We start from the raw sequence: 1153433 nt of genomic DNA, 5'->3' as shown, positions 1-1153433 counted from the left end.
ATTTTGCTTTAGATCAAAACAAGTGTCTTATTTTCTTTGAAAGCCTCCAATTACTTTAAAAAAAAAATCAATCATCAAAAATTCTCATTCTTTGAAACAAATTTCATTAATATTGCAAGATTTTTACTCAGAATTTCAGAGTATCACTACAATGGATCTCTCAAATTCTAGCTCAAAGTTTTATACTTCTCCTATAAATCACTTCAGATTAAATGGGAAACATTATCCTCTAAAAATTTTGGTAAACTATAATACAATGGTTTGGAATGATCCTAGACAAAGTTCTTATTTTTCTGGATTTGTTAATTTTATTATAAAGGTTTACAAAACATTTATCACAAGCTGATAACTCGCTAACCAATTTTATGCATGTAACAAATACTCTTGTCTGTTAGGTTTCTTGCTTCTAATCCTTCAAATTCATGTTTTTGTGGTCATAACCTCTTAGCATGCAGAAGCAAGGTGCCAGACCATCTCATTTGCACTTCCTTCTGGGTAGCACTATTGTCCTTTAGCTTAGGTTTTAAGCAACAAAAATGGATTTTAAAGTTTCTAACATACAACAGAAAAAATGAGATAAAAACACTAGTTTTGGTTCAGTGGTTTTGAATTTAATAATGACTATCTTATATTGTCATCTTCATTAGATGTGTTCTATATGGGATAAGTAGACAGAGTCTGAGTAAAAATAGGTTCCTATTACATACTGTTATCCATCCCACTTCCTTCAAGCTGTGTGTCACACTCATGTGTTGTACTTTCCTTAAAATTAAATTACTAGTCTTTCATAACAGGGACAGTATTATTCTATGTATGTATACAGTATCTAACACAAAGAGGCCCATATCCTGATTGTGGTTTTTAAACCACTAATATTAACCCAAACACACACACACACACACACACACACCTCTCATCTAAAGATACTAAGGAAAGAACAGTATTAGACAGCATTAAAAAAATCACTACTTAATCATTGACACAGATTTCCTAATGTAAGTGTAGGGGGAAAATCTGGTCTCTGAAATACTACTAGTGGAATATGTTTTAAAATTCTGACTTTTAAAATACTGAACACTTCATAACTTGTCCCTATGATGTCCCTCCCTTTGCTGAACACACTCTGAAGGAACCAAGTTCTCTGTAGCCATAAACATACACAACTAAAAATGATGTGGCCCATTGTGTCAGTGGAATATCTTGATTCCTCTCCAAATCCATGGAGAGGCCCTTCTCAGATCATCTGTAACTGGAACTATGGGAGAAATATCCGACAAAGCCTAGGAATCAGGAAACCTGCTCTAGAAATGTGTTCTGACAAAAAAAAAAATGGGTCCCAACTAATCTCATCCTTCTCCCACAAACACAAATATTACTTTTATTGTGGTCAGGAAGAATAGGATAGAATTAAAGTGTAAATTAAGTCTGCATTAGGACTAAATATTAAGGACAGAAACTTTGGTCCACAGACTTTTTACTCTAGGTTAAAGAGCAATAAGATAAGCAAGTGTACTCATTTTATTACTTGGAAAAAACTAACAAAGTTCATTTATATTAATCATCAACATTATGTCATTTCTTCTCACTTGGGCTATTGTTTTTCTTTCTGCCAAACTATATTTTCCCTTTTGAGCAATTACGAATGAATAATAAGTCCCACAGTATCTTGAAAAGGCATTTTAAATGCAACACATCAATTTGGTATTTTATACTAGCTAACAAGTTGGATGGGCATTTTAGATGTAGTTACAATAAAAAAGGTAATATATATAATTTAATATCTGGATAGACCATCATTAGCTATGCCTATGACAAAATAATATGTGGATTCAATGTCATTCCTTGAACATTTTCACCCATTTCTGGCATCTAGAAGTTTCTCTGCAGTTCAGAAGCCAATATTCTAGTTTACATAAGAAAGGCCACACTGGGTCAGACCAAAGGTCAATCTAGCCCAGTATCCTGTCTACCAACAGTGGCCAGCACCAGGTGCCTCAAAGAGGGTGGACCGAAGACAATGATCAAGCGATTTGTCTCCTGCCATCTCTCTCCAGCCTCTGACAAACAGAGGCCAAGGACACTATTTTATCCCCTGGCTAATAGCCTTTTATGGACCTAACCTCCATGAAATTACCTATCTTCTCTTTAAACTCTATTATAGTCCTAGCCTCCTCTGGCAAGGAGTTCCACAGGTTGACTACACGCTATGTGAAGAAGAACTTTCTTTTATTAGTTCTAAACCTGCTACCCATTAATTTCATTTGGTGTCCTCTAGTTCTTCTATTTAGGGAACTAATAAATAACTTTTCTTTATCGGCCCTCTCCACACCACTCATGATTTTATATACCTCTATCACATCCCCCCTCAGTCTCCTCTTTTCTAAACTGAAAAGTCCCAGTTCGGAAGCCAATATTCTAGTTTCTCACAAACAAGAGCGGTTTTATACCTCATGAAGTAGGTGGCAGAGATTTACAGCATTAATCCATTGGTATGAGGTGTCGGTACCTATTAATAGGAATTAAGACACATTTGCAATGCTGCAGCCTCTTACAGAAATAAAGCTGCCTATGCCTCCAGCATAATAGAAATTGCTGAAAAGCTCATGTCTTGTAAGTAGACACACATCATGTTATATGTGCTGGTAATAATAAAAACAGCTTCACTTTCCTTTGAACAGAGTACTCTCCCTTGGCTGCAGAAGTAGGTTATACATAGTATTAGCACTAAACAGAAAAATAACTGTCCCTGTAATTCTATTTATAACTTTTTTTAAAGTAAAAATGAAAAAAGGCATATATCTGATTGTTACAAAGAAAGAAAATCATGTTCCTTAGAATATCCTAAAATACCAATTTGCATAAGTGGGAATTTGCCTAAGTGGGGAAAGGTGTTGCTGCTATCATTGATTTAACATTATTAAGATGTGAAAATATCTTCACAAAAATACAGCAAGTTCATTAGACTTCTGTGTGACTTGTGTATCTGGATGACACCATTGTATCCTTTAAAATTATTTCAACACAAATTATCTGTCTGAAAACTCATGAAGCCAATACCAAATGCACTAAAATCAACTTAAGTCTTGCTATTGACTTAAATGACCTTTGGGTGTCGCTAGCCTTGATTCTTTTACTTAAAAATACTAACGCCATCCTAGCAGAAACAGTGCTAAATGGTTTAGTTCAGCATTTCTCAAAATGGGCTCCAAGAGGTTTACGGGACCTGCAGATGAACTCCTCACCCCTCCTCTCCATCCCATACCTCCTGGGGCTCATGGTCAAGGCAGACTTAACTTCCATGGTTCCACATAGCTCCCAGAAGCAGCTCCCAGGTCCTCGTGGCCCCTAGGCCAAGGGGCAGCCAGAGAAGCACTGCGCACTATTCCTGCCCAAGTGCTGGCTCTGCAACTCTCATTGGCAAGGAACCATGACCAATGGGAGCTGCAGAGGCAAAGCCAGCAAATTAAGCACTGCCAGAGCCCCGAACTCCCTGCTCCAGCATGGTGAAAGTGAGGAAGGTCAGGGACAGCAAGCAATGGAGGCTGGAAAGATGGCATGAGCAGGACTTCAGACAAAAGATGGGGCAAAGGGTCCCCCCCCCCCCAAAAAAAAAAGATAGGTGTCTTCGGGTAGCTAAGTTTTAGAACTGCTGGCTCAACTGATCAGTCACACACTACATATAATAAAAACCAATTACTAAGCAGTAAGAAGTCTGAAGAAACCACAGGCTGAAATATGCTTACACGAACTGCTAGGAATTACAGCAATACAAATTAATAATAAATAATAAATTGAGTATTGTGGACTACAGGATTGTTTTGATCACAATTCACAGAAAAAAGACCAATATTTGTCATGTATTTTGTCAGTAACATAGTTTGACCAGCTCTACTACATAAACTAGTATCTGAAGCAATTCACATTAAAAGAAAGGAGAACAATTTTTTTTAAAAGTCTACTCAACTTTACATACAATTGCTCATCCCATCACAAAGGTTGCTCAAAATTCCCCTCCTTGAAAAGAAGAGGTCTTCAGGTGAAATATTCTTGAAAAGGGAATAAAGACACAGAAGGGAGAAGTTGCAGGAGGCTTGAAAGGAGATCCCCTATCTGTAACTGCCATTCTTCAAAATGTGATGCATGTGTGCACTCTACTTAGTGTGTGTGCACCCAGCATACTAAAGCCAGAGAGCTGTGTTACCAGCATCAAGAGGGGGTAGTGCTTACACCTTGTGACCCTAGTCCCTCCCCTGGCAGCACCCTGACCTAAGTTCCCATTAAACTGTAAGCCCCACACAGGGGCCTGGGGCTGTAGTGGGAAGAGAAGCCTCTCCCCAAGCTCTGAAGCTGCTGCAGATGGCAAGGTGTATGTCCTTCCCCTCCAGTCCCAGCACCGCATTGTCACAGGCAGGGAAGAAAGGCCCCATCTCACTGTCCCCAGCACAGAGCTGCTCTAAGCTGCTGCAGGAAGTAGGGAAGAAGCCAGCACAGCAGGTCCAGCTCCTAGGCAGGAAGGAGGGGGTAGCACCATGGGGCTCCATGTACTGCCTTTTCCTTGCACATGTATTTCTTTATGTGCACCAATATAAAGGTTATGTGCTACACATCACCTCCACATCATGCACACCCAAAAATTCATTCTGCTCAGAGGTGGAAAAAATTAGAGGCAACACTGACCCAGACTCCTTTAGTTCCTTCACAGAGAACATCAGAAGTATAAATTCTGATGCAGAAGGGACAGAAGATGGCTATACATAAGCATTGCATCTTGAAGAACATCAATTACAGGTAGGGAACCATGTTTTCTTCTTCGTGTAGATGCTGTTGTGTATTCTACTTAAGTGACTCACAAGCAGTACTCACAGGAGATCCTTAAAAGCAGGACTGATAAACTTTGTATTTGATCAGGATGAAACAATAATGGCATAGTGGTTTGTAAAAGTAGTCACAACTGGCAAATGTCCCATATAAGAATGTAGCTTAGAAATGCTGCTGTCACATGGGGTCTCGTGCACTTAGCTCACACTCTCTGAGGCAGCATAGCCTGAGCTACTTCGTATAGAGATATAGGAAATTATTCACCAGGAGATCATATGCAAAGAGACCTGTTTAACCCTCAGTCTGCATATGACACAAATAAAAAAAAGCAGAATGGTTTGGTTCTATCCAGATGAAAAGCTAAACATTATGTGCCTGACATCTAACATGTGACCACTTTGCTCTTCTAGGATTGAATGTGGCTTAGCGAAGAATGCTAGTAAATTATAGCTGCAACTCACCCACTCTTCTTGCATATGTTATTGCCACAAGGAAGCCAGTTTTTTGGCATAGAAGGAAGAAGAGTTGCCAAAAGCTCAAAGGGAGGTCCTACAAGAGAGATGCTAATGCACTATTATAGTCCCAGAAAAGAAATTACTCTTTAAATGGCAGTGGAGACAAGGGACTCCTTTCAAGAATGTCACTGCTATGGACTTTGAAAACACCAATTTTCCCTGGATGGAGAGATGAAATGCCAAGATCACCACCAGATGGTTACCAACAAAGTAAGTGCAAGACCAGAAAACTGAAGGTGTAACAAGTACTCCAAGATGTCCTGGATAAATACTAGTTTTGGCTGAGCTCCCTGGGTTAGCAACAATATTGAGAATTATTTCAACACTGCTGAATAGGCTGCTTTGGTGGACAGCTTCCAAACAAAATTTTCCAGACCATCTCCAAACATAATTCCTCTTCCTCTTCTAATTATATAGCTTCCTGTTCTGACCACAAGCCTTGAACTTTCACCAATCCCAAACTGGTCTGTAACATATTAAGGAGGCATCCGTGACTAAAGTCCTGCTCTGTGGGGACTAAGTGAAACAAATACCCTAACATGTTTTCCTGAATTGTTTACTACTTTAAGAAGTACAGGATTAGCAGAAGTTGGACCAGACTGGTCTAGTTCATCATACCCTGAACAAAGACCAAGTTCAGCCATTTTTGGGGAATACACAGGAACAGCCTGGTGCACTAGACTAGCTGTATGCTTGCAACCACAGGGCCTAGGAGTCTCAGGTATTTTCAAATGTGGCTGAGGCTTATGTCTGCAGCATCAGGCATAGATGGCAAACTGGCTGTAATCATTCAGTCAGTACAAACTCTCTTGAAGTCAGAGTCTAGCAATGCCCCAATGAACTCATCTTTTCCAACTAGAACCAATAATGACTTCCTGCTGTTTAGTATGAGACTTGAACGATTGAACAGGGATAATATGAAGTGAACATGATAGCGGACTTCCTCTCCTGACTTGCCCATCAATAACCAATGATCCAGATACAGGAAAGTATGAATTCCACTCTGGGGTACAGCATTACCACTATCATGCACTTGGTAAAAATCTCAGAAAGAAAAAGACAGGTCAAAAGGCAGAATGGTGTACTGGCAATACTGGCTAACCACAATAAACCCAAGGAACCTCCTGGGACTCCCAGTGCTTGCTATGTGAAGAAAAGCATTCTGAAGATCCAGGGCACCAAACCAGTTGTTGTGATTTAAGGTGGAGAGGACAGTTCCTAGTGTGACCATATAAAGTCTCACATATCTTATGTATTTGTTAAGGGTCCCACAAAAGAACTGACTCTGAGGGTACGTCTAGACTGGCGACCAGAGGCATGTAGATTAGGCTACCAGGCATAGGAAAATGAAGCGGTGATTTAAATAATCGCCGCTTCATTTAAATTTACATGGCTGCCGCGCTGAGCTGACAAACAGCTGATCGGCTGTTTGTTGGCTCAGCGCGGTAGTCTGGACGCGCAGGTGTCAACATCAAAGGCATTTGTCGACCACCCACGTATGCCTCATCCCAGGAGGCATACGTGGGTGGTCGAAAAATACCTTTGATGTCGACACCCACGCGTCCAGACTACCGCGCTGAGCCGACAAACAGCAGATCAGCTGATTGTCAGCTCAGCGCGGCAGCCATGTAAATTTAAATGAAGCGGCGATTATTTAAATCACCGCTTCATTTTCCTATGCCTGATAGCCTAATCTACATGCTTCTGGCGACATAGGCATGTAGTCTAGACGTACCCTAAATGGAGGCTGTGGAGGAAATATAAGGAGGAGAACCCCTGTCCCACACCCTGCTTGAAGAGCAGTGCCTCATGAAAGGGTTTCTGAAGGAAGATGTGATGGGAAGGAGAGAAACTGTATGGCATAACCCCATCTGTTGGTGCTTAGTACTGTCCAAACTTTGCAAATGCAAGGCAGTTTGTCCCCAAACAGAGGGGAGAGAGAAGGAGTGGTCACCACTAGATTGCTGTCCAGAACAAGAGTCAAAATAGGTATTTGCTGGATGCCAGGGAGGAGATGCTTATCCTCAGGAGCCGTATTAGGTTGAATCTATATTGTGGTCAATATCTTTTCATACAATGGCCACAAATGTCTCAAAAGGGGGAAAATGTTATTCCTTTCCCAAATCTTGCTGAAATTAAAAGTCTGAAAGCACAGCTTCCTCAATAGGAGGGGGAAATATAGGACTAGCACTAGCACTTTCTGCATTTTTTGTACTTTTCCCCCTTCAATTTTTTTATTCTATTTCAACTATTTAGTCCACATAGTAGATGCTACTGCTCTGCTATGACCTGAGTGGTTTTTTGCTGCCATCTGGAGGGGAAAAAAGGATGTCAGACTCTGCAATTAGGTGTTGGGTTCTGCCTCTCACCAAAAGTGGGGAAATTCTCCTGGGGCAGGGCCCACATGACACACTGGGTCTAGAGGCTCCCTTTGGTTGGGACTAGCCAAAGGCTTGGCCCCAGCACTGCAGCACTCCGTGTAGAGGAGTGACGACTCGGCGGCGATGGAGAGGGTGCCAGAGAAAAAGTCAGGGATGGAGAAATAGAATTGCACCAGTTATCTGACTTGTTCACAGCTTTCCTTGATGCAGGTGTGGTGCCACTCCTTGGAATCAAGCCTGTTTCCAGCCTTTCTGGAGCCACGGGTGCCGATGTGCGTGACTACACCATGATCGGCACCAAAGTGCACGGCATCATTGTCAATGCTGAAGGCGTTGGTGCCGGCAGTGGCGAGGGCGATGATGGTGCTGATAGTCGCGGTGCCGTAATATCGTCGACTTGGGCTACCGACGCCACTGATGGACTCGGTGCCGGCGTGTTTGTGGTTTGTTTTTAAGTATGAAAGAACTGAAGAACTGTAAACATATTAAAACTAACCGTAACTATTTCTTAACTAACTATTAACAGGAAAAATCTGACCAGATGAGAAGGACAGAGCTCTGCCTGTGCCAGAGGACGGTTGAGAGGAACTGGCAGGAGCCAGACTGTGTGCGACGATCAAAGGGCGTGAATGGCGCGGTCCAGCTGACTACAGCTACTGAAAATCTCCAACGTGCAGTGCCAGGATGAGCCCGACACCTACAGTGGAGCACCGACAGGGGCCACTCGAAGACGACCACCAGTTTTGGAATCATGGCCCACCAGTTGACACAGTGTAAGAGTATTGCTCTATACACCATCTCTGGGAATGAACGAAGCGAGTAATAGAACAGTGAGAATAGAACAGCAACCCCTTTGGTGAACTGAGAACTGGCAGCTAAGGACAAAAGTATGGGAGGTCACATGAAATTGGCCTCATAGGAGGAGGATGGGAATTTAAACCAGATGGCAAAATTTAAACATGTATGGTTCTTTAAGAGATTCTGAGAAGCCATGGGGAAAGTAGATGTAAAAGAAATTGCCTTGCTTCATATTGCCACCACTGAGATTAGCAGGAGCTGCTCAAGCTGAATCACTCTACTATGGTAGAGAGGGAGCTGTACACTCTGTGAAGGGTCCAAGATATTGGAAATACTCTCTTCATTTGGCTCTGAAATATTCTCCACTTAGTAAATCTGAGGGTCTGCTGCAAAAGCTATTTATCTGGTAGGGCTTAAGGGGAAAAGTGGAGAGTATTTTCCTAACTGCAATGGTGCAATAGAAAGAAGCTTTTTTGCTGCTTTTATTTACTATCTGTCTGAGTTCATTTGTTAGTGTTTATGGTTGTTTAATGCTGCTGGTTGGCTGAGCTTGTTATTTACACATGAGTTTTTAATGCTACAGGATAGTCATTATATTGTGAGAATAATTGTCTTGGGTCTAGAATTTTCTGCATGAGCTTTTATTTAGCTCTTTTGTTCTTTGTATTTGCGATTGTTTTAAACCTAACAAAAGAAATCAAATTGTTAGCATGTATTCAGTTTAAGTTGTTTTGTTTTTTTAACAAAAGTCTATCAGTTCCAAGAAAACTTCTGAAGTAGTCTCAATGTGGATTAACATAAAAACACAAATTATTGTAGGTACAAGTTATTCTATGCATACATCCCCATGGAACAAAAATAGATACTTAATTCATTATTCAAAGATGTAGATGGAGCAAACTAAAATCTGTTCCACAAAAGTCCTGATACCACAGTTAGAATACTAGTCACACTGCAGCACAGTATCCAGGTAATAATGATGACAGATCTATAGTTGACTTCATGTAGCTTTTAAATGGACTTCATAAGGGTCAGCTGAATGGAAGAGGCTTACAGTCTCTGATATTTGGACTCAAAGGTGAATTGAACTGCCCCCAAATCAACACAACCACCATTCTTCATTCTCACTGTCCCTTATACATGTAATCCTCTATAAAAGCCAATTCATGATGCCACGCTCTCCTCTGAAATAATCTATCCTGTGACATCTATGTGAAAGTGGCCAGCTGACAATGGATAGATTGAGAGGCTAAAGGGTTACAAAGTTAATATAAATAATGTACGTAACCGGCTTGTATCCCCTTTCCCTACTAGCTGTAAGTCATCTGAATTAGGGGAAAAATTTAATGCAATTGACCTAACAAAAATATGCACATTACCACTATCATCCTTCATCCTACCTTTTTTTAAAAAAAAATAATAATAATAATTATATGTTTGGAGCAGTGATTGTCTCTTACTATGTACAGGTTGGACTGGAACCCTCGGGACTTGATTGGTCCCAAATGAGGGGATTTGCCAGCCCAGGGAAGGTCCCTTTCCTTGTGGCCATGCTGCCACCAGTCTAGGGCTACACCTGCCCCCGCTGCTGCCCAGCCCCCTGGAGCTCTTCCCAGACCTACTGCTTCTGGAGCCGGAGCGACACAGCCGGGGCAGAGCTCTGCAGCCGCCCGGCTCCACAACCAGGGCAGAGCTTCGCAGCCGCCTGACTCTGTGGCTGGGGCCAGAGCTCCCTGGCTGCTGCTGGGACTGGAGTTCCCCAGCTGCTGAAGCCAGAATGCGGACGAAGTTCTGCAGCTGGGGATGAGGCCAGAGCTCCCTGGCTGCCACTGGGGTTGGAACTCCTTGCCTAGGTCTGGCAGCCCATGGCCACAGCCAGGCTAGAGCTCCCCACCATGCTATCTATCCTCTCACACCCACCCACCCACAAAATGCACTCCCAACTGAGTTGCTAGTGCCCCTTATGGTGTTCCTGCACTGCCACAAGACCTCCCTCTTCCTGGACTCTGTGGTCCAGGAACATCCGTGGCCAATGCCAGACCACAGATGTTACTGGACCAGGGAGTCCTGGTTAAGGGAGATGCAACCTGTATTTGCAGAATGCCTAATATAACTAGGCCGCAATCAAAGATGAAACTCTGTGTATTATCACAATACAAACAAATAACTAATAGGAACTAATAGGTGACATCTCCATATTCTGGAATCTATTTTCCAGAATATGGAGCTGCCATTAAACACTGATCAGAGTTATATTCAGGAAAGTAAAACTCCCTTGGGTTTCTATACAAGTTTCACATTTGTAAAAACTACTGTAGCTGGCCATAAAAATGCAAATCACAATAAAGAATGGGAAACACTCCCCTTTAAATGTAAAAGCCTAACTTGCTACAAAGTAATGTTATTCAAAGAGCACATTACACTTCTACAGCTTTATTTAAAATGTAGATGTTGACAATATAACAATCAGAAGTTTATTTTGTACTAAAACTAGGCTTGTTTGAATTGGGTTTAAAAGGATACAGAATTATTTTAGTGTGTCACTGCAGTAATTTGTGTTCTTAAACAATGTATTTTGATGGGCTGGACTAGGCCCCACTGCCCCCTAGAGGAGGCTAGCAGCCTTGCCACACTCAATCCCAGCAGGAGGAGTGGAGAAGAGGTCCTCCAGACATTATAGAATGGCTGTCTCTGCAGCAGCCAATCAGGACCCAGCAGAGGTATAAAAGAAGCTGCAGGGCTGAGCTTGGTAGTTCCCTTCAGGAGCTCATCCCAGCCAGGTCTATACCCTGACTGGGAGATCAGTACTATGGCTAGCTCCCAGTGGGTATGTCTACACTACCACCCTAGTTCGAACTAGAGTGGTTCATGTAGTCAATCGAAGTTGCAAATGAAGCCCGGGATTTAAATATCCCGGGCTTCATTTGCATCTTGCCGGGCGCCGCCATTTTTAAATCCCCGGTAGTTCGGACTCCGTGCCCACACCTACACGAGGCACAGAGTAGGTAGTTAGAATTAGCCTAATTCAAACTACCTACTCCGTGCCCGCGCCTACACACGGCACGGAGTCCGAACTACCGGGGATTTAAAAATGGCAGCGCCCGGCAAGATGCAAATGAAGCCCGGGATATTTAAATCCCGGGCTTCATTTGCAACTTCGATTGACTACATTAGCCACCCTAGTTCGAACTAGGGTGGTAGTGTAGACATACTCACTGGGAGCTGAGCCTAGGTCTGGGTAAGACCCAGACCAAAGGCCAAAGGCCAGCCACAAGCAGAGACTTACTATCACCGCAGACAGGGCTAGTCAGGCCCTATTTCCGGGACTTTGAGGGTGACTGGACAACCAGGCAAAGACTCTGCACAGTGTCATTTGGCCACAGCGGGTGGACCCATTACACACATCTACTCTTTAGTTTTATTAAGAGGTCATCAGCTTGATGTGATACACCCAGCATTATATATGATGCATTTTAATGATGCATAAGAAGATAAAGCTACTCGGTATTTAATAGCTGAAGATACTTTAAACCAGAGACTAATGATCTTAATAGAATTTGATTTTGTACGAGGTACCTAATTATGTTTCTATACATATGATAACTGACAAGAAAATTTAAGTTATTTATTTACAGAAAATGAAAATGTACTGTAGTCATTTAAAGAGACAACATCTACTAACTCAAACACATACATGCACACAAATCTTTCTGCCAACTTTCTCCAAATGGCCCTACAACCTCACTATTTGCAGCAATTACTAAAATTAAATTTGTAAATGTATATGTAGAATTACTCATGTCACGCCTCTAAATCCACGTACAGAGATGGATTTCATACGAGTAGCTGTATTTTCCCGACATGTGAAAAACACACAATTAAAGACAATCCCTGGCCCTAATGAAATTCATGACAAAACTATGTAGGGATAACATATTAATGTATTGAAAATGATTCCTCCAAATGGAAGTGACTCCCCATAATTTGTTCCCCACAACTTAAAGTGTTTAGATTTATTATTAATTCTTATTCTTATTATTTGTTAAGATTGTTAAATGTTTAGATTTATTATTATTGCCCCTTTAGAATATAATGTATTAGGTCATGTAACTTAGAACTGTTAAGAATATAATCCTATGTAGCCAGAAACAGCCCCCCCCCCCCCCTCCCCGTGCCCCAGGACATGCTCAAGCTTGTGCAAGGGGCTGCTTGAAATTGACATTGCAGAGATACATTGTAACAATGCATTGTCAAGCCACTAACTCTGCTATGGGAGCCAAGCCCTGTAATTGACTAAGGGCATTGTTATATAATTGACTCGTGTTCTCTTTAAAACATTGTAACTTTACTCAGCACTCAGAGAATGTTTTAAGCAATACCACCCAGAAACTTTTGTAACTACAACTTTTATTATTATACAAAATACTGTATGAATGTATGAGAGAATGCTTGGACGATGAATGAATGGTTCTGAGAGGTGCCAGCCTGAGAATACAGCAACAAAGGGCTGAAGAAGGCGTCAGGTGCCAGTGGAACCAAAAGGTGTCAAGTGGAGACAACCAAGTACTGGAGGTCCACCCGATGAGATCACTGACGAGCATCTGGCAGCCACCCTGGAGACATCAGCATGATGCAGCAATTTCCATAGACTGGCATAGGAAGAAATTCCTATAAGAACTGGACTAAAAAACTATGGAATCAGAGTCCAAGGTTCTGCTACCAGCCTACCAGGAGCTTCAGATGCGCATCTGATCAGGACTTTGCTCCCCACTACCATCACTTGTGTACAGAGTACCTGGCCAGTATTCTGTCACAAGCAACTTCCAGGCTGGTAACTTGAATGAATGGATGTAATGAATGGTTATATATATATAAGTGTATAAGGGTTAAGTAGCGTTAGGAATAAGTATTTAAACAACGTTGTTTGCTTCTATCTTTTCTTTATTTTTTTATTATTATCTTTACAATAAATGTGGCTTTTTGCCTTATCCCCCTCATAAGATCCTGCTTGCTTTTATTTGGTAAAACAACTATAGAATTAGAGCCAGGATTTCACCCATGATGTTCAGTAGTCCTGAAGTAACAAAATGCAAGAGATGCTTTTATGTCGGGGAGCAGTTCTGATTAGTTGCATTTGGTATATCTTCCAATTATGACTTCTATTTTCAAGGTTTTTCAAACATTTTTCCTCTAACAAATTAATATGAAGGTTTCAAAGGGACTTCAAAATCACCTTCTGCTTTAAATAGAAACCTTACAATTTCTGCACTAAAAATAGCATCGCGAAGATTGGCAGCGATATGAGCTAGTTAGAATCAACAAAAAAATCTATGATTACAGAAAAATATAGGCTAAGAATTGTTCTACAAGGCATCAGGTAAGACATCAAATACATTTTTGTCATTAAAAGCAATTAGTCAGGATCTTTTTTAAAGTGTTCTTGATGTGAGGTGCTATTTCCATGCATAAGCAATTCAAATACTTCGATTTTTCATCTGAATAGCACTTTATCATCACTTATTTAAGAAGAGAAGGTAACATTCTTTTATTTCTCTAACTCACACAATGTTTTAATCCTACATTTCCTGTACAAACACTGACACACAACAGAAAAAAACAAGTATATCATATTAAAAGTAAATGTAAACTTGCCTAGCAATGTGCCAGATATTTTTTGTAAAAAAAGTTTAGGATTAGAGGCTGGAGCATGCCAAGAAGCAGGCAACAGTGATACAGTTTGGTCCTCGCTGGTCTGGCATCCACAGGACCTGACTGGTCCTAAACGAGGGGATTTGCCAGACCACGGAAGGTCCCTCCCCTCATGGCCCATGCTACCACTGGGCTAGGGCTCCAACAACCCGCGCTGCTCCCCAGCCTGCTAAGGCTCTCTAGATGCTGATGACCCTGCTGCTGCCAGGGCCGGAGATCAGCAGCCAGAGCATAGCTCAGTAGCTGCTTGGCTCTGCAGCCAGGGCCAGAGCTCCACGGCTGGAGCAGGAGCTTCCTGGTTGCCACTGGAGCCGGGGCCAGTGCTTCGCAGCTGAGGTCGGGGCCAGAGCTCCCTGACTGCCACTGGGGTCGGAGCTCCCTGGCTGCAGCAGGAGCTCCATGGCTGCAGCTGGGCTGGAGCCTTCCAGTTGCCGGAGCCTGGGAGATCCACCAGGGCCACAACTCCCTGCTATGCTGGGTGACCACCCATTCCCCACGACACTGGGCTCCCAGCTGAGTCTCTGGTGTCCCGTACAGTGCTCCTGCCTCCCCCCCAGACTTCCGTTCCTGGGCTCTATGGTCCAGGAACATCCTTGGTCTGTGCCAGACCACGGATATTGCCGGACCAGGGAGTCCTGGTTAAGGGAAGTACAACCTACAATGTATTAGATTTTATTTTGATTACATTTTTATCCCAAGCAAATTAAAATAGGTAACTAATCAAAGGGAACTGGCAGGAAGTATGAGTTCATATAATAAAGTATTAACAAAACAAACAAATCCTCAGAACAAAACTTAAAGAACATAGGAACGGTCATACTGAATCGGACTTGTGATCCATCTAACCCACTTCTTACATCTCTGAGAATAGCCAGTATTGAGTGCTTCAGAGAAGGGTTCAAGAAACTCTACAATAGCCAAATCTGGGATAATCAGCTCTCCTATAAAGGTCCCCTCCTAATCTTCAGTAGTTTGAGATTGGCTTAACATCTGAAATACGAGGTTTCATAACCCTTCAGAAATGCTTTGTTAGCATTAACTACTATAATGCTGGATCAGTGACACACAGACTGAGGTTTGCGAGTCACAAGTGGTTTTTTAATGTGTGTCTTTGCAACACATGATATTAAAACACTGTGATTTAATTATTAACCAATATAGATTATTAGCCACATGGATGCTTTTACTATGTCATTAAACAACTTTACTCGAAAAAATAGTATTTGGTCAGTCATTTTACTGTAAGAATAATTACACACACACACACACACACACACACACACACACACACACACACACAAAATTGTCCTGTCACACTGTTTAAATATGAATATGTAGTTCTATAGTAAATTAAACAATGAATTCATACTACTGTGGCTCTTTTGGGTAATACTGATCACATATTTGGCTCCTGAATCACTGATGTTTAAGTATCACTGCTCTGGACAGACCTGTCAGGGCCTGTGCTTTTGGAGGGATGATGGGGACCTGGCACAACGGCAGCAGAGGTAGCCTCCCTGACTCCTCACTCACCAGGCAGGCAGCAGGAGCCTAAGCAGTCCGGCAGCCTACTCCAGGCCGTCAGGCCACCCTCTTCAGACCCACTGCATGTGGCTTATCAGCAGTCAAAAGCAGAGCACCCTGTCCCACAGTGCTCTGGTTTCTGCCACCCACAGAGAAGAGGGGCACAGCAGGCCAGGAAGACAGCACAGCACAGTGAAAAAAGCTGCCAGGCCGCTCCAGCTCCTGCCACCCAGACCCCTGTAATTCCTCAAGCCGCATTGCTCAGAAGAGGGGATAAGAGAGCAGAGCAGGTGGAGGGGAGGAGCCTGCAGCAGGAGGAGAGGGGGAGTTTGCCCTGGGCCCTGTGCCTGGGGCACTGAGGAGGGTGGCCCTTGTACTGTACGTGTTAGTTATCCAGATAAATCCCAAACCCTCCTTGAATTTTGTTTAATTTCTGGCTTCAGTGACATGATGTAGCAGTGAGTTTCACAGTATAATTTCTCACTGGATCAATAATATGCCTTTTTTAATTTCACTGAATGTTCCCTTGTTTTTTAGTTATAAAAGACAGGAAAAACATAAGTTCCAATTTGTCCCATAGCCCAGAAAGCTGCCACCTGCCCCAGCACCCTGCCCCAGTCTCCTGCTTCAGCACCCTGCCACCTGCCCCCACCAGCACAGTTGGGGCCACATTAGTGAGGCTTGGGGGTTTTTGGAGGAATTATCTTTTTGCATCTCACTTGTGTCGCCCCAACTGACTTTTCTGTGGGTCAGTGAACCCTGACTCAAAACAGGTTCCCCGCCCTCTCATAAATAAAGACAACGCTGAAACATTGTGTGTTTGACATAATATTTTATTTAAAAATGAAGCCTAGCCAATTGGGGCCAAGCCCCCCTCTGGCCGAAGCATCATAACACTCTTGCACCCACCCCAGACTCCAAACCTAAGCCTTTCATACACTGGAACCCCGTCCTGAGCCTCTCACATCCCCAAACTCCTGCACCTCCACATACCCAGTCTTCTGCCACAACACTCCTGCACCATCCACACACTGCAAATCTGTATCCTGAGCCCATCATACTCCCAGTCTCCCTGCCCTGAGCCCCTCATGCACTCCAGCCCAAACTCCTGCACCCTCACAGCCACAAGCCTGCAGTTTGCTCAGCACCCCAACCCTCCCTGACCCCAAAACTCTCCAGCCTGGAGCCCCCTTCCTGAGCCAGCATCCTCTTCTCTACTTTCTCCTGCACCCAAATTCCCTCCCAGAGCTTGCACCTCTTACCCCTTCCCAGTGCATTTTTTGTGATTGTATGCCCCGAGACGGTGTATTGGCACCTATTTTCCCCCAGTATGTTATGTGATTCTTTGTACTCTATCCCCCGCTATTTTGGCTCTTCGTCTCTAACGGGTTAGCCACCCCTGCACTAAATCATCATGCTCATAAAAAGATACCAGCTTATTTGGAACTATTGTAAGGGACCATATCCAACATCACCAGCCATGCTATTTTAATGGGGAAGATGTACCCTTTCTGCCAATTAATAGAAATACAATGAAAGTCATGTGCTCCCTAGCAATAGTTTTAAGTGAGTAAGGGTATGTCTACACAAGCTCATTAATTCAAGCTAGGTAGGCAAATGAGGAGACTGGAGTTGCAAATGAAGCCCGGGATTTAAATATCCCGGGCTTAATGTGCATGTTCCCGTCCGGTCGTCATTTTGAAATTTCACTAGCCCAAACTCACTACCTACCTAGCTCGAATTAATGAGCTTGTGTAAACATACCCTAAGTGCTGCTTTTATAAAAGTGAATGCAACTTTGATCATGCATTTCATCTAAAAAAATTATAAAAATGTACCTAATGCTCCATTCAGTAACATAAGTTACTGAGCATAGTAGCTACATAATTTTCAAGGTCTCCACAGTACTTTTTAGGTTCTAACCTAGAACTTTTTAGAGCCCCATTTGTTTGGGCTGACAACAATAAGTGCAGAAACAAGAGCATACAGACTTCCAATTTACAGGCAGTCCCAGGGTTACGTACAAGATAGGGACTGTAGGTTTGTTCTTAAGTTGAATCTGTATGTAAGTCGGAACTGGCGTCCAGATTCAGCCGCTGCTGAAACTGATCAGCCGCTGATTCCAGGAAGCCCGGGGCAGAGCAACTGTGCCTTGGGCTTCCTGTAGTCAGCGCTGGTCAGTTTCAGCAACGGCTGACTTGGGGACGCCTGGGGCAGAGCAGCTGGGGTGCTGCTGGGTTGCTCCAGTAGCGCCGCTCCTCGGCGCTACTGGACCAACCCAGAAGCACCCCAGCTGCTCTGCCCCAGGCGTCCTGATTCAGCCGCTGCTGAAACTGACCAGCAGCGGCTGAATCAGGACGCCTGGGGCAGAGCAGCTGGGGTGCTGCCGGGTTGGTCCAGTAGTGCCCAGAGCGGCGCTGCGGGACCAACCGGCAGCGCCCCAGCTGCTCTGCCCCAGGGTCCACAACAAAAGCCTGGTCTGCTGGGGGGGGGGGGCACACTAGCTGCGCCTCCCCCCCCCCCCAGCAGACCAGGGACATGGGGAGCAAAGCCGCAGCGGCGGGGTGCCTCGCCTCTGAGGCTTTGCTCTGGCGCGGGACCCGCCGCTGCAGCTTTGCTCCCGGTGCCCCTGGTCTGCTGGGGACCGTCTCCAGCAGATCAGGGGCACCGGGAGCAAAGCCGCGGCAGCGGCGGGTTCCCCCACTTCTGAGGTTTTGCTCTGGCAAAGCCTCAGAAGCGCGGGAACCCGCCGCTGCCGCGGCTTTGCTCACAGTGCCCCTGGTCTGCTGGGGACCGTCTCCAGCAGACCAGGGGCACCGCGAGCAAACCCGCCAGGACTGCGGCTTTGCTCGCGGTGCCCCTGGTCTGCTGGAGACGGTCCCCAGCAGACCAGGGGCACCGGGAGCAGCTTTTCTCGCCCCGGAGGCCGAGGTGGCTGACCGCTGCCTGCGAGCTCTGGGGCGAGAAAGCCCCGTTTGTAAGTGCGGATCTGACGTAAGTCGGATCCACGTAAGTTGGGGACTGCCTGTATTTACTTCTCGGAAAGACTTTTTCTAGACCAATCCATGAGTCACTATTAGAGACAAATCATTCTAGCTAAGAGAATTTTGTTTTTTTGGTTGATTTGACTGCCAGCCATTTTTCCGAGGCCAGTTAATAAGGAAACTGAAGTATGGAGCTGAATTGCAGAAACTCATTTTACAATTAGGAAATTCATTTTTCTGCGACACTTGCTTAGTAAAGTGAAATCACCTCTATTAGTACAAACTCCGATGGCAACAAAAATATTAAGCAGCTATTCTGATTGTGCTGGGAAAATAGCCACTTTCGTTTCCAGATTTGAAAATAACCATTCTTCAAAGCATTACATTTTTACATATGTATACACACATGCTTTAACATTCATATTGCAGTTACACCTAAATATCTTCCACCTGACCATGAACTCACTATACTAGGCACTGTATTAATAACAATAAAGTATAACCCCTGTACCAAAGAGCTGACAATCTAAGACAAGACACAACAAGGACACAAATACCTAGGGGTAGAAGATACTAACAAAAATAAAAAGTTCTGCACAGAGTTGCCATGTGCCTCATGCTTAGCCAACCAGTAATCATAATCACAACTTGTCGTCTCCCTAGCCATTGTTAGATGGCAGTTTTCTGTATGTATCATAGAAGAAATAAGTTTTGAAGCAAGACTTGAAGGAAGATAATGTGGTGGCTTTTCCCCCCCCTCTACACATAAGGGGTTGCATGGGAGAAAGCATCAAGCTGTCCATGAGAAAAGTAGACAAGTACACAGTTAAGCGGGAGGAAGACTAGCTGATGAAGCAATCTGAAATCTGGGGAAAGAAGTTTGTATTTGATACAGAAAAGGTGCAGCTAATGGAGGGACTTAAAATATGGGTAATATAGTCAGGGCCATAAACACAAAAGATGGTCTTACCAACAGCATTTTAAGTAGACCGAGGTGAGAGGCTATAAACAATGAGTCCAGACAGGAATCTAGTACAGTAAATTGAAGTTTGAGTTTTTTTCAACCCATAAAGATGCAATTGCCCATACAGAATAAGAGTTAACAAAAAGAGGAGAGAGTTTTCCCCTTCTTTCAGATAAGGTTACAATACTGCTCTATCATTCCATTTTACTATGATAACATGAAACTATGTTGTTCTGTCCTCCTCCCGAAAGAGACAGAAGACCTACTTCTCTCCCTCTCATTGCTTCTGGGAGAAAAGTCCATTGCTGAATAAGCAAAAAAGATACTGCAAAAGAAGATACTGGATATTAGGAAAAACTATTTCACTAGGAGGGTGGTGAAGCACTGGAATGGGTTACCTAGGGAAGTAGTGGAGTCTCCATCCCTAGAGGTGTTTAAGTCTTGGCTTGACAAAACCCTGGCCGGGTTGATTTAGTTGGAATTGGTCCTGCCTAGAGCAGGGGGCTGGACTTGATGACCTTCTGAGGTCTCTTCCAGTTCTATGATTCTATGCAAATAACCTGCAATGTGGAGAAGAAATCCATGGATTTAAGACACCCCAATTCTCTACAGGACTTGAATCTGCAGGTAAGAATATGCAAATTGCTTTATTGCAGCTGCAGCCTCTAGATATTTAAGAGCTAGTTTAAAACTGACACGCACAAGGAAAACTTCAATTAGAAAAATCTGGAAAGATAACTAAAGAAAAAATTACACAGAGGAAAGGATGCCTTGGATTCACAAAAGGCCTCTGTAGGAGAAGACCAATTAACAAGGAGACAAAATTAAAAGCTGCTTACCACTTATTGCAACCTTACAAGTATGAAAAAATGCAAATAGAAAAAAAAGTCTGCATTGTCAATCTACTCAATTTCTGAAATGCATTTGAAATGAAAATAAACAAATCAATTTACTCACTTTGTTCTAATCAATAAAGTGAGCTAAAAGTAACTGGGAAAAGTGCAGTGATTTCCATGAAAAACATCCATTTGTTCTGTATACAAATATTTGATAGCACTAAAATATTAGCATATATCAACACACTAGAGACATAAGTGCAACATGCAGTTGCATAGTAAAACTCTGCCTAGTCTCTTTCTATTTAAGACTTAAATAGAATGAGAGGCTATTTTTTCTTGTATTTCTTTTGTGTTTGAGTGACCTCTGGTGGATGTTTGTACAATAAAAACAAACTGTTCTTTGCAGGTCACCTTGAATATTGATCTTTGCAAACTTTTATCAAAATGGTACTGAACTCCTTAAACAAGAAGCAGGACTTTCTGCATATAGCAACTTATCTCACATGGTAGAAGGGATGGATTTTCTATTCTTTCAGTGCATGCATGAATGTAACATTTGGAAAATGTGCCAGACTAACCTGCAGACTCAAGTCCTTTCACTGAAGAAGTACACATATACAGAGCGTTGCACAGATACAAAATTTGTATCCACATCTGTATCTGCAAAAAAAAAAAAAGCTGCCGATATCCACACACACACACATTCAGAGATGTGGTTACTCTCTGATATTAAGTGGATATTTGCAAATTTGCAGGATACTAAGTACAAAATTCATATCCACATCTTCATCCATATAAGCAAAAATAAGCTGCAGATACCTGCATCCACACGTAGGTGTGGATCACTGCAGATATGAAGTGAATATCCAGATTTACAGGGCTCTAACAAATACGTATGTATAGAGTACGTAAAGATTAACAGTATTATTCCATCCAGGGTCATCAACCTTTTCCTGAAGAGACTGTTTTTAAGGGGAGAGCGATAGATTAAGTGTCTATGCTTATCCAGGGTTTGATCCTACTCCTATTCAAGCCACACCCAAAACCCCTTGTTGACTTTAAGCACAGGTATTCAAGCCCCAAGTGCCTGTCCTCTTAACTAAGACTGTCAATACGAATACTAAACCACCACCAGTGTTAGATTTTGCATTGTGGATACTCATTCAATGGGAAGTAGACTGAGATCAGTCACTAGACATTAAGACTACATCAAAGACTGCAGGCTACTTTTGGAAGAAGCTTTTATGGAAGAGATATTCTGAAAAAACATCTTCCGAAAGAGAAGACAGGACTATGAAGCACTTTAAAGACTAACAAGATGGTTTATTAGGTGATGAGCTTTCGTGGGCCAGACCCACTTCCTCAGATCAAGTTGTGAAAGAAAATTGGCATGACCATATATACCAAAGGGATACAATAAAAAAAAGTGAACACATAAAAAGAACAAATCAAATTTCAGAACAGAGGGGGGATGAGGGGCGGAGGTTAATGTCTGTGAGCTAATGATATTAGAGGTGATAACTGGAGAAACTATCTTTGTAATGGGTAAGATAATTAGCATCTTTGTTGAGGCCCACTTGTAAAGTGTCAAATTTAAGCATGAATGACAGTTCAGAGGTTTCTCTTTAAAGTCTTGTGTTAAAATGTCTTAGAAGCAGGATGCAGGTGGTCAAGTTGTTGAGACAATGTCCTTTCTGGTTGAAATGGCGAGAAACTTTTTTCATTGTGAAACTGTGATATCTGTTTTGTGTGCATTGATTCTTTGGCAAAGTATCGGAGACGTTTGTCCAATGTACATAGCAGACGGACACTGTCAGCACATGATGGCATAAATTATATTTCTGGATGAGCAGGAATGTGTGTTCTTGATCTTATAACTGAATTTGTCAGGCCCTGCTGCTGGGGGGGGGTTGCCTCATAGGGGTGGCTCCAGGGGGGTTTTTTGGGGAGAAGGGAGGAGAAGGGGCGGGCACCTCCCAAGGCACTCCTTCTCTCATTCTCTGTTTTGTGTGTTTGTTTCCTTCTGCAGGTGGTGAGGGCCATCAACTCCATCCTGCTGTACAGGGTCATCCGCCTGGGAGATTTGGACCCAACTGTCACAGGATTTGCCATTCTGGGGTTCCCCAACTGTGGTGGAGCCATAGGTGGGACCCACATCCTGACCCATGCACCTGAACATCAAGCGGCCCAGTACATCAACCACAAGGGCTACTTCTCAGTGGTGCTGCAGACCCTCGTTGACCACCATGGACAGTTTACAGACATTTTTATCGGGTAATCGGGCAGAGAATACGATTCCCGCATCTTCCATAATTCCAGATTCTATGGCAAGCTGGAAGTGGGCACGTTATTCCCCTGCCGTGACTCTGCAGTTGGGGATGTGCAGATGTCACTGTGCATTGTGAGGGACATGGCCTACCTCCGATGCCGTGGGTGATGAAACCCTATACCGGTCATCTGGACCCCAGCAGGGACCAGTTTAACTCCCACCTCAGCCAAGCGAGGATGCAGGTGGATTGCACCTTCAGCTGCCTCAAGGCATGGTTCAGGTGCCTCCTGACCTGCCTCAACATGGGGGAGCACAACATCCCCAAGGTCATCTCAGCATGTTGTGTCCTCCACAACACTGTGGAGAGGAAGGGGGAGGCATTCCTCCCAGGATGGGGGAGCAGAGTCCGGCTGCGAGCTACCTTTTGAGCAGCTCCGGTCAGCTGCCATCTGCCAGGCCCATCAGGCCAGGGTGCACGTCAGGGAGGCCCTGAGGGAGAGGTTCTCTCAAGGATCCCAGTAACTGTTTCAGGGCCTCCCCAATAGGGGCCTCTGGCTTGCTCCAATATCCTTTTCCCACCACAACCCCTCCCCTCTGCCTCTTCCCTGACCTCAGAATAAAGATACCTGTTTGGATTTGAACAGAATGAACTTTCTGTTTGTCTTTCATTAAAAAAGCTGGGGAGGGGCAGGAGGGCTCATAACCTGGAGGGGGGCTCAGGGCTGGGAGTGGCGTGGCGGACAACTGGATGTCCCACTTCAGGTACACGGACCTCGTCCAATTTAGGTAGGTGGGCAGGAAGGGGGGGTCAGGGATGGCAGGGGGACAGGGAGAGAGGGCATGGGCATTGCTTGGGGAGGGAGCAGAGACATTGCTTGGGGGGCAGAGAGGGGAAATGGGCATATCAGGTTGGGCAGGGGGGTTGCAGGTAAGAGCAGCAACAGCAGCCGGGTGTGCCATCATTTCCCACATGATGGCATACATGTTATTACCCTGCCGCACGAGCTGGCCCCGCCTGCAGGTTCACCTCTCTGTGACCTCCCTGACTTTCTGTGCCACGGTTGCTGCATGTGGCACAGGATGCTCACATGCTGCCTAATCAGCTCCCCCTGGACCATGGAGCACTTTCGGGTTCCCCGGGTCTGACGGCTGGCTCTAGTGGCATGGCTTGCTCACCCCCTCAGTACCGGCTGGAGAGAATGAAAAGGGGGAGAGGCGGTCAGTCATCCATGCACTCCCTGTCCCTGAGGCCATGCCCTCCTCGTTGAGCAGCAACCAACAGTCCTCGGGCCAGAGGACGGTGGGTGTCCTGGGAGCAAGGCCATGTGCGGCCCGCACAGCAGGCCTTGCCTCACAGGGACCCCGAGGTGCCCAGGGAACCATGCTGGCTGCTGTCCCCCACTCATGGGCATGCAAGCGAAATAAGTGTCCAGCCACAGTGGGATCCCATGGGCAGCAGAATAGCCAGGAGCAGCCTGGATTCCCTGGGGCCCGCACACACACCTATACCTAGCAGCTCTGTCTGCGGGAGCGGATATGCCTCGCACATGCAGGCATGTGCATGTGCTGTGTGTGGCACTCTTTGGTGTGCCTGGGATTGTCCCTGCGCCCTTGTGGCTAGCCTGCTTCTAGCCATGGCAGATGCTGGGAGGGTGTTCTTCCCCCCTCCCGGGCCAGACATGTGTGTGGCCTCTCCCAAGCCTGGGTGCAAGAGCCTACATGGGCTCAGGGGCTGCCTGCTTAGTCAGTGTGGTGCACAATAAATGCTGCACGTGGTTCCATATGCATGGACTGCAGCACAATGTCCAGCCCGAACGACACTCACACCCTTCCCCCTCTGAGCCCGCCTTCTCCGCCCTGTGCGTGTGACGAACTGAAGAGCACTCCCCTGAAGAACCCTCCCCAGCATCAGATGATGCCTGGGACACATCCTGGCTCACAGCAACCGGCTCCAGGGACAGCATCACTGTGGCCATGTTGTCCTCCTCCTTGACCTCCAGCTAGGTGACCACAGGCATCTCCAGCCCAGAGTCTACCACAAGAGGTGGAGAAATGGCTTCCTCACGCCCCAGGATCTGGTGGAGTTCCTGGTAATAGGGGCAGGTGTGGGGTCCTGCCCTGGAGCGTGAACTGCACTCTCTGGTCCTCACATATACCTGGCGGAGCTCCTTCACTTTACTCTGGATCTGTTCTAAGATCCGGGTAGGTGTCCCCACTCCACCAGGGACTTTGCCATCCGGCCATAAATCTCTGCATTGTAACCTCTAGAGCAGAGATCCCGTAGCATCTCCTCCTCGCCCCACAGTTCGAGGAGGGACATGATCTCTGCTCCAGACCACGAGGGTGCCTGCTGCTTGGTAACCCTCGGTGGATTCTGGGAGCCCTGGTGCTGCTCCCTGTGAGGGCCAGAAGAGTCTCAGAGGCTTGTGGCTATGCCACATGTGAGCAGGTCTGTGGCACGGAGAGCCATATCATCAGGATGCTGCTCCAGAGCCGGCTTCCTGCCTGCCACAAGCCTTGTCCAGGGTGCCTGCAGCTTTAAGAGCGGCCAGGAGACAGGAATTATAGAGTTATGATTACTTTGGACGGAATAGCCACTAGGGCACCTGTGTTATTTCCTAGAGGCCTCCTCTTTTGAAAGAGAACCCTCTTCCCCATGCACACATGCTTTTTTCCAAAAGAGCTCTTTCAGAAAAGGCATTCTTCCTCATAAAGAGAGGTTTACCACTGTTGGAAAAACCCCTCTGATCTTTTGATTTTTTTTTTTCGAAAGAATGTGATTTCAGTGTGGACATAGCTGAAGTTTTTCATAAAAACGGCCGTTGTTCCGAAAAAACTGCAGTGTAGACATACCCTAGGTTTCAGTTAGCTCTCCCAAGTTTTTGTGTGCAACCCAGCATGCAACTTGCTGTGTCAAGGCAGTTATCTCTGAGTTCCAACTGGACAATTGGCTGACTCATAAGGGAACAAGTATGGGGCATTACTTTGAATACAATTCAGAGTGTGGTTCTGAAAAGTAATTCTCAATATCTCAGGGACATAGAATTATAAACAGACATCTCAAAACTATGCCAGCATGAGTTTGTGATTACATCTCAACCACAGAGCCCCCCTGGGATGTGCAGAAAGCTCACCTGATACCAGTTCAATAGCTAACCAATGTCACTTTTAAGAAAATAAACCTACATTTCCCAGTATTAAAACATATTTTTAAAGTGACTGGTATTTATGTTCTTTGAAGTCAGGCTGTCTAGCTTTGACACGGCTTTGATGACTCCACAGGCAATGCACTAGAAACCATTTAGAGATCAGAAGGTATAAAGATTGACAGCTTCCCCCAACTCTTCCTCAACTGAGTTGAAAAGTCAACCAGTCCTTCATACAGTTTGCAATTACCTGATTTTCAAATGTATATTTTACAGACTACTTTGAAAATATCAAAATATTTGCATTAGATTCCACACACATGGGTCAGTCTTCTTTCAGAGTATGTTTAAAAGTATTTTTCATCTTTAATAATCTATGGGTGATTGAAAATAAGATTTGTATTCGGAAAAGTCTAATTTACAATAATTATCATTAGCACAAGAGTACATCTTTTGATCAATGTTATACATATTACTAGGGATGAAAGCTCACTTAGACACTAATATTTCCAGCTAGTCTTCCAGAAGTACTAAAAATAATCTGATTCAGTTACCAGATGGCTTTGGAAATGATAATGACAATAGTTCTTTAGTTTGAATCTGCTCCATGCCCACTTAGACATTTAATTAATAGGATGCATTGTATGACCGTTTTCACATTTGAGGAAAAATAAAGCAGAATTCAATAAAAACAGCAAATGCCTGACTTTGCAAATAGAAATAGAAATATTTTGAATGTCTGGCAACTTAATCAAAAGGAAAGTTACCTCAATAACAGGTACATTTTCTTTAAGTTCCGTTGTATGCAATGCCAGTAAGGCAATCACTCTGGCTACTTTGGCACGTCTGTAAATTAGACATATTTGTTAGCTTCATGAAAAAAATAAAGAGTTAAAGAAGAAAAAAAGATCAAAGAAGTTTAAGATCCTATTTATTTATAACGGTACATTGTACACAGATTGCCAACTGCCTGCAGTTTTGTAGCACAATTTTATATTAGCAAAACTCTTTAAAACATCACTTTATTTCAGTAGCTCAGATGATTATGATCAGTGTTTGCTGCAAGCTGAGTGCTTGAGCAGCCACTCAGGTGAGATACAAATGCTGCCTAGCTCATTAGCAGAGCACCCCCAGGCAGTCAACTGTCAGCATGTGTTTCTACTGGTGGTGCATATTTGCACATGCCTTGGTGCACATAAGAAAATGTATTCTTCACATGGATAGAAAAAAAAATAGAGGGAACATTGATTATGAATCGATCATGAATTATGAATGAACTGTGCAAAATGTCTTCATCCTTTCCTTTGTATGTTAGTAAATGTTAAATCTAAATTATTCATTAATCATACTCACTGCCATCACTCATTTAAAAATACAGAAAAACCATATCATTTATGCCAAATATAGAAAAACCATGATAAGGCATTTTAAACCTTTGACTCTACTTTTCAAAATGTATTCCTCTGCTAGAAATATAGCGTATGGAAGAAAATTAACTTTAGATGATTTTTTTGTTGTTGCTTATTTTTAAAATAAAAAAGTTTTAACCCTATTAATTAAATTAAGCTTTCTATAAAATAACCAGCAGAGGGCATTATTCTATTGTAATAACGACAGAATTGCTTCAAAAAAGTCTGTCATTTACGGAGACTGTATTTAGTTTTGTTAAGGAAATTTTCTATATACTACAAACGACATTATAGAATTTTTAGATGGAATTTCAGATCCTTTATTTATTTCTACTCGGTTTGCATATTATTGTCGTGAGACTTATTAAGGAACATTAAATTTAATTTCAACAGTGCATCCAATTCGTAAATGAAATTAGGAAAGATGTTTAATTATTCTTCCTGCGTCTAAATAGTATGAATTATATCTAATAAAGCAACTCTTAGAATACATTAATATATTTTTTATTTTTATTTTATATATATATATAAATATAAAATGAATTACATGCAAGTTATAGTTAGCTAAAATGTAATGCATGTTATTAAATTTGACATATTGAAGAAATTCAACTCACTACACATTCCATTATATTATCTAATGTCTTTGGTCATTCCTCTTGAAAGATAAACCATAGCATAACCGACTGGGCATAAACTAATGCTTAAAGTGTGCCCTGTAAAATATTCAGCAACAAAAGCTTTTGAACTAATTCATTTTCAATAGGTTGTTTGTTACTTACATATCCCAATTCGGCGCTGACCGCAACTGTTGTATTAACAATGGGAACTAGAAGAAAGAGGAGACAAATACATATTTTTATATCTCACCAATTCTCTATTTATGTATGAAAAAAATAATCTTATGAAAATACATATTTCAGTTTTTAAATGTCTATTTTATACTCCGACTACAAAGGACTTCAGATGCTTGTTCAAAACCCATTAATTCAAAAGATGTACTGACAAGCTAGGAAAAAAAATTCAAATTTTGTGTTTCTGTCATTTATTAAAGAAAAAAAAAAAGACATATTTTGAAGCTTTTTTTTAAAAAACAAACAAACAAACAAAGAATTTACCAGATAAAAATAAATGTATAATAGAAAAACTGTGACCTGCCAACACACACAAAGGTAAACAGACTAGTGATAAAAATTTAAAATGGCTATTCATCTGAACTAAACACACCAACCAACCTGCCTACAAATTCTCTGTTACTCTGCAATACAATTGTTTTGGCTAATATGAAATCTAGTATCAAATGAGGATTCAATAGACCATCTGGCAGGACTGTTTCCCTCACAGAGACTCTATGATCTAAAAGGTCTCTATTTCCAACTATTATAATCTTATTTTGTCTAATGCATATGTGAGGAAAACTAAAGAAAATATAAACTGAAGAAAAAAAGAGTCTCAATATTCAAAAACTGCAAAACTTACTTTTAGATAGGCCGTTTGTTATACTGTTATAATTCTGAGAGTGTGTAGAACACTTCCATAGTTAAACTACAAATGGAAGCATAAGTTTTTGCTATTACTTACATACACAAGACTGAAAATTCATTAATCCACCACTCAGAAACCACATACCGTATATTCCGGCGTACAAGACGACCTCTGATGTTAAAAAACATCCCCCCAAAATCGGGGGTCGTCTTGTACGCCGGATGCCCCGCCGCCGGAGCCCCTCCGCGGCTTTGAAAGCCTCGGGGGAAGCCGGCGGGGGGGCATCCCAGGCGCGCATGGGCTGCCCCCCCGCCGGAGCCCCTCCGCGGCTTTGAAAGCCTCGGGGGAAGCCGGCGGGGGGGCATCCCAGGCGCGCATGGGCTGCCCCCCCGCCGGAGCCCCTCCGCGGCTTTGAAAGCCTCGGGGGAAGCCGGCGGCGGGGCATCCCATGCGCGCCTGGGCTGCCCCCCCGCCGGAGCCCCTCCGCGGCTTTGAAAGCCTCGGGGGAAGCCGGCGGCGGGGCATCCCAGGCGCGCCTGGGCTGCCCCCCCGCCGGAGCCCCTCCGCGGCTTTGAAAGCCTCGGGGGAAGCCGGCGGCGGGGCATCCCAGGCGCGCATGGGCTGCCCCCCCGCCGGAGCCCCTCCGCGGCTTTCTGCTGGGGACCATCTCCAGCAGACCAGGGACACCGGGAGCAAAGGAGGCGGAGGGGCGCTGGGGTATAAGATGAAACCCTATCTTTTAATTAAAAAGATAGGGGGTCGTCTTATACACCCAGTCGCCCTATACGCCGGAAAATACGGTACCATCGGTTACCTTAAAGTTATTTGTGTTTTAGAAAACATTTTTATCATCTATAAAGGTATGGTCAAGGAGGAATGTGCAACAATTTCATATGCACATGTTTTTCCAAAAGCAATTTTCTGCATTAATGCTGTTATAAGTAATAATTTGTACATCAGAGGATTGTAGGATGCAATTAATACTAGAAACACTTAAATTAATTTAATGAACTTCTGTTAATTATAAGAAAGTTTCATTTAGACTCTAGAAGACTGACAATACCTTATATCTTTCCAAGAAACTCATCTCCACATTTCATTGCTTTGTTCTTAATTGGCTGTACTATATTAGGGTAAGCAACTACTCAAGTTGTCAAGTACTCTATCAGCCTCTGTATCAGAGGCAGCAAGAGGGGGTGGAAAGCAAGAGCCAGTGCTATGGGGAATCAGCTTAAAAGCCAGTTCCTCCCAGCTCTGTCTCCACAGTGCATCGGGGGGGGGTGGGGGAGTAAGGGAGGCAGAGCTGCACTGTTCCTAGAGCTGGCATGAGCCAGGACTACACAGTCTCGGCTCGCACCAGCTACAGAAGCTACCCCCACTATGGCTCTGCAGAGTCTCCCCTTATTGATTAATCATGTAGTCAATACAAATTGTATCGGCCACATGATTAGCCAATTACCCGCTCCTTAATACCCTTATATTGTATGTGTCTTTCTTAAAATAGAAGTAAAGGATACCGCTGCTAAAGCCTTTTCCTGCAATGTCTGGTATGCATACCATGTTGATGCTCTGGGAACTTTACTACTTACCAGCTGTGAGCTGATTAACCTGGTTGCTACTTCCTTGTGGCCAGCCACAGTGCACAGATAGCACAGCAAATTCAATTTAGCTCGTGTTGCCCCTGTGTTCTTCTCAACAGAGTCAATCAATGAGCACACTTGTTGCAAAAAGCCATTCCAGTCAATATCTTTCAGAGATGATAGTTTCTCAGCTGTATACAAAAAATGTAAGCAGCTCTTAAAAGATGACAATTCATAATCTTTCATTTTACTTTTTTATACTAAAATATAGTTATGTTAACTTTGAAACCAAACACAACTTCAATTTTTACAGCAATAGCAAGATACAGAATGTAATTATTTTATTAGAATACAATTAAAAGAATTATAAAAAGACCAAGTGAAAAAAGGGGGTACAATACATTCCAACAGATAGCAGTAAGTATACAAAACTATTTTCAAAGAGCAAAATCCACTAGGTTCTTATTCACAGTTTTGATCTGGCCCTTGCTTAGGTAAACCCACACTGTGTTCCCATGGATTAAAGCAAGTGATATTGTCCTCATTCATTTTTAATCAGATGTCAATCAAAGGGAGTTCTTCAGAGAAAAGATTAATAAAAAATGAAGCAAAAGCCTGATGCATTTGCTGACAATCAACAACTTATCAGAAAGCGTGTATGTAGGTATGCATCTGCTTAATAGGGATCCAAAATCCAATTTGATTGGTTAAGGTTTGATAAGGTTTAAAATGGGGGCAAGGACTTGGACTTGGGCCAAGACAGGAAGGAACTGCCACAGCCCAGCCCAGCCCAGCCCAAGGTGATTCCAGGTGTGTCTCAGACAGGGGCTGCTCCAGTCATCCACAGAAGTTCCTGTCTTGCGGTGGGCCTACACACCCTTCAGGCAGGGATTGCTCTAGTGACCGGAGTAGCCCATGCCTGTGAGGGGCCCAATCCCATCGCAAACAAAGGCTGCTCAATCCCATCAGGAGCAGTCCCTGCCTGCCAGGCACTCAGGCCGACCACTGACAGGGACTACTCCAGAAAAGTGGAGCAGCTCCTGTCCACGGCAGCTCTTCCCCCCCCCCCCCCCCCCCGGCCATCCACACACCCCGCTGGACTGGAGCAGCCCTCTGCCCACAGTAAGTGGGGAACTATTCCTGTCCATAAAAATCCACCTAAATTTGGCCAAACTACAAAAATTTTAAAAAAATGCTCACATGCTCAGTAGAGACTCCTTCAATTTTAGCAACTAAAAATCTCCAAAGATTCCAACCCCAGTGAGCATGCTCTATCCTCAGTTTCTATTGCTCACCAGAATGCACATTCATTATCCTTGAAAACCAACTGAATATTTGCCAATCCAATGCTACACGGATGAAGTTGGACATTCCCTGTAACTGATACTCTGGGGTAGGGTGGGGACAAGCATGGAGTGTCTCTCTCCTATCCTCTTAGTGAACACTTCTGCTGGTATCTTGGCAGCATGGAGGAGGAAAAACTGTCTAATCTGAGTAAGGACAAGAGCTACACTAAAGATGGGGGAAGGATAGAGTGAGACAAGTCTAATAATACTAGAACTGGAGGGTGTGGAGAGAAACCGTTACTGGCAGCTGCAGGGGAATAGGCTGGGACTAATTCATCGAAGAATCAGCCTGAGACAAGGGAATAGGGAGGAGTGAAGCCTCATGTCAGTTGAACAAGGAGACTGATGTGAGCAGGATTTCATGCACTCCAGCTGTCTTCTGGAAAATGTTGGAACTTTGATCAGTACAATTGAACTAGGGATGTAAGTGACTAGTCGACTATCCGATAAGCAAAAACAAGAGGCAGCTAGTGGGAGGGGGAGTAGGAGCCGGTGCTGGGAGGGAGCCAGCTGAAAAGCCAGTTCCCCCTGCCCCCAGCACCATTTCTGGGGGAGCAGCAGGGGGAAGGAGGTAGTGGGGACCAAGCACGATCAGGGAATCAGCCTATTCCTGGCTCTCGCCCCGTCCCAGACGCTGCACCTCTGCTTTTTAAGGTATATAAATTTAAAAAGCAGAGGTGCAGCATCTGGGACTGTGCGTGAGCCGGGAATCAGATAATTCAAAAAGTTAAAGCACAGTGGGGGGGGGGGGACCCAGCGCAAGCCGGGAATCAGTTATTCCACCTCACACCAAGTCTCCTCTGCTGTGCTTCAGTCTTTTAAATGTATTAAGAGCCTGCCGGCTCTTAATACATTTAAAAGGCAGAGCTGCAGCGGGGTCGGCTCCTGCTCCGCTGCTGCTCCCCCACTTATCAACTAAGCAACTAGTCGATGGAAAAATCCATTGACTAGTCGATTAGTTGATTAAACTAAATTCAACATCCCTAAATTGAACACACTGACTCCCAAACTCTGATAAAGTGCAGCCAAGATTTTCAAAAGGACATGCTTCAAGGTCTTTATGGAGCCCCTGATTTAATCTAAGCAGCTCCAAATACAGAAAGTTATTCTACTGATGAAAAGCATATTGTATTCTTTTATTCCTAAAGATTATAAACAAACAAACATTTCAGAAGCAACTGAAGTTTGCATACTTTAGTGTAATAATTGGATCTGTATGGGGAGCTTTTGGGGGCGAAGAATTGCTATTTTCTAAATGGGGCCTAAAATCTCTTCATTGCAGGCTGTGCTTTGCAATTTATGAATAATACATTTTTACTGAAATCAGCATAAATATAATAGAAAGCTATTTCACAATTTATTTAAAAAATTAGCATTGTATAAAACAATTACAAAATAAAACAATTAACAATTCTTCCTTACATATGTATATGATATTCATTATCGTCTAGGAGACATATGAATTTGAATCAACAGGAAACTATGACTTTTCAGATGAAAATTTATGGCGAAAATGAAAACATTCTATAAAACTTATGTGCTATCATGGAGAGCACTTAAACATTTTACCAACTTCAGACTGTACCTGAATGTGCTGGCATATGTAGCATTTTTAAATCAAATCTAATTGGTGCTTGTTTCATTATCTGGAAAAAAAATGAAAAAAACAGTGGTTTGACTCGACCATTTTAGATTTTTTGAAGCATTTGTGAATATCTTTTAAGTAAATAAATGTATATATAGACAGACAAAGGGTATGTCCACACTACAACGTTATTTTGAAATATCTTATTTCATTTCAATTTCAAAATAACGCATATACACACAAAATGCATTTCAAAATAGCGCGTCCACACTGAGTGGATGCTGAATCGCATTTAAGGCTGGCTAGAACAGGTTATGGTAGAGCATCAGGTCCGGAGTTAGCCTCGGGCAGCAACCACACAAAGTACCTGAGGCCTGTGCTTGAAAGGACTCCGCCAGACAGCCAGTTCTCAGGTTTCCCTGCTTGCTTGCCTACCTCGATGAGGGACAGCAAAGCATTTTGTCTCTGCGTGCTCTGGTTGCCCTCACTCGGGACACCATACCACTCTGCAACATGGAGCCAGAGCTGCCCCTGGACACTCTGGTGCTTCTCATGGACACATTGCTGTGAGCCTGGCTGCACTTTCTGCAGGCTGCCATCCAGGAGGTCCACTGGGGGACTGTCAGTATCCAGGAGGCCCTGCAGGAGAGCTTCCACCCTGAGGAGCATTAAAAGCCTCCCTGGTCTGCCCCAGTTGGGGCTTGTGCCTCATTCCTCCCTCACGTCCTTCCACTTACCCCTCTCTAACCCCCGTTCCTGATGTCAAATAAAATACATGTATTTTCATGAACACAAACTCTCTTTATTAACAAAACTGGGAGGTGGGGGAAATGAAACTCTGGTGAGACTGGGGAAAGGAGGCAGGAGAAGGGAGTAGAGAGGGTGGGAGAGGGGAGGGGGAAACCTGGGAGGAGGGAGCTAGAAGGGGGAAGCAAGAGGAAGAAGGGAGAGGGGAAGATCAGGGCTGGGAGGTTGCCAGACCAACTTGATTTTCATGCAAACCTGCTCCTGGGTTTGCATGTGGCCTTTGGTGGCCAGGCTGGCAGCTATCCTGCCATAGACGGCCACATTCCTCCGTCTAGTGCGGAGATCATGGATGTTGGAGGCATCCCCCCGAAACCTGAATAAGGTCCATGATCTCCACCCTAGAGCAGGAAGACGCCCGACTTCTCCAGGCCCTGGCAGGCTGCTGGGAGCTGGCAGACTGCTCCTGGGGAGCAGTGGAGGGCTGGTTGCCAGTGGCTTGCTGGCTCATGTTTTAGGGCCTCTCCGTCAGGGGCAGTTACGGCTGGTTCTAGACTGGCTGGTTTGGAGCTGGCACAGGCACTGTGGCCAGAGTCAACCCCTTTAAGGGCTCCAGGGATGGGGGAGGGAGAGGAGTGTTCTTGGTTGAGGCTGGAGTGGCCACCAGGGTACCCTGGGAAGGCTGGAGGCCCGCTATTTCGATATAAGTGTCTACACAGCAGTTATTTCGAAATAGCTATTTTGAAATTGATGCTATTCCTCGGGAATGAGGTTTACCAAATTTGAAATAAGCCCTCCGCTATTTCGATTTAATTTCAAAATAGCAGTTTGGCTGTGTAGACGCTAGTAAAGTTATTTCAAAATAACAGCTGTTATTTCAAAATAAGTTTGCTGTGTAGAGATACCCAAAGATATATTTGACACATGCACATGATACAAGCCACTCTTATCACGATAGATGAAGTTTCAATGACCCACTGGCCTCAAACCTGGGTCCACTAGGTTCATAGGAGCATTATGCTCCACAGCCGTTATGTGAGACCCTTGTAGCCCAGGCACAATGTGAAGCACCATTTCTGAAGTCCAAGTGAGCAAGTAACTGGTCACTGGCTCTGCTTAAGTCAGCAGCAGAATCAGGAAGCTGTCCAAACAACTGAGCTCTACACCCTCTAGACTTAATGTCTTGCATTTCATGCCTCCTGCTTAGCCTCCTGGCTTTGTGAAACAGCTTAACTGCTGACATCTGACTTACAATTCCTGATCTCCAGTTCATCTCTCAGGTATCCTGACAGAGCCTGACTGTTTTCTAATTTGTGGTTCTGATCTCCAGTGTCTCTCCTGTTTCTGATCTCCCAGTATCCCAACTCAACTGACTGTTGACGCCTGCCTCTGGCTTCAACAAGGTCTGGCAGCACACAACTCTGCCACAACAGCTTGTTTAGATCACTATAACCTTCTCGGACTTAGTCCAGTACAGAGGATAAATACAGCAGTACAAGTACAGGACCAGGAGTTTCTATGAGGGCCAAGATGCTAAACCAATGACACTTACAAAAAGTGCAGCAGTACTAAGAACATAAGAATGGCCGTACTGGGTCAGAACAAAGGTCCATCTAGCCCAGTAGCCTGTCTGCCAACAGTGGCCAGCACCAGGTGCCTCAAAGAGGGTGGACCGAAGACAATGATCAAGCGATTTGTCTCATGCCATCCTTCTCCAGCCTCTGACAAACAGGGGCCAAGGACACTATTTCTATTCCCTGGCTAATAGCCTTTTATGGTCCTAACCTCCATGAAATTATCTAGCTTCTCTTTAAACTCTGTTATAGTTCAAGCCTTCACAGCCTCCTCTGGCAAGGAGTTCCACAGGTTAACTACGCGCTGAATGAAGAAGAACTTTCACTTATTAGTTTTAAACCTGCTACCCATTAACTTCCTTTGGTGTCCTCTAGTTCTTCGATTATGGGAACTAATGAATACCTTCTCTTTATTCACCCTCTCCACACCACTCATGATTTTATAGACCTCTTATCATATCCCCCCTCAGTCTCCTCTTTTCTAAACTGAAAAGTCCCAGTCTCTTTAACCTCTCCTCATATGGGACCCGTTCCAAACCCCTAATCATTTTAGTTGCCCTTTTCTGAACCCTTTCTAAGGCCAAAATATCTTTTTTGAGGTGAGGAGACCACATCTGTACACAGTATTCAAGATGTGGGCGTACCACAGTTTTATACAGGGGCAGTAAGATATTCTGGGTCTTATTTTCTATCCCTTTCCTAATAATTCCTAGCATCCTATTTGCCTTTTTGACCGCCGCTGCACACTGTGTGGAAGTTTTCAGAGAACTGTCCACGATAACTCCAAGATCTTTCCTGATTTGTCGTAGCCAAATTAGCCCCCATCATACCATACGTATAGTTGGGGTTATTTTTCCCGATGTGCATTACTTTACACTTATCCACATTAAATTTCATTTGCCATTTTGTTGCCCAATCACTCAGTTTGGTGAGATCTTCTTGGAGTCCCTCACAGTCTGCTTCTGTCTTGACTACCTTAAACAGTTTAGTATCATCCGCAAACTTTACTACCTTGCTGCTTACCCCTTTCTCCAGATCAGTTATGAGTAAGTTGAAAAGGATTGGTCCCAGGACTGACCCTTGAGGGACACCACTAGTTACCCCTCTCCATTATGAAACTTTACCATTTATCCCTACCCTTTGTTTCCAGTCTTTTAACCGGTTCTCAATCCATGAAAGGACCTTCCCTCTTATCCCATGATAACAGTTTAAGTGACAACTGCCTCAAGTACAAAATATTTCTGTCCAACCACCTGCAATTTATTTACAGGTTGAACCTCCTAAATCTGGGACACTCTGGTCCAGCAACATCCGCGTTCCCAGCACCCAGGAGCGTGAGCCAGTTGAGAGTCCAGCGGCAGGGAGCCCCACCATTGGGACCAGTGAGCCCTGTCCCAAGTAAGCTCCAGTCAGGTGGGGCAGCAGCATCCCCGAGGAGCCCCAGCAAGGCATGGCAGCAGCAGAACAGGGGTGCAGAGACCTATCCTGGGGTGGCTGGAGTGAGGCAGCCACGGAGCTCCATCCTTGGGAAGCCCTGGTGGGGCATAGCCACAGCAGGGCTGTGGCAGGTGGGCAGGAGCTAAGCTCAAGCTCTGTAGCAGTGGGGCTGGAGTGGAGCCAGCCAGAGGGAGGGGCAGTGTCCTGGTAGGATGGGTGGCAGGGGATTGTCCCTGAGCCAGCAAATTCATTTAGGACGGACCAGGTCCTGAGAGTGCCGGACCAAGGAAGTCCAATCTGTATTAAAGTTTTTAAAATACTTTAATTTTTGCGCACGGAACCCCATCCCACCATTCCACACAAGAGGCAGTCTCTACTCAAGACTTTCCATATTAGGAGTTTCCAGATCAGGATTAAGGTGGCATAGCAGGGAATTGTGACAACATTTGTCCTATGTTGCCTGTAATTTTAAATCATGTCTACACTCTACCAGTTCTTCTGCACCATGAAAACATCCTGCAGCAGAAGTCTGTGTGAAAGTCTAAATCTTAGTGTAAATGCATTAGTATCTGGAGAGAAGGCAGCTAAATCTACCAACTTTCATTTAGAAGCATATGTAAAATACCTATCAAGACTGTGTGTTACAGGAGTTTAGTAGGTGAATGTGAGATATGAAAAGGTAGATCTCCAAGGGCACTGAATGCAACATTTAGTACCCTACACTAATGCCAGAAACTCTTTCAAATTAATAGTTAATCCCAGAATAAATCAATTCTCCATACTGACAGTATAATAGGGAACATATACACAACCGCAGAAAGCTTGTCAGGGGGGTTAGCAAACGACTGGGAGGAGCTGCTTACAACGAAACAATGAAGGAAAGGAGAAGAGGGGTCACCCTCTTTAAAGATATATCTGTGCATTCATTAGGCGATCACAGCACATTTTTAATACATTATTTAGTATTTTACTTTGCTGTACCTTTGGATTGTCAATAATAGGGGTTACAAAGAGATCAGACTCTGTGTAGATTAGCTCTTTCATCTTGGATTCCATGTCTTGCAGGCTTGAGTGTAGACTTTTGCCCTAGAGCAAAAACGGAATACGGTAGTTTGTTTAGTAATAAAGAAAATGTTTCATTCAGAAAATGTTTTTTTCTATAATATTTATTTTAACCATTACCAAACTACATTGTATAGATAGCACAAATACTCTATGTTTGTATTTACCATTATTTGCTTTATGGCACTGAATAGATTCCCTAAAATCAGGTCCAAAAGACACTATACAAATATATAGTAAGAGAAAGATGCTGATCCAATAGAAACAGACAAGCCAGGCAAAATGATGAAAAATGAAGAGAAAGTGACTTGCCCAAGTTTTAAATGGCTTTCCAGAATTAGGGCCTTATATCCATTATCCTAACCCCCATTACTCAGTTACTGCTGCACATTCTATAACCATATATATTTAAAAGAAAAAATCCTACCAATCTACAGACACACTTTTCCTTCTTTTTCTTGTCTCTCACATGGAATAGAATTTTACATGCCAACTAACAATTCTTCCCCATGCGTTAAGGATTTGGCTTATGAATATCAATATACACAACTTGAAGATGCTTTGGACAAAAATACCTCATGAACCTATCAATTTTAATGTTACTATCAGCAGCAGGAGATAAGGGGAGGAAGAAAAGAAATGCTTCAGTCTTGACCCTGTCATAGCCTGGGGCTGCTCCTGCCCTGGCTGCAGGCAGGTTACCTGGTTGCCTTGTAAGCAGGCTAATAAACTGCCTGTTTACTGGATAACAGGCTAACCTCTTACATCTCTAAATGAAAGTATAATGTGCTATCTTAGAAATTTTACATATTATATATAAAAAAAACTTTAAAAAAATAACGAATAGTCTTGCAACACCTTAGAGATTAACAAAAAATGTAGATGGTATCGTGCTTCCATGGGCAAAACCCACTTTTTCAGATGAATGGCGTATAGGGGTCCAAGTTCCAAATTAATAACAAAGAGAAGGGATGGGAAGGAGAGGAGAAAAAAAATTGGAAAAATAGTCAATTAGCATTTCCATGCTAAATGAAACTGATAAAGAGGCTTCTAAGTACTCTTAAGTACCTGGTGTTTGGCCTTTTATGTCATTAGAATGTGGAATGTAGCAGGTAATCCAGTTAAGGTTTTTGTTTAAACCTCTATTGTAGGTATCAAACCTGTAAATGAAATTAAGCTCTGCAGCTTCCCTTTCAAGCTGGTTTTTAAAATTGGCTTGCAATAATACGGTGACTGTGAGATCCATTAATAAGTGTCTGGGCAAGTTAAAATGTTCCCCATCAGGTTTCTCTGTGTTACCTTTTTATATATCTGATTTGTGTCCATTAATCCTCTCCCGTAGAGACTGTCCAGTTTGACCAATATACATCAAGAACCAGTAATGCCCCTCTGCAAGACTATTCAGCGGGTTTTAAAGTTTTTTCAGTTACAGTCTAACATGACTATCCCTCCAAAATACCAAATATATATCAATAATAGATACAGAAGTGTCATCTTTAGCCAATATCAGCAATGCATAACTAAATAAAATGTTAGTATCCTGAAACCGAAAAAGTTGTGTGCAATACTCTAAAGATAAAGTTTTATAGTCTGGTGCAACTGAACTTAGTAACCATAGTAGATACATTGGTTTTCTTTACACTGAACATGTGCATACCATCTTTCTATAACTCAGAACTGGATAAATTTCATTTCTTCAGAGCTGTACCTTAGAAGTCAGATTGTTCTTGAAATATCTACTGTTAGTTTTCATACATGCAGGGGGTTTTTAGGTAATGTATCAATTCTAACAATGCGGTTTGTTTATGTTACCATTTCTATATGTTTTTTCAATGTTAGAATTTTTCTTATCTTTGCACTCCTGGTAATACGGTTTGTGAAACTGCATCCCTGTATTTTGATGGAAATATGTTTTTGCATATGAACAGGCAGAATTAAAAAATGCTTTATTCAAATTACAGCATGTAACCTATCATCAGAAAGCTATTTGTGTGCAGGTATCACTTATTAGAATTATGGTGTATAAACCCATTTATATATCTAGATGTGCTAGTGAAGGTCATTAGCACGATCAAGGAAATTAATGACCCAGGATTCAAGGCAATGATCTATGAACAGTCTTTGTTTTTCTTGTATGCCTGGACTATGGTTGGTCCTACAGAGTCATGTGGCCAGTCACCTGATGCTGAAACCCATTCTGAATATGGTATTTTTCCATGGGAGCGTGAAAGGGTTGAAGCTGAACAAAGGATTCCCGCCTTGGACAAAAACTATTTATAGGCAGGAAACCAGACAATAGAGGGTTGACAGTTAGGAGACACCAAAATACCTGCTGCTTACCACCAAGCTGACTGTTGGAAACATATGAAACTTAACAGAGGGAAGGATAGAGCCCACTAACCAGGCATTTGCCAATCCTGGAATATACCATCAATTTCTCAATTAACTGAGTTAGTCAACAGAACCTCAGTGTAAAATTTGATTTAAAATATTTCATTATCATGTTGCTGAAGATTATAAAAATCACATCTCTAAAAAAATCATCATTCCCCAGCCTGGGCTATCATTGGGCATAGGGGCCCAAGTTTAATAGTACTGCAGAGGGACCCATAAAGCCTAAGGACGACCCTAGAGGAAAGGAATGCTATTGGCCTTCTAACATAAGCCAGGCTGAAATCTTAACTATAGAAATACTATCATCTCATCATAATAGTCTTCTTCTCACCTTTGTCAAGCATAAAGTTCTATGCTCTGAATTCTGAGTTAAGGCAGAAGTCGCACTAGTCATTTCTACTGCAGTGCTAGTCCTCGGAGTGGGACGAGAGCTGAAAGATACACGAAAATAAAGACAGTACTGATTAGCTTTCATAGATTATAAAACATATTCTGGATTACGACATCTGCACATAATTCCCATTTATGTAGGGAAAGTGTAGGGCTGACAGGCATAATACATGTTTCATCAACCCAATGTATACATCTGGTTTATAAATCTCTCACAATAGTATGTTGGATGGGTTTTTTCTTCCATGAGTCCTCTACATCAAAGGATGTAGTCAGATTAAAATCCCATCTTCTAAATGTATGAGTCACTAAACAATATTTTAAGAGAATTAACTTGCTAGACTGCAGTGCACTTGATACCATTCTTACTGCTGGCTCTTTGGAGCTGTGATAAAAACACAATCACTACCAAATTAATTGGTGGTGGGTTATCCAAGCTAGATGTTTGGATATTTACCCCAGTGTGATTCTTGCTTTGGATAATTCTGCTAGAATAGTGAATACTGAGGGATAGCTGTTTCTAAGCAAGCAAGTTTCTGCTTCATGGACATAAACTAAAGCTCCTATATATAAAAAAAAAAAAAAAAAAAAAAAGAATCTTTCCTGCCATCTAGCAAACAAACACACCCACATACCCTTACCAACTAAATTCATTTCAGGGTTGTTGTTTTTTAAAATGGCTCCTATGGCACATTGCACGATTACCACACATCCCAACGGAGTACCCGTGCAATACAAATGACAAGGCTTTGCAGGTACCATTTGTAGGCATGGCTGAAGTTACATGCTTTAAACACCCCAAATCCCAATCTATTAGAAAACAATTAAAAATTGCTTAAATGGTAAAGAGCATGGTGCATATATAAAAACAAGAAAAGATCTGAAGTTGCAAACAACAGATAAAACTACTTATTTTCTAATCCTGTTTAGCTACACAGCCCAAAGACTGCAAGATATTGCCATGAAAAATAAAATGAAGCAATATTTAAATTGGTGGCCATGTTATCTCTTCAAGGTTTCTTTATACTAACTATCTAGACACAATTTTGCATGTAGAATCATGTGGCTATTTGCTTGCATACAAATACCGCATTCCAGCCTGCATTCTTTTAATTGAAAATAATACATCTAAGAAGATACAGCAGACATTTTTTTCTTTTGTAGTGTATATTTTGTAATGTATTCTTTCATGTCATACCTGAGAAGAAATATGGACTCATTTGATTCACCAGTAGGTGCACTTTTAGGCTGCAACTCAGATGGATTTTCTGTTAAAAACAAAAAACAAAACATGGAATTCATATCATTTTAGGGGATAAGAGGAAAAAAATTATGTAATAGGTATACTGCTAGGATTACAAGGCTGATCACATTTAAAGAAGACTGTCAGCTGAAATGAGGAAATATTAGCAATACATAATCTTACCTACATAATCTTACCTAGTTTGAAAGATCTATTGAGTTGCTTATTATCTGCTCTTGATGATGGCATGTCATCTGAATGTTTATGGATATCCAATGGATCCTTAATATCTCTAGATACCAGTATCTTTGTGTTTTCACTGCTGTTTAAATTAGAGATGCTAGTTAAGATAATAACTTAAAACACTTCAAAAATCAATACTTCGTTGTTTTTATGTATATACTAGTTTTGTCAACAGGGGACATGTTTCAAGAGACAAGATTCAAGAGCCCACAGGATAAATCAGTGCTACAAAAGCACTGTAACAACATAAAATGAAAAGCTTTTTCATAAATTAAAAATACAAATAACAACCAGGAAACAGTTTTCATACGTTAAAAAGGGTAATTTGTCTACTTATAATTACTAGATTAGAAGACTTACCTGGTATTGCCCAGGTCCTTAAGGGCAGAGGGCTGGCTTCGGGGAGGGGGAAGGGAGGGAGAAGAAAGGGACTCAGGGCAGGGGGCTGAGGACATGAGGAGGTGTGAAAGTGGTGGTGGGGATTAGAAGGGGCTAAGGGTGGAGGGGCTCCATCTGGCATAACTTCTCTTTCCCCAGGCCTTCCAGCTGGCAGAGGCCTTCTCTCCCTGCCCTACAGCAGCGAAGGGCCTCGGGGGAGGAAGGGTTGGGACGGGGGGCTACTTACCTGGTCTGGTGTCAGACAATTTGATGAGCCCCAGCCGGCCACTCTCTTGATGGTATGGCTACCCACAATGATCACTCTGAAGTATTGCTGTCCTCTGCACTAGCTGCTCCTAGTGGTCACTGCGCAGTATCATGTCCATCCAAAGAGCCCCATCCCTTTCCATGTTGCAGAAAAAAGTCCCATTCCAAGGACTTCCCATTTTTCTGGCACAGCCAAACCATGGCCTTCTTTTAAGTTAGTATAGGAGGAAGCTGTATACCAAATTTGGCAATCCTAGCTCTTACTGTTTAGGAAGAGTTCTTGAACAGACTCATGGATAGACGGATAGATACACATTTCTAAAATAGATAAAATGTTATTGTCACTAAACTTACTGTACCTTGAGCTTGTGTCCCGGCTGTTTGTGGAATCATCATGTCTGCTGAAAGCATCTTTCCAGAATGGATGTTGTAACAGGCCTGTCCAGTTTAATCTTTTTGATACAACAAAATAAAGAGACTGAAACAACACTACAATATAGTGTCATTATCCCCATATTGACTGGGTACGTGTCAACTCAGGAAGAGATGCAGAAATAAAATTTCTCAATGGCTTAAATGACTGCTTCTTGGAGCAGCTGGTACAGGAACCCACAAGGGGAGAGGCAATTCTCGATTTAGTCCTGAGTGGAGCACAGGATCAGGTCTAGGAGGTAATTATTACAGGACCGCTTGGGAATAGTGACCATAATATAACATTTAACATTCCTGTGGTGGGAAGAACACCTCAGCAGTCCAGCACTCTGGCATTTAATTTCAAAAAGGGGAATTACACAAAAATTAGGAGGTTAGTTAAACAGAAATTAAAAGGCACAGTGACGAGAGCCAAATCTCTGCAAGCTGCATGGAAACTTTTTAAAGACACCATAATAGAGGCTCAACTTAAATGTATACCCCAAATTAAAAACATAGTAAGAGACCTAAAAAAAGAGTCACCATGGCTTAACCACCATGTAAAAGCAGTAGTGAGGGACAAAAAGGCATCTTTCAAGAAATGGAAGTCCAATCCCAGTGAGATAAATAGAAAGGAACATAAACACTGTCAAATTAAGTGTAAAACTGTAATAAGCAAAAAAGATTGAGGAACAGCTAGCCAAAAACTCAAAAAACAATAGCAAAATGTTTAAGTACATTAGAAGCAGGAAGCCTGCTAAAAAAACCAGTGGGTCCCCTAGACAATCGAGATACAAAAGGAGCAATCAAGGATGATAAAGCCATTGAGGAGAAGCTAAATGATTTCTTTGCATCAGTCTTCACGGCTGAGGATGTTAGGGAGATTCCCAAACCTGCACCATCCTTTGTGAGAGATGAATCTGAGGACTGTCCTAGATTGAAGTATCATTAGAGGTGGTTTTGGAACAAATAGAAAAACTTAACGTTAACAAATCACCAGAACCGGATGGCATTCACCCAAGGGTTCTAAAGGAACTCAAATGGGAAATTGCAGAACTGTTAACTGTGGTTTATAAGCTATTTTTTAAATCGGCTTCCATATCTACTGACTGGAAGATCGCTAACATGACACCAATATTTAAAAAGGGATCTAGAGGTGATCCTAGCCATTACAGACAGGTAAGTCTAACTTCAGTACCAGGCAAATTAGTCGAAACAATAGCTAAGAACAAAATTGTTAGGCTCATAAACGAACAAAATTTGTTGGGCAAAAGTCAACATGGTTTATGTAAACGGAAATCATGTCTTACTAATCTATTAGAGTTCTTTGAGGGGGTTAACGAACATGCAGACAAAGGGGATCCAGTAGATATAGTATATTTAGATTTTCAGAAAGCTTTTGACAAGGTCCCTCGCCAAAGGCTCTTCTGTAAATTACATTGTCATGGGATACGAGGGAAGACCCTTTCATGGATTAAGAACCAGTTAAAAGACCGGAAACAAAGGATAGGAATAAATGGTAAATTTTCAGAATGGAGAGGGGTAACTAGTGGTATCCCCCAAGGGTCAGTCCTAGGACCAATCCTATTCAACTTATTCATAAATGATCTAGAGAAAGGAGCAAGCAGTGAGGTAGTAAAGTTTGTGGATGGTACTAAACTGTTCAAGATAGTCAAGACAGAAGCAGACTGTGAGGGACTCCAAAAAGATCTCACAAAACTAAGTGATTGGGCAACAAAATGGCAAATGAAGTTTAATGTGGATAAGTGTAAAGTAATGCACGTTGGAAAAAATACAGTATGATGGGGGCTAATTTGGCTACGACAAATCAGGAAAGAGATCTTGGCATTATGGATCGTTCTCTGAAAATGTCCACATAGTGTGCTGTGGCGATCAAAAAGGCAAATAGAATGTTAGGAATTATTAAGAAAGTGATAGAAAATAAGACAGAATATCTTACTGCCCCTGTATAAAACTGTGGTACGCCCACATCTTGAGTACTGTGTACAGATGTGGTCTCCTCACCTCAAAAAAGATACTTTGGCCTTGGAAAGGGTTCGGAAAAGGGCAACTAAAATGATTAGGGGTTTGGAACAGGTCCCATATGAAGAGAGACTAAAGCGACTGGGACTTTTCAGTTTGGAAAAGAAGAGACTGAGGGGGGACATGATATAGGTATATAAAATCATGAGTGGTGTGGAGAGGGTGAATAAAGAGAAGTTATTCCTTAGTTCCCATAATATAAGGACTAGAGGACACCAAATGAAATTAATGGGTAGCAGTTTTAAAACTGCTAAGTGAAAGTTCTTCTTCATGCAGTGTGTAGTCAACCTGTGGAACTCCTTGCCAGAGGAGGCTGTGAAGGCTAGAACTATAACAGAGCTTAAGGAGAAGCTAGATAAATTCATGGAGGTTAGGTCCATAAAAGACTATTAGCCAGGGAGTAGGAATGGTGTCCCTGGCCTCTGTTTGTCAAGAGGTTGGAAATGGATGGCATGAGACAAATTGTTTGATCATTGTCTTCAGTCCACCCCCTCCGGGGCACCTGGTGCTGGCCACTGTTGGCAGACAGGCTACTGGGCTAGATGGTCTGACCCTGTACGGCCATTCTTATGTTCTTATGTCATGATTTAATATTCTATGAATTTCTTGGTGAACACCAAACCACACAGCATGTAAATATGTAATCACATCATTTGTAAGTCACAAACCCAGGAATATAGATATTTTAACTCCTCTCCTCTCTCACATTACAAACAAGGCTGTCCTGACTTTAAATAGTATATAATTCTAAAATTGCCATCAGTACCATTATCCTTGTGTCTATTTGTCTAGTACTGAGTATCAGAGTAATTTAAACAAAGACCTGGCACAAATCTTTGTAGGAAAACCATATTAACTAACTGCAACAAATTCAGAACAGATAGTTACATCTTTTTGCAGATGTAATTTGCAACGTCAAGATTTCAGTATTGTAACAGTCATCGCTTTTCAGAAAAAAAAGAAAACATATCATGTGATTAATTGCCATGGATAAGACTGCTTTACCTCTTTTCAGGATCTTTTTGCAGCAAACCATCTAGCAAACTAAGGAAGTTTGAAGAAGGCTTGGGAAGAGTAGAACCTGTAAATAGAAGTACTTCAAATAATATTGGTAACACAAATAATTTAGCCTAAAACTAGAATCATAATATGAATAATAGAAGAAATGTAGAGTTCATATATAGTTCCTGTTCCTACTGTTAGTTACTACAGACAATGGGACACATAGGGGTACAAAGGTCTGTCTACTTGTATATGATTATACAACCAGAACCTAAGCTTTCAGTAACTAAGCAGCAGTCATTTTAAAAGTGTCTAAAATTAAATTTTCACATTGGAACAGTTCTCATACAGTGTAAAAAAACCCCTGTGCAGTAAATGTAATTTTTCAGCACGTGTCCCACATGGTACTCCACCGTAAGTGTGCTTGTGGCCCTTATGCCTTTAACTGGAAATGTCTCATGACAATGCCATTTAAGCGCACACATCCATGCCAGTCAGCCTCATGTCATTGATATATACCATGGTGCAAGCAAACTGTCTTCAGTTCATTCTCTACAGAGAGGCCCTATACCAAAGAACTCCAAAGGAGAGTGGAAGAACAAGAAATGGAGCCTCCTTAGAGATGATATCTCAAAGAACTAGTTACTGCACATGGTGAGAAACCATTTTTTTTCCCAGAGTAGTGTCCCTGTGAATTGTCCATTCTAGGTGGTTCCAAACTAGTTCCCTTTTAAGGAGGAGGGAGCTTTGGAGTTAGGTCCAGTACAAAAGAAAGCACAGCTGAGTCAAACAGTATCAGAAGCAGTCATGTGTTATTGCACAGTGTTCAGCAAATATATGTATAGAAGCCCAAATAACAGTAACTCATATATTACAATAATGGGTACCTTATTGAGAAAAGCCATATTTGTAGAAACACATCTCATATAGTGAGTTCGTATGTCCAAAGGTGTCTGAATATTAGTAGATACATAGCAAGAATTAATGTAGTCAAACACCCACTTGGAAAGTCTTTGATTAGAGAATACATACCCTTTGCTCTATCTGTGACAGACCTGCAAATAGTTTCTCTTTCTGAACTGTTTAGAGTTCTACACTGACAGAAGGCCATGTCCAAGGTCCCTGCTAAGTTGTGTGGCTCTGCAGCTGCCTAATAAGCCCCGTGACAGGGGTTCAGGCTGCTGCGCACAGAGCTGTGGTGGATTGAGGAGCGGCACCTCTTCCCCATCCTCAGCAGCTCCCTGCTGGGGCCGGAGGAGTGGGCTGGTACATAGGGAACAGAAGGAGAGAGGAAGTGGGTGAGTAGGCGTCAGTAAGGAGCGGAGAAGAAGGGAGTTTGTAGCATCTCATTTCTCACCTGGGCTGCAGTAGCAGTAGCTAGGAGATAAGAGTATTCTCTGATCATAGCAACGTCATTGCAGTGTGTTTACTATCTTGGGTTGTTTAAAGGATGATAAAGTACATGTACTCCAAGAGCACTGTTAATTTTCTGTTTTTATATTAAACATCTTAAACATTGTGCCTAGTCAATTAGCCCTCATTTTTCATATTTTTGCTTCCTGCATACCTATCAACTACTTAAAATATATATTTATATCTAGAGTTTTTGTTGTTACTGGTGATGCACATCCACACAACTTTGGTATTGGTGTTCAACCCGCACAAAGATGGAAAATATTAGCGGGACATTGACCAGGACTCCCCTAACATCAGGTGTACATCAGGGGTATGCTGCAAAAATGCCTTTTGTTCATCTACGTGAGGTTAAGAGTAGAGATGCAAAAGTTTAACCATGTAAATGGTTAACCAATAAGCCTGGGCTTATAAGATAACGTTCACAGTTACACAAAGGCTCCCGCCGCTTTCTTCTGGGGAGCTGGCTACCACTCTGTGCTCCTGCCTCTAGTACAGAGGAAGCAGCATGGGGTGGCAGCCAGCTCCCGGGGAGCAAGGCTGCAAGCAGGAGCTGGTGCAAATGGGCAGCCATCTTAAACGTCAGCTCCTGGGGAGTGGCCTGCTGCCCAGCACTGCAACCTCTGATATAGAGGGAGTGGGATGAGGCAGCAGGCAGGAGCCAGCATGCACGAGAAGCTGGCTTAAACACAAGCTTCCAGCTTGCACTCTCCCTGGGAGCCAACTACAGCCCCGCATGTAAATGCTGACTATTTCATTGGTTACACAGGTTGCTCCATTACACACATTTTAACATCCCTAGTTAAGAGGTGGAAGACAGGCAGATGAATGGGTTGATTAATATGAAACTCAGAGGAGACTGTTATCCACAGAGTACCACAAACATTTATAATTGCCCAACATCTGAGATGGTTTCAGATTATCAGCAACCAGGGTCCTCCTTTGGTCCATTTGCGGTAAAGTTAGGTGTCAGCTCAACAAAAAGCAAGCTTCCTCAGACTAGTCAAAAGCATACTCTCTAAACTCTATAGATTTTCTGTGGACAAAAGCACAATAATTCATAATAGCCTCTAATAGGCTATTCCCTGGTATCTGCTAGTAACAACTGATTATTCTCCGTATCCGCGAAGCTGATTCAGGAAAAGAAAGACACAAACAAATTTAACACAGACAACCACAAATTAAGGTCAGTTTTCCACATTCCCTCAAATCCCCATGAATATGTCCTTTTCATTTTATCTATCCCAGTCATCTGCAAACTGCAGTTTTACTGTTTTCTCCTGACTCTATCATGTCCTCGATCCTAGTGGTGGGGAGGGAAGTTCAGTGCACAAGATGGCTCCAGATTATATCAAAACCAGTTAATTAGCTAAAAAGTTGGGGTGCTGTCACAACATTACCTTGCCCATAAAAAAATACTGTAAAAGGAGGATGAAGTTGAAGCTGTACCCATTCACATCTTGATCCCAGAGGAAAGACACTCAGAACTGGAGTGGCCTGCTCTACTGTCAATGTATACCCCGAGTAGCCCAAGGACCTTTGAATCCCAGAGATACCAAACCCTGGGGAGACAATAAGTAGCCCAAAAAGAGCTGACCATTGGTCAGCTACAGGGCTGATCGTGACTCAGTAAGAGTGTTGCAGCTGAATCCTCATCAACCCAGTGGCAGATCACTCTGCAACCATTAAGTCCCAGGCTGGAATGCAATATCAAGTACAGGAGACAGTCCATTTCTTCACAAAGCCCGCTGTCATGAGAGGAATACCTGAAGAGGAATTGGAAAGGGCATTGGTGAAAGAATATTGGAGTAGATGGCTCACCCTAGGGAGATGATCTCCAAAATCCACTTGTCTGTGGAGAAAGACACTGAAGCCTGCCTGAAGGAGTAGAGGGAAGGGAAGAAGGCAGTTAAATTGGTGCAGCTGGTAAGGATGAAGATGGTTTATCAGGCCCTCAATGAGTCCATTAAAACTGCTGCTTGGAGCTGTTAGGGTACAAGGTCAAAGGCTGAAAGGAGGAGGGTTTCCTCCTCTGCAATTTGTCTCTCTTCTAATGTGGCTCATTTGACCTCTAGAAGGCTGGTAATTGCACAGGATGGGATCTCTGAGACATCTTAGCCTTGCTAAACCTTCTCTTATAGGAATATATAAGTATCCCAAGAGAATGCAAAGTAGTCTTGGAGTTCTTATCATGAAGGGGTGTGCAATAATTTTAGATGGGAGGCCACTTCAGAAATTTAAGAGGCTCTGGGCCACCCTGGAAGGAACAGGGCCTCAGGCAAAAGAGGTGGGGCTAGGACAAAAGACTAAACTGTATACAATTATTTTAATTAACCATGTTTTTTAAATTTAATTAAGAATAAATTCAAACACACACTAAATGAATCCAAAGTCCAAAATATGATCTTCTTGCATTTTAAAGGACCCCATTAAGGGTAAGGCTTACCAGTTAACCAATTTAATATTCGCATCCCTACTACCTACATACAGACATACGCTATGTTATTTAAACTACTAGTCATTTGCACCATTTCAGCCCCTTTTACCTTGAAGCCATGCTGCTCACACATATCAAATGTCTTTGAGAACAAGTCCTTAACAAGATTTAGAACTTTTACTAAGCTTTTTGCATCAAAGAAAAAAAATTCTGATTCATTTTCTTTAACTTGACAAAGAACAGCTGCTTTGTCTTGCTTTAAGAACTCAATGTAATCAAATGTAATTTGACTCAATTTAAAGACAGACACACTTGTTTTCACGCCAAAAAGCATTATCAGAAATTTTAACCAAAAAGGTAATTTTTATTAAATTATAGCCATCTGAAAATAGAGGCTTATAAAAAAGCACCTACTCAACTAACATGATATCATTGCAGCATGATTCTATAAACAGGCCTGGGCAAAAGACAGCCTGCCAAGCCCTCGGAGGCAGCGAGGAGCCCCAGGCAAGGTTCCCCTGCTTGCCCTGCGCACAGGACAGAAATGCAGCTGCAGAGCTCCATTTCTGTTTTAAAACTGTAGGGGAGCGGGGAAGTTTTAGAAGCCGCCTTGCCCCCAACACATTCCCATTGGCTAGTTTCTGGCAGAAACCAGCCAATGCGAGCTGCTTATTAGAATAACAGCCAGCTACAAAGAATCATGCCCCCTCTCCTGGGCGCAGCTATTCATGAAGCACATGGCCAGGCAGGCTGGCTGGGAAACATTTCAAACTCTGCAGGAAGGAAGGCTAGTTTGGCAATTGGCAAGTAAGTTTCTTGACCACAGCCTGCTTCTAGCACCCCTGCTCTTTCCTGCCCCAACTCTGCCCCACCACTGAACATATCCAAACACTCTGTCCTCTTCTTACACCCATACCTCCTCCCACATCTGGCACCCCAATCTCCTGCCCCAGATCACAATCCCCTCCTATCCTAGGTCACATCCCAAACCCCTGTACTCCAGTCCCCTGTCCTAGGTCACAACTGCCTGCTTCATCTCAACTCCCTCCCAGACTCCAGTCTCCCTCCTGCACCCCAGTCCCTTACCCCACGCTCTCTTCTGCGCCCAACCTCCATCCCAGACCCTGCATCTCCTTTAATATCATGGAAGAGTACAGCCCAACTACTTTCCAAAATCTTGGAGTGCCCCCCCCCCATCAAAAATTGCCTACCCCTGTTCTATTGAGTCAAGTTAATTAAGTAATGGCTTAAGAATAAAACCTATTTCCAGCTAGAAAACTGTTAATATTAACTTTATTTGACTTATGCATTTGCCCTAGGAGCAGTAATACAGAGGAACATAACAGTAAGCTTCCAAAAGGATAACAGTTCTAATAATCAGTTAGAGAGATAGCAGAATTAAGACATTTTTGAAACACATTGAATTCAAAAAGAAAATGCACTTCAGCAATTAAAAATTTAAAGCAGAATATTCTTTGCAAATCAAAATATTAGATAACATAAAAAACAAAACTGACTGCTACATTATAAACATTACTCTTGTTTGACTCATTTAGTAATAAGAAAATATTACCTTTAGGTTTAGGTGGCAAAGGATTTTCATATAAAATCTGTTCAATTAATTCCGAAAAGCTTTCTGAGAAGAATGGAGGTTTTCCTATAAACATAAATAGATTGATAGAATTACGTGAAACTTGGTTCAACTGCAAAATAATTGTTACTTGCTTCTCGAATGAGAATTTAGTATCAAACTGAACTAAAATTTAACAAATTCACATAAATTTACATAGAAACACCTTGGGTAGTGAGAGTCAGTGAGCAATGAGGCCTACAGAACAAACCACTAGTGGCAGGACAGCCACTAAGAATCACCCTTCATGACTTGTGTCCCAAAGCAGGTCTCCATAGTATCCCCAAATGGCAGCAGAGTAGATAAAGACAACAGCAAGAACCACATCTATATTAATGCAACAGGCCAACATATTGGCCGCGTCTAGACCGGCAAGTTGTTCCGCAAAAGCAGCTGCTTTTGCGGAAAAAACTTGCCAGCTGTCTACACTGGCAGCTTGAATTTCCGCAAGAACACGGACGATCTCATGTAAGATTGCCAGTGTTCTTGCAGAAATACTATGCTGCTCCCGTTCGGTCAAAAGCCCTCTTGTGCAAATGCTTTTGTGCATGAGGGCCACTGTAGACAACGTGGTATTGTTTTGCGCAGAAAAGCCCCGATCGCGAAAATGGCGATTGGGGCTTTCTTGTGCAAAACCGCGTCTAGATTGGCACAGACGCTTTTCCACAAAAAGTGCTTTTGCGGAAAAGCGTCCGTGCCAATCTAGACGCTCTTTTCCACAAATGCTTTTAACCGAAAACTTTTCCGTTAAAAGCATTTGCGGAAAATCATGCCAGTGTAGATGTAGCCATTGTGTAGATGAATACAGCAAGACTGCACTACAATCTGCACCCTGGTCTGAAGGAGATTTCACCTTCCTAGATGCTCCCTTCCCTCCCCTCTTTCCTAAGCCCAACTAGTGCAATTTTAAGTACAGGCAGTCCCCGACTTACGTGGATCCGACTTATGTCGGATCCCTAGATACAAACGGGGTGAGGCAACTCCCGCACATGCGCAGCAGCATTCCCGGGGCTCGCTCACCTGGGTCCTAGGATCCTCCTCCTCCTCGGGCCGGCTCCGACTGGGGTCCCGCAGAGCTGCCGGGCAGAGGAAAAGTGCCTCCCCACGCCCGCTGCCCCCCCTCACCCCCCTGCCAGCAACAGGCTGCCCCCTCCCCTGAGCAACAGGCTGCCGAACAGCAGACAAAAGCAGCCTCTCTGCCCCTCCTCCCCCTATACATGCTGGGCTCCCTGGGCAAACAAAGACTCCACCAAAACAAACAAAGTGCTGGCCTCATTGTGTTAGCAAAAAAAGGACCCTCCTCCTAGAACCCTGGGTGGTGTGTGGAAATAAAGCTATTAGCTCAAAGCATGGTGCAGAGCTGTTTGGTATTTGATGAGTTACTCCTTTAGTCCTGAGTTTGTCACAGGGACAGAAATAGATGTGAAATCTTCTGAACAGGGGAACAGACAGCAAAACAAACATTAGAGGGGAGTTAACCTTTCCCTATGCTATCCAAAACTAAAAAAAATGTTTGGCTAGAGTTTCCCCTACAATATGTACCAGTTCCGACTTACATACAAATTCAACTTAAGAACAAACCTACAGTCCCTATCTTGTACGTAACCCGGGGACTGCCTGTATCTAAATTCATGCTTTTGGCAAATTATTGTAATACTTAAGAGAATAAAATCCTTGGATGGGAGCTCAAACCATCAATATACAATTTTGAGCACAAGAAGCAGTTAAAATAATATATTATAATTATACTATAACTCAGATCTCAGCTGATTTTATAAGGATCCGAAATAACTGGAAGTCTTTATAGTCTACCAAAAAACTTATTTTTCCAAATTATCACAAATATCAAATAGATAGAAATACAACCTGAAAATATTTCATAAAGCAAACAGCCCAACGCCCACAAGTCACTAGCTTTGGAGAAGTCAGCTCCCTTTATTGCTTCTGGAGCGGTGTATACAGGATATCCTATAAAATAAAACACATATAATGCACCTTGACTATTTAGTCAGCATTTATACAATTCAGAATTTAAAAAAATGCCACTGTCAATCCTCCCACCTCATCTCTGTGGTGTATGCATTAGCATAATTTAAAGATAGGGAAACTGAGGTACAGCATTTAAATGACTCACTCCATGACACAGAGCCTGAGGAAGTGGGTCTGGCCCACGAAAGCTCATCATCTAATAAACCATCTTGTTAGTCTTTAAAGTGCTACATTGTCCTGCATTTTGCTTCAACTACCCCAGACTAACACGGCTACATTTCTATCACTGTTAATATCAGTTTTGGAACAGAAACTCAGGAATTTTAATTATAGCCCTGTGATCACGCCTTACCTCTCATTAGACCCAGCTATACTCACTTCACCTGGATATACCTTTTCAGTCAGATTATGGAAGCTATTTTGATTATAGTTCTCTCACTTCCACTGTATACAATGTGAGAAAAACACTGCTGTTTTGTCCTGTAATTTTCTAATGTACTGAACAGCACTGTAGACAAACAATATTTTGACACTTTTTAAATAACCTGACAGTTTACAAGGATGTAACTGATGAGCAAAAAGACAGGTTCATAGAACTATATGAGGAATAAAAAGAGTAACTGCAATTACATTAGTTTGGTTGAAAAATAATAAAAAGATTTGAACTGTCATACTACAAGGCTTTTGCCAGGTTATTATTTGTATATATATTTATTTGTATTTATTTTATATATTTGTATTACAGCATGGTGGACAGAAGACTAAGACAAACCAGGATCATGCTGTGCTGGGTGCAGCACAAAACACAACACACACACAAAAAATACCTAATAAGTAAGAGCTTACAATCGAAGACAAGAGACAACAGATGGATGCATACAGACTGATGGTGAAGTACAAGGAAATAGTGAAACCTATTGGTCAACATGATAGATAATATTCTCAACAAACCAGCAACTTAACCAACTTTTGTAAGAGAGGCAAGATACATGAAGTAAAATCTTTTAATGGACCAACTTCTGCGGTGAGTAGAACTCTTGAGCCGACATGGAGCCATTCTTCAGTTCTGGGATCTCAGCCAAAGAGATTTGAAGAGGATGTCACATTCCAGGGTGAAATTCAGACCACTGAGGAGTTATGTCACTACCCACCCTGCCTGGACCACTCACAAATAGCCTACAAATAAGCTGGTTATACCCTGCATGACTGTGTATAGCTACACCCCTGATCTATCAACAGTGGCCCCAGCAGCCTATCAACAACACTCCGGCTTCCTGAAGCCTTGGTTACTACCTGCCCAATGACCCACACACATGCAGTCCCAAATTTTCCCCAAAAATCTGTTTTGTACTGTTCAGCCTCCTAGGCAGTTCAAATAGAAAAGGTCCATTGTGCTTTTAAAAGGTCAAAATTCAATAATTTGCTACTTTAAATGGAGTTATCAAGCAGTTCAATTTAAACAGAACACAGGATTAGTTTATATTTTAAAATGTAAAAAGTTTAAGAACGAAGAAATAAATTTTAAGTGAGTAAGTATAAGGTATTAAAGTCGGAAATGGTTACAGCAGAAATTTAAAAATGTGGGGTTTTTTTTTGTTTTTTTACTAGCTAAAACTTAATAAAACTGGTTCAAAGTAAAATCCTTACCACAGGTTCCTAGCAACACTGCTGACCAAATGCTCAGGTCAGAAACTCACCCAAAGTCAAAGGGCTGTTTCCTCTTTACTTCTTAGGAGAAAAGGAGAGGGAAAGAGAAAGTGCATGCAATAGAGAGAGACTGGCAAAGATTCCTTGGGGGTGTTTATGTCCCTCACTTTTATAGTCCAATTAACCTTAGAAGGGGATTCTTCTGAGGATTAGCCCTCTACACGCGGATCTGTTGGCGGGGGAAGGCATAAGGGATTGGTCGGCAAAGGCTTCCCCAGCCGACAGATCTGTGTCTAGACTGCCACACTGTGCGGATCAGCTGATTGTTGGCACAGCGTGGCGGCCATGTTTATTTTAACAAAGCGGGGATTATTTAAATCCCCGCTTCATTGACTATGCCAGGTAAACTAGTTTACCTGGCTCCGTTGACGGAGCCATGTAGTCTAGACATACCCCCTAAAACTCACAATCTGCTGAGGTTGAACAACACAGGAAGTTCCATCTCATGTGATCTGACTGTCAATGGTCAGAGTGCTTTGCGATTAGCTCCTTGACTCTATACAAGACATTGGGACGTGCCACGTATTATGTAGGCAACCATGAGGCTCCCTAATGAGCTGCCATTACTGCCCTATTTCTCTGTTTCTGAACTTCTGATATTGACCTGAGGATCTGATCTTGATATGGATTCTGACTCTTGATTGGCCTCAGGAAGTCCCAACACAACCTGGGTACCCAATACTGACCCTCAATTTGACTCCTTGCTCTGAACCTTGGGTTAATTCTGAATTCACCCTCAGCTTGACTCTTGAGCCTGATAATGGTTTTGAGCCCTAGCTTTAGTTCCAAGATCCCAAGCTTCCGCAGCAGTCCTGCCTACCTTTGCCAAGGATCCTGATAGTTTGACTTGTTTGAATGGACAGCAGAGATTGTTTCATACAGATGTTACACAGTAAGAATCAGCAAGATATAGACATACCCTGAATATAAGGACCTAGAGAAAGGTCCAAGTCGAAGCTGATGCCCAGATTGGGAGATGGAGTCATGGGCAGATTGGTGGTCCTATCCACAATGACCGAGAAAAGGAAGCAAAGGAGGATGAATTGGGGGGAAATATTACTCTATTTAGCCATGATGCACTTGAACTAATGGCTAGACATCCATGAGAAGATGTCAGAGATACAGGCCACGCTTTTAGTTTAGATAGATGGAGACAAGAACAAAAACAAGAGGCCGATCTGAGAGTCCTCAGCATGGATATTGGTAACAATGTGGCTACGTCTACACTGGCCCCTTCTTCGGAAGGGGCATGCCAATTTTGAAAGTGGGAATAGGGAAATCCGCGGGGGATTTAAATATCCCCCACGCGATTTAAATAAACATGGCCGCCGCTTTTTTTCCCGGCTTTGGGAAAAGCCGGAAAAAAGCGTCTAGACTGGCCCGATCCTCCGGAATAAAGCCCTATTCCGGAGGATCTCTTATTCCTACTCTGAAGTAGGAATAAGAGATCCTCCGGAATAGGGCTTTATTCCGGAGGATCGGGCCAGTCTAGACGCTTTTTTCCGGCTTTTCCCAAAGCCGGGAAAAAAGCGGCGGCCATGTTTATTTAAATCCCACGGGGGATATTTAAATATCCCCCGCGGATTTCCCTATTCCCACTTTCAAAATTAGCATGCCCCTTCCGAAGAAGGGGCCAGTGTAGACGTAGCCTGTATGTTTACCAGAGATCAAGTCTAGAGGGAGAAGAGGAAAGGGACAAGGCATGAGCCATAAGGAGCCTGAATAGAAAACAGGTATGGGAAGAAGGCTAATCCCCTAAAAGTAGGGATGTTAAATATTGATTAACTGACTAGTCGAATAATATCATGAATTCTTATCTGTTAGTCGATTATTCTATAGTCCCTGGAGGCAGGGCCAGCAACCAGTGTACTTGGGCCCCACTTTGGAGGAGCCCCCTGCAACTCTGTATCAGTGGCAGAACCATGGGGTGCCAGGCGGCAGCTGGTATGTGAAGGGAGCCCCTCTCACAGACTGGTTGCCTGTTGCCCTGTGCTGCTGCTTCTGATAAAGAGGCAACAGCATGGGGCAGCAGCAACCCCTGTCTGGGAGGAGGGCGTGTCTGAGCTCCTGGACCCAGTGCAAGCTGGAACTGAGCCAGGCTGCCTGCCCCTCTGCCTCCTAATACACTTTAAATGCAGAGCCGCAGCAGTCTGTTGCAAGCCAGGACTGACTTGCTGGTAGGGGAGGGAAGGGAAATGCATGTAGCATTAACCTATAAGCTTTACTTATCTGTTAATTGGTTAATCAACTACACTATTACATCCCTACTCTGAAGAAGTATTGAGCGAGGCTGAGTGAGAACCAGAAGAGAAGTGTCATGGAAGCCAAGGGACGTCAACATTTCAAAAAGAGAGCATGGGTGATGGAGTCAAAGATAGCTGACAGGTCAATGAGGGTAGAGTACTGATTCTGAGCTTCAGCTAAGAAGAGGTCACTGGAGACTTTGGCAAGAACAGTTTCAGTGGATTGTAAGGAATAGAAGGGCCTAGCATGGAACTGAAGCAGAGGACTTCCAAACAGCATGCTTAATGAGCTAAGAAAAGGGGAAAAGGAGAAAGGACAGCAGAGTCAAAGATGGTTTTTTATTTTAAGATGGGAAAGACTACAACAAGGTTGTATTGTGAAGGGGAAATTTAGAGTCGGGAGAGAGTGATGAAGGGAGGGTAAGAGTGAGAAGAAGGCAGACCAGAAGACAGGATAGGGTCGCTGGGCCAAGAGGAGAGGTTAGAAAACAGACAAGAACCTCCTGAATCTGTAACAAGGAAGAAGGAGAGAGTTGCGGTAGGGATTGTGTCAGCCGACGGTCAGGGCAGAAGAAAAAGGTCATGGTGTATTTTGTCATTTTTCTTTTATAAAAAGTCAGCAAGAGCCTGTGGAAGGAGAGAAGTGAAGGCAGGAGGAGGGGATAATTAGGTATAGGACATCCAATATCAGATGCTTCAAAGGAAGGGGGGAAAATCTCAAAGGCGAACCACCATAATAACTATTATATAGACAATATTCATTAAGCGGACCATCATCCACACTAGCTTTAAATAACTATTTAAAAGCTCTGTGTATTCAAAAAGGGTTTCCTGTAGCTTTCACAGACTGTACAAGGAAAGAGTAAGGAGGAGAATGAAATGACTTTTCTGTTAGAACTATTTTTTTCTTAATACTATTCATGTTTTGTAAGATACACAACAACCCCTTTTGAGTAAAAGCCACAGAGCTGAAGATTCACAAATGTTTACCATGATTTAAAACAGAGGACTATTTTATGAAATTTAGTTAGAGAAATCCAGGAATGAAGATATATATGCCATGCAACTGAAGCAAGATAAAACCCAACCAACAGAAAAAAATAATGTAGAATTATTCATAGTATTGTTCATATGGTTTCTGTTCCCATACCCTTGCACAGGCAAAACTACTGTTGAAGCCAATAAATAGGATATTGGTTACAAACGTAAGCCAAGTTCCATGTATTTTTATTTACTTGATAAATACTGGCAATAACAAAATATACAAATCCGATTATAAGCCAAATGGTTTATCAGAATAATCGTCTTTATTTTCCTACAATCCCCTTTTCTTTAAGTGGCTGGAGTGCTACTAAAATACTAAAGCAGACAAAGTCAGAGGTAAAGCTGACTTGTACATACTTTTGTGTTTGTCAGAGAATGACTGTAGTGCTACCGAGCCGCATTTTTGATCAATACATACTACGCATACTTTTTATAATACTCCTGAATACAAATAATAAATAAATAATATTTCATATCCAAAAGGTAACTTGTAGATACAACATATTTGTCTGCCAATTACCCTCAACCTAGGAAGAATAAAAACAAGAGTTTATTATCCATCTGTCTTATACCTTAGTTAATAAGGGTGGCAACAGAGGTCCTTATACAATTACACCAAGTCAACAAAACTGTCATCCTCCTTTCAAGGGAGCATATTAGTTTCTTTTATCCTTAGGTTTTGGTTTGTAAGCCAAGTAAGATGTAAATCATACATACAGATCACACTCACTCTGATAAAGATATATCACAGAGGTTGTTGGGTTCATGTTTCTTCCTGAATAAAATAGGTTCATTATCATTCTTATTTCTTGCAATATGGATTTCCATTAAGAAAGTTTTGTTTCTTGCTTGTGTAAGTTTTGCTCTTATTGTTAATAGGTCACTTGATCCTGGTAAGCATAGTGCTTCTGACACAACATCATTTCGGAGAGAAAGATTTCCGAAATAGTCCAAGCCCAGCATATATAGAATTTTTAATATTAAGTACAGAACTTTGAATTCATTTTCATACTTGTTGGCATCTGAATATCTGGCCTAATAATGCATTTGTAGTATGAGCCAGCATTCTTGAATGAAAAGGCTGTTTTATTTTGCAACAGAAACTTTTCTTAATGACCAGAGTTCATTCCTAAGTACAAGGCACTGCGATAGAGAAGCATATTTGTTAAAAAAAATAATAATAATAACGTGAATCACAGTAGCCAGGTTTGCATCCAGAGGGAGAATGGAAAGTTTCCTGGCCAGCAACAGAAGGGAAAATATACTTCAAACCACTGATAATAAATGGTTATCCAATACAGTAGTAGCATATAGTCCATACTGAAGGCGATTCCCAATAACTTTATATGCTGAACAAAAAGCTGATGACATATAACCCTACCATATTCCATGGAAGAAAACTATCCAAAATTAACTTTCAGGCTCTCTGAAATGCAAACGTAGTACACATACTTTAAATTAATTCTATCTCCTATGATGCCATTAATCATAGGTGTTGCTACTGTATTTTAAAAGTTGCTGGCAGAGAATACTCGACACCTACTTCTCAACACAATTTAAAATCAAAACATTTCATTAGGCCTCATTGGGTTTAGGTACTTTGATTGGATAAAACATATACTGTATGGTATACCTCTGAGTTGACTTTGCAGGTTTCTTCGTGAAGTGCTTTCACTGCTATCTCCTCCTCCTTCCTCTGATCCAATTAAAGCAAAAAATTCTTCCAAATTTTCACCTTCTGCTTTAGCCAGGCAAAAATTATTAAACTTCAGTGTGCCAGGACCTTCCAGAAGTATCTACAGAGGTAAACATAAATGGGAACACAAGGTGATTTATTTTAAATCTGAGGACTGTTTCAAGAAGTTGAATTTTCCAATCCAACCAATTTTAGAGTGCAATTTTGATCAGGTCTCATAACATTAAAAAAATATTTATATGGCCTTCAACACAGTAATAGCTGAATGCCTCTCGCAAGTGGGGCGCGGGGGGGGGGGGGGGGGAGAAGACAATGACCTTTCCCCCCCCTTTGCCATCAAAAGGTGACTTTGTTTTAAACAAATATCAACACAGGGTTTTTTTTTCCTTGTTTTAAATGAGGCTGTGATGATGATGATCTTGTGACACAGAGACACTATCACATCAACCAGGACCAATGCTATGGAAGACTAACGGCCACTTTGAACTAGACTGTGCATTCAAAGGGCTAATAACCACCTAAATTACTCTGCAACAAAGATTAATCTACCTTAATAGTAAATTAGTAGCTTTAAAGGAAATACAGTCCACTTATGTCTCCGCATCCTGCCATCAGATACACAAATGCGCCACACTGTATTTCTTAAAAGTCAGCTACTGAGTTGGCACATGCATCCACAGTAGCTGATTTTAGGGATGTTAAAATGCATGTATTTGTGTAAACTTGTAACTGTTGAATTTTTTAGTGGTTACATATTTACTCACATGGAGGCAAATGGGAGATGGTTGCACAGAACTGGCTTTTAAGCCAGCTCCCCACAAGCACCCACTCCAGTTCTCCCCTCTGCTGCCTCTGTACCAGAGGCAGCAGCATGGGGGGCATGTGGCTCTGTGGGAGCCAGTGCTCGTGGGGAGACAGCTTTTAAGCCCGCTTCCTGCAAGTACCAACTCCCACCTGCCCACACCACTCCCCACACTGCTGTCTCAGCAGTATGGGGAGCAGCAGGCCGCTTCACAGGAGATGGCACATGCAGGGAGCCAGCAGTGTGGGACATGAGGGACAGGTGGGAGCCTGTGCTCACGCTTGTCCACCTGCCTCCCCACTGCTGCCTCTGACACAAAGCCAGTGGCCGTGGGCAAGCGGGAGACAGCTCTGCAAGTGTATTGGCTCTAACCAGCCCTCCCAACCCCACTGAGTCTGATACAGAGGCAGTGCGGGGGGAGGGGGGGGAGAACTGCATGAAACTGAGAGGGTTAACAGATGAGGCCAGGCTAATTAGTTAACTATGTACTCGGGTACACATTAACATCCCTAGTTGATTTTACAAGAAACTAGGCAATGTAGACAATGTGACCACACAGTAATGAGTCCAGTCAAGAACAGAGTCAACACACTAAGCAAAAAACAAATATGTTTATTGTGCCCATACTCTGATTGACTATGTACAGTTTAGGGAAAACATTTTCATTTTACTAGACTAAATAAAAAACTAGGCAAGAATGTGCAATTCTGTTTTAGGAAACAAACAATTACAGTAAATTTCTCATTCATTTATGCAACATTTGGTAACAACTTCCCATAGAGTTCTCAAAGCAGTTTTCTTCTCCAGTTGCTATTTACATGATAATTAAACATCCATGGAAAGCCCAGGCCCTCTGCAGACAAGGGCTGCTCTGGTGGAGCCATGCTGGAGCAATCCTCACTTGGATCCTATTTAACCTAACATTTAAACGCCAGAATTCCACATCCCTAATTTAGACTAAGTAATTGTTTTTAATATTGACTTTTAAGTTTTAAAATATTTTGTGCTATGATTACAAAGAAAGTAAGTAGTATGTGACTTCTTAATACAGCTGAGGTATTGCAGAATTAATCACAGCCGGAAGAACAAAATGACTCCTAAAGGAATAATGAAAATTCTTTAACAACTCATCTTTTTATGCTGCTGCATGGAAGAGGATACCATACTCTCAAACCCCCATCCCAAGCTGCATGGAATCAGAATGGTATAGCAAAGGTAGAAAAACTAATTACACTTAGATATTCAGGGCACAGATTTGTCTCTTACTATGCTCATGCACAAAACTCATCACCTGGCCTCCAACCTTAAGTAGGGCCTATGAATATTAGTAGAATACAGGTTGAACATTTCTAGTCCAGCACTCTCTGGTCCAACAATATCCATGGCCCAGCATGATTTTAGTTAGCTAGATGTCCACTTAGGTGTGTGGCCAAGCTTCCTGCAGTCCTATAAAGTTTGTTTACAGCCACCAGTCCTAGCTCTCAGCATTCTGTGCTGTTATTCAGCTCTAATTTACCCCTAAAAGTGTTCAAAGAGTACAGTAAGGAGTGGAAGTGTCAGTAATGTTCCTAGACAATATTGACCTCCTATGGTTCACCAAATTCTCTGGTTCAGCAATGGTCAGGTCCCAAAGGTGCCAGACTAGAGAGGCTGAACCTGTACAAATAATAATTTCTGAAATTTGAATGAGTATCTTATGTCATAGATTTCATAACATCATAACAAATGCTACTCATTACCTTTCCAGGTGTGAGTTCACAGAAGATAATTCCAAGGTCATGAATGTGATGTAATCCAGTCACCAAATCAATACCAAATTCTCTCACCACATCTTCAGGTAAATGTTCATCTTGCGCAATAACCATTTCTAGTGAACCACCTGAAATTTATTTACACAGAATCACTTATGACAGTTGTGTATCCAGAAAAAGCCAGACCAATAGCCTATTATAATATTACATAGCCTCCTCAGCACTAAATGACTACCTCAGCCAGTTGTTTTTGACCTCTGGAAAAACTGAGGCATGGAAATATCACTCATATATACTCACTCTATATCAACTAGATCCAGACATAGAAACATGGAAAACATTTGAAAATAAGACTCAAGTCATATAAATTTGTCCATATGGATCGCTAAAATCTATAACAAGAGTTCATCATTAACATGAGTATTGACTACCTCTCTCAAAGAGTTCCTATTTTATGAAGGAGGCAGATAGTAGAAATGTGAATAAATTCATCAAAGAATAGATTACATATTTCAGTACTCAAATAAAATTCAAACCCCATATACCATTGTTCAGATTCATCTTTACAGCATGATTTATATCAGATATTTCACCTTTATGCAATAATCTTCAATTTACATAAAAATGACAGAGCAAACTAATCAACTTATAATTTTCATGAACAAATGCATTTCTTTAATTATGCAACACCACAAAATTATAATTATGGTAATGGCCACAAAAGGAAGCTAACATTGTAATTTAAAAAAAAAAAAAAAATCAGGATAATGTCACAAGAAAGCTCTTCTTCTGAAAATAAGAGGGTCTTTAACTATTTCATATTCAACCTATGGCCACATTTTATTATTAATTCTTTATTGATATAAAAATTCTGTTCTATAAATCTCCTTTAATACTTCACAAGTACAATTCCTGTAAATGCCTCCAAAGGATACACTAGCTTTATATATAATTTTAATGTAACTTTCTAAAGAACAATTACCTTCAAAACATTTTAAAATCAATACATGAAAAAAGTTACTAACTCCAATGTGTTTTTTCAAGATGTGATGCAGACATGTAGTCAATTTAAGCATGCACACATCTAAATGGAATACAAATCTGTATCTATAATCAGTGGTTCCCCAACACAGTGCCCATGGGGGATGCAGCGTTTGGGTGGCCCTGACCCCGGGTTTACAGCACAGGGGCGTTGCAGGCCACAGGTGCGCAGCACACAGGTGGTGGCGGCCCAGACCCCAGGCGTACGATGCATGGACTGTTCTGGCCCCAGCGCACGGTGTATGGGCAGCCCCACCCCTGGGCACGCTGCACAGGAGCGGCGCCGGCCCCGGGAGTGCAGCACATTGGTGGCCCAGCTCCCGGGTGCCCGGTGCGTGAGTAGCTCCACCCCTAGGCACCCGGCAGCCCCAAAAGGTTGGGGACCACTGATCTATATGAAGAAAAATTAATGTTAATGCATCTACACCATTGGAACATCTCTTGTGGTATGGTGCCAGAAGAATGAAGCTTAATACCTGAGCACTTTCTTGAAGTGCCAATGTACTGTGGTCTATATGCAGAGAAAGGAGATCTCTTGTAACGAATTTGAAAATATATCAAAGAAATGAAACAAGTGGGTTGAGTAATAAATATTCTGTTCTTTTACCTCCCCCACTCCACAATTCCACTCCACTCTCTCCACAAGTGAATGTTAATACCATGAAAGAAGTTGGATTACAAGCACTGAAAATGAAATAATCTATCCACAGAATATATGCAATACAGATAACAATAGTGCAACTCTCCCACATTTCCCTTACCAGTAGGTACCAGCCCTAACCAGAAAATAAGACACTACTTAACATCAGAGGGTAGTTTACCTATTTTAGGAGATCAGCAACAAAGGTGTTGATTAGCATTACATGCAACAGCGGTCAATAGGATTATATCATGTGTGATATTTGCAGAATTATTGCAAATCAAGTGCATTGCAATAGACAAATTTTGCTGGTTTTATTACACTATTTATGATTTTGAATACGGGTTCTTTTGAAAAAAGGGTCCGTCCCCCCCGAAAGAACCCCATCTAGACTGCAGGTTCTTTTTCAAAAAACCCTTTTTCGAAAAAGCGGTCACGCGATTATGCAAATGAAGCACAAGACTTGCAAATCTGTGCTTCATTTGAATTTTCGATCTGCTTCATTCGCATTCCTCTTTCGAGAGAGGAATGCAGTCTAGACAAGCCCAAGGAGTGTTTGGGTTCTCTTCCCAGGAAGCCTAAGAGTTCAGCCAGTAGCTGGGGAGGACTGTTTACCCAGCTCAGGCTGACCAGGGTGCACTTACCCAATGTCCTAGCAGAGGGACAGAAGCCCAAATCCAATGAGGACAGGGCCTGTGCTGCAGTACCTAAACTACCTATGAGACTGTCAACTTTGCAGGGGTCTGGGGCCCAGGAGTGGGACTGACCTCTCCACAGACATTGAATTCCCATTCATTACGTAAGATAGCATCTCTTACCCGTGCATAATTCCACTACAAGCCAAAGATGATTGCTTGTTTCATACCATTCATGAAATGTTACTATATTCTTGTGTCTAATTTCATGGGTAAGTCGAACCTATAACAAAATATTAATATATTTTATTTGGAGAGCAGCATTCATACATTAGAGATTGAGGGAGGGGAATGCAATACAAAGTAATTCTAGATTTTTCTCCCTTCCGTGTTAGCTTTTCAAATGCCACCAAATATTTAAGAAGTCACATTCCCATTCAAATAAGAGTGAAAAATGTAGACGAAAGCTGCCTTATAAATATAAATAAGTCATATAAATTAGAGCTTCAAACCTATTTATAATTTTTTGGTAAAGAAACACTATCAAACATTTACAAACCAAAATTAATTTACATGAAATATATGTACTACCCAAACACCTTATTTTTTGCAAACAAAAAAAGATTATTTGCCGAAAGTTACAGGGTACTTGTATTTTCCCAAATAATAGTACAATAAAGTAAAACTAGTCACTACATTTATGACAGCGCTTATGATCAGCACAAAGTTAACTCCTATGAGCAAATGTGTTCACATCTGCGATAATAAAGGACTGAAATAAAGGAAAGAGATTTAGAAGGAATCCATGACTTCATACCTACAAAGAAAACTCATTTAAGGTAAGGGAGTTTGGAATCTAAGAACTTAAAACATCTATAAGACACACACACACACACAAGGTAGGTGAGATAATATTTTTTATTGGATCAACTTGTTGGAGGAATGTATAGTCTTTCAAGCTCTGCAGACCTGAAGAAGAGCTTTAACTAGAAAGCTTGCATCTTTCACCAACAAACTTTGATCCAATAATGGATATTATCTCATCTGCTTTGTCTCTCTCACATCCTGGGATCAACAACGTTATAGTTATTTGCATTGTTGTTGTAAAGTGTGAAAAAAAACTTTATGGAAAGTAATACAGACTAAAAGTAAATGTTCCGGTAGCACAAATATGTTTTCTTACAAAAAAATTGTCCTACATTATTCTTACCCAGTTGGTTATCTCAGCTCTTTTGCATTTATCAGTGCAAAGAATGGCAACAAAATTAATGGTGCCTTTTCTTCTTCCTTTATAAACAATTGTCTTGCTTCCTCTTCCAATCTCTTCATATAGAATAAAGTTCTCCATGTTTAAGAAGCTTTAGATCCAGCAAATTAAGAAATAGGTTGTTTTCATCACTAACAAACACCACCTTAAAAAAAAGTAATACATATTTATGTTTAAGAAATTCAAAATAATTACTTTTAGTTCTTAAGATACAGCATTCAATACAAGAAGATGCCATTCATATGATTAGCAATTATGACTGACCATACATAGTTTAGACTTTGTTGTGAGAGTTCTTGTTGATAATCAACATTTTAGACAAACGCTAAACAAAAAAGTCACAATATTAAACTCCAAACTGCAAATTCTAAACAAAATAATCTCCACATGGGTGTCAGTCACAATGAAACCTCACTGTCTAAGTACTCCATAACATTACCAGCAGTAGTTTTGGTACTGCTACAGGTTCATCCACTCTGGCACTAGTCCTAATGGATACAACGGACCCCAGCAGCTTCCAGTGGTTTTTGCCTTATCTGTTAAAGCTGCTAACAACCATTTCTTGAAATTCCCTCGTGTACACAAGGATAATGGGAAATTATTTGCTAACTGCGTTGTTTTGTGTGTGGAGAACCAAGGCAATTCCACATGCACTAAATTCTAATTTTCCCATCAATTGTATCATTTTCTCATTTAAAACCTAGATCATACAGAATTGTCACTTCCAAATAAATATTTATGATTTATTATTAATCCTCAATGTAGCAATCGTCAAGAACAAGATTTAAAAAATACAGCAATACTATTGGTGAGAAGTTCCTAGCCCAGATAACTCTTAAAGCCTTTGTACAGTATTGGGCCAGCTAAAAATCTTCAACAGCATCTACAGGAAAAAAAGGGGAAAATCAGAATTCTTGCCTGTGAAATCAGTAATAGAGGTTTTAGTTCTGATGAATAGATATATCTTCTAGCTAATCTGAATCCAGAGAGTAGCAATAGCTGCATTTCAGCCCCTAACACAGATGGGGGGGGCATGGTCAGGGCCAGAAATTCCTGCTTCAATAGTGCCAATTCTGGGGCACAAGCATCATCCTTGAAACAAGGGGTCATATCAAGCAGCTAAACAAGCTATCCATATAGAATGAAAGGAATGTCTCACCAATGGCATTGGAGGATTTATGGTATGCTTTCAGCTGGGCATCAAAATTATCTGTGTTAAAGCAGCAAAGAAAACAGGGAGGAAAAAAAACCAAAGAAACAAAACCATAACAGATCTGACCGGAAGGTAGGATTAGGAAACTAGGCTACTTAATGTGGTGAGCTTGCCCTGAGAACGACTGAATTCACAGTTCTCCTGACTCTGCTCCTATGAGGAGCTTCACTGGCAAGAGCGAAAAAGCACTATGAATGGTAAGCCCGAAGGGCAGAATTTATACATGCAAGAGCAACACATGTAGGTTAGACGAGATCTGGCTGACAGCCTACTATGCCACATTAAGAGTAAATAGTCTTTACCAGCTAAAATCTCAAAGGGGTAACATAGGAGTCCTGTGACACATTAGGCTCGAAATCTGTTAGCGGTCTAATTTTTCCTAATGATCCCATGGAATCTTGCTCTTGGATCCCAGGTCACCAGCATGAGGCTGGGGAAACTCCCTTAGCTGGTAAGACAACAAGGAGTCCTGTGGCACCTTAAAGACTAACAGATTTTTATATTAGAGCCTGAGGTGCCACAGGACTCCTTGCTGCCTTACCAGTTCAGGGAGTTTCCCCAGCCTCATGCTGGGGACCTGAGATCCAGAAGCGAGATTCCACAGGGATCGTTAAAACCAAAACACTACTAAAAAGAAGTCTACAATCATGTAACTAACCACCAAGCTGTTCCCATTTCTCATCTCCCCACCCCCACCCTCATTTGCTTGGATGTGGCATCCCCAGGTCCCTCGTTAGCGCGTGCGCATTGCAAGCCTTTGGTGACGGGCTAATCAGCAAGGACCCCAACACCCCCCCCCCTCCCCTCCGGGGCCTTCGGGTGCCAGCATTATGACGTCGGCATTCAAACGCAACCGCCCGTCAGTTCCAAGTGGGGTTTGTTGTCCGAGGAGGCGGACGTTGCTCGACGCCCACAGCAGAGATGAGGGAGGCGTCCCCGAATCAGACCGGCCCCTGTTCCCTCCAGCGGCGCCCCCCACCCCGCTCTCTGCAGATGGGAACCCGAACCGCCACCGGGGTCTGGCGCGAGTGGGTCAGCACGTGCAAGGTGGGGGGTTACCTGGCGCCGGAGGGGGCGGGCAGATAACAAGATGCAGCTGCGCTGCCGCCATCAACCGAAATCCTGCAGCCCCGCCCCCAATGGCCGCTCCATTGCGAATGGCGGGGGGAGCCGGCCCGGGGGAGCGGGCAAGGGACTCCGGAAAGACGCGCGCTGCCCCCCAGGAGATGCAGCGCGGCCAGGCCCGGCCTAGAGGAAAGGACGAGTCCTGCCGTGGGAGACCCCGAGCCGCTCGCGGAGGACCCGGCACCCCCTCGAATGAAGTGGTTTGAGCCAACCCCAGCCCCGTATCTAAGATACAAGTCGGACGCCGGAAATGGAAAAGAGCAGCGATTGGTCACGCGCACGGGTACGTATAAGGAGGCGGAGCTGCCAGACGCGCTTGCTTGTCGGTAAGATCCCGGATGTGGCGTTGGATAACGGTCTTTCTAGCTCTACGTTCCCTTGAGCGCTCCTTGGTGATCTTCGTCTCATTCCGCCGCGCCCGTTAGGGGCGCCCGGCGGCTCGTATGCTGGGCCCGGCGCTAGCCCGGGTGCTGCGATCCCCTGCCTCAGACTGGCAACCCTGCCTGTAGTGGGAACCGTGGAGCGGTAACCCCGGGACCTTGTTCCGACAGCAGCTCTACTCGTGCCTCAGGGCGGGACAGAGCCAAACTGGGAGCCCGGGGAAGCTGGAGAGAGAGAAAAGAGCGTTTGGGCTTCTGGTCTCTTTGGCCTGACCCTGGGGCTTGTCTTCATTGTCCCGTTGTAGCTCATGTGACTGGACCCCCAAAGCGCCCTAAGACAAGTTGTGCTTGTGGTAGTCAAAATCTCGTTAGTAGAAATGAGTTTGTAGGTCCTGAGTGTGACCCCGGTATGACACTAAACCTGCCCATGCCCTATTGACCCTCTTTCTGTAAAGTGGATCATCGTAATCCGCTCTCTCCTGGGATTGTTGAAAGGTCTTAACGTGGGTAAAATGCTTTGAGAGCTTTCAATGTGAAGCACTGTGAAACTCATATTAGTGTTCAAAATAGGTGTTCTTGGTTTTTTTTAATTGTGTAGTATAATTCTCTCTCTTTTTTTTCCTCCCTTCTCCCCCCCATATTGGCAGGACTGCCTAACACTTTACAATTTACTATTTTCATAGCTTTGTCAGTTTCACGTTTCTGTCTGCTTCATGTTCAGTTTTCTGGGAAAGTTTGGTTCACAAGATATCAGCCATTTTTTTTTCAGGTCAATAAAAAGTAGGAAGTTTTAGCTTTGTAACGAAATACTTTTTAACCGTTTCAGGCTTCAAGGGCTTTGAGTAGAGCCTTGAAATTTGTCAGGAAGAGACCGCTGACAACAGAAGATTTTTGTTGTTCCCAAGAAAATCTTTTTAAGATCTGGCCCAGTTATAAGCAAAACATTATTTATATGTGCAGAGTAAAACATTAAATGCTTGCTCACATTTTTGAACATTGATCTTCCTGTTCTCTTGCACAGCACTTGCTCCCAACTAGAGATGTTAACTGTCTTTTATTTGTGAAAATGTGTAACCTCTGGAAATTCTAACAGTTACATGTTTACATGTGGGGGGGCAGGTAGGAGCCAGTGCTCAGGGGGGAGCTGGCTTTTAAGTCAGCTCTCTGTGACCACTGGCTACAGCCTGCCCTTCCCCCCCCCCCCCCCCCCACAATAAAAAGGCAGCAGTGCAGGGGTGTGTGTGTGGTGGGGGGAGGAGTCAGGTGGCTCTGCAGGAGCTGATAGGTACAGGGTGCCAGCTTAAAAGCCAATTCCAGCTCCCACCTATCGCCCTCACCCCCCCATGCTGCTGCCTCTATGGGAGACAGAGGGGCTGTGTCTACATTGGCATCCCTTTCCGGAAAAGGGATGCTGAGACACTTCAGAATTGCAAAACCGCGGGGGATTTAAATATCCCCCACGGGGGATTTAAATATCCCCCGCGGCATTTGCATTTACATGGCTGTCGCTTTTTTCCGGCTCGGGGTTTTTGCCGGAGAAAAGCGCCAGTGTAGACGCGATTCTCCGGAAAACAAGCCCTTTTCCGGAAGATCCCTTATTCCTACTTTCAAGGAATAAGGGATCTAATGGAAAAGGGCTTATTTTCCGGAGAATCGCGTCTACACTGGCGCTTTTCTCCAGCAAAAACTCTGAGCCAGAAAAAAGCGGCAGCCGTGTAAATGCAAATGCCGCGGGGGATATTTAAATCCCCTGCGGATTTGCAATTCCGAAGTGTCTCATTAGCATCCCTTTTCCGGAAAGGGATGCCAATGTAGACACAGCCAGGGTGTCAGGTGGCTCCACAGAGGTAACAGCGTGGCTATGTCTACACTGGCAGGTTATTGCTCCAGTACGGCTGTGCTTGTGCAAGAATCCGCAGAGCATCTACACTGCCCACCTGCTCTTGCGCAAATAAATTTACAGTACGGTGTTGGAAGAGAGGGCTTCTTACACAAAAGCTACACTCTTTTCGAACAGGTGTAAGCCTTCTTGTGCAGGAGCTCTTGCGCAATAAGGCAATGTGGATGTGCGGCAGGGATTTCTTGCGCAAGAAAGCTCTATGGCTAAAATGGCCATCAGAGCTTTCTTGCACAAGAGAGCATCCATGCTGCCATGGATGCTCGTGCACAAAAGCACATGGCTGCGTGGATGTGTTCTTGTGCAAGAGTTCTTGCGCAAGAACCCACCAGTGTAGACATAGCTCAAGTGTGCCTACATGCATCTGATGAAGTGGGTCTTTGCCCACGAAAGCTTATGCTCCTACACTTCAGTTAGTCTATAAGGTGCCACAGGACTCCTCGTCGCTTTTGCAGATTCAGACTAACACGGCTATCCCTCTGATAGCTTGTATGGAGTCACCTTCCATTCTCCCCTGACTCCTACAGAGGCAGCAGTGCAGGGAGCAGGCAAGAGCCTCTGCCTCCGCCTCCACATGCTGCTGCTTCAGTGGAAGGCAGTGTGGAGGGAGGGCAGGCAGCTCTGTGGTAGCTGGCTCCCCTTGCATGCCAGCTCTCACCTGAGGCAGCAAGAGGGGGGGGTTGCATGTAGTTGATATGATTAACAGATAAGCCCAGGCTTATCAGTTAATTGTGTAATCAGCTATACACTAACATCCCTACTCCCAATCTTTATAGAAAAACTGTATTCTACTCTAATAAGTTACAGCTCTAAAGCTAAACATAAATGCAATAAACTTCACTTGTCTTCTTTCTTTCACATAAATGAGAATTTAACTGACAGGCATATGTAAAATGAATAAATAAGTAGATGTCAGCTAGTTTCTTAAACTCATCACAGGAAAAGAGGGCCATAGAGAGGGATTAATCTAGATTTATAATTTGTTGCCTCTTTAATTCCTAGGTCTGTTATAAATAGTGGTTATAATGTAAAAGAGGAAGCAGTGGTTAAATTATGGGACTAAATTTTGTTCCTGGTTTTGACAGTTACTATATGACATTAGAAAAGTAACTTACCTCTCTCTGCCTCCGTTTCCCTAGCTGTAAAGGACAAAAACTAAATCCAAATAATGCTTTTTCTTATGATTCTCTCAGAGTGTCCTGTTATACATGTGTTAGATAAAAAGTTCAGGACAAGGATTATCTTTATTTTTGTGTATGGGACAGTGCCAAATCCAAATGTTATCAGCACTTAATAAATAATTACAAAATGGGGAAAACAATATCTATGTTATATAAAGTTCTGTGAACCTTAATTAACAAATGTAAAGATTTTGAGAGCCTCACATGGAAGCTACTAAAGCAGTACAAAGTACTGTAAAGCAAAACAAAACAAATGGAAAGTTTGTTTTTATGTCATGTTTAGTTAAAGTAAATATTTTTAAACAGAGATCTTTAATTACAAGAATACATCCACAGTTAGAAAGCAAATCCTATCAAACAAGCCAGAGATTTAGAGTCTTGCAAAACAAATGTCTTCAATATGAATAAATACAGTTAGAGGTCTTGACTTGTACCATTATTCCCAAGTGCTTTTAAGATAAGAGGTTATGAATTTCTTTGCTGATGCAAACTTCATCACAGACCTCAATGCCTTTGCTATTTCCTGGCTGGGCTAGTGCACTTTGCTTTAGACTGGACTTTCTATAAACACCTCTTAGCAGCTTCATCTACTGCAGAAAGCAGTGGCCTTCCTGCTTAGTGGATTGAGCTGACAAAAACACATTACAGATGCAGGATTTTTCTGGACCAGGAGAGGTCATATCTGGCCACCTGCTACACCCCCCTCTCCACCATGTTCTGGACCGGATGCTCATCTCCCAGCAGGCTCTGCCTTGCCTTCCCTCCCCTGCCATTGGCTCCCCCACTGCCCTGCCAGTCGTCCCCCTCTTTCCCTCCTACTCCTTCCCTGCTATGCTAGGCAGCCCAGCTACTAGCACCCTGGGCTCCTAATCCATTGCCATGTGCCTACTGCTGTACACCTGGCAACCCAGCTGTGATGCACTGGGCAGCCTGGCTGTAGGGAGCCCAGCCACCAGCCCTTTCCTGTCCTAGAACTTCTGTGGTCCTGCCGGACTGCAGATGTTGCTGGACTATAGACTGTCGGTTTACAGAAGTTCAACCTGTGCTCTTGTACTCTATGTGCTGCTTTGGTTTCCCATCTGCTTCTGAGTTCAATTAATCTACAGAGTTCTGTATGATTGGAGATGTGACTAGGAAGCAAGTGTGTATATATAACCGTGACAGTTGGGATCAGCTGAGGCACTTCTCATAGGCTCAAGGCCAGGAGGCAGAGGAGTCTCAGTAGAGACTTGTTCCCTCCTGCGGTCTATCAAAACTTGACTTTGCTAGATTTTAGACTCTAGAGAATGATTTAAGGTTAATCTTTCTGACACATTTTTGGCTGACCAATGAACTGAATTTTCTTTCTTGACACTTTTTGTGTATATTCATGTTGATCCTATATATCATGGGCTCTCAACTTTCTTCACCTGGGTTTTTATTATCGTTCCATTTTCACAGTTATTTCAGTCAAGTACTTTGGAATCATGGCATGAACCGCGGACTGGTTTTCAGAGGAGAGCATGTGGGATGTAGTCTGCTAAGGAGTCCTTGTGCTACATGGTGGAGTGGTTACAGGTGGATTCTGCAGAGGCAGGTGATAGGTGCTGTCTAGAAAGAGAGCGCTACTAAGAACTGTGAAAGCAGGAAAGTGATAGAAATGTAGCCGTGTTAGTCTGGTGTAGCTGAAACAAAATACAGGACTATGTAGCACTCTAAAGACTAACAGGATGGTTTATTAGATGATGAGCTTTCGTGGGCCAGACCCACTTGGGCTGTGTCCAGACTCAAGGGTTTTTTCGAAAAAAGTAGCCTTTTTTTCAAAAAAACTTCACCTGCGTCTAGACTACAGCCGCGTTCTTTCGAAATTAAATCGAAAGAACGCGGCTTTTTTTTCGGTGGCGGAAAACCTCATTTCATGAGGAAGAACGCCTTTTTTCGAAAGTGCTCTTTCGAAAAAAGGCGTTCTTGAATGCAAACAGGGCTTTTTCGAAAGAGAGCATCCAGACTGCCTGGGTGCTTTCTTTCGAAAAAGCGGCTTGCTTTTTCAAAAGTACTGCTTGCAGTCTAGATGCTCTTTTTCGAAAGATGTTTTTTCAAAAGTATCTTTCGAAAAAGCCTCTTTTGAAAGAGGCTTGCAGTCTAGACGTAGCCTTGGTGGATGAGTGCTTCTTTCTGTCACTACTTCACTTGCATTGTGCTCTGCTCCTATGTTCAGTGAACATAAATGAGAGAGAGTTAAGACAAAACCTGAAAGTTACACTATCTCTTCCATCTCATGTACTGTCCTCTGTCATCAAGTACATCCTGAAAACAGAGTTCTCTATGTTCCTAGACATGTTATAATGATGCCAGTTGTGAAGCTATAAATCATATCTATAACATGCTTTTTTGCCACATGTATGCAATATTAAACAAGAATACCAAGTTCATAACCTCTTACATAATTAACATTTTGTTACACTCTCTTGATATCTCATCATCTATATAATTTAACAACTTTTTTATTTTTGACAAACTTAATTTGCTTTGGAACTAAAGTATTTCCTCTGGGTTTAGGAGGGCTGTATCTCTAGGCCTTAGCATTCTACAAAGTCTTATGGCTGCCTAGCTGTGGGGTGATGCTATAGCAAATGAAAGGGTTTTTTATTTTTTTTATTTTTTGTGATTGCAGGAAACTACTTCTTGTTTGTATCTTCAGATGGTGCTGTGTTTTGTGAGACGGTTCTGATACACCTTTTGGTCACTTATTGGCCTATATTCCTTCCATGTTGTGCGGAGTGTCAGTGGAGTGTATATTTCATCAACTTCCAAGTCCATATTTAAGTTGTCTTCATGGTGGGTGAATATATTAGTGGTTTAAATGAAAAATTGTTGCACTTAGAGAAACAGAACCATCAGAATCTTTTTGAGGGGATAAGGCAATATGCCACATTTTTTGTGAATAGAGAATTCATTTTCTCTCCCAGCTACTAAAATTATCTGCCACACAGACACACACTCAAACACAGTTTTATGGATTTGATATGACTACCAACCTCAGCTGTTCATGCTAGTGCACTGCCCAGGTGGGCTAGATATGAGGAAGAAGCTGGGTCATGTTGGTGCATAGCATTTCTCCTGGAGGATGATTGTAGAACTGAAAGATCCAATCCTATACTTTGATCTCATCTTTTTGTATGTTTAGTCCATAGTTTCTCTCCTGTTCTGGGAGAACTTTAGCTTGTTATGGGCTTTGGCCTTTGCTTATCTTTCTTCCCTTTTTTCTGTTACTCCTTCCTCCTCTGACAATTATAGAAATGCTGGGGCTATTGACCTCAAGGCATGGGCACTTTTTGACATTACACATTGTACCAGGGTGCTATTAAGACCTTTATGGGTGAGTTTTTCCATTAAAGGATGTCTAGCCATATATTTTCTTTGTAGTTTGCAATGATTTTTAATAGACACGTATCAATTTTAACTGCCAATTTGGTTTAGCCATTGGATTGGCTGTGGGATGGTGGTGATCTGATATAACTGAGTACAAATTCTCAGGTACATTTAATAAACTCACAGTAACTGAGGTCAAGTGTCGGAAGCTGCACATTTTGGAATACCATATTTATTGAAATGCTTTATGGTAGTGTCCAGTATTTCATTTGGTTTCCAGAAGCTGGAATAGTAGCCAGGTATTTCAGGTGGTTTCTGGTGAAAAGATCCATTCTTCGTCGAGTAGTGTCCCCGAGGGTGCTCCACTCGAGGTGCTGGGTCCGTCCCGGCGCCGCAAAACGGAGAAACTTCCACAGCAGTAGCCCTGCCGGCCCGCGCATGCGCTCCTGTTGCCTCACGCCGTTACAGCTGAGCATGGGCCAGCTTGTCAGTTTCCTTCAACCGTCCGCGGCCGCAGACGGACCTAGGATGTGCTCCCTCTCCGGCCTGAGGAGAAAAGGGAATTTCATTTAGAAATTTGTTCCACTTGGCAGTTTATAGTTAGGATAGTTCTTAGTAGTTTTTACTTAGTTAGTTAATTAGTCTCAAGTTCCTTGTTTCCGTCCTAGTTTATTTTTTTGCAGTAGCCTTTCAAAAAAAACAAACAAAAAAAACAGAAAAAGAGAGAGAAAAGGAAAGAATAGACAAAATGCCTGGTTTCAAGAAATGTTCCCAGTGCCAGGAGGCCATGCCGGACTCAGATGGGCATTCGCGCTGCATTAAATGCCTAGGGGACGGGCACATTCCTATGAAGTGCCCCCACTGTATGAAACTGACAGCCCGCTCTCGGCGCGATAGGGAAATGAGGCTGAGGGTGATTTTATTCAACAAAGCCCTCCAGTCTGATGCGACCACATCTACTCCCACTACCTCGGGAGTTCACTTGTCCCGTTCACCTCAGAAGGACCTCAGCAATGCCAAGCCACAGCCCAGGACCGTACGGGACAGACCAGGTACCTCTGGCTCTTTGCCGAGGCACCCGACAGAGAAGCCAGGCAAGAGCCGCAGTGCCTCAGCTCCGACTTTGGTCGGATCAAAAGGCCCGATGCGGGCTCCCTGTAAGGGACCGCGGGCAGACTCGGCACCGACAAAGGCTCCAACGGTCGGGCCACAAACAGCAATGGCGGCTCCGGCACCGGCTGATACTGCGCATGCACAGTCAACGACAATTCCGCCGGCACCCGTGCCCACGGAGCCAGTTGATGAGACCTTGCTCCCTGCGGTGCCGCAAGCAACAGCACCGACTCAGGCACCGCAGGCGCCCAGCAGCACCGTGCAGCACTCTGCACCGCAGCCTCCTCCGGCATCGGCACAGCTGTTAACTCCCGCGGCACCGCTGATTCAACCCCAGGGCAGCCATGCGACCGGGACTACACCACTTCAGACGGCACCGTCTTCTCCCGCAGATTGTTCGATGCTGAATGAGGTGCCCTTCAAGTCAAGACGCGTGCGGACCCCTTCACTCACGCCTGAAAGGGCACGGTTCTCTCCGGGACCATGGTCCCCAGCTTCAATCTGCTCTGGGAATCATCGTGCTTCTCGTTATAGCTCCACTAGAGATCGATATCATAGATCGCCACAGCGATCACCATCGTACCATCACTATCGCTACCACGACCAGCGACACTACTCCTATTATTCTCGTTCACCATCTCGTTTTTCTGACAGATCTATATCACCGAGGTCTTCGAGACATTCGAGATATTCACGTCGATGCGAGGAGTCTAGAGCCTACACTCCTAGACGATCCCTGACTCACAGTCGGAGATGTGACCGTCATTATGATGACCCTCGGTGTTCTCATAACACGCGATATCCACGATCACGATCTCCGCAAACCACACACCCAGCGTCTCCACCTCGTGCGCCTTCGCCGGCGATTCCATCAGTGCCTGTGGAAGGCACGATGCCAGTTCCTAGTCAGGACACGTATGAAAACAACTACACTCCAAATAGGGAACCACAGACCCCTGACTCTCCGGCCAACCAGTCATCTCCGGACGATGCTGTCTTTCCTGGTGAACAACCCCCCCACGGAAGATCACAAACAGTTCCAGGAGCTCTTTGCCAGAGTGGCACAATCTCAGGGTATCCAGATTACGGACGTACAGCAAAAGCAACATCCCTTGCTGAAGAACTTGCAGTCCTCACAAAAATCAAAGCTGGCTCTACCCTTCGATGAGGCTATCTTGGAAATGGCAAATGATATATGGCAGACCCCCGCCACTTCTTTACCGACTAACAAGAGAGCGGACAAGAAATACTTTATAAATCAAAAAGGGATGGACTTTTTGTTTACCCATCCCCAGCCAAATTCCCTGGTTATGGATGCCGCCCAGCAAAGATCAAAGACGTCCCAAAATAAAAATAAGGCAAGTGATAAAGAGGCTAAACGCCTGGACATTTTGGGTAGAAAGGTGTATTCTCTGCCACTTCAGTTCTCCGGATGTGCAATTACGCCGCCCCACTTGCCAATCACGACTTCGATAACTACTCTAAGTTAGTCCCTCTTCTAGAGCACCTACCAGACTCAAAACGCCAGATCTTGAGGGCAGTAATACAAGAGGGCTACAACAGCCAGAACAGCGCTTCAGATCGCCCTAGACACGGCTGATGCAGCAGCTAGAGCCACGGCAACTGCGGTAGTTATGCGTCGCGGGTCGTGGCTGCACCAAGCAGCTGCCCCGAGGGAGTTAATAAGCAAAGTGGAAGACTTACCTTTCGATCGTCAGTCTCTCTTCACCCAGTCCACTGATCAGGTGTTCCACTCGGGCAAGGACTCCCGTACAATTCTTAGAACGCTTGGCATGTACACGCCTCCGTATAAACGTAAGAGATATACGCCCTACAACAAACAGAGATCCTTCTCGTACGCAACATTCCGTCCCAAGTCATATGAACAACAGAGACCAAGACAACGCCAGCAAAAGCGAAGACAGCAACCTGGCAAGACTTCCGGTCAACAGCAGGGCCGGCAACAGGTTTGATGGGTCAGTCGAGGGACTGCGTGCAACTCCTTTGTCGGGAGCGTCACACAATCAGGTAGCCTTATTCCATCATCGGCTGAGGCCTTATCAACATCGCTGGTCTCTGATCTCCACCGATCGATGGGTCAACGACATAGTTGTTTCAGGATATGCCATCCCTTTCAACTCCATTCCCCCCTACTTCCCACCCTCCCCGTCCCTTTTCAGGGACCCCTCTCACGAGTCTCTGCTACAGCAAGAGGTGTCCCGACTACTTACTATAGAAGCCATGGAGAGGGTACCCATTCAATTTCGGGGGAGAGGTTTCTATTCCACGTACTTCCTCACCCAGAAGAAGTCAGGGGGTTGGAGGCCTATCCTGGACCTGCGTCGACTCAACCGCTACCTGAGAAAACAAAAATTCAAAATGGTCACTTTAGCTTCTATCATCCCGGCTCTCCACAAAGGGGATTGGTTTGCGTCCCTCGACTTACAGGACGCCTATTTCCACATAACCATTCACCCGGCCCACAGGCGATTCCTTCGTTTCGTAGTGGGCGCGGAACACTACCAATACCGAGTGTTACCCTTCGGTCTGTCAGCAGCACCACGGGTGTTTTCCAATACTCTGGCAGTGGTAGCTGCCTACCTCCGACACCTCAATATCGCGATTTTCCCGTATCTCGACGATTGCCTATTAAAGGCCCCGACTCGCGAGGAGGCTACGTGGGCAGTGACCACCACCACAGCCGTATTCGAGGCTCTGGGCCTCATAATCAATGTCGGCAAATCGTCCTTGGTACCAAGTCAAGCCTTGGAGTTTATCGGCGCGTGACTCGATGCACTGAGTGCGAGAGTATACTTGCCTGCAACAAGATTCCAGATGATTCGGGACTTGGTACGTGCGGTCTCAATTGCTCCCAGATCCAGCATACTGACTTACCTGAAACTGCTCGGACATATGGCTGCCACCACGTATGTGGTGGCACATGCGAGACTTCACCTACGCAGTCTCCAGCATTGGCTGTTCAAAGTCTACACACCGGGGGTACACGCTGTGAGCAAGACCGTGTCCATTCCCAGACAGGTCAGGACTTCACTAATATGGTGGGACAACCCGCAAAATTTGTTATCAGGGGTCCCTTTCCACGCACAAAGACCCACAGTGCAGATCACAATAGATGCTTCTCTGATCGGTTGGGGCGCACATCTGCAGCAACATCGAGTTCAGGGACTCTGGTCGGCACAGGAGTCGCTCCTATACATAAATCTCCTCGAGCTCCAAGCTGTATCCAATGCATGCAGGCACTTCCTTCAGAGGATCCGAGGTCATGCAGTCCACATCCTCACCGACAATATATGCACGGTGTACTATATCAACAGACAAGGCGGGGCCCGTTCACGATCCCTGTGCGCGGAGGCGATACGACTGTGGAACTGGGCGATCCACCACAATATAACCCTTACCGCATCGTACCTCCCAGGCAAAGACAATACCATCGCCGATGCCCTGAGCAGACACTTCCTTCCTCAGCACGAGTGGGAGTTACACAACGAGGTGGCCCACGGTCTCTTCCGTCTCTGGGGGTTCCCGAGTATAGACCTCTTTGCCACTCATCACAACAAGAAGTGTCATCATTACTGCTCACGGGCAGGTACCGGCAAGAATTCCCTGGGGGACGCTCTTCTGCTCAATTGGGGATCTCACCAACTCCTCTATGCGTTTCCGCCTCTTCCTCTCATTCCGAGGGCACTGGAGAAGATAGCGACAGAGGGTGCAACAGTGATTTTCATAGCACCCTTTTGGCCTCGGCAGACTTGGCTGACACAATTGTCCAGAATGTCGGTCGCTCAGCCACAACGACTTCCACTGATGCCCAACTTACTGTCTCAGCAGCACGGGTCGATGCTACATCCGAGCATCGATCGCATGCATCTTACGGCATGGCTCCTAACTGGTTTCAGCCACCGGAAATGACTTGCTCTCAGCAAGTGAAACATGTGCTTATGAATAGCAGACGCCATAGCACTCGCAAGGCCTACACCTACAAATGGCACCGGTTCCAAGCGTGGTGTCTGGAAAGGGGCTTTGACCCTCTTTCTTTACCGGTGCAGCATACTTTGGACTACATCTTCCATCTGAAGACGGAGGGCTTAGCAAATGCTTCGTTGAAAGTGCACTTGGCAGCAATCTCGGCCTTCCGCCCACACATCGATGGACATTCGCTATTTGCTCACCCGTTAGTTAAGAGGTTCCTAAAGGGACTTGATAACCTATATCCGGCCTTCACAACCCCTCCGGAACCGTGGGACTTATCTTTGGTCCTGGACGCATTAACTCGTCCCCCCTTTGAACCATTAGTAACTTGCAACGTGCGCATGCTCACAATGAAAGTGTCATTCCTTCTGGCAATCACGTCAGCACGTCGGGTTAGTGAGTTGGCAGCCCTTTCAGCCGATCCACCATACACTTTATTTTCTGAGCAAGGGGTTCTGCTTCGCGTTCACCCTCCCTTCCTTCCGAAGATAAATTCTCCCTTCCATGTAAACGAGCCCATAATTCTGCCAACATTCTATCCGAAACCTCATTCCTCGCCAGAAGACTCACGTCTACATACCCTCGATGTTAGACGAGCACTGGCCTTCTACCTGCATAGAACACGCGCCTTCAGAAAGTCTCGGCACCTTTTTATAGCTACGGCGGAGCGCTCCAAAGGTCGACAGCTCTCCGCACAACGTATTTCCAATCTGATCACCTCCTGTATCTCGCGTTGTTATGCCCTATGACATAAACCCTTACCAGGACGACCTCGCGCTCATTCCACCAGAGGCATGGCCGCATCTACTGCGTACCTTAGAGGGGTACCATTACAGGACATATGCCGTGCAGCAACCTGGTCATCCTCGCTCACCTTTGCCAAGCACTATGCTCTTGCGAACATATTGAGGAATGATTCAACGGTGGCGCAAGCAGTCTTGGCCACAGCACAGAGACCATAAGTCCGAAACACGCCGATAATGCTTGACCACTGCTCTGTACTCACCTCGAGTGGAGCACCCTCGGGGACACTACTCGACGAAGAAGAGAGAGTTACTCACCCTGTGCAGTAACGTCTGTTCTTCGAGATGTGTGTCCCCGTGGGTGCTCCACGAGCCACCCTCCTCCCTGCTTCGGAGCTTCTGTTTATCTCTTTCAGATACTTCCGGTTGGGAGAAAACTGACGAGCCGGCCCGCGCTCAGCTGTAACGGCGCGAGGCAACAGGAGCGCATGCGCGGGCCGGCAGGGCTACTGCTGTGGAAGTTTCTCCGTTTTGCGGCGCCGGGACGGACCCAGCACCTCGAGTGGAGCACCCACGGGGACACACATCTCGAAGAACAGACGTTATCTGCACAGGGTGAGTAACTCTCTCTTCTCACTTTGCTCTAAAAATCTGTTGGGAATGCTACTACAGCATTCCCCCCTCCCTCCCACAAGGATGTAATAGTATAGTCAATTAACCAATACAGCAAAAGCTTATTGATTAATGCTATAGACTACACACATTCCCCCTCCCCCCAGTAAAATTTTTAGCAGGCTGGCCAGCGGCCTGGCTCAGTCCCTGCTTGTGCCGTGTCTGGGACCTACCCCTGCTGTGGCTGCAGCTCTGCATTTAAAGTGTACAGGGCGTCCCTGCTATACATCCAAGATACATTCAAAAGAATGTTGACATAAAGCAAAAAGACGTAAAATGGGAGGGTTTTTTTCCCACAGCTGACTTCCATTTACACAAATTGGGGTGGGTTTTTTTTGTTTGTTTTGTGTGTGTGTGAGCGACAGAAGAGCAGGGAATGGGAGAACTTAAAATGGAACAGTTCCCACAAGCGTCAACAATGCTAGTGCAGAACCAATGTATACTGGGGTGATTTATAGTGAGGACACCGTTTTAGGAGCTGGGCCAGAAGGCAACCTGGGTTAGTCCTGTTTTGCACTGGGTCCAGGACCTAATCTTATTGCGCCTCTGCATTTAAAGTGTATTAGGAGCCAGGTAGGCAGACAACCTGGCACAATTGCAGCTCATGCTGGATTTGGGAGCTCAGACTAGGGATGTTAAATATTGGTGAATTGAATAGTCGATTACCTCATATTCTTATTTGTTAATCGACTATTCTGTAGTCTCTGGGCAGCCGCTTGTAGCCAGACACGAACCCCATCTTCGTTTCCGCCCCCCCCCAGAGAGCAAGAGAAAGGCCTTTGATGCCCTGGGAACGCAGGTGTGCTGCCTGTCCCTGACTCTACCATAAACAGAAACCAGACAGTAAATGGGCTAGCTGACGACCCAGGGCCTCCCGCCATCCGGATGGCTAGTACCAGTAATTGACATGCCTGCATTGTCCCAGGAGAGGAATCTTCGCCCATCACATACCAGAGGTGCCCATTGTCTGCATTTTCCCAGGTGTAAGTTATGCTTTGCACCCTGCGTGGGAAACTTGGCATTCAAAGCCATTTTTCCTAATTGGCCACTTGAGACCAGGAAGAAGCCTACGTGATCCAAGGGGTATAAAGAGGGGTATAGTAGCCCACCCCATTTGAGCTCCAATCATCTATACCTGCTGGCAGGTATTGATTGTCTCCCGAGGTCTGTGGGACGCCCAACCTCGCCCTACTTCTTCCCGAGGGATTGAGAGAAAGATGCTGGCCATGCCAAATCTGGAACGCAGGGGTGAGAATGATACCTGCTAGGTGTCTATTTTGCATGCATTTAATAAGAGCTCAGAGAACCAAAAGGGTTTCATGGTACCTGTAAGTGACTTATTAGTGTAATTTCTGTCCTGTCCTTTGTAGTGACTGTGTTATCTGTAACACAGTAGTAGCATTTAACAACTAAGTTTACCCTGTAACAATAAAATAGTAACTGTTTAAGCTTTAACCTGACTCCTTCAGTTGCTGTAACAGAACCAAGCACAATTTAAAAGAACTTCATCCGGTCATAAGGGACTCACTGTCCTGACGGTCGGCTGACACCGCTGTCTGGGGGAAAGGGGTCTGAACTCCCAGACCCAGCATGAGTCAGAACTAACCTGGTCTGCCAGACCCACCTGGCTCCTAATACACTTTAAATGCAGAACTGCAGCAAGGGTATGTCCAGGACCCAGTGCAAGCCAGGACTGAGGTAGGCTGCTGGCCAGCCTGCTAAAAAATGTACTGGCAAAAGGGTGGAGGGGAAATGCATGTAGTCTATAGCATTAACCTATAAGATTTTGCTTATTGGTTAATTGACTGTACTATTACATCCCTTGCTCAGACCTCCTACCCCGGACAGGGGCTCTGTATCATAGACAGCAGTGCGGAGCAACAGGCAGCTGGTCCGCAAGCGGAGCTGGTTTTTAAACTAGCACCCCTCACAGACCAGCTCCTACTTGGAATCCCATGCTGCTGCCTCTGATACTGAGGCAGCAGCACAGAGTGACAGGGGCCTCCTCGGGAGTGGGGCCAGAGTGTACTGGTTGCCGCCCCGCCCCCTGGGACTATAGTTGAGTAACCAGTAAGAAAATTCATGAGGTTAATCAACTATTCAGTTAACAGATATTTGATATCCCCACACACACGCACTATGCATCAGGTCTGGGATATCCTTGGTCAGATTTGACAAGAATATGGTGTCTCTGGCTTTCAGACTTCTGTTCGTGAGTTCCTGTTTTCTATGATATGGAATTATGAGACTGTAGTAGATACTAGGGATGTGAAGGGTTAACTAATTAACCAATTACCCAGTAAGCATTTACCTTACCAGCATGCTTACCGGGACAATTGGTTAACTGCTGCCTGGTCGCAGCAGCCTCCAGCGTTGTGATGTTGTGTGAAAGCAATGCCCGCCTACAGTGTGATGCAGCGGGCTCAGTCTGGCTTGGCCAGAGCAGCTCACAGCACAGTGGGCCCACCTGGGCTGGAGCAGCCTCTCCCCCACTCGCAGCATGCCGGTTAACCAGTTTAACATATGATTTAACTGGTTGATGTTTTAAATGGGATTTTACATCCCCAGTATATATGACTTTTTAGTGGTTTGAAAATGATTATGGAGCACTTCCAAGTTTTTACATGGGTCTTCCAGCTCTAGTGTTGACATATCCAAATGCATGTATCAGCTTTTTCCTATTTCAGTTAATAGTGTGGATCATCTTTTTTTCCCCTTGTATCCAGCTCCATTGCAATTTTACAGTTTTCCCATTGTGATCTGCAGTTGCTGAGCAGATCCCCATTCATGTTCATCTGCTTAGGGGCAAGGAGTCTGGTATGCCACTATGATTACTGAAGTCTTTTTGTTTGTTTTTGCTGGTTGGTATGTGTGTTGTATTATGCTTCAATATTCTTAGTTTCAGATTTCACATACCTGCAGAAGCCAACTCATTTCTGATCTATTCAGTGTTCAAGCACAAAAGGAATGGGAGAGAAGAAAGTGTAACATTCAGGCCTATTTCCTTCACCCACATTGTTCTCTATCAAGCACTTCTTAAAAGTAGAACTCTCTATGTTCCAGTTTTCTAGACATTGCCTTATACGTAAACATATTATCACACTATTGTGCCCTCTTTGGGAAGCTATATCAACATTTAGGGAAGTAGTATTTAAACAGAGTAGGAAGGCATGTGCACTGCGGGAGCCATGGTATCAAGGCAAACTGTTTATAAACACTTTTGAAGGGGCAGGTCTCTGGAGTAGGGTTTAGTACATGAAGGAGGAATGGGGAGGAGGGGCAGGAAAGCAAGGCCAGGAACAAACTGCTAGTACTGGGGGAAAGGAGAAAGCAGAGTTTCTCCTTCCCTCTTCTGTGTAACCTTGTTTTTACACTAGATAAGACTGGATATTATTAGCTGGGGCTTAAGGAATATAGATATCTGTTTAGGGGGTAAGTAGGGGAACAAAATATAGAAGGAAGTATGGTAAAAAGAGCAAGGTGAAGATAGTGTGAGGTACGGAGGAAAGGACTGGGAAGTCTATTGAAGGGCAGGCACAGACAGTAGAGTAATAACAGGAAGTCATTTTTAGCTTTAAATATCTAATCGTCTTAATTGAGTTACCAGAATGAGAGTGACTATGCAACTGCAGTGATATAATGGTAAGTATGGAGGGGAACATGTTTATACAGTGAAAGCTTTGTTATCCAGCACTCGAGGGGAATGTGGAGTTGCAGGTTAAGTGAATGTGCCAAATAACAATGCTTACTGTTCTCTCCTGTCCCCCTCCATCCCGTCCCTGCAGATCCAGCTTCAGAAAGCTTGAGGCAGACTGAAGGGGAAGGAAGCACCTGCTGATGATGTCAGCTGGCATTGCCAGCTGTCAGAAGTCCTACAACATCCAGTTTGGACAGGTGAGAGTCAGGTGTGCACACCTGAAGATGCAGCAGTACTTTGGCTGGGGTAAATGCCAGTTAAAGTTTTCCAGTTAACGGAGTGGCAGTTAACAAAGGTTTCACTGTACCTGTATTACACCTCTAAAATGCCCACTGTGAAATAGAGGTTTCCAGAAGACTAAGCAGAATTAGATTGACATGACTGTTCATTAACAGTCACTTTCCCCCAACAAACCTGACTCCTGAGTACTTACAAGGTTAGGGCATTTATCTTGTCATGAGTAGAAGATGCAAAGGAAGGGAAGTATGAGTTTTGATTCTTCTGAATTGCTGGCAATAGTTGCTTGAATTAATATAGTTACAGTAGTAATATATAATAGTAACAATAATAATATAAAATATACGTAATCATTCTTGAGTAATTAACCTAAGATTACATTTTATAGAGATATTATGTAAATAACCCTGCCAAGTACCTCGTTTGTTTTTGCTTAGGGCTTGTAGTCACCCATGGGACTATTCAGTGCCTAAAGTTAATCATACATGTGAGTCTATGCAGGATTGGATAGATAAGTTTCAGTGCTGCAGGCTGATTGTTGCAAATTGGATGGAGCCTTGCACTTAAATGGGGTCCCCATTCAGGCAAATTCAGGGGTTCACCAGCATAAATTGGTTTGCCAGACTGGGAGTTTGGATTGTACTGTATTAGGGGACCAAATGTGCCATGTAGCTCTTACTTAGGTCATGCTAATACACCGTTAAAATGTAGCACCCTCAGTTTCTTTCTGCTGGAAAGACCCTGTCAGGTTTAGAAGAGTTTCATGAGTATTTAACATAACGTTATTAACATTGAAAGAAATTGAAACAGATCGTTACTTTTAATTATGGATAAATGTGCCTTTTCTGAGCCAGGGACATTCAACATAACTATTGTTTAGCGCTGGATTCATGGTCACTCCCAGGATTTTACAAAGGGACGCAGCCAAGGACCCCAATGCTCCAGTCGCAGTAGTTATTTTTTTTAAAACTCACTTCCCACCAGAATGTGGCGTTAGGCCCGTGCCTTGGTAGGGGGCCTCTGTCTGCCCAGCGCTTTGCCCTTGGAGTCTCTTTGACAGAAGTTAGGAGCGGAACTCGCGCCGACCGTGCCCCCGCCCCAGAACCTGAAGGTCACTGACTTTGGCGGACAAGCGCGCCGGTGTTTTGGAGGCAGTTGCCTAGCTACTCCCCGAGCACAGGCCCGCCCCCACCAGCCGCCGGCAGCAGGGCCTGTGGGAGATGAGGTAATGGGTGGGGGAAGAGAGGAGCAACTGAGGAACAATCTCAGGGCCCGGCGGTGGCGGCGGCGAGCGCTCTGGTGAGAGAAGTAGCCTGCGCCCCCCCGTGCCGGTGGCTGCTGATGCGTCAGCTCCCGAGGGTGTGGAGACAGGAGCCGCTCAGCGCATCCGGGCCCGTTTGTTTTGGGATTCCGGGCCCAAAACGCTGCAAGCCCCGGGCGGGGTGAGGATCCCATTGCACAGTCGCAGCCCGGCCGGGCGGGGAGGAGAGAGGGTGCACGCCCGCTCAGCACACGGCGCGGCCGGGCGAGGGCGTGCCAGCGGCCCGGGATCGCGCCGAGGACTGTGCCAGCAGTAGCGGCCCTAGGCGGCTTCTTCCACGTGCACTGCCGGCCGGCTGCCTGCATGCTGCCTTGCGCGGGTTATCGCGGGCAGGGAGGTGCTTGCGGTCTCCCTGCTCCAGCGTCCTCCTGCCCTAATCGGTGTGCAGCCTGAAAACGGGAGGCGGCTGAAGCACCGTCACCCAGGGGAAGCCGAGCCGCCCTTCTCCCCCAGCTCCGCCGCCCATGGGCTGCTGCGTGCAGCGCACGGCGGAGACTCCACGGACACAAGCGAGAGCGCAGCACCAGGGAAACCCCGGCAGCTCCCTCAGCCGCGGCGTATGCGATCTGGTGAGTGCCAGTGGCAGTCATTCATTGCCTGTGTGATGGGGGAGGGGACAAAGGGGGGGTGTACCCCCTCCCGCGTTGGGTGCACTCCGTGGAGTTTCCTAGCCGGTTTCGCGCTAGTTGGGTGTCATGTTTCGTTTGCCCTTCACTTCGTTCCCTGGCGACTTGCCAGAGGCGCGAGCCCACACATGGCTCCAGGGGCTCCTGGCCTCTCGCTGCCGGAGCTCAGGTGAAGAGACGCGGCAAGGGGGACTGCGACCGGGGCCTGCCTGGCTGTGCCGACGTTCTTCCCCGCGCCTTCGGAAGCGGCAAAGGGGCCTTCTGCATCCGTTCGCGCCCAGTAGGGTGTCGCTGAGCAAGCTCCAGGCTCCTTTCCTTGAACCGCTACACGAAACCGTATGACACTGGGCCGACCTTGAAAGAGCCGTGGTTTGAAAGAGATAGGCCAGGCTCTTGTTTTCAGTGCCCTCCCCTCCCCAGGAAAAACATAGTTGAATTCTATACTGCTTACTTAACCCGATACACTAGAATTGCTTGCAAAATTGGGCCTTGTGAATTATTTACAAGGGGGAGGCTGATGCTGCTTCTATATTGGTCAGTAAAGAGGATCTGTGTTTGTGCAAATAGAATTGATAAAGCTTTTAAATATTCCTATAAAATCTTTCATTTTTAGGCTGGTGTAATGATCATGCAGTCTTGTACAGTGTTCCAAAGTGCCTCTCTTTAAAATATTAATGTTTCCTTTTAATTATAAAATTATGGACTTGATGTTTTATCAAAGTCAAATTTGACTTGTTTGCTTTAATTTCTACACAAAATATTTGCAGATTATTTTTTAAGTTCAGTCTAGTCAAGTTTATTTTTTGTGGGGTGGATAGAAAAATGTCTAGAAGAAACTGGTGCATGTGTTTGAAGAGTAGAAACCTTCCCTTGTGCCTTCCTCACCTTTCACACATGTTCACAAGTAGGTGGAATTTAATAAAGGCTATCATGTGGAACTTGGAGTTTCCTTTAGAATCTGTAACCTTACTTCAGCCTACCACTCTACTCTGGTTAAAATATGGCTATAAAATGTAGTATTGCAATACTGTCAGAAAACAACAAGGAAATATGTTTATAACCAGCTTCACAGTTCATAACCATGTTTTACAACTGTGCTTTAAAATACATTTATTTTTGTAATCTACTTTAAGTCTCTAGCCCTGTCTGTGATGGAGACAGAACCATATTGGGTAGAATTGCATTTCAATATGGTTGTTGCTAGTAGTGTTCTTGAACAGATTTCCCCATGATGAGGGATATTTTCCACAACTGCTTGGGTACCATGTCGGCCAAACCATATATTCCCCAGCTACTTTGTAACATGGTGCTAATAAAAGATCTCAAACCAGTACTGTCCCTGTTCACATGTATCTCGTGATAGCAATAAATGTTTTAGACATGGTTCTCCTTTGCTCTCAGTGGATCTGTGTTTGCTAGGGAAACAGATGTATTCATACCTTGGAGTGAAATACTAGGGAACATAAAGCAGATAGCAGGTTGAATTAAAGCTTTCGCTTTCCCAGGTGTAAGTAAGAGCTAGCTTTCCACAGAAGTTTATTCTTTGTTTCTGAAGTTCTAGTCCTAGTAGTTGCATGGATATCTTTAACAATAGCCTTAGTTGCACTGCAAATTGCAATCATGGAAACTGTAGTGAATCAAGATTGAAACCACATGACAATAATTTAGGAAACCTTATTTGGCATTCTGTTACATAGTGGTTTATCAACTATATTTGCATATCCACATATGTAAACAGATGCATTATTGTCATGTTTGACATGATTTTCAGATATGCTGATTTGAATACTACTATGTCTGTTGAAATCTGTAGACATTGCAAATTCTTAGTATCCTTGAAAATCAAATCAGCTTAATTTGGATCCATATGTATTGAAGTACAGTAATAGCAACAAGTGATGAATGAGTTTCTTGTGCACCTGAATAGGATATTAACCTTGGCCCTAAGTATCAATTAGTAACCCTCCATGTTTGTGGAAATGCAGACAGGAATTGACAAAAAGGAATTTGAACTTTCTGTCAGCACAAAAGTGTAATTGCTCTTTGGTAAGTGAGCAAAATCGGATTAAGAAACCTGGTCTAATCAGTTTATTACTGCTGCCATTCTTCGTTCCCATCCTAACTCAACCTCTGTTCCTTCTGCTGCTGCTTCCTAATTCTTAACTTTTCATTTCTGTCTTAATGGATTTTTCACTCATATATAAGACCTATCCTAGCTTTCTACATCCCTGGATCTGGCTTCCTTTTGAGTCCTGATACATTGTGACCATCCCCCTCCCATTTTGTCTGTGGGATAGAACAAGATTTGAACAAAACCCTTAATGTAGGATTAAATAATAAATGCATTTAAAAAAAACCCTGCACCTGACCTATACTAGCATTTTCACCGGAAGAATGTTGCATCAATGTTGAACCAATTGTGGGAAAGTGCTGAGACTTCCCATTGTGGATTGCATGGCAGAGAACAGACCAGATTTTCAAACTAACTCAGCTACCATTTAAGCACTTCAATTAAATGGACAGAATGCTTTTGAAAAGCTAGCCCTAAGTGCAGCTTACCAATGGAATGGGTAAATCGATACCTTTGTGGCAAGAAAGGTAAGAAGACTTAAAAACAAAACTTCTGTCTTGGTTTTAACAGGCATTGTTATAGAGCCAGGGAGGCTTGAGAGGCAGTGGGGGGGGGGGGGGGGTATTGTTTTTTAATTATTAAATTCACACTTATGTGTACCGATAGACTTTCTACATTAGCACTTTTCAGGAAATTACTCACTGGTGGATGTGCTAATATATAGGACCCAGGCATTTTTTTGCCACTGTCATCTGTATCTCCACATTTTTTTTTTTTTTCTATCCAAGGTGGAAGTTCAGTGGTAGGAGATATGTGTCTATATTTAACTAAGATATTTTTATACGTCTTTCTGTGAGGGCTTTTAATTAAATTTCAGAAATTGACATTTTGCTAATGAAAGTATGAAAAATCCATTTTTGGAATTGCAAATAGTTTTTCAATATGTTGGCTGTTTCATTTTCCATAAATTGGTGCTTCCTTTGATATTAGTCTGAGAACCTAAAAATATGGAGTCAAATTCTCCACAGATATAACTAAGGTGACTTCTAGTACTACTGTTTTACCTGATTCATGGGAATTCCTTATCCGTGTAGGAAGGAATAATTCTACTTCCATGGTTTCTTGTATGAAACTAAAAGTACTATTATGTTTTTAACATGTTGCCCACAGTAGATTTGTTAGTATACACTTGTACACAATTCAAAAAGATTGGAACCCAGTGCATTTTGGAAAGCATATTTCTGTTTTCTCGGTAGAATGTATACCAGTGGTCACCAACCAGTAGATCGGGATCTCTTGGTAGATCTTGGAGCCTTTGACAGGTGATCTTAACTGGTGTGGTCAAGAGGCTATCAAGCGCAGGCACTTCAGCTGCCCCTTCCCCCACTGCTGTGCATCCCCTGCCTTTTGCTTTGGAGCTGCCCCTCCCTGGGTGCCTCTTGGTTGCGGTGCAGAGCAAGGAAAGGAGAGGAGGGGGTGCTGATGTCAGGATGCTCCCTTTCACCCTGTATTCTGTCTTCACAGAACGGGGTGCGGGGGGGGGGGGGTGCACAGCAGAGCTTGGGATGGAGGGAGTTTGCTGGCTGCTTTGGAGAGTGGTGCAGGGCCAGGGCATGGGTAAACCTGCCGTAGCCCCACTGCACCACCAACCAGGAGCCACCTGAGGTAAGCAGTGTCCTGCTGGAGCCAGCTCCAATCCCCTCCCACAGTCATGAACTCCCTCCTGCATCCTAAACCCCTGTCCTAGTCCTGGGCCCTCTGGACCCAAACTCCCTTACAGAGCCTGTACCCTGAGCCCCCTCCTGCACACGAACTCCTGCCCCAGGCTCAGCTCAGAGCCCCTCACACTCCAGATTCCCAAGACCAGAGCCTGTGCCCAAACCCTCTGCATGGTGAAAGGAAAGGAGGATGGGGGGCGGGGGGGAGGGAGGATGGAGTGAGCAGGGGCGGGGTCTCGGAGAAGGGGCACAAAGGAGGCGGGGCAAGGGTATTTGGGTTTGAGGTAGATCCTGGATTGCACTTAAATTCAAAAAGTGATCTTGTGCTGAAAAAGGTTGGAGACCACTGATGTATACCTATACCACAAATATCTAGGTAAAAAAGAATGAATTCACTTAGGGTACATCTACACTGCACGGGTATTTCAGGATACCACTAATATCCTAACATTGCTACCCCACGTCTGCAGAAGCTGCCCATTATTTCAAAATATTTTTCAAAATAATGGGTGCACTATTTTGCCATACCAGTAAACCTTGTTGCAAGAGGGTTAAGGGATGGCTCAAAATAGGGCAAATTTCAAAATAAGCTATTTCGAAATAAATTCCAGATAAGATATACACAATTTTCATAGCACAAATTGTGTCTGATTTCGAGTTGAGAGTGCTGTGTAAATGTATTCTTATACCCACCATATGTGTTGGTAATGCCTCCCAGTGAAATAGAGAACACCACAGATGCTGTAGTAGATGGTGTGCTGCTTGTATGCTGCCCATTGATATTGAAAGGCATAGATTCCATTAGAAACAGCAGACTAAATAGGATTTCATAGAGATCAGAAAAATATAACAAATGAAAGAATGAAATGCCACATCCATGAAAATGTTTAGTTACTGGAAGGTATCTCATTTGAAAGCAGTGCTCACGCATAATATATTAACCTTCTCAATAGTGGAAATCTAAGATTGTTGTGTAACCTAAAATAATAATGCCTTGAAGTTACAATTGTGGGCCCCAATCCTGCAATTGAATCCTTTTTAGTAGACCCTTTACTTAACTGAAGATGTGTTGTCATGTATGTCCATCTGCACAGATCCAATTGCAAGCCCAGGGCTGTAAAGCAAAATTCAATCCTAAGACTGAACCTCCTGTTAATTAATACTTTTAAAAATATTATTGAGAATGTAATGCCATAGCTGATTTGCTTAGTACTTATCTTGATATAGAGTTCTTCAGGCAAGGTAATACAGGCAGTCCCCGGGTTACGTACAAGATAGGGACTGTAGGTTTGTTCTTAAGTTGAATTTGTATGTAAGTCGGAACTGGTACATATTGTAGGGGAAACTCTAGCCAAACATTTCTCCAGAGCTCAGTTTTATTCTCCCACACCTCACTTCCCTCAGTCCTTTATTCTCAAGCTGAGGTGTCTGCTGAGAAAAGCCGCTCTGCGTCTCCCTGGTCTGCTGGGGGGGGGGGGCGCTAGCTTCGCGTCTCCCTGGTCTGCTGGGGGGGGGGGCGCTAGCTTCGCGTCTCCCTGGTCTGCTGGGGGGGGGGGGGGCGCTAGCTTCGCGTCTCCCTGGTCTGCTGGGGGGGGGGGGGGCGCTAGCTTCGCGTCTCCCTTGTCTGCTGGGGGGAAGCAGCTAGTGCGGGGTTGCCTCACCCCGTTTTGTAAGTAGGGATCTGATGTAAGTCGGATCCATGTAACCCGGGGACTGCCTGTAGTTGCATTACTGTTGAAAAATCCTGATCACTTTGTCTTCTTTCTGGTGCTACAGGAAGGAACATAATTTAAGGTGTAGCTAGACTCTTGGTCCTTTAAGAATGTAGAGTGTGTATACTTTAGTTTATATCCTGTAACCTACTTTTTAGATCTGTGCTCAGGCTGCATAGCTCTTCCTTAAGGTAGAGATGTGGAACAGGTTTTAAATTTGTAAACTGATCAAGCAATATAAGAACATTAGTGCCGCATAATTTTATCACATGGCTCATGAATTACTAACTTTCCATTTACATTGAGCTCCTTGACTAAAGTGGACCTCTGGAGTGGTTTTGATCTCTTATTTGTTAATCAATATTATTAGACCCTATTGATTACAGTGCAAAAAAATCACATCATATAGAGTTTGTCTCCACTGCAACACTATTTAGAAATAACTAGCGCTGTTCCAAAATAACTTAGTCCATGTCTATTACAGCAGGCAGTTATTGCAAAATAGTGTCAAAATACTGTCAAGTTGGAGGAACTCTTACTCGCACTCCTGTAACCCTCATTGTACAAGGAGTAAGGAAAGTTGGAGGAAGAGTGCTCTATTTTGAAATAAGTGCTGTGTAGACATTCCCTATTTTGAAATAAGATATTTTGAAATAATCTACGCAATTAACATAGCTCAATTTGTGTAGCTTATTTCGAGTTAAGCCTTGCAGTGTAGACACACCCATTGCGAGTCTGCTTATGTCTCTCTAGTTAAGAGGCTTATTGATAGCACAAAAAGATTAGCTGAGAGATAATTCTTAGATTCAATTATGTTGACAGATTGTCTCAGTTTAAATAGATTGGTAACTACAGTGGAGATGATGTCTTTGTCTTGACTTACCAACATTCTTAGTCTTGAAGCTGCATAGCATTTTGAGATGTTGCAAACCTCAAAATTAATTATATGGGTCTTGCAGTACTATCACAAGAGAACATGAACATTTCTTTCTAATAGACAAAATACACAGGAAACCTGAAACTTCCATTTTCTTTTAGAAAGCTCTTCATTTACAGTCATGCTAAGGAAGATGCAGCAAAAGTTATTAGGATTCTGTCCCTTTAGATTAAGCTTCATTGTAACTCTAAACAAGCTGCTTGCTGGTAGATGTGAGTACAATGTAAATTTGTTGACATTTACCAATCTGTAGTTTGATTACATCTAGTTCTTTGATGCTGACATAATATTTTTGATCCCTAATGTATGTGCATGTGAAAAATAAACTGAAGAGTCAATGAAATTTAAAAATTGTGTGTATACTGTATATGTTTCTTTTCATGGTAAAGAATGAGAATATTTTTCAAAAGAACTAATGTGAAATATTTAACTTCAACTAAATTTTATCTCAATTTGCTGTTTGAAGTACATATTCCTGGTGAGTGCCTGCACTTATACTAGGAGTATATTTGTCCCCCTTTCACAAATAACATATAATGAAGAGTATTTCATAAATATTTGATTGTGTAAATAATGGACACCACTTGGGAACAGTATGGGAATGACATCAAGTTCATTAAGCCAAATACTTTTTAGCTTTTAAAAAAAATAGTGTGTATACATTTTTTTTAACTCACTTTTCTGTTTTCAGCAAACTTACAGGAAAGTTTATATTAAAGACCCACAAACGTATTTTTGTTTTTTTAATTCTGCTGACTCTCTAGCAGCATTTAAAATAAACACTATTGTTTGGTTTTTTGTTTTTTAAGGCTAGCCAGGACCATTAGACCATCTAGTATAACTGTCAAAACTTCCACCAGTTTATGCGTAGATGTCCAAATTTGAAAGTGGATTCCTCTGTGTGTGTGTGTGTGTGTGTGTGTGTGTGTGTGTGTGTGTGTAATAAGACATAAATACATCATATTAAGACTATTATTCTAAGATCTAGAGAAGGTGTGCATTTAAACTGCCAGGCTCATTTATGAAGTTGTTCTGCATGTTTCCTTTGAAGACAAAGATTAAGAGGTCAGATATGCAGTGATTGTTTTGTGAAAAGTGTTCTTCCAGGGCTGATGGGGTGATTTTCTCTTTTATCAATTTTTGTGAGATCATTTGACAGTGCAGTTATTGTCTGGTCTCACCCACAGAGTTGTTATGGCATTTAGTGCCCTGCATGAGAGACACCATGTGTTGTGATAGGCATGTATAGGACCTATGGATCCTGAAACCTGTGTTGTGGGTGGTATTGAGCAGGGATCTTCTACATGTTTTTCAAGATGCACAAGTAAGGGGACCCTGGTAGACCTGTCATATCTGGCTGTGGCACGCTTACTGGAGGAATATCAGGACTCAGAAACAAAGGGCCACTTTCTGCAGAATACAATTGACTTTTTTCAGAAACTCTGCAAAATTAACAGCATGCTAATCTTTGAATTGAACTAGCTGAATAAACTGAAGGGAAGATCATTTTCTATCTGCATCTGCAGAAGACACTACTTCTGTGAAAAGCTGGCTTAACAAACTGTTTCCAGGAGTATTGGCCAATAACCTCCATCTGTTCAGTAGTTTGACTTTCTTTAAAATTTTGGCAGTAGATATTTACTGCTTGATATATATATTTTGTATTTTAATTTTAAAATGGTTATAATATTATTGTTAATTCAGGTGTTAACATAAGTTGTGATGTTTTCAAATGTAATTCTAAATAGAAATGAGTTGGGAAATTTGGACACTGCTTTGACTCATATCATCCAGCAGCATAGAGTAGTACTGCTTACCTCTTATCTTTAGGAGCATTACAAAGAAATCTCTCTATTTGCCCAGCAAAAAAGCATAAATAAAATTGTTTTGATGTTAGCTGGTTTATGAAGAGAGCTTAGTAATAAAAATGACACAAGAATGAAGCAGAAAAATGAGTAAAAGGAAATGGGAGGGGTGGAGTAAAATCAGGAAGATGAGCAACTAGTAGATTTCTAACAGGATTTACTGGCATTCTTATTAAAAATAATCTCATTTTAACTCCTATAATTTGTCTTTGATAAGGAGAAGATATGCAAGCAGATCAGTGGCAAAAAGTTATTTATCATGATTTAACAAGCCCCGGTCAAAGATCTGCCGTAATAGGCTTCTACAATCCTTAAATTCTTCCTCTTGAGTTTGGATAGAATAGAAGCTAGCTGAGGATTTTTTTTTCCTGATTTGATTTCTAATGCAACAGTTCATGGGTTTCTCTGTTGCAAGGAGATATTGTTTGCTTAGTGTCCCTAGTTTGTAAATGGGAACAGTGCATTGCTGATGTTAGCGCTAGGTAGTAAAGTGGGTTCACTTTCAACTAGAGATGTAAACGGGTAGTTGGTTACCTGGTAAACATCAGTGTTTTATTAAATAACATTATTATTGTTGTTGTTGTTGTTGTTAGTGTTGCTGGATAATACTTAGTGGTAATTGGTTAACAGGCACCAGGCCAGGCCCACTTGGGGCTGCTCCACACCAAGTGGGTCTGCTGTGACAGACAGGTTAACATTTTATATGGGATTTTACATCCCTCCTTTCAACTCTAGAGACTAGACTTCAAATATGACTTCAGTGGTCAATTAAATTAGGCCATTTTAGCCAAACAAAACAAAAAAAACCAGTGCTGCTAACGAGTCAGCATTGAATCAACACTAGAAAATAAAGATTTCTCATTAACTTAACACTGCACTGAAATAACAAAGGGACGAATTGAAACTCGTTATTTTTTTCTGTGCAGTTCTCTGTGAAAACACTCTTATTTCAGAACTGAAGTAGCTAAGGCCAATAACAAATTGACTCCAACTAAATTACATTAGCTGCTTCTGTTACAAATAAGTATGTCTGCACAGAGACTTTCATTGCAATAATTAAACAGGTTGCAGAGTACACTTCTTGTTTCAGTGCAGGTTTGTGTGATGAAGAGTCCTGAAATGCCTGGTGTGAAGGGGGTTAGTTATGTTTTGCTGTTGTTTGAGGATTAACAAAAACAGTCCATGCTGAGCTCTGTGATACTCAAATAAAATGATTATAAGATCATTGTGGAAAGATGCTCAGAGCTTGGGATGGGGCCTTAAAATTTGTTTAAATCTAAAGTATACTTCAGAATGAACCAATAAAGATTATATAAATTAAGAAGGGTTTTAACATCTTCCTAAAGTGATAAGTTTGTTGCATAGAAAAAAAGTAAGACTGTGAACATGATGTTACTGTATCTCTCTTTTTACTTATGACACTCCTGGAACTAGTGGCACTTCAAACTTATCTCTAAATTGTGACCTCTGGATCCTAACCATTTCTTCTGGAGATGCAGAATAATCTTAGCCTGACAAAATGTCAGCAGGTGCTTTCGCTTGGATTAGTATTTAACAGTTTGACCTTCAGGTTAAAGTCTCCGCTGTCAGGGGCTTGTTCAAGTATGTTGGTTTTAGTGTGTCCAGAGTTCTCATATTTGATGAAGTTTTAGAAAAGGCCAGCAGGGAGTGGAATGGTGAAACAGCCTAGTCTTCTAAGCTTGCAAATAACATTTAAGGTGATGATATTGAGGCTCTCCAGTCTAGAGCTGTTGCAATATGCTCCAGAATGTTCTGGCTGGAAGGGTACTTGGCCCACCACAGCAATGTTTTGGAGACGTGTGAATGTGAGAATATGAATAATTGCACAATATTAAATTCACCTAAGTAGTGTGAGTTTCTTTACTTTCCAGAACTGACACATCTCAAACCCATTGCATAGTGGTAGTACTATTAATGTGCTGAATCTTTCACCAACTATTCCAGCTTAATCAGATGCTTCTGAAAGTATACAGAACGCTGATTTAAATCTTGTTGGTGAGGCCTCAAATTCACTGTATGTTGGCTTGAACACAGTGGAAAGAGGCTACAGATAGCAATAATTGTCCAAATATATGTGTTCTAGTACTTATCCCTTATTGGTCTTAGGCTCTGAGCCATTTCTACACCAGCCAAGCACCCACTCCTGCTTATACAGGTGATCACCTGGTGTGAGAATGAAAACAGAGACAGTGGGTTGGAATAGGCAGTCTGAGCATGGTGGAAAATTGCTCAGTTACAAAGTTCAGTGGTAGTTTGTGTCTCTTACCTGAGGAAGGCCCAGAGGCTGCTTTGTGTTTGCAAAATTAGTGAGTACTCGACTAGTTGCTCCCCCCATTGCTTCTGCATCCGTCAGAGGCAGCAAGGGAGTGGGGAGCAGGAGCCAGTGCTGGGGGGAGCCAGCTTAAAAGCGGGGCAAGGGCAGGGGAGGCAGAGCCGCAATAGTCCCAGGGGTGGTGCGACCCAGGACTAAAGAGTCCCTGCTTACACTGCCCCCATGACCATTGCAGCCCTGCACTTTAAAGTGCAGAGCTGCAGCGGGAGCACCCCCCCTTATCAACTAATTGAGTAGTTGATAGAAATTCCATCAACAACTTGATTAGTTAATTAACAGATACTTAACATCCCTATGCAAAATTTAGTCCTCTAGTAACTTATATTACAGATAGGTAAATATTGATTTTTCTGATACCAAAATGTAACTGCAGAGAACTTGGACGTGAGTACAGACCTGTTCTTAATTAACAAATAATAACCTGAATGGAGAGTGGAGACAGATTTTCCTTGCAGGAAAATAGCAACAGGCATGGATAGGGTACATATTTACAATAAACAATTTGGGACTCTCAGCAATGTTACCTGCCTCTAACTTTTCCCACCCCCTTAATGACTCATCACTTTCATATTGGAGCACATAATAAAAATTCATGCGGTGGCGGTGGAGCATAGGAATTCTGACTGTGGGAGGCAGCTCAGGCCTGGAGCACCGGGTTTGGGTGCAATAGTGTTAAGGGCTCCAGCTGGGGGTGCAGGCTCTGAGGGTGGAGCTAAGGATGAGGTGTTCTGTGTACAGGCTTATCCTGGGGGGAGAGAAGACTACTCCTAGCCCTCTCACTGCAGCATCTTGGGGCTAGGTAAGAGGCACCTCTCCATGACCGCCACTGCTCCAGTGACTACAGCTGTGAAGAGGAGTGCCTGTCCCCTAGCAGGGGCAGTTCCAGATTAGGTGAGGGGGAGCCACTGGAAGGGAACTTGTCCCCTCACAGCAGGAGCTCTGGGGCAGCTCCAGGTTGCGAGCCTCTGTTCCCATGCACCTTCTATCTCCTGTCTCATGTCCCTGCATTCCTACTCCTATTCACCTCACTCCACAATCTGTCTGACCCTCCCACTAGCACTTCTGAATACCAGTCTGTGTCATCCCAGCAGCCCCATAGAATATTCTCCCATATTCCAATACCTGGCAGCATGTGCAGGGCACTAGGAGAGGCTACCCTTTCCTGGCACCACTGTGGCCTCTGCTGGGCAAAAGACATAACTGGAACACATTTCTGGCAGAATGCATTTTCGGATGGAAGGGGCATGTTGCATAAACCATGAATTCTGTATGTACACAGTGGTGCAGAATTTCCCTAGGAATTCCAGTCTTTTACTTGTTGTTTTTCCAGGAACTGGAAAATTAAGAGTTCTGATAGGATATCCACTTGATATTAGGGCATATATTCCCTATTATATCTTCTTAAGGTCAGAAAACGTACATTTCAGAATAAAAGGGGTGAGGCGAGTTCGTGAAAGTCCATCAGTAGAATGTCTTGGGGTTTTTGGGTGTTTTTTTTTTTTCTTTCAACCCCAAAGATGTGTTGAGCTTTTGGATGTCAGAAACAATAGAGGGCTCCATCCACCAAATGAATAAGATTTCTTTAAATAAGAAAACACTTAGCACTCAGGTGGCCCAAAGATCAGAAACTTCATAGCTGATTTGTATTCTTATTCCTTAGGAATCTAGTATCCTGAGAAGTCATTCAGAATTGCTTGTGCTTTAAAAACAAATCCAATTATTTTTACTAAAGTATGTGTGAAAGAAGCCAAGAGAATTATAAAAGAAAATTGCTCCATCCAGTTGGAATACTCTTTATTTTTAGGGACGTTTTAGCTTATTTTTAATGTCACTTTTGCACATTTGATGTCAGTCCAAAGATTACAGTTTTGACTACAGCCAGTCCCTGAGTTACGAACTAACTGACTTACGACTGTTCGTATTTACTACCAACCTCCTATACAGCCGGAACCTGAGTTACGAATGAAATCCTCACTTACGAACTGCGCAGCCATACGTAAGTGAATGTAATCCGACTTATTGTGAGCTGATGGTCAGAGCAGTGTGTGCGTGTGTGTTACACCCAAGTCTTCAACTGCTGAGACGCAATGTCTCATCGCACTGGGCAGCCTAGGAGGCTGGAGGGCGCCCCGAAAAAGAGTTTAATGTCTGTGACTTTACTGCTAGGACCAGGGTCCCATTGCAGAGGGCAGCCAACAGGCTCTCAGACGCCCCGAGTTTATAGGAAGAGCTTATTACACCTCAGATTTTAGCTGCTAGGATACAGGATCCCTTCACAGCGGGCAGTCTGGGAAAGACTGAGATGCGCCCCAACAGATCTGTCACCTGGGAGTGACACAATCCAAAAACGCCCAAGCTCTTCCTATACCTGTCCCTTTGACCGGCTGAAGTTCTTTTGTTTGTGTTCAGTTCGGGTACAGCAGCACGGGTTCAAGACAGAAGCTTGACACGCACTGGCTTATTTATAGGAGAAAGAAAGAGAAAATAAAAGAAACTTGGTTCAATATATATATATATATATTTATAAGTGAATGAGGGCACCCACTTATTTCCAAAGTTTATAGCTAAATCACCTTACCAAAGGCAGTTTACAATAGAAATGAAGCAGTTTGACTTAAACTATAATAAAGTAACAACTTATAACAGAGTGATAATTAAAGTGTACACATAAAGAAACACATTGCAGGTACAATTCTCACCCCTGCGTTCCAGACTTGGCGCAGCCAGCATCTTTCTCTCAATCCCTCGGGAAGAAGTAGGGTGAAATTGGGCGTCCCACGGACCTCGGGAGACAATCAGTACCTGCCAGCAGGTGTAGGTGATTGGAGCTCAAATGGGGTGGACTACTAAACCCCTCTTTATACCCCTTGGGTCACGTAGGCTTCTTCCTGGTCTCAAGTGGCCAATTAGGAAAAATGGCTTTGAAAGCCAAGTTTCCCACGAAGGGTGCAAAGCATAATTCACACCTGGGAAAATGCAGACAATGGGCACCTCTGGTATGTGATGGGCGAAGTTTCCTCTCCTGAGATAGTGCAGGCATGTCAATTACTGATACTAGCCATCAGGGCAACGGGAGGCCTCCCAGTCGTCAGCTAGCCCATTTACTGTCTGGTTTCTGTTTATGGTAGAGTCAGGGACAGGCAGCACACCTGCGTTCCCAGGGCATCAAAGGCTGACTGCCTTTCTCTTGCTCTCTGGGGGACGGGGGGAACAAGATGGGGTTCATGTCTGGCTACACTTTTGAACAGATCGACTTACGACCTAATGTTCGGTACATAACTTATTTGTAAGTCGGGAACCGACTGTCTTCTGCATTAAAACAGAAAATCAAGGGCATATACATAGCTTAATATCTTGATTGTGGGAACCGAATGAGGAGAGAATGCTGCTTAGCATCTATTTATTATAATTTTATGTTGATAGGAGCAGGAAAGTTAATATGTAATTACTTTGTGCTGTCCATGTAATGCACACACAATTGGTGCATCACTACACGATTATTGTAGCTGAGGAAATCTTGTGGCATACTTTTATCAGAGTAGTATGTTTATGACATACAAGGAAGTTGTTTAAGGTGCCCATGCAGAGTGTGTGTATGTGTGCATACACCCACCACAGGTATATTTGGTATGGTTGGGGGGTGTCATGGGGCGACTTCTGCCCCCTCCCGTGGGCAAGGATATGATCCTGAGTCCCTATGTCAAGTCTTGTTCATGCAGAGCCCACTGACCCACAGTCATAAACAAAGTCACTGGCTGGTCCTTTAAGGCAGGTGTTGAGCCGACGGGTTACGGATATGGTGGGGCCGCACCCTTGGTAGGGGGACCTGGGCCCATCCTACTCCACCGGGTCCTGGCCCAGGGCTCTGTGAGTGATGAGACGGCCCGCCACTCTCTTGGTGGGGAAATCCCACCGAAATGCACCGAGGTTCCCTGGGTGGGAGAGGCTGCTCCTGCCCCTACCCTGGGCCACTTCCTACCTGGTCCAACAGGGTCTCTTTCTATGTACTTGCAGGGTCCTCTGCATTCACAAGGGAGACTTCTCCTCTGTGGGCGACCCCAGCGACATCCCAACTGGCCCTGGTGTTACCCCAGAGTCTCAGTAACAAGTAGAATCTTTTGAATTAATTTAGAATTTAGGATAATGATCTGATTGAAGATGTTAAGTGCTCTGGTTAGTAGAAGGTAGATCCCTTGACACCGTGTCTGTCACTGGTGATTTTTCCCTCACAAGAAAACTCAGTCTAGATTAAAGTTAAACAACATGTATTGTAGAAATTTAGGATGACACTTGCATGAAACAAATCCAAAACAACAACCAACAATCCCAACGTCTACCCCAAAAATGGAAGAGAAAAAAGATAGAAAAATTCCCAGTACACATAAGGGTAGGTATATGTTACAAAATTCATGCTGATGGTAAAAAACGGTGCTTGCAACCTCAACGCTTAGGCTGCGGTTAGTCCTTGAGGAGGAACAGCAAGTGTTCTCTTGCTGGTTGGCTTGACCCCAGGCATTCGCCACAGAAACCAAAGCATCATGATGATGGTAAATGGGGGTACAGGTTACAGTCCTTACTGGATCTTCCCCACAGCGGAGTAATCCTGGTTGGAAGTGACATGCTGAGGTGACTGGTGCCGAGAGACATCTCTGGATCCTAACCCTTTGGCACAGGTGATGGACGATGCACAAGTCCCAAGGCCTGGCAGGCGCTGTCCTCACAGATCACCGAGAAAAGGCGCACGCCCTCTCACAGGGTGTAGCACTTTTATCTTCTTTGGCGGGAAACTGGCACGTGTGTCGGGTGCAAAGATTGAATGTCGTGGGCACAGTTCTAGCATGCTATGTGCAATTTTAGTAACAAGTGCAAACATATAAGGCAGGAAAAGTCCAAAGTTCAACTGTCCACAAACTCCATTTTGTTTTCCCGTCACGGATGACAATCGCCATTTTAAGTGTGCACCTTACCTAAATTTTGTACACAGCAATTGCACTATGAACATTATGAATAGATCAACATTATAACCTTAGAGTCGCTCTAACACTGATACCTCTACTGGCTTCTCCTTGGGTCGCTGGTGGATGCTCGTCAGGAACTCCCTTCCTAGGTCCTTCCCCTCTGGCTGCCAGCCCAGACTGAATGTCTTCCCAGGCTTTTATAGCTGAGCTGCAGCCTGGGAATGCTCGGTAGGGCTGTGAGGGCAGTGCCTCTGCAGCCAGGTATCCTTGGCTGAGACCTGCGAGTTCAGTGCGGGACTGCTTCACCCTGTCACAGGCTGGGGGGGGAGGGAAGGAAGATCAAGATCCTTTCCTAGAGAGCTTATATCCTAAAACACACAGGCTATGTCTATACTGCGCCTGTTTGGCGCAAGAAATATGCAAATGAGGTGAAGCACAGAATATCACTGCACCTCATTTGCATAATTAACGAGGCTCTGGTTTTGCACAAGAGCCGTTCTTCTACATTTTTTTTCAGGAAGAATGGCTCTTGCCCAAGATGGGTTTTTTGGGCAAAAACAGAGCCTCGTTAATTATGCAAATGAGCAGTGGTGATATTCCACGCTTTGCCTCATTTGCATATTACTTGCACCAAATGGGTGAAGTATAGACATAGCCACACAGTTACACATTACTGTTTTTTTTTTTTTTAATTATTTGATGCCTTTTCTCTCCCTTCATAATTCTTCACCCATCCTTATGGGGGGGTTGTTTCCCTTGTGGGAAATAAAATCAAGGCATTGCCCCCAATTAGGAGATTAGTGTCACACACTGGTGCTTTATAAAGATTGATAGATTTGGCTATGCTAGAATCTGGAGTGCTCTACTCTTTATTAAATAACTGGAAATGGTTATGCTGCCAACATGAGCCTGTCTTTCATGCTGCACCAATAACTGAAAAGTTGAGCAAGAGGTGCTGTCTTCTCCTTTTTTGATAGGAATCAGTTTGGTGTAATGCTTCTTCTCCACATATATAGGTACTGAAATTTGAACTAATGTTAATCAGGTGCTAAAAGTTTCCTTAAAACGATCAAACTTTGTTTGAATAGGAGTGAGTAGAAGGAGAGAATGAGATCCTATTGTAATTGAAATCTGACTAGCCCCCACCCTCCACCAGACATTACTTCTTTGTTCCCACTTTCAATAAGTCTGTAATACTGTTTCCCATAGCAACACCCAATGGTAGTGGGAAGGCTAGAATGTCTCTGTGAAGCTTCTCGACAACAAAGATCTATTAATCCCTGATGCTGATTCAGTACTGGATGCTATAAAATAATACAGATTCCCTTATTGGGTCCCCTAGTGTCTCCCCCACCAATAAAGAAACATCTATTTAAATACTAGCTACCATAGCACATTTTAAAGCAGACTGTTCCGTGCTAAAGGCTTTGGCTTTGGTTCAAGGTAACTAGCTGGGCAAGAATGGAAGTCAGACTATAAATTAAAGTCACATTCAAATGTGGTTAGGAGGGTAAAATATCTACCTCTCAAATTATTAGATGTATCAGGACTGCTTTTATTTGTTTTTGTTAAATGAAGTTGACTCCTATGTTGCACTGTTTTGTTTTTTGTTTTTGTATATTATGTTCATTTTTTGTGCTGATTCTCCTAAAAATTGCAAATGAATCTGAGAATGAATGAATGTGCCCAACTACTGAATGTTTCCTAACTCCTCCTCTTCGGGGTGAGAATCAGTAGAGTTGGATCACATGATTCCGTGGTGAGATCATTAGACAGGGGACACCAGCTGCTCTATTATTAGGGGTTTTAAAGTCTGCAACAGATGTTCTTAGGCTCTCTTCCAGTCTGTTTTACATCCCACATATGGTATAATAGAGTACATGGAAAAAAAGAGACATCTGACAAATGGTTCTTCTACTCAATAAACAGACATTTTTCCCATGCAGTTAAAAATATTCCTTAGATATTACCCTGCATGTATCCAATCTAATTTGAAATATTCAAAGTAATAGTGTATAAGGATGAAAGTGATATGAAAACAGCAGGTTTTTTTTTTTTAATCAAATTGATTTAAATTACTAATCAGGAAGATTTTATTTGAATCATAATTTTCTACATAAACATGCATTCTTGTTGATTATCATAACCTTAATACATATTTTTCACAGCTCAGAGATAAGATATAGGTTTCATTTTTACACACTATACATTTTTAAACCATGATTTATTTTGAAAACTTTTCAGATGAGTTTTACAGCTATATCAGGAAATGAATGATTCCTAATTATTTACCGAAGGTAATTGAAGCAAATATTTATGAAGTCATTGGGAGGTGAACTATCACCAATTCAGCAGCTTCAGAGGGCTAGCTGAGTTAGTCTGTAACTGGAAGAAGTGGAAGAAGAACACGAAAGCTCACGATACCTCATATGTTGTTAGTCTTTTAAAGGGGTTGTTAGACTATTAGTTGTGTGTTAAGTTTTTCCAATTCAACAAGTTAATCTTTAATACTTGGAGGGCTTTCTTCCTAATGTGTATTAGGAGAAGAACATCACCAGATAGACTTTTAAGCTAAAGGATTTAACCACAACATAAACGGATTATTTGATGGTTATCATTTAAATGATTAAACAGTTAGACTCTTGGATCCCTAGTCTGGATTATACTTGGGGATGTTAAGTAGCAATTAATTTACTAGTCGAGTAGTCAATGGAATTTTGAGTAGTCAATGGAATTTTCATCGACTACTCGCCTAGTCGATAAGCACTTCCACAATCCGACTTTGAAATGTACAAGAGCCCCAATAGGGGCTCTTGTGCACTTCAAAGTTGGAATGCCACGTGGAGCCCAGGGCCAGCAGGAAGTCCTCCTGACTCAGGGTTTCTCATGGGTGCTTCCACTTTGAAATACACAAGAGCCCCAACAGAGACTCCTGTGCATTTCAAAGCGGAAGTGCCCACATAGAGCCTGGGGTGAGCAGGGGACTCAGTCTCGCGCTGGCCCCAGGCTTCATGTTGCGCTTCCTCTTTGAAATGCACAAAAGCCCCTGTTGGGGACTCCTGTATATTTCAAAGCTGGCATGCCACATGGAGCCCGGAGTCATAGAGCCAGAAAGGGGGGAGGGAAGAGGAGAGCAACTAGTCCTTTACATCCCTAAATTGTACCCTGGAGTGTGGTGCTAAATAAACAACAAGAGAAAAGAGGAGGGTACATAACATGTGTGATGAGCAGTGCAAGGTTGCAATGTAAAGATTAAGGTTAATACAGTTTGAATCTCTCTGGTACAGCACCCTTGGAACCTCACTGATCCCAGACCAGGGAATTTGCTGGACCAGGAAAGATCAGTGCGCCAGGGCCTCCACTTTTCCTCCTAGCCACCTCGCTGCCTACTGAGACTCTTGCTGTCACCTGGAGCTCTGTCACCAGGGGATCTCCTCAGCAGCCCCACTGCTGCCCAGAGCTCTGTGCTCCACCTTGAGACCCTGCTGCTGCCAGGGGCTCTCCCCTGAAGCCATGCTGCTCCCCGGGATCTTGTGCTCCATCTGGTTGCTTTGCAGCCACCCAGCGCTCCACTCTCTCAGCCACCTAGTCTGGCAATGCTCCTGGTCCCAGTGGGTCACCCTGATGATGCCAGGCCAGGGGTATTGCCGGACTAGGGAAGTCCGGATTATCAAGTTTCAACCTGTAAACAAGCATCAGTTCTGTTTACAAAGATGATAGTGTGAGGTTTTGTGTTACTCCGTGGTTTCTTTTGTTCTGTAGGAGTAAGAGAAGAGCATGCTTGTCAAATTGCATTTTAATTAGTCTGGCACAGATACTGAAGTAAAAATATCTGTTCATATAGTTCAGAAAGATACAGAACACTACTCACTGCACTTTTTTAAGCTCTGATATGCCCTGTGCTGTACAAAGACAAGGGAAGGCATGATCTCTGTTTCAGAAAGCTCAAAATCCGAATAGACAAAAAAAGAAACACGCAATACATTGGGGAGCCCCAGAGGATGTTGCTAATTTTATAAAGTTAAATATTTGAGTAACATCCACTTATATTTCCTGTTTTTTTGAAGTTAGCCTTATGAGCATGTCATTACTAATCAGGGCTATGGTGGACTTTCATAGTCTTCATCTTTCCTTCCTGTTCAGAAAATGTCTTCATGATGGTTAAAATAGCTTATGCATTTAACATACCTGCTTCTGATGCATTATAATCAAGCATTAAAACATGGGGAGTAGTAAGAGACCTTTTCCTTTTGTATATGATAACTTCAGATTCAAAGTTAGGAAGTTGAAGAAGGGATATGTTAGAACTGGCAACTGTCCCAATAGTGTGTTTGATATGGTTAATCTCATGAGAGAGCATACCACTAATATATTGTAGAGGCATGATCAACAACTGAACACTTATCAGATTTCCTATGCATAGTTTGCAGAGGAAATTATTGTATAGTTCACTCTATATGCCTTTTTTTCCTGTATGTAACGGTTAGTCTTTTGAGATTTCAGTAATGTGCTTTCCATACGTGCCTTTGATACAACTATACTCCATATGGTGACTAGTATGAAATTAATTGTTCCCTACTATGCCATAATAAGGATATGTTTTCCTGTCCTGTCACACACAATTCTAGCTTGAGTTTTTGTTGCTTTAAACCTGGGCTAAATGACTCATGGCCAGTAGGCAGGGTGAAGCTGCTTTATTCATGCTGGCATTCTGGCTACCTTGTAGTGAGGATGCAGGCTAAACCACTTACGTGTTGATAGTTCTCTGGTTCCTCCATATTTCCCCATGTGCCTAGAAGGAGAAGTTCTTCTTTTACAGTTTGCTGGGAAAGAATCATAATGTGGCTCAGCTTAATACAGTGCTAAGAACCATGAGTATAGACCCTGTAATTAGAGTGGCATTCTTGTGTGGTCATTCCCACCTTAGCTAGGTTAAATTGTTGTAGGCTCACACCTGGGTTAACCCTAAATGCTATCTAAATACAAGTGAGGGAATGCATGATAGGTCTATTCCACAGAACCTAAGAAATGAATAATGCCTATTTCCTAACTCAGATTAGAATGCAGGGTCAGAATTTTCAGAGTGTTAGCGGAGTTAGTCTGTAACTGGAAAAACTTAAAAACAATGAATAGTCTAGCAGCACCTTAAAGACTAACAAAATGTGAGGATGGTATCATGAGCTTTCGTGGGTACAACCCACTTCTTCAGATGCATTGTTTATTAAGTTTTTCTAGAATGCAGGAGACACAGATATTTGAAGAGGATTAGTCATTGAAAATTGGGTTAAGCTTGTCTGCTGAGCTAGGACTCTTTCTGAAGATAATTCAGTTGGGAAAACTGAAAAAAAAATCATGCTTTGGGTGAGCTCTAAAGACTTTAAACTGGACTTTGAGGGTTTTGAACAAATACACTGATTAGCATTTTGCGCTACCAGTTAAGAGATTCCTACCCAAGTGAGAGAAGAGCAAACGGTGCCAGCAAAACATTCTTTCTCCTATGGGTGGGAGAAGACTGGACTCAGAGTGCTTGCAGCATCATACATAACGCGTCTTTGGGATCAATGGCAATCATTGTTTGAATAAAACCCAGTATTATATCCGCTTAAAATCTAAAATACTTTCTGACTGAAAAAAAATGACCGGATAAAATGATTAGTTTTTATACCAAGCATTATTGAGAGTCCTGCACTTAAAAAGAATTAACTCTTTTTTGAGTCTTGAAATTTTACCTAGCCACCCACATGTTCTATGTATGTATAATGAGGCTGGTGAGGGGAAAGGAGGGAAAACCTGTCTTATGATTCTACCCGTGCTTTTAAAAATACATAATTTTGTAGCGAGATACAATAATGTTGTGGTTTTACAATTAATCAGTATAAGCTTTACATTTAACTTTTAAAGCTCTGCATGTTGCTGGTGATGTCATCAGTCATCCCGATTCATAGAAAAGTAAGCTGTCAAACACCGCTATATAAGAGTTTTTCCTACCAGATCATTTTAGCCACGAGTTTGTCGGGCTTTGCATTTATGAACATGTAACCACATGAGAAGCACAAAAGCATTTATACACGCATGCATGTGAAGGGTGCGTGGATTGATATGACAGCTAGAAAAGGGAATTTTGATATAGAAACACCTATACTATACATTCTATAAATAAAGGGATAAGTTTACTACTTTTTGCTGTACTGAGATTCAAACAAGAACTTCGCGGCCCACCTCTTCCATGCGTGCGTTGCAACAAATAGTAAATATTTTAGGGAAAGGAGTCACAAAGTAAAGTTGAAGAACAAAATAAGAGATTATATTTTTTTCCTCTGGAATTTGCTTGTTGCTTTAAAAAAAATCAATAATCAAATTGGTGCATGCTGCTGTTTTAAATAAGTTTATTCTTAAATTGGCCAGGTTTGGGTTTTTAGCTTCACAGTATTCCTTGATTTACAACCATTGAGCATGCTTTACACTAAACTATTAAACTTAAAAATTACTCTTTTTTTTCCCCCTCCCCTTGTATCAGAGGGGTAGCTGTGTTAGTCTGTAACATAGCCAGTATGTTCAGTTTATTACTATTACGACAGCAAGTTTCATATTTGTTTCACTTGTTGACCAGTCCCTGAGTAGAGCAAATAAACAGGCTACATGAAGCAACAGCTTTTCTGGCTCTCTATAATGGTACAGTCATAATCGTTGATTCCTGGTTTAGTAAGTACAGTAACTGCATTCACAGCTAACAAGATGCCACTCATTACGCAGCAGTAGGCTCTAACTGTCCTATTCTTTTCTAATTATGATCTGATTCATAATTATAATGCTTCCATGTCTGAGTGCAACATTGTGGTGACATTGGAGAAATAAGCTTTTCTGTTGGTATGCATGTGCATATATAATTGCTGGAGTATAAATAACACATTATAACTTGTCTCATTGATGATAGGGCTACTTTCTTTGGATGCTAGCTAGTTCTGTTTTTCCAAGTTCACGGCACGCAAAAGATTTAGATTTGTAACTTGTAAAAATCTCTGTATCTACATGATACGTGATTCAATGTTTAATTAGTCTTTAGCATGTACATAAAAATGAATAAGTATTTGGCACCAAATTCTACTCCTTTATTCTTTATGTAAATCTGGAGTAACTCTATTACTTTAAGTTGAGTTACTCTGTATTTTCAGTGGTGTAATTGAGAAAAGAATCTGGCCCTTGGTCAACTTGCTTAAACGTTTTAATAAACTCAGTATTATGACTTGTGAAAGAAAAATAGAAGTGGTCGATGTAATGGGCCAGGTTGGTAGAAATGGGCTTAACTAAGTGGTATACACCCAAAATGCATATAGGAATATATTGCAAATGCTTCTCCAACCATGCTAAAAACATTGATTTTTAGCATGCTGAAATGTCTGTCCAGTTAAATGTTCCCTTAAGTATTCTGTACCCAAAAGCTCATGTACCTCAACCTTCGTATAATCTTTTATCAAAGCTTGTTTTCACTGGTAACAAGCTATGTATTTTTTTCTTTTAATCTTGACTCAATTACTGAAGGTTTTTAAACATATATATTTGCTGTACAGAGGCACTATCTATGTTAACCATTTTTTAAGCAGTCTGTACTATGGGTAGATCTGCTAAGCAACATCCTGACACTGTTCTCCGTGCTTTTAAGTCAGGCTTGGGCAAAATATGGCCTGCGGGCCAGATGTGGCCCACCAAACCACTGGATCCAGCCCGCAGATGCAGCAGGGAGCTGCCGACAGGCTCCCTGCTTGCCTCACCCCACCCACATGCCGCTCAAAAAAGCAGCTGCCGACCCGTTTTTCTTTTAAAATGTGATCCTGGAAGGGATGGTGGGAAAAGGCTTCAGGCGCTGCCCACTCCCCTAGCACAATCCCATTGGCTGGTTCCTAGCCAGAAACTAGCCAATGGGAGCTGTCTGTTTGAATAACAGGCAGCCATAAAGCACCATGACGCTCTCCCCCTTCTCCTGCCTCCTGGACCATAGTTATTCTCGCTCGCTCACACGCAGCCTATGTGGGGACAGGCTGTCTGTCTGACAGAAGTGCTGGGCTGCTGGCCGGGAGTCTCCCAGGTAAGTCTCCTGGCCAGAGCTTGCCTCTGGCACATCAGCCCCTCCCTTTCCCAACCCTGGGCCCCCCACTTTTGCCCCCCTACTCCACATGCCCAAATCCTCTGCCCCACTCCTGCACCCATATCCCCTTCCAGATCCAGCACCCAGCCCCCTGTCCCATATCACAATCCCCTCATTCCCTAGGTCACAACCCAAACCCCTGTACTCCCTCCTATACTCCAATCCCCTGCCCTAGGTCACAGACCTCTCCTGCTCTAGGTCACAACTCAAACCCCTGCACCGTGGTCCAGTGCCCCAGGTTACACCCGCCTCCTTTACCCAAACTCCCTCCCAGACCCCACACTCCCTCCTGTATCCCAGTCATTTACCCCAAGCTCCATTCTGCACCCAACCTCCATCCCAGCTCCCTGCACTTCCTCCGTTAACATGGAAGAGTGTGCCCCTTGACCACTTTCCAAATTCTTGGAGTGGCACCCCCCCCATCAAAAATTATTGCCCACCCCTGCTCGAAGTGCATCAGTGACGACAGTGTCTTTCATGATGGTTCAGTTAGCAGCCTGGATTCAATCTGATTCCAGAAAAGCCTTGCAGATGCTTTCCAGGACCTGCTTACCATATGGATAGCAGGGCTGTGTGTCACCACCTGCAGCTGCTGCTACTATAAGCAGTCTGTGCCTTAATCTGTCATTAGCTCAACCATTAGCTCCCTAGCTGAGAAGTCTCTGTAGGCCTCTAGCTGTGGAGCATATTAGTCATCATCCAAAGCCTCTGTTTTGTAACAAATAGTTCTTTAAATCCTTTCCCTAGGAACAATTTCTCCTGAAAGATTTTATGTAGGAATTATTGACCAGGCTTCCATGAATTATAAAGTGTTACCATAAAATTATCTTCTGTAATTTCAAATACCTACTTTAAGCATGCTAATAGCAAGTGTGATGGTTTAAATGAGTGTTGTTCTAAATGTTAACATCTCATGTAGTTAGCAGATACAGGATATTCTTCAGGGCTTTGGCTAAGAGAAGGAAACCCTTCTTCCCTCCTCAAAATGTAAAGAAACAACTTGCAAACACAACTACAGGTTGAAACTCTCTTAACTGGAATTCTCTGTTCCAGCACTATCCATGGTCTGGCATGAATGTTGCTGGGCCAGAGAATCCTGGTGGAATGGCAAAGATCTCTGCAGGGCCAGCAAGACAGTGGGTTGCCTGCAGTGAGCCCACTGTCAGCTGGTGGCTGCAGGTCTGCCCAGCAGGGTTGGGAGACATGCATGTGGCTTTCCAATGGGGCTGTAGCTCGGCAGGATCCAGATCACCAGTATGGTGCACGCAGCTGCCTGGTAGAACCCCGGAGCCCCAGCGTGGCATGCGCAGCTGTCTGGGAGGACACGGATTCCCAATGTGGCACATGCATCTGCCCCAGTGGGACCTGGAGCCAGGGCAGTGATGGCTGCCCAGCAGGGCCAGCAGGAGGTGAGGAGGCCAGTGGACCAGGTGGGGTTTGGGAGCCGGCAGCAGGGGGGCCAAAAATGATCTCCCCAGTCCAATAAAATCAGGTCCCGAGGGTCCTGGATCAGGGAGATCCAACCTGTATTGAAGATTTAGCCGGGCCTTAGGTGTTCCCATGGCCTGTGTAAGTTCCCTCCATGAACAGCTAGTGGATACATGTCAGTATGGGTTCACCTGGCTTGGTCCTTCCTCCATTACAAGTGGAACCTGCCTAGACCAGTTTCGAATGGGAGAATTTTTCTGGACCATGGGAGGTCACTATTGTCTAGAAGTGTTACCAACACTTCCACTGCTTACTGTGCTGTTAGAGGACATTTAGGGGCAAGTTAGAGCTAAATAACAGCACAGAACGCAAAGCCAGGACTGGTAGCTGTAAAAAACTTTATGGGACTGCAGGAAACTTTGCCCCACACATGAAAAGTAGACATCCAGCTAACTAAAATCATTGTGGATGATGGACGTTTCGGGACTAGAGACAATCAACCTGTACTAACCCACCTCCTCATTACATGCCATAGGGTGGGTGCCCCTTCCCCTAGACCAAGCATGTCAAACTCGAAGCCTATTGAGGGCTGCACAAATGAAAACTGATAGCTTTCAGGGCCACCTAGGGTTTCCAGATGGTTTGTTGAGAGAGTGGAGGAGGGGAAACATTTTAGGTGCCAGGCAGAAGGCACCAATACTGGACACCTGGCAACCCTAGGGCCACCAAAGAAAATGTATTTTGTCAGATGGACGTAGTTATTTATTATCAATTATGTGTTAGGTATATTTTATAATTATTTGCTCATATTAAATAATTTTTAAACTACTGCAGGGTTACGTACGAGATAGGGACCGTAGGTTTGTTCTTAAGTTGAATTTGTATGTAAGTTGGAACTGGCATCCGGATTCAGCCGCTGTTGAAACTGACCAGCAGCGGCTGAATCCGATACGCCTGGGGCAGAGCAGCTGGAGTGCTGCTGGGTTGGTCCGGTAGCACCGCACCTCGGTGCTGTGGGACCAACCCGGCAGCCCCCCAGCAGCTCTACCCCAGACATCGGCGAGAAAAGCCTGGTCTGCTGGGGGGGGGGACACAGTAGGTGCACCCCACCCCACCCTCCCAGCAGACCAGGGAGACGCGGAGCGGCTTTTCTCGCTGCGGAGGACGCGGGCGGCAGGACTGCAGCGCGTCTCGGCAGTCCCGCCGCCCGCATCCTCTGCGGTGAGAAAAGCCGCTCCGCGTCTCCCTGGTCTGCTGGGGGGAGGCACCCCGCACTAGCTGTGCCGCCCCCCCTCCTGTTCGTATTTAGGGGTCCAACTTAAGTCGGACTGACGTAAACCGGGGACTGCCTGTAATACATAATTTTTAATTTAAATATAAATTTAAGGTACTTTTAAATTTTGTATATGATATATAAGTTGTTTCGTAGAAATAAAACCAAGTATAGACCACGGTTAATCAAATAGAACAGGCTTCTGTGAAAATTTCAGATACTTTGTAAGTCTGAGATTTTGCATAAAGATATAATTATTCATACAATTGCAAAAAATTGACATATTTATTGATATAAAATTAATATACATTTTGTGATTTTTATTTGGGAATAAATACATAAAAAACAAAATATTAACAAAATAACCCCTTCCTCTCCCCCAGAGCCAGGTACTCCCATACCCCTGTTCTAACCCAATTCCCCTGCACTCCCCCAGAGCCAGGCCTCCCAACCTAATGCTTCCCCCCCACCCCGAGTCAGGCACTCCCAGCCTCCCAACCTAATGCCTCCCTACTCCCCCAGAGCAAGGCACTCCCAGCCCCCACCAATCTAATGCCTCTCCCCTGCCCCAGAGCCAGGGTCTCCCAGACCCCCCCATCCCTCCCCCGACGCTAATACCTGGGTTCCAGAGTCGACGTTGCCGCCTGAGGCGCTGGGGCAGCGTGAGCACAGCAGCCAGCCATGCCCAGTGCAGAGCGCCCAGCTGGCCATGAGCACGTGCACAGAGCATCCCGGCCAGCCGTGAGCAGTTGCTACAGTGCAGAGTGTCCCAGCTGACTGTGAACAGGCACTCAGCCACGTGTGCCAAGCGGCCAGTGGGCTGCAATTCATTCTTTTATTAAAGTGTTCTGGCGGGCCGCAAAAAAATTTCAATCAGGCCACATGTGGCCCTCCAAACGCCAGTTTGACATGCCTTGCCGTAGACCATGCTACTTGGCATGCAGGTGGCACGCCTTGTTTTCCTTTTGACCCCATGGACTCCTTGTCTAAATTATGCAGATGGGGAAGTGCTTTTTCCTTTCTGGCTGGAACCATTTGTCAACATATAAGAGAAAGCAAGATGTTCCTGATCTGACTGTGGAAAAAATATTTTTAATAGTTTAAGTGTTAAAAATGGTTGAAAATGTTTCATTAACATTTTATAAAGCATTACCCTGCTTTTCAAACATCTGATCCTGCAAGGTTTGTTTCTGAAGTCCTCAGATGCTTTTGGTATATGTAGAATATATATTTTAAAAGCTGAGAATTTATTTACTGTCTGAACAAATTAACAGTGTATTTTAACCTTATAAATACAGACTAAGTGGTATGTATTTGTATATGTAGTACATATTCTTTTTTATCTTGTGAACTTTGTTTTTCAGGTCTCTCAAATTATAGTTTGTCTTGCCCACATAATGTGTGTTGAGGGAAAAGATATGTAGAACACATTTGTGTGGGGGTGGAAAAAACTGGGTAGGGGATGCTCTTTATTAGAAGAAAATTCTTGCGGTTTGCTTTGTTAAAGCTTCTTGACACATCACTAAATTTTTTTCCAGCTTAGAGCCTTAAAAACTACCCTATTTAATGATAGTAGCTATAAAGGGCAAGCTTTTTTTACCCTGCACTAGAGACACAATAGCACGCATTAAGCAGTGACAATCTGATTTTCTTTCTCCGTGCTCCCCTTTGGATTATTAATGAAGACTGATTTTTCTCAACTCTAGCCAATAGTGAAGGTATCTTCAGACAGTTGAATGAAGGTGAAAATGTAGGACTGGATAAGTTCAGCTAAAAAGAAATCATGCAGTGAATATTTGTTTTAGTGGTGTGAAAGAGTAGTCAATTAGTTGACAAACTGATAAGCCTAGGCTTACCAGGTAGCCGAGTCAACTACATGCATTTTCCCCCTTCCCCACCACTTACTGCCTCTATTTCAGAGGCAGTGAGGACAGGGAACAGGAGCTGGTACTGGGGGGAGCCGGCTTAAAAGTTGGTTCCTCCCAGCACCATCTCTGTGCAGCCACCTGCCCCTGACCCATGCAGCTGCTTCTCTATCAGAGGTGACAGTGCAGGGTGGGGGCAGAGGAGGCTGTTCTGGCAGCAGCCTCAGTCCACAAAGGGTCCCAGCTCCTTGATGGCCCCCCTCCCCCGTGGATAGGGGCTGCTGGACCCAGCATGAGCTGGGACTGAGCAAACCCATTTCAGTCCTGGCTCATGCTGGATCCAGGAGCTACCCCTGCTGCGGCTCTGCAGTTTAAATGTAGTAGGAGCCAGGCTGCCTGAGCACCTGACTCTTAGTACATTTAAACTGCAGAGCTCCAGTAGGGGTATCGCCTTCCCTTATCGACTAATCATGTAGTCGATACAAATTGTATTGACTACATGATTTTCCAATTATCTGCCTTTTATCATACTTAATTTGTTTTAATGAAAATGTTGCTCATAGCCTCACTTGTTATAAAACAAAATATCAGATCCTGAAATCAGTGTTAATTTTATTTGTGTCTTGGGTGTTTTTGCCAGCTTTCAAGACAGAGAAAGATATTGTCTCTGCCTTGAGCATAAACTAGATGGATGATACAAATCAAGGTTCTGTTTAAAGCATGTGTTTAATATTAAAAGTAACCGCAGTTTCACTGATATAATTGTTTATGGAAATGCTGAGGCGTTAGTAAGCAACTAAAAAAGCCCTTAAGGGTTAAGTTAGTGGTCTAAGGATTAGATTCGGAATACCTAGACTCTCTCAAACAATGTCTAAATGCCATGATTGAATCCTCCTTATTCCTGTTCTAAGTTTGCAAAGTATATAAGTTGTTCTCTGTGCAGTTATGGGTGTGCTCTGAGACATGATCTCAAAAACTGAAGTCTCGTTTTTTTGTTCTGTGTATATAGGAAAGATCCAATGGCATATTTTGCAAAATGTAGGGCTATCCCTAGTCCAGATGTTCTTGTCTATAATTTCCCATTCTTCTTTTCATCGAGTTATCACTTGGCTGCCCTCCATGACTGGAGCTGCGTGCATTTCAATGGGGAAGTAATCCCTGCATGTACTGCACGTAGGTTGTGTGAAATGAATTTTGGGATTTAGAAGGATGAAAGGCACTCTGTTAATGTAAATATAGTGTCCAAGGGCAGGATAGTGATCATGTAATCTTACTAAAAACTGCTCTGCTATCTGAGTGCTTTTACTACAAAATTTTTTAAAAAGCTTGTCGGATCAAAAGTGGGATGTTCTAATGATACTGCCTCATTCCTGCTTAAAAAGTGTGTGTGTGTGTGTGTGTGTGTGTGTGTGATTGAAAATTAACCGTAAGCTACTGCTAACAATATAAGGTACACTTGTCAAATACGATGTGTATGTCAGTGACTAATCAGCCACAGTAGTAAATCCTTATGTCATCCTCAAAGTGTCAGTGTCATGTAAAGCATAACATGGGATGAACATGCTAAAACCAGAACAGTGTCATGTAGAACAGTCCTCTCTGCACGTTCTTAGCAAGACTTTCTTGGGAGACTGAGGTGGTTATGTGTCTGATAGAAAGAGGCAGGTTTTTTTTTTCTTGAAGATGCTAATTTTAAAATCCACACCAGTTTGAAGTGCCTCATTTATCAGAAATATTGACATTAACACCACAGTGGAGAGAGAGAAACCACAAATCCTAGAATATGGTGTAAACAATTTAGGTATATATCCACTATTAAAAGAACCCACTGACAAAAGGTATTCTTTGTACTCTTCAGTTCTGCACAGAATTTTTTTCCCCTCTCTGAAACATCACCATTTAGAAGTCAATTTTTATTTCACATCTTGATTGGTTTTAGTACTATTTTGCATATAGCTGTAAATACAAGTTCTGCTTCATTGCATACATGTGTATGCTTGAAGGTTTGTCTGTAATTTCTTTTTCAATTACTAAAGTAAGTAATTTTGCATTTTTAATATGGATTTACCAATAATAATAATAATCCCACTGAGTTAGCAAAAAATCAGCTTATGCCACTTACTCAAACTCCAAAGTTATCTGGTGTCTAGTAAGTGTAAGTGGATAGTGGTTTAAACCATAGATGGGTAACCTTTTTTGGACCAGGGGCTGTTGACCCACAAAAAATCAGTCAGGGGCCACACACAAGTGAAAAGAAAAAAAAACTGACTGAGAAGGACAGTCCCCACATTCCCCTTGCACACTAGAGCCAAAGGGGATCCAGCCAATTAGATGCTGGGAGTGGGCATGAGCCTTGGGAGCTGGATCCAGGCAAGTCAGTGGCCAAACCTGAGATTCCCAACCCCCTGCTTTTAAATGATTAACTGATAAGTCTGTTGAGGTCCCCTTTAACCCTATATGTAATATAACCACTGTTTTCTTGTCTTCAAGGCTGGCTAGGGCCATTGACCTGAGGGTAGTAGTATTCAGTCTGACATTGAGGAATAATGGGTTGGTTAAATAGAAGTCATTCTGGAGTTTTTTTTGTATGAGTGAGTTCTGTACAGTTTATAAGCCGCTCATGACTTTCCCAAGCAAGCAGACATTTTTGGGCAGTTTTAAATCTTCCTGGGTTCCATAAACCTAGATAAATAGGACCCCTGGTTGTATGAATAGCAATCTTCCCTGGTGACTAATCAGAGCTTGGCCCTTCAACAGCTTTGACCAGAATCTTTAAGGAGATTCATGGATGGCAGAGGGAAAGAAGATCCCCAAATATTAAGTATTTCAAAGGAGAAACCCATTGTTTGAGAGATCAGAAACACTTACTGTTGGGTAGTTAAAGCATGCTGGTTTTGTTCCAGTATGGTGGACTTATGGCTCTTTCCCTCCATGAACCAAAACAATATCCCGTTATTTAGGAGTGGTGTAAATGCATTTGTTGTTTTGAGAGCTATACTATTTAATTTCATCATATTATGTACATTTTGTCTTAAATAGGTCAGTAGTCCTGTTATGGTTCTTTGGTTCTTGAAGCCTTGATTTGAAAGGTTCCTGCCTAACTTTAATGGGTACTGGAATCAACTTGTAAGTGTTTAAAAACACACATACACGTTTTAATTCTACAATTGCTGTTTTAAAACTTGTCTTGCTTTATAATTGCCAACTCCTTTGAAGCTAACTATGTAGGGAGATGTTAAATAGTATTCTCTCTGCTGTCACATGGTCAAGCTAAAGTTTGTGCATGTCAATCAAAAGCTGTCTGAGAATTTGGATCTTGTTTTTTTTCATTATGAAATTGACAAGGAAACAGAGTCAAATGCTTTAGAGTACTAACAATGTATAAGAAAAAGATCCTTGACAAAGTGTAGTTGTCTGTACAAATTACCAGAAGATAAACACTGAGAAATACATGAGATGATTTCCATGTGAGTCAAAGTTACAATTGCAGTCATGTGATCTTACTGCAAGAAAAACTATTCATGCAGGGAAGAGAGGGTGGGAAGAAGCACAAATAGAAGCAACATTTAATAAAAAGACACTGTGAGCCACATGAGCTTTCAGTGAATTGCTGGAGGAGGACAGAAGATTAAAGAACAGCCCACAATGAAATGTTTTGCTGTTAATCAACACAAAGGGATTGGAAACCAAGCCTGAGAAGGGTTGATACAAGTTATAATGCTTTGGTGATGCTTGTGTTTCTCATTAGGGTTTTGTTTTGAATGCAATAGGCATGTTACATTTATGCAAAGGATTGCTATGCTTAAGCTGTAGAGCTGCAGCAGGGGTAGTGGGTTGCCCCCCCTTATCAACCAATCGAATAGTTGATGGAAATCTCATCAACTACTCGATTAGCTGATTGTCCGCATTTTAACACCCATAGCTTTCACTGGGGTGGGGGTGGGGGGCCTCCCCTGGACACCAGCTCCCACCTGTCCCCCTTCTGTCTCAGGTACAGAGGCAGCAGCATGAGGAGCAGGTGGCTCCATGGGAGCCAATACGCACAGAGAGCTGGCTTGAAAGCTGCTTCCTGCATGTACCAGCTCACACCTATCTCCTCTCTTCCTCCCCCCCCTCCCATCTTCTGCACTGCTTCCTCTGTATCAGAGATAGCAGCACAGGGGGATCAAGTGACTCCGTGGGAGCTGAGCCAGTACACACAGGGAACCAGTTTCAAATCCGGCTTCCCCCATCTACCAGCTCCCACCTGCCCCTCTCACTACCTGTGCTACTGCCTCCCTATCAGAGTCAGCAGCACGAGGTGGGGGAGAGGCAACTCCACAGCCCCACTCGCGTCTGCTTCCCCGTGTTGCTGCCTCTGTGGGAGGCAGCAGGGGAGGGCAGGCGGCTCATGTAAACCACTGCATGCTAACATCCCTATCATTAACACGTTTAGGACTATAAACAGATCCATACTTTATATTTCTAACATCACAGACAAGAATGATACATGCACAAAAATAGGATACAGATCCAGCAGATTGTAACTATAAAATGGATATGTTCATGATCTATTTTGCATAAGGCATCTTTGAATTATGCATATTTATATTTGTAAACCAATTTTCATAACTCATGGGGGGGTGGCACAGTGTCGTTCAGAGTTTCTTATGTTTGAGTTTTTTTCAGCAGAGACTACTAATAGAACATGTATTCTGATCTTTCTGTCAGAGCAGGTTGAGGGTGCTAGGGAGTGGGCTACATGAATGACCCTTTTTCATCTCAGTAGGCTGCAAAATTGTCATAACCAAGACAGTCTCCCGGGATAGGGTAGTTTTCCTAACTGTACTTGTGTACCTAGAATTTTCAGGGTCTGACAATTGAACTGTAGTAGCGCTTTGATAGGATGCAGAAGGCACCCATGGCTCCCAGTCAGTGTTGTGTGCAATCAGCACGTTCCTCACTTCACGTGCCCTTGCTTTACGTGAGTGCCACTTTAATACTGGTAGGAAAAAAAACTACACAGACTAAAACCTGTGGATTCCGGCAATCCTGCATGTGGACAACAGTAAACAAAATGTCTCATAGAACCTTGATGGGCCACAAGTGGCCTGTGCAGGCTGCCCACTACTAGATTATGGTCTCTCATGTAATTGTCTTGATACATACATTTCATAAGGAAAGGAACAGGAACTAGATGTGGCAACACAAAACAGTTGAAAAATGAAATTGACAAGGAAATTTCCAATAGGGAAGATACAGCAAGAACAAAATCAGCTGCCTAGCGAGGCTCTAAAAATCATGTGAGCCGTAAGCCACTCAAGAGCTTACTTTAGTTGAAGGCTAGCCTGAGAGGCTTAATATAGACAGCCTAGATATCATGTGAAAATTCCAATTTAGACATGAATTAATACAAGAGACTTCAGGTTTATATTTATTTCTGCCTATTCCAAGCCAGATTTTTAGTTGATTTTTTTCTTTAGAAATATAGTCTATTCATTAATCTGCATGCATAGCTAACCCTAATTTCATCATACGAACTAAGAATAGACCACTAGTCTGTCACATTAGCACAGTGCACCTGCCATTCAAGACTTTTTACAATCATATGGTTGTCTTCAAGTTTACAATTGACTTTCTGTGAAGTCTCTCCAGATTTACAACAGGGAGTGATAACATTGATCTGCTGTATTCCAACTGGGTACTGTGGGCCTGGGAGTTTTGTGGACATAACATTTGTTGATGATTTGGGGTTGAGTAACAGGTCCTTATGCTGATTAAGAAGTGGGGTTGATGGGCTTCAAGGTACAGGCAGTCCCTGGGTTACGTACAAGATAGGGACTGTAGGTTTGTTCTTAAGTTGAATCTGTATGTAAGTCGGAACTGGCGTCCAGATTCAGCCGCTGCTGAAACTGATCAGTTTCAACAGTGGCTGAATCTGGACGCCAGTTCTGACTTACATACAGATTCAACTTAAGAACCCCAGGCACCCCCAAGTCAGCTGCTGCTGAAACTGATCAGCGGCTGATTCCAGGAAGCCTGGGGCAGAGGCTTCCTGTAGTCAGCCACTGGTCATTTACAGCAGCTGCTGACTTGGGGACACCTGGGGCAGAACAGCTAGGGTGCTGCTGGGTTGGTCCAGCACCGCCCAGAGCGGCGCTACGGGACCAACCGGCAGCGCCCCAGCTGCTGTACCACAGGCATCCGGAGCAAAGCCGCGGAGCACGGGTGCAGCGGGATAGCCCAGACGCGCCGTGGCTATCCTGCTGCCCTCGGGCTCCGCGGCTTTGCTCTGCTCTGCTCCCCGTCCCCCTGGTCTGCAGACCAGGGGGAGGGGGAACAGAGTGGAGCACGCGGCCAGCTGACAGCCCAGACGCGTCTGGGCTGTCAGCTGGCCGCATGTTCCGCCGATTTGCTTCCTCTCCCTGGTCTGCTCGAGACCAGGGAGAGGAAGGGCCCCGTTTGTAACTGCGGATCCGACATAAGTCGGATCCGCGTAACTCGGGGACTACCTGTATACTCTGTCCATTTCTCGTAGGTATAAAGAGAATTGCCAAGTAAGACTCAGAAAGAGAAACAATATATTCTTGAGACTATATGAACCTTTGGCAGTGGAGATATGTGGCAAATTAGACAATTAAAAAAATTCTTGGTTGCCCTTTTGTGCTGTGGAGAAGGTCCACTAATAGTACTTTAGGTTGTTAAAACTGGACATCCTAATTTTATATATATTGCACACACCTTCTTACTGCGTGTGCTTTCTGCTTACTTTTTACATTTGTCAGTAATTGATAAATAACTATAAAAAACAATGGTTCCGTAGCACTTTACGGACTCAACAAAAAATATGTAGATAGTATCATGAATGTTTGTGGATGCAGCTCACTTCTTTAGATGAGAAATAAAGTGGAACTGAGTAACCTGTTTCTGTTTGTTTGTCCCATTCTGACTCTGAGCTGTTGACAAATAAATATAAACCAAAGTGAAATTGAGTAACCTGATTCTTTTTATTTTCTCTTTGATGTATTACCACAATGTTTGGGTTGAAAACACTGCAAAAAATTGTTTTTGGCCTGATTCTTCTCCCAGTAAACTTCAGTATTTTGCTGAGAGCAGGATTCTTCTTCTCCCCGCTCCCTCCAAGAACCCCCACTAACACCAAAATAACAATCCTCTGCCACCAAACCATATCTGCAGATAGATATTGTCTTGCAGTATCCATTCAAGCAGAGTGAAACTAGTAATACACAGTGTGGCTTTTTGTGATTCTCCCCTTCCCCATGCTTCAAACTGAAATCCTAAATATGTATGAGCAACATGGAAATTGTTAGCTTGGGTCACAAGACTTTGTTTCTAGAATGGTCATTAACATAATGTCAGTGGAAAGTGCAACATGTATCTAATGCCAATTGCCCTGTAAACAAAGTATCATGGGGAAAAAGAAGTATGGAGAGGAGAGAATTCCTGTTATTCAGGGTAGCTATGGAAAGTTCTATTTCACTAAATTTTAGGGCATATTAAAATCATGTTGAATGTTTCAGATTTTCTAGCAGTAATAATCATGCTTCAGCTGTATATTTCAATTTATGTATCTGTGTGTATTTACAGTCTCATTTATGCCTAGAGTATGATTTACTTTTGGATCTGTGTCCCAGATTTATAGGTAGTCTGATGGTTTGGGCTATAGCTATAGTATATTAAGTACTATTCTGGCATTTAAAATATGTGAGACTCTGCTGTTCCAAGCTTGCAGTAATCACTATTAACTTAAGAGCCCAGTCATTGTGTTTTTCTTTTGTTTGTTTTTTAATTCCATGGCCATGAAATCACTGAAAGCTGAGGAAATTCACTTTAACCCTTTCAGTGTACATGGATATATGTATGCCAGTACAAATGGAAAACTCACAACATGTTGTATGGATGTGAGTGAAGGGTGCTCCAGCCCAGAGCAGCCCCTGAGTGTGGCGGGCCTGGCAGGCCCTCTCTCCCATGCATGTCCCTGGTTAATCAGTTAACCAGTTAAATGTTATGTTTAACCAGTTAATTGATTAAACAGGATTGTACATCCCTTACATGTAGTACAGTATGTTACATAGTACCATAAATTCTTCTTTGAGTGATTGTTCATGTAGATTTTAATTAAGTGTGTGCACGCCCGCAATTGCATGGTGGCTGGAATATTTTTCCCATATCAGCACTTGTAGGGTGCTGGAGGGGCCTTCCTGGAGTCGTGGCTTTATTGCACCCAATATAGAGCCTTGGTGACCTGCTCCCTCCTCAGTTCGGTCACTGCCAATTCTCTTGCTTATGCAAGTGTGCCAACACTCCTAGTTACTTCAGTGGTATATCATTTCCCTAGTAGTAGTAGTTTACCAAGTTTAGTATTGTAGTGTTATAGTTACAGGTGCGGCCCTCCCCCCTCCCCCTTCGGACTTCTGGAGTTGTGGTTTGCTGTTGACTCTAGAGTTCAAAAATTGCACAGTCTGTGGAAAGTGTGTGCCAAAAATTGACCCTCAGTCCTCCTAACGAAGGTGCCTGGATGAGGGTTACCAAGGAGATCGTGGCCTCATTCGCCATGAGTTCCATTGCAGAACTTTGAAGAACAGGGAAGAGTGACTAAAGGTACTCCTAATGGAAGCAGCTCTGTGCCCATATTCAGACTCGGGACTGGGACACAGGACTCCAAGCACTTACTCATCAGCATTAAGCAACCTGGCACCATCTTCTAGTTCAGCACTGAAAAAAGACTCTTGCTTGCACAGACATGGATCTGCGAGGGGATCATTGGAGAGGCATCACTCTCGCTTGCACCTCAGAAGAAGAAGCTGGAGGGCCAGACCTTGTCAAAGTTGAGGGAGGTGTGATCTGAGAGGGCCATCTCTCAAAATCCCCTCAGGACATGTGCCGACTCCTACCAAGGAAGGGAGGTTGAGCCTGCAGCAGCAATGCTCTCCTGCACCACTGGACCAGCACCTGTGACTTCCTTCGCTACTGGAGGCCTTTATGGCAGTTGAAAACTTATTGCACCTCACAGCACCATTCTCTCCAGAAGTCTCTGGTGTGGGCAGTGTCTTGGTGTGCACCAGTGCAATCAAGAGTGAAGTTGGCTAAAATGTTTATGCATCCCCTAAAGTAAATTTATGCATTTACTTCTTCAGTTCTTATAGAAGAAGTAAAATATCCCACCTGCTACACAAAGCAAAGATACTTTTAGAACAAGTGGAAATGTCCCTTTAAAAAATGTTACTCTAATAAGAGCTTCAACAATGATGTCCAGTGCCAAATTCACTGCCAAACATTCTACAATTACTGTAGCAAAACAAACAGCTCTTATGCCCCATGACTCATAAGTGAAAAGTACAGTGGTAAGAGAGGGAGCTATTTGACTTTTCCTGGAGAATTAAGTCCTTTCAAGTGATGTGAAATAACTTTTGTGCTATCAGGAAAGAATTGTCCTTTCACAGTTCCCTTTGTTTTGTTGTGGTATTTGTTTGGTTTTGGGTCACCAGGCTAATAGTGACCTGGCAATGTTTAGTCAGTATTTGTTGAGTCAGAGGTTACATATCAAACACTGCAATGTCTGACCTAGATGCTTCCCAGAAGGAAAAAGTTGCATTTCAGGTTCTCTTTTCCCTTTCCTCAGGGAGGGCAAAGGGCATGGGGTAACCTTGGGCAGAGCACTTAGTCTGAAAATAGTTAACCGTTGTCAAGTATTTCAGTATTCTTGGATGATATTATGTAAGTACAAGATAATGATTATTGCATGTATTACAGTAGTGCTTAGAATAGGGGCGGGTGTTATACTGGCTACGGGGATCCTTCAATGCAGCAAGTCTGGGGCAGGGGGAGAGGCTTGTCATGATGACCCCACTTTCAGCACAATTTCGCAGTTCCTATTGGCCGGTTTCTGGCCCCATCCCTCGTCCCCGGTTTACAGCCTTCAGAGAAGCACACATGGCCCCCCACACCCAGTTGCTCTGAGTTTGTGTGGGGAGCAAGTCAAGCAGGGAGCCTGGCTGAGGGATATGCTTGGCTGCTGGTGGGGAGCCACCCAGGTAAACATTTCCCAGACAGTCTGCATCAGGCACACCAGACTGTTCCCTCTTCCCCCACCTCCCCAAGGCTCTGCCTCACCTCAAGGCCTGGCAATGTTTGGTCAAGCAATTTGACTCAGTCCCAGCTGGATCCAGGAGCTACCCTTGCTCTTCCCAGGCTAATAGTGACCTGGCAGTGTTTAGTGAGGCTGCCTACCTGGCTACTAAAATTCTACCCCTGCTGCAGCTCTGTACTGCAAGGAATTTAGGAGCCAGGAGAGAAGGCAGCCTGGCTCAGACCCAGGTTGCGTTGGATCCAGGAACTACCCCCTGCTGCGGCTCTGCATTAAAAGTATTTTAGGAGCCAGCAGGCAGGCAGCCCGGCTCAGTCCCGGCTTGCGCAGGATCCAGGAATGAGGTTGCAGCTCTTCAAGGTGTCTCTGCCCTGATTTCCTTGACTGTAAAATGAAAATAATACTGCCTAATTCATAGGCATGATTATGACATGTTTTGATATCCTGGCCTGAAAATAACTATGTCCAAGTGAAAATTTATTAATTTTACTAATATTTCTCTGCTTACTGCATGAATGTTTAAAACCCTTCTATCTTCTGTAGGGGAAAATAAGAGTTCTACCTGAATTACAGGTTGATGATAGTGTGTGTATTATTGTTTCAAAGAGTGTATTTTGTTCATGACTTAATAACCAAAAGCTTTGAGTCCAGCTTTTAATATCCTTACTCATGTGGAGTAGTACCTTGCTCCACAAACAGTCCTATTGAAGTTACATTGTGCAGCTATTTGTTTTATAAAGTGAAGCAACATTTTCTCAAAGACCATGGGGCTGACTATGCTACTGTACAAGTTCAAAACTTCCTTTTTTTGTCAGTTTTTTTCTGTAGACTCTTCACTGTATTATGCCATGAGCTGGAACAGCTATGCTGTCACCAAGTTTGCAGAACTGTTTAATGCTGATTATGTAAATGTCTTGTAGTTGAGGACTAGTTTTATAATCTGGAGTCTGTTTAAGGGAGAAAGTCCTGGCAGGGTGCTATAAGCAAACACAGCAGATGTTTCCAAATGAAACAAAGGAAAATAGGGATCATTTGGAATTGGAAAGGTATGTTAAAAGTTTCATCATACTGGTGTGATGTCACTTAAATACAGCTTTCTCATGTTTCACCTTGGGGGAATAGCAGTGTTGGGCTGGGAAAATAGATTTCTATTTGTTGTAGGAAATGGATAGAACTAGAGGTGAAAACTTGATTTGGGGAACATTAGTGCTTTCACTGTGTGACTTAAAAATGGATTGAACACAGACCTTTAAATGGCAAATGTTTAGAAATCTGTCTCTGACTTTGCAAGGACTATGATTTTACTATAGTTTAATGGAGACACTAGGATCTGAGAGAGGCTAAATAGAGTGGGAGTGGCATCAATACTGTATGAATGCTGCATTTGCTCATCATGTGAAAAACTATCTTAACTCTAGTTGTATGTTGTTGGTCATTTTCCCTAGAAGCAACAGTAACTGAAAAGGATGAGAGAGTACATAACACACAAGATCACTAAAAATGTATGAGTTCACTGAACTCTGAATTTAATTTAATCATTCTAGATCTGAGACCCAGGCAACCAATCAATAGAAAATATTGAGCATTAAATTTGCTTTACTCTCTAGATGCCACTTTTTTTTCCTACTTAAAAAAAACAAAAACAAAACAACCTCACCATTGTTGGTAATGAATTAAAATCACTCCAATGAGACTATTCAAAATACATTGTATGCATTTTTTCTCTGAGCTCTCCCTACTCCATCTGAGCAGCTTTTATGACCGTTTCTCATAATGTAAAGGAGAAACATCAGCAGCTGAACATTCATGTAATGTGCTTCAGTTTTACACATACAAATTGGAAAAGTGAATTACTCAAACTTCCAAATGTATGAATAAATTCCATGTACACAATTTTAAGTGAACTTGATGCAATTTGAAAATTCTGACTTTAGATGACATTGATGTAAATTTTGCAGTGCACCAGCAAAATTCCAGAGCCATACACTTTTACTACCATCCTGATGTTAGCGTACAGATAGGAAAGTAACCAAAAATCCTTCATTTTGTGTCACTACAATAACATCCAATGAAATAAAACTTTTGCCAGAAGAAATGCTCAAGCAGCAATTGAAAAATCTTCCTTTTCCTTCCTTTATGTCAACTTCTGTATCTTCAGTCATGCTGCTGTGAATACCAGCAGTAATTTCTGGGTCCTTATCTGATGCACTGGTATTGTGTCTCCATTTAAAACACAACTTTTCAGAAAGTCTCTCCTTTCTTTTAACATTAAATACCTACCAGACTTTCCCTATCCTGAACTGTCTCGGGGCATGTGGTCTCAGTAATGCTTTGAAATTGGATTTGTGTGGGCTGACTCTTGTGCCTCAGATAAAGTCTCTCAGACTTCAATAGGACTACATATTATGTATGGAGGCCTTGTCTGGCACACTGCCGTGAGCAGGAAATGTATATTTATTTATTGGAACTAAACTTGTTGTTTTTAACAAACCCACAAAATTATTGAAATGAGAAAATAGATGTATAAGTACCCAAGAGAATTTGAATCTTCTTGAAAAGTTTCTTCTTTTTTCAAATGACGAGAGGACAACATTCAAATAACCTAGTCCATATTAGTAATCCAGTGAATAGCTTTCTAAGTGGCTTCATATACAGGCAGTCCCCGGGTTACGTACAAGATAGAGACTGTAGGTTTGTTCTTAAGTTGAATCTGTATGTAAGTCAGAACTGGCGTCCAGATTCAGCCGCTGCTGAAACTGACCGCCAGTTCTGACTTACATACAGAATCAACTTAAGAACCCCAAGCGTCCCCAAGTCAGCTGCTGCTGAAACTGATCAGCAGCTGATTCCAGGAAGCCCGGGGCAGAGCAACTCTGCCTCGGGCTTCCTGTAGTCAGCGCTGGTCAGTTTCAGCAGCAGCTGACTTGGGGACTCCTGGGGCAGAGCAGCTGGGGTGCTGCTGGGTTGCTCCAGTAGCGCCGCTCCTCGGCATTACTGGACCAACCCAGCAGCACCCCATCTGCTCTGTCCCAGGCATCCTGATTCAGCCGCTGCTGAAACTGACCAGCAGCGGCTGAATCAGGACGCCTGGGGCAGAGCAGCTGGGGTGCTGCCAGGTTGGTCCAGTAATGCCCAGAGCGGCGCTGTGGGACCAACCGGCAGCGCCCCAGCTGCTCTGCCACAGGCGTCTGGAGAAAAGCCTAGTCTGCTGGGGGGGGAGGGGCGTACTAGCTGCGCCCCTCCCACCCCAGCAGACCAGGAAGACGTGGGCGGCGGACCGAGACGCACTGCGGTCCCGCCGCCTGGGTCCTCCGCGGCTTTGCTCCCCGTCTCCCTGGTCTGCGGGAGACCAGCAGACCAGGGAGACGGGGAGCAAAGCCTCTGAGGACGCCAGCAGCGGGACAGCCATGGGGCGTCTGGGCTGTCCCGCTGCCGGCTTCCCCCGAGGCTTTGCAAAGCCGCGGGGGGGCTCGGGCAGCGAGGCAGCCGCGGGGCGTCTGGGCTGTCCCGCTGCCGGCTTCCCCCGCGGCTTTGCTCCGCATCTTCCTGGTCTGCAGTCCAGGGAGACGCAGAGAAAGCCCCGGAGTACACGGGTGGCAGGACCGCGAGGTCCCGCAGTCCGTGTGCTCCGGGGCGAGCCCCGTTCGTAACTGTGGATCCGACGTAAGTCGGGGACTGCCTGTACATCACTTACAAACAATCAAAGCAATGCGGTCCACAGTTTGCAACTGGTGTCCATAGTCATATCTTCCGTTGTCTCAACTTCCAGGGATGTATTGAACAGATGATAAATCGATTTTGTTGTGCAAAGCTATCTGTAAATTTACCTTTTTTCCCCCCCATTCAAGTCAAAAGATCACAGTTTCTGTTGACTCTGCAGCAGACTGTAAATCCAAAGGGGGAAAGGAAACAAAAACAAGAGAAGCACAGCATTACGTACATTGAAATCAGTTAATATTTGTAAGTCTTGATGCTTCAGAATGATTTTGGTGATTAAATTAATTGCTTTAAATTAATTTGAAGCTCAGTTTAAAAATGGATGCGTGTCCTTTGCTTGTCTAGTTACGCAACGTGACACTGCTGTTCTTAATCACCTGTCTAACTATAAGCATGTAAGTAGTCCCACTAAATCCTTAATTAGGCACAACTTGTTTTTATATTCATAGACATCATGTTCTTCTTCGAGTGGCCCCGTGGGTGCTCCACTCTAGGTGTCGGGTCCGTCCCGGCGCCGCTGGTCGGAAGCTTTCAGAGCCGTCTTCGGCCGGTCTGCGCATGTCCCCTGCAATGCGCGGCTTTCGTGCCTTTGATCACGAGCGCAGACCGGCCCCCCCCCCCCCCCGCCAGTTCCTCTCAGCCACCCCAGGCTGCTGGCGGAGCTTCATGATCTCCTCAGAGCAAATCCTGTCAGAGAGAGAGTGTAAATTAGTTCGTTTTTTTATTAGATAGTTAGTTACCTGTTAGTTAGTTTAAAAAAAAAAAAAAAAGAAAGACAGACACTTTCTAGGCAATTTCTGCCAGTGCGGCAGTTTGCCCAAGCAACTGAATCATGCCTGGGACACCAGGATTCAAAAGGTGCTCCCAGTGCAAAGAGGCTATGCCAGCCTCAGACAGACACACAGTATGTGTCAGCTGTTTGGGGGAGTCCCATGTACCCCAAAAATGCGTCCATTGCCTGAAGTTAACCCCGCGGGCGCGCAGGGACAGGGATCTCCAGCTCAAGATCCTCCTTTGTGACAAGGCTCTTCAGCCGGCACAAACTACACAGGAGCAAACAGCTGCTCCAAAGAGAAGGGCGCTATCCCCAGGGGTGCCTAAAACAAAAAAGAAAAAGGCGTCTCCCGCCCGCTCGCTCCCCGCTGTCCCCCTGCTGCGGGTGAGCCAGGACAAGCCGGAGGCGAGACCGGCATCTAAACCGCTTCCCCGGTCTGTGGCAGAACCAGCAAAGCCGCGCACAGCTTCGGCTGCTGTAGCAGCTGCCCCTATTCATAGGGAGCATGTACGGACCAGAACCCCTTCGGGGGATAACCTGGCCATGTCGCTAATGCCACCAATGTAGCCACCTGACAGGAAACTGTCCCCGCAGCAGCGGGACGAGTCAGAAGCGGCAACGGGGTCGGGGCCGCTGAGAAAGGCATCCCCGACCCCTCCACAGGAGCGAGCACTGGCCGCTCCAGAGAAGACACAGCAGCACCGGGAGACCACGGCTCACCGCGCGGTGCTGACAGGGCAGACGGCACCGCAAGAGAGAAATTCCCCTGGAGCACCCCCGGTGCCATGTGAGAGCACTCGATCTGTGCCGGGGGAAAGCATTAACCCGGTGCCCTGTGAGAGCTCGGTGCTGTGCGAGAGCAATCGCTCCGTGCCAAGGGAGATCATTAACTCGGGGCCGAGAGCTGCTCAGTCCTCCCACCCCGCGGCACTGAGGTTACAATCTCTGCCTTCAAGACATTCTCAGCCCGTGTGCGCTGAGCGTAACCATGGCAACACAGCAGCAGACCTGACAGCTGCCCAGCGGACCCGGGCAGCTGTTCCTACTAAGACAGCAAGGAAATCAGCACCTAGGTACCATTCCAGGTCACCTTCACTGTATGTCTCACCAGAGCCTTCCCCTCCTGCATGTCAGTCAGACAGGGGGGCTTATTCCTCCACGTATAATAGCGATCATAGACGCTCCTGCTCGAATTACTCTTATAGACGTGGCTGTCCGCATAGATCTCGCTCGCCGACCTACTCGCCTCCCAGATCATATCGGAGCAGACACAACAGCAGGTATACATCAAGGAGATCATCTCCTGATTATGATTATCATACTCACAGGAGTTATCATGCCCCTATAAGGAAGGGCAGATCACACTCACATTCCCACTTTTGCTGTTGCCGCCAGCCGTATCATAGATGGGCTTCACCTCATGCCCCTGAATATCAAAGACTTCATTCACCGAAACTGCCCCTTCTCACGGCACCCTCAATATCAGTCCTCTCTGACCCGGAGGAGGGTCAAATTTCAGATACAGGCGAGCACATGCCTGCAGCTTCCCCTGGGGATGTCCAATCACCCTCCCCAGATGACGCAGTTTTCGTGGGGGATCCTTCACCACCGGATGATGCCCATGAATTCCAAGACCTATTCAAGAGAGTGGCACAGTCACAGGAAGTTCAACTAACGGATGTGCAAGCGAAACAACATAAGTTGTGGAAGAACTTACACCCTAGGCATCAATCCAGAGCGGCCTTACTGCTAGACGAGGCAATTCTAGAGTCTGCTTCAGAGATCTGGAACACGCCGGCTTCAGTTACCCCATCGTGCAAAAGGGTGGAGAAAAGATACTTCATAGCAGCCAAAGGGGCAGAGTTCCTGGTCACTCACCCCCAGCCAAATTCACTGGTGGTGGACGCAGCCTTATAGAGAGCAAAGAACCCACAGGTCAGAAATTCAGCAGCTGACAAGGATGCAAAAAAACTAGACACCTTTGGACAGAAGGTGTATTCTTCATCCACACTGCTCCTGCGTATCGCTAATTATGCGGCTCTCTTGTCCAACCATAGCTTCGATAACATTGCAAGATTGACGGAAATTGCACAATGAATCTCCAAGGCCGATAGGGTTCTCCTCCGTGAGATAATTCAAGAGGGATATGCGTGTGCCAGAGCAGGTCTGCAAATTGCCAGTGACATGGCTGACACAGCGGCGCGAACAGTTGCTACGGCAGTATCCATGCGAAGGGCCTCATGGCTAGCAACAGCCGCAGTACCTAGAGAGTTACAATCCAAGGTGGAAGACCTTCCATTTGATAGGATTAATCTCTTTGCAGAAAAAACGGATGTCGTACTCCATATAGGGAAGGACTCGCGAACAACCTTACGTACTCTCGGAATGTATGTCCCACTTTCCGCCGCAGACAATATTTTCCGTTCCAAAAATGGTATGACTATCAATTCCAGAGACAACAAAACCGTCCTTATGATAAAGGTCATTCTAGGCAGAAACCACAGCGCAGATGTCCTCACCCGACTAGACTGAACAATGCCGGGGCACCCAAACAGCAGGTTTGATTCCCATGTCGAGGGCATGCCAAACACTCCAATCATTGCCAGAGATGCCAAGCCCATTTTTCATCACAGACTGCAACCCTGTTATCATCAATGGGCTGCTGTAACATCAGACAAATGGGTGTTGGAGGTGATAAGATCCGGTCTCACTATCCCATTCACATCCCTCCCTCCTACCACCCCACCATCCCCGTCCCTTTTCAGGGACCCTTCTCACGAGGACCTCCTGCAACAAGAGACCTATCGCCTACTATCTATCTGGGCGATAGAGAAGGTCCCAGAGGACTTCACGGGAAAAGGGTTCTATTCACGTTATTTCCTAATGCAAAAGAAAACGGGGGAATGGAGACCTATTCTGGATCTGCGCCAGTTGAATTGCTACCTCAGAAAACAGCGATTCAAAATGACGATGCTCACGACGATCATCCCAGCTCTGGACAACAACAATTGGTTCGCAGCCCTCGACCTACAGGATGCGTACTTTCATATAACGATACATCCCGCACACAGACGATTCCTGCGCTTCATCATAAAGGACAAGCATTTCCAATATCGTGTCCTCCCATTCGGTCTCGCTTCGGCCCCACTGCTATTCTCAAAGACCCTCGCAGTCGTTGCGGCGCACCTCCGGCGAATGCGAGTCATCATATTCCCTTATCTGGACGACTGTTTGATAAAGGGCACGTCGCAGGAAGAAACATCCCTCATGGTCACAACAGTCAGACGAGTGTTCGACTCTCTAAGACTAATTGTGAATGAGTCGAAATCGACCCCCACTCCAACGCAGAACATACAGTTCATAGGGGCAGTTCTCGACTCAAAGACGGCAAGAGCCTATTTACCGAAGGACAGATTCCAGGTGATAAAGGACCTGGTCACTCTACTAGGCAAGGGCCCAGTAGTCTCAGTACACACCTGTCTGCGTCTCCTGGGCCACATGGCCGCGGCCATGTTTGTCGTTCCCCATGCACGCCTCCACCTCAGAAACCTGCAACACTGGCTGTCAACGGTGTATGTGCCGGGAAGACACGACATTCACAAACAAGTTTCTCCTCCGCTCCACGTTCACGTGTCTCTGCGCTGGTGGACCAAGGCATCAAACATTCTCGTGGGAATGCCTTTCCACAGACCAATCCCATCGATACAGCTGACGTCGGACGCCTCCCTCATCGGATGGGGTGCGCACATGGGCGACAAACGCATACAAGGTTGCTGGTCTCCCGCCGAGAGGCGTCTACATATCAACAGACTGGAGTTGCGTGCAATATTCCTGGCATGCAAGCACTTCCATACTCACCTGAAGGGCAAGACAGTCAGAGTGTTTATGGACAACATGGCAGCGATGTACTACCTAAACAGACAAGGTGGAGCGAGGTCACATTCCCTATGCACAGAAGCGGTATGGTGCTGGAACTGGTGCATAAGGAACAATATCATCATAGCAGCATCCTACTTACCTGGCATAGCTAATGTCATTGCCGACTCCCTAAGCAGGCGTTTCCCCGTCGACCACAAGTGGGAGATGAGGCAAGATGTGATTCAGGACGTCTTCAGCAGATGGGGCACGCCCCTGGTAGATTTGTTTGCGACGGCCTCCAACAAGAAGTGTCGCCTGTTCTGTTCCAGAGCAGGGATCGGCAAGGGATCACTAGGCGATGCACTACTAACCACCTGGAAGAAATCACTACTGTACGTGTTCCCTCCAACAGTTCTCATTCCCAGAACACTGGAAAAGATCAGAACGAGGCAGCAATGGTGATTCTGATAGCACCTGCCTGGCCCAGGCAAGCTTGGTATCAGTTCTTGCACAGGATGTCTCTACGGCCTCCGTGGCCTCTGCCTTTACACCAGAACCTTCTCTCTCAAGAACGGGGTTCTCTGCTACATCCCAAGCTGGAGACGCTACATCTGACAGCGTGGCTCCTGACTGGCTCGAACAAGATGAGAACCTTTGCTCACAGCAGGTCAAGTCCATTCTAATTCATAGTAGAAAGGATTCAACAAGACATACTTACCTCACCAAATGGCGCAGATACTCGGCTTGGTGCCTTCAAAACAACGTCCAACCGCTGTCCGCTCCATTACACCAGGTCCTCGATTACATGCTGCACTTGCGGGATTCAAAACTCTCGCTGGCATCCCTCCGTGTTCATCTATCGGCCATCAGTGTATTCCATTCCCCAATACAGGGGTTCTCATTGTTTTCTCATCCGACCATCAAGTGATTCCTCAAGGGTCTAAATAATATAAGTCCACCTCGGAGACCTCCTCCACCGTCGTGGAATTTGTACTTAGTTCTTGAAACACTTATGTTTCCCCCATTTGAACCACTTGCATCCGTAGCACTACAGATGCTGACTATGAAGACTGCTTTCCTGCTTGCAATTACATCAGCGCGCAGAGTCAGTGAGTTGGGAGCGATGATGTCGACTCGCCCGTTCACATTGTTTTCAAAAGAATCAGTGACGCTACGGTTGCACCCGGCGTTCACCCCTAAGATCTCCTCGTCGTTCCACATCAACAAACCGATTGTACTTCCTTCTTTTTATCCAAAGCCACATGCCTCAAATAAGGAGGCCATGCTTCATACACTGGATGTCAGACGTGCCCTTGCCTTCTACATAGACAGAACCAGACAATGGCGCTTAACAGGTAAGCTTTTGGTATCAACAGCGCAGCGATCCAAGGGACAGCCGCTTTCAACTCAACGCATAGTTAGGCTTATCTCCCTCTGCATAACCCGGTGTCACGCTATTCATGACAGACCGTTGCCCTCAAATCCACGGGCACATTCAACGAGGGCAGTAGCAACCTCTACGGCCTTTTCCAGGGGAGTTCCCCTGGCAGATATCTGTAGAGCCGCTACTTGGGCTTCAAGTGCTTCCTTTATGAGACATTATGCCATAGTGCAACGATGGGCGTCAGACCACGTGGTGGCTTCTGCAGTCCTGTCTTCTACAGGCAATAATTAATTGACCCGGAGCGCTGTACAGTCACCTAGAGTGGAGCACCCACGGGGCCACTCGAAGAAGAAGAAGAAGTTACTCACCCTGTGTAGTAACGCTGGTTCTTCGAGATGTGCTCCGTGGGTGCTCCACAACCTGCCCTGCTCCAGGTCTCTCCCTTTGATTTATCTTTCAGGGACCGAGCGGTGAGAGGAACTGGCGGGGGGGCCGGTCTGCGCTCGTGATCAAAGGCACGAAAGCCGCGTGCTGCAGGGGGCATGCGCAGACTGGCTGAAGACGGCTCTGAAAGCTTCCGACCAGCGGCGCCGGGACGGACCCGACACCTAGGCTATGTCTAGACTGCAGGCTTCTTTCGAAAGAGGCTCTTTCGAAAGCCTCTTTCGAAAGAGAGCGTGTAGACTGCACGGAGAAATTTCGAAAAAGCGGCTTGCTTTTTCGAAAGAAAGCATCCAGTGAGTCTGGATGCTCTCTTTCGAAGACGCCCTATTTACATTGAAGAACGCCTTCTTTTGAAAGAGGAACTTTCGAAAGAAGGCGTTCTTCCTCGTAAATTGAGGTTTACCGCCATCGAAAGAAAAGCCGCGTTCTTTCGAATTAATTTCGAAAGAACGCGGCTTGAGTCTGGACGCAGGGGAAGTTTTTTCGGGAAAAGGCTACTTTTCCCGAGAAAACCCCTGAGTCTGGACACAGCCCTAGAGTGGAGCACCCACGGGGCACATCTCGAAGAACCAGCATTAGGCTACACAGGGCTATGAAGAACAAGTTACTCACCCTGTGTAGTATCTGAGGAATGAGAATATGTTAATGTTTGAAATACTGAGGTCATCTGGAGTCTTGGACCTCATTTCACCTCCAGGCAAAACTGCCAAATGAATATGTACTTACAGTATGGTATTCAGTTCATAACTGTGTAAGAGTTCATTATGGCTGATTATTCAAATATATGTTAATTATTCTACCATCTGTCAGGGATGGTCTAGAAATAATATTTATTTAGTCCTTCTTTGTGTTCAGAGGACTGGACTAGAATACCTCTTGAGGTCTCTCCCAGTCCTGTCCTTCTGTGTTTTTATGTAAGTAATACCTACACAGTATTATAAAATATCTAAGAGCAGGGTAGTCACAAGTTAATGAAGGCTAGTGAAATTATCATCGTAGTACATTATTGCAGTAAAAAAGCTGTTAGAAACTTATTTAAAAAAAATCTTTTTCAAGAAAAACGAAGTTGCAAGTCTGTGTGTCTGCAACTGGAAATCTCCTGCTGCAACCAAGTGCGATGCCAACAAGACCCATACAGACTCCAGACAATCAAAGGAAAATACGCTTTTCCTTTCTGTGCTATACATGTTTATTTGAAAATACTTCCACATGACTTGCATATAGACTACAACAGTGTTTCTTAATTCTTACCAGCTAGGCATCTTTATATAGAAGTCTTGTGAATGGTAGAAAGTTGTTAAATTACTTTTTTGAGAATTCATGAGAACTGAAAAGGTATGAGGTACAGAGAAGGACTAAAACTTTGCAAATTATATTTTAACTAGGATATTGAGCTAGGATCTAGCAGCATAATTGTGCCTTTGCAATCATGCCCTTTCCACCCAAGATGTCCAGACATGTGCTGTCGAGAGACTTTGTAAATGCTCTGGACTTAATACTGCCTCAAGTCATGCAATAGATTTGATATGTAGGTTGCCTCTGAAAACAAATGGTAGTGTCACTGTGGGGAAAAAGCATGCTACAAGCTCAGTGACACCTATATCAAATTATGTGTCTTTCTGATCTCATGCCAGATGTTCACCAGAAGCTTGGTATCAGTATCTGGCTAGCTGGCAGCATGCTGTGCAAGAATGACTTTTCGGATGGCATATTTGTCATGCTATAGAAGTGAAGTAGAAATGTAGCAGTCCGTGTGAAATGTGGGGTTTAAATACCAACAGTGACTTCCAGTGCAAAAGAAGAGAGAAGGGAAGAAAATACAGCCCAGGGAGACTCAAGGGGAGATATTGGAGGACTAACAGCAGCAGGTATGCTGAATATCTTGTGTCCTCACTGCAGAGTGGATAGGTTACCAGCCTGGGCTAAAGCGAAGCATGTGCTGAAGCCTGTACCATCAGCGGTGTCAGCTAGACTGAGTTTAAAGCATCATCAAAACCAGTTTGGGTTTTGTGAGAGGATGGGGTAGGGTCAAGACAACACATGAGTTAACTCTGTAGGGAAGACCTACTGTATTGTAACACATTACAGAATCATATTTGAAGGCACTTATTCTCTTCTGGAGTTATACAACATGCAGAGACAACACAGGTAGCCCCTAATGTTTATTATATTTAGCCTCTAGTACTTGATGTATTAAGCAGCACTGAAAGGCTAAAAGTTTTCTTGGCCCGCACATGGTTTTACATTTTAATGGCATAATCTCTTCATGCTTCTATTGTATATCTGTCACCAGCAAGTTGAAGTTTTAATGTTTGATGCTTGCAGTGCCCATGAAACTTAATGAAAAGAGAACCTGATATTAATGCTCTTTTGTAAAGGTCAAGTGATCAAATTTCAAGTGATTCCAATTTAGAGATGGTGTCTTGAGACAGAGCATTTTAAAAAATGTTTTGGACTCTAGCTATCCGATCTTGGCTTCCCTTAATCACTTTGATTTCAGCCTAATGTATATGCCATATGGACTCTGTGCAAGAGTTTGTATAGGAGGTAAGAGGTCAGTTTCATTCATGAAGTCCAGTGTTTATACTTTATCTTGTGTCCACTTCCCTCACTTGCCCTTTTTGTCTTTCCTCTATAAAACTGTTATAAACACCCATGTAGGATGTTTACCACAAAGTAGAAGTAGAAAATGTGAAAAGCGAACATATAAGTGGGATTGCTAAGCTATTTTAATATTTCTTAATTTATGTTCCCATGATTTTTTCATGTGGTGTAAATGTTCATCTGCCTACTTATGTGACTGGGCCTCTTAAATCGTATACATGTTCAGATTTCGCTTCTGGGAAATATCATTATGAATAAAGAAACTGAGGTATGGAAAGATTGTAACCTTGTATTAGTAGCACTGTGTCAGGAGTAATATGCATAGGTCTGGAAGTCAAAAAAAGGCGTCTAACTCTGGTCCTGATATGGACGTGCCCTTTTTGATTTTTCTATTGAATCTTTCCCTACAAAAGATCCAAACAGATTTACACAAAAATATATTTTACTATTGAAAAAAATCATAAAATTGCCCCAGTTTTTCTGTAGCTTCACTTAGCGAATAAACAGTATTCATTAAAAACCAAACCATGGTTAATGTTTAGCCCAGTTGTTACATGAGTGGTAGAGGGGGAAAAAGGCAGTAAGCTTCAACTGCTGTAAGTCTTTGGCACTTGCTTCATTGCATGCCTACATCTAGTTATGAATTGCAATGACTGTGCTTCCTAATGTGTACAACAGTTTGATAACCCTATCACTGGCAGTGTAATGAATAATTCTAATCTTGCCTTACTTTCTCAAGGGTTACTAATGGTATTGTAGTGAATGAAGTAAGGTGGGAGTTATCAGTGAAATGCAAAACTCTGTCAATTAAGTAGTCTTCTCATGCATTCTGTAAAACCTATCAATACGCTTTCCCAAAGCATTATTGCTCCTGGACCCAAAGCTGTTTTGGCAGTTCTGTTTCAGGCTGTATGTATATAAGCACAAAATAGGAATGTGTTTGTATTGACTGGATAATAGGTCTTCCTAACTTGACTGATCTATAAGCATGTCAGTTTGCCCATTATACTTAATAGAGTTTAGTTCCCTCTCAATTCATGGGGGAGAGGAAGGTCCACAGTGAGGCTTGTGCAGAGTGCATTGGGGATGGCTTGTGGTAACATCTTCAGTTACTGCCCATATGGTGCCTCTTCTGAAGATAAGTAGCAGAATTTGATATACAGAAGCATCAGCTGGGTAATTTTAGAGTGCACACATAAAGGGAATTCATCCTGAAACTTTCAAAAGCACCAGTGTTGAAGTATAGACACAATTACTAGTTTTCCAAGTTTCATATCCAAACTTGCTAACAGTGGCATTGGAACATTTTTACAGTAGGGGTGCTGAAAGCCAGGGGTCCCCACCAATGTTCCCTCTAACTTCTTCCATCCTTATGCAGAATAAATTTTGTTATGTGCACCACCTGTAGAAACACATGCTGCCTGCTGTGAGGACTCTGCTAATTAGCTGGGCAGCATTTGAATCTCTCCCAGGAGGCTTCCTAAATGCAATCTTATAAGGAATACTAATCCCATCCCAAACATTTTAGCTTGCACCCCCTTACTCTTGTCCATGCCCCTCTGCCCCCAGAGCAGGGGCCAGGAGTGGGGCTGTGGCTCTGGGGGGTGCAGACAAAGATAAGGGGGCTGAAGCTGGGACCTTGTGTGCAGACCCCAAACATGAGGCTATAAGGAGAGCCCTGAGCATGGGGCTGGCAGCAGTCAGAATGCCAGGCATTGGACCAGGAGGAGCTGAGCTGCCCGGTGCAGGACCAGGAGCAGAGCCCCTGGTGTGGGACTAGTGGCAGCCAGGACCCTGTGCTCAGGACCAAGAGAAGCCAAGCCCCCGGCATGGGGCTGTGAGCAGAGCCCTGGATGTGGGGTTAGCTGAGACCTTGTCTGTGAAGCCCAGTGTGTGGGTGACCTGAGTCTTACGGTCAGGATCTGCATGTAGGGAAGCAGAGCTCGGACGCAGTTCCTGCACCCACATGAACTTCAAAATTTTCTGTGCCCACTACTGTGACAGACAGCAAAGCAGCATCTTGATTTAATTGGTCAATTACCGCAGGTCTTTGTGTGTTCAAAAGCCCCATGAATGCAAATCCCCACATACCCCAACAGTGCAACACAGCTCTGGATTCTCAAGAAGGAATCTCAAGAAACTTTATCTTCCTTTTGACAGCACCAGCAAACTTTTCAAGTGAAACACGGGTGCTCCACACCCCTGCTTCCCCCACGGATGTTTGGTAAGAAGTGAAGCTCTTACTCTGGTAGGAAGGTCTTCTCCCACTCCTTTTAGATGAGTTGACATACCACCTGGAAGATCTGTGTGTGAACCACTGCCCTATAAGAACCTATATGGAGAGCAAATACTTAATATTGGGCTCTTCGTTCTGGCAGAGAATGCTATAACATGACCCAATGGCTGTAAATTGAAGCTAGAGACATGCAGACTGGAAATAAGATGCACATTTTTAACAGTGAGGATAATAAAAGATTGGAACAATTTACCAAGTATCATGGTAGAATCTCCATCACGGATCATTTTAAAATAAAGATTAGGTGTTTTTCTAAATTAATTGTTAGAGCAGATATTTGGAGGTGGGGGGTTAGGCCTCTGTTATTCAGAAGATCAAACTATCTGATCACAAGGGGCCTTTCTAGCCTTTGAATTTATGAATCTATGAAATGCATTTTTCAGCTCCAGATATTTAGCTATTTGGACTTTGGGAAGTTGTATGATTGCATGTATACTTGAGGTCCTGATCTGACATCCAGTGAAGCCAATCAAATTCCTTAATTTGACTTTAGTATATGCTAGCTTGTGCCCTGTGTATACAAACATTTTTGTTCTTCTGTGTTGTGTTGGTATGCATATACTCCCACTCCTTCCAGACGTACACTCTGCATAGCTTAAAGGGGAGCATACTGTAATTTAAGGAGTTTTTTTTGTCTGTTCCATGTTCTGTTCTTACTGTAGCCATAGTTCACACTCCTAGGGTATGTCTACATTTCATTCCTCTTCCGAAGGAAGCATTATGGTGCTATTTTGAGAGGGAAAAACCGGGGTTATTTCAAGATAAAACCCCTTCCCTCGAAATAACCCTAAAAAATGAGTAAGGGTTATTTCGGGGGAAGGGGTTTTTATCTCGAAGTAACCCCGTTTTTCTCTCAAAATAGCACTATTTCGAAATAGCATCATAAGGTGATTACGCAAATGAAGCGCGGGATATTTAAATCTCCGCTTCACTTGCAGTGTCGGGTGTCTGCATTTGCATTCCTCTCTCGGAAGAGGGATGAAGTGTAGACATACCCCCTAGTGTCTTGACATCTGTGGTTAGGATGAAATTTTCTGTGTGTTGGAAATGGTTACATGATATGTCTAACTTCCATTGCAATAGAGTGCAATACTAAAATGGCAGTGGACCAGCTTTTAACTGTTCTAATTTTTTTAATTCTCTGGTAGGTATCTAGGGTAAAAATAGATTGTGGTTAAGGTGAAACAAAAGGAGAGCTTCATAAGTTGTTAATATAATGTGAGTCTTACATGAGAAGAAATTATTTATAGACTCATAACATTTGCTGCAAGGAGTTTTAGTGTGTGGGACAGTGTTACATAAAGCTCTCTGAGAGCTCATTTGTATGCACTCAGCTGTGAAGGTTATGTGGAGAGTTTGTCTTGTAGGGTGTTTCCATTGTCCCTGTTTTGAGAGGAAGAGGAAATGCTGTATGCTGATGCACCAACATAATGCTGCATTTCACTGGTGTCAGGACGTGAGGGAGAGATGAGCTTCTCCTTTTTTCTCCCCTTTATCTTTACTGTGTAGATTTTATTCTTTAGAATTAGAGATGTCTTTGCATGCATTATTTAATAATTTTTGGAAAAAGCACAACTCAACATCTTTGTTCGTATAGCAGTTAAAATGAGGTTGAGAGAATCACAAGTGCAACCGTCAAGAAATGAGAATCAAAGTCTCACATTGTAGGTGACTTTGTACTATTTAAGCTCAGCACAGGCAACTACCAGTAAATCACTGTTCTTTGAAGGAATCCCTTCTCTGCTCACTTCATACAGTTGCTATTTTTAGCTTTTCCCCGTACATTTCATGTAAATGATTCATTGTGTTGCTTGCAGTTTCCCTAGGATTGTTTTTATCTGCCTTCACATATCCAGTGTCATCTTTATAAATGAAAAACTGGAGCATGAAATCTTTAGTGAGTAAAAAAGATGAACTGGTTTAGTCAGACCAACAAATAGTACGTTTTTCCAATTGATTTTTCATTTTCAGTCCTTTACTGCAGTACATTTGATATAAGAATTGTTCAGTATCTGTTAAGCAAGACATTTATTTACTGTGTTAGAAGATTTACCTGGATTTGCTCGAATCCTTAACTCAAATTTTGTTTTTTGGAAAATGTAATGAAAGTGTGCATGTTTTATTTAAATCATTGCTCTGGGGTGGGGTTTGGGATGAGGAGTTCAGTATACAGGCTGCTCGGGGTAGAGAGGTCTACCCTGGCCCTCTTTCACTGCAGCAGCTTAGGGCCAGGTGCAAAGTGCCTCTCCATGACTGCTGCAGTTCCAGGGCTTAACTATGCAACTTTTATTCAAGCTGAATATTTAGTTTACTGCTCTAAAAAGTTCCAGTTATTTCAGAAGGGTTACTCATGGAACATACTGTTTGTTCAATGTTACTAGAGATACCATACTTTGACCTTAAAGTAAACCTCATTAGATGATGGCAAGTGCCACTGTGTCCTAAGCCCCTCTAATTGTTGTGGGGTTTGTCAGTTTTAAGGTTAACCCTCATCCTGGTCTACCTTGAGGACACTCACTTAAGATTTCAGCTTCCCAGCTGTCACCTTTCAGGGAGAGATCTGCATGTCTCTTTCCAGATACGGGGCAAAGGTTTGCAGTTTCTGCACACCTCAGATTTTCCCCAGTAGGCTGCAAAAGTGTATCCAGTTACCTTATCAGTCAGCCTTCACAGCACAAAAATATATTTACTCAAAAGGTCAGACTGTTGCAATGAAAACCTAAAATACAAACAGTTCTGATCCCATGCTAAAAGCATAGTCCTATATCAATCTTACAGAGTCCTAGGCGGCCACAATATTCCCAACCCTTCTGCAAAAGTCAGTGCTGTGTCTGGACTGTTTAAATTCAACCTTTTTATACCAGATCTGCTTTCTGTGTTGGTCTCTGAAAATCCAGTTTGAACCAGTATATGCATGCCTCCCCATGGGGTGGTACCTGGAGGTGTTCACAGCCTGAATGATACAGTCCACCAGTTAATGCTAGAGGGGGAAATTGACGAAGCATGCAGTGCTCTCTACGCTACAAAGTAAATAGTGTCCTGCGCAGATATAAAAATGTGAATCTGCATTCGATCTGCATCCGCTGGAAACAATATGCATCCCATCAGCAATCCACTCCAGGCCTTTTATATCTGCACCTCAGCAAGCAGTAGGTGGATGCCCTTAGAGTGCTTGTTCTGCCCTGGCGCCCCACCAGGTGCTTTCTGGGGAGCAGGGTCCAAGCCAAGAGGTACAAGCATTTGTTCCCAGGGCATGCTCCTCTGAAGGAGCATCCTGACCATGCTCCCTGGTGAGCACCAGGCAGTGTGGAGCGGGATAAGCATCTGAGTGGAGCCCTTTTTATTCAATATCCACATCCACTCCAGTATCCTCAAAATTTAATCCTGGATATTCATGGATTTGCAGGATTCTAAAAATAAAAATAATAAAAACCAGGGCAAATAAGCCTTTTTGAAATTATGTGTAAGGATATTGGGAGCAAACTTTTCAGACAGAAATGTGTTTTGGATTTTTTTTTAAATTGATGTCACTTCTTTAATATAGGAGACGCTAGAATTATACCTGTGACAGAGAATCTACTGCACATCACAAACTCATCTTTGCTCCTTGCCTTTCTATATATCCCAGCCCCTATTATTATTTAAGGCAATTTTGTCAGTGCAGTTGACACTAGACATTTTTTTTCTGTGACAGGCTCCATGCTGCTGCATCTCACACTCCGCTGAGGCTATCCTTTTCCCCCTACTGTCTTACCTCCTTCCTCTCCTAGCTCTTGCTTCCTCCACACGTAAGTTTTCCCTGCTCTGAACCCCTATTTTCTCTTTCTTTTATAAGTGTTCTGCTATACGCTTCAGGTGCCTCTCACTTCAATGAGCTCTCTCCTTTTGTGGCATGTTTATTCATGCTGTTTGCACCATCCCCCCTTGTCTTCAATTCACTTGCCATTTTCCGCTTCTTGACTGCTACTCCTGATCAGTGTTTCCCAGTGCTTAAAATTGTTTGGTCGACTTACCTTGACATGAGTAGAACTGAGACTATCCGTAGCTAAAGTGATTACTTTCTCTCCAATATGTATTTTTGAAGATACAGGAATCCCTTCCCTTACAGATATTAAAGTTTTAAGTTCCTTCCAGCTTCACACACATATCTTACACCATATCTGGAAAGAATCCGGAATCCTTAAATCGAAACCAATTTTTTTCCAAAAATTGTCTAATACTTAATAAAACAGGAGAGCAAGACAACAAAGCATCCTTATGATAGGTACATCACAGTCTTTTCTTTGTGCTTCCAGGAAGAAATGCTGTATGTGTGATATTTGTGCCAAGGCCAGTAATGCGGAGTTTCTTTTAGTTCTGGCTGTAGAAAAGGTTCATCTTGTATTCCTATGGAATACAGAAGTGACTTGTATGTATTATGGTATAAGATGCAATAAAAACTGCAAATTAAAAAAAACTGAAACTCAGATTGACCGACTGATCTCAAGATGTTTTCTTAGAGACAGCCCTTTAAAAGAATGATTTTAGTTGTACTCTGCAGCCTTGGGTTCAGTTTCCATTCTTTGATTCTTACTGCCGTGTGCTAGTGGAGCTAAAGAGCTGCACAGCTAAAATGCTTGGCTGGTGCGTTGAAGAGGTGGCGGTCCTTCACATTGTTCAATATTAGTATTCCCTCTACTTGATAAAAGAAAATGCACTGATGGACTCCAACTGCTGTTATGATGTGAGTAAAATGGGTGAACATTGTGAAGTCAGTTAGGGATACAGAGCACTCGGCTATTACTAAAAATGCTATTTTTAGGTTTTTTTTTAATGAAGAAAAACCAGAATTCAGTTTTTTTTTGAGTCATTGCAATGAACTGATTTTAAGACGTTATTGGACTTTGAAGGAATATATATGGATGTATATATTTTATAATATAGGATGTCCCTGAGGGAAGTATAGGGATGATGCTTCTGTGGAATTAAGTTTTCTCTATAAGAAGCTACAAATAACGTGAGTTTTCATTACAGCCATTCTGTTTTAAGAGTTGATAGTTCTTGGGTATTTTATGGTTCAAAACTAGGCAGCTGCAGTGCAACAGTTCTTTATCAAAGTTCAAAGGAATCCATTTGGACACTGTTAAATTATCCTCAACCCATGAAAGATTAATACATTTAAATTTATAGAGAAACTTTAAATATTAGAGGGGGAAGTTTCATATGCAATAAATTATTGACAATCCTACATAATCATGTTAGTTTTAAATGTAACGGTTTGGCTCTAGCACAGAAAAATTAAATCTGGAATATATTTTGACAATTTGAGCATTTCTTCCTTAGCATGTTAGAAGTCCCAGTGAGTGGGATGACTCTTAGGCTAAAAGCTGCACATGTGCTTAAGTGACACTCTGAGCTAGGACATCATAATATAAAACAATAAGATGCTGAACATCACTACATTCAGATGAAGATGATTTTTAATGTTAATTTTTTATTTTGACAAATGCCACCAGAATTCTTGTGAATTTCCATGATGATTATTCATCGAGTTGTCATAATTTTGGAATTGTGCTATATTTAAAAAATTGACAAACTAAGGTTTTTGGCTGGCATTTATTTATCATGTCATCTTTTTTTTTCTTAAACTTTCTAAACACTTAAAACAAATTTTGTTAATTTAACTGAAACTCCCCAATCTATTTGTTTAAAAGTGCTTTAAAACTTTATTTAACTATTTTAAAATTAAAAAACAACAAATAATCTGCTAGCACTTTAAAGACTAACAAAACATGTAGATGGTATCGTGAGATTTCGTGGGCACAGTCCACTTCTTACGGTGACCAGCAAATGATGACAGTAATCAAACTGAAATTCCCCGTTGTATAAAGTAATTCTGTTCAAACTAAGTAATATAATTTTTGTTAAGCAAATAAAACATTCAGGCCTTGATATCAAGACCATCTTCACTTCATTTACTATAGATGAAACATCACTTTTCCCTGACTTGTTGCTTCTTGCATTGGGCCTCGTTCCTTGAGAAGTTGTGATGCCTTTATTTGTGATAGGGTGACTTAAAAGAAAACAAACGCCACAAGCAAAGTCAATAGACATTGTAGGTTTGATTAACTTGATTTACTGCCTTTTTCAGTTTCTGTCTTTTAAAGGTCTGTGAATGGTACTGAGTAAATGTTATAAGAAAATGTAATAATGAGATTGTGATGATGGATATTTAGCTCAGTTCTCTACCGTAGAATTATTCAAACTTGGATGGCAGGGCCTCCAGGGAAAGCTGCTGGTGGGATGATACTGCTTTATTTAATGTGTCCATAGCCACGGAACCTTGCAGCTGCCATTGGCTGTGGTTTGCTGTTTCCAGCCAACGGGAGCTATAGACGTGTGTGTGTGTGTGTGTGTGTGTGTGTGCGCGCGTGTGTGTGCACGCGCACCTAGTGAACATACATAGGATACGGTTATTAAAATTAAACCATGCTGTATTCGGGGATTAAATCAGTTACTGTTCCTAGGAACCTGTTAGATTACTTTATATAATCTATTTTAGCAACCTCAAGGACCCCTATTTTGTAATAAATTAAGGGACCTCCCTTACTCTACCTCTTCTCTGAAACCCTGCCCCCAGTTGCTCCATGCCCCTCCCTCTGTCACTCGCTTTCCTCTATGCTCACTCAAGGGGGGGTACAGGGTTGGGGTGTGAGAAAAGTGAGGGCTTCGGCTGAGGATACAGGGTTCCTGGCCAGTGGGAGCTGCAGAGCTGGCACTCAGACAGTAGCAGCACATGGAGCCTCCCTGATCACCCATGAGCCTAGGGACTACAAGTCTGACTGCTTCCGGGAGCTTAGCCCTGTACTGTGAGCCGCAGGAGGTACTGCGAGGGAGGGAGGGAGGAGTAGATCAACAGGACCCTCAAACTCCTTGGAGTTCCCTCATACAAATGAGACCCCAGTGTCTGCAGATCCCAGTCTATATTTTGTACATAATATAGAAGGAATTGTGTGTACAATATAAGCGTTATACAATTGTAGTACATTCACTGGGGGGAGGGGTAGTACATTCACTGGGGGGAGAGGGGGAAGTTTTACGAATTTGGAGCTTTACATTAATGTCAAGTGCCTCTTATGATTTTAAGGGTCAGAGCAACTTCTGAACAAGTAAATGAAATTATGGTAGTCTAGAACCTGTGGCTGTGACACACATGATCCCCTGTTTTGTAAGTAAAGGGGAAGCACATAGTTATTAGCTTAAATTAGCCAAGCAAAGAATCCACCATATTCATGTAATTGTTTCCAGTACGGTGTAGTTTCTATTGGATGGGGAACAAAAGGTCAGGAGAGATTTCATTTAATTATATTAATGTTTCTTACTCTTTTTGCGTGAGCTCTTTTGTTTGACTGGTTGCTTAGTTAATAAAAACATTGATTGAAAGTAGTTTGTCAGTTGCAAATCCATGCAAATCCATTTTTGTGCAAAAGATTTGAACTCCTGTATAGAAGAAGGATAGTGCCCAAAATGGTAAGGGCCTTTCTGTGCTCTAAGTACAGAGAGAGGTGTGATAAAATCCTTTTTACAACACTTGCCCAGGTCCTGTTTGCAACACTACTGTATTTTGTAATACGCCATAGTACAAAAATGTGTTCATGCAATGAAGAGTGGCACTGTAAAAATGATTAAGTGGAGTTACATTTACTGACTCTGAGATTTCTGCATAAGGTGTGCTTGGCTTCCAAATTAAAAAAAACAAACAAACCTGCTAGTCTTACAAATACTGTTTGGTTTATTTGGTTGGTTTGTTTTTGTTTTTATTTCACAGACACCTCTACCTATAATTTGAGGACAGATTTTGCTTTTAGTAATCCCTATTCAGCTCTGCTTTCTTTCAATTTAAACAATTGTTCTCCTCATGCTCAAGATGCAATATAGTCCAGCTGCCTCTCTGTCAGCCAAGTTGTCTGTGTGCATCTAATGGGAGTAGTAACAATGTTTCCTCTAATTTTTCCCATCCATGTGTGGAATAAATGTTTTGTGCACCAAGGCATGTGTGGATGTGTACCACCAATAGAAACACAGCTGCTGGCTCAATCCGCTGTATGGCATTTGCATCTCTCCTGAGTTGTTGCCCAAGTGCAAGCTTAGAGGGAACACTGGATTGTAACTGATTTTTGTGTCTCATCATATGCACAGGTGGCCTTTGACCAAAATTTGTCACCAAACTTGGTCCAGTGGTTGGAGCATTAGCTTCCCTGGGCCAGGTTGGGTAATGAGTGTGATGATCCATACCCCATTTTTGTCCCCATCTGATCGTATTGTGAAGTATTTGTTGTTTAAACTTTCAAATATATCCCAGTCCTAAAAAGAAGACACATTTATGAGGGGCCCTTTTCAGGAAAGAATACATTTTAAACTATGCTAATTAGTGAGAAAAAGGACCAGGTCTTTTGTCATGTAAAAGAGGAGCTCCCTGGAATGCTTTCCCTTGTGCAAAAATATTGACTTTTACTACCCTGGAAAGAGTTTTACACTGTCACCTTGTGTGACTGGTAACCAATCATGTGACCCAGTGACCTATCTCAAATTTTGAATAAATCATACTTGTAACAAATTTCCTGCAAATGAGGTTCCCCAGACCACTAATTACTTGGTGAATCATTTTGAGTATCAGATTCAAAAAATTGTGATTTACATGCAAACAGTTTTCAAGTACAAATAAAAAGATGAAAGGTGTTGACCCTATCTATTGTGAATTCTCCACCCACCTTTATCATTGCCAAAACTAGCTTATCCCTCACCACAGAGTTAATGTAGCTACAGAAGTGAAATCTCAATATATTCTTCCAGTAGTTAACAAAATTTATGACTAAATTCTGTTTGTGGGTGGCTTGTGACATAAGTGGAGCTTTTTTCATATCTGAGACTGCTTGGAGTGGAGAGAATTGAAGTGATCTTATTGCTGTGACCTAGGTGGTGTACAGATGAACAGAAAGACTTGTGTTGGCTGGTTGCCAAAGGTAATGAAACTTTCAGTATTACCTTCTGGTTATTGTTTGCAAATGTTTCTGTGATTGTGAGTATGTGGGAGTGGGGTTTGGAAAAAAAATCACCGAGAAAGGAACACCAAGAAATATTTTATTCACATCAGGTACTATATTAGTATCTATGACCCTTGTAAATACAAAATGTCTCATCTGTTCAAAACTCACATGTCTTTGATCACTGGAGGTGTAATTTAGGGACACACAACGCTTACAAGCCATGCCTGAGAGGTTCCTCACTCCTTATAATTGTAAAAGGAAGGATTCATAAAAGTGGGGGAAGGAGGAGTGGGGAATAAAGATTGCTGTTGCTAGATGTCTCCCCAGACATTACTGTTCCTGTGAACAAAGAGTGAACTTTACTCAATTGAGTTTTCTGTTACAAATATGATTCATGAATGTATGATAGAGATCATGAGGAAATGGAGACATACAAAGCTTTTTAGTTAGTATGTTTCCAGTGTGTTTCCTTGCTGTGTTTTGAGATTCTTCTATGTGAATTGCAAAGAAGCAATGGAGATTGTGCCATATTCTAATTTTCACCTACATAAAAAATGTATAACAGCAGCTGTCTCTCTCTCTTTGATTATTTCAGTGCAGCAACTTGGAAGGGGACAAGTTTAAAAATAATCCATACAAATGACACAAAGCTGCATGCATTGATAGCTATATAATAAAGGATACTCTGCATAAGAGCCAGGAGCTTTCTGCTAACACTTTCACTGGGGATTTTTCTGTGGTTGCTATATTGAAGAATATGCGGTGATAAATGTATCACTTGAACATACAGAAAAATTATTGTCCTATGGTGATTGTAGTGGAAAGGGAGTACAATTTCAGCTTTGTGCCTTTTTGAACCTCAGAGTCATTTTCATGTTAAAACAACAGAGGAGTCCTGTGGCACCTTAAAGACAAACACACACATGTATTTGAGCATAAGCTTTCATATGTCCAAATGAATTTCTTAGTCTTCTAAGGTGCCACAGGACTCATTGTTTTTGCTGAAACAGACTAACATGGCTACCCCTCTGAAAATTTCAGGATACTCAGCCTTGACAAAATGCCAGAAGGCGCAAATCATCATGAAAAAGTATGAGACAAAAAAGCCGGAAGACTCTTACTACATTTATAATGGAGCTCTGCAGAGGTCTCAGAGCTGGCGGGAGCTGGGAGCCTGTTTGCCCATCCATAGTTTCTCCTGTTGACTCCCTGAAAATAATAATCTTGAGATCATTTCACTTTGCATCCCAGTCAAGTCCTCTGTTTGCAATCTGATCCCAAGCTGCTTTTCCTGCTCACATTCAGTCTAACTCTCTCCTCTAACTTGATCTTCTCTGATGTCAGGATTTTACTTTGTCTTGTAGAAGTGTCCCTATTTCAGAATACAAACTGAATAATATAGTATCCTCCACTGGTTAGGGTGGAGGGATGATGGTAATATTCTAGCATGTTCATCACTGCATGTTCTTAGGTGGCTGGAGTATATTAACTCTAGGAAGGATTTGACAAAAAAAGAGAATCTGATTGTTTATCGTACGATGTCAAATATTGGCATTTACTGGCCTAACACCCCTATGGAGAAACTCATTAAATAATGTACTAAGTGTGGCAGCTGGTCCGTGTGGGGTATTTGTCTTGTAATATTTGCTGATTTTATCAGGGCATGAATAGAATATTTAATATATCTGTTTTGACTAATTTGGTTGGAACTGCCTGAACTTATTATGTGCCGCTCTTGTGTGTTTTGCAGAACTCTCAAGGAAGCCAGCACTAGAAAGAGACAGGGTTGTGTTTCTGCTTGCCAGACCCAGTCTCCAGCACTGGCCCCCCTGATGGCAGTTTGCACATCCCTGTGAAACCTGCCAAGCTGGACGCCACAGCTTTGCACGACTGCACTTTGGCTGCCACTGTGCCCCCTTCAGAGCCAACGAACCATGCAGTCCTAGCCTGTGATACAGGCATCCATGAAGAGCACTATGTAAGTGAAGCAGTGGAAGATGATGTGCCAAACTCCAGAGAATACAGAGATGCCTGCACCATTACTGGTATGAAACAAGCTAAATTATTCTACTTCTTTCTTGAGATAGGTACACAATAGCTAAGTTTTGTTTTCCTCTATGAAGCAATTGGTGACAGCATTTTCAAGCATAGTGAATCAGTGACTGTTCTAAAAAATTTTTTTTTGTGTGGGGGGGTCTGGGATATAGTGTGGAAGACTTGAGTGTTAAATGAATTCCCAGTCACAACACTACAAAAGAATAAAGCTTTTTGCAAATAGGGTATTAATTTATAACTGTATAATTAGAATACTGTAGTTATCATAGAAAAATAAAATTTAAAAGGCAATTTGGAGCTCAAGATTAAAAATAAAACTGGAAATGAGCAATTACAATATTGTAGTTCAACAAAATTTAATTACTGGAAATTATGGAAATACTTACAATTAATAACGTAACTAACTTGGCTCTCTGGTTAGTGAGACAGCTCTAATGATTATCAAATGAGAGAGGAAGTTGCAGAGTGACCAGTGCTGTGGCTATTGTTTGCGTCTCAAAACAGCAACCAGAGGGAAGTTCTGCTCTCTTTCGGTCTTTATTGTGCTAGCTCTGGAACTGCAAGAGATAATACATCTTCCCATAAAGCCTGCATTTCAAAGAACCAGTTATGCCATTTGTTCCTTGTATATTAATTGTTACTGTAACTGAACTTAATCGATGATATGGATATTAAGTGATAAAAAGTTTCCATTCCCAACCCTTCATTGGCAAAGCTCATGAGGCTTTTATGTTCAACATAATGGTATTTCTCTGTTTTGGATACAATGTGATAACTGAATGCCAAATCTCAGTACTACTTCCAATGTTTCAGAGACTGTTCTAGGCATCAATGGGGAGAGCCCTGTTGATTTGGATGAAAATTGGAAAGGCAGAAAGGAAGAATAGGGGGCACACAGTGGTCATGTCATCTGGTTGCAGACCCAGCATTTTCAACTAGGGATGTAAAATCTTATTTAATTAGTTAACTGTGGGGCTGGAGCAGCCCTCTGCCTGCTGCGGGCAGGGGTCTGCTCCCGGTTAACAGTTACCTGGTAGGCATCATTTGTTAAGAGTGATGTTTCCCAGGTAACTAGTTAATTGGTTATCAATTTGCATCCTTAGTTTCAACCACCTTTGTAATTGTCTATAGATCAAAGAACCTGTGGATGCCACCTTCCATCAAAACACACTCGCCCAACTCAGTTTTGCCCATACTCTGAATAGAGTTTAAAAATGTTGACACCCTGCAAGAAAGAAATGAAGAACGATAGTGAGGCATGCGGAAATGGGGACACACACAGCTTGTGGGGCAGAATGGAGGGATACACGGAGCCCCTGGTGTGTGCAGAGAGTTTGACCTACAGAAGCTATAAAGTATGTAACTCTCTAATATTTTTTCAGATGAAATTAAGTAATCTAGATTTGCACAGCTATATACTAAATTAGTTGAAGCAACTACCTGTTTCCAGTGCACTTGGAGTATCCTTTCCCTTTTTCCTAAAAGGAGTAAATGTGATGAGGGTCTTCAACTAGTTTTCCACCAATAGTCCCTGCCATCATGACCTTCTGTATCCTTTTAATTTGATTCATGTTACAATTTAAACCTATTTATTTAAAAAATGAAAGCCTGCAACTCTTTGAACTCACAAGATACTTGCCAAACACAACTGCTCAATTCCATAATTGTATGTTTGAGTCCTCCATAGAATTTTCCAAGAGCAGATTTCTGACCCTTCAAAAAGTCCCTAGCTTCCTAAGTATGAACTGCAATAGCCATGACTGCCAGTTGCACTGAGTGAGAAGCCAACCTGTTCATCTCAGAATTGGCATAATACTATTGTTGTTTTCCCTACCATTGATGTTCTGGGTCACGGAGGTATTCATAAGATGGTCTCTAAGCTTGACTACAGTTGCCCAAGCATTTATGCTGCATTGAAACTTAACAGATAGACTAGGAACATTACAAAAACATGGAGTTACTGCAGAATTCTTGTAATAACACAGATGATGTGCTGAAATACCACTGAGATACCACTGAGCCAGATTACCTGTCCCCTGGGTTGCCCCACCACCTTAGTCTATTGAGCCAGACCCTCCAATCTTCTCTAGAGTTTTATACAGAGCAAACTCATAAAATGTTTTCCCTCTTTATCAATGAAAGAGAGATATGCACAGCTGCCCCCCTCCCACGGGTAACAGTTATTTACACTAGTTTTATTAATAAACAAAAGTGATTTTATTAAGAATGAAAAATAGAATTTAAGTTGCTACCAGTAATTACAGTTACTAAGCAAAATAAAACAAAACATGCCAGCAAAGTTTAATACACCAAGAAACTTGTTATATGTAAAATCTCATGCTAAAGTTCTTTCAGTCAGCTTCTTTCACAGATTGAGGAGCTTTCTGAGTCTGGACCCAGTCAGTCTTAACATTGAGTTCCAGTTTTCAACAGACATCTTAAATGGTAAACAAGGGTGTCTTGTTATCTGGATGCCTCCCTATTGTTTGGTTTCCCATCTTTGTCTCTTTTGCCAAAGGCAGGAATCCTTTGTATTCATTTTAAACTTTTTCACACTTCTAGTGGAGAAGTACAGCATCCAAAATGGTTTCCAGCATCAGGTGACCTGACCAACTGTCTTGGCAGGAGCAACCATAGTCCAGGCTTGCTGGAAAAATAAGACTATTCACAGATCATTGTCCCAAGTACCAGGCCATGAAATTCCTTGTGTAGTATCAACAGCCCTCATTTACCATGTCTAGATTATTAAAACAGGGTAATACTTCATGTTTCTAACTTCAAATACAGGAATGGTACATGGGCACAAATTGAATATACACGTTCAGCAGATTATAAATGTTTAAATGATACCTTACAAGGTATATTTTGCATAAAGCATGTTTGATTTGTGTCATATTCATATTCATAAGTATATTTTTATGAAAGCCTTGGTAGGGGCCCATCACATACATATCATATCTGTTCCAAGCATGTTGCAGAAGAATAGCTCTTGTGATATGTTCTTTCAGAATGTTCCCCCAGGGGACAATGAGATTATAAATCCTCCTTTTTATGACTGCATGCCAAAGCACTCCTGTTTTGTCACAAACATAGATATATTCTTGATAATGATCCACAGAAGGAAAAGCATTTTTTCTTTTAATGAAGTTCTCTTAGAAGTTGAGGTCAATGTTTGGTTTCCCACCATGAGGTTTTTTTTTAGACACAGCATTCTTTTTGGATTTCCTGTGGTGAAGACTTGCTTTATCCTCTACCAAATCTGGTTTGTTTATTGCTGCTATAAAATTGTTGGTTTTTTTTTTTTTTTTGCGTTAGCTGTATAGAACGAGCAAGTTTCTGCTGCATCCAACATAGGAGTACTTGTTCTGCTTCTGAACCCTTATGTTTCTGTTTAGAAAGGCAATTGCTAATTTTCCCCCCAAATGTTTAAGTTGAAGAGTATAGATTGAAAAATTTTGAAATCAGTACCTTTTTATCAGACAGAAAGCAAGTAGTAGTATCAGACATTTTTCAGAACTGGCATAGATGGACCTGTGTGGTGAAGTAGAATTAATGCGGGTCTTAATATGCAGACCACCTCACCTCTAATTATTACCCTTCTGTTGAGCAATAGCAAATGTTTGGGGCCTTACAGAGTCTGCTTCCTGTTGAAGTAAAAATAATTGATTTGAATCTGAGTATATTCTAAGTATAATTTGTTTTATGTAAACATAGACACCAATCTTGAAACACAGATGGGCAATTAACAGCGTACAAGGCAATCCCTTGTGTGAGAAATCTTAGCCCAGTATCAGTGCTTGGATCCCAGGGATTCTGCCTCAAGATGTAACTCCAACCAGAAACCAAGATAGAAAACAATCCCTCCTGTTTGCACAGCTCTTGCTCTCAGAACCTCCCATAACAGAAGTAACACCATCAGAGCAGGTCTTCCCAAGATTGAACATTTCCTTCTGGACCAAGAAAAAGAAAAAGGAAGACTATGTAATAGCATCACCTGGTAACGCCAAGTACATGCAGGGAAACCCGCCCCTATTTCTGTTTACTATCCCGAAGTCCTCTCTCTCTCTCATATACACATGCAAATGACAACAGACTTGGTAATAAACTCTAACTCATTTTGGTTGTAAAGGGAATTTTTCAAGTTAAGTAACTGGAGAAAGGGATTAAGGCTTAAGAAATGCCATGTGGTGTTTGCAGTAAACTAAAGCAGTGTTTTATGAAATTTTAAGGTTTCTTGACAGTTTAAAGAAATAGCTGAATAAAAATTATATTTCTCCCACAATGGTAGAATTTCTGAAATGAAAAAAACAATTGAAAGTCCTTCCTTTCCAATTAGTAGATGTAGTATGTATGTATCCTCAAAGTGGAAAGTAAGCAAGCTGTAAATGAAATTATTTTGGACGTTAGATCTTCTCAGTAACACTTCATGTGAGATTGCTCACTGAGACATTCGTCAGTGGAAGTTCTGTGGTATCAGTTTATCTAATCAATGAGAGATCCACATGAAAAAACAAAAAAAAACCCTGAAATGAAACCTTACGTTAGGGTTTGAGAGAATTATGAGCTTAATTTGGGAACTTGAACTTGGTTAGAATGATTGCAAGTGAACAAGTTGATTCTTGAGAATATAGGGAAAGATTTTTGTTGTAAGGCTTGGGGAACAATGGAACCATTCTGCCGTAAGTGTACTTACATTCTGTCACTTGTCCAGTGTGATTTTATAGCATAGTATTTGGGATAGTAGCCATGTGTTGATAAGCTTGTTTTGTTGGGCACCAGGTTACTTTCTTAATCACATCCTCTCTATCTACAGAAAATCCAATTTTAAAACCGTAAAACTGATGCAAGTGGTGAATAATGTAATAGTGTACATCAGTTAATAATGTAATGGTGCAGTGAAGATCTAACCTCAGTAGTTAGTTATAGAATTAGCTTTTCTTTTTCTGATTCCCTCACTGTCAGCCGACGGTCAGGGCAGTGAGTCCCTTATGACCGGCTGAAGTTCTTTTAAATTGTGCTTGGTTCTGTTACAGCAACTGAAGGAGTCAGGTTAAAGCTTAAACAGTTACTATTTTATTGTTACAGGGTAAACTTAGTTGTTAAATGCTACTGCTGTGTTACAGATAACACAGCCACTACAAAGGACAGGACAGAAATTATACTAATAAGTCACTTACAGGTACCATGAAACCCTTTTGGTTCTCTGAGCTCTTATTAAATGCATGCAAAATAGACACATAGCAGGTATATATTCTCACCCCTGCGTTCCAGACTTGGCGTGGCCAGCGTCTTTCTCTCAATCCCTTGGGAAGAAGTAGGGCGAGGTTGGGCGTCCCACAGACCTCGGGAGACAATCAGTACCTGCCAGCAGGTATAGATGATTGGAGCTCAAATGGGGTGGGCTACTATACCCCTCTTTATACCCTTTGGGTCATGTAGGCTTCTTCCTGGTCTCAAGTGGCCAATTAGGAAAAATGGCTTTGAATGCCAAGTTTCCCATGAAGGGTGCAAAGCATAATTCACACCTGGGAAAATGCAGACAATGGGCACTTCTGGTATGTGATAGGCGAAGATTCCTCTCCTGGGACAGTGCAGGCGTGTCAATTACTGGTACTAGCCATCCGGATGGCGGGAGGCCCTGGGTCATCAGCTAGCCCATTTACTGTCTGGTTTCTGTTTATGGTAGAGTCAGGGACAGGCAGCACACCTGCGTTCCCAGGGCATCAAAGGCTGACCGCCTTTCTCTTGCTCTCTGGGGGGGGGAGGGGGAACAGATGGGGTTCGTGTCTGGCTACACTCACTCAGCTGTTCTTTCCTTTAGCATTTGTTTGATTTTTTTTTTCTGATTTTTGTCTTTTACCCTTTTCTTCCATGCAACAGAAGTGGCTAAAAAAAATTGGAATTGGAACATATGCTGGAGCCTGGTTTGGGTGGAGGGGAAAAAAGAGCAAGTGAAGAGACCTGTTGTTGATGTCTGATTGGCCTAGGACCAGCATCAGATCTATAATTTCAAGAGCATTAATACGCAAACATGTTAAATTTTTTGGCTTCTCTCCTTGTGCAATGTTTGATGTTTCTTTCCCCATTTTAGGTTTATGGCATAATTTTTAATTCAGTCATTCAAACTCTTGAATTACATTCTATTTGAGCTGTCGTTAGAAGCTCTTTTACTATATCTGATATTTTAACTGTTATGCAATGTGTTCTCAATTGAGGAGGCAGAATTTCTCCAGTTTCACTTTGAGGTGTGTGCTCAGGCCCAGTTCACCGATATACTTAAGCATATGCTTAGCTTTATGCATCCACTGTTACTAACGTGTGAGACTTGATCACAAATCTAAAAATATTAGTTGTTGCTTAAAGTGTCAGATCCTGGAAGTATTTGTACCTAATTACTGTTTTCATTTAGGGGAGGAAAAAAAGTTGGAGGTTGACAACTCGGATGGAGTTAAGGATGTTTTGAAGTGCTTTATTGAATTAGGACTGAGGTGCATAAATCCTATAATGATGGGTGCTATGTGCAGGTCTAAGATAGATAAATTATTACCTTCAGAATTTCAGAGAGACAAGGAGGCTAACTAAAATGTGGAGTTCTATATAAAAAGTGTGTGTGTATGAAGTTTTGAATGTCTGCTGAGTGTTTAGCTGTAGTGAGACTGCCAAAGCCAAATTGAAACAGAATTTTTAAAACTTTCTTTGGGGGGACGGGGAAGCCTACAAAAAAGGTTTTATACAAAAAAGTTACAGTATAGCTAGTTTATCCTGTAAACAGCAATCGTATTAAATTTGAAAATGTAATTGTCACTGAAATATGTAAAGAAAGTTTCAATTAAGCTTTCTCTGAAAAGTTCAATGCTGCCTTAATTATATTTTCTCCTGACAGCATTGTAATGTGGGTATGACTAATGCAGGTAAATATGATGGCAGAATTAGATTTCAGTGCTGGTTCAGGTTGAACCACTCTGGTCTGGCAACATCTGTGGTCTGGCATGATTTTTATTTAGCCACATTTCCACTTATCATGGGTGTGGTCAAGCTTCCCACAGTCCCATAAAGCATCAGTTCCCTACTGCCGGTCCGCAGACCAGCTGGCTGGGCTGCTGGAGCTCAAGCTGCCTATTTGCTGAGGCTCAGCTCCAGCAGCCATGTTGGCTAACTTTTTTTCACTGGGCCTGAGGCAGTGACAGGAGAAGGTGGAGCGGCGGCGCAGGGTTTGAGGCAGTGTCAGGAGTGGGCAGAGTAGGAGGCACCTCCCCCCTCAGTAATGGTGGCCTGGCTGGGACTCTGCACTCTCCCTCCCTTCCCCCTCTTCCCCATGGGGACACAAGATGTGCTTGGGAAGGAAGGGGGCACAAAGGAAGGGAGAGCACGTGTGTAGGGTTGCCAGGTGTCCGGTATCCTACCGGACAGTCCTATATTTGAGCCCTCTGCCCAGTTTAAAAAAAAAAATCAGGTGGAGTTACAATCGCCGCTTATTCTGCATTCTTGTTGTTTTGTTTTGTTTTTTTGCTCGACCAAAAAATACCAGGTGTCTATCTGGCAACCCTAAGCGTGTCTGGCAACCCAACAGGCAGGCACTCCCCCTGCCCATGCAGCAGTCACAGCCTCGCTCTGGGGAGTGCAGGACTGAAGTGGGGTCAGAGTGCAAAGGGGTGTTGGGTGAGGGTGTGGTGGGGTCTTGGGGCAAAAGGGTGTTGGCATGATCTGTAGGGGTCAGAGATGAAAGGGTCAAAGGGCATAAGGCATAGGGATTTGGGTCAAAGGGTGTTAGGCACTGGGGAGGAGCTGGGTTAGGGCTAGGTGGACAGGTAACCTTTTATCTTCATATTTATTTGAACACACACATGCAAATAATAATGAATACACACACATGCAAATAAAATGATACTGGTCTGCTAAAAGTTTGTGAATTGGTTTGCCGGTCCATGGTATAAAAAAGATTGGGAACCAGTACCATAAAGTTTGTTTACAGCCACCAGTCCTGGTCCTCAGTGTTCTGGGCTGTTATTTAGATCTAATTTATCCCTGAATGTCATTTTAAGACCCCAGTAAGCAGTGGAAGTGTTAGTTATGCTGCTAGACAATACTGACCTCCCGTGGTTTGGCAAGTTCTCTGGTTCGGCACTGGTAGGTCCCGAAGATGCCAGACTAGATGTTCAACCTGTAATGGCTTCTGGATAACAGACCCAACATTTTATAGCAGGAAAGGGATACTCTGTTATCACGTATATGTTTTCTCTACTTGCTTTTAGGGACATCTACTGTTAACTGGTTAACCGGTGGCCTGGCCTTGCTGGGCAGGAGCAGCCCCCACCCACACGGGGCCCGGCCTGGCCAGAGCAGCATACCATGCCTGCCCCCTATTTAAGCAGTTAACATGTCAAACATAACATTTAACCAGTTAACTTGATTAAACAGGATCTTACATCCCTACTTGCTTCATTCTTTGTTCTGTTCACTGTGTATTCATGTTCTTTTCTTTCTCTTCCTCTTCTGTCTGAACCTCCTATCAGTAATCAGAGATATAGCTGTGGGTGTAGCACCATCTAGTGTATGTTCATAAAAAAAATAAATTAAAAATGCAATTTACCACATGATTAAATATTTGTTGCTGGCAGGTGCTGGATGGAAAAGGGATCTTGGGAGAAGCCTCCTCATTCTTTCCAATTTTTACTGCCATTTTCCAGAGACAAAGAGCCATATAAACTTGGCAAGAGGAAATGGAGTGTTACTGTTAGAAATGTCAGTTGCTAATTACTCCATTTTTGCAGATTGCAAAAGCCTTTTAATCCTCTTGCTTTTGCCTGCCTATCAGTAGCTGTCATTCTCAATTTATCTTTCTAGAAATGGAGATTCAGACTGTCTCTGGACATACAAAGCTCAAACTATATTGTAGGTGGCAGAACCAAAATGTTGTTGCGTTGTATGTCTTACCTGGAGGTTTTTGGCTTTTCTTTTCTGTATTGTGATCTAGAGACCTGTTGCTGCCAGACTGCAGAGGGCACAGCATAGGAATCCATACCTGGGTCTGGTATAAATATATATTAGGTCACCAAAAAGCATCATACGGTTTCTGATGTCATAATCATTGACTGACACACGCACACTGTGTCTCTGTCTTTGTCTCTGTCTCTGTCTCTCACTCTCACTGCATCTGGAGGTGCCGGTACTGAGTACCAGGCAGTACCGTCACAAAAAAGTAGTGCTTATGTATATACAGTGAAAATTATGTTCTTCATTACTGTGACTTAGGACTGATCACCAGAAAAGGGGGAAATAGGTTTATTTCAGGGTAAAGCAGTTTGTGTATGTCTATCCACATGTACATTGAAGTATCATTTGGTTTGCAGTGGGAATTCATGTACAATCTGAGCAAAACACTAGTCAAATGATTGCAAAGTCTCCAGAGGAGACCCTGGACAGAAAAATGCGAGCAGTAGGGGTTATCCAGTTTAGAAGTGCACACAATGGATATCTGGACTATAACTGTCAAGACAGTACCCTGGGAGTTTAGGTTGAACTTAGCTGCATTAGGTCGATTTTCAAAGCAATGAATCCATACCACCAAGCCCGTTCTGTCAACTTTAAGAGCCATTAATGTCTATTTCAGTTGCAAGCTTCCACAGGGCAATTGCCACTTCTTCACTGTCCAGAGGGAGTCTCATTCTGGTATTCTTGCACTTTAGAATGGGGGAAAACAATTCATAAACTTCCATGAAAATGGCTTTACCCACACAAAAGTTTGGCAGCCATTGCTGATCAGTCCATAGCTGCATCACTATGTGGTCCCACCAATCTGTGATTGTTTCACAGTGCCAGAAATGGCATTCCACTGTGTCCAGAAGATTGAATGCTGATGGCATTTGCCACTCTCTCAACTGAAGTGCTTTGCAAAAGTCTATGTTCATGGCCTCTCAAGATTCTTCCTCATTCCAGCAAACCCTGAATACACACTAGATATACTCCAGCATAAGGCTCACCATGGTTAATGTGATTGCCATAATGCTTTGATGCTCAATTAGATTCATGATGGCTTCAATGTTTACACTTCTATGGCGTCTGTGTAGATAGCAGGGGAAAAAGAGCACCAAAAAACTGTTTGATGTTTGCTTTCAAGTGGGGTGGGGGGGGAGGGAGCAGGATAAGAGTGCATTATGGGATGCTGATATGTATCCAGAACCACTGACTGTACAGTTTTAACTTAGAATTCAGAGGCACAGGAACTGTGGGATAGCGACCCATAGTTCATCACTCTCAAAGTCAACAGTAGTCACTTTACTGGGGACATGCTACTTCGAACTGTGTCAAAATCTTGTGGACAGTGGGGACATGCTTCGACTTGGGTACTAATAAATTCGACCTTATCTCTGAGTGTTGGCAAGGTCTGAGGCAAAATTAACATCATTTCATTGAAAAGAAAAGAAGACAGAAAATTTGTTTCATCTACAGATTACAGCCAGCTCTGCCTGTAATACCCTGGAAAGATCTGGGGTGAACTTTTGCTCTTATGAATCATAGAATACTAGCACTGGAAGGGACCTCGAGAGGTCATAGAGTCCAGTCCCCTGCCCTCATGGCAGGACCCAGTACTGTCTAGACCATCCTCCCCTCCCCCCCCCCCCGATAGACATTTATCTAATAACATTTATGAATAACAAACAATCCCGTGGCACCTTTGAGACTAACAAATGTATTCTATCATGAGCTTTCATTGGTAAAATCAACTTTGTCTTACTCCAGTATTGTGTTACACACAGTTACAGGGCTACATAGCAAATAAAACTGTATCAACCCTGCACTGTAGATGGTGGAGTGACCTTGGCACAGCTGGCTGAGACCCCCTCCCCCCACGGCCCTGCTGGGCAACTGGAGACTGACTATAAAAGTCTCTGGAGCAGCTGTTGAATGGAAAGGAGGGACTGAAGGAGCTCCTGGGGAGGAAGGACAACCAGACTAAACAGTGGCAGCCAGGCTGAGAGGTGCTCCCCGAGGAGCTGCAGAACCGGAGTGAGACTACGGGGTAGGGATGTAAAGAACTAGTCGATTAGTCAACTATCCAATAAGCAAATGCTTATCAGACAGTCAACAGGATAGTTGACTAGTCGCTCTTCTCTCCTCCCTCTCCCCCCTCCCCGCCCCGCTGCCTGTATCAGACTCCAGGCTCCACCCGCCATTTCAAAGTGGCAGCGCCGCATGGCGCCCGGCGTCACCTAGAATTTCTATCAACTACTTGACTAGTCGATAAGCACTTCCACATTCCGCTTTTGAAATGTACAAGAGCCCCAGTATTTCACATCTACAGAATATTTCTGCCCACCAATTATATAATCTGCTAGGTTTAACCACTGACCTTCTTTGACAAAAGGCAAACAGACCTTGTTCTCAATAATTTACTTTACAGTTGATATTGTGTTTCATGCACATGTCACACACCTGCAATCTTTCTTTTCCAGTTTTTCATTTTCTTTTTAATTCTTTCAAATATTTTTTGCTCTTTAAGAGATAATGGAAGACCAGTTTCAGTCTGTCTCTGGGATAATAATTTTATGACATGGACAGGAATCTTTCAACTTCTTTCACAGAGGCCACAAAGTAGCCATCAGATAGCAAATGGAATTTTTCTCCTCTGTTCTCGACACCCTTTTCTTTGCCTTTGCATACTTTTCTAGCAAACCATCTGCTTTCATGGCTTGTCATTGCCTCATCATTTCTGACTACTTCTGAATCTATCTCTTCCCCATCTCTTCAGTCCTGCAAATGAAACTCTCGCTCCAGCGGCATTTCCAGGATGGATGTCCAGCTTCCACCTCATACAAACATAACATAAATGAAGTCCTGCTCTCCTTTCCTGTCCTTTGGTATCACTGTTAATAATTCACGATTTTCTCTGCTGTTATCCACACCCACAGCTTTGGTATCTTTTTATTTTAATCACCTTTCTTTTTTTTTTTTGCATCAACATCCAAGCTGTTGCTAAATCCTGCCAGTTATTATAGTGTCTTGGGGGGAGGGTGTCTGTCCCTACTATTAACATTTTTGGATTAATCTGTAGTCATTTCTTGGCTGGAGACCCCTCTTCTGGCCTGCTTGATTCTCTAATTGTTGCCTACAAGTCTATCCATCATGATGTAACTAATGTTTTTGCTCATGGCTTCAGTTATATCATTCCTCATGTTTGAAACCCTGTGTAGATTTCTGGTCTCTTTTCACCATCAAATATTAAACATTTCATTCTTGCCCTTTAAGCTCTATTTCTGTTTGCATCTCATCTACCATGTCCCAGCTGGCACCCTGTGCTCTACCAAATCAATGTAAATTGACAGTTCTCTGTCTTCTGTGTGGGACTCGGTGATTCTACTTATACCAGCCTCTTCATCCAGAATATCCTCCCCAATTCAACGTAACTCTGACACTTCAAAATCTCTTCAAGACTTGCTAATTTAGGGGAGCTTTCCTAGTGCTGACTCTTTCTGCAACTTTTGTCCTCCTGCTGGAATATGCCATTCAAGCTAGTATTATATCAACTTATTTTAAGTAAAAATGCTTAACTACTGTATTCACGATAAAAGCATACATGTATATAGGCACACATCTTATTTTTTTCTTTTATAGCTCCCATCTTTTCTTTAGTGCCCATTTTCAGGAGTGGGCTGGGGGTGGAGTCTGGGATGGAGGGAGGTGCAGGAGCAGGCTGGAGATTGGGGGTGGCAGGGTAGAGTGGGAGGTAGGGTGCAGGAGCAAAGTGGACGCGCAGGGTCTGGGCAACAGGTAGAGTGCAGGAGTAGGCGAGGGTTAGGAGTCTGGCAAGGAGGGAATGCAGGAGCAGGGTGAGGATGTGGGATCTGAGCAATGGGGGTGGGTGCGCTTACCTAGTGTGGTGCCCCAGGGATGCGTGTGGCTCCGTGTCCCCTGCTGCTCCTACTGGCTGTGATTATGGCCAGTTGGAACAGTGGGGGGGCAAAGCTCCAGGCAGCGCTTTTCTGTATCATCTAAGGTAGGAGGGATAGGAGTGGCATGGATCCGCTTCCTGTCCTGCTGATCTTAGCATCTGGCCCCGGCTTGCCTAACTGCAGCTTGGGGCTCTGCCCCCTTGCAGCAGGAAACCAATGCTGATGATGCTGGCAGGGACGGGGGAAGCCCAGAGCCTCTGGGACTAGATCCAGGCCTTAAGTTCCCCACCTTGTGTGTTAATTCTTTAAGTTTCTCTGCTGTAATCCTATTTAAACACTAGGTGGTGATATCTACCTTCATGATGTTCGGTAGTCAGATGGGGAGTAAGTTGAAACCTGAAATAAGAGGGGAAATGGTATGATTTTGTTTTCTTAAATAGAATTCAGACTATTTAGAATCTGGGTTAAGGGGTGACCTGAGATGAAATAACTGATTCATTTTCTGCAATAAGGGCTACCTGCTCTTTCTTGGCGATAGCAGGGTTGGGTTGTGCTGTTTCTGAAGTGCTTTGAGATACCCCTTATACCTGAGACTATAAGGTACTCTATAAATGTATTTTTCTGTGTCTGCATTGTTATATAAACTGAAAGTGGGGGCAAAACTGATTTTTGTTCTTACAGAATAATATTACAGATTCTATGACTGTTTGACCATAACTGTATAATACTTCTACAGATAGCAAGATAAAGAATTCAATTTCCAAACAACCCTGGGACTCCTCAGATGGAAAATCTTTAGGAAACACACACACAACCTGAGACACAGAAGTATTACAAAGAATTAAAAAAATTTAACAAGCTTCATATCCAGCCACTTGCCTACATGTTTGTCAGTACTGTGTGAAGCCCATTTGTATATCCATTTCCTTTCTCATATGTCTCAGTATTGGCCTGAGCGGGAGTTTCTTCTTATTGCCTTTCTCCACTCTTTCACTATTATCTTTCACCTCTCCTTTCCCTATGTTAATAATTATCTCTCTCAGCTGTTCTCATTCTGAACTTGTGGAGAGCAGCTTACTCATATGATAGTGGCTTAGTTCCTTGTGCTCAACTATTATATGTCATTAAAAGAGAGCTTAAAATATACATTGAGTATTTTCCATGTTGCAGTACTGTAATTCCCCCAGAGATGTGTCTCAATTGTAGGAGAGAGAAGAGAGCAGGGATATCCAAGAGATCCAAGGGACGATGTTTGTGTCATGGTGAGTGTGGGTATCCTATGAGACTTGCTTTCTGAGATGTGGTCCATTTTATGAAAAGATTTTATAATGCTTGCTTGAATTTCTAGATAACCCCCTTCTCTCCAATATCATTTCTCTTGATCTCTCCCTTCCCTTTTTCCCTTTCATGCCCATTTTTTTTCTTTTCCCTCTTCTTCTCATGTTACATAGAGGTTATGGAGAAGAATTCTTCTCCTTCCTCTAATAGACAAGAAGCACTGGGCTTCAATTGTTGCAGAGGAGGTTTAGGCTGAACATTAGGAAAATTTTCTTGTCAAGCAGTGCTATAAATTATCTAGGGAGGCTGTGGAATCTCCATTATTGGAGATGTTTAAGAGTAGGTTAGATCAACATAGATCAGAGAGGACCTAGATTAGGAGTGGACAATAATATTTGAAGGGGAACCACTTCAATATTTTTGAAGTGATTGCCAGCCACCCCGGAAGGGGCGGGGCCTTTAAATAGTAGGAGTTGGAAGAGCTCATGTCTCCCCTGCAGCTCCCAGGCATCTGATTAGCAGGGGGCGGGAGCTGTAAGCCCTTTTAACTCCCGCTGTTTAAAGGGCTCACTGCTCCCGGCTTCGCTGCTAGCGCATTGCCTGGGAGCTGGGGGCACGTGAGCCCTTTCACTTAAAGGGCTCGCACCCTCCTCTGGGTTGTTGCATGACAGCTATGGGGATGGCACGAGCCCTTTAAATTAGAAGCAGTTGAAAGGGCTCACAGCTTCCACGCCTTTAGATGGTTGCCTGTGAGCTGGGGATGTGCAAGCCCTTTCAGCCGCTTCTCTTTAAAAGTCTTGCACCTTCCCTATGGCTGTATTTCCTGGCAGCCATGGGGAAGGTGCAAGCCCTTTAAAGAGAAGCAGTTGGAAGGGCTTGTGCATCCCGGCTCCCAGGCAACATGTTAGGGGATGGGGCCAGAAACTACCATGTGGGCCAGATAGTAGAGCTAAGCAGGCTCTTGCCCACCCCGATCTAGATGGTGTTTGATCCTGCCAAAAATGCAGGGCACTGGACTTGATGACTTCTTGAGGTTCCTTCCATTTCTATGATTCTATGATCCTCTTTCCACCAACTCCTCCCATGCTGTCACTGATCCAGAAATTAAACACCTCTATAACGGATTACTATAAATCATTTTTCCATGTAATTTGACAAAATGGCTATGTGACATAGGGAAGTAAAAAGTATTTGCTTATTGGATAGCCTTTTGATCAGTCGACTAGTCAATATTTCCCCCTCGCTGCCTCTATAAAATAGAGGCATCGGGGGGCAGGGAAGGGGTACTTCAAGGTGGTGTTTCAAAGGTGCAGCCGCTGCACAGCTTATCTGTGGATCAGCTTTGTGGCGGCTTCACCTTTGAAACTTCCTCCTCTGAGCCTTTCAACGGGGCAGCCGTGGAGTCCGGACTCCCCAGCTGATCCCGGGCTCTCCGAGGCATCTCCTGGGGACTCTTGTGTGTTTCAAAGCAGGCATGCCGCATGCAGCCCGGAGTCAGCAGGATTTCCCGCTGGCCCCAGGCTGAACACGGTGATCTGCATTCCTCCTTTGAAATGTACAAGAGCCCGAGCGGGGGCTCCTGTACATTTCAAAGGAGGAATGCAGAAGTGCCTATCGACTAGTTGATGGAAATTCCATCAAGTCGACTTGTCAATTAACTGCACTTTAACATCCTTAATGTGACATCAGAAACACACAGCTTATGTCTGTTTTGTTGCAAAATCACATTTGCTGATAATATGGCTCCTTCCAGCTAAAAGGTGAACCCATTTTCATTAGATATGTTCCCATGTGTAGGACCTTCAGATTTGAGTATTTTACTTTTCCACTTATTGTGTACAAATATTTTGAATAATTCTATAGCTATAAAGCATCTCTCCTAATCAGAAGGTGATATTAAAGAATAAATATTTATTAAAGCTACAATAAACCATCGCCCATTGAGGTAGTCTAAAAGCTATAATAGCCAGTTGCAAAACCTGCACTTAATTCTATAGCTATAAAGCATCTCTCCTAATCAGAAGGTGATATTAAAGAATAAATATTTATTAAGCTACAATAAACCATCGCCCATTGAGGTAGTCTAAAAGCTATAATAGCCAGTTGCAAAACCTGCACTTAATGAAGACTAACAGGTATTTTTAGAAGTTCCTCATGAAATAAGGTAGTTACAGCTACCAATATATGAAAGAGAAAGTCACATTTTTTGCCAGTAATTGAAAGAGGCAGCCAAGCAGAAGTCCAATATCCTAATTTACTGGAGTGGTTTCATACCTTCAGAGAAATTGTTTCTCCAACTAACTTAGTCTTCCAGCAGGACTGGAAAAAGCTGAAGTGCTAATTTTGCAATTTGATGCACATGAGCTGGCCTTTTGCACTTGAATAGCGTCTCAGTAGGACTGTGCATGGGGATGAGTCCACCTATATGGATCTCATTGCAGAAGGGCTTCAATAGGGTTGGTTTTGTATGTTAATTATTCACACTTTGTAAGTGCAAAATGGAACAGCTGGTGATGGAAAAATAACAGTGAGTAACAGTAAACTAATTAAATTTGCCCCAATGTATGGTCCATCTTCTAACTTATCTCAATGAATTTTAGACCTAGTAACCTTATCAGACAGAGAATATGAAGAACTATAGAATCTTGTTTAATTGATTAAAGCAGCACCTGCCACAGGCAGAGGCCGCTCCAGCCTGGGTCCTCCCTGTCCTGCGTGGGGGTTGCCGTAATTGCTCCTGACCCCCCCCTCCCTTGGAAACTGCCTTGACCACCCTTGCCAGCCCCCATGTGGGGGTGGAGGGGGACAGTGAACCTGGAACAGTTCTCTGCCTGCGGCTGGCTGCTCCCAAGTACTGGCTAATAGTTAATGAGTAAGGTTAATGAGTTAAAGGTGATCCTTACCAGGTAGCTAACTGACTACCTGTTAATATCACTAACAATGTGTAAGCTCTGCTTTAATACATGGCCTGACTTTTCTGACTATGATTCAGGTCCCTGGTCTTGCACTAGGCTTAGTGTTCTAGGCCAGTGGTCTCCAACCTTTTTAAGTATCAGATCACTTTTTTAATTTAAGTGCAATCCAAGATCTACCTCAAACCCAAATAGCCTGGCCCTGCCTCCTTTGTGCCCCTTCTCCAAGACCCCGCCCCTGCTCACTCCTTTCTCCCTTCCTCCCCCATCCTTCCTCACTTTCACCAGGCAGGGGTAATGGTTTGGGGGTGCAGGCTCTGGTCTTGGGTGAAGGGATTTGGAATGTGAGAGGGGTTCTGAGCTGAGCGTGGGACAGGCAGTTGGGTTGCCACGGGGTTCTAGGTGCAGGCTGTGGGAGGGTGTTTGGATTCAGGGGTGCTTGGGGCTGGGGCTGGAGCCTAGGGTGCAGGAGGGGGTTCATGACTGGGGTAGGGTTTCAGGATGTGGGTCGATTGGGCACTCCTTACCTCAGGTGGCTCCTGGGTCGTGGTGCAGTAGGGCTAAGAGGCTCACCCCTGCCCTGGCCCTGCACCACTCCCAAAAGCAGCCAGCAAATTCCATCCCAAGTCCTGCTGTGTCCCCTCTCTGCTCTGTGGAGATAGGACACAGGGTGGGAAAGGGGACACCTTGAGACCAGCACCCCTTCTTCTCCCTTCTCTGCCCTGCACAGCAAGCAGGAGGCTCTGAGGGGTGGGAGAGGCAGCTCCAAGGCAAAGGTCAGGAGCTGCACAGCAGTGGGGGGGGAAGGGGCAGTTGAAGTGTGAGTACTTGGTAGCCTCTTGGCCAAACTAGTAAAGATCACCTGTCAGAGGCTCCAAGATCTACCAGTAGATCCCGATCTACTGGTTGGTGACCACTGTTCTAGGCTCTTGAACATACTGTCTCTGTCTCTGTCTTTGTCAGTTTCCGCCTCTTCTCCACCCCCAGTGGATGTTAACATACAGTGCTGAATGGATGGTCCATGGAGGATTGCCAGTCTACAGAGTTTGATGGTGATTTGATGCCATGTTGCAAAATTTTGAGAGGAGCTAATTTCTGTTCATGACATAAGCAATAGCCTCTGTCGATCACCATTTGGCTATTTGTAAATATTAAATATGTTGTGTCTCGTTAAATGCTAAAAATGTAGAAAGAGTCATTCAAAGATTTACATTTTGGGTTTGACCTTCCTCTCCTTTCCAAACTTTAGCTTAATATATGTAGTATTTTGTCTCTTGTTCACAAGTGAACATGTACTGGCTAATGAACCAAACCATACCAACCCTTTTTCTGAAACAGTGATTCATGATGGGTGTATCTCTAAATGACTGTAGCATGGTGCTATTGTATTGTCAGTGTGAGCAATAGAGCTTGGCACTCTTTTTGGAATTACATATTTATGTGAACTTAAGTGGCTAAACTGCATGTCTTATCAGTAGCCCGTTTTACTTAAGCTTATTATAGCAAGATCATTCAGGCAGTTTGATAACAGCTCATCTTCATGTTCTCCACCTTGCACTTTGGTAGCACATCCTTAAGCCTTATGGTTAAACATCAGAGGCACTTTTTGAATATGTAACCTTAGGGATTAGGGGGGAAACAGAACAATTAGGATATAAAATGTTATTTGAAAAACAATGAGATGTTCCTTATATCCATCTTCCCTGGTGGTACATGGGGATGTTTTTCAGTGAAAAGCCGTCTGTTACTAACGTGGAAGGTGACATCATTCATGTTGTGAGGCGGTCACTGCTGCCTAACAGGGTTGCTTTATTTACAGTAAATTGTGAAGTGACTCTCTATCCTACCAATGCCAAATTTTGGCATTGATTAAAGATGGAATGCAGAGGCCGTAAATTTCATATGTACACAATGTGTTAGTAGTTCATTGAATAAGCAAGTGATAAAACACATTTTATAATCCCCACTCAGAAGAAAGTTTTGTGTACCAGCTTCATGAACGTGAAGATTTTCACTTGCTTCATCAAAGATAAGCTGTAGAAGTCTGCCCTACCATCTCAAAATGCTATTTAGTACTCTGCTTTTTTTTTTTCTGATTATGAAGCAAGACATTTTATAAGTAACTTACAGTGAGGTAATTGAATTGTATACATTAGGAAATGTAAAATTCTTTATTATTTTAACTGTCTTATATATTAACTTTATATTGCAGCAATTATTATTGAAGTTGTGAAATTAATCAGGTTGAGAGCTATTAATCTACATTACTGCCATAGACATCTTTTTACTGTACATGTAAATTTGATGCTAGATCCACCAGTGCATCTCTGCTATGATTTGCAACACTCTCTGCTGTTTCAGCCCTGGGATTTTTCTTGAGCAAAGCCTGTCAGCATAAGTGAAATACAGAATGGGGGATAACTGGTTTCACAGCAGCACCTCTGACAAAAATCTGGGAGTAGTGTTGGATCACAACAACACCTGCAAAAAAGAAATGAAGCAAACATAGTGTTGGGTTGCATTAACAGAATCATAACTTGCAATTTAAAGAAGATGATAGTACTGCTCTCAGTGCTGGTCAGGCCTTCGCTGGTGTTCAGTGTCTAGTTTTTTCTTTGCTGCATAGAAAGGATGTAGAGAAACTGGAAAAGATCCAGAAGCGAGTGACAAGAATGATCCAAATGATGGAATGCAAAGCATATGAGCAGAGGTTGAAGGAACTATATATATTTAGACTGGGAAAACAGAATGGGGGTTGGGGAGATGTGAGAGCAGGTCTTCAAATACTTGAAAGGCTGCCATAAAAAAGATGGAGAAAAAAATTTTATTCTCTTGCCAGAGAGAGCAGGACAAGAGGCAGTGATCTCAAACTCTACAGTATAGCAGATTTAGATTAAATCTTAGGAAAATCTTTCTAACTATAACAACAATAGGACAATGAAACAATCTGCCTAGGGAAATTGTGGAAGCTCCTTCGCTGGAGATTTTCAAAAAGAACCTGGGCTTAGATCCATCTCTGGGTGATTGACACAAGACATTTTTGTATTTTGACTGAAGGCTAAACTAGATCACCTTTGCAGTCCCTTCTAATCTTAGGGCTCCAATTTTATGAGTCACCAACCCTGTGTTTAACTGTCTCTTGTCTCAGTCATTCAGTTCAAATTAATGTATATTGCTCACAGTTCTTTTCAGGAAACTCTTACCAGTATTGAAGTAGATTGACATGCTTCCCTGGCCCATGTTAAAACACAAGTGCTCAGTTATTTGAAGTAATTAATTTGGGTTGTGTGTTTCTTTTGCTTCTTTCAGATGTGTGCAATAGTACTGATCTTCCTGAAGTTGAAATCATCAGTTTGCTGGAAGAACAACTGCCCCATTATAAGCTGAGAGCAGATACAATCTATGGTTATGACCACGACGATTGGCTTCACACGCCACTCATTTCTCCTGATGCCAATATTGACTTAACGACTGAGCAAATAGAAGAGACGCTGAAATACTTCCGTAAGTGAAAACTTGCAAGTTATACTGAAGCAAGAATATGACATATAAATTACATTTGTGCTCTCATTCACAAGGCCCTCAACATAGTATGCTTGGGGATGTGTGAGTGGCGTAAGACCAAGCTACATGTACAATTTAAACCAGCCTTCTGTTACAACGCTGTGGCAGAAGCAATACATACATTAATAATGGATCAATATAAAGCCTATTTCCCGTACAAGTATTACAGATTCCTGATAGGTGGCAAGCAAATAAATGTTTAATAAAATATTAGAAGATACAAAATAGAAGTTGCATTTGTAGTTTGTACATGTAAAGCTTCATCCTAGAGAGAGGTTTTTTATTATAATCCCTGGATTAAATTATATTTAGGGTGAAAAAATAACACATATTCTTACATGAAAAAATCTAAAAAACCACTTACATCTGAGAGTCACACCTCGATTAAACTTTCATGGGTTTGGAAAGTCCCTGAAATATCTGGAGTTGGAATAAATGTGACTATGCATTTTGTTTTGTTTGAGAATTTTTTTAATCTGCCATAAGTGAACGTAGCATATTCATATGGAATTAATAAATCATTTCAATAAGTTTAATTTGAAAGCTTTAAATGTTGGGTGAGCGAAGAAACTTCCAAGTAGTTGTTTGTTTTTAATATACTTTCCCTTGAAATCAGAGCTTATGTAAGAGGGAAAACCATGGAAAAAAATGTGACAAAAAAAGAAATGTATGTAACTTTGAATGCCTGGATGTCCTTTGGTGTAACTGACATTTATTACTTTTGCTGTAACTATCTACGGTGGCAGTTGCAATTTCCTGATACCAAACATCAGCATAAAATATGGAAAGCTAGCCCTAAACTTTCTGACTCCTAGATTTGCATTTGGCATTTCTGGGCACATTTAATGGTGGGTGATGCTGTTTTGTCTTGGCAAGGTATCATGAAATCAAGTAATAGTGCCGCATCTTAGGCTTCTGAGAGAAGGAGACACAATTCTGGACTGTTGTATAAGAATTGAAGTTAGTAGTAACTGTAAAGGAATTGTCAGTTCAGAGTTTGTCCTTTCATCTTTTTTTTTTTTAAACTATCCACCTTCATGACATTGTGATCAGTAGCTGACCATTACACTATAGGCCTAGCTTAATGGTCCATTCAATTCTTCACTCTTGTCTAAGGGAACAGTTTTCAAAGTGAGGCAAACCTATACAAATATAAATCATCTTGCCATCCTAATGATGTTTCCGTCATTTAGTAATTCAACGAGAGATTTGTGATGAAATAAAGGTTTAATTCCACTTAAACTATAGGCTTGTACATATGAATTTGTGATCTTGACATTACTTACGTGGTGTCAAATTGTGTGGTGTCTGATCCTCCACCACATTACTTATGTAGTGTCTGATCCTGCAAACTGAAACAATGAACCTGGATTGCAGTGCCTAAAATTTCACTAGGGTAAGATATGTTATATTGTGTCATCGATGAGGACTCCAGTAAAATTTTTAGGAACACAAAACTGTTACTTGCATTCTGCTTACTTTGAAGCTTTAGCAAGAGGAGGAGAAATTAAAATTTCCCACTGGGAGAAGTTAACATCAAATAGAAGTAATACTCAGTGGTTCCTATACAGAATCATATAAAGAATAATAGCTTTGTCTGGAATAAGCATTTGATTGTTACCCAAGATATTGAGAGTTCTGATTCCAGCTCTCTTGGTGACTTGCTCTATTGCCATGAAAAATCATGTAATCTTTGTGTCTGCCTTTCATATTTGTACAGTGGAGATAAATTTAAAATATCGTACCTCACACATGGGAATTGAGGACAGATTGATATTAACATTGCACTTTGAACTTATAATGTATTGTATAAATATTAAGTATTGTTACTCCTATTATTTTTTATTTGGATAAAATAATGGCTATCAAACAGTGTGAAGTTATATATTTAAATAGCTCCGCATGAAAAGTCCTTGAGCTGGCATATCTGTCCTACAGGAATTTCCTACAGAGTGACCTATTTTAAATGTTACGGCTAGAACACTCTCTTGCTTGAGTTCACAATTTTTGTAAGGTTTAAAAAATAATTAGTATTGGGGGTGCGCAATCACTGACACTTGTCTCTGAAAAGGATTTAATCTCAAAATTACACTTTCCTAAAGAGTGGTGAACTGATGCAAATTGTGGACATCTGCAGCTTGAGGGACTGTCTAGAATTCTGTAGATACAAGCTTGTTTTTTCAATTGTTCTGAAAATGTTTCCAAATTGAGATATATTGGACAGTATTTGTGAAGTCCTTTTGCTTATTTAACTAGGGAGATTGCATCTACAGTCTAATACAGGGCTACTCAACACACGGTCCGCGGGCTACATGTGGCCCACGGCCCATTTATTTGCAGCCTGCGGGTGGGAGCTAAAACAAAAAAGTAGTCAATATAATGCTCTTCTGTTGATATGCATTTTACTAGTTAAATTCCTGGGCTGTCATTGCTCATTAAAAGTGCTGACATATGGATGGAAATCGGGTAAATATTGCATTTTATTAATAGCAACAGAACTGACTTACATGGGACGTGTGAGTTGTGTAGTCTTGCTTTAATTTTTTTATTCCTGCCCATCAGTGTGAAAGAAGCTATTTACATATATTTGGATATAAATTTGCATGTATATGCAACAACACTTCAGTTGTGGCCCTCGGCGTGCGCTATATTATTGCGGCTCCCAGGATTCCAAAGTTGAGTAGCCCCATCTAATAGTTACGTCTTGGAGCATCTGTCAGGAACAGGCCATCATGGAAGGTTGCCTTTAGTGATCTTTTCTATAAGAGTTTGGTGATAACAAAATACTTGTGCATTTGTGGTTGTCAGTCGCTTTCCATGTAAAACTGAAATTAGGAAGAGGGATGATTCCTTGAGAGAATATCACAACCTTTTGTAAAGGGAGGAGACTAAAGAAGGCTAGTCAGTTAACTTGGGACCTATCTAGAATATCTTGATGTAAGAATGCCACATTCTTGTTTGTTGCAATCCCCTATTTATTTTCTTTGTGTGTAAATGAATACTATTTGTTATTTATACAGCACTCTTCATCCATACCTCTCAAAGCATTATACAAATATTGTTCCTTTTGAAAGATGGGGCAACATCATGGGAGTAGCCCAGATAAGCTAACTGACTTTTCCAAAATTACACAATAAGTCTGTGTCAGAGCTAGAAACTAGCCGCATTACCTGACTTCCATTCCCAGAGCCATTGGGTTACTTCATATGCATTCTGGGGGGAGGTGGTTGAAACAGAACAATGGATTTTCTAAATATGTATTTTATTTATCTGTTTTGATACCATGCAAACACTCCCAAAAGTGCCTAGGAATCTTCCATAGAACATAAAAGGGACAATCCAGCATAACCCAAGAGCTGAAGTCCAACCTGAAATGAAAAGAGGCAGTGTTGTGGGGCAGGAGGCTGGATAAAAGGCAGAGTAGGGTTTGGGGAAGATGGGGCAGAGCAGGAGTGGGTGTGTGATCTTGGAGGAATGGATGGAATGGGGACAGGCCTTGGGTCTGACGGGGGGATCAAACACCCTCTGGGTATTGAGGAAGTCAGTGTTTATTTGTGACAGATTGTGCCACGTAATCTTCAACCATAAAAAAAAAATACTTCACAGTGGAAGGATCCAATTTTAAAATTACTCAAAAAACTACTGTGGAATAACGGCCTACCATTTGGGTATGTAGTAAAACCATTTTTAAATAACTTTCCTCTGAGTTTTTTGAGGGGTATAAGAGATGGGGTCGTGGGCTCATTCTTTCACCATTCTTCCTCATTGCCTTTTACATTGTTAGTTCCATTGCCTAATTTGGAGTGTTGATGTTCTAGAAATTAATGTGACATATGAATTCCACACTGTTATTTCCTACAGTTTAACTACCTTATTTTTATTGTAAAGAAAAATAAACTCTTCAATAGATTGAACCAGACTATGGGCATCACGGGGTACTGAGGCAGTGAGTGTGCGCAAAATTAAGAGAAGCTATTTTCTGCTTTTCATTTTGTGTATGGTGAGGGGTTTAACGTTTTACTAATTTGATTCTTTAGTTCCAGGCTAGCAAGACTTGTTAAGTGAAGAGCTATATAGCTGTCTAGGTGTTTAACTTACTCATCATCCAGGTATCTGAGTGTAATACACAATGTAATCAATCTTGACATGCTGTTTAATAATTGATTTCTGGTTCTCTTCCCCATTCCACTGAAACGTTAGGTAGGATAGGCTTTTTGGTCTTTAAATGTTCTTTTGTGGCAAAAAGCAAAATCAAAGATGCCCATCTAATTTTGCTCTGAAGGTGGTGAGAGCTCCTGTGGAAGACTGTTCTATAAAGGAGCTTTCTTGTGACACATTTCCCTGTGTTCTATTAGTAGTAATTTGGGAGATGAATTGAAAAGATACTTGCTTAGTAACTGAAATGTTCTTTAGGAGCTAAGGAACCATCTCACATTTGTGAATATTTTGCATTAGTCAGGTTTGCCGGTCACAAATGCATTAGGTCATTGTGGCTGAGTCCACAATTGTGGAAATTGGGCATAGTCTCCTGGCCCGTTTGCTGTAGATCTCAAAGGTATTTTTGGTAGTTGTATGTCTTTGGAGATTTAATACAACATGGGTCCAGACATCAACACTGTCTCCTACTTTGGCAAGTGGAGGGCAGACAAACCTCTAATTCAGTGTCTTTGACTTAGTGGAGCAAAATGGATAACCTGTGGGTTTATCTTGAATTTAACAGGATAGCAATTGTGATGCATGGTTTTAAATGTTTGTTTAATAGGAGGTAAATAGGCTTGTTTTCTGGACCTCAGGGGATCTCTCCTTGGAGAAAGTCATATTGGCAAAAGAAGCAGTTATATGAAGTAGTTGAGTTCTTTTCATTCACCATTTATTTTTTTCTCACTATTATGTTACTGGTTTCTCAACCTGTGATGTTTGTGGAATGTTTGCAGTATGATGTTTCTTCCAGTCCCTACCCATTGTCTTGGGGTAGTTTACTTCTGAAAGTACTGCAAATGAAGATTTATGAATCAGATGAATTTAAAAATCCGGTCAGTCTCTCTGTGGTATTGTTGTGCTGATGGTAGATGTTTTGCTTTGATTTCCACACAGGCTATGTCTAGACTACAAGCCTCTTTCGAAAGAGGCTCTTTCGAAAGAGAGCGTCTAGACTGCACGCGGAACTTTCGAAAAAGCGGCTTGCTTTTTCGAAAGAAAGCACCCAGTGAGTCTGGATGCTCTCTTTCGAAGAAGCCCTATTTACATTCAAGAACGCCTTCTTTCGAAAGAGGAACTTTCGAAAGAAGGCGTTCTTCCTCGTGCAATGAGGTTTACCGCCGTCGAAAGAAAAGCCGCGTTCTTTCGATTTAATTTCGAAAGAACGCAGCTGCAGTCTAGACGCAGGTGAAGTTTTTTCGAAAAAGGGCTACTTTTTTCGAAAAAACCCTTGAGTCTGGAAACACCCCTCCTGTGCAGATGCTTTGAGTCATTTATGATGAAGGGCAAACCATGACAGTCTGATTTCTTGTTACTCCCTGATGTTTCTTTAGGAGCGGGAACGCTGTATATGCAGGAAATTGATGACCAGGCTTTATTTCTTCCTAGAATATGCCATGTAGCACAGAATACTTCATCCAATATGGCCTATTACTAAAGAGAGACAAATTACAATAATGCTGGAGCTTGTGCTAGTTACTGTTTAAAAGGGTATAACATGCAAGAGACTTTTTTTTCTTTATGGAATCTTTTAAATGTATTGTAAGCATTTTAATAATCTGTTGAAAAATTGCAGAATATTAAGGATATTTTTAGAGAGATTTACAATGCAAATTGTTTTTCACTTACAGTAGTGAACTTTATTCATGATTTAGTTAAATGGTTAACCTCGGAAACCTGCCTGGCATGCTTATAGCCATAGCTATTGATGAATGATTGAGTGCTACTGGAGAAGGAATAATATTAAAGCATTTATTAATAGTTATAGGAGTTTTTGAAGGTTGATAGGCTGCTGCATTTCACCCTTTCTTTAAAAACAAAACATTTCTCTCCAAAGTGCAAGAGCTTTTGTTATGCGTGAAAGCCTAATTTCTCTGCTTAGCAACTCACCATCAACAAATCCAGACTGTTGAGCTTGTTTTTGTTTGTGGGGTGAGACAAGTTCATACTTCTACTCTGCCTGCTGCTTCCAGTCTCCTAAGCCAGTGTGCGCATAGGACATAATGTAATTTGTCATGTATTGTCCCAAAAACAGAGCAGGAAGGCAAAACAAGATAGACAATGCAAGAGACATCCATGAAATGAGTAAAAGTCAATCTAGTTACCCCATTCTCAGGCTTCCAAATTTTACTACTACCACTGCTATTTAGATCTTACATGATTGTTTTCATCCATACATTTCAAAGTATTTTACAAAGGAGGGCAACTATTGCTGTGTTTTACAGAGGGGGAAACTGATGCCCAGAGATTTCACTTGTTGAAGATCAGAAAGTCAGTAGCAGAGCTAGGAACAGAGTAAACTCTTCTACTTTTATTCCAGTGCCCTATCCATTGGATGTTATCTCCCTTGAGAGCTGCCCTTTTCAATTAATGTTTACAACGTAAGTTGAAACCAGAATACAACCTTGTTAACTGTTTTCTTGAAATTTTGTAGGGAAAAGGATAATTGTTTTTCAGCACCACTTTTATTAGGCTTCTGGGTAATTCTGCAGACTTCATTACATTGACCTATTTGATAAGATCAGAGCTATATAAAATCTTGTTATTTTATAGCATGCTGACTACTGACCAGTCACATCCTACAATTCTCAAAAGCAGTAGTACTATGCTGCTAAATACCCTCCATTCTGTTGGAAGGAAATCTGTCCCAGAAGGTCCACTTGCCAAAGGGATTACTAGACATTGTGGGTGAGTTCCTCAGCTAGTGTATACAGTATTGGCATAACTCTCCTGTAGTGAAAGGAGCTGTGCATTAGCTGAGTAGTTGATTATTTGTTAAATCTCCTTTTCAGAGTTAGAGCAAAACTTGTACACAAAATTAAGCATTATCCTTTTGCTTTTCCTTGTGGTCCTTTTTTTATACAGCTCACTCCTTCAGGGAGGAGTTTAGAAGACCTGAAACAGGAATTATAGCAAAGAATATAAACATCTAGTGTTTGACTTGAATACTGGCTTTAATTTAGTACATAGTACAAAGTACAACTACAAATAACACTTTCTGTTTAAGGAGATGTTAATTTTGCATGCATATTCAAGGCTGTTCTTTGAGGAGTTGAAGGTAAAAATGTTTGATTTGTAATTTCTCTGAAGCCCAGGAGTTTTAAGAAAATGTGCATATGATGGTGTTCATGCTCGTGTAAAACCATTGGTGAGTATATGTTACAGGTTCTCCTCTCACTCTTGTTCTGTGTGGATTGGAATTACAGCACCCAGCTTCAGAACCATGGCTCATTAGCTCAAGTTGTAGCTGCTCATAGAGTTTTTCAAGTCCCCAGTTCAGTCCAAAGGGTATTGGACTAGATGGCAGCCATCACAAAGTATGAATGCCCCTGGTGAGAGTGTGGTGCATCTAGAGCACAGTCACTTGGCCCTTCCTTTCAAGTAATTCTAAATACCATGGAATGAAGATGAATGTTTACACATCCAAACAGTTTCAGTTTGGTAGCATGCCCTTTTTTTTTAACATAAACTCTCTATATCCAGGGATAGGGAATGTGAAGAAGTAATTTGAACTTTTAGTTAAATTACAGTCAAACAAAATTGAGTCTCCATATCTGATATATAAAAATGCCTTTTGAAAATTATTGCTTGATATTTTGGAACTATAGATGTTCAAAAACAAAAGTAGTCAAGATGTGTTTTCACTCATTAGTTAGCTGTGAATAAAGACTGCCACTTTCCTTCAAGGACAGCCAAAGTGGATTGCTCTGTTTCTAACACATTCAGATATTTACCTATCAACATAACTAAGTCTAGCAGAGAAATAATCATGAAGTCATAAAGGGATTTCCTCTATGTTGGGCAACAGTCTTAGCTGAGTGGCCAAAGTGTCTTCTAGTACATCCAAGTACCACCTTCATCTTCAGTATCAAAGTATAGCTCAAGGAGAGTACTGTTCCTGTTTTGGTCTGACTGCACTTTGTTGGGATTAAAATGGAACATCACATGCTTGTAATTGCAGATCATGAAGATTACAATCTCAGTTTAAAGACCAAGGCAGCTGCAGTCTACTGCATTTAGTGCAAATGGTACACAGCCCATGGGCTTCTGACATGTTGTTCTTATGTCCCTCAGTTGGGTTTTTTCTTATTAGAGAAGTATCAGTAATACTGCGGAGTCCTGGCTTGCATGTTCATCTGCCCAGTCAAGCATGCTATATACATCTTTTCCTAATTTCACAAATGTGTCCATTGGTTCTGAAAAATAGAACTACAGACCAGGGCCTCATTATGATTTTCGTGGGCCCCAGGTACTTTTGTCTTAATGGGCCCCTTCCTCCATAAAAAAAATATTAAACATTATTTTTGGTATAACTTCAAATACTTCAACATTTTTTTCTGTTTTAGGCAAAATTTAATAGATTTTCTTCAACCCTAAAAGTTCATTTTTTTTTCTTCTGATTTTAAAAGAAATTAAAACATTTTCGTGGGCCCCTAAAAGTATCGTGGGCCCTAGGCACTGTGCCTAACGGATAAGTCGGCCCTGCTACAGACTCTATTACAATTCCAGGATTTCTGGAGGCAGTTGCTCACAATTAAAAAAAAAAATCAAGTTTCTGATTATTTCTAGAACAGTGATAGAAATGTAGCCATGTTAGTCTGGTGTAGCTGAAACAAAATACAGGACTATGTAGCACTTTAAAGACTAACAAGATGGTTTATTAGATGATGAGCTTTCTTGGGCCAGATCCACTTCCTCAGATCAAATAGTGGAAGAAAATAGTCACAGCCATATATACCAAAGGATATATGGCTTCCCTAATTATCACCTCTAATACTATTAACTCACAGACATCTACCCTTCCCCACCTCTAATATCATTAACTCACAGGCATTCACCTTCCTTTCTCCCCCCTACCTGCATCCCCCTTCTGTTCTCAAATGTGATTTGTCCTTTTCATATGTGTTCATTTTTTTTAATTGTATCCTTTGGTATATATGGTTGTGACTATTTTCTTCCACTATTTGAGCTGAGGAAGTGGGTCTGGTCCAAGAAAGCTCATCATCTAATAAACCATCTTGTTAGTCTTTAAAGTGCTACATAGTCCTGTATTTTGATTATTTCTAATGCTTCATCTACTTCATTCCCTGGGGGACAGTAGCATAATTTGGAAGGGACCATGTATATTTTGTACTTGTGTTTTGTGTTGTCTAAGAGCACAGCCTTAACCTCATGAATTTTTATGCTCTTTTCTGTAATGAATTTCTTTAAATTATGAATGAGTATGTGCAGTGTATTTTATGGGTAAATTACTTGGTTTATGTTATGTTTCAGTTCATGAAGGCTAAAACATGTTGCTGGATTTACATTTTTTAGAAGAATGTGTATCTACAGTAGTATACTTCAGGGATATTTTATGGAATTTAACATTCCACAGGGAAGGTACATCTCAAACTAAATACTAGTGGTTTAATTCTGTTTACAGATCTGCTTTCTCATCAGAGCTAAATTTTCTCCTTTTAAAACAAGATTAATTGGTAAAAAAATTAGAATATGGTCTGTTGTATGGCAGCAAAATCTATTTAAATAACCTGAGCAGTACATGTGTTTAAAGATTGGGCCCCCAATACAGATTGAACCTCCCTGGCCCGGTACCCTTGGGAGCAATACGGTCCCAAATAAGGGAATTTGCCAGACAATGGGAAGTCCCCTGACACCAACCCTTCAGCCTACTGCCCCTGCCCATTGCTAGTTCCTTAGGTCCGGCCAGGTTGGCTGCTGGCCAGCTCTAGTCCCAGTTGTGCTACCTGCCGGGAGGCACATAGCCCCAGGTGTTCAGGTTCTGTCGGCTGCTGCATTCTGGCCCGGCTTCCCACTCCCAGGGTGCTGCAGCTGCAGCCCTGGCCCCGTTGCCAGGAGGCAGGCAACCTCAGTCATGCTGCCACTAGCATCTGGGCAGCTGCAAACTTGCTGCTGATATTACTTCCCTGCCACTGCCTGGGCTAATGGGGCCCTAGCCAGGCTTCCTCTCCTGGGCAGCTATGGTCCTGGATCCACTGCCAGCTTGCCCTCAGCCCAGATAGTACTCCACTGCTACATGGGATGCCCCATCACCACCACTGCCTTGGCTGCTGTGCCCCACCACCACCAGACTCGTGGGACTCGCAGTTGCTGGCCCTCCTGCTCTGGGGTTCTCTCATCCAGGAGCATCCGTGGCCATGCTGGATCATGGATGTTCACAAACAAGAGAGTCAATTCTATCCTTTATTCTGAGCTATGGTATGTTGCCACATCAGCAAGAATCAGTCTTTAAATAACTATTGTTTGTAATGTCTTCATCCTGTCTCATTACATGGAGAACCATTAATGATCATTTTACTGTATCCATATTTAAAAATAATGGCCTGTCAGACTGCCATATTAAAATCAGTTGAATTTTTACATTTGTTTTCTGGTCCTCTTTAATTTTCATTAATTATTTTCTCTTAAACCAGCTTAGAGGAGCTACACTTAAGAGCTTGCAGCAGCTGCACTATAGCCTAGGTCTGGGGAGCCCTGGGCATGTTGCTCTTATGTCCCTCAGTTGGGTTTTTTCTTATTAGAGAAGTATCAGAGTAATACTGCATGTTCATCTGCCCAGTCAAGCATGCTATATACATCTTTTCCTAATTTCACAAATGTGTCCATTGGTTCTGAAAAATAGAACTACAGACTATATATTACAATTCCAGGATTTCTGGAGGCAGTTGCTCACAATAAAAGAAAAATCAGTCTTCTAATTATTTCTAATACTTCATCTACTTAATTCCCTGGGGGACAATAGCATAATTTGGAAGGGACAATGTATTTCCTGTGTGATCTTGGGCAAGTCTTGTGCCTTAGTTCCTCATCTATGAAAAAGATATTGCATCCGTCACTCACAGAATTGCTGCAAGGATGAAGTCATTAACATTTGTGAGGCTGAAATAATGTGGTCATGGGAGTTAACACCTAAATAGAAGAAAATATACATTTTATTATAATGATAATGATGTTTTTATTGATTTTATTGTAATGTAGTCTAGGGGTCCAGTTACAGTTCAGGGTCCCATTCTGATTGGCCCTATACAGTCTTTTAACAAGATGTATTGTAAATATCATTCCACATTTCTGAAGTCTTGTGTTTCAAAAAAACCCACTGGAGTTCATAAAAGATGGGAATAGGAGAGTGCTAATAGAATGTAAAAATGGAATGGATTTCTGAACATGGTAATAACTTTGTCAGCCACGGTTGCATATTTGATTTCTTGAATATTTTTAGAAATATTAATTTATTAAAATACTATTCCAGAAAGTATTTTATAATATAAAATAAAATATTTTGTAATTCTAGTAGTTTAAATCCAATCTATTGAGGTACCTAAAAATTAAGCCTTCTCCATACCAGATATTTTGAAAATGAAAAATATTGAGCAATTATGTATAAATAGTTAAGGTTGTTTAGTTATATAGAATGGCTGTACCTTGCCATAATCCTTTGTTTTGTGCCACAGAGCATAGATGTTTGAAAAGTAGGTCGCTGGTTCACTGAGAAGGCAGAGGACAAAAGTCGACAAGTTTATCCAAAGGAGGAATGTGTTATCTGATTTTTCTAGTTTTACTCTTTCATCTTTAATGAAAGAGCACATTTTCTTTTTACAGAATTAGCACTTATAAAAGATACTACTATAACAGCACAAAATAGTAATGTAGCTTCATTTTCCATCTTTTGGGGGGGAAAAGCTTTTTAACACATGAAGGTATGCACTTGATTTACATTATTAAGATACTATATGTATACAGTGAATCTTAAGTTTATGATATTGCAAAACTGCAAAAAGGTATGTTTGTATTATAATAAAGAGCTTTTTTCTGTGTGGGAATTTTTCTTTGTGAGACTCCCTTTAGGTTTATGAAACCAGAAACATCGGAATACATTTCCTCCCTCTTTGCATCTCTTTTAGAGCCAGTTACCATGGCAACATGTTAGACTGAAAGGTATGTGAGGACCCGGGAGGAAAGGAATGAGTTAGAACCAGCCAGGAGGTGGTGTGTGTCTTGAAGGTCAGAATACCAGCCTTTTGATAGGATGATTTTGTTAACTCCCATCCAAGGCTCCTGTGCAGAGCCTCTTTATTACAGCAGCTGCCAGGGCATCTGCTTTAGAAATCACTCTCCTATATCTTTTTTCTTTAATTTTCTTTTTTTCCTCCCTCTTATTTTGGCTCCTGCCTCTCATTGAAAATGTGCAGCTTATTTTCATCATTCTGTCAGTGTCTTTGCACTTCAGCGTTTTGCAAAGGCAGGGAGGCATGGTTGCGTTTCACTTGACCTTAGCACCACAGTGAAATCTCTTCTATATTGCTGAAGGATACTGACTATGCAGAAATTTATTGAAGCGGATTACTATGAACTAGACTGGTATTATGAAGAATGCACGGATGGTAATTCTGGTTTTGTAATCTGTTGATGCAGTATTTGTAGTTTGTAAGACCAGTGCATGGGTCCTATACCCATTTGAAAAGAAACTGAAGAAAAAGGCAGCGCCTTGGTGTAGCAGAGATGTCTGGCCTGTAACATCTCAGCATCTGTTGGAAGCATGCTCCAGGAGACTGCCGTAGGGCTTTCTCTTTTACAGTGGGAGCGGCAGATGTACGTAATCACTGTAACATCTCTTCCTGAGCTGGAGGAAATAAATGAGAAATGCTAAATGTACAAATATTAAGAACCATGCTAAAATTGTAATACCTTTGTTATAATGAATGTTACACTGAATTATATTGTATGTGCATATGTATGTAAGCATGCTTGTGCATTAGAGACATGGCAGAACCTTTTATATGTATGTTTGTTTGTATAACATAACATATTCTTTGTGTGGGTCTATTTCATAGACACATAAAATGTTCTGTATATATGTATAAAATCTCAGTTTCTTAGAGCTTTGGCAAAGTAGCTATTAGAGCTGCCAGATTATAAACTGTCAAGCAAGTGCCTCAGAGCTCTTTGTGAGATTTCTGCCATTTGCCAAGGTGGTGATTTCTTTCTCACAAGCTGAATGCGTTCATCAGTCTTGTGATAGAGGCTGCATGTGAAGGGAGGAGGAGAAGGAAAATCCAAAATTGTATTGCCTGCTTACTGGGAATTTTTAAACTCGCTTATCCACCCATGGCACTTAAGGTGGAACTCTTAAAACAAAATGCACTGTTCAGACTGTCTGTTAAGAACATGTACTATATTGGATTTTTTGGGGGAGTGAAGAAACCAAATCTCCAGGGCAAGAGTGTAAGGCAGTGGGGGAGGGACTATGTATTGGACCCCAAAAAGCTTCACAGTGCGTTATGTGATAGCATCAGGGAGACTGGTAGAGGGCAAGGACAATGTTAAAATAATGATCTTTTGTTCCCTGAAATGTGATTGGCATTACGATAGCATATATGCATGCTTAATTTGATTTCCTGGGTTGTGTTGTATAAAATGGCCCTAGTTTTACATGCTTGTCAGTTTACAGAATTTGTTTTTAATGAACATTTATCTTTGTGTTTAGTACGTGGGGTTATCTATCATGTTGGGGGGAGGCAGTTAGTAAAAAATTCACAGCTGACAATTATAAATGGAATACCAATGTTCAAAGAATTAGAATACAATAAAATGAATAAAATATGAAACTCTTATACAGGTTCTCACTAACCTAGTAGTAGTACTGAACTTGCAGAGTGGTTGGTTTCTTGAAATACTTGGTTGTATACAAGTAAAGTTTCTACACTGTATTATCCTATAATTTGCATTAAGAGATATTGGAAATGCTGGTTTCTAGAGCTTTCTAGTTGTTCAAGTGCAAGATAACACAGCTTTTACTGTACCGATTTGAGGCGTTATTTAAGTTGGACCATTTTTCAGTTGAATTGTGACTATTATGTAACTGTGTCCTCTAGTTATAAACTTAGCAAATGCTACATCTGATTAATCTGATTGATGTAACAAACGGATGAGTTGGCCCAGTTTAGGAAGCTTAAGAATTAGAGAAGTAAGAAAGCCATTGAAGACCGTGTTTTCTGTGGTAGATAGAAAGAGGCCTTGTTTGTTTGTGTGGAACAAAAGTGGTAAATGTATTCCATCATTCTTTTGTGGTTAATGTCAGTTATGTCAAAATTGCAGTGTATGGAATAATGTGGCATGAATATCACAGCTATGCAAGCTACTTAATAAGCAAGTGGTATGCTTAATTTTTGTGCAGACACAGACATATTTAGAAGATAGGCTCAGTGGGGTAACTATCACGTAGGCTCAGGTCTAACAAAGAGCAGCACCACATAGGGAAACACAGACTTTATTCAAGTCCCATGTGAGCACTGGGCTCCATCCGTTCATTCTTCCAAGATTTGAGCTTTTAATATGGAAAATAAGATGAGCTGATGGCCAAATTTTGTAGTCTTTTATCCCTTTTTTATAAATTAAAATAAATGAAGGTCACCAGGTTCCTTTGGCAATACTTAACAATGTCCTAGGTACAAGTAACCCATTATAACATTTTAAGGTAACCCTTCTATTTATGACAATTCCCACCCTTGCAATTATAATTCCCTGCCCCTTGGTTGGTTTTCAAATGCCTAGAATAATTTAAATGAATAATGATTTTTTAAAAGAAGAATATCAAGTACTAAAGCAGGAAAGAGCATTAACTAATACCTTTCTTGTCTTTCCATGTTCAGTAGCATAATCACGTTCTGCATTGACATGAGTATACTGACAAGATATTTTTACTGTCAAGCTGATCTAAAGCCAGACACGTACAAATTAGAAGGAAAGCACCAAACTTGTAATAGTGAGACGACTTCTTTCTGGAAGATGTTTTAGTCCAGTTCTAGAAGACTTTGTATTTGACAGACTATGGTGGACTTGACTTTTCTTCTTACTTGAAAGAAAATATAGTTGTGTATAGAAGGCTTCACATGTTAGCTGTTTTCTTACCACAGAGTTGCTAACTTATTTTATGGGAATAAGAAAATAGAAGTGTCCATTCTTGCCATCATATTGTCCCACTTTCTTGATCTTCTGCTCTGACTATTTAAAGTTATTTTTAATCATTACAAAAATCTTATAAATGGTGAAATGAATTGATACTTCCTGTATGTCTGTCAGAAAATGGGTTGAACTAACAATAAATGTGTACAAATCCCTAGGGAAGCAATTATATAAGATTTTGGAGTGAGAGGAAGAAAACATTTAAAGGCACACCATCATTTCAAATCCAGTCATTAAACAAAATGTATTGTGTTGTTCCAAATGGTGCCCAGGTCCTTGAAATACGTGGTTGGTATCTTTGTTTTCGTACAAATCACATTTTACCATTTTTATAACATGCTGTTCTTTTCCCCTCTTGCTAGGTCTAAACAAACATAGACAAAAGAGACTGACAAAAGGGGAGAATGACAGTAAAACTTAAATAAGAAGGGGACACTTTCTCTTTAAACTCTTTAATTTAGCAATCTTGGAAATTGTTTGTAAAAACAGTAGTTCAGCATGTGCAGACAGAAAGATGGTGCAGTGCTTCTGGAAAGTATCCATTTCCAATGGAGTGGGGCTGCAGGAATAGCAAGAGGGGAGGATTTGGGGACCAGAACCACTAAGTTGGTAGTGGTAGAAGGTGACTCTGTGGATCATGCTGGCTTCTCTGGGATCTGCTAGGCTTTTGAGACAGTGTTTCTTTAAGCATCGGGGGAACTCTGCCGGCTTTTCAGGTAATGAAAGGTGCAGATTATCTATCCCTTACATGAGATATGCTTTCTTCCAATAAGCAGAATGATTGTCTTTCATGATCCTTTGTATGGTTGGAGGTGCTGTCAGTCCTGTCTAACTGCCTTAAGGTACATCTACACATCTACGCAACTTCAATTATGTCAATTGTGTAGCTGAAATAGCTTAACTTGGTTTTAGGCACTGTCTACACAGCACAAAGTCTAAGGAAGAACACTCCTCCTTTGACTTCCTTTACTCCTTGTGAAATGAGGGTTACCATGAGTCAGAGTAAGAAGTTCTCCAGCTCAACATTATTTCTAAATAAAGGCTTCTAATGTTGATGCGCACTATTATTCCAAAATAATGCTGCTGTGTAGACGTACTCTCACGTAGTGGTGACCTATTAGGTCTTAATGGGTCTTGCAGGCTTTAGCTGTTTCTGTACTAGTAGAGGGGAACAGATTTTTTGGGGTTCCATTTTGATATGTGAATTTGCATCTGAAACGAAGTCACTTTTTTCCATTTAAAAAAAATGTGGGAGATGAATGACAAATATTTGTCATTCATGTTTGGATATAGTGCCTTTAAAATCACTGTACAACAGGAAACTTGAATATTAAAAAAAATAGCCTAACACTTCTTAAATCACTTGGTCTTATTCTATGGATGGGGGATATTCTAATGTATGGTAAAATGTAGCTCAAGAGAAAGTTTACATAACTATTACCTAGTCCTGTACAAGTAAACCTATCCCCTCTTTTCCTCCATCCAAGATATGGAGTCCTAAATCATCTTTTAACATTTGTCAGGGTTTTCCTTGAACTATACTGTTAAGACTGCTTACTTTTTTTGTAGGCAATGCGCTAATATACTACATTGATGATATAAGAAAAATTTGCTCATCATTTGGTTGAGTATGTTTGAGTTCAGAAAATGCAGTCTGTGCGCTTCTCACACCTCATCTGTTATTAATCTCGATGGGCATAATACTGATAATCTGTTTGTGAAATATACTATTTCCTTTGAACACTTGCTGCAAGAAAACACCAAACAAATACGCCCTCAAACTTTTCACAGATAAGGTGGCCATCAAGGTGTACCTCAAGAATAGAGGATAGTTGTGACAGTGTAGGTGGCCCAAGGCAGGGAGGTGTGGGGGCTTCAGGACTCAAGGCTGGGGGTGAAGGAGCTCAGGATTGAGGGATGTGGGGAGTTTAGGAGTCAGGGCTGAGGGTGGAGGGGAGAGTGCATGGGTTGAGGGGGACATTTTGGGAAGGCGGAGGTGGGAAGTAGCAGCCACACATACTGAGTTGCTGCTGCTTTTCCTCTGACTCTGAGGGAGGGAGTGAGGGGAAATGCTGCATTCTTCCTCTGCCCTCCCCTCTTCAGCTGGTAGGAAAAGGAAGGTACAAGTTGAACAGCTGCAGCCCTCCCTCACCCTCCCCAAACGGTCCTAGCTGGCTGCTTCTTGCAGGGCGTACTGACTTATTTTCACCTCTGGTATCAAGAAAAATAGAGTTCATAAAGGTGACCTATTTCATGTTAATAGAATACAGAGTAGCAAAAAACAGGACTGTCCTCTATAAAAGAGGATAAATGGCTACTCGAGTCACAGAATCCTGAAAGATTAGTAAATGGTTGGGATTTTGAAATCTCTTACATAACGACTTTTGGTAAGTATATTTTTGGTAACAGTGAGTAGGATTATACAATAAAATTGTACTTTCTCTTTACCACATCCTAAGCTCAAATCCTCCATAATTTCAGTCCAGTACCTTGGTTTACTGAAAAATACTGTAAACAAAAGACATATTGAGCTGTATTTTTAGAAATGCTTTCATTTTGAATCACGACTAGATGCTTGTATAATAGGTGGAAATGGGTTTCATCATGTAAGATCTCTTATTTAAATATTTCAGTGAGTGAGTACCAAGCATGCTTGAAATCCAGGGGATACTATTACACCTGTGGCTGATGTTGCAGAACTAGGATATGTACAGAGAAACCCTTTGCTCTTAAAGAGGATATTGCTAGATCACTTGTAAACTGTTTCCTGTACTTCCAGACTCCCAACAGCCAGTGCTCCCAGTTCTAATCATTATAAGCATCATCTAGAACATTATATTCCCTCCTCTCTTAATTATAAAATAAACATTGTTCTAACCACAGCAACAAATATGGAACAAGACACTGTTGGCAGAAATATTACACTGAAAACACTATAAATACTACATAACATAGTCTCTAGTCCAGACAGGTGGTCGTCTGGGTCGGTCTGACCGTCTCTCAAACCCCAGTTCCAGTGCAATGTCTTGTTGTGTTGCTGCTATGGTGAAGTCATACAACGCGGACTGGGTGTTGGCATCATCTCCTCTTGGTGCATAGGCAGGTGCAAGATAAGAATCCTTCCATACCCACCCATCAGAAAGTCGATAGGTGTAAGGTCCCTTCTTCTCTATCATTTTAAGAGGAGATGTGAATTTATGGTCCCCTTTGCATAAAATTCCAGGTTTTCTTGCTCTAACGAAGGAACCACACTCAAACTTCGGATCCTTAACACCCTGCCATTTGTCTGTGAAAGCCTTATACTTTGCTTGCTTCTGTTCAACTGTTTTTCTCACATCATCCTCTTTTGATGCATCAAGTCTTGCCTTTAACAGTCCAGCAATGTTCAGTTTAGTATTCATCTGTTTTCCATGCAGTAACTCTGCAGATGATCATTGAATTGTGGCATGTCGTGTAGCCCTGTATGCTTGCAAGAAATCAGTAGTAAAGGTTATCCACGATCACCCTTCCAGATTAGCCGTTTGCAAACTCTCTTTCAAACTTCTGTTAAACCTTTCGATTTCCCCATTGGTTTGAGGGTAATACAGGGCTGATCTTCTATGTAACATGTTCCTCTCTGCTAGAAAAGTTTCAAATTCCAGGGAAGTAAATTGACTGCCATTATCTGAAACCAGTTCTTTGGGGTTACCTTCTCTGCTAAAAACTGTAGAGAGGAACTTAATTGCTGTAGCAGAAGAGATTTGCCATGTAAACGCTACCTCAGGCCATTTACTGAAATAGTCTATTAAAGTGATTGCATAATGACAGTCAATTGGAGCAGTATCAAAGGGTCCTACAATGTCCATCGCAACTTTTTTCCATGCAGAATCAGGAAGAGGAACAGGCTGTAATGGTGGGGTACATGTCACTGCTGTCTTATGCATTTGGCAAGTGACACAGGATTTTATGATTGCTTCAGTTTGGGAGTCCATCCCTGGCCACCAATACAGATCCCGTCGTCGTTTGGTTCTGACAATTCCTTGATGAGTATCATGTGCCCGGTGAATGAGTTTTGACTGTAATTCTTCTGGCACAAGTAGCCAGTGTGTACCTCATAGCTCGCAGCCATCAAGCAAAGAAAGTTCATCCCTAACTCTAAAATAAGGCAACAAAACTAGGTCAAGGTTTTTAGGGTTACTGGACCATCTCTTTGTCAGAAATTCCTGTAGCTTTTGTTGAATTGAACATGCTGAACAAGCAGCTTGGAATTGCTGTCTTATAACTGCATTAAGAGTGCTTGTAATAAGTGCAACTACTTCATCCTCATCCTCAGGTGGACCATCTGGTGAAGACAAAGGCAAGCGAGAAAGGCAATCAGCTACCACATTTTGGTTTCCAGGCATATATTCCAGTTCATAATTGAAAGAGAGTAGTCTTGCAGACCATCGAGCAATACGATTTCCTGCTCTTCCCCGTCCTATTGTGGATAGCAATGTTGTCAAAGGGGTGTGGTCTGTGCACAACTTGAACATGTGGCCCCACAGGTAAATTCTCCATTTTTCAGTAGCCCAGACACAGGCAAGTGCTTCTTTTTCGACTGTAGACTATTTTCTCTCAGCATCACTCAGTGTCCTTGAAGCAAATGCAACAGTCTTCCTCTCTGTGTTGCCCGCATCAAGTTGTGTTAGGACAGGCCCAAGTCCGTAATCAGAAGCATCAGTAGTCATGATTGTGGGCAATGCAGGACTGAATAATGCAAGTACTGGACTATGTACAATCAAGTCTTTCACAGTTTCCAAACTAGCTTGTGCATCCATTGTCCACACCAAGGTTGAACTTCTCCATAGTAATTCTTGAAACGGTTCAATGACAGAAGCATAATTGGGAATGAATTTTCCATACCAGGAGATAAGACCCAAGAAGGAACATAAGGTTTGCAAATCTGTTGGAGGAGGAGCATTTGAAATTGCTAGAATATGATCTGGATCAGGTTTTAGTCCAGCCAGTGAAATTGTATGCCCCAGAAAGGAGAGTTCTGTTTGTCTAAATTTGTATTTAAACATATTGAGCTTGAGGCCTGCTGTGCTGATGCAGTTGAGTACAGACTGCAGGTTATAGTCATGCTCCTCAGAAGTGTTTCCAAACACGATACTATCATCCAAATAGCATGGAACTCTATGTTGATTCTTCAGAATCAATGACATCATTTTTGGAAGGCACTTGGGGCAGATGCAAGATCGTATGGAACACGTTTAAAATGAAGTAGTCCCTCGTGTAATAAATGCTGTGAGGTCTCTGCTATCTTCATGCAACATAACCTGTGGTATGCGCTCTGCAAATCAAGAGTAGAAAACATCTTTGCTCCAGGGATTTCTGCAAATGCTACTTCTGTGTGAGGAAGAGGGTGGCTGTCAATCACAATAGCTTTATTTGGCTCCCTTAAGTCCACACACAGGCGAATGCCTCCATCCTTCTTCTGTGTCACTACTATAGGTGAAACCCATTCCGAGGAGTCAGTCTCTTCAATAATGTCCTTTTGGACAAGTTTAAGTTCCTCTGAAACAGCTTCCCTAACTGAAAATGGTAAGCGCCATAAATTCTGTCGTACAGGCATCACATTATGTCGCATTTTAACTTTATGCACAAACCCATAAGCACAGCCAAGTTTCTCCTCAACCTGGTCTTGGGTCCCAGCTGAAACTGGTGTGTGTACTGCAAGAGTGCTTTGCTGAGGAAGATCAATTCGTCCATTAACTACCTTGAGGTTTAAAGCAATCAATAAATCTCTGCCAAGGATAGAAGTGCCTTTGTGGACCATGTAGAACTCTGCAGTTACACAGCAATCACCAAAAGTCACTATTGCTGGCAGGCAGCCATGTACTAGAATTTGGTTTTTCAAATAGCACACCAAGTGAAGTTTGGGTTCAGTAAGAGGCACATCTTTAAAGTAATGCAAATAGATGGAATCAGGTAGTATAGATACTGCTGAACCAGTGTCCAACATTAGCTGAATAGGATGTGATTTGCCTGAAGATGTGGCAGAAACTTTTACAGTGCACCTTATCTGTTCTGGACTATGTGCAGTAGTGATTTTGTCCAAACTCAGCACAGTAAGGTCTGGTGTTATAACTGCATGCACCTGTTGATTGGACTGGCTACTGCAGCATACCTTAGCAAAATGCCCAATCTTTTTGCAGTGATTGCACTGAGCTTCTTTTGCAGGACATCTTGTGTAGCTTGCAAGGTATAATGGGGATCCACAGCAAAAGCATGCTTTTGCTGTACTTTGAATTTGCTGATTCTGTGGTTTTTCATTAGCTTTCCCCTTGTAATTGTTTGCAGCGATAGTGGACTTTTCTGCAAAGAAGTCACAGCCCGGACTGGGCCTCCTGTATCCATGCTCATTATTTTGGCTTCTGCTATAGCTGACTCAATCTGGGTAGCAATGGTTTTGCTTTTTCCAGTGTAAGTTGTGGTCCTAGAAGTAAGCGTTCTCTTACACGAAGCATGTTTCTCCTTCGAGTGGTCCCCGTGGGTGCTCCACTCTGGGTGCTGGTGCATCCTCACGCCGGTGACCAGAGACTTTTCTAGCAGTTTCTGCCGTGCCGCGCAGGTGCCGTGGCGCTCTCTAGTGTCGTTGTAATTATTGGGTGCGTGCATGGCACGGCTCCTCAGTTCCTTCTCTACTGTCCTCAGCAGCAGATGGAGCCGATTGTTCTCATTTCTGTGAAAAAAAGTTAAATTCCCAGTTTTAACCCTCACTTTCCTCACCTTCCAAGTTTTTTAGCCCTATTCTCCTCCCCTGCCAAGTTTAAAAAATATATATTCTCGTTGGGGCTCGCCACTTTTCCCCAACTCCCAACAGCCAGTGCTCCCAGTTCTAATCATTACAAGCAGCATCTAAAACATCATGAAGTGTTTGTAATGACTTTGATACTTTGGTCACTGGTTGCATTTGAAGTCCTCTCCTTCAACCTTGCCTGTAAGTATGTGTTCAGACACTACGTCTACCTTTCATAGATCCTGTCGTTGCATTATAGGCAGCAAGCACATGTGCCTTTGCTGGCCAATGTTAGTGTGTGGAACATGCTTGACATCTTCACTTCTTTCAGTCCCGTCTTCCCTCTATAAACACATCTCTCATTCTTCCAGTGCAAATACCCTATGCCTGTTGATAATGATTAAAGCAGCATAGCACTCAAAATGAGGTGGCAGCGTTAGAGTGCAATATATTCCTTTACCCCCTTATTAATTTGGAACATCAACATTATGTCCTGCTTTCCATGATCTATATTGTGCTGTTTAAAATTCTTGCTCTTCGGATCCCTTACTTTTGTAGAATTAACATGTGACTCAAAGTAAACAAGCCAACTCCTATGCATGTCCACCTGTTTGTTTTCAAAATGACACATGAAGTTGAGCAGGCATGGTATTTTTTCCTGCTTACAACAAGGTTGCAGGTATGATGGTAGAAGCTGAAATATGAGACAAATGTTAGGGTAGGTTGATGTTGGATTTTCTCCCCTGTACCTTTAACAGATTCACTTTTATTTTCTTATTTTTTGGAAGAGTATTAATACTTTGACTGTTTTTAAAAACATCTCTACCTAGCGATAAAAATTAAAATCTGTCTATGGTAAACTTAATATATTCTGGTGTGGTAGTACCAGCAAATATTTCAAATATGTGGGTGCAACTCCCTTTCATAGAGCTCCTGCAAAGAGCTCCTGCAAATATCCAAACCTCTGCTAAAGAATCAGAACTTGAGGGTTCAGCTTGCAAGCCTAGTATGTATGAAACAGTAACTGAACTCAGTGGGCGTTATGGATACAAATTGGGATTTCAGGATGGGGCTCCTGCTGCATATGCATACGCTCCATCAATATATCTGTTTCAGTGAACAAAAGCCAAAATAAATTATTTGTCTGCTACAAACTAGATTAACTGAGAAGAATATTACACATAGGCTTGGAATGCTTGACTTCTAGCTGTGTCCTGAAAACACTAGTAAGCACTGCTTCCAGTCTGTGAATAGTTCACTTGAAATGAAAGGAGATATTGTAATAGCAATAAACATGACAACAGTCTTGCCAACTTCATGAATTTTATTGCAAGTCTCAAGGTATTTGATGGCTTTTGTTAAAGCCCCAGCTACCAGAAGTAAATTGTGTAAGAATCCCAGCTTTCATTTGGGAGGGGAAAAAAAATCTAGTCTTCATGTTTGTTGAGATAAGCTTGAACATGTGAAGAAAGTGTGCCCTAGACATTCAGAAACCAGAAGGCAAATAAAACAAACCTAAAAACTTATTTAGAAAATTCTCACCATTTTGGGGACAATCACAATTTTCTGGGAACCTGACTTGTAATTTTTGAATGCTACTATCCCAGTACTGCTATGTACAATAGTAAGTTTTGCAGAATTGGGATTTGATAAATGGCGATAGGCGAGTCTGTCCTTCACCCAAAAACTAGCAATATTTTTCAATTTTAACTTGTATATACTTTTTAATAAACTTTGAAAAAAGAGATTAAAACCTGTAATACAGGGCATTGCATGTGCAGATAACCAGTGCATTCCCCTCTGTTCTGCTTGGCAAGGTATGCCATCATTATAAAATAATTATAAAAATGTGTATTACTGAATCTGTTATGAATATTATGAAGTCATGTACATTTGAATTAATGAATTTTGAAATTTCCTGATGGTCAAAAATCTGAGGATAAGAATGAGAACTACAACTCAATATTAACAGTCAAAATTAAATGAATCCTTCCTTCATTACCCAGTTATACAATATGTAGGGTAGTTCCTTTGAAAGAATTACACCATTAATTAAACAAAAGTAGTTGATGTTTATTATTTAATAGTCAAATTGATTTGTGGCCCAGAACTAAGTGTCAGTTTTCTCAACTGTAAAATAATAGGAGTTGAAGGTGTCCAGCCCTTTACAAGATGAGGCTATAAGTGATGATAAACTAATTGTTAATATTAATATTTTAGAAAAAGAGAAATTGCTGTTCTGTGGAAATCAAATACAGTAGCTATTTTTTTTCTTATCCAGTTGTATTCATATGCCTGGATAGGAGGAGCAGGATGGTTTCCAAAAAGGTGGGGGGTTTGTCATTCTTTTAAAAAAGTTCAATAATATTAGTATTTACCTGCATACATTGAAAGTCTCTGTAAGGGCAAAATATAAAGGCTCCGTCACATTTTTTTTCCGCCGGGTTATTTTCCTACTACATCGACATGAAGGCTGTTGTTACTACATTTGTTAATACAATATGATTTTTTTAAAAATAAAATGAATTGGTCTGTAGATATGGTTAGTGGAGAAGCAACAAGCAACTTCTTAAAGTATAGCTTTTTAAAAAAGAGCTTGCTAATTTGTTCCTTTCTGATATAAAAATGTTGGTGAAACAAAGCACAAAGAATTATTTGACTCTTCTTTTTATCAATTGTCTGATACCTGGGGACAGATAGCATTGATTAGTCCAGTTTTCAATTCCATGCCCTTCAGAATTCCTATGGATATCCATGAGATACCAGTGCTCAAGCAGTGTAGGATTAAACAATGTTAATAGAATAATATGAGTGGTGCTTGTTTGGTTCCTAAATATAACCCATAGCAGTGTACAGAAAAATACATTTTAAATTGTAATGAAACCAATGTTTTCAATTTTCAAGAGCTCACAGAATTTTGTGTGTGTGTGTGTGTGTGTGTGTGTAAAAGTTTTTCCTGCCAAAGTGACAGGATGATGTCGAGAGAGTCTGTTGACACTCATAGCAATGCAAAAGTGGCCAGAGAGTGGGGGGTAGGCAAGTGTAGTGAGCAGAGGGTGTAGCCTGCTAGTAGAATAGAATAATAGAATTGGAAGGAACCTTGAGACGTCATTAAATCTAGTCCTCTGCACTCGTGGCAAGACCAGACATCATCAAGACCATCCCTGAAAGATGTTTGTCTAGTCTGCTCTTAAAAATTACTCATGATGGAGATTCCACAAGCTCTGTGGGCAATTTATTACAGTGGTTAACCAACCTGACAGGAAGTTTTTCCTGATGTCTAACCTAAGCCTCCATTGCTGCAATTTAAGCCCATTGCTTCTTGTCTTATCATCAAAGCCTAAGGAAAATAATTTTTCTTTCTCCTTTCTTGTAATACCTTCTAGGTACTTGAAAGCTCTTCTTTTGTCCCTGCTCCGTCTTCTCTTTTCCATTCTAAGCAAACCCAATTCTTTCAGTTACGTTTTCTAGTCTTTTAAATGTTTTTGTTGCTCTTCTCTGGACTTTTTCCAGTATGTCCGCATCTTTCTTGAAATGTGGCACCAAGAACTGAACACAGTACTCTAGCTGAGTCCTAATTGGCTCTTACAACATTCTGATACCTGTTGAGACTCTCTAGTCCAGCACTATCTGTGCTCCAGCAAAGAAGTTGTAGGACCAGCGAGTCCCAATGGAGGGCCAGCAGCAGGGCAGTGGAGCTGGGAAACCTGGTGTGTGGCTGCTTGATGAGGTCCAGAGCCGCGCCAGCTGCCTGGCAGGCCCTGGAGCCAAGCTGCGACAGCAGGGCCTGCATCAGGCTGGGCTGGGGGAAGGAGGGAGGTTGGCTGTGGCAATGGGGCCAGAAAGTCCCTCCCCTGTTCTGGCAAATTCCCTTGTCTGGGATCCATGAAGTCCAACCTGTAATACACCCCAGAATGATGATTGCTTAATTTGCAACAGTGTTGACTCACATTTATCCTGTAGTCCCCTATGACTCCTTGGTCCCTTTCCACAGTACTCCTTCCTAGGCAACTGTTTGTTCCTTCCTAAGTGGAGTACTTTGCATTGTTCCCTGTTGAATTTCAACCTATTTACATCTAATTATTTCTCCAGTTTGTCCAGATCATTTTAAATTGTAATGCAGTCCTCTGAAATACTTGCAACCCCTCCCAGGGTGGTATCATCCATAAACTTTATAAGTGTGCTCCTTATGCCATCTTGTAAGTCATTAATGAAGATATTGAACAAAAGTGAGCCTAGAACTGACTCGAGGTACCCCACTCATTATGCCTTTCCAGTATGACTGTGAACCATTGATAACTACTTTCTGGGAATGGTTATCTAACTAGTTATGATGCACAGCCTTATTGTAGCTCCATCAAGAGAGTATTTCCCCCAGTTCAATGAGAAGTTCATGCAAGACTGAATCAAAGTCTAGATATACCACATCTACGGCTTCCCCTTATCCACAAGGCTTGTTACCTGTCAGAGAAAGGTATCAAATTGTTTGAGAGGACTTGTTCTTGACACATCTTTTCTGATCTGGGGGTGAATGAAGATGCTGTCATATGCATATGCTATCATCTCAAGCACTCATTGCTTTACTGCCACAATGTGTAACAACTTCTCCATTGATTAGGCTGAGTAGTCACCTACCTGAGTAGGGTGGGGCGAGGTGTGAGTGATACTTTCTGTAATTAGTATGCAATATCATCCTGCTATTAAGCAATAAGGGAGAGAATTAAGAAAGCACTAAATACCATTTGTGAAAGATTAGAAAAGAAAGTTAAACAGTATGCAGACTGTGTTTTGAGATGCTGGCAGACCACATGGCAGTTCATGCCAAGCCCCATGTCTCACTGAACACTGACGGAATGCATATCTGAATACTAGTCTGACTCACCTGTGTGTTAGCATTGTTAAAACAGATGTTAAGCTTATAGGAATTTGTATAGTGTTTGGAGTTTATGAAATGCTTGTGAGTTGTTGCACGCATTAATCTCACATCTATATCCCATGTTATAAGGTAATATTTAAGTGTTTTGTTTTGTAACTTGAAACACCCACAATCAAGAAAGAAGCATTATCAAGTGTGAAGTACTGGTTTTCCACAAGAGGTGTTGTCATCTGCCCAGCAAAAGACGACCTACAGATAAGGCTAAAATTCTATCATAGAGGTGGCAGAATTCATGACTCCCATGACCTCCTTGACTATTACTACTTCAGCCCCAGGGAGCGGAGTTGGGAATGTCAGCTGCTGGGGGTTCTGGAGCTCTGAATTTCTGTATGGGGAACCTACAGCTCTAGGGAACTGCCTGCTGCGGGAGGGGACTCCACAGCTCTGAATTGCCATGGGGAGGACCCTGCAACTCCAAGCTGCAGGCAGCTAGGGCATCCTGGAGCTCCCTGCTGATGCCAGAGGGATTCCAGAGCTCCCAGCCACATCTGGTCCTGGACGGCTCCCTTACTTTCAGCATCAAGGCTCGACTCAGCTCCATTTTTGCCACAATTATTTTGGTAAAAGTCAGGGATATGTCATGTAGCTCTGTAAATTTTATTAATTTCCTTTGACGTGTCCATGACTTTTACTAAAAATAACTGACACAAAATCTTAACCTGACCTCTAGACACCAGATGAACCATTGTGGAACATCAGTGGACAAAAAAAAAAAAACATTGTTGATTCTACTGCCTCTGCCTCAGGATGAGGGGACATGCACAGACCCTCATCCCATCCCATTTTGAAATATAGGGAAAGGGAACAAAAATCCCAGACTAGACTGAACTGTCACTATGTGGCGTGGAATTTGAAGAAGCCAGTATTTCGAAGCTTAAGCAAGGGGGATCCCTGAGTTGTTTAGCATCGGTTAGACCAAAAGAATAGAGAGAACTTGCAGCTTTTGTTAGCTTTGAAACCTGAGATTGTAACTCCATTGTGTGTGTATTTACATGCTTTAACCTTGAAAATAACAATTACTTCCTTTTCCGAGTTAATACATCTTTAGTTAGTTTATAATAGGATTAACTAAAAGCATTGGCTTTGTTGTGTTATCTAAGAAACAACAGACCTGGGATAAGTGATAGATCGTGTGTGTGTGTGTGTGTGTGTGTGAGTGAGTGTGAGAGAGTGTGTGAGTGTGAGTGTGAGTGTGTGTGAGAGAGACAAGCTACAGTGCTCGAGAGGACTGTCTGTGACTCCATGTTAATGCTGTTACAGTGCATGAGGAGTTCACGTTTGGTCCTTGGTTGATGAAAACTAGTTAAGGAACAGACAAACAACTAGGGATTTGTGCCCTGGTTTGTAACAATCTTCCCTGAGGTTGGCACCCATTTTCATGAGTCAGTACAAAAATAAATAAATAAATAAATAAAAGCGCTAAATGCTACAGTATTTGTGAAAGACTAGAGAAGAAAGTTAATCCGTATGCAGACTCGGTTCTTAATGAAAAGTTTTGCAAAGACAAATGATTCAGACCTATCCACTCCTGCAAATTTTTGTTTATCATTGGAATTGAGAACTTCTATGACTTCAGTTTGTTCTTTATCCTGATCCTGTCCTTGAAAATGTGCTGAGAAACCTTTCACATCCCTATTCATGTATGGTTACCCAGTAAGCATCACCCTTAATGGGTGATGCTTACCAGTTCCAGCTAACTGGTGGGGGCTGGAGCAGCTCCCCACTATTGCAGGCAGGAGGCTGTTCCAGCCCTGTAGAGGGGGCTCCGTGGACAGGGCCTGCTCCAGTCGGCTAGAGCAGCCTCTGTCAGCATCTGGAGCAGCCCCTGCATGTGGAGGGGAGACCACTCCAGCCCAGCTTCAGCAGGTGGGAGACTGCTCCAGGCAGGCAGGCATGGGCCCTCCTGTCTACACCCCCTTTAATCAGTTAATTAAACAATGTTTATCCAGTTAACTAATTGAACAGAGTTTTGCATCGCTATATATGAATTTCTGTTGTTATAGTATTTCTATTTCCCAGGCAGGTTGTAGACTACACAGTGAGCAAAGGTGACTATAGAAAATAGGCACTGTAGGATTAATATGGCATGCAAGTTAAAAGCTTGGTTAAAGGGTAATATCATAGTGAGGAGTTGGTGGGGTTTTGTTTATTTTTGCATTTTGAAATTTTTATATTGCTCTGAGATCAGTAAAAAGCTAAATTATTTACCTTGTTTTTACCCTAAAACTAATATTGCAGTCAGATTTATGGCAAAACAACATCCGATATAATATGCAGTAGCAGCAAGTTTTCCAAGATCTAAAAGTTCAACAGCCCTGTGAAACCTGTTGCTAGTGGCATTAGGCAATAATTTGCAAAGGTGGCTTGCTTACTTTACTAAAGTCCCCACCCTCAAACAGGTGTAGCAGTATAAGTATGGGTTTGTACTTCCTTGTTGCTATGATACTTTTAGGAAGCTACCATTCACTTTGAATAGGGGGATAGGAATTTGTCAAAAGAACTGATTCTTAAACAAGAGTTTGTGTGCTGAAATCTCTCTTTATGTGAAAAGTGCAAATAGAGCTATTAAATAAATGCCACAACTTTCAAGTCTGGTATGATGAACAAAATAGTATTTTTAGTAATTATTAGATGGTTCCCCCCACAGCTCTTCTCTATATTTTTTCAAAGGTGTTGTCCTAGTGATATGTACAAATAATCAGCTAGTAGTTTTATAGTTTTACTTTAAGTATGTTAATAGAAGAAGATGGTACCTCTTCCACGGGGACTTTACTTGGGTCATTTCACAAATGTAGCCTCAAAGGAGATGGCTTGCCATCTCCTGGGGCACTAAAGCATAGGATAATTTCTGCCTTGGAATGATTTTAGCTATGTCAGTAAACGAGTCAGCTAACAACGAGGAAAGCTTTGAATATGACACTGAAAATGGACATGGGAACGCACAGAGATTTCACAATGAAAACCTTGATATCTTGGAAGAAGGTACTATTTATATTCTAAAACTTTTTATGATGATAAAATAGGACATACAATATTTAATTTAAAGCAAGTTTAGAGATTTTTTTCAAGGTTTTAAACCACATCTAGAAACAGATTGTTTTGGGTTCCTGTGAGTGAAGGTGGTAGAGAAACTGCCCTATAAATTAAAACTGAATAAAATTAGCCTTTTTTTTTTGGTGGGATTTTAAAAAAAGTAAATACATGCAACAAATATGGCTTGTCTCGCTCAAGTAGTAATTAACCTTTAATAATAAAATATTGCTTTTGTTAATTCTTCTTTTCAAATAATTTTTCAATTACATGGGTATACTGAGATAAAATGGGTATACTATTATACATGGATATACTAATCCCCCCCCCCCAACCCTACCCACCTGCCATAGGGAAAAGGGACTGCAAGGTATTGAGTGTTTGTTTTAAAATTGACCTACTGTAAGTAACCATAAAACAAACACAAACTTGAGACTTATTTATGGAAACCTAAGCATCTAAGCAAAAATATAATGTACAGTATTCATATTTCAAAATTGTCATCTTAAGATTTTTAAAAGTTGTGTTATGTGATGGAACATGTATTGCAGAGCAAGACAATCAAGGAGGTATGCTGTTAGTTTGCAATGGGAGTGCTGATTGTTTTAGTACTGTCATAGGATTTTCAGTCTTGGTCTTTTGGTTTCTGTGAAGTCAGGATATTTTGCCTGGGGGTGGGAATCAGGAGGTAGACAGTGAGTGTCTGTCACTCTAGCCAGTTAAGCATTTGAACATTAATTCATGTACTTGATACACTGAGCAAAATGTATCATGGGTGATATCATACATGCTTCAGCATTCCCTCTGAAACAGCTGTTTTCTAGATGAATGCTGGCACACCTGAGAACACTGTCCAGTCATGCTGCTGCCCAGAAACTGCAAGGGAGAATAAGGCTTTTCTACACTTGAAATTTTTAAGCGCAACCATGACAGTAAGTGCATTCATGGCATGAATGCTGGGAGAGAGATCTCCCAGCCAGCGCTTTATGTAAACTACCTTCACGAAGGGAGTATGCTGGGAGCATGGTTAACAGTACTAGAGCCTCATTCAAAGGGGCACTTTACTGCTCTGTAACTTGCTGCATTTGGGAGCGGGGGGAGTGTTTTTTCACACCCCTGAGACAGAAAGTTACAGTGCTGTAAAGTGCAAGTGTAGACTTAGCCAAACTGTTAGAGAAGAAAACTTCAGAGTTAGTCTGTTACAGGAAAAAAAACAACAAATGGTCTGGTAGCACTTTATAGACTAATAAAATATGTTGTACCAAATAAAAGCAAGCAGGATCTTATGAGGGGGATAAGGCAAAAAGCCACATTTATTGTAAAGATAATAATAAAAAAATAAAGAAAAGATAGAAGCAAACAACGTTGTTTAACTACTTAACCCATATACATGTAAACATTAATTCATCCATTCATTCAGGTTCTGTGTATTTGTTATAGTTACCAGCCTGGAAGTTGCTTGTGACAGAATACTGGCCAGGTACTCTGTACACAAGTGATGGTAGTGGGGAGCGAAGTCCTGATCAGATGCGCATCTGAAGCTCCTGGTAGGCTGGCAGCAGAACCTTGGACTCTGATTCCATAGTTTTTTAGTCCAGTTCTTATAGGAATGTCTTCCCATGCCAGTCTATGGAAATTGCTTCATCATGCTGATGTCTCCAGGGTGGCTGCCAGGTGCTCGTCAGTGATCTCATCGGGTGGACCTCCAGTACTTGGTTTTCTCCACTTGACACCTTTTGGTTGCACTGGCACCTGACGCCTTCTTCAGCCCTTTGTTTCTGTATTCTCAGGCTGGCACCTCGCAGAACCATTCACTCATCATCCAAGCACTCTCTCTCTTACATACATTCCTTAATTGTTTCCCATACAATATTTTTGTATAATAATAACTTCACATATATCAGAGTTGTAGTTACAAAAAGTTTCTGGGTGGTATTGCTTAAAACATTCTCTGAGTGCTGAGTAAAGTTACAATGTTTTAAAGAGAACAGGCGTCAATTATGTAACAATGCCCTTAGTCAATTACAGGGCTTGGCTCCCATAGCAGAGTTAGTGGCTTGACAATGCATTGTTACAATGTATCTCTGCAATGTCAATTTCAGCAAAATGCAGGACAATGTAGCACTTTAAAGACTAACAAGATGGTTTATTAGATGATGAGCTTTCGTGGGCCAGACCCACTTCCTCAGATCAAAGGAAGTGGGTCTGGCTCATGAAAGCTCATCATCTAATAAACCATCTTGTTAGTCTTTAAAGTGCTACATTGTCCTGCATTTTGCTTCAGCTACCCCAGACTAACACGGCTACATTTCTATCACTATGTCAATTTCAAGCAGCCCCCTTGCACAAGCTTGAGCATGTCCTGGGGCACGGGGGGGGGGGGGCTGTTTCTGGCTACATAGGATTATATTCTTAATAGTTCTAAGTTACATGACCTAATACATTATATTCTAAAGGGGCAATAATAATAATAATAATAATAATAAATCTAAACATTTAACAATCTTAACAAATAATAAGAAGAAGAATTAATAATAAATCTAAACACTTTAAGTTGTGGGGAACAAATTATGGGGAGTCATTTCCATTTGGGGGAATCATATTTTTAATACTTTGATATATTATCCCTACAAATACAGCACAAGAAACGCAAAAAAAATTGAAGTCTCTGAAACAGGAGTGTGCTGTGTTTGCCCCTAAAATATTTCAACAGAAACTTTAAAAAAAATCCTCCTTTGAAACAAACCAGAGATGAGATGATCTTGCTTGATCCTCCATGTTTGTGGCCATCATGATAAATCGCTTTCTGGCCACAAAACACTTTCTTACTCTACTCTTCTCTAACAGAAAAAAACACAACAAATGGTCTGGTAGCACTTTATAGACTAACAAAACATGTAGATCAGTGGTCCCCAACCTTTTGGGGCTGCCGGGCACCCAGAGGTGGGGCCACTCAAGTGCCGTGTGCCTGGGGGCAGCGCCGCACATCTGGGCCGACCCCCCCTATGCACCGCGCACCCGGGGCAGGGCCAGCCCCGATCACTCGGCGGGCGCACATAAATGCCCCAGCGGGTGCCATGGTGCTCGCGGGCACCACGTTGGGGACCACTGATGTAGATGGAATCATGAGCTTTTGTGGGCACAGCACATTTCAGATGACCGGAGTTATGAGTTTAGGATGTATACGCCCAAAATAAATAGGAGGTGGGAGGGAAGAAATAGGGAGGAGGATGGGAGACAGAAACCATCAGTAAGTATCTGAAGATTAGGTAGTTAAACTGAACAGATAAAATCAAAGTGAATAGATAAACTCCCATGTCAGGCAGGATACTACACAGAGAGCTGTTTGCATCTTCCACGGTTGTTAAATTGGTAATGTCCCAACCAACTTTCATCACCAGGGCTCGACAAATAATACAATCTACTCGCCTGTGGCAAGTAGATTGTAACCCGGAAGAGCCGGGTTCGGGCGATCTGCGCATGCACAGAACAATCTGCACATGCGCAGATTGCCAGACAGCGCCGCTGGCAAGCGGGGCTCACCGCAATTCAGCGAGCCCTGTTCATCATGATTGAGTCCATTAACATGTGGATTGAATTTGAGGATGAACTGTAATTCCAATAAAAAAACCCAACAAATGGTCCTGGTAGCACTTTATAGACTAACAAAACATGTAGATGGCTCCCTGTGGATCTGGCTTGTGGAACTGGTTTATGACAAGACAGCTACGTGGAGATCTTTCAAAGTGTGACGTGGAAGATTAAAATGCTCACCAATAGGTTTCTGTATGTTTCCTTTATGTATATCTGATTTGTGTCCATTGATTCTTTCTGGCAGAGACTGGGACATTAAACAGCCATTGAAGGTACAAACAGCTCTCTGTGTAGTATCCTGCCTGACGTGGGAGTCTATTGACTTTGATTCTTATCTGCTTCAGTTTAACTACTCAATCTTCAGATACTTACTGATGCTTTCTGTCTCCCATCCTCCTCCCTATTTCTTCCCCACCCCCTTCTTTTCCCCTCTCCTATTTATTTTGGGTGTATACATCCAAACTCATAACTCCGGACATCTGAAGAAGTGGGCTGTGCCCACGAAAGCTCATGATACCATCTACATGTTTTGTTAGTTTATAAAGTGCTACCAGGACCATTTGTTGTGTTTTTTCTGTTAGAGAAGAGTAGAGTAAGAGTGTTCCAGAAAGCTATTTATCACGATGGCCACAAACATGGAGGATCGAGCAAGACCATCTCATCTCTGGTTTGTTTCAAAGGAGGATTTTTTTTTAAGTTTCTCTTGAAATATTTTAGGGGCAAACGTGGTAATACTTCTGTTTCAGACACTTCAATTTGTTGTGTGTTTCTTGTGATGTTTTTCATCAAGTATATGTTTCTTACTGTACTAGCCAATTCTTTCTTGCTAGTAAGGTGGCAAAAAAGGAAATTTGACAGAAAACAGCCTATGCCTACGTCAAATGTTGATAGGGTTTTGCCGTGTGCTCCAAATCTGCATCGTGCTAAGGAAAATGAATGAAAGAGATGTATGAGAAAAGGGTCTTTAAAGCTCCATTACCCACCTGATTGAGACTGACAAGGACAATGCTTCTATTTGACTGTTCAGGTAATTTTGGTGTAGTGACTGATGTGCTTGACACAGCAACTTCTAGATGTCACCTTCATACTGGCTTTTCATATACTTAATAAGGATTAAAACTAGGTATCAGTTTTATATGCTGGATATGTACTGAGTGCAGTTAGTTACATACACTCTAAATATCTTCAGCTAGATGTAGACATAATACAGTGGTAATCAGCAACACATTATTTGTATTCTGTTATTTGTGGGACAAGATGTGTTCATTATTTAAGAAGTGGGAAAAGGTTGAGGATGTTTTGGTGCTTTTCTGTGTGCTAACTACAATGAAATTTTGTGTTTTAAAAAAAACTGTTTAGAGTACTGACTGTTCCAGTACTATCCAGTTTTATGGGTAGAAATATAACTTGTAAAAGCCTGTCTTACGCTATTAAATCGACTGGCAGAGTGGCTCAAGCTGATAGTGTAATGTCTTAAAGTTCCTTGTTTTCAAAGCCTGGAAAAAATGTCAAAACCTTTTCCATATCACTTAGCTGCAGATGAAGATTGTTACCTGTTTGGGGTGGCAGTTGGAGCCTAATTATTATTACTGCAGAATATATTATTTATGTAACAATTGTATCCACAGGCTTCTGTCAGGATCATGGTTTGTAGTATGGCCATTATGCTAAATGATGAACAAATCTTTATCGCAAGTCAAGCCAAGATTTTTTTTTTTTTTTAAGTCTAGTGGTTTTTGGGTTTGAAGATCTTCTTGGACCCACATTGACACTTTGCAAAGGGACCTCACTTTCAAAAAGTTAACATTCCAGATGCTGAAAACCTAACCTCATTTATGGAGTCTCAGATTGGCTCCTCAAACACTCAGGCAGCCAGACAGCTGACAATCTAACAAGAAAATTGACATGTATGGGGAAGGAATACAATCAAATATATATACATTTGCAACTTAAAATGTTTTCAAATAGATGCATAGGATTAGCTGACATTTATTTCACCCATCAACCACTCATACCATTGTTATTGGTTAATTTCTTATAGGTATTGAAGCAGAGATAGGTGGGTGAGGGAGAATCCACTACAACCCTTGATGAATTGTCCCAGTGTTTCATTATCTTCATTTCTAAAATCTATGCTTTATTTCCATCTGAATATATCTAACTTTAACTTTCAGCCACTGGATCATGTTACACCTTTCTCTGCTAGACTGAAGAGGCCATTATTAAATGTTTGTTGTCCTTGTAGGTACAAACTTTCTGTTAAACAAAATAGATTGAGCTCTTTGAGACTATTACAAGAGGGCATGTTTTTAAATCCTTTAATCATTCTCAGGGCTCTTATCTGAACCCTCTGCAGTCTTCTTGATTTGTGGGCTCAGGACTGGACACAGTATTCCAGCAGCTTTATCAGTTCATTTTTTGTCTTCTGGGTCATTGATTAAAAAAAGTAAATGTTATAGAGCCAAGAAACAGTCCCTACGGGACCTTCCTGGAAACAAACCCCCTGAATGACAATTCCCTGATTAGTTACATTTTTGAGAACTGTTAGCCATTTTTTTAAACCATTTACTGTATGTCATGTTAATTTTTCTGTCGTTACGGTACCACTTGACATTCTGAATAAAGTACTAAGTCAAATGCCTTACTATTTCTTTCTATCTATTTTCAAAAATCCATGCTGATTGGATTAATTACATTACCCTCCTTTAGTTCATTAATGATCAAGTCCTTTATCAGCCTCTCTGTTATCTTACCTGATTTTGTTGACAGGCCTGTAATTATCTGGAATATCTTGTTTATCCTTTTTTAAAATTGACAGAACAGCTTGTAGCTTTTTATATTGATGATTCTCAACTTCCCCTTTCTTCCGGATAACCGTAGTCAGAGAGTTGTTGTTAACGGTGCTAAATCCTGCTGGAAAGGGATAACAAGTGGAGTTCCGCAAGGGTCTGTTTTGGGACCCGCACTGTTCAATATCTTCATCAATGACGTAGATATTGGGATAGAGAGCACACTTATTAAGTTTGCAGATGATACCAAACTGGGTGGGGTTGCAACTTCTTTGGAGGATAGGGACATAATTCAAAATGACCTTAGCAAGTTAGAGAAATGGTCAGAGGTAAACAGGATGAAGTTTAATAAAGAGAAATGCAAAGTGCTCCACTTAGGAAGGAACAATCAGTTCCATACATACAAGATGGGAAGCGACTGTCTAGGAAGGAGCATGGCGGAAAGGGATCTAGGGGTCATAGTGGACCACAAGTTGAATATGAGTCAACAGTGTGATGCTGTTGCAAAAAAAGCAAATATGATTGTAGGTTGTATCAACAGGTGTGTTGTAAGCAAAACTCGTGAAGTCATTCTGCCGCTCTACTCTGCACTAGTTAGGCCTCAGCTGGAGTACTGTGTCCAGTTCTGGGCGCCACATTTCAAGAAAGATGTGGAGAAATTGGAAAGGGCACAGAGAAGAGCGACAAGAATGATTAAAGGTCTAGAGAACATGACCTATGAAGCCAGGCTTCATGAACTGGGCTTGTTTAGTTTGGGAAAAAAGAAGATTAAGGGGGGACATGATAGCGGTTTTCAAATATCTAAAAGGGTGTCACAAGGAGGAAGGAGAAAATTCGTTCCTCTTGGTTTCTGAGGACAGGACAAGGAGTAATGGGCTTAAAGTGCAGCAAGGGAGGTTTAGATTGGACGTTAGGAAAAAATTCCTGTCAGGGTGGTCAAATATTGGAATAAATTGCCAAGGGAGGTGGTGGAATCTCCCCCTCTGGAGATATTTAAGAACAGGTTAGATAGACATCTGTCAGGGATGGTGTAGACGGAGCTTGGTCCTGCCTTGAGGGCGGGGGGCTGGACTCGATGACCTCTCGAGGTCCCTTCCAGTCCTATGATTCTATGATTCTTCTTTGTTTTATGTATAATATTTTTTTACAATTGCCTTTACTTCCCTACTGAACTAGGTCAGTTTTTTAATCAGCACAGCTTTTTTCCTCAATTTGTGTGATTGTGGCTTTAGAGGCATCCAATCAGGCATTCTTAAATGATTCCCAATTATCATTCACATTTTTGTGAGTAAGTTCTTCTTTCCAGCTGATTTGGTTCATAAGTGACCAACTAATGATAAGGTTGGAGGACCTAGGGGAGCAGAAGCAGCAGCAGGTAGTGGACAATGCAGCAAGAAGCTATAGTGGTTAAATAGGAGGAAGTATAGAGTTGTTAAGTACCTTGATGGTGAGGACAAGAAGCCTGCATGTGATGAAGTGGTTTGGCAAGTAGAAGGAATTCATATAGAAGTGTTGTGGTCAGAATAGTGAAGGGCAAAAAAAGAGGATCTTATCAGCTGCACCTGAGATGGATGGTGGAATTATAGGAAGAGTGGAGAGGAGGCATCTGGGATATTCAAGACTAGAGATGTGAAAGTCTAACCAAGTACATGGTTAACAGATGAGCCAGGGCTCATCAGTTAACATTCATGGTTACAAATAGGCTCCTGATATGCGTGGGCAAGCCAGCTGAAAAGCTGGCTCCCTACATGCATGTACCGGTACTGCTACCTGCCCCCCACGCACTGTTGCCCGTGGGCGTCTGGTAGCCTAGGCGGGAGAAGGCTTTAACTTCCCAAACTGCCAGACATGGCCCTGCCTACACTCCACCCACACTACTGCTCTGGGGCCAGGAAGGTTGGAGCTACATGCCCTCCTCCCTGGTGCTCCGAGGCTGGGGAGGCTGGAGCCACACAGCCTCCTCCCTCCCTTCCTCATGGTGGGGGTGGTGCCTCAGCAGAGAGATGGGGCTGGTGGGAGCCTGTCTTCCCCCAGCTCTACTTGCACTGACTGCCCATGCTGCTGCCTCTAATAGAGGCAGCAGCGAAGGGGCAGGCGGTCCTTTGGGAGCCACCTGTGTGTAACCATGTAGCTGTTGAAATTTTCAGTAGTTACACGGTTACTAAAATGCATTTTTATGTCCCTAATCAAGACCCAGGTGATAAGGCCTTGGACAAGAGTTTTGCATATAAGGAATACAATCAATCTTAGATGTTTTGGAGGAAGAACTGACACAGCCTGTACATGTAAGGGAAGAGAAAGTCATGTGGTGATGAATCCAAGGTTGACAAGTGTGGGTGACTGTTATTGGTATCAATAGTAACCAAGAATGAAAAGAATTGAGGAGGGGTAACTAGGATGAGATGACTTGAGAGACAGAAGAGGGTGGATGGTTCATAGATCATGAATGGAGAGGTAATTTGAGTGTCATCATCTGGAGTAGCTGAAATAGTCCAGAGAGAAGATGGAAATGGAGAATAGGAAATAATGTAGGTAGAAGAATAGACCTGATTAGATGGAATCAGTAACCAAGGGCAGACAAGTTTTCAGAGAGAAATGTATGAGTGTCGGTGTCAAACAAGATATAAGTTGAGAGAAATAAGGATGGACTACAAGGATTTAATCAGGAAAAAACCTGAGAGTATAGTGGGGAAGGTTTGGAATGGAGCTGTAGGAGGGGAATATTAGACAATGGTGGTGCATTCAGTAAGTTTAGAGACGGAGAGATTGTAGGAATAGTTGGAAAGCCAAATGGCATCAGTGAAACACAATTTTTTGTGTGGATCAGGGAAGAGTAGGCATGCTAGTGACGATAGGGAGGGATCCAAAAGAAAATAAGATGCAGAGGAGAGAGAGGAAGAAAGTAAGTGGATCAAGGGAGAGTAGTGGCAGGTATGAGGATGGGATCAACAGGCAGGTAGAAAGCAGATCAGAAATGTGTGTCAGTAATGGGTGAGAGAAATTTCTGAAAGAGGGGAATGGAAGCTCATGTTTAGTGTGAAAAATCAGTACAATCTTGTACTGAGGAAGAAAGGAGAGAAGGGGAAATCTTGCTATTGAAGCTGTTAAACAAAAACAACAATAGGCTGACTACAGCTTTGTCAGGGAGAAATTGAGAACTAAGTGGCAGTTGAACTGCTGAAAAGCTTAAGGCTGAAAATTACATAAAATGAGCAAACTTTGGTTTGATTTTGTAAAAAACTGGATTAATCTCCTTGAATGTTGTATATTACTGGACGTTGCTAAACGTTCAGATTTACAGCTATGACACTAAGATTTGCTCTCCTAAAGTCTCTTTCCTGCTCTACTCCAGCTGGCCAGGGCTGCATGGCAGGCGGGTGGCTACTCTGGCTGATCTGGGCAAAGATGTCAATTTTCAGGACCCCCCCCCCCCCCCCCCGAATAATTAACACGGTGTCTAAGAGTAAACTGCCCTATCAATGTTCATCCAGTGAAAATGGCTAGTTAACAGCAGCTAATCGGGAGAAAGGGAATTACAAATGATTACAAAGGAAGTTTATTCTGTACTAAAAAGAGACTGCCCCACCATCAACAAAAAGTCATCATAAACCACATCTCATTAATATGAAGAACTGCAGATATAAAGTGACACACAATCAAAGTTGCCTCAAGTGTTTCTAAAAAGCTGCTAAATTTCCAAATGCTTAACAAAAGAAGGAATCCTTGTCTGAATGAGTAGAAATCCACAGGGTTTGCCCTCCAAACTTTTCAGTTGGAGTTGGGGGAAATCTCTTTGAAGAAAATTGGGTCCATTTTACGGAAGCCCTACCATGAATTTCAGAATACATTTACTAGAAAATTCATTATATGAAACATTTATTCCATGAATAAATTAGAGATTGAAATACAGTGTAATAAGTGTTGCTGCTAGAAAGATTTTTATGGGTGAAATAATGCGAAAATTAGTAATATTAAATATGATTCTCCTTAAACCAGCATAGTCCCCCATACAATTATTTTGACATGTTCTGCCATGCATAATCATAGATATATTCAAATAATGCAGAAGAAGAGAATCAGAATTTAGGAAGATACCAAAAAGTACTGAAACGGAACAAAGAACTAGTCCTACCCCACTGAAGTTAATCAGAGTTTTGCCATTAACTTCAAAGAATGCAGATTAGAGCTCAAAAGTTGTGGTTTCTCCCCTTTGCAAAATGGTTTTTCAGGGTATCTGAAAATAGTTTTCTTTCTGTATCTGTTGTTAGGTAAGATAGTCAAGCATGACGTGACTGAGTTTAATTAAGCTATATCTTCACATGTAACAAATATAATGGCTCAAAGTATGCTTGTCTGGTTTGTTTAGTCATTAGATCATCTGCTAAAAATTTCTAAACTCAAATTAATTTGTATATAAAGCTGTCATATTCCGTTATACTAGATGTACATAACTGTGCATCAGTTTCCCCTTTTTACAGTTGTGAGGGCACAATCATTAGTGATAGTGAGGTGGCCAGATATTGTAGTAAAGGAAGGTAGAGTGACTTCCTTGTTAGGCAGACTGCATGTGTCCCAGTGAGGCTGGGGGGGTACATTAACAAAGACCTTGTAAACCTGAGCTCTGATGCCTTCAGGAAAGAGTCACACTTCCCTCAGTTGGGGCAGCTTCTCCTTCACCTGGATGTGGATCTCTTTCCATGTGCTCCTCACATTGGACCTAGCCAGCCCTTTGGGTATACCTCATGCTTTGTCCCCCATCTGCTCTCTATGGAGGGGCCAGGGAATAGCTACAGCACAGTGTTAATTATCCCTTGGTTTAGTATTTTTTCTTCCTTAACATATATATTTAAGATATTTTTTAGTAACTGGTGTGTGTCACGGTGGCCCACATCCGAACAAATGCACATGACCTCAATATTGGTGCACAAGAGAAAAGTCACTCCACTCATGGATAGAAAATCTTAAGAGGGAGGGAACACTGGTAACCATCTCAAACTTTTTCAGTCTTCCTCTTTGCCATGACCTAATTGTTTCCCAAATGTTTGCCTATTTAAGAATGAATAATATAACACATCATTAGTTTGCTGTATTTGAAACCTTAATATTGGAGGCAAAATGTTGGCATTCTCTGTGGGTGAACTGTGGTTTTAAACTTCTTTTAAACACACATCTTAGTTGGAAAAATTAGAACTTCTACAAATTTCAGAGGAAAAAATAATTGCTCCTTAGTATAAAAGTGCATTCTAAACTACACAAAGTGTCAGTAAGCATAGAATGTGATTATTTTGTGGTATTTTGACCTGTGTTGATAGTATTCTTATAGAATTTGTAACGTATTTGAAAAAATTGCTACTGTATCTACCTGCCGAGTGCAAGAATTGTTAAGCTCCTTTAAACCTACGTTTTGACTACTGTTTATTACACTAACCATTTTTTCACTTCTACCTCGTGATATCCCCAACTGTTATATCCAGCTGTTCATTGTTTTGTGCTTTAATTCTAAGCATTTTGAGGCAGTTACTTTTTGTTATGTGGGTATTTGGTGCCTTGAGTAGAAACTCACAGTATTCAGGGTTGCATTAAAGACTTCCACAATACAAATATTTAATAATAACAATAAGATAAAGTGATTGACTTGCTTGCAGCATTTCACGGATGAGCAGTGTTTTTATCCAATGATAAGATAGTTTTGTTGTGTTGTAGATGTAACTTGTATATGTTTATACAAGTACTGAGGAAGACCATTCCTTTCCCTAAAGATTTTGTAATAAAAAAACAGTGGTGAATTAGGTTGCTGAGAGGAAGGAGACAGAAAAGTGTATGCAGGAAATGGGAGAGACAAGGCTATAGGACTTACTAGGTCCACATACTCTATTTATTTTGACCTATAACAGCACACTCAGATGTGCATCTAGAGCTCTTGTGTGCCCATGAAAATCTTTGAAAATATATAGCTATTCAAGTAAATACTCATTGTCTCCCCAGAAGGTGTGCCTCGGCAACTACAAAATTGAAGCCTCCACCAGTGCCAAATTGGAGCCTCACCAATTTCACTCTTCCTTAAAAGTCATGGAGAAGAAACACGTTTTAGAATCATAGAATACTAGAGCTGGAAGGGACCTTGAGAGATCTTAAAGTCCAGTATCCGGCCCTTACGGCAGGACCAAGCACCATCTAGATCAGAGGTTCCCGAACTTTTTGACACGGGGACCAGTAAATCCATTCACGAACTTTTGGAGGACCGGTGATGTTCATTTGCATATTTTCATATTCATTAATCAAATGATGAATATTCAAATATGTTGTTTCTCGTCCTCCCAAAACCCCCAGTGCCAGCTTTAGCAAAGCTTTTGATATGGTCACCCACAATATTCTTGCCAGCAAGTTAAGGAACATGGATTGGAGAAATGGACTGTAAGACAGACAAAGCTGGTTAGACCAGGGTTTCCCAAACTTTTTACTTTAGTTGGAACCCTTTTTTTTCCAATACTGCTTTTTGCAGCCCAAAAATATAAACACATAAAAAAGAAACTGAGAAAATACCAGACATATAACATGTCTGCAATTTTCTTATTAGGTAAGTTGTATTATTATTAGATGTATCAGTTTGTAGTTTCGAACTGCCTGGCTGGTAAATGTGCTCAGGCTGCATGAGTGTGTCTACCAGCCAGATAATTCGCAACTACTTGAGGGGTGTGTGTGCGCAGGGACAATAGAATCCCCGGGCTGGACTAACTCATGCTTTGTGCTTTGAGGCAGCGTCCCAAGATCTACATATGGCCGGGTCAGTTCCACTCCCCGCAGGCCAATTCATTCCTCCCCCCTGTTCCCCCTGCTGCACCTCTGGCCAGCCCCACTTCTCCCAACCCCCTCCCGGGCAGCCAAGTCCCCTCCCCCCCCGCTTCTCCTCCCAATCTCCCTTGGCCAGCCCCGCTGCCCACATCCAGCTCTCCTTCCGGTGGCTGCTTCCCCATCTACCCCGGCCAGATCCCTGCCCCCAACCTCACACCCCCTAGCAGCCCTGCTTCCACCAGCCCCCACAATCTCCGCAGCCTGCCCTGATTCCTCTGTCCTGTCCTGCTTCCGGTGGCCAGTTCTCCCCTCCTCCTCACTCCAGAATCCTCTGGCACCTGCAACTTCCCTTAGCCCTGCACCCTCCTAGTGCCTCCCCTTTCTCTCACTGCTCCTGCCCCCTTTGCCCCCTCTTTCCCTGATACCCACCCCCTCAGCACTCTCTTCCCCATCCCCTCCTGCCCTTCTGTGCCCTCACACATGACTTGCTCCATCCCCACCTCTCTCATGCCCACCCCTTCTTTCAAGTCTTTTCCCAGCACCTCCTCCTCCAGCCCCCAATGCCCTTCCCCTCTCCTCTCCTCTCCTCTCCTCTTCCAGCATCACCCTGTCCCCCCTCCCACTGACACCTCCCCTCCTACCCTTTCCCTCATTGTCAGTACTTGCCCTCTGCCATTTGTCTCTCTCTCTCCTGCATCCTGTCCCTTGGTGCCTTCCCCTCCATCCACTCCTCCCCCTCCGTGCAAGCTCGCCTCTGCCCAAGCCCGTTCCCTACCTTCTGCCTTCCACATTGCGGGACCGGAGGCCACCGGAGCCAGAGTGGCCCTGCCACGTGTCTCCGAAGACTTTTAAAATCCCGGGCCATGACATCACATCACGTCACGCCCGGGCGTCCTCCCCGCCCACGCGCAACGCCGCACATGGGCAGCAGCAGGCGGTGAGGAGGAGCCGCGCACAGCGGGGACGCTCTGGGGGCGGGGTGGGAGGGCGCGGGGGACCTGCGCCCATGCCAGGCAGAGCCGGGGAGAGACCCAGCTCCACATATGGGTGGAGCAGGGCCCCTGGATCTGTAACTCACCAGCACTTCCGGGTTCAGGGGCACGGGGCCCGAATCAGCCTAAGGCTGCCCCTGCCCGGCAGCCACCAGCCATGCTGAGGCCCGGTACTGGGCCGCGGCCCATAGTTTGGGAAACGCTGGTCTAGATCATCTGTGACAGATGTCTATCCAAACTGCTCTTAAATATCTTCAATGATGGAGATTCCACAACCTCCCTAGGCAATTTATTCCAGTATTTAACCACCCTGACAGGAAGTTTTTCCTGATGTCCAACCTAAGCCTCCCTTGCTGCAGTTTAAGCCCATTGCTTTTTGTTCTGTCATCAGAGGCCAAGGAGAACAATTTTTCCCCTCCTCCTTTTGACACCCTTTTAGATACTTGAAAACTGCTATCATATACCCTTTCAGCCTTCTCTTTTCTAAACTAAACAAGCCCAATTCTTTCAGTCTTCCCTCATAGCTCATGTTTTATAGGCCTTTAATCATGTTTGTTGCTCTATTATGCTTAAAAGAAGCACCTAGGAACTTCTTCAGGGGGATCAGGCAATACGCCACATTTATTGAACATACATAGATCAATCAATACTTTATCATATGCATATGATACATTACACTCATGCACTCATACACACACACACAAGCACACTCCATCTTATGGTTACCAGTAGTTGCTCTCCCTAACTACACTGGCCAGGTGAGTTAGATAGGGGAGGAGTGGAGCTGGACTTCTGCCAATCCAGATCGATGCTCCCATGTTGACAAGACGAAAACCCAGGGTCCCTCTGCAAAATGCCTCAAATTTGTCCCTCTCATGCAGCCCGTTACCTCATCTTTTTTAATGTTGCTTCAAAGAGAGTCTGTCCAAGGGCAGGCACTTGCTTCTTGACTCCCAAGGCCATCTGTATGTTCAGTCTTCTTTTCAATGAGCTCATTTTACAGGTATTGCCTTGGATCTGGCTCCCATCTGGCTTGCAACTGCTGCTGGAGGTGCTCACCTTTCATTCTCTATTCGCACCTCATTCGTTTCAACAGGACAATCAATTAAAGGGGAAAGATCTATTCTACTCCTAGCTAAAGACATTTTTCTTTACCTCAACTATTCCTAAGACTTATAAAGAGCTTGATACAAAGTTTCTATGGAAAAGACTGGATACAAGGTTTCTCTTAATATTCTATAAGAAGGCTTAACATAAAGATGCATCTAAAATGGGGTGTGTGTGTGTGTTTGTGTGTACTTACAAAGTTTCTCTTAATACAAAGTTATATGAGAATGATACATGGTTATATGCAGGGCTCACCGAACTCCACTCACCAGCCGCGCTGTCTGGCGATCTGCGCATGCACAGATTGCCCAAACCCGGCTCTTCTGGGTTGCAGTCTACTCGCCATGGGCAAGTAGATTGCATTATTTGTTGAGCCCTGGTTATATGGAAATATTACAGAGATTTATCCACGGCACTGCTCTGGACCTTCTGCAATTTTTCCACATCTTTCTTGAAATTTGGTGCCCAGAACTGGACACAATACTCCAACTGAGGCCTAATCAGTGCAAAATAGAGTGGAAGAATAACTTCTCATGTCTTGCTCACAACACTCATTGGTCTTGTAGCTTCATAAAAGTCTTACAGCCTTTAAAGGCTTGTTGACAGCATTTTAGGACTGTTTGAATCAAAATGGGTGATGGCAGTTAATTCCATGGATAGAATCACTGAGTTTTAGTTGGAAAGGACATATACACAGGACTTGAAAAATTCAAGACAAAGTACCTACCAAGTCACTTTACCCTAGTTGTAATCTTACCCTGCTTCCATTTCTCAGCAACTGGAATTCATAAGGTGGGATGCAGGAAAGAGCTGTTTGGCTTCCTCAGTAGCTCTTTATTCTTCCTTCTCTCCTTTCTTGTAAAATTTCCCTTAAGCTAATAGATACATGGTAAAATTTTCAAGCCCTGTCAGATGGTGTACTAGATGGAGGTTTTGGAGTAAAGTGTAAAGTACACATGATCTTACATGCTTGAGAATGTAATTACCTCAGGTACACCACTCTAATTTAAGATTCAAACTGTGTCTTTTCTGTGTATTACGCCTTTCTTCCGAGTTGTTGCATGTCCAAAACCTGGTCTTCTGGAGACTTTATCATTTATTAGTCTTTTAACCCCTTTGAAAGAAACATTGATGCATATAGCCACATCCTCATTTAAATTGCTATACAATGTGGGAGAACGTGCGATTTATTATTAGTGTTTTAGAGCCTATGTATGACAGGAATTCATGTTCTCTTGCATTTACTATGTACATTTAATTATATGCATGTGTAACCCCCCAAAACTAAAACTCAGCCCCAGTGATTTTCATGAACATGAGTTGAAAACTTGATAAGAATTCTTCTGAGATCTTCATGTATTTACATTTTGTTGACTCCATGTTGTATCAAATGGCATAGTCACCAGGATCCAGTGCAGTTTTCTAAGCAATTGCTAATATTTTCTAGGTAACTTTTTTTCTTCAAATCCTGTGATTTCTTTTCTCACTTTTGAGCAACCATTATGTTGCCTGATATTCCTCTAATAGTAAACTCAGGGGTCTGAAATGTGTTAGATACTATGATTTTGTACACATAGAGATAGTCCCTGCCTATCATGAGGAACAAAAATACTGCTGATTTGCAAGTGTGGAAAAAGAGGCCAGTAGTTCTACACTGTGGGTTTTATGTTACAGTGCACTGCCCTTCATGTGCCCTTTTCATTTGGTTACAATAGTATTAGCAAGCTACTGTTCATCAGGGACTGGAACAAACCAGAAACCATATTCAGTAGGGAAATATATTTTTAATTTACATATTTCATTGGCTAAAACATAAAGTCAGGGGAAGTTTGTGTAATGAAAATATCTTTTTCTGTGCCCATTAAACAAAAGGCTTCTGTTTGTATTTCTTTCATGTTTCTTTTTCTCGTGCTGAAGCAGTAAAAATGTAATATTCATCCTATAATGTTCCTTCCCTGTATGTTGATACCAGTTTCTTTAGCTTTTGTAAATGTAGTCTTCACTTCATTGAAGTGTCTCAGTATATTTCTAACCTTGCAGTTGTGTACAAAGTCAAATTTCTTGTCCAGAGCAGCAACTTTGTTTAATGTATTGTTTTAACCAGTATTTCTAGGCTTTGTTTATCCTATGTGGTTGTTCAGCTAAGTGTGAGATTTTGGAAGGGACTTAAACAAAATGCTGTGGCCTTCAAAATTGAGATTTTTGACTGGATTCTTGGGCCTGAATTTTAATTTAGACTGGCTATATAAAGATAACTCATTACCCTTTGAAGGCCTTTAACACTATCAGGGTAATATAATGGAGGCTTCATCTAAATTTGGTGATTGCTTATTTTTAATAAGGGCCATAAAGCCTTTGGTGATCAGGTTATCCCTGGGGGTGTTTGTGTGTGTGTGTGTGTGTGGGGGGGGTCTTTATAAGACCATTATGGTAGTCTCTGGAATGTGTCACTTGCTGCAAAAAATTATCTATTCAAAGCACAGGTTGGACTTGGACTATCCCGTTTCTGTTTGGGCATTAAGTTCATATGTTCTATATGTGACATCATTTATTGAAAATGATAAATTTTGATTTGTGTGCAAATGATTGTTTCAGTCATACATTGCGTGATTTGGATTGTCTTGACATTGCTTTTTAATAATAGAATGTGCTGATATCCTGCTTTTAAAGGTTGCATAGCAAGTTCTGAAAAAATAGTTGTTAGCAACTGCACGTACCAGCTCTTATCAACCTTTCTTTTAATCAAATGACCTTGCTCAGATCATGGGAACGCCATACTGTTATCTATTTGTCTGGGCTTTATGAAGTTGATTATAGTTTTGCAGTCACTAGGGTGGTGTCAAGTTGCCTTAGTCACAAACGGTGACAGTGCTACGGTTTGCTAATAGCAATCTCAAACATGAATTTACCATTCTTAAAGGGAAAGCTGTAGCCAAGGAAATTGTGTAGTGAGCTTTTGTTTTGGATGATAAAATGTTGATCTGTGTCAGTGGTCAGTTGGTATTTTGTGTGTTGATTTAGCTATTGTGTTAGAAATGTTATTTTTATGATTACATTATACTTCTTTATGAATGGACATTTTAAAGCTGGATAGTATATGCAATTTCTCTTCTTCCTGTCACATTTTCATTAAAAGATTCTTTGTGCAATGATTATCCCAGTTACCTACTTTGTCTGTAATCCTGATTTTTGTAAGTAAAAATATTTCTTGCCAGAAAACAGTTGGTTCCTGTGAACTTGTGATTTATAAATGCAGCATGTTTGTTTACACTATAGTACAAATATGAAATACAGAATGAATATACACTAATCAGTTTGGTGTTGATCAGTTTTTAGGGGTATACATTTCTGGCTAAAAGCTTTTAATAAGTATTTGCTAACTTTTTAAAATTAGGTTTATTGTACTGTCATATAAAATAGCTGAATGCTTTGACATTCTGGATTGCTAAGGCAACAGGATGCCTAATAAGCTACTATTTTTATTCATCGGTGTATATCAGTTGTATGACACCTAATTTTTGGTGCCAAGTTTGACCACACAGAACACACTTATTTTTAAGTAATTTGGACTTGATTTCTTTCCACTGAATTAACCACCTTGTAATAACATCGCTTGAACTCTGCATCAGCTATAATTGAAACTCTGTCAAAGATAAATGCACTGTGAAGAATAGTTTGCCTTACAGCAGTCTGTTCTCCAGAAATCAGTGTAATCAACTAGTATAACTCCGTCAACAGTCTCTTTTTTCCAGAATGGAATATTTAAGCCATAAAACATTGATGAAGGGAAAAGAAGGGTGCATAAGAGTGAAACAGGAGCTGCTCCCGATTTCTATACATTTATTTTTGTTCTCTTTAGAAATCTCAGTATCTCTGAGACTGAACCAAGGTCAGTATGTCTCTTTCAAGACATGTATTCAGATTTTTTTAAAATCCCAAATTATTCAGCAGAGTGATAACATTGGTTTTCCTAAAATGTGCCACATCCATTTCAGTTATACATTGCTTTAGTTTATAATACTATTGCCTTTGTGACATCCTCTAGTTACAAAATACATTACAAGGGCTATTATTCTTAGGTCATTTACACTCAGAAGTGTGTGTGTGTGTGTGTGTGTGTGTGTGTGTGTGTGTGTGTGTGTGTGTGTGTGTGTGTGTGTGTGTGTGTGTGTGTGTGTGTATATATATATGTACTATACAGTCTTACATGATGGAGCCCAGTTTTGCCAACTACCCACACAGCAATATCTTCTGAGAGTTGTCTCATTGGTTTTGTGCCAGTAGGGACTAATGGAGTAAGGTACAACTCAATATGAAGGTGATGCAGTGGACCATTGTTATGTGGTAGTGTGCATTTTAAAATTTATTTTTACTTAAAATGTTTTTGCACTGAGCTTAGGGTGATTGTTTATTGATTGTTTCTTAATGATTGAGAATGTATTAAGTTTTGTCATGACTGATTTTTAACTACTCCATCTTCCCTCTTATACTCATAGACTCCAGGAAGATGCACTTCAAAAAAATGTGTTAGGTTTTTTTTTAAGTTGCATTGAATCAAAAGTAAATTTAACTGTTTCACATGGAAAAATCCAGGTTTGAGGCTCTGAATTTGTTTCAGTATTGAACAGTTTACATATAGACTTGTAGAAGGCCAAAAGATTACAGGACTTGAAAAAAATTAACAAAATCAAATGCCTGCCACAAAACTGAAATACCAATTGTCTTAGTTCAATCTGAAATATGAAAGATGATTTTTTGTGTTGAATTAATCATTTTCATAGATCTTAATATTTTCTCAGAACTTAAAGTAATTCAATAAACAGATATAGTTTAGATTAATTTTAGGTTTTAAGTTTGATTCATATTTTTGCAGGTAATTTCTTAAATTGTTTAATTTGAATGGCAGGTATAATTAATTTACATGTCTTGCTTTCCAACAGTTTTATGTGCTGAAAGAGTGGGCCAGATGACTAAAACATACAATGACATAGATGCTGTTACACGTCTTCTAGAAGAGGCAAGTGTTCTTTTACAAAGCTGTTTATGAGAAAAATGTAATATAGATTGTGAAAAAATCTGTGTTGATGGAAGAAATTGTCCAATTTGTTTTAAGTGGTGAAACAAATATTCTAAATGTACAAACGCTCCATCTCAATGGTATGGAATATATGTTTATGAAGAAAAGTTGTACAAATTCACCACATGTTATACATATGTAGCTAAAGCGGATTTAGCTCATTATTGCCTGAGTACAAATAGTGGCATGCCATGCTGAGTGTTGTGAGGAAAAAAGTAAGATTCACCTGAGATTGTCTCATTAGATGGATGCGTCTGCCCAAACCTGTCTCCTCCCTGAGTCCAAAAGCCTAAATTTCTATAGCTGTAGCAGTGTAGCCCATGAGAACAGGGTTGGGGGGCACATTGAGCCAACATTCTAAAGCAGAATGAGTTCTTTCTGCCTTGTCTGGCTGTTAGAGGCCACGTGACCTGGGAATGGTACATCTTTTGCTAAATTCTTTAATGTTGCTCAGTGAGAGACTATATGAAACTTACTGAGCCAAAATTTCTTGTTAAATCACTTACTCATATTCACAGGTGTGGGAGTACATTCGTTTCCCCCAAATGGCTATACCCCTCTAATTAGATCTGATCTGATACAAAGCTTAGTGTATTTATCCTCACTCCAGTGAGGTAAGGAAGTTCTGTTAACCCCATTGCTCCAGGCTGAGACCAAAAGGGTATACCCCCCACTTCAATTAAAAACCTATGCTTGGCCTAAGTCAGATAGATGGCTTTTGCTTATGTGGCTGTTTAATTGCAAGGTAAATATTCAGGCTTGGGCAGCAGCCCTGGGCCTGGGGTCCACTGGGCCTTCCCTCCTCTCTGTAGTGCTGTTTGCTGCAAGTATTTTTCTTTTTCATGTTGACCTTGTGCAGTGGCCCAGCTGGAGATGTTGGCCTTTTACACACCAGTAGCATATTTTGTATGGTCTTCTGGGATTTTCATGGTCAGGAACACCATGCGTAATTTTGGCTGCATCGGACTCTTGGTTCCTAATGCAAAAATAGGCTTAGCTTTATATATTGGAAATCTCTTAGAAACAGTATTTTCAGGTCTGCAAAATATCAAATGTTGATCTTTACTTAAAATTATAGCTGTACTAGTAAATATCTATTTTTCTGCTCTTTTACTTTACACTGCATGGAGGAACTTGAAATGCTTGAAATTTTTGTGACCCTGTGTCACCATCAATGAATCACTAGCGTCTTTTCATAACTTTATCTTTGTCCATGTCAGTGCAACAGTTGTCAGCCAAAATAAACAAGCACATAATAGATATTTTTAGCAAATAAACTGAACAGGAAGGAACTAAGCAAGAAGAAAGAACAGTATACCAGGAAACTGGCACAATTACTGCACGTAGATGTTTACAAATGTAACACAGTAACTATGCCTCTTGCCAGTTCAAAATCATACAAGTGCTGCAAAGTTGAACGACTCTAAATTCATTGCCCTGTCCAAAAAGGCGCTCTCTCTAATGTTTCAGTCTTGCTGGTACTTAGCATGTATTTTACATCAGTTGGGACTATTTGTGTTTAATATTAGGTATGTGCATTAGCAGGATCAAGTACCTTAGCTGTAGTACATTTAGAATGGTTTACCATCCTCACAGGTTTGGGCTGGTCCTGTGTGCCTGAGCAAGGCAGGAGAGAGCATAATGAATTTCTTCCGGTAACACTGAGCACTTGGTCAGAGGAAGCAGGATGTCTTCAGGCTAGTGTGACTAATGGGCTAGCCAACCGTACTGAGGGGAGAGGAGGAGCATGCTAACAGAGCTGGCCCAATACACGGGGATGGTAAGACATCCTTACAAACAGTGGCACAGCTGTGACGTCTGAGCTCTTTAATTTCCACATTGCTGGAAGCTTTTTCAGAGCCCCCACAGGGTTCTGTGCCCCATATCTCAGTACAGGAGGCAGTGTCTTAAAGCTATAGTTTGACCTGCTGATTTTAACATAGTCATCTCTTTTTCGAAAGCTATCAAAAGATGTTATGCACATTCATAATTGCTGAGTAAATTGTACACTTACTACAATTTTTTTCAAGTGGAGCAGAGGACAAATTGAGAAATGCATTAGCATACCCAAGTGTATTCTGTGTCCTTGTGTTTCTTCTTTACTGTGCTTTTGGAGCTCTTAAAATATAGTCTGTAGTGCTTACTACAAAAGATGCAAAGAGAAAATAGGATGGCTGCTGGCAATAATTTTTCCAATAGAATTAAATAACTGGAATTAGATTTGCTTCCATTAACATTTTACATTAGACAGTAAGGCTTTGCTTTCATTTGTACAGTTCATTTACTATACATGTCAGTTTTTCTGGATTATGTAGGCATAATTTAAGCAGGACTAGGACAAGAAAATGGGAAAATGATGGTTTCTTTGTTTTTTGAATAATATTTATTTTTTATTTTTTCTAGCATAGACTTAACCTTTTATGACATAGAAAATAACTGGTTCTTCCAAGTGAACAAAAGCATTGGAAATCAATGTTCTTTTCTTTCCCTTTTACAGAAAGAGCGGGATTTAGAATTAGCTGCTCGAATTGGCCAGTCATTGTTGAAGAAGAACAAATCACTATCCGAGAGAAATGAATTCCTTGAGGAGCAAGTAGACCATATAAGGGAAGAGGTAAGGTCATACATACGTGTACTATCTCTACACCTAATGGTGCTGCAGATCCAGAAAAACTCATCCCTCTAGCTTATTCGTAGTTAACTTTCTGATCATTTCTGTATAGGATGCCAATCTGAACTATGGCAATTATAATGGAGTATAATGTAAAGTTCATTTTATAAATCTGATTGATGAGATCATTTTGCATGCAGGACTCAAAAAGACAAAATTTTAAGAAAACTACAGGCCATTGGGTTTTGCTCCACCTCAGGACAAATTCATTCTTAAACATATTTGTTCCTATTCTATTTTTCTTCATCCCCCCTCATGCATACTTTCCTCAAATTCTATTTTGACCTTGTTCCTGTCCTCTGCTTACATTTCCTCCCCACCTCTCTTCTTTCTTTCTCTCTCTCCCTCCCACCCCTGCCTTTTTGCCCAAGTTGCTCTTCTCTTTCCACAAACTTCAGCTTTTTTCCTTTTTCTTCTCCCCACAAATCTCAATGATTCTTACTATTTTGTTTCTCTTCTTTCCCACATATAAGAGGTTATTTTTCATTCCCTCCATACCCCTTTCTCAACTTCTTTTCTGTATTCAAACTGGTTTTGGTTTTTAAATAAAACCACTTAAATACTGAACATAGTCCCCTACTGCAGATGAATATGAACATCGAGCCATACTATTTAAAGTGCATTAGTCATATAAAGTGAGGTTTTACTTGTCCATGATCACAGAAATCACGAGTATTATACTTTCTGTACCCCTCTTGTATTACATCTCTTTAAATTAACCTGCTTCGTATCCATCAGGTGCTTGGATGGCTCAGGATAAATTACTGTGTGAGTTCTGTGACCTGATGATTAATGCTTATTCAACTCATGGATTGCTTCAGAAAGCAGCAGAATGACTTGGTTTAAAGTAGTAAGATATTAAACAGAACTAATGGTCTGGGATTTAGTATCTGTCACCTAGATTTGTTAAAACCTTCTGGCTTACACTGCAGTGCTTTTGCTATTTTTCAGTAAAATGTGCAAGAATCTGGTGGGAGGAGGGTGGGGGTGTGTGTGTGTGTGTGTGTGTGTGTGTGTGTGTAAAGATTTTTGTGATATGTGTGTATATTACTATTTTGGATAGCAATAGCAATACACGAGTTCTTTATGTACATACTGTGCATAGGATGATGAGGTGCAGGTCATCCCATATGAGTGCTGACCATAGTGTTCTGTGGAGGGATTTTTAAATATATGTTGTGCTATAGGCAAGTATTATAATCCTATTTGAGAAGCACCGAAGGCTCTGAAAATTATGATCAGGATTATTTATTGTAGCTTACTAAAATGTCACAATGTAATATCCTTTAGCTCCCTGCATTGAAGAGTTACAAGAGAATGCTGGGTCCCTCGTAAAAACACTTGGGGCATGTTTAGACTGCCTGCGGCTTTTGAAAAAAGATATACAAATTTGGCTCAGCACAAATTTGCATATCTTCTTCTGATTCCATTTTCGGAAGAGTGTGTTTTTGGGGGGGAAATAAAAGCAGAGTAGATGTGGTTCTTTCAAGTAAAAACCCCTTTTTCGAAAGAACCCCGAAAAGTTGTTGTGTTGTTTTTTTTTTTTTTTTTTTTTTTATAGGAAGAAAGGTTCTTTCGGAAAAAGTTTTTTTTTTTTTCCTCCCCCTGAAAGAACTGCGTCTACACTGCTTTTTTTACCCTGAAAAATCTCATCCGAAAATGGGATCAGAAGAAGATATGCAAATTTGTATATCTTCTTTTGAAAGCTGTGGGCAGTATAGACGTGACCTTGAGATTAATCCTGCCCTTCCTGGAGCTCTTAATTGCAAGTGTACATTTTTGGGGAAGAAAGACTGAGAAATTCCACAGTTGACCGGAGGGTGGGGTGCGGGCGCGGACAGGAGGTTGAAAACAGATTGGTTTTTATAAAATGGTGTTTTGTGGAAGTTGCCCTGGGATTTGTAATGTTAAGGTAAATCTGAGATATCATGAGCAAGTTGTGGATGAAGCAGTCACAGATACAGGATACGTGGAAATACACCCTCTCTATGGAGGTGATTTCTATGGGGAAATTCCACAGACGTGACAAATGAATTACTCACTGTTCTTTTGCTGCATTGCCAGTTTGTCTATGTTATTCATGGCTTTCTTAAACAAAAAAATGACACAATTCGTCTAGGAAATTGCCAGCTTCCCTGTGTGACCAACACCTCGCTGTTAGCACCAGATATTAGGGTTTAAAGTCATGACACGTTAGTGTATAGAAAATCTGAGGTTAGCGTTAGTGGCTTTTGAGACTTTCTCTGAGTCCTGTTCAGTTGAAGTCATTATAACTAAGGTAACTGGCTTCACAACCAAAGGGATACAATAAATAGTCCCTATACATTTCTTTTAAACTCTCTAAAGCATTCTTAAAATAGTTTTTGGCACAAATTTTTATGACACAGCACACATGATGGCATGTCATAAAATTTTAATAAATTTTATTGGCACTTATATGGGGTAACACCATATGGGGTTCTTTTACTCGTGAGTAGGACATCCATTTCATATACATGCTAATGAAATCTTTATACCACACCATCACGTATCCTTAGTTTATTCCATGGTTCTAATCCGATACATAATGCTCACATTAAAGTGTCAATTTTGTATTTTCAAACCTCAACATCTTTGGGATTAGGAACAAACTCTAATCATGTTCTGATTAAAACTGTCACCTTAACCCACATGTTTTAGGCCAGTTTTTCTCTTTATATTCTCTTAATTTGCCCTTCTTAAATACCAATGTCTCCGTCACTTTCAACAAGCTGCTTTTGTGCAATCACTTCAAAATAGTTTGAATTTTATTTTCCTTCTGTCACGAGGACAGAGACCTTTCCTCCTCAATCTTATCTAATTGCTACTAATTTCTACCCTGTACCACTCTTTCCAGTAGTACTAAATTATGAAAACTGAGACTCAGACCTACTGTTTGGCACTAGAGAACAAAAGGTGAGTGCACTGAACAAATGCTGTACTGTATGTCCGTGCACTTTAGTCGCCGGGTACCTGCTGTTTTGGATTATTTTACTAAAGTTTTCAACTTTGGATTAGGCAAATTCTCTTGATTATAAATTGCTTTGACTACACAAATAAATGTTTTACCTTTAGGTAGTACAAGGGATTGTAGCTTCTTAAGTAAAGCCTGATACCAGTGCTGTGTTGCAGTGTTTAAAATTAAGGCTCCTATAGCACTAAATCAATAATTCTGTCTTTTTTTGCTGAGATATGACATTACCATGTACAACCTAATCCTGTCTGCTTTGAAATCTGATCTACGAGCCAGAGGAAAGTGAACTGTCAGTTTAGGTTAGAGTGGAAGAAATGACTGGGTTTTTACTCTTCCTAGCTATTCTGGGTTACTCTATGTACTACTGGCAGGCCTACGTGGAATTGCCTGAGTCCTTTAGGGCAAGAGGATAGCAGGCAAGATAGTGGAGCCCCAACCTAGTGGCCACTTTCCCTATCGTGTCCCTCCTCTTTCTGCCCCACTTTCCATGTTATGGAAAATAGTCCTATTCTCTGCACTTCTATTTCCTTGGCACAAGCAAACCCTGATCTTGTTTTAACTTAGGTTAAAAGGAAGGCATATATCAAATTTGGTGGCCTTAGCTCTTACCATTTAAGAGGAGCTCTAGACCTGTGGTCCCTAACCCGGTGCCCGCGGGCACCATGGCGCCCGCCGGGCCCTTTACGTGCACCCGCGGAGCAATCTGGGCTGGCCCCGCCCCTGAGCCCCGGGCGCATGGCCGGCCCCGGGTGCGCCGCACGTGCCGGTGCCGACCCTGACCCCCGGCCCCGCTGCGCGGAACCTGGGCTGCCCCTGCCCGGGATCGCTGCACATGCCGGTGCCGACCTCGGGCGTGCGGCGCATGCTTGGCCCACCCCCAGTCACGTGGCCTGTGAGCGACCCGCCCCCGTACGTGCAGCACGTGAGCAGCCCAGCCCCAAAACGTTGGGGACCACTGCAATAGACAGACTCACAGATTTAACCCTAAGTTTCCTTCCTCTTTTAGTCATCTCTGTTGTGTGCTCCTGCAACAGCTAGCCCAGGGACCAACAGTTTATGATAACTCTTCAACAATACAGCATTGTGATCTTTTATGTTAATTCCTAGATATTACACCTGAGTTACTGTTTATTTGCTAAAGCTCAGTGTTCGGTGGGTGGAGCCTACTATCCTAATTTTAAAGCCTTTCCCAACTGTCATTCCTTGGTTATAGTCAGAAGGTGGGGAAATACTACTCTGAAATAAAATACTTTCAATCCACTAGCGTAAAAGGTAACACACAAAGTGTGACAGAATGTCTGTCTAATTAATGAATAAAGGATGTGATGATGTGTTTTAGTTATCCTCATTGTTTTCAAGCTAATAAAATATTTAGATCCCCACAGTACAGGAGAAATAACAGGGTTCTTCCTGCAAACTGTTGCTTATGGTTAGTAGACTTCTCACCTGCATGAGGACTTACACAAATGGGTTTGGATTTTAGATTGATTTCTGTAGAGCTGGCAATTTTGGAGGGGGGGGGGGAAATCCATGTTTTCATTGCTAAAATGAGTGTATTTGATACAGAGGAAGATACAATAAACATGGGATTGCGTGATACCACTTCTGTAGGATGGAGTAAAAGTGCACTTAGAAGCGAATAGTGTTTTGCAGTCTATTCAGCACTGATGTAATGTGCCCCTTACAACCAAAGCTACTAAATAATGGAACTGCCACTTTCTGCACCTACAAAAACTTTAGAGTGGTATCTAAAAGAACCCTGTAGAGTGAGAATTCAGATAATCCTGTCTGAAAGTCACAAAGGGAAGGTCTGTGTTCAAACGAGATGGTTACAATCATTGTGTCAATTGCAGATGGAAAGATATACTAGGCCTGATTTACCACGGCTTTACTCCATTGAAATCAATGGAATTAGGCTGGTGTAAACCTGAGGTAGTGAATCGGTCTTGCAGAGTGAAATGGGACAGACCATTTGACTTTCTTGTTTCCTTTAATAGGTAGTGAGTTAAGTGGATTCTTGGTTTCTTTAAAAAGAGAAAAAAAATCAAGTGATTGTTTAAACATTTTTTTTTCAAGAAGTAAAATAATTGTTTCCTGTCTTACTGTCAGAGTGGTACAGTAAGCTCTTCACTAATCTGAAGGGAATGTATGGAAGTTGAAAAACAAATTCATATTTTTAGTAATAACAGTGTACTTGGGAGGAAAGTGATAAATTTACGTTCTTTTTTTGCTCAGGTTTCTCAGTTGCGCCATGAGCTGTCCATGAAGGATGAGCTGCTTCAGTTTTATACCAGTGCTGCTGAAGAAAGTGAGCCAGAATCCGTCTGTTCAACACCGTAAGTTATCAGACCAGTTCATTTTTCCAGAATGTGAACCTTCAGAGCGATCAGAACAGGAAGCTTTTGAGCAGTGTGGATACCCTTGAAGGTGGCAAAACGAATCCTGAATGGAATGGAATGGAGTTACATTCAGAACTTTAAACCTCTAATTTGTGCCACACATTTTCATTTGTTATTGTTTGTATTGGAGCAACTGGATTGATTCCGATGTGGGAAGGGAAGAACAACGGAGGACAGTGGCACATAATACTAAGGCTATTCTAACTCACATTGGGGCTGGCACGGACCACCCCACAGGATCAGTGAGCCACCTGACATGTGCCACCCCTCCATACCATCTTTTATGCACAAGGGAAAATCTGGCCCACTGATGGGGCACTAACCTCCATGCTTGCATTGCTTTGGCTGGCAAAGGCTTGATACATTGCTAAAATATGGTGCACTGTTTGGCAGCGGGGGAGGAGGGAGAGCAGGCAATGCATGGGTTACTGTGTTTGCCAAACAGCTGTCTGAGCAGCATGACAGACTTTGAGGAGTCTCTCTGCCCTTGTCCACTTATCTGCAGAATTATTGCAGCATTGGGGTGGAACATACACAAGAAGATTCATGAAGCTATTGTATTATTCTTTGTAAGTCTACCTGGGAACATTGTTTTCTTCCTAATATCTGTGAATGAATAGCTTTCCTTCAGCAAGTGGGAGGAATAAGGGAAATTGTGGTGTTTGCTTTTAAAAATAAATGCAAATGTGTGTTGCTACAAATAACTTAAATGAAAAGTCTGAATTTCACACAGCTCTGGCTGTTGTGACCTCTGTTAAGCCTTTCCCATTTATCATTTCTAAGGCTTCAAGTAAAATGGGCCTAAAGTAAATGTTAATGTTTATGTTATCAGATTGAAGAGGAACGAGTCTTCCTCCTCTGTCCAGAACTATTTTCATTTGGATTCGCTTCAAAAGAAACTCAAGGACCTTGAAGAGGAGAATGTTGTGCTTAGATCAGAGGTGAAATTACTCCCTTGTTTTTAACAGCTGCAGCTGTGCTTCCCTCTCCCTAGGAAAACTAGTGTTCTGATAATTGTTAAATAAGAATCGCTCACATGGGAGGGCTATATAGTTTTCCATATTACCTAACAGATCCCCTTGTAATATATCAGATTACCAATTTTGATTTTAAAGTCATGTTCAGAGTCCATATGAAACCTGTAAACTTCAGAAAGTTCAGAGCAAAGGCTTTGTGTGTGAGGAGAATGTGGCAACATGGGGCAAATCCTTCAATCATTTTAAGGGCTAGGATTATAGCCTAAAACCTAAGGGTATGTCTACACTACAAAGTTAGTTCGAACTAACGGACGTTAGTTCGAACTAACTTTCATAGGCGCTACACTAGCGCTCCGCTAGCTCGAATTTGAATCGAACTAGCGGAGCGCTTAGTTCGAACTAGGTAAACCTCATTTTACGAGGACTAACGCCTAGTTCGAACTAGCTAGTTCGAACTAAGGGCTGTGTAGCCCTTTAGTTCGAACTAGTGGGAGGCTAGCCCTCCCCAGGTTTCCCTGGTGGTCACTCTGGCCAACACCAGGGAAACTCTATGCCCCCCTCCCGGCCCCGGACCCCTTAAAGGGGCACGGGCTGGCTACGGTGCCCATGCCAGGTGCAAGCCTGCCAGCACCCAGCTAGTAGACCCTGCACCTGGCACGGCACAGAGCCACCCACCCGATGCCCCCCCAGCCCACCCCCTCTTGCCGGGACCAGGCTGGCGGCTCCCGGGAGCTTGCCCTGGACCGCAAGAGGCGGGCACCTTCCTGGGCTAGTGCAGACATCATGGACCTCGTCCACGATCTCCGCACTAGGCACAGGAAAGTGGCGGTCTAGGGCAGGAGAGCTGCCAGCCTGGCCACCCAGGAGCAGGTGTGCATGAAAATCAAGGGGGTCCACTGAGACCCCCGACCCTGAGCCCTGAGCTTACAATGGCCGTCCTGGGTCAGACCAAAGGTCCATCTAGCCCAGTAGCCTGTCTGCCGACAGCGGCCAACCCTAGGGACCTTGGAGGGGATGGACCGAAGACAGTGACCAAGCCATTTGTCTCGTGCCATCCCTCTCCAGCCTTCCACAAACTTTGGGCAGGGACACCACTCCTACCCCCTGGCTAATACCACTCCATGGACCCAACCTCCATGACTTGATCTCACTTCCCTTTAAACTCTGTTCTAGTTGTAGCCTTCACAGCCTCCTGCAGCAAGGAGTTCCGCAGGTTAACTATTTGCTTTGTCAAGAAGAACAACTTTCTCTTACTAGTTTGAAGCCTGCTACCCATTCCTTTCCTTTGGTGTCCTCTAGTCCTTCTTTATGGGAACTCAGGAAGAACTTTTCTGAATGCACCCTCTCCACCCAACCCCTGCTTTTAGAGACCTCTATCCTGTCCCCCCTCCGTCTCCTCTTTTCTAAGCTGAACAGTCCCAGTCTCTGTAGCCTTTCTTCATCTGGGACCTGTTCCCAACCCCTGATCATGTTAGTTGCCTTCCCTTCTCCCAGCCTTTCTCTTCCCCTCTCCCACCTCCTTTTCCCAGTCTCCCCCAGTTTTTTTCAATAAAGACAGAGTCAATGTTGGAAGAAACGTTATCTTTATTTTGTACATCAATAAGAAGGGGGGCTAGGGAAGGGTAAGTGGAAGGAGGTGAGGGAGGAATGGGGTACGAGCCCCCGATGGGGAGGACTGGGCTGGCTCTGCGGGCTTCTGGGGGTGGAAGCTCTCCTGCAGCCCCCCGATTGCCCCCTCTCCCCAGATGGCAGCCTGCGGCAAGTGCAGCCGGGCTGATGGCCGAGTGGTGTGATGTGCCCAGTGTGGGTACTCCGGGCACTCCAAGCCAGAACTTCTTTGCAAGCGGGGCACCCCTTAGAACTGTGTGTCCGGGGTGGGGGTCGGGACCCTTTAAGCGTAGCCCTCGGCTAGCCTGAGACAGCATCTCCATGCTCTAAGTCCTCCTTTTATGCCCTGCCGGCACTGCTTCCGGCCATCCTTAAGCCCTGTTCAGAGTCCACTCAATGTGGACTTGCTAGTTCGAATTAGCAAAACGCTAATTCGAACTAGTTTTTAGTTCTAGACGCGTTAGTTCGAACTAGCGCTGTAGTGTAGACGTACCCTCCTAGTTTCACCCAGGTTAAAAATGAAAAAGGTCTAAAACATGACTGATCCTTTTTTCTGTATTTCTGAATCTTAATTTGTGGGTTTCCAAGGCCTTTAATATTTTTAACCTTTTTTTACTCATTTTTCCTTTTATTTTGGGGCTGTTCAAAAGAATAAGAAACATATGTATGGGTTGATGGAGTTAGTCAGATTTAATATATATTCACTGTGATGGCAGCATAGCAGATAAGTAATCACATTTCTCTTTTTTTAATGCAATTTTTGAATTTACAGTATCTGGGGATGTGTTATAATTGGAGTATAGACAAAATATCCTTTTCACATTCATAAATTCATTAACTTTTCATTACAAATACAAGTCAGTTGTTTATAAAATAATTTGGTCAAAGTGCAGTCTACTTCACCTTTATTATGAAAACCCTCAGGAAGGATAAGCTGTGTAAATGTTATGATAACACTATGCATTCCCTGAATGTGGTTACGTTACAGACTTCCTTATTCCAGTTAGAATAGTGACACCTAGTGGGTGCCTATTTCTGCATGAAATTTGTGTATACTGAATGTTCATTTGACCCTTTTTTTAGAGATTGAGGGGAGACCATGGAAATTGGGGGTTTTCTTACTGTCTTTCTCTAACTGCAATTTTGGGGGAAAAAAAAGGATTTGCTTTCTTGAAGCAAATGGAAACACTACAACAGATTAGAAAACAGCCAAGATGCTAATGTGGCATATTTTGATGTGGACCTCTTCAACAGGCCTCTCAGCTGAAGACTGAAACAATTACTTATGAAGAGAAAGAACAGCAGCTTGTAAATGACTGTGTAAAAGAGCTGAGTATGTCTTTTCTTTTTTCTCCTTCGTGTCTAACATTGTTATATTCCGCGTTATTGTAGCCATGTTAATCCCAGGATATTAGCGAGACAAGGTGAGGTAATATCTTTTATTGGACCAACTTGTGTTGATAAGACAAGCTGTTGAGTTACACAGAACTCTTTCTTGGGAAAGATACTAAGCTGTGACTCTCTCTGGATACCTTTCTCAGATCTTTTCAATCCTACTATTACATATCAGTGCGCAGCAGATAATTTAGACTTCGAGAAATGTGCATAACACTTTTAATTTGAAGATACTTTTCTTCATCTTTAATGAGTGAGGCTAGATAAATACATTAGCAATATTCCATGTGGTTGAAAGGAAAATACCAGTTGTATGTAGAGGTAGTCATATAGAGCAGCTCATTGCAACAGTAGCTGCTTGAACTTGATGGAGCAATGCACTTTGAGATTTTCAGTTTCTCTGGGCCGCACCTCCATATAATTTGGCAGCTGTTGAATTTTGTTCTGTTGAATTAAAATTAAGTTCAGCCTTCAGGCTCAGGCTGCCAGTGTGGCCCTCACTGACAACATTTGGATTGTCCAGTGTTACAGGAGTTTTAAGAACTATCATCCCAAAACATGTTCGTACTTTCCTATCAGTTGAAGCATCAGGCTCAAAAGAACTTAAAACACAGCAGACAGGGGAACCAACAGCCTCCGCAGGCCCCAGAGCAAGGTTTGAGGGGAATAGCTCCATGCTGCTGGATGGGATGGGGCCTCAGGTGGAAGTGGTGGAGCCAGGGGCAGCTAAAGGCCCCAGGGCATCAGCTGCTGCTGGAGTAATGGCAGCCAGGAGCCCCATTCCCTTTCGAATCATCAGACCCTGGGCACCTGCTCCCTTGGCCCTTTCCTTCCCTCTTCTCTCCCCTGCCCCAAGTGGGCCTGACAGCAGGGTTAAACCTTTAGGATCTCAAGTTTATGAATAGAGTGAAAATACTTTCAGACATTTAAATGTTCTAGTATGAAGTAGAACTGGGTCTCATTTACTGCAATTAGTAGGAAAATAACTGTGACAGTTTTGTTAATGCAAAAGTTTGTTTTATGCCTAATTTCAGTGCAACACACACACAAATGCATTAATTATAGAAAGATGGGAGAGCACCAATGTTTCATCTAAGCTGCCCAGCAGCACAGCTTCACAGGTGTTTAATCTGCCCCATCCAGTCAGTCAGCTCCAGGCAAGAAGCCCTGAGCCTCTGACTGGGTGGGGCTAATTAATCACCTATGAAGCTGTGCTGCCACCTAGATTAGAGGGAACACTGGTTGTCACCTCAGTATATGATATAGTCCAGTGCTCTGCACAGATGCAGAACTATCTAGACCATAACTGACAGGTGTCTTTCAACCAAGTTCTTAACATTTTTCAATAATGGAGATTAAGGATGTTAAATACTGGTTAATTTACTAATCAAATAGTCCATGGAATTTCCCTTGACTAGTCAATAGGCACATCCTCATTCCTCCTTTGAAATGTTCAAGAGCACCTATATGGACTCTTGTACATTTCAAAGAAGGAATGCGGAACTCCATGTGCAGCCTGGGGACAGCAGGAAGTCCCACTGACTCTGGGCTCCAGGGGGGCACTTCTGTTTTGAAATGCACAAGAACCAAGAGGCTTCCTGCTGGCCCCAGGCTGCATGCAGCTTGCCAGGTTTAAAATGTACAAGAGTCCTGGGGGCTCTTGTGCATTTCAAAGTGGAAGCACCCGCATGGAGCCTGAGGTCAGTTGGGGACTCAGAGTCCTCCACTGATGCCGGGTTCCATGCGGTGCTACTGCTTTGAAATGCCGCATGTGGAGCCCGGGATCAGCTGGGGAGTCGCTTTGAAATGCCGTGGCATTGCATGGAGCCCGGGGTCAGCTAGGACTCCCTAGCTGACCCTGGGCTCCATGTGGCATTTCTGCGGAACCTGGAGTCAGCTGGGGACTCCCCAGCTGATCCCAGGCTCCGTGCATGGCATTTCAAAGCACGCAGCGCCTGGGGTCAGTTAGGGAGTCCCCAGCTGATCCTGGGCTCCATGTGTAAGCGGGGGAATGGTCCCGCTATTGTGGGGAACTTTCCTGGCTTCTATACCATCCCGGTGAAATGGACCAGCGAAAGGATCTGAGTCCCCGCTCCTACTTCCTTTACCCCATGGCCTCCCTGATCCTGAGGGCTCCCCCTCCACTATCCTGAGTAGCAGAGCCCTTTAAACCCCAACAAGGCTGGGCCCAGGTTTCCTGGGGCTTAATCCCCGACCTTGTAGTCACTAGGGGCAGGAGTTAGGGTGTCCCCACTCCTAGGTGCTCTCTTTACACTGCAGGCCTTCTTGGGCCAGTAATCACTTCATAAGGTTCCAAGCAAATACAATTTATTAAACATCAACTGATTAAAGAGAAAAGAATAAGAAAAAATGAGAATGGTTAAATGAGAACACACAGCCCTGCTCTGTAGCACAGGGACATCAACACAGCAGCCTGCAGAGTGTAAGGACAGTCCACAGTCTCTTCCTTAGAGGCCCCTTAGAGGCCTTGGGTGTGCTGCGGGGGGGGGGGGAGGCTGCAGGTTGGACACGCTTGCTCTGGCAGTGACCACACAGCCTCAAGCTCTAAGTGGCCAGACCCCTCTCCCAGTCCAGAGCCTCTCCCCACACTTTGCAGTTCCCAGCTGCTCACCTCACCCAGCTGCAGGGTGCTGCTTGGCCAGTCTCTAGCTTCTTGCGTTGCTTCTCTGTTCCTTTTGGCTCTCTGAGCACTGCCAGTCTGCTGCTCAACACAGGGTCTGCGCTCCTTGAGCTGTGTGTGTCAGGCTCAGCTGCTGCAAAAACTGCCCCTCAGCACACAGCTTGCACTCCTTGGGCCGTGTCTCAGCTCTCTATTTGCTCAGAGAGAGCCAGAACAATCCCAGCTCACAGGGAGGACAGGGCCTGGCCTCTCCCCTTCCTCACTGGCCTGTCCAACCTGTCAATCAGGCTGAGCTGGAGTGTTGGCTGCTTTCCATTGTCTCTGGGGTCTGTCAGTCTCATGAACCCTTCCCCTTCTGAAACTGGGAGCTGGCAAACCAAAAAACTCCCACAGAGTTTTAGTAAGGGGTAACAGTCCCCTTACACATGCAATGCCATGGCGTTTCAAAGTAGCAGCGCCGCACTGAACCCGGGATCAGCTGTGTGGTGCTGCCCCTTTGAAATGCTGCCATGGTGTTTTAAAGTAGCAGTGCCGCAAGGAGTCCTTACCTTCTGCTGCCGCTTGGAAATACTCCCTCTTGCCCCCCACTCTCTTTGCTGCCTCTAGCTGATAGAGACAGTAAAGTGGGTGGGAAAGGGGCGGGAAGCGACTAGTCGAGTAGTCCTTAATGGAGGTTCCACAACTTCTTTGGGTAATTTGTTCCAGTGCTTACCCATCTTGACAGGAAGTTGTTCCTAATGTCTGATCTAAATCTCTCGTGCTGCAATTTAAGCTAATGTATCCGTCTTTGTGCTGTTGAGAGAGACCGGTTTGGCCGAGCTGTTTAACATGTTAGAATGTTACAGTGAAATTCAGTTACAATGAAAGAGAATGAAACTTCCTAATTTTCAGTGTTTCAGTGAGCGAACAACTTAGCAATGAATCTTACTATTAAAAACGTTACTATTTCTATCACAATTTAATATACAGCTTTGGTCCACTGTCTTCACTGTCTCTTCAAGGCAATTTTGTCCACAATAGTGTGTCTTGTTAGCAAGTACATACAGACCAAATTGTAGCATCACTTCACTATTTTTCAATTTTTTTTTATTAATGTCTCTTTGAGAAAGTATCTTTCCATGTTTTGGAAAAAAAGATTCTGCTGCATTAAACAACATTCTGCACGAAGTTCCTCTTTTGTAGAGAGCACATTATATAGACAGTTGTCATTGAGTTGTGATTGCTTCTCTCTTGTTAAAGGGGATGCAAACATCCAGATTGCCAGTATCTCAGAGGAGTTAGCAAAGAAAACTGAAGATGCTGCCCGGCAACAGGAAGAGATCACTCATCTTCTCTCTCAGATAGTTGATCTGCAGAAAAAGGCAAAATCTGTAAGCAATAATGTTTATCTATTGCATCACTTGAAAACTTTTCCTTTCTCTCCCATATGTGGCAGTTTCATTTAACTTAAATCTCTTGCATGGTCATTTTTTAATGTAAAAAGCAGACATGTCTTTAAGGCTTTCAAATAGTAGAATTACCCATTTCATATTAAACATAATGCATCAAAAACCAATGGTTAAATGCATCTTGAATAGCTGGAGGTGACCTTCTGATAGACTTCAGCAGGGTCAGGATTTCATCATAGCTATCAGATAGATAGAGGATATCCATTGATTTCCAAGACCTAAATATGAATTTGGGAGGAGAGAAATATTGTAATACCGGATGCAGTCTCATGACCTTTTTGCCCGTGCATATACATATATTATATAAATGTCTTACATGGAAGAAAATGGGAGAATTTCACTATTCACATAATTAACAGCTATCCTGGGGGTGGGGAGAAGGGAATTTAATCCTTGTATTGGTGTGTTTACCATTGTTTGATGTATTTTAGTGTGCAGTTGAAAATGAAGAACTTGTCCAGCATTTGGGAGCAGCTAAAGACGCCCAGCGTCAGCTCACAGCAGAAGTGAGTATCATGGTTAATACTTAAGTGATTTGGTAATAGAACAGCTTTTCACTTCTAAATTGCCAGTTGAATCCAAACTAAACAGTTAATGATGTGTGAGCATCTCATGACTGCTCTCTGGTCTATATGAAATGAGTTCATAGTCCCAGTCCATTTCTCGATGCATTATTGTGTTCCTCTCAGTCTCTTTCCCTATACACATTTGTGTAAGTATACCCTCATGTAAAATAGGGATGTAAGCGACTAGTCGACTATCCAATAAGCCATTACTTATTGGATAGTCAACTAGTGACTCGACTAGTCGTTTCCTTCTTCCTTCTCTCTTTCCCCCCCCCCCCCCCCCCCCCCCCCCCCCGCATCCTTGCTGCCTCTATCACACAAAGGCTGCAAGGGGGAGAGCCAGATGTGGTGCTGGTGGGAGCTGGCTTAAAAGCTGGTTCCACCCAGCACCATCTCCATGGGGAGAGGGGGCAGGCATGCAGCAGGGAACTGGCAGCGCTACTGCCTTTGAAATGCAGAAGCATTGCAGGGAGCCTTGGTTGAGATGGGGACTCAAACAGTCCCCCGCTGGCCCTACGCTCCCTGCTTTTGAAATGTACAAGAGCCCTGGGAGGCGCTTTGTTTTGCAAAGGGAATTGGCAGTGCTTCTGCCTTTGAAATGTAGCAAGAGCCAGAGCTCTTGCTATATTTCAAAAGCAGGGAGCGCAGGGCCAGCGGGGAATGTTTGAGTCCCTCACTGGCTGTGCTCCCCGTAACACTTCGGCCTTTGAAATGTAGCAAGAGCCAGCAGGGCTCTTGCTACATTTCAGAGGCGGAGGCACCCCACTCTTACTGATTAATCAAATATTCAATGCACATTACATCAACTATTCGATTAGTTGATTAATCTACATTTAACATCCTTAATGTGAAATGGCAATCTTGTTGGCCATCTTGGGAAAACAAGGGTTTAAATGGAGTAGGAGGTATAACTGTCTTCAGCACCTGTTGTGGTTGATCTCTTTGGGTTTTGGGTTAGATCTATTAGCACAGTGAGGGACAACCTGGGGAAACTTGCATCTACTGTACTCTTAAAGAACAATCCAAACTTGTCCATCATATACTTCTCAGGAGCACTACATTCATATAAACAATGTTAAAAAAATGCTAAAGGAGACTAGTTAAATATTAGATTAACATGTAAATTAAGTAGTTATGGAAAGGTTATGGTTTTCCATAACTTAAGGTGATCTTGATTAAAGATTGTATCGAAATACCTTAGAACATGAAAAATCTCATTAAAATATTCTTTATCTTTTATACTTTTTGCCAGTGTAGTTGTTATATTTGCATATGCATTCCATACAGACAAATACTAATATCTAGTTATTGCAGTTTACATGTAAATACAGCGCTTATTCTCTTTTTTGTTGTTGGTTTTTTTTTGATAGTTTACCACTCCCAGTATTAAAGTATTTGAGGCACTTACATGGCTGTTGTACAGCCCATAGTGTGTTGTAATCTTTCTGACTATGGTTTTTACAGTTGCGAGAGCTGGAAGACAAGTATGCAGAGTGCATGGAAATGCTTCATGAGGCGCAGGAGGAGCTGAAGAACCTTCGGAACAAGACAATGCCAAATGCCATATCACGTCGCTACCATTCACTAGGCCTCTTCCCCATGGTAAGCAGTTTATTTAAAGTACTTGTACAATGCCCATTGTAATGGGTTGATGGTCAGGATGAAACCTCAAAGCACTAGTACAAAACAAATAATGAAAAATACTAAATAAAACTTCCTAGAGCAATTTTACCCCGTTAAACTGGTATCTCTGAAGTAATTCCATTGATATCAGTGCCATAGATCTAGCAAGAGACTTGAAAGAAGATGATTGCATTACACTAGTGTTGCTAAGGAGCAGAATATGGCCTTCTGTTGTTTATTCCATTTCTCACTGTTTCTCCATTTCCCATTAACTCTCTAGAGAGGAATAAAAAACTTCTCGTGAGTAGAGCATCTTTGTACACAAATAGCAAGTCCTCAGTAAAGTTTATAGCTTGGTTATTTTACATTTCTTTTTTAATATCAAGTATCAGCCAATTTAAAACAGATTTAAGATCCAATAATAGTTGTTTATTGCATAGATACTCTGCTGGTAGCTTCTTGTGATATGTGTGAGCTAAGATGGAGTTGTATATTTTGTTTTTTTCCCCCCAAATGATTAATTAGCTAGGGAAAAGAAAGTTGCTTAGAATGATGGATGTTCAACATTTAATGGACTTGGGACTTACTAGCATTTAAATAAGCAATAATAAAAGTTTGGTCCATTTTAGAGGATTAATGTCCAGCTGTACTTGATAGCCCAAAATATAGCTTTTAAACACCGTTGAAACACTAATAACATTGGAAACACTTGTCCTGAGGCTGTCATTATAATTCAGTAAGCAGTACATTTTTAAAAAAACCCTACGCATATATTCTAGTTTAGGTGTGTGAAAAAGAAGGTTGGAAAGAATCTACCCACTAAATATATAATGTGTTGTACATGAAGGGAAGCATTATCTTATGCCAGAAATACAGGAGTGAAAGTCAGAAGATGTTGTAGGTTCTATTATCATTACAACACAGAATACAAAGTGTACAGTTCTCGCTTTATATTTATTTTTATTACAAATATTTGCACTATAAAAAAATAGCATTTTTCGGTTCACCTAATACAAGTACTATAGTGCAATCTCGGTATATCATGGAAAAATGAACTTTTAAATATAGAATTATGTACAAAAATAACATCATTCAAAAATTAAAAACTGTAAATATTCAGAGCTTCCAAATCCACTCAGTTCTATTTCTTGTTCAATCACAGACAAACAAGTTTGTTCACATTTAAAGGAGATAATGCTGTCCACTTCTTGTTTTCAATGTGACCTGAAAATGAAAACAGGTAGACAGTAGCTAGCATCGCAAGATATTTATGCCAGGTATGCTAAAGATTCACGATTCATTCTTCCACCACTACTCCAGAGGGCATGTGTCCATGCAGATGAAGGGTTCTGTTCATTAGCAATCCAAAGCAAGATACACTGATGCATGTTCATATTCATCATTTGAGTCTGATGCCGCTAGCAGAAGCTTGATTTTCTTTTTTGGTGTCTCTGTAGTTTCCACATCAGAGTGTTGCTCTTTTAAGAGTTCTGTAGGTATCTTTAGAAATCTCACATTAGTACCTTCGTCATATTTTGTCATATCTGCAATAAGTGTTCTTAAAATGAATAACATGTTGGGTCATCATCTGAAACTGCTCTACCATGAAATAAATGGCAGAATATAGGTAAAACAGAGCTGGATACATACAGTACTCCTCCAAGAAGTCCCGTCATAAATTTAACACTGTTTTTTTTTAACGAATGTCATCAGCATGGAAGAATGTCCTCTGGAATAGTGATAGAAATGTAGCCGTGTTAGTCTGGGGTAGCTGAAGCAAAATGCAGGACAATGTAGCACTTTAAAGACTAACAAGATGGTTTATTAGATGATGATCTTTCGTGGGCCAGACCCACTTCCTCAGATCAAATAGTGGAAGAAAATAGTCACAGCCATATATACCAAAGGAAGGAAGGTAAGTGTCATCAATTCACAGACACTTACCTTCCTTCCTCCTCCCCCCCCCCCCCCCGCATCCCCCTCCTGTTCTGAAATGTGATTTGTCCTTTTCATATGTGTTCATTTTTTTAACTGTATCCTTTGGTATATATGGTTGTGATTATTTTCTTCCACTATTTGATCTGAGGAAGTGGGTCTGGCCCACGAAAGCTCATCATCTAATAAACCATCTTGTTAGTCTTTAAAGTGCTACATTGTCCTGCATTTTGCTCTGGAATAGTGGCTGACTCATGAAGGGGCGTAAGCATATTTAGCATAGCTGACGTGTAAATACCTTGCAATGCGGACTACAGAAATGCCATGAGAACACCTGTTGGTTGATTCAGATGGAATAAATAAGAAGTGGGCAACATTATCTCCTGTAAATGCAAACAAACTTGTTTGTCTTAGCAATTGGCTGAACAAGAAGTAGGACTAAGTGAATTCGTAGGCTCTGAAGTTTTACTCATTGTTTTAATATAGTTATGTAACAAAACAAATCTACATGTGTTAAGTTGCACATTTACAATATTTGTAAGAGATGAGCTGAAAAATATGATTTTTTAAAAAATAATTTTTACTGTGAAAATATTTGGAATATAAATAATATAAAGTCAACATTTCATATTTGGTATTCTTCTAATTGAATCAATACATTTGAAAAAGTAGAAAATCATCAAAACTTTAATTTCAATTGGTAGTCTGTTGTTTAATAGTGTATTCAAAACTGGTTATCATGAGTAATTTTTTAAACCATGGTTAATTTTTTGAGTTAATTGCATGAGTTAACTGTGATTAATTACCCGCACTAATTATTATTTACTATATCAGCCATTCAGATTTTTATTAGTTTTCCAACACTGAGCTCCTGTTTTTAATATTAGAACTTCTGTTCATGCTAGAAACCTTATTAAATTGTGAAAATATTAAATAGCAGCATAAATGACAAGAGGTTTTTGTTTGTTTTGGATAGGATTCCTTGGCAGCAGAGATAGAAGGATCAATGCGAAAAGAACTTCAACTGGATGAGCCAGACTCTCCTGACGTAACGTAGGATCAATACATTTGGTTCCTATCTTCTGTTTTTTTTAAAAAAAAACTGCATTAACTTTTTTTAATATAAAATTGATCGCCATTTAACAGGAAAATAGTGACCCTAGGATAAAATGTAAAGTCTTTCTGAACACAGTTCCTAGTGGACTACTGTTGATGTTACAAAAAGTGTCATAGTTATGGTGGGGTTTTTTTGGTTTTAAGAAAAGACACTGGGCCTTACAGCTGAGCTACTCTCTCATCCCTGAAATAGTTCCTCTAGGTCAGGATTGGAACACATTGTCCTTGTGGTTTGGGAAAGTTTTACTGTTTTGGATAAAGAACTCTGGTCTTCACTTATGCTGTCTTACATTTTTCATTAGTGATAAACCCATATTTTAAAAAAGAGAAATGTAAAACTAAGGCAATCTCTTATTGAAACATGGAACCATAAAATCAACTGATCTCCAGAAAGGATGCACACTGAAAACATGACTTGTCAGTTGTGCCATGCGTTTTGATGGATGAATAAGTTTCTTTAACATGTTTTCTCATTTTTCCTATTTAATTCTAAATGATGTTTACAAGGATCCTGCCCTTTAAGGGCCTTTTTGGCAAAACAGATACAACTATGTTTCTTAAGAGAAAACTTTAGTGACCTGACATTATATTGCAGATTGGGCGTGTCTATGTAGAACTGATTTAAATTGTGTTAAAACCACCTTACCAATTTCTACAGATCAAGTTGAAACATTGCAACATACTTTGGTCCCATCTACATAGGCAAGACTGAAGTGTTTAATAACAGTGTCATTTGGCACAGTAAAATCTGCTCTGTAATTTTTTGATAAATGTTCCCTGTAAGGAAGGTATGACAGAATGTAAAATCTGTCATAAAATTAATGGTTTATTTTCCCCTGAAATTAATGCTTTAATTCTTATGTGATGGAAGTATGCATACTGAGACAAGGAACGAAAGGGTAATCTCGAACTGTTACTCTATTAGACCCTCTCTCCACTAATTGGTGCATTGATGCTTCAGTGATCAATCCACGGCTGGTTGATTTATTGTGTCTGCTTAGACATGATAAATACAACTTAGATGGGGCTACTATAAGGTGGGTGCATAACTGGCTGGATAACCATACCTAGAGAATAGTTATTAATGGTTCACAATCCTGCTGGAAAGGCATAACAAGTGGGGTTCCGCAGGGGTCTGTTTTGGGACCGTCTCTGTTCAATACTTTCATCAATGATTTAGATATTGGTGTAGAAAGTACACTTATTAAATTTGCAGATTATACCAATCTGGGAGGGATTGCGACTAATCTGGAGGATAGGGTCATAATTCAAAATGACCTGGACAAATTGGAGAAATGGACTGAGATAAATAGGATGAAGTTTAATAAAGACAAATTCAAAGTGCTCCACTTAGGAAGGAACAATCAGTTTCACACATACAGAATGGGAAGCGACGGTCTGGGAAGGAGTACAGCAGAAAGGGATCTAGGGGATATAATGGACCACAAGTTAAATATGAGTCAGCAGTGTGATGCTGTTGCAAAGAAAGCAAACATGATTCTGAGATGCATTAACAAGTGTGTTGTGAGCAAGACACGAGAAGTCATTCTTCCGCTCTACTCTGCGTTGGTTAGGCCTCAGTTGGAGTATTGTGTCCAGTTCTGGGCACCGCATTTCAAAAAAGATGTGGAAAAATTGGAGAGAGTCCAGAGAAGAGCAACGAGAATGATTAAAGGTCTAGAGGACATGACCTATGAGGGAAGGCTGAAGGAATTGGGTTTGTTTAGTTTAGAAAAGAGAAGATGAGGAGGGACATGATAGCAGTTTTCAGATATCTAAAAGGGTGTCATAAAGAGGAGGGAGAAAACTTGTTCATCTTGGTCTCTGAGGATAGAACAAGAAGCAATGGGCTTAAACTGCAGCAAGGGAGGTTTAGGTTGGACATTAGGAAAAAGTTCCTAACTGTCAGACTACCTAGTAGTCTGTGATTCTATGAATCTTAGAGCATTCTCCCATTGATTCCAGTACTCCACTACAATGAAAAGTAGCTGGAAACAATGAGAGAGCCGCCCCTGCTAACCTGACCTCAAGGAAGACATCACAATGAGTGTCACCTTCAACTATATTATTTGCATAGATGAAGTTGCATATAGTAGCGGGGGGAGGGAAAGACAGTGTAGACAAGGCCTTAGACTTGCCTAAGTAATGATTTGGGATGAGTCACTTGGACCCCTGTCTTCACTAAGTAATAATAGTAGAATTCCCATCAGTGTGTTGACTGATTCTGCATCTCAAGTGAGAGACTTGGTGCAGACAAGGCCTCAGCATGTTCTGGCATTTTCCTCCCACTTAAGTTTAATGGACATGGTAGCAGCAGTGACAATAATTTCACTAAAATTCCCTACTGTAAATAAGATTTTGGATTGAGGTGAGATGAGTACAGTCCTTTTGATCCAAAAGCCTAAATCTATTTTAGACCAAGACCTTGCTAACTAATGTAAATTGTATATAATCTGCAACAAATTTAACCATTCTTCTCTTGTATAAGTAGGTGAGGTAATGGAAATTCATTTTTAATTAGAAGACCCTGTTACTGACTTTTCCCAAGAAAGGAGGGAAGGTGATTCAATAAAACACTTAACTTCAAGTACTTTGATGTAACTTCATTGATGCTTGACTTTGAATGAAAAGAATCAAGCTCTATTAGTATAGATTAGCGCCCATACAATAATTTTGTAGGTCTTATTCAATGTACTTCTTTACCCACAGATTCTTATTGCATTTAATTAATGTTGTGCCATCACTACCATTCCCTCTGGTATATGTTTACCCTTTTTAATGCTGAACAAAAAAAACAAAACATCCTCTGGAACAATGACACACTATTTTAGTGATTCTTTTGTGCTTGAGAAACTTAAGGCATGTTGTTGTAGAGCTCGCGTGCTAAGAACAAAGCTGTTCAACAGTCACCAATTGGACAAACAAATATGAATCATAATAAAGAGCTCGTGTGACTCTCCTGACTGTTGCAGCCTGGTAGTCTGTGCAAAATGAAAGCATGGGGAAGAGGGGAAATCTAAGGGGCTGTGTCTACACTGGCATGAATTTCCAGAAATGCTTAAAATGGAATACTATTCCATTTTCAGTTTTTCCAGAAAAGGAGCGTCTACATTGGCAGGCTGCTTTTCCGGAAAAGCCCTTTTTCCGGAAAAGTGCCTGTGGCCAATGTAGACGCGCTTTTCCGGAAAAGACTACTGGGCTGTCTACACTGGCCCTTTTCCGGAACAGTGTTCCGGAATAAGGACTTATGCCCGAGCGGGAGCAGAATAGTTTTTCCGGAATAGCGGCTGATTTTGTACAGTAGAGCATCGTTGCTTTTCCGGAAATTCAAGGGCCAGTGTAGACAGCTTGCAGCTTATTCCAGAAAAGTGGCTGATTTTCCGGAATAAGTGGCCCAGTGTAGACACAGCCTAAGTGTTTGTAGTCTGAGTGCTAGTTGAACCACATGGTGGAGGCTCTTGTAATGTGCCTCCTGCAGTAGAATAGATTTACTTGGTTAATCCCTGACAAAACTTCCTCCTTATGAATGAAAACATTTATAAAATTAGGATGAGTATGGGAAAAGAGAGAGAGAGGACTTTAAAAGTAGGTCAGAATTGAAGCTTACCAGTCTTGACAGCTTCTCTCTAATCCTTATGCATCCTCTTTCTGCATATAAAATAAACTATTTTTAGGAAAAGGTTATAATAGACCAAGACACAATGTTTGAAAATTAAATTGTACTTCAGAATAATGTTACATCGTTTGTCTTGAATGTTATTTTGGCATAAATGATGATTTGGAAACCTGACTATTGCAAGTATTGGACCCAAGGTATGTTAGGAAAGCTGTCAAGACTGGATGTATAACTGTGCTATTATCAATCATTACTGATCCATTCCTGTTTCTCTGTTGTTCAGTGTTTTATGGCAAAATTTTGCTTTGTGGTGTGGTTACTGACTATACATGTATTTTATCAGTCACCAGAAGCGGGTCTTTGAGACTGTGAGAAATATAAACCAGGTTGTCAAGCAGAGATTCTTGACTCCATCTCCAATGAATATCCCAGGATCTAACCAGTCTTCTGCAATGAATTCAGTCATATCTAGCTGTACCAGCACTCCACGTTCCAGCTTTTATGGGGGAGACATCTCGAATAATGTGATAGACAACAAGACCAATAGCATCATTCTAGAAACAGAATCCTCTGACATTGGGTCAGTACTGCCTAGCTAGGCTACACTATTGTTTTCTACTATATGAGAGACAGACAAAGCATTTTAATGTTTCTCTCTTCCCTTTAAATCACTTGTTACAGCTTAGCATAGTTGCCTCCCTTCTATAAAGTAACTAGATTTGAGTGCATTAATGTTTGAGAACTTAAGTAGAGACATTAAGATAGAAGAAGCCTGATTTTGAGTGCATCAGAATGATACATCTAAAATGACTAGTCACTTTTGAAAATGCAGGCCAATGTTCTGAAAATATTTCACCTATTTGAATTAACATGTGAGAGGTTTGTTTACATACAGTTATAGCTAGCTCTTTTGATCCTAAAGAAGGTGAAGTTGACATCTTATAAAAAATGTGACTAAATCTAGTCAGAGCATTGCTCTTCATTCACTATTTGTTTTGTGTTTCTAGTAAAATACTTATTATTAAAGCAGTTAACAACGCAAGTGACTATTTAACAGCACAATTTATTCCTTTGATGGCTAATAATCTGGGTACTCCTGTAGGACTCTGGTACTTTCTGTTCTCACTGATTTAATTGGAATTGGAGGAGGGAGGAGAAGAAAGGAATCGGCACCCCTTTGTAGACACTCAACTCTCTGTAGGATTGCATCTTTAATTGACACACATCTATTTCCACCATGATTTGTGCCAGGAAAGAGTTTTCCACAGTAAATGGAAGACAGAAGAGTCTAAGTTGTGGAAGATGTATTCCAAGATTAAAATATTAATTTTATTTCACGTCCTTGGTATGCAGAATTGGAAGTCACTTTAAAGACAAGTGTGTCTTCTAGACTCCACTCTAAGACTAGCATATTTTGAGATATGACAAGTGTAAAACTATATTGGTGTTTGCCTAGGAAATAGTGGATTAATTGTAAGCTCTTTTAAGCATTTTTTTTCTTCTTTTTCTTGTTGTGTTTAGAAATGAGGACAAGAATAAGAAACCTGGGACTCCAGGGACACCGGGTTCTAGTGATTTGGAGATAGCTCTTCGAAGGCTGTCCCTTCGGCGAGAGAATTACCTCTCGGAGCGGAGGTTCTTTGAAGAGGAGCAGGAAAGGAAGCTGCGGGAACTGGCAGAGAAGGGTGAACTTCATAGTGGTTCCATTACTCCAACCGAGAGCATCATGTCATTGGGAACTCATTCCAGGTTTTCAGAATTCACTGGATATTCAGGAATGTCCATCAGCAGTCGCTCGTACCTGCCAGAGAAGCTTCAGATTGTGAAGCCCCTTGAAGGTGATAATAAAGGGCCTCGGCCTTTATCTGTTCTTCTTAGTGACTCTCTGTGGTCTCTTATCCATCACCAGAAAGCAGGAAATCTCTGCAATACATACTCTTTTTACTTTAGAGATAGTCATCCTCGCTGTTGGTTTGAACTCTTTTAAAAGTAAAATAAATTTCTCCATAAGCCTTAAAAAGTGGTGTGCTGCATAAAAACAAATCACACCACGGATAGTGTAATTAAGAACACATAGTTCAAAAATATTTCAGTAGAGCCATGTTATAACTGAAATGAATCCCACAACTAATCTTCCATGAACATCATGTATGCCTAGAGTATTGGGGGTGGAGGGGCCAGGGAGTTGTAAAGTATCTAAATTTATCAGAGTAGAATTGGAGAGCATCAGGCCTAGTCCTGAAAACAGGTGTGCATGTTAATATTCTTATTCTTATGAGTAGTCTTGTTGGTTTTGATGGAACTACTGAGATGAGTAAGTGTTTTGCAGGCTTGGGTCTCAACTGTTACACCTCTGGATCTGAGTTTAAGGACTATAGAAATTTTGGTCTTTTTAGATTTCAGCCAAGCTTCTTATATATGTCCTCATCAGAAAACAAAGTAAGATAATTAGTGGTCTGTACTCCAGACTAAGAATATCAGTGTTATTGCTTTTCAGAGCTAAAGCACATTTCTGTTGGTGTGTTGAGAAGGTCACAGAATGAGTGCACTTAGCACTATTTCAGACTTTCACTGGTCATCATCTGGTTGCCATAGCATGATTTCATGTCTGCAGTCATGTAATCCTGTTAGGAACCTCCCTTCTGCTTGGTGTTTTTGTTCTTGATTGTTGTGGGTTTTCTTTTTTTATGGAACTGTACTATTTCATGGAGTGGTTCATGCACATTTTAATTTCACCCATGAATTTGCAGTATTTCCTTTTTTTAAAAAAAATTAATGAATCTTCATGGAACATGCCTCATGAGTATTTTCAGTAGAGAAACTTTTATTTTTCCCAGGAAGAAACTGTCATGCTGCAGTTACTCAGATGACTCTATAACCATAGTATTTGAGTTCTTCTCTCTTTGTGTCATCGTTTCTGTTTTCATAATTATTTTCATATACTGTAGTAAGAATTTGAAGTTCTTGTTTTGCTTTTAGAAAAGGGATGTTCAAACTTCACTTAACATATATATTGGTTTCTATATCCTTGCTTTTTCCTTCAATAAACTCTTTCAGTCTTCATGTTCTTTCTCTCTGTCTGTCTTTTTTAATTTTCTCAATTTGCTCCTTATTGGGGGTGGGGCAGCATGATGTGAGAAGCGTGGGAAGGAGGTATTGTTCTTTCCAGTTCACTCCTTCCCTTGAAATTTCTTGAACATTTTCAGCACATTTTTTCACAGTCTATTTGTAACACTTTCTTGTATCTCTGTCTATTTTCTAAGTTTAATGAATGATATTTGCCATCTTTTAAAAAATAAGTTATTGTAATTCCATCTCTTATTCAGGTTAAATTATTCTCATTACGTTTTTTCTTAAATTTAGAAAACATGGACCATTATCATGGAGCAAATAAATGTTGAATATTTTCCCTGCCTGCTATAAGTGTAGTTCACTATATCTTTACTAGATTTTGTTATCAGTAAGGTTTTTATCTTAAGGATACACGTGCCGGATAAATCCAAACAAATTACAATCCATGCTTTGTTAAGCCACTTCAAATTTATCTGATTTCTGTTCCTTTGAATTAGTGTTATAAATCACAGTAAAAGAAATAGTGGACAGGGTGGGTCTACACTGCACCGTTATTTCAAGATTACTAGCATTCTTTCAAAATAGCAATGCGTATCTACATAGCCATTCCGTTATTTTGAAATAATTTTGAAATAATGAACAGCGTATTCCAAAATCTGTAAATCTCATTCTACAAGGAATAATGCCTATTTCAAAATAAGGCATTGGTAGACACTCCACTGCTACTATTTTGAAATAGCCCCTCACCAGGGCCATTCTAAGTTATTCCTCCCCACTGCCTCCTGGGGTTCTAAATCGAGACAGTACATCTATATTAGATAAGCCTTCCTAAGTCTAATTTTGAGTCTTCCCTGCAATGTAGACGTGCTATTTCGAAATAAGCTATTTCGGAATAACTATTTTGAAATAAGCGTGCAGTGTAGACGTACCCTTAGTGTGTGAAGATGATATTCCTATTGTCCCCTGCCCGTTAACTAGGTGTGATTAAAAAGTGAAAAGAGGCTTTGTTACACATTTAGACAATAGTGGGACTATCTTCATTTCAACAGACGGTTTTGTTTTGCTTCGTCTTTTTTTTTTTCCTTATCCAGTTTTTAGTCTTCTGTATCCATAGCATCTTGCACCATAAGTGCCATGTGTAACCCCCCAGTCATGAAATACGGCCTTGAGGTTTTCACAGTCATTCAGTATCTATCTATCAGTGATGGCACTTTCATGATATGTTTCCTGGCTTCCCATTGCCCACACAGTACACAAATCAAATAGCTTCTCAGCTTTGATCTTCTTCAATACATTTTTTTAACCATTTGCTTGCAAATAAAATACATAAAATTTCAGCTGTCCTTAGTTGTTCTGAGGTCCAATTGTTCTACTCCGCAGTTCTACTTACCCTGATTTTCCTTCTGATAATTTATAATTTACAAGAATTTGCTGTAGCAAATGCTTGTTAAAGCAGCACTGCTTTCCACTCTGATTGTCTTTTGAGGGATGAATGAGTCTTAAAACAATTCTTTGTATTTTATTACTATATCTGGATCTGACTGTAAGAGGAAAGCTATGTTGCCTTCTCCATTTGCAATAATTTTTCTCAAGAAAAAAATCCAGAATTTCATCACTTTTCAAAGAAATGTATAATGGAGATACAACATAATACTATTTCATACAGCACAATGCAGATGTAGCTGAAAGTCCCTTCTATATGCAGTGATGCTTATATTGGTTTGACTTTCATGATTTTTGAAATATGCCGTGATAGTATATACATGGCAAATAGAAATACTAGGTTTGGAATAAAAGTAAAGTTGTTGAGGGTTAGTACATCACCACGGCAAAGATCTCCATTTTGCCCAACAACTGCTTTTTTTTTCCTATAAAGTTGCTACTAAGATGAGGAATTTGGTGAAGCATGAAGTGAAGGGCTCTTTGTCTCTTTGAAAGCTTTAACATAAAGAGTGAGTAAGAGTCAAGGCATGAACCTGAAATAGAATTGTGATAGAATTGCACAACAGAGGGGTTTTGGTTTCTGTCATTTGCTTTCTGAAATATCCCATGGGGGTTGTGGCTTTTATTAAGACATGCTAATGTCTGAATATCTCTGTTACCCAACTCTTGTAGTAGAATCGTCACAAAGCAAAACTTGTGTGGTACAGCACAGAAATAAGTATTGGGGAGAAGTTACTTTTCTTTGTCCAGTAATTATTATTTTCAAATAGTGACATTCATCCTACTACAGAGGCCAATGGGCAACTTAGATCCGATGTAGTCCATCAAAAGATAGATTTAGCTAGAGCATAAGCATTTTGCTGGCCCTCTGTACCAGGATCAGTTTAATCAAATATGTGTATCTTTGTCTTTATTTCAGTAAAGCTAAACAAAGAATAAATGACCCATTCTCTCTACATTCACTAGTCCCCAAAGTTCAATTACTATCCGCAATATATTTTATGTAGTTTGTTGTCATTGATGTGAAGTAATAATATACTCTAAATTTTCAAACACATTAAATTAATTTCATGCAATCCTTCCACAGTATCATGGTTCTTTAGGTTTTGCACATAGAAGACCAAGTAATTTAAAATTGATTGTCTTAAGTACCGCATTGCAGCCAAACACGCTATTTATTACACTGTATCACATTGAATGAACACAATTCTTTTTATCGGTATTGAATAATTTTTTTGCTTGTGTGAATAGAAATGTACTCAGGTATGTCACCAACATGGGATCTGAAACTAATCTTTTCTGTACATTATAAAGGAGTAATTGACATGAGCTGATCAGAGCACAATTTCTGAGTTCTTGGGTTTTGATATAGGGTTTAATCCTACTCCCAATGAAATCAATGATAAATGAATGCAGGATCAGGTCCATTGCCTGAACCCTTGGAATGATGTGTACACTCACTTATGAATTGTTCTTGCTGGCTAATTGTTTCATGTTTCTTGGTTCTTTTTAAAATATATCTTTTCCACACCCAAAATGTTACTTCCCAATGATGAAATTGGAGGTACAGTAAGTAGAGTATGCTTATGTACTAGTGAATTTCAGTAGCATAAGGACTTGGGTAGTCTATAAAAATAATTAGAACTGATAAACCATTAGTGTTTTCTTGCTTCCTTTTAAACATGAGTTGATATAGTTTTCTAGCATCCTCAGTATAATTGCTATCCTATTAGTTACCAGTAGAAAATTTTAATGTGTGCTGATATCTCCCTTTTTAGATGTTTGACCTTACGGCAGAATTCTTTGGTTCCCATTTTTCTGACTTTGCCAATTATGGTGATTAGTATGCTGTTTAAATGTACTTTGTCTTCAGTTCTGTGTTTTGTTAATCCCAGCATGTATGATCTGAGGGGAGTTGTCACTACCTATCCTCCCTGCTATAAGGAAGAGCTAATGCACCCTGGATTTGGCCCCCTTGCTTTGTCTGGTGGTTATGTAACTGCTTTAATTCATGCTGGTGTGGGGCTATCTAAAAGGGATAATTCTTGTGTGGTTGGATAACCCTTTAAATCCAAAAACTCAAGACCAGATCAAGGTGGCACGGAACCAATGGCGAAGCATCAGTGACACAAGGATTGAGCCTTAAATGAGTGAAATGAGACTATCCAGATGTGCAGCTGAGGGAAATATTCAGGTTTGCATGCTGATTTTGTTTTGTCTTTTGTTCCTCTTAAAGGTTCAGTCACTCTGCATCATTGGCAACAGCTAGCTCAGCCTCACCTGGGGGGAATCTTAGACCCAAGGCCTGGGGTCGTCACTAAGGGCTTCAGAACTCTGGACCTGGACCTGGATGAAGTGTACTGCCTTAATGATTATGAAGAAGATGAGACAGGTGACATTTCTTACAAGGGCCTAACTACCTCGACGCCAGTTCAGCACACAGAGACCTCAGGTGAGAGGTCACAAGCACAAGTGACTGTTTCAGACAGCGAGAATAATCCAAGCCAGTCTCAGGCTTTGACAGAGGAGATGCAGGAGTCCACGACTGCCGATGATGAGGGGTCTGGTGAGGGAACATCATTAAGTCCAGTAAAATTGACATCTTTACAGGATATTGATTACTGGGCTGTTCTCACATCTCTAGAGAGCATCATTCATAGTGTCGCTTTGTGTGTAGCTTCTGCGCATTTGTGCGTGCGGTAATTAAACCACGCCTGTTCTAACACTAATTCAGAGCTCCTTTCTTTGACATATCTAATTGGTTTCACATTTTTTTAAAGCACATGGTTCATTTTTCCTTTTTAGTTCGATGAGAAAAGGCTGCTAAAAGGAGATGGTTCGTTCAAATGATTAAAAGAGACTGGGGTTTGTGATGTGATATGTGTATATTACATATACACTATATATAATACGCACACATATATATTATGTTTATATAATATATTTCTTAACATTCAAAAGGGATAATGCCACATTCCTTTAATTGTTGTTTAGAAAAAGCTGGATTCTATAAGGCTAACTGTTGAAAAACTGCAGTTCTTTGTTAAATAAATGCTTAATTTTAAGTGAAAACACAAAGTAATTCTCCAAATTGAGTGTCCAATTAATTTCTTAAAATTCAACCCACAAAGATTTTGGTCATCCAGCTAAAAATTAAAGGTATTTTGTATGTGGAAGATAAAGTAATCACATCTGATTTTCTTTACAAACACCAGTTTGTCACTTCCACTAAACCACTCCCAAATTCTATCCTTCAGACTGAAAGCATTAGTTAGTATATTTAAATGATTCATTAGACTGTTTCATGCAGTAGGCGTTAAGAACCATGTCAGAGTTTATGGCTACACTTCTATTACAAATTGTCTTGCAAGTAGGTATACTGAAATTTGTTTTAAAATAGATTTAAGTTGGGAAGGGAGGAGTAGTTTTGTATCTGAGAATTTGTTTTTTTGGTTTCATATTAATCATGATTCTTTATCATTGACAAATCCAGCCATGAAAACAAATTCATTAATATCTAGTCATTTTACAAATGACACTTTTTTTCTTTTGGATGAAATTATACTTTGTGCAGTCAAAGGAAATTATATGGTTTCTAAAGGCTAGAGTTTGAGGTACTTTGAACTTGCCTTGAGGTACTAAGCATCTTTAGATCACATAAGAGTGAATGAGAATTCAGCAACTCTCAGAATCATGCCCTTAACTTAGGGTAAAGATGTGTTTTCCCTGCAGATTGTAGCAGGAATCAGATCCTATGAGATACTGAATACCTTCATTTCATATTGCAATTACCCAAAATCGATGTTAGCAATTGATATTGCCCACTGACTGGTATTTATTATGAATAAAATAAGTGTTTGTGGAACTTTAATTGGCTGTAGTTAAGCTTGACAGGAAAGCAGTTTTTTTCTTTGCAAATTTGGTTTGAAGCCATCGGAACAGGATTCTCCTTTCCCATGGGGAGGAATTCTCCCCATCTCAAACAGTTTTCCAAAATTGCTGACTATGCCAAAGAAATTGGCAAGTGTCTAATGACAAGTATATGAGAAGTCCCACCAGTGATCACACTGGCCACAGTGCAAGTACTCATTTATTCACAGTTCAGGTTATAACTAAATACCTTGCTGAATTGGGGGCATGCCACCCAGATGATTTAGAATGACGATGATCAATAACTTTAATAAGTGGAAGGAGAAAATCCATGGAAAACGAGAACCATCTTCCATCTCCTCCTCCTCCTCCTCCAAATGGCACAGCTTTTGGTATAGCCTGTTCTTCCCCACAGTGGAGAACCTAAGTACATCAGTGGATCACAAACAGATTTGTAGTCACAATGGGGCTCATTCAAGTGAAGGTATGAGAGATTGCAGTATCCTTTTTTCCCACTGGAATGATTCAGCACTTTGGAAGCTACTAACTACCTCCTATGCTGTTAAATGACTGGAATGAAGACTTTATAAACATATTGTCATCTTTGTAATTTTTTAAATTGAGCTTTATAAGCGCTCTCATCTCTTAACAAATGTGGGTAAAACATGTGGTTGATGTTCAGGGGAAGCTTTAGTATAACCCTTCAAGCAGCTTAGAGCATATCTGTCTGACCTCAGCAATCATGAGTTATACACCTGGGGCTCGTCTACATTGGCCCCTTTTCCGGAAGGGGCATGTTAATTTCAGAGATCGTAATAGGGAAATCCGCGGGGGATTTAAATATCCCCCGCGGCATTTAAATAAAAATGTCCGCCGCTTTTTTCCGGCTTTTAGAAAAGCCGGAAAAGAGTGTCTACACTGGCCCCGATCCTCCGGAAAAAGCGGAATAAGATCCTCCGGAAAAGGGCGCTTTTTCCGGAGGATTGGGGCCAGTGTAGACGCTCTTTTCCGGCTTTTCTAAAAGCCGGAAAAAAGCGGTGGACATTTTTATTTAAATGCCGCGGGGGATATTTAAATCCCCCGCGGATTTCCCTATTACGATCTCTGAAATTAACATGCCCCTTCCGGAAAAGGGGCCAATGTAGACGTAGCCCTGCTGTAATTGTTTTTTTCTTCAAGGAAAAGACATTGCTGAAGGAAAAGCTCCTGCAATGAGACACGAGGAAAACCCTGAAAGACTAGAAAAACAATGTCTCATGTAAGCAAAAGGGTTAAAACAGGCACCGTGGTTCCTTAATGAAGGGCCTGATGGAACATTCACTTACTTGACTCAATGAAAAAAGAGACTGCCATGATGGGGAAGCTCTCAGATCAGTTTACAGTGAAAAGTGCCCTAGAATAAATATTTATTTATGGCTGTTTACATTTTAAATCTAGCGTACACAATCAGTGTTTATCTTTTAGGAACAGTTGTGGCAAAAGGATTTACTCGGAGGGATTCATAATGTTTCTTTCTACTTTTGATTAGTTAAAGCTAATTTAAATATTGGAAAAATGCTTTTCTCAGCTTATCTTCTCCTCTTGTCTGATCTTGCAATGACATAAAATGCTGATTTTTATTTAGTTATTTATGACCTTCCATTCATTTTCATTCCATAAGAGCGCATAGCAGTATCACAAAAACAAGACTGATTTCAATACAAGATCAAACAAGTGGAGAAGCTAGGATGTCAAGGAATAAAACCTTACCTAAGCACACATGGCTGAAATAAAAACAAAGAATATAGAAAGCAATCTGGATGATCACATTTCATTTTGTGGAAAAATACACATTTTTTTTCATTGTGGAAGTCTCACATCAGAGGTGTCTTGAAGCAAGAAAGGACCTGTCCTACAATGATTCTCATCAGACCGTAAAAATGTTACAGCTTTAGGAACCCTTACAGGATCGTGTGCAACAGTAGGATCTCCTTAGCCTTTTGGCTAAGTATCAGTTCTTCGTATATATCTGTTTCTGAGTTTTACAAACCAGCCTGCATGAAAGAAGCCTTTTCTACCTCTGAGAGCCACACCCTTCCATCAGATGGCTTTGAGAGGAGCCTTTTTAAATTTCACATCTTTATGGGCAGCTAAAATGAGTTGCTATGATTGCTCTATGTGACCTGCTGATGAGTGCTTGCAATGATCCTTTAAGCTCTGATATCTAGGTTGAAGAGAGCAAATATGACTGATGCTACCTGGTGGTGCTTAAGATGTCTTAAGGCTCCCTCATCCCCCCCCTCCCCCCCCCAAAAAATGGCACTGCAATTTGTCTACTCTTTGGATGAGGAGCTAGGACATAAATCTTTCTGCTCTCTAAGGGTTGGCTGATTTTTGTTTTTGAGGTTTTTTTCTCTTCTGCTGTAAGAATTGCAGAAAATAAAAATGCTTTGAATAACCTCCTCACATGAAACAAAAGAGAGGACTATGCAGCACTTTAAAGACTAACAAGATGGTTTATTAGGTGATGAGCTTTCGTGGGCCAGACCCACTTCCTCAGATCAAATTGCGGAAGAAAATTGGCACAACCATATATACCAAAGGGATACAATGCCAATTTTCTTCCACAATTTGATCTGAGGAAGTGGGTCTGGCCCACGAAAGCTCATCACCTAATAAACCATCTTGTTAGTCTTTAAAGTGCTGCATAGTCCTCTCTTTTGTTTCAGCAAGACCAGACTATCATGGCTACATCTCTATTACTCCTCACATGAGACTGGAGTAAAATTTTTGGTTATGGTATTAAGATTTTTCAGTACAAATTAAGTCTCTGATCTTGCAATTAGCAACATATGGGTGAACTACTGTGCCTACACAGCATTTCAGGTAATATGTGCACAAATCTGCACAATCAGGGCTGTGACCAATATCCAGATTCTATGGGAAATATTCTCTGACATGGGGATGTTCAACATAACTGAAATAGTGAGGATATTAAAGGGATACTGTCAAGTTGAAACCTGTACATTTTTAAAATATCCTTCTTTGTGCCAGTAATATCTGTGATTATTAAAACTTCATGCACTTAATTGTCTAGTTTTTCAGATCTCATACTGTTTCTTTCCTTTTGGTAAAACCTTCATTGTACCAGATTAGTCAGTTTCAGTTCATAATTGATTGTCTGGTTCAAGTTTTCTTTTGCTAAAGTTTTCAAAACCACTTAAAGAGTGTATTACCAAAATAAAGACTGTTTAGGAATGCTCTAGAGTGCATATTTGTAAATAATTCATTAATAGGAAAAGTGCCAGTAGATGGTGCTCAAGTACACATCACATAGTCCTGGAATAAGTAACTTTTGCAACATAATTACATTATGGCTACGTCTACATTGGCCCCTTTTCTGGAAGGGGCATGTTAATTTCAGAGATCGCAATAGGGAAATGCGCGGGGGATTTAAATATCCCCCGCGGCATTTAAATAAAAATGTCCGCCGCTTTTTTCCGGCTTTTAGAAAAGCCGGAAAAGAGCGTCTACACTGGCCCCGATCCTCCGGAAAAAGCGCCCTTTTCCGGAGGATCTTATTCCTATTTCAAAGTAGGAATAAGATCCTCCGGAAAAGGGCGCTTTTTCCGGAGGATCGGGGCCAGTGTAGACGCTCTTTTCCGGCTTTTCTAAAAGCCGGAAAAAAGCGGCGGACATTTTTATTTAAATGACGCGGGGGATATTTAAATCCCCCGCGCATTTCCCTATTGCGATTTCAAAAATTACCATGCCCCTTCCGGAAAAGGGGCCAATGTAGACGTAGCCTAACTGTATTTCTATACTTTATTTAAAAATAACCTTATTTTGGGTCTAAAACTTGACAGAATCCTTTTATGAAACAGAAGGCATTTTCAGATGGAGACTTCTTTATATAGGCCTTAAGCTAGCAAAGGACTTAATATACTTTAAGCATGTGAGTAGTACCATTGCAGTTAATAGGACTGCTTATGAATAAAGTTAAATGTTCCTTATCTATAAGGTGGTTCAGGGTGTGCAGATTAATCCTGCAGCTTTTGACTTGAATCATATTACTTGTGTGAAGAAGGATTCTGGGATCAGGCCTATGCACTTATTTCTTTTTAAAAACTGGGCATCTAAAAGTAAGAAAGGGGAGTTTTTCAAAGCAAGTGCCTAAATTGATGGAAATACTTAATAAATTCCTCAAGTCCAATTGTTTTTAGGAAGAATAATATATGTCTACAAGAGATTATTATTTTTCCATACATTGTTAATAAAATACACTTATATTTAAAACAAGGTGCTGATACACATTTGTATTATCTTTTCTAAGATCAGATGAATATTTGAGTCGATTTTGTAAATGGATGAGTTGTTTTAGCTTAATGCTGTTAAAGTATTACAGTTTGACTCAAATACCTTAAACTGCATTCAGTCAGGTAGAAGCTAAATGAATGATAAACAAATGTGAAACCTCTTAATTTTTGTGCTTTATGGTTATCTAATTTTGTGGCAAGCAGACCTCAGTCAACAGCTTAGAAAAATCATATCCCAAATAAAAAGTGTTTGATACCAATACCCTTGCTGAACTAATGTATCTGCTTCCATTACAGGCCATTCTTTTAAACAATTACTCACTCTTATACCTATCCTGCTCAGTTATGTTTCAATTTTTGTTTCTAATGCAAGGTATATTTAATGTTATGTAAAACAAACAAGAAAACTTTAATCATTTTAGGTGGTGTCAAGCTGTGTGTGTTAGTTTGTTTTTTGCTGTAAACAGTATCTTCATTAATAATGGTCCACGTAAAATAATATTTGTAATATTGAATCTTGGACTCTCTTTACAAAAGCCAGGAAATTTAGTCCTTCTTCCTCTAGTGTCTAATGTTTTAGCTTTCTTGAGTTCTCTCATGAGCTATCAGTATTCTGGTTTCATTAACTTTTGATTCGAGATGGCGGTAGAAGTGCCTTGCTTACCTTTCTCGCCAGCAACAGAGAAGGTAAAGCTATTTGGAAGGAACCTTTCATTCTGGCTATGTCTAAACTGCAAGCTTCTTGTGCAAGAAGTTTTTTGCAGAAGAGATCTTCCGCAAAAAAAACTTCTTGCGCAAGAGAGTGTCCACATTGAAAAATCAATGCACTTTTGTGAAAGAGAGCACCCAGACTACATGGACGCTCTCTCGAAAGAAAGCGCTGATAGCTATTCACAGCATGGCCACCAGGGCACCTGTGCTTTTTTCAATAGGGTTTTTTTGCACAAAAAGAGGCAGTTCCCTGTCCACACACATCGTTTTGCGCAAGGCCTCTTGCACAAAAAGGAGTTTATTCCTTGTAGAAAGAGGAATAACTCTTGCGCAAAAACCCCTCTTTTCTTTCAAATTTTGCGCAAAAACTCACTTGAGGTATGAACGCTCCGCAAGTTTTTGCACAAAAACAGCTGGTTTTGCGCAAAAACTCTGCAGTCTAGACGTAGCCTCCGAGTCAGAACTGCCATCTTCAGTTGTCTGGGAGAATAAGCAATGCTGAGTTATGGGTAGTACCTAAAACATACCCACCACTGTGCCAGGTGGCACTTGATGACAGAGATGATATTTTTTGCCAGGCTATGTTCAAGCATTTCTCCCCCCTTCTAGGGTATGTTGATGATGGCGTAACAGTATTGGATGCAGGGCCTTCAGTCTCCGTGTTTCATACCAAAATAGCATCATTGAAGAAAACATGCCGTCATACGGATCTTGCATTTATTCGTCATCTTCCTTCCTTCCTTCCCATCCCCTCTAAAGCAGCTGTGACTTTTATTTCACTGCAGTAATAAAAGAAATATTTAATACTTTAACGGTCCATCTACTGACCTCATCAAAGAGTCAAGCTAATTCCTCCCAACTGAAGTTCTCTCTCTCATCCCTGCTTCCAGCCAGTCCCTGCTAAAGAAGGGACAGGCGAATGTGGATTTAGAGGACAAGTTTCCTTCTACGGAAGGGTAATGACAGAAGAGATCTCACTCTCTAATCAAAGATGAGAGGCTAGATCCTTTCCTCAGCACAAGCCCACATAAATACTGGACAAAATGGCTTACTTTGTCCTTTAAAAAACACAAAACTTATCTCTAAGGCCTCAAGAGATGTCTTCTGGTTAACCAAGACTTTGATTCATACTCCCAATTCCTCCACCTGTTTCAGGAGGGCTACAGATCTAATCAAATATTCTGCAGTGCAAAGTCCTTCAATGCATTCTACTCAGTACAGCCTTCCACAAGATCAGTCAGTATCGTTGGCATAACGAAGAGGAATCATGACCCAATTTTATAATAGTTTTTGGTTAATTTCAGTGGTTTTTTTTCCCATTTTGTCCTCTAACCAAAGTTATGTACCTATGCTCTGTGGGTGAGCCAGACCTTAGCCTTTGCTATCATTCCTTTGTGCATCTCTAGTGGTACAGAGGGATTATAAATCCAGATTAAACGGCCAATTGAGTGTTGAAGGAGTGTGGCCAGAGTGTGTCTGCATGTGCTAGATTTAGCTAGCAGAATGGCCCCATGATGTTGTGCATAGCCTTGTGGAATTTGAAACAGACTTGAGCTGCCCTAAATTCCACAGATGGGTATGAAAATCACTTTTGCTCCTCAAGATAATTTCTTACCATTTTTTAAATTTTAGAAACAAGTTGTGTTTTGCACAATTTCTCTGTTTTAATGCTACTGTGAATGTTAGTTGTTAATTGTCTTTTTTTTTAAAGTATTGTTAATAAAAGCATAGCAATGGTCAGGGCTCTAGCAAGTATCTCTGTAATGAAATGTGTATAAAACAAGACAGAGGCAGGATTCCGAAATTAAAATAGCCTGCTACCCATCAGCATTGCAGATGTTTGAAGAATATGCAGGAGAGAAATCAGCTCTGCAGATGGCAGCAGAGCATTTTATCTCTTCTTAGGGTTGGCTGTTTTATCTTGAGCATTCAATGAATTCTGCAGAAAAGTTTTGTATAGGCCAGATCATCAGCTAGTGTTAAATTTACATAGTCCCCTTGAGTTCCAAACCAGTTTACCTCGGCCCAGAATATGGTCCGTGTCCGGTAGGATGGTTTGTCTCGTAATAAGTTTTTTGTTTCCATTTTGGGAAGTATTGCTCATTTACTGTGATGGGTTCTCACTTTCCTCATATTGTGTTCAAAGGATGGAAAATGCTACAGCAATCTGATAGACTTCTTTGTTGACTGATGGAGGATGAAGCTGGTCCACGTTCTCTTAGTGGTATTGGAGAGTTAAATCTATGGCTTTGGATACTGATTTCTCTTTAATCATTTTGATTTATCCCTTACTACTGGGATCCATGACTTCTATCCTTTTAGCAGCCTTTTCCTATCTCGCAGGCTCATTAATTATGAGTTTTGCTTTTGCTAATGCAGCTATATCTTCAATGTGCCCATTTCAGATCTGAGGAGAAGCACAATTGGTGTCTTCTTCAGTGAAACACAGCAATCAATAGGGGAGGGAAGTAACATTACTATCCTGTAACCATGTGCATAATCGGGGGCGAGCTCACAATCTTCAACCAGCGTTGCATTGTTCTGTTTTTAATCCTCATCTCCCAAGAACTGTTTTATCTCAACTTTATCTGTCCTTCAATGTTTTCATCAAATAACTTTTTTTCAGCTTTTAACTCTTCATGATATGCAGAGAATCATGATTGCTAGGCTGTGCTCCTTTATACAGTAGATAAATACATTGTTCACACTAATCTCTAAAAGCCACAGGATTCCAGAACCATCATAACTATCATTTATGGAGGTGAAGTAGAACTGGTTGGTTTGGGGGTTTTGCTTTGGTTTTTTTTAATATTTGTACTAACAGCAATACGTGCTAACAGGATGCACCCCAGTATGTTTAACCAAAAATATCATCTTCCATTAATACATGGCAATATGTCCTGTTGTTTAAAAAATGGAGACACTACATTCCTGTTGAATCATCTATCATGTGCTTATACACTCATGTTTCTGTTTTCACCTTTCACTTTTGCCCATGCTTTTTCTCGCACCTTACACCCTATTGATCTCCTACTTTAAGGACTGCCTGGCTGCACATGAGTATTTGAGCTGTGATATTTTTCAAATGAAGGAGGAAATACAGCCACAATCAACACCTGCCTTGCTTATTTCTGAGACTCTCTGAAAGTTTTGCATGGTGTCTGGTTTCTCTCCAAGTCAATCTGTCAAGCAGCCACATACTTGACAGCAAGTAAAATGAGGCCTAGTCAGAAAAATGTCTCCAAGAGCTGAGGGGAAGAGGATGGGAGAAAATCACAGGCATGTTTTATTGTGCATGTTAGTTTGGCCACCACTAACTTTTAAAACTCCGATAGTAAATAAGAACCTATGCAATCATGATATCTTTGATTATAGTATTTAATGTCTTTGGTTGTTTCTCAAGCTTCTCAGATGCATGGCTCCGAAACTTGCTAATTAGTTTGCAATGAAATATATTCCACAGCTGCATTTTATAGCAAATGAAAAAGAAATAATTTAAAAAAAACCCACAAAAACCACTGGTCTGTGAAGAACTTGAGTACATCAGCTTAAGCACTTTGTGTCTTTTTCCTACAAACCAAATAACCTCCTTTCCCAAATTATCTACCTTGCCAGCAGAATGTCAGAACAGACTTTTTTATGATGCAGGAACCACTGGGGTACCAGAATGGTTTTCAATGCTTATCATCACATATACTTGGGAATAATCAAAGATTGCTATTTACTGCAGCTGTGGATATTCGGTCTTAAAAACCCAAGAAACTGTCACAGATGTACAGTAGTGGATCCAAAATTTGAAAAGTATTCTCTCTGTGGATCTGAATGTGCGAGAGAGAGCCACAGTGTGCCCTGAAACTTGCTCAGGAGGGTGCTTGTAGCTTTAGTCTACATAGGATAGCTGGATCCATTACTGAAATGAAAGGTAATGGGGATACCTTTGCCTGGATCAATGCAGGAGTGTTTAGGATGTAGTAGATCTCAAAAGCCTTGTCTGCACTGGGAACAGTTTGCTGTAATCTCCCCCTTTTGCTCCCACTGTGTTGAGGGTGCTGGCTGCGACAGCAGCTGGCATTTTAAGCTCCGTATTATCTGACCATTTCTGAAGGAATATTTGACAGCACCAGTGAAACTGAACTGGGAAAAGTAATGGTGGGAAAATGTAGCAACTAATTTTTTATTGACAAAATAAACTTAGGTTTCTGGAGATGGGTTTGCAGAATGGGTGCCAGTTCCAATATCCCAGTAAGCTTGTATATTTCACCTTTGCTGCATTGATCCAATCCAAAGTATCACATCACTTTTCGCATCTGTTTGTGAGCACACCAAACTTTTTATTTTCCTTTTATATATAAACGCAAAGAATTTGCTTTTTTTTAATTCAGTACATCATCCTGGGAAGTGCATGTCACAAACCAACTCCACCTTCACCTTCACCACCTGCCGCATTCTACACCCTTCTGATGAGCTTACACGAGTCACTCCAAGGTAAGGGTTTTCAATAGCGTACATCAGTGGTGCCATGGTCCCCAAGGGAGGAAAAGCAAAGGAGTGGTGTAAGCAAGGGAATAGTAATGATATACGTGAGGAAGGTGGAGAGAGGGAATAACAAATCTGAAATGTATTCTCCCTTGCCTTCCAACTCCCTGCCAAATTTCTTAGCCTCTTCCTGTTCTAAAAGGTGCAGGTCTATGTGTAATTCCTTGACAAAGCCAATTGAGATATTGCATACTTCAGCTTCTGCAACTGAAATCTGGCACAGGTCAGAAGTGATTACGGTCAGGTTTACACCAGGGGAGAAAGTTGACTTAAGGTAAATAACACCAGCTATGAGAATAGAATAGAATATCTGGATTAAGGCATATCTAAGTCAGATTTCTGGGGCAGCCCGCCTGTGGGAGGTTGATGAGAGAAACTCTCCTGTTACTCATCGCGACTCCATGAAATTCTGGGGTCATGGGGTGCTGTCAGTGGTCAATTCAGCAGGTCTTTATTGGACCCACTAAATCAAACCCCCAGAAGCTTAATCTCCGGAGCGTGGATCTCTGGGTAAGAATACACTAGATCTACCTTGGCCAAGTAGTATGCTAGCAGTATTTGAACAAGAGGCCTTCATAAAAGTATACCCACTGGCCCCAAAACTGATTATAAATCATAAGTACCAAATGCCTGAATGCTGTGTGGGTGAAGCTCACCCCAGCATGAAACACCAGCACAAGGAGCCATTTGTGCAGTTAAATCCTCAAAGGATGCTTTAAGTGGGATTTTCGTGGCACATGGGTTTTGTGCTGCCCCTCTACAGAGGGGTATCTTTCACTTGTGGAGAATGGTGAGGGACTAAAGAATCTGTTCATTTGTTATCCTATTTAAATAAACATCTGAGAGACTAAGAAATATGTTGTCTTTCCTCTGGAAAATATTTGAAAATATCTGGCCCTTTGTAAAAGGGGAGCAAATAAATCAGTAAAGCAAAGAGGTAATTTTTGAAGTTCCAGAGATAACTTTCCTCTCTAGAAGAGAGGCTTCAGCACTGGCCAGATGAGGGAGAGGTAAGGGACGCTGCAGGAAGTCAGGAAATTGATCATGCTCTTCAATTTGATCATGGAATTTTAAGCTCCCTGAGAGCCTCCTGTCACACATCAGAGAGGCTGTTTGAAAATGAATTGATGGTCTCACTCCGGTACCTAGAGAACAGGTCATCTCATAATGATTGGCACTAAAAGGCACAGTGTTAAGCAAAAGGGTTAGGATTTGATGACTGAAGAGAGTGAATCGACTTCACACCTAAAGATAGACCCACCATACAAGCTGGAGGCTGGTGTGCAAAGTATTTTTTTTCCATTTAGAAAAACTATGCCCAGTTTTCTCCCCCTTTCCACCATCTTTAGCCTTCACAAGGGAGAGTACCACTGTTTTCTTTATCTAGGTTTGCAAAGGACAGTGTTTAGAAATCAAACTGGTCCCTAGTACTTGTGGCCACAGCAGAACTTTTGAAAATGTGAACACCTGCTGGATTGTGGGTATTTGGAAAAGAAATACAAATTGATTATAGAAAATGGAACTGTTTACACTTGCACTTCTGTATCGTATGATTTAAGAGCTGTACTGTGACTGGCTTTTCGTGTTCAGCACCACCATTTAAACAAGTTACTTTTATTTTGCTGCAACATCTGTCTTAAAATATAGACACTGTTGAAGCACTGCTCAATCTTCCACAACAATCTTGCAGAGAGTCATTGGTTACTAAACTTAAGTTTGCTACAGCCAGCAACTAAACCTACCTTCATGTTAGCGAATTCTCAGAGACTCATTTGCTCTGGCACCATTCATTCAGAAATATGTATTGCTGTCAACAGAACTGTTGGTAAGGAGGGGCTCCTTAAACTAAAAATGATTCTTCACAGGTCATGGGAGGAGGACGATGAAACTCCATTATGTCACGTTATGCTGAGAGGAGATATAGGGCAGACACTATGACCCAGCGTGGCAGGGGGTGAGCAATACTGCCAACAGTGTGCTGGCAGGGTCATGTAGAAGAAATTCTAGTGTGTGTGGCACCAGCTAACCCAAAAAGTGTAGATATTTACCCACTCGGTTCATTCTAACCTAACATTCTAACCTGGATTACATTCTAATTGCACTAAATTTCATGTAGCAAAGCAAGGTGCTGATTTTCTGAGACCTTATCCTGGAGCTGTCACTAGGTTGAGGCACTGAGGCCACACCAGGTCTTCATTTGTTTTTGTTTCCATGTTTGTATTTGAGCAGTGGTTTTCTTTGGTGGGCAAAGTATTCCCAATCAAGGTAATGCTAAGAAAGCGATGCCAATAAAAGAGTTTTTCAAGCAGAACTGGTTCTGCATTGAATTTTAATGTGTATCTGCAATGACAGTGTAGCAGAAATGTAAACCTGAGTTTCTCAAAATAAAATTGAGTTGGAAGGTGTGTGGAGAGCCAGCATATTTGACAATATGGTAGTAAGCAAGGAGGCCAAAAATCATACAGTGCATAACCTGAAATGAAATAGAATGCTCGTGACAGTGGTGGTTGTTTTTTTAAAATAGGACTTCTTTAAAAATTGACCATTCTCTATAGTGTCCCAAGTTTAGTTTCCAGTATTTCTTTGGTCTCACATTTAAAAAAAAAATCAGTTCAGACTTAATTTTCTTCTGTTTTCTCTATTCCTAGCCCCCATGGTTTTGCACCCCTGATCTTAGCCATTTTAGGAGATGTACTGCAGTGGCTCTCAGGTTTTCCATTGTTCTTAACGTTGCAAACTAATTAGAGGTAAGAAGGTGCAGGTTCATCAGAGGTATGAAGACGATGATGTCATAGGAAAAGTTCCTCCCTAGCAAACCTTTTTTTGCAGCTGTATGTGTGTACACATTGGTGACATGCTGTCTTCCTAGCTACAATGAGTCCCCTGACATTGCTCACTGCTCAGATAATGAGGAAATGTAATGAGTGAAGACTAACCACAGCCCATCTGAGTGACCAGGTATTTGGCACTGCAAACAAGTGCTGTACTTGTAGCTAAAAGCCACCAGGTGGTGCAAGGAAATTCATTCCATAGGAGCTGAGAGATACCACTTACCAAATTATTCAAACATTGTAGTACAGCACTTCCTGTCTGGACTTATTTAGATTTTCTTTTGAAAAACAATAGCTGCAGAGTAAAATGCAGTAGCCCCTGGGTACTTGCATGTTTCTATGGGATAGAATAGTCAACAGATCTGTGTTGTTTTATGGATCCAGTGCTGAGGTGCAGGGAATCCCAGCAGAGCGTAGCATGCAGAGCATGGGCTGCTACCGGACCTTCCACAGAAGAAATATGCTGATCCTGCTTGCCCATGCCTTACTTGGCCACAGAAAAGGGGCAGGAGTTGGACTTGCTTACACGGTGCTTGAAATGATGTTTTTAAAGATGGATGCTTTATAGTTGTTTAATTAAATAAAAGCCATCATATTATCCCCTTTCAGGGTATGTCTCCTCAGTTTGTGCTCCTGTGTTAACTCAGTTAATTACCAGATGCCAATTAACATGAGCCAGAGTACTTGTAGAGTATGTTGACTTGCCTTTGAAGTACAGGTTGAACATTTCTGGTCCAGCAACCAACAGGATTAACAGGACCACGGATGTTGCTGGACCAGAGAACCCTAGCTTGAGACAATGGAGTCTTGGTGCCCTGGGGCAGCCTTGGGGCTGCTGAATACTGGTGGTCCTGGGGCTGGCTGTGGAGCTCCAGCGACCCACGGAAGAAGAGCAGCTGGTCATGGCGCCCCGGTGTCCCTGGAACTTGCCAAGGAGCTGGGAGCCTGGTGGCCCAGGAGCAGGGGGAGCCTGGCACAGGGGCTGACCTCCCCTGGTCCAGCAAACTCCCTTCCTCAGAACCAATTAGGCCTGAGGGTGCTGGACCAGGGAGGTCCAACCTGTACTGAAAATCAACTTCAGTTAATTGGGAATCTGTCATGTAGGTCTGGTCTGCACTACAGACTTGACTGGTATAACTGTCACTCAGCAGTGTGAAAAATCCACACTCCTGTGCGACATAGTTATACTGACCTAACCACAGGTATAGGCAGCACTAGGCTGGCAGGAGCACTTTTCCCATTGACATAGCTACAGCCCCCTGCGGAGGTGAATAAACTGTGCTAGGAGGAGAGCTCTCTTCCATCAGCATGGAATGTCACAGCTGTGCCAATGTGTTTTAAGCATAGGCCCACCCCTAGAGTTATAATAGGACCACAAACTCTAGTTTCTGCAAGACCTACTGTGTTGTCTGCTTGGGGAAAGAGGTGTGTGTTTGGATTTAGGGCTTGTCTGCACTTGGAAAAGTACCAAATATTTTTTCCAGAATAGCTGTTTTGGTATATTTGCAAGAATAGACCAGCCTGTCTGTTAACTCAGTCAACCCATCCCTTTAGCATTTGTGTGGATACAGCTTAATCCTTTCATGCATTCTTAAAGGGTTAAACTGCGTCTATCCAGATATCAGTGGACTTTAAAGTGAATTGAAAAAAAAATCTTTTTGCTCATCAAAATGAGGCCAAAAATGTTGTATTTCAGTAATGGGTGAAGTGCTGCCTGTAGTTGGAAATCACTTTCTAAAGTCCATAAAGCATTTTGGAGTTTCACCTGCGTGAAGATATATGTCTGAAGTCTTACCTAGATTTATTATAGGGAATACCTGGAATAATGTAAATGGGCACTTATCCAATGTCCGTTGATAATAAAAGCCCTACTTTTGACTTCAGTCAACTCTGAATTAGGGATATGAATGGCTAGTCAACTATTCAATAAGCAGATGCATATCGGATAGTTGACAGTTTAGTTGACTAGTTGCTTCCCCCTTGCTGCCTCTATCAGAAAGAGGCAGTTGGGGGGGGGGGGGGGGGGGGACAGAAAGAGGTACTTCAAAGTGGCAGCGCCATGTGGAGCCTGGGGCCAGACCCCAGACTCCAAACGGTGCTGCCACTTTGAACGCTGCATGCATCACGGGGCCAGCAGGGGTGTCTCCAAGCTGCACACGGTGTTTCAAAGTGTTAGCACCCTGTGAAGCCCTGGGGTCTGCAAAGTCCCCAGCTGATCCTGGGCTCCATGGGGCACTGCTGCTTTGAAATGCCACAAAGAGCATGATGCTGGAGCATGACGCTCTCCATGGCATTTCAAAGCAGCGGTGCCGCATGGAGCCCGGGATCGGTCCCCAGCTGACCCTGGGCTCCATGCGGCGCTTTCGTCTTTTAAATGAGGTCATGCTACACTTCAAAGGCAGAGACTCCCTATCGACTAATCAAATAGTCGATGCAAAATGCATCGACTATTCGATTAGTCAGTTTCTCAAAATTTAACATCCCTACTCTGAATAGGGCTTGTATAGAGGCAAAGTTATTTTGTCATGTAAGATGTTCTCTAAGACAGCAAGTTTTTAAGGAGATCACAGCATGCCTGTAGAGTGGTGCAGGAACAATGTCTCTGAATTTGCACATAAACACCCTGAATCCAGACTGTAGCTCTTGCCACCACTGGACTCTTAATTCTTCAGAAATGCACTTTTTAAGTTCAATCCCTATTCATGTGAGATGGCTCCAGACACTGGGGAGGGAAAAGCTCATCAAAATTAGTGCCAGAGCTTGTACAGTTTTTTTAACCAATAGAATAAAAAATGCTATTGGTCAGAGAGAAGAAATGTGCCTGCATGTGTTTAAATATAGAACACAGGCAACAAACAGTGTAATGTGCCAGTTGTCCCTGATTTGCACTTTTTCACCTGCTTGTTGGTATTTTTCTGTTTCTTTAAAGGGGGAAGGGTTGGTCAGGGAATGTTCAGTGCTTTCCCCGGTTCAGATAAGCATGAAACTTGTCAACAACAAACATAACATTGCAAATAAGCATGAAACTTGTGAATAACAAACAACAATAAAACTGACCCATGTTGTGTTTGGTTTACTGCTAAGTTATCGGTTACTCAATTAACAAACTATTGATAATCAATGGCCAGCTTTTTTTTCCAGAGGCGTAGAGTACCTACTAGGAGTATTTTTGCTCAGCACCTTCAAAAATCAGAGCACCAGTCTTCCCCTTCAGTCCCATCTTCTCCCCCCCCCCCCCTTTTTTGGCTTGGTTTAATAAAAGGTTGGCTTTAACCAGACAAATGTTTGTGAAAATACCAACTACCCGCTTCTCTGCTACAATCACTTCTGCAACAAATTGTTCACAAGGGGTTCTGCTTCCTGTGTACTGCTCTCATGTTATAGCAAGATATAGCATTACTGGAACCCTTAGCAGTTTGTTATGGCCAAGTACTGCTCCCATTCTGTTAGTGTCTGAAGTGGAAAGTTCTAGCTATTGACATACTAAAGACTATTCCTTTGTTATGACAAAGGATGTTTGGTTCTGGGAAATCATTAATCCAACCCTACTGGAGAAACATGGTGTTTAAAGCTGAGCTCTGTACATTCAAAGTGATCATCTTTTGAACTCCGTATCTTGTATCCCCTTTTTGCAAGCATCAGCAAATCTTGTTCATGTTGAAAATCTTCACCTGGGCTATAATTTCCGATGTAAACATGAATTCACCTTTTCTTCCTTTGTTTTCAGCCTTAATGCAGCACCTACTCCAGCTTGCAGCAGCCTTGGCAGTTTGAAAGGCACCCCAGTTGCTACCCCATGCACTCCTCGGCGCTTAAGCTTGGCAGAATCCTTCACTAACCTCCGGGAATCCACAACAACGATGAGCACATCCTTGGGATTAGTGTGGCTTCTTAAAGAGCGAGGGATCTCAGCAGCAGTGTACAATCCACAGAGCTGGGACAGAGCTGGCAAGGGTACCCTCCTGAACATGTATGCTCCAAAAATGGCCATTATTCCTTCCACCCCTCCAAATTCGCCTATGCAGACTCCTTCTTCTTCTCCGCCCTCTTTTGAGTTTAAGTGCACCAGCCCTCCTTATGACAACTTCCTCGCTTCCAAACCTGCCAGTTCCATTTTGAAGGAGGTGAGAGAGAAAAAGAACATCAGGAACAGTGAAAGTCAGACCGATGTGTCTGTCTCCAACCTTAACCTTGTGGACAAAGTAAAGAGGTTTGGGATTGCCAAAGTAGTTAGTTCGGGGCAAGCGCAAGCTCCTCCCTTAACTGATGATGAGGGACCTCTTCTCTGTGGGGCACAAGGACCTGTAAGGGCTTTTGTTCCACGAGGTTTGGCCCCAGAAGGCCTTCACTTGGGCTGCCCTACTGTAACAAGTGCCATTGGGGGTATTCAGTTGAACACTGGCATTCGAAGGAATAGGAGCTTCCCAACCATGGTGGGTTCAAGCATGCAGATGAAGGGCCCCGCGACTCTCACTTCTGGCATCCTAATGGGAGCCAAGCTACCTAAGCAAACTAGCTTACGATGAAGGATTTAATTTTTATGGCTAGTCTTTTAAAGAGATACCAAGAACCCTCCTCCAATTTTTTTTCTTCCATTGCCTCCTGAGTTTGACAAATCAACTTTGTGCCTAATGGGAGAAGTATGTAAACTTTGTACAATGTGTAAATATGTACTGGATATATTGTAACTAATTTGTTTGTTATACTGTTCAGTTGAGTGCAAAATGTTCTGACACTGCAGTTGCTGTATTTGGGATTTAACTTGCTAACCTTTTGAAAGTTTTTGGTTTTTTTTAAAGATGCACTGAAAAAACAGACTAACAAAAACAATCCATGGATAAAAGAAATTGAATTGTGTAGCTAGCCTAATTTGACCTAGTGCAGAAAGGTTATTGACCATGTTACCTAAGACCTTGGAATATAAGCGCCCAGCAGCAGTAAGTGCTAAAGAAAATAGTCAGCTGAGCATCTGTGTTAATTTCATTTTGCTCTTGTGAATGAAATGGGTTATCCAGGCGTGTGGCTGTTATGCTTGAATTAATTGAGACTTTTTTCTGTTTTGATTTGTTTTATTTTTCCTGTCATGATAAACTTGAACTAGTGTTATGTTTTAAGGTCAACGGGCCTGCCAGGTGCCTGGAAAGATTACACATTTCCACTACTGCTGTTTCTTCTGGCACATCTGTTTTCTGTGTGATTCACTTTATTTTTTTCAGTAATGCACTGGATTGTGGAAGGAAAAATGTTTTACATTGTGTTCTCTTGCTGACACTTGAAAATCACACCTTGCAAACAATCCTTAAAGAGACTAGTTTTCACACTTCACAGGATAACATGGCAACCACTTTGTGGAAGCTAGAGTCACTGAACAGATTGGAAACCAGTCTTGTTTGAAAAGATCATTTAGCAAAAGCAGTTTTGGAAGAAAGATGCGCTTGAAATATCATGCAGGGAAGAGCCACAGAAGTATTTAGTAACAAAATGGTACAAGCAAAGGAAAGCAGCTTTTGATCCTACATTTGCCTTTTCACTACAGATTTTATGTAAGAAGAAAACAATCCACTAACTGATTTTTATAACAGGGTGGGAATATTTTCTACTTAGCTTTCATCATTTTTCATAGAAACCTGTTTTCATCCAAGTGTAAACTTGCCAGAAGTAACAGCCATTTGAAAACATGTTTATTCCCCTATTATAATAAACCCATGTGATTTCAATCAGGAAAGCCTGTTGCTAGAATTGTTAGAATGTTTTCATGTCCCTCCCAGTTCTATGGTAGGTGCTTGCTTGCAAGAATATTTGGCAACCCATGAAATAGAAATGAACAAGAAACATCTTATTTCTGTAATCAAAAATGATTATTTCTGAGCTTTCATTTTTTTTAAATTATTATCTGTTTTTTCCCCTTGTCTTTGAGAAGTTTATTGCCTCCAATACTGCACTACATGTAAATGCCATGAATTGCCATTTGTACCAGACTGTTACTAAATCATTAGCACTGATAATTTCTTGTATAAATGAAACTGTCTTTTAGTCTTTGTGACAAGAGATGAGTGTCTTTGAATGAAGTAGATACTACAATAGTGCAATGAATATTAAGGATATTTTGAGAGAAAACACATGAGCCAAATATTGCATGTGTTTGAAGACTATTTATTCTATGAACTTTAAAAAAGTTTTAGTAAAATGTCATCAGCTCCATTTGCTGTTGTATATGTGCACTTATTATAAGTAACTTTAAATATCTTTTTATTTGAATGTATCTTTAAAACTAGTTAGAATAACAATTAAATCTGAAAAAATCATTGACTTATATGGGCCATTCATGTACCCAGAGTGAGAGAGAGCAATACCATATAAGAATTAAAAAATGTAAAAATTAATCATACAGTTTGGAAAGTGTTATTATTTAGCCTTTAAATAAGCAGTCAGAGCTGTCCAACCACAAGAAAGCAGCTGTAACACATCAGAAAGATAAAACTTAAATTTTCTTCACTAACAAATATCAATAAAATCAAATAAAATTATATTGTGTGTTATTCAGCTTTATCCTGGGGTTGTAAGGTGATTATGTATCATTATTTCATATTTATTATTTTGCCTTTCAACACAAAATACCTGATTGTTTCTGGAATGATCAAAAGGAATATAGGCTAATGTGGCTTTTAATATTTGTGATTGCAAACTAAGCTATATATAAACCCGGTAAAATGAATTAATTCCATAAATTCTTATGACAAAAGACAGGAAGGAGAAATATAAAGAATTCTTTCCTTCGGTATTTTTCAATCTACTATACATCTGGATGAAACGGTGATGGTGGTGGCCTTAAATATCAAAACTTTGTCCAGTATAGCCCAAGCCCCAGAAAGATAGTCAATTTGGACTTGTGGTGTGTGTGTGTGTATGTGCGTACACACTCTGTTCAGAGCAGGGCTTGAACTCACCCTAATTGAGCTATAAACAAATGGAAATGTTTAATAGAGTTGCCAGGTGTCCGGTATTGGCTCAACCAATTTTTTTCCTGCCATGTTCGATATTTTTTGTGAAAGTATCTGGCAACCCTAATGTTTAAACATCAAAGTATACATACTGTCTCTGAGACAACTAGGCTGTGTCTACACTGGGCCACTTATTCCGGAAAAGCAGCCGCTTTTCTGGAATAAGCTGTGAGCTGTCTACATTGGCCCCTTGAATTGATGGAAAAGCAGTGACGATTTACTGTAAGAAATCAGCTGCTTTTCCAGAAAAACTATGCTGCTCCCGCTCGGGCAAAAGTCCTTTTTCCGGAAAACTGTTCCGGAAAAGGGCCACTGTAGACAGCACAGTAGTCTTTTCTGCAAAAAAGCCCCATCACGAAAATGACGATCGGGGCTTTTTTCCGGAAAAGCGCATCTACATTGGCCACGGACGCTTTTCCGGAAAAAGGGCTTTTCCGGAAAAGCATCCTGCCAATGTAGACGCTCTTTTTCCGGAAATACTTATAACAGAAAACTGTTCCGTTTTAAGCATTTCCGGAAAAAGGTGCCAGCATAGACACAGCCCTAAAGTATAGAGATAGTGTGGGGTGAGGCCAGTGGAGTCTAGCAAGGGACCTGGGTCAGGGCTAGTTGTATTTAGTATTTTCATTGTTGATTTGTAAACACCATATTCCAGGCCATCCTTACCCATATGCAGCTGCATGGGGCACCACTGGGTCTTAATATCCACCCACCCACCTCTTCCTATCCCTGTTCTGCGGCTCTGCTTCCTGTGGAGAGGATCTAATTAACTTAAAAATGAAAAAGCCTGACAGGCCTATTAGCAGAGCATTGAACCTATGAAAGAGCCATTCAATTGGTAATGAAGCCATTTAACAGGCATTTGCCAACCCCCGGTATATACTGTCAGTTTCTGAACTAACTGTGTTTGTTTCTCAACCTTTTTTAATAAAGTACCTCTGTTTTTAAAAAAAAATTATAAATACCCCCAGTACCTAAAGTTTTCAGACATACAAACAATTTTTTCTACCATTGCAACACATTTGTTTAAACAACTTAATTGTAGCCAGGCGGGCGATTACATTTTTGGGTGTAAAAAGTACAAAAATAATAAAAACGCTGTAAAACTTAAAACAAAATCCAGTTTTCTCCAGATTTCAGTTGTGTTGACCTAAGGGGACTCAATACCACTGGCTGAGAAAATCTGGTCTACAGGACCTTAGTTTAAAATCTGCTTTTAAAATATTTTATCTGCATGTTGTTTAAGATTATAAAATCACATCTCTAAAAAATTAACATATCCCCCCTTCCTGGGCTACCATTGGGATCAGGGATACCAGTTTAATAATATTGCATAGGGCCCCATAAATCCTATAGATGGACCTGACTACATTAATAAAATTTGTAAATAATATTAAATTGAATGATGCTATAAATGCCAATAAGGGCAGAATAAATTTTAAAAGGGATCCACAGAGCTTAGATAGATGAACAAAGAATCACAGTGAGATTCCACTTGCAATCAATCCACTTGGTAGGTGACCAGATTAGTTTACCAGGAAAATCCTTGGTGAGCTTAAACACGAAAAGGAAGCTTACAAGAAGTGGAAACTTGGACAGATGAGTAGGGAGGAATATAAATATATTGCTTGAGAATGCAGGGGAGTTATCAGGAAGGCAAAAGTGCAACTGGAATTGCAGCTAGCAAGGGATGTGAAGGGTAACAAAGGTTTCTACAGGCATGTTAGCAATAAGAGGGTGATTAGAGAGGGTGTGGGGCCCTTACTGGATGAGGGAGGTAACCTAGTGACAGATGATGTGGGGAAAAGCTGAAGTACTCAATGCTTTCTTTGCCTCTGTCTTCATGGACAAGGTCAGCTCCCAGACTACTGCACTAAGCAACGCAATATGGGAAGGAGGTGGACAGCCCTTGGTGGGAAAAGAACAGGTTAGAAACTATTTAGAAAAGCTAAACTACAAGTTGAGGATGACAAACTATGGCATGTCAGGCAAACTTCCTGCTTCTGCCAGAATATACCCTCTGCCCCCCCCCCCCCCCCCCCCCCAAGCAGGTCTCAGCATTGACTGGTTGCAGTCCACATGTTCCTAACTCAGAGAGGAGGCTGCTGAACTGTAACCTTGTTCTGTATTCTTTACAGAATAAAGCCTGCACACACTGACACGCAATGCAGAACACACAAAGGAGCCACTGGGTTAGTTAACAGGAGGGGCTACATAATCCCTACGGTTTTAAAGCAAGTTGGCTTTGTCAGGGGTTTGGAAACCCATTTAATGCTGCGAGGCTGGTTTTGGATCAAGGACATTAATGTTTTAATGCTCCATGGAGAGTTTTTCTCCAGCTTTACAAAATTTACATATGGTGGAATTTATTTTAGGCTTGGGGATCCTACCATCCTTGGTGTTCTAAACAAACATGCAAAATTATTTTTCTGACTCTGCTTCTGTGCTTGTTTCCATTTGAGACAGTGCTGTACCAGAACAGCCAGAGGGCTTTCCCCTGCCTTTGTGTCTCCATCAGAGGGCGCTCTGAGACCTGTACAAGTCTGGAAAGAGAGCAATGCTTCCACCAGGGCTGCTCCAGCATTTCAAATTAGGGTTGCCAGATGGTTTCAACAAAAAATACCAGACATACTTGATAAAAATGTGTTGACCAAAAAAAAATACACATGATATGAGAAGTGTATTGCCCGAGGATTCAGACAGGACAGCAGGAAGCGAGGGAGGATCACTCAGGGGCAGGGCACACACCTGGTACCCTTCATGGCCAGGTTGGTTCCCTGCTCTGGCGCCCCATTGTAAGAGATACGCTTGTGTGCTGTGTTTTACACTCGGCCTTAGGCAGCAACATCAGACCATCCCTCCCCATGGGCTGCGCAGCGCCTAGGCGGTGGGATCCTGAGGATGCTCTCACCGACGGGAGGAGTGAGGTGACCTTATGTCCCTCAAGATCATCCCATGGCCCTATGGAGTGTGTTTTGGGGGTTCACTCATAGAAAGCCCCAGTCCCTCCACCCCCCATTTTCCATGCCCCTGGGGTCAGAGGGCTGGAGGCAGGAGCCTTTGGCAGGAGAATGGGGCAGGGCATGAATGCTCAAGACGAAGCTAAAGCAGGAAGCTAAGTCACCTGCACTCCGGGTTCAGCATCGCCCCGGGCCTGCTCTCGGGCTCTGCTTCTCCCTTCAGCAGGACATGCTCTGGGGAGCAGCTGGTCAGAGCCCCGATGAGCCCTGCACAGAGCAAGCCAGATGCGCCTGCTCCTGTCTGGCCTCACCAGCCATCGAGCCTCTACTGCCTGCGAGGTTTGTGTCTGAGCCCAGACCAGCTTCCTCTCGCCGTGTCTCTGGCGAGAGTAACACACGGCGCTGTCCTCCGCTCTCAGGCTGTCCACGTGTAGGTAGAAATTGGTGCTGTCCTTGGAGGCTGTGAATCGGTCCTGGATGGTGGGAGAATGATACTCACTCTGCCCTGGTTTACTTAATTAGAAAATGCCGGATATGAATGTCTGGTATTTTCTCAATTTGTTTCCTGGACAGAAAGCTCAAATACCGGAATGTCCACTTCAAAACCGGACACCTGGCAACCCTGTTTCAAATGCAGCACAAGGCTTGATTCTTCAGCCATTCTGGTCACTCCATTGCAAGGCAGGTCAAGTGAATAGCAAAACCCACATATTTCGTGGTCTGTTTATGCAGACACTGGTCCTAATCTTGGGCTGTTAGGGCTGCTTGGCATTGTTCTGCTGGTGATAAAGTGGCTCTAACCACGGTGTAGGAGTCGTCGTCGGTGGCATAGACAGTATTGCAGCTCTTGCACCACCACCTTCCCTGCAGATGTAGTGAGTGTGAATGGGAAAAAGGTGATGTGGCCAGGGTGGTAAGTTTGCAGAAATGGTGGTGACCAGAATGCTTAGAGCCCACACCCTTCCCTCACTCAAACTTTTCCTCTCCCACCTGTCTAAGGCTCTGAGAGGGAGTTTTGGTGGGGAAAGGGTGCAGGATAGGGATGTTAGCCTGGTCTTATTGTTTACTATATGCAAGTCCCTCCCATCAGAGGCAGCAGTGCAGGGGGAGCAGGTGGGAGCCAGTGCTTGGGGGGATCCAGCTTAAAAGATGGGTTAAGGGGGGGGGGGATACGGAGGAAATGCTTATTGGAAAAAAATCCTGCATTCCCAAAACTTCACCACTTACAAAATCCTACTTTCTGGTTTTGTATTTGTATCACTACTTTTCTTGAAATCTAGAAATACAAGATGATGCCTCCGTGGTCACTCTTGGGCTAGTAGAGCTCTGTGCTGATCCTTACTCGGGGAAGATTGCCAAGTGATAATATAGCAAAAACTAAGCACCTCCAGAGAGGGCATCCCTAAGAGAGGACAGAGGGCCCAAGTTAGTCACTTCTTTATGAGGCATCTTGCAGAGCAGAGCTGTGTTTTAAGAGGTGAGTGAAAAGTTTTCCTTGATGTAAAGATCATATTACAGGATTCCCCACACTGTGAATTAATGGAGTGTTGCTCTGAAGCATGGCAATTAGCTTCTACAAATACATACATCTATCAACACTATCCTGTACTATATTAAATCATTAAGCATTTTAAAGTAATTTTATCATGCTATAGGCACAGTATAGAAATGAAAGCTGTAATCTAAAATATGACCCATAATTCCTTGTTCTTGGTGGGAGTGCTGAATAGAGGCTTGATCCATTACTGCAAATATATCACGCTCTCTTGTTTTAAAACAGTACTTGCTTTGAAATTAAATTGATAAAGGGGAGAATAAAATTAATTGGAACCAGTTTACAAAGAAAATCATAGTGTCTTTAACTGTGAAATGTACTGAGCTGCCATTTCACCAATGTTAATTTAAATCTCCCAGAAGGCCTAATTTATCTGTTGCTAAATTAAATATCAGTAGGTTAGCAGCACTAATAAATTCATCTCCAATGCAAACAAGAGGATGCTGCAGTACTGTCAACATACAGCATGTAGTGAAATTCTTTCAATATTTTTCTGCCCAGATCCAATGAAGTGGCAGAAAAGCAAACACGAGCATTCCGGGAGGGGAACTGCACAGGAGACTTTTAAGTCCCCTTTGTGGAATCCTGTCTTGAGCCAGTTGGGTTGCAAGCCTGTTTGCCTGCTTTAAGTTAGAGCAGCCTAAAAGCTGCTTCAGTTTATGCCATTTGCCAGAAGCTGACTCTAATGGCCGTTACAGCACCAGAGACTGGTATCAGGGCTGGATTAAGACTGTTAGAGGCCCTAGGCACTGAAAAGATTATGGTTCCCCCCATCCCCATATGTAATTCAAAATAAAAACAATACTATACCGTAAAATCTTTTTTTTTTTTTTTGTGCCCCTTCTTTGCTGGTGCTCTAAGCACGTGCTTAGTCTGCCTATTGGGTAATCCAGCCCTGACTGGTATGCAATGACATGTTGGCCCCTCCCTTTTCCACCAGCCATTATCTCTGCACCCACTGTGAGCTGCTATAGTATCTCTATGCCACCTGGGTATCCTACTAAGGGATGTTCCTCCAGCAGCTGGCTATGCCCGCTCTAGGGCTGATTTGTGCTCATTGTGCTCTGCTTGTGCAGAGGAGAGTCAGGAATGAACTCTCCAAAGCTCCCTGGCCACACTATCAGTGTTGGCCCTCTGGTAGGTACCTGCTGTGGATGATACTAATCTTTTGGCTACATCTGGAAGAAGGATGGAAGAATAGTGAATTCTGTGTAAGGAAAGCTTGTTGCAATGCTCACTGATTTGTGTAGGGAGAAGGCTCCTCTTTGGATCTCTTTAGTGTAGTTGCCACCTGTAGACCATGAGTGGCCCACTCACGCCCAACAAGGATAGGCTGAGGATTGTTTAGAAAAGCTGGACATGCACAAGTGCATGGGGCCAAATCTACTGCTTCTTAGAGTATTGGGGGAGTTGGCTGATGTGAATGCAGAACCACTGGCTGTAAAAACTCATGGTGATTGGTGAGGTGAGGATCCTGGACAATCAGAAAAAGGCAAATATCGTGCCTCTCTTTTAAAAAGGGAAGGAGGAGAATCTGGGGAACTACAGACTGGTCAGCCTCACCTCTGTCCTTGGAAAAATCATGGAGCAGGCCCTCAAGGAATCCATTTTGAAACACTTTGTGGAAGGTGCCTGCCCAACCAAATTGCCTTCTATGATAAAATAACAGGCTCTGTGGAAAGTAGTGAACATGATGTACCTTGACTTTACAAAGTTATTTATATGGTTTTCCACAGTATTTTTGCCAGAAAGTTAAAGGAATACGGATTGGATGAATGGACTATAAGGTGGCTAGAAAGCTGGCTAGATCGTTGGGCTCAATGGGTAGTGACCGATGGACTGATGTGTACTTAGCTGTATCAAGCGGAATGCTCCTGGGGTCAGTCCGGGGCCTGGTTTTGTTCAACATTGACATTAATGACTGGGATGAAGGGATGCATTGTACCCTCAGCAAGTTCACAGATGACACTTAGCTGGGGGAGAGGTAGAAGTGCTGGAGGGCAGAGATAGGGTCCAGAGGGACCTAGACAAATTGGAGGATTGAGCCAAAAGAAATCTGATGAGGTTCAGAAAGGATGAGTGCAGAGTCCTGTACTTAGGACAGAAAAATCCCATGCACTGCTGCAAGCTGTGCTAAGCAGAAGTTCTGCAGAAAGGGACTCGGGAATTACAGTGGACGAGAAGCTGGATATGAGTCAAAAGTGTGCCCTTGCTGCCAAGGAGGCTAATGGCGTATTGGGCTGCATGAATAGGAGCATTGCCAGCAGCTGGAGGGGAAGTGACTATTCCCCTCTATCCAGCACTGATAAAGCAACATTTGGAATACCGTGTCCCACTACAGAAACAACATGGACAGACTGGAGAGAGTCCAGCAGAGAGCAATGAGGAACTGGGCTTATTTAGTCTGCAGAAGGGAAGAGGGAGGCAGGATTTGATAGCAGTTCCAAAAAGAATGAAGCAAGGCAAATGACAGAACAAGACACAGTGGTCTCAAGTCTCAGTGGGAGAGATCTAGGTTGGAAATTAGGAAAAATTATTTTACTAGAAGGGTGGTGAGGTGCTAGAATGTGTTATCTAGGGAGGTGGTGGAATCTCCATCTCTAGAGGTTTTTAAGATCAGGATTTATTTAGCTGGGGTTGGTCCTGCTGTGGGCAGGGGCTTGGACTGGATAACCTCCTGAGGTCTCTTCCAACCCTAATCTTCTATGATCCTATGATTGTCTGGAAAAACGATTTCATGTTTATAAATACGTTTGCTATTTGACGTATTTGACTAATATTTGATACAAACTAATTTCACCCTCTCAATTGTATCTGATTTGCCGCAACTGTTGCTTCAAGTGTGTGCTACTTGGGTTGTGTGATTGGCACATGGTATTTTGGCCAAGTGGTCATAAGAACACATTTACAGAATGAACTGGTTTACTGATTGTGTTGCCACAGTGATTATTAAAATAGCCTTGAATCATCGTTTCCATGATCAATAAAAGCAAATCCCTTCCACATTCATGCCACAATCTCTTACAAATAATTAATAACCTTCTAGCTTGTGTGTCAACTATACTATGCATTTATAGTTCATAAAAATCACTGAATTGGGGGGAAATGGGTAAATATGGCAGAAATCACCTGTGACCTTGTGCTGAACACTCATTTTTCCATTGGCTTCAGTATGCACTGGATCAGACCCTATCTGTATGTTAGCACATAATCAAAATCATGGGCAACAATATAGATTGTGGCCTCTGCACATAAACTGCCTCATAGAGCTATTGATTTCTATACTCGAGTATTTTCTATGGTCCAAGGAGAAAAGAAATGGCAGAAAAAGCATATAACATGAAATGGATGTAAATATACTTTCCTATCTATTTCTTTGTTGTCCGAGGCTTGGTGAGGGAACATTTGTATTAGACGTAACTCAGAATTTGTAGATTTAGTACGTGTCTTGTTTATCATTTTATCGTGGGGTTTTTTGTTTTTGTTTTTGTGGGTATGAAAATTAGGATATTTTATTTCTTGTATTACAATAGTGCCTGAAGACACAAAGCAAGACTGGAATGCTATTATGCTAGATACAAATTACTGGGCAAAAAATATTCTCTGTCCCAAAGAACTTATGATTGCATCTGGGCAAAAAAGATTTTTGCAAATGGTAAATTTGACCCATAAAAAGAATACATTTTAACTATTTGCAAGTCCAGACCAAATTCAACCAATGGTTTTGGATGAAAAATACCCAGTTCCCCCTCCCCAGAAGTGTCAAAGTATTTGTTTTGACATTTTTTAAATCAGCTCTTTTATTTCAAAATGACAGTTTCTAATGAAATATCAAGTCAAAACAACATTTCATTCGATCTCTCTCACCAACATTATTTTGGTGAGAGAAACTGACAAAACTTCATTTTAGTTTGAAACTTTTTTTATGTGTTTTGGTTCAGCTACTGAAAAAAAATGAATTATGTGATCAGGTCCACTTGATCACTTCAGTTGTCTCTATTCATACGTGGAGAAAGGACACATTATCTTAATTTTTTTACAGATGAGAGTGCATGCCTTAAACCATTAACATCCTTGCTGTAGGTGCTTCTCTGTAAATTCATGCAACAAGCCAAATGAAACAGATTATTTTCACCTGGGCCTAAAAGCCTTATTAATGAAACAACCATCCCATTCCCCAAACATGTAATCTACAAGGCCTGAGTTAGACTTTGTCAGCCACTGTGATTCATGGGGACAGATAGGAACTTAAGAACGGGATCCATAAGAGTAAGTTTATGCTTGATGGGTAGTGTCTCATCTAACAATAGTCAATGCTGAAGAGAGGGATGTGTCATAGGTCCCACCCTTCTCAGGGAATTAGGTGCCTAGACTGGGGGGAAATGCCTCTCTCTTTGGGATACACAGCCAAGAACCTCCTCTTGGAGTTAGGCATCTAAGTACTGGGCAAGGTGGGGAGGGGACCAACTCTGCACTTCTGGAAAGGGCGGGGCCTCAGGTGGAAGGGGTGGGACCAGGAGACTTCTCATGCTCCCCCCACAGACCCTGATTGGCCTAGCAGTGGGGAAGCATGTGAAGTCTCCCTCTTCTCACCCCAATGCGTAGCGAGAATCACCAGCTGTTTTAAAACATCTGGAAGTTCCCTCTAGGCATTGCAACAGGAGGAGACCTTGCATGGTCCCCAGGCCAATCAGGGCCTGGGGAGCGTGTGAAGTCTCTTGTCCCCTGCTTCCGACATATCAGGGGCTAGAGAGAAATGCTGGCTGTTTTAAAACAGCGTCATTTCTCTTTAATCACCGTGCGACATTGGCGGGAGGAAAAGAGTTTGCGCATTCCCCCACCCCCAGGTCTGGATTGGCCTGGGGGCAAGGGAACTGCAGGGCGGCCATAGGCTGGATCCACGGGCTTGGCAGGCTGTACCCAGCCCGTGGAGGACCCTTTGTCCATCCCTGATCTAGGTGCTGGTTCATCACCCTGAGCCTACAGTGAGCATGCCCAGAGGTGGAAACTGGATTTTATCCTACTTTATGTAACATGAATGCCATGTCAGCTGAGTTCTGATTTCAAGATCTCTAGTATGAAGGGTGAGAAAAGAAAAATACAACTTTATTGTGAAATGGCAAGCAGGATCTTCAGAGGTTCCATAGGGGTCTGTTTTGGGACCGGCTCTGTTCAATATCTTCATCAACGATTTAGATATTGGCATAGAAAATATGCTTATTAAGTTTGCAGATGATACGAAGCTGGGAGGGGTTGTGCCTGCTCTGGAGGATAGGGTCATAATTCAAAATGATCTGGACAAATTGGAGAAATGGTCTGAGGTAAACAGGATGAAGTTTAATAAAGACAAATGCAAAGTGCTCTACTTAGGAAGGAACAATCAGTTTCACACATACAGAATGGGAAGCGACTGTCTAGGAAGGAGTACGGCAGAAAGGGATCTAGGGGTTATAGTGGACCACGAGCTGAATATGAGTCAGCAGTGTGATGCTGTTGGGGAAAAAAAGCAAACATGATTCTGGGATGCATTAACAGGTGTGTTGTGAGCAAGACACGAGAAGTCATTCTTCCGCTCTACTCTGCGCTGGTTAGGCCTCAGTTGGAGTATTGTGTCCAATTCTGGGCACCGCGTTTCAAGAAAGATGTGGAGAAATTGGAGAGGGTCCAGAGAAGAGCAACAAGAATGATTAAAGGTCTAGAGAACATGACCTATGAAGGAAGGCTGAAAGAATTGGGTTTGTTTAGTTTAGAAAAGAGAAGATTGAGGGGGGACATGATAGCAGTTTTCAGGTATCTAAAAGGGTGTCATAAGGAGGAGGGAGAAAACTTGTTCATCTTGGCCTCTGAGGATAGAACAAGAAGCAATGGGCATAACTGCAGCAAGAGAGGGTTAGGTTGGACATTAGGAAAAAGTTCCTAACTGTCAGGGTAGTTAAACACTGGAATAAATTGCCCAGGGAGGTTGTGGAATCTCCATCTCTGGAGATATTTAAGAGTAGGTTAGATAAATGTCTATCAGGGATGGTCTAGACAGTATTTGGTCCTGCCATGAGGGCAGGGGACTGGACTCGATGACCTCTCGAGGTCCCTTCCAGTCCTAGTATTCTATGAATGTGTCCCTTTACAGCTAGATGGAAGTGGGGAGAGACCCTGGGCATGTTTATGTAAATACAGTTTGCTCATGCTTTGCTTAGAATTGTTAAATATTCTGTGGTGTTTGCTCACTGTAATCAACTTGGCTGATGCTGGGTCACAAATTGTGTTAATATTAATTGCAATGTCTGTAATTACTGTGGGAATAAAAAAAAAAGGATGGATGAAGAGGAACCCCTAGATATTGAACTCAGCCTGGCTGCTGCTGGGTTCACCTGGCAGAAGGGCTACATAATCATCAGCTAAATTCTTGTGCAGGGACTCAGAAAATAATTTGAGCTTCAATTTCTATGTCTCATGGCACTTATTATTTTCATTCCGCATAAAGATGCAATGGTAACATTATTAAGAGTAACAGACTATTTCCTCTATAAAAATGTACAGAATTTTTTTCATTACGGTCACTGCTGGTGCCTGTTCCTTGGCAATATAAGCTTTATAGGACCATGTGACTAGATTTTGATTCCACTGAAAGTGTGATGGGGTCTCCATAGAAGGCTAAGGGCATACTTCCTAAGATGAAAGTGAGCTGATTGGCCACGGTCCTGTACAATTGATTTGGTGCTGCTGACGTTTAATTTAATTGTATTTATTGCATGAGTGTTGGCTGGACACCTAGAGCCTTGGATAAAAGGATTTATTGATTAATATCTAAATAAATAATAAGACTATTGTAAATAGTTTGAGATTTACCTTTATCTTATTTCTGCAGATCAAAGAGGACTTGGTTTTTTGAGATCCCTTGAGTGTCTTTGCCAAAAATGGAGGCCCTCAGCAACACGTGGACTTCCCCTAAACCACAATCATGTAATCAGTCCCTAAGGTGAGTAGCTATGTTCCCACAGGTACCTGTAACTTTTCTGTCCTATTGTCATTGGCCAGAAACATCCCAATGTTTATACAACTGAATCACTGGTTATCTGTCTTTGTTCTTTTCTGCTGATGCTTTGCCTTAGATGGAAAGTACATTAGTCAAAATTCCATATTGTGCATGAGAGCTTTCCGAGCAAGAATGATATTGTGCCCAGTCCTAAATTCCTTACTCTGGCATATTTGAGTGGGAGTTTTCACTTGGTACAAAGCCATCAGGACTGGGCAGTGCTTTGGGCTCAGGCTGAAGTAATTTGAGATGCACTTTGTTCCAGGTTGAAGTCAATAGAAGTATTGGCCTGAATTATGATTTAAAGACTCAATCTGCTTTCATTTAAATACCCTCATAGACTAAAACATTGCCATATATATTGTGTAATAATTACAATTATTATGATATAGATTATATGGCACTTCCCTTCCACCTCCCTTGAAAGATCCCCAAGCTGTACTTACAGGATTCCTTCACAAGCCCCCCAAAAATGTATAACTCACCACAAGGCAAGAAGTGATCTATTTATTCCATGATTCAGAGCAGTTAGCAGAATTTTCACATTTAAGTCAAAACAGAAAATAACTGAGCCAAGAAGATAAAAGGTTTTTCTAAAGATTTAGATCTATTGGACATTCACTGAAAACATGTGACTTTGTTGTATTACTGAATCTTTTACAAATGGGGTAACCATGAAGATATTTGACCTTTTGTGGCCAAAACTGTGCTACTAAACTGACACCAACACAAGTTATCTCTAGAGACTACAACCAAAGAGAATGCTGCAAGGTTAATTTAAAAAGTGGTTCTTCACCTGTATGATTGCTTAACACATATACTCTAAGAAGGCATTTTCCTGCTTGAGTTTATTTTAAGACACCCAGTAACTTGCTGTGACAGGACGAGGGGAATACATGAAATAACTTGAATATAGTATCAACAATGAACAATAAAATAAGAAACCATAGGAGAAAGTATTTTTTAAAATTCTGCATATGTATATATTGCATTGTATAGTTTTACAGACATTTATATCAAGGATATAATATATGTTTTAAACACTGATTAGGGGATAACAAATTATAATTTTTTCCTTCTGTATAGAAATGAGAGTGTGATTCTTCTTTTTGAGATAGTTTGATATTCTTTAAGAGGAGTACTCGTACTCTTCAGCACTGCGGCGTCCAAAATCCATCCAACCCATGTAATCTCTGTCGTTTATCCTGTGTGTAGGGTCAATGTTCTGTACCCTGTTTCCCATAACTGAGATTCTTCCAGTAGGACCTAACAGTTGAGACACAAGAGGAAAAGAATAAATTAATTCAATCTTTAGCTTCACCTAATCTCATTTTTGTGTCTGTCACTTATTAATGGGCACAGTAGCGAGTGTGCTTTGATTTATACCATTTTCTTGGGAAATACTGTAAATATTGGAGGAATGTCCTTAGAATTTCTTGCTTTTATGAAAATGAAAAGCATACCCATTGGAGATTTGCTATGGAGATTTGTAATTGTATGCATTATAATTTGTGGATAGCCTGACTAATAATCTTCATGTTTCTTAACACCTAAGGAGAGTCTTGCACTATTTTAAGGGTCTCTTCTGTGACCCCATTTGGCACATCATATCCTCCTTCCCCACATCCCCATTCCTGAATGTGGACATGATTCTTGTCCTTCTTCTTGCTGCCTGGCCACTTAGAGGAATGAGGAGGGACCTGGTTGCTTCACCCCATTTGCTCAGTGTTCTCTCTGGTGTCTCTCTCTGATTTGTTAGGCAGCATGAGGAATGCTCTGTGATGAGCTAAATTTAATTGAGAGCAGGATTATGCCTGAGATGAAGACTCCATGACAGTCCTCTATGTTGTATACTGTGCAGAGGATGAGAATACTTACTCTAACATAGCACCTTTGTTATGAGTGGGACAGACATAAGACATGCAGGTTTTCTATAGTAGCTGTGGGCTGGTTTCTATGGGTGTGTCTAGACTACACCTCTCTGTCAACAGAGAGATGTAGATTAGGCACATCGAAATTGCTAATGAAACCGGGATTTAAATATCCGGTGCCTCATTAGCATAAACATGGCCACTGATTTTTTTTCGAAATGGAGTTTTTTTCTCAAAAAAAAGGCAGTCTAAATGCGGATCTGTCAAAAATAAAGCCTTTTTCGACATGTTCTGTAAACCTCATTTTTTTTAGGAATACAGGATCTGACGAAAAAGGCTTTATTTTCGACAGATCTGCGTCTAGACTGCGGTTTTTTTTTTAAAAAAAACTCTGTTTCGAAAAAAGCGGTGGCCATGTTTATGCTAATGAAGCACGGGATATTTAAATCCCTGCTTCATTAGCAGTTTCGATGTGCTTGATTTGCATCCCTCTGTCGACAGAGGGATGCAGTCTAGACGTAGCCATCTGAGAGAATGGTGTGGCTAGAAATTACAGCTGTGCTGGAACTCTGAGTACTATTACTTTGGGTAACTAAGGTTTTTCTGTACTTTCTTCTGCCATAGTATTAAAGTGCTGATCTCTGCTATGCCTTTTTTGTCCGACTATGTTTAAAGCATTGATAGGATATAAGAGAAACATTTTCTGTGGTAAATCAAACCCCACATATGGAAAAGGTGATGCCTTTATCTGTCTTAACACATTACAGGCAGTCCCCGGGTTACGTACAAGATAGGGACTGTAGGTTTGTTCTTAAGTTGAATCTGTATGTAAGTCGGAACTGGCATCCAGATTCAGCCGCTGAATCTGGACACCAGTTCTGACTTACATACAGATTCAACTTAAGAACTCCAGGCGTCCCCAAGTCAGCTGCTGCTGAAACTGATCAGCAGCTGATTCCAGAAAGCCTGGGGCAGAGCAACTCTGCCTCGGGCTTCCTGTAGTCAGCCGCTGGTCAGTTTCAGCAGCGGCTAACTTGGGGATGCCTGGGGTAGAGCAGCTCGGGTGCTGCTGGGTTGGTCCTGTAGCGCGGCCGCTCCTCGGCGCTACTGGACCAACCCAGCAGCACCCCAGCTGCTCTGCCCCAGGCGTCCTGATTCAGCCACTGCTGAAACTGATCAGCAGCGGCTGAATCAGGACTCCTGGGGCTGAGCAGCTGGGGTGCTGCCAGGTTGGTCCAGTAGCACCAAGGAGCGGTGCTGCGGGACCAACCGGCAGCGCCCCACCTGCTCTACCACAGTCCCCGTGCTTTGCTCCACATCTCCCTGGTCTGCTGGGGGGGGCACTAGCTGCGTCCCCCCCCAGCAGACCAGGGAGATGCGAAGCAAAGCAGCGGAAGACCCGGGCCGGACCACGGTGCTTCCAGATCAGCGCCGCGGTCCGGCCCGGGTCCTCCGCGGCTTTGCTCAGCGTCTCGCTGGTCTGCAGACCAGGGAGACGCTGAGCAAAGCGGCGCAGGACCCGGGGCCGGACCCGCGGCCGCTTCCAGATCAGCTGGAAGCGCCGCGGGTCGGGCCGGGTCCTGCGCCGCTTTGCTCAGCGTCTCCCTGGTCTGCAGACCAGGGAGACGCTGAGCAAAGCCGCGCAGGACCCGGTGCCGGACCCGCGGCCGCTTCCAGATCAGCTGATCTGGAAAGCGGCCGCGGGTCCGGCCCCGGGTCCTGTGCCGCTTTGCTCCCCGTCTCCCTGGTCTGCTGGGTCCCGCAGCAGACCAGGGAGACGGGGAGCAGCTTTTCTTGCCCCGGAGGAGGCGGGCGGCAGGACCGGGCGTCCCGCCGCTCGAGTTCTCCGGGGTGAGAAAATCCCCGTTCGTAACTGCGGATCTGACGTAAGTCGGATCCGCATAACTCGGGAACTACCTGTACATCATTAGAACCGAAAGAATTTAAAAATGTTAAATGACTCTGCTTCTAGTCAAAGAATGGGAAAATGTGTACTTCCATGGATACATTTTAAACTTCATTTGCAGTAATACTTTTATAAAAATAAGTTTAAAGTTTCTACAACTAAAGTCAATGACATAGTTCCCAATAACTTCAATGAAAAAGGAACAAACACTATATATTGTTAATATTTAGCTTTGACCCAGATCTGTGAGTTTTTAAATGTACAAAATTTAAAAGCCCTCAGCTCTATAGCATATACTTGCTATTTATATTTTAAAGAACACCTGCTGTCACAGTACTTTTGTTGTAGCTTTCTGCACAGATGAAATGATTCAGCACAAAATAAAGAACCTATGTTCAGGAATTTAACTCCTTTTGTTGATGATTGCAGCTGAGAGTACATATAAACTGAATTGATCCCCCCACTCATTAGATACTTACTTAACTAAATGTATCTATTAAAAAGTCTGATTGATTAACAAGTTAAGGCTCTCAGTTAAATCTTCATAATTCAGAATATGTTAGAATGAGGTGATGAGAGTGGTTTCTTGGTCTAATACCACTGAGATAGTCCCTTATCTGACCTAAAAGACTTCTGAGTTCGCAAATCAATTATCAATGGGGGCTTAATGTTTTTTTTGGAACCATTGTGATTTGCCCTGACAATGACTTTTTTAATGCATGTGTCCCTGACTTGACAGGCACAATGTGCCTTCTCTACCTAGCTGCCAGATACATGGTAGAATACTTTTAGGATAACTTAATTGAAAGAACTGGTAGGTCATGCAAAGTAAACTGAATAAAATAAGAGGTAATCTTAATTACCTTCAAATCTCTGAAGGTGGCCTATACACTCTCCAGAGACATTGGCCTTCCAATATTTCAACTTCTAGAACCCAACCTTAACCTCATGGGATAATAACTTATTTTTCTCCACAGTTATAACTAGAAATATTAGCCAAATTGGGCCTCTCTACAAACCATAACCAAAAACATCACCACTAACCATTTGTGGCACAGAAAAAATTCCTATATGTATAGTGTCTTCTAGCTAGTAAGAATGGATTGAACATCCTAAAAGTGACTAAAACTGGATTAGAGGGCTGTCTTGAGATTACTTGTCATATATCATTTGGAACTTACATATCAGCCATTTTCAAAATTTAAAAGCAATATTATTTTGATGACAAAATTACAACACTGAGCAACCCCTTATAGAACACACAAGCCATAAGGGTCTTCTATTAAAGGAGGCTAATATAAGTTGTAGATAATAGTCCTGAAAAGGAAGCAAATGAGAGGCCACCATGGGCTTTTAATCAGATCCAGTCATATAAAGGTTAAATATTTTTGTCCTGTCACTTTGAATTGTATTCCTTCTCTGGTGATCATGTCCGAGTCCAGGACTACAAACAATTCTAAAAATAGGTGGGATTATTTTGTGTGTGTGTGCTAATGATCAGGATAACTTATATTCCTTAACATAGCCGAAGTGTTCCTTTACTATAGCAGTTTGAGATAGTTGGCGTTTCAACCAGGAATTATGGAGAATGCACAAACTATGAAGCCACACTAAAAAAGAATATGTGTGGAGTCCAGCACATTAAGCCCTACAGTGAGGCTTCGTGGAGGGAGAACTCACAAGTGAACTGGCCTCCAAATGTGTGACAGAGAAGAGCTCTTTGTTAACCTTGCATAGGCCAATGTGGATGGAAATGGGAGGGAAAGACCACTGCTTGGGTAACACAAATTCCATCCTAAGTACATGAGGGGAGATACTTCACTCCCAGAGAAGAATTAATTGCCCAGCATCAAAACAGCTGTGTAATAACAGGCAAAGACTCTATCCTTGGCCCTCATACCCACCCTTTTCACTTCCAAGATGTCCTTTCCTACAGTGCAGGGTATAGAATATAGGAATACTAAAGCAGCTGAAAAGACCTCTGAAACCACGTGAAGAAGTTTCGTCAGTACTTGGCAGCCATCTTGCTCACCAGAAATGCTCTGCAAGTAGCTTGCCTCCCAGAATCTATCTATCTATTACTCAGATACAACACTGAGCTCTTTTACAGAGCAAAGTTCTTAAAAAGCAAATTAGCCTCTTACAGGGAAGTGTGAATGGACAACTATTTGCAAATGTTTAAAATCTAGTATTTCTTTTGGAAGAACAAGTATCTAGCTTTACAGGAGGAAAACATGACTCCGTGTGTGTATTTGCATGTATAGGTATATACTAATATACCTATAATCTATACTAATATGTATACATGCAGTGTAGTGTAAATAGTGTTGTTTTGTGCAAATACATGTTTTATGGGCCTTTATCCTTAATCATGTTGGTAGACTCATTACCTTCTCAGGTAGATAAGTACAACTAATGAAAGCATTTGAAGAATCAAGGCCTTACATTGCATTACTCTGTTGATACTGAATACAAGCAATCCTAACTGCAACACCACAAAAGTTTGCAGTTGTACAATTCTATTGTATTGCATACAATCATTAAACTAGAAATGTAAGAAATTTTTATGATACGTGTATAAAAGCAAATGTTCAGTTCCTTATTAATATTTTTCAATAGTTCCTTTACAAATGTAGACAATCATAGCAGTCTCTTCTGTCCTTAAAATCTGTAAATGTGGAACAGTGCTGAATCTCAAGGGGAATTCTTTTGACATAGACACATGGCATAATAAGCAGTCTATTACCTTTTCTGGCTTGTTGGAGATATTTGGCCAACAAAGCTCCAAAGTTGGCTTTTTGGTCAACATTTCCATCCAGCCGCTGGATAGGTTTCAGCTGGCCAGCAGATGAAGGGACACGAACATGTCGGTGATGTTCTGTCAAGCTCTGCTCAAGCTCAGTGGCCACCGGATTGTCATTGTGCGAGCCTGTAGCCTGCTGTCCGAAAGCGCTCATGGAGAGCACAGCAAGGAACACGTAGATGCAGATACCGCTGTACATAGCTGGAGGGAAAAGAAATTAGAAGTTGTTGGAATGGTGAACTTCACTATATTTAATACTATTCCCTTCCCTCCTTTTTGAAAAAAAAAAAGTGCTGGCCTCTGAATAAACTAGATTTTAGTGTGTACTGTAAACCAAGGATTAGTGTTAAATGGGAGAAAATAAGATTGGCAACAGCATACTTGACAAGTAGGTAAAATGTTTCTAGATTTAAGAGGCAGTAGAGAGATAGGGCTGTATGTTGGAACAAGTAGAGATATAAGCAATCTGTTGCAAAGCTCTTTGCTGAAGAATTCCCTTTGCTATGCTCCTGTCTCTCAGGGCGGAACATCTCACAATGTCACTATCTTTTTAAAATACACAAGTGATACAAATATTCAGCTTTGAAAAGCTGGGAAAGATGTTTATTTTAGCAATGTGTGTTTTGTTTGTGCTTAATTGTTTCAGCTCTTTTACCATATCGTGGGGAAAGGGAGGATTACCAAGAGAAAGGATAACAAAATCTTACTCCAACAATTGAACAACTGTGGAATAAACGTGGCGCTCAGGTGATTTATCAAAGCTATACAGGAATTAGAAATAGAATGATTTGGAGCAGTATTTTTTTCAGATAAAATAGAGAATTTAAGTGTTATGTATATTTTCTTGATTCTATAAAATCCAAACAGACTTACTTTACATATTCCAACTATAATACAGGACATGGATTTGCATTAAATCATTATAGAAACGGAAAGAGCTCTTTTAGAAATGTAAAATAAGTCTTTAATTTGCAAACAGTCCATTGTTCAAGAGGAAATATTGAACTGGATCCTTCTTAATACTAGTGCTGTTTTCTGTGTGCATATTAAATATTTCATGGCTAACCCCCCTAAAACTTACAAGTTATTTGACAATGTACAATAAAAAGAGTAGCTTGTGTCTCAGATATGAACTGTTAAACCAAATTTGCCCATCACATACATTACATTTAATTATGCTTGAATGTGAGGCAAACAGGTGTTCATCGGAATTGTTATGAGAGAAAAGAAAAGTTTCAAAGTGGTAACAATTCAGGATTCTACAGCCCCAGCATAATTAATACCTTGTCACTAAGGTATCAAGTACATCTTTGCTACTTGCTTAAATGCAAGTAGCAAATGCATAGACTCCGTATTCTTTATTCTTTTCATATAGAGATGGGTGTTCTAAACTACTTCATATAATGAGAGTGACTCAGAACTAAAGTTCAGTATTTAAATACACATATTAGTTCATTTTCATGATTTTGTATCTGTATCATGTAAATGATTACTTTTCAATTCCAATGACAAATGCTGTGCAACCCTAGGCAGCTAGATGTTCAGTTACAAAATTGAAACACATTTTTGCTTTTTCAAGTATGTAAAATGATTTGTTTAATGGCATAAAGATGTTGCAAAAAGAACAATAGCACCATGCATTATTCCCTGCCCCCTAAATATAGTAAAGTTCTGAACATTAAATCTTTAATATTAAATACCTAATTTCCTCTAGTGAAGGTGTCTGTGAGAATATACCAGACCACTATACTGAAAAGTCACGTTAAAAGTAAGTGCACAGTCACATCATTTTTACATTTTTCTATCAGCAAAAATTCAGTCAAACTATGTCTAAAGAGTTACTGAGCCATCATCTCCTACCTTTAATGAAGATAGTTTTTCCTCCTTCAAATCAGAATGAGTACTGTTCAGGTTCGATGAGTTAACCGTTTGAAATGCTGCTCCTTAAGTAGTCTAGTCCAGTACTTGTTGTAGTGTCATCTGTTTGCACAGGTCTGACGCAGATGAGGTATCACCACATGCTCAATTGGATGCTATCGCTTCTTCGTAACAAATTAATTTATCTATGATGGGGAAAGGGTTCAAAAATCTGTTAACAGAAGCTCTGCGTCCTTAACCCTTTCCTCCCCAGAGTTTCTTTGTGTGTGACAGATGCCAGTGTCTTTTTTGTTCACTGGTATTATAGTTGAATTACGCAAGTGGCTCTGCTTTGGTGAGGACACTAATTTCTTTTCACATTACACTTCCAAAGTCCAGAAAGAATGCACCTTAACTGGGTTTCAATGTCTGTATTTCAGCTTTCAATGAGATAATGTGCTTTAGCTAAACATGTACTCTCTTTCCTTCTCCAAGGAGAGAGACAAACCTAGAGAGACTCTGCTTCTTTCTTTCTTTCTTTCTTTCTTTCTTTCTTTCTTTCTTTCTTTCTTTCTTTCTTTCTTTCTTTCTTTCTTTCTTTCTTTCTTTCTTTCTCACACAGTTAAGACGGGTACAGAGGCTTTGTGGCTCATAAGGTTCCTTTAAATATAATTTTCACTCCATTTATGTTTAAAAACTTGCAAGTAATTGTTTCTGGTTTCTGTAACCCTTCGCTTAAAGAGCAGTTAAAGGCAAATTGCTGGCGAGCTGAGCTCTCAGCACTTATTAGCGATGGCTGATTGTGTGTTTATTTATGGATTCTCTAAGTCCTGCATTTCTATGATGTAGTCTAAGCAGCCGAGGCTGTCTGAGAACCGCAAAGAATAGCACCCCCCCCCCCCACACCCACACATACTGAAAGTTGAGAGCGCGTTGGATAATGTCTCCCTATGCTCGATCCCTGAAACAGCAGATTGTGTGCGACGCTCTCACCCATACTCCTCGAGGGTTACTTTTCCAATGCAATAAACACTTGGGGGAGAGGGGGACACTAAAGGGAAGCGGGTTCCTAGGACAAGTGCACTGCAGGCCAGGCTCTGCTTCCCCAAAGGGCACAGTCCCCCGAGAGGGAAGGAACAGAACAGTAGGACCGGCCCCCTGTAACTCATGTTGACACAGGCCCAAAGTCCGATGTGGCCCCGAGGGTTGCTGCCCTGGTGGCATGCGGGGTCGCTAACTGGAGCCCAGGGGGCACTGCTGAGCCGAGAGGTGCAGCGTCCCCTGCCTGGGCGCGGTTTCCATTCCAGCCGGATGTCCCGTGCGGCTCCCTGTGCCAAATGACCAGAGGGCTGTCTGCGCCCCCGGGCCCCGCGCGGCTGGAGCTCTGGGAAGCCCTGCCCGCCGCACCCCTCTGCCCCGCGTCCTCCTCCCCGGGCAGCCCCTTTCCTGCCCCTGCGCGGTACCCAAGTGGCCACTAGTGAGTCGCCTGCTTCCTTCCCTCCTCACCCGCCCGCGCCCTGCGCAAGCCGCCCGCGCCCCGGGATTTAGCATCAGCCTTCGGGAACGCTAAGACAGGTGGTTGCCCTTGGGGGTGGGCGCAAGGTGCGAGCAGCAGCCCTGGCCCGGCCGGAGAAGCCTGGAGGCGCTGGGGCACTTTGCCCCGCAACAGTGACCGAGGCACCAGCTTCTTGTGGTCTCTCCGCCCCCTGGCCCGGACCGCGGCGTGTGCACTGGCGTGGGGAGGAGGCGGCGGCTCCGAAGTACCGGAGCGGCTTTTCCCCCACTCGCTTCCCGCGCCGCTGAGCTCCCGGCCAACCCAGCTCGGGAAGCGAGTCTCCTCTTACCTGGCTCCCCCCTCCTCTGCCGTGCAAGCCCCTCCGCCTTCCGTGCCGCCGACACCGCACGAGGTGCGCCCCGGCTGCTTTGCTGCGAAGTGACTTCGCCTGGGCTCGTCTTAACCGACCCCTCAGCGCCACAAGCCATACCCGGGTGCGGATCCCCCCGCCCCCCACTTCCAGTCAGGCAAGGAGCCCGCGCAAGCCGCCTGCTTTTTCAGAGCCCGACTCTCTCCCGAGCCCCACGTGCGTGGTGTGGTCACAAGCAGCAGCCGCGGTAGCGACTGAGGCATGGGGCGTAGGGGGCAGACCCCCCAGGCAATGGTAGTCGAGCCGGGGAAAGCGAGCAGCCCCCCCCCCCCCAACGAAAACCGCAGGGGGCCATTTCAACAGAAACGAGGAGAAGGGGCTTATGGCAATGACAGGGGCCGATCACAATCTCTCCCATTTCATCCGCTGCCACAACTTCACACGGTCCCCATGCACAGGGTGATTTCCCCGCCTCGCGCCGCTCTCCGGCGCTTATACCTCTCGGGGTGTGCCTGTGGCATGCGCTACGGCTGCTTGATTTTGCAGCCCCCCTCAGGCCGAGATCGCCCTCCTGGCATTTAGCGCTTTGTCCTTTGTTCTGCCTCCCTCCCCGCAACTGGCTTTGCAAGCTGGCACAGCCTGCCCCGGGAGAAGGGCGGCTAGGCGGCCAGCCCACCACAGAGGGCGCCAGGAGCTCGCTTCCTACCTCCCCGCCCTCTGTCCCCCTGGCCTGCATGTGCCTGGGGCCTGCGGGACCTGCCTTTTTAACTCGCCTTGATCCTGAATCGCCTGGGGGAAGCAGTGCAAAGAGTGGTGTGGAGAGGGCGGATAAAGAAAAGTTATTTATTAGTTCCCATAATAGAAGAATTAGAGGACACCAAATGAAATTAATGGGGAGCAGGTTTAAAACGAATAAAAGAAAGTTCTTCTTCACACAGCGTGTAGTCAACCTGTGGAACTCCTTGCCAGAGGAGGCTAGGACTATAAGGGTATGTCTACACTACAGCGCTAATTCGAACTAACTTAATTCAAACTAGGCTAATTCGAATTAGCGCATCTAGACCCAAAAACTAATTTGAATTAGCGTTTTGCTAATTCAAACTAGCGCGTCCACACTGATCAGGTCAGTAGTTGCTTTGTGTGGCTGCTGTCTGAGGCTATCTGAGGCTTATGCTTAAATGGACCCCCCTGGACAGCTGGTTCTCAGCTTTTCCGCTTGCTTGCCTACCTCGCCGAGGGACAGCAAAGTGTTTTCCTCTCCACCTGCCTGTCAGTGGTTCCCATTGGGGACACCGCCGCAGTTGGCACCATGGAGCCAGAGCTCACCCTGGGTATGCTGCTCCAGTTCTTGGACTTGCTGCTGCAAGCCTGCCAGCAATGGGTGGAGGCTGCTTTGCACCATCTGGTGCACGTCAGCCCCCTGCCTCTCTCTCTGGCCTCCCTGGGGGTCATGGAGGAGCGGCAGCAATGCCCGGACGTCAGTGTGCCCCACCGCATCTGGCGTCTGGACACCAGCAGCGACTGGTGGGACCTCATCGTCTTGGAGCGCTCACGAGACCAACAGTGGACCCAGAACTTCAGGATGAAGAAGGACACCTTCCTGGAGCTCTGAGAGTGGCTCGCCTCTGCTCTGCGGCGACGGGACACTCGCATGAGGCCCGCCATCCCTCTCCAGAAGTGTGTGGCCATTGCCCTGTGGAAGCTCTCCACGCCAGACAGCTACCTATCCATCGGGAACCAGTTCAGCGTGGGGAGATCCACCGTCGGAGCAGTGCTCATGCAGGTATGGCACCCACCGGCCACTGGGCTGGGAGAAAGGGGGACTGCAAGGAAGGGATGGGCCGCCCCAGGGAAAATGGGGGGGGAGGGGAGGAGGCGAAAGTGCCCCCGCACGGGAGAGTTCGGTCTGTCCCGGCCGTACTACACGCCACCCGAGGGGGATGCTTCCGGAAGTGGGGTGCGGGGCAGAGCCAGGGAACGGACACTCCCCCCAGCCACCTGGGCGCCCCAGTGATTCGCAGTTTGCTGTGTCTCTCTGCAGGTGGTCAAGGCCATCAACTGGGTGCTGCTCCGCAGGGTGGTCCGCCTCGCCAACCCGGACGCAGTCATCCAGGGGTTCGGCGCCCTCGGCTTCCCCAACTGCAGGGGCGCCATCGACGGGACGCACATCCCCATCTGTGTCCTGGAACATCAGGCCTCCCAGTACATCAACAGGAAGGGGTACTTCTCCGTGCTCCTGCAGGCTGTGTGTGACCACCAGGGCCAATTCACGAACATTAATGTGGGCTGGTCCAGCAAGGCACACGATGCCAAGGTGTTCCAGAACTCCTGTGTGTGCCAGAGGCTGCAGGCTGGGACCTTCTTCCCTGACCGCCACGTCAGGGTCAGGGACGTGGACATGCCGGTCTGCCTGGTGGGGAATGCAGCCTACCCCCTACAGCCCTGGCTCATGAAGCCATACATGGGGCACCTCAACCCCTCTCGCCAGGCCTTCAATGCCAGGCTCACCTGGGCCCACATTGTGGTCGAGGGGGCCTTTGGCTGACTGAAAGCATGGTTTAGGTGCCTCCTCACCCGCCTCGACCTCGCTGAGCACAATATCCCTCCCATGGTGGCAGCAGCATGTTGTGTGCTGCACAATTTATGCGAATGGAAGGGGGAGGCTTTCCTGCCAGCCTGGATGGCTGAGGCTGAGCACATGGTTGGCCAGTACTTGCAGCCCCGCACCGCCGCCATCCGGGAGGCCCAGCGGGGGGCCATCCGGATCCGGGAAGCCGTGCGGGAGAGCTTCCAGGTGGAGAAGGAGGACTGAACTCTTCCTGCATGCCCCACTGGGGCCTTCGTTCACCCTCCCTTTTCCCCTCCCTAACCCCCCTTCCTAATGTAAAATAAACACCTGTTTTGCCAGCAAAAATCTTTTTTTATTGTACATAACTGGGGTGGCGGAGGGGAGAGTGAGGGTAGGAGAGGGGAGGGGGAAACCTGGGAAGAGGGAGCTGGAAGGGGTGGAAGGGAGGGGAAAGCTCAGGGTTAGGGGTCCTGCTGGCTCTCCCATCTCGCAGCACTGTGGGTGCAGGGGCGTCGGGGGGGAATGGGCGTGGATGGTGGGGCAGGAGATCGTGGACGTTGGACGACTTCCCACAAACCTTGATGAGGTCCACAATCTCCGCACTAGACTAGGCGGGTGCCCGCCTCTTGCGGCTCTGGGCATGCTCCTGTGAGCTGCCAGCCTGGTCCTGAGAAGAGACAGAGGGCTGGGTGGCAGCGGGTGGCTGGCTCATCCCGTGCTAGGTTCAGGGTCTGCTGGTTGGGTCCTGGCAGGCTTGTAACTGGCACAAGCACCGTAGCCAGACTATGCCCCTTTAAGGGCTCTGGAGCCGGGAAGGGGCAGAAGAGTTTCCCTGGTGGTGCCCAGAGTGGCCACCAGGGCAAGCTGGGAAGGGCTAGCCTCCAACTAGTTCGAATTAAGTGGCTACACAGCCCTTAATTTGAACTACTTAATTCGAACTAGGCGTTAGTCCTCGTAGAATGAGGTTTACCTAGTTCGATTTAAGCGCTCCGCTAGTTCAAATTAAGTCTGAACTAGCAGTTTGCATGTATAGATGCTATGAAAGTTAATTCGAACTAATGTCTGTTAGTTGGAATTAACTTTGTAGTGTAGACATACCCCAACAGAGTGTAAAGAGAAGCTAGATAATTTCATGGAAGTTAGGTCCATAAAAGGCTATTAGCCAGGGATAGAAATGGTGTCCCTGCCCTTTGTTTGTCATGAGGCTGGAGAGGGATGGCAGGAGACAAATTGCTTGATCATTATCTGTGGTCCACTCTCTCTGGGGCACCTGGTGTTGGCCACTGTCGGCAGACAGGCTACTGGGCTAGATGGACCTTTGATCTGACCCAGTACAGCCGTTCTTATGTTATGTAACAAAAAACATCCCACCTCTCCCTTCAGCTGAAGCCATTATTTGGAGGGGTGGGGCTGAAATTATGCTGGGTCATTTTGGGCCAAAAGCAGCATCTTAGCCATTTGTAGATAAGTTTCCCACCTCGGGGAGGAGAGAGGTGTCTACACACTAATCCCAGGCTGTGATTCAAGTTTGGAGGAACGCGACTCCCCCCCCCACACACACACTCCTGCAAATCAGTCTGATTCAGAGCAGCAAGCATTCAGGACACAGGGCCTAGGACCCTGGGTCAGAGCCGGGGACCTAGTGTGTCTCAAAATGCTAGCATTTGCTCATGACACAGACCTGAATCAGAAGGTCAGCAACATGCAGTATGGATGCATTAGTATGGCTGTGAGACCCAGCAAAATTGTAAGCCTCGATGTACAAGCTAGTATGAGTGCTCAAGCAGGGCTTGGAAACAGCACCTTCACAAATCCATCTCTCACCAATTTAGGTCTACAGTGCACTGCAGCCATACCCTTAATGACCTGAAAACAACGAGCAGTCCCGTGGCACCTTAGAGACTAACAAAAATATATAGTGTCCTATATGAGGTCCTAGGACCTGTGTCCTGAATACTTGTTGCCTTGAATCAGACTGATTTGGGGAGCACCTCTTTTCAAACTTGAGTCATGATGAAGTGGGTCATATATATATATATACACGTATATACATATATATTTGTTAGTCTCCAAGGGTGCATCTACACAGTAGGGCTTAACGTGAAATAAGCTACTCAAATTGAGCTACATCAATTGCTTAGCTTATTTTGAAATTGAAATTGGGAGCGTCCACACCGCACTTATTTCAAAATAAAGCACATTGCCTCTGACTCCCCTTACTCTTTGTACAATGAGGGTTACAGGAGACCGAGTAAGAAGTCCTCCAGCTTGATGGTATTTTGATGCTATTTTGAAATAAATGCCTGCTGTGTAGACGTGGACTAAGTTATTTCGAAATAATGTTGCTGCGTAGATGAACCCCAAGGTGCCACAGGACTATTCATTGTTTTTAAAGTTACACACTAACATGGCTATCTCTCTGAGACTTAATGACCTAGTACCTCTTTTCCATCTCTTGCATCTTCTCACTCTGTCACAATTTGCTCCTAGAGAGCTGGGACTACACCTAGCTAGGGGAAGGCAGCACCTTGGACAGTACCTTTGCAATAGCCTTCCGTCTCTGTCTGAGACAGTCACTCTTGGATTGGATCTCTATTGCCTGCTCTTTCCATGTGTCGCTGGACTCTAAAGATGACATTATGGGACTTCATATTTTCTCGCAGTGATTTTCAGTTCTTCAGCCATGAAGATTTTTTATGACTGCCTGTGTTACTGACTGAATTGAAAACTGTTTTCTCATCACTAACATCCTCACCAGAGGATAAGAGGCTGCCAAGAAAGTATAAAGAATTTTTTTTTTAATCTAGATGGGACACAGAGGAAGGAGGGGACAGAGGCAATAACATTTATATATACACATATACACACACACACATGGAAAGGGGAAAAGAAGAACAACACTAAAAATAGATTCAGCATTTTTTTTCAAACTAATTTGCTAATGGAGCACTCTCTCCTTTCCTATGAGTTTGTTTCCTCTGTCAAACCAAGTGCATTCCTCATAAGTCAGTTTCAGTGTTTTGGCTTACTGATTAAACTGATCACTACTATTACAGAAGCAAAACAGACCACATACGAACAGTGGCTTAGTGGGAAAAAATAGCCCAAATGTTCTGGGAAAGTACAATACAATGACAATTCTAATAGGGAGCATACCACAATGACTAAACTCAGTCCTCAGGGAAGACCTTCTATAGATAATGAGAAGTTGATGAGGGAGGAGAAAGACAGGCAACTGTGCTATTTATATATAAAATATTTAATGTTAAAAGTGTTGGTCTGGGTGAACATGTACTGTGACAATGTAAATGTTATCTACAGTACATAACTAGAAGATTTACCCCATCTTGCTCAGGAGTAATGAGCAGTAATTACAAGGAGTAATGGTAGCTCGAATTAGAAAGCCTAATTCGAACTACCTACTCCATGCCGCATGTAGCCACGGGCACTGAGTCCGCACTAATGGGGATTTAAAAATGGCAGCGCCCGGCAAGATGCAAATGAAGCCCGGGATATTTAAATCCCGGGCTTCATTTGCAACTTCGAATGCCTACATTAGCCACCCTAGTTCGAACTAGGGTGGCAGTGTAGACATACCCTAAATGATTAACTGATAAGCCTAGGCTTATTGGATAATCCTATTGACTGCATGCATTCCCCCTCCCTAGTTGCCTTTGTATCAGAAGCAGCCAGGGGGTGGGGAGGAAGTGGGAGCTAGCCGCCCATGAGGAGCTGGCTTTAAGCAGACTCCCCACAAGCACCAGATCTGCCTCCCCGCAACTGCTGCCTCTGATAGAAAGGCAGCAGCGTGGAGGATGAGAGGGGCAGGCTGGAGCCTATATGCATGGAGAGCCAGATTTCAAGCCAGCCCCCTGCATGTATCACAGGTGTAGGCAGGGCCATTCAAGATGTTGGAAAGTTTTAAGGGCTGCACTCTTCCATAATATTAATGGAGGAGATGCGGGGTCTGGGATGGAGGTTGGGTGCAGAAGGGAGCTTGGGGTAAGGGATTGGGGTGCAGGAGGAGAGTGGGGTGCAGGAGAAGGAGGCAATTGTGACTTAGGGTAGGGGACTGGGATGTGGGGCTTTGGTTTGTGATCTAATGGAGGGGAATAGGGTGCAAGAGTTTGGGTTGTGACCTATGGTGGGAAGGGGATTGGGGTGCCAGATCTGGGAGGAGGTATGGGTGCAGGAGGGGGACAGAGGGTTGGGGTATGTTGAGTGGGAGGCAGAGGGTTGGGGAAGGGAGGGGCTGGGATGCCAGCAGCAGGCTCTGGCCTGTAGACTTACCAGCCAGAATCCCAAGCAGCCTGCCTGCCTGCAGAGCTAAATGCTTGCAGAGCTTAAAAAGTTTCTCTGCCTGCCTGCCTGCCCACCCGCCCCATGCCTACACAGGCTGCAGGTCCACGTGCCTGTGTGAATAACTGAGCCGGAGGGGGACGGGTGTGATGCTTTGTGTGCTGCATGTTATTCAGACAGGCAGCTCCCATTGGCCAATTTCTGGCCAGGTACCGGCCAATGGGATTGTGCTGGGGGTGGAGGCAGCACCTGAAACCTTTACACCCTCCCCTCCAGATTCACAGTTTTGAAAGAGAAATGGCCCCACAGCCGCTTTTCTGAGCGGTGTGCAGGGCTGTGGGGCAAGCAGGGGAGCCTGCCTGTGGCTCCTCGCTGCATCCATGGGCTGGATCTGGTGGCTTAGTGGGCCATATTCAGCCCATGGACCATAGTTTGCAGCTCCTGTGGGCCTGCCTACCCCCCTTGTGGACTCCTACAGAAGCAGTGGGGGAGGGGAGAGTAGGAGCCAGAGGTGGGGAGAGCTGGCTCAAAAACTGGTTCCCCCAGCATCAACTCCTCTGTGCCACCTGCCCCATCCCCATGCTGCTATCTCTATCAGAGGCAGCAGCATGGGGTTGGGAAGGGCGGGGAGGCTACTGAGAAGCAGCCCTTCTCCATGGGAGTCTGAGCTCCCCATGGACAGAGACTGCTCTGCATCCTATGGAAGCTGCTCCACATTCCAAGGAGCAGCCTCTATCTGGTGAGTCTGGGCCTGCCATGGACATAGGCTACTTTGCAGCAGCAGCCCCTATCCACGGCGGGTCTGAGCTCCCTGAAGACAGAGGCTGCTCCCCACAGAGCAGCCTGTGTCCACAGAAAGCTGGACCCACTGTGGACCGAGGCTGGTCCATGGCAGCAACCCCTGTCCCTGGGGAGCTTGGATCATGGTGGACAGGGACTGCTGCCACCCTACATTGCTGCCTCTCTATCAGAGGCAGCAGGCAACCAGTCTGCTTGGGGACCTGGTTTTTAAACTGGCTTCCCTTGCCTGGCACCCCTTGCTGCCTGGCACCCCTTGCCGCTGCCTCTGATACAGAGGCAGCAGTGCAGGGTGGCAGGGGGCTCCCCAGGAGTGGGGCCAGAGTGCAGTGGCTGCCAGACCGGCTGCTGGCCCCACTCCTGGGGACTATTGAATAGTCATGTAACTGATAAGAATGCATGTGGCTACACGACTATTCAATTACCTGATATCTAACATCCCTACTTTAAATTATGGTAAGAGGAAGCTACATACCAAAGTTGGTGGTCCTAGCTCTTACCGTTTAGGAGGAGTTCTTGAACAAATGGCCTCACAGCTGGACGGACAGACAGTCACACATTCTAAAATATATAGTAAGATGACACGCATTCATTATTTAATGATAAATTATAAAATGTTTTCTGCATGAATGGAGAGTGCTGTGTGTTCTGTTGAACAAATGGACATATGGTATAAATCAAGGTTTTAATACTGATTGTCTAAAATACATACAATGAGAAACCTAACAGTGTGCTTGGTGCTACACAAAAACAAATGAAGAAGAGATGAATGTATCATATCTGCGCGTGTGTGTGTGTGTGTGTCAATGCAGATGAATAGCATTACAGTATCATAGGCTGATTTTTCCCTGGATCTCTGCCTTGTTCAGTGTGTCGGTTGGACAGTGCTGAGTGAATGAAACAACTATACAATAATTATTTTTTATTCTTATCTCTGTCTCATTCAACTCATACTGAACGCAAATCCCTGCCTCATTCACTATCCAGCTTTCATACTAAATAAGGGAAAATAGTGAGAACATGGTGTGAAATAATATTATTACAGAATGCACAAATAAAGTGACAACCTTAATTTTGGCATTTCCAATGGTGTTTCATTTTGCACCCTTAAGTTTCTTTTAATCTATTTTGTATATGGAATTACTATAAATCATATTATGATTTATTTATTTTCCATCAAATTCTTTGCAGAGGATCAAGAATCTGTTGATACTCTGTAGATACATATTAATTGAAGAGTGTTTTGCATTTTTAGAAGGTCAAAATGATATCCTCATGGAGAAACTAATACAGTATTTGGATCTAATAGGATAGGATATGAATCTGCATGTATTAAACAAGTTCTCACAAATCTTACACTGTTCTGATAGACCTGGACACAATGCATCTTAAGTGTTGTTGTTCCTTCAATCACTAATTTAAATGATAACCTCCTTTATTACCTGGAAAGTGTCTATTGTCAGAAAACATGCTGCTATTGTTATTTTGATGGGCACTGGGAAGAATTTATCTTTTCATAACCTTAACTGTTAAGTTTCCTAGCATCTCATATGTAGAATATGAATGTAAGAGACTAGTTGACTATGCAATAAGAAAAGCTTTTTGGATAGTTGACTAGTCCCTCGACTAATTGCTTCCCCTCAAATAGAGGCAGCAAGGTGGGGGGAGCAGGAGCTGGTGCTGGAGGGAGCTAGTTTAAAAGCCAGTTGCCCCCAGCATCGTCTTCGGGGGGAGGGCAGAGAAGGCAGGGGGGATAGCGGGGACTGGGCGCGAGCCTGGAAACAGCTGATTCCTGGCTTGTGCCTACTTCCAGACGCTGCCTCTGCTGGCAGAGAAACCTGCTGGCTCTTAACACATTTAAAAATCAGAAGTGCAGTAAGGGGGACCTGGCATGAGCCAGGACAACTGATTCCTGGCTCATGCTGAGTACCCCATGCTGCACTTTAGCCTTTTAAATGCATTAAGAGCTGGCAGGCTCTTACTACATTTAAAAGGCTGAAGAGCAGCAGGGGGGATCCAGCATGAGCTGGGACAGGTGATTCCCAGCTTGCGCTGGGTCCCCTCCACTGCGGGCCAGCTTTTTAAATGTATTAAGGGCTTGTTGGCTCTTAATAAATTAAAAAGGCTAAAGCACAGCAGGAGGGACCCAGCGCAAGCTGGGAATCAGCTGTCCTAGGCTTGCACTGGGTCCCTTCAGCTGCGCTTTAGCCTTGTAAATTCATTAAGAGCCAACATGCTCTTAATACATTTAAAAGGCAGAGCTGCAGCAGAGATAGCTCCTAGGGCAGGAGCTAACCCCATTGTGGCTTTCTGGCTTATCGACTAATTGATGGAAAATCCATCGAGTAGTTGATTCGTTGAGTAAACTAAATTTAACATCCTTAATGTAGAATAGGTAACAATAATCTGTTTGTGAGGTTCTTTTCTAAAATCATTTATCTTTGAATCCAAAGGACTACTTTTTGATTCTTTTCCATTCTGCTAGGAATGTTTTGTTTGTAACATCTGATCTAACTGTTCATTTAGTAGGGTACATTCATTCACTTAGTAGGGTACATTCATTCAATCACATTTTGTCACACACATTTTGAACAATTGTAACTCCTATCAAAGACTGTAATATGATATATTCCAAACTTTGTTGGGAGAGCTGCACCTTGTATGAATAGTCTTTCTTTTGTTCTTGGTGCAAAACTTTCCTTTCAGTAGTGATGATTAGGGCCATCTTGCTGGTGCCCAATGCATCTTGGGGAGAAGGCACAAAGGTAGCTGTAAACTACCCTTTCAACTCTGTGATCCTCATATCACTAGGCTCATCAAGGCAGTTGGTTGTAATGCCACTAATGGTAAAAAGCTTGTTGCAGAGGAAGATACTGTAAGTTACCAGCACCTTAGGCATCATTAATGTGCCTACATCACAGATGGTAGATACCTACATCATAGTGGCACATTAGAGTTTTTCAGTATGTCACCAGGTACTCACTGTTGGATCAGGAAGGCCTGCCTACCACAGATATGGTAGGAAAAAAAGAAAGACAGAGATAGAGTAATTACTTTCATGGGCATTGAGAGTGATTTAGGGTGCGATCACCCCCTCCCCAGAGCGAGAGGGGAGCTTGGCGAACCCCTTTCACCCTCTTCCCGCTAGTATCCTGCCCAGGGCCCCTGTTCGTACGCCCTGTCAATTAGGTGCGATCACCCCCTCCCAGGAGGGGGGGTCAGCGGACCCTGCAGCTATCACCCGCCTCTGCGGGTTGGGCCCTGAGCCCCCCGTCCAGTCCCTCCTAGTTGACTGTCACCTGGTCCCATTGCACGCCTGAACCGGCACTACCCGGGCTTGAATGCTCCTCGGGGTGAGGGAGGGGGACCTGGTTCCACCCTCTCTCCGGGTCCTAGCCCGGGGCCCTAAGCGTCGGGGCTTGCTTGTGCCCCGACGCGGTAGACGGGGATCACTTCTGCTGTAACCCGTCTACCCACGGACACCAAAAGGGCCCCGCCCCGGGCTTCTTCCTCCCTTCCCCAGTAGCTTCGTACCGCGGTCCCAGTTCTCAGAGCTTACCCTGGTTCAGGAGTCCGGGTCTGGAGTCGCTCCAGCGATGTCTCGCGGGTCTGTTCCCTTCGCCGGGTCCTATCTTTACCGGTCTGTTTTTTCCAGGGCTGGCGGGGAGGGGTCCAATCTCCGTCGGAGCCAGGACTGGTCAACCACAAGTTGTGGTGGCTGTCCCGGGATCCCCTGGGACGAGGCCGGGCTGCCTGCCGGTCTCGGTGCCGCTCAGGGTCCGTTTTGCACTCGGGGGTTCTCCTCACTGTCTGTGAGGAGGCTGCCCCCTCCCTTGCTGGCGGTGAGCCTTTTTAAAATGGCCCACCGTGCCAGACACCACCCGGGGCTCCTCCCCTCCCAGTGGCATGCCGACGTTCTCAGCAGCCACCCGGCTGCATGACTCCGCCCCGCCCAGCGCGACCTCCAGGGAGGGCCCAGCAGTTCTCTGCCGGTGCAGCTGTGGAGGCTGAGCGTGGCCCCACCGGCTTCCCCTGCCCGTGCCAGGGCCGGTGGGAGGGGCTTGGGCCGCGCTGCCGCTTTCCGCAGCCTGGCGTCCCAGGCCGTCTCCCGTGTGGGTTACTGGCGGCCCGTCACAGGCATGTATCTTCTTGACCTGGGACCTATATAACAAGATGACCAAAGTTCCCTTTCATGGTAGCAGGAAGTGCTGTACTTTTCACCCATTGGTTATTCCTTGGACTTTACTCTGAAGTCAAGTTCCCTGGATTGCTGAGTGATCTCGGTCTACAAAACCTTCTTCAGTACATAGTCAATAGCCTTTTTCAAATAGAAGAATTTCTTCAGGCCCTTAATTTTCTGTGACCCACAGGCTTAATCTTCCCAGCATCCTTCAGACAGCATTTTCTACTCAAGGACAGCTCTTTAAAGCCCTTTTTTTAGGAGTACACTGAACTCTAGTATTACCTCTCCATCTACCAACTCAGTGGGAAGAGACTGTAGAGGCCCAAGGCTCTTCCCACTCACAGCATTCTTAATAAAAACATTGTCAGGTCTTAAGATTTGCTAATAGCCAGGACTCCTCTCCCTCACTTCAGCAATGAGTAAAACCAGTTGGATCATATACTAACCTGAAGGAGTCACAAACTATTCAACATTTACTTTAGCTTCTTAAAGGGCTTGAGTTTTTTCCTCCTTTTTTTCCTTGTAACAATTTGCTGTGTCAGGGAGAAATACTCTAGGAATGGGGGCAGGGGTAGGGCAATTTAAAATGGCAGTGGGGTGTGAATTTTACCTCTGATGGCAACAAACTCAGATATACTCATTGCATACTTATCCACCTTTGGTCTCATATGTGCTATGCTATTCTTTATTCCAAACAAAGTATTTATGGGTTTTGTCTCCTTGGAATATATTTAGTTAGCACTTTCAGTTGTGGTGTGCAACAACATAGTTTTCATGTGGCATGCATAATGCAACACACCAACTTATTATGCCTGCTTTGGATGTTTTTTTAGACAAGTGGAACATATGGCCCTATTATTGATTGCATGGGTTCAGACTCAATGGCATTTACATTCTTTATCAGGAAATTAGTTAGGTACTGCTAAGCATAAGCATATGGGGAATGGTATATCATGGACAGTAAAGCCAGATGGCTGCTGTGTTGAACTAAATAGGCCTAGTGTTTGGGAAGGCAGCCAAAAATGATATTTTAAAAACTTAAGTATTATATTTTTTCTGATTTGCATTGTGGATTTTTTTAAACTCAGACCCTGTTGCTTAAGAACAAAGTACATTGGGGGAACTTTATTGTTGTTATGGCTCCACTGAAGTCAGTGAAGTGGCACGGTGGATGAATATGGTCCATTATGAATAACAAAGTAGCAAGCACTGGTAGTAGATGGCAGATAAGTGGAACTGTTCATTTTTCTGGCACTAAGTTTTCACAGACAAATCAGCGAATGTATAGTTTTACAGGCTTCGTAACTATATTTATGTGAACAAAGAGCCTTAAGCATAAGTGAGAATACCCATTTCCTTAACACTTTCATGGCTGTCAATGTAGCCATTGCATATTTTTCTCTTTGCTTTTCTCAAACCTATTTAATTTCATTTCAGTAATTTCTATCAAATCATCCACCTGGTGGTCTAGGGGCAGCTTGTTGTGTATATAATTAATCAGCATAATCTCTTCACTGACATCCTATGGGATTCAGATACTATGATGATGATGATGTAGTGTAAACACCCTACAGTTTAGTTAGGAAGCCTCTGTCTGTGATCTCTGCACGTTTAGGTCTTCATGGTTTTCAAGAGATATAAGGTAAATTTGGTGAAGAGATCTGGGGTGAACTGCTTTTTGTAACATCAATTCATTTGGATGAAATTTAGAAAGTAAACGGTAAATGTAAGTAAAAACACACACAATTATTCATGCTCAGTATCTCCTCTGTGATATCTATACCACTGCTAGAGACAACATACTGTGTGAGCACCTAATAAGATAAAAGCTTGTTGCATCAAGTGCAAAATGAACCATCAAATGCAGTAATTAACCTCCCCCATGAAGTAGGAAGTTTCTGTAATGCTTATGTTGTAGAATTCCTGGGCAGTTTAGTACTTGTCTTCCTTGCCTTTCATTGTGTGCAGTGCGCATCTGTTACTTTGTGCAACTCAAGAAATAAATGGGTCAAAATAAAAACAAAATGTATCTCCTTTTAAATAAATCAGTTACATTTCAATGAAGAGGTATGGAGAGAATGATCACCTAAGAAAGCCATGCCTACAAGCAAATAAATGCAGCCTCTGTGATTGTTCTGAAATGTTCCTATGAGACTTGAGTCAGCAAAGCACTTAGGCACATTCTTAAGGCCCATTGAAATCAATGGGATTTGTTACCCATCCATAAGCGGTTTGGTGGTGAAAGTTAAGTCCTCTGCAGAATTGTGGCATCAGTCCAGTTTGCCCTTTGAATCATTTGTTTCTCCAGTAGCAGTGGTGGCAGCCCGGATCTCCAGGCCCCTTAGAATCGTCAGGCCCCAGGGAAATTGTCCCCTTTGCCCTCTCCCACCGGCGGGCCTGCCGGAGAGTCATCCTGGAAATATCCTATCCCACGGTCCCTTCCTGCAAGAAGGGAAGGTCTGGGCCATTAATATTTATAAAGCAGAATATTTTTGTGAAGGCTGCTATTTCATTGATCATTCCGCATTGTCAGAGGTATCAACTGTTCCCTAAGTATCCCAAGTAAAATACTTTCCACAACAATAGCTATCAAAATGCTAAGAAGCAGAGGTTTAGTGGCAAGCCATGTAGTCTGTTGTTTGACCTTTTTGTGGCTAGGAGGCACAGAATTTCCATGAACATAGAAATTCCTATAAATGCAAATAACTACATTTCAGGAGGAGACTAAGTGTCGTTATATCTTAATGTCTATGCGTCTCTGTATGTAGTAGGATACAATCCAGCCTAATGAGCAGCTGTGCCAACCTTGCTCAGCTCCATTGGTGCCCCACAATGGCTTGCTGAAGTACCTCCCACTTGGGCCTCTCCCAAACAGCCTTCTAGCTGCAAGCCACTGACATCTGCATACAACTTCAGCCTGCCAGCCTTGCTAGGGTTACACTCTGGCTCTCACCAGCCTTGATTATTCTGCCAGATGACCCCAACACAGCTCCAGTTTTAGATTTTCCCTGTGTCAGAGCATACTACACATTGCTTCTCTTTCTTTCCCATGAATATTTTTGTTAGTTTTTTCCTTAGTCTGATGTAAGCTATCCAGGTTGAAAGTATATCTCTGCCAGTTTGGATATTGTAAATAGAAGAGCTATATTATTGGCCCTTAATACCACCTACATCCTACCTTTTCGTAGAATGAGATAGATGGGAAAAACTCACTAGGAGCGTGCGGCACTTACTATTTGAGGCTCAATTGCATTTTTTTTTACCATACCTCACTCATGGTAGCTTAATCCTCATTAATATGCCAAGGTTTCCAGCCTGACCTGTGTGGAGCAACAATCCAGACTTCACCTAGACTTCACGAGGCACACCTCTGGGAAGGCAACAGAACAGATGTATTTCATTATCCACTTTGTAAGGCAGTATCCACTTGTTCTGCCAGTATAATAGAATTAAAGCTCTATACAGATACAAAATTTGTATCTATCTGTAGCTGCAAAAATGAGTTTTGGATAACCTCACTGGCATTCGTGAATGTGGATGCCCAAAGATATAAAGATATAAATTTTCTGGGTTCTAGATACAAAATTTGTAGCCACATGCATATCCACCAAAATGAGCTGCAGATATCCACATCTGCGGATGCATATACCCACAGATATAAATCAGACAGTCGCAGATTTGCCAGACTCTAAATAGAATATCAGCTGCTAGGCTCTATATAGTTTTTACTAAGTAGCTCTTGACCACCGTCTTACTATATGCCATTCAGTAAACAATATGATCTGAATATACCGGATTTGAAATAGTCGTCTATGCAAATATGCTGTTGACTTTTTCACCTTAGGATCCAGTGATGCTCTTGTTAGCCTATCAATAATTGTAATACATGGATTCTCCCTGTACAAGACTTGCATATTGTAACACACTCAGAGAGCATTACAACATTCAGGTTCTGACCAACATAAGAAGAACCATACTGGGTCAGACCAGTGATCCATCTAGTCCAGTATCTAGTCTTCTGATAAAGACCAGTACCAGGGACTTCAGAGGGAAAGAACAGAACAGAACAATCATTGAGTGAGCCATCATCTGTTGTACACTCTTAGCTTCTGGCAATTAGAACTAGGGACACCCGGAGCATGGGGTTGCATCTTGGCTAATAGCCATTGATGGACCTGTCATTCATAAACTTTCTTAATTATTTTTTGAACTCCATTATACTTTTGGCCTTCACAATGTCCCCTGGAAAGAAGTACCACAGCATCTCTGTGCTACTGGATCTCATCAGGAATGCTTGTTAATCCTCTTTACAGCTTGGTTTTGTGGGACAAAAGATTTAAAGCTGGTTTCTAAACACTTCAGGAAACAAACAGGATAGTACCAAATCTTTTAGGATACTGAGATATTCTGCTCAATTAAAACATCTTAAAATCGGACTGGGTTATACACACAAAAGAGATACCATGTGTCAGATTAACCATTATTCTGGCACTTTCATGATATCTTCAGATAAACATGGAGCGAGCAAGGGGTGGAATGTGTATCCCTTCACTTTTGTCAGTTTGATTCTTCTTCCTAAAATTATTCTAATGCAGAATTGTTGCATTTAAAAAAAAACACCATTAAAAGATAATTACTCTATGTGAAATTAAACTGAAACAATTAACTATATAGACTTCAAATATCTTGTTTTCAAAAGAAGGGAAAGTAACTCTTGAATAGTCATTTGTCTGATTGCATTTTCCTTTGTATGTTTTAACATATTCAAACAAAAAAACAAAAGAGAAAACCCTTAAGAATAACAACTCTTCCCCCACCCAAGAGCCCCTGAATTACCACATTTCATTTGTGTTGTATTATCTGGCTAAAAGTGCAAAAAGTAGTTCTTCATGCAATAACTAATTGTATACTTTAAACCATGGTTCTTCTTCGGGTAGTGTCCCCATGGGTGCTCCACTGTGGGTGTTGGGCTTGTCCTGGCGCCGCAGTTCAGAGATCTTTCAGCTGTTTCTTCCGGACTGCACATGCGCGGCGGCCATCTTGTGGCTTTTTGTGCCGTTTCTGCTCGTGCGGTTCAGCTCCCGCCAGTTCTTCCTGACCGTCTTTGGGTACAGACAGAGAAACAGCTCCCTCTCGTGTTGGTCCTGTCAGGACTGAGAGAGGAGAATGTGTATATAGTTGAATAGTTAGGTTTATAGTTAATGTTTTTAGTAGTTAGATTCTAGTTAGTTAGCGCATTTAAAACAAATATGTTTCTGTTCTCTTCATCATGCCTGGATCACCAGGATTCAAAAAATGCCTGACGTGCCGGAAGTCAATGCTCATATCAGACGGGCACTCCTCTTGTATAAAGCGCCTCAGGGAAGGACATATTCCCCAAAAGTGCCCACACTGTACAAAAATGATGGCCAGGGCACGCCATGACCAAGAGAAGTGGCTCACAGGCAGAACCCCAGCTCAACCGCTGTCTCTCCCTGATACAGCTCGTCGGCCTTCCCACAAGGCGACAAGCTCAGAAAGGAGCCGATTGTCATCTCGCTCCTTACCAGGGCTCAGAGTGAGCACGGGAAATAAGATGGGCACCTCTGGGACAGCAGCAGCCCAAAAGCCGCACAAAGACAAACTGGTGCGCAGTACATTGGCACTGAGTCTAGCGGAGCGCACGGCACCGAGACTCAAGTCAGCACCAGCTGTGGCACTGGTTTCATTGGCCCCTGTCCCACCTTCCTCCGACCTACCAGCACTGATGCCGGTGGTGGAGACCATATTGGTGCAACCTGCACCTCATTCCCAGGCACCGATGACCTAGGCACTGGGGCACACCGTACTGATGCACAGAGCTACAGTTTCATCGGCACCAATGCCTAAGGCACCAACATGCTCGGCACCGGAACCATTGGCACCACTGCATCACTCTTTAACACCGCCATACTTGTGCCAGATTTCAACACCTACCACAACATCATCAACGCCTCTGATGCAACTCTCCCCTTCTTCCGCTGACAGAGGAGTAGCAGCAAGCCCACAACAAGGGGTTTTCTCCCCCAAACCTCTTTCTCCACCTCCAACTCGGCATGAACTCCATCTTCATCTTGGTCTCTGAGGATAGAACAAGAAGCAATGGGCTTAAACTGCAGCAAGGGAGGTTTAGGTTGGACATTAGGAAAAAGTTCCTAACTGTCAGGGTGGTCAGACACTGGAATAAATTTCCCAGGGAGGTTGTGGAATCCCCATCTCTGGAGATATTTAAGAGTATGTTAGATAAATGTCTATCAGGGATGGTCTAGACAGTATTTGGTCCTGCCATGAGGGCAGGGGACTGGACTCAATGACCTCTCGAGGTCTCTTCCAGTCCTAGTATTCTATGATTCTATGAATCCAGACAGCTCCAACCTAGCGTTTCCCCTCGACCAAGACACTACTACCACCAATATTATTGTGCGCCATCTCCTTGCTGCTCGAGGTACAGATCCAGATCCAGATCAAGATCCCCAAGGTCTTTCCTCATATTCCAGGAGCTCTAGATACAGGGTCGACCACAGGTGCAGATACCAACCTTTTTACAAGGATCATTACCATAATACCATACCCATCAAGAGCGATATTCCCACTCAATTCGCACCTCACCTTCACCAGCTCTGTCATTCACAACTCATGACAAGAACCAATCCCCCACTTTGCCATCAGCCAGACCACCTACTCCATCCAGTGATCAACCACCAACAGAACAGCCTACCGTAGAAGTAGAACACACCGCTGACACGGAAGCGTCATATCACAGGTCCCCTATGGACATGGAGTCTTCTTCACCAGAAGATGCCATCCTCACTGGAGACACCTCACTGTCGGATGACCTGAAGGAATTCCAGGAGTTATTCGGATGGGTAGCTGACACCCAGAATGTATAGCTAACGGAGATCCAACAGAAACAACATCATCTGTTGAGAAACTTACATCCTTCCTCCCACTCATCCAAGGTTGCTCTCCCACTGGATGAGGCCATACTTGAAATTGCCAACGGCATATGGCAAACTCCTGCCATGGCACCGCCGACCAATAAAAAGGCCGACAAAAAGTATTTTGTCCCAGCTAGTGGGATAGAATTCTTGTTTGACCATCCCCAGCCTAATTCCTTGGTTGTTGACTCAGCTCAACAGCGGGCCAAAGCCCCTCGTTAAAGGACCAACACTGGAGATAAGGACAACAAGCGCCTAGACCTCTTGGGCAGAAAGGTGTACTCCTCGGCCACGCTAACACTCCGAATGGCCAATTATGTGGCACTGTTAGCAAATCACAACTTCGACAGTTATGCGAAGTTAGTCCCCCTGCTTGACCAGCTTCCAGATACTAAGCGACAGCTGCTGAAAGCTATTATTCAAGAGGGCTATGCTGCCTCTTGGTCAGCACTTCACCTTGCTCGGGACATGGCGGATGTGGCAGTGAGGATGACAGCAACATCTATCGTAATGCATAGGGCTTCATGGCTCCACATGTCAGCGGTTCCGAAGGAGCTTCCATCTAAAGTTGAAGACTTGCTCTTTGACAGACAAGGCCTCTTCGCAGATAAGACAAACCAGCTGCTTCAGTCCGGCAAAGATTCGCGTATTATGCTTAGGAATCTGGGCATGTATACGCTGCCATATCAGTGAAAAAAGTACACATCATATCAGAAGCAAAGGCCTTTCTCTTATGCACAACTGCGAGAATACGAGCACCAACGACCTAGGCAATGGCCTCAAAGACAACGGCCACAAGCTGCCAGACCAACAAATCAACAACAAACTAAACAGCAAGTTTGATGTGTGAATCAAGGAATTGCAAGCCATTCAAATACTACCTGCCTCTAATGCTAGTACTATGCTTTTCCACCATCATTTAAGGCTCTTTCACCATCGCTGGGCTGTAATAACAACAGACAAATGGGTCATGCAGCTAAGAACAACGGGCTACATAATTCCCTTCACATCCCTTCCCCCTACTACCCCTCTCCTCCCGTCCCTCTTCAGGGACCCATCTCACAAACCCCTCCTCAAACAGAAGGTAGCTCATTTGCTCGATATTGGAGCAATAGAGAGGGTACCAGAGCCCTTCCATGGGAGAGGGTTTTACTCCTGCTATTTTCTAACACAGAAAACATCTGGAGGCTGGAGGCCTATACTGGACCTTCGTCATCTCAACTAATACGTACGAATGCAACATTTCAAGATGGTACCCTAACGACCATCATACTGGCACTCAAGAAAGACAACTGGTTTGTATCCCTCGATTTACAAGACGCCTATTTCCATCTGACAGTTCATCCGGCCCACAGGCACTTCTTCTGATTCCTGGTGGGTTCCGATCATTATCAGTACAAAGTCCTGCCATTCGGCCTTTCGTCAGCCCCCAGGGTGTTCTCCAAAACACTGGCGGTGATAGTGGCCTTCCTATGTCGACTAGGGATCATCATTTCCCCCTATCTAGACGACTGTCTTCTCACAGCTCGATCATTTGCCGAGGCCTCAACTGCCATCAACACAACAAGACTGAGCACTACAACACCTAAGATCCTTTATGAATCTAGCCTGTAGGCACTTGGGAGATGAAGTCTACTTTGTATTTCAGTGGAAGTTAGGCTCATAAGTCGCTTAAGTTATTAAAGCACTTGAAAAATTTCCCATGGCCCGATAGATCACACTGTTAAAAGTAGAAATAGATCCAAATTAAGACCCTGGATCTAGACACATTTGAATTTTGAGGGTGTTTTGAAAGCCAAAGTTTGCTCAAAATATTTCAAATACCCTTATAATGTGTTGAACTGAACCTGAATGCTCCAAATCTTTTATGTGTTCCAACGCTAAAAAAACAGTTATTGAAACTTGACTATATTTTTATTGAAATGATTCATGAACTGGTGAAGACAATTTTGCTTTGCAGTGAAAAAAAAAAAAAAAAAAAACAGAAGTCAGCTCTATTTTATGCCTTGCTCAAGTAGCTTAATCAAGAAAATTTTGTACTAAAGCACAGTATGTAAATTTGTGGAAAAGGAGTCGGAGAAAAATAACCTAACTATATGCTACTGTATCTTCCTTTTTACATAATGTTACATCTCATTAGGGTTTGCTACTTTACAGTTTTTTAAGGCCTTTTGTTGCATGTATTTCAACTGTGTCTTGTTTCTCTGCTACCCATCAGTACCCATGAGGTTAAGGTAGATTTTAGAATATTTTCCTTCTCACACATAAAATGCACAAGAAGAATAAACATTAGATATTCAGAAGACCGATCTAAAGATGCCGAGAGCTGGAATACATTATCCTATCTGCAGTGTATACTTGTCAAAATAAATATACTGTAGTTAAAAAGACTTCATGCATTATGTATTTAGTCTAATATATGGCTCCATAACTGTGTAGGAAATCTATGTGGTATTTCACTATGCAATTTTTAGATCAAAATGCACACATCCTACCCTGTAAGACTGTACTCTATAAACTATAATCACTCCTATATATTTTAAAAACATAACTAAAATCCATCAATGTTGTACGTATCGCTAGGAAGATTTAAACATCTTTTAATAGGGATGCCTGAATAGCGCTTGGCAACCTCCAGCTCCAGCAAATTCCCTCTGCGTTCACACTGACTTCAGTCAATGTTGTCGCATCACTTTTCTGGGGGGCTCTCACCATCCCCTTGCTTTGGACTCAGTACTCAGGCTGTTACTTTAATTTAACAATGAAGGTAATTAACCATCGGAGCACTTTATTAAAGATTGTGCTGGAGTCCCCACATTGGTGGTTTTTTAGAATAAGACTGGATTTAAAAAAAAAAAAATCCGCTCTGGGAATTTGTTGGGGGAAATTCCATGACCTGTGTTATAATGGAGGGCAGAGTAGATGATCACAGTGGTCCCTTCTGGCTTTATAATCTATGAATTCCATGTCTATTGATACAGCCTCTTCTGACATCAGAATGCAAGCTTCCCCCATTCTGGATATGGAACATCTCATTCCAATAGCTTAATTAAAATCAAGTTCTCTGGAGACAAACATTAAAGAGAATTTGACATAAACTCACCTCAGATTGCTAAACATAATATTGAGTGGGAGAGAGATGTTGGGAAAAATTTCCCCCCTTCTAGCTCAGATTCAGTTCAACCTCGCAAGCTCAAGTATCTCCTATCAAGACACTGTACTGCTTTCTTTTCCAGAACGTCAATACATCCTCCCTTTCTAGTCTTGCATAGCAATGTGTCCACAAAACCTTCTTGCACTGTCCCCATCGAATATTAATGGACACACTGCTGTTATTTAGTATTCATTTGTGTGGTGTAGGTAATGTGAAATGCTTACGATTTTTTTCCTATGCACTGCACCTTTACATTTCTAAGAACTCTGCTGTTTTCAAAGGCGTTGCAATTGATTAAAGGGGAAACACACATAGGCTGTGTCTACACTGGGCCACTTATTCCGGAAAATCAGCCGCTTTTCCGGAATAAGCTGCGAGCTGTCTACACTGGCCCTTGAATTTCCGGAAAAGCAACGATGCTCTACTGTACAAAATCAGCCGCTATTCTGGAAAAACCATTCTGCTCCTGCTCGGGCATAAGTCCTTATTCCGGAACACTATTCCAGAAAAGGGCCAGTGTAGACAGCCCAGTAGTCTTTTCCGGAAAAAAGCCCCGATCGCGATAATGGCGATTGGGGCTCTTTTCCGGAAAAGCGTGTCTACGTTGGCCACAGACGCTTTTCTGGAAAAAGGGCTTTTCCGGAAAAGCAGCCTGTCAATGTAGATGCTCCTTTTCCGGAAAAACTGAAAATGGAATAGTATTCTATTTTAAGCATTTCCAGAAATTCATGCCAGTGTAGACACAGCCATAGTGTTCTCTCTACTTTTTTTCTTTCTTGTACCTTTTATTACCAGGTTATGAGTAATGCTCTTTTAAACAAGCGCTAAAGAGAAGATGTGGATTGTGTCCACTCTGAGCAACCAACAGTTTATACCTCTAGAAATCACATTAAATTTAAGTCACAACTGATTCTAAGTTTAGTAGGACCTATTAGAACATTTTTTTGGGATACAGCTCAGGCTGTCTATTACAGATCACATGTTATGTTACGGACCAATAGACATTTTGATACTCAAGCTTTTTTTTTATCTCCCTGCTGGGGTATTATGTTTTTGAGAATTACTCCTAGAATAATTTTCTCCAGTATGGCTGTTATATAAAGGGGCATACTGACCCTCTGCTCTGCTAGCATAATGCAAATCCTGACAATAGGGGATACACAAGCTTTGGAAGACTTTGTGACTAGAGACTAGCAAGCATGTGTTGCTAGACTGAGGAAGCCACAGATAAGTGAAATTTTAGTTTACATCTGTCATAATAGGTTGTGAGTGTTGAGTTGGTGACAGAAGACAGGCATGGGTTACACTGTAAAAATCTCAGTGATATTGTTTGTAATGGGATATGAATAGCTGGACAGGATAAATAATCTGTCATACTTCCATTTTCAGGAATATTTCATATTCTGGGTATAAATTCCCACCTTCGCACCATCTCTTAGAATCCTCCCAAGAATCTGGTAGAGCTTAGTGGTTTGCTTTTACTCTGTCCCTCGTCTACCCGTGGCTCCAACCCATGTCCATTTCTGAGTACACTATTTTCTATGGCATGATTTTACAAGTTACACATCTCCTCACATGTCACTAAAATGCAGCCCATCAATGTATCCCACTTCTGTTCCTTCTCTATCTTTGTTCAGGATGCTAACATTCAAGATATTGGTCTGTGATGATATTTCTTTAGTTTGTGCTAAAACAGAACAAATGCATCTTGATTTTTGACAAGTTTCCTATCTCCTTCTGCCAAATGCTTACTTCAGTAAATGCAAGGAGTTATGGGATACTTCATGCGAGTGAGCAAGATTATGGTATAAGCCAATTTAAGCTATACCACTGTTACAATATTTGTGCTTAATGTTATTGACATTTATTGACCACTTTTTCTACTTTCTCTGCACCATGTGCAGTCACTCTCAAATGCAGTGTTCCAACTGTTAACAAATATATACAGGCGTGCGTGTGTGTGTGTATAGATACAATATATATTAAACTTAAAGTACCAATAACATTAAGTATATGTATATATACACAGAGAGAGAGAGAGACAGAGAAAAAAGGGTACATCTAGACTACATGCCTCTGGCGACAGAGGCATGTAGATTAGACTACCAGGCATAGGAAAATGAAGCGGCGATTTAAATAATCGCCGCTTCTTTTAAATTTACATGTTTGTCAGTTGTTTGTCAGCTCAGCGCGGTAGTCTGGACGCGCAGGGATTGACATCAAAGGCATTTGTCGACCTCCCAGGTATGCCTTTGATGTCGACCCCCGCACATCCAGACTACCGCGCTGAGCCGACAAACAGCTGATCGGCTCAGCGCGGCAGCCATGTAAATTTAAATGTCGCCAGAGGCATGTAGTCTAGACGTACCCAAAGAGAAAGAATTGGGGAGGAGACTAACACATATTATATCTACATGCACACGTGCCTGCATATCTTTGATAGCAGATGGCAACACTACATTTGAGAGTTTTTGCATGGAGTGCAGAGAAAGACATTTGTCCAGTAGAAAAAAAGGAAAATATGAGTGAATTGAAAAACTTATTCACATCCCGAAACACAAATACCCCACAAAAGAGGTGGAGAAAGGATCAATATGGTATGAGAAGGGCAGCTGGAGCCTGGTTCTGTCCTTGCACAGGCTAAAGCAAACCCTCTGTAGGGGTTGTTATGCCAGTGGAGATTGACGGGACTCCACACACTATGGCAGGTGGAAGGCCCCTTGTGTTAGAGGACCAGCAATCTGTAGCACACAGCTAGCTGTGCTGGTTTTATGGTACCTGAGGTTTCCCACTCAAGAGAAATATATAGCTGGATATTTAAGCCAACTTTCCATCTCCTTTGGATTTCTAGAAGAAGAAATAGGATCTGGCCTGAGAAATTTTCACATTCTTTGATTCAGTTTGTATTTATTTTCAAGGGTGGGAATTTAGACATTTTCAGGGGACCAGCTGATAATATATAAGCTTGTGATAATATGCATTAAGATTTGGCTGAGACAGCACATGTTCAGTATTCCATGGGAGTATAAATGGCGGACCAGAGCAATTAAGAAGGAAAACTACATTCACATATTAACTGATATTTAACTAATGATGTTGCCCTTAAGGCCATAATCAATTTTTGATTAAAGGAAGGCATAAATACTAAATTACTTTCCAGCTCCTTGATTTAATTACATCTGTTCAATTTAATAAAGAGTTCTGGCGTCAACAGAGTTCCCAGGGTACTTTTTTTTTAACTAGAAGCATTCAAAGTATTAGTAATTTATTATTTTCTTAGATTTCTGGTATGTGTTAAGCAGTGTTCCCTCTAAGATTTTCCATCAGGGAGTGGAGTGAGTTTTGTCTTGTGTACCAATATTGACATCACGTGCACTTGTTCGAATGTGTGCCACCATGGCACCCACCTGTTACAAACAAAATTATATAAAATTTAAATTGTTATGTAAGAAAAATGCTAAAACAAGGGATATTTACACAGTGCATGACCCTGCACCCGCACACCACCCAGCTTGGCACCCAGTCTCACTCCCACCAAGCCTTGCTCCCACCATTCTTGCATCCATGGAATCCTCATCCCCTGTACCTCCATCTTGTCCATCCTTTACCACTATTATAACATTTAATTTCATTGGACTGTCTGTCCCCTTGCCCACGGGCCACACAGCTTAACACAGAGATGAAACACAAGCACCCACACTGCATCACACACAAACTGACATAACACACTGTTGACTCATGTTAACATAATCTACCTATGGAACTACACACCAATGCACAACCTAACACAGCCACATGAGAACTGAAAGTCACACAAGCTCACACATTACACAGATGACAACACACACTGACCACAAACTTGTACAACACAGAGAAGCAAACTAATAATTTACACTAAAATGCCCACGCTCTCACAACACACAGATGGTAACAACAGACATATTAATTCAGCCCCTAATTCACAACACACACACAGAGACATACACCTTGAAATGCACAAATATCATTTCTCCAGCCACATACAAATACAGGTCTACAATTTGAAACACACACACACACACACACACACACACACACACACACACACACACACACACACACACACACAACCATACTAAATGACAGAGGTCTTACATAAAAGACCCGGGCTACCTACTTTTACAACTGCTGTCTATAATAATGAAGAAAACAAGTACATCTAATGATTATTAATTATCCATTTACAGTAAAACCCATTACCTAATGCTCCCAGCCCTATTTAAAAATGAAGGTAAGAGGAGCTAACATTTTTGAACAATCTCAATTACAGCTAATGCTCAGTTCTTAACACTCACATACTTTTCCAGGGCACGGAAGTACTAGTTTAAACACCCTATCTGATCTAGCAGGTGGCAAATTTCTTTTGGGGGGTGGGAGATGGGATCCAGGCACATACCAAGACTTTTAAGAAATCTGTCCGCAGTACCCTGACACTTCCAGCTGGACCATTCTTTAGAAACATGGATCTAAATGGATCTATCCTCCAGACTACAGCCCAAAAGATTGCCAAGTGTCTATGTGTGCGATCCAATGCATTTCTATTGAGTAGACAGTGTGGGGCTTTTATATGCACATGCAGATGTGTGACAGGGACAGGCTATGTATAGTTCTGCTCCTGGTACACATGACGGTATCATTTATTGCTACCTAATATATGCAAATATATGTGTGTGAGAGATTAGATATAAAAAGAATAATAATATATTGAGAGGAGAGTGTGTCTACACTGAGTCATGCATTAATTAATTACATTCTATAAGTCTATCACTCCCCTAATTGCTCCCACGTATCTATCTGATATACTTACCAGTGCTAGCTTCACCATGGCACTGCTGTTCATATGCCGCAGCTGTGGTCTGGCAGCAGGTGTATTGTCTCCTCTACTGAGATCTGTCCATGAGAAGGCCGACTGTAGCCATAAGTCTTGTGATGGGGACACCTGGGTGCAGGTCACCAGTTTATTTCATGCAGGGCCAACATGCGGCGGCTCAGGCCTGGGTCTCACCCACCACAGCAGCCACTGGAGGAGCAGCTGCCACCCCTGATATGGCTCCGGCTCTGGCCCTGTCTGGGGCCACCAGAGAAGCTGCCGCCCATCACGTGGCCCACAGCTCAGGCCCTGGGGAAGGGCTGAAGCCAGGACCAGGCCTATGTGGTGGCTGCCCTGCTGCTACAGGGCCGAGCAGCCGCCTGGCCCATAGCCCCACCCTGGAACAGCTGAGCAGCCACTGCATGGCTCTGCTTTGGAGGTGGGCACACCTCAAATTCTTGGTGCATGCCTGTGTGCCCCTTAGAGGGAACACAGGCGTTGAGGAAGATACCACATAATTTGCCTTGCCAAGTCTCGGACACAGATTTTAACATCCTGTTAGATCCTCATGTGGTGTAAATCAGCATCGCCCCATTGATTTTATTGATACTAGGTTGGCCCATATTCTGTATAAACTATACAGACAGTTTAGTAATTAAATTAATTTTTAATAACACAGCTAAAGAAATTGCATCCAAATCACAGCTGGGATAAAAATGGCTCCTTCTTAACACATGTCAAGGGGAGCCAGGCTAGTGTCCCTTGAGGGAAAAGAGTTTTAACAAATGTGGACCCATCTGTAGTAATATATACAATGTAAAAACAGGCACAAGGGGAAAGTGTTTCCAACCCTGGGATTTTGGTAACTCCTGTGGTCCTTGAGACCTTATTAGAAACTCTTGACAGCACAATAACCTCATAAATCAATTTCCTGTTATTTATATGCTATTTCATTTGCATAATTTTGCAGCAATAACTTAAAACACGCTCTTTTCAAGAGCTTCACAAAAAGATTCATTTTGCCCATGCTGCTAGAAATGCTGTACTAAATTAAATGAAAACATCCTTGCATTTTGCAGGAAAAATAAAAAAAGAAAGAATAAAACCCAACACAACATCCACAGAATAGAACTTCATTCTTAGGAGGTATTAAATTCCTGATAGGCCTTAAAAAATTGATATTGTTGTGGCGGGGTACCCCGCCCCTCCCAGAAGCCGCTGGGGCGCCGCGGCCATGGGGAAAAGGACCCCCCCCGGCGCGGCATGGATAGCCGTCTGTACCCCCCGAGCGGGGCGCCGGCGCACCGGCCAGGTTACGAGCCGGGACCGGCGGACGTCGCGGACAAAGGGCGGAGGGAGGAGGTCGCGGAAGTGACGTCACGGGTAGGCCGGCCCGAAGGGGGGCCGGAGGCCGACGAGGGGGGTGACGTCATCTGCCTGCGACCGGCGGGCAGTTCAAAAGGTGGCATTGGACCAGCGAGCGGGGGGGACACCGAGGAGACGGACCCACCCCGGCAGCAAGCAGAAGGACTCAGGTACTGGAGACCCTGGGCGGGGACCGGCATGGAGGCCCTCGGGGTGAAGTGATTTAACTTGGGGGAAGAAGTGGCCCAGGGCGGGGACGTGGACCCTGAGAGCGGGGGAGTTTAGGGTTCTCGACCCCCCCCCCGCCCGCTAGGTGGGGATTCTTTCCCTGACCTTAGGGCCCTGGGTCGGGGTCCGGAGCGAGGGCGGGCCCAGACCCCCTTCCTCCAGCCGGCCGAGCTGAGCGGAGCAAAGCCAGGCGCACACGGCCGACAATGGCCACAAGGACTAAGGGGGGCGGACGTAAGCCCCCCCGGGGTAAAAATCCCTACAATTGTCAAGCAATAAATGATTAGATGCAATTTGCATGACTGTTAGGGTTTATAGGATTTGTTATTTCCAAAGTAGAAATAGAATGTTATTGTTGAAATATAGGGGAGAAAATTGTGTTTTTAAACTATTTTACTGCACCCATCTTTTTCCAGCTTAATTTCCCCTGACTACAATCTTTCATGTATTAGTGTTATTTAATGCACTTCATTGAAATAGTAGGTTGCTCCCTGCCTCCATAAACTGGGACTGTGTCTCAAGTGCTTTGCCATGTAAGCCCAGTGCTTGTAAAATCTTAGGGCCAAATTCTATAAGTACTCAGAAAGCCACAGTGATGGAGGTATCATTGGAATCTAGATAAAATTGTACATTCTGCACACGATCTTAGTGTGTGAAGCTGTAACACAGTAATCATTCGAAATGCTAGCGCTGGTGACTGATTTGGCTGAGGTCATGTAAATCTGCTCTGAAGCCATGTAATTCTTGTACGGAAAGGAAAAGAAAGAAGGAATCATTTTATACAAATCATCAAAACTGCACCACAGGTTTTAAGATCCATTTTACAGGGGATTTGTGTGACCTGGAACACAGAAAAGCTTATGCAGAGGTTGGGAAAATAACAAAACTCTCACCTAGGTTAATAATTTTGTCCATCTTTTTTTTTCCTTTCACTCTAACTTCCTTTAATGTTTGTAAATAAATTTGCCAGGACAAAATATCTTTCAGATTTGATTCCTAACTCTAGCATATTCTCCCCTGTTTCTCCATGCAGTGCTTATTAATTGACAGCTGTATTTGTAGCCTTCCACTGGGTGGGCTGAGATGCCATTTGGACACCGTAGTGATTGACACAGAGAAACACCAAGAAGGATATTTCTGAAAGTTCTCTAAAAGGCACCTGCATTGTGTGTGTGAGTGTCTTCAGAGTATCATTACATCTGCACAGATAGGGAATACTGCACGGGTACAGAAAATGGGAAGTAAGTGATCTCACTTTCTCACTCCTTCATAAAAGGAAGGAAAGTTGAGTAGCTTTTCACTCTTGACCTAAAATATCAGACCTCAACTGTTTCCTTCCATCCTACTTTACTTTTCAATTCAATTGCTGCCAAGTCTAAAGTGAATATTTAGACCAAATTTAGATTTCTTGCCCTTTTCTGGAAGCTGAAGGGAGACTGAAGACAGCTCTGAATTTGATACATTGCCATATAATGTAAAGAAAATACAGTCTAGTCTCTGAGAAATTTTAAATAGGTTTACATCTTATTCAGAGTTTACGTATACTTAAAGTAGATCCTAGCATCATATTTTAAAAAAAATATTCACATTGCAAATTGGAGGATTAGGCAGAACTTTGGTGCCATGTGGAAGAGACAGGCCTTTCTAGATTAATAAGAAAATTTCCGCCCTCACATTTTTACTAAATGCTTGCACTTCAACACTCAGGGTTTGATGTGGAACCCTTACTCTTGCCAGGTAGCTATCACATACACCATGGGTAGAAGAAAATGCTTACCTTGGGGGTCAGAGGTTCATAACTCAGGCCTTGTCTACACTAAAAGGAGGATTGCTGCTACTGAGATCGATTTTCTGGAGTTCAATTTAGCGAGTCTAGTTAAGACTCACTAAATCAAACTCAGAGGGCACCCCTACTGGTGTCCAATATTCTTCCATTTGTGAGGAGTAAAAGAACATTTTTGGATCTGTATAATAACCACAAACAGGCAGGACTTAGTTATTCTCAAGACTTGTAATAAACCTGGGCTGGGCAGAGGCGTATGCTCTTTTGCCATTAATATATTTGAGAGGCTGGTCATCAGAGGGATGCAGTGATGGAGCAGAAGGTATTGGAGCTATGGAACCACCTGGCTGCTTACCCGAGGATCCATCCCTTGTAGAAACTGTTGCAAGAAGTGGGAGGTACTCTGAGCCCTTTGTAACTATCAGTCTTGGGCAGCTATATCCAGTTATGAATCCAATTCCATCAGGAGCTGGATTGCAGCTCCCACTTCTTCTGTGTCATGCAAGAGTGGAGGATGCTAAAAATCCCATATGACCTACCTTCTGGTAGAAGAAGGCACCCTCCTAATGTCTCTGGGGATGATGCAAAAAATAGCAAGGAGTCTCTCAGTTGGCAACTCCTGTAGAGCTATGAGCATGGGAGGCTGGCTGGTACAATTCATGGATGTATCTGGCATGTGACCCTTCAGTGGTGAGAGCTACATGCCCACCTGATGTGCCCTCTCTTTGGCTTCTCCAGAACTTCCTGCTGATCTGTTGGCTATGTTTTCCCCCACATTTCTTCCTCTGTGAGCTCCCTGTCAGTGGCACCACAAAGCCGCAGGACCTCTTTCTGAAACTGGCCAGGGTGGCCATTCATCTGACTGGGACATGTTGGGGGGAGCAGGCTCGATGGAGTGGTTCTCTGCCATGGCCAGGCATACTTCTGGTTCCTAATTGTTTCCCTCATTTGGGCCAAATTCTCCTCGGTGGCATCCCCTGATTAGGTCTCTTTGACCAAGCAGTGGGTGCTGTCCGGATTTTTTTACCTAGTGTCTCCTTCTGGTTCCCTCGTTCTGAGCCTTTGTGCTGCATGCATGTTCCTGCTTTTTCATTTGGTGGTTCCTTCATTGACTTGGTTTCTGAGATTTCTTTCACTCTCCCTCTCCCTCTCCTTTGTGTTTGTGGGGGAAGGCTATTAGGTCCACCTCTTCCTGGAACTTAAAAACAAACATCCTGGATCTTTGCTTTCTCTCATGTTCTTAATTTACTCCAGTTACTTTCTACTCCTTCTTTTTTGTCTTATGACCAAAGCTAAGTCTCTTTTGCGGGTCTTGTCTGTCTACTGAGGTCAAATCAGTTAATAATTTTCAGGGAGAGATAAATTCACGTTTAAAACTCTATTTCTTAAACATATTGGCATTGTCACACAAACTCTGTTAACATGCAGCTAAACCAGGACACTGAACTCCCCAAAAATTTGTATTGAGCAGTTACAGGTAAAGTACAATAAAAATCCTTTCCAAGGTGCTTCTTCCAAAGCTTGAGTCTTTCCCATGGACCAGTGGGTTTTCTATTCATGCCTTAAGTACTCTTGTAGTTCTTGCTGAATAGAGATATTACCCAGTTTACAACCCCAAAGCATAATAACCTACTAAAGTTTTGTTTCTACCATCACAATTTCTGGGACATTGCATCAGGTGTATTCTTCAAATCAATCACAGTGTAATTACTTTCATTATAAGATAAGTATGCTTAAGTTATAATACACTGTATAGAGCCAAAGAAAAATACAAAAGGCACTCAAATGTAATGCTGTGCTTTTCAAGTACAATATATTAAAGTTGTTAACATCAACATATTAATTATTATACTCATTGTAAGCAATATGGAACCTTTGATATATGATCCTCTGCTCTAAAAATAGATGTGCAAGTAAATAAGACAGAAATTTCTGTATTTGCTGCTTCATACCATCACCATTGAAATGAATAGAAAGATTCCCGTTTATGAATTTTAAATGTCCATATGATGTGATATTACACTGATATAAGTTTTACACCATTCCTTTGCACCTCCTTCCCTTTTTCAACTTCATCAACTTATGGAAAATTACCAAATGACACAGTTACCCTGTTTCAGTTTTCCTTTTGTCACACTTCATTTTCTGAAACTGAGGAAGTTTAACAGAGTGCACTTGGGGCTTGGAACCCACGCGAAATCTCAGCATGATTCATTTTACTGCATTCAGAGATTATTGGGCAGGGAGGATAGTGGCAAAGTTGAACATTTCTGGGTATTAGAAAACTGAAATGAAATAACCTTTTTGTTTAGAATTTCCCCATCAAAAACGGAAATAAAAATTATCCAATGCCATTTTTCATTAAAAAAATTGTTTTCAGCAAACAACCATTTTTTAGTAGAAAAAGCTTTTGGTAGGAAAACATGACTATCTCTAATATATTATTACCTGTGTACTTTATATAAACTTCTCAGTGTTAAATATAATTTGGTAATGGGAGGTATGTGACAATCTTCTAGGTCAGGGCCGTTCAACATTGGAAGTCCTGCAGGCCACAGTAATACTCACAGCACATGCCAAAGGCTGCAACTTAAGTGTGGTTGCATGTACATGCAAATAGCTTATTTCACACTAATGGGCATGAATACAAACATTAAGGCAACACTATATAACATGCAGGCCCCATTTAAGTCAGTTCTGCTCAAACTAATAAAATGCAATATTTACCCGATTTCCACCCATAGAACAGCACTTTTAATGAGCAATGACATTCCAGGAATTTAACTACTAAAACGCATATCAACACAAGACCATTATATTAACTACTTTTTGGTTTTGGCTTCACAACAGTCCAGGAATTTAACTGCTAAAGCACATGTCAACCCAAACTGCACTGTAAACCCCATACCACACCGTGGGCCACAAACAAACAGGCAGTATGCCGCATGCAGCCTGTGGACTGTGTTTTGAGTAGCTCTGTTCTAGATAGTGATTAGTTGATAGTGTTTTATCCAGGTGGTCCTGTTTAGCCTGTGATTAAAAAAACGTATGTTCAAAGGTATGTGCTTATAGACATGGGTATGTCTTAGGGTTGGGGTGGCTATTCTCTTGTTTCCCTATTTAAAGAAACACATGAAGGAAGCAACAAAGAGCCCTGGATAACAATTTCTTTTTTGTGCCTAAGACAGTATACAGATGGGCAGTGTTCTCTCTAAGCTGAGTGCTTGGGCAACTGCCCAGGAGAGATTCAAATGCTGTCCAGCTGATTAGCAGAGCACCCACAGCTGGCATCATGTGTTTCTACTAGTGGTGCACATCTACACATGCCTCAGTGCATATAACACAATTTGTTCCACACACGGATGGAGAAAATTAGAGGAAACACTAGGGATGGGAGTCTGCTGATTGTGCAGTATAGTGTTCTGCTTGTATAACTTGGGATGAGGAAATGTTGAGGTGGAGATACTTTTGAGGAGGGCAAGGCGAAGTCTGTCCTGAGAAATGTCCTTGAAGACACTGGAGCACTATGATCCAGGCTATAGGTATGCTATTTGCTTCTCAGAAGTCTCTTAATAAATCATTTCTGACAGGGGAGTCAGGAGGGGCTGAGCATCCCAATTTTTTAGGGCAATTGTCCCAACTGTCCCTTGGACCTGGGTGACAAGCTTTATGTAAAGGGCTCCCAGTGGTCTCAAGAATCCTCTTCAGCACATCAGTTCTTTCTGTTGATATGTTACTAGAAGACAAATATTGCAGCTACAGCATATGGAGGGGACCAATGTTGGAGGGGACCAATACTTTGCCAGAGTATGGCTACGATTTGGCATTTGGTTTGACAAAGCCTTTGTATTTGGAGCAGGTAATTGCCCCAGGCACACTCCCCTGCCTCATGCAGAAATACATGATTTGGGGCATTTGATCACTGTTTTGCCTTAAACTTCTAATTCCCTGGATTATTACTTTACTAAAAGGCCTTTTCCTGAACCAGTTCCTAGAGAGTAATCCTGCTACTTCTATATCTACTGCAGGAAGGTATCAAGGACCAAAAAAGAGTCAAATAGGTGGCTCTTATCAAACTGTCAGCAGGAAGTATATAACCTGCTCATATTTCCTAAGAAGGGAGGCTGTAAAATCAATCCAAAAAAGAATCAATCTGAAGAAGTGGGTTAGTGGGTTGTACTCACGAAAGCTCAAGATGCCATCTATGTGTTTTGTTCATCTTTAAGGTGCTGCTAGATTAGTCGTGTGTGTGTGTGTGTGTGTATAAAGATATTTGTTAGTTTCTAACGTGCCATGGGACTGCTCATTTTTATTATGTCTGGTGTCTCTTTTAGAACGTGGAAAGGCGGGCTTTGTTGCAGATTCCTTCTTGAACTCCTGTGGCTGTTTATCTTATTCTGAACTGGTGTTTTTTCAGTTTTCTTTTCTCCTCTGAACAAACCAAAAAATCACTTTGCTGTAGTCTCCAATTCTGAACCACAATTTGCGTTTGATTTAATGGATGACACAAAGCAAAGGAAATAATTCAAGGCAGGGAATGCAGTTACAAGCTCCTGAACATCCTGGCTTTCACCTACTGCACACTCAGATCGGGGAGGCTAATGTGTGGGAAAGAGAGACAGCTAATGTCAAGTGATAAATTAATGAAGACAGTATAGGGCTGGGGATCAAGTCGGCCTCCTTGTAGAATGGAAGAAGTCTTCACAAGGGAATGTATATGGAGACACAAATGAAGGCCAGTGTTTCACTTTACTGGAATCATCTGGATCTCCTTGAGTTGGAAATGCAAAGAGCTGTGCATACAATTGATGCCCATTGGTATTCTTAAAGTATAGGTTGCCCCTCCTTTAACCAGGACTCTCTGGTCTGAAGACATCTGTGGTCCAGCATGACCATGGATGTTCTTGGATGAGGGAACCCTGAAGCAGGAGGACCAGCAGCTGGGAGTCCAGTGAGTCTGGTGGCAGTGTGGCTGCAACAGCCAGGGCAGTGGAGGTGCCAGGGCTGCCCAGGTGGTGCTGGAGAACTATCAGGGATGCCTGCTGCCCAGCAGTGGGGCCGGGACACAACTTCTCAGGAGGGGAAGCCTGGTCAGGGCTGTGTCAGCCTGGGTGGCAGTGGGGCCATAGTGTCCTGGGTGGCAGCAGACTGAGCAGCGGTGGCAGTGGGATTGGGACTATCTGCCACCCAGCAGCGAAGCTGGGACTGCAGCCACAGCAGCACAGGAGGGGAACTTGGGCCAGGGCTGTGGCAGCCGGACAGAATCAGTTCAGCTGGAGCCATGTGCCTCCTGGCAGTGAGGTTGGGACTGCGGCTGCAGCAGCCTGAAAGGGGGAACCTGGTCATGGCCACGGCAGCCTGGCAGAAGCAGCGCAGCCAGGCCACGTGCCACCCAGCAGGCAATAGAGCCAGGGCTGGCCAGCAGGCATCCTGGCTGGGCCAAAGGAGCTGGCCGCGGAGAGGGGCAATGGGCTGAAGGGTTGGTGTCAGGGGACCTCCCATTGTCCGGCAAATTCCCTCATTCGGGACTGGTCAGGTCCCAGGGGTGCCAGACCAGGGAGGTCCAATCCATAATCGGATATTGCAGCTTCACTTGAAGAGGTCAAACAATTGTTCATTTTCTACATTATTTTAATAGCACAATTTTTGTTAAAACCTTTCCATATTACAGGATTATGAGGAAAGGAGTTGCTGAAGAGCAGATTGTGGGACACTGCTGAGGACAAACTGTTAACCTTGATAGTACAAACATTGCTTGCACATTTCCATCAATAAATATAGTTCATAGTCAGTTCTTCCTATTAACAAGAGGGTTGAGATAAAGACAAGTGATAATAGGTCTAAGAAATATTCTGTAGAATTAATATTGTTGTTATGGCAGATATCACCAAGTGTTGCACAATTACATAGTCTTCCAAGTCTATGTTTATTGGTGTGTGAGCAAATCTTCAGTCTTGCAGGAAGTACTATGTGATAATGGTAGTTTTGTTATGCAAGGTTCCAGGATTAAGGGCCTGTCTAAGCAACAGGAGAGTTTAACAACCTTGGAGTCAATTTTTAAGATAGGTACGTGCTGGGAGCTGGGCAGCGGTGTTTGGCTGAGATTCCTGAAAGAAGCCTTGAATACTGATCAACCACCTCTGCTCCAGGACTGTGTAAACAAAGCAAGTTACACTTTGAATATACTCAGGTTCCATGTTTCTCATCCATGGCAATGCCCTAGAAATCTGGGGCAGGTTATTTCAAAATAGTAAGTCCTGCTTTCCACAAGGAATAATGCTTATTTCAAAATAGTTAGTTTGAAATAGTGTTAATGTGGACACTCTGCTGCTATTTTGAAACTACTCTCTAGAGTCATTCAAAGTAATTACTCCCCGTGATTCCTAAGTCAAGGTAGAGCATCCAAATTAAGGGAGCCTGACTCAGACTAATTTTGAGGCTTCCCGGTAGTGTGGGCACACACGATATTTCAAAACAGTTATTTTGGGAGTTACTATTTTGAAATAAGTTTTGTTGAGTGTGTGTGCATCAGCATTCTTTGGAACACTGACTCTCAGGCTACATCTACACTGCATGGCTATTTCGAAATAAGCTATTCCGGAATAGTTATTCTGAAATAGCACGTCTACATTGCAGGGAAGCCTCAAAATTAGTCTGAAGCAGGCTTCCCTAATGTAGACATGCTATCTCGATTTAGAGCCCCTGGGGGCACTGGGAAGGAATAACTTAGAATGGACCTGGTGAGGGGCTATTTCAAAATAGCAGCAGTGGAGTGTCCACACACATGTTATTTCAAAATAGCTATTTTGGAATAGGCATTATTCCTTGCGGAATGAGGTTTACAGATTTTTGACTAAGCTGTCTGTTATTTCAGATTTGTTTCAAAATAATGGAATTGCTTTGTAGACACATTTTTATTTTGAAATAACGCTAGTTATCTTGAAATAACGGTGCAGAGTAGATGCATCCTGAGTGAAGAACAGAGATATATGAAGCTTCAGGGGGTAGCCGAGTTAGTCTGTACAGGATAAACTTAAAAAACAACAAATGGGCTGGTAGCACTTTATAGGCTAAGAAAACATGTAGATAGTATCGTGAACTTTTGTGGGCATAGTCCTCTTCTTCAGATGACCGGCCATCTGAAGAAGTGGGCTGTGCCCACGAAAGCTCATGATACCATCTACATGTTTTGTTAGTCTATTAAGTGCTACCCGACCATTTGTTGTTTTTTAAGAGATTTACGAGTTAGGCACTATGGTCTTTATTTAAAATAAAAGGGAATGACGTGGGAAGGAGTAGAAGGATACCTAATGTTTGCCCTGTGGGAGACCAAGATCTGTTTTTACATTGCAAAATAAGGGATATCTAGATTAAAATACAGGCTGCAAGAAAAATAGATTCTCTTTTGCAAGCTGTGGTAACTGCCTTGGGCATTGTTATGTTTTGTTGTTCAATACATTTATATTTATTTCCTGCCACACCGCTTTGTTTTCTCTGATAAACTCTTCTTTAAAATATGTAGCATCATTGAGCGCTCGGCACATTACAGGGCGGTGACGAATGCTTTGGGGCTCCGGAGTGTTGTATTTGAAGCATTGCTGTTTTCTCACTGAAATAGCCTCTGCTCCTTTTTATAAACTCTTCCTCTCTTTCCTTTTTCTCTGCCTGCTGTTGCTGACATTCTTCAATTTTGATGTGCAGAATTCTTGTGAGAATACATAGACAAGCCTCTCCAGGCTTTGGAAAATAGACCTACCTGGGAGAATTTCTTTAAAGTGGACATAAGCTGAGTTGGTTTAGAAATGTTTGAGGGACTCCATCAGATGTAGGGCTCCCATCTCACTTCTGTTGTGCTCCATGCCATTGTTTAACGCTGGTGCCACATTTCAGATGACTCACCTCAGGCTGGCTGTGGAGATCACTTATGTGACATAACTTGTTACTTCTTGGTAACACTGGTGTCCATTTGCCTTTGACAAGGAGAAGAGCAGAATTGTGTTCTCAACTCTAGGCAGATTTAAAAATATTCAAAATTTAATAAAGAGCCTCAATGAACTTATTTTTAAACCCTTTCTCTTGTGAGGTATATTGCTATCTGCAGGTGAGACATTGTTTGCCCTAACCTCCACCTGTCTGTGTACTTGGTCTACCTCCTTATACATTTTGCTCAAAACCCAAGGAAAGCTACTGAATTAATCAAAGAAAGCTAAATGATGCACATCATGTAGGCTAACAACAGTAGTGTCTCTCTCTCTATTCCAAAAATACACCGGAGAGAGGAAGCTGTAGTTATTTTGGGATTTTTAAAGAACTCTGCAATACTAATTCAAGGCACAGTGACACAAGAGCTGTGCTTATGGCATGAGACTCATTCAGCTTAGAATTCTCATAAAGCAGCGTCTGAGGTATCTCACACTTCCCTGCTTTTCAGGGAACATATTGCTCTTGAAGGTGTTGCAGCAGAGCCTTGGAAAACATTCTCGTTTATCACAGAACAGGTACAGCACCAACTGCAGCAGTTCAGCATTCTACAGTGCTTCGGCCATCTTCTGCAATGTCCACTTCCAGTGGTTATCTGCTCAGTGCTTGGCCTCTGTAGAGATGAGGGAGATGAAAATGGCTGCCATCCACAGCGCAGAGCTCAAGACTGAAAAAAAAATGCAGGCCTCCCCTACGGTACGTTGTGAGACCCAGAAGAAGTCCCCCCATGGCCTATTGACACCTACAAAATTCAGTAAGCAAGCAGTGCATTCTCAGAACAGCTCTGTTCAGGCATTTTGAACATAAGATAAGAACATAAGAACGGCCATACTGGGTCAGACCAAAGGTCCATCTAGCCCAGTATCCTGTCTGCTGACAGTGGCCAGCACCAGGTGCCTCAGAGAGGGTGGACCGAAGACCATGATCAAGCGATTTGTCTCCTGCCATCCTTCTCCAGCCTCTGACAAACAGAGGCCAGGGACACCATTTTATCCCCTGGCTAATAGCCTTTTATGGACCTAACCTCCATGAAATTATCTAGCTTCTCTTTAAACTCTATTATAGTCCTAGCCTTCACAGCCTCCTCTGGCAAGGAGTTCCACAGGTTGACTACACGCTGTGTGAAGAAGAACTTTATTTTATTCGTTTTAAACCTGCTACCCATTAAACGATCATCACTAGAGAGTTTACTGTGAATTAATTTCCATAGATTACAAAGTGGTGACTCTTGGCCACTGGAAAGTTTGAGGCAAAGCGTTGTGTATGCCATTCCCAACCCTCTCAGCAGCTAGTTCCTCTACAAGTATCTTACCCTTTTATGTCAAAGGACTCTGTGTTTCACAGAGACACTTACAATCTCACTAATCTAAAGTCACTTGCCTTTGAACCCCCCTGCAGACAAAAATGGGGAGGCACCTCCTCTCCCAAGGCAGCTATTTTCATGTAACTCTTTAGGGTGCTTTATGCTTGACCTGAGCATTTATTTATTTACTAATGATCAGTGGTATTGTAATGGTGCCCCAAAGCATGAGTTAATGCAATGCACACCCTCGTCTAAGGCTTCCACTTTAACACTTTTCTGTGTGACTAATGCTGTTCACCCTGAAGGATCCCAAGGTAACACACTGAATTTTTGCATACTTGTATAAGAGTTATGTTGCTCCTGAAGCGCAGCTCTCTCTGGGATGCTGTTTAGCCGCAGACAGTGGCAGAGTCCTTTCATGTCAAACATAATCTCTGTTACTTGCGTCACTGTAGCACTAGTATTACCAAAATACTGGAAATGTTTCATCATGTCATCAGTGTGACTTGAACATATGGGTTCATTGAAATAATTAATTTAAGCTGTCTTTGGTGTGTGTCTAATTACTTGAAATGGACTTGAATAAGGTAGCTACTCTTCCATCTTTGGTCCTGTGCAACTTCAGACATCTGTAAATGTAGTGGAGGGAATTCTGGAGGAGGTTTTGTGTTTGAGAATAACACTTTCAACTTGTTTGCAACAGATTTTGAAAAGCTCTCTGCTAGTCACAAATGTCACAGGGGCTTGTTCCTTTTTCCTATATGGAGTACAAGGGGGCATGGGTGCACAGTGTTCCTCTCCCCATTATATCTCCACACAGTGCTGGTCATAATCAAATTTCTTGTACTCGCTTGACCACAAAGACTGCATAAAGATAGTACTGCTAGCCATAGACAGGAAATCCATGCCTACTTCTTTCCCGTAGCAATGAACCCCAGTCATTCTTGGGATCTTTGCCATTCTTCTCTAGTTCCACACTGTCTTTGGGGCTGGTGAAGCAGCAGTGCAATTTAGAACCTCCAAGCTGCATTGTTCCTTTAAAAGAACAATGCTGCTTAAAAATTCCTTAGTGGGGCATGCAACTGTATAACACAAATTGTTAAATTAAACTCTAACAATTTCTGAAGCAATATGTTTTCTTACTTTGCCGATCTGAAATGTGGTTTGTCGATGGAAATATTTTTTCATCTGTGGGTGGTCAGCTACATTATTGTTAAGGCAGTGCCTGCAAACTCCAAATCAGATCATGACCCCATTATGTTAGATACTGGAGAAACAATCTCTGACCTGAGATGTTTACAATAAACAAAGAGTGAGATGGAAAAGAGATAAAATGCCTTGCCAAGATCACACACTAGGTCAGTAGGGCTACATCTAGACTACAGGCCTCTTTCGGAAGAAGCTTTTTTTGGAAGAGATCTTCCAAAAAAATGTCTTCTGAAAGAGCATGTCCACACTGCAAAAGTGTATCGAAAAGGTGATTTGTTTTTTTTGAAAGAGAGCGTCCAGACCAAATGGACACCATCTCACATGTAAGATGTGATTGCTATGGATGGAATGGCCACCAGGGCACCTGTGCTTTTTCCTCTTTCCTCTTCTTCTGAAAAAACTCCTTCTTCCCCATCCACACATGCCTTTTTGCAAAAGAGCTCTTTCACAAAAAGGCTTCTTCCTCGTAGAATGAAGATTACTGATGCCAGAAAAAACCCTCTGTTCTTTCGATTTTCTTGCTTAAGAATGCAATTGCAGTGTGGATGTTCCTCAAGTTTTATCGGAAAAACAGCTGTTTTTCCGACAAAACTCTGGCAGAGCAAGGACTAGAACCCTTACTCCAGTCTAATGTCCTATACACTGGCCCATGCTATTGCTTGTAAGAATAACCTAGTGTACTGCAGTGGGGAAGAATGACTTACCATTAAGATGCTGGTGGTTTTTACTTGCACAGCATTAACAATTTAAAGTCATAACCAAATAATTCATGTATACTGAGCAATAAACACTTTTCTCTTGGTTTGTGAAGACTTTGATTCCAGCCTACATTGTTCTGAACTAAGGATTGATCTGTATGTCAAACTGTTGTCGGAATATGATTTTCTTTCATGGCTGTCTCTGTAATGTAAAATTCCACCTTCTGCAGAAGTAAAATTTATTTCCCTTCTTTCTGCTCTGTCTATTCACATGAATATTTGATTATGTTAGCAGTTGATCTGTCTTTGCATTAGTGTATTTGCATCCTCTGAGTGTTCGCCACCCTGGCGTACAATAAGCCCTTTATCATCTCTTTTTTAAGTGCTAATCATGGATTGTTCTTTCTGGCTGTATATGCAGGCACATTACTGTCTAGTGTACCTCTCTAGATCTATTTGTTATATTGACATATCCCCGATGAATGAATATCATTGATCATCTATCCATGCTTTTCCCCGGGCTACCTTTTTGGAGGTTAAGTATATTGGAAGCATATGGGTTTATTTTCTCAATTATATTTATTGGCAAATACTTATTTGGCAAGGGAAGATGAGCAATCTTGTTTGTTTGTGCTACGGATTTTAATATATGGAATGGGTGCATACGTGGTCTTTCATACATCTAAAAAATCCTAAAGCACTGTAGGGATCTGATACTATTCTGTATTTGTTATCCTATAAATCTGTACAAAACATGGGAAGGGTTGTTTTTGTTTTGCAATGGGAAGCTTTGTACTTCCCATTAAATTCTCATTAAGCAGAACTTCCTTCCCCCCCAAGTTTCTCTGTTGACAACCAATTTACATTCTCTGCTCACCTAAGGAAGTAGGTTTTACTCACGAAAGCTCATGATTCTCTCTCTGTATTTGTTAATGTCTAAGGTGCTACAGAACTACTTGTTGTGTCTAATTTACATTTGTTATAGCTTCCTTTGTAGGAGGTGCCAGGGACTGCTGTTTGAATTTACTCAGTCTCATGTTCTTCAATGCAGCGTTGCATGGTGATGCATTGAAGTGTTAAGATGCCAGCTGAAATATTGAAGGATTTTACACTTATTTTCAGCTGAGACAGTCTTGTAATGCAATGTTCCTAGTTGAGATGATAGGCATATAAAATAAAGGTTTCTGGTACTGCTGAGCTATGTTTGTTGCCGTTGCCTTAACTGTTAGCCTGACACTTGCCAAATGTTTTAGCACTTGGCTGGATGTGGGAGGGGGAGGAATTCCAATAAAAAAATGCTTGCTTTCAAAATCTGAGTCCTAAGCTTTACCTGCTGCAATGACTATACACTTGTCACAAGTAATTGAGCCTGCAAACTCTCTCTGCACTTGTAACCCAGAGAATTGAATGTAACGGTTCTTTCTCTACCCTTCCCTTGGTATCAGTACACACTTGATCTAGGATTTACATTGCTAAAAGCATGTTCCTCTGCCACTTGAGTTAACAGAGCAACTCCATCAACTAGGAGCAGTAGTAAGTTCCTGCCCATTTATATCGACCAGTTATTGGGGAAGGACATTTAATGCAGTGAACCACTGGGTTACATGCATGCCTACATAAATACCTAATAGCACGTACAATTAACCCAATTTCTGTAACATGGCTGCACTTACGCATAAGTTACAAATACTTTGCCAGGAATCATTTCCAATGAGTCTGAATCTTGACAGCTTGGCTATATATGTTATTAGGGATTTGTGTACTTACTCCAAAAACTGGTTGTAGATGTACTCAATTGACCATATTTCTTGGAAAAAACCAAGCAATGTAGGAGTTCCTTTTTTTGGTGTTTTCAAAGCACTTCTATAAGACTGTGTTTGTACATTTCCCTGAGAGTTTGTGATCTGTGTTAAAATATGTCACTCATTTTATGGCACATTCCAAATAAAACTGTAACGTTATTGACTCAAAAAACAAGTAGTCCTGTGGCACCTTAGGGACTAACAAAAGTATAGGATCATGATCATGAGCATTCGTGGGTAAAACCCACTTCATCAGATGAATTGGAGTGGAATTACAGAATTCAATACATATAAACTGCAAAAATAGTTAACTGTCAATTGTAGGACCCTTGTTAATGAAGCTAATTAAGTAGGCTGGATGTGTCCCATTTATAGCTATTGATGTGAAATGCAGATGTGAAAGGCAGGGGAAATTACTTTTGTAGTGCATTAATTAGTTAATGTTTTTATTCAGTCTCAGGAAGACAGTGCCAACGTGCAAATGAACTCCAGTTCTGCAGTCTTTCACTATAACTGGGTGGTGAGAGGTTAAAATGTTCCCCCCACAGGTTTATGTGTGTTGCCATTCCTGACATCTGATTTATTTATTGACTTGAATGCTGCAGATGTCTTGCAAATGGGCAGCAACAAGTAACTTCTACCAGCAAGACATCCCATTCTTCCTTCTAGCTAGAGACTTTTTCATTACATTGCCTGTAATTATGTTCATAGCTTCTTATGAATTAGCTTTTTTAGTTATGGGAAATGGGATCTGACCCTTCAGAATTTCTCAGCACTAGATCAATAATTGGGGAAGTCTGAGATGCAGGAGGAGTACATTAACCTCTGTTACAGAGTTATTTTTAGGCTAATATAACGCTCTAGATCAGTGGCTGAAGCGTTTAATTATGGCTTGGACTATTCTTACGAAATGTGCTTTGTGCAATGAGGCCATCATGAAATGAATCCTAAGGAAATGCCTCATTAGCACTGTATGAAACATGAAAGGATTGCGTTTTCAGTGGATCAGCAGAAGCTGTGCTATGGGTCTGATTGGCTTGGATCTGCACTTCCTATATTTGGCTGGTATTTCGTGTCAAATGTTTTTTAAAAACACTGAAATTGCTTAACCCCTCTCAATATTTTATGCCCAAACCATGTGCAGTTGGCATTTTTTCTTCATGTGGAAACCATACATCACATGGCACTGGACTCCTGACAAAACCAGAAGATAGGTGAATTCTGCTGGGTTTCAGATTACATTATAAAGGTTCAATATATCTCTGTTCTTAAATCCACAATTGGCTTAATTTGACTAGACAGACTTTTGCCATGATACCATCTCTTCTGGGCTAGCAGTACCTTTGATAACTCTCCCTTTACGCAGTGGCTTGCAGCCATATTGGCCCAGAGGAACACTGGGGGAAAAATGATTCAGAGAGAGCCGGATATTTACCCAGCTGCACTGGGAAATACGAGGGAGTATGAGCCAATCCATCTGTGTGACTGTATCGATACTCTCTACTTTGCTACTTGGGTGAGAAGCAGGAGCTGTTCACCTGTTACTTGCCATCCCTTGAGGAAGTAGAGGTGGTTGGGGGTGGGGAGGATGGGAGAGAAATGCGAAGAGACAGTGCTTTGACACCTGCCAGCTTTGGAGAGCTGTCACAAGTATGTGTGTGTTTGAGGGGTGGTTTAAAGGCTGTGGTAAATTACTTATTCTGGGAGCAAAGCACAGCAACTCTGAGTCCTAATTCCTCCCCAGTGTTCTTTGGGGGCCATGCAGCTTCACATCAGCTTTTGCACAGGGCTGTACCTAAAGGTAGCACAAAATGTGTGTGCAGGAACATGTTGACAGTTTCTTGATCAACCATTATTTGTGTGCACAAATTAACAGGTGATGTTCCTGATGAACACTAGAGTTGGATCTGGGCCTTTACACAACTCTCCCAAAATATAAATTGAACCTTTTTTTAGGTTTGGAAAACTTTGGATAATTTTTTCTCCCCTTTCTTCCTCTCAGCTGCATCCAATACAGATAGTCCTCAACGTACCAAACACTTGGTCGTAACTTGATCTGTTCATAAGTCGGACTCCAGTCATTTAAATGTGACTACGCTGTTTGTAAGCGCGGATTGCGCATTTGTAACTTAGGGACTGGCTGTAATGCGCTTAATGGGAGGTTGGTCAGAAGTATGAACAGTCGTAAGTTGATGCGTTCGTAACTCGGGGGACCACTTGTATTCCTGGTTTCTGCCTATAGCAACAATACAATAGCATGGCACTACAAAGGTGTCTTACGGATTTGCCAATCTAGTCCAAGCAGAAAATGGTGTTGTATTTTCAGTATCTGATGCTGATCTCTCAACAGTGTGAATCAGAAGTTAACTCTATTAAAGTCAATGGATTTATACAAGTATAAAACTGTAATTATTGAACAAAAACCATGCCATTAATTTGAGGCTCTCAAAGGACTTTATAATCATCAGTTAATTTAATCAAACAATGTTCCTATCAGGTAAGTTAACTGCTATATTACTGGAGCAGAGATGATTTGGAAATTGCTTTAGAAACTTGCACACTTTGATAGTGAGGAAAGACTTAAAGAGAGCTGTCTTACATAAAAGTAATGCTGTTGGTAGTTAGAAAGTCTGTACAGTGCTTCACAAATTATGGCAGAAGTTTTGAAATCTTGTTCCTTCTCCCAAATGACTTGATTTTAATGGCCTATCCAAAACAAACTGGCATCCTTTGTAGCCCTTTAGAGAATTCAAGTTCTACAAGCAGTTGACTTCACTTAATTAATATGAAAGCCCATGCTTAAGCCCAAGAATAAATTCATTAAATTGTACACGTCTTTTATCTTTAATAACCTAAACTGGAAGATGCTGTGAACACAGCTAACATAGAAAATATTCTTAATAAAATATCCTCAGATATATGACTCTTACAAGAGAATTAACTTCAGCTTTACTAGACTGTGCTAGAGGGTCATTCATTAAGAAGTGAGTCTGAAGCAGGTAATATTTAATCATCCTTTGCATTATTTCTGACTTTTGCTTAAATAAAAAATAGTTTTATTTGATTTAATCTTAAATGCTATACAACCAATGGCCAAAGTATAATGAATGATGGCTTATGTTTATGGATAGTGACTTTCATCCAGTAAGATACCCAGGCACTTTACTAAGGCTACACTGCAGTAAAGCTGCCGGTATCCCAAAATAGCTATTCCGTGTCTTTTGAGCACGCCTGTTATTTTGAAATATAACGGGCTCGCTATTCTGACGTCCCTGTAAACCTCGTTCCCCGAGGAGTAAGGAATGTTTCAGAAAAGTGATTTATTTTGATATAAGTGCTATGTAGACAGCAACAAATTTTGAAATAAGCTAGTTTGAAATAACATAGAAATAAGATATTCAATTTGCATAGCTCAAATTGTGTATCTTATTTCAATCTACAGTACAGTATAGATGCACCCTGACTATGGCTTTGTGTGTGCAAGCAAGTGTTTGTTCACATATTACTGAAACTTGGCCATTTCTGGAGTGACATAATTCTTTAGTGGAACACAGAAACATTTTGTAATACTTCAGGACAAAAACGGTAAAAAGATTAAACTAAGGAAACATGGACATTATTTTAATACTATCTACCTTTGGGATTCTTAAGAGAATAGTTTAAATCCAGCTACTTGTATAGTATGGTAATTACAAGGAGGTGGGAGGAAATTAATTGTTCTTGTTAACCTCTGAGAATAGGACAAGAAGTAATGGGCTTAAGTTGCAGCAAAGGTGGATTAAGTTGGATATTAGGAAAAACTTCTTAACTGTCAGAGTAATTAAGCATTGGAATAAATTGGCTAGGGAGGTTGTGGGATCTCCATCATTTGAGCAGGTTAGACAAACACCTGTCAGGGATGAGGTAGATAATACTTTGTCCTGCCTTGACTGCAGAGATTAGAACAGAAGACCTCTTGCGGTCTCTTCCAGTTTTAGTGATAGAAATGTAGCCGTGTTAGTCTGGGGTAGCTGAAGCAAAATGCAGGACAATGTAGCACTTTAAAGACTAACAAGATGGTTTATTAGATGATGAGCTTTCGTGGGCCAGACCCACTTCCTCAGATCAAAAGTGGGTCTGGCCCACGAAAGCTCATCATCTAATAAACCATCTTGTTAGTCTTTAAAGTGCTACATTGTCTTCCAGTTTTATACTGCTATGAATTATTCTATGTGGTCTATACAATCTAGAAGTGACCAGTGGAGAGCTGCACATGTCACAAAACCACCATTATATATGGCATTTTTTGACTGTCTCAACCTAACAGTTAAAGACCAAATTTAGAAGTCCATAGAAGTGGTCCCAGTAAGCCAGACTCGAAACATATTAACAGGGCAGTGAAGGAAAGCTTTCCCTCTAGCTTCAGGTCAATAGAAGAACTGCATCTTCAAGGTCTGGTAGCATAACAAAATTTAAACAAGCTCTGTGTGTGTGTGTATGTGTGCGCACGTGTGTGTGTTTTAAAAAACAAAATAAAATACAATGTAGGTACAGAAATAGATCAAAGAAGAGGAAGGAAGAATCTCTCTCTTTCAAATATTCCCCATTTGGGACCCAAGAGTGAGTTGTGGATTTCTGTCCTCCCTCCCCCTTTTGCCTACAGTTTTCTTCAGACAAGTATTTTAGACTGCTCTCAGGAAATCCAGCAGTTTCCTATAGTGCCCACTGTTCCTTAAAACATATCTGTTCATGTCTTAGTACTTGTCAGTTTCCTGCAAGAAGCCTTTTTAGGAAGGTGGATGGCAGGGATAAGTGTTCTAGGAGTGGAAGAATGGAACCCTAGAGGAAAGAACGGATTTAGTTGAATCAGTTTACATGAAATTAGCTGGAATCAAAGGATCTTAAACCCTTTCTAGAAAAGGAGATGAGAATGACTGTTTGTAGTAGAAAGAGCAGCAGTAGGGACAGCAGCTCATTTGAGTCTGATAACCTCTGCCCTCATAATAGCTAAATGGGAACTGTGGACATAGCAGAGATACTCAGCTAATTTTCATGATGGTACTTCTGGGAGCATATGAGAAAACTGTTAGAGATCCTACCCAGAGATGGACCCTGAAGGGTGACCATTTTGTACCTGTGATGGGGCGAGGTCACAGATGACCCTTTGGAGATGCTTCTTGGAGTACTGACAAGGCCACTGCCGCTCGCCTTCCTGCTTTCTGGGGCTTCTCACTACCCTGTCCTGCTGGGCCAGCTCCCTGATCTCCTCAAGCCAAGTCACCAAGCTGAGATCACTGTCATTCTCCCCGAGGAGTAATACAGACGCAGAAATGCTTCAAGTCCAAGGAAAATGCAGTTTTGGGTCCAGCTTCCCGGGATACCACTCCCCAAATGGGATGAGAACCCCCAAATTAATTATTTAGGTAAGCTCCCTTTAGCAATGAAAGGGGGATGTACATACTGATTGCACCCCCAGCTAACAATTATTTACACTGGGCTTGTTAGTAAATACAAGTAATTTTATTAAGTACAGGAAGTAGGATTCAAGTGGTTCTAAGTAAGAACAGACAAAACAAAGTAGATTACAAATTTAAAATAACAGAAAATGCTTAACTAATTCTAACACTGAAACCTCAGTACAAACTTTCTACAAATTCACCCTAAACTTGTTCTAATTTCAGTTAAGCCTCCAAACCAGGGAAGTTCCCTCTCCCTTCGTGGGACTTTTGATTCATTCCCCTGGGAGTGCCATGCCAGTCAAAGACAGACACTCCTAGCTTCTTATTGCTTTACAGATACCATCTTTCCATGGACAATTACTTGGGCCACCCCTACCAGTTGGAGTGGACATATGACTTCCTAAGACCAACCACTGCTAAGACTTAAAGGACAAAAGAGGCTGTTTACATATGATTTTGCCCAGATATTGAGGCATTCCAGAATTGGAAACACCCTTGATGGCTTTCAATTGCACATTTAAAAGCCATAAATCATTCTATACGCCATATCTCTAACTTTACATACAAGAGTAATACATGCTCCAAAGTAAGATATACAGACCCAGCAGATAATGACATTAAAATTGATAGGTTACAGGAGGTAATTTCTCCAAAACCTCTTTGAGTTATGTATATTTGTATCAAATCCATTTCATAAAGCATGGGAAGGAGTGGTCTGTCACAGTACCAAAGATTTGTTCTGGGATCTTCAAAAATGTTTCTTATTGGCCGAACTGCTCCCACAGTCAGTGGTGAAGGCTGGAAGGGAGAGGTCCTCAAACACCATGAAAGTTGAGTGTTTCATTGTCATTCTAAATTTCACTGTGTTTAGGGTGCATCACTCCTTTGGAAACTCCCTTCACTGGGAGCAATCTTAGGTAAAGACTCTGGAAAAATCCCATCCTTGTATAATGTTTCTTTTTTGTGAGCTTAGTAGTAATACTGAGAGAAGAGATTTGAAGTTCTCACTAATCCTTTGGCTACCATTGCAAGTGAACTGACCACTAAGTTTAAATGAGGGTGAAATCAGACCATTTGTGTTTACTGTTTTAAGTCCCATTTATTTTTAAGAATACTAAATCATCCCAGAGATGATTTGTAGATCCAAAAGCTGACCAGTGGGAGGAATGACAGGCAACATCCGTAAATGAAGGAGTCGAGAGAGTGTATGTCCTGATAAAGTCAGCTCCTGTCTCAATGCAGTAAGAGTAATGAAGTCCAAATGAGTAATCCTGACAGATCCCTGCTATCAAAGGGAAGTGTGGTGTCTGTGTGACTTCCCATAATTTGAAAATCTGTTAAATATTTTGTGAAGAGCATATGTTGTGGATAAAATCAGTGTGTAAATATACATCTCTCTCTTAAATTACTGACAGGGTGGGAGTGTGGTGTTTAGCATTTGTAACCCCAACTCCTACTCCACTAGAAGGCCCAAAGCCAACCAGTAACAGCCCTGAGTGTGAATGATGTTGACTAGGAAGAGCGATGTGGTTTGCGAGGGTGGTCAAAGATGTGCTGGCTCAGTGCCTTCCTAAGCCAGCATATGCACATCAAATTTGTTCTTTTTCTTGTGCAGTCCTAGTGGTAAGGCAGTAATGTAATGAAGCAGCACATGCCCTGCCCTGGAAGGGACCCCCACTTCGTGCAGCAGCTCTGAAGACTGAAATCTTGCAGCTGCGGTGGTGACTCAATCGCTGATTATTTAAGTACAGAGTTTTCAGCAGAGAATGAAGTCTGATAGTCAGTACCTTGAAGGCAGTAAGTCTCGCCATATGGCAGCAAAATGTAAGCTCTGCCCACAGGCAAGCATTTGGTCATTGATCATATTCAAAGCACCCACGTGTTTCTGAACAAGTTCAAGTCTAAATACACTGGATCTGATTGTGATCTCACAACTGCAGTAACAGCACCGGAACCACGACACTTTGGGATTTCTTATTGCAGGTCTATCTGCTCTGTCTGCTCACATGCCTCTCGTGTTCAGGCTATTGAAGTAATATTTATGACTAGATTAGTTTGTAAAACCTAGGGCTTTCAAAGGAAACATTTATGACTAAAATATTCAAAAGTACTTAAGTTACCCTGGCAGTACTCAAATGTTGAAAGCCATTTGCAAGAACATCTGCCTGATTAGTTTTTGGAAGTTTTGAAAGTTATTCTGGAGTGTTCTAGGGAGTAGTTTAAGACTCAGCGTGGAGCAGCTGCGATTGGCAAGCTTTCAGGGTGTGGCTGGAGAGTAGAAAATTAAAGTTATTCTAGGGTTCTAGAATGCTGCTCTCAATAGAGTGGCACATGTTGTGCCTTGGAGCTGGCTTTGCTTCGTGCAGTCCTGGGGGCCTATCAAGGGAGAGAGAGAGGTGGGGGGAATTGTTTTTTTTGTTTTTTTTTTAAACAAACTTATCTGTGTAACAAATGTTTTCTATTTTCATGAACATGGGGACCATGACTACTTTCACTTTCTGTTCCCCAGGTTAAACATTCTGATGGCCAGAGAGCTGTAACTGTTTGATCCCCAGAATTAACTGTGTAACCATCTGTTAGCAGAATTTGCTTGCCTTCGCTCTCTGGGTATGTTTGCATTGATTCAAACGACAGTGTTGTATATTGGGTTGTAGATAAAGATCTTGTTGTTATGGTAACTGAGTAGGTCACTGGGGTCAGCCCAGATAGTCTGGGCTTGTTCTGGTGAGTTCTGTGCTATGCAATAAAATGGACACTTGCACCTACTCCAGCTCTCTGCCTTTCCACTGATTTCTTCCTATGCTGTGAAACTCCCCACGACATAACAAGTGACGACGAGGATGGGATACCTGTGCTGCCTCCAGCAACAAAAGGAGTAGAAGTCAAGGTAAGAAAACAAACTCTTTCTGGCTGTTCTGGAAGGTGGGGGTAAGAACTGACTGCTACCCTGTACAAACTGAAACTAAGATCAAGGAGCCCAGAGACTGGAGAAAAAAAAAAAAGGGAGGAGTGCAGCAGCCATGGCTACCCTTACAGGGCCACTGGGACCTTTTGAGGAGACTGTAGAGCAATGGCACGTATATACTGAGCATTTTGAACTTTTTGTTATTGCAAATGACATTAAAGAAGAGAAGAAGGTGCCAATATTTTTAAGTGTTATAGGGGCTAAGACCTATTCTCTGCTACGCAGTTTGCTGCTCCCTGTTAAGCCAGAGAACAAATCTTACAGTGACATTGTGGAAATCCTGGTGTCACATTATGCTCCAAAACCACTGGTGATTGCAGAAAGGTACAGGTTCCATAGCAGAGACCAAAAAGAAAGTGAAACCATTGTACAATTTGTAGCCAATTTGAAAAAGCTTGCTGAACACTGTGAATTTAAGGAGATGTTAAATGATGCCATACGTGACAGGTTAGTGTGTGGCCTGCACAGTGAAGCTATTCGGAGGCATCTGTTAACAGAAGCTCAGCTCACCCTACAGAAGGCCATTGATATTGCGGTCTCCCTGGAACTGGCCACACAGGAGGCACAATACCTTAGTGCACCCCCTGGGGTGCATAAAATGTCCCAAGAACCTACTCACAAAACAGTGGGGAGCCAGGAATGTTACCGCTGTGGTAAGACAGGTCACCATGCAGCAGAATGCTGGTGTAAGAACCTAGTGTGTTGACAGTGTGGAAAAAAAAGGATACTGAGCGTGCCTGTAAACAAAAGAAAAAGAGGCCTGTGGCTGGTGGAACAAAAAGGAAAATCTGCATACCATCGAGCAGATGCCTGATGATCAAAGTGACACCTTGTCTGAAGAAGAAGTGCCCTGCTATGTTTTATCTTTGAAAGGGGGCTTTCATGAATACTGGGTAACCCCACTGTTGGATGGCAAACCGGTACGCATGGAAGTGGACACTGGTGCAGCAGTTTCATTGGTCTCAGACTCGGTGTATAAGGAAAAGCTGAAGCATCTTCCACTTAAGGCAACAAAGATCATTCTGAAGACATATACAGGAGAAGCAGTACCCCTATTAGGCACTACTGATGTTAAGGTGGAACTAAATGGACGGACTGCAGAATTACCACTGTTTGTGGTGAAAGGCCATTACCCAGCCTTAATGGGGAGATCATGGCTTAGGAAGATCCCACTGGACTGGGCAGAAGTGCACCGGATGACTAAAGAAGAAACAGGTCTGACTGATATATTAAAGAGACATGCTGCTGTTTTTGGAGAGGATCTGGGAAGTATGAGGGGAATCACCGTGAAACTGAACATTAAACCTGGTAGCCAACCAAAATATCTGAAGGCCAGAACTGTACCATATGCTATCAGACCAAAAGTTGAAACAGACCTGGAGCGCCTAGTCAAAAATGGAGTCCTAATACCAGTTACCCATAGTCCATGGGCAACTCCAATAGTTCCAATATTGAAGAAAGATGGTACTATTCAGATTTGTGGGGATTTTAAGGTCACTGTTAACCCCGTTTTATGTGCAGAGCAATACCACCTTCCTCGCATCGATGACATCTTTGCGGGCCTGGCTGGGGGACAAAGGTTCAGCAAGATTGATCTGAGTCAAGCATATTTACAGATGCAAGTTGAGGAGGAATCCCAAGAGCTGTTGACTATTGTGACTCATAAAGGGCTTTATCGTTACTGTCGCTTACCCTTCGGAATAACTTCTGCCCCAGCCTTGTTCCAGAGAGCTATGGACCAGATCTTGTGTGGCTTGCCAGGAGTTCAGTGCTATCTTAACGACATCCTGGTCACGGGTGGGAATGAGGAGGATCACCTTAAGAACTTAGAGACTACCCTACAAAGACTGGAAGAGTATGGCCTACGAGTCCGTAAAGATAAGTGTGCATTCTTTCAGCCCTCTGTTGAATATTTGGGACACATCATTGATGCTACTGGTCTTCATAAGTCCCATTCAAAAGTTAAGGCTATTGTGGAAGCTCCACCGCCTCAAAATGTTAGTCAACTTCGCTCATTTCTAGGACTATTGAACTATTATGGAAGGTTTATTTCACAGCTAGCCACACTATTAAAACCACTTCACGAGCTCCTTGACCAGAACAAGGTCTGGAAGTGGACTGACGCCTGTGATGTTGCATTTAACAAGGCTAAATGTGCATTGCTAAATGCAGAGGTCCTGACGCATTTTGATCCATCCTTACCTTTACAGTTGGCTTGTGATGCCTCCCCATATGGAGTGGGAGCGGTCTTGTCACATGTTATGCCCTCAGGAGAGGAGAAACCAATTGCTTTTTCTTCACGCACCTTAAACACAGCAGAAACTAACTATGCACAAATTGAACGTGAAGCATTGGGAATTGTTTTTGGAATTCGGAAATTTCACCAGTACCTGTTTGGACGGAAGTTTACACTTCTCACTGACCATTGACCTCTGATGGCAAATTTTGGTCCACACTCAGGTATTCCACCAATGGCTGCTAGTTGTATGCAATGATGTGGCTTTCAGGACACACATATGAGATCAGATATCGGAAAGCCACTCTACATGGCAATGCAGATGGTCTCTCTAGGCTGCCTTTGCCAGTCAAACATCAAGATAGTGGCCAGAAGGAAATCTTTTATTTTGAGCAGGTAGAGAACAGGCCCATCACTGCTGCACAAGTTAAGAGAGCAACTCGTGTTGACCCAGTACTCTCCCAAGTAATAGAATTAGTGATGCGTGGAACATCTCTATGGAACTCTCAGGTCTCATCTGACCTTGTCCCTTACATGTCCAGGAGAACGGAGTTATCAACCCATTTGGGGTCCTTGTTGTGGGGAATGCGTGTCATTATTCCAAAAATACTGAGACAACAGATGTTAGAGCAACTGCATTCAGGTCACTGTGGAATGGTGCGCATGAAAGAAATTGCACGAAGCTATTTTTGGTGGCCTGGTTTGGACAGTGACATTGAAAAGAAGGCAAGAGCTTGTATTTCTTGCCAGGGTGTGAGGAATGCACCTCAATTGGCACCTCTGCACCCATGGGACTGGCCTGAAAAACCATGGCAACGTATTCATGTTGATTTTGCTGGCCCATTTGAAGGTAGCATGTTTTTGGTGGTGGTAGATGCTCATTCCAAATGGCCAGAAGTCTGTATAATGCCTTCCACTACTGCTGAGAGTACTATCCAAAAATTACGGGGAATCTTCTGTCATTTGGGTATTCCTGAACAACTTGTGAGTGACAATGGTCCACAGTTTGTGTCTCAGGAGTTTGGAAATTTTATGAAAGCAAACGGGATCCATCACATCACTTCAGCACCGTATCACCCGGCCACAAATGGATTGGCTGAAAGGTTTGTCCAGACAATGAAACAAGCTTTGAAATGGGTTAGAGAACATTCACTTGTACAAAAGAGTCTGGACATCTTCTTACTATCCTACAGAAACACTCCTCACGCTACAGCCAAAGTGTCCCTGGCTTTTCTAATGATGGGACGTGAGCTACGCACATGCTTTGATTTGCTGAAACCTTCAGAACCACGACAAATTGTGCAACGTCAGCAGGAAGGTCAAGTCATCAGGCGTGCATCCAGAGCAAAAGACCGAACCTTTAGTCCTGGACAGACAGTTTTGGCTCGGAACTATGTTCCTGGAGCTAAATGGGTTCCTGCCACTATTATTGCTCAAACAGGACCTGTTTCCTATACTGTCCGGACTGCGAAAGATCTCATCTGGTGGCAGCATGTAGATAGTTATTGACAGGTTATTCCTGCCCCCAAGGCACATCTCCAGTTGAGTTGCCTGTCCTTCCCACTGCTGGTGAGCTACCGTGTCAAGAATCACCTGCTCCTGACTCTCTTCCTCCATCACCACCAGCGGCGAACAATAACCTCCTCCCTGAGCAGGCTGATCCAACAGCCTCACTTGTTCACACTTCAAGTTCCCAGCCCAGTGTCAGGCCTGCACCCATAACATCTTTGGGTACGAGAACGCCGGATGTCTGCCGTAATCCACCTAGAGAAAGGAGGCCTCCTCAGCAACTGGACCTTTAGTTAAGATTAACTCACAGATGGGGCAAAATAATCCCCAGGGTTAGCTGGGAACTTGAGGCGTTCTACCCTCATTTCATAGTTAGTTTTTGTTTTCTTAAAGGGACATTTTTATTAAGGGGGGAGGAATATGTTGTATATTGGGTTGTAGATATAGATCTTGTTGTTATGGTAACTGAGCAGGTCACTGGGGTCATCCCAGCTAGTCTGGGCTTGTTCTGGTGAGTTCTGTGCTATGCAATAAAATGGACACTTGCACCTACTCCAGCTCTCTGCCTTTCCACTGATTTCTTCCTATGCTGTGAAACTCCCCACGACATAACAGACAGATGTTCCCAAATTAGAATGGGATAAGCATGAGTAACCATGCAATGCCAGTCAAGTTATTGTATTTGTTCCAGAATGCTTATGGCAAAACATGTGCCATTTCTGCAACAAACTGACAGGCTACGTCTACACTGGTGGCTTCTTGCACAAGAACAGCTGTTCTTGAGGAAAAACTTGTGGGTTGTCTACACTGCACGTGCATTCTTGCGCAAGTAAATTTATAGTCTAGCATCGGAAAACAGGGCTTCTTCCAGACAAGTTATTCTTCTCCCCATGAGCAATAAGCCCTCTTGCACAAGAGGGCAGTGTAGACAGGCAACATTAATTTCTTGCGCAAGAAACCCCTATGGCTAAAATGGCCATCAGCGCTTTCTTGCGCGAGAGAACGTCCACACTGCCATAGACACTCTTGCGCAAAAGCATATCTCTTGAGCAAAAGCACATGCCAGCGTAGATGCGTTCTTGTGGAAGAATTTTTGTGCAAGAACTCTTCCGCAAAACAGTTCTTGTGGAAGAAGCTGCCAGTGTAGACGTAGCCACAATGTATAACAGTAGGGGAGCTGCTTCAACTTAGATTTTGTTTGACCTTAAAGCTAAACTGGATATGCCTTGTCAGTGATTCAGTGCTTGGCTGAGTGCCCTCTGGAGGAAAACTCAGGAAGTGTGGAGTAGTCAGTTGCTGCATTATCTGCATACCAATGTGCCTTTGCTGTTTGTCTCTGTTTAGGTATAAACAAAAGGGGATAGATTCTGTGCCACGCTGAGTGTCCATAGAACTATTGACTTCAGCTTCCGATTGCTGAATGGTGCTAGTAAATAATTGGATAAAGGCCTGGTTTGTATTTCAAGTTTTACTGGCAAAGCCATGTCAGCATCGGGTGTGGTTTCTAACTGATAGTTTTGCTGGTAAAAACCCTAATGTGGATGCAGTTACGCTGGTATGGCTTATTTTGCTTCACCAATCTGGAATAAGTTATACTGGTATACCAATTTAATTGCATTTGCACAAAGGGTTTCTTGTCACTCGAACTGTCAGCAAACTCTTAAAGTGTAGACAAGGTGCAAGAGTCCTATAACTACCTCCTTTAGCTAGGTAAGGCATCAGTGGCTATTTTCTAGGGTTTGGCATGTAAAACTGAAAGGAAAATGAAAGTGAAAGTTGGCATTCTCTGATTCTAGAAGTGTCCTTACTATACCAAAAATAAATAAAAATGGACAGTTACATTTTAAAATCCAAGAGCCTGATCCAAAGTCTTTATGTGAATAAGTTATTGAAGTCTTTGAGTAAATACATTTTACTTTCACTAAAGAAGTTATTTAGATACACAGGAACTAAACACACTCGCTCTGGAGGTCCTAGAGATCAGAATGAGGAAACATAGGCTGTCATTTTTCTTCCAAACACTCTTTTTTTAAATACTTGAGTAACTCAATGTGAGCAGCAGTGGCATAGCTAGGGATATAAAATCCTGTTTAATTGGGCGAACTTGTTAAATATCACATTCAACCAATTAACTGATTAAAGATAGACGGGAGGGGTGCGTTAACCCTGCTGGGCTGGAGTGGCCCCCCTGCTGCAGGCAGGGGCTGCTCTGGATGGCTAGAGCAGCGCCTGCCTGCGATACACCCAGACTCTCTATGGATAGGGGCTGCTCTGGGTGGCTGGAGCAGCCCCTGTCCACAGTGAGCCCCACAGTGCTGGAGCAGCCCCCTTCCCATGACAGGAGGGGAGCTGCGCTAGCCCCCACTGGTTAATTGGAACTGGTCAGCATCACCCATTAAGGTGGACCTGACTTGGGGTGGAGGGGCAATAAAGGGGATGCATGGAAGAGGCGGCAGGAGAGATTAGGGCTGCCTCCCCCTGTTAGCTTTGTGGGCAATGGCCAATCTGCTTGGGGATCCCTCTGTTGCCCAGGTACACACCTGGCAAGCAGGTTTGGGGTATGGGGGCTCTCCCCATTCTATCTGCTCATCCAGTGCTCTGGTTGGGAGAGCAATTGGAGGCGTGCCCTGCTCTGGGTGCACGCCCCGCCCTCCAGCCAGGGAGTAGGTTTGAGGTGCAAGGCTTGTGGGCAGACAAGTCTTCATGCCCTAACTCCACTCCCAGCAGGAGCACTGATTGAGCAGAGTAGAGCAAGCGCTGGGCTGGATCAGAGAAGAAGCTGGGCAGTGGCAGTGGTGGTGGGGGTGGGTGAGTCTGCATGCTAAGAGGGCAGCTTGTGTGGCCCACCTGTGGCTACACCACTGGTGAGATGTCCCATGGATCTTAATGGGACCATCCATGTGAATATTGTTAATCAACAAGAAGTAAATATTTGTGGGCTCTTGGCCTTACTGTGCAAATTTTATCCGTAGTTTAAATCCATCCTCAGTGGGATTAAATATTTGTAATTTAATCGTTAAATATTTAATTATTTATTAAAATATTTAAATTTGAATTTAGGACCCTTTGAAAAAAATAATTTTTACAAATTTGATTGCTATTTGACTGCATCTCACTGATCGCTGGGGAGCTGGGCTGCTCCAGCCTACGCTACCCGCTGCCCATTCTTAAAGACACAATGATAGCTTTAACTCGACCCTCAACACTACCTGAGCCTGCCCCTGCAATTTTTCACATAGGAAAAAAATCTCAAGTGCAGGTAAGGGAAATTCCCATCTGATGTTTTCCTGAAGGGGTGAGAACAGACCTGTTTCCTTATGTCAATTTGTACCCTAGTTTCAGTATGGTTTTTTATAAAATAGTTTCATAAAATATTTGCTTAGGTCAGCTCTTTGCTCTGAATAAACTGCACGTGTGAACTATGCTCTTCTCATGGGATACATAACAATGCAACCTAGCTTCTGCTCTGACATGCAAATCTACAAGCTTGTAACATGTCTCACTGAAGCACAAGGTGTTCTTGTCAAACTCTTCTTCCTACCCTGACCTTTTGAAATGACAAACTCGTTTATTAAAAAAAAAACTTGAGAAAATTTACATGATAGGCCCAGTGAGCCTACAGCTTATTATATAAGCAAATTGTTCTTTCCGATTGAGCTGGCAGGAGAGTGAGAGAAAACGAACAGCAACAAGTAATACAACAGGTGGGGCTGTTAGAGAGACCACTCTAAGAAGCACAGTGAGAGGCTGGTGTAACACACTGAGGCTGTGCTGTTCCTATCCCACTTGCCAGTGTAATGATGTGCATCTGGGTGGCTCGTTGGCAGCAGGAATTGAATGGTTCCTGTAAATGTTAATGCATGATACTTGTCCTGCCTAAGTGAAATGATCCATATCTGCTCGCCAAAACTGTAGCAAATTCAGATTGACTAGCTGTGCCCCGCCTATCCCTAGAAGACCATTCTGGATAGGAATGGTTTACACCATGACCACCAGGGTCAAATTGCTGAGCTCCCAGTGCTTCACTAAACTAGATCCTGCCTGAAACCTGATCCTTTTTCTCTAGTTCCACTCACTATATTTTACAAACTGTAGAAAAACATCATCCTTGCACTGGTAAAGGGGTTAGTGTGTTTCAAAAGCCACACCAAGGCACATGTTTTGCCATAAGCGTTCCGGAACCAATACAATTACTTGACTGGCATTGCATGGTTACTCATGCTTATCCCATTCTAATTTGGGAACATCTGTAGTTTGAATCAATGCAAACATACCCAGAGAACGAAGGCAAGCAAATTCTGCTAACAGATGGTTACACAGTTAATTCTGGGGATCAAACAGTTACAGCTCTCTGGCCATCAGAATGTTTAACCTGGGGAACAGAAAGTGAAAGTAGTCATGGTCCCCATGTTCATCAAAGTAGAGGACATTTGTTACACAGATAAGTTTGTTTAAAAAAAAAACCCAATTCCCCCCACCACTCTCTCTCTCTCTCTCTTTCTCTCCCTTGATAGGCCCCCAGCACTGTACGAAGCTAAGCCAGCTCCAAGGCACAACATGCGCCACTCTGTTGTGAGCAGCATTCTAGAACCCTAGAATAACTTTAATTTTCTACTCTCCAGCCACACCCTTGTTGCCGGCACAGAGGCCCGAGGGGGGCAACAGCTGGGTTCAGTGCCCGGTGTGCGCGCTCCAATAAACACACCGGTGTGGAGAAGCAAAAAAAGTTTATTTGAATGCTCAAATAGGTGCCAGGAGACTAGACATCTCAGATCAAGCACCCCAACGTAAGCAGTTTCCCCTCCTTATATACCCAGGTTGTTTACTTGCAGGAAAATAGTGAACTGTAGCAAGGTTCCCACACTGGGACATGCTGCCTCCTCCTCCCCTCTACAGAGACACATCGGAATTCTTCTTCTATACCACTGATAGTAACTAGGCAACCTCAAGGTCTGTCTGTCTTGCTGTTCCCAGCTATTAGCGAGCCAGAGGAAAATTATGCCTGGGGATGGGGGGGAAGCGGCGGAAGGGGGGGAAAAGGGGGTGCTTTTAGGGTGCTTGGGCCTAGAGCGGGGGCGCTTCATCGATTCTTGTGATCTTCCACTCCCCCGAGTTACCTAGGATCATGCCCAGTGACCCCAACACCCTGAAAGCTTGCCAATCGCAGCTGCTCCACGCTGAGTCTTAAACTACTCCCTAGAACACTCCAGAATAACTTTAAAAACTTCCAAAAATGAGTCAGGCAGATGTTCTTGCACATTTGTCACATTTGTTGAGGTACACTGTGATGTAAGTCAGTGACAATGTTAGTGTGACTGGCATGCTAACAGTATGGAAAGTATATCATTGTGTATGCACAATTCTGGAGACTTAGAATTGCCCCTTCTGGCAACGAGCCTTCCCCCCGTCTCTCTGTGTGGTGTCTCACAACAACAGGAAACAATAAAAGTGCAGTTTCCAGGCATAAGCACAAAGAGTGTGTCTCTTTAGAAAGAGGCTGCAGCAACAAAATGGCTGTGGACCTTAGCCCAGTGAGGGTTAAAGCTATGGGAAGTGGCAATGCTCAAAAACAAAAGCATGACAGTCATGCATCACAGGCCTTAAATATTGTTTAGGGTTGAGAAATAACTTTTGCTAGATGACTAGTACCATAGTTTTCTTGTTTTTAAATGAGCTACTTTTAGTGGACCTCATTGAAAATACAATTCTTATTGGAGAAAGTGTTCTGGAGAAATTCTCTAATAAGGCTTTTAGCAGACTCACAGGGTTTGAGGTGTCTGCAGTGTTCTGTTTTCTTCTAATTGCTGGTTTTGCCCCTCATCTCTCACGCACAATTTTTCTATCCTACACACCAACCAGATACAATCTGTAGTCTGTAAAGCACGTCTGGATTTAAAATGAGGTATAGATCTGTGGAATCATAATTGCCCTAAAAATCTGTTTACTTGATGTCATCAAACTTGCATCATCCCCCTCCCCCAACCATTGTAAAACCAGTTTCTTTTATGGAGTTTTCCTACTTCCTTGTGGATTTGAGTTAAAGCACATAAGAAAGGCCATATTTCTCAAGAGAGTGGTCACAACAATGGTCCACCCAGCCCAGGACTCCTTCCTCCTGTGGTGGGCAATGCTAGGTGCTTCAGAGGGACTGCACTGGACAGGCAATTACTGAGAGATCCATTCCCTCTCATCCACTCCCTGCTCCTGACAATAAGAGGCTAAGGGTAATAGAGCGTGGGGTTGCATTCCTGACCATCTTGGCTAAAAGTCACTGATGGAGCGATCCTTCAGAAACTTACCTCATTATTTCTGAACCCAGCTAGAGCTTTGGCAAGAAGAGAGGGCTACAGATGGCTAAATCACAGGGCTTTTTTTTAAACTGAACTGATGATTTGAGATTTCCCTAGGCGGGATTTTAAATGTACTGGGAAATTTATAACTCACTGGTTCAAGGAACATTTATGAAAGCTGTGCCAGCTTGCTCAGTCTAGAGTTATAGCTATGCAACTGTTTTAGGGTGCCCCTGCTGTTAGTTAACATCCCCACCCCCCTCTTTGTACAGTATACAATAAACTTCCCTATAGTTTTGCAACATCATTTTTCATCATATGTTTGATACCTCAAAAGTCAATGCCTTTAACAGAAGATTTTACAGTTTCTTGGTATGTTTGTCACCACATATATATTTTACTCTAGAACTTTCTAATCTTTCTGTTTCCAAAAGAAATGGATAAAGACTTCAGCAGAGACGGAGGATGCAGAGATGTCACACAGCACAGATTAGAACAGTCGTTTTGTAAATGTCTCACAGAATAATTGCACAAGCAAGTAAGTGATCTGGAGGAAGAGGGCAGTGCATCCTTTTATTCAATAGTGTGTGCATAGTGGCCTTTGAGGCCACTGAATTGCAATGCAGTTAACTTCTCTACTCTTGTGTTAATGCTGACATAGCTAAAGGACTGCAGCTGTATCCCTTAGCATTTGTTTGACAGGTCATGTGATATGCATTTACACTCTGGAATTCTGGGGCTCTTTTATATATGCACATGGCTCAAAAACAGGTTTGGAAAGGAATGGGTACTTACTGGAGCCATGGCTCTTTCCTCAAATCAAAGAATTTCTCAAGCTGCCCCTTTGTAACAAACTTTTCCACTGCATTCCCAGTATCTTCCCTCGGGTTATAAATGGTTGGTTCATGATCTGGATTGTGTCCCTCTTCATTGCTCTTCCAGCCTCCATCAGGTTCCTTTCTGGCACCAGCTGCTAATTTTAATGCCTGTGCCCTCTTGGGTTTTTTTTTCCAAATGGGAAGCAGTGGGAGAGGAGGAGTAATATTTAGTGAGAGTTGAATATAGCAGTCGGTGCAGGTCCAGCACCAATTTCTAGGGACCTGCAACCTGCTAATAGACTCACATTCATGATGTGGATATGAGGCACCTGGCGAAGGCCAGGAAGGATAAAGAATCCTGTGGAAAATTGGACCATGATGGGTGATCTTGGGTTCTGGCTGGGTGCCAACCATTTGTGCTGGGGAACTATGAGAATCCCTTGGGGAAGAAAAGGGAAAGGTGGCATTAGGGGGTAAGGAGATGAATCGAATGGGTGGGGAGTCTCAGAGAGAAATGATTTTGTGGCCCAAATTCAAAGAATTTTACACACACACACACACCCCACACACACACCCCTCCTGATGCAGAGGGATGCTCACCAACCATTGGGCCTGCTGCACCCCAGTGGGAGAGCCACCTCTGGAGAAGGGTAGGTGGTGATTGCAGTGCAACCATCTCTGAGGATTCTGCCAAGGCAGGGAACTTTTAAAAGCTTGTCAAGACTCCAGATTCTAATGGCTCCTCGTCCATCAGTGATGAAGGTGATCGAGGGCTTTTGTGCCACCACTACCAACTCTAGACAGAGTCTGTGCCCTTGGGGATCCTGCAATCTGGGCTGACCTCAATGAGGCAGAGTTGAATGAAGTGCACCTCCTGTATTAAGCAGCAGTGCAGGGATGGTAAGTTCCCTGGTGCCTGGACTTGCTTGAGTTCTGAAGGAGGGGAAAGGGAACACAAGACCTTTTCCTCATCCTTAGTCAATTGCAGGGTGACTAGGAACAGTACCCATCCTTGTGCTCCATGTGTAGCACCAGCCTCCTCAGAAGCCTCTGCCTCTGGCTTAATTAGCAGAGCTGGGCTGGTGCTGTGTTCTGAAATACTATGCATCCAGGATCTCTGACTGGGAAGGTGCACCTCTGCAAAGCCCCATGCCACAAGTGGGCTCAGCATGCGTACTGTGTGCCTAAGCCTGGATAAGAAATTCCAGTTTCACACATGTACAGAATACTTCAGCTTAATATGAACAGCATAAACAGAGATCATCTTCTGAGCCCCGGGCTCATAGGGCCAGGGTTAATGACATTGAACACCTCATCTTAATTCTGTATTTCCTGATTTCAGTGCTTGGTTTTCCAGCCTTAATATTGTGTTAACTCTCATCATTATGCTTTTAGACTATAGTAATATCTTCAACAGGCCTGATTGTCCTCTCACATCAGTCTTAACATCAATGCAAGTCATTGACTTCAGTGGAACTACTGCTGAGTCTTCCTTAGGTTAGTGAGAAGAGAATCGGCCCCTATTTGGTCACTGTTCGCATAACACTTTTTCTCGTGGCCTGGTTCTGATGTTGGTCTCACTACACAATGGAGCAGAGTTTAAACCTTATTTTGATAGCTGGTGAATGGTGCCCAATTGGGGTTAATTTTCAGAAGTTACTATTAATCTTGGTTGGTTCAGTTTAGACACCATAAAGGATTCTGTTTTTCAGAGTATGAGGGTTTGGTACTTTCTAAAACTCTGGCCTATCTCATGTGTCTGCAAAAATCACTAGTCGCTTTTGAAAATTAAGGCCCTCAAGACTGAAATCTCCTTGTTCATACAGGCAAGCTTTCCCATACTGGAAGAGCAATATGTCTCAACCCTACCTTGGAGGCAAGTCGTATTAGTCTGTATCTGCCAAAACAAGGAGGAGTCCTATGGCACCTTTCGATCATTCAGTCCTTGACACTTTTGCCAATAATCTGGATTGTAAACAAGATGGCTTACAGTATATAAAATGAGTCCCTTTGTGTCACCATACAAATATATATGCAAGTGTCAATGGGGAGTATGGGAAGAATCTATATTAATAGTTTTTTTTTTATCCTATTACATGCTGACTTTTAAAACATGGCGGCTACGTCTAGACTGGCATGATTTTCCGCAAATGCTTTTAACAGAAAAGTTTTTCTGTTAAAAGCATTTGCGGAAAAGAGCGTCTAGATTGGCACAGATGCTTTTCCACAAAAGTACGTTTTGCGGAAAAGCGTCCATGCCAATCTAGACGCGGTTTTGCACAAGAAAGCCCCGATCGCCATTTTTGCCATCAGGGCTTTTTTGTACAAAACAGTTTTCAGCAGTCTACACTGGCCCTTTTGCGCAAAAGCATTTCTGGAAAAGGACTTTTGCCCAAACGGGAGCAGCATAGTATTTTCGCAAAAACACTGACAATCTTACATGAGATCGTCAGTGCTTTTGCAGAAATTCAAGTGGCCAGTGTAGACAGCTGGCAAGTTTTTCCGCAAAAGCACATGCTTTTGCGGAAAAACTTGCCAGTCTAGATGCAGCTGGCATGACAGGAACATATTGTTCTATAGTCTTTCAAATGCCCTATTTCCATAAATAACTTTCAAAAGAAGAATAGGAGAATCGCATGCTAGAAAACTTATCTGGAGTTTTTTGTTGAAACCTGACTGGTTTGAGTGAATTGGTTTATGGAGTAAAGCTTGTTTACTGTTCATTTGTGTAGCTCTTGGCAAAAAACCTTCTAGAGCTCTGTATTGCTGAGAAATGGTAGCCTGCGATGTGCGGCTTTCAAGATCCCCACCCTCTAAGACAGAATGATTTGGCAGAGGTTCTGGTGAGCAGACTGTTAATATTGCACAAAAGTTTAGACTAAAGGGAACTGAAAGCTTTGTAGAAGGCAGCTGTGTGCTCATCTGGATGTAACCACTTGAATAATGGCCAGTACTTGGATTGCATTCCATGGTCACTTTAGCAGGAGATTTTTATTTTATTTTATTTTACTTTTTTTTTTTGCCTTGAGAGAAAGTGCCTTACTTCAGCAAGTTACTATAATGGATTAATCTCACTATAATTTCACTAATAGGCTATTGATTCTTTTTAACATAAAAACCTTTGCTAGAGAGTTACACCCATCTCCTTTAACATGAATTATGCGCATGCAGTCAAAATGCTACTTAAGGGTTGATCCACTCTGTTAAATCCTAAATCTAAATTATTATCAAAATTGATTTCAGTGAGAGTTCTGAATGTGCTGTTTCCCTCACTGATCAAGAAATCTTCAGTGTGAGATATCAATGCAATGGATGTAGGAAATAGGCATTTGGTTTGTTATTAAAAGGCACAAGAACAAACTATCCCACTGCGTAGGAAAAATTGGAAGAATGGCAAGGGACCAGGAGACTGTCAATGATCTGAAAATTTAAAAAAAAATCCTACAAAAAGTGGAAAGTAGGTTAAATTACGATGGATGAATATAAAGAAAATAACAAGCATGTAAGAGACAACATTTAGAAAGGCCAAGGTACAAAATGAGATCAAACTACTTAAAGACATAAAATATAACATAATATTTCACAAGAAGCAAGAGGAAGAACAAGGATGTGATAGGACTGTTACTCAATGGGGATGGATGCAGAAGTGCTTAGTGACTTTTTTTGGTGAAAAACAAAAAAGTTTAGTAGCAATTGGGCATCTAAATTAATGAAAACCAGAGAAAATAATGTAGGATAAGACACTAAAATAGGAAAAGAACAAATTAAAAATGACTTAAAGAAATTTGATAGCTTCAACCAGTAGAACTCCTTGCCAGAGGATGTTGTGAAGACCAGGACTTTAATAGGGTTCAAAAAAGAATTGGAAAAATCCGTGGGGCACCCAGCATAGGATACTGGGCTAGATGGAGCTTTGGTCTGACCCAGAATGGCCATTCTTAGGTTAAGTTACTGGGTCCTGATGAACTACATCCTTGAATACTCAAGGACCAAACTGAAGAGAGATCTGACCCATTAGTGATTATCTTTGAAAAGTTATGCGAGTAGTCAGTCTAAGTTCAGTTCCTAGAAAGATAATGGGGCAAATAATTAAGGAATCAATTTGCAGACACCAAGATCCTTGAAGATAAGGTGATAAATAACATGAGCATAGATTTATCAAGGATCAGCTAGGTCAAACCAACCTAACAGCTTTCTCTGTGGATGGGGAAAGCAGTAGATGTGGTATATCTTGACATTAGTAAGGTTTTTGATTACTGTGTCACATGGCCCTCTCATAAACAAACTAAGGAAATACAACCTAGATGGAGCTACTATAAGATGGGTGAATAGCTGTTTGGAATACCATTCAGAGAATAGTTATTAGTGGATCACAGTCAAGTTGGAAGGATATAATGAGTGGGGTCCTCCAGGGATCAATTTTGGATCTGGTTCTATTCAATATATTCATCACTGATTAGGGTAATGGAATAGAATACATTTTTATAAAGTTTGCAGATGGCATCAAGATGGGAGGAGTTACAAGTGCTTTAGGAATAGGATTAAAATTAAACATGATCTGGATAAATGGTCTGAAATAATTAGCATAAAGTTCAATGAGGATGAAGGCAAAGTATTCAACTTAGGAAAGAAAAATCAGTTGCACACATACAAAATGGGAAATGATTGCCTAGGAAGGAGAATTATGGAAAAGGATCTGAGAGTCATAGTGGATCACAAGCTATATGTAAGTCAGCAGTGCAAAACTATTGCAAAACAAAAAGTCAAAAATCATTTTGGGGTATATTAGCAGGAGCTTTTAAGCAAGACACAAGAGTTACTTTTTCCTCTCTAATATGCACTGATTAGGCCTCAGCTGACGTATTGTGTCCAGTTCTGGCCACCACATTTCAGGAAAGATGAGGCAGAATTGGAGAGAGTCCAGAGAAGAGCATAAAAAATGACTGACGGCCTAGAAAACATAAATTGAGGGAAGATTGAAAAAAGTGAGCTTGTTTAGTCTGGAAAAGAGACTAATAGGAGGGGACATGTTATCTTTTATATACTTTAAAACTGTTTGTTACAAGGAGGGAGGAGGACAAATTGTTCCCCTTATACTCTGAAGACAGGATAAGAATGAAAGGTCTTGAAATTCAGCAAGGATGGTTTAGTTTGGACATTAGGAAAAATTTGGACATTAGGAAAAATTAACTGGTAGTTAAGCATTGGAATAAATTGCCTAGGGAAGTTATGCAATCTGTTTCATTGAAGATTTTTAAGAGCAGGTTAGAAAAACTCCTGCCAGGGATTCTAGATAACACTTAGTCCTTCCTTGAGTGCAGGGGACTGGACTTGAAGACCTCTCAAGGTCTCTTCGAGTTCTATGATTTTCAGTGGAAGTTGGAAAAATATGCATTTGTTTTATCATGAGATGTATGAATTCTCAGGAATAATCAATGACAATGATCTCTAGAGCCTTCCAAGAAGCCAAATTAATATTAATCAAATTTTGTTGCTTAGTTTCAATTTGAAATTTGGATTTTCCTTTCCTCCCTCCTTCCCTCTCGCCCCCTCCCTTTTTTGATAGAAAAAAGAGAGGGAAGAGAGAGGTTTTCACACAAAAAGGAAATGTGTGTGAGGGAACACACAAGCGCTCTAATCCAGTCCCCTGCACTCAAATCCTGTGTGTGTGAGAGTGCACTCATGTGCTTTTTCCTGTAGGTAGAAATGACACCCTCCAAAAATGGTGGCGAGAGAGTGAAAACAAAACCCCAATCATGTGATTTTTTGTTTTTAGAAAACTGAATTCTGAAGTGCTTAGATACTGAAGCAAACAAAGTAAAAGGGGAAAACCTTCTAGTACCAATGGCATTTAATTGAGGCTGTGGCTGTGATCAAAACTGAACAGGCACGGACTGGTGGTTGGGGATCTGGGTCTATTCCCAGCTGTTTATTCATAGAAGGAATAATATAGAATATAAAAATATAAATATAGGTATCTGTCCATCCAAACAATGTCAGTTGAATTAATTGGCAGAGTCCTATTATCTTAGGGTGAAGAAAATTATAAAGTGGTTCATAAAATACTTTCATTTGGGGACAATTTAGACACTGAATTCTAGGTTTATTGTCCATATAAGACACAGTCTTGCTGTGGAAAGCAAAGAGATCAGAATTCCAAGTAACTCATTGAGAAGAGCAAATAGACAATAATACTCTTATTGAACTGTCATCACCTCTAACTAGTCAGAACAATTTAATCTGTCTCGAAACAAAATCTGACACCTTTGCAAATTAAACTACAGTTTAATTTCTAAGTATGGTGTGTGTCATACTGGCTTGTCTCAGATGCCAAATTAGTCTAAAAAGCAATCCCTTTGATTTTCAGCCTTTTTAAAACAGAACAAATAATGAAGTGCATTCTCTCCCACAGATCAAAAGAAAGTTTTTGGGGCATTGGTAATTAAAGAAAATAAGCAAAAAAATCTAAGTGGTAAGAAATCTTGATGTTTTCCAAAATGGAGACAAATAGGATTTATGACTCAGACTCATACCCAAAGGTCAAAGAATTTCAGAACTGCTGACTTTCCAGGAGTAACAGTTATGTAATTTCTATAGCAATCCTGTTTTAAGTGGGTTACATTCAAGTGAACTAGGAGGTTTTTTTAGTTTGTACATGCAGCATCCACACTGGCCAGTTACAGCCCATCACTTTGGAGCACGCTGCTAATTATGTACTAGTAGTCCAAACTGCTGGGCAGTTAAGACAAGCCCATAGCATCCCAATCCCTTCTTTGTCCAGCCCCTCTTCCTGTGAGAGGAGTAAGGTTCCAATTCAGGAAAAGACTTCAGTTCCTGCCTTCTTTTCTTGAGGATCTGCTTTCTGCCCTCACTCTCCTGTCCATCTACTCTTGCTTGCAATTGGAGAGAAAAACTCAGCACTGCTCCTGCTCTTTGCCCCTTTTCTGTTCATGGACGAGCAGCTCTTGCTTTGTCCAGATCTTGATCCTACTGGGTGGCCTAGAGAACAAGGGGACACTGGCTGTTGTCCTCTGCGTGGCTGAATAAGAATTGTGACAATCTAGCCTGGGGATGGGCAACTAGTGATTGGGCCACATGAGTGACCCTCCTTCACCTCAGTAGGCTGAAGCCCACAGGGGTTCTCTTGTGGCTGCACACCTCCTGTCTGCCCTCCTCCCCTACATGCCTTTCATGCACTGGGGCACTGGAGCCCCACACATCCTTCTCCCTCCCCCCAGAGCTTGGACACCCTGTTGGGAGGGGGAGGAGGAGGAGGAGGTGCGGGGCATCAGTGCGCAAGAGGGACAGACAGGGGACCAGGAGCCGCACATGGAACCCCAGAGGGCTGCATGCAGCCTGCAGGCCACAGACTACCTATGGCAAATATCTAGATGAAATGACCTACCCTAAGGATGTTAAACTTAGATTAATCAATTAATCGAATAGTTGATGTAATTTGCATCAACTATTTGACTAGTTGGTAGGAGTGCCTCTGCCATTGACATGTAGCAAGAGCCCTGCCAGCTCAAAGGCAGAAGCGCCGCAGAGAGCACAGCCAGTGAGAGATTCAAGCAGCCCACCTGCTGGCCCTGTGCTCCCTGCTTTTGAAACGTGCAAAAGCCCGATGGGGGGCTCTTGTACATTTCAAAAGCAGGAATTGAGAAGCCAGTGGGGGACCCTTTGAGTCCCCCGCTGGCCCCATGCTCCTGGTGCTTTGCTTTTGAAACATTTGAAAATCAGGGAGCATGCAGCTAGTAGGGGACTGTTTGAGTCCCCAGCTCACTCCAGGCTCCCTGCAGCGCTTCTGCTTTTGAAGTGCAGCAAGAGCCGTGCTCTTGCTACATTTCAAAGGAGGAAGTGCCACCAGTTCCCCACTGTGCCCCTAACCTTTATCTGCCTGGAGACAGTGCTGGGGGGCACCAGCTTTTAAGACAGCTCCCCCCAGCACTGGATCCTGCTCTCCATGGTGGCGGGGGGGGGGGGAGGGGAAGGAAGGGGAGCAACTAGTTGAGTCACTGGTTGACTATCCAATAAAATTTGCTTATCGCATAGTTGACTAGTCGCTTACATCCCTGTCTCCTTGAAAGACTTCTGCATGCCCTGATAGGTATGTGAATCCCTGGTTGAGAACCACTGTCCTAGAGCAGTGTTTCTCAACCATTTTTATATCTGGGAGCATTTTTTTGCCTTCCTAAATGGGGCAGGGAGATCTCCGATAGGCACTGGAGCCCTGACCAGTCATTCAGAAACATTGTCCTAGGGCATGTCCACACAGCAGGGCTAAACTCGAAATAAGCAATGCAACTTGAGCTACGTCAATTGTGTAGCTTAAGTCAGAATAGCTTATTTCAAATTTGGGCACATCTACACAGCATTTATTTCGAAATAGAGCACTCTTCCCCTGACTTCACTTACTCCTCATACAGTGAGGTTTACAGAAGTCGGAGTAAGAAGCTCATTGAAATAATGGGTTTGCTGTGTAAACGCGCAATATGTTATTTTAGAATAATTGATATTATTCCAAAATAACGCAGCTGTGTAGACATGTCTCCAAAGAACAGCAAACTTTAGGCTCATTTATAGGTCTCCTATCTTTTATGGAACAAAAATTTCTTGATCCCTGGGCAGGCACTAACTACATTATTTTCATAGAAATGGAAACATATGTGCAGCAGCAGCAGCAACAGTCCATGATGACAACAATACGTACATAATCTTAGTACAGAATGTCCATGACAGATATAATTGCTGCCACTAAGATAAAAATTACAGCTGTTAACATTCAAGTCCCTTTTGCTTCATTATAAATTCCATTCATGGATATATTTTTGAGTAACTTCTATGCTGCTTGTTGGCAATGGAACAAACCCAGAGCCATATTCTGGAAAACAAAACAAAGCCAAACAACCCAGCCCCTGCATTTTTCAAATCCAGAGATACTTGTTTTTTATTTAGTCCTTACTCTGGACTAAATAAAGGAGTTTGCCTAAATGAGGGCAAAGATAAAAGTAAGCACCCCAGTTCGTGGCCAGCTAACTTAATGGGGGCAGCGTGTGTTTAATACATTTCAGGATTTGGTTCACGATGAAGAGTAAAAGGTGACTTTACAGTCAAACATGGCTAAATTAAAAGGTGATGGTGGTTCAGTAGTGAATGGTCATTACTACCTAATGTGACCCAGTGCGTTTGGCAGATGTATTACTCTCTAAGACTACGTCTAAGCAGTCTCTACACAGAATAACGTTAGTTATTCTGTAATAACACAGTCTGCCTCTACACAGCAGGAAGTTATTTTGACATAATGTCGAAATAATGTTGAGCTGGAGGACTTCTTACGAGAAGTAAGGGAAGTCGGAGGAAGAGTGTTCTAACATGGGCTTTCTGCTGTGTAGACAGCAACAAAAGCCAAAATAAGCTATTTCAATTTAAGCTATGCAATTGACGTAACTCAAGTTGCGTGCCTTATTTCGGCTTTAACCCTGTTATGTAGACATGCCCTAATAATCTTACCTCTCTCTCACTTGTTTTTGAATATTCCCAACGATGTTAGTGCCTGTTCCACATTCTAGCAATGCTGTTCCTGCTTGATCCTTGTCCCTTTTAACTGTGACTAATTCCAGTGCTCATTCTGATGACCCAGACTGCATGGTACATGCTGGCACCTGCCCGGACATATAGCTGAAGTAGAAGCATGCCCTGTGAAAAAAGGAAGCATTACATTCTTTGCACATATGCAGCTAAAGAAGGTTATGATGCCTCCCTTCACCATCTGACCTATTGCAGAGCAGGCACTTGCTGTTTCTTTATGTAACTGGTGGCCAACAGGAGACCTCCCAGACAAGTGCAACTCATTGTTTCTGTGCTGCTGGAGGCTTTGAAGTCCCCTCATGCAATGTTCCATCTTAATCCAAGAAACGTAAAAATGGGTGATTACAACCTGCTCCATAATAAAGTAAATGAAATATGGCCCTTCTCCCACACACCCCCAGCCATGTCCTGGCAGGTTACTAATGCAATCCTGGTTTCATACATTGGATAGTGTGCAAAAAAATTGACAATATTATCGGGGGGGGGGGGGGAGGAAGCACATATTAAATAGTCAAAAGGCAACTTCTCACTCTGGGATTTTGAATGGATCCTTGTAAATCCCTGTGCTCACTCTCAGTCCATTCCTATCCTAACAGCAATGAATTAGTTCAACACTCCCGGTTTCTCTGTGTGAAAGCTAAACAAAACTACGATCTCTTCCACTAAAGTGCAGACATGTATCTAGGAAACAATTAGTTGCTGTTGTAATAGACTTGCATTATTGATACCACTTTGTGTACTAGGAACAAAGCTTGCTTGTAGGACCAGCCATCTGCTTGTATCTCAGAAACGCTTCACAAGTAGATACCACCTATTAAAAGTGTGGCTATTCAGCAAGAGAATCTTTGCTAGCATGGCTTCTTTACCCTTGAGAGAGAAGACAAATGATCAATTCTTATGTTAAATATTTATGGGGACTGGTTGACTTATGGGTATAAGATGATCACTAATGGTGTTTTATTTCATATGCAGCTCAGACCACTCTGTGGGCCCAAATGAGTTTATTTAATAACCTTAAATGAGACATGCATAAATATTGGAACGCTTAATAGATCAGCTCAGTATCTCTTGCATGTTAAAGGTAGAGGCACCAATGAACAGTTCAGAAATCAAGCCTGATCTATATAAAGGGGTTTCTTTTATGTTAATAAAATAAGCATTCTTTTACATGAGGCCAGTTCACATTTGTTTGCATTAGACTCCTCAAGAGATTGAATGCTTCTCTTGTGTGAAAGTAGAAAGAATTATATTGTAAGAGAAAGATGAATTATACTGTAATAATTGAATAAGTTGAAGGAACACTATCTCTGAACAGGAAAGAGGAAATTATGTTAATTTTGTTAATGTTGTTTGTAGGTATGCAATCAGAGTGTTAGCCAGGTGTACCTGAGGTAACAGAGGAAGGACACATCAGGTGTTAGGCAGAAAGCAATTGAGATAACCAGGGAGAAATGGACAGGAGATTGCTGTGTGCTTGATGTGGAAATGAAGATACTTGATTAGCCTCATACTAATCATGTGAAGTTTTGCCTCTCTTTTAATCTTGTTAACTTGGCTTTCTTTTGACTGTATAAATCAAGGAGTTTGAACCTTGTATGGTACTCACATTTTCTGGGTGAATTAGCAGAGCGGCTTTGCTAATAAACAGAGCCGTCTGACAAATTTGTGAGTCCTGTCTGACTTTGACACTTGGAACACTTAATTTGATGCTAGGAAAACATAAAAGAGTGAGGCCGCACCCTGAATCTTCTCTTAGCACCAGCTGCTACTGCAGTTTTACTGGGATTGCAGTAGATTGGGAGTGCAGTTGGTTGCACTATGATTTGCAGTGGATCATGTGGCACGTGAATAACTCAAGAGGTTCTGTTATTCGGAGCTTAAACTTTAAACCAAAAAAGTGGCTTCTCTGAACTGAAGTGCTGAACCTCACGGAGTTTGCCCCCTCCATGGGTGCATCACTATAGTACGACATGAGAAACTTTCAAAGAAAATGACTATAAAACAGAAAAACCTCACATGCCCGTTTCTCAGAGGTAAGACAGTCTCCCCATATATTAAAAAAAAACAAACCCAAGTCTAGTAGCATATATCTACTGGCTTTCCATTCCTTTGAGTGTGAAAGCACCACTCTAATACTTAACATTTGTACAGGGTGAACCTCTCTGGTCTGGACTCTCTGGTCCCGCAATGTGTTGCCAGATCAGAGAACCCCTGGACAAGAAACCCGGTGGCGAGGTGTGGTGGTCAGCTGTGAGTTTGGTGCAGGAGGGGCTGGTGGCTGGGAGCCCCTAGGGCCAGGAACAGAGCAGGAGCCTGGCAGAGGGCTAGGAGCAGAGCCAGTCCAGTGGCTGGGAGCCGGCAAACCAAGGGCCAGGAACGGAGCAGGAGCCCGTCTGCAAGTCCGGGAGTAGAGCTGGTCCTGGGGCCAGCGGGCTGGTCCTGGAGCCTGGCTGAGTGGCCGGGAGCAGAGCCAGTCCAGTGCCTGGGAGCAGGGAGCCTAGCTAGGGCTGTCGGTGGCCATGAGGGGAGCCCAGCTGGGATGCTGGCAGTCCCCCCCACCCTCCCAGGGAGAGCTCAGAGGCTGGCAGTAGAGGGGTCAGAATTGACCATCCCTGGTCTAGCAAACTCCCCCATTCAGGACCGTTCAGATCCCGAGGGTGCTGGGCCAGATGAGAGCAACCTGTATTAGTGCCAATAAGGGAATGTGTCTAAAATTACAAAAAAAGAATATCAAATCCTAATTGCCCTCTAGCCAATTTGAACATTAATGAATTAAAAAGGTTAATAATGTTTTAATAAATTTTGCAGTGTGCATGATAAAAGCTTAAGAGGGTAGAGGCAAAAGGAGGAGTATACCTTGGCTTTGGCTCCACTGACCTGAGTTGTTGACCTGACTCCTTCCTCTCACTTAACATTAAAAATGAAGATTGTCAGCCTGCATTTGGAGCTAAAAGGTCCTGCTGAAAGGCAGTCTAAGCCAATAACCAAAAGGATACAGTGTTGAAAGATCTAAGACCTGATTCTCTGTGGCCTTTTATTGGTACACAACTGGTGTGAGAGGAGACTCAGCACCACTTTGTCAATATACAACCAACCCTGTAGTTCTGAATGAAAATGTTGTTTCTTTTTTTCCAGCTAATTCTAAACACTGGCACGGTGTGTTAAGTTTTATAAAAATAATGATGGCAACAACTCTGCCAAGTAATAATAATAAAATGTTGTAAACCATTAATTGAGATGCCAATTGAGTAGTAAAACAAACTGCTGAATGGCTTAGCTATCCAACTACTTAATTAGAAAACCAAGCCTACATGGATATATAGGTCCTATCATAGGTAATTATAATCACATGAAAGGCAATCCTGTGTTTTCTAATGGGAGCACACAGGTGTGTCTACACAGCAGGGCTAAACTAGAAATAAGCTATACAAATTGAGCTAAGTCAATTGTGTAGCTTATTTAGAAATAGCTTATTTCAAAATTGGGAGTGTCTACTCAGCACTTATTTCAAAATAGAGCACTCTTCCTCCAACTTCCCTTACTCCTTGTACAATGAGTAAGAAGTCCTCCAGCTTGACAGTATCTTGACCTTATTTCGAAATAACTGCCTGTTGTCTAGATGTGGACTAAATTATTTCAAAACAATGTTGCTGTGTAGACATATTACATTAAATCAAAAGGATGCGGTGGTTTTTTTGACCATGGTAAACCTCATTTTACGAGGAAGAATGCCTTTTTTCGAAAGTGCTCTTTTGAAAAAAGACGTTCTTGAATTCAAACAGAGCTTTTGTGAAAGAGAGCATCCAGACTGCCTGGGTGCTCTCTTTCAAAAAAGCGGCTCACTTTTTCAAAAGAAGTGGTTGCAGTCTAGACGCTCTCTTTCAAAAGAGGCTTTTTCAAAAGATTCTTTTGAAAAAGCCTCTTTCGAAAGAGGCTTGTAGTCTAAACGTAGCCATAGAGGCAAATAGAGAAAAATTTCTCTACCTCCATTGTAGCATTTTAGATCCTTCCTATAGTCAAGCCAAAGAAACATAACCACTCAAAGCAGAGTTGTATTCTATGAAGAGCTGCAAAAAGGTATAGGGTGAAATTTTGATCTCTTTGAAGTCAATAGCAAAACTTCCACTTGTTTCAATTAAGTTAGGATTTCAGCAGATTACCATTTAGTCCATTATGTGCCTCTGCAAACAGATTTGCTTGTGTACCTCTGACATCCCCACCTTCTCTCCAAAAGGGGATAAGGATGGAAATGGATGTCCATGCACTGGCCAGCAATGTGGTAGAGAGGACACCTGTGCCTTTTCATGTATATGTGGGTTGGTCCGCCATGCTATTTCAGTGGTGGCCTCTGACAAAATTGCTTCCATTTCCAGAGAACTCAGTGATGCCAAACCTGTGGTACACGAGCCCCAAATGATCTAAAATGCCAAATTAAAATTCCAATTTAAACTCCCATTGAAGTCAAGGGGAGACTTTCCTTTAGTTGACATATGCTCCTCATGCAGTTCTAGAAAAGTGAAGTCCTGAAAACGCAAGCAGCATAGACAGCAACGCTGTAAAATCATCAATGTGTCTCATACCTAGCCTTAAAAGGAGCACTTCTCAGTAGCTTGTGAGGTAAGGTTTGATAGCCATATTTACAGAGAATACCGTTCTATCTGAATTTGGGTAGCGATACTTGTGATAACACCCAGTTTCTCATGGGTAAGGCCACTCAGTAACTTCACTGAGGTCACCAAAGAGTTCTTAGAGAACTTGGGCTTTAGTATTTTCTGTTGTTGGAAGGATATTTACTCCCATTAGAAGGGTGTCGTGTTTTAGACTGAATGCCAGTTCCCTGACTCTTGTCTAATAAGACAGTAATTGATGGGTTCGGGTTTGAGGCTGTGGTTTGTCATAGGTGAAAAATATTTGCCACTGGGTTGTTCTAAAGAATGGCCAGAATTAAAGGACTTGCTGTGTTAGATTTCAGTGGAACTGAAGTAGTAATGGTGAATAAGGTCCAGAGAGACTTTTGGTTTTGTTTGACACTGGGTCAGACCTTGTACACCAACATTTTTTACAATCAGCTATGTTTCAAACTGCTTTTTGTCATCTATTTTTTTTAATGTGGGATTGTTCTAGGCAGTCGTCTCTGGTCAGGAGTTATTTAATCGGAAACCCTCCTTCAGGAAGAAGTGAACAGAAAACACTCCTCTCATAAACAAACTTTGTTTCAACTGTATTCTTTATTTTCTTTCTTTCTTTGAACTGTAGGAAAGGTCTAGGGATGACTTGATAGTCATTAAAAATGACTTTCTCCTGCGTCAATTCTGGTTTGTAAGTTTTTCACTTTCACCTTTGTAATAATTGCAAACACTGTGTGAATACATGTTGTCACAAACAATTTCTGACCAAAGTGTTTGCATCATTATTGTAGATGAGCATCCTGTCAGGTTTGCCATTCAATATCTTTATTCCCGCTTACAAAATTAATTTTTGAGGCTGTTGATGCCTAATCTTACCCAGTAACTGAAAATGATACAACTAAATGGGCTGTCTGTTATACAGCAATACATTTTAAAATCTGGTGACTCTATAACAAAAGTGAAAAACTGCAAAGAAAAAAGAATCCTAGGGGTTTTGAAGTTGTTTTACAGGTAAATGTAGGCACAAAAACAATCTCCATAGACTGAGACAATATTGCTGTCTTATAAACCTTTCTGAGGTATTTTTTTATTGGAACAAATGACAGAGCAAGTTGCTAAATGCATAGGGGCAAGGCTCAGAGAGAAAAGGACAGAGGGGAGAGCATCGCAGCCCCAGGCTGGGCACAGGGATGTAGGAATAACTGGGCTGGGGAGACATGTGGGGTGGTCACGTGTCCTCCCAGTTAGCTTGTGCCCTCCCCCTGAATGGGGAAATACCAGTTGTCTACGCTGCCTGGATAAGGTCACATGTAGAGTGAAATTAACAGGGTGTGCAATAGCTCAGGGCTACTCAACTTTGGAAGCCCCGGGGCTCACAGTGATACTCACAGCTCATGCTGAGGGCCACAACTTAAGTGTGGTTGCATATACATGCAAATATATATGCAAATAGTATCTTTCACACTGATGGGCATGAATATGAAGATTAAGGCAAGACTTCACAACACACAGGCCCCATTTAAGTCAGTTCTGCTGATATTAATAAAATGCAATATTTATCCGATTTCCATATTACAGCACTTTTATTGAGCAATGACAGTCCAGGAATTTAACTACTAAAATGCATATCACCAGAAATCCATTATATTGACTACTTTTTTGTTTTGGCTCCCACCTGCGGGCTGCGTGTTGAACCCCTCATAAACTCAAACCACACTATGGGCCGCAAACAAATAGGCAACAGGCCGCATGCGGCCCACAAGCCACATGTTGAGTAGCCCTGATATTGCACAACATGATTCCTTTGCACATGTAACCATGGTTTCCAGTCACCCTATTTATTGCCATAACACCATGTAAGTTTCTGTCTATTTGCTATCCAAAATGTCTCTTAAAAAAAAAGTACTCTAGTCTAGGTATCATCCTTTTTCCAGGTATCTATAATTTGGGTTACTTTTTCCCAGATGGATTAGCTCACTCCCTCCATCCCCCCACCCTCCCAGCTAAATGTAATTAATGTAATTTAATTTTCATTATGCTTCTAATTTCTGGCTAAGATTGTCCAGAAATGATTTGTGATTCTTAGATGCCTCAAAGTTTGAATGTCCAACATATGATGTCTTAAATGGGCTGGGCCTGATTTTCATAAAGTGCTGTGTAGTACATGCGTTCTCTCAAATTCAGATCCATTGAATGTGTGTTATGGTGTTCTTTTGCTGAGACAATACTTAAAATATCGGACAAGTTACTATTAAGATGATCCTTCCTTTTTTAAAAAACCCAGGAAGTCAGTACCTCAGTTATTTTTAAAACCATCATTATTGTTATCCAAGTTTATAAAGGAAGTACTTTCCTCCAGAAATATTTACCTTGTTTTTTGTGAGCATTTCTTACTCTGTTTCACATGCAAAGTTAACGTATAACCCAAAATATGTAATGTTGTTCTTTTCATTAATGTAAGCTGGTTTTTGCTCTTTCTGCCACAAACATAATAAGGAATCACACAGACATGGAAGGATTCACATTTTTTTATTAAACATTGACATCATGAAAGGCCTAGCAAAATATACACAATATACACTACTGCTCTGGGTTGGATTCTAGAAACTTCTTAAACAGAGAACATGGTGGGCGCTACTAGAGAGTTCAGAATTTATTTAAAGGGATGCAACCTTGTTTTAAATATACTACATACTCATCCTTTATTGTAAAGCAGAGGTTCTCACATAGGGGTATGCGTACCCCTGGAGTTACACAGAGGTCTTGTAGGGGATAGGTCAACTCATCTAGATATTTGACTCGTCTCAGAGGGTTAGCCATGTTAGTGTGCAACTTGAAAAAAAACTTAAAAAATGAGTGGTCCTGTACCATCTTAGATACTAACAAAAATATAAATAGTATCATGAGCTTTCGTGGGCACAGCTCCTTCTTTCAGATGACAAATTTGTCATCTGATGAGAGGTCATGATACTATCCACATTTTTGTTAGTTTCTAATGTGCTACAGGACCACTTGTTTTTAAGCTTTTACTTCAAAGATATTTGACTAGTTTACAATACACTATGTAAAAAAGCACTAGTGAAGTCAGTACTGACTAAAATGCTCTGTACAAACTCTATGTACTAGAGGCCTTCTAACAAATGTGCTACTGTCATTAAATGATGTCTCACTGAATAATGTCATAGGCCTCAGAACAATATCTGTAGTTTCTGGTGTAGCTGTATGAACACCATTCCCTGGGTCACTTGCAGTAGAAAGAGGGACATGGTTTCATTTAATTCTACCTTGATATTGGCCTACACTATTTTCTAACAGCTGTATCAGGTAATTAAGGCAGACATTTATATTGATCCTTAAACAGATTTTGTTTGTAGAGATAAAATTTCTTGACACCATAAATGACTGCTTCTTAGGGCAGCTGGTTCTGGAACCCACAAGAGGAAAGGCAATTCTTGATTTAGGACTAAGAAGAGCACAGTATCTGGTCCAACAGGTAAATATAATTGGACCACTTGGAAATAGTGACCATAATGTAATACAATTTAATATCTTTGTGGTGGGGAAAACACCTCAACAGCCCGACACTCTGGCATTTAATTTCAGAAAGGGGAACTACACAAAAATGAGGAGGTTAGTTAACAGAAATTAAAAGGTACAGTGACAAAAGTAAATCCCTACAATCTCAATGGAGACCTTTCAAAGACACCATAATAGAGGCCCAACTTAAATGTATAACCTAAATTAAAAAACACAGTCAGAGAACCAAAAAAGTTGCCACTGTGGCTTAGCAACCAAAAAGTCAAAGTTAAATCCTAATAAGGAAAATAGAAAGGAGCATAAACTCTGTCAAATTATGTGTAAAAATATAATAAGGAAACCCAAAAAAGAGTTTGAAGAGCAGCTAGCCAAAAACTCAAAAAGTAATAGCAAAATGTTGTTTAAGTACATCAGAAGCAGGAAGCCTGCTAAACAACCAGTGGGTCTCCTGGATGATCAAGATGCAGAAGGAGCACTCAAAGACAATAAGGTCATTGCAGAGAAACTAAATGAATTCTTTGCTTTGATCTTAACAGCTGAGGTTGTTAGGAAGATTCCCAAACCTGAGTCATTCTTTTTAGGTGACAAATCTGAGGAATTCTCCCAGATTGAGGTGTCATTAGAGAAGGTTTTGGAACAAATTGATAATCTTAACAGTAACGAGTCACCAGGATCATATGGTATTCACCCAACAGTTCTGAAAGAACTGAAATGTGAAATTGTGAAACTATTATCTGTGGTTTATAACCTATCCTGTAAATCAGCTTCTGTACCTAATGACTGGACAATAACTAATGTGATGCCAATATTTAAAACAGGCTCTAGAGGCGATCCCGGCAATTGCAGACTGTTAAGTCTAACGTCAGTACTGAGAAAATTAGTTGAAACCATAGTTAAGAATAGAATTGCCAGACATATAGATGGGCATAATTTGTTAAGGAAAAATCAATATGGATTCTGTAAAGGGAAATCATACCTTACTAATCTGCTAGAGTTCTTTGAGGGGATCAACAAGCATGTGGTCATGGGGGAACCAAGGGATGTAATGCACTTAGATTTCCAGAAAGCCTTTGACAAGGTCACTCACCAAAGGCTCTTAAGTAAATTAAGTTGTCATGGGATAAGAGGGAAGGTCCTCTCATGGATTGATAACTAGTTAAAGTACAGGAAACAAAAGATAGGAATAAATGGTAAGTTTTCAGAGTGGAGAGAGGTTAACTAGTGGTATCCCCCAAGGGTCCATCTTGGGACCAATCTTATTCAACATATTTATAAGTTATCTAGAGCATAGGTTCCCAAACTGGGGGGCGCGCCATGAGAAATTCTGGGGGGGAGGGTGCACAAGGTGATCCAGCCCGCCTCCCCGCCCCCTGGTCAATCCGTCCCCCCCAAGAAAGAGCCTGGTCCATCCGGTAAAAATATTCAGAAAATACCATGTGAAATGTCCAGTATTTTTTGTTTTTCCTGGCTTGAGCATCTATTGGAACATGCACAGCTTGCACTGGCTGAGGTGGAGGGGGAGGGGGGAGGATGGAGCAGCCTGGGCAAACTTCAAAATGTCCACCTTAAAAGGGCACTGAATACTCTGCTCTTAAAAGGGCAACTTTTTTTTTTGGTCAACAACTTTTCCCCTGGAGTACCTGCACCTTTTTTTTTTTACTCTGGTCCCAGGAATTAAAGGGGCCACGACTGTTTATCGGCCCCGGCCAGTTCTTTTTTTTTTTTTTTTGCTCAACAAGTTTTCTTGCTATTTTTGGGGGTGTGAGGGGCTTGAGGGTTTCTCAAAGATCAAAAAGGGGGGCGTGATGCTGAAAAGTTTGGGAACCACTGATCTAGAGAAAGGGGTAAACAATGAGGTGGCAAAATTTGCAGATGATACTAAACTGCTCAAAATAGTTAAGACCAAAGCACACTGTAAAGAGCTTCAAAAGGATCTCACAAAACTAGGTGATTGTGCAACAGAATGGCAAATGAATTCTAATGCTGATTAATGCTAAGTAATACATTTTTGGAAAAATAATCCCAATTATACATACAAAATGGTGTGGGGCTAAATTAGCTATAACCATTCATGAGAGAGATCTTGGAGTCACTGCGGACAGTTCTCTGAAAACATTCACTCAATGTGCAGCAGCAGTCAAAATAGCAAACAGAATGTTAGGAATAATTTAAAACGTGATTAGAGAATAAGACAAAGAATATCTTATTGTCTCTCTCTAAATCTGTGGTATGCCCACATCTTGAATACTGTGAATAGATGTAATTACCTTACCTCTAAAAAGATATACTAGCATAGGAAAAGGTTCAGAAAAGGGCAACAAAATGATTCAGGGTTTGGAATGGGTGCTATATGAAGAGAGATTAAAGAGACTAGGAATTTTCAGCTTGGAAAAGAGGAGAGTAAGAGGGGGGATATGATAGAAGTCTATAAAATCATGACAGATATGGAGAAAATGAATAAGGAAGTTATTTACTTGTTCCCATAACATAAGAAGTATGGGTCACCCAATGGACTTAATAGGTAGCAGGTTTAAAATAAACAAAAGGAAGTTTTTCTTCACGCAGCGCATAGTCAACCTATAGAACTTCTTGCCAGAGGATGTTGTGAATACCAGGACCTTAACAGGGTGAAAAAAAGAACAATGCAGCTTTGAAACTTAAATTCATAGAGGTTAGGTCCACTGATACTGATTAGCTAGAATGGGTAGGAATGGTGTCCCTAACCCCTGTTTGTCAGTCAGGTGCTGGAAATGGATGACAGAAGAGGGTTCACTTGAAGTTTACCTGTTTCGTTCACTCCCTCTGGGGCATCTAGCATTGGTCACTGTTGGAAGACAGGATACTGGGCTAGATGGACCTTTTGTCTGACCCAGTATTGCTGTTTTTATGTTCTTATATTCTTAATTTTTGAATATAGTCACAATGAACAGTAAAAACATTGCCAGTATAATAGATGGTACTTCAAATAGCCACTTAATAGTGGAAAACGAAATTAAGAAGAGAGCACTGTTCTTATTATTTGAGCTGACCTAACTTGTATTCTTTACTCTTCATTGTCCTTTCTATAACTTGTGTTGAAGCCTTCCTATATGATGTTGTAACTCTATCAAATGCAGCGGAATCTCAGAATTATGAATACCTTGGGAATAGAGATTGTTCGGAGCTGAATAAAACATTAGGATCTTTCAAGTTTACAACTGAACATTGATTTAATGCAGCTTTGAAACTTTACTCTGCAGAAGAAAAATGCTGCTTTTAACCAGCTTAATTTAAATGAAACAAGCACAGAAACAATTTCTTTACCTTGTTGAATCTTTTTTTATAAACTTTCCCTTAATTTTTTTAATAATTGACTTTTAACACCATACTGTACAATATTTGCTTTTTCTTTTCTCTGCTGCTTGATTGTGTACTTCTGGTTCCAAGTGAGGTGTATAGTTGGCGGGTCAGTTTGTAACTGTGAAGTTCTACTGTAGCGCAATAATACTTGGGCTCATTCCCCTAGAAAGTTATCTACCATTATTTTCTTTGTTTGTTTGTTTTGAATAATAGCTATTGTCTCTCCAAAATGTTCAAGCTTAGGTGTACATGTCTTAGTACTAGGGGGTCGAAATCCATCAAGTTCAGTCTCTTTAGTGATAACTGATGATACTTAATTTTTGGCTGTGGTACAGGATATTATGACCATAACTTATTTTGGTACTGTGGCTTCTACTTCAAATTACATCTGAACCTGGAAATGCCAAGATTGAAAAAAAAATAGTCTGAGGTTTGAAAGTGCTGTTGAATTTTTTTAGGATCATTCTTAGTTTGTTTTATTTTTGCAGTTTTAATACATTAAAATGCATGCAAGCATCTGGCATGGTTGATGGATTGTGCATAAAGAAGGCTTAATTGTAAAGTGAGTTTTGATGGTGGAGAAAATGGGAGAAATCTAGCCGCTGCTTGTGCTTTTGGTCACTTCCAAGAGATCAAAAGAAACTATAGATTCTGTTAAAGCCCAAACTAACCTCTCTTCAAAACAGAACCTGCTGCGATCATTAACCTCTCACCTGGAGCAGAAAACAACATAAAACTGCACTGACCTCTATTTTGAAAGGAAGTTGATTTGTCTCAAAGCTTAAAAAAATTGAAGTATTTCCTCCTTTAAACAGAATTGTTACTTCAAGGTATTTTCTCTGCTGGCATGGTGGATGAAGCAATGCGGTTTGCATTAAAAATGGGCTCTCAAAGCTTGGTAACATGCCAAAGACAAAACCTGCAGAAGTGTAAGCAACCTAGTCTGGCAACTTTGGGGAAAGGAAAGGCTGTACAGTATGAATTCATTGAACTGTGGATTTATGTGTGTGTGAGTGGAGAGAGGAGCGGCATTCATTATAATCCCACGGTTTCTCAACACTAGATCTGTTGCAGATGCTTTCAGAAATAATTAATCTTACACTAAAGGGAGAAGTGAGCATCTCCATTTAAATTAAATGTAATGTATTGAAATCCCTTTGCAAAAAAGCACTGTTGTACTACAGATAAAATGAAAGGTCTGATTCTGTAGCTGTCCTGTTGAATAGCACTTATTCACAAGTACTGTGAGCATCGTTCCATTCAGGTCACTTGCACCACTTGTGTGGGGGTCAGCTGCAAAACTGAAACCAGAATAATTCAGATTCATAAACTAGATCAAGTGGCTCAGCTACTGAGGTCCAATACCAAAATTCTTTTACTTCCACACAGATGAGTAGCTGGTATAAAGGTACAGTAAAACCTCAGCGTTACAAACACCACGGTTACATAGTGGCCAGTCAGCCACACACCTCATTTGGAACCGGAAGTTCATAATCAGGCAGCAGCAGCAATAACAACTATATATAAATAAAACTGGGAAAAGCAGCATTTTTCTTCACTTTAACTAGCTCTGAGTGAATTCAGCACATAACTTAATCAGAGTTCTGAGATGTTAATTTGACATCCACCATCTGCAGAGGTTCCTAACTTTAAATGAGGGAAATAACCAGCCCACGGCCATCCCTGGTCAGAGCAGTTGCACAATCCAACCTGGGAGTGGAGGGGCTATCGCTTCCCTGAGCCCTGCCCCTTCCTGCCACCACCCCACAGCACCCTGTCCTTTGAGGACACAGCTTCAGGGATTACCGAGGGGGGCCTGGCATGGGACAGCAGCACCGGTCAGCACCCCCCCCCCAATGCTCCCCACTGTGGCAGGAGTCACTGCTGCTGCTCCTTGCCAAGCCCCCCAGTAATCCCACAAGCCACATCCTTGGGGAACAGGGTGCCATGGGGGGAGAAGGAAACGGGGTGGTGGGAAGAGGCTTAGGGAATGGGAACAGACAACCCCTGTCTCTGGCCCACCAGGAACCCTGGACTGGATTGTGCAACTGTTCTGGCTGGGGATGGCCTGCGGGCTGGGAATTTGAGACCTCTGTTTTAAACTATTTCTCCCAGGGGTGGATGAGGGTTTTGTGGGGTCCAGGGCAGCACAATTTCACAGGGCGTCACGGTGCATGCACGGGGCCCCTTGAAGCACAGGGCCTGGAGCAGCTGCTCCGCTCGCCCTGCCATATATCCACCGCTGATTTCTCCTTATACAATTTTCATTCCAATGACTAAAATTGAATCTACCTTTTGAGTTCATATGCATGCCAATCTATTCATTTATTTGCTTTGTTTAGTTAATATCTCCCAGCCTAGTGGCCCATGTAATATCTTAACCTCTGAAGTGTAAACTTACTCATAGGTTAAGGGGAAAAACGATAGACTGGTTTTTTAAATGTAGTATGCTTGTTCTCAGATTTTTAAATGTTAGTCCCAGAGCTCACTAGTAACTGTACAGTTGTTATTTGAATTAGTATCCAGAGCCTCCTAAAGAAAACATAAAACTTAAGCTTTAAGGAAGATGACCTTTGTCGGGTAAAAAAACCTATATTTTGTTGCTATCTCTGAACACATATGAGCATTGTCAATATCCTGTTTCTGCCCACAATTCTTCCTCTGTCAATGGCAAGAGAAGAGAATAAAATATCATGGAATATGTTTAACAGCTGATTGGCTGGTTATATTGGATAATTTCCTTATGCATTGCAAAATCCAGATGCTGATCAGATCTTTCACTGCCAAAGTGGGTTAACTAAATAGTTTACCCTGGGCATAGTGTAAATTAGGACATAATCTCCATGATCTCTTTAAAAACTCTAGAGCACAATTACAAGAACATCGTTGATTTTATTTGAGATTTCACCCTGAAAAAACTGCAGCTCTCTCTACTCCTTATTTGATCTTCACCTTCTTAACAACCACTTATAGAAAGATGACCTAGATTTTCAAAAGCATTTTAGAGGATTGTGCTACTGCAGTGGGTTGGTTAAGTGTCTGACTTCAGAAATGGTACCACCAGCTATACTGCTCCTACAGTTAAATTTTGACAGAAATTAGAATAGAATAGAATAGAATAGAATAGAATAGAATAGAATAGAATAGAATAGAATTGCATGCACCAAAAGAACTGGAGCCTGGATTTTGACCTTTTTCAAAGATAAGGTCCAGTTCTGCATGGTAAGGACACATACCCAACTTACTCTCATTCATCTCGTCTACAGGTTAGACAGTCTAATGTTTTCCAAAAGTGACTCAAGTTTTCAGGGCCTCTCTTGATACCCCAAAGGGACCTGATTTTTCAGAAAGTGTTGAGCTCAGTCATTATAATATGTGCCAATAATTGGTGCAATTATTGTAGATGAAACTATTTAGCCCATTTCTTAAAAATGGGCTCTTTACCAGTCAATTGTGATGTAACAACTGAACAGAAAATATATTCATAACTCATTTAGCAGTGTGACTGTAAGAACAGGACTTCTTTGGATTTCCCTAACCATTCAGCTGCTTTTAGACGAGCATATCTTGGAAGGCAGCCAGGAGACCGAGGGAGTTTGACCGCAAACACTAGAATGTCATTGTGACCTCTACGAGGAGACCATGGTAGAATCCTTTCCAATGGCAGGTTTTCTTTGTTTGCGAACAGGGACACCTGTGATACCCAAGATAGCAAGTGAACTAATGAAATAGAAAGATCTGATCACGTTTTTAAGCAATCTGCGGCTGATTTTAGCACAATTTAATGTTTTGCATGCGTTAGAATGAAAAAACAAGGAACATACATGTAAGTGAAAACTCCTCAGAGAATTTCAATGTGACACAAGTGCTCTTAGGTGCCTTTGAAAATCCTAGCGAGGGTGCAAGTTTCTCCTTTTTAATTCCTACTCCCAAATAGCATAAAAGCACAGCAAAAATCTCATTAGATACTCCCTCCCCTAAGATTACTCTGCTGCATCAGCATTTGCCCGGATGTTAAATGACTGTGAATGGAAGGAAGTGGTCCATGCAAATGGGAATTTGCAAAGAGATGGTCATGAGACAATCTCTGTATTGAGATGTAGTGAACAATGGAAAAAGTGAGAGAGACCCTCCCCTCTTCTCCTGAGTAGCCGATTATAGTAGAGTGCCTCACAGAGAAATCAGTATATCTGTTCTATTTCATTCAGATTCTTACACCATACATCCATCACCATGCTGTCTGAGCCTTGCAGGTGCATGAATGGCAAATAAGAGTGTTTCACAGTTATAGCACAATTCATTTCCCTCTCCCCACTTCTCCCCCACAGATTTTTAAACCATAACGTTATGGATCCCTTTTGGTAAGAACTACAGCGTAGAGCCAATGCTAAGGTACTAGAGAAAACTCCTAGTGGGAACGTATGTCTCAAACTTAAAAAAAAAAAATCACAGACCAGCTTTGTTTTATTTTGTGCAGAGAAGAAGTTTAATCTGTGAAATAGAACTAGACCAGAATGAATTTGTCCTGAACTGTTTTCCATTGGGACTGAAGTACACCACAAATGAACATCTTGATGTATTGCCATTTGTTCAAGATGAGCTGTGATGTATAGTCTATTTTCATTATTATTATTTATTGTGGGTACAACATGGCTGCTCTTAACTTAATCCCATGGTAAATAATCATTGACATCTAAAATTTAAATTGTGGCATGCAATAGAGTTGTCTTCTTCCCACAATTAAAGTTTGATCAGAAGGCTATACGGCTGCCTGACAGAACCTGTCCATGCCCCAATTTAACTGTAATAACTTGTTAGCAGCTATTGCTAGCAAGTTCAATAGCTAGAAAGGACACTTTGTGTGTTCATTTCTTGAAAAGAGACTTTAAAAAACAAAAGTAGGTATCTATCTGTGGCATTTCCAATGGCACCTAATGCAGTAGTATCTAGCAACCCAATTCTGCACTCCCTGACTTTAGTGACATGTTTCCCATTCATACCATTGGTGCAAGTTCAGGATGCAGGTGTCAAACTTAGTGTTAATAATTGGTTTGTCCATAAAAGGACTCGGCTGTCTGTCAGTCCTTAGTTCAATCCTATTCATTGCCCCGTCTTCCCCTCCCCACACACACATTTTAATAAAGAGATTCTCTCCTCCCCCCTCCTTCTTGATTATCTGTCCATGAGCAATAGAGCTGACTTATCCTTCAGCATTTATTGTAGTAGGAATACTTGTTCAGAAAGTAGGGGTGGTTATTCTGTGGGTTTTGCACAGAATAATACTGTTACCTGAGGCTATGTCTAGACTGCAGGATTCTTTCAGAAGAAACTTTTCCAGAAGAGATTATATGAAAAAACTTCTTCCAAAAGAGAGTGTCTACACAGCAAAAGCACATAAAAAAAATCTGCTTTTTTGAAAGCGAGCATCCAGCCTGAATGGAATAAATGGTAAGCTTTCCGAGTGGAGAGAGGTAACTAGTGGGGTCCCCCATGTGTCTGTCCTGGGACCAATCCTATTCATCTTATTTATAAATGATCTAGAGAAAGGGGTAAACAGAGAGGTGGCAAAAATTTGCAGATGATACCAAACAGCTCAAGATAGTTAAGACCAAAGAAGACTGAAGAGCTTCAAAAGGATCTCACCAAACTAAGTGATTGGGAAACAACATGGCAAATGAAATTTAATGTTGATAAAAGTAAAGTAATGTACATTGGAAAAAATAATCCCAACTATACATACAATATGATGGGGACTAATTTAGCTCAACTACTCAAGAGAGAGATCTTGACGTCACTGTGGATAGTTCTCTGAAAACATCTATTCATTGTGCAGCGGCAGTCAAAAAAGCAAATAAAATGTTAAGAATCATTTAAAAAGGGATAGAAAATAAAACAGAGAATATCTTATTGCCGCTATATAAAACCATGGTATGCCTACATTTTTAATATTGCATACCTATATGGTCCCCTCATCTTGAAAAGATATATTGTCATTGAAAAAGGTTCAGAAAAGGGCAACAAAAATGATTAGGTATTTGGAACGGATCCCATATGAAGAGAGATTAAAAAAGACTTGGACTTCTCAGCTTAAAAAAGAAGAGACTAAGGGGGGATATGATAAAGGTATATAAAATCATGAGTGGTGTGGAGAAAGTGAATAAGGAAAAGTTATTTACTTGTTCCCACAATATAAAAACTAGGGGTCACCAAATGAAATTAATAAACAGCAGGTTTAAAACAAACAAAAGAAGTTTTTCTTCACTCAGCGCACAGTCAACCTGTAGAACTCCTTGCCAGACGATGTTGTGAAGACTAGAACTTTAACAGGGTTCAAAAAAGAGCTAGATAGATTCATTGAGGGTAGGTCCATTGAGGGTATTAGCCAGGATGGGTAGGAATGGTCTGGAAATGGATGACAGGAGAGGGATCATGTGAGGATTACCTATTGTGTTCCCTCCCTCTGGGGCATCTGCTATTGGCCACTGTTGGCAGACAGGATACTGGGCTAGATGGACCTTTGGTCTGACCCCGTATGTCTGTTCTTATTAATCCTCAACTGGAGTATTGTGTCCATACTTATTAGGCAACAAATAAGATTAATGGTCTAGAAAATATGATATATGGGGGAAGATTGACAGAACTGGGTTTGTTTAGTCTTGGAAGGAGAAGACTAAGGCTGTGTCCACACTACAAAGAAAAGCTCCTTTTAGCATATCTGGTTGCTTTCTGGCCCCTTTGGTTCTTATACTGCTGTCTGGCATTGTAATATCTGAGTACCTAGCTTATTATAAGCTGTGTTGCTACACATCTGCTACTAATTCCTGGGTCATGATCTATGTGCTGTTATCAGGCAGTATTATAAGAGTTAATATCTGATCACTTACTGGACAAATCCACATGCTTCATTTGCACCTGGGCTGCTTTTCATTAAAGGGAGCCGAGAGCACTGAGAAATCTTGTGAAATGAGATTAATTCTTCAGGCTAAAATTTTAGTCCTCTCCACATGCCAAGCTATGAATGAGCCAGCCTGATTGAGACTTAGGCTGTGATTCTAGCCTGCAAGCTAGCTTTGTGTCTTCTTTCAATGGTTTCATATGAAATTTGCTCAGCTGTCAAGAGTATTTTTTCCCTCACCTGCCCACTAAATCTGATATTAAAGAGTCAAGCTTGATTCTTTCCTCTTGAACAGTAAACAAGCCAAATTAGAATTCATCATTTAGAAAAGTTAATATTTTAGACCAGGGGTCAGCAACCTTTCAGAAGAGGTGTGCCTAGATTTCACTTATTCAATTTTGTTGGCAGGTCTGCATGCCGTTGATACTTTTTAAAGTCAATAATAGACTTACTTAGAGCAGCCTCATTAGTAAATAAATGAAGATACATATTTTACCATTTTAGTAACACAGGATTTTCAAAAAATCATTAAGATCAGAGTTTTAGATATCTGCAACACTCCAAAAAAATTCTGTAAAAAAAAAGAATCTTTTTTTCTTTCTTACCTTAAGCCATTATTACCTATTTAAACTTTGTTTGAAATGTAATCATACAAATATCCTCTTAGTGCGCACGCACACACACACACACACACACACACACGCACACCATGCAGCCTGTTTTCCTCCCCCACTCCAGGCCAGCCAGCAGTGGATTGCAACAAATGAGTCAGACACCCCAAATAAACTGTCCCCTGTTTCCACCTCACAGCACAGATGCGAGCATCCACGCACGCCCTTTTCCCCCCCACCTGCCCCGGTGCAATCTGCTCCCCCCAGCCCAGCTGGAGACTAGGATAAAATCCTGATGCTCAAAGTAGCAGGCACCAAGGCTACATCTAGACTGGCATGATTTTCCGGAAATGCTTTTAACAGAAAAGTTTTCCGTTAAAAGCATTTTTGGAACAGAGCGTCTAGATTGGCATGGATGCTTTTCCACAAAAGCACTTTTTGCGGAAAAGAGTCCGTGCCAATCTAGACGCGCTTTTCCGCAAAAAAGCCCCGATCGCCATTTTCGCGATCGGGGCTTTGTCAGCTGATGGTCAGGGCAGTGTGTGTGTGTGTGTGTGTGTGTGTGTGTGTTACCGAGAAAAGGTTTAACGTCCGTGACTTTACCGCTAGGACCAGGGTCCCATCGTGGAGGGCAGCCAACAGGCTGACAGACGCCCCAGAGTTTATAGGAAGAGCTTATTACATCTCAGATTTTAGCTGCTAGGATACAGGATCCCTTCACAGCGGGCAGTCTAGGGAAGACTGAGAGATGCCCCAACGGATCTGTCACCTGGGAGTGACATGATCCAAAACACCCAAGCTCTTCCTGTACCTGTCCCTTATGACTGGCTGAAGTTCTTTTAAATTGTGCTTGGTTCTGTTACAGCAACTGAAGGAGTCAGGTTAAAGCTTAAACAGTTACTATTTTATTGTTAGAGGGTAAACTTAGCTGTTAAATGCTACTACTGTGTTACAGATAACACAGCCACTACAAAGGACAGGACAGAAATTACACTAATAAGTCACTTACAGGTACCATGAAACCCTTTTGGTTCTCTGAGCTCTTATTAAATGCATGCAAAATAGACACCTAGCAGGTATATATTCTCACCCCTGCGTTCCAGACTTGGCGTGGCCAACGTCTTTCTCTCAATCCCTCGGGAAGAAGTAGGGTGAGGTTGGGCTTCCCACAGACCTCAGGAGTCAATCAATACCTGCCAGCAGGTGTAGATGATTGGAGCTCAAATGGGGTGGGCTACTAAACCCCTCTTTATACTCCTTGGGTCATGTAGGCTTCTTTCTGGTCTCAAGTGGCCAATTAGGAAAAATGGCTTCAAATGCCAAGTTTCCCATGAAGGGTGCAAAGCATAAGTCACACCTGGGAAAATGCAGACAATGGGCACCTCTGGTATGTGATGGGTGAAGATTCCTCTCCTGGGGTAGTGCAGGCATGTCAATTACTGGTACTAGCTATCAGGGCGGCAGGAGACCCTGCATCGTCAGCTAGCCCATTTACTGTCTGGTTTCTGTTTATGGTAGAGTCAGTGACAGGCAGCACACCTGTGTTCCCAGGGCATCAAAGGCTGACTGCCTTTCTCTTGCTCTCGGGGGGGTGGGGCGGGTGGAGCAGCTCCATTTAGCACAGTGGTTCTCAAACTTTTTGGCCTGTGGACCACCTGGCTCAATGCAAACCTTTCCATGGACCATCAGTTACTAATGGAAACTCACTGTTAATTATATAATTACACCTGAGCCATTTTGCTAGTGTTGCAGCTAATGGTTTAATTTAAATTATTAAACAGAGTAAGTGTTTTAACTTTCTCATGTTAGTTTATCAAACTTCATTTTAAATAAAGAAAATATTAATTTATGTCCAACACAAAAGGTTCCCATGTTTTCTTTATTTATGGCAGGGGAGGGGAACCTTTTTTAGGTTGGGGCCACCTGACCTACAGAAATATCAGTTGGGGACCACATCAGTGAGAAGCAAAAAACTCCTCTAAAACCCGCAACCCTCACTGATGTGGCCCCCCAACTGAGACACCTCACACTTTTGGAGCTCCAGTCTCACAGGGTGAGGAGAAGGGACAGGGAGGACTGAGGTTCAGGGCTTCCCATAGGCCAGATTTACTTTTCTGGGGTTCCCAGGTTAGTGAATTTTGGGGACCCCCGGGGAAGAGACAAAAATAAGGGGTTCAGTGTGCAGGACAGGGCTAACAATGAGTGGGGTTGGGATGGGGGTGCAGCATCTGGGCAGGAGGTGAGGTATAGGAGAGAGTGAGGAGGGCAGGGTCTGGAAAGAGGATGATGGCAGGAAAGAGTGGGGGTGGGGGTACAAGAGGGAGCTTGGGGAGTGGGAGGCGACTGGGAGGGGGGGTAATGAAGAATAGGTGAGAGGGTGAGCATGCAGCCAAATAGCTGCTCATCAAATCCCTTGTGGCTAGTTGATTAATGTGCTCCCATCTGTGGAATGAACAGTGGCCCTTTTCTGGGTTACGATGAAGATTTGTGGTTTCTATGGCAACTATGTAGCTCTGCAACTAAGTAAAACGAAGAATATTGATTCACTTTTATATGTAGATGTTGAAGCAGCTGTTTAGCTTAAAAATCCTAAGCCAGCGAGTGTTCAATATCATGGAGGGGAGAGGTCTCCCTCAGCCTGGCTTGTTTTCTAGCAATCCCAATGAGGCGTTGTCAGTAACTGAGGGGTCGGAACAGGGGCTGGAGGAGTCTGATCCATGGAAAAGCAACAAATCCCAGCCAGACTCAGCTCAGAGCACTGGGGAAATAACGAATGAGGGTCTGAGCTACCAGCAGAAATATGCACTGGCATTAAAAGCAGCTACTCTGCTGCAAACCTGGAGAGGAGCAAACGTCCCAGGTCTAATGCCAAGGGAGCTACAGATTATTGAACAATGTCCAGACCTGCCAGCTTTCCGGCAGTGCCTGCAAATGGGCTGAAATTCTCATTCACACAGAATGATAAGGTGCAAAGAGGATCATGCTGTGAGGGGGAGAAGGAAGGTAAAAGAGAGGGGAGTACAGGAAAGTGCAGCTTCTGCAAAGGGAACTTGTATCCCTCCCTCACATCGTCCCTCTGCTCCAGCCTCACTCCCCTCAGCCCTGTGATCCTCCCCCCCCATCCTGCATTGACTTATCCCCCCACAGTGCAACCTCTGCACCCTCTGATCTTTCCCCTGCATCCTTCTTTATTCCCCTCCTGCCCCCACATCTCTGTTCCCCTCAGTGCACAGACTGGCAGGGCAGCTGCACTGGGGCAAGGAGGGGTGGGAGAGGGGACACTTTCCTGCCCAGACCAGCCCTTTGCCCAGGGCTTGCCCCTTCACCTGAGGGCTGCAGCTCCAGGGCTGGGGCAGGCAGAGCCCAGGACTGCCCAGGGCTGGTTCCAGCTCCACCCTGCTGTTGGGGCACAGCCAGTGAGGAGGAGGCGGAGAGGGTGCTGAGTGACCTAAACAAATTGGAGGATTGGGCCAAAAGAAATCTGCTGAGGTTCAACAAGGACAAGTGCAGAGTCCTGCACGTGGGATGGAAAATCCCATGAATTGTTACAGGCTGGGATCCGACTGGCTAAGCAGCAGTTCAGCAGAAAAGGACCTGGGGATTACAGTGGATGGGAAGCTGGATATGAGTCAACAGTGTGCCCTTGTAGCCAAGAAGGCTAATGGCATATTAAGGTGCATTAGGAAGAGCACTGCCAGCAGATCTAGAGAAACTGTTATTCCCCTTTATTCAGCGCTGGTGAGGCTGCATCGGGTTCTGGGCCCCCCATTACAGAAAGGATGTGGACACATTGGAGGGGTCCAGCAGAGGGCAACCAAAATGATTAGGGGGCTGGAGCACATGACCTACGAGGAGAGACTGAGGGATTTGGGCTTATTTAGTCTGCAGAAAAGAAGAGAAGAGAAGAGTGAGGGGGGATTTGATAGCAGCCTTTGACTTCCTGATGGGAGGTTCCAAAGAGGATGGAGAAGGCTGTTCTCAGTAGTGATGGATGGTAGAACGAGGAGCAATGTTCTCACGTTGCAGTGGGGGAGGTATGAGTTGGATATTAGGAAAAACTATTTCACTAGGAGGGTGGGGAAGTACTGGAATGGGTTCTCTAGGGAAGTGGTTGAATCTCCATCCCTTGAGGTAGCTCCCAGTTTGACAAAGTCCTGGCAGGGATGATTTAGTTGGGGTTGGTCTTGCTTTGGGCTCGATGACCTCCCAAGATCTCTTCCAGTTCAATGATTCTATGAGGAGCTAGATGAGGCCAGCACCATCTCCGTGCCCGCAAGCCAGGACCTCATACTCACCCTGGAGCTGGTACCCCATGCCTGGATGTCTCCCAAGCATCGTCAGAAGCCAGGGAAAGCCCATTAGGTGAGTGCCATTTCTTTCCCTAGGCACACACACGGGTAGAGGTGGCAGGCAGTGACAGGCTGGGGCACACTCCTCGCTCGGCCTTCTCGGCTTGGGGAATCACGCAGCAGCCTGTGTATGAGACAAGGAAATTCCCCGCAATGTGCCGGGGGTTGTTTTCCTGCAGGGTCTAGGAGGCAGCCTGCAGAAAATGCAGCAGGAAGTGCAGCACAACCTGTAAGAGCCGTCGACTGCTGGGAGGCAGCTCCAGCTCCATGGCTAGAGAGCTAAGGTGTCCATAAGGGCAACCACAGCGGGCAGAGAAAAGGCTTTGCTGTCCCTCGAGGAGGTAGGCAAAGATGAAGAACCTGAGACTCGGCTTTACATGGGGGTCCTTTAAACTCGAGCCTGAGATAGCCTAAGGCAGCACCGCCAGAAAGTAACTGCTGTCTCGATGCCCTGCTTGAAGTGCTTCTGGGTGGTCTTAAATGTGATTCAGTGTCCGATGAGTGTGGATGCTCTATTTTGAAATAGCTCAGAGCTATTTCATTTGCCATTTGCTGTCTAGATGCTCTATTTCAAAATAAACTGTTTTAGAATATTTTTCTAGACCTTATTCTGAAATAAGCATGCAGTGTAGATGTGCCCTTAGACATAAGGGAACAGCCAGGTTGTGAGGGCCTGGAGGTGAACCCAGATGTTCCAAGCCTCTGATCTTCCCTAAATCAAGAAGGAATTTGACCCTGGATCTTACACATCCCAGGTGAATGCCCAGACCAGAATATTGGCAATTCTCCATGCACATGCTCACACATTCTCTTTCTGCCCTCCCTCCCACAAATTCCATCCTGGCTCTGAGAAGTCTCCCTGACAAATATTTCATCACAACTGAACCCATTTCTGTAAAGTGATAGTTTGTGAAAAATTTGCCGTAACTTTTATGAGCAGCTCTAATAAAAATGTTTGCGGCATAATTCCATCTCTGAGGAGAGTAGGATCCCTGAATGATTAAACTGAAAGTACTGTACTATAAATGGGCTCAGGGCTTCCAAATGCCAAAGGATGAAACAACTTATTCTGTTGCCATGGTATGAGTAGCAGTTTAAGGGACAGACACTGTGGAGGCAAGAGAACAAATTTGTATAAAACATACATTTTGTATTAAACTATCCCCAAAGTGACTTAGCAAGGTTGATGTGAATTCAGAGTGGGGACTCAAGAATTAGATTATCTTCTTTCTTAAACAGGTGAGGCTTCTTCTATTCTGGTATGAATATTTTATAGCACTAATCATTGGATATACTCAGCGCCACCTTCACAGGCAAAGTGCAACAATGATAAATACTGTGGATCCAATTTCCTGTATGCAGGAATAATTTTGTGTATGACAAACAAAAACCCCAAGACTGAAATCCTGACACCATTTAAGTTAATGGGAGTCTTGCAATTAACTTAAATGAGCCCAGAATTTCATGCTGACATTTCACTTCTGGCAAGGGCTATTGTCTTCATCCCTGTGTAAAGATTTTACATGTAATGTTGCTTGTGATACATGCACAACTCTCATTTTCCGTATGGATCATTGTATCTCCTCACACTGGCTAACACTGCTTTATTTTATTTATATTTGGTGCCTGTCTTGTTCTTTCCTAAGAATCAACCCTATACACAGATGCATGTTTTTAATTGCCCACAGATCACAACCCTGCTCTGCAAAAAAGGAAATAAGTACCGATAAGTCAATATTTTTTTCATGGTGATTCAAAGGCTCACAGCACTGAGACAAAGACTGAACAGTATGGTATCTACAGTAGCTGCTTCCTCCAGTCACTCTATTCAAAAGTTAGATCCTGAGGCCCAAACACAGTGGAGAGATGACACTTTAGTTTTACTATGAGGTAAAGTAGGGGAGACAGCTCTACATCTGCCCTGCCTGGGGTTGACATTGCCTAATTTATCTTATGGTAAAACTGAAGTGCCTTCTCTCCACTGTGTTTTCACCTCAGCTTACCTCACACTCGTTAGTTACCCCCAAGCTTCAAAAGTTCACTTTTTTTTTTTAGCTGTGAACACACGGCCCCTGTCTCGGCTTGTACTTTTAGATGGGATTCAAGAGACTAATAGGCTAATGTTCATTCCCTTTAGCCATCTAACTTCCCCCACTCCTCCATACATGCAGCACTATTGAAGGTTGATCTTACGACTTGCTGTGGTTGCACAGTAATTTCATGCTACTATATTACCAAGTAAAATTCTAAAGGGATAGAAGCTATGAACATGTCACTTTTCTTGCAACTGAAATGTTTCAAGTCAATTTAAAGACTGCAGGTGCCAAGAAACACAAGTAAAGCCTGAAGTGAAGTCACAAACAGCTGTTGTATATTTTGGTTCCCTATGTGATACAATATTATTTTTGTTAGGATTTACCTCCATGCTGATAAGTGATGTCAGACAGAGATCAAAGGTCCCCAAAGTCACCTCCAACAAAATAGCAGCTTATGTTCTGATAGGCTGCCATATAGGCAAAGTTTCAAGCAACTCAGATGGGCACATGGCATGGGAAAAACATGCTCTGAGTGAATAGCTGTTTTCCCCTCTATCAAGTAGGTTTGTCAGTCCTCTCACAATATGCTGTCTCCTCCTTCCTCCCTCTGCTTACTATTATTACTTTTTTTTGCCTGTGATTAGCCATCATTTAAGAGGAATTCCATTGATTTCTATTGGTAATGTTTCAAATGCCCAGGGGAAAGTTAGTTTCTCTTCTGCTTCTGCTGTACTAAAGGGCACATTATGACTCCAGAGACAATCTGGAATTCACATGTGAACTCTAACTTCTTGAGTTGTGTCATGAGACTAAAAGCCTACCCATGAATAGAGAAGATAGTGGTGAGTTTGGCTTGCTCTTTCAACTTTGAATAGTGGTTGTAGCCAAGGAGCATGAGGTGCTGAATTAAATTCTGTGTCTGTTATTGTATGCAGCCGCACTTGTCTCAAAACAGCGAACCAGAGCCAATGGGAGGCTTGAAGCTCCGTGGCTATGGACCCTAGGTAAACAAAGAACCATGGGGCCGCTAGCATCTTTCCCACAGCGGGCCCATGGAACAGTTTGGACCACTGTTGTATTGGGATTAGCATGAGGTGTATGAAAAGAAGGGATGGTGGTGAGGAAGTAGATGCAAGCTGGTCCTTGGGCAACTGGAAAGCAGTTGCCACAACTAGGGTAAATTACACACAGAATGTAAATCAAGAGGGAAATGGGAAACGATGCCATTAAGAATATGGACCTACCACTCGCTTTAAGACAGTGGCTCTCAGCCCTTCCAAACTACTATGCCCCTTTTCAGGAGTCTGATTTGTCTTGTGTACCCCCCAAGTTTTACCTCCTTTAAAAACAACTTACAAAATCAGACATAAAAATACAAAAGTGTTTCAGCGCACTGAGTGAAAAATTGCTAACCTTCTCGTTTTTATATTATAACAAATGAATTGGAATATAAATATTGAATTTGGATTTCAGTGTGATACTTACCATTTAATAGTCTACAGAGCAGTAAAAACAAGTAATTGTCTGTCATGGGCAACTGGTATGTTAGGCAGAGAAAGGCACTGCCTTCCCAACCCACCTGTTTGGCCCCGCCCACACTCCACCCCAGAACGCCTACTGTAGACATAGTGGGAGCGGAGTGTTGCTGCCCCCTAGCACCTGCCCTCCCTGTGCTCCAGATCTGGGGAGACTTGGGCCGCACACTGCCCATCCTCCCTGTGCTTAGGGGCCAGGGAGGCTGGGGCCATGCACTGCCCACCATCCCCGTGCTCCAAGGCTGGAGAGGCAAGGGCCACATGCTGCCCCACTTCCCCGTGATTTGGGGGGCAGGGCCAGGGCAGAAGGGCGAAGATTGGGAGGCAGGATTGGAGGCTTGCCTCCCCCAGGCCTACCTTCACCCATTGCCCATGCTGTCTATATGAAATTTTAGTTTGTGCCAACTTTGCTAGTGCTTCTTACATAGCCTATTGTAAAAGTAGACAAATATTTAGATGAACTGACCTGCCACTGGAAGCCCTCTGCCTCCCCCCCCCCAGGGAATGTGAATCCTGATTGAGAATCACTGCTGTAGAATATGGCAATTTCTATGCCCGTCCTTTATCCAGCATCAGGGCAGGATTTTTAAAACACTGAAAGTGGAGGTATTAAAAACTTGCCTTGACTCAGTTTCATTGTGTTCTACCCTCCTTAACTCACACTCATGCAAAACAACACTCCGCAAAAGCTCCTAAGTGGGCTTGTGTACCTTTTTGTCTTAGGTGAGGGCTTAACCTTAGAGTTATGTGAACTGAAGAGTGAATCAGAACTCCCCATGAGGCTTCAACTCAACTCAACTCTTAATTGGTTGCACTAAGCTCATAACTTTTTTACAAGCATACTCTATTGTTATGAGAGATCAGGGAGATCTCCGACAGCTAACACACTTGGAGCTTTTCATCCCTGTTATTAAACTGGTGCTTTCTTGAGCAGACACGGGCTAGCTCAGAATCATCTGCTTTTTAGATCTATACCCATTCTATGAAAAGCATTTGAAATAGACTTCACTCTGAAGCTCTGACGAAAGTATATTCTGAATTAACCCGAAATGGAGTAGAAATGTACTTCCTCCGCCATGTCTTACTCAATTATGTTTATATGAAAAAGGAGAAATGGGCAATTAATTGTTTTGCTACCTGGCTAATAACACAGCAAGTTCTGCCTATTTTAGTTGGAAATACTGGAATGAGGTTTGCCAAATCATTTCCATCATAACCCTTGTTTCTGTATGTGCTCTTAACTTGTTGAGACAGCCACCATTTTAGATGAATTATTCCATGCTACTGCTCTGCCTGAAGTTGACTGTGCATTGTATGTCTGTGGAAAGTTTCATCTCCCCCCCCCCCCTTTTTTTCTTATTTTCAAATTGACTGGACAAAATGCACATAACATATTTTAGACATGTTTTTAGGCATGATTGTACCCAAACAGCAAACTTTTGAAAGTTGAAACGTTACTTGTAAACTCTGCTGGAGAAATTCAGTGTACTACCTGTCCTTTTACACTGCTGGGGTAAAACACTTCAATGTCCGTGAAACCAGGTTTTCATCCCTGCAGCAGTACATATATTCCACTCCAAACATGTAAGATAACTATCTGGCCCACTCTGTGCAGGTATAAATGGCTTTTAGATTAGAACCGTAAGTTAGTGTCTGATCATGATAAAGTGTAGAGCATCCTTACCTTCCACTGGGATAGTGCCATGTGATTTCAACATCCTAAATTGCAATTACTTCAGACTTTCTTGCTAGAATTTTTTGCTGAATGTAACTTCATTGTATGGGGCATAAATAATAATATACAACTTCCTTCTGAGCTGGTGCATATTTATGAGCTGAGTGTCTCTCTTTACTCACCAGGACAAAGAATAGAAGGCAACAAAATAAATACAATAGTCTTAATTACAAAGAAGGGAGAAGATAAATAAAAATAATCTGTAGAACTCAGTATAAACTTTTTAAAAGGAAGGTTATGGAGCTGATTGCTGCATTTATGTTCATCTAAGAAAGCAAAACATCAGCAAAACTTAAATGTTAAGTGAAAATCTGGCCAAAGTGTTTTCCCAAATGCATAATTCATTATTATTTATGACATTATTTCAGTGGCACAAGCAGTGTCTGGTCATCAGAGTAATATGCAAAACAAATATTATTTGGTACACCTCCTAGGAACTTGATGAGGATTCCAGACACGATGTCATGTAAATCTTAATGCCGAGACAGAACTGGATTTTTCATGACAATAAATAGTAATTTTATGGTCTACTCACAGGTGCCATGTGCTGTTTCTATTGCTGCATAAATACAGTTGACTATATGGTAATACTCTGACTTGTTTTTGTTATTTGTATTATTGTGGTGTCTAAGAGCCCAAGTCATGGTTCAGGACCCCACTGTGCAAGGCACTGTACAAAAAGAGCAAAATGACAGTCCCTGGTCCCAAATAGTTTACAATCTAAATAGAGAAGATAAATAGGATGGAGGCAGAACATGCAAGCAGAGTGAACAAAGTTATGGTGACAAACAACATGTTAATTCCATGATTTTCTCTTTCCTTTAGGTAAAGAAGTAGGAATAAGATCCTCCGGAAAAGGGCGCTTTTTCCGGAGGATCGGGGCCAGTGTAGACGCTCTTTTCCGGCTTTTCTAAAAGCCGGAAAAAAGCGGCGGACATTTTTATTTAAATGCCGCGGGGGGTATTTAAATCCCCCGCGGATTTCCCTATTACGATCGCTGAAATTAACATGCCCCTTCCGGAAAAGGGGCCAATGTAGACGTAGCCTGAAGGTCCCTGCTTTGTCTGCACCCATTATTCAACAGTAATAAGGGTATCACAATCCCCTCCTAAATAATTGAGAACTTGATTCTCCATGGTGTTACTCCAGTTTTATATCTGTACAATTATATTGAAATCAACAGAGTTTGACTCGTGTAAAACTGGAATGACACAAGCCCTAAGCAGTTGTGATCCTCCAATAGAATGTACTTGTCCTATGGTCCATCTCCTACTGCTAAGCCAAAGTCATCTGAAAGAATTCTAAAACAAAGCATAATAAATAACAGTTTTCCCTGTAAAGGATTGGTTGGGGGAGTCTTCTTTATTTTTGCCTCTATTAAGAGGGTCAGATTCTTCTTCTGTCTACTTTCCACAACAACCCATCACTGGAGGCCCCTTTATACCAGTCTGGTGCAGAAAAGTAGACATAAATGTAACCTATATGCGCTCTAAGACCCCTCCCATTAAGGTAAATGAGAATCTGGTCTATGAAGTTTTTATCACCTTTCCCAACTGTCTGCACAGACACAATAGGGGCTCGATGCAGGGAGGTGCTGAGAGCTTCACACCAGGTTTTGAGCCTCTGAACAGCACATGGGAGAGGCTCACCCAAATTTGAAAAAAAAAGTAACTCAATTGTGGTATATGTAAAAAAAAAAAAGTGACTGTTGCCACACTTATGTGTCAAATGTGAGTTGTATAATCTTTGCTCAGAGACCCGGGGATGGCGTGGGAAGAAGGGAGGTGATATCTCTTCTGTCTCTGAGCCCAGGCCAGACTGGAGTGCCTCTTCCTTTGTTTCTCTCTTCCCTGAAGAGATACCAAAGTAGCATGGTAGGTGTCACAGTTCAGGGCCACCGGCCCAGTATTTTCCTTAATGGCCCTGCAAAGGCACCTTCTTCCAGGCTTCCAGCTCCTGAGCTATTGCCTCTCAAGTGGAGATCCATGTCCCTTTCCCTTCTGACTGGGGTATTCCCAGGCTGTGTGGTTCCTTACTTTCACTGTGTCTTTCTGAGCATAGACAGGTTGCCCAAGACGTGAGCTTGCTTCTTATTAGAAGCTGCTACCATTGTAAGTTACCATGCTGGCTTTCATAAAAAGGTAAAAGGCTTTACAGAGAGAACATTAAAAACATACACACATGCTAATGAGCTTACCCACTGTCTCCCTGACCCTAATATGGATTCTGGCAGTTGCAGCTCCCCATCCAAGGGAGATTTGGTGTGGTTCCCAGTTCATCCTAGCTTCAGCTCAGAAAAAGCACACTTATAACATGTTTAGTTCACCTTTTATACTGACCAAGGGTCTTTTGATTTAGGAGTTTCCAGAAGCAGGTAATTGCTAGCAGTTGAATTTCTATGATCTGAACTTCCCTAGTTCAGCAATACCCCTTGTCTAGTACTGGGGGGTTGGAGCACTCACAGGGAAAAACCAGCAGGCTGAGACCAGGAGCATTGCTGGACCAGGAGCATTGCTGGACCAGGGAAGAATGGGGCCCCGGCGGCTGGTATTGACCTCCCCTGGTCTGGCAAATTCCCTTTTTTGGGGTCCAGTTCAATCTGTATATCAAAGGTCTCTTAGTGCCTCCTGCCCCTCCCCCCCCCATTGTATCTTCAAAAAGTTGGCTTTGGTGGGGAGAACTTTTATTCCTTCACTTCAAGAACACACATTGAACTTCCTCATACCTTCCAGAGATGTCATTAATCTTATCTTCTTGCTGAAGAAGTTTCATACAATCTCTCATTAGTGCAGAAACCTTCCAGTTTCTAATACAATGAACTCCAAGGGTATTAGCCCTAACTCGGTAGAGACTGACTTCATTCAGTAATGTCACAGGAGGCCACTGGAAAAGTTTAGGACATGAGACTTCACATATGAAGAATGACATCAGAAACAAGGCTAGATGAACTGGTTCAGATAAAATATCTGACCCAAACCTTTTCCAAGGCATCCATCAAATCTGAACTGAACTTTCAGAGGTCTGCTGTTTTCTCTCCCACTTGATTTCAATAGTATTAGTCCTGTGAGTTAAATGCTACTCAGTTGCAGAATCAGGCTCATAGTGAGCCATATGATTGAACATCTACTTTTAAAATCACTACTGAAATCAATGTACCTGATGTTGCAATTATTGCTACTCTAAAAGCTTTTGTACTATTTGTGTTACAGCTAATTATTTCTATTGTGAAATAAATATGAATGTAAATAAATGAAATGTTTAAAAAATCTCAAGCACCATTTTTAAAATTCTCATTGCATTTTCTTTCCTCTGACTTGATAGAGAAGCTCCATTGACTATTATGAAACTATTATGCAAATATTTATGCAAAGTGTTATGCAAATCATAAATTTTTCAGGAATGATCCACTAGTACTTTTACAAGAGATGATGTAGGTTCACTTTAAAAATATAGTTGGCATAAACAGCTTAATTTGTCTGAGAGATGAGAATATTTAATCCATATGAAGCTCCCATTTTCTCTTTTTACTCATTTGTAGCTTTTTAATCTTATGAAGGGTTGTTCAGTCAATGTGTGACAGGGAAAAGGTTCACGCTTTCTCCCTGAGCAGAATATCTGGCAGAGCTGTCTGTTTTCTGTGCAGGACTTACCTGGGAGCTCTGCCCTGAAGGGGATGTGGCTGAGCTCACCTGGAGAGACTCATTTTGCTGCAAGGGTCTATGAGAAGTAACCATTTGAATTCCTTTCTCTGGATTTTAGGTTGGCCCTCTAAGCCATACCCAGCATGGGAGAATAGAAAGCTTTTTTGTTCTCATTGAATGAATTCCGCCCGCAAGAAACTTTCTGACTTCATTGAGCTGACCCCCAAATTCACTGGTTTGTTTCTCCATCACCAAGCAGTCACAAATGCTGCTGGGGATATCTGAAAACAAATCTCTATGAGCTACAATATGGCAGTCAATTATTCAATTTAACTTTCGCTCCTTGAATAGCACCTGCAAACTTTGTATCTACATAAAAATGGGAAGAGCTTTACTCCTTGGGAGGAGAAATAGCCCTTCTCTTTAACCCCCCTTATTCACTCAGTCACATTTTGCACATGGACATGAGTCTTACACAGCCAATGCACAGACATTGTAGGTTCAGCTCAGCTCACCTGGTCTGCAAATATGGCACTCATGGAATAATTGTTCGCCAATCTTACTGGTCTCATCTAGAGTCTCTACTGTTTGACTAAGATGGGAGAGTAACGAGTCTGGTGTTTTCTGATGTGTATCTGTATCTACAAGAAACTTCAAATAATAAGCTAAAGCTCCTTTCCAGAGTAAAGAAGCCCTCCAAAATTATGGCCCCATGTGGCTTTGGACTTCCAGGTTCCCTGCCATAAAGGCTTTTTTTTTTCTATTCTGAAGGGGAAACCATTATTCAGCTGTTCCCCTGACTTTGCCTGGAGCCTTGTAATGTTGGCCAAAGCATTGTGTGATACCCCACGACCACTTCTTCTCAAGAACAGAAACTCTGATTCTGTCTCAATTAAGTCCACAATTGTTGCAACATCACAAAACCAAAGCAAATAGCCTGCTGTGTTGTATTTTTGACCCACTGTTTTTTTTTTAATTACATTTTATCAGTGTATCAGAAACAATGATACAAGGAATGAACAGCAAAAGTATAATGGGCATTTGGCTTTTCAAGGCACAGGATTTGCCATATTGGACTATGACTGAGATGAAGGCAACTTTACTTTCCTGCCACCAGGCACCTAGGCCCATCTTTTCAAAGGGACAGAGGCTTTGCAGTGGAACACTGGAACAGCACCATGATCCATAAAGCCTGAGTTTGGGTACATCTACACAGCGGGGCTATTTCAGGATACCAGAAGGATCCCAAAATAGCTACCCCACATCCTTTGATCGCACGCAGTATTTCGAAATAGGTCTCAAAATAGCGGACGCGCTACTTCGGCATTCCTGTAACCTTCATTCCACAAGGGTTAAGGGATGTCTCAAAATAGCTTGTTATTTTGAAATTTGGTGCTGTGTAGATGAGCCAAATTTCAAAATATGCAATTTAAAAATTTAGTCGAAATGAGATATGCAATTTTCATAGCAGAAATTATGTATCTTATTTTGAGTTTAGAGTGCTGTGTAGAAGCACCTTTTGGTACTAGGCTCCCTATACAATGCATGGGGAGAGAGAGGTTCCTCAGAGTGCAAACCACAAAAGTCAACATGCTAGGTGCTGCCTGCCTAAACTAGCAATTGGAGTTGCTGATAATGGGGGGGGGGGGGGGCATGCCTTAAAAGTTTCTTCATGGTAGGTGATTAGGTCTGGGCAGCTAGGAGGCATCTCTCTGTATCCCTGAAGCCATTGAAGAGAGGAGGTGGGTGAGGTAATACCTTTTATTAGACCAACATGTGTTAATGAGAGAGACAAGCTTTTGAGCTTCCACAGAACTGTACATCAAGTCATTGAGCTGAGAGAGTGAGGATCCAATCTCTGTGCTCCTGTGACTTTTATTTATCCAAAGTGAAACAACATCAACAGAAGAGACTGAGGAAGCAGCACATCACAATCTCTTATAATTCAGTGGTTAGAGCTCTTCTGAGGAGGAGAACCCTGTCAAAATCCTTTCTCCCCCTCAGGGGGCAGATCTCAGGTGAGTGCTCTAACCACCGAGCTAAAAATTATAAGGTGGGTGTTGCCACCATCTCTGGATGGATTTTAAGTGAGACCCTATCCAATAGGTGGCCTCTGCCTATTGGATTGGGCCCCACATGTGAGTTAGGTGCACAAATGCCTACATTCCCCCACTTCGTGGATTGCTCCAGGGTTCAGACAGGAAAGGGCATCAGTGCACCTAGAGTGAGGCAACAACACGCATTCACAGCATTTACAGCAAACATGTAGCTATTATGTAAGTATAGGCACCAAGGGTATGTCTAGGCTACATCCCTCTGTCGCCAGAGGGATGTAAATTAGACATAAAGACATTGCAAATGAAGCAAGGATAAGCCGGTCTGTTATGCCTCGTAAAATGAGGTTTACAGGATCGGCCGACAAAGGCTTTCTTTGTCGCCCGATCCCCGTCTTGACAGCCAATTTTTGCCAACAACCTGCTGACTCCGCAAAACGCAGTGGCCATTTTTATTCAAATGAAGCACAGGAGATTTAAATCCCCGCTTCATTTGCCATGTCAGTATGTCTAATTTACATCCCTCTGGCGACAGAGGGATGTAGTCTAGACATACCCCTAGGAGGTTAGGCAGCAGCCAGATAGGAGATCTGTGGATTGCTATAGAGCTTAAACTGGGATGCAGGCACCTAAGTACTAGGGATGTTAACTAACGTGCATTTTTGTAAACATGTAACTTGGATTTTTTTTAGTGGTTATATGTTTACACGGGGGAGGGGGTGTGTGGAAGCCGGTGGGAGCTGGTACTCACAGGTTGTACTCTCTTCTCTAGGTAGCCTGCATACTAAATCCAGCATTCACAGACCCACCCCTGAACAGTGATTTTAAGTGAAGAAAAACAAAACTTATTTGAGTTAAGGACCCGAGCAACACCAAGTAAAACTTCTAGTAATGTTATCACTTTGAGACTGGTTAAACCTGTTAAAACAGTTAGCACATGGCAAGACAGGAAAACAACCAACTGAGCAAAGAGCGGGTGGTTGTGGTTATAGCATTTGATAGACCAACGTCTATTGGTGAGAGTGAGAGAAGCTTTTGAGCTTACACAAAGCTCTTCTTCAGGAGCCGGGTGTGTCTGGAAAGCCCTGTATCTGTGTGTCTCCCTTTCACCAGAAGTCGGTCCAATAAATGATATTATCTCACCTGCCTTGTGAAACTGACGCAGCTGCACTAACACTGCATACTGTTGAGTATAGGCCACCTGAATAATACCCCACCTCAGCACTGCTGGAGCACATGGGTCAAGATCACAATTATGAAGAGTATTGCTAAGATTTCTAGTGTATAATGAATCTCTATTGTGGCAGCTCCTCTACCAATCCAAAAAATAAATTAGGTAATTTAAGCTCTTGCCTGACCTATTTCTACCTTTACACAGGACACATTGGATTTGATCCAGCTTACAGTGTGTACTATGAAGTCTGTATAATAACAGGGCTAGATTCTGCATCATTCACAATGGGCTAAATTTGGAGCGTCTCTGTAATTACTTTATCTTCACTTTAGTGTTAAGTGAAATCAGGGTCTGACCTGCAGTTTTTACTGTTATTTATGCTTTTTCCAAGAACCCCTTTCCCAGATTCATAAATTCAAGACCAGAAGGGATCATCTAGCCTGGCCTCTGATGTAATGCAAGTCATAGAAACTCCCCCAAAATAATCCTGTTTTAACTAGAGCGCGCCTTTTAGAAAAACATAAATCTTCCTAAAGGCTCTATGATTCTAGGGACTGTACAAACACTTAGTAATAGAGAGATTCTACCCCAAAGAGCTTCCAATTTAAATAGAAAAGGCAATGTGTAGGAGAAAGGGAGCATGACCATCCCCATTTTGAAGATGGGAAACAGATGGAGAGTTTTTGTGTGTGATTTCCTTATATACAAACTCAGCTGAGCTCTCCTGAGTCCCAATCCATTGTCACAAATGCAAGACCATCCTTCATCTCCTGATCAAACAATCAAATCAAACATGAAGTCTCAGACAGTGATGGATTCAAGTTTTCGGTTTCTTGGGTTTTTTTTTTTGTTTTGTAAAAATGAGATATCATGGGAGAAAGCACTGAAGAAATATACTTGCGTGCTATTGTCTTGTGGTACAAATTAACATATAACAGTAGCAGATAGTAGTAGCAGACCATTTGTTAACAAGAAACTGATGAGCCAAGAAAATATTAGACAACTATTTTTGCCAATTGATCAATACCATTGACTGGACGATACTAAATGAGCTGAACGGAGCTGGCATGTGTCTTGGATAATTGCTACATTGTCCTATAAAGATTTATCTTTGCAATTTAAAAATAAAGACTAATTGAAGTTGCCATTGATTGGAAGCAATGTGAGAGCTCCTGCAGCCATTGAGTGTTTCTGTGGAAATGACAAGCCTTTGAATGTAGTCATGTGGGGCTTTGATAGCAAAGTAATCCCTTACAATCTTGAGTGCAAAGGAAGGATCATACTTACAATGTATTCAGAGCAAATAGAGGAAGAAAGTGCTGTTTTATTTTTACAGTATATCTCAGTTAAGGAGAAAAGCAGCTGGGGAGTTTTCTGTGGTGCTGTCACATTCCCTAGATGGGGCAGCTTCCTGGGGATCCTGCAGTTACTGAAGTAATGCTTAGGAAGGAAAGAAGCTGTCCAGAGTCAACTGATTGCTTTCAGACTGATACCAGGGCAATAAAGAAAGGATACAAAGCCTTCTGCACTGAGGGAATTTAGAGGAAACCTGCAGAAAGTAAATGCTAATGTGTTTGCTAGGAGTTATTGGCAAAATAGGGCCAAATCTTGACTCACCCTGTATAAAGTCTCAGAGGAGTAGCCATGTTAATCTATATTTGCAAAAACAACTAGGAGTCCTGTGTCACCCTTGCCATGGTCTATGCTAGGGAGTTATTTAGAAATAATTACCCTTATTTTGAAATAACAAGCAGAGCGTCCACACTACCAAGCCCATTATTTCGAAATAAGGGGCTGGTTGTTTCAAAATAATAACTCCTGCTTTCCATGAGGAATAATGCTTATTTCAAAATAGTTTTTTCAAAATAGTGCTAATGTGTATGTTCCACTGCTGCTATTTTGAAATAACTATTCCTCAGAGTTATTCTAAGTAATCACTCCCCAGTGCTTCCTGGGGATCTAAGTTGAGGTAGCACATCCACATTAAGGGCGCCTGCCTCAGTCTCTAAAGATATGTCTACACTAGGAAATTATTTCAAAATAATAACTCCCCAAATAACTATTTTGAAATAGCATGTCCATACTACAGGGAAGCCTCTAAATTAGTCTAACAGATTTATTAGGGCATAAGCATTCGTGGGTAAAATCCACTTCATCAGATGAGTTGGAGTGGAAATTGCACAGGCAGGGGTATATATAAGAACAACAAAAGAAGTTACTTGTTAAGTCTAGGGCCAGTATTACTGAGGCTGATCAAGTCAGGGTGCAAGTGGCTCATTCGCAGCAGTTGATGCAGAGATGCGAATGTCCAGAGAGAAGAAATTGCCTCTGTAGTTCAGTAACCAGTAAAGATCCTTATTCAGTCCTAAGTGTATAACTTTACCACTGTACATTGAGGCACCTGCTATTTGTATTGCTTGTATAGCAACAGCAAATATAAAGAAAACAGTTTAGAATTGAATATGCATCTTAACTGGTTAACTCACCACAAAGACAATTTTCCCTCTCGGGATATTCACATCTCCTGATCAGCTGCTGTGAAAAAGCAATTTCCACCCTGACTTGATTAGTGTCATTAACATCGGCCCTACACTTGACAAGTAACTTCTTTTGTTCTTATATATATCCCTGCCTGTGAAATTCTCACTCCAACTCATCTGATGAAAGCTTATGCCCTAATAAACCTGTTAATCTCTAAGGCTGTGTCTACACTGGCATGAATTTCCGGAAATGCTTAAAACGGAATACTATTCCGTTTTCAGTTTTTCCGGAAAAGGAGCGTCTACATTGGCAGGCTGCTTTTCCGGAAAAGCCCTTTTTCTGGAAAAGCGTCTGTGGCCAATGTAGACGCGCTTTTCCGGACAAGAGCCCCGATTGCCATTTTCGCCATCGGGGCTTTTTTCCAGAAAAGACTACTGGGCTGTCTACACTGGCCCTTTTCCGGAACAGTGTTCCGGAATAAGGACTTGTGCCCAAGCGGGAGCAGAATAGTTTTTCCAGAATAGCAGCTGATTTTGTACAGTAGAGCATCGTTGCTTTTCCGGAAATTCAAGGGCCAGTGTAGACAGCTCGCAGCTTATTCCGTAAAAGCGGCTGATTTTCCGGAATAAGTGGCCCAGTGTAGACACAGCCTAAGGCCCAGTGTAGACACGGCTACACGTGGCACGGACTAAGTAGTTCGGACTAGGCTTCCTAGTCCGAACTACCGTTACTCCTCATTTCACGGCTACATGCGGCACGGAGTCCGCACTAGCGGACATTTAAAAATGGCATCGCCCGGCTTTATGCAAATGAAGCCCGGGAAATTCAAATCCCGGGCTTCATTTGCAACTCCGCATGACTACATTAACCACCCTAGTTCGAACTAGGGTGGTAGTGTAGACGTACCCTAAGGGTGCATCTACACTGCACCCATAGGTCAAAATAAGATACGCAATTTGAGCTACGCAAATTGTATATCTTATTTCAATATCATTTCAAAAAGAACCTCTATTCCAAAATGTCCCTGAACCCTCGTGGAACAAGGGTTACAGGGACATCGGAATAGTGAGCTCGTTATTTTGAAATCTACTTTGAAATAATGAACTGGTTCAAAAGATGTGGGAGACCGGAGGTTTCCCGAAATAGCACTGCAATCTAGATGTACCTTTAGGTGCCACAAGACTCCTCATAGTTTTTTCTGTATAAAGAGTTTTCTTTGAAACTCCATTGGAGCTACTCTGAAGCTACTATCATAGCCTATAAGCAACAATAGCCTTTGCCGCATCCTGCCACACCATGTCCTCCAGATTTAGCTAGAAGAAATGGCCATGCTGAATGCTGAGTGCATAGGTTTGCCACTGTACATTGAGATGCCTGCTGTTTGTATTGCTTGTATAGCAACAGCAAATATAAAGAAAACAAATACTGGAGTTCTATGTTTGTTCATCAGGACAGCTGCTTTTTATGCCCTTGCACGCTAATGGAAAGCTACAGTTACAATTATTTTCAGAGAATGTTTTACATAAAATCCCCCATAATGATTAGTAAAGCTCACTCAGTGTGCTTGGTCAATAAACAGGGCAGACAAATGTAACCATAATACAATATCCTACAGAACTGTATTTTAAATTATTGATCAATGAGCCAGTGGGGAGTTAAAAGGCAAAGAGATTGAGCTGCATATCACATTTAAACAGGACAAGACTTACCATATCTAGGAACTCACTCCCACTGCCATTTTAAATGACAGGAAGCAACTCATCTTCCTACATTTCATAAGCTTTATACAATGGAAGAACAGGGTGAGAGAGACTTGGAAAAACATCTCAATTTCCATGTATTTATTTCCTTTGTGTTAAGAGAATGGCAAAACTTCCATTGACTTTACTATAGTGTGGGTCTAGATCAGTGATGGGCAACCTCGTGGGCTGTGTGGTTGGCTCTCCTTCATCTCGGTGAGCCTCAAGATTGTTATAACCAAGATGGTCTCCCAGGATAGGATAGTTTTGTTAACTGTGCTTGCGTACCTAGAATTTCCGGGAGTGCTGATTAGATGCAGAAGGAGTCCATGGCTCTCATGGACAATATTGTGTGTAATGAGCACTACCTCACTTCATGCGTTCTTGATTGATGTGCATGTCACTTTAGCAATAGCAGTAAGGAAAAAGCTATGTGGATGGAAACCAAAGGATTCTGGCAACCCTGTGCATGGGCAGTTGGGCAGGGGTAAACAAAATGTCTCAATGGGCCACTAGTTGCTCACCACTGGTATAGATCCTTTTCCTCATTCTCCTAAACTTAACCTCCTTTGCTTCATCCCCTGTAACATGCCTGTGTTCTGGACAGATCTCTTCCCTACCCGTGACTCCTCAATCTACTACAATATCCACTCCCAAAGCTTCAGTCTCATCCCAGTTTTCTTGCCCAGCCAGTCCTAGTTTGCCATTCCAAGCTTCCTGTTTGAGCCACAGTCTCTGCCCACCTGTTACCTGTCTCCTTGCTCAGCTAGTCCCCACTGCACCACAGCTCCTTGTCTGAGCTCTCTTTTCCCCTTGGCCTGCAGACATCTGCCCTTGCATGTTGAATCCCCACTCCATTCTCAGTCTCCCCTCCTGCTAGGTCGTTCTGCTGCTCTCTTTGCCCAGTAATTCCAGTTCCATATAATTCAGTAAGCTCTGCCTGCCCACCGCTTCTTTTCCCTGTCACAGTTTTCTCATTCACTACTCTCACTACTATTTCACGCTCACTGCTGGTCTATCCAGCTATGTAGACTCTCTCCTCAAACCCTACGTAACCAACACCCCCAGCTATCTCCGAGACACTACTGACTTCTTAAGGAAACTACAAAACATTGATAACCTCCCCAATAACACCATCCTTGCCACCATGGATGTAGAAGCTCTATACACCAACATCCCACATGAAGACGGATTACAAGCAATTAGAAACACTATCCCAGAGGACACCACTGCCAACCTGATAGCAGACCTATATAACTTTGTTCTCACCCACAATTATTTTCAGTTTGAGAACAACTTATACCTCCAGATCAGCGGCACAGCCATGGGTACACGCATGGCCCCACAGTATGCTAATATCTTTATGGCTGACCTAGAACAACATTTCCTCATTTCCGTCCCCTTTTGCCCCTTCTCTACTTACGCTACATCGATGACATCTTTATGATCTGGACGCATGGCCAAGAAACACTGGAGACATTCCACAGAGATTTCAACAACCTACACCCCACCATCAACCTCAGCCTGGACCATTCTACACGAGAGATCCATTTCCTGGACACCACAGTGCAAATCAACAATGGAAAATTAGACACCACCCTCTACAGAAAACCCACTGACTCATACAGTTACTTACATGCTTCCAGCTCCCATCCAGCACACACCATACAATCCATCATCTATAGCCAAGCCCTTCGATACAACCGCATCTGCTCTAATCCCGCTGACAGAGACCAGAAACTTCAGGATCTCTACCAAGCATTTATAAACCTCAACTACCCACCCGGAGAAATAAAAAAGCAAATTGAAAGAGCCAGATGAATACCTAGAAACCATCTACTTCAAGACAGACCCAAGAAAACCAACAATAGAACACCACTTGTCATCACCTACAGCCCCCAACTTAAACCTGTCCAACACATTATCAATAAACTACAACCTATACTGTAACAGGATACGAAATTCCAAGAGTCTCTGGGAGACAGACCCATAGTCTCCTATAGACAACCACCTAACCTCAAGATGATTCTTACCAACAACCACAGGACATACCACACTAATACCAACCCTGGTACCTTCCCTTGCAACAAACCCCGTTGCCAGCTTTGTCCACATATTCACTCTGCTGGTACCATTATTGGACCTAACCAAGTGAGTTATAAGATCAAGAACACATATTCCTGGGCATCCAGAAATATAATTTATGCCATCATGTGCTGAAAGTGTCCGTCTGCTTTGTACATTGGACAAACGTCTCAGACTCTTCGCCAAAGGATCAATGCCCACAAAACAGATATTAGACAGGATCACAAAGAAAAAACAGTTTCTTGCCATTTCAGCCAGAAAGGACACTGTCTCAACGACTTAATTACCTGCATCTTACTTCAGAAGCCTTTTAAATCTGCACTTGAAAGGGAATCCTCTGAACTGTCATTCATGCTAAAATTCGACACTCTACGCATCGGTCTCAACAAAGACGCTAACTATCTTACCCATTACAAAGATAGCTTCCCCAATTATCACCTCTAATACCATTAGCTCACAGACATTTACCTTCTCCCCTCTTCCCCCCCGCATTCCCCTTCTGTTCTGAAATGTGATTTGTCCTTTTCATATGTGTTCATTTTTTAAAAATTGTATCCTTTGGTATATATGGTTGTGACTATTTTCTTCCACTATTTGATCTGAGGAAGTGGGTCTGGCCCACGAAAGCTCATCATCTAATAAACCATCTTGTTAGTCTTTAAAGTGCTACATAGTCCTGTATTTTGTTTCAGCTACACTAGACTAACACGGCTACATTTCTATCACTATTCCTCATTCAGTCAGTCCCAGTCCTTCCCCATGGCTCCTCAGCCAGTCTCAGTCCCACCACTGCTCTATGTCTCAGACTCTGTCCAGCCAGTCCCAATATCCCCGTGTGTGTACTACCTTGGCTCCCAGTCCCAGACACCATCTCTGGCTGACAGACCAAATGTCCTTTCCCCAGCAGTCTCAGAACAGAGGACTGGTACCTGATACTGGGGGTGCACAATGTAAAGGTTCACTATCCCAACAGCTTCAGGCACACCTCTCACAGGCATATTCCCCCACTCCCTACCCTCTGCTGCTCCTCACTGCAGCTCCCAGCTGTTTGCTGCTTCCTTTCCCCATGGTCACAGCTTACCACTCACTAGTTCCAGGAGCTGCTAAACAGGGAAGGGGCCCAGCCAGCAAACCCTGGCAGAAATCTGGGGAGACACATGACCTCAAATGCCCCCCATGCATCACCTGTGAGTCTGTCTTCTTGTGACCTAGATCCCAATCTCTTTGCCCAACCATGTCTCCATTCTCCTTCTCAGTTAATACTTTTCTTTAGTATTTTTGTTTGTCTTATTTTTTGCGGTCGCTGTCAGTATTATTTGTATTTGTATTTCAGGGGTGCGCATAGACTCCAGCATCAGGACTCCATTGGACTAAGTGTTGTATACAACTGGTCTAAAAGATTGTCCCTGCCTGAGGAGCTTATTCATGAAATAATTGCCTTCTTGAGTGTGTTCAGAGTCACTCATACTTGTTAAGCAATGACCTTTAAACCACCATAAGTTTAACGTTTTCTTTTGGAAAACAACACTATATATATTATACGCAATGGGCTTTCAATCTCACTAGCAATTAGTTGTCTCAGCTTGTATCACAATCCTGGGGTGTAATCTTGCTTCTACCTGTCCCACAAAAGTCAATGAAAGTTTTGGCCCCTGGTCTTTAACTAATTCTGAAACTACAGTGAGTTCAGTCCAAGGAATTTGTCATGAATGAGCATGTGGCTCAGTTCATGCCTCTGGATGTGTTGCTCAAACACAAAGTGTCTGACTTCCAGCAGGAATGTATCACTCTCACATTCTTGTTTCTTTAAATTACACTTTCTCTTCACCTCCTTTGTTGCTGATCTTGTCTGCGCTGAGATCAATAACAAGACTTTCACTGATTTCAGGTGACACATCAGATCCCAACATAATATAATACTTACCTAGCTAGCTTTTCCTCAGTGACTCGAGGAGTCCAGTCATTCAAGGTGCTGAGACTTTGAGGAACCAAAAATACACTGTACCTTGTAGGATCATGCCTTTGATTAAACAAGAGGTACATATCCCACTTATTGTACCTGTAAGGTCTTGTGAAGCTATAGGCATCCTCTGAGGATCTCTTTAACTCTCGCACTGTCACTGAAGTAACACAGATTCCTATCATTATAGGTAGAGAGAGCTATCCTTATAATTCAGACTACCTGACACATCCCATTAGAAGAGTCTGCTTTCAGGTGCTTATAACTTTGCCAGACTTTAATCATGTGTGCTGAAATATTTCATGCTAGTGTTGGCTTCAGGATGAATTTTTTGAACATTTTAAGCCAAAATGGTTTAGTCATTTCCAAGAACGAGATTAAATAATAATGCATTGTTTTGGCCCATGTTAAAAACTCTGGCAGGGACTTGAAGTTCTGCAGGGGGAGCAGCTTTTGTTTCAGGGATATGCCTTTTGCAGTCCTTGTGAAAAGACACCAAAATTACATCAAGGCATAAGCCTTTGAAAAATCTGTTTGCACGTGTTTAGTAAAGGAACACTATAGAGCAGTGTTTCCTAATTTTATTTGGCCATGGAACCCCTAGAGTAGCCTTAAAAAAAAAAAAAGGCCCCTGCCATGTTTCATTGAGGGGGGAAAAAAAAGCGCCTTCGCCATGGCTCTGTTTCTTTAACAGGGGGCGGGGGAGTGCTCACTCTTCGCGGAACCCTTGCTTTCACTTCGCGGATCCCCAGGGTTCCCCGGAGCACCAATTGGGAAACACTGCTATAGAGTGTCACTGCTAAATTCTCCAAAGATGTCTTCTGCCCTGAGCGGGCTCCAGCCCATGGACACACACGTACTGTAGGACTTTTCCTGCAATGCTGCTTCTAGCTGCCACAGACTGGGGTAAAGCTTGGCTCTGGAATGGAGAGGGCAGAGCCTGTCTCAGGCTGTGTTCTCAATGCTTCACCCTCTGGGCCCAGTCAGCATGGAGAAAGAAACTGCCTAACTCAACTGCAGAAGGGAAAAGGGCCTGATTTGGGAGAGTGTGGGGTGGGGAGCAGACTGGAACAAAGAGTTGGGAAGTGGTGGAGACTAGGACTGGAAGGGCTATGGCAGAAGGGGAGAGAAACAAGGAGGCTACATCTACACTGGCATGATTTTCCGGAAATGCTTTTAACGGAAAAGTTTTCCGTTAAAAGCATTTTCGGAAAAGTGCATCTAGATTGGCAGGACGCTTTTCCGCAAAAGCACTTTTTGCGGAAAAGCGTCTATGGACAATCTAGACGCGCTTTTCCACAAAAAAGCCCCGATCGCCATTTTCGCAATCGGGGCTTTTTTGTGGAAAACAAATCTCTGCTGTCTACACTGGCCCCTTTGCGCAAAAAGACTTTTGCCTGAACGGGAGCAGCATAGTATTTCCGCAAAAGCACTGACAATCTTACATGAGATCGTCAGTGCTTTTGCGGAAATTCAAGCAGCCAGTGTAGACAGCTGGCAAGTTTTTCTGCTAAAGCAGCTGATTTTGTGGAAAAACTTGCCAGTCTACACACAGCTGGACTGGCTGGAATCCAGTAGCGTAGCTTTGCTAGCTTATTCCAAACGTATCCACTGTATTGTTTGCTGTTTTGTTGCCTGGTCTGAATAATATTTGTTTACACATCTATGGAAGCTGGGGATGAATATATGATAAATAACAAAAAAGATGCTTCAGTGATTGAACGAATCAGCATTTGCAGCCTGCAGAAAAACATGTTGGTTTTGCTGGATGATTTCTGTTTTGAGGCTTGTGTACTCATCTGGGACTCGAGTAGTTCAGAGACTTTTCTGAATTGCAGTTCCTTAGCTGTTTTCATATAAAAATCTTGGTTAAAATGCTGATTTTTTTTTTCAAGGAACTGATGGCTCGATAACTTGAAATAGGGTGATTTTTTTCCTGCTACTAAACGTCTCTAAAATTGATTAATTGAAGGGCTAGAGATCTAAAATGACCAGGGCATAATGATGAACCAAGAGGCTAGTGTTTGCCTCCAGGGAAAAATGGTAAGAATATTTGCAATTGTTGCTGGTGCATTATGAAAAAGCATATTTACTGGCCAGCATTTTTAAAAGCATTAGAATCATATTTGATTTTTTCAGAGATTTCTTCTGGGCTTAATTTACATTTACTCTGTATTGATACCATAAGATTTGCATCTTTGCTAGGCTGTCTCAAAGGCATTCACAGAATAATTGTTTTGGGGCAGAGCATAGGGCAATACACTTATGCAATGAGAGGAGGTTAAATCAATTGACAGACGTAGGGGTGATAGTAGTGAAGAAAAGTGGTGGAAGTTTACTCCTTATTTGGGGTTTTTACAGTGCTTAGGACAATGACACCTCATGGCACTATTGTGGCACTGCTGTCTGCTACTTACTACTACCAGTGCCTAGATCATTAGGATCCATCTCCCTTGTGATGGCTACCTCTCTTTCTCTTCCACCATTTAAATTTCCTTGGCCTATGTGATCTATTCTAGTCTTGTGGCAGCAAAAGGGCTATGAAATGAAACTTAAGCTGGAAAAATCAGGAAAACTTTGCCAGTGGCATCCTGTAAGCTGTGGAATGGAAAAGGTCAAAACTCCATGATTTGTCATCTGAAATGGAAATATCCAAAGCCCAGGAAATGCAAACACGTACATAAATCCTGAGATCAATCAAAACACAATTCAGCAAAGCACTTAAGTTATTGCTTAACTTCCGGCATGTGCTTAAAGTGATTTGCTAAACTGGAACTTATGAGCTTAAACTAGAGCAGAGGTGGGCAAAAGGGACTCCATGGGCCAGATCTGGCCTGCCAAGTGGGTTTATCCAGCCCACGGAGGTCCTGCCATTCCCCCGCCCCCAGACCAATCTGGCAGTTGACTCTATGTGCCGCACGCCGGAGGGTAGGGAGTGAGAGACTTTGCGTTACCCCCTGTCCCCAGCCAATAAGTGCTTGGGGGCAGGGGAAAGTGCAAGAAGTCTCCTCCTGCCCTGCCCCTGCCCTGCAAAGAGTGTGCAGCGCTTAGAAGGGGCACCTTGCAAGGGGTTCGGCATTTACAGTCAACTGCCAGCTGCTGCTCAGCTGGTGGGTGACTCTAAGCACAGCGCTCCCTTGCAGGGCGAGGGCAGATTTTGCATGCTCCCCCTACCCCCAGGCCCTGATTAACCTGGGGTCAGAGGGAGGAGCGCTCAAAGTCTCCTCCCACCGCCAGGGCGTGGGCACCTAGAAGGAACCACCAGCTGTTCAGAACAGCTGATGGTTCTCTCTAGCGGGTGCAGAGGCAAAGACTTCATGCACTCCCCCACCCACAGACCAATCAGAGTCTGTAGGAGGGAAAACACACCAGGGCAGCTCGGGGCCACTTCAAAAATTTCTAGTAAAAAATTATTGCCCACCCTTGATCTAGAGTATATTGAAATTTATATCTTTAAAGTGTTAAAAGTAAAATCAGCACACAAAGTTTGAGATGGCATTACAAGACGTTTTAGGTGAAATTTGTTAATCAAATCTAGCACTAATGAAAATTGGATTAAAATTACTAAATTGTTATTGTTGCTGGCAGGAGTTACAGTGGTGATTTTATTTGTTATATAGAGTTCTGCAAATCGTGGCATGATATTTGATAAACAAAGATTTGAGGAGGTTATTTTTAAATTTTTAAAGAGAAAATGATAGGAAGCCAAAATAGTGCCTCCGTTAACCAATAAACAGAGAGAAATCTCTTAAAACTAATATATTTTTAAAAATTCATTTTTTTCCACATCTGTCTTCTGAATGAAGTGGGAAGATTTTGGCTAAATTAAATATACAGAATAAGCAGAGAGAGTACTTGAATAAAAACAAAACAAAATATCAGCAGTGATTGAAGCAAGACACCTGCATGAGCAGCATGTAGTCAATTAATACTATAAAACAGTGATGAGTTAGGGAACCGAAACTGGTACAAATTCCATTAGTTCAAGAGAACTCCCTGTGGAGACAGAGATGTCAGTCATATTGCTATTTCTGAAAAAGGCACTACAGAGTGCAAATTGCAAAGAAACTACCAGCAGGTTGTATGAAATTTGGCTTCACCTGAGGTGACAAAGACTGGCAAACATTCTGCCTTCCTTGTAAAGCAGAACTTAATGAGAATTTGAATCTCCAAGCTCCCAGATAAGTATCTTAAGTAGGGCTCTCTCAAGCTCTTCTGTTGAAGCTGTTTCACGTTGGGTTACTATTTTATTTAAACATTCACTGGGGCAGAGAGAGAGTGGCAATGACTGTAGGTTGGTGGTGAAGGCATTCACCTGGGAGTTCCTGCACCAGTGAAGGCTTGTGTATTTTTGAAGAAGGTTCCTCCATCCATGCCCCGCATTGATCCTCACAGCACCTGGCTGCCTGTGATCCTGAGCTGTCTGGGCACACTCACTTGCCAGTACCATAGAGTCAGAGGTAGCAATACAGCTCATGCTTTGGCTTAGGCCCTTGCAGCAGCCACCAAGCTCGGGCAGTCAGTGCCATGTGCCTAGGAGCAACTGGACTCAGCACAGCTGCTAGGGAATTTCCCACAAACCTGGCTTTCAGTACCTGGAGCTGGCCTGGCTCGACACCGCACATCCCCCCAATCATGATGCTGTAGAGACAGAGCTGCACCAGCACAGGCATCTCACAGCTCTGGTGCATGCACCTTGCAACAGCAACTGCCCTTGAGCCCCCTCCTGCCCTATGTTGCATGCCCAAAGAAAGCGGAGGGAGCCAGGTTTTCTTCCAGAGCCCCAGAGTCAGTGGTGGTGAAGGCAGTGGCTCCTCCCGAGAGGAAATCAGTAGTTGTGGTGGTGCAGGTTCAAACAGGCTCAGATACGTTTGGGCCTATTTGAGTGGATCATGGCATGCCTTTGACTCTGTCTTTGGAGTGCACTGTGGGGGAAGACTATGGGGGAGGGATCTGTGACAGGGTCTCTCAGGCCTTCTATGCCCCATGTTGGAGTCATTGACACCCTGGCATTCTGCAGCTCAAGGCAAACCCACTCAGCCCGGTCCACCTCAAGGCCCTGAAGGGCCAGGAAGAGACACTAACCAAGCAGTACACAGCAAGGCAGTTAAGGAGGCTTGCCTGCTTCTTCTCAGGGGTAGTGTGGGGCGGCATGATTGGAAAATGAATAAGTACTGATTGTTAATATACCTGTGTGAGGTACATATGAGGCATGTACAAAGTATCATGGGTATCTGTGGGAATTATATTCTTAATGTGTATAGCAAGTAATGCACAGACCCAGGGTATGTCTACACTAGCTCCCCAGTTCGAATTAGGGAGGCTAATATAGGCATTTGAAGTTGCAAATGAAGCCCGGGATTTAAATATCCTGGGCTTTATTTGCATCTTCCCGTCCGGGCGCCATTTTTAAATCCCCCTAGTCCGAACTAACTGCCCGCAGCTACATTCCACGAGGTGTAACAGTTAACTCGAACTAAAGACTTAGTTCGAGTTAACGTTTGACTGCTGCATGTAGCTGCAGGCAGTTAGTTCAGACTAGGCGGATTTAAAAATGGTGCCCGGACGGGAAGATGCAAATAAAGCCCGGGATATTTAAATCCCGGGCTTCATTTGCAACTTCGAATGCCTACATTAGCCTCCCTAGTTCGAACTAGGGGGCTAGTGTTGACATACCCCCAGGGGAGACGACAACCATGCCAAGCCCATGGGCAAGGCTGGAGGAGACCACGGTGGGCTGGAGGAGACCACGGTGGGACTGTTTTGTTGTGGGCAGGCAGCTGGGCTCAGAGTGCTGAGCCAGGCTGCACCGCACACAAACTATCTGGGATCTGCATGGTGGCTGTTAGTGTCTGTCCAGATTGTGAGTCTGAGCAGCAGAACATTTAAAACACCCAGGCTATGTCTACACTCATGACTTCTTGCACGAGAAATATGCAAATGAGCAGGGCTCGTGGCGAGTAGATTGTAACCCAGAAGAGCTGGGTTCGGGCAATCTGCGCATGCGTAGAATGATCTGCGCACGCACAGATCGCCGGACAGCACAGTTCAACGAGCCCTGCAAATAAGGCTAAGAGTAGAATATCGCCGAGCCTCATTTGCATACCTAATGAGCCACCATTTTTGCAGAAGAGGCTCATGTGCCAGAAGGAGATGTCTACACTGCCCCTTCTTATGCAAGAAAAACCCTCTTGCACAATGCCATTATTCCTGAAAATAATCAACGTAGTGGCATTGCGCAAGAGGGTTTTTCTTGCGTAAGAAGGGGCAGTGTAGACAGCTCCTTCTGGCGCAAGAGCCTCTTCTGGAAAAATGGCAGCTCATTAGGTATGCAAATGAGTCTCAGCAATATTCCATGCTTAGACTCATTTGCATATTTCTCGCGCAAGAAGCCGCGAGTGTAGACATAGCCCCAGAGTTACAGAGCAGCCTTTTGGTACTCTGGCTTGAACTGGTTCATGTCATCAAGCTGAGTGGGTACCATCTTTGTTTTTAATGATCTAATTAGCTCTTTTATACTGCTGTTTCTATAGTGCAGGCGATTATTCCCCTTGATTGGGAATGCGCTGAGTTACCTAATACTGCAGAGACCGCCTTCACTTCTCCTTGGGAAAGATAAAAAGGGAAAATGACAAGAACAAACATAAACATTCAGCATTCAGATGGGATTCTCCTCCTCAAGTCAATTCATTCTTAATAGTATCTTTCTTAACGGATGGCAATTAAGGCTAGAGACTCAAAGTCTGCCTTGATCTTACAGGATATGGTAATTCAGCTAATCCACTTAAATTATAGCAGGCAAGAAAGGAAAAGAAGGGAACATCTTGCAAAGTTTTGTTACTGCTAACACTGAAAAGATAGAGGGCTGAGGAGAAGGTGGCTTTAGAAGTAGCCCTTGATATCCTTTCTCAGAAACTGTTCTAAACTAAAAGGTAATACAATAGTATAACATGTGGCAAGTAAAAGAAAAAGCCTAGCAGGAAATGAATATAAAGTAGGAACAAAAAGTTTTTAAGTTCACATTCTATAACAAGCACCCATCCTTGGTTACGTATTGCTTTGTACTCCAAGGGCAACTCTTAGCATCAAGAGGTGTTTCACAGCTGGATCAAAAGAAGAAAACAATCATAAACGCAGTTCGCAGGACTAGACCTTTACATTATGAGCTCTTTCAGGAAGATTCTGTCTCTTTTTCTAATGGTTTATAGTGTCTACCACAAAGGGGCCCTGATCTAAACTGGTCCCTATAAGTGCTGTTGTAATATAAACAATAATAAAGTGCAGTTAGCCTCACTGTAGGAAGCAAAGGTAATATTTTTATATAAAATTACAGCAAATTGTTGAGAGAGAGGAAGGAAAAGAGATTTTTAAGTTTTTTTAAAATAATCTATTCTGAAAGACCATTCCTCTTTGTCAAGAGTAAATTAAGTAATCATACATTTTCAGCAATGTATACTTCTCTGAATGTGTCCTGTTTGTAAGCCATATTCTGTTATATATTACCTGGAAAAACCATTCAATTCACACCAAGTTTTCAGGTTTTCTTTTTTCAGATTTAGTTCTAGAAAAACATAGCTACAGTAGAACAAATAATTTGATTAATTCTGCCTCTTTGTGCATGTACAAAGTCTGAAAATTGAGAAGTTCTCATATGTATTGATTCTAAAATATTGAAAGAATTTTTCTTCTGGAATACTCTAAACTTCAGATTCGTCTGCAAAACTGAAATTCTCAAGTTGTTGCGCATGTGAAATAAGTCACATGGTATTATCATAGAACACTAGAACTGGAAGGAACCTTGAAAAGTCATTAAGTCTAGTCCCGTGCCGTCATGGTAGGATCAAGTACCATCTGGATCATCCTTGATAGATGTTTTATCTACCCTGCTCTTAAATATCTCCAATGATGGAGATTACACAGCCTCTCTAAGGGTATGTCTAGACTACATCCCTTTTTCGCCAGAGGAATGTAAATTAGACATACCAACATTGCAAATGAAGTGGGGATTTAAATCTCCTGTGCTTCATTTGAATAAAAATGGTCACCATGTTTTGCCGAGTCAGCAGTTTATCAGCAAAAAGCAGCTGTCAAGACGGGGATCGGGTGACAAAGAAAGTCTTTGTCAGCCAATCTCTTATGCCTTGGCAAAATGTGGCGGCCATTTTTATTCGAATGAAGCACGGGAGATTTAAATCCCCGCTTCATTTGCAATGTCGGTATGTCTAATTTACATCTCTATGGTGACAGAGGGATGTAGTCTAGACATACTCTAAGCAATTTATTCTATGGCTTACCCACCCTGACAGTTAGGAAGTTTTTCCTAATGTCCAACCTAAACCTCCCTTGCTGCAATTTAAGCTCATTGCTTCTTGTCCTATCATCAGAGGTTAAAGAGAATATTTTTTTCACCCTCTTCCTTATAACACACTTTTAGATACTTGGAAGCTGTTATGTCTCCTCTGAGTCTTCTCTTTTCAAGACTAAACAAACCCAGCTCTTTCAGTCTTCCCTCATAGCTCGTGTTCTCTAGACCTTTAATCATTTTTGTTGCTCTTCTCTGGACCCTCTCCAATTTCTCCACATCTTTCTGAAATGTGGTACCCAGAACTAGACACACCATCAGGGCCAGCTCTAGGTTTTTTGCTGTCCCAAGCAAAAAAATTTTGGGCGCCTCCCCCCTCCCACTCCCACTCCCGCGCTCCCCCTTGGCCCGCTGCTGCAAGACAGGCACTGAGGAGGAAAGTGCCCCTTCCACCTTGTGGCTCTTTGACTCCCACCATGCCCTCCGGCCAAACCCAGCCTACGTCCTGTCTCCCCTCCACACACATCCTGTCCCCCACCCCCACCCACTCACCAAACCCAGTTCCCACCTTCTCTCCCCTCCCAGGCATATCCGGCCCCTCAGTGACCAGACCCAGTCTGCTCCCCATTTCCCTTCCCCACCTAATCCACCCTGTGCCCTCTCTTCCCTCCCAGCCAAACCCGATCCCTCCCCCAGACCCAGTCTGCTCCCCTTTCCCATCTCCCCCGCACTGACTGAACTCTGTCTCCTTTCTCTCTCCCCACCAAACCCTCGTGTCTCCTCCCCACAGCATGTGCAGAAATGTCAGAGCACCCTGGGGGAGGGGTGAAAGTGGCATGGCGCCAGCCCCCCATCCCCTCTGGCAACACACGGACAATCATCTCAGTGTCTGAGCAGAAGATGCGGCATGGCTGGTGAGGGTGTGCATACTGGAGCCGGCCCAATAGGCAGAGCACACCCCGCAACCTGCCTCAGAACCTGCGCTTTGGCTGGAGCGAAGTTTGCAGCGTGGAACGTGCTGCCTGCAAGCGCGCCCCTTTCCCTCCCAGCCTGCCGCCAATGCCCCCGCTGCCCAGCCCTGTCTCCCCCAGGGGCAGCGAGACACTCCCTCAAGCAGCCGCACTGGAAGAAAGAGGCGCATTGGCCCAGCACTGCCGCTGCGGCCAAACCCCATGCTGCAGCCAGGCACTCTAGAAAGCTGCTGCATCCAGCCCAGTACAGCTGTGGCTCCCTCCAGCCCCACAGGGCGCCCTGAAGCGGTTTCCCAGAGCTGCGGCTAGGGCCGGAAGCCGGTATTCACTGGGGCAGCAGGATCTCCCGCACTCAGCGAGCCAGGGGCAGAGTGCACCGGGCTGGGCATGCTGCAGCAGCTTTTCCTTCTGACGCATCAACTTTCTTTCCAGCCCCTTTCGTGTCGGGCTGTAAGGCTGGCCGGAATGCCGCCCCTGGAAATGTGCAGTCCCAAGCACATGCTTGGCTTGCCGGTGCCTAGAGCCGGCCCTGCACACCATTCCAGTTGAGGCCTAATCATGGAGAGTAGAGCGGAAGAATGACTTCTCGTGTCTTGCTCACAACACTCCTGTTAATGAATCCCAGAATCATGTTTGTTTGTTTGTTCCTTTTTGCAACAGTGTCACACTGTTGATTCATATTTAGCTTGTGGTCCACTCTGACCCCTAGATCCCTCTCTGCAGTATTCCTTCTTAGGCTGTCATTTCCCATGCTGTACGTGTGGAACTGATTTTTCCTCTCCAATTGGAGTATTTTGCATTTGTCCTTATTGAATTTCATCCTGTTTACCTCAGATCATTTCTCCGGTTGGTCCAGATCATTTTGAATTATGATCCTATCCTCCAAGCACTTCCCACCCATCCCAGTTTGGTATTTATCTACAGGCTTTATAAATATACTCTCTATAGTATGGCTGGGCAAGACATAGCCCGGGAGCTGGATCCAGTCCACCTAGCACTTTGATCTGATTCTACTTATATCCTGCTGCCCATGCCACCGAATTTCCAGGTGGCGGCTCAAGCAGCAGGATCCTATTTAAATGGCTCCTGGTCATGGTGCTACTCTGGCAGGGGCTGGAGCCATGAGCCTTTTAAAGAGTAGCAGAGTTCCCAGGCAGCTGCCAGGTGACATGGTAGTGGCAGAGCTGGGAGCCCTTTGTTGTGTTTTTAATTCAAAGCCTCTGGCTCATACAACTCTGGGGGAGGCTAGTCCCCAGCTCTGTCCCTTCTGTCCTAGGCCCCGCCCCTTCTGAGGGTGGAATCGGCCCAGGACCACATACCAAAATTCATTAAGTGCCCCCCCGCCGCAAAAATTCTTGCCCATCCCTACTTTATGCCATCATCTAAATCGTTGATGAAGATATATCTGGTTGGCTCGTGCTCCGTATGAATGGTCATGAAAAGTGAATTTTAAGGCTGAGAATTTCAAAGTTGCCTAAGAGATCGGGTCCCTAATTTGCATTAATATCAGTCTGACCAAAATTCTTAGAAGTATTTGAACATATGAAACTAAAACCTGCTTTCTGCAAGCATCCAGGAACGTGAAACCCCATTGTGTGAATGATTGCAGGAAGTGGTCAAAAATGGGCTTTTTATGGTTGAAATATACATATGGATTTTTTTTCTCAATATTCTACTATCTCTGTTTATAGACAATTATGAGCCTTTAATGTTCATACCCAGGCAGCTAATTCACCTGAATCTTAGGTTGATATTTTCATGGCTGGTCCATCCAGAAGAGAGGCTGTAAGAACTGGATTTCTATATAACCTACTTAAGCTTTGTAGTTTGTTATGCCCTGCCACATCCAAAATGTTTTATGTTCAGGACATACAAACAGAGAAGTTAGAGAAGAACATAAGTCATTGTGCTGGAAGGTTGCAACCTACTCTGCTTTGTTTCTGAAATTCTAGAACGCTAATACCCAAGAACCTAAAAACAGAGAGAGACCATGCAGGCTGCTCCCTAAAACAGAGAGTCACAGCTCAGTTCATCGGATCTTACTATTGCAGGTCTGTCTGCAGACGGAATCACTGCTCCCACATGCTTCCCTACAGAACCCCATTACCTTCAAGTAGGGCTATGACATACCCCACTTTTAAAGCAACAGCTTGCAATTCCAACCCAGTCCTCAATATAATACACAGAGTACTGTTATATGCTCCCAATCAGCCTTGAAACTAGCAGTTACAAAGCTGCAGAATTTGGGTGCTCTTTTGGGGCCTGATCCAAAGCCCATTGAAGTCAATGGCAGTTTTTTGGATTGACTTTAATGAGCTTTGGATTAGACCCATGCTCCCAAGGCCATGATGCAAAAAATACAAGCCTATGGCTTAACAAAATACACCCTCCCCCCCCCACCTATAATTTTTAGTCATCAGGAGAAGGGAACAATTGAAGTGAGACCAGACATGCTTATAAATAAAAGTAGCTGCAAATAGATATGTGGTCTCCACAGGCATTTTTTCTGAATAATGTTGAAATTGTCTCTCAGAAATGCCCTATTTTGTGATGCTCTGTCAAGGTCTGCTACCTCATGTGGTAGGACTGCATGATCTACCAAACAATTAAACTGGTACATAGGGTAGCAGAAGTTAGAGATGGAAAAACCTATTACCGGTAGCAATTCAGTCTGTCCTTCATGGTATTTATATGATTGTTATCCGTATCTGAAAATCCTGACTTTAAGAACTAGGAGAAATGGGTAGTGGTCAGTATAATTCCACCAACTGGCTGAAACGGAACATGGGTATTCGCCTTCTCAATTGTGACATTAGACTTGCTTGGGCCTTTGCGTCACAGACTAGCGCAGCAGTTCTCAAACTGCGGGTTGGAATCCCAAAGTGGGTCATGACCCTACCAGGGCTTCTGCCTTGGGCAGCAAGACTCAGGTCACAAGCCCCCTACCCAGGAATGAAGCCCGTGGGCTTCAGCTTGGGACCCTGTGCCCAGGGCAGCAGTGCTCAGACTTTGGTTCCTCCTCTTGGGTCGCGTAGTAATTTTTGTGATCAGATGGGGATCACAGGGCACTGAAATATGAGAGCCCCTGGACTAATGAGAGATTGTAAATGGTAATTAGAAGCCAATCTAATGTCTGAGGAACTTTCAGCAATTCTCCATAGGCCAGCAGGTTTATATAGCTATAGTTATATTATTTCTGTATGGGACTGGATTGCCACTTTTGTAGACTGACCCATGCTAGGGGCAGCATGTAATTCTGCTGCTCAAGCTGCAGGATTGGGACTAAATTGGGACACTCCTTTGTTGCCGCTCACTATCCCTCTCTGTGCCGACTCAGCTGGCTGGTGCATTAGGGAAGCGAGGCCAGAATTAAAGCTCTGCCTATTGCCTGCACATCTTCATGGGAGAAGAGTTAGCACCCTGGTGTCAGCTGCCCCACCCCCGACACTCCACGTCCTCAGGGAAGTAGCAGCATTCGCACTTGAGCCATGGGTTATTGCATAAAAAAGGGGAGGGAGACAAAGGTAAAAGGGAGCATGTATGGAAGCCTGTATAGCTTCACTATCTACTCACTGCTCTTCCTATCAAGAGAAAATATGAAATTCCTTTGATTCCTGAGGCTAAATTTAAAATAATGAAAAGGAGCAATGCTGAATCTAATTAAAAGGACTCAAAAAGCAGCCAAAAATGAGAGGTGATCCTTATTTTATAAGATTTTTTTTAAAATGTCCCTGTAACTTTTTTCTCAGTCAGTTATGCAGACACCAGCAGACTTATCCAGCATTACCTGGGTCCTTCAGGATAGGGCCTTGGGATGTGTGTGTGTGGGGGGAGGGGGGGGACGGTGCAGGAAGCTGAGGGCCAGGGGCTTATTCTTGCCCCCTCACCCCTCCTGCCTACCAGGGGCCTGTCCCTCCCGCTCAGGTCTCCTCCAGCTGCCAGGGACCTGTTCTCTCCCCCACCAGACTCCTCCTCATCCACCAGGGGATGAGATGTGGCTTTGGGTGTAAGGCTTCAACTACCTTCCCCAGCTGGGCCTTCACCCACCACCCATGCCCTGGGCAATTGTCTTGCTTGCTTCCCCTGAAACATTGGCCTTGGCTTTTATATGCAGAAAAACAGTTGTTGTGACACAGGTAAGTTTTAATAACATGGGAGGGTCTCGGAAAGAAAAAGCTTGAGAACTCCTGCTCTACATGTCCCTCCGGTCAAGGGAATGTGATGGGCTGATTATTTTGCCACTGCAAGTAGCTCTCTCCCAGGATCTGCAGCGCTTTCTCCTCATTGTCTGAAATTACAGACTGAAATTACCTGAGACCCTCATTGTCTTACCTGAAACCAGCTGCAGGCATTTATTCATACTTTTGGAAGTGTTCAGATGATCTAGTTTAGCCTCCTGGATGTCAGAGGCCATTACATTTCACCTCGTCTTATGCTCACAATTAGTTCAAAACATTTCAAGACTAAGGGTACGTCTACACAGCAGAGTTATTTTGGAATAACTGATGTTATTCCAAAATAAAAAAGAGCATGTCTACACTACAAGCCTTTATTTCGAAATAATGTCGAGCTGGAGGTCTTCTTACTCTGACTCCTGTAACCCTCATTTTACAAGGAGTAAGGGAAGTCGAAGGAAGAGTGAAAGCCCTTCAACTTCCTGCTGTGTTGACAGCACCAAAAGCTGAATTAAGCCATTTAGACTTCAGCTACGCTGTTGATGTAGCTCAAGTTGCATAGCTTAATTTGATTTTAGCCTTGCTGCATAGATGTTCCCTTAGAGAATTGTCTAACGGTCTGTGCCACAGCCAGATAACAAGAAAGATCCTATGCCACCAATTTTGCACAGTTCATTTTCTACCTAACACTGCAACAGGCCTTTATTATGACTTGTATTACCACCTACTTTTTACCAAACAATCACCATGGTCTTAAAAATGGCCACATTCTTATCTGGTGAAAATGAGTGAATAAAATACCACTGAAGTTAATGGAGCTATGTTTATGTATACCAACTGGGTATTTGGCCCAAAGTGTCCAAAGGTATTACAGTGATTAGCAGTGCTCATATCCGCAGCATGAAGGTTATATTTAATCCTGAGAATCCAAATACTTCAGAGACAGCAACAAGCTTGGGTGTCACCCCATCAAATGGAAGATTCATCCACTTTTTTAATGCAATCAACTGCATATTATCAAAGCTTCGATTTTTAATAGACTGCAGTGGAGATTGTGGGTGGATATTCAAACGCAGGCTCTGACCAACTACCTGTTTCTGTGGAAAGAACATGGAATGCACTCCTTTCCAGTAATAGTTAGATCTTCTGCAATTCACAAACCTTTAACTTGCAATTAGTGACCAAAAAGCTCTGAAAGGAAAAGGAAGACAGCTGAAGGAGGGTGTCTTCCTTGAGCTTACTGTCGGAAATAACTGGTCAGTGCTCACATAGCTTGATGTCCGATGATGTCAGAACTTTTTTTTACAATGGAGAATGTAAGACACAGGTATGCTCAGGTGTTCAACAACAGGCTAGTGGGTATAGCTATAGGCATCTTTCTGTGCAGAACTGAAAAGGCTTAAGTTATTAGGAGTCATCTTTTGTGCCTGTGAAGCTGTCCCTTTTATGTCTCTACACAAGCTATCTGCATTGCTGGTGTGTACAAGGGGACAGGGAACAGGATAGCTGCCAGGGGGCTGCTATTTCCACTCCTACACAAATAAGTGGGCAGTGGCAAAATTGTAAAACCCCCAACTGCTCAGGTTAGCACAGCAAGGGCCATTCTTACCCATACACAGAATTCACAGCTATGTAGGGCACCCGAAAATTTGGGGCACTGCTGGGTCTTAATGTCCACCCATCCACCTCTTCCTATCCTGTTCTGTAGCTCTGCTTCTTCCGGAGAGGATCTAGTTAACTTAAAAAGGAAAACGCCTGCCAGACCGACTAGCAGAACTGAACCTATGGAAGAGCCAGGTCATGAAGCCCTTCAGCAGACATTTGCCAATCCCAGATACATTTTGTCAGTTTCTAAATGTATTGTGTTAGTCTACAGAACCTTAGTTTACAATTTGCTTTTAAAATATTTCATTAGAATGTTGTTGAAGTTTATAAAAATCACATCCCCCCCAAAATCATGATCCTCTTCTCTCCCTCCCCTCTGGCTGCCATTGGGCCTGGGGGCATCAGTTTAATAGTTCTGCCTAGGACCCCATACATCCTAAGGACAGGCCTGCATTGTACCTCTCCAATAGCTGATATTTCATTTGGGGTGGCAACATGAGGAGGCAATACACCACCATCCCTATAGACATGCTGCTGGCTCCAGCCCCTGAAATCCTATTCTGAATGTGCTTTGGCTCAGCGAGTTTCCCATTTCCACTGGAAGGAACAAACTTATTTACTTGTAGGCTGAGATTTTAAAGCAGGTGAAAGGATTTGGACATTCAATTCCTAGTCATCTGAATGCAAACTGGGAGTCCAAGTCCTATTAGTCAGCTTTGAAAATCTCTGCACATATTAACCAAACACAAAGCACTGATCCAATAGTGGTGGCTAGTATTGTGACAGATACGATGAACACAAACATATCTTCAACAGCAGCCTGTAGAACATCCATAACCTGTGTTGATCCAGAGGGCTGTGTGTATTTCTGTGTTCCTTGAATCACCAAAGGATAATTAATGCAAAAATCCCAAGATTGGCTATCTGGATAGCTAGTCTTTGAAGCTTGACCTACTGGGGAATAGGGGAAGGGACTGATTTTACTTGTTTTCAGGAGTCTGGGGGACTTTTCGTATACAAAATTGAATTTAAACAGACTCAGAGCCTTCCTTTAGATTCAGAGATGTGATATGATTTCTGGTCCAAGGAGGTTTCCAAGTGTTGGAAGGACTTAGGCCTACCAGGGCCCCAAAGGATAGGCAATTTCTGGCATGTTTAATAGTTGTGTAGAACCCTTTAGTATTTTAGAATGTTTTCTCTGCTTTTGACCTAGGAATAAATGTGCTTTCCTTTGTGGAGGCTGGTTGGTAACTGGTGTACACTATTGTAACCCCAGAAAAGAGTGCAAACCACAGATGCAAAACCTTGGACAGAGCCGTGAGGAAATTTCAGTGGGATGCAGATGGACTGCAAGCCTGAACCCTTGGTCTAGTGGAGGGAGAGAAATCCTGAGAGAGGTGTCGGAGACATCTTGAAACATTATGCAGGTGCCCTTCAAGAGGCCAAGATCTTTGTCTGTCAAAGATAGATTTAACCCTGAAAACCGTGTCAGCTGTATCATTTTAAAAATGGCTTATATGGTGTTTTTACTCCTGACCAACTGTTTTCCACATAAAACTGTATTTTGTGGAGGAACTGACAATGTAGGTGGCACATGGATAATATTGTCTGTAATGTGTGTATGAGGGAAATAAAATTTAAATAATAAAGCACAAAGTGTTTCTCTGAATACATTTCAAATGTTATTGGAATAGGCAGAAGCAGGGGCAATGTAAAATAATAGATATTTGGCATCCTTAATGGCCCTCTGGAAATACCTAAGAGCAAACCCAATAATAATACTAGTAGACAGTCAATTGTCCTCTGAAGAATAGTAAGAGTTGTTTCTACATGCATCAGCATGAGGAAAAGGACATAAATTATTGCACACATAGTTCTGATAGTTGGGTTAACACCCCTGGGCTACACGAAGTAAGAACACTCTGGAAAAACCAAGATTTTAATCGTTGCAATGGAAATGTTAAGGGTTGGGAAGAAGAAAAAGCCAAACAACTACCTTCTCTCTAGAGGAAGGTGAAATACTGACTGTGTCTCAAAGCTTATCTGGTTCCCAAGGCCATTAACAGATTCTTGAGGCCAGGGGGAGTCTCAGCTGATGTACATTTGCATAGCTCCATTGAAGTCATGGCAGTATGTTGATTTACTCCAGTTCACAATCTGGCCCTGAATATTGTCCTTTTGAACTATATCCACATTTTATAGCCCTATACAAAATAATAAAAAAAAATATGTTGTGTAAAGTGTCCAATGTATGAGAAATATATTGTTTACATAGGGCAGTCTTTCCTAATGGTATCCTATAGCTGTAAGTCATATTCTTTCCTTGATTGCCTGACTGATTTTGTTTTTAAATCAGATGTCTCCCTTGTGACAGATATTTAGCAAAAAACAACTAAACCAGGAAAGTTAAAACTAAAACTCCTCTGCTGCAAGAAAGGCTCATAACAGAATCTCAGCTGTGCAAATGATCAGAATTAGTCTCTTTCCACCCCTCCCAATTTTCATTCAGTTTTGATGCTTTCTTCCTGTACTCTAGGTCTGTGGTTGTGATGGGCTCTTGTCAGGACTGCTTTTGACATGCTTCCTCCATTGCACATCTATGCAAAGGCCAGTCACAATCTAATCCTTAGGATTTTGCTATATCAAACACAAACAACATGCAAAATAAAATCAAAGTAAAAATGGAGGGGAAAAACACGTTTTATTAAGTCATCAAAGTGTTTACTCCCAAATCGCCTAAATTCCCACTTCACCAAGCTGTGTTGTTGCTATCCAATGTGATACCCACTTAGTAAAATGAAAAAATAATAATGCTTAGCTGTTATATATAGCATTTTTATGTGCAGATCTGAAAGCACTTTTCCAAGGTGGTAATTCTCACAATCCTATTTTACAAATGACAAAACTGAGGTAGAGAGATGCCATGACTTGCTCAAGGTAATAGAGCAAGCCACTACCAGAGCTGGGAATAATATCCAAGTCTCCTAACTACCAGTTCAGTCCTATGCACTGAGATACATTGTTACCCAAAGCAGCTGTTCTTAAAATTGTGTCATCATTACCCAAGGTTACTGGAAGACAGTCTCTGTCCAAGAGAACTCACAATTTAGGTTGAATAAGAAGGTTGTTTGTTTCATGAGCTACATTAGCAAGAGATGGCTCTATTTCACAATATATATGCTGTCATAAAAGTAGCAAGCAGCAAGTAATGCTATAAAGCTTCTATCTCATTTTGCACACAAGGTGTGATGGCCCTCCAGGGCTGCAGCATGCATTATGTACAAGCAAAGTTTTGTAAAAGCCTGCCTTAATTGTTTCTGCACAACAGACTATAAACTTGATGTCCAGGACCAGAGTGTTTTCAAGGCAGCTCTGCCAAGGGGGAGACTACAATGTTGAAAAAGAAAAATTCCATGGACTTTCCATCAGTTCTTCAATCATGAAATAAATAAACATCACCCCCCCTACTGAGAGCTGTCCGACATCATCTGAATATTCCTCTTGCTGTGACTAGCCATGAGTCTAGGCGAGTGCATCTCTGAATGCACGCCAATGTACCTGGTATCTGAATTAAGGATGTAAAATCCAGATTAATCAGTTAACCAGGTAACATTATGTTTAACTGGTTAAATGCTTAATCTGGGACTGGCAGTGGGCCAGTCCAGCCCTGGTAGGCTGGAGCGCTGCCTGCCCGCAGCATGGCGCAGCAGGCCGGCCAGACTGGAGCATTCCCAACCCATGGTACAGCAGGCTGCGTTGGCCAGGCCGGGCCCACTGTGGTCGAGGGCTGTTCAGTCCAGGCTGGGCCCACTGTACCACGCAGCAAGTTGGGGGGGGGGGGTGTTCCAGCTTGGCTGGCCTTGGCTGATTTTGCCCAGCCAGGTAAGTTAACCGTAACCGGTATGCATCACCTTTAACCATTCACAGTCCTAATTCGAATCTAGCCTAATGTGTGTAGCTAGTAACGTGAAATCCTGGTCCTACAGAACTCAGTGAAAGTTTGCCATTCATTTCCAAGGGACCAAGGTTCACCTTGAAGTCTTCATTGTCTGTTTACAAGACAGAGCTTGTAAAAGACATAAAGTGCTGACATAAAGTGTGTCCTGTTTAACCTTTTTCTGCAAGCAGATTTTCACACTGAGCAGGAAACTCCTGTGAAAATCCTTCATTAGCTGATTCCACAAATCAAGACCAGTTGACTTGTTATCTGGATTATTATTACAGTTTGAACCACCGCTTTTAAGTGTCTAAATGGTTGGCAGCCCTTTCACTTTCATATTTACTGCTTTCTGTATTTCAGATCATTAATTGCTGTACTTAGATGTGTTTATTAAAAAATTAACTTGATAAATGTTGGTGATTGTATTTTGATCTGATGGTTATGAATCAGCTTGTAAATACGATAAAATCTGTAACTGATCATCAGTCCACATGTAATTGTCAGGCTTTAATTCCCGTGAAAATGCTCATAGGTTGTTTTCCCTTGTCTGTGGCTGGTCTGGTCGCTTCTTGTGGCATTCTGTGCAAAGTGATAAATGCAGCTCTGTGTGATGAAAATGGAAAATAGAGCTGGTTGAAAAGTTTCAAATTGTGAAATGTGGGGTGGGAGATGGGAAGAAGATGTATACACTGTTCATATTTTATAGATTCATATGTTTTTAAGGCCAGCAGGGGCCATTAGGATCACCTGCATAATACAATCCAAAGCGAAAGAACTTCACCACATTTGCCAAAAGAGCATACTTCAGTATGGATTCATTTATTGGGCTGGCTAACTTTTTTTTGTTATAAGATGATGGTATGTGTTTTATGCAGCACTATGCAGACACACACACCGTTAGTGCTTGTAGTTTGAATTGGCAAGGAGAGCTTGAGGAACAAAACCTTCTACCATTTTCCCAACGTGACCACAGGCACATCACAATTGCAATATGCCCAGCCACCATTGGACACTTGAAGAGTAGGAGTCTTGTGATGATCCTCACACAGCAGAATAACACATGTTGTCTTCATTTCCTGTAAGTGGGCCTTTTAACCCATTTAAAAAAATAAAAGTCTGTGTGGAATCATGGTGAGACAAACATTTAAAAAAAAGAAATACAACTGCACAAAACCCTCTCACAACACAAGCGCGGTTAGATGAGATTAATCATATAGCTGTGATTATTGTTATCATACTGTTGGTTTTTGCATGTCTTAGCCTTAGCTGTTCATAGGGTAAGAGATCCCATATATCTCTCTGTTGTTTCAGAGAGCTCTTGGATTAATAATTAAAAGTGATTGATTGTTCCACATAGTCAGTGTTAGTAATGGGTTAGATTAATAGGAAATTGATTGTATTTTGAAGATACCATTGCAAAGTGCAGCATTAGCTGCTAATGTATGTAAGCAACTTTAAACTGTATTACATTGTGAAAGTAGGGGGATGGGGAACAACTACTCAGTTACAGTAGCTCCATTAGTTTAACTGAGGAACAGGCAAGGGATGTCCATCCACATGCATGCTGCTATATCTCTCTGCGTGATGACTGATTGAAAAGAGTATGCTCACTGACTCCACAGAGACCGTGACAAGGTCCTTTCAGTTCATCTGCTGTTGGAATATACTTACTACTTCAAATATGTTTTATTTATATGTTAAGTTAGTTCAAATGGGGGAGAGATGTAGCAAGACTCCGTCATGATTGTTGAATCCAGGCCCAGACTCAGACAGACCCTGTCTGGTAACTCTGTGCAGTCCATGCTGTGCCTGAATTCTTCATTCTGTGAGCTAGAACCTAGTGTGTGTGAGAGAGTGCGAAATCCACAATAAAAAATCCCTTTTGTGTTTTCTAATACTGTGGCCTATCTCTGCAGTGTCCTTCTGCTCTGAACAGTACCATATTTTTTGCCTTTGTTGTTCAGCAGACCCTGATGACAAATAGCGCAGCTAGTGACAAGACAGAGCCAACCCACAGAAGGGAAGAGGAGTGGGAGTTTTAGAATTGTATCAAGACTCCAGGGAATGGGTAAAGTGGTTGGGAGACCCATTGGCAGGAAGCAAGTATCTGAGCCTAGGGAAGGTTATGTATTGCAACATGGTTGTGCTGTTGGGGGGAGGGAGAGGCAGTAACTGCAGTCTGAGGAAGTAGGTAAGGTATTCCCTGCATTGTGTCAAGGTGGCATGGGCACAGAGGACCAGCTTTATTTAAAGGTGTTTAGACAGGCACTCAGATGTTTATGGAAATCCTGCTAGGTACCTAACTCCCATTGATTTCAAATTCTTTCTCTGGCATAAGTTACAGCAGCCTCATAGACAGCCTGACTTAGGCCAGTTGGTAATAGTGCATTACTAGAGGTCGTTATGCAATTGGGGATCACTGGAGCAGAAGACACTCAGGCTGGGCTCCTTCCTTCCAGTGAAGCTGTGGTTGGATACCTCAGGGCAGCTTTCCAGTCCTTTGTGCCATGGGAGCAGCTCATGAGGACTGTAGGTCTGGCCCAGAATGCATTTTTTTATGCTATGGTGCCTGGGGCATGAATAAGCTTTTCTCCATCTTAATAGCTTCGGAATCCAATTGAGAGGAATGTAGTAGATTCGCCAGTGGCATGTAGGAAAAATACAAATAGTGCTAAATGGTACTGAGGATAATAATAAATGGTTCCCAGTCTGTGCACAATGGGAATGAGACTAGAACTTGAAACACTTTTAAGAATAGTTGATTGATACCGCACACAGCAATTGTATAAAGAATGCCATTCTGATGGGCTGAGGGCTTTGATTACTGAACATTAATAGGCAATCGTTCAGTAGGCTTAAATAGATTTCCTGAGACATGTTATTCATCTCTGCCTCAGCTCAAATTGTGCCAATGAACACAGGCAGCAAAGGCAGGACTGCTACAACTAAGGAACTCTCTGTGGCATACAGATATCTGTATTTTATTTTCTCATTATGTGTGATCTACTGGTTCATTCTTTCGCCAGCATTCTGCTCCACCATTACTAACGAAAGAAGAGATGCTGGGCAAGGACCGAGTCCAATTCCTCTTGAAACCAGTTGACTTCATGGGAGCTGGAGGTTCATGGGAGGTCATAGTGGAGGTCCTGTGTGCTCTCTCTGGGCCTCCAGCAACATGGCTTCAGTGGGGCTATGTGGGTCAGGAGGGTAAGGTAGTGGTGATGGCTCAAAGAGACCATATTCCTACTGGGTCAGGATGGAAAGATCATACTCCTGTAAAGGTCAGGGTGGGAAGCTAATAGATCTGCTTCATTGCGGATGCTTGGGGAAGCCACTGGCTGTAGGAGACTTATTAGCATAGCTCCATTGAAGCCACATGGCTGGAGGCCCAAAGGAAGCATGTAGACCCTCCGTGGCTCTAGCAGCTAAGTCATCAGAAAATTTGAGAGGGTCTCGAGGCTCTGTGGTCTGTTCTGTGAAGGGCAAATTCTGCCCTGTGGCCATGGCCAGCTCGAGCCATTCCTGCGCCCCGGGTAGCGGGCATACGACGCAAGCATGGCTCTGCCCCTGGGTGCACAGCGCATGCGCGGCCCCGCTCCCCGGCGCGCTGCGCACCTTACAGCTGCAATCGGGCATGCGGAACCTGATGGCGGCTCTAAGGGGCACTGCGCAGCCCCTGACTCTGGGTGCGCGGCACCTGATTGCAGCTCTAAGGGACGCCGTACGCCCGGCCGTGTGGCACCCCTTACAGCTGCCATCAGGCGCCCCCCCATCGGTTGGCACCCCAGGCAGCTGCCCAGCTAGACCCCCCCCTTAATCTGGCCCTGCCTGTGGCAGAATGATCAGGGAAGACTCAGAGAGATTTGCTGCTGTTTAGTGCCCTCCAATGAATCTTCCCACAGAGGCCCTGCATTCTTTTCTGGCTAAATTGCTTTACTCTGAAAAGAATATTGACTTGTTTAAGGTAACGAGACAATTTAGAGCTACTAAAGAAAATAAAAATGGAAAGAAACAAATAACAAAGCACTAACTCCTAGATGATCAGCTGGAATAAGAAACAGGATCACTTCTGCAACTACAAATGTTTGAAATTGCAATGAGTAAAAAAAAAGTGTTAGTGCTTCAAAGACCATGCTCGCAGAGGTATTTTACTGACCTCATTGGGTTGGCAGAGTTAGCTAAGCAAAGTCACCTTGCCTGCAATGGAATAACTCATGGAGTAAGCACTACTCCTCATCATAAACGATTGCAGATTTGGTCCCGAGGTTATTAATCCTACTTTGTGTCTGTTCTTGTTCAGGAGTTGCTTGTGAATCTGGTGGCAGCAGATTTATTTTCTCAGATGTTAAAAATCTCACTATGTCTGGTATTTGCTAACTGCCTGCATGTATCACACTACAGTATTTATTACATTTTGTTGTTATGCATTTAAGTAGCATATAGGCACCCTACACATGCATTAGAAATACTTCACAAAGGGCACAACCTTCTATTGCTTTGCACTTTGTGTAGTCACAGCTATGCAAAGCTGATATACTGCACGACTACATAATCACAATGGGAGTATGTGATACTGCCCACTTTGCACTCTCTCTGCCCAGGTGTAAATCATTATGTAATATACAGGCAGTGGAGAATCAGGCATTCTCACAGCCCCTTTCTTAAATGGCTCACAACCTAATGGTAAACATTATTGTCCTCTTACGCTGGCATAAATCAGTCCTTTCATGCTGGTTGAAGTCTGTGGAGTTACATAAGTGTAATGTCAGTAGGAGAGAAGAATCCAGGGAAAGAGTCACAATAGTAACCACTACCCCCATCAAAGCATCTTTTCTCTCTAAGGGTATGTCTACACTAGCCCCCTAGTTCGAACTAGGGAGGCTAACGAGGGTGACCAAAATTGCAAATGAAGTGTGGGATTTAAATATCTCACACTTCATTAGCATGTTCCCGGGTGGTCGCCATTTTGGAAGTTGACTAGTCCGGAACAACTGCCTGCGTCTACATGCGGCAGTGAAACGGGAGTTCGAAGTAAAGCCCTCACTCGAATTAGCTGTTATTCCTCCTATAGTGAGGTTTAACAGCTAATTCGAATTAAGGGCTTTACTTCGAACTCCCGTTTCACTGCCGCGTGTAGACGCGCACAGTTATTCCAGGCTAGTCAATTTCCAAAATGGCAACCACCTGGGAACATGCTAATGAAGCGTGAGATATTTAAATCCCACACTTCATTTGCAATTTTGGTCGCCCTCATTAGCCTCCCTAGTTCGAACTAGGGGGCTAGTGTAGACATACCCTCAATGAGTTTGTGGTTTCCTCTTGGGTTTGATAAAAGAGGGGAAGAGAGGCAGTCGCTAGGCCAACAGAAGAATTCCTCCATCAGACTAAGGGGGTGTGTCTAAACTACATGGCTCCATCGATGGAGCCATGTAGATTAGGCTGATTGGCAAAGGGAAATGAAGCCGCGATTTAAATAATCGTGGCTTCATTTAAATATAAATGGCTGCCGTGCTGAGCCAACAAACAGCTGATCAGCTGTTTGTCGGCTCAGTGCGCTAGTCTGGACGCTCCCGCGCCGACCTGAAAGCCCTTTATCGACCTCCCCGTTATGCCTCATAGGATGAGGTTTACCGGGGAGGTCGATAAAGGGCTTTCATGTCGGCAGGGGAGCGACCAGACTGCCCCGATCTGCTGACAAACAGCTGATCGGCAGAACAGGGCAGCCATTTAAATTTAAATGAAGCCGCGATTATTTAAATCGTGGCTTCATTTCCCTTTGCCAAACAAACAAATCTACATGACTCCGTCGATGGAGCCATGTAGTTTAGACGTACCCAAGCTGTCTACTCCGAGCATTAGATCGGTACGGTTACATCTCTTGGGGCATGGATTTTTTTCACATCCCAGAGAAATGTAGCTATACTGATGAAAAATCCTTGTGTAGACCAGGTCAAAGAGTACTTCTAATGTTGTTTATGAACAGGGCTGCTGGTGGTTGGAGGGACAAGGGAGGCAGCTGCCCCAAGGACAAGCAATTTAAAAGGGCCTAGTGCTCCCGGCCTACACAGCCATTCGGCAGTAGCTGGAGCCCCAAGCCCTTTAAATAGCACCATTGCCACAGATGGTGCACCCCGGGGGCACTGAATGGCTGGCTAGGGGAGGCTAACTCCCAGCCCCACCCCTTCCAGGGAGCACAGAGCTAGGCCCGGGAGGCCTGTCAAAGTCTTTCCTCAGCCTGTTTAGGAAGATGGTGTTCCTACACCTTTAGTGTACACTGTGTCTACACGAGGCTTTGTCAGTCTGTGTTTATCAATAGAAGCAAAATCTGAACATTTGAAAATAAACTGAACTTTCTCTGAGGTGTGCATGGGGGGAACAATGAAAGACTTGAACAAATAATTTTTAATTTATTCTTAGGGTGTTTTTTTAACACATGGTTTTGTTCATTTTCTTTTGGCACAGCAATTATGCAGGAAAGTGCAGTCTCGAGTTTTCTTTTTAGTTAGAGAAACTGCCTTATCCTTTTAATTCTGTAGACTCTGCAGTAGCTGTGTGTTGGTAGAGAGGAAAGAATTATTTTAACATGCCACACAGCTTTGCAAACAGCTTAGCAGAATCTCTTGTTTAGAGAAAATAACCATCTTCTGTTCTTAGCGTTACAGAGAGGAGGACAAAAGCCTATCCAAGATTCTAAAGCGCTCTTGTAAATATTATAAAAAACTAGTCCCAGCTGTCAGAAAGGTGGTCTATGTTTATTCGGTCCTGCCTCACGATGAGCCGATGGACCCTCTTGAGGTCTCTTCCAGATCCATATTTGTATAATTCTAGGATTTTATGCTGTAAGTAGGACAGAGACAAATTTGCCAGCACATAGGGAACAATTTCTTTGTTCCAAAAACTTCTCATTAATAATGATTGTTTCCAAACTACAGCACCTTCAAAAAACAATAAAAAATAAAACCAGGTGCCCCTAGAACTTTTGGGGTCTTAATGATGTTGCACCAATGTAACCTGAGGCAGATTTTTACTTGCTATTTCCCAAGTTACTGGCTAAGAAAATTGAATGTGGGAGAAAAATCACATCTATTTTCATTATTCTTCAGCATTACAGCCTAAATTATCAATTAGAAGGGATGGCAGGAGGAACAAAATATGTCCAAGCCACTTAGCCTCAGAGAACTGAAATGAACCAATACAGGACAACTTCTTCCTGTCACTGGAATAACTCAGGGTGTAAATCAGTACAAAATTTGATTTTACACATTTTCCACACAATGATATATTCAAAAGAACAGCATAGAAACAAATGGCAATTTCTCTCAAAATCCTCATCACCGTTATGTAAAGTTCAACAATAATATTGCATCTGGAAAAGCAGTTTAAACTGTCCTCTAGTCTGCATTCTTGAACTAGGAATCAGGCAAAGTTCAGTATCTGTGGTAAATATATGGCCCCCATCACTGTATTATCGGAGTGCCCCACAGTCTGTGGTATATTTATCTTCACAACACCCCCCTGGGAAGTTTAGAAGTGCTGTTGGTTGCATTTTACAGAGGAGAGCCAAGGCACAGAGAGATTCAGAGTTTGTCTGGACTAACACTTAGAGCGTGACAAACCAGGGTGCAACTCTGCAGTCCATTAGCCTACCTCACACTAATGGCTGTCCCTGTGGGCCCCGCTACCATACTGTCAATGTGCACGAGGGACACTTTAGATCACAGCATGAAGGTCCACTCACACAGTTAGTGCAGATTTAAACTCCAGGTTGCTGCCCATTTATTGTCTAGACAAACCCTTAGTCCAGGGTCACACAGGAAGCAGAGATTTGAACCATGGTTTCTTCAGCCCCAGGCTATGATCCGAAGTGCTAGACCGTGCTTTCCCTGAATAAGAGGTTAGTCCAAGTTAAAAGGCACTGTCACAGTGTGGGCTATATTCTTCTGCCCGTGATCTCATTCTTTTATAGCCACATGAAACAAGTGTAGGTGCAGTTTTCTTTGTCCTTTTTAAGAAAGCCAGTATTTTAATGCATGCTTCACACAACAGACAACTACAGCCTGCTGATCTGTTCTCTTACAGGGGGTTCTCTCCATTTCCTGACTGATGGCCACATTGTGCCCTCACAGATCCAAGCATGGGCACTCTCCACCCCAAGAAGGTATCATCCCTTCTAAAGACAAGCGCATCACACATCTCTGCAGCACGTTCACCCACTGAGCCTTGTAGAGCCCTTTGTAGGTTTGGTATCTGTGCGGTGACAAATGGTGAGTAAAGTGACTGGACTCTCTGTTTTTCCCAGGATTATCCCGTTTTTCATCTATCTGACGTGGAAATCTGGAGTTTAAAACTGGACACCCACAGCTATTCGTTTTGTGCTCTCCCCTAGCGGGGGGTTGTACTGCAGGAGGATCCATTGTCCCCCCTGAGAGCTGGTACCACTCACAGGATTAGAGCAGATAAAAGTTTTCCACATTTTGATTTTTATGAAGGGAGCTCTGCAGCATGGTGGCAGCTGCCCACTTCTTCTCAGGGAAGAGAGCCTCATTGGCTATCAAGAAACATGGTGTAATGTACGACTGTCAGGGTCAGCCTTAATTCACACCATTTCCCTTACCTTTTCCCCATCCCTCATACCTGATTCCCCACAGAGCGCCTACTCAGGAGGTCAGGAGGAATGGGGAGCATGCCACATAAGAGCTGTATTCCCTTCTGGGTCCCCCTGGCACTGAATTCACTTGGTTCTTACTCCGCACCTTACAGAAGCAGAGGGTAGGGCATAGCCCTCAGTCTGCATTGGTTTTATTGGAAATGCCTATGTTGCTTTGCCTCCTGAGGATCCCTTACCCTGTGTTGGCTGTCTGGTTGCTCCCAGGGTGGATGATTCCTTGAGGGTGACTGACCAGAAAGGCCATCGGGGACACCTGCACTCCTAGATCTAGTTGGAGCAGAGGAGCTTGTTGACATTCCCTCAGCCACAAAGGGGAGCTCTTGAGAGGGGAGCCCTGTGAACTGTTCCATTGAGAAATCCCTAAATGCCAGCTCCAGAGAATGTATGAGAGGTCTCAGCCCACTGCTAGACAGGTTTGGCCTAAAAAATGCCAGAAGCAGGGAGAAGGGATGAGGAACTTCTGCCAACTCCCACTCCCACTGATCCAGACATGCTAAGTCCCAAAGAGAATCAATTCATCTATGCAGACAGTTACTTACATACAGAGTCTGTAAATGAAATCACTGTTTGGGAACTTTTGGAATTGTAAAGCATTACCAAAAAAAGTAGCATTTAACTCTGGAGAATGGTGCCCTTGATTTCTGATGGGGCATTTTAAGTCTCAGAACCAGAGCTGCATCTTGGGACAAGTTGTGGGTGTTGTGTGTGCATAGCGTTTGCACGCTTTTACATCTCCCTCATTGGAAATCCGGGCTTTGAGCTATGTATAAGTTAACATTACCATGGGATGTTTGTAAACACTAAACAATGTGTGTCCTTGCACAATCCGCATCAATAGCCTAACATTTGCTTTGTCCTTCAGCATGAGATAATTGTTGACATAAAGCCGCCATAAACCGTTGCTGACGACCTGTGGGATTAATGGACTGAGGAAGAGATGGCAAAGTATTAGTTTTTTTCCACAGTCTGGATTACAGTTTGATCAATTCTACTGAATCACAAAGGTCCATATCAATATGAAGGTTCAGGATTAAATGAAGTATATACCATATTTTGCAATATCATCCTTAGTACACTTTTAATGAGCTTTGTTTTCTTTGTACTTTTCAACTGACCTTTGCAATTACTGCTAGATTGGAAAGGGCCGTTGAACACAGTTTGTAAGTCTAAGGTAAATGCATCAGTATTAGAAATTGCCAGTGATCTTTGTTTCAAGAAGAGAGTGGTGGAAAAGGAGAGAGGGCATTTTGTGTAGTAATTGTCTTGTAAGCCGTTACATGCCTTCATTTGCTTTGAAAACATTAAAGACAAAAGTGATTCTCCTGATTACATCTCTTTGCCATGCTGTGTCCATGGCGGGCATTGGCAAAATATGGCCCATAGGTCAAATCCATCCCAGCAAACCTTTGGATTGGGCCCACCCCGATCCCCTGGGCTGCCAATGTCCTGCAGCCCAGTGGGACCCTCGGGCAGGCTCCCTGCCTGTTGTGCCCTGCATGCCGTTCAAAGCGGACAACTGCTGGGGCCATGGGCATCTCTAGGCCATATGCCCCATAGGGAATGGGGCTCCATGCACTGCCCCTGCCCCAAACACAATTTTTGCAGCAACCCTGCGCTGGATTCTAGCCAATGGGAGCTGCCTGGGCTGTGCTTACAGGCATGTGCAGCACACTGAAATCTCCCCTTCCTCTAAAGGGGTGTGTGGCACAAGGACACACATGGCCCCAGCAGTTGGTCACTCTGACTGTTGTACTAGGCTGCAGCAGGCAGGAAGCCTGACTGAGGGTCCCGCTGGGCTGCTGGCCAGGAGCTGCCTACTATACTAGTGTTATAAGACCTCCTGGACAGAGCACACACCTGCCACCCTAACTTCTCCCTCTCCCTAACTCCCTGTCCAGGGTCACAACCCAGACCCCGTACTCTCTCCTGCACCCCTGCCTCAGTCACAACCCTCTCTTAGAGCCTGCACTCCTCCTCCTACACTTCTCCCCCCAGGTCCAAATCCTCTCCTGCACCCAAACCCCCTTCCCAAACCCTGCACTCCCTCCTGGACCCCAATTTCCTACCCCGAGCTCCCTTCTGCACCCAACTTTCATCCCAGAACCTGCACCTCTTCCATTAACATATAAGAGAGCATCCCCTGACCACTTACCAAACTCTTGGAGTGGCTTCCCATTAAAAATTATTGCCCACCTCCTGGGCTACGGTATGTATTATACAGGATAATCATGTTAAATGTTCATATGTTAGCTGGCTATAATCGTGTCTAAATTTCATGTAAAAGAAGGTCTAAGAGGTATGTCCACATGTATCAATTTCATAAATATAAACACACTGGTTTCTTTTCTTTCTTCTCCCTTCCTCTTCTCCCATTCCCCACCCCCCCAAATTGCTATGATAACTCCTAAGTCGTCCCCTTGAGTATTCTAGGATGCATTTCATCATGCCTTAGTGATGTGAAAACATCTAATTTATCTCAGTAATTTTTTATTAGTTCTTTCCCTATTTTAGCCTCTGGTTCTACCTCATTTTCAATTGCATTCACTATGTTGGACACTCAATCACTATTGATCTTCTTGGGCCGTGTCCAGACTCAGGGGTTTTTTCGGGAAAAGTAGCCTTTTCCCAAAAAAACTTCCCCTGCGTCCAGACTCAAGCCGCGTTCTTTCGAAATTATTTCGAAAGAACGCGGCTTTTCTTTTGATGGCGGTAAACCTCGTTTCACGAGGAAGAATGCCTTCCTTCGAAAGTTCCTCTTTCGAAGGAAGGCGTTCTTCAATGTAAAGAGGCCGTTTTCGAAAGAGAGCATCCAGACTCGCTGGGTGCTCTCTTTCGAAAAAGCAGATTTCTCTTTCGAAAGATCCGCCTGCAGTCTAGATGCGATCTTTCGAAAGAGGCTCTTTCGAAAGATGCTTTCGAAAGAGTCTCTTTCGAAAGAAGCCTGCAGTCTAGACATAGCCCTGGTGAAAAACAAAACAAAGAAGTCATGAAGCACTTTCTACATTTTCTATTACTGTTTTTCATTCCTCATTGAGTACCCCGTCCTTGGTCTTCCTCTTTCTTCTTATGTATTTGTAGCATATTTTCTTGCTATCCTTTATGTCTCTAGCTAATTTGGTCTTGTTTTGTGCCTTGTCCTTTCTAATTTATCCCTACATACTTGTGTTATTTGTTTACAGTCATCTTGTGTGATTTGACTTTTGTAGGACTCTTTAAATTTGTTTAGATCATTTAAGAGCTTCTGGTTAAGCCAGGGTATCTCTTGCTATATACTTCCTAACTTTCCTATACAGGGGGAAAGTTTGCATTTGTGCCCTTAAAACTGTATCTTTGAAAAACTGCCAACTGTCTTCAATTGTTATTCTCCTTAGATTTGCTTCCTATGGGATTTTACCTACCAGCTTCATGAGTTTGCTGTAGTCTGCCTTCTTGAAATCCATTGTTTTTATTTGCGGTTCTTTCTCCTACCAGTGCTTAGAATGATGAACTCCATCACTGCATGATCCCTTTCACCCAAGCTGCCTTCTACTTCCAAATTCTCAACCAGTTCCTCCCTGTTTGTCCAAATCAAATCTAAAATTGCCTCTCTCTCCCCTATTAATTTTCTCCACCTTCTGTAAAAATTGTTTCTGGTGCCTTCCAATAACTTTTTGGATAATCTGTGCTTTGCAGTGTTAATTTCCCCAACAGATGTCTAGGTAGATGAAGTCTCCCATCACCACCAAATCCTGTACTTTCGATGATTTTGTTAGTTGTTTTAAAAAAGCCTTATCAACCTCTCTTCCTGGTTAGAAAACAGTCTCTCTCTGTGGAGTTGCTGCATTTCCTTATTCTGCTCAAATGTTTGAGGCATAGGTAGTGTTGGCTTTGATCCCACAGTTCACCAGCTGTCATAGTTACACCTGTATGCTGCATCTGGTTTAGACCTGACACAAAGTAATTTCCCTCAAAGACAAAGAGGGAAACCAGAAGGCAGGTTGTGACTTCAGCCTCCAGTTTGCTCTTGGGACAGCATAACATAGTGCTCAGGACCTGAGCCCCAAAAATAGGCCCACATTGCAAAATACAGGTCTACATATGAACTTCCTCACACTTGCACAGTATGTGTATTAAGATCCATGATTTTATTTTGACCCATTACAGAACTGTGGTAACCAAAAGTGAAGTTCCAGTCGGGGGTTTTGCTTCGGGCTCATCTTTCATAGTAACACTGTTGTGTTTCAAGTTAAAAGCTGGACCCTTGGCCCTGACTCCAAATTACTCATTTCAAGCATTCCTCTGTTCTAAATAATCATCAGCTGCAAACTCAGCCAGGAGCAAAACTAGAGGTTGAGGTGTGACATTCACATTTCCACCCTCCGTGAATAAAGAGACACAAATGATCCACAGAACCAGGGAAAGTACTAAGGGCTCTGGGGCAGGAAAGTTGAAAATTCACCAGACACTTGTTAGGCTTTGCATGAAGGGTTTTTAAACAAACAGTTGAGGAGAATATGCTATCTTTGGCAAAGTAATGAAAAAACAGATTGCAAAACAAATTAATAACAAAGGGCAGCATCTGGGCAAAAGTAGCTGTGCACACTTCTGATTTATTCCGAAGGGAAATATGAGTAGGAGACTATAGAATAGAATCAGGCCAATTTTTAAGTGCTACCTCTCAAGTTAATGAGCATGAGGCGATCCCATTTGCTCCTTAGTAGATGACAAGATTGGAAGATACTAGACAAGGTACAGTGGTGCTGGAACAATTTTTAGGGTTGGAGTGCTGAGTTACACCCCCCCCCTTAAAGCTGTTTCATGCCCCCTCTCGGACAGCTGCCAACTTTGTCAGACCAGCCTCACCATATGCCATTCATGGTAATGGTGTATGGTCGTGGTCTCCAACAAGTTCTGAAGCAGTAGCCTCTATTCAAATCCCGGGCTTCATTTGCACGTTCGGTATGCATACATTACCCCGCTAGTTCGCACTAGCGGGTTAGTGTATACATACCCTCAGATTGCACACTTTCCTACAGATATCCCTAACCTGCAAACAGGACCAAGAAACCCCTTAAAACTTAAATTGTAATTTTAACACCATTTCAATACACCACCAAAATAATAAGGTTCTTTTTGGACCAAAAATTCCCATGCTTGATCTCTGCCCCAAAATAGATTTTGTTTGGAAAGTTGACGTCAGAGCTAAGCCACCATTCTTGTGGAACCTAGGGTGTCTTCCACTGAGGCATCAGTAGGATTTGAATCACGCACTAGTCCTACTTCTATACACTTAGGTTCAGCTCCTAATAAGGCTGCAAATTAAATTAGCTTTATGGTCTGCTCTGCTGCCAGTGGGTCTTTGCTTGACAAAGCCTCTGTGTAGTTTAGCAGAAGGTGCCAGTAATGAAGTAGCAGGAAATTTACAAATCATGACAGAGCTGTATTGATAGGAGCTCTGTGGAGCTGTCTTGGCACATTCCACTCCTGCAGTTCACCATTTCCTTTCTGCAGGGTGAATTCCTTCATAAAAGACCTTGCAGAATTTTAAGGCTGTAGGACTGAATACCTAGGTCCTAGGTGTGTTACCACTCCCTACTCACAACCTCCAAAATGAATAATAATAATAATATTTAATATAAACTGAAAAACTGCAATAAGAGCACATTTGTCACAGTAGTTTCTTTTCTGATTGATTGTTCGGAAAACACTTCTGTTTCAAACTAAGCTCCCAAGCAGTTCATTTTTTTTTTGCATCCTAACACCTGCTCAATTTGCTTAACCTAAAATAAAAATGAGAAGGAAAATACAATAATATGAGGTGTTTTTTTCCCTGTTGTAATCCAACAAGATTCATGTCTTGTTTTTGGTCCCAGATAATAGCATAATTTTTGTTTGGCAATGTTGTATGCAGTTAGGAAGAGAGCTACCGTGTGTGTGTGTGTGTGTGTGTGTTTGTGTGTGTGTGTGTGTTTTTCACAATATCACAATATCAAATGCTTTGATATCACAATATCAAATGGGAAAATCATGTAGCTATTAATAGGGATTAAACCAACAGGGATCTACAGATTTGACAGCTATCTATGGCAATGACGCTAAATACCTATAGAATTAAATAGAGAGACAGCATATTTATAGCGGCTTCATGAGAGGTCTTAGAGAATTTACAGCTAGGATGGAGTTCCCTATTAAATTCTATAGGTTGATCCAAAAGTCCTCTAGAAAATGTATTATTTTCTCTGAAAGTTGTGTAGGATTTTTCCAGGGGGAATCATTGCTTCTTTCTCTTGGGATGTTTCCTATCCCTTCTCCTTGTGCCAGGGGAGTGAGATGTCTCAGTTGGGGGCCTGATCAGTGAGGGCTGGGAGTCTTTGGAGGAGTTTTTTTGCTTCTCACTTGTGTGGTCCCAAATTGATTTTTCTCTGGGTCAGTGTACCCCGTCTCAAAAAAGGTTCCCCACCCCTGCCATCAATAAAGAAAACATTGAAACCTTTTGTGTTGGATATAAACTCATATTTTTACTTAGTTTATCATGCTTCATTTTAAATAAATATGAGAAAGTTAAAACACTTAATCTGCTTAATAATTTAAATTAAACTGTTCTCTCCAGCTGCAGCACTGGCAAAATGGCTCAGGAGTAACTATATAATGAATGGTAAAACAAAAAAAGCAGTCATGTAGCACTTCTTGTGGCTTCTGCAGAAAGGTGTGTAATCTGGTGTTAAAGTCCATCCAGGACACACCATACGATCCATCATCTATAGTCAAGCCCTTAGATACAACCGCATCTGCTCCAATCCCACTGACAGAAACCAAAAACTTCAAGATCTCTACCAAGCATTTGTAAAACACAATTACCCACCAGGGGAAGTAAAAAAACAGATTGAAAGGGCCAGACGAATACCCAGAAACCAGCTACTTCTAGATAGGCCCAAGAAAATTAACAATAGAACACCACTTGTCATCACCTATAGCTCCCAACTCAAACCCCTCCAACACATTATCAATAACCTACAACCTATACTGGAACAGGATACTACACTCCGAGAGGCTCTTGGTGACAGACCTATACTCTCCTATAGACAACCGCCTAAACTTAGGAAGATTCTTACTAACAACCACAGGGCATACCACATTAAAACTAACCCTGGAATTTACCCTTGCATCAACCCTGTTGCCAGCTTTGTCCACATATTTACTCTGGAAACACCATCACTGGACCTAACCATGTCAGTTATATGATCAAGGGCTCATATTCCTGTACATTCAGCAATGTGATATGTGCCAGCAATGTCCCTCTGCGCTGTATATTGGACAAAGTGGTCAGTCACTTTCCCAGAGAATCAATGCTCACAGATCAGACGTCAGAAATCTCCACACACAGAAACCTATCAGCCAGCACTTAAATAAAACTGGCCATTCCCTTAAAGTCCTGACAACATGCTTCTTACTACAAAGAGACTTTAACACCAGATTATAGAAGACTTCAGAACTTTTATTTATGCTAAAATTCGACATGTTGTGAATGGGCCTTAATATAGATGATAATTACCTTATACATTACAGAGACAGCCTCCCCACCTTTTGATATTCGTAGTAACTCTAGATTAGCCACTTAATTGACTCTTACAATAAGCAATTCCCTCCTTCCTTGTCTCTTCCTTGTCCCCTCGCCCCCCTTTCTATTCTATGTAGCTGATTTGATAGTTTGTAATTTGTTTACTTTTTTCATTGTATCCCTCTGTTATATAATGGTCATGCCAATTCTCTTTCAGAATATGATCTGAAGAAGTGGGTCTGCCCCACAAACGCTCATCACCTAATAAACCATCTGGTTAGTCTTTAAAGTGCTACAAAACTGTTTTTTTGTTTTGTTTTACCAAGATCAGACTAACACGACTACCTCTGTGTTACTATGTAAGTAATGGTGAGTTTCCATTAGCATCTGGCAGTCCATGGAAAGGTTTGCATTGAACCAGGTGGGCCACGGGCCAAAAAATGTGAGAACTACTGGCCTAGTGATTGATGCTGGAGAGCTATTGGCGTTCTAGGCCTACCATTTACCTGCCCTCCCTTACCATCTTTGGAATGTCTACCCCCAGAGGCAGCACAGAGACTACAGTGGTTTGTGGCATCTGCAGAAGGGTATGTGATCAGGGGTGCAAGGGACTCCATGCTCACTCATCCTCTGCAGCTGCTGAGGAATCTAGTACAATCCATTGCTCAGTGAGGTGATCTCAGCTATGCTATATGGCTCTAGTCTCAAGAGTGTATGAGGGGGAGGGGAGCACTTCAAAGGTGATCAGTATCCCACTGATTTCAGTGGAGCAGAATTAGGCCCACACTGAGCATTTCTAAAAATCTCACCCAGCTCCAGTGTTCTAACACTCAGCACTGCTTTCTGTGAAGGGGAGGTTCAGAAACTGGGAATGTCCCTCTCCAAAACAGAGCACACCCCTTTCACTCTATGCGCAGTGCTGGATTTTCTGACTTTTCTAAACATACAGACTGTGTCTAGACTGGCCAGTTTTTCTGGAAAATCAGCCACTTTTCCGGAAAACCTTGCCAGCTGTCTACACTGGCCGCTTGAATTTCCGCAAAAGCACTGACTTCCTACTGTAAGAAATCAGTGCTTCTTGCGGAAATACTATTCTGCTCCCATTCAGGCAAAAGTCCCTTTTGTGCACAGCTTTTGCGCAAAAGGGCCAGTGTAGACAGCTCAGATTTGTTTTCCGCAAAAAAGCCCTGATCTCAAAAATGGCGATTGGGGCTTTTTTGCGGAAAAGCGCGTTTAGATTGGCACAGACGCTTTTCCGCAAAAAGTACTTTTGCGGAAAAGCGTCTGTGCCTATCTAGATGCTCTGTTCCGAAAATGCTTTTAACGGAAAACTTTTCCATTAAAAGCATTTCCGGAAAATCATGCCAGTCTAGACGCAGGCACAATGTGTTGAGCACAGCTCCACGCTCAGAGAAAGCTATCTTTTCCATTGCAGTTGCCAAGAAGAGGCCTGATCCTGGCTCATTGAGTTCTCTGGGCGTCACCTCACTGAACGGATTGCTTAGTAAACTTAAAAAGGACCAAAGTGAATATAAAAAGACAAGGCAATAATACCTGACAGTCAAATGACAAATTCTGTCACAGACAGCTTAGCAAAAGGAGAAGCAGCCATTCCTCAGGGGGTTGTGCTCCTGATGAATTTGACAAATATAAATATTTAGTAATAGATGAGCTGTCCAGGCCGATGACATGTCATGCTGTATGGCATTTGTGAATTGAATAATTGTCACCAGCTATTTACTAACTTTCACCAGAAGCCCTGGTGAAAGATCCCATTTGGGTTAGCAGTCCTAGGAAACACAGTAAAAACCAAGCACATCTCTCATAATACACTAGCCGTTCTGGTCAACAACCTGGGTATGTCTAAAGCTAAACCTATGCAACTTCAGTTACATCAATCGAAATAGCTAAATTTGGCTTTTGGGCTGCCTACATAGCAGGAAGTCGAAGGAAGAACACTCTTCCTTTGACTTCCCTTACTCCTCGTAAAATAATGGTTACCATGAGTCAGAGTAAGAAGTCCCCCAGCTTGACATTATTTTGAAATAATGGCTTGCTGTGTAGACGTACTCTCCGTAGTCTGCATTTTTCCTCAGAGTGACATTTTAGAGTCCTCTGTAAATCTAAATCAGTGGTTCTCAACCTTTTCAAGCATACGGACCCCTTTCCAACCTATTATAATTTTACAGACCAACTCCCCAAACAATATAGCTGTTTTCAAACATTCCATTACTTGATAATCATTTGAAATGTATAATAGTTTGTGTTATCTAAACAAATATAGTAGTATTGAGAGATAATACAGTGTATCCACATTGAAAAGTAACAATTTTGAGGTGCCATATATTGTCACTGAATAAAATTTTATTGGATCCACTGATCCATTTTTGCTAGTGACCCAACTAAACCCTTCCCACCACTCTAATCGCTTTTGAACAGTGAGAGCAGGGTGTCGTATTCACGTAACATGATCGTTTCAAAAAAGAGAAAAAAGGGTAAAAAGTGACCGATCCATTTATAAACTGACTCCAGATACAGTCGCAGCTTATCAGCTTCAGTGCAGGCTGAGGGACAAGCGTATTGCAGGGTCCGGAGCTTCTCAGCTCCCATTGCTGCTGTTCACTGTTCACAACCAATGGAAGCTGAGAGGCTCTGTGCCTGAAAGCAAACAAACCCAGACTCTGCAAGCCAACAAATGTCCTAGCAGAGTACAGCAAAATCTGCAGCACTTTTCAGGGTCACTTCCCAGCCTATCTGGGAAAACCGCTGGCGTGATGAGATTTTTTTATTCACATGGCACGTCTTCAGGCTTGGAGCCTGACAGCTCCCAGTCCCTCTGTTTCACCATTCTGGACCAAGGGGAGCAGTGGGAAGTGGCAGCGGCATGTCTCTTGGCCCGCACTGCTTCCTCGGCTCCTGCCCCCTCTGTCTTCTGCCCATCCACGGAAGATACAATGAGGGGGCTCTCGTGGCCAAAGGCAGCTCCTGCCCTGGCACTCCGCCCTTGACCAGGCATGGAGCCCTGGTGGCAAAAAAGAAAAGAAAAGGGAAAGAAAAGTAATGATCGGGCCCACCGCAGGGGGAGGGGGGAGAGGGCTGGAGCGTAAATGGCAGCACAGCTGGTGGCGGGAGAACAAATGGTTGCAAACGTCAAGCCCCGGGTGAGAATCACCTGGCGGAAAGTCCCAGTCCCCTGGTGGGCCCTTATTTTTAAACTTTCTGTGGAACCCCTACTGTACTGTCAGACCCCAGGTTGGGAACCACTGGTCTAGATGGCAAGCTGAAGTCAACAGGCTGTCACAAAACCCTCCACAGCATTGGGACACTTTAGCTCATAGGCATTTGGCTTGTGTGTTATATTATCTTAGGGTATGTCTACACTACCCCGCTAGTTCGAACTAGCGGGGTAATGTAGGCATACCGCACTTGCAAATGAAGCCCGGGATTTGAATTTCCCGGGCTTCATTTGCATGAAGCCGGCCGGTGCCATTTTTAAAACCCCGCTGGTTCGAACCCCGTGCAGCGCGGCTACACGGGGCTCGAACTAGGTAGTTCGGACTAGGCTTCCTATTCCGTGGAACGAGGTGTACCGGTAGTTCGGAATAGGAAGCCTAGTCCGAACTACCTAGTTCGAGCCCTGTGTAGCCGCGCTGCACGGGGTTCGAACCAGCGGGGATTTAAAAATGGCAGCTCCCCGCTTATGCAAATGAAGCCCGGGAAATTCAAATCCCGGGCTTCATTTGCAAGTGCGGTATGCCTACATTACCCTCCTAGTTCGAACTAGGAGGGTAGTGTAGACATACCCTTAGGTACTGATGCTGTGCGCTGTTAGACAGCTGCTGTGTTCCACCCCAAAGGTGGCTGCATTTCAGTGGTGGGCAAAGGGATGTTGGTGTATTTATGGATCCATAACAGCTGGGAGGCAGCAGAGTGCTGAGGACAAAGCCGCTGTGACACAGGAGCAGTGGCAATGCCTACATGAATGAAGGGGGAGCCTGCTCAGCAGTGGCACTTGTTACAGCAGCACACACCTTTCCCAGTACCGCCTTGTGCTGCTCAAGGACTGCAAGCTGATGTGCACTGCAGCTGCTTCTTTTGAATGTGCTGTCAGTGAGGCCCGTCAGTAGGACTCCTTTTTCTCTCTCCAGTTCATCAGTGCAGCAGCTCCCATGATTTTGATACTAAATTGGTAAGATGCTACACTCTCCATGGCTACGGCATTAATGGGAGCTAAACTAATAATTTCTTTACAAATTAAGCTCTTTCTAACTCCAAACGTTTGGTTCCTGATTCAGTTTCCGCTGTCGGCAAAAGCTCTGGTCAATTTTTTCATTATTTGAACCACTTTCCCTTATCCTTAATGAGATGCCACACGGTGGCCATTGACACAGGAGTTTGATACAGAGGTGGCTGGTGGAATCAGTTAAGTTAGCTGCATTGACTAAAGAAAAATAATTCAAAAGTTGCCAGGGACCTTCGGGCAGAAAAGATAGAAAAAGAACTGCAGCAAGGTAGATACGTTTCCTGGAAAATAGTACCAGCTGCTTCCATCTTCCTTCCTCAACCCCAACAAACCTCGCCAATTAATATTTGAAAAGTTCCACTGAGACTCTTTTCAATATTTTATTAGATGAGGTGATTCTCTCCTATATTTTCCTCATAAATATTTTATTTGCTTGTAAGACTGCAGCATGTGAGAAAAGTTTCTGTGTATTTCCCCTCAGTATTATTGTTTATATGAGCAGGTACAAATATAGCTCTCTTGAGAGTGATATGAAAAGGAATAAATTCTCCAGAGTGCTTTTTCACAACGTCATAGAAATCAGAGCTGGGAAGACCTATTGAGCTATCCAGTCAATCCCCTGCCATTTGAAGCTTGCTTCCTCTGTAGATGCTTGAGAAATAACTGAAGTGACTGGATTTCAGCTGGAAAATTATGCCAGAGTCTCAGAACAGTACGTTTAGCCTGATGTTAACGGGAAAGAAAGGAAACAGTACAGCCCCAGAAGGTGCTTTTGGCAAGATGCCATAAGGTATTTGTAAGTGAAATGCAGCTTGTTTCTCCAAGAAAGTTTCTATTTGCCTCAAGCAAATTCTGTCTAATATGAGGTACTTAATATAGATCAGCAATGAACTATTTGCTGAACTGAAGTGAATAGTCCCTGTGAAATCCCACAATCATGCTTTCCTCTATTCACCTGTGTCGTATTATGGGACGTAACCCACACCAGTGTAAGGTACTGTCACCATTTGTTCTTTAACCCTGAATAACTTAAAATGCTCTGCTGCTGTAGCTCCTCATCTGAATGCATTCAGTCAGTGTACACGCATGCACTGAATGGCAATGTATTCACAGCTCTGGTCCAGCAACTCTCACTCCACCAGTTTTAGTACAAGACAACTGAGCCCAACACACCTCAGACCCAAATTGTCCAGCCCTCTACTGGAACATTTAGATCTGTTGCTCTTGTAAAGAGACACAACACAGTGGTTTGTTGCTTTAACTGGAGTCAACAACCACTTCAGTTCAAATACAGCACTGAGTTTGTTTTGATTAAAAGTAATACATTAACAAAAAGGAGAGGTTCTAAGTGAGTTCAAGTGTAAGGCATAAAGTTAAAAATAGTTACAAACAGATAAAAGTGAACATGCTTTCTAGTGACATTTAACAAAACTACAGTCTTGGTTGAAGATAAGATTCTTACCACTCCTCTTTCTAGCAAGATGGTTGATGTCAAATATTTCTTTGTTTTTTGGAGGGTAAAGTCCATTAAATATTTTTGTGTCATTCTGCTCTACAAATCATGCAACACTGTGCTGTTAAATGCCTTTCCTGAATCTATTGCAACAAGAATGCCTTGCTTCTGCTTGTTTGTCTACATGGCAAGTTTCCTTTCTATTTATCTAGATCTTTTTATTATAGGGTTGATTCTATTCATCTTATGTGAAATTAGAGTATATGAACCTATAGAAACATACAGCATAAGAAAAATGAAGGCAGCCTTGCCATTGGAGAAATAAAAGAAACAGTTCAATTTCACTTTTGTAGTAGGATCAATTCACACAAAGAATTGATTTTACTGTCTCTCCTTGCACTCGTAATTAGCTGTGTCACACATCATAAATGCTATGATGGAAAAAGATAACTAATTCCCAAGAAATTAATAGATACCATTTTCCAGGATTGCAAATAAACAACCCATGGGTCATTTTTAAGCTCTACATTATAAATTTCTGCATTTGAATTATTTGCATTAAAGCTACCTGATAATTGTCTTTAACTAGTGAATGTGTAACTTTTCAGATCAATTTATTCAGTACTTTGCTTGCAATATGTTTCTGATCTTCCTAATTTCTTTGAAAGACATATTCAACTTAGTTTCATAAATGGAAGCTGTATAAAAACAATAAAATGTAGCGCTTAGATCTGTGGCTAATCATTTTTATTTCACTTGACAGTATATATTACTTTTAGGGAAAGATCCTACAAAATTTATCACAAACAAGTTTATTTCTTTGTGGGTTCTATATAAGATTGGATCTTTAATTGAGACAAAATTCTCATGTTTGTTTCAGGAAATGAAAAATGTGTGGTATTCTTTGTAAGAACAATTATGTAATATCTTTAACAGGCGCATATATCAGATGGAATTAGTTAATAGAAATGGATAGAAAATATACAAACACAAATTCTCCTGTATCTTGGAATCTAATATGAACTGCTAGAATAGTCAGCTCAGTAGAGACCTGAAGATTGTAATACAAGCCTGTACCAAAATATTAGATAATAGAAATCTTTATGCTTTATGGAGGGTTAAAATATATGGAAATGCATTCAATGCATTTATGATATTTGAAAGATTATATTTAATGATATCTTGTCTTAACATTTAGATGAAACTTGCATTTGGTTTTGGATGCCTTAGTGAATTTTTTGCTTCCTGTTTAAATCTTGAGGAAAGCATATACTTTCATGATAGTTGTCATTTTACATTTACAGTCTCAGTAATTGAGGCTACATCTACACCGCAGAGTTTTTGTGCAAAAACAGCTGGTTTTGTGCAAAAACTCATGGAGCTTCTACACCTAAAGCACTTTTTTGCACAGGACAATGTACAGTGAATTGACAGAACAGAGGGGTTTTTGTGGTATCTTTTTACAAAGAATAAGCCTTTTTGTGTAAGAGCTCTTGCGCAAAAAGGTATGTGTGGATAGGAAACAGGGTTTTTTTTGTGCAAGAACAGCCTATCGAAAGAAGCACAGATGCCCTGGTGGCCATTCTGTTAATGGCAATCAGAGTTTTCTTGCAAGAGAGCATCTATGCAGTTTGGACACTCTCGTGTGCAAAAGCGCATCACTTTTCCGATGAGCTTTTGCAGTGTGGATGCACTCTTCCGCAAAAAGCTTCTTGTGCAAGAAGCCTGCAGTGTAGACGTAGCCATAATGTTACATATCATGGCTTTATAAAGTTAACTATTGTTCTAGGTCAAATTCTGCATGAAATCTTGTGTACATTGGTAATGCATTGGGTATATTGAATCACAAAATTTGGATGCTGAGTGTTGTTATAATATTGTGGTCCATTCCAGATTCCTCACCAGGACTTTGGAAAAAGAGAGAGACTCAGAATAGCTATCCCAGCTTTTACAGCTTTTACTGGATGCAGTGTATGCTATGGCAGGATGTTGTGAGTTTTATTTAGTACTTTCTAGGGGCTCTTTCAGTATAGGCATGTTTTAATAAAAAGCTAATTGAACATTCAGTCAAGACACTCCTGATTAAGAGAGGGCACCACACAAGTTTATTTGGATAAACAGCACACTCCTGAAAGAACACACCACTTTGTTGTAAATGTGTATTCATAGTATGTTTTATTTGACCTTGTACTTACAAAGTATGGGGACCTAAAAAATAGTCTACTATGGGGAGCTGTAAAGGCTGTCCAAACTTCAGACGAATTGAGGATTGTTTCTATAAAAACACATGGGATCTGCCCCAAAGACTATTGAGTTTAATTAAAGGACTCTGATTGACTTCATTGGCCTTTGGATCAGAGACTTTATTGGACTATGGGCCCTGGAATTCTGAATGGAACAGACCCAATGTTTATTTCAGTGTCATATTTAGTCAGATTTTTTTGAGCTTTGTTCATCCCCATGTATCATAACCGGTGCTTATAGTGGGCAATCTATGGCCCAAGGAACACATGTGGCCCATTGGGGCTCTATGTGTGGCCCACAAGACATTTTGTTTATTATTGCCCATACTCAGGATGGCCAGTTTCTGCTGGTTTTCATACGTTTTTTCCTAACAATATTATAAAAGTTCAGTCGGCACATTGCAAATTCTAGATATGGACCTGCAGTTAGCAAAACTACCCTATCTCAGGAGATCGTCTTGATTACACCAGACTTGTGGACTATTGAGATGAAGGAGGGCCCCTCAAGCAGCCATTCACTAGCCTAGGTTGCCCCTCACTGACTTGTGATATAGTATGTTAAGCCATGTGACATGGGCTAATTATAGCAGACATCTAGAGGGCAAGTGTCATAAAGGTAGCCAAACATTTTCTCATCTAATGGTTATTTTACTCATTGCTGGGAGTGGGGGTTGTTAGAAATGTTTAACTTTGGGGCTGAAATTTTCCATGCTTGGGGCTAAAGATTAGTGTTTCTGTTTTATTTTATAAAAGTTTCATCCACGTTTGTGGAGGAAAAATTATACAAACTATTTTGAACAGGACTCTAGCTAAAATAACTGCAATATTTTGTGCCAACATATCACAGGGCAATGGTTTAAAATAATCCCCAAATCATATCTGAGAATGGATAGGAAGCATGTACTAGGAGTTTAGCAGAGCCTAATGAAGCCAGTGACCTAACTGATTTCACTGTGTCTCCCTTCTACAAGGAAGGGATCAGGTAGAAATTCCAATCAGGGCTCATCTGCACTTAAAAAAAAAAGTAAAAGCCCAAACGAGTTGGGGAACTTGATTACAACACAACTGTCCCTTGACCCAAGGATTACATAGTTCAAATCATAGTGTGACTAGGACCTGATGTCATGTAACTTAGTCATAGTCAAACAACCACAGGTGAAAGTAAGTGGGTGCACCCTGGTGCACAATTCTGGCAAAAGGTGGCTGAGCTGCAGCAAAAACCAGCAGGGAGTGATTTAAAGGGCTGGCAAGGACCCAGGTTGCAATAGGTCAGTATCTGTAAGACATTTTAAGTTACTGTGGTTATATGACTATGCATGCAACTGTGTTAAAACTGTGTGTTTCTTGGTCCCAGTAATCAGCTTTGAATATATTCTTCCTGTAAGCTGGTGTTTGAAAGATCACAGAACTTAGACTGAGGAACCCAGGTAGAGGAATAATGCACAGCAATGTACCTCATGGCTATCAAAAACCAGAAGTACCACATGTGAAAACATGTAACAGTTCTGGGCGAATCTCCTTCACAATATGAAAAAATGCAAAGGCAGAGTAGGGTTGCCACCCTCCAGGATTGCCTGGGAGTCTCCAGGAATTAAAGATTCCCGAACTGGAGTTTAGGCTAAGGTGGATTTAGCTACATTTCACTTGAGGCCTTCAAGAATCAGCCCTGTCTCCAGTGCAACACAGAATAAGATTTGATCTGCTCTACATTATGCCCCTGAGGTTGTTCTGGCAGCTGGGAATCAATGGGGCAGTGCAGTGCTCTGGCTGGCCCTGGCAATGTCTCCCACCCTTGCACAGAGGACTGGGGTGGGATTGGCAATAGAGCTGTGAGGATGGCCCGATGCATCCAGGTGATTCCCGTTCCCCTGTGGAGTGGAATCCTTCACTGGCTGATGAAACCAGGTGTAAGCAGAGATGATGGTCTACTTTAAAAGGCAATGTCAAGTAGACTTAACAGGTCAGGGAGACTGGCCCAATGTTTAAAAAAACCGAGTTAATTCACAACTGCACCCTCAGCCTGGTCTTTAACCAGAAGCAGTAAGCTAAGGCGGGACTTAACATACCAAAAACATTGCCCAAGGAAGGAGTGGAAACTGAACTATTTGGGCCTCTAAAACTATAGGCTGTGTCTACACTGTGCCGCCTATTCCGGAAAAACAGCCGCTTTTCCGGAATAAGCTGCCAGCTGTCTACACTGGCCCCTTGAATTTCCGGAAAAGCACTGACGATCTACTGTAAGAAATCAGCTGCTTTTCCAGAAAAACTATGCTGCTCCCACTCGGGCAAAAGTCCTTTTTCCGGAAAACTGTTCCAGAAAAGGGCCAGTGTAGACAGCACAGTAGTCTTTTCCGCAAAAAAGCCCCGATCGCGAAAATGGCAATCGGGGCTTTTTTCCGGAAAAGTGCGTCTACATTGGCCACAGACGCTTATCCGGACAAAGGGCTTTTCCAGAAAAGCATCCTGCCAATGTAGACGCTCTTTTTCCGGAAATACTTATAACGGAAAACTGTTCCATTTTAAGCATTTCCGGAAAATCATGCCAGTGTAGACGTAGCCATAGTGAACAAAGCATTGGCAGCTATACCCTGGCAGGGAGATGGATTTAAAGCTACAACTGGTCTGTCTCCTTTCTGACAGAGTGATTAGGTTAAGGCCAGAAAGAGACCAAGAGATCACCTAGTCTTGACTGACTATATAAACACAGGCCACCACCAACCCCCATACACTAAATCCAACAGCTGAAATCAGACCAAAGTATTACAGCCCACAGGAGACTTGATTATTATCTGGCACTGGCTAAGAACAGGCGGGACTAAGGTGTTACCAGTGCCTGTGGCCCTTATGATGGATGACAAGTTTGTCACCTGTAATTAAGGCTGTCTTCTGTCCTATAAATTCATCTCAAATTAAATAACCTTCAATTTCCAGTTTCATGGAAGGTGCAGTGGTGCCTGTGGTGGGCAAGGTCTCTTCACAGCTCCTTCTAACGACCTCAATTCCTAATGAACAGGTCAACCCCGCCTTTTGCAGACACATGGGAGGGTGGATGTAACACCCCTCCATTGAAATGGTAATAAACTCTGGATGACAATCCATTATACTTGTATAGCATTGCTCATCCAAAGGTCTTTCAGAAACATTACGCCTCACACCACCTGGGTAGGGCTGGCAAGTGTTAAGACAATAGTGTAGTATTATTACATGCACTAATAAAATGCCACACAGGGATCAGAACCCCACTGGGATGGGCTTGCTACATGCACACACACAAAGACAACCCTTGACCTAAAGAGCTTACAATATAAATGTACAACAAAAGACAAGAGAGAAAGAAAAATGGGTGGGAGAAGATGCGGTAAGTGAGAAACATGCTTCTTTGTTGTTACAATATGCAGCACTCACAGCATGCCCACTGCCTTGCCATGTAATCACTCCCAACTCAAGAACAAATCTCGAGAGAAGGGGGAGGGGAACTCAGCCCTTTGAAAATATTTGGCTGAGCTGCCTCACAAGGGAAAGAACGACACGCAAAACATCTGCAGCATTTGTTTCAAGGATTGCATGACACACAGGCTGTGAAAGTGTAAAGAATTGCATTTCACTAGCGAGGTGTGGGCAGGACACAGCACTTGATGAAACAATGATCCTCTCTGCAGTCTGGAATTGGCAATTGGATGATCAGCATCTTTAGCAAAATGAGATTCAGGCCCACTGTATTAGACAATAGATTAAACCACCCTAGAGCATACTTGGGCTCACTCTCTGCACATGAGAGGCCTGTGGGGACGTGGAATGGTCATTGAAGCCCTAGTGTAGGTGTTTATTTCAAATCTGATCTTAATCAACATTCAACAGAAATTTTTAAAAGTGTCAGTGAAATACACTGTGATGGCAGATAAGGCTAAACAGAGTCAGGAGAACTTGGGAAAAATCATGTGTATTAAGTAGCACTGGTCAAATACCCATGAGAAAATATGTTGAATAATTAATATAAAAAATATTACCAGTACTAACTGAATAATTTATTCAATACATATCACAGCAGTCATCAGATTTGTTCAATGACTAGGACACAGGCAGCTACAGGGCTGGTTAAATTCATAAAAAAAATTGTTCAATACATTATTTGAAAAATCAGCAATTTTGGTGGCTACTATATTCTGCAATTATTATTCATCCAGCTGTAGTAGTCATGAGCAGGCTCATTTTAAAAAGTTCCTCCAGTTTTTGGAGGCTTCTAAGCCTGTAGATGTATAATTGATACCAGAAACAAAAGCTCTGTTCAAGTACTGTTATAATTCTGGTAAAAATCACGAAGGATAAAGAATTTAAGGCTGAACTCCTTCCTCCTGTTAGTTATGCTCAGGGCTCGACAATTAGTGTAATCTACTCGCCCATGGCGAGTAGATTACAAGCCGGCACAGCCGCACAGCGCAGTCTGAGCATGCGCAGCGTGCCGAACTGCGTAGCTGGTGAGCGGGGCTTGCCACCGCTTGGCAAGCCCTGGTTATGATGATACACCAAGGTTGGCTTACAAGTTACAAGTGATGCAGGACTGTCTCAGCTTCTGAACAGGGCCTGCATTCCAGGAGTGAGTTGCGGGGAGAGAAATTTATGAACACACATGCAGGCTTTATTTCCTATTTCTTTTCTCCAACTCATCTGATGAAGTGCATTTTATCCACAATAGCTCATGATACTATATATTTTTTTTGTCTCTAAAGTGCCACAGAACTACTTGTTGTTTTAAAAGTTACAGACTAACACGGCTACCCCTCTGAGCCCTGTTTACACTAGGGAGTTATTTTGAAATAACCCCCTTCTTTTGAAATAATAAGCACAGCATCCATACTACCAAGCCCGTCATTTCGAAATAACGGGCTGGTTATTTCAAAATCTGTACTCCTGCTTTCCGTGGGGGAATAAGCTTATTTCAAAATAGTTATTATTTTGAATTTAGTTCTTTTGAAATAATTTCCTAATGTAGCTATGCCCTGAGCCTCCTATTCTATTGTTATTTACAATAATTGCAAACATCCTGTCAGTGCTATGAAGAAAGACAACTTTTCTGGTGCTTTTGTTGGTGCTTACCATTGATCTAGAGTGACTCAAAATACAGCAGAGTTTTCAAGGTCTCAGAGAGCCAGCCTGCCCCCATACATGCAATACTCACAGGCCTAAGGTATCTTAGCCTAGCAGGCTTTCTTGGGTTATGAGTGCTTAGAATCTTCAATCATTTGCTTCTGGGTACATGGTTCATGGGGCAGTTGCATCTTAGCCAACATGGGTGATTTCTTCCCCATCTTTGAGACATTTCTCTTAGGCATTAAGATCAGTTGAAGAACCGTAGGAATCTCCCCAGGAGACATGCTGAATCATGTGTTATTTGTGTTTGGTGTCTTGCATATGGAGAATTCGTGGTGGTGAGGTGGTGGGGGGGGGAATCATTGTTGCTGGAGAAGGTATTTATTGCTGCATGCATCTCTGTTGGTTTAGCAAACATGCCGCCTTCCATCACATATCACAGTATTGCCTATATACTCTGTGTACACAGTAAGCAAGGGTCTCATCTTATGACATACTACGCCACAGGGACACCAGAAAACATCTCCCTGTTTCCTACACTAACATTACTGTGTGATAAACTTAAAAAACAACAAATAGTCGGGCAGCACTTTAAAGACTAACAAAACATGTAGATGGTATTATGAGCTTTCGTGGGCACAGCCCACTTCTTCAAATGACCAGGAGTGGGCTGTGCCCATGAAAGCTCATACCATCTACATGTTTTTTAGTCTTTAAAGTGCTACCAGACTATTTGTTGTTTTTTTAAGTTTATCCTGTACTGACTAACTCGGCTATCCCCTGAAGCTTTTGCACATTACTGTGTGAGTAAGTTTAATGTGTTTGTCTATGTGCCGTCTCTTAGTGTGTTCATATTGCAATAACACCACTTTCTATTGCGGTAGCAATTTCATGTCACTACATCGCCTTGCTATCACTGATACAACTTTCTGATTACAACTTGCTACACACACATTATGCTGTGTGAGTCTTATTGATCTGACATATTTTCTGTGTTTTCTGAAGTGTTTTCTGTAGATTGCTAAGGTTCTTCAACATTAATCAAAGCCAGATCACCAAGACAAAAGGGTGTTGCTGCACTTTCTGTGCCTGTCACCTAGTTCCCAACCTTTTTTATACCATGGACTGGCAAACTCATTCCAAAACTGTTGGTAGACCGGCACTGAACTATTTGCGTATTTATTATGGTAATTCATTTACCTGAATATTTGCATATTCATTTGGGTAATTTTAACCCAGGGTTTATCAGGCAAATCAAAGGAGAGGGGACATGATGGTTAACACAAATTTGAAAAACTGCTGCACACAAACATTTTAAAAAAAAAAACAATAAAATAGTTGCTAATACTTATTAAAGAGTATTCCCCAGGCCAGAAAGAGAGTCAGATGAAGGTAGAGCTGCTGGATGGCTCCATGCTGACAGCTCCTCTGGTGTAGCTGTACCGTTCTCAACAATTCCACATAGGGTCTCCTCCGACTGTACAGCAGCAAAAGCCATCTGGGGACAGGGCAGAGGGGAGAGGTGGTATGGCCATGCCAGAGGAGCTGTGGGCATGGGGCCACCCAGTGGCCCCATGTTCTGCTCCTGTCCCTGCCGTGGTTCCTAGGTCCTGAGACTTGCAGCAGGGAAAAGGAGCAGAACCTCCAGCCCTGTCCCCTGTCCTTCCACAGAGCTGCAACTGCTCCAGCTCTCAGCAGCAGCCCTGCCTTGTAGGGATGGGGCTGGGAGCAGTACTGGCACTGGAGGACTTGCTGGTGTCCTCCTTTCCCCACTGCTGTTCCCAGGAGGCCGGGGCAGTCACTCTCCACATGGTGCTTGGCACTGGTAATAGGGGCAGCTGCTCCCCACACTGTGCTTGGCCTCAGAACAAGAACATTTTTCAATGTTTCATGGAATGGAAAAACCAGCTCTACTTATGAGTTTATTAGATTACAAAACTCAAACCAAAACTCCCACAAATCAGCATGGCAAAGCTTAAGCAAGATTTCCTATGCCTATATCTTCTCTTTTCCTATCTAATTTCTTTTTCCCTGCTTTCTCTTTGCAATGGCATTAAAAAGGAAGGTCAGTTGATTTACTGAAGTAAAAACATTCTGCATGTAAATTACATTTCAATCAAAAAGAGAAAGGAGGGAAATTTCAATACAGCATTTACATACTAGCACAACATGTAGTTTCACAACCATTTGATAAAATATATACTAAACCCCAAACAATATGAGTGCATTAACATTTTTTTCCACTTGAGCCTCCCTTTATTATACTCCCCTCTTCATCTTTATTATAAAGTTCTCACCTAAGCATGTAGCCAAAGCAAGAAAATTCAGATTTAATGTTCTTGTTCCACACCTAATTTATCCCATTTTACATAGAAATTGTTGGTTACTGAAAGCAGTAACAGAGTATGATAGTGTACACTATAAACTTCATACTCCTATAAATTATCCCTAACTGTGGCAGCTTTGCTTCTGAGTGTTCCCACCTTGATCTGTCACATTAATTCCTATTCCGCGCTATGTAACCTAATATATAATTACAGAGGAGATGATGTCTGGATTTAAGTGCAATTCAGAAGAAACAATATTACCATTTCTGTAATGGGTTTCATATATTTTGCAATCGTCGTCTTGCTCTTGGTTTAAAGTTAAAAATTATTATGGTGACCTGGATGACCCACATTGTGCTGTCCTCCATGAAATCTGGAAACAGTGAATGCAGGTGACCAACCAAGTCTAATTAGTCTAAATTCCATGTGAAATAACACAGCAAAATAAATGCTATGCAACTAAACTCCAGATTTAGGCAGAAATAGAGTTCCAGGAAGACAAATGTACCTACACCTAAGACCTGTTAGGATATGGCTAATGTTATTTATTCACGATTTCAAGCTGGGAGTAATGATGCTATAGCCTGTCAAACAACATTCCTTTGATTCACGGTGTAAGAGGGTACAAGCCACATGCTGGGGTGGGGAACCAAGAGTAAATGAGTGGCTCTAGGCCCAGAAGGCCACACCCAACCATACCTGTAGGCAAGATTGCTTCTACGCTGCTGCAGCACAGCCCCAGGGGCTCAGGGCTCCACGCACGGATCTGCCTGACCGGGCAGGGTCAATTAAGCAGCTGTGGGGCTGATGCTGCGCAGCTTAGAGGGAACTTTGCCTGCAGGGTATGCTCACATTGGAGGCAGAGCTCAAAAGGGAGCAGCCCGGTGGAGTCAGGGTGGGCAGAGCGATGGAGCAGTTTTATTTTTTAGCTGCTGTAGAGAGGGTGTGGCCGATTCACACCAACTGGACCAGACCTTGCCGCCAAACAGGTGAAGGCCCCCGTGGAGAGCAGGAGTGGACGACTGCCATTGATGGAGAAGAGCCTTCTGATCACTACTAGGGAGAACCCCTTCCCCACTAACTTGGTGAGTCCATAATCAGACTCTACTGTAACTTTGGAGGGGTGGAGGAATGGCCCAGAGAACAGGCTTGTGGAGGGACATCTGCTCTAGGCCACATATCTGACCTGGCAATCACTAGGTCCTGCGTTGGAACCTGTTGGAGCAGGGAGGATGTGGATTCCTCCACCACCAGGCTCCACTGACTCCTGCCACTTTGTGATTCCTCCTTAAAGTCTCGCCACGGAACCCCATGTTTAGAATCAAGTAAATAGGCTATGTCAACACCGTGCAGTGAACCTCGGTCATTGGCACCCTGGGGTAGCCTAGCCAGGCTGTAAATATCCCCACAGCACAGCTCTACCTGCATTGTAATCTCCATGTTTCTGCTTTCACCTGGGTGTGTCTGGGACATATCCGAGGGATCTTTGTGTGGAGATGTTCTGGGATTCTTTTCCACTCAGTTGTGCCAGTTGTAGGAGAACTTGTCTAAGCTTTGAGGCGAATTGGGGGAAGGCATTGGATGATTAAGCCTGCATCCTCACTGAAAAGTCAACAGGTCCAGTCTGAATTAAAGCTGAGCTTAGATTCTAACTCAGACCTTGGCTGTTAAACTAGCCTGAGTTTAGAGCACCTCCAAACTAGCATCAGCGGTTTATCTGTTCGGCTGGTCGTGGGGGGTTGGGCTAAACCCCAGGTTAACTGCACTTTAGATGAAAGGTGAAAGTAAGCGGGTGCACCCTGGTGTGCAGCTCCAGCAAGAGCTGGCTAAGCTGCAGCAAAAGCCAGCAGGGAACTATTTAAAGAGCTTGCAGGGACCCAGGTTGCAAAAGGACAGTATCTGTAAGAAATTTTAAGTTACTTTCACCACTGGTTTAGACATACCTGTAGCATTTAAAAATGTGAGTCCAGGCCTTGAGTGAACCTTTTCTGACTTACTTGCTCATTGTCCTAATACAGAGCGTACACATGAATGCAGCACACAGGTGCCAGAGGCAAATAGTACATTACAACTTCCTTATGCAAACAGAAATACCAGTGCCTTTTCTGTATTTTTGCTTATATCACCTAAAACGTCATAGCATCATTGCTACATCACCTTAACTTTGTATTGCCCATCCACTTAGATGCTTCTGCAGCCTCTATCATGGTAATATGTGAACCCCTCACAACCATTAATGAATTTATTCTCACAACATCCCTGCGAGACAAGGACGTTTAATTAGCCCCATTTTACAGATGGTATAAAGACCAGCCTGAGGAAGCCATCTGCAGTGCACATCAGGTATTATTGGTCAAACTTTGCTACTGCATATTGAGCACCATCTTCTAGCACCTTAACTATTTACATATACAAAGATACAGTGTAGTCCTGCAATCATTTGATTGAGCCAGGTATTAGAATTTGGATTCCTAAAAGTGTTTAAGAAAGGCAGGAGCCCAGGTCTTATTACATTTCAATGAACTTGGGCACATAACATCTTTGAAAATTCCATTCAAAATTCCATCCAGGTCTCTAGAAAGCTACAGGACTATTTTGCTTCCCTGTTCTTCCCCCAACCCTCATAAGATCAGACTCATCTGCCTCAACCAGAGTTTTCCTTCTGCTTATTAGAAATACCTAACAATGAAGCTATAGTAGCTGCAGCCCCTATGATGGTACTGTATAAGTTGCAAAATTCTTTTCAGAAAGCACCACACACTTCACTTTTTGGATCCTTGGCTATACCATTATTGCCAGAAGCAGCATAAACAGCAAAATATTCAATGCATCTTTGAAAAAGAGAAGTTGCACACTTCAAACAAGATGTATTGCTCTTAATGTAGTTTAGAAGTCGGGGAGGGGACAAGAAAGATGATAGCAAAAATCTCTACAGAGGCCCTTCAATTATAAAATATTTCTTTCATAAATTGGGAAGTAGAAATTCTATCACCAAAAGACTTTGATTCAGTTTCAAAGGGATCATGTCTTTGCTCTGAAAGAATTTCCATGCAGCTGGGACTTATATCACTGCTATGTAATTTTCTCCAATGGTGGACGTGCTTCTTTTATAAAAGCTTTATCGATTTAGTCCCTGCATGAAAATTCTACAAAGACAATAAAAACAATATGAAATGCTTCCTGCAAGCTATTCACAGGGGATTAAATACTTGGAAAGGTAGCAGAACACTATTTGAGTGCACTTAACTAAGCTCTTATAAACAATCCCAAACTGATCAGATTGTTAAGTGAAGTGTCCTGTGTAGCTAGAGCACTGGCAAAGGCAGGGTCCATTTCTCACCATGACAGGCTGCCTTAGCCTTAACATGGAGACAACATCCTTTGCCAATGAAAGAACAATTCAGTCTCATTGCCTGTTCAGTCCACACCCTCACAAATGAGCCTAACAGTGAGGTTGGTCATTCTGGGTACATCTAGACTGCGTTATTCTTTCGAAAGGAGATATGCAAATTTGGCACTAATTTGCATATCTTCTTCCGATCGCTTTTTTGAAAGCGGATTTTTCAAAAAATAAAGTAGTTTAGATGCAGGTTTTTCGAAAAAAACAACAACCCTTTTTTCGAAAGAACCCTGCACACCTCATTTTTTGAGGAAAAAGGGTCCTTTCGAAAAAGGGGTTTTTTTTCGAAAGAGCTGTGTCTAAACTGCTTTCTTTAAAAAAAGTTTTCGAAAAAGCGATCGGAAGAAGATATGCAAAATAGCACCAAATTTGCATATTTCCTTTCGAAAGAAGAACGTAGTTTAGATGTACCCTGTGGGGATTTCTACACTGCAATAAAAGATTCGTGGCTGGCCTGAGTCAATTGACTGGGGATTATGGGGTCTGGGCTACAGGGCTATACAATTTCAGTGTAGATGTTTGAGCTCTAGCATCCTTACTTGAAGGATCTCAAAGTCTGAGCTCCAGCCCTAACCTGACAGGCTGCGCTGCAGTTACATAGCCCTGTAGCCCAAACCACACAAGCCTGAATCAACTAGCCTGGGCCAGGCACAGCCATGCTATAAGGGTTTTATCATAGTGTATATCAGGCATGTCAAACTGGCATCTGGAGGGCCTCATGCAGCCCCATCGAAGTTTTTTGCAGCCCGCCAGTACATTTTGAGAAAGCCTGAAGTGTGGCCTGCTGGCCATTCGGATCACGTGGCCAAGTGCAGGTCATGCTGGCTGGCTGCTCTGCACAGGGTGCTGCAGCGACTACTCAAGGCTGGCCGGCTGGGCAGCTCTGCAAATAGCCCTCAGCTGGGGGAGAGATAGCTCAGTGGTTTGAGCCTTGGCCTGCTAACCCCAGGGTTGTGAGTTCAATCCTTATGGAGGCCATTTGGGACAAAAATTTGTCAAGGATGGTACTTGGTCCTGCTGTGAAGGCAGGGGACTGGACTCAATGACCTTGCAAGGTCCCTTCCAGTTCTCGGAGATAGGCAATCTCCATTAATTTAATTTTAATTTAGCTCTGTGCACGGCCCCCACCACATGCTCACAGCCGGCCAGCCACTCTGTGCACGGTCCCCCAAGCACGTGGTCATAGCCAGCCAGCCAGCCACTCTGCATATGGCCCGCCCCCCAGCATGTGGTCTCAGCCAGCCAACCACTCTGCAGGCATCAAGAGCCTGCTCACAGCTGGCTGCTATGCTCACGCCGCCCTAGGGCCTAAGGAAGTGTGGCGGCGGCAGCAACATGACAACAGCAGCTCCTGAACCCAGGCTTTAGGTTGCGGGGCTGAGAGGTGCCTGCCTCTGGGGGAGGCATTAGGATAGGAGAGGGCTGGAAGTACTTGGCTCTGGGGGAGGGGTGAGGAGGTATTAGGTTGTGGGTGGCTGGGAATGCCTGGCTCTGGAGAAGGGGGGAGACATTGGACCATAGCTCTTTAGCTCTTCCCCTTGTACAAACATACAATTGTTATTTGTATGATGTCACATACTGTTTCTCAAATAATATGATAGCATACAGGTTTTTTCTACTGAATGGAATCAAGAGTACAGTAATATAGACACATGCAAGGGTCTGATTTGTGGTTCCCAGTTTAATTTTCATATGTCCTGAGTTTTAAATATCTAACTGTACTGTGTTAATATTTGTCATGATTTCCTTCGAATTTAGGCATTGCCAAATCAGCCAATGGGACCCTCTAGTCTAGTCCAGTATTCTAGCTACAAAAATGGCCAATACAAGATGTCTCACAGGATGGAGTGGGAGTGTGTTCGCATATGTCCACAAGAAACTACAATGGACAGTTATCCCCAGCGAGGGAATGTTCTTTCTTCACTCCCATCATTTTGTGGCTGGGTTATGACCTGAAACATGAGTGGGTTTTAATCTGTTGCTTATCCTACCTATGGTATTTTAGATGTTCTCATTATCAATAAGCCTTCATCCTTTAAAAAAATCTTACAAACTTTTGACCTTACTGCTATTTAATGGCAGTGAGTTCCACAGATGAATTGGGTAAAAAAGTGTCCTTTTATCAATTTTAAATTTGTTGTCATTTAATTAAATGTAAAAAGATATCAATGAAGCCAGGTGAGGGGTGACCCATTAATCTTTGTAATGGCATTACAATACTTTCAGTGTTATTTCCTTTCCTTAGTAATTCAGTGAAATCCTTTCCTTAATGATTTCATTCTCCCTCTTCCCCTTTTAACATCTATTATGCATTGAGCAAATGTTCTTTTGTGTGTGTGTGAAGCTGGTCAAAAGGACAGGAAAATTGGGTCTGTCTTTGCAGCAGCTATGCTAATTACTCCCTTTTCACAGTGTTAATAATTCTGTTTTTTAAAATAGGGTTTCAACCATTGGTCCTAGTATTCAAGACCATGCTCTTTTTTGTAATTCCAAGATGCATTCCTAGTGCTTTTAAGATAGAAAACAATATTTGCCACTCTCCAGTCCTCTAGGAAAGAATTTATTTTGATGAGATTGCTTAACTTCATTAGTAGCTCACCTAGTTCCTTCTGACATTTCTTCCAAACACATGAATCCCCTGTTGCTCTGAGATTTATCACTTTGTTCTAGCACTTCATCTTAAATACATCCACAGAAGTTGAGGAACTGTTTCTGTTGAAAGGAAATTACTTAGCTTCTTTGCAATGTCTTTATTCTCCTTTAATTTTCTGTTTACTCTCTGCTAGTCTAGCAGACTCAACAATGTCTCTCATAGACTTCCTGCTTCTTAGAAACAAATATTGTTGTATTGTTTTGGCTGTTTGCTTATCAATTCCACTTTGCAAACCTGATATCTATCTTACATTTTACCTATCCTTATTTCATTTTCTGCTCTATGGACTTAATTATAAACACTGTGAGTGTGTCTAGACTACAGGGATTTTTCAAAAAAAGTGGCCTTTTTTCGAAAAATCTTTACCTGCGTCTAGACTGCTGCTGCGCTCTTTCAAAAGCAAATTGAAAGAGCGCGGCAGTTTTTTCGACCGCGGAAAACCTCATTTTATGAGGAATAATGCCTTTTTTCAAAAGTGCCCTTTCGAAAAAAGGTGCTATGTAATACAAACTGTGCTTTTTCAAAAGAGCGCATCCAGATGGCCTGGGTGCTCTCTTTCGAAAAAGCAGCTTGCTTTTTCAAAAGTACTGATTGTAGTCTAGACACTCTTTTTTGCAGTCTAGACGTAGCCTGTGTTTCTTTAAAGAAAATTCAAAGGTCATTGTTTGCCAGGCTGAAGCAATTATTCTGAGTTATGTGTCTGTCCCTTATTGTTTGGGACAGACCTGAATTTTTAGAACTAAAAAAAACCCCATAATCCTCTTAAGTAAAAATAAATGAGGAAACCATACCAGAGATCAACAAGCTGGAGTGAAACAATTGTGCTAATTTACTTATCAGTTCAGTTTAAGCTTAAAAAACTCACAAGACATAATAGGGCAGTAGTGTTAAATTTAAAATACATAATCTAATAAATAAATATGACTTTCTGACAAAGTACATTTTTTTTTTTTTTTTTTGCTTGACAAATTGGGAATGGCCCTGTGGCTCTGAAAGCTATCTGTTTTCATTTGTGTGGCCCTCGGTAGGCTTTGAGTTTGACATGCCTGGTGTAGATATACCATTTTGTGATAACAATGAGGAGTCCTGTGGCACCTTAGAGACTAACAGATTTATTAGGGCATAAACTTTTGTGGGAAAGGACCCACTTCATCAGATGAATTGTGATGCGGACATGCAGCTGCTGGAGGCTGGTGAACTCATTTCACACAGGGCTGTAGTAAGAAGAGAGCCTGAAACATAAACCCACGTATCACAAGCCGTATGAGGCCTGAGGCCTAGACTTTGCTAATATAAAGCAAAGTTAAGCTGTGAGCAAGAGGCAGACAGAAATTGGCAAGATCAGGGCTGATATTACAGAAACACTCATACCTAAGATGTAGTAGGCACAGGATGAAAGCACATTCCAGGAGGGTCGTAACAAAACACCTTGTTAAGAAACATCTTGGTACCAGCACACACCCCACAAATAACAAATAAACTGACCCAGGTGCAGGACCGGGTTTGAGTTGACAGCATGATGGATAGCAATGGAAACTCTCCCCTTCTATGAGGTAAGGGGTGGTAACAAGCTAATAGAGGGTGGTAACCTTATAGGTCAGGAATAATGTGGAACTTGTTTGTACCTGTGTATAAAAATGCACCCCAAAGGGTGATTGTCGACTAATCGTGGGGGACACTAGAATCCAGAGCATTTAGTTGCATGTTAGTCCATTGTCATGATGTACATATGTATAGTGATGCAGTGGGGCAAGTCTGTTTGCTGACAGCTAGCATTGTACCTCACTTGGCAATAAACCTATTCCGGTGATTTCAATCCTTATCTGATTTGTGGTCTCTGGGGAGCTCTCTCGGATTCTGTCGTGTTGACTAATTTCACATGGTTAATGCGTTAGACAGGGGAGCATGCGCGCACACACACGCGCGCGCACACACACACACACACAGCCGAAAGCTTATAATCATTGATAAAGTAGAGGACCTGTCAGGAGCTCATCGGGACGATCCTGCTTGACTGATGACACTGGTGACCCCAACCACTGATCTGGTAAACAAGCAAACTGTTATCCTCTGTTGGAATCGCAATTTGACATAACAAAAATCCACAAGCTAGGTAACCCCCTTAACCCTTCCCCTCAAATCCCCACAGACGGACTAGTCACTGCATGGGAGCAGATCAATTCTACTTCAAGGAACCAACTTCATATAAAAGGTCCAAAGAGAAGGAAAACTTCCCTGTGACGGAAGGGAGTCAGAGAGCTGTGTGGTCATGCCCCCTTTCCAGGCCCGCAGATATTCATGGGAACATTAGAAGCTGGAGGGATGACTTCAAATTTGTTCTGGTCTCCTCTGTCAGATAACCTCATGAGCAGTTTCAATCCACTGTTAGCTTTTCCTCTGCCCCCAGGTGTATACTGTGAACAGTAGTTCCCATGTTCTGCAGCCAGCCTATTGTTCAGGGGTGGCTCCATCTTAATAGAAGATGATCAACACTGAGGACCCTTAATGGTTTTCACGTTGTTAGCCTTAAACCAAGCAGAGAATTTTTCTCCTAACACTTCCTGGGCATCCCAGCTTAAGATGGAGTCTACAGTGCAACAGTGAAGGGCACAGTATAGTGCACATGGTGGTCACAAAACAGAATGGAAGGAAGCAAGCCATTTACTAATCCAGCCCAGTGATCTAACTCAATCTTATTGCCTGCATGCGAAAGGATAGCATAATAGTTCTGATGGCAACTTTAACTATGATTTAACAGCTTTACTGTTCTTTAATGTTTTAATATGAACTTTCCAAGAGTAGTTAAAAACGAATTCTAAAACGAAGAACTTCCATTAACATGCAGTTATGTGCTAGACAGCTGCAGAACATAATATCTGTGCCCACTTAGGCAGCAGCTGTCACAGAATAAATCGGGACTCTCAAGTTATATGTGCTTTTATGTATGATATCGAATGTGTCTAGTGTTACCATATTTCAGGTTCCCAAAAAGAGGGCACTGCCAAAGGAGGAGGGGGGGTACAGTTGGGGGACACAGAACGTTATGCAGCAGGGCTACTCCCTGGAGGTGAGGGGGACAGTGTCACTCCCTGTCGCAATGGCAGGGCAGCTGGTGCAAGCTCAGGATAATGCACCAGCTGTCAGTGACTCTCTGTGGAATCACCTCACCCTGGCCCTGGAGTCCCGATGGGCCAGATCCAGCAGCTGTGGCCTGCAGAGGACTGGACCAGTCAGCTGCAGATGGCCAGGAAAGGACCAATCAGGCTCTTTCTGAGCTGCAGCTTGTTTGCTCTGCAACCCCTAGCTCGACCCAGTCATTTCCTGTTATTTCAAAAATCTGCCCAGACAGCTCAGGGAAGCTCAAAAAAGAAATGATGTCTGGGAAAACCTGGACATATACGATCCCTGTCTCTCCCACATCCCTTCACACTACTATGAAAAGAGACAGGGCACACATGTCATCACAGAACATATTCTGCAATGTTTTCCATGTTAAAAATGAAATTTCACTCAGCTTTTTGATGGACACCCATACAACTCGAATTGAACACTGGGACATCATTTATTTAGTGGAAATTTCCACTCCACTTATATAGATACATAGGATCAGTGCCAATGAGACATTAGCAGCTCCAGTGCTCGTAAGATAGACCAACTGGCTGCTTCAACACTTTAAGCCAATACAAACAAATTTAAGTTATGGCAGCATGATTAAAAACTACTCGTGGATTTATGCTACTGAAACAGCATTAAAAATAACATTTAGATAGGAAGTGATTGGCAGTGTTTCACAAAAAAAACCTCCTTATCTGAAATCCCACTGGCTTCACTTGAAATTGCAGTTTTGCATTTCTTTCATTTGCATTGAAGGAACAGTTACAACCGAAGAGGCTCTGACCCTGTCAGCAAGGATGGCAATTTGGATCCTTCATTTTTCTGTATGTCAATCAAGCTGAAGCTAACTCGGGTAAGAGGAAGCTCCAGCATAGCATAGCTGAATGCAGTTTTTAAACACCTTATTTGTAAAACAGGAGTATAAACTTTACTTTTCCTACTTTCAGGTAGGAATAAGAGATCCTCCGGAATAGGGCTTTATTCCGGAGGATCGCGCCAGTCTAGACGCTTTTTTCCGGCTTTTCCCCAAGCCGGAAAAAAAGCGGCGGACATGTTTATTTAAATACCGTGGGGGATATTTAAATCCCCCACGGATTTCCCTATTCTGAAGTTGGAAATTAACATGCCTCTTCCGGAGAAGGGGCCAATGTAGACGTAGCCTCGATGTATATGCTCAAAACAAAACTAAAAAGAAGCCCACAAGGGGAATATATTTGGTGTGAAATCTGCTCACCCACACATTTAAAAGCTTTTTTGTGTGTGTATGTTTGGATGAAGTATGTTGTGAAGCAGTCAATTAGTCCCATAAGCCTGTCAGCAAGGTGAAACAATGGTACTCAAAATCAGATGTATTTTTTTACACAGTTCCAGAAATACTGCAATATGATAACTATGTTTTTTACTGTTTACATTAATTTCAAAATCTTCATGGCGTGTTTACTGTATTGGTCAAAATTACTACACAACAATGTAAGATTTGAGTTGGCTTTGCATGGCCAAGTATTTTTTCCCAGAAATGATGGAGCCATTTGGCATGTAAATATCAATATTTTGCAATAAACTAAGATGAAATGTTTTCACATTGTGTATTCTTAATTGTTAATGTATCTCACAAATGATTATAATAGTTTTTTATATTTTCAATTGAAATTTGCTGACCCAATCAATCTCATGCTGAAGGTTGTACACCAGTAGCAGTAGTTTACATCTATCCATGAAGCAAAGTAAGGGCATGCAAAAGCATGTGAATTCCTAATGTAATGCTTCTCCATTTGTCAGCTTTTGTACATACAATGTAGCATCTAGTCTGCGTAGTAGAAGATTTTAATGTGCGATTGTCTATGCATTCAGTACTAGACTTTGAAATATTTTAGAAATTAACTATTTAATTCAGTGACAATTATGTACAGCTCAGAATTAGTATTAGTGATGACAATAAACAACTCCATCTTATAAATATTAAAGTGCTAAGAGAGAAAGAAGTCACTTAACTAGAAGTAGTGAATACAAAAGCCACGCACAGATCCTTGTCTCTGCACTGAAGAGGGATGAGTGTTACAGATCTGACCAACTATGTCAAACAATATGACAAACCCATTTGACACTGCTGCGTCCAGAGGTGCTACTCAGCTTATCTATTGGACGGTTGATAATATCAGATGTACAAGAGTCTCTAATGAAAATAATAGAAGTTTGTGAAGACCAAATAGATTTGTGAGAAGTGCACTTGATTCTGACTGGACATGTAGTTTCTTCAGCCTAGTCAAGAAATCTGGCATCAAAATATTTGCTGACATAACCAAGAAGTCCAAATTTCAGTCTGGCAAGGGAGGGATAGTCACAGCAGTGATCAGTGCTGAAATTGTTTTCTACAGAGCCCTGTCCTTAGCAAGATGCAGAGATGATGTTCCAATGGCCATTGTTCTACAGTGGCTCATCCCATAGGATCTGTGCCTATGTCCCTCTTCTCACTGTTCTATCAAGATGGAACAGACAAAAATGAAATAGAGCCAGCAGTTCCCAACCACTGGGCCCACTGCAGGGCCATGGACCTCTGGCTGCCGGGCTGCGGCAGCTCTGGGAGCCAGAGCTGGGCTGCGGCTCTTGAGAGAGGAGTGTCCTGCCCTGCCCCTCAGCCAACCAGCACCGGGCAGAAGCGGGGTCTCCTCCTGGCTGTAGAAGAGCACTTCTCTGCACGGTGGGAGGGGTGAATGGAGGTGCTCCGTGTGGCCCTCCCACCGCGCAGGGAAGCGCTCTTCCATGGCCAGAAGGAGACACCGTGAGACCCTCCTGCCACTGCAGGAAGAGCTCTTCTGTGGCTGGGGGAGACCCCGCCCCTGCCCAATGCTGGCTGGCTGAGATGCAGGGCAGGACACGCCTCTCCCAACAGCCATGGTGGGAGGGGAAGCGCTGGGTGGTGTCCCCCAGCTCCCCAGAGCCACTGCGACACAGGCAGCAGCGCAGGGCTATGTGAGCGGGATGGGGCTAGTGCTGGGGGCTCTGGCGGCTGAGCTGGTAGTGGGGGGTTTGGGGAAAGGGCTGGCACTGGGGGGGTGGGGCTCTGGGGACAAGGCTAATATTGGGGCCTGGCACTGGGGGAAAGGTTAGGAGGGTTGGGTGCAATGAGACTCTGGAAAAAGGAGGCTGCTATTGAGGGGTCTGGTGGTGAGGGGCTGTAAGGGGTGGGGGCTGGCACTGAGGTGTTTGGGATGGGGGGCTGACACTGAGGGGCTCTGAAGGTGGGAGGCTGGCACTGGGGGGGTTGGGTGCAGGGGACCGTGGGGTCAGTGGCTGGTCCTAGGAGGTAGTGGAGGGGTGGGGGCTCTAAGGGCTAAGGCTGGCACTGAGGGCACTGGGGTCTAGGCTTTTGGCAGACAGTAACATTTTATTTGCAGATTTATCATTTGCCTATTAAACATGCAAATAAAATGTTAACATAAGAATATAAGATAATAACATAAGAACAGCCATACTGGGTCAGACCAAAGGTCCATCTTGCCCAGTATCCTGTCTGCCAACAATGGCCAATACCAGATGCCCCAGAGGAAGTGAACACAACATGTAATCCTCATGTGATCCCTCTCCCGTCACCCATTTCCAGACAAACAGAGGCTAGGGACACCATTCCTACCCATCCTGGGTAATAGCCATTGATGGACTTAACCTCCATGAATCTATCTAGCTCTTTTTTGAACCCTGTTAAAGTCCTAGCCTTCACCTCATACTTTGACAAGGAGTTCCACAGGTTGACTGTGCACTGAATGAAGAAAAACTTCCTTTTGTTTGTTTTAAACCAGCTGTCTATTCATTTCATTTGGTGACACCTAGTTCTTATATTGTGGGAATGAGTAAATAACTTTTCCTTATTCACTCTTTCTACAGCAGGCATGATTTTATAGACCTTTATCATATCCCCCTTAGTCTCCTCTTTTCTAAGCTGAAAAGTCCAAGCCTTTTAAATCTCTTTTCATATGGGACCCATTCCAAACCCCTAATCATTTTTGTTGCTCTTTTCTGAACCTTTTCCAATGCCAATATACCTTTTTTGAGATGAGGTGACCACATCTGTATGCAATATTCAAGATGTGGGCACACCATGGTTTTATATAGAGGCAATAAACTATTCTCTATCTTATTTTCTATCCCTTTTAAAATTATTCTTAACATTCTACTTCCTTTTTTCTCTGCCTCTGCATTTTTGACTGAGGCTGGTACTGGTCTGCCAAAAGTTTGTAAATGGGTTTGCTGGCCCCTTGTAACAAAAAGGTTGGGAACCACTGATAAAGGGTACCAGCTGGTAGCTCATGATGAAAGAATCCGAGAGCATGCCACAAAGAAATCACACTGCACATTCAGTGTCTGTTCCAGTAGGGGTCGCTCCTCTGTTGTCACACAATCGTGCACAGGGAAGGTTGTTTTATATGGCAATGCAATGAAGACTTTAGTAATCTATGCACTCTCGATAGAGTGTGTAATCATGAACAAGATGATAATAATGATGATTATATGATGAAGTTGACTATTGTGATGCTTTAAGGTCACAAAGAAATCCAATTTTATCTATGAAGTAATACATTAACAGAAATGAATGCAAATACTCCAAAGTTGTCATTGTTTATCACTATTTCTATAGTAATGGCACTATTTGACAGCAGATCTTAAAGTAGACCTAATAAGCTTCCAAATGATGAATTATGTACAGGTGTGGAAAAGGTACATTAAGTCAGTGTGGCGTCAGCCACTCGCCTATACAGACAATTACAGATATTTAGCGACAGAGATGAGACAATGATGGATTAATGGTATTCTGACAATATCACAGAAATGTCACTACTTAGTACATTCATCTCTCAGCCATTCTAATTCAATTTTTTCCATTTTAATGTGAAAGGAATAATTACGTTATTATGAAGGGGGAAGAATATCTACTTGCTGAATGTAATTTCAAATAATGTTATCAATTTTCAAAACAACATAATGTACATTCTTAATCTGAAGATAACTGACAGCTAGCTATATCTTGACAATTTCATTATGGGAGCTGTCATGAATAGTCTAAAAGGAGAAAAGTGTCTTATTGGAAAGATCCTTCTTATCTTCTATAATCTAATAATTAATCTTCAACAGCCCAGGTCAAGTAATTTTTATGATATAGACATTAATCCCTTCATCAGCTGCTACTTTTAATTACCACAGAGAGACTGGGAAATATAGTGAGTCCCTGGTGACAAAATGAACAGTACAGTACAATACTGCCCTGAATAGTGCTCTGTTACAAAAAGAAATGGCAGTTTTTTTTCTTTCCCATACGAATTTGGTGGTTGTTAAAAATGCTGATCTCTTTACCAGGATGACTACAAATCTTGGTCATATTATCCGCATATGCACAACAGAGCCAAATTAAGGTGGCACAGGGAACTTTACTTTGGCATTTAACTTTTTGACCACTTGACTTTGCCACATTTACATTCATTTCACACACACACACACACACACACACACACACACACACACACACACACACACAATAACTGTGATTTATAGGTTTTTAGGAGGGTAGCTATATTTATGTTGGTTAACATTTTCATTACAAAAGATTCTTGGGACTATTTTTCCCAAAAGTTATAATACCTCCATTCTGTGTTGCAAGAATTCGGTCTTTAGAAGGGAATTTTTGTTGGTCCCATGAAATTCCATTCAGATCCGCCCACGTTTACAAACTTCAATGCGGTCTACCTCAGTACTATATATTAGCATGGTAGATTGTTGTTGTTGATCTTATTCACTTTCTTCAGCCTTTCAAATAATTACACAAAATCTAAAAAGGTCAGGTGTTATCATCAGTCAGGATTCCATGCCCCATCACCTTCTTGTGAAGAAGGGCTTCAAGAATGAAGGCCACATCTTGTTGTGTCATTGTCTCATTATTTCAAAAAGGGGTAATTCATCTGCTGTTCTTCCTTAGGTCAGATACTGCTCTCAATTGCACCTTGGCAACTCAATTTATCTCAGAGAGGAGTTGAGCTCAGTAGGATTGCATGGAGGACATAGCATAATGTGGTCCTTTACTAATTCCATAGACCAGTGACTCTCAACCTTTCCAGATGCCTCTAAGGAGTCTAATTTGTCTCATGCACCCCTAAGTTTCACCTGATTTAAAAGTGACTTGCTTACAAAACCAGACATAAAAATTCTGTATTGAATTGGCTTTCTCATTTTGTACCATTTGGCTGTGTCTAGACTGGCAAGTTTTTCCGTAAAAGCAGCTGCTTTTGCGGAAAAACTTGCCATCTGTCTACACTGGCCGCTTTAATTTCTGCAAGAACACTGACGATCTCATGTAAGATTGTCAGTGTTCTTGCGGAAATGCTATGCTGCTCCCGTTCGGTCCTCTTGCGCAAATGCTTTTGCGCAAGAGGGCCAGTATAGACAACGCGGTATTGTTTTGCGCAAAAAAGCCCCGATCGCAAAAATGGTAATCAGGGCTTTCTTGCGCAAAACTGCGTCTAGATTGGCACGGACGCTTTTCCGCAAAAAGTGCATTTTCGGAAAATCATGCCAGTCTAGACGTAGCCTCCGAGTATAAAATAAAGCAATTAGACTACAGCTATTGTGCTTACCTCTCAGTATATGGAGCCATCTAAACAAGACATTGTATGAAATTTTAGTTTGGCGCTGACTTGGCTGGTGTTTTTTATGTAGCCTGTTGCAAAACTAGGCAAATATCTAGATGAGTTGATGGAAGAGTACAGTTTTGAGTTAACAAAACGTAGATGAACCACAGAACAAAGAAATAGTTCACACCAAGCAAAAGGGTTTTTTCATCTGTACATTGAAGACTATCTCCAAAACAAATGTAGTCCCCTTACTCTAAAGGGGCCTCTGTTTTATTCTGAAAAGACCCTGTGTGCTACAATCCAGACTACAATTCCCATGAGCCCTTGGGAAAAAACAGGAAGGGAGGACTCCATGTGCTTGAAGAAAGAGGCCTAGCAGTCTGGGACTCTGCCTTTGAGTTTGGAACCAAAGGGGGAGCCAGGCTGCTGTCAAGGACATTGATCCAGTGCAGGGGCTGTTGGAGTGCAGCTACTAGATGCCTGTTGGAACTGGGTTTTAGCAGGCTGCTTCCGATAGGCACAGCACGAGGCAGTAAGTTTCTGGGCCTTGTTGGAAAAGTGCTGCCTGGGACAGAGCTGCTGTTTCGCCTGGACCAAATCTTCACTACAGCTGCAACATCAGCACACCAACGCAAGCGTCTGGGACTGAGTCTAGGGGTGTGCACACTCTGGGGTGGGGTCACTGTTGTCTAGCTATATAAGCATCAATTATTGTTATGTGTTTTGTAAAAGCTATTCACTTCTAATTCTGTTAATCCCCATTTATTTAAGTTAAGTAAAGATTGTTTATTTTAAAGTATTCTATTAGATGTATATGATTTGTAGTTGTTCTGGAATTAGATCCAGATGTATGTTGGAATGAGTATATTCCTGGAGGCTCTCAAGGCACACCAGTGTGTGTACAAGGCCAGCCAGGTGGAGGCACCGCCATTTTACATTCATTGCCAGCAAGGAACTGCAGCAAGGGGGTGGATAGGGCTTTCCCCAACTAAACACCATCACCACTGGGGTGCTCAGGATCTCTTTTTGGTTAAAACACCAGGCGCCCAGGCACACCTGTGAGTGTGACCTGCTCCCCAGTAACCCGGGGAGGAAAAGGGGGTTACACAAAGATGCAAAAACAGCCATGAAAATAGGATCAGAACATGTCAAAAGCTGAAATTATTTGTCAATGAATTGCTTAGTGCATTGCTTACCATATTCATCATCTCTCCTCTCAGCTTAAATTCTTGCTGCTTATGATTATTTGATATCACTCAAAGAGTTTTATTTGAAGGGAGAAATAGAAAGGGGGAATATTATGGATGTTATTTAATTGAAGGATTTTATTACTGGAAAAATGCACAAGAAGGATTTTTGATGGCTAAATAAAGTGAATTAGAAAATCACATACAGTTTCCTAAACCTGAATCTTTACAAACTTATTTGCATAATTCCAGCGCCACTGACTTCTTTTGCCCTCCATTATTTTTCTTTCAGCTTAGTTGCATGTATATTCATTTTCATGCTCTCAGAGCCAGTGTCCCTTAGGGATCTAATTTAGAGCCAATAAAAAAACAACTTTGAAAAATAAGTGAGAGTCAGACTATTAAACATGAACGTCAAGAACAACAGCAACTTTGAAAGATGAAACTGACTTTTCTCAGTCAATGTTTCCTTTATAGGCCTTGTTAAGGGGTGGATTTTCTTCTTAAGATATTTACCTGCCAACTACAATAGGGGGCCAGCTCTTCCAACAGTGTTGGCTGCTTTGCACTGCAGCATTGGTGCAAGCTAACCTTAAAGCTGGTGCAACCAGCCTGGGAAAATCATTTCAGGGAAAAGGGTTGTAGTCTTGTGACGGACTGCCAGCCAAGAGATCTTACTCATCCTCCCAGCTGCTGGTGTGATGGGGGGAAAGGGCCAGGGACAATTTATTTACCATCTCCCCACCCTGATTACAGCAGTATTATAACCACAGATATGTTGAGAGTTCTAAACGATGTTGGATGTGCTCCACTTCACTTTTTATAGACTTCTAACACACACACACACACACACACACACACACAATATCTCTCTGGGTCAGAAGCTGTTCCGTACTCTTAGTTGTTTCTGTTGTCCTTCAAATACCTTTGAATGGCTGAAGAGCTATTGTTCCCATTAGGAGTCTGAATCTATTTGAATGTTCTTCCAAAGCAACAATGAGAGCATGTCAACTAGGGATGAGGACGATAGCTTTTGTCCCTTAAAGACAAGATGATGCCTTTCACATCACATTTAAGCTTCTCAACTCTTCATCAAAGCTAATGTCCCTGCCTCTGCTTACTTCTTCCACCTTCTACTTACACATACTCCAAGCCTTCCTTCTAACTGCCCCTTTTGATCTCCCCCATCCCCTGCTCATCTCTGTGCCTTCTTCCTTACCAACCCCTCCTCTCGGAACTCTCTCCTTCATCTTCTGTACAAAGACGTTTCTTCCTGTAAAAATGTTCATCACCAAGCCCTCTAAAATAGAGCTGTGTCACTACACAAACTCACAAGCGGTGTCTCTGACCCATGTCTGCGAGGCACTGATTATGAGTTCCCTGAACTGATAGGTCTTCCTTTGTCTTGTCCTGCACACTGACAGCACTCAATACATAAAATAGTAATAATGGTAATAAGACATGATCACCATTGTTCTATGGTCCTTCTAAGGCAGGAGTTCCCAACCTTTTTCGGTCCTTGTACCCCCTTGGCTTTTAGTAAACCTTTCCGTACCCCCTATTCAATATGAAAGGAAATAAATTCTAGACTCTAGAATCCACAACTTTTTTCACTAACACTTCTACTTTTGGAATATTTCAGTTAGGATAATCTAAGTTATTTACCAAATATTCCCAGTACCCCCTTGACAAGCTTCTCGTACCCCCTGGGGGTATGCGTACCCCAGGTTGGGAACCCCTGTTCTAAGGCATGAATAAGCCCAGACGGAGAAGCAAAGGTGGCGTGTAACATTCCTGAGGCCGAATCCTCATTTGGTTTCCAGTTTACTTTAGAGCAATCTGATGCCAATATCCCATAGGGATTGTTACAACAAGACAGGGTAAGCTGGGTGCATGCATGGCCTTGTCCTCTTTTTCCTGGCCATATCCTACATACCAGAGACCTAGCGCGGCTGGCATTGAACACACTAGTTACTCAGGAGTGTTATGCAGTTTCCATTTAGGCCCACTTCCTGCAACTTTCGCTAAAAGTACCAATGAATCTGGCTTTGTAATTGCAATGAGATAAAAAGAAACTGCAGAACTTACCAAAGGCACATGGAACCTGATCATAATTTTTAATTTTGCGAACTTTGGACACTACAGTCCATATTTTCCTGCTTCTGTAAAATGATGCACTTTGCAACACAGATGAAATCCTTTGTAGCTTCAAAACAAAATATATTCTAGAGGTGCACCTTTTCCATGTGTAATTAATGCCAATGAATGTATGCACATGCACTCACATGCATGCACACAACCTCCTCATATATATATAATATGTTAACAGAGTATCTCTACATTTCAAGCTGGAGGTATATATTCCAGTTTAAGGAGCCATACACATGCTAACTCTGAGCTGATATTTCTAAACATAGAGGCTACGTATACACTGCAGGCTTTTTGCGCAAGAATGGCTGTTCTTGCACAAAAACCTGCAGAGCGTTTACAGTGCACACGCGTTCTTGCACAAGTAAATTTACAGTACAGCATTAGAAAACAGGACTTCTTCCGGAAGAGTTATTCCTCTCCCCATGAGGAATAAGCCCTCTTGCGCAAGAGCTCTTCCACAAGAAGGCAGTGTAGACAGGCAACATGAATTTCTTGAGCAAGAAAACCCGATGGCTAAAATGGCCATCAGAGCTTTCTTGCGCAAGAGAGTGTCTACACTGCCATGCACGCTATTGCGCAAAAGCACATCTCTTGAGCAAAAGCACATGGCAGTGTGGATGCACTCCTGTGGAAGACCTTTTGCACAAGAACACTTGCACAGAACAGTTCTTGCAGAAGAAGCCTGCAGTGTAGACCTAGCCAGAGTGTAACTGTGGTGGTGTAAGTGTCAAGAGGCACAGCCATCTCAGGCATGGCTCTCATGTCGTGGATGGATGCATATTAGGGGTGGTTACCTCTTCCCACAATATAGAGTAAAAGCTCTCTTATCTGGCATGCAATTAACCAACATTGCTGATATCTTCCAAATCAAATCTCCAATCTCATATGCAGGGCTAGGACACTGGGCAGCACATTATGCAGTTGCACATTTTGCACTCTGCTTTTACGCAAAAGAGGCAGAAGACAAGTAAGTTGAAGTCAGGGATTTTTTTCAAAAAAGCAGCTTCCAGGGTGTGTCATCGGGTCATTACAGATCCAGCCCACTCTCCGGCACAATTATCTACCTTGACAATTGATGTTGATAATGATGATCTGGAGGCACTGCAAGAGCCTGAAGTGCCTTCTGACTCATTTGTGAATCATTCGTGTGCAGTGTAGTTTTTGTGTTAAGTGCATTTTTAGTGAGCTATTTGTATGCCATGTGCTCCCTATTGTGATATGCAGGCCTGCCAATGGAGGGAACAAAGGGGGCAGTGGCCCCGGGGCCAGGCGATGCAAGACTGCCTGGGGCTCCCAGCTGCTGTCACTGCTACCATGGTAGCTGTGGTGTCCAGAGCCCTGGGCCTTTAAATCACTGCCAGAACATTGCACAGTGTGTTCTGGGTAGGTCTGAGGAGGCACACTGGTCTGGGCAGCGCTGAGGGCTGGCTGCTTGGCCCAGCCCTTCCCAACCAAGGCTCTGCCCTTTCCGGAAGTGTGGAGCTGCCCCTCCACCAAATCTTGCCCAGGGGCCCAGTAACACTGTTGCCTCCCCTCTCCCCCAGTGATATGTAGTGTCATAAGATAAACTACTATATAGAAAATGTTACCTGTATACACCTTATTGCTTCAAGAAACCAACCACTCTGCAGTGCAGTATATAACCTGTGTACTATTTTATATTGAAGTTATTTTATTGTATTCTAATTCTTTGAAAATTGGTATTCTGTTGGTCAAGTAGAACTCTCAGTTAACCAGAATATTTGATTAACTGGCATCCCCTCCCTTCTTCCAAAATGCTGGATAACACAGCCTTTATTGTAGGGATGTTAAGGACTAGTCGACTATCGGATAAGCATTTGCTGATCCCAGGCTCCACATGGCATTTCCCCAGAACCCAGGGTCAGCTGGGGAGTCCCCAGCTGACCTTGGGCTCTGTGCGGCATGCAGTGCAGCATGTAGCCCGGGGTCAGAGGGGGACTCTGAGTCCCCCGCTGACCCCAGGCTCCATGGCTTTGAAATGCACAAGAGCCCCCCCGCTGGGCTGAGGTGGGAGAGGCGTAAGGATCTTGCGGAAAACGGGGGTTTTGCGTAAAAAAAAACCCGTCCACACTACTCCCCCCCCCCCCGCAAAAACAGTGTGCATAAATTATGCAAATGAGGCACATTGATATGCTAATCCATGCCTCATTTGCATACTCAATGCCAGCAAAACTGGCCGTGTAGACATAGCCACAGTGTAACTCTGGAATTCCTTGCCAGAGGATATGGTGAAGGCTAGGACTTTAACAAGGTTCAAAAAAGAGTTAAATAGATTCATGGAGGTTAGGGCCATCAATGGCTATTAACCAGGATGGCTAGGAATGGTATCCCTAGCCTCTCTTTGGCTGGAAATGAGTGACAGAAGAGGGATACATGAGGATCACCTGTTGTGTTCCCTCCTGCTGGGGCATCTGGTATTGGCCACTGTCAGCAGACAGGATACTGGTCTAGATGGACCATTGAGCTGACCAGTATGGCTGTTCTTACGTATACTGTCACCTAATGTTGGTACTGGGTGACATAAAGTTCTGTGAGGATATGAAATCATTTGATTCTTATTACATTTATTAAGCCAAAAGAAAGAGGCAGCTAGAAGTAATTTTCTGTTGCATTGGAAGTCAGTTGTACAAATCCCATGAACTTTAATAATAGCTTCTCAGTTAGAATCCATGGAATATTGTGAAAAGCTATGGTGCACTTCCCCATAAATACAATACCCCAGCTGTGTAATTAACACAGTAAATTAGTACTTATTTGGGGCTCTAATTTGTCAAACTCCTATAAAGTGGGTATTCAACTTTTTCATGCTGTTGGCTCTATCACCATCTCACCATTACCAGAAGAATATTGTTGTTATATTAAAGGTTTGCCTAGCACCTAATCATTTGCTTGTTCAACCAAAAACTGCTGATCAATTTTGTCATATTGCAGTATACTTTTATAGGTTGATACAGCAAATAATTGAACCATACAGAGGAATGTTTAACAATCATTTGTATGCAAATAAGGCCAACATTCAGTCATGTTTCTTCATGTCATTTATAAGGTCAAGTCAATACTAGAGCTGGAAGGTCGGCTTAAAGTACGCAATTCCAGCTACCTAGAATAAGTAACTGGATTTGACTTATCTTAAGCTGAGCTTGGCACCATCCTCACTGCAGGAGGCTGATGCTCCCATTGGTTTCCCTTAGTCCTCAAAATTGTGAGGACTATAGCTGCTGGTCGGAGCTGCCCTCAGTGTTCAATTTAGCAGGTCTAGTATAGACTAAACTAGACTCACTAAATCAAGTGCCAGAACATCAATCTCCAGTGCGTCGAGTGAAGACGTGCCTGAAGAACTACTGCTATTTCTAGATTTTAAAGCCAGAAGAGACCACTGTAATCATTTAGTCTGATCTACTAACACAGGCCATAGAAATTTCATCCAGTAATTCCTGCTATGAATCCAATACATTTGAACCCAATAACCATCGCATGGATTTCAAGAGTCATCCACTCTGCATTTGGACAGCCTTAGAAAGATCTGGAGATTTATATACCATATAGCAGGTCTTTGGTAAAATTAATTTCCATCCAAAACTTTTAAGACTTTTTAGCTACCTAGAGCATAGTTCTGTTTTCCATTTAGGAAAGCAGTAAAGGGGTAGTTAAGGCACTAAACTGAGACGCAGGAAAATTGAGTTCAGTTTCTAATTCTACCATGAACTTCCTATGTGAGCCTAAGCAGGTCACTTAGGCCAGCAATGCCTTCTGATTTGGAGTGCCTCAGTGTTTGGGTACTCGACTTGAGAGCGCACAGGCCTGGTTTTCAGAAGAGCTGCGTGGATAAGCCAGTTTTGGGATCTGGCTGGCTATTATAGGAGATTCATCCTGGACTTTGTAATGATTGTAGCCCCACTTATGGATTTAACAAAGAACTCCCAACCCCGCCAGGTGAAATGGACGGACCAATGTGAGAGAGCCTTCCAGAAACTAAAGAGATGACTAGAACAAGAACCAGTCCTAGTATACCCTGATTTTTCAAAGGGGTTCATACTCCACACAGATACCTCAGAGGTGGGTCTTGGGGCAATTCTATCCCAAGTGGTGGATGGGGAAGAACACCCAGTTTTATTCCTAAAACAGACGTTATTCTCAAGGGAAACGAAGTATTCCACAACTGAGAAAGAGGCCTTAGCAGTAAAATGGGTTATTGATACCTGCTAGGAATGACATTTAAGCTCGTGACAGACCATGCACCCCGCCGGTGGCTCAATAACATGAACAAAACGAATCGCAGGGTTATGCAGTGGTACCTCTCCCTGCAACCCTATGATTTCTGCGTATTCCATTGGCCAGGTAAGGCCCACGTCAACTCAGATTTCTTTTCCAGGTTAGGCAAAGAGGCGACTGGGAGAGAACACCTGCCTGGGTGGAGGGGCGGACCTTCCTCTGCCCACAGGATTTTAACCCCTCCTGGTTCAGTACAGGTGGAGTATGCACACATCACAGGTGTTTATTATGGTTATATGCTGTATATTGTTATCATTTTTAAGTGCAGTAAGATTTTTTCAAGGGGAATATAGGTCCAAGGTACATTAAGCTATGCTGTCATTCTACAGGATGATGTGTTGATGGAATAGAGTGGTTTTATTAATTTAACTAACTGATGTCTTTGCCTCTCCCAATCCCATACACCCTTCTCCTCAATGACTAACCTGGCTTCTCTACATGTCATCTGGTTCCATGCCTTTTCCACAGTATCCTACTCCCATGTAATCACCATGTGCCCTTCCATACCCTCCTTTTAGCCCAACATCCTGCCTTTTTTCAACACTTGTAATGTTTCTCCTTACAGCACTATGAATATCCCCCTATGCTTCACCAGTTACCTGCACCCTCAAGTACCTCCCATTACTGTTTCCCCAAAAACATTCCTATTCATTGCAAGGCTAGGCAACATTCCATTCTTCCATCCATGAATCTGCCACTGTCCTGCCCCCTTATCCAAGTTTCCCATATCCTTTCCTAGACTTTGTCCCATTCTCCAGCTCCTGTAACTCCCCCTAAATTAATGTCCCTCTGGCTTACTCCAGCCTCTGCAGCAGCTCAGCGTGCCTGGACTCAGGAGGAGATAAGCTAATTTTAAACAGTTCCAGATAGAACTTAAAACTGCTTTGTGTTCCTGTGAAGTTCGCGCTGCACATAAGTGGCCTGGGCTATAGTCAACCTTAAAAGAATGTTTTTTAAAATGTACACTGTTCAACTAAATCCATTTAGAATGTTCTTTACCTTTCAACACAAAAGATGCTCTTGTTAGAAGTCTCAGAAAGAGAGCTGTGTTAGTTTGTATCTGTAAAAACAATAAGGAGACCTAAGGCACCATTTTTAAAGCCCCGGTAGTTTGGACTCCGTGCCCGCGGCTACACACGGCACAGAGTAGGTAGTTTGAATTAGGCTTTCTAATTCAAACTACCGTTACACCTCGTTCCACTAGATCCACGAGGTGTAACGGTAGTTCGAATTAGAAAGCCTAATTTGAACTATCTACTCCGTGCCATGTGTAACCGCGGGCACGGAGTCCGAACTACTGGGGCTTTAAAAATGGCGGCGCCCGGCAAGATGCAAATGAAGCCCGGGATATTTAAATCCCGGGCTTCATTTGCAACTTCGGTTACCTACATTAACCACCCTAGTTCGAACTAGGGTGGTAGTGTAGACATACCCTCAGAGACTAACAGATTTATTTGGGCATAAGCTTTTGTGGAGTAAAACTTACTTCATCAGTTAAATTGGAGTGGAAATTACAGAGGCGCATATCTATCTATCTATCTATCTATCTATCTATCTATCTATCTATCTATCTATCTATCTATCTATCTACCAGTATATCAAAAGAAAAAGCATGGGTATGTCTACACTACAGTGCTAATTCGAACTAACTTAGTTCGAATTAGTTAATTCAAACTAAGCTAATTCGAACTAGTACATCTAGACCTAAAATCTAGTTTGAATTAGCATTTTGCTAATTCGAACTAGCATGTCCACATTGAGTGGACCTGAACCGAGGTTAAGGATGGCCGGAAGCAGTGCCGGCAGGGCATCAGATTAGGACTTAGAGCATGCAGCTGCTGTCTCAGGCTAGCCGAGGGCTGTGCTTAAAGGGACGCGACCCCCACGCTGGACAGACAGTTCTCAGGGGTTCCCCGCCTGCAAAGCAGTCCTGGCTTGGAGTGCCCTGAGTGCCCACACTCGGCACAGCACAGCACTCGGCCATCAGCCCGGCTGCACTTGCCGCAGGCTGCCATCCAGGGTGGGTCAATCAGGGGGCTGCAGGAGAGTTTCCACTCTGAGGAGCCCGCAGAGCCACCCCAGTCCTCCTCATCAGGGGCTCGTACCCCATTCCTCCCTCACCTCCTTCCACTTACCCCTCCCTAGCCCCCCTTCCTGATGTACAAAATAAAGGACACGTGTGGTCAAAAATAGAACTCTCTTTATTGAACAAAACTCGGGAAGACTGGGAAAAGGAGGTGGGAGACGGGAAGAGAGAGGGTGGGAGAGGGGAGAGCAACTAAAATGATCAGGGGTTTGGAACAGGTCCCATATGAAGAGAGGCTAAAGAGACTGGGACTTTTCAGCTTAGAAAAGAGGAGACTGAGGGGGGATATGATAGAGGTCTATAAAAGCATGAGTGGTGTGGAGAGGGTGCATAAAGAAAAGTTCTTCATTAGTTCCCATAATTTAAGGACTAGAGGACACCAAACGAAATGAATGGGTAGTAGGCTTCAAACTAATAACAGAAAGTTCTTCTTCACAAAGCAAATAGTCAACCTGTGGAACTCCTTGTTGCAGAAGGCTGTGAAGGCTAGAACTATAACAGAGTTTATCTAACTTCTCTTTAAAGTCATGGAGGTTGGGTCCATGGAATGGTATTAGCCTGGGGGTAGAAATGGTGTCCCTGGCCTCTGTTTGTGGAAGGCTGGAGAGGGATGGCACGAGACAAATGGCTTGGTCATTGTCTTTTGTCCATCCCCTCCAGGGTACCTAGTGTTGGCCGCTGTCGGCAGACAGGCTACTGGGCTAGATGGACCTTTGGTCTGACCCTGTACGGCCATTCTAAGCTCAGGGCTCAGGGTCGGGGGTCTCACTGGACCACTTTGATTTTCATGCAAACCTGCTCCTGGGTGGCCAGGCTGGCAGCTCTCCTGCCCTAGACAGCCACTTTCCTGTGCGTAGTGCGGAGGTCATGGATGAGGTCCACAATGTCTGCACTAGACCAGGCGGGCGCCTGCCTCTTGCAGACCTGGGCAGGCTCCTGGGAGCCGCCAGCCTGGTCCGGGAAGAGGCGGAGGACCGGGTAGCAGCGGTGGCTGGCTCGAGCTGTGCCAGATGCAGGGTCTGCTGGCTGGGTGCTGGCAGGCTTGCACCTGGCACGGGCACCGTAGCCAGCCCATGCCCCTTTAAGGGATCCTGGGCCGGGAGGGGGGCAGAAGAGTTTCCCTGGTGGTGCCCAGAGTGGCCACCAGGGCAAGCTGGGGAGGGCTAGCCTCCCACTAGTTCGAATTAAGTGGCTACACAGCCCTTAATTCGAACTACTTAATTAGAACTAGGCGTTAGTCCTCGTGGAATGAGCTTTACCTAGTTCGAATTAAGCGCTCCGCTAGTTCGAATTAAGTTCGAACTAGCGGTTTGCATGTGTAGCGCCTATCAAAGTTAATTCGAACTAACGTCTGTTAGTTCGAATTAACTTTGTAGTGTAGACATACCCCAAGTTACTTATCAAATGTAGGACTATGTTAATGAGGCCACTTCAGTCAGGGTGGATGTCTATCAACTGCTAGAAGTGAGCTACATCCACCCTGATGATAAGTATCAACCTTCTTTTGATATACTAGTACATATATAGCTCCCTGCCTCAGTAATTTCCAATCCAAATTGCATCTGATGAAGTGGTTTTTACCCACGAAAACTTATGCCCAAATAAATCAGGGTATGTCTACACAACCCCGCTAGTTCGAACTAGCGGGGTAATGTAGGCATACCGCACTTGCAAATGAAGCCCGGGATTTGACTCCCTATAAATGACCCTAATAAAAGAATTCCTTTTGTAGTCCAGGCTTTGAATGGCATTCTTCTAGACTAATGATATCCTTTGAATGGTCTGATGTTTAAAAACAAAAAACTGATTCATTAGGCTGCAGTAGGCAAGAAAAGCAGGTGATTGATGCGGGAAGAAAAGATTCTGAAACCTACTACAAAAGGATCAGCCATGATACAAAATAGCTAAGGGGCCAAATCCTGCATGTTCTTAAGCATGTGCATAATTTTACTCATGGGAGTAGCCACCCAGCCCAGACAGACAGACACACTAACAATAGCAGTGTGGATATTAGAGTTCCAGTGGAAATTCAGGCCTGGCCACGCAAGCTCAGACCCCCTCGAGGTCAGGTGGGCTTGAGAGCTATGTGCCACCCAAGCCACAATGTCTACACTGCTATTCGTAATAGCTTTAGCATAAGTGGAGCTAGCACAAATCTGTCTATGTTCCCAGCTGCAACGTAGATATCACCATTGAGCTTAGTGGGATGACTCAGGGAAGTAAATTTCCTCACAGATGTGTTTGTAGAATTGGGCCATAGGCATGCTCAAGAACCTTGATTTGAACTTGGGCCTTGGAACTAGGTCAGGAAAAGCCACACCTAAATATCTAGAATCCAGAGTCTTTCCTTTTAATGGGAATAAGAATATGGTTGACCCAGATAACCTCTGCTGTCATGCTGTAACCCACACACAATAGGACCCCACAAAGCCACACCATTTTACCATTTCCATTGCTTCTCACTGTAGCTCATTTAGGCCATAAAAAGATTTGTGAGGTCTGATTTCTTCTTATTGTCTGTGGCAAAACAACAACTTCTCTACCAAGCAAGTGACAAGAAAAAAGTTAGTCTCCTTCCCCTCATCACAAAATGTGGGCAGCAGCTGGGACCTTTCTGGGGAATAAGGCACTGGAATGAGTCTTGATGGAATTAAACTAGGAATGGTAACAGACAGCTCTATCCGGGTCTTGTCAGGTCAGAGAAAAGCGTCATCTTACATTCTAGAAAAATGCTATTTGGTTTAATTATCTGTGCCTGAATTGAAAAATTCCTCTCAGGGATACAGCCCTGCCAAGTGCCTCTTATGGAAAAGTTGTTCAAGGTAAGTCAGAGAAAGTATTTTCAAAACCACCACTTGTGAATTGAAAGAAGGTAATGGTTATACGTGAGATCTTATTTTTTAATATGGCTTAGTGGATAGTAACAGCAAGCCTTCCAAATCCCTAGGTACTAACTAACTCCTGGCTAGCTAGCTCACAATTACAGAGCAGACTGTGGGCTCATTTCTACAGAAATCTCTGGAGAGAGAATATTTTTGTAATAACTTTAAGTTTAGAATCAGAGCCATTGTAACAGCTCCTTAGGTGTTAAAAAGTGTTTCTTGTTGGTTTGTTGGGCTGAAACTGGGGGAGGGGGGAACCTTTTTTACTTTAGGCGTGAACCCAACAACTTTTTTCACTGTTAAACAAGGGCTGGATTAAAACCTTATAATGCATCTGAATAAAGTGTAGGTGTATAATATGCACCATCCCAATGCCTATGGGACCTTACATTAAAATTTGCTTTTAAAATATTTTATTAATATTTTGCTGAAGATTATAAAATAACATTGCTAAAAAATTACACACACACACACCTCCCACTGCCTTGGATATAGGGGCACTAGTTTAATAGTACTGCACAGGGCCCCATTGTAGGCCTGACAGATATTAATAAAGGCTTTATTTTATAGCTTTGCTTTATGTGGTTATATAGATTTTGTTTCATAAGCTTTGTTTTATAGCAGCTGCTTGGTATTATATTCTATCTATTAGTCCTTTGGGCTTCTAATGGAGCATAGGGCCTCCACAGTCCTTCTCCATCTCTTGTGATCCTTAGCGATAGTCTTGATTTGATCCCACATTAAGCCAGCTGCTTTTACTTCATCCAGGAAGCTTTGTCGCCATGTTTGTTTGGGAAGCTCCCTTTTCCTTTTTCCCTTTGGATTCTAGTCTAACGCTTGTCTCATGATACATTCTTCACAGTCCTGATGCAGGATGTGGCCTGCCCATCGTCATTTTCTCTTCTTAATGTGGACCTCCATTGGTTTCTGATTTGTTTTGGTCCACAAGGTTTCATTCGGCATTTTATCGTACCACTTTAGCTGGAGAATGTGTCTAAGGCATTTATTGACAAACATCTGAATTCTCTTAGTGTTGCTCTGGACAACACGCCACACCTCCGAGCCAAATAGCAGCACTGATTTCACGGGTCCCAGACTGGTCGCAGTATGGCAAAAGCTTGTTGCATCTTTCGTATTCTCACACTGATGTCCTCTTCAGTTCCCCCGTTCTTGTTGATAACACTCCCCAAGTATACAAACTGATCTACCTCTTGCACTGCTTTTCCTTTGATTGTAATTTCATCTTCCTGTCTGTTAATGCGCATCAACTTGGTCTTCTCTTGAGGCCCACATGCTCAGCTGTTTCCTGTAGGGCATCTGTCTTCTCTTGAATATGCTCTAATTTGTCCGCAAGCAAGGGCTAAGTCGTCTGCAAACTCTAGATCTTCAGGTTTCCTAGTTTGAGTCCATCGGAGTCCCCTTCCTGAATTGGCATATGCTGTTTTTGTGACCCAGTCTAGGACAATCAAGAAGAGTAATGGTATTATATCTAATGCAAAATATATTTTAAGCTAGTAAGAAACTGTTGATAGAATAAATTATTTTTAACTTTGTAAATCTATAAGAAATCTGCCTGTTCCTTTGTAAGAGAAATTGCTTTCCTTGAAATGAACTGTCCTTTCTGTAAAATGTGTGAAGAAAAGGACAGAAGGCACCAGATGATCAAAATGGTTAACAAGGTGGTGTGAACTCAAGCATTGGTCAAATTCAAGATGGCCAAAGAGGGGCAGAACTGACACCCCTAAAGCAAAAGCATACACCTGTGAACCAGATAAACCAGCTGCAGTCACTCCCAGGATCTGATGGAGCATGACAATGGAAGCAGCCTTGAGGTAAACACCAATTCATAATTAAATGACTTCAGCATGACACTGCAAAACCCATAGACTAAAGTTGGAACTCACAACTATAAAAATGGGGTGCGTAGCCATGAAACTTTGGGTTATTGCTGGGAAGACAACTTTGGACATCAGATAGTAACTGATAGAAGTCAACGCCTTTCTCATGCCTAGCCTAACTGACCATGATGGCATGAGCACCAATACAACTGGTAACTATGACACCAGCTACCAGACTTGTGTGTGTGTGAATTAATGCGTGTTTTCATTTCTATGCTATATTTGTAACAAATGCAGCCTATTGACTTTTCCCCCTGAAACAGATCCCATGTGCTTCTTATAAGCATAACACCAGATAAACCCCCAGCCCCAGCACTGCCCCGTCTGCTGAGGCCCCATCCTCCATGAGAGCCAAGTCACCTCCCCATCCCCCCACCATCACAGAGAGGTGGGGCAGCCTGCCACCTCCAGCACAGGGAGGGCTGGCAACCATGTGGCCCTAGCCTCCCTGGTTCCAGAGCATGTGGAGGGCAGGTGGTGTGCAGCCCCAACCTCCCCAACCCCAGAACACAGAATGCCTACTGTGGGCCACAACACTTCACCCCCAGTGTGCCCACAGTAGGCATTCTGGGGGGTGGAATGTGGGCAGAAGCAAGCTGGCAGTTGGAAAGGCAACACCTCCCCTTTATACCGGATGACCATGCATAAAACCATAAATCCTAAGGATGGACCTGCTGAGGTGTCAGAAAGAGAACTGTGTGCCTTGGAGTAGCTGGCTCCTAAACTATTTAAGCCAAAATTTTCCAATCTAAGTACTACATTTAGGAATCAATTCCAGACTTAGCAAGGCTGACAGAAATGTTTCCATTGAAATTATTTTTTATGGAAAATTAGGTTTTCAATTAAAGTAATACTCCCCCCGCCTTCAGTGTCTGCTTTTACTGGAAGTTGGGGGGGGGTTTGGGAAGAGGATGTTAAAGAAACAGAACATCTGAAAAGGGAGCATGGCCACAATAGAGACTGGAAGCACTTGAACTACAAATCCTCTGAGGCAACACAGGGGCATTTCTAAATTGTAATGGCTTGGGGGCTGACTTTTCTGCAAAAAGTCAAAATTTTTCAGTGAGAAATTTAGATTTCACCCCTTTTTGTTAAAAGTTTCCATAGGGAAAAAATCCTACAACTTCTCTTATTTAAACAACTAAATAAGACTGGCCTCATTTTCAGAGGTACCAAGTAGCCATAGCTCAAACTGAAATTATTCAGTGAATAATTAGAACTGAATTCCCAGGAATTAGGATCAGCTTACAAGTGAGTCAGAAATAGAAAATGGATAATTTAGCAACATTATTTGCAGACCATAACTTGATCAATTCCTAAGGATAAGGCAACAACATCAAAAAGCTTTACTGAACTGGAATGTGTTGATTATAAAGAGTCCCTGGATACCCCACAGAACTCTACCAAACTCTCCAGTTAGGATAACAAGTGTTGATAGTGCACCCTACCAGTGAAAGACAAGTTAAAACAATAAACCAAGTCCCTGCTTGCTGATCAGATCTGTAAAATCAGGAGACTGAGTCCAGCAGCTTCTGAAGCTACCTTTGCCAAATTAATACTTTTTTATACATCACAACTCCTGAACTCTTTTCTATTTCTTATTGTGCAATGCATAACACTTGAAGGATGAATGAACTTTGTCATGCTGTGTCATATAGTCTCTCTTGTTCACCAAGTCCCTTTAATGGTGTATTCTTCTAAAAGGATTTTTCAAGTTGTCTGGAACCAGCTAAATAAGCATAACAAACATACAGCATTTTGGGATTAATTTGTTACGGAAACCAAAATCATTATCACACTCTTGGAGATCGTATTCTCGCTTGAAGTGAGCCTCTGTGGCTTTTTCATCAGTACATTTGGTGGCAGCAAAGGAGGAGAGTTCCTAATGTAAAAATTCCTCTTATGGAACCTACCTGGGAAGTCTTAAATGGATATTTGTTCAACTTCAGGTTTTAGACTCTCAAAAATGGATTGCAAACCTACTAACAACATTATATTTTTAATAACCTGAATACATGATCTATTTCTTGTCTGGTATTTAAGGCAGAAAAATATTCCTTTCATTTAACATGTGACTCTGGGTTTCTAATCCTCCACTTGCAGTAGATTCTTCTTCTGGGATATGTTCTTAATGCTCAGGGTAGGTCTTCCCATTGCTGTTTGAGATGAATAGTAGTACAGTGACAGGGCCTTACCTGGTGTAAATTGACCAGGTATGTATGCAGGGGTAGGGGTGTAAAGGGTATGAAAGCATCCCCCATGATCCCTCAAGTAAGCATGCTCTAGCCAGCTAGGGGAAGGCAGGACTGGCGTGCTGCCCAAGCCTCCCTCCCCCATGCTTTGACTACTCGGGGGAAGGCTAGATTTCCTCACTTACTTGGGGGGCTTGCATCCCCCCCTTGTGGTCCACATTGAATGATAGGCTCCCAAGATAGAACTGAATCAGTGAGCATGCAAATAGGACATAGGTACTGATGCGCTTTCCATGTTTTTGTTCCAGTAGTTCTTCTGCCCCCACCCACTCCAAAGGCCGCTGTTATGTACGCTGCTTTATTCCCAGACTATTTAGTAGCTAATTACTGGTCCCTATTAACCATGGCTGGAATTAACAACATTATTTCAAGAAAAACTTATCACATGACAAACATACAGAAGTAGAAAATACTGAATGAAGTGTAAAAAGCACACCCTAAAATAGTTATCTAGCTCCCCCAAGTGGAGATCAGAAAGTTTGAAACTACTACAGGGTATGTCTACACTACCCTCCTAGTTCGAACTAGCGGGGTAATGTAGGCATACCGCACTTGCAAATGAAGCCCGGGATTTGAATTTCCCGGGCTTCATTTGCATAAACTGGGCGCCGCCATTTTTAAATCCCTGCTCGTTCGAACCCCGTGCCGCGCGGCTACACGCGGCACGAACTAGGTCGTTCAGACTAGGCTTCCTAGTCCAAACTACCATTATTCCTCATGGAATGAGGAGTAACGGTAGTTCGGACTAGGAAGCCTAGTCCGAACTACCTAATTCGTGCCGCGTGTAGCCGCGTGGCACGGGGTTCGAACGAGCAGGGATTTAAAAATGGCGGCGCCCAGTTTATGCAAATGAAGCCCAGGAAATTCAAATCCCGGGCTTCATTTGCAAGTGCAGTATGCCTACATTACCCCGCTAGTTCGAACTAGGAGGGTAGTGTAGACATACCCTCCCCCCCCCCCCCCCGGTACAAACACTACATTTGACAATGAGATCTGTGTTTTCTTTTTACACTGGAGATTTTGCTGTCCATGTTGTACAGCGTATTGAAATTTTAAATGCTTAGACTAATATATACATGAAGGCTGCTTTTCCGGAATAACTTGCCAGCTGTCTACACTGGCCGCTTGCTTTTCCGGAAAAGCAATGACGATCTACTGTAAAATTGTCAGTGTTTTTCCGGAAAAACTATGTTGCTCCCATTCGGGCAAAAGTCCTTTTCCGGAAAAACTGTTCCGGAAAAGGCCCAGTGTAGACAGCACAGTAGTCTTTTCCGCAAAAAAGCCCCAATCGCGAAAATGACGATCGGGGCTTTTTTCCGGAAAAGCGTGTCTACATTGGCAGGATGCTTTTCCGGAAAGTGTTTTTCCGGAAAAGCATCCTGCCAATGTAGACACGCTTTTTCCGGAAATACTTATAACGGAAAACTGTTCCGTTTTAAGCATTTCTGGAAAAGGGTGCCAGTGTAGACGTAGCCGAAGATACCATACTACAAAAAGTTCTGCTGTATCATCATCATTATTATGATATACTCAGCATGAACTCCACTTACTTTCATATTTGGAGTTTTATGGAACTTGCTGTAAACAATATGAAAGGCCTTGGTTCAGTTCATCTGAGAATCTCATAGTGCTCCAATAAGATTGGCATTATTATCCCTATTTTATAAGTAGCATAACTTATGTTCACAGATGTTAAGTGGTTCCCCAAGGGGAAATAGAGTAAGAAAAGAACAAAGGCCTCCTGACTCTTAGCCTTATGCTCCACTCAATAAACTATGGCTCCCTAAAGGAGTCTTTACTCTTAATTTAGGTCACTAGTTCAAATCCACCCAGTGCAGTACACCGGGAACTCTCGCCATTTACAGTGGATGTGTTCCTGGCACCACCATGAATGGCAAAATCTGCAAATACAAGGGGCTGCAACTCCCAAACTCACCACGGCCTCTGGCTGCCTGTGGGGAATTCACCGCAGAGGCTGGGTGCCATGGTAAATTCTCCGGGGGTCCCCACGACTGTCAAACTCACCATGGTCCCTGGCAACAATGGGGAACTCACTGCAGCCCCCCAGCAGCCACAAGGAACTCACTATGGGAGAAAGGAGCAGCAGGGAGCTCAGTGCGGGGGCTGGGAGCCATGAGGCGTTCACCACAGGACCTGGGAGCCTCCGTGAGTTCCCTACAGCTCCCCATGGCTCTGACTCACTGTGGCTCCCAGCTGATGCAGGGAATTCACCACAGGGAACAGGCGCCTGTGGGAATTCATCACCGCTCCTGGCCTCCTCCACTCTTCCGGCTGGGACAGGACACACATGCAAATACGCAGAACAGGGAGTAGCGATTCTGCAAATTGTGAGGGTCTTCTATAGCGACCAAATGCTGCTGCCACTTGATGACGACTGGTGTCTTACTCCAGTGGAATGAGACCTTGGAACCCCCATGGATAGATGTCTGAAAATGTCAGCTTAATGCACAGCAGCAGTGGAAACAGCTAACAACGTTGGGACTATTAGGAAAGGGATAGAAAATAAGAGAAAATATCCTAATGTCACGATATAAATCTGTAGCACTGCCACCCCTTGAATATGCCTCCAAACAGTGCTGGATTTATGGACAAACTAAGATAGATATAGGTAGGGCCTCAGATTATGAGGGGTCTCTAAATACAAAAAAAGTACTAGTTTTTAATTGCATCCTCACCTGTGTACTGATATCTGCAAATATAAAACGTTATTATTTCTATTTTCATTGTCCTTTCTGTTATACACTTTTTTTTTGCCAATGCTATGGGGCCTCTTAAACGTGACACAGCCTAGGGCAGGCCTGGGCAAAATATGGCCCGTGGGCCAGATTCGGCCCACCAAGCCAGCTGATCCAGCCTGCGGACGCTGTGGGGAGCCCCAAGGCAGACTCCCCACTTGCCTTGTCCACCTACATGCCACTCAGAAATGTGACTGCGGGGTGGTTTTTCTTTAAAAACTGTGAATCTAGAGAGGAGGGAAGAAAGCTTTAGGAGCTGCTCCCACCCCCAGCACAATCCTGTTGGTCAGTTTCTGGCCAGAGACTGGTCAATGGCAGCTGCCTGCTTCAATAACAGGCAGTCATGAAGCACAAGGGGCTCCATAGCACAAGGCTGAAGCCTGTGCAGGGCAGGCAGCAGTGCTCCCTCTAAGCTGTGCGGCAGCCCAGCTTCACAGGGGATTAATCAGCCAGAGGCTCAGGGCTCCGTGCATGGGGTTGACTGACAGGGCAGGGCTGATTAATCCCCTGTGAAGCTGTACAGCTGCATAGCTTAGAGGGAACACTGGCAAGCAGGGAGGTTGATTCAGGAATGGCTGCTGGTTGGTAAGTCTCCTGGCCGGAACTTGACTCTAGCTCCCTAGCCCCTCACTCCATATACCCAAATCGTCTGCCCCATCCTGTACCCATATTCCCTCCCAGCTCTGCCCCCCCCCCCCCCAATCCCTGCCCAAGATCACAGTCCCCTCCTGGCCTAGCTTACAACCCTTTCCCACAATATAAAAATAGGAGTCATTATATGGAATTAATAGGCAGCAGGTTTAATACAAACAAGAGGAAGTATTTTGCTACAACACACAATTAACCTTTGGAACTCATTGTCTTAGGACATTGAGGGCCAAAAATAGAACTGGGTTCAGAAAAGAACTAGACAAGTTGACACTCAGGGCACGTCTAAACTACATTCCTCTTTCAAAAGAGGAATGTAAATGACACAAATCGAAAGTGCAAATGAAGCGGATTTAAATATCCCACGCTTCATTTGCATATTTGCGTCCGAGCGCAGTGAAAGCACAGGATTTTTTTTTAAAAAAAAAAAACCTTTTTCGAAAGAACCTGTACTCCTGAAAAAATGAGTACAGGTTTGTTCGAAAAAGAGGGTTTTTTTCTCGAAAGAACCACTTCTAGACTGCGCTTTCACTTTTGAAAAACCCTTTTTTGAAAAAGCGCTTGGATGCAAATATGCAAACGAAGCACAGGATATATATATATAAAATCTATATATCTATCTTCAGGATATTTATATCCTGTGCTTCATTTGCATGTTGAATTTGCCTCATTTACATTCCTCCTTGAAAAGGGAATGTAGTCTAGACATAACCTCAATGTCTATTAGCTAAGGTGGTCAGGGATGCAATGGAGGAGAAGATAAGGATGAATCACTCCAGATGCCCTGTTCTGTGACTTCCTGAAATCCTAGTACTAGCCATTACTGTGGTGGAGCAGAGTGGGTGGAAGAGGCAGGAGACTTCACCCACTGCCCGTGGACTTAAGATCAAAGATGGGAGATACTGCAGGAAACTAATAAAACTGTCTACATTGTCTTCAGTTTACCTCTCTCTGTTATAATCCATGATTGTTATTGTGTTATAGTGTAACTAGATTATCTGTGTATGCATAGGAAACAGAATATTAACTTCAAAGCAAATGTCCACAAACTATCCAGCTGCACTGTCTATTCTTCCTTGGAGGAAAGCCCTGCTCTGGCAATTTCAACTTGTTACAAGAATATAGGAACCTCTTTATGTGCTTGAGACACACTGTAGTTGAGTCTGCATAATCATACCGTGAATAAATTTTGTTCTAAAAAAATACATCACAGAAAAAAGTTCTGGAGTCTTGCAATGTTTCTTCAGATAGGGCCTATCCATAAGAACGGCCATACTGGGTCAGACCGAAAGTCCATCTAGCCCAGTATCCTGTCTGCCGACAGTGGCCAATGACAGGGGCCCCAGAGGGAGTGAACAGAACAGGTAATCATCACGTGATCCTTCTCCTGTCATCCATTTCTAGCCCTTAACAAAGGCTAGGGACACCATTTCTACCCAAAGCCTATTGGAGTTCATCAAAAGTCTCCCACTGACTTACAGCAGGCTCTGACTCAGGCTAATAAAGGATTAACTTATTTTCATCACCAGTGGAAGGAAACTAGCCATATAAATTAATACCCTAGCCAGCCTCCATTTTAAAATATGTTGATTTTATCCCCTCTGAGGCAAAATTCTGGAAGTAAATATCACTGTAAGCACTTGCTAGCCAAGATTTTTCCACGCCTGAGGAATTTCATTCAGAGAAAGTACTCAGTTCTAAACAAGATCTTCATACAGTTACCCATCCAAGCTTGCGGCCCTCTCTGGGGCAAACTGTCCACTCAAATGGGACGTGTAAGAGTTGTGTGCTAGGGGTTCCCCTAGTTGGTAGGTTGTTTCAAACGCTTATCTTTGGGGAAATACCCACATGCAATTTCCTACCAGCAGTGTTTTGGCTGGCAGCTTGAGCAGTATGGCAATCCCATCATCCAATCAGAGGAGAGATAAAAGCAGGCAGTAGAGGGCAAGATTTCCTGCCAGCTCTCTAGCCAGCTAGGCCTCTGCCCATCCCCAGCTCATCAGGGCTGTCGGACAGGGATAATCCCACAGTATTGCTGTTGGTTTATGGACTATCCCTGTCCCTGCTCCACATTTGTATTTTCTGTTCACAAATGACAACTGAGTATGAACAATGTTTTATTTAGGGGACGTGAAGGAATTCCAGAGGGGGCGCAAGGCGTCCCGACCCAGCCCCCGGTCAATCTCCTTGCTGTTCTTGTTCTTGTTTCAGCCCTGATCAGTTCATCAGTTCCTTTTTTTTTTTTTGCTCAACAAGTTTCGTTGGTGGATGGGGGAGTGTGAGGGTTTCTCAAAAATCAAAACGGGGGCGTGATGCTGAAAAGTTTGGGAACCACTGATTTAGATTGATTTAAAGGAGGCAGGATAGAACAGGAGAAAGGTTTCCATCCTCCTGCATTGGTACTGATTATATGTAAAAAAACTATATTAGAAGAACATTATTAAGGATGCAAAGTCAAGCCTTTAACCTGCCCTTTTGTGCATATATAGTTTGATTCAGCCTTTAATTATATGATCATATGCTATTTTTCCACTGGAAGACATCCAGTGTAAAAAAAAAAAAAAAAAAAAAAACCTATAGTATTCTAGTGGCCTCTGTAAGCATTTGATCCCAGTGCCCTTGCTCCTACCACCTCTCATAACTGAACTGCAGCTTTACTAGAATGCAACCAAAAACTTACCCTGTTCTCACAATCTAAATTCTGCATTGAGTATTTTTCTGGCATACCTTGTCTTTTCTATTATTATTTACCTCATTCTGCTGTCTGTATCGCCACCTAGGGAAATTTACAAGAAATGGCAGATTCCCTGTTTACAAACATAGTTATTTAACAAAATTAAATCATGTAATATGTGATTAATTGTGAAAGGGAAGATTTGTATCTGAGTCATGGGGAAAATAGGGGTTTTTTTTAGAAGCATTAAAAAACCAACAGAAAAATCTATCCTTTTTTACAAAAGCTCTGATCTGTTGCAAGATTTGAACTTAAATGTATCTCTATAATTAATAAGTATTGAATTATACTTCTAATTTGTAAAACTTTAGTTGCTTAGACCAAACATACCCTATTATCACGAACAGTGACTAAGTTTAAATAAACTGCAGTTTGGTTTTAAAAAATAGGGGGTGCTGGTTACCTTTAAATGATATGGAATAACTATAGCATTATCCTTTGCAGAGCTGATCATCAGCTAGCATAGCTCTGCACAGCACCATTGGCTTCACAGATGGATGTCAGTGCAGGAATACCAATCATTCCTTTGAGAGTTGCAGGGATGACTGATAGCAGTCACAATATGTCATTATTACACGCAATGAACATAAGAAGATACAAACTAGGAGAGAATAAGAACGGAGAAGCTGAAATCCATAATGAGAAGTTCAGGAGTGAAATCCTCATAGGCTGCATGTAATGGAAGCCAGAGGAGGCTAAGCCTCCTCCAACTTTGCACTGTCAGGGGCAGTGGTAGATTTGAGAAATCTTTCCTCTGCCATGACCCCAGGGCAGTAGGAGCTTTCACAGTGGGGGTGGGCCAAAAGGGGGAAACTTAGGGAGAAACAAGCAAAGTAGGGGCAGAAGAGGGGGTGGAGGCTAGAGGAGAAAGGGCAGAATGAGGGATAGGCTCCAAATTTTGCTCTCCAGTCAGGGCAGAGAGCTCTGTTGTGGTCCCAGCCAAGGCTGAGAGCTTGACCCTGGCTAGGGCTAAGCTCTCAGCCCCACTTCTCCCCTCCATGGCTCCAACCAAATTCATAGTGGGAAGGAGGCTCAGAGCATCAAGTGGGGACTGGACCTCGGCCAGAAGGGGGGTCAGGGAGCCAGCCTCCCCAAGGGGAAAGTTACCCATCACCCGTGGTGGTCCTGAACTGTAAACTCTTTGCAAGACTAATTTTTTATTCTATCTACAAGTTCAAAATAACGTTGCAATAACATTGCACTAAACTTAAACTGAAGCACTGCACCGCCAGTAAAAAGTGTGGTAGATAAATTTCATAAGACATTAACAATAAAATACTGAGCTCCCGTATATACAAAAGTTATCAAAGACTTAATCCACGTAATTTAGGCACCAAGCATTAAATAATGAGCCACATTTAACAATATATACCATACACATAGGCTGTGTCTAAACTGGCAAGTTTTTCCGCAAAAGCAGCTGCCAGCTGTCTACACTGGCCGCTTGAATTTCCGCAAGAACACTGACAATCTCATGTAAGAAATCAGTGCTTCTTGCAGAAATACTATGCTGCTCCCATTCAGGCAAAAGTCCTTTCATAGATCTTTCTATGAAATAAGGGATCTTTCGGAAAAGGCTTTATTTTCCGTAAGATCAGCGTCTAGACTGGCGCTTTTTTCCGGCAAAGCTCCGTGTGGAAAAAAGTGGCAGCCATTTTTATGCTAATGAAGCGGGAGAGATTTAAATCCCTGCTTCATTAGCAATTACAATACATCTAATTTACATCCCTTTTACGAAAAAGAGATGTAGTCTAGACGTAGCCGTATTGGCATAGCTCCATTCAGATCAGCTGAAGATCTGGCCAATGTCATTTTAACATGATATATCAATTGAATACCAATATTATTTTACTTTCAGAAGAATTCGTGTGCAGGCCCCAGAAAACTCAAAACAGTATTTGATGTTTCATATAGCAGAGAGGTTTACACAAAACAGATTCACAAAAATACGGGAGAATCAATATAAGTGACTGTATGTGTGCATGTGTTTAAAAATTTACTTTAGTCTGAGGTTTGCAATCTGTCTGAATGAAAATGAGTTTGTGGATAAACCAAATTAAACAAAAACAATATTTTTTCTTCAAAAACAAAGGGAATTTAATGGAACCAATTTAATGGAACTATACTAATTTATACCAGCTGAGGCTCTCATCCATGACAACTAAATTTGAAAGTGAAACATAGCAAGTGGGAAAATCCTGCACAGAATAGGAAAGACAGCACACACATTTATGCACCACAAGGGTGCTATATTTAAACTTAGTTGTTGTAATTTCTTGTAAATTTCAAACCAACATGCTGGCACACACTTGTTACACTGGGGCTACGTCTACATTGGCAAGATTTTGCGCAAATACTCTTTAACGCAAGAGTTTTTGCGTTAGAGTATTTGCTCAAGAAAGCGTCTACACTGGCATGTGCCTTTGCGCAAGAGATGTGCTTTTGCGCAAAAGCATCTGTGCCAGTGTAGACGCTCTCTTGCACAAGAAAGCTTCGATGGCCATTTTAGCCATAGGGCTTTCTTGCGCAAGAAATTCATGTTGCCTGTCTACATTGGCCTCTTGCGCAAGAACAGTTGCGCAAGAGGGCTTTTTCCTGAGTGGGAGCATCACAGTTCTTGTGCAAGAAGCACTGATTTCACACATTAGAACATCAGTGTTCTTGCACAAGAACTCCCCGCCAGTGTAGACAGGCAGCATGGCATGATTTTGTGCAAAAGCACCTGCTTTTGCACAAAACCAATGTAGACACAGCCATGATGTTTAGTGATGCATGCAGCTTTTGCCTCTGCAAATCTAGTTTTGGACTACAGGCAGTCCCTAGGTTACATGGATCCGACTTACATTGGATCCCTACTTACAAATGGGGTGAGGCAACCCCGCATTAGCTGCTTTCCCCCCCAGCAGACCAGGGAGACGCAAAGCTAGCACCCTCCCAGCAGACCAGGGAGACGCGGAGCGGCTTTTCTCAGCAGACCCCTCAGCTTGAGAATAAAGGACTGAGGGAAGTGAGGTGTGGGAGAATAAAACTGAGCTCTGGAGAAATGTTTGGCTAGAGTTTCCCCTACAATATGTACCAGTTCCGACTTACATACAAATTCAACTTAAGAACAAACCTACAGTCCCTATCTTGTACGTAACCCGGGGACTGCCTGTATTTTATGGTCATAAGGGAAAAATAAAAGTCAGCAAAATCAATGGGAGTCTCCCCTGTGTCGGGACCATAAGACCCTAAACCAAGGTCTCAACCTCGTTCCCTTGTCTCTTGCTCTATAATCACTTTAGTGACTTCAGTGCCATTGCTCCTGATTTACACCGCCAGAAGGAAGTAGGAGAACAGGTTTCTTGTCTCCTGCAGACATTTTGCCAGATCACCAAGCAATCATGGAAAGCAGAAGTTGGAAGAGAGTCTCTGAATTCCATTTGCAGCGATAACCTGCTTTGTTTCAGTCACAGAAACTTTTACAAATACTCTATTGGAGGAACATGGCTCTCAGCTGGATCAGGAAGCATACATCTCAGGACAGGGATTGTTTCCCCTGCCTATCGCAATGGGGACCCTGGTTTTGGCTGGGGTTTCTATGAGTTACAGAAATCAAAAAATTGACACACTGTCTGGAATTATGTCTCCAAAGCTCTGTCTAGAGTAGACAGCCGGCGGGAGATGGGATTGTGGCACATGTCCGAGACAGAACATCAGAAATGGCTGTCCGTCGCAGGGAGCCATAGCCTGTAATACCTCTGAGGCTGGTATAGGGGGCTCTGTCTGTGAGGTGGAGTGTTTTCCATATAAGGGCATGTAAATTAATAATCTTCCCCTGCTCGCTCCACCCATTGCAGTAACAGATCAGCTAATGGGCTGACTGGTGCTCAGGCCTGCTACTCCACCCACTGCAGCAAAAACCAACCTATGGGGTGATAAGTTCACAGGCAATAAAACAGGCAGGCAGCCCCTCTCTCACTGGGGATTCGCATTGAGTGAACGCCTGGCCTGATCACCCAGACGCCTTGCACCCCCCGCTCTTGAGTCTTACTGAGCGTACTCCGAGTTGGTCGACCCGAGTGGAGACAGTTTATGAGCGTGTGACCGGTACTTGTGTTCCTGCTGTCTCCAGAACTGGTATAACACCCCCCCCCACCATCATCCCTATCCTAATTGATTTTTAGTTGTCCTTATTGCTTGCCAAGTGACAGTGGCTAAAAAGTTACTAAGTTAGTTTATAAATAGTTGTGGTTTAGGTTTTTTACTGTTTCCTTGTATAAAGTTGTGTAAATACTCAGCCCTATGGATAATACCAGTGTTAATTCAACTGTTCCTAACCCCTGGGCAGTTATTGGAAATTATTGTGATTTAGAAAAGCCTCAGGGAATTGTTTTGTGTTGTCTGGCAATCTGTTTAATTTTTGTTCTGATGATTGTCTGGCGCCATCAAAATAAAATCAGTTTGTGCTTTTTGAAACCCCCAGTTGCAGTCTCATCCTTTCCGGCATCCCTTCGAACCTCGTGTATTACGGGGACTGACAGCACATAGGCATACCAAGCTAGCTGTGATTGAACTAGCTTACCCTCCCTCAAGCAGTAGCGTGGCTACATGCTACAGGTTAGCTACTGAAGTACATACCCCACAGTCCCAGACTGGCCGGTGGGCTAGCCTATGCCACCTTTATTTAGTTAACTTGATCAAAGCTAACTGCGGTTGGTGCTGCAATCACACCTGCAGGTTTCTGTGTAGACACACCCTTAATTCTCACTCACTTCACACAGGCATCCCTTCGAAACTGGATTTTTAACGTCTTCTTGGATAACTGCTTCATGCCACGTGTATTAGGGTGGCCTGAAAAATAGTACAGAGAAATCTTTTGTAAAAGGGTATTAGAAACAAAAGTGTGGTTTTTTTTCACCTGAAGAACTAAGCAAAGAAACCACTCAAAGAGAAGAACATTTCAAGTCATATGTGTCTTGTCTTTCTCCTAGCAAAACTACTGTGCCTGTTTATATAAGGCTGTGCCATTCTATATTACAATTCTGAGTGAGTAGAAGAGAAGGCTTTCTTTGTGTTCTAACTGCCAGTGCCCTAGCCTTTCACTCTGCAGCTACTTGCAAGGGGTGCTTCCTCCTCTGAATACGAAATAGCTTCTTCTGCTGCACAGCCTATTTTCTACTGGATTTATTCCTGGGTACTTCCAGAAGCATGCAGATACATTCTGAATGTAGCAGGGAACCACCCTCTTTTTGCCAGGGGATGAGATCTCACCTACAACACAGTGTTTACTTTGGGCCCCCTCTATTATCTACTATGTATTTGAGAGAGTGTCTATCTGTGCCGCTTTCTGTTTGTTCAAGAACTCCTCCTGAAAGGTAAGAGCTAGGACCACCAAATTCAGCATACAGCTTCCTCTTATCATACCTCAAAGCAAGGAAAGGGTTTGGTTAGGCAGGAAAATGGTATGTTCCTGGAATGGGATTGCTTTTAGAAAACCTTACAGAAAAGAGATACTCACCAGGCAGGTGAAAGAGGCTGGCTGGGAGCACTGCCTTCCATCCAGGACTGCCCCAGACTCAAGCCTTCCACCCTCCAGTCACCCCTTAGGGAGCATGATGGGTTGAAGCCCCCCCTGCAATTCATCCAGGAATGTTGCTGCCTGTTCCTCTTCATCTAGAGCAAGAAGAAAGTGCAGTTTGCTGCATTCCTCACTCTGACTAGGGGACATAGGGGGCAGACAAACCTTGACCTGCTGCAGCTGGGGGACATGTACCTCCTGTTTTGCCATTGGAGCTGCACCTTGCCCAAAGCTTTTCACCTTGACCAAGAGCAGACTGAACCTCTCATCCCCAACCCCACCCCAGAACAATGATTTAAATTAAGCATGTGTATTTTCAGTTTATTTTCCAAAAAACAAAAACTTGAGCGCCGCGCGTGCGCGCACACACACACAATATTCTGGATAAATCTTACACTTACACACACACACGAATTTAGCTAACCAGTGACTAAAACATGAATTATTAAGAAAGGGATAGAAAATAAGACCCAGAATATCTTACTGCCCCTGTATAAAACTATGGTACGCCCACATCCTGAATACTGTGTACAGATGTGGTCTCCTCACCTCAAAAAAGACATTTTGGCCTTGGAAAGGATTCAGAAAAGGGCAACTAAAATGATTAGGGGTTTGGAACGGGTCCCATATGAGGAGAGGTTAAAGCGACTGGGACTTTTCAGTTTAGAAAAGAGGAGACTGAGAGGGGATATGATAGAGGTCTATAAAATCATGAGTGGTGTGGAGAGGGCAGATAAAGAAAAGTTATTTATTAGTTCCTATAATAGAAGAACTAGAGGACACCAAATTAAATTAATGGGTAGCAGGTTTAGAACTAATAAAAGAAAGTTCTTCTTCACACAGCGTGTAGTCAACCTGTGGAACTCCTTGCCAGAGGAGGCTGTGAAGGCTAGGACTATAATAGAGTTTAAAGAGAAGCTGGATAATTTCATGGAGGTTAGATCCATAAAAGGCTATTAGCCAGGGCATAGAAATGGTGTCCCTGGCCTCTGTTTGTCAGAGGCTGGAGAGGGATGGCAGGAGACAAATCGCTGATCATTGTCTTCGGTCCACTCTCTCTGGGGCACCTGGTGCTGGTCACTGTCGGCTGACAGGCTACTGGGCTAGATGGACCTTTGGTCTGACCCAGTACAGCTGCTCTTATGTTCTTATGTAAATACATCTGTGGAAAAGTATTGGGCCTTCATGAACCTTACCATTTTACTGCATATTTTTTCTCGGTGGAAGGAAACAAGCCGCCTTAGCTAGAATCATCCTTCTCTAGGAAATAGTGTCAGTCACCTGTAATACTAATGCTGCCTTCTACGTGCAGCCACCACCCACTGTTAAGGAATCCTTCCTAATTAAGCATCTACTACCTTTGGGGAGAATTTTGCTTGCTTTTCTCAGGCAAAATTCCCATTGATTGTAACAGGAGTCTTATCTGAGGAGGTTTGTAGAATCAGACAAGCAATACCAGCATAACCCCTGCTCTACCTCAGTAGTTCTGGGGGCATTCAGAGGTTTTTGCTCAGAGTATTCTAATCGTGAATATTATTTGTCAAGTGCATTGTGCCTAGGGACCCTGCTCAGCAATTAGGCCTCCCCATCATGCTAGACACTTTACCTACACATATAACGTCCCTGCTCCAAAGATCTAAGCATATAAATATATTGTCTACTCACTATTAGCTTATAGTCTCTGTGCATGTCTATGTAGGTTATTTAATTGAGTCCCTAACCAAGTTTAAAACCATTTCATTTTCAATTCTAAAATTAACCAGCTCATTATTGTAAAATAAACTTACAATGCTATTCTATTCCCCTCACTGTAAATTGTTTTGAGGCATCTCACAGATTTTGAATATAAGGGCTATGAGTGCCTGGGAGAGTTTTCTCTTCCCACCATCCTGACTAAGAAGTAACAGCAGAACCTAGAGTTCTGCAGAAGCCTTCACAGTTGCTGTACTTCCATTCTGGTGAGAGTGGCTTGGTAAGTGGAGCTCCTTTAGATTGGACACAGTCACTACCCCTGCCCAGACATGTTCCTGTGCAGGCTCCCCAAATCCTGTTCTGGTCTGGCTGGACCCAGGGGCTATGTCTACACTCACGGCTTCTTGCATGAGAAATATGCAAATGAGGCTAAGCGTGGAATATTACCGAGCCTCATTTGCATACCTAATGAGCTGCCATTTTTGCAGAAGAGGCTCTTGCACCAGAAGGAGCTGTCTACACTGCCCCTTGTTGTGCAAGAAAACCCCTCTTGCACAATGCCACTACGCTGATTATTTTCAGGAATAACGGCATTGTGCAAAAGGGTTTTTGTTGCGCAAGAAGGGGCAGTGTTGACAGAGCTCCTTCTGGTGCAAGAGCCTCTTCTGCAAAAATGGTGGCTCATTAGGTATGCAAATGAGGCTCAGCAATATTCCACGCTTAGCCTCATTTGCATATTTCGCACGCAAGAAGCCACGAGTGTAGACATAGCCCGAGTTCTCTAAGTGTGGTAAATGGAGATTAGGGTGTATCCATTTAAGGAGAGCAATTAATTCAATGATTGGGACGTCACATGAGGAAAGGGGTTTCCTCAACCACAGCAAAACCAACACAGACTTGTTTTCAGTGTTAAAATTAAATAATTAATAACACACATATAACCCAACTTTTGGACCATATTCCATTCAAGTAATTAATAACACGTTAGTGAGGGCTGTAGTGGAAAACTGGGTATGCGCCAGGAGTCTGGCTATTTAGGTCACAATGTTGCAGAGAGAAGGCTTAAGCCAGTGGTCCCCAACCTTTTGGGGTTGCCGGGCGCCAGGGGGTGTGGCCGTTCGCCCGCCGGGCGCCGGGGGGGTGAGGCGGGGGGGGTGAGGCGGGGGCGGGCCCCCCCATAGCCGGGGGCGGGCCCCCCCCATAGCCGCATTCCGGGGGCCGGCGCTCTCCCATCAAGCGCCGTGCGCCCGGGGCCGGCGCTGGCGCTCTTTCCCCCCTCCCTCCCCCAAGCGCCGCGCGCCCGGAGCCGGCGCTCTCTCCCCCCCATGCGCCGCGGGGGCTGAATCTGCGGCGTCCCCGGGGCCGGCGCTCACCGTGCGCCACGCACCCGGGGCGGCTCCGGCACCGCGCGTGCGCCACGTGCCCGGGGCCAGGCCAGCCCTGAGCACTTGGCGGGCGCAGAGAAATGCCCCCACGGGCGCCATGGCGCCCGCGGGCACCGTGTTGGGGACCACGGGCTTAAGCAATGCCAGCAAATTCACATATATTTTATAGTAACAGTTAATAACTGATGGGTACAGGCAAGGGGGCCAAAAGTATGAGGTGAACCTCATAATTTCTGGATTTTGCCAAAGTATATGAATCAGACTCAAGAAGCCCCGTGTGTGAGAGGAAAATGATTTAACAACTTATCTTCAGGGCAGAATTAATCTGACTTAGAATTCATGTGTTGCCCCAACTTGAGGCGCTTCCACAGAGAGAATCCCTTAACTAGAGTATGATGGTGCTTTTAACTTGAATTAGGCTGGCTGTTTAGGGGGTATTAGCTACCCCTCAAATTAGCTCTGCCTGTGAACAGTTAATACAACCACCCTGTGCATCTTGAATGTTATGATGTAGAATTAAGCTAATTTGAGAATTAATTTGAATATAGATAATAATTTGAGTTAACTAGGCAAAAAAACCCCAATATCCTGTAAATAGCAGAAATTAAAGAGGCTGTAAGAGATGCCACAAATTGTCCCAGTATCTTCATTTCATTTGTACTTGAAGATAGAAGGCCACTTCTGCAGGTCAGGCTGAGGGGTGTTCCATGCATCTGAAGGGGACTGAACTGTAGGAGGCGGGGGAAAGAAAGGGAGGGAATGAGAGGAAAGGGACAGAAACACTTTTCAGGTAACCAAGAAGGTGATGGTAGCAACCAGGAGAAATGTAAAGACCCAGCTCTCTCCCAGAAGAGAAGTAGACAAACAAGAGAGCCCCGATCTTTGCCCAGCATCTGGTAGAAGACAGAGGAAAATTTTACCCCTTTCTTCTTAGTAATGGCTTAGGAGGGAGTAGTGGGCAGAAAGAAAGTGGAAAGTGACTTTGACTCAGAGAACTTTTGAAGCAGTCTCTTTTCAATTCACCAGTCCCATCAAACTCCAGTAGTCTGCCCACACAGGTTTCTTAGATGTATGGAGTAATGTTTTCTCCAGCTGTCAAGCTGCCCATTATTAAAAATCATGTTTCTGTCCTTGTTTTATAGTTCCTTTGTTTTACACAAATAGCTCACTCACAGGGACATTCTCAATCTTTCCGCTTTCAACAGCTCCGCTACGGTTTCAATGATATTACTGCTCACTAACTCTCATTTTTTAAACTGCTGGATTTGCACTATTAAGGTTTTCCTTGCAGTCATAATAAATAGTCACCCTGTTTTTAAGTTTCATGTGAGAGCAGAGGCAGACTACTCTGTCATGTCTTTGCTACTCTCTCGAGTCATGTTCATAGAGGATTTTTATACTGTCTTTCAAACTCAGCTTTTTAAGTGAATTTTAGTAAATTTTTCAATGAGAATTCCAACAAGTGTATTTTTTCTTCATCCTTATATACTCTTATACCACTTCATAATATGCAACAAATTCTGTTTAATATTAATTGTGGTAAATTTACTCATACTGCATCCTCTTGGCATTCATGGAACCATATTAAATAACCATATTGAAATTCTGTTGAAAAAATGTATAAATTATTAACTTGTAATATGCTACTTATAACTTTATAAAGCATCTTAGGAAGCACTCCTACATCATGTGCAACCTGGACCTGGCCCAGATTTGGTTCTGAGTAAAAAGATGTTACAACAGACTGACAATATATACAGCTACCGCTACATAGCATACACCAAGCACAATTCATTAGGCTATTTTAGCAAGGTTGTACAATAGGATATGCAAAAGTATTGCCAATGTTTGTTGTATATGGATGCATGATATTTGAGGATTAGTCCATTATTCAACATTTTGCATAAGCAATTTCCTACATTACCAATCTCTGCATTTCTTTTACAACAGGGCTGGGATCCTATGGATTTGTCAGTAAAAAAATCCAGGTAGGTTTTCAGACAAACACAGTAGCTCTCAACAGGAGTCTTGGATTTACATGTAACAATGATTCTTACTCTTCTTGCTGTACAGTAGTTTCATGACTGCTATATACACAATAAGCATGACTGCTATATACACAATAATGCCTTATGTTGGTATTCAGGCAGCAAAACACCCATGTGTTAAAGGTGCTTACTTGAAAGGGATACCCTTGTGGTTAAAGCATTGGACAGACTTAGGGTTGCCAGGTGTCCGGTTTTGAACTGGACAGTCCAGTATTTGAGCTTTCTGTTGGGGAAATAAATTGAGAAAATATAAATGTCCAGTATTTTCTAAATAAGATGTAATGTAGATTGTGATGTACTGCCAAGTGTGTCCGGCATTTTGTTGAAACCATCTGGCAACCCTAGACAGACTCAGAATGCCTGAGTTCCAGCTCTGACTTCCTGTGTGACCTCAGTCAAGCCGTATAAGCACAAAGACAGCTAATATCCAAAATTGGGAGCAGAGTGATCTTATTTACGACCCTGTCCAAAGACTTGACTTAACTGTTGTAAAGCAGCAGAACTATTTGACCATGTTTTTTGCTATAGTCATAGCAAAGACCATTTAACATGGACACCTTACCAAACTGATAGCTCATTTTTAACAGGGAGATATGGCCGCATACAGACTCAATATAGATTTGAAAACAGAGTCTGCTGTGAACAGACTTACTCAGACTGCCAATACTTACTTCGTGTACAAATGCTGTGACTGTCCAGAATGCTAGATGATCCTCCTCTACCTAACATCCTGGACACGGTGCCAAGAGCCTTGTTCTAGAACTGTGAAATCATTCCGGACGATGGTGCAGTATTCTCAGCTACTTAAGTCAGTTAACAGTGCAAATTAAAACTTAAATCCACAACATAATTGCTTCTCATACTGAAAAGTATATTACACACTTAAACTCTGCTTCCATTTAAGTATTTTTGTTACATAATAAAAGACAATTCAGAAAACAGATTGCACAAGACTCAAGTACTACATTAAATATTACAGGATATATGTTAACCATATTTTCCAAGAAAGAATCTAACTTAAAAATAGCAAACTTTTTTTTAACACAATGTACATTACATAACACAACACTGGTACAATTTCTTTTAGATAGTCTTGCATTATCTCAGCTAGCTAGCATTACTGGAAAAATGGTTAAGACATAACATGAAGTAACCAATTACAGGAATGTAACAAACAGAAATAAGCGTACCAAATAGTAAATACTAGCAATGAGGTCCTTTGTTGAACAAGCAAAGTCATTTTATGTAGATTATCCTTATAGGAAAGTTCAAGAAATTAAATATATGTAATAGAATTTTTATTAATGTGCTTGCAAAAGTGAAGTAAAAACAGTTTTGAATTTGTAGGATTTCAACTTCAAACACTACTTATTTTATTGAATTAATTACCATACACAGTAAATTTGAATCAGAAACTCATAAAGCTTCCATTACTCTTTCCATAACTAATTTGAATTATTTTGTGATTTGTAACAGTAAACATTTTCTTTGCACTAAAGTGACAGTTGAATAGATTACTCGATTTTAATTTTGTTAGCAAATATTTTTATGAATTCTAATTATAATGTCATGATTTTTTTCCAATGAAAAACAAAAATAATTATTTAAACCTTTCATCCAGCAGATTCTGGTGTAAAAAGTAGTGCTTACAGCTAATTTAAGTGGCAGGATTGTTTATGCAAAATTTGGTATCTATAGGTAATCCCGAAGCATGACTATTTTGCACAAATCAATCCACAAACACACTCTTTAAATATATAATAGATATAAACACTTCAACATGTATATTAGAAACAGGATGTAAAATGATTTTGTGTAACAATCAGTAAACACAAAATGGTTCTATTTAGTTTCTCCCTTACTCAGTTTACATAAACATTCGAACTAATTCTAAAAATAATCAACACATTGTCAATGGAAACTTGTGTACAACAAACCACACAGGCTTACAGATACATTAACATTTAAGACATAATTAATCATGGGCTTGTATAAATGCCTAAAAGACATTGATTAAAGGAACGTGAACGTAAGGAGGATTAAACTTTTTAAAAAAAGAAAAAAATTGTGCTAACTGTAAGGATCATCTTAAGGATATTCACACACCTTACTGGTTAGGTAGGGGAAATTTTGATCCTTGCTGGGACTATCATGATCAATGTCATGGCATCGAAAATGACTAAAAATTGCTTGTTTGGGTTTTTGAGTGGAAGGAGAGTTGGAAATAAACACAGATGGTAACAAGATTTTTGGAAGACTGCAATATTTCCTCTTCTTCCGAAAGAACTCCCTCTTCCCTGTCCACACACGCCTTTTTCGCGAAAAGGCTTCATCCTCATAGAATGAAGGTTACCAATGCCGGAAAAAAACCTCAGTTCTTTCGATTTTCTTGCTGAACAAAATTGCAGTGTGCACGTTCCTCAAGTTTTGTCAGAAAAACGGCATACCCTAAGAGTGGCATCTAGTTTTCTCTCTACTTAATGGTGGGTTTGGAATATACAAGTCTGTATGTAGTGTTTTGTTTACAATGATAGGAGTATGTAGGCTGTAATTAGGATAGCAGAGATTGATCAGGGAAGAACAGGGTAAAGTTAAACCTGGTATTGAAAATTGAGTATCCCCAGCCGCTGATGTAATTGTTTTGTGGGAGTTTCCTTAGTATTTTAAAACTGACCAGTTTAAAAATGCAATTTCTATTTCTTTCTGGCATTAGATTACAGCCTAAGCTATTGAGACAATAGCCCCCAATAATAGAAAATAAATGCATAGCCCCTGATCGAAGGTTACGTCTACACTGCACCTCTCTTGCGCAAAAGTCTATGCAAATGAAGCACAGATTAGCGTATTGCCACGCTTCATTTGCATAATTAATTAGGGGCCGTTTTTGCACAAGAGGCTTTTGCGCAAAAAGGAGCTGTGTAGACAGCTTTATAAATGCTTATAAAATGGCAAATTTTCTCGTTTTTATAAGCACATCTTTTATAAGATCAGCCTTGATTAAACGACTTAGAAATTGAGAATCCATCGCAGTCTATGTTTATATTAAAGAGCTCTCTGCTATTAAATCTTTGACAGGTAGGTAGTTGTACTCCATCAAGGCACTCAACTTGCTCTTTATTTCAAGGCCTCAAATAATTTTAATAGTTTTTCTGAACTCTTTCCACTTCTCAAACAAATCTTTGAAATGTAGAGACAGTACACCAGTAATTGTCCCACCAATTAACTTAGTTTTAAAATTGCTTTTGCAGTGAGACATGACAATGAAAACATGGTGGAGGTTGTTTTGAAGATAGGAATAAATCCTGAATTTCCAATGAAAATCTAGTTATAATCTTATCAAGTCACCAGTCTAGTTTTAAAAAATAAGGTCAGTGAAATTGATTTGTATTAAGGATGTTAGATAGCAGGTAATAGAATAGTTGAGTAACCACAAGAATTCATATCGGTTACTCAACTATTTTATAGTCCCCGAGGGTGGGGCTGGCAGCCAGTGCACTCTGACCCCATTCCTGGGGAATGCCTGCCACCTCATGCTGCTGCCTCTGTATGACAGGCAGCAGCACAGGGTAACAGGCAAGAGCCAGTCCACAAGGAAAGCCAGATTAAAAACCAGCTCCCTGTGCAGACAGGCCACCCTGCACTGCTGCCTCGGACACCACATGCACAGGGGCTGCTGCTGCGAAGCAGCCTCTGCCTAAGACCACCCCTCTGCCCGAGATGTCCCCTCCACCCTCCCATGCATGGTTGACTCTGATAGAGGCAGGCGGGGGGAGGGAGGCAGGTGGCACAGAGGCTGATACAGAGGCAGCAAGGGGGGGATGCTAGTCAAGATTAACCCATAAATCTTGGTTTATGGGTTAATAGTATACTCAACTACTTGTTTATATCCCTAATTTGTACTTTTTGGGATGGGTGTAATTTTCTCATATAATACCGTATTAAAATTTAGTCATTTAAGTTTTAGCAAAACCATTATTTACTCCCCCCCCCCCCACTTAATAGGAAGTCAAAACAGATTCTCATGAAGTCATCCAACCGCACACACATTTCTAGCAAGATGATAGAAACTTAGCAAGTTGTTTCTGCCACACTAGCTTTTAAACAGAGGGGAAAAAATATAGTAATAAAAAGTCTTAATCGCTATGTGTAAAGAGTTCTCAAAATATCCAGTGAATGCCATCTGCAGCTAGGAGCCACAATCTGGCTAACATGCTGAGACAGTCTGTATCCCTATGTTCACCCATTCTGCAAGACTGATTTTTTTTTTTTTTTTTTGTATAAAGTATATTCAAATGCTACCTCACTAGGCACTCATAATTTGACTTCTGGCCTGGTAAAGTGTGACTACATTGAATGCCAAGTTTTTTCTGCATGACAGCACTGAGAGATAAGTAAAAAAGCATGCACAAATCAGTTCCTAAGACATAACTGATGCCTTAGCCTGCTGTCAACATAATCAAATGGACTATCACTTGGTTAAGCAGCCATTCATTGGCAGGAAGAAGAGTGTAAGCAAGAAATGTACAGCTTAGTCAAGGAACAGCTGAAGGTTCTTATGAAAACAGCCTCTCTCTTTGAAAATCATCCCCAGCTTTCCTCGAGGTTCAAGAGGAAAATAAGCGAGAACAGAGAACACAAATCATCTTCTCCCCTCTTTCTCTGTCTGTACCATCTGCTACACAAGGAAAGGAAAATCAGATGGGGGGGTGGGTGGACATGGCTGAAACTCATCCAGGTAGTAAATTGCACAAGCATGATATTGTACTTTTCTAGATGGTGGCATACCATTTATTTTCTTGCAAAAAAAAAATGACTTATGCTTCATTTCTTGTAATCACTTAAAATCTTACTGTAATTGTTAAAACTTTTGCTTTGAAAGTTTTGAAATTTCCATTTGGAATTATAGGATTTGTGCATATCCTTTTCTATTAAAAATGAGCTTGTGTTGTCCAAGAAAGACCTGGACAATACAAAATGAGAACAAGTCCAGAAATGGGAATGTTCTGGTGTAGTGCTGTACTGTAATTCAGAGGTGGCTGTCTAGAATTCTCATAATTCGGCTAGTAGTAATTTTTACATGCTAGAGGCTGAGAGCATCTCTCATAGTTTATAAGTGTACAGTAAAAGGTACCTCAGGTTGGGGCATTAAAGGAACACAACAGTCAAGATCGTACCCTGGAGAATATAAAATGACTTTTAGGTTTGCTAATAATTCTTTACCAGCCCATGTCTACAGTAGATAGTGATGTAGCTAGCCTGGAAAAGTTGTGCTGTCTACTAGAGTAAATGTATCTCCCCTCCCCTCCCCCTTCACCCCAAAATGAAATCACTAAAAGTAGGATCCCTCCTCCCCCCATCCCCCACACTAGCCAATATAATTCAAAACTATCATTTAGTTAGAATGCAGATCCCTAACCCTACTTATTAGCCTCAACTGCAAGATATCTGATGTAGGCTGGTGGAAATGGGTTAAAGACCTGCACCAATCCAACATTATTTCATCCTCAAGGGCTTGCTTTTCAAACTAACTTGCATCCCTGATGAGTAGTTGGTATAGCTCTGCAGCTCCTACAAACTGTACTTGATAGTCACTTCCTGATAATCCTAAAGTTTGTACATGGAAGCTTAAGCCGGCCAAATATTTTTGTACACTTGGTGTGGAGATGTGATGCTGCAGAACAGAAGACATATTGCCTTCAGCTACAACTGTCATATTCTGATTCAACATATCTGAGGAACTTACTCTGAAGATACACGTCTTCCCCAAGAAAGGATTTGATCTCTGTGTATTCAATAGGAAACTTTTATATGAACAGATATAAACTGAACCCCCTTTAATTAAGTTTCAATGAAAACTAGATGGCCTCCTGCTTGTTGTGCAGCATATGGGAGGGAGGAGGGTACTGATGTCAAGGTGTCCTTCCTTTCCCTACTCCTGTACCCTAGCTCCACACGAAGAGAAGGGGATGGTGGAAGCTTGGCAATGCAAGTTTGTCACTCTCACACAGTCTGTCATTCTCACAAACACAGTCCATCCTTCACTCGCCTCCTGACCCAACACATAGCAGGGGAGGGGAGGTGGCAGTTGTTACTACTTGCAAAGTGGGTTGATTGGTCTGTGCATTTCATAATTTTTATTTCTCTTACACTTAAATTTAATTATTTTGAGTAGTGAGCTCTAAAATGCCTACCTTGTGGTGACTGGAGTCACTATCCCTATTGTAATTGCTGCTCCTGGCCATGGATGGCATGTCCCTGCAAAAGGCAGAGTACAGGGTCTCCTCATGCTGTTCCTGCCTGCAAACATCACTCCTGCAACTCCCATTGATCAACAGGGAGCCATGTCCATAGAAGCTGTGGGCTGTGTGTGTAAACGAGGGGCAGCACATGGTGCCATGGAGCCATTGGTGTACATGTCAGTTGCTTCCAGGAGTGGTGTAGGACCAAGGCAGGAGTAAGCCTGCCTTAGCTGCTTGGTGGTGGAGCAGTGGGGTTCTCTCAGTTAAAGAGGGCCCAGCCAGAGCCTGCTTCCTGAATCTGTCCCAGCCCTGAACCTTCTCCTGCACCCAAACTCCTTCCCACAGCTTGCACCCGGAAGCCTCTCCTGGACTCCAATGCCAAGCCCAGAGCCTTTCCCACACTCCAAACCCCTTGGCCCAAGACCAGAGCCTGCACCCCAGCCTGGTGAAAGTGAATGAGGTTTGGGGAGGAAGGGGGATGGAGTGAGCAGGTAAGGCCTCAGAAGGATGCAGCAGGGGTAGGAAGGAAGCAGGGCAAGGGTAGGTGGGTTTGAGGTAGATCTTACATTACATTTAAACTGAAAAAGTGATCTTGTGGTTAAAGAGGTTGGAGACCACTGCTCTAAGCAATCAGTAATGCTTGCAAGAGTTTTCTTCACTTTAAGACTAGTATTCCAGAATGTACTGATTAGAGTGATAAATGAAGATCAGTTCTTCACTGTATGAACTACCAATTGGTATTCAAATACATCAACTATGAAGAGATTGTGAAGTTCTAATTTACTTAGTTTCAGTTATAAGATAACACTTTATTATGCAGATCTCAGTTTAATTGATGCTCAGTAAACTAAATTTGCCACAGGGCTGCTTAATCACACTAAATCAGAACTATTGCTTGATTAAGTGTTCCAAACACTCAAGGAAAAAAAAACAAATAGACTTCTTTAAGCTGCAACACATACACATGGTTTTAATACAACAAAAACATGTAAATCAGTCAGGTGAAAAGTCATAAACTCAACAATCAGCACTAAAATGTTTCCATTGGAAATGTGTTAAAATTCAAAGTTCTTCATTACCATCTTACTGAAATTTTTTTGTGTGTTTCTAGTCTATACACCACATGTTTTCGGTAATCATGCAAATGTGAATAAAACTTTAAGTGGCAAGTCCATTTACTGCAAAGACCCATTTCAGTTTAGTCAGCTCGAGTAAGAACAAAATCTGCAGAATTCTTCATGTGATAATGCACATTTTAAAAACCATGAACTTTCAGCTGTTCCTCCTTGACAATGCCAATCTGCAAAAGAAAAACACAAATTTCATTAAAGCTTGCTCATTCAGGCACCACCAGATAAAAAGATGCATCAGTCATTGGACATGACTAGGAAGTTCATGCATCAAGGGGAAAGATATTGGTACAATAAAGGATTCACAGCAATTTTCCAGGTTTCGGAATCAAATGAGAGAATTCTCTAGAAGTCTGCCAAAAAATTATATGCCTTAATTTTTATTTAGGATCCTGGTTACTAGAAGCACTGTAGAACAGCTCAATCCTTTACTCTGTTTATCCTTCTGATCTGAACTGCTTTAAAAAAAACCTAATAGAACATGCCTTATAACAAGAAAAAAAGCTATTTTTCCTCCATTCCACAGCACCAGTGCAGTATCAGTTATATTTGTCAAACATTTTTGCTTTTACAACTGGAGGCAAAAATTTCCCCAGAGAATGGGAATTGTTAATTTAATACAGAGTGCAAGAACATTTTGAAACTTTAGATTCCTAGAACATATCAACACCATTATCACAATACTGTAAGAATCTGGTTTTGTCCTTTCAGGTCAGTGTATTAAGAACTGTATTATAGGTTCAACAGCTGGTTAAATGTAAAGAAAAATTAATATACCATTAACAATGAAAGTCTTCCTTAGTTTCAGAGGACGCTAGAATACTGCTAATGGTCTGATGTCACTCACCTCTAAGAGGAATTGGCAAATGTTCTTTCTCTGGTCACCTTGAAGCTGGATAACTTCACCGTATTCAGGATGCTCGATCACAGTACCATTACAAGCAAATTTCTAGAAAACGTGTTGTGAGACATCTTACTATGCTTTACTATGTACTTTCACAACAAGCTGTTTAAGATATTATTGCAGCAAGTATCCACAATTGTGTTGACTGAGAAAATTAAAACTAAACTATTCTGATTTCCAAAGACAGTACAGAAGCTAGTTGGTGACACTAAATTGGCAAGCTGCATTCCCTTCCTGTCTCCGCCCTATCCCCTCCACACACTGCCCTCAAACACTTAGAGCTTGTCTACAATTACCAGGGGATCAACAATGCAAGGAAGGGTTGATTTAGTAGGTCCAGTGAAGACCCACTACATTGACTGAAGTTTGCTCTTCCCATCAACGAAGTGTAGTGTGGTAAGAGCATTTAATATATGTTGACTTGCGTTACACTACAAATGTAACTCAATGGGTAGCTTAGATTAACCATCTACCGAAGTCTAGACATATTAGAAACAAAACATGGAAAGTCAAGCACAGGAAATTAACATGTAAGATTGGGCTGTCCAATTTGCCATTTGTTTCCAATGAAACTCTTAAAAATGGAAACTAGACATTTATTCTCACTACAATCCAAAAATTGCTGTGCCATCTCTCTATAGATTAAAGAAAGTTTTTTCTGCAGGGGTACAGAGTGATGTCATTACATCACTCTACATCACCCTGCCCCCCCAGCCTCAGAGTCCCCAGAAAGGGAAGAGGTGGCCATGGCTCAGGTTTCTCCCCCCCCCCCCACCCCGTCTCCGTTGCAGCTTGGGCTCCTGGTCCCCCTGAAAGAGGACCAAGGGGCAGCAGCAGCGGCTCCTCGCTGCACTGGGGGCCCAGATGCTCTGGGACCCAGCCTGGAACCGCCGCTCCCCCCGCAAAGTTAAGTGCGCCAGCACCAGCTTCCTGCAGGGGAGCGAGAAGAGAAAACTGAGACACTGCACCGAAGGCAGCTTATGGAGATGTGTGCACACCGTGGAGGGGAGGAGTAGCTGGAGGCAGCAGTTACCCTCTCGTTCCCAGAGCATCAGGACCCCCAACACAGCAAGGAACTGCTGGTGCCGTCCCCAGCTCAGCCCCAACCCTCTTCCTCCTGGCTGCAGCCAGCCCTGGTGTGCCCCCCTCCAGCCAGGGAGAGGGAGGGGGGGGAGGCCAGGGCTGGCTTCAGTTGGGTGGCTCCCCTGAAAGCCCAGGAGTGAAGTGGCCAGGGTTGGTGTGGCCCCCTGTGGGGGAGAGCTGGGTTTGCTTACCACCAAAGGGGGACAGAGGGGTGGCCTATGTAGCAAGCAGGGGGCATCACCCCCTATTGAAGCTAAAAGGAACATTTATGTCATTGATTTAAGTCTGCCAAATCAACAATGATGCCAGACACTTGTTGCTGGCTCTTAGCCAAATGTGAAAAAGAAGCAGACATGTAGCCAAAAGCCCAAACAAAATACTCAAGTCTCAGAAATTGGTATTACATTCTGATTTCTACATCAAGCAAGCAGCTTTACCTTTTTGAAGGCTTTCACAAGTTTTTTTTTGTCATAGTCATCTGCAATTCCCTGAACAGTAGTTAATGTTTTCCTGCCGTTTCGCTGCTGGATCCTTATATGAATGTAATCCTCAGTCCCGGCCGGGAGTAAGTCGTCACCCTTAGTTGCATCAGCAAAGGGGTCTGCAAAAAAAGGGACAATTTACTATGTAAGAAATACGATAATGTTCCACATATGAGAAAAAGTTTAATAAATCCAGAGCACTAAGAATTTTTCAGCTATGCTTAGGGAGAAGGGCCCTCTTGGAGAACCTTATTACTCTGTTCCTAGGGAACAGAGTTTACAGAAAAAAATCTTGTTCTTTTATCCCAAATAGAACTGCATAATAGCTCACACTAAATCACTAACTTACTGTATTGTTTGACACCTTAAACATTTGCTTTCTCTTCAAAATCTGTTCAGATTAAATAGATATGGCACAAAACTGTTTACTTGTTGAACCATAAACCCTGAAATCCAAGAACTGCAATATTAAAACTTCATTTCACTCAGAACTCCATCAGCTTACAAGGGCTGTCAACTATTATTTCTGTTGAAAAAGTTTCCCTACCAGTGAGAAGTGCTAGTTAGAGTCACCATACTTTAAAAAAACTGTATATAATGGTGCTAAAATGGTCTTCAAGACATAGTAACAAACACTGGCAGATACCAGACACTTTGCCCAATACAACTGGTGCCTAGTTTCAGGCAAAAAGCCAATGCAATTAATTTTGGCCGGTTACACAACAGCAACATTGAGACAGTCTTCAACTGTACTGAAGCATGGGGAAGAAGAGCCAACTGTTTTTAGAAGGGGTAAAGAAAAAAATGCTTCCTGTTTTCCCTCAATCAGTTTGTATTCTCCACCTCCAAACAAAGGCAAAAGATTTATACCATCTAAAGAGAAACCAGAATATACATTTTCTAGCCAATTTAGATTAGACCTGCATATTTCCCAAACAGCTCCTTCACTTGCTACATATCATTCTTCAGCTAAAGTAGGTAATGAGCTTTAGGTCAAGATTTACAGAAATTACTTCATAAGGTGTTTAGCTTGCATGTTTTGAAGTTCAGGGCATTTTAAGGCATCAAATCCATCAAAATTTGGGGTCCAAAAATTACTAACATCACTTAATTACCTACCTATACAACTCCAATACTTCCAGAACCAGAATACTCCAAGAGAAGGAAGGCTCACGCCAAATAGCACTAGCAAACTAGCTTGGCAGAAGGCAAGAGACAGCCCTGGCCTGCCACTACTAATAGGGGGGAGAGCACAGAAAAGAGGCCCAATGGCTTGGGATTAAAAGCATCGAGATCAGCAGGCCCAACTCTGGCCTGTCAGGAACTAGCAGGAAGGAGAGACAAGTTGGTTCCCTTTTCTCCACACCCCTGCTAAAGAATCCAAAGATTCGGGATCACAGATGAATCCACAGAGTATCTTATTAAAAGATAGTGGGAATACACATAAGAAAGGTTTAAATCTTGGGGCAAGTGGACCAGAACAGGGATTTCACGTCCGTGCCCAGAATTTGGGATTCCCGAGGCAGCATGGCACCAGAACCTGGAAAGCCTTCCTGAAGGACTTAAGACTTCTCGACACCCCACGAGCCATTCAGGCGAATGCCTGGGACGGCGCTAAACCAGGGCATGTGGCAGGATCGGGCAGGCAAATTTTCCCCCGCTGAAGGGGAGCAGACAGCGGAGAAGGGAAGCCCAGGACAAGCCGGTGCCGGGGCAGCCCCAGGGGGTGGCTACAAGGCCGGGGAGAGCGGGGCGATCGCTCAGTGGCGCTGCGCAGCACGGAGGGGACCAGCCCGGGCACTGCCAGGGATGCTGGAGGGGGGCGGACTGTGTGTGTGTGAGGGGGGGGGTTACCCCAGAGCAGCGCCCCCCCCCAGCGGGACAAGGACACCGGCCTGAGACCGGGCGCCCCCTCACCAGTCTGACCCCCCCTCCCCCACGCCCGGCAAAGCGCACCCCCGCGGGGCAGCGGACACCCGCCTGAGGGGCCGGCGCGGCGAGGCCGCAGGAAGCGGGGCTGGCGGGCCGGCTCACCGAAGGAGTGGAGGTTCTGGATAGTGGACATGCGACTCAGTGGGGAGGCGCTGAGCAGGGGAGAAGGCCGCGGCTGGGTCCGCCCGGGTCACGTCTCACTGGATCCGCAGGGAGAAGAGAAGGGAGGGAAAACAAACCGCGAGGGCTGGGGGGGAGGGGCGGCAGCAGGGAGCCGGGCCGGGCAGCGAGCGGCAACAGCAGCAGCGACTGCTCCCCTCGCAAAATGGCCGCCCGCTCTTATACCCATCCCGTGCCCCAGCCTCGGGCACGTGACCTCCGTCGGCCCGGGGCATCCTGGGGAACGGAGTCCTCCCAAGCGGGCAGCAAGCCGCCGCCGAGCGGCGTGGGAACTACAGCGCCCAGCATGCACCGCGCCGCCGACGCCAGCGGCCCGGCTCGCTTCGTTCCCCCCCTTCCCCTTTTAGCCCCCCCCGCGGTGTGTCTGTCTCTCCCCAGAGCCCCGCCCCGCGAGTGCGGGCTCGCGTGGGACGCTGCAAACAGGGACGAGAGACGATGACACCCCCCGGGGCAGAGTGTGTGGCCCCGCCCGCCCGGGGCATGGCCACGCAGTGCAAGGGGGGGGGGGCTGCGCGCCCCACGGGCTGGGGGGGGACACTAGGCTGGAGGGACGTGTCGCCCCGTCCCACAGACCTAGCGCCGCGTGCCCGCTGCCTGCGCAGCCCCTCGCCCTGCGCGCCCTCCCAGCCTGTGCCGGGGCGCTGCGGGACCCCCAGCCTGCCCCCGGGGGAGCAGCCGCATAAGGCGCTCGGGTTCCTCCCTGCCCCGGGCTGAGGGGCGCACAGACCGCAACGCGGTTCGCCCTCCCGAGGATCGCCAGCGCAGAGCGCTCTGCAGGCGGCTCTCGTGAGAGACATTGGGCCGCGCAATGTGTGTCTCATAGTATACAGCTCCCTCCGCCAAACAACCCATGCCGTGCAATATTTAACCTATTAGCCTTCCCCTACGTTGCGGACTAAACGTTATGAAATCTCCCTTTTCCCCCCTCTACACCGCTCCTGAGAGACAGATACTTCTAGGCCACATTCTCATCCTCTACTCTTCAGTCTAGGTACGGTGCAGTTGTATATTCTGCATAGTTTACTCCTCCCCCACATCCCATTGGAGCATAAATACTGCAAAATACACACACATACCCTCCTGGGGAATAGTACACAGACTATATGCTACTTATTTCATGCCTCAAGGCGTCATTCCGTGCAATATTATTATATTGGCATGAGCACACTCCTACAATTGAGGCTAGGTTCAGTGTGTCATTTAAGCAGACACTTTTTTGTTTTAGTGAAAAGAACATGGTGTATGTAACCAAATTTACAGCTCAGAATCTGTGAATAAATTTTTACATTTATGAAGATTTGCAAGTAAATCTGTTATTTATCTTATGAATGAAAGTTAATTAAAAATAGGTCCTTTTGGGGAAAAAATCGTTGAGTGGCTCATTGGTTTTGTTTTGTTGGTGGTGGTTTTTGTTGTTGTTGACAATTCTATCTAACAAATCCTTTCTTTAATATCCTCCAGTATTTCCATGCAGCTAATTTATTGTAAACTAGTGCCTAATGCACATTTCAAGAAACAAGGTTACTTACAATTAAGCAATGTGATTAATGACTGTTAGTGTCTAATTTTCCCTTTTTCAAAATGATGCTTATATACCCTACAATAAGACTGAAGTCAAACTGCCCTCAGGAAAAAATGTTAACATCCCCTTCCCCTCCAGTTCTGTAATAAATTGGACCATAAACTGAAGAAATAATTATGTCTCAGACAGGATGAGACCATCCCAGAACTGCAGGCACTGTTGTGCTGGAATGAGGTAGACAGTGATATGTCTACTGATACCCTCACAATTATTCTCCACTTCCCTCCCTTTAATGTGAGCAGAGGACTATTGTGTGTGAACAGAGATGGCAACCTCCAGGGGGCTTAAGCCGAGAACTAGAGTGTGAGCTCCTGTCTTCCCTACAATATATCCTGGTCCACTCTTGGTAACTGCAGGGCCTCTCCAAAAATTCAACTCAACACAACATCCCCTTCTCTTGCCCGATGCTGCAATTTCATTAACCCTTCCTTTATTTTTTTTATAATGGAGATTGCCTATCTCCTAGAACTGGAAGGGACAAAAGGTCATTGAGTTTTGCCCCAAATGGCCTCCACAAGAATTGAACTTACAACCCCAATGCTCAAACCACTGAGCTATCCCTTCCTGTCACTATATGTAATAAGAAAAACTGAGAGAAGGCCTTTTTATCTACCTCTTCATATCATTCTCTTGTAAAAAAAAAAAAAAAAAAAAAAAGATAAAAACACGGACATCAATTCTATTAGGAAATAGTTCATTTTAAAGGGGTTAAGTTTGGTTAAGTGTAACATCTGTCCAAAGTGCAAGCCACAGAAGCAAGAAAATGCCAAGTTATGTGATATCCTTAAATGGACCCTCACATCCCTCAAGTAGGTTTACACTGCTACTCACAGATTCCACAGCCTTCACATGAAATTATCTTCTGATTTCAAAAGATAGCACACACTTCTCAAAACCTGTTACATCTCTTTCACACCATTATAAAGCAAAACTTTAATCTCAACTTCAGCAACATTAGCAAATGTTCAACATTGACATATGTGCATACTAAATGAAGATGCCTTATGTATTTGTGGGGAAACAAGGCCTATGAACCAACTGAATTTCCAGAGCATGGTGTGCCCCATCTACAACACATCACACTCTTATTGTGGCACTGAATTGGCTATGTACATGCTGAAACTAGGGGTTCTACAAAATCCTGTGGCTTTCAGTTGTTTCCATTACATACAGGATTTACAGTTTGGTTCAATGACTTTCACCATTCCCATTATAAAAATTGTTCCAGCACCCCTACATCACCTCACCATCTAGGAATCCCCCATGCCAAGAGAATATGTTTGATTAGGTCAATTTTAAGGTTGCTTTGTGCTGCAGTAGCACAAATTAGCCTTATTCAAGGTCAGAATCTAACTCTGTACCTCTCATGTCACACACACATTCAAACAATATACAAAACACCTATATATTGATATTTCACTGTGTAGCTGGTTAGGCCTCCCAGAGGGGCTCCTCTGCCTCCAGACCAGTGGGCGGCCACTCTGCCCCACTACACACTGCAAGATGTCAGGCCCACACACTGATCGCTGTTGCCTGCAGATCCTGTTGTCTCCAGCACCATCCTGATTTTAATGGAGTTCTGTGAGTGGAACATTCCTGCGACCCCAGATATTTAAGGGCTGTGCAAAATGTGCCAATGTATCTGGGAGACTTCCTGATGTGATGATGGTGAAATGGCATAAACTGTCCCCATGGAAATTCTCCGTCCTCTGTGATTGTGTTCCAATACAGATGTAACAACAAACTCTGAGACTGCATTCTGATGCCATGTGACAACCCGTGTTTGTCTTTATATGATGATCTAACAATGCTATGTAATGATAGTTCACTAAAATGTCATATTGCATTGTGATATGTTAACATACCTCCGTGAAGTCCTAGTGTTCACATTAGTGCCACTCAACAAACTCTCAAAGGTGACAGACCTACTTCTATTTATGTGGGTCATACTAGATATGTATGTCATGAAGTTCCAAAAAAACTCAACAGATATGATTGTACATATGTTAGAACTGAGGATTACCACAGAAAGGGTTAAAAATAGCTTTTTAATCTAGATATTATCAGGAGATATTTGGATATCACAAGTGTCACCTCCTAGCACACCCAAAGTGGGCGTTAATCACAACCACTCACTTCTACTGTATTTTACTATTTAAGCAACAGATGATCTATAATGGACAAATTAATGCTATAATTGCATGATTAATGTATAACCTAACAACTAAGGTGCAGTAAAAGAACATTATTTCTAATTATCGTGCTCATAACTTCATCTTTTTAAATATAGCACTTGGAAGATCTGGTTAAACAATTAGTTGGGATGAATAGCAATTAGTAATTCCTATGCTAGCATTTTACTGCACCTTTGTTCAGTTGTCATGTTTTACATGACTAATAAAACACTATGGCATAATTAGGAACAATTGTTAAATCTTTAGATTTGCTGCTACATGTATGAAAAATCCTATATACTGTAGCAAACCCGGACATTCATCCTTGTGCAGAAGATCAGCACAAGCCCCAAGCAGGGGACTTAATTCAGGGGTGGGCAATAATTTTGGAAGGGGGGGCCACTTCACAAATTTTGGAAGTGGCCTCACGCTGACCTGGAAGGGGTAGGGCCTCGGGCGGAAGGGGCAGGGTTAAGAACTACCTTGCTGGGTACGGTGACCTTATTATCTGAACCAGCTGCAGCTAGTTAGAACAGTTTAATTTAAATTATTAAACAGATTAAGAATTTTAACTTTCTTATGATCATTTATCAAAATTCATTTTAAATAAAGTAAAATATTTTGTCCAAAAACAAAAGGCTTCAATTTTTTCTTTATTTATGGAAGGCGTGGGGAACCCTTTTTGGGTCTGGGTCACTGACTCACAAAAAAAATCAGTTGGGGACCACACAAGAGACAAGCAAAAAAACTCCTCGAAAACGCCCCAACGCTCACTGATGTGACCTCAACTGAGACACCTCAGTCCTCTATTGCCACAACCTCACGTGGTGATGGGAAGGGGGAAAATGAGGTTCAGGGATTCTCATAGACCAGATTTACTTTTCTGGGTTTCTGGAGTTAGTGGATTTTATGGACCTCCTTAGGCTCTGGGATAGGGACAAAAATATGGGGTACAGTGTGCAAGACAGGGCTCCCAGCAAGTAGGATAGGGATGGGGTACAGGTTCTGGGAGGTAGCTAGGGTGCAGAAGCAGGCTGAGAGTAGGGTTGTCTGGCCAGATGGAGGGAGCAGGAACAAGGGAGGGTGCAGTATGTGGCCAGGAGAGAGAGTAAAAGAACAAGGGAGGGTTTCAGAGCAAGCTGGGGGTGCTGGGTCTTGCGGGGGGACGGAAGTGATGGGATTGGAATGCGGGGGTCTGGGCATGAGGGGGAACCTTACCTGGCTTTGTGTTCCCTTGCAGCAATGGCTGCAGCTACGCTCAGTGGCGGCCCTAGACTAGCTGCCAGCAACTGGCGCCCTAGGCGAACCAAGCAATCAGCGCCCCCACCTCCAAACCCCTCAATGATATCGTGCCACCATTTGGCGTCCCATTTAACTGGGTGACCTAGGCGACTCCACGAGGAGTAACAGTTAATTCGAACTAAGGAGTTAGTTTGAATTAATGTTTAACTGCCGCGTCTAGCCGCGGGCAGTTAGTTCGGACTAAAGGGGATTTAAAAATGGCGGCGCCCGGGAGCATGCAAATGAAGCCCAGGATATTTAAATCCCGGGCTTCATTTGCAACTCCGGTTGCCCTCATTCACCTACCTAGCTCGAACTAACGAGCTAGTGTAGACATACCCAGAGTGGGGTGGAGCGGGGGAGTGCGTCCCAGCTCTGTACCCCACTAGAGATGACTCTGCTGGGCACAGCATGCAGAGGGACTGGAGACTGGAGTTGGCCACTGGAGCCTGCAACACTGCATACAACAGTGTGCAGTGGCCTAACACACCTGGGGGAATTTGGTTCCCCAAATTTTGCGATGCCTTATGCAGCTGCATAATTTGTGCATTGGTAGGGAAGGCCTTGAGTGGGAGAGCTCTCTCTCCTGCTGGCACAGATTCTCTAGATTAGCGATCATACAGTGATGGAGCTCAGCAATACAGCTATGCCTCTGTAAACTCACAAGTATAGTCTTATCCAAACTCTAAAGCTTTGGAGGTTCTCTCATTGAAGCTTACAATGAGTACGTCTACACAGTGACATTATTTTGAACTAACTAGCGTTAGTTCTAAATAACGTAGTACCATCTACACAACAGGCAGATATTTCGAAATAATAGCGAAATACTGTCAAGCTAGAGGACTTCTTACTCCGACTGTGTAACTTTTCATTGTACGAAGAATAAGGGAAGTCGGAGGAAGAGTGCTCTATTTCGAAATAAGTGCTATGTGTTGGTGCTTGGTTCGGTAAAATGGCAGAAGTCCCAGAGGCTTGAGGCCAAATACCCAGTGAAAATACCGAATGATGGCAAGACAACAAGTTTTATCAAAGAAGGAATGATTTATTAAACTGAACAACTTAAATGAGCAACTACCTAATATTTGCCACACAACAATTTTTTAAAACCTTATCTAAGTTACAGCTAAGTCAAATATATACACATTTAAAAAAACTGTTTAACACTGACAATAGCAAGGGTAAAAGTTACCACAGAGTGTGACAGACCGGGCCATGTCTGGGCACAGCTGAGGGCGTCCGCTCAGGGCGAATTGCTCAACTTCGGGGCTCCTTACAGTCCCCAGACTGGTGACCTCTCCAAACAGGCCACAGACCAGTCCCACAGAGCGCTCCAGCAGCCTGCCTGAAGCCTCCCGAGCAAAACCCCTCCAACACCCCAGCAATATCCGTGCCTCAGATGGCCCCAGGCCTCATACACAGGTGGGGGGTCCTAGCACCCAATCCCACCTACCCCAAACAAGTTCTGTCCGGTTCCAAGAAACCAGCCACAGATCCCTGGTCAATTTACCCCTTGGACCTTACCCACAAATCACGCTGGGCCAATCCTTTAGTATCTAACAACTAAAGGTTTATTATCACAAGAAAGAAAAGCATGAGAGTAAGGTTGCTAAAGAATCATACATTACATGCATCGAAACTCCCAGTCCTCGATGCAGGCTCTAGCAGAGATGTTACAGCTGCTAGTTAAAAAGTTCTTGTTGCACATCCTAGCATCAGGATGGGTTCACAGATCTTCCGGGCTCATCGATCCCTGCAATGTTGCCTCTGGGATTAAGTGCTGAGCTGAGAACAAAATGGAGTCCCCCACATGGCCTCTTTATACATCCTTCCTGGCCTCTCCTTGGCCACAGCTGGTCTCCTGGCCGTCAGCCTCTCTCTGCTGCAGCTCTTATGCCTCCACCCTCATGCTTTAGGTGTGTCCTTGGCCCATCAAGTGCCATTGTCCCACAGGGCCTCACTAATTAGCATGTCCATAGGCCAGGCTCTGCCCACTGCTCAACCACATGCAGAGAAATATTCAGTTTCCACACAGATTACAGATTCCTACCTACTCACACAGACATTATACACTCACATAAATAGCGTACACAGGATCAGCAGACAGTAAGCTTCTATTCAATACCTCACATGGCCCCCTTCTATACCATTCTTGGGGCCAACACCCCCATCTATGGGTGCATCAGTGATCTGGCTGCTCCCCTCAAGATCCAGTAACGTGACACAGAGCAATATATTTTCTAACCTGTCTCTTTTAAATGACTTAACAACAGTGAGGTTAGATTAAATACTTCCAAACTCAGCAACAACACAAAGACACACAAGGAATCGGAGCATGCTCGAGATTCGTACACCCCTTTTTAGATTCAGTGGGTGGGAGGCGGCCTTTGGGTGATCAGTCTTAAGCCAGACTCAGATTCTGTCTTCCAATATTCGGGAGTCCTCCCCGAGCTAAGGGCTGAGAGGTTTTTATGTTCTTGCCTATTACCATATTTGGTGTTGTTTGTGCTCTGGGAGTGGCATGGGTGTGGTCTGGGTGTGGTGTGATGCCCATATATGGTGTTGAGTGCTGGACTCTGACAAGTTCCATTTTATTGGTAGATAAGCCTTGTTGCTATCCATGTGACGGTGAGGTTGCTGAGGTAGATCTCGGCTACACACGCGAGGCCTGGCCAAGAGAACCTATACTTGACATGCCCCCGTGGCCATGGCCGAGCGGCCTAGACACCACATTCATCTTCTTCATCATCGTCACCGGTTGTCGATAGCAATGGTTTGGAGCTGTCTACAATCATGGCGTGTTGTATGATTTTGTTAATACACGCTTTTATCACCACGCACGAAATGCACAGCAGAACCAATCCTACAACTAGGCTGAAGAGGAAGGACACAAATATCTCTTTATATTTTCCAAGACCAAACCAAGAGGCTAGCCATCCCAACCCAAAAAAGGTGCACGATTCTCGAACGTCCGTCACAATTTCTTCAATATTTTCAATTACATCACTCACATTTTGCTTTATCGACTTAATTTCCATACAGCATTTGTCTGTGAACATCGACCCATACTGTGATTCATCTAACCATTTACAAAATCCATTTTCTTTTGCTAACAAATAATCTAGAGCTAATCTATTTTGCATAACATATATACGTATTTCTTCAACCTTGTCTGATAAATTAAGTCCTCTATTTGTTTGATTTCCAAGGCGCTCAATGGCCTGGGATTGCAATACCAAACGTTCATACAGTAAAAGATTACCAATGGGATTAAAGGTGAAGGTCACCATTGTCACTTTCCCGAACCAAGTTTTTATCGGGGACCAAAACGAATTCCCGTTGCGCTTATCACGACCAACAAACAGAGGTTGAGTAGAGCCTCGTACATAATGCCTCCTCCTTGGATGGTTACATAACCAAAGGTACAACGTCCTTTTGCGTTGGTGGGTAGTCGAGAGTGGGCTCGACTCCCGCAAAGCCAAAAATGTCCCGGATATAACAACTGGAGGCGAGAATAGTCACTGCACCAGGGATCAGATCCTTTGTTGGCATCTACGAGGGCTATGTTAGTTCCATGCAGCGAGTAAAAGGGGGTTATACGTAGGCTACCATTTTTATGGTGATTGGTTTCTACCTGGCACACAAAGTTCCGATTTATAAACAAAAGAGGATAGGGGACAGGGGTAGGAGTAACATCTAAATCAATTTCCTGGTCCTCATCATAATACAAAACACTAGTTAGATTCCAGCCAAAAACATTATTTATGCTATTGTACCAATCCTTAGTGACATTGTGATTGGTTGAGTTAAAAATGCCCGAAATATTCATATAAAAGGCACAATTGTGCTGAAAACCGACATCGATAGGTGGACCAATTTGGAGCTTTGCATTTTGCTGCACATCGCGGGGTACCCCTGACAAATCTATGCAAAACTGAGCGTGTGGTAGATCAGTGGTATAGGGTAATGTTAACAAAAGGGAACTTAGGGTGGCTGCTCGAGTGGGAAAAGAAAATAGAGTCATATTTGCATACCAATTCAGATATGAGCTTAAAAAATTAAGATAAATGGGTGTAACAAAAAATGGGGATTCACCAGCATGGCAAACTGGAAGGGAACAAACTAAACAGTCTGTTACATTTCCTTGGACTGCGTAAGCCTTCATCCATTCCTCGATGGTTGATGAATTATCCTGAAAAACAAAACATATGCGACTTGGTCGCTGTTAGGATCGTTTACTTAACCAATTATGATGAACTAAAACTAGATTTCCATTGTCTTGGTTTTGGACCCAATAGGTGTTGGGGTACTGGCCAACATGCTTGATGACAGTAGATATGGGGTCTTTTGTACCACTGGCATTAGGCTCCATGACCCACACCTTGTCACTCGGGTGGTATTTTGGAGTCCACTGAGGTGGAGTGGCCGTTTGGATATCAGGCCATCTGGAAAAAGATCGGTTAATACACAACACAACCTCATCTAGGACTCGATGCCATCCTTTAAAGTCTGGATTTGTATTGGCTAATCGGAGTCCTTGCTTTAAAGTACCAATTTTTCGTTCTACGATTCTGTTACTTTCAGGGTGGTATTTTAAGTGAATATGGTGACAGATATTGAATTTTGCAAATAGTTGTTCTAGCTGCTTTGCATTAAATGGCGGGCCTCCATCGGTTTGGATTTCGTGTGGAATTCCCCAATGGCTTATACATTTAATAATTGCTAACCCAACTGTAGAGGCATCGGTTCGCCTCATAGGTAGGCACCACAACTGTTGTGTACCAAGATCGACCACTACAAGTGCTTTGGGGTATTGTTTTGCCCCTGGGAGAGGACCGAGGAGATCAACCTGCCATGTCAGACCTGGTTTAAAGTATTCCGCCTGAAAGGTCTCTGCATTATGTGTAGCCCAGTTCATGGCTTTATATTGATGACAACATAAACAGTTGTGACTTACTTGTTGCTATGTTTTTTGAGAAATATCGGGCTTTTTACTTAAGGCATAACGCTTACACTCATTATAATTGGTTTGTGGACCCCAATGTCCCCATTCAGCATGTAGCCATTGAGCTAAAGCTGATGTATTTGCTGGGACTGCTAAGCTAGTCACTAACTGTATTATTATTCTCATCTATTTGTGCTGATTTTATTGGTGTGGGTGCCTCCCATGTTTCGGGGTTTTCACTTTGGAGGCATTGATCTAGCCACGTGTGTGCCCAATGAGTATCGGGTTTGTGGGATGGACAATGGGTAACGAACCATGTTTTCTTATGTGCGGCTGCTTTAGCTATGGTGGGTTCCCAAATTTCGGGGTGCTTTGAAGGCGTTCCGGTCCCTGTTAAGATTTTAACATTATACATGGTGTCAGTTCCCAAAATGGGTGTTACGCCTTTAGGATGACTGGCGACTACATGCAAGATGCCTTCACTGGCTGTGATGGCTTCGGCTTTTTGGGCTCCAGTATCAGGGGGCAGGTTTATTATTGCTAACTGCTCACATTTTGTACAATAGTAGCCTAACTTGTGGCCCAATTTGGTACTGCCATCTGTAAAAATCCAGGGTTCTAGTTTTGATTCTATGAATATAGGCTTCTTTTGATAAGTGTGTTCAGGTGCTGGTAATGTTTTTTTATCCCATTGGAGCCATACGGTGGTGGCTGTAATAAGGAGTTTTTCCCACATGGACTGCGTTCCGTTAAAACATGGAGGGGGTGTTGTGGTAAGCCACTTAAGGCTGTCCACTCGTGGGGCTTCTAGGATTCCACAATGATTTTTTCCCCACATTGCAGCAAACTGTAATGCTAATAATAGGGTGCCATACAATCCATAATTCTTTTCAGGTCTCTGAAGTGATTTTAAGGCTTGGTGTACTAATTGGTCGTCCTGAAGGACTTCCATTGTGAGGTGTGTGGGGGACCAATTAAGTTGTACCTTGACATCTAAAGTTGGATTAAAATGGGACAGTGGCCGGGGGGCTTTAATGTAACTTATTAACTGTTTTAACGCAGTATGCTGCAGGTTCCCCCAGCTTATTGTTGTTCATTTCCCCCTTATGGTTTTTTGAATTACAGCTAAAGCATGTGCGGCCTCTGGAGGAAACAAGTGTCGCTGATAGTTTAAAATCCCTAGAATGCTTTGGACTTCCTTTTTTAAGGTGGGTGCTTTTGCGACCCATTTCTCAAGATCTGAGATGTCTGGACTTTCAATGATGGCCTGGTTGTGGGTTATTTTTAGGCCCAAAAAGGAAAAGGTGGTACTTGGGACCAGTTGGCTTTTCTTTTCGTTAATTTTCCACTGATTTTTTCTACACGTTCATTGGCTTGCCTATAGTCTATAACCAAGTGATATTCTAGTTTAACAGGGGAGGATTTTGGTTTCTTTATTCCCCATCCAGGAGATAAAAATGGTCCAGGGCCAGCACATACTATTTTCTTTTCGTCTAAGGCTACATGTCCCAACCACACCACTGAAGGCTCTCCTATATTATGCTGCGTGTCCTCTAAAAGGGCTTTTAATTCGGTCTTAGACCAGGTGCGTAGGACCGTGACCTGGTTAGTAACTCCGGTCGCTGCATCATAAGTCGTTTTTGTGACGGCTACTGGGAGTGCCTCCACCTCGGGTTCTTTCACTGAGGGTGGGGTGCTTAGTGCTTTTAATTTTTCAAGAGCTTCCCATGGGTAAGGGGGAGGCTCAGCTTCCTTTTCTGGAGTCACATCTACATCTGGGCTGGAATTGTTAGCCTCAGCCCTCTGCAGAGCGCCGCACGCGGCAAAACTTAGCGTGGCATGGCTTGAATCTAATTTCCGGAGGGTCTTTTTAAACATGACCCACAAAACTTCTGCTACTCTTTCGGGTTTAAATTTATCAGGCTTTAGTTTCCTTTATTCTCGAGTTTCTTCTAATTTTTGGACTAATTCTGTTAAGAGGGTGTGTCCTGGACTACCGCAGGTAACGGGGGTAGTTGGGAGGGTGGCTGACACATGGCCACCGGATTTCTTTAAGATTTTTTCTGCAGCAGTCAAACGCTTCGCCGGGTCTGTTTCGTCTCCCTTTGATCCTGTTGTTACACAGGTGGGGCTTTTAGTTTCATCCTCCGGATAGAACATGATAGAATGGTGTGTCCGTAACAAACACCCTAATGATGGCATTGTTAGGGGGGTTGCCCATGTTTTAGAGGCTTGCCCAGTTCCTACTTTTATATTAAAGATCATCGAGGGGTTGTTATTTTCATTACTTTCCAATTTATGATACGTTAAATGGCAAAGCACATCTTCTGGATTTTCACTCGGGGGCCTGCTTGCCCAGGGACACTCGCCACATCCTGTTCGTGACGCCATGTTGGTGCTTGGTTCGGTAAAATGGCAGAAGTCCCAGAGGCTTGAGGCCAAATACCCAGTGAAAATACCGAATGATGGCAAGACAACAAGTTTTATCAAAGAAGGAATGATTTATTAAACTGACTTAAATGAGCAACTACATAATATTTGCCACACAACAATTTTTTAAAACCTTACGTAAGTTACAGCTAAGTCAAATATATACACATTTAAAAAAACTGTTTCTTTAACACTGACAATAGCAAGGGTAAAAGTTACCACAGAGCAATATATTTTCTAACCTGTCTCTTTTAAACGACTTAACAACAGTGAGGGTAGATTAAATACTTACAAACTCAGCAACAACACAAAGACACACAAGGAATTGGAGCATGCTCGAGATTCATACACCCCTTTTTAGATTCAGTGGGTGGGAGGCGGCCTTTGGGTGATCAGTCCTAAGCCAGACTCAGATTCTGTCTTCCAATATTCGGGAGTCCTCCCCGAGCTAAGGGCTGAGAGGTTTTTATGTTCTTGCCTATTACCATATTTGGTGTTATTTGTGCTCTGGGAGTGGCATGGGTGTGGTCTGGGTGTGGTGTGATGCCCATATATGGTGTTGAGTGCTGGAATCTGACAAGCTCCATTTTATTGGTAGATAAGCCTTGTTGCTATCCATGTGACGTGGTAAGGTTGCTGAGGTGGATCTCGGCTATATGCGCGAGGCCTGGCCAAGAGAACCTATACTTGACACTATGTAGACACCCCATATTTCAAAATAAGCAATTTTGAAATAAGCTGCGCAATTGACGTAGCTCAATTTACATAGCTTATTTCGAGTTAAGCCCTGCTGTGTAGATGCTATCAATGGTATGTAGGAACATGAAGCCAGAGAGTTTACTTCTGGTTTATCCACTAGATGGTGCTTGTCTATCAAAGAAAAACAAACAAACATTCTTTAACATGCTTCCTCTGGAAATGAATAATGTTAACGAAATATCTGGATGTTTATGTCCAGAAGTAAAACAACAGAAAATTAGAGTGAAATCCACTCACTTAATTGAAAGTTTTCTACACATCAAGCCCTTTAGCACTACTTCTCTTCAACCAGGCCGATAAAAGATCATTTGAGAATGCTGCATAGTCCTGTCTTTTGTTTCATTTGAGAATACAGTATTCCTTGTTTCATGTCAATTGAAAATCATTGGTTCCTGCTCCAGATAGCATTTAAATCCTGTGCCACAGTAGGAATATGAGCAAGGACTTTATGTAAATTTTCTGTATGCAGTAGTAGGCATGTAAGCAATTTTTTCCAGGTAGGTACAAAATATGTGCCAGATTCTCAAATGATACGAATATGATGATATTGCTGAGACAAAATGGCCTCCCTTCCAGCTTAAACAAGAGGGCCTCCCTGTAGGCTGGGGGATGGTCCTTTAGCTGTAACCATGTTTGGGCCTATCCATCTCCCAGAACCCAATATGAGCTTGATGAGGAGAGACCACAACATTTTACCTGATGAGCAGAGCCAAGACAGCACCACCCCCATGCTGGAAGTGGGGGAGGAGGCAGGAGGTATAAGAGGTGGTCCCTTCAGTGAAGGAGGCAGATATCTCTAGTCTGCTGCAGGATTTCAAACTTGTTTTTGAGCCATGTTGTGCACTGATTCCCCAGAGGAGACCAACTCTGAAGAAGAGTTGCTAAGACTGCTGTCCAATGTTTACACAGAGGACACTGAGGGCTCATGGATGGTGGAGCCCTGCCAACTGACAGTGGTAGGAAGTAGCCCAGGGAAACCAGATATTAGTTTGGTTGTGCTGTTGCATTATGAGTCAATGTTTTGCAATAGGACCCCAGTTGATCCATTGATGGGAATACTTGCTACTTAGTGCCATGGGCTGGGACTTGGTCCCCCTGCTTCCAATTCCATCCCGGGGTGGTAGCTTACCCACTCTATGCCTAAATGACTCTGCCTTGTCTATTGGCTCTCTACCCTTCTCAGTAAGCTGGGCTAAAAGACTGCTCATTGCCAACTAGGGTGCTCCACTCTAGAGGCCAGGCTTCCTTCATTTAGAGAGAGAGAGAAAGAGAGAGAGATTAGTTTACTTAGAAGGTATGAGGGTATAAGAGAGAGAAGTTTGACAAGGAAGACTAGAAAATCAGAAGCTTGGTAGGAAGTAGTCTAGGGAAGAGAGCAGTAAAGTGGGTGTAGCTACATACTTTAATTATTTACTGAATGGCCTTGGACTGGAACCCAGAGTGGAGGGTTGGCTGGGGTTCCCCTGTTATTTGCTGTAGAGTAGTATTGCAAAGAACAGTAAATGCAAATCTTTCTGCAGACCACCAGCTGCTAATGGAAACTCATGGTTAATTATTTAATTACATCCGAGCCATTTTGCTAGTTCTGTAGCTAGGGAGAATGATTTAATTTAACCAGTAAGAAAGGAAATATTAATCTAAATTATTAAACAGATTAAGCGCTTTAACTATCTCACCTTAGTTTTGTCACGTATCCACTCCCCCTCCCTGGGGAATGTGGGATCGGGGCACCCTTGTTAGCCACACAAGGGATCCGATCCCAAGTTTATTCTAGGCTCGTGAGTCGCCGAAGGGCCTACCCGCGTACCGGGGTCGGACCCCTGAGCACGGGAGCCCCTCCTTCTTGAGCAATGGCCCTTCCCCCATGACTATTGGCTAACGGGCTGGAGTCCGTTCCTGCTTTGGGTGGCCCTCCTCCCCGCATAGGCCAGAGTTCAGCAGTGGGAGGCGAGGAAAATAAAAGAGTCTAAATCCATGTCCTGCCTTTTTGTCTCTCTCAATAGTCACTTTTGGGTTGGGTAGGGGAACTCGGGCCCTCCCCCGCTCCTGAGCTCCAGCCCCAGGACCCTAAGGTAAGGTCAGGTAGATCTTACCTGAATGGTGAGCCTCATGTCGATCACTCACCACCCCTTTCAGGGGTTAGTCGCTGTCCCATACGACACCTCCGTCCTGGAACCGCTTCCTACGAGCTTAGATGCTCCACCGTCGAATCTCCCTCCTGGGGGTGAGAGGCTGCCACTCCCGTCCCAGTGGAGAAAGCCCCCATTTGGGAGTCAGCTTCCTGGTGTCTTCGTTCCTCTCTGTGGGCCGACTGGCTCCAGCGTCCCTGGCAGTTCCCACCTCCTCGGCTGTCCCAATGCGTCTGGCCGCTTCCTCCCTGGTTGTCCCGGTGTGTCTGGCGGCATCCTCCCCGGCTGCCCCGGCACGTCTGGCGGCCCTTCTCCCCTCTCAGCTGAGCCAGCGCCGCTTTTGAACGCGGCACGCAGCTCAGGGCGCATGCGCAACAGCGCCGGGGGGGCCTGCGCTGGTCAGATTCCGGGCCGGGGGCCTCTGGTGCTTCCGCTCCCCCGGAGGAGGGACGGGCTTGGCCTGTCACAAGTTTACCAAACTTTATTTTAAATAACAATATTAATTTATATCCAACACAAAAGGTTTCAACATTGTCTTTATTTATGGCAGGATCGGGGAACCTTTTTTGAGTCAGGGGGCCATTGACCCACAGAAAAATCAGTTGGGGACCACATAAGTGAGAAGTAACAACAACAAAACCCTTCAAAAACTGCTAACCCTCATTGATGTGGCCCCCAACTGAGACACCTCACTTCCCTGTGCTCCAGCCCCATAGAAGGGTGGGAGGTCTGAAATTCAGGGCTTCCTATAGGCCAGATTAACTCTTCTGGGGTTAGTAGATTTTTGTGGACCCCTCTCAGGCTGGGCACATCTACACAGCAGGGCAAAAATCGAATTAAGCTATGCTACTTGAGCTACGTCAATTGCGTAGCTTAAGTCAAAATAGCTTAATTCAGTTTTTGGCGCTGTCTAGATAGCAAGAGGTGGAAGGAAAAACACTCTTCCTCCGACTTCCCTTACTCCTCACAAAATGAGGGTTACAGGATTTGGAGTAAGAAGTCATCTAGCTTGCCAGTATTTTGAAATAATGGCTTGCTGTGTAGACACACTCTGTGGGTATGTCTACACTTCCCCGCTAGTTCGAACTAGCAGGGTAATGTATGCATACCGAACTTGCTAATGAAGCCCGGGATTTGAATTTCCCGGGCTTCATTAGCATAAAGCCGGCGCCGCCATTTTTAAAAGCCGGCTTGTTCGAACCCCGTGCCGCGTGTAGCCGCGCGGCATGGGGTTCGAACAAGCCGGCTTTTAAAAATGGCGGCGCCGGCTTTATGCTAATGAAGCCCGGGAAATTCAAATCCCGGGCTTCATTAGCAAGTTCGGTATGCATACATTACCCCGCTAGTTCGAACTAGCGGGGTAGTGTAGACATACCCTTTGTTATTTTGGAATAACATTAATAACATAACTAATATTATTTCTAAATAATGCTGCTGTGTAGACATAGCCGCTCTGGGGGGGCCAAAAATGAGGGGTTCAAGTGTGCAGGATCAGGCTGCCAGTGAGTGGGATAGGAATGTGGGTGCAGGATTTGGGTGAGAGGTGGGGTGCAAGAGCAGGCTGGGAGGAGGGTGTCTGGCCGGGGGAAGGGGCAAGGGAGGGCACCTGACTGGGAAGCTATCAATCACATGGTCTTATCCAAGTATCATAACACATATGATGATTCACCAGTATCCGTTGTCCTGTCATTTACTAAAGTCTTTTGTCTTGTGACCTCACTGGAGTTAAGTCATGGCTACCCTGATTCCATTTTTGGTCACAGCAAGGGTGCTAACTATTCCTAAGAATATACAGTGCAATTCAGGCATGTTGCATCCAGATCAGTGTTAAAAGGTGTTTTTTCAGTCATGATATATAAAAGCAATGTAACATTTAGGAGTCAATGGTTTTGTGGGTTTTTCATCTTGAGTCATGCTGTAATTTCTTGTCCTTTGCACTGATTTTATTTATTCTATAAAATAAATAACCAGTCAAGTGTGACCTGTGAAACCGTGTGCTGGAAATATAGCTGTACAGACTTCCCTTATTTCTCTGTTTTCTACAAGGTCACTTGTTCAAGGGTGGAGGATCCATAGGCATTTCCCACACTTTAGTATTATTCCCAGAAGAACAGTATTCTGAAAAGAATCAGAGGGGTAGCTGGGTTAGTCTGAATCTGCATAAACCACAAGAAGTCCTGTGCCACAGAAGTTCTTATTGTTTATGCAGTATTCTGAAAGGGGCTCACTCGCTTCTAGAAATTGTATAAAAATGACTGCATTCTGCAGATAAAAGTCAATTTTCTTCAACCTGAATGCTTACAGTTAGCCTAGCTATGAATTTAGGGGACTATTATTTAGATTTGTATATTATTAATATACAAAGGAGCAGACCACTTGCAGGTTCATCTGACTGCAAAGGTATTTGTGGAGGCTCAGCACCTCTAGGCATCAGGCCAATTATGTACCTAAAAATTAATCCTAGATCAATAACTTTGGCTAAAGGTTGCAGTTCCATAGCTCACTGGAACACATTCCAGTTATCAATCTTACTGAAGGAATTTCCCACAGGATCTCTAGATTTAGCTCCTGAACTTAAGTCCCCAGAGTCAACTTTCTGTTTAAGGATTTGACACCTATAACGTGGTCAGTGGTTTGACTTCAACATGCCTTTTGATTGAAACATAGTTCATTTTGACTGCTCAAAAATACTTCAGTCTATCCTTTCACTACTGTATTGTGCTTGAAGACATGAAAAGATGTGCATTTTAAACAGTAGTCTGCCCATTAATAAGCATCAAATTATGTTTTATTTTACAGCAGTACCTTAATTTGTATCACTACTTTACCAACTGGCACAGAAACAGCACAATGCCATTTTTATCTGTTGATTTCATACAACTGAGACATTCCTTGAGGTACTACAGGCCTTTAGTGCTGTGGAATAATAAAAATAGAGGCTGGCAGGTCCAGACCACCTTTACTGAATTATCTGCTATAATTAGATAAGAAGAGCAGAGTGAGAGAAGTAAGGTGGGGGCAGGAAGGAATAGATCTGATTTTTTTTAAAGCTTTAAAATTGAATGGAGAATCAACATGGCAAAATAAATAAATAAAGGAAGCCTAGGAGCTTCCAATGGTGTGGGAGACTTTTTCTCCTAGCTATCAGCAGCCTAATTGAGTAGAGAGAAACAGGCAGTCAGTAGAAAATGAACAGAAGGAGAATGGCAGGAGAAAACATCTTTGAAGTAGAGTGGAGTGCAACCTTTGCTTTTACCAACAAAGAGGATAAACCAAACAGAAATGGAATCTTAGCATGCATGAACATACACATAATTAGTGAAAGTGAAGAGTAGATACTGGCTCTGGAATACACAGTGAACCTCACAAAGTAAAGGGAAAACATATCCTCCTAGAAAAAAATCAAAGACAGTGCTCTAAAAATAGGTAGTATAGGAGTACATGTGTGTGCATTATTGACTGCCATGTGTAGAAAGCTCTGTAGTACTCTGCAAACTTCAAATGTCTTTAGTATTTCATAATAGTAATCTTTAATTAGACTGAATAAAATCTTGATAACTTAGATGAGGAGCATACTTTGTCAAATATCCAAGCACTGGAGAAAGGAACTGAGCACCTTTTGCTAAATGGAAGAATGTTAATTGATATAACATTTTCATTTTATGTGGGTAAAGTGAACTTACACAGAGTACATTTCCCTATATCAGATTATATCTGGTCTCATGTAACAATCGGACATCTGAGAATCAAGAGTGCAGCTTTTAATATAGGCAGCAAAATAAGCAACAATACGACTGCAGCAAACCAAACACTTGAATTTTCTGAGCAGATCCATAAGAAAAACATTAATGTACAATGGATTTCAATACTTGGCAAATGTTGTGGGATTTTTCTTGTTAAAGCACTCCTCCTCCTGTTTTTAGATCTATTTACATTTCTTCATTAGTGTACCCTTTTCAAATTGAGAGGTTCTGAATATTTATAAGCTCTATTTTAGAAAGTTTATAGTACACATTGGCTTAAATGTGTGTAGCTGGTCCACATTAGCACTCCTGAAAGGCATTTTTTGTACTGTATACAAAGAAAGGGGGTTGGAGGTAACTGTTTAATTTTGGATATTTAAGATCTTCTCTACCTTGGAAGACTCTAGTTATTAGAGACCTAGTAAAATGAAGAGCAGACATTCAGCTTCATTTCACTGTGTGCGTGTGTCCAAGCAATGTATGCAAACACACATAGGGATGTAAAAGTAGTGTTTTTTATTCATTACACATCCAAGGAGGGAGGAACATCAATATAGCTAGAAACTTTTTGCCGGGGTTTCCTTGGATGTGATCCTGATGGTCCCACATAATTTATATAGGATATTGGAAAAGGGTTTTATAGAGTCAGACTTTTCTATGGAAATATCATTAAAAATTGGGGCATAAGCACCATACCAATTGCCCATAGCTAAGGCTGCTCAGTTCTTCCTGGAAATGACTACAGTGAAAGGGTGTCACTTTCACCAACTGGCTAAAAACTAGTCACTGTATTGAATTGTACTGTTTAATCAACTTACCAAATTTGAAGCACTGTTAGAGCCTAACTCAGTTCCAGATTTGTCTCTGTGTGCTTGCATAGACATGTAATTCCACTCCTCTGCATATATTCACAGCAGAGCAAAGCATTTCAGGTGTGGGGTTACAATTTCTTTTTGCTAGCTGTTAAGAATTGGAAAGTGGTTCAAAATGCCAATTTAGTCCATTTTCTTAACAGCAAACACTTTTAGCAATAGCTGCCTGGCTTAGTAATGGCCTCCAGTTATATTCCCTCTAAGATTTTCCAACCATCAGTGTAGTGTGTTTTGGCGTGTGCACCAATATTGAGGTCATGTGCACTGGAAGCAATCACATACTTTGGAACAATCTAGCAATTGTACAACCTCTTCAGTAGCAGTCTTTGAAAGTGGGAAATTCTGAAGCAGCATCTGCCTGTTTCCCTTCGCAGGATATTGACAACAAGATGGTCAGCATGAATTGATGGTGTTAAACCAGTTGCAGAGCATTTAGACTCTGTGAGAAAGGCTTTAAGTGAGTTTGAATCTCTTATTCTCACAGCATAGGCTTGCACTGAGCTTAAGTCAATTCAGAAGTATACATCCAAATTTGAACGCATGTGGATGAAGCAGCTAAAAATGATCCACAAACCTAATCTTGTAATTGAAGAACACAGTGCTACATTAGATGTTGAGATATCATTGAATGATTTCTTAAAGATATTCAAAAGATCTGTGATCAATGGAACGCAATCCTTTCTGAGTCCAAATCAGTAGCACAAGGTATTGACACTTCATCTGAGTTTTCAATTACCGCTAACATCTCAATCTGATGTTGAAAGGCACTATTGAGTCATTTTTTGGGTGTTATTAGTGACTCCATCAAATCTGGTCTTACATGTCCATTTGAGTCACTGGGACAAATTTGTACTCTTTTTGGATTCCTTTTGGAGTTCAGAGAACTAAGTGATGAAGATCTATATTTAGTTTCAACAAGGGTACCACAATGAAATTTCAAGAGATCTGTGTGGTGAGATCGTCTTTCTGAAATGTATACATTCCACCAACCTTAAATCAGACTGCAAGCCAAAAGAACTGCTTCAAGAAATATTTGATCTTGGCCTATTGACTGTATTTTCTAATATTACAATTGCATTATGTAATTTTTGTCAATCTTCCAGCATCAGTGGCTTCAGATGAATGCACATTCAATGTGTTAAAACAAGTAAAGAACTATCATTCTATAATGGGACAAGAGAGTTTGAATGGACTCGCAATGCTTAACCTTAACAGTGATGTTGCACATAAATTAGAATTTTCTTCAATTACAAATGAGTTTCTGCACAACAAAGCCAGAAAAACATTCCTAAAATGAAGAGATTTGCTTGCAGTGGAAACTCATAATTAAAGTTACATTTTTTAATATGCATGCTATTGGTCCAATGACTTAATTGGTAATAAATAAATCTCAGATCTTCATTTTCATATATTCATTTGGTTTTTAGTATGACCCTGTGGATGAGTAGTTAGATATGTCGGGGGCTGGAGCAGGGCGGGGACCTCTAAACTCAAAGTGGCTTTGGGCCTCTGTCATCCTCTGAGAGGGCATGCTGGTGACCACTAATTATCAGTGATATGCCTGCCTGTTCGAACCTTGTTCAGAGTGTTGTATGTAAAACTTCAGTTTTGAAATCAAACATGGGCTTACAGAAATAAAGGGAGATATCTGTAACACCACCCACCCTGATCAATGAGGACACTGGCACCTTAGTTAAGAAACACAGTGTAAATGCCCTTTCTGGAGACTCCATTGATAGACTCTGTTGATCCTACCACATGCAGAGCTCTACTAAATTGGTCCAGGAAAGCATTTAAGCAAGTGCTTGATTGCTAAAATAAGTACTTTGGGGCTTGCCTTAATTCACAGCAGTAGTTTGCAGACTAAAGGCCAAAAGCGTATGTCTGACTAGTGAGATTTTCCAGTTTCAAGCATTACAGTTCGGCAGCTGTGGAAGTATAGTCCCTGGGATGGGACCACTAGACACGCCCCCAGCCTAGGCTATGAAAGGAAGTGATTAGATAGTCAGGCATATGGGAGGGACTGGCCAGTGGTGTGGGGGACGGGGAGGGGAGAAGGACAGCACAGCCTGGTGGCTGTAGATCTCCGAACACTTGGGCTATGTCTACACTCGTGGCTTCTTGTGCAAGTAATATGCAAATGAGGCTAAGCATGGAATATCGCCGAGCCTCATTTGCATACTTAATGAGCCACCTTTTTTTCAGAAGAGGAGTGTCTACACTGCCCCTTCTTGCGCAAGAAAAACCCTCTTGCACAACACCATTCTTCCTGAAAAGTAATAGGTGTAATGGCGTTGTGCAAGAGGGTTTTTCTTGCACAAGAAGGGTCAGAGTAGACGCTCCTTCTTGCACAAGAGCCTCTTCTGAAAAAAAGGGTGGTTCATTAGGTATGCAAATGAGGCTGGAAGATATTCCACCCTTAGTCTCATTTGCATATTACTTGCTGCAAGAAGCCTGGAGTGTAGACATAGCCTTGGTGAGAAGGGAGCTGGGCTGATCAGCTCTTCCTCTGCCAAATGCGGGCCTGGGGAGGAAACCGCTTCAGAGCAGCGGCTCCCAGCAAGGGGTGAGGTGGCAGCAGGAAGGTGGGGCGGTGGCGGCGCTGCACCATTGTCCTAGTCCCGCCCTGGTGGCTCCCCTAGATGTGGGTGGCCTTGGACAAGCACTTAGGGCTGGGATCATGCTGCTCCCCAGGGCCCGGCACGGGCTGTTTCCTTCCCGCCGGCTAAGTGCTTCTGTGGCCCCTCGGGGATGCGGGACCGGGAGGCGCCCTCCTGCTGCTCCATGGGGGAGGGGGCAGTTGAGTTCCCCACCCCGAGCCACAGGCGCCTCCCCCCTCGCGCCTGGGAAAAAGGGGGGGGGGGGGAGCGGCTCCAGCAGGCTGGCCAAGCGCCCCAGCCAGGTGCTGCTGTAACCCCGCCCTGGAGCTGCCCCTTGCGCGGGGGCTGCCCGGTGGCGCCACGCGCACTTATTTAAATGGAGCCCGGCCACGCGGCTGACGTCCCCTCGGCCCGGCCCCCCCCCCCCAGCTATAAAGCGCCCCGCTGCACCCCAGCCCCGGGACTGGCTTCTAGGGAGCCGCCGCCGCACGCGCAGCCCCCGGGGACAGGTGAGTGCGCCGCTCAGAGCGCGGGCTCGGGTGTCAGCGGGGCCGGGCTGAGGCAGCGCTGGGGGAGCGGGGCGCGGGGAGGCGCCCGCCTTTTAGGGGACGGAGGGGGGCTGAAGCTTCACGGTTGTGCAGGACTCGCTGCCCAGCTGCCCATGAGCTCAGCAGGGAGGCGGCTGCCAGGAGCTGCGGGGTCGGGCTCCGGCTCCAAGCCGCTCAAGCTGAGCCCAGCTTACACTGGCACTTTGCAGCGCTGTAACTTTCTGGCTCAGGAGCGGGAAGCCGCCGGCTGCAGCACTGGGAGCTGCCCCGCACTCAAACTGCTCTTCTCCCCCTTTGGAGGGAGGCAGGGGCTGTATTAAGGAAGCTACCTTAAGACTCTTCCTGCTCAGTCCTTGTGCAGGGTGCCTGCCACTGACCCTTCCAGTTCTGCAGCTGATATTTGGATTTGTAGCTCCCTGGAACTATTTCCTCAATTATTTATGTTCCAGGATATTTATCCATGTGATGCAACTGGGCAGTGGGGGCTGACTTACAGCGGAGATGCCAACATTGGTAATGAAAAACTCAGGGGTAAAATTATTTCTATTGTCAATGACTAATAATCTTGATAGACTTTAAAGATTAACAGTTCACCCAGTGTAATTTAGGAGGGGGATGGGTTTAGGGCTAAGGCAGTTCTGGGTTCATGTTCCATGTCTATTACACACTGTGGCAGTAAGGCAAGCAGTTAGGGATTGATTCTGCAAGGTGCTAAGCATAACCTTTTTGAAGGACCTCATCTCCCACAGAACTCACAGGGAGTTGAGTGCTTTCCACCATTGCAGGCTTGAGTCAGACTCCTGTGCCTCAGCATCTGTAAAATGGGGATATTACCCCTGCTCCTGCCCAGAGCTAAATTAATAAGTATTCAGGGGTGCTGGGTGGAACCCTGGTTAGGATTACTTTTCAGATATATACATAGCCAGCTTGAATCAAGACACTAACTTTGTAGACATATGCCAAAGAGACCAAAAAACCCAACTGCATTACTCAAACCAGTATGAATACTTTTTGCTTTTTAATATTTTCATTATATAGCAATAATGACCACAATACAAACTTTTCTGGGAATAAATGACTGTGAGGAGGCTGGTAAAGAGATACCAACAAGATAGTTAATAGTCCCCAAGAAATGTTCTACCTTGACGTTTACAGCTTTAATAATGTCATGGTGTGAGAGAGAGAGACTCTGAGGCTATGTCTACACTGCAGGCTTCTTGTACAAGAAGTTTTTTGCGGAAGAGATCATCTGCAAAAACTTCTTGTGCAAGAGCACGTTCACACCGCAAAAGCACATCGGAAGAGCAATGCATTTTTGCGCAAGAGAGCATCCAGACTGCATGGATGCGCTCTCACAAGAAAGCTCTGATTGCCATTAACAGAATGGCCACCAGGGCACCTGTGCTTCTTTCAATAGGCTATTTTTGTGCAAAACCCCCCCGTTTCTCGTCCATGCACTAGAAAGAGGAATACTTATACTGCAAAAACCACTCTGTTCTGTCAATTCACTGTAAATTTTCTTGCACAAAAACAGCTCTGTGAGTTTTTGCGCAAAAACAGGTGGTTTTGTGCAAAAACTCTTCAGTATAGACATAGCCTGAGACTCCTTATAAGGTGATAGTCGGTTTCGGATTCAGAGTAATTCCACTAAAAAATATGGAGACACTCTATAGATATACCCATGTAAGTGTGGAACAGATTCTGTTGTCACTTAATGCTTAATGCTCATGAATGCTAAGTCTACATTGGCACCCCTTTTGGAAAAGGGATGCTAATGTAGCACTTGGGAATAGGCAAATCCGCAGGGGATTTAAATATCCCCCGCGGCATTTGCATTAACATGGCTGCTGCTTTTTTCCAGCTTGTAGATAAGCCGGAGAAAAGCGCCAGTCTGGACGCGATCCTCCAGAAAATAAGCTCTTTTCCGGAGGATCTCTTATTCCTACTTGGGTACAGCAGGGAGACAGGAGCAAAGCTGCAGAGGCGGCGGCAGCAAAGGAGCAAAGCCGCATGGGCAGCGGGGTCCCGCCGCCTGTGCGGCTTTGCTCTGGTATCCCTGCTGTGCTGGGGGGAACTCCCCCCCAGCACAGCAGGGGGACAGGAGCAAAGTCGCAGAGGCGGGGGACCCCGCTGCCTGTGCGGCTTTGCTCGGGTCTCCCTGCTGTGCTGGGGAGTCCCCCCCAGCACAGCAGGGAGACCCGGAGCAGCTTTTCTCGGCCCGGAGGATGCGGTGGTGGGACCACTGCGCTCTGGGCGGTCCCGCCGCCTGCGAGCTCCGGGGCGAGAAAAGCCCCGTTCGTAAGTGCGGATCCGACATAAGTCGGATCCGTGTAAGTCAGGGACTGCCTGTACACTTGGAGGACAAGAGCCTTTGACTCTGTCTAGTAAAATATTCATAGGGTGAATAGGAATGCCTAAGAAGTGCTTCCAACAATAAACATTAATTTACCGCACTGCATATTATGCTTTGCATTTTGATAGCACCTTGAATTTGACGATTTTAGGGCCCAATCATATACTTATTGTAGATAATGGAATTACTCTAATGGACTCTTATGGATTATGGATGTAAAAGAGCAGTTGACTCCCTGATAAGCCTAGTATCAGGTAGTCGAGTCAACTACTCGCATTTTCCTTACCCCCTTGCTACCTCTATATCAGCGGCAGCAAGGGTTGGGGGAAATGGAGCCAGCTTAAAAACCAGTTCCCCCCAACACTGTCTCCGTGGTATGGGGGAGAGGGAACGGACAGGGGAGGCAGAGGCACAGCAGGGAACCCGGCTCTTGCTATATTTCAAGACTACTTGATTAATTGGATTTTAACATCTCTACTATGGACTTCAGTGGATGCCGGGTTCTAGGTGTTAAACTAAACTTTACCACATCCATATAAGGTAGATATTATTCTTGCTTCATGAACAGGAAAACTGAGGTAGGGAAACTAAGTTCCAGATCCTCAAATACATAGACCCTCAACTCCCATTGAAATCAATGGGAGTTAAGTTCCTAAGGGTATGTCTACACTACAGCGCTAATTTGAACTAACTTAATTTGAATTAGTTAATTCGAACTAAGCTAATTCAAACTAGTGCATCTAGACCTAAAAACTAGTTTGAATTAGCATTTTGCTAATTCGAACTAGCATGTCCACATTGAGTGGACCCTGAACCGAGGTTAAGGATGGCCGGAAGCAGTGCCGGCAGGGCATCAGATTAGGACTTAGAGCGTGCAGCTGCTGTCTCAGGCTAGCCGAGGGCTGTGCTTAAAGGGACCCGACCCCCACCCCGGACAGACAGTTCTCAGGGGTTCCCCACTCGCTTGTCTAACTCTATGAGGGACAGCAAAGCAGTCCTGGCTTGGAGTGCCCTGAATGCCCACACTCGGCACATCACAGCACTCGGCCATCAACCCGGCTGCACTTGCCGCAGGCTGCCATCCAGGGGGGTGGGTCAATCGGGGGGCTGCAGGACAGCTTCCACCCCGAGGAGCCCGCAGAGCCACCCCAGTCCTCCCCATCGGGGGCTCATACCCCATTCCTCCCTCACCTCCTTCCACTTACCCCTCCCTAGCCCCCCTTCCTGATGTACAAAATAAAGGAAACGTGTGTTCAAAAATAGAAACTCTCTTTATTGAACAAAACTCGGGGAGACTGGGAAAAGGAGGTGGGAGAGGGGAAGAGAGAGGGTGGGAGAGGGGAGGGCAACTAAAATGATCAGGGGTTTGGAACAGGTCCCATATGAAGAGAGGCTAAAGAGACTGGGACTTTTCAGCTTAGAAAAGAGGAGACTGAGGGGGGAATATGATAGAGGTCTATAAAAGCATGAGTGGTGGAGAGGGTGCATAAAGAAAAGTTCTTAATTAGTTCCCATAATAGAAGGATTAAAGGACACCAAATGAAATGAATGGGTAGCAGGCTTCAAACTAGTAACAGACAGTTCTTCTTCACAAAGCAAATAGTCAACCTGTGGAACTCCTTGCTGCAGGAGGCTGTGAAGGCTAGAACTAGAACAGAGTTTAAAGAGACGTTAGATACTCATGGAGGTTGGGTCCATGAAGTGCTATTATCCAGGGGGTAGAAATGGTGTCCCTGGCCTCTGTTTGTGGAAGGCTGGAGATGGATGGCACAAGACAAATGACTTGGTTATTGTCTTCGGTCCATCCCCTCCAGGGTACCTAGTGTGGGTCGCTGTTGGCAGACAGGCTACTGGGCTAGATGGACCTTTGGTCTGACCCAGTACAGCCGTTCTTATGTTTTTATGTTCTAAGTTCAGGGTCGGGGGTCTCACTGGACCACCTTGATTTTCATGCACACCTGCTCCTGAGTGGCCAGGCTGGCAGCTATCCTGCCCTAGACGGCCACTTTCCTGTGCCTAGTGCGGAGGTCGTGGATGAGGTCCACGATCTCTGTACTAGACCAGGTGGGCACCCACCTCTTGCGGCCCCGGGCAGGTTCCTGAGAGCTGCCAGCCTGGTCCCGGGAAGAGGCAGAGGGCTGGGTGGCAGCGGGTGGCTGGTTTGTGCCGTGCCAGGTGGAGGGTCTGCTGGCTGGGTGCTGGCAGGCTTGCACCTGACACTGGCACCGTAGCCAGACCGTGCCCCTTTAAGGGCTCCGGGTCCGGGAGGGGGGCAGACAAGTTTCCCTGGTGGTGCCCAGAGTGGCCACCAGGGCAAGCTGGGGAGGGCTAGCCTCCCACTAGTTCAAATTAAGTGGCTACACAGCCCTTAATTCGAACTACTTAATTCGAACTAGGCGTTAGTCGTCGTAGAATGAGGTTTACCTATTTCGAATTAAGCGCTCCGCTAGTTCGAAGTAAGTTCGAACTAGCGGTTTGTATGTGTAGCACCTATTAAAGTTAATTCGAACTAATGTCTGTTAGTTCGAAGTAACTTGTAGTGTAGACATACCCTAAGTGACTTGCCCAAGCCCTCTGAATGAATATCCTTTGTGGGTACAGAACCTAGAATTCCTTACCTTCTAGATTCTAACTTCTAGACTTTCTTTCTCTTGTTACTTCCCATCTTTTGTCCCCTGATGTCTGTAGAATGCAGTCCTTAGTCAGGCAATCAGTGGAAACTTTCATTAAACAAACCACAAGTTGTCACCTGGAAAGCTCTCTCTGAACAGAAGAATTAGTTGACAAACCAAATGTTAGTGAATTGAAAGAAATGTCTTTTATAAATGCAACAAGATCAGATCAGAAGATAAAAACAAAGGGACACATTTTGCACTGCACATTCAGGCACTCAAGGAGGCATGTACTTAGCACTAGAGAAAGATCTAGAGTGTATTCTAATCGTTTATGGGTATTTAGTCCTATTTAGGACAATAAAAATACCTGGATATTTCACATTCAATATGAGCATTTTTGTGCAAAGGAATGATGGAAAACAAAACCTGTATTTGTTTAAAAAAACCTTTATACAGCAAGTGTTTATATACTAGGGATGTAAAATCCCATTTACTTAGTTAACCAGTTAAACATACTGAGCAGCTTCTATCTGCAGTTGGCACTTTGTGGGGTTGGAGCAGCCTCCTAACCATGGCAGGCGGGGAGTTGTTCCAGCCCCTACCGGTTAACTGGTTAAACAATCACATCCCTATCCTATACCACATCTCCAAAGCTGTTTATAGTCATTGACTGACAACTCTCAGCACTTCTGAGGGAGGTAAATGTTACACCCATTGTCCAGGCAAAGAAGCTGCTAATGGTCATGTGGCAGCACTGCTTACAGAATTCAGAACATCCTCGATCCTGGTTTCCTGCTCAGTGGATTTGACCCTGGTATCAATGTCACTGTATTTTTGAGATTTTTTAAATAGTTGTTAAAGGAATAGCTGTATTCCCAGGTAACTACTGTCATATCTAATTTTTTTTAAACTGATGATATTCTTTAATTGTGCACCTTATACCATGTTCCCTTCTTTTATACCAGTGTCCTTACAGTTGATCCATCATGTGGCATGCAGTGGCGGGGTCTCATCGTCCTCACTGTTCATCTCAGCCCAAGCACTTAAAGCTGATCACAGTCTACATGCTGGTGCTCTTGGTATCACTCAGCTTTACGTCAGGCCAGCGCAGGTCCTTTAACCATCAGATAGACAACAGAAGTAAGGACTGACTTTCTGGTCTTCCAAATAATCATTTTATTTTCTCCCATGCTGCCCACTGCAAACTGGATTCTCCTCTTGTACTGACTGGGCACAGTGCAACTCCACTGGTTTCCACTGAGTGACTCCAGACTCAAATGTGTGTGTGTGTGGGGCTCATGGACAGTCTTGTCAGATGTGTGTATATAATGTTAGGAAGATGTAGAGGGCAATGTTCTCCATGTTGGTAGCATTACTACTTAGTGTGAATGGGATGATGCTCTATTTCATTACTCTAATGGAAGATTTACCTGGCAATGCTGGGTCCTTAACCCAAATACATTTTTGTTTTTCTTTATGTAAATCATTGTTCTGGTGTGGCTGGGAATGAAGGATTCAGGATGCAGGCTGCGCTGGGGAGAGGGAGCAGAATGCCAGTTCTCTCTCACCACAGCAGGTTGGGGTCAGGTAAGAAGCACCTCTAGCTGCAGCGGCCACAGCCGGGGGAGGAGTGCATGTCTCCCAACTGAGGGACAGATATACACACAACAGACACACACTGAAATATATAGAAGATAGCTGTCGCTTTTTCCACTTCTACCCCCTGCTAGCCCAGTGGGATGTTATCTGTCCCAGTCCCCCTCTCTGGCCCTTTTCTGCCCCCCTGTGGTCACTCTGCAGTATAACTGTCCCTCCTACCAGACCCCTTCCTTTCCATTTTATAAGAAACAATCAAATTCCACACGCATCCCATTATCCTGGCACGATCAAACCCTGACCTTGATTTAAATAATCAGAGGAAGCTGCATATCAAATTTGGTGATCCTAGCTCTTAACATTTAGGAGGAGTTCTTGAACAAACAAACAGACACAGACAGACATTTCTAAAATATATAAGATTAGTCAAATAAAACATCGTTTGGGGTGTCTGTCACAGAATTTTAAAAGTGGAATCTAAAGCATTGGGGAGAATTCATCTCCACTATTTGAGTCATTGTACTGCTTTGATGCCAGGCTAGATAAAGAGCATTATCTCTTTCTATATGGAACCAAATACAATCAGAGGGGAAATCCTGACAAGCAGCTTTGAGATAAATTCCTGCTTCCACTACCATGGATAGAAGAGAGCAAAAATGGAAGGAGAATGTTAGTGTCTATTTATGAACCCTTCTTCCTCCTGCCCCTCAGAATTAGGGATGTCAATATGTAGTTGACTACACGATTAACCATTAAGCCTGGGCTTATTAGTTAATTCTGTCGACTACATGCACTCCCTCCCCTCTTGCTGCCTTCTGTATAAGATGCAGCAAGGTGGGAGAGGTGGGAGCTGGTGCTCATGGGGTCCTGGCTTTTAAGCACTGGATCCCATGGAATCCCCCGCCCCGCTACCCTGATGCTGCTGCCACAGAGGCGGGCAGGCAGGAGCTGGTACACCTGGGAAGCGGCTTTCAAACCAGCTGCCCATGCGTATCTGCTCCCGTGGAGACGTTTACCCCTCTCGTGCTGCTGCTTCTCTATTAGAGGCACAAATCGGGGAATGAGGCGGAGAGCAGATAGGAGCTGATACATGTGGGGAGCTGGCTTTTGAGCCAGCTCTCAGTGCATGCTGGCTCCGCAGAGCTGCTTGTCCCCCTCCCCCGCCCTTGCTGCCTCCCATAGGCTCCACGGTGCTGCTTTCTCACAATCCCCCTTTTTCCCCCTGCCCTCTATCAGGGGCAGCAGTGCGGCAGGAGGGGTAGAGGAGGCTGCTGCAGAGCAGCCTCTGTCTGTGGTGGGCCCAGGCTTGTCCATGGATAGGCTTCTCCGTGGGATGCCAGCGCAACTTCTGTGGGGAGCTCGGGTCCCCTGCAGATAGGGGCTGTTGCCATCACATGCTGCTGTGTTTATGTCAGACACAGCCATGTGTGGTGGCAGGGGGCTCCCCGGGAGTGGGGCCAAGAGCGCACAAGCTTCCTGTCCCGCCCCCAGGGGCTATCGAATAATCATGTAACTGCTAAGATTTGATGCAGTTACATGGTTATTAAATCAATATCTAACATCCCTATTCAGAATTCCCTCAGTGGGTGCTGTGTGGCCACGGGATTCTGTGGGCAGGGAAGGGGGTTGAGTGATGGGAATGGAGTCCTGCCAAAGTATCTCTTTCTACATTTTAAAGACGAGATTTTGGGAGCCCCAGTATTTGTTTGCCCACTTGTGACAACTTAAAAGGGTCTGATGTTCAGAAGGTAGTTGCTCAGCACTATCTGAAAATTAGGATGTCAAATTGAGCACTCCAAAAATAAGGGCTACGTCTACACTGGCCCCTATTACGGAATAGGGATGCAAATGTAGCACTTGGGAAGAGGCAAATGCGCGGGGGATTTAAATATGCCCCGCGGGATTTTCATTTTCATGACCGCCGCTTTTTTCCGGCTTGGAGATAAGCCGGAGAAAAGCGCCATCTGGACGCGATCCTCCGGAAAATAAGCTCTTTTCCGGAGGATCTCTTATTCCTACTTTCAAGTAGGAATAAGAGATCCTCCGGAATGGGGCTTTATTCCGGAGGATCGCGCCAGTCTGGACGCTTTTCTCCGGCTTATCTCCAAGCCGGAAAAAAGCGGCGGGCATGAAAATGCAAATGCCGCGGGGGATATTTAAATCCCCCGCGCATTTGCCTTTTCCCAAGTGCTACATTAGCATGCCTATTTCGTAATAGGCAGCCAGTGTAGACGTAGCCAAGGTGTGTAATCTTATTTATACCACACGTTTTTTAAAAGTACCTTTATATTTAGGGAGCAAGTTGTGGCCACTGTGGAAAGGAATTTTTCACTCTTCTTGTTAAAGAAGCAAAATGCCCCAGCACAGATTCTGCAGCCTTATGTCAGGTCCTTCAGATATCTGTGTAAACTAGGGAATGCACTTGAAATGAAATTAATGACATTCAGTCTTGACATTCCTATGATACTTCTGGAGTATCTGTCCCATCATTATGATTATGTCTAACATTTCTATCTTTTTGCCCTGCTGAATGTTTGTACTAATTAAATCTTGCCCCTCTCCTGAAACAATTGAACAGAATTCTGATCTTAAAAAAATCCTGCAATTTACAAATTGGCCATGTAAAAGTGTGAGCCATAAACAGAATTTCATTAGCAAAGGGTTAGCACTTTGAAGGAGTTAGCTTTAATTTCCATCCACTCAGCAGCTTAGTGGATTTATGAATCTTATCATTGGAACCAGAGTACTCTTCAGCCACGTCTCTTGACTAAGGCTTTTCTAGTGAAGCGTCTCCATAAATATCACATTTATACTGATGAGCCATTTATTTTTTGGTACATGGCAAAACACTTATATGTGATTAGAGCTGGTGAAAAATGGAATTTCTCTCCTGTAGGTAAGTCTGATATGTCAAAACTTGTTTTTATTCTGAATTCAGATAAAAAGTTAATCTCAAAATATTTAAAGTAATAGAATGTTTGACATGTTGCAACTTGGAAACATCAAAGCTGCCTCTGAAATGTTTTGTCAATATTTAGTTTAACATTGAAATGTTCTGATGTCAAAACATGTAATATTGTGTATAAGTTATTTAAGCTGCAACAAAACTAGTTAGAATAAAATAACATCCAAACATACTCCATTTTGAATTGTTTTTGAAAATTTTTCCATTGAAGTTGACAAGCTCCCACAAGAATGTTTTTTTATTTCAGCAAAGCAGTATTTCCTTGGAAAACTGTCCCATCAAATTTTTCAACCAGCTTTTCACATTTGATTTAGAATGGCCAATTTTGGAACCCATTCCGTTTAGTGAGGACCTTGTACATAACAGCCTATTTGGCAGGATTGGTTGAGTGCACTGTCATGTAAATTAGACATTACATGGAAGAGACTTAAAAAGAAAATGGGTTTTGCTCCAGTGGGTGAAGGGAATTTCACATGCACTGAGTCACTAGGCACCGATGCTGATGCCAATAGCTACAGTGAGCTTACAGTGAGCTAGCAAACTATGGGGGTGAGGAGGAAGATGGGAGGAGTGGTATTAACTTAAATGGAGGGCAAACATTAATATTGCCACCTCCCTTCAAGACTTCTGCTGAAGGAGGGCAGTTTTAAAATTGGTCACGGTGCTAGAAAAGCCCAGTAAGCAGAGACATCTCAGATACATAGGTCAATATAGCCCCTGTTGAACTAGCTCCCACAACTATAACCTTCCTCTGCTGTGGGTTTTCTACCTCCAAGGTAGTTTTGGTAGAAACTGGTACAGATCTAGGTCTTGCATGCAAGTCAATAGTTTGCTTTGTGCATTGAAATAACTAAATCAAGACAAAGCTCCCATTGAAGTTCCCAGGGGCTGTTGCCAGTATTAAACAAGGGTACAAGATCAGGCTTAAACTTATTTCAGTAGACATTTAATTGAATACTCTTGTCTTTGTACAGACAGATACACACAAAGCAAGCATGTGTCAGAGGTGGTTACAATCTCTACAAAAATATTGTGGTTACTTGCATGGAAAATTACATGCCTGCCATTTTTTTATTAGAAAAACCAGAGAGCCCTTACTGAATTCAATGGGAGATTTGTCTGAGTAAGAACTGCAGGTTCATAAATATGGAGAAATTCTTTGATAGGAACGATCTTGGCCATACCTGATTCTTTATCCTACCACCCCTATAGATGGAGAATGACCATTAAAGGCAATAGAAGATTGATGTTTAGAACTCCTACGGTTGTACTGTTAGTTATTCCTGTGTTTTTCTGATGGTGTAGTATCACTGTAGATGTTCTAGGTGCTGCAGAACTATTTGTTGTTTTTTATGGTTTTTTTTAGATATTCTTCTGGCATTGTTCAGTAGATGCTGGACCCAGGCTGAGTGGTGTTCACTCCTTGTCTCAGTGTGCGCTTCTTGACTGAATGCTTTGATTTTCAGGTCCTGAGATTGATCCGTTCTGGTATGTGGAACGTGGGGTCCGACCTATCGGCCGGTTTGGGAAAAGGCAGCTAAGGAGCAGCCATAGGAGCCTGAGGCCTGGCCTCAGCAGCCTGGAGCTGATAGTGAAAGCTTTGCAGGAGCAAGAGGCACTGGATGCAGAAGATGATGGCTGGTGGTGATTCCCTTCTCTTAGCTGTAACTAAACTCACTTCCTACTCTCAGTTGAATTTAATTTTCTCTCCCCTTTCCACATCTTCACATACGCGATAAAATTCTTTTTGTTCTGCCTTTGCCTACATGTCTTTGGTTTATTTCTTGCGTAACATTTTAAAAGAAGCACTCTCAGGTAGAAAGATCCAACCTGAAAAGTGATGCTGAATGCAAACTCTGCTGTTAACAAACTTCCTCTCCTGCTCTAAACAAACCATTCTTCCTTCTCTCTCTCCCCTCCACTCTCCTCTCCCATAACACTAATGCCACTGTAGTGACTGTGAAGGTACATCTGTGCAAGAACCAAAAGATATTCATGCTTGGAATCAGCTCTCCATGAAACATGCTCTATGTTAGCCTGCCAACAAACTCTTCTGTCACATTTCAAAGCGAGTTGTTAATGCTGGTTAAAAATAAACCACGGCTCAGTGAATGACAACATCTCAGTGTATTTACCCATAGTCAATAGATATAGGTGTACTCTACAACCAGGTAGACTTTTGTTTGCTTTTTTTAAGAAGAAAAAGAAGGCCACAGGAAGACCTATTCATGGGGGAAGTGCAAAAGGAACTATTGCGCAGGGCCTGGAGGGGTCCTGCCATGCAGGAGACATTCATAGGCCTCCTAGCTGAGAGGTGGCAGGTGCCACCCCTCCAGTGTCGCTCCATCCTGTTGCAGCTCAGTGATCCTGGACCCTCTTGCTAGCTGGGGCAGGGTGCTGGTTGCAGAGTGGCCCCCCCCACTCTGTACCCCATCTCTGGAGACAGGAGGCACCGGCTCCTGAGCAGGCCTGCTGATGGGGGAATGGGGCAAAAGGGGCAACTGCCTTAGGGCAGCAGTGGTGACAGACAGAGAGAGCTCTTGGTGGTGCTGAGGGCAGGCTGCTCCCAGTTCTGCCCCTTTCTGCCAGAGGCCCTACCCTCAGCTTTCCCAGGTGCCAGGCAATTCTGTTGACTCCCTGATCATGAAGACTCACTTAAGTCAGCACTACAGCGTTCTACTACGGGGCTACATCTACACTGCAGGCTTTTTGTGCAAGAACATTTGTTCTTGCGCAAAAACTTGCAGAGCGTCTACACTGCATGTGTGTTCTTGCGCAAGTAAATTTACAGTAAAGCATCAGAAAAGATGCTTCTTGCGCAAGAGTTATTCCTCTCCCCACGAAGAATAAGCCCTCTTGTGCAAGAGCTCTTGCACAAGGCAGTGTGGATGGGCAACAGGGGTTTCTTATGCAAGATACCTCTATGGCTAAACTGGCCATCAGAGCTTTCTTGTGCAAGAGAGCGTCCACACTGCCATGGATGCTCTTGCGCAAAAGCACATGGCAGTGTGGATGCACTCTTGCACAAGACCTTTTGCACAAGAACTCTTGCGCAAAACAGTTCTTGCGGAAGAAGCCTGCAGTGTAGACGTAGCCTAAGTGTGTGTGACTGAGCACCTGCCTTAAAGATAGGGTTGCCGGGTTTCCAGTTTTCGCCTGGACAGTCTGGTAACCATGTCTTCTGTCTGGTTAAAAAAAAACCAGAAAATACCGGACATGCAAAATGTCTGCTATTTTCTGTTTTTCTTGGATGGAAAGCTGGCGGGGACATTCTTCCCCTGCCACATCTGGCAGGGGGAACAGGGAGTGTGGGAATTTAAAGGTGCAGTGACTTTTTTTTCTCAAGTTTGTCCTCTCACCCCCCCCCTTTTTTTTTTCTTTCAACCAATTTTTTTCCCTGCCATGTTTGGGATTTTTTGTGAAAGTTAAAAAATTGAAGTCACTCTCCAAGCATTGTACCTAAAATAATTCCTATTGAATTACATAAATAATCCATTATTACTTGCTTAATGTGATTCATTGCTATACTGGTTAATTATATAACTTTAATTATATGATCAGTGCTAATTACAACATATTTAATCTTGATAAGCAACTCTTGCCACCAAAAATACATCAGATCAAATTATAAGCAGTTCTAAGTTGTGGCTCATGATCAAGAAAAGACCATTTACTATTTAGCTAATGAACTAGAATTGAAACTTAATTCCTGAAGAGTACTTCAAAAGATAATAGCTCAAGCTTATGTTTTTAGTTGTCATTCATGAATAACTTCCAAAGTCGCAGGGTTTGAATTAATCAGGGCAAATAATTTAGCCAATGAACTTAATTCGGAGTCAGAAATGTGGGCTGCCAGCAGCAGGATATTATTTTTTCCGATGTGATTGTATTTTTCAGTTGTTTGACCCATAGTTTGTGCCAAGGAATTTCAACTCGTGGCTCGCTTTTAGACTGTTTGCTGTGTACATCCACTATTATTCCCATCGGCTACATCTACACTGGCCCCTTCTCCGGAAGAGGCATGCTAATTTCTAACTTTGGAATAGGGAAATCCGCGGGGGATTTAAATATCCCCCGCGGGATTTAAATAAACATGGCCGCCGCTTTTTTTCCGGCTTGGGGAAAAGCCGGAAAAGAGCGTCCAGACTGGCGTGATCCACCGGAATAAAGCCCTATTCCGGAGGATCTCTTATTCCTACTTGCAAGTAGGAATAAGAGATCCTCCGGAATAGGGCTTTGGATCGCGCCAGTCTGGACGCTCTTTTCCGCCTTTTCCCCAAGCCGGAAAAAAAGCGGCGGCCATGTTTATTTAAATCCCACGGGGGATATTTAAATCCCCTGCGGATTTCCCTATTCCAAAGTTAGAAATTAGCATGCCTCTTCCGGAGAAGGGGCCAGTGTAGACGTAGCCATCAAGTGTGACATGAATCACATATTATTACAGTTACCTTTTAAAGACTGTGTGGATAATTTATGAACTAAACATGACTCCAGTTTTTAAAATCAGTCATTCAGACAAATGATAATTTGTGGTAGACAACTCTATTGTTTAAATAATAAAAAGCCACTCTACCACCACCAGCACTGAAGCCTCTATCACACCTAAGTTAACAAAATGGGAGTGTTTTAGGCAATACAGTGGGTTGTCAGCATTATACCAGAATCATATGCCTAGCTTAATCAAAAACAGAGTTCCTAGATAATCCTATCACATTTTTGCCTGTTGGAGGAACATAACCTCTCAAGAGCCTTTTGGAATCATTCTAGTTCCTGATGCTATTTTAGTTGCCAATTGCCTAACTTCCACTACAGGCTAAGACACTGGCAGCATGAGTGTAGGCAGGTATATGAACTGACACAGAAATCAGCTGGGATTAACTAGGGAGCTCACTGTGGTCATCAGCTGACTGTTAAAGTAAGCTCACTAGCAGTAGTGGCACAGAAAGTACCTAGGCTGAGAGGAAAGTCAAGAGTTTACTCAGGGACTTTGTAATGGGGTAGGGGAAACAATGTACCAGAACTGGTCCCAACTTTACCAGCATTTCAGACTCCCACATAGGACAGACACAATAGGCAAGATGCTCAACGGGAGCCACTGGTCCAAGCCTGAAGAATCCAGAGTGGCACCAGCTATCAGCACTCAGTGAGGCATTCTGGCAGCCAGTGTTGACTGGAGCTCAGCACCACTGCAGCCATGCCCTCTCTTCCAGCGGGCTGGAAGATGTGTACTGTTGAATTGCCACATAGCATGAAATATGCATTGGACATAGTAGAACAGGGAAACAGGAAACAAAGGTGCTATGGTTCTTTAGAAAGAACCAAATCCTGAGGTTCCCCATCCCAGCTCTTAAATCCCTGCTGACAACTATGGGAATTTTGCCTGTTCAGGGACAGTACTTAGTACAACATGCACATGGTTTAGAAAGATGGAATACATTCTTAAAGGGCTCTCTTTCCTTCTCTAAAATCTATATAAATGGAAGTATCTCTCTCTGACTATGTCTAAGGCTTCTTTCAGAAGAAGTTTTTCTGGAGGAGATCTGGAAAAACTTCTTTCAAAAGAGAACATCCACACTGCAAAAGTGGATCGAAAAAGTGATCTGCTTTTTTGAAAGATAGCGTCTACATTGATTGGATGCTATCTCACATTTAAATTGTGATTACTATGGACGGAGAGGCCACCAAGGGCACCTGTGCTTTTTCCTAGAGGCCTCTTATTTCGAAAAAAACCCCAAACCCTCTTCCCTGTCCACACACACCTTCTTCCAAAAGAGCTTTTTTGAAAAAGGGTTTCTTCCTCGTAGAAGGAGGTTTACTGCTGTCGAAAAAATACTCCTGCTTTCTTTCAGCTTTCTGTTGAAAGAATGCAATTGCAGTGTGGACATAAGTGTAGTTTTTCCGGAAAAACTCTGCAGTGTAGACATACTGTCTCTCTCTAGTCTTCCCTGGCTAAATTAATGCATTTCACACACTGGTATACTGCCTTCCTTTTCTGAGCTGCATAGCAGTGAAAGAACCAATGAAGTGGTCATTTGTGTACAGCAGGTTCCTACATGGCCAGAGTGGAATACCTACCATTCTATACAAATGTATGACAGTGCAGTCTGCATCTTTCTTGATTGAAGTGCACAGAAATCCAAACAACAGTAGATTTATTTTTGTTTATGAATCAGGTCCCTGAAAAGGCATTCTTTTTCACAAATTGCTTTTACTCTTATTTCTATTAACAATAATTCTTGGTGAATATGCAGATAACAACAACAAGGCAAGCTTTACTTTTACTCAGGCTTAATCAAATAGATTATATAGTCCTTTTTAGCCATTAAAATATTTTCATTTATAAAAATTAATCTAATATAAATATTAACACTAAAGATTGAAATCACTTGATGACAAAATAATTCTTTGTGTGCTGTAACATGTTTTTATGATTTTTTAAAACAGTAAATTAAATTTTTGCACATATTTGGCACAAGTAAATCTGTAAAAATTCAAATACTTTGTAGCAGGGCAGGGTGTTTTTTTTTTGTTTTGTTTTGCTATACCTACACAATACACATTTTTGTCAAAGACAACTTAACAATGTAACACAACAGTAGTTGCTTTTCATGCCTCTTACAGAAAACATTCTACTCCAAGTCTGGTTTTTTTAAATCACACTAACAGAACAAAAGCCATTATTCTATTAAAATTAGTCGTTTCTGAATTGATATTATACACACAGTATTAGCTTATTAGACAAATATGTAAACCAACCACTATTAGTGACATTTCATGACACACTACCTGCATAAAGAAAAATCTGGGAATGTATTGCACACGTATAAGAGAACAGTCTACAGGATGGAGATTGAATAATGAAAAAATATATTAGGCATCTTACTCTGTTTAATCTTTCACCAGATGGTGTGTGTGTGTATATACACATATATATGTATTTTATATAGACACACACACACTGTATACTTAAAACACAAGTTCTGTCCTCATACTTGTGCAAATAAATTGAAGATAATGAGGACTGCATGAGAATAACACAGGCATTATTTGGCCCAGAATGACCTTCATGGACTAGATCTTCAACTGGTTTAATTCGCCATTGTTCCACAGATGTCAACAGAACTATTGGGGAGATTCACTTCTTGGGAATATGGCCCTATACTTCTAATTGGATCCAATTCTCCTCACCAATTCCAATTGCACTGGTGAGGAGACTTCAGATTATGAAGAAGGTTCAAATGGGAACCATTTATCTGGCTACTCTACACAGGTCTGGATGGGCGTGGAGAAAATGAACACTAGGTCTGAATTGCTTCCTACTTTTTGTGCAGAATCCAAGCCTAATGACAAATCAAAACTATCCTATCTCTTCAGTATTCAGGCCCAAATTGCCAATCGGTTATCTCCAGAGTATGCCCAATTTTCAGTAGCATGCAGAATTACAGAGGAAGACGATGAGAGTTGTGGATGCTCATCATTTCTGACAATCAGGCTGCTCTTCTTTAGATAGCCTATATGTAAACCTAGGTGTCTAAGTTTTGGCACCCAAATTTGAAAATTTTGGCCATAATGTTTTGAATCAGGCATAAGCTGTTTTATGTCCCCCACTTTTACATTACTGCATATTTTTAAATTTATTTCAAGATATCTGTAGTTAAACTAACTGATCCTTAGGGCTCTGAACTGCCCATTAAGTAATGACCAGCATTGGGAGTGGTACAGAGAGGTGCTGCTCTTAGTGGCGCTTCTGGAAGCGGAATGCCTCTTGGGGGTGCAGGAAGAGCATTTCTGCCACTACACTTCTGTTTAGTCCAGCTGAGCACTCTCTGTGCATGGAGGCTACTCTGTGGGTCAGTGCCATAGCTCCATTGCCTCTCTGCTTCCTCTAGCTTACAGGAGACAGCAATCCCAATGCTCCCCAAAGCAAAGGGACTGCAATTCTGAAAGGCCCTTCCATGCTTCACGCAAGGGAGGGGAAGTGAGGTGCCCTCGTGTGCTATTTCCCCCTCCTAGCACCTGTATAAGAGCCTTTTTACCAGCCCTTATTATTTAAAAACATGCTTCGGGAAGCACAGTCTTCAAACAGTATTCATTCACAGCATTGGTTTTACTTCAATTTTGTAATTTTGAACATTTGGTAATGATTAATTCAGAGATGCGCCTGCTATGTGTAACACATATTTAGGACACTTCCTAAAACGGATTATGCTTCTAAGCATAGAAGTGCAAGGTAATGATTTTGCACTGGTTATCAGATGCATCCAGATGCCAAAATAATAATTCAGAATTTATCTTTTTGTAGACATGATACATGCATGTCCCCCACCACAGTATGCTATGGTGGAATGTGCCAGCCTATTGCAAATGTAAACTGCTCCTTTAACATCCAAAGAGCCCAGGTCTGGAGACAGAATAATAATTCAGCCAAAGCTGCTCTATCAGCATAGAGAGGGTCTTTCAGAAAATGATGTTGGAACTGATATACAAACACTAGGAGCTGCCTGAGGCGGGCTACGGCAGCTGGCGCCCCAGGTGGAACGCGCAAACAGTGTCCCCACCTGCAGGGCCGTCAATGGACTGACGTCATCGGGTACCCCATTGAAGGCAGCGCCCTAGGCGGCGGCCAAGTCCGCCTATAGTCACGGGCCGCCCCTGACAAACACTAAACTCAGTGTCACACCTGCCAGTAAACAGGGATCAGAGGTTTTTATTTTACCTTTCTCTTCACATGAAATACTGACCAACAATTATGGTTGAATTAAGTATACAAAACATATTGTATTTTAAAGACAATATACTTAGTACAATCAATGGGGGGAAAAGTGCATCTTAAAACATGAAGCCTTGCTTATGAAACTCAGTATCCTTTCTGGAGCCTCATGAGAACTTTAAGGCAGAGTTTCCATTAGCAGACCACAAGGCTGGACAGCTTTCTCAGTGAGGTATCCAAACAAAGCCCTATTGTTGAGGCATTGTGGGTTCTCCAAGGTCCACTTTCTACTGGACATACAATGGCTGTTAAATAAAGGCACTCTAGTGTACAGCCTTAGGCAGTGTGTTATTGGCAGTAGTTTTGTAAGTCTAGTACATTACAGCAGATCCTATGGTTGGTTCCTAGAATGGAGAGAAAAGGAAAACATTAACAAAATACTTCATAATGACAAAACATGTATAGAGTAGAATGCTAATAAAGCTTTTTCAATGAAAGGGAACCATCAAGGCTTTTTTTACCAGTCTAGTGAGCTATCATATGCACCAATTATTCTAGGTGAAATACACCCCAAGCAGCACAAAGAATAGTCCACTATTTAAGTCTTCTCCTGATTGTTGAGATGAGCAAAACCTTCTGTTGCCAGTCCTTAGATATGAACTCTGTGAATGAAATCCTGGCCCCACCGAAAACAACAGCAAAACTCTCATTGACTTCAATGGGGCCAGGATCTCAATTTGTTAATGCAGGGATGAACTTCACCCCTGTGCAGGGAGCCAGTATGTGGGCTGTGCGCCACTTCAATCACATTAAATCCCTATGCTGAACATTTCCATGTAAGAAGGTGAGATATGAGGAGTGTCACTTCTGCTTTATTATATTGTGGCATTGCTCCTGTCAGTGCCTGCCGCACATGTCTGGGCTGGGGAGTGTCTATTAATTCTGCCTATTTTTACAGGATTTTGAAAAAATGGTTTATATTTGTAATATAGAGTAGATCGGGCTCTACTAGTAGATCTTGGAGCCTCTGACAGGTGATCTTGACTGGTTTGGCTAAGAGGCTACCAAACACCAGAACTTCAGCTGCTCCTCCCCCAACTGCTGTGCATCTGCTACCCTTTTCCTTGGAACTGTCCCCCACTCTCCCACTTGCTGTGCAGGGCAGGGCAGGGAAGGGAGAGGAGGCGGCGCTGATGTCAAGGTGTTCCTCCTTCCCCCTGTATTCTCTCTCCAGAGAATGGAGGGAGGCACAACAGGGCTTGACATGGAGGGAGTTTACTGGCTGCTTTTGGGAGTGGTGCAGGGCCAGGGCAGGGGTGAGCCTGCCTTAGCACCACTCCCCAGGAGCCACCTGAGGGAAGTGGTGTTCAGCTGAAGCCTGCATCTTGAACCCCTGCCCTAGTCAGAAACCTCCTCTTGCACCCCAAATCCCTAGCCCTGAGACACTCCAGAACCAAACTTCCTTAGAGAACCTGTACCCTAAAACCCATTCTGCACCCCAACTCCTACCCCAGGGCTCAGCTCAGAGCCCCTCTCACACTCCAAATCCTTTAGCCTAATACCAGAACCTACAACCCAGCCCTCTGACCCTGCCTGGTGAAAGGGAAGAAGGTTGGGGGAGGGAGGGAGGATGGAGTGAGCATGGGCGGGGTCTTGGAGAAGGGGCACAAAGGAGGCGGGGCCAGGGTATTTGGGTTGGAGGTAGATCCTGGATTTCACTTAAATTTAAAAAAGTGATCTCACATTTAAAAAGGTTGGAGACCACTGCTATAAACGTACCCAGAGAATTTGCAGTTTATGTATGTCATACATGTCAAGCATCGATCTAGATCAGGGTTTCTCAACCAGTGGTACAAGTACCCTTGGGGGCACTCGAGAGAAGTCTCGAGGGGTACGTCAACACAACTGAAATTTGGAGAAAACTGAATTTTTGTTTTAAGTTTTACAGCGTTTTATTATTTTTATACCTTTTGCACCCAAAAATTTCATCGCCCGCCTGGTTGTTTAAACAAATGTGTTGCAATGGTAGAAAAAAATTGTGTGTCTGAAAACTGTACGTAATGGGGAGTACTTTATTTAAAAAAAAAGGCTGAGAAACACTGATCTAGGTGGTGCTTGGTCCTGCTGTGAAGGCAGGGGACTGGACTCGATGACCTCTCGAGGCCCCTTCCAGCCCTAGTGTTCTATCATTCTAGGTAGATACAGACTACACTAAGCCACTAGGAGGAGCTCCTTAAAGAGGTACAGTTCCTTGTCCACTCCTGGCTTCCTCGGGTCTAGCTAGTTCTCCCTAAGGTTCTTGGGCCAGCTACTACAATGGGCAAGAGGGAGGGTGGAGCTAAGCCCTTCCTTGCCCCATTTGCGGTTAATGGGGAGTATCAAATGACCAGTCCCTGATCCTCCTCCTCTTTTCCCCACCCACCATCTCAAGAGGCGCATTTTGAATAGCTCTTCTGTCTGAGCAAGAGATTGAAAGGAGCCTTAGTCTCGTATGCGGCGAGTAAGGGCTAGGGACAATCTAGCCTTAAATGAGAAATCTGTATTTCTTGCTCTTTACAGTTTTAACAAGATTTGTTCTCAGATGTTACCATCAAGTCCTTGGCAGTGCTTTTTCTCTCTTTAGTTCTTTGTGTTAGAGATCCTTGGAGCATAAAGTTTCTGTTAAATGTTCTAACAGTAGTAACTGGAGAAGCATCAATATTTTCACCTGGGGAGGGGAAAATGGGAACATTCTTTACGTGATAACTTGAACCAAGAAACAGACTTGAAAAAGCAAATTTAGCTCTTTAGAGACTTAAACTGGTTTTGAGGAAAGTTAGATTTACTTTAAATGGAAACTGGAAGACTATGATACTGTAAGAGAGGTTTTTGAAATTAGGAGAAAACCTGATTCGCTATCACATTACTTCATTTCCATTAGTGGAGTTACAATGGCATAAAATTAGAATAAAGTAGTGGTGAATTTGAGTCCAGAAGTGGTCTGAGAGAGGCATTTTCACACCACTGAAAAGTTAACAAAATTGGAAGGTACGCAGTGAAAAACTAGGAAACATAGACTAAACAGGAAAGGAAAGACAGATCTAGCTCAGAAACATCTTCATAGGTATACACTAAATAATTGCATAATGCCATTGAGCCATAAGTTACAGATGAATTCAACAGATATGTTTCTTAAGTTGAATTTGTGGTAGGGAGAAAGTATGACATTGGGCTGAAGGTATATTAGCTGGGTAATTCAACCCTATCCCTAAAACTTCCTACACCATTAGCTGTGGATTCAGCAAGACACTTATAATGTGCTTCAACTGAGCTCACATTTATATGTTTTATTAAACAGTCCTTTGCTGGAGCCAGGCCTTAAGTAAGCTTTTCCAGTGTTTACAATAAAGTCTAAACAAGTGCATGCATTCTCCAGAAACTAGAAATATTTTTAAAACAAGAAATGGGAACTGTTGTCTATGGCATAGGTGCCTTCCTGACACATGCACCATTTCATCCCAGAATAATGCTGTGAATTGAGTTTGTCTATTGCTAACGAGCAGAGCTGGTGCTTGGCATAAGCAGGCTAAGCAATTACTTAAGGCCCTGAGCAGTGCAAGGTGGCCCCCTATTCACTTTTTATTGTGTGTTATGTGGTGGGGGGTCCCACTGGGCTAGCCCTGTCTCTGCTAACTAACATGTTGTGATTGCTCTATCTGTTGATTGTAACCATCACTGGCTCCAAAATACCCCTTTGGGGATCTCTTCAGGTCACACAGTCATCATTTCTCATTTGCCTTGACCAGTCTTCTGCTTTTGTCCCCATTGACGTATGGCAGCAAATTAAATCAAATGAGGAAGTGAAAGCACCTACCAAAGGGCCAAATCAGTATTTTATGTTATGTACATGTAGCTCTGGGGTACTGTTTATTGTCAGTGTATTCACTTTGTAATTTAATTCCCCTTAGCTGCTCTCTTTAGGATGTACGCTATAGTTTAATCAGAAGATAACGTAATAAATAAAATAAGCTGAATGCATTTGGGGGGCACCTTTTATTGGTGGAGCTGGAAGCTTTCTCCTCTGCTGTCTTGAGGTGTCTATTGTTTGCATCTGTGAAAAACACATATGTTTTACTAAGCTTTAATGCAGGAAAAAAGTAAAATCTTCTCCCCTCCCCATGTAAAATTGCATAATGTTGTAGGCACCTGATTCATTTGCTTTTGATCCCGTTTTCTTGTCAGGCGAACACATGGAGCCACATTCAGGCCAGCAACAGTGAGAGCTGAAATCCTGCTCTCAATATCTGAAATCTTAAAGCAACACAATACATTAAAAAAAACAAGGAGAAACAAATTTCAAAATTACTGAAATATGAAGAAACATACAACTGATTTCTTCAGTAATTTTGCAAGACAATCTAACTGAGCCATTGAACTGCTGTGTTCTTTAGTCTTGAGTGCCAAAGGGGACAGTCACATATTAGAAAAGATGATTGCTCTTTACATGGAGTAAATGAATGATCTTGTGGCATTGTACTCACATTCTCTATCACTATGGACAATTTGCTACAGTATCCAGTGCCCAATGACTCATAGCTGTATAATTCTAACTTCATTCAAATTGTGTCATTAAATTTGTCTTTATTTTATAATGCATTTACTATTTCACATTGGTTCTTATTTTTTTGAACACAGAAAAAAAGTGGTTTCTTTGTAACAATACTGAAATCTTCTACATTAAATGTTCTGTAATTTATATTTTAAAATAACTCAGTAAAGACATGGTATTAACGCAGCAAACAAACAGCCAATTAAATAAGACTTTGGGAAAAAAGTAGGCAGAAATGGAGATAGAGGAAACAAATTATGCAAAAAGGGATAGAATTAAAAGAGAAACGAGAAATCAGTCAGACTTCTGCAGTCAGATAACATGTGCAGAAGCATACTGATGACAGATGACATCTCAGTTGCTAATATTGTTAGGAAGATACTTCCAAATAGAATTGATGATGTTTAATATTTTGAAGTACAAACTTATTTCCTTGGACACCTTGTCTGGCTGTCTTTTTTCCCATTTACATTTTTACTACAAACTAACATTTCAAGCCAGTACAAAGATAACGCTATCTAGTAGTTAGGACAAATCCTCAGGTCTCAGTCCTTATTCATGCAACTGCTGCTGAATGAAGTCAATGGAAGTTTGCTCATAAAAATGTGCCACCGAGTATATGTTGATACTATGAAACAGTTTAGAAATCTGTTCAGAATGGAGGTGGTAAAACCAGCACAGGAACATTGTGTGGCTACAGTTCTCTCATTCTGGTCTATGAACACCAGCTGATTTAGTGTACTGCATAGAATCTAGCATTATGATTATGGTGATTATGAAGATGTTGGCACACTGTCAATGGAACTTGGGCATGAATCTGAACTCGGGTGTGAATCTGTGTTTTTCAGACTAAAGTAACAGCAGGACTTGGGTGGTCAATGCAGCTGGGGCAGGGGGAAGCAGGCCCCCAGTCCCATCCCCTCTGCTGAAGCTCCGCCTCCACCATGGGGAGGGGAGGAGCAGTGCCCCCCCCCATCATCACAGGGTGGGGAAGAGCACGCGCATGCCCCAGCATCCCCAGAGAAGTGGGATGGGAGGCGACTGTGGCCTGAACCGGCCCAAGCCCTCCCCCTGTCCCCCCCCCCACACGCAGCCTGGGAGCAGTGGGGAGAAAGGAGGCCATGTGGCTCCAAGTCTCCCTGGCCCTGAAGCAGCGGGAAGGGAGGTAGTCGAGCTGGCCCAAGCCTTGTCTCATCCCCAGCAGCAGCAGAAAGGGAGGTGGCGGCATGGTGTGAGCCGCCCCAGAGCACTGGGAGGGGCAGGCTCTAGGGGCAGGAACACTCCACCCCCAGTATGCCTACAGCAGGCATTCTCGGGGCGGGGTGTGGGCGGGGCCAGGATGGCAGTTTGAGAAGGGAAAGCTTTCTCCCACCTAAGCCACCGGACGTGCATGCAGCAGGATTAGAGCCAATATCTCTGGTCGAAAGAAAGGGATTCCTCCTGCATATCTATCTGTGATCAAATATGGCCCACACAACACACCCTGTTCAGCTGCTGTTATATGGATGCATATGTTTGGATTACTAAAAAAGTGAAGTCCAGCTAATTAAGCCATGTGGATGCAGAGAGAATCTGTGTCACAGTGATGATAAGCTCGAATAAGTGAAATAGTTAAGCATGACAGCACACTACGGCATTGTCCTTCAAAACATAACGGGAGTGAATTTCTTCACCTGAAGCTCTGCGTGGTGAACCTGTGCTGCTGCTGTGGCGACCTGATCCTCCAGATCGGCCAGTTCTGATTCTGCTGTAACACTGTTGATTTTACGTGCTGCATCCTCTAATTCATTCAGTTGACCCTCCAACCCGTACACAGTGCCTGCTGTCAGGTACACCTAAGGATACAAATCAGGGTACAGAGTAAGCCAGATTGCTTTTAATTCATGATGTAACTCACAGAGACCACAGACTATTGGCAGAAAAAGATGAAAGCCAAACCACCCCCAGTCTCCAAAGTCTTGGCATGCACCACAGTGAAGAAATACACCTGGTTGGAATTTTTCTCCCCCTGTGGAAAATTTCAACTTTTTTTGGTGACAAATCAACAATTGGAAACTTTAGACTGCAAATGCAAAGACTGAATTGGAAATTGCTCCCTAGTGCCTCCTGGGAGTTGTATATTTGCAGTCATGACCCCATTTTTCTCCATGGTCAAGGGTACCTAGCTTGGCTACATTTCCAGTTATTGCAACAGTTTCACCATATGCCAAACCACCATGGGGCAAGGTAGAAATCCAGGCTGTGATGGATCATGGGAGATGTAGTCTGGCTGGGGAATCTGGCTACAGAGGAAAATGGGGGCGGATGACAGCCAAACTACAACTCCCATGAGGCACTGTAGAGGTATTTTGAAATGCAAACTTTTTCAGTCCAAAACTGAAAACATTTTGGTTTTCAGATATTCAGTTGTTTGATGAAAAGTTGAACTTTTTGCACAAAATAGCAATTTTCTATCAAAAGTAATTTAGATGGAAAACTTTCAACCAGGCCTACTATGAAATCACATTATCTATATATTTAAATTTACAATGAAAATGTCTGCACACAAAGTCAAGACAATTTGACAAATACAATAGGAATAATCACTCAGCAGAATATCAGCATGTAGACCCAGTAAACTCAATTAACTTGATTATTACTCAAAACAGCAAACTGTAACTCATCCTTCACCACCCACGATCCAAATAACAAACCTTTGCAGATAGATGGGCTTGCAGTGTGTCTTGAAGGTCAGCCAATTAAGGCACTTTGGTAGAAAGTGGAAGAGGGCAAATTCCATAGTCAAGGGAATTCCATTGTGTCAGAGAATGTTCTGCTAGCTGCTCCCTCTCTTCTGTAACATGGGGAGTCCTAGGTGATGTGTCCTTGTTGACCTCAGCAGTGGCAAGGGACAGGGAAAATTTTCAAGCAGGCTGGTGCCAATTTACATCAATCTTTATATCTTAAAACCAACACCTCACATTATATCTGGAGACCACAAAGCAGGCAGTGTAGATCTCGGACACTGGTGTCCATGTGTTCCCCTCTAAACATACCACTTGCTAAGCAAGTTGCCAAATTCTGCACTAGCTTCCGTTTCTGAATGAGTCATGGGGCACCCTTATGCACAGTGTATTAGCAGTCTGGCAGTGGGGAGGCAAAGGCATGGATAATTTGTCCTTTTTATAAGATATTTGTGATAAATAAATGTATCACTACAATTCTGTCAGAATTAATTTTTAAAAGAATCTTCCCTGCACAGCAATCTCAGGGAGAAACCGTTACTAGACTGTTTCCTAGCCAGCTATTCAGAGTGATCATCCACAATCACAGTGGTCTATTTATATTTACTTTCTTTCCTCTTACCCAGAGAATCAAGCATGCTGTCAAGCTGTTGGCTTTCCTTGGTAGGGCACACGCATCTACTGCTTAGTGCTCTTCCTAAGTGTTCCCCAGTCCACATGACAATATAGCATCTTCTATTCATTCCCTAAATAAGCAGCACACAATCCCAGCAACGATGGTTGCTGCATAATGGAAGGAAACTAAACAACAGCGCCACGTATTTCAACATCCCCCCAGGATTAAATGATTACAAAAACACCACAAGTGAAAAGCGTGGTGCAACAGCTGGCTTCTGGGTCCCACAGCTGAGCACTGCCCAGGCAGGGTGAAAAACCTCCAGCAGAAATTCCATAGCCCCTCACAGCAGCATCACTCCCTCACACCCCCATTCAAGTCCCCCAGCCCAGCAGTAACAGCACCACAAAATGCCTCAGGTTCAGTCTCTGCTCTAAATCTCACAAACATTTAGTACAGACAGGGGCCATTTTGTGGGGCATGTACCAAAAGTGCTAGAGAACCACTACAGTGAATGTTGTTTTCTAACTATTTGCACTAGACTGTGTTTTCCTTAAAACAAAATAATTTTACCTGCCCCACCCCCAATAAATACATGAATGAGTTATCTTGAATTGGTTTAAGATTGCTATAGGGCAGTAGCTTTCAACCTTTTTTCATTTATAGACCTCTAAAACATTTCAAATGAAGGTGCGGACACCTTCAGAAATCTTAGACCAGGAGTGGGCAATAATTTTAATGGGGGGGGGGGCACTCCAAGATTTTGGTAAGTGTCAAGGGCTGCACTTCTGTGGAGCCAGTGTGGGGTCTGGGACAGTGAGTGGGGTATAGAAGGGAGCTTGGGATAGAGGATTGGGATGCAGGAGGGAGTGTGGGGCCTGAGAGGGAGTTTGGGTGAAGGAGGAGGAAGGGGCTTGTGGTGCAGGGTCTAGGAGGGGTTATGGGTGCAGGAGAGGATTCTGGCCTGGGGGAGGGATGTAGGAGAGGGTGCAGGGTCTAGGAGGGAGTTGTGACCTGGAGAAGATGAGGAGAGGGGATACAGAGAGTTTGGATGATGGCCTGGGGCAGATAGTCAGTGGGAGAGACAGCGGGTAAGATGCCAGAGGCAGGCTCTAGCTGGGAGATGCTTACCTAGGCAGCTCCCAACCAGCAGCTCTGCAGACTCCCTGCCTGTAGGCTGCTCCATGTGGCTCTGCTCCAGTGGAACGGGGGGGGGGGGGAGGGGAGGGGAGGAGAAGAGGAGGAGTGAAGGAGTGAGGATGCTTCATTCACTGCTCCTGCCTTCAGCAACATTTCTCAGGTCCTATTGGCCGGAAACTGGCCAATGGGAGCTTGGGGATCCTGCAAGGAGGTGGGGACAGCACACAAAACTTTCTCCTCCCCGCCCAGCTTGCAGACCAATTAGCCTGCTGTTTAAAGTTGCTGCATCTGCTCTGTATTAAGGGTGCCAGTGAGGCAGCCGCGGGCCAGATCTGGTGGCTTGGCGGGCCCGCTAGCAGCCTCTTGCCCACCCCTGTTTTAGACATAGTCTGTTGGCCATTGTTTTATGGTAACAAACATCATTTGCGGGCCCTTTAGACATAGTTCATGGACCCCTGGGGCTTGTAGACCATGAGTTGAAAACCATGGCTTTGAGTATAAACCTGTATTTTATTTGTTTACACCTATGTTACTGTGTTGATAACCTTAAAACACTTTGTCTTGTACTAAGTGAATCTCCAAAATGGCAAGTTTCAGCATGTAGGCTAAATCCTTGAAAAATGTGGTTTGCTGGGAAGAAGTGGCCTTCCTTGATATCTTGGTTGAAGCCTTTAAGGCAAAGAATGACTAAAAGATGAACATTCTGACAAACAAGAATTTCCATGCTTTGGTGGATTTTTTTTTAAAAAAAATTAATTTCAAAGCAATCTCTTTGTTGTGCAACATTTGCCACATGGTAATTTTAGATTAAAAAGAGACTTTTTATCTGACTTCTTTTCTGCAAAATATATACATGCAGCTCCAAGAGGAGGAGGAGGGGAAAAAAGGAAATACTCAATTCTACAAATCCTCCAGAAAACTAAAGAAAATGCATCTGTTATAGCAAAATTCACTGTACAAGAGGTTACATTTTTCACAAGGAAATATGCTTATGGACAACAGAACTCCTTGGACTATAGAAATATTTTTCACAAAGTTTTCCTAATTCCTCCACCCTCAATTTTTGTTGAAATTTGATTTCATTGTCAGCTCTGCCGGGGAGAGTTTCAAAGTCACAGAGAGTAGGGAGGCACCCAAACAAACCCTATTCATTTTCAATAGGAGTTGGGCTAACTTCTCTTTATGTTTTTGAAAATCTCCCTCTAAAATATGTATTTTGCTATACCAGTGTTTTCAACCTTTTTTTTAATAGAGTACCCCTTTTAAAAAAAATTATAAATGCCCCCAGTACGTACAGTTTTCAGACACACATTTTTTTTCTACCATTGCAACACATTTGTTTAAACAACTTAATCATAGCCAGGCAGGCAATGAGATTTTGGGGTGTAAAAAGTACAAAAATAATAAAGCGCTGTAAAACTTAAAACAAAAATTCAGTTTTCTCCAAATTTCAGTTGTGTTGACGTACCCCTCAGACTTCTCTCGAATACCCCTGAGGGTACTCGTACCACAGGTTGAGAAACACTGAGCTATACATTTAAATTTATAAACCAAACTCAGCCATAAGGTAGAGGCATTCAGTTATTGCAAACAACATGTAAGGCTCTTCCTGTGTGTTTAGCAGAAACGTGTGTTCTCTAGTCTCCCCTTTGATTCATACACCTAATTCCCAATAATTGTTAAGGAGAATTACTAGTGATGAATAAAAATCCTGGGTCTCTTCTGAAGCCCAGCTCATGTGCAGAAGAGATCCTGTATGATCAGTTCTGCCTTCAGCTGCATTTGAGAAGATGGAACAATTAACTCTGTGGCACAAGTCCTGGATTTAAAGATGGTTCTTCAAGCCTGTGTATATAGATATGAGGTGTGAAAACCTGGCCCACTGAAGCCTATGGAAATGTAGACACTGATTTCAATGGGCCAAGATTTTGAGGGAGAAGGTGGATAATGTGCATCTCCCCTCCCCTCTGCCCACGCACTGCAGCCTGAATGACTTTTGCAGGAAAGTGAAATCAGGGTGAGGTTGTATGCCTCTCTTGTGGAGCCACTCTGTGCTGGGGAACCCATCAGAGGAAAATTCTGGGAAGTGCTGCAAGTGTGGGAATGTCCTGGCATCGTGACTCGGGTGGTACCGTCACAGAGCAGGAAAGTCACCGCTGATGTGAATGCAAAAGACCCTGTGCCTCAATGGATCCCAAAGAGATGTGGGGGGATCTTCGTGGAAGTTAATGGTGGAGGCCACTGTTTATTCGTGGGTAGGGAGCAAAACAATGGGGAGGAAATCTTTTAAACTGGCCACCTCCTCTTCCAGCCCCTCTTGTGGCACAGCACAATCCGGCTTCCAGTTTTCAGTCTGTTCTCGTTCTCCTAGTCATCAGGGCTCTTCACAGGCACAGGGATCTGCTACAAGAGGAGCCCAATGCAGGACGGAAAGCTTAAATCACTAAAATATTTTAAGTGACTAAAATGTCCACATTTCCTGACACTCTAAACTTGCTAGTTCATTACACTGATTAATGTACCTCAAAATCAATTGAACCCTGCCAGGAAACTGATTTAAGGACACTTTAGGCATTTCTATTACACATGCTTTAGTTTAGTTTCATTTTCTGGCACCCTTTCAAATGTGTTCAAACGAAATAGCATTGCAGTGGTGAACTTGGCCTTGTTGCAGAAGGAACCACGAAGCTCCTAGCACCACCGACTTCCAGGGTTGGGCTGTACAGGGAGAGCAACCACACAAGGACCTTGGCTCACCATGGAGGAAATGTTCTCAACATGCCAAAGGAGGGTGGGTCTGCATCATGCGGTAGCAGGGCTTCGGCCAGTAAAATTTGAGCTAGTGCACTCATCAGAGCAATATGGACCTTCCAGCTCACATAGAGTTTGGGCTCTGAATCCCTACCAGAGCTGGAAAGTCCATGGAGCAATTCTGGCACATTATTGTGACCCTGCTAACCTAGGGAGCGCTCCCAGCTTCAGTGTAGACAGACCCATAAAATGGCAGCATTTGAACAAGGTGAGGAACCAGTCGGGGCAAGGGGTTATGGGATCCAGAGTGTTACCTACCAGCTCTGTGTTTCTGGGGAACTAGAGCATGGCCACCTGTCAGCCCTGTGCTCTTAGGGAGCCAGGGAGTGATACTCCTGGAAAACAATCCCCCTCCCCAGGCCTCTGCTTGAATCAAAGACAAAGCAATAAAAAAGCAGGGGAAGACACACCTAACCTCCTCCAGACAAGGGTAATAGGATTAAGGAAACACCCCCAGCTTAGTCTGCATTGAAGATAGAACAGAGAGACATCTCCATTAGCATACAGAGTGGAGAACAGCTCTTCCAAAGCAGAAACCGCAGTGAACTATGGGAAAGCAGGAAAGCACTGCCTGATGGGAAATCTCTGCTCCAGATGCTAATGAACCCAGGCCTGCTAACCCCCAAATTAGTCATTATCAGACCAATTCTAGTAATGTATCCTATTGATATCCAAAATACTGAAACTTCCTAGTTGCATTGTGAGCTTTTTCAAGAAACATCATCCATAGCCAGACATGATCATTCTCTATTGTCTCACCTCTGTTTACCCATAAACAAATCCAGTGTCCTCTGTGAACCATTGTCCTGTCCCTACAAAAATGCCTACCCTTGCTCAAGGGTGGATGTAAACCCTGCATCCGTTCCATTGAGACTTCATCATCTCCTGCCCGATCGTGCTGAGGGCTCTGCTCTGCTTGTCTCCTGCCTTCTGGACCCCCAGTTACCATCACTATCTGGGAACCCCGATCAGTGCAAGCTCTACAAAGTGGTGAGATATATCTCTCCCTCTCTCTTCCTTACTCCCATCTATCTCTAGGCATAGCCTCCTGACCCTGCCTTATGTAATCGGTTATATGGTTTGCTAGCCCTAACATTTGTAATCAATTTCAATTTAGATTTAATATTGTAACTGCTTTGTGTGTTTGGCTCCTCATACATCTATATATTCACCACCCAGAAATAAATCACTTTCATTGTTAAGGTGGTTGCTTTTCTCTCCTTTTCTTTCTCTCTCCCTCATTCTTTCTCAGGGGTATTGGTTTGGCTTCCCCTTTCACTCTGCAACAATGCTTCTTGTACCTAAGCTAAAGATCCGTGTAGTGCCCAAAAATCCTGAGGGGTTTTCTCATCATGTGGTTTACCAGAAGAATGATTGTGGTGTGAAAATGGGGATAGGGAGGTGCTGAACCTGGAGGCATATGAGGATGGCAGCTTAAAGTGCTATTAAATCCAGTCCACTGAGTCCAAAGGCACATGAGGGTGCAGCATGGCATTGCTGTTAAACTCAGTCTGCTGAGTCCAGGGACATATAAGGGGTCAGCTTGTGAGTGCTGATTACCCACTCCTCTCAGACATGCTGTTAGTGGGTGTGAGTGTCCATGTGTTTCTAAAGTGGGAAGAACCTCGTCCTGAGGATAAGGATGTTAAATTGTGGTTAATTTACTAGTTGTGTAGTCGATGGAATTTCCATCGACTACTCGACTTCTTGATAGGCACTTCTGCATTCCTCCTTTGAAATGTACAAGAGCCTCTGCTGGGGCTCTTGTACATTTCAAAGGAGGAATGCGGAACTCTGTGTGCAGCCTGGGGCCAGCAGGAAGTCCCATTGACTCCAGACTGCATGCAGCATGCCAACTTTGAAATGTACAAGAGTCCACAGCAGGGGCTCTTCTGCATTTCCAAGCAGAAACGCCCTCCTGGAGCCTGGGGTCACTGGGGACTGACCCCGTGCTCCATGCTGCACTGCCACTTTGAAATGCCACGTGGAGCCTGGGTTAGCTGGGGACTCCCTAGCTGACTCCACGCTCTGCACGTTACACTGGAACCTGGGATCAGCTGGGGAGTCCCCAGCTGACCTCGGGCTCAGCTGTGCAGTGCTGCCTCTTTGAAATGCCAACTTGGTGTTTCAAAGCAGCACCACACGGAGTGTTTCAAATGCGGCGGCGTTTCAAAGGGCTAACGCTGCATGGAGATGCTTTGAAGTACCTCCCTTTCCCCCCCTTTGCTGCCTCTATCTAATAGAGGCAGCTAGTGTGTGGGGGTGGGGAAATCAACTAGTTGACTTGACTACCTGATAAGCAAATGCTTATTTGATAGTTAACTAGTCCGTAACACCCTGAGGAACATAGGAGGCATGGGGGGAGATTGACAGCAGGGAGAATTCAGCTCCATATGAGAGCACAAGTAGCACAAGCAGCACACTGATAGAATTATTAACCTCTCCCCAGCCCTATTAGAGTAACCCTAATAGATGAGCATACCTCAGAGTAATGGGCAAATGTGGTAACAAGAGAGCTCAATGTCCTTTGCAAGTGATGCTAATGGGCAGCAGCCACTGTTTCAGATCATTGGCAAGAACAGAAGGCGGGTGGTAGATGTAACTTTAGTTCAAATGTATTTGTATTATTTGCATTATCAGGAAACCAACAAGTCCCAAGCATGGACCAGGATTCCATCACGTTAGGTGCAGTGCAAACATAGCCAGAAGACAGTGCCCGACCACAAGAACGGACAGTCTAACATGGATGAAGTGAATTCAACCACTGGGAGGAGCTTCTTTCTTTATGGATTTTCAGTCTGTGAGTAAAGCAGGTGTCTACTTCCTTTAATTGTTATAATGGAATAGTTGAGATTCCTATTAAACTTTACAAGTTTCTAAAGAGGACAAACTACAGCAGTCTAAATACCAGCTAAGTAAGACAGACACGATTGGGAGGCATGAAAGAACTATTATCCCAGAACGTTGAGTTAATGACGACGCATAAACTGAGTTCCCTATAAGCTGTGCAATGGACGGCCACCAAGGAGAGATTCAAATGCCTCCGAGCTGAGAAGCAGAGCACCTACAGCTGGCAGCCTGTGTTTATAGAGGTGGTGCACATTTGCACATGACAAAATGTATTCCACACATGGAGGGAAAAAAATTAGAAGGAACATTGCGTACAAATAGTTAAAATTCTTCCTTTGGATGATGGTGGGTACCACTTGCTCATTGCAAAGGACAGAAGGAATTCTTCTGAGGGATTAGGAAATTTTTAGGACTAATTTGTGGTTTTCCAGTCTGCTCTATGTCATGGGGCAGTGCATAGCTGCACCACCCCAGAAGCAGCATCTAGGTGCCACAGCTGTCCATTTCCCCTTATTCCAGGCCCTTATCAGCTCAGACTGGTGTGCTGGGGGTGGCAGCGGAGCCAAGGCTGCTCTTACTCCTTGTCTTCCTGCATACCTTTGTGCCCTGATTTCATATGCAAGGGGGTTGTGCAGAGACCTTGAGGTAGCTTGCTTGCCAAGGTCACATGTCAGGCCACCACCTGCCTTTAAGGGGTTAAGTTTCTTTTTAGAATAAGATAATTTTACAAACGCTATAAACCCAACACATGATCAGTTTGCTCCTATTATTAGGAATGTTTCCAAAATGGAATTAAAAAAATAAATAAATAAAATAGCCAATGATCCTTTCAAAACAAGTTGTTTTTTGTTAAGCACAACATTAATACCAAAACACAACATGCTGTTGCTTAGGTCACAATATACCACAAGCCATTTTTTTTTCTTCTAAAGATGACAATTTGCTATACGTGATAGTGATACTGTACTCTTACATTTTCTTCCAGTGTGGTGAGCTGCTCATCCAGTCTGAGAGGGTCTGTACCGAGTGGAAATGCCTCTCTTCCTCTGTCATGAGTCTCTGCTGGGAAATCACTGGGACCAGTGGATTCTGCTATCAGTTCCTCCGTGGCATTGATGACTTTTAGGACCTCTGTAGATATGTTGCAGAGAGAGACAGCAGAGTACTTCTGTTTTGTTACAAGAGTAGATAGGAATAAACAGCACTGTGTTAGCATGGAGATATAATTATGGAAAGAGTGTCTTATCCATAGCTTTACTTGAAGCATGCCTTCTAAAAGAATACCTGCAGAGTTCATATGAACAAAGAGGTTAAGCCATGTATTTTAAATAGTCACCTTTAAAATTGGAATGTGGCACTACTATACACATTTTCTCTTGCTTTTACCATACATTTTCTAGTTCAGGGCTCAAATAAAAAGGACCAAACTTTACCCCCAAATATGTACAACACACATCACTCCCTCTAAAATCAGTATGTCCGTATGCACCTATTTGGTGGCAGAACTTATATTCAGATTTTAAAATCTGCCCACACATGTATAATGGCAAATAACTGCGGGCTCATTGATTTATGGGCCCAACGGAGGATACATAAACATCTATCATACTGAACTCACAAACAAGGAAGGATCATTTTCATTCGACTGTTAAAATAACAGTTTTCTAGGAACTGTGCCATCGTCAGTTTCCCAAAAAAGAGGCTGAATTAACGACACTTTAAAAATCAGAATAAAAATGTTTAACTTCTCATCTGCTTCCTATATTTATTAAACAATTACTTTAACTAGCATAGAAAATTGTGTATCTTCTCCATCCCTGTTTTACCGAGTCTTGTTTGTACATACAATAGACCTTATTCTGATTAGTCTTGCATTGGTTTTAGACCAGTATAACGTCTTTGACGACAATAATAAAGTTATACCTATTTTACACCAGGATGAGAGAAAACTTGGGACCAGTGAGGACAGGAACTTAATCTAATCTTGCAAATGCTTGGGGCCATGGTGTACAACCAGTTCTGAAGCCACTATACTGGCTACTGCTATAGCAAACTAGCCACACTCAATCGGCCAAATAGCCACATTGTTCAGGCCACACTCAACTGGCCAAATAGCCACATGTGGCTAGTGTGTTGGACACCATGGGATTAGGGCATGATCTAAAGTTCCCTTAAATCAATGCAGATATTCCCACTGATTTCTCATGGAAAGATATGGGAATACTTCAGTGAAACTATGCATAGGAGTGTTTGAAGTAAAACTACTACTAAAATTACTAAAAGTTAATTATTAATTCCCAAGCCAGGGAACATTATGCAGGTGTTATGGAGCATGTGTAAATTTACCCCCTGCAAAGTGTCTGTAGGATAAGATAATCCACTGAATTTACATTTTAACATGTTTATATTATTGTCATTTAATAAAAGTAAGTCGCATTAAACTTTCACATTCAATGAAAAACAGCAGAAATAATTTTCTTTTGTTTCCTGTCAACTCCAGTTCAGTTAAGTTACTTTATTTCTTTTTTGCTAAAGTAGCTGTACATATTTTTAAAAAAGCATCCTTATCTTATTGAAAATTTTCTTTTTTTCGGATCATATATGGACTCATTCCTTGTACCCATACATTAAGTCATTTTTAGTACTGTTATTCAGTTAAATCACAGGGAAAAATTAGAGGCCTGAGATTAAAGAGAATGAGAACAAAAGCAAAGGCAGTTCGTTAAAAGGTCACAGGTCTGCAGGTTGTCAGGGAGGCGAGAGACAGTCATTAACAAACAGGGTAAGGACTCTCTGTACAGAGCGGAAATACTTGAATCACAAAGAGTTACCTGCACCTCTCTTAAGATTCTAGTGTTTTTTCCATTTATTTTTGGAAGTGCCAATTAGGTTAAAATAGATCAATAATAATAGGAGGGAGGAGGAAATCAATATTACTTTGCTTTTATTATTTGCCTTCACAAGTACCTTTTCTTGTTCTATCCTATTAATTAAGACAAAAAAGGATTGTGGACAGAGGTCTTGAATTTTCTTCAAAGTATACTGCATTGACATATGTTTCAAGGAATTGCAGATCTGAATTCAGTGGGGGTTTTTTTGGGGAAATCTGTAACACTTACTGCTATTATGGATTATGTATAAAATTCCAGCTCTTTAAAGTTTTTCAGTCTAAGTTTTTGAGAGCATATCAACAGGGGGAGATAGTAATCAGAACAGCTATTCTGCAATAGCTCCGTTTGGCGGCTATTATAATTTATAATATACATAGTTATGATAAAAGTGCCCTTTTCTGATTTAGCTTAATCTGTTTCTAAAGTGTATTAAGCTGAATTGGAAAAAAAACATTCTTATTGTGGAATAAGAGTATCAAAGATTTGAAGCAAAATAATATTTCAATACATTACTGAACAACAATAAAAGAGATTAAAGGAAAGAGAGATTAATTTCAGAAATTTCTAGACTTCTGAGGAAAGTTTTTAATAGCAACTGTAATTCTGCTGTTTTTTAAAATTTTAGATCTGCTGCAAAATCAGTCTAGCCAAAGCAACAACAAAGCCAGTAAACTGTCTTGACAGTAGTACAGAATGTTTGGATGTGTGGCAGAGTCTGTGAATGTATCCTGAAAATACAGTAACTGGACACACAGAAGTAATAGATTCTGTGACTTCCTATTTTTCTCTAGAAGATCCTGGAGAATCTACTCATGCAGTATAAGAATGCTGCAATGTTTAATTCAAAGGAAATGATTACATATAAACAAAATTCATTTTCACTTTAAAATATTTCTGACTGCTAAAATTTCTAAAAAATTTCAAAAACAATTAAATTCAGATTCTAAACTTCCTGAAAATGTCCTAGTGAAGGGCATTTACAACTCACCTTTCTCTTGGCAGGGATTTTGAAGAAAATCAATGGTAAGTTTTAATAACTGCCAAATAGAGACATCAAAACCAAATTTTAAAAATTGAGAGTCCCCTAGGACCTCTTAGGCCCAATCTAGAGCTGGTCAAAATGATTCCAGTTTCAAAATTTTAAATTTCCCGAAATTGGAGTTGGAAAGAGGTGGGTAGCATGGGGGATGAATGCCCAGAAAATTCTTTTGTGAAAATGTACATGACTTTTTATTCCTAGATTTGTGACTAGGCACTGTTGCTGTGCACAAAAAGGAATTCCTGCAGGAGATCTAACAGCTCTCATTGTGAGACAGCTGGAACCTCTGTAAAGCTTCCTATAGCTGTTAGCAACCGTGGCTGGAAAAAATGCAAGGCAACTCTAAATCTTGTGTTAATAATGGTCAAGTCAGCCATAAGTATCCCTCTCTCACCAAAATATTAACAAAGGAACTGACACGTATGAAATCCAGAGATAAACAGACAAGGGATTCAGAGTCCCTGACTTCTCTAAAGATTGACCTGAGTGTGGTTGCTAACTAGATGCTAAAACTCCGTCACTCTCTTTAAAACATTTCTGTGTAAAAGGGAGCAGGAACCGCAAAGACCTATTTTAATTAATGGTGCAGATATCCTATCAATTTTGATGGGACCATATCTCTAAGAAAGAAAAATAAATGATTAAATTACCGCTCACAGAATGATGCTATTATCAGTAAGGGCTATTTACCCGTCCTCAACCAGCAGAGTCAGTGGGAGCTCTATTCATGGGCTGTGTAATGGCAATATTATTCTCAAAGTGTCAATTCCATTGTGTATTATGGAAACATCACTCAAAGGGTACATCTACACTGCATCCCTAGTTCGGACTAGGGATGCAAATGGAGACAACCGAAGTAGTTAATGAAGCGGGGATTTAAATATCCCGCGCTTCATTAACATGATCTCGCCGGCGCGCTAGTTCGAATTGCAGCTGATTCGAACCAGGAAGTACTGAGGAGTAACGTTAGTTTGGACTAAGGGCTTTAGTCCAAACTAACGCGTCCCAGCGCGCACTTCCTGGTTCGAATCAGCGTGCCAGCGAGATCATGTTAATGAAGCGCAGGATATTTAAATCCCCGCTTCATTAACTACTTCGGTCGTCTCCATTTGCATCCCTAGTCCAAACTAGGGATGCAGTGTAGACGTACCCAAAGTTCCACAGTTAACAGTGAGTTAAAGCCAGAACATGTAACCTGTGTGTAGAGTTAAAGTTTGCACTTGATGCAGGGATTCAGCCTTTTTTATATATGAAGAGTATAGTGTGTTTGTCTTAAAATTACACCCTTTGGACACAGAACATGTCCTCATTATCAGGGCTCGACAAATTAGTCAATCTACTCGCCCGGGGTGAGTAGATTTTAAGCCGGCACGGTGCTGCAGCATGATCAGCGCATGCGCAGCATGGTCTGTGCATGCGCAGCGTGCCAAACTGCGTGGCTGGTGAGTGGGGCTCGCCACTGCTTGTCAAGCCCTGCTCATTATCAAGGAAGATGATGGAGCTGCAGCTGATTAATGAAGGCTCCAAACCTGCAAATATTTGAGCATGTGCCATACTTAAAAACATGAGAGTAGTCTCACTGAAATCAATAGGAGTAGTTATGTATTTGAAAGCAAGCACATTAAAACATATGTTTACAGGACCAAGCCCTCACTTACTTCTGATCTCACAAAGACTGATCCAAAGATCTAGATTATGCCTTTTGGACTGCAAGATTTTTAGGAGGCAGGTATCATATCATCATGTGTTTGTAAAGTGCCTACCAACCTAGATTCAATCCTGACCTAAATTTCTAGGCACTAATGTGATAACAGACTATTCAGTAAGGGTATGTCTACAAGGCCACCCTAGTTCGAACTAGGGTGGCTAATGTAGGCATTCGAACTTGCAAATGAAGCCCGGGATTTAAATATCCTGGGTTTTATTTGCATGTTCCCGGGCGCCACCAGTTTTAAATGCCCCGTAGTTCAGACTACCTGTCCGCGGCTACACATGGCACGGACTAGCTAGTTTGAATTAACGCTCCTAATTCGAACTACCTTTACTCCTCCTGCAATGAGGAGTAACGGTAGTCCGAATTAGGGACTTTAGTTCGAACTACCTAGCCCATGCTGCGTGTAGCCACGGAAAGGGAGTCTGAACTACCGGGCATTTAAAAATGGCAGCGCCCGGGAACATGCAAATAAAGCCTGGGATATTTTAATCCCGGGCTTCATTTGCAAGTTCGAATGACTACATTAGCCATCCTAGTTCGAACTAGGGTGGCTAGTGTAGACATACCCTATGAGATTAGTTTCCTTAGTGAAAAATATTTAAAAAGCGATGGGACACAGTAATACTCTCCTAAAATTCATAGACACATACCCAACAATGGCATGTTTGTAGGTGGACATTTCAAACTGATAAAAGGCTCTCTTGGCTGACATTTGTTATAAGCCTCATTCATCTTACTACTGGAAGAAGAGTCATCCTTGCCTCCTACACGTGATGCAAAAGGACAGCCATCACACCATGATAAAGTCTCTTACCTCTGCCTTGTCTCTCAGTCATATAACTTATATGGCTGAGACAGACACGTAGGCAATCTGTATTACAAATATCTAGAGCAGAGCAACTAAAGTGAACCGCACTTTGGAAGCACTCGGCCAGATTCTGATCTCACTTATACTGGTATAAATCTGGAATAACACCATTGATTTCAACAGAGCTTAATGAAATGTCTCTAAAATTTAACATCTGTACTTGAAATCAGAATCTGTTCCACGGAGTTTGAAACAATTTAAGACAATGGGAGTTCAGGAAAAAAATTACAGGCTTTGAATACTGTAAAATCTCGAGTATAATACGCACCTATGTATAATGCGCACCTGCTTTTTAAACGTCAGAATTCTTGAATAAACTAAACTCTGATCTATAATGTGCACCCCCATTATACTTGGGATTTTACGGTATATATAGGAAGAAAGGGGCTCACGCCTGCCATGGGACCCCCTGCCCAGATGAGCTCACACCTGCCGTCAGGTCCCCTGCCTAGCTGCCCATGCCGAGACTGGGCAGGCAGTGAGCCAGGGTGATGCAGCCTAGCGGCGCCAATGGCTCCTTGCTTCACCTGCCACGGAGTCCCCCTGCCCAGCTGAGCTCGCGCTGCGCTGCGCTCATGCCTGCCACGGGGGCCCCCAGGCACAGCCTGAAGGAGCACCAGGCAGGGAGCGAGCCAGGGTGCTGCAGCCTCGCGGCGCAGCCAACTCCGCGCCTTATCTGGGAGCCTGGTGGGGCTGCGACCCTCGTGCCGCGCTGCAGCGGGAAAGTTTGTGTGGACGGGAGGGAAAGTTTAAAACTTTAAAAAAATAGCTCTTATGTATAATGTGCACCCCGGCTTTGACCCTAAAAAAACAGGGAAAAAAGTGCGGATTATACTCGAGATTTTACGGTATGTTCTTTTGCTGCAGTTAATGTCTACATTTACAATTTTGCACCTCTTTATTGTGGTTTTTATATTGCAGGCACACACAACTCTGGATGGATGTTCATTAGTGAGGAGTTTTAAATCTAATGAAATAACATATGTAAAGAAAACGATAGAATCAGCATCTAATTCTTAGGCCGTTTTTCATCCTTCTTTCAATTTGTAACAACAGACACTGAAAAAGGATCCCTGTATATTAGATACAATTTTTCAAAGGGTAGGAAGCTCTTGCTAAGTTTTAATAATTTTTCTTTCACCTATGCTGTGTTTTGTTCTAAAGATTCTGTTACAGATAGACAGTGTCTCAATTTATTCACCAAACGTGAGTTGCGTTACAGAGCCGAGGCAGGAGCGAAGGACACCAGGAAAAACATGCAGCTACAATGGACATGCTTTATTAGAAATAACCCTAGGAGTGACTGGGATAGGGTGTACCAACCTGGCACTGAGCCACTGGGGTGGACAAAAATATTGTGGACACAGGAGGCTACACCCTCTGTTCCCTGATGTGCATGCTCTGAGCGGACAATTCAGATAAAGGGAGGCCGACCCGACCTGTGTGTGTGGTGGAGTGGAGGGACGGAGGTGGAAGGAAGTAAATTGCTGACTACTGCAGATGTCCCTGCAACGCCCCTGATGGCAAAGCCTGGGGACCCAGGCTACCTGCCTGACTTCTACAGAGACTGCCAGGGAAACCAAGTAAGTCACTGCTTGCTTAGGAAGCTGCCTGAACTATGCCCCCCACCCAAAATGATGTGAGGCCTCTGGAGTGATTACTCACTTAGCCAGCCCTTCCACCAGCAGCTGCAGACTGTCTGTTATTTCCCCATACTGCTGGACTGCTTCACTGCCCCAGGTAGGAGGCTGTGGGGCAGAGGTCTTAAAACTCCTGGCCTATGGATCATTCTCAGATGGAGCAGTTGCACAATCTGGCCCAGGAGTCCTGGCAGGCGGGGGGTGAGGGGCTGTCTGTTACAGCTCCCAAGCCCCACCCCTTCCCACCATCACCTTTAGGCCTTTAAGTATTTTCTGGCAAACCTCAACTCTGAGTTTCAAAAGCACCTTTCCTAAACTGTGAGCACTTTTTGTATTATCAACTTCTAATACAAGTTAATAGCAAAAAGAAAATGTGGTCTAACAATAATCTTTAGTTTAACTAGAGGACAAGGTAGACTACGTGAGCCACCAGAGAGGATTATTCTATCCCGGTCACTTGACTCTCTAATAATGTTCTGTGATTCTTTCTCCATATTTTCTTTTTCTTGCCTTTAAACTTGTCTCTCTCTTTATTCTTTAACTTCCTACTAGTCCTTTTCTTTTTCTTTTAGATTTTGGGCTTTTTTGCTACTTTTTTTTTCAATTTGGGATTTATCTTCTTTCAATGCTTGGGTTTAAGGTTTCTCCTTTTCACTCTTTCTTCTTCATTTTTGTCTGATTTTACCTTGCTCTCTCTGTCCTCTAGCTCATCACAGAAATCACTAATGGCAACTCTAAAGCTCTTATTGCAATTTTGGTCCTGTACCACATAACTCCTGGGTCTGTGAAAAAGAAGCTCAATTTCCCTGACCTCATCTGCAAACTCTTTAAGTGAACCAGATTTTTAAAAACCCACAGTGGGCTGATAATTATTGCCTAGAGCTTCCAGTTTGCATCTAGCCAATGAATCACCTCTGCTTTCATCTGCCACAAAGCTCCAAGCTCTTCCGGTTTCAGTCTGTTTGACTGGTGTCAAAGGACTCAAGTTTATGTGGTGATATTTTAAATTTGTTGGCCTCCCCTCTGGAGCTATCATCATATTCATCAGGACACTGCTCCTCACTAGGAAATGACAGCAGAGGAGATGGGATATCACTGTCAGTCTTCTCTTAGCTAGGATGAACCACTCTCCATATTGCATTTTTAATCCCTTCCCCCCCACCATGGATTGCTTCCATTTTACAAAACAGTTTATGTTGGAAGAGGTGTCTACCTTGCTTTCTCCCCTCTCCCTCCCCTAACTAATCAGATTGCTTTCAAACCATAAAATCTTGTCCTTGCTTTTTTAGACATGCCACAATTCTGTAGCACAATTCTGTAGCACAGCATTGGCTTCATGGGTAAAAGCTAATAAATGGAAATAAACCAGCAGTACCATGACAAATGTATCATTAGGACAAAACCAAAGCAGTTCAGACAGTCCAGACAGCTGTGAGCCAGCAAGCATGCACATCCTCACGTATGTTTCAGCTGTGTTCTAGGACAGCTCCGTAGCAGGGTTTCTTGTCCGGAACTTACATACAATTCAGGACACTTCCATACCAGATTTTCTTCTCCTGAACTTATGTACATTATGATCCATGGCTCTTAGAAGTGCTCACCATTATTAGCACTAATCTTTTCTCCTCCTTTTCCTTATATTTGGAGCCAGCTGCTAGTATTTTTACTGTCACTGTCACAACTTTCAGCCTCTAATACAAACATCTCTCCTTAAAACAACATCACAGCTGTGATTTATGATACAACTGAGGAAATTTCACATCAACACGATGCTCATAAAAGGGAAAAAGAACAAAAGGTTCCAACACTAATGACCTGATGGTATTGACTAGGTTCTTCATCACTGCTAGTGCACACGTTATCAGCCCCATTCTTGAGTTGCTTCATCACGCTCTCTGCAGTGTGACTATTCTTTAATCAATATCTGTCTTAATTTTTGGAGAAGGAAAAGTTTTGTTTCATAGAATGTCTAATCTCCTTGGGATTTAAAGAGCACAGTCCCTTTAAGACTTCATCCTGAGGCAGAGGAAGTGTGCGGTTTTATTCAGGAGGAAGGGAGGGGTAGATCAATAGGGTATATGTATCTAGAGTTCGAGACAAGAGGGCCTACAGGAAGCAGACCCTCACATAGGGAAGCACCCGAGAACTAGCCCAAAGCCTGGGAGGGAGAAAGCAGCCAACCAGCAACACCCCAGGACAGGAAGCAGGAAGAGCACCGGAACAGGGAGGAATCACCAGAGAAGGACAAACTAGAGGCTGACCCAGTATCACTGTCACCCAACGCTTGTGATGTTGCATTGGGATCCTTGATGGAGATTGTATTATCCTTGAGCCTAATCCGAACTACCTACTCCGTGCCGCGTGTAGCCGCGAGCACGGAGTCCGAACTACCGGGGCTTTAAAAATGGCGGCGCCCGGCAAGATGCTAATGAAGCCCGGAATATTTAAATCCCGGGCTTCATTTGCAACTTCGGTTGCCTACATTAACCACCCTAGTTCGAACTAGGGTGGTAGTGTAGACATACCCTCAGTGTCTTTCCCTCCTTATTGCTTACCGTTTCTGCAATTTTTGTGTCATCTGTAAATGTTGTTTATTTGATCTTATGTTTTCTTCCAGATTATTGGTAAAAATGTTAAACAGCAAAGTACCAGGGGCCAGTCCCTGCAGGTCTCCACCAGAAACCGCTCAATGATGATTCCATGTTTACAATTACATTTCGAAACCTATCAATTTACCAGTTTTTAATTCATTTAACATATGGCATATTAGTTTTATAGACTTTTTTAAATCAAAATGTTGTGGGCTACCAAGTGTCAGTACATTTCATCAACACTACTGCCTTTATCGACTGAACTTGTAATCTCATTTATAAAAAAAAAGGTAATCAAGTCAGTTTGAGGGGGTCTATTTTCCTGAGTCACCTGCTGAGAGCAATAAGATTCACTCTGGCTTTTATACAAAAATGTGTATAAAAAATGTATGCGCCATAAGAAAACTATCTTCTGCACAGATGAGTTTTACCTTTGTGGTGAATAGTTCCACTGAGTTTGAAGACCAAAGTCACTCACCACATTCCTCATCTGGAGCGTCAGGTGATTTTTTAGGTATCCTAGGCCCTTATCATTTTGTGCCATGAAGAGAAACACAGAAATCTTGAATTTGATTTAATATTCTATTGGAATGCTGTGTAGACTGCAGAGGGCAGGTGACATATGCCCCTGGTAGCCTTTCCTGCTAGAGGGATGCACTGCCACTCAAGTGTGAAAAGGAAATCCGAACACTTATTTAGCAAAATATCTCTGATAACATACTATTCCACTGATATTCTCCAACACAGAGAAAGTTAGAGAAAATTTAGTCTTCCTTTTGAACTGTGATACTTCTCTGTATTAGAATTTATTTTTATTATAAAATTAAATCACTTTCCCAATATAAATGCTGAAATTACTACTAATTAGTTCTAACACTTTGTTTCTGGATCAGCTTGCCACAAAATAAGGAGCAAGGTTATTTTCTCCAAATAAAATATTCTGCCACAAATTGTAAACAGAATGTTTTAAAATCTTATACAAGGCACACAAAATTCAATAATTATCTAAAAATGAACACATGTTTATAAATACTGAATATATGGAATGAAAAGATAAGAAATATTTTCTGTGATTTTTACTAAAGGAAGCTAGAAAATGGACATTTAAATGGATGAACAAAAAATGAATGGCAAAATAAGGGTATAAAACAAGAAGAAAAGAAAAGGATGAGCGGTTCATTTTATTGCATTAAGGATCAAGCTTTCATCCAAAAAATTGGATCTCTGTATCTTGTCTATTTTGGGGACCACAATGATGTAAGGCAAGTTTGTTTAGCTGTATATTATATGTCAGTGATTTTAGAAGATCAACTTTTATTAAGATTATTACAAAAACTACACAACGCTGAACTCTCTACAATTTTTCCATTTGCCAGTCTGATTCAGATATTCCAAGATTCAAACACTGATCACGAGGGAACAATAATGGTGAGGCATTAGTAGCAAAAAGTGGAGAAAGCCCTTTAAAACTGTATATTATTACATAGTGCCTTAACTGTAAAAAATGAAGGCAGAGAAAATGAGGTCTTTAAATGTACAGGCAGTCCCCAAGTTACGCGGATCCGACTTATGTCGGATCCGCAGTTACGAACGGAGCCCTCTCCCTGGTCTCCAGCAGACCAGGGAGAGGAAGCAAAGTGGCGGAGCACGCGGGCAGTGGACAGCCCAGACGCGCGTCTGGGCTGTCTGCTGCCCGCGTATTCAGCCGCTTTGCTCCCCGTCCTTCTGGTCTGCAGACCGGGGGACGGGGAGCAAAGCAGAGCAAAGCGGCTGGACATGCGTCTGGGCTGTCTGCTGCCCGCGTGTTCCACCGCTTTGCTCCCCGTCCCCCTGGTCTACAGACCAGGGGGACGGGGAGCAAAGCAGAGCAAAGCCGCGGAGCCCGAGGGCAGCAGGACAGCCACGGCGCGTCTGGGCTGTCCTGCTGCCCCCGTGCTCCGCGGCTTTGCTCCAGACGCCTGTGGTACAGCAGCTGGGGCGCTGTCGGTTGGTCCTGTAGCGCCGCTCTGGGCGCTACTGGACCAACTTGGCAGCACCCCAGCTGCTCTGCCCCAGGCATCCTGATTCAGCCACTACTGGTCAGTTTCAGCAGCGGCTGAATCAGAACGCCTGGGGCAGAGCAGCTTGGGTGCTGCTGGGTTGGTCCAGTACCGCCGAGGAGCGGCGGCGCTACTGGACCAACCCAGCAGCACCCCAGCTGCTCTGCCCCAGGCATCCCCAAGTCAGCCGCTGCTGAAACTGACCAGTGGCTGACTACAGGAAGCTCCTGCCCCGGGCTTCCTAGAATCAGCCGCTGATCAGTTTCAGCAGCAGCTGACTTGGGGATGCCTGGGGTTCTTAAGTTGAATCTGTATGTAAGTCAGAACTGGCATCCAGATTCAGCCGCTGTTGAAACTGATCAGTTTCAGCAGCGGCTGAATCTGGACGCCAGTTCCGACTTACATACAGATTCAACTTAAGAACAAATCTACAGTCCCTATCTTGTACGTAACCCGGGGACTGCCTGTAGTTAATAGTCTGAAGCATTTTGCCTTACCTGAATCTTCATCTTTTCTATTTATTTTTTTAAAAGATTTTAATTGTGGTAAAAAAAACGAATAAAGATGACTACTTTCTACTTCATGAAGCATTGACAAATTGTCCACTAAGTTCTGATTGCATAATCTTTTCTATCAGTGATGAGGCATGAACCAGACAAACAAATTTGATTTTTTAGATCTGTTTTCAAACCTGATAGAAAAAATATTTTGACTTGTACAGAGAACAAATATGCTCTGGAAATGTGGAAGCCCTCAATAACGTGTTTACGAGTCCCTTTTACTGAGTAAGGAAAATATGGACAAATAAAGCACTCTCACCTGCTGTAGTACTGAGGATAAAACCTGTAGTTGTAAATGAAGATCAAAAGCCTTTTGTTTTTCCTATGTAGTTGGTCAGCAATTAAATAGAAAGGCAGAAAAGATATATTAATTCCTAAACAGATTAAAACAACATGCTTGTAGAGAACTATAGAATGAAGATAAGGGATAAGGTGTAGATGAATACAGAATACTATAAATCCTTATATTTTAACATGTATAAATAAAATATATGAAATAAATCATTGCCTAATTTTCTTTATTTGCAAGATTCAGAGTAGCATTGCTGATTAAAGATTGCAAAATGTCTGGATTCTCAAGATACATTATTGAGAATGTGAAATAAACATGAAATGATGGTTTGCATCATCACTAAAGAAAGTGGTTCCAGGCAGATGATTTCTGTAAGAATGTTGAGAAACAAGAAACTTGCATTTATAATTTTTGGATCCATATGACTCACCCCTGAAAACAGATTTCTGTGCTTCTTTTGGCAACAAGTTACAACTATATAACAAATAAATATTGTGCGTAATTGCAGGGTCAACAATATTAATACAGTAGAGTCCCTATCATCCGACCTAAACGGGACCGACACATGGTCGGATTCCCGAATATGTCGGATGATACAGACTCTACGGTAGAGAGCAATGGAACAGCTGATGCCACTCCTGCTGGGGACCAAGTCCCTGCAGAGCAGCATCAGCTGTTCTGTTGCTCTCTAGGAGCAGCTGCTGTCGCTCCTGCCAGGACGCTTCCAGGCAGGAGCGGCCTCAACTGTTCCCTTGCTCTCTAGGAGAAGCTGCTGCTGCTGCTGTTGCCGGGATGCTTGCAAACAGGAGCGGCATCAGCTGTTCCCTTGCTTTCTAGGAGAAGCTGCTGCTGCTGCCGCCGCCAGGAGCTGCAGAGTCGGATAAAGCAGAGTGTTGGATTACCGGGTGGCGGTTAATCCGGACTCCACTGTACCTCACTTTCTTAAAAAACAAGGTTTCCCGTAGTCAGATCTGACAGTGTTTTTTTACCCATGAAAGCTTATGCCCAAACAAATATGTTATTCATTAAGGTGCCACAGTACTCCTTATTGTTTATGCAGATACACACTAACATGGCTATCCCTCAGACTTATCACTTCTTAAATCCTTGGCAAGTTCTATCAGATGCTGATGAAATAAATTCAAGATGCAAGGAGGTGGTTTGTTTTTGGTAAGCCAAGGTTGTCACATGAAAGTCATATGTGGGTCCTTCAGCTTAGCAGGCCTGGGATGGAAATTTCCATCCCTGCTGTACCCAGCTTAACATAGTGTGGGACACTGCAAGCCCAAACAGCAGCTGGGCTTTATCAGCTCTAACCCATGCCTAGAGCAGGGAAACTACTAAGCAGTAAACAAGTTTGACCTCGGTCTCAGCCCATAAGAGTGATAAGAATGACATTGAGCCAGGTATGTGCACACCAGGTAAACAACTGTAGTATAACTAGTGTAGGAAGTCCCATGCCAATTGAGTCTCAACAGGGATCTAGACCTCGAAGGGTGTCCTGAATCCCCCTAGCTGGAGCCACGTCCACTGTGGCTGGGTGCGAGGGAACCGGAACAGGACTCCCAGCAGACCTGAAAGGGCATAAACATTTCCAAGTGCCTGTTACTTTTTTATGCATTGCTTTGCCTATGCTGATTTGTATTACTTTGCAGTAGCTATGTAACCATCTGGCAGTATTAAGCCTGTAATAGTAGTGATGTAGTGAGATTAATAAAAGCAACTATCTATCCCTAATCGACTCTGTCTTGAAGTGAATCCACAACCTTGTTGGGCCCTGCCCCTGTCAGTTGACAAAGGTCTCCTGGAATTCTGTACTTTTTAATTTGTTACATTGCACACTTTGGTGTGTGCATCCAGTGCATGTATCTGAATAAAATGACTTTTAAAAATGTCCTTCTCAATAAGGTGAACCTTTTGTATTGAAACATCTACAAAGAGTCAAATTCCTAATGGTTTGCATCATCACTAAAGAAAGTGGTTCCAGGCAGATGACTTCTGTAAGAATGTTGAGAAACAAGAAACTTGCATTTATAATTTTTGGACCCATATGGCTTGCCCCTCATGGGTGATTACTTTGAACTAAATTTTCACAAGTGACCATGAGTTTTGAGTATCTAAGCTGACATGACTTGAATTGGATTGTCAAATGTGCTGGACAACCACAACCCCAAAAGAAGTCAGTGGAGTTGCAAGTGCTTAGCATCTCAACAGGCATACCCAAAAAGTGTCCTAGTTTGAAATATTTAAAATTCCTGAAATCATAGGCTCCTATTAAGAATCAACTTCATCCTTCCTGATTAGGTAAAAATAGCTCTATGTCATTTACTTGGTGGGGATTTGTAGCGTGAGATTTTAAGCCCCAAATCTAGAGAACTACTTCATCACAGATTTAAAATTTACGCATATGCTCAAAAGCTTTGCTGGATTGAGAATTTTAAAATCAAGGCACTATCAACCCAGCGTGAGCAATGAAATCTCCTGGCTCTTTGTGGAAGAATAGGTGTTATATACCCTGGCATCTTTAGTGAAAATATTTTATCCCACATAGCCATTCAGTATTTTGTGCATGAGATGATGGCCATTCTCCACCATTGTCATGGCTACATTTCTATGATCCTGTATGCATGAAGTGCTTTCAGGTAAAAGATGTTTGTCTGAATTATTATTATTAATTATTATTATTATTAATAATAATCATCATCATCATCTTATGATGTACCAATGTGCAAGAATTATTCTGTGTGTATCACATATAAGTGTAAAATACTTTAAAAATGTATCTCAGGGCTTGCCTACACAGGGCTGTTTACTAGAGTAAGTATATCCATATAGAGAGACTGCTATCTACTTGAGAGTGATGCACTGTGGGTAGCTATCCCACCCTGTCTGTGCCACTTTGCATTCTGTGTTATGCTCCTGGTGAACACTGGGACCCAAACTGTGCAGTGGGTGGTTATAGGTTCATGTTATTAGCGTTCCATAATGCGCTTCCTTCCCCCTTGCTTGAAATCAACATGAAATTGTCTTTTCACCCCCTTTTTGGCCCTGGGTACCCACGCAGATGCCATAGCAGTGCGAGCATGGCCCTCCTTGTGGATCTTGTTGTGTACCAAATCATTGTGATGTTGACGTGTTCCTTGGTGAGTCTAATGGTGCAGTATTTTGAGAGCATAAGCATGTCACTCCACAAGGAAGAGTACGAGGAGAAATCTCCGTCTCAGGGTGCCACAGGCACTCTGTACAGGTAAGCCTTTGCATTCAGCAAATTGGAAAAACAGCTGGCATTTGATCCTCTGGAGACAGTGGTTCTGATGCTGTCAGACAAGCACAGACTGATGGGACGATGTAGTGCTGCAGGTATGGGACAATCAACAGTCATGGCCACTTGTGCTGCTCGGTGTGCTGCCTGCTAGGAGATATGCTCGCAATACTGGCCACACAAAAAATGAAATTCAAACTTTCCTGGGGCTTTTCCTGTTCACCTGGAAAGCAAATTCTGGACAAAGCGGTCAGAGCAGGGCACTATGGGATGCCTTCCGGAGACCAAGAACCTCAACTTTCTCAACGCTGCGTCTATACTACCGTGAATTTGACCATGTAAGGTTAAATTTTGCGTTACTCTTTGTGAAACGCAGGAGTGCCAAAATCAACTTCAGCGGCCTTTAAAGTTGACAGAATAGGCTTGGCAGCGTAGAGTCACTGTTTAGAAAAATTGACCGTATGCGGCTAACGTTGACGTAAACTCCCAGAGTAGACCAGGCCTTAGTCTTCCCTGTCAATAGCCTCCTGCTTGGCCAAAATATGGTGGGAAAAGTATGGAACAAGGTTTTTTAGGGAGGGTGGGGAAGGACTGTTAAGGACTTCCCCCCACGCAGACCCTAGCTGACCCCCTAGCCAATCCCATTTACTCAGGCACATTTGCCCTGTACACATGTCCCTAAGCCCCTCAGAGATCTCCTCCCCTCATCTCCACATGTCCCTTCACCCCCTGTGCCCATGTGTCTCTGTGTCCCCACTTAGGAACTTCCCTTCTGTCTGTAGCTCTGCATCTCTCTCCTCCTCTGCCCATGCAGCCCTACACTTCCACTCCAGTTCAGCCCCTACCCTTGTCACCTCCACTCCCATTCAGCCTCTATCCCAGTCTGTCCTCCTCCACTAACTTTTATAAGCCTCTTTCTACCCCCCATCCCAGCAGCCCCATGCTGTCTGTCTCCACATGGTCCCTGTCTCCTGGCCAGGTGCTGTGAAGAAGGCTCTAGGGCTCTCTCTTCCCTGATGGCTGGGAGCAGCTACAGTGCTCTAGCATCACAGCGCCCTCTGGTGGGCAAGATGCAGAACTGCAGAAGGTATTTTTCACAGGGAGCTGTAGCTCAGTTCTAGCACCGCCCCACCCTCTGGTGGACAAAAGACAGAACTGCAACATATTTTTGTATGCAAAAAAAAATTAAAAAGATGTGACTCTTTAATTACACATATGCACAGTGGCTCAGAATTTCCCAAGGAGTAAATGAGCTCAAAGAATGTTTGTGTATGAGAATAAACCTTCAGGCATGCTACATGTATTAAACAATATTGTCCAAGGTCAAGATTTTCAAACTTGTGTCCTAAAGTTAGGTTCCTAAATCCATATTTAGCCATCCTAATGTAAATTACCTGATTTCAGAAGTGCTGAGCACTCACCAAGATCCACTGAAGCCAATACCAACATTTTGGTAGCTTGAAGACTTAATGTCGCCAATTCTCAGAATTATATTGCCAGTCTCTTGATATGTGTTTTTCTTCTAGTACCAGCTCATGAAATCATGGAATTATATGAGATTCCAATATTTTTTAAAGGATTTAACTCTCATGGTTACAGGAAAAAAGTTTGAAAATATGAACCCAAATGTTTCAAAAACCAAAAAGCAAATAAATAGAATCCCCAAATGTGTTTTTAAGAATACCATGATTTTAAGACAATCTCAAGATTTTTTTGTAGCCTGAATGTTCAAGTTTGGCAACACTGAAGATGTCATTAGCATATAAAGCTACCCACCCACTCCTGCCTCATCTTTCATAAATTATCTCTTTCACATACAACCCAATTTTCAAGTATAGTTGCTCAAAATAGGGTGCTCAATTCTACATCCAGGGGCTCCAACTAGTCACCCAGTCACATGCTTTAAACATGCAGAGTAGATACCATGTTCAGCACTGTCATATGAAACTCTGTGACCACTTTTGACATCTGGTATTTCAGTTTAAGATTTTCAAAATTCGCTAATGATTTTGGGTGCCCAACTTCAGACACCTTAAAAAGAGCTTGATTTTTAGACATAGGAGAACATTCACCTTTTGGAAATCAGATCTCTTTAAGGCATCTCATGTTGGAACACCTAGAATCTGAGGCATCAACAATTTTTAGTCATTTTTGAAAATTGTATTTTTTTTATTTTATTCCCAGTGGGGAGCTTCATCTACTAACGTATCAATTATATAATTTGTCTATCACAAATATGTTATCAATTTAGAAGAATTTTCATCTAATATATCTTCTTAGTTTCAGTATTTCATTGCAACATGTTGGTCAGCCACCTACCTAAATAGTTGAAAGAGTGATCAAATAACATCAATGAAATACTTGCCAAGAATAGAAAGGATTCAGCTCACATTTTCTAAATAGTGGGGCTTCAGTAAGTTCTGCTATAAATTCCTCTGAGGCCATGACTGTGAATAGTGTTGAGAAGTCTTGACTTCATTACAGACAAAAGAACATATTCAACAGGCTTGGATGACTAAATCCGAAGAGCCTTACTTTCTTTTAAAAGCAGAAAAGCACTTAGCTAGGAATGCTGGACATTCATTTTGTTCATTTTTTGTTCTTTCTTCCTGAAGAGATAGTACTATAGGAAAACATGACATTCTTTGGAGTTTTTAAAAACAGCGTTCTTTAATTTAAAACGCTAAAATAATAATAATAATGAATAATCCAGTATCTGTTCAGGGTTAAAATTAGGGAAAACCTGGGCACTCCTGTGGCTTTAGAGGTCTATAAACTTATTCACAGAAGTATACCCCCATATTATCGAGGTAACAGTACAAGCCCAAATATCAAAGAATAATTCTCAGGTTCTCTGTCAAAAAATTGATTTTTGAAATGTAACTATGTTAACTACAGCCAATTAAAAAAAGCCCAGAATACAAATCATTAGTTTCCCTTCCTCACTATATGACGTACATGTTTCTAAAACAACTTCAGTTCCTTCTCAGTAGATCCATAAAGTAAAGGGCTGTGAATCACGGAACACACACTTTCTAATAAATGAAAGCTATGTTTGCCAAAGAGTGGCATGTAATCTAATAAGCATCTGATCTCAGCATCAAAATCATTGCAATAGCTATAATGAGAACTATGTTCTTAAGAAGTGTAGGTTAAGACAGATCACCAGACATTAACACCCCTGTACAGGCAGGGAGGGACACTTTTCTCCCTGGCTGGTCATTGTGTATTCTGTATCTCATAGTTCAAGTCCATTGCATTACTGAGCCTAAATGAAGAGACTGTGAATTCATAGAAGAAAAGATCTCCAGGAATAAACAAAAACATCAGGGCAGGGGTTTTCATTTTGCCAGTAAAGAGAATGGATTTGGGGGGTATAAAACTAGGTGTACCGAGATACCCTGGTAATCCCTTCACCAAGGAGACAAACTATCAGTACGTTCTGTATTATGAAAGGGGGAGCACAAACATCCTGTCTGGAAAACATCGCAAAGAGGTTGGGTGAGCTAAATTTCATTGGATAAGACCAGACTCTAGATGACAAGTTATGATTTTATTTTACATGTAATCATTTGTTTCCGCTACTGTGACTCGCTATTTCTACTTTTGAAATCTCTATACTTCATTGAATAATCTTTTACTTGTTTTCAGGTACATTCGTGTTTCGGTGTGTTAAACAGATCAGTGATCTGAAGGGAAGTTGGTACGATGATGTCCACTGCTTCTTTGGGAGCAGCAGATTTGTGAATTAGAGTGGACCAGGGGCTTGTCACTTCAGAGGGACGCTTATAGGGTTCAAAGTCTATTGCTAACATGTGGTAGAGAGTGCGCAAGGGTTTGTTGCCCATAGCCAGAGGGGTTAGAGAGCCAACTCCCAGAAAAAAACAGAAAAGGCTTCCTCACACTAAAGGCAGGTGATACCGAAGTGCCTCTCTATCCCAGATATACTAGGAAGTGTTACACGTATACAAACATCTTGGTCATCAGCTAAACCATACGCACATTTCATGAAGAACTCAGGCTATAAGACTTTAGCTTATATGTTTGAAAAGCAGGATATCATCAAAATAGAGGCTAGTATATTACAAGGTGCAGAGATCTACCATGTATTCAGGTGCATGTGTATAGACCACATGACAATATGTGCAAATAAAGCCAGACAAAAAAGCAGGTGGTAAATATCCTTTTATGTCTACACTGCAGAGCTGTTCCGGGATACCAGAGGTATCCTGGAAAAGCTTTGCTGCATCCAAGGAACGCATCTGCTTTTATTTTATTTTATTTTATTTTAAAGCAGACACTTCTTTTGGCATCCCTGTAAACCTCATTCTATGAAGAAGAGGAGATGTTCTGAAAGAGGGTTTTTTTCCCCAACATCTAGCCCCATGTAGACAGGCCAAATATTGGAAAAGCCTCTTTTGGAAGAAAAGCGGAAAAAGATATGCACATCGTGGTTCGCAATTTGAGTATCTTTTTCCGACTTTTCCCCGCAGTGTAGACATAGCCTAGATTCTGGATTTTGGTACACTTCACACAAACAATGGATCAAGCACATTCTCTTGGGAGCGACCCTGAATTTCAGAATCTAGATAACATTTTGATATATATAGGCTCTTATTATCAGATAGAAAATAGAATCAATAGACATTACGGTGCTGGACAGAGACATATATAAAAAAAATACCTAGATAGAGAGGCAACAGGAGAACTTATGGCATTGGTGTAAAGGAGAGCAGGTAAATGCTGAAAAGGTTTCCATTGACCATTGAATGAACAGAGGTGAAAAAACAATGGCAAGACATATTTAGGAAAAAACCAAAGCATTAAAGCCTCTACTGTGGCACATCAGTGTGATTTCATTAAAGCCAATGGAACTACACTGATTTATGTGAGCAGAGAATCAGAGGCTACATAAATCAATTTCATTTGACCTGGTCTTGCAGGGTTTCCATAAGCAAAGCTCTCACTGATGGAAATGGAAGTTTTGACTGGACAAGGATTGCAGGGCTGAGTTTCACTTTCATCAAGAGACCGTTTAAACTCTTTGCTGTTCCCAGACAATGTTATATACTTTATTCCTGGTTCGACTATATACAGGGTAACTTTCCAGTCTCCTCTTCTGGGATTCCAGTTTCTAAGCTATTATTTCCCTTCTCCTTTCACTTACCTTCTTCAACTCTTCCTGAATGCTTTTGCCATTTTCTTCTGAGGACAAACTTTCCTTTTGGTGCTCCGATTCTGTTCTAGGCTCTGACTCCTGCTCTTCACCAGAAGACGTTTCTTTGTCACTCATTTTAGCAGCTAGTTCAAATAACTTGGATTTAAGTTTTTCTTCGATAAGGTCTGTCTTGATTTTATGGTGTCGATCCTCACTGCTGACATCAGCTTCCGATACAGCCTCAGGAAACTATGATGAAAATCAAAAAAGGTTTTTACAAGGTTTCTACAAAGGTTACAAATATACTTTATTCAGCAGGAAACCTAGAAAAATATTACATTAAAAATCTCTGTGTAGAATGTGCCCAGCATATTTACTTTCAGAAGACGATGATATTTCTCGTTTGTTCTCTTTTCCACATTACATGAAAAACAGAAGCAAGTCCATAAATAATTATTTTATTATTTGCACAGAGGGAGCTCTCTCATATATAGCTCTTTTCACCAAAATACTGGATAAAGAAAGCCATACAGAATCATCCTCAGTCATTTTACAGATGAGGAAAGTAAGACATAGAGGTAAAATGGCTTGCACAAGGTCACAGGGCAGTTCAGTGGCTTACTCTCAGTACTGAATCCCAGCCTGATAAACTACACATGCATCTACTCTATTTCTTTAAGAATTATTGGAAACAAATTTAACCTTTAGATCAGGGGTGGGAAACCTTTTGTGGGTCATGGGCACTGCTGACCCTACAGAAAAATCATTTGGGGGCCACACACACAAATGAGGAAAAACTCACAAAAAACAACCCACAAATCCTCACTGGCTCAGCACCTGAGAAACAGAGAGAGACTCCACACATTTGCTGCACACACCAGAGCTTAGCGGGGCCCAGGATAGTAGATTTTGTGTGCTCCAGCCTCACAGGGAGTTGGGGAGGGGCGGGGCTGCAGTGTCAGCATGGGAAGGAAGGAATGCTGGAGTGAGCCCTGAGCCTCCGGGGTCGGATCCAGGCAAGACGGGGGCCACATGCAGCCCCGGGTCCTAAGGTTTCCTACCCTTTCTTTAGATGCAATCTTTTCTTAGAGTTTGATCCTGAAAGTGCAGAGCACCCGTAGTTCCAGTTAACAACAATGGCAATCTTGGTGATAAAATAAGTACTTCTGCTAGGATGAGTGCCCCACACGTTACACTTCTAAGCAATGAAAATTATCATTTAAAATGGAATTTTTCATATTTTGTAGTAGGGATGAGAAGACACAAGAGATCACAATTCCCCAGTATTATGGCTACATCTACACTTCAACAGGCGGTATATAATTCCCAACAGAAGGAGACCTGCTTGTGCTAGCTCACATCCAAATGCTGCCCTAAAAATGTAGCCACTCGATCATGAGTGGTGAACAGTCCATATGCCCCAATTATCTACCCACCTAACATACTCTAGTTGCTGGCCCTTCCTGTGATTTGTGATGTCATGGCTACATTCTGTATTTAGTGCACTAGTTTAATCAGAGCTAGCCCAAGTATGTCATCTTGAGCTGGGAATCGCACCTAACTCTAAGGGTAGACATAGTCTAAGTGTCAGGAATTATTTGAAACAGAACACAGTAGTGATCAGTGTCCCCTCTAAGCTGCATGGCAGCACAGCTTCACAGGTGATTAATCAGCCTCTGACTGGGAGGGGCTGATTAATCACCTGTGAAGCTGTGCTGCTCAGCAGTTTAGAGGGAACACAGATTGTGATCTAATGCAGTGCTTCCTAATTTGTTTTGACCACGGAACCCTTTCAAAACTCAGAAAAATTTCAAGGAACCCCCTAGCCAGGGATTAAGTTTGTCGAGCAAAAAAAAAAAAAAAAAAAAGACACACCCAAACACACACAGACTGCCACTACACCACAATTGGTAGTAATAAGATGCTAAATACTGTCATGAGATCACCATTCATTTAAATTCAACATATTGAATATAACACCATTCATTTATATTCAACAAAAATCATATTAAATATGTACAAAAAATAAAAGTATCAAATAATATTAATTATATTCATAGTTTTCTATGTGAAGAGTGGTTTTTCTTCTTTTCTTGGCAAATTCTTTTTATATTTGGTTTAATACTAGAAAGTTGGATTCGCATATCTGGTGCAGCATTCAGTCGATTTCTGTATTTCGTTTTCATTGCTGCATAGTTCGAGAACCCAGTTTCGCACAAGTATGTACTGGCAAAGGGTAACAGCTGACGAATTGCGCATCTTGATAAAGATGAATATTCTTGACTTTGACATAAGTCACTCCAAAATGTAATCAGAGAAACGTCTTTAAATTTTTGTATTAATTGGCCATCTGAAGCGATTTCAATTAGGTTTTCATAATCTTGTGTAGAAAAACTGACTGGCTTTTCTGTTAAACTTAATGGATTTCGAATCCAGTTATTGTTGTCTTTGATGTTTGGAAAATACTTAATGATGTTCATGTATAAATCGCGGAGATGATCTGCAATGTCGCTGCGAATATCTTCATCAAGTTTGTATCCATTTTCTTCAAGGAAATCATTCAGAGTTGGTAAACAATCCAAATCATTTCGTCCTACAGATGAGATCCAAAACTGTAGCTTCCGTGACAATGACAACATTTTGTCTTTCGCATTAAAAATATTTACATTCTTTCCTTGCAGCGACAGATTTACTTCATTTAGTTTTGTAATGATGTCTGCAAGATACGCAACTCTCGATAACCACAAAAAGTCTGTTAAACGATCAGACAGTTGGAATTTGTGATCCATCAGATTTGCGGAGAGCTCATGACGCAATTCAAATAATCTAACCAGCACTTTTCCTCGTGATAGCCACCTGACTTCTGTATGTAGAAGCAGGGCTGTGTGCTGACTACCCATATCTTCACACATAATTTTGAACAGTCTTGATTGTAATGGTCGAGTTTTTATATAATTAATAATCTATACTGCTTCGTCCAACACATTTTTAAGACAGGGAGAAATATTCTTAACTACCAGAGCGTGTCTGTGGAGAATGCAGTGACTGCTGGTGCAGTTTGGTGCTACATTTTTTATTCATGTTACAGCGCCAGCCACTGTTCTTACCATTGCTTTGGCACCATCACTGCACACATCAACACATTTTTCCCAACTTATTTGATGTGTTTTCATAAAGTTATTGAAACAATTGAATATATTCTCACCAGTTGTATTGGTTTGCAAAAATTCACATAAAAGTAAGTCTTCTTCAATAGAACTATTAAAATCATAACGGACAAATACAAGCAGAACTGCAAGACCTGCAACGTCAGTGGACTCGTCTAATTGTAATGCATATGCATCACATAAATGCAGCTGAAAAATAAGCTCCTTCTCGATGTCAGCAGCAAGATCGTGAATACGACGTGTGACAGTATTGTTTGATAGTGGCACAGCCTCAACTTTTTTACTAGACTCCTGATCCAACATACACATTACAATATCTTTTGCACATGGTTTTATGAGTGATTCCCCAGTAGTGTGTGCTTCTCCGGCGAGCGATATACGATAGCTTACTTTGTAAGATGCCTCTGTTGCATTTTCATTATCAGATTTGGCAATTTTTGACATGAAGAGTTTACTTTTTTCAAGCGATTCAAGCTTTTGCTTAAAAAAAACTAATGACTTTATCTTTGTATTCCGGATGATTTGTTTCAAAATGTCTTCGCAAATTAGCAGGTACTAAACAACTATTAGATAATATTTTGTTGCACACTACACACTGGGCACCTGGAGCATCTTCATTTCCATTGCTTGTGAATCCAAATGCCAAATAGTCCTCACAATACCTGCGTTTCTTATTAGTCAGCTGAAATTTTTCATAATTAACTTGAGCTGCCTCAGTATTTTCCTTGCTGGTTTCAGTAAAAATATTGGAGTTTGAAGTACTCACTTTTCTCTTTAAAGTTCCTTCTTTTAACCAACGATCCATGGGGAATTTTGATATTAGATTGAATTCTTAAAGTCACGTGTCCTCACAGTGTGTATGGGGATTTGTTCCGATCCTCACAGTGAGTAGGAGTTCCGGTGTTCCACTCACTGATAGTACTCCCCCCACCTCCACACACACACATACTGCCTTTACCAAGGGACCTAGCAGCAGCAACAGCTGCTTGTCCCGCTTCTACCCAATCAACCCAAGATCCCACTCCTGCGTCCCCCGCTGCCGCTCTGCTTTTACCACCGGACCTAGCAGCAGAACAGCTGCTTGTCCCGCTTCTACCCGATCAACCCAAGATCCCTCTCCCGCGTCCCCCGCTGCCGCTCTGCTTTTACCAAGGGACCTAGCAGCAGCAACAGCTGCTTGTCCCGCTTCTACCCGATCAACCCAAGATCCCTCTCCCGCATCCCCCGCTGCTGCTCTGCTTTTTCCGGTGTGTAGAGTCTAATCCGAAAGCAGCAACTTCACAGCACTTGGCATAAGTAGATGATAATAACTCTAAGACTGAAAATAATTTAGATCACGACACTGAGCAAAACAAGCTAGGCAATGTTATTTACATTGTACTCTCCCACTGTGACAGGATTGTAGGATGCAGGGGAGACTAACAATCTGGATTCTTAGCTTCAATTCATAAGGAACCGAACAGTAGATTTGTTTTGTGCGGTAGTGTGTTTGCATTCTCAGATGCAGTATTCCCTGGATTTATCTACCACCTGGAAATCTTAAAAACGATGCTAATTTTGATACTTCTCTCTTAAACCTGACCAAAGTGTTACTGACTGGCTGACACAGTGTGTTGACTGTGCTTTCTCATTCATGAAGGAAATCCTACCTTGCTGTGAAGCCCTTTCACAATTTTGTATCTGCAATTATTTCTGAGCACAAATGATAGTGTGCCGCTCTCTAATAATGGAAATCAGGTAGACACTTATATGTTATAGTTTGCACCCATAAAACTGAAGGTTGTTTCTGAAAGTTAGGATCAGGTACCCCTCTTGGTGCAAAACAGCTGCCATGATGGAAGGGAACTCCATTTGGTTTTAATGGATTTAAATTAATTTTCCCCCCAAATCCCCATCTTTGCATAGTGAATAGTTCTTACTAATTAAACTTCCCAATTGTTCTGAACAAGATGGGTTTGCATCTAAGAAACAGAGTCTCACATGGAAATATTTCCTATTTTACAATGTTATAAGAGAACTCACAGTATGTTTAAAACACTGATTTCCTTCCATTCCTTTAATTCAAACTTCTTCTCCTCTCCTGCCTCCAAACACTTACACACGTATCTTAGGAAAATATCAACAGGAATAGTGAAAAAAGAAACAGTTCAGAAACATTTTGAATGTCTGTCTGACTTGCAATAGAACGCACAGGCTCATATTGTCTCAGCTTCTATAACAAATCAGAGTTTGTTGCCAAATCCAGGAATTTACAGCTTGGAGTAATGACAGTTATAATTAATTTGTGGGTGTAGTGAATCATTGCACTAATATTTCAGATATGCAAATCTGTTTTCAAACACTGGTTAAGAGCTCGAGTGGACATGAGACATCAGTGGTCTCCATGTACTGCAAGAGAGATTAGAACACTTTGTATTGCAAATCCATCATGTGATTCGCCACAATCTAATAAAAAATGGCTCGGACTGAATTTTAGAGGGTGCTGCCTGTTAGGACTGAGGTACAGTGGCAAAGCAAGCCTGACAACAGGATCTTAAACAGTGTTTAAACTTAAGGCTGCGAGTCTTTCACAGACATCACATGAGTCACGATTCCGTGATTTTCTGCGACCGGCCACCTGAGCAGTTGAGGTGACCAAGGGTCAGCTGCACTGGCTGCTGCTTGGATGGTCCCAGGCAGCTAGTCCCAGTTGCTGTCATGGAGCAGCGGTCCAGGAGCAGGAGCAGCAGCGGGGCCTCAGGCCAGTCCCAAGAAGCAGTGGTAGTACTGGTGCCTTAAGCCACCTAAGATTTAGTCAGGAATATATATAGCATAAGTCATGGAGAGGTCCCAAGCTCATGGACAGGTCACAGGTGTGAATTTTTGTTTATAGCCTGTGACCTGAACATGACTTGTACTAAAAATATCCATGAATATATTGGAGCCTTATTTATACTATCCTGGCACAAGCCAGTACTATTGCATCCTAATATTCAAGAGCATCAAATTCACAAATCAGTTTAAACAATCCAAATTGATCTTGACTGGACCACATTTCCTCCTGATACTAAAAATACTTCAGGAGGTAGCCGACTTAATCTGTTCAGAAAAAAACAACAATTGGTCTGATAGCACTTTATACACTAACAAAACATGTAGATGGTATCATGAGCTTTCGTGGGCACAGCCCATTTCTTCAGATGACCTGAGTTCTGAGTTTAGGGTGTGCAGACCCAAAATAAATAGGAGGGAGGGGGGAGGAAAAAAAGGGGGCTGGGAGACAGGGAACAAAGAAAATGGGGTTAAGGGAATCAGTAAGTATCTGAAGATTGGGTAGTTAAAATGAAGCAGATAAGAATCAAAGTCAATTGATAGTATCCTTCCTGACATAGGAATTTACACAAAGAGCTGTTTGCACCTCTATTGAAAGTTAAGTAGATAGTGCCCCAACCAGCCTTCATCAGGATTGAGTCCATTAGCATGCAAATTGAACTTGCGGATGAATTCTAATTCCAATGCTTCTCTGTATATCTGGCTTGTAGAATTAGTTTGTGACAAGATACTAAAAATACTGTCTGTCTTCTAAATCAAGAACCGAAGGCACTTAAAACACTTGCCCTAAGGAACTGATAGAAAGTTCACTGAAGTCAGTGGGAGTCTTTCTGACTCCCATGTGTAGTGCCTTGCATCAGGGCCTAGCAGAACAACCCATCCACAGGTGCCTTGTCTTCATAAAGAAGAAAGAAAGGGTGTTTGTAAGTTAATGCTGAGTTTCCACACAAGCGATCAAGCCAAGTTCAAGACTAGTCTTTAATTTGACATGCTACATTGTGTACAAGCTAAAAACTTGTTTTCCCTAGAATTCACCTCCTGTTAGCTGACTTCAGTTAAGGACATCCTTTCCCCCCAACCAAGACACAGTCTTAGAAGATTGAGTTTGTTGAGTTAACAGACCCAGGTATGTCTACTGTGCCATCTCCTCCGCCCACTCAGCCTGCTGCTATCTTGTGAGTAGCTTGACTATTTATATTTGCTTTAGTGCAGAGAAAATTATGGTTCAGTGCTGTACATGTGGTTATTGTGTTGTCTGTAGGCTTCCTGGCTGAAACACTGAGCTTTAAACCCAGTTACAGTCAAAGTTTTGTGATGACATGATACATTTTTCTGGATTTTTTAAAATCAACTATATTTTTAAGCAGGTTACTTTGAGGGCCTTGTCAACCTAAACAAACAAACAAACAAACAAACAAAAATATACCTTTTATCCTAAGTGAAAAGATATCTTCAGAATTATGTTGTGTAGTAGTTTACATAATCTAGCCTTGTTTTATACCACATAATGCCCCATCTTCAAAGTCAATGCAAAAATTCACACGGGCAGGTGTCAATACTTGATTCTGCAAATAGGTAAAGGGTCACATTTGATCAGTTACACTTGTGTAACTGAGAATAGGACTTGACCCATAGCTTCTCAACTATTAATTGTGGAAGAGAATTAAATGCACCTTTCCTACAAGACATTATGCAAATAACTGCATGTAAAATCATCAACAGGTCAGTGTAATCAAAACAAAATATGCACAAAAAAGGAAAAGAAAAAAGCAAACTTCTTGATGGAGCTAAAACTAAAAAATCCCCCACCAAAACATTCAAATTAGAACCTTCCGAGACAAAGCAATTTAAAATTGCAAAGATAAACCCACATTATACTGTAACCAATTAAGAAAAATCCCACAAAATGGGTGTTGCTAATATTGAGTAACTACATTGTCTTTGGAAAGAAACTATATAAAATGTTCACTTTACAGGTCACTTTTCAATGTCTGCACTTAGAAGATTCGTATTTCCAGTAAATGGATCACATGCGCCATCTAGTGGGGCTAGAAATTCAAGAGCACATGCTATATCCAGACCATTTATGGCTTTGTCAAGGTAACATAGAACTGTATGTCAAGATTTTAATTAATGGATAATGCCATTTTTAAGAGCATTAGCTGACTTAATTAACTTAAGTCCAATTAATCTAAAGCAATCAAGGTACTGTAGCATTTATCATACAAGGATTAAACCCCATTATAATTAAAAATCTAAAAAAATATAAAGAGATGTTAAAGCTGAAGATTCAATAGGTGGTGTGAATGCATTTAATTTTTCAAGACTATCAGTTACAAATATAATTATAACAAGAGATATGGTTGTACTTCCCAACCAAGATACCCAAGTTAGTCTGCTCTGTAGAGATGATAACTACTATATTACTTTCTCTGTGGTTAGGTTGTTGAAAATGGAAACAAAAGGTCAATAAAACAGATTTCATCATTTGTTTCATATTTGTAATACAAAGTATGATAATTTGTTGTGCACAAACTTTTGTGGGAAAGGGACAGCTATCTACTATATATTTCAGAGAGTTTATCTGTTTGTCTATGTGTTTATCTGTCCCCCAGCCAGGGAACATGCACCTCTCCCCCAGTGGCTATGGACAGATGCTTTTCAGCGGGCCTCAAGTTGCTGCAGTGAGATTGTCCTCTCCCTCTGGGGCAGCCTTGCATACTGAACCCCTCATCTCCAGCCTCACTCCAGAACAATGATTTAAATGAAGAAAAACAGAACGTATCTGAGTTAAGGATCTGAGCAACATGGGATAAATCTTCTATTATTTTATACAGTAAGTAGGAAAAAAACTGTTGATGTTAAACTGCTCCTCAGCTTTAGCCTCAATCATTTCACTGGTATCAGTGCATTACTTCTGGCTTAGGTTAGATTTCTGAAACTCCTCTACTCTCATTTTTTAAGCGATAGAGACTAAATCTGGCTCACCTTTCTTCATACTGTAATTAATGTCCAAAAATCCTATTTTCATTGCCCTCCACTAGACTTTTTCAATCCCAGCAATGTCCTTCATATGTTGTAATTGCACTCGCCATCCTATTCTTGACCGGACACCATACCTTATATAACCAGGGATTTCAGTAACTTTTTACTGAAGGCACAAACCACATTTACTAGAAAAAAGCCCAACACCTGCAAATTATTTTGCATTTCTTCACTCACTTCTGTATTTTGTTTCTGTCTCTCATTTGGGTTGCACCCACATTTTACTATACCCATGTGATTTGGGGTCAGATTCTGCATCTGTATGCACTGATATGGGGGTGGTGGGGAGTCACTGCAAGCCCTTTCTTGCCTTTCACTCCTGTGTACAGGGCCAACCAGAATCCCACATTTTGCACTTTGTGAGCAGCTCTGGTGCAGGGACAAAGGATAATGCTTTTCTGCATTGGCTAGAAATCAGAAGCACATAGTTTCCCTATTGAACAGTGTCCCCCGAGGTATTCTGCCTCTGTTGGCAGACAAAATGTTTCCAGGGGTGCTCAGTGACTTTAAAGACTCCATTTAATCTGATATGCAGGGCTTTAAAACACACTTTACACACACACCCATAGATACAGGCAAAACATGCAAGAGAGGAAGAAAATCCATAGATTCTGTGGTTGGAAGGGGCCACTATGCTCATCTAGTTGAACAGGGGCCAGAGAATTTCCTCCAAATGATCTCTTCAGCAGTTCTTTTAGAAAAATGTCCCATTTTGATTTTAAAATATGCAGTGATGGAGAATTCACCATGACACTTGATGATTTCAGTGTGAAGTAATTCTGGTTAAATGAATATGGCCTGGCTAGAATTAAGGCTACAATGATTCGCTGAGGTTATGGAAGGCATCAAATTCATGACTTCCAGAAACCTCTGTAACATTTTCTGCTTTACACTGTGGCTGGAGCTGTCAGCCAGTGGGGCTCCCAGAGGGCTGAGCTGCCTTAAGGGGGGTTTCTAGGGAGTTAGCTGCCAGCCCTTGAACCTCCCAGCCCTGGATCTCTGAGCCTCTGTAAATAGTGCTGTGCATGTGAATGATTATGTCCTTCTCTTGCTCAGGCATTGGGATATTCACACTCCTGAGTGACAAGTTTTGCCAATATAGGCTGTGGTGTAGAAATGGCGTATGCTCAGAGCTCAGTGTCCCAAGGAGTTTATAATACTAGTTAACTACTGAATACGTCTTGCAGACATGTCCTGCATTTACTTTCTTGTTATAAAAACTGTCCTTTGGGGAAAAAGACTTTGCTCTCTGCAAATGTGCTAATTATTTGTGAACCTGAGTTATTACATTCAATCAATTTACAATTTTCTCTCTTTTTCTTATGAATGACAACATCCTTACAAAAGCAGCATGAGAGAGACACTCCCATCCATGCACACAGTGCCTAAATACAGTGCAGCAGGAAATGAAAAACAGCAATTACTTGGATTAAAATTCAGTAACAGCTTTTACTTTTCTATCCATAGTAATCAACACCAGCATTCTCCATTAAAAGGATGTTTGCCCAGCAGTTACCCAACAATACTGTCTGAGATAGCTCACTTGTTCCCCATTCCAAAAACAGAGAAAAATGCAGCTATCCACATACCACTGTGTGTTAAATATTGGGAAATCCTATTTTTTAAAATAGCAGCCTCTGTATTGTACTGTATTAGTAGTGCCACTCCATTGTCTGGAAGTGATAGGGAAGGCAATGACAAATATACAGGAAAGACCAATAACAGTTTCTGCATCACATTGCTTTCTACTCAATTCTGATACAAGAATAATACAAATTTTGAAAGTGCTTTTTCTCCTGTATCTGATCTGTGCATTGCTGTTGGTGAGTATGGGCTGATTTTGTGACGTGCCTTTTAGTACTGTACAATGTTCGTAGATTCGAAGGCCAGAAGGGACCATCATGGTAATGTAGTCTGATGCCTGAATAGCACAACCCACACAATTTTCCCAAAATAATTCCTAGAGCGGAGATTTTAGAAAAAATGTCCACTCTTGTTTTAAAAATGGCTAGTGATGGTGAATTCTTGATAAATTGTTCCAAAGGTGACTTACCCTCGCTGTTAAAAATGTGCGCCTTATTTCATATCTAAATTTGTGTCTTCCAATTCCAGCCTTTGGGTCATATTGTACTGTTCTCTGCGGGGCTCAAGAGCCCACTGCCAAATATTTGTTCCCCATGTAGATACTTATAGCCTGTAATTAAGTCACTTCTTAACCGTCTCTTTGGAGGCTTGTATGTGGATGCACAATTTGTATCCATGGATACGGAAATCCACAGAGCGGCCGGGAGACAATGAGTGAGACCAGCAGGGCTATGGCCAACGGCAGTCCAAGAACTGTAGTGGCAAAAGCAGCAGCACGTCAGGCTGCCACTCTCAAGAGCCAGCACTTAGCCTAGGCAGCTCCTCTGGTGTGGCTGTGCTATCTTCAGCCCCACTAGCTGGGGCAGACACAATTTCACTGGCAGCTGTCTGTGGGCACATTAGCCCGTGCAAGCAGCTCGTACACTTCCAGACAAGATCTGCACATTGCTGCAGCTTGACGTGCTACTTGCAGGACCTGACTAGAAACACACATAACTCATAGTGATAGAAATGTTTACCCATTACAAAGATAGCTTCCCCAATTATCACCTCTAATACTATTAACTCACAGACATCTACCCTTCCCCACCTCTAATATCATTAACTCACAGGCATTCACCTTCCTTTCCCCTCCCCCCCCCCCCCGCATCCCCCTTCTGTTCTGAAATGTGATTTGTCCTTTTCATATTTGTTCATTTTTTTAAAATTGTATCCTTTGGTATATATGGTTGTGACTATTTTCTTCCACTATTTGATCTGAGGAAGTGAGTCTGGCCCACGAAAGCTCATCATCTAATAAACCATCTTGTTAGTCTTTAAAGTGCTACATTGTCCTGTTCACACAGAACTCAGTGATGAATCCCCATTTACAACTGCATTTTGATCCAGCTTTTAATCCATTTAATGTTTGCCATGTTAACTATATATTGTTTTAATTTTTTTTAATTGAAATGTTATGTAGTACTAAGCCAAATTCTTCACAGCAGTCTATTACATGAACACTATTATCTTTATCAACCAAACTTATAATGTCAAAAAAAGATGCCAAGTTAATTTGACAGGATATATTTTGTCATGTTAACTGGCATTAATTCTTTATTATTTGATTGAGTCCCATATCCGAGGCTCCTTCATTTTACATGGGATTGATATTAGCTACACAGGCCTATAATTATCTGGGTTGTCCCATTTAGACTTTTTAAATATTGGCACAACATTAGCTGTCTTCAAGTCTGCTGAACCTTCCCTGCTGTTCTAAGACTTATTGAGAACTAACAGTAACTGTTCAGAAGAGAACAGGAACATTTATTTAACACTTCTGCCTTTTTCTGCATTATAACTGATAACTGTACCATTTCTTCTAGTAATGAATCAATTCCATTGTCAGGATACTTTTTGTACCAATATACTTAAACTACTTTGTATTGTCCTTATCTCTGCTGGCCATAATTTTCTTTTTGCGTTCCTTTGCTTTTCTTAACAATTTTCTACAATTTTTAGCTTCTTATTTATATCAATCACTATCAACTTCCCCTGTCTTCCATTGTTATATTGTATTTTATATTTTTATAGCTGCCTTTGCTATCCCTCTAAGCAAGATCAGTTCTTAAACTAATATAGCTTCCTCAATTGTATTTTTGGGCATCTAATAAATTGTTCTTAAACAATTCCCAATTATAATTAATATTTTTCTGATCAAATTCTTCCTCCCAGCAAATTTGACCCATAACTTTTCAGCCTTGTGAATTTGGGTCTTTTAAAGCACCAAGTATATATTGCTGGTTTGGACATTCTCTTTTTTGCATATTTTAAATGGGATTAAGGTCATGACCACTTGAATCTAAACTACAATTAATTTTTAGTTCTGTTATCTGTCAAGATGAAGTCCTAATATAGAATCCCTGTCTGGTTGCAACACTTGAGTCAAGTTGAATCAGGAAATTGTCATCTCTAATATGTTGAAATTCCAAGGATGTTTTAGTACTAGCAGCATGACACCTCCAGCATATGACCCTCAAACTGACATCTCCAATGACACCACAGCTTTTTTTTTATTACACATTATATACAAGAACTTAAGGAGCCCAAGTGTGATTTGGTGGGTCTGTAGTAGGTAAATTAAAATCCCCATTTTGTGCTTTACCTCTTCGGACATTTAAGATCAGCATCTGAATTACCAGTGACTCAGAAACAGGTAATGCCATTATTGACAAAGTGTGCAACCCCGCTGCCCATTTTTGCTTATTCAAAGCTTCCCAAATAAGCAAATGTAGTTACCTGATTTATGCTCAAATTCTTCTTGTGGGTTTTCGTGTGATTTTTGCCTTCACTTAATTCTTCTGCAACAATTTTGCTCTTTCTCCACCTTCTAGACCTCTTTTCTAAATCATAATGGACTTCCTCAGTCCCACTGCTATCTGAATACTCTAAACTGTCAGCCTGTGGATTCAAATTTACATCCAGTTCTCCATGCAAATGTGCTTTTTCCACTCCGGATTTGTCACTCTGAGTTCTCCTTTGTTGCCAGGGAAGCTTGCTAGATTCTCTAGCCTCCCATGAGGAATTTACTGAAGATGTTTCAGAATCAGAATACATCGTCTCGGTGTTGGTGTACAGCCCAGATGAAGGTGAGGTCATTGTCTGGTACTGATCACTGCCATAAACCCATTCTGTATTGTACTGGGAATCGGTACAATATGACTCTTCTGACAACTGCTTGGGCCTCCGACGCAGCTTGTTCAAGGCCACGTTCCAGTCGTAGTCATCCTCACTCTCTGAGCCCATCTCGTCATAAGCAGAGACGACACTGGATTCATTCTCCAACGCTTTGAATACTTGGCTCTTTGGTTTGGCAAGCATTCGAGGGCGATGCAATGAAATGCTCTGCAAAGCCACCCAGTTCCCATCAGTGCTTTGTAAAACAGGAGGTGGGCCTATGACATTAAAAGAAGAACAAACCCCCCCCCCCCAATTACTACTTTATTATTTCAGTGGGACAGGCTGACTTTTGTACCGTCAAATACAGATTTTAGCAGAGACTGCCCATTCTAAAGGGTATGTCTACACAGCAAAATCTGTGGTCTAGCAGCACTGGGTATGAGCCCAAGGTCTGCAAGTGCTGCCTTTCCTGCTATTGTTATCCATACTAGCTGGATTCAAGCTAGCTCAAGTAGGCTAGTGTGTATGCAGCTTCTGCTGTGTAGACATATACCGTATAATGGGACAAGCACAAGATAATAGCAGACAAAAAATGAGCATGTGGTAGTATGTTACATAGATTCTATCAGACCCTGAATTGGGGACCTTCCTGATTTTCTCATTTCAATCAGAAGTCACCACAGAATTCTGTGGGACATCTTTTTAAAATATATGAGACAACAGGGTCCAAGGTTAGGCTATGCAGCCTGGTATTTAAGGCTAACGTTCTAAAATTCAGAAAAGAAAAATATGCAACAAATGCTATGTATCTACTCAAAATGTAAAGTCCATATTGCTTCTACATATAGATTCCATTGTCCACAGGACATGAAATGTCTTTGAATGGGAAGTCTGAACATCTGTTAGGTTTATTATTCATATTTCTCATAATGACTGCAGAACTAAACACTGTTGTGGCTTTGCATACTCTTTTTAGCATACCGAATCAAAATAAATCTGCAATACAGATTCCTTTCTGAGGCACAACTGATTGTTCAGATTAATCATTAAAAGGCCAGACAATACAAGCTACTATCCTAAAGTTTTAAACCATCTTTTTCACACGAACAGTTACATTTAAAATATATTATTTTTATGCATCTTGTTTTCTTCCCTTAATTTATGTTTATAAATATATGGAACTCAAGATTACGAATGTTATTTGACACTTCCCCCCCTCCCCCCGAACATATAATTATGGAATAAAATATACCATATAGTAGCTATACTTTAAGTTTTGGAAGAATTTTCTCTTGGGACATAAACAAAATGACAAATAAAAACTAAAGCAAAACAAACTCCAGAATATTCCACTAACAAAATGGTAATTAAACTTACAATATCTAGCAGGCTTTTTGTTTGTTTATTTATATCTGTTTGGCCTATTTCATTCCCAAATCTTAATACTATTGAAATCCTAATGCCATTGCCTGCTCCATCCCTTGGGAGGCTGGTGTTGGTGGGGGGGAAGGAGAATGGCGGGAAGGGAGGGGAGGGTTCAAGCCCACCACCCTGCGCTCCCCCAGGCAAATGCCCTATTCCCTCGGCCACTCCAGAAACCACCCGACCTCCTTACCTGCAGGGCATCCCGTATTGTGCCTTACTAATACAGGAGCCAGCTCCATCTCTGGGGCAACTGGTGTTGGCCGAGTGTACGGGACTTGAAAGAAACTGAGTTAGTGTCTCAGGAAGTAATTATGCTTCTTGCCAAAAAAATCAATTTTTGAAGATCTAAATCTCATGATGGGATTGGCTAAATATAAACTGAGAAAACTTGCCCTGTCTTACTACTATTGAAAAGTTGAAAATTTGGTACAAAAGAAGTGACACCTTTTGGTGCAAAGTAAGAAAAATAACCACGATCCAATACCATAAAGGTATAAGTGAAACCAAGCTAACTACATGGTGTGGTAGAAGATTGTTTTCCCTCCTCAAATACTGTAGCAAGACAATGCAAGGTCTGGAAGGTCACAGATTTGTACTGCTGTTTGCTTCTGGGGACCATATTCAGGTATAATATCTTACAGACAGAATTACCTGTACGTGGGATCACTCTGAGGCTATGTCTAGACTGCAAGCCTCTTTCGAAAGAGGCTCTTTCGAAAGAGAGCGTCTAGACTGCACGGAGAAATTTCGAAAAAGCGGCTTGCTTTTTCGAAAGAAAGCATCCAGTGAGTCTGGATGCTCTCTTTCGAAGAAGCCCTATTTACATTGAAGAACGCCTTCTTTCGAAAGAGGAACTTTCGAAAGAAGGCATTCTTCCTCGTAAATTGAGGTTTACTGCCATCGAAAGAAAAGCCGCGTTCTTTCAAATTAATTTCGAAAGAACGCGGCTTGAGTCTGGACGCAGGGGAAGTTTTTCGGGAAAAGGCTACTTTTCCCGAAAAAACCCCTGAGTCTGGACACAGCCTGAGGGAACAGTCTCCAAACTGCACAGTAGGCTTAAGAAACTGGGATGTTGGTAAAGTACAAACTGGTGATGCTGACAAGTATTGTGTGGTGGCTAAAAAAAAGTATTTCTGGTATGGAACAGAGAATTTTATTTTAATTAGCCTCTGTTCTGTTCTTGCACATGTTCAGTACGGGTCTGGCGAGCGGTTTTTGCTGCCGTTCTGCCGTTCGTCAAGCCCTGTGTGTGTGTGTGTGTGTGTGTGTGTGTGTGTGTCAATATATATATATATGTATGTATGTATAAATAAAAGCAGTGGAATGTATTCTAGTCCTGACATGAGTGATTGGCTTTGTTTCTTAGGACACAGTATTAGGAAAGTAAATGGATCAATAGACTAAAAACAGGATGTCTTTGTTCTACCTAACGTAAGGGGGAACAGCCAGAGAACCACTATCAATGGACAAGGTAATGGTGAATAAGCCTGAAAGGTAAAATGAGGTAACAAGTAAGTTGTTCAGTGACAAGAAGTGCTGTACAGGGATTGATTCCTATTCAGAGCTCGAAATAAGCTACGCAAATTGAGCTACATCAATTGTGTAGCTTATTTTGAAATTGGAAGTGTCTACACAGCACTTATTTTGAAATAGAGCACTCTTCCTCCAACTTCCCCTACTCCTCATACAATGAGGGTTACAAGAATTGGAGTAAGAAGTCCTCCAACTTGACAGCATTTTGATATTATTTTGAAATAACTGCCTGTTGTGTAGAAGTGGACTAAGCTATTTTGAAATAATGTTGCTGTGCAGACATACCCAAATGACCATGTCAATACCAAAACATGTGATGCAATGTGTAGTAAAGGCAACAGAATGCGTACATGCACATGAAGAGAGAGGTTTGTTTGTAACTTTGGATGTGTGGTATGCCCTTTCTACACTTGAGCCTAATCAACAAATAAAGAATCCTGAGTGATGAGTCTGGTGTTGAACGCAGTTCTTGCAGGACCAAATGTGTCTCAGGGGAACCTCAACAATTCAGTATCAGTACAATCTAGTTGTACTTCTGCCCATTTTCCCAAAACATACACAGAAGTTCATGCTCCTTTGTTTTGAGTAGATACTGCTTGCAGCAGAGCTGAATTTGTTAACATTTATTTTTGTTGATTAGAAAGGTGAAGTAAGTTAGTGCAATAGCGGGAGAAGGCAACAACGTACAGAGAAGTTACTAACAAAAAGCAGCATTGATTCTCTCTCTCTCTAGCTAATGATGTCAAATGTGGCTTATTAGAAACCTCTGACATAAAGCAAAAGGCAGTTGCCTGACAGAAAAAAGATATTAAGCACAAATTGCGTAGTCACAGTGCCTTACATTATAAATTATTTATGGACAAATGAGAATGGCCAGAAAAATTCTCTCAGCGTGAAACTGATCATTTAAATTTGTATATGAAAATTCAGAGCTTGTTTCACTGCTGCCTGGTCCCTGGTACAGCATTTACATCTGTACAAAGTTGTTGCAAAGTAGATGTAAACACTACTAACTGACGGTGGTTGAGTTTTACAATCACTTTTCATGGATTTAATAACTAATGGAGGTACATGGCAGTGGGGAATCAGACTGTTGGTTTTTTGCTACTAGCATATTCAGCTGTTAGTTGGGATCCTCTTGCAAGTTGGGTGTTTTAATGAAAAGCTGCTAAACTAGGTAGGTTTACTGCACAAGTTAATGCAATACTTATTAAATATAAAATAGACTCTACAGGACAGCTGTGTTTTATCTCAGCTGTGAACTCAGATGACAGACAGGAACTTGTCAGAGCAAAGGCCCCTGCCAAAATAACTGTATCAACTTGTCACTAAGTGATGGTTAAATAATTGTCAAGTACTAAATAACTGTGTAGTTGATGTCAGTGGGATTTAAGTGGGTGCTTAAATTTAAGTACATTTAAATGCTTTGCTGAATCCAGGCTTTGGACAGGAATTCAACCCATAAGAATAACACTTTCTATATGAATGAGAACAAGTTATTTGGAACAGAACTTTACACAGCAATAAGTATTACATTAGCTCACTAATACTTTATTGTTATTTTACGTACCAAGGGCCAAATTGTCAAGTCCTTATTCAGGGGAAAACTAGCAATAAAATAATTAATTCCATTGCTCGATTACTGTCATTTAAGTATCATAAATTTAGTATCTTATTTTGTTTTTAACATTGACTCTGCTCCCACTGAAGTCAATGGAAGTTTTGCCACTGAATTCAATAGAAGGACCGGGTCTCTTACTTCAAGTTTAATTTGCTCAACAGGAATAACAGAATAAAGTATCATACTGCTAATATAAATACTTACTTGTTTCATTCAGTCTGTCCACACTTTTCCAGCTGGGCAATGCAGACAATTTGTGTTCCCTCTGTCTTCTGATTAGGCCTTTCTGCTGTCTCCAAAGAATCTCAGGCATAGAAGATGCTAGGTCCAGATCTTGGCTTGGTGTCTCTTCACTAGTCAGAGAAAATGCAGACTGAGACCTCTGTTGAAATAAAATTCAAAGAACAATATCTAAAAATAGCAGTAGCCAACTATTGAAAAATTAATTCTAGGGCTGTCAAGCAATTTAAAAAATTCAGGTTCTATTTCTTGATCAGACAATCGTTCAGACATGCAAGTTTGGTTACCATTTACAGAAGATAATGCTGCCTGCTTCTTGTTTACAGTGCCAGCTGAAAGTAAGAACAGATGTTCACATGATGCTGTTGTAGATGGCATCTCAAGGTATATGTGCCAGATGCACTAAAGATTCACGAGTTCCTTTATGCATCATTCCAGAGGACATGCGTCCATGCAGATGGTGGGTTCTGCTCAATAACAATCCAAAGCAGAACAGATCAATGCTAGTTAATTTTAATCAAGTGAGTCAAATGCCACCAACAGAAGGCAAATTTTTTTTTTTTTGGTGGTTTAGGTTCTGTAGTTTCCGCATCACTGTGTTGCTCCTTTTTAAGACTTCTGAAAGCATGCTCCATACTTCATCTCTCTCAGATTTAGGACAACACTTCAGATTCTTGAACCTGGGCTGAGTGCTGTAGCTATTTTTAGAAACCTCACACTGGTGCCTTCTTTGTATTTTGTCAACTCTGCTGTGAAAGTGTTTTTAAAACAAAACATGTGCTGGGTCATCATCCAAGACTTCTATAACATGAAATATATGGCAGAATGTGGGTAAAACCAAATAGGAGATATATAGTTCTCCCCCAAGGAGTTCAGTGACAAATTTAATGAACACATTTTTTAACAAGCATCATCAGTATGGAAACATGTCCTCTGGAATGGTGGCCGAAGCACGAAGGGCCCTATGAATATTTAGCACAGAGGACACACATACCTTGCAATGCCAGCTACAAAAATGCCATGCAAATGCCTGTTCTCCCCTTCACGTGACACTGTAAATAAGAAGCAGATAGCAGTATCTCCTATAAATGTAAACAAACTTGTTTTCCTGACCGAATGGCTGAACATGAAGTAGGACTGAGCACACTTGTAGACTACAGTTTTACATGGTTTTGGTTTTGAGTGCAGTCATGTAACCAAAAAAAATTTAAAATAAATCTACACTTGTAATTTCAACTTTCACGATAAAGTGATTACACTACTATACTTGCATGAGGTCAACTGAAAAATACCATTTGTGGGTTTTTTATCATTTTACAGTGCAAATGTTAATAATAAAATAATACAAAGTGAGGTACTTACTAGACAGCCCTCATTCATTCTAATTAGCAGTAAATATAAATATTCTGATACTTGGATAAGTGCACGTCAAAGATGTGCAGGGAATGGAAATAGCTTGAGAATGGAAATGGATTAGTTCAGAATAACATTTTGAGGTTTGGACAGTTTGTTTATAAACCTTTCAAATGCTATTGCTTCCTCTAAGGCTGGCAGGACTTGTTTGTATTTCTATGCACAAGACTATAAGTAGTTAACAAGGTGAAGCAGTGATAATGTATAAGTCTGGGCATGTTGCTTGAAAGCATCAGTTTACTTATGTGTTAGCCAGGGATGAACCCATACCAATGATACAGAACATGCTGATCTATTGTTCCCAGTAGTGCCAAATTTAACAGGTTAAAAAAATGAGAAAAAAAATCCCAGAAAAGCCAAAATAAACTTGAAACTCAAGCAGCTTTAATTTTGGGATTCTTCTGCCTGCAGGGAATTCACACAATCCAAGAGTAGATCTGTTTTATTATGCCCAGCCAATGGAGCCCACACATTCCTATACTGTATTTGCTCCCCATTTCTAACACAGGGGCTGTTATAGTAAACCATTCAAAGGGAATATAAGTTATGAGCCAAGGTACTACTGAGATGGAACAGAGAGTCCATTTCTGTGGGGAAAGTGGTTTAGCTAGGAACAATATAAGCAGGTTTAGCTACTGCCAGAGAATGGCATTATACAACAGTGGGGTCGAGTGAGGGCCCCTGGCCTGCTGATGGGGGAGGGGAAAAGGGAGCAACTGCCCTGGGGGCCCGGTGATTCAAAGGGGTCTGAGGTTGGCTGCCATGGCAGCAGCGACACCTCGAGTCCTGAGCCCTCTAAATCACCACCACAGTGCCACGTGATCGCACTCCAGGTGGCTGATAGGGCTGCCTGGGGAAGCAGGAGTGCCATGCCATGTGCTTCAGACAGGAGCAGGGTGTGTGAGAGTTGAGGTCCAGGAAGTGCTGAGAGTTGGCTGCCCTTAGCCCCGCTTCTTCCACCAGAGGCATCGCTGTTAAATACTGTCTTAATTTTTGGAAAAAAAAAAAAACCCAAACCCTGTCAGGGGGCTGGTGGGATACCAAGGCACTCTGCTGGAAATGTTAGAACCTGAATGCCTAAAGTTAGGTTTATGTGTCTATATTTAGGCATCCACATTTTGTCTCATTTTCAGAGATGGTGAGTGCCTGCAGCTCCCAGGGATTGCACAGTGCTCAGCGCCTCTTAAATCAGGCCACTTATTAGGTGCAGAAATGTGGATAAAGCAACCTAAATTCAGGCACTCGAGTTTGAAAATTTTGTTCATTATCAGTTGATATCATTTAGCTACATAATTTTAATAGGTAATTTTGCTTCCAATTACAGAATGTTTTTAGTGATAGACAAGTAGCCGTGTTAGTCTGGTGTAGCTGAAACAAAAGACAGGACTATGTAGCACTTTAAAGACTAACAAGATGGTTTATTAGGCGATGAGCTTTCGTGGGCCAGACCCACTTCCTCAGATCAAATAGTGGAAGAAAACTGGCACAACCATATATACCAAAGGATACAATCAAAAAAAATGAACACATATGAAAAGGACAAATCAAATTTCAGAACAGAAGGGGGATGAGGAGGAGAGGTAAATGTCTGTGAGCTAATGATATTAGAGGTGATAATTGGTCAAAATGGATCCCCATCTGGAAGAGGTTGGGAACCGCTGGTCTACAAGGTTGCGTCAATGATCTGTGGCATCTTTATACAAGGAGTGGTGACATTTTTAGGGCTTGGGATTTTTCATGTACAAATACTTGACCAAAGTTATTAATCTGAAAGGGACAGAACCTCAGCTTTATCAGAGATCTGCCTCGCACAGCTGAGGTGGCAAAGTTTACTTATTCTACCCCACTCCAATTCACCCCCAGGGCAGCATCAGTGCTGGTCTAAGTCTCATTGGTTTGTAGCAGCCTTATGGGAGACACTATGCTGACTAGGGATTACCAAATACTGTTTCACTGGCCACATCCCCTCTTGACAGATGTATCCAAGGGTGGCCTGTGGCTATAGAGGCCGACACGGCCGTCACCTAGAGCGCCGCCTTCAACAGCGCCCGATGAGGACGTCATGGGGCATCCGGGGTGCCCGATGATTACGTCCCCCCACTGATGGCCCATTGACGGCTGTGCAGGCAGGGGTGCTGATTGCACGTTCTGCCTGGGGCACCAGCTGCCACAGCCCGCCTCAGGCCGCTGCTGGATGTATCCTTACACCAGAGGGATTCCCCCATGCCAGAGGAAGTAATTATGGATCATTCAGTACTCTTGGCTTAGTTTTATGATTTCATAAGGGAATTAGTAAAAAGGCACTGAACCAAGCAAGAAGGGATTAGTGGGGCTTCAGGATTCTGAGGATCTGGGAAAATGCCAGAATTACTGTCCTAGAGTTCAACCGTCTGTATAATTGTAATGGCCTTGTAATATTGTTACTTCTGCCAATGTAGAGCCCCAAGTTCTAGCATGATACACTGGAGCTTATAGTTTCAGCTCAATGGCACGTGTTAATAGACCCCAATTGATAACATGATATAAAGAACCTGTGAGCTACACTGACTGGCATTTACATCTATTACAAAAATCTGGAACATGTGAAAATAAACGTGTGCCACTGCATCTGTATGTAGAATACAAGTAAGATTGGCTTATGCTGAATTATAAAAAGCCAAATGGAGCAGCTTGTATGAAATTTAATTTTCAGTAAGACAAAAATGTCTTTGGGAAGCAGCTGTTAACAGTGAATGACCATATATGGAGATATGTAAAATACGTAAAATCACTCAGCTGTTACAGTGATGGGAGTTGTACAACAACCTATATAGACCAGAATTCAAAACAGTGTGTGCTGATCCCTGATCTTTACTCACTTAAGATAAATGTCTTTCTAGGTAGGTTTTTATTCTGAACACATCTTGAATGGGTTTACTAGAACAGCTATATTAGTATAGATACACCAGTAAATCCTAGCATAGAAACCACGTATTGTGGTGATAGAATGTTTTCCCCAGTAAAATTTTTACCAGTTTGCCAAGCATAATGTCATAGCACCAAAAGAATCGAATCTTCGATCAACAATGCTATATGGCCAAACTATGTGCGTCATCATCTGGAGACAGGCTAACAAATTAAGCAGTTATACCTTCCCTGTATCGACTTCACTGATTAAATAAGTAATTTAACAAATAGTTTGGTTCACTACCAAGACAGATGATTGATGAATTTTTCTTTGGAGATCTGGTCGGCATAACACATGAGAGCCTTAACTCAATTCCTAGAGATGGCCTCCCAGATCATCAAAGCAAAATTATATTTTTAAGGCTTTCCTTGCCCATTAATTCATCGACAATATACACTGAATTTTCCTGAAGAGAAATACTAAAATTTAAAAAAAGGAATAGTAACATGAGCCTTCCAGTCTGCAAGGACCTATGTGCAGATTTTTTTCAATCTAAACCTTGTTAGTGGGGTTTTGTGGCAAAGTGAAGCCATTCTATACAGCCATTTAATTTTCACTTGTTTATCTGGAACAGCCAAAGTTCAGACAAAAGCATTTCCTTTCAGGGCACTTTGGAACCAGATTCAGATAAATCCAACTGGGAATAAACACAAAACTACAAGACTGTTCTAAAAAGAACAGAAAAGTATTATTTTGTCATTTTTCCCAGCCCTTGATTTTCTTTGGCTTCTGTGATCTTTCCCAATTCGCCTTTGCTGTATTTGCATTTGAGCAGAGCAATGAATTAGCTGTCCAAAGAAACTTAAAGCCATGGCTGTTCTATAAATGTCTAGAGGCAGTGCAAAAAAAAAAAAAAAAAAAAAAAAAAAAAAGCCTGAGGAACATTACTTCCTTGAAAAATGGTGGTGCTTATCACACAATTACAGCCATGCCCATATTCACAACTCTCTCTCTCTCTTTCCCCCTCCCCCAGGAGGGAGAAATGAATTCCTCAGCAAACACCCAGCACATGGCCTTCTCACCATTTAAATTCTTGAAGTAGGGCTGATATGGACTTAAGTGGTGCATAAGGCATCTCAAAGGGCTCTAGGACAGAAGAAGGCCTTATGCAGCTCAAAGGAGAATAAGTTCACCCCACCCATCATGTCCTAATTCAACATTCCAATCTGTGAAGGGAAGGGTGGCCAGCAGAGACCCAACAGCTTGCTGCAGAACCAGCGCTCCATGAGGCTTCATTTAAAGCTCCAATTAACTCCTCAATTAAAAGGTGTGACTCCATGCCGAAAAGCCCTTATGAAGCTATTTCATGTTGCTAAAGTCAGTTTCAGACTGGGGTTAGACGCTAGGCAATAAGATTATGTTTTATTCAGATCACTAACAGGAAAATTTAGGTTTGCTCTTGGGGAATTTGGCACCAATGCTGCACCAGAAGTGGAGCCGAGTCGCTGGAGCAGATGGCCTGGAGGGGACCCCGGGAGTAGGGGCCAGTGGCCAGCAGGAGAGCATTGACCTCTCCCGGTCTGGCAAATTCACTGGTTCAGCTCCGCTCTGAAGGTTCTGAGGGTACTGGATTTTCTGCTGGAATTGCCACTCTTCTGGTATCAAAGCTCCCTCTGTTGGGCGAAGGGCAGAACTGCAGCACTGTTTTTTTTTGTTTTTGAAATATGGACAAACAGAAGTTCCACAGGAGTAACACTTAAAATCACTGATGCAAGCACTAGAAACCCAGACAGCTATAGACAAAAAGGAGTCATCACTCAGCTCCAGTGCAGGAAGACAGGGGGGAAAAGATGCGTCTCTTTAGAGGAGAACAAAACAGAACACATTTGGCTGAGAAGTACTTCAAAGCTGAATGGCTTCTTCAGCATTCAGAACACAGAAACAGTCATTTAGCTCGAGCATGTGTCAATTCATTCTGCTTCTGTAATATTGGTTCTAAGACATGGATGATTTGGAATCTATTTTAGTTTCCTCCACAATTAATGCCAAGGGCACCTTGTTAGTCAGGCATTTATTTACAGATGCCATTGACCACAGATGAACCACACTGTTATACACAATGGGATGGAATATAAGGAGGTAAGGGCTCATGTCTTTGTGTGACATGTAGTTTCCTTATACAGACATGCAGAAAGGAGACCGGGACATATCTGCACCCACTAGCTATGTGCCCCACCTAAGGGAGATGTATCCCAAAGCAGAGGCTACTGAAGCCTTGAATCTACAGCAGTGGCTGTAAAGTGACTCTGCAAGCTAGGAATAAGATTCCTTCTCCTCGGTCCTGCAGCATCCCCATGCCAAGTATTGTTACTTGAGTTTAGTACATGCATTACAGCACTATATTAAAGTTCCCTCGGAAACCTACAGAGTCTACACAGATTGACTAATGAGGAACACATTAGTGGGCTTTAGAAATCACATTCCAGTAATGCACATAACTCCCCCATGTAAGTCCTATTTTGAAAAAAGTGACTTGGGACAGATTTTTAATGGTGTTGGCACCTACGGGAGTTAAACATGTACGAGCTTTGGAAAATCTTAGTAGACACCTATCTGTATTTTTAGGCAACTAAATGCCTTTAAAACCTGACCTTAGCCCTGCTGATTTTCAATAAGATTTAGGCCCCATGTCGATTTTTGAAAATTGAACTTGTGTGCTTTTAAAAAATTGTATCCCACTGTATAAAGTTGGATTTTAACGGCAAAAGACTGGATGATGTTTGTACAGTAGCTAGTGCAATGAAATCCTGCTCCATAACTAGGACATCTACCTACTACAGTAATACAAATAAATAATTATAATATCCGTAACTATTAAAGGCAGAAAGTGTCTGCATGATCTATGGCAATGGGCTCTTTGCTGTGGGCTCAGCTGAATAGCAGCTGATGCATCTAACATGCCAAACTACAAAGAGAAATGGTTCTTTTTTTCTTTTTTAGCCAAAAGTTCTGTTTCTCCAAGCAGAACAATAACTACCGATTACATTTTTAAAAAACTAACTGCAAAGCTTCTTAGCCACAATGGAGTAATTTTCTGAAGTACATCAACCTTAATTCAGTGCAATACACATATATATCAGCAGGTGGCACTATATCCAAACATGTCATTCAGTTATTTGACTGGCATATAATGTTTCCTTCCTTGGTTGTTGCAAGATGCAAATCACTATAGACATATAGTGCAATATGGCATAGACTGGAAACTAAGATTCTCTATTGACAGAAATTTTCAGACACCTCGCTGTGATGAGTCTACTCTTTTCCTGTAAAATCCTGTCTAGTGGCATCTGCTGCAAGAATATAATTAGGGAAAAAACCAACAAAACCCAGACACATCTTCACTCCAATTTTCTTTCTCTTACCATAGTTCCTTTTGATGGACTGAATTGACTGTATTTGAATGGAACTGCTTTTTCTATGCACCGACTAGGCCATTGGGAATTCCGGAAAAGTAAGACATGTGGTTCTTAACTGAAGGGGCACTGACTATCTACACACAATGCCTCCTTATCACTTAGGGTAGGGTTACACAGCTCAGTTGCAATACTGTCAAGCTGGAGGCCTTCTTACTCTAACTCCTGTAACTCTCCTTGTACGAGGAGTAAGCGAAGTCAGAGGAAGAGTGCTTTGTTTCAAAATAAGTGCAGTGTAGACAGTCCCAATTTCTAAATAAGACATTTCAAAATAAGCTACGCAATTGGCGTAGCTCAATTTGCATATCTTATTTTGAGTTAAGCCTTGCTGTGTAGACATGCTCTTAATGAATATAGATGTATACTTTATAAAGCTCACTTATATAACATTACTGGAGAGTAAATGCTAGTGAATCCTGGTTTGTCATAAAAAGAACCATCAGTGTAAGTAACATCAGCTTTTTAAAACTGCTCTTACAATTTCTGGATAAATGGTTAATGTTCTATGGGCATATTTTGGAATGTATTTACATGGGATCAACAGGATTATTTTTATTTATCTGAATATTGCTAGGTGAGATAAAAATATACCAATTTTTCGCCTTTCCCCCCTCCAAAAAAAGCAGCAGCAGCAATGGGTAGTTTATTCATCACTTAATAATACCTCATTTCTATTTGGCAACTAAAATTAGGATAAAAAAATATCCCCAGCGCTTCTCAATTAATTCTAGGAAAATGAAATTCACTTGTATTTTATTTTCTCATCCCTCACTTATTTTGCATCTAGAGCCAACAGGTAAAATCCTCACCTGATACAGTCCTTTAACTGAGAGATGAGGATCTTGTAATTATTTTTGTAAAATCCCCTTTTTCAAAAGTAAGTAATTTGCTGTTAATGTCATCTTCTGTGCTGGGCTTCTGGGAGGAGTAGGTGCTGCTGCAGACTTTCATAGGGCATGCCTATACAAGGCAACTATTTCAAAATAATTAAAATCAATTTAACAACTCCTGAAATAACAAAATTGAAATAGCGTGTCCTCACTATGGGGAAGCTTGAAATAGTCTGAGGCAGGCCCCGTTAATGTGGATGCGCTACCTCAAGTTAGAGCCCCAGGAAGCATTGGGGAGTAATTTGTTTGGACTACTCTGAGATGGTAGTTATTTCGAAATAGCAGAACCGCACTACTGCTATTTCGAAATAACTACTTTGAAATTAGTGTTATTCCTTGAGGAAAGCCGGGAGTACAGATTTTGAAATAAGCAGCTCATTATTTCAAAACAACAGGCTTAGTAGTGTGGATGCTCTGCTTATTAATTCGACCTAAGGGGGTTATTTTGGAATAAAGCCCTAGTATAGACCAGGGTATAGGGAGGAAACTGACAGGAGCCCACACTCTGAAATTCAGGTGATTGGCTCTCAGGTAAGTGGAACATCCATTTAGTTGGGAGAATGTCTATATAACATTTTCTGGAATGTGTTTTAATTATTCTAAATAAGAGATGCCACATTATGTCTAAAATTGTTTATATTTTCTGTGTTTTTATGTTTACACAATACATTGTACATGTATTTCTATAGCATGTTTTACAGTGTATGGAAGTTAAAAGATGTGAAATTAATGTTAGCTGGCATATCTCCTGCTTTGCAATCCTTTTTTTTTTTTTGCTTAAGGCAGCTATTTTGCTCTGTTATATATGCTACACAGGAGCCATTTCATTATACTGTCTTTGAAATGTTTTACTGCTTTGTACAATGTTTGGGACAAATGCTAAGAGGTGTTGAACACTTATACCTTCCACTGATTTCAATGAGTGTTTTGTTTAAGAGCCAAGTACAGTCTTTAGGTTTATGGACCCTTACAGCCCCCCCTCAGATAAATAATTTAAACAAATAAATAACTCTCAGTATATTGTATTCCTCACAGGGAGGAATTAAAACCAGCTGACAGAGGGTTTTTGAGTGATCTGGAAAATGAATCTGAACTGAAAACATCAGAGTCTCATTGTATGTGAGCTGGAACCAAGCCCCCAAAACCAAAAACTTGTAACACATTCAAATTTCCAGGTTCAACAATTGGGCACTGAGGGAGGGTCTTTTGGGTGTGCTGAGGGTCTCTTCTCTGCTCCACTCCAGAGGAAAGCAGGGTGGGGGAAACTAAACTATCTGGGCAGCCATTGAAAGAGATTAGAGAAAGGGGATAGACAGGTTCTGGGATTGGTAGTTACCTTGTCTGTTTTGACCAGGTAAAGGACTGCCCAGAGAAGGGAACTACAACTCCCAAAACACTTCCTTCCCCCCTCCCCCGCACTAAGGGCTTACTCCTTTGCAAGACAATGGAGAGAGGGCATTTTGTGTGCTGAAATTCAATTTGTCATTTCAGTGATTAAATATGACTGAGTTCTGAAGGATGTTTTAGGAGTGTGCGCAAATAATTTGTTTAAACAAATATTTTTGACAGTGAAAAAATATGTATCATTATATTCTTTTACTCAATGTTACAAAGCAAACAGAAGAGTGTCCAACTAATCTGCAGGAAATGTATGTGAACTAGCTCAAACAAGTTCAAAGTGGTTAAAATGGCCATTGAATCATTACTCTAACCTACTGTATGAACCTGAACCAAACCAGAGTTAGTACATGTTGATGAACTTGAACCAAAATGGAACCACAATTTTCAACAGTTCAACTTCTGATTACTGTACTCAGAAAGTTAGCTTAAATGGTACATTTCTGTTTCCCCTGGGAGGAAGCAATAGTGTGGATTTTAATTAAATATTTCCCCTTCCCATACTCTTAGCTGTTTTAAATATTCTAAAATATGAATTAATTTCTGTTTACATTAGCATTAATGTAGTCATAAAATAAAGAGCATGTATAGCACCCGGGGATGTCTGCATTTCATCAATTAAAGTAAGTGTACAATACACCAAATAGTTGTTTGGTTTAACTTGCAGTGATTTATAATAATTGAAAATATTGAAAGGATACAGTATAACCTGCCATTGTTCAAAATTCCTGACATCTACCCTCCTGACTAAATTTAATGTCTTATCAATTTGGCATACAATATGAATACACTTTTTGCATTTATGGTAATTGCTCTATACTGTGCTAATGACAAACAGATGGAATCATCTAGCTCTTTCTATGGGGTTCAAGGAAGACAACATTCAGCATTATATCAGCAACTTAACATTGGCATGGGACCCTGAGGAAATTTGGGAAGAAAGAAGGTATTTTATAGCTAGTGTTACTGCATTATATTCACAAATTAAGCAATTACTGTAGTAAAATATTTCAGAACAGTTACTATTAAAAATTCATATATCGGGAGAGCAGCACATTTTCCCAAAATCAAAACAGTCTTCTGTCATACAGCCTGTTTCTGTTTACTCTGTTACCCTTGATTTATAGTTTGGGCTGTATTCATACACCATTTATATAGGAGCTACAAAATGCCGACTTAATTAAACTAACAATTATTTAGAAGCAAGCAATTTTGGACAATTGGGGAGATCATGCAGACCACCCAGTGGCAGTTTCAGCAGACATGGGTCAGACATATGCCATGTTTGACATTAAAATATCAGTATTTCACATCATTTAACACACAGTGGTATTGAAGACTACAATTTCCCTCTGTGAACTGTGTTGTGATGGAAAATGTGGATTTTTAATGCCTTCTGCTGTAGCATGCCATTTGTCTAAGCAACTATATGTGACCTGGTCTATCATCCTACCTAAATGTAATGTCTTATTAATCTTACATACACTAGGGATAATACTTTTTGCACCTTTGGTAATTTGCCCATTTTCCATTACACAAAAATAGCTGTCCTGTCTCTCTCCTGCGTACTATGTACCTTTCACTACCTATTCACACTGTTCAAGCCAATGGAAATACTGATGCTTATTTTACCCACTTTCTCTTTCTGCTATAACCAAAAATCTTACTATTGTAGCCTGTGTAGATTTTCTTCTCTGCTTAGCAGGCGCTAAGGACATTTTGCTGAGAAAATAAGCAAGAGGAGAAAACACTCTTTAACGTAAGGTAGAAACTAAGTGGTACTCTGCAGCTGTGTTTAGTTTATTTGTTTAGAGAGCTAGGAAACAAAATAAAAACTAGCATTTATGCTTGTGTTAACAGCTCACAAAACAAGAAATTAACATTTAACCTGAATCACAATATAGCAAACCGATCTCCAAACATTTATTTTAGAGAAAAAGCATCAAGGACCAAATCTTGTTTCCACTGAAGCTAAGACAAGTTTTGATTTAATGGTAAACATTAATAATTGCTTCCCTCCTCCCCCCATCCCAAATATAATAGAAGGTCTCTACTGCAAAATAGGCTCAATGTCTGCAATGAAAAAAATGTAGGTATACAACTGTGTATGCATCTTTTTGCACAATCAGAGTGTGTACATAAAGTCTCAATATTAACGCCTTAAAACACCCATCCTGTGTCTGGCTGATCCAGAGCATAGTGGAATCACTGGAATTGATCCTATTGACTTCAGTGGACAAAGCAGTAGTATATACATTGGAAAAGAATGGCTTGAAACTCGTTCATTTCTCTAAGACCAGAGGATACTCTAGAACACAGTCTATGTCCACCCTGTGAAAAAACAAAGTGGGGGCAGCGGTGCCAGACTGATGCTTTTCTAAATGACTCTGAACATTTACTATCCAGAAACAACATCATCTGTTTGGTGTGATTATGACTGACAATAATGAAAACACTCACTGGCCTGCATTCTGTGGCCTGCTACATCAATGCCAAGAGGATAAAAATGTAACAAAAATTACCAAAAGAACATTCCTCTTGTACTGAGGAATGCTTCACTGACAAAGCCGGCAGAGGTTGTGCAGACCCACACTCATGCATAGATCATGTTGGAAGAGAAGGGGAGTGTTTCAGAAGTGGTCAAGAGCTATGCCAGAGCAGAGCTCAATTACAGTGATCCTCCATTAATGTGAAATCATTCGGGGACCTTATATTAGAGGTCTTAGCTAGAGCTTCTCCTCTGAAAATATTTCCCTGTTGTTCCTATTTCCTAACTACTGCACACTTCCCTATCTGTTCTTAATATGTGAGCTCCTCTGAGCACAGAGCACTTTCCTTGATTGTCTAGGAAGTGCACAGAATACAATGGTTGTGACCATAATTGCTAACTTCTAGTCATGTACTCCAACCACCAGGGATTGTGGAGCTGATTTCCTCTCTTGAAGGCCACTGTTACTTACATTATTCACTTACACTGGTCTAACTCTATTAATTTCAATGGAGGAACTTCTGATTTGCACCAGTGTAAGTCAGAATCCAGTCAGGGCCCCACATCTCCTCAGTGTGTAGTATGCAAACAACATTTACTCTTTGGTTTTAATGCTTATTCTTTGAGTATTTGCATATATCATTCTAATCAGCACACCCTTCTCTATTACCTCTATTTGCCAATTTCTTGCAGCAGAACATTTAGATGTTGAGTTTGGTCACTCACCCATAATGTGTAGGATCCCCTGCGACTGCCTGGAAAAGTCAGCATGCTCTGATCTGAAACAGCAACAGATGCCAGACCATTGCTCCTGGACTCCAGCCAATCAAAATCAGCCTCTGGCTGCTCAGTTTTACTTTTTTGCTTTCTTATAATCTAGAGGGTTGAAATTAAAAAAAAATTATTGGAATGTACCGCTAGAGCCATAGTACACAAGAGAGTTAAGTGATAGAAATGTAGCCGTGTTAGTCTGGGGTAGTTGAAGCAAAATGCAGGACAATGTAGCACTTTAAAGACTAACAAGATGGTTTATTAGATGATGAGCTTTCGTGGGCCAGACCCACTTCCTCAGATCAAAAGGATCTGAGGAAGTGGGTCTGGCCCACGAAAGCTCATCATCTAATAAACCATCTTGTTAGTCTTTAAAGTGCTACATTGTCCTGCATTTTGCTTCAAGAGAGTTAAGGGAAGTCATTATCTGATATCTGTAGGAACACTGGAGTGGATATAAAACAATATGGAAATCTATACCCCACCAACGATATTTATAATGTGATCTGTATCTGGGAGCCAAGTATATATTTTCTATGAAAAAGAATGCATAACTAGACAAATATTGGTATGGAATCATAGAATAAATGCTCAGGATTGATTTCAAAAGCACACCTAACTCCTATTGAATTTAATGGGAGTTAGGTGCTTAAGCACCATTTTCTTAGATTCACAGATAGATTCTCAGGTTAGGAGGGACCACTGCGTTCATTTAGTTTGCTTTCCTGCATACTACAGGAACTTTCCTGGATGTAGTCCTGTTTGAACAAGAACATATGTTTTAGAATAACATCTAATCTTGACATAAAAATTGCCATTGATGGAAAAACTACTTCAAACCTTGGTAAATTGTTCCAATCGTTAATTACTTTCAGAGTTAAAGTTTACAGCTTATTTCCAGTTTGAATTTACCTAAGCAGTGTTCAACAATTGGTTTTTGTTATACCTTTGTCTGCTTGACTGAAAAGCCCATTAACTAATATTTGTTCCTCATGCCAGTACTTCAAGACTATAATCAAGTCACAACTTAAACTTTTCTTTGGTAAGCATAATTGTTTGATCTCCTTGAGTGTAGTACTGTGAGGCAAGATTTCAATTTCTTTAATCATTCTCATGGATGTCTCTGAATCCTTTCCAACATCTTTCTTGAATTGTAGATGCCAAACTAGACACAATAGTCCAGCAGTAGTTGCACCAGTGCCAAATGTAGAGAGAAAATAACCTCTCTACTCCTATTTGAGGTTCCTCTGTATATGCATCCAAAGAACTCACTGGCCCTTTTGGCCAGAACAGTGGACTAGGAGCACATGTTCAGCTCATTTTCCACCATGACCTTCATCCTATAAGTCGGGTCTGTGTTCTTAAATGTAGATATTTATATTTAGCCATATTGAAATGCATATTGTTTACTTGAATCCAATTTATCAAACGATCCAGATTGCTGTGTCTTGGGGACTTTTCCTGTCCATTATTTACCTCTCCCCTATATATTTTTTGTCATCTCCAAAATTTATCAGTGATGATTCTATGTTTTCTTCCAGGTCATTGATACCAATGTCATCTACTGTGAGGACAAGAATTGATCCCTGCAAGACCCCTCTGGAAATATATCTGCTTAATGCTGACTCCCCATTTACAATTACATTTTGTGACATAACAGCCAGTTTTTAATCCATTTACTGTGTGCCATGTTAATTATAAAAACTAAAACATTGTAATAAAAACGCTATGTGGTACCAAGCCAATGCCTTATAGAAGCTAAGTATATTACATCAATCCTATCACCTTTATAACCCAAACTTGAAATCTTACCAAAAAAAAAGATGCCAAGTTAGTTTAACAGGTTCTATTTTCCATAAACCTGTGTTGATTTGAATTACTTATTTTACCCTCCTTCAGTTCTTTAATCAAGTCTTGTGATTGGGATCAATATGAGACTAACAGGATGGTAACTGCCATCGTCCCATTTACTATTTTAAAATACTGATACAACATTAGCTTTCTTCAGTCTCCTGGTATTTCCACAACATTCCACAAGTTTTGCAAATCAATAATAACAGTAAACATGTCTTTTAGCTGCCTTTTTTTAAAACTCTTGGAAAGTTGTCTGGACATGCTGATTTTAAAATGTTCAATTTTAACAGCTGCTGTTTAACACCTTCTTGAGTGGAAAAGAATCACCAATTGGTATGACCACATCAATGAATATTGGCATTCTGTATTTGGAGAAAAGCAGATGAACACTTTGACCTGTTTCACATTATTATTGACAATTCTACCATTTTTATTTAGTTGTGGATCAATACCATAATTAGGATTCCTTTTGTTTCTAATCTACTTTTTAAATCACTTTGTTTGGGTCCTTAATTCTTCTAGCCACTGATTTTCCCCTGTGTTCTTTTGCTTTCCCTATTACTTGTCTGTAATTGCTAGCTTCTGATTTATATTCATTGCCATGAACTTCCTCTTTCATTCATTTGTTAAACATATTTTTATAGCTACCTCCATTTCTCATCTAAGTGCTTGAAAATCTACTCCAACTACAGACAATAAAAGATCGAGTAGATTATCAAATCCATCTACTTGCCAGTGTAGGACAGTTTTCTGTAATATCTGAGCTTGATGAAATATTTTTGTATACAAATTCACTGAAGAGATTCAGCCAGAAGTTTTTATTTTCAGGCTAGATTCACAAAGGCACTTAGATGCTATTCATAAAACAGCAAGAGGAATAGGATATGTCTTGTTACCCTATTACCCAGTGGTTAGGGCACTCACCCACAATAGGCAGCCCCCAAATAGGCAGAGTAGGTATCCGAATCCCAGTCTACACCTTCCAGGTGAATGCTTCAGACACAAGGCTACAAAGGAGAACACTCCTTCCCCCTGCCCTCATTCCTCCAATGACATTTCCAAATCTCCCTTCTTTAAAAAGCAGCTAAAAGGTCCTAAAATCAAAACAACATGTTTCATTTGACCCCCAAATGAAATGTTTGGCACGTTGTTTTACCAAGAAAATTGGAAATGTTTTGTTTCAGATTGCTCCAAATCTTTCCCCCTCCTGATTACTCAAACAGCTCTATGTAATGTACATGTGTGCTTTTCACTCTTTGATTTGTAACAGTCTAGGAAATTAGTCCAGAGTGAAACAAATCTCATCATCAGGCATCTACTGACAACTTGCCAACAGTTCCAATTTGGCTGGGATGGTCCAGGAGAAACAGCCTTTTAACCAGTTTCCTAGGAGCAGCTGTAGCAGGAGGCAGGATATTTTCCATTGAGCTTTTCCTCTTCTGGATATTCTTTTCATCCACACATGCATGTTCAATCATTTTATGATAAGTTTCATCTTATGTTAGTTAAATAAAACCTTGCTAAACCTCAGGACTGTCTTCTAGCCATTTAATGTGCCAAAGAATACAATCTGCAACAGTGAAGCTGCATAACATACCTTCTGCACTATGGTAGTGGCAAGCTCTTCAATCAGCTCCTCCTTATGTTCCCGTAAGTAACAAGCCTCATTCTGTTTGTCCTGCACCAAGATGAACATTTATATACACTACAGAGTCATACATAAATGACACTTTTACAAGATCAAGAAAAATGAGTAACATCCTAGTTGGCATTGTATGCAGAAACAACTGAATGTAGTAAACGCTCTGTTATCTGACACTCAGGCTGTGTCTAGACTACATGCCTCTGTCGTCAGAGGTATGTAGCTTAGACACATAGGCAAAGTCAAATGAAGCCATGATTTAAATGATCGCAGCTTCATTTAAATTTATATGGCTGCCGCGCTGAGCCGACAAACAGCTGATCAGCTGTTTGTCCGCTCAGCGCGCTAGTCTGGACGCTCCCCTGCCGACATCAAAGCCCTTTGTCGGCAGCCCCGTTATTCCTCATGGGATGAGGTTTACCAGGGCTGCCGACAAAGGGCTTTGATGTCGGCAGGGGAGCGTCCAGACTAGTGCGCTGAGCGGACAAACAGCTGATCAGCTGTTTGTCGGCTCAGCGCGGCAGCCATGTAAATTTAAATGAAGCTGCAATCATTTAAATCGTGGCTTCATTTGACTTTGCCAAAACAACAAATCTACATGGCTCCGTCGACGGAGCCATGTAGTTTAGACGTACCCTCAGTCAACCAGAAAGCTCAATTAACCAACATTTCTGATATCAATACAAATCTTCAATATAATATCCAGAATTAGTATACAGCATATAATGCAACTGCACATTTTGCATGCTACTTTTATGCAAAAGAGGCAGAAGACAAGTAAGCAAGCAAGCAAGCTGAAATCAGGAATTCATTAAAAAAAATCAGCTTCTAGGTATGTCATAGGGCCATTACAGATTCAGCCCCATCTCCTACACCTTCTATGTCTACAATGAGAATTGATGTTGATAATGATGACCCTGAAGCGCTGCAAGATCCTGAAGTGCCTGCTGAATCAAAAACAATTAATTATGTTCAGAATAGTTGTAGTGTTACGGGTAATTTTAGTGATCTGGGTGTACATCATACGCTGCTCCATAGTAGTATGTAGTGTCATAAAATAACCTACTGGATAGAAAGCTTTGTCTACATCTAAGTGCTTCAAGAAACAAACAACCATGCTGCAGTGGACTACTACTGGATTGATGAAAACCTGTGTATTATTTTATACTTTACTCATTTTATTGTATACTAATTCTTTGAACATTGGTATTCCAGTGGTGAAGCATGATTTTCAGTTAACCACAATATTCAATTAACTGGCTCCCCCCATTCACAGATTCATGGATAACAGAGCTTTTACCATAACTAATTCATTTTACTATCCTGTATTTCTGAAGTGGAACATACACGTGATAATAACGTTCAGAGAAACAGCATACATTATCTTACTGCATTATGTTTTCTTTGATTTTCATTCACATTTCCACTGCTACTTGAATAAAGAAAACACTGATATCTACATCTATATCAACAAATCTGCTAGTTAATTTTTTTTTTACCAGGCTTTCACCATATGTCTCTGCCTTGGAAATGGCTTCTTCTACTGCTTCTTCTGCCACACGTAAGGCCACAGCTAGGGTATCCATCATACTATGTCCTAGTCAAAAAGCAAACAAAATACCCACATTTATGCTGAACTGCAAAATTCAGACCAAGATTCTTCAGCTTCAGCAATTCTTAGATCTAGAATTTTGGTACAATCTACTGCAGAAATGCAACGTGAGGCCTCACTCCAAAGCTGATCAAGATGCATAGGAACATAAGAATGGCCTTATTGGATCACACCAATGGTCCGTCTAGCCTAGAATCCTGTCTTTAAAAAGTGGTTGATGCCAGATGCTTCTGAGGGAATTAACACAACAGGGCAATTATTGAGAGAGCCATCCCCCATTGCCCACTTCCAGCTTCTAGCAGTCTCAAATTCAGGGACACTCAGAGCATGAAGTTCTGTTTCTGACCACCGGGGCTACTGGCTATTAATGGACCTGTCCTCCACAAACTACTCTAACTCTTTTTGAAACCCAATTATATTTTTAGTCTTCACTGTTCTTCTGGAAATGAGATCCAGCGGCTTTGTGTGTGTTCTGTGAAGAAGTACTTCCATGTGCTTCTTTTAAACCTATTGCCTATTAATTTCATCAGGTGACCTAATTCTTGTGTTAAGAGAAGGGGTAAATAACACTTTTATTCACTTTCTCCACACTCTTTATGATTTTCTAAACCTCTATCATATCCTTTCTTAGGCTTTTCATTTCTAACTGAACAATCTGAGCCTTTTAAATCTCTTCTTCTATCGAATCTGTTCCGTACAACTTATCAACAGTGTTGCTTTAGCCTATCCCTCAAATCAGCCAGTTTCCCCAGTACTAAAGTTAGGCTCACCAGCTATAGTTGCCAGGATCATCCCTGGAGCCCCGTTAAAAAAAAAAAAAAAGAATTACATTAGTTATGCTTCAGTCATCTGGAAGAGTGGCTGATTTAAGAGCTAGATTAATACAACAGTTAGTAATTTTGCAAATTCATATCTGAGTTACTTCAGCACTCTTGGGTGAACATCATCTGGTCCTACTGACTTATTAGTGTAAAATTTATCAATTTGTTTGAAAGCCTCCTCTATTGACATTTCAATCTGGGACAGTTTCTCAGATTTGTCACCTGCAAAGAATGGCTTAGGTGTAGCAATCTCCTTCCCATCTTCTGCAGTGAAGACAAATGCAAAAAATTCATTTAGCTTCTCTGCGATGGCCTTGTCTTCTCTGAGTGCTCATTTAAAGCCTCAATCATCCAATGGCCCCTGACTAGGAGGCTTCGTGCTTCTGATATACTTTAAACAAATGTTGCTGTTTGTTTTTGTGCCTTTTGCTATTTGCTTTTCAAATTCTTTTTTTGGCTGACTAATTATATTTTACTCGACTTGCCAGAGTTTATGTTCCATTCTATTTTCCTCAGTAGGATCTGATTTCAAATTTTTGAATGCTTGCAGGCATTTCACTCTTGTGACTGTTCTTTTTATTTTCTGTTTAACTGGCTTCCTCATTTCTGTGTAGTTCCCAATTCTGAAGTTAAATGCTACTGTAGTGGGTTTCATTGTTATTTTTCCTCCAAAAGGCTATTCAATTTAATCGCATTATGGTCGCTTTTACCAAGCAGTTCAGCTTAATTCATCTCTTGGACCAGATCTGGTGCTCCACTTAGGCCTAATCAAGAAATGCCCCTCCCTTTATGTGTTCCATATTGAAGTGAATGCATAATAGGCAAGATGTAAAACAGATAGGCTATGTCTACACTGGCAGCTTCTTGCGCAAGAACTGTTTTGCAGAAGAGTTCTTGTGCAAAAAGTCTTCCACAAGAGTGCGTCTACACTGGCATGTGGTTTTGCGCAAGAGCATCTATGGCAGTGGGGACGCTCTCTTTCGCAAGAAAGCTCTGATGGCTAGTTTAGCCATAGGGGTTTCTTGCACAAGAAATTCATGTTGCCTGTCTACACTGTCCTTTTGCGCAAGAGCTCTTGCACAAGAGGGCTTATTCCTCACGGGGAGAGGAATAACTCTTCCAGAAGAAGCCCTGTTTTCCGATGCTAGACTGTAAATTTACTTGTGCAAGAACGCATGTACAGTGTAGACATCTGGAAAGTTTTTGCACAGGAACAGCTGTTCTTGAGCAAGAAGCCGCCAGTGTAGACATAGCCATAAAGTCTAGCACTTGCCCTGTGAACCCAGAAACTCTGGTAATTTGCTAAAGGTTTTAACTAAAAGATAAGTGATCCTTGACACTTTTCATAATCAGGCACCAATGCGATTTGGAGGATCTCCAGCACTGTATGCTATTTATCGAATAACTCAATCAGTAGCAGCTCAGTTTTAGAACAAATGAGTTTTAACTAGAGTTACCTTCTGTCTGTCTGTAGAAAGTAGAGTCACTGCCACAAACGCTTCCTTCATTTTCTACGCTTCCTTCAAAAAAGCTTCCTTCTCCTCAAAAAGACAGTAAAACACATATTATGTATGAATGCTCAATATATTATTAGGTTAAAGTACACTTTCAAAAAGTAGTGTTGTTTCTAACTACACCACATGCATAGAGGAGTAGTTTGAAAATTCTTGTTTGAATTCCAGCTGTTATACAAAATGTTATTGCTTTTAAATGAAAGATTTCTCAAATAGGGCTTGTAAATCATGTGTGGAGAAAACTGCTTGTGAAGTGAGAGAGAGGATGAGGTGCCTTAAATGCAGACCTTGTAAAATGAAAGCAACTGCAGTGAGCTTGCTTTTAACATGACATTTAGGGCTTGAAACAGGCCACTCCTGTATAAATAAAACAAACCCAGACATTTAAACCTGTACTGATCTTCAAATGAAAAGAGAGGGTTATCTTACAGTCACACTGAAAATAGAAAAAGAAAGTTAGCAATGGCATTTGGATGCTGAGGTTCTTCAGAAAGGTCTCCTGTATCTTGCACATCCTTTCTTGTGTTTCCTGCACATTCTCTCTTATGACAGCAGTCTTGTTTAAAGGCATAATTGTATTAGACTATTCTCGAGAATAAGGAATGCTTAGTTTTTGCGAGATCAATTTTATAACTTTTAAATTTTCTGCATATATTTCAATTAATTTTTTAATTCCACTTGCATAACACCCACTAAATGTAGCATAACCACTTTTATCTTTACATTCCATTTTTTAATTTTTTAAAATTTGATAAGGAGAAAAAAGCAAAAAGCAACCTATCAAAATGGAATATTTTAGGACAATTCTCCTGTCCTTACCTACATACTTCTAAATAGTATAAGAAGAACTACCAAGAGTTGCCTTCACCAAAAGGGACACAGTCTATTATGTTTGTTTTCCAAGTGGGAGGGAGGGAGAGAGAGAAAGAAAGAAAGAGAAAGAGGAAAAAAGGAAAATACAAATCCTGTAGAAAACACAAACTCTGTACAGATTTCAAAAGAATTACAATAGGGTTGAATTTGGCCCAGCAGAGGCAAATCATCTCAGAAAGACTAGACTGGTTCTGCTTCTGAATTATTTGCTAATCAATTACAGTAAATGGGCCAGCAAGATAGCAAGGAAGCAATGTCCCCAAACTCGCGGAATATCTTCACTTACTAGTTTTATGGGGAGATGCTGATATTGATAGTAAAATGTCCACATTTTATAGAATCATAGATGATTATGGTAGGAAGAGACCTGAGGAGGTCATCTAGTGCAACCCCAACCTCCTGCCCAGAGCAGGATCAACTCCAACTCAATTGTCCCAGCCAGCATTTTGTTAAGCCTGGCCGTACAAACCTCTAAGGATCGAGGTTCCACTCCCCTCTTTAGGCATTTACCCATTCCAGAGCTTCACCACCCTCCTAGTCATGGTTGGCGGGTATCAGAGGCAACCTTCCCAAACTGCCAGGTGTGGCCCTACCCACACTCCGCTCCTAGGCTCACCCACTTCAGTGCAGCTCCCTCCACTCAGGGCTGCCTCGGCTTCAGCTGCGCTAAGGCTGGGACTGCCACTCTCCCTATGCCCGGATAGGCTGGGGTTGCCTGCCCTCCCGGTACTCCAGAGTCAGGAAGCCTGAGGGCAGTGTGCGTGCCACCCACCCTCTCGCTGCTCCGGGGCTGCAGAGGCTGAGGCTATGCGCCATCTACTCTCCCCACGTTGGAGGGCTGGGAAGATCGGTTGCTGTGTGCAGCCTATTCTCCCATTGCTCTAGCGCTGGGAAGGCAGGGGCTGCATGCCACCCACCTTTGCAGTGCGGAAGGGCCAGGAACGCTGGGGCTGTACACCATCAACTTGGCACTCAGGTATCAAGAATGGAACTTGGAGATCACCTCTCCCCCCCACCAGCCCTTGGTTCACCCCTCCCAATGCTCCTAGTAAAATAGTTTAATGTAAAATCCAAGCTAGACTTCCCCCACTGCAACTTGAGGCTCCTTGGTCTGCCATCTGCCACCACTGAGTACACCCTTTAGATAGTTGATGGCTCAGGCTGTTAGCAAATCCCTCCTCATTCTTCTCTTCTGCAGATTAAATAAACCCAGATCCCTCCGCCTCTCCTCATAAGCCATATGCCCCAGTCTCCTAATAATTTTTCTTGCCCTCCACTGGACTCTTTCCAATTTGCCCACCCTCACCAGTGCCAAATAGAGGAGAATAATCACTTCTCTCGATCTGCTGGTACTAATGCAGCCCAATATGTCATTAGCTTTCATGGCAACAAGGCCACACAGTTGACTCATATCCATCTTCTTGTTCACTATGATCCCTAGGTCCTTTTCAGCACAACTGTTGTTTAGCTAGCTAGTCCCCAGCCTGCATCAGTGCATGGAATTTTTCCATCCTAAGTACAGGACTCTGCCCTTGTCCTTGTTCTTCCCCATTTACTTGAGAAACGTAAAATGTTAGCTGCCACTGCAGTGCACATGGGGCCAAATTCTACGGCAAACAGAAAAAAACTCCAACTAAGGTATGGAATGCAGGATTTGGCCTTCATTAGTCAAATTTTGCAAAAAGTGCAATGGAAAACTTCAACTCCAAAATTCAGTTCTAATTCATTATCTGTACAGACCTTTTGGAGCCCTAAGCTCATACACACAGAGCAGAAACTGAGCTGAGATTTGCTTTGTACATCCGAGAGCAGAATTTTGTCTTAACAAATGTAAATTTGGATACTCTTAACTAGCTCAAACTTAGCCCAACTCTCTAGATATTTAACTCCTTATATTCCTCTACTGTAATACTTCAGAAAAATTGTAATTTTCTTTTTTCTCCATCACGTGAGTTATGTGGATGAGCCTATAAGAAATTAAAACTGTACTGTACCTATTATTTCAGAACAAGCTCCACTCTCCAGTCTATGTTTTCTGTATAAATTCTTCAGTACTTTGGCACTACCAAAACGTTTGAAGCGACTTTTCACATTATTGTAATACCATTCCAGCGACTGAGTCCTTAGGAGTCTAAAAGAACAAATGAACAACATTTCAGAATGCTTAGAATGATTCTACATCAAATGAAAACAAATGATTGACCCGGTCCTTCTAAAAATTATATCTCCTGATCTCTTAAATCAAAAGCCTTAAAGCATAATATTTTTGTTTAGGAACACAGTTTCTTGGTTTTAGCTTGAAGAAATTTGTTTTTATGGCAAAATAAGTACTGTACTGGAAATGTTGCTAGATCATTCTAATTACAGTAGTAATTTGTTTTGTTACCATATCAAAATAATTTATTATATATTTTAACACTTGTATCAAATGCATTTTGAAAGGCCACCCACGGTATTATAGAACAACATATGAGTGTATTGTTTTAAAAGATTTTAATATTTACAAGGATTTATAACTAACTGTTATTTCCATAGTGGGTTAAGACATTATAAGGCATGCAGTGCTCTCTTTCTCTCTTTGATTAAAATTTTTTTAAATATATTGTTTCCGAACGTACATCATCCAAACATTTACATAAAAGAGCTCGTTTCAAGCAATCAGCAATGGGAAGAAAATTTTACTGGAAAACATTTAAAGTTGCAGTTTGGTTCAAAGTCTCCAATTAATAAAGTGAAAGTGCCATCATAATGGAATGTGTAAGAGTAAAAACTGTGAGGACAAGCAGTCAGAAGACAGTGTAAAATTCTAAATCTTTTCTCAAATATCAACATGGAAACCACATTTAGCTCTGAATGGGGAAAACAATAACAAAAAGAAGCCAACCTTATGCTCTCTTTGGGTAAACTGTTCCAAATCCCATTGAATGGGAAGACTCCTAGAGACTGCAGTGGGCTTTGAATTAGGTCCCCAAAGACCAAGATGATGAGGCAAGCTATTATCAGGCCCTTTTATGATTACATTTTATTATGGGGCCACCAGCTAATGGACCCTTGCTTAGAAACCTTGTCACATGTGTAAGCAAGGGTGCAGGGCTAGCAGCAGAAAGTCTGCTCAGAGGGATTGTGGGCAGCACACAGCTGACTGGCATAGTCCCAGAAATGGGTACCACATGGAAAGGACTGTGTGAATCCCTAGCTGTAACTTAAAGCTGACCTACCCCAGGAAAGAAAAGCAGTGTTTGCACTAATGGGTCTGAATCAATTTTTTTATGTTCCTTTCACAAATTGATCTGACTTACTCTGTTGTATACTGTCACGAGTTTATTTTATGTTATGCTGCACCTACTTACATCAAGTCAGATCACATGCAGACAAGTGACTGTATATTCTGATGTGACACAGTATAGCATGGATGCAAATGCGACAGTTTTCCTCCCCATGTAATAATGTTTTTCAATTACTAAAGTGGGAGGATCAAATCTCATACAAAGTAGAAGACAAGGAGTTTACACTCCAGAACTTCGTATGTAATTAAGGTGATCTGCTGCTTTCCTAAGACCAAGATTTTGAAGCTTGGATGTTCCAAGTTAGCCTTCTAAGACTAACTATGAGGTGATTATCAGAAGTGCTGTTCACGCAGCAACCCCCTGCTATGATTTTCAAAAATGCAATCAAGAAGAGAATTTTTTTAATGGACTATTAGACTAAGATGGGGTAATTCACTCCTGACACAACTCTAATAATCTTAAATAGTATTAACCACTTGGAATGTCTCTGGGATTCAATATAAAAACACAGTAAAATAAAGTGGTGATCTCAAAAGAATGTAATCGTAAGGCCTATTTTCTTTAGGGTACTGCTGTTTCCTTTGCATATGATGAGGCACATGACAATTTTTCTCTAATACACATCATGTGACAAGAAATTGTGTTTTTCTTTGGGAGTTTTGCTAGTTATATCTTGTTTGTTAATTATCTCCATATATTCTATGTTTTGACCAACCCCACCAAACAATACATGATCCAGGAGTTTCACAAACACATTCCCATCAGTCTCAGGTGTTCAGCGAGATGCCTACAGTGCTAAATGGAATAGCACCAAAAAAGTCTATTACATTCTAGACCATGTATAGGTTACCACTCAAAAACCTTTATAGGCAGAGCATACCAATAACCTGATAATGAAGAGTGGAAACATAAGTGGCAGTTTTTCCACTGAGTTCTTGCATCAGAGTCCAGCCATAGATTAATCATATCAGTTGCAGTGCTGCAAACAATAAGTAAAGAAAACGTACATATGGCACGTAAGTGTCCTCTTTCTATACGTCTCATCTTCAGCCAAATTCAAGGCAGCAGTTTTCTCTTACCATGTATTTGCCTGACTGGGGTATTTGAGAGTTGATGTAATACAGATACTCCATGGCTGTGTCTACACTGGCACCCTTTTCCGTAAAAGGGATGCTAATGAGACACTTCGGAATTGCAAATTCCGCGGGGGATTTAAATATCCCCCGCAGCATTTGCATGAACATGGCTGCCGCTTTTTTCCGGCTCGGGGTTTTGCCGGAGAAAAGCGCCAGTCTAGACGGGATCTTGCGGAAAATAAGCCCTTTTCTGGAAGATCAAGGGAATAAGGGATCTTCCGAAAAAGGGCTTATTTTCCGCAAGATCCTGTCCAGACTGGCGCTTTTCTCCAGCAAAACCCCGAGCCGGAAAAAAGTGGCAGCCATGTTCATGCAAATGCCGCGGGGGATATTTAAATCCCCCGCGGAATTTGCAATTCCGAAGTATCTCATTAGCATCCCTTTTACGGAAAAGGGTGCCAGTGTAGACACAGCCCATTAGTATAAAAAGAATACTAAGACTGATATAGGTCCTGGCAAAGCTGGCCAAAAATCTGTTTTCTACAAGTCATCCTCACAGATCACCTTGATACGCACATGCTGTACAACAGATGACAAATATGGGCTAGTGTCAGAGGACCAGTGGTGGTCATTGTGCCCAAATCGGTTTGATTGTAGAGGGCTTTTGAATCCTTACGCTGTGGCTGCCAAGAAAGCATTTTGTTCCATTTTAGAACGTCTGTCAAGTCCTGATTAGCAGAACTGTGCTTGGCAGTGCATGTATTCAGGCAACCTTCCAGCATTTCCTCCTGCTATCAGAGTTTCTTCTTTATGGATCCACAGTTATGAAACCTGGACTGTTTGCCTCCATGTATTAGAATTGCATCAGATAGATGAAAATGCTAAGTCTCCTCTTGCTGAGTTTCGGATTTGTCCACTAATATTCTGGACTGTTGGAAGCTTTGGCCTTCAATCCATGACATGTACACATCACGTTCATGATCGGTAAAATCAAGTTCATGTGTACGGAAGAGGAGAATGGGTGGGTTATTAGTTGAGATTGTTCCCTGATAAAGATAGCATTCAAATGCTTCCTTCTCTTAAATGAGCAGTTATTCAATTAATACTGAAGAAACCATGTTTTCAAGTTGACAATCTTGCCAACTATAGCTGTTTCTAATAATTTTTTATGGAAAAAGTGATTGAAAACCTTGTAACAAAAAAAAACTTTCGTTCAATCTGCATTGAACTCCTTGACCCTTTCCAGTGCACCTTTCAGCTGAAGTACAGCATGGAAAATGAACTGATATCATTAGATGACGGTCTATCCATGAACAGAAGTCAGGTATCCATGCAGTTTCTTTTACATGTGTCGGCACCATCGAGTACCACTGACCACAATAGCAACTTGCCTGCAGTTGACTAAACTGGATGAAACTAAGGATGTTAAGTAGTGTTTAATTAACTAATTGAACAGTTGATGTGTTTCAAAGGGGCAGCGCTGCACAGAGCTGGGGATCAGCTAGGGACTCCCCAGCTGACCCTGAGGGTCCACATGGCGCTGCCATTTTGAAAGGCCGGGGCGGTATTTCAAAGTGGTAGTGCCTCAGAGCTCATCCCAGGCTGACCCGGGGCTCTGAGTAGTGCTGCCGCTTTGAAGTATCTTCATTTTCCCCCTCTTGCTGCCTCCATCTGATGGTTTGAATCAAGCGGTGGTTGAAGTCTCTGAACTACTTGGTCCAGACCAGGGACACTGTATCTTCTACTTTGCAGGTGAGTTCCTGACCCCTAAGCTATTCTGGGATGAAGCTCTCTCCTTCTCCCTCATATCCCACCCCTTTCAATACCACCTTGGACCCGAGAAATCTTTTCCAATAACAGTTTAGTTAAAACTGATATGTTCCTGTAAAAAGTTTTGGTTTAGATTAATCCATGCTTTCTAATGAAAAACCTTTACTCAAAAATTTCCTCACCAAGCTAGGGAACAAATAAAAACGAAGATACTCTCACACTTGCTTGCCTGAACTACCACATCTGGTTCTAAAGTCAAAACTGAGAACAGTTTTGAAACTTCCTGAGTTCTGGGGGTTGAGAATGTGCAAGGAACCTTATAATCTCCCCTTTGTGATAGGAGACATAACAACTCCGAACCTATGATCTATTCTGCATGCATTCTATAACAAATTGAAACGACTGTCCTAAAGCTTTTCAGCCTCTTAACTTTCAGATAAATAATCATGTCCCCGCTGATTCCTACTGTGGAGAAAGGATTTGGGAAGAGAATAGCCATCCCTATGGATACCAAAATAAAGGACTTATTCACAAAAGAAATATGGACACTTTCTGCTCATTTCAAAATCCTTTAATGTTGGCCTGTACTTTAAAGCCATGACTCTTCTACATACTGCAACGACAGCTTTGCTATGTGTCTAGAATTATGAAAAGCTACATCATAGCAACCACCAAATCTTATATTGAAGCACTTTCCCCCCCTCTTATCTATAGTTCTGTGCTACAAAGTCAATTATTCCTGTATATGTAAACAGCTCTACATCCAAGGCCGTTATTTATGTTACATAAAATCATTAGGAAGGTGAATCACATTTCAAAGACTTTTTTTTAATGGAAACAAAATTGTGGGTTTCACACTAATACTACGACAATACATGAAAAATGATCAGTCAACTTCTGTTAATAAAGAAAAGCTTGACAGAGTATGAGAGATTGATTTTTAAGTGAGTGAGAGAGAGAGAGAGAGAGAGAGAATGTGGCACTAATAAAATAACATTTCCTGGACACCATGGTACAAATAAGTGACGGTCACATCAATACCACCCTATACCGAAAACCTACCGACCACTACACTTACCTGCATGCCTCCAGCTTCCATCCTGGACACACCACACGATCCATTGTTTACAGCCAAGCACTGAGGTACAACCACATATGCTCCAAACCCTCAGACAGAGACCTACACCTACAAGATCTTCAACAAGCATTCTGTAAACTGCGATACCCACACGAGGAAGTGAGGAGACAGATCGACAGAGCCAGACGTGTACCCAGAAGCCTCCTGCTACGGGACAAGCCCAAGAAAGAAACCAACAGAACACCACTGGCCATCACCTACAGTCCCCAGCTAAAACCTCTCCAACGCATCATTAGTGATCTACAACCCATCCCGGACAATGATCCCTCACTTTCACAGGCCTTGGGAGGTAGGCCTGTCCTTGCCCACAGACAACCCGCCAACCTGAAGCATATTCTCACCAGCAACTACACACCGCACCATAATAACTCGAACTCAGGAACCAATCCTTGCAACAAACCTCGGTGCCAATTCTGCCCACATATATACACCAGCAACACCATCACAGGACCTAACCAGATCAGCCATACTGTCACTGGTACGTTCTCCTGCACATCTACCAATGTAATATATGCCATCATGTGCCAACAATGCCCCACTGCTATATACATCGGCCAAACTGGACAGTCCCTACGTAAAAGAATCAATGGACACAAATCTGATATTAGGAATGGCAACATACAAAAACCTGTAGGGGAACACTTCAATCTTCCTGGACACACAATTGCAGATCTAAAGGTAGCCATCCTGCAGCAAAAAAAATTCAGGACCAGACTTCAAAGAGAAACTGCTGAGCTACAGTTCATCTTCAAGTTTGACACAATCAACTCTGGATTAAACAAAGACTGTGAATGGCTCGCTAACTACAAAAGCAGCTTCTGTTCTCTTGGAATTCACATCTCCAGATCAGCTGCTAGAAGTGGGCCTCATCCTCCTTGCTTGGATCCACCTCGTCATCTCCAGCCTGATCCTGGCCTGCATATTTATACCTGCCTCTGGAAATTTCCTCTACAAGCATCTGACGAAGTGGGTCTTTGCCCACGAAAGCTTATGCTCCTACACTTCAGTTAGTCTATGTGGGTATGTCTACACTACAAAGTTAATTCGAACTAACGGACGTTAGTTCAAATTAACTTTGATAGGCGCTACACTAGCGCTCCGCTAGTTCGAACTTAATTCGAACTAGCGGAGCGCTTAGTTCGAACTAGGTAAACCTCATTATACGAGGACTAAGCCTAGTTCGAACTTACTAGTTCAAATTAAGGGCTGTGTAGCCCCTTAATTCGAATTAGTGGGAGGCTAGCCCTCCCCAGCTTTCCCTGGTGGCCACTCTGGCCAACACCAGGGAAACTCTATTGCCCCCCTCCCGGCCCCGTACCCCTTAAAGGGGCACGGGCTGGCTACGGTGCCTGTGCCAGGTGCAAGCCTGCCAGCACCCAGCCAGCAGACCCTGTACCTGGCACGGATCGAGCCAGCCACCCGATGCCCCCCAGCCCTCCCCCTCTTCCTGGGATCAGGCTGGCGGCTCCCGGGAGCTTGCCCGGAACCTCAAGAGGCGGGCACCCGCCTGGTCTAGTGCGGACATCTTAGACCTCGTCCATGACCTCCGCACTAGGCACAGGAAAGTGGCCGTCTAGGGCAGGAGAGCTGCCAGCCTGGCCACCCAGGAGCAGGTGTGCATGAAAATCAAGGGGGTCCACTGAGACCCCCGACCCTGAGCCCTGAGCTTACAATGGCCATACTGGGTCAGACCAAAGGTCCATCTAGCCCAGTAGCCTGTCTGCCGACAGCGGCCAACCCTAGGGACCCTGGAGGGGATGGACCGAAGACAGTGACCAAGCCATTTGTCTCGTGCCATCCCTCTCCAGCTTTCCACAAACTTTGGGCAGGGACACCACTCCTACCCCTTGGCTAATACCACTCCATGGACCCAACCTCCATGACTTGATCTCACGTCCCTTTAAACTCTGTTCTAGTTGTAGCCTTCACAGCCTCCTGCAGCAAGGAGTTCCACAGGTTGACTCTTTGCTTTGTGAAGAAGAACTTTCTGTTACTAGTTTGAAGCCTGCTACCCATTCCTTTCCTTTGGTGTCCTCTAGTCCTTCTATTATGGGAACTAATGAAGAACTTTTCTTGATGCACCCTTTCCACCCCACTCATGCTTTTATAGACCTCTATCCTATCCCCCCTCAGTCTCCTCTTTTCTAAACTGAAAAGTCCCAGTCTCTTTAGCCTCTCTTCATATGGGACCTGTTCCAAACCTCTGATCATTTTAGTTGCCCTCCCCTCTCCCACCCTCTCTCTTCCCCTCTCCCACCTCCTTTTCCCAGTCTCCCCGAGTTTTGTTCAATAAAGAGAGATTCTATTTTTGACCACACGTTTTCTTTATTTTGTACATCAGGAAGGGGGGCTAGGGAAGGGTAAGTGGAAGGAGGTGAGGGAGGAATGGGGTACGAGCCCCCGATGGGGAGGACTGGGCTGGCTCTGCGGTTGGAAGTTCTCCTGCAGCCCCCCATATGTCCCCTCTCCCCAGATGGCAGCCAGCGGCAAGTGCAGCCGGTCTGATGGCCGAGTGCTGTGATGTGCCCAGTGTGGGCACTCAGGGCACTCCAAGCCAGGACTGCTTTGCAAGCGGGGCACCCCTGAGAACTGTCTGTCCGGGGTGGGGGTCAGGTCCCTTTAAGCACAGCCCTCGGCTAACCTGAGGCAGCAGCTCCATGCTCTAAGTCCTCATCTGATGCCCTGCCGGCACTGCTTCCGGCCATCCTTAACCCCGGTTCCGGGTCCAGTTAATGTGGACATGCTAGTTCGAATTAGCAAAATGCTAATTCGAACTAGTTTTTTAGTCTGGATCCGTTAGTTCGGATTATTTTAGTTCGAATTAGCGCTGTAGTGTAGACATACCCTAAGGTGCCACAGGACTCCTCGCCGCTTTTTTAATAAAATAACAGGCTCAGAGCAATGCATAAATCTGGGCATATTGTGAACAGGTCCCGTAGATGCTTCCTCACTGTTCTGTCAACAATCCCCAGTCCTGGCAAGCAACATCCACGTACTCCATTGCAGACTCGCTCCTGAAAAGGAACAACTACAAGTGCTGTGGGACTGTATTGTGAACAAAAATTCCCTAGGGATGAGATCTAATGCATTTTTACTTACGATCATAGGATGAACATTTGAAAGACTTCACTCAAACATTTCTATAAGCAAACGCAACCATGCTTCTGCTTTAAGAATGCAATTCCTTCTCCCTTTTCATTCAACACAGAAATATGAATCGAACACTTAAGCTCCGTATGACTGCTCTGCCTATGCTCATTGCTCTAAATATCCATTGCTGAGCTAAGTTCAGATTAATATCTGGGTTTGCAAGAGTAATGCGTATTAGTACCAGGGCAGGACAAAGCTAATGTTGAGGGTAGTTTTGCATTAAAAAAATTTTTTGGCATAGATTTGCTGACTGTGAAAGGTGCTATGTTGACATTACAGAGAATTAAGTTCTCGGTCTACTCACAGAATAGGTTAAGCGTGGAAAGTAGCAATGTAAGCTTCCCCACGCTACCCTGCTAACAAGCCTTAATCCTGCCTCAAAAAGATCACCTATACTAGGGAGAGAATAATTAAGTTTTAATATCCATTCAGCCCCCACTCTCCCTGCTGAGACTGCTAGCAATTTTGCCTACTACCTCATTGGGTTCTGTGCTAGGAAGCCACACTGAGATGTCTAACTCACTTTACGCAGTATCAGTATACTTTTTTGTCATTATTAGGTTTCATGTTTATGTTGGTGTAAACCAGGTGACAGGGCCCTTAGTGGTGGAAAGTATACCATGAGGCAGATTAAGGCAGCACAAAATAGATGTAAGGTCTCCTCTAATAGGTACCTTGCAAATGGCCTATAAAGTCCAAAAAACAAGTAGAGAAGATATCTAGTTTGCTCTTGGAATGCCTAGGCTATGTCTACACTCATGGCTTCTTGCCAGATAAATATGCAAATGAGGCTAAGCGTGGAATATCACCGAGCCTCATTTGCATACCTAATGAGCTGCCATTTTTGCAGAAGAGGCTCTTGTGCCAGAAGGAGCTGTTTACACTGCCCCTTCTTGAGCAAGAAAAACCCTCTTGTGCAATGCCATTATTCCCGGCTTTCTTACTCATTAAAAAAGGAAATTAACAGTCACAGGCAATGAAATTTTTCAAGTTGCCTGTATTCTAGAAGTTCTCTTCAAATTCTCTACTGTGGCTCCTCTGGTGGGAGCACTGGCAGAGATAGGGTGCTGGAGCCTTTTCCCTCATCTCATCTAAGCTCTGCTGAGAATGGGTTACAAGAGATAGTTCCTAAAATGCCAGGAGTTGCTCTACACTAGCGCCCCCTTAGATATAAGCAGCAGGGAGCTGCACTAGTGTCACTGCAAAAGTGAAGAAAAATTCCACGTAGATGTATCAGAGTTATAAAAATGTGCCTAGTGTTTAGGCTTTCACTGAATGCTTGTAAACTATTAATCTCACTTACAAAAACTATATCCTTTACTGTAAGGTGATGGTTGAGCATTTGCATTGCACATCTCTAATACTGTGTAAATCTCTAGAAGCATTAACTAGAGTGCATTGTGGGCCCACAGAACAGATTAGGTCCTGCCTGACAAAGAAGGCCCGTCAACCCCAGACAAACTAGTGTGGAACTTCAGAAGACTTTATTGAATGCTCTCTCCACACACTATGAAGAGGAGATGTGCAAGTGAATTCCTCCCATCAGCATTACCAACACTTCCACTGCTTACTGGACTCTTAGGGTACGTCTAGACTACCGTGTTTTGTCGACGGAAGTTTTGTTGACAGATACTGTCAACAAAACTTCCATCGACAAAGAGCGTCCAGACACATTGAGTTCTGTCGACAAAGCAAGCTGCTTTGTCGACAGAACTCCGTAGTCTGGACGCAATGTTACAGGCAATAACACCTTCTGTCAACAGAGTTCTGTCGACAGAAGGTGTTATGCCTCGTAAAATGAGGTATACCAGCGTCGACAAAACTGCTGAGTTCTGTCAGCGGTAGTGTAGACGCTGGTATAGTTTTGTCGACAAAAGTCCACTTTTGTCGACAAAACTAGGTAGTCTAGACACACCCTTAGAAGACATGTAGGGTATGTCTAAACTACATGCCTCCGTCGACGGAGGCATGTAGATTAGACAGATCGGCAAAGGGAAATGAAGCCGCGATTTAAATAATCTTGGCTTCATTTAAATTTACATGGCTGCCGCGCTGAGCCGACAAACTGCTGATCAGCTGTTTGTCGGCTCAGCGCGCTAGTCTGGACGCTCCCACGCCGACCTGAAAGCCCTTTATCAACCTCCCCGTTATGCCTCGTAGGATGAGGTTTACCGGGGAGGTCGATAAAGGGCTTTTATGTCGGCAGGGGAGCGTCCAGACTAGCGCGCTGAGTCGACAAACAGCTGATCAGCTGTTTGTCAGCTCAGCGCGGCAGCCATGTAAATTTAAATGAAGCCACGATTATTTAAATCGTGGCTTCATTTCCCTTTTTCGAATAAACTAATCTACATGCCTTCATCGACGGAGGCATGTAGTTTAGACGTACCCTTAGGCGTAAATTAGATCTAAATAATAGCTCAGATCACTGAGAGCCAAGACTGGTGGCTATAAACAAACTTTATGGGACTGTGGGAAACTTGGCCACACCCATGATAATAGTACATTTAGCTAACTCAAATCCTGCTGATCACAGATATTGCCAGACCAGAGTGCACCAAACTAGAGAGGTTCAATATGCACTAATGTGATTCCTGGTGTAAGTGACCATCTAATACAAGATAAGTGTATCTGGATGGCAAGATCCAAGATTCCCTAAGGTAGTAGTTTGATTATTCAGTTACATTAAAAAACTGTGAGAGTCCAGTTCTTTGGAACTTTGACTCAATTTTCTGAAAAGAAGGTAATCAGCGTGTATAAACCAAAAATAAGGTATCTGCCTCTACAGAGTGTGACACAGACTCTTTGAATAAAACAAACTCTCAAAGGCTGATTCCTGGCTTCATCAACATAATTTAAGTTTTAATTTAAAAAGATATACAATTCATTGTTTGTAGTATTGTTTTAGTTGCGTTACAAAAGACAAAGTCAGAAAGATAAGATTTCGAGCTACACCACACACCTACCTCACACACCATGCCTCACTCATTCTGTAATTTGTAGTTCAAAAAAATATGTGCAACTCAGCAAAAAAAGAATGCCCTGTCTAGACAACACATCAAGTGCATTGTGCTGCAAATAAAAGAATTCCACCCTAGGTCTTTACTGTGTACTAGCAGCCAAATAAACACAGACACAGAAAGGAGGCCATGCCCAAAACCACTGTGACCCAGTATTCTTTTGTGACAACTATGTATGAGGTAAGATATTTGCTACACTACCAGCAACTACAGCCATTGGTTAATATTCTTTTCCCATTTGTACTTACCAGAAAAAAGTACTCATGTTTTACAATAACTGATGTTTAGTCATTGAGAGTTGACCCAGGAAATGAAAAAATTGACAGAAAATACAAATGACTGCTTTGCAAGAGAGCCAGGTTAGCAAAGATTATTGCCTGCGTAAAACCACTTTGTCACCTAATTAAATGATATCTTTCACTGCCATTGACCATATGTAACACCTCTAGACATCTACAGGGCCCCGTTCATCACTGTGTCACTCCAGTATACACTGGAGTAATGCGGTGTGGACTCTGGTCTTTTAGGTCCCATACCAGCATATTCCTGAGGCTGAGAGTTTGAAAAATTATACTTTTGAAAGGAGAGGACCCTGCAACAACGTGACACACTTAAGACGCTTTCCCTTTATTGAGAATTACATGGATTCCTGTACCTTAGGGAATAAAGTCTAAAATATATGAAATAAATGTGACAAAAACTGAAAACCAGTTAGATAAGAAACCTATATTTTTAGCTCCGTTTTTTATTAGAGGGAATTAAATACTGATTTCTTAACAATAACAGCAGATTGAATGTTGACTCTGGCTGGCAGAGATACTCCTCTTCCCTCAGGGGCTAAAATGTCCCTTTACAGAAAAAAATCAAAACAAAATGAAAACAGCCAGCCTATTAAACTCTCTCACCTATGAGCAACCAGCTAGTCAGGCTAAGTAAATCACAAGTTCTGATATACATATAAACTTTCCATTCACTGTAAGGTTTTGGGGTTCGCTTTCCTCTAGTTGCAAAAGTAACCTTATTCCCCTTTATCTTTCCCATTTTCATCCATAGGTCTTCATCTATTTGGTCCTCTATGTAACAACAGCCACTGGAGTCAGTGGAGAATGACCTGTGCCATTTGCTGAGCCATAATCTTCTGTAATCTTGATCTAAATCATGTGTTTGGAGCCAGGAAACACAAATAAGGTTTTGGTATTTTTTAACCAATACAGCCACTCCCTGACTTACGAACACACCGATTTACGACCATCCGTACTTACAACCAACCTCCCATTAACCCCATTATAATATTTTCGAGTTGAGAACCATGTACATCAAGTTTTTCGAACAGCGCGGGCAGTGCGTTTAAGGGTATTTCCGACTTACATCCAAATTGAGTTACGATCAGGTGTTCAGAACGTAACCCATTCGTAAGTTGGGGACTGCCTGTGCTCTGGTATATTCTATATTGTTACTGCACTCTGAACTCTGATTCTTTTCTCTAGCCCAGCCTGCCATGCCTGCATACTTTAAATTCCTTCTTAAAACACGCTTTTTCACAAGGCTGATTAATGTTACTACTTCATGTTAGCAAAATACATAAACTAGATGTTGGGCATTTGGAAATCTTTGCCCAAACAAAACAATTCAAATCGCAGAACAACGAAGGCACACTAATCAATGAGACTGCCTTGTTGCTTTGCATACTCCTTTTTTGTTCCTACAATTATATTTATCTAAAATATTAAGATTTAGTGGACTTTTCAATTACTTAGGAGCACCAATTTTTGGGGACTCCAGTTCAATATAGATAGGTCTTAAAAACAAAACCAACAAAGCAAACAAAAACCTCTCCAAATTATTGTCATTTATTGAACATTGAAACAAACATTAAAAACAACAACAACAACAACAACAAAACAAAACATCCAGGAGAAAACTACGGTGATATAGTACGAAAAAATATTTATTTTTCATTCTTTACTTATTTTGTGGTGTTTACATAGTCACTAACCAATACTTGTTTAAAAAAAAAACCTCAATCATATCTAGTGCAGTTCATAATTACAAAAAGTAATTATAACAAGTGAAAAAAACCCAAAATCTTAAGGCTTTTGGATAACTGTGCAGTTCAGGTGCCAAATTTACCACCATTAAGCTGGCAACCTTTGGATAGTCCTAGAGCTAGTTGAAAGTTTTCTGATGGAATGGCTTTTCCTGGAAAATACCATTCCATGAAATTTAAAACCTTTTGTGGAAAACTGTCAATTCTGACTAAAGGTTCCTTCCAGTTGTAGTATTCTGTGACTATGACCCACATACGAACTTTTATTCTTATCTCTCGTTGCTAAGCAAATTGAAATTGATTGTCAATATATCATACTAATAGGATTTCTAAAATGAAAACAAATACGCAGAGCTACAAAAATTAAATCTATAACTCAAAACTCTTATAGAAACTCTAGCATTAAAAAAGAAACTAAAGACTTTGAAAATCCTCAGCTATACATTCTTTTTTAAAATGTTTGTTACTTTTATATCTAACATTAAAGATTGCTTCCTTATGAATCTGTCTCATGAAATGAAACAGATACATATGCATTAGCAATTATAATCATGCAAAAGCTTCTGCATTTGAGCCATAGAACACAAATACTTATATTAATAAACTCACATTATAAATGGTCACAAAACTTTTGCATTAATGTTAACGAAATTAAAACATTTTTCAGTCAAATGAAGATAACGATATAGGAAGAAATGCATCATTCTCTGACGTAAGAAATGTTTTCTATTACCATAGCAGATACAAACAAAGCAGCAAAACAGAGACTTAGTTATGCAGATTACCTTAAAGAAGCATTGTCTTCCTGCAAACTTTAAATTCTCGAAAAACATCTGAACAAAAATGTGCAGCTGATGAAGCAAGAAAATATTCACAAAACGGATACAAAATCATCTCCATCAGGGGAAAAAAAAAGCCAAGGATAAACCATGCAAATTAAATCTGTAATCCTGATTAGAAAAACATAGAACTTAAGAACACCAAAAAGACAACAATTTGCTTTATAGACTGTTTCTTCAGGAGAATGCTTCTAACAAACAGAAATCCCAGCAATGGAGATGAGAAAAGCCTTCACACAATATTTAAGAAAAACCAGGACTCATTTCAAGATTTGTTAATATAAAGAGATACTTTTTTCTTGCTTTGATTTCTCATATTAAATGTACTCAGGTTCAATTCCTCATTTTAAATAGGTCTCACCTTGCAACTTTAGCTTTTGCAAAGCAAAAAGATGCAGTCTGCTTATGGAAAGCATAGATATTATATTCCACCGCAATTATGGACATCTGAAGCTTTACAAATTGTGTGAGGCAGAAAACTGCGTAGGAAAAATGCTTATGATGCTCATTCAACAGACTTCACTATTCATAGCATACTCCACACATTTTATGGGACTTAGCACTGAGCCCCCACTCTGGGCCCCAGAAGATAAAAGCTGATGACTCCTATCCACTCCCTGAAGTCCTCAGTGTAGGGGGAATACTAGGAGCATTCCAAATGCAGGAGGCATATACAGGGGAATACTCAATTCCAGTCATCCCCAGTAGGTATTGCTACCCAGGCAGTTTTAGAGCACCTGGACGATACTAAACTACACCAGAGACCAAATCAGCCCCCGGACAGCCTAAGGAACGGGAAGTAGGAAATGAGTCCCCCTTTTCAGTTCTGCCCTGCAGATACTGGGTGCAGTTAAGACCTGAGGCCAGTGTGTGGGTAACATATATGTTGCAGTCTCACTTTTATGTGCTTTTTAAATACAAATGCATAACTAAACATGCTGTATGTGCACAGTGGGTCTATTCCTGTTCCTAAGAAACCTAGCTAACACCTTCTGGTTTTGCACAGTTTGCTGGCAGAATGTCATTAGGAAGTCTGCAAACCACATGGAACTGGTATTTTTACTTATTTCTTCAAACCACTAATTAAAAATGTACTATATTTAAATGTACTTCCCTCTCTGGACTGGTTTTCTCTGCTGTCTAAGCTTTAAAGACATTTTCAGCTGGGATCCTGAAGCTGGAAGCTTTATTTTGTAAGCTGCCTAGCAGCCTGTCAAAAGCTAAATGCCAGCTTACAGCTGAAAACCATGAGGAACCTTCCCAAAGCCTTTATAAATTATACAAATGAGATTTTAATCCCAGCCTGCCTCGCCAAAGGGGACTCTAAATATGAGCAAATTTACTTTGAATGTTTGTTTTCAGCTATTTGAATAATTGGAAAACTAGAGAAATAAAGTCTATTTTTGTTGGCATTTATTAGTCACCTCCACACTTCTCATGACCATGACAACCAGCAAAGAGAGCCTTGTAACTACAGATAAGCCAGTCTAGCATTAGCATGCAACTGCTGTCTCAGTTTCCCCTCAGAGGTGGTCTTCCCCAGAACTGGAAGGGTGAACTGAGCCCTCTGACCAAATAATAGGAATCCCTTTCGAGGGAAAAATAAAAGTCCAAACAAAATAAAGGATCCTTCAGCATTTTGAGCTAGGGTAGCCAGTTAGTATCACTAAAAATACCGAACATGGAGGGGAAAAAATAGATCAAAATTCTTGAGAACAAAAAAAAAAGGGGGGGGGCCCAAAGTTTTTGAGCAAAAAACCCCCCAAAAAACCAACCCCGCACCAAAAAAAAAACCACGTTTCTGCGCCTTTAAATCCCCATACTCCCTCGCTTCCACCAGACCGGCAGGGAAGAGAGTCCCATGCGGCCTTCCGTCCGAGACGAACTGAAAATACCAGACATTTTACATGTCCAGTATTTTCTGTTCTTTTTTACCAGACAGAAGACGCAATTACTGGACTGTCTGGGCCAATACCGGACACCTGGCAACCTTAGCTGTCTCCAGGCCAAGTCTTTCCACATGGTTACAAGGGTTAATACCAGTTTTTGCTCCTTCCTAGGGTAAATCCTCTCCCTTGGCTGCAGGGATGTGTCCTGAAAGACCAGAAAGGAAAATCTGCTTTTAAAGGGACAGCCCACTTGTGGCCAGTCCTAAGTATATTTTGCTGCCAGGACTAGTTATAACTAAGACAATCACAACCCAAGCTAGAACTACTGGCTGCTCTACAGGCTGTAAGCATGGGATGGCTCATAACCTATACTTACATTCAATGTTCCTTCTAAGATTTTCCACCCATGAGTGGAGTGAGTTTTCTCTTGCGCACCAGTATTGAGTTCATGTGTGCTTGTTCGGATGTGTGCCACTGTGGCACCCAAGTTATTAAAAAATATCTTATAAATCTCTCCCTTTTTCCTCTGCTGCCATGTCTTCCACCCTCCCCTCGCCGCGTCTGCTCCCCTGGTGCCTGTTGCTGCCCCCCACCCCTCACTCTCCTCTGCTGTCCTGGTTCCTGCACTTCTCACTCCCCTCAGCCCTTTGGGGGCCTGTCCCCCTCGCGCAGGGCTGGCCTTACCGTGAGGCGAACTGCGGCAGCTGCCTCAGATGCCAGACTGTGAGGGGGGCGCCACCGGGACCCAGAGAATTGAGACCTTTCAAAGTTTTGGCCCAAGCGAGAGGGCATAGAGGTGTCATATGAGCTCCCTGCCTCAGGTGCCAAAATGTTGTGGGCTGGCCCTACCGTCCCCCATCCTCCTTGACCCCTGCACCCGCTCTTCTCTTCCCCCTGTTGGAATAAATAGAAAAACTTGGAACTTCTATTGGAACAAATAGAAAAACTTAACGTTAACAAATCACCGGGACCAGATGGCATTCACCCAAGGGTTCTAAAAGATCTCAAATGGGAAACTGCAGAACTGTTAACAGTGGTTTGTAACCTATCCTTTAAATCGGCTTCTGTACCTACTGACTGGAAGATAGCTAGCGTGACACCAATATTTAAAAAGGGCTCTAGAGGTGATCCTGGCAATTACAGACCAGTGGGTCTAACGTCGGTACCGGGCAAATTAGTCAAAACCATAGTTAAGAATAAAATTGTTAGGCACATAGAAGAACATAATTTGTTGGGCAAAAGTCTGTACCCTGTTCCCGCTGCCAGGAACCCACCAGGTCACCGGCTGCCACCACCAGTCACCTTCCGTTCCAGCAGGAAGGTGAGTGCTGCTGTGCCGCTCTTAAAAAGACATGAGTGGACCTAAAATTTTTAGTGCGCAGCTACGCAGGCGCACAGCTTAGAGGGAATAACTAGGTCCAAACCTGAACCCCATATTCCTTTACAAGAGCTTATGGCCTTATATTAGTGTTAATAACCAGCGAAGAAAGCAAACACCACATACATTTTTGTGTATTTATTATAATACAATGAATAATAATGCCTGAGTAATCATCATCATTATTATTATTTGACTGGTAGCGCTATCAGTTAATAGTTATTATTCATGGAGTATTACAACTCATTTGATTATAATAAAGAGTACACCAAAAATAGTTCCAACAAAATGCAGACTGATGCAGATGTGCTGCAAGGAAAATGTCAGACTGATTATTGCTTGCCAAAGTTATAAATAATGTTGGGTAATAGGAAGTGTTGTGCAACCTTAATGATTGCATACATATATTAATAAGTAAATTAAGATTTAATAAGACTGCAACTCACTCCTATAGAACCTTTCACTCATGGATCATAAATATTAGTTAAGCTTCCAAAAAAAAAAAAAAATAGGGCAGTTAGCTCAATATTACCACCCACATTTCATATATGAGAAACCGAAGCACAGAGAAGCGAAGTGACTGGCCCATAATTACACAAGAACTATGAAAAACAAAACAGAATAAATATTTTCTTGTTCTAAATTCCATGCTTCAGTCACAAGACGATCTTTCTTCTTATGAAATATAAAAACACTTAGAATATCTTATTGGAGTCTTCAGATAAGATACAGTTTAAACAAAAAGAAAAAACAAAACATACTGCAATGTGAGCAACTGCTCTATTCAAATTATTAGGGCTGTGAAATTACTAAAAATTATTTGTGATTTATCATACAATTATAAAATTAATGTTGATTAACCACCCTTTAAAATAATAATGGCATTTGTTTTAAATGTTTGATTTTTAATATTTTCAAATATATTGATTTCAGTTACAACACAGAATACAAAGTGTATAGTGCTCACTTTATTTTTTATTTAAAATAGCGGCACAGTAAAAATAATATTTTAATTCATCCCATACATGTAGTATAAGTGCAATCTCTTTATCATAAAATTTGAATTTACAAATGTAGAATTATGTACGAAACTTGTATTCAAAAATAAAACATAAAACTTTAGAGCTTACAAGTCCACTCAGTCCTACTTCTTGTTCAGCCAGTCACTGAGATGAACAAGTTTGGTTACATTTTTGCAGGAGATAATGGTGCCTGCTTCTTGTTCACCTGAAAGTGAGAACAGGTGCTCACATGGCACTGTTGTGGCTTGCACTGCAAGATGTTTACATGCCAGGTACACTAAACAGTCATATACCCCTTCATGCTTCAACCATCATTCCAGAGAACATGCATCTATGCTGATGATTTGTTCTGCCTGATAATGATCCAAAGCAGTGTAGACTGATGCATGTTCATTTTCATCATCTAAGTCAGATGCCAGAAGGTTTATTTTCTTTTTTGGTGGATCAGGCTCTGTAGTTTCTGCATTAGAGTCTTGCTCTTTTGAGACATCTTAAAGCATGCTGCACACCTTGTCCCGCTCAGAGTTTGGAAGATACACCAGATTTCTACACCTCGGGTCAAGGGCTGTATATATCTTTAGAAATCTCAGATTGGTACCTTCTTTGCATTTTGTCAAATCTGCAGTGAAAGTGTTCTTAAAATGAACACGTGCTGGGTCATCATCTGAGACTGCTCTAACAAAATATATGGCAGAATGCATGTAAAATAGAGCAGGAGACGTACAATTCTCTTCGTTAGAGTTCACTCACAAATGTAATGAATGTACTGGGTTTTTTAGGTGCATCATCAGCATGAAAGCATGGCCTCTGGAATGGTGGCTGAAACAAAGGGGCATATACATGTTTAGCATATCTAGCCCATGCCATGTTGGCTACAAAAGGACCACGTGAATTCCTGTTCGCACTTTCTGGTGACATTGTAAATAAAAAGCAGACATCAGTATCTCCCATCAATGTAAACAAACTTGTTTCTCTTAGCAACCAGCAGAACAAGAAGTAGGACTGAGTTAACTTGTAGTCTTTACAGTTTTTTACATTGTTTTATTTTGGAGTGCCGTTATGTAACCAAAAATGATCTACATTTGTAAGTTAAACTTTCACATTACAGAGACTGCACTACAACACTTGTATGAGGTGAAATGAGAAATACTAATGCTTATTATTTATGCATTTTTTAAAATAAAAATTATTAATACAAAGTGAGCACTCAAAACTTTGTATTCCATGTCAGAGTTTAAATAAATAATGAAAATGTAGAAAAATATCCAAACTATTTAGTACATTTCAATTGGTATTCTACTGTTTAACAGCGTGATTAATCATGATCAATTTTTGAGTGAATTGTGTGAGTTAACTGCAATTAAATTGACAGCCCTACAATTATGTATCAAGGGGGATGACTATAGTGGGTCTGGAGGCGTAATTCCCAGATCAGACAGAGGTACATGCAACAGAAATGCTCAAGATAAAACACTAAAAATAGCAACATGGCCATGGTAGTACAGGTGGTGCCACAGGGTAGTCACCCGGATATCTACCTAAGCTACGCTACCATTTTTAGAATGCTAACTCCATCAAAGCTAATATGAGTACGCACAACCCAAGCTGATATTACAGGGTAGATATTCCCTAAGAATAAAAAAAAGTAGTCCTTGCAAAATCTTTTATATAAGTATGAATTACAACATTCTGTGAGATCAAGGGTCAGAGTTAGTTAGCATGATAATATCCACAATTACTTTTTTAAATTTAATACACATACAGAGTATCAGGGTTTGGAAGCAACACGTCCCACAGCTTTGCAGATTGTTTTGTTAATATATAGGACAAGAACTATAAATGGCTGAATATGTAATGAGAGATGAAAAGCTTGATTCAAGAATGATAATCTGCTTTGAGCAAATTTAGCACTTTTTCCAGTAGAGCTCTGCTCACACAGCAATCTGGCAAACAAGGAATTCTCATTTTTGGTTGGAAGTTCACAATTATATAATATGTTTCCAGCTTTTATCATACAGATTCCTTTGTCTAATCCCTGGTCTCTCTGGAAGCCCAAATACTGAGAACTTTGTGGCTTTAGTGACTGATGCTTTAAATTAGCTTCCTTGCTCAATTGTTAATATTTTCTAGCATGGAAAGAGCCCACTGCTCAATAAATCACTGTGTGCCCCTTTTATCACCAAAACCACATTTTTAAAAGTACCCTTGGCTAACATGATCAAAAAGCCTTCACATTCACATCGCTATTCAAGAGTCAGTTGTCATTCCAAGCTGATGCTTTCATCATGGTTTATAAACAAGATCATAATATTAACATTTTGGCATTTGATTGTTGGCAGCTATGCACATGAGGAGACAAAAGGGAGAAATGGAAATGCCCACACCCTGCATCATCTCCAGATGCAGCATCGCCCTCCAGATCCATCTGCAGCATGACATTTATGTAAAAGCTCCCCTCTATTACCATCTTGCTTTGATACAGTTTCAAAATTATACATCCACAAATTGCAGCCTATTCTGAAAGGTTGAGTGCACAACCATACTTCTAGTAAGCCACTTAAACGCTACACTTAGTTAACATCAGAGCTCAGTTTTAACCTGCAGAAGCACTGAAAGGAAGGTAGCTTCAGTCTGAATAGGTCGCCACTGTGTAAACAGACTGGAAGAGGATTAGAAAAAATGAGTGATGTTACAGATATTGTGACACTTTGGCATAGAGCGTGATTTATGAACAGAACATCAGCTTTTATTCTAAACATTCTTCCTGCTTGTTTAATTTAGACTGAGTTTTTAAAGCTATTTCATGTCCACACATTAAGTGGGATAGGGAGGAGTCAGCAGCAACACAACTTGCACGTGGCGCAATATTATTTGGAGGACATCAGACTATACGTGGGGTCTCAGACCTACTGGCCTCTAGTGTTCAAGATGCCTTTGCTGTGTCCATCAGCACCAAACTACCGTGTGTGCTATCTCTGGTATTCTAGCTTGGCTTTGTCCAAATTATCCACTATTCACTGCTCTGAGCACGCCCACCAATGGGCGAGGGCAGCCCAAAGAGGGCAGTTGCCCCAGGGCTTGGCAATTCAAAAGGGCTGCTACCGCAGCAGTGGCGGCAGCCAGAGCCCCGGACCCTTTAAATCGCTGCCAGAGCAGCATGTGGCCCATTCCAGGAAGTGTTAAGGGCTGGCTGGCGGAAGGAAGGGGGCGTGGTGTACTGACCCCAACTGTGCCCCTTCCACTCTAGTCCCCGCCTCCTCTGGGAGTGCCAAGCCAGCTCCCTCCCTGCATCTTGTCTGGGCTCTGAGTAGGTATTTAGTACAGAGATACAATTTAACTGACATTAGGGCTGCTGACTTTCTACTTCAACAAAACTGAACACCTCTACCCTGCCGCTCTTCCCATGCCCCATCTCCACTCCCTTCCCCCTCTCTCTGTCACTCACTTTCCCCACCCTCCCTCTCTTTCATTGGGCTGCTTTGGGTCATTGGGGTGCAGGAGGGTGTGAGGGCTCTGCTGGGTGTGAAGGCTATAGGTTAAGTCCAGAAATGAGGGGTTTGGTGTGCAGAAGGGCGTTTGTGGTTGGTGGGGTAGAGATGAGGGGTCCAGAACATGGGAGGGGGCCCCAGGTGGCGGCCAGGTTTAGGGTGTGGGAAGGGATACAGGGTCTGAGCTGGGAGTGCCGGTTCCAGGATGGAGTCAGAAATGCTGAGTTCAGTGTGCAGGAGAGGGCTCCTGGTTGGGGCAGAGGAGTTTGGAGCATGGGAGGAGAATCAGGGCTGGGATAGGAGGTTGGAGTGCAGAGGGGGGAGAAGGTGAGAAGGCTTTGGCTGGGGGTTCAGACTCTGGGGGTGGAGCATGGGGAGGAGCTGGTTGGTACTTACCCCAAGCAGCAGCCCCCTCAGCTCTCTTAGACTGTGGTTCCCAGCCAATGGGAGCTGCAGAGCTAGCAAGGCCTCTTTTCCTCTCGCAGCATCAACATCTTCAGTTGCTTTCCTAGTCCTTCTCTTATCCTTCCTCCCTGCTCACCTTCTCGTCTTCCATGTACCACCACAATACCAAAAGTATCTATGTAATGTGCTAGTCTACATGTTTGAATAGGAACTCTCTCGTTCTCTCTCACACACTCTTGCCTTACAACTCACAGAATACATTTCTGAAAGATGGCTGCTATCCCATCCTTTGTGACAACAGTAAGTCACAGATGCACAGATGTCTGTGCAACACCCACCCCGTCTTGAGCTAACTTTCATCATTTCGGTTTCATCCAAGGCAAATGTTTCTTCAAAAATTTCCTCAATCAATCAATGGTCTGAAAACATATGACAACACAGTTTTGGTGGGAAATTCCGCAATATCAGGAAAAGATTTGGATATGTTCACAGAGTACTAATCAGCACATTAAAAATCATAAAGAATCAAGAAAGTAATAGGAAGTGTAATTACACTTTTAATAGTAACCTTTTAAGTTCACATTTTTAAAACATTCTAACAAACCTAGCAAGACAAGCCATTTAATTTTGAAGTACTAACACAGGGCAGTAACCTTTGAGATATTGGACTTTAAAATCATTAGTATCACTTTTAGGGGGGAAAAAAGAGTCCTCAAAGGACTTGGGTGTTTGATCTGAAAGCAGTCTGAAAACATTCAAGTGTATGCAATCCCTGCTTCATTACAAACAGAATGTGTTAAAATCTTTAGTCATTAAAGGGATGTTCAATTATTGTTTGCATATTTTTCTCTCTTCATCTCTCCCACCTCAGTCCCTACTATCCCCCCATGCCTCCCAGTAGCCTAACTGGGGCAGTGCAGCACTGCACCACCCTTTACCACTTATCAGTGTCCTTTTAAACAGCTCATACTGGTGGGCATTAGTACTATTGCAGCATCACCTTGCTACTGTTACCAATTCATGTAATTTCTTTGAGAGACTTGTGCTATTCAGTGTACTTCTTAGACCCTCGGTTTCTGAAGCCAAATGATTATGTGAAACTCAGCTTTCATTTAAAAAAGTGTGAGGTTCACACTTAGTGCAGATGGTTTCAGAGGTTCAGAGATGGGGAAAGATGATGTGTGCATGCTGAAGAGAATGTTCTTGGTGCTATGACCAAAAGAATCTATTTCCTCCTATTTGATTCCTTCTGCATTCAGATACAAATAACTTTGTACAGTCTTTGTAAGTAAACTAAACTGCATCAAAGAAATAACTATCAGCAATTTCCACTCCCTACAGATTACCAAATACTGTAGTTTCAATACCTTTCCTGGTATGAAACCCTATAGTAAAAATTTCACAACTAAATTACTGGGATGTTAACATACTGTGTCAGGGTGGATTAGACCCGATGCCTCTGCTGGAGGCCTTGCTTCCATCTACCCCAGGAAGAAGAGCAGAAAAGAGGTCCTCCAAGTAGACTAGAGTGGCTGCTTTTCTGGCAGCAAATCAGGGCCCAGCCAGCAGATATAAAAGAAGCTGCTGGACCAGGGCCTGGCAGTTCCTTGCTGGACCTCACCCCAGGCAGACCTAAGGGCTGACTGGGAGGACAACAGTACTTCAGATAGCTCTGAGTGGGAGCTAGATTTCAGACCTGGGCAGAATCCAGTTGCAGCAGCTGAAGACTAGCCGTTAACAAACAGCAACACCTTGCAGAACCCTGGACGGTGTCCAGGGAGAACTTAACCGCAAAGCCCGAGAGAAAGGGCTGGACAGAGCAGCTTCCTAGGAAAGTGCCAGGGAACGGGACAGCAACAGACTCTATTAATATGCAACAGGCAAATGCTACTTACAGTGTTCCTGGGCCAGGACCCAGAGGAGTGGACGGGCCTGGATCCCCCCCAACCTCCAGCAACCACAATAGGGGGTAAGAAGACTGATCCCAGGCCACAGACCGAAAGCCTTTGGGGAGACCAGCCAGGCAGAGGAATTGCAGACTCGCCCTTAGCCACAAAGGGGAACTTACAAGAGGATCAGCCCCTTCACACATACCCATAGGAGACCTGATACTCTTTCTTCCTGCTTTATGCTACTCAGGCAGAGCAAAGCAGCCAGAAAGCTCTCAAAAAAGGTAAATGGGCACACCTTGATATGGGGGAACCCAGAGAGCATAAAGCTAGTATACCCAGCAATGACACCAGCTGGCATAATAGTGTTGGGAACAGAAGAGAGATGAAATATGCTTTACTTTGGAGAACTTCACTAGCATATTCCCAAGGTGCAATTACAAATGGTAACAAATCAGAAAAGCATCAATGCTAGGCCTTAGAAAAGGCAGGCAAAAAGGTGGCTTAGAGCTATATTTGTTCCACCCAGGTCCTTCCTTGGGCATACACAGCAGACACAGCTATGTAGGGCACCTGAAAATTTGGGGCATCACATTTTTGAGTGCCACTATGCAGCTGCATGTACTTGTGTGCCTAAGGGCAGACCTGACCACCATCCACTGGTTCCCACCCCAGCATCTCCTCCTTTGGCTGCTCTTTCAGCCACCAGCAGCAGGGCTATCTTCTCCCTGCCCATGTGTTCCTATTGGCCAGACAACCACTGAACTGAGGGCTCTTTCCTGCCACATTGGGAGTGGAGAGGAGCTCTCATCCTCCACTACTCTTTTCTGGCCCCAGGGAAGCCCCAAGTCCCAGCAGAAGTCGAGCTGAGAAGACCTCAGATAACTCGCGTAGGGCCCCATAAATTGTAAGAACAGCCCTGGTTTCCACCCACAATCAATGTCAACATTTCAACTACTCTGAACTTTGCTCTGGTGCAAAAGAGAGCTTAGTCCAAATCTTTGTTGATGGAGAGTTAATTTGTTTATTTTCCCCATCTGAAATCATAATCCTTTGTTCGTGACATCATAATTAGCTACTGTGGAGAGGATTATGCTTGCAAAGAAAGGCTTATGGTTGCACATGAAAAATAAGCAGCGAGGACAAAAACTATTCACCAAAGACCTTGTTTTCATGCAGCTGCCCCATAATAACCAATAATAATTATCATTTGAAAAAGAAAGCAGACAGAAAACACACACACACACACACACACGGAATGAGGCAACAAGTTTTCACATTTAAACATGTTTTATTTATGGAAACAGTGGGTAGATGTGCTTTCTTTGCTCAATATTATTTCATCTTCAGAATCTTATTTAAAAAAATCATTGAATTAATTTAAAGCATGAGCAAATACATTAAAGGTTGTCTTTGTTTAAAGTGATTTCCATTCTTAACTACAAAGCTTGGATAAAAGGTTTGGAATAGCTTCTGAACCAGTAAGTGCAACATTATTTTTTATGATGGTTGGTGGCAAGCTGTATGCACTGACAATTTGTGAAATTAAGTTACAGTGTATCAGCTGACTCAGCTTAACAGGCTCCCATGAGTTTCAATAACCATTAATAGAAAAATAAAGCAACAGAATTTTCAGGCTTTTTGGGCCATAATCTGCATTCAGTGCGTCTATGTAACTCTGTTAATGAGTCACAAGTGCACAATACACTAAACTGGAAATATGCTCCTCTGTTTTTTAAGAGAGCCTTTGCATTGGAGACTATAAGATCACAATTACTGTAATGTATTACAGATAACATCACTGAAGATATGCTTAATATAGATGGCAAATTGTGTAGCTTACTTCAAGGTAATTTTGAAATAGCTTATTTAGAAATTTGGTGCTCTTTGCACAGCGCCAGATTTCAAAATAAAGCGATATTTCAAAATGTCCCTTAACTCTCATGGAATGAGGGTTACAGGGACGGCGGAATAGTGCACCTGTTATTTCAAAATCTATTTTGAAATAAAGGGCTGCTTTAAAGACACTAAATAGCTATTTTGGGATACTTCCGGTATCCCAAAATAGCTCCACAGTGTAGACGCAGCCTTGCAGTCCCACCTTCTTCCTGAGACATTCCACCAGCAGGATCCTTTCATACCGGATTGTCCCCCTTCCCCCAGCATGGGAAACATGTTTGTGGGACTTCCAAGAAAAAAAATCTTGCACATTCACACAAAATATAGCAATACATTAAAAATGTACAGGACAACTTTATTTCCTGATTCATTAACTTTACTGGACTCAGAAACAAAACCCTGATACAGAAAGATATCAAGTACTGATGGCTACAAAAAACACTGACTTCAAACATGTTATGTGTAATTGTGGAAGATAAATCAGCCCAATCCACTGGGAAAATATAACTCAACCGTGAATCTAATTCAGCTTTCTTCACAATGTCTACTTCCTCCCAGAAGTTGGAGGCAGTGGAGTTAAAAGTGTAAAGGCACCATATATTCCCGGGTTTCATTTGCAACTTTGAATGACTACATTAACCACCCTAGTTCAAACTAGGGTGGTAGTGTAGACATACCCAGGAAAGTTAAGCTCTGGAATAAGCTTCCTACGGAGGTTGTGGAATCTCCATCACTGGAGATTTTTAAGAACAGGTTGGACAAACACCTGTCAAAGATGGGTCTAGATTTACTTGGTCCTGCCTCAGAGCAACAGGCTGGGCTTCTTGACCTCTTGAGACCACTTTTAGTTCTCTGAATAGGGGATAAAAATTCAGGGATCCATACAATAGGAAGGGTGCAAGACCACCAAACCATATGAATTCCAGACTATGTTGGCGAGCAAAGTCCTAGGGAGATTGTGCTAAAGTGCTGCCTGGCTTTTTCCTCTCATCAGCACATCTTCCTGAGGAAACACTGTTGCTGGCAATTATTGTGGTTAATGCAGGAGAGCGCATGTGATAGAGAAAACTGCTTTATTATCAATAGCTTAGAAATGAGATAATTTTCCTTATGGGGGTATATCTAAGGCATTAACTGCTCAAAGAGCTTCTAGGCCATTGCGCCTGTTTTAGCTTTAGGAATATTACATTTTTAAGACCTAATGAGGTAAACTACCTGAACCATGGAATCTGCTGAGAGGACAATTCTGCCTCATATTCAGCTGGGTCTCTTAAACTGAACTTTTGTCTTCTCTTTGACTTTAGACAGACATTCTTTTTCGCCCCTTTCCCTCCTTCCTTTTGACTTTGTTTTCCTGGATTCCCACATTCTCTAGTTTAGAGTTCCTCAGTGGCTGATTCTCAGTTCACCAGTTCCTAAAAGTGTCCAGAGTATGAGGCCTGCATGTCAAATTCCAACTCTGCGGAATCTAACTTCCATTAAAAAAAAGGTGTTGGACAGGCCAGCTAAGCAAGCTGGCCCAGAAGTATGGAAGCCCTGAGGTACCTGACTCGAAAGTTGTCCACATGATGGTATACCTAGAGCCATGGACTGTCAAAATTTATTTCCTGACTCCAAGGCAGTTTGCATAGTATCAGATCTAGGGCCATAGACCTTGGCAACTTAAATTCCCCAGCAGCCTCCCAGGTAAGCTGTGGAACAGCCCTGCAGGCATGCTGGCAGGAAACCAGGCAGGTTTCTGATGAATCTGCAAATTCTTACAAAAATGTTTGATTTTTCCCAACAAGCTATATTAGACATGCGCAAACTAAAAGTGTGAGAGGAGACTACATTTGTAACTACATTCTCCTCTGCTCTTGTTCTTTAGGGCATGTGGAGACAATTTAAGTGAGAGCATTATTTCAGGCTTAAAAATAGGTGTTCTGCTTGCATGCACTGAAAATTTAATCAGCACACTATTCATATGATTTTTAAATGCTGTTATTTGATTAGGGCTTTCTGTATTATTTGTATAGGGCTTTCAGTATTATACTTCACAATTATACTGCACAAAACCAAATCCCTGCACCAAAGGCTTAACCAGGCCCTGATCCTACAAGGACCCAAGAGCCAAAACTTCCATAAGTTAATAGGAGCCAAAGGCTCTCAGATCCTCAGCACCTTCCTGGATTGAGCCCCGGTATATATGCCTGACAACCCCATTATAATAATGGACAGTAATAGGCACCAAACTCCACCAAGTTCAGAACACACACAATTACCTAATCTCTAGGCAAGCACCCACACTCAAACATTAATTGCATTTGTAAAAGGCTGCCAATAAATCTTTATCGAGTACACAATCATCAGGGAAAGACCCAAACTATGAAGTTCTACAACAGACCATAACTCTGTAAAAAGGTCTGACAAATTTTTGGGCAGGAATTTTTAAAGTTAAGGTTCACACTATGCCATATGTTCACCGATTATTTTGTAACAGTGGAGCACACAATGGCTAAATTCTGGCCTGGCACATCTCCACTGAGCTCCTTGGAATTGCCCAAGTGAATTGGGGGCAAAGCTACCTTGTTGCTAATAATAAAATCAGCGCTTTACCTAAGCCCCTGCAATACTCCATCCACCCTGACAAGTTATGCTAAGGATAAAACTCATCTTTGAGTTTCAGTATTCTTGCTTTTCTAAATTAAAATTAGATCTTTGTTCCCACATTGTTTATTTAACAGTACTATGCAAATTAGGAATATAAAATCCTGTTTAATCCATTAATCAGCTAAACATTGTGTTTAACCAGTTAACCGCTTACATGGGGATGGGAGGGGCTGCTTGGCCCAGGTCGGGCCAACTGTGCTGCACTGGGGGTGAGTGGGGAGCTGCTCCAGCCCAGCTGGACCGCCTGTTAACTTTAAGCATCATCTGGTAAAAGTGATGTTTACTGATTAACTGGTTAACCCAGGACATTCCTAATACAAATGACAGATTAGGCATAAAAGGTTATTGTTTATTACCTTTGCATAGGGGGGAAAAAACCTATGTTAAAAGTGCAGCCTTTTTCCCCTTCACTAACTAGTTATTTGGCACACGTCAAACAATATACATAAAGAAGGGATTGCGTCTGTGTATGAGCCTCTCCATTACAAACATTACATTACATCCGTCAGAACTAGACATGGCCTTTCACCTACTGTGAGACTGCTCTTGGTTATATTGCTGATATAAAAGAGGAAAAATTGCAAACTCACTACAATGAGTCACACAGACACAATCATTGTTAAGTGACCCAGAATAACAAATGAATAATGGGGATTATGAAAGAACAGACAGTGTTTCTTGAGGCCATTTATATGACTTTCATTCCTCAGAGTGACGCAAGTGAACCATATTATGAAACACTGTTGACTATTGGTAATATATGACTTCTATCTCATTGTTTGAAGTACAATTTAGGCAAGGAAAGTATATGGAGATACCTGAAGTGGGTTTTACCCATGAAAGCTTATACCCTAATAAATCTGTTAGTTGCTAAAGTGCCACAAGACTCCTTGATGTTTTTGCAGATACAGACGAATACAGCTCCCCCTCTGAGACCAAATAGAAGATAAATCACAAGTTCCAGTATCCGAAGACAGGAAGGAAACAAAGAAAAACAAAATTAAAGTTTTACCTTCAAGCTCAGAAGGATCTTTTACCAGACAAGTTTATCATAATCATTTGCACTTATTCATCTAATAGGATTATTCATTGTCCAATATTAATCCATTGAAGAATGAACATAAGCTCTTCACGCCACTTCAGTGCTATCAAGTTTCAATCAACTTGTCTTCATCTCTCACTTTTCTAAATAAACTTTATGTCTTGCCCATTGGGTTGCAAATTTTTACATTGCAGAAAACCAAACACCCTTGCCACACACCTCCTGTCTGCCCATGCTCTGTCCTTTTAGCAAGGTCCCTCCCCTGCTCACCCTATTCCCACTCCATCTGTTATTCCTCCCCCCAAAAAACATTTTAAAGCTGGTGGCTGCACTGTCAAAGTGGCTTTCTTCTCACACCAGTGAGCATAAAATGCCAGCAAAATGGTAGTCTGTTACATCACAAGTACAGTCAGCATTCCATTGCATCCAATTTATCCTTGTCTAATCCCAAACTTCTTTGCTTTTATTTGTGTATTTATCCTCACATCTTCATTGTTCCAACAGAGTTTAATGTGGTCACCACACTTCCAACAATACTTGAAGCTATTATCATCATCACATGAGATTTGGAGCACAAACACAAGCACACAAAAAGAAACAGACAAAATTAACTTATCTCAATGCAGAAATGCCTCCACAGTTGGATCAGTTAGTGATCATACCTACTTGCGGTGGGCTTTTCTTCTCAGCAATATTAGCTCGCAAGGTATAATTTGAGTGCTGCCCTAACCCTGCTCCCATTCACACAGGAGTTTCTAGCTTTAGTTAGGTGCTTTAAACTCAAGTTTGTCCCATTATAGATATTGATTGAAACTAGAGTGCTATTGATCCTGGAACTAGTAATGCAACTGGAAGACTGCTACAAACTATAAACTTGAATTAGCACAACTCATCAACTGCTAGTCCAATTATTATACTAATCCAACCCTCTGTGTAGTTTGAGTATTATTTCATATTGTGGCCAATACTAGAATTAGGCTAATTTGAGTGAAGTCACTTGAGTTAATTGAGGCAAGTAAAGACAAAAGAAGAGCTGCACTTTGCAAATATTTGGCTGGAAGACTTGTAGTGATCTATATGCTTCAGGAAAAGGCATTCAGTTATGTGAGCTTCCTTTTGAAACCATATTGAACAAATACCCCAAGATGCTTCTACAGAGCACTCTGTAGATGAGGGTCCATCTTCTGGATGAATCATGAAAGCAAGAATTGCTTGCAGCCAATTAAGCCAATAAAGATGTTAGTCCTATTGTCCAGACTACATTTTAATACAGATTAGTCCACATATCCTAGTTTCAGTTGGACCTGCTAGTTTTCTACTTAATTTCTAGATTAAGAAATAAGACTGTGTAAAAAAGTTGCAATTCTTGCCTAGATAGACTATCTCTTCATCATACTTCCCGGCTACGTCTAGACTGGCATGATTTTCCACAAATGGTTTTAACGGAAAAGTTTTCCGTTAAAAGCATTTGCGGAAAAGAGCATCTAGATTGGCATGGACGCTTTTCCGCAAAAGCACTTTTTGCGGAAAAGTGTCCGTACCAATCTACACGCACTTTTGCGCAAAAAAGCCCCGATCGCCATTTTCATGATCGGGGCTTTTTTGCGCAAAACAAATCTGAGCTGTCTACACTGGCCCTTTTGAACAAAAGCTTTTGCGCAAAAGGACTTTTGCCTGAACGGGAGCAGCATAGTATTTCCACAAGAAGCACTGATTTCTTACATGAGATCGTCAGTGTTCTTGCAGAAATTCAAGCGGCCAGTGTAGACAGCTGGCAAGGTTTTCTGCAAAAGCAGCTGCTTTTGCAGAAAAACTTGCCAGTCTAGACACAGCCCTCATGTTTATAGAACAGAAGTATGTCTTGTAAAATCCTTTCCATTTAGACTTTTTCCCCCCAAATGGAGCAATTTTGACTTTGTTAATGTGCATAACAGACAGTGGAGAATTGAGACGTGTAGCTAAAACAGTAATTGCGATAATGAAGAGCTGAAACAATCATCCAATCCCAGCAAAGGACACACACCAACATCTGAAGCAACTTTTCCTCAAAAAGGATGGTATTTTTCTTAAACAGATGATCACATTCAAAAATAAGACAGAAGCAGCAGCAGCAGCATAAATGATACCAAAAGAGGTACATAAAGATGCCAAGCTCATTAGAAGCACTACTGAGGGGGAGTTTAAAATAACTTTTTATCTTCTCGCCTATTCACAAAATCACATTTTCTTTCAAAGTTTTGTAATGTCTGTGTCAGTATCTAATGAAGGATGAACCAGTGTTTAGAGAACTAGCCTACGATTTGGGATACTTAATTTCAATTCCCTATTCTACCACATTTCCATGGTGACCTTGATTTTAGCTGGAGTTAGGTACTGAAATATCTTTGAAGCTCTCGGCCTCAGTTCTTCATAAAATGGGGCAAATAGCATTTCTCTACCTCACTGGGCTATTGTGAGGATAAATACATTAAAGACTATGAGGTGCTGACATACTATGGCAATGTTGTCCATATAAATTTCTTAGATACCAACTTTTCACATGCCTTTTTAGCTTCATTGATATCTCTAATAACAATGCCAAAGCATAATCTTTTTAACCTACGTTCTCTATCTAAATCCGGCTGTTCCTAAAATTTCCTGCAGAACATCTACAATTTCCCTTTCTTGTTTCATCTCTGTGGGGATTCACTTCAAAACCCCTCACTTATTTTTCAGCGGCATCAAAGACAGACACCTGTTGCACAGAGTCAGCAGAGCTTGCTCAGCAGTTTTGTGCAAATCTGTACATTCTGTTAACTAGATGGGTCAACTGAAAAAATGCTACAAACTGGAAGTAGGGTATTATTTCCTGTCAACCCTGTAACTTGCTCCCAATTCTCGATCTGTTTTGCAGTTTTAAGTAGTCCTCCTAAGATGTTTAACAGAAAACAAGTGCTGCAAACAGCTACTGAGCCCCATTTGGAATGGCCCACTCACTCATGAGGAGCATGCTAGAATACTACATAAATCAGTCAAGAGAGCGCTTTTAAATTTATATTAACAAATGGAATGTTTTTGAGACACGTTTTCACAAATCTAATTTTTCTCCTCTCCTCTCCCGCTGCTGCCTTTTTCCCCTCTCATTCCTCAGCAGTAATTTCTAATGGCACCATACATGTTTGTTCGATAAGTATTCATAAGCTACATTAACCTAAACACCGCGTTCACAAAAAAAAAATTAATCTGTTCATTGGTTGCTTCACTGGGGCAAAAGTCACTCTTCTCAGTTATGGATGCTTTCCTCTCTGACTTACAGTAGTAGGGTCTAGTATCAGAGGGTTAGCTGTGTTAGTCTGGATCTGCAAAAGTGACATGGAGTCCTGTGGCACCTTAGAGACTAACAGATATATTGGAGAGTAAGCTTTCGTGGGCAAAGACCCACTTCATCAGAGGCATATAGGGTCTGTTAGTACTTTGCAATTTTCAGGCTGTTTGTCAAGCAAACATTAAAGAAACTTTTTCTAGTAAAGTTTCTTCAGAATTTAAAAACAACACTTCTTTCCCTTCACAGAGCTTACACTAAATAAAGCACAGAGAGTACCTCTCCCTGACATAATACCAAGTCATCACATTCATAGGAGGAGTACAAAACCTCTACCACCACAGTGGTCCTTATCAATCTGAGACATTGATTCAGTTGAGACTCAGAGGAAAAAAAAGTAGTCTTAACAACAAAACCTGCATCCTTGAACCATGCATTCTGTTACTCAGATCAAGTCTGCTTATCTTAAGACATATCTCATACAATAAGCTGATATGGCTGTACGCTGTGATGCTGAGAAAAAGTATGCAGAAATACATTAGGTCTGGCAAATCTTAGAAATAAATAGATTCCCCCTTCGTACTAATATTTTAAAAAGTATTGTTTAACAAACTTCTGTACACCCTACAAATGGTGATCCTATATTTTGATTCAGATTAAAAAATGTATTTTTTCATTTCATGAAAAATTTTGAAAAGTTGAAAATTAATTTCATTCTACGGGAATGATTTTCCATTTATGCAAAATGTTTCAATCCCCCACCCCACCTTTTCATCATTCACCTACCTGATTTTCCCTTCCCTCCCTTTGCACTGCTGTCTTGATTTAGGGGAAGGGCAGATTTAAAATAAAAAACATCAGGGAACTTTACGCAAGGTCCTAAACCTTTTGGACTCTTTTGGAGTAAAGCTTATTTCTCTGCCCTCTCATTTTTTATTTTGGGTTGTGTGATTCTTTTTTGTTAACTCTGTTTAAATATTCAATGAAGCAATGAAATAATAATGTCTGCATTATAAAGTTTACAATATTCTTTTTATTTGCAGACTTTTGCAGGGCAGGAAGTCACAACATAATTCCGCATAGTTTCTTGCTGCTAATAGAAAAGGGAATTCCAATCTGTTCTAAACTCCAGATTTTGTCTCCTCTATCAGCATAAATAAAGCTACTCTCTTCTATGTGGACAACTCACAGATCTACCTCTTCATTTCAGCCCTGTGTCCTTTTGTCCAAACTGACATCTCAGTGTATCTCTCTGACATCTAATCCTTGTGGATATTTAGCCGCTAGTTCAATCTAAATGTGGCTAAAACAGAAAGCCTAATCTCTTCCCACTCACATCAAAACCCTCCCCCTCTTTCTTGGTCACTGTAGCCAACATTGCCATCTTATCATGCCATTCCCTAACCTGGTTATCATCCTCATCACCTCTTTCCAAGTCTTCACATCCAGGCTATATCTTTTAGTGTCTTTCCGGATAGCATCTTTAAGATACAGCCTTACCTACCTCTCCCTACAGCTAAACTACTCATCCCAGCTGCCATCACCTCACATCCTAACTACAGTCACCTCTTTCCTGTTTGTACCATTCAGAGTATTGCTGTAAAGATCATGCTAGTATCCTGTCATTTGACCACGTTATCCCTCTCTTCATATCCCTCTACTGGCTCTCCTTTCTCTATTGCTTAAAACACAAATATTTGTATTTGCTTTCCAGGCCCTCCAAAGCCAGACCCCACCCTCCTCCACATGTCTCATTTGTTATCGAGCTGTTAATGCTGGACTACAGTTGGCCAATGACACCAGCCTCCATTGCCCACTTCTTACATTTTCCAACAAACATCACTGTGTCTTCTCCCAGGCTGCCCCCGACACCTGAGAGGCGCTCCCAGTAGGTATCCGCAAAGCTACTTCGTCATTCACATTCAAATCCCCCCCTCAAAGCTCTCCTTTGTTGTGATGCCAACACAATACTTGATAATGGTTCAGCTGCTGTTGTATTTAGACCCTTGTCTATCATGTTGACCAATCACGTCTCATTATTTCCTTGCATTCCCATCAGTCTGCCTGTCTCCCTTTATTGTGTCTTCTTGTATACTGAGATGGTAAGCCCCTGGAGGCAAAGGCTGTGCTTTTGTTCTGTTTTATAGTGCTGTCCTGGCTTATGACTAGGTCACATGTTCTGAGGTGCAATCCAACCCAGTAAAGGGTCACCATCTGCACTGTAACCTTGGCTGCCTTAAATGCTCTGCTGTCGAGCCACGACACCAATAAAGTAGGCTGCTGGCTGCAACACAACAGTCCCAGCAGGACTTTTTGCAGGATGAGGCCAAAGTACTCTTAGTTCTGGATTTCCCCCAGACTGCCTACCCTGAAGTACTGAGCCCTCTCCTGGAACACTCTGGGAATTAATGAGACACCAAAGCAGAGTTTATTACTTTAACTGGGATTAACAATCACCTTAATGCAAACACAGCACTTGGCTTATTTAGATTAAAAGTCAAACAATTAACAAAATGAGCGGGGTTTCAATGAGTTCAACTACAAGGGATAAAGACAAAATGGTTACAATCAAACGAAAGTAAAATATGCTTTCTACTGGTTAAGATTTAACTCAACAAGCTACAGCCTTGGTTTCAAGGCAGATTCTGACTAATCTTTTTCTTTCCAGACATGACCTTTTTTTTTTTTTTTTTTTTTTGCAAAAGTACCAGGTTTTCCCCTTACTTGCTTTGGCAAAGATCTTTCATCTGGATATATTTTTCACCTATATTCAGTTTCCAGAGACTTCAAACCCTTTGGTTAAAAGACACATCTTTCTCAGCTTGTCAGAGCTCTGGCCCCTTGTGTTTGTCCAGTGAGGGAGGCCAAGATAGTTTCTACTCTCTCCTTTGTTATATCTTCCTCAATCATTGTTTTGTCCCCAGAATCAGGATGTGCTCATGCTGCTTTTCTCTTACTGTGGACTTCTCATCCCACTGCTGATTTGTATGGAAATGAGGCTTCCGGTGATTTTGGTCACACCTTGCTTAATTTCATTGGGACAGGTTTATATCTGCATTTTCAGCTGTCTGGCAAAAAAATTATTTCTCTGTTTGGTTACAGATTTCAAAGCATAATATGGGTGAGTATACATAATTTCTAATGTAATGTTATTAGCATTCATAAAATACTTTATTAGATACACTTTTATAAGATATACAATCAGTTGATTCAATTACTTGTTTGAGATTCAGATCCCCTGTCCTTACACTTTAGAGGTTATCTCACTAAGTTAATGGCTTTGTTTACCTGCTAGGTAAATATACCTTAGTTGTCTGAAAGCTAGATGGTCCAGACAAGCAAATACACATTTCTTTGTCTAGGGCAGACTGGGTATATGCATTGGTTGCCAGACACATTTTAAGAACATGTTTCTAGCACAAAGCTACTCAACTTTGGAAGCTCTGGGAGCCACAATGATACTCACAGCACATGCGGAGGGCCGCAGTGTGGTTGCATATACATGCAAATAGCTTCTTTCACACTGACAGGCATGAATACAAAGATTAAGGCAAGATTACACAACACGCAGGCCCCATTTAAGTCAGTTCTGTTGATATTAACAAAATGCAATATTTACCTAATTTCCACCCATACGACAGCATGTTTAATGAGCAATGAAAGTGCAGGAATGTAACTACTAAAACACATACAGAAGACCATTATTTTGACTCATCATTATGGAGTATGTTCCCAGTGGAGGCCATATTCAAAGGACCCCACCTGCGGGCCATGTCTTGAGCCCCCCATAAACCCAAACCGCACCCTGGGCCGCATGTTGAGTACCCCTGTGCTAGCACATAACTGTAATTCTTTGTACACACCTGTACATACATCATTCGAGAACATTAATCACCAGTAAGTTATAAGTTTTCCAATGGTATATTACATGCTACATTGGGCCTATCATGACAACAACGTGTTAGGTGTAGTATGTCAAGCCTCATAAGAGTTGCTGACAGAACTATAAACCACCCATGAGCATTTGAGAGTCCACATTAAGATGCCATATTAAGATTCCTAAGCACTATGGCCACGCAAAGAATAAATGCTATTAATAAAAGAATAAGGGGACATCAGTGAAATGGAAATGTATCATTTAAAACTGATCAAAGGAAATACTTTTTTATGCAATACATAAGGAACACGTGGAACTTCTTGCCACAAGATATAATTAAGGCCAAAGTGTGAAAAAAAGGATTAGACATTAATATCTGTGATAAGAACAACCACAGACACAGTAAATGGGGGGAGGGTTATTTTATAAATAGGACTACACACTTTTATGCTTCATGGTACTCCATTAACTGACAGAATTAGGAATTATTTCAGAATTATCCATTGCAGGATGTCTGGATACCCCTCTCCCCCCAGAAAATGTGTAGTTTTGGTCATTGTCAGAGACAGATCTACTCAGACTGACCACCATTCTGACTGGTTAGGCAGTTCTTATGGAGTGTTATTTTAACAGCCATATGAGAATGAGTTTCTGCAGTGTACAATGAGTGTTCTAATAGCGAGCATAATGAAATGAAGTGTGAAAGCCTGTAGAGGAGGATTAGGGGAATGTGATCATTTTCATTACTAAAAGGTTTAAAACCAAGCACTTCTTAAAGGAAGGCATACACAACCATTTATCCAACTAGCATGGCAAGGGAACTGTACGTCATAGGTTACATGACAAATAAAAATAAGTTGATCCATTCGAAAATTCAGTTTGTTCCCAACATTTGTACACTATCTTATGCGCACCCTGGCACTTCAGAACACAGAAACAAAGAGGAAACAGCAGGATTCATTTTTCTACAATCAACAATTCTTTGCTGCTTTCGGAGTTCTCCACTCAAATCACATTGGCCAGCCTTGAGAATAGTAATAATGTCAGTTATCCGTGTCTCAAGTGTATATTTTTCATTTATGGCTTACTCAATTTCTATTCAATTACAAAAATGACAAACGTCAAGGTTATTTATTCTCTAGCTCAGGAATAACTATTACTCTTTAGAGCATTTACTGTTTTATAGGCTGCAGTAGAATAGATGGAGGACTTCACAACTGTTATTAGAGTCTTGTAACCCAGTACACTTAAAAGTATAAATAATCACTGCCTGCAATAGTTTTCATTTTTAACCCTCAGTACCCCACATTTTAAGTCCAAATTTCTTAATTAATAAGCTAATAGATAATGAAAGGTTATGTTACATTTAAGCCAATTATGCAGAAATCATCAGCCAGAACCTTAGCTGGGTAAGTCAAAGTAGCTTCACTGATTTTAATTCAGCTAGACCAATTTATACCATGTAGGGTCTGGCCCAATGCATACAACATAATAAACAGGAGATGTGTCATGAAGGCATCACTGTAGCAATCTAAATTACAAATGTGCAGCAACAGGCATTAAAAAAGAACTGGTACTCAGCCTTCTATTACAAAAACTGAGATGGCAGTATTTTCAGGGATTATAGCTTTGTTAGCACTATATTGTGATTTCCACAAGTAGATCTCTATACACATTAAAAAGATGGGCAGGCATTACCATTCGAATTTTACAGTAGGGGAAACAAAGGCATAGAAAGTTTAAGTAATCTGCCCAAAATTATGCAGTGGGATTGTGTCGGGACCAAAATACAGAATTCAGATCACCTGACTCACCATCAAACATCCCACCTATTTAATCAGGCTCTTTGACAAATCATATTGCCAATATTTTACTCCTAATGTGTTTTTGATATCACAATTAACCCCCCCCCCAACAACACTAATACAAAGCTGTACAATCAAGAGTGAGACAGCAAGAGAGAAAGACAGCATTTTTCCTTGACAGAGCTTCTACTTCTTTGATTTCACCTTCATTAATTAGAACATACCATAAAAGTCTAATGGTGTGAAGATAATTAGCATAACATTTTTTTCTTAATCTTTAATGTAGAGCAAAAGTACCTGAACAGATAACTAAAAATTGCATTGCTGTTGACATGGTTCATTAAAAGACAAGTTTTCCTAATACTCTGGCATGTAATTTTGTAATTTTAGGTACTTGTAGCTCATTTAGGAAACACTGCATGGCAACATTAAGAATTATAGGCAATGATTGCTATTCAGTAATTGATTTTTAAGTAATTTAGTTAACATTTCATTTCAGATATGAAGCCAGGCTTCACTGTCTTATTCACTGTTTACTCCTGAAATCTCCACAAATAAAAATCCTTTTCTCCCTATTCAAGGATAATTTTTGTGACAGAAAAATGAATGCCACATAAACTTAACATCTAATGAGTTAGCTCAACATACCCACTTATTCTTCTAGTCAAGGCCACCAGAAATATAAGAGATGGTAAAATGGAAATCTTTTCACAAGTCTCCTATATTTTATTTTTATTTTTATGTCTAGTTAGTGTATACTTTGTAATGTGCCCATCACCAGGAATTAAAAATTTGTTCAGAAACAGAATGGAATTGTGCTCTTAGTATCCTGCACTACTGAGGTTTAATGGGACCTTTGTCACTCACTTCGGTTAGATAAGATCAGGTCATTAGGCAGACTGTCAACAATACTGCTTAATATTTTGCGGGGCATCAGCTTTGCCCTCTCAAACTTAAATTGACATAAATAGCATCTAACAGACAATTTTGCTTTACTGGGTAGCATGGTCTGCAGGTATACATCAAATCAATTTTACAATTTGTTTATACCTGGCCAGTGAGATATAGCACATTGAACTGCAATGTAAAGAGAACCTTTACCATTCATAAATTTATGACATTTATTGGAACAACGCAACAGAACTAATGTCAATTCCCTGTTTCGAGAGCATGCTGGGACTGCCTATTCTCCGTGTCTTCAAATAAATTCTCAGCTCATCATAATTAATATTTTGTCATCTGCTGGGAAATAACTATAATGAATAATATAAAATTTAATATCTAGGCAGGTGGACTGATTGTCCTCCAGCTCCCACCCCACCCAGCACTGAAACTTCCATTGCTTGGTAGCTATTATTTTTAATCTCTGCTCTTTCTTTAAGAATGTACAAGTAGGTCTGAACTCTGAGTCATATTTTTTTCCTGTGAAATGGCATGTGAAACGAATTTTCTGTTTTGCTGACATAGATGTACTGCCTTATGAAACAGAGATTAAACATATTACTTTTGTGTGGATACAATGAACAAACATTAAGTTTTTCCTTTTTAAATTTACTCACTATGAAAAGAAATATTTTATCCTTGCATTCAGCTTTCTTGAGAAGCCTGCTCACAATGGAATATAGCCTGACATGGACCTCTGTGATTTGGAGGCCCCAGTTAAAAAAGGATCCCTAATTAAAAAAAAAATTTAAATACCTATTTACATTATATCTTAAAAAGGGGTGCATTTCAGTACACGTTTAAGTGCTTTTCTGTATTAGGGTCTGATTGAGTTAATCCATGATCATTGTAATTTTTTATTGATGACAATAAAATCAGTTCAGTTTATTAAAGACTCAGCATCTTGCTCAATAACTTTTCCAACATTTATTGATTTTATACAATAAAGTCTCTCATTCAAACTCTTCCTAAATTCACTTATTATTTTAATGTTTACAGTAATTGCCTTGTAATTAGGACTGTCAAGCAATTAAAAAACTAATTGTGATTAATCGTGAGATTAAAATAATAACAGTTAATGGCACGGTTACATAATAATAGAATACCATTTGTTTTAAATATGTTTTGGAAATGTAGAAAACATCCAATATATTGATTTCAGTTACAGCACAGTACAGGCAGTCCCCGAGTTACGCGGATCCGACTTATGTCGGATCCGTACTTATGAACGGGGCTTTTCTTGCCCCGGAGGACGTGGGCAGCGGGACCGCCCAGACACGCCGCGGTCCCGCCGCCCATGTCCTCCGGGACGAGAAAAGCTGCTCCGCGTCTCCCTGGTCTGCTCTGCCCCGGGCTTCCTGGAACCAGCCGCTGGTCAGTTTCAGCAGCAGCTAACTTGGGGACACCTGGGATAGAGCAGCTGGGGTGCTGCCGGGTTGGTCCCCGCAGCGCTGAGGTGCGGCGCTGCGGGGACCTACCCAGCAGCGCCCCAGCTGCTCTGTCCCAGGCGTCCAGATTCAGCTGCTGTTGAAACTGATCAGCAGCTGATTCCAGGAAGCCCGGGGCAGAGAAACTCTGCCTCGGGCTTCCTGTAGTCAGCCGCTGGTCAGTTTCAGCAGCGGCTGAATCTGGACGCCAGTTCCGACTTAAGTACAAATTCAACTTAAGTACATACCTACAGTCCCTATCTTGTACGTAACCCGGGGACTGCCTGTATACCAAGTCACAGATTTAAAATTTATTTTTTATTGAAAATATTTGTTCTGTAAAAAAGCAAAATATTTGCTCTGTAAAAAAGTATTTTCCATTCTATTTCATACATGTACTGTAGTGCAATCTGTTTATGAAAGTTAAACTTACAAATATAGAATTTTTTCCAAAAACCTGCATTCAAAATAAAACAAGGTAAAACATTAGAGCTTACTAGTCCACTCAATCCTACTTCTTGTCCAGCCAATCATCAGATAAACAAGTTTGGTTCCAATCTTCAGGAGATATTGCTGCCTGCTTCTTGTTCACAATGCCACCTGAAAGTGAGAGCAAGTGTTCACATGGCACTGTTGTAGCTGGGGTTACAAGATGTCTGTGTGCCAGATGCGCTAAAGATTAATATGTCCCTTCGTGCTTCAACCACCATTCCAGAGGACATGTGCCCATGCTGATGATGGGCTCTGCTTGATGTTTCAAAGCAGTGAAGATTGATGCATGTTCATTTTCATCATCTGAGTCAGATGCTCCCATCAGAAGGTTGATTTCTTTTTTGATGGTTCAGGTTCTATAGTTTCTGCATCAGAGTGTCGCTCTTTAAAGACTTCTCAAAGCATGCTTCATACCTTGTCCCTTTCAGATTTTAGATAGCACTTCAGATTCTTCAACTTTGGATCCAGTGCAGTAGCTAACTTTAGAAATCTCACATGGGTACCCTCTTTGCATTTTGTCAAATCTGCTGTGAACGTGTTCTTAAAATGAATAAGATGGTATAACATGAAATATAGGGCACAATTTAGGTAAAACAGAGCAGGAGATATACAATTCTCCCTTAAGCAGGTCAGTCACAAATTTAATTAATGCATTATTTTTTTAAAGGGCATCATCAGTATGTCTTGTAGAAAATACCTTGCAATACCAGCTACAAAAGTGCCATATGAATGCCTATTCTCACTTTCTGGTGATATTGTAAATAAGAAGCAGACAGCAGTATCTTCCATAAATGTAAACAAACGGACGGCTTATTCCGACATCTGTAAACCTCATTCTATGAAGAAAAATGCCTATTCCGAAATAGATATTTCAAAATAAGGCGTGTAGAGACACTCCACTTCTGCTATTGCAAAATAGACCCTCACCAGGGCCATTCTATGTTATTTATCCTGGGGTTCTAAATCATAGAATCATAGAATACTAGAACTTGAAGGAACCTCAAGAGGTCATCGAGTCTAGTCCCCTGCCCTCATGGCAGGACCCAGTACTGTCTGAAAACCATCCCCAATAGACATTTATCTAACCTACTCTTAAATATCTCCAGAGATGGAAATTCCACAACCTCTGTATTCCAGCGTTTAACCACCCTGACAGTTAGGAAGTTTTTCCTGGGCTATGTCTACACTGCAGAGTTTTTTGCGCAAAAACTCGGGAGCGTCCATACTACAAATGTGTTTTTTTCCACAAGAAAATGTACAGTGGATTGTCAGAAGACAGAGCTTTTTGAGCAATAGATATTCCTCTTCCTATGGAAGAGGTCTTGTACAAAAAGGCATGTGTGGATGGACAACAGTTTATTGCACAAGAAACCCCTATTGGAAAAAGCACAGGTGCTTTGATGGCCATTCTGTAAATGGCCATCAGAGCTTTCTTGCGCAAGAGTGTCCATGGCAGTGTGGACACTGTCTTGCACAAAAGCACATCTCTTGCGCAAAAACGCATGGCAGTGTGGATGTGCTCTTGCGCAAGAACTTTTTGCGGAAGATCTCTTCTGCAGAAAGTTCTTGCGCAAGAAGCCTGTAGTGTAGACATAGCCCTAATGTCCAACCTAAATCTCCCTTGCTGCGAGATAAAACATTTACATTAGGGAAGCCTACCTCAGACTAATTTTGAGGCTTCCCTGCAGTGTAGACGTGCTATTTTGAAATAAGCTATTTTGGAATAACTATTCCGGAATAGCTTATTCTGAAATAACAGTGCAGTGTATATGAAGCCTTAGTGATTAGTGGAACAAGAAGTAGAACTAAGTAGATTTGTAGGTGCTAAAGTTTTAAATTAGTTTGGTTTTGAGTGCAGTTACGTAACCGAAAAAAAACCAAAAAACCAAAAATCAATCCTATATTTGTAAGTTACACTTTCATAGTAAAGAGATTGCACTACAATATTATTGTGTGAGGTGAATTAAAAAAATACTATTTCTTTTATCATTTTTACAAAGCATAGATTTGTAATAAAAATAATAATATAAAATGAGCACTATCCACTTTGTATTCTATGTTGTAATTGAAATCAATATTGAAAATGAAGAAAACATCCACAAATATTTAATAAATTTATTTTGGTATTCTATTGTTTAACAGTACAATTAATCACAATTCTTGTTTAATAGTAATTCATCTTTTTGAGTTAATTGTGTGAATTAACTGTGATCAATCACCATCTCTACTTTGAATATAAATCAAAGGAGTGCTGTGAATTTTGAAATGTCTATAAAATGTATTATTTCATTCACAAATTAATTTGTTAAATTACTAATGTTTATAATCCACGGGCCCCATGAATAAACCTTCCTTTTCTACTTATTTCTTTGATGGTATTATTGCAAGATGATATTTTAGTACTAGATTAATTATAACCATCATGTATTTCCTGAGATTTTACAGCAGACAATGAAATCTTTAAGAAGTTGATCCTACTCTTACTAAAGATAATGGCAAAATACCCACTAATTTATATGGTGCAGAATCAGGCCCACTGGCCAGATTAGGGATGTAAAATCCTGATTAATCTGTTAACGTTTAACCAGTTAATTAATTAAGTGGGATTCTGCATAGGGGACCGCTCCAGCATGGTGGGAGCAGCCCCCAGCCTGTGGGGCTCCTGACCCCTGATCCCAGCTGCATGGGGGGGCTGCCAGCTCCCAGCCCCAGCCACGCAGGGCGGGTTGCCAGCTGGTTGCCCTGCACAGGGGCAGTGGGCCTGGAGCAGCCCTCTAAGCTACAGTGAACTGGTAAGCATCACCCAGAAAGGATTACCGATTCACACCCCTAGGCCAGAGATGTGCATCTCTGTGGAAATACCAATATAAGGGCCTGAAAACTCTGTGAAGTTCCCATCTCAAACCTTCCCCTTAATTCTTCTGGGGGGGGGGGGGGGGGAGATTAGGTGTCACATCTACTGCTCTTGCAGGTTCCCCCAAATCACTGTTGCTCTGTCAGGGGCAGAGGTGTGCAAAGGTTCAAACATCCGAGCTGATCTTAGCTGGCAGGTTAGAGGGTCATAAAAAGGGAAGGGCACAGAGCCCAAACTATACATTAATATAAACAGATAGGCTAGGTTTACCCTGAGATCAGAGGAGTGGCTGCAGCAAGTGTTGCCCCACACTACAGGTGATGCAGTCACACATCTGATTGCAGTGTTGACATATTCTTAGAATCACATGCAGAAATAAACTGGGCATCAGGGCCATTTATGGAGCACAGCTGTGTTATGCTTCATGACTGGATCCTGAAAAGTACTGAGCTTTCCCGTGAATACAGGAAGTAGAGAGCACTCAGTACGTAGCAGGAGTGCTCAGCACATCACAGGATAAAACCCCAAGGGGATATATGCACTGCACACAACTTGAACTTTCCAAATAATCTTCAAGGGAAATCTCATATTTATGGATTATTTCAATACAGGCAGTCCCTGACTTACGCGGATCTGACTTACGTCGGATCCGCACTTACGAACGGGGCTTTCTCGCCCCGGAGGTCGAGGTAGCGGATTGCTACCTGCGAGCTCCGGGGCGAGAAAGCCCCGTTCGTAAGCTGCTCCGGTGCCCCTGGTCTGCTGGAGACCGTCTCCAGCAGACCAGAGGCACCGGGCGGGTTCCCGCGCTTCTGAGGCTTTGCCAGAGCAAAGCCTCAGAAGCGCGGGGAACCGCCGCTGCTGCCGCTTGAGTCCCGGTGCCTGTGGTCTGCTGGGGACCGTCCCCAGCAGACCACAGGCACCGGGACTCAAGCCACAGCCGCGGGGGGGTCCCGCGCCTCTGAGACTTTGCCAGAGCAAAGCCTCAGAGGTGCGGCACCCCGCTGCCACTGCGGCTCTGCTCCCTGTGTCCCTGGTCTGCTGGGGGGGGGGGCGCGGCTAGTGTGCCCCCCCCAGCAGACCAGGCTTTTGTTTTGGACCCTGGAGCAGAGCAGCTGGGGCGCTGCGGATTGGTCCTGCAGCACCCGCTCTGGGCACTACTGGACCAACCCGGCAGCACCCCAGCTGCTCTGCCCCAGGTCCTGATTCAGCCGCTGCTGGTCAGTTTCAGCAGTGGCTGAATCAGGACGCCTGGGGCAGAGCAGCTGGCGTGCTGCTGGGTTGGTCCAGTAGCGCCGAGGAGTGGTGCTACTGGAGCAACCCAGCAGCACCCCAGCTGCTCTGCCCCACGCGTCCCCAAGTCAGCTGCTGCTGAAACTGACCAGCGCTGACTACAGGAAGCCCGAGGCAGAGTTGCTCTGCCCCGGGCTTCCTGGAATCAGCGCTCATCAGTTTCAGCAGCAGCTGACTTGGGGAAGCTTGGGGTTCTTAAGTTGAATCTGTATGTAAGTCAGAACTGGCGGTCAGTTTCAGCAGCGGCTGAATCTGGACGCCAGTTCCGACTTACATACAGATTCAACTTAAGAACAAACCTACAGTCCCTATCTTGTACGTAACCCGGGGACTGCCTGTAATGCAATCTGAATGTGGCAAAGGCCTGGCTTAATTGCTTTCATATTGAGGCTGCTTCATCTCTAACAGCTTCCTTTTCATGCCACCGGGCTTCACTTTTTTTCTCCATATTTAACACTCCACTGATAATTTATAACTTTTAAACCTGCAGGTGTGTGCTATGCAAACATTTCAAACCTCTGGTGGATGTCAGCCTCCCACCATCGAAACAGCAAGTGCAAGTGGAAATAAGGAGCCATTTTTAAATGTATATGCTACTATAACCCAATATTTAACTTTATGTTTGAAAGGGATACCGAGTATTCAACTGTCTAATTTATAAGCCCCAAGAGAAATTAAATACTCTTTCTGTGTGTATAAGGATTTTTTTTAATGACTGTGGTAGGAGTTTCCTTGCTCTGGTAGTTTGTTCCAAACTGCCACTCTTTACTTCAGGATGGAGAACCCTCTTACAACTTTTGGACAGGCAGAAATTCACCCTGAAGTTCCTTCAGCACCACTGATAAATAGTCTTCTTTATCGTGTCAGCAAACTAGCAATCCCACCAGCCTCAGTTCCTCAGTCAAACAGGATACCTCTTTCCTTTTGGACTCTGGGGGTGTGTCTAAACTACATGGCTCCGTTGACGGAGCCATGTAGATTAGGCAGGACGGCAAAGGGAAATGAAGCGGTGATTTAAATAATCGTAGCTTCGTTTAAATAAAAATAGTCGCCGCGCTGTGCCATCAGCTGATTGTTGGCACAGCACAGCAGTGTAGACGGGGATATGCTGACCCCACAATCCTTCATCGGCAGATCCATTATGCCTCGTGAAACGATCTGCCAACGAAGGGTTCTGGGGTTGGCAGATCCCCATCTAGGCCGCCGCGCTATGCCGACAATCAGCTGATCGGCACAGCATGGCGGCCATTTCTATTTAAATGAAGCTGCAATTATTTAAATCACCGCTTCATTTCCCTTTGCTGAGTAAACTAATCTGCCATGTAGTTTAGACGTACCCTGGCTGATTTTCACGCACAGAGCAAAATCCATTGTGGCTGCACATAGGCTGCTCCCTGGGCTTGCCCTCGAGCCTTGAGCTCAGATTTCAATTTGCTGTGTCCAGGCAGCAGTTACAGGTGTCCTGTCCAATAGTCCTTTCTTGAAAGGCACCCCCTTCCTCCAGTCAAACAAGCCCTAATTGGACAGTGGGAACAGAAGGCTGATCCTCTCACACTTGGTCTATTTATTAATATTTTGGAAACACAGAACTATTTTCCAGAACAACAACACATACAGTAAAAAAGTGCACTGGTAGAACCCTGTGCAGATACAAAATGTGTATCTGCATCTGTATTTGCAAAAGTGAGCCATGGATATCTACAATGACATCCGTGGATGCCAATACCTGGAGATATAAAGCAGATACCCACAAATTTGCAGGGTTCTACATACAAAATATGTATTCATACCCACATCCATAGCTGGAAAACTGAGGATGTTCTGGCTCTTTAAAAATAGTTGTCATTATAATTCTGTAAATGTGTGGTACCTTCCACTTTAGCTGCACTTTTCACTTTTATTTAGCTGGCTTTTAGCTATGGCTGCATACCAGACTTATTCTCTGTCAATGATCTTGGTGCCACTAGATGGGACAGTACACCACCCCCAGAAGGTGTGTGCTACTTAATAACAAATTTAATCTTTCGGTCACTTTGGAATTACGGCTTGCTTTTCATTAGCCAGTATATCATATCATCACTGACTCATTCCACAGAGTAGAATGTGAATTTATTATACAATAAAGGTGCCCAGGTAATTCTGATAAGATTTCATGTTAGCTCTTACATCATTACTCCAAGACAGCACTATTTTTAGTTACTGTTGCTCTCCTCTACTACATTTAATAGGAAGTAAAAAGAGTATTTTAGAAGCACTACAGGAACTCTGTCAAAATACTGTCAAGATAAAAATCAAATATCATATTAAACAAAATTTTCCTTTTCTGGATTAGTAACACTGTGGATTATTAAAATTGATCTTTTAAAAAAAAACAATTTATTTTCACCATGTATTCAAGTTGCTTTGAGCATGTGTCTCAACATGGATAATATAACTATTGTAAATTAGTTATTTTTGCTTTCTGGCACCTATGTACTAGAGGAGTGCTGCACTGTTTGGGGTTACACCACTCTAGCGGGTATTCATATTTTAATTTATTTGCTCAAATACAAGTAAATAAAACATGAAAATAATTTTACTCCCATTGTTTTGTAACCCTCTTTTAACCTTCCCTGCTTTTAAAAATAACGTAGATGAAAAATGTGTTATTTCAAAATGTCTGTTAAAATCACAATGCATATATGCCGCTAATTTAGTATAGCTTTACTAAAAACAAAGCTGTCCCTAGCTAATTCCAAACGTTCTCTAAAAAAAATATCCTTCCTGAATGTGGAGGACTGAAATTTTAAACTCTTGTGACATATGTTTTCTGCCAATTTAGCATCCATTTCACATTAAATGCTGAATGATAACCTTGATATGAGGAATAAAATACATGCTAATGATATGAATTGAAAGAATTGTAGGGCAGGGTTATAGACAGATGCACAGCATGATGAATGAAGTCATCATAGGCAAGTGTCACTCAAGACAGGAAATATTGATGCTTTAAATACAACAAGAAAATACAACAAGAAATAATAAAATAAGCAGGTTTACCTGAGGGAGTTTTAATGTTCTATTCCTGATGCGTCTCATTCTTTTCAGTTAACCTGAAGTACATTTCCTACTTTTGTCCTAATAGTCTATTCAGGACATACACATTGCCCATTATTAATCTAAAGATTTATGAAATGTGCAGGTGAAAGAAAGCAAGCAGGCAAAAAAAAAAAAAGACATTCTGGTGTCCTGAAAGATTATTAAATAATGGACAGAACAATTCTGTGGAAGGGAAGGCGCAGTGTATACACTTCCTCTTAAACAGTGCTGCTTTTCCCAGTAAATGCAGTTCACTCTGAGTGAAACAGCCTGCAGCAGAATAATAAAAGAATTGCTGGAGTGCTAATCTGAGAAAAGGAGGGGGTGTGAGGGGAAGTAAGAAATGCAAACACTCAGAAGCTTCTTTCACTGACAGCAAAGGGGTGTTGAATTTTCCTCACTTACAGGGATGTTGCAAGGATAAATACCTTAAATATTGTGAGGCATTGTGATGCTATGACAATGGGAGTCATATATATAATTAAAAGATAGACTGTTAAAATTACCAACGTCAGGAAATGCAAAAATTAAGATTCAAATAGCAGCCACACCACATTGTTTGTTGCATGTCCTGTAATGTGGGGTATATTTTATTACAAACAGTAGTAAAGCAAAAGCTGGCTCTTTACCAATCAAAAAACTCTATTGACTGGCATTTCTGATACCTCAGAATACAAATCTTCAATCTAGTGACTGGGACTGGACACTGAGAGTAGGACACCACCCAGCACATTATGCAGCTACCCATTCTGCATCCTGCTTTTATACAAGAGATGCAGAAACCAAGCAAACAAGCAGGTATCAAGGATTTATTCAAAAAAGCAGCTTCCAGATAGGGTTGCCAGATGGTTTCAACAAAAATACCGGACACACTTTACATTACATCACAATCTACATTACATCTTATTTAGAAAATACCGGACATTTATATTTTCTCAATTTGTTTTCTGAACAGAAAGCTCAAATACTGGACTGTCCGGTTCAAAACCAGACACCTGGGAACCCTACTTCCAGGGTGTGTCATTGGGCCATTACAGATTCAGCCCAATCACTTACACCTTCCATACATACAGTGATAACTGATGTTGATAATGGTGACCCTGAGGCAGTGGAAAATCCTGAAGATCCTTCAGAATCATCAAAGATAAAATTATGTTTGGTATAGTCTTAGCATTAAGGGTATTTTAGAGGACTGGGTGTACGCCGTGCACTGCCCATAGTGGTATGTAGTATCATAAGATTACCTACTGAAATAGAAAACATTACCTGTATACACCTAAGTGCTTCAAGAACTACTGCTGGATTGGTGAATACCTATACAATGTTTATTGTATTCTAATTCTTTAAAAACTGGTATTCCATTGGCAAGTATCTCTCTTAGTTAACCAAAATTTTTGACTAAGTAATCCCCCACTCCGTCCAATTCCCTCAACATTCCTGATAACAAAGCTTTTATTGCATATTAAAGGAACATTGTTTGAAATGTTGAGAGTCAAAAATGTAGCATGTGAAACTTGCCCTAAATTGTCCATTTAAATGTGTGCTCTCCCCTGTTGCGAAGTAAAAACAAACAAACAAACAAACAAACACTCAGAAAATGGGAAACTAACTCCTGCAAGTGGCTCTGTGTGGACAGACTCAAACCCAGAGCCCATGGGAGAACTGGATGAACAGAGAAAACAGTGTCAAGATTCACAGTGACCATAAACTCACAAAGTAAACAAACTAAAAGTATACAGGAGAAATGTTATTTTCTCTGTAACCTTTGCCATATACAGCCACCCTAGGTGTGATTTACTAATAATTAATAGTTTGTAGTCAGAAGCATTTTTAAGAGGGACACTGTCAACTGTTAGACTTAAGAGACTTTTAAAAATTTTAACTGTACAGCCTTAAAGCTACACTTATACAGTTTTTAACCCTCTTTTTTTTAAAGGGACATCAATTTAAAAATCAGCTTGAAAATAGTTTTTATTTACTTCTCTTGCTAATAGACTGGAAACCACACAGTGAAATTTGTTTTCCCTTTAAAAAGGATTTTTCTTCAGTTATATAACCTATTTGCATATGCTAATTCCTATGCAAATTAAGAATTTACTGGCACATACTGTTATTTGCTGGCAGCTGTTAACACAAGCATGTTGAAATAATCATGCTTACATAATGCTTTGGAAGCAGGATCTTCAATTTTGATTGGATGTATTTCTAGAGTTTTTGTCACACGATATAGTCATTAATTTAAGTGAATCTTTAATTCCAGAAGACTCCAGATCAATCCTGGAGGGTTGGCAACCCTATTTGGAAGTAATATACTCTTCCTCCCATATAGTCTTCAAGAACAGAATTTGTCATTGTCGTGTAAAGTTGTGGGGTGTGACTACACAGACCAAAGTTCACACTCTATTTTGGAAGGCAGGTTCTAGCCTAGCAGTGGGGAAATGGGACTTTGGTTAGCTGCTACTTATAATAGGCTGTCATTGCTATATTATGTAATAAGTATTTCAAGCCGCAAAAATTACGAGATTGGCTTAAAAGTCATTTCATTTTAAGAAATAATCAATATCGAGAACTTTTTGTTTTCCTTCTGCTTTTGTAGCTTTAATGTTCATGTTTTGCAGCTTTTCTCAAAACCATGAGAGCCAGAAACTTAAATGACAACACAGATTCCTGAATATTTCCATGACTCCAGAAGCTAGGGCTTTAAGGAAAAAACAAATTATCATAATAAAATCCAGAGAATTGGCAATTGTGGTGTTCATAGGCATGCACACGGGGTGTGCCGGGTGTGCCCAGGCACATCCTAATGTCTTGGGCCGGCTAGCCTGAGCCATTTTTGCGCCCTGGGCCCTACCCGGCCCAGCAGCACCGCGCGGCCCAGTAGCACAGCGTGGCGCCCCTGAGGTGCCCAGGAATGCTCCTGCCCAGCACCGCGTAGCACTCCTGAGGCACCCAGGAGCGTCCCCACCCAGCACGGCAGTACGGTGCGGCACCCTTGAGGCACCCGGTAGCACCGCGCAGTGCCCGGCACTGCAGCACTGCGTGGCACCCCGGGGTCGCCCCTGCCTGTCCTGGCAGCACCGCGTGGCACCCTGCCCTGCAGCACCGGGGGCGTCCTCGCCCCACCCTACAGCACTGCACGGTGCCCCAGGGGCGCCCCCACCAGGCCCTGCAATACCATATGGCTCCCCGGGAGTGTCCCTCCCCGGTCCTGCAGCTTGGGCTGGCTCTGATTCCAGTCCTGCAAGCTGTAAGACAGAAGCTGAAGGTAAGGGGGGGGGGGGAATAGGAGGAAGGGGTGGGAGAGGAAGGGGCTTTTGCAGTGGGGGAGGTTGGAGGAAGAAAGGTTAAGGAGTGGAAGGAGCTTGTACGGAGGGGGAGGGGAAAGGGGAAAGAAAGGGGAAGGCACCAAAGGGACAGGGTAGAGGAGACACAAAAGCTAGTGGGGGGAGTGGAGACAATGAGGAAAAGGGCAGGAGGGGAGGTGTCAGTGGTGGGGGGACAGGGTGATGCTGAAAGAGGAGAGGGTAAGGGCATTGGGGATTGGAGAGGGAGGTGCTGGGAGAAGGTTTGACAGAAGGGGTAGGCATGAGGAAGGTGGGGTTGGAGCAAGTCATGTGTGAGGGCACAAGGGCATGAGGGAAATGGGGGCAGAGGGTGGTGAGGGGATGGGCATCAGGGAAAAAAGGGCAAAGGGGGCAGGGGCAGTGAGGGTAGGGGGAGGCACCAGGAGGGTGCAGGGGTAAGGGAAGTTGTAGGTGCCAGGGGATTCTGGGGGTGAAGCAGAAGGGCAGACACCTGCAGGGGAGGGACCAGCACCAGAGGAGAAAGGTGAGGGAGGTGTTAGATGAAGGGATGAGGAGGGGTAGCTCACATGATCAGAGTGGGGCTACTGGAGGAGTGAGCACAGGGGGGAGAGAAGGGCTGGTGGAGGAGGGGCAGGTCTCAGGAAAGCTGAGTGCAGTGAGAAGGGCAGGAGACTGGACAGCAGAGGAGGGTGAGGGGCAGCAGGCACCAGGGGAGTTGATGGGAGCAAGGGGAGGAGACATGGCAGCAGAGGGGAAAGGTAGATATTTATTAATAATTTGGGTGCCACAATGGCACATCCAAACAAGCCACATGAATTCGGTACTGGTGCACAACACAAAATTCATTCTGCTCATGGGAGAAAACTCTTATAGAGGGAACATTTCCCCCACCCCACCCTCTCCACCCCCGCATTAATGTCACACACATTGGATTAATGCAATTGCAGGATAGTTGCATGGGGGGCGGGGTTGGTGGGGGCCAAACTAATCCCTATTGGTAGGGGGATGGTGGGAAAAGTCCTTGGGTCAGGGGACACAACACTTTTTACTTTTGGTCATGTGCCCATCTTGCCCAGAGAGGGTTACCTCCAGGGGCGTGGCTAATGGGGGTCAGGGGTGTGGTTAATGGGGGGGTCAAAGTGCATTTAAAAAAATTCTTTGGGTGCACACCCTAATGAAATGTGCTGCGCACACCTATGGTGGTATTACACACAAACTCTTCATGCCTTCCCAAGACAGTGTAAATAAGGTTGGGCTTGGGCCACATGGGTTTAGAGGGGGGAGAAATGAAGACTCTATTTGCTCCTTACCGCTCAAATTAAGATCGCTTCAATCATGTCCATTTAAAAATACCACCCCTGGAAATCTTTCATCACTCAATTCAGAGCTCTCTGAACTCCACAAATATGCAACACTTACACCAATGGCTCTCAACCTTTCCAGACTACAGTACCCCTTTCAGAAGTCCAATTTATCTTTTGTACCCACAAATTTCACTTCACTTAAAAATGACTTGCATACGAAGTCAGAAATTAAAATGCAAAAAAGTGAAAAATTGCTTGCTTTCTAATTTACCATACAATTATAAAAAAATCAACTGAAATATAAATATTGTACTTACAGTGCAGTTTATAGGATACAGAGCAGTATCAACAAGTCATTGTCTATATAAAATTTTAGTTTGTACTGATTTCTCTACTGCTTTTTATGTAGCCTGTTGTAAAACTAGGTGAATATCTGTACGAGTTAATGTACCCTGCCCCAGAAGACCTCTCCATATTGCACTAGGGGATGTAAAATCCCATTTCATCAGTTAACTGGCTACACATTATGTTTAACCAGTTAAAGGCTTACATGGGGATGGGCAGCAGATGCTCTGGCCAATCTGGAGCCAGGAGTGGCTTGAGGAGAGCTGCTGGCAACTGGCGCCCTAGGAGGAATGCGTGATCGGCACCCCCGCCTCCATAGCCCTATGGCATGACGTCATCATTGGGCGCCCTAAGCAACAGACAAGGTTGCCTATATCCATGGGCTGCCCCTGTCTGGAGCACCCCTGCCTGTGTTGTGATGCTCCAGTTGGACAGGTGCTGCTGCGAGTGGGGGCTGCTCTGGAGATGCTGGAGTGCTCCTGCCTGTGGCAGGCCCCTGTGGGCTGGAGCAGCTCCCTGCCCATGTTGGGAGATGGACTGTTCCAGCCCCCACTGGCTAACCGCAACCAGCAAGCATCACCTAGTAAAGGTGATGCTTACCAGTTAACCATTCACATCCCTAACAAGCACAGTAGTAGTCCTGCAAATTCTAGCACTGTTTCCAAAAAGTACATGTTGAACCTCTGAAATCTGAGACTCTCTGTTCACACAACATCCATGTTCCGCCAGGACCACAGATATTGCTGGACCAAGACCAGGCCCGCCCAGGTCAGGAGTGCAGCCCTGTCTGGGCTGGTGGTGGGGAGCTCAGCCCCAGCCGGCTGGCAGTAGTGTGTCGGATGCAGCATGGAGTGCAGGTCCAGCTGGGCAGATGGTAGCAGGGAGCGGAGACAGAGTATGGTCAGAGCAGAACCCAGTGGCCGAGAGTGAAGCTTAATGACAGGGGCCAGGAGCAGAACCCAGTGGCTGGGATGGGAGCCTTGACCTCCCCTGGTCCAGCCAACTCCCTGGTTTGGGAGCACTCAGGTGCCAATAAATAATTCATTTATTCTCTCTGAATGTCAACACAGAGAGATCAAGTCCAGTCCCCTGCCCTCACAGTAGGACCACATTGACATATGTGATAGCAGAAGCTGGTTACAAATGTACATAGATTGGTATTCAGTAGGTACTAAATAAAACTGAGTGAAAAATGGAAAAATAAATTGCAAAAATGTTGTCCCTTATTTTCAAGTTTAAAAAAAGGAAATTTTGAAAATTTTTGACCAGGAAAGCAACTAGCAGGAGGATTTAAGAGTGTTATTTTCCCCCATTATTTGTGAAATGTCATTCAGATGCCATCTAAATACATCTTATCTCCTTCTTTTACTTGCCTTTAATACATCACTTTCTACCTCCTTGGTGTATAAATTGCACTCATTTATTGCAGTCCCCGAATGCCAAGATGTTAATATTAATTTAAATTAAGGGCATGCATCTAAACCAGTGCGTCATTAACAGAAATGGGACAGTACTATCTTAACAGACGCAATCCCATATGCACTTAAAAATAACAGAATGACAAATGATGTAACATTATAAAATTATCATAATTTAATTCGAAAGGCAACCTGTTATTGATTAGGTAGAGGGTCCCCCAAATAAAGAGCTTTAGAAATTAAACATTTTGAAAGGTCAGTTTTCTAACTGGTTATCTGTTAGGATTGTTAATGAAATTGATGTTACACCTTTCCAAAATCCTTCACATGCTATTTTAATGTCAGATTATGATACATTACACCATGAATGAAAAATCTCTCAAAATTCTTTGTTTACTCTTACATTACCTATGCTGCAATTAAAAAAAAATAACCTGACTTATTTCAAGGGAATTATTACACCAAAGTGCATAGGGTTCCTTTCTTATTTTTCCCATTTAACAATGCATAGGGAAATTTTATTTTTCCAAATTACTAAACATTTTTTATTGCTAGATTGACTCATTATATCCAAACACTAGCAATCTTACATATTTGCACATGTGGAGTTATGAAGTTTGAAGCATCTGGATAGAAAATATACTTAAAAGTCAGAGATGACAGAGACTCAAAGTATAATTCCAGTAGTAAACAGGTGCTGTGTCTCAGAAAGGAAACATGGAAAGAAATGTAGAAATTTCATAAAGCTCTGTACTGAAAACTTTTAAGTCTACGATTGAATGTAATTATGTGAATAAGCTTTCTTAAAAGTTTACAGTATTGTGTTCTTAAATTGTCCAATCTTTTGGGCAGGATTCTGTCTTCTTATGTATTTGGACAGAGCCTCACACACTGGGGGAACGATCAGAAAACATTATTAATATTATAACAACAAACAATATTATGAGTAACCCCACTACTTTATAATATGAGACTTAATATCACAGCTTCATTGGGAAATGATTAAAAAATTCCTCTAAATTGAGTAGAATAATTTCCTTATGCAACTTGCTACTCATTGAAGAATTATACCTGAAACAATTCTCTCAAAAATCATACATATTTTAAACCTATACTATTTCTTGAATTTTACAAATCTTAAACATAGCTAAATATACCTGTGAAATTTTGATATTAATCTAATAAAATAAAAGTTTTACAGCTGGTAATAAAGTCCATATAGGAGTCATTTCAGTATTTTCTTACAAGCGGTAAAGAATAGTTTCTGGGGATAAGGAGTTGAGTGGCTGGCGGAAGCAGGGAAACAGGACTAGTTTCTGTTCTCGTGGAATATAGAAATTAGGAATTCTTCACTTGTCTGGAATTTCTCAGTCCCACACAGACATATACAATGCACAGAGAAAGACAGACCCATAAATACAAGATTCTCTTTTCTTCAGCTCATGTCTTAGCTGCCCAACCTCAGCTATGCACTCTTTGATAGCAATAGAAAAATAAGTCCTCCATCAGAGGGAGAACTTTTCAAAAGAAAGATGAAAAAAGAGAAAACATTCGGATCTGACATAAGCTCATACACTGGTTTTGTTTCTTTTGGAAATGGGAGTGATGATGCATTGACAAGTTTGCTCTGAAACGCAACAAACAGGTACTAAAACATTACAGCCCTGACAATATTTGAACTTCCTGCATCATGGTTTAATTTTGGGATGTGAGGCTCATGCAAGGAGGAAAGCAGGCACAATTCTATCAGGACCCCATGCTCAGAGGACACTACACAAAATTGCAACATCTGTGTTAAATAAAGTGAAATGGAAGTGTCTGGCATGCCAACAAACATAATGTATTGGGCCCCTAAATTTCTTGACGGATTCTCACTACCAGGTAGAAACACCTGTCTTCAACCCCCTCCCCTCCATTTGGCATCCCTGCCCCCTGCTTAGCAACTGTGGTTAAGTTAAGGGTGATCCCCTTAACCAGACAATGCTAACCACAGTTCTGATGTCCTTTTCTTGTTCAATAAAGATAACATTTAATTAATGCTAGGAGTGATTTGCAACCCAAAACCAACAAAAGCTGATCACTTTGGCAAAGCATTTCCATTTGCTGCACAGCTATTCATAGAAGGGTGTCTACGCAAACACTGTCTGAAGTCTTTTCCCCATCATCACTAAGATGTCAGGGGAGAGCTCATTCAGAACCTGCCTATATCTATAAACTAACAAGTCTGCTGTGAACAAAGTGTCAGAGCTATGGATCATGTTTCTCAAAGGGAAATTTGGAAGCTACTTAAACACGCTATAAGAATCACAGATACCCCTCTAGTAAGGGAGGCAGCAGGAATGCAAGAAATAAGCCAGCATGGCTAAAAGGCAGGGTACAAGAGGTTATTTAAGTCAAATATACATTTAAAAAAATGGTGAAGGAAAAAAAACATAAAATGTGAACTAAAGGTATGAAATACGACAAATAAATACGATTTTTACAATTTTCAATATTAATTATGTTTTATTATGAGTGTAACAGGAACAGTAGTTTGCTCTTACAGCTGCAATTTTTATGTGGCTTCTGAGACATAAAAATGCAAACCTATTGGTTTTAACTCTATAAATGTCACTTACATTTAAAATCTGACATTCATAAAATGCAAAATAATGAATGAACATGCCTGCAAGTTATGGAAATAATAATGTTCAGTTATTGGGTCTCAGTTTTCAAAATACTTATGTGCTGTACACTTATTCTGCCAGAATCCACTACACTGGGCCTAGAAATAATATCAATTATGTATTTATGAGGGAACTATTTCAGTAACACTGACATGAAGCTATCATCCTAGTCAATATGACTCAAAGGAGATCTGGAATGTATATGGGAAGATGTTCTTTATAGCAGCTCTAGCAAAATTAAATTTATTTTTAATGTAACGTCTAAAAATACAATTTATAGTAAAGATTCTATATTATTCTATTCTTGTTCTTAACTCTTTTCTTTAGAAAAGATACAGTTCATACAGTAAGTCTTCTATCTTTAATTTAAAGCTTTTACATTCTCTATTGTTTGCGATTTCTTTCACTTCCTGTTTTCCTTTACTGGGTTAACATTTAATTTACCATCATTACTACTAAAATGTTTTCTACTTATTTTTTTAATTTACCGCATCTCAGTCTATAATGGTGGAGAAAGCTATGCTCACCTATCTAATGAACCCAGTTGAAGTAATCCCACTGTGTAAATACATTAAGGCTATATAATTCCCTTTTGAAGTTCTAGAGGCATAAATCAATTGACTTTCAATCTTGTAGTTGAAGATTTCAGCAGATCAGGGTTCCGTGTGTTGGAATTTACAAATTTACTACCTAATACTGAGGAATACAGGCAGTCCCCGGGTTACGTACAAGATAGGGACTGTAGGTTTGTTCTTAAGTTGAATCTGTATGTAAGTCGGAACTGGTGTCCAGATTCAGCCGCTGCTGAAACTGATCAGTTTCAACAGCGGCTGAATCTGGACGCCAGTTCTGACTTACATACAGATTCAACTTAAGAACCCCAGGCATCCCCAAGTCAGCTGCTGCTGAAACTGATCAGCGGCTGATTCCAGGAAGCCCGGGGCAGGGGCTTCCTGTAGTCAGCCACTGGTCAGTTTCAGCAGCGGCTGACTTGGGGATGCCTGGGGCAGAGCAGCTGGCGTGCTGCTGGGTTGGTCCAGTAGCGCCGCCGCTCCTCGGCTCTACTGGACCAACCCAGCAGCACCCAAGCTGCTCTGCCCCAGGCGTCCTGATTCAGCCGCTGCTGAATCTGACCAGCAGTGGCTGAATCAGGACGCCTGGGGCAGAACAGCTGGGGTGCTGCCCGGTTGGTCCCGTAGCGCCGCTCTGGGCAGTGCCCCAGCTGCTGTACCACAGGTGTCCGGAGCAAAGCCATGGAGCACGGGGGCAGCAGGACAGCCCAGACGCGCCGTGGCTGTCCTGCTGCCCTCGGGCTCCGTGGCTTTGCTCTGCTTTGCTCCCCGTCCCCCTGGTCTGCAGACCAGGGGGACGTGGAGCAAAGCGGCGGAGCACGCGGGCAGCGGACAGCCCAGACGCGTCTGGGCTGTCCGCTGCCCGCGTGCTCTGCGGCTTTGCTCTGCTTTGCCCCCCCGTCCCCCTGGTCTGCAGACCTGCTGTCAGCTGACCGCGCGCTCCGCGGCTTGGCTCTGATTTGCCCCCCCCCTCCCCCTGGTCTGCAGACCAGGGGGACGGGGGGGACGGGGGGCAAAGCAGAGGCAAGCCGCGGAGCGCCCGGCCAGCTGACAGCCCAGACGCGTCTGGGCTGTCAGCTGATCGCGCGCTCTGCGGCTTGGCTCTGCTTTGCTCTGCTTTGCCCCCCCCCTCCCCTTGGTCTGCAGACCAGGGGGATGGGGGGGGGGGAGCAAAGCAGAGCCAAGCCGCAGAGTGCGCGATCAGCTGACAGCCCAGACGCGTCTGGGCTGTCAGCTGGCCGGGCGCTCCGCGGCTTGCCTCTGCTTTGCCCCGTCCCCCCGTCCCCCTGGTCTGCAGACCGGGGGGGGGGGGGGAGGGACAGGGGGGCAAAGCAGAGCAAAGCAGAGCCAAGCCTCGGAGCGCGTGGGCAGCGGACAGCCCTGTCCGCTGCCCACGTGTTCCGCCGCTTTGCTTCCTCTCCCTGGTCTGCTGGAGACCAGGGAGAGGAACGGCCCCATTCGTAACTGCGGATCCGACGTAAGTCGGATCCGCGTAACTTGGGGACTGCCTGTACATTATTCCTTATATATCTTATGAAAAGGCTGAACATGTTGTGATGCTGAGTCTCCTAAAGGGAAGGATGAATTGTGAAATGGAAATTTTTAAAAAAAGTCTTTTTGAGGCAGGAACAATTTTCATGGAAAATGAAAAAAGGGAATTTAAGAACATAAGAACAGTCATGCTGGGTCAGACCAAAGGTCCACCTAGCCCAGTATCCTGTCTTCCAACAGTGGCCAATGCCAGATGCCAACACCAGAGGGAGTGAACAGAACAGGGAATCATCAAGTGATCCCTCTCCTGTCATCCATTTCCAGCCCCTTACAAACAGAAGTTAGGGACACCATTCCTACCCATTCTGGCTAACAAGTATTGATGGACCTAACCTCCATGAATTTATTTAGTTCTTTTTTGGACCCTGTTAAAGTCGTGGCCTTCACAACATTCTCTGGAAAGAGGTTCCACAGGTTGACTGTGCATTGAGTGAAGAAAAATTTCCTTTTGTTTGTTTTCAACCTGCTACCTATTAATTTCATTTGGTGACCCCTAGTCCTTATGTCATGGGAACAGGTAAATTCACTTTTTCCTCACCAGTCATGATTTTATAGGCTTTCATCATATCTCCCCTTAGTCTCCTTCTTTCTAAGCTGAGAGGTCTCAGTCTTTTTCATCTCTCTTCTTATGGCACCCATTCCAAACCCCCTAATCATTTTTGTTGCCCTTTTCTGAACTTTTCCTAATGCTAAGATATCTTTTTGAGATGTGGTGACCACATCTGTATGCAGTATTCAAGATGTGAGCATACCATGGATTTATACAGTGGCAATAAGATATTCTCTGTCTTATTCTCTATCTCTGTTTTAATTATTCTTAACATTCTGTTTTCTTTTTGACTGCTGCTGCACATTGAGTGCTGCTGCTAACATTTTTATTAAACTACCACTGTGTCATTATTATAAACTATTCCAGTATTACCATAGGGCCTCTCAGCCCTAAATTGTATTGGGGTGGGGCATCATGCCAGGGACTGTACAAATAGTTAGCAGGAGGCAAAACGTGCCCAGAAGCATTTATAAATGTGTAAAGGAAGGATCTCTGAGGCACAGAGAGACTGAAGTCCTGATCAACTCTCTCTTCAGATAAAGAAGCTTTCTAAACTGAAACAAAATCTTTATATAACAATTAAATTGCAGCGATCTGATCGTTAACAGACAAGGAGTACGGACATTATTGTCACAGGAAACATACTCACTAGATATTAATCTTCATCCATTAACAGATAATAATAAAAAAGACAGCACACTACTTTTCAGCTACTGAAATACCAGTGCCACTTCCTGCAGCACCCTAGTGGTTTCTTGGATGCGTTCCCTACAAATGTGACCTGACATGACTGTATTATGGAGACTGAAAAAAAATGACAAATGACAAAAAATTATAGCACAAGGTAATACAACTGCAGGACAACATAGCATCATTCTACACTTCCCTCACAGCAGCCAGTCATAAGAAAGAAAAAAACTGAACAAATGCACAGAAGAGATAATCTCTCCATACAATGCAATCATTTTCCATAGCATAAAAAGGTGCTATAGTTAAACCAAGGAATAAAACAAATGTATTAGAATCAGCCCTGAATTAAATAGAGATAATTGAAACTATAAAAATAACTGGGCCTGTCAAGTGATTAAAAAAGTTAATCAAAATTGATTGCTCTTGTAAACAATAATATAATACCATTTATTTAAACATTTTGGATATTTTCTAAATTTTCAAATATATTGATTTCAGTTTCACTTAGAATCCAAAGTGTACAGTGTTCACTTCATTTTCTTTATTACAAATGTTTGCACTGTAAAAAGCAAAATTATATTTTTCAGTTCTCCTAAGTACCATAGTGCAGTCTCTTTCTATGCCAGATGTCTGCCACATCTAAGTGTTAAGAGGAAATTCCGGCCAAAATGTTTCAGCTGTTTCTGATGAAGGTGGCAGGGAAGGACACATTGCTTTTCATGTTAAATGGCTTCCAACGTTTTTATTTGAGAATATCTAGTGCCCATCTATTTTGGCATATGGCCTTAAAAGTTGTCAGAGGGGGATGGTTTTGGTCTCCAGAATGTACTTTTTGTTGTCCCTGTGAAATTTTTCCCACATTTAGCCAAGTTATAAGCCTAAACTGGAAGAGGTAGGCAAGAGCATCGCATACAAGGGGCCAGGAATTGGGAGGGGGTGTTGGAATACTGGGTAAAGGGTGTCCAAAGAGGAGAGACTAGGACTTGCTAGACAAGGAGACTGAGAATGGGATAAGAAATATGAGGAGTACAGGCTTAGGCTGGTTAGGTGAGGAGAATGGGATGAACAGCCAAGAATTCAGGACACAGAACAGGGAGATGGTCTGATTGGAAACTGGTGGAAGAGGTCTACGTGCAGAAAAACCCATGCCCATTACAGCACACCCCCTTCCAGGGTCTGGAATGGAACCCAAGATTCTTGAGTCTGCCTTCTATCAACAAAACAAACTGGCTATATGTGCCATGTCCCTCTAGGGCTGGTCCATATGGATAAGCTTGATATTGCTATCAGTTACTCTGTTAGTTCAAGTGACAGATGGTATGATGAATCTAAAGGTTCTCACTACTGCTGATCACTACTGGGTATCAATATGATGTCAGAACATGGACTTTCTGACTTTTCACTTGTTTATTTTAGGAACATAGAAACTCTGTGGCAAAAACATGGATCAAATCTAGTTATCTATGGCACTATTCAACTACGTTAGGCATGGAGACCTTCCTTTCCCTTCCTGCAATCCCTTCCCTCCTTGCAGGAGGAATAACAGGTAGTTCGATTTAAGGCTTTAATTCGAAATATCGGGTCCCTGACGCGTGTCGACGGGCAGTTAGTCTGGACTTGTAAATTTAAAAAATGGCGAAGATGGAAATCAAGCGCGGGATAGTTAAATCTCAGGCTTGATTTGCAACTTTGAATGCCTACATTAGCCTCCCTAGTTTGAACTAGGGAGCTAGTGTAGACATACCCTAAAGGAAAAAAAGACAGCTAAACTTAACAAAACATTCTTCTTATATATGCAATGCACAATATTACAGTAATTTAACTATACGAGAAGTTTGAAAAGTATTAACATAATTAGTGACAAAAATAGTCTGAAGACAGGGTACTAGATTTCATAAATGAATAATTTTAATTCATATCAATCGACATAACATCCTATAAAATTCATTTTGCACTCTCAGAGTAAGTGCTATAATTTTTTGTGGGGAGGGTGTGTGTGTGTGGTGGTGGTAAATATGCTGTTTACACATCATAATGTGGCTGAATCCCCATTTAAAATGCAAAATTCAGCTCTACCTTAACCTTCAAACCACAGTTGATGCTTCCATAATATACCATCAGATTTCAAAAGATTATTTATATATTTATTCACTTGAAAACAATGAAAAAACAAGACCACGTAAGTATGCATTATTCATAGAATAATTTAGTTTTATGGATGCACACCTAAGAAAATCATAACAAGGAATGATTTATAAAAGTTAATAGACATTCTTTCTGTATATGGACACAGTGATGAACAAGTTGCAAATCTATGGAGATTGTAAAATCAAACTAAGGAGAGATTTGTCTGCAGGAGGAGACTGCCAAAATTATGAACTTATTACAGGACTATGAATGACAGATTTGGTTTTCAAGTTTTTTTTTCATTCTCCTGATACTAACATTGTGGATGTCTAAATATTTCATTGCAATGTTTTTGTGTCTAAATCTGGCTCATGAAAAGCAAATGTTAAGTACACAAGGAAAACCATTTAAACATAGTGCTCTTACAAAATATGATAACTCGAAGGACTTTCAGTAGGGGCTTTGTCAAAACTAGGGATGTAAGGGAGTAGTTGACTACCCAATAAGCCTATGCGTCTCAGGTAGTCGAATCAACTACTTGCATTCCCCCAGCACCTTGGCAGTGGGGAGGAAGCAGGAGCTGATGTTGGAGGGAGCCAGCTTGAAAGTCAGTAGCCCCTTGTGTACAGGGGTCAGTCAACTCCCCACTGGGACCCTTGTGCACAGGGATTGCTGCCAGCTGGGCAGGAAGCCTGGCTGAGTCGCAGCTCACAGTCGGTGCGGGACCAAACCCCACTGCGGCTCTGCAATTTAAAAGCCTGTTCCTCCTCTCCTCCAGCTCCTACTGTATTTTTAATTGCAGAGCCACAGAGGGGTTTGGTCCTGCACTTTGTATAAGCCAGGGCTGAGCTGGGCTGCCTATCAACTAATCAAGTAGTTGATAAACATTCTATTGATGACTTGATTCGTTAAATATCTGCCTCTTAACATCCCTAATCAAAACAAAAAAAATAAAAATTTAAAATTAATTTTATTGTATAATTCTAGTAGGAGAAATGCGGGCACATCTCCCAAAATTTATGGCAATTAACTATATAAATCAGAACACTTCATAGCATTTCATCCTTGAAAAAAGCTTCACATGCGAATGAAGAATTTCCTTCCCTTTATGAAACAGTGAAGGATAGATTAGTAATTAGTAATTCAATAAAGACTAAAAATGTCTCTCTTCCATGCAAGAAAGCAGGCTTCACACAAATTTTAATGATGGCTTAAATTAGTTTAGTTAGACAAAGTGATGTCCCATGACACTGCAGGTGTTTACATTAGTAGTCATAAATGCATCTCTCCCCTAATAAATCCTACCACTAGGGATGACAGAGAAATTATTTTAGCCTTTCCCAGACTATTAAAGACTGATTTGCAGTAGCTGCTAAATTTATTCTTCTGAGGTGAGTGGTCAGATTTGAGACGATATAGCAGATATTTGTAGACAGTTATTCTGTTACAATTATGAATGGAGCAGACTTGAAAGATACACATCAAACGATAATCTTTTCCCATATGAAATAGTGTGTAGATTTCTTTTTTAAAGCTCTAAGGATTTGATACATGGTGTTCAGCACCATAGAACATGCATCTCCTCTCAGAGGAGCTATGCCTCAGTGGAAGCAAGTAATTTTAAAGACTGAAAGAAGGGCTTCTTGATTGTGTGTATGTCTTGGCTTCATGCACAGCTGTAGCATAAGATTAAGGTACCAGTTACTTTATGAACAGAGAGAATTACTACTTAAAGCAGAGTTTCCCAAAGTTACCTACAAATGCATGTCATACTTACAGGATGAGACACACAATCCTGGGAAGTAGTGACACTGAAAAGGCCTTGGGGCTCATGGTGGATACTCAGCTGATAGTGTAGACAAAAGGGTTAATGCAATCCTTGGATATAGAAAACAGGGGAATATCAAGTATAGCAGGGAGATCATATTACCCTGTATTTAGCACTGATGTCATTACTATCAGAATAGAGTGTCCAGTTTTGGTACCTGTCAGAAAAGAAGAGTGTTGAAAAATGGGAGTTCAGAGAAGAGCCACACAAACGACTAAAGGATTAGAAAAATGTGCCTTTCAGGGAATAGACTCAAGGAGCTCCATCTGTTCCGTTTAAGAAAGAGATGGTTAAGAGGTAACTTGATTACCATCTATATATAAGTATCTACATGGGAAGCAGAAGTTTGATAATGGAGGGATCTTCATTTTAGCAGATGAAGGTATAACAAGATCTAACGGCTGGAAGTTGAAGCTAGACAAGCTTTAGCTGGAATTAAGTCATAACTTTTTAACCATGGAAGGTTCTTAACCATGGAACAACTTAAAGACTGAGGTGAATTCTCCATCATGGAAAATTTTAAAATCAAGACTGGATGTTTTTCTTCCAGACACGCCCTACTTCAAACAGGAATTATTCAAGTCAGTCCTATGGTCTATATTATGAAAAAGGTCAGACCACTTGATCACAGTGGTCTCTTCTGACCTTTTAATCTATGAACTGGCTTGAAGATAGAAAACACTTGCTCCTACAAGTCGATGCACCAATGATTAGCTGTAAAAAAAAATTACTAGCTGCTCCTCTTCTAAACAATTTGTATGACAGAAGCACATGTTCTGTGTTCCTCCATTTTTGCACTGGGACACGAAGAGAATGGAACTTTAATCCTGATGCTGCCCTGGTTCTGGGTCTACCCAATCCTCTAGTCCACCTTAAAAGAGCCTAAATTGCACTGCCTTGAAACATCCCTCCATGGCAATGATGATATGCTGGCAAAGAAGGCAGTGCACAGCAGGGAGAAGTCTGGCGCTAACGGAGAGAAAGGGGTGGATGATGTGCAGTGTTTCCAAACTACTGATAGATAGAATGAGGCTTCAAAATTACTCAGCACTGCACAGGACAGTGAATGACAAATTGGGAATAGAACCCAGGCCTCGAAGCTTTAACCAGCACATGCACTGTGTTTGTGTCATCTTACTCTTGCTTATTATTAGAAGATAGGGTTGCCAGGCATCCGGTTTTCTACCAGACAGTCCAGTTTTTGGGGGCTCTGTCCAGTAAAAAAAAATCCAGAAAATACCAGACATGTGCAATGTCCGGTATTTTCTGGTTTTCCAACTGGGCGCCTGGAAGCCTGGCGGGGGCAGTGGCTGGGAGGCGGGATGTGATCGGCGCTGGGAGCCCTGGTTGCGTGTGAGGAGGAGGGGCAGCCCGGTCCATGCTCCTGCACGCTGGTCAAGCACCTGGTGGAGCCGCAGCCGGACTAACTTGCACTTCGCCTGGACCATTTGGGAGGCAGGAGCGCCCTGAGACCTGCACTGCCAGGGTCAGTCCCGCTCCCCACCGGCTGATATGCTTTTCCACGCCCACCCCCTCCAGGATGGCCGGTTGGTTCTCCCCCACTTCTCCTCCCGATCTTCCCCGGCCAGCCCTGCTGCACCCACCGCCAGCCCTACTTCCGGCAGCCAGTTCTCCTCTCCTCTCCCGAACTCCCCTGGCCAGCCCTGCTGTACCCAACTCCTGCCCCCGCCCCCCACGATCAGCTCTGCTTCCCGTTGGCCGCTCCCCCCCAATCTCCTCTCCCCCGTCAGCTCTGCTTCCCGGCCCCCCCCCCCTTCCTCCCGGCCAGCCCTGCTCCCCTCTTGGCCGGTCCTTCCCTCCACCTGTGAAGTGTGTCTGGTATTTTTTTTAAGACTGCCTGGTAACCCTATTAGAAGGGGAAAAATCATAGTCTGTATACACTGTAAATGAAAGTAATTATCTGCAAACCATCTTCAAAAAGGCGGTCAAAAAGGCAAATAGGATGCTAGGAATTAGTAAGAAAGGGATAGAAAATAAGACCCAGAATATCTTACTGCCCCTGTATAAAACTATGGTACGCTCACATCTTGAATACTGTGTACAGATGTGGTCTCCTCACCTCAAAAAAGATATTTTGGGCCTTAGAAAGGGTTCAGTAAAGGGCAACTAAAATGACTAGGGGTTTGGAACGGGTCCCATATGAGGAGAGGTTAAAGCGACTGGGACTTTTCAGTTTAGAAAAGAGGAGACTGGGGGGGGGGATATGATAGAGGTCTATAAAATCATGAGTGGTGTGGAGAGGGCCGATAAAGAAAACTTATTTATTAGTTCCCTAATTAGAAGAACTAGAGGACACCAAATGAAATTAATGGGTAGCAGGTTTAAAATGAATAAAAGAAAGTTCTTCTTCACACAGCGTGTAGTCAACCTGTGGAACTCCTTGCCAGAGGAGGCTGTGGAGGCTAGGACTATAATAGAGTTTAAAGAGAAGCTAGATAATTTCATGGAGGTTAGATCCATAAAAGGCTATTAGCCAGGGGATAAAATGGTGTCTTTGGCCTCTGTTTGTTAGAGGCTGGAGAGGGATGGCAGGAGACAAATTGCTTGATCATTGTTTTCGGTCCACCCTCTCTGGGGCACCTGGTGCTGGCCACTGGGCTAGATGGACCTTTGGTCTGACCCAGTACGGCCGTTCTTATGTTCTTATCTTTATACTTGTTATATACCATTAAGGTAATTTTCGTTACTCCTTAACAAGAAACAATATATTCATATTTTTTCCCCTAGGATTGCGTTTCAACTAAAACATCTGTTCTTCATATATCATCCAGGTCTGCATCTCTGAAATCTATGGCACTGGCACAGGAAAACACTCAGTGGAACTGAAACATCTAAATCATTTTGGAAATGAGTGTTGATTTCTGTATAATTTAAAGGTGATATGTGTTGGCATCACACCACTCAAACAAGTCATGAGATTCAGCACAATTTAGGAACTAAACCATAGTCTTGCAGTGACAATTTGACTGTATGAGTTGACATTATCTTTTGAAAATAATGTTACAGAACACAACTTTAAATTTCATCTTAAAACAAACAACACTTCTCATCTTTCAAATACAGAAAGAGTATTTGCAGAGATTCATGTACTTTTTAAATTATAAAACAGTATATTTGCATAACTGCAAGCATCTAAGTTAAACCCAGAAAAGCAAAACATTTCCTGACAAGTATTCATGAGGAATCTAAATAAGTGACTTCAGAATTGGTGCATGCAGCAATCTCAGTCTCTAGATTGCTCTAGATCTCAGTCTCTAGTGCTAGTGAAAGTTTTTTGCTCCCTGAAGCAGAACGCAATAAACCTGCCACTAGAAAGCCAGTTTTACATAGGTCACAGCACATCCAGAAGCCCAAGACTTAAAGGCACAATTCATTGTGCTTCAAAATGAATCCCACCGCACAGACATCTTTTCAACAGGCTGAAAGCCTCAGATGGCCAGAGAGTACACAAGATGTTGGGGGAGGAGGGAAGCATTCAAACCTTAATTCAGCATCACAAACATTTTTCTTTACATCAGATGCTAGTGGGATTTTTACATCTACCATATATTTTCAAGAACTTGTCTGTTTCAATCAAGAACTCCTCCTAAACAGTTAGGACCTAGGACCACCAAATTCAGTATACAGTTTCCTCTTATTGTAATTTAACACCTGGAATGGAATTGCATCTCATAAAATCAAACGGCAGAGACACAGAATCACTAAAGCAAGTACAGTCTTCAAAACTGACATAATTGAGTGAATGCTGAAAGACACTGAACTAAGATGAGCCAGGAAAAAAAAAGAATGAATCTGCAATAGGACTGCTTTTCAATAAGCCTCACAGAAAAGAGATAAAATGGAGATATTTGGAGTAGTGCTCTGTTTTGGCACTGCTAAATCAATGCTTAAGGTTTGAAAACTAGAAGACAATGTTATTGGAATCCAAATCGACTATAGCCTTTTTTTTGTTCAAACATAGCAAATGATAAGAGTTTATAGGGATGAAGAAAAAATACATTTGATGTAATTCCCATTTTTTAAAAATTACTGAAAACATTAAACAGATTTAAAAAAAAAACCTTTTTAAGATATCCAAAATAAAATTAACTTCATAAAAGTAACACTGTATTTTTGAGAAACAACAATCATTTAAATAAAGCTTGTACATTTTCCTTTTATTTTCCTAAAAAGGAAAAAAAAAACGTAATTGAGTTAAGGACCCAAGAAACATTGGGTAATATGCTAGTATTTTCATACAGAGAAATTTCATTTGGGATGCTTTTCTTAGATGTATACAGTGCCATCAGTTAAAGAGGACTGACTACCTGAGAGGCAGGAAGGATTTTGCAGGCTTTCAATAGCTCTTTATCAAATTCTCTGCAAAACCTATGAAACAAATTTCTTCAATTTGCACAAGTGCACCAGACTTTTCAGCTGACAGCAGCACATCTACAGTTTTAGTTTTCAAAACAGGAAGATGTTGCTTATTTAAAGTGGGATAAACCTTTTGTCACACTGGCACAAGTCAGAATAAGAGTGGCATTCAGCTAATTCCTTCTTTGCTTCTGGGATAATAATTCACTGCATATATCAAAAGCTCTCCTCCCAATTATTGCTACCTCAGTAGGCCGTAGGTCATTGGGAATCTAAAAAATCCCCAAGGTCAGGAAATGTCACAACACATTGAAGGGAGGCTCAGTTAGGGATATTGCTGTAATTTTCAGAATACCGGTTATTTCTTTTATCATAAAATAATTAGTTCATTTGGTCTATGTTGAGTCTCATATATGCACCAATCTCCATTATATATTCCAAAAGACATTCCATTGCATTAAATATCAATGCAGCCACCTGAAATGTGAGAACATGCAGGAGTGCAATATTTTCCCATGAGTTAAAGGGTCTTGAGAGGTCAATATAACCAAAAACATTTTGACTGGGTGGCATCTTAGAACTGAATTACTGGTTGAAATATAATAGAAACTTCATAATCTAGAGAGCATGCTGGAAGTAGAGAGATATTAATAAGGGACACAAAATTATGCAGTAAAGGAAAAGTCACGTGTATGCAAATTTTCTAGTAGCCACGAACATGGACAAAATTAAAACTAAATGCAAGTTCTGTTTTTCTGAGTATGCATTACATGTAGATAGAATGGAGAAACAGTTATTGAATTCTTGTGATTTGTGTCCAGCTACTGTTAAAGATGGATGATTGCAGTGAAACAGCAAGGAAGGAAAAACTGGTCTGCTCAAGATTTGTTTGCTTTTGTGCATTTTCCTTCTATTTTGTCTTTGGCAGCAGTATCACCAAGCTTGGCGTCTTTTTATGAAGATAGCGAGGCGTGTCAATGAAAGTTAAACTAATTTAATTTTTTCATCTGCTAATAAGAATTTTGCTACTCCATCTGCTTTAGCATCAGAAACTCCTACTTCTGAAAAGAATTCAGATGTTCATCAAATTGATATTAGGAGGTTTTTGGACAAAGTGTCTGATTATTAGAAAAAATACTTGACACATATTTGCTAGAGGTCAATTTCCATCAATACATCATTTCATTAAGTAAAAAATTCTTACATGCTAGAATTCTTTTAATAAATTGTGTCCAATTTACACAGTGCCAAGTAGGAAATGACTTGCAGGAATCTTTTGAATGCCAAAGTGGATGATGTAAAACAGAGTGGACATCTTTACTGCATCAGCTCCTCACATCTCTAGCTTTTGATAGAGTGGTATTTGCAATGAGGGTGTCATCAATTTTATGGTAACAATTACCTAGTGTTTTGCTCATTCCAATGCACCAGCACGTAGCCAATAATATTGCTGACCAGTTTAAACAATCAATGAACTGGGTCCATGGAAGTTTACTTTGGTTCTGACCAACAAGATGACTAATAAGAAAGCCGCCTGGGCTTTGCTGATAAATCTGCAAGTATTCACATGTACTGGATGTGCTGCCCAAATGACTCAATTTTTCACTGGTGATGCTGAAGATCTGACAACTTTCTTGTATGTCAAAAGTGAAAAGCATTGTCAGGTTTTCCAAAAACAAACTAGTACAAATAGCCATTTTCAGTGTTATTTCACACGGCCCTCAGTTTCCTCCACAGTGAGTAGCCTTATCATACGTGATGGACATTTACTATTAAATGTCTCAAAGCCCTTCAACTTTGCAAGAAGACTCTTCAAACAACTGCTGTTGAAGAAAGAGGGACTGCATGTTGCCGCCAAGTAATTCATACTAACATTCTTTTTAATCAAGTCTTTTGGATACAGAACTCAAAATTCTCTTTATTGCTTGAACCAGTCCATTCAGAATACAGAAAATTGTAGTTATACGTGGTCAGATGGCAAGAACATATTTGCAAAACTACTGAACACAGGCCACTTTTGAAAGCTGATAAGAAAAATATAATATGTAAAATAGCATTGTTAGGCTACGGGTATACTGCCTTTTTTCGAGAAGAAGATATGCAAATCGCACTTGCATTTGCATATCTTCTTCCGATTCTTTTTACAGTAGAAGTTTTGCCGCTATTTGGCCCCATGTAGATGGGGTCAAATGTCGGGAAAACACCCTCTTTTGCAAGACCCTGTAAACCTTGATTTATGAGGAATAAGGGGTCTTGCGAAAGAGGGTTTTTCCCCTGACATGTGGCCTCATCTACATGGGGCCAAATAGCAGCAAAACCTCTTTCTCAAAAAGAATCGGAATAAGATATGCAAATGTGAACGCAATTTGCATATCTTCTTCTGGAAAAAAATGGCAGTGTAGCCGTAGTCTTAGGGAGTACAATGAGAAAACAGTCATGAATCTATCCGATTGAGACAATCAAATTTTGCCTTTATTTATACATTTTCAGACAAAATTATCACTTATTTGAATGTATATGTATGCCAGACTATAACAAAACAAGACACAATCAGTAGGTGGCCCAAGTTACCAATGTTAGCCTCTGATATCAAGCACTGGGCAGATCTTCTGTTTTCCATGATGGTCATCATCTCCTCTGATCTCTTTGCCTGATCCTTCAATCTTGTTCTTCATTTTCTGGGCTAGTATAGTTCCCCCCAAATTGGGCCTTGTTCCCTTGAATCTTTTATACATATACACCTTACATATTACTTAGAGAAAAGTTAATCAGTGTTTAGCATATGAAGTTTTGGGTTTTATGTAATCTATACATTACACATAACAGGCTTCAATTTACCCAACTTCTGCATTTTTGCTCTAAGGCTTCTTTCATGTGATGTGTTTTGTGTCACCATATTTCTGGGTTTTCCCACTAAAAGGCTTCTTATTTACGCAGGTTTGTGTGTTTTTAATTCAAAACTTCGAGCACAACATGTTACTTTTTCTGTCACCAGTGACAGTATTTTAAATAGACAAAAGAAGAACTGACAAAAACCACAATTTTGCCAGTCAGGCCTTGTCCTAAATGTCTCCTTTCAAAACTCATTCACTACCTATAATTTTAAGTCATTAAACTATAACTAATAAAGCTTTTAATCTTATTGCCATGCTGCCCAGAGTGGCTCACAGCTGTGAATGTCAATCTCAGGACAAACTCAGAAAACAGAGCAAACACTTCCTGCTGGTGGTAATATTAATTCTATTAGATTTCACCAAACCAATAACAAGAATGGACACCTGGATCACTTTATTAATCTTACTGTGGCACCACAGACAGTCCTTGGACTCTCCAGACACTACTTTACCACACACACAACCAAGATTTTGCAATGAAAGATTCTTAAAAGCAAAAGTCAATCCACATCAGGAGAGCCAACAACCAGGAGGACCCTAGGCAAGGTGGAGAGACCCCCAACTCTGCGCTCCCTGAAGGGGCTGGGCCTTGGGTGGAAAGGCGGGGGCTGGAAGTAGCCAGCCCTCAGCACCATCTGGAGTGCACCACACCAGCCACTTCCCCCCATTCCTTCGATCCTCCCAGAGCGTGCTGTGGGGCACTTTGGCGGCAATTTAAAGGACCCAGGACTCAGGAGCCACCATGCCGCAGTAATGGTGGCAGGGGCTGGCAGCCCCAGTCCTTTACAATAGGTGGACCCAAAGAAAACTGCCCTCTTTTGCCTCTCCCAACGGAGGGCCTGACACACATTTGGCCATTCCCAAGTTCAAAAGGGCCAGTCCCTTACCTTTCCCCAAGTGACTGAATTATCTTGATCTCACACTAAATGCAATATTGTAGTTAATTTCTCTTGTAAAATAACTAAGGATTTATCAGTTAAGAAATTAGAGTTATTGTGAAGTTAAAGCAGGTAAAATCCTTTAAAGGTGAATATATGATGTCTCCGCTAATTCTCCATAAGCTTCTCAGGGGTATCCAAAATGGCTTTGGGGATCTCCGGCCACTTCCTCTAAGTAAGTTCTTGGAAGATAGGTCCATCAGTGGCTATTACCCAGGATGGGCAGGAATAGTGTTGCTAGCCTCAGTTTGCAGAAGCTGGGAATGGGTGACAGGGGATGCATCACTTGATCACTAGCTGTTTGTAGCCAGGCAGCCCCCCCCCCCCCATCTCAAACAATCTTGCTTGCCCTCTGAGATGTCTGTATACAGAGCAGAGAAGGAACAATAAGAAGATCAGCATAGCCATTAAGCTTTGATCTGCTTTGACCAGGATATGCAAGTTTCTGACTCTGAGTAACGATTAAGGAAATAAGCTAAGCTCGAGGCTGCAAGAAGTGTCAGGCTGGCACCTATGTTGATTCGAACACACACAGTCCCTGGGAGAGGAATTTCCCACTGAAAAAACAATGTCCCGTACTTCCAATTTAATCATCTCAATTCTCTCTTACAAGTGTAAATTAAGTTCACAACTCCCTTGTAAGAACTGGTCTCACAGAAGACAGACCAGCCCCATTTGGCATGACAGACAAGAAAGAGAAATACGTGACCCCATGGGTATATAAGATAGGCCCAGCACACACTCACTTTGAGTGTCATTCTACCCTCTACCTGCTGGTTGGGTTAGGTGTTTGACCTCCCGAGGTTCTATGGGGACGCCCACCTCGTATTTTCATCTTTCCTAGGAATTGAGGGACCAGCCCTGGCCTGACATGCTGGAGTCGAGAGGCACAGAAGGGGGTAAAAATTGTACCTGGATGTGGTCCTCTGTCTTAAGTGTACACATAGAAAGAGTAAGCTGTTACTTGGTACCATTATTTCTATTTTTCTATCTTTATCTTCTTTGTAACCATTTTTAAGATCTATATTTTGCTAGTAGTTAAGAAATAGAACAATAGCCATTGCAGCCATATGATTTATAAGCTTCCTCAATAAACCTGTAACTGTTTAAGCTTTAACCTGACTCCTTCAGTTGCTGTAATAGAACCAAGCACAATTTAAAAGAACTTCAGCCGGTCATTAGGGACAGATATAGGGAGAGCTTGGGCGTTTGGATTTGAGTCACACCCAGGTGGCACAATCCACTGGGGCACCTTTCAGTCTTTCCCCAAGGCTGCCCGCTGCGAAGGAACTCGGGGCGTCTGAGAGCCTGTTGGCTGCCCTCTGCAACGGGACCCCGGTCCTAGCAGTAAAGTCACAGACGTTAAACTATTTTTTCGGGACGCCCTCCAGCCTCCTAGGCTGCCCACTGCAACGAGACTTTGTGTCTCAGCAGTTGAAGACTTGGGTGTAACACACACACACACACACACTGCCTGACCGTCGGCTGACACTGTTGTATCCATTCCCTCTGGGGAATGGTCATTGGCCACTGTTGGAAGACAGGATAGATAGACCTTTGGTCTGATCTATGCGGCCATTCTAAAGGCCCTCAGAATTCCACCCTGCCAGAATTCATCAGTCCAGAGATGCAGAATCACTCGCAGGGTTCCTTTTTATAGCTAAGAATAGTCCAGCAACTATTCTCAGCACAGCATTGTCTGGCTTTCTTGTCTAAACACAAAGTTTGTGGATTTCCCACTATCAAATGTAAAAACCCACACTTTGAAGTTAATATCCTGCGGTGTCTCTTATCAACCCAGTGAGATGTATACACCACTGGTAGTCAACCTAAGCTATGTCAACTCCAGCTAAATGTTTCATGTAGCTGGAGATGTATAACTTAGGTTGTCTTTAGCCTGTAGAATAGACCTGTCTTTTTGGTTATTATTGTCAATATTGTAAATGAATTATTGATCAAATATCAGTAATGAGCAAATATTTTAAAGCACTGTTTGATCAGTCAATGGATCAGTCCTATTGAGGAGTCCAGATATTGCTGGGACAGTTTTGTCACAATTTTTCCCAAGAGTAGAAAATTCAAATCAAGGAAGTGAGATTATCTGTGTCAAGAGATGGCTTGTTGAACTCATAATTAATGAGAATTAAGAGAACTGCTGATCATTAACTCACTTTTCAGCCTAACAATTCCCCGTTGACTTTCACCAGCCAGTTGGGACAAAAATCTAACACCCAAGTCATAACATGTGCATTCCCCTAAGCAATTCTACTGACTAAAATACCAACAATGAAAACTGTTTGCTAAAAAAATGAAACTAGGTCTGAGGATTGCGGCTCAGGGTGAGTCCAATTCTTCACTATCCTGAGAATGAACAAGAAACACTTTTTGCTATGATCAAATACCAACAAAAATGGTAAATTACTTACCAAGCAACATCCTGTTTTTTCTTTTGTTTTATTTTGGGCGGTGAAGGTGAAGGGCAACCTAGGCTAGTGAGTGTGCTGCATGAGTTGCCCTCCATCTCAGTGGGCTGCAAGATTGTTGTAACCAAGATGGTCTCCTGGGACAGGGTAGTTTCGCTAATTGTGCTTGTATGCCTAGAATTTGCAGGCTGTACCAATTGAACGTTTTGACTGGATGACGAGGCAGTGCACAGCTCTCACAGTCAATGTTGTGTGTAATCAACATCTACCTACCTTCATATGTGCTTACTTTATATCAGTGTTTCTTAAACTTTTTAAGACCGAGGAACACCAAACAATTTTTTTATGCGGAACACCAAGCCAAAAAAAAAAAAATTGTGACAAAAGGTTGCCTGCCCCTTTAAGGGCTGCCATTTTTAATTCTGTTCTCTGTGGCACACCTCTGACTGCCTCATGGCACACCGGTGTGCCACGGAACACAGTTTAAGAGACACTGCTTTATGCAGTGCCACCTTACTAATACTAGTAAGGAAAAAATGACACAGACAGAAACCACTGGAATCTGGCAACCTTGTCAGTGGGCACTGGTGAACAAAATGTCTCATAGGCCATACATCACACCCCAGTGGAATGCAAGCAGCTCGCAGGTTGCCCACCACTGTTTTAGTGTAACATTTTTACTGAATGCCAAAGTCATATCAGAAGAGATTTCTGAGATAATGGTGGAATTCTGTCTGTATAGAGACAAATGAAACAAGCAGCACTTCAAAACCTGATTTAGGTCATAAATGAAACTGATCTGGTTGTTACATCATTGCCTCTTAACTGTGGACAGAAAATCATTATACATGTCAACTGGCAGTACTTGAGCTAGTATGAGAGGGATGCTATAAGACATGTTTGAAGTACAATAAGCAGATACAGTATGGGGGAGGAAACTGGTATTGTAGGATACAGTATGGGGGAGGAAACACTGGTATTGTAGAAGCCAACGTGAGTAGTCTTTTACTTACACAAACAATACACTTACTCACAAATTTTGGGGGGCACTGTGAGGATGGTTAAAATTCACAGGACTCACAAATGTAAGATATCTAAAGAACAGCTTCAGAGAATTTAGCTAAAGAAAGGCTTTCAGAGATCATATGCACAGTGGGGAACAAGTTGTCTTAGTTTCTGCTGCCATAAACAGTGTAAGAAATCTGCATGCATTCATTTCAATGGGGTTCGGAGAAAAATGAGTAAAATAAAAAAATCAATCTGTCCCCTTTTCTCCATACAATTAAGTGTGCAGTTGCCTTTGACAGGAAGACAGGGGACATTCATTCTACTCCCCATCTTTTTCATAAAAAGCATAGAAGCAGTATGAGTTTTGGTCCATCTCATGAAAAATCTAAACATGTGATTTCTTAGCTTCATATTAAAAATGCAAAGCAACAAAAGCTTCATTATCTATCCGAGTGAAAGATGCATCTGAAGAATAAGGAGCAGCAAAGGATTTATTTGTGTTTAAATATTTTAAATGACAAATTAAATTCCCTCTTTTATTCTTGTGGGAACAGAAGAGCCTTTTAAGAGGACACTACCCCCTAATTGCAAAGCACATTAGTTATAAAAAAGCCAAAGTTAGTATTGCTCTTTCACAGCTAGAATTACAAGTCTGAAGTATTTCCAATTCTATTTTCAAGGGAAAGCCACCTGTACCAACCACAGCATTTAATATCCTTTCTAAATATATGCATATATAACTTGAGAAGTGTTTACATGTAACAGGGTAAATGTTTTTGGAGGAAAATATCTTAAGGGACCATGAAGGGCTCTGACCCAAGCAGGAGAAGGAGAGAATGTTAGGATTCTGCATAATGAATGCAGATTGCCTATGCAGCACAGAACTAGACTCTGCACAGAGCTACTCTGCTTAGCACTTCGTGGGCATAGATTGGACTGGCACACAACTGGCAAGTTTATACAGTGTTCCCCACTAAAAGGGAGAATGCAGTAGCCCCTACAGGTCTCTATGATCACTTTGCATTCTGGTGGTGGAGAGACAACTTTTTTCCTGGATCCCATAGAACTGTCCAGGTGCATAGCCCGAGATACCTTAGCTCACAATTTGCCTCTAAAAATATGAATCCAGCATATTAAAGGTCAATTAATTTCTAATTAACTAACAATCCTGAAATATGTCAACCAGCTCTTCAGCTGTACAAGTCCTGTGGTTCTCTCAATAAGACCCTTTAGAGGGTACGTCTACACTTGCTCCCTAGTTCGAACCAGGGATGCAAATGTAGCTGACTGAAATTGTAATGAAGCGGGGATTTAAATATCCCACGCTTCATTAGCATAATCTCACCCGTGCGCTACTCTGCTCGGCAGCTGATTTGAACCAGGAATGCGGTAGTTTGAATCAAACCCCTTGGTTCAAACTAATGTTACTCATTTTTTGGAGTAATGAGGAGTAACATTAGTTAGAACCATGGGGTTTGATTCGAACTACCGCATCCCGGAGCGCACTTCCTGGTTCAAATCAGCTGCCAAGCAGAGTAGCGCGTGGGTGAGATTATGCTAATGAAGCACGGGATATTTAAATCCCTGCTTCATTCGCAATTTCGTTCAGCTACATTTGCATCCCTAGTTCTAACTAGGGAACAAGTGTAGACGTACCCAGAGATAATTTTGTTTTAGAACGGAAGATATCTCTATGGGCATCATCTCTGTGAGATTGCAAGCATACCGCACACTATATACACAATGTTTCCCCTAAGAACGAGTCTGGCTGACAGTCTGAGAATTGCCTTTGTTGTAAGGGTTAATAATGTCAGGATTCTCTAAAGTGGGCTACTAATTTCTAAGTTTTGTCAGGGAATAATGGTTGCATACGTAATGTGAGGAAAACTGAAGGCTCAGCTTGTGTAAGCTAATAAAAACTAACATATGTCAAAATCAGTTAATCTTATATCCATCACTTCAAAATGCTTGATTGTACTAAGCTGAACTAAAAAGCATTCTGTGGATAAATGCTCTGGCTAAATGCTGTCTTATGGGTGCTTCCCACAAAAGAATATATTTAGCTGATTGCTCTGTCCACAGAATCAAAACAGAATCAAGATGCTACAGGACCCCACAGTGGCAGGAGAGGCCAAGAAACACAATGGATACTGCAAACCACAAAGAATCTGACTTTACATGCATGGAAGAAGTAACTTATTAGATGACTACTAATTTAGCCTAGAGAAAAATACTCTTTTATTAGTAAGACAAAATATGCAGAAACATGATACCAGTAATTAAATATTGAACACTGAATTTTTAACTTTCATGGGTCATTAATAATTAATAGCAATAGTTACCTACGATAATTTGAGTGTTGTGTACCGAGTGAAAGAATGCATAACTAACCTGTACTTTTACAAGATAGATAGACTTTAAATATTGACAGGAAAAGAAAGAAAATAAATATTACACCCCACATTTTCCAAGGTTTTCACTTCCTACCTTCATTTGTATACATGGAGTTTTCCGTCAAAAATGGTGATTCTCACCTCTCAATGTGCCCTCCAAAATCACTTATGTCCTATAATTTTTATGTATCATAGTTTGTGCAAATGACAGAATTTACAGCTAGAAATCCAAATACACAACACTGCGTGCATGTAAATTCTAAATTTTTACACACACAGTCACACATGCACACAAAGGAATCCATTTTGAAAATTTGTTCTAAAAAAGGGTTAAACATTTGTTGGTTTGGAGAACTTGTGATGAGAGAAAACCCTTGTGCTATATGTCCCAGGTCCAAGTCCAAGTCCAATCAGTTCCAGTTCAGTCCAAATCCTTTATCCCTAATGACCTATGTGAAATGAGGTAGTGGACTCAGGCCAGCCTTAGCACATCAGTGTTTATTATAAAGACAGAGTTCCTCACAGTTAGTAGTAATTTTCACCCCAATTAGTAGTTTCAGGCCACATCTACACTACTAAATTATGTCCACCTAACTTACGCCAGCATATAGTCACTTCAGTTATTAAATCACGTGAGGGTGTGCACACTTGGCTCCTTTTGTTGACATTGCACGTCCTTACCAGGAACACTTGTATCAATTATACTCTTAGTATGGGGCACTGTGAGTCAGCTTCAGAAAGCTAGTAACACTGCATTGTGACAACCTAATTACATCAACCATGACTTTGCCTCTTGGGGGACTGATGTTACTAAATTGGCACAGAGAAGCATATACGTTGGCAGGTGCTAAAGTTAAGTGAAGACACTTCCACAGCTATGTCGATGTAAGGTAACTTACATAGCCCTAGTGTAGACCAGTGTTTCTCAACCAGTGGTACGAGTACCCTTAGAGGTCCTCGAGAGAAGTCTGGGGGGGTGGGGGGTACATCAACAAACTGAAATTTGGAGAAAAGAACGGTTACTTACCTGTAACTGTTGTTCTTCGAGATGTGTTGCTCATGTCCATTCTAATTAGGTGTGTGCACCGTGTCTTCTGGAGTGTTTTCCCTAGCAGTACCCGTAGCGCCGGCAGGGCGCCCCCTGGAGTGGCGCCGCCATGGCGGGACATAAGTACCCCTGCCGGTGCTGCCCCACCTAAGTTTCTTCTTGCCGGACGCTCCGACGAAGGGGAGGTAGGGGGAGAGTCGAATGGACATGAGCAACACATCTCGAAGAACAACAGTTACAGGTAAGTAACCGTTCTTTTCTTCTTCGAGTGGTTGCTCATGTCCATTTGAATTAGGTGACTTCCACGCCAACCCCACTTCAAGGAGGAGGGGTCGGAGCATACAGAAAGAGAAGTCCACAAAAGTTGAACAATCCAAACAAATTAATTCAGCCAAGCAAACACAGAAAACTGTAGAAAGTGCAATGTGACACTGATAAAACATACATATTTACAATACAGAGCTGAGGACTGCAGAGCCCACCCCTGTGTCCTCCCTGACCTGCTGTGCCAGCGCGTAGTGCACCATAAAGGTATGGAGCAACGACCATGTGGCTGCCCTGCAGATTTCAGTGATTGGAACCTATGCCCCAAAAGCTAAAGGACGCCTGCATCCTGGTGGAATGTGCTGTAACCCGGGGCGGGACCTTCCCGGCCAAGGCATAACAATCCCTGATACACCCTGCGACCCAATTGGACAACCTCTGAGTCGATATGGGGAGCCCTTTCATTCTGTCAGCGACAGCGATAAACAATTGTGTGGATTTGTGAAAGGGTTTAGTCCTATCAATATAGAAAGCTAGCGCACGTCTAGCATCCAGGGAATGAAGCACTTGCTCCTTACGAGAGGTGTGGGGCTTTGGAAAGAAAACCGGGAGGTAAATTTCTTGGGACAATGGAATGGTGACACCACCTTGGGGAAAAAGGCCGGATGAGGGCCGAGCCTCACATTATTGTCAGAAAACACTAGATAGGGCAGGTTTACAGTTAACGCCCTCAACTCCGAGACCCTGCAAGCTGATGTAATGGCCACAATGAATGCAACCTTCATAGACAGGTGCTTCAAACCGAGGGATACAACTTATCCAAACCCTTAAGGAACCTTTTGACCACAGGGTCAGAAAACAGGGAAACTCCTGCCGAACAAACACGGAAGGTGGAGAGAGATGCCACATGGACTTTGACAGAGGAGGTAGAGAGGCCACTGGATCTAAGTTCAAAAAGGTAACCCGCTGCACACCACCGCCTCCTGAGTCCACCATTGTAAGGAGGCTAGAACCTCTGGAGGCACTGTGAGAACCGTGTTCCAGAGACCCCTTAAGCATCTCGATCATTCAGTGAGCCCCCCTGGATGTTTAGCAGGCTTCCTGCTTCAGAGGTACTTTAAAAACATTTTGCTATTACCTTTTGCATTTTGGGCTAACAGCTCTTCAAATTTTTTTTGCCTTCCTAATTCACTTAATTTGACAGAATTTATGATGCTTTTTATTCTCATTAGAATTCCTATTTTTAAATTAGGGCTTTTTATCTCTCAGTGCTTCTTTTACTTGGTTGTTAAGCCATGGTGGCACTTTTTTGGTTCTCTTACTGTGTTTTTTAACTTGGGGTATACATTTAAGTTGAGCCTCTTCTATGATGTCTTTGAAAAGTTTCCATGCATCTTGCAGGGATTTTACTTTTGGCATTGTACCTTTTAATTTCTGTTTAACTGGCCTACTCCTTTTTGTGTATTTCCCCTTTCTGAAATAAAGTGTCAGTATTGGGCTGCTGAGATGTTTTTCCCAGCACAGGGATGTTAAATTTAATTATATTATGATCACTATCTCCAAGTGATCCAGCTATAGTCACCTTTTGGACCAGATCCTGCGCTCTTCTTAGGACTAAATCAAGAATTGCATCTTTTCTTGTGGGTTCCAAAACCAGCTGCTCCAAGAAGCAGTCATTTTAGGTGTCAATATGGGGATAGTTGAAATCCCTATTATCAGAGAGGCTATGCAAATAAAAACTCAATAATCTTCCTTAGCATTTCACAGTCACTATCATTATCCTGATCAGGTGGCTAGTAATATATCCCTACTGCTATATTCATATTATTAAAGTATGGAATTACTATCCATAAAGATTCTATGGAACTGTTCTATTCATTTAAGATATTTACTTCATTTGATTCTATGCTTTCTTCACATATATTGTCATGCTTCCACCAGAATGACTTGTTCTGTCCTTCCAACATATTTTGTAGTCTGGTATGACAGTGTCCCATTGATTATCCTCATCCCACCAAGTTTCTGTGATGCCTATTATATTAATATCCTCCTTTAATATGAGGATATCTTAGTATTACCTATCTTATTATTTAAGCTTCTAGTGTTTGTATATAAGCACTTTAAAGACTTGACACTATTTAGCTGTCTGCCATTACCTGATGTAAATGAATGGGACTCTTTATCTGACTATTTCTCATCTGATCTTACCCATATCTTACCTTTCATCCTCTCCTGTTTACTAGGACATAGAGAATCTCTGTTAAAAGCTCCTCCCCTAAAGGATGTCTCTGTCCAATCCATATGTTCCTCCCCACCCATTAGTCTTTCCCCAGACCTTAGTTTAAAAACTGTTCTATGAACTTTTTAATTTTAAATGCTAGCAATCTGGTTCCATTTTGGTTTAGTTGAAACCCATTCTGGCCTTGCGTATGGAGGAACTGCAAACATTTCAGAGAATGCTACCATTGAGATCCCGAATTTCAATCTGTTTCCTCATAGCCTAAATTTGGCCCCCAGGACCTCTCTCCTACGCTTCCCTATGTCACTGGTAATTTCATGTACCACAACCACCGGCTCCTCCCCAACACTACACATAAGTCTATCTAGATGTGATCCCTAACCTTCACACCAGGCAGGCAAGTCACCATACAGTTCTCCCGGTCATTGCAAAGCCAGCTGCCCATGTTTCTAATGATCAAATTGCCAGTTACGAACACCTTTCTTTTCCTAATGTCTGGAGAGTGCACAGAGAAACCTTAATTCTGCCATTCCTGATGTTTCAGTGCTTAACATTATTAACCTAGTTCTTGGATATAACAACAGAAATATCAGACTGGAAGGGGCCTCATGATATCATCTCAGACAGCCTTCCATGTGGAAACAGGCTTAAGTATATAATTATTTAATTATACGGTGTTCCAGGGTATTTATTAGTGTATGATGCATTGGCCAGAGGGAAGAGTTAAGAGTTTTTAGAGCAATGGAATATTCTCCTTCCCTTGCACCTTTGGTTTGAACGTACTGCCCCTTCAGCATTCTCCACACCTGATGGCTGGGCTTAGCCAGGGATCCAGCACACAACTTGAGACTTTTGATTCAACTAGACCATAAAGCCCACCCAAGTGTCTCAAGGATTTGTTATAAAACCTCCACAAATTATATTTTCAAACTGCTTTCCTGAGTTGCTTGTTTTCCTGGCATGTACTCTTTCAGTGTGGGGTATCAGCTATGAATAGAAAGCTCCAATTGCAAGAATCTCAAGCTGTTTTTGATCAAGTAGCAGTGAGAAGCATTACTGAGTGTGGGATCAAGACTGCAGATTTATTGTGAAGTAAGTTACATGGTAACTCAGATTAATCTTCAGTCTCACAGTGAAGGAAAAAGAGGTGGCAGACCATTTCTATTTTTAAACTAAACTAGTGTCATTCTAAAAAGTTAATATATAAAAGATGCTTAGATACTCCTTGGCTATGTCTAGACTGGCCCCTTCTTCGGAAGAGGCATGCTAATTTCTAACTTTGGAATAGGGAAATCCGCGGGGGATTTAAATATCCCCCACGGGATTTAAATAAACATGGCCGCCGCTTTTTTTCCGGCTTGGGGAAAAGCCGGAAAAGAGCGTCCAGACTGGCGTGATCCTCCAGAATAAAGCCCTTTTCCGGAGGATCTCTTATTCCTACTTGCAAGTTATGAGCAGTTATGAGTAAATACAGTTTTAAAATGATACATTTAGGCATTTAATGGCTTGTGAGTTTGGTATGTGACGCATACCCTTTCACCTCTAGGTTACCATTTTGAACACAGCCCAGATTAGCAGACCAAAACCCATTATTATATTAAAGGTACTCGGTAGCCTATCTAAAACAAGTTTATGGTCTCAGGTTAGACCCTAACAGAATGGTATCCACTTCACAAGAACAACTGACAGCAATTGTGCCTTAATCGGCAGCTTCAAGAGAGGAGCCAATGGTGGAATGAGCATGGAAACATCTCATCTGCAGAGATGGTCCCTACAGGACAAGAGATGTGCACTGGCAGATGTGCACTGCCTGTTCGTATAGGAGATTACTTCCATCTCCATTAATGTCAAACTGACACCTTTCTTGAATAATGAAGTCACCATCAAAAATTTGAAATTATTCTTATAAGATTTTTTTCAAAGTGAAAGTGGCTCATTCTGTTTTCTAAGCGCACTGCTCAGTTGAGATTTCTACACACTTGGAAAAACCCCCACTAAAGCCATCCTGCCTAATGTGAATAAATCAATTTATTGTCCTTTACTGAGCCCCAATAAATATTTTAATTTATAAGTCTCCAGTGTGCTTTCATAACTTGTCAACATTAGAAATAATAACAATCATGATAATATATCTAAAAAACCTAGGCTACATTAAGGGCTTAATTTCAGCAGAATTAAACAAGAGACCAATTCTGCAACCTTTATCCACATGAGAAGCTCTGCCAACTTTGGTGGTACTACTCCTGTGATTCAGGAATGCAGGGCCTCCATTTTATTCCTCGGATAAAAGTACAATAAATGAAACATATCATAAAAACAATCACCAGGTACGTACAATAAATCCATTCAAATTATTGCACAATTTCAGAAGGACTAACTGGGAAATATTTCATTTTATAGGCAGGCTGTAATATGGGGCTTTCTACACTTGCTGTGGCAACTGATCGCTCCCGGGGTAAGGGGGTCAATTGAGTGAATCTAGTGAAGAACTGCAACATCAGTCACTGATCTCTCCTGTTGACTCCAGACTCCTCCGGAATCGGAAGCATACAGGAAGTTGACGGGAGAGTTTCTCCCATCAACCCCTTGCAGTGGAGATCCCACAGTAACTCAACCTAAGGTAGGTTGACTCCTGTTAAAATATTCACATAGCTGGAGTTGCCTAAATTAGGTCGACATTTCCCCAGTGTGTAGACCTGCCCTTGGATTAAACACACTAATACAGGAATAAGGAAGAGTAAGAACTCCTTCCAATCCCTACACATCAATACAGAAGCAAGTATGGTTACTTGTCCATTTTCTCCCTCCCCAAAACAGATTGGTAGGATGGGGTGAAGAACAAGCATAGCTTTGGCTAAAGTAATTGAGCCAGTAACCTATCATGGTAGGCTGTCAGTAAATTACTGTCCCAGGAAGCAAAAAGGATGTAGAAAAAGAACCGTGGCTTGGAGATGCAGCTATGATTTAGAGCTCCTGGTTTAATGTCATTTAGGCATCACCCCAAACTGAGGACTATACCTGAAGTCACAATCCTAGAACATTGCAGCATCCTGCACAAACAAGGCCTTTGATCCCCATTATCTTTAAAAGTAAAAAATATTGACGAGGCTGAAAGTGCAAAAAGTGTTTTCTAATATGAATGTATATTTGCATAAAAAGGGAGGAGTCTGATTGTTATGTTCTTGATCTCCTTGCAACACTAGTGCTACCCATCGCAGAGCCAGCGTCATGTGATACTGAGATCCATGAGCTGGCTGCTGGTGTTGGACATTACTATCTTCCTGAGGCAGTAGATGTAAATATCAATTCACAGTAAAAAAACAAAACAAAAACCCCAAACAAAACACTGCACAAAATGCTACTAATAAATGCTGTATCATTGGTATCTGGACAGGAACATTTAAAATAACTGTATTTTGCAGGATACTTTGAAATAGAGTAGTATTTTGGTGCCTTTTGCATCACTTCACTGTATGCTTCACACAATTTATGACAAAACCTTTCAGTTGATGTCTACATATGGCAGTCAACCTGAGATTCACGTTGGTATTTTTGAAAGTTTTTTAGTAGTTTCAGTTCATATAATTTTATAATGATTGAGTGTAGAGATTCCAATTTGCCTGAACTCATCTGTACAGCACAAATAAGAGAACTTTGTTCTGGTCTATATAGTGCCCCTCATCTTTATTAATTTTGGGTATTTCATCACTGAAGTTTCACAAAATGGAAAAAAAAACGTGTGTCAATGGATTCATAGCATAACCTTATTTTGTCCAAACTAAAAGTTAGAAATAGTGATATGACCATTAAATATAGAAGTATCAGCACAAAATCCCATTAAAAGTCATTCCTATCCAAAAACATTTGGTTTTAATATTCAACAAAAAGTTGAGGAAGTAAAGAACAGATTGTGAGAAATTCTAGATAATTTACTTCAAGGTTCAAGTTCGAAATTAGACAAATTTCATAAGGATTAAGCTTTTGAAACCAAACTCTAAAATACAGCAGCAACATTCCATTCCCATTCTCTCAAGCTGCAATAACCAAACAGAAGGTACTTGCAGTGGTCTCCAACCTTTTTACACCCAAGATCACTTTTTAAGTCTCAGAACAGGCGAAGATCTACTGCCCCGCCCCTTCCTTGAAGCCCCGCCTACATTACATGAGGAAATCTAATGTAAATGTACTGCGCAGGTGCGCAGTTCAGAGAGGGCTCAAGAGCTACTAAAGCAGCACATACAATATCGGTCACGAGAATATGTAAAAAAAAAATCTAACTGTATGGTGACAGTCAAAATGTACACAATTCTTTTTAAGTTTTGGTTTTGGTTTTGGTTTTGGTTTTCTCTGTATATTTGTAACCTATAGGAACACAGCAACTACAGTAAACTACAGTAAATTATCACTGCATTGATTAACCATGTAAGATAATTCCTGAATACAAGTGATCAAAGAAATCACTGCAGTATTAATGATTTTTTAGTTGAGCACCTATAAAAATATGAAATGACATGGTAGCATTGTGGCCTAAGAATACCTTATTTGCTACATTCAGCAGGAAGACACTTAGAACAAGTCCACACTTTAGTAAAAGCTAGCATGTGTAGATGTGCCCGAGCTAGCTTTGATTTAGCTAGCTCAGCTAACTATGGCAATGCAGTAGCAAAGCATATTTGGCAGCATAGACTGTACAAGGTTGCCCAGGAAACTATGTATTTGAAAGCTAGCTCACACGTCTTCCATGCTGCCATGGCATCTAAGCTGCTGCTACTCAGCTATTCCTCAAAGGAGGAAAGGTCAAGTCCAGGTGTTCTATACCCGGCCGTGGTACAATATGTACTCACCTAGCCTGCTGGCAGACATTGCAGAGCCATGCCTTGTCTTTCTTCTGATAGGAGCTGCAGTTCTTGCAGATGTTGTATTTGCAGTCTTGGCACTGCCGCTTGCTATTGATGAGAAAAGTGAAAGGAGAACAACAGCGAATGCAACAGTGCTCATTAAACTTCTGATGCTTAGAAAGGATGCTGCACTTGTTCCCCTCTTCATCGAGTTTCTGCTTCATTTCACTGCAACCGAAAAGAAGACACAAAAAGACAAAATCAAAATAACATTCCATTTGGTGTTCTCTCCGTACATCATTCAGCCCCTTCCAACAACCGCATCAAGCCCCCGTGAAAACTTGCTATGGGAAAATACATGACAGAAATGGCCACAGAACAGAGGATCAAGATCTTCTGCATTCTAATCATGCCTCAGACTGTGCACAGGGGCAAATCATCAACTCTCTGGACCATGTTCTAGAACAAACTGAATGGTTTTACAGTTAAACTAATATAACTGAGAGGAGAATGTGACCATCTTCTTCAGTTTCTTCACTGGTAAAAGTGGGTTAACAATCAATAAGGTTTCCAGTCACTGCAATTTTTAAAATGCTTTGAAGATGAAAACCACTGTACAAAGATGGAAGAGCTGGTTGGAAACTATTTAAAAAAACCCAGGTTGTTTGATCTGATTCGTGGGGTTATATTATTCAAAAGAGCCCCAATTCAGCCAATCACTTTAATTACCGTATTTTCCAGCGTATAAGACGTCATTTTATGCTAAAAAACATCCCCCAAAAATCGGGGGTCGTCTTATACGCCGGGTATACAGGCAGTCCCCGACTTGCAGGTACGAACGGGGCTTTTCTCGCCCCGGAGGACACAGACTGCGGGACCTCGTGGTCCCGCCGCCCGTGTACTCCGGGGCGAGAAAAGCTGCTCCGCGTCTCCCTGGTCTGCAGACCAGGAAGACGTGGAGCAAAGCCGTGGCAGGGCTCTGGCAGCAGGGCAGAGCAAAGCCTTTCAGGACTTTCAGGATTTGCAAATATTTTCTTTAATAACCAGCATTTGGTCTAATATTGAAGTTAAACATGTACCGTATTTTCCGGCGTATAAGGCGACTGGGCGTATAAGACGACCCCCTAATTTTCTAGTTAAAAGATAGGTTTTCGTCTTATACTCGCCGTATAAGACTACCCCCTTTAAGAGGCCAACCGGCAGCGCCCCAGCGCCCCTCCGCCTCCCCGGCTTTGCTCCCGGTGTCCCTGGTCTGCTGGAGACGGTCCCCAGCAGACCAGGGGCACCGGGAGCAAAGCCGCAGCTGTGGCGGGGTCCCGCGCCTCTGAGGCTTTGCTCTGGGAAAGCCTCAGAGGCGCGGGACCCCGCCACAGCTGCGGCTTTGCTCCCAGTGCCCCTGGTCTGCTGGGGACCGTTTCCAGCAGACCAGGGACACCGGGAGCAAAGCCGGGGAGGCGGAGGGGAGCTGGGGCGCTGCCGGTTGGCCTCTTAAGGGGGGTAGTCTTATACGGCGAGTATAAGACGAAAACCTATCTTTTAACTAGAAAATTAGGGGGTCGTCTTATACGCCCAATCGCCTTATATGCCGGAAAATACGGTACATGTTTAACTTCAATATTAGACCAAATGCTGGTTATTAAAGAAAATATTTGCAAATCCTGAAAGTCCCATGCATTTTAACACAAATGTTTACTTATCCAAAAATTCAGACCACAGACATGGTAGTCATTATTTTCTATTCTATGATCAGTCATCCACTCAAAGAGCAGAAACAATACCATGTGACTTGAGTGACTGACCACAAAAAGCATGTACAGGTTGAAACGCTAACATCCGGTACTCTCTGATCTGGCAACTTCTGTGGTCCGGCAGGACCATGGGTATTGTCAGACCACAGTGCCTGGCTGAGAGTGGGGATGGCCAGGATCAGAGGTACAGCCTGGACTGGTGGCAGTGAGCCCAGAGGCCAAAAGCACAGCCCAGACTGGAAGAGAGGAGTGCAGTCCTAGCCAGGGCTGGAGGCAGTGGAGTTGGTGGCAGAGAGCGCAGCCCCAACCAGGGTCGGGAGCGAAGCCCCGTGGCTGGGGCTGGCATCTTGGAGTGGGGGTGATGGCTGAGAGGGGAGCTTTGATCTCCCCTGGTTTGGAAAACTCCCTGCTTTGGGACCTCTTAGGTCCCAAGGATTCCAGACCCAGGGAGGTTCAACCTGTAATCGAAATGAGCAGTTTGTAAACAATGTATAGGGTGCAAAATTGTCATTGAAATGATTCAGCCAATACTTAAGATCAATGCAAACACTAAAAGAAAATCAGGATTGTTTCATGACCAATTTCCTAAATAAAAATAGCCTACATTTATATAATACAGAGATATAAAGAACAGCTTGGCCATTTCTAGTAACTGATAAGTTAGTATGACTAGGACTACCCAGGACAATGTCAAAAGTTCATATACAGAAGGACATGATGATTAACATACAGGAAAACACTCATGATTCAGTGACTAACATTTTTTGATTTCTAAAGTACTATAACATTGCTAAAAGAAAATATAAAAATATGTTTGTGCATTTGGAAATTGGTTTAAGATTCAGTATATAAATCACTGTAAACAAAGCTTGGACTGTTTCTAAAAATCCCAGAGTACTGTACAATTCATCTTTCTAGCTGCCATTTCCATCTCTCAAATTCATAACTCAAAGTAAAAACAGCCCATTTTGTGAATAACTTTAAAATTTGCTTATAAGGTTAACTCTAAAAGGCATGCAATTACTTCAGAGAAGTTATGGGTATATTTTCCAAACCTACAGATCTTGGTATTAAATTGAGTTCTGCATGCACTTGAGATGTTTTGAATATTTAACACCATGGACCTAGTTAGCCTCTTGGGGTATTGATCCATCTTGGAGCAGCTGCAGAATACAGTATTGCTCAGTTATGCCACATAAGCAGATCAAGCATAAAAAGAATACCTATGCAGTGCCAAAGAAAAGACTTATTTTATTTAATATATTTGATTTCCAGGAGCAATTTATTTCTTCGAGTGTCCAGTAGAAATATTACAGTTCACATAGACATGGGAACATCACTTACAAGGACAAGTTAAGGGAATACAGTTTGTTTAGCCTGAATAAACAGGTCCAAATTATTTCTTGGGATAATTCCACAAACTCAATGGCTCATGCTAGGAATTAATTTGGTTCATTATATTTAAAGAGTGAACATGAAGACTGTATTTAAAAGGCGGGGAAAATAAAGGGAAGAAAACCATTTGCAGTAGTCAAGGGCTAGATTGTGGCTAGTTGTTACACTACCACTCAAAGGGAAGGGCGAAAGGAAGCCTACCTCTCCCCCTGCCCCCCTCCCCAGGCCAAAATTTTCTTTTCCAATTTGTTATTCATGTATAAGAATCTTTAATGCAAAGGAGACAAAGGTATCCAAAAGGTCAACTTTGAAATCTAACTCTGACACAAAAATTTGTTTTACAATTGTATATTTTAGGAAACAGAAATGTTCACTTACATCATCAGACTAAAATGTATTCAATCTGATTGAACCAAAAGGCACTGTTGTGACAATTTGTGTAAAAAAACATGTATTTAACTTCAATCACAGCTTTGGGTAGTGGGACTTTGCTGGCATGTCATCCTACACAAAAGCCAGTTTAGGAACATTATTTAGCATAATGATTTTGGTGTAATTCTCTCAATTGAATTTTGATTTATCGTCTCCTTCCTCTTTTCTTTTTCTATAATGTATACAAAACATGCATTGTTGCTGCCATGCTTCAATTTGCTGCTAATGTCCTAAAGGAGTTTAGCCAGCTTTATAAGGAAAGAGGCCAGATTTGCAGCTTGACTACCTAATATTAAATTTTATGATCTATTACAGCAGTATCTTGGTGCTCTGAACAGGTCTACTGCAAATCAGATTATACGGATTATAGATACCTGTAATTTGGAAACAGAATACAGCTATACTATTATACTTCTGATGGAAGAGCTATAGCTAGCGGTAAGAATGAGACTGGGAGTCAGCACTCCTGGATTTTCTTCTCAGTTCTGCAATTTATTTGCTGGATTATTATGGACAAATCACTAAACTGTCCATGCTTCATTTTCTTCATCTGTAAAAGTGATACAACATCAGTTTATTTATAGGATCCTCCTCCAAATATTAATCTGTTCTATCATCAGTATAATAGGGAGGCAATTGAGTTCTCATTAATAAATATGATTTTCTTTGTGCACAGTACTATAGTCCTTACTGTTAGGGGTCTGGTAACTAGACTAAAAAGGTTGAGAAATACTGCTCTAGCTCAGTCAAAAGTTAAGAGCTTAATGCTGGAATCACCTGGGTTGGGATAAACAGATGGTCAGACTAGAAATCTATGAATCATTGTACATTTTGAATCTAGACTGGACAATCAATCACATAGGGAATGATCCTCGGAAACAGTCGTAGAGGAATTGATCAAAGTGACCGACTCTTTGTTTCTCTAATTTTTAGAGGTACATAGTAAGTAGGGCCATAATTAACTTGCATCTAGGAAAAAAGCATCAGTGTTCTCTCTCAACTGTGGGGCAGCACAACTTCACAGGTGATTAATCAGCCCTGTCAGTCAGCTCCCTGCACAGAGCCCTGGGCCTGTGACTGGGCCTGATTAATCACCTGTGTAGCTGGGGTGCCATGCAGCTTAGAGAGAACACTGATCACAAACTGTGAAATCTGTTCTTCTCCTGGGAAATCTGGCCTATATTATGCAGATTTCATGGGGGAGATCAGCATTTATCAATCTATGGGCTTGACCCCAAAGGGAATTGCAAGGGGTTTGTAAGGTTATTTTAGAGGGGTCACAATATTACCACTTTTAGTTCCACATTGCCTTTAGAGCAGGGCAGTCAGAAAGTAGCACTGTTGGCCGGATGCCGAACTCTTAAGGCAGCATCCTACCAGCAGCAGCACAGAAAGGTGACAATACTACACCATGACACCCTTACTCCTGTAATGACACCCTCTGAGCTGGGTGGCCAGAGAGTGGTGTCTGCTGACTGAGGCCCCAGGTCTGCAGGCAGTGTGCAGAAGGGTGGCAAAACCACACCATGATATCCTTATTTTTGCACTGTTGTTGGCAGAGGTGCTGCCTTCAGAACGGGGCTCCCGGTCAGCAGTTGCCACTCTCCACTTCCCTGCTCTGAAGGCAGTGCCACCCGGAGCAGCAGTGCATAAGGATAACAGCCTCCCACCCAACCCCACACACACACCCCACAACATTGTGATCCTCTCAACTCCTTTTTGAGTCAGGGCCCGTGCAATTACAACGACATTTCAGATTTAAATAGCAGAAATCACGAAATTAATTATTTTTAAAATCCTATGAACATTAAATTAATCCAAATGGTCTGTAAATTTGGTAGTGGCCTGCCTATGCTGTCATAGCCAGCCAAATAGTAGCTCCTGCTATTGAAAACATGAAACAAAAGCACCCTAACAGGCTCAGAAACCAGAAAGCAAATAAAAACACTCACCATTTAAAAATGTTTTAACTTTATGATTTTTAAGCCAGCCTTGTGGTATTTGAATGCTTGGGCTTAGCAATACTGCCAGTATCTTCCCCTTTACTACTGACATGCTATTGTCACTAAATCACTGTCAAGCTTCAAGGCAGCCAATAGGAGGCATTGTTCAGAATAAGGTACTTGCTCAACTGCTTAAGGTTTATTGAAAATACTTTAAAAAAAAAAAAAAAGGTGAAGCAAAGACACCTAATAGAAAATGAGGAATCACCAACAACATTTTGACATTATATTGATGGGCCTGAGGATCAGTTCTGTAAACTGGCCCATTTCCAGGAATAGATCATAAAGCAGGAAAGGACAGCAGGGCAGAGACTAAAAGGCAACTCTGGGACTCTCCTGCAGCTCACATGCAAGCTCCAAAGATCCAATAACTTTAGGTTGCTTTAAAAGGTTTTTAGTCTTATCCGATCCTTCCTATACATCACATTATAAGCCTTAGCTTAGACATGAGAGTTTGCATTCCAGGTCACTCTGCACCTGCTGAGCCAGTCGCTGTGTTGTTCCTTAGTACTGTTGAAGCAGTGGAGATAGGGTTTCATGGGCCTACAGAGCAAGTAGTATACTCGGTTTCCCAGAGTCACTGTTGGCATTTCAGTACCATCGGTGGTAATCCACCGACTGGGAAAGAAAGTCCTTGCCTGCAATTTTATGAAGAGTCTTGTGTTCTTAAAGTTGGAAGCACCATTAACCTTCCCTGAGTAGCCAACACTGACGTCTATGAAACATGTCCAGTGATCCACTAAAATATGCACAAGTAGGCTACGTCTACACTGGCCCCTTTCCCGGAAGAGGCATGCTAATTTCTAACTTTGGAATAGGGAAATCCGCGGGGGATTTAAATATCCCCCGCGGGATTTAAATAAACATGGCCGCCGCTTTTTTCCCTACTTGCAAGTAGGAATAAGAGATCCTCTGGAAAAGGGCTTTATTCCGGAGGATCGTGCCAGTCTGGACGCTCTTTTCCAGCTTTTCCCCAAGCCAGAAAAAAAGCGGCGGCCATGTTTATTTAAATCCCGCGGGGGATATTTAAATCCCCCGCAGATTTCCCTATTCCAAAGTTAGAAATTAGCATGCCTCTTCTGGAGAAGGGGCCAGTGTAGACGTAGCCCTATAGAAAAACAGCCTTTTCTGTTGATACACTGTGGGACACGGTGCTCTGGGGCAAAATAGGGATGTTCATGCTGTCTATTGCACCATTGCAGTTTGGGAACTCCTTTGCTGAATATTCATCCTTCCTGCTGACCGGAAGCAACCCAGAGCTGCAAGTTTTCACAGTGGGATTGCCACTCACTTCTCCACTCTCAATGCTGCTCTCGTTTACCTGTCACTAGGTTGAAGGGGCGAGATTGGTGCATACACCCAGGAATTTGACCTTATGCATCCAAAAGTTCTGCAGCTACTGCTCGTCATCCTAAGCCTGCATTACTATGTAATCCTGGCAGTCAGTGCTCATTTCTCAGACCCGGAAGCAGCACTCCACCAGCTGCTGTACCTCTGTGAATGCCGCAAACAACCTTGAATTGGTTCTTGCTATTTCCTACAGAACTCTGTACTTAAGTCAATGGCAGAACACCTATTGACTTCAGCAAAATCAGAACATCACAGCTAGACATTACTCCATCTAGTAACTGAGAAGAAATACCGTAGGATATGTCTACTCTACAGTAGTATTTAAAATATCTTATTTCAAAATAGTTATTTCGAAATAGCTTATTTTGAAATAACACGTCTATACACAAAATGCATTTCGAAATAGCATTTTGCTATTTCAAAATAGCGCATCCACTCTGAATGGACTCTGAATCACTCAGAACCAGTTCCAGCAGGCACCAGGTCAGGACTTACTATGTGGGGCTGCTGCCTGAGGCTATCAGAGGTCTGTGGTTTTGGGGCCACTGGGTCTGGGGCAGCAACTGCTGGCTCTGGACTGGTAGGCTTGGAGCTGGCACAGGTACTGTGGCCAGAGTCTACCCCTTTAAGGGCACTGGGGAGAGGGAGAGGAGTGTTCTTGGTTGAGGCCGGAGTGGCCATCAAGGCACCCTGGGAAGGCTGGAGGCCCCCTATTTCGAAATAAGTGTTTACACAGCACTTATTTAGAAATAGCTATTTCAAATTTGGCGTTATTCCTCATAGAACGAGGTTTACCAAATTCAAAATAAGTGCTCCGCTATTTCAAATTTATTCAAAATAGCGGCTTGGCTAGGTAGACGCTAGGAAAGTTATTTCGAAATAAGGGCTGTTATTTCAAAATAACTTTGCTGTGTAGACATACCCATAGAGATAAAGGGGCTGATTCTGCTAATTCACACTCGTGTAAATTATGAGTAAATCCTGCAGTCAGCAATACAATGGCATTGCAATGGTATATAGAGAGATAAATCAAAATTAGGCCCAAGAGATGTGATTTGCAAAAAGCTTAGCATTGGCCCTAACAATGGCCTCATTAAAGTCACTGGGATTTTAAATATAGACTAATAATAGGCTGAAAATCCCACCCAATATATCTAGCTCAAGCCAGGACAATATTACCTGAAGCATTTTCTGCTGGAGTGTCAGTAGTACTAGTATTTGTTAATAAAAGCAACAAGTGAAGCAGAGGAATCATAACCAGTGAGTTAACACAAAGGTCTTATAGGATAATTTGGGATTTTGGAGCCTGTAGATAAAATACATTTGCCTTTTCTAAGATTAAGAGATGTAAAAATATAAATGACTGATTAAATATAAAACAAGCATTTACTATGACATTTGAAGGATTGGAAGTTCCGCATGTAATACCCCTCCATAAAGGGCATGTAGAAATAATGCCCAGAGCTGACTAAACTCATATTATGAGATTGAAATACTGCATGTCTAACAACTGAAATTATTATGCTAACACCTTACTGATTTAGTTCTTTAAAATCATTATCTGAATACAAATGTACCATGGATTCAGGAAACAGTCTCTCTTTTTTTTCAAATCCAGTTCAATGAAAACATTGGATTTTGTTCATTTACACATGTTCCAGATAATAGGGAGTATAAATACAAAAGCTTTTGTATCTTTCATTAAATATCATAAAATACATATAATGAAGAGTGATAGAGATGCAGCCGTGTTAGTCTGGGCTACCTGAAACAAAAGACAGATCTATGTAGCACTTTCAAGACTAACAAGAAGGCCAAGTTGTGGAAACCTCACAGCTAATAGTTACTGAACCAATTAAACTGCAGATGGGCCCTATGAATGTCAGCATGCCTAACGTGCCGTAATCTTAGAAATGTGCAGAAAGCAGTGCAATTGCTAAGGGAGAAAGTAGATTTAACCTGTACCAAGATCAGAAGTGAGTAAACGTGCTCAACATCCATCCCACACCAGTTGTGTTAGTCTCTAGTCTAATCTCATAACAGTTTCACAGCCAGGGAAAGCAGTTTCACCAAATGAATGATTCATGCTTTTCCCTCCACCATACAGACATTGTACCTGTCTCTTTAAAAAGGGAGCTGTTTTTCCAGTTGGTGGTACAGCCATCAGATTCGTTTTTATAATCAATGAATTGGAAATGACAGTCATGTCAGATTGTAATTACATAATAATATACTGACATTATTTCAAGGTCCTCCTTCCTATATAAACCTATAAATCATTAAACAGACATATTTTGCCCCATTTTCCACTGGCCTGTTGTATTAGAACAGTAGTTCTTAAACTTAATTTGATTGCAATCGTCTTGTGTGTGTCTGTAGTTGTTTATACATCTCCTCCTGTCACACAAAATACTTTTGCTGATTAAAAATATCAACATGCAATTCTCACTAAATACGAAAAAGAGTTAAACATTAATTCAAACAGAACCATTTAAGTACATAGTACTTTGTCCAGCTCTGCTGCCAGCAGCAGTGCAGAAGGAAGGATGGAAATATCATATCATGCTACCCTTACTTTTGTGCTGCTACTCGCAGCAGCACTGCCTTCAGAGCTGAGCACTGCATCAGCAGCTGCCACTCTCTACTCTGCCTTTCCAAAATACATTATATGTCCTCTCCTCCTGCACCACATTCTTGATACAGAAGAAACAGGTACTAAAAATTATAAAGCTTTTCTTTGGGGATTTTCCTTGGATCTCTAGAGCAAAGCTTGAGTGGCTAAGCTAATCACTAATATTTGACGCAGAAATCATTGTCCTGTCATTCAGATTGTAATATATTTTGTATAATAGATAGAACAAATATTCTGTTTTTCAAGTATATATTATATGTATTCCCTTGTTCTCTCTTCTTGAAACTGCTATCACATATAAAATTGTTTACTCTAGTTTTTGACGAATGACACATTATTCAATCGCTTTCTTGACTTGAAACAAAAAGAAAAAAGTTTAGCTGCTTTCCTTTCTACATAATAAACTGCTCTAGTACAATAGATTATTCTGAAAATTATGGTACATCATGTGAAGTGTATTGTATCCAAGCAATATAGTTCTTCCAGATTTAGGGACTTCGAGATTCATGCCAAAAAAAATAAAAAAAATTGGGCTAATTTCCCTTAACTAAAGGTTTGTTTGTTTTTGTTTTAAAAACAAAAACTTCCCCCCAAATGCATCTGTACCTCAATGATAAGACCCCAATTCCACAAAGATTTTCACACACGCCTAACTTCTTAAACTGAGTAATCCCATTTAAAGCAAAGTCTTTGCATGACTGAGACCCAGGTAGTTAAATATTCCGAACTTAGTTTAAGATGTTCATGTTTATACAACTGGGATTCAATCTTAACCAGGGAGTCACTATTAACATTTCCATAATTAAAACACCATGGGATTGCCTTTCTTTTTAAAATAGTATTCACTATAGGTTGAACCTCTCTAGTCTGGCAACAACTGTGGTCTGGCATGATTTTAACTAGCCAGATGGCCACTTATCATGGTTGCGGCCAAGTTTCCTGCAGTCCTATAAAGTTGGTTTACAGCAAGCAGTCCTGGCTCTCAGTGTTCTGTGTTGCTATTTTGATATAATTTACCTCCAAATGTCTGCTAAGAGCTCAGCAAGCAGTGGAAGTGTTGGCAATGCTGCTAGACAATATTGACCTCCCATGGTCCAGTAAATTTTCTGGTTCGGCACCAGTCAGGTCCCAAGGGTGCTGGATTAAAGAGGTTCAACCTGAATTTCCATTCAGCTGCTGTATCATTTCAAAATTTTTCCATTTTAAAAAGTAGTAATTCCTGAAATTAAAATCCCTATAAAGTGTATGTTCTAATTAATAAAATATTTTATCCATATTATATTTTCATCCCATAATACATTTATAAAGTACAATATACTGTCCCATTAAAACTCCAAAAGACCTAGTGTGACAGGGTGTACCAGCCCCACACTATGAAGGCTGAGCCTAAACAGGACCACCTTGCTGAAAAAACCCTGGACCTGCAACCCTGCTGGGCATGCTCAGACTGCAGCCCAGGGTATAAAAGCCTGGAGAGCGGCCCCAGTCTGGGCTGACTGCGGGAGGAGAAGAACCTCAGAGAAGAACTCCTGACAGGCCCCAGCTAGCTGCCCAAGGGGAGGAAAGCAGAGGCTCTAGCGCAATTTGGGGCATCTTCACTGCCAACTATGAGGAAGAAGCAGTCCCTGATATACCAGAGGACCCTGTGAGCATGTGGGAAACTACTCTGCTAGAAGAGGTAGAAAGAGGCCCAGGGAGGGTGCAGAGCAGCCTCTCCCACCCAGGGATCCCCAGTGTGTTTCGGATGGATTCCCTGCCAAGGGAGTGGTGGGGCTGTCCTGCCAGTCTCAGGGCCCTGGGCCGGGACCCGGTGGAGCAGGGTCGGCCTGGGTCCCCCTACTGGGGCACAGCCCCACCCCGTGATTTGGCTCAGTGGGCCACTCAACCCAGCCTTAAAGGGCCTGTGATTGACTTTAATAGAGACTCTGGCTGGTGAGCTGCCCAGCCCTGCCTTACAGAGCCAGCAAGCAACTTTGGGTTAGGGTGGGGGCCAGTCTACAGATTGTTTATGGAGCGGGCCTCGATAGCCCTGCGACACCTAGTAACATAGTACCATTGCAGTTTTAATATCCTAGAGAAGATTTAATTATGGGGTTTTTACCCTTTATATGAACATTTACATTTATATATATTTTTTATATTATTTCTATCTCACTATATGTAATCTATCCATTTTCCAACCTGAAATGTGTTCTTTGCTTCATGCTTTTTTGCAATTCTAATATCCTTTTATAGCTTACATGTTATCTTTTCCTTTGCATTATGTAACCCACACACCTAGAATGGTTCATTGTCCATGTAGTAGCACTTAGACCACTTACAACAAGAGCTAAGAACAATGGAGACCTACAGCCTAAGCTGAGAGCCAGCTGGCTTTTAAGTTCCAGAGATCGTAGGTTCTAATCCACCCAGAGGTGGTTACAATTACTGTACTATATCTTTTATCATTCCACTTGTCTTTGACTGATCCCTTGACATTTAACTATTTCCATCTTTTGCTTGATTTCCTGCCTCTCTAACCTAACCACAAAGTGTTACATTTTCTGCTAAAGTAAGCAAGTAAACTGCAATTGATTTCATTTGCAGCTGTGCTTGATTACACTAGCAGTTTTTGACCCCAGTTACCAGTCTGTGTAACTCAGAATCTCAGCATACATTTTCCCATCCTGATATTGTAATATTCTCCATAGCAACATCTGTAGTATAGTTCTAAAGAAAAATGCTCAAAACTGTGATTTAAATTTAGCTGCTTCTTTATATCACTGCCCCAGTGCTCAATACTTTTATATTTCTAATACTGTGTGGGGAGGGACTTTCTGCATGGCAAAATTATGACAGTTAGTGGATTTTTCTCTCTGTTGGAACAGCTCCCCAACAAATGCCCTTTAATTGCTATAACCTTTCTGCTTCCCAGCATGGCAAAATGAGTTTTGTAATTTAGCTGGAGTCAGGAAGCAGAATTGTCACAGCTTAGTAACTTGGACATTGTCTCTTGGTGCCCTCTGGTGTTTACTACCTAGTCACTTATCTTGAACCACTATTTCCACTCCTGCTTGCTTTCCCAACAACTCTGTTGATTTTAACCCAACGGTTCCCGACCTTTTCCAGATGGGGACCCATTTTGACAATTCAGGAAGATTTGGTGACCCCAGGTAATTAAACAGGGTGACAAGGGGGGCAGAGCCACCTTGGGAGACACTTGGCAACCCTTTTGAAATGTAATGGTGACTCATTTGGGTCCCGACCCATAGATTGGGAAACCCTGATTTAACCCAATATAGTCCTACAGTAAACATCCCCAAATCCAAGTCCACATACAGCTCCAAATTCACCACACGTCTGTAAATGACAAATGTATTGCTGTCGTACAGAATCTTTTTATTTTATTGTACTTTTCAATCTTTCATCTTATTCTGCATCAGAACATTGTATCATTTGTCACAAAAAAAAATCTGACCACTCAAATAAAATAACTGCAATACTGATGTGCATAAATATCCACAGTCCAGAAAAACATGATGCAACCCACTGTAAAATAATTACTTGACTGTTCTTCAGAAATAAGAAGCCAGGTGATATTATGCATCTGCAACCCAAGAGCAATGTCAAAAATTAAATTAGAAAAAAGTTACCAAGGCCTGCATAATCTATGAGCTCCAGGGACTACCAATCTGCCAAAATTTGCACCACAGCACATAAGAATCTGCAGAGGGAATCTGAGGTTAAGGCAGAGGAGAATCTGTGCACCTACCAGCTCAAACTACAAAATTTGGAACCAGATTTTGAGTATGGAGGTGGGATTTTGGTTTGGCTGATTGAAATCTGAATCAGAACCTGAAATTGGAACACTAAGATTGCTGGGGTGTTTGTTCTTGGTTCAGATCCATCTCTAATACCGAGATCATTGTTTTTATTTAAAAGTGGAATTAAAGTTATACTAGCAGAGAGGACAGGCATGGCAGATAAGGAAAGATTTCACACCGATCAGAGAGAATGCAGGTACATACATCATTGTGGGAGGGATACATTGAGCATCTCAAACTCCCTGCCAGTGGAGATTTGTTTTGTTACCCATTTCATTACCAATAAACAGTTGTTTTCCTTAAGTTGGCATGTGGAAGTCCAGCAGGTGCCCCTTAACCCATCAACCAGACAGTGCAGGAAGATAAGCAGAACAGCTTGCTGAGGAAGCAGCTTTTATAGTACCAGAAGAGGGAAGATCAGAGGATTACGCTGAGGCACAAATGGACAAAAGCAGCTTTATTACCTTACGTGACAAACCAGCAGCAACACTGTCCTACAGCAGTCTCGCCTGGCGCATCCCCTTTTTGACAGGCTACAGCATGACAATTGTGCCTCTGTTTCCCACCTTTTGGGCCCCCCAGAAATAATCTAAAGCATATTCCCAAGTATAAATAAACACAGCCCTCATGGAAAGATACAAATATAGCCTATTGTGTGATTTTTTTTTTAAATAAATGGATACTCACACATTCATCTAACAGACCAAATTGTACATGCAAAACACAGCCCTTGAGTCCCACATTGCACCTTGGTGTCCCCTCACCATACCCCAGCTCTCCAGTATAATACTCTCCTGTTCTTGTACCAGGGCAACTGCACTAGCCATTCCAACTGGAGTCCAAGTCCTCTCTTGCCAGCAACCCTCGGCCCCCTGCAGCTTCTCTCCGGAAGCCTCCTTGCTAGAGGAGCAACTCTCTGGCCCTCTCAGGGTTACTCTGGGTCCAGCTCTCTGGCCCTCAATAGATCAGCAGTTAAGCTCCTCCCCTGCCATCAATCCTCTTCAGTCCTTTGCCCCAACTTAGTCAGCAGGCAACTCCCTCTGTGTCTGTTTCTACTGCTTTCAGCCCTCTCCTGCCTTCTGGCTCTGACTGTTTGGCATGGTGAAGTCAGCCAGAAAACCCCTCTTACTCCTCTCCTTTCCTTTGGCATTTCCCCAGGAGAAACCGTCTGCTTCTGTCTCAGACCTTCCGCAGACCCCAGGCAGTGTTCCCTCTGATTTTCCTACAATGAGCGAAGTGAGTGTTGGCTTGTGCACCAATATTGAGGTCATGTGCGCTGGTTCGGATGTTTGCCACCATGGCACCCAATCTGTTAACACAGCCACGTTCCCAGCTGCTGGAGTAGAACACTCTCCTTCCCCTGCCATGCAGCATGTCCTGTTCCCAGCTGCTGGAGCAAACACGCTCCCTCCCCCTCCCCCCCATCATGCGGAATGTCCCATTCCCAGTCCCAGCTGCCATAACAGGCTGGCAGCCCTAGCCACTGGAGCAGGCCTCTCCCCCTCCCCTGCCACACTAGGTCCCAGCCCCCCACCTCAGCAGCTCCCTCACCTGACCCCACCCACTGGAACAGCTGCCTGCCATGCAAGTGCTGCTGCGCAGCTCTTCAGAGGAGGTGGGCGGGGGAAGAATTTTTTGTGTGGATGTGCAGGTGTACACTTTAGCAGGAACTATGACCCCAGGTCCCTGGCAGCTCTGACCTGCTCCTTCTGCTGAACCAGCCTGCTCTGACTCATTGAGGTTCCCCCACTCACTGGCTATGTCTACACTGGCGCGATTTTGTGCCAGAGATATGCAAATGAGGCTAAGCGCTGAATATCGCTGAGCCTCATTTGCATACCTAATGAGCCACCATTTTTGTGGAAGAGGCTCTTGTGCAATGTCGTTATTCCTGAAAATAATCAGCATAGCGGCATTGCGCAAGAAGGGGCAGCATAGACAGCTCCTTCTAGCGCAAGAGCCTCTTCTGCAAAAATGGCAGCTCATTAGGTATGCAAAGGAGGCTCGGCGATATTCAATGCTCCAGGAGCAGGAAGGCCTTGTTTGGACACAGACTGGCTAACCTTTGTGAGGAGGGCTTTAAACTAGGTTCAACGGGGACAGGTGAGCAAAGCCCACAGGTAAGTGCTGAATGTGCGGGACTGGGAGATGGGTTGGAAATGGGGGGGACTACGGCCTATAATGGCAAGGAGAAAGGAGGGTCAGGGCACAACAGGGAGGCAAGATCAAATCAGTATCTTAGATGCCTATATACAAATGCGAGAAGTATGGGTAATAAGCAGGAAGAACTGGAATTGCTAACAAATAAATACAACTATGATATCATTGGTATTACAGAAACCTGGTGGGATGGGACGCACGATTGGAATGTTGGTATGGAAGGGTACGGCTTGCTCAGGAAGGACAGACAGGGAAAAAAGGGAGGAGGGGTTGCCTTGTATATTAAAAATGTACACACTTGGACTGAAGTGGAGATGAACGTAGGAGAAAGCAGTGTAGAGAGTCTCTGGGTTAAGCTAAAAGGGGTAAAAAATGAGGGTGATGTCATGCTAGGAGTCTACTACAGGCCACCTAGCCAGGTGGAAGAGGTGGATGAGGCCTTTTTTAAACAATTAACAAAACTATCCAAAGCCCAAGATTTGGTGGTGATGGGGGACTTCAACTATCCAGACATATGTTGGGAAACTAACACAGTGGGGCACAGGCTATCCAATAAGTTTCTGGACTGCATTGGAGACAACTTTCTGTTTCAGAAGGTTGAAAAAGCTACCAGAGGAGAAGCTGTTCTGGATTTGATTTTAACAAATAGGGAGGAACTAGTTGAGAACTTGAAAGTGGAAGACAGTATGGGGGACAGTGATCATGAAATAACAGAGTTCATGATCTTAAGGAAAGGTAGAAGGGAGACCAGCACAATTGAGGTAATGGATTTCAGGAAGGCAGATTTTGATAAGCTAAGAGAACTTGTAGGTAAGGTCCATGGGAAGCAAGACTGAAGGGAAAAACAACTGAGGAGAGTTGGAAGTATTTCAAAGGGACGTTGTTAAGGGCCCAAAAGCAAACAATTCCGCTGTGTAGGAAAGATAGAAAATATGGCAAAAGACCAGCTTGGCTTAACAAGGAGATCTTGCATGATCTCAAAATAAAAAAGGAGTCCTATAAAAAATGGAAACTAGGACAAATAACAAAGGATGAATATAGGCAAGCAACACGGGAATGCAGGGGCAAGATTAGAAAGGCAAAGGCACACAATGAGATCAAACTAGCTACAGGCATAAAGGGAAACAAGAAGACCTTTTATAAATACATTAGAAGCAAGAGGAAGACCAAGGACAGGGTAGGCCCACTGCTCAGTGAGGAGGGAGAAGCAGTAACAGGAAACTTGGAAATGGCGGAGATGCTCAATGACTTCTTTGTTTCGGTCTTCACCGAGAAGTCTGGAGGTGTGCCTAACGTAGTGAATACAAGCAGAGAGAGGGTAAGTTTAGAAGACAGGATACACAAAGAACAAGTTAAAAATCACTTAGGAAAGTTAGACGTCAGCAAGTCACCAGGACCTGATGAAATGCATCCCAGGATACTCAAGGAGCTGATAGAGGAGGTATCTGAGCCTTTAGCTATGATCTTTGAAAAATCATGGCAGACGGGAGATTCCAGAAGACTGGAAAAGGGCAAATATTGTGCCCATCTATAAATAGGGGAATAAGAACAACCCAGGAAACTACAGACCGGTCAGTTTAACGTCTGTCCCAGGGAAGATAATGGAGCAGGTAATTAAGGAAATCATATGCAAACACTTGGAAGGTAATAAAGTGATAGGGAATAGCCAGCATGGGTTTGTGAAGAACAAGTCATGCCAAACTAATCTGATAGCTTTCTTTGATAGGATAACGAGCCTTGTGGATAAGGGAGAAGCGGTGGATGTCATATACCTAGACTTTAGTAAGGCATTTGATACGGTCTCGCATGATATTCTTATTGATAAACTAGGCAAATATAACTTAGATAGGGCCACGATAAGGTGGGTGCATAATTGGCTGGATAACTGTAGTCAGAGAGTTGTTGTTAACAGTGCTAAATCCTGCTGGAAAGGGATAACAAGTGGAGTTCCGCAAGGGTCTGTTTTGGGACCCGTACTGTTCAATATCTTCATCAATGATGTAGATATTGGGATAGAGAGTACACTTATTAAGTTTGCAGATGATACCAAACTGGGTGGGGTTGCAACTTCTTTGGAGGATAGGGACATAATTCAAAATGACCTTAGCAAGTTAGAGAAATGGTCAGAGGCAAACAGGATGAAGTTTAATAAAGAGAAGTGCAAAGTGCTCCACTTAGGAAGGAACAATCAGTTCCATACATACAAGATGGGAAGCGACTGTCTAGGAAGGAGCATGGTGGAAAGGGATCTAGGGGTCATAGTGGACCACAAGTTGAATATGAGTCAACAGTGTGATGCTGTTGCAAAAAAAGCAAATATGATTCTAGGTTGTATCAACAGGTGTGTTGTAAGCAAAACTCGTGAAGTCATTCTGCCGCTCTACTCTGCACTAGTTAGGGCTCAGCTGGAGTACTGTGTCCAGTTCTGGGTGCCACATTTCAAGAAAGATGTGGAGAAATTGGAAAGGGTACAGAGAAGAGCGACAAGAATGATTAAAGATCTAGAGAACATGACCTATGAAGCCAGGCTTCATGAACTGGGCTTGTTTAGTTTGGAAAAAAGAAGATTAAGGGGGGACATGATAGCGGTTTTCAAATATCTAAAAGGGTGTCACAAGGAGGAAGGCGAAAATTTGTTCCTCTTGGTTTCTGAGGACAGGACAAGGAGTAATGGGCTTAAAGTGCAGCAAGGGAGGTTTAGATTGGACATTAGGAAAAAATTCCTAACTGTCAGGGTGGTCAAATATTGGAATAAATTGCCAAGGGAGGTGGTGGAATCTCCCTCTCTGGAGATATTTAAGAACAGGTTAGATAAGACATCTGTCAGGGATGGTGTAGATGGAGCTTGGTCCTGCCTTGAGGGAAGGGGGCTGGACTCGATGACCTCTCGAGATCCCTTCCAGTCCTATGATTCTATGATATTCCACGCTTAGCCTCATTTGCATATCTCTGGCGCAAGATCGCACAAGTGTAGACATAGCCCCTGAGTATCTCTGCCCCCTAGGATTCAGAAGATAGCTTTCAGTTGCTATCCTGATCTCTAAATTGACCAAATGAGAGCACTTGTCTAGCATGGGGAGTTGGACCCTACTTCATTTACTGGGGCCAGCCACCCTGCAACAAATATATACAAAGAATGAAGTTTTCTCCAATCATTTTGTAATTCTGTGCTCAAATTTAGAACTGGCCACATTCCCCGCCAGTTCTAATGCTCCCTGTGCAGCTGAGGAGCATAATGAGCAGAGTTGTTGGGGAACTGTTCAATAAAGGGACTTCTCAGAAAAGGATAATTTGTCAAAAACTTTTCATGGGAACATATCTGCCTTAACAAAACTATTGCTAGGAAAGATTCTTCAGGCAGGGGCAGATGAGGATTTTGCGGGGCCCAGGGCAGCATAATTTCACAGGGCCCCCCCTTTGACACGGCGCATGTGCGGTGGCGCCATGGCGCATGCGTGTAGCTTCTTGAAGCGCGGGGCCTGGGGCGGCCGCCCTGCTCACCCTGCCCTATATCTGCCCCTGTCCTCAGGTTCAGCATGGAATGATGGTCTCTCTAAATTTGACCAGCCAAGGTCCTAGTGGTTAGGGACACACGTGCTGTGGGAGACCTGGATTCAAGTCCTGGCTCTAGATCAGTCAGTAAGAGATACTGGCTGTAGTCCAAATGTTAGGGGGTTACTCACCTGTGATGTAGCCTACTTGGGGATAAGTCCCTGCACCAACTAATACAGATTGGACCCCCCCTGGTCCGGCACCCTTGGAACCTGACTGGTCCCGGATGACAGATTTTGCCAGTCCAGGGGGAGGTAATTTCTGGACCCTTGACACTGGAGCCCCTGGCCTCTTGGCTGGCTCCCCACCTCCAGCTGCCCTGCCAAACCCACCAGGCAGCCACGTACACCGCACTGGGTCTCCGAGACCTGCTGGGTAGCCATGTGTACTGTGGCTTACTGCTCCACAAAGGTACTGAAACTCCCAGCCCCAACGGGCAGCTACACGCTGGGTATCCCAACCCTGCTGGGCAGTTGAACTTTCAATAAAACGTTGCTCTGGCGTAGGGATGTAAATGGTTAACCAGTAGGGGCTAGAGAAGCTCCCCACCTGCCCGGATCTGGCAAGGGGCTGCTCCAGCCCCCCGAGACCAACCACAGACAGAGGCTGCTCCAGCTGGCTGGCACAGCCACTGTCCATGGCATGCTCAGCCCAGGCCCCCTGCCACAGGTTACATGCTGGCTCCCTGGGATTGGGGCTGGAAGGGGCTGCCGGTCCTGCTCCTGGAAAGTCAGCTGCAGAACTCGCAGCAAAGCCAGCAGAGGTTGCTGGTTCCCCTCCTGGGGAGGCGTCGCTGCATCCCTTGCTGGTCCCACTCCTGGGGAGGCATCGCTGTATATAAGCTTTATACTGCAGAGCCCACAGCACATGGAATTGTGTAACCACTAAGATTTTTAGCACTTACACGGTTACATTTTTAAATAATTCTTTACATCCCTACTCTAGCCCTGTCAGTGATGGGAGAGCCCTTTCTGGGAGAGCTCTGGGCAGTCTGTCAGTGAGACTCTGTTGGAATCGTGCTTCCGAGGAGCAAGTAAGGAGCCTCAGTGTGCACAGTCAGAGAGCCTCTGTCAAAGCCATCAAGAGCCCACAGACAGACTTGACCTTCACTCTAACTCCCTAGGGTTCAGCTGAGTTTGTGGTCCAGCTCTGCATCCTTTTCTAAAGAGATGGCAAATTCCCCTGCCTCTCAAAACATTTGGAGGTTAATCTCCTCCAAGGGAAACCTCAGAGATTCCCTCTGCCTTTTGGTTTCCCTGCTGTCATTTGCAAGGGTTAATAACAGGCTATACATATACTTAGGGAACCTGTATAAAAGTGACCGTATACTTGAAGCATTTGGACTAAAAATCATTACTTCTTATTTTGTCTTGTCAAATTCTTAAGTTCTTCACATTATTAGCACTTGTCTTCTCAAATGTTCCTGCATTGTATTATATATTCCGTTTATATGTACAGGGTGGATCTCCTTGGTCTAGCACCCTTGGGACCTAAGCATTCCTGGACCAGGGAGTTTGCTGGAACTGGCTGCCCCACTGCTGGCTTCTCTCCCTGGTGTTCGTAAGGCTGGGGATATCCGCCTATTGCCAGAAGGGTTCCTGGGGTTCCCCTAGCTGCTGCCACCCCACTACTGCTGGGGATTTCCCTGCTGAGGACAGGATACCCTGGTTGCTGACTGACCCCGCTGCCACTGGGTGGGGCGCCAGAGGCAGGCTCTCGCTGGAAGGTGCTCACCTAGTTGGCTCCTGGCCTGCAGTCTTGCAGGAACCTGAGGCAGGCTCTTTGCCTGTTTGCTGAAGTCCCAGGCTAGTTGCTCTACATGGCTGTGCTCCAGGCATGGGGTGGGGGATGGAGGGAGGCTTCACACGCTGTCCATGCCCTCAGCAAAATTTCTCAACTCCTATTGGCTGGAACCTAGCCAACGGGAGCTGAGAGATTTTGTAAGGGTGGGGGGAATGCATGAAGTTTCCTGCCTCCCTCCCCAGCATCCGGAGCAGAGACCAGCCAGCCATTTAGGCTATGTCTATACTACAAGGTTTTTGCACAAAACCAGACATTTTTGCACTAAAACCCACAGAGCATCCACACCTCAATTTGTACATCTGTAAAAAGGGATAAAGATACTGACTTCCTTTGTAAAATGTTTTGAAATCTAGGGCTAAAAAGCACTATGTAAAAGTGAGAAATGACTATCGACAATGGCAATACACTGGCTTCACTACGTGTATTAAACATAAAAGGCATTCTGTGGATTCAGTTTCATGTTATCACCTATCAAGAATTAGTTATTTGAAATATCATTGTGATTTAGTTTTACAAATCTTTGTTTGTTTTTTAAAGAATATAATATGAATGGGGAATAGTTTGTATAGTGTGCAAAAATATATAGTCCTTGGCTTAAATTTACCAAAATAGGCAAAATCTTCATAATCACTGAATCATGTATGTTTCAAAGTCCTGCATTTACTATAATGCCATATAAAATGATTTCCTTTGTGTTCTGGTCATCTTAAGAACGTAATGTCTTATACTGTATTAGCTCAGGCTTGAAAGGATTAGATTTTTATCATCAGTCAGTACAACTGTCAGTAAACATCAATGTCACTGTACACACAAAAAACATAACAGTTGCTATTTACAGAGAGCTTAAAGAAAAACGCCGCTTGAAAATATCTTAAAAGTTTGATTTAAGGCCATTTACTGTGTATATTTTAACCTTTGATGTTGACAATGTATTTAAATTATCTAAGTTTTAACATTTTGAATCTTAATATCTACTGTCATTAAATAATAACCGTCTGTCCCTTCTTGCTTCTCTGACTCCCCTATAACTTCCCAAAATTCTGCATCAGAAAAGAATGCTTTAAAATAATCAAATAGTGGAAGAAAATAGTCACAACCATATATACCAAAGGATACAATTAAAAAAAATGAACACATATGAAAAGGACAAATCACATTTCAGAACAGAAGCGGGATGCGGGAGGGGGGAGGAAGGAAGGTAAGTGTCTGTGAGTTAATGATATTAGAGGTGGGGAAAGTTAGATGTCTGTGAGCTAATGGTATCAGAGGTGATAATTGGGGAAGCTATCTTGGTAATGGGTAAGGTAGTTGGGGTCTTTGTTCAATCCTCCACGGAGAGTGTCGAATTTTAACATGAATGACAGTTCAGAGGATTCCCTTTCAAATGCGGATGTAAAAGGTCTTTGTAGCAGAATGCAGGTGGTTAAGTCGTTGAGACAGTGTCCTTTCTGGTTGAAATGGCAAGAAATAGTTTTTTCTTTGTGATCTTCCCCTCTGGTGTATTACGTCGATGTCTGTGACGTTGTTTTCAAACCTGATATCTCCATTTCAGGTATTTTTATTATAGAAGAGACCTTTGAAAGTGTATGACATTATCCTTTTTATTTCTGGTTCTCTCCTTCACCCTATTAACCAAAGAGCCCTCAGGTTGAAAAACAAACATCTTTTCTTCTAATTCTTGGGATAGGCAAGGGGAAAAGTCAGCTTCTTTTATTTTAGAAAGTGGTGGCTTTTCCTGGGAGATAATGGGAGTCATGAAGAAAATATGTTCTTTCTTTGAATATTTCCACATTCAGGGCCCTGTGACAGGGAAAGAATCCTTTCAGGTGAGGATGACTGAATACAATTTTGAACTAGCTAGAATGGGTGCTGTAGAACAGTACATTCCACTCTCTCTCCTCTATGTTGAACATCTATGGTGTTGTCATGGTGCCACTTTGTAATCACCAATATTTTATAAATTTATTTCTCTGAACCAGCTACAAATGTAGAAAATAATAATTTAAAATTTATTTTTCTATAATGCCAAGCCTTTACAATTTACATTTACAATGGCATGTACAATCTGGCTCTAGAACAAGTATCTTGGGAAAATATTAGCAACAGTAAGGTTAGCAATAGCGCATGTATCAAGATGCCAAAAGTCAACCATAGCAACAGAATGTGACCCATGAGCAAGCTCTCCCCATAAATGCAGGTTCAAGATGTGACTAATCAACTTCAGGCTGCTTGCACATTTGAATCGCCAGCAATTTCTGTTTATCAAGGAGGAAGAAAGTACACGTAAATATTCACATAGTGGGGGGTTCTTTTTAAATTGAGGTCTACAGGTGAAAAACAATATATAAAAGTGAATATTATTACTACTGTAGGATATATTAACTTGTGCAAGAAATCCCTGCCGAGCATTCACACTGCCCTCTTGCGCAAGAGGGCTTATACCTGTCAAAAAAGAGCATAGCTCTTGCGCAAGGAGCCCTCTCTTACCACGCCGTACTGTAAATTTACTTGCGCAAAAGCGGGCGGGCAGTGTGGACGCTCTGCAGATTCTTGCGCAAGAACAGCTGTACTTGCACAAGAAGCCGCGAGTGTAGACATGCTTCAGAGACTCAGTCGAGATCCCAGCTGAGGCCCCACTTGTAACCACCGCCAGCCAGATTTGAACCTGGGCCCTCTGGAGCTTAGTGTAGGAACCTCTACCACTTGAGCTATAATGCACAAGAAAAAGAAACATTTCAACCTTATGAAACACAAAAAAACCCTCTAAAAACTTTGACTGACAGGAAAAACAATTCTGCAGATTCTTGCCTAAAGCAAATAGTCAATTATACATAGTATCTTTGAGAACTATAAAAAACAAACTGAAATGTACAGATTCCTTACAACAAGGATTCTTCCCCTGAGCAAGAAAGGAATATTTAAAGAAATCTGATGAACGGATTTATGTATGTACAAACCAGAGAAAGACAGACAGGCTGAGAGAATGTTATATGTTTAATAATTAAAGAAAAGCTTTGCCTAAGACAAGAAAGAACAAAGAAGACCTAAGAAGCGAAGTCACTTTTTAAAAATCACAGTTTGAAGCCTTCTACCATCCAACCAAGAAATAGTGTTTTTCATTTTATTACTATTTTAATAATTCATACCAGATGGACTAATCACACAGGAGCTGCTAATAAATAACTGCTGACTGCAACTAAGGAATGGTATTTTTTCTGCAAGATCCTTCTCTGCAGGAAATAGTATAGTATTCCAAAAATACAGCTTCCCATTACAAACAAAACAAACTGAAAAAAATGTTATCACCACATAGCTACTCGCTGAATAAAACAAACAAACCCCCCCACAAACAAATGAAGTATAGAATCCCCAGTTCCTGGTGAGGACTTAAAAGACTACAAAACTGCAGATCCATGCAATGCAATGCAGGGGGAGCAAATGACCTGGGAAGGAGAGCCAACAGCCTCCACAAGCCCCCGGGCAAAGTGTGTGTGGGGGGGAGGGACATGGAGGGACTGACTCTGCACTCCCAAAAAGGGTGGGGTGTTGGGCAGAAGGGGCAGGGCCAGGGACAGCTAGCCTGCCATGCCGCTGGAGAATAGTGCAGTCCTCCCCTGAGGCCCTCAGAGCTGCAAGTAACACGCAGCACTCCAGTGGAGATTTAAAGGGGCCTCGGGCTCTGGGTACCATTGTTGCCATAATAGCATCCTTGCCATCACCAGGAGCAACTGCCCCTTTTGCCCCCCTTTGGGACCATGGAAACAGTGGGAGGGTGTGGTTCCTGGGCCTTAAAGCTGATTCCTGGGCTATGCTACCTACCTCACAGTGCTAGGTCGGTGAACTGAGGAATACAAAGTTGAGCTGCAGGGGTTATGGCAGGGCTGTCCCTGAGGCAAGGTTGCTCCACTTGCCGCCAGCATGGTGAAGCGGAGCGCAGTGGATTGGGAGATGGGCAGCGGAGTGGAACAGCCTGGTGGGTCCCTTCAGCTCCTGCCACTGCAGTTAGTGCAGGGTGTATGTGTGGGGGGGGGGGGGGGAGGGAGGAAGGGACTGATCTCTGTTGCTACTCTATGCCAGGCCCCTAAGTTATTCCCCTGGGCCAGGGCTGCCAAGGGGGTGCCTCAAAACATGGAGCCCGGGCAACTGTTCTATGGACTGGCCAGCTCTGATTTATGGGATGGGACAGTAAGTTGTGGTAGTTCAATAGCAGCAACAGCACTATAATCAGTTAGGATCTTTCAGGTTGGACCTAAGCATACAATGGCCAATAGAAAGTGCACGGGGAGTGGGGAGAATGATGGAGCATGTGGAAAGGGAGAGCGTTGCAGCAGAGACTGGAAGATTAGAAATGGTAGGGACCCAATACCTGCAATGGAGTGTAGAGGAGATGGATGGGGATGAGAAAAGGAGCTGCAAGATTTACATGAGAAGAAGAGTCAAGATGTGAGAGTCAAGACACATCTCAAAAGAACTGCATGATTTGAGAAGGGCCCTAAACCAGCCTGGGCTTTGGATACACTTAATTAGTTCCATGTAAATATGGAAATACTCATATTCTGCGACTTCTAGCTGGACACATGCACCTGGGCTCCTTGATCCGTTTGCATAAACAAAACACAGGAAGAACAATGAAAATCACCAGATTTACCAGCGTTAGTGGAGAAAAATATAGGAATTGCTGACTTTGTAGCTCTTTATAATAGCCACAGACATTCAAACAACCATTATTTTATCAGGCAAGAATAAGTCCCAACAAAAGCCAGAAGGAGGCTATTTTAACCTCCTCTCATCCGCCCCCTCCAAAAAAATCAGACGAACAGGATACGGATCCAGATGGTTGTAGCCTGCGAGGAGAAATGTAATTTACACAAGGATAAAATTTCCTTTTCTTGCTTATCAAAACTTCAGTCCAGCACTCTGACAGCAGCAGGATAATATTTGTGAAGCAGGTAGTATCCAGAAGACACTTTCCTCGCCCCCAAGACTCTGCAGCCAATTACCATCTCTTCAGAACTTTTCATATCCTGTTTTTGAGAAGAGAGATTCCTAGACAAGCAGATCAGCTCTGCTGAAAGTGGATTCTGGCTCTCCTAAGAAAAGATGGTTAACTTGGAATTGGACCTTGTTGTGGGGCTCGTCCCCTCCCCCCTTGGCTATGCCACAAAGTCAATGCCCCTCTATCAGGGTAAGTCCGGCTCTAATAGTCTGGTTCCAAAGTTAATGCCCCTCTATCGGGGTAAATCCAGCTCTAACAGCCTGGTTCAGAAGTCAGTGCCCCTCTATCGGGGTAAATACGGCTTTTTGAGGCCTAGCCACCCAGCGAAGCCTCTCCTGGACCAGGGGTTGATTGTCCAGGGCAGGGAAAATGGGTGGTAGGGGGACCCGGGTCCTCCCTCTGCACCGGTCCCAGCCCAGGGCCCTTTAGGCAGGGCCTACAGCTCCTGGCCGCTCGGCGGGGAATCCCCCTGCAGCCTCCCCTGCTGCAGGGCTCTCTCTGCTTTTATACCCAGGCTGAGCTGGGAGCATGCCCAGCAGGGCTGGAGGGGCGGGGCCTTCTCAACCAGCTGGGCCTGGGCTACTCCCTGCCCTTCAGCGTGGGGCCTGTCCGCCCCGTCACAGACCTGAACTAAAACCCTTAATCCCGTGTTTCTCAAACTGTAGATCCCGATCCCCCGGGGGGTCACGAGCAATTTAGAAGGAGGTCGCAAGCAACTTAGAGGGTATCACAAAGTTTGAGAACCCCTGCCTTAATCCAAATACCTCCCGAAAAACAAGGATGACTCAGAAGAATCAGAATCTAAATGTCCTGACAGCAATATAATGATCCAAACCAAGATCACAGTTCTGAAACATTCCAAGATTTTGAGGGAGGTTCAACATTCTAAATTTCTATCTAAATGATTTGGGTCCATTCCTAGCTAAAAGCTATTGTGGGATAAAAAAAACCTAACTACAAGAAAACAACAACAACAACAAAAAAGGAATATTTTCACTATTCCTCTAATCTTTTCATCCCATTTTTAATGGTCATTTTTGCCTAGCAAGTGTGCAGCTCACATTTCTAAGTAGACTACTTTAATTTGAGAAAGGTGATTTCTTATTTAGACTAAGGATGTTAAAGACTAGTCGACTATCCGATAACCATTTGCTTATCGGATAGTTTTTTGACTAGTCGACTAGGTCAATAGGCACTTCCGCATTCCTTCTTTGAAATGGACAAGCGGGCTCTTGTACATTTCAGAGGAAGAATGCAGAATTCTGCATACAGCGCAGGGCCAGCGGGAAGTCTCGCTGACTTTGGGCTGAACGTGGGTGTCTTCTTTGAAATGCACAACAATGCCCAGTGGGGGCTCTTGTGCATTTCAAAGCCATGGAGCCCAGGATCAGTGGGTGACTGAGTCCCCCACTGACCCCAAGCTCCATGCTACGCTGCATGCCACTTGAAGCCTAGGATCAGTTAGGGACTCCCCAGCTGATTCTGGGCTCCCCGCAGCTACCCCTTTGAATTGTGCAGATGCATGGTTTAAAGGGACAGCTGCCAACCAGCTGATCCACAGATTAGCTGTGTGGAGGCTGTCCTTTTGAACCACACATCTGCGCGCGATTCAAAGGGGTAGCTGCGGGGAGCCCAGGGGCAGCTGGGGAGTGTCCAGCAGACCCCAGGATTCTAGTGTCATGCAGTCCCCCGCTGATCCCGGGCTCCATGGCTTTGAAATGGACAAGAACCCCCGCCTCCAGAAGGTACATTCCTCCTTTGAAGGGAGGTACCTTCCTCCTTTGAAATGTACAAGAGCCCCCGCTTCCTGCTGGCCCCAGGCTGTATGCGGAGTTCCGCATTCCTCCTTTGAAATGTACAAGAGCTCCATTGGGGCTCTTGTACATTTCAAAGGAGGAATGCGGAAGTGCCTATCGACTAGTCGATGGAAATTCCATCGACTAGTCAATTAACTGCATGTTAACATCCTTAATTCAGACTATAAGCTGTTTCAGAATAAAATAGTTTTCTACATATTTGCTGGCCACTGGGTACTTTGTATTGTATAATAAACTGTAAATGCCTCTGATTTTAAAAAAGTGAAAAATGGATCCCCTAGCCAACCTGTTCATGCAAGTAGAAAAGGAAGCCCAGGTAGCTGGACTGATGTCCCATAAACAAACAAACAAAAATTTTAATGCTATTTTTAAATCTCTCTTTACATCTTATTTGTACCCATAAAAGGAAGTGATTAAATACCTCAAAAAAGATTATTTTTATTTATTTCTGTTCAGAAGTTCATTTATCAAAGTAAACTAAACTTGAGAAATTATTTGAATTTTGTTTCTCACTACTATATACCGCTGGTGTAACTACTTTAAAAAAAAGTGAATAAACAATCTAAACTCCATATTCCCCAAATGAGAGAGCTCAGTTTTCACATGACAATATTATTCCTATACACTCTGCCTTCATTATGCTGGTATCTTCATATCTGGTACAAATTCAAATAGCTAGTCTAACATTAGAACACCTGAAATGTTGCCACCGCACTGATTCAGCTACACCGCTGTAGCGCCATATTGCAAAGACACACAAAGCTAATGAGAGAGAGCTCACGTGTCAAGATAATAAATCCACCTGTGTAAGAGAGAGTAGCTATGTCAGGCAGGAGATGCTTTCCCATTCACATAGTGCTGTCCACACTGGTATGTGGGTTGTTGTAACTTACCTCACTCATGGGGGTGGCTTATTTACACCCCTGAGCTATATAAGTTATATCCCAAGTAAGTAGTTAAGACCACTAGGGGGTTGAACTATGGAAAAGAAGGTGATGGGACTCTTCCAAGCTCTGCCCCATTGAGTCACCAAAATTAGATGCTGCTCACAGAAGATTGTGCAGATTATTAAAATATGATTATCCCTGTTGTACAAGCTTCATGGGGCTCTTTAACCTTGGCTCACCTCAACAGAGCTTAAATATGTCCATGGCTCTGCTAAGCTCCAGGAACTGGCTCCTTGATTAAGAAAAAAGCAGTAGTAGTATCTGCCAAACTCTACCCCTTCACAGTATAAAAATGATATGTCACAGTATGGGATTGCTTTCTCACAAGAGAAGTAAAATAATCAACATTGTTAATCACCTACCTTTTTATCCTGGATATTTGAATTAGCACCTCACTAAAAAGAAATATGACAAAAGTATACAAAATATTGAATCATCTAGCAAATTGGATTATTTTAAAATATTTCAGGTTGAGTTCCCAAATGACAATTAGTTGTAATTTTTGAAAATTTTAGCATAAGTTTCTCAAGCAGGAGCTATGACCATTCATACTGTATAACTATAAAGAATCAGCTATGTCATATACCATTAAAAACTGGATATTTACTACTACACCAAGTAGTTATTTTCCATAGCACTTACAATATTACTATTCTAAATATAAGAAACATTGCAAATACCTAGCTAAAAGTAAATGCTGCACTGCAGTAAACATCCTTAACTGCCTCCACTGTGTGGTGTTGAAAAATAATAAAAAGCATGATTCAAAACATAATGAGGTTTCAAAATTCTAAATGATAAAATATTTACTAACTATACTGCAGAAGTCCCCCAACTTATTATTTAATCAGGAGAACATAGAGAATTTGTAGAAGATCAAAGAAATACAAATATAGCAGTAAGTTATGTACATCACAAACATTTTAAAATATGTATTATGTGCCAGTACAATTAGAACAACCAAAAAAACGCAACTACACGCCATAGTACATACTGTATATGGCTGTATTTTGTCTTGGGAATTATGTTTAATGCTGAACAAATCACTTAAATTTTGTTTTGATGGTTTGCACTGTCAAAAAAACTGAAGAAAAAAAGAAAATAATGTAGTATAGTTTATGCCCTACAGAGTCCTACACTATGTCTAGACTGCAGGGTTAAATTGGAAAAAGATGCGCAATATGTGGTATGCAAATTATGTATCTTTTTCCGATTTAAATTTTGAAAGAGGCTTTTCCGAAATTTAGTGCATCAACATGGCGCCAAATTTTGGAAAAAATACTCTTTTGACACATGCCTTATGCATTGCAGAATGAGGTTTACAGGGATGGTGAAAGAGCGCATCCACTTTTTTTGAAAACATTTTCAGAAAAGCAGACGTATTCTTTGGATGTGGTGTTGCTTTTCCGGGATACCAAAGATATCCCGGAAAAGCAATGCAGTCTTGATGTAGCCCTATTGTGGCCCTGATCCTGCATCTCTAAAGTTGATGGGAGTTTTGCTATTCATTTTAATAGGAACATGCGTGGGCCATTTAAAAATTATTTAAAACCACTCACAACGCGTGTCTTCTAAAGAAGGTGACATAATAAAAGTAGTGTTACAATGAAATTTCTCCACCCTCCAACCCCAATAACTTTACATTACACAATACATTATGTTTTGCAAGTACAATAGAAATTGATCCTTGGGATACAGGCTGACTGTAATATGTGAAAGCTTGTAACATTTATAGGCATTTTATCTTAATTATCTCTCGCAGGTGTTTCTAATGGGTCTATCACTACCACCAGTGATGCTGGTACATACTATTAGAGGAAGAATATATACTACAGAAAAATACAGCATATTTACTCTTTTACAATATAATAATCCCAGACATGAAGGAAAAACTCTGGTCCCAATTAAGTGATTGGCAAGACTCCCATTGATTTCACTTGGACACAGATTTCACCTTCTGTGTCTGACTTGGACATCTGTTTGCATTACAATGCACAATTAAATCAGAAGCGTTTTTTCAGTATATTCCTAGTTGGCTCCAATCTGCATGGCAGTGGCTCATATTACATTATAGCAAAAAGGCTAAAATACAGTTGAAAGGCAGAACATTAGTCATATACATACATACAAACAACAGCAGGTGTTTGCATGTAAGATTTGTCAGCAGAATAAAGTATAAAATTAAAATACCATAGTCCATGTCCATATATGCATTTGTTGCTAGATATTTGACTAAACCAAATCTTATTTCACCAACTCAATCTTCTCCACTTTCCTAAACTTTCTTCTTGGGTCATAGGGTCAATCACACCAAGTGTAAAAAGTACAGAGTTTTAGAAATTAGAATTGATGTTGGAATGCTTCCATTACTGAATTGTTACTCAAAAGCACAGTCATTCTACTACCCCTGTCATCAGGAAAATCACAAAGTGACATTAGACTGATGTTAAAAGTATGTTTTTGAAAGACAACTCAAATGGATGCAAAGCCTTCCTAAGTACAGAAACACACAACCTCCTGCTGCCTTTCAAGCCCCAGCAATTGACTACAGTATGTATGTGTCAAATAGAGAAATGCCCTTGAATGTGAATCTTCTAGCTATATTTTCTTATTCCTTCTTTCTTTCTCTCTCGCTCGTTCTCTGGCATTGCAATGCGACTTGTTTTTAGACTTTGGAGTATTCGATTTTTTTATAATTTCAATTGATAATATTGGTGTGTATTTTAAGACTTTTGTTAGATTTTTGACAATTTCAGTCTGAAGAGTTGCACTAAACTATGGATTTTAAGCATTCTTCTATTTGCACTGGTTTAAATTTTCACAGTTGTGGGAAATTACGGGAGGGTTTAGATGATTATTTAATAATAGTAGATGTTGATATTCAAGAGTTAAAGTTTTAAACCATCAAAACACAAACTGTGAATATCACATCAAAAATATAAAGTAAAAATATCCCTAAATCAAATTCTAACTCTTCTCATACAGCATTTCCTACATAAACTGGCTGTAAATTTCAATTATTATTGATAGAAATGATATCAGTTTGTGTGCATACTATGAAACTGAGTTTTTCTGACATTTAATTGATATAAATGCAATCTGTCCATGTCTACTTGTATTTGATATAGGCAATGACATACAACATAATTTTTTTAAATGAGGAACACCAGGGATTTTTTTTTTTGTTGAGTGGGGAGGGGGGAAAGTTATTGAACCAAAAAAAGTCACCTGCCCCTTTAAGGGCAGCCATTTTTAATTCTGTTGTTCTCCGCTGCACACACCGGTGTACCACGGAACACAGTTTAAGAAACACTGATTTAGGAGATGTTCTAAGGCATAATCTCTCTGGAGATATTTAAGAACAGGTTAGATAGACATCTGTCAGGGATGGTGTAGACGGAGCTTGATCCTGCCTTGAGGGCGGGGGGCTGGACTCGATGACCTCTCGAGGTCCCTTCCAGTCCTATTATTCTATGATTCTATGATTCTATAATGCTTATGTCACATCACATTACACTGATGTGAGCAGCCATGTTTCCCATTCTATTCTACCTGTGCTGTTTAACCCTTAAAAAAAAAGTATTATTTCTCACTGCCATCTTAATCTCAAAATAGGAAACTTCATCTTTAGCAAAAATGCTCATTAACTCAATGTCAGTACAAAACAAACCACATTGCTGCACTTGGCACCGGTACCATTTTAAACATTTTTTAATTACCACTGATTTTAAAAGGAAATAAAAGCAATGAAGCAGTGGTATTTAAAACATAAAATTATTTTTGATACTTCACTATTAATCTTTTCTGTGCTTTTTCAGTAATACTCTCAACAACCTTCATTAAAACATCATCTAGCATGCTTAAGAAATCACATTTTGTCAGTGTCCTGAGTTTTACTGTGTTATAACTTCTTGACTATATTGCACCTGAAATTCTTAGTTTTCTTGTCCACCTTGAAGCAGCAGGTAGGTACACATAGATCTGCACACTGCAGCGAAAAGCAGGCTGTGTCCACACTTATTGTGGTGCCTAGCTACAATCAGCAGTGAACGGCTCCAGAAGGGAGGAAAGCAGCAGAAAACTGCTGTCAGATATTTTCACAGGAGCAAGGAAAGGCTCTGGCAAGGGGAATGCAGTGGGAGGAATGCAGGGAGCAGTCTTCCCTGCCAGTGCCTTTCCCCACAGCTAGAGCCTTTTGCTGCAGTAAGGGAGCAGTGGGATAAAATTGCAAAAAACCAGCAGTGTAGATGTAGGAGGCACTGCTAGGGTAATAGAGAGATCTGCAGGATATCTAGGGTTCCAGCATAGAGAGCACGCTACTCACCTAACCTATATGCCTCACCATGTATGCTGCTATTATATGTATGTTACCTGGGTATGCAGTGTCTGTACCCAGAGGCGGCAAGTTATAAGGACCAGAGGTATTCCAGAACCATGAATATTCACGACCTGGGGCCTGGTTCTAGCAATGTTAACTGCAACACAGCTTAAGTGTGACTGTGATAAATTGGGAAGCTGGGAGCAAGTACTGTACAGCCTTTGGGGCTAGGAGCTGGTTTATAAACAGAGACAGGTTGATTAAGGAAACAAAAGGCTTGTAATTAAAATGAACTAAGGATCATTAGATAAGTCCAAAAGCATTGTCAGATGCTCCAGTCAAAAGATAAGAAACAAAAAGTGGGCTAACAGGAGAGTTTTGCTAGGGAGTTTAGAAGAAGATTGAGAGGGGCTGGACACACTTAACATTCTTTAAATTTAAATTTCCTTAAATTAAAACCAAAGCCACCTGATTTAAAAAAAAATAAACATAAAGAATGGATAAGCTTTAGGACTAAACAGAGAATGCAGGCAGAAGCCCATCAACAGTGTGGTGGTTATCCTGTTTAATGCACCCAATGTAGCATGTATGATTGCTGTCCATCCACCCTATGGGCAGGTGGCATGTGTGCCCATTCAGTTCAAGGAGCTCCTGGAAACCAGAATGGCTGAATTGGAGGAGCTGAGGGAGGCAGAGAGGTACATTTATAAGATTTTCAAGAACACAGTAAAACAGTTCTACCTGCAGTCAGACAGTCTCTGTGATGTTCAGGAGGGTGAAAGTCTTGGGGAAGGACAGCTGTTATCACTCAAGAGAGAGATCTTGAAGTCATTGTTGAGAGCTCTCTGAAAACATCCACTCAATGTGGAGCAGCAGTCAAAAAAGCAAACAGAATAATGGGAATCACTGAAAAAGGGAGAGAGTAAGACAAAGAGTCTCTTATTGCCTCTGTGTAACTCTGTGGTACACCCACATCTTGAATACTGTGTGCAGATATGGTCTTCTCATCTCAAAAAAGATATCTTGGCATTGGGAAAGGTTCAGAAAAAGGCAACAAAAATGATTAGGGGCATGGAACAGCTTCCATATGTGGAGAGATTAATATGACTGGGACTTGTCAGCTTGCAAGAAAGATGCATTAAGAGGAAATATAAAATTGTGACTGGTGTGGTGCAAGAAAAAAAAAAGTTATTTACTCCTTCCCATAACACAAAAATTACAAGTCACTCAATGAATTTAATAGGCAGCAGATATACAATAAACAAAAGAAAGTGTTTCTTTGCAGTGAACCTTTGTAACTTCTTGCCAGAGGATGTTGTGAAGGTCAAGACCATAACAGGGTTCCAATAAAAAATACTGGTTGAACCTCTCTAGTCCGGCACTCTCTGGTCCAGCCACATCCATGGTCCAACCCTACTAAGTAGCCAGATGTCTAGTTATCATGGTTGCGGCCAAGTTTCCCCACAATCCCATAAAGTTGGCTTACAGCCACTAGTCCTGGCTCTCAGTGTTCTGTTCTGTTATTTAGCTCTAATTTACCCCCTACATGTCTTCTAAGAGCCCAGTAAAGCAGTGGAAGTATCAGTAAAGCTGCTAGACAATATTAACCTCCCATGGTTTGACAATTCTCTGATTTGGCATTGGTCAAGTCCCGAGGGTGCCGGACAGGAGAAGATAGGATACTTGGCTTAGATGGATCTTTGGTTTGATCCAGTATGGCCACTCTGATGATCTGACACAGAACCCAGATGTATCTGTCCTTGCTATAATCCACTACACCCCACTCTCCTCTCAGAGCTGAGCTAGAACTCAGGAGTTCTGAGGGAGTCTTTCCGTCCTTGCAGAGTTACTAACAAAATAAGAATATACAGGCCGTTCTTGCTATAAGTCCAAGATACGTTCAAAAAAACTTGGACTTATAGCAAAACAACTTAAAGTGGGGATTTTTTTTCCTGCAGCTGACTTCCATTTGCACAAATAGTGGGGGAGAGGGTTGTGCTACTTGGGGAATGGGAGGACATATAACTCATCAGTTCCTACAAGCATCGACGACTTTAGTGCGGAATGGATGTATACCAGGGCGACTTATAGTGGGGACACCCTGTATATTAAAATCTAAACCTAACAATGTCCCTTGAGTGATTGGCCACAAGATGTCAGAACATGTTATGGATCTACTATTTGTCTTTCTTTTATATAGGAATTAGATACAGGGTTCTTGTCAACTAATTGGTAAATTATCCGATATAAAACTAGAGTTTTCAAGTGCCTAAATAGCCTCTGGAATCATGATTAAAGTTGCCCCTCCATCAAAATCTGAAATGGCATCCTTGTGAGGTGAAGAACAATCTCCCCCTCCCAGTATGAGACTACAGTGAGGGGCAGCTTGATACCACCCCCTCCCATCCACAGCCACAACTCCTACCCCACGCTGGGCAACAGGCAGCTCCATACCCTCATCCCCTACAGTATGAGGTTATGATGAGGGGCAGCAGCAGGGGAGGAGATGGATACATGATGGCACCCACCAACCCGCCCACACCATGTACAGGGGACAACTTCATGGACCTGAGAGGGGCCCTTAGAGGATGTGCAGTGACAACAGTAAAGGATGAGTGTGCTGCCAAGGCGTTGGGGGGGGGGGGGGGGGGGAAACGGTACCTGCCCTGCAGCTTTCTGTGGCCAGCTGGGAGAGAGTTGGTGGGAGCCCTGTCTGGCCCTAGCCCCAGGGCACCCTGTCTACAATGCAAACTCCAGAGCCCTGGCAGTGCCTAATCTCAGAGCCTGCACCTAAACTCCCTCCAAGAGCCATTATTTCGAATTAACTTTAATAGTGTCTACACAGGCAAACCACTATTTCGAATTAAATTCGAAATAGCAGGGGGCTTAATTCGAATTTGGTAAACCTCATTCTATGAGGAGAAACACCAAACTCGAATTACCTAATTCGAAATAAGTGCTGTATAGTCACTTATTTCGAAATAGGGGGCCTCCAGCCTTCCCAGGATGCCCTGTTGGCCACTCCAGCCTCAACCAAGAACACTCCTCTCCCCCCTCCCCCACCCACTCTCCCCGGAGCCCTTAAAGGGGTAGACTCTGGCCACAGTGCCTGTGCCAGCTCCAAGCCTGCCGGTCCAGAGCCAGCAGTCACTGCCCCTGACCCAGTGGCCCCAAAACATAAGCCAGCAAGCCACTAGCAGCCAGCCCTCCACCGCTCCCCAGAAGCAGTCTGCCAGCTCCCAGGAGCCTGCCAGGGCAAGGAGAAGGCAGACACCTTCCTGGTCCAGGACGGAGATCAGGATGGACCTTACTCAGGTTTGGCGGGGGATGCCCCCAACGTCCATGATTTCCATACTAGATGGAAGAATGTGGTCATCTATAGCAGGATAGCTGCCAGCCTGGCCACCAAAGGCCACATGCGATCCCAGGAGCAAGTTCACATGAAAATCAAGGTGGTCCAGCGAGACCCCTAACCCTGAGCTTCCCCTCCCCCTCCTTCCCCTTGCTTCCCCCTTCCAGCTCCCAGGTTTCCCCGTCCCCTCTCCGCCAGTTTTGTTAAATGAAGAGAGTTTGTGTTCATGAAAATACGTGTATTTTATCTGACATCAGGAAGGGGAGTTAGGGAGGGGTAAGTGAAAGGACGTGAGGGAGGAATGAGGCACAAGCCTCCAGTGGGGCAGACCAGAGAGGCTCTGAGTGCTCCTCAGGGTGGAAGCTCTCCCGCAGGGCCTCCTGGATACTGACAGCCCCCCGATGGAGCTCCCAGATGGAAGCTTGCACAAAGTGCAGCCAAGCTCACAGCAACATGTTCACGAGGAGCATCAGAGGGCCCCGGGGCAGCTCTAGCTCCATGTTGCAGAGTGCTGTGGTGTCCTGAGCGAGGGCAACCAGAGTACACCGAGACACAAATGCTTTGCTGTCCCTCAGTGAGGCAGGCAGGCAAGCAAGCAGGGACATGTGGGAACCGGCTGCCGTGCGTGCGTCCCCCTTTAAGCAGAAGCCTCAGATAGCCTCAGGCAACAGCCACACAAAGACACTCCTGACCTGATGCCCTACCCCTGACCTGGTTCCGGCCAGCCTTAAATCTGAATCAGTGTCCACTCAGTGTGGACGCGGTATTTTGAATTAGCAAAATGCTAATTTGAACTGCATTTTGTGTGTAGGCGCATTAATTCGAATTAGCTTAATTCGAATTAACTAGTTTGAATTAAGATAACTTGAATTAAAACTGTAGTGTAGACATACCCACAGTCTGAACCCCTCCGCCATCCAAACTCCCTCTCAAAGCCTTAGTCAGATTGGGAGAGGGTGGAATTTGGGTACCGAGCATTCTGGACACTACCAAAATGTCTGCAAACCTGCTGCCCCTGTCTATGCCATGAACACCAACATACGTGCAGACGTAACTTAAATTGTGCAAGCATTTTTAACTGTATTGCAAAGGTGGCAGTGTATCCAGTATTGCAATTAATCGTAATAATATGAATAGCAGTGTTAGATAAACAGTTATTTTTCATGCCAACCACAATATTTACCTCTCAGGATGGTGCCAGGTGGGCTTGTGCCTACAGAACCATGTGTTCCTGCTGCTGGTGCTCTTCAAACACGGTATTTTTCCCCATTCCTAGTGGATTTCTCAATGGCTGTCTCATAGCTAGGATTTTCAAGTGCCATCTAGCCTTGGATATTTCCACACGTTAAATTTCTACAACTGTTTTTTTTTTTTGCGCCTTGCAAAGTCAAATTGCAATTTCTCTCACTAGCTGTTCCATTTGTCCTGCACATAAAACTCTTTGGCTACGTCTAGACTGCATGCCTTTTTCCACAGAGGCTTTTTTGAAAGTATCTTTCAAAAAAGCCTCTGTCGAAAAACAGCGTCTAGATTATATTATGCAGATCGAAAAATCGATTCCTTTTTCAAAAAAGAGCATATAGACTGCTGGACGCTCTATCAAAAAAAGAAGGCACTCGGAAGTGCTTCTGGCAGGGCACGAGGGCAGCCTTTATTTCCAGGTGCTGCTGCATGCCCTTTGCAGAGACGTGTGCTTAAAGGGTTCTCCCTGGACAGCCGTTGCTCTGCTTCTGGCTTGCCTACCTCCTAGAGGGAAAGCAAAGCTGCTGCAATCCTTGCTCTGGTTGCCCTTCTTCCTCGGACACCACAGCAGTTTATTTGCAGGGTTTTTTTTGTACTTTTCACTGTGTTTTTGACTATGGAGCCTGAGCCGCCCCTGGGCAGGCGATGGCCCCACACTGCTATACTACAGCTTTTGCTGCAGCTGCATGACTCTGTCATGAATCTCCTGCCCCATATGGACCAGGAACACACCGAGGAGACCTTCCTCCAGGATGTAGGAGCTCTGTCCTTGCCCCCAAACTTTTCTGGGGACAGGAAGATTTGGAGGCCCGAGACGAGTTCGGACTGGTGGGATCAGCTCGTCATTCAGCTCTGGGCTGACAAGCATTGGCTCCGCAACTTCCAGATGCAGAAGGCCACATTCCTAGATCTGTGTGCCTGCCTCGCCCCTGCTCTGGAACACCAGGACACCCACCTGCAGCCTGCCATCCCCCTGCAGAAGCAGGTAGCAATCGCCCTGTGGAAGCTGGCCACCCCCGACAGCTACTGCTCCGTGGGACACCAGTTTGGAGTGGGGAGCTCTACCGTTGGTGCCGTTTTGATGGAGGTAAGTCATTTTCGGGGGACAGGCCCTGCTGAGTGGGGGGGAAGGGGTTGAGAAAGGGGGACTGCCACAAAAGGGCAAGAGGGAGTGGGGGATGGAGTGGCATTTGGAGGCCTCTCCTCGGTCACCCCTGCACTGATGCGGGAGAGGGGGCATCCTGACGGCGGGTGGGTTGGGGGGGGGGGGGGAGGATTCTCCTCCCAAGTGCTTAAGTAACCTAACTCCCTGGTTTCTGTGTCTGTCTCGTGCTGCAGGTGGTGAGGGCAATCAATGCGGAGCTGCTGAAGAGGTTCATCCATCTCGGGGACCTGCACAACATCATTGCTGGGTTTGCTGCCCTTAGCTTCCCAAACTACGGAGGAGCCCTCGATGGGACACATATTGCAATCCGCACACCGCCCCATCAAGCAGCCCAGCTTATAAACAGGAAGGGCTACTATTTCATGGTGCTGCAGGCCCTGGTCGACCACCGGGGACACTTTATGAACATTTGTGTCGGGTGGTCAGGGTGAACACATGATGCCCCCATATTCCACAACTCCTACCTGTACTGCAGGTTGCAGGCAGGAACATTTTTCCCCCAGCGGCACCTCACGCTCAGGGATGTGCAGATGCCAGTGTGCACAGTGGCCGACACAGCCTAACCCCTGATGCTGTGGCTCATGAAGCCCTACACCGGCTTCCTGGATGAGAGCAAGGAGCTTTTCAACACTTATCTGAGCCAGGCTCACATCCAGATGGAATGCGCCTTTGGATGGCTGAAAGGGAGGTTCCGTTGCCTCTTCACACACCTGGAGATGGGCAAAAGCAACATCCCGGAGGTGGTGGCCACATGTTGTGCCTTCCATAACCTGGTGGAGAGAAAAGGGGAGGCCTTCCTGCCGGGGTGGGGGACAGGTCCTGATGGCGAGGAGAGGCAATTTCAGCAGCCCTGGACAGCTGCCATCCACCAGGCTCACCAGGCTGGTGTCCAAATCCGAGAGGCCTTGAGGAAGAGATTCTCAGAAGGAGCCCACTGACTCACCCCAGGGCCTCCCCCATGGGGGGTTTGGCCTGGCCCACCCCTACCTTTCCCTCCACAACTCTCACTCTCTTCCCATTAAGAAGACATATAAGACCCGGTTTTCTTTGTAAATAGAAATTTGTTTTATTAGAAAACTAGCAGTAAAGAAAATGTGTGAACTGTTTAACAAAACTTTCTTTTTTTACTGTTCCACTGTTTGTAAACAACTGTGTATAAACAAAGTAAATCTGTCAGTCAAAAATAAAGATTTTGTAAAATAACTGAAATATCCTTTAACTGGGGTGGTAGGGGACTGAAAACCTGGAGGGGGGAGGGAGCTCAAGTAGGCCGCTGTTTCCCTGATTGCAAAGTCCTGCCACCTTCCTGCATCCTGACATCGCCACGGCCTTGGGATCGGGTGGAGTGAGAGCCAGTCCAGGCCTGGGCAGGAGGGACGGGCACCTGTTGGGCCTGTGAGGGCTCGGGAGCAGGAGGGGCTGGGGGTGGAGGGGAGGGGAGAAGAGGAATGGGGGGACAGGGGAAGCAGGGGTCTGGCGTGCTGGAGGAGCGGCGCCCGTGACAGAGGCAGGCAAGGCAAAGACCTCCCGCATTGTGGCACAGATGGTAGTGCGCTGCTGAACCAGCTCATCCAGCAGCCTGGTGTGCCACTCGGCCTCTGTCCTCTGCTGGAGGGTCCTGTTGAGGTCCTGCAGGGCCACTACGTGATCCCTCAGCAGGTCTGTGTCTGTGTACACACACCAGTGCCTGCGGGTGCCACATGTCCAGGATTGTGGTGCTCCCCTGTTGGATAGAGGGTCTGGCTGTGGAGTAAAAGAAGAGGAGACAATCACTGTCTGTGTGCACCCCTGCTGTCCCTGAGGGCATGCTGTTGCTGTCAGGGGCTCTCCTTTGGACAGGAGACTCAGGGGTATTACATGTGACACTGCGTGTGAGTTGGGCAGCGGCCTGAAAGCCTCACAGGGGCCCCACAGTGGCAATGGGATTAGATGGCTCCCCCACACTGCCAACCCACCCGTGTGGAGTGACCCCTCAAAGCACTCACCTGATGTTCCCTCCCCGCTGTCCACGGACGCCTGGGAAGCCTCTGGGGTCTGGAGGACTGGCTCCTGGGAGAGAGTCCCTGCTGCCTCCTCTTCCTCCTGGTGCAGCTCTGCTGCCTGGTCTTCCTCCCTCAGGGGTCGGTCCACGATGTGGTGGGGTAACCCGGACTCCACCACGCACAGTGGAGTCTGGGCTTCCCTACAACCCAGGATCTGTTCCAACTCCTGGTAGTAAGGGCAGCTCTGTGGGCTGCCCCCGAGCGGGAGCTCTGGTCCCGAGCCTTGGCATATCCCTGCCGCAGCTCTTTTACCTTGGCCCTCACTGGTGCCATGGTGCAGAGGTGATGCCCTTTGGTGGCCAGTCCCTGGGCCAGGTGCTCATAGATGTCTGCATTTCTGTGGCGTGTCTGCAGGGTTTCTTCCTGGGACCAGAGCTCCAGGAGGTTTTTAATTTCTGGCCCTGACCAGGCTGGTGTCCCGAGAAGGGCCAGGGAGGCCTTGAGGCTGGGACATGGCTGGCACAGGTGCTCTGGCTAGCTTCCTGACAGTAAGGCCTGTCTGGGTGCCTGTGCCTTTAAGAGGCTGCAGCCAGAAACCAAAGAGGTGCTCTACAGGTAAAGGCTAGACTGTCCACCAGGACTTCTTCCTGGAGGCCTTTTTTTGGACAGAACTTGCTCCCTGTGTCCACACACACCTTTTTTTGGCAGATCTCTGTCAAAAAAGGCGTTCTTCCTCGTAAAATGAGGTTTACCGCTGTCGACAAAACCGCAGCGTTCTGTCAACTTTATATCAACAGCAATAGTGTAGATGGAGGTATAGTTTTTTCGAAAAAAAAGGCCACTTTAAAAAAAAATGCTGTCGTCTAGACACGCCCTTTAATTTCAGAATTACATTTGACCCAGCTCTTTCTTTTAAAATGCATAACAATTGAAACCTTATATTTCTAGAATATCAAAAGGCTGCAGTCTATATTCCCAGGAATAGACACTGAAGCTTATACATATATGCATTAACTCTCATTTTGATCACTGTAACTCTGTTTATTACTCTTACTACTGTTTCCTTTTTATTTTCATTCAGTTTTAGTCAGTTTAACGGCTGTGAATGAGCTAGATTTACAGCCCTCGTGAGTGAGTATGAGAACTGCCATACAGGATTAGCGCAATTATCCAACTAGACTAGGTGGTTATGAAACCACCTACCAACAAGGACTATTTCTTCTACTCCCCCACACCTCCAGGGAAGTTTTTATATCCCTTTTAAAACTTGACTCTTTTTTGAGCTTTGCTATTTTAACTCTGGATGTTCTTGTTATTCAGATAAATGTCCCTTTATTTTTTTGAATAAGCCGTTGACCTCAAATATATCTTGAGACAATAAGTTCCACAACCTAAAGCATTTCTAAATCAAGTTTAAATTTTAACTTTTCAATTTGGTTCTTGTGTCGGATACAGAAAGAATAATGCTAGTTTGTATACTTTTATCACATTTGCTCTCTAAAGTAAATAATCTTGGTCTCTTCAATATCTCTTCATATGAAAGCTGTTATATACACAAGTTCTCACCTATGTCTGTGTAACCCACACACCTCGTATGGTTACTGAGCAATGCAAGTGGTACCTAGACCACAGCAACAGTTAAGATCAAGAGACCTCTACAGCACAGACTGAGAACCAGCTGGCTTCTAGCTCAGAGAGAGGCTCCTATACTCTGCTTCAGAGGTCCCAGGTTCACATAAGCAGAAATAGAAAGTCATTTCAACATCCATCACTGGAAGGACACAAGTGGCCAGACCTCTTGAAATCTAAGAAAGGTGGATCCTTCCGCCAAGGGGGTTGAAGTCTCTGGTAAATTACTATAGGTATAACCCTGCTTTAACAAAGATTGTAACTTGCTGAAGTTACATTTTAGTCACTGGACAGCAAAGTTGTTTGGGGTTAGAGGGTTTTTGAGGGGGGTGGGGGTAACTTCATATTTTTCACTCTTCTTTTAATCACAAACTTCTGTTCTTTGTTAATTAACTTATTCTTGTTGTATTATAAAACTATTTCAGTGCTGCTATACAGGCAGTCCCCGGGTTACGTACAAGATAAGAACAAACCTACAGTCCCTAAGTTGAATTTGTATGTAAGTCGGAACTGGTACATATTGTAGGGGAAACTCTAGCCAAACATTCCTCCAGAGCTCAGTTTTATTCTCCCACACCTCACTTCCCTCAGTCCTTTATTTTCAAGCTGAGGTGTCTGCTGAGAAAAGCCGCTCTGCGTCTCTCTGGTCTGCTGGGGGGCGGGTGGGGGGGGGGGCGCTAGCTTCGTGTCTCCCTAGTCTGCTGGGGGGAAGCAGCTAGTGTTGGGTTGCCTCACCCCTTTTGTAAGTAGGGATCCGATGTAAGTCGGATCCATGTAACCCGGGGTCTGCCTGTACTGAAATTAAATGTGGGTCTACAGCTGATTGAACAGGCTTGGGTGTGCTCCCTGTCCTTATGGTAGTAGTAAACTTAGCAACTTCTGTGAAGGAGACTGGAAACTGCTGAGAGATCTCTCTCGGGAACTTACTGATTTTTACCTGTAAGGCAAGGTTTGAACTGGCTGAGTCCTGATGAGTTTGGTTGCCCAGCAGACAAGCTGATGTATCAGAGAGATGAGACACAGCTACGCAGCAATGAAGCTCACTCTTGCTGAGGCAAAGTGGTAACACAAAGGCTCAGAGTTCTGGGTGACCTGAGCAAGGAATCATATAATTGCCTTGCATAAGTCCACATAGGGTTGCCAGGTGTCCGGTATTGACGTGGACAGTCCCGTATTTACCTCCTGTCCGGTAAAAAGTTCAGAAAATACTGGACACCTAAAATGTCCAGTATTTTCTGTTTTTTTCCCTGCCAGGAGATGAAAATACTGGACACCTGGCAACCCTACAACACATTCAGCAACTAGGCCCAGCCCCCCGCCCTCTCTGGACTCCCTGCTTACCTGGTTCCACAGGGAAGATCCCTTCTGGCTCAACCAAGAAAACAAGATGGTCACCAGCAAAAAACCTAAAGATTTGAGCAAGGGGAAGCAATGCCTTCCCCCGGTCTTAGTGCTCAACCGCTTCTCTTCCTATCCCTATTCTGACTCTGCACACAATTAAAGGGACCATGCTGTTTTAATGCTGTTTTAATGCTGTTTTATTTTATTTATTTATTTTTTGGCTTAATTCTTAGGGTCCTTTTTTTCCCCTCAACAACTTTGGTCTCCCCCTGCTCTTCCCCCCCCCCCCCCCCAACAGAAATTGTCCCATGTGGTTTTTTTTGGAGGGGGAAGGAGGTGTTTGGTATTTTTGTTGAAACCATCTGGCAACCCTAAGTCCACAATGAATTTCAACTATCTCCCACCCCCATTGCTCATTCACCTAGTCTTTGACCTTGACTAATCTATATAATTGTGTGTCTTCTGCACATTTTGCCCCCTCTTTTCCAGATCATTACTTAATATATTAAACAACACTGGCACTTTATGGACTCATGTGGCTACCAGCTGCTTTACTTATATTGAAAATTCACCATTCATTATTCTTAATCTTTATTTTCAGTCATTTATACAGTTTCTTATCCATAATTGTAGTTTGCCCTTCACTGCATGATATCTCCTGTTTCTTTAATTGAATTTTGTGAGAGACTTTATCAAAGGCTTTCTGAAAGCCCTAATAAATTATTTCAATTGAGTCATAAAGGCAGAATTAATGGTGAATCAAGCCCCATATGTATTTTATATATAAACAAACTATATAAAAAAAAAAACCTTGCTTTGCAAGTATCTTCGAGAACACAGAACTCCTCAAACTCTTCATTAGATCTAAATTTTGAATGTTAATTATAATATGGCCTTCTATATAACTGGTGAAGATTTTGAGTTGTTCACAGATAAACTTGCAGTAGAAAACTTAGATTATGGTTCAGATTATGGTTCAAATCCAAGTTAAATATATCAAGAATGTAATATTTTCTTTTAGATTAACAAAACCTTTTTAGAATAATATATGAAACTGTCACTTTATTTAAATCAGTATGTGAAGAGGGCCTGCATATTAGAGGTTTTATGTATTTTGGGGTCTCAGAATACCATAAGAGGCTTTTTTATTAAAATTTACCCCCCAAAAATGAGCTAATAATATCCGCCTTCTCTGAGAGTTTCAAACTTTTCTCTGTTTAATATGTTAAAACAGTTGTCATTTTCAGGTACAATCTTAATGATTAGTGACTAACACAAAGTTCAGATATAAAACGTTATATCACCTTGGTCTCTTTATCAGTAAAAATGATAGCTTCCAAATATGCTTAAAATTAGTAAGAATATATACGAAAGGTAGGAGGTTAAAGGTGAATGTAATGCAATATCACAGTATTTTACTTAATGTCAGAAAAAGACTGACACAAGATTATCCTATGAACCACATAAACCCTTACCACTCTGCCTTTCATTCACATTATATGGACATGACCTAAAAAGTTTAGCTTCATCAAAATTAAAGGTGACAAACTTCTTCTTCTTTAACTTTTAAAGGAGAAAGCACTGCCAAAATTACATCAACTCTTAAAAGCACAGATTTAAGCTTCAACATTTTTTTCTGTGCAACTACATGCCTCTAAGCATAAAATACAACAGCCTGCATAAAAATCTTATTTTTGTCCATGCGCCAGTTACAAACACATTCTCCACCAGTCACTGAAGTGAAAAGAACTATTGACATTTGACAAAAGCAGGAGAATATTTTAATGATGTTCAAAAATAGCTCAAATTATCTTTCTTTTATTGATTTATAACTATTCTGAGAGTTTATAACAAAAAGGTCTGGGCCATGCAAGGCCTTGATTCTGCAAACTGATCCATTACAACCTAGATTAGTGAGTGGGTCGCATGCATGCCCCTCCATCTCTGTACACAATCCCAGCGGAGCGCATGGGCAAGTTTGGCCCCGTGGATTCCACCTGCTCCGGCCCCCTCCCCTCTACTGAGTAGCTGCGTACTGCCTGGCTGGTAGACACACTCATGCAGTACGCAACTACGTATTGATACTCCTGATAATAATAAAAACTTAATTAGGAAATACCTGACATTTATATGTCTGGTATTTTCTCAATTTGTTTCCCAGACAGAAAGCTCAAATACTGGAATGTCCGGTTCAAAACCAGACACCTGGCAACCCTATGAATGGGACAGTTCACACCTATTGTGTCAGTCTTCCTGTAACCTCAGGCAGGCATCACTGCACATTCTGGTCACACTCAAGGGCAGGCCTGGGCAAAATACAGCCCACAGGCTATATCCGGCCTGCCAAGACACCGGATCCAGCCCATGGAGGCAGTAGGGAACCCTGGGCAGGCTTCCTTGCTTGCCCCACAGGCCTGCACACCACTCAGAAACTCGGCTGCGGGGCACTCTCTCTTTAAGTCCAGAGGGGATAGGGGAAGATTCAGATGCTGCTACCGCCCCCAGCACAATCCTATTAGCCAGTTTCTGGACAGAAACTGGCCAATGGAAGCTGCCTGTTTGAATAACAGGCAGCCACCCTCCCGCTAACTCACTCAGGCGCATGGCGAGCAGGCAGAAACATTTCAAACTCTGCAAGCAGGCTGGTTTGGCTACTAACTGTTAAGTCTCCTGGCCAGAACCTACTTTGGCACCTCAGCCCCTCCTTTCCCCAACCTTCTGCCCCCCACTCCTGCCCTGCTAACTCCACATGCACCCATACCCCTTCCCAGATCTGGCACCCCAATCTCCTGTCCAAGATCACAATCCACTCTTACCCTAGGTCACATCCCAAAACCTGCACCACAGTTCCCTTCCCTAGGTCACAACCACCTCCTTCATCCAAACTCCCTCCCAGACTCCAGTCTCCCTCCTGCACCCCAGGCTCCATTCTGCACCCAACCTCCATCCCAGACTCCACACCTCCTCCATTAATTCCATGGAAGAGTGCAGCCCTCCACCACTTTCCAAAATCAACTGAGAACTGGGCCAGAGCTTCATGACTCACCCCAAGGGGGCAGACACACTACATTTTGGGAAACATAAGTGAGAAAATAAATCTGATTTCTACAATATGTCTAACATATTTCAGTAACAAATCTTTATTTGGGCATGGACTCCAGCCCACGAAAGCTTATGTCCAAATATATTTGTTAGCCTTTTTGGTGCCATAGGACTCCTCGTCACTGTTGCTGGAACAGACTAACATGACTACCCCTCTGATGCCTTTTTCTGTAGTCACTGCAGAATGGCACCATCACATAAGCATTTATCCTCAGGCTTTTTCAAACAATTGTTATAAAATATCATCATCTGTTTGCCAAAAACATACTGAAATCTTCCAGCACTGCTGATAAGGTGAATGTCCTCAATAATGAGCAACACATTGCTATTTTCCCATTCCTGGAAAAATCACTTTGGAGCTCATTAGGCTTCATCAGATAGTTGCAAACTGGCTGCCTAGCATTTTAACCTTATGTTCATGATCTTCTGCTATACTTAAATAATTATGAAAAAACAGAGGGTTTTGGTTCCAGGAATGATTCATTTAATGCTTACAGCATCACTTTGGAACAGTTAACTAAGCAAGAGTCTAGGGGCCCAGTAAATGATGTACTATCATTTCATGAAGGAATTATACAACACTATAAACTCTGCTAAATAAAAGGGGATATCATTCGCATTCAGCCCTTTAAAACTTGTGATTGGTCAAGTTGCGTGAACTAAAGCAGTGAAAAATGAAACCCATGGGCTGTGATGGACTTTCCATCACTGGCAAATTTTATATCAAGAATGGATATTGTACTACCATTTATGAAAGAATTATACAACACTACCAGAATAACTGTAAAGTATAATTCAACAGTGCTCTTCACCGAGGACTATGACATTCTTATAAAAATTAATCTTATATTAATAGAACTACCAGATATAGATTAAAGATTATCTTAAGCACTGAGCTTGCCACAAAACATTAAATACCATTTTATCAGTTTCCCTTAACCAATTAAAATGTCTAATCAATTGGGCTGATTGTTCCATTTATAAGATAGATGGCAACAATTTCTTCCATGACTTGTTTCAGTAATCAATGTCTAATTTACTGCATGTTTAATTACATGCTGGCCAAAACTGAGAGTAAATCTTAGGAGCTTGTCTATACTTGAAATGTTAAAGCAACACAGCAGCAACACTGTAGATGCTTTAAGTCTAGACACTCCCTCTACTGACAAGAGGACTTGTCTCATTGCTGTAGGTAATCTCACTCTGAGAAGTAGTACCTAAGCCAAGAGAAAAATTCCTCCATTGTCTTAGTGCTGTCTCCACTGGAGGTCAGGCTGGCTTCACTACACTGCTCATGGCTGTGGATTTCTCACATCACTGGCTGTGTCTAGACTACATGGCTCCGTCGACAGAGCCATGTAAAGTAGTTTACTCGACATAGTCAATGAAGTGGGGATTTAAATAATTCCCGCTTGATTAAAATGGCCGCCACACTGTGTTGACAATTAGCTGATTCAGCACAGCGCAGCAGTCTAGACTCAGGTCGGTCGACAAGGGAAGCCTTTGTCAACCGCTCCTGTAAACCTCGTTTCACAAGGCTTACAGGAGCAGTCGACAAAGGCTTCCCTTGTCGACCGATCCGCGTCTAGACTGCCGCGCTGTGCCGGATCAGCTGATTGTCAGCACAGTGCAGCGGCCATTTTTATTTTAATGAAGCGGGGATTATTTAAATCCCCGCTTCATTGACTATGTTGAGTAAGTTACTTTACATGGCTCCGTCGACGGAGCCATGCAGTCTAGACACACCCACTGTGTGGCACAGCTGAATTAACCTAACTTTTTAGTGTAGGCCAGCCTTGTGAGTGCTAACAAACATTTGAATGATGCAAATGGAAGGACTTAATATAAAAGAAGAACAAAGGAAAAGATGAGCAAAACATTTTCTGGGTGTTTTAGAGACCAAGCCAAAGTGATCTATCAGAAAGAGTCTAGTGAGAAAAGAGCAGCTGGATGTATTTACATACATAGAATATACAGCTTCTGTCATGTACATTTCTTAATTTTCCTGTTCCATCTTTGTGTCTGGTTCAATAAGACATAATAGTGAAATCCATGGAGCCACACAGTGTCAATAACTGCTGGAAATATGGGATAAATATTCAATAATCTCAGCAAAATGGTCAACAGAATGCCTCAAATCTTAGAAATACAAGATTAGAAAAGGGTATTTGGCATTCTGATGAAGATGTTTTCTTCACAAACACCATGAGTGCTAATTCATGGTGTGTGTGATTTAGTGTGTTTGTACTTACCATGAAATGGTGCATGACAGCCTCTACTGTAGCAAAGATATCAAATGAAATGCACTTAAGAACTTAGTTCAATCTCTCTGAACAGCAGGACAACTATAAACTCATTATTCAAATAATTACATACGTTACAGAGCCTGACTCTTACTGTTTACGAAGCCCTGTGATAAATACATTATTAGCAATTTTACCATCATTACAATAAATTGCTGGTTACAATTTAGAATAGTATTATTAGACTGGCACTTGCATTACTTACAAGTTTATGAGGATAAATTATATAAATTTCTATTGTGTATAACTTTGACATGGTATATTGCTGAAATAAAAGTAAGCAATGAGATCCTAAATTATAGACACAAGGTGGGTGGAGAAATATCTTTTGTTGGACCAACTTGGGTTGGTGGAAGAGACAAGCTTACACACATCTGCTTCTTCTTACCTCACCCATATTGTCTTTCTAATATCCTGAATCCAACATTGTTACATCACTGCAAACGCTAAATTATAGTAAATGAAATACAAGATGATTCATTTATCAATTTTTTGAAGTTAATTATTAAAGTCTACATGGCATATTTTCCTATAATGCCCCTTTACACCCAATAAAATACAGTAAATAGTTTAGTAGCAGTGGTTTAATGCTGATTAAAAGTTGGTGTTTTATGCAAGAATTTGCTGCAGAGATTTGATATTTCAACCAATGTCAGAGACCTTCACAATACATTTATAGTATATATAATCTGTCTCATGTTTCATTGGTTCAATCATGTCTAGAACACACCTTAAGACTCAAAACAAAAAATGGAAGAGAAATGCAACAGAGCACTGAGTGTAGAACTCCTTTGGCCTAACATATACTTAAGCACAGTTCTCTAGAACTACTCCAAAATTCAGAGTGCAGTATACCAGCAAACTGACTGTGCAGATGCCAAATCTGAAGCCTTTATGGTTTCATATGGCTTAACTCCCCCCCCCCTTCCAGCCTAATTTTATTGTAACTTCCAGAAAAGGAAAAATACAAAACAAAAAACCTGCAGTCGACAAATGTGCACCAAAATTAGGCCTTTGACTTTCCCTACTTTTCTGATCAAAGCTTTGTATCCATTTACAATGCCAGGTCTAACACGAAATATAGAATAATTATCAAGAAACCATGGATTACATCGAGGGGCTCTGGAGACATCTAACTAGAAAACAAAGCTACAAGACCATTCATGTAGGTAAGAAGCACATTCATGTAGGTAAGAAGCAAATACCACCACAACTACATTTGTATTACGATAAAAGAGCATATAGAAACTATCAGTACATGATTTGAAGGTGATGGTCCAGTCATCATGTGGGACTAATCAGGGTTTTAAGAGTCTGGGGTTCCATTCCCTGCTCCACTACTGACTTCCTATGTGACTTTGGGCAAGTCATTTAATCTCTTTGTGCTTCAACTCTCCCCTGTAAAATAGAAATAATAATGCTTTCCTACCTCACACAGGTTTTATGAGGTTACATATGTCAAAGTCCATGAGGCACTCAAATATTATGGAGATAGGGTCTAATAAGTATCTAAGAGATTGATGGAACACTTATAGCTACTATAAGATTAAACACTTTTTCCATGTAATTTTTTCCATGAATACCTTTCTCTTTTGCTGTAAATTCTGATAATACCCTTTCTTGGTACAAGTCAAGCTATTTACTCCTATGCAGTCCAATAAATTACAATAATTAGGATAAGCGGCGAGGAGTCCTGTGGCACCTTATAGACTAACTGAAGTGTTGGAGCATAAGCTTTCATGGGCAAAGACCCACTTCGTCAGATGCATCTGACGAAGTGGGTCTTTGCCCACGAAAGCTTATGCTCCAACACTTCAGTTAGTCTATAAGGTGCCACGGGCAAAGACCCACTTCGTCAGATGCATCTGACGAAGTGGGTCTTTGCCCACGAAAGCTTATGCTCCAACACTTCAGTTAGTCTATAAGGTGCCACAGGACACTCCTCGCCACTTTTGCGGATTCAGACTAACACGGCTACCCCTCTAATAATTAGGATGACATGCTTTAGACACTTTTCACCTATGATAGCAGAAAATTAACATGCTGAGAATGACCATTCCCAATTACTAATTCATAATGTTCCTTTGCATTACTATAAAAATCTCTACTGAACATCAGATCTATATTATTCCTGATGAGAAGACATAAAGTTCCACTAGCTAGCAATATTCTAGTTCTCAGCTTTACTTCAAACATTACAATAGGGGGTAAAGTGAACGTATTAAATATTAATAAATACTTGACATACATCTTTCACTATTTATAGCCCTGAAAGTGCTTTACAAAAATGTGCGCGCGCTATCCATGCCGTTGGCACAGGACAGCAGAACATCTATCCCAAAGTTGTCAGCATTGACACAGTGTTAAATATGGCTCTACAGAGTAACACAAAGTACTTCCATCTCATGAGAGAATCAGCACTGGGATCTAGTGCAACATTCGAACAATATTTAAATTACAGCTAAGATTGCTGTGCTGTATGCCATTTAGATAAGCTTTTTCAAAAGAGCTCAGTATTCAGTACCTCCATTGAGAAACTTGGGAGTAATCCCCTTAGCAAGCAATATCTTGAAGCCCTACTGCACTATGAAACAAAAATGCTATATGTTCTAGCACATATTTCCATACTCGGCCAAATATAGCCCCCGACTTGCATGAATACGGTCTCCCCTCCTCTCCCCCGAGGAATATGGAGCCCACCCTGGCATTTCAGCCCCTTCCCCCCTGCGGTCTCACCCTAGTCTGGGCTCCTTTAGGCTCTGGTGTGAGTGTCCTTTTCCTTCTCATTTAGGCCCCATGTCAGCAAGCTGGGTTTTTTTTTGGTTGGTTGGGTTTTTTTTCTTGCTTGTCACTGACTGATTTTTCTGTGGGTCAGTGACCCCTTACGCAAAAAAGTACCCCACACCTGCAGTAAATAAAAAGCAATACTGTTTGTTTCTAGTGAAAGTTAATTATACAGTGAGAAAAAAGGTCAATGGCAGGCTTCTATTTGAGACAGATACGAAATATGATGGTGACAGAGTAGAAATATGTCTTCCAATTTTTTAGGCATTTCAAGAACTGTATTATCTGAGACCCTAGTAGATACAGTCCATAGGAGATGCATTAAGAGGAAAATGATAAATTCATAGTGAAGCAAAGCAGAATAAATTAAATTTGCTATGTAATTGACAGTTTATCACTTTTCACTTCTATTTGAACTAAAAAAACCAACAAAACCACCCATTTGTTCAAAGACATGGAATATTAACTTTAAAGCACATGAAATTAAGATCATAATTGGATACTGACCTTCCCATAGAATCACAGGCACACAAGTATTTGACTTGATAAGAATAGATGCTAAGAATATAAAATAATTGGTGACATACTACATTCCTGCTCACTTGCCTGAAACACTATCAAAGTCTACTTCTCCTTCCCTTGCAACTTTGCTAAGGATGATTTGGTGTGTGTCATATTTATTCCAAATGTATTATAGGATTGTACATGATGAAACTATGTGGTTGCCATACCAATAGGCACACAGAACAGCCACCATATAAGCTTCCACACTTATGCCTTGTCTATACTATCATGTGAAAACTCACACTGCAAATGATCTAACTCTCCTACTTATGCCTGCAGGAGATGCTCTCCCGTCAACATAGCTTCCACCTCTTGTTGAGCAGCACCAATTGAGCACCACGGTGACTAGCCTTCTGAAGAATGGACGCAGTGCATCCCTCCCTTCTTTCACCAAATATCCCAAACGTATTAATACCAAGGAGGAAAATACAGCATTGGCTATCTTATTTCAACCCTTGATAAAACCACACTCGACAGGAGAAACACAATTCCATCCCAGTACATGGGTATGTCTACACTACCCCGCTAGTTCGAACTAGCGGGGTAATGTAGGCATACCGCACTTGCAAATGAAGCCTGGGATTTGAATTTCCCGGGCTTAATTTGCATAAGCGGGGAGCCGCCATTTTTAAAACCCCGCTGGTTCGAACCCCGTGGAGCGCGGCTACACGGGGCACGAACTACCTAGGTAGTTCAAACTAGGCTTCCTAGTTCGAACTATCGTTACTCCTCGTGAAATGAGGAGTAACGGTAGTTCGAACTACCTAGTTCGTGCCCCGTGTAGCCATGCTGCACAGGGTTCAAACCAGCGGGGTTTTAAAAATGGCGGCTCCCCGCTTATGCAAATGAAGCCCGGGAAATTCAAATCCCAGGCTTCATTTGCAAGTGCGGTATGCCTACATTACCCTCCTAGTTCGAACTAGGAGGGTAGTGTAGACATACCCCATCTTAGGTATGTTCAAACTAAGATAAAAGAGCAAAACAGCTTGTAACATATCTTTAAAGGATATTGCCACATTAGTTTTCCCTACCCAACCTGCCCTGAGTAGCCTCCTTCACAAGTGAAGGATTTTGTCAAACCAAGGTGAATAGGAAGGATATAGCTGTCAAAATTCCTTTAGTAGCTTATTTGAAGACAAATGCTGTTCACAGAACAGTTGGAACTGTATAACCTCTTTAAGGAAATTCATCTCACATCCATTCTCTCCTATGAATTTTCTGACTGTCAGCTAGAGCAGAACTTTATTTCTACTCAAAAGAAAAATGGCACAAGTTTCTCACATTATGTCATAGGAGGCGTAATGATTTAAGCTTATACAGTGGAGCATATTCTGCTTGTAATTGCAAATCATTCCAATCAGGCCTGCAATCCAGACTCTTTAGTGCATGTGATTTTTTTGTGTAAAAATAATGTCTTGATCAGAAAGTGCTGAATGGAAAGGAGAAATGTATTTTCTGTCAAGATATTAAATAAAATGTGATGAATAAAATTTTTAGCAATTCCACTCTTGCATCAATCTAATCCGTCTGATGCCAGTGGAGTTGCTTTTGATTTACAGAGATGTAAATAATACTGTAGTAAGATGAAGGCATAAAACAAAAGCCCATGTAACACAGGCCTGGTTTGAGGCCTAGCTAACAATGGACAAAACATGGCTAACAAAGAAAAGCTAAGCTGTGAGCAAGAGGCAGGCCCCTGCTCACAGAACTTAGCACAAACAGAATTGAGAGTGCAAAACACTAATTGGTGATAAGCCCAGATATAGAATAGCAACTGGTACTGGTCATAAGTTGAAAGCACGTGGTACCACCAGCTCATTAAAAAAGACCTTGGTACCCACTCCCCACAAATACAGACTCAGGTTCAGGAAAGGGTCTAAAATGACAGTATGATAGATAAAGATCTAATCAAATCACGAGTACAGGGTGATGGGCGATATCTATGTAGCATCAGAAGGTGGTAAACTGACATCAAAGGGTGGCAACCTGATACATCAGGAGTGATGTCTAACTAGTTTGTACCTGTATATAAAGTGGTGTCTTGGGGCGGGGGGGGAGAGAATAGTCTTAGAATGACCTAGAGGGCAGTGGGAGTTTCTCACTGATGAGCTGAGTCCACTATGTGTAGTGGTTTGGCAGCGTCTACTGACAACTATGACTGTACTTTGCTTAACAATAAACCTGGCCAGGCACCTTCAATTCTAATTTGTGGTCTCTGGGGGCTCTCTTGAGATCAGCAGTAGTGACTAATCGTGCAAATCAACACTGCACACATCATTGAGCACACACACACACACACAAGCAGCCTTCTGGTTATCCTCATCAATGGAGCCAGAGAACTGTTAGGACACCATGGCAGTAAATCCCAACCCGACTACACTGGTGACCCTACAACAAATATTAGCACCAAGCCCACTGTTTTAAGACAGACAAATGGGAACAACACAGGAGATGATAGAAGTGTGACGCTGGCAGAATGCCAACTCATGCCAAAGGCTCCTAGGCCCTACTGAGCACTGACAACGCCTAGACTTAGAAACTAGTCTATTAGTATTGTTGAAGCAGATATTAAATTTGTAAGACTGTGTAAGTGTTTAGATTTGATGAAATGCTTGTGAGATGCTAAATGTATTGATCTCACAACAGCTGTACCCCGTGGTATTAATCTTATTGAGTGTTTACATTGTAAGCCTCTGTAATTCACCAAACAGGGAAGAAGCATTCATTAATGTAAAGTGCTGGTTCCACACACAAGGAGGTACACTGACTCAAATGAGCCTTCATGAAACATCAAAGGACACAGACTTTGTTGACGGTCTACTCCCCACATACATGGAGTAGAAGATGGACACAAACACTTGTTCTATTCATTTGAGATCTGGGGTAATAAAATAAAACTCACTGACCACAAGAAACTCAATCCCCATGCTGCTTGGCCTTTAGAAAGGACAAAATTTCTAAGCACAAGAAAGTTATTTTGATCAATTTCTGAGAACAGGATGAAAGCATCTCCTGAGTAGATCACAAAAATTAGATTATTCGGAAGCAATTTCATTCAGAGAATAACCATAAAACTAAGATGTATAAGAGAATACATATGAATGTGCTAGTTTAAAAAGAGAATGTAAATATGATGGCTTTGAACCAAACTGAAATCGGTTTATGGCTAATGAGATGGAAAAAGCTACCTAGGAGGGATTAAATTCTGCTGTAGAAACTGATATTCAATGAAAGAGAAGAAAGTGGATCAGACAGCCAGGGTAATGGCTTGCAGTATATGAACTGGTTTATATGAGCTGTGACTGGGTCAGTCCCAGACCCCTGTTCTGCCCTCTAGCTCACAGTTTAGGGGCTGCGGTACAAGTCTCACTCACCTTTTTTAGCGTTTGGCTTTCTGTCCCTTGGCAATACAATGGAGTGTTGGGGCCGATGCCTCGGCACATCAGGGCTGAGTAAACAGTCCTCCTCTGGCCACTTGGGGGGAAAGGAGCCTCCAAACACTCCCTGTCAGAGCCCCGTAACTCCTCCTGCAGCCTTGAGCAGTGCTGATGTTGTTCTGCTCAGCTCCTCCGAATCTCCTTATCAGTTGTTTGTTCCTCTCAACCTCCACTCTCCAAACTCAGTGTCCACTCTCTCCTATCCTCTCCCACAGGGAAGGTTTTTAAAGAGATCATGTGGCAGCCTGAATCAGCTCACCTGACCCTTAATTGATTTATAGCAGCCCTGTCTCAGCAGCCCCTGATTAGCCAGGGCCATTGCTGTTTATTTTTAAGGGCTGCCTCTCTCCCCATCTACCAAGCTCTTTAGCCTGCCTTGTCACAGTGCTAAGATGTGAGTCCCTTATAAATACATAAATGATTCACCATATATTGAAGCCCTTATGCAGTTTTTACATACACACAGACAAAATGTATACCAACTTCATTTGCTTCAGGAAGGGCTGCAGTATTTGACCTAATACATTATAAAATGTGTCAACATTTCATTAGTGTTTCAACTGTAATTTCTTCAGGGGAGGGATGTTTTGTGTGTGTTTGTACACAGCCTAGAATAATGGGGCTCTGGCACTTAAATGATTTTGCAATACCACCATAATTAACTGGAGGTGGTTGAAATGAACATCCTGAGGGCACATACACTGAACGTGCATAAACTGTTGACATACAGATCTGAACATGACAGATGGAGTTACCAAAGCAAACTAGGAAGTGGTGTGACAACAATAACATACTTTCTAGAACACAAAATAATGGACTATTCACTATTAATCCTTCTAATCAGATATAAAATATTTCTGCACAATAAATTAGAATACACATAGCCAGTGTTTTTTTTGTCACGGTACTGCCCAGTACACAGTACTGGCACATCGAGTTAGAGCTCAACTTTTCCCCTGGAGTACTGGCACCTTTTTTTTTCCTTACACAAAAAAAGCACTGCTTTTTTGAACTGCTTCTTTACATCTAGCCAATTCCACCTAAAAAATGAACTGATGGGGAAAAGTAAACAGTGCAAATCAAAACACATGCTTTTGCACTGAGAAGAGGTAAAATATCTGGTAGTTAGTAGTTTGCAATAAAGTATTTTTCCTATTACTTTGTGACATATCAATATCCATAATTGCTTATGGCAGCTTCATTGACTGGAACTCTAAGAAAGAGGGTCAAAACAGAGGCATAATTAATTTTACAATACTCAGTAGGATAAACTAAGATTTCTCTGGCAATTACAAAGAACCTGGAAGGAATAATTAATAACGAGAACAGCGTAAAGCTTACTGGCTTAACTTTCTATGGGTTTTGCAAACACTACTTTGCTTTTTATCCGAATGGATTTGCAATACTTCACAATTTGCATTGACTTCTAGGTTTTAATGAATCCAAAAATCTCAAAAGGAAATAACAAAATGGCTGAATTTCTCTTACGTTCATATCTAGTCCAGGTTAAACTATGAATATCCTACATGTATGACAAACCTAACACTTATTCCTTAGCTTCCTAATCTGCATAAGCATTACAATTAGTTTTTTGCAACACTGCCCAACTCCCACACTATCTTGTACATTTTGCAATATTCAACACTTTGCTTAAAGCCCCAGCTCCTGGATGCAAATGATTATATGAGATACTCAAGATTTCACTAAAAGCAGTTTATAGCGCTCATGGTCATAGAGAAAAAGGCTCAAAAACCAGAAATTAAAAAAAAAAAATTTTTGGACCCTCATAATGGGGGGTAGAGGGCTGACATGATTTTTGAACATTAAGTGTTGATAAAACTAGTCTGCCAATTATGATATTTACCAGATGGCACATTACTGGTAAAAAAATCAAGCCCGTCAACTGTATCTATGCACACTTGTAGCTGTTTCACCGCAAAATTGATTAGAACTACACAGCCTTGTTAATTTTACTGTGCACTGACTCTATACCCTAAAGCACTTCAATTCAGTGGTATAATATTGATGCTGCAGTTGGTCTTCCAGAATGGGAAGCCAGAAGGAAAGCCAAAGTATAATCAATGTATTTGTGTCCAACTGTAACAGCTAGCCATCTGAGAAGTTAACTATTCCATTAGTTACAAAGTAATGGATTTTACCCATGCAGATACATGGCTCAACATCAAAATAAAAATTAGTTGTTTTTTTTTAAGAAAAGCATTTCATTTATTCAAAAAATGCAAATAACTGCAGGAAAATAGTGTTTAAATAATAGCAGAATTTCTAGACTCAGTCAATATTGTTTTCACATAAAGAAAAAGTTTCAGCTCGAGGAGAATGTGTAACATCACTGAAAATATTATCTCTTTATATATTCCGAATGAACGCAGTATTAGACCAGGACATAATAGAAGTGTGACTGCAAAAATAAGCATGCAAGCATCTCTCACTATCTTTAAAAGCCAATGCATGATTACTACAGCAATTCTCTCTCATATGGAAAGATTTGTATGCACTATGCACAATATCTAGCCAAACCAATTTGCAAAACAACTTTTGAAAATTTTGCTATTTTAACATTTTGCACATCTGTACTATATAGGCTCACAATGCTTAAACAGGTAATGGTCACGCCATTACCATATGAGCACATAGTTTTGTATAACTGGAACTCATATTTGTATAATTAGGAAAAACAATAGCTACATATTATAAAAAGTCAAAGCTGCTGCTTATCTATACAAGCAGCTCAAATTTATTTGGGGGGTTTTAACTGTACTAAAACCTAAAGCTCTCCATTTATCCAGGTATAACATTTAAAAGCTGTTATGTAGGATTCCTGCTTCTCTCAAATTGCATTATATGAATAGATCTTATGAACTTCAAGACTATTCCAGTTCAATTAATTTATAGAAAAAAGTGGCGAGAGCTTGCTTTATTGTTAACACTGCCAGAGCAAAATAATTTCAAGCAATGCATTCTCCTCAACATTTAACAAATAGAAATGTATTACTTCCATTAGCTACCTTTCACATACATTTATGTAATATCATCCGTTAACTTCACAATGTCATTTCTCACTAAAATACTGCCTTGCTGGGGTCAAACAAAATACAGGACTATGTAGCACTTTAAAGACTAACAAGATGGTTTATTAGATGATGAGCTTTCGTGGGCCAGACCCACTTCCTCAGATCAAAATGATTTTGATCTGAGGAAGCGGGTCTGGCCCACGAAAGCTCATCATCTAATAAACCATCTTGTTAGTCTTTAAAGTGCTACATAGTCCTGTATTTTGTTTCAGCTACACCAGACTAACACGGCTACATCTCTATCACTATTCTACTTGCTGGGGTCATACAGTCTTATGCCATGACTGCTCAATGACTATTATTCAGGAAGTACATTTCACGGCCCACAGGGTGATTCGGCAATTGTCCCCTGTGGCAGAAAACCCAACATGGCTATACTGGTGAAAAGGAAAAAAAATTTGAAAAATTTGTTTCCATTAAACATTCTTTGCCATTTGGCTAGTCAGAGCTTCTTAACAGAGAAAGACGACTTGGGAGTTTTAACATAAATCAGTAAAGAACTAATATAATGTCTGTCCAATGAAGATAAATTCTGCAGAGAAATAAAACTCAAACTAACTCTTGCATTGAAGGACCATTAAAATGGTAGTAGCCCATGTATATTTGTTTCAGAAGAGTTGCTCAGTTCATAAAGAGAGTTTATTCTTTTAAAGATATAAAAAGAATCTGTTTCTATGACCTTGCACAGGAATTCAGAATTATTCAGCTCATCCACCCTAAACTCAAGGGCTAGAAACCTTTCTACAGATGCAGAATGTTTACTTCTGACTTGTGATGACAGGTAAATCTTTCAGATTGGATACAGTTGTGATCAGAGAATCCAACTAGCAGAGAGGGTACTAGAGGCTAGAAAAGATAGGCCCTGCAAGGAAGCTACAGCTCGATCTTATCGAAACCAGCATCACACCCAATCACTGCCTCAATTTCCCTTCTTCAAAATAACCTTACCCTTCTAGAAGTCTACAGGTTGAAACTCTGTGGTCCTGGACTCTCTGGTCCAGCAACATACATGGTCCTTGTTGCTAGACAAAAGTGCCACAGCAACAGAAGGCAGCAAAGCTTGCGGGACCACCAGAGCTAGCAGGACCTGGGGCAGCGGAGCCGGTGACCAGGGAGAGGAGCTCAGTGGGGAGGCTGGCATCTGACCTCCCCTACCCCAACTTCCCCTGGTCCGACAAACTCCTTTGTCTTGTACTGGTCAGATCCCAAGAGTGCCGGACCAGGGAGGTCCAACCTGTAGTTTATTAATGCAACAATTCAAAACACCACATATTTTCCACCTATCCTCCTCCTGGTGCACAACTCTTCAACGTGCCTGGGTCAGGTTTTGCATGGTAAAGCCTGCAAACTTGCGGTTCCCCAAGCCCTTTACCTGGAAACAAGAGAAATTCTCTCTCCACGGGGGAACCTGGCACAACCTTCCTCCTCTGTGCATTTCTCTGGAGGGAACTCAGGCTGCCCTTAATCTTCCCCGGCTAGCCTGGGATCTATTCTGCTCCCTGCATAGGGATGCACTTAATCTGTCATGTGACCCATGGACGGAAAAGTAAACTAGTCAGAGGGGAGACAGAACCCAGTACACGGTTAAAGGGCCAACTCATTCTGTAACAGAAAACTTACCACCACAGAACTTTATGAAATTCTATAACGATCAGAAGTAAACTACAAAAAGCACAAATACACACAAATATATACATATTTTAAATAAAACACCATGGCTTTGGATTCTGAATCTTTGGTGACTTACGATGCGTCCAACACATTCTGTTTTCACAAAAAAAAATTTCTAGTTTGGTTTGGTATTAGAGCTTCTTTTCATGATGTGTTGGCAATACTTTATAGTCATGGGCAGAACCATAATGGAGGCAAACCCTGCACCACCAAGGGACAGCACTGGAGAATTTGTGACCCTAATATCTCTATTGATAGTAATCCCATGCTCTAATAATAAAAATATAGAAATAGGGATATATTATCAACCACCTGATCAGGACAGTGATAGTGACTATGAAATGCTAAGAGAGATTGCAGAGGCTATTAACATAAAAAAAAAAGCTCAATAAGAGTAGGGGATTTCAATGATCCCCAGATTGACTGGGTATACCTCACCTCAGGATGAGATGCAGACAAAGTTTCTTGATAGCTTAAATGGCTGCTTCTTGGAGTAGGAGGTTCTGGAACCCACAAGGATAGAGACAATTCTTGATTTAGTCCTAAGTAAAGCACAGGATTTGGTCCAAGAGGCAAATATAACTGGACCACTTGGAAATAGTAACCATAATGTCATGAAATTTATCATCCCTGTGGTGGAAAAACACCTCAGCAGCCCAATACTCAGACATTTAATTTCAGAAAGGGGAACTACACAAAAATGAGGAGGTTAGTTAAACAGAAATTAAAAGGTACAGTTACAAAAGTAAAATCCCTGACAGCTGCACGGAAACTTTTCAAAGACACCATAATAGAGACCCACCTTAAATGTATTCCCCAAATTAAAAAACTCATTTAAAAAAAAAAAGTGCCACCATGTCTTAACAACCAAGTAAAAAGCAGTGAGAGATAAAGAGGCATTAAATGTAAAAATAGAATATGAAAAGCCAAAAATGAGTTTGAAGAACAGCTAGCCAAAAACTCAAAGTAATAGCAAAATGTTTTTTAAGTACATCAGAAGCAGGAAGCCTGCTAAACAACCAGTGGGGGCCTCCTTAGACGATCAAGATGTTAAAGGAGCACTCAAAAATGATAAAGCCATTGTAGAGAAGCTAAATGAATTCTTTGCTTCAGTCTTCACAGCTGAAGATGTTAGGGAGATTCCCAAACTCGAGCCATTCTTTTTCAGTGACAAATCTAAGGAATTGTCCCAGATTGAGGTATCATTAGAGGAGGTTTTGGAACAAATTGATAAACAGTAACAAGTCACCTGGACCACATGGCATTCACCCAAGAGTTCTGAAAGAACTCAAATGTGAAATTGCGTAACTATTCACTATGGTTTGTAACCTATCCTTTAAATCAGCTTCTGTACCTAATGACGGGAAGATAGCTAATGTGATGCCCATATTTAAAAAGGGCCCTAGTGATGATCCTGGCAATTACAGACTGGTAAGTCTCATGTCAGTACCAGGCAAATAAGTTGAAACTATAGTAATGAATAAAATTGTCAGACACACAGATGAACATAATTTGTTGAAGGAAAAAGTCAACAGGGTTACTTTAAAGGGAAATCATGCCTTACTAATCTATTAGAGTTCTTTGAGGGGTCAACAAACATGTGGACAAAGGGGATCCAGTGGACATAGTATACGTAGATTTCCAGAAAGCCTTTGACAAGGTCTCTCACCGAAAGGTTCTTAAGTAAAGAAAGTTGTCATGGGATAGGAAGGAAGGTCCTCTCATGAATTGGTAACTGGTTAAAAGACAAGAAACAAAGGGTAGGAATAAACAGTAAGTTTTCAGAATGGAAAGAAGTAACTAGTGGAGTCCCACAATTGGGCAACAAAATGGCAAATGAAATTAATGTTGATAAATGTAAAAAAATGAACATTGGAAAAAATAATCCCAACTATACATACAATATGACGGGGACTAATTTAGCTACAACTACTCAAGAAAGAGATCTTTGAGTCATTGTGGATAGTTCTCTGAAAACATCCACTCTGTGCAGCAGCAGCCAAAAAGAAGCAAACAATGTTAGGAATCACTAAAAAGGCGATAGAATATAAGACAGAGAACATCTTAGTGATTCTATATACAATCATGATATGCCCACATCTTGAATACGGTGTACAGATGTGGTCGCCTCATCTCAAAAAAATATATATTGGCTTTGGAAAAGGTTCAGAAAAGGGTAACAAAAATGATTAGGGGTTTGGAATGGGTCCCATATGAAGAGAGATTAAAAAGACTTGGACTTCTCATTTTAGAAAAAAGAGGAGACTAAAGGGGGATATGATAGAGGTGTATAAAATCATGACTGACGTGGAAAAAGTGAGTAAGGAAAGTTGTTTTCTTGGTTCCACAATATAAGAACCAGGGGTCACCAAATGAAATTAATAGGTAGCAGGTTTAAAACAAACAAAAGGAAGTTCTTCGTCACTCAGTGCACAGTCAGTGTGTGGAACTCCTTGCCAGAGGATGTTGTGAAGGCTAGGACTTTAAATAGGGTTCAAAGAAGAACTAGATAAATACATGGAGGGTAGGTCCATAAAAGGCTATTAGCCAGGATGGGTAGGAATGGTGTCCCTAGCCTCTGTTTGCCTGGAAATGGATGACAGGAGAGGGATCACATGATAATTATCTGTTGTGTTTATTCCCTCTGGGGCATCTCATATTGGCCACTGTCAGCAGACATTTTACTGGGCTAGATGGACCTTTGGTTTGACCCAGTATGGCCATTCTTATGATAATTCTCCACCCATCATGGCTCTTGGCTGGAAGAGGTGGGACAAGGTCTAGCACCTCCAAGGGGAAGCTTCACCCACTGCCCATGTTTATGCTGCATCATTTAGCACTGTAGTGTTATCATTCTGAGTATATTATGCAGGCATATAAATATTTAGTAATCCTAAAAACATCATGTGATGGCTTTGTGTGATACATGTATATCAAAGATGAAATTCTCATACAAATCTTCCATCTTCTCCACCATATATAGTTTAATTTCACTAACATTTGTGGTATGACCTGGTTTGGATGCAGGTTGCCCAAACACTGCATTCTTACTATTGGTCCCTATCATGTGCTTCTTAATCTTTATGTACAGTTAGTTCCTTTTCTGATTCCACAATATATTTGGCCTTGAACATTATAAAAAAAATCTTGTAAACACACGCAGTCATAGGCGTGCGCAGCACATTTCATTAGGGTGTGCACCCAAAGAATTTTTTTTAAATGTACTCTTTGACCCCCATTAGTCACACCCCCCAAACTCCATTAGCCACGCCTCTGGGGGTAGTACTATTGGGGCAATATGAACACATGATCAGAAATAAAAGGTGTCATGTGACCCCCCCCCCCCAGGATTTTTCCCACCATCCTCTTACCAACAGGGGATTAGTTTGGCCCTCACCAAGCCCCTTCCCCATGCAACTATCCTGCAATTCCTTTAACCTAATATGTGTGACATTACCTCGGGTGATCGGGGGGAGAGGCTGGGGGAAGTGTCCCCTCTAAGAGTTTCCTCTCATGAGCACAATAAATTTTGTGTTGTGCACCAGTACTGAGTTTGTGGCTTGTTTGGATGTGCCACTGTGGCACCCAAGTTATTAATAAGTATCTTATGAACCTCTACCCTTTCCCTCTGCTGCCATATCTCCTCACCTTGCTCCATCAGCTCCCCTGGTGCCTGCTGCCCCGCCCCAAACCCCTCACCCACCTCTGCTGTCCTGACTCCTGCCCTTCTCACTGCCCTCAGCCTTCCTGAGACCTGCCCCCCTCCACCAGCCCTTCTCTCCCCCCCATGCCCACTCCTCCAGTAGCCCCACTCTGATCATGTGAGCTACTCCTCCTCGTCCCCTCTCCAAACACCTCCCACTACACACCTGCCCTGCCTCTCTCCTCTGGTGCTGGTCCCTCCCCTGCATGTGTCTGCCCTTCTGCTTCACCCCCAGAATCCCCTGGCACCTGCACCTTCCCTTACCCCTGCACCCTCCTGGTGCCTCCCCCTTCCCTCACTGCCCCTGCCCCCTTTGCCCTCTTTTCCCTGATGCCTACCCCCTCACCACCCTCTGCCCCCATTTCCCTCATTCCCCTGTGCCCTCACACATGCCTTGTCTATCCCTGTCTTCCTCATGCCCACCCCTCCTTTCAAGCCTTCTCCCAGGACCTCCCCTTCTCCCCTCTAGCCCCCCAAAGCCCTTCCCCTCTCCTCTCCAAGCAACATCCTGTCCCCCCTCTCACTGACACTTCCCCTCCTGCCCTTTTTCTCATTGTTTCCACTTTGTCCCCTGGCATTTGTTTCTCTCCTCCACTCTGTCCCTTGGTGCCTTCTCCTTTCTTCTCCTGACCTGCCCCCCTCCCATCAGCACAAGCCCCTTCCTCTCTGACCCTTTCCCCCTATTTTTCCCTCCTCTTCCAGCAGCTGACAGCTGGTCTGTAACAGAGTTCTAGGGTCACCCTGACTGTCACCCTTCTGGCGCTCCCCCTACTCTGTCTCTTAGGTTTCTCAGCCCCCTTTTGGGCCACAAACCCCCACCCCGCAGTCTCTGGTTTCCAAAGTTCCAGCAGTCTCCCCATAACTTGGTGCCTGCACCGGGTCCGACTCATAGGGTTGCCAGGTGTCTGGTTTTTGGGCCCTCTGTCTGGTAAAAAAAAAAATCCAGAAAATACCAGACACATGCAATGTCTGGTATTTCCTGGTTTTCCAGCTGGGCGCCAGACTGAAGCCTGGCGGTGGCGGGGGGAATGACTAGAAGGTGCGGCGCAATCGGCACTGGGAGCCTCTAGTGGCGGGGGTGGGGGGGTTGGCCAGGAAGATGTGGGGGTGGGAAGCAGATCTGGGGGTGGGGGGTTGAGGAACACGGGGTTGGAGGGAGGAAGGGGTGGGCAGGGAGGAAGGGAGAATGGGAAGCAGCTCGGGGGGGGGGGAGCCAGCCACACTGCCTCCTCTCCCCTCCCCAGGCCAGCCTCATTGTCCCGACCCAGCCATGCTGCCCCCAACCCCCGGGCCGGGCCAGGCCACCCTGCCCCCAACCCCCCCCTGCCCTGAGCCCAGCCACACTTCTCCCCGCCCTGAGCCCGACCCCAACCCCCCCCTCCCCCCCGCCCAGAGCCCAGCCGCACTGCTCCCGACCCCGGGCCCCAAGCCCCGAGCCCAGTCGTGCTGTTCCCGACCCCGGGCCCCACCCCGAGCCCCCCCGCCCCAAGCCCAGCCGCGTCCACCCCCCACCTTCCCACCCAGGGTTTAAATGTACCTCACTTGCTGGGGAGGTGGGGTGACGATTCTGCTCCCTGCCACCTATTTCCGTGGGGTCCTAAGACCCGCCGGTTTTAACCACGCATGCGTGGCAAACACTGCGCAGCATCCGTTCCCCAGCTCACCAGGGTGGCCCTTTGAAACATTAGGGTGTGCCTGGGCACACCCGGCACACCCCGTGTGCACGTCTATGCACACAGTTAATTTGGAATGTTTCTTAGATATACCTGCATTTATTAGATTTCTTCTGTGTTGCCCATCCAATTATTTGTATAACTTACTGACACTGGCCAAAAAGGAGTTAGTTTGGTTTATTGTTTCATTAAAGCTTTTAACTTCCAACATACTATGTATCTCAGCAAAACTATTAATTATTTGCCACTCATTCATTCTGTTTGAATTGCCATTGAAAGCTTTGCCAAGATGACTGTTATTCTTTTTCCTACAAGAAGCTTTTTAAAAGGCAAGTGTTACTGCAGAGAAGGTCAAAGCACATTTCTAATTTGAAATAAGCAATTGCACGTTGCTCCATATTTTGAAAAATCGACTACTCTTATTGAAAAAGCAAACCCTAAGAATTTGTTATGATACTTGATAGAGTCCCATATATTTCAGATTATAATCAAACCTCTACACCTTTTTAGTCTGAATAACATATTCTGCTATCAGAATATGTCTTTGTCATGGTGCTTTACATGGAATGAAGGACATTATACTTAGATTACAAACAACCTAAAGCCTACAGAAGATATGTACGGCTTCATGTTGTAATTATAAGGAGGAACAAGGTCAAGATTTCTCTGTATGACTGAAACGCATTCATCTAATATGAATTTTAGAAATTAAGGCTTGGCTGGAATAACAAAATTTAGCTGTCATAGCTAAATTGGATAGGACTGTAGAGAACAGTCACAGCCTCTAGTCCTACCGAATATAGTTATGATGGCAAAACCACCTGTGTAAATACAACTATACCAAGAAGAGAACTTTTTTAGACCTAGTGTACACTTAAATTCCACATCACGAACAATGTGCTATTCCAACCCAACCCCTGACATAGATGCAGCAAGGTTAAACAGAAGAATGTCTCTCTCAACCTGGCTATCATGTCTTAGGAAGATGGTGTTGCAGACCTACAGGGATAGAAAATCTTCCATTTGTGTAGGCTCCATCTACACTACTGGGTTATGTCAGCTTAACTAGAAAACCATAGTTATGTTAGTACAGGCAGTCCCCGGCTTACGCGGATCCGCCTTATGTCGGATCCGCACTTACGAACGGGGCTTTTCTCGCCCCGGAGCTCACGGGCGGTCCTCCGGGGCGAGAAAAGCTTCTCCTGGTCTCCCTGGTCTGCTGGGGGGGTCCAGCAAAGCCGCTGGACCCCCCCCCAGCAGACCAGGGACACCCGAGCTTTTGTTGCGGGACGCCTCGGGTAGAGCAGCTGGGGTGCTGCCGGGTTCGTTCTGTGGGAACCTACCGGGCAGCGCCCCGGCTGTTCTATCCCAGGCTCCAGATTCAGCAGCTGTTGAAACTGATCAGGCTGATTCCAGGAAGCTGGGGGCAGAGCAACTCTGCCTCCGGCTTCCTGTAGTCAGCCCCTGGTCAGTTTCAGTGGCAGCAGCTGAATCTGGAGCCAGTTCCGACTTACATACAAATTCAACTTAAGATCAAACCTATAGTCCCTATCTTGTACGTAACCCGGGGACTGCCTGTATAGCCCTTGTAGTGTAGACCTGGTCTTAGCATACCTAATTTTCTTCCGGGAAGTGGTAAAACAATGCTGGCAGAACAACTGCTTCCAGCTTACATGCATTTTCATTAGAGGGCTTTGCCAGCCTAGTTCAACCAGCCCAGTGTGTACTGAATTTTATCCCTCTCAGTGGCATCATTTCATATTTTGGCTGGGGGGCAACTCTAACCATGATTCCCAGGGCTACTTAGGCACTTAAACTCTAGGGCTACGTCTAGATTGCATCCCTTTTTCCCTTAGGGATAAGGGATCTTTCGGAAAAGGCTTTATGTTCCGAAAGATCCACGTCTAGACTGGCGCTTTTTTCCAGCAAAGCTCCGTGCCGAAAAAAAGCGGCAGCCATTTTTATGCTAATGAAGCGGGGGAGATTTAAATCCCCGCTTCATTAGCAATTGCGATACGTCTAATTTGCATCCCTTTTACGAAAAAGGGATGCAATCTAGACATAGCCTAGGGGTTTTTGGCAGGTAACTTAGCAATTAGCTGACAGGAACACTGTATCTTATTCCAGTATAAAAGAAAGATAATTAAATAAACATTAGTTCTGAAAACAATATGTTCTGACATTTTGTGGCAAATCACTTAAGGGACAGTTAGAGTTACAATTTTAATGTCTGTTCTTAGTTTGATACTAACTCTGTGGAGAGAGACTCCCACCAGGACTCCTGGGTTCTCTCTCAGTCTGGGAGGAAAGTGGGATTAGTGGGTTTCAGCAGGGGTATATACATCTTATAGAAGAACATCATCAGCAGGGCTCGCCGAGCAGCGGCGAGCCCTGCTCGCCAGCCACACGGTTCTGCGTTCTGCGCATGCACCGATCGCTCCGCGCCAGCTCTTCCGGGGTGTAATCTACTTGCCATTGGCAAGTAGATTACACTATTTGTTGAGCCCTGATCATCAGAACAACCATATATTTTTTGAGATGGAGTGACCAGATAGGCATGCAGTATTCAATATGTGGATGTACTATAAATTTATATTGAGGCAACATGATTTTCTGTCTTATTATCTGTCTCTTTCATAATGATTCCCAACATTCTGTTAGCTTTTAGCTGATGTTTTCAGAGAACTATCCATAATGACTCCAAGATCTCTCTATTGATGGGTTCAGATAATTTAGACTCAATCATTTTGTATAGATTATATTTTGCCACATCTTTTATTTTGTATTTATCAACATTAAATTTTATCGGCCATTGCAGTCATCCAGGTTCATAGAAATCCTTTGTAACTTCTCACAGTCTGCTTTGGACTTAAGAACAATTCCGCTCTGCCTGCCACACTGGATTGACTGACCCTCACATCCTGCTCTCTTCAATCACTTTATCCAGGGTCAGATTACCCATTAGTCACAATAGGCACAGTGCAGTGTTTCTTAAGCTTTTTAAGGCTGAGGAACACCAAACAATCATTTTTTTTACGAGGAAAACCAAGGATTTTTTGTTGGGGAAAAAAAGGGTCAGAGGGAAAGTTATTGAGCCAAAAAAAAATTGCCTGCCCCTTTAAGGGAGGCCATTTTGAACTCTCTTCTCTGCGGAACACAGTTTAAGAAACACGGGTCTAAGGCCTATGAACAAGTTAAGGGCCTAAAAAAATTCACAATGGACTCAAAAGAAAGAAAAGAAAACTGCTAAATCAAATTATACCGTTATAGTAGCAACATCCCCTTACTTCCCCATATCAGCCAATTAACTATCAGGAAGATCCTAAATATAACTGCAGTATACATCAAAATGGCTGTTATTTTAGCATGAAGTACCATGAATTGCTCACATAGTGCACCACTTTCAAGAATGAAAATTAAAGTGGGCAATATTAGGTGCATAGGCGATAGGGTATTTCTCCTTTATATATTTATATATAATCTAATCTAAAGGCCTATGATTAGGAGAGTGCTTAGGGCCTATGAAGAACTTAATCCGGCCCTGGCATCATCAACTTGTGTCTATATATCCAGGTCAAGTATTTCTGCCTTTGTTCGCTGAGAACTATCCAAGGTGTCCCAAGGTTTGATCATAGGGTCCCCACCCAGGAGTCCGTCCAGTCCTTTATAAAGCTGGCATGTTTTGGATGCAGCACCGGACAGATAAGCCTCCTTTGCCTTCTGGTATGCCTGCAGAAGTTCCTTGATCTTGGCTCTGCATTGTAGTGTGTCTCACTCACACCCCTTCTCACCCAGGGCTTGAGAAATGTGACCATATGAGTCCCAGTTCCTATGGGTCACTCACTGCTCTGATTTCACCAATTCTTCATGCCACACACCAATTAGATCCAAAAGCTCCACATTTCTCCAAGCAGGGGAGCATTTGACTCACTAGCCAACACCCATGTTTCTTTCAGAAGACAGCATGACGACCACTACACAATGTGCCACAGACACAGGAAATGAATTTAAAGTTCCTGGGGGGTGCAGGCTGCCAATAGTAAGGTAGTGTAAACACTGTTTATCCCCACTTATGACAAAAATCTTCCACCCAGAAGAGGGGCATTTGCTTTGCCAGCAAGAGAGCAATCCTGCTGACAAAGCAGAGTTTACACTAGTACCTATCATCATTGGGGAGGGGCGGGTTAAGCACTTATGAATGACAAAACCTTTGTCACTCACTTGCCAGTGTAGACAAAGTCTTTAAAGCCAGATCTCCAGCACTGTCTGCTGTGAAAGGGAAAGGGGAGGTTTCTTTTTTAATCCTCCCTACTGGTTATTTTGATCCTCTCCCTTAGATACTTCTGATGCTGTCCATAGCTTTGCAACACAGTAGGGACAACAGAAAATGATGAGATTTTTCTCAGTTTTATGACTGCCTATAGATTCCTAAAATAGTGTGTGAAATTTAACAGTATTTTAAAAACTGAGAGATCCATAGGTCCAATATCTAAGGAAGTACCGAAGGACATGCTTTGCGTTACATTTATCATATGTAATTATATGAAAACTAAGTATGTGCTTCAGTACCTTCCTCACTAGGAGGATGTCCCTGAGTCTGTGCACTTGCTTCCTCTGCACCAGTGACCACTTTCACCACCTATATTCAGGGAAACAGCCTGGTTGACTTAGCATCCAGCATCAAAATTCTAGCAACTGCCAATACAATGGGTATGTGAAGAGCCTCCCTGTAAAAATTCTCTAGAAATTTCACAAGTGACTGTGTGGCACTGTTCAGAGGATGCTCTGTGGTAAACAATTATCAGGGCCCTATCCAAAACAGTGGACATTTTGAGGAATGAAAGATGACCAGAACAGAAGGAAAGTAGCAGCACGGTCTGTCATTTTATGGTGCGGTTCCATTTCTATTTTCAGTTTGGCAAAGGATCATAGAATACTAGAACTGGAAGGGACCTCAAGAGGTCATCAAGTCCAGTCCCCTGCCCTCACAGCAGATAAATGTCTGTTTAACCTGCTCTTAAATATCTCCAGTGATGGAGATTCCACAACCTCCTTAGGCAATTTATTCCAGTGTTTAACCACCCACACAGTTAGGAAGTTTTTCCTAATGTCCAACCTAAACCTCCCTTGCTGCAGTTTAAGCCCATTGCTTCTTGTCCTGTCATCAGAGACCAAGGAGAACAATTCCCCCCGCCCCCAATCTCCCTGTGACACCCTTTTAGATACCTGAAAAAGTATTTTAATGTATTTTGAATGCTAAAAGTTATGCAGATTCAAACAGCTTCAACTGAGACAAGTTCAGCCCAGCACCAGCTAGGGTGGTTACAAAAGATGCTCACTTACAGAGCTGCTGTGCACAGAGCTAAAGAGTCTTAGCTCATGTCTCGGATACAGAAAAACTCAGGGCACAAATTCACTGAAGCACTCGGATAATTGTGTGTGACTGCTTCCTGGCCACAAGCAAAAATCCCCTTTGATCACAAAGGCACATTTGTATTGGTTTACACACCTTACAATTCTTCCACTAGGATACCAGGAAGCTCATGAACAGAGTACCACAACACTTACCACAATACCTGAGAACTAGAAGATACATAGCCATAAACAAACAAGTTCAAAAAGGCATTCTGCACTCTGCACACAGAATATTGCAGGGCCAAGGGATCTGTACAAACACAAATCTTTTGGGCTTTCGAGACTATTCCCAAACTTCATCTTGAATTGTCCTTGAACAGTAATCCACCGGGCTCTCCTGCCAAAGCTCTATCACAGCACTACACTGTCAAACCATATTTGCCCAGTGAACAGAACAAAAACAACATATTCTGCTATCAGAATATGTCTTTGTCATGGTGCTTTACATGGAATGAAGGACATTATACTTAGATTACAAACAACCTAAAGCCTACAGAAGATATGTACGGCTTCATGTTGTAATTATAAGGAGGAACAAGGTCAAGATTTCTCTGTATGACTGAAACGCATTCATCTAATATGAATTTCAGCTTTTTTTCCCCCCACACTTTGGGGTAGGGGCACATCTTACACTTAGTTCTATTGATTTGTGTGTCAGCTTGTTCACTTTCTTCCTTGGTCTGGCACAAACTTTATGGGAGAACAGGACTATATTCCACAGACTCACAGAAACATACTTCCACACAGAATGGTACATATAAGTGCACACTGAAATATGAAAAGATAATAAAATAATAACTAGAGAAACTAGAGAAATAGTCTGAGGTAAAAAGGATGAAGTTCAATAAGGATAATGCTAAGTACTTCACTTAGGAAGGAACAATTAGTTTCACACATACAGAACGGGAAGTGATTGTCTAGGAAGGAGTACTGTAGAAAGCGATTTAGGGGTCATAGTGGACCACAAGCTAAACAGGAGTCAACTGTGTCACACTGTTGCAAAAAAAGCAAACATGATTTTGGAATGCATTAACAGGAGTGTTGTGAGCAAGACCCAATAAGTTATTCTTCTGATCTACTCTGTGCTGATCAAGCCTCAACTGGAGAATTGTATCCAGTTCTGGGCACCACATTTCAAGAAAGAGGTGGAGAAATTGGAGAAGGTCCAGAGAAGAGCAACAAGAATGATTTAAGGTCTAGAAAACATGATCTATGAGGGAAGACTGAAAGAACTGGGCCTCTGATAATAGGACAAGAAGCAATGGGCTTAAATTGCAGAAGGGAGGTTTAGGTTGGACATTAGGAAAAACTTCCTAACTGTCTGGGTGGTTAAACACTGGTCAGACATTTATCAGGGATGAAATAGACAGTGCTTGGTCCTGCTGGGAGGGGGGGGGGGGGGGCAGGGGACTGGACTTGATGATCTCTCAACATCCCTTCCAGTTCTAAGTATTCTATGATTCTATGAATAATCACCACCTTTTATCAAGCCACCACCCAACCCTCAGTATCTTCTAAACCCTTATTTTATTGACCAAAATTTTGCATCCATTCCAGACTCTCATTTCATTATTTTGTCTCTTAACCATGTATTCATTCTGTCTGCCACTGATGTGCTTTCAAGCCATTAAGCCTTAAGGGGAAAACTGCCAGATAGCAAATATCAGGTTATCAATTCTCTGTTCAAAGGAATGCTATATCGATCTCAGGCTTATGTTACCCTGCTGTAAATATTTAATGTCATCGTAATCTGAGAATTATTTTTCTTTTCCGTTAACAATAAGCATATTTGTGCAAGCCCAGTGAAATTCCATTAACAACAAAGAACCTGAAGCAAAACATAACTACTGAAAATAATTATTGGAAATGGGTTATCAAACCCTGTCACTGGTAGCAAGACAACATTAATAATTTAAGAGTCAACGTTATTTTTACTATCTGGACACCAAATTACCTTGGGCACCGTATCTATTTCTACCGCTCAACTACAAAACAAAGCTCTTAAGAATGTTAAAGGACATTCGTTCAATCTAACAAAGTAATTTTTTTTAAACTTCATGTGTTCCACAGTTTTGCAAAACCCAAGCTCAACAACAATTTGATTTTCTTTAATTTCAATGGAACAGATTTTTACAAACAAATGTTGCTCTGTAGTGTGTATAACCCAGGCAATGCAGCATTTATTGTTCTATTGCATAAATACCTGAAAGATAAAATGACAACTCGTATCTTGGTCAATGACAACAGAAAAATGAAAAAAAGCAAACAAAAAAATCATCTTGATTTTAGGAATTCAACCAGTTTTGGTAAACTTTATAGCCTAGTGTATCCCATGTGTCCAAATTTAGAACACAGAATGATTTAAAATAGTAATTAATTAAATATTAATGGTTCCTATTATCAGGGAAACTATGTTTATATATTTATTTTGTGTTACAGAGCATCAGTGCTCAAACTTTAGTAACCTGAAGACTTCCATCTTGATTCACTATTTTTCAAAGACTCTCTGCCCCACCCCTGCCCTACCACTTCTCCAAAGCCCTGACCCTCGCTCACTCCATCCTTCCTCTTTGTGTCACTCATTCCATCCCCCTTCGCTCTGTCGCTTGCTCTCGCCCACCTGACACACTTTCACTATGCTAGGGCAGGAGACTAGAGTGCAGGAGATGGGGGGAGGACTCAGGCTGGAGTTGCAGACTCTGGAGTGTGGGCAGGGATGAGGGATAGGGTGCACACAGTTGCTGCGGGCTGGGGTGTGTTTGGGGATCCAAGCTGGAGTCAGGGACGAGGGGTTGGGGCAGTAGGAGGAGTTCCAGGCTGGGATAGAAGGTTGGGGGTGGGGTGGAATGGGGTGCAGGTCCAGGAAGGGATGGGGGGGTGAGAAGGGACTGTGGGGTGGGGCAGGAAATTAAAGTGTAGGGGGGTTGAGGGAGCTGGCTGGGCATGTGGGCTCAGGGGTGGAGTTGGGGATGAGATGTTTAAGATGAAGGAAAAGGTTTGAGGTACTGGCAGAGTTTACCCTGGCTCCCAAGGAGTGGCCACCAAGTCCCTCCTGCCCATAGGTGGAGGGGTGTACAGTGAGGCGTGGCATGCTAGTACCCTTATGCCCATAAGCTCCATTCCCACAGCTGCCATAGGTCTCAGTTCCAAGACAATGAGAACTGTGGAGCCAGTACTCGGGCAGGGGCAGTACATGGAGCCTCCCTGGCCACCCATGTGCCATGAGGCACAGGCATCTGGTGGCTGCTTCCGGGAGCCGCACAGGGCAGGTAAGCCTGCCTTGGCACTGGGAAGGAGGAGTTGATCAGCAGGGCCTGCGGATCCTTGGGTCCGCAGAACCAATTTGAGAAATGTTGCTATAAGTTATTTGTTCTGATCCAAGAAACCAAGGGAAAATTCTCTTTCTTCATTTCTTTATGCTTGTGATTTATGCATGGAACTAGGAATAAGGAACTCCTGAATTCTAAACCTGATTCTCTCACATTCCCCTCAGATCTTGGGGCATTCACTATGGTACATTTTTAAGTGGTCTCTAATCTGGGATGCTTCCACTTTTAGGTGCTTCTATGTAGACAAACAGTTAGAAATTTTATATAGATACTGACTGTCATGTAAGGGGACATCGAATGAGTTTAGAACCAGGCTGGGATTGGACCATAATAGCTCCCAGACAGGGGGCATGTCAGATGTCAAATTGATATTAAACTTGAGTCCCAATCCTACTCCCAAACAAGCCAAGGCCTCTCACAGACTTCAACAAGAGTAGGAGTATGCTCTTGAGGTTAGCAATACCCCCCCCCCCCCAAAAAACAGCCAAGAAGTAGGAAAAGCTGCAAATTATCCTTACTTTATTTGGCGATCAATGTAAAAAACATTAATCATGATGAATCCTTTGGGCATACGCATAGTTACATAAATATTATTATAGAGAGATTCCCACTGCAATTCATTCATATAGACAATTAGAATTGTGCCTACAAGCTAGCTGGTTTCTCCTGGTTTCTCATTAACTAATATATTGTTGCAGAACACCATGAAAACAAAAGTATATTAGTTGCTGCTGCTACTACATTTTTTCTCTAACCATATTGATGATAATTTAGAAATACATAATATTTACTTGGAATAAATTGATATTAGAAAAATAATCCATTGCCAAATGGCTTTTTATTTTCTAATTATAGAGCAGTAAATGCTACAGAACATACTCAGCCACTAGTTGTTTTGAAAGGCTCATTATACATCTGGACTATATTTTGTAAACCTGACTTTAAGGGACTACAAAGAAATCTGAGCAGTCTTGTCATCCTTCTTTACAACTGGATAGAGTGAAAAGAGCCCTCCAGATCAGATGGAGACAAAAAAATGCCTGAAGGACCTTTCCAAAGAAATGAAAAAGTTCTTACGCTTTATGAAATTCACACATGCTGCAAAAAGCCAACCCAATTACTCTCACAATCCTTAATCTAGTTGATGAGGGTTACTGGTAAATATGTAATGTGGAGCAGTGGGGGAGGGAAGAATTTGTAGCCATATTGTATTTCCACCTAGAAAAAGAACAATATTGTTTTTAAAAAAATCACTTGTATCTAGAATTCCATAATTTTAATTGTCAAAAACAGACTCCAGGAAAAGTCTATGGTATTCCAAATCCAACATCTTTTCCAGTCACTGCTGTCTTTTGTTTAATTATAATACACACACACACTTGGAATTACTCTCTCAGTATTTATTTAGCACTAACTACCATAGTATCTGAGGCTACATCTAGACTACAGGCTTTTTGCACAAGAAGCTTTTGTTGGAAGAGATCTTCTGCAAAAACTTCTTGCGCAAGAGCACGTCCACACTGCAAAAGAGCATCGAAAAAGTGATGAACTTTTGTAAAAAAGAGCGTTCAGACTGCATGAACACTCTCTCAAAAGTAAGCTTTGACTGCTATGTGCAGAATGGTCATTGGGGCACCTGTGCTTTTTCCTCTTTCCTTTTTCTGCACAAAAACCCCCTCTTCCCCATCCCCACACACACACCTTTTTGCAAAAGAACTCTTTCACAAAAAGGCTTCTTCCTCACAGAAAGAGGAATACCAATTGTGCAAAAACCCCTCTGTTCTTTCAATTCTCTTGTGCAAAAACACACTTGAGGTGTGGACGCTCCACGAGTTTTTGAGGAAAAACAACTGTTTTTCCACAAAAAATCTGTTGTGTAGACATAGCCTGAGATCTTCACAGCCATTATTAATAAGTTTATCCTCCCAAAACTTTTTGCGAGGTAGGGTAACACTTTTATTCCCGTTTTACACGTGGGATACACTGAGACACAGAACAGCTAAATGATCTGTCCAGGAAATCAGTGGCAGAGTAGGGTCCTGAACCAAGTCTCTCAAGTCCCAGGTTACTGTCCTAACCACTGGGCCAGCTCATACCTCTGACTAACAGTAAGATTTAAAAAAACAAAACAAAACAAAACAAAAAAACAGAGAAATGCATGAAAATAAACTGTAAAAAAATAAAGGTAACTTTGGATCAGATTCTTACCTGCCTTACCACTATAAGCAAAGATGGGACTATAGTCCATCATACTTGACAGAACTGTGTAACTGTCATTCATTTTATACAGTACATGCCACAACATGTAGCAACAGTGTGTCAAATAGCTACAAGCATCGTCACAAAAATTTTACTTTTTTAATTCTATGAAACCACAATCAGGAATCTGGAAAAATTAATCTAGTAAAGCATCCTAAGAAAATACAAAATAACTGTAACTGCCTTAGGGTTGTATGATTTATATGCAGGCAGTTACGAACGGGGCCCTCTCCCTGGTCTCCAGCAGACCAGGGAGAGGAAGCAAAGCGGTGGAGCACGTGGGCAGCGGACAGCCCAGATGCGTCTGGGCTGTCCGCTGCCTGCGTGTTCAGCCACTTTGCTCTGCTTTGCTCCCCGTCCCCCTGGTCTGCAGACCAGAAGGACGGGGAGCAAAGCGGCGGAACACTGTCTGCTGCCCATGTGTTCCACCGCTTTGCTCCCCGTCCCCCTGGTCTGCAGACCAGGGGGACGGGGAGCAAAGCAGAGCAAAGCCGCGGAGTCCGAGGGCAGCAGGACAGCCACGGTGCGTCTGGGCTGTCCCGCTGCCCCCGTGCTCCGCGGCTTTGCTCCAGACGCCTGTGGTACAGCAGCTGGGGCGCTGCTGGTTGGTCCTGTAGTGCCGCTCTGGGCGCTACTGGACCAACCCGGCAGCACCCCAGCTGCTCTGCCCCAGGCGTCCTGATTCAGCCACTGCTGGTCAGTTTCAGCAGCGGCTGAATCAGGACGTCTGGGGCAGAGCAGCTTGGGTGCTGCTGGGTTGGTCCAGTAGCGCCGAGGAGCGGTGGCGCTACTGGACCAACCCAGCAGCACCCCAGCTGCTCTGCCCCAGGCATCCCCAAGTCAGCTGCTGCTGAAACTGACCAGTGGCTGACTACAGGAAGCCCCTGCCCCGGGCTTCCTGGAATCAGCCGCTGATCAGTTTCAGCAGCAGCTGACTTGGGGATGCCTGGGGTTCTTAAGTTGAATCTGTATGTAAGTCAGAACTGGCATCCAGATTCAGCCGCTGTTGAAACTGATCAGTTTCAGCAGCGGCTGAATCTGGACGCCAGTTCCGACTTACATACAGATTCAACTTAAGAACAAACCTACAGTCCCTATCTTGTACGTAACCCGGGGACTGCCTGTATAGGCATGTTAAAGCCAATGTGGAATATTAGCCTTTTGGTGGGGAAAGAGCGTAGCTCACATCTTACTGCAAAATGTAAAAAGGTTTGGGGCAGTGCACACAAAGGTGAAATTGACTTTTAGAGAATTAAGTTTTTTGAAATATATACAAGATACATTTAGGATGTTTTTAAAAAAACACTAAAACTGATGCTATCTTCAGCCTGAGAAGAACTCTATGAATGTCATCAGTGGGTGTTCTGCCTACATACTGAAGGCAGCGCGTGAGTTTAACCTTTATTCTCACTCATAGAAGTATGATTTATGGTATAATTTACAAACTGGGCTTATGTGTGGGCAAGTACAGTGACTTACTGTACTCAGTAGATCAGGACAGACTATCAGTGTAGATGATGGGCAGGATGAGGGTGCACAATTAAGCTGGCGTTGGAATCAGAGTACTGCCTCATTTTGACATTTAGATACTTTTTTTAAAAAAATACTGTTCTTATAAGAATATTAAATTGTAACATAAAAATTCACAGTAATGTACAAGAAGATAGAATGAAGTTGCTTCTTCATCCGTACTGTCAATAAAGTCCCAATCATGACTCCTCTCAGCATTATTGTAAGATAAATGTTAAATTGCACCACAAATTCAGCTTCTCTCAACAGATATAACAACAAAGTAGTAAATGTCCTACACTCTTCAGCCCACCCTTTCCTTAAATGTCTTGAGGAACATACAGATCTTACAAGATATGAGAGTTAGTAAATAAGATCTACCAACCCAAAGCACACGCAACAGCAAATTGCAGACAAAAAGAGCTTTCACGGAGCACACTATTCTAGCAATACTTTTATTCTATTCAAAATGAGGAAACTCCAGTTTAAGAGCTTTTGTTCATAGCAATTATGGTAGCATGACAGGAGAGAGGAGGACTATCAAAGTTCAAAAGCATAAGTGCTTTAAAAGCATAAAATCAACACAAAAATAATCTACTTGAAAACCCACTGGTTCCAGATCCGTTCATATCAGCCCTGGTGTTGTATGTTCTGTTTTGCTTCAGTCTTCGTGAAAAACGTTAATAGGAATTCAACACAACTGATATTAACAACAAGGGAGAATGGATCTAAGCCAAAGTGGGGAAAAGAACAAACAGATTAAAGAGTATTAAGATAAATAAGATGCTTTCAAATCAGCAAGGCCTTATGAAATTCATCCTCATACTTAAGTAACTAGTTGAAGCAGTCTCTGAACTGATAGCAATCGTCTTTGAGAACTCATGGAGGTCCTAAAGACTGCAAAAGGGCAAACAAGCACCTGTCTTTAAAAAGAGGAACAAAAAGGATCCAGGGAATTATACACCAGCAGTATAATTTGGGACACTTGACAAAAATACCGGACCAAATTATTTATCAATTTGTAAGCACGTGGAGGATAATATGGTTATAAGGAATAGCCAGCATGGATTTATCACAAACAAATTAAGACAAATGAACTTAATTTCCTTTTTGACAGGGCTACTGGCGTAGTGAATGGAGGAAAATCAGTAGACATGATATATCTTGATTTTAATAAGGCTTCTGACACAATCCCAAATATTCTCATGGGCAAACTAGGGAAATGTGGTCTAGATGAATTTATTATATGGTGGGTGTTCAACTGGTTGAAAGACTGTACTCAGGGTGGTTATCAATGGTTTGCTATCAAACTGGGGGAGGTATCTAGTGGAGTACCAAAGGGGTCTGTCCTGGATCTGATACTATTGAACATGCATAAAAAGACATGCATAATGGACTGGCAACTAAGCTTATAAAATCTGCTAACAACAAGCTGCAAGCACTTTGAAGGATCAGATTAGAATTCATATGAATGTTGACAATCTGCAGAAGTGGTCTGAATTCTACAACATGATATTCAATTAAGTGCAAAGTATTGCCCTTTGAAAGGAAAATCAAATGCAAAAATCACAAAAGGAGGAATAACTGACTAAGTGGTAGAAGCAAAATGCAGGACAATGTAGCACTTTAAAGACTAACAAGATGGTTTATTAGATGATGAGCTTTCGTGGGCCAGACCCACTTCCTCAGATCAAATAGTGGAAGAAAATAGTCACAACCATATATACCAAAGGATACAATTAAAAAAATGAACACATATGAAAAGGACAAATCACATTTCAGAACAGGAGGGGGATGCGGGGGGGGGGGGGGGAAGGAAGGTAGGTAAGTGTCTGTGAATTGATGGTATTAGAGGTGGGGAGAGTGGGATGTTTGTAAGTTAATGGTATTAGAGGTGATAATTGGGGAAGCTATCTTGGTAATGGGTAAGATAGCCTGAGTGTTTGTTCATTCCTTTTTGGAGAGTGTCGAATTTTAACATGAATGACAGTTCAGAGGATTCCCTTTCAAGTGCAGATGTAAAAGGTCTTTGTAGCAGAATGCAGGTGGTCAAGTCATTGAGAGAGTGTCCTTTCTGGTTAAAATGGCAAGAAACTGTTTTTTCTTTGTGATCTTGTCTGATATCTGTTTTGTGGGCATTAATCCTTTGGCGAAGTGTCTGAGATGTTTGTCCAATGTACATAGCAGACGGACACTTTCGGCACATGATAGCATAAATTATATTTCTGGATGCGCAGGAATATGTGTTCTTGATCTTATAACTCACTTGGTTAGGTCCAATAATGGTATCGGCAGAATGAATATGTGGACAAAGCTGGCAACGGGGTTTGTTGCAAGGGAAGGTACCAGGGTTGGTATTAGTGTGGTATGTCCTGTGGTTGTTGGTAAGAATCATCTTGAGGTTAGGTGGTTGTCTATAGGAGACTATGGGTCTGTCTCCCAGAGCCTCTTGGAGTATGGTATCCTGTTCCAGTATAGGCTGTAGTTTATTGATAATGTGTTGGACAGGTTTAAGTTGGGGGTTGTAGGTGATGACAAGTGGTGTTCTATTGTTGGTTTTCTTGGGTCTGTCTTGAAGTAGATGGTTTCTAGGTATTCGTCTGGCTCTTTCAATTTGCTTTTTTATTTCTCTGGGTGGGTAGTTGAGGTTTATAAATGCTTGGTAGAGATCCGGAAGCTTCTGGTCTCTGTCAGTGGGATTAGAGCAGATGCGGTTGTATCGAAGGGCTTGGCTGTAGACGATGGATCGTGTGGTGTGTTCTGGATGGGAGCTGGAAGCATGTAGGTAACTGTATGAGTCGGTGGGTTTTCTGTAGAGAGTGGTGTCTAATTTTCCATTGTTGATTTGTACTGTGGTGTCCAGGAAGTGGATCTCTCGTGTAGAATGGTCCAGGCTGAGGTTGATGGTGGGGTGTAGGTTGAAGAAATCTCTGTGGAATATTTCCAGTGTTTCTTGGCCATGCGTCCAGATCATAAAGATGTCATCGATGTACCATAGGTAGAGAAGGGGTGAAAGGGGATGGGAGTTGAGGAAACGTTGTTCTAGGTCAGCCATAAAGGTGTTAGCATACTGTGGGGCCATGCGTGTACCCATGGCTGTGCCGCTGATCTGGAGGTATAAGTTGTTCTCAAACTGGAAATAATTGTGGGTGAGAACAAAGTTACATAGATCTGCTATCAGGTTGGCAGTAGTGTCCTCTGGGATAGTGTTTCTAATTGCTTGTAATCCGTCTTCATGTGGGATGTTGGTATATAGAGCTTCTACATCCATGGTGGCAAGGATGGTGTTATTGGGGAGGTTATCGATGTTTTGTAGTTTCCTTAGGAAGTCAATAGTGTCTCGGAGATAGCTGGGGGTATTGGTTGCAAAGGGTTTGAGAAGAGAGTCTACATAGCTGGATAGACCAGTAGTGAGCGTGCCAATACCAGAGATGATGGGACGTCCGGGGTGCCCAGGTTTATGGATCTTGAGAAGTAGATAGAACAATCCTGGTCGGGGGTCAGAAGATGTTTCTGTGTGGATTTGTTCCCGAGTAGCTGCGGGGAGGCTTTTAAGGAGACAGTGTAGTTTCTTTTGGTATTCCAAGGTGGGATCAGAGCGGAGAGGTTTGTAAAATGTGGTATTCGAGAGTTGTCTGGTTGCCTCCTGGTTATAGTCAGCCTTATTCATAATGACCACAGCACCCCCTTTGTCAGCTAGTTTGATTATAATGTCCAGGTTGTTTTTGAGACTCTGGATGGCATGGTGTTCAGCGCGGCTAAGATTGTGTGTCGCTTGTTGTCGTTTGCGAATAATGTCAGTCTGAGCGTTGTTGCGGAAGCTGTGTATATAGAAATCCAGATTGTAATTCCGACCGTCAGGGGGAGTCCATATAGAATTATTTTTCCTTTGGTGTTGATAGGGGGGGATCTGGTAGGTCAGATTGATGTTCATTGGTGGTTTGGAAATATTCTCGGAGGCGGAGGCGGCGAAAAAAAGCCTCACGGTCACCACAAAATTGTATCCAGTTTGTGGGGGACGTGGGGCAGAAAGAGAGACCCCGGGACAAGACAGACTCTTCTGATGGATTGAGTTTGTAGCTGGAGAGGTTAACAATATTATCCGGTGGGTTGAGGCAGTTGCTGTTGTAGCCAGTGATATGGAGCAGGTTAGAAAATTTATTGTCTTTTCTTTGTTGTAGGAAATAGAAGTGTGTATAGTAGATTTCTTGTCTGGTGGAACAAAAGTCTTGCAAGGTGTCAGTCGGTGTGGATGTTTGTCTTGAGATGAGACGATCTAAGTTAGAAATGTCATTCTTGATGGTTTTCTGTTTCTTGTATAAAATACTTATCAGGTGATTACTTAATTTCTTGGATAGTGTGAGGCAGAGTCTTTCACTGTAGTCAGTACAGTATGTTGATCTTAATTGATTGTTCACTTTCAGTCCTTTGGGTACGATGTCCATCTTCTTGCACTTGGATAGAAAGATGATGTCTGTCTGTATCTGTGCGAGTTTCTTCGTATGGTTGATGGATTTCCATTCCAAATGGCTAAATGTAGTGCCTTGCATGTAGAATAGTGATAGAAATGTAGCCGTGTTAGTCTGGGGTAGCTGAAGCAAAATGCAGGACAATGTAGCACTTTAAAGACTAACAAGATGGTTTATTAGATGATGAGCTTTCGTGGGCCAGACCCACTTCCTCAGATCAAATAGTGGAAGAAAATAGTCACAACCATATATACCAAAGGATACAATTAAAAAAAATGAACACAAAAAATGAAAAGGACAAATCACATTTCAGAACAGGAGGCGGATGCGGGGGGGGGGGGGGGGGGAGGAGGAAGGAAGGTAAGTGTCTGTGAATTGATGATATTAGAGGTGGGGAGAGTGGGATGTTTGTGAGTTAATGGTATTAGAGGTGATAATTGGGGAACTACTAAGTGGTAGTACTGCTGAAAAGGCTCTAGGGGTCACAGTGCATCACAAATTGAATATATGAATTAGGCTGGTGCAGTTACAAAAAAGGCTCAGTTTTTGGGGTATATTAAAAGGACTGTCCTATGTAAGACACAGAAGGTAACTGTCCCACTCTACTCTGCGCTGAAGAGGCCCATCTGTAGTTTTATTTCACATTCTATGGGCTACACTTTTGGAAATATTTGGATAAATTGAAAACAGCCCAGAGGAAAGCAACAAATGATAAATGGTTTTAGAAAAACGGACCCACAAGAACCATGGAAGAGAATCTGGAGGGAGAAGCCTTTTAACAGTCTTCAGATATATTAAAGATGGTTAGAAAGAAGACTGATCAATTGTTCTCTATGTTCACTGAAAGTAGGACATGAAGTAATGAGCTTAAATGTGCAGTAAGTGAGATTCAGGCTAGATATTAGGGAAAACATTCAAACCAGAAGGGCAACTAAGCTCTGGAATAGATTTGCAAGGGAAGATGAGGAATCCACATCATTGGAGGATTTTAAGAACAGGCTGGACAAATACTTGTCAGGGATGGTCTGGGCATACTGCCTCAGCACAAAGGGCTAGATTTGATGACTTTACAAAGTGCCTTCCACCCCTACATTTCTATAATTCTGTGGTTCTCTGCGTCAGCAGTATGTGCTTTATCCGTTCAAACCGGAGGCCAATAGTCTGTGGAATATACTTGTTTACCCACTTAAACAAGCCCTGTCTTTTGGTCATCAAGGAAGAAGGCAGCACCAACAGATCTCAGAAATAAAAGTTACACACAAGTTTGCTGCCTGTTTGCATAAGGGTAAATTTCATATTAAGTTTTCAAATGTGAGCCTCTAAGTTATGCCTGCAGTCCTGAAGACATGCATGTATGTATTTTCACATATACCAAGGGCAAAGATTCAATACACATGAAAGTGAACTCCTGTGTCACCATTACATGATGTTCCCTGCGTGTCACAGTTCAGGCACACTTTCATGACTGTGTTTAAATCAGTTCAACTGCTGTCCATGTGGACAGAGAGGTCTATCTCCAGTCCAGGCCTCCCTCTCTTTCTTTCTCACATTTCAAAAAAGCTAAATGCACTACATACCATTTTACTTAAAAACAAAAATGTTTTTAAAATTCATAAATTAATAATACACAGACATTACAAAGTAACTGAATACAGTTTTCCTGATATCAATCCCAGGACAGCTTAATATTTTCAGGTTTCAAATAAGAAAGTTAAAATGTGGTTAATTGACTAGTCGATAGGCATGTCCACATTCCTCCTTTGAAATGTACAAGAGCCCCTAGTGGGGCTCTTATATATTTCAAAGGAGGAATGCAGAACTCCGCATGCAGCCCGGGGCCAGCGGGAAATCCCGCTGACTCTGGGTTGCACACAGGTGCCTGCTTTGAAATGCACAAGAGTCCCCCACTGACCCCGGGCTCCATGCTACGCTGCATGCCACTAGGAGCCTGGGATCAACTGAGGACTTCCCAGCTGACCCCGGGCTCTGTGCGGCACTTCCCCGGAACCTACCCCGGGCTCTGCCTATGGCGTTTCAAAGGGTCAGCTGCTGTGGCACCCGGGGGGGTCAGCTGGTGACTCCCAGCTGATCCTGGGCTCCCCACAGCAGCGGAACCCACGGAAATGCTGTGCAGAGCCCAGGATCAGCTGGGGAGTCCACTGCTGACCCCAGGCTCCACTGCTGCCCCTGTGAAATGCCACCTCTTCCACACTTCTTCCTATATCATGTCAACATACGCATAAGCAAAGAGCAAATTTTTCATCTTGCTGTTACCACAGAAGGAGTTAGGCTGGGAGCTGTGCCGGGAGAAAGTGGCACAGCGTGAGTGCTTCCAGGGCCAGTTGTGGGCTGTGCCGGAGAAAAGCGGCATGGTGCGATTGTTCCCAAAAAAAGGTGCCAGTACACCGTACCGGTGTGTACTGTCACAAAAAAAGCACTGGTTGTATTCAGGCTTCTGGAGGAGTACAAACCTGAAGTCTCCATTAAGTAAGTTTAAAGGTTCCACGTTCCTTATTAACTACCTGTTAGAAAGCAGGCTTTTTCTGTCCATGGCCTTCGCGTATAGCCCATCCTGCCACACAAGGCCCCCTCACAGAAAACCCAGACTGTGAGATACTCAGAGAAGCAAGGGAAGCACAATGCAGCTTTCTGTAAAATGGGATTTGGCCTTGTAGGCATCATAGAACAGGGAAGTGAGCATGAAAAAATAGAACACAGCTGCAAGAGATAAATAAGACTCTCTTGACCAGTCCTTGAAAGCAGGGAGGTAGGCATAGGGAGATAAGACGCAACTGCCATGCACACTAACCATGCGCACACCCAGCACTGTCCACGGGGCCATCAGGCGGGCATCATGAAAAATCCTATAGGGCAGTATTTCACGTTACGTACTGGACATCAGGTTATGTTATAAAAGACCCTCAACCCCTTTGTTCGACGGAGGTTCTGTGTATTAAGGGCACGTATCTTTTTTTGCCCGGCTAAAGGATTGATCACCCTAAGGCTGCCTTCCCACCCTTCGAGTCAAATATTGGGGTGCACGAGTCCTGAGCATGCTTCGAGTTCTAGTGTGTCTTTGTGTTGTTATCAATGCTGGATTTGTAAGTATTGTTTAAATGTATTAGTTATTGGTTTAATTAATAGTTAAATTGTGTTAATTTCACTGTGTAATTCTGTAAAGTGTATCTAAGTTCTGTTAACCACACTGTGTAAATCGTATAATTTTGTGTTGTGTAGTAGTGTTGTATTTAGGTTAAGTATAAGTGTTAGAAATAGAAGTCCAGGAGTTATTAAGTTGTACAAGTAGATTTATGACTAACTCCACCAGCTGCCCTAAAATAACCATAGAGGGGCTGGCTTTAGACGGAGTTTTTATTATCATTATATTGTCTTTGTTTTTGTATTTTTGTTAAGCGAAATAGAGATAGTGATTTAATATAAGTAAATTGTAATCTAGGAATTGTAATCAATTAGGTATAGTTGTGTTCAAGTTTTCTACCCTGTAAAAGCATTAGGCAATTGTTAGTTAAAAAGACCATTTTCTAATCGTTAGTTTTGATAAAAGAATCATTCCACTTAATAAAAATCATTTGTTTTACACCATCATCCAGTAGTTTTCACTGGGTAATCGGCTTTAACCCTTGAGGCTTCCACCACATCACCGAACCAAGGTGTAACACTACCAAGGGCAAGAAATGGAGAATTCCTTCTCTCACAAGAGCTTCTCTATGAATTACTGCAAGTTAAATTCATATTGTGAATTGTTGCTAAAAGAAATTTTTTTTCAATTAATAGAATTCATAGCAAAAGACTCAATCATAAAAAACAAGTTTCTGTCTTATTAAAAACGGAGCATGACACTGACAAAATGGCTTAGCATGCTGGTTAATCTTATTTTAAAAGTCTGGTTTAAAATGTAAAATGGTATTAAGAACACATTGTCAGCAGTAATACAAAAGACAATAATATCTTGCAAGTCAACTGTTTTTGCAATGAAAAATATTCCAAAGGATTATTAAACAAATGTCTTCAATATCATTTACTGAATGCTAATTCTACACAGCAATTACATTAGATAATAGCAAAGTATGCTTTAGAAAACAGAGAGAACACAAGATAAAAATACAGTTCTAGCCTTTCTGAAACATTTCCTTTACAATTATACTTCAGAGAGGACAGTAATACATTACGGCATTGACATTGAGTCAGAACATCCAAAATTATACAAAAGGTACATGAAAATCACTTGGAAGTCACTAATTTAACAAGAATAGACATTCTAACTGTAAAAGATAGTTAAATACTGGAATACATTAATTGAGGGAGGTTGTGGAATGCCATTCACTGGAGCTTTTTAAGGGCAGTTTAGACGAGCACCTGTCAGAATGGTCTAGCTCAGAGGGTGGCAAACTACTGCCCATGCAACCCTTCTGTCTGGCCCCCATCCCCTCCCCTGCGATCCCCCCTTCCCTGCAGCATCAGCTCACCATGTTATCAACACCAATGCTCTGGTGGGGGGCGGGGGAGGAACCTGGCACTAGGGGAGCTGGATGCAGGGGACTCTGGGATTGAAGGCTGGCACTGGGGGGTAATGGAGGGATGGGGGGCTCTAGGGGTTACGGCTGGCACTGCAGGCTCTGGAGGCCGGAGCTTTGGTGGACCAGTAACATTTTATATGCATATTTGCATAAGGAATATGCAAATAGAAAGTTATCAGTCTGCTAAACGTTTGTGAATGGGTTTGCCAGTCTCTGGTATAAAAGGGGGTTGGGAACCACTTCATAAACTCTGAAGTGGCATTCTGACCCTGTTAACATTCTGCTGGCATATCGGAGTGCGATGGGAGAGTGGCCATAGCTAGAGAACTTTTGTACTCTGGCATTCTCCAGCTCCTGCTATGGCTCATGGAGACTAACAGCTCTGTGCAACTCAGGGCAGGCCTCCTCTAAAGCAAGAAGGGGGCCACACTGGCATAGGGCTGGGAATGAGAGTACATACAAGGTCACTATCAGGGCTGTCTTTACGATTTTGGTGCCCTACATACTACTATTAAACTGGTGTCCTTATGTTCAATGGCAGCCAGGGCGGGGGGGGATGACAACTTTTTAGAGATATGATTTTATAATCTTCAGTGACACACTAATAAAATATTTTTAAAACAAAAACGTAAATTAAGGTCTTGTAGGGTGTGTCTAAACTACATGGCTCCATCGATGGAGCCATGTAGATTAGGCTGATCGTCAGAGGGAAATGAAGCCGCGATTTAAATAATTGCGGCTTCATTTAAATTTAAATGGCTGCCGCCCTGAGCCGACAAACAGCTGATCAGCTGTTTGCCAGCTCAGCGCGCTAGTCTGGACGCTCCCACGCCGATCTGAAAGCCCTTTATCAACCTCCCCGTTATGCCTCGTAGGATGAGGTTTACCGGGGAGGTCGATAAAGGGCTTTCATGTCGGCAGGGGAGCGTCCAGACTGCCCTGATCTGCCGACAAACAGCTGATCGGCAGAATGGGGCAGCCATTTAAATTTAAACGAAGCCGCGATGATTTAAATCGCGGCTTCATTTCCCTTTGCCGACCAAACAAATCTACATGGCTGCGTCGACGGAGCCATGTAGTTTAGATGTACCCGTAGACTAACACAGTAAAAACAGAAAGTGACAGTACATATCCCAGGTTGGCAAATGCCTGTTCATTACCACTTGAATGGCTCTTTCATAGTGTTCATGTTCTGCTAATAGGTCTGGCAGGCTTTTTCACTTTTAAGTTAACTAGATACTCTCCAGAGGAAGCAGAGCCACAGAACAGAGATAGAAAGAGCCAAGTGGGTGGACATTAAGACCCAGTGGTGCCCCAAATTTTGGGGTGACCTACACAACTGTGCATTCTGCATATAGGTCAGGATGGCTCTAGTCACCCTTGTCCCCAAGCACCACCTTCTGGTCCTGCACGCACAACATTTTGGCTGCCTCCCTCTATTTCTAAAGTGAGGATGCCAGCCAAACACTCCAGATAGCAGAGCTTCTTTAATATTATTGAACGCATATCTTGTAGTAGTGACTCAAAGTCTCAACTATTGTGGGTGTCATTGTGCAAGGTGCTGTATAAACATACAATAAATGATATCCCATCCTAAAAAGTCCATAGTCCAAAAGATAAAACCTAACAGGTATGTAGGCAGGACTAACATGCAGGGCAAGGTAGAGAAGTGGATTAACAAACCTAAATAATAGGATGTGGACAATTCTTAGCCAGTCAGAGAACAGTGATCACAACTCTCAACCTGCCTAGACATTATCAGGTTGCAATTTTCTGTAGCATTATGACAAAGATGAGCTTTATAGATTTTGACTGAGAGATTTTCCCCACTCAGAAAGAGCAGCATTGGAGAATGTACAAAAATGACTGGCAGGGAAGTAAAGAACCAAGTAATCCAGGCCAAAACCATTGAGGCGTGAAGGCAGGAACTGACCCTATGATAAGATAATAGATCAGATAAGGAATGAAGGACCTTGGAACGAAGGACAAAAGGGTTGTATTTGATGCACTGGAAAAGTGGGAGCCAATGGAAGAAACCAAAGATGGAAATGAGAGTGATAAGGCAAGAAGATGACCTTAGTGGCACTGTTTTGACTGGATTTGGGGCTGGTTAAGAGAAAGGGAGATTTCAGTAGTCAAGGTGCAAGATGACCAGTGCCTAGAGTGGAGTTTTAGAATAAGCAGAGAGGAAAGGAGACATGCTGTAGAAAGGAGCAACAAGTGGGTCAAAGGAGGGGGATAGTCAAGATGAAGCCAAGACCATGGGTTATGTGACAGAGAGGGTGGTTGTGCTGCTTCTGGTTTACTATTCATCACAATTTTTCAATAACAAACTTATTTTGACTGTTCTATATTCAGACAGGAAGATTTCAATCTCAGTTCTCACAACGGAAAACAGGTTTACAAAACATAAAACCCACAATTTGCAACATATTCTATACAAAAAACATTAAAGCACCCTTAATATTTCCGCATGCAGCCATCACTTAAAAATGTATGTCAAAAACACAGTGAAGAAGTTTATTTATTTCTTTTCAAATACTTCAACCCAAAGGAGGAAGCTTTTCTTTTCAAGAAGTCTATCTCTAAATGCCATGGAAACTTTAAGCACATTTTTCTTGTATTTTTATAACTTTTCTTTTGTTTAACTTGCCTTGAACAACTAAATAATTTCACTTGTTTTATTCTCCAGAATCCAAATTTTAAAGGATGAGTGATGTAAGTAGGGTGAACAATAAGATGACAGAACACACTTCATTTTCTAATCCCTAAGATGGCCTTATAGGGATAGTAGGACTAACTTCTTCTCACATAACACCAATATAAACTGGAATAAGTCAATAAAACAATTTAGTCTTTAGTATATTAAAAAAAAAACTAAACATCACCGCTCATCTATAAGATTAATCCAATCAGAAAGGCTCACTGAAATTTGACCTACCTTATAAGAGCTACACAATTTATACAACAGCAAAATGTTTGTTTTAGACACCATTAGAGTTATATACCTGCAATTTCCCCCCTCCTCTCTAAGATACCCTTTCAGATGCCTGAAAACGGCTATCATGTCCCTTCTCAATCTTCTCTTTTCCACAGTAAACAAGCCCAATTCCTTCAGCCTTGCCTCAGTCACAGCTTATCCTAATAACTGATTTTTACACAAGCAAACTCACTAGCTTTTCCACAAATATGATGTTTAATGCATCTGTTCATGTATCATGTTAAAATATTTTAATTTATTTTGAATGCTAGAAGATATGCAGATAGGGTTCCCAGGTGTCCGGTATTCTACCAGACCATCTGGTTTTTGAGCCCTCTGTCCGGTAAAGAAATTCAGAAAATACCAGACATGTGCAATGTTCAGTATTTTCTGGTTTTCCGGCTGGGTGCCGGATGGAAGCCTGGCGGGGGCGGAGGGAGTGGCTGAGAGGCGGGACCATGATCGGCGCTGGGAGCATGTGGGAGCGTGCAAAAGCCTGGCAGGGGCGGGGGAAGTGGCTAGCACTCCCTGCCGCTCTCCCCACCCCCTCCAGGCTTTTGCAGGCAACCAAAGGGAGTCCCAGGCTGGGAGGTAGGGCCACGATTGGCGCTGGGAGCTTCTGGTTGAGTGCAGAAGCCGGGCAGGAGCAGTGGAAGTGGCTGGGAGGCAGGGCACAATCGGCGCTGGGAGCTCTCAGCTGATTGCGTCTGAGGAGGAGTGATGCCTTGGGGAGGAGGAGAAACCTTGTCCCTGCTCCTGAGCGCTGTTCAAGCATGTTGTGGCGCTGCAGTCCAGCAGAGAAGCCCACAGGTTCTTTGTAGTTGTGTTTAGGCGCCTTCCATGGGCTCTCAGCCAAAACTGACTGGGGTGGAATTTCTGCTTCTTCCCACTGGGACACCCAAAGACCTGGCTATGAGGGAGTCACCTTCTTACCCGTGGTTGCCCCCCACCGCTCCCACTGTGAAGCTCTCGCTCTTCTGCCCCCCTTCCTTTGTTCCCAGCTTGGTGGCTCTTGGTAGTAGCCATACAGGATGTGTGTTCGGTGTGGGTAGTTTTTTTTTTCCTTGACACATTTTTAGCCCGTGTGTTCGGTATTTTTTGGGAGACCATCTGGCAACCCTATATGCAGATTCAAACAGCTTCAACTGAGACAAGTTCAGCCCCAGCCTTGCCAGATGCTTTCACCAAAAATCCCGAACATGGCAAAAAAAACCAAACAAACCCCAGGAGACCAAACTTGTTGAGCACAGACGCAGCAGGGGAAGATTGTCCCCACCAGCCTTCCATCTGAAAGAAACAGAAAATACCAGACATTTTACATGCCCAATATTTTCTAGGGTTTTTTTTAAACCGGATGGGGGCCTGAAAAAACGGACTGTCCAGGCAAAAACCAGACACCTGGCAACCCTATCAGCCCAGCTCCAGTTGGGATGGTCACAAAAGACACTTATGTTGTTCACTTTACAGAGCTGCTGTGCACAGAACTAAAGAGTCTTAGTTCAAGTCTCAGATACAGAAAAACTCAGGGCACAAATTCACTGAAGCACTCCAGTGATTGGGTGTAACTGCATCCTGGCCACAAGCAAAGATCCCATTTAAGGGGCCAGGGACTGATTAAAGTCTCTAGATGTATATTCAGTTCTTGCCCTTTACATTAAAACTGCTAAGAGTGACTGTGAACTTTGTGATGTGGGCCCTTGTCCACGAGATTTGGATGGAGACCAACAACTCATTTCAAGACTGGGCATAGAGCAGCTGTCAGAGCATCATTATAATCTCTTACTATCAGCTAGGGCTGGATTTGAACCAGTAATCTAGAGGTGAAAAGCTTCAAAGCCCATTACTATTGCCTTTAACCACTCAGTGTTTAAACTCATGAATGCTAATATAAAGGAAAGGACTAAACAAAAAAATATTTACAGCATTAAAGGCATAAAGTACATCTAAAAGAAGGGGATCTAGTATGTATTTGTCAATATAACAAGGACTATTTTGTTGATTTCAGACATTTTGCCCATTCAACAGTTCTCTTGCCATTGCAATCCGTGTGACATCTGTTGTTCTTGCCTCAAGATAATACAGATTATGTCGGCTTCTTGTTTTCTTCAGTTTGAAAGGCTACAGAGCAAATATGCTTCACATATTTTACTAATTATCGCAAACTGAAACACCGCCCAGTTAAAGTGAGATTTTTTTGGCTATCACACAGCTTTATCACTGGTGATTTAGTTATTTGTTTCTAGTTTAATTAAAAACACTGAAAGAACAGAATTATTCTAGAAGTTCACATTTGGTAATTAAATTTAATGAAGACAATGTCATCTACTTATGTAATGTTTTATGTAATTAAACTTCACGAGTATGTATGAACATATGGCATCGATTATTTTAATGTCCCTACATGCTACTTTACTACAGTTATTGTATTATGTGTCATTTATTCACTATTTTATCTTTGGATTCTTTTTTTACACTACACTCACCTAGAATATAAAAACAGAGAGAAAATTGAACCTTGCTCTTTTACTTTTATCCACATCAGTTTCTGTGCATCTCACAAAAGCAGGTTTCTTCCAATCAAATTGGAATCCACACATCTATACAAGCGATATCACAGGACCTAACCACATCAGCCACCACATCAGAGGCTCATTTAACTGCACATTCACTAATGTGATCTGTGCCATCAAATGCCAGCAATGCCCCTCTGGCATGTATATGGGCCAAACTGGAAAGAATGAATGGACACAAATCAGATATCCAGAAAGGTAACACACAGAAACCTGTTGGGGAACATTCTAACTTGCCCAGGCACTCATTAATGGATCTCCAAGTCACCTTCAGGCCAATTCCACAAGCCAATACACAGGGAAGCCTTGGAACTTAAGTTCATTTACAGGTTTGATTCCTATCCCAAAGGTATAAAGACACTGGCTGGATGGCCCGCTATATTCCACACCCTAATGACATAAAAAAACCAAACAATGGGTATGTAAGAACAATTTGCAACTTCTCTATCAGCTTCATGTAGCATGGAGACTCTAATTGACTATTTTCTTTCCCTTTTTTCCCTTCTTTTCCCCCCTCCCCCTTCATCCCTATTTATTTCAAAACTGGACCTTTAATAACACCATTCATCTGAAGAAGTAGGTTATGCCACAAAAGCTCATGATACCATCTACATGTTTTGTTAGTCTTTAAGGTGCTGCAAGACTATGTGTTGTTGTTTAAGTTTTTTCCAGTTATAGACTAACTCAGCTACCCCTCTGAAGCTGTTGCTTTTTAAGTTTTTCCAATCAAATTGTAAGTTTTCGAGATGGGTACTGTCCCAGTGTGGTTTTTATTGCAGCTGGTACAATGGGGCCCCAGTACCAGCTGATACTGTTGATGCTACCAGAGAAATAATATTAAGATGACATTTATAACACAGTCTCCAAGCACTAGGATAAAAACTGACAACAAAGTAACTTAGGTTTGTTTTTGTAGAACCACTTAAAAATACAAGTAAAAATCCATTTTTAAGAATTCCAGCCTTTGAAAAAAATAATTTAAGGGAGTAGAAGCAGGGCACACGGTGCCACCCCCGGGGCACACGGCGCATGCGCTGCCCAGCCCGGCCTGGCCAGCGCTGCTGGCGCACACGCTGGGCTGCGCAGGGCCCTGCGGCCATGGGAGGAAGGGTGCTGCTGGCCGGCGCCGCCGGGCTGGCATTGTGGGAGCAGGGTGCGCAACGCCTGATGGCAGCTGTAAGGGACGCCACGCGCCCCTTACAGATGCCATTAGGCGCCGCCCATCGGTTGGCGCCCTGGGCAGCTGCCCGGCTCGCCCATGCCTCAGTCCGGCCCTGAGTAGAAGGAAAGTGAAAATAAACATGCAAATTTATAGTACATTACACTGTAGACCTACCAACTTGACAGCATCCTGTTAACTGAACCAGTTTTTGAGAATAACACTCACTATTAGTCTTTGAAGTGCTGCATAGTCCTGTCTATTATAAAAACCATGATACTACATTTTTCATTTATTTCTCCCGTCACATTAGGATCTCAAAATGCATTACTAAACATGAATACATCCTCCACTTCACTGATGTATAGGCCATTTCACCCCTTTATCAAGTAGGTAAACAGGAATATGATGAAATTGTATGACTTGTCTGACACATCGTGGTATAAAGTAGAGCAGAGGATTTTTGTCCCTGAATTTAACAATGTTCAAAATATGTACCATAGATCGTGCTTACCACAAACAGATTTTGGCTGTCTTTCCAATGTCTGAATTAAATTGTTTCTCTTTGTTCTTAATGGATCTAGACCTTAAAGGGCTAGAAAGGTTTTACTTTCACGAGTAAAGTAACAGTTAAGGGCATGTCCATAGAAAGATAAGCCATCTTTTCCAATTGGTTCAAAGCATTGACAGTGTGTAATTCACTTCAATTTCCTGCATTTAATGGCACCACTGAAGTGAGAAGACACTTTAAAAGAAAAAAAAGATAAAAGAATGCTAAAATAAATAAGGAGTGTCTGCACAACATAAATATACTGGTTTAAGAAAAACACAAAGAGCTTTCTAACATATCTAGTACCATTAGAGAGTAATTTTTATTAATCAGTAGGGATTCTGGATGAAACCGAATTAGTAGCTAAGAAATAGTACTGAAAGTTCAGAAAACTGGGAAAAATACTCTTTTCAACTTAAAGCAATGTAAATCAGGAGTAAATCTGTTAAAATTTGTGGTTTTACACCAGTGTAAAATACAGGGGAATTCACAAGGACACAGACCATTAAACATTTTATATGGTAATATTCTCATTGGCTGAACTTTTGTCAATACTTCAAATAATTTAAATCCCTTTTTACAATCCGTTCTATAAAATGGATAGCACTTGCAAGTTCTTCAAGAGAATCTGTTAATAAAAATAAAGCCTTTGAAAGCCAGACCACATGGATTAAAGTCTCAATTCAACAAGGACATGACTAAATCGAAGCATTTGAGTAGCCCCATTAACATCAAGAGACACAACTCTAGCATGTGCCTAATTTTAAGAACATACTCAATTATCTTTCTAAATTGGGTCAGAATACCTACAGAATGTTTTCTTTATATTGATTACTTCTTCTACCTTTGATATTTTCTCTCTTCCTTAAATCCTACCTACATGATTATGCCCTTGGTGGCTAGAATCTGACAACTCCCAGTGCATTTCTGATCCAGAAAAAACATGAGGAAGAAATTATTTTAAAGAGATTATAGCCTCTAATAGTTGTGAGACATAAAGCAACTGATATAAGCATTCATTTCATATATACAAACATAAGCAAAACAAGTAAGGTTCCATTGTGCTAAGTATTGTGCAAACAGTAATGACAACTCTCGAGGTCCCTTTCAGTCCTAGTAGTCTATGAACTGCAGCTTTTAAGAGCTTACAATCTGAAATACCAAAGACCAACATTTCTAGTTCAGAGGAATGCAAATACAGTTTGGGAATCATTATTTAAATTTGCTGCGTAGAGGTGGTTGTATCTTTCATCTTTCTCCTGACATGAAATTCATGTTACAAATTCATGTTCTCCACCTTGGATTTTTCTCAGCACAGAGGAAGTTTTTTGGAAACAACTCCAAAACAGTGAGAAGGAGAACAACAACAGGACATCTGGTGCAAAGGAGCAAGTTACATTAAAATTATACTAGGGGGGCTGTGCCCCCTCCTCACTATGCTCACTAACCCCCCTTCTCTCCGGGGATAGATGTCTGGCCAGGGGAGAGGGAACAGGAATGGTCTGGAGATGTGGGGTCTCAGTGGAAACAGTGAAGGAGTTGGGAAGGGGAATGGGGCTCTAATAGTGGAGGGGACCTGGTGCGGCCTAGGGTGGGGTGGGGGTGGGCTCAGATGGGAGAGGGAACCCAGTGTGCCCCAGGAGGGGGAGGAAGGGTCAGGCTTAGATGGTGGAAGGGACCTGACACGGCCTGGGGAGGAGGGAAGGGTCAGGCTCAGGTGGCGAAGCGGACCTGGCGCAGCCTGAGGAGGGTGGGCTCAGATGGCGGAAGGTGAGCTCGGATGGCAGAGAGAACCCGACATGCCCCAGAGAGGGCTGAGGGGTTCGTCTCAGATGGCGGAGGGTTGGCTTTGATGGTGGAGGTGACCTAGTCCCAGCAGCTCCTCCCCTGCGGCACAGCACCCAGGGTGTGAAGTGGGAGCTGGAGCAGCCCATGCCCAGAGGGGACAGTGCTAAGGCTGGGCACAGCAAGCAACGGAGTTGGAGGCAAGCAGTGGCAGCAGCATGAGGATGCAGACGACGTGATGACATCACTCTGTCAACCCTCAGGAAATTTTTTCACACACACACACACACACACACACACACATTATATACTAGAACTGTGAAGCCAAACTCAAAATGTGCTGACTTCCCTGATGATGCAGACACCAATGAAGCACAAAAATATGGTAATTTTTAGTACCGTAGCTGTTGAAACCAGAGAAGGGGGAGGTGGGAAAGAGTGTCAATCTAATGTTTGTAACTACCTCAGAATGACAGTTTCTTCCCAGTCATTTTGTCCATTTACATTTTCTAAATTAGTTCCCTACATGTAAAATATATTCATTTGTTCAGTTTTGCCTCTGTTCAGAGCACTAATTGGTTTTATCTTATAAAGGCCACCTACAAGCTTTTCAGATTATATACTGACCTTGTATTAAAATAATCAGTAACTACAGTTCTTGAAGCTCTGCCATGGTAATGCTACAAAAGTAATTACAGCTGCGAATTCAAATACGCAGGAACGAAGTACTAATGGAGTTCAAAGGGCCATATGTTCCACTTCCCATATATGAACCGTACAAAAAGTAAGTGGTAGCACTGGTCCCACCTAGTTGCAGACCCCTCAACAGAATCATAGCTTAAACTCAGCAAAGTACACACATGCTTAAATCCATGCCTATTCAGTACCCCGCTTAAGTCTTCTGCTGAATCAAAGAGATTCCCGTGAAGCAGAGGAAAATAGCAAAGCACGGTAGCCAGGAAACATGACCACCAGTTGGTCACAACTATCTCCAACTGCAATGCACAACAGATCAGAGGGAACAAACTGGCCGTTTTCCAAGAATCTCACAGCCCATTCATATTTTTTTCTGGACTCTTCAGTAGAGCAAGCTATACCGTATTACCATCTCACAGTATGCGATCTTCCCATCCTCATCTTCTCCCAAATATGTTCACACTGAAAAGGGGAGCTACTACTGTTTAAAACAGCATATCAAACCTTTGCATTATAATTATGTTGCCCTGAGCTACTATGTAGAGCAGCTATTCCACAATTTTAGGGTTGCCAAGTGTTTGGCTTGCAACAGGAAAATCCTGTTAAAAAGTGGACGAAATACTCATAGTCCAGTTACTGTAAGCCAGGGAGACACCAGGTCATCACCCAAGCTCGCCCTTACTTAGCAGAGCTGCCTCCCCACTTGATTAGACAGCTGTAGCTCCCAGCCCCAGCACTACAGGCGAGTACCACCTGACACAGGCTGTATCATGGAGGAAACCAGGTGTGAAAGAGGGAGAAGGACCGCAGGGTGTTTCTCATATGGAAGATGCAGGGACTCATGGGTAAGTTCTGGCACTCCTAAACAGTTCAACATCTTTGCCTTCATAAATTATAACTGGGATCAAGGTAAATAATAAAAATATATATATTTCTCTTTTCTACTGATTTCTGAATGCAGCAAGTTCAGAATGCACTAACTGTGGCATGCAAACACTTCTCATCAAAAGTAATGAACAAATCTCTGCAATCACCAATGCAGATTCCACACTCCAATAAAGAAAGTTACAAGGCATTTGGAAAACAAAGCGAAATAAACATAACATCAATAGACAGTTTCAGCCTAATCTAACTGTTGTCGCAAATTGCAGCTCTGCAAAACTTTAATTATTATGCACTTGAAATTGTACATTTTGTCCACTTTTTTAAACCATTTTCCAAATGCACTAAGGAAATACTTATACACTGCATTTTATACACTGCATTACTAAAGATTCTTCACAAGAAAATGTTTTAAGATACAGTTTTCAATAAGTATAAGGTGCTTTAATACTTCTGCATCCATCTCATTTAATTCTAGTTTCCAATGACCTTTCCTTTTCCCCTTTAAGCCCAAAAGAGAAAATATTTCATTAAGATGTACAGGTTGAAACTCTGTAGTCCAGCAATCTTGAAAGACTTTTAAAGGTAAATTAGAGCTAAATAAAATCACAGAACAGAGAGCCAGGACTCGTGGCCATAAACAAATTTTCTGGGACTGTGGGAAACTTGGCCACGCCTACGATAAGTGGACATCCGGCTAATTGAAATCATGCCAGACCACAGATGTTGCCAGACTAGAGGGTTCAACCTGTACTTTATTTACTTTGTAATTGACCATTTCTGAACAATGCAAAATACTAAACAAGAGAGATCTCCGCTGATAATACACAGGACCAGATTCATGTTGACTATAGCCCAAAAGCTCTTGATGCAGCTCAGATTGCAATGCAGGGGTGAAAAGGTGGTTTCTAAGACATCTTTGAGTTCCCCTGACCCTGGTTAGTAGTCACTGAAATAAGTTAATTTGATTAATTTCCATTAGCTGCCAAGAGCCACTCCCCACCCCCTTCTTATGGGCGGGTAGAGAGGGACTATCTTCCAATAGTCTTCTAAACTGGCAACCAGAAAAGCTGATGAGGAGAGTTACATCAGAATTCTTCTTTAGCCCTTTCCTGATTCAGTCCTGTCAGAACTTCATAGAAATTTAGCCTTCTCTGAGTAACATTTTGATGAGCTATGTCCAGCTCTCACCCAGTACATTAAGAACTTTACAAAGTTACAATGTTGGTCTTTGAAAAATGCAAAAGACAGATAGTTGTTCCATTACTTAAACGATGTTATTCAGTCAAATTATTTAAACATGCCTACATAACACCATACAGTAATTCCTCATTTAATACTATAGATATGTTTCAGAAAATGATCCTGTTAAGTGAAAACGTGTTATGCGGGGTCAATTTTCCCATTGAAAATAATGGAAAAGGTGGGGGTTGCGTTTCAAGCGGTGGTGTCTGCTGGGTCCAGGACATAAGGTTGGGGGAGAAAGGGGACTGGGTTACAGCAGGGAGGGGAGTTGTTTGGCTCTGGGGAAGGGATGGGGAGGAGAGGGGAGGGGGATTGGGTTGGGAGTATGCCCCTGTGATGGGTCAGTCGGGACCTGCACTGCATCCAGCAAGGGGGGGGGTCACCGGGGAACGGTGCGGTGAGCAGTGAACCCTCCGCCGCTTTGCAGGGAGGCAGGGGGAAGCCCCGCGCAGCTGCCGGCAATGGGCCAGCTGGGAAAATCATGTTATTACGGGGACGGTCGTGTAATTCAAAAAACGTTCCCCAAAAAGAATTGTACTATTGCGAAAACGTGTTAAGCGGGCACATGTTAAATGAGGAATTACTGTACACATCCACTTGAAACAGACCTGTGGCTTAGGCAGACTGGGCCCTCCTTACACAGCTCTGGGTGGAAAAGGCTCAGGCCTTTCTATAAACCCAAGTTCATCTACCTCAACTGAGCCATTTCCACCAGTCAAGCTTAACAGATACTTCTATTGATATGATTAACTTCCTTTCATTTATAAGCCATAGGATCACTCCATAGGTCTTACTCCATTATGTCAAATATACTAGTAGAAATCCAGAATCAATTAATTGACTTACATATAATTATTCCAGTATACAAGCCCTTGTCCCCTGTATTGCTACTGCTGACATTTCAAAAACATTAAAAGAAATAAGCATCTCCAATTTTTTTTTTGGGGGGGGGGGGCGAAGGGCTGGGGGGAAGATCCAAACTGACATTATCCTCACAAGTACAGGCAGTCCCCGGGTTACGTACAAGATAGGGACTATAGGTTTGTTCTTAAGTTGAATTTGTATGTAAGTAGGAACTGGCTCCAGATTCTGCTGCTGCCACTGAAACTGACCAGGGGCTGACTACAGGAAGCGGGAGGCAGAGTTGCTCTGCCCCCAGCTTCCTGGAATCAGCCTGATCAGTTTCAACAGCTGCTGAATCTGGAGCCTGGGACAGAACAGCTGGGGCGCTGCCCGGTAGGTTCCCACGGGACCAACCCGGCAGCACCCCAGCTACTCTACCCGAGGCGTCCCGCAACAAAAGCCTGGTCTGCTGGGGGCGGGGAGGGGGCGCACTAGCTGCGCCCCCTCCCCCCAGCATACCAGGGAGACCCGAGCAAAGCCGCACAGGCGGAGGGACCCCGCTGCCCATGCGGCTTTGCTCCTGTCTCCCTGGGATGCTGGGGGGAATTCCTCCCCAGCATACCAGGGAGACCTGAGAAAGCCGCACATGCGGAGGGACCCCACCGCCCGTGTAGCTTTGCTCCTTTGCCCCCGAGCAAAGCAGCACAGGCGGCGGGATGCCACCTGTGCGGCTTTGCTCCTGTCTCCCTGGTCTGCTGGGGGGTCCAGCAAAGCCGCTGGACCCCCCCAGCAGACCAGGGACACCCGAGCAAAGCCGCCACCTGGGCGGCTTCGCTCGTTTGCACGGGAGCAAAGCCGCCCAGGCAGCGGGACCCCCGCCGCCTGGACAGCTTTGCTCCTGTCCCGTTGGTCTGCTGGCTGGGTGCAGCGGCTTTGCTGGACCCCCCCCCCCAGCAGACCAGGGGGACAGGAGCAAAGCCACCCAGGTGGCGGCTTTGCTCAGGTGTCCCTGGTCTGCTGGGGGGGGGGGGTCCAGCGGCTTTGCTGGACCCCCCCCAGCAGACCAGGGAGACCGAGAGAAGCTTTTCTCACCCCGGAGGACACGGGCGGTGACCCGCCACCCGTGAGCTCCGGGGCGAGAAAAGCCCCGTTCGTAAGTGTGGATCCAACATAAGTCGGATCCGCGTAAGTCGGGGACTGCCTGTACAGCACAAATCAGGTCCTTATGGTAGAGTGCAGACAAGTATTCAAAGCCAAGTTTCTCATTAAGAACTCTTACAGTGTCTCATTTATCACCTAGTTCCCCTCACCCCCCATCTAATCAAGAATAAAGACAAGAAAGCAAATAATATATAGATACACAATCATAAAAGAGCTCTACAAATATTAGCAGTTGTACATGTGGGTTTTCAGTCTGATCACTGTGCACTTACTCTAGCAGCAGCATTATTGCTCCAGACCTTTTTGGTCTTGGCAAATGTATCTCCACATTCATGGAATCTGAGAAGCCTACTATATTAATAGCCTCAGGAATGCTCATAAACAGTCCACATCCTGAGATCATAAAATGCAGCCCATCTGCATATTATAGATAAAAACTAACTAGTCTCACATCAGCTTAATAGTGTATAAACATTCCCAGCTGTACATGCTTTCCATGGATTAAGCAGGTTGAGAGATAAATACAGGTATAAAGTTGTACAAGGCACACTGAGAATTAGGAGCAACAGGCACATTGTTTTTAGCAGCATTGTAACGGACCGATAGCCCTGCACACCTGGCAGAATATTTTTTTCTACAAAAAAGAGACAATCACTCTTCCCTGTGGAAGAACCTGCAGGAAGAGCCCTTGGAAGGAGGAAAATTTTATGTGATTCCCATTATGGAGTTATCTTCATATCAGTCAACTGATTAGGGTGATCCTGGCAGATCAACAGTTTGGCCTCTGAATGTTCCAAATCCATCAGACACACAAGCCAAGTGCTTCAGCAGACCTCTTCTTCTGACTCTCCCTCAGGCTTGACAGGAAGCAGGAATCCACTGGAGTAATACTGCCTGAGCCTTCTCTACTTCCTGATGAGCCTATTACCCCCTATAAAGGTGGATCCCCAAAAGAGACTGAACAAAATTGCAGTAGAGGAAATTTGAGTGGAACTTAGTGCAGCCTGCTGGTGGACAGCAGTGTTCCCTGGAAGTTTTTGGCACATGCCTCAGTGCATATAAAAAAAACTATTCTGCATATGCACTGAAAAGATTAGAGGGAACATTGGTGGCTCGCCAGAATGGAGAGGGTGAGCTGGCCCCCTCTGCATGTGGACTATCTACTTACTTGGGATGAAGTGATACCACAGAGGTAGACAACCCGCACCTTTCTCCAGACACAAAGGGTGAGACTCAACTAGAAAAGTGAATGCTTCCCCAGAACACTGGTATATTCAAGAGTATATTTCCAAAGCAATACTGTTGCACAAAAACCCTAACTCCTATTCCAAGCTGCATGGCCAAATCCTTATCAGATAGATTGAAAACCAAAAGTGGTTTTTGTCTCTTTTTAAGAGCAGATTTATAAACGTCTTTACCTAACTGATCATCTGTCATTGATTTGAGGGATCAAATAACTTTTCAACTCAGAAGTCTGCATTTTGGCTTTACTTATAAAACACAGCACAGTTACAATTGGAGGAAGGAAGGGCATATGCTGAACATTTCCACAGTCAGACGTAGTTCTCAGAAGAAAGAAAATTAGTAAATACCAAAGCAAGGAAACCAAAGCATAAATGAGGTTGAAAAAGTGGAGAGAAACATCAAAATGGAGAAATCATTCAGACTGAAAATACTTAGAAGTAGAAAGCTAAGTTTAATCATAATGACTAGAGTTTCAAAACTCAGGACAAAAGGAGACTGGAAAGTCAAACAGTGTTATTTCATTTCGGTGGGTAAGAATTCCTTTTGGTTCTTCGTTGATATAGAAATAAAAACTCAGGAAGCTGGGATTTTTATTACAAACTAAGGATGTTAAATTGTGGTTATCTGGCTAATCGTGTAATTGATACAATTTGTATCGGCTACACGATTAGTCGATAAGGGGCTGCTCTGCATAGCCATAGCAGGGGTAGCTCCCAGAGCCAGCTGGAACCAGGAATGAGCAGTCCCTGCTCGTGCTGGCTCCAGAAGCCACCATGCTGCAGCTCTGCATTTTAAATGTAGTAAGAGCCACTGGGCTCTTACTACATTTGAAATGCAGAGGCGCAGTGTCCCAGGCCAGTGTGAGCTGGGACTGCTTGCTCCCAGCTCACACCGAATCCAGCAGCCCTTGTTTGCAGCAGCCAGGGCTGGCCGCAGGCAGGGGCCGCTCCAGCAGCAGCCCCTGGCCTCAGCCAGCCTTGGCCGCCATGAACAGAGGCTGCTCTGGCAGTAGCCCGTTTGGGGCAGCCAGAGCTGTCCACAGACAAGGGCTGCTGCCGGAGCAGCCTCTGCGCACGGCCAACTCCAGCCACCACGAACAGGGGCTGCATGGCAGTTGCAGCCTCTGGCCGCAGAGGGACCCAGCTGCCCACTGGGACCCCTGTGGTTAGGGGCTGCGCCTGATAGAGGCAGCTGGAGGGGGGACAGGAGGCTGAGGAGACAGTGCTGGGGCAACGGGCTTTTAAGCTGGCTCCCTCCGCACCGGCTCTTGTTTTCCGCCCCCTCTTGCTGCCTCTCCTACAGGGGCAGAAAGGGGGAGGGAAAGCAAGTAGTCGAGTACTCCACTGGACTACCTGATAAGCTTGTGCCTATCTCACTACTCACTAAAATCCCTATTACAAACTAATATTCACTGAGCATGAATGCAACAAAGCCCACTGGTGCTATTCAGATCAGGTGATCATTACAAAAGATCATTACAGAATGATTATTTTAGCTGTAATTATACCAGTACCACCTTCATTTATGAGACACAATGTAATAACTTTTGCAGTGGGAGAGTTTTATATTTACCGCGCTAAATGCGTATTCATTTGAAGTACGTAAATTCTTAAATACTTAAACTAATTAAAAAATTTAGTAATTTAAATCTTCTTATGCATGGTTCATATAAGGTTGAGCGTTCCCCCCTCCCCCCCATATTTTACTGGATTTCTTTAATCCACCATCAATATTGTCTTCTGACGTTCTGAAACAGGTATTCCAACTGGATTTTCATCTAGTTTTCCTTCTTTTGTTTAACTCTTTGATAATCCACCCAATTAATATAATAGTAATCTGAATACTGAATAAACTGCACCACAGTGCTTTAAGCTGACCAAAGCACTAGGAAAAATGTTAGAGAACAATCCCACACTGAGGGACATAAACAATAACGGCTTAGACCTTTTTCCATTATTAGTTCTATGCCAAATAGATTTTTGTCAATGCTTTCAATAAGGATGACTTGAATTTCCAGCACACAGGTTTTTATGGGTGTGGATCTTGGCTTTGCAGAACCAGAGGACAAAAAATTGTAATAGGGATTTTCAATTATGCAAATTAGGAATATGAAGATTTTTTTTTAACCAATAACTAGCCCTATACCTGGGATTATATCTAAAAAGATACTCACATTTAAATATGTCCACATTTCAAAGGTTGTAAAAATCAGTTTATATTAAATATAAAACCAACAAAGATTTCCAGAAAACTAAAATCAAATGTAGTAACAATTGGCTTTGAAATAAATATTCATCTGCAATATCTAAACACTGAACTTAATAGTATTGACTGGAGTTCATCATGCAACAAAAGATAGCTTTAACCCCTCCTAAACTGCCTCATTCAACCATGATAGCCTCAATTTAATGATATGGGGCTGATTAATGGAAAAGCTTTCATTAAAATGGGCTTTGGACAAGGCCCAGATTTATCATACCCCAAATCAAACCAGAGTTGACAATATAACATTGTACAGCAAACAAATAACCTGCTGTTCTTTTCAGAATGATACTATAATCTTCTGTTTATGACAATGTAATTCCTTCTACAGTAACCAACTAACACATCAGCTTTATGTATTAGCCCAGAGTGGTTTTAGGTCTATTTAGGAGAGTAGTTTGAAATTTTTGAGTGTCAAAATATTTTTGATGGAGAAAAAAAAAACCTGTTTGCAATTTTGATCCCAATTTTTTGACCAATCCCATTAGCCAGTTTGATAGGCCAGTCCCACAACATCTGACCATGAAGGGTTAGGCAAAGACTAGGAGCGTAAAGGCAAACTGCAAAAATACACTATTTGGCATTGCTTTTCAAAACTGTTTTCCAAAGCAGTAGAAGCATTTACCATATACAGTATTACTTCCAGGGCCAGCCCGAGCATAGAGGCGAACAAGATGGTCCCCTAGGGTGCCAAGCATTAAGAGATGCCAAATTAGACTAAGTGAATTTGTTCTCTATTTTGAAAAAAAAAATTATGTTCTCTCAACAAAACTATCAAACAGTCTATTTGTAAAACACTGTGTCATTGCTATACCAGAAGTTGTTATATTGTGTATTTCACACCGTGGAGCATGGCTGTGTATGTAAATATGGTTAAAATGTGCCATCGCATAACTTCAAAGGAGTGCCACCTGGATTTGTTGTCTGGGGGCGAGGTCTAGCATCTTAGTCACTCTCATTAAACACCTCTGACTGGCTACCTCTGCATTAAAAGACTTTATGAAATGTTTTATCATACTTAAGATAGCTCTTCAAATTCTGTATCACATGAAGAGAAATCAAAAGTTTACTATCAAACTTATTAGGTCTAAAAAGTACTTACGTTAATTCCTGAAATCCATCACAACCAGCTATTGTCAAAAAGATTATTCTAAGGATTATGATGCCATACTGATGGTAAACAGATTTATAAGAAACAAACACTCCATTTTCATATTTTCCCCAGGTTTTCCAGAAAGCAGCAGCAGCAGCACCGCTTTCATAATAAATATTTTATTGAATTTGTAAAGAAAATTAAAAAATGTGCAGAACAAAACTTAAAATATATAGCTCAGCATTCATATATCACCACTTAAAAGCTCATATTAGCTAAATAAGACCATTTGCTATCTAGAATCATCTCTAACTCTCTAAAAGAGCTCTGTGCATGTGGATCTTGTATCCACAGGGAACACCCTTGACTTTAATCAGCCTGGTTTTAGTCCAGTTGCTGCTCTAATGTACCAGGGACACCACTGCTAAATAATGGAGTGCTATGAGATTTTTGTTACATACATCTTCAGGTATACAATTCCAAAGGAACGAGTACATCAAACAGAATTGGATTCACTATAGACTCTCACAATCTACAATACAATTGAGCTCAGTGAAGTAAAAAAATTCTCATTAGTTCCTAACAATAAAACACTATTTTCATGTTCTAAAGACAGCTAGCAAGGGCTTATTACTGTACAGCAGTTTGGATCAGGAATTAGCTTAATTTTTTGTCTGTATGATGCTAATGCGCTTTAATAATACCACATGAGACAATCACCAAGAAATTCTGAAATATTTAAAATTGTCTGCATTTATTCCTATACAGAGTATTTTTTCCTTCAGAATGAAACTGTAAAAATGGAGCTGTGGGTCCATGTTCATCTTCTCACAATAATTTCCAGATAACGCGTGATCAGTTAACAACTACATATATCATTGTTGGGCTTCCTAACTGCTATCTCAGAAACTCAGCCTAGGGATCCAGTAACAACAGTTCGGAAAGCCTAATTATGCTTATCTGGCATGATTGTCAGAGTTGCAAAGAACCACAGCACCCATTGAATTTAAAAGGATTTGTGGGTGCTCCACATCTCTGAAAATCAAGCCATGAAATGGATTGCTTTAGATAAGGTTGCACAAATGTAACCGGTTGAAACGTAGCAATAGGTAGGAAGATGATCCACAAGAAGGAATATAATCAGTTTACCCTTGTTTACTCATTGTCTCAGCAAGACTAACAAGAGTAAAAACAAAAGAAGTGAAGGCATATTAAATACACTGGACTGAATATGCACAAGAACTTTATCTGTGAAGTAGGAAAATGTCATTTTAACAAGGCCATCCCTACCAATACACCAAATACACAGCTGTATAGGGTGCCATGAAATTTGGCCCACCAAATTGCTCCAAATTCCGTGGTACACTACAGCCAGTGGTTTTCAAACTACAAGTCGTGACCTAGTACTGGGTTGTGGATGTCAGGCACTGGGTGATCAGGTGCCTAGTGAGGATGCTTAGGCAGGCTACCTGAGAATCATCCAGCAACAGGCCCAGAAGGGGAAAGGGAGCACAGAGGGCTCTTCGCACTGCCCCTGCCCTGAGCACTAGCTCCGCACGCCCATTGGCTAGAACCTGCTGCTAGCTGCTTCTGGGGCACAGCATGGTCTGCAGTGCCAGGAGGGGCAGGAAGCTGCCTTAGCATCCCTGCTGCACCGCTGATCAGGAGCCACTCAAGATAAGCCCCCTCCTGCCCCAGCTCTGCTATCTTCCCAGAAGCCAGAGCCCCCGCCTACACCCCAAAGCTCTCATCCTCAAACCCACACTCTGGTCAGATGATGCTGGGTCGTGAGCATCAATGATTTTCTTCAACTGAGATCATGAGGGAAAAAAAGTTTGAAAACTCCCGTGGTATTCTTTTTGCAGTTTGAACACCACATGCGGCATTGTGGGCTCTGGCAATCAGCCCTATCCCCTAACTGCCCCCTCCCCAACAGGCTGCGCCCAGCAAGACCGTCGAGAGGTGGGAGCAGGATCAAGACAACCCCCCCCCACACCTACACACACGTCTTCTCTGCCCCTATTTCACCCCTTAAAGCCCCCAACCCTGCTCTGCCCCCACTCCAGCTCTTCCCCCAAGCCTCCTCCCCAGAGCAATGAGGCCCGGAGAGTCCTGACACCAGCAGCAGGTGTTGAGCTCACTCCTGCACTGCCCAGCAGCAGTGGAAAGCGGAGTGACCCAGACCCATTCAACTCTGCTTGTTCCCAGCTGTGTCACTCCAGTTCATGCTGCCAGTGACAGGGAGTTGAGGGGAGGGGAAGAGGATTCCCTTCTCTCAAGCCCTTTCCCCCGAGTGATCCAGTTGGAAGCCAAGGGAGCAGACTGGGCTGTGGCCAGATCACTCTGCTTCCCAACACCACCGGTGAATGCAGGGGCAGGCCTGACCCCTGCTTCCTCCCTATCCAACTGCCCTGCTTCTGACCCCCACAGCTCCTGCTCCCACAGCCCCTAGCACAGGCCTGTCCCCACTGCCCTCTCCTCATGGGGGCTGGGTAGAGCACCAGAACTGCTAGGGACATCCCTGTATTTTAACATAGCCAGTTTTCAGAATTAAACTGCACATTACACTGCAGAGTGATCAGGCCTCAGAAGTCTTATTAAATGATTTACTGTTGCCCACATCAAATACAAAACTCTTTAGAGCACATCTCAATGTCATCTAAGGCTTGAAGCGCCTAAAGAATTCTAACTAATTAATATTTTAATTAAATTGATTTCATTAGGTTTCAAGAGACTCATCATTGGTAAAAGAAAAAAAAATCTCACACTATATTCTCCCATAACTTCTTGATATTAAATAAGACTTGCATTAATAATGCTGATTAATAAGCTTTAGCAAGATTAATGTCAGTAAAATATGAAGTTATCACAAGACATAAATCAGCCAGTGCTAAGTGAAGAGAAAGAAAGCAAATCTCTTCATCAAAACTTAAAGAGGATAGATACAAAGGCTGTAGATTACTTTCAAAACAAGAGACCCCTTCGTATTAGAACAAAGTTCTGTAAAAAAAATATGATTTTCTAGTACACCAAATTTTAACATGTCATTCCAATGATCGTTATTAACCAGAGCTGGCCAAAAATCAGAATCCTGAGCAAGTGGGACAGTCTGTTATTTTGACATTTATTTTTCGTCCTGATTTTGGATGAAGAGTCAAAATATTTTTTTTCATAAAGTTCTGAAAAGCTTTGATTTGAAAATGTCTAACGTAGATGTGATGGGATGTGGTCACAGAAGGTCTCTTGGGGCTGTCCCACAGTTTGCTGACTATTCCACTAGCATTCGTTTTCTTGCTCTCTGGAGCTCCCCACCACCCTTTCCATCTGAGATAGATTTTTCTGGTCTCCCCCAGACAAGGCACAGAGTCCGGGTAACCCCTTCCACCTCCACCTCTGAAGAGAAATGCAAACACTGAACCACTTCAACTCAAGGAGAATGCAGGTCTATGGTACAGTACCTAGGAAAACAACCCTTGAAAGGGATCAAAACCCCACATAAATCCATCTTTCAATGAGTTAAGTATTACACAAAGGAAAGTCATGAGGATGTTCACTCTTTATCAATGAAAGAGAATATGCACACTTACTGCTCCCCTCCTCCCCCCATGCAATAAGTGGGCTTGATAGTAAACAAAACTGACTTTATTAAGTACAAACTGTAGGATTTAAGTGGTTGCAAGTGAAAAGAGAGCAAAATAAATTAGAAATTTAAAATAAAAGAAAATGCATAGCTATTTGTAACACACTAAAGCTTATTGCAAACTTACCCTAAAACTGTTCTTATTTCTAGACAAACCTTCAAGCCAGGGAAGATCCTTTACTCTCCCCAGGGTCCCTGGATATTCTCTTGAGTGTGTCATGCCAGACAAAGAGAAAGAGACTGAAAACTTTGCATCTCAAATAGGCCTTTTTAGTGTGCTGGGCCATTCCCCTGGCCTGCCAAAGATAAAGGGAAAAGATAGCTTCCCATTGTTTTTATAGATTATCCCTGGGTGGGAATCTTTTGCTCTCTATTCCCACCTTCCATGGAAAATTACCTGATCAAAGTGGTATCCCACTACCAGGTGGTATGATCATGCATTTTCCTAGGACCAAGCACTGCTTAGACTTACAGGACAAACAAGGCTGATCTCAAGTCAATCACCCAGCTGTTAAAGCTTCTGGGTACACCATTGTGGGCTCACATTTGTACATTTAAAACCATAAACAATCTCATACCTTATATTTCTAATTTTACATACAAGAATACTACATGTGCCCAAATAAGCTATAGAGATCCAGCAGACAGTAACATTAAAAATTGATAGATTACATGAGCTATTTTGTCCACAGCATTTTCAAGTTATCATATTTATATTCATAAGCCAATTTCATAAAGTATAGCATGGAGGAAACCGTCACACAGCGTAAATCTACCATGATGTACCACGGACATGATATTCCCATCATGCAATGCAGCAGTTCAACCAAAGGGGAGACCATCTTGCATTATGCAAGACATAGTCCAGCCAGCAAGCCAGGCCTTAGTCTAGAGAGAACATATTGGAGTGTGAGGCACTCAAACTACAACTCCTGGTGGCAGTCCAGGTGGACACACATTAATGTTGCTTTTATGTGAAAATAAACATTTTTATTTGGTCTGGCAGGCAAACTAAAAGTATTTATGTTGAGTCAACCCAACTAGTACTATAGTCTATTAGTCATGTGCATGAGACTCTCTCATGGATTGTACCTCTCAAGTTTTAGGTAAGCTAATCAGAACCAAGTAAAAATATTTTGTAATCAGGAACTGTGTGAGGTTAACTTGTGTGCTTTAACAACATCTCTCCTGAATAAGGCAGCGATCATAACATCTGTTCTCTCAATAAATAAGGTCTGTCCTGCAAGGGGCTGAGCACTTAACTTCCAATGAAGCAAATAAGCACTAAGGACACTTGGTACCTCTCAGAATCAAGTCCTTAATGAGGCAGGGCAAGGTAGGTTCAGTTGCTTCATTTATCGCCTTAGATGGGAGACGGCAATTAGGTACTATACAGTCACATTGCATCAGATCATGGAATTTTTTAGTTTAAATTAAAAAGATACAAAATGCCATTATGACAATCTATGACAAGCGATGGTTGTGCTTTCACCCAGCAGTAGCCAAATGTTTGGCTGTATTTTGCCCGCTCTTGGCTATGACAAAGTGGATTCCTTTCCCAATAATATACAAAACGTTCCCCTTCAGAACTGGAAGGATTTTTGAGACAAATTTCAAAATGAACATTTCATTATCCTCCAAGGCTTTCCCAGAAGCTTGTTGGATGCGTGTCTGATGCAACCATGCCACGTAGGAGTCAGCAATACCAGCCTGGTTCAGTAGCTCCTGTTCAACATGTTTCAGAGGGACTGCCATTTTAGTCTATTTCAGCAAAGAATGAGGAATCCTGTGGCACCAAATAAATTTGTTAGTCTTAAATGTGCCACAGGATTCCTCATCATTTTTTTCCTGATCAACATGCAAGCTCTCAAGCTACCGTTGACAGTGACACCCAGAACACCAGCCTCTCTCGGTTTTCTGTCCCTCTTCCTGTAAAAAAGAGATTTTGAAGAAAAATAGAAAAAGGCTGCTCATAGAACGTGCATTCTAAGCATACATGATTTTAAAATAATAAATGTGAGCTGAGGATGGTCCCTGAATTCAAATCGGGCTGGATATAGGTAGCTTCACATTGACTGCAAACTAGCTGATAGCCTGAACAATAAATAGTAATAAGGTAGTATGGGGATGGAAGCTGTGTACGTGAAGACTGGTGAGCTGCTACCACCGCTGTGATTATTCATGTTTAACTGAAACACTTTACTGTCTGAATATTGGGAGTTGCTTCCAGAACTGTCAAAACAACTTTTGAAACAGAAAATTTAGCAAATAATGTCTTCTATGAGAATTTTAAAAAATGCAAAGGGTCATACAACTTACATTTTAAAAATCACCACAATTCCAATATTGCATAATTTCTTTAAAGAAAGAAATCAGCCTTTTGTGCAAGCACTAGACATAGTCCATGTTCTTCTCAGACAACATTCTATTTAGCACAGTTTCTGACTGAAGAATTTTCTCTCTTCTTCCTTCTATATTTTTTCCTTCCAAACATCTGTCCCTGCTATATTCCAAAATCAGACAACAAACCACTTGCAAATATGTGAAGGAAAAACACCCAGCTCTTTCTGATGTTTGCAAAACACTTCTGTCTGCCTGTTCCAAATTAATTCATTAACTTGATAAATTCATAGAGGTTAAGTCCATCGATACTTATTAGCCAGGATGAGTAGGAATGGTGTCCCCAGCCTCTGTTTGTCTACGACTCGAAATGGGTGACAGGAGAGGGATCACATGATGAGTACGTGTTCTGTTCATACCTTTAGGGTACTGTTTCTTAAACTTTTTAAGACCGAGGAACATCAAACAATTTTTTTTTATGAGAAACACCAAGGATTTTTTGTTGAGCAAAAAAATAAAAATAAAAAAAAAGGTTGTGGGGGAAGGGTTGGGGGGAAGTTAGACCCAAAAAAAGGTTGGCTGCCCCTTTAAGAGTGGCCATTTTGAATTGTTGTTCTCCGTGGCACATCGGTGTGCCACGGAACACAGTTTAAGAAACACTGCTTTAGGGCATCTGGCATTTGGCCACTGTCTTCAGACAGGATACTGGGCTAGATGGACTTTTTGTCTGACCCAGTATGGCTGTTCTTGTATTCTTAACTCCTTTGAGTCAGATAGTTCTCCCTAATGCAAATGGAATATTCAATCTGATAGAAGAGAAATAAAGTAGAGATGTCAGTGGTTAACTGGTAAACATCATCCTTATCAGACGATGCTTATCAGTGACCTGGCAGAGCTGCAGCTGCACCCCCATCCATGGCGAGCCCCCAGCCCGGCCAAAGCAGCCTTCTGTTCCACAGGTAGGGGGCAATCCAGCCCAGCCACAGCAGCCCACACCTATGCCACAGAATGTTTAACCAGTTAACTAATTAAATGGGATTTTTACACCTGTAGCACCCCCTCTCCACTTGGTTACCTTCTTTAAAGCCAATCTCCTTACAGGTTTTGATGGATAGGTCTGGGTTCTTCTGGATCCCGCCACCCACTCAACTTAATTTTTTCCAATGGATTTATTTGGCAGTGCCTCCACCCCCCTCACTCCTTCATGGCAGGGTCACCAGGGCAGCTTGGGAGGAAAATTCTAACCCAGGGTAATCCCCACGTACTTGCCAGATAGTTGGAGACTCCCAGAAAATAACACAAACACATACACTATAATAAACACAATTATATTAAACAGGAAACAAATATAACATAACAGGGTAAAACACTAATTTTAGGTTCACTGGTGCCCAGCAACTGTATGATTAGTGCCCCTTTGGTACATGTACTTTGTTAGGGCCCTTGATGACTTATATCCACAAAATTCTTCTCTGCAGTGGTTTAGCAGTGAGGCTGACTGGGCCCAGTACAGCCCAAAGGACTCACAAGTGAGAGAAGGTGGTAAATTCCTCCACAGGTTTAATATGCAGCTGATTATAAAATCCCCAAACAAATTCCCTAACTAAAAAATGGTGCACTCACACACTCTATGAATGAGCCTCAGGTTCAGAGAGGACTCAGTAAATACAGAGGGGCTGGTCTCTTCAGGCAGGAATCAGGCAGCTTTGGTCCCAGAATTTCCCCACACCACAAAAGGGTGCAAGGCTCAAGGTGCAAGTTACAACTGCACTAAAATTCATACTGTAATCTCCTACCCCAGCATTCAGACACACACACAGCAGGCAGCAGCCCTGAACTAGCAGACAGAACAGAGCTGACCATGTGGTGACTGGTCTCACCTAGGGAGCTGGAAAGCGAACTCAGCCTGGCTGAGGAAGTTTCACAGCAAACTCTACAAACTGGGAATCAACAGTGGAGAAATTAAACCCAGCTGAGGGATCTTGCTTTCAGGTCCCTAGAGGCTAGTTCTCAGGGGGAAACCCTGCATGCAGGCCTGGGGCTTACTAGCTCCCACACAGCCAGCCTTCCCCTTGTCCTGGCTGGCTCCAGACTCTTCCAACAGTCGATTCTCCTCCCCCTCTTGAACTCTCTGGGAGGGGCATCTCACTACCTATGGCTTCCTGGGCGGACTCTGTCCTTGATAGGGAGGAGGAGCCAAGGCAAACTCAGAATGCCTCTCCCTGAGCTGCCAGCAGACAGAGCCCCAGGAATCTAGGTAATCTCCTTGGGGATTACACACCCCTAAAACAAATACCTATTATAATAAGGGCTACGTCCACTTAAAAAAAATAAAAAATCCACAACTCATTTTATATCACACCAAGGGACAACCCATGGTATGCAAGTTACTGTTCATGTCCAAAGCAAGCCTCAGTACTCTGGCTTCATACAGAAACTGCAGCTGATGAATGAAGAAATATTATAGTGTCCAAAGACAATTATCTTTTAGTAAAACCAATCTGACTCATATGAATAATATATGTTAGGATGTCAGGCAGCTATAAGTATAGTTCTTCACTGAAAATAATTTATGTAAAAATGATAAGCTTTCAAGGTGAAAGGTACTCAGAGTGTCATACCTAAGTACAAGGTGGAAAAGCGGGACTAGATTGTTTAGCATAGTAGTTAAGACATTTCAAAAAGCACTATTCAATGTGAAGTGGACAGCTTACACATCATCAGTCACCGGGGGGGGGGGGGGGGGGGGGAGGGGAGCAGAGGGGAGAGAGAGAGAGAGAGAGAGAGAGAGAGAGAGAAAGTTGAGGCGGAAGTGTATAGTGGTACTCTGAGTACCTTTCCCAGAGCTGAAAAGGAGGAGCTCTCTGTAAACTCAAAGTCTGTCTTTTGCATCAACAGAAATTGGTCCAATAAAAGATATCACTTTACCATGGGCAGTTGGTAAGTTAGGTGAAGGAAGATAAGGGAAGATTCTTCAAAAGGACTTCAAGAATACCAAGGAACCACTACTGGACATAAGAGAGTCCAGAAAGGACACAGTCAAGCTAGAAATTATCACGTTTCCACTCATAAAAGAAAAAAACCAAACACAAAAATCATAAAAATTATCTGGAACGCATGCAAGAAACCCAGAGCAACTATCACAAACCTGATGACAGCCATCCAACACAAAAACTAAATGTGGAACCAACTACACCAATTCACAACCCACAGCCCACAATTTCTTGGAGAAACAAAGGCCCCAGGACTCACTGCAACATCACTACAGGACACCCCCACACCAGTAGTTTATCATGACTCCCCTTAACTTCTGCAGCTGAATTATCTGTGCTCTCCACAAAGCTGAACTTCTGTCCCACCACCGAACTGATAACATATGTAGCACCAGAATAGGGGTCGGCAGCCTGTGGTTCACAAGCCATCTATGCCTCACTTAGGAGCCAAATATGGCTCATGACTGGAGCTCAGCTCCCCCCTCCGCAACAGGGAGTCTGTGCTGGTGCTACAGCCTCATGCTGCTCACAATACTGAAGCCGATGCCGGCTTCCTGCATGGGTGGAGAGGTGGAGAAAACCCCAAGCCTCACCGTGCAATTAGGGAAAAGCTGGAACCACAAATTACTCCATAAACACATGCAAGCTCCCCTTCCACTCCCGGATGAAGGAACAAAGCAGTGCACATACTCATTGCCTGGGGGCGTTTTACACTGCTCCATAGGCCAGAATTCAGCTAGTGGAGCAAAGGGAAGCCATGTCTGGGACAGGGAGCCTGAGAGCAGCATGGGGCGCCAAAGCAGACCTACCTACCATTTTGCCCATGAAGGACCCGCTGCTGCCCTGGGCATGTCCCCACTGTGCCATGCACCGCTCTGCGCCTCCAACTTGCGCACGCCATGCTCTGGGAGAGCCCCGTGGGGCCACTGGAGTCCATCATCGTCCTGAGCACCTTCTTCCTGGTGCTTGCGGGCTTGACCCTGGCCAGCCTGCCCAGAGCCACCGGCCGGACTCATTGCATTCCTCCATTCCACACTCGGCCCTTGGACTGCTAAGTTATTCTGTAACCCATGTGGAGCAGCGTCTGGCTGCCACGTGGGAGTGACTGTTACAATGAATAAACCCTGTTACAGACTATGGGGGGAAAATGCTGCCAGACCCTGCACCTCCCATCCACCCCCACTGCGCTGAGACACTGCACCCTGAGCCTACTCCTGTCCCCTGCCCCTGGCCAGACACCTACCCTCACTCCGTAGCCAAATACCCCACTGCTAGCCTGCTCCTGCACCCTACCTCCCATCCAGATCCTGCATGCCCATCCCTATCTCACTCACTGGCCACTCTGTCCTGAACACTGGACCTCTCATTTTTTGCTCCACCCCAGAGCCTCGGGAGGGTCTACAAAATCCACTAACCCTGAAACCCCAGAAGAGTTAATCCGACCTGAGGCCTTGAACCTCAGTCCTCCCTGCCCCTTGCTCCCCTGGGGATGAAGCACCAGGCGAGTGAGGTATCTTAGTTGGGAGTCAAAACAGTGAAGGGTGGGGGGTTTTGGAGGACTTGGATTTTTGCTTCTCACTCGTTTGGTCCCCGAGTGATTTTTCTGTGGGTCAGTGGCTCCGACCCAAAAATGGCTCCCCACCCCCACCATAAATAAAGACAATGTTGAAACCTTATGTGTTGGGCATAATATTTTACTTTATTTAAAAATGAAGCCTGGCTAACAAGTCACCAATTGGGGCCCAGCCCCCATCTGGCTGCAGCATCATAACATTCCTGCACCCTACCCCCACCCCAACCTTGAGTCCATCATACCCCTGAACCCCCTGCCCTAAGCCCCTCATACTCCCATACCCCCAAAGTCCTGCGCCCCCACATCCCCAGATTCCTGCCATAAAACTGACAGAAGACAGCCTGAATGCGTACATGAAGCTGGATTTGACCAGTTATAATGTAAACTTCAAAGAAATGTGTGAAAAGATGCAGCAGCAGAAGGCCCATTAAATAAAGTCAGTGCGTACAATGTTTCATTTATGCTATTATTAATCATTATGTCAGTTATCAAAAATAAGCTGTATATCTTCAGTCATGCAAATGGGTATTCTTATACAGCTCTTTGTTGACCACTTGTGAATTTTGATGTAGTTTGGCTCTTTGGTTTGAAAAGATTGCTGACCTCTGCACAAGTAGTATTCTTCTGCTGACTCCATGTCAAAGAATTATTTCACACTATTGATGATACCACCCACAACTTGCACATCCCCACTGACGGTCATAAGAAAAAGACACCCCATAGCATAGAAAACCATATTCTGGATTAATACATTTGGATGGATAAGCTTGAAAACTTGTTTCTCTCACCAATAAAAGTTGATCCAATAAACTTTTGGGCTGTATCTAAACTACATTCCTTTTCTTGGAAAAGGGATGTAAATTAGACACTTCGAAATTGCAAATAAAGCTGGGATTTAAATTTCTCATGCTTCATCTGCATAATGGCGGCCATGGGTTTTTTTCAAAACAGGGCTTTTAAAAAGAAAAACGGCCCTTTAGACAGGGATTGATCGAAAATAAAACCCTTTTTCGAAAGATCCTATACTCGCGGTTTTTCTTCCCCACAGGAAGAAATCTCCAAATGCATCTTCCTGGGTTCTCAAAGCGGTTTTTGCATTTGGGTAATGGCAGCAATACCAATCCAAGGCTAGGGAAATCTGACCTTGGGGAGTTTTAAACAGAAGCCTTTAATGGCAGGGTATTTTAGAGTCTTTTGCAGGCCCCCCATCTTCTGCACTAGGAGTGACAAAGTGGTGAACAGCCTTGACAACAGGGCTCAGTGATGTAGCTATTCCAGTGTAACTTGTTAGCGGATACTGGCAGAAGAGGACTGCCAATCAGTGTAGTTAGCATCTTCACTGAATGCTGCTGCATTTAATTATAGATAAAGCCATCACCTCACCCACTTTGTCAAATGACAGTGCCTCAAACAAGCTGGACTATTGCTGTCAAAAGAAAATAAATGAATGGAATGTGTCCTAAGTAGGGATGTTAACAGGTAACCAGTTAACTGGTAAGCATCACCTTTAGTGGGTAATGATTAACCAGCACCTAGGGAGCAGCCCCCTGCCTGCGGAGGCTGCTCCAGCCCCACTAGACCCCATGTGGGGCTGCTGTGGCTCCAAGCCCAGACAGCAGCTAGGCTAAAACAGCCCCTCTACCGCAGGGGGGAGCCACTCCAGCTCAGCTGCAGCAGGGGGAGAGGTTGCTCCCTCTCCTGCCCCCATTTAATCAGTTAAGTACAAATGCCCACAAAATAAATTGCTGCATTTCTGCCTTGCCCCTCTCAATACCTGTGGAGTTACTGTACAGCTCACTTCTTTTAATTAGAAAGATTACCAAATTACTCTGACAGGCCTTTTCTACTATTTTAAATCATTTAATCAACATTGTGATAAACTGAGAGTCAAGATTTATTAGATGAACCATTACTAGATGAGCCATGAAAGTGACGGAATTCATGATTTGCATTCCGTCTACAGGGTAGAATTCAGCACTCTGGACTCTATTTTTAACATGGGGGCCAATGTCAAAGCCAAGCCGAGCAGAGACACTGTCCTAAGTAGATTTTTAGGGAACAACATATATACTTATGGACAGCTTGTCACTTTTCATAGATCTATTTTAAAAGCAGGATCTGGATGCTGCAGTTTTTTGAGGCATCCTTTAATCTCTGGAGAACATTGCATATCAAAATTAGTATCTGAGGGAGGAGGCTGTGAAACTTACATGAAGATAATATGGACTTGAACCTTTGGCGTTTTAGCAACAATTTGGGATAAAGAATTATATGTGCGAACTGAGAAAGCATCTGGTAGATATATGTCAGAAAGTGTTCCTTCAACCTTTAGTAACCAAGTAAAATACAGGACAGTATAAAAATCCAGAAGATAACAGCAGCATGAGCAATATGAACCTGACTAGACTTTATAAATGATGCCAGACAAAAAAAATCTGCCTTTCTGAAAGAGCTAAACAATTACTACATGCAGGGATTCATTAGATGTAATGAATCAAATTCAGTTATGGAAAGAGTGAGGGCAAATCTCATTCAGGCCCATCATGTTTGTATCTAATCATGCCAGAGATGAAACAGTCCTAGAGCCTTAAAAGTTCCACTAGACCATTAAATACTCAACTTTTCCAATGCAAAGAAAAGAGGGCACGTCTGGTTCCATCAAGAGCTCTTTAATGACCTGAAAAATCAAACAGGATTCTACAAAATGTGGAAACATATAGAAATCACTATGGAGCAGTACAAATGTGTAGAACAAAAATCAGACAGGCTAATGCAAAATGAGTTACACCTAGCAAGGGACATAAAAGGCAAAAGGAGAGGTTCTTTAAAACATCAGAAACAAGAAAAAGCTGAAGGAAAGTGTAAGTCCTCTATCTGGGAAGGAAGGTAATGACAACAGCAAGAAGGCTGAGGACTTTAATGCCCGTTTGCTTTGGTCTTTACTAAGAAGGATACTCAAGAAAATTAATATTTACAATAAAAGGAAAGGAATGAAAACCAAAACAGGGAACAAACAGGCTAAAGACCATTCAGATAAGTTATCTGTAGTCAAGTCAGCAGTGCCTGATTAAATCCATTCTATGATACTTGAAGTAACTGAACCAATCTTGGAACCACTAGCAATTATCTTTGAGAACTCATGGAATATAGGTGAGGTCCCAGAGAAACAGAGAAGGACAAACATAGTACTTATCTTTAAAAGTGGAAACAAAGAGGGTCTAGGGATGTGTCAAGAGCAAAGCATATCAAAGCAATCTAATTTCCTTCTTTGACAGGGTTATTGCCCCAGTTGATGACTGAAAGCAGCGTGCATGCATGCATGTATGTAGATATATTTTGATTTATATAAGAGATGTCAATGAGTAGTTGACCAGACAATTAACCAATAAGCCTGGGCTTATTCTTTGTTGACTACTCACATTCTCCCCCTTTGCTGCTTCTGATACAGAAGCAGCAAGGGGGGGGGAGCAGGAGCCGGTGCTGTGGGGAGCCGGCGTAAAAGCTGGTTCCCCCCAGCACCGGCTCTGTGGTGCCGCCTCCCCCACTCTACATTGCTGACTTTATGGGTGTGTCTAGACTACTGAGTTTTGTCGACAAAAGTGGACTTTTGTCGACAAAACTATACCAGCGTCTACACTACCGCTGTGTTCTGTCGACATAACGTCGACAGAACTCAGCAGTTTTGTCGACGCTGGTATACCTCATTTTACGAGGCATAACACCTTCTGTCGACAGAAGGTGTTATTGCCTGTAGGGTTGCGTCTAGACTACAGGGTTCTGTCGACAAAGCAGCTTGCTTTGTCGACAGAACTCAATGTGTCTGGACGCTCTTTGTCGACAGAAGTTTTGTCGACAGATACTGTCGACAAAACTTCTGTCGACAAAACCCGGTAGTCTAGATGTACCCTATCAGAGGCCTTGGCTCGCCACAGGTAGAGGTTGCTTCATGGCAGCAATCTCTGCCCATGTGGGGTCCGAGCTCCCCACAAAGAGCCTTTGTCCCCGCCCAGCCTCCCCAGCAGCTTCTGTCCATGGGGAGCTTGGACCCCCACAGACAAGGGCAGCTGCCACCCCATGCTACTGCCTCTGTATCGGAGGCAACAGTGTGGGGCAGCAGACAGCTAGTCCATGAGGGGAGCAGGTTTTTTAACAGGGGACTCCCCAGGAGTGAGAACAAAGCACACTGGCTGCCGGTCCTGCCCCTGGGGACTACAGACTAGTTGATTAACTGCTAAGAAATCATGCGGTAAGTCAACTATTCTATTACCCGCTATCTAACCTCCCTAATTTATATAACTGGGTTCAAATCCAAATTAGCTATGTTTATGGACGATAGGACTATCACTAGCTATTAGTTAAGATGATCAGGGAAGCTGAGTGTCCCAAAACCTCAGACTATCAGAAGCTGGGACTGGATGACAAGGGATGGTTCACTCTCTCTAAGCATCTGGCCTCAACCACTGTCAAAAGACAGGACACTGGGCTAAATGGACCACTGGTCTGACCCAATGTGGCTATTATGTTCTTAATAAGGCTTTTGTCACAGACCCACATGGCATTCAAAAGTAATCTAGGGAAATGCGATCTAGATTAAATTACTGTAGGGTGGGTGCACAACGGGACTTCCGGAAAGGGACTTCCCTTCGCACTCACCAGCAGTGGGAAATGGAGCAACACAGCTGGAAGAACCTTTTGTATGACATTTTAAGATATTAATTTTGTGCTATTATTAAAGAACTGCAAGACTGATCTGGCATTGCTGGGTCCTTCAGGGCAGGGGGCTGGAGGTGGGAGGTTTAGGGTCAGGTCAAGGGCCTTCAGGTGTGGGTAGGGTTGCCAGGTGTCCAGTATTCACCCAGACAGTCTGGTATTTTCGCCTCCTGTCTGGTAAAAAAAAAAAAAATTTAGAGAATTTTTCAGAGAATATTTTTCAGAGAAATTCAGAGAATATTTTCTGATTTTTTTTTCCCCAGCCAGGAAGCGAAAATGCCAGGCACCTGGCAACCCTACAAACACTCAGTGCCTGGCCTCCCCTTCCCCCCCAAGTTTCCCCCATCTCCCAACACCCCCAGACCACAACCCCATGCTTACCTGGTTCTGCAAGGCTGATGGCACAAAATGGCTGCCGACCAAGGGTCTTAGTGCTCAACCTCTCCCCTGTTCCTATCCCTGCACTCACTCTTAAAGGGGACATGCTGTTTGAATGCTGTTTTATTTAAAAAAAATTTCCCCTCAACAATTTTGGTCTCTCTTCCCTCCCCTTCCCCCCCCCCCCCCCCCTTCAACAGAATTTTTTCCCGGTGTTCCTTTTTTTTGGGGGGTGGGGGGGTTCGGTATTTTTGTTTCAACCATCTGGCAACCCTAGGTGTGAGGCTGCTCCCTGGGACAGGTCTGCTGGCACTACACTGTCCAGCTGCTGTCCTTGGGGCTGGAGCATTTATTGCCCCACTGCTGCCATTCTGGAATGTAACTGTCCCTGCTATCAGACTCCTCCATTTCCATTTTATGAGAAACAGTCGGATTCCAGGCACATCCCATTTTCCTGGCACAACCAAACCCTGACATTGCTTTAAGTTATGATAAGAGGTAGCTGCCTACCAACTTGGTGGTCCTAGATCTTACCATTTAGGAGGAGGTCTTGAACAAACAGACTCATGGGTGAATGAACAGATAGAAACACAAACTGTCTCAAATATATAGTAGATTAAAGATTTGACCCCAAAGACTCAGCCTAACAGACCTTTTAAAACAATAGTACAGTTTATAAAAAACTCTTTACAGAAAAGGAAATGACGCGTAGTGAAAGCACTGTATGTCCGTTTAAAGTATCATGAGCCCACAATTCTTACGGGAATCTGTACAAAAAGAGCTATGAAATCTTTGCTATTGCTGCCTACAAGAAGTGCTGTTGCCTGCAATTTTGACTTAAGTTATTTTAAAATAATATTTTTCGATCGAAGAAAAACCCCCACAAACCTTGAACACAAGCCATGCTCAGGCTTTTCTCCTTCTCAAGTAAAATGATTTTTAAATCAACTTTGGTTAATAAGTCTATCAGTCACCATCTTTTAAGTTCTATTAAGCTTGAATTTTACCAGTCTCTCCTAACCCTCAGGAATCTTGCACTCAGCTTTTTGAGTCTACATGAGACTCACATTTTAATCGGTGACAGTGTCAATACATATTTGGCAACTAAATATACACTGGACCTGATTCATCACTGCATTACTTTAATTTTACAGCAGTGTACACCCATTACAATTAGTGGTGAATCAAGATAATTATTTTCTTGATATGCTGTAAAGGGCTGTCCTTTCATATAATCTAGAAGTTTATTGATGTCACACTGGTAATATTTTAAACTAACAATCTACATATACAGCATGCAGTAATAAATATTTTAAAGTGTCTCAATCTTGTTTTTTAATTGTTCAAGTCAGAAGGCCCTAATGCCTTTATTAATTAAGAATCAAAATATTATTTAAAAAAAAATGAGTTCTAGAAGTACCAAAAAGATATGAATGAGAAGTTTCATTATCTTTCTATTTTCCTCAATTAAGTGCTCAGGAAAGGTGATACTTCTGGAAACTGAAGTCCTGTCAATCTATAGAACAGCACAGTCCTATTTCTGAAATCATGTAGGCCAAACTCAAACCTGCAGTCACATTACAAATTTCAAAAAAAACTAAAGAAATTGTATATTTGAGAGGTTTCTCTCTACTTCCTGATGGAGATCTTCCCAACTCTTGTGATTGTGCCATGAGTTTTGCAATACTTGGTATTTTAGTAAAGCCCTAACTTTTGGAGACATGAATAAATGAGACCCTATACTTGCATATCCTTTAAAAAAATAATTTCTAGCATGGGTGGTTGGTGCTGCTGAGGTCAGGGCCCGCAGCCCCACCTATAGCCCTCCCCCTCTGCTGAAGACCCGCCCCCAGAGGGAATGGAGGGGGGGGGACAGTGAGCCGAGCACAGCCACCTCATGGGAGGAGAGGAGGCAGTGCCCAAGCACATCCCAGACTCTCCGGAGCACTGGGGAGGGACAGAGAAGCGGGGCAGTGCACCAAGCATTCTCCCCACCTCCCTAGAGCTCCAGATAGGGGCAGAGAGGCGAGGGGAGCATGCACACAGCGCAGCTCCCCGATCACCGGGGAAAGGAGGGGCAGAGAAGTAGGGCAGAATGCCAAGCGCTACTCAACCTCCCACCTCCCCAGAGCACCGGGGATGGGTAGAGAGGTGTTCTGGGCAGACTGTAGGTAAGGCCAGGCTGGCAGTTTGGGAGGCAGAGCTTTCCGTCACCTAAGCCACCAGACGCCCATGGTTTCTAGAACTCATTTTTGTGGAGAAAAGCATGAAAATGGGACCCCTAATGTATCTTAAAGGCTCATAGCCCAGAAGAATCCCCAAGAATAAAAAAATCCAGAATTCTTCTTGTTGAAATCATTAGTTTTGTACATTTGAGGTTGGTAATACCAATTTGTTTAATATACATTCTGTCAAGAGTGAGCAGTCGCAATCCAATCTTGCGGATCCTATTCACCTAAATTGACTTCAGTGGAACTATTCATATTATTAAGGGGTTCAGGATCAGAATCCTAAATGATGAATTTTTGCAGTTTTTAAATGTGGTTGAAAATAAAATGAATCCTGAGCTTGTTTTCTGAACCTACCATATCTGGAATTAGTTAAACACAAGGATGTTTATATAATTATGTGGCTAAATTAACATGCACACACATTTCTTACTAAGTAAGAGATAGAGATGAAGTTTTTTGGGCCACTGGATTCTTTCCTTATATGCAAATACAGGTAAAAAAAACCTCAGATGAAAGATACTATATTCTCCATCTCTTTACAAATAAGTAATTAAGTTCCATAATATTTCCTCTGAAGTAGGTCAACGTCATTTATCCCTGGGGGAATTCTTTCTGTACCAAAAAATTAAAAATTCTGCACACATTATTTTAAAATTCTTCAAAAATCTGTATATTTAATTTGTGAAAATAACTCAATATAAATCATACCAATTTCAACTATTTTGGTAATTTATTTCAAAATCCCTATCAACAACTACATCTGTAATAATGCAGACAAAAAAAAGATTCAGAAAATGCTTTTTTTTTTAACAAATAGATTCCTTACTAGGTATATTAATACAGAACTCTGATTAATAAGTCATTTAAACTACAGTACAAAACCATATTTCCTGCAACCCTCAGAAGCAGTGAAAAGGCCTCTGGGAGTCAGGGGTAGCAGAGCTGTGGGAGAGGGATGTAAGTGCAAGATAGTAGCCTGGATGTGAACTTCGGAGTATTGTTGGCCATGGGTGGGAAAAAATACGGAGCTCAGCCATGCCCCCTTTCACTCTATAGCTTTGCAACTCCTCCTGTGTTCTTGTCCTCTTCCTCCTCTGTCTTTGCAGCCCAGCACCTCTCCACCCATTCAGTCCCTGCTTTAGATTAGCCTCTCCCCACAACCCTTATAAGCCCATCTGACCAAGCAGCGAACACACACAGTCTTTCCATTGTCACTGTCTCCTAACCTGGCCTGACAAGCCCTGTGAAGAAGACAGGCACTCCCTCCTCCCTATTGTAGTTGGGGCTGGCCAAGAGACACAGCCCTGTCCCAGCCCCACAGCACCCACTGGTGGGCAAAAAGTGAAATTACAAAAACTCTTCAGCAGAAGTTATTTTCTCGCCCGCACTCTCCCTCCTAAAAATTTAAAATAGGCACAGCACATAAAATATGTGCATGCATAGTAGTGCAAAATTCCTCCAGAAGTAATCATTTCTGTTTTACAGATGAGGAAACAGATAAGTGGTTTGACCACGGTCATGTGCCAGTCAGTTGCTACAGTGTGACTGATATGTTCAGTAAAGAAAACGAGCAAATTGTTCGCAGTCAAACAACAAGTGGTCTGTAGCACTGTAGAGATAAACTTTAGAGTTGTCCAAAGAATATATGAATAATCCATTCATAACTACGAACTCAAAGCAGAACATGACAAATACTATGCAATCATCATTTTATACATAGCAAAGAATTCTGCCATATTACTTTAAGGAAAGTAAACACATTTTCACCACCACTGCCCCCAAACAATTCATAAAATATCTAATTATAACTAATTCACCTTGGGGATAGAAATTTATAGTCCAAATTTCATACCCTAGCCCACATTTTTATGCTCAGTCTATAAAACTCTGAAAATAGGGAGCTTGTAACAGAAATCCTGAGATGCTCAACCTTAATGGTACCGGAGACCTCCTCTATAACACTATATTTCACAGTATATTAATCTTTTTTTCTAGATTGTTTTGCAGGAACACAGTAAACAGCTTCCTCATCAATAACAGTACATAAAACAGTGATGAGAAAACCATCCCATTAAAATAAAAAAGCCACAACAAAGTTTACATACCACTATTTATCTAGTTTCTGATGCTGACTTCAAAAATAAAACACATTCAAAATACAATGCTGAGATACAAGAAGATTCCAGATACCATTAGTTACATGGGTTAAATCTCTAATACCTACTGCACCACTAGCATTTCAGCTACTTAGATAAGCCAATACAGAAATAAAACACTTAAAACCACATTCACCAAACAAGAACACTCTAGCAGAGAAGCAGATTGCATCACAGAATAAGACACGCAAATGCCCTGGGAGAACTTGCTTCATTTGGAGGGAGAAGGAGGCCTCCAACTGCACACCCCTAGTTGTCATGTACCACCCCACACTGGAATGCATATGGATTATTATTAAACCCTTAACTCGAGGGGGGATCCACATCCTGAAAGGAATCTTCTTTGACTACTGCCCCCCACTTCTGGACTTCAAACAACCCTCACTTTTCCCAAGTTCATCATCATCAGAAGCAAGCTCCCAACGAATCAGGACACAAAGATGCACCAGCCACTGCCGAGCACCACATATCTCAACTACTTAATGATCAATATGCCCACAATGCACTTCTCAAGATCTATGGATCCTCCATATGCCTATCACATGGCGTGCCTCATCCAGTGCCCTTAGGGTTGCCAGGTGTCCAGTATTCAACCGGACAGTCAGGTTTTGGGGCCCTCTGTCCGGTAAAAAAAGTTCAGAAAATACCAGTCATGTGCAATGTCCGGTATTTTCTGGTTTTCCAGCTGGGCGCCCGACGGAAGCCTGGCAGGGGTGGGCAGAGTGGCTGGGAGGAGGGGCGCGATCAGCGCTGGGAGCCTCTGGTTGCATCTGACGTAGGAGTGACACCTTGGGGAGGAGGAGAAACGCTGTCCATGCTCCTGAGCGCCGTCCACGCGTGTTGTGGAGCCGTAGCCAGACCGCGGGGACCATGTGCGGGACAGGCAGCGCCCTGGGATCTGCATGTGCCTGGGTCAGTGCCGCTCCCCACGGGCCGATTCTCTCCCCACCCGCTCCGCCCCCAGCCAGCACCGCTCCCCGCAACCAACCCAACCCCCTCCCGGCCAACCCTGCTTCCTGCTGGCCGGTTCTCCTCTTCCCAATCTCCCCCAGCCAGCCCCGCTCCACCCCGGCCAACCCGACCCCCTCCCGGCCAACCCTGCTTCCTGCCGGCTGGTTCTCCTCTTCCCAATCTCCCCCAGCCAGCCCCGCTCCCCCCAACTAACCCGACCCCCTCCCGGCCAACCCTGCTTCCTGCCGGCTGGTTCTCCTCTTCCCAATCTCCCCCAGCCAGCCCCGCTCCCCCCAACCAACCTGAACCCCTCCCGGCCAACCCTGCTTCCTGCCAGCCGGTTCTCCTCTTCCCAATCTCCCCCAACTAGCCCCACTGCCCCCCAACCAGCCCCGCTTCCTGCCAGCCGCCCCCCTGATCTCCCTCAGCCAGCCCCGCTGCCCCCTCCCCCTCCCACCAATCTCCCCCGGACAGCCCCGCTGCCCCCGACTGCCCCCCCGACCAGCTCTGCTTCCCGCTGGCCACCCCCAGATCTCCCCCAGCCAGCCCCGCTTCTCCGACTCCCACCTCCCCCGACAGCCCTTCTTCCCGTTTGCCCCCCCGCCCCTTCCCGGCCAGCCCCGCTCCCCTCCTGGCAGGTCCCTCCCCCTTCCCCCATCAAGTGTGTCCGGTGTTTTTTCTGAAGCTACCTGGTAACCTAAGTGCCCTTAATCACCCAACAACCACCATCTGAATGAAACAAATGCTCTCTCTCCAAAGATGATAAAATAGACACCATATCACCTGTTGATGAACACTTTTCACACACAAAAAAAATACACATTTCACATCCCAGATAATGCCCGTCAGGTGTCTGAAGATATAACCACAGCAGAAAATACTTAGAAGTGAAAAACTGAAGGGGTTGGAGAGAAAGAAAACAAGGTTTTAAATGATTAGTCAACACTTGCTATAAGCAGTTCTCCCAAAAAAAGTACTTCAGAGAAATGCACTCAGATAATCTAAATCTACTAAAACATTGATGAAATGAACTATAATTGTCTTGTTTTCAGAACTATCTGCATGAATCTAAAGGATGACATGGAACATGATAGGTAAATCACAGCAGTTTCATCATCTGCTTCAAGATTATTTATTTTTGTCTAAATAGCGATTTTGACGCTGCTACAAGCAAATGTTTTAAACAAAATAAGACTCGTGAAGGAAAGTGACAGCTCTGTGTTCTATCGTACAAATTCCTGATAAATATAGCTCTCTCTCACTGGCATCTGACATTAAATTGGATATCCAGTTATATCCATAAAATGAACAACAAATAATGTGCATCCTTTTGCACATACATGATTTTCTTAATCATTGCCAGCTCCCATTCCTTGAATGGCTGATCAGTTCTGCTGAACAATGAATTTAAGAGATGAGAAGGGACAGAGACACCATTTCCTCAGCCTCTTTTGGCATGCCAGTTGTCCCCAAGAATGTTTGATGGCCCACATTTTAAACTCAGGTCTGTGAGTTTTCTGATCACATCCTGGCCTCGTGTCTGCTGAAACTTTGTGGCCCGTGAAGCTAAGTAGGACTACAGTCATCTCAGCCAAGACATCCAATGGAACCCAGAATGGAGCATTGCCTGGCTGGACTGATTAGTCCAACATGCTGTCTAAATGCAACAGGAAATTTCCTGTTATTGCTGCTTCAGACCCTACTCAGTATTTCAATCACTGAGTTCTGAGCCAAATGTTAGTACATTGTTCTAATATAAACTAATCCACCATTTTACTTCCTGTTGCTTGATTTTAAGATCAACAAATGAAAACTGCATTCCTGTACAGAAACACATTTTTATATTTGTGAAACCAATTTGTCTTTCACGTTGTGGTATATTCAAAACAATATAAAACTTGAAAGCTGCTATTAATATTATAGGAAAACAGTAAACCAGGACATTTTACTATGAACTTTTATTCAAGAAAGAAAGCTCTCAAAAACTTAAATAAATGTCATCAATTTCTAATGCAACGAATTGTATTCATATGGGAGCACATTCCTGTGACCACAAGGAAATCTTGGTTATAATTTACATATCTATATTCTCTGGTTTGAACACTACAGTAGATAAAATTATTGGGTATGCCAGTCTAGGAAAAAAATCAAAATTATTTCAAGAATTTTAAATGGCCTTTATAATTGAAAAAATAATTTAACTAGCATATAGTCCTTTTTTAAAAGAATTCAAAACAAGCTGAACTATGAAAGAGACATGAATGAGGAACTGGTATAACTATATTCTTGCATAGCTTCTGATAACGTATATCAGAATAAATTAGGCTTCTTTGATAATGCATTTTCTACAATTTGAAAAAAAAGCCCCACATGGGTAGTTAACAGGTTTATGGTATATAGGGAGAGAGTAATACTTTACCTTTATACAATATTTTTCATCTAAGGATCTGAGCACTGTACCAAAGGTGACACTACTCTGAATGGGACACAGCCAGCCTGACTCAATTAGCGTCATTAACACTGGTCCTACAACTGACAGGTTTGCTGTTGTATATATTCTGGATTCTGTAATTTTCACTCCAAGTCATCTGATGAAGTGGGTTTTACCCACAAAAGCTCATGATAAAATACATTTGTTAGTCTCTAAGGTGCCTCTGTATACAGGTAGGGTAATTAAGACACAAAGTTTTGTGACTTGCTCAGGTTATTCTAAGAACAACAAGTAGTCCTGTGGTATCTTACAGACCAGCAAAAATATTATCATCATGAGTTTTCATAGGTAAAATTATGAAACACAGATGAGTCATTCAATGGAAACACAAGGAGCAGAATCCATGTCTTGATGTCCAAATTCCTATTCTCATTGCTCTTGGGGAGGAGGGGGCAGGGTGTGAGCAGGGGCAGAAATTAACTTTTGGGTGAAGAAGAGGGGCTGGAAGGGAAAAATCAGATGGGGGGGATGATTAGAGCTGGGATTTGGGGGCCAGCTAAGGCTAGCCTGACACCAGAAGTGGTTTTCTGGTATAGATTTGCCCTGAAATGGAATTCTGTTCCTTTGTCTGAAAGTCTCCCACAGCCCTTAACACTGAGGTATGGATTCCACCTTGGCTGTGTGATTCTTGGCTAATTATTACAAGAATACCTCACTCTTACAGAGCACTTTTCACAGCTATCCATCTCAAAGTACTTTACAGAAATGGACAGCATTGTCAGCCTTATTTTACAGATGGGGAAACTGAGGCAAAGAAAAGCAATAGGACTTGTTCAAGGTCACTTAGTAGGCCAGGGAATTGCTGGGAACAGCACTCAGACCTCCTGAATTCCCATCTAGTGCCACTAGGCCAACTGGCACTGTAGGATTACCAGAGAGTTATAATGGGGGCACCCAATTCCTAGTAGCAGAAATGCCCTGATACCCTATGCAAGGGTCTTCCTAGAAAGTGGCAAACTAATATAGGGGCCCTGTTCCATGTCTTGCTATAGCCTTTGCGTTCCAGCATTTCAGACATTCTCTAATTCCTGGTGCCTTGACAGTCAAAGCATGAGTTAGAGCAGCCCTATGATTGCTCTTATTTACACTAGGACCTAGGTAAGCCTCCAGTTGTTTCATAAATGGGGAACACAACAGCTTAAAGCTACATTCTTTCCTTGTTTTCCTCCTTAATCCTGCTGCAAACAGGGCTGGGACAAATGAAAACTGGGACATGTGTGTCTAAAACAGAAGAGAGAACACAGCAATGAACCAGCCTAGCATAAATGAATTAACAAGTGAAGTGAAGAGAGAGCTAATAATCCTTTTAGGAAGATGGGATATTTTTATACTCCAATATTTTACTTTAAAACCCAGATAATCAAGTCCACACAGAGGTTTTAAATCCCACAAAGAAACTAACATGTTTGATTCGTGCATTAAGCAGCTGCTGAAACTAAATAAGGTGCAGTTAGAAAATAACTATCAGAAGGCAAGTTATAAGCATTCTGAATGGAATATTTTAGATTTCATGAATGATTTTGGACACAAAAAGGCTACATAATCCTATCTAGTCTTTTTTCCCCCTCCTCATTCACTTTTACACTGGCAGCCAACTGAAGCTAGAAATGCACCTTTGTTACATATGCAACTATCCAAATGTCTATGCATGCAAAGTGGGCATCTTCCCATTGCTGGATATGCAAATATGATTCAAGGTGTTACTTGCTGTACATTCAAGTTTTGGGAAAGGAAACAAAATGTTAACTGGGCAAGAACACAAACTGTCACAAAGAGAAACAAAAGACAGGACTATGTAGCACTTTAAAGACTAACAAGATGGTTTATTAGGTGGGCCAGACCCACTTCCTCAGATCAAACTGACCCACGAAAGCTCATCACCTAATAAACCATCTTGTTAGTCTTTAAAGTGCTACATAGTCCTGTCTTTTGTTTCAGCTAGACCAGACTAACATGGCTACATCTCTATTACTATGTCACAAAGAGAAGATTAAATAATAGACTATACCACTTTGGCTGTGTCCAGACTCAGGGGGTTTTTCGGGAAAAGTAGCCTTTTTCCGAAAAAACTTCCCCTGCGTCCAGACTCAAGCCGTGTTCTTTCGAAATTAAATCGAAAGAACGCGGCTTTTCTTTCGATGGCGGTAAACCTCATTTCACGAGGAAGAACGCCTTCTTTCGAAAGTTCCTCTTTCGAAAGAAGGCGTTCTTCAATGTAAATAGGGCTTCTTCAAAAGAGAGCATCCAGACTCACTGGATGCTTTCTTTCGAAAAAGCAAGCCGCTCTTTCAAAAGTTCCGTGTGCAGTCTAGACGCGCTCTTTTGAAAGAGGCGCTTTCGAAAGTATCTTTCGAAAGCGCCTCTTTCGAAAGAAGCCTGCAGTCTAGACATAGCCTTTGTCAGTGCCCCTCAGGGTCCTGTCTACGCCTCTCCACTGCTTTTTTTTTTTTCCTGCATCCTTCCTCTCCTTTGGTGACCTTACATGGGTTCAGTTGCCCTCGTTCTGGCTGGAGTATTCAATACTTTTTTTTGCCTCCATCTTCACAGAGAAGGTCAGCTCCCAGACTGCTGCACTTGGCAGCACAGTATGGGAAGGAGATGGGCAGCCCTTAGCAGTGAAAGAACAGGTGAAGGGCTATTTAGAAAAGCTGGACATGCAAAAGTCCATGAAGCTGGATCTGATACATCCCAGGGTGCTGAGAGTGTTGGATAATGTGATGACAGAGCCACTGACCATTATATTTGAAACAATGAGGGGAAGTCCCGGATGACTGAGAAAAGGCAAATGTAACACCCATCTTTTACAAAGGGAAGAAGGAGATCCCAGGGAACTGTAGACCAGTCGGCCTCACCACACTCCCTAGAAAAATCATGGAGCAGGTCCACAAGAAATCCATTCTGAAACGCTTGGAGGAGAGGAAGGTGGTCATGAACAGTCAACACTGTTTCACCAAGGGCAAGTCATGCCTGACCAATCTAATTGCTTTCTATTTTATGAACTGGCAGTGTAGATGTGGGGAAAGCAATGAATAGGATATACCTTGACTTTAGCAAAGCTTTTGATATTGTGTCCCACAGTATTCTTAATAGGAAGTTAAAGAAGTATAGCTTGGATGAATGGACTATAAGGTGGACAGAAAGTTGGCTAAATCATTGGGCTCAACGGGTAGTGATCAGTGGCTTGCTGTCTAGTGGGCACCCTACATCAATGGAGTGCTCTAGGGACTGTCTTGGAGCCATTTTTGTTCAACATCTTTATGAATGGTTGGAATGATGGCATGGATTGCAAGCTTATGGTTGACACTGAAGTGGGAGGAGAGGTAGATATGTTGGAGGGTAGGAATAGGGTCAAAAGTAACCTAGACAAATTGGAGGATTGGGCCAAAAGAAATCTGACATTTGACAAGGACATGTGCAGAGTCCTATACCTAGGACAGAAGAATCCCATGAACTGTCAGAGGCTAGAGACTGCCTGGCTAAGCAGCACTTCTGAAGAAAAGGACCTGGAGATTACAGTGGATGAGAAGCTGGATATCAGGGACCAGGGGAAATCTATCCAAGCTCTTGCTTCCATAAAATGAAAGTATCTGAGAAAAATCACTTTCCTTCTTTAATCCCTTTTCTTTCTTTCTCTTTCCAAATTTCCCTTGACCCAAATCACTCAAATCCCTGTTACAAAATATAGTAAAATGCTGAAAGCAAACAAGTCTAAAGAAAATCACTCCACACAGAATGAGTGAAATGTCTAAAAGTAAAGCACACAGGGTGAGTAGAAATAAATAGTTACTCTTCTGTAAAAGGCAACAAGCTTTGGGATTCAGAGTTACTTTTCCACCCAATAAAAAGCATCAAGACTGCTTCTAAAAATAACTGCAACTATGTATTGTTAAATCAAGCTAATATGGTGTGATTTACTAGTCCACTCAATTTCTAATGCATCAGTCAGTGTAGTATTTAGGAATTATAGGACTTCTGTCTCACACACAAAATAAATTGAGGTTCATAAAATAAACACTAGAAATAGTTATTTACATCTAAAAGTTAGTCTACACAAAGCAGCAACTAACTCCTGGGACATTATTTCTGAAGTGTTCTAATATGTTGTGCATTAATTGGTCTGTGTAGATTCTGCTGGTGCATGCTGAAATTTCCCTAATGCACTTTAATGTAGTACCTTTTCAAACAGCACTACATTAAAGCACACTGGAGAACATTGTAAAGAGATAATCATTATAGGACATATACACACACACACACACACACACACACACACACACACACACACACACACACTTATTCATACGCTTTATAGTATACATAGTATATATAACAAGTAATGTGTATAATATACACTACCCATACTGTATATACAAAAAGGAAGCCTGGAAGACTCTTCCCTCCCTTCTCTCCCTCCCCCCCCCCCTGCCATTTTTACATCCACTACACAAAACTTTAAAGAAATTCTTAACATAAGTCTCTGAAAATGAGATATACCCAAAAAAATCCATCTATACATAATACACATTAGTATTGTCCTTTTGAAGATACATGATGTGTCTATTCTAGGCCTGGGCAAAATACAGCCCACGAGCCAGATCCGGCCCACCAAGCCACCAGATCCGGCCTGACAACACTGTGGGGAGCTACAGGCAGGTTTCATGCTTGCCTCGTCCCACCTGCATGTGGATCAGAAATGTGACTGTGGGGCAGCACCTGGCCAATGGGAACTGCCTTTTTCAATAACTGGCAGCCATGAAGCACAAGGGGCTCCTAATAATTATTCACAGAGCACATGGCTGCAGCCTGTGCGGGGGCACAGCAGGCAGAGAGGCTGATTAAGGAACGGGCTGCTGGCTGGTAAGTCTCCTGGCCAGAGGCTGCCTCTGGCACCCCAGCACCTTCCTTCCCCGACCTTCTGCCTTCCCACTTCTGCCCCCTACTCCACATACCCAAATCCTCTGCCCTTTCCTGTACCCATACCCCCTCCCCAATCACAGTCCTCTCCTCCCCTAGCTCACAATCCAAATCCCTGTACCTTTTCCTGTACCCCATTCCATGCCTTAGGTCACAATCCAACCCTCTGCACCCCAGTCCAGTGCCCCAGGTCACAACTGCCTCCTTAGCCCAAGCTTCCTTCTGCACTCAACCTCCATCCTAGGGTGCGTCGACACACCCCTAGATCCTCCACCTCCTCCATTAATATCATGGAAGAGTGCAGCCCTCAACCACTTTCCAAATTCTTGGAGTGGCCCCCTGCCAAAAATTATTGCCCATCCTTGCACTATTCAGTCCTTCTCTAGGTTTATGCCCTTCATACTTACTCTATCTACTCCCAGTAAATTTTGCTGGGTCATTCTGTGCTTATTTTTCAAGACAAGCTTGTGGAAAAGGCATTTTGAAGTAAAATGTGTTGTAGGCAGTTCCACAGCCAAGGGCCTATGAACCCCAAGAATTTTGTTCCTGCAGCCTTATTAGAAATTAGTCAAAGTATAAGAAGGCTCTCTCTCTCTCTCTCTCTCTCACACACACACACACACACACACACACACAGGTCTCTTCTCCAAGATACATAAGAGGGAGGGGTATCAAAATGCACAACACTGATTTCACAAATCATCAGCACTACTGACTTCAATGGGAGCAAACAGGCCCCACTGAGCACTATTGAAAATCCCGCCTAGTATGCAAAAATGGATTTCTGTTTGTAATAATTAGAAATCTGCGAAACTCTTGCCCATTCTGTTAAGATAGTGGTTTTCAAACTGGGTCTTGAGACTCAAGAGGGATTGTTAGAAACTTCACAGAGGGTCTTCAAAATATCAACCATCACATCAAGCATAAACAGACTCTTCAGTAAGAAGCAAGGCTGCCCCTCTCACTGATATCTGTAAGTTCTCATACTCTTTTTCTTAAAAGCATTATTAACAGCACATGTTTATGTAAAGTACACATTTACTCTTATCAATTAGTTTCTCAGTTAAGGGTCTGCGTTTAACACTGCATTTGAAAAGGGGTCCATCTACAAAAAATGTTTAAGAAATTCAGCTTTATGAAGCTTGTGAGAGTCATGCATTAAGTGAAAGCTCTGCTGAATCTCTTTTATAATGTCTGATGACAGGAAGATTTTGCTCTGGGCTGTCTGGAACTGCTTCCCCAATTAAAGTAAAGACCAATTAAGCTAGAGAGAAAACTCTTGGCGTTGTTATCCAGAAAGCTTAGCCAGCAAAATGCTTTCAGGTGTTCCTGGATTGTGCTGTAGGCTGCTGTAGAGTTTAACAAAAACAAAAAACATAGAATAGTAATAGAGATGTAGCCGTGTTAGTCTAGTCTAGCTGAAACAAAAAACATAGACAGAGCTAATCATTAGGTCAGCCTATAAACTACTTCTACCAGGCCTTAATCACCTGCATTCTGCTACAAAGACCTTTTACATCTGCACTTGAAAGGGAATCCTCTGAACTGTCATTCATGTTAAAATTCGACACTCTCCGGGAAGGAATGAACAAACACTCAAACTATCTTACCCATTACCAAGATAGCTTCCCCAATTATCACCTCTAATACCATTAGCTCACAGACATCCCACTCTCCCCACCTCTAATATCATCAATTCACAGACACTTACCTTCCTTCCTTCCCCCTCCCCCCCCCCCCGCATCTCCCTCCTGTTCTGAAATGTGATTTGTCCTTTTCATATGTGTTCACTTTTTTTTTAATTGTATCCTTTGGTATATATGGTTGTGACTATTTTCTTCCACTATTTGATCTGAGGAAGTGGGTCTGGCCCACGAAAGCTCATCATTTAATAAACCATCTTGTTAGTCTTTAAAGTGCTACATTGTCCTGCATTTTGCTTCAGGTCTTCACTTCTCAAGGCTACTGTCTTTAGTGCTGTCATGTCTATTAAAAACAGCAGAACAAACAACACCAGTTTGAAAGAAATGGCTAATTCAGGAGGGGTAAATGCACAGAATAGAAGGGTCTTACCTTCTGACCCTAATCCCAGGGACATTAAGGGACACACTTTTTTTTTTTTTACCAGATGCAGGTACACATCTTGCCCATTTAGTCAGGACTGACAGCCAGAATCTCCTCTTCACTGACTCAATTCTGAATCTTATTTCTCACAAATACTATTTTAACCATATTAAATCTAAATATCTCTTTAAAATTAGGTCATTCTTGGACTATGTACTAGGTTGTCAAGATTGTGAAGCTGGTGTTCTTGGGAGGCTCAAGTCAATCCCACTTTAAAGGGAGAATAACCAGAGGGAAAAATGTTTGTTACCAGATTTCCTGTGATTATCTAATTCCAAAAGCCATCATCCTCCAGATTCTTCACCCACTTAGGCACACTCAGAATGTGGTTGTGCTGATTAGAGGAATTTATTTATATCACTATCAACAAGAGTCTGAGAAAAAGGAATGAAGGTCCAGATGGTGACAAAAAAATTCGTGGTGTCTATTGGTGCTGTCTATCCAGACACAAAATGCAATCTACCAGCCCAGGACCAATGGATATAAAGGTACAGAATGTGTGCATAGATGTTGTCAGAACTGAAATGAGTAGACTAGGAAAGGGGAACATGTGAAAAAAAATCTGTCTCAGGAACTGTGAGTTCAATAGAATATATTTGAACGAACTATTCTGAAACATGGATGTTACTTTCTGCCTTTCTGAATTAATTCAGTAACTTACAGATAATGTATAAGACGCATCTAGATTTTTAAGTGATTTTCCACAAAAGTGAACAAAAACTCTCCTGTGGGAATACACTGAGACAGACTCTGATCTCATAACTGCAGTGGAGTTAAATGTGTGTAACAGAAGAAGTTGTCCAGTTTTCTGTAAGGAGTCTATGAACTCAAAAATCAAATACATTAAATTAGCAGGAGATGCAATTACTCTTTACATACCAGAGGTCACTCAAATTATACTAATTCAAGGCTGTTCTTTAACTTTAAAAAATGCTATAGGTGTTTATTAGATTACATCTACATTACTAATTGGATGGATGCAAACAGCAACAAGAAAGCTTTTAATCAACTCCTGATTACATTTCTTATTTCTAGAATGCGCACTTTTGTTTTTGTACACAGGACGTTGAGTTTGGTTTCTTAAACTCAATTTGCTGTAATTTTAGGGAACATATAAAGTTGTTGCTAGGACTAAAAGAAAAAAAGGACATAACATGACGAACCACTGAATAGTTTTCTATCTAGATGATCCCCCACATTCAAATAGTTTGCCTTTAGAGCAGCCCACTCACAATGAAGTGTTCAGGTGCCAACACACAGCAGGTTAGAAGGAGAAGTAACAGTTCATGGCAACTGCACCTGTATTTGCTCTCCATGTTCCAGTGAATCCAGGATGAACCAGTACATGCTTCTCCAGTAGGTGATGTTTCTCGGGAGTTGCGATAGCCTGAATGAATCTGCCAGTCACCCCTCCCTGTTCTTAGTTCCTGAAGGGCTGCGGTACCACTACCTGTTGGAATTACATACAATCCCCAGCCCATAGTGATACATAAACTACTAAGATCTCCCAAAATATTGGAGGAAAATATCATATCTATCAAACAATATTATATTAAGCTTTTCTCATTCTTATGCAATGGCTCTGAGCGAGACTGAGATGTCTTGCTTTTCCTCTGGAATACCACCTCTGTAAAGTCCCAAATAATCTTGTCTGGGTTGTTTTGCCAAAGAAATACAGGCCACCTTGTGAAGGCTTTAATATCTCAATGGTTCCTCATTCAAAGAGACTTTAATCATCTTTTCAGATACAATGGCGGAGATTTGTGATCCTTTCTCTGGTTCCAGGTGCACAGTATCATGGCAGAAAGTAGCAAATGCTCACTTTTCCTGATTTTCATCCAGTTTCATCAAAGGGTTTGCATGCACAGGGGGCTCCAACAAGATGGACCCTATACCCTTCATGTATGATGAAAGCCAAGTAAGAATTTCTCTTATCTTTATTTACTTGGATTAATGTATATCTCCGGAAGAGAATACATGCTACCAACAACCCTTAATTATGCTTTGGTCTCCTGGTCTGTTTGTTTTTTTTTAGAGAAAGCAAAGGATGAACAATCATCCAAGTTATTAGCCAGTCAGGCTGTCTCCAGCCTTCCCTTGTAGGCAAACGTACTGAGAGAGCCAACTCTAACAGCAACTGATATTGTCCAATATTTATCACAGGCTTCTAAGTGAAATAACCAAAAAGCACTGAAGTCGATTATCCATAGAGTTACGACAATTCTATGGCAATTTAAGTCCAGTGAGTCTCCCCAAAATAAACCCAGTGGACCTCCATGAAGGACCAAGCTCACTGTATTTGAGCTCTTTACTGATACACAGCTCTAGTCGGAGATTAATTGTTCATAGAACTTTTTCAATGAGAGATGGAGAGAATTTTCCATATTTATCATGGAGCTTAAACACTGGTCAACAAATCAGGTTCAAATATTTTCTGAATTCTAATTTTAAATTAATACTACCATAAAAATATGTTTGAGTCATGCTGCTCTTCCATATAGTAACAACCATAAGAGTCCAGGGCTTAAAGCAATAAAAAGAGACATTTGAATATCCTATTGATTTAGTGTAATTCATTTCAACCATGAGAAGGCAGGCTGCTACATGATATATTAAAGTCATTTTATCACATAACCGTCTATTGTTCAGTTCACAGAAACATGCAAGGGCCTATTCTAATCTCAGATGCACAGACAAATGCACAGTAACTGCCAATTAGGAATGTAAAAATCCAGGTTAATCTCAGCTAGCCAGTTAAACCTTAGGGATCCCAGCAGGGACTGCTCCAGCCTAGGTGGAATAACCCCCAGGCCATGGGGCTACCAGCTTCTGCTCCCACTCCCCAATGCCCCCAAACGTGGGGCAGCCGACTCTCAACCCCCATGGGGCTAGAGCAGCCCTCTGCCCATGGCAGGCCACAGGCAAGGAGCTGCTCCCGGGTAATGGTTAACCAGTCCCCAGTGAGCATCACCTGGTATAGGTGATACTTACTAGGTAACCAGTTATACATTCACATCCCTACTGCCAATAGGACATAGACTGACTTGTTCTACCAGATATGTGTAGAGCTTATCCCACAAATTTCTCTAAGTCAAAGCAAACCTTTGGCCCCAATTCAAGAAAGGATCCATGGCCTGTCTATGGGCCTTAAAATTTTACTTAATTGGTATCCTGACTAGGGACTAATTTAAGCATGATCTTAAGTATGTTCCTGTATCAAGACTTTCATGACCACATTTTGAACCAAAGTTTCTCAACTGGCAACCATAAAAGGGAAATCAATGTTGGCAGTTACTGGTTCTATGCATGTAATAGATACTATGACAAAGCTCTTATGAAAACTCAGTGGGTCCTGCACTTCCTGGCAGATTTTGCTTGCCTCAAAGGCTCACAGCGGTCCACAGTTTTAGGCACCACACCTAGGGTTTTAGTTCGTTGTTTGTTGAGCTCTTTTCATCATTGGCCAGCATATGATAAAACGGAGAATAAACTCCACAATCCTTTTCCCAGAGTGGAAACAGGGAGGTGGTTGTTGGGGGGGAGGGAGGGCGGCACCCGGGCCCAACCTCTACTTCTGATTCCAGCCCAGGGCCCTGTAATAGTAGCTGCCTGTGTGAATCCCCAACACCTGCAATCCTCAGTTCCAAGACCCTTAGGGCTATTTCCCCATACCTTCCCCAGAACCTTCCTTCTCTCCAGTTCATCCTCCTAGGCTTTGTCTACACTGAGAGATCTTCGGCAAAAAATATGCTAATGAGGGACTCATTTGCATGAGTCGCAATCTCATTAGCATATTTTTTCTGTTTCTTTTTGTGCAAGGGGTTTTTGCGCAAAAAGATGCAGTGTGGACCAGGGTGTTTTGTGCAAAAACCTTGTTTTGCGCAAGATCCATCTGCCATATGCCCGGGAGAGGCATAAAGATCTTGGGCAAAACGTGGTTTTTGCACACAAAAAAAAGTCCACGCTGCTTCTTTTTGCACAAAAACCCCTTGCGCAAAAAGAAATGGCAGAAAATATACTAATGAGATCATGACTCATGCAAATGAGTCCCTCATTAGCATATTTTTTGCTGGAAGATCTCACAGCATAGCCGTAGCTCTAGTGTTTAGTTGTTGTCTCCCTTTTCCTCCTATTCCCAGCGGCGCTTTCTTCCATCCTCCCAGCTACACACACACCACAACTGTAGGCAAAGCTTTTTTTATAGCCATTCTGAACTGGTTTTCTTAATTACGCCCTAGGTGTCCTAATTAGCCTAGACTGGCCTGATTTTGCGGGCCTGGTCAATTAGCCCCAGGTGTTCCACTGTCCCTGATTGCTTCTGCTGGTTCTAAACCAGCCCCTCCCTGTTACTCTGGGAACAGAGATCTCCTCAGTCTGAGGCTTATAGATCTCCCTTCCAATACTTTTTATAGCCTTCTGTTCTGACCCTGTCATAGTACATAGGCAAATTTTGCAGGAATATGTTAGGGAGTCAGTTTCCAAATCTAATAACTTTATCGTAGATCCACTTTTTTCTGACTTCTACCCTCTCCAATCTATTGCAATTGCTCTTTTCAGATTCTCTTCCAGATTCTCTTCCTTGTCCTATCTCATGATCTATATCCCATCATCCTCAGCCTTTGGGCAGATACCCATCTCCTTCTTATCTTTTTATAGAATTCATAATACTATCCTCTCGTGGTTTTCTGACTGCTCTTGCAGCATGTTTTGGGCAGTTTCCCACCCTCCACTCACTGGCAGGGCAAACAAGTGGGAAATCAGGCAAAAGTTAACTGATTATTAATAATAAAATACTATTTCCTTCCACTATTTATTACTCTAGTTCCTGGTTTCAGAAAGAATTTAGATATATATTTAAATGTATGTAGTCCCCTTACTAAAGGTGCCTCTGCTTATTCTCTGGGAAGATTCTACAATCTAGTCCCAGAGACTACAATTCCCATGAGCCCTTGAGGAAACCAGGAAGGAAGTTTTCTCTTTGTTTGGGGTCTGGGTCTCTCCATGTGTGTGGAAAGAGACTCTCAGCAGTCTGTGGACTCTTCCCTTTGTTTTTGGAAAAAAGGAGCCAGACTGCTGTGGAGGAATTTTAGCCAGTCCAGGAGCTGTTAGGTTGCAGCTACAGACTTGGATTCAGAGCCTTTGGCACTGGAATCTAGCAGTCTGCTTCCAATTGCCCTTTGGCTGTACCTGTGGCTAGAAGTACTACTCTGCACCCAGCACACAGAAGGAGGCTAGAATCATCCACTCCAGCTGCAAAATCTTCAAGCGCACCCACACAAGCAAGTGTATGGTACTGTGAGCCCTGAGGAGTGCGTACTCTGGGATGTGATAAACAGTCACAGTACAAATGCTAGCTAGATACGTTCCTATTATTTCTGTGTACAGGCAGTCCCCGGGTTACGTACAGGATAGGGACTGTAGGTTTGTTCTTAAGTTGAATCTGTATGTAAGTCGGAACTGGCGTCCAGATTCAGCCGCTGCTGAAACTGACCGCCAGTTCTGACTTACATACAGATTCAACTTAAGAACCCAAGCTTCCCCAAGTCAGCTGCTGCTGAAACTGATCAGCGCTGATTCCAGGAAGCCTGGGGCAGAGCAACTCTGCCTCAGGCTTCCTGTAGTCAGCGCTGGTCACTTTCAGCAGCGGCTGACTTGGGGACACCTGGGGCAGAGCAGCTGGGGTGCTGCTGGGTTGCTCCAGTAGCACCGCTCCTCGGCGCTACTGGACCAACCCAGCAGCACCCCAGCTGCTCTGCCCCAGGCGTCCTGATTCAGCCACTGCTGAAACTGACCAGCAGTGGCTGAATCAGGACGCCTGGGGCAGAGCAGCTGGGGTGCTGCAGGGTTGGTCCAGTAGTGCCCAGAGCGGGTGCTGCAGGACCAATCCGCAGCGCCCCAGCTGCTCTGCTCCAGGGTCCAAAACAAAAGCCTGGTCTGCTGGGGGGGGGGGCGGCACACTATCCGCGGCCCCCCCCCCCCCAGCAGACCAGGGACACGGGGAGCAGAGCAGCAGCGGCAGCGGGGTGCCGCGCCTCTGAGGCTTTGCTCTGGCAAAGTCTCAGAGGCGCGGGACCCCCCCCCCCCCCCGCGGCTGCGGCTTCAGTCCTGGTGCCTGTGGTCTGCTGGGGACCGTCCCCAGCAGACCACAGGCACCCGGACTCAAGCGGCAGCAGCGGGCGGGTTCCCGCGCTTCTGAGGCTTTGCCAGAGCAAAGCCTCAGAAGCGCGGGAACCCGCCCGGTGCCCCTGGTCTGCTGGAGACGGTCTCCAGCAGACCAGGGGCACCGGAGCAGCTTACGAACGGGGCTTTCTCGCCCCGGAGCTCGCAGGTAGCAATCCGCTACCTCGACCTCCGGGGCGAGAGCCCCGTTCGTAAGTGCGGATCCGACGTAAGTCGGATCCGCGTAAGTCGGGGACTGCCTGTATAGAGTGCCTTCACCAGACATGCTGTTGTGAGCACAGCTATGTTTCTAGAGGGCAATGCCTTAGTGCGCCTCTATACTTCACACTCTTATGACTTCAGACAAAACCTATCCGTGCACACTATCCGCGGCCCCCCCCCCAGCAGACCAGGGACACGGGGAGCAGAGCAGCAGCGGCAGCGGGGTGCCGCGCCTCTGAGGCTTTGCTCTGGCAAAGTCTCAGAGGCGCGGGACCCCCCCCCCCCCGCGGCTGCGGCTTCAGTCCTGGTGCCTGTGGTCTGCTGGGGACCGTCCCCAGCAGACCACAGGCACCCGGTCTCAAGCGGCAGCAGCGGCGGATCCCGCGCTTCTGAGGCTTTGCTCTGGCAAAGTCTCAGAAGCGCGGGAACCCGCCCGCTGCTGCCGCTTGAGTCCCGGAGCCTGTGGTCTGCTGGGGACGGTCCCCAGCAGACCACAGGCACCCGGTCTCAAGCGGCAGCAGCGGCGGTTCCCGCGTTCCTGAAGCTTTGCTCTGGCAAAGCCTCAGAAGCGCAGGAACCCGCCCGGTGCCCCTGGTCTGCTGGAGACGTTCTCCAGCAGACCAGGGGCACCGGAGCAGCTTACGAACGGGGCTTTCTCGCCCCGGAGCTCGCAGGTAGCAATCCGCTACCTCGACCTCCGGGGCGAGAGCCCCGTTCGTAAGTGCGGATCCGACGTAAGTCAGATCCGCGTAAGTCGGGGACTGCCTGTACTTTGTTAGTGTTATGCACTGTGAATCTGTTAAACTCTGTTTCTTTAAGTTAAGTAAAGGTTGTTCTTTCTACTGTCATCTATCAGATGTATACCATTTATGATTTGTAATTGTTGTTCTGGAGCAAGATGATCCAGATTATTTCTGGAATAATTTTATTCCTGGAGGCTCCCAAGGCACACCACTAAGTGTGTACAGGGCCAGCCAGGTGGAGGCACCACCATTATAAGTTCTTTATGAGCAAGGGACAGCAGCAAGGGGGGTGGATAGGGTTTCCCCAACTAAACAACATCACCCCTGGGGTACTCAGGATCTCTTTTTATGTTAAAACCATCAGGAGCCCAGGCACACTTGTGAGTATGACCTGCTCCCGAGTAACCCAGGGAGGAAAAAAGGGGGTTACATGTATATAAACAGACAGCAGTGCAAGCCAGCTGATCGTTCCTACAATCTGTCTCTAATTGTCCATCTTTCAGTGCACTGCACCTTAGTACTGCTGTTGGCCCTGCCCCTGCTGATGATTAGAAACCAACTTCACAAAGGCCTGGGACTTCTCCATATGAGGGTCCCCAAAGTAACTAAACCTAGATTTATTTTTTAAAACTACAGCCAAAGACTAGCAACTTACTCAGCCTGATTTACAGTTTTAATTAAAACAATTGACAGCACTGAGTTCGGCTTCACATCAATATCACTGTAATGTACCTTTCTGTTTATTTCCTTTGGCATATTTCTGGGGCTGCTTGTTTCGTTTAATGTCTTTTGTATAAGGAAGGCAACAGCTGAACATAATGGCTTGTTTTTAAGACCTTATTGTCTATTATATAAATATTTCTCTGTAAACATTTATAATGAAATTGTTATGAAATCGAGCCAGATGAAAAAGCTTCATTGTAATCACCAAGGTAGTTTTGAAATCAACAAACTTCCAAAGGTTGAATAATGACCTTAATTTTCCAAGAAAGTGTCAAAGACGAGCACATTTAGGATACAGTCGTATCACTCCAAGCAGACCCACAAACAGATCAAGGCAACCAAAGAGAATTCTATAGCAACATTTATCGTGTTGCTATAGAAACTGAGAAAATTTGATAATTCCCTTCTAGCACCAAAAACAAATTTTAAATACAACACCATGCTACCAATATTGACAGCCTTGACAAGTATCATTTACAATTAGTATTTCCTTACAGCATAGCATATAAAATGTCCTAATACTGCACATTGGTAGAAGTCTACTATAATTGACTCTTTTTATTGTTATGTTGCACCTGTTTGGCATGCTTTACTTAAATCTGTGGCAGTAATACAAACAGTAAAACAAAAAAACATGAACAGGGATACCATTACTTACAAGTTAGATTTTGTATATGGCAACTGTAAATCAGATGACCTAGACTTGATGGTCGAGTAAACTAGTTAAAAGCATGGCCCTCCAAACAAGCCAAAGCTTTTGCTAGCCAGGGTGTGCAGTCTTGCTATAGAAACAGTTAAGTTTAGCCTTTACTATAATTTTAATGGCACTGTAACACTATGGTACCCCCCATTCTGCCTCAAACATTATGGGGACAAAATCTTAGCTGTTGTGAATTAAAAGATAATCATCAAGATTTGTAAAAGGATATGACCTCACCGACCTTGTCTCTCTGCAGGTTTGTAAACATTTTAATGTATAAAATAAAAGACTTTTCTTAATTGCACTAAATTTCAAGTAAAAAAGTTTGGATAAAGTAATACCGAGTAAGGTTTCCAGTCAGAGTGTTTATGGCTGGCACTCTGGATTATGTATTTTGATAAAGTAAAATATTGTCTTACTAAACGGCACTCTATATTCAAAATATCTGCAATAACACCTGTCAATGTGCTCAAATTCTGTAGACTTGGATACTACAAAGCCTTACTCAAAAGAGCATACCTTACTCATAAGTAGTCCCATCTGCAGAGCTATGCATGTGAATGAGGATTAGTTCTATCAGTCAGGTTAGTGAGATCCGGCTCTACACAGAGAAAATATCTAAGATGAAATATTAAAATCCTTCTTGCCATATAGCAGCGTTAACACCTTTATTCCCTCCCTCCCCCCCATCCCCTCCCACTTTCCTTGTGCACAAAAGAGATTGCTGGGGTTTAGAGAGACAAATGTGGCTGCTTATACTTTTTATTTTTCCATTTGGGCTGTGAGATATAGTTTTGACTACTGAGCTCTCTCTCAAAATAAGAGCAAGTTATTCATCTGAATAAGTGCTTTCTTTTAGTGGATACAGTGAAATATTTTATAATTTAGCCCCCAATATTAGCAAACTTTGTAAATATTAATTCAAAATCAAGTAAACAAATCAGGAAGCCACTTTAAAATTATTTCAAAACACACCCTAGTGTTCTTTCCTAATATGATCTGTAGGAAACAGAACATGACAAAGAACGGTCCTCCTCCAGCACCTTTCAAATGAATGTCAATCCTCTCACTGGCTTCAATGGGCACAGGATTTGGCTCAAATATCTTTTAAATGCAATTATCATGGTGACTTACATATGCAAATACTGTACTGCACTGAAGTACAGAGACACCATTAGGCATTTAATTATGCTGAAAATTACTTGCTGAACTCAAAACGCAATCACCAGTCCACATTACCCACCCGAAGACACGCTACAGAAGCTACTTGAGGGGCTAAGAGTTCATTTGCTCTTGTATCAACCTCTTGAGAAAGGTAAAGTGATCACATGTGCCACTTAGATGTCAATTGCCAGTTTTACCCTTCCAATGCACCTTTTGAAAAATTTACCTCAAAGGGTGTTTAAATTCCTTTTATTTACTGTGTAATGGACATTGTCATCACTACTACTGAGGGCTAGATTGAGCCTTTAGGCAGCCCTTAGGGATGCCTTACAGCTGTGCTGCTCCATGAGCACACTGGAAATAATTATATTTCATCAGGGGGTCACAGTTCCAGCCAGTTCCAGGGATGGGTCATCTTGGATAGGGGACTCATTGGCATTCATTTGCCAGCTTTAATCTACTTCCCCCTTAGCTTTGGTTGCTGCAACACTGGAGGAGTACAGCCAAGTCTCCACTCTCTCCCTGCCCCACTTTCTCCTCACCATCTGCTGGAAGTGGGAATAGGAGGTAGTAATTGCATGCCCATGTTTCCTCCTATGTCTGGATCTGTACTGAGGGGAATACTTACAGGCTGCGTCTACATTGGCACCCTTTTCCGGAAAAGGGATGCTAATGAGACAAGTCGGAATTGCAAATGCCGCAGGGGATTTAAATATCCCCCGCGGCATTTGCATGAACATGGCTGCCGCTTTTTTCCGGCTCGCGGCTTTGCCGGAGAAAAGCGCCAGTCTAGACGGGATCTTTCGGAAAATAAAGCCTTTTCTGGAAGATCCCTTATTCCTAATTTTAAGGCTTTATTCTCCGAAAGATCCTGTCTAGACTGGCGCTTTTCTCCAGCAAAGCCCCGAGCCGGAAAAAAGCGGCAGCCATGTTCATGCAAATGCCGCGGGGTATATTTAAATCCCCTGCGGCATTTGCAATTCCGACTTGTCTCATTAGCATCCCTTTTCCGGAAAAGGGTGCCAATGTAGACACAGCCACAGAGCCATGAAGGGGTTACCAGTGTCTTACTTCCCTGCATAGTTGTTTACAGTTAGTCCAGGTAACAGTCCAGCCAATAGAACTAAGGCACACATTAAAATAAAGTCTCAGAGGGGTAGCTGTGTTAGTCTGTAACTAAAAAACTTAAACAACAAATGGTCCTGTAGCACACTGGAGATTAACAAAAAAATATATAGATAGTATCATTTTATGGGCACAACCCACTAATTAAAATAAAGTTGATATTTTTCCCATTGGAAATGAAGCAATAAGTGCTAATTTACTAATTGACTTCTCCAGCTAGACTGAAATGCAAAATAATAAAATGATACCACTGTGTATCCAAAAATGTTTCATCCTAAATGTTTGATCTTTAAAAAGGTGAGAACAATTAACTGTTTGACTTCATTGAACTTAAACCATGGGGACTACTCAGGTAGACTATGAGTCTGCAAGATCCAAACCCATAAGAAGATGCTTTTCCAAAACTTTTTTTATGTCCATAAACTTAAGTCAAAACTCTACCCTCTTCCTTGGGTTTGGGTTCATTGCCAAAGAAGTTAATAAAGAACTGTCCAACCCACACTTTAGCCCCCGCTCTCTGTAAAAAGCGACCATCACCTATCTGATGTCTAGGGAGGATAATGAGCCCACTGCAATAATTAATCAGTTGAATCCATATACTGCTTCCTCGGCAGAATCAAACCTATTGACAGGTTAGAGTGTATTGTAGAAGGCTGGAAATAAGTTAAATATGAATTAGCATACAGATGTATTGCTGGTGTGTACATATGTTAATATCATCAGCGAAATATCTACAATTTTGTCTAATCCCACAGTATTATTTGCAAGCAGCACACTTTTAAAACAGCATATCCTGCAATTAATGACAAATAACAGTTCCTAAAAGCACTTTAGAGTCTGACCTTACTGACTCTGTTGCCAGAACTGCCATTAGCTGTCCAGCTCTTAGGCAGAATGTATCCAGATCACTAATTACTTTTTAACAAGCAACTTCAATGTGAGAAAACCTTATGGGGATTTCAGTTAAAATATTAAGCTTTGCTCTTGAGACAGGGCTATAAAACAATGGCATAAAGTAGTAAATTTAATATGCAAATTAAATTACTGGCAACTGTTAATCTTACTCTTGTAATACACATTGTGTTTGCCTGTTTGAAACCTATGTAACAGGAGCTTGTAACTTGTTGATGCTTGTGTGTGGACTGCAGTTTTCTATAGTTTTGTCATGTGGTCATTTCACCTCTTTGCCTTAGGTGCAGTTTGACTTCTCTGTTGGGGCGGGAGGGCTATTTACCTGTTTCATAAGACTGGTGTGAGGATTAATTAAAGCGCCCCCATCATGCAGAATGCAGCCATCTAAAACGACCCGCTGTCCTTCTTGGCTCGGTACACAGGTGCTGCTTTGAGGACTAGTGCATAGAAGGAGGGCAAGCAAAGCCAGTTTTTGTCTCACCTTCCTTCTCTGCATACCCAGAGTACTTAGCAAGGGAGCAATTCCTAGGCACTTTTGACCTCAGAGACTGGAATCATACATGATGCTTGTAAAATCTGTGTAAAGAGTCCTCTTTGTGCCCTCCCACCCTGCTCATCCATGTAAGGAATGAATAGATGCTGATTATATTAAACTACTTAAGGAAACAAAGTTCATTATTCAGAAATCCAAGTCATCTTCTGGAATTCTAACACCCACAGACACAGCCAGGCTGGAAACCGGAAAGGAGCTTGAAAATCTATATTGTTAAAAGCTGCTTGAAGCAAAGCTGTTGTAGGAACGAGCTATATGGATGCACCTCTACTGATTCAGCAGACAGTTAGTTGCCAGTGTGTTTGACTTGGCATTTTGTCAATAGAGGAAATGAATTACACAGAAGATGCTTTGTAAACACAGGTTAACAAGACTTTAATTTTATTCCCAAGACCTGTGACACATACAGTACATATACCAAACCCTCTTGTAACATGATGAGATAAGAGAATGTGGTTGTTTGGTTTTGATTTTGATTTTTATGGTCTAGCTTGACCAGTGGTGTAAGCAAAGAGAAGTTCTTACTGGCACAGGAAGGGGATGGTACACTAGCCGGGGGGGAGGGTGGGGCCACATGACCTCACGCATGACTTCACCCTGCCCCCAGCCCAGTGCCCTCATGGTCTACCCCTCTCTTCCCTATCCCACATTACTTGGGGGGAGAAGAGACTGGGGACAGTTCTGCTCCTTATCCCATGGTTCTTCCCAACAGGGAAAGGAGCAAAACTCCCAGCACCTTCCTCTCCCTTTCTACAGAGTTGCCTTGTCTGTGTACAGGACTTTGGGGAGATGGGGACAGGCTGGGATTTCGGCTCCTTTCCCTGCTGGGAAGGGCAGAGGGGAAAGGAGCTGAATGCCAGCGGCTCCCAGCTTCACCCCCAGGCTTCAGCCTTGTACACAAAGACATGGCAGCCAATGGAGACGGCCAGCAGAGTGTCTTGCTGGTACACTGTACTACATACAAATAACTTGCCAGTACGGCATACTGGACCATACAGCCCACTTGCACCACTGAGCTTGACCCAGAATCCTGCACATTGCATGATAATGGGAAACACAAATACCATGACCTGACACTGGTAAAAGTGGGAGATGCATGAGAGGGCCCCCCCCCCCCAAAGGTCACATACCCCTTTCTATTAGTCTTGGAGAGGGGAGAAAGGACCCAGCAACACCCAGGAGTCAGAGGCGTGAGTGGGGAATGTGGTGAGTATCTGTGCTGGTAACAACTCCCACCCCTGGGGCAGGGAATTTGTTTATACATAGAGGAGGAGTGTTAGAAGATCCTGAAAGCATTCTCAGGCATTCGAGTTAAAAGATAAGGAAAACAAAAGGATAGGAATAAATGGCCCATTTTCAGAATGCAGAGAATTGAATAGTAGGGTGCCCAGGTACTGGTCTAGGATGAGTTCCAAATTTTTTTTTCCAAATATTTGTAAATGATCTGCAAAAAGGAGTCAACAGTGAGGTGGCAAAGTCTGCAGAGGTTATAAAATTAATCAAGATAGTTAAGTCCAAAACAGACTGCAAAGAGTTACAAAGGGATCTCACAAAACTTGGGGGACCTGGCAACAAAATGGAAGATGAAATTCAATGTTAAATGCAAAGTAATGTAAATGGCAAAATATAATCCCAACAATACATACAAGCTTACACATCAAGAAAAGAGCTCGTGGAGTTATTTGCATAAGAATCCTTCATACAGTGCCCATGCCATCCTGAAATCACTCTCCAGCTTCAAAAGACTTAAAAAATTACCTCCAGTCACCAATGGGACAGACAACTGAATAATGTAGCTGTCCTTGAAATGCATGCCACATGGGTAATAAAGATGCCCTGCCTCCTCTTTAGTTGGTGCCTCCCTCCTTTCTCCTATTAGTCGCCCTTGCCCCATCTACCTTAGCATTTCCACACACCTCGGCCAACTTTCTGAAAACTGTCAGCATTATCAAAGCCTTTCACTAACCATGTGTATGGCTATTTGTCAGGTAGAGCAAGAAGAGTAGTCAGAAAACTCTTAAGAGTATTAGCCCTTTCTACACTGAGATTAATAATTCCTCTGTTCAGAAGTGTAAAAATAAAATTGGCAGTGATAGGGAAAACTGGCTTCAGCACTTTTAGTCACAGTTGAAAAACTGTAATAGAGTACTTAGAAATGGAGGATACATTTCATTTAATAACTTCTTCATACTGACAAATTCCATTTAACTGGAACACCCGCCCAGTCAGTACACAGCATCTTGGAAGCATACGATCTCTTCATTGTTTATACAGGATCTGAGTTTCATTTATACTCTGGCAGTGTAAACAGCCTAACGTACATAATAATCAGGCGCTTGTAAGAACCTCTGGTTTTCCACCCCCACCACCCTCACTGTGGACACTATGGAAAGATGGTATATGGCAAACTGATAAAAATTAGGACTTTTCCTATTGCTAGTATGTCTGCAGCAGCACTAATTGTAAACCACACAGAGGAAACTGCCAAAAATTCCCACTGGAAACAACAGTTAGTTTATCTGTGTAAGTTATTTAGAACAATGGGTCTCGTGTATGCCAATGATCTGAAGAGTGATAGAGATGCAGCCGTGTTAGTCTGGTCTAGCTGAAACAAAAGACAGAACTATGTCGCACTTTAAAGACTAACAAGATGGTTTATTAGGTGATGAGCTTTCGTGGGCGAGACTCATTTCCTCAGATCAACATGTGGAAGAAAATCGGCACAACCATATATACCAAAGTGATACAATCAAAAAAATGAACCCATGTGAAATTGACAAATCAAATTTTAGAACAGAGTGGGGGTGAGGGGAAAGGTTAGTGTCTGTGAGATAATGACATAGGGGTGATAATGGGGGAAGTTATGTGAGGTAATGACATTAGGGGTGATAACTGGGGAAGCTATCTTTGTAATGGGTGAGATAATTAGAGTCTTTTTTTAAACCCATACATAAAGTGTAAAATTTAAGCATGAATGACAGTTCTGAAGCTTCTCGTTGAAGTCTGGAGGTAAAGTCTCTTTGAAGCAATATGCATGTTTTAAGGTCATTGAGGGAATGACCAGTCTGGCTGAAGTGGCAAGCAACAGCTTTCTCTCTGTGAGAGTCTTATGTCTGTTTTGTGTGCATTGATTCTTTGGCGAAGTGTCTGAATCAATTCTTCGCCAAAGAATCAATGCACACAAAACAGACTCCTCCTACAGTTCCTTTTGTACACCTATGCCTGTTTACATTGTTTCACAGAAAACAAAGCTAGTTACTAACAAGTCTGTTTGTTGGCTATTTCTTTGATGTTGTTATAAGCCACGATGATGAAATGTGCTGATGAGTCTAAAAGAGAAGTAGGGTAGCCAAATTAAACCAAAAAAATATTCCACCAACATACAAGAAAAGAAACTACAAAATGAGCTGGGGAGATTTGACCTGCAGGAATAGCTGATAATAATTACCACAGGTCCTAAGTTTTAGATCATGAGAAAATAAACTGCACAGATACAAAAGGAGTGGAAGTAGCCAACCATATACTGTATACACAGCACAAAGTGAGATTATTTTCATCTGGTCACCTTAAACATTGTTCAGTTATTACTTTTTCATTTAATCACTCACTAGAAGGTGTAAGAACAGGTTTGGAAATTTGAGAGGAGATGATGAAATGTTTGAGAATCACTAATTAGGAGACTGCTACAAATAGTTAAAAAAGAGGGTTACAGCAAAGAATCCAAAAGATATTTAAGATGCTTCAGTGAAACAAGATAAGTTTTCCAGCCAGTCAAGGTTTACACCGTTCCTACATAACGGATGATGAAATGATATTGGAAAAAAGGAAAAAAGCTTTTTTGCAAATCATTTTAATAAATAACTAAGGGAGGAAAGTCAAGTCAGACCTTTATTTTTATTTTGTGTATGCACAGATTGTACATGGGTTACAACTAACCTCAGCTTCTCCTGTACATATGGTATGTATCAGAGGGGAAAAGGCTACATGAAACTCAAAACTATATGAAACTTCTGAGGCAATAGCACTTTCGTTAGCTTCAGTAACCACCTATCCAAAAGTGTAAAGTTTGACTTTGTCATAAATTTGTTACATATTGTTTAAGTTGCATAGAAATGTGAATTGACAAAACTATCTGAAAGAATTAATGCAATATATTGGCATGAGACTGAAAACTATGCTGTATGTTGTGTCTTTCCTAAGTTAAGCATCACTTTCAATAAATATTTTAGTTTAAACTCTCATTCTGGTTTTGTATTAGTAAGCTTTTTATATTCTGCTGGCAAAGTGGATTTGGAGCCATCAACCTATGTCCCTTTTTACCTTGCAATCTTGTTAAGATGATTTCCACTATATCAGCGTCTTCTCTCCTATATTATCCTAAACAGTTCTTGTTCTTTGTTGTCATTCCAAGCAAAACAACATTATCTTCAATGCCAAAGTCAGATCTGCAAAGTAACCACTAACAGATATGCCTAACCTCTCACCCTCCCCACTCTGCTCCCCCTCTTTTTATTTATAATTATATATATTTGTTTTCTAAAAAACAAAATGAAAATGGACATGCTTCATTTTAAAAAAGTAGTCCCGTGGCATCATTTTTCTCTCACACTCACACTCACAAAACCCACTTCATCAAATGAGATGAGCTTGAGCATCCCACAGGGAAGGGGAAGGGGAAGGGGAAGGGGAAGGGGATGTTGCGTGTAGTCATTTGGAGTAACCAATAAGCCTGGGTTTATCATCCCTACATTGGACACCAGCCTCAAGTGACTAAAAATGGGGAAAGAGGTCTGATATACACCAGGCTAGGTATAATTAACAGACTGTACAAAGCAAGAGCCAATCATCTTGCGTCTGACCAATGAACGAAGGGGCACTCAGTAAAAGAAGGGGTCTATTGCTCTATTCATCCCCCTTTATCCTAAAACTGTTTAACACTTTGAAATTTCAATCAAGTTTCTAATCCATTAGATCCATGAGTGCTAGTGCACTCAAAATGAACTCTGATAGTATGATAATGTATTTCCTCCTTCTTCCAACTGTTCCAAAGTAATAATTATTTCAGAGAATAGCAGAGGAAATAAAATCACAATCAAAAGAAGGATTTCTTTTTCCATTTATATAACATACAGGCTGGGTTTCATATCTTTCGTAAGCAACTTCCTGCTCTTCTAAGTCCATTGAGATGCTAGGGGATAAATAATGGTATCTAGGGTTGCCAGATGGTTTAACAAAAAATACCAAAATTCCCCTCTTCCCTCCCCCCCCAAAAAAACACTGGGAAAAAATTCTGTCAAGGGGAGGAAAGGGGGAGACCAAAGTTGTTAAGCCAAAAAACAAAAACAAAAAGAGCCCCCCCCCCAGAACAGAATTGTCGAGCAAAACAAAATTATTTTTTTTTTAAAAGGAGGCTGTCCCTATAAGATGGCCACCATCTTGGGTGCCATTTTTAAAACCCCACAGCTCTGACCCAGTTAGCACAGGGAAGCTGGGGGAGGGAGGGAGCTGGAGGAGGGGCGTTCGGGGGGAGGCACACAGGAGTGGCTTCATGAGCCACACTTTTGGAGGGAGCTGCGAGCCACGGGTTGGCCACGGCTGGTGTTGAGGGAGGCATCACATGGCCAGTCCTGGGTCTCTGCTGGTCACGTGGGCCAGAGCAGCATGCACTCTGCTCCCTCCCCAACCCGGCACCCCCCTAGAGTGGTGCCCAGCAAATGCCTCCTCCTGCCCCCCTTCACTACGACTCTGCCGCGCTCCTCACTCCCCCACCCCCACCAGACGTGGCAGGGGAAAATTGTCACTGCCAGGCTTCAGTCCGAGGAAAACAGGAAATACCGGACATTTCACATGTCCGGTATTTCCTGTTTTTTTTAACTGGATAGAGCCTGCAAATACTGGACTATCGGGGTGAATACTGGACACCTGACAACCCTAACAGTATCCTCTTGTCGTACTGGTATTAGGGCAAAAGAAATTGCATGCAACAAGTATAGATAGGCACTTCAGTTTCTTCTTGAGAATAAGCAAGTCATGTTTTCTACAGAAGCTAAAAGTCTGGGAAAGCTATTGCATCAACCAACTCACATTCCTGCTACGACATGAAAAATGTATTCAAACATTTTTTAAAAAGAAATCAGTCATAGAATTTAATCAGATAACTGCTTCTGACGACAAATTATAAGCCAGAATAAATCTTGTGTGCTCAATACATCTAGTTGCATAATGTGAAAAATATTTCTTGTGGATGCTGAAAGGTCAAGTTCCTTCAGTTTGTTCAATAAATATCTTCTTCACTATCCAGATAGAACAACCAACATGAAAATATATTTTAATAAAAATCTCTTACCTCAACCTCTCTTCCTCTTTCTTGCGAAGGCTGAAATCTCGTTGAACCACCTGAAGGACATGCTCTGCTTCATCATCAGTCAAACCAGACAGATCCAGTTTCCTCCCCATTATTTTCTCTATCCTAGATATGAACAATAAAGCGGTACCTGAAATAAAAAAGGCAGCAAAGTACCTAGTGAACAACTTGAAAGCATTGACTAGACTTCAGTGATTGCATAAAATAAAGGACTATTACGGCCATAACATCAGAGGACAAGCGATTCTCTATATGCAGTTTTTTTAACCCTCTAACCTGCACAAACGTTATGGGGGATTGTGCACCACCGTTAATTTCCTTCATTCCACCTCGATTTCAAATTGAAACTCAAATGTTATTTTTAAAAATGATCAAATATCACTTCTTCACTTAGTAAATGGCAATATTGAGATGCTACTTTACCCACAAGTAATATGATACTATGATCAGAAAGATATTTAGAAAATCCAAGAGTTCAAAATCAAATCAACTACATGTAGACTTTGGAAACCAATAAAATAAAATTTTATTTCCAAGAAAATCATAGGATTTTTTAAAAAATTCTGATAGAGATCCCTATGGAGAAATGAGATCCATGCTTGTTGAATGCCTTGCCCTATTAGACTGAATACCTCAAGTTACCAGGTTGGTCTTAATCCCTCTAGAAATGTTTTTCATAAAACTGGCCTTCAGTAACATTCCTAAGAGAAATTTGGCATACCCTGAACAAATCTGCATAAAAAAATAGGTGAGGAAAAAAAGAAAATACTCAGAGTAGAACATTCACCACAAACCAATGCAGTAAATAATTACTAATTTAAATTTAGCCTTAAATGTAAAATTATGAAGATTGGAAAACAAAGATGAAGTGTTGAACAAATAACTCATCACTATATTTATAGAAACAAAGGAACAGAGACAAACATCTGAGTTAGAGGATAATGCCAGACAAGTTAATGAGCTCTAGCGAGAAATAGAACTACAATTTAAAAGACACAGAAAAGCAAAAGAGTTGAGAAAACACCCAAATAATGGGACCAAGAGAACATAAAAACAGGAAAATTCAATAAAATATTTGAGGCCTGGATATGAGAACTTTTCAATTGAATAGCAACAAGCAAGCATTAAATTTGTAACAGAAGTACAAACAGATTCAAATTAAAAACAGGAAGTGTAAACAACAGATTTGCTGGCATACAAAGAGGAGCAAGACTATAATACTCTACAGCTTCTAGGATCATCAACAAAAGATTCTGGACATGGTCTCACTCAAACAAAAATCCACAGAAGGAAAGAAAAGGATCTCTTTCATCAAGGATTAGGATATCTACATAGAGAAAAGGAGATTTTTTTAAATTGCCTAAACAGCTCCACAGTATACTAGGGATGTTAACTGTTGGGCATTTGTGTAAATGTGTAATCACTTGAAACTTTAGCTGTTATACGTCTACACATGGGGGGGGGGAGAAAGGTGGGAGCCACAGCTTAGAATTCGGAAAAGAGGAGTCAAAACAAGCTCCGCAAGAACTTGAAAGTTAAGCAACAAACTTACATGGATCACCTAATAAACCATCTTGTTAGTCTTTAAAGTGCTACATAGTCCTGTTTTTTGTTTCAGCTACACCAGACTAACACGGCTACATTTCTATCACTATTTTACATGGATCAGTAAAGACTCAAGATCACCTCTCTCCAAACTGTTTCTCAGCTAACACACAACCATACTTAATTAAATTCTGGAAATACATAACTGGGATATGTTATTGTCTTTGATTTATTTATAGTAATTATATTTCTATTGTAATGCATTACAGCAATTGAGAGTTAATCATAAGGAGAAACCAACAAAATCCCATAGAATTTTCTTCAAAATATGACCGTGTAAGTAAGATATCTATTTGTCAAGTTCAGAAACCAGCATCATGTCTGGGAACTATGCTGCCAACCTGGAAAGGCACATTCAAAAGGTGCCCTGAGGAATAATCTGCAAGTTCTTAAGGGGAAAAAATGATATAGATGGATCACAATTATCTTGAACCACCCATATCCAAGAAGCTCACAACACAAGATACATTGGATTCCACATTCACAACTATGGGTATGTCTACACTACCCGCCTAGTTCGAACTAGCGGGGTAATGTAGGCATACCGCACTTGCAAATGAAGCCCGGGATTTGAATTTCCCGGGCTTCATTTGCATAAACTGGGCGCCGCCATTTTTAAATCCCTGCTCGTTCGAACCCCGTGCCGCACGGCTACACGCGGCACGAACTAGGTAGTTCGGACTAGGCTTCCTAGTCCGAACTTCCGTTACTCCTCATTCCACGAGGAGTAATGGTAGTTCGGACTAGGAAGCCTAGTCCCAACTACCTAGTTCGTGCCGCGTGTAGCCGTGCGGCACGGGGTTCGAACGAGCAGGGATTTAAAAATGGCGGCGCCCAGTTTATGCAAATGAAGCCCGGGAAATTCAAATCCCGGGCTTCATTTGCAAGTGCGGTATGCCTACATTACCCTCCTAGTTGGAACTAGGAGGGTAGTGTAGATATACCCTTAGGCAATTAGAACAGTTGATTAAGCAACCTTACTGGATGCTCACCTACAGTCAGTCACTGTAAATGGAAGACTACTGAAGCTAATGGAGGGTTCAGGATTTTGCAAAATTGTTGACTCCATTCTGGAAGGGTTAGGGATGAAACCTACACTGAAATGCTAAAAATAAATGAGACGAAATTACTACTGTAGCAGCCACTGTTCAAGAGAGGATCACAAAACAGGTTAAAGACTAATTTCTGTGAAAGCGGATTGCACTACTACACAATTTAGCATAACATTATAACCTAAATGGAAGTGAGTGTGTAACTGTCTGGAAAACTATTTCCAGTTATGGTTCACAGTCATAATGGCCGAGCATAACAAGTGAGGTCCCACGGGGATCAGGTATGGGTCCAGTTCTGTTTAATATCTTCAATGATTTATATAGTGGCAGAGAAAGTACACTTCCAAAGTTTGTGGACAATACCAAACTGGAAAAATTTGCAAGTGCTTTGGAGGACAGGATTAAAATTCAAAATGATCTGAACAAACTGGAGAAATGATCTGAAGTAAACAGGATGAAATTCAATATGTACAAATGTTCTTCCAGAGTACTTTGCAATCAGTTGCACATACACAAAATAGGAAATGATTGCTAAGGAAGAAATTGTGTGGAAATGGACTTTAGAATCAGAGTGGACCATAAACTAACTATGAGTCCATAGTGTAAGAAAGCTAACATCATTCTGGGATGCATTGGCAGGAGTGTTGTAAGTAACACACAAGAAGTAATTCTTCCACTCTCCTTCGCACTGGTAATTGTGTCCAGAAAGATGTGGACAAATTGGAGAACATTGTGAGAAGAAGAAGAAATGATTAAATGTCTAGAAAACATGATGCATGAGGCAAGATTGAAAAAAACAGGCTTGTTTAATCTGGAAAGGAGAAGACTGAGAGGAGACATAACCTTTTAGGTACTTGAAAACCGTTGTAACAAGGAGGGGGGAGAAAATTACTCTTAACCTCTGAGGAGAGGACAAGCAGCAATGGGCTTCAATTGCAGCAATGAAGGTTTAAGCTGGACATCGGGACAAATTTCTTAACTGTCAGAGTAGTAAAGCACTGGAATAAATTGCCTAGAGAGTAGGAATGTAAAAGGGTAACTGGTTAACCAGTGGCCCAGCCCTGGCCAGAGCACCAGTTAAACATAGTTTAACCAATTAACATTTTAAATAGGATTTTACATCCTTAGAGAGGCTGTAGAATCTCCATCATTGGAGATTTTTAAGAGTAAGCAAGACAAACAACTATTAGGCATGGTCTAGAGCAGCGGTTCCCAACTGCCAGACTGCAGCCCGCTGCCAAGCCGAGACCTCTGGCTGCCGGGCCATGGCAGCTCTGGGGCCCTGGGCTAGGGTACACTGCTCTCACTCCAGTTGATGGGAGAGGCATCTCCTGCCCCACCTGTCAGCCAACCAGTGCCGGGCAGGTGCAGGGTCTCCTCCCAGCCATAGAAGAGCACTTCCCACATTGCCCTCCTGCCGCACAGTGAACTGCTGTTCTGCGGCCAGGAGCAGACCCAGCCCCTGTCCAGCACTGACTGGCTGAGAGGTGGGGCAGGGCATGCCGCTCCCAATAGCCATGGCAGGAGGGGAGGCGCTGGGCGGTGTACCCCCTCCCCCAGAGCCGCAAACACGCGGGCAGCAGCACAGAGCTAGGTGAGGGGGGCAGGGCAGGAACTGGGGGTTCCAGGAATGAGGTTAATGCTGGGGGCTCTAGAGCCTGTATTACTAGTGGGGAGGGCTATGGGGGCAGGGCTGGCACTGGGGGAGACTCGGGGGGATTGGTTGCACTGGGGCTTTGGAAACAGAAGGCTGGTACTTGGGGGGGTCTAGTGGTGTGGGGGACTCTCTGGGATGGGGGGGATGGCACTGAAGCATTTGGGATGGGGGGGCTGGTAATGGGTGGGAGAGGGTTGGGTGCAGGGGACTCCAGGGTCCAAGGCTAGCACTGGGGGATAGTACAGGGGTGAGGCATTCTAAGGGTTAGGGCTGGCACTGGGGGGAGGAATATGCAAATAAAATGTTGCCAGTCCACCAAAAGTTTGTGAATGGGTTTGCCTGTCCCTGGTATCAAAAGGCTTGGGAACCACTGGTCTAGAGATAATAGTTAGTCGTGCCATGAGTGTAAGGAACTGGACTAGATGGCCTCTTAACGTCCTTTCCAGTCCAATGATTCAGCATATTGTTGCAAGACAAACTGTTCTTCAAACTCTATCTCTGAGAGAAATCAAGGAAAGATGCACCTCTTGACTATTTAAAATCAATTATTCTTGAACTGTTGGTATGTAAAGTAAACATATGCTTAGGGGCGATTCTATACATACCAACAGCTTAAGAATAATTTGGGGAAGAAGTTCAAGAAGGTATGAAGCAAGATTGGAATGATTTCATTCCTATGGCTGAAGCAGCTAGACTAAATATACCTAGGTGTAACAATGAAAGGAGTTTAGTATTCTATCCACACCTTGCAGTCTGCATTTAAAAACTTACTTAAATAATGTACAGTCTCTGGCATAATTTACAAAGAACAATATTTCTGTAAAAATGAGAAGCCAAACAATATTGGTAGACATTAAAATTTAAATTAAAAAATGCAGTCTTATACTGTCCTGCCAGATGTGACTTTTATGGTGCCTAATTAAAATGCCAACTGGAAACAAACATTTCTTAACCAATTACTGAATCCTTACTGACTTCCATGAAAATTAAAAAAAAAATATTTGAAAATTATATCTGTCTTGTATGTATCATAGCTTGATCCTAGACATCAACTCCCAATGCTAGAAAGGGATAAAGGTAACCTAAAATGCAGACAAAAATAGGAAGTGCTTCATTGATAAATAAACATTAATGATGTCAAGAATCAACCTCAGACACCTCTGAAATTGAAAGATTGGATGATTAATTGGAACATCATCTTATAGCTCATGAAATCTCCAAACACAAATATACCTGAATGAGTGAAACCTCAAATAAGGATTGGACCAGTCTACTTGCTGATAAGCCGTGTCTCAGAAATAAAGAAAACATATAAAACTGCTGGGAATGTCATAAAGAGGTCATAAGCGAGCTATATCAACAGTCACAAATTGTACTGGCAGTTTCAACAACACAAAAGTGTATTGAATCTACATTTTTAGGCCTAAACACACAATGGCATATATAATATTAGTAGAAGTGCAGGTGAATGGGCCTTTGATGATATAGCTAATGTGGTTAGGTCCTGCAATGGTGTCACTAGGGTAGATGTGTGGACAGAGTTGATAACAGAGTTTGTTGCAGGGACAGGTTCCTGTATTAGCATTTCTGTTGTGAGATGTGAAGTTGGTGGTGAGTATTTGCCTCTGGTTGGGGGGCTGTCTATAAGCAAGGACTGGACTGGCTCCCAAGGTCTGAGAGAGTGAGACCTATGATAGGTTGTAGATCCTTGACGATGTGTAGGAGAGGTTTTAGCTGATGACTGAAGGAAATGGCTAGTGGTGTTTTGTTGCTCTCTTTGTTGGGTCTGTCCTGTATTGAATGATTTCTGGGTAACCTCCTGGCTTTATCAATCAGTTTCTTCACTTCTCCAGGTCGGTATTGTAGTTTTAAGAATTCTTGATATAGACCCTGTAAGTGCTGTCTCTATCTTAGGCATTGGAGTAAATGTGATTTATTTTAGGGGTTGGCTGTAGACAATGGATCATGCAATGTGTTTTGGAGGCTAGCTGGAGGCATGTAGGTATGTACAGCAGACACAATATCTCTGGTATGGGGTCTAGGTGCATTTCAGTAGGTTTTCAGTATAAAGTGGTATTTATGCGACCATCAGGTATTTGTACTGTAGTGTCTAGGAAGTGAATCTCCTCTGTGGACTGGTGCAAGCGGAGATTGATGGTGGAGTGGAAACTATTGAAATCCCGGTGGAATTCTTCAAGGGCCTTCTTCCCAGGGATCCAGATGACGAAGATGTCATTGATGTAGTGTAAATAGAAGAAGGGTACTTGGGGACAGGAGATGAGGAAAGGCTATTCTATGTCAGCCATAAAAATACTGGTGCACTGTGGGGCCATGCTGGTACCCATAGCAGTGCCTCTGACTTGAAGATCTAAATCATCCCCAAATCTGAAATGGTTGCAGGTGAGAACAAAGGCACAAAGTTCAGTAACCTGTTTTGCCGTGGCATCATCGGAGATACAGTTTCTGATGGCTTGTGTGGAATGTTGGTGTAGAGTTTCTATATCTATAGTAGTTAGGGTGGCTTTTTCAGGAAGATCACCAATGGATTCTCGTTTTCTCAGAAAGTCAGTGGTGTCTCAAAGACAGCTGGGAGCATTGATAGCATAGGGCCTGAGGAGGGAGTCAATATAGCCAGACAGTCCTGTAAGGACACCAATGCCTGAGATGATAGGTCAACCCAGATTTCCCTTGTCTGGGCTCTAGGGGTGTGTCTGTGGGAATCTGTTCCTATCCTTCTTCCAGTAGTTTATTGAGTAGATGATGTAGTTTCTTTTGGTGCGCCTCAGTGGGATCAGAGAAAACTTTATCCTTTCATCACAGAGGTCCAATATGACAATACATTTTAGAAGATATTACTTTACTTCACTCAAACAAATTATTCAAAAAATTCATGTTTGACAACAGAAATACAGGGCAAACTCCAATTAAAAATGGTCAAAATCAAAATAGCTCCAATTTTAAATTAAAAAAAAGACAGCTGAAACTTTTTTTTGGTGGTTTGAATGAGAACTGAAGTTGAACATACCTAATGCAACTTGAACCCCCCAAAATAAATACCTGCATTCTGAAGGCCTGAAAACAAACAGATTAACACCCCCCCCCCTTCTCTCTAATGAGAAATCAGAAACTTCCCACAATAAGACCTACTGAATTTCCCAATAAATATTTTACTTCCTTTTTTCCCCCTCTGGGGAAGGGCATGACATCGTCCAAAAAGGAAATAAAGCTATAATCAAAACAATTTCAGCAAATGCTAGGAAGAGCCTCTGTGTTACAGCCTGTGATGTTTTCAGGCAATCACCGCAACATCTAGAAATCAAACTAACTTTCACTGCTTTAGAAAAAGCAGACAGCTGTCAATTTATTTAATTTATTTATTTATTTGCCTTTTTGGTGCCAAATTTTATCTTCCAAAATTCATTGCACTGTTTTTGGAAACTTACAACCAAATTAGATTTATGTCAGAGTCCATACATAAACTATGACCTGCCCACATTCTGTCAACCTGCAAAGAACAACAGCTTTCCAGATAATAACTGTACTTTGCAGTTCTATAACACTTTTTTCTGGTAATGTCATAATTTCAAATATTAATGTATTATTCCAGAAAACACAAATTCAATGTTGGCCAAAGAATTAAATACCGTGTTTGTTTCCATTTGCATCAAGAAACTTAGCAGCGACTGGACAACTAACACAGTGGACATCAATGTAAATGAGGTAGGATCTGAGGCTCAAATAGGAAAAGAACAAATTTAAAAGTACTTGGGCAAATTAAATGTTTTCAGGATGGCAGGGCTGGATGAAATACATCCTAGAATACATAAGGAAGTAGCTGAAGAGATCTGAGTAATTAGAAATTATCTATGAGAACTCATGGAAGATAGCCGAGATCCCAGAGAACTAGAAAAGGAAAATTACAGTACCTATCTACAAGAAGGGGAATAAGGATAACCCAGAGAATTATAAACCAGTCATTTTAATTTCAGTCCCTGGAAAGATAGTCAAGCAATTTGTTAGTACCTAGAAGAAAATAAGGTAAGTGCTGGTTTCAACTAGAGTAAATGGTTCTCTGTAACTTGAAGTCTTTTAAATCATCATTTGAGAACTTCACTAACTCAGCCAGAGGTTATGGGTCAGTTACTAAAAGGTGTGGGTGAGGTTCTGTGGTATGACATGTACAGATGGTCAGACTAGACTATCATGATGGTCCTTAAAGTTTGAGTCATCACAAATTTGTTAATAGTAAACAATGTCAAACCAACCTAATATCCTTCTTTGACAGGATAAATAGCTGTGTTGATAGGGGGAAGTGGTACATGTGATCTATCTTGACTTTAGTAAGGCTTTTGCTATGGTTTCCAATGGTCTTCCCAAACACAACTGGTTAGAAATGAGTACTCAGTGTAGTTATCAATGGTTCATAATGAAGCTAGAAGGGCATATCAAGTGGTGTCCAGCAAGGATTTATCCAGAATAGGGATGTAAAAGTGTAACTGTTTAAACGGTTTAAAAAAAAATCCATAAAGCTGATGCTTCTCAGTTTCTGTTGTAGTTGCATGCCCAACTCCCCAGGAGGGGGGGCAGAAACAGCAGGCTTTGCACTATAAGTTATAACAATAACAGCTTAATTTAAATGAGTAGCAATAAGTAAAGTATATCAATAACAAAAGGTAAAGCGATCTCATTTCTTTTTAACTAACTTGCAGTCTACTCCCATGAGTAAAGATCTGCACAAACAAGCCCTTTGCGAATAGGACATCAGAAACACACATTTGCTACTGAAATGATGGTGGCCCAGAAATCTAATGTATTCCCTTTTCGAGAATCATTTCTGAGAAATCTAAAAGCCTATCATTAAAATATTGCTGATATTGGCTTAACCTGTCAGATGCTAATGTAGTCTTCTAAAAAAAATAACTTATTTGTCTTCGGCTACAGCTTTTAGGTAGCAAACTAAGCCAGTTTACAAAACACATTTTCAGAGTATCAAGTATTTAAGATGCTGCTCATTCATTTGAACTTTGGATAAGAATTGCATCCAAGTATCATAACAAACATTCTTCAAAGAATACAATACCTTAATCCAGGCATGTCCAAAGTCCAGCCCGCGGGCCAATTGCGGCCCGTGTTCCGGTTTAATACGGCCCCCGCTTCCTCCCCCTCTCCTGGCTCCCCGGCGCTCTTTTGAACTGGCGTGCTCAGCGTGCTGCTTCTGGCTGCGCCGCCGCCGCCCATGGCCTCCGCGGTCCTAGAGCCTGCCCTGTAGGGCACGTCTGCAGCCCCGCTCCCCCGCTCGGCTGCGGGTTCGCCCTGCCCCCGGGCCGCTGTGAGGCCGGCGTGTCCTGCGCTCTCCGCCCGCCTCCGACCCCGCGGGCCCTCCGCCTTGGGGCTGAGGGTGCGGGGACGGCCCTCACGCATGTTCACTTCTTCAAATCTGGCCCTCTTTGAAAAAAGTTTGGACACCCCTGCCTTAATCTATTATGCTGAGAGTGAAGTTTACTCAATAAAGATAAATATGGGCTCACAATTATAGATCTGTATCATATCTCATCCATAAATAGTGGGCAACATTAAGCCACCTGTTAGAGCTGTACAAATCAACTGAAAAAAATTTGTCTGTGCATGTGTGTCCTTCCCAAAAGAGCAGGGGTGGGCAAGAGATAGCCCATGGGCTGAATCTGGCCCACCCCACCCCCCCAGGATTTTCAGGCAGGGAACAGCCCCAGGCCACTCCAAGTGGCTGGCTACTCAATGTGCCTCTCTGCATCACGCATGTAGTAGAGGGAGGGAGGCTTGGTGTACTGCCCCTGCCATCTCTCCCGACCCTGGCACACAGCACAGATAGCCACATGGAACAGCCAGCCACTCTGAGCCTGGGGCTGCAGCAGGCAGGGAGCCCGAGTGAGTGTCCCACTGGGCTGCTGGCTGGGAGCCACCTAGGTAAGCCCCTACCAGCCAGAGCCTGCACCTAGCACACCACCCTCTCCCACGCCTCACTGCCTGCTGCAGGTTACAACTCCCACCCAGATCCAGCATCCCATCCTACAGCCCTCCCCCAGGCCAAAATCCTCTCCTATACCCATACCTCCTCCCAGACCATGCACCCCAAACTCCTGCCCCAGATCACTATTCCCTCCTCTACCCGAACTCCCTCTCAGACTCCACACCCCTCCTGAACCCTAGTCTCCAACCCTGAGCTCCCTTCTGTACCCATCTCCATCTCAGAGCCTACACTCCCTCCATAGAAAAGTGCAGCCCTTGACCACTTACCAAAATGTTGGAGTGGACCGCCATCAAAAATTATTGCCCACCCCTGCAACTGAGGGTTATGCAAGGTTAGAGCATACCACAACTCTCCCTGCATCTGTTTTTTCTGCACTGCTCAGACTGATCTCAGTTTCTCAAATGGTTTGAACAAAGTGGTAGTACACTTCTCTCTCTTTCAGATTGCCCAATTTGTCTTCCTCTTCCTAGCGTTCAATGAACTCCTTTTGAAACCATCTTTGTGACAAAAAACATGGATGGATTAGTTATGCAGCCTGAACATAATCATCTTCAGGTTGCTAGTAGTGCACATGTAAGCCAATAGCCTTTACTTGTGAATGGACTACGCTTATCAAAAGTCTACAGAAATATACCAAGTAAACAAAGGTAGGTTCTCTGTGTTCTAATGACAGGTGTAGAATCTATCTTAAGGAAAGATTGGGAGACTTATTTAGGCTCCTCAAGCAAATTAATCCACACTTTCTCCTCTTCAAGGAAGCTATTCTGCCAAGAAATTACAAAAGGGACTTGTGTGCATTTGTCCAAAGCATGAATTTGACCCTTCACATTTCTGAAACGCCCAGGGAATTGGGTGTGCTTGTTAAAGTAGCTTTAATTGTTCAGCCAGCAGTTACTCATCATATCACAATAGGTCTTGCTGATTTTGGCAGGAATACAGGAGTCATATTTTTACTTGGCTGAATTGCTTATGAGCAGTTATGTATTGGGCGCACAGATTTTCTTCAGCATCAGCTGGGCACTTAAAAAAAACTCTTTCAAACATTCTATTTCTTGTAGCTATTGTTCCACTTACAAGATTCCAGGGTGATAACAATGGAGCCCTTTGCAATTGGCATTCATTTAGCTCCTTCCCCTCTTCCCCAAGGCAGTCACAGGGTCAGAACAGATCACCAAATCTTCTACTGACCTTCTGTAAATCACAGGACACTCACACCACTCAACAGCCACAAAGCACATCCAACAACCAAAATTAGACCAGAGTATTACAGCCCACAAAGATTAGGGTATTATGTGCCTCAGGTAGAGAATAGGCACAGCTAAGGTGCACAACTGCCTGAGGCCACCCAAATGATTGAAAGATATGCCCTGATAATCCAGGCAAGCAACCTGCACCCACATTACAGAAGATGGAAAAACCCCAAGGTCACTCAGTCTGAGCTATGGGAAAATTCCTTCCCAACCCTACATATGGTCATCAGTTAGACCCTGAGCACAAGAGCAAGAACAAGTCAACCAAGCACCTGGGGAAGAGAATGCTCAATGCCACCTTAGAGTCCTGGCTCTCCCTGATCAACCTCCAGCATTGGCTGTCCCTGAGGTGTCAGTGGAAGGAGATTTTAAAAGCAAAAACAACAAAATAAAAACAGAGTTTCCAAAATGCACTGGGGGTGGGGAGAATCCCTTCCTGACCTCTACAGTTGGCCAGCTGAAACCCTGAACTTGTAGGAACATGAAACAAACCAGAAATAAGCTCTAAAGCTACTGAGCCTGCCCTGAGACTGAAAAGCAACATCATGGTATAATCCTACTCAAATTTATCCTGCGCTCCCTTAACACTACGGCCATGTCTACACTACAGATGAGATCAAAGCAGCTGCAGTAGATCTTCCAGGGTTCAAATTAGCAGGTCTAATAAAGACACACAAATTCAGACTGAGAGGGTGCTCCCATTGATGCCGGTAGTCCTGCTTCTACAAGGAGTAAGGGAAGCTGAAGGGAGAGTGTGCTCCCTTCAACTTTCCGCAGTGTGGATGGCACTAAAATTTGAGTTAAGATACTTTGACGTAAGCTACCCAATTAACATAGCTGAAGTTGCCTCTTAATTCAAACTTATCCCCTACTATAGACCAGGGGTAAGTAATGTGCTCTCACAATTCCTATTGGGACTCTGCTCCAGAACTTTACTTGTCTGATAAATAGAAACCTGCTTCTAATTTCCAACCTGAATTTTTTCCTATTGCAACCATTGTCCTTTACCTTAAATAGCTCTTGGCTCTCCCTGGTATTTATTTATAGAACAGGACTAAACAAGCTAAGCTCATCTCATAAAAAGGCACTCCATTCTCCCAAGCATCCTAGCAGCTCTTCTCTGCACCTGTTCCCATTTAAATTCTTCTTTCTTGAACATGGCTAGCCAGAATTGTATACAGTATTCCAAATTAGTCTCTTCTATAATGTAATTAATACTTCTCTAGCTATTGGAAATACATCGCCTGAAACATTCTAGGATTGCATTTGTCTTTTTCACAGCTGAATCACATTGATTGACTCACACCCCCAGGTCTCTCGTCTGTCACTTCCTACTGGTAAGCCCCCAGCCTGCAGAAGAAATTCTTATTATTAGACTATAAATGCATGTCTTGCACTTTATACTATTGAATTTCATCTCATTTCTGTCACTCCAGTCTTCAAGGTCAATCAGATGTTCCCGTATAAAATTCCAATCTTCCTCTGTATTGAAGATGCCTCCCAATTTTGTATCAGCAGCGGATTTCATTAGCACACTCCTACTTTTTGTGCCAAGATCATTAATACAAATATTGAATAAGATTGATCTCAGAAATAGTCCTTGAGGAACTTGCCTAGTAACCTCACCCCAGTGTGATATATTTGCCTTTCAGCAGAACCTGTTGCCTTCTTCCCTTTAGCCAATTTCTTATCCACTTTACACTGTCTACGGTAATCCCCATCTTACCTAGTTTAACTAAGAATTTCCCTTGTGGTACCATGTCAAATACTTTACTGAAGTTCAAATATAATACATCTACTACACTTCTCTTTTTTTTTTATTAACAAAAACCAGTTTTCTCAAAGGAAGAAAGAACTCACATTAGACTGGCATGATCTACCTTTAATAAACACATGTTGTGCTATTTCCCCCTTTACTTTTATGAATTAGTTTTTTTTCCTTTCTCAATTTGTTCTAAAGCCCTGCATACTACTGAGGCATACAGTAGGATAACAACTCTGTAATTGCGTGGGTCACTTGTCCCCCTTTCTTAAACACAGGTAAAATTAGCTATTTTCCAGACTTATGGACTATCCCTAAGTAGACACATTTATTTACAATTCTTACAACTGGACTAGCAGTTTCAGGTGCCAGCTCTTTCAGTATTCTGGGGTGGAAATTACCTCGGCTCCCTGATTTGAGCACATTAAACTAAAATTTTCTTTTATTTCAGATGTGGTAAAGTTCTATAAAAAATATTTTTTCAAAAAACTTGGTAAACGTCACTATTATTTTTAATCATATTTTAATTTGTTGTAGAGATGGGAGAGGGAAGCCTGGGGAGGAAGGAAACAAAGCATTATTAGTTATCCTCATTTTGGCATGTTCCGTGGCCCTTTTCTACTTCCATGCAGTGCAGGTTATAATGGAAACAGTTCATAAGGAACATTAGAGTCTAAAAAGACAGCTTTAAAAAAGGACTTCACAGGAACGCAAAGAAGATCCATCCACCTGCTCCAGGAGGTAGCTATTTTTTTTAAGCACACTGTATTGTATGTATTGCATAGTACTGCCCACCTTTAAAAAATAGTTTTCATGTGCACACTTGAAGTCTGCATTCTAACACACCATAAGTCAGACTCCACAAGAAGATTGGTAAATGGCTGCATATTTTGGATGTTGTAAGGACATGAGCCATCAATACACATTCCCTGATATAATTACATACATTAAAAAAATCTGTAAACAGGGCACTGGTACCCTTCAATGGACTTGTAACAGGACACAGAACCTTTCACTTACAAGTTGTGTGTCTTTACTAAATGATGGATGACTGCACAGTGCGCTATAGGAAATGAATGGGTTGACTCATCAGACCGCTAGAAAGAGGACTGATAGCTACATCACCAAAAACAAAGACACCAAACTGTCATTAATTGACAAACCTGCTGACAGTCTCAAAAGAACCACAAAGATTTGTGTGGCTATAGAAACTGAACTAACACTTATGGGCAGTTCTTCCAGAATACAGTTGAGACATATTGTCAAGAAGGCAAAGGAGACCTTTACTACCAGTCCCTATATTGTATATTTATAGTAATAGTAAAAGATTCCAGGCTCCAGAACTGTCAAGATGACACTTCACCTCCTTTTTTGAAAATGTGGTTATGAAAAGAAAAATAAACCCAGGTATTTCTCCATACAAATCTCTGAGCACTGTTTACATCTATGAGAATATTCTTAGTGAGACACCCACACTTTAAGGTATTTTACTTCATATTATGTTCTAACTTGGTTACATTATTCTAAAATAAAAACCCAAAACTCAATATTATTTAATTAGATTCTCCAAGACAAGTTAACCTAAGCCATATGGTATTTTCCCCCAGTAGTCACAATATTCTGACCTTGATACTAGGAAAATGTGTGCTCTTCAGCTTTAAAAAAAATGGTGCTATATGGTATACTGGCAAAAAGGATGCAGTGAGAGAGAGCTACATATCTTACAATCATACTGTACAGACTGGCCTCATAAGTTAGATCAAAAGTAAAATATTCTGTTTATTTTTAATAACTGCAATGGCAGTGTTTGAACAATGTCACTAAAAAGCTGCCCTGCTATTCAGACATCTGGCCATTAATCAAATAAATCTTAACATTTTAATGGAAATAAATTAAATCACTGAGAAGACATGATCTGTTCAATCAGCTAATGATGTTTTCATAAAGGTGGGAAAGAGCAGGATCTCTATGCTGTTGGATAAAGAAAGATCCAAGAACCAGAGAAAACTGATAGATACACAAATAATGCATAGCTAGAGTCCTACGTACATGAATGAGGATGGCTAGAGTCTGGTTTTGCCCTTTAGGATAAGTGCAAAATAAGTTCAAATCTTTAGAAGAAACCCAGCCTCCCTCCTCTTCTTAGACCAGATAACGGCAAAGCATTTCTCAGTCTCTCTTTCTCTGTCCCAGGGGATAACATCTCAGACTACATCCTCTTCCATTGCCATCCCAATTGAGTGTCACTAATTAAGGACTCACCTGCAATAGTTATTTTAAAAGGAAAGCTCAAAAAATTTCAGGCTGAACAGTACTGCCACAGGCAAGACAAGGGGAAGAGATACAAGAATTGGGAGAAAACAGGGATTATGTCACACGTTTCCCCTTCCCCAGTCATCCCAGCCCTTCCCTTCTAGGCGCCCCGTGTCATATTAGTTAGTGAAAACTACTGTACATCATTCCAGTCCCCAGTTGGGAACCGGAGGAGCTGCTCGCATGCAAGCCATGCTCAGCAGCTTCCAAGTGAGCAATTGCATCAAAATACCAATCCCGACACAAGACACATCTCCTCTCCCGCTGCATTACGTACACAGGCGAACGGTGGGGCTTGCAGGCAGAGAGCTGGACAGTTGTCAGTGCTCACACTCACAACGATGCAAGATGGAAGCAGAGCCGTAACTTCACTGATCAATTCTCACAGGCGCCAGCAAAAACACACCGATTCCCGCTGCAGCTGATCCTGCCGGGTCAACAAGTCCTTCAGTGCCTCCCCCCTCTGGCCGCACTGTAGAGCTGGGGGGGAAGGGGCTGGTCCGCTGCTTTGGTTTAAGAAGCGATCAGCCCCAGAACTGCCATGCGAAGAAACCCTCCCCTAGCCGGTGCCGCCGGGCTCCCCTCCAGCGCTGCCGGCCCTCACACGCCGCAGGGAACTCTGCAGGAGCCCGGGAGACGTGCCCCCAGCTGCAGCCAGCCACCCAGCAGGGCAGAGCGCAGGGCTGGGGAGCAGGGCGCTGCTTGCCTCCGCCGCCTGGGGCGCGCCGGGAGAAGGGGACAGCGCTGGGCTCCCCCTGGCTCCGGCCCCGCGTCCCTCGGGGCTGGGATTGCAGTGCAAGGCGCTGCGGCTGCAGGCGGCTCCAGCCACCCCCCTCCGCGCGCCCTACCCGGCCTCTCCGCGCCGCTCAGCCTGACACCTGGCCGAGCCCAGCCAGCCAATCAGGGCAGAGCGCCGGCCCCTGCTCTGGAAGGAGGGGGGGGGGGCAGCAAAGGAGGAACTAAGCCAGGGCGCGCGCGCGCGGACCAAGCTGCCTCTCCCAAGGGCGGGGGTGGCTGGGGGAGCGATGAGGAACACAGCGCGCGCGCTGGAACCACGCGAAGCCTGGGGCTGGCGCGCGCCTCAGCTAAGCCGCGGCACATGCCGCTGCAGCGCGCAAGGGGGCGGACGGGGGAAGCAATTGCAGTCAGCAGGGAAGGCGCTGCGTGGTGCACAGCGCGCCCCGGGGGTTACACGGGCTGTCAGTTCCCGCCCCGGAGAGGGGGGGGGGAAATACTCCCTTGTGTTAAAGCTGCCGTCAAGACTGACACCATCGCTCTCCCACTGCCTCCTCCCCATCTCACCCCACTCCTGCAGGATATAATAGACAGCGGTGGGCTGCCAACGCGGGAAATGCGTGGAAGGAACCCACGGAGCGAGGACACGGATTAGCTCAAAGCAAAGATGATGAATTCGGTGCAGGTGCGGTGGGAGAGCTGGAGGGGTCGGCAGGGGGGAGATGGGCAGGTGTTAGGGAAAGGACGGACACTGCAGGTTCACAAAGGTGCTTAGGCACCTAGATCCCCGTTTTAAGCAAAATGCCTGCTCGCCTGCCACTTAATCCAGGAGGCACCTACCGTTACTGGGCACCTACGTTTCTGCCTTAAAAGTCCCCTATGCATGTAAATTTCTGCTTCCAAGCAGGCACATAGCTGCCTCCCTCTGGTACCTCGAGACTTGTCTCAGTTATGAAACTGGAGGAAGACAGGCCCAGTGGTGCTGGAACAATTTGTGCGGTGCTGGAGCCATTGAACCCAAACTGAAAGCTGTGTTCATGATGAAAACCACCTCAAAACAGGGGCAGCAGCACCCTGAATACTAGGACCTATGGAAAGGCCAGTTTTGGGGGGGGGGGGGTGGAGCACAAGATAACCTCCCCTCTGCCCTAGACCCCACCCATGCCCCAACTCTTCCTGCTCCACCTCACCCTATTGCCCAAGCCCTGTCCCTGCTGCACTCCCGCTATGCTCCTCCCTGCCTCCATTTCACCCCTTCCCTTAAGCCCCGTCCCACAAATGACACAACCTGGGAGACTGCCAGGGCCCTAGCACTGACAGCAGGAGTCAACCCACCCCTCCCCACACTGCTCACAGCAGCAGTGGGAAGCAGATCAAACCGTTCACACTGCTCTCCCAAGCCCAGCTCCCAGACGTGCTCCTATGTTTCCTGCTACCATGATAAAGAGAGGAGCAGAGCAGGCTGGGGCTGAGCCACTTCACTTCCTGTGGCTCCTGCGGCTGCTGGTGAATGCAGAGGCAGACCAACCAGCTGCTTTTGGCACCAGGTCCCCAGAAACCCTGCCCTTGGCCCTGTGGAGCCCCCAAAGTGCAAAGCCCTGGAGGCAGCTGTTCCAGACCATCCAATGGACAGGATGGCTCTACTGAAAGATTATGTTCAGAGGCTTCCTTGTGCAGAGGGCCCTATTCAAAACCTGTGGGGAGGGGAATGGTGCTTCCCACCTAAGAACTTGAGACCACTGATACAGCACTTGCTTGGGTTTTAGGACACACACATTCAATTTTCCCCTCAGAAAGACAAAGAATTTGATCAAGAGGCAGCCCATTTTTCAGTCAAATACTCTAACCATTGGACTGTGATATTCTGACATGGGAGTGCCTGTCTCTCTTCCATGTTGAAGTAGTTCCATTGTAGATAAAACACTTAAATAGTCCTTGAGCCAGAAAGAGAGAATAAGTTTGTAGCTTGATGGTCAGTATACCCACATGAGAGATGGAAGACCCAGGGTGCAGCCCTCCTTTCTCCAATCTCTCCCACTATTTTTCCAGACTACAACAGCTTCAGCTGCAGAGACTGAGGGAACTTAACAGCAGAACATCCTATAGCTCCGTGATTAGTACATGTTTCTGAGAAATGTGGGAGACTCCTGTTCAAATCCCTTCTACCTATCAGAAATGGCACGTTAGCCCTGCTATTTCTTCCACAAGCCAGCTAAATGTTCTACTATCTGAATTAAAAGTTATAAAAGAAGCAGCAGCTCTCCTTTATGGAGTGAGACAGGCATCTAACTCATTCTCACAAAAATAATTTGGTTTCTAATCGTTCCCATTTGTGGAACACAAGCAGAAACAGATGCCGATTTCAGGCGCACATCCCTCTCCTCAGCATTTCCCATTGGCTAGCTTGGACAGCTCCCTGTGTGGCATATTGGCTTATGAGGTTCCCCCATTCTTAGGCACCTAGTCCTGTCTGATCATTGTATAAGATAGGGGTCTCAAACTCTCATCCCACAGGCCATCCCCGGCTGAAAGAATTGTACAGTCTAGCATGGGACTCGCAATGGGCTGGGAAGGGGAGCTGTCCATTACTGGCCCCAAGCCCCACCCTTTCCCTCCACCACCTCACCCTCCACTGCCATGGCCCCATCTTCTGCAGGTCACTGGCGAGGGGAGGCTGGTGCACAGCGGCAGCAACATTACTCCCCTCCTCCCCCGTGTTCCCCATGGTGGCAGGAGCCATGGGGAAGTGGAGCATGCTGGGCAAGTGCCCTCACTCTGTTTCCCTGTGGCTCCTGCCTCAGCAGGGAGCACAGAGGGGCACAGCTGCTGCCACCACATGATGCCAGCTCCCCACCTCCCATGATCCCTGAAGCTGCGTCCTAGGGAACAGGATACCATGGGGGGGAGGGAGGAAGAGGATGGGGCAATGGCAGGAAGGGGCGGAGTCTGGGGCCATAACATACAGCCACCTCCCCCCCCCTCCCCCAGCCCACCAGGAGTCCCAGGCCAGCTTGTGCAATCACCCCAGCTGGGGATGGCCCACAGCCAGGATTTTGTGACACTTGGTATAAGGAGCCTAGGCACCTGATCCATGCTTTACAGAGTACAGTGTTGTTTTTATGAATTTCTTAAGAGTTAGGGGTTGCAACATTCTGCATCACAAAGCTTAAGTCCCTTCATGGATCAAAGTCAGACTCTCTGGCCACCTCTACACTAGAAAAATATAGTGCTGTATTACAGCAATGGCCAAAAACAGTGCAAACTCAAATATTTGTCACTATCATCTTATGAAGACCTGTACAGAGCAGATTTTCATTACTTGATGGTAAAACCCCTTTTATCTTTGCTTCTACCAATATCTCTTTTTTTGGGCCTATTATGTCTTTTAAGAGTGGCACTCAAATGGGGGTGGAAGGAAGGGAAGCAGAAAGAATCTTCCCTCTTTTCCCTGGTGTGAGGCTTTCTCTTCTCCAGAACATTTTGTTATGTGCACAAAGAAATGTGCAGATATGCACCATCAATAGAAATGCATGCTGCTGGCTGCAGGTGCTCTGCTAATCACCCGGGGAGGCATTTAAATCTCTCCCAAGCGGCCGCCCAGTGCTCAGCTTACAGGGAACACTGGTCAGAGCAACTATATATTTTCAATGTTTGCCTTCAAAGCTCACTTTTTAATGTTTTGTGATAGAAATGTTGCCGTGTTAGTCTGGTGTAGCTGAAACAAAAAACAGGACTATGTAGCACTTTAAAGACTAACAAGATGGTTTATTAGGTGATGAGCTTTCGTGGGCCAGACCCACTTCCTCAGATCAAATAGTGGAAGAAAATTGTCACAACCATTTATACCAAAGGATACAATTTAAAAAAATGAACAGATATGAAAAGGACAAATCAAGTTTCAGAACAGAAGGGGGATTTGTTTGGCATTTTGACTGGTCAGAAAACACCATGTCCCATTCTCTGCTGTAAAGAGTCTTACAATACATCGTGCCTTCAGGATGACATGATCAGACAAAACAGTAATCTCTGGAGCTGTAGCATTCATATTATTTTATATAATTCACACACACACATTTACATACTCACTAGAAGATTTACTCAGCCTTGCTTGAGTCCTTAACTCAAATAAGTTTTGTTTTTCTTCATGTAAATCGTTTTTCTGTGATGGGGGCAGGAGATCAAGGATTCAGTATGCAGGCTCTCCTGGGGAGAGAGGACAACCCCAGCCCTCTCTCACTGCAGCAGCTTGGGGCCAGGAGAGAAGCACTTGTCCGTAGCCACTGCAGCTGCTCTGGGCACAGCAGGGGACAGTCAGGCACACACACACAAACACTCTGAAATATATAGTAGATAGCTGTCCCTTTTGCCACCCCGCCCCACTGCTGGCTCAATGGGGTTATAGCTGTCCTGGTTCCCATCTCTGGCCTCTTGCTGCCCCTCTCCCCCCCCCGTGGTCATTCTATAGTATAACTGTCCCTCCTACCAGATCCTTCCCTTTCTATTTTATGAGAAACAATCACATTCCAAGCACATCCCATTGTCCTACCACAACCAAACCCTGATCTTGCTTTTAAGTTATGAAAAGAGGAAGCTGCATAACAAATTAGCTGGTCTTAGCTCTTACTGTTTAGGAGGAATTATTGAACAAATAGACTCTGACAAACAGATGGATGGACACACAGACACAAAGTTTCTGAAATTGTGTGTGTGTGTGAGAGAGAGAATAATTTAGCTTAACAAAGACCTGATTTACGAGAAAACCCTAACAAATTTGCTGCTTACAAATTTTCATTTTCTCTCCGTGCAATTGCCTCTGAAACAAGATCAGATTTTATATTTATTATAATGGTGTCCTTTTTCTTTCTGGGGTAGTGAGCTACAGATTCAACTTGAATATATCTTTTTACCACTATTAGTTACATAAGGGCTACGTCTAGACTACATCCCTTTTTCGGAAAAGGTATGTAAATTAGACGTATAGCAATTGCTAACGAAGCGGGGATTTAAATCTCTTGCGCTTCATTAGCATAAAAATGGCTGCTGCTTTTTTTCGGCACGGAGCTTTGTTGGAGAAAAGCTCCAGTCTAGACGCTGATCTTTTGAAAAAAAAAAGCCTTTTCCGAAAGATTCCTTATCCCTTATTTCAAGAGGGATAAGGGATCTTTTGGAAAAGGCTTTATTTTTTTAAAGATCAGCGTCTAAACTGGCGCTTTCCTCCGACAAAGCTCCGTGCCGAAAAAAGGGGCAGCTATTTTTATGCTAATGAAGCGCGGGAGATTTAAATCCCTGCTTCATTAGCAATTGCGATATGTCTAATTTATATCCCTTTTCCGAAAAAGGGATGTAGTCTAGACGTAGCCAAGTAGTATTGAAAAGTTCTTTGGAAGCATGTGAGAGAGAATACAGAAAATAATTACCAAAATCTTTCTGGACTGTTTGAATGTATTTTTGTTACTTACCTTGTCAAAGTAGGTTGTGAGTTATCTGTGCTGCTTATAGTATGATTTATTACATATACATTTTATCTCAGAGCCTAATATGGTTGTAATTACAAGGGTCAAAGTTAATTTGCTGTATCACCTGATTGCTGTTGAAGTTACTGTGCCTATAAATATGTAAAGTTTATTATGTAACACCTTCCTAAAATGCAAACAATCTTCTTAGTCTATGCCACTGATCTTTTTCCTCCATTGAAGATAAAGATCAAATTGTTGATGTTTTTATTAACATCAACTGGTACAGAGTAAGTCCTCAATGATATATAATGCTGATAGTTATGCTGTTGGTGGGGCAGCTCAACCCTGTAACTGGTAGATTACGTACATGATAAATTCACAAATTATGTTTTACTCACCACCTCCCATCTGTCCCAACAAGATTAGTTCTACAGGGTGCTGGAACAATTTTATAGTGGGAGTGCAAACCATAAACCCTGTGTCTAATGGAAACCACTTCAAGTCTGGAGGTGCTGCTGTATCCTACAGACCCCTATTTCAAGCACATTATGTCAGATGATGTGCCAATAAAAGGTGAATAGCTGTACACATTCAAAAAAAAAATAAAGGAGGGGAGAGAGAGAGGGGACCAGATGGTACAGACTACCAAGACTTCCTACCATATGGGATGAATGTACTGTTATCCTAATCAAGTTGTGGCCCAGTCAGTCATTTCCAACAATCAGTGAGTCATTGCTGTAATCAGACCATGCTCTTTATACTTCTGATGTCATTGCAGAATGTAGTGTATTAGGCTAATTAGTTTTTTCAGTAAAGTTATTTTCATACTTCTTTTCTTGCTTGTTTAACTTCAGTTTGAAGTAGCTGCAGCTGTTCACTGGAAGGGTACATTTGTTTGATTTCAGCTAAAATACTTTGTGTTCAATAAATCTTGGCAGATTATCTAGGATAATATTTCCATTTACATTCATATTATATCACATGTGAAAGAAAACAATACATCAAATAGTTATAAATGTGTGACAGAGTGCTGGGTGGGATCTCACTCTGATCACTCTAAATTAGTCCCCCCAGTAGGCAGCTGATGGGGATAATTACCCAGGTTGCCTGGATGAGCCAATTACTCCATCAGCCCAGCGAAGTGCAAGGGGAAAGGAAGATCAGGGCTTCTGAGCCTAGCAGACAGAGGCTCAGAACAGGGAGTGTTCTGTTAGCCCCAGGTCCTGGAAGAAAGCCAAAACCTAGATGAATATTGTAAATAGGCTGTTGCACAAAGACTGTTTTGGTGAAGGGAACACAAGACCAAAAAGCACATGGTAGAGGCACAGCCACAAGAGAAGCACCATGTTCTGTGACAGAGTATTAATAAATCCATGTGTCTGAGTTAATAAACTAGGTGCCAGTCTATGACATATACATAATTTCAAAAGTGTCTTTAAAAAAACAAATCTTTTGGATGCAGTTCTTCTGCAAACATCATCTCACTAACAGTAAAAAAGTCACTTTAGATAAAACTTACAAAAACAATTTCTCTCAGCAGCATTATTCAAGTGCAACATGACATAGTAACAAATTAGTTTGAAGAAAATAACTCACGAGATAAAAATAAAGGTCACTCATTGCCTATATTACTACAGTAATCAATAACATCTACCCAACATCTTTAATGTGATTAAAATATATATTTTTTAAAGATTAGTCATTCATATGAACTACAAATAACATATACAATCACACTAGCTTTGGCCAAAAATGTAAGAGTATGAGTGCTGAACCATGAGAAAAGATTCAGGGAGTAGCCGAGTTAGTCTATACAGGATAAACTTAAAAAACAACAAATAGTCTGGTAGTACTTTAAAGACTAACACCACATATAGATGGTATCTTGAGCTTTTGTGGGCACAGCTCACTTCTTCAGATGACCAGAGTGTTGGATGTCCCGAATTAAAATAAATAGGGTGGGGGGGGGGGGGGGGGAGAGAGAAGGAAAAAACGGGAGGGAGGGGAAACAAGAAGAGGCAGTGGGTATAAAAATATCAAGGGGAAAGCAGAACTGGAATGTAACAGGAAAAACAAATAGTCTATAAGCACCTAAAGACTGGATAGTCAAAAGAGGCAGATAAGAACCATTAATAGGCAATTAGAGAGGAAGAGTACTAACACCAGATACAATACAGACAAAGAACCATTGGTATCTTCATTGTTTGGTAATGATAATGTCCCAGCCATACAGTATCTTATTTAAACCATTAGCATGAGTATCAAACTTGTGAATGAATTATAGTTCCACTTCTTCCCTGTGTATTTGGCTTGTGGAATTGGTCTGTAAGACACTTGAAGATCAGTTAGCTGAATTCAGGAATACATTGTATCCTATGTTACAATGTTGCACCATTTGATGCATTATGAAAGTTTTATGCTTTCTTCTGTAACACTTTGTATTGACCACTGCTGGAATGGAAAACTGCGGTAGAGACTCTTTTGTTCCAATCCAGTATGTTAATATATGTGAGTTTTACTAGGAAAGATTACACAGTGGGAAAGGGTATTAACTCAGACCACACTTGAAGCTACCCTTAGCAGCCAAAGGTATATAACTAAGAGAAGGTCTAGAGAAAAAAGATCATGGGAGAACAATAGGAGCAGAAGGTATAGAAACCTGGGAGTTTATATATCCCCACCCATCTCCAATAGTAGCTAATCCATGATGCTTCAATGAAAAGTTTTTCCATTGTTATATTAAACTGTTAAATATACTCTCGCTATAGTATAATTAACTATTTCAATATATAACTCAAAATGAAACTAATGTACATAGTAAACTTTAGACAGAATGTTTGACAAACTAAATGAGAAAGTCAAAATCTGTTCCAGTGAAATGTTTTAAAGTATTTGTTTGATGGATAACGGTACTGGTTCAAAAATATTTCAGCTAATCATGGCAAAAGTAGGGTTAAAGAAAACAAAACCAAAAGCCACCTGCAATTTCCAACGTTTTATAGATACCACTGAATTTGGCCCTCGGATGTGACAAAAAAGCAATAAAAGTTACACATGGACAAACTGTAAGGTTGATCATAATTTAAATGTAAATGAACTTAAGTGGGAAAGTAGTTTGTCCCAAATTGGCATCCATCATTTGAGGATGTGCAAAATGAGTGCAACTTATACATTGGGGAATAGATGCTGGAAATGGGGTAGGTTTAGAAGTTAAAGTTAAAAATAAGTTAAAATTAGTTAGAAAAGTTAGATGACTTCAAGTCACCAGGGCCTGTTGAAATGCATCCTAGAATACTCAAGGAGCTGATAGAGGAGGTATCTGAGCCTTTAGCTATCATCTTTGAAAAATCATGGAAGTTGGGAGGGATTCCAGAAGACTGGAAAAGGACAAATATAGTGCCCATCTATAGAAAGGGAAATAAGAACAACCCAGAAAAACTACAGACCAGTCAGTTTAACTTCTGTGCCAGGAAAGATAATGGAGCAAGTAATTAAGGAATTCATCTGCAAACATCTGGAAGATAAGAAGGTGATAGGTAACAGCCAACATGGATTTGTAAAGAACAAATCATGTCAAACCAATCTGATAGCTTTATGGTTCACAGTCATGCTAGAAGGGCATAACAAGTGGGGCTCCTCAAAGATTAGTTTTGGGACCAGTTCTGTTCAATATTTTCATCAATAATTTACATGATGGCATAGAGAGTACACTTATTAAGTTTGCAGATGATACCAAGGTAAGGGGGAATTGCAAGTGCTTTGGAGGATGGGGTCATTATACAAAATGATCTGAACAAACTGGAGAAATAGCCTGAGCCGGTGTTTCTTAAACTTTTTAAGACCACGGAACACCAAACAATAATATTTTTTATGAGGAAAAAAAAGGGTCGGGGGGAAAGTTATTGAGGAAAAAAAAGAGTGGGGTTGGGGGAAGTTATTGAGAAAAAATTGCCCCTTTAAGGGTGGCTATTTTGAATTCTGTTGTTCTCTACGGCACACATCTGACTGCCTCGTGGCACACCGATGTACCCCGGGACACAATTTAAGAAACACTGGTCTGAGGTAAATAGGATGAAGTTTAATAAGGACAAATGCAAAGTACTCCACTTAGTAAGGAACAACCAGTTTCACACATACAGAATGGGAAGTGACTGGCTAGAAAGGAGTACTGCAGAAAGGGATTTAGGGGTCATTATGGAGCACAAGTTAAACATGAGTCAACAGTGTGACGCTGTTGCAAAAAAAGCAAACATGATTCTGGGATGCATTAACAGGAGTGCTGTGAGTAAGACACAAGGAGTAATTCTTTTGCTCTACTCTGGGCTGATTAGGTCCTAAGTGGAGTATTGTGTCCAGTTCTGGGCATGACATTTTAAGAAAGATGTGGAGAAATTGGAGAAGGTCCAGAGAAGAGCAACAAAAATGATTGAAGATCTAGAAAATGTGACCTATGAGGGAAGAGTGAAAGAACTGGTCTTGTTTAGTTTAGAAAAAAGAGAAGACTGAGAGGGGACACGATGGCATTTTTCAAATATCTAAATGGGTGTTACAGGGAGGCGGGAAAACAATTTTTCTCCCTCGCCTCTGAGGATAAGACAAGAAGCAGTGGGCTTAAATTGCAGCAAGAAAAGTTTAGGTTGGACATTAGGAAAAACTTCCTACCTATCAGGGTGGTTAAACACTGAAGTAAATTGCCGAGGGAGGTTGTGGAATCCCCATCTCTGGAGATATTTAAGATGCCTATCTAACCTGTTCTATCAGGGATAATCTAGATGGTGCTTGCTCCTGCTGTTAGGGCGGGAAACTTGACTTGATTTCTTGAGGTCCCTTCCAGTTCTAGTGTTCTATGCTTTGAGGTCCCACAGGAGGTACTGAGGCTTTTATCCCGCAGTACAAAAATATTTACTGGAGATTTGTAATATTTGTTTTTGGCACTTTAAATTGCCACTGGAGTGTCGCAAAGCATGTTATAGGTGACTGAATGCTGCTGGAGGAGGGGGCGTGGGCAGGGGCTGGTCAGCACTGAAGCTGACTTCCCTAGCCCTGCCCCTTCTGCCTCAGGTCCTGCCCTTTTCTAGAATGCAGAGCCACCCCCCACACATACCTGGCACAGGGATTCGGCAAGTCTGTTGGCCTCCTAGAAGTGAGATGTAAATCAGGCTCCATACCATCAGACTTCAAATTATTACTTATTATTTTCTAGAAGAGTGAACTTCAGCAGGTAATAACTAACTGCCCAGAACTCAGTTTCCAAATGCCCCCAATCCGTCATGTAAGACATATTGCCTCTTCCAATCAATATAAAGGAACTGAGATATTTAAGTTTGCATAGTCCCCATTAAAGAAGGATTCACAGAGCTCCTGGTTCCTGCCATACAAGCCTTGTATCAATGTTCATATCTTCAGAGGATTGTTAGCTGTGAGCAAAAAATAAAAAAAACAAGGCATAAGTAAATAAATCTTTGTTGCTTGCAATAGAAATATATCAAGTAATAAGTATTCTGTAATTGTGTAACTAAAAATATTTCTTATAGTGAAACAGAGAATAATTAAATAATAATTTTCAATTCAGAGCAACCTTTCCTCAAAAGACTTCATTAAATTAAGCTTCAAAATACCCATGTGATATAGGGTGTTGTGATAATTAAAATGAAACAGTTAAGTCAAGACTCAAGGGCAAATAGTAAATCAGTGCTGGGAATACAATTATTATTAATGTACTGTTATTTAAATTATTAATTTGAGATGGCACTTTGTAAAGATTTCAAAAGAGTTGGTCCCTGCCCCCAAGGAGTTCACAATATACATTAGATAAACATTAAATGTGAAAAAAAGATAAGACAGAAGTTAGAGATTAGAGTGAAATAAAAAAGTGAATATGTTTTTGTATAACAGACAATCACATACATTCTTGCTCTTAAGTAGAGACAGAAAGGGTACATCTACACTATCAGTGGATTGATGCTGCAGCAGTCAATCCACCGTGGGTAAATTTAGTGGACCTAGTGAAGATCTGCTAAATTGACTGCCAAAAACACTCCCATCAACTCAGATACTCCACCAGAACAAGAAACTTAAGGTAAGTCAATGGGAGAGTCTCAACCCAGTGAGGTGTAGACACCACAATAAGTCAACGTAAGGTACATCAACTCCAGCTACATTATTCATGCAAGTGGAGTTGCATAACTTAGGTCGACTTTAACCTATAGTGTAGACCTGCTTAAAGAGAGCTTACATTTAAAAAACACAAATGGAGGTCTAACATGCAAGCAAACAAACATGGGGAAGAAATGGTGTATTTTTGTCATGTGTTTTGTCATGTCTGGCATAGGTGCTGGAGCTAGGCCTGCTGCCGCCACCCCCGGCTTGAAGTGGCTTCCATTATATATAGGAATTACAGTTTGTTCCATGACTCTAAACATCCCATTGTGACGGGGTGAGGTCACAGCAGACCCCCCATAGGGGTGCTTCCCCGAGTGCTGACAAAGCCACTGACACTCACCTCCTTGGTTTCTGGGGCTTCATACTACCCTGTCCTACTGGGTTAGCTCATCTGGTCTGCTTCCAGCAAAGGCACAGAGCTGAGATCATCCTTCCCCTCTCCCTCCCCTGCCCCAAAGAGCAAGACAGACACTGAAATACTTCAGGTCTGAGGAAATTACAGTTTTGGGCCCAGCTTCCAGAGATATCACTCCCCAAATGGGATCAGAACTCCAAATGAATTATTTAGGTAAACCCCATTTAGCAATGAAAGGCAGATGTACACATTGATTCCTTCCCCAGGTAACAATTATTTACACAAGCTTGATGGTAAATAAAAAAGTGATTTTATTAAGTACAAGCAGTCGGATTTAAAATGGTTACAAGTGAGAACAGGGAGAGCAAAGTAGATTACAAGTTTAAAATACCAAAAAACAGTTAGCTACTTCTAACATAACACTCAAGCTTATTACAAATTCAACCTAAAATTGTTATTATTCCAGCTAAGCCTCCAAACAAGGGAAGTCTCCTTTTCCCTGGGGTCTTTAGTTACCCTCTTGGGTGTGCCATATCAGCCAAAGACAAAGAAACTGCTCGCTCCCCATTGTTTATGGGTTCCATTTTGGACAGGAATTCTGTTTCTACATTCCAGCTTTACATGGACAATAGCTTGGTTGGGGTGGCTGTGTGACTTTCTAAGATCAAGCACTGCGTGGACTCAAAGGACAAAATAGGCTGTTTCCCTCTGTGTCTGAGTAACCACCTATAAATACCCTTGATGGCTTGCATTTGCACTTCTAAAACCATACTCCATATACCTAACTTTACACCCAAGAACGATACATACACCAAAATATGATATACAGATCCAGTGGATTACGACATCAAGATTGATAGGCTACGTGAGATATTTTGTCCAAAGCATTTTCGAGTTATGTATAATTGTGTCCATAAGTCCATTTCATAAAGCATGGGGAGGTCCATCATACCCATGATAGAAATTGTTTCAGTACCCGTGGTTGCTGACTTTACTGTAAAAAATAAAATAAAAATTGGAGGTAGAGGTTGGGTGAAGGGCAAGAACAGGAAGAATGGGAGTTATCATATGACTAGCCAATATAATGTGATTTTTCAAAAAGGCTCCAGAGACAATCATACCAATATGATCAGGGATGCAGCCCCAGGGTCTGGGTGCTTCTGATTGCCTGTTGCTGGGACTGGGTGACAGTGCATGGAATCTGTTCATTCCCTCCGAAGCATGTGGCACTGGCCATTGTCACAAAACAGAATACCAGGCTGGATGCACCACTGATCTGACCCGCGATGGCTGTTCTTATGTAGCAATAAAAGGTGTAGGATAAAGGAAAAGGGTAGAACTCTTTGTGGTAAGGACCATTTTTTTGTTCAGTGTTTGTCCAGCACCTAACACACTAGCATCCTGGTCCATGCCCAGGGCACCTAGGTGCTACAGTAATATGCATCATAAACAGAGGGACAACAGCAGCTTGTCACCAGCCTCGCCACGATTAACAAGATAGGCATCAGAGCAGAAGTGTGTCTTAAGCAGGGATTTCAGTGAGAATGAGGTGTTGCCTTCCTCAATTTTACTGGGGAGTTCTCACGCATAAGGGGCAATATAGGTGAAAGCATGAAGGCGTTTGAGGGAGAAACTGCCGGGGGAGGAAGGAGATCTTTGTGCCCTCTCCTTAACCCTAATGCACGTGGGCCATGCCAAAATTCAACTCATATGTAGTCATGTAAAAGGAACATTTTAAAAGACAGATGCTTAGCTGCAAACTTGCCCTGAAATGTGTATTATGTTTTATAGACATTACTCGTGTGGTTGTAAATGGCTGAGAAACAAGAAAGAAGGCAGTGTCTTTGGTTTCTTTTCATGTCAATAATTTTCCTCAAAATGTTGACACGCATTGCAAAAATGAAATTAGTTATACTTATACCTCTGTATACAGTAGTTTTTTTCTCAATCACATCCAGAAAGGTCTGTGTGGGCCACTAAGAAGTTTTCTTTGATAACTGTATTTCTGCAGTTTCCCTGTAAAGACAAGGGGTGTCAAATACTGTTCTTTTCTTTAAAAATACAAAGCCAAACAATCCCTATAAATAGCTGCATTGTAGGAGAGAAAGAAAGAATGTGTAATTCTCCAACCAGTCATGAAAATATTTCACAGAAATCCGCCGGGACTTCAGTAAATAAATTGAATTCATGGACAATTTAGCACTGTATTTTCTCGTTTTGCAGTTATATCTTCTTACTGTTTTCTTCATCAGAATCTATCACTGCATATCATAAATTGGTGCAAAACAGAAAAAGGAATCTAAACAAGAAGGCTCTAAAATATGTTCTTACAGCAGTTGTTTCTGGAGCAACTATGTAGTTAATTGGTTGCTCAGCTAAATCTTGACTTAACTGGCTTGGGTTCTGTGGAATAATCAAAGTATAGCTGCTTTTGAAAATCATTTTAAAACACTTTTCACCCTAACTCCATCCTCCAAAAGGACATTTTTGTGTTTTAAAAAGGTCTTTACTCACTTTTTGAGAGAAATGGGGAGGAGGATTATGCTCCATGTCCAGGAAGAAAACTGCTAATAATGTTATAATAAATATTATTAGTGTAAGCATAATGTATGTCACTTCACCAGGGTCACACTATGTATAAATCAGCATGAATTGAAGACATGGAAGAGTTTGGACCTATATGTATATAAATACACTAGGTGCATGTAGTAACTATTCAGGTTCTCTGTGATACATAGAGATGACAAAACCTACAGCATCTTTTCAATTGCTTAGGAAGTTTGCATATAAAAGATGTTAAGAGACAGCAGTTTAAAACCAGATAATAGCTGACTGGCAACAAGAATAATAGTTGTTCTAATCCCATAATTTAGGGATGCAAAACAAACACCATGATCAAGAATATCCATGGTAGCTTTATTCAATTAGAAGAAGCTAGCATCATGAAGAAAGCTCGGTAATTTTCATACGGGACCAACGAAGATTAATTGTAGTAGTCACAGAGCAACATTCTAGCAATTTGTACAATTAACCCAACATCCACTTAATAAACCGTATAATCTCCAAATTACAAAAATTTAACTCCAGGAAACCCTCGGCATTCCTGCAAAGTCACTCCCGGATCCACTATGAATGCTGAAATTCGCAAACACTAGGAGTTGCATCTCACCTCAGCTGCTGCGACAGTTCAGTTATGGTGAGTTCCCTGCAACTCCTGGCCTCACCACCAGCCCCCCAGCTGGGACAGAAGACCCGCAAATATGCAGAATTGTAAAACAGTGATTCCATGAATCATGAGGGTCTCCTGTATTTGGGTATGTCTACACTACCCTCCTAGTTCGAACTAGGAGGGTAATGTATGCATACCGCACTTGCTAATGAAGCCCGGGATTTGAATTTCCCGGGCTTCATTAGCATAAGCGGGGAGCCGCCATTTTTAAATCCCCGCTGCTTCGAACCCCGTGTAGCGCGGCTACACGGGGCTCGAACTAGGTAGTTCGGACTAGGGTGCCTATTCCGAACTACCGGTACACCTCGTTCGAAGCAGCGGGGATTTAAAAATGGCAGCTCCCCGCTTATGCTAATGAAGCCCGGGAAATTCAAATCCCGGGCTTCATTAGCAAGTGCGGTATGCATACATTACCCCGCTAGTTCGAACTAGCGGGGTAGTGTAGACATACCCTTTACTATTTTTTTCCTGTCACCAAAAGACAAACCTAGTTTGAGAATAGTCATTCCAACTAGCCCCTGTAATTACAACAGGATTTCATGGGTTCAACCTCTCTCTCATTGAAATACATTTCAAAACATGTAGCTCAAGACCTACATGTCTACTTCCACTATAGAATCATAGAACCAAAAGGTTAAAAGGGACCTGAAGGTCATCTAGTCTAATCCCCCACTAAAATGCAGGATGTGTCATGTCTAAACCATCCAAGATAGACTCCTTTTGAAAACTTCCAGTGAAGGAGCTTCCACTGCCTCTCTATGCAGTCTGCCCCATTGTTCTGCTGTTCTTACAGTTAGGAAGTTTTTTCCTGAGATTTAATTTACATCTGCTGTGCTGTAATTTGAACTCATTGCCTCTTGTCCTGACTTCTGTGGCAAGAGCAAACAGCTTTTCTCCATCTTTACAGCAGCCTCAAGTATTGGAAGACTGCTATCTCCAGTTTCTCTAGGTTCTGACTTTCTAAACTTTGATGCAACACCCATTTAATTTTACCAGTAAGTCAAGCTGTCCTCAAACTATATTTTTCTTCCATTTTAAATAAACTTTACAATGTTAGCTTGCATTTCTTATATTTTAACATCTTTTTATGAGACTTTAAAGAATGCAATTAATGTTGTTAATTGTTTCCCTGTACACTCCCGATTCCCTCGCAATAACCCTATGAGGTAGGGAAATGCTATTATCCCCATTTTATGGATGAGGAACTTTAGGAACATAGTGGCTAAGTGTCAGATAGGAAGTGGCATTGTGGCAAAACAGGGACAGAAACCCAGATGATTCAAATCCTGAGCTAGTGCCCTAACTGTGTATTAGCCTTCCTCTCATCATCACACTTAGGCCTGCTCTACACTTAACAGTTAAGCTGCCTTATGTCATCCTAATTATCTCAGTTGAAACAAAAGACAGAACTATGTAGGACTTTAAAGAATAACAAGATGGTTTATTAGGTGATGAGCTTTCGTGGGCCAGACCCACTTCCTCAGATCAATATGTGGAAGAAAATATGGTTGTGCCGATTTTTTTCCACATATTGATCTGAAGAAGTGGGTCTGGCCAATGAAAGCTCATCACCTAATAAACCATCTTGTTAGTCTTTAAAGTGCTACATAGTCCTGTCTTTTGTTTCAGCTACACCAGACTAACACTGCTGCATCTCTATCACTAATTATGTCAGTGTCTACACTACAGCTTGTCCCACCAATGTAAGTGCCCCACTACACCAATATAATTCGACCTTCATGAGAGATGTGAAGAGCATATGTCAGTGCAGTTAGAGCAGTGTCCGTGTAGACATTATGTTACTTACATTAGCTGTTAGCTCTCCTGTTGATTTAATGGCTCAAGCAGAGCTGTGAGACTGACAAGAAAGCTGGGCAGCTAGAGCGTGGCTATCCCTGGCTCTTCTGAAGATCTGGGCATTTCCCTCTCCCTCCACTCCTGGCAAGGTAAGAAGCCCCCAGGTGGCTTCGTCCTCCCTGCCAGCAGAAAATAGGGAGTGGAGACGGGCCATGCCACTAGGACACCTGGAGCCTGTGGGGTAGATGGGCTCTCAGCACAGAGCTATCAGCAGAACTGAGAGCCTGGCCTCTCAGCTCCCCACACTGCACCTCTTAGGTCAGTGGAAGTACTTCTGTTGAGGACAACACACCTCCGCCAGGAGAGCAGTGTGGACATGCACCACTAAAGTAATTACTCTGGTGGCTGTAAGTTGACCTAATAAAAAGTTGACTTCAGCTTTAGTGTAGACATATCCTATGTAACGGTTTCAATAGGAGAGGGAAAGAAAAAATAATTTATTCAATTGAGGAAAGGAGCACTGTTGATCCAGGAGACACACAGGTCAAAAAGCAATGTGGCCAGCTATAACACTGAATCTTTTGGGGAACAGAGGGTATGGTGAAGGGGAGGAATCACTTCAGAAAGTGAAAGTTAGGGACTCCAGGTATTCAAAATAATCCTGGCTTAATTAAATACAGGCAGCATGATCCAACATTTCTCATCTTTACTGTTTCTTTATTATGTATTAAATACACTGTCAATGTAAGAGATTTATCTGTTTGATTTTTATATTTGAGATATTGGGGCTTCAACCTGTTGTTGCTGGTTGACCTTGGTAAAATCTTTGATGAAGCTGAACAGTGGTCACATAAGGTTATGTAACCCAAGCTGCAGTTGCCTTCCTAATTAGAGAGACTATGGAAACCACATGCACAAAGAACAGAGCCTGGACTCTAGCGTGTACAATGAATAGGTAAGAGCAAAAACAATGAGAAGTCTTGTGGCACCTTAAAGACTACCAAATGTATTGGGGCATAAGCTTTCCTGGGCTGGAGCTTTGTCAGATCAAGTGGAAACATAAGTTTGGCAGGGATGTATACATATGTAAAGATGGAAGTGTTTACATTACTATGGGGAGGACCAGTGTTAACCAGGCCAATTCAATCAGAAGGGATGTGACCCACTTTCAAGAAGAGAGCTGCAATAAGACAGTTGGGACTACCTGTACATAGAGATGTAGGGTTGGAAAGGACCTCAAGGGGTCATCTAATCCACCCACTATGCTGAGGCATGTTTAAATATGACCAGACCATCCTTAACCACTTAGCTGTAGCATGAAATAGAGATGCACAGGGACATATCTAGTTTTATGCCATGAGCATAAAGTCCTTTCAGAAATGAAGAATTAGGTGTAGCAAAACAATGTTCTGAGTTGCTGCCCTCTCCTTCCTGTACTACCCATATTCTGCTCCCCTCCCATCAAACCCCATCTCCCTAAACTTTCGAGCATTTAACTGCCAGCTTCTAACACACCTCAGTTAAGCATATACAAATAGTAATTTAATGGCTTGATCCAATGGGTGGATTTTCACAGAGACAACCAAGGGCACCTGCTGAAAAGGGCACCTTGCCAAATTTCAAGAACTTATTCTAGAGCATGGTGGCACTAGAAATTTTCAGTGAAATGGTTGAGAGAACTTAACATCGGCAACACAATGTATATTTCCTAACCATTCTACTTGAAGATAGCTGGACTGGTTTTACTGAAGCTTTAAAAAAAATAACATAGCCTGAGAGAAACTCTGAGCATGTTTTATTTTAGCATAAACAGTTGGGCTATGTCTACACTCGTGGCTTCTTGCACCAGAAATATGCAAATGAGGCTAAGCGTGGAATATCAGTGAGCCTCATTTGCATACTTAATGAACCGCCATTTTTGCAGAAGAGGCTCTTGCACCAGAAGGAGCTGTCTACACTGCCCCTTCTTGTGCAAGAAAACCCCTATTGTGCAATGCAGTTACTCCTGAAAATAATTGGTGTAATGGCATTGCACAAGAGGGGTTTTCTTGCGCAAGAAGGGGCAGTGTAGACAGCTCCTTCTGGCGCAAGAGCCTCTTCTGCAAAAACGGTGGCTCATTAGGTATGCAAATGAGGCTCGGCGATATTCCACGCTTAGCCTCATTTGCATATTTCTGGTGCAAGAAGCCGCGAGTGTAGACATAGCCTTGCAGTTTGGTAAAGCAATAAGCAACTGATAACAGGGTATAACCGGGTGCACCTCACCACCACGGGCACCTCCTGCTGGACACCCTGGAAATGAGCTTTTTGGCCCAGGAGAACGTATTTTCTCCACCTCTGGGTCCTGCCCCATCACAGTAGTGACCCCACACTCTGGGGTCCTCCCCCTCTGGGAAGCCTCAACCCCCTGTGTCCATCTTGCCTCAGTAACCCACTGCCAGTCTTCATCTAGCCCCTGCCAAAAGGGCAAACTGCAGTCTGAAATGGCCACGCATCATTGGCGAGGGGGTGTGGACCTCTGCCTTTGCCTCCCCTGGCTGCCCTTCTGCAGCCTTTATACCCTCAGGCCTTGCTTCAGGCCCTGCAGCCTGGGAGCTTGCCTGATGAGAACTTCCCCAGCTTTGCCTGCCTTTTCCCTAGTATACTCAGACCTTGTCCTACAGCCTGGGAATGAAGTCAGGCCAGAGCTCCCCAGCTCTGCCTGCCTCTACCCAGCACTACTCTGTATCAGGAAGCCTCTAGTTTCCGTAGCAGCCATGACCCTCTTGCTCCCCAACCAGAGCAAGAGTCAGTCAGTCTCTCCTCCCCTCTTGGAGACTTTATTTATATTCCACTCAGCTGGGCCCTAATTGGCTAGTACCTGCCTCAGCTGTGGGGCTTTGCTCTCAGCCCTCTTCCAGGGCTGGGTTTTACTTTTAAAGTGAAATATGTGCTACATATGCTTACAAATACATAGTCGCATAGTTGCATGGGAATATTCATGTAAATATGTATTCATTGAGTTATGTATGCAGCCATCTTGAAGCACCATACAGGTTTGTATATTATCCATGAAGAAGTAGAATAGGTCTGATATGGTGATATAAACCACAGTGTAAGAAGAGTATTATGAATAGTGAAAACTCCGAACCATTTAATACATGCAGTTTGAAAGTAAGTTGTAAGCAGAAATATGTTCACATATGTAAACCAATGATGAAATTAATAAAAGCTAAAGTCTATTCATGTATATCATAAACGGCAGAAGACTGAAATTAGTTGATTAAATTGATCCCTGAAAATAGTTTCCTCAGTTGTAGTCATAACAGATAATATCAAAGATTATGTCCAAATGGAATCTACCAGACAATTTTTAAAACATCTCAAATGGCCAGTCCACTGATGACTTTCCCATTGAGTCAGTTTTCCTGCCAAAAAGAAAGCTTCCAAAAGGAAGAACTGTTGGTTATTACAATTAGTAGAACATGGAGATGCATTGAATTGTGCTCGCATTATTTTTGTTTAATATTTATAATACAGCAAGTCCCAAACACTCCAGTTAGGATCAGAGCCCCATTGAGCTGAGGTCTGTACAAAAACATACCAGGGACATTGTATCTCTCCCAAAGCATTTGCAACACAAAATACCGTAATTCCCCTCTCACGTTTTGTATAATCAGTTCTTTCCACTGTGTTATCACAACGGAAAGAAAAACTGTTACCTCATCCCAAAAATCTGAAACAACATGCAGTAAATTGGAGCAAGATTATAACTGTCACAACAAGGTGCTAAAACGATTTTGTGGCTTTATGGAATTCAAATCCTCCAAGGATTTTCCAAATTCCACATAATGTTCTTGTGTGCTAATATTTGCATTGGGATTTTTTACATTCACAGATACATGTCTGAGAAAACAAGCATTTATCTGTTTTAGTGATTCCGTATCTAGGGAGAATACAACACTACAGTTTTTTCACCTCAATTTGACTTTGTTTAATCCCATATTAGGATTGGGGTACATCTATACAGTGCCTCACAGCTCAAAATAAGTTATGCAATTCGAGCTATGCAAATTACATAGATTATTTCAAAATAAACTGCTATTCCAACAAGACCCTTAATCCTCGTGGAACGAGGTTTACCGGGATGTCAGAATAGCAAGCCTGTTGTTTTGAATATATTTTGAAATAACGGGCTTGTTGCCAAGGGTACATCTAGACAGCACTGCTATTTCGGGATACGTCCGGTATTCTGAAATAGCGTTTTCTGCATTTTAGCAACAAACCTGTTATTTCAAAATATATTTGAAATAATGGGCTTATTATTCCGACATCCCAGTAAACCTCGTTCCATGAGGATTAAGGGACTTGTCAGAATAGTGGTCTATTTCAAAATTTGGCGCTATGTTGGCAGTGCCAAATTTCAAAAAAGACTATTTAGAAACTAGCCAATTAGCCCATCATAAGATGGGATTTTCAGGTCTCTGCTCCACATCGGTCTTCTCTCCTGAGCCTCCGGTCTCTCGCTCCGCTCTCTCTCTCTCTCTCTCTCTCTTCCTCCTACTGCCTCCCCCTCTCTCTCTCAGCTCTCCTCTGCTTTCTGCCTCTCTCTCCGTCTCTTTCTTTCTCTTCTCCTCCTCCTGCCTCTCACTCTCTCTCTGCTCCGTCTCTCTCTTTCTCTTCTCCCCCTCCTGCCTTTCATTCTCTCTCCTCTGTCTCCGTTGGGGATGCACACGCTCAGGTGAGTCCGGCTCCCCTCTGGCCGATTCCCTCTCCCAGCCAGCCTGTTCCTCCTCCCAATTTCCCACGGCCAGCCTCGCTGCCTCCGACTCCCACCCCGACCAGCTTTGCTTCCTGCCAGCCCCGTGGCCTCCGATCCCCACGCCCCCAGCTCTGCTTCCCGCCCTCCTCCCCCTCCTCCCAGCCAGCCCCGCTCCGGCCCCCGATCAAGGGTGTCTGGTACTTTTTTTTACCCTACCCTTGTGACATACGTGGCCAGGAGCGGGGCCATGTACATCACCACCCCGCCTCCCTTCACCTCCCACTGTGGTGCTTGGCTGAGTTCTGCACCGCTCAGCCGGGCCGCCGCAGGGGAGCCAGCAGAGCAAGTGGCCGTTTGGGCTCCCCCGCGGTGGCCCAGCTGAGCGGCGCAGAACTCAGCCGAGTGCCACGGTAGAAGGAGAAGGAGGGGGCGGGGTGGTGACGTACATTGCCAGGCCCCGCCCCCGGCCATGTACGTCACCGCCCAGCCCCCTTGCCCTCCCTCAGTGGCGCTCAGCTGAGTGCTGTGCCCCTCAGCCAGGCTGCCACGGGGAGCCCAAATGGCCACTTGCACCACTGGTTCCCTTGCAGCGGCCTGGCTGAGGAGCGCAGCACTCAGCGGAGAGCCACGGTGGGAGAGGAAGGGGGGTAGGACGGGGTGAGGCAGTGACGTACATGGCCAGGGGGCAGGACCATGTACATCAGCATTACAGACTCACAGACATTGGGCTATTATATATATCAGCCTTTCCCAAACTATGGGCCGTGGCCCGGTACCGGGCCTTGGGAAAAAAATACCGGGCCTCAGCATGGCTGCCAGGGTGTTCCGGGCTCCTGGACTGTCCGTGCAGCGCCGGGTTCCCCAAGCTGTCAGCTGGGCTGGGCGGATGCAGCCGTATGTTTCAGACTCCCGGAAGAGGCATAGTGAGGGTTACCAGGTGAGCTCTTATTGCTGGCTGTGGAGGGGGGAGGAGGGTTTGGATATGGGCAGCAGGGAAGAAGGGTCAGGGCAGCATAGCTGCCTGGGGGAAGATAGGGAAGGGAACTGGCCGGTGGAAGCAGGGCTGACTGGGGGAGATCGCGGGGCTGGCTGGGGAACTGGCCGGTGGAAACAGGGCTGGTGGGGGCAGCAGGGCTTGCCAGGAGGGATCGGAAGGGAATTGGCTGGTGGGGACAGTGGGACTGGTCCAGGGCAGGAGGGAGAAGATGGGGGGGGGGAGGGCGGAGAGAATCGGCCAGCGGGGAGCGGGACAGTTCAGGGCGCACGCAGATCCTGAATAAAAATTTTAAAGCAGAGCCTTTTAAATATCCCCACTGCTGACTGTGAGGTTTAAAGGCACTACAATGTGTCAGAAAGGAGAGAACCTGGTGCATTCACCATCCAGAATGAGAATATGGATAAAAAATTCCAAAGATGGTGTCAACTTTCTGAAAATAAATGAGCCCCTTTTCAATACACGATGTGGTGGTGCAGGGTTTTATTGGATTACAGTCCATTTTTCCAATTCATATTCCCTTAACTTGCTGGTAAGAATGTTGTGGGTGGCCGTATCAAAAGATTTGCTAAAGCTGCCCCTGGGGGCTTTGGGAGGACCAAACCCAACATATTTGCATATTCGTCATTTGCTTAATGCATATGCAAATATGCAAATGAATGTTACCGGTCCTCCGAAAGCTCGTGAATGGATATACTGGTCCCCGTGTCAAAAAGTTTGGGAACCCCTGATATATATGATAAGCTACACAATTTGTGTAGCTTGAATCGCGTAGCTTATTTCGAGCTACATGTCACTGTCTAGACGTACCCTAACACCGCGGAAAATGTTATTTCAGGATACTGGACAAATCCTGAAATAGTACCACTGTCTAGATATACCCTTGAAGACAATTTATTGATGCATGAGTAACTACTCTTTGAGAGCTAACTATGCCCCATTTTAGACCGAATCTGGAAAAGGAGTCAATGCAGCATAAAAAAAACCCCATTTGTTGTAAGAAAGAATTCACCAGAATTGCAATTTCTAATCTCTAGGTCAATTTTAATTCAGTTTTATTATGTACATGACATGAGATTTGCCCAATCTGTCTAAGGCAGGATATCAGTTCTTTTGCACATTTAGAAAAAAAATGTTTTTTTCCTATGAATAGCTCTTAAACCAAAAGGATGTATAACTCCAGTAATATAAGAAAATGATAAATTTTATTTCCTCATACCACTTCCAGATGGACATGTAAAAACGATAATAATTGGGAGTTTTAAAAAGTGTAAACCCTTTGTATTGCAAATGGAGCGGGGATTTAAATCCCTCCCACTTTATTAGCATAGAAATGGCTACCGCTTTTTTCCGGCTCGGAGCTTTGCCGGAAAAAAGCGCCAGTCTAGACGCGGATCTTTCGGAAAATAAAGCCTTTTACGAAAGATCCCTTATCCCCTCAGAGATCCCTTATCCCGCATCTAGACTGGCGCTTTTTTCCGGCAAAGCTCCGAGTCGGAAAAAAGTGGCAGCCATTTTTATGCTAATGAAGCGGGGGGATTTAAATCCCCGCTTCATTTGCAATTGCGATATGTCTAATTTGCATCCCTTTTACGAAAAAGGGATGCAGTCTAGACACAGCCACTTATGGGTGAATTTTTGTTCAGAAAAATAGAAAGTGAAGACATTGTTCACTACAAAATATCCCCTTCCATCCTCCTGCAGGGTGAGTGCATTATCTGCAGCTGCCAAGGATGAGAAAAGCATTTAATACCGAGGGTACATTCCTACAACAATTAAACACTGCGGCTGGTCTGGGTCAGCTGATCTGGGTTTGCAGTGCTCAGGCTGCGGGGCAGTAAAATTGCTGTATAGATCTGCTGGTGGCCTTTAGTCCAGGCTCTGGCATCCTGAGTGGAGGAGGGAAGGAGGAAGAGGTCTAAGAGCCCAGGCTCCGGACCACGCTTGAACATCTTTGTGGCAATTTTTAGTCCCAAAGCTCTTGTCCTGCAAGTCTGAGTCAGTGACCTGGACCAGCCACAGCTGTGCCACCGATTTTTATTCCAGTGCAGACATAGCCTGAGCGTACAATATGATCAAATGTCTCAAAAGAAAATCTCATGCACTCCAGCATCAGAAATACCATAAATGGAAGTATTTCTATCTTAGACCATATAACTCTGTATTAACTACAGGCAGTCCCCGGGTTACATGGATCCGACTTACATCAGATCCCTACTTACAAACGGGGTGAGGCAACCCTGCACTAGCTGCTTCCCCCCAGCAGACCAGGGAGACGCGAAGCTAGCGCCCCCTCTCCCAGCAGACTAGGCAGACGCAGAGCGGCTTTTCTCAGCAGACACCTCAGCTTGAGAATAAAAGACTGAGGGACGTGAGGTGTGGGAGAATAAAACTGAGCTCTGGAGAAATGTTTGGCTAGAGTTTCCCCTACAATATGTACCAGTTCCGACTTACATACAAATTCAACTTAAGAACAAACCTGCAGTCCCTATCTTGTACGTAACCCGGGGACTGCCTGTATATTGTGTTTTGTCCATCAATGTTATAATACATTTTATGATAACTTTTTCTGGCTATTAAAGCTTTGGGCAGAAACTTTCCATTCCTAATTCAAATGAAAGCGTTTTAGTTTCCAGAGGGCTGGGACATCCGCAACTCACACTGCAAGTCACTTTCCTTTAGGTGGCCAGAAATGGACCCTTAATTTGTGTAACTTTAGGCACATGCATCTGAAAATGTGGCTGATATTTACCAGAGGACAGGCAAAGAGCAAACAGCAGAACCAGGAACTGAACACAGTTTTCTTTATCCCAAGGTTGGTGCCAAAGGGCAGCAACAAAATTTAAGGAGTCACCCATTTTTTCTTTCAACTTTATGAAGTGCAGGCAATTTCTTTTTCTTTTAAAAATAGGAGTTTAGCCATTTAAAAATCTGATCATATAGTATTAAGATTGCAAAGTTAAAAGAAAAAAGGCAGGAATACAAATGATAAGATTTCTTTCATGTCTATTAATGTCATGAAAATGCCCATCCTGCATATTGCCATGTGACCTTGGTACTTTTAACATATTTTCTGTTAATAGAAGCAGTTTAATCTACATGCTTTAGGCCAAATCCTATTTGCTTCATTCATATAAACAGCCATAGTACAAGATATACCTCTTGTGAAGGTGAACCAGAGAAAAATAAAACTTTGGCCCAAACTAACATCTCCCATCATCTCTGGTATTGGCACGCTCACTACTGGTCTATCCAGCTATGTAGACACTCTTCTCAAACCCTTCGTAACCAATACCCCCAGCTATCTCCGAGACACTACTGACTTCCTAAGGAAACTACAAAACATCGATAACCTCCCCAATAATACCATCCTTGCCACCATGGATGTAGAAGCTCTATATACCAACATCCCACATGAAGACGGATTACAAGCAATTAGAAACACTATCCCAGAGGACACTACTGCCAACCTGATAGCAGACCTATGTAACTTTGTTCTCACCCACAATTATTTCCAGTTTGAGAACAACTTATACCTCCAGATCACCGGCACAGCCATGGGTACACGCATGGCCCCACAGTATGCTAACATCTTTATGGCTGACCTAGAACAACGTTTCCTCAACTCCCGTCCCCTTTCACCCCTCCTCTACCTACGGTACATCGATGACATCTTTATGATCTGGACGCATGGCCAAGAAACACTGGAGATATTCCACAGAGATTTCAACAACCTACACCCCACCATCAACCTCAGCCTGGACCATTCTACACGAGAGATCCACTTCCTGGACACCACCGTACAAATCAACAATGGAAAATTAGACACCACTCTCTACAGAAAACCCACCGACTCATACAGTTACCTACATGCATCCAGCTCCCATCCAGAACACACCACACGATCCATCGTCTATAGCCAAGCCCTTCGATACAACCGCATCTGCTCTAATCCCACTGACAGAGACCAGAAGCTTCAGGATCTCTACCAAGCATTTATAAATCTCAACTACCCACCCAGAGAAATAAAAAAGCAAATTGAAAGAGCCAGACGAATACCTAGAAACCATCTACTTCAAGACAGACCCAAGAAAACCAACAATAGAACACCACTTGTCATCACCTACAACCCCCAACTTAAACCTGTCCAACACATTATCAATAAACTACAGCCTATATTGGAACAGGATACCATACTCAAAGAGGCTCTGGGAGACAGACCCATAGTCTCCTATAGACAACCACCTAACCTCAAGATGATTCTTACCAACAACCACAGGACATACCACACTAATACCAACCCTGGTACCTTCCCTTGCAACAAACCCCGTTGCCAGCTTTGTCCACATATTCATTCTGCTGATACCATTATTGGACCTAACCAAGTGAGTTATAAGATCAAGAACACATATTCCTGCGCATCTAGAAATATAATCTATGCTATCATGTGCCGAAAGTGTCCGTCTGCTATGTACATTGGACAAACATCTCAGACACTTCGCCAAAGGATTAATGCCCACAAAACAGATATCAGACAAGATCACAAAGAGAAAACAGTTTCTTGCCATTTTAACCAGAAAGGACACTCTCTAAATGACTTAGCCACCTGCATTCTGCTACAAAGACCTTTTACATCTGCACTTGAAAGGGAATCCTCTGAACTGTCATTCATGTTAAAATTCGACACTTGCCAACAAGGACTTAACAAGAATTTGAACTATCTCACCCATTACCAAGACAGTTTCCCCAATTATCACCTGTAATACCATTAACTCACAAACATCCCACTCTCCCTACCTTTAATATCATCAATTCACAGACACTTACCTTCCTTCCTCCCCCTTCCCCCCCCCCGCATCCCCCTTCTGTTCTGCAATGTGATTTGTCCTTTTCATATTTGTTCATTTTTTTAATTGTATCCTTTGGTATATATGGTTGTGACTACTTTCTTCCACTATTTGATCTGAGGAAATGGGTCTGGCCCACGAAAGCTCATCATCTAATAAACCATCTTGTTAGTCTTTAAAGTGCTACATTGTCCTGCATTTTGCTTTAACATCTCTGTAGAAACCTTAGTTTTTGCAGTTCCAGTGACTTTGATTTTCATTTTTCTTGCTTCCTTTACATTTAATGTAGCTTCTTAATAGTTTAATGTAATTATCACCTACACAAAGATTCCCTAAAAATAACAAAAATAGTAACTGAGCTAGTACGTGAGCACTAAGAAGCAGCTCCTGGTACATTAAGAGACAGACACTTAGATAATCTAGCTGAATTATTAACACAAAAGGACAAGTTTTTTACTATGCTTAGACATATAATTTATGAGAGAATATAGAGTGACCCTAGACCCTTTCTATCCCATCTTTGAAAGAGCTTGACTGGCAGTGAGCACAGACCTGTCATAGGCCCAGTAAGACCCCTGGACACGAGGGAGCCAACGGGGGGAGAAAGCCACAATGACAGATCTCATCTCTTATTAGAAGGAGGGTCCCCAATGGCTGGCAAATGAAGATAAACCCAAAGAGATGATGGAATTCTGAAATATTGGGAGCCCCCTTAACTGGGTACAGATTAAATTATTAAGGCCCACCATTCCCACAGTTCTGAGAGTGGAAGCCACATCTAGGAGCCAGAGGCTACGCTTTGCCTCTGAAGCCCCAGGAGTCCCTCTATATTTAAGAGGCACTTTTCTGATTTTCACATCACTTGATAGAATATAGGGCCTTCCCAGGGAAAGGAAAATACTCTCGAAAAGGAATGTTCAGGGAGGACCCCATGTCCAGGGTTGAGAGAGGATGAAGAAAATATAGATAAGGAGTAGGAAAACAACAGTTAGGGATTGTAGCTACAGACGTGTGTGGGGGGAGAGGGGGAACTAAAATAGCGAAAGAAACGATTCCAACCTATGTTCCCAATTGTTCTTGTCAAACACTACCCAGTATCTAATTTTTCATTCACAAACGAGCTCACAGAGGACGTAGGCAAAGACCTAATAACAACTGTAGCAAAAATCAAACCAGGGGGCTGCAATGGAGGGGGGAAAAGCAGCCTTAGAAGGGCAAAAAGCCAACTCCCCTGTTAAGCAGAAGTGGGTTACTACAGGTCAAGCAAGAGCAGTGGACAAAGGATTGTCTCAGGCAGATTAGGATCAGTTGGGACAGGGCTATTTTGGGCCTATTAGAGTCAACTGATTCCACTTCAGGCCTGCCTGAGACCTTTTAAAGCCTCCCCTGTTGGGAGGAGGGGAGAGAAGAGACAGGTATGCAGAAAAAAACAACAGCTACTCACCTAAGAGACAGCAGGAGAGTGAGGCGCTCCAGGAGAAGCTGGGCTCCCTACCCAGGGAGAGGCTACAAGCCCAACTACCTGCTGAGGGGAGAAGTGCAGAGGCTGGCAAGGGAAGAAGGGGCCCTTGCCACACAAGTTTCTCTCTCCAAAGCAGCCTAAGAGCCAGCACAGTCTGGATTCAGGTCGGGACATGGTTCAAAACACACGTTAGTGGTTTTGATGGATGATCGCCTGATGTCAATGGATGAATCCTATCCTGGACCTTGCCATCATTCAGTGCTGTTGACTGTACATATTGTCCACCTGAGAGAGACACCATGAGGGTCCAGAGACATGTGCTAAAATTAAGTCTTTTCCTGGAGATAAACACCAAAAAAGATAGTAGAGGAAAACTGTACCTTCCCCATTAGATCCCCCACTTGTAAAGTTCCACCAGGTTCAATTCTCTAGACCTTTTTAACATCTGCACGCAGCCAGTAAGTGACCTACTAAGATGTCATAGACTGAAGTGCCAGATGACACAGTTCTACCCAACCTTCACTATACACAAATATACCACTAGCTCCAAGATGGCCCAGTGCTTGCATGAGATCAGTTCATAGATGACGAACAGTTGGCTAATAATGAGGCTGAGCCAGATAGAAGTGATGCTAGTGAGCAGAGGAAAGCACGTTGCAGCTATGTTGAAGTCTTCTTTGATTGAAGATACGCTTCCACATATGATCAGTTCAGGCTGTAGTTTAGGAATGCTTCTGGATTCCTCACTGACGTTAAGATCTCACACAGCAACATCCACATCTGTGGTTGCCTAGGAGACCACAAGCCATCTTGGTGTAAAATGATCTGCCCTGAATTGTACATGCCTCTCTCATCTCCCATCTAAATGACAGCAGTGCAGTATACCTGGGCATGATGCCTTCAACCCTTAGGAAATTTGTCTAATACATAATGCTGTGTAGGGCAACTCCCCAACAACACAGCCTACTGAAAGCACATCTCTGTCCTGTACACTCTTCCTTATGTTGGTTTGACCATAGCATATGAGCCAAATCCAAGGACTCAGTCCTTATCTTCAGGGTATTTAGGGATTACCTAAAACACCATAATGTGGATGTAGCTGACAGCTCTGTTCCTCAAGCACAATGAAAAAGTTTTGGGTTTTTTTCAAATTTAATTCCAAATTTTCTTGTAAAAACATACATGAGAACTTTAACTTAAAGGAGGGAATTACAATCTTCAGCAAGGAATACATGGATTGATTTAATGATATTTGGAATATATTTTTTCAATTTGGGCTTGTGAGAACCACTTTTATTACATCCACCTTCTTCCTCTACTGGTCTGATACAGAACGATAAATCACTTTCCACATAAGAGATCTCAGGGCTTTTCTTATTAAAAAAATGACCTTTGTATTTGTAAACAGCAAGGATAACATGATCCCCATGTGCACATTCTTTGCAGTATTTATGCATCACATGCTATCATAATTCATGAACAAATGCCAAAAGCAAATTCACATCTTTGTTGATGTGACCATGTTCACATTTATTCCTCCTCAATATACTTCCATTGTACAAGGATTTTAGCTTGATTAGTCACTTTATGGCAGGAGACTTAATCGTAAATCCATGTTTAATTGTTTGTGGTCACAGAGTGGTGAATGCAATTATTGTTTGAACTGTTTCTATGCAAAGTGGAGAACACCGCATATAAAGAACAAATCCTGGGTTATCTGCCTTTTTTAAAAAAAGTAAAAACCATACAAGTTTTCCCATTTTTCTAAACACAGCCTATATTTCATTCAGAATATCATTTCCTATGGCTCAATCCCATAAAATACCAAACAATCTGTCCTCAGCCCAGCAAAAGAGTTAAGCAGAATCTTAACATTAAGCACAAGAGTAATTATATTCTAATCAGTGTCAATACACACACACACACATGTTTAAATGCTGTGTGTATCAGGGACGTTAGTTTCAGCAGCTTGCAGGGCTCTGTACATATACAATGTTTCATGTGGAATATAATACAAAGATTCTTCCTCTTGCTGGCTATCACCTCCAATGCATAAAAATACTCATTTTTAACATCCTTCATGGAGACTGTTTCCAAGGTTGTACTTCAATATTTGCACCCAGTAAAGCTCACACTGTGAACCTTATCTGACAACAGAACTACAGGCAGTCCCCGACTTACGCGGATCCGACTTATGTCGGATCCGCAGTTATGAACGGGGCTGCTCCAGAGTACACGGACTGCGGGACCTCGCAGTCCTGCCGCCCATGTACTCTGGTGCTTTGCTCTGCGTCTCCCTGGTCTGCAGACCAGGAAGACGCAGAGCAAAGCCGCGGGTGGGGCTCGGGCAGCGAGGCACCCCAGGCGCGCCTGGACTGCCCCGCCGCCGGCTTCCCCGAGGCTTTGAAAAGCCGCGGGGGGGGGCACGGGCAGCGGGGCACCCCAGGCGCGCCTGGGCTGCTCCGCTGCCGGCGTCCTCAGAGGCGCTCCCTGTCTCCCTGGTCTGCTGGTCTCCAGCAGACCAGGGAGACCGGGAGCAAAGCCGCGGAGGACCCAGGCGGCGGGACCGCGCAGTATCTCGGTCCGCCACCCGAGTCTTCCTGGTCTGCTGGGGTGGGGGGGGGGGGCGCAGCTAGTACGCCCCCCCTCCCCCAGCAGACTAGGCTTTTCTCCGGACGCCTGTGGCAGAGCAGCTGGGGTGCTGCCGGTTGGTCCCGCAGCGCCGCTCTGGGCGCTACTGGTGCAACCCAGCAGCACCCCAGCTGCTCTGGTCCTGATTCAGCCGCTGCTGGTCAGTTTCAGCAGCGGCTGAATCAGGACACCTGGGGCAGAGCAGATGGGGTGCTGCTGGGTTGCTCTAGTAGTGCCGAGGAGCGGCGCTACTGGAGCAACCCAGCAGCACCCCAGCTGCTCTGCCCCAGGCGTCCCCAAGTCAGCTTCTGCTGAAACTGACCAGCGCTGACTACAGGAAGCCTGAGGCAGAGTTGCTCTGCCCCAGGCTTCCTGGAATCAGCTGCTGATCAGTTTCAGCAGCAGCTGACTTGGGGACGCTTGGGGTTCTTAAGTTGATTCTGTATGTAAGTCAGAACTGGCGGTCAGTTTCAGCAGCGGCTGAATCTGGACGCCAGTTCCGACTTACATACAGATTCAACTTAAGAACAAACCTACAGTCCCTATCTTGTACGTAACCCGGGGACTGCCTGTATAATTAGATGATTTCTTTCAGCACTGAACTCTTCAGTCTCCTTGGTGGCCTGTTGCTACTGTACACAGACTCCTATGCATGGTTACAGTGCTGATATGCAATTGCATTGTGCAAACCTGCTGAGCTTTTTGTCCCATCTTTGAACACAGATCTGCTTGGTCTAAGCACATATTTGCATAAGCAGCACATCCATGGATTGTGAGAACAGCAGCAGTACTGTAGAGAGTTCATAAGGTTCAGGCACTTTGAAGGTATGCTTGAACTTGTATTCATTTTCACACTGAAGATTAGATTTACTTTGCTTTTATTGGTACAAATCTGGTGCATTATACAAGAGCCCAATCATTCAGAGCCACTAAAAATTAACAGCAGTCTTTAACCACAGACAAGGAATTTGCAGCTTTGACCCAATGTAGAAAAAGGATCACCAGGAAAAAGAATCTTAAAGAAATGTAATGACGCATAACCATTTTGGAAGACAAAATATTCTAGAACTAGAGAAATAGACTAAGGGACTGCTGACTAAAGGGGAACAAAAGAATGCCACTACTATGTTTGATGGCAAGATAAACTATTTTAATGAAAATCCATGTGTTAAAGGGAAGGAGAGAGAACAAATAACTAGTGAATAGTATATCCAGAGGAGCTACCAGAGGAGAAGCTGTTCTGGATTTGGTTTTAACAAATAGGGAGGAACTAGTTGAGAACTTGAAAGTGGAAGACAGTATAGGGGACAGTGATCACGAAATAATAGAATTCATGATCTTAAGGAAAGGTAGAAGGGAGACCAGCACAATTGAGGTAATGGATTTCAGGAAGGCAGATTTTGATAAGCTCAGAGAACTTGTAGGTAAGGTCCCATGGGAAGCAAGACTGAAGGGAAAAACAACTGAGGAGAGTTGGAAGTATTTCAAAGGGACGTTGTTAAGGGCCCAAAAGCAAACAATTCCGCTGTGTAGGAAAGATAGAAAATATGGCAAAAGACCAGCTTGGTTTAACAAGGAGATCTTGCATGATCTCAAAATAAAAAAGGAGTCATATAAAAAATGGAAACTAGGACAAATAACAAAGGATGAATATAGGCAAGCAACATGGGAATGCAGGGGCAAGATTAGAAAGGCAAAGGCACAAAATGAGATCAAACTAGCTACAGGCATAAAGGGAAACAAGAAGACCTTTTATAAATACATTAAAAGCAAGAAGAAGACCAAGGACAGGGTAGGCCCACTGCTTAGTGAGGAGGGAGAAGCAGTAGCAGGAAACTTGGAAATGGCGGAGATGCTCAATGACTTCTTTGTTTCGGTCTTCACCGAGAAGTCTGGAGGTGTGCCTAACGTAGTGAATACAAGCAGAGAGAGGGTAAGTTTAGAAGATAGGATACACAAAGAACAAGTTAAAAATCACTTAGGAAAGTTAGATGTCAGCAAGTCACCAGGTCCTGATGAAATGCATCCCAGGATACTCAAGGAGCTGATAGAAGAGGTATCTGAGCCTTTAGCTATGATCTTTGAAAAATCATGGCAGACAGGGGAGATTCCAGAAGACTGGAAAAGGGCAAATATTGTGCCCATCTATAAAAAGGGGAATAAAAACAACCCAGGAAACTACAGACCGGTCAGTTTAACGTCTGTCCCAGGGAAGATAATGGAGCAGGTAATTAAGGAAATCATATGCAAACACTTGGAAGGTAATAAAGTGATAGGGAATAGCCAGCATGGGTTTGTGAAGAACAAGTCATGCCAAACTAATCTGATAGCTTTCTTTGATAGGATAACGAGCCTTGTGGATAAGGGAGAAGCGGTGGATGTCATATACCTAGACTTTAGTAAGGCATTTGATAGGGTCTCGCATGATATTCTTATTGATAAACTAGGCAAATATAACTTAGATAGGGCCACGATAAGGTGGGTGCATAATTGGCTGGATAACCGTAGTCAGAGAGTTGTTGTTAACAGTTCTAAATCCTGCTGGAAAGGGATAACAAGTGGAGTTCCTCAAGGGTCTGTTTTGGGACCCGTACTGTTCAATATCTTCATCAATGATGTAGATATTGGGATAGAGAGTACGCTTATTAAGTTTGCAGATGATACCAAACTGGGTGGGGTTGCAACTTCTTTGGAGGATAGGGACATAATTCAAAATGACCTTAGCAAGTTAGAGAAATGGTCAGAGGTAAACAGGATGAGGTTTAATAAAGAGAAATGCAAAGTGCTCCACTTAGGAAGGAACAATCAGTTCCATACATACAAGATGGGAAGCGACTGTCTAGGAAGGAGCATGGCGGAAAGGGATCTAGGGGTCATAGTGGACCACAAGTTGAATATGAGTCAACAGTGTGACGCTGTTGCAAAAAAAGCAAATATGATTCTAGGTTGTATCAACAGGTGTGTTGTAAGCAAAACTCGTGAAGTCATTCTGCCGCTCTACTCTGCACTAGTTAGGCCTCAGCTGGAGTACTGTGTCCAGTTCTGGGCGCCACATTTCAAGAAAGATGTGGAGAAATTGGAAAGGGTACAGAGAAGAGCGACAAGAATGATTAAAGGTTTAGAGAACATGACCTATGAAGCCAGGCTTCATGAACTGGGCTTGTTTAGTTTGGAAAAAAGAAGATTAAGGGGGGACATGATAGCAGTTTTCAAATATCTAAAAGGGTGTCACAAGGAGGAAGGAGAAAATTTGTTCCTCTTGGTTTCTGAGGACAGGACAAGGAGTAATGGGCTTAAAGTGCAGCAGGGGAGGTTTAGATTGGACATTAGGAAAAAATTCCTAACTGTCAGGGTGGTCAAATATTGGAATAAATTGCCAAGGGAAGTGGTGGAATCTCCCTCTCTGGAGATATTTAAGAACAGGTTAGATAGACATCTGTCAGGGATGGTGTAGACGGAGCTTGGTCCTGCCTTGAGGGCGGGGGGCTGGACTCGATGACCTCTTGAGGTCCCTTCCAGTTCTATTATTCTATGATTCTATGATATGAAAGGATATAACAACACTGTTAGGGCTCGTCTACATTGGCCCCTTTTCCGGAAGGGGCATGCTAATTTTTCAGATCGTAATAGGAAAATCCGCGGGGGATTTAAATATCCCCCACGGCATTTAAATAAAAATGTCCGCTGCTTTTTTCTGGCTTTTAGAAAAGCCGGAAAAGAGCATCTACACTGGCCCCGATCCGGCCCGATCCTCCGGAAAAAAGCCCTTTTCCGGAGGATCTCTTATAGTAGGAATAAGAGATCCTCCGGAAAAGGGCTTTTTTCCGGAGGATCGGGCCGGATCGGGGCCAGTGTAGACGCTCTTTTCCGGCTTTTCTAAAAGCCGGAAAAAAGTGGCGGACATTTTTATTTAAATGCCGCGGGGGATATTTAAATCCCCCGCGGATTTTCCTATTACGATCTGAAAAATTAGCATGCCCCTTCCGGAAAAGGGGCCAATGTAGACATAGCCTTAAAGAGGAAGAGACTGTTAAGACAGAAAAAAACAAGCCACGCTATGTTTCAAGACTGGCTATGCAAATGCTTAAAGCTAATCTAAGTTTGGACAGGTATTAAAAGTGGTGTGGGCATACTTGCACGTGTAGGGTGGGAGAAGAGACAAAGAACACCAACATTTTTTAAATACAAAGCCTGTTGAAGCAGCCATATGAACAGCAAAATAAGGTAAAATAAAGCAGAGCTTATTAACCAGAGTTCAAGTTTTTTATTCTGAGCTCTCCTGGCTTTTAAAAAGAAACACATACAGTTTAAAAAGGTTTCTAATCTTCAGGCCAGATTCTGATCTCAGCTACATCAGCATAAATCGTGAGTAAATCCATTGAGTTGGAGGAATTTATGTCAACAGTACTGAGATCAAAATCTAGCTTTCATTTTTTAGGTTCATGCCAGCTACCATACTTATATGCAGTGTATTTGTTTTGGAGGAGGTAGTTTGAAGAGAGATGCTTTTCTTGAAGTGGAGCAAATCTCAACATCATCTCTCCACTATTTTTTTCTTACTTAATAGTGCGTTTTTTTCATCTAAAATGATGGGTGAACACGGAGTCTGGAATTACATAATGCCAATATTCTAAGCACTAGTGCTTTTCAGTGCTCTTTGGATTCATATTTTCAGCTTCATTGTGAAAATGGGCACAAAGGACAACTCTGCACAATTTTAAAATCTAAAACCCTAATGAGAAACCAACCAATTGTTATGGCATTAATCAAGCCATCCTGGGTGAAATCCACAAAAATCAATGGAGGGTCTAGCAATTCATGAATGGCAAAACATTTATCGATTTCTATGGGGGTCAAGTTTTCACCCTCATCAACACACATGGAGATGTATTTAGCAATGGTCAAAATCAATATATATTAATATAATTGTAAGCATTTTTTTTAAAAAAAATCTAATTTTATTTTCACTATTATAAGCAAGATTATTAATCTCCTGATAGGTTGCTTAGGATATAAGGGGAGCTTTTACGCTTCTGCTTTCCACCACCATGCGTGATCTCCCCAGATCACCATTCTCTGTATGATGGGATGTAGTGGGAGAAGAGAAGCAGTATGTACAGATCCACACTGACAGCCAATCAGAAAAGGGAGTAATCTGCTATGAGGAATGCACCAGTAACAGATTATTTTACCAGAGAGAATGACACATTTATTGGTTGCCATCAAGTGAGTAACTTTGCTCTCTAGACAATCACAGACGTCATTAAAGTTGACAGATGGGCTAAAGCACCCTTCATCAGGGCTAAATGGGAGGAGAAATTAAGCTCTTTTTACATAGTGAGAGCTGGAAATGGAAGACGCACCACAAGGCACCAGGCTGCATGACATCGACTAAGAACTCACTCAAGAAAAATATCAGTATCAGGGAAACTTCTGTTATTCTCTGTCTTTTTCAGGAAACCACTTGCTATTGTTTGTTTCTACTGTGTTCAGGGAAACAGAACTTCATACATTCTTTGTAAAGAAGCTACAGAGAAATATATCTTGCATCCCAGTCCTGTGCACTATCCACTAAGTCAAACTGCCTCCCAAGGGCTTTTGAAGCAACACTCATTTCTCTCTTCTGAACTTCCAGGCTACATTTATCCTGCCTTTATATTAGAGCTGTCTTGGCAGAATGTTTGTCTGTCAGAAAATGCCTATTTGTTACAAGTGAAACGTTTTATAGAAGTGTATCAATTGCAACAAATTTTCATTTTTGGGGAAAAAAATCCAACACAAAGAATTTTCATTCCTTTGAAATGTTCCAGCTGGACATATATGGAATAGAACATTTCAGTTTCTCAATGTGAAATATCTTTGATTCAATATTATAAACAACTAAGAGATGGTAGTGTATCTAAAATGGAATGAAAGATCATTAGATTCCTTCTGAGAGGTGTTCACTTTTACGTTGCTGCAGGTCAACCCTTTCTGAGATGTTGTGTCAGTAAGAGATAGGCCATTCTGGCCATTGAGAAGCTTATTAACCTGACACATGATAAAACACACACAATTTGACTGTCACATAGTCATCTATCTTAATAAAAAAATAGGATTTTACTTGCCAGTTTACATTCTATTTGCCAATTCTAGTTTTGATTCTTGTTTTTCTGGTTATACAGAAAAAAACAAGAATTTAAATAATATTAAGTCTGAATCACTACTGTTGCCTACATTTTATAAGGGTATAATTTTATGATGATTTCAGTGAAGTTGCACTGGTGTGAAACTGGAATAACAAAGTGTTGAATCAAGTACATTTTGCACCTGTGCATATTAATGTGCAATGGTTTCGTGTTCAGATAAGACACTTACAAGATGAGATTCTCAGCTATTATGTACCACTGATTTATAGGAGATGAACATTTGGCCAACAGTATTAAATCCTTATGTGCTTTTCTCATAAGCCAATCCTTGCAGCATAATCTTCATAATTTTTTGTTGCACATCTCTGAATTCCCTCTGATCTGTATAGTATTAGTGAAATTTCAAAAATACAATTCTAGTTATAAGTTAAACAATTAAAAACATCCAATTCAGAGCATGGCTTAAACTGTTTCCTGTAAAAATATGAAGACAGTGCATCTATTATCTCTGCTGTCTACTTACACCTTGAATTTCCTCTAAAAATTCTGGTAAGAAGAAAAAAAAGTGACAAGCATGTGACATGTACAAGCTCTAAATGACAGCAAGGGAAAGTCCTGAGAGAATTTAAAAATAGGTATGCTATAAAAGGTATAGATAGGTTCACAGATTTTTTTTTAACCTCTCCAGCAGTGAATGCAGCCTTTATAAATATTTAGAATTCTGGTAGCATCATAGTAAAATTTACTGCCTGTGTTTAAATAGGCTAAGCACACTGCTATAGACTTGTCAAAATACAAGGATTTCATGTTTTGGGATGATTATCCAATCCCTTTTTCCAATGTTTCTTTTTAACCATGCAACTTTTGCCTTAATCATTTACACCAATTTTTTGACATATTTGCATAGAAATGATTAACATACCCTCAGTTACTACAGATCAGTTTGACATATGACAGATTAAGATCTGCAGCTACTGTAGAGCTGTGAGAGTGAACATTCAACACTCTAACTGCATTGATTTTTTTCCCCTTGGATCATCCTTCTAATCCTCCGAGGAACTTTTATAATAACTACTGCGCTGATATTTTTATTGTCTCATTCCTAAAACAGTGCATAGCTACAGAACCCATTCCAACAAAGCCCAGCCGTGCAATTAAAGAATTTATGCATTATGTGTTGTTTTCTAAAAGCAGTTTTGCTTAGCAGCAATTTTAATGCAAATTTTTTCCACAGACTTATATTGAATAATATGATCAGTGTCACAAAGACAGTTGCTGTTAAATGCAAGTAACAATTCTCTCTAAAAGTAGTTGAAAAAAATTATATACACTCTTCTCTGTCTACCATAAAGAGCTGCACACAATTATTCAGAGATGATATCCATTTAATTAAGTTTTTATCAAGGATAGTAGAAGTCTGTACAAGCAAATTAAATCTTATTGGGTTTAAGAAAAGGAAGAATGTGGTGACAGAAATTCAATAGAAACTTTTTTTAAGACTTGCATCAGCATTTTACTTAGACATTTTGTTTTACAATTAAAGAACACTCTAGGAGGTTTGTGAGTCTTTCCCTGTCTGGCAGGGTAGAAGACTATGCTTCTTTGCTCCAGTGCTTCTTAGAGTGATTCAGTCCAGGGTGATCAATGAGGAGACACTGGGCTCTAACCTGTGGCAGGGCTGAGCACTAAGGAGTTTAACTGCAATCTCAGTCAGGGTAGGGCAGCAGCCAACAGTTAGCTTTCTGTGTAGGCTAGTAGTTCTGGGACAGGTGCAGGGGGAGAATTAGCTTCCAGGCAGGAGCTATAGCAAATGAGTCTGGTGCACTAGCTCCTGTGGGTAGCAGACCAATTCCGGCCTTCTGGCCTATTAGGGTATGTCTAGATTATGGTTTTTTTTTTCAAAAGGAGATATGCAAATTTGGTGCTAATTTGAATTTCTTCTTCCGATCGCTTTTTCAAAAGCGGGTTTTTCGAAAGTGAAAGTAGTCTGGACTTTTTTTTGTTACCTCCCCCTTTTTCGAAAAACCACATAAACCTCCTTATTTTAACCCAACCAAAAAAAAAAAAAACCCACTCTCTTTCTACACACTTTCCCAACCAGTGGAAACTGTAAATATTAGCGCTCACTGCTGATTTCCACTCTGAAAGCAGTGTGACTTTAAGAAGACATATATATTAAGGAATTAAAAATATAACAGCTATAATAATTTAAAAACGTGATCCAGAACATGCACTGTGGAGATCCTCAGATTCATTTTTCAGGGCTGAAGTGCCTTTGAAATGACTTTTAGGAAACAGAAATTGTACTGTAGTGCTCAGTCAGGCTAAAGTGGTAGGGATTTGTTGGTTTTGTTTCAACAGTTTCAGGTTTGTGTGTATAAAGCTGCCATTTTTTATTATAATAAACCTGGAACATATTGTTAGTAAGCTCAGATAATCAGGCCCATCAGACTGCAAATAAATGAGGAGGACTGAGTGTCTGAAGTCAGAAAGTAATCAATGTAACTCTCCTGCCAGCTGTTGTCAGCCATAAAAAGGGCCAGGTTCAATGATTTTGAGGTTCACTCTGAAAGCCTAACACATACCAGCTTGAGTCCCAACCCAGAAACCTGGAAGAACTATACAGTTTCCTGGGAGCCCTTCCCTAGGGTACCTGACATCTAATCAAGACTGTCCCAATATTAGGGGCTTTGTCTTTGCTAGAACCCTGTTACCTCACCCCCTTGCTATCTAGTCACTCTACCCTCCACAGGCAATATTTCCCCTATGCGAGTACCAAGTCCATTGTGCAAACAACAAATATTGTACTGGGGAGTGAGGGGAAAGCCAGTATATTAATTGGGCTACATCTACAAAGCAAAGCTCCCATGCTCTCCTAGTGCATCACAGCAATACTGAGATATTCACTTACAGACATTAGCATCCAATGAGGCAACCTATTCCTGCAATAGCCACTTCCTTCCTCTATTGCACCCCCACTCCTGGTTTACTGTGCATGGCTTGTGGAGGCTAGAGTTCAGGCAAGTCCATCCTGAGAGCCTAAAGAGAAGTGCTCCCTGGTCTGCTCCCAGGGCTCTACCATGTAACTCAGCTGCAGTGATTACAGCTTTTACTGATTGCTAGCTATGTGGGGAAGGGCTCTCCCTGGAATTCTTCAGCTGTGCTGCAGCAGCTTTGGCAAACCGCAGCACCTTCCATTCACAAAAATTGCCTCATACAGAACCTGGAGCAGAGGCTCCAAGTGTAATAACCTTGCCAGACTTAAATTCAACTGTATTTTACCCCAGATTGTCACAAATGCAAATGAAGCTGGCCTATTCAGTTGTTCCTCTGGCTCTCACCGATCAACGCTGGCTGAGAGCTCACTTATGAAGCGTATGTCCATCTGGAGTTCTCAAGCAACTCTAGGCTGGTCTTCACCCTGTTCATCAACTGGCCTGACTAGTGAGTTCCTTGCTTTAGGGCTTCAAACCACTGAGCTTACACATCAATACAATTTCTGTGTTCAAACACGGAGTTAATTTTATATTCCAGAAGAGGTTAGTATGACTGAATTCTAGCTAGAACCTCTGCATTGAATTTTGATCCCAAATCTTCAACAACATCTTTTAAAAGAAAAAGAAAGAAAGAAAGAAAGAAAGAAAGAAAGAAAGAAGTGACAGCCTCTAAAAGTGCAATATAAGGGCTGGATTCCGATCTCACACTGTCACAGTCAGGTATAACTCCATGGAAGCTGATGGAATCACCCTTTCTAGGCAATATAATTCTGGAAAAGACCCATTAAAGTTGCTTGTTGGTCTCATGCCAGTATGAATTTTATATGCAAGTATTTTCTTAAAGCCTAGGACTGGCTTCTTAAGGAGATTCAAATTTTTTTTAGCAAGTTTTATGCCCAAACCTGGGGAAAATGAAAGGAAAAAAATGAAACTCCCTTCTCTACACAAAATACACTGAATATTCTCTGTTAGTTGGCTTCCACAAAGTCATAAGAGGTGCTGGGGAGTGACAGCTACTGCAGATGAAAGGAAAGAATGATTCATCTGATATTGATTTGTTTTGGTTCTTAGCCCTCAGACGGATGAATATTATTGTACAGATCTCTGGCATAGCTTTACTAGAGATGGGTCCAAACCAAAGCCTCAGAGCTGAAATCTGAAGTGAGGATAAGGGATAAAATCCTGGTCTCATTGAAGTAAATGAAATGGTGAAATGTGTTAGTTTACCTCTGGAGACTTCAGTTTGAATATAGGCCTAGGACACAAGTAAGACTAAGAATTAATGTGGTAGCCTCAGCCTGGTCTTTTTTTGTTTCCAAAACAAAATACTGGACATCATTCTTTGCTCAAAAGTAGCCAAGATCTGATTCAAGCATGCTAGTTATCTGTTTTACATAAGCATTTAAAAAATCCTTTTCTATCAATACTTCTTAGACTATGTGCTTTTAGCAGCACATTTTATCTAGATGCATTTGCCTCCTGCTTTGCTATGATAAACTTCTTGCAGTTGCACAATGACATTTTAATAATCAAATGTTACCGAACATACTTTTCCTGAAATGTGTGCACATAAATCTCAGATTTAAGCTGTTTGTAGTTTATTTTTGCTGCAAGAGCATACTTCCTTTTTAGTTTTCTCTGCAGTCACATCTTTATAAATTTTTCTTTCCCCTCGTCATTCTGTCTCAGAAGCTTACCTTTAGCTGCCCACCCCCCACCAGTTTATTTTTTCTGCAGGAGCACTAGTCTGCTGCTGGTGGTCCGTTTGTGGCTGATGCTATTTAGGTAGGGACTCTCACACTGAGATTTACAGTACCTCACAGAAATAACAAACAGTTCATGGAAATCTTCTTAATCTTTGTTCTTGTCACGGTCCTCATAATTCTCTCAACCTCCTCCAAAACAGAGAACCCTGTCTGAGCAAGTGGCATAGGGTAGTCTTGCCTTCCTTTGCCCCACTGACTCATTCTACTATACTTGCTATAGTGTGTAGACGATAGTCATGGACCTTACTTTTCAAGTCCAGGCTAGACTGTCCTGCTAGGTGTCTCTGTCCTAAAGCAGGGGCTTATTCCTCAGTCTAATTGTCAGTTATTTACAGTTTCTTAATAGGTACAGCAGCCAGTTAATTGTCAACATCTAGAATTCTCGATTCTGATGCTCTGAGGGTACAAGCATCACATATTTGTGTAGGCAAGCACAGCCCTCTCTGTTTATCATGGCATATCATTTTTAATTTCCTGGAGGAACGTTTCTAATGGCATATTGGCCAGGTTCCCAGCATGAGACTTGAGCATATTATTACCTGGCTACAAGGTTCCGAAGAAGTATTAGATAATCAATGTGTGTCAAACCAGCTGTCAGTCTTAAAATTACCTAGCCTAAACTGACAAAGGAAACAGCAGGTGGGTGAGGTAATATCTATTATTGGACCAACTTTTGTTGAGGTTTCCCCTTTTTTCTCCACTCTGCTCATCTGACGAAGTTGGTTTTGTCCTCAAAAAGCTGATGATACTCTCTCCGTCTCTCTATGTTTTTGTTAGTCTCTAAAGCACTTCAAAGCTACTTGTTTTTTTAAAGTTGCAGACTAACATGGCTACCCCTCTGCAACTTCTATTGGGGAGAGAGAAAAGCTTTCAAGTTTACCTGAAGAAGAGCTCTGTGTAGTTCATAAATTTCTCTCTCTGAAGTTTGCCCAATAAAAGATATTACCTCACCCACTTGTGTGTCTATTGTCTTGGGACCAAAACAGATACAACAACACAAATACAATGGGTCATATAATCCCTTGTGACTATGGTATAGCAAAAAATGAGAAACCTTCCTCCAATAGCCTGAAAGCAGTGACAGTAAAGAGAAGATCTAAAGTGTCACCATCTTCCCTAATCCTTTGCAAAATAATGGAGCCACTTTGCAGAAGAACCACAAAACAGCACCTCGGGATGAATGAAACCTGGTCAGAGTGGGCACAGTTGGGGACAGCTGTTCTGTATACAATCCACAGCCATAGATTCTGACCCCGTCAGCACACATCTGCAGAGCTCCACTCTACACTCTTTACTGCTCAGAAGGGCTATGTCTACACAGAGGCATTATTTCAGAATAACTGGTGTTAATCTGAAATAACATAGTCCGTGTCCACACAGCAAGCCGTTATTTTGACTTAAAGTCAAAATAATGTTGAGCTAGAGGACTGCTTACTCTGATACTTGTAACCCTCATTTCACAAGGAGGAAGGGAAATCTGAGGAAGAGTGTTCTCTCAGACTTCCTGCTGCTCAGACAGTGCCAAGAGCCAAAATAAGCTATTTTGACTGAAGCTATGCAATTGATGTAGCTCAAGTTGCATGAGGTTTCAGCTTTAGCCCAGCTGTGTAGACATGCCCAAGGGCACTAGTGGGAAGAGGCAAAGAGGGAGATGTGCTGCTAGGGAGGAGGGAAGGTGAATGAATAGGACCTTCTACAAAACAGTCTGAGCTCCATGGACTGATCTTGCTGATTTGGGGACAACTGTGCACAAAAATCCCACCAGTCAGATACGAGGATACTTCATGAACTCCCAGGATCTATGCACAGGGATTTTCACTTAATTTTGCTTCTCTAACGAGTTTTTTCCTCAAGGGAGAGGATGATAAAGCCCAAGGTATTAATTTTCTTTAAGAAGTCAATGTAAGGGTCAGGAACGATGCTGTGTCATCAATAACTCTGACAGTCCTTTACATAGCACCCGGCAAGCCGCAGTGAAAAGCTTCCTCATACTGCCTCAGCACCATGCCTCAAATCTGACCTGGAGAAAAGAGCTCACATATTGGTGGGCTGGTAGTTCAGCATCACTGTCTATTCAGCTTTGATTTGTCCAAGCACTACATTTAAAGGTAAGGCTGGTAGTTTATTCTTCACTTACACCAGTGAACTTTTAAACATCCTTTTCCTTCAGTGGCTAGGCATCATACATCTAGATCAAGTGATACGTGTGCTTTATAGCTGAAATAAGTTGAACCACCATGGGAGGGTGTAAAAAAAATCAGAGGGTCTCAGACTCTTTGCTTACTGACAATGTGTGGTAAAGGTCCTCATTATATGTTTATTACTTCAGTTACAGTAGTACTTATAGGCCCCAATTGAATTCGAGATTAGAATGTGCTAAGTGCTGTACCTACACACCTGAAGAGACAGAATTTACATTGTAACAAAATGAAGAGTGGGAGAGAGCAGGTACTATCCCTGTTTTACCAGATGGGAAACTGAAGCACAGAGATTAAATGACTTCCCAAAAGTCACACAGGCTGTGATATAATCAGGACATAGACCCATGTCTCTTGAGTACCAGCCCAATTCCTTAGCAACAAGATCATTCTTCCTCTCCTCATACAGCCTTAGCTTTGAATTCTCTGCCTGTCATTGGCTTAAACCAGACTGTTTAATATTAAAGATTTAAACTGGGCTGCAGCAAAGGTTAGAATAGAATTTGTGCAATAGTAGTTCTGCTTGTAAAAGCAAAGGGAAAGAGTCATTATCATATTGCAATGGGTTTCACTCCTCACCATTGGCATGCTTCCCCCCCGGCTCATCTGAGTATTAGCTTGTCACTGGTCAGACACCCTTCCTGCAGTCACTTGGCCCATTGCCTTAATTTCACCTCCAGTCAAGATAGCCTTCTTCTTTGGGACTCGGCTGTTCCCTCTTTGTGACTTGGCCCTCTAACCAGGTCACTATAGTCCTCCCATTCTGGGGTCTGTCAAAGTCTCTCCTCCATTCTCCAATTACAGGCTATGCCACTTGCCCAGTGCCTGGTAGGGGAACCAGGGACCCTATGCCACACAACTATGGTCTTGTTTTTTACTGCCCTGGGCTCTGTCCTACCCCTTCCTTCTAATCTCTGGCAACTCTGGTTAACCACTCTTCTGTTTTTCCTTACCACACCTTACATGAGCTCACACAGCCCTTACAAAGGTAGGACTACAAATTACTTGCCCCTGCAGTCCCAGTCTGTTCTTAGCTTTACAGAATCCCAACCTGTTCCTGCCCAGGTGAGCTTCATCCTTAATTAAGCATTGTGGAGCCCCCCATCTCTCCTCCTGGTACAGCTTATGCAGTTAATTGGCTCATTTAGCCTACCTTCAGCACTGGTGTAGGATGAACACCCCTCACTCTTTTTTTAAAAAGGAAAATCTTACAAGAGCTGCGTCCAAACCCAAACACAAGACTGAAACCCCTTCAAGTACCCTAAACATTGTGGAAGCTCTTCCAAATCTGGATCACCTGTGAGTACATTCAAATTCAGATCAGTCAGTGAAACCTAACTGTGTGAAAGGGGGCCATCTCTGGTTCGACATGCATTGTCATGCCTCTGTCACCTTGTTTTAAGGACATCCTGACTGTGACACAAAGGATGAGGCGCCAAGGTAAATTAACTATTAAGAAACAGAAACAACATCCTGGGAGAGCGTTAACACATGGGGCCAGTGCACCGTATTGAAATGAAGTGGCAGAAACAAACGCTTCTTTTAATTTTTAACAAGGTGTTCACTATTGCAGCTGTAACAGCGCAGCATAAATACAGGAGGGGTGACTGTCCCCAGGGTTTCCTTTGCACTGTCACTTAGAACAATATGCCTGCACAGTCTCCATGTTAAGAGTAATGTTATAAGTGATGGCAGACTAGCCAACATAGAGTACAATAATGTCCGAGGCATTGTACACTGGGAACAAGATTCACAAAGCGGTTGCTAGTCAGCTAGTCGCTTTTTCTCATACTGACTCTTAAAATGAATGAGACATGCTGCAAATACTGTGACAGGCGCCAACATGAGCAGGAGCCTTTCCCATCTTGTTCTAATACCAAGTCCTCACCTTGGGCAGAACCAAAAACTCCCTCCCATCCCTGAGCTGGGTGTTGCCCTCTCTCAGCTGTGCAGGAGCAGGGGACCTTTCAGGGAGTCACTGCTTCTCCCCACCCATTAAATGCAGGGATGGCTCACTCCTGCTCTTCCCAGAGAGTAAGGTGACTCAGAAGAAGTCCTATTTCCCTCTTGCACCTGCCTGTGGGATAGAGCTGTAGCCCAGAGTTGGGGAAGGAGGCAGCATTCTGCAGCAGCCTAATGGGCTGTGCAAAATGTATATACCCAAAGAGCAGGTTGCAGCACCAGAGAACAGTCTGCCTGAAGCACATTGTCCCCAGTGCTCATTCTGGGCAGTGTGGTTCCAGCACTATCCCCTGCTCTGGGCTGTGGATAAATGCCACGATCTAGCTCAGAGAAATTAATAAAAAGTGCATCTTAAGCATGGACTTTGTTGGACCAAGGCATGTTCTTTTTTCTGTCTGCGGCATAGCTTGGGCTGGAAGACCAATGGTTTCCTGTTCAACAGCTTTGACCCTAACTAATGTCCCACTGGGAACCCAAGAGAGAGTCTGACAGTAAACCAAAACAATAAGTAGCTCTTCCTAAGGATTAATGCCCACAAAACAGATATCAGACAAGATCACAAAGAGAAAACAGTTTCTTGTCATTTCAACCAGAAAGGACACAGTCTCAATGACCTGCTAACCTGCATCCTACTTCAGAAGACTTGAAAGGGAATCCTCTGAACTGGCATTCATGCTAAAATTCGACACCCTCCGCACCGGACTTAACAAAGACCCCAACTATCTTACACATTACAAAGATAGCTTCCCCAATTATCACCTCTAATACTATTAACTCACAGACATTTCCCCTTCCCCACCTCTAATATCATTAACTCACTGGCATTCACCTTCCTTCCCCCCTCCCCCCCACATCCCCCTTCTGTTCTGTAATGTGATTTGTCCTTTTCATGTGTGTTCATTTTTTTAAATTGTATCCTTTGGTATATATGGTTGTGACTGTTTTCTTCCATTATTTGATCTGAGGAAGTGGGTCTGGCCCACGAAAGCTCTTTTAAAAAAAAATCATCTAATAAACCATCTTGTTAGTCTTTAAAGTGCTACATTGTCCTGCATTTTGCTTTAGCTCTTCCTAGGCAGAGTAGTCGTTGGTCTCTTGCTTGAAGGGGAATTACAGCAAAGGCTAGATTCAGGAGTCTACATGAAAACAGATGACCTGCCTGGTCTCTGCTGACAGAGCCACGGGGATTGTATCAAAACCTACAACACAAACCAAGGTTCAACTCGAGTCCACCATCCAGCTTCTGTTCTTCCTTCAGGTTCCATCCCATGGCCTCAGCAACCCCACATCTCCTCAGCATTACACCATGAAAGAGACAGAACTTTTGTTAATGCCTTCATGTCCCCATGTACAGAATAGATAACACAAGGGGCTAGTGGCTTCTGCTTCGAGTCTGGGTAAACAATTTGGGCATGGCCTTGGTGAGCATATAGATTTCCCTAAAGTCACATTTCATCCATATGCTGCATCCCTCACAAGAAGAACATAGCATAGAAAGGGTTGGCCTCTTTCCCCTACAGTCTTGGCAAGCATCCTTTGTATGTTCCCTCTGAAATACTGACACCCCTTCAGTTTGCTCGCTGATGCATTCAGACTCTTTCAGTTATGTTTTACTCTCCAGTGACTCAGCCTCTGTTTACTCTTCCTGAACAGAAAGCTAATGCCGGCATCCCACCCACATTCGACTGACCCCAGGTCACTGCTGTCTGAGTCTGCTTTAGACTAATCAAATCCATCAGTCCTCCACTCTCTGAGATTTGGGCTTCAGCTACCACATTGCCCAGGTGGGATAGTTGCTGGTGTAGAGCTGCAGCACTGAGGAAAAAAGGGGCTTTCCCTGGAACCACTGTCAACAAACCACATTCCCAACAAGGCCAGGAGAGCAGCTTTGATGGCCTCATAGTTGAGAGGAAGCACTCTTACCCAGGACAGATAAGCAACTTAGATGACTTCAATTAAAAAAGGAACTGCCCAGGGCTACTAGGGATGTAAAAGGTTAACCATTTAACCAGTCACCTAGGAAGCATTAGGCTTATCACAATGCTTATTGGGTAACTGGCTTCCCAGCCAACCACAGCAGGCTGAAGCAGCCCTGGCTGAGTCCAGACTGCTATAGAGGTGGGTCAGCAGACAGGGTTGTGCTTGCATTGGCCAGCAGGACCCTGCCTGCATGGGGGCGGCAGGTGAGGCCCCAGCTGCTCCGACTCATTGTGGGGCATCCCAGCAGTGACTTGGCTCCAGGGGCATCCTGGCCACAGACTGGTAGGAGTCCAGCTGTGGTCCAGCAGTGTCCTGGCCCCGGCCATGCAAGACTCCATCCCCAGCCGTATCCCAGTGGCATCCCGGCTACAGCTGCACGGGTCTTTGGCCTGGCAGCATCCCTGCCCCCATGGTATCCTGGCCCTGGCTATGTGGAAGTGGCCAGGCTGCATGGGAGCAGCCTTGTGGCTTCCCAGCCCTGGAGGCATTCTTACCAGATGGGTCCTGCTGGTGTTCTGGCCCCAGCCAGTTAAGATGGCCAACCCCAACCCCTGGTACTCAGACTCTGCCCGGGCAGACCGGCAGGACACCGCCTTCCACCCAAGCCGTATCAGAGTATCAGTGACTGAGCAGGTGGTTCACCAGTTAAAGGTTAAATTTTTACTTGTTTGATCAGGTAACTATTTAAACTCTTTTTTACATTCCTAATATCTATACTAGCGAGCTCAGCAGAGCTATTCGGCTGTAGTTGTGCTGCTGTAAGATTAGCTGCTTGACGCTGATGGGAGAGAGATCTCTTGTCAGCATAATTAAATCACCCTCATCGAGCAGCCATAGCTATGTCAGCAGGAGCAGATCTGCCAACAAGTACTGTGCACACTACCACTTATGCTAGCATAATTTATGTTGTTCTGGAGTTTGTTTTTTTCACACCACGGAGTGACATATATTTTTCCAGTATAAGTAGAGGTATGTCTACACTGCAGGGCAAAAGTTCAATTCAGATATGCAACCTCAGCTATGTCAATTGTGTAGCTCAAGTTGAAATAGTTTAACTTGGCTTTTGGTGCTGTCTACACAGCAGGAAGTCGAAGGAAGAACACTCTCCCTTCAACGTCCCTTTCTCTTTGTGGAATGAGGATTACAGGAGTTGGAGTAAGAAGTCCTCCAGCTCGACATAATTTCGAAATAAAGGCTTGTGGCATAGATGCGCACTATGTTATTTCAGAATAATGTCAGTTATTCCAAAATAATGCTGTACCCTGATAGTATTGGCATGGCCCAGATGACCAGCACTGCATCTTTGACTGAGCAGCAGCTACCAGCTGAAAGGTGACTAAGTCAAGATCTAACCCATCTTGGATGGTGAAAGACAGATACTCATTGCTATGCTGTTTGGTGTCCATTAGTTAATGAGCCTCTGCAACACCTACTCCTGGAAGTGTTTGCTCTGTTTTCTACCATATCTAACTGTGGTAGTTGTTCCTATTGGGCTGTAGTCTATACCAGCTGTTGTTTAATTAATGGAGATTGCCTATCTCCTAGGACTGGAAGGGACCTTGAAAGGTTCTCAAGTCCAGTCCCCTCCCTTCACAGCAGGACCAAATACCATCCCTGACAGTTTTTTTGCCCCAAATCCCTAAATGGCCTCCTCAAGGAGTGAACTCACAACCCTAGATTTAGGGGGGGCAAGGCTCAAACCATTGAGCTATCCCTCCCCCTGAAAAGCACTGCTGCCGCCTGTTGTGTCTACTGTTCCTGAATTCAGGTGGGGATCTCTTTCACTTCACTCCTTATACTTTATTCCAGAGAGAGTTAAAATAATTGTACATTCCCAACGCAACATACTTTTATGACGCGCTTTGAAATTCTTGCATGAAATATATCAGTGCAATATATTGCTATTACAGAAGGCTCCCCTGATCAGCAGTTATTTGTAGAGATATTTTTTCTCCCCAATGTTGTTTTTCAGTGGGACTATAGGATCAGCTAGGCAGCGTGGTCCCTATCTTTATTGTCCCGTGCTGTGAAATAGAGAAGTCAGCCAGAGGATAATACACGTAAGGTTGCGGGAACCCTTTAATACTCTTTGCTGACATAAACTACAAAAAAAAAAAATAAGGAGAAGTAAGCTAAGAAATTTGGAACCTGGATGAAGAACATATGCACAATATAGATAAGAAGCTGATACATAGTGGTTTCAGACCATTTAGATAGTTCATAAAACAAAAGCTACTTACACTGTGCTTGCCTTTAAACCTACAAGCTCCTTTATCAAAAGGTCAGGGCTTAAGATGGTTAGTACCTCAATGTTATGGAGGTTGTTATTATAGCTCTGGTTCTACTAAATTCACAGTCCATTTTCATAAATTTCACAGTCACACATTTTAAAAATCTTGAATTTCATGGTTTCAGCTATTTACATTCTAAATTTCATAATGTTGTAATAAAAGTGAATAAGTACAGGCAGTCCCCAGGTTACGTACAAGATAGGGACTGTAGGTTTGTTCTTAAGTTGAATCTGTATGTAAGTCGGAACTGGCATCCAGATTCAGCTGCTGCTGAAACTGATCAGTTTCAACAGCGGCTGAATCTGGATGCCAGTTCCAACTTACATACAGATTCAACTTAAGAACCCCAGGCATCCCCAAGTCAGCTGCTGCTGAAACTGATCAGCAGCTGATTCCAGGAAGCCCGGGACAGAGCAACTCTGCCTCGGGCTTCCTGTAGTCAGCCGCTGGTCAGTTTCAGCAGCGGCTGACTTGGGGACGCCTGGGGCAGAGCAGCTCGGGTGCTGCTGGGTTGGTCCAGTAGCGCGGCCGCTCCTCAGTGCTACTGGACCAACCCAGCAGCACCCAAGCTGCTCTGCCCCAGGCGTCCTGATTCAGCCGCTGCTGAAACTGATCAGCAGTGGCTGAATCAGGACACCTGGGGAAGAGCAGCTGGGGTGCTGCCGGGTTGGTCCAGTAGCGCCAAGGAGCGGTGCTGCGGGACCAACCGGCAGCGCCCCACCTGCTCTACCACAGGCCCTAGGCTTTGCTCCACGTCTCCCTGGTCTGCTGGGGGGGGCACTAGCTGCGTCCCCCCCCCCAGAAGACCAGGGAGCCGCGGAACAAAGCGGTGGAGGACCCGGGCCGGACCGCGGCGCTTCCAGATCAGCCTGGTCCTCCGCCGCTTTGCTCCCCGCGGCGCTTCCAGATCACCTGGGTCCTCCGCCGCTTTGCTCCCCATCTCCCTGGTCTGCTGGCTCTCCCAGCAGACCAGGGAGACGGGGAGCAGCTTTTCTCACCCCAGAGGAGGCGGGCAGCGGGACCAGGCGTCCCGCTGCTCCAGTCCTCCGGGGCGAGAAAATCCCCGTTCGTAACTGCGGATCCGACATAAGTCGGATCCGCGTAACTCGGGGATTGCCTGTATTTAAAAACATTAACAAACTTTTAAAGCCCTTAAGACTCAGCATTTCTCACACTGGAGGTCCTTAGCCAAAAGGGGATCATAAACGTATTGTATGTGTGTGTGTAGGGCGGGGGAGGTCACAATATCTTTTCACCTGTCTTCAGAGCTGAGTGACCAGAAAGCAGCATCTGCTGGCTGGGTGCCCATTTCTGAAGACTGTGCTCTCATCCATAGCAGCACAGAAATAAGGGTGTACTTTTGTATTCTTTTACTCTATAATGCAGAGTAAAAGTACACAAAAGTCCAGATTTAATGGTCCATGACATGTTTGCCATGGACATGAATTTGATAGGGCCTTAATTATACAAGAAATAGACTAACAAGTAGATTCTTGACAGGGAGCAGGTTCCTGCCAACAATCCCGTGCACTGGATGAAAACAAAAAAAAAAAAGAGGCTCAACACACCTCCCTGCATGAGAGCAAGTGTTTGCCCTCTGGTTGGAATTTGTCCCTATTGGCAAGCTGCTCTAGTGTAAAGTGAAGGAGTAAGGTACCACTCAGGCGAATAAAGGTGGCAGAATCTAAGACAGGGCTACTCAACACGCAGCCCGTGGGCCACATGCAGCCCATTTGTTTGTGGCCTGCGATGCAGTTTGGATTTACGTGGAGCTCAAAACACAGCCCGCAGGTGGGAGCCAAAATAAAAAAGTAGTTAATATAATTGTCTTCTGTTGATATGCATTTTAGTAGTTACATTCCTGGACTGCCATTGCTCATTAAAAGTGCTGTCATATGGGTGAAAATTGGGTAAATATTGCATGTTATTAATAGCAGCAGAACTGACTTAAATGGGGCCTGTGTGCTGTGTAGTCTTGCCTTAATCTTTGTATTCATGCCTGTCAGTGTGAAAGAAGCTATTTGCATATATTTGCATATATATTTGCATGTATATGCAACCTCACTTAAGTTGCAGCCCTCAGCATGTGCTGTGAGTATCATTGTGGCCCCCGGGGCTTCCAAAGTTGAGTAGCCCTGATCTAAGCCTTCTGTGAGTTAGGAGCAGAATCCTACCCCATACTTTTATTGTAGTCAGCCTGAACAACCTTTTCTTATTCCCTGAAGTGGACTGAAAGGATATCCTATCCAATTTTGATGGATAGACAGTAGCTCTGTTTTCTTGATTGAAAATTTAATATAAGAGAGAGTGGAAGAACTGTAAAATAAGTCACAATTAATAACATACTGCAGTGCAGCAACTGCTTCACGTTATAAGACATATATAATTCACCAGGCAGAGACTGTTACTCTCTCTGTTTGGAAAGCATTTAGCACGCATAACCCTCTCATGGATTAGAGATTCTGGACCTGCCTTTGCAAATAGTTCTTGGTGTGGTGTTAGACAGGCATCTGGTGGCTAGGCTATCCACATAGCATCCATTCCCAAAGTGAGGGGTGAGGGTTGGGTACAATGCCAGAATGGAAGCAGATGAGATGGACCACAGTGGACTGGCCCTCTGTAATGGATTATGTCACAATGTAAAAATCTTCTGGATGCCGTTGATAAGTATAATAATATGTAAGACTATTTTCATTTTCTAATTTACTCAAATAATGTTCAGAATTCAATAAGAATCTAGAAGATTTTATCCAAAGTATGGATGTCTAAAATCTCCTTTGTTAAGATCATCTTCACACTCCCAAATCTGAAATTTTACCAGGAAGCATTCAGAACTAGACACATCATCACTAGGATCACAAAGATCAACACAAAGCATGACCAGGCTGGGTTTAGATTTGTAAAACTGATTCCTCTCTCTGCTATACTGAGAAGTGATTAGGGCGTGTGACTTGGTGGAAAAGCTTCTGAATTTTAATCTTAGCTGTGCTACTTTGTACAATCTATTCCTCCATTTCTTTCTGTAAAAAGATAGATAATAGTAACCTGACCCAAAGGAGTATTGCAAATCCTTTATAGCAAGTGTTTATAAGGAGCTTTAAAATCCTTGGATTAAATTAGAATGATTATTCTAGTAAGTATTTTCCTCAAATTTTTACTATAATACTAACCAGAAACACGACTGTCGTTTTTCAGAAAATTATATTTCAGACCATTTCTCCATGAATATGTCACTACTTATGACTCCACCATTCTTCACAGTATCTGACAATGTAAATATGTATTCATTCACTAGCACTCATCTGTTGTTCTCCACCTAGGGAAACCTTTTGATACCATAACAATTACTTACAAATAAGACATTATGTCATCTGACATTAAAATTACTGCTTTACCTAAGCAGCTTCTTTTATTAGATATTTTAGAACCCACTTAGAACTGATCAACACTAATATGTGCCTTATCTTTCTCTTAAATGACAGCAATATGCTGGAGAGACATAGCCGCTCATGGGAACCATTTGGTGTTGGCATCACCAAAAAGAAAGGAAAAATTGGGATGATTTTCCTGCCTTTGATAAAGTCATGTCCTCTCTTGATAGAATGTACTGATCTGTGCAGCAATAACGTCAGCTGGAACAAGAGGTGAAAGTAACTTATATCTCTTACAGGTACTGTGGTATTGCTCCTCCTCCCCCGTGGGGCTCAGGGCAGTTAGTTGAGTGCGTGTGCATTATGACATACCTGTATGAAATTTAAGTGAGGGGTCAAATGCAGGGGGCTCAGAACATAGGGTTGGGATATGCATGGGTGTGGGGTGGGCTCAGGGCAGGGGGTGGGGATTTGGGGGGTGCAGGACTCAGGACAAAGGCCTGGAGAGCTATTTCCCTTCTGTCACTCATTATCAAGTCACTCACTTTCTCTGTCCCCTCCCCACATCAGCAGGTGGGAGAGGAGTGCAGGGACACTGTGTGCTTTTCTTTCACTCCCAAACAGCAACACAAGGGAAAGCAACAAGCAATATCAGTAAGAGTGAGTGGTGGGAGGGGAGTCAGGATTGGGGCAGTCCCTGACCAGTGTGAGGTATGCACCTAGACAGCCCCTTTCACCTGCCTGCTCCTTAGTGCAGCAGCATGCAGGGGTGTCCCACCTCCCCCTGAAACAGAGCACCCTAGCTGGTTCTTAGCAGAGTGATGCACCAGGGCTGAAGCTCACATAAATACACGTGAAGAGCAAGTCTTTTGTTTATGGACTGGATAAGGTTGGACCAAACATCAAGATATTTTCAAAAAATATTCCCTAGAGGGAAAATACTCACTGCCCTTTTCAAAGTCTTCTCTTTCTTTTCCCCTGCCCCACTCAATTCACATAAGTTGAATCATAGAATACTAGAATTGGAAGAGACCTTGAGAGATCATCAAGTCCAGTCCCCTGCCTTCACGGCAGAACCAAGCACCATCTAGATCATCCCAGACAGAAGTTTGTCTAACCTGTCTTTAAATATCTCCAATTACAGAGAGTCTGCAATTTATTGCAGTGCTTAGCCACTATAACAGTTAGGAAGTATTTTCCTAATATCCAACTTTAATCTCCCATGCTACAATTCAAGCCCATTGCTTCTTGTCCTATCATCAGAGGGTAAGGAACATTTTTTTCTCTCTCCTCCCTGTAACACTCTTTTAGGTACTTGAAAAAGACTATCATATCCCCTCTCAGTTTTTTTCTTTTCCAAACTAAACAAATCCAGTTCTTTCAATATTCCCTTATAGGCCATGTTTTCTAGACCTTTAATGTTTTTTTGTTGCTCTTCACTGGACCTTCTCCAATTTCTCCACATCTTTCCTGAAATGTGGTGTCCAGAACTGGACACAATACTCTAATTGAGGCCTAATTAGTGCAGAGTAGTACAGAAGAATGACTTCTCTTGTCTTGCTTGCAACAATCCTGTTAATGCATCCCAGAATCATATTTGCTTTTTTGCAACAGTGTGACACTCTGGACTCATATTTAGCTTGTGGTCCACTATGACCTTTAAATCCCTTTCTGCAGTACAGGCAGTCCCCGACTTATGTCGGATCCGCACTTATGTCGGATCCGCACTTACGAACGGGGATTTCTCGCCCCAGAGGTCGAGGTGGCGGATTGCTGCCTGCGAGCTCCGGGGCGAGAAAGCTCCGTTCGTAAGCTGCTCCCGGTGCCCCTGGTCTGCTGGAGATGGTCTCCAGCAGACCAGGGGCACCGGGACTGAAGCCGCAGCAGCGGCGGGTTCCAGCGCTTCTGAGGCTTTGCTCTGGCAAAGGGGGACGGTCCCCAGCAGACCACAGGCACCGGGACTGAAGCCGCAGCCGCGGCAGGGTCCCTCGCCTCTGAGACTTTGCCAGAGCAAAGCCTCAGAGGCGCGGCACCCCGCTGCCGCTGTGGCTCTGCTCCCCGTGTCCCTGGTCTGCTGGGGGGGGGGCGCAGCTAGTGTGCCACCCCCCCAGCAGACCAGGCTTTTGTTATGGACCCTGGGGCAGAGCAGCTGGGGCGCTGCCGATTGGTCCTGCAGTGCCACTCTGGGCACTACTGGACCAACCCGGCAGCACCCCAGCTGCTCTGCCCCAGGTCCTGATTCAGCCGCTGCTGGTCAGTTTCAGCAGTGGCTGAATCAGGACGCCTGGGGCAGAGCAGCTGGGGTGCTGCTGGGTTGGTCCAGTAGCGCCAAGGAGCGAGGAGCGGTGCTACTGGAGCAACCCAGCAGCACCCCAGCTGCTCTGCCCCAGGCGTCCCCAAGTCAGCCACTGCTGAAACTGACCAGCGCTGACTACAGGAAGCCCGAGGCAGAGTTGCTCTGCCCCAGGCTTCCTGGAATCAGCCGCTGATCAGTTTCAGCAGCAGCTGACTTGGGGACGCTTGGGGTTCTTAAGTTGAATCTGTATGTAAGTCAGAACTGGCGGTCAGTTTCAGCAGCGGCTGAATCTGGATGCCAGTTCCGACTTACATACAGATTCAACATAAGAACAAACCTACAGTCCCTATCTTGTACGTAACACGGGGACTGCCTGTACTCCTTCCTAGACAGTCACTTCCCATTCTGTATGTGTGAAACTGGTTGTGCCTTCCTAAGTGGAGTACTTTGCATTTGTCCTTATTAAACTTCATCCTATTTATCTCAGAACATTTCTCCAGTTTATCTAGATGATTCTGAATTATAATCCTATCCTCCAAAGCATTTGCAACCCCTCTCATATTGGTATCATCCACAAACTTTATAAGCATACTCTCAATGACATTATTTAAATCGTTGATGAAGATATTGAACAGAACGGGTCCCAAAACTGATCCTTGAGGAACCCCACTTGTTATGCCCTTCCAGCATGACTGTGAACCATTGATAACTACTCTCTGGGAACTCAGAAGAGTAGCCGTGTTAGTCTGTAACTAAAAAAACTTAAATAACGATGATACAGTAGCACCTTTGAGACTAACTAAAAAATATATAGATGGCATCATGAGCTTTTGTGGACACAACTCACTTCTTCAGATGACAAATATGGAGCAAGAGGCACAGAGGTTGAATTATAAAGCAGAAAAAGATGGGGGAGGAGGAGGAGGAGTAAAAAGGTCAATTAAAGTGTCTGTGCTAAATGAGGCTAACAGAGTAATCTGTAAGTGCCCGATACTTAGCTTTTGATGTTATTTTGGTGTTGAATATAACAGCTCATCCAGTTCATGTCTTTGTTCAACCAGTGTGAGATAGTATCATATTTGCCTGGGAAGGTCCATTCTGCGGACTCTCTTTCTAGTTGATTCCTGAAATTGCTTTGTAGGGGTACGTCTACACAGCAGAGCTAAAGTTGGAATAAGCTACACAACTTCAGCTACACCAATTGCGTAGATTAAGTCTAAATAGTTTATTTCGGTTTTTGGCACTGTCTACACAAGAGGAAGATGAAGGAAGAACACTCTTTCTTCCATTTCCCTTACTCCTTGTGAAATGAGGGTTATGGGAGTCAGAGCAAGAAGTCCTCCAGCTCAATATTATTTTGAAATAATGGCTTGTACTGTAGACACACTCTCTGTTATTTAAGAATAACGTTAGTTATTCTGAAATATCGCTGCTGTGTAGATAAACCCCAAGAGAATATCCATCTTTAAATCCATGAATGAGTGCCCAGGCAAGTTAAAATATTCCCTAACAGAGTCTGCATGTTACCATTTTGAGTATCTGCTTTGTATCCATTAATCCTTTTCATAGAGACTGTCCAATTTGTCCAGTATACATGGCAGAGGGACATTGCTGGCACTTGATGGCATCTATCACAGAAATTTACCAAAACAGATGTTAAATACACCCACACACCACATGATATTTTGTGGAATTTCTTTCTAAGAACCAAGAGGGTCTAGCACTGCTTGAACATTTCCCACTAGGATTTTAATTGATTGAGTTGCCAAATTCCATTGCTGCTTGTGGAACAGTGTATGAAGTGTTCTGTGCTACCCACATCTTCAGAGAGCACTTAAACATCTAAGCCAAAAGAAAGCAACCGTTAGTTGGAAAACTATAAACAGAGCAGATATCAGTGAAAATTGTTCCTGCTCTAAATAGAGATATCCTGCAGGTGTCAAGATAAAACTTCTTGCTCACTAAATGGTAACTTTGAAGGCCCATCATTTTCTGAATGACATTACGATGTGATAACTTCAATAGCTGAGCTCCCCTCTATTTTTTTCTTTTAAAAAATAGGATTGACTAGGGAAAACAGTCCTGTTGCTCTTTCAGCCTCCTACTTTAATTACCACTTCCTCTACAGTTAAGAGGAAAGAAAAGAATAGCAAAATTCTTTGTTACTTGAGACCAGTGGTTTTAAAGATATATGCACATTGGATGCAATATTTTAAAGCAGACTATATTAAATCAATTACACAAGTGGCCCTTCGATTCCTCTTTGTTCCCCCCACAATGCCAATCAATTCTTATTCCCAACATTGTGCACACTATACTGTATTTACCACTTTAGGTTCAGACAATTGGTTACAGAGTCACCTCAATCTATGCAATCATATTTTAGACTGTCATGCTGATATCTCCCCAAAAGATCAAGATTAAAAATACAGCTGTGGCTCCCAGTCTTTTGTGTTGGACGTATTCCCCAAGAAATTACTGACTGCATAGTCTCTTTGATTTTGTACACAGAGTTCCAAATGCACCAAAGGCTCCACTGGCAATTGCACTTTGTAATAAGAACCAAACCATCTAGGATTCTTCATCACTATTCCTCTGTTCTTTGTCATTCTCATCACACATGTAAAAAGAAACTCTCTTGTTCCACTTTCTCACAAAACATTCTGGTACCACTGGAGTAATAATCATATTCCCACAATATAAAAACTAGGGGTCACCAAATGAAATGAATAGGCAGCAAGTTTAAAACAAAAGGAAGTTTTTCTTCACTCAGCACACAGTCAACTGTGGAATTCCTGGCCAGAGGATGTGTTGAAGGCTAGAACTTTAACAGGATTCAAAAAAGAGCTAGAGAGATTCATGGAGGTTAGGTCCATCAATGGCTATTAGCCAGGATGGGTAGGGATGGTATTCCTAGCCTCTGTTTCTCTGGAAGTGGTTGACAGGAGAGGGATCATGTAAGGATTATCTGTTGTGATCCTTCCCTCTGGGGCATCTGGTATTGGTCACTGTCGACAAACAGGATACTGGACTAGATGGACCTTTGGTGTGAACCAGTATGGCCGTTCTTATAGAATATTAGAACTGGAAAGGACCTCAAGAGATCATGAAGTCCAATGTGTGTTTTTTTCTTTCATGGTGGCCAATAAAGGTATATACTGGACTACATGGGAACTAATATATATGGAAGGGAATTTCATTAAAAGTGAATTTTTCACATTTGCTAAATGGTCCACCTACTTCTAGTTAATCTTTGAATATCCACAGTATTTATTTTGAATCATAATGTAAACTAGGTGTGTGTGGCGCCCTTTAAAAATCTGTTCTTCCTTTTATTTCTAGGAGATATTGCTTTGGCTGAGGATAAAAGGAGTTAGTTCTCCTTTTATCAGAAATGTACAGTTTGCTGGGAAATGCAACTGTAAGCAGTTTTACTTCTGGGTGATCTGTGAGGAAAGGCTACAGTTTGGCTAGATTCTCAGTCAGAGAAATCACTGAATTGAACTTGTTTTTCTATGGCAACTTTAAAGTAAGAAGAGACCAAAGGTCTGTATACTAAAAATTCACATAATTGTGCTTCAACATACTATACACAATTACTTTGAGGGCATTGGCAAACTGAGCATTGCATATATAAGTGGATGGGAACTATAGTGCACTGTGACATCTTTAAAATTTCTTGGAAGAGAAAGTGCAGTTTGAAGAACATGGAAAACCTCTGAACTAACTTCAGTAACAGACATATAAAGCTTCAGAGTGGTAGCCGAGTTAGTCTGTAATAGGAAAAACTTAAAAAACAACGAACAGACTAGTAGCAACTTAAAGACTAACAAAATGTGTAGAGGATATCATGAGCTTTCGTGGGAACAGCCCACTTCTTCAGATGACCCGAGTGTTAGAAGTCCAGATCCAAGAATAAATAAGGGAAGAAGGGAGGAGGGGGGGAGAAGAGTGAAAAAAAGAAAGAAAAGGAGGGAAAGAAAGGAGGGGAGAAAGAAAAAAGAACAAAGACATTGGCTAGCTCGCACGCTACCTTCCATACTTAATCTACCAACCAAGCAATGGAGATGCTAATGGTTCTTATCAGCCTCTTTTAATTATTTAGTCTTTAAGGTGCTACTAGACTATTTGTTGTTGTTTAAGTTTTTCCTGATACAGACTAACTAGGCTACCCCTCTGAAGCTTATCTACTCATGGTCTCTTTTTTTTCTTCCTCCCCTACTTTTTTTCTCCTTTTCTTTCTTTTTTTCCTCCCCCAGCCCCTTCCCCTATTTATTCTTGGATCTGGACTTCTAACACTCTTGTCATCTGACAAAGTGGGTTGTGCCCACGAAAGCTCATGATATCATCTACATGTTTTGTTAGTCTTTATGATGCTACTAGTCTATTTGTTGTTTTTTAAGACATATAAAGGACATCCTAATAACTTGCTACAGCTGTAATGTATTAATATAAGCCAGTGGTCCCCAACGTTTTGGGGCTGCCGGGCGCCTGGGGGCGGGGGCGGGGCCGCTCACAGGCCACGTGACTGGGGGCGGGGCCAAGCATGCGCCACACGCCCGAGGTCGGCACCGGCATGTGCTGCGATCCCGGGCAGGGGCTGCCCAGGTTCCGCGCGGCGCCGCCGGGGCTGGGGCCAGCTCCAGGGCCGGCAAGGGTGCCCGCGGCGCCGGCAGGGGCGGGGGCAGGGCCAGGGCCGGCAAGGGCATACGCGGCGCCCCCGGGGGCAGGGGTCAGGGTCGGCACCGGCACGCGCGGTGCAGCCGGGGCCAGCCATGCACCCGGGGCGGGGCCAGCCCAGATTTCTCCGCGGGCGCACGTAAAGGGCCCGGGTTGGGGACCACGGATATAAGCAATCAAGTTTCCCTTAATCCTTACAGTTTCAGCTATCAAACAATCACTAAAGTTGCTTTTTTTAAAGCTTTAGCACTAAATAACATAACCAAATAACATTAGAATGATTTAGTAACATTACAATCAAATCGGTGTAATTTTAATGCTGTCTTTACAAGTGTAATTAATATTTAGTTCATGAATAATCTTTCAAGACTGGCTGGTAAATGTGTCCTTCTAGTTGAGCAGAATGTCTGAAAATGGATATTTATAATGGACATGCACAACACATCTCAAAGAACAACCACCATCATGAGGAAGTGAGTAATTATATTTTTAAGTGAGATGAAATCAGACTCCTGAAAGGGGTATAATAGTCTGTAAAGGTTGAGAACCACTAATCTAGCCTGCAAATTAGACCATTAATTGGCCGAGCAAAACTATGGCATACAATCAGTTTGATGGGCCAAAGGCACCCTTAGGATTAGAGGTGGGCACCAGGCCCACTGACAGGGTGGGCAAAGGAGGCAATTGCCCCAAGGCCTGGAGATTCAACAGAATCTGGAGCTTCTGGCCACCAGCACTATAGCTACTGTGGTAGCAGCGGGAGCCCCAAGGCCCTTTGAATTGCTGCCAGAGTGCCGCTCTGAAGCTCCACATGGCTCTGCGGGCTGGGCAGCAGGCACTGCAGTGTGGGCAGTGCTAATGGCTGACTGCCCTTGGCCCCGCCCCTTACACCCATGGTTCCACTCCTTCCAGGTACACAAAGCCAGCCCCACCACACCCACATTGCCCCCAAAGCCTACAGTTTTCACTTTGAAGCAACTTTGTTTTGAAATTACTTCAATTTTATTTTTAAAAAATTGTTTAACGAGTCCCCCAAGACTAAATTTGTTGAACCAAAATTTATTTTTTAAAATTAAACTAGCCAACCTATCAAAAAATCAGTCATTTGCAGAACTCTGCTGTGGATAGAGATGTGGAAGGGGAGGGGTCAGGCTGGGTGTACACTTTGCCCTGCATAAGCAATAAAGTGTGTGACCTGCTAGTCTATTGATGAATATTTCCCATGAAGATTATTCCACAAATTGTCGTGGGCAATCTGTTCTATTGTCCAAGTGCTCTTTTTTAGGTGTAAAATTGTCCTAATACAACTCATGTATTTCTCTCAGGAAGCTTAAGCCCATTATTATTTTCTTTCTTCTTTGACTAATGAAAATTGATCCATCTTTTTCATGACAACCCATTACATACTTATAGATAGTTATCACATATCTCCTTTCAGACTTTTTTTCTATTATAAAGACAACTATTTCACTTAACCTTTTGTAAGAGATAAGGGGTACAATTCTCCTCTCAGGGATGCACTGTGGCTTTTGACTGTAATGATTCTCTTTCCATATGATAAATATCTGTATGCTAGAGGCAAGACTTGCCATGTGGAAATGAAGAGAATTTTAACGTGTTCTAAACTTTCTATCATTTTGTTGTTCCTGCTTCTTTTGTTCATGTGCACACATGTGCTTCCGCTCGCTCTCTCTCTCTCTCTCTCTCTGAACTTTGTGTCTGTTTCATAAAATATGGCTTACCAAAGGGAATGGCTTTGTCCATTAGAAAGCTATACCGTCCTGAGTAGAGTTGGATTCCTGCCTCATTAACTTTAGGCCAGTCCTCTAGTAATATAGCTCTTTTGCAACATAATTACATTATTGACTCTTATTTGGTTGATAGCTGTATAACTTTGGGCTGCAATCTTCTCAGATATCTAATTCAAACTATGTCTACCATGCATACCAAGGTGCAGCAATATGTAGGGTATATGTAACTACACACCACAGTGAAAAACAGGCTATGTCCACTCTGTGGTGTGTAACAACATATGTCAGTGAAAAGCCATCAGAGCCTTTCCCCAGTGCCTGTGATGGGAAAAGTCTCCAGCAAAAGGGAGGCAGCTATTGGACATGATACACTAAAAATAGCAGTGCAGCCACAGTGTTTATGTATGTTTTTACTCACCTGAGCAGAGCCTGGCTGTCAGGGTTGTGCCATGGAGAGTGCTGGTCCAAGGCAACCCTCTCCACCAGTGCCCCAGATGCAGGGCCCAGGACAACCCCTCCCCTTGCAGGGCCTGCCCAGGCCCTGCCTGCACCCCACCCCACCCCTTCCCCAAACTCCAACCCAGCTCTTGTGTAATTAACACAAGCAACTTCTTCCTTATATATATACCCCTGCTTGTGTAACTTCCACTCCAATTTATCTGATGAAGTAGGAATAAGAGCCTCCGGAAAAGGGCGCTTTTTCCAGAGGATCGGGGCCAGTGTAGACGCTCTTTTCCGGCTTTTTTAAAAGCCGGAAAAAAGCGGCGGACATTTTTATTTAAATGCCGCGGGGGATATTTAAATCCCCCGCGGATTTCCCTACTATGATAGGTGAAATTAACATGCCCCTTCCGGAAAAGGGGCCAGTGTAGACGAGCCCCCTCTGTTTCTTACTCTCCTCCTTCCAACACTGTCTGTAAAAGGTTAAAAGAAATTAATGCAGTGAAAATGTGACCTTGATAGGAGACTATGTTCCCTCCCTTTCGCTTCAGCCTGTCTTCTTTTTTATTATAATGCCATAGATATATTTTGTACCAGTTTGCTTTATCAGTTCACAGAACAATGGTTTCTACTCTCACCCTCAACTCTAGCCTTTATGCTGTGCAGCATAGTTCAATGCATGTAGCCTTGGATAGGACTCACACCTCAGTACTTAGAGATGGCCATAATTTTTCCATCCAAACCATATCTTAAAATATGAAAAATTGGTTCTTTTTTAAAGTTAAAAGACTCCCAAATATATATTTAATTTTCTGATTTATTCCTCAAAACAGAAAATAAAAGAAAACGACAACCTTTATACCACTGAGTACAATAGTGGTATCAGTTTGATTTGTTGGTTTTTTTTTTCATTTTTCTCATTCAAATTTTTCCTTTCTTTACTCTGTGAGCTTTGTAAATGTCTTTAACTATGAAAATGGCAAAAAGAAAAATGAAATTAACTCTACCACTATAACTTTTCAAAGTTTCTTCAGCTTTGGAAAATTACAGAGCAGCAAAAGGAAAAAAAATATAAATGAAAGTGACTACCACAATTGTAACACAATGATGGTGGCTAAGTAAGTGGGGGGTGAGCAGAAAGGGAGAAAGGTCAACATTTCTATTGAAAAAGTGATTATGAAAAATTTGGAAAAAATAGAAATTTTTTGAACCCTGTGAAATGGCTACCATTTTTATGAACGTTTTTAGACTACTTACTGAAGGTGCCTCTTCTTATTTTCTGGGAAGACCCTGTGTGCTGCAATCTAGCTCCACAGACTACAATTCCCATGAGCCCTGGAGGAAAACAGGAAGGAAGTGACTTTTGTTTTGGAGATCTGAGTCTCTCCACATGTGTGGAGGAAGACTCAGCAGCCTATGAACTCTTCCCTTTGTTTTTTGGAACAAAAGGGAGCCAGGCTGCTGTGGAGGAGTTGCCCTAGAGGGGAGGCCCTTTGGCTGTACTTGAGACTAGAAGCTACTCTGCATCCTGGCCATCTTTGGAAAACAGCTGCCTGGGACAGACCTCAGAGATACAGATTAACTCTAGGTTCAAAGAGAGGCCAACCTGGTGAACCAGAGCTGCTGCATAGCTTGGACCCACATACACACTACCTACAGAGAATCTCCATTACAGCTGCAGTTCTTCAAGTGCACCCATGCAAGCAAGAGTCTGGGACTCTGAGTCCAGGGGTGTGCACACTCTGGGGTGGGATAAATATTGGCAGTGCAAATGGCAACCTAGATAAGTTCCTCTTACGTCTGTGTACTTCGTTAATTGATGTTATTCACTGTTAATTTGTTAAATCCTGTTTCTTTAAGTTAAGTATAGGTTATTCATTCTAATGCAATCTATTAGATGTATATAATTTATGATTTGTAATTGTTGTTCTGGAGTTAGATCCAGTTTATTGCTGGAATAAGTTTATTCCTGGAGATTCCCAAAGCACATCAGTAAGTGTGTACAGGGCCAGCCAGGTGGAAGCACCATCATTGTACATTCTTTATGAGCAAGGGACAGCAGCAAGGGAGTAGATAGGTTTTCCCCAACCAAACAACATCACCACTGGGGTACTCAGAATTTCCTTTTATGTCAAGACCATCAAGCACCCAGGCACACCTGTGAGTGTGACCTGCTCCCGCGTAACCCGGGGAGAAAAAAGGGGGTTATAACTAGTTCCATGGTCACTAGCCTTGCTACTTTGTGGACCCTTGAGCAAATCCCTTCACCTCTATCTTTCAGCTTCTGCATTTGTAAAACAGCGCTATGGATATTTTGCCTAAAGCTCTTATGGGACTCAAGAATGCTATAGAAAGGAATGTACTTTGTTTGTTTTAAAAGTTTCGATTCCATAGAGGCACATTACTTATGAATTTCTGCCTTTTTCCTCTCCTTACTAGTTTAAAAGATCAATCTTCTCCTTTGCCAGCAGCAGACAGCACGTAATCTTCAGTTCTTTAGATGAAAAGGAAGATACAATAAATATTACAAGATATTGATTTTGGAGTCATTAGCAGAATTTCTTGAGATGATCAATGCATCATAATGATCAGGTGAAGCCCTGCAAGCTTTTTGACGGTCACCAAGCTTTAAGGTCTCCTTCTTTTTTAAAGGAGAATTGCATCTTATTTTTCTTTTTTTAAGAAAGGTATCAGCCTTTTTCTCAGCTGTTGGGACAGCCTAGATTCCTTTGGATGCAGCAATACAAAAATCCTTGTTCTTGGCCTTGTCATTGCTGCAGTCCTTTTCACACCCACAGGAGTTATTTTTTACTACCATATCTCTGCTTCATTCAGTTGGTTTCTAGCTCTCAGGAACATTTAAAATACCAGCACTCATGATTCTGCTACATGTCTTCACACACAAACCCAGTCTGGGCAACTATTGGCATCCGGTGCAAGGAAAAGTCAGTAAGAGACTGATTTATGAATATAGTGACACTTATAAAATGTAAAGAAGGCAGGAGAAGATCAGAGGAAGAGAGGGATCATTTATCTAAGGACTGTGTAACGTAGCTTAGGAGAAGCCAAATCACAAGGAAGGAATGAAGGCAACTGGAGTAATTACAAGATTCCCTGAGTTATTTTTTTTAAATAAGGAGGTAGGTTTTCATACATCTATGCCCTGCATTTCAACTGAGATTCTTCTTCAGAAAAATCAACCAAAGATCCTAGCAGTTCTATAATAAATTCATTTTGAAGGTCTAGGAGGAGCTCAAATAGACTGAGGTATTTGTGTGTGTGTGTGGAAGTGATGAATCCCTGCTGGCACCTATGCATTCCTTCTTACATTCCTTCGGAATGGATGAAAACATCTCTTGTTAATTTCAGTGGGAGTTTTACAAGTGCCAGATCCTGACTTCCCATCCCAGCTGACAGTAGAATAAAGCCCTAGTAAATATGACTGAATCCACACTTCTAGTGAAATGAGTATGTAAGAGTGAAGGATTCTGAAAGGTTTACAAAACAATACTACATTGAAAATCCTAGCTACAGCCATACAGTCAGTTCAGTTAAAGGCAAATTAGTATTTCTCCATTCCAAAGAGCTGGTTTCCATACTCAAGAATGGCTACACTGGACCAGAGGCACATGGTCCAGCTAGCCCAGTATCCTGCCTTCCATCAGTGGCAAGTGCCAGCTTCTTCCGGGGCAATGAGCAGAACAGGGTGACTGAGTGATCCACCCCCTGCCATCCAATCCCAGATTCTGGCAGCTATACAAAATCACATGACATTGATTCTCATCCAGCCACAAGCCCATGGATGTTACCCTACTACAATTGTCTAGGTACGCTAACCTGTAATGATCTATAACAAAACAATGCAATTTAAATCACTAAATACATTTTAGCTTTGCTTTCAAGCAGTAGCTCAGAGCCTACACTTCTCCCTCTCCTTATAATCCAAACAAATTGCTATTCAGAGAGCATTTTACTTTTCCTATGCTGTCTGAAAAAAAAACAGTAAGAGACACACATCATTGCTCAATGTACTACATTTCAGGAAGTCCCACAAAGTAAAAAATGTGCAGAAGCTAGACGCAAAACTTTATGATTTAATCCTAATGTTGAAATCCAGGAGACAATCAAACTCATGCAATTTTTTTTTATTTCTATGATTGCACTATTTCAAATGGTCTGGAAACTTTAATGATTAAAAATGGCACATCAGTGGGACAATGTCCCCAGAAAGATTCCAGACCCTTTAACTGACTATTCCGTAATTCTCATCCCTCACATTCTACTTTGAAGACGCGCTTTAAAAACCCACACTCTTTAAAATATCAGATACTAATAAATTCACTGGTTAAAATAAATCACTGCTTGTGAATCTCAGTTTGGTCATCTTGAATTTCTGTAGAAGACTTAGAGGGGTAGCTGGGTTAGTCTGAATCTGCAAAAGCAGCAAGGTGCCACAGGACTCCTCGCCGCTTTTGTAGAAGACTTGTGATTTTCCAGCTCCAGTTTGAAAAGTACACACAACACAATGCCTAAGTGTGGGATGGGTGAGTAAATGGAGAGCGACAGGCACATGTGCCCTTGTAAATCCAGCCATTTGTTTCTACAACTGGAACAGACTGAAATTGTAAGAGAAAGGCCAGTCTACAGCAGATTTTTTACATCAGCCACAAGGAGTGAAACCAAACTGGACACTCAGATTTCACTGGTCAAGTATCTGCAGGCAAGGTCTCTTGTGACTGTGGGCAGCCAGGTGTATATTAGAGCAGTTCAGGAAGTAGAAACTGAAGGCTAAAATAATAAAGGTTCTTGTTTAAGAACCTTTGACTTAGAAGAGTAGGATTGGAAGGCAACTGATGAGCCATCAATCTTTCAAAAATGACAATGAAGGAAGCTCTGAAACTGATCTCAAGCAAAAGGCTTATGTCAGAAGCAACAGTAAATTATTAAGTTAAGACAGCAGCTCTTCCCACATTATCAATAGGCTTAAAATGACTTCAGTAATTACTTTAGGTCACTTGGGTTTTTAAATGAAGATAGGTATTTGAAGATAATTTTGTAAGTGTGATTAAACATTTTTGGGGGAGGAAGAGGGAGAACGAGCTAATGGCACAGGATTGATATGATGATGATGTAGGGCTTTTCAGCATGGTTACTAGATCAATTCAGATACAGGTCGGCAATAACTAAAAGTTTACAATTTGAGTGGAGCTTTCCCAAACTAAGTTAAACCTTGCTGGGATCCATAGCATTAAAAATGCAATTGTGTGTATTATGGGGGGATTACATGCAAAGCCATCCGGTCCATAGGATGATTCGAAGCAGCTGCCTAAGACCCTGAGCTGCAGGGCTGAGGGAGGTCCATGGAATTACTGGGGGGCGGCAGGAGCTGGCACTGACAGCAGGAATCAGGCCCATCCCCACACTCACCAGCAGTGGCAAGGAGCCATGGGAAGAGTAGCAACCCGGCAGCCTGCTCTGCTCCACTTTCTCCCGGCTGGGTAACTCCACTTCACCACGGCAGCGGGAAGCAGAGCACCCCAGCCTCAACACGCTCTGCTCCTCCGAGACAGGTGGTTGGGAACCAAGCTCACGGAGTGCAACGGGGTGAAGCCAGGTCATTTTGCTTACTGCCACTACAGTGAGTACAGGGAAGAGGGCTGACCCCTGCTGCTGGCCCCAGCTCTTCCCATCCCCAGTAATTCCCTGGGTTGCATCGCTCAGGAGTGGGGGGGAGGGGAGCTGGGAAAAGGGATGCAACGGGAGGTGGGAAGAGGCAGAGCCTGGGGAAAGGGGAGGGGTTGTTCTGGGCTCTATACCTCCCTAGGGAGGGTGCTGATGATATGTACCTTCTCTAATAGCAGGGAGATGCTAATGTATTTCCCATATTATCACCCCATTGAAGTGACCCCCCCCCCCCCGGAAGAGGTACACACAAACTAGTGCAGGAAACATATCTATATAATTGTGTGTATAATATTTATATACACAGTCCAGTCCAGAGAGGGGCTGTAATGAGATGAAACAGAACATAATATTCCATTCATGCTTATATCAAAGAACGTATCCTCCATTTAAAGTATCCTCCATTTAAAGCTATTTTTTGTTATATCTTCTAGTACAATTTCACTGCTTATTACCTGATAGCCCTACAGCAAAATATTGTGGGAAGGATAAAATATTGAAATATTCCATAAACAGATCAGAGAAGTGCTGATAGGACACGTTGTACTATTAGACAACATAAAAGCTCTTTACACTTACCAAAAGAAAACTGGCAGACTAAAGAGAGAAAAATGCACTGAAAAAGTCAAGGCGCAGTGAAGCTGGTTTGGAAATATGACATGATCAGTTACTACTGGTGCAAATTTGAATGAGCAAGAAATTAAAGTACTAATTTAATCCCCATGAGAAAAGACCTATCTATCTTGTATTAACATGTGTTTGTAAGAGTATGTCTACACAGCAGCCTTATTTCAGAATAACATTTGTTATTCTGAAATAACTATGCGAGTGTCTACACAGCTAGGCCATTATTTTTAAATAATTTTAAATAACGGGCGGCTTATTTCGATGTTTGTAAACATCATTCCATGAGGAACAATGCCATGATACGCCATGATACACAGAGAGGGCTGTGCTTGCCTACACAAATATGTGACGCTTGCACCCTCGGTGCCCGTGTAGACAGAGCGGCTGGAGTTATTTCAAAATAATTGGCCTCCAGCACTTCCCATAGTGCTCTGCTTGCCAGTCTGTCTACACTCATCAAAACTCTGTAGTCTCCCCTTCCCCTGGATCCCTTAAAGTTGCAGCCTCTGGGGAAAGGGATCATTCCAGATAGCAGGCCCTGACAGATCTGAGCCATCCAGCAGTTGCTACTGCTGCGACTTAACTCAAAATGAATGACTCTGCTGTTCCCATCCAGCCCTTCCCTGCTCCCAGGAAGCAATCTGCCAGTTCCCAGGACCCTGCCTGGGGAGGAAAAGACAGGTGCCTTCCTGGTCTGGTGCGGAGATCCTGGACCTTATTGAGGTTTGGGGTGGTGACACCAACCTCCAGGTTTCCGCACCAGACGCTGTCATGCTGATGTCTATGGCTGCATGGCTGACAGCCTGGCCACCAAAGGGCATGTCCACATCCAGGAGCAGGTGCGGATGAAAGTTAACAAGTTCCATCACTAGAAAGAGGTTGGGGACACACACACACACACACAGAGCAGTGCCATACACAGGCATCCCTTCTCCCTCCCTGCCAGGGTCAGCGTGGCAAGGCATGGGAGTATCTGCCCCCATACACACCTCCCCTCAACACCCACCCCCCAAGTGGTTGGGGATACAAATTTTCTCCCTGCAGGGACACTGCCACTACCAGACCTGGCATGTGCGTGGCACAGAGAGAAGGCCAGCTCCCCATGGCACCCCTCACGCCTGCAGGATCCCAGTCTGGCCAGCACCTTCACATGCCTGCTTGTCCCCAGGATGTGGGGGTAGTGAAACTCTCCCCTGGGACATCTGGACCCCTACAGGAAAGGGCCCACTAGACCCCACATGACCTTGCTCCAAGCACATCGCCTTCATCTCAACTGACACCTTTCGGTCTTGCCTCAGAGATGAGGGCAAGGCTTTAGGTACAGTGCCTCCAGGGATGACTGACTGTCTCTCTGTTCTCCACAGCCAGACCAGCTGTGAGACAGGGGTGGTCAACACCACCCGACGCAGCCTCCTGATCCCAAGGGACCCGCCGGCACAGGAGATCCATGGACGGGTTCCAGCGGGAGCACTTCGCAGCACTCCAATCCCTGGAGCAGACCCTGGACCCAAGACGGCAGGAAGACATTTAGCTGCGGTGAGACACCTGGCAGGAAATGCTGGAGCAGGGTTGCACCATGTGTGCGGCAGTTCAGTCCCTGATTGCCAGCATGCTGCCTGGTCCTGCCCCTCCCACTTCTCTCTCTCCTGCGCCTGCCCCTCCCACTTCTTTCCCAACTTCCCCCCACTCGTGGCAGTGGGATCACCAGAGCCAGGCGCTGCTCCCAGCCTCAGCCCTAAGCCTCTCTTCCCCCACGCCATCACCCCTTCTCCCTCCCTGGTTGTTTTCCCAGTCCCTCTCTAGTTACTTTGATTCCAAATAAAAAAGCAAAGAGTTTATTTTTTCCAAAACAAAAAGTGTGGTTTATTTTCCCTGCAGGGGAGGGGGGAAGGAATGGGGTGTGTGAGGAAAAGCACAGAGGGGCGATGCACAGGCCCCTAGTGGTGAGGTCCAGGGGAGTGTGTCACTGGGGTCCTTGTGAGAAACTCTCCCTCAGGGCCTCCTGGATGTACACAGCCCCTGATGGGCCTGCCAGATGGTAGCTGTGTGTGGCTGCTTGAAGGCCTTGCCGAGCCCATCAGCCTCTGCCTCCACCCAGGGAGGAATGCCTCCGCCTACCTCTCACAAATACTGTGACAGACACAGTGGCTGTGTCTACACTGGCATGAATTTCCGGAAATGCTTAAAACGGAATACTATTCCGTTTTCAGTTTTTCCGGAAAAGGAGCATCTACATTGGCAGGCTGCTTTTCCGGAAAAGCCCTTTTTCCGGAAAAGCGTCTGTGGCCAATGTAGACGCGCTTTTCCGGAAAAGACTACTGGGCTGTCTACACTGGCCCTTTTCCGGAACAGTGTTCCGGAATAAGGACTTATGCCCGAGCGGGAGCAGAATAGTTTTTACGGAATAGCGGCTGATTTTGTACAGTAGAGCATCGTTGCTTTTCCGGAAATTCAAGGGCCAGTGTAGACAGCTCGCAGCTTATTCCGGAATAAGTGGCCCAGTGAAGACACAGCCAGTATGTGGCCACCATGTATGGGATGTTCTGCTCCCCAACATCCAGCTGGGTGATGAGGCAATGGAACTGTACCTTCAGATGCTGGAAGGCGCCCTCTACCACCATGCGGGCCCTGCTAAGCATGGCAATTGAACCATTCCTTGGAGTGGTCAAGGTGGCTCGTGTAGGGCTTCATTAACCGGGGCAACAGAAGGTAGGCCGTGTCCCCCCACAATACAGAGTGGCATGTCAACATCCCTGACCCTGATGTTGCGGTCAGGGAAAAAAGTGCCAGCATGCAGCTTCAGGAACATGCTGGAGTTGTGGATGATGTGAGCATCATGTGTCTTCCCCAACCACCTGACATAGATGTCCGTGAACTGGCTGTGGTAGTCCGTGATGGCCTGCTCGAGCATCAAAAAGTATCCCTTCCTGTTGATGTACACAGATGCCCAGTGGTTAGGGACCCAGACGGGGATATGGGTGCTGTCAATAGCCCCTCTGCAGTTGGGGAAGCCAAATCAGCAAAGCTGGCACCCACGTTGCCAAGGTTGATGACCCTGCACAGCCACATGGTGTTGATGGCCTGCACCACCTGTAGAAGGAGACAAACAAACAAACAAACAAACAAACAAACAAACAAACAAACAAACAAACAAACAAACAAAGAATTGCAGGGTTGCCAGAGCCCTTGGGAGGTCCCCGATTTCACCCTCCTCGAGCAGGAGCAACCCCCCACTAACCTTATATCCCGGCAGGGCTTTGTGAGGGTGGCACTCCAAGGGAGGGGGCTTCTACCACCACCACCAATAACCACCTCCCCACCCTTCCCCTAGGAAACCCCATTCCAGCAGTCCACCATCCTCTTGGGACAGTAGCCTGAGAGTGCCATATCTGTATGACCAGGGCCCTGATGGTCAATCTCCCCACGCTGACCTAGTTCCCGACAGATCGGTAGCTGTCTGGCATGGCAAACTTCCACAGGGCGATAGAGACTCGTTTCTGGAGGGGGATGGCTGGTAGCATGTGAGTGTTCCTCTACCTGAGAGCAGGGGTGAGTACACAGCTCCAGAAAGGTGTCCTTCCTCATCCAGAAATTCTGGAGCCACTGCTGATCACCCCACCGCTCCATGACGAGCCGGTCCCACCTGCTGAACTGGTGTCCAGATGCCAGAAGTGGTGGTGCATGGTGCACAGGGGAGGGTGAATAGGACCCAGCAGCATGAGTGGTGCCCACAAAGAGCTGATGATGGTCTCCCAGCGCAGCAGGCTTTGGGTTCCTGCAGAGTCCGGGAGGCAGCCTGCAAAAACTGCTGCATGAGGTGCAGCATAAGCTGCAGTAGCTGTCGGCTGCCCAGAGGCAGCTCCTGCTCCATGGCTAGATAGCTGAGGTGTCTGCAAAAGAAAAAGCTTTGCTGTCCCTCAAGGAGGTAGAGCCTGAGACACTGCTGTACGGGGGGGAGTCCCATTAAGCACAAGCCTCATATAGCCTCAGGAAGCAGCTACAGGAAATGAGTGCTGTCCAGATGCCCTGCCTGAAGTGGTCCTGGGTGACCTGAAATGCGATTCAGCATCCAGTGAGTGTGGACGCTCTATTTTGAAACAGCCCAGCGCTATTTTTATGGGAATTCAGTGTGTAGACGCGCTATTTCGAAATAAGCTATTTTACAGCGTTTCGTCCGGAATAGCTTATTCCGAAATAATCGTGCTGCCACTTTCACACCCCTCCATCAGTGTTCCTGCTCTTAGGTTTTCCCCAAACATTGTACTGTGTTAACAGGCTTAGAGAGTTGAGAAGGAATAAACAAGTCTCTGCCCTCTGTTAGGAAGGTTATTTCCCCAAAGGCGCTTACAGAACATACAAGATATATAAAAAAATATTGCAGACTCTGAGCCAAATCGTGTCCTCTATGGCATGCTCTACCAGAAGCAAAGATTATGCAGGAAGTTGCTGTCGCAGCCTCCTCTGCAAGCACTATACAGCAGTAATTCATGAGGCTCTTCAAAGCTCTCAAGGGCTGGAAAGGGAGTCTGGGGAAAGCATTTGCAGAGAAGAATAGGAAAGGATATTAAAGCTAAACAGATGGGATAAAGTTTGAAAATTCTTAGTTCAAGGTGCTTGTGACTGTTAATTTTTACTGAATAGCATTTATAAGTCCAATGATAGAATACAGCTATTGATCTCTGTGAGCACATCCCATAATGTTAGTTACCCCAAAAGGGGAAGGAATCGAGGGGATGCCTCTCTCCTCCCACCCACCCCTCCCCCCCAAACCCTACACAGAGCTGGCCAGGCATACCGGGAAACACATGGTCCATATGCATGCATTCCTTGGGAGCAACAAAATAATTAGAGAGAATTCTTTGTGGAGGCTTCTTCAATAGCATGGCACCTTCAGCTCTCAGGCTGTGGCACCATAGTCCAACCCTAAAAGTTTTTTGTTTCTATGGGTGTAAATGCACAACTCTCTCTCGCGCTCTATTAAAAATCTAATTTTTAAATCATCTGGGCACTGACTCATGACTTTTGAATGCTTAAGGTTTAGCAATGGTTTTTTTATGTAAGGGTTAATGAGTTTTGCTGGATTTTATGTTCAAGAGAGCACAGTTTGGTGCTCAGCATTGTATGCAGCAATCAAGGGCTTAATCCCAAGAGAGGCAGGGCAGCTGTAACTCCTTGGATTAGATTTTAGGAGCTAGATTTTTTCAGAAGTTCAGAGTATTCACAGCTCCCGTCAACTTCTGCGGGAGTTATAGATGCTTCAGTCCAGGTTTGCACAGGTTTTAACCAACTGTACTAAACTGCAGTTCTTCTATTTTTGAAAATCCTATTCATAATGCCATACACATTCATAAAGCCTTTCAGATGGAGATTTTAAAACCTTTTACAAACATTAATTAAATGAAACCTTATAACATCTATATAAAATAGATCAGTAGCATTAGAGAGACAAGGTGGGTGAGGTAATATCTCTTATTACAACAACTTCTGTTGGCGAAAGAGAGAAGCTTTTATGCTACACAGAATTCTTCAGATATCAATCATTTCATGGAGGACTAAAACTAGTAACAGGAAGTGACTCTCAAGGTTAGGCAGCCAATTTGTGGCTTAGTTGGCAATAATGACCAATAATGGTCTTGCTTCTCAATAAGCTGTTGTAAGTACCAATTCACACTAAATAGATTGCATGCTAAGCAACACTGCCACATTAATGGGAGAGTGGAGAAAGGAAAAGAGCACAAGAAAGAAGCTGGCAGGGTATAGCCTGCTTCAGCCTATAAAATGCCTGGGGATAAGCCCTCGCTGAAGTACTGAGATTTTTTTTTAAGTCCAGTAGATCATAGTCATAAATGGCTGTGCCAGAACCAGTTAATTCTTGCTCATGTAAGAAAGTCCATTATTAAAGAGCTAACCAAGTCAATGACATTGCGTCTACTTTTCTTCTCACACCAATGGAAGCTGGCAGTAACTCAACTGAAATCAATGGACTTATAGGGTAAGAGATGTAAGTTGAAGAGAATAAGAGTCATATCCTTGACTTTACGAAAAACTGGGTACAGCCCAAGAGCCTTTGATACTAATGAAGTGAAAAGTAGGTGATATCTTGAACAAACTTCAAGGGCTGGAAAATTTGAGTGGATGACCTGGAAAACACAGTGTTTGCCTTTGATGTTGGACAGTCAGAGCTTACCAAAAATAAATACATGGCATACAAACTGGAGTAGCCTGAAGTTTAAAATGGTGAAAGGAGGGAAGCTCTAGAAGAGGCTAATGTTATCTCAGTGGCTTTCTGGGCTCATGGGTATGGTAGGAATACGTGAAAGGAGGGAAACTCTAAAAAAGGCTAACGTTACCTATCAGTGGCCTTCAAGGCTCAAGGGGAAAAGGAGCCCCAAAGGGGGTTGTCAGCAGCTAAGCTCCCTGACATTCATTCAACCTAAAACAGTTGTATTCCTCTAAACCAGATGGAACTGCCAAGCTATGGGAAGTTCTGTACTGAGGCCAAGGATCAGAGAGTCATGGCAGGCCTTCTAAGTAAAGAGAACATTTACAGCCAAGAGGGAAGAAGATTGGAGAAATCAGGCTCTTCCTAGCAGTCTTCCACTTTCCCCCATGGGAAGCCAGACTTTGCATACAGGAGATGAGGAATTCTTCATTGTTAGGAAGATGGCAGATGTTTTGGCTGAGGCTGAACCTTTCCTTGGAATATTTGGAGAGGCCAAATTGCTGGTGGGTTCCTGGTTGTCACAGCTCTAAGACTGACTAGTTTCTTCATATTTGTATAAGTTCCTTTATGTAGGGTATCGTTTTGGAAAGATACTTCTACAGCCCACTACCATGTGGCACAATGTAGTTCCTAACTGTGCTTCCATGAAAAAACTTAAAAAACAGTGAATAGTCTAGCAGTACCTTAAAGACTAACAAAACATGTAGATGGTATCATGAGCTTTCCGGGGCACAACCCACTTCTTCAGATGAAACTTCTTCAGAAGTGTTTCATGGATGGTTAAAGATCCTTCACATGCTCATGCTGCAGGGGATTGACCTTTCAGTGTACACATACCTCTAGAATCATTTTCACTGGGGCTCTTTCGCTGCCAACACATTTCATTATGATGATTCATCTTTGTTACTATTTGGGTTAAACAGTGCCATTTAGAAAGCCATGCAGATGCTCAGAGAAGAGAAGTAGCCGGAGAGGAATTGCGCCTCCAGATGCATGAGAGAAATGAGTCCTTGTACCCCTTCTCTGTATAACAGTAACAAGGAGGATACCGCACCCCTTGGTGCAACCTGCTCCCTGCAACACACCAGAGCAGCTTTGCAAGCAGGCAAAGGCAAAGAATAGGCCCATGGCCCTGTTTCCTTTCTGTCACTGCCCCAGCTGCTTTGTGCCTCCAGGGAGCCATTCCTGCACCACCCAGAGCACAGGTATTTGCTTCTCTTGGGTGTTATCTGTGTGTATGAGGGCAGCTCCTTGTGCCTTTCTTTCACTCATCCTCCCTGGGACTCTAAGAAAGAACAAAGGGCCACCTGGCTCTATTTGTTGGTTGATGCTGAAAAAATACATAGTATTTCAAGCTGCTTAACAATGTTTCTAGATTTAATAATAGGGCTAATATAACATCACGTGGAAAGCATCTCCTAGTGCATGGCAATAACATAAGTTTTGGCATGTGCATTGCTCTTAATATATGTATCGGATTTGGTTCAGAATTTAAAAGCCGCTCATGAGATTTTGGTCATATAGGCTATTGTGTTGCATTGCTGATTTCTTACTCTAGTGCTTTGATCACAGTATTTACTGGTGTGTTGCTGTGATATGTGAAACATTTGGATAAAATGGAAGGAAAGTCATATTTAGCATTCATCCTTCTGGATTTTAAAACATGTATTACTTAGAAAATGACAAACCAAGCAGAACATCATGGGTTGCAGGAAATAGCTTGTCAAAGTTCAACAAATAATGACGGCTTTTTTTTTTAATGGATATAGGTCAGCTTGCACAAGATAAAGATCTTCATGGGAAAGGTCTAAAAGCAGATTATGCTGGAAAATGATAAATTATATATGTGTGTGTATGTAATTGGGATATAGATATATATAAACTCTACAGAAGCCTAGATACTAATAAAGATGATTTTAAAAAAAGGAAGCAGGGAATGAATTAAATAAATAATAGTCCTTAATCATGTAGAATAAAAGAGAGAGAGAATTTAGAGTACCTTTGGGGAGTGAAGGTGGAAAGAAGAGGATTGAGAATGAAGTTCTGATGGTGATTGGAGCATGTGTTTTAGGATGAAATGCTGATGCTGGGGGAAATGAAGAACGAAATGTTGATGGGGAAGATAAGGACAGAGAGTAAGACATTAGGTCAGCCTTGCTCCCTCTCCATCACTCTCTCCCTTTCCATACATCTAGCCATATTCATGAAAATGTATGCAGATTTATGCAGCTCTGCAATCTGCTACTTTCCTTTCTAAGGAAGTTGTCAAAGACTCTGATCTTTTGCGGTAAAAACCAACATGATAATACCACTGTCTTCATTGGGAGTCACTCCTGATTTACACTGGTGTGAGAGTAGAAAAAGAGCCTGGCTGTGTCTAGACTGGCCAGTTTTTCCGGAAAATCAGCCGCTTTTCTGGAAAAACTTGCCAGTTGTCTACACTGGCCGCTTGAATTTCCGCAAAAGCACTGACGATCTCATGTAAGATTGTCAGTGTTCTTGCGGAAATACTATGCTGCTCCCGTTCGGGCAAAAGTCCTTTTGCGCAAAACTTTTGCGCAAAAGGGCCAGTGTAGACAGATCAGATTTGTTTTCTGCAAAAAAGCCCCGATCACGAAAATGGCGATTGGGGCTTTTTTGTGGAAAAGTGCGTCTAGATTGGCATGGATGCTTTTCCGCAAAAAGTGCTTTTGTGGAAAAACGTCCATGCTAATCTAGATGCTCTGTTCCGAAAATGCTTTTAACAGAAAACTTTTCTGTTAAAAGCATTTCCGGAAAATCATGCCAGTCTAGACGTAGCCCGAGTATAGCTTGGTACCGTATATATTCTATGATGAAAGGGATGGAAGATTAATATCATACTTCAGAATCTTTGAGATTCCTCTCTGAATTTGGTGCAGGCCCTAGATTGAAATATCTGTCCTGAGTTCTGCAGCCAGCAAATATTTTCTAGGAAAATCTACATAAGTAAACCAAGCTATTTTCATATGATATTAAGGGTGTGTCTAAACGACATTCCTCTTTCGAAAGTGGGATATAAATTAGGCACTTCAAAATTGCAAATGAAGCCAGGATTTGAATTTCCCTTACTTCATTTGCTTAATCACGTCATGGCGCTCTTTCGAAAAAGCGCTATTTTGAAATTGAAACCACAGTCTAGACGCAGTTCTTTCAAAAATAGAAGCCTTTTTCATTTTTTGAGGTTTACAGGATCTTTCAAAAAAGGCTTCTATTTTCAAAAGAACCGCTTTTGTAGACTTGGGTTTCAATTTCAAAATAGCACTTTTTCATTTGCCTAATTTACATCCCTCTGTCGAAAGAGGGGTGTAGTCTAGACACACCCTAAGAACACTTTGGACTTATTCTCAGAAGGAAGAGAACGTCCAATTAAGCTATGCAACTTCATCTACCTCAATTGTGTAGCTTAAATTGAAATAGCTTAACTTGGCTTGTGGTGCTGTCTACGCAACGGGAAGTCAAAGGAAGAACACTCTTCTTTCGACTTCTCTTACTCCTTGTGACATAAGGGTTACCATTAGTACAAGTAAGAAGTCCTCCAGCTTGACATTATTTCAAAATAAAGGCTTTTAGTGTAGATGCGCTCTTTGTTATTTCAAAATAACGTCAGTTATTTAAAACAATGCTGCTGTGTAGAGGTACCCTAGGACTGAGAGAGGACAAAGCATGTGGTTGCACCTGTTGAGCCATGCCGCAGGTGATAGTCAGCCAAACCTAAGGGGAAAGGTCCTTCAATTGGGCACGTTTATGGAGTCTATTCTTTTAAGAATCATCTAATGAAATTAAAAGGGAACTCTCTCTTTCAAACTGTCAGGACTCTCTCTTTCAAACTGTGAGAAACCTAGTTTGGAAATTCCCAAAGGTTCTTTATCTGCATGACTGACTGAGCTTTACTGAGAACACAGAGATTTCATGTATTTTGGTGACAACCCTTCATTGGCCTGGGTGATGTCAGAAATGAATTAAGAAGTCAAAAAGAAGTGAGCCAGATACTTTGCCGTAGAGCCACTCCTGGCGTGTCTGTCAAACAACAGAATATAGGAAAAATAACTTGAAAGCTGGGATTCTTTTCAACAGGCAGGCATGAGGGGACAGGGTCTTGACTAGCTAATGGAAAGCCACATTCCTCTAAGTGAACTTCCTTTTATTCCAAGTGCCACTTCCTTCCTGGTAGAGATAGTCAGTTATCAACAGGCCCGCCGATGGGGGGAGGAGGAAAAGGGACAATTGCCACAGGGCCCGGTGATTCTTAAAGGCCTGGGGTTCCCGGCTGCCACCACTGCTACTGTGGCAGTGGCAGCAGCTGGAGCACAGAGCCCTTTAGAATCTCTGTGTGGCAAGCTCCAGAACCCCACATGGCACACTCTGGCCAGGGTTGGGGGGGGAGGAGGCACCATGACATCCAAGCAGCACTGGCTGCCCTTTCCCTGCTCCTTCTGCCTGAGGCCCCACCCCTTGTGGGAGTGCAGAGCTGCCTCCCCTGTTGCCCAGAGGCCCAGCAATCCTGTCGGCTCACCTGGGCATCAACAACTTTGATTCTGAACAACCAGTTCCTGAAATTAGCAGGCAAGATCTAGAGGAAGTCTGAATTTCTTGTCTGCCTCAGCAGACAGGCCTGTAATTTAAATGGGTAATCACATCCGAACTCCCCATCTTTAACACACTCCCTCCCCGACCCACGTTGGAATGTATTATCAGGGCAGGAAAACAGTGTTTTAATTTTCCATTGTGGTCAGTGTGGCACCTTCAGGGAGCACTGAACGGATTTTTTGCTAATTAAGAGAGGTCATGAATTCAGGCCAGGGTTTCAGAAACACAGTGACAAATGCTCACAAAGCAATAGCACAAGGTTGATATTGCCCCTGTGTGAATAATGCCCATAACAGGCATCTGAAACTGATAAGCAGCCACAAAGACCCTTGTTCAAACAAGTCTGTGCTATATTGTGAACATGATGAAAACTATATTATGTCCAAGAAATCACTCTTCAAAATTACAAAAGCTTCAGCAGGGTAGCCAAGTTAGTCTGTAACAGGAAAAACTTAAAAAACAACAAAAGGTCTGGTAGCACTTTAATGACTAACAAAACATGTAGATGGTATCATGAGCTTTTGTGGGCACAGCCCACTTCTTCACATGACCGGAGTGTCATGTGGACTTTCCTGTCCTTCACAGGCTGTATCATGAAGCATGAAATCCGAGTGTGTTTAGCACTGAATTACGGCTTGCTTTCCCTATTAGGGATTACAATGAAAAATGGGCTAAATTCACTGATGACTCATAGCCACTTCATGGTGGGACCTCCTGGAAGCAGGGAGTTGTTGGTAAAAGGTACGGTGGGGGCTAGAATCTGCAGGCTGCTAGCGCAGCCTAAAAATTAGGACAGTGATCTTCAAACTTTTATAGTTGTGATCCCTTTCACCTAGCAAGCCTCTGAGTGACACCTCCCCACCTTGTAAATTTAAAAACCAGACTTTTATTATATTTAACACCATTATAAATGCTGGAGACAAAAGCAGGTTTTGGGATGGATTTGGACAGCTTGCAACCTCCCCATGTAGTTGTAACCCACACACCTACTAGGTGTGGTTCTCTGTCACATGTAAAGGCACTTAGAGCAAGAGATGAGAATGAGTGAGCTCTACAGCCTACGCTGAGAGCCAGCTGGCTTTATAGCTCAAGCTCCAGAGGTTCCAGGTTTGAATCAGCTCAGTGCACAGAGCCCTAAGCCTCTGAATGGGTGGGCCTGATTAATCACCGGTGAAGCTGTGCTGCTGCCCAGCTTAGAGGGAACACTGGTTCTGACCCCCCTGTTTGAGAACCTCTGAGTTTGGCAGTGCTGGTTAAGGAGAGGCTTAGCCAAAGGATTTGCTGACTCACTACAATGCTATTGGCCAAGTTTCTGTGCAACCACCAAATAGAAATATAAAGGGCCTTTCCCCAGTGGAGGCAGTGCAAGAATGGAAACAAGGCCTGTTCTCCACTGCACATGGATCACTGTGGTGTATAGGGTTGCCAGCTGACCAGTACTGACCTGGACAGTCCAGTATTTTCACCTCCTGTCCAGTAAAAAAAATCAGAAAATACTGGACACCTAAAATGTCTCGTATTTTCTGATTTTTTTCTCTGCCAAGAGGCGAAAATACTGGACACTTGGCAACCCTACACACACACACAGCAACCGGGTCCAGTGCCCCTCTTCTCCCCCCAGTTTACCTGGTCCCGCAGGGGAGCTGTCTTCTGGCTCGGAGCAGGAAAACAAGATGGCCACTGGCAAAAAGCCTCAAAGGCATTTCTTAAAGGGACCGTGCTGTTTTTTAAATTTTTTTGCTTAATAACTCTCGGGGTCCTTTTTTTGCGGGGGGAGGGTTTGGTATTTTTGGTTAAATCATCTGGCAACCCTAGAGGTGCAGTGGCCCACAATAACAGTTTCCTTACTGGCAAATTGCACCTCCCTGTGGCAGTGGGAGTAAACCTGGCCCATTCTCTGTCCCTGCCAGGCCACAACATGCGTTCCTCTCTGACTTGATGTTACTCTTTTGGAGGTTTGACTCTGAGCTGTAGTTTTCCATGATTTAATTTAAATCACATGTTGTAACACACTTGTAAAGTAGCTTTTTCCCATGGAAGGTGAAATCTTTAATGGTCTCTATTTCTCCTAGCTTCCACCTTCTGCTATATTTCACCACTCTCCCCTCTTCTTCTCCCCACCTGCACCCGTCTTGCTAAAAGGTCACACTAGGTCACCAGTTCTCTAAGAGGTTGTTCTCAAGCTTTATTTATGGTTATTGGACCTTGCCAGTTATGTTTATTTATGTGTACTCAAAAACCACTGTGAACAGTGTCCTTGGTAAATTAATTATTGTGATTATTGCCTTTAGTAGTGAAAAATGTTAGCTGAATTTTTATGGACTGAATATTCATGTGAGGTGAAAATTTTAGTACAGCTTGCAGAGTGAATACAAATGCAACCATTAGCATCCTAGACCCATTTTTACCAAAAACTCCTACAAGAAAGATTTGAAATGACAACAAACACCCACTTCAAAAGAGATTAGAAAATTATGCTTTTTATTATAGTATTTAAAACAAACAATAACAATACTTTTATCAGAGTTTCTTTCAGAATTTGAATTCATCTGTTTTTGTTTGGTGCAGACAACTCGTCTTTGGTCACCCAAATGTTATCACTAACTGACTTCCTCTCATTTCTCCTAGGATTCCAAAATGAGCGTCTGAGTGAGCACCTCAGATTTAACTGGGATCGTTCATGTTTAGTTTAAATCTGTCGAGAAAATGGGAACTTCAGGCAAGGACTAGCTGAGAATGTCTTCTAGGTTTTGCGATGGGTTTCTACCCTGTCTTCTCTCACTATTAGGTCAGTCACTGGCTGGAGACTTAAGTACATACAGTACAGAACTCAATGCTATCACATAATTATTGATTTTTTGAATAGTGAAAACAATGTGGATAGAATACAGTGAAGAATGGGTCTGTTTTAGCTGGGTGCTTTCTCTGGAGTCATTTCATTCTCACTGTACAGGATGAACATTCTATGATTTTGGGGACGAAAGGTGTGTCAGATCTAGCTCAAAAATGAAACCAGTAAATCAAGCATTCTGGAAAGAGTAGGCGGTGTTATGATAGCTGTAGATGATCCCAAAAAGTTTATCCTAATGACAGTGAAGTATAAGAAGAGGTTGCTGCCCGGGGAAACAAAATCGGGCTGTATGAACCTGTTTGGACTCAGAACTGTTTGGAATTAGATGACCCAAACTTGCTCCCATTAAAGGTAGTGGATGTTCTGCTATTGATTTCAATGGGAATATGTCAGGGTGGGCTGGCTTGTTAAAGAGTGTTGGGCTAAACTGCACCTTTACCTAGTTAACTGCTTCCCCTGCTGGTGGGTGCTGAGGCCCTCCTTCTAAGTGATGACTTCTCAGGTCAGTCAGGGTAGAGCTGCAGGTTTCAGGGAAGCTCCTGCAGGAACTGTAGGTCCAGGGAGGCGAGTGCCTTCCTGCACTGGAGCATGGTAGGTGGTAGAAAGTTCTAGGAAACTCTCTGCTGTGGGACAAGAAATGTGGTCTAGAGAGAAACACAGAGACCCCTGGAAGGGGCTGTGGAAAAGACCTTCAGACAGGCTGAGGTAGGAAGTGAAACAAGGAGTTTATATAGGTGGCCCTTGACTGCTTGCTATGGGGATGCCTGGAATGGGACTCAGGGGACTCTTTGTGGCTCATCTGGGGATTAGCTCTTGACTGATCTGACAACCCTCTTTGTGGTTGCTTATCCTGTAGGGCTCTTTTATCCCTCTCTGGACTTGGGGTGGTCGCTCTACTCCTCTCCTGGGTGAATCAACATCTTGCCAGACCAACTGACTGGAGGCTGCCTTCACTAGTCCTGAATTGTTTCCCAGTGTCCATTTGGGGAACCCAGGCCTGCCTGCTACTCAGGGTGCCAGCCCAGAGATTCTATGTCTGGTAACCACAGTCTGCTCAAGCTCTGACCTTGTTGCTGTTTCACTAGGTTCTTTCCTGCCTTTCTCCTCTATCTTCTGGATTACCCCTGGAGCTTCCTCTCTTCCCTCGCCCTCGCCTCTCATGGCTATGTTATTCCCCTCAGCTTCTTGCCACAGTCTGTACTACACAACAGGGTCTTAGGGCCTATTTGTGGCTAGCCACTGCAGCACTGCTCTCTAGGAGTGACTGCAGCACTCCAACCTGCCATTCGTTCCTTCCTCCCTCCCTCCATCTTTCATTTTTAAGGCTTTTTGATCTGCTATTTTATTGCCCTGTATCCTGCTATGCACCAGAATACACATTATTATTATTATATGTATATCTAAGTGTACTATCTCCAGAGTTAAGAGAACAATATATTGTTGGTTAAGTCTTGCTGACTTTTCAAGGCTTCCTTTGTAGTCACCATTATACCCAATAAAGATGGGATGGCAGTCATAGTTGGGCATACATTCTTTATCTGTGACAGTGCCAACAGTATGCCTATCAATCCAACCATCATGGATCATGGGCACGTCTACACAGCAGGGCTAAACCTGAAATAAGCTACGCAACTTGAGTGATGTCAATTGCGTAGCTTAAATCAAAATAGCTTATTTTGGCTTTTGGCGTTGTCTACAGAGCAGGAAGTCTGAGTTAACGCATTCTCCCTCCAACTTCCCTTACTCCTCATAAAATGAGTGTTACAAGCATCAGAGTAAGAAGCCCTCCATCCTAATATTATTTTGACGTTATGTCAAAATATCTGCTTGCTGTGTAGACGCAGACTATGTTATTTCAGAATAACATCAGTTCCCACGTTATTCTGAAATAACGCTGCTGTATAGTCACAGCCATAGTGACCACAAAATTGTGTAATCTGACAGATCTTTTCATTTCAAATTCAGGGATAAAAAGAGACAATTCCCACTCTACGTGTGTTATCATCTTTAGAGCCACCAGTATAAAAATTACCATACATTTGAAGGCAGCAGTAAGCCATCCCTGGAGAATTGGATATGCCTTTAGGTAACTGCTCTGAGTTTCAGACTATTAAAGGATAGTTTCCTTATTCATTTTCATGCAGTTTGGGGCTAGTTGATGAAAATCCATACCAAAAATAAAATTCTGTCACTTTATTAATCTGTTTGTTTAACTAGTAAACACTCTCTGGAGAATACAAAGGAGTTTTGCAATCTGTTGCTGTATTATCTATACAGCAAGGGTAACTTAGTGTGGCCAGACAGCCTGCCTCCATATCATCCATCTTATTTGCCTCTCTGAAGCACAGGGCAGAGAAGGAGCAATAATATCAGCATAGTCTATGCTGGCTCATCTGATCCTGAGAAGCTGAAACACAGATATGTGGATAGAGAGCAGCTAAGTCAATAAGCTGGCCTCAAGGCTGCGGCTGGCACCTATGTTGATTCGAACACACACAGTCCCAGGAAGAGGAATTTCCCACTGAGAAAACAATGTCCTGTACTTCAAAATTTAATCATCTCAATTCTCTCTTACAAGTGTAAATTAAGTTCACAACTCCCTTGTAAGAACTGGTTTCACAGCAGACAGACCAGCATCAATTGGCATGACAGATAAGAAAGAGAAATACGTGACCCCATGATTATAAAAGATGGGCCCAGCACACACTCACTTGGAGTGTCATTCTACCCTCTACCTGCTGGTCGGGTTAGGTGTTTGACCTCCCGAGGTTCTATGGGGACGCCCACCTCGTATTTTCGTCTTTCCTAGGAATTGAGGGACCGGCCCTGGCCGACATGCTGGAGTCGAGAGGCACAGAAGGGGGTAAAAATGGTACCTGGATGTGGTCCTCTGTCTTAAGTGTACACATAGAAAGAGTAAGCTGTTACTTGGTACCATTATTTCTATTTTTCTATCTTTATCTTCTTTGTAACCATTTTTAAGACCTATATTTTGCTAATAGTTAAGAAATAGAGCAATAGCCATTGTAACCATATGATTTATAAGCTTCCTCAATAAACCTGTAACTGTTTAAGCTTTAACCTGACTCCTTCAGTTGCTGTAACAGAACCAAGCACAATTTAAAAGAACTTCAGCCGGTCATAAAGGGACAGATATAGGGAGAGCTTGGGCGTTTGGATTTGTGTCACACCCAGGTGGCAAAATTCAGTTGGGGCGCTTCTCAGTCTCCCAGAGGCTGCCCGCTGCGAAGGAATTATGAAATTCTAGCAGCTAAAATCTGAAGCGTAATAAGCTCTTCCTATAAACTCGGGGCGTCTGTTGGCCTGCTGGCCACCCTCTGCGATGGGACCCCGGTCCTAGCAGTAAAGACACGGACGTTAAACCTTTTCTCGGAAACATACACACACACACTGCCCTGACCGTTGGCTGACACTTAGCAATGGTGATTTTATGTGTGTATTGTGGTAAGGAGTTATTTCATTTTTTGGGGTCATCTCTTGTAATCTTTCACTGTACAAATTTCAAATTAAATATACATGCAGTGGTGAAAAGACAGGGCTACAAGTAATGACTCTGTTAATTGGTGCCTAAAATGTATTTTTATGTCCTTTCAGATATATTCAGATTAATAGTCAGACAGCTCCACAAATCTATTTCTGTGTTTATCATATAAACACATACCACAAGATGGACATAAGATTACTCACAAACATATTACATGACAATGTTAATAATACAGTAGATTCTCCAAGTGCACCATTCTCTTTAGTCCTTATTATGTAGTCATTAATATATCATTCAGAGTAGAGATTTATATGAGGAAATTAAGAAACAAGTACATTCTTTTTAAAGAAATTGATTCCACGGTTGTATTTATCAGTATTCCTTTTCATGCTGTAACATTTGGAAACTTGAAGACAATAATCAATATTGCCTACTCATGATATTGTCATGAGTCTCAGGATAATTGATGTTTTTCTTAAAGCCCCAGTTCCTAGGATCAGCTGGAGATGTGGTGATTTAAGCCCCTGGTCTATCAGTGCAGCTGGGGCTGGGGGAGGCAGGCTCCCAGCCCTACCTACAGCCCTGCCCCCTCTGCTGAGGCTCTACCCCCCCACCACAGGGAGGGAAAGAGCATGCATAAGTGTAACCACCACCAGCAGATTTGAACCTGGGACCTTCAAGAGCTTAGTGTAGAAGCTTCTACAGTGGGAACTATAAAGCCAGCTGGCGCTCAGCTTAGGCAGTAGAGCTCACTCATTCTTACCTCTCACTGTAAGTGGTCTAAGTGCCACTATATGGAACAGTGAACCGCACCCACTAGGCATGTGGGTTACACATGTGCCCCAGCCTCCCCTGAGCAGTGGGGAGGGTAGAGGTCATGTGGCCCCAACCAGCCCAAGTCTTCCCAGCCCACAGGAGCAGCAGAGAGAAAAGAAACTGTGCAGCCCGAGCCTCCCTAGCCCCTGGGGCAGCAGGGAGGAAGGGGCCATGCAACCTGAGCTGTCCTGAGTTCCCCAGTCCCTGGAGCAGTAGGAAGGGAGGTAGCCATGTAGCTCCAGCCTCCCTGGTCCCTGGAGCACCGGGGAGGGCAGGCGGCACATGGCTGAGCCATGAGAGGGTGGGCGCTGGGGGCAGCAATACTCTGCCCCCAAAACACCTATAGCAGGCATTCTGGGGGCAGAGTGTAGGCAGGGCCAGTCTGGCTGTTTGGGAAAGTAGAGCCTCCCCCCACCTAAACACCAGTCTCATGATTTTAATGCCAAATCTTGTGATTTTTGGTTAGCCTGGCTCATGATTTTTGAACATCTAGGGTTTGGCAATACTGCAGTGTATTCCCTGTGTAAGATACCAACAAAGTGGACAACACATATCACTTATCAATGATTTCTAAGGGAACCCAAGATTAAAATAGATGTAAGAATGTTACCTAGATAAACCCTAATTCAGATCATGTGAAAAAATTCTCCACATTGCTGAGCAAGACAGTATTACACCATCATTGTCTGCACTCAAGAACTGAATCCTGCCAAATTCTAACTTTTGCTTATAGAAAACTTTACCTGTTGCCAATTCTACAGTAAACTATCTAAGGATTGACTAACTAAGAGAAAGAAATGAGAGAGTTATTACTAGGTTAAAGCAGGCGTGCCTATATACACAAATGAGTTAGAGTTTATGGTTCTAATAGGTGACAGTTGTAGTGATCTTCATCTGTAGTTTCTGAATGTTTGTTAAGGATAACCCCAGGTTGACCCTGGGTATCTCTGCTTCTATTGCATGGTTCCTTCCCTGCAGGAGTCCAAATAGTAAAAGAAAGAAAAATAGCTGACAAGAAAATTTTAATTTCTTCTTCCAGAATTCTAGCTGATGGGCCGGGCCCTCTTGCATATAGCCTCTTCATAGTGTGAGCGGCAATTAAAGTATTTGTATTGGGAGGTTCCCAAAAGGCCCATGCAGTTTTGATAGCCCTCCTTCATGGGCAGGAGATGATCCTTCCTGACAGAGTTCTTCGTTTCAGAGCAAACATTTTTTAACTAGAAAGCAAAAACTTAAATATTATCTTACAGCATGTGATAAAAGTATTATAAGTGAGATTATGAAATGCTAGTAAATTGTTGCATGGATTAAAGTCTGAACACTAAGCACAGTTATTATTTCGATACCTAGTGCACCCATATGAACACAAAGGTGAAACAGACTGGTTTCCAGCAACAGATTCATCAGTGCTTGGCTGAGGCCTAAAGCCTAGGCAAGAGGTGGCATCTGGTTTGCTTCCTGTGTAACAATTGGCAACATCAAGGGCTTTTGCCCACAGGCTATTAAATTATTCTCCCTGGTTTGTTCCTTCACACGAGAGCCTAGGGGGAGCCAAGCTAGTAGATTCTGTGTGCTCCAGCCCCACAGGGGCTGAGGGTGGGCTGGAGCACCAGCACGGGCTCCCCAGTGCTTGGGGGGGAGCCCTGAGCCTCGGGGGGCAGACCCAGGCAAGCTGGGGGCCACATTGGGGCCCCAGGCCTTAGGTTCCCCATCCCTGGTCTAAATGGCTATCTGTGAGATAATGTTTCTAGTTGTTCCCCCAGAGGTGGGTCCCTTATCCACTGCCCCTTACTCAGAGCTATGCCATCCAGCAGGCCTGCCAACAGGATGGGGCAAAGGGAGTAACACCCCAGGGCTCAGCGATTCAAAAGGGCCAAGCGCTCCCAGTGACAGCTGCCAGAGTCTTACGTGGTGCTGAAGGGTTGGCAGGGGGAGGCTAGCCCCACCTCCACCCCTTCTGCGAGCATGGAGTCAGATCCCCACACCTTGCCCAGGTGCCCGTCAACTCTGCTGGCCACCCTGCCATCTAGCCATAGTTTTTACGAGGCATAAGGGATCTATCGGAAAAGGCTTTCTTTAGCGATAGGTCAGCCTCTAGACTGCTGCTTTTCCCCGACAAAGCTCTGTGCCAGAAAAAAGTGGCAGCCATTTTTATGCTAATGAATCGCGGGATATTTAAATCCCCGCTTCATTAGCAATTTCGCCCAGCCTAATCTGCATCCCTCTGCTGGCAGAGAGGTGCAGTCTAGACATACCTGGGGAGATAAAGTCACAGTTTTAGTAATTTGTTTAATGCTTTCTTTCCGCCCCTGTGTGGCTGCTCTCTTTCCAAAGTAAAAAGGTGGCCTAATTTGCTATAGCGTAACTTTCCTCCATACAGAGAACTATAGTTACTGTACTTTGGAATGAGAATCCACACAGGTGCTTTAATTTATGTACATTATATTGACAGATTAAGTTAATTCTTCTTAACTTTTGAGTGCCAAAGAGACCTTGATTTGCTTTAAATCTGCTGACTCTCAAATCGCCTAGTTTCAAATCTGCTGACTCTCAAATCGCCTAGTTTCAAATCTATCACAGAAAAAATAAGAAAACCAGAAAACCAAGAAAAAACAATCTCCTCTAACCAGAGCTATAAGGTATTGCTAGTGCTGCAGTTGTCAATTGCCTTACCTATTCATTTAAGATAAATCTACTTAGGTTCACGACTAGGAAGCCTTACATATGTCACCTTCAGTGTAAGCAGATGAATCACAGGTGATGAATATTTACTGTAGAACTACTCATTATTCAACCAAGACTACATGTACCTCCCTAAAATGAAATGTGAACTTGTAGCCTGTCATCTGCTGTAGCGTAAAAGATTTAAAAAGCCAACCCTTTTTAATGAGATGTAAATGTAAATGATCATTTATCATCTACAAGGATAATAACTACTGACCTGTGACCACAAACTCACAGTTTTATGAAGCAAAATGAAAATACAAATCTGCCAAAAGCAGCAAGCAAGTAACAAATATATGCAAATTGTTGTGAGTAAGGAAGCTTGCTGGAATATGACAAATTAAAAGTGGTGGTGGGGGAGAGAGAACCAAACATTTCTTCATATCACTGAATTGTCTGACTGGGTCTCCTCACTCATTGTCACTCCTTTAATTTTATTTAAAATACTCTGCTCAAGACCATGAGACTGCACATTGTAAAAAGTGGTTTGAGACACAGGTAGAAACACAGCAGCAGAAGGTAAATCTCATATTAATCCATGAAAATATGAAAAAAAATTACACTATGGAACTATAACTATTTCCTGTGTGGTGCACCTTTACATTGTTAAGGAATCTGCCCATCTGTCTGTTGTGAAGCCCTCCAATTAGAAAGCAGTTTCATTTTAATCTGGCTGCTGGTGCAACATAAGTCGCTCACATTGTGCTCTCTCACAGAGACTATAAATTTGTTCTTCATTGATTTTCCTCACAATAAATGATTCATTTGGACTGGAAGTATAACTGAAGTTGTGGGTGTGCACTACTTCTGCAGATCAGACCCCACCTATCTCATTTTGGGCACCTAATGTCTTATTTTATTGGGCCTAGATGAATAACGATTTTCCATTTGCAGGCAATTTCAAAACAAAAATTAAATGTTGTGGACATCTCTTGCTAGATTTCCCTGATGCACACAGCTGTCCATTTCATTTGATGAGGGGCTTCCAATTTACTTTATCAGAATCTAAGAATCCAGCTTTCTCAGTTCAGTTGATCATACATACGGGCAATTGTTCTTCCTCTAAAGGCTCTTCTCTACATCCTAGTTTGATAGGAAGTCTGCATCCACCACAGTGCGAATATACACAAGTGTTAAAAGATAACAGTTACATAGCCAAGCCACATACATGAGCCCTAGCACCAAAGGCACTGAAAGTTCTTCAGTATCATAGTGCATTAAGATAAGCATTGAACAGCTGGTATTTTTATCTTAGGAATTTTTTTACAGTCTATGACCATCGCCTGGTGTTTATGGGCTACTATTATACTTCTGCCACTGATCTTTCTGATCTGTTTAATGTTATCAGCATATAATCCAACCAAACAATACTGAGTCTACCACAGGGTTAATGATGAATGCCAAATGGGGGAAAAAAACCCAAATCAACAACATTGCAGTTCAAAGAGAGAAGAACTCATTCTAGCTTCTTCCATTGAACTAACCGCTGTAAGACCAGGTAATCCACTACTGCAATAACAAGAGTTATCTAAATAAATAAACAGACACACTACAAGAAGACAGCTGCCTCGTCAGGAATGTTTTGATTCTGCTCATCCATAATCTCTAGATCGCAATACAAAACAGTCATGTATTTTAGGTTTTAACCTTTATGAAAAAAAAATAAAATAGGAAGAGAAACATTCCCAAGTGGAAAGAAGCACTAATGTTTCTAAGACTTCCCATGTCAGTTAAGAATGAACCAACTGGCATATAATATTGGAAGTTTGTTTCTAAATAAAGTAGTGAAATGGACATAATTAAGGGAAGTATCTGAAACAGCTGAGCAGGGGTAGGGGTGAGGGAGTTCCTCCTAAAACCCTGTGAAAGGTTTCATATTTTATCAGAAAGTTTCTCAATTATTATGTGCAGTTTGTATGTTTTAACCCTGACACTGAACTGTTTTTTCTACTAATTGGAGCTGAAAGTATGCCACAAAAATTGTTTAACTAAGGTTGCTCCAAATTTGCTGGTGACAAGGATGGCCCCCCACCCCCCGCCACCCAAAATAAGTTACAGAGTGTTTGCAGTCTCTCTCTTTTGAAGGACCTTCCAATAGATTTAACTTTGAACCTTTGGAACTGCAGCTCTCATTAATAACTCCATCAACATTCAATTTATTGAATGCCAAAATGTAAGGTGAACTATAAGTATTAAGTGAATTGATTTTGCCTTCCACACAAATCATCAAGAATTACTTTGACAGCCACATTTGAACATAATGTAAAGTCTGAAGTACATTCACAACACTTATTTGGCTTCTATCCTTATAACACTTCAAGCTAACATTATTCTTTACTTCCTTAAAACGTCTCCCATGAGTTTGCTCTTAGATCTTTACATACTTAAAATCATACATATGAGCTATTCCCCCCCCCCCCCCCCACACCTTAGAAACAGTGGATTTATTTAATAACAAAGCTCAAAGACTAAGCAGAAAACCTTATGTGTGTCGCTGAAGGAGAAACAAGTCTTCCTCTATTATCACCCCTGTCGGGAGTCTTATTCCATGCAATCATCACAGTAGTAGCAGCACAACATATCCAACCAGTCATCATAGTACTTTATACATTAACTCTTAAACTGAAATGAGGAGTAAACGTTTCTTTAGAATCTATGAATTAGTAAAATGTTGTTTTGGTTAAATCCCAGTCAGCAAGGAACATCCATAGAGAGCAGCTGCAGAATAAGAGATGTTTTAGTCATGGGGTAATTCTGCACCAAAAAATAAAAAATTCTGTAGCACAATAATAAAAATTCTACACACAATATTTTGAAATTCTGCATATTTTACGTGACAAATTAATGCTGTTTAATCACTCTGGTTTCAATTATTTCAGTAGTTTAATTAAACTGCAATACAATGCATGGAGAATGGGCCTGGGAAGAAAATCCCTAAACTACAGTGACTAACAGTAATATAGCTAGGTTTCACCCTTTATTACTGGTTATTAGCCAACAAATGTGTGCAGCCATATGCCCAGTGCTACATCACAGGCAACTGATGAGCAAGCAAGGGCAGGGGAATCAAACTCACAACTTATACTGGCTACTGACCATCTCCAGAAAGATCAGCAGCAAACAGGTCATGGGACATATTTTAATAGGAAATTATTCCTGTCCAAAAAACTTGAGGGAATTCACAAGGTCAATGGGACCAATTCACTAAGCAGGCTGCCCCACACCTAGCACCTCAGAAACACACCAAAGCCATGCCCCTCCATGCCAAGCATGCTGCAATAATGAGTCAGAGAGACAGGTTATGTCTACATAGCAGCATTATTTCAGAATAACTGACTTTATTCCAAAATAACATTGTCCGTGTCTACGCACAAGCAGTTATTTTGACATAATGTCAAAATAATATTGAATCTGAGGACTGCTTACTCTGATTCCTGTAACCCTCATCATATGAGGAACAAGGGAAGTTGGGGGAAAAGTGCTCTATCTTGAAATAACTGCTGTGTAGAAAGCGCCAAAGGTCGAAATAAGCTATTTTGACTTAAGCTACACAATTAGCGAAGCTCAAGTTGTGTAGCTTATTTTGAGTTTAACCCTGCTGTGCAGTTGTGCTGACAGAGTGCCTGTTCTCTCCCTCTCTCTCATGAACACACAATTACACAGCTTCAGTGATTTACATCCCTACTGGCTACTCTGGGCACTGAACCAACCTGCTGCAATGTGACTGTTCTTGCAGCTTTCCTCTCTTTCCATGTCAGAAGTCATTTTTCTGCAGAAAAGCAAAAAAATCTGCAGAGAACATGAATTCTGTGCATGAACAGTGATGCAGAATTCCCCCTAAGGAGTAGTGTTTGTAGCTAGAGCCACATTAGGATTAAGTAAAGGCTTGGTCTGAGGCAGAATCAAATGCAAGACTTTGGGCTCTATGACTCTAAACATCTTACAATACATGCTTATATTTTTCAGCTATGTTCAAATCAGAATGTAGAAAATATAGGCTCCTTCTTGGTTTCACATTCAACCCACAACCAAAATCAATTGGGCAGTCTTGGAAACTTTCAAATACAAAAGAACACCAGCATTGTGAAAGAACTGGTCAACCCCACACCTCATTTGGAATCAGAAATATGAAATCAGGTAGCAGAGACAAGATAAAAAAGGTAAATTCCATACAGTATAGTACTGTGTTAAAGGGAAAATTTAACATTTTTGACAAGGTAAGAAAACTGTTTCTCTGCATGTTTCATTGAAATTAAAATGGTTAAAAGCAGTATTTTTCTTCTACATAGTAAAGTTTCAAAGCTGTATTAAGTCAATATTCAACTGTAAACTTTTGAAAGAACCGTAACGTTTTGTTCAGAGTTACGAACACTTCGAAGTTACAAACAACCTCCACTCCTTAGGTGCTCATATCTCTGAGGTCTACTACATGAAATGTCAATGATTTGAAGGGATTTGGATTAAAGGTATAAGCTTTGGCCTCTCTCTAGTTAAAATTGAACTAAAAAGCTAAGGTGAAACCTGGGTTAAGACAAAAATGTGTTCAATGTTCTGGAAGCAGTGAAGGTACTGGAGATACCAGTTCAGCTCCTGGCCCTGCTATAAACTTCCTGTGTAACACTCTGCAAATAACGTATTCTGCATCTCAATTCCTCATCTTTAAAATGGGGATAACAACACTTTCTTTTCCCTACACCTTTGTCTTTCTTGACTATTGAGACTTCACTCTTCATGATATGAGCTTTATGATCTTTAGGAGTATGCCAGTTGGCACAATATGACTGCAACATCAGTGGGGAGTACTAAGTGTATACAAACAATAACAGCAAATAATAAAATTAAACTTACTTTTGCAGACAATGGTATCTGTGAATTGCTCTGTTACATTGTGGAATAGTTTCACCAAACCAGGAAGTTATCCACTTCCTTGATATGGTCAGTCCTATGTCCAATATGTACTCTGGAGCAGCTTTAATACAGCAAAAGGCATGGGCTAGAAGATATTGAGCACATTTTTCTGGGCCTCACTGGATTTCCATTTTAATTTTGCATTTCACCTTTAAAGATGTTTATATATGTCATGTGACTAGAACTGCAAGGCAGCTCTTTTCCCAGTGATATTAGCTGTTTTACGTTTATGCCAGCTGTGCAGTCCTGTCTCTCCACATCATTTGTTGTTCTCTAACTTGCCATAACAAATTTAAAAAACAAGAATTAATAGTAATTTGACAGGGTATGAAAATGCTTAGAAGCAAACAGCATTTTACTTGCACTCAGCACCAACACTAGATATTTGTAGATTAACAGAATGCGTATATTAGGGGAACTTGGAATCTGAGAACATGAATACTGAGCAGGCAAATTTGTTTCCAATATGACAGCTGTCTGCCAAAAAGATTAATAGACATCTGATGCTTAGCAGTGGAAACATCAATTGTCAGCACATCACAACATTCATGGATAGTCAGTTCCTGATTCTTCTTTAGGATAAATACTACCATTCAGATCATTTCTGGATGATAATTTAATTACCTGTCTCAATCCACTGATTAATCAGTATATCTAATTGTTATTCAGGCTTACCAAAAAATAAAAGTCTATCTACCAGTATGAACCAAACCACATAAAACAGTCTTTAGAATGGAGGGTTTAAAAAAAAAAAAAAGCTCTCTGCTTATTCCAGGCATTTAAAGCACCAGTCCCAGTAGAATATCTGGGTAGTGATGTGAGGTGAATTTCAAAACAACTGGTAAATGCAAATAGACTTTATATAAAAATAATTATGTCTTAACACTGACCTATGCCTTTCATCCTGAAAAGATTCCAAAGAATTTACAAACTCTGACTGAAATACAGTTTATAAAATGGCATCACTTCATAGATCACTGCAATGCAGCCATTTCAAACATCAATTGTTTTAACAACAACAATGCACCATAATTTCAGACAGGAAGTGAAGAAATATGCTAGTCATTTGAAACTGCAAGGAGATTTAAGGCAGGCAGGATGTAATTAACCAAGTGGGATATCAAAGGTAACTAACTCCTCTACATTTGTGAGGAATAAATTGCCATCAGAGATTACCACTAAGGGCCAACAGCTCACTGCAAAATTCAGTCTAATTTAAAACATGTATCTTTCATCATCAGTGATGCCTAACCTATGCTGAGTCACAGCCTGAGCTCATCTCACAATAGTGTTCCTCAGGGTTGCCCCATTCCTTATGAGGTGCAGCCACATTGGTTTGGCTCAGTCTGAGAAGAACAGGATTTGCCCCAAAGTTCCTCAAAAGGACACAGATTGCTCACAATTGAAGATCATTCAACCACTGATACCTGGCACCTGAAGTCATTGTCAGAGCCATAGCTAGCCAAAAGGATTGCCAGTTTTAGTTGGATATATTCCTAGCGATTTCATTACGCAACAAACTTTAATTAAAAGTTAGGTTTTTAATTCCTGGAGACTCCAGGCCAATCCTGTAGGGTTGGTAACCTGACTACCCAGATATAAGTGATTAGAGCTTGAATTTCTGCTATTTCTGCCAGGCAACCACAAGAGCTGACTCTGGGATAGCACAACTGAAGAGGATGTCAATTTGGAAGAGCACAAGGAATTACCAAGGCAGTATGAATAACAAGGGAACTACTGAGGGTACGTCTATACAGCAGTGTTATTTCGGAATAACTGACATTATTCCAAAATAACATAGTGCGTGTCTACACTACAAGCCTTTATTTTGAAATCATGTGGAGCTGGAGGACTTCTTACTCTGCCTCCTGTAAACCTCATTTTATGAAGGGTAAGGGAAGTGGGAGGAAGAGAGTTCTTCCTTTGACTTCCTGCTGTATAGACAACACCTAAAGCCAAGTTAAGTTATTCGGACTTAAGCTACGCCATTGACTTAGCTGAAGTTGCATAGTTTAATTTGACTTTAGCCCTGTTGTGTAGGCATACCCTGAATTATTACTACTTATAATAACCATTTGCATATGTAAGAGTAGATACAGCAGTCTAAACATGTTACAATCAAAGTTATGTTTTCTAGATAGTACTTTTGTAAGAATGTTATATATCTCCTAAGATTCAACTCTTGCACATTGTTCCCAACATGAAAAAAAGTCATATACTAAAGGTGATAGAAGGCTAGTTACACAGTATGCAAAATTAAGTAACCTCAAATTCTACTCTAACATTGCCATGGCAAGGCCACGCAGCATAGCTTTTGCCCATACACCTCTCACCCAGATCAGATGTATGGAAGATGCCCTAAACTGTAGCACACACACACAGCATGATCTTGATTTAACTTTGCATTATTTTAAAGATATATGGTTAAGGCAATGCAAATTACTGCAAACAGTCTTATTTCAGATTAAATCCGGTATATTTCAGTTTGGGTTATGTGGACTAGGAACAGGTTTAAACTAACCTGAAATGCAGTCTTTAACAAAAATAAAGGTGTCCACACTGTCATTTGCAATGGTTTAACAATACAGACAGAAGTTTTTGTGTGTAGACCAGATCTGATTTCTGGTCTCTTTCCAAAAAAGCATTGATTTAAATTTAATATGCAACAGGTATGACATCTGATTTAGATGAATTGGTGCAATTGCAGGTGTGGCCATTCTTAAATAGCTTTAAACCTCTCTTATATCAGTTTAGCTTGCCTCTGTAAATTTACAAGGAGACACTACATTTAAAGAGCCAGTTTTAAACTGATATTATGCATCCACACAGGGATTAGCAAAGGTTTAATTAAATCAGTTGTATGTAGACAAGCTTCCAGCCACACCGCCTCCTCAGCTTTCTCCAACACAGTGACACAAAGGAAAGAGGGTGTCACTTGTAGTGAATGACAGATGCTACAAAGCACTAATACTAGTACTGTTGCACACTACTTGCAGACTGAAATGGGGACAACAGTTCCTTGCTGATATCTGTGTCCTTATTTATTGCAGGCTATGGCAGATTCAGTATCATTAATGTATCTAGGATACTTGCTAGAGGCAGATTTTCTGTATCTAACACACTGATACTACAACACCAGACAGAACTAGGGCTTCTTCTTCAGCAGGTTCACCATTCGTAGTCTGTGCCTAACATCTGATGACACTGAGGGTATGTCTAGACTACATGGCTCCATTGACAGAGCCATGTAGATGAGTTTACTAGACATAGAAAAAAGAAGCGGTGATATGCCTTGTGAAATGAGGTTTACTGGAGCGGTCGACAAAGGCTTCCCTTGTTGACTGTGGCACATCCAGACTGCCCTGCTGTGCCGCCAAACAGCTGATCGGCACAGCGTGGTGGCCATTTTTATGTAAATGAGGCGGTGATTATTTAAATTGCCGCTTCATTTTCCTATGTCTAGTAAACTCTTCTTCATGGCTCCATCGACGGAAGATTTAAAAAAAGATTTCCAAATTTGGATTAGATAGACTAGTTTCATGGTCAGATCACCTGACAATTCTATCAGCTGTTCTTGGTGCACTTTTCCCAATTTGGCATCATTCTCTGATTCTTCAATGAAGTGATTGGGAAGCTTCATTTCTCTTGCCTTCCTTCAGAAATACTCACATAACTAGTATTTAAAAAAAACACGTGTGTTTAAATCACCTTTGATTTAAAAGCATGAGGTGGCATGTTATTTTCAGTTATGAAATCAGAAAAGTGTTCTGTCATCTGACATCAGACTTTCAGTACTAGAAACAGAGTGCAAAAGTGTACAAATAAATGCCTCATTCTTTTTATAGCAAAATATTCATGTCTCTTCCTTGCATGAATAAGCTTAATTAATTTAAACATTCAAATACCACGTATCTGAGAAACAGGCCAGGAGAGCAAGCCATCTGGCTTCTCAAAAATATTGTGACAAATCTGACATTCATTCCAGATATTTGTGAATTGCTTCCCCAACTCAACCAAACAGATTAAAGGCCACCTGCGAAGGAAAAAGCCATTTTCTCTGCAATACAATAGATCAGGGATGAGGAACATTTTTTCTATCGGGGCTATTGACCCACAGAAAAATCAGTCAGGGGCTGGGACACATTCAGCCCCACAGGGTGTGCAGAGGTTCAGGGCTTCCCCTAGTTCTCTGGGGTGGAGTCAGAAATGAAAGGTTCAGGGTGTGGAAGGAGCCTCTGGCAGGAGCTTGGGGTGTAGGAAGCAGTTGCATGTTGGATCCGAGGGATTAGGAGTCAGGGGCGTGCTAAAACCTGGGGCAAGAAGTTGCAGTGCAGGACAGGGTGAAAGCTGGGGGGTGTGTGCTCTAGGAATAGGACAGGGGATTAGGGTGTGGTGTTGATTTATGGTGCAGGCTTTGGCTGGGTGGCACTCACCCCTAGTAGAACAGTGGGGCTAAGGCAGGCTGCCTGCCCTGGCTCCAAGTTGCTCCCAGAAGTAGATAGCATGTCCAGCCCGCTAGGCGGAGGCATGGCCAGGCAGCTCTGTTATGTGGTGTGAGTTGCCCTATCCAAATCCACATGTGCCATCCCCGCAGTTCCTATTGGCTGCAATTCCTGGCCAATCAGAACTGTAGAGCCAACGCTGAGAGTGGGGACAGCACCTGGAGCTTCCCTGATCACTGTTCTGCCTAGTAGCCACAGGGACATGCTGGTGAGCCAAGGCTTGCAGCTCCAGCCACCCAGGAGGAAAGGGGGGGAGCAGATTCAGGGTTTCCAACCCATGGTGTGGATACTTGCCATAGGACAGATGAACTGAAGCAACAATCCAGATCGGATCCTTGGGCCAGAGGTTCTCCATTCCTGCAGTAGATACTTGTTTGCTGCACTCACCTGATCAATTAGGCAGAACAGTCTAACGAGAGTCTATCTGTAATGAAGTCTACAGCCCAGGTCTCCCTTCGATTGTTATCAAGAACCAGTATGTTGTACTGGTCACAGGAGATGAGGCACAGATCCCAATGCCTGAGAAACATCCACCTGCCCCCAAAGCTGGGAGATTCATGGCCCCTGTACTGAAAAGAAGGTGGTGTACGATGCTAGAGGACTCTCAGGCACCCTCCTGCTGCCCTGAGATGCTCTCCAGAGAGGTGTGTTACCTGCTTGGTGCCTGCATTAAAGACATTATAGAAAGGTTGCAAGGCTCATCTGTCCTTATGACAACTACCCTACACTATACTGCTTCATCCACATGGCATCACATCACACTTCCAGGTATGACCCTGAACAGATCAACAGTGACTACAGGGCACTGGGAACAAGACTAAAGAGGTTGGGAATGCAGCCTGTGTTCTTGTCAATCATCCCAGTTCATTCATCTGAAGAAGTGGGTTGTGCTCATGAAAGTTCTAAGGTGCTACAGGACCATTCATTGTTTTTTTTATCCCAGTTGAAGACAAACATAAACTAGAGAGGAATGCATGGCTGCATAAATGGCATCAATGGGAAGACTCTGGTTTCTTCATGCATGGGATTCTATTCTGAGAAAAACAGGTAAGAGTATCTTTGTGCACTGACTTACCAGCCTAATGGGGAGGGCTCTAAACTAGGTTCAGAGGGGAAAATGACAACAATCTACAGGTAAGAATTAAAAATGGCATCCCTCACAAATGGTTGGATGCTGGGGGAAAGGGGAACATGGAAATTACAATTGGATCATAGGCACAACAAGATGCAAATCAGTGGAGGATTCTACCCAACATGTCAGATGTCTACACACAAATTCAAGGAGTGTGGGGAATAAACAGGAAGAACTGGAAATATTAGCTTGCATGCTAAATTATGCCCTAACTGGCATTACAGAGACTTGGTGGGATGAATCTCAGACTGAAATGTTGGTAGAGAGGGGGGATTCAGCTTGTTCAGGAAGAACAGGTGGGGGGAAAAGAGAGAGCATGTTGCACCTTACATTGAGAATATATACACTTGTTCTGAGGTCCAGAAGGTAAGCAGAGGTAGACTAATTGAAAGGCTCTCAGTAAAGTAAAAGGAGGTAAAAACAAAAGTGATGTCTTGCCATGAGTCTACTTTAGACCACCAAATCAGGAAGAGAAGGTGGATGAGTCATTTCTAGAACAAATAGAAGAAATGAGCAAAATAAGTCCTGGTAGGAATGGAGGATTTTAGCTAACTAGACATCTGTTGGAAAAGTAATATGGCAAAACATGAAATGTGCATTAAGTTCCTGGAATATATTGGGACAAATTATTATTTCAAGCAGTGGAGGAAGTAATTAGGGGAATGGCCATTGTAGGAAGAATTTGTTGGGAATCTCAAGGTGGAAGGCAACTTGGGTAAAAGTGATCATGAAATGATTTCATGATTGTAAATAAAGAAAGGAATTAGTGCAATAGAATAAGGAAAACAGATTTAAAAAAAACAGAGGCTTCCAAAAATTCAGAAAACTGGTAGGTAAGGACCCATAGGAAAAAAAAAAATCTAAGGGCTAGAGAAGAGACAGTATTTATGACACATGTAAACTATTCTGATGAGAAGGAAAGACTGGAAGAATAATAAGAGGCAAACATAGCTCTATCAGGAACTCCTTAACAACCTTACAATTAAAAAGGAATGCTATAGAAAGTGGAAACTTCAATACATTACTAAGGAGGAGTACAAAAAAATAGCACAAGCATGTAGGGATAAAATCAGAAAAGCTAAATTTTCCTAAAAATGTGTGTTCTGCACATTCCAGCCCTCTCCTGGACAGTTCAGAATGCCATTGCCAAAGCCCCTATAAAAACTCAATATTGCAGTTTGCTAATTGAAGGGGAGTTACCTACCAGTTCAGTTTAAACTCAGTGCTAGCTTTGTTTAGATTAAAATAAATTTATTTAACTACAAAGACATTGACTTTGAGTTCAAATGCAAGATATTACATTTAGAAAGAATTACCGTACAAGAGAAATAAGGATAAAACACTTTTGAATAGTTAAAAGTTAACAAGATACGCTTAATTCATGGTAAAAATCCTTCTTATATTTTCCTATCAACATGGTTGACCAAATCCTCAGGTCAGAGTCTCCCCCTGAAATCAAAGGGGTAGTTCCTTTATCTTCTGAGGTGAGAGAGAAAGGAACATAAAGATAAAGAAGGAAAGTATGTCTACATATGGGTTTAGGAGAGAGGTACACTTTCCTGCCACTCACACTTCAAGGTTCCTGGCTCGTCAACTGTTGACCTGAATTTATGGGTGGAGGTTATGGCTTACCACTGGCTGATCTGACCAGAAAATATTTAAGCTCTTGTCCCAATTCAGGCTACAGAATGAGAAAACACAGAGTTCTAACTCAGAAGAGAACTCTCAGGATACATCGCATGGACACTTAAACTGTGTATAATACCAGCTTATTAAAACCACTATTAAAATAAAAGAAATAATAACAATATTATGAAACAGGGTTAGAAGGCAATAATTCTATGACTCCTTGGGTATGTCTAAACTGCATCCCTCTGTCGGCAGACAGATGCAGATTAGGCAGGTCGACATTGCAAATGAGGCAGGGATTTAAATATCCCGCGCCTAATTTGCATAAAAATGGTCGCCATGTTTTGCCGACTCAACACTTTGACAGCAAAAAGGGTGATCTTGCAGGAGGCATAAGGGATCTGTCAAAAAAGTCTTTCTTTCTCAACAGATCCCCCTCTAGACTGCTGCTTTTTGCTGACAAAGTGCTGAGTCGGCAAAACACGGTGGCCATTTTTATTTAAATCCCTGCCTCATTTGCAATGTTGACCTGCCTAATCTGCATCTATCTGCCGACAGAGGGATGCAGTCTAGACATACCCCTTGTGGTAACTTTTCCATGGATTAAAAAAAACTACTTGGCCTAGCATACTCACATCCCTCCCTGCTATAGCTGGTGATAAGAGATGGAGGACCAACTTTGCTCCAGGCATGCCACACAAATATCATGGTCCACACAGGTAGAGTGTTGAGTGGCTAAGCTATACTTCAAAGTTGAGCTAATAGAATGGTAGAAGAAGCTGGCAAGTGAACAAATGACTGTACGCAATCCCTAGCATGGTTATTTTATAGGGCCTGGCACTGCTTAATTAGGGCCTAAACTACCATGACCAAATCTTATTTCCCCACCTTAATAAATCTTCAGGTACACTTACTCTATAGGTTAACATATTATGACACTTATTCCTACGTATTCCTATTCTGATGATAGGATGAGAAGCAATGGGCTTAAATTGCAGCAAGGGAGGTTTAGGTTGGACATTAGAAAAAGCTTCCTAGCTGTCAAAGTGGTTAAACACTGGAATAAGTTACCTAGGGAGCTTGTGGAATCCCCATCATTGGAGATATTTAAGAGCAGTTTGGATAGACATCTATCAGGGATGATCTAGATCAGGGCTTCCCAACATATGGGTCATTATTACATTTCAAAAGGGTCTCCAGGTGTCTCCCCAGGTGGCTCTTAAGGAGCCATTCACACATTTTTTGAATTGCCCTGGGTCACCAAGTCTTCCTGAATTGTCAAAATAGGTCCCCATCTGGAAAAGGTTGGGAACCGCTTGGTCCTGCTGTGAGGGCAGGGGACTGGACTTGATGACCTCTCAAGGTCCTTTCCACTTCTAGTGTTCTATGATTCTAAGAACTTGGACTGGTTTTGTCCCTCACTTTTGTAGTCCAGCTCTATTACTATTTTATAGTCCAATCACACTTTACATAGATTTTCCCCAGTGTTATTCCTAGATAAATTTCATTCCAGTTGTAAGAATGGAAACATGCTGTGTAGACATATACAACAAAAGAGAGCCTGCAACTAACCAATCTCAACCGACTCGGGCTCAGTCTGTCGGGCTATTTCATTTCTGGGTACACTTCTGAGCCCCAGCTCTGTGATTCTGTGGGATAGGAAGGTCCCAGACCTTGAACTTCAGCAAGAGTCCAGAAATGTATACAGCAGTGCAACAGCCCTGTATCCCAAGTCTTGTGGACCCGAGTCAGCTGCTACAGGCCAGCAATGGGTTTCTCCTTGTTGTTCAGAGATACCCACAGAGCCTTGTACTGGAAGGCATTCTATATTGATCTGTTCCTGCCCCCTTCTGCTGCCAAAGAAAAACTGCTTGACAGGTGATCACAAATCAGCTTTGATGACACTTAGCTAAAGGTGCCAGTCTGTTCTTTTTCTTTGCAAAACCAGTTTCCCCCGCCTCTGGCTAATTCAATAAACACATTGTAGTTTTAATTTTAGTGTAGGTTCATTACTCTTAATGCACATTTAATTCATACATCACACCAAAATATTGATGATCAGTGTGTTAGTTTTTAAATGCTGCCTTACAAGGCATATTTTGCACTAAGATTATTACAATCACATGGAAGGAGTGAACACAGGTGTGTTTAATCACAGATACCAAGCTGGAAAGGGTTGCAAGTACTTTGGAGAACAGGATTAGACTATCATGGCAAATTGGAAAATTGGTCTGAAATCAAATAGATGAAATTCAGTAAAGACAAGTAGACAATACTGCATTTAGGAAGGGAAACCTATCAAATGCACAACTTAAAAAAAAGAGGAATGACTGGTTAATCAATGATATGGGGTTATAGTGGATCACAAAATCAGTATGTGCCAACAAAGTGAAGCAAAAGGTGAATATCATTCTGGGATATCCTAACAGTAATTTTCCTGCTCTACTCAACCTGATGAGACTTCAGCTGGGATATGATGTCCAGTTCTGGGTGCCACACTTCTAGAAAGATATGAAGAAACCAGTGCTTAATCCATAACAAAAGAGGTGTCGGGACTCGAGCATTATTTTTACTTTAATAACGGAAGTGGCAAGCCCAGAGATGCCAGGGCTATGAAGTACCAAGCATACAGGTGCTGGGGCTCAGTCCAGGCAAGCCCTGGCACAAATTAAGCACTAGCACAAACTGAAGAAAGTCCAGGGCAGAGTAACAAAAGAGTTAATAGATGTAGAAACCTAACACATTTTGTACTGAGAAAAGAAGACTGAGGAGAGACTTGATAAAAGTCTGTAAATATGCAAAGAGATATAATGAAGAGGACAATCCTTGGTTCTCAGTCTCTACTGTGCCAAATACACAGAGAAGAGTTGGAACTTAACTTCATTTACAAGTTTGATTCTTATCAGAGAGGAATAAATAAAGATATTGGCTAACTCGCACATTACCTTCCATATCCTAATGACTTAACCAACCAACCAACCAACCAATGGGGACTTATAAAGCTGTAAATTGTTCTTATCAGCCTCTTGTAACTTGAACAATCCAATTCACTATTTTATTTTTATATTTTTTCTTTTTACCCCTCATTTTCCTCCCCTCTCCCGCTTTCCCTTATTTATTCTTGGATCTGGACTTCTAATACTCCAATCATCTGAAGAGCTGGGTTGTACCCACAAAAGCTCATGATACCATCTACATATTTTGTTAGTCTTTAAGGGGCTGCTAGACTTCTCATCATTTCTTAAGTTTTTCCAGTTAAGGACTAACTCGGCTACCCCTCTGAAACCATAATTTTAAGTATTGTACATAGATTCTTTATTATCAATTGTTTGAATGTCAGTTTAACATACACTGAAGTTAAGTTTTTAAGAGTCAAAATTTAGTCTTCAAGTTTATGTCCCTTCTCATCATGTGTCTATCTTTCTGAATGTCTCGTTTGTTTTTGGGATTATGGTGCTGACTTCATTATCCAAACTTCCATCTTCCTTAATGATGATGCCTAACTTGCTATGTCTCTGTCTCACATGTTGAATGACTGGGGTGTTCACTGATATTTTTGTATGTATTTACAGAATCCCTGAATACAAGCATAGATGTTTCCTGTCCACATTAACTCTAGATGACATTCATATATAATTTCTATTAACTTCATCAGATCTTCCCAATCAGCCACTAGCACTCTTAGCTGCATAGCGAATGTAATTCATCCAATTTACATTAATCTTAATTTCTTTTTTTGTTTCTTCAGTTAAATTAATCAAACACTTGCTATAAATGTTAAATAAAGTCAATGAAATTACACAACATCGTCTCGCTCTTCTCTTGATCTCTATTATATTTTCTATTTCATCTCCTATTATAATCCTCTTCTGATTCCCATATAATTGTTTTATTACTCAGAGTTCGTATCCATCAGTCCCTACATATCTGAATATACCGAGAACTATGTAGCGATAAATTCTGTCAAATGCTTTTTGGAAGTCAGTGAAACAGCTATATAATTTTCCCCATATCCACTGATATTTCTCAAAGGAGTTTCATAATCATAATTACAACAAATAGTCTAGTAGCATCATAAAGACTAACAAAACATGTAGATGGTGGTATGAACTTTTGTGGGCACAGACCACTTCTTCAGATGACCGGAGTGATGGAAGTCCAGATCCAAGTTGGAAGTCCAGATCCAAGCCTGGATTTCCAACACTCCTCTCATCTGAGGAAGTGGGTTGTGCCCACAACAGCTCATGATACCATCTACTTGTTTTGTTAGTCTTTAAGGTGTTTGTGACAGGGCACATGCCCTGCACTGGCCCTTTAAGTGCAAAACTCCAGCCTGGAGCTGGGGCTGGAAGCAAAGACCCAGCTGAGGCAGGTTGGGCTAATGAGGGCCCAGCTGAGGGCTATATAAAGGAGAGTAGTTCCCCGCTCTTGGGGGGAGCAGTCAGGGCTGGCAGCTGGGAAAGCAGAGGCTCCCAGGAGCGGAAAAGGCAGGGCCTGGAGCGCAGTCTGGGGTTAGGAGGGCTGTGGAGGGACAGCCGTGGTAAGCGGGGGTAGCAGGTCCACACCCCTTTGCTGGTGATGAGCAGCCCTTACAGACTGCAGTTTGCCCTGAGACAGGGGCTAGATGAAGACTGGCAGAGGGTCACTGAGGCAGGGTGGTGAGTCAACTCCCCCACAGTGCTACTAGACTATTTGTTGTTTTTTAAGTTTTTCCTGTTACAGACTAACTCGGCTAACCTCTGAAGCTTTTGAATCATAATTATGTTCACCATTCCCTTTTGATCTTTGAAACTATTTTGTTGGTTGTGTATTTCCTTATCTATTTTCCCTTGTATTTTGTCTTGAACAAATTGCAAAGCAGAGTCTGTCTACACTGATAACTGACCCACAACACATGGGCTGTGTCTAGACTGCATCCCTTTTTCGTAAAATGGATGCAAATTAGACACATCGCAATTGCAAATGAAGCGGGGATTTAAATCCCCGCTGCTTCATTAGCATAAAAATGGCTGCCGCTTTTTTCCGGCTCGGACCTTTGCTGGAAAAAAGCGCCAGGCTAGATGCGGATCTTTCGGAAAATAAAGCCTTTTCGAAAGATCCCTTATTCCTCGTAAAATAAGGAATCTTTTGGAAAAGGCTTTATTTTCCGAAAGATCCGTGTCTAGCCTGGCGCTTTTTTCCGGCAAAGCTCCGAGCCGGAAAAAAGCGGCAGCCATTTTTATGCTAATGAAGTGGGGGGATTTAAATCCCTGCTTCATTTGCAATTGCGATGTGTCTAATTTGCATCCATTTTACGAAAAAGGGATGCAGTCTAGACACAGCCCTGGTTTGGACTGGCAGGGCTCAGGCACTGTGCAGATATTCAGGCAGGAGCTGGCACCCAAGTACTGGGACTTTCCATCCTCACATTGTCCCAATGCTCAGGCTTCAGCAAAGTGATTTTTTTCATCCCCAGAGTCTGAGCCTCTCCATCCAGCAACTGATAATGGCCAGCCACAGGTTTATCCCTGTGTAGACATCCCCTTAGAGGCATTCAGTCCTAAAATGATTGTTGTGTTACAATCCATAGCATTGTTCATTTGTGGGATTTGAATACACAATGAGGCTATAAAAATGTTCTAGCAATTCTCCCATCTCAAACTTATTTTTTATTATCTCTGACAGGCCTGTGGCAGCTACATTAAAGGCAAATCCATATTTTATAAGATGCATAAAAGCTAATGCTTCAGAGCAAAAGCCAAACACTAACAGAATTGGTTGGGAAGAAACATCTCCTATGGGCAGGTTATTCTGTGTACGTGTCCAGTATGCGCAGGCCCACTGATAGGGGAGAGGGGACAAAGGGAACAACTGCCCCAGAGCCTGCCGATTCAAATGGGCCCAGGCCTCCAGCTGGTGCTGCGTTTAAATCTCTGCTTTAGCTCCAAGCAGCACTGAGGGCTGCCTAGGGAAGACGCAGTGCACTCTGAGTGCCCCTGAAGAGGTGGCTAGGAGAAGCACAACATGCTCCAAATGCCCCTGAAGGGCTGACTGGCAAAGCTAGCCCCAGCCCTGCCCCTTCCAGCAAATGCCCTGCTCCTTTTGGGAATGCAGAGCTGCCCTCTCCCCATGCCTTGGCCAGGGATCCATCAAGGCTGTTGACCCCAGTGATTATGAGATTTCTTCCTCTGGGGCACCTGGTGCTGGCTGTCACTGAAGACAGGATGCTAGATTAGTTGGATCACAGGTCTGTCATTGGGACTGCAATTCCTAAATTCACCTCCAGTCATGGCTCTAACATCTTCCAAGTACAATAAAGTACAGTATTACCAGTTTAGGTCATCACTTGGCACTTTCAAATATTTACTTCCCAGTTGCATGACTTGAAAGGGGTTTACGGAGTAAAGAGTCTCCATTATTAGAATGTATAGATTCAGGAAAGGAAAACCTGGGCGCTTTGAAGTCAACAGCAAAACTCTCATTGACTTCAATGGAGGCCAGATTTCACCATTCTAGTGAAATGATTCTAGTTAGTGATGCACCAGATGACATCTGCATTGGTTCACCTGGACCCAAAGACTGACACTGGAAAAAACCCTTAATTAGTGGCTTACAAATGTTTGCTACTAATTCATGAATTCTTCAGATAATGAGCTAATTAGAAAACAGAATTGTTTAGATTTCCTTTGCTGCAGCAGAACAAAACAATTAATTCTGTCTGTTGTACGTGGCCTGATTTAATTGTATATTATTGTGTGAGGACTTCCCTATCTTTATTGCTCAGAGAGTGACTAACAGAAAGGTTTTTAGGGTGTTTAATGAAATATTTGTGGGGTTTCACATGGTGATTTGTTGCTGTGATAGTTTTAATACACAAAATTTACTTTCAAAAATAGAAACTTTAAAATGTCAATGGAGAGGTTTGAGGTCATGCTTTCTTAACGTCTGAGCGTATGCATTGGCCCCTTCCATCTCAACTTACTGTTCAGAAATTATTGTTTTTAGCATGGGAAAGTGTTCTCTCTTTCTCTGTTAGCAGGAAGGGTCCAGGAACAAAGCTGTTGAGAAGAACACATTTAAAAGGAAATGGGCAGTACTAACAGCTAGGCTCACCCTTAGATTTCACACAACCTATATTTTCATGTGATGATTCATATTAACTTATATAACGAAACAAATATTACATGAACTGTGTGGCTTGTCTACCCTTCAAACATCTGAAAATCAACCGGTTTTCTGACCCAACGGGTTTTGAATAAAGAAGTTTCATATAGACTCAGGGAAAGGCTTTAAAGTAAGTGGTTGAGTTATAAAGGCTTTTTTTTTTTTAAATCAGCCCATTTTGGAGCCAAAAAGAAATCAAGGATTTGAACCTGGTACATATTGTATCCAAGGCAGAGGTAATATAATATATAATACATAATACAGCACGACTCTGATATCTGAGCATTCTCATTTTTATACTCAGGCTAAACTTTTATAGCATGTTAAGCCAATGAAGTATTATGGACATAATCTTGATTTTGAGAAATAGTGCCCTATGCAAATCAATTCCCCATTTTAACTAAGCAAAATTGAGGGGGCTGGAAGTCCCCCAGAGGCTGGTGATGGTTTGCAATCTTATAAAACATAACAGTCATAAATCAATAAATAAATTATTAGAAATGGCATAATTAAAAAGAAAATCAACAAATAACCTTCACTGATATGTTTTAAATGTAACCAAAATACGGTAAAATTTAAAAAACCCTGAGGGTAGGATATCCTTTATCATCACATGTTACAATGTGAGAGCAGTGTCCCATAGCCAGAAAATAAACAAAGAATGAAGAAACTCCATGAGAGCTTGTCTGTTACTGGTGTGGGCAGTGCTCAGATACTTTGGTGATGGGTGCTAATACAAAACTAGAAAAGTTTAGATTTGTCCTGAATTTTTTTATTGTAATTTGAATGGGTAGAAGAGTTATGATAAAGCTAAAAAGCCAGTGTAATCAAGAGGGTAAGACACTAGATAGAAGATATAGCTCTAATCTCAGTTTTACTGTATGACACCTAAGGTACATCTAGACTACAGGGTTGTGTCGACAGAAGTTTTGTCGACAGATACTGTCAACAAAGCTTCTGTCGACAAAAAGCATTTACACTACATTCAGTTCTGTCGACAAAGCAAGCTGCTTTGTCGACATAGCAGTGTAGACGCAAGGAGAGTTTACATGCAATAACGCTTTCTGTCGACAGAACTCTGTTGACAGAAGGCGTTATGCCTCGTGAAATCAGGTTTACCAGCGTCGACAAAACTGCTAAGTTCTGTTGACGTTATGTCGACAGAACTCAGCGGTAGTGTGGACGCAGGTATAGTTTTGTCAACAAAAGTCCACTTTTGTCGACAAAACCCTGTAGTCTAGACACACCCCTATTGTGTGACCTTGGTCAAGCCAATTCCCCTCTCTAGTTCCCCTACCATCCTTTATCTGGTCTGTTTAGACAGCAAACTCATCATGGAAGGAAAATGCAGGACAATGTAGCACTTTAAAGACTAACAAGATGGTTTATCAGATGATGAGCTTTCGTGGGCCAGAAAGGACACATGTGATTTGTCCTTTTCATATTTGTTCATTTTTTTAATTGTATCCTTTGGTATATATGGTTGTGACTACTTTCTTCCACTATTTGATCTGAGGAAGTGGGTCTGGCCCACGAAAGCTCATCATCTAATAAACCATCTTGTTAGTCTTTAAAGTGCTACATTGTCCTGCATTTTGCTTCAACTACCCCAGACTAACACGGCTACATTTCTATCACTCATCATGGAAGGGACTGTCTTTTGTTATGTGCTCACGTTCCAGTCTTGGTTTGAATCCCTAGGCACTGCCATAGTATAAACCATAACATGTGAGAAGCGTTTCTCTTGGCTTATCTTCTGAATTGGCTCTAGATGTGGGATAATGCACCACAATGAACAGGATGTGTGTTGAGTGGGATTGTGATGCAACAGAGCCACATTATTTGTAGTCTGGTAGCATCTACAATATGCCAAGCATGCCCACATACAGAGGAAGACAGCTCCCATCCAGAAGAGTTCTTAATATATAAAAAGCTTGCAAAAGTCACAGGGTCTCTAAATGCTTTTTTCAGTTTCCTGTGGAATTTACCATACTCTATAGCCTTCAGCTGGACCACAGATACACAGTGAACAATTCTTTGTAAGAGCAAATGACTCAGTCCAAAAATATGCTTAGCTCTGTAGACCCAACTAAAAGCTAATGAAGGGAGTCTCATGAAAATTGACCATTTCACTACAGTATGTCAAGGACTTCTGATTGTAGAGAAAATGAATGGATATAGGCCATTTGGCTTGAACTATCTACTGAGCGGTCATTCATCAACAGAAGACTTACTTTATTACTCCAACATTTGCCAATGACTTGAGAGCTCTGATGATATGGTCTGCACTATCAGAATCCAATTATACTAGGAGTTTGTCCACTTAGTAGATGTACTTAGATAAAGACAAATACAGCTCATATTTCAAAGTTGAGAAACCTCGCAAAACAAATCAGCAAAATAGTGAGGTTATCTTTTCTGGTTAAAGATTGTAGCTGTGGATGGCCAGCCAGATTAGAGAGAGAATTCCTTTTATATCGTTTTCCATTTTTTTCCTACGAAGACTTATATCAGAACTTTTGCATTAGGATTATATTTTGCACATACCTTGAAAAGAATATTCTTGCCATGATTAGGTTGTAATGATTCCATGTCTGCAAACAACAAAACACAGTGGCCAACTAAAATGCACATATACAAAATGGGGAATAAAATCCAAACCTTCCGATAAAAAGGAAAAACAAAACAAACAAAAATCCAAACACAATCAGAGGCTTCTGCTACTTTAGCTAATGGAGAATTTCCATAACATATAACTCTTTGTAGAACAGCTAATAGAAGGCAACATCACTGTGAGTAGACCTGACATTTCATCTAGTAGTAGGCAGTAACTGGAGGTGTGTATAAAAAAAATGAAATGAGGAAATATTAGAGTGACTGCCTCTATCATGCAAAAAACCTGAATTTTGCAGGGGGAGGTAAAAAATGGTCCAGTGCTGTGAAAAACTCATGAAACTGTTCTAGTTTCATTTTATTTCTGGTAACCCACCTCCCCCCCCTCCCCTCCCCCCCACACACACTATCCCCTCCAAAGTTCTGGGTTAAAAATAGGCTCCCTTTTTCCTGAAAAAATTGATTAAAAAAATTTCAATGTTCAATCTTTTTGGGGTTGAAAAGGAAATCACAATTGAAAAAAGGTTCTAATTCTGCATATTTTCTTAAGGAATCATAGCCTTCTTCAGTTTGGACCTTCCTGGTCCAGTACCCTGAGACCTTACCACTCCTGAACCAGGAAGTTTGCCAGATCAGAGGCAGTCAAAGCCAGTCCCGCTGCTGCCGGCCTTCAGCCTCTGCTCCCAGACTACTCCCAAAAGTACTACTCACTGTGAGTAACAGCTCTGGAATAGGGCCATTAAACAATAAATATGGGAATTAACTGAATTTAGAGAACCAAAATACTTCCTCCCTCAATCCTGGACCTTCATTTACTTTTTCAACAACGCCCCTTTCCTCTTTTTCAAAGGGTTCCTGTCCAGCCTGTGCTGAGGAAATTTTTTTTCTTGCTGGATTTACACTTTTAAAAAAATAATAAATAAAATAGAGCATCCATCCTTCACATCCCTCCTAGACAGATTCATCAATCAACAATGATAGCGCCAGTGGAAACTAATGTACAGTGCCCAGAGTCCAAAAATCTGAAGTAGGCATTTTACAAAGCCACAGAACTTGATGGGGGGGGGGGGGGGTTAGGGGCTAGTGCCCAATTTATAATCACTAGCCTCAGCAAATGAACTGCAATCGGATCAATTTCAGCTAAGCCTCAAAAGGCACACTTGGCTGACCATTCCTTTCAACCCATGATCTTATAATATTAAACAACCACAACAATAGCTAGCAATGATCACAGAATCATGGAGAACTAAGCACAGCAATCCCTTAATTTTGGGCCTAAAGATAATAGGACAATAATTATTTCAGGATTCACTCCTTTTATCATTGACTGAGTTATCCTTGTTAGCTCTCATCTTCCACATAACACTCCCATCTTTGTATGCATGTATAAATCCGTGCCATACTGAAGCTTCCACTTCATGCAGCTGACAAAATGAACTGCTGCCCATGAAAGTTTATGCCCTAATAAATTTGTTACTCTTTAAGATGCCACAGGACTCCTCGTTGTTTATGCATGAACACAGCACTTCTTTAGTATCACGCTCAGCCTGGTATGCTCTCTTACTCCGTTCGTGAAGGACTGCCACCCATCGGCCAACTAAATAATGCCTTCCTATGCAAAAGGTCTAGTTGAAATCATCCAGAGTAAGAGTGGTAGAATCAGGCCCCAAGTGGGCAAATTGTTAATGAACATAATGACATAAAACTGAATGTCAATCATACTATAAGTATACTGTGGACATTATCTTGCCTCAAATGAAGTCAGTGGCAAAGTTCTCATTGAGTTATGGGGAGCAGTTCCTGTGGATTTGCATAACTTTTATTTAAAAATCCACTGCATTGGGATTTATCTCCTCAAACTCAAAGATTCATCATATCCCAGGGTAGGAAAAATAGAAGATTAAAGTTAGCTTAAATCTGGTTTAGGAAATTTAAGTGTGTGTTGTAAAGAAAGGCCCTGATGAGCCAGTCGAAGGAAAATAATGAGTCATAAGGCCAGAAGGAATGAAGCAGAAAGGGTGCCTGGTGCAAAGAATAACTACCAAAAGGAACGACTGCAGATAGTTTTCAATAAGACAAACATAATCGCTCTTAGGAGAAGCCAACATGGACCTTCCCACCCTACTGTTACTTCCTAGGAGAGCTCAGATGCACAGGCGATGACTCTGTGGGTTCTCCGGGGCTGGTGCACCCCTGGGGGAAAATTAACAGTTGCTCAGCAGCCAATGGCAGCCAACCGCTCCCTTCTGCTCCCTTTCCCACACCCACCTCTTGTCCCACTGATGTGCTCCTCCCCCTCCTTCCCACTGCCACAAAACAGCTGTTTTGCAGAACTCAAAGGTCCAGGAGTGAGGAGGGGGGAGGATGCGATGCACTCAGAGGAGGGAAGAGATGGGGCAAGGGTGGAGGCTTGGGGAAAGGGGCAGAATGGGCACAGGAAGAGGTGGGGTAGGGCAAGAGTTTGGGGGAAGGGATAGAGCGGGGGTGGAGTATGGGGTGCAGTGTGGTGATTTGAGCACCCCCTGGCTAGTACAGAAGTGGACACCTACGCCTAGATGCAATGAAGAACCTGTTGGGCAGGAAGAAGGAGGGGAGGAAAGGCCTTGGGAAGAAAGGAGATTGTAAATCTTAACTGGAGTAGGCCTAAGCACCTCTGGGTTTAGCCTATTTATAAATATCTTGATCAGACCCCCCCCCCCCCCCCCCGGATGGAGGAGAGGGGGCAAAGAAAGCAGTTGCCTCAGAGCCCGGCAATTCAAAGGGGCCCGGGGTTCCTGGCCATTGCTACAGCTATTATGGCAATGGTGAGGGCCAGAGCCTCAGTTCCCTTTGAATTGCCAATGGAACCCCACTTTACCACTCTGTGTGGGCTGGGTGGGGAGGCAGATGCTGTGGTCCAGGCAGCGCTAAGGGCTGGCTGCCCCAGCCTTCCCCCTTTTGCCTGAGGCCCTGCCCAGGTGCGGAGCAGGCTGCTCCACATCTTGCCTCAGGACCCACAGTAGCTGTCAGCCCTGCTGATCTTGATCAAATGTTTACATGTTTTGTTACTGTTTGGATATATAAAATTTGTATTACAATATTAGGGTTTTCAGCATGTTTGCAGCTATTGTATGAATATAATTTGGCCTTTAGAGTTAAGAAAGGAATTTAATGCTTAATTTAGTGTTTGGTTGTTTCTCATATCAGTATTAATAACTTAATTTATTAGTGATTCTAACACACTGCCGTCTCTCTTTAAAAACAGTTCAGAAAAAAAAGAGGACTTGAAGCCACTGATCTTCCCCATCTCATCTCTGGGTAGCTATTCTCTTCCTTCCTGATTTGCCTTGTTGAAAACCAGGAGAAAAGTTATCAACACCATCACCTATTTTTCATTAGAAAAAAAGATGCTGATGGCCATTTTCAGACAAACTCTGTTTAACATTTCAGTCTTGCAGAATTCACAAAAGACACAAGGGGATAAAATGATAAACAACAATATTCATGTTTCAGCATATTTTCCTTTGCTAGTGTCATAAGCCTAAAGAGATTTTTGTGTTCCATCTTTCATTGCACATCAGTCTATTTCTAGGTTGTTCATGTCCACACTAATGTAAACACTGCACAATTTCTCAGCAAGTTACATTATAATGGTAGGATTGAAAGAGACCCAAGGAGGTCATAGAGTGCAGTCCTCAGCTAAAAGCAGGACTAATTCCAACTAAATCATCCTAGCCAGAGCTTTAAAACATATAAGGATGGAGATTCTGCTACCTCCCAAAGTAACCTGTTACAGTGCTTCACCACTCTCCTGATGAAATAATGTTTCTTAATATCCAAACTAGACTCCAACCTAATCTCTTCCTCCACTGCAACTTGAGACCATTGCTCTTCATTCTGTCATCTGTCACCACTGAGAACAGCCTATCTCCATCCTCTTTGGAACCCCTCTTCAGGTATTTGAAAGCTGCTATCAAGCCCCACCCTCCTCTGTAGACTAAACAAGCTCAAATCCCTTACCCTCTCCTCATAAGTCATGTGCTCCAACCCCCTAATCATTTATGTTGCCCTCCAATGCATCCACATCCTTTCTGTAATGAGGGTCCAGGTGGACTCTCCAGATGTGGCCTCATCAATGCTAAATAAAGTGAAATAATCACTTCCCTAGATCTGCTGGCAGTGCTCCTCCTAATGCACCCTACTGTGCCATTAGCCTTCTTGGCTATAAGGGCACACCATTTTGTCACAGTTGGCAATCTATGTGCAAGTGAAGCTCTGGGCTTGAGTAGCAGAGCTAGATTTTTCTTGATTGGAATTTAGGTATATTGTAAGATCTATGTATATTATCCTAATCTCTAGTCATGCTTACCTCTCAGCTTTCTATCATGAGAATGTTGAGAATGTTGCATAAAGTAAGGAACATAAAAAGTACATACTAATATTACATCTGGATGTTCTAGCTAGTGCCATTGTCATTTTAAAAAAATACTAAATATGTATGCCAGGGATCTGCAACCTATGGCTCAGTATGGAACCAAATATAGCTCTTTTGTTATTCCCAAAATACATGCAACATTTTTAATTAAAATGAAAAATTAATTCAAACGTTTATAAACGTGTAATTATGTAGCTTGAATGCGTGCATGAACCTAAATTTGACAAGTTATGATGTAAACTTCAAAGAAATATGCAAAAAGATGCAGCATCAAAAGTTCCATTAAATAAAGTCTGTGAGTACCTTTCATTTATGCTATTATTAATCATGTCAATTATCAATAATATTAAAGTGTATATTTTCAATCATACAAATGGGCATTCTTATATTGGCTCTTTGTTGACCATGTTGTTTGGCTCTTTGGTTTGAAAAGGCTGCTGACCCCTGATGTATACAATACAAATGCTGGGCTAAGAGAACTTTTTCATCCCCTCTTTATTATAACATGAAAGTGTTATTTTCCAATGGATTGAGAAAGTGCTTTTCATGGATAACAAAAGCATTCAAAGTGACTGAAGCAAGATTGCACTGAAAGACAGCCAAGGCAGTGACCAGAGATAATGCAATTTCATTAGTTCGGTCTAAGAAATATGTAGTGCTTCAGCATAGGGACTTTCAGATCTACTCTGAAAATTTCAACAAAGCTCTTAAAGTGCTCATTGAAGAAAATTGTTAGTAAAGGGACAAGAGATTCCATTATGTTAGATTCCCTTTGGGTATATGTTATCCACTGAAATGAAAACATGTGTTCCTCTTACCAAAGAGAAGTGTTCCTAAGTTCACAAAGGGTATAAGCCACCCCATCTGCTGTGATTCTGTAAAGATAAACACTAGATTTTTTAAAATGAGCCCTCAGTTAATTCTCCTTTTAAAGATTTCTATTTTAAAGCTTTAAAGTTTGAGTTGCAGACACAAGATTGTGGGAGTTGTTTTACAGGAAGAGACCAGTGATTCATAGTCTGGCACCCTGGCTCCAACAGAGGATGAAGTTCCAGAAAACCAGTCACTCCCTGCATTTCCTCAACATGAAATCTGATCCTCTTTCTATAGTTCTGCCAATCAAACTGCATGCACAGTGTGCCTAGGTCTGCAGTTTTTGACATGTCAAGAGCAAACTGAATTTCTTTGGGGGAGGGGGGGGAAATGGGATGAGTGGGCAATTTGGAATCGCTCCATTAAAGAAGATTCTCTTGGGCAACATTCATGAAGAGAAAATAAAAATGCACTTTGGACCCAACTGCTCTTTAAAGGGGAGGACAATTCCAGTCAGATTGCAGTGAGGTGGAAGGAATGGTAGCAGTAGTATAGTGCATGTAGTCAAATACTACAACAACAATTAGTTTATAACAGTCCTTTCCAACTGAGGTTTCCAAATGGATTTTCCCAGATGGTGTTGCTGGTAACATCTTGAGGCCCCAGTCAGGAACCAGGGCCCTATTGTGTTAGGCACTGTAGCTACACATATCAAAAAGACAGTCCCTGCCCCAAAGAGCTTACAGTATTCAACTAACTCTAAAGGGGCTTCTTGAAGGCTGTGTTTGACAAATACAAGAAAAATGCTCCTAACAGTCAGCATCATCCCCTTGTCCTCAGTCAGGTCTGGCTAACCCAAGCCATTCAAATATTCAGAGCAAGTGACTCAACAGCTGATCTGTCCTTTTCTCCTTGCTTATGGAACCATTGTTCCCATCTGAGCCCAGCTACACAGTCCCTGGTACATTCTCTGCTCTGGGAATGTTAACTCTTTCCAACCATAGGGTGGCTTCTCTCCCTATCACAGGAACCTAGCAGTACAATGAATTTTCCTAAAGTCCTTGCATGTATTTCAAAGGATAAAACCACTCTTGTTTAGCAGCTTGTTGTGCTGTTATAATGATTACTGTATTGCATAGTATAATATTAAAGCCACAAGACATGGAGCAATTACGAGTATGTCAGTGCAATGCATGTTTGTGATGCAATTTCCTGTCCAAGCTTCTCATGGCACTCTCTGTTAGTAAAGCTTTACAGTGTTCATCTTTGCTTTGTTCTGTATGCAGCACAGCATGGATCTGTTACGTTTTCTCATGTTTTAGAGAAAAATCAGTGGGGCAAAGGAGAGAGAAAAGCTCTTTGCTGATATAGTGGATGCTTCGCAACAGCACTTTCTTCATGACAAATTGGAATTCACATGATCTTTTCATGGTACCGGTGAGATGGTAAAGAATAAATGCGCAGTGGAGAACATTTGTATTTTCTTGGGCTGCAGAATGGATAGGATTGGGGCTGCGTTTGGCTAAGTAAAAGCTCTGCTCTTTCAAACAGGGCATAGGCCTGCCAGCAAAACTGGATGTAGAGGCTGACACCTCTCTAATGGAAGGCAGCCCAGGAAACAGACAGTAAATTAAACTTGCAGTGAAGACACAGCAAGACTAGAATCCTTATTTGCTTCTTTTTTAGATCTTCTGCCTGTGAGTTAAAGTAGCAATTCTACTGTCTCCAGCATCCCTAATGCAGAAACTCTGGTCGTGCAGCTAGCTATTGCATAGATGAGAAATTTACTTGTGCATGACGAGTGGAAATGATGTCTTTGAATATGTTTTAGTGAAAGATTTCAAATACTAAAAAATCCCAAATGCTCACACACTAAGCATGAGTATCTAAATGTCAAAGAGGTACAACCAACAAGGCTGAGATTCTGACCCGATTCTGCACAGATGCTGATTTTGCACCTAACTCCAATTACGTCAATGGAGTTACCGACTCCAGTTTAAATCAAGAGTCACCAATGTGAAGTCAATGGGGTTAGAGTCACATTAAACTACTAGTGTAAGTGAGAGCAGAATCAGGCCCCAATGTGTTGTGTAGCATAAAACATGAGCTAAAGTGAACTCAGAATCAGACATACATCTCAACATTAGGAACCATGCTTATGTCAGGTATTAATAGAAACAGGTATTGTAACCCAGAAATTTATTTGTCTTGGAAAAGCTATTCCGCGTCCAAGGAACGCGTCCTGCTTTTCCAAAAAAATGTCGGAAAAGCAGATGCGTTCTTTCACTATCCCTATGAACCTCGTTTTATGAGGAAGAAGGGATGGCTCAAAAGAGGAGGTTTTTCCAAAATTTGGTGCCGTGTACATGCGTCAAATTTTGGAAAAGCCTCTTTCAAAAGAAAAGTTGAAAAAGATACGCAAATTGCTGTTTTCAATTTGCGTATCTTTTTCCGACATTTTTTTGTAGTCTGGACGTAGCCACAGTCACCCCCAAATTCAAAGATTTTTATTTCTTTGAAGTGAGAAAACAGACTGAGGATTAGCTGGTACAAGAGTAAGAAACTGGCTAGTGAATACTGAAATGGAAAGTGTGGGTGTGGGGAGAGAGGAAAGTAATTTTAAACTGATTAAACTCCGGTGACGAGCCTCGCCCAACAAATCTGTGACCTAGATTAAGAGAACAAGCTTGACCCTGGATGGCAGGATTTGAAATATGACAAAACAAAAGATGAATATCCTTGAAAACACAGGCTCACTCCTACAATTTATAGCATATGTGGGAAGAAACAACATGAATAAAGAGAAATCTGTTAACATCAAGGATGGTTGCAGGGACCAGGAAAAAGAAGCAAAGACTAGGATGTTCATGTAGTCTCATAAATCCTTTTCTGTGCCTACTATAGTGGCCAAATTCTTCCCCCTTCCTCCATTAAAGAAGGTCAGACTGAGCCTGTGGATTTTGACTGAAAGGGATGTAAAGTACTGGAAATCAGTGGGGTGCTGCTAGAGTTTCTCCTCCCTCCTCTGAAATGCAGAGGGGGATATTGCAGACAGGAACTTGGGGAGTGCTGTCCCCTGTACTCTGCACTGCTGGCCCTGGAACCAGAGGACTGGGGTTGCTTCCCCAAGGCAACATGCTAATGGGAATGCTAATGAATAGTCTCACGGGACCTTACCTGGGACCTCTCAGCTAAGCAGGAGGGGAAACACAGCATCCAGCACAATCAGGGGGAGAGAGGACAGAGTCTCAAGTAAAGCCTCTGCTCTTGTGGGAACAGCAGCAGGATGGGTGCCTGGGGAGGCTTCCCATTCTCCCTGGGACAGAGGGCCCCTATAGAAGCCATGTGGGGGGAGAGGCTGGGGCAAGCTGTGCTGGAAGAGGTGGTAACTGAGTTTTATGGGGATCAAAGGAGTGTGTGTGTGTGTGTGTGTGTTTCAGGGTGGGAGCTGAGTTTGGTGGGGGTTGAAGGAGTGTGTGCGCGTGTGCGTGTGCAGCTTCTCTCTGTGTTCTGGCTGGCTGGGGTTTGGAGCAACCCTGCTATCTGGGAATGTGTTAGTGTGTAGCAGGTCTGGGTTCATCCCCTCCCCCCCCACTTCGTTCCTCTTGTCCCTTAAGAACCGCAGAGGGGAACTGAGGAGGGCCAGGCTAATGGCTGTGGAGGGAATATGACATTTGAGTTGTTGTGGGGGAACTTTTAAATTGTGCCCCTCTCCCATCAGCAGTTGGCCCTGTCCTCCTGCTTCCCCGGCTGGCTCAGAAACTTTGCTCACTTTTTTTGGGTGGGTGGGAGGGCTGCTACTGCTGCCTCCCCAATATGAGGCAGGTGGGTGGTTTATGTTTTCACTACAAGTTGTATTGTACTTCTCAGTATGCTGAAATTTCTCAGGGCAGAGGGCCTTGTCAAAGCTGTTGTTGGGCACAGCGTTGTTCTTGTATCAAGATTAAGAATAAGGAAATTTTCTTTACTCCCATCTTAACCTGAAAACCTTCTTCATGCATGGGAAGTCACTCGGGTTCCTAGTGTGAGAATCTGAAGATAACGTTTACAAAAATAGCGAATAGTCCTGCAGCATCTTAGGGTACGTCTAAACTACATGCCTCTGTCGGCAGAGGCATGTAGATTTGTTTGTTCAGCAAAGGCAAATGAAGCCGCGATTTAAATGATCGCGGCTTCATTTACATTTACATGGCTGCCGCGCTGAGCCGAAAAACAGCTGATCAGCTGTTTGTCGGCTCGCGCGCTAGTCTGGACGTTCCCCCTGTCGACATCAAAGCCCTTTGTCGGCAGCCCCGGTAAACCTCATTCCACGAGGAATAACGGGACTGCCGACAAAGGGCTTTGATGTCGACAGGGGGAACGTCCAGACTAGCGCGCGAGCCGACAAACAGCTGATCAGCTGTTTGTCGGCTCAGTGCGGCAGCCATGTAAATGTAAATGAAGCCGCGATCATTTAAATCGCGGCTTCATTTGCCTTTGCTGATCTGTCTAATCTACATGCCTCTGCCGACAGAGGCATGTAGTCTAGACACAGCCTTAGAGACTAACAAAAAATGTAGATGGTGTCTCATGAGTTTTTGTAGGCACAACCCACTTCTGATTGAAACTGAAAGTCACAACAATCAAGACCTTAAACTCATAGGGAACTCAGTGGGAATATAGGCTCTGCCCCATACCGCTGCCCACTTTGCAATACTTCACCCCTGCTGCTCTAGCTTGCAAAAAGACTTGGTAGAATGCACTTTTTATTTTTTATAACTTTGCATAATACATGTTTTAAGCTTTTTATCTTTTTATAATTTTCACAGTTGTGGGAAATTATGGAAAGAGGTCTGATAATTGTTTAATGATAGATGAAGTTGAGATGCAAAGTGTTCAAGCTTTAAAGCTGTTAAAACACAGAGACACATGGTGGGTAGGGTAAGATCTTTTTTTAAAATTATTTTGGAACAGCTTTGGTTGGTGAGAGAATAGCCCTTTTGAGCTTCACAAACCTGGAGAAGAGCTCTAAGGAGTTTCAAAGTTTGTCACTGTCTCCAATCATATTTGGTCCAATTAAAGATATTACTTCACTCACCTTGTGGCTCTTATCCAGGCACCAACATGACTACAACAAAACAGCAAAAACCACTATATCACATGTCAAGATATACAAAATAAATATCCTAATGCCAATCATGATTTGTTGATTTAACTCTTCGTTCACTCATCCATTTGTAACAAGCCCAGTTCAGAAGTTTATATCACTGAATTTTAACACTAACAAGTTCTCAATCAGCATTTTTCTTGTTTTCCCGATCTGTAAATAATTTAATCATTACTAGTGGAAATATTTCTGAATTTCTGTGTTCTGTGAAATCAGCTAACTTCTAAATTATGTGCCAAAAAAAACCCCCAAAACAAAACACCTAGAGATTTCAGGAGCCTAATTACCACTAAAGTTGTCTTCTCCAGCCCCACCACAATTTGAAATGGCACCCCGGTGAGTCAGCAGTGGTCATAGGGCTGCAGGAGGGCCATGGGCAAGATGCAGCCCCCACTGACAGCATGAAGCTCACCATGAGCTGCAGGCCAAAACACCAGGCATAGGGAGCAAGTGCTGCTGCAGCAAGGGAACTGCCAGTGTTTCTGCAGAGCAGCTCAAACTGTGGAGGAAAAACCCACTGAGTGACACACTCAGGTTTTTACACTCACTGTTTCATTTCACAATCGGATACTATTCAAAAACAGCAGCCTGTTTAGTCTATCTTGGGGGAAATATTTAGTCTAAAATAATCCATTCCCCATGTAGCTCTTAAAGGAAGGGCTTGGCCAAGAAGGACTGTGACAACTCCTTTGCAAGGGGGAGAGACAATAGCCCTCCACTCAGGGAAGCAAGGGACTGAGCAGCTTCCAAGGGAGACGGGGGGACACCATGCCCAGTATAGCTCGGGGGGCAGAGGCGCCAAAATGCAAGTTTGCCCAGGGCACAATTTTCCCTAAGGCCAGCCCTGGTCCTGTGGAATGCCTAAGGGAGTTCCAGCAGAGCAGCAGTTCTGTGAAGTGTCCCTAGCAGCCTATGATTTTTGTAAGAAGTCACTGGTAACTAGATATGTGTGAGGAAGACAGCAGAGCAGTAGCAAGGAATCTCAGTTCAGACCCCAGGAAATGTGTTGGCTTAGGCACCTGAACCGCTTTAACTATTTCTGCTTTGATGGGACAAGGCTAGTCTGCACAAGGAAGAGCAAAGAGGATAATTCAGCACCACCAAGGTCCCAAGGTTCTGGATTATTGGAAGTCCACTGTACTTGGGTGGTATTTATATAGGAAAGTTAGAAATTCTTCAATGCACTTGAAATCTGTACATCCAGACCAGCTACTTTAGGTGGCATGAATCCTAGGACAAGGCAGAGACTAGCAAAGGAACTTAAAGTAGCACTCTCAATCATTTCTGAAGACAGGTAGAAAGTGGTTCCGTATGGCACAAAGAAGAATTCAAAGGATTTTTTTAAAGCACACAAACCGCAGTGAGGATTTTAGAAGTGCCACACTACGAGGGGATGAAATGATATGCTTGTTTGTTGCAAAAGCCAGTGCTCTCACTTCTCAGTGAACACACTGAAGTAGTTTTAAAAGGAGCCTTGATTAGAAGAGTTGAAGCTGTCAACAGACACAGCAGTAGTTTGGGAGTCAGTTAAGCACCAACAGGGATGAGCTAGGAGACAGATGAATCTGAAAATAGATTTTACTTTTCTAAAGATCAGTGGGAACAGATGTGTTTTGTCCATTTCCCTTTTTAATCTCTGCAAACACACAATTTCATAACCTAGGGTCAGGACATATTCACCCACATTGTTGAGTTTCTATCATTATTGCCTCTTAAGCACTCAAGGTAAGAACCACTCTTCAGGACTTGGAATACTGTTCCTTTAATTTTTTTAGTTTGCTGGATTTGTAACACATCAGGGAGGAACGTAAGAGGATGATGCCCCTTTAATCAGAACATAATTTGCCAGCCATAGGAATACAGGAAAGCAGCGGTGCAAACAATCAGCACAAGAAGATGGAATATTGTGAGAGAAACTGAATGAGCACATACAGAGGGAGCACTTACAGAACATTGTGTTGTAGATGTCAAATGGGAAGTCCCCAAGGTAAGCTGTATTGAACTCTTAGCTGTATGACTCATCCTACTTTACACACTTTACCTCTGGTCACCTTGATGAGTGGGCAGCTTCATTAAATGACGGATTATTCCTTTCTGTGGCCTTAAATTAAGACTATAAATTTCTCTCTTTCAGATACAAACAGATGCATACCCTGATATCCCCAGTATCCACTCTATCTAATTTCTGGAAGTACAAGGTTGCCATCACCTCTCTGTCTTTTTTGGGAGCTAGGGAGTACCCAAAATATAATTTTAAAAACTGCAGATGGTATCAAGATGCAAAATTCAGATCCAGGCTTGAAATCTCCAGGATTTGGGGATGTTGAGAACTCCTAATCTGATTCCAAAATCCATTCTGTGACTAATAGAATACAATGCTGCAGCCAGACAGAAACCCCCGCTCCCCCCCCTCCTTCCTCTGACATCCTTGGGAGAGAGAATCCTTGAGAGAGAAACTCTGTCTTCAAATGCTCCAGGGCCTCCAGAGGTGCTGGAATAATAATGGCCCTGGATGCTAGACAGGAACCAGATAACAGCGGCAATTGGGCCAGCAGGTGATCGGGGCCTCGGGCTGCCTTTGGCTGGTACCAGTATTGATACGCCTACACACACCGTCCCAGAAGAGGAATCTGCCACCCCATCAGAAAAAGGATGTCTGGCCCTAATGATTTAGTTACCTCCACCTCACAGGTGCAAATTAAGCTTTGGACCCCCTGTGGGAATGAGCGTTACAAAGACATTTCAACTTAATTGGCATTTTAATGACAAGAGAAGCGTCTATGTGACCACAGGGGTATAAAGTAGGGCCCTGTGCCCCACTCTAATTGGAGATCCAATCACATACCTGCTGGTCAGGCGGTCTTGGACCCCCGAGACTTTAGGGACGCCTTCGTCTCATATTGACTGCTTCCCATTGGGATTGAGAGAAACACTGGCTTCACCGGAGTAAGGATCGCAGGGGTGAGAATATACCTTCTAGGTTCTATTTTTGCACAAATTCAATAAGAGCTCAGAGAACCAAAAGGGTTTCATGATACTTTTAAGAGACTTTTCATTGTATTTTCTGTCTTGCCTTTTGTAGTGGCTGTCTCATCTGTAACACAGCAGTAACATTTAACAGCTAAGCTTGCCTTGTAACAATAAAATAGTAACTGTTTAAGCTTTAACCTGACTCCTCCTGTTGCTGTAACAGAATGAGACACAATTACAAGAATCATAGCCAGTCAGGGGTAAATGCAGTAAGAGCTGAGCATTGAGCTTTGCCGCCTCCATGGGGCAGACTCTTGGGGCGCCTGTCAGCCTCCCTGGCTGCCCGCTGCGAAGGGACTCTGTCCTAGCAGTTGAAGACTCGGGTGTGTGATAGGGCTCACAGACCACTCACTACTCCGGCCACCGGCTGACATATGCCTTACAAACACTATTGTGCAGAGGCAGTAATTTGGAATGAAATGTACCACTCAACCACAATTTTCACATAAACACCCAGTTAATATAAAATACCCTTTTTTATCCTTTTGGAAAGTGAACTCTGCATTAAATGTCTATTTTTAAAAGTCTCTATATATTCCATATAAAAAAGGCAAACACTACACAGGGCAAGGCTTTCAAAAAGTGACTAATGATTTCGGTCACTCACCTTCCCCCCTGAAAATTAGGCCACTTTTGACCCAAGCAGCTAGTCGAATTTCAGAGTTTTGGGAATGTTCCAGTTAGAGATAGAAATTGATGGTATCTGGAATAATTCTTGTATGCAGTCTTGGTTTATTCACAACAATTGTTTCTCCAAACAGGAGGAACCAAGGACAAAATAAATATTTTCTTAGTTTATACCATCTGTAATGTTGCACCTCATATTCTTTATGGAAATATGCTTAGAAATGTGAATTTGCATAACTTAAATCTGATTTATGGAAAATATTTCATTTAATGTATCACTGGAAAGCTTGTAATCCCCCAAATGTGTATATGCTATTTGTATTCACATGCCATTTCTGTATCTGAAATTAGCAATATTGATTGTAGATTTACATCCTGTAATGTGATATGTGCCTTCAAGTGCCAGCAATGCCCAACTGCCATGTTTATTGGCCAAACTAGACAGTCTCTATGACAAAAGATAAATGGACACAAGTCAGACATTAGAAATGGTAACACACATAAGCCTGTGGGGGAACATTTTAAGTTGCCTGGGCACTCATTGATGGATTTAAAAGTAGTCATTTTTCTACAAAGGAATTTCACCAGCCAATTAAGAGAGAGAGTGCAGAATTGATATTCATCTGCAAATTTGACACTGGTTCCTTGGGCTTGAGCAAAGACATTCACTGGATGCCACATTATAAATCCAGTTTTCCCTGCATTTAACACTTCACGTACATCAAAAGTTGAGTATGAGACACTTCCAGCCCACTCAGTTAGCCTCATTAGCACTGGTATGACAGTTGATAGGTACCTTCCCCCTTCCTTCCTTTTCTGTTATATTCTGGGTTCCTGTTATTTCCACTCCAGCTCATCTGAAGAAGTGGGTTTTGCCCACAAAAACTCATGAGACTATATACACTTTTGTTAGTCTCGCAGGCAAGGTTCCCTGTAAGCTGCATGACCGTGTGGGTGCACAGCCCTTTTCTAAGCCCTGAACAGAAGGTCAGAGCTCCCTGCCTCTCCCACCCTGAGATCCTCAGCGTGTTTCATTTGGATTCCCTGCCGAGGGAGTGGTGGACCATTCTCCCACTCACAGAGCCCTGGGCCGGGACCCAATGGAGTATGGTGGGACGGGGTCCCGCTACCAGGGCACAGCCCCATTCCTGCTCCCCATTCCCCATGACTTTGGCCTTGGGGCCATCCAGCCTGGCATTAAAGGGCTAGCCATTTACTTTAATTTACTGACTCTGGCCATTGGGCCATCTAGCCCTGCCTTAAAGGGCCAGCCTTTGACTTCGATTCCCTGACTTGGGCTAGTGGGCTGACCAGCCTGGCATTAAAGGGCCAGGTTCTGATTTAGATGTACTGACTTTGCCTTAGTAGGCCTCCCTGCCCTGATTCAAAGGGCCATACATTGACTCTATCCATTAGGCTAACCGGCCCCGAGGAGAGGAGCCTAACCACTGGTGATTTGTCAATCATGCAGGGTGGGTCATGGACTCAGACAGCGCAGGGACACGGGATCCTACTCCCTGGGAGGGAGAAGGGAGGATCCCCCTCCCCTCCCATGACAATCCCAGAGACCTGTACTATGACCAGTGGTGTTGAAAATATTCATAAATGATCTGGAAAATGGGGCACACAGGGAAGTAGAAAGATAGGCAGGTTAGATAAAATTACTTAAGACAATTAACTCCAAAGCAGACTGTGATGAGTTACAGAGGGATCTCACAAAACTAAGTGACTGGACAATGAAATGACAGAGGACATTTAATGTTGATAAATGCAAAAGGTAGCACATTGAGAAACATAATCGCAACTAAGCATACAAAATAACTTAGCTATTCCCACTAAGATTTTGGACTAATGGTGGACAGTTCTCTGAAAACATCCTTTCAATGTGAAACAGCCAGAGGTGAAAGTACAGGAGGCCCCCGAGTTACGACCCCCCACGCTTACATTCTCAGGTAAGGGGCGGAACCCTCCAACGTACATTCTCAGCCTGCATTTATGATGGTACACGGCACCTACCATAAATGCAGGTTTGAGTTACGATGCTCCCGACTTGCAACACTTTCTCTGGAAACAATCATGTTGCAAGTCGGGGGCCTCCTGTAAGGCAGTGCACCCTGGGACGCTGCTCCAGTAAGAACCTGCTGGGGTGCACTGCTCGTTTAAAGAGGCTGGCTGAGGATGTGCTGTAGCGGACATGTGTACACTCTGAGCTGGGTTAGTGAAATGGGTCTCAGCCCAGCTCAGACCTCCACCTTACTGTCTCCAGCTGCTATGCTCCTGGGACAGACAATACAGCCCGGCTCTGGTGGTCCTGCGACTACTGCGATGGTCCAGCCCTGGTGGCCCAATTCTGGTTGTGGCAGCCCAGCTTGGGCTCCAGCTGCAGCAGCCAGGGTCTGGCCATGGCAGCCCAGCGCAGGTCCTGGCTCCAGTGGCCTGACTTGGGCTCCAGCCACAGTGGCTTGGCCACAGAGGCCTGGCCCAGGCTCTGGCCCTGGCTTCTGACCCAGTGGAAGTTCGAATTAGCGCTGTAGTGTAGACATACCCATATTGTACACAAAGGAAGTAACAAAAGACTACTCTACAGTATGTGGATAATTGAGTTAACTGGACTAATGATTAATGCAATTGCACTGTAATCCCAAACAAAATGAGAGGAGAAATCCTAAACCTCAACCATGAAAGACATTAAGGATTAACTAAATGCTGAAAATGAGCCAAGCAGTCATTGTGGTGGTCGAGCAGAACATAAACTATTGCAGAACTAACGAGACAAAGACATCACAATGAAGCTTTAATAATAACACTCCTTCTAGACAGACCTTGACAGAGACTAGCTGCAAATTTATGTGAATTCAGACAACAATATTGCCTGGTCATAGAGAACTATTTGTCCCGATATATAGAAATCATATACTTGAATGAAGTAACATGTCACATTGCCACTGAGAAAATGATGTGCACTTTTGCTCATTTGGGTATTTCACAACAACTATTGACAGATAAAAGGCCACAATTCACTGCAGCAGAATTTAAGTAATTCCAAATAAAATATTATTTTGATCAACTTACTAGCAGCCTGCAAGCAAATGGAGAGACTGAAAGAGCCTTACTGACAGCCAAGAAAATCCTACAACAGTAAGAGCCATTTCTTGTTCTTCCAAGTTACAGATCAACACCTTATTTAAGCTAACCTTAACTTAAACTGGCAAAGCATTTAAGGATCTTATAGCAAACCCATCTGGTGTGTTTCTCTATGAGATGTAATTTCTCTAGTCAGTCTATAGTTAATACAGGACCCTGATCTGCTAGTAGGTGCCCTGTAACCTACCATATACAAATAGTACATGGTGGACACACCTTCAGACATTTGGATGATCATTCCATGATTGTACGGAGAGCAAAATTAAACCTTACCCATGGAAATAAATGTTGTTCCTGAATAAAGCAAGTATGGCCTATTTGGCACATAATATGGTGATGTTGTTACAATCAGATATTATTATTAGTGGAGACAAGCTCAAATTAGAATGACAAAAGGCCTGATTTTTTAGGGGTGTGTGTGTGTGTGTGTGTGTGTGTAAATACAAGCCTTATCGGCATTATAATATTGTGATTCAGGAACATCTCTAGATGCAAGTGATTTCACAGCATCAAATACAGATACAACATCTATCATAAAAACAGTCAGAATGAAAGCAAGTAGAAAAGTTTTCTGACATAGAGGAGTTCCAGAAAAAAAAAGTAGAGAAATCACGGCAGATGACTTTGTTTGAGATTCTGCTTCAAAGAAATGTTAAACTTAAACTTTCCAGTGACCTGAAGTCACACATCCTGTCAAAGGAAGAGGCAGCTGGTATCTTTCACAAGGCTCCAGGAAAGGCTTTTAAACCTTGCTCTTCAGATTTTCCAGTCTTTTCTTTCCATTGTATTTCTCCTTTGACACAAATTCTTTAAAAAGTGAATGCCATGCACTCACTCTCCAGTGACAGTATGCCAGTCCCATTGCATAAAATGTTGTGACACTTTAGTCCAGGGAAAGGCTGCTTCTAGTCATTGCACTGTGGTGGGGTGTGTTATTTATCAATAGAGATGGCAATCTTAAAGGCTCAAAGCTTTAGGGCTGACTTCCCCCAAAATAGTCTGCAGTTCTTAAGGCAAGAGGCATCTGTTTTCCGAAAGAGAACTGGAGCTGTTTTGTCCTGAGTTACGGACGATTTTTAGACAGAAGTGGCTTTAATCCATGTGGACTGCATAGGACCAAATACAAAACCACCACAAGGAATATGGAAAGCTGCCCATTATCCAGCTGCAGTTCAGGAGTAACCCAGCTGTCCCCTGGACACTGTTCAAACAGAAGTGAACATCGGAAAGGAGACAGGATTCTCCCTACCTCTTCTTGAGATACTGCTAAATCATTCCTGGCAAAGCCAAGAGCACTTATATTCTTGATTCCTGAAAACACTTTGGAAGAGCAGATATTATGCCTTTGGAATTCAGCAAGAGGGAGATTTTTCAAAGACATAATACAGTGTTATGTGCCCACTTTCCATTCAGTATCAATGAATATTTCACAGCCCTTTGTGACTTTGGAAGGCTCCCCTCAAATAAATTAACCTTATTAATCTGCTTCTCAGTAGCACCCACACTGTGTGAGGCACTGTCTGCATGCAGTGGAGAACAGACTGAGATTTTCAGAGCTCATTAGTGGATTTAGACACACAACAGTCACTAAAAATCCATGAGAGTGGCCTTTCAATGGAACTTGTGCTTCTATTTCATAGCCGCTTTTTTAACACCAAGCCTGTCTCTCTAAATCGCCTAGTCAAATTTGAAAATCTCCACCATGGGCCTTGTTCCCGGGTCTCTAGGGGCTATAGACTGTGTTCCAGGCTAGCCCTTCCTGGAATAGGGTGGGGGAGGTGGCTCCATGCACTGCCGTTCCTCCTTCTCTGTCAGCCAGCACCATGAGTGTCAGGAGAGGGGAACTTCGTATCTGCACTTCCCTCACCTGTAGGTTCTGCCCTGCCACTCCCATTGGCTGGAAATTGCAGCCAATGGGAATTGCAGCCAATGGGAGGTATGGGGAGCAGTGCTTGCAGGACAGCATGGGGCAGCACAGAGCCATCTGTTTCTACCCATCAAACGGGAGCTGCCCCAGGTAAGTGCCCTGTACCCCAACCTCCCTACCCAAACCCTGAGCTCTTCCTGCACTCCAACTCCTTCCCAAACCCCAACTTTACCTCATGTCCTGAGCTCCCATCCTGCCCTCCAAACTCTTTGGTCCCAGCCTGGAGCCCCCTCCAGAACTCCAAATGCCTCATTCCCCAGCCCCAAAGCCCACACCTCTGGTCAGAACCTTCACTCCTGCAACCCACCCCCTGCCTCAATCTGAACCCCTCACTTTTGGGACTACCTTGGAGCCTAGCTCCCCCAAAATCTAATAGTCCAGCACCCCAAAATAGTTAATTCAGCCCTGCTTGTCCCAAAAGTTTAGAATCTAAGATGACAAGTAATACATAAAGGGTGAGGGATTCAGCCGCAATATGCATAACTGTACAGAAATGTCAATTAAATAAATATAACTAAATCAACTAATTGCACCAGTGTGTCACATTCAATCATTTACCCTGGGGAATGGAGACTGTTCAAATAACATTATATTAGATATGGGGACATATGGCTGCCCCAAGTCTAACAGCCTCCAGTTAATTAACAGTGCAATTTCAGCTTACCTCCAGAAGCCTTGTGAGGAAATAGTCACATTTTGCCAACTCCTAAACTCTAGTATATGATTAATGACATCATTTGAATGGGCTTAATTTCCTGTTCTTGCCTGAGAGATGCTTTGCTGAATACGGATGACTACAGCGATATCTGCAGCTCTGTATAATAATTTCAGATGACAAAAACAAAACTGCCAGGTCATGGAAGCAGAACTCTACTCCAACTGACTCCGAATGCCTGAAAAGAATACCACACATACCTGCTATGCTGCATACAACTATGACACTACAATGCCTTTGTTCTGAGTGTACATTGGCTGCAGATCAATAAGATCTCAGCCTGTGAGCAGATGTTATGACCCCCTCTTTGGGTCCTAAGTGGAGGCTGAATCCAGGATCTCTAAGTTTACAGTTACTGATTGCTCTACCACTTGAGTGCAAGGCAGGGTTACCACGTGGCCGGGATTTGACTGGTCTGGGTGTTTTTTTATGGATTTGCCAGTTGCCAGAAAAATAGTCTAATCACCCCAGGCCTTTTTACATGGATGAACATATTTGCATTACCATCGTATACATTACATAGCTAATGTTAGAAGTTTGTGTTCAACTTGCTAGAGTCCTACTTCCACAGTTTAAGCAATAACAGATCAAACCTGTTGAAAATACAGCCACTGTCTTTCTGCCAACATACAAATGCACCGTTTGTATCATGCAAGAATGAAGGGACATGCAAGGCACATCACATAGTGGAAGATCAGGATGATGGTGTGATTGATCCTATTCCACCCCCAGAAAAAAAGCTCAGGTAAGAAACTGCATATTTAATGACAACTGGGTAAAGAAAACAAACTACAAAGACTGACTGGCAATATGTGCTGATAAAACAAATGACCGTTTGTTATCAATCTTATCTATTACCTCTATAGAGACCATAAGTGGGTGTTGAAATGGGGGGATTGTGGAGTTGTCTGGTAGTTGTGGTTGCAGCATGAGGAAGACTGTCTGCTAGGAAAAGTACCAGGTCTCCAATCTCTGTGGATTAGCCATGGAGAGACATGACATAACACACTTAGCCTTTGCGTTACACAGGGACAGGGAGAGTCAACGTTTTGTTCTTAGAGATTCTGTTGCCTGTTTAAAGAGAAATACACCCTGTGTTGGCCACATCTATACTTACTGTGCGCAAGAGATTGATCTTCCAGCATTTGATTTAGCGGGTCTAGTTAATTTAGGGGTGCTTGGGGTGTTGGTGGAGCGGTAGTACTTTTGCAGTAATAAGGCCATGCCTGTCTTTTTTCAGACAAGTTGCACTGGCTCGCACACCATGGTCAGCTTGTATGGTTGCCTCCTCATAGCTGCTTGGATACAGGGGCGGGCGCACCCCGGTTCCTGATCTTGGCTGATAAGCTGCACACCCTGCAGGTAGCCAGCTGAAGATTCTTTGGCTGGTGAGGGGAACAGCCTTCCCTATCCTTGTGTCAAGCAGCCAACAGCAGATCCCTTGTGGAGATGGTAGATGAGCTGTGACCCAGACAGTCAACGGCTTCAGATGGATGAACTGCTGGGACCTGTGCTTCAAGATACGGCCTCCCAGTCGTCTTGGACTTCCTTGCCATTGGTGCCAGGCTGTGGCTTGGTCAAGCATCATGTAGTCGCTGATGTGAGACAGCGTATCCATGTTAAACTCTATCATGCACAGGCGCTTCCTTGGATAATCACCTCTACGTCTTTATAGGCATCCAAGGGAAAATCTTACTCAATTTGAGGGATCCCAGAGAGAGAGAGTTAAGACCCACTAAACTGAACTCTTGAGGGCTGTTCCAGTCAGTGCCAGTACTCCTTGCAGTCGTGAGGAGTAAGGGAAGCAGACAGGAGAGTTTACTCCCATCAGCCTCTCTCTGTAAAGACAGTGCCAAGTCTGGCTATATTTTACATAGCTGGAGTTGTGTACCTTAACCCAACCTTCCAGGTAGGACTGGCTGCAGGAGCTTCACTTTTATTCCTTCACAATGTGTTCCATAATCTCCTTCTCATTGTTGCTTATTATGTGCAGAGAAATTTAATACTTATGGTGGAAAAATAGTCATCCTTAAACTGGGCTAATCAACAATATACGGCTAGTAAGCTTCCAATATATATTGTCATGAACAAAAATAAAATTGAAAGCCAGCTATACCTCCACAGAGATTACTGTAATCTTTGACCAGTGCCTACTTTGTGTCATGCATACAAGGGTTAGTCAGATTTAAGGGCCCCTCTGCCTATTCAAGGCATTCTTAAGTAGGTGACTAAACTATACATTGAACACTCCACAAGACTGAGCTCCAATAGGTCTAATATACAGACTTGTCTACATGTTCATTGCTTATGTCTCCATACTGATGTTTTCTACAGTCTATTCAATCCCTTGTTTCTACTGCATATCAGGAAGGCCTGAGGAGTGCTGAGCATCCTCAATTAATGCTAAACTCTAAGGGTATGTCTACACTAGCCCCCTAGTTCGAACTCGGGAGGCTAATGTAGGCATTCAAAGTTGCAAATCAATCCCGGGATTTAAATATCCCGCACTTGATTTGCATCTTCCCAGCCGGTCGCCATTTTTGAAATTTACAAGTCCGGACTAACTGCCCGCGTTTACATGCGTCAGGAACCCGGTAGTTTGAAATAAAGCCCTAGTTCGAACTACCTGTTATTCCTCCTGGAATGAGGTTTAACAGGTAGTTCGAACTAGGGCTTTATTTCGAACTACCGGGTCCCTGCCGTGTGTAGACATGGGCAGTTAGTCCGGACTTGTAAATTTCAAAAATGGCGACCGGCTGGGAAGATGCAAATCAAGCACGGGATATTTAAATCCCGGGCTTGATTTGCAACTTTGAATGCCTACATTAGCCCCCCCCTAGTTCAAACTAGGGGGCTAGTGTAGACATACCCTAATGTATTTCTGGTTTATCATAGGATACTAGGACTGGAAGGGACCTCGAGAGGTCATCGAGTCCAGTCCCCTGCCCTCATAGCAGGACCAAATACTGTCTAGACCATCCCTGATAGACACTTATCTAACCTACTCTTAAATATCTCCAGAGATGGAGATTCCACAACCTCCCTGGGCAATTTATTCCAGTATTTGACTACCCTGATAGTTAGGAACTTTTTCCTAACGTCCAACCTAAACCTCCCTTGCTGCAGTTTAAGCCCATTGCTTCTTGTTCTAGCCTCAGAGGCCAAGATGAACAAGTTTTCTCCCTCCTCCTTATGACACCCTTTTAGATACCTGAAAACTGCTATCATGTCCCCCCTCAATCTTCTCTTTTCTAAACTAAACAAACCCAATTCTTTCAGCCTTTTTTCATAGGTCATGTTCTCTAGACCTTTAATTATTCTTGTTGCTCTTCTCTGGATAATCCATATTGTTCAAAATGTGGATTTCCCTCCTGAATACATCACCTAAGTACCTCTGATTCCTCCATTACCAGGACTTTACTTCATGTAGAATGGACTAGCATTAACATTGTTTGCATGCTGGCATACATGCTAGTCCTTTCTAAATATTTCAGCCCCATGCTAGATGTTTAGTAGTGATTCTCAGTGTGAGGAGTTGAAAGATCCTCTTGTGTTTGGGGTTGAAGATAACAGCACAGTATACATAAAGGACCTGTAGGCAAGTAACTGAGTAATGGAGGTGAAAACTGAGTTAACCCTTATTCGGGCCCACTTGAATAATTATGAAGTTTGTCCACAATCCAGCTGGAAGAGTATAATGCTTTGAGTGGATAAACATCAAAGGGCAATTGCAGAAGAAGTTCAGAGATAGGCAAGACAATATTAACTAACTGTAGAGTAAATGGGGGCTCAAAATAGGAAATGTGAATTTCAGAGAGGCAAACAGGTTTTGAAGTGAGTGACAGGGGTAACAAGCTTCATCTATCAAACCTTCAATTATTCCCAGGCTTGCTTCATGTCAGCTTTATGCTTTTTGTGTCAGAGGATTTGTTTGTTTGTTTCCCAGTAAACTTGTCAGCTTCTGTAACAGCAATTTGATGACAGGTACATTCTCCAAAGCACTCCTACTGTAGGGCTGACAGTGAACCATGCTACAAGAGCTGAGGCTAACATGCTGGAAGGTTCCCTGGGGGAATCCTTTGGTAAGACACAGTTAAGATTGTATGTATAAATGACACTTTGAGAGATAGGTGCCCTTAATAGTGTGGTGTAGTTAAAAAAAAAACACTACACCTCAAAGCTTGGAAATTAAAAAACAATGAGGAGTCTTGTAGCATCTTAAAGACTAACATTATTTGGGCATAAACTTTAATGGGCAAAGACCCATGCCCACAAAAGCTTATATACAAATAAATCTGTTGGGGTATGTCTACACTAGCTCATTAATTCAAGCTAAGTAGGCAAATCAGGCAACCGGAGTTGCAAATGAAGCCTGGGATTTCAATATCCCAGGCTTTATTTGCATGTTCCCGTCTGGCTGCCATTTTAAAATCTCCCTTATTTCAAATAAACTGCCTGCGGCTACACGCGGCAGTTTAAAGTAAATCTGAACTAAGCCCTAACTAACTGTTACATTCCTCGTGGAATGAGGAGTAACAGTTAATCCGAACTAAGGACTTAGTTTGGATTAACTTTAAACTGCCGCATGTAGCCGTGGGCAGTTCGTTCGAACTAAGGGGGATTTAAAAATGGCGGCCGAACAGGAACATGCAAATAAAGCCCGAGATATTTAAATCCCAGGCTTCATTTGCAACTCCGGTTGCCTGATTTGCCTACCTACCTCAAATTTATGAGCTAGTGTAGACATACCCTTGGTCTCTAAGGTGCCACCGGACTCTTTGTTGGTTTTGCAGATACAGACTGACTAACATAACTGCCCCATCTGAGTCTAGAAATTCAAAGTCACACTGGGAGAGATTTTCAAAGGCACAAAGGAAAAATAGGCATCCACTCCTACTGATTTGCAGAAAGTTAAGGGGGGAATGTTTATCCCCCTCAGCCAATGTTCACTGTAAGCTGTGTGCTTGTGCAGCCACTCAGGAGAGATTCAGATGCTGCCCAGTTGATTAGAAGAATACCCACAGCTAGGTTTTATTGTTTGTTTGTTTCTACTGGTGATGCACATTCACATGTGCCTTGGTGCACATATAAATTATTCCATGCATGGATAGAAAAGATTACAGGAAATGCTGCACTCAACCCTACCGTGCTGTGCATCCATTCTCTGTTCCTTTTTCATGCAGATCACTAGATCCCTCTGTAAGGGCCTCAGTAGACTAGTGAAGTGGAACTGTGGGTATGGGGGAAGCTGAAGAAATGATGCTGAGGATGCTATGTGCCCTTTCCACCTAAAAGAGGAGATCTGCATACACAGCTCCCCTCCACGTGTGGATTTCCAAAGCAGAATCAGGTTCTTACCACTGTCCTTTTTTTAAAAATTGATAGGACAAGATGCTATGTATGCCTGCTGTCAAACATCACAACCCCTCTTACACAGGAGGTCCAACATCATGATCATAATGATCCATCTGGCCTATGAATCACTGGAGTGAATACACTGAGGAAACTGATCCCAGATTCTCAGTCCTGTTTAGATTGAAATGCCCCCTTCTCTGCGCATCTTAACTCATGATTTCTGTACCAACTCTACATGCCAGAGGGTGTGTTTAGACTACAGGGTTTTGTCAACAAAAGTGGACTTTTGTTGACAAAACTATACCTGCCACCACGTTCTGTCGACATAACGTCTACAGAACTCAGCAGTTTTGTCGATGGTGGTAAACCTCATTCTACGAAGAATAACGCCTTTTGTCGACAGAGTTCTGTCAACAGAAGGTGTTACTGCAGCTATACTGTCCTTTGCGTCTACACTCTCATGTCGACAAAGCGGCTTGCTTTGTCAACAGAACTGGATGCAGTCTAGATGCTCTTTTTCGACAGAAGCTTTGTCAATAGTATCTGTTGACAAAGCCTTTGTCAACAAAATATGTTTCGTGACATACCCAGAGAGGGGTAACAGAGACTCCCCTGGCCAGCCTGTCACGGGGCCTCCCAGAGATGGAGATTCCACAACCTCCCTGGGCAATTATCCAGCCAGTTATGCACCCACCTTATTGTAGCCCCATTTAAGTTATATTTACCTAGTTTATTGATAAGAATATCATGCGAGACCGTATCAAATGCCTTACTAAAGTCTAGGTATACCGCATCCACCACTTCTCCCTTATCCACAAGACTCGTTATCCTCTCAAAGAAAGCTATCAGATTGGTTTGACATGATTTGTGCTTTACAAATCCATGCTGGCTGTTCCCTATCACCTTGCCACTTTCCAAGTGTTTACCAATGATTTCCTTAATTACTTGCTGTGACGTAGTTGGGGGGAACTTGCTGGTTTCTATGGGTCTGTGGTAACCCCACTAGCTGCCGCAAGTATCACAGCCCAGAAGGACAGGGATGGGTCATTATGCAAAGGGATCTCTCAACCGGTCCGACCAGCTAATCCCCGTGGAGAGGAATAAAGGAAGGTGAATGCTGCCCTGGCTGGGGGGCAGGGCTGGAGGAGAGTGAGTTAGTTTCTGTCTGGGAGCATGGAGAAAGCAGCCTCAGCAACAGGCTGGGGGGTTTAGAAGCCGAGACGCCTGCCCCATATCAAGGGGGGCTGAGGCATCCTAGGCCTGCCCTGTAACCTGATGACATCTGTGCTGTGCTGCATACTGGAGAAGCAATAAACCACCTCTATTCTACTGGCTGGGGGAGTCTGTTCGTGCCATTTCGGGGGTGCAGGAGATGGGGGACCCCCAACGCGCCGTCACACTGGTGTCAGGAGTGGGATGCACTGCACCCCGTGGATGGAGCTTCCAGCGGCGAGCGACAAGGCGCAGTAGAAGCAAGAGCCCGGTAGCCAGGCATGCTGGGGACAGAGCGAAGCGGTTCTGGGGAATCGTGGGGCGCTGCAGCACTAGACTGGTGAGTCTGCACCGAGGGGACCAGCGGGCAGATGGCCTACACCCGACTCTTGATGGCAGAGCTGGTGAAGCGGTGCAGAGAGAGGGGCTTGCCTGTGCAGAAAGCAACCAAGGCCCAGCTGATTGCCCAGCTGGAAGAGAATGACCAGCCACAGGGTCAGGATTTTTCCCCAGGGGGAGCAGCCAGACCCCTCTTGAGAGTGTGTCAGGCTCAGAGAGGGGGAGGAGCTCCGGAACCCACCAGAGAGATGGGACAGCTTCCCCCAGGAGGCCTGCAAGCTGTAGCCCATCTATGGCAGGGGCCAGCCCAGCAGAGCTGCGGCGGCTGGAGATCCAGCTGTGGATCAAGAAATTGGAAGTAGAGGACCGAGAGAGGGACCGCCAAGATCGAGAGAGGCAGTGACAGCATGAGTTGGCCATGGCAGAGCGGAGAACCGGCGGGGCACCGGCTGTGCCAAGAGTGGATGGGCCCCAGAGTCCCGGGACTGCCAGAAGCTTGCAGAGGCTCGTGGTGGCCCAATTGAAGGACATGGGCGACATAGACGGGTTCCTCAGCTCCTTTGAGAGGGCCTGTGGACTGCAACGGGTCCCCCCAGCTGACTGGCTGCAGGAGCTCATCCCCGCACTGAACCAGAAGGTGGCCAGAGTGCTCAGTCAGCTGGAGGACCTACAGCCAGGGGATTACAACCGAGTTAAGGAGGCCCTGCTGCACAAGTTCAGGCTGACCCCCGAGATGTACAGGAAGAGGTTCCGGGGGGTGCAAAAGGAGCCTGCGAAGCGAGTGCCTCATACCCCTGGAGGTGGATGGTAGGAAGGTGACGGGTTTCTGGGACACAGGGGCGGAGGTGACGCTGGCCTGATCCGATATAGTGGCTCCAGACCAGATACTACCCCACACCCAGCTGACCCTGAAGGGCATAGACGGGTCCCCGTTTAAGGTGCCTGTAGCCAGGGTGCATCTGAAATGGGGGGCCAAAGAAGGTCTCAAGGAAATGGGGGTCCACCCGAACTTGCCCACCGAGGTGCCGATGGGGAATGACCTAGAGGAGTGGCCCCATGAATCCCAGTGGGCTCTAGTCACCACCCGGAGCCAGAGCCAGCGCGGGGCTGGCAACCTGGATCCAGGGAAGGACTCCCGGAAGAGTCCTCAGGGTCCCATCCCAGTGGACACGGGGTCCAGCCAGGCTTGGACTCTGGACCTAGGCAAAGGTGGGGGACAGGTCCCGATCCCTGCCTCAGCGGCTGAATTCCAACCCCTCCTTGCAGAGGCTGAGGGACCAAGCTGGCCTCCGTGCAGCTCAGCCCCTGGGAGGAGGTGGCCAGGAGAGATTCTGGTGGGAGCGGGGGTCCCTGTTCCGTGAATGGCTTCCCCCCAGGAAGGTGAGGGCATGGGGGGGTCCAGCGGCAGCTGGTTGTCCCCCGAAAGTATCGCCTCAAGCTGCTGTATTTGACCCACGACGTCCCCATTGTGGGCCACCGGGGGATCCGGAGCACCCAGCTGAGGCTGCTCCAACACTTCTACTGGCCGGGGATGTTTGCAGCCATGCAGCGGTACTGCCGGTCCTGCGACTCCTGCCAGAGGGGCGGGAAGGCCCAAGACAGGAGGAAAGCGGCTTGGGGGTCCCTACCCATATAGAGGAGCCTCTGGGCTCGCTGAGAGAGTTATGGGAGGGGAAGCCCCCCCTGGATGGAGCGTCGGGTGTGGAAGTTGCCCTGGCTGCCCAGAGAAGGCTCGCTGGGCTCATAGCCCCGGCCCGAGAGACCCTGGCCAGAGATCAAGGCCAGCGGAAGGGTGGGTGAGACCCCCGAGGACAGGCCTGTGCCAATCCCCCTGGAGCGGTGCGGCGAGTGGACAAAGGGAAGCCAATTCATGTGGGGCCTCGCTGCGGCCAGCCCGAGTCAAGGGGAGCACCCATGTCCCCAAGGCGGGTTCCCACGCAGAGGACCCGAACTTCCCTAGGTCGCGAGCGGAGTGACTCTGCTCAGTTCGCTCTCGGAGGGGGGAGAACTGTGACATAGTGGGGGGGGGAACTTGCTGGTTTCTATGGGTCTGTGGTAACCCCACTGGCTGCCGCCAGTACCACAGCCCAGAAGGACAGGGATGGGTCATTATGCAAAGGGATCTCTCAACCGGTTCGACCAATGGAGAGGAATAAAGGAAGGTGAATGCTGCCCTGGCTGGGGGGCAGGGCTGGAGGAGAGTGAGTTAGTTTCTGTCTGGGAGCATGGAGAAAGCAGCCTCAGCAACAGGCTGGGAGGTTTAGAAGCCGAGACACCTGCCCCATATCAAGGGGGGCTGAGGCATCCTAGGCCTGCCCTGTAACCTGATGACATCTGTGCTGTGCTGTATACTGGAGAAGCAATAAACCACCTCTATTCTACTGGCTGGCGGAGTCTGTTCGTGCCATTTCAGGGGTGCAGGAGACGGGGGACACCCAACGCGCCGTCACACTTGCTCCATTATCTTCCCTGGCACAGAAGTTAAACTAACTGGTCTGTAGTTTCCTGGGTTGTTCTTATTTCCCTTTTTAAAGATGGGCACTTTATTTGCCCTTTTCCAGTCCTCTGGAATCTCTCCTGTCTCCCATGATTTTCCAAAGATGATAGCTACAGGCTCAGATACCTCCTCTATTAGCTCCTCGAGTGTTCTAGGATGCATTTCGTCAAGGCCTGGTGACTTGTAGGCATCTAACTTTTCTAGGTGATTTTTAACTTGTTCTTTTTTTATTTTACTTTCTAAAACTACCTCCTTCCCACTAGCATTCACTACGTTAGGCTTTCCTTCAGACTTCTCGGTGAAGACCAAAACAAAGAAGTCATTGAGCATCTCTGCCATTTCCAAGTTTCCTGTTACTGTTTCTCCCTTCTCACTGACCAGTGGGCCTACCCTCTCCTTGGTCTTCCTCTTGCTTCTAATGTATTTACAAAAAGTCTTCTTGTTTGAGCTCATTCTGGGCCTTTGCGTTTCTAATCTTACCCCTGCATTCCTGTGCTGTCATCTTTTGTAATTTGTCCTACTTTCCATTTTTTATATGACTCCTTTTTTATTTTCAGATCATGCAAGATCTCGTGGTTAAGCCAAGGCAGTCTTTTGCCATATTTTCTATCTTTCTAACACATCGGAATAGCTTGCTTTTGGGCCCTTAACAATGTTCCTTTGAAAAGCTGCCAACTCTCCTCAGTTGTTTTTCCCCTCAGTCTCGATTCTCATAGGACCTTACCTATCAGCTCTCTGAGTTTACCAAAATCCACCCTCCCAAAATCCATTGTCTCTATTTTGCTGTTCTCCCTTCTACCCTTCCTTAGAATTGTGAACTCTATGATTTCATGATCACTTTCACCCAAGCTGCCTTCCACTTTCAAATTCTCAACTAGTTCCTCCCTATTTGTTAGGATCAAATCTAGAACATCTTCCCCCCTGGTAGCTTTTTCAATCTTCTGAAATAAAAAGTTGTCTCCGATGCAGTCCAAGAACTTATTGGATAGTCTGTGCCCCGCAGTGTTATTTTCCCAACATATATCTGGATTGTTGAAGTCCCCCATCACCACCAAATCTTGGGCTTTGGATGATTTTGTTAGTTGTTTAAAAAGAGCCTCATCTACTTCTTCCACCTGGGTAGGTGGCCTGTAGTAGACTCCTAGCATGACATCATCTTTTTTTAAAACCCCTTTTAGCCTAACCCAGGGTATGTCTACACTACCTTCCTAGTTCGAACTAGGAGGGTAATGTAGGCATACCGCACTTGCAAATGAAGCCCGGGATTTGAATTTCCCGGGCTTCATTTGCATAAGCGGAGAGCCGCCATTTTTAAAACCCCGCTGGTTTGAACCCCGTGCAGCGCGGCTACACGGGGCTCGAACTAGGTAGTTCAGACTAGGCTTCCTATTCCAAACTACCGGTACACTCGTGGAACGAGGTGTACCAGTAGTTCGGAATAGGAAGCCTAGTCCGAACTATCTAGTTCGAGCCCCGTGTAGCCGCGCTGCACGGGGTTCGAACCAGCGGGGTTTTAAAAATGGCGGCTCCCCGCTTATGCAAATGAAGCCCAGGAAATTCAAATCCCGGGCTTCATTTGCAAGTGTGGTATGTCTACATTACCCTCCTAGATCGAACTAGCGGGGTAGTGTAGACATACCCCCAGAGACTCTCAACATTTCTGTCTCCTATGTCCATCTCCACCTCATTCCAAGTGTGTTCATTTTTAATGTATAAGGCAACACCTCCTCCCTTTTTCCCCTGTCTATCCTTCCTGAGCAAGCTGTACCCTTTTATAGAAACATTCCAATCGTGTATTATCCCACCAAGTTTCTGTGATGCCAACAATGTCATAATTGTACTTATTTATTAGCACTTCCAGTTCTTCCTGCTTATTTTCCATACTTCTTGCATTTGTATATAGGCATCTAAGATCCTGATTTGACTTTGCCTCCCAGTTTTGCCCTGACCCTCCTTTCTCTCTGCCATTGTAGCCCATGCTCCCTCCCATTTCTGACCCATCTCTCAGGTCCCCATGTTCTCCACATACAAGAACTGGAATAGGAAAATTACTGCTTCCAAATTAAAAACCCACACTCGGTTTCTGTTGACTCTCCTGGCCTCTTGCTAACTCATTTCCTGCTTCCCTGGCATTCCTGGAGGCGCTCTAGGATCCACTGTCAATACACAAACAAGACAATTAAGATTAGGTTTCAAAAGTTAACCTCTGTGAAAAGACTTTAGTTGACTGAATGGCTGGAATGTCCAGAAAAGGGTATTACCCCTCCCATTCATCACAAGCCCCTTACATGAAGTATACTGTCTAGGCATCCTAAAATATAATTTTCACAAAATAATTCCTGCATGTAACTCAATAATCTAAAAAATTAAAAACCTGAAAAATCAATTTCTTTCTTTCTTTCTTTCTTTCTTTCTTTCTTTCTTTCTTTCTTTCTTTCTTTCTTTCTTTCTTTCTTTCTTTCTTTCTTTCTTTCTTTCTTTCTTTCTTTCTTTCTTTCTTTCTTTCTTTCTTTCTTTCGCTGGTCCTTTATTTTGTCACCTGCCAAAAGAAAGACCATCCCTAGGATTTCCAGGTGTGAAGATTAGCACTTTATAAGTCATTATAAGGAACATTCATGAGCCATCCCCTGTAATCATTAAACAAGCTTGCTGAATATATCAATTTGCTAATTATGCAACTGTTTAAAAATGAATCAAGCCACATCCCACATGTTTTCTGTTCTACCACATTAAATTCAAGACTACTTAATTAAAACTAATATTCAGTTGCAATGTGCCTGGTACCAAATGTGCTAAAGAGCCACTTGTAGGAGGAAGTGTCGAAGGAACAGATATGATAATATATATACAGAAATGCAGCAGAGCTCTTTCAGATGAATACCTGCTTGAAAAAGCTCCAAATGAAAAGATACAGAGAAAAAAAACAGAGCAAAAACTAACCTGTAACCAGGAATTCAGTTGATGCAGTGTGTTTACGGACCACCTGAAACAACACTCTAAGATATGTAATTGCTCCTGCCCATCTGAGTGTAGATGCTCAGTGATAGTCACTTATAAGGTTAACATTGTTAACTATTTCACTGGTGAGTGAAGCATGTAGAAAGAAAAGTGATGAGAGAAAAATGTATATGATCTACTTTGAGGCCATGTCTACACTACAGCTTTTGTCAGCATAACTTATACCTGAGCAATGTAAGTGATAATGACATAAGTGCTGGTGTGGACAGCACTATATTGGCAGGAGACCTTCTGCCCTTTGTGGGGGCTGGAATAGTTAAACTGATGGGACAGTTTTCTCCCACTGGCTTAGAGTGGGTACACTGGTGTGTCTATAGTGTAGCTGTGATGCTGCAAACTCTCTAGTATAGCTATGCACTGAATAACATTTGGTTGTGGCATCAGAAGTGGGTAGCACTTGGAAGATATCACTGCTTATATTTTAACCCCAAACTAGACTGAACCAAGTCCAAGTATCTTAGTAGGCATCGAGGAATTTATAACAGCAATGAATAGAGCTCATCATTTCCTGAGTAACCTCCTTCCAGAGCTTATTCATGATCCAGACTGGGGAGATGATTGTGGCTGTCAACAAATACAGGTACTAAACATTGAACAATGCAAACCTCCTGCAATCTCTCCAACTCTTTCCAATGGAGAAGTCCCAGTTCTGGTACAGAAATTGCAATGCATTGCTAATGCCAGCAACCCTTACGGCTAGTTACATAATGCTTTCCAGTGGCGCTACTCATAAGAACATAAGAATGGCCGTACTGGGTCAGACCAAAGGTCCTTCTAGCCCAGTATCCTGTCTACCAACAGTGGCCAACACCAGGTGCCCCAGAGAGGGTGGACTGAAGACAATGATCAAGCGATTTGTCTCCTGCCATCTCTCTCCAGCCTCTGACAAACAGAGGCCAAGGACACCATTTTATCCCCTGGCTAATAGCCTTTTATGGACCTAACCTCCATGAAACTATCTAGCTCCTCAGAAGATGTGATTTACTTCTTACTTCACATGAGTGAAACTTTTCAGAATTAGGCCCTTAATGTGGCAGAATACAGACTCCAGCTATTCAAATCTGAATATGAGATTTAAGCATCACATGGGAGGGGGAGGTTAGGGGAAGAAGACAGGTGCTGTACTAGAGAAAATAAAAATACACTCTTCTACTTAAGAGAAGAAAAAGACTCCACAATTCATTACCCTTTCCCCTACTGCTTTTTCCCCCTTGCCAATACATGGGGAAGGAGACATCTCTGAAGCAACCTCAAATGCAACACTCTAAACACACAGTGCAGGCTTTAGGCAATTATTGATTTTGCTATTCAAGTACAAAGAGTAGTTACCATAGCAACTCTAATACCACAAGGTAAGTACAATATCAGTGGATCTAAAATAAATCTCCTCTTTTTAAAGGTATATTCATTTATTCTCAAACTGCTGGCCCATGAAGAGGTTTTTACTTTGGCTTTGCATGGGCATAGGTGACCAGGCAAGGGACAAGGCCTGAGAGAATCAGGCTCCTTGTTTGTAGCTGCTTCAAAAGATATCACTTTGCTGATATTACTTTTCCTTACAAAGAAATTTTATAGTTGCCTCAGGCTATGTCTACAGTACGGGGTTTTTCCAGGATACCTGAGGCATCCCGGGAAAACTCTGCCACGTCCAGGGAACGTGTCTGCTCTTCCAACATGTTTTGCGGAAGAGCAGATGCGCTCTTTCAGAAGCACTGTAAACCTCACTTCACGAGGAAGAAGGGCTTTTCCAAAAGAGGAGATTTTTCTGAAATTTGGCCCAGTGTAGATGGGCCAAATTTTGGAAAAGCTTCTTTCAAAAAAACAACCGAGTGCAATTTGTGTACCTTTTTCTGAAAAAAAGTGTAGTGTAGACATAGAAATGTTGTGTTGCGATCAACATAATAGCTAGTGAGAAGAGGGTAACAGCTATTCTAGCTCACACTCTGAAGAAGCTGGAGAACCCCTGATACAGCATAAGGAGATTCTGTGCTTTACATTCGATTGGAACCAGTCCAAACTGAACATGCATCATACCCAAACACGTCTGAGGAAAGGGACACTCCATTGCCTTCAGTTTTATTGTCTTGCTAGGTTTCTCTTAGTGTGACTGAAGAACTAAAACATTTAAATGATTTGTCCACTGCAGAGTCCACTCATCAGTGTCTTCAATTAGAGTTGCCAGAAATCTACTCCGGACGACCAAAGACGCACCGGTCATTAAAACTCTTCAAGTTAAAAGTGGTACAAGTGAGAGATGAATCAGGCTCGCTGATCGTTATATTTCTCCCTGGGTATGTCTACACTACCCCGCTAGTTCGAACTAGCGGGGTAATGTATGCATACCGAACTTGCTAATGAAGCCCGGGATTTGAATTTCCCGGGCTTCATTAGCATAAAGCCGGCGCCGCCATTTTTAAAAGCCGGCTAGTGCGAACCCCGTGCCGCGCGGCTACACGCGGCACGGGCTAGATAGTTCGAACTACGTAGCCATTCCGAACTATCTGTACTCCTCGTGGAGTACAGATAGTTCGGAATGGCTACGTAGTTCGAACTATCTAGCCCGTGCCGCGTGTAGCCGCGCGGCACGGGGTTCGCACTAGCCGGCTTTTAAAAATGGCGGCGCCGGCTTTATGCTAATGAAGCCCGGGAAATTCAAATCCCGGGCTTCATTAGCAAGTTCGGTATGCATACATTACCCCGCTAGTTCGAACTAGCGGGGTAGTGTAGACATACCCCCTGACATTTGTAAGCTTGATAAATTTGAGGATGGGAACAAAATAAAACAGGAATTTTTTTTAAAAAGACACCACATTACAAAAACAACCCTCTCTCCACCCCCAAAAAACCCAACTTCACATGACACTCATTGTACTTAAATTGCACCTTAACAACATGGGCCAAATCCTCAATGTAAATCAGTGTAGCTCCTTTTACTTCAATCAAGCTTTGCTAGCTACACCAACTGAGGATCTGTCCCTAGATCTCCAAAAATGCCAGGAAAAAGGAAATTGATATAAAAAACGTGAGAAGATATATCAGAATTTTGTGACATGTAAGATACCTCTCTGTAAAATCAAAGGCATTTCACATTCTGTTTTGGCTACTGAGGCATTCCACAGTCCACGTTACCACAGACAAACCAGCATGTGAAATGACTTTATCTCCACTCAAAGGCCTGCCCCACGGCAAAATATGCTGCAGTCCTATATCTTTAATCCATACTGATGAATAGCATCACTGAGCTACAGTCTATGCAGTTTATGACTAACTGTCACGCGGCCAATAGGAGTAAACATTAAGGAAATTTATTATTTTCCTATTCAAATAATTCCAAACCAATCTGACTGATGCATACTTGAAAAAAAATCAATATTTGAGCAGAGCATAAAGATGGATAATTGCACTCCAAAAAGGTATTCATTTTACAAAGTTAACCACTGAAAAATTGTTGGAGAGATGAGGGCTGGAAATGGAAGTTGCAATTTAACCTTATATGTGGCTTGTTTTGCCTGAAGTCACAGTAATATTAGACAGAAAAAGAAGGCAAGCGTGTGTGAACATATACCCCCACATACATCAGTGTACATATACATGGACAAACACACAAAATGAACTAAATTCTTCTCTGATTGAACCCAAGTCTGCTTGTAGAACTGCTATAGGCTACCTCGATATCTTACTCCTCTAAGGGGTTTGGAGCTCTGAGCTAACAAAATCTCCTACTAAGTAGGGTTCAGTTGGCCAAGGCAATTAGGGCTCGGACAGCCAGTCAATGTATTTATTCAGTGCAACTACTCGCAAAGCTTTCGCTAGGAGGACACTTACAGTGTCCTGGATGAATGTTAAAGTTGCTGTGTCCCTCCAGGTTGACTCCCCTCTAATGCAGCCATATATGTTACACAACTACTGGCCCAGTGGCTCATTTGGGCAATTCTGACTCTGAGCGTTTGGAGACATGATAAAAAAGATCAACATTTACAGAATTTGGCTTTGGAGATGGAAATGGAAAACGCAACAGGCAAGAGATGAGGAGTTGTTCTAAGCACGGGGAGTGGCATGGAAGAAGGCATAAAGACAAGCAGGGGAAAGGAAATGAAGAGGTATCTTGAGACAGGATTGGATTAAATGAAAGTAGAGCATTAGGCTGGGTCCAGGTTATATAGAGCCTTGAATTGGAGGATCTGGAAGTGTTAAAAAGCAGAATCTAGGTGAAGGAATATGAAAAGAGAAGTGAAATGCCTGCAGCAGCAGAAGCAGGGATAGATAAGTTGAGAATACACCGAAATGAGACAAGGAAAGAAGGAAGGAAGCCAGAGAGGTTATCACAGCCAAGGTGAGAGACTGCCGAGTGGTGGACAAGGATTGTATAGCAGGGATGGAGAGGAAAGGGCAGGTTTTTGAAAGATTAAAAGAGGAAGATGCAACAGCATTTGGTAAGATCCTAGTTATAGAAGTGGAGGAGTCAAAAACGACAGCAAGCATTGTAAGCCTAAGTGACTGGGAGGATAATGAAGTGACAGACAAGGGAAGGAAGGCGAGGCATTGCAATGAAAGCTGTAAAGCTCAAATGTTGACATCCTGCGCCAAATCCTTCCACAAATGCAACAGAGTGACAACAGGAATATCTTTAGCCCGCTGGGTTTGAACTAGTGAGAGACTGTGTAAGATAGTAGAGTAAGATGCGAGGAAAGACATGGGAGAAGTCAGATGTATATAGAAGAAATCATCACAAAGATGGTAGCTGAAATATAACATAGCAGTTATAGCAGTACTTAAGATGGATAGCTAATATAAATAGCTGTTTAATATTTCCTAGCTATGCTTATGTCAATGAGCCGCTTGAAGCCTGAAGTTTCAAAGATCACCATATAATGGTAATCTCAATTAGTATGCAGATAAATGTTATGTTCAGCAAACAACCTTGCCTTAATGCAGACATACAAATGAAAATAGAAAACAATTTGGGCAGAGATATTACTTAAAAAGTTTCTCATATTTAGTAGACACTCACTGATCTGCCAAGATACAGCTGAAAGATATAGGTCTCTCTTGCTCTCTTTTTAATAGCTATTTCTGTTTTATAATAAAGTTCAAAATTGAACTCCAGATGCTCTAAGGGAATATTTTTTCTGGCAAAGATATACTTTCCCCAATAATGTTATGCTCATTTTCAGCCCTTGGGCTGTTCCACAAATATACAGATATGCCTTCATAATTCACTGGCTCGCAGAAAATATTTTGTTTAGAATAGTTACCTTCTGGGTTTTTTTTTTCCAATCTGTCTTTCTTTAGTTGGTTTGTTTTTTCAGATGGTGGAAGATTTTTTTTCCAGGGTTGTCTGTAAGGTTGAACCCTGGGGACCTGACCAGTTTTGAACCAGAGAATTTTCTGGGCCATATGAGATCAATATAGTCTAGCATCATTATCAACACTTCCACTGCTTACTGGGCTCTTAGAAGACATTTAGGGGTAAATTAGAGCTAAATAACAGCCCAGAATACTGAGAACTAGGACTGGTGGCTGTAAACAAACTTTATGGGACCACAGGACCCTTGGTCACACCCATTAAAAAGGACATCTGGCTAACTAAAATCATTCTAGACAATAGATGTTTCCAGACCAGAGAGTTCTGGACTAGAGAGATTAAACCTGAAGTTGCCTTGTTTTACTTTATTTTTATGCTAAAAATAGGACAATGGGGAAACTTGTTACCTGCCTAATTATTTGCAGATACCATATGTGTTTTAAACTATTCTCCGACATTATTTTGAGGCCCAATTCTACCAATCCTAACTCACGAAACGTGCTTCATCACATGACTAATCTCATGGACTTCATTGGGACTAGTAAGAAGAGGAACTTTTTTTTTGAATTGTGCCCTACATACAGGAAGTCAGAGGCTGCTGGAAGACACAACTTGTGTTTCAGATTGTGTAAGCTCTGGCCACTATTTAAGCAGAGTTGGAGAAAACTGGTTTGAAATCCATAAGCTCTGCTAACTCTTCAGGAACATATGCTCCTCCTATGCTATACTAGCAAGAGTCAAAATAAAACATCAATGACAGTCTGACTATTCTGGCACACTGTATTTATCTGATACCAGCTGCCTACAGCAATGAAACCTTCTGGTTCTTATTACGCTTCACTTTCCCTCCTGCCAATGACCTCTCAATTCCCATTGCTTTCAATGGGAGCCAAGGGGCTGCACAGCCCTCATAGGATCAGGCCCTAGAGCTGTATCTGGAGAGAAATAATTTTCTGTTTCCCCCTCAAATCTAGATGTTTTGATACGAATAATAAAACTTGCAGCATCAGCTTCTGGATCGACACAGAACAACAATTAGCAGCGGAAAGAAATGATTTAGGAATAAAGGTGAGCAGCCAGGTGCTCATTTGAAAAGGCTACTTTATTATCTCAGTCAGAACTCAGCCTTTTCTTGGCTAGTAGCTTGGAAAGAGAGCTGTGCAGGATAGATATCTGTTTACTAGAAAGCTGTCATAAATTTGACGCAGGCGACTATGTGGGGAGAATATAAACCTTCTGTCTGGGAATCTGATCACTGTATTGTTTACAGCCGGAAAGCTGTAGCAAGGAATTTTTATTTTTGACTTCACTGAAAAATACAGGCCAGGTGCTATAAACAAGGTATCCTTGGCACCCAGTACAAGACTGTATCTGCTATGGAAAAAATCCGTTTGTTCAAAGTGCCCAGGGCCTGAGTCAGGCTTCCATAGAGCAGAATCCAGACAGATATTACTCATTTATCTATTCACATTCCAGAATAACCTGGGTGGAGAGGGAGTGGGAAAATAACTAGAGTCTGTTGGTCTTTGTTGTAAAGATGGAAAAAGATGAAGGAGGAATCCTATCCTATCTATAATATACCAATCTATAAATTAGTCACTACAAGCCAAGGCTCTTTAAGATATGTGCACTATCACTTTTTAATTTGACTAATTTATGAATTTATTTCATGGCCCAATGTGTCAATTAGTCAAAGGTTAAAGAACTTGTTCTTTACCAGCCAGGAAAAAATCAGCTCTTATATCACAGCTTTGGGCTAAGGCACAAATGCTAGAAAAGGAAATGTTTTCTTTCTACTTGCTAGTGAATAATATTCCTCTCACACGTCACTGAATTCTTCAACTTGCAGGAAAAGTAGTGACCTATGTACCTCTTGTAGTAAGTCATAATTAGAATACGGATGTTGAGAGTTAAAATGTAAATCTCTGATTCTAGAGCTACTCTCGATTACTCTGGTATAAAAAGAGATTAAAAAACAGCCTACCACTGGGAAGCTATATGTAAGGGGATACACAGTCTTTCACCCTCAGTGGTAACAAGGGGATACCTTTCACCCAGCTCTGTCACAGCAAAAATGGATGTCAATGGCATATGTTACCACTGCCAAGTAATCTAGGCCTCCAGATCTGGGAAAAGACAGTTAAAAATATTCATCATTAGTCTTTATAGATCAATCACATACACAAACAGTGCAGTGTTTGTTTCACTTTTACTTCCTATTGGCCCAATGTTTCATACTAGTGGGTAGGCAATTACCATCTTCATTTTCAAGCTATAGGTTACATCTCTCTGACCTAGAGAGCAGAAAAATAAAATCATTAACCCCTTTTGCCCCCATTATTTGAGAGAAAAAATATATATAAAATCATTGCTGATAAAGTTGGCTATCATGACAAAAAGTGGTGATAAGTAATGAGGAATGCTCAATGCTCAATTCTACATGGTGATCTCTGGTGTGGGTGGATGTACCCCCATATTTACCATGGTGGTAGGATATGAGACATTTTGTACACAGAATGCCTTGTGAGGTATCATTTTAAAAGTCTAATCTTATTAATATTAATATCCTGTTAAGTTGTATGTGCTTTCATTGTAAGTGAAGTTATGAAGTTTTGCTGTGTAAGTGCCACTGGAACATGTTGTAAGGATGAGAACACCTGCAATAATTATTTCATGTACAATAATATAAAAACTAAACCATCTTAATGGCCTATTGAAGAAAATACAAACACAAGTAATATCTCAGGCACTGTGTAAAACTGGAACTTATCAGAGATAGCATATGCCGTGTCACAGCAAAAAAAAAAAAAAACTTTCCAGCAAGTTGGAAGAAGATATAAAAGGGGGAATTATCATCGCTTGGCCTCACTCCCTCCACACCACCTGGAAACAGCCTAGAAACTAAGGCAGAACTGGGAAAAGGGGTCCCAACAAGGAAAGAAGGAAGCCTGCCTTTGTATAGAAGTTTAGTGGACTGTTTATACTATCTAACAAGGCAAGACACTGCATGATTCAAATCCTATCTTGTTTGGAGAACTTTGATTGCCATTTTGTTTATTTCTTAGTTAAACATCTTTGATCTGTATGATATTACTTATGGGTATGTCTACACTTGCACCCTCTTATGATAGAGGGATGCAAATGAAGACATTTGAAATCGCAAACAAAGCCGGGATTTAAATATCCCATGCTTCATTTGCATAATCACATTATGGCGCTATTTCGAAATAGCGCTATTTTGAAATAACAAATGCGGTGTAGATGCAGCTATTTTGGGAGAACACCCTTCTTCCGAAATAACTGTTAAGCCTCCTCATTTCAGGAGAAGAAGGGTGTTCTCCTGAAATAGCTGCATCTACACTGCATTTGTTATTTCAAAATAGCGCTATTTTGAAATAGCGCCATAACATCATTATGCAAATGAAGCATGGGATATTTAAATCCCGGCTTCATTTGCAATTTCAAATGTCTTCATCTGCATCTCTCTATCGAAAGAAGGTGCAAGTGTAGACGTACCCTATGATCACTCATTCTCTTATTTGTTTTTCTACTTAAGCATGTCATTTCAAGTGCTAAATGGAAATCTGCTCAGGAGCAAGGACTAGAACATTGTCCTCTCCACACCGAGGGGGGAAGGACATAGTAATAATTTGATATTGGTCAGGCTTTTAACCAAGACAAAACAGTACAGATCTAGGGTCCAGGGCTATGGATATGACAGAAGTCTTCATGCAACTGCAGCTGGATATAATCAGGAGCAGCCCACAACTTGTCACAGCATCACGGTGTGGGAGGGATCCCAGACAGGTGAGACACAGGGATTATTGGCACCCCAGCTTCAGATAGCATCACAGCAGGATCTGTCATAGTGGGATCATTTGCATGCCATGTTTTTAATATAACCAAATGCTATATTATACATGCAGGAACATAGGTCATACTTAGGTAGGCATGGCAGAATTCAAATTTTTTAAATAAAATCTCAATGGATAATCTCAGTGTTTACTTATAACTATTTTTTCAATATTAATTTAAAGAGACAATATTAAAAGTGCAACAGAAAACTATCCTGATGCAAAGATAGCAAGAATAGTAAGAGAATAATATGCTCTGTCAGGAACACTTTCTCACCCTGAAAATCAAAAAGGAATGCTATAAAAAGTGGCAACATGGACAAATTGCTCAGGAGTAGTAAAGAAGAACAGCCCAAGCATGTAGTGACACAATCAGAATGGCTAAAAGCAGACATGTGTTTTGCCTAGCAAGATGCATAAAAAGCTATAAGAAGAATTTCTTTAAATGCATTAAAAGTGAGAAAAATATGAAAGAAAGGAGAGCTAATAACTGACGACACCAGTAAGGCTGAGGTATTCAGTGCCTATTTTATTGCAGTGTTCACTGAAAAGACAAATGGGTTCCAGGTATTTAATATTAACAAGAAACATAAAAGAACACATATTAAAGAGAAAAACAGGTTAAAGAGTATTTAAATAAGTTAAACATATTAAAAGTGGTAGATCCTGATAAAATGTATCTTTGGGTAGTTAAGGAATTGGCAGAAACAATTTTGGAACCATTGGCAATTATTATTGAGATCTTTGGTTGAGGCCTTGGTGGACTACAAAACAGCAAATGGGAAAAAGATGACCCAGGGAAGAAGCACACACTCTTTCTTGAATTTAGTAAGGCTTTTGATAAAATCTCACATGGCAGAATTCAAATTAAGAAAATCTGGTTTAAGTAAAATTATGATTACATGGGAGCACAACTGCTTGAAAGACGAAACTCAAAGACTAGCTATCAATGGTCAACTGTCAAACTAAGAGGTCATATCTAGTGGGATCTGACTCGGATTAGTTTTGTGTCTGAAACTATTCAATACTTTCATATACATATAAAATTTGTGGGACACCAAGCTTAGAGTCATTGGAATCCTTTGGATGACAAGATTAGAATACAAAGGAGCCTTTACAAATGAGAGCATTGGTCTGATATGAACAAGATGAAATTCAATAAAGACAAGTACAAAGCACTATACTTAAGGAGGAAAAGTAAAAAGGCAAAATACAATATAGGGAATAATTTGCTAGGTAATAGTACTGCTAAAAATGATCTGGGGGTTATAATGGATCTCAAATTAAACATGAGCCAATAATTTGACATAGTTAATAAAAAAGGCTAATATCACTCAGGTGTATTAACAAGAATGTCATATGTAACACATACCAGGTACTGTTCTGCTATACTTGGACACAGTTGCCCAGCTGAGGACTGACCTGTGCCACTTCTGGGTATCATACTTCTAGCCAGATAGGGTATGTCTACACTAGCTCGTTAGTTTGAGCTAAGTAGGGTAATTAGGGCAAGCAGAGTTGCAAATGAAGCCCAGGATTTAAATATCCCGGGCTTCATTTGCATGTTCCCGGGCGCCGCCATTTTAAAATCCCCCTGAGTCCAAACTCCGTGCCCACGGCTACACGCGTCATGGAGTAGGTAGTTCAAATTAAAGATCCTAATTCGAACTACCATTACTCCTCGTGGAATTAGGATCTTTAATTCGAACTACATACTCCATGCCGCATGTAGCTGCGGGCACGGAGTTTGGACTAAGGGGGATTTAAAAATGGTGGCGCCCAGGAACATGCAAATGAAGCCCGGGATATTTAAATCCCGGGCTTCATTTGGAACTCCGCTTGCCCTAATTACCCTACCTAGCTCAAACTAACGACCCAAATAGACAAATTGCAGAGAGTACAGGGGAGAACAACCAAAATGATAACTGGTTTAGAAAACCCAATCTGTGAGGAAAGGTTCTAAAACTAGGCATGTTCAGAAAAGATGACAGAGAGAAGCCTGAGAACAGTCTTCAAACATCTTCAAATAACAGTCTTAAGGCTATTCAAAGACGACGAAGATCAGTTGTTTTCCCTGTCCACTAGAAGTAAAACAAAAAGTTATGGGCTCAATCTGCAGCTAGAGAGATTCAGATAAGATCTTTCCAACAATAAAGAGAGTTACATTCCAGAACAGGCCTCCAAAGGAGATTGTGAAATCCCCGTCTTTAAAGATTTTAAGAAAAGGTTATACAAAGAGCTATCCAAAATGGTCTATTTATATGTGGTCCTATCTTTCAAGGTCATTTCCAGCCCTACGTTTCTATTATGTGAAAAGCTCTCATGCAAAGTTTTTTCTTCATCTGCTTAACTGTAAATATTTTTTATTATTGATGGAATACTTTTCATTAGTTTGTATATGAAGACTGAAATGTACATCTATCAGTTAAAACCTAATCCTTCTAAATCTATTTATAGGTTAAGGGAGCATATCCTACAATGAAGGAATTTCAGAACAGACTGTAGGATGGATAACCAGCTGAATGTAAACTCTCGGAGCATGGGGAAGGAAGGGTAAGATAGAAAATACAATTTCTTGCTGTATAAGCAGGGGAATATCAAATATAAATAAGGAAATTGTATAACTTCTCTGTACAGTCATTGAGACTATTACAAAAGTATTATGCCTACACTTCAAAATCAATTATGCCAAATTTGACAGGGGCCAGAAAAGAGCTAATATTAGAGAAATGATTCCAGTTCTAGAAAACATTCCTGACAATGAAGAGACTAAAGCAGCTCAAGCTATTTAATGACCAAGAAATAGTAAGGAATAACTTGGTTTTGATTTGTAAATATCTACAAAGAGAGAAGATTTCTGACAGCAGAAAGGAATAACAATATTCAATGGCTAAAGGATGACTCTAGATAAATTTCAACTAGAAATAGTTCGAGTTAACGTTTGACTGCCGTGTGTAGCCGCGGGCAGTTAGTTCGGACTAGGGGGATTTAAAAATGGCAACTGGACGGGAAGATGCAAATAAAGCCTGGGATATTTAAATCCCGGGCTTCATTTGCAAAAATGCCTACATTAGCCTTCCTAGTTCAAACTAGGGGGCTAGTGTAGACATACCCTAGGATAGAGTGAGCAGAGGAGTTAGGCATGAAGCCAGGAAGGTGGAAAAGAAGGTGGTGTGGGGAGCATACAGGTTCATAGCTCCCACCCAGATTTCTGCCTTCTGTTCAACACTAACATTTTTAAACTCTAGAGCTATGTCTACACTGCAAGCTTCTTGCACAAGAACTTTTTGTGCAAGAGTTCTTGCACAAAAGTTCTTGCACAAGAGTTCATCCACACTGCCATGTGCTTTTGCGCGAGAGATGTGCTTTTGCGCAAAAGAGTCCATGGCAGTGTGGACGTTCTCTTGCATAAGAAACCCCTGTTCCCATCCATACTAGCCTTTTTGAGCAAGAGCTCTTGCGCAAAAAGGCTTATTTCTTGTGGGGAGAGGAATAACTCTTGTGCAAAAAGCCCTCTCTTCTGACGCTTTACGGTAAACTTTCTTGCACAAGAACGAGGTTGTAGTGCAAACACTCTGCAAGTTTTTGCACAAGAACAACCATTCTTGCGCAAGAAGCATGCAGTGTAGACATAGCCTAGGTGTGTCTCAGGGTACGTCTATACCGCAGAGGGTTTTTTTTGGAAAAACAGCCTTTTTTGGAAAAAACTTCACTTACGTCCACATTGCAATCATATTCTTTCAGAAAAAAAATTGGAAAGAACAGTGGGGGTTTTCCAACATTGGTAAATCTCTTTCTACGAGGAAGAAGCCTTTTACTGAGAAAGAAATTTTTGAAGTGGCCCAGGATCACCCTGGAAGGGGTGAGGCGTTGGGTGGAAAGGGCAGGGCCAGGACACTTCTGTGCTCCCCCATCCTCAGACCCTGATTGGCCTAGGAGCAGGGGGAGAGTACATGAAGCCTTTGCCTCCTTGCCCCCAATTGCTTAGAGAGAACTGGCAGCTGTTCTGCATAGTTAGTGGTTCTCAAAAAGTACCACGCGCCCCTTGCACAGGAGGAGACTTTGCATGTTCCCCTCATCCCCAGGCCAATCAGGACTTGGGGCGGGGAGGGGGGTGAAAGCATGTTCAAAACAGCTGGCAGTTCAATCTAGGTACTGCGCACCCTTGGCGGGGGGAGGAGACTTCCTGCACTCCTCCATCCCCAGTCTGCCTCGATTGGCCTGGGGGCAGGGAGTGGCAGGATGGCCATCAACCAGATAATCCACTTGGTGGGCTGCTCTCTTTCCCGACCCTGCTTTTAAGTCAGTGTACATGTGCATACTCATTAACAGACCCTTTGAAAGGCTGGGCCTTGCTGAAGAGAAAAAACACATATGCACAATTATTCATTTTAAAAGTCAATTGTTTGCAGATAGTATGCAGGTCTGGCCACCAGCAACTCTGAGATCATTTTGCTTCTGTAGATATCCACGATTGCTCAAATAAGCATAGTATTCTATTGATGCCATCTTCCATTTGTAACTGGAGACTGAAATCAACACAAATATTGCAAGTTTTACCTGTAATCTCTTTTAGTACCGATACCCGAAGAGCAATTGCTTTATAGATTAAATGCCAGATGAGACCATTCAGTTTCATTTCTGATGTAACACAGACCACCCAATTTAATTTCATCAAGCCATGCCTGCATAAGCCCAAAACTTCTGGTTGAGCTAATGCCTGGCTTTGAGGAACATTATCCAGTCTTGATTTAAAGACTTCAAGTCATAAAGAATCTACCACACCCCAAAGTCACTGCTCCAGTGATCAGTTCCTTTCATGGTTAGAAGCTTTGCACTTATTTCTAGTTGGACTTTATCTAGCTTCATCCTTTAGCCATTGAATATTGTTATCCCTTTGTCTGCGAGATTGCAAAGCCCCCTGTTGTCAGAAATCATCTCTCTTTGCAGGAACTTACAGACCATGGTGAAGTCATCTCCTAGCTGGCTGTTGGAAAAATTCAATAAATTAAGCTGCTTTAGTCTCTTCACTGAAAGCTTAGGACGCCCACCCTAAAACAGATATGCTTAGAAGAAGAGAGATGGATAGAGATATAAATTAAGAAGTATATCATATTTAATAGAGAGACACTAATCTGACTAGGTACTTCTGAAAGGTTTAAGTCTATGTTCTCTCTTGCTCACTCTTTTTAATAGTTATTCCTGTTTTCTAATAAAGTTAATAATTGAATTCTAGAAGATCTAAGGCAATATTTTTTCAACAAAGATATCTTTTCTCTTCAATAATGTTATGTTCATTATCAGCCCTCAGGTTGTTCAACAAATATGCAGGTGTCTCTTTGTAATTCACTTGGCTGGCAAAGATAGAAATTTCTGGCAGCTGGTAAATATTTTTCTGTAGAATAGTTTCCTTCTTTCTGGTTGTTTTCAATTGTGTATTTTGGGTGGTTGGTTTTTTGGGATGGCAGACAATGTTTGTTTTCAAGGATGCATGTGGTTCTCTTGTTTTATTTTATTTTGTTGCTAAAAGTTGGCAAGGAATTAAAGGTTGCTTTTTTTTTAGGACAAAGGGGAGACTTGTTAGCTACCTAAGATGCAGATACCATCTGTGTGTTTTAAATTATTCTTGAACACTATTTTGACCTTGCTGTACTGTTGGAGCCCAGTTCTACAAATCCTTACTTACCGTGCTCATTCATATACTGTAATTAGTCTCATCAACATCATTGGCACTATTAATGCGAGTTAGGGATACGTGGTTTGCAGACTCAGATTCAATCTGCAGAGACATATTGGTAGATAATGTTTGTGTTATGTGTTTACATATATATTGTTAGAGGTTAACAACATAATCAAACAGTTCCTATCTATACTTCAGTTCACCTCCCTATGAAGTATACCATTCTAATAATGGCAGTAAATGGGCCACTGTCTTGTGTTAATCTATGTAGCTAATTACTGTGGTACTCCGGAAATAGGTCTACTTCAAAGGCTCTGTAATTGCCTATTGTTCTCTTAAGGCCTCCAAGCTATCAAGTGAAGGCCTAGAATTCTATTAAAAAAAAAAACTTGGATCCTAATCCATTCATCTCAGATCTGCTTGATGCCAGGACTGTCCCTAGGCATACGCAAAATGCCCGGCTGCGTAGAGCACCTGAAAATTTGGGACACCAAACTCTTGGGTGCCCCTACGCAGTGGAGTGTGCGTGTTTGCCTGTGGCTGCTGCAGAGCTTCTCCCTGTCCCCTCCCCTATGTGCTCGTGGCCAGCAGAAGCCAGTTAATGAGGATTCCCTACTGCCAGACGAGGGGCAGATAGAAGCCCCCTGTCTGGTCCTAGGGAAGCTCCCAAATCCCGACAACATGCGGGGGGAAATATGGGGTGGGAAGCAGTGTGGGGGGTAGCAAGAGGGACACCTAGCCCTTGGCAGGAGTCACAAAGGAGTTGGTTGAGGGAGAGGGCCCAAGCAACCAACTGGAGTGCAGGGATGGAAATACCTGGACCCCAGCAGCAGCCCTCTTATTTGTAAGAGTGACCCTGCTTTTGATGCTTTTTGTAGGGGAAGCTTGAGTCATCGGACTGTGATCTCTAGTTCCACCTGGATCACCCTGAATATGAACATTGGACTAAAACTTATGGACTACCTGTGGAAGAATTCTTTACAACTACAAAGCTCCCCATCTCTACTATGAATCTGATTTCAGAACTGTACTCCTGACTGTAACCAATGTTCTTTCCCTTCTTTTTTTTAAACACATGAATTTAGTTAATAAGAATTGGCCATAAGCTTGTATTTGGGTAAGATCTGAATAATCAATTGACTGGAGAGGTAATGTGTCCAATCATTTGAGGTAGGTAGAACTTTCTTATACGATGAACAAGATTTTCAGTGATCCTCATCATATTTGACTCAGTGTCTGGCTGGAAGCTCAAATCTGGGCTGTTTTAAGAGAACTGTACTGTTGCCTGGTGGTATTACAATAAGGTATTACAGAAGCTGTTTTGTCCTGGCTTGGTGAATCCAAGTATTGCCATATCCACCAGCTCTGGGGATTATCTGCCCCATTCTGTGGAGCTGAGCACAATTGAGTAACCTCCCTAATGCTCCCTTGGGACCCCAGTCACAAAAGGTTTTTGGAATTGTGCCCCACATACAGGAAGTCAGTGGCTGCTGGAAGACACAACTTGTGTTTCAGATTGTGTAAGCTCTGGCCACTATTTAAGCAGAGTTGGAGAAAACTGGTTTGAAATCCATAAGCTCTGCTAACTCTTCAAGAACATATGCTCCTCCTATGCTATACTAGCAAGAGTCAAAATAAAACATCAATGACAGCCTGACTATTCTGGCACACTGTATTTATCTGATACCAGCTGCCTACAGCAATGAAACCTTCTGGTTCTTATTACGCTTCAATTTCCCTCCTGCCAATGACCTCTCAATTCCCATTGCTTTCAATGGGAGCCAAGGGGCTGCACAGCCCTCATAGGATCAGGCCCTAGAGCTGTATCTGGAGAGAAATAATTTTCTGTTTCCCCCTCAAATCTAGGGCTACGTCTACACTGGTCCCTTTTCCGGAAGGGGCATGTAAATTTCACGAGTCGTCGTAGGGAAATCCGCGGGAGATTTAAATATCCCCCGCGGCATTTAAATAAAAATGTCCGCCGCTTTTTTCCGGCTTTTAAAAAAGCCGGAAAAGAGCGTCTACACTGGCCCCGATCCTCCGGAAAAAGTGCCCTTTTCCGGAGGGTCTTATTCCTTTGAAGTAGGAATAAGACCCTCCGGAAAAGGGCACTTTTTCCGGAGGATCGGGGCCAGTGTAGACGCTCTTTTCCGGCTTTTTTAAAAGCCGGAAAAAAGCGGCGGACATTTTTATTTAAATGCCGCGGGGGATATTTAAATCCCCCGCGGATTTCCCTACGACGACTCGTGAAATTTACATGCCCCTTCCGGAAAAGGGGCCAGTGTAGACGTAGCCGAGATGTTTTGATACGAATAATAAAACTTGCAGCATCAGCTTCTGGATCGACACAGAACAACAATTAGCAGCGGAAAGAAATGATTTAGGAATAAAGGTGAGCAGCCAGGTGCTCATTTGAAAAGGCTACTTTATTATCTCAGTCAGAACTCAGCCTTTTCTTGGCTAGTAGCTTGGAAAGAGAGCTGTGCAGGATAGATATCTGTTTACTAGAAAGCTGTCATACATTTGACGCAGGTGACTATGTGGGGAGAATATAAACCTTCTGTCTGGGAATCTGATCACTGTATTGTTTACAGCCGGAAAGCTGTAACAAGGAATTTTTATTTTTGACTTCTCTGATAAATAAGGCCAGGTGCTATAAACAAGATACCCTTGGCACCCTGTACAAGGCTGTATCTGCTATGGAAAAACTTTTTTTTTTCAGAGAGCTCCAGGCCTAAGCCAGGCTTCCATAGTTGCAGAATCCAGACTGATATTATTCAGTTAACTATTCAGGCTCCAGAGTACCCTTCTTGGATGGGGAGGAAGAGGGAAAATAACTAGAGTCTGCTTATCTTTGTTGTAAAGATGGAAGATGAAGGAGGCATCATTACTGCATGGCTGTGTCTAGACTGGCAAGTTTTTCCAGAAAATCAGGCGCTTTTCCGGAAAAACTTTCCAGCTGTCTACACTGGCCGCTTGAATTTCCGGAAAAGCACTGACGATCTACTGTAAAATCATCGGTGCTTTTCCGGAAATACTATGCTGCTCCTGTTCGGGCAAAAGTCTTTTTCCGAAAGACTTTTGCGCAAAAGGGCCAGTGTAGACAGCATAGTAGTGTTTTCCGCAAAAAAGCCCCGATCGTGAAAAAGGCGATCGGGGCTTTTTTGTGGAAAACCGCGTCTAGATTGGCCACAGACTCTTTTCCGCAAAAAGTGCTTTTGCGGAAAAGCATCCTGCCAATCTAAAAGCATTTTCGGAAATTCAGGCCAGTGTAGACGTAGCCCATGTGTACAATTGGACTGAAATTGAGATGGACATAGGAGACGGACTTGTTGAGAGTCTGAGTGAGGTTTAAAAGGGGTAAAAAAAAAAAGATGGATGTCACAGTAGGTCTACCACCTAACCAGGAAGAAGAGGTAGCTGAACCTTTTTTTTAAACAATTAACAAAATCTTCCAAAGTACAGGATGGTGGTGATGGGGAACTTCAACTATCCAGACATATGTGAGGAAAACAACATATCAGGGCACCCACCATCCAATAAATTATTGGAACGTATGGGAGACTTTTTTTACTTCAGATGGTGAGAAATCTACTAGGGTGTAGACTGTTCTAGATTTGATTTTATGCCTATGATGGGTCAAGCTCCTCACTCTTGCAGCCACAAGCAACACAAGCACTCCCTTCTCAGCCTAGTTGGACGCCACTGTCCCGCCTGCAAGCTAGTAATAAGTACGCTCTAATCCCCAAGGGCTCCCCTTTCCTTAAAAAGTTTCTTTTCTAGACTCAGACTCAGTGCTCACGAGTGGGGAAACATTGCCTCTCAGAGGCCCCTGGGATGTTGTGTAACTTCCCCAATTTACTGGTGCTCACACCAGTTCTGTGTTGTATTCTTGAAAAAGAAACTCTAAATATTGAACCCACTATAGAATCAGCACAATGTTTTACTATTTCACTGATTACTTCCAACCTTGAATATTTCATTATGAACAATCTGCCTTAGCCTTGAGCTCTGTGTCTAGACAAAAGATGGCAATTGGTGCTGGAGAGCTCTCCTGAACACTAGGCATTGTAGAAGAGTCATTTCCATCTCTCTCTCGATTTCTGCAGCTATTGGCTAGCTGGTGTAAATCAATGTCACTCAACTTAAGAGAACAGAGTGATAGCTGGAGTAAACTGGACCAGGCTTTGAGGGGCTGACTACCCTACACTGCAGTGTCCAGATAGGTGGGAAATATGGTGAACTAACAAGATATTTTTTTTAAACAAGCCAATCTACCCTTTCTGAGATCTGATAGGTGGAACGGATGCTTGGTAGAACCAGGTGTATCATTAGTGAGCAACTGACAAATGTCTTTACTTTTTGCAGGGGAGGGGGCTAGAATATTTTGCCTTCTAGTTTGACTGGTTGCCCTAGAAGATTTGATTTCTTTATAAGAGATAGGTCTGCATGTTAACTCCTGTCTAAGTCCTAATCCTTTCATACTTTGAGTTCTCCTATCTGGTCTCTATGGGTATGTCTAGACTACATGGCTCCGTCGACAGAGCCATGTAGATGAGTTTACTAGACATAGGAAAATGAAGCGGCGATTTAAATAATCACCGCTTCATTTACATCAAAATGGCCACCATGCTGTGCCAATCAGCTGTTTGGCAGCAGAGCGGGGCAGTCTGGACGCACCACAGTCAACAAGGAAAGCCTTCGTCGACTGCTCTGTTATGCCTCGTGAAATGAGGTTTACTGGAGCGGTCGACAAAGGCTTCCCTTGTCGACTGCAGCGCATCCAAACTGCCCTGCTGTGCTGTCAAACAGCTGATCGGCACAGTGCGGCGGCCATTTTGATGTAAATGAAGTGGCAATTATTTAAATCACCACTTCATTTTCCTTTGTCTAGTAAACTCATCTACATGGCTCTGTCGACGAAGCCATGTAGTCTAGACATACCCAAAGGCTGCAACCCCTTACATTCACACCCACACACTTCACTCAAAAGGGGGTAACCCTCTACGTTTCTCCACTGGCTCCCTTGGATATATAGAATCAGTATATCATGGAGCCTGTGACAGGTGATCTTGACTGGTTTGGTTGGGAGGCTGTCAAGCGCTAGCACTTCAGCTGCCCCTCCCAGCACTGCCCTGCTGCTTCTGCCCAAAGTCTCAGAGGTGTCCCTGGGAACCTCCTGCTTGTTGTGCCGGGTGGGGGAGACAGAGGCAGGGGTTGCTGATGTCACTCTGACCCCCTCTCCTGTACCCCATCTTCACAGAGTGAGGAAGGTGGGGCCTCAGCGAAGGGAGGGAGCAGGGACAAGGCCTTGGAGAAGGGGTGGAGCAGGGGTATTTGGGTATGAGGTAGATCCTGGAGTGACTTAAATTCAAAGTGATCTTGTGCTTAAAAAGGTTGGAGACCCCTGTTCTAAGCCCTTCATGAGTTAACCCTGCCCTATTATCAGAAAACTGACTCCTTCCTCCTTCAGTCTGCTAATGATGCCAGCCTCAATCACCTCTTTCTCTAGTAAGCATTTTCATGCTTTCTCTCATGCTGCCTCTGCCCATTAGCAGTTGGGAAAACTCCCAGGTCAAAAATCTAAGGCCACTTTGTCCTCTTTGAAGTCCAAGTCTCTCTTCCAGCTCATCTCAGCAGTAATGCTACAGCGAAGTACAAGCGGATTATAGCAAGGTAGGAGAAGAGATGGGATCACAACAGCTTACTGGCTACAAATTGTGTATATTTTTCTTACCTTGTCTATCCTGAATGCATGCCCCATGCCCTAACCTGCTTGTTATCCACATAACACATCTTGCCTTTTAAGCTGCATGCTTTTTAGGACAAGGTCTGCCATTGTCTTCATGTTCATACGGTGCCCAACACAGTGGAGTATCAACCCCATTGGCTTTCACATGCTACCGCAATATAAATGTTAAATAATAATACACTAAAGAGATGCTTTGTGCATAAAGGTTCAATGAGAATCTAAATATCACAGCTTTTCTATTTGTGTTTTTCATAGGCTTGTGTGTTTGTATGTGGTTACGTGTTTCAAGCTGCCATTTCTGGGGCAAAATTAAATGCTAGATCTGGTCTTATGATGTTTATACCATCCAGGCAGAGAAACCCCATATGAAAAACAGATCTTGTAACTTTACACATCATAAATTGTGCCCTGAGACATTTTTAAAATTCTTACAGAACCTGCACATCTGTTCACTGATTTCATCTCTTCCCTCTCAAACTGAATTACCTCTGTAACTCAACTAAAATGAAGAAATTCAAGTGTCATTTGAGATACTTCTGGGACAAAAACATCCATCTGTAATAGATACGTCCTAGTACAATGGCCATCACACATTTAAATTCCTGGTACTGAAATGAAGAATTCGTCTAAAAAAAGGTTTACTTTTTAATGGCATACTTTGCAGTGGTTATTTTGAAGTGGAGGATGGAGTAACAAAGTTTTAAGAATCAGTGCATCTCATAGTCAAAATAATATTAAAAAGTTTTAGACAGTTCATTGGAAACAGAGCTGTGTAACTAGTTTAATGAACGTAACAGCCGAAAGCAGTGGTGCCAGTTCTGGGAGAAGACAAACACCTGTCGGGGATTGTCTAGATAATTAGTCTTGCCATGAGTGCAGAGGACTGGACTAGATGTTTTCTGAAGGCCCTTCCAGTCCTATTATTTTATGAATTACTGCTAACAATCTCAAAGAAAAAAAAGGTAGCTGACAAAAGTCAGTTTATAAGACATAAATATCACAGACTTTGTTATCCTCGGTGTGACTTAGCTCTCCTCATTATAAAATGGCATAAGATGACTTCCCTGCCTCACAGGAACATAATGAGGATAAACTCATTAACATTAGTGAGGTGCTCAGACACAACTGTGATAAAGACCAAAGAGGTGCCTATGACACTCACATAGAACTATGTTTTCAATATTTCTGTCTTTAAACACATGCTTGGAGATGTGGCCATTGGCGTCTTTGGTGATGAACGATACAAGCAGCCAGATTCTGTACTCCATTACCTTGTTGTAATTCTGGAGTAATTCTATTAAAATAAGCAGAGTTACTCCCACTTTACACCAGTGGGAAAGTGTAAATGGGGAGTAACTCTGGCCCCCAAAGCTCTAGAAAATTCTCCTTTGTTAACAGTGCAACTTCCAAAGTGCTACAAATAATATTGCCTCTACATGCAAACTGCCTAGAGATGGCAAAGCATAGCAGTGTGTATCTCTGGGCAGCCAGTGGCTCTTTTAAATCTTTGGTTCTGAGTGTTTATTTTTCTGTATGCTGTGTGGCTTCATCTGGGTTTTCAGAATTGTGTATGAGCTGTGGAATCATTTTCTGGCATTGATGCAGTGCATTTAGGGGTAATTATCAAGGCAAAAGAACAATACTCCTATTGTGATTTAAGCAGCGATGGGCAATGTTACAGTCTTGCAGGCCCCTGCCATTCTAGCAGGTGCAGTTCTCCCCTGTGCCAGAGCAGAAAATCCCAACTGGGCCAACGAAGAGGTGTGGGACTGCACCTGGACTCTGGGAAGAGCATCTCCTAGAGTGGTCCCCTACAAAGGGAATTGGGGCTGGATAAGAAGAACCATCTGAAAGATGTGTTTTCCTGTTGGGAAGAAAGCAAAAATAACAGATCGAGCCCTGCATCTTCTCCAGCACTAAGGCTAAGTCTATACTACAAAGAAAAGTTGGAAAAAGATACGCAATTTGCGAACCGTGTATCTTTTTCTGATTTTCTTCCGAAAGAGGCTTTTCCAACACTTGGCCTGTCTACATGGGGCCAAATGTCAGAATCCCCACCGCCTTTCAGAACATCCCTTCTTCCTTGTAAAATGAGGTTTACAGAGATGCCGACAAAACGTGTCTGCTTTTCCAACATTTTTTTCGGAAAAGCGGACAGTTCCTTGGACGCGGCAGAGCTCTTCCGGTATCCCAGAAAAGCTCTGTAGTCTAGACGTACCCTCAGACTGCCGGAAAGGACAGTACTTTAGAAATGAGGGGCTGAGTGGAAAAGTTTTGGCGTTTGCTTTTTGGAACTGCTGATAAACTCAGACCACAAGATGGGCTTGATTGAATGAGACAGGCTGTGTGGAGCTTTAAAGGGCCCTGATGAGGAGAAACCAAGAAAGTGCCATAGAGTCAGCTCTGGCCATGATGGGGTGCTCCAGGAATGGCTTCCCTGATATGGGAGGCATTTTAAAAGTAAGGTGGATATATGTTTATACCATTTTTCAAAATGTGTACACTTGCAGAAGCCCACATAGGGAGCCATTGGAGGAGGAAATAGAACTCAAGGGGACCTCACTTCTGGTCCCTGACTCCAATCATTAGACGCTACAACCTCCTATGCTGTTGGGATATACTGCTTTTGTGGGTGACTAGACAGGTGTCTGATAATAGTCAACTGTGGCTTGTTGTAAATTTATACCAATGCCAGGAAAACTTCTCTCAAAAGATTGTTAAAACCGGTAAAAAATTTTAATGATTTGTTAGTCTTGCTCAGTGAGGATTTTACATGTGTGTGCTGCTGCTTCTTGAATTTTTTATCAACATCCTCAGATTGCAGAAGCAAAGATGAAAAGCTGTCCAAGACAGTGGCAGTAAAGGGTGACTCACAGAAAATATATTCTTGGATCAAGTTGCCAATTACACCATTCTTTATAAGTTCTGAAAGACTTTTGAATCTATGTTATTTCTCTGTTGATTGCAAGTTCTCACATACTTTGATTTTGTTCCTTCCCTTTTAAGAGAACACTCAAATATGGCTCTGTTTTATTTATTGATGTCTTGGGGCTCCAGCTTCATCAGCTGCAGGAGTTTGCATGGTGCAGGGAATAATATTTGTTAATAACTGATACTGCAAAGACGCAACGAGAATAAAAAAACATTATTTTACTGATGCCCAGCAGAATACAGGGACAGATTTTCTGAGGTTTTGTGAATGTAGCTCTATTGACTTAAAAAAGAAATACACTGATTCACACCACCTGCTGATCTGGCTCCACTGTACCTGTATTTAAAATAATTCTTGCTGATTTAATGTTGAATTTAGATATTTAAATTAGCCTATTGGATATTTCCTCTTGGGTTATGGTCATTACAGAAAAAAATGAATTTGGGAGCTAAGCTATTTGACAGTGTCCCTTGAAAAGGAGCATTTTGATTCAGAGAAAATATTTCAGATATAACCATATTTCACACACTTACATTGTATTTTTTATCCAAAGTTCTTAAAGACATGTACAAAAACTGACTCTTGCAGCATTTTACAACGGAGAAACTGAGGCAGGGAGCAGCTAAGCAAGTAACACAAGTGTAACTCACTGGTCAGCATGTATTACATCTTCCTTTATGTCCCAATTCAGAGACAATGTGAATGTTATAGTTCCTAGAGTCTCGTTGTTTAGATCAATCTGTGTTTCACTCAAGAGTTCCTCACTTCAATACCTAGTGCAGGCCAACATGGCAGATATCACATAAGCAGGGACTCCTCCAGGATTTGAATTGCTGTGGACTTCAGATGTACTTCCCTCCTTCCAAAGGAAATATGAGACCAATTTAGGGTTGCCTGTGCTGAGGTCCAAAAACCAGGACCTTAAATGTTTCATCATTGTTCTGGCCATGTTCACTAATGATTAAAAGTATTTGTGTTCTTTAAAGTTTTGATCCTTTCTAGCTCATGTTCTTGCCCAACATGTTTGGTTCCTATGGCTGTTATTCATTTCTGGAGTGGCAGATTACAATTTCATAAAAACCATGAACTTGGCTCTGTTGCAGGTGCTCAAGCAGCAGAAATAAGTTGTTATTCAAATCACAATATCAGTGCAAAAAGAAAATATGACTGGTCAAATACAGTAAATTGCCTTATGTGAGAATGTTCTGAAACATATAAAAACAGCTTTATGAAATCTCAAATGTAGGACATAAACATTGCTGGTAGCAGAAGGCTATGGCACAAGACTGAAAGCCAAGAGATCGATAAGTCCTCTCCCTCAGCACTGACCTTCTGGAGAAAGTAATTTTATTGTCCTGTTATCCTGTACTACTGTTTTCCCTATCGACACAGGGATAACAACAGCTTCCTAGTCAGATGGGAGGCTAGACTAAATACATATGTGTAAAGAAGTAATGGCAGTATTTTCAATAACATAAAATATCACCTATTAGAAATTATTTTAGCACAACTTAACATGGTCAAAACTGAAATCTTAGTTAAGCCCAAATGGGGGACTAACTCAGCAGGGGGACATTTCAAGTTCTTTGTGTGTGCATAAAGGCACATGTCTCAGAGAAAGCTCTTTACAATTCCATAAAGTCACATAAAATAGCACATTCTGGTGTCTGTGGAAGAGAAAATGTACTTAAACAGAAAAGCTTTTTCTAATGAGCTAGCAGTATTTCTCATTCTCTTTCCCTGAGGCTATGTCTACATTGCTGCTTTTTATCGGAAAAGAGTATGCAAATTGTGCTCCGTAATTTGAGTACTTTTTTCTGATAGTTTTGTTGGAAGAGGCTTTTCCGAAATTTGGCCCATCTACACTGGGCCAAATTTCAGAAAAACCTCCTCTTTCAGAACAGCCCTTCTTCCTCATAGCACAAGGAAGACAGGGCTTCCGAAAGAGCACATCTATTCTTCCACAAAACATATCAAATGAGCACACGCGATCCCTGGACGTGGCACAGTTTTTCCGGGATACCTCTGGCATCCAGGAAAAACTCCGTAGTCTAAACATAGTCTGAGAGAATGGAAACTCTCTGCCAAAAGTGAGAGGAGCTTAAGAGGAGGTGTTTCAAAACCCTCTGTTAGAGCACTTAGCCCCTACTGAGAAGCAGTACAGTAGGGCTACTCAACACATGGACCATGGGCCACATATGGCTCGCTTGTTTGTGGCCCATGGTGTGGTTTGGGTTTATGCGGGGTTCAACACGTGGCCCGTGGGTGGGATCCTTTGAACATGGCCTCCACTGCGTGTCCACAATGGTGAGGTGTCTCCCAGGCAGGGTGAGCACTGAATGATGCAAGCGAATGGGCTGGCTGGAACAGATGGGTACAGGGTGTCGAAATTTCTAGTCCCCAGGGAGGAGGTACTGGGAGCGCTGGAGCATTGTGGGAAGTGCTGGGTGCTTAGCTTTGTGGGCAGAGCCTGAGAGATGCTGACTGGCTCACACTGGCCACGTTTGGGTCTGGTGCCACAGCTTAAGCCTGTCAGTGTGAAATAAGTTATTTGCATATATTTGCATATGTATTTGCATGTATATGCAACCACACTTAAGCTGTGGCCCTTGGCATGATCTGTGAGTATCATTATGGCCCCTGGGGCTTCCAAAGTCGAGTAGCCCTGTTGTACAGGATGATTCTGAGACCTCACAGGAATGCTATCTGATTATAGCCATTTTCATCCAACTGTGCATGCATTAGGGAGACTGATTTCCCTATGTTGAATACAGGACATTTGGTAAAATTACTTGTAGTCAAGCGAGTAAAATGGCAATCAATTAGAACTATGCAGTACAAACATTCAAATTACCATCAAGTTGACCTAGCCCCTGTTAAAAAGAAATACTGCGTAGCTGGAGTCTTTATATTTACCTTCTTACCTTTAAGGTTTGCATGGTGAGAAGTGATGCGCACACACACTCTCCCGTACACCTTTCTCACATGGGGACAGGGGTGACTGACTGACCTCACCCAGTTCTCCCTGACCAGTGTTCTCTACCCTCCCTGCCTGGCTAGGCACCTGGGATGGAACCATAGGCATCCGGTAGCCTAGGTGGGGGCAGGCTTTGCCTTCCCAGACCACCAGGCATGGCCCCGCCCACACTGCACCCTCAGAACACCTGCTATATGTATTCTGGGGGCGGAGTGTTGCTGCCCCCACTTCCCACTCTCCCTGTGCTCTTGGCAAGGGAGGCTGGAGCCATGTGACCTCCTCCCTTCCCCATAGCTCCAGGGGCCAGGGAGGCTTGGGCACGTGCCCGTACCCCCGCACATGCCCCCTGCTACCTTCTCCCCTCCCTGTGGGGGAGCTCACTCAACACGCTGGTCCACCTCCTCCCATCCCCATCAGGGAGGGGCATCAGCAGAGGGGGTGGGGCTGTAGGTGGGGCAGGAGGCCTGCCTCCCCCAGCCCCAGCTGCACCGACCATCCATGGATGAAACCCCCTTTCCTGGTGCCACATCTTCTCAGGGCAATATGTGAAAGGCACGCAGGGTCACTGGCCCCTGTCCCTAGATTTCTCTCTGGGTTCATGCCAGCACATGGCAAGCAGCAGCCTTTTGGCACTGAAGGAGAGAAAGGATGGGAGCTGCTTCCAGCTGAAGAAGGGGTGGGGGGAGGGATGACCTGGCCTTTGTTTTTCAAGAAGTCATCTCTTCCCTCCTGATCTTCCCCTCTCCCCCACCCACACTCTCCTATCGCTAGAAGCAGGTTGTCCCTTCCTGCCTGCGCAGTGTGGAGAGCAGTTAATACCTCCGAGCTACTGCTGGCCACTGACATAACCCAGATGCCTCCTGTCCCCTGGCCGCAGTGCAGGCAGGAAGGGGTTAAGCCCTAAAGATGCTTTGTGTACCAGCGCCCAGGGAATCTGGCTGCCGGGGCTTCAGCAATCCTAGCAGAAAAGGTGGCTCAGCAGGAGAAAGTGCCCACGGGATGGTGCAAGACGTGGGACAGGGGGGCAATGTGTGAAGAAGGTGCTTATCACCCTTGCCTGGAGACCTGCAGGGTCAGGACGCAAAACACATTGGAAATAGTTTCCTCCCTGCCATACAGAGTTCAGCTGAGGGACAGAGAGGCTTCCCCATGCCAGTTCTGCCTGGAGCTTTGGAACATGCAGGGCTTGGCACCTCCTGGGCAGCGAGTGCCTCAGGCCAGAAGGTCTTGAGCTTGGGGCTAAGGGGAATGAATGGGAACAGGAGGGAGAGGACAGTGACAGGGCTGATGGGTGAGCAGCAGAAGTAACTCATAAGTGGCGACAACCTGCCCGTACTCGGCAGCCATCGGAGCAAGCACCCAGTGCTCACTGGAAATAGGGTGGGAGAAGGGCGAGGAGAAGGAAGATCTGCTGGCCAAAAGCTGGCACACGGCAGGGACTGTACTGATGGACCAGGGAGGGAGCAACCGGCTCTGCACATGCTGCAGCTTTCCTCAGCCACAAGCCTTGCACGCTCACCCCCACTGCCCAGCACTGACACTGCCTTCACTCACCACTGGTGAACAGGTGGCTGGCGAGCAAGGATTCTGCAAGCAGTAAGACCCAGCAGTATTCATGAAAGGGCAAAGACAGAAAATATGGGATCGTTTGCCTATTTTCAAAAAAAAAAAAAAAAAAATTGGGACATCTGCAGGAGAACTTTAAAAAGGGGACATCTGGTCACCCTTGTGTGCACAGGCTGCTTTCAGTTTAATGGCTAAAACTAGCTCAGACTGGTCTTGATAAGAGAGGCCTGAATTCCCAACAAACCTTATACTAGCAACAGAACCAGAGGAGGCATATTATAAAGCTAAAAGTTTAATTGTTTGCGGTGAGTCTGTTCAATCGTGGGCTAACAAACTGCACCAAGAGCAAGCCAATGCATCGAGAATATGAAAAATTAGGGGTGGGGGGGAAAGCGCTAGATAAAAAGTATAGAGGACAGCGTCTGAGATAACTGATTTTCTAAAGTAACATGGCTCAGACCACCTCCTTCTATTCTACCTTCCAGGTCTTCATAACAATTTACCTCAGCTATTCTCTGACCCACTGAACAGACACACAACAAATGGAACTTTGTTACAAATGGAACTGCCTGCATCATAAATCTCCAATGAAGGCAGTATAACCAATTTCTCTGAGCGAATGAGTCTGAACTTCATACATGTAAAATATGAGCCTAGTTTCATCTATTACTCAAAAGGTCAGTGGTTTTCTGCAGTGTAAATTAAAGCACAATCTGCCTCAGCATTCTGCAACACATTTCTCAAAAACTGTCCGACAGATCTAAGCTAGGGATTCATAACACACTCACAAAGTGCTTGAAGCGGATTTAGTTTTATGTTTTGTTACAAATTGTTACCTCACCCAAAATTCATAGAAAAGATTTGTAGAGATTCCCCACCCTTTCAGGCAATCCTGAGCTGATTCTCTGTCATACTAAAATTGTGCAAATTTCAGTTTTATTGAGAGAGAAAAATAATTGTATAAACAAATCTCACTTTTAAATGGTGGACTTCAATACACATCTACACACATAATCCCACAAACTGTTAGAAACGATTTAAGTGCATACACCATTTCTGATGGATAGGAGGAGTACTGGCCAACATTTGGTGACAAAGGGGTTAAACTCAGGTTAAACGAGGGGTTGTATATTTAGTCACAATCAGGTTATTTTTCTTTGTTTTGTTGTTTGGATAAACATCTTTGTGCTAAGTTCATGTGCTCCTTCCCCCACTCCCACCCCACCATTTACTATTTCTAAACTGCACCCAGACATATTATTTTTCTCTGTGTTTTGTTTTGTTTTTTCCTCAGTGGCTCTGTAACACCTAGCAACCAAGTATGATTTATTAAGTATATCTTTTTGTTTTGTTAATAAAATCCTCTTTCTTTTTAAGGCGATGATTTGATTTTTGTGTCCTGGAATGTAGCAGAAGATCTGTGTATGAATGCCTAAGACTAAGAGATTAGCTATCAGAGATTGCAGTTTGTTTTCTGTTTTTCTTTTTCCAAGCTCTCTCTTGATAAAAGATCTTGGGGATACCCCTCTGGAAGAAGTCCAAGTACTTCCTTCCTAACCCTAAGAAGAAAGGGGTGGGTTTGGGGTTTTGTTTTTTTCCACTTGGTGGTGGCAGTTATCTCCCAAAGCCACAGAATCTGTGACTCGGGGAGTTTTTGGAAACAGAAGCCTATAGAGGCAAGGTATTTAAGATCTTGGAGTGACAGGGTGAGGATCAGCATAAAAACCATAAAATCAGGAAATCCCTTTATTGGTTGTCATCCAACTTTGTACAACTACTTTGCAAGCAGGATTTCACCTTCTCTATATTACCTCAACCATATTCACCTCCGCCCTCTGCCCAAAAACTGTAATCAATTTTTAAAAATAGGTTAATTTGGTATCTAGTTTGTACATTCTAAAAAATTACAAAAAGTTCCAAGAGTGGTATAAATTCAGCTGCTGTGCACATCATATTTCTGTATATTCCTGCATTTTGGTTAAAATGTGCAGTACTATTTATATTTTAAAAATTAAAAACGGGTTGTTCAATACAATCAAGATAATGTTGCTGATGAACCTTCACTTTTGCATTTGCTGGTTGGTTTGTGTAGGTGTGTGAGATTTTTAACTATGTGACATGAACATTGCATTAATTATACACACATGGATTCCAGTATGAGTTGTTGAAATATTGAAGGGAAGTGATCAAATATATTGATTTCCCCTATGATCTAGTGCATTCTACTGGTTGGAGCAAAGAATTTGGGGGCTGGAACCTTGAATTCTGTCATCTCTGTCACCTATCACTGTGTGATCTTTGGGCAAAGTTAACGTCTTGGCATTTTGGTACATTTCTAACACAGGGCTAATATTTATGGCATATCTCCTCAGGGACATTGCAAGGCTTACTGTGCATATGATTTGATGTTTTTGAACAAAAGCTGCTAAACAAGCACAACGTATTAATACTAGTAACAAACAATTCTTAGACCTATAAATAGAAAGCTTATTTTTATTAAAAAAAAGAATAAAAGGAAATTGAACACAGCTTCCCAGCACAAAATCCATATAGAGAAAAGGTTTTTCATAATCTAATCACGTCCACAGAAAGCAGCACCCCCTCAAGAGTTGTGAAAATTAGTATCTCTCTTATCATAAAATCTCCACAGGCATTTTTGGTTCATATGCACAGAATGAAATGACTGCTCAAAAGCAGGTAGATGCACAGCCTGTCAGGGAATGATTTTTTTCTGTTGGATATTTCATAGATATTTGATCTGCTGCTAAACCATGGCAGCAAAATTCCCACTGAACTGGATTAACTGCACATCATTTCTATGGATACTATAAACAAGAATGGAAGAGTACTAAGGCAAGCAGATATATTGGTCTGTTGTCTTGAGATGTGATACCACAGCTATGGTATGAGGACAACGAAAAACAAAATTTAGAGGCAATCCAATCAGTCTCTCCCGGTTCCACTCCCAATGTCAGTTTGGCGGGTGGGGTGTATATCTTCAACAACAAAAAGTGGTCTCTGGAGCACCAATACTAAGACAGTTACCTGAGGTTTCTGGCCCTTGGCAAAGTTGCTTAATTTATCAGAGGACTCTAAAGCAAAGGAATGCAAACCTCTCCCTAAGGCTAGGGACTAGGTAGCATGCCAATTGCCAGCATTACCTCATCAGTAGCCAAAATGAAACATTCACAGTCTTGGGCAGGCTTTCAGATTCCTGCTAGTGCATGTTTTAGTAATGGAGGGGAAAAAAGCCAAGGACTGTTTCCCAGTTCTGCCCTTTTGTGGTTTGCAGACTCTGCTGTTACTGATAAATTCTGTAATTCCTTAACATCAGCAGGGTGAAAACAACAGTGCTTTAAAGGGAGGGATAAATATGTTTATAATAATCAATAGAACCCAAAGTGTGATGTACTAAACACCAGGCACATGAAGAACTGCCAGACTCTGACAGAAATAATAGGTGTGAGAGGATGGATTATGCATGAGGAGAGGCTTGTTGAGAATTAATGGGCTGCAAATAGATGGACAGCAAAAAAGGAAACAGCAGGAAAGCACATTTTTAAAAGATGAAGGTAAACTAACAGGAGTAAGAATTGTAGACGAAATTCCCTTCAGACTAGTTTCCTCCGCCCTGTGTACACTAAATACATTATCTACAAATGTCCTACCATAGCTAACCCCAGCTCAGCACCTCCGGTACTAGCAATAGTGGGATTTCAGGTATGAATAGTGCATTAGCACAGCAGCAGTGTTAACACTACCATTTATCCTTGTTTACACAGTGTCTAAGTGTTAATAATGCTAGTGGTACCTGCCAGCATGTCTACAGTAGGGCTTCCCACATTGCTAATACCTAAGATTGCCAGATGGTTTCAATAAAAATACCGGACACGCTTGACATTACATCACAATCTACATTACATCTTATTTAGAAAATATCAGACATTGATATTTTCTCATTTATATTTTCTTAATTTGTTTCCCAAACAGAAAGCTCCAATACTGGACTGTCCAGTTCAAAACCGGCACCTGGCAATCCTACTAATACCACTAGAAATAAGCTAGTGTTTAGCTGTGTGGAAAATTTTCAGAGTATGTCCCTAGTGCAGAAGGGCTTTTGAGTAATTGTCATTTTACTCCTGAAAAGAAGCAGTGTTTCTCTTGTTCTGCAACCATGACACACTTTTCCTGAAAGAACAAGTTAGCTTTGAGGAACCAAATCACACCAGAAGTTAAGAAACAAAATAAAGAAGGGTGGGTGCAGTGGTTTCAGGTTCTATATACAGTAGACTTCCGATAATCCGGAACCTATGGGATTTAGGTGGTGCCGGATTATCAGATATGCCGGACTATCAGGAGGTACTATAAGCAGGTTATATATATACTGTATACATGATATACTGTATATAAAGTGTTCTTAACCCTTTTTATTGTACATACTGTATACAGTATACTGTAATGTTTTAGTTTTTTAAAGCTTTTTTTACCCTTTTTGCTCAATTCAGCTGCTGCCGCTGTTACCTTGCGACTCTTTTTTCGCCGAAGCTCACTCACTAGGCTCTTGCCATTTTGATGCCGGACTATAAGGAGTGCCGGACTATTGGATGCCGGACTATTAGAGTTTTACTTTATTTATATTCTAAGAGCCACGGGTTCAAATTCAGGCAAGGTTGATTTATGATTAATTTTTTTTTAAAGGTACTGTCTGCTCTGATTGGATCTTATCTGTGGTAATTTTTGAGGAGATTCTCTGCTTCTCTGGCCAAAGTTTTCCCCAAACTGCCCACTCTCCATCTCTGTGGTGGTGGCATTACACTGGTACTATAAGAATTCACCATAGTATTTTGGGGACTTAGCTGCAGGATACTTTTACCGGCCCACCTTCCCCATTCCTGCACTCAATTATTTTCTTCGGGAAAAGGCAGCAGGATTATTCTTTTGAATACCCTCAAACTCCATTAGTTTCAAAACAAAAAAAGGGGGCAGAGAAAAATCTTTGAGCAGCTCCCTGTAGAATAGCTGGAGCCCATCTTGATGAGCTAAGATCTGGGCTAGTTGGGTTAAAAAATACATTCAAAGAACAATTTTGCAAATAAGCTGGAGGTCTGAAAATCACTGTAACCACCATAGGATATTGTGTGAATTTTAGCACTTAAACAGTAGTCCTTTGCAAACATTCAGAATATCCCTGACTTTGTTCCTCAACCTCTCTAACAGCTCCCAGAGGTTATATTGAGCATGAACTGGAACATTTTGTTTCTAAATTAATGTTTTAAGTAGTTAAGTAGTTATGACCTCTTTTGGTCTCCCACATTGTGTACCTTATTTCTAAAATTGGTTGCTATTGAAATGCCCCCCCCCCCCCCCCCCCGGTCAGTAAGTGAGAGGTGATGCAGGAAGTGGGGAGGGCTTATTGGAGGGGAATAAATATATCTTTTGCACTTTAAGAAAAAACCACATTCCTTTGAAAAGAGGGCCTAAGATGTCAGAACACAGGACAAATTCTTCCAAATTGAGTCATGTGCCATGTAAATTTACTGTCACAAGAGGGAGCTCTTATTGCATTATTACAGGGTTCACTGTAATAAAAGTTAATGTTGACCAGCTCCAGTCACAGAAAATGCTAGAAATACTTGTACAGAACAAAAACTAGTTTATCATTTTAAGTCCATCGCATTCCTCCCCTTTCTGTATATTAGGCCTACCCCACATGTGAGTTACAGGTTTCTGACAGCCCTGAAAGCTGAATTTTTCTCTCTGGGAAATAGCTACAATAAATAGCCAGGCAGCCTTCTCTCTATCATCTTCCCAAAGTGCATCATTCCTCACCTGAGGGAACTAACTCTTCTAGGAACGAGAGGAAAATTTATTCTCCGTGCCCTTAGTCACAGGCAACATCTATACTACAGCAGGGATTCACACTGAGATCAATTCACTGCCAGTCAATTTAGTGGAGTTACTGAAGACCTGTCAAATTGACCACAAATCACTTTTCTGTCAACCCTACTACTTTATTCTGGATGAGAAGAGTAAGGTAAGTTGATAGAAAGGTTTCTCACGTCCTCCATCCCCAACCTGTGGTGCAGATCCTGTGGAAACTCGATCTAAGGTATGGCAACTCCAGCTAAGGTATGACATCTAAGGTATGTCAACTCCAACCTTATTTATGTAGCTGGAGTTGCATACTTACAGTGGTGTAGATATGTAGTGTAGGCACAGGGTGTAACCCCATGAGACTTTATTAACATGGCAAACTCTGCTGAGTTCACCATCAGAGGTCAACTGCTCTCTGCACAAGAAACTAGACTAAGAGCACAAATTCATTCATAGATCCATAAACTTTAAGGTCAGAAGGGGACATCATCATCATTATCTGATTCTAGTTTGACCTGTATGCTGCAGGCCACAGAACCTCACTCACCCATTTCTGTAATAGACCCATAATCTCTGGCTAAATTACTGAAGTTCTCAAATCATGATTTCAAAAATTCAGGTTGCAGAGAGTCCACCATTTATATTACTTTAAACCTGCAAGTGACCCATGCCCTACTCCAAAGGAAGGCAAAAAGCTTCCAGGGTCCCTGTCAATCTGACTGGGGAGGAGGGTAGAAGTCCTTCCTAACCTCAAATATAGTGACCAGTTAAATCCTGAGAACACAGACAACATTCACCAGCCAGACACCTGGGGGAAAATTCACTGTAATAACTCAGAGCCCTCCCCATCTAGTTTCCCATCTCCAGCCATTGGAGATATTTGCTGCTAGCAGAATGCTTACACCAGGCAAAAGCAGCCAGCTCTTCTTCCTTCCTCAGGAGACAGCAAGGAATGATAGCAGCAGGACTTCTCTTTCCTTCCTGGTTAAACTGGAGCTGTGGGATTCAGCTATCGATCTAGGAAAGCTCAGGAAGGAGAAGTGAGGCTCTTTTTCTGTCCCTACATCATCCACCATCAGCTTGTGTGAACACTTCCCAAGAATTAACAGAAAAACAAATTCTCTCCTGGGAGACCCCAGTGAGCCTTATCTAACACCGGAGGTTTCCTTCATTCCTCTAGATATCTTGTGAAAATTAAGGAGAAGGCCCCCTATAATAATTCCTCTAGTAAAATGCTTTCCAACGCAAAGTTCTCACTCAGAAAAGCGTCTAATTCGGATGTTTCTATGTAACACAAGAGATTCCTTCATATTACATCTTCTACATGTAAATCCCTTACATGGAAAGCATCCTACACAGAAACCTTTCCAAATAAGTCTGACTCTTCCAACATCACAAGCACAGTTTCTCACGCCGAGATTGTCTACAATCAAGTACCTCACATAAGGCTTTCTTTTTGTTTACTAGAACAGAAAAGCAATCTAAATGGTTTTCATAATTCTGCCTGACTGGCTATCGGTTTAACATCTTTCTGACTGCCATTGTTATTCAAATAAAATAGATAGTAATATATTATACTGGCAGTTTCCTTTTATTGTTTTCATTGCTAGGGGGTTCTCAGAAGCTCACCGATGAGATGAGCCAGTGACAGGAAAAACAACAGGAAATGCTAAGAGAAGAGAAAGGAAGTATTTGATGGCTCCCCTTGTTTGTTCCTTATTTCTTCTCATCGGTCCTAGAATTTTGTGAGTAAGTTGCTTCCACAGAAACATATGGCACAAGTAACTGGGGACTTAGGAACTCAGTTGTTATTCAGAATGTGGCATTTTTTTAAGAGTTATACAAGCTGCTCTTAATCCCCTCCATTTTTTTCAGAGGAACTGTGCAATCCATAGAGGTAATTTAATGCACAAACAACATATATCATTTATAAGAGAATTTGAGTATACTCTTTCCCAGGGGCAGATGAGGATTTTGCGGGGCCCAGGGTAGCACAATTTCGCGGGGCTCCCCCTTTGACACGGCGCATGCACGGTGGCGCCACAGCGCATGCTTGGGGCTTCTTCAACCACGGGGCCCAGGGCGGCCGCCCCACTCGCCCTGCCCTATATCCACCCCTGCTCTTTCAACAAAGCTTTCCCCCCCTCCAGAATGCAAGTCAATTGTTAATAGGCAATGAACACAAGAGTCTCCAAAAGTAAAGTTCTAAATGCCAAGAGCTGAGAAACTTCTTTGTCATATTCTCCTTGTATACAATGAACACCCTTAAAAAAATCAGCCTTTACTAAGAGTTACCATATTGTTGTACCTTAGATAATTTCAGGGTAATTTCTAATGTTAAGTACAGAGAAATGAGGCAGCATATCAAACATTATGCAAAGTTGGCAAAGAACAAAGTTGGCGAGGCAGTCGGAGGTGTGCTGTGGAAAGAACAGAATTCAAAATGACCACCCTTAAAAGAGCAAACCTCCTTTCTTTCTTTTTTTTTTTTTTTTGCTCAACAACTTTTCCCTGGGGCAGTGTTTCCCAAATGGTGCTCCGCGGAACCCTGGGGTTCTGAGAAGTGAAACTCGGGCTTCCCCGAAAAAATTCTGATCCCCTGTCCCCTGCAGAGCCCATAGGCAGCTCCTGCTGCGGCTGCCTCCTCCCCAGCCTGCAGGACGGCCCCTGTCACACGGGGCCTCTGGTGCTGCACAGCTTTTATAGCAGAAACTGCTGCCAGGAGGGGAAGGGATGACCGGAGCTGAGGAGCTGCTCCTGGACCTCGGTGTTTTTAAATCTGCCACCTGCAGGAAACCCGGCTCAGGCTCTGCCACCCCCAACCCTCCACCTGGGGCACGTTCAGGCTCTGCTGCCCCCCTACCCCACCTGGGGCATGCTTGGGCTCTGCTGCCCCCATCTGCTGCTGCTCTCACTCCCCTGCGCCCCTCCCCAGCCTGCTAGGGAAATGGCAGAGTTTAATCTGGCAGAGACAGTTGGTGCTTCTACTCCCCCCCCCCCCCCCGCCCCCGCTTCTCTGCCAGTGGAAGCCTGGCCTGGTGCTGCAGCTGCGCTGGGTTCTCCACTGCATGGGTGGGCGAGGCGGGGGGAGGGAACTGAGCTCTCCACCACACCCCCCTGAGGAACAAGAGCATGCTCCCTGGAGGCTTTTCCTGCTGTAGCAGGGTGCCAAGCCAGGTAAGCGTCCCCCCCCCCATGCCCAAACCCCCCTCATTCCCCTCCCCCTGCCAAGACCCCTCATTCCCAGCTTGCTCTGACACCCTGCCCCAAGTCCCCTCCTGCACCCTCCCTCCTGGACAGACACCCTGCCCCAAGACCCACTCCTGGTCAGACATTCTGCCCCGAGACCCTCCTCTACCCTTCCTCCTGGTCACAAGACCCTTCCTCTATTCTCCCTCCTGGCCAGACACATGACCTTATTTAGTATTTGTTTATTATTATCCCTACTTTTTTGTGGTCTGCGTTTTCAGCTCTATGTACCAGATTGTTATTAGGGTAGTCTTCCTGAGGGGATAGTGGTGCATTTTGACCCCCAGGTCTCCCAGTGTTTTGGTTTTTTTTTTCTTTTTTTTTTGCTCGACAAAAAAATCCTTCATGTTCCCCATGAAAAAAATTATTGTTTGGTGTTCCTCAGTCTTAAAAAGTTTAAGAAACACTGATCTATATGCAATATGTTTGAGTTAATGTTGAGGAAACACTTCTAACTTTTGAAATGTCTGGACTTCGGAGAGCTTGATTTCTCAATCTTAACACAGCATTAATGCGTGCTTTTGCGTTTTACAACTTCAGTGTTTCATCAGAACAACAGGACACACAAATCAAGAGTCATTGGGAAACCTCATGCACAGATCACTTATGAAAGAGGAACACTGAATAAATATAAGGCAGGGATTAATTAGCTAAAGTTCTATGTTTACCAGACAGAAAGAAATACTATCTCATTAAATATTAAGAGGTGTGTTACATGTGCTTCCAAGATCCAGTTACACTTTCTTTAAAAACACAACTGTTTTTAATTTAAAAACTTGGATGTGTGTGCAAAGTCTAACGTCCCGGTATACTAAAACCACAATGTCACAAGTTAAACACGATTAGTCACCAAAAAGGCAAGAGATACCCAAGTAATATCGGGCAGAAAAGTTAATTACAGTTCTCTGAATGTTCATGCTCCATTCACAAGTCTGACATTTACATAAATAATTATTTAGATTCATGTTTTCTCCATACAAGGTATAAATTAGTATTGCACAGATTTAGAGTTCAAAAGCACTTCTTTCATTTCCCAGATGATAACTCTAAGGAAGAAATAAACCATGCAAGACTTTTTATCTTCTTAGGTAAACTAACCAATTCACTAAAAGAAGTAGAGGATTCTCATCCTCATTGCTAACAAATGTGACGTAAATTAGCCACATCATACAAGTATATAAATCCATGTCAAATAAACATAGCACATTTTTGGTCTGTCGGCTACTCTATGATTCTTTGATGTATGCACATTGCTGTAAAATGAGTCCTGCTATGCAGTGTGCCAGATCTTTCCCTCTCTGATTCATGCAACTTAGTACAGCTAAGATAAATTAATCATCCCTGTTTCAAGATCTTTGACTGTTAACCTTGTGGTGCCTTTTGCATCCATGTGCATACTATGGAGATGCTCAGACCACTTCCCTTGTCATGCTAGCATATACTAAGGATATCTTTCTTCTAAGTACTAGTGAGAGGGAACCCCTGAATAGCAAATAGTCTGTCAGGTGATTTTTTCATGTGAAGTCATTATGGATTTTCTCCAGGTAGCCCTGGAGACGTGTCCAGTCAGAGGTGCAGTTACAATTCATACACACACTAATCAATCTGTAGCTCTACCACCTGTACCACAGTACTGATCTTCCACACCTCACATTACATTACAGTGTGATCACTAACCCAGCGAGTGCAGTTGGACAGAGAGAGTTGCTGTGTATTAATCAAAGACCTCGTGGAGAACAAAACCAGCAATGTTCCCAGGAAATTAAAGATTGGGAAAGAACTCTTCCATTTTTTTCCCATGCACTTGCCCCTGCATTTCAGTCGGAGGGGGGGCGGGGGGAAATGGAGCTTGCTCTAATATGTGAGGAGAATGATGCTGATTGTGACATGATTTTGTTCATGCCAATCTGATCTAACACTCCTAATGCAAATGAAGTAGAAGATCAGGTGAAAGGGCTATTGTGACACATTAGGCAAAACCACGGATGAGAATGTGGTTAATCTGAAAGGGCTGCAAAGCCGAGGCAGAACGAAATTGCTCTGATAGCTATTAATAAATCCCTTTGATAAAAAACTAATTGTGTGCCATTGCATATGCTTTTCTACACACATGCTAACGAGTTTAATGAGGCAGACACTGGAATACATGATGATCTCTAGGTTTGAGGAGGACAAGACTGCCATTTCTAATGTGCAATTACTATTGACGTGAATCGGACTCTGGTATTATTTCACTTCATGAAATCATCAAATCGCATGCACCTAGGCTAAGTCTCTTTCTTCCTCACAGCATGAGACTGTGGGATTACCTCACTTCATGGTTTAAAAATGGGCATGTCTTCGGCTTCATGACTGGTAATGGCATCTACAGAGAGCATGTGACAGAGAAGAAAAAGAAGCAGTGGACATCTATGGGCAAGAGAGTGAGCCCTTATATTGCTGCTTCTGTGAGAAACAACCCTTTTGAACAGCCCCTTTCTCAGGAATAGGTTATACAGACAAGCCCTGAAGACACCACCTCATAACTGCATTTCTAGTGTACCTTCTATGCCTGGTATTCCAAGGCACTTTTGAAAATTACATAATTAGCTACGAATGTGCCAAAACAGGGCTTGAGCCTGCAGCTACAGCTGTTACATTTTAGAGGAAAAACAAATTATCTGTTATGGCTGCATGATGAGGTGGAAATTTTGAGGCTTAACCCAATTCTGCAGCAGTCATATGATGCTCCACAATAGCTGTATACTCAATGTACAAGACCACTTTATACTACTGGCACCATCTTGTTCTCCAGGATCTCCTTTCATTTAAAAAAGAAAATCTCCAGTTGTTGTTGTTAGGAAGCAGTGGTTGGGAAGTCACATTTTTGAGGTAGCTGGTACAGAACTTGCAGAGAGCCTGGAACAACAGCTCTGAGAGGCGCGAGTAGAGCAACAGTGTCTGAGGGCACAAGCATCCACACTACCAAGCCAGTTATTTCAAACTTATTTTGAAATAATGGGCTTGTAATTTCAAAATAATAGCCCATCATTCTGTGAGGAATAATGCCTGTTTCCATACTGCTAGTTTGAAATAGGATTAGTGTGGATGCGCAGCTGCTGTTATTTTTAAATAACTACCCCCCAGAGTCATTCAAAATGATTACTCCCCGGTGCTTCCTGGGGCTCTAAGTCAAGTTAGCACATCCACATTAAGAGAACCTGACTCAGACTAATGTTGAGGTTTCCCTGTACTGTAGAAGTGCTATTTCAAAATAGTTATATCTTCGAAATATAACTTATTTTGAAATAACCTGGTAGAGTGCACATATCCTTAATGGCCAAGTCCTGTGCTTCAGTTACTAGACTGGGGGTGCATCTACACAGCAGGGCTTACCTTGAAATAAGCTATGCAAATTGAGCTGTCAATTGCGTAGCTTGTTTCAAAATTGGGAGTGTCTACACAGGTAATTTTGAAATAGAGCACTCTTCCTCCAACTTCCCTTACGCCCTGTACAATGAGAGTTACAGGAGTTGGAGTAAGAATTCCTCCAGCTTGACAGTATTTTGATGTTATTTCAGAATAACTGCCTGCTGTGTAAATGTGGACTGAGTTATTTTGAAATAATGCTAGTTATTTCAAAACAATCTTGCTGTGTAGATGTATCCTTGATAACCTCTGTAGGACCGTACATGGAAGACAATAGAGGACTCAAAGATGTGTGCCTAGGAGGTACAGTGTTGACAGGGTTAAAATGGTCATTTGAGGTTTCTCCCTTGTCAGTAGGGTTACATAAATTGATGCAGGTGAAAAAGATATTGCAGTATGAAACTAGGTACACCCAAAGCTTTCGTGCACCAGCTTAGGTAAAAAAATGGACAAGACTTGTGTCTGCATTTCATAGGACACTACTGAGTATCCATCAAAGGGCTTTCCTTCATGTTTAAATAATGTGATGTAATGTAATGCTGACAGGTGCTTTCCACACTGAAAAAGGATCAGAGCAGCAAGTGTTTGGACTGGATTGTTGGCAAGTGCGTGTGTCTCCCTTTCTCCCAAGTTCAGACTCTGGAGTTGCTGTCCAGCATGCAAATGACATCCAAATGAACTAGATATAGCTTCATGGACTGCTCACTTTACTGTGCAGCAGTATGGAGACAAATAATTGGGCACTGAAGGAGGGAAAATAACCTACTTATAATTGGTGTGCACGCAGCACTGGAGCTACAGTGTTTGTGGCAAAAAAATGGGGAGGAAAAAGAAATCTGCACTGCAAGTCATCATGGAAGATGGTTAGTATGAATAAACAGCCATTTCAGTTTTGAAATTTTGTAGCAGTTTTATCAAATATTTGTAAAAATGTGTCTTAGGGGCCAGGCCACACTTTGTGTGTGTCAGTACATTTCCTATTCTTTTTTGGGGGGAACTTTTATTAATTTACTTGCAAAACTTAAGCAATATTAAAGATTTCATAGCACCAAAACACAGTAGCATATAATTAAAGAGGGCACCTTGTGGTCTTCAGCCAGTACTTAAGAACTACAAGTGTAAAACACTATATGTGAAAATCCCAACAACAAATTCAGTTATTCAACTTGTTTTGTCTTGCAGCGGGAATGGAGATTGACGGGCAAGTGGAAAGTGACTCAGAGAGCGAAGGTAGAGTGGAGAATAATAGCAGGTGTCTTATTTGGAAACACACAATGAATGATCTTTTTTCTCCAGAGGTTTATTTTGTGATTTGATTTGCTACATAGTGATAATGGTCTTATGAGTTATGCCTTGCTAAGTGCAATGTTGTTGTAGCCCTGTTGGTCTCCGGCTATTAACGAGAAAAGGTGGGTGATGTAATATCTTTTAGTGGAGTGAAAACTTCTCTCTCACCAACAGAAGTTGGGCTAATAAAATATTACCTTCCCCACCTTGCCTCGCTACCATGCATAGTTAGATTTCCTGCCTGGGTCGTTGACTTGGATGAGGAGGATGTTGTTGTACATGAGAATGCTCCTAAACCTGGCTGCTCCCTTCTCCCTACATCCTGGAGAGAGAATGGGACTCAGAGTGAAGCTCTCCTTGGTTTGTCACAGCATAGCAGGCAGCTCTGTGTTGTGTGCGTGGTGTGATGTGAGTGACTGTATAGGATAATGCAAACATCTAGAAATTGATCATCTTTTACTCTCGAACTCAAGCTTTTTATGTCATTCTTGTCACAGTAAGAGGGAGTCTTTGATACTTATGACTATGAGGAGAGATAGGTAACGCCAAGATAGATTTAGGACAGACAAGCAACTTACGGCAAAAGCCAGGAAAAGCCATAGACAAGATTTAAGTAAAAAAAAATCTTCACAAGTAGAGTAAATAAAAAGACACTGCTAAGGGCTAGGATTGTTGGGGTAATAAGTGTTTTCTGGTGACTGACAGATCCTCTAAACCACAGTTCAGATTCCACTTAGGTAAATAATAACTGAAAATCATTATCTGGTGGCCTCTATGAAATCAATTGAAGGTCTCAGTCTGGTTTCCAGTGAAGAAGGGAAACCACTAGAACTGGTTACATTTTTTTTCCATTAGAAACAAGAAACCTTTTAAGAAAAGTTTTTGGTGCTTTCATAATTTCCCAGTTTTTCAACTAAACCAAAAACGTCAATATTTTGAACTCTCTTTGTCGGTTCTTTTGGGAGGCGCTCTCTCTCTCTCTCTCTCTCTGTATACACACACACACACACACACACACACACACACAGCAAAACAGATGTCTATAGGGTTTTGTTTTGTTTACCACTTTGTTTTTCTTCCTTGCCCTCCTTCCCCCTCATATTCCCTTCTGCTGCTGTAAGGCTATGTCTATACTACAGAGTTTTTCCGGGATACCAGAGGTATCCCGGAAAAACTCTGCCAAGTCTAGGGAACACATCTGCTCTTCTGAAATTTTTTTCAGAAGAGCAGACGCGCTTTTTCGGCATCCCTGTGAACCCTTTTTTATGAGGAAGAAGGGATGTGCCGGAAAAGGGGCAGCTTTCACAGTATAAACTCCATCTTATATAGAAATATGCATTCAAAAGCAGTCATATATTTTATTGTGTATAAAAGTGCTTTATATTCACACAAAACCAAAATTCACCCACCAGCTTTTACTTCACTTTTGTACCATGATGTACCCTTCTCATTTTCTGTTTTGGAACCCACATTCCAAGTACTAGGACAATCCTTACCTGCACCAGGACAAAGAATGAATGCATCTTTTGTTTTGCTAGCTTTAGGAAATATGAAACCTACATTCAGCTTTGTGAAGTGCTATGGGGTACTTGGCATAGATTAACAGAATTATGGGAAGAACAAGATACAAGTCAGTTAGCATAATGATCCAGCACTCATTTAACATATGCAATATTAGTACCATGCATATAATGCCTATTAAAGTGTATGTATGGGGGTGGGTGGGTATCTGTAACATAGATTTATTGGCTAACAATGCAATTTTTGAAGAGAAGTTGAGTAAACAATGTGTTTTCAGAATTCTGGCATATTTAAAGGTCATGTACTCAGATTTTAAGGTACATCATGATCATCTGATTCTAGTTTGATGCCCTGTACATTGCTGACCTCACCCACTCACTCCTGTAATAAACCCATGCCCCCTGGCTGAATTACTGAAGTCCTCAAATCGTGATTTCAAAAATTCACGATACAGAGAATCTACAATTTATACTAGTTTAAACCTTCAAGTCACCGTTGTTTTGCAGAGAAAGGCAAAAAACACCCCAGGGTCTCTGCCAATCTGGCCTGGGGGAAAAATCCTTCCCAACCACAAATATGGTGATCAGTTATACCCTGAGCATGTGGGAAAGACCCTTTAGCCAGACACCTAGCAAAGAGCGCTCTGTATTACCTCAGAGCTCTTCCCATCCAGTGCTCCATCACTGGCCACTGGGGAGATTTGCTGTGAGCAGTTACAGATTGTTTACATGACACTGTAGGAAGTCTCATCATATCATCCTCTGTATGAACTTATCAAGCTCTGTCTTGAAGCCAGGTCACTTTTTGTCCCCACTGGTGTCCCAAATAACTCTGAAAGGACAAGATCTGGAACCAGTTTCTCACTTTCAACTTTACTGATGCACAAACACGAGTTTCACAATCATCAATGGACATTGTGTGCCCCGGTCAAAGCTGAATGCAGTCATCGGCCTGCTTCTGATCCAAAGGTTGTGGGGAGGGAGGGTCAATGGGAGCTTGTTCAGACCCCCCCATGGGGTTTGGGTTAGGCATTCTGCCTGCATTTTTAGACAATGGACAAATCCTTATTGCATCACCATAGAAGGTTTCCAAAAATACTTGTTTTCATCAATTGCAGAGGATGAAGAGGAGGAAAAGGCAACTAGAAAGCAGCGCTCTAAGGAAGCCACCAAGTCCAGTGGACATGAAAGGAAAAAGCAAAACAAGAATGGGGAAGAAGATGATCTTGAAGAGGATGCTGAAGTCCCAAGGCAAAAAAGAACTGCTAAGAAGAAGAGTCACAAAATGAATGACAGTGATGGGGAAAGTGAGGCAGAGGAAGGAGCAAGTGGGAAGAAAAAGGGAGATAAAAAGGCTTCTATCAAAGACCAAAAGGAGGCAGAAAATAAAGAAAAGCAAACAAACAAGAAAGAGAAGGAGCAGAATAAGAAACGGAAGAAAAATCCATCAGAGAGGTAATCTAACAAACCCCAAACAGTAATTTACTGTAAGAGTCAATTAAGTGACTAATCTGGCTAATATCAAAAGGTGGGGAGGCTGTCTTTGTAATGTGTAAGGTAATTATAATCTATATTAATTACCTTAAACATTACAAAGACAGCCTCCTCACCTTTTGATATTCATAGTAACTCCAAATTAGCCACTTAATTGACTCTTACAATAAGCAATTTCCTCCTTCCTTGTCTCTTCCTTTCCCTCACGTTCTGTTCTATGTAGCTGATTCATTAGTGTGTAATTTGTTTACTTTTTTCATTGTATCCCTCTGTTATATAATGGTCATGCCAATTCACTTTCAGAATATGATCTGAAGAAGTGGGTCTGCCCCACGAAAGCTCATCACCTAATAAACCATCTTGTTAGTCTTTAAAGTGCTACATGACTGCTTTTTTTCGTTTTACCAAGATCAGATTGACACGGCCTAAATATGATAATAGAATTAAGTATGTAATGGATTCTTAATGTGCAAGTATTGGAATAGAGTCCTTTTAAGGAAGACAACTGAAGGTAAGCCAGAATAGCACACTTCTTTTGGCTGGATATCTGATAATCCTAAAACGTTAGAATGGATCTCTTAGGTTTTCAAGACTATTCCCCTTTTCATTTTCCTTTGTTCTGATCCTTCCCTGCTTCACTCCTACTTTTTGTTTTCCTGTGTCGACTGGCTATAGTGTTTCTCACAGCAATCATACCTAGGTAAGTGTAAGAACCTCACTGGCAGTCAAACAGGTCATATGATACTTATAAAGAAGGTTGAGTCATTTTACAACAATAAGAACAAGAAAAGATCCACAGGGCTGTATTGGAGTTATAGTTAAATCCCCAGAATGACACCTGTTTCCACTAAGTGTTCATTAGTGTCAGCTCACATGATGTCAGTGAAACCCAAGTTAGTAAAACAAGTCATTTAAAGTTTGATTTTGCAACACTTACTTTGAACAGATTTTAAGGCAACTACGGTCAATAGAACAACTCAACATCAAGGCTCTAGAACTGAGCATTTTAGAAGTGAAGGCCAAGACAAGAGGCACATGCCAGATTCTCAGCTAGTGTAAATCAGCATAATTGCATTGATGTCACTGGAGCTATGCTGATTTAGAAGCTGAGGAGCTGGTTTGAGACTGATGTGTGTCTGGTGTTTATATACAGTACACACATCTCTCTCTAGGCCACTGTTCTGAGAGGACTTATGTCATTGGTGAAGCTATTATTATAATTGAAATGTGGCAGACAATGTCTTATCTGGTATTCTGTAACCTGAAGCATTTGCTCAAAACCTTCTACCTGGTTTCAGCATCTTAAGAAGCCAGATCATTTTGACTACCCATCACTGTGCCAATTTAGTTGGTAGCACTCTCACATTTGGGCTACAAGGGTGTGTCATGGCTCCTTCCCCACTCTGTCATGATAAATGCAGAAGTGCGGGCCAGCAAGTGTACCCCAAAGCCTATCTACCAGGCTTTGGTATAAAACTTCCCCCAAAATCTTAAAAGCCTAGATCTTGGGAATAAAACTTCTGCTGCCACCACCCAAATATTGATAAAGAAATCAGGGGAAAGATCATTTGGGAAATCTCACCCCTATTATAAAAATTAGGACACACAAGTAACCAATGCCAGGTTAATAAAAAGAAAAGAGAAGACTTTTATTATTACAACAATATTCCTGTTGCAGGCATAATGACTAGATGGGAAGGTAACAAAATATACTCATGGAGAAACTCCATGGGCTTAGAACTTAGTTACAAAGAAAAGTCAAAACTTCTTTTAATCAGTGCCAGACATCAGATCCCATATCCAGCCCTTAAAATAATAAAGCCTAACGAAACTACCTAAACTTTACCCTACTTACAGAAAATTAAGAATGGTGTCTTGGAGAGAGAGAGACATGCTTGACCCTCTCTGTAGCTGCAGAGAACTCTCCCAGAGAGACAAAAGGAGAAAGGAAAAAAACCAAATTCCTTTGTCCCAGTTTGAAAGTCCCACCTACATTCCTACTGGTCACTCCACCTGGCTAGGTGTAGTTAACTCCTTAATCCCCAGGCTGCTGGCTAACCCTCATAATCATGACAGGGTGTACATTCAAGTTTTCTCTCTTGGTTTGGGCTCAGCAAATGCAGTGTTGATATTAAAGGCCAGCACTGAATGGGGAAAAATCATCTGAATTCACGCTAGCAGATATCAAGATTGAAGTTAAAGATCCTGGAGCATTTTTCAGAGAAAGCCAGAAATAAATCAGTGCCCTAGGTAGAGATGGCTGAATAAGAGTTTTTCCTTCGCACAAAAATTTCAGATTTCAAAAAGATTTCCCATCACACATTAGGACAAAGTCAAATTTCAAATGAACCAAAAATCACTTTGGATCAGGTCATTCAAAAGGTTTTGATGTGATCATATTAAATGATTTATTTCAATTTCTACAATTTAAAAAATAACTTACCATAAATCAACTTACATTTCAAAATGAAAAGGAGTTTTGAACCAAAAATATGGACCTCATTATTTAGAAAATATTAAAATGGGACATTTGAGAAATTTCAAAACATTAAAAAAAATGTTCCAACAGATCATTTGCCAGACAAACACATTCGTTATCAAATTATTCCCAACCAGCTCTAGTCCTGATCAGCTATCCCTTCCTTCCCAAATATTATTTGGCATACAAAATTCTCTCTGTTATTGTGGAGAACATAACAGCTGCTCCATTTTTTGTTCAGTTATTGTACACTGCACATATCTGACTTGCTGGTCTGCAAAAAGCTGCACAATCTCTAATACGTAAGATGCTATATACAGCTACATCTTATTACAATAGTTATCTGATTTTTCCCCGATTTTTTTTCTACTTTCATCCTAGCTCTTCCTCCTCCTCCGCTTCCAATTCATCTGATGAAGAGTCTCTTTCAGAGGAAGAACTGGCAAGGCTAATGGAACAGGTAGAGGAAAAGAAAAAACTAATATCTACCATGAGGAACAAACCTTGGCGTATGATGAAGAAGCTAGCATTGCTCAGGTAGCTCAGTGCATCCGAGTTATTTATAGTTTTTCAGATGGAAACCACTGAAACTTGAATGTATGTTTAATAATTATTAATGTAAATAACATTTTTAAATTACATTTTGCTGCTGCTGTCATCAACCCAAGAACCACATCTTGGAAAACAACCAAAGGAACTTAGCCAGCCTGGTTGGGTTTAAAGAAAGAGAGCCGCAAGGCAAGATTCTGTTGTCAGTCTCTGTAACCGGAGAACAGATGATGAGCAAAATCTGTTCAACTGATACCCAGCCTGGGATCATTCCGCTCTTTTTTGAAGGCAGAGAATGACTTTCAGACTCCTTGTTAAAGCGAACTCTGTGCCCTTCTTTTCTCATTCATGCCTACTCTATCCAGCAATCAGAGCACCTTGTCTCCATGTTACTTTACACTTCCTCGAGCATTACTGCTTGCAGGTTGACTTGGAAAAAATACGGTATTGTTTACAGCAAAGATAACATTGCCTGTCATCCCACACTGCATGGATGAGCAATGCAAATGTTTACAGTGAATGCAAAGAACAACAGTGAGAATTGTCAGACTGCCTAGGGGACCAAAAAATCCATGTCAATGAAGGAATGGCTTGTTACCCTTTGATAACTGAGGTGGGAGGGGTGATGAAGATAGAGAATGGTTTTAACTAAACCTAAAGTCCACTTCCAAGGAGAATTTCACTCCTCAAAATAACCTTGCAAGAAGTGCCAGGAATCTCCTGGAGGGTGACAGGGAGAAATGGGTTCAGTGCCTGTGTTTGCCTAGAGCAGAGGTTCCTAAACTGCGGTACATATACCCCTGGAGGTACACAAGACATTTCTGGGGGGTACATGGGAGAAATTGTATAACAGTGGATTTTATTTCATTTTCATAATGGGCTACTCAAGTGAAATTTTAAAACTCCATGGAAAACTGCCATATAAAATAAAGTAGTTAATTTACTTTAGGATGTACCAATGAGAATCCAGAGATGATGATGTACTAAGCCATTTAACAAAGAGCACCAAAACAGCACCGGAAAAAACGCGAGCCGCACCAGAACTGTCGAGCAAAAAAAATTGCCCCTTTAAGAAACAAGCTTAGGCTTTTTGGCCATATCAGGATCCTGTTGACATCCATCATCTTGGGTGCCAACCTTAATTGCCGACCTGGTGTGCACATGCGCGAGCCGGGGTAGGGGGGTGGAGACTGGGGGGGTGCAGGAGCGGCTTCACGAGCCACAATTTTGGGGAAGAGCCGCATGCGGTTCACAAGCCGCAGTCTGGCCACCCCTGTACTAAGCCCGCACCTCCACTCACTGGGCTGCACAGATTGAATTGTCCAGTAGCTGTCCAGTTTAACGGAGCTCAGAACATAGTGGACTTTTTTCAGTTGTAACATTGCACCATATATCTGTACAGCACAGTGAAATATGGACGGATGGCTAAAGATCGGTAGCATTAAGAAGAACACAGTTATCAGTGATGGGAAGGGTAGGGGGAAACAGGCAGCTGGTAGATCTGAAAGAGGGAATGTGCGTGCTGGGTGATCTGAAAAGCGTATCCAATAAGAAAAGTCTGGGGACCTCTTGCCTAGTGGCCATTCACAGCTTCAGCAACCCATGTTGCCAGAGTAGGCAGCAGCTGTGGCATCTCCCCTCAGCTGCTCCTTTCTTTCACTTTGAAGATCCAGCCTAAACTGTAGACACATGATCTCTCTCACATGGATAGCATGCTGTTAGATTCCCACAGGCTAGTTATAGAAGCCTGGTTCTTCTCTTTGCTTCTCTAGACCTTTGTCCGTGGGAAGAGACCAAAGGTGTGACTTCATCTTTCTGTACCTAAATTTCTTCATCTGTAAAAGGTGGCTAATCATTTTTGATCTGCCTGGTGGGCTGGAAGGGTCAGTCTTTTATTATTTGTAAAGGCCTTTGAGATCTTCAGCATGAAATATGTTACAAAAATGCATAGACTATTACACTATTATAATGTTGTAGCAGCTATGAGGTTGCCTGAGATCATGTTTGACTATACCCTCATCTCTTTGTCCCCTAAAAGAGCTGCAAAGAACCACCAAGAGTGAAGGACACATCTACACACTTTTTCATTTCCTTAATCAAAACTGCTCCATTATCTTGGCTTCACAAGAATATGTAATGAATAGGTTGGAGTACATAATAATAGTTTACTCAAGGATCTCAAAGAGCATTACAATCAGCTAACTGAGACTTGTAAACACAGCTGATGTGAACTAGGCCATTATTAATCCCATTTTACAGATGGGGAAACTACAGAACAAAGAAAAAAAATCAACATTTTCTGACATGAGGGTACCTAAATGCAGATTTGGGAGCCCCACTTTAGGCATCCAACTTTGGAAATATCCACAAGCAACTGGCCCAAGCCACACCTTATGAAATCCAGGACCAGAACCTAGACCTGCTATCTCCCAGGCATGTGCTTTAACTACAAGCTTATCTTCCCTTCCTTCCTGACAAACACACTGTTAAGTATTTAGATGGAAGAACTGTCTCCCATCATTAGGGAAGGAAGATCCAGCATGTGAGTACTGTTGGAAAGAGAACTAGGTGATCTTAGGCCTATGTACGCAGAGACTCAAATAGAGGGACCTTAAGATATTTGTTCAAAAAAAATACACATATGAAATGTTTGACAAAGTTGGGAACAGAATCCAGGTCTCTGATTCTCACTATCTTCCACCTTTTGATAATAGCACAATTCACAGACATTACAAGTTACTGAGCACCACTCTCTGCACCCAGTGTCATCTTGGTGAAGATTCTTTCAGTGTTTTAATATAAACACGATCACTGTTATATTTTTAAACTAGGGAGGCACAAGCTTTCGTAGAGAAGTTTGAAGGAGCACTGGGAAAGGGAAAGGGGAAAAAATTCTATGCATACAAGATGATGATGGCAAAGGTAAGTGCTGCATCAGGTCTATTTGCTGTTTAAGTTTTGATAAATAGAAGAGCGGCTGCTTGGTCAGTAATACTGTGTATTTTTGCTACAAGCAATAAACTCACATTGGGCAAAATAGTCACCATTACAGAAGCTGAGTTAGTGCTGCCCATATGTATATTAGTTCTCTGAATAGCTGCATTTTCCATGGTTCCTAGCCAAATTCATGTTCACAATGATGCAGGATATGAGCCAAATTCTATTCCCACTGAAACCGCATGCAGCTGGCCTGCAGTAAGGGAGGTTGCAGAGCATGTAAATCAGGGCAAAATGAGAGTCTCTGGGTGTGTTCTCTGACAGGTTAAAGCTTTTAAAGTATTGACTGCACTAAGGATTGGAGACAAAGCCAACTCCAGGCATAGTACCATTAGCTTCAATGACATTTTGTCAGTTTACAAATTGGGCCACTGAATGGGAAGATGACCATCGAGAATTGCCACTTCTCATTGCAAGACTGGAGTCTATAACTAAGTTGTGGAAATTCCATGGATTTGAGACTTATTAAGAAAAGATTGTGTCCTGTTCCCATTGGAGTCAATGGCTGTTTAGCCACTGATCTCAGTGAGAAAAGAGTCAGGCTTGATATTTGTCAAAGGGATCCTTCTTTTAAATAGAAATGGGCCCATACATAGATCTGGGTGTACAGCTTCAACCTCTACCAACGGGCTAAATCACAACACTAACTCTGATCCTCCAGAAGCCTAGTAAATTTAGGGTGCAGAACCTGAATTTGGAAGCATTTGGATTCAGGCAGGCTTGCTGGTGGGGGGCAAAAGGGAAATTTCCCTGTGGCCTAGCAATTTAGTGATAACAGCAGCAGCCGAAGCCCCAGGCCCTTTAAAATTGCTGTTGGAATGTTGAGACATGAGCTCCAGGCAGCACTAAGGTCTGAGGAGGTAGGGTGGAGGATAGCAGCAAGCTGTGCTCTGGGCAGCACTAAGGGCCGGCTACCCTCACCCTCGCCCCTTCCACCCTTGGCTCCACCTCTTTTGTGAGCACAGAGCTGCCCCTCTCCCACCTTGCCCAGGGGTCTGTAGAGGCTGGTGGTTCTGCTAGATTCAGAAATTTGATAGGGACCTTTACAGGAGTAAAAAAGGTCAGACTCAGATAGAGATGGGAAAGTCCAGAAATTTGGTTCAGACTCCCCTCTGGTTTTATAGTTTGCTACCAAATTTTAATAACTCAGTGAAGTGTTAATGTTAGGAACTCAGATAAAGCAGGCCCAGATTGCTCTCCATGATCAGCCTAACCTTGTACCTCTATTTGCAACACTTTTTTTTTTGTTTGTTTCAGAAATGGGTGAAATTTAAGAGAGACTTTGACAATTTTAAGACACAGTGTATACCTTGGGAAATGAAGATAAAAGAAGTGGAGAGTAAGTGCAACTTCCATTTAGACTGGAGCATGACTAAGATTTTGTTGTACTGTTTTGTGTCACTTCAATTAATCTTGATCACTGAGAATTTTACCCAGTCACAATTCCAACCTTTGCCTTTTTTTCTTTTTTTTTTTTGTTTAAGGTCACTTTGGTTCCTCGGTAGCTTCTTATTTCATATTTCTGCGATGGATGTATGGAGTAAATCTGGTCCTTTTTGGTTTAATATTTGGACTGGTTATAATTCCAGAGGTAAGAGCTTCAGCCCCAACCTTGCATTCAGATCCATGCAAATACAGTAGTATCTTGCGCCTAGTGTATGTCAAAATGAGATTGATGGGATATTGTTACTTCCAACTGTACTTTGTTACTCTCAGTGTTACTGTATCTGGTGATAGCTCATGAGTTCATTGCCCTTTCTGGTGTTGGAAGGTCTCTTATCACAAACAGACTCAAGCAGCCTTCCAATTCACTGCTTTGTAGTGCCACTCCCACAGTGGCTGGCAGGGGAAACCAGCCTCACCCTCTGCTCTAGGTTCCAGCTCAGGTATCTTCTAGCCAGCAATCTCAGCCTTCTCCCTGTAGTTCTTACTGCTTTTTCCTGAGCCCTCTGCTACTTTCCTGGTTCCCCCTCCTAGTTTAGCAGCCAAAACCTACGTGCTGTCACCCAAGGAGCAACTGCAGGTTTTCCCATCAACCCCCATCCTGCTGCCAATTTCCTGCCTTTATAGTGCTAGCCCAGCTCAGTCAATCAGGGGATTGCCTAGCCATGGATTTCCCCCAGCTGTGGTCTGTTGGATTAATTAGCCCCCTTCTCAGTTTGCATTAACCCTTTCAGGACAAGCCTAGGGGTGAATATCCCTTCACAAATGCTTTTGAAAAATTCCACCATTAAGTAACTACCCATGGATTTGGGCCTAACACTAGGCTCAGATTAGTGAAAATTTTGGGCAGAGTGAAAAAACAGAACTCAGGAAGTATTGACTTGAAGTATAGTCCTCTATATCCACAAGCAATCCAGGATGTACATACCCAAATGTAAACACAGTGACATGATACTGTCAAACACATTTCTTAACACGGTTATCCACCAAGACTGCTAGCTGTTCCTGTGTGATGCAGTTTGTTAGAGAGGGAAGACAGTGCAGTCTCGGAGAGAGATTGCACTTTTCCCTCTCTTTAATGTTGTTGTTGATCTAAAATAAAAGCTATTTGGATTGAAAGTATGCTGTAAGCATGGAAAGGCACAACCATTAGAACTGAATGATACAATGGCATTTTCTTTCTTTACAAATTGTACATTTCTGTATGATGAAGTAGCTGGGCCTATTTTGTCTCTGCAGGATGTATGTTATTCATGGTGCATTAAACTATTATCATGTGCAGCGGATCTGGGCAATACCATGTAATTATAAATAGCTTTAAAACTAAGTATATAACCCTTGCAAAACAAATGCATTGGGAGCAATTGACATGGTCTGTCTGCTTCATGCTGTAAATGTATTCTAAATTATGAGGCATTTAGTCTTTGCTGTGCACTGGCTATAGTCTACTATATATCTGAGAGAATTTGTCCATCTGTCTCTTTGTTCAAAAACTCCTCCTAAACAGTAAGATCTAGGACCACCAAGTTCAGTATACAGCTTCCTCTTATCATAACTTAAAGCAAGATCAGGGTTTGGTTGTGTCAGGAAAATGGGATGTGACATGAATGGGATTGCTTCTCACAAAACCATACAGAAAATACACAGAATCACCAGGCAGGTGAAAGACTGGCTGGGGCTGCACCTCTCCCCCTTCCCCCCAGCACTGTCCCAGCCCCAAACCTCCCCCTCTCCCATGAGGTGCCCTTTAGGGAGGGCAGGGGGGCTGAAGTTTCCCCACTTCCAATTCATATGGTGACATTGCTGGCTGTTCCCCTTAGTCAGGGAGCGAGGGGAAAATGCATATTTTGCTACATTCCTCATTCTGGCTAGGAAGCATAGGGGGCTCAGGTGCCTGGACCTGACCTAGCCAGGAGACATGCACCCTTGCCCTGGATGTGCCTGCTGGAGTTGCAGCAGCCATGGAGAGGCGCTTCTCACCTGGCCTCAAGCTGTTCTAGTGGGAGAGGGCTGGGCCAGCCTCTATACTGAACCCCTCATCTCCAACCCCACCCCAGAAAAATGACTTAGATGAAGCATGCATATTTTCAGTTTATTTTCCAAAAAACAAAAATTAATTGAGTTAAGAACCTGAGCAATGCTGGGTAAATGTTCTAGTCTACTTATAAATACTATTTAACTCTTTATGACTTCTTCATAGACAACTCTTAAAGGGTTACCAAAGAATTTTGATAAATTTTGGCCTTGCTGAAAATCTTGCCCTGCACAATGCTATTGGAAGATGCTATGGCATTATTCTATCCTCATGTTATCGTCTTGATGCCCAATTCTCCGAGCAATTTCCAGCAAGACATGGTCAAGTGGCTACAGAAAACACTCTCACTATGTCAAATCCCAATTTAGCAAAGTGCTTAAGGTCAGTTAACTTGATTTCAATGGCAGTATTCACATGTCCAAAGTTAAACTAATGTTAAACCAATGTGGTGAATCAGAGCTATAATCTATAATATGCCCATATCGAGAAACACCTGCATTTTTCTGCACTTGTGATAGTCCTATGAAGCATTAGGAAATTTATGGGGATCATTAAATATGCATGTGCTATTTCAAGTTGAATCACTACTTGCAATCAGAATGTTGTAACTTTGCTTAATAACCCTGTTTATGAATTTGTTCCACATTTTAAAAACTTCCCTTTGCCCTGTTGCACCTTATTACAAGGAAAATATTTAACCAATTAGAAGATTTACTCATTGTTGCTCACGTCCTTAACTCAAATACGTTTTTTTCTTCATTTAGATCATTGTTCTGTGGTGGGACTGGGGTTGAGGGGTTCAGTATGCAGACTGCTCTGGAAAGGACAACCCCAAACCTTTCTCACTGCAGGACCTTACAACCAGGTGACGAGCGCCTGTCCATGGCCCCTGCAGTGGGCACAACAGGGGAAGGGATGTCCCACAGCTGGGAGCTAGACATACACAGACACACAAACAAACTCTCTGAAATAGATAGTAGATAGCTGTTCCCTTCTCCACCCCTGCCCCCAGTCCCTATCTTGGACACCTTGCTGCCTCCCTGTGGTCATGACACAGTGTAACTCCCCCCCTCCACCAGGCCCCTCCCTTTCCATTTCATGAAAAACAATCCCATTCCAGGCACAGCCCATCATTCTGGAACAACCAAACCCCGACCTTGCTTCAAGTTATGATAAGAGGAAACTACCAGCCAAATTTGTGGTCCTAGCTCTTACTGTTCAGGAGGTGTTTTTGAACAAATGGACTCACAGATGGACAAACACTCACATTTCTAAAATAATATGGAGAAATGAAAGATGATTTGCGCTGTGCTATACTATAAACATGTCTTCATAAACCTCACCTAGATCTTGATGGGAATGCCATATGGAAGTATACCTAGAAAAACAGTACCCAGAGCTGAACAAGCTACTGCTATGGATTTTTCTGTGCTTTGGGATTTTGAGGTATGTACTGTACATTCATTTCCAGTGTAGCTGAGATGTGTTCATATGTAAGGGAACAAATCCATTCCTGAGGTAACTCCATTAAAACTGCTAGGTTTACAGAGATTAATTTGGACCCTCATATTGATTAAATCATATTATTTTATGGTGTTTATACAAACACGCTTACAGTTTTTTCCCCTCAGATGAGAACACTCCTATTGATATCAATGAGCATTGGATCAAGTCCAAAACATTTTGAAACAAAACCTATTGTACAAATGCATTTGTTTGCATGTGGATTTAGCAGATTTTCATACACAAATGTGTTTGGAATGCACATACCACACATACATATACAATTGTTGGGTCAGCATGAAAAAGCTACTGTTCTTTCTGTTAAAAAATGAGTGCACATGCACAATGAGAGAGCACATATCTGTTTAAGATTTAATTCTCATTTTACAATAAAATAAAAAATAAATCCACTGAAGTCAATGGAATTACATAGGTCCTTCACTGGGGGCTTGTCTACACTACATGGAAGATCGATGTTGCCACATTCGTTTTTCCAGAGTTTGAATTAGTGGGTCTAGTGCAGACCTATCAATTTGAACTTAGAGGGTGCTCCTGTCAGTGCCAGTAGTCCTCCTCCTCACAAGAAGTGAGGGAAGTTGACAGGAGTGTTTGCTCCGATCAACCTCCCGCTGTATGGACAGGGAGAAAACATGATTTAAGATAAGTCGACTCCAGCTACGTAATTAACGTAGCTGAAGTTGCGTATCTTAAGTCGACTTTCCCCTTTAGCGTAGTGGAGAAGATAAATCAGAGTTAGGAACCTACTCCCTCTATACCTTAAAAAATTATCTGTATAGCCCTGGAAGACTGAAGTTCTATATACAGCCTGTCTCCGACTTACGAACCGGTTACGGACCAAGCAATTGGTCGTAACTCGGTTTGTTCATAAGTCGGACCCCATTGAGTTACACGTGACCGCGCTGTTCGTAAGTGCGGATCGTGTTCGTAACTCGGGGTCCGCCATTTATGACACTTTTGGTCGTAACTGCAAACGGTCGTAAGTCGACCGTTCGCAACTCGGGGACCGGCTATATCTCAATCGTTGGCTTCTTTGGTTAGAATTACAACAAGAAGGCCAATTAGTTTGATTTGCAACAACTGTCCACTAATAAGCAGAGTGAAAGCAACTCATTTCACCTATGACACTCAATAAATATGCGACAGTAGTGCCCTTTGGTACTACTGACCTATGTGGACATAAGCAACCCAGATTTACTTTCAACAAAAGATTTTGGAAAAACAAAGACAGCTGAATGGTTACATCTCTGCTGCACTGTAAGTCAAAATAGACCAAGACAGGCCCAAACATGTGGGGGGAGGGAGGTGCGAAGAGTGAATGCACCCCACCATAGTCCCCCAAGAAAGTGTGCTCCAGCCAGCCAGAGGAAGGCAGGAGCAGCACTCTGCTGAAAGTATCCCTCCCACATGCTCCAGCCAGTTGGGGGCAGGGCTGGGCTTCGCTCCCAGAGGAGGGAAGGGAAATCAGCCCCAGCTGGCTGGAGCATGGGGATTGAGGCTCGGTCAGTGCGCTGCTCCTGCCTTCCCCGGGCTGGTGGCTTGCACAAAGCTGTTCCCTATAGGGCTGTGCTACTTAGGGAGAATTAAGGGTTCCTGAGTATGCTCAGTTGCTGTGCTGAAGCCCCTGCCTTTCCTATGTATAAGTTTCTGTTGACTACATTTTACAGGTGGTTAAAAAGGGAGAAAGGGGGCTAAACAGAGGAGAAGGGTGAAAGCTGACTGGTCAGGGGGATGAAGCAGCTGCAGGCAGAGTTAAAATCAGTGCTGATGAGGAGAACAGCAGCTGGTAAGCTCCACTGTTGCAGGGACCCAGCACAGGCAGGGCAAAAGGAGTGAACACAGTTAGCCCAGTGGGAATGAGGCACCAGTCTTTGGGGCTGGCCATGGCAGAAGGGCTTTTTTATTTGCTCAAACCTGCTTTTATTTATTTACTCAAAACAGATCCAGAGCGTGCTCAGTAGCTCTGCTGAAGTTACTGCCCTCTACCTCACCCACACTATGTATACATTTGTGCACTACATCTTACAGGAGTTGAAAAGGGAGAAAGGGGGCAAAATGAAGGAAAGGGGGGGCCAGGGTCTGAGCAGAGGGCAGAAATTTGCTGGCCGGGGAGATCAAGCCACTTTAGGCTGAGGCAGAAGAGGGGTGGAGGGGAAAAATCAGGAAGGGGGTGGAATAGGAGGTGGGGTTTAGCTCAGGGGGAGATGCTGCCAGCCTGTGTGGGGGTTTGCCCCACACACAGAGAGGGCTGAGGGGGTAACAGTTACCCCAGTGGGATGAGCCTCCTGCTGAGTGTGCAAAGGTGGGGGGGTAGAAAGGGGCTTTTATTACCTCTCTCTGGGCACTCTGTAGGAGCACAGGGCAGCTTCCCAGCTGTGTTCTTTTTAGTACAGCTGTCCTAATTCATTGGCTCTTACTGCTACACCCCCCACAGCCTCTCTCTAGCTGTACTGCTATACAGACAGGAGACAGAATACTGTAAAACATCCAACATGCAGAGTTTGAAGGAGCGTGTAACATATTTTGAGGATTTAAAATACTCTTATTAGTACCTCCTCCCTCCCCCCGCTTCCTGGCCCCTAGTCCCGAGTGTCTAGGACAGAGAAGGTAACAAGCCTTGTGGATGGGGGAAGGGAATGGTTGACATAGTATCAATAACTATTAAAGTTAAGATATACTAACGTAACCTAGATGCAGCTACAATAAGGTGGGTGTAAAACTGGTTGGAAAATAGTGTCCAGGGTGTAGTTATCAGTAGTTTTGTCATGTTGGAAGGGCATAATGAGTGGTGTCCTGCAGGGATCAGTTCTACATACATTTCTGTTCAAAATCTTCACTATTGCTTTAGGTAATGGCTTTGAGACAGAGGTAAGATGGGGTAGAGGGAGGGGCTTGAGTGGTCACAATCCCTCAAAATCCATGGGCAGGAGCAGAGGGATGTAGCCAGGAGAGCAAAGAGAGTTGGGGCTGCCTTGCTGCACTTTCCCACTGCTGCTGGTGTGTGTGGGGATGAGGTAGGGCAAGAGCAGAGCAGGACAGAAGACGAGCAGGGGTGGGGATTGTCCTGGCCCTTGCCCAGCCCTCCAGGTCCCGTCCCCCCCCAGTTGCTTCTGCTTAGAGGATGTACTTATAAGGTTGTGAATGAAAACACATTGGGAGGGGTTTGCAAGTGCATTGCATCACAAGCTAAATCCGAGTCAACAGTGTAAAACTCTTGCAAAAAAAGCAAACGTCAGTATTGTGAGCAAGACACAAGAAGTAATTTTTGTGCTCTACTCTGTGCTGATTAAACCTCAGCTGAAGCACTGTGAGAGAAGACTGAAACATGATGACAATCACTGGGTCTATTGGCATTTGCTAGTTCTGGTATTAGTGTTTTATAATAGCAGTTTCTTACAATCATATGCATCAGTCACTGCAACCAGTAGCACAGTCCTACGGGGTGCAGTTCTATACAATAAACTGCATATAACTGATACCTGTAGGATTGTGCTACTTCTGATAGCAGTATCTTATAGGAGCATTTCCTTACGATACTACACATCAGTAACTACTACCGGTAGCACAGTCCTACAGGGAACAGTGCTGTACAATCCACTGTCCGGAGCACGCTTACTTGGGGCACCATGGTGTGGGGGGGAACTGCATTCTCACCCTTGTGTGCCACATCAGTAGTTCCACTTGAAAATTTAGACCAACATGCTTTTGCGCCTTTAGGAAATCTTCAATCTATTAAATCAGCCCCTCAGAGAAAACTAGCAGGAGGGTGAAAAAGTTCTGTTATGTATGGTAACTCCTGAGATTGGACTTTAAAAGATGGAATTTCTGAAGGTGTTTGAGATACTAGCCAATAGTGCTGAGAGCTACTGTTGCAGGTGATACTTCTGGAAAGATCATTAAAGTTTTCTAAAAAATACTAACATGAAGGTAGGTCAAAATGAATCCAACTTTTAAGCAGGTCTTCAAATGTCTGTGTTTTTAAGCAACCTGATATAGCTGCTATATTGTCCCACCCATTTTTAATTGGGGACCTTCTTCTCCCACTCCCTAAGCTCACTTGACAGTATTTCTAAAGCTTACTGGAACTCAGGGCTAATTATTGGTACCCTCAGTAAGTTTGCATAGAATGAACAGTACACTTGAACAGTGAATCTTTAAAAAATCAAAAAGGAAGGTAGCAGAAAAAGCAAGACAGTCTGTCTTGATAGGGGAAGGGGAGAGAAATGCGCCACAAGACAGAGCATTTGTTGCTGACCTGTGGCTGGTATTTTTGAAAGACTAACTTTCAAACATAACAGATAAGGAAATTTGCTCTGAGATGGAGCCATATGGGACCATGCTAGAGAAAAGAGCAGATCTGTAGATAGCTGCCAAATTGTTGCCTTTTGCTTGGCATACATCCACACTGTACTGTTGTGACAAACAGCTAGCGAGACTCACCTTTTGTTACTACAGTGTGCACCATGCCTGTGATGCAATGGGGGGGGGGGAACCTGAAGAGAAAATTTAAAGTGAAGAGAAAAGAGTTGATATCTCCAATATCTCTCAAGCAGATTTCTAACAGACACAGTGTTGGAAAAAAATATTTTTCAACACACAGTAATGAATAAATGAATACTTTGGCAGCAAGTGAGTTACATAATTGATGACAGCAATAGAAAATAATAGACCTCATTTGGACAGAAGAATAGACCTCATTTGGCCATAAGACTATATGAATCACAGAAGGAAAATACAAAAATATGCAGTGTGACATTCTGTACAATTTTTTATCTTTGCAGTAGGAGGGACCAGAAAGCTAAAACATTAGGAGGGCTTTTTTTCAGGCTGGAGCTCCACTCTGCACTAATGAACTCCAGAATGGCCTTTTAGAAGGCTGTTTACTTTACTTCTCCCCAACATATACAATATAATCTGCTACAGTTTCCAAGAGGCTATGTTGCTGCCATACCAGCTGCTGTGTTGCCGCTCTACTCTCAATAGCTCTTCAATAATGACAGAAAAGTCCAAAAGGCCATTCTGTACCCTATGGCATTTAACTCAGAATTGCAGTGTTCCCACCACCCGCTGGAAGTCATGCAGAAAGAACCATGCAGCCAGTGTTGTGACCTGGATAACAAGAAATCTCCCATTAATAAAGACATAAATAACTAACAACTTTTACTGAACGCATCCAGCTCAGCAGGAGATTTTACAAAGAACTGATTAAACTGGGACTAGTGTACAGCCTAGAATATTTCTCAATATTTCCAAAGTCCTGATTGAAAGCACAGATGGGAAATTTCTAGAATGTTGTCACCAGGTCTCTATTACCCAGTAAAGAACAGAACAACCAAAGCAGAAAAGATGTACAATATGCTACAGCAGTAGTTCCCAACCTTTTTTATGCCGGAGACTGGCAAACCCATTCACAAACTTTTGGTGGACCAGCAACATTTCATTTGCATATTCATTATATAAATAATAAATACTCAAATAAAATTATGCCATCCGCCTAGCCCCAACACAGTCCCTTGCTCCCCACCTTGCCTAACACCCTTTGAACCCCTTTCCTACGCCCCATGCACTTTGACCCTTTAACCCCGTGTTTCCCAACCAGGGTTCTGTGGAACCCTGGGGTTCCGCAGACCATCGTCAGGGGTTCCGCAATAAATCGTGGAATGAATACATAAACATTTTGAAATACCATGAACAAATCCAAATATTCCTCAAATATTGCGGGAATTTTTGTCTGGTAATTGGCAATACTGGAGTAATCTTTGTACGCTACCAACTGCCTCTTTGTTTTGTTTTGGTCCGTTTATATCTAAGGTTATATTTTGTTGTATTGTGCCCGCCCTTCTGCTTCCCAGTTCTAGTCTTTTCTAGTGCACGTTTCGGAAACTAGTTTTATAGTCTTTGTGCAGTTTTGTAATTAACGTTTTTACCGAAACTGTGATTGTTTTCATGTATCTAAAATCTCACCTACGTAACAGTATTTTCATACGGCCGTTGAAAATAAAAAAAAAATGTGGAAGTATATGAAAAGAAGGCACATCAGTGAAGGAGAGGACAGTGAAAATGAATCAAAATGATCAGAGCCAAGTAAGAATGAAACAGGAAGAGAAGTGACTGATATTAAAAAAAATTCACCTTTACAATGACAGTTACTTGGCCATGTGTTTTACATGGACTGGGGATGAAAATTGCCCCATTCCATTATGCATTGTTTGCAAGGAAGAAAAAACTAACACACACAGCTATGGCCCCAACCAAGTTAAATCAACACTTTACTACTAATCATAGCCACTTGTCAAATAAAACAGTTGATTAATTTCAACGACTTTTGGATTCACAAGGAAAACAATGTAAAGTTTTTGAGAAGAAGGTAACTATCAGTGAAAAGGTTCAAGAAGCAAACAATTTAGTAGCTGAGCTAGTTGCACAAAAATGAAGTGTCACACTATTGCTGAAAGTCTAATAATGCCTGCTTGTAAAATAATAGTAAGTACAATGATAAGCAAAGACGCTGAAAGTGAAATCGACAAAGTTCCTGTTTCTAATAATACTGTTAGTAGGCATGTGGATGACATGAATTTGGATGTGGACTTTATTTTGATGTTTAAGTAAACTTTATTTTGATATTTGAAAAAAAAAGATTAGATAATACAAAAAAAGACAGGAAAAATGCTCCAATTTTTTTTCTTACAATATAAGCTGACTGACACACACACACACACCCCAGCTCTTTACAAATAAATTTTCTTGACAATAATTTAGCAGTAATTGAATTGTGCTCCCCGCTGTCAACTTTTTCTGACCAAGCAAACATTTTCATAGGTAGGGGGTTCCTCGGGATATGAAAAATTATTTTAGGTGTTCCTCCATGGGAGAAAGGTTGGGAATCACTGCTTTAACCTCTGACCCTACAGCCCATTCCAACACCCTCTTGCCCCATGACTCCACCATACCCTCACCCATTACCCCTTTGCTGCCACCCCACCACACCCTTGCACTCTCCAGAGCAAGGCTGCCCCCTCTAGGGAGCGTGGCTATTACTGCTGTGTGGGCAGGGAGAATGTCCCTCCTCCTTCATGCCTCCTTGGGTAGCATGGGGGAGGAGCACAGAGCCCCATTACAGGAGGAGGGAGGGAAGCACTGATCTGCTCTGCCTCCTCCTGCCGCTGCTGGCAAAAGCAGCCGCACGGGCAGGGGGAGTGGCCGTTGGTGGTGCACACACCTCCCTCCCCAAACGCAGAGTGGGGAGGTGGGAGGGAGGTGCCTCCTGCTGCCACCACCTGAGCCACTATGGCTGTTGGAGGCGAGCCGCTGGGATCAGCCGGCTTGAGCTCTGACTGCCACCGTGGCCCAGCAGCCAGCAGTTTATGGCCCAGCAACAGACTGCGGACTGGCAGTTGGGAACCTCTGTGCTACAGCACACATCAACATGGATCAGCTATTACAAAAAAGGGGGAAGAATCTGCTGATGTCCAAAAGGAATAAGAACTCAGTGAATGTCCACTTGTGGGGGTAATAAAACATAGCTCCATTTCAGAAGAGAACAGAGTATTTCCTGATTGCTGCTAGGTCATCAGAGTAGTGGTTTCATGGAAAAGACTAAAGATAATTTTGATTTTAGGAATGCATGAATTTGTATTAGAAGCTAAGCCATCCAAAAAAGAGAGATGCTGGCAAGGCTGTTCCCCACTCTGGCACTCTGAGTGCAGAAGGTGGGGGCCTGCAAGAGACCTTAAAAATACCTTGCCTCTATACGCCTCTGCTTAAAAGCTCCCCAAGATCACAGATTCCCTGGCCTTGGAAGATAGCTGCCATCACCAAGTGAAACAAAAAAACCCTTTCTTCTTGAACTCAGGAAGAAAGCACTTGGACTTCTTCCAGAGGGGTTCCCCCAAGCTCTTTTACCACAAAAGAACTTGAAAAAAAGAGAAAACAAACTGCAATTTCTGATAGCTGACCTCTCAGTCTTAGGCATGCATACATAGACATCCTGTTGCCTCCCAGGGCACAAGAATCAAACTGTCTCCTTAAAAAAACTTTATTTTATTAACAAAACAAAAAGATATACTTGATAAAGCATAACTGATTGCTATGTGCTACAGAACAACTAAGGGTATGTCTACACTACATGCCTCTGCTGACAGAGGCATGTAAATTAGACATACCGACATAGTCAATGAAGCGGGAATTTAAATATCCCCCGCTTCATTAGAATAAAAATGGCCACCGCGTTGTGCCGGCTCAGCTGTTTGTCGGCACAAAGCGGCAGTCAAGACAGGGATTGGTTGACAAGGAAAGCCTTTTCTGATTGATCCTGTAAACCTTGTTTCACGAGGCATAAGGGATCATGTCTAACTCAAAAATCATTCCTCGTCTACTCCCATATCCGTGCTTCAAGGTCCAGTCCATTTCCATGCCCAATACTCTTTGTAGGCATGGTAGTCCTATCTGGTTCAAATCCTCATGTTCCCCCAACTCCTGGCTTAAAATTCTCACAAGAAAAACAGCAGGCAGGCAGGCAGGCAGGCAGGCAGGCAGGCAAGCATATCTTCCAATTCAATCTCAATACCTTCTCCCATTGGCTCTCCTTGCTCCCTGCCAACATCCCCTAGCTACCTGAGTTTAACCCCTTTAGTCACCAAATGCTGGGATGTTCAGAAAAGGCCAGCACTCCTCCTATCCATCACAGATGCATTGGGTGAAAGCCAGTCATTTTCCAATTAGAAGAGAAGGTTTCAAGTAGATGCGATGGGACCTGGGAGGGGAGGGAGACCAAATTGTTTTGGATTCACCTCAGAATTTTCAGAAAATTAGGGTGTTTGGTCCAGGATTATGCTTATCACCTAGAGTGACAAACTATGAACTATCAAAGAGGCATCTAAGACAAGGAGAAGAGAGTCATCCTCAGATAGAGAAGAAGTCTTCATTAGTGGACAGGTTCAGCTCACTCCTCAAATTTCACCCTCTGACTTGCTTCCCCTCACTAGAGAGATTCTTCTGGTCAGTAGAGAGGCAGAGTATGTCTATCACAGGCATTTGATCAAGGTGTCAGTGGAGCTGCATTTCAGAAGCTGATCACTAAAAACCCAAGATTAACCCAAGATTATTGGAACTAAAAAACCTCACTGTTAAATAGACTTTTCTCTTTTAACTTGCAACAACATTTACCAAAAAACAAACAAACAATAAGTTAAAACAATGCAATGGCCTTCATTCTTGTAAAAGAAATGCATGTAACAGATAAGGAATCAAACTACTGTGTGGGATTGTGTTTGTTTTTTCTTTAGGGTTATATCAAATATTCTGCTGTTTTTTATGGGTACTACAACAACCAACGGACAATTGGCTGGTTGAAATACAGGCTACCGATGGCATATTTCATGGTTGGAGTTAGTGTATTTGGCTACAGCCTGATGGTTGTTATAAGATCGTAAGTACAGTTCTTTGGGTTTAATGTTTTTTTTCCCTTTTTCTCCGAAATTCAAAGTAACCTGTATTGCATTTCACTTATTGTCAAAATAGCATATTTAGGAGCATGGCATGCCATTTTCAGCCCAGTTCCAAGGGGTTTGGAATCCATGACACAAAAGTTATAGTTGTCAACAATGGAAGCTTTTCCTGGCAGCCTAGCCAGAGAGAGCAAAGGCTGAGTGCCATAGAGACAATCCTTGATAAGGCCTCTCCAAGGCAGGACAGGGATATGTAACTAGGGCATGGTGAGATGTCTTGCCTCTGGATATAATCAAAGACTTCTCTTCTCAGGCCTCTTTTCAGAACTGCCAGCCACCATTCACACATGTTTTAAGACTGCTAAGTAGTATTAGGACACCTGTAAATGTCTGCCATTTCAACAATATTTGGAGAGACTTGTTTAAGTACCTTTGCAGTTTGCCTCAGCATTTTCCTCATTAATCCCAGGTCATAGGTAATAAGGGCTGTAAAGGACCTTCTGTGTTTTGGTCCATCTCTCTGCACTCATCTAGAATTGTCCTTTGAACTAAGCTCGTGTGTTTCATCTAGTAAACTCCAGAACTCTTCTAGTAACTTTGCCTCAGTAACCTCCTCAGGCAAATTATTTAAGCTCCAGTTGTGACGTTGCGTCAGAGTTCCCCCAACGCTGCACCCCCATAGCAGCAAGAACAGACTCCGCCAGCCAGTAGAATAGAGGGTTTATTGCTTCTCCAGGATACAGCTCAGCATAGACGTGGCTACAGGAGTCAGAGCCAGGATGCCTCAGATACCTTGGGTTAGGGGTCCATCACTCCTAGCCCCTCAGCTTAGGCTGTTCTCTTCATGTTTCCCAACCAGCAAGTGACCCTTCCCCCAACATTCACTTCTTTTGTTCCATCCCTTCTCTTAACCGGTAGGGTCACTGTCATGGGGCCCTCAAGATGCCCCCCGCTGGGCAGTGCTTACAGACAAAGGGTCATCCACAGCCCAAGCACAGCAACCAGCAAGGTACTAACACTACATCACACCTGTCACTCTCCTTCCACCCAAATTGCCAAAATTCTTCCTTTGGAAGTTTAAGTGGCTTCATTACTGATACCGTCTGTCACTACTTAGAACAGCCTCTCCCCCATCCTCGTTAGAACCTCTCTCCAAGTAATTGAAGGGCGCTATCAAATCCCCCCTCACTCTTCTCTTCTGCAGACTAAACAAGCCCAAATCCTTCAGATTCTCCTGATAAGTCATGTGCTCCAGCCCCCTAATCATTTTTGTTGCCCTCCACTGGACCCTCTCCAATGGACTTTCAGGAATCAAATAAAACTGAGGCAATAATAGATTCATGATATATGAACTCAGGCCTCCTTAAACCAGAGGTATGTATTTTAAGAAAATAGCTACAACCAGAAACAAACCAGATACTGCCACATAGAGTCTCAGCTTTGTTTTCCTTATTTACTAGGAATGACAATTTGTCTGAATTTTTGTATAGCATACAAGGGTGCCTAGTGGCTGAATAATATTTGGCAAGTAAACACCTTGCCATTTGTGTCGTCACACAGGATGGCCAGAAATGCCAATGAAAGCACAGGAGATGGGGATGACAATAATTTCACTTTCAGCTGGAAAATGTTCACAAGTTGGGATTACCTCATTGGCAACCCGGAAACTGCAGACAACAAATTTGCATCTATTACAACCAGTTTCAAGGTAAGAGCCAAATGCAATACACATTCTCTGCAGAGAGCTCCCTGCCTCTGGATAGGCTATCAGAATCTACCTTAGCAGAATTTCAAGGGAAAATTGGACAATAAGTTGGTTTTCTAAATAGCATCCCAAAGCCACCCTGGGATACAGCGATTAGCTATGGTGATTCTAGTTCATATGTTCTGTGCTCATTTCCATATTTAGGGTTTAGAAGACTACAGCAGTTTTACTTTCCTCTGGAGAATGGAGTAGGGAACTTCAGAGAGGCATAAATGAGTGGATTTCAATTGCAAGGAACTGAGATATTATTGTGGAGCTTAATCTTTCCTATGTGCCTTCTCCCCTGTTTCACTTACAGAAGCAGCAGGGCTCAGCAGTTTGGATTCAGATGCTAATTTTAATTCCACTTCTTCCCAACATAGCATGCACATGATACGATTCTTGTCCAAATTCATGGCCTTACTGGCATTTGTGTTAGTCTGCTGCCTTAGAGACTCAGCTTAAGAAATAGGATTGTTTTTATAAGCCATTCAATATTTAACTTAATCCATGCTCCTTCTTAGGCTGGTTATCCTATCTCCGGGGCTTTTCCCTCTGGGCATGTCTACACTAGGAAATTATTTTGAAATAATAACTCCTGAAATAATTATTTCAAACTAGCATGTCCACACTATAGGGAAGCCTCTCGGTATGTCTACACTTGCCCCCTAGTTTGAACTAGGGAGGCAAATGAAGCATACCAAAGTTGCTAATGAAGTGCAGGATTTAAATATCCTGCCCTTGATTAGCATATTGACAGCCGGTCGCCATTTTACAAGGCCGGTCGCCTGATTTAACTTGCCACATGTAGACGCAGTAGTCCGATCCAAAACCCTTCCCTCGAATTAACTGTTACTCCTCGTGCAATGAGGAGTAACAGTTAATTCGAGGGAAGGGTTTTGGATCGGACTACACGTGGCAAGTTAAATCAGGCGACCGGCCTTTTAAAATGGAGACCAGCCGCAAATATGCTAATCAAGGGCAGGATATTTAAATCCCGCACTTCATTAGTAACTTCGGTATGCTTCATTTGCCTCCCTAGTTCGAACTAGGGGGCAAGTGTAGACATACCCTCTGAGGCAGGCTCCATTAATGTGGATGCGCTACTTCTACTTAGAGCTCCAGGAAGCAGTGGAGAGTAATTAGTCTGAATTATTCAGGGAAGTCGTTATTTCTAAATAGTGGCACTAGAGCATCCACACTACCAGTATTTCAGAATAGCTATTTCAAAATTAGCATTATTCATCGTGGAAAGCAGGAGTTATTTCAAAATACAGTAGACTTCCGATAATCCGGAACCTTTGGGACCTAGGTGATGCCGGATTATCGGATATGCTAGACTATCAGGAGGTACTATAAGATGGATATATATATATATATATATACACACACGTACACGCACACACACACACACACACACACAGAGTATATATTGTATATAAAGTATTTTTAACCCTTTTTATTGTAGCACAAGCACTGTCCAGCGTCACACAATGCCAGTGGCAGACTGACTCACTCCCATCTGGTTTCGCTCAATTCAGCTGCTGCCTTGTAACTTGTTTTTTTGCAGAAGCTCACTCACTAGGCTCTTGCCAGTTTGATGCCGGACTATCGGGAGTGTCGTACAATTGGATGCCGGACTATTGGAGTTTTACTGTAACAAGCCCATTATTTTGAAATAACAGGCTTGGTAGTGTGGACACTCCACTTGTTATTTCAAAATAAGGGGAGTTATTTTGAAAACTCCCTAGTGTAGACCAGGGCTACATGATTTCTTGTGTCTCCTCCTTGCTCTCACACCATATCAAAGCTAAAATGAGACCCACTGGCTCTGCCAGCAAAAGTCTGTGGAATTGTGCTAATGAGAGAGATTAGTCCTAACCACGATGTACTCACTTGAACTTTCCCAAAAAATATACAAGGGAATTCAGATCCAAGAGTGTGGTTTGGAGTCCATCTCTAGTTTCAGTGTAGAAGTTGTGTTAATTCTCACAATCTTCCACCATACAAGCAAAACTTGAATGAAGAGGATGGGGGAGTCTTTTTGCCAAACATTCTTTGTTTACTCATTACATATTTATGGAAAGGAGGATGGACAAGAAGGTATTTGTGTACATTTGCATTTGTGTCTTTATTATCATGTTACAAGTACCAACCAAATTCTGCCTCAGTTGTGCTGGTATAAATCATAACTCCTCTGATGTTAATGGAGTCATTGTGAATTTATACTGATCTATTTCAGAAAAAAGCTGGACCCATATTGTATTAATTCTAAAGAAAATTGTTATGGAAAAAGCAAATACTGAGAAGATCCACTATAGAGCTGGTGGGAAAATGCCAGTTATTTGCAGAAAAAAATTAATATCCCATGAAAAGTTTTGGATTTTCAATACAAATCCAGAAGTCAACAACTGAAAAAGTTGTCAGTTTTTAAAAAACATTTTCAATTTAAAAATCAAGTTTTGCTAACACATTTTGGTTATGAAAAGTGAACACTGAATATTTTAATGGAAAACTGAACAAAAATGAATGAACTTTTAACTTTAAAATTATTAACCCCTAAAATATTCAGTTTTGGTGTTACAGAAAATTTCCATTAACATTTTATTCAAAAAGCCACTTTTTTATTCAAAAAGTCTCTTTTGAAACATTTCAACCTGCTGGGATCAGCTCTGTGCACAGAAGAGCCAAATATAAAATGAATTGGATAAAACATCTCTAGAATTTTTGAGAGGAGCAGAGAGAAATGTAGGTATCTACATACCTCAAATGATTTTATATAATGAGAAACCAAATGCTTATATTGTTGTGGAAGGAAAAGTCAGTGGTTAAAACGTTATATTCAATTTGATACCATACAAATTTTTTAGCTGAATCCTACGCCACAAAGTCCTTGAATTTCTTGAACTTAATTTGCTACATTATTCACACTCAAAGTGAGACCTTGAAAAAAGAAGGGAGGTCACATATGCATCAAAACAGATAAAAACAGAAGGATCTTTGCTACAAAAGAACCAGCTTTAAAGGTGTATTTGATTTAGGGCTTTTGGGAACTCTCCAGAGAAAATTATTGGCACAAGCTGCCAAGGTAGTGGGGGGGGGGGAGGTTGTTTTTAAATTGCTTTTGGCTCAATCCTGAAAAGCCTGAACCATTCTGAACCTTTTCCTTTTATTGTAGGAGTGAGCAGGTAGATAGGGAAGATTTAGGATCCCAACAATTCAGAAAAATGCCACATCACGCTGAGGTGTAAGGGGCTTTTTAAAAAAAGCTCTAGTATGGGGAAAATCCTTTACAATACTTTGAAAAAATGGTTCTACCCAGCTGTAATTAAGACACACCTTGGATACCAATCTTCCTGGTTCTGAAAGCACAAATTTGTTCCACAGGTGGTCTAATAAGTGTATGTTTAGACATTACAATAAATGTACAAGGCAAGGAAAGGGTGCTAAGATGACAAATGTGCTACAAACTCAAGAGTGTGGAGAATAAACTGAACTAATGTTACAAAGCATGTGAAGGAAAGACATTTTTTTCAGTTGCTTAGATACCAGTGATATGAGGCTGGGTAACAAGCAAGAGGAATTGGAATGCCTTATTAATAAGAAGAAATTTGATATAATTAGCATTACTGTAAATGGGAGGGATGATTCACATGATTGGAATGTTATAATCACGGTTATAAGCTGTTAAGGAAGGTCAAAGTCAGTAAAAGTGGGTGGCACTCTACATTTAATGCTCTTTACCTATTTTATTGGTAACTCAGAAGAGCAGGATCTTGAATGCATACAGCCCAATATTCTAACTGACAGAGGCCAGGAGAGGACACTGGTGGGGCTCTGTTACAAACCACCAAATCAAATCAGAGAACAGGATGAGTTACTCCTTAACACTCATCTATGTGTGAAAAGAAAAAACATGTTATAGGGAACTTCAGTTTGGGTGGCTTATGCTGGAAGTCCATTAGTTTCTATAGATATATAGATATTTCCAATGCAAACAATATTATATCTAACATGAAGAAACTATTATGTACCTCACTGTGACAAAGTATTTAATTACTGGACTGGAATAGTGTTTGCCTACTAACAAAAAATTATGACCTGATTACATTCAATTCAGGCAACCCAAGCAAACAAATATATGCTTCAAAAACTCCAATTTTTTCCCCAAAGTGGAGGAAAATGTTGAGTGAAATAGGGAGGAAATCTTTAAACAGAAAAAATGTTTGAATGTTTATGAATGAAAATTGAGACTTCTTTAAGAAGAGTTTATTAAATGTCCAAAAAGCCATGATTTCACAGTCAAGAGAGCAAAAAGAAGACAGAAATTAGAAATTAATATATATATAAAACCAATGGGGAAAAGGGGAAGACAGAGCAATTGATATAAATTAAATTATCAAGTGCACAAAATTGATAAGGCGGCGAGGAGTCCTGTGGCACCTTATAGACTAACTGAAGTGTAGGAGCATAAGCTTCATGGGCAAAGACCCACTTCGTCAGATGCATGCATCTGACGAAGTGGGTCTTTGCCCACGAAAGCTTATGCTCCTACACTTCAGTTAGTCTATAAGGTGCCACAGGACTCCTTGCCGCTTTTTCTGATTCAGACTAACACGGCTACCCCTCTGAAAATTGATAAGGGAAGCTAATGACAACAGGACAAAAAACCCACGGTTAGTAGGGCAGTGGACAATATAGAGATTTTTAGGAAACCAGAGGCAAAAGAAATCTAGAAAAATTGGAGAGGATGGAAAAATGATCTGACTGGAGAAAAGTCCTCATAACAAGAGATGTATCATTCTCTTACAGCTTATCAAAAATAAGATTGAGAAGCTTGAATACAGGTTAGGAGTACTTTCCTGGGGAGGGGGTGAAGGAAAGTACTCAGAACCTGCATTTAACCAGTTCTTTAATCTAGCAAAGAAAGGCTTAATGAGAACCAATGGCTGGAAGATGAAAACATAAACGTTTAACAGTGAGAGTGATTAACTAGTGGAACATTGGGGAAAACTTCCCAAGTAAATGGTAAATTCTCCATCTTCTGATGTCTTCAAATGAAGACGGGGTGCCTTTCTGGGAGATTGCCTAGTGTTTGGCTAAAGCATTTGTCCTCAATAACAGCATGGGGTAACTGATTAAATATTATAGTCTGTGATAATCTAATTGTCCCTTCTGGCCAAAAAATTCCATGACTCTGTCTGTCTGCTACAATTCTTTAAAATGTATCTATTTAAAGGAATCTATTGTGGATGAACAAGAAAGTAACAAAGATGAGAACATCCATCTGAGAAGATTCCTTCGGGTTCTGGCAAATGTGCTTATCATATGTTGCTTGTGTGGAAGTGGCTACCTTATTTATTTTGTGGTTAAACGGTCCCAGAATTTTTCAAAAATGCAAAACATAGGGTGGTATGAAAGAAATGAGGTAAGAAGAGTTTGTTTCTGATTTTCTGTGGCATAGACTTGGGTTGGAGACAAGTGAAGTAATTGTTAGCATGTAGACAGCTGCTAAGCCAAAATATTGTGAGTTCAAGTCTCCTTTTAGGATTAAGGTTAAAATGTTCAAAAGCACCAACGTGTATATCTGAACAAAGGGGGTGGATAGTTTCAGAGCTTGGATACATTTACTTGGGCTCATGTTACAGAGCTAAAAATAGCTATGTAAACATTCCTGTTTGGCTGAAACTCAGGCACTGAGACCCGCCCAGGTTCCAGCACACAAGGGAACATCTACACTGCTATTTTTTAGCTCCACAGCATGAGCCCCACAGGTCTGCCATTTGATCCAAGTTCTAGTATTTTCTGCCATAAGGTTGTTCCACCCACAGTATCTTAAGTCACTTCAACTAAGTACCATTAACATTCAATGGGACTTAAGTGCTTTGGAGAATTTTATCCCAAGTCTCATAGCTGGTATTGACATACAGTGTTGTAGTAGAAGGGTCCTCGGTTGTTAGAGGTGCCTTCCCTTCAGATAAAATAGTTAAATTGAGATCCCTTCTGTCCTTCTCTGATAGAGCTTGTTGAAAAATAGAATTTCCAGCCTGTAGGAAATGCCAAGACGTTGACATCCAGTTTTGCTACATTTTGGGGTGAAAAGTTGAAATCTCAGAATTTTTCACAGAATGAAGTATTCCTGAATGTGTTTTGTTTTGACCTTATCAAAATGTTTCATTTGAACTTCATCATTTCAACTTTTGTTGAATATTATACACACACACACACGGAAGTTTTTCTTCACTCAGTGCACAGACAGCCTGTGAAACTCCTTGCCAGAGGATGTTGTGAAGACTAGGACTTTAACAGGGTTCAAAAAAGAGCTAGATCGATTCCTGGAGGTTAGGCCCATCATTGGCTATTATCCAGGATGTGTAGGAATGGTGTCCCTAGCCTCCGTTTATCTGGAAATGGATGACAGGAGAGGGATTGCATGATGATTACTTGTGTTCCCTCTCTCTGGGGCATCTGGTATTGGCTACTGTCAGCAGACAGGATACTGGGCTAGATGGACCTTTGGTCTCTATGTCCGTTCTTATGTTCTTAAATACAAGTTGAAATGATAAAGCCCAAACTAAATGTTTAGATCATTTCCTGAGAGAATTTTCACAAAATTGATAATTCCTGAAAAAAAATTTTCAAGTTAGCCAAATCAGTATTTTCCAACAGAAAAATGTTCCTTCAGAAAAGTTTTAGTCAGTTTTAACCAATGGGGCTTTCCTACTGATGTTTTAAGAACTTGTGGCACTTTTCCAAAAGAAAGTAATATTCCTCACGACCAACTTCTGGCCAGCATTCCCTCTCTGAGTAAGGTACATGTGTGACCAAAGATAGAGTCTATGCATCATTACTGACTTTATAACAAATCAGAGTTCCAGGTATGTTTTCCCCCTAGTCAGCAACATGTTCTTAAAAGTGTGAAGGTGACACGCATTCAAAAAGAAATCAAGGTGATTTTATGCACAGGTTGAGAGCTTAGTTTCTATTATATTCTTTCTATATTAAAATAGGATTATTGGACTGGATCCTGAAAGACTTCAGCTGACTTTAAAGTAAATATGAGTTGCGGTTAGCAAGCTCCTTACAGAACTGGGGTCATGAGAGCATCTTCTGTTGACCTTTCTGATAACATAAATGTTCTGGCAAAATGTGTAGGTCAACCCACATTAGTAAGCCTTTGGGACTGTAAGAAAAAGAGTAAATTAGATATGCCAGGAACTGAAGTCATTTTAGCTCAAAACACCTCATAAGCCCATCAAAAGCTCCAATCATTTGCTGACTAACTGCCTGCAGCCGCTAAATTGTGCAGATGTGTCACTGTTTAAGCCTTATTACTGTAATTGGACTTCGTTAATAAGGAGCAGGGACTAATCTGGCAACATGCATAGCATAACTGTCTCAGCACTATGTACTGTTAATACATTTCCTGACCTGAATTCATGGAAAATTGCAGACTCTGAAAAGAGATGTCAGCTTCCTCTTTATAGGCAGTTAAGTGGCCTTGATATTCAAAATCCTCTAAGATCTAATTTTGATAAGTACTGAAAATAACATCATTCTTGTTATTATTAACAGCGATTCCCTCATTTGGCAGGTTGAAATTGTAATGTCCTTGCTAGGAATGTTTTGTCCTCCACTGTTTGAAACCATTGCTGCCTTAGAGGATTACCATCCTCGCATTGGATTGAAATGGCAGCTGGGACGTATCTTTGCTCTGTTCCTTGGGAACCTCTATACCTTTTTATTGGCCTTAATGGATGATGTCAATGAAAAGGTAAGTAGTACTACAGTGAAAGAAAACAAAATCTGTGTGTGATCATGATTTTTATAGCTAACCGGAACAAAAGGCTTCCTTGCAATAGGGTATTATTGAATTTTTTATTCAGATGCATATAAAAGTTTTTTTCACAAATCATCCCCACTGAACAACTGCTTGGAGACACCATTCCTCTAAGACTTTCATGCATGGATTCCAGTTGTTCATTCATTATTCAAAATGGAAATGTTAATACCACATTTTGGAAATGCTACGTTACCACTCTCAGAAATGAGAAACTGGAGAAACCCGACTGAGCCACTCTCAGCTACTAGAGATGTACAAACTTCTATTATGCATGTGGGCAGAGAGATTATTCTCTTCTGTAATGGCTGAATACTAGGGCAACTTGAATATTTTTATCGGACAAGGTTTGCAGTTTCTACTAGTGCACCACCTCAGCTATGGGTTTTACATCTGTCTTTGGAGTGCTGCTGACAGATAAAGAGCATTAGAAAGGGAGACGTGTCTAAATGATCCACAGAAAAACACTTGAAAATGAGAACAATAAAAGGAATCAGGGAAGATTATTCTGCCCTGAAAAATGATCAAGTGAAAACAATCAGTAAAGGCTCCCTCTGAATCTTTGTGGAAAACATCCACAAAGTGCAATCTCTCTGTTGACAGTGCCCAAATTCTGATGCCTTTTCTCACCTTGAATGAAATTTTACAACATAAGAGATCCTGGTCACAAGCAGTGAGCTGCACTTGGAGTCAGGTGTCCATTAGCATGAGCAAAGGGATCGGACTCAGGGCCAGTAGGAGCACTGCCAGCAGCAGGCTCTGCAAAGGCAACATTTTATGCATTCAGCCTCTATTTCCAGCTTTCTCCATTCATGCGTCATGCATGACCTGTTTAAAAGTGATTTCAGGGAAAGCGATGTCCACCCTTCCACAGCAGAACGTAAGGTCTATGCACCACTTCAGCCGTGGTATGAACTTTATGATGAACAAGACTGTTTATTTCTTGAGCTGCAATGGTTCTATACGGCAGGGGGAAAGGGGGACCGCACCCATCTCTATTAACCATGAAACTGCTTAAAAGGGCAGATCAAGTTCTCTAGGACTCATCTAGTACAGGCAGTCCCCGGGTTAAGTACAAGATAGGGACTGTAGGTTTGTTCTTAAGTTGAATTTGTATGTAAGTCGGAACTGGTACATATTGTAGGGGAAACTCTAGCCAAACATTTCTCCAGAGCTCAGTTTTCTTCTCCCACACCTCACTTCCCTCAGTCCTTTATTCTCAAGCTGAGGTGTCTGCTGAGAAAAGCCGCTCCGCATCTCCCTGGTCTGCTGGGGGGGGAGGGTGCTAGCTTCGCGTCTCCCTAGTCTGCTGGGGGGAAGCAGCTAGTGCGGGGTTGCCTCACCCCGTTTGTAAGTAGGGATCCGATGTAAGTCGGATCCATGTAACCCGGGGACTGCCTGTACTCCTGTTTCAAAACTATGGGGCTGTGTGTGTGCAGTGGCACGGTCCACACAGCCAATTAGAGCATGGCAGGCAAATATGCTAGTGTAGATGCACAGCATGGTTTGCTGCACACTAGGTCTCTTTGTAGGTAAGCCCCTAGATGCTATTATGGTTTGCCCTCTGTGTCTGATATGTGCTTTGATCTGGTGTGTTGGTTTAGGTCCAACACTAGACATTTTCAGATGGATATGTCTTTTCTGTTTTAGCTGACTGAAGAAGTAGCGATAAAGAACATTACATACTGGACCTTGTTTAGCTACTATAACTCATCTGCAGTGAACAACAGTGATGTTACACCACCTCCTCTTGATCCTGCAGATGTGCCTAGAGGCCCTTGCTGGGAGACAACCGTGGGCATTGTAAGCATTTTTGCAGATCTCAGCTACAATAATATTTAGACGTTTCTTAGCGGTTGCTGTTTTCATTGGTAAAATTTAAAAACCAAGTCTTTGACGTTTTCTGCCCAAATGACTAACATAGGTGCTTTTAAAAATTTCTGCAGTAGCAGTAGCTCTGCTGCACAGCATAGGGGCCTAATTCTGCAAAGAGCCAACTCCCTTCTTCTAGCTAATGGAAGCACTCAAACTACCACTGACATCATTGGGAATTACAAGCATTCCTTCCCTCACAGATGAAGCTCTATGAAAGGAAGTTGATCTTGTGGGCAGAGCATGGGTTATCATGAGACCTAGGCAATATTCCTGGTTAGGATCCCAACTCTATGTTTTGCTCTGAGCATTTAGGACAAAATTTTCAAGAGTGTCCAATCTGAGACATTTTCATGAAGGCTGATTTTCAGAAGCACTGAGCAGCCAATACTGGAAGCTATTACAACGGGTGATGTAGACTGTATTGTAAGTTTGGTCATGCATTAAAGAGCGATTTTTAATTATTATTCACCATGTTTCACTCAGTATCTAATAGAAAGACTAGATAAAGTGAGCCTGGGAGCTTAAATTCATAAAAAAAACAACCTCTTCTAGGCTCAAAAAATCATGGACTTGATACAGACACTGATTTTATGTTTCATAACAACAGTCTGTAACTCACTACCCCTCCTTTGTGCTCTAACTGCACAGGAGTCACCTGCCCATCTCCTTTTGAATGGTTTCTTGCCATGTGTGTTAACTCCTTATGCTTAAGGGTCTGTATCACCTTGTATACTTGAACCTCTGTACCCTGGGTGTCCCTGATTTGGGACCGTGGTAGACAGAAGAGGAAATGGCTCTGCACACTGCTGCTCCCCCTACGTCCCCAGCAGGGGTACCAGTAGTGCAGCAACATGCTTCTCCAGAAACTTTTCTTCACCGCTCCCATAGTGGCAGAGCATGGTGCCTGGGAGCGGACTGGGGTGCAGAGTCACATGTGTCCCCGAGAGTAGGGCACCAGGTAAGCTCCCCATCAGTTAACCCCCTAATGTCCAGACCCCTCAGCATCCTCCCTGGCCCAGAAAATTCTTTTATCTGGCATACCAGTCTCCCAGGGTTGACGGATTAAAGAGGTTCAAGTGTATTTAGCTCTGACAATCTAATTACCTTTTCCAGACCTCCACAAGTGGCTCTAGGGAGCACTGTTCCCTGTAAGTTGAGTGCTTGGGTGACCACCCAGGAGAGATTCAAATGCTGTGCAGCTAATTAGCAGAGCGCCCAGAGCCCACAACTGGCAGTTACTACTTGTAGTGCACATCTGCACATGCCTCAGTACATATAACAAAATTTGTTCTGCACATGGATGGAAAAAATTAGAGGGAACACTGTTAGGGGTGTCAAAAGTTTGTACCTTTCACCAATCAAAATTGGCCCAATAAAAAGATATTACCTCACCCAACTCTTCTCTCATAGCCTAGGCCAGGGGTGAGGAACCCTTTTTGGATCAGAAGCCGCTGACCCACAGAAAAATTAGTCTGGGCCACACACAAGTGAGAAACAAAAAACAAAACAAAAGAAAAAAATCTTCACAGATGTGACCCTCCAGCTGAGAAGTAGGAAGACTCTCCCCACATTCCTCTTGCACACCAGAGCCTAGGGGAGGGAGATGGGAGGAGGGCCAGCCTTGTAGATTTTGTGCTGGTACCCCAATCTTGTGGCGGGGCAGTGGTGGGGCTGGAGCACCAGCACATGCTCCCCAATGTTGGGCGAGGGGGAGGGGGTCCTGAGCCTCAACAGCTGGATTCAGGCAAGCTGGGGGCCACATCCGGGGGCCTTAAGTTCCCCACCACTGGCCTAGGCCAAACATGGCTATACTAACACTGCAAATAATTCATAAAGGAGCCAGAGAATTGAAGGCCAGAAGGGACTACCAGATCATCTAATCTGATCTCCTGTATATCAAAGGCCACCATCACCTACCATCTGCATTCCAAACCCAAACAACCAAAATAAGATCAAAACAACTGAACTTAAACCTAATAACTAATATTAGTCAAAAAAACCCACCAGCAAATGACAGTTGGTGGCTGTAATGCACCCTGCCTTCTTGAAACACACAGATGGTGAGCATTACCAAAAGTCAGAAGACAGGAAAAAGGCCCAACTTCTACTTTGTTTTAAAGGTCACTTATGTGAAGAGACACAGATTAAGGGAGAATATAGTCTTATAATGCACCACTTAAATTACAGTAGCTAATTGCTTTTTCCTTGTGTTATATTGCAGGAATTTGTAAGGCTCACTGTGTCTGATATTCTGGTGACCTATGTAACCATCCTGGTGGGAGATTTTATTCGTGCTTGCTTTGTCAGATTTGTGAACTACTGCTGGTGCTGGGACCTGGAGGCTGGATTTGTAAGTCAGTGTCTTATTGCTGAAAGGATATAAACAATTTTAGCCTTTTATTTACATTATATAATAGATTTTTTAAAACCATCAAGCCTTAGTTCAATCTAATTTGATATTTTAGATGTTTTAGAAAATAGAAGACTGAAAGGGGACATGACAGCAGATTTAAAGTATCTAAAAGGGTGTTATAAGGAGGAGAGAGAAAAATTGTTCTCCTCAGCCTCTGATGACAGGACAAGAGGCAAGGGGCTTAAATTGCAGCATGGGAGGTTTAGGTTGGACATTAGGAAAAACTTCCTAACTGTTAGCGTGGGTACACACTGGAATAAATTGTAGATTCCACAACCTCCCTAGACATCTCTGGAGATATTTAAGAGCAGGTTGGATAGAAACCTGCCAGGGATGATCTAGATGGTGCTTGGTCCTGCTGTGAGGGCAGGGAACTGGACTCAATCTCTCGAGGTCCCTTTCAGTTCTAGTGTTCTATGAGTCTATAATTCATGCAACATTTCTCTGCAGGTCAATAAAGTTCACCTCGGTGGGAAAAAAAACCCTGTCTAGTCCTACTAACATAAGGGCTGACTTGAACCCTGCAAGATTCCGTTCATTTCAGAGTTTGTGAATTAAACTCTGCAGCTGAATTCACAAGGAATCAATTATGTGTTCACTTGCAGATTGAAATTTGTTTAGCTAAATGTTCAAAGTCCTCCCCATGTAGGTCACCTCCTTAAGCCCCACGACCTTCCTATTTAGTGTTCACTATGGATGATGTAGGATACATTGGTAACTGTGTGAATCCCTTGCAATATTATATGCCCTTCAATATAGTGTTCCTTCTTCTGTACGTTTGCACGCAGTTTCTTCCAGGCTGAACAAAGAGTAGGTGCAAGAGTTCACCTCAGGCAACACAGAGGAGCATAAGGCTAGATATAAATGGTGTGCAGTAATTGGACCCTTGAAAATGACATCAGCCATCGGGAACCACTCCAGTAACTAAGCAAGAGACTAGTTTAAAAACCGTGTGTGTGTGTGTGTGTGTGTGTGTGTGTGTGTGTGTGTGTGTGTGTGTGTGTGTGTGTGTGTGTAACGGCATGGATTTGCCTAAATTATAGAAGCAAAACAAAACAACCACCAACACAAAAGAACTCTGAGATTAAGAAAATGTACAATCCAGAATCACTTTGAGAGGAAGTCTCCCCGGTTACAACCAGCTACAAAAACGAAAGGAATTACAGCTGTCCATACTTTTATAAGCTCAGTTGGGCACAAGAGTGTGCATTTGGCCTGTCAGAGGCCTGCTTTCCCTGTAAGGCAGGCTAGATTCAGCCTTGCCCATAATCTAGCAATTTAGGGTAACTAGTGATCCCAGATGAACATGATGGAATAACAGACCCTGGTTGCAGAGGACAATTTAAACAGAGCTGAATTCAGAGGGAGGAGGCTCAGGAGAGAGGAATAAAGAGGATTCCCACTCTGGGAAAGGCCTGAGAGGCAGACAGGTTGAAAAGATACTGATGGAGACTAGGTTAGGATCGTGTGATCCTTAGGGAAGAGAGGCTATGTGGGGAATCCTGCTGTAGAAAGAGCAGTTTACAAGAAACTCTGAAGAGCCCAGGAGAAGAAGCAAAGCAGAAGAGTGTAGCATTGCCTGCGAGGGACAGAAAAAGTTAGAGATATATTTTAGACTTACTATTAGACTTTTGTTGCCCTGGAAAGGAGCTGAACTTGTAAGTGACATGACTAGAGGACCAGGCCATGGAAGAGACAAAGAGAGAAGCCACTGTGGGGACCATGAAAATGCCCACCAGGTGGCACAGACCCCCTTGCAATGCTGCCTCTAGGCATGAAATGTGCCATGAGACCCCCCACAGGTAGTGCTTTCCAGAATGTACTTGAAGCTCAGCATTACTTCCCATACCTGTAAATATGCCAAGGCAACTCTCTCAAACCTACCGGTTTTTGGCAAGTAATTTCTCTGTCACTGAGCTCTGATTGCTGAGCATCAAGAGGCTGGTTCCATCAGAACCTCACAAAACCAACCAGCACAGCTCATTTCACAACCAGCACAATGAGCTGAACGTGGCAAGGTCTGATCAGCCCTAATTCCAATAGAACAAAGAGCAGTTTTCCTTTTACAGAGAAGTTTCTGCTGGTCAACGGTGACACTTCACTAATTAAACTTAGGTGGGTGTCCCACTTATAGCACTAACCCTGACAGCGTACAGTCTATGGGCTCCGGACTCAGCATAACTGCCACTGAAGGGAGAAGTGTTTACCTTTCCCACTGTCCTATAGAGTGAAATTGGGGTGAGAGCACAGGTTGCTTTCCTCTCATCCAATAGTCCGTTAGGTTGATTTCTGGGGGGGGGGAGAATGCTGCACTCCCTCCTCCTGCAGCAGAAGAGAGCGCAGTATCAGTGAGAGCATATTTTTAGACTAGTAACAGATGCTTAAACTTAAATTCCCCCTTTTCCCATAATTCTTTGAACTTATGAACAACTGAAGGACTCTCATAGTTTCATTTACATCAGTCTTGTGATTTTGGTGCTTAAAAACTTCATGCCCTCAAAGATTGTCCTCTAGGTCTTGGCAAGCTGCCCCGTTCTTTAAAGTTTCCTCTATCTGTGGTTTGATTTATTACAACTGATACTTTTTATTCAAATTCTCTGCCAAGGAGCCATCAGTTCTTCATTTAAAAAAAGGGATGAATCAAGACTTCAGTGCCTGCTACAGCAGGTCAATACTTTACCCTAGTTCCTTCTCCAGCTCCTCTTTGCCCATTCATCTCCCATCCAGTACCCTTCCTCTGTGAACTCCTTCCCTTTCAGTTGCAAAGAAGTGGTACATGTTTTTTAGAGTTTAAAACCCATCCCTGCTTTGAAGATTTGCCCTGGGGATTTAAGCAATGTGAAGAATCCAGCGATTCAAACTGCATGTGAATCAAATTGTGTGTGTTAACCATGCTCATGGATCTTGCTTTTGAGAGATCTCAGCTTTTATGCCTTAGCTTCTATTTCCCCCTCCTCCTCACTTTCTTTCTTTTTGTTAGGCTTGTTTGATTTCCTGAGAGTTTTCCTTCAAAACAACCTCTAAAATGCTATTGGGGAGTTCCTTTCATCCTTTCTGGCTGCTTTATGAGAAGCCCTCCAGGAAAGCTATGCTGTACGCCCTTTTATATCCTTTGGGCACTTTTTGATTTTTTTAAATGCTTCTTCTACATCTATTCACCTCTCTCATTGACACTTAAAAATACTGCCTTAGGGTTCATTATATGCTCCCTGCTTTCTTTGTCTCTGGCCCCCGACACAGTCCTGCTATATAGTAGTTTTGTATCTCAGAAAACAAACTGCAATCAGATTTTATCACAAACTTACCGGACTTACTAGGCAAAAGCGAGTCTCCAGGAGCTTGAGGGTCTAATCTCACTCCCACTGAATCTACCAGTAGCAGTACACGGCCCTTGTTCACTAAGGACAAAGTTGCGGCTTTAATCATTCACCCCTGTGGAAAGCAGTGTGTTTTGCAATTATGACTCTCAGTACAACGTCTAGCATTCTGTCCCTCTTGCCATTCCAGCTTCACTGGTGAGTGCAGAAAGAGAGAAGGGCCCTGGCCCTTTTTTTATAATGCTCCATCCATTCCAAGCTATAGGGCTCAAGAAACTTGCAAAAATGCTAGAAACCATTAGTCCTTGGACTGGGATTGTTCATGGCCTTTGCACAGGGGCAACAAAGAATGGTTGTGATTTTTTTCCAGTGTCCTTCCTATTCTCACCTCTGTGCAGTGCCAGACACAATCTGGCCCAGGAGTTTGAAACCTTGGCCAAGGTCACTGCAGATTCCTGACATGAAATTTTGAAACAATTTGGATACAGCAAGAACCACCCCTCACAAGACTGCCATAGTCTCCCAAGAATGGCTACTCTCATGGTTTTGTGTCTGTGTTTAACCAAGAAGTGACAACAATCTTACAAGAAAGCCTGCTCTTAACAATATCCCTAAACTGATTACCATTCAAAAGAGGTTTATCTAACTTAAGGGAGTACAGTGGTGATCATCTATATAATTCAAATGCATTCATAAGTTGACACCAATGTATTTATATTCACTTTTTTTCCTGTTATGGATTGTGGAATATGCCCTTCATTCAATCTATTAATTTTAAAGTGCCTACAGCTAAAATCAACTTTAAAAAAAAAAACAAGCTATGAAGGTTACAACTATTTCACTGATGCAAGAAGCCACATTGGTTTTAAGGTAAAATGAAACTGCAAATGGTCCAGAACCAGAAACATGTATCCAATGCCCATCCTCTCCAAAATTTTGAGCATTTACATCAACAAAATTCTGATCTGAATCACTCTTCGTTTTTCAGAAACAAAACCCACCTCAGTTTTGCCATGTTTGAAAACTCTGACTTCAACAAAGTGCTGCCAAATGAACGGAGGCCCTCGTTTCACTGTGAAGTTTAGCCAACACAAGTTACGTCAGCATATATTCATTGCATTTAGCAGATCACTTGAATGGGATGTTTTAACAAACATTGGCCTCAAATCATATTTTGCAGAGCTGTGACCAGGGCAGAGTGATGGGGCAGCTGCCCAGCACACAAAGATGTGGGGGCAGAAAAAGGAGTGGCGGGGGTGGGGGGAACGGCCTGGGATCCCATTCCCCTCCAGACTTCTGCCTTCCATTGAGCACAGAGGAGTTTTTTAAATTATGGAGTGGCCCTCACTGAGGGGGGCACACCTGACAGTTTGAAAAGCATCGCCTCCTGCAAGGACCTGAGGGATTGGAAGCTTGCAGGAGCTGCCTGGCTCCCTTAGGCCCCTGACTCTGTGTTATGGGAATTGAAGTGCTGGCTGGTGACCCAGCAGCCCTCTCAATCTTGCTTCCCAAGCCAGGCCACTTCAGAACAGTAGGGCACTCCCTAGGCAAAGTGGAAGGCAGTGTTATATGCTGTGCTCCTGACTCCCTTTTGCTCTTTCCCTAATGGAGCCCAGCATCAGATGGAGATAAACCCCCTGTCTCCAGAGCCTGGCAGCCCTGAAATGCTCTCCAATGCACTTGCTGGTTGCTGCCCTGGTGCTCATGGCTCTGCTGCTGTTCTTCATTGGCCTTGGGGAGCATTTCATGGTAGTGGGGCTCTGTAGTCAGGATCTGGCTCCTTCAGAGAGAGGCAAGAGCACATCAGGATTACAGCTCAGAGCTGTGTCACTGCTCTGCCTGGAGGGTGCTTGGCCATGCAGAGCTAGACAGCTCAGGAAGGGCTGCAGGACAGCCAGCCAGTCTCCCAGCTCCCACAGTGGAGAAAGTCAGGCACCAAGCAACCTGAGTGACTCCCACTAGCTTCTGATATCCTGGATCCCGGCAGGAGATGATCGTTTTCCAACTGTGAGGAGTGCCCTAACACAGTATTTCTCAACCAGTGGTACAAGTACCCTTAAGGGTACTTGAGAGAAGTCTGGGAGGTACGTCAACACAACTGAAATTTGTAGAAAACTGAATTTTTGTTTTAAGTTTTACAGCATTTGATTATTTTTGTATTTTTTACACCCCAAAATTTAATCACCCACCCTGCTACGATTAAGTTGTTTAAACAAACATATTGCAATGGTAGAAAAAATGTTGGGTGTCTGAAAAACGGTGGGTACTGGGGGTACTCTTTTTTTTTAAGGGGATACTTTATAAAAAAAAAGTTGAGAAACACTGCCCTAAAAGACATCTGTACTTAATGGAGGCATACATTTGTTTATCATTACATTCAAGGGGCCCTAGAGAATTATTTTCCTGTTTTTATGTTATCACTTTCATTTCATTTGTATACAAGCTATAAACCTAGATGCTTTATACCGTTAAATACAAGCAAGTAGATGAGATACCTCAGAAGCTATTGAAGCTAGAGGTGTAATCACAAGTAAAATTTTAATGCAGAAAGCCTATGGAGAAATTAAAAGGCCTAATTGAGGTGGAAGAGTGCAGGTGACTCGACTTAATGACCTCTCAAGGTCCCTTCCAGTTCTAGTATTCTATGATTTTCTGATTTCAGAGGAGTTTTAGACTTCTCTGCAATGGCCAAGTTGCTCTACTGTCTATGTTCCTCTTGTGAGAGGAATAGGCCATCCAGACACCTTATAATGATGATAAAATAACCTAACAAGTATAAATTCAAAGCTAAGGGTGCAACTAACTTCCATTTTGACAACATCCCCCGTCTCCATTCACCCACCCTACATCTACTGTGACACAGACAGGATTTTCTCCTTGCTAGGAGGGAAGTTAATGGACTTGTGAAGTTCTGGCCCCATACTACTGGCTAAGAAAGTACTGTGAAACTGTTGTATGAAAGCGAACAAACTGTTCAAACAGGCCTGATGAGTAAAGATAGAAGCACTTAATTTTTCTCGGATAGTACTACATTATATTGACACAGAAAAATGCATTCTGAGAGAAAACAACAACTAGGCCTATAAAAATTTAACTAAGATTGCATTGCTGATCTGGTCTAGCCTACAAGACCTTGATAGTATTGAGAGCCCCATGGAAAAAACAACAAATCTCACAACCACATATACTTCTTTTTAAAATAAAATCAGCAGTCTGATTTTTTGTGATCTGTTAACTGGATTTGTTAATGTTTAGAAGGTAAACATTCTTATGTCTGAAGAGAGAAGTTTGAGCCTGTCCTACACAAGTTGGCTTGTTAGGAAAGGTGGCATGTTTGTTGCCCTAGACACTTCTACCTTTCCCTTGGGAGAAAGGCCAATTCTCATTTACAGACAACCCCCTAGCCTCAAACAAATTCTTTCCCATAACCTCGCAGCACACCATCATAATCATCCAAGAACCCACCCTGCAATCAGTCCCAGTGCCAACTCTGCACACACATCTATACCAGCAATTTCATCACTGGACCCAATGACATCAACCACCAAATCAAAGGCTCATTTAACTGCACATTCACTAATGTGATCTATGCCATCAAATGCCAGCAATGCCCCTCTGCCATGTATATGGGCCAGACTGGACAATCTCTATGGGAAAGAATGAATGGATACAAATCAGATATCTGAAAAGGCAACACACAAAAACCTGTTGGAGAACACTTTAATCTTCCTGGAGACTCATTAATGGATCTCTAAGTCACTGTTTTGTTTCAAACCAATTCCACAAGCCAAATACACAGAGAAGGATTGGACCTTAACTTTATTCACAAGTTTAATTCTCATGCAAATGGCATGAATCGTGATATCGGATGACCCACACATTATCAACCAACCAAACAATGAAGGTGCTAATGGTTCTTGATGTTTGTGTAGAATCTGGTGTTGGTCATCTTCCTTTCCAAGTGCAAACTAATGGTTCTTATCATCCTCTTGTAACTATTTAGTGTTTAAGATGGTACTAGACTATTTGTTGTTTTTAAATCTTTCCTGTTACAGACTAACTTGGCTATACCTCTGAAGCTTATCTACTCACTGTCTCTTTTTTCTTCCTCCCTCCATTTTTTCTCTCCTCCCTCATTCCCTTATTTATTCTTGGATCTAGACTTCCAACACTCCGGTCATCTGAAGAAGTGGGATGTGCCCATGAAAGCTCATGATACCATCCACATGTTTTGTTAGTCTTTAAGGTGCTACCAGACTATTTGTTGTTTTTTAAGTTTTTCCTGTTACAGACTAACTCGGCTACACTCTATACCTTTAGTTTGTTAGCCATAGTCATTGAGAGATATTTTACTATGATTAAAAGGAACATGAATACTGCCAACAGCACTGCACAGTTTCATGGGGAAATTTAAAATAAGTGTGAACATTATGAGACAGAGGTGACATTATGGGACGTTGACCCCTTGCTCCCAGTCACCACTGAATGCATCATTTCTGTTCAAAATGACCCAGAAGATAGTGTAATGAACTGTGGAGAGTTGCAAGCGTGGCTATTTACTCATGGTGGACTGCACCGCACTGTCCATCAACACAAGCGCTGCTGGTGAGTACATGCAGCGACAGTGGAAGGAGCCACAGTATGCACATGCACAAAGAGCATGCTAACTGTATGCTGTATGTCAATGTAACTTGTGTTGGCAAAAAACTTGGTGGTTCCATATGGCATTAGAATGAGCATTCTGAATTACTACTCTTCCCTTGGCTGCCTCCCAAACACAAGATGCAGTTCTCTCAGGGAGCAACGTTTCTACTGAATAAAATTATACATCATGCTTGACCTGCCTGTAGGCATTTTACTGGATAAAAATCTCTCTCGCACATACACAATTTACAGAATTACAAACATTAGAGATAGAAAAGACCTTTTAGCTCGTCTAATCTGTTCACCACCATCCTTTTCTGAATCCAGGGCATGGTTATTTCCTGGGGCATATTAACCTACTGCTTCTTCTATCCAGTTTTTAATGTCCCAGGATATCAGGTTCTCACCATCTCCCTCTGGAGATGAATGCTACTGTCTGGTAGATCAAATACTTATCAATTCTAGACTATAGCACTGTCAGCGCCTACAACGTTGAGAGACTGTCACCCAAGCCAGTTCTGTCCTTTGGTATTTATAGAGACGGTGTGGGTGAGGTAGTATCTTCTACTGGGCCAGCTTCTGTTTGTGAAAGACCTGAAGAGCTCTGTGGAGCTTGAAAGCTTTACTCTTTTGCCAACGAATTTGGTCCAATAAAAGATATTACCTCACCTACATTGTATCTCTCATATCCTCAACCAACAGGGCAACAACACCATTGCAGACAACTGTGATATTTAGATATTTCAGTACAAATTAACCCCACATATTGGACAAACCACAAGTCCTCTCAGAACCACTCCGCTCTCTCTCTGCCCCCCGCGCTTTTGGGAAATCTAAGCAAGTGTATGTAGTTAGGGTATTTTTCACTCTCAATCTTGTTATAAGCACTCAAATATTGAACACCTTTCCAAGATATAACTAGGCCAATGGGCAGATATAGCAGCTGGAGAAGTAAAATAAACCCACACACTGGAGATCTCTCTCATAGCTGACTGTAGGGACAAAAAGAAGATTCAAAACAAGAGCAAATCAACTCGACTTTGTAACCACTACCAGAGGCCTTTTCAGCTTTCAGCAAGCCAAGGGAGGAGAGAGAGCTCACAGTGCATAGTTTCTCTTTTGTTTTCATAGTTCCACAGATTATCTACTCAATAGACAGCTATCAGGACTGTATTTGGAATCCCCTAACATATTAGGACTTAATGAGTACCTACCTATATACCTGATCAGACCAAGCAATAGCAGATACTTTATACATAAAATTATTTCCCCTCTCATTTCATATAGCCCTCTTATGCTGAGTTTGATATTAGTGGTAACGTGTTGGGCTTGATCTTCAATCAAGGAATGATCTGGTAAGATCTCCTTTTTTTCCCCTCCCAAGACTTTTAGAATGAAAAATTCTTTAAAGCACTAAGAATTCAAAATATTGGTAATGCAGTTAGGCTTTCCAAACTGGACGGACTGATTTGCATGGGTTTTTTGTTTTAAAACTTTTACTTCTATGCTCTTGCTTGAAAAAATAAACAGCTCTTTCCTCATCTTCTCATTAAAAATATTTGGCTGATTTTAAATGGAAATTAGTACCGCAGACCCTGACCTACATCTAAAATGGGTGGATGCTCTTTCAGGAGTGGTTGTTTTTTCCTAAATGGTGTGCTTGTGGAGAGTGGGGTGGAGGGGAAATGAGAGGAACGTAAGGATGATGTACTTGGAATCATTTCCATACATACCAGTCATCTGTGCCAATGTGTCTGATGCTCCTGAAGTAGAATCCTAGTCTAGGTTAATAGTTCTCTCTTTTTGTTTTTTAGGATGGGATCCTTTTATGCACCTGGACTAGTTGGTATAAACGTACTGCGCTTACTAACCTCCATGTATTTTCAGTGCTGGGCAGTTATGACTAGCAATGTCCCTCATGAACGAGTGTTCAAAGCATCCAAATCCAATAATTTTTATATGGGACTTTTGCTGTTGATCCTGTTCCTAAGCCTACTGCCAGTGGCCTACACCATAATGTCCCTCCCTCCTTCCTTTGACTGTGGACCATTCAGGTACTGAAATAGTCACAGGCCTACATTTTTCTGCTTTTATGCACAAACTACTGTACCGGTAATTTAAAGTGCTACCATATTATTTGTTGTAATAAGTTAGGCCTGTTTCCAAACAATGACTGTATAATACTTATATTCTGGTCTAGTTAAATTCTTCTTTAGAATATTTACCAGAGCATCATGATAAATATTGATTTGCAAACAAGCAGTCAACCAAAATATTCCATAAGATAATATTCCCTGCACTTATTCCAGTGGTTTCACCTAAAAAAAAGCAATGGGAACCCACAGAGGACTTTGGAGAATATTAGAGGAGGACAGATGAATATGATGTCCTAGAATAAAGTGTGGCACATCTGAAGAAATGGGCTGTGCCCACAAAAGCTTAGGATACCATCTATATGTTGCGTTAGTCTATAAAGTGCGACCAGACCATTTGTTGTTTTTTTCTCTGTACAGACTAACTCGGCTACCCCCTGAAACATATTTCAATATTACACATACAAAAAAATAGTCCCCAAAACAGCTTTCAAAGTCTATAGTTAATAGCAACCACAACATGTGATCATTTTCTATTTGGTTAAGAAATAACAGAATCCCAGACTGTTCTGAAATTCTCTGGTACTACTTTTATAAATAGTATTTCTTTCTATGTTTCTGAACTAGCACTGCACCAAATATTTAAGGGACTGAATTAATATGCCAATGAGCTCTCATTTGATTTAGTAACATTATTTCCTGGTGCACAATGAGTCTGATTCAGCAAAGAGCCAGATTGGAACAAATTATTTCTTTAGTTGCACTGTCTTGGTTCTTCCCTTGCTAATGGACAATGTCAATAGAAATCTATGGAGAATTGGGGAATAGGAGGAAATAATAATATGTTCTTAATTTATGGACCAGTCGAGCAGGATTTAATTATCTTGCCTTTTCAAAGTACATCATAATATCCAGCGCTGTGTGCGCAATCCTGCCCTCACATACACCCACTAGTATGTAATCTGTAGATCATCAGGTAGTAGGTGGCTCTGAGGAGACACAAAAGCTTTCACGTTGAGGTTGCCAATTCAGTCTAGCATAGGCAACCAGAAACTGTGACTTGTTACCATCTGATGCTTGCTTAGTGGTTATGTTGAAATGAGTTAGCAATCGCCTCCCCGTGCAGAGCTTTGTACCACATCACAAAAGTTTCCATACTAGCTAGAAGCCTGTTGGAAGACTGAGTAGAGATGCCTCAGGTACTTTCCCCCCCTTTTTCATTCACCACTTTATCCCCCTTTGAAGAGGACCTTCTACTTCCTAGGCTGATTAGTGCAACAGTGCAGGAAACTTTTAATTCCTCGTGCTGTACCTAGTCTATAAACACAAACACTTCAGCCTCTAGAGCTGCTGAGTCAACACCTTTCACAGACATTACAGTGACATGCAGGGCCAGCTTTTGGTGTTTTGCTGCCCTAGGAAGAAAATGTTTGTAATACCCCATGAACAGTTGAGCTGGAGGAGAGATTGGGTGGGGGGGGGGGGTGTCTCCCGCTGAGTTGGCATCCATGAAAGTTGGCACAGGGAACAATCATCTATAAGGCCAGTTGTGGGCACATGAAAGTAAAAAGCTCAAAAGCTCAAAAATATCAAGTATGACACTTTCACACACACTTATGCAACTACCCTCAAAGACAGAATTCAAAATGCAGTCTGCTTATAGGCAGGTGTGAGTGGTGTACCTGAACCCGAAGAGAGTTTCTGAGTTCATAAATCAATTCACAACAATCTCAAAGCATTGTCTGAAGCATTAAAGAATTATTTCACACCTTGAAGCCTCTCTTTCAAAACCCAATCATATCCACCTTGTTCCACTCCTCAGGACAGGGCTCCCTCCATAATGTTGAGGAATTTGGCTAATACTGTACTATTCAGCTAATGAAAGCTAGTAAAATTGTGGCCAGCCTGTCTGTCTCTGTTGACCCTTGTCATAAGGATGGACTGTGACTTATTCCAAATTGGAGTCCAGAATACTTGTTAGATCTTAAACAGACTCTCTTTATTCTTGGTTAAGGATTATGAAAAGGGTTAATACTGCACACAGAAATGGTCACTATTTGAATCCATCACTGATTCACAAAACCGTAAATGTTGGCAGCTATGAAAGAAACATATTAGACCATCCCCCTCCTGTGTATGATTATTTCATTTGCACATAGCATATTCTCTAATGCTTTATTCAGTCTAGCTTAAAATTACTCCTTCAGTGGGCTTCCTATTAAGTGATAATCACAGCTTGCCATTTTTTATCTTATTTAGCTCTGCTTATGCAAATCAATGCTTTCTTCACTAATGAGCCAACTTCAAGAACAGCTATCTCCACAATGAAAAGGCCATCCTTCAATGTGATATGAAAGTCAGAAATCTCAGATGTTTAAAAAAGTCTGTAGAGTGTTTGTGGATTTGAGGGAAATAAGTTCATGAATTAACGTGGAGAACTAATATACCCATATATGAAGCAAGTTAGCTATGTAGAGGTCATTCACATAATCAATACCAGGTTGTTAGAATCCAAGAAAAAGTGGCTGAATTGAAAGATATTTGTAAGCAAGTCACTTTAACAGTATTTTGATGTCCAAAGACTTAGTAGCAAACAGCATGCTGACAGACAAAAGAAAGAACATTATTGTTCTTTACAAAAATCTTTTAACGTTGTTTAACAAAGTATTACTGTTGCCTACAATGAGTAATTGGTCATTTTATCATTCTAGTGGAAAGAAAAAAATGTTTGATGTCATCCAAGAGACCATCAAGCAGGATTTTCCACTTTTTGTAGCCAAGATCTTCAGTTATGTGGCAAATCCAGGACTGATTATACCTGCAGTTCTGCTTATGGTGTAAGTTATATTTGCAATCATATAGGTTTGGAGGGAAGAGAGACTTGAGGGATCATGGGGTTTTAATGAGATACGTTCTTTTACCTATAGATCACTAGCCTAGATCAGCAGTGATTAAAAGCCTCCGCTGTAATTAGAGCATGTAGCTTTAAGGACTGTTGTGATTATTTCTGGTTCCTACACTTATAATATTTGCAAAGTTCAGCATGGCAGAGTTTAAAAGATTTGCTGTTTCCAAGCAGCTGGAGTTGGCTGAAGTTAGAATTTAGGGGAAAAGTAGCTTGGAACTAAAAAACCCCTCACTGCTTTAAACCTATTTTGTTGTTGCTTGATTTCTTTGGCATGTGTCTGAGCCAATTAAAGCGGCAGATAAGCCAACTGTGCCTTTCGATTTATCAGATTTTTCAGAGACATAACAGCTACCATCTGAACGGTTTTCAGCTGCTAGTGTGAACAAGCATCTATGTAGCTAAAACTAGCACCACCATTGATTGTGCCATAATTAATGACAGCAAGTGGCCATGGCTTTGGTTTTGTCTCAACCACCTTTCTCCACAAATAATTAGGTAGTTTGGAATCATTTCTAGCCCCTGATTTCCTGCCTCCCTTCTTATAATCCATTAGCTGCTACCAGCACTATTGCTGTTGTATTTACAGTTTCAGAGAACCAAATTGGGTCCAATCCCTTACACTGATCCTGCTCTAGATTATAACAAGATTAAAAAGAGAAAATGCCACAGCCAGCATTTCACTTAGCTCTGAAAGACGCTGTGTTTCCCTTCCTAAATGAAGCAGATAAGTCAACCTGCAACACTGCCTTAATACAAAAAATAACCTCTACAAACAGTGGATCATAAATTTATATTAGCTTGGTTTCAGTGGCAGGCAGCCACTCATAAAATGTGCTCTACCTTTCTAAGAACTGAATTAGTTTGTTCCCTCTTCACCTCCCACAATTCTCCTTACTTTTCTAGAAACAATTTGAGAGGTCTCCAATTCATTTACACTCTTTGCCTCAACTGCCAGAGAATACATTGTGGATATTAGACTTAAGGTGAAATGTTTTATCCCTGCTTCCTCTTTACTTCTAACTGCCTCATTTTGGGGAGTGAGGAAGAAGCTATTTTAAATAAACTAGGTTTATGGATAGGTAACCAACCCTCTTGTGGGTCAATAGAAGGATTTGAAATCCTGACCTACAGAGCTGAAAATATGACCTTTACTGCTGAAGTTAAAGAATGTATCCCTTTAATAGAAAGCAGTAGCAGACTTAAACCTCTTCTGTGGATTAGCCATGAGATTGGGTGAACTCTCCACACAGCTAGTGTAGTGTAAGTTACACATGTTGTCTCACAAAAAAAACAAAAAAACAAAAACACGAACTACTGAGGGATAAATCATGTGTGTGTAAGAAGCACCTTATCACAAAGCCTATTCCACCACCCTGTTTCATGTGGTTCCTCTCCACTCCATCATCGAATCATCTTAAAATGAGGTTCAAAAGCTATATGAGCAGATCAGTCCTAAAATGCCCACAGGAATTTCTCTCAGAGCCACAACGTGCCCTGAGGAAATAGAGCATATCTAGAAAAAATGCAACAAATGTACGAGAAAGGGAACATAGGCCCAGCTTGCTGACAAAATGCCAGAAGTAGTGTGGGAATGCATTAATGCTCCAATGGGGAAAAATCACCATGTTCACATTGATTGACTCACTTGTTAAATAAATTGCTAAATGGGAAGAATTTCCAAGATTTCACGACAGTTACTACAATTAATGAAGGGGTCCCACAGGACTGAGAAGGCAACTGAAATCTACACAAAGCAAAAACAGATTTATTCAGAGTAACTCCGAGAGTTGAGAATAAGCCCTGGTCTACATTAGGTAATTATTTCAAAATAACTTCTCTTATTTTGAAATAAGTGACACTTCCACACTACCAAGCCCGTTATTTTGAAATAAGGGGCTGACTATTTTGAAATAATAACTCCTGCTTTCCATAAGGAATAACACTAATTTCAAAATAAGTTATTTCAAAACAGCAGTAGTGTGAGCGCTTCACTGCTGCTATTTCGAAACACCTACCCTCCTGAGTCATTCAAAGTAATTACTTACCAGTGCTCTAAGTTAAGGTAGTGCGTCCACATTAAGGGAGCCTGCCTCGGACTAATTTTGAGGCTTCCCTGTAGTGTGGGCACACTATTTCAAAATAGTTATTTTGGGAGTTATTTCAAAGTAAGTTATTTCAAAATAATTTTCTAGTGTAAACATGCCTTAAGGGACAGTGGAAACAGAGCGAATGGAGATCATGGGAGCTCTGAAGGAACAGATCCCAGTCATCTTTTTCAAAACATGTTTCCTTCTGGAAATTAAGTGCAGTCAGATCAAAACCAAAACTTCAAGGAGGACCTTAAAATCAAAAGATGACTAATCATAAGATTCAATTATGTAGCTATGAAACTATTATTGGCTTACAGAGACCAAAAAGATGTTTCCATGAGCACAGGCAAAGTTTTTATTTCCCAAAATACTGCATCACTAATCTACACAAGAGTAGACTAAGGTTTGACTTTTTTACTATGTAGGAGAGAGCTCTGCAAACTTAAGTATGTTTTATCCAGATAGACCTTCTATATTATTGGCTGCCTAGTGGCAGCAGGGATGAGAGAGTCCCAGACACTTCGGCATGTTGTAAAATATGCATCTCTCTGAGAGCCAAAGTCTGCCTGCCACTGCCAGTACATCTCCTATCCCTTTGGCTTTTGTTTCCCTCTAGCATGGATCCAACTTTTTTTTTTTTGCTTCTTTTCTGTGTGAGAAAGAATCAAGCCCAAAGTCTGTGACTCCTGCTTACATTCGTTTTCCAGCCTGTACTGTGCCTATTAGTAACAATTCAGTTGAAGATTGTGGAGTGGAGCAGTGTTCTTTAGAAAAGGCAAGACTCCATTTTATTGGCCTTAACTTGGAAGACCCTGGCTCAATCCCCTGCTCTGCCACAGACTTCCAATGTGATTTAGCTCATATGGATGTTATGAGGCTAAATAGGTTAAAGATTGTGAGGTGTTACAGACATAAGAGACATACAAATAGCCAAGACAGACATCAGCACCCTGTTGTTGTTCTCTTTCACAAGAACCACATACACAGTGTAACTCTGGTCATCTGAAGAAGTGGGCGGTGCCCACGAAAACTCATGATACCATCTACATGTTTTGTTAGTCTATAAAGTGCTACCAGACCTTTTGTTGTTTTTTTAAGTTTATCACATACACAGTGTAAGTAATGACTGCTCAGAATAAACCACGTTCATCCCTAGTGTGATTCTCTTGAACTCAGTAAAGCTACACCACTGTCCTTTGGCTCTTTAAACACATCCTTTGGGGATTGGTCTTTAATCATTAGATAACTTTAATATCATCTTCCTAGTCTTTAGAAGCCCATGGACATTTTTGCACAATAAGCTTACACATACAGAGCTGCTGGCTTTTGGAAACAAAAACAGTCTTGGACTGGGAGATTTCCTGTACTGAATAGGGAGAAGAGGTATAATAGCCTCTAGATTAACTCCCTTTTGAGTTCAGTGACTGAGGAAAGGATGGCAAGGTTGGGTGTGGGAAGAAAATAGACTGAAGGTAATTTGTGAAGAGAAAATAGGGAGAAAAAGGTTTTGGATGCTGCCAGTGAGTTAACCTTTGTATCCCCTATCCCAAATCCTATTCATAGCTAGGGTAAGCTTTAAAGCAGTGGTTCTCAAAGTGTGGTCTGCAGACTGTCTTGCAGGTGGGCCACGGGCTTGGGGATCACCCTCCTGCCCAGAGCAGGGAACCTGCGCTGGCACTTCAACCCCCTTCCCACCTCCATACCCACCCCTGCAAGGTTGGAGCACCAGCACCAGCTTCTCACTGTGGGGGAGGAGAGTTGAACCTCCTGGGCTGGTCCTGGCTTGCGGGGAATGGCAGTACAGGAAACCAATCACCTGAAGGCTTTCCCCACTGCTGCAACTGGCCAAAATCATGGTCAATGGGAGCAGCATAGGGGAGAGGCCTGGAAGCAGCAGATAAGTACCCCCCCATCCTCCTCATGCCCACACCCCACACCCTATCCCCCTCAGGAATCCCCCTTCTGCTGATACTCTGCACCCCCACCTCACTCCTGCACCCTCCCTCCCATCCAGGACTCCCACCTTCAGCCCTCTCCTGTAACCTACCTCCCATCCAGACATCTCAAACCTCAGCCTGCTCCTGTATCCAACCTCCCAGCCCGATCCTCCACCCCTCACAGCCCACTCCTGCACCCATTTTGTCATCATGGGTGGTTAGCTGGTGGCCGCGGAAAGGTTTGCATTGAGTGAGGTGGGCTATGGGTCAAAAAAATTGAGTACAACTGCTTTAAAAGTTTTTAACTACAGCTACACTATCTAGAAAGTGCCTCCTGTCTTCCAAACGCCCAGAAGTATGTTGGCCATGAGCAGATACTATCAGTTGTTCCTGTTGGTCCTACTGTTTATACTTTTCATAACCCTGCACCCTGATTCTAACACACAACTTGTATGTTTTCCAAAATTGGCAAGCATCGTGTCAAATGAGAACCCCATGTAGCACTGCTTATTGGAGAGATTCCCCGTGTAATTCTGCTCCTTTGAAAATATTCTCTTTTTTTCCCATCTGAGCTCCTCCCCTTTTGTTTGCAGTGGCTGGAAGACTTATCTGCTTGTCTCCCTTCCAGGATATGTTTCCGCTATCCTGCCAGGATAATATCTTTTTTTATATTTGCAGCCTGGCCATCTATTATCTGAATGCTGTAGCAGAGGCATATCAGCATGCCAACACAGAACTGAAGAAGAAAATGCAAATGGTATGTATGGGATTTATCCAAAACAGATGTTTCCAAAATACAATGCACTTGCATTTTGATCTAGAGTATTGTTTTTAAATAGCTATTCCTTGTAAACTATGTTATAATACTGCATGATTTTAAAAAAGAGTTTTCTTTATTGGGTATTTCATTTTGGCAGTGTTCAGTAACTGGTAAGTCATACTTCCTAATAAGTGAATATTAACTCATGCTAAAATTACAGTGAAATTTCCCCAGAATTACATATTATACCCAACAAAATAAATTCAATGTCCAAATAATTCAGATTAATGTTAGCATAGTGAATGCCAAAAGGAAGCCAAGATTTGCCATGGTTGATAAAGTGCTAACAATGTAACATACAGACTTTCTAAAAATTACAAAGCAAACGGAACAAGTGACACTGAGGTCTTTGCTCTATAGAACTTCTGACCCGTTGTTCTCCAAGCACTTTACAAAGGAGATCACCATAATTATCTCAATTTTACAGAAAGGCAACCTGAAATACAAAGCAGTGAAGTGACTTGCCCAAAGTAACCTAGCAAGCCAGAAGCAGAGCTAGGAATAGAACCCAGGTCTCTTGAAACCCAGAATTAGAGTCTAGCCCTGCAGGAGACTATATCTGATATTTTACTGGTACTAAACAGGATCTTAGTCAGAGGAAAAATAAAAATTGATGCCACATAAAATACATTCAGTGAAATATACCTAGGGAGTGATGTAACATTAAGGGTGATAGAATGAGCACTCAGAAATCAGCAGCCTCCAGAAATTAAGGCTAAATGTTCAACTTTAACTCTGTCCACAGCTTAAAATATGAGCTACTTGTGTCTATAAAATGTATTAGATACGATATGGCCCAAACCTTAGATCCACTGTATAGGGCTCTTAGAGGTACATAAGCTGCCTAAAACTACACAAATCAACTCCATAGTGGACAAGTGATCATGAATGAGTGCCGAAGGGGCCTTGAAAGAGAAGGGACTGCTACTCAGAGAAACAGAAACCTCATGAAATGATGCCATCCCTTGTGCATAGGAAACTCTTGGAGTTCAAGCCAGGAAACGCATGACAGCAAGCAGCTATTTCACAGATCATATCTCCAATTGCCAATGAAATCTAACCATTTTAAATTTGTGCAGCAACGTGAAGAGGAGAAAAACAAGAGGAACAACAAAGCAACTACTAATTCTGCAATGCAAGATTTAGAGGACTTGCTTGTTCCAAGTGCAAAGAGCATGAGTCAGCCCAAACCAACAGAAGGTAAAACATGTTAGAGAGATTTGTGTCACAATTCTGGGCACCTGCACCTGTATTTCCCCTCAGTGGTCCAGCAAGAACATCCATTCTCGGCTTCCAGCCCCCTTGGCTGCTGCCTCTAGAGCGAGACATGCATCTCTCTCCACTTGTGACCAGATATCTCCAAGCCAAACAGTTCCTTGCCTTCACTGTGTTATTCCCAGAGAAAGGTAGACTGTAAGCAGATCTACTTGCTTTCTCTTTTGAGACTGATAGTGTAACTGCCCACAGTTACACTATCACACAGATCTTTCTAAGAAATTTAGAAGCATTACAGAGATAGGTGAGCACCTGGTGCATTATAGAGAAAACATCAAAAACAATAAAATAACTTTGCTAGAGATTGTGCCTCCCTTACCTCCATCCCCCAATCTCCATAAAGGAATCAGGGAAGGATTGGAAGACTGGTACCAGCCAAAAGATTGGGGCTCTCCGTGGACCAGGGTCCTATCCATTTTTTGGATCAGAACAAAAGCCCTGAGTCAGTTTAAACTTGGGTTACTGATTCAAAAGTCCTTCCTTTGTTTGTTGGAACCTGGAGAGTCTAGGTGGGTCTTTGAATTGTTCTCTTGTAACAAGTGATCAACAAACAAAATCACCCCTGGAAGTGAAACTTCAAAAGGTGAAGTCAGTAGGTTTGGGGTGGCAATCCCCTCCTCCCCAGTGCTAGCTAGGAATTTCACTTCACACACATTGTCCCTAACATTTCCCCAACATTCACATTAATAAGTTTCCTAGAAAAGTTACAAATAACCCTACAGTACCACATAAAAAGTGCAATTTAGGAGTATTCAAAAACACTTAAACTTAATTCAATGAGGTTTGTCCAGAATACAGCTGGAAATTACTGTATGTCGAATTTTTTATCCTGAAATGGCTGTGGACATAAAGAAATTGAGCTAAATTCTATCCTCAGGCACAACAGCGCAAGAAGGTTGGATGAGCGTAATTAAGAGCCAATTTTGTCTGACTAAGTTTCCTCTGTAACGCTGGAGGAATCAATAAGTAGATTTTTTTACATGGGGCTATCCTGTGCAACCATAGATTACATTTACCCCAAGGACCATACAGCAGCACACCTGTGCCACTGTAAGGTCTCCCCTGTAGCCGCTGTAAGCCAATGGAAGAGAACACTCCTCTCAGCATATTTAGAACACCCCTAATAAGCCAGAGTGTCTTCTGCCAACACAGCCTGTCCATTCCAGCACTTTTGCAGGAGAAACTTATGTTGAACCAGGGTGTGTTTTTTCACACCCTGACTGACAAAAGTGGTAGCGTGAAAGCCTTACCAAAAGTCTTGAAATCCCTCACCTTAAAACAGAAGAATCCTTTCAGCACAGCTTCCCAGGGGGAATTATTATTTAGAGATTCTACTGATGCAAAACGTTCCCATTGAACAACAGTTTGTTCACTTTACAGCAACCCCAGCTCCTCTCAGACGAGGGAGTAAAAGCAGGATTAGAAACAGGATTAGGATGCGAGAGAATAGGTGTTGTTTTTTAAATCTAAATTCAGGTTGTTGGCAAAAGAGGTGTAATAGAACCATTGAATGCAATGTCACTTACAGAAGACATAAAACAAATAGATTGTAAAGCCAGAAGGGACCACTGTGACCATCTAGTCCAGGCATGGTCAATAAGCAGCCTGTGGGTTAGACTCAGTTCACCAGGATTAGTCCCTGGTGGGCTGCCAGATGCTTTATTTATCCAAGCATCTGCAGGTACAGCTGCTCCCAGCTCCCAGGCCAGCACTTCCTACAGCTCCCCATTGCCTGGGAATAGCAAATCGCAGCAACCAGGAGCTGTAAGCAGCCGTACCTGCAGACACTCAGGTAAATAAAGCATCTGGCGGCCCTCCAGGGGCTAACGCTGGTGAACTACATCCAGCCTGTGGGCCGTTATTGACCACCCTGATTTAGACTGAGCTCCTCTATTACACAGGCCATAGAAATACCTTGAATTAATCCTCACTGAATTAGAGAATATCTTCTAGAAAAACATCCATTCTCCCCCACACTGTCTGAAGAAACTAGAGCAGAGCAAGCTAAACCAACCTTAAACCTATCCATACAGCCAGCTTCCTACACAGGCAATAACACAAGTCTTATTTGAGAGAAGCACAAAGAATCTAACTACAGGTGACGGGCCCCAAATCACAATGCTTTGATCTGAAGTTGCCCAACATTTTGGAGAGTTTGAATCCAGAGTTTTGATTCAGGCCCAATCTCTATTTATCATGTCACATGAAATTCACTCTAGAATATTATGAAAAAACAATGAAATGCCTACATTGATCACAAACTAGGAAGCATCAAGAATCTGTAGTGGAAACATATTTCAAAACTGCTAAAAAGAGGCCCTTTGCCAAGCTGAATAACTCTTGATGAAACTGAATGGAGCAAGAGTGAATAAAAATATGGTTGATACTATTAACCACTTTAATTTTACCTCTTGGTTATAGTTAAACACATTAGCATTTCAAATGGGGATCTCTTGGATCTCCTCCCGAATTTGAAATTTCACCATCAGTTTCTAATACATCCTTCCTTCAAGCAGGGGTTGTGCCTTTATTTAGGTTAGGAAAGTGCTTTGCACATTGTGGTTGTTAATGAAAATATACAATAAAAACAAAAATTACAAATCCATAATAAACAAAAAGGCAGAGATGTGTTATTAATGTTAAACTAGGTGTAGCCCAAGGTCCAGTGTGTTTCAGCAGCAGCCCTGGGAACTACAAGTTGTGGACAACAAACTGCGGCATGTTGGGAGAACTTCCTGGTTCCTGCCAGGATGTGCCCTCTGCCCCCAGCAGGGTCTCAGCAAGGACTGTGCTAGAAGCAGCACACAGGCTGCATGCTGAGAGAAGGGGCTGCTGAATTGTTTTCCTGTTCTATGTTTTCACAGAATAAAGCCTGTTCCTGGTGATTTGTCGGAGTGGGTCTGGTCTGAGGTGCACTCACACATACACAACGCAGAGCACACCAAGCAGCCTCAGGCCTAGCCCTCCCCCCACAGTGGTGTAAGAAGTCACAAGCTTCCCCTATGCTGAATAACCTCACACTGGGCTAGCCAACAGGAGGGGTTACATAAGGATACTGGAATTATTGCCTATTATGACGATCAAAATAAAACTGCAAAGGGAGCTTAGGCAGGCAGATTGTAAATATCTAAACTGGATGTTGTCCAGAACACAGGTGCTAACATCTGTACTTTTGGTTTCTTAGTGTAGAAGACCTTTACAAGAACAACAGTGCATACAGACAGGTTTATTGTATATAAATAGGGTGATGGCAGGAGCAACTATGCAGGGAGATGAGGAAAGAGCATTTGTTTTAAATGAAATAATATTAATAATCCTGGGTCTTCTTTTTTCTGATACAAGAGAATAAATCAGACTCTACCAAAAGAAATAGCCCTGCAAAGAAAGAAGGAAATATGGCAAGAAACAGCAACACCACCAGCTCTGGAAGAGGAGACATGCAGGCACCACCACCTTCTGTGACAATAACACGACCGCCAAGGCCTAGTCTAAGGGCATCTCACCATAAACAACCAAAATCTGTAACTTACCAGCCAGGACCATATCCTGGAATGGGCAGGGGGAAGCCGCACTAAAACCTAATGTAGTTTTGTTTGGGCATAGATGTATTGTTTATTTCCATTATATCAGGCATGTTATTCAAACAATTCTAGTGTTAAGAAATTATTGCATATTGATCATTAAATGATGGCTCTGTCTCCATGTAGCTTTATTTAATAATCAGGTAGCACATTTGAGACAGTGACAATATTGATAATTCTTGTGTTCATGGTACCTATCATCCCCAGGGCCACTATCACTGAACTATGATGCATCTTTTGGTGTTTGATATTTGCTAGTCCCTTGAAAGACTTTCCGTTGTAGAACTAATATGGAGCTTTAAAGCTTGTGAATTAAATCAAAACTTCCCCTCCCCAGAGTGGCTCAGTTAAAAACAAACAAACAGAACAGAACATTGTTTTTCTAGCTATAGAGAAGTCCATGGTAGGGAAAGAAGACTCTTGCAAAAGTCAGACTGCCAAAAATAGTGTGTGCTGAGTACAATGTTTTATCCAGTACAGTTTCTCCCCATCTCCCATCCTATGGCCTCTTCTTCCCTCAACACCTGCTCCATCCTCTACTCCTTTTGGTTTTCACTCTCCCAGCTCTCTGCTCAGTATATACTCTATTTTTCCACCACTACCACCAATGTTCCCCTTTTTTCACAATCCCATCTCACCCTGTGGGCTTGCAATTTACAACTGCAAATGGCCGGATTCACTTCTCACGTGGAGGAAAGACAGAGGTGGACTTGCCCAAGATATTTGAGAGACTGGAAGTATGCTGGCCTGTCTCAAAAATAGGCAGGTTTATTTTTTAATCAGAAACTCCAGTAGCCATTCCAGAGTCAGTTGGATCATGAGCTACCACCACTAGAAGCTAGGAGTTCCCTACCTTTGATGGTGGATATATCAGATCTTTTTGGATCATCATCATCATACACTGGCATGTTTCCTGTGCTGCCACTGGCCTTACAGAATCCCATCCCAGCCTGCGAGTCAGGCAGTCTAGGGTGTTCTGTGTGGTGTTCTTTGCTTAAGTCCT

General features: G+C 42.6%; 6 protein-coding genes and 4 long non-coding RNA genes across 37 annotated transcripts in view; 4 read left to right on the top strand and 6 right to left on the bottom strand.

The window, feature by feature from the left end:
• Positions 1-69449, bottom strand: part of ULK4 (unc-51 like kinase 4) — a 421715-nt gene extending 352266 nt beyond the window's left edge. For 8 of the 11 annotated variants that reach the window (XR_012901902.1, XM_025189022.2, XM_006131810.4 and 5 more), the window contains exons 1-17: positions 69108-69449; positions 66779-66980; positions 65752-65851; positions 63241-63380; positions 60637-60799; positions 53887-53988; positions 51964-52047; positions 46544-46619; positions 43444-43536; positions 42394-42518; positions 42152-42221; positions 40895-40994; positions 38089-38193; positions 33353-33413; positions 30431-30612; positions 28139-28185; positions 26715-26793 (exon numbers count right to left, since the gene is read on the bottom strand). Coding sequence is in view for 10 of the 11 variants with exons in the window: in XM_025189022.2 (XP_025044807.2) it covers positions 26715-26793; positions 28139-28185; positions 30431-30612; positions 33353-33413; positions 38089-38193; positions 40895-40994; positions 42152-42221; positions 42394-42518; positions 43444-43536; positions 46544-46619; positions 51964-52047; positions 53887-53988; positions 60637-60799; positions 63241-63380; positions 65752-65851; positions 66779-66916 (1665 nt within the window). In the remaining variant the exon portion in view is untranslated. Of the gene's footprint in view, positions 1-26714; positions 26794-28138; positions 28186-30430; positions 30613-33352; positions 33414-38088; positions 38194-40894; positions 40995-42151; positions 42222-42393; positions 42519-43443; positions 43537-46543; positions 46620-51963; positions 52048-53886; positions 53989-60636; positions 60800-63240; positions 63381-65751; positions 65852-66778; positions 66981-67994; positions 68501-69107 lie in introns of those variants that run through there. The other 3 variants (XM_075921856.1, XM_075921857.1, XM_025189024.2) reach the window with 2 other exon arrangements.
• Positions 69450-84287: 14838 nt separating this feature from the next.
• On the top strand, positions 84288-122566 carry LOC142827275 (uncharacterized). Its single transcript, XR_012901906.1, has 3 exons — positions 84288-86142; positions 86286-86394; positions 119744-122566. It is a non-coding gene; the product is annotated as an uncharacterized LOC142827275 (long non-coding RNA).
• Positions 122567-152673: 30107 nt separating this feature from the next.
• TRAK1 (trafficking kinesin protein 1) lies at positions 152674-276123 on the top strand. 11 transcript variants are annotated; one of them, XM_014577913.3, is made up of 17 exons: positions 152801-152940; positions 154082-154305; positions 173340-173534; positions 223715-223791; positions 226349-226465; positions 231750-231850; positions 232746-232854; positions 235753-235831; positions 239774-239904; positions 240414-240488; positions 242013-242150; positions 245083-245159; positions 249182-249418; positions 250360-250676; positions 255590-255919; positions 266612-266714; positions 273324-276123. In XM_014577913.3, the coding sequence occupies exons 4-17, from the start codon at positions 223741-223743 to the stop codon at positions 274120-274122; spliced, it is 2664 nt and encodes an 887-aa protein (XP_014433399.2). In that variant the 5' UTR covers positions 152801-152940; positions 154082-154305; positions 173340-173534; positions 223715-223740; the 3' UTR covers positions 274123-276123. The 11 variants fall into 11 exon arrangements, with proteins under 11 accessions (XP_025044818.2, XP_014433397.2, XP_014433399.2 ...); XM_025189033.2 differs by lacking the exon at positions 154082-154305 and having other exon boundaries at positions 152674-152940; positions 255590-255805; XM_014577911.2 differs by lacking the exon at positions 154082-154305 and having other exon boundaries at positions 152674-152940.
• Positions 156763-161952, bottom strand: LOC112547240 (uncharacterized). Its single transcript, XR_003090985.2, has 4 exons — positions 161885-161952; positions 161377-161496; positions 161042-161123; positions 156763-156900 (listed from the first exon to the last, which is right to left on the bottom strand). It is a non-coding gene; the product is annotated as an uncharacterized LOC112547240 (long non-coding RNA).
• Positions 276124-288638: 12515 nt separating the features above from the next.
• CCK (cholecystokinin) lies at positions 288639-299045 on the bottom strand. The gene is made up of 4 exons (XM_075921855.1): positions 298427-299045; positions 296586-296788; positions 294669-294926; positions 288639-289411 (listed from the first exon to the last, which is right to left on the bottom strand). Exons 3-4 carry the CDS (start codon positions 294922-294924, stop codon positions 289275-289277), a joined length of 393 nt encoding a protein of 130 aa, XP_075777970.1. The 5' UTR covers positions 294925-294926; positions 296586-296788; positions 298427-299045; the 3' UTR covers positions 288639-289274.
• A 10030-nt stretch (positions 299046-309075) lies between these two features.
• Positions 309076-442950, top strand: LOC112547241 (uncharacterized). 3 transcript variants are annotated; one of them, XR_003090986.2, is made up of 6 exons: positions 309076-309131; positions 348677-348885; positions 360496-360599; positions 405600-405703; positions 441339-441523; positions 442790-442950. It is a non-coding gene; the product is annotated as an uncharacterized LOC112547241 (long non-coding RNA). The 3 variants fall into 3 exon arrangements; XR_012901073.1 differs by having other exon boundaries at positions 309077-309131; positions 348677-348858; XR_012901074.1 differs by lacking the exon at positions 405600-405703 and having other exon boundaries at positions 309079-309131; positions 348677-348858.
• Positions 442951-521353: 78403 nt separating this feature from the next.
• Positions 521354-526255, bottom strand: EIF1B (eukaryotic translation initiation factor 1B). Its single transcript, XM_075921854.1, has 4 exons — positions 526047-526255; positions 523968-524131; positions 522391-522492; positions 521354-521713 (listed from the first exon to the last, which is right to left on the bottom strand). Exons 1-4 carry the CDS (start codon positions 526075-526077, stop codon positions 521669-521671), a joined length of 342 nt encoding a protein of 113 aa, XP_075777969.1. The 5' UTR covers positions 526078-526255; the 3' UTR covers positions 521354-521668.
• Positions 526256-564901: 38646 nt separating this feature from the next.
• Positions 564902-905973, bottom strand: MYRIP (myosin VIIA and Rab interacting protein). 5 transcript variants are annotated; one of them, XM_006131818.3, is made up of 17 exons: positions 905334-905973; positions 889393-889540; positions 734265-734486; positions 646421-646557; positions 643497-643580; positions 641106-641203; positions 639562-639642; positions 636066-636215; positions 622755-622932; positions 617591-618246; positions 604215-604454; positions 583125-583319; positions 573685-573846; positions 571609-571713; positions 571453-571513; positions 570012-570130; positions 564902-567827 (listed from the first exon to the last, which is right to left on the bottom strand). In XM_006131818.3, exons 2-17 carry the CDS (start codon positions 889500-889502, stop codon positions 567795-567797), a joined length of 2631 nt encoding a protein of 876 aa, XP_006131880.2. In that variant the 5' UTR covers positions 889503-889540; positions 905334-905973; the 3' UTR covers positions 564902-567794. The 5 variants fall into 5 exon arrangements, with proteins under 5 accessions (XP_006131880.2, XP_075777967.1, XP_014433403.2 ...); XM_075921852.1 differs by having other exon boundaries at positions 643497-643577; XM_014577917.2 differs by having other exon boundaries at positions 643497-643574.
• A 5146-nt stretch (positions 905974-911119) lies between these two features.
• On the bottom strand, positions 911120-1050519 carry LOC142827274 (uncharacterized). 2 transcript variants are annotated; one of them, XR_012901901.1, is made up of 4 exons: positions 1050448-1050519; positions 919686-919780; positions 918575-918758; positions 911120-916664 (listed from the first exon to the last, which is right to left on the bottom strand). It is a non-coding gene; the product is annotated as an uncharacterized LOC142827274 (long non-coding RNA). The 2 variants fall into 2 exon arrangements; XR_012901900.1 differs by lacking the exon at positions 918575-918758.
• Positions 1050520-1090062: 39543 nt separating this feature from the next.
• On the top strand, positions 1090063-1152539 carry TMC2 (transmembrane channel like 2). The gene is made up of 20 exons (XM_075919832.1): positions 1090063-1090161; positions 1091669-1091727; positions 1094824-1095384; positions 1098284-1098439; positions 1101283-1101373; positions 1102706-1102787; positions 1102933-1103039; positions 1106274-1106372; positions 1115732-1115874; positions 1117454-1117601; positions 1122877-1123065; positions 1125232-1125411; positions 1127128-1127280; positions 1129574-1129702; positions 1139014-1139081; positions 1139541-1139780; positions 1142531-1142656; positions 1147433-1147511; positions 1148654-1148774; positions 1152192-1152539. The coding sequence occupies exons 1-20, from the start codon at positions 1090063-1090065 to the stop codon at positions 1152422-1152424; spliced, it is 3063 nt and encodes a 1020-aa protein (XP_075775947.1). The 3' UTR covers positions 1152425-1152539.
• The last annotated feature ends 894 nt before the right edge of the window (positions 1152540-1153433 follow it).

The sequence above is a fragment of the Pelodiscus sinensis genome, chromosome 2 (genome assembly GCF_049634645.1).
Source record: "Pelodiscus sinensis isolate JC-2024 chromosome 2, ASM4963464v1, whole genome shotgun sequence".
In the NCBI taxonomy this organism is placed as follows: Eukaryota; Metazoa; Chordata; order Testudines; family Trionychidae; genus Pelodiscus; species Pelodiscus sinensis.
This window is presented reverse-complemented; position numbering and strand designations above follow the sequence as displayed.

What these genes read in the sequence shown, in the direction of transcription:
- EIF1B (XM_075921854.1), bottom strand. Translation starts at nt 526,077, where the DNA reads ATGTCCACTATCCAGAACCTCCACTCCTTCG. An exon ending in CCAGAACCTCCACTCCTTCG is followed by an intron (nt 524,132 to 526,046) that starts GTGAGCCGGCCC and finishes CTTTTTTTGCAG; the next exon opens with ACCCCTTTGCTGATGCAACT. An exon ending in TTGTGAAAGCCTTCAAAAAG is followed by an intron (nt 522,493 to 523,967) that starts GTAAAGCTGCTT and finishes CACGTTTTCTAG; the next exon opens with AAATTTGCTTGTAATGGTAC.
- MYRIP (XM_006131818.3), bottom strand. Translation starts at nt 889,502, where the DNA reads ATGGGGAGGAAACTGGATCTGTCTGGTTTGACTGATGATGAAGCAGAG. An exon ending in TTTCTACAGACAGACAGAAG is followed by an intron (nt 641,204 to 643,496) that starts GTAACTCTAGTT and finishes CTTTTTGACTAG; the next exon opens with GACATAGTATGATGGATACC. An exon ending in AGAATTTGAGCATAAATCAG is followed by an intron (nt 604,455 to 617,590) that starts GTAACTACATTT and finishes TTTTCATCATAG; the next exon opens with TTTCCTGAGGCTGTATCGGA.
- TRAK1 (XM_025189029.2), top strand. Translation starts at nt 203,329, where the DNA reads ATGATTTTAGCTATGTCAGTAAACGAGTCAGCTAACAACGAGGAAAGC. An exon ending in TAGACCATATAAGGGAAGAG is followed by an intron (nt 226,466 to 231,749) that starts GTAAGGTCATAC and finishes TTTTTTGCTCAG; the next exon opens with GTTTCTCAGTTGCGCCATGA. An exon ending in TGCAGAAAAAGGCAAAATCT is followed by an intron (nt 239,905 to 240,413) that starts GTAAGCAATAAT and finishes GATGTATTTTAG; the next exon opens with TGTGCAGTTGAAAATGAAGA.
- TMC2 (XM_075919832.1), top strand. Translation starts at nt 1,090,063, where the DNA reads ATGACTGGTAATGGCATCTACAGAGAGCATGTGACAGAGAAGAAAAAG. An exon ending in GGGACCTGGAGGCTGGATTT is followed by an intron (nt 1,129,703 to 1,139,013) that starts GTAAGTCAGTGT and finishes CATTTCATATAG; the next exon opens with CCCTCTTATGCTGAGTTTGA. An exon ending in CCTGCAGTTCTGCTTATGGT is followed by an intron (nt 1,142,657 to 1,147,432) that starts GTAAGTTATATT and finishes TTATATTTGCAG; the next exon opens with CCTGGCCATCTATTATCTGA.
- CCK (XM_075921855.1), bottom strand. Translation starts at nt 294,924, where the DNA reads ATGTACAGCGGTATCTGCATCTACGTGTTCCTTGCTGTGCTCTCCATG. An exon ending in TCTCCAACAAGCCAGAAAAG is followed by an intron (nt 289,412 to 294,668) that starts GTAATAGACTGC and finishes CTCAACTGTTAG; the next exon opens with GTCCTACTGGAAGAATCTCA.